At 41.7% G+C, this 1130907-nt stretch overlaps 103 protein-coding genes, 2 long non-coding RNA genes and 1 pseudogene across 189 annotated transcripts in view; 49 read left to right on the top strand and 57 right to left on the bottom strand.

The window, feature by feature from the left end:
• The window catches only part of LOC120455557 (neuropilin and tolloid-like protein 2), an 87858-nt gene extending 18600 nt beyond the window's left edge, over positions 1-69258 (bottom strand). For 3 of the 9 annotated variants that reach the window (XM_039641908.2, XM_039641911.1, XM_039641910.1), the window contains exons 1-10: positions 67618-67763; positions 52980-53107; positions 28220-28489; positions 15555-15935; positions 11745-11830; positions 10806-11135; positions 10646-10743; positions 9224-9363; positions 7690-7799; positions 5648-5779 (exon numbers count right to left, since the gene is read on the bottom strand). In XM_039641908.2, coding sequence (XP_039497842.1) covers positions 5648-5779; positions 7690-7799; positions 9224-9363; positions 10646-10743; positions 10806-11135; positions 11745-11830; positions 15555-15935; positions 28220-28367 — 1425 coding nt within the window. In that variant the 5' untranslated portion in view covers positions 28368-28489; positions 52980-53107; positions 67618-67763. Of the gene's footprint in view, positions 1-4844; positions 4953-5647; positions 5780-7689; positions 7800-9223; positions 9364-10645; positions 10744-10805; positions 11136-11744; positions 11831-15554; positions 15936-28219; positions 28490-52979; positions 53108-60222; positions 60635-67617; positions 67766-68385; positions 68504-68609 lie in introns of those variants that run through there. The other 6 variants (XR_005616755.1, XM_039641904.1, XM_039641905.1 and 3 more) reach the window with 5 other exon arrangements.
• Positions 48814-50047, top strand: LOC120455560 (leucine-rich repeat extensin-like protein 3). Its single transcript, XM_039641914.1, has 2 exons — positions 48814-48894; positions 48991-50047. Exons 1-2 carry the CDS (start codon positions 48885-48887, stop codon positions 49839-49841), a joined length of 861 nt encoding a protein of 286 aa, XP_039497848.1. The 5' UTR covers positions 48814-48884; the 3' UTR covers positions 49842-50047.
• Positions 69259-86261: 17003 nt separating the features above from the next.
• Positions 86262-94438, bottom strand: LOC120455122 (probable histone-lysine N-methyltransferase CG1716). The gene is made up of 5 exons (XM_039641015.1): positions 90053-94438; positions 88266-89981; positions 87159-88201; positions 86932-87094; positions 86262-86856 (listed from the first exon to the last, which is right to left on the bottom strand). Exons 1-5 carry the CDS (start codon positions 94154-94156, stop codon positions 86692-86694), a joined length of 7191 nt encoding a protein of 2396 aa, XP_039496949.1. The 5' UTR covers positions 94157-94438; the 3' UTR covers positions 86262-86691.
• Positions 94439-94628: 190 nt separating this feature from the next.
• Positions 94629-98231, top strand: LOC120455935 (fatty acid hydroxylase domain-containing protein 2). Its single transcript, XM_039642464.1, has 6 exons — positions 94629-95175; positions 95231-95388; positions 96208-96281; positions 97048-97223; positions 97278-97732; positions 97800-98231. Exons 1-6 carry the CDS (start codon positions 94954-94956, stop codon positions 97948-97950), a joined length of 1236 nt encoding a protein of 411 aa, XP_039498398.1. The 5' UTR covers positions 94629-94953; the 3' UTR covers positions 97951-98231.
• Positions 98232-98280: 49 nt separating this feature from the next.
• Positions 98281-102654, bottom strand: LOC120455937 (glutathione S-transferase theta-3). Its single transcript, XM_039642465.1, has 4 exons — positions 102323-102654; positions 99029-99315; positions 98824-98959; positions 98281-98761 (listed from the first exon to the last, which is right to left on the bottom strand). Exons 1-4 carry the CDS (start codon positions 102438-102440, stop codon positions 98598-98600), a joined length of 705 nt encoding a protein of 234 aa, XP_039498399.1. The 5' UTR covers positions 102441-102654; the 3' UTR covers positions 98281-98597.
• Positions 102655-104544: 1890 nt separating this feature from the next.
• LOC120456426 (branched-chain-amino-acid aminotransferase, cytosolic) lies at positions 104545-108871 on the bottom strand. Its single transcript, XM_039643258.1, has 6 exons — positions 108470-108871; positions 106876-107292; positions 106228-106458; positions 105857-106163; positions 105635-105789; positions 104545-105574 (listed from the first exon to the last, which is right to left on the bottom strand). The coding sequence occupies exons 1-6, from the start codon at positions 108497-108499 to the stop codon at positions 105386-105388; spliced, it is 1329 nt and encodes a 442-aa protein (XP_039499192.1). The 5' UTR covers positions 108500-108871; the 3' UTR covers positions 104545-105385.
• Positions 108872-117432: 8561 nt separating this feature from the next.
• Positions 117433-118592, bottom strand: LOC120456517 (mpv17-like protein 2). Its single transcript, XM_039643385.2, has 2 exons — positions 118480-118592; positions 117433-118419 (listed from the first exon to the last, which is right to left on the bottom strand). Exon 2 carries the CDS (start codon positions 118268-118270, stop codon positions 117530-117532), a length of 741 nt encoding a protein of 246 aa, XP_039499319.1. The 5' UTR covers positions 118271-118419; positions 118480-118592; the 3' UTR covers positions 117433-117529.
• A 223-nt stretch (positions 118593-118815) lies between these two features.
• LOC120456680 (protein yippee) lies at positions 118816-120273 on the top strand. Its single transcript, XM_039643637.2, has 4 exons — positions 118816-118999; positions 119141-119361; positions 119426-119585; positions 119769-120273. Exons 2-4 carry the CDS (start codon positions 119244-119246, stop codon positions 119854-119856), a joined length of 366 nt encoding a protein of 121 aa, XP_039499571.1. The 5' UTR covers positions 118816-118999; positions 119141-119243; the 3' UTR covers positions 119857-120273.
• Positions 120274-120949, bottom strand: LOC120456681 (mitochondrial import inner membrane translocase subunit Tim9). Its single transcript, XM_039643638.1, has 3 exons — positions 120789-120949; positions 120592-120687; positions 120274-120530 (listed from the first exon to the last, which is right to left on the bottom strand). The coding sequence occupies exons 1-3, from the start codon at positions 120846-120848 to the stop codon at positions 120399-120401; spliced, it is 288 nt and encodes a 95-aa protein (XP_039499572.1). The 5' UTR covers positions 120849-120949; the 3' UTR covers positions 120274-120398.
• A 650-nt stretch (positions 120950-121599) lies between these two features.
• Positions 121600-126346, top strand: LOC120455598 (RNA-binding protein 1). 2 transcript variants are annotated; one of them, XM_039641972.2, is made up of 2 exons: positions 121600-122205; positions 122877-123746. In XM_039641972.2, the coding sequence occupies exons 1-2, from the start codon at positions 121811-121813 to the stop codon at positions 123262-123264; spliced, it is 783 nt and encodes a 260-aa protein (XP_039497906.1). In that variant the 5' UTR covers positions 121600-121810; the 3' UTR covers positions 123265-123746. The 2 variants fall into 2 exon arrangements, with proteins under 2 accessions (XP_039497906.1, XP_039497907.1); XM_039641973.1 differs by lacking the exon at positions 122877-123746 and adding an exon at positions 125580-126346 and having other exon boundaries at positions 121607-122205.
• A 101-nt stretch (positions 126347-126447) lies between these two features.
• Positions 126448-135599, bottom strand: LOC120455797 (alanine aminotransferase 1). Of its 4 annotated transcripts, none has more exons than XM_039642255.2 (7): positions 135452-135599; positions 132327-132567; positions 132044-132188; positions 128630-128719; positions 128305-128567; positions 127235-128058; positions 126448-127174 (listed from the first exon to the last, which is right to left on the bottom strand). In XM_039642255.2, exons 1-7 carry the CDS (start codon positions 135465-135467, stop codon positions 127026-127028), a joined length of 1728 nt encoding a protein of 575 aa, XP_039498189.1. In that variant the 5' UTR covers positions 135468-135599; the 3' UTR covers positions 126448-127025. The 4 variants fall into 4 exon arrangements, with proteins under 4 accessions (XP_039498189.1, XP_039498191.1, XP_039498190.1 ...); XM_039642257.2 differs by lacking the exon at positions 135452-135599 and adding an exon at positions 135198-135323; XM_039642256.2 differs by lacking the exon at positions 135452-135599 and adding an exon at positions 134999-135140.
• A 321-nt stretch (positions 135600-135920) lies between these two features.
• On the bottom strand, positions 135921-138029 carry LOC120456836 (doublesex and mab-3 related transcription factor 3, truncated). The gene is given in 4 exon segments (XM_039643888.1): positions 135921-136276; positions 136985-137632; positions 137635-137758; positions 137979-138029. Coding segments are annotated over 4 exon segments (1179 nt in total).
• Positions 138030-138042: 13 nt separating this feature from the next.
• LOC120456835 lies at positions 138043-146665 on the bottom strand. Its single transcript, XM_039643885.1, has 6 exons — positions 146495-146665; positions 142700-142951; positions 141266-142635; positions 141062-141206; positions 140635-140988; positions 138043-140563 (listed from the first exon to the last, which is right to left on the bottom strand). Exons 2-6 carry the CDS (start codon positions 142886-142888, stop codon positions 140174-140176), a joined length of 2448 nt encoding a protein of 815 aa, XP_039499819.1. The 5' UTR covers positions 142889-142951; positions 146495-146665; the 3' UTR covers positions 138043-140173.
• A 21531-nt stretch (positions 146666-168196) lies between these two features.
• Positions 168197-170093, bottom strand: LOC120456696 (nuclear speckle splicing regulatory protein 1). Its single transcript, XM_039643661.1, has 2 exons — positions 169972-170093; positions 168197-169907 (listed from the first exon to the last, which is right to left on the bottom strand). The coding sequence occupies exons 1-2, from the start codon at positions 169980-169982 to the stop codon at positions 168737-168739; spliced, it is 1182 nt and encodes a 393-aa protein (XP_039499595.1). The 5' UTR covers positions 169983-170093; the 3' UTR covers positions 168197-168736.
• A 400-nt stretch (positions 170094-170493) lies between these two features.
• LOC120456554 (40S ribosomal protein S15Aa) lies at positions 170494-172427 on the top strand. The gene is made up of 3 exons (XM_039643433.2): positions 170494-170573; positions 170642-170677; positions 171816-172427. The coding sequence occupies exon 3, from the start codon at positions 171818-171820 to the stop codon at positions 172208-172210; it is 393 nt and encodes a 130-aa protein (XP_039499367.1). The 5' UTR covers positions 170494-170573; positions 170642-170677; positions 171816-171817; the 3' UTR covers positions 172211-172427.
• A 4129-nt stretch (positions 172428-176556) lies between these two features.
• LOC120457291 (peroxiredoxin 1) lies at positions 176557-178778 on the bottom strand. The gene is made up of 2 exons (XM_039644746.2): positions 178621-178778; positions 176557-177448 (listed from the first exon to the last, which is right to left on the bottom strand). The coding sequence occupies exon 2, from the start codon at positions 177446-177448 to the stop codon at positions 176864-176866; it is 585 nt and encodes a 194-aa protein (XP_039500680.1). The 5' UTR covers positions 178621-178778; the 3' UTR covers positions 176557-176863.
• Positions 178779-179184: 406 nt separating this feature from the next.
• Positions 179185-204816, bottom strand: LOC120457290 (inositol-trisphosphate 3-kinase A). Of its 5 annotated transcripts, XM_039644742.2 has the most exons (6): positions 187025-187190; positions 181510-182597; positions 180821-181070; positions 180486-180754; positions 180206-180316; positions 179185-180084 (listed from the first exon to the last, which is right to left on the bottom strand). In XM_039644742.2, the coding sequence occupies exons 2-6, from the start codon at positions 182512-182514 to the stop codon at positions 179728-179730; spliced, it is 1992 nt and encodes a 663-aa protein (XP_039500676.1). In that variant the 5' UTR covers positions 182515-182597; positions 187025-187190; the 3' UTR covers positions 179185-179727. The 5 variants fall into 5 exon arrangements, with proteins under 5 accessions (XP_039500676.1, XP_039500675.1, XP_039500679.1 ...); XM_039644741.2 differs by lacking the exons at positions 181510-182597; positions 187025-187190 and adding an exon at positions 202028-204785; XM_039644745.2 differs by lacking the exons at positions 181510-182597; positions 187025-187190 and adding an exon at positions 189414-189919.
• Positions 204817-209528: 4712 nt separating this feature from the next.
• Positions 209529-212211, bottom strand: LOC120455002 (pre-mRNA-splicing factor 38B). 4 transcript variants are annotated; one of them, XM_039640817.2, is made up of 6 exons: positions 212040-212211; positions 211820-211972; positions 211602-211726; positions 211370-211505; positions 210444-210550; positions 209529-210361 (listed from the first exon to the last, which is right to left on the bottom strand). In XM_039640817.2, exons 1-6 carry the CDS (start codon positions 212047-212049, stop codon positions 209672-209674), a joined length of 1221 nt encoding a protein of 406 aa, XP_039496751.1. In that variant the 5' UTR covers positions 212050-212211; the 3' UTR covers positions 209529-209671. The 4 variants fall into 4 exon arrangements, with proteins under 4 accessions (XP_039496751.1, XP_039496752.1, XP_039496753.1 ...); XM_039640820.2 differs by having other exon boundaries at positions 210220-210361; positions 210433-210550; positions 212040-212210; XM_039640818.2 differs by lacking the exons at positions 211602-211726; positions 211820-211972; positions 212040-212211 and having other exon boundaries at positions 211360-211497.
• A 313-nt stretch (positions 212212-212524) lies between these two features.
• LOC120455003 (N(G),N(G)-dimethylarginine dimethylaminohydrolase 1) lies at positions 212525-214766 on the top strand. Its single transcript, XM_039640821.1, has 5 exons — positions 212525-212678; positions 213171-213493; positions 213562-213659; positions 213837-214061; positions 214165-214766. Exons 1-5 carry the CDS (start codon positions 212644-212646, stop codon positions 214288-214290), a joined length of 807 nt encoding a protein of 268 aa, XP_039496755.1. The 5' UTR covers positions 212525-212643; the 3' UTR covers positions 214291-214766.
• A 75-nt stretch (positions 214767-214841) lies between these two features.
• On the bottom strand, positions 214842-221207 carry LOC120455001 (adhesion G protein-coupled receptor A3). Its single transcript, XM_039640816.1, has 3 exons — positions 220648-221207; positions 220364-220582; positions 214842-220298 (listed from the first exon to the last, which is right to left on the bottom strand). The coding sequence occupies exons 1-3, from the start codon at positions 221046-221048 to the stop codon at positions 215375-215377; spliced, it is 5544 nt and encodes a 1847-aa protein (XP_039496750.1). The 5' UTR covers positions 221049-221207; the 3' UTR covers positions 214842-215374.
• Positions 221208-221528: 321 nt separating this feature from the next.
• LOC120456679 (putative inositol monophosphatase 3) lies at positions 221529-223293 on the bottom strand. Its single transcript, XM_039643636.2, has 2 exons — positions 222405-223293; positions 221529-222339 (listed from the first exon to the last, which is right to left on the bottom strand). The coding sequence occupies exons 1-2, from the start codon at positions 222931-222933 to the stop codon at positions 221801-221803; spliced, it is 1068 nt and encodes a 355-aa protein (XP_039499570.1). The 5' UTR covers positions 222934-223293; the 3' UTR covers positions 221529-221800.
• Positions 223294-223711: 418 nt separating this feature from the next.
• LOC120455450 (histone deacetylase 4) lies at positions 223712-244975 on the top strand. 5 transcript variants are annotated; one of them, XM_039641666.1, is made up of 14 exons: positions 223712-224120; positions 226977-227040; positions 233455-233567; positions 238345-238452; positions 239229-239528; positions 239620-239693; positions 239931-240061; positions 240857-241003; positions 241350-242272; positions 242342-243562; positions 243629-243748; positions 243811-244245; positions 244320-244453; positions 244533-244975. In XM_039641666.1, exons 2-14 carry the CDS (start codon positions 227007-227009, stop codon positions 244585-244587), a joined length of 3795 nt encoding a protein of 1264 aa, XP_039497600.1. In that variant the 5' UTR covers positions 223712-224120; positions 226977-227006; the 3' UTR covers positions 244588-244975. The 5 variants fall into 5 exon arrangements, with proteins under 5 accessions (XP_039497600.1, XP_039497601.1, XP_039497599.1 ...); XM_039641667.1 differs by having other exon boundaries at positions 223712-224418; positions 239259-239528; XM_039641665.1 differs by having other exon boundaries at positions 223712-224418.
• Positions 244976-247029: 2054 nt separating this feature from the next.
• On the bottom strand, positions 247030-250584 carry LOC120456003 (vesicle-fusing ATPase 1). Its single transcript, XM_039642561.2, has 6 exons — positions 250304-250584; positions 250118-250206; positions 249825-250043; positions 248129-249757; positions 247909-248067; positions 247030-247849 (listed from the first exon to the last, which is right to left on the bottom strand). Exons 1-6 carry the CDS (start codon positions 250310-250312, stop codon positions 247717-247719), a joined length of 2238 nt encoding a protein of 745 aa, XP_039498495.1. The 5' UTR covers positions 250313-250584; the 3' UTR covers positions 247030-247716.
• Positions 250585-251094: 510 nt separating this feature from the next.
• On the top strand, positions 251095-254727 carry LOC120455277. The gene is made up of 2 exons (XM_039641300.2): positions 251095-251267; positions 253711-254727. The coding sequence occupies exon 2, from the start codon at positions 253801-253803 to the stop codon at positions 254395-254397; it is 597 nt and encodes a 198-aa protein (XP_039497234.1). The 5' UTR covers positions 251095-251267; positions 253711-253800; the 3' UTR covers positions 254398-254727.
• LOC120455276 (integrin alpha-PS1) lies at positions 251541-296323 on the top strand. Of its 2 annotated transcripts, XM_039641297.2 has the most exons (9): positions 251541-252253; positions 285802-285929; positions 287009-287035; positions 290736-290848; positions 290963-291096; positions 292170-293566; positions 293651-293790; positions 293847-294929; positions 294988-296323. In XM_039641297.2, the coding sequence occupies exons 1-9, from the start codon at positions 252042-252044 to the stop codon at positions 295231-295233; spliced, it is 3480 nt and encodes a 1159-aa protein (XP_039497231.1). In that variant the 5' UTR covers positions 251541-252041; the 3' UTR covers positions 295234-296323. The 2 variants fall into 2 exon arrangements, with proteins under 2 accessions (XP_039497231.1, XP_039497233.1); XM_039641299.2 differs by lacking the exon at positions 287009-287035 and having other exon boundaries at positions 294988-296322.
• Positions 255173-274935, top strand: LOC120455584. The gene is made up of 2 exons (XM_044006580.1): positions 255173-255226; positions 274154-274935. Exons 1-2 carry the CDS (start codon positions 255173-255175, stop codon positions 274808-274810), a joined length of 711 nt encoding a protein of 236 aa, XP_043862515.1. The 3' UTR covers positions 274811-274935.
• A 387-nt stretch (positions 296324-296710) lies between the features above and the next one.
• Positions 296711-298432, bottom strand: LOC120456648 (proteasome activator complex subunit 3). Of its 3 annotated transcripts, none has more exons than XM_039643574.1 (3): positions 298273-298432; positions 297690-298201; positions 296711-297537 (listed from the first exon to the last, which is right to left on the bottom strand). In XM_039643574.1, the coding sequence occupies exons 2-3, from the start codon at positions 298069-298071 to the stop codon at positions 297170-297172; spliced, it is 750 nt and encodes a 249-aa protein (XP_039499508.1). In that variant the 5' UTR covers positions 298072-298201; positions 298273-298432; the 3' UTR covers positions 296711-297169. The 3 variants fall into 3 exon arrangements, with proteins under 3 accessions (XP_039499508.1, XP_039499510.1, XP_039499509.1); XM_039643576.1 differs by having other exon boundaries at positions 297690-298215; positions 298273-298426; XM_039643575.2 differs by lacking the exon at positions 298273-298432 and having other exon boundaries at positions 297690-298261.
• A 583-nt stretch (positions 298433-299015) lies between these two features.
• LOC120455243 (protein strawberry notch) lies at positions 299016-316036 on the top strand. Of its 3 annotated transcripts, XM_039641224.2 has the most exons (13): positions 299016-299589; positions 304114-304231; positions 306915-307361; positions 308100-308471; positions 310484-310942; positions 311019-311404; positions 311468-311874; positions 311940-312374; positions 312433-313639; positions 313701-314187; positions 314263-314401; positions 314464-314848; positions 314938-316036. In XM_039641224.2, the coding sequence occupies exons 1-13, from the start codon at positions 299587-299589 to the stop codon at positions 315166-315168; spliced, it is 5076 nt and encodes a 1691-aa protein (XP_039497158.1). In that variant the 5' UTR covers positions 299016-299586; the 3' UTR covers positions 315169-316036. The 3 variants fall into 3 exon arrangements, with proteins under 3 accessions (XP_039497158.1, XP_039497159.1, XP_039497161.1); XM_039641225.2 differs by lacking the exon at positions 308100-308471; XM_039641227.2 differs by lacking the exons at positions 299016-299589; positions 304114-304231; positions 306915-307361; positions 308100-308471 and adding an exon at positions 309824-309950 and having other exon boundaries at positions 314938-316035.
• Positions 309024-310051, top strand: LOC120455244. The gene has a single exon (XM_039641228.2). It carries the CDS (start codon positions 309166-309168, stop codon positions 309937-309939), a length of 774 nt encoding a protein of 257 aa, XP_039497162.1. The 5' UTR covers positions 309024-309165; the 3' UTR covers positions 309940-310051.
• A 512-nt stretch (positions 316037-316548) lies between the features above and the next one.
• LOC120456496 (2-methoxy-6-polyprenyl-1,4-benzoquinol methylase, mitochondrial) lies at positions 316549-317858 on the top strand. Of its 2 annotated transcripts, XM_039643363.2 has the most exons (4): positions 316549-316864; positions 316928-317346; positions 317406-317734; positions 317812-317858. In XM_039643363.2, the coding sequence occupies exons 1-3, from the start codon at positions 316669-316671 to the stop codon at positions 317706-317708; spliced, it is 918 nt and encodes a 305-aa protein (XP_039499297.1). In that variant the 5' UTR covers positions 316549-316668; the 3' UTR covers positions 317709-317734; positions 317812-317858. The 2 variants fall into 2 exon arrangements, with proteins under 2 accessions (XP_039499297.1, XP_043862549.1); XM_044006614.1 differs by having other exon boundaries at positions 316550-316864; positions 317406-317858.
• A 128-nt stretch (positions 317859-317986) lies between these two features.
• LOC120456495 (proline-rich extensin-like protein EPR1) lies at positions 317987-321510 on the top strand. Its single transcript, XM_039643362.2, has 4 exons — positions 317987-318250; positions 318527-320110; positions 320164-321157; positions 321221-321510. Exons 2-4 carry the CDS (start codon positions 319289-319291, stop codon positions 321418-321420), a joined length of 2016 nt encoding a protein of 671 aa, XP_039499296.1. The 5' UTR covers positions 317987-318250; positions 318527-319288; the 3' UTR covers positions 321421-321510.
• A 473-nt stretch (positions 321511-321983) lies between these two features.
• Positions 321984-351766, top strand: LOC120454939 (relaxin receptor 2). Of its 2 annotated transcripts, XM_039640707.1 has the most exons (18): positions 321984-322289; positions 331446-331904; positions 331967-332078; positions 332217-332288; positions 334041-334118; positions 334315-334386; positions 336547-336618; positions 336692-336763; positions 336851-336994; positions 337064-337135; positions 338185-338328; positions 338433-338549; positions 350208-350443; positions 350519-350633; positions 350854-350998; positions 351056-351210; positions 351269-351342; positions 351392-351766. In XM_039640707.1, exons 1-18 carry the CDS (start codon positions 322271-322273, stop codon positions 351667-351669), a joined length of 2436 nt encoding a protein of 811 aa, XP_039496641.1. In that variant the 5' UTR covers positions 321984-322270; the 3' UTR covers positions 351670-351766. The 2 variants fall into 2 exon arrangements, with proteins under 2 accessions (XP_039496641.1, XP_039496642.1); XM_039640708.1 differs by lacking the exons at positions 350854-350998; positions 351056-351210; positions 351269-351342; positions 351392-351766 and adding an exon at positions 350698-350740.
• Positions 325972-326658, bottom strand: LOC120454944 (dnaJ homolog subfamily B member 9-like). The gene has a single exon (XM_039640712.2). It carries the CDS (start codon positions 326556-326558, stop codon positions 326181-326183), a length of 378 nt encoding a protein of 125 aa, XP_039496646.1. The 5' UTR covers positions 326559-326658; the 3' UTR covers positions 325972-326180.
• A 131-nt stretch (positions 351767-351897) lies between the features above and the next one.
• Positions 351898-353860, bottom strand: LOC120454943 (26S proteasome non-ATPase regulatory subunit 5). Its single transcript, XM_039640711.2, has 2 exons — positions 352636-353860; positions 351898-352577 (listed from the first exon to the last, which is right to left on the bottom strand). Exons 1-2 carry the CDS (start codon positions 353778-353780, stop codon positions 352208-352210), a joined length of 1515 nt encoding a protein of 504 aa, XP_039496645.1. The 5' UTR covers positions 353781-353860; the 3' UTR covers positions 351898-352207.
• A 321-nt stretch (positions 353861-354181) lies between these two features.
• LOC120454941 (brahma-associated protein of 60 kDa) lies at positions 354182-356257 on the top strand. The gene is made up of 3 exons (XM_039640710.1): positions 354182-354427; positions 354496-355779; positions 355836-356257. Exons 1-3 carry the CDS (start codon positions 354320-354322, stop codon positions 355989-355991), a joined length of 1548 nt encoding a protein of 515 aa, XP_039496644.1. The 5' UTR covers positions 354182-354319; the 3' UTR covers positions 355992-356257.
• Positions 356258-356280: 23 nt separating this feature from the next.
• On the bottom strand, positions 356281-358807 carry LOC120454940 (cleft lip and palate transmembrane protein 1-like protein). The gene is made up of 2 exons (XM_039640709.2): positions 357776-358807; positions 356281-357650 (listed from the first exon to the last, which is right to left on the bottom strand). The coding sequence occupies exons 1-2, from the start codon at positions 358667-358669 to the stop codon at positions 356859-356861; spliced, it is 1686 nt and encodes a 561-aa protein (XP_039496643.1). The 5' UTR covers positions 358670-358807; the 3' UTR covers positions 356281-356858.
• A 101-nt stretch (positions 358808-358908) lies between these two features.
• On the top strand, positions 358909-359797 carry LOC120454945. Its single transcript, XM_039640713.1, is given in 2 exon segments — positions 358909-359081; positions 359084-359797. Coding segments are annotated over 2 exon segments (678 nt in total). The 5' UTR covers positions 358909-358996; the 3' UTR covers positions 359677-359797.
• A 127-nt stretch (positions 359798-359924) lies between these two features.
• On the bottom strand, positions 359925-374585 carry LOC120456774. The gene is made up of 6 exons (XM_039643772.1): positions 373782-374585; positions 363226-363515; positions 362869-363047; positions 361418-362390; positions 360648-361271; positions 359925-360577 (listed from the first exon to the last, which is right to left on the bottom strand). Exons 1-6 carry the CDS (start codon positions 374167-374169, stop codon positions 360449-360451), a joined length of 2583 nt encoding a protein of 860 aa, XP_039499706.1. The 5' UTR covers positions 374170-374585; the 3' UTR covers positions 359925-360448.
• Positions 374586-379230: 4645 nt separating this feature from the next.
• Positions 379231-382814, bottom strand: LOC120455808 (putative inorganic phosphate cotransporter). Its single transcript, XM_039642268.2, has 2 exons — positions 382204-382814; positions 379231-381139 (listed from the first exon to the last, which is right to left on the bottom strand). The coding sequence occupies exons 1-2, from the start codon at positions 382403-382405 to the stop codon at positions 379632-379634; spliced, it is 1710 nt and encodes a 569-aa protein (XP_039498202.1). The 5' UTR covers positions 382406-382814; the 3' UTR covers positions 379231-379631.
• Positions 382815-383974: 1160 nt separating this feature from the next.
• LOC120455809 lies at positions 383975-385297 on the bottom strand. Its single transcript, XM_039642270.1, has 2 exons — positions 385102-385297; positions 383975-384943 (listed from the first exon to the last, which is right to left on the bottom strand). Exons 1-2 carry the CDS (start codon positions 385189-385191, stop codon positions 384272-384274), a joined length of 762 nt encoding a protein of 253 aa, XP_039498204.1. The 5' UTR covers positions 385192-385297; the 3' UTR covers positions 383975-384271.
• A 171-nt stretch (positions 385298-385468) lies between these two features.
• Positions 385469-391046, top strand: LOC120456135 (type-1 angiotensin II receptor-associated protein). The gene is made up of 4 exons (XM_039642763.2): positions 385469-386044; positions 387980-388126; positions 390232-390301; positions 390399-391046. Exons 1-4 carry the CDS (start codon positions 385997-385999, stop codon positions 390611-390613), a joined length of 480 nt encoding a protein of 159 aa, XP_039498697.1. The 5' UTR covers positions 385469-385996; the 3' UTR covers positions 390614-391046.
• A 150-nt stretch (positions 391047-391196) lies between these two features.
• Positions 391197-399054, bottom strand: LOC120456134. Its single transcript, XM_039642762.2, has 6 exons — positions 398889-399054; positions 393192-393513; positions 392494-392610; positions 391747-392030; positions 391525-391684; positions 391197-391461 (listed from the first exon to the last, which is right to left on the bottom strand). Exons 2-6 carry the CDS (start codon positions 393398-393400, stop codon positions 391299-391301), a joined length of 933 nt encoding a protein of 310 aa, XP_039498696.1. The 5' UTR covers positions 393401-393513; positions 398889-399054; the 3' UTR covers positions 391197-391298.
• A 482-nt stretch (positions 399055-399536) lies between these two features.
• Positions 399537-400368, bottom strand: LOC120456136. Its single transcript, XR_005616816.1, has 2 exons — positions 400297-400368; positions 399537-400240 (listed from the first exon to the last, which is right to left on the bottom strand). It is a non-coding gene; the product is annotated as an uncharacterized LOC120456136 (long non-coding RNA).
• A 335-nt stretch (positions 400369-400703) lies between these two features.
• LOC120455639 (chondroitin sulfate synthase 2) lies at positions 400704-416472 on the top strand. 2 transcript variants are annotated; one of them, XM_039642028.2, is made up of 7 exons: positions 400704-401532; positions 401805-401840; positions 411766-412446; positions 414498-414653; positions 414710-415312; positions 415374-415869; positions 415937-416472. In XM_039642028.2, the coding sequence occupies exons 1-7, from the start codon at positions 401323-401325 to the stop codon at positions 416272-416274; spliced, it is 2520 nt and encodes an 839-aa protein (XP_039497962.1). In that variant the 5' UTR covers positions 400704-401322; the 3' UTR covers positions 416275-416472. The 2 variants fall into 2 exon arrangements, with proteins under 2 accessions (XP_039497962.1, XP_039497963.1); XM_039642029.2 differs by lacking the exon at positions 401805-401840 and having other exon boundaries at positions 400705-401532.
• Positions 405089-405890, top strand: LOC120455641 (ferritin, heavy subunit). The gene is made up of 2 exons (XM_039642031.1): positions 405089-405325; positions 405382-405890. Exons 1-2 carry the CDS (start codon positions 405191-405193, stop codon positions 405805-405807), a joined length of 561 nt encoding a protein of 186 aa, XP_039497965.1. The 5' UTR covers positions 405089-405190; the 3' UTR covers positions 405808-405890.
• Positions 416473-417504: 1032 nt separating the features above from the next.
• LOC120455640 (probable alpha-aspartyl dipeptidase) lies at positions 417505-418640 on the bottom strand. Its single transcript, XM_039642030.2, has 3 exons — positions 418365-418640; positions 417740-418300; positions 417505-417634 (listed from the first exon to the last, which is right to left on the bottom strand). The coding sequence occupies exons 1-3, from the start codon at positions 418463-418465 to the stop codon at positions 417574-417576; spliced, it is 723 nt and encodes a 240-aa protein (XP_039497964.1). The 5' UTR covers positions 418466-418640; the 3' UTR covers positions 417505-417573.
• A 363-nt stretch (positions 418641-419003) lies between these two features.
• Positions 419004-421767, bottom strand: LOC120456529 (dual specificity mitogen-activated protein kinase kinase 6). The gene is made up of 5 exons (XM_039643400.2): positions 421346-421767; positions 420884-421274; positions 420665-420797; positions 420404-420606; positions 419004-419847 (listed from the first exon to the last, which is right to left on the bottom strand). Exons 1-5 carry the CDS (start codon positions 421402-421404, stop codon positions 419629-419631), a joined length of 1005 nt encoding a protein of 334 aa, XP_039499334.1. The 5' UTR covers positions 421405-421767; the 3' UTR covers positions 419004-419628.
• Positions 421768-422362: 595 nt separating this feature from the next.
• On the top strand, positions 422363-433355 carry LOC120457190 (dual specificity mitogen-activated protein kinase kinase hemipterous). 3 transcript variants are annotated; one of them, XM_039644541.1, is made up of 10 exons: positions 422366-423433; positions 425554-426041; positions 426111-426290; positions 426656-426876; positions 426955-427113; positions 429629-430128; positions 430184-430630; positions 430696-431268; positions 431716-432139; positions 432211-433355. In XM_039644541.1, the coding sequence occupies exons 1-10, from the start codon at positions 423019-423021 to the stop codon at positions 432347-432349; spliced, it is 3546 nt and encodes a 1181-aa protein (XP_039500475.1). In that variant the 5' UTR covers positions 422366-423018; the 3' UTR covers positions 432350-433355. The 3 variants fall into 3 exon arrangements, 2 of the variants coding, with proteins under 2 accessions (XP_039500475.1, XP_039500474.1); XM_039644540.1 differs by having other exon boundaries at positions 431641-432139; XR_005616919.1 differs by lacking the exons at positions 430184-430630; positions 430696-431268; positions 431716-432139; positions 432211-433355 and adding exons at positions 428096-428437; positions 428702-428723 and having other exon boundaries at positions 422363-423433; positions 429629-429761.
• A 337-nt stretch (positions 433356-433692) lies between these two features.
• LOC120457194 (TATA-box-binding protein-like) lies at positions 433693-437612 on the bottom strand (the record flags this gene model as incomplete). Its single annotated transcript, XM_039644546.2, has 1 exon — positions 433693-437612. A coding segment is annotated over one exon (471 nt), but the record flags the coding sequence as incomplete, so codon positions are not given.
• On the bottom strand, positions 437611-538361 carry LOC120457189. Of its 6 annotated transcripts, none has more exons than XM_039644536.2 (18): positions 537690-538361; positions 488775-488880; positions 487803-488336; positions 486385-487310; positions 486189-486292; positions 466706-466815; positions 465675-465840; positions 444856-445075; positions 444532-444795; positions 444348-444459; positions 444091-444283; positions 443820-444028; positions 443607-443737; positions 443341-443522; positions 440713-440936; positions 439948-440254; positions 438407-438619; positions 437611-438214 (listed from the first exon to the last, which is right to left on the bottom strand). In XM_039644536.2, coding segments are annotated over exons 1-18 (4602 nt in total). In that variant the 5' UTR covers positions 537692-538361; the 3' UTR covers positions 437611-437615. The 6 variants fall into 6 exon arrangements, with proteins under 6 accessions (XP_039500470.1, XP_039500468.1, XP_039500469.1 ...); XM_039644534.2 differs by lacking the exon at positions 537690-538361 and adding an exon at positions 489482-489732; XM_039644535.2 differs by lacking the exon at positions 537690-538361 and adding an exon at positions 489482-489732 and having other exon boundaries at positions 439954-440254.
• LOC120455583 lies at positions 458975-460765 on the top strand. Its single transcript, XM_039641955.1, has 2 exons — positions 458975-459113; positions 459390-460765. The coding sequence occupies exons 1-2, from the start codon at positions 458975-458977 to the stop codon at positions 460763-460765; spliced, it is 1515 nt and encodes a 504-aa protein (XP_039497889.1).
• On the bottom strand, positions 497799-498587 carry LOC120457193. The gene has a single exon (XM_039644545.1). It carries the CDS (start codon positions 498523-498525, stop codon positions 498097-498099), a length of 429 nt encoding a protein of 142 aa, XP_039500479.1. The 5' UTR covers positions 498526-498587; the 3' UTR covers positions 497799-498096.
• On the top strand, positions 523235-524106 carry LOC120457192. Of its 2 annotated transcripts, none has more exons than XM_039644543.1 (3): positions 523235-523373; positions 523587-523665; positions 523727-524106. In XM_039644543.1, exons 2-3 carry the CDS (start codon positions 523650-523652, stop codon positions 523951-523953), a joined length of 243 nt encoding a protein of 80 aa, XP_039500477.1. In that variant the 5' UTR covers positions 523235-523373; positions 523587-523649; the 3' UTR covers positions 523954-524106. The 2 variants fall into 2 exon arrangements, with proteins under 2 accessions (XP_039500477.1, XP_039500476.1); XM_039644542.2 differs by having other exon boundaries at positions 523248-523528.
• A 3130-nt stretch (positions 538362-541491) lies between the features above and the next one.
• LOC120456049 lies at positions 541492-542048 on the bottom strand. The gene has a single exon (XM_039642627.2). It carries the CDS (start codon positions 541983-541985, stop codon positions 541632-541634), a length of 354 nt encoding a protein of 117 aa, XP_039498561.1. The 5' UTR covers positions 541986-542048; the 3' UTR covers positions 541492-541631.
• Positions 542049-549282: 7234 nt separating this feature from the next.
• Positions 549283-550869, top strand: LOC120455643 (mucin-5AC). The gene is made up of 4 exons (XM_039642032.1): positions 549283-549310; positions 549390-549842; positions 549900-550064; positions 550122-550869. The coding sequence occupies exons 1-4, from the start codon at positions 549283-549285 to the stop codon at positions 550829-550831; spliced, it is 1356 nt and encodes a 451-aa protein (XP_039497966.1). The 3' UTR covers positions 550832-550869.
• Positions 550870-551100: 231 nt separating this feature from the next.
• On the top strand, positions 551101-551741 carry LOC120456980. Its single transcript, XM_039644128.2, has 2 exons — positions 551101-551229; positions 551292-551741. The coding sequence occupies exons 1-2, from the start codon at positions 551218-551220 to the stop codon at positions 551739-551741; spliced, it is 462 nt and encodes a 153-aa protein (XP_039500062.1). The 5' UTR covers positions 551101-551217.
• Positions 551742-551757: 16 nt separating this feature from the next.
• LOC120456979 (flocculation protein FLO11) lies at positions 551758-555336 on the bottom strand. The gene is made up of 3 exons (XM_039644127.1): positions 555089-555336; positions 554861-555019; positions 551758-554512 (listed from the first exon to the last, which is right to left on the bottom strand). Exons 1-3 carry the CDS (start codon positions 555321-555323, stop codon positions 551904-551906), a joined length of 3003 nt encoding a protein of 1000 aa, XP_039500061.1. The 5' UTR covers positions 555324-555336; the 3' UTR covers positions 551758-551903.
• Positions 555337-555999: 663 nt separating this feature from the next.
• LOC120457082 (mucin-5AC) lies at positions 556000-558253 on the bottom strand. Its single transcript, XM_039644262.1, has 3 exons — positions 558017-558253; positions 556465-557918; positions 556000-556405 (listed from the first exon to the last, which is right to left on the bottom strand). The coding sequence occupies exons 1-3, from the start codon at positions 558243-558245 to the stop codon at positions 556091-556093; spliced, it is 1998 nt and encodes a 665-aa protein (XP_039500196.1). The 5' UTR covers positions 558246-558253; the 3' UTR covers positions 556000-556090.
• An 888-nt stretch (positions 558254-559141) lies between these two features.
• LOC120457054 (calcitonin gene-related peptide type 1 receptor) lies at positions 559142-575353 on the top strand. 2 transcript variants are annotated; one of them, XM_039644228.1, is made up of 10 exons: positions 559142-559233; positions 571972-572196; positions 572625-572925; positions 573546-573636; positions 573686-573789; positions 573858-573984; positions 574056-574157; positions 574457-574575; positions 574703-574776; positions 574848-575353. In XM_039644228.1, exons 2-10 carry the CDS (start codon positions 571983-571985, stop codon positions 575225-575227), a joined length of 1512 nt encoding a protein of 503 aa, XP_039500162.1. In that variant the 5' UTR covers positions 559142-559233; positions 571972-571982; the 3' UTR covers positions 575228-575353. The 2 variants fall into 2 exon arrangements, with proteins under 2 accessions (XP_039500162.1, XP_039500163.1); XM_039644229.1 differs by lacking the exon at positions 559142-559233 and adding an exon at positions 569146-569209 and having other exon boundaries at positions 573698-573789; positions 574848-575351.
• LOC120457055 (mucin-5AC) lies at positions 565743-567188 on the bottom strand. Its single transcript, XM_039644230.2, has 3 exons — positions 566882-567188; positions 566020-566810; positions 565743-565933 (listed from the first exon to the last, which is right to left on the bottom strand). The coding sequence occupies exons 1-3, from the start codon at positions 567180-567182 to the stop codon at positions 565925-565927; spliced, it is 1101 nt and encodes a 366-aa protein (XP_039500164.1). The 5' UTR covers positions 567183-567188; the 3' UTR covers positions 565743-565924.
• A 1369-nt stretch (positions 575354-576722) lies between the features above and the next one.
• Positions 576723-603370, bottom strand: LOC120455883 (ELAV-like protein 2). 7 transcript variants are annotated; one of them, XM_039642369.2, is made up of 9 exons: positions 602958-603370; positions 601058-602153; positions 584663-585526; positions 584367-584603; positions 584056-584100; positions 583709-583966; positions 583393-583636; positions 582821-582865; positions 576723-581927 (listed from the first exon to the last, which is right to left on the bottom strand). In XM_039642369.2, the coding sequence occupies exons 4-9, from the start codon at positions 584563-584565 to the stop codon at positions 581603-581605; spliced, it is 1116 nt and encodes a 371-aa protein (XP_039498303.1). In that variant the 5' UTR covers positions 584566-584603; positions 584663-585526; positions 601058-602153; positions 602958-603370; the 3' UTR covers positions 576723-581602. The 7 variants fall into 7 exon arrangements, with proteins under 7 accessions (XP_039498303.1, XP_043862519.1, XP_039498304.1 ...); XM_044006584.1 differs by having other exon boundaries at positions 584367-585526; XM_039642370.2 differs by having other exon boundaries at positions 584376-585526.
• Positions 603371-610397: 7027 nt separating this feature from the next.
• LOC120456725 (protein YIPF1) lies at positions 610398-612321 on the bottom strand. Its single transcript, XM_039643708.2, has 4 exons — positions 611729-612321; positions 611460-611666; positions 611309-611401; positions 610398-611035 (listed from the first exon to the last, which is right to left on the bottom strand). The coding sequence occupies exons 1-4, from the start codon at positions 612197-612199 to the stop codon at positions 610739-610741; spliced, it is 1068 nt and encodes a 355-aa protein (XP_039499642.1). The 5' UTR covers positions 612200-612321; the 3' UTR covers positions 610398-610738.
• A 438-nt stretch (positions 612322-612759) lies between these two features.
• On the top strand, positions 612760-614440 carry LOC120455880 (breast cancer metastasis-suppressor 1-like protein-A). The gene is made up of 3 exons (XM_039642363.1): positions 612760-613146; positions 613212-613456; positions 613727-614440. The coding sequence occupies exons 1-3, from the start codon at positions 612957-612959 to the stop codon at positions 614066-614068; spliced, it is 777 nt and encodes a 258-aa protein (XP_039498297.1). The 5' UTR covers positions 612760-612956; the 3' UTR covers positions 614069-614440.
• A 99-nt stretch (positions 614441-614539) lies between these two features.
• Positions 614540-615302, bottom strand: LOC120455881 (probable 39S ribosomal protein L49, mitochondrial). Its single transcript, XM_039642364.1, has 2 exons — positions 615142-615302; positions 614540-615077 (listed from the first exon to the last, which is right to left on the bottom strand). Exons 1-2 carry the CDS (start codon positions 615196-615198, stop codon positions 614595-614597), a joined length of 540 nt encoding a protein of 179 aa, XP_039498298.1. The 5' UTR covers positions 615199-615302; the 3' UTR covers positions 614540-614594.
• Positions 615303-615993: 691 nt separating this feature from the next.
• Positions 615994-618389, top strand: LOC120455878. 2 transcript variants are annotated; one of them, XM_039642361.2, is made up of 2 exons: positions 615994-616437; positions 616958-618389. In XM_039642361.2, exons 1-2 carry the CDS (start codon positions 616269-616271, stop codon positions 617845-617847), a joined length of 1059 nt encoding a protein of 352 aa, XP_039498295.1. In that variant the 5' UTR covers positions 615994-616268; the 3' UTR covers positions 617848-618389. The 2 variants fall into 2 exon arrangements, with proteins under 2 accessions (XP_039498295.1, XP_039498296.1); XM_039642362.2 differs by lacking the exon at positions 615994-616437 and adding an exon at positions 616491-616829.
• Positions 618390-618620: 231 nt separating this feature from the next.
• LOC120456710 (probable FAD synthase) lies at positions 618621-620823 on the top strand. 4 transcript variants are annotated; one of them, XM_039643684.1, is made up of 3 exons: positions 618621-618804; positions 619163-619804; positions 620251-620823. In XM_039643684.1, exons 1-3 carry the CDS (start codon positions 618793-618795, stop codon positions 620563-620565), a joined length of 969 nt encoding a protein of 322 aa, XP_039499618.1. In that variant the 5' UTR covers positions 618621-618792; the 3' UTR covers positions 620566-620823. The 4 variants fall into 4 exon arrangements, with proteins under 4 accessions (XP_039499618.1, XP_039499621.1, XP_039499619.1 ...); XM_039643687.1 differs by lacking the exon at positions 618621-618804 and adding an exon at positions 618879-618971; XM_039643685.1 differs by lacking the exon at positions 618621-618804 and adding an exon at positions 618960-619092.
• A 265-nt stretch (positions 620824-621088) lies between these two features.
• LOC120456256 (atypical kinase COQ8B, mitochondrial) lies at positions 621089-623552 on the top strand. The gene is made up of 2 exons (XM_039642975.2): positions 621089-622687; positions 622754-623552. Exons 1-2 carry the CDS (start codon positions 621255-621257, stop codon positions 623304-623306), a joined length of 1986 nt encoding a protein of 661 aa, XP_039498909.1. The 5' UTR covers positions 621089-621254; the 3' UTR covers positions 623307-623552.
• A 32-nt stretch (positions 623553-623584) lies between these two features.
• On the top strand, positions 623585-624710 carry LOC120456257. Its single transcript, XM_039642976.2, has one exon. The coding sequence runs from the start codon at positions 623585-623587 to the stop codon at positions 624647-624649; it is 1065 nt and encodes a 354-aa protein (XP_039498910.1). The 3' UTR covers positions 624650-624710.
• Positions 624711-624860: 150 nt separating this feature from the next.
• On the top strand, positions 624861-730063 carry LOC120455139 (high affinity cGMP-specific 3',5'-cyclic phosphodiesterase 9A). Its single transcript, XM_039641043.2, has 11 exons — positions 624861-625487; positions 635258-635334; positions 647244-647272; positions 688543-691236; positions 709474-709799; positions 715804-715955; positions 716021-716128; positions 725020-725146; positions 725234-725529; positions 725605-726076; positions 726727-730063. The coding sequence occupies exons 4-11, from the start codon at positions 689277-689279 to the stop codon at positions 727984-727986; spliced, it is 4701 nt and encodes a 1566-aa protein (XP_039496977.1). The 5' UTR covers positions 624861-625487; positions 635258-635334; positions 647244-647272; positions 688543-689276; the 3' UTR covers positions 727987-730063.
• On the top strand, positions 662843-665411 carry LOC120455140. Its single transcript, XM_039641045.2, has one exon. The coding sequence runs from the start codon at positions 662940-662942 to the stop codon at positions 664977-664979; it is 2040 nt and encodes a 679-aa protein (XP_039496979.1). The 5' UTR covers positions 662843-662939; the 3' UTR covers positions 664980-665411.
• Positions 719330-721510, bottom strand: LOC120455141 (neprilysin-1). Its single transcript, XM_039641046.2, has one exon. The coding sequence runs from the start codon at positions 721442-721444 to the stop codon at positions 719426-719428; it is 2019 nt and encodes a 672-aa protein (XP_039496980.1). The 5' UTR covers positions 721445-721510; the 3' UTR covers positions 719330-719425.
• Positions 730064-734783: 4720 nt separating the features above from the next.
• Positions 734784-746621, top strand: LOC120456048. Of its 2 annotated transcripts, XM_039642625.1 has the most exons (6): positions 734784-734920; positions 735222-735282; positions 736162-736685; positions 743003-743151; positions 743259-743339; positions 743399-746621. In XM_039642625.1, the coding sequence occupies exons 3-6, from the start codon at positions 736328-736330 to the stop codon at positions 743522-743524; spliced, it is 714 nt and encodes a 237-aa protein (XP_039498559.1). In that variant the 5' UTR covers positions 734784-734920; positions 735222-735282; positions 736162-736327; the 3' UTR covers positions 743525-746621. The 2 variants fall into 2 exon arrangements, with proteins under 2 accessions (XP_039498559.1, XP_039498560.1); XM_039642626.1 differs by lacking the exon at positions 735222-735282.
• A 573-nt stretch (positions 746622-747194) lies between these two features.
• Positions 747195-754042, bottom strand: LOC120456331 (1-acyl-sn-glycerol-3-phosphate acyltransferase alpha). Its single transcript, XM_039643098.2, has 4 exons — positions 753804-754042; positions 751843-752313; positions 749502-749635; positions 747195-749443 (listed from the first exon to the last, which is right to left on the bottom strand). Exons 2-4 carry the CDS (start codon positions 752022-752024, stop codon positions 748707-748709), a joined length of 1053 nt encoding a protein of 350 aa, XP_039499032.1. The 5' UTR covers positions 752025-752313; positions 753804-754042; the 3' UTR covers positions 747195-748706.
• Positions 754043-755223: 1181 nt separating this feature from the next.
• LOC120455644 (ubiquitin-like-specific protease 2) lies at positions 755224-758142 on the top strand. 2 transcript variants are annotated; one of them, XM_039642033.2, is made up of 2 exons: positions 755224-755335; positions 755468-758142. In XM_039642033.2, the coding sequence occupies exon 2, from the start codon at positions 755513-755515 to the stop codon at positions 757604-757606; it is 2094 nt and encodes a 697-aa protein (XP_039497967.1). In that variant the 5' UTR covers positions 755224-755335; positions 755468-755512; the 3' UTR covers positions 757607-758142. The 2 variants fall into 2 exon arrangements, with proteins under 2 accessions (XP_039497967.1, XP_039497968.1); XM_039642034.2 differs by having other exon boundaries at positions 755239-755335; positions 755459-758142.
• A 161-nt stretch (positions 758143-758303) lies between these two features.
• On the top strand, positions 758304-761204 carry LOC120455645 (multifunctional protein ADE2). Its single transcript, XM_039642036.2, has 5 exons — positions 758304-758588; positions 759087-759290; positions 759357-759501; positions 759945-760057; positions 760114-761204. The coding sequence occupies exons 1-5, from the start codon at positions 758567-758569 to the stop codon at positions 760914-760916; spliced, it is 1287 nt and encodes a 428-aa protein (XP_039497970.1). The 5' UTR covers positions 758304-758566; the 3' UTR covers positions 760917-761204.
• A 5335-nt stretch (positions 761205-766539) lies between these two features.
• LOC120457075 lies at positions 766540-770560 on the top strand. 2 transcript variants are annotated; one of them, XR_005616909.2, is made up of 3 exons: positions 766540-767396; positions 769741-770068; positions 770188-770560. It is a non-coding gene; the product is annotated as an uncharacterized LOC120457075 (long non-coding RNA). The 2 variants fall into 2 exon arrangements; XR_005616908.1 differs by lacking the exon at positions 766540-767396 and adding an exon at positions 768848-768879.
• Positions 770561-771041: 481 nt separating this feature from the next.
• LOC120457147 lies at positions 771042-773505 on the bottom strand. 2 transcript variants are annotated; one of them, XM_039644419.2, is made up of 2 exons: positions 772916-773505; positions 771042-771867 (listed from the first exon to the last, which is right to left on the bottom strand). In XM_039644419.2, exons 1-2 carry the CDS (start codon positions 773306-773308, stop codon positions 771256-771258), a joined length of 1005 nt encoding a protein of 334 aa, XP_039500353.1. In that variant the 5' UTR covers positions 773309-773505; the 3' UTR covers positions 771042-771255. The 2 variants fall into 2 exon arrangements, with proteins under 2 accessions (XP_039500353.1, XP_039500352.1); XM_039644418.1 differs by lacking the exon at positions 772916-773505 and adding an exon at positions 772065-772654.
• Positions 773506-775681: 2176 nt separating this feature from the next.
• LOC120457137 lies at positions 775682-836336 on the top strand. Of its 4 annotated transcripts, none has more exons than XM_039644381.2 (10): positions 775682-775866; positions 787670-788412; positions 804254-805842; positions 806175-808203; positions 808389-808761; positions 808858-809339; positions 828203-831491; positions 831565-831701; positions 831778-832528; positions 832602-836336. In XM_039644381.2, the coding sequence occupies exons 2-10, from the start codon at positions 787896-787898 to the stop codon at positions 834610-834612; spliced, it is 11178 nt and encodes a 3725-aa protein (XP_039500315.1). In that variant the 5' UTR covers positions 775682-775866; positions 787670-787895; the 3' UTR covers positions 834613-836336. The 4 variants fall into 4 exon arrangements, with proteins under 4 accessions (XP_039500315.1, XP_039500314.1, XP_039500313.1 ...); XM_039644380.2 differs by having other exon boundaries at positions 787497-788412; XM_039644379.2 differs by having other exon boundaries at positions 787402-788412.
• LOC120457142 (mucin-21) lies at positions 811700-814296 on the bottom strand. The gene is made up of 2 exons (XM_039644410.2): positions 813591-814296; positions 811700-813464 (listed from the first exon to the last, which is right to left on the bottom strand). The coding sequence occupies exons 1-2, from the start codon at positions 814139-814141 to the stop codon at positions 811700-811702; spliced, it is 2316 nt and encodes a 771-aa protein (XP_039500344.2). The 5' UTR covers positions 814142-814296.
• Positions 836337-847232: 10896 nt separating the features above from the next.
• Positions 847233-870250, bottom strand: LOC120457146 (protein TIS11). Its single transcript, XM_039644417.2, has 4 exons — positions 870122-870250; positions 868761-869107; positions 851548-851882; positions 847233-851382 (listed from the first exon to the last, which is right to left on the bottom strand). Exons 2-4 carry the CDS (start codon positions 868842-868844, stop codon positions 850473-850475), a joined length of 1329 nt encoding a protein of 442 aa, XP_039500351.1. The 5' UTR covers positions 868845-869107; positions 870122-870250; the 3' UTR covers positions 847233-850472.
• A 1472-nt stretch (positions 870251-871722) lies between these two features.
• LOC120457148 (casein kinase I) lies at positions 871723-875953 on the bottom strand. Its single transcript, XM_039644420.2, has 4 exons — positions 875598-875953; positions 874456-874601; positions 873612-874386; positions 871723-873195 (listed from the first exon to the last, which is right to left on the bottom strand). Exons 2-4 carry the CDS (start codon positions 874532-874534, stop codon positions 873036-873038), a joined length of 1014 nt encoding a protein of 337 aa, XP_039500354.1. The 5' UTR covers positions 874535-874601; positions 875598-875953; the 3' UTR covers positions 871723-873035.
• Positions 875954-876430: 477 nt separating this feature from the next.
• On the bottom strand, positions 876431-900435 carry LOC120457140 (syntaxin-binding protein 5). Of its 6 annotated transcripts, XM_039644397.2 has the most exons (24): positions 900225-900434; positions 898025-898072; positions 895717-896263; positions 895335-895432; positions 895070-895258; positions 894786-894920; positions 894638-894701; positions 894221-894428; positions 894058-894133; positions 893668-893822; positions 893300-893481; positions 892756-893238; positions 892544-892686; positions 890983-891160; positions 886949-887837; positions 878532-878648; positions 878339-878461; positions 878151-878270; positions 877614-878081; positions 877371-877479; positions 877217-877303; positions 877055-877150; positions 876856-876980; positions 876431-876789 (listed from the first exon to the last, which is right to left on the bottom strand). In XM_039644397.2, exons 3-24 carry the CDS (start codon positions 895837-895839, stop codon positions 876533-876535), a joined length of 4425 nt encoding a protein of 1474 aa, XP_039500331.1. In that variant the 5' UTR covers positions 895840-896263; positions 898025-898072; positions 900225-900434; the 3' UTR covers positions 876431-876532. The 6 variants fall into 6 exon arrangements, with proteins under 6 accessions (XP_039500331.1, XP_039500333.1, XP_039500334.1 ...); XM_039644399.2 differs by lacking the exons at positions 886949-887837; positions 898025-898072 and adding an exon at positions 880758-881430 and having other exon boundaries at positions 900225-900435; XM_039644400.2 differs by lacking the exons at positions 886949-887837; positions 898025-898072 and adding an exon at positions 880896-881430 and having other exon boundaries at positions 900225-900435.
• Positions 900436-900911: 476 nt separating this feature from the next.
• LOC120457151 (putative glutathione-specific gamma-glutamylcyclotransferase 2) lies at positions 900912-902126 on the bottom strand. Its single transcript, XM_039644424.1, has one exon. It carries the CDS (start codon positions 902054-902056, stop codon positions 901121-901123), a length of 936 nt encoding a protein of 311 aa, XP_039500358.1. The 5' UTR covers positions 902057-902126; the 3' UTR covers positions 900912-901120.
• Positions 902127-902368: 242 nt separating this feature from the next.
• On the top strand, positions 902369-903696 carry LOC120457152. Its single transcript, XM_039644425.2, has 2 exons — positions 902369-902533; positions 902598-903696. Exons 1-2 carry the CDS (start codon positions 902505-902507, stop codon positions 903466-903468), a joined length of 900 nt encoding a protein of 299 aa, XP_039500359.1. The 5' UTR covers positions 902369-902504; the 3' UTR covers positions 903469-903696.
• Positions 903639-907532, bottom strand: LOC120457153. The gene is made up of 5 exons (XM_039644426.1): positions 907417-907532; positions 907218-907295; positions 904721-904876; positions 904468-904659; positions 903639-904407 (listed from the first exon to the last, which is right to left on the bottom strand). Exons 3-5 carry the CDS (start codon positions 904850-904852, stop codon positions 903835-903837), a joined length of 897 nt encoding a protein of 298 aa, XP_039500360.1. The 5' UTR covers positions 904853-904876; positions 907218-907295; positions 907417-907532; the 3' UTR covers positions 903639-903834.
• A 3413-nt stretch (positions 907533-910945) lies between these two features.
• On the bottom strand, positions 910946-915662 carry LOC120457154 (homeobox protein B-H1). The gene is made up of 3 exons (XM_039644427.1): positions 915519-915662; positions 912082-912637; positions 910946-911361 (listed from the first exon to the last, which is right to left on the bottom strand). Exons 1-3 carry the CDS (start codon positions 915589-915591, stop codon positions 911109-911111), a joined length of 882 nt encoding a protein of 293 aa, XP_039500361.1. The 5' UTR covers positions 915592-915662; the 3' UTR covers positions 910946-911108.
• A 1085-nt stretch (positions 915663-916747) lies between these two features.
• On the bottom strand, positions 916748-920488 carry LOC120457145 (folylpolyglutamate synthase, mitochondrial). 3 transcript variants are annotated; one of them, XM_039644415.2, is made up of 5 exons: positions 920322-920488; positions 919552-919949; positions 919304-919480; positions 917444-918273; positions 916748-917378 (listed from the first exon to the last, which is right to left on the bottom strand). In XM_039644415.2, exons 2-5 carry the CDS (start codon positions 919837-919839, stop codon positions 916958-916960), a joined length of 1716 nt encoding a protein of 571 aa, XP_039500349.1. In that variant the 5' UTR covers positions 919840-919949; positions 920322-920488; the 3' UTR covers positions 916748-916957. The 3 variants fall into 3 exon arrangements, with proteins under 3 accessions (XP_039500349.1, XP_039500348.1, XP_039500350.1); XM_039644414.2 differs by having other exon boundaries at positions 919552-919918; XM_039644416.1 differs by lacking the exons at positions 919304-919480; positions 919552-919949; positions 920322-920488 and adding an exon at positions 918342-918553.
• Positions 920489-920612: 124 nt separating this feature from the next.
• On the top strand, positions 920613-922412 carry LOC120457149 (box C/D snoRNA protein 1). Its single transcript, XM_039644421.2, has 3 exons — positions 920613-920781; positions 920844-921625; positions 921684-922412. The coding sequence occupies exons 1-3, from the start codon at positions 920753-920755 to the stop codon at positions 921881-921883; spliced, it is 1011 nt and encodes a 336-aa protein (XP_039500355.1). The 5' UTR covers positions 920613-920752; the 3' UTR covers positions 921884-922412.
• Positions 922413-922591: 179 nt separating this feature from the next.
• LOC120457138 (protein transport protein Sec16A) lies at positions 922592-936357 on the bottom strand. Of its 10 annotated transcripts, none has more exons than XM_039644387.1 (13): positions 936169-936357; positions 931918-935055; positions 930356-930673; positions 928915-929371; positions 928110-928852; positions 927785-928049; positions 927566-927715; positions 926948-927502; positions 926206-926556; positions 924416-924597; positions 923758-924293; positions 923412-923672; positions 922592-923349 (listed from the first exon to the last, which is right to left on the bottom strand). In XM_039644387.1, exons 2-12 carry the CDS (start codon positions 935046-935048, stop codon positions 923539-923541), a joined length of 6822 nt encoding a protein of 2273 aa, XP_039500321.1. In that variant the 5' UTR covers positions 935049-935055; positions 936169-936357; the 3' UTR covers positions 922592-923349; positions 923412-923538. The 10 variants fall into 10 exon arrangements, with proteins under 10 accessions (XP_039500321.1, XP_039500322.1, XP_039500325.1 ...); XM_039644388.1 differs by having other exon boundaries at positions 926948-927499; XM_039644391.1 differs by lacking the exon at positions 926206-926556.
• A 478-nt stretch (positions 936358-936835) lies between these two features.
• On the top strand, positions 936836-940002 carry LOC120457143 (mitochondrial potassium channel ATP-binding subunit). The gene is made up of 5 exons (XM_039644411.2): positions 936836-936967; positions 937133-937493; positions 937560-938576; positions 938912-939517; positions 939594-940002. Exons 1-5 carry the CDS (start codon positions 936918-936920, stop codon positions 939828-939830), a joined length of 2271 nt encoding a protein of 756 aa, XP_039500345.1. The 5' UTR covers positions 936836-936917; the 3' UTR covers positions 939831-940002.
• Positions 940003-940363: 361 nt separating this feature from the next.
• On the top strand, positions 940364-948121 carry LOC120457141 (LIM domain kinase 1). Of its 5 annotated transcripts, none has more exons than XM_039644405.2 (6): positions 940364-940547; positions 942127-942764; positions 943320-943385; positions 943474-944707; positions 944776-946387; positions 946451-948121. In XM_039644405.2, the coding sequence occupies exons 2-6, from the start codon at positions 942163-942165 to the stop codon at positions 946744-946746; spliced, it is 3810 nt and encodes a 1269-aa protein (XP_039500339.1). In that variant the 5' UTR covers positions 940364-940547; positions 942127-942162; the 3' UTR covers positions 946747-948121. The 5 variants fall into 5 exon arrangements, with proteins under 5 accessions (XP_039500339.1, XP_039500337.1, XP_039500341.1 ...); XM_039644403.2 differs by having other exon boundaries at positions 940364-940584; XM_039644407.2 differs by lacking the exon at positions 943320-943385 and having other exon boundaries at positions 940364-940584.
• A 1463-nt stretch (positions 948122-949584) lies between these two features.
• On the top strand, positions 949585-963002 carry LOC120457144 (probable E3 ubiquitin-protein ligase IRF2BPL). Its single transcript, XM_039644412.2, has 4 exons — positions 949585-951204; positions 958867-958956; positions 959262-959899; positions 960076-963002. Exons 1-4 carry the CDS (start codon positions 950220-950222, stop codon positions 960214-960216), a joined length of 1854 nt encoding a protein of 617 aa, XP_039500346.1. The 5' UTR covers positions 949585-950219; the 3' UTR covers positions 960217-963002.
• A 4122-nt stretch (positions 963003-967124) lies between these two features.
• LOC120457139 lies at positions 967125-1015052 on the top strand. The gene is made up of 10 exons (XM_039644395.2): positions 967125-967629; positions 967996-968379; positions 969403-969562; positions 1002391-1002525; positions 1007918-1008647; positions 1009415-1010265; positions 1010327-1012493; positions 1012563-1012746; positions 1012808-1012927; positions 1013015-1015052. Exons 1-10 carry the CDS (start codon positions 967220-967222, stop codon positions 1013199-1013201), a joined length of 5328 nt encoding a protein of 1775 aa, XP_039500329.1. The 5' UTR covers positions 967125-967219; the 3' UTR covers positions 1013202-1015052.
• On the bottom strand, positions 978285-979100 carry LOC120457155 (endocuticle structural glycoprotein SgAbd-8). The gene is made up of 3 exons (XM_039644428.1): positions 978782-979100; positions 978493-978702; positions 978285-978437 (listed from the first exon to the last, which is right to left on the bottom strand). Exons 1-3 carry the CDS (start codon positions 979042-979044, stop codon positions 978311-978313), a joined length of 600 nt encoding a protein of 199 aa, XP_039500362.1. The 5' UTR covers positions 979045-979100; the 3' UTR covers positions 978285-978310.
• On the top strand, positions 1000248-1001069 carry LOC120457156 (annotated as a pseudogene).
• A 641-nt stretch (positions 1015053-1015693) lies between the features above and the next one.
• Positions 1015694-1035716, bottom strand: LOC120456498. Its single transcript, XM_039643366.1, has 4 exons — positions 1035292-1035716; positions 1016643-1017691; positions 1016456-1016581; positions 1015694-1016396 (listed from the first exon to the last, which is right to left on the bottom strand). Exons 1-4 carry the CDS (start codon positions 1035310-1035312, stop codon positions 1016162-1016164), a joined length of 1431 nt encoding a protein of 476 aa, XP_039499300.1. The 5' UTR covers positions 1035313-1035716; the 3' UTR covers positions 1015694-1016161.
• A 415-nt stretch (positions 1035717-1036131) lies between these two features.
• Positions 1036132-1038436, top strand: LOC120456661 (Meckel syndrome type 1 protein homolog). Its single transcript, XM_039643593.1, has one exon. The coding sequence runs from the start codon at positions 1036228-1036230 to the stop codon at positions 1038295-1038297; it is 2070 nt and encodes a 689-aa protein (XP_039499527.1). The 5' UTR covers positions 1036132-1036227; the 3' UTR covers positions 1038298-1038436.
• LOC120456660 (larval serum protein 1 alpha chain) lies at positions 1038428-1041064 on the bottom strand. The gene is made up of 2 exons (XM_039643592.1): positions 1040784-1041064; positions 1038428-1040723 (listed from the first exon to the last, which is right to left on the bottom strand). The coding sequence occupies exons 1-2, from the start codon at positions 1040991-1040993 to the stop codon at positions 1038486-1038488; spliced, it is 2448 nt and encodes an 815-aa protein (XP_039499526.1). The 5' UTR covers positions 1040994-1041064; the 3' UTR covers positions 1038428-1038485.
• A 4121-nt stretch (positions 1041065-1045185) lies between these two features.
• LOC120456588 lies at positions 1045186-1047138 on the bottom strand. The gene is made up of 4 exons (XM_039643496.1): positions 1047127-1047138; positions 1046177-1046391; positions 1045738-1045917; positions 1045186-1045455 (listed from the first exon to the last, which is right to left on the bottom strand). The coding sequence occupies exons 1-4, from the start codon at positions 1047136-1047138 to the stop codon at positions 1045203-1045205; spliced, it is 660 nt and encodes a 219-aa protein (XP_039499430.1). The 3' UTR covers positions 1045186-1045202.
• An 8965-nt stretch (positions 1047139-1056103) lies between these two features.
• On the bottom strand, positions 1056104-1070158 carry LOC120455732 (phosphatidylinositol 3-kinase 2). Of its 3 annotated transcripts, XM_039642146.2 has the most exons (6): positions 1069498-1070158; positions 1068871-1069125; positions 1058512-1058712; positions 1058324-1058406; positions 1058102-1058217; positions 1056104-1058039 (listed from the first exon to the last, which is right to left on the bottom strand). In XM_039642146.2, exons 1-6 carry the CDS (start codon positions 1070118-1070120, stop codon positions 1057797-1057799), a joined length of 1521 nt encoding a protein of 506 aa, XP_039498080.1. In that variant the 5' UTR covers positions 1070121-1070158; the 3' UTR covers positions 1056104-1057796. The 3 variants fall into 3 exon arrangements, with proteins under 3 accessions (XP_039498080.1, XP_039498082.1, XP_039498081.1); XM_039642148.2 differs by lacking the exons at positions 1068871-1069125; positions 1069498-1070158 and adding an exon at positions 1062532-1062771; XM_039642147.2 differs by lacking the exons at positions 1068871-1069125; positions 1069498-1070158 and adding an exon at positions 1059095-1059248.
• An 829-nt stretch (positions 1070159-1070987) lies between these two features.
• LOC120456704 (ras-related protein Rab-40C) lies at positions 1070988-1074238 on the top strand. Of its 2 annotated transcripts, none has more exons than XM_039643676.2 (5): positions 1070988-1071233; positions 1072191-1072327; positions 1072413-1072606; positions 1072856-1073078; positions 1073444-1074238. In XM_039643676.2, the coding sequence occupies exons 2-5, from the start codon at positions 1072195-1072197 to the stop codon at positions 1073659-1073661; spliced, it is 768 nt and encodes a 255-aa protein (XP_039499610.1). In that variant the 5' UTR covers positions 1070988-1071233; positions 1072191-1072194; the 3' UTR covers positions 1073662-1074238. The 2 variants fall into 2 exon arrangements, with proteins under 2 accessions (XP_039499610.1, XP_039499609.1); XM_039643675.2 differs by having other exon boundaries at positions 1072383-1072606.
• Positions 1074239-1075761: 1523 nt separating this feature from the next.
• LOC120456302 (glycine-rich cell wall structural protein 1.0) lies at positions 1075762-1077110 on the top strand. Its single transcript, XM_039643049.1, has 2 exons — positions 1075762-1075894; positions 1076116-1077110. Exons 1-2 carry the CDS (start codon positions 1075889-1075891, stop codon positions 1077037-1077039), a joined length of 930 nt encoding a protein of 309 aa, XP_039498983.1. The 5' UTR covers positions 1075762-1075888; the 3' UTR covers positions 1077040-1077110.
• Positions 1077111-1077384: 274 nt separating this feature from the next.
• On the bottom strand, positions 1077385-1078765 carry LOC120456128. The gene has a single exon (XM_039642757.1). The coding sequence runs from the start codon at positions 1078673-1078675 to the stop codon at positions 1078094-1078096; it is 582 nt and encodes a 193-aa protein (XP_039498691.1). The 5' UTR covers positions 1078676-1078765; the 3' UTR covers positions 1077385-1078093.
• Positions 1078766-1079821: 1056 nt separating this feature from the next.
• Positions 1079822-1098828, bottom strand: LOC120455354 (putative protein kinase C delta type homolog). Of its 5 annotated transcripts, XM_039641455.2 has the most exons (16): positions 1098648-1098828; positions 1096731-1097133; positions 1096654-1096662; positions 1095899-1096263; positions 1095631-1095746; positions 1095477-1095562; positions 1095281-1095410; positions 1083140-1083241; positions 1082623-1082706; positions 1082275-1082411; positions 1082044-1082217; positions 1081136-1081290; positions 1080920-1081067; positions 1080655-1080834; positions 1080447-1080587; positions 1079822-1080383 (listed from the first exon to the last, which is right to left on the bottom strand). In XM_039641455.2, exons 2-16 carry the CDS (start codon positions 1096821-1096823, stop codon positions 1080234-1080236), a joined length of 2070 nt encoding a protein of 689 aa, XP_039497389.1. In that variant the 5' UTR covers positions 1096824-1097133; positions 1098648-1098828; the 3' UTR covers positions 1079822-1080233. The 5 variants fall into 5 exon arrangements, with proteins under 5 accessions (XP_039497389.1, XP_039497390.1, XP_039497388.1 ...); XM_039641456.2 differs by lacking the exon at positions 1096654-1096662 and having other exon boundaries at positions 1098648-1098827; XM_039641454.2 differs by lacking the exons at positions 1096654-1096662; positions 1096731-1097133; positions 1098648-1098828 and adding an exon at positions 1096334-1096408.
• A 27856-nt stretch (positions 1098829-1126684) lies between these two features.
• Positions 1126685-1127750, bottom strand: LOC120456506 (ubiquitin-conjugating enzyme E2 4). The gene is made up of 2 exons (XM_039643374.1): positions 1127083-1127750; positions 1126685-1127021 (listed from the first exon to the last, which is right to left on the bottom strand). Exons 1-2 carry the CDS (start codon positions 1127605-1127607, stop codon positions 1126788-1126790), a joined length of 759 nt encoding a protein of 252 aa, XP_039499308.1. The 5' UTR covers positions 1127608-1127750; the 3' UTR covers positions 1126685-1126787.
• A 59-nt stretch (positions 1127751-1127809) lies between these two features.
• On the top strand, positions 1127810-1130390 carry LOC120456504. The gene has a single exon (XM_039643372.1). It carries the CDS (start codon positions 1127868-1127870, stop codon positions 1129653-1129655), a length of 1788 nt encoding a protein of 595 aa, XP_039499306.1. The 5' UTR covers positions 1127810-1127867; the 3' UTR covers positions 1129656-1130390.
• Positions 1130391-1130907: the final 517 nt, after the last annotated feature.

Here is a 1130907-nt window from a genome sequence, read left to right as displayed (position 1 = left end):
GAAGTCCTACTTGCCTTCGTTTCCCCGCCAGCGAGTTAATTAAGTGTGTTTGCGTGTCAGTCCGTGTGTTTTTTGTGCGCCGGCCACATATTTATAGACGCGGTCTGCTGCTTGATTAAACAGACCCTCCACGAAACGCACTCGTTTCTTGTGTACTTTGTATTTTCGGCTGTTTCTTTTTCCTTACACTCAGCGAAATTGGCAGGCATCCTTGATTAAGTATTTAATTTAATAGGTAACTTTGACTAGACAAATGTCTGCTCAAAATAGAAATCATCATTTGAATCATTTTTAATTGCCAGCGAGTTTTGAAGAGCAGTCATATATATTGCATTACAATTATGAGTAATAGCATTCCAATGCCCAGGCGACTGCCAATAAGTTGAGTTGAAAAGACACCAGTAAGAACACTCACATTCTGCTCATTCAACTGACAAATTTCATTTGTATTGATTAGTCAACGAGAGTTCCCAGTTCTTGGGTTACATCGATTCCACAAGCAACTCGGGCTCAAAGTCAAAGTCTATTTTACATTTCAAAGTGTCAGACGCCATTAGAATGCTCGCGATTCGGAGAAAGGGGTGCGCTGCATGTCTATTAAATTCCAGGCAGCAGACAGTGCGTGAGAAAAGTGCTCGCCCATCCGCAACCCGCAACCCGCAACCCGCGCACATTTTCGCATCAGACAAGGCGACAAGATTCCTATCACGCTGCGTGTTATTGTTTTACTAATGTCGTTCCACTTCCCCCCTCCTGTTGGCCATTCCCCCCCTCCTGTTGGCCATTCCCCCCCCAGTCACCAACGAAGTTGGCTTTAATGCACTCGCGACATTTGCATAGCCAGCGATTTAAGTTTGCCACACAACGACTTGGCTAATTAAAATCCAAATCGAACACTTTGGTGTCTTTAAGGCATTCGAAATTTCAAGGCATTCCATGTAAATTGATTCGCAAAAAAACAGAAAATCGATTTTCGCCAAAATTTTAATATTTACAATTAGTATTTTCGGTATAACTTGGCTGAAAATGGTCAGAAAGCGAAAAGAATTACAGTTTTTTACTCCTAATTACCAATACTAACCAACCAAATCACTTTTTGATCGACTCTGTTAAAATAATTTTTGGCCATTTTTTCGCATTTTTTGTAAGGGGTACCATCATCAAAATTTGCAAAAAATTGGAACGACATAGAATTTTTTTTTGAAAACACAGTTCGATTGGAAATTTAATTACAAACTCAACGAGGTACGGCATTCCATATTTGGACCACTATTTCGAATGCTGTGATAAAAATTCTGATAATTTTGTATCCCGAAAAACAGAAAAACGATTTTCGCCAAAAATTCAATATTTACGATTGGCATTTTCGTTATAACTTGGCTGAAAATGGTCAGAAATCGAAAAGAATTACAGTTTTGTACTCCTAATTACCAATACTAACCAACCAAATCACTTTTTGACCGACTGTGTCAAAATAATTTTTGGCCATTTTTTCGCATTTTTTGTAAGGGGTACCATCATCAAAATTTGCAAAAAATTGGAACGACATAGAATTTTTTTTTGAAAACACAGTTCGATTGGAAATTTAATTACAAACTCAACGAGGTATGGCATTCCATATTTGGACCACTATTTCGAATGCTGTGATAAAAATTCTGATAATTTTTTATCCCGAAAAACAGAAAAACGATTTTCGCCAAAAATTCAATATTTACGATTGGCATTTTCGTTATAACTTGGCTGAAAATGGTCAGAAATCGAAAAGAATTACAGTTTTGTACTCCTAATTACCAATACTAACCAACCAAATCACTTTTTGATCGACTCTGTTAAAATAATTTTTGGCCATTTTTTCGCATTTTTTGTAAGGGGTACCATCATCAAAATTTGCAAAAAATTGGAACGACATAGAATTTTTTTTTGAAAACACAGTTCGATTGGAAATTTAATTACAAACTCAACGAGGTATGGCATTCCATATTTGGACCACTATTTCGAATGCTGTGATAAAAATTCTGATAATTTTTTATCCCGAAAAACAGAAAAACGATTTTCGCCAAAAATTCAATATTTACGATTGGCATTTTCGTTATAACTTGGCTGAAAATGGTCAGAAATCGAAAAGAATTACAGTTTTGTACTCCTAATTACCAATACTAACCAACCAAATCACTTTTTGATCGACTCTGTTAAAATAATTTTTGGCCATTTTTTCGCATTTTTTGTAAGGGGTACCATCATCAAAATTTGCAAAAAATTGGAACGACATAGAATTTTTTTTTGAAAACACAGTTCGATTGGAAATTTAATTACAAACTCAACGAGGTATGGCATTCCATATTTGGACCACTATTTCGAATGCTGTGATAAAAATTCTGATAATTTTTTATCCCGAAAAACAGAAAAACGATTTTCGCCAAAAATTCAATATTTACGATTGGCATTTTCGTTATAACTTGGCTGAAAATGGTCAGAAATCGAAAAGAATTACAGTTTTGTACTCCTAATTACCAATACTAACCAACCAAATCACTTTTTGATCGACTCTGTTAAAATAATTTTTGGCCATTTTTTCGCATTTTTTGTAAGGGGTACCATCATCAAAATTTGCAAAAAATTGGAACGACATAGAATTTTTTTTTGAAAACACAGTTCGATTGGAAATTTAATTACAAACTCAACGAGGTATGGCATTCCATATTTGGACCACTATTTCGAATGCTGTGATAAAAATTCTGATAATTTTTTATCCCGAAAAACAGAAAAACGATTTTCGCCAAAAATTCAATATTTACGATTGGCATTTTCGTTATAACTTGGCTGAAAATGGTCAGAAATCGAAAAGAATTACAGTTTTGTACTCCTAATTACCAATACTAACCAACCAAATCACTTTTTGATCGACTCTGTTAAAATAATTTTTGGCCATTTTTTCGCATTTTTTGTAAGGGGTACCATCATCAAAATTTGCAAAAAATTGGAACGACATAGAATTTTTTTTTGAAAACACAGTTCGATTGGAAATTTAATTACAAACTCAACGAGGTATGGCATTCCATATTTGGACCACTATTTCGAATGCTGTGATAAAAATTCTGATAATTTTTTATCCCGAAAAACAGAAAAACGATTTTCGCCAAAAATTCAATATTTACGATTAGCATTTTCGTTATAACTTGGCTGAAAATGGTCAGAAATCGAAAAGAATTACAGTTTTGTACTCCTAATTACCAATACTAACCAACCAAATCACTTTTTGATCGACTCTGTTAAAATAATTTTTGGCCATTTTTTCGCATTTTTTGTAAGGGGTACCATCATCAAAATTTGCAAAAAATTGGAACGACATAGAATTTTTTTTTGAAAACACAGTTCGATTGGAAATTTAATTACAAACTCAACGAGGTGTGGCATTCCATATTTGGACCACTATTTCGAATGCTGTGATAAAAATTCTGATAATTTTTTATCCCGAAAAACAGAAAAACGATTTTCGCCAAAAATTCAATATTTACGATTGGCATTTTCGTTATAACTTGGCTGAAAATGGTCAGAAATCGAAAAGAATTACAGTTTTGTACTCCTAATTACCAATACTAACCAACCAAATCACTTTTTGATCGACTCTGTTAAAATAATTTTTGGCCATTTTTTCGCATTTTTTGTAAGGGGTACCATCATCAAAATTTGCAAAAAATTGGAACGACATAGAATTTTTTTTTGAAAACACAGTTCGATTGGAAATTTAATTACGAACTCAACGAGGTATGGCATTCCATATTTGGACCACTATTTCGAATGCTGTAATTAAAATACTGATAATAATATTCGCAAAAAAACAGAAAATCGATTAGAAGTATTTTTACAAATATTTTGTATTTCAGCAGGACTTTTGTATGTATTGTTATCATAGAAATACTAGTACACCTTTAAATAATTCATCGCTTCGGTTTACATCGCATTTATCCAATTGAGGACAATATTTAATCAAAAACCTATCAGCCATCCCTTTTTCACAAATATTTATAGCGTTTGCCCTTGCAAATATTATTTATTAACAAATATGTAATTATGAGCAAGACTATGCAAATTCTGCGGCCAAGCCGCATACATGAATCATTTGAGATCTGCTCTTCACCACCCACCTTTCAGTTCGATGACCTTGCAACTTGTGCTGTTAATTAGGTGCAAAATGTAATCTAAACGCGGTTTAATTTAATCCATCGCCTAATTGTCAGTTATGCCAATTTTCAGTGTTGGAGTCGTTATGGCGGGCGATTTTGGTTCCAGATCCCTGCCAATTCGCATTCGCATTCCCTTCTCCATTTCCATTGCCATGCCAATGCCAATGCGAAAGCCAAATCAGATTCAGTTGTCAAACAGTCAACGCAGTCAATGCAAATTATGTTTACATATGCAAAACGAGTTTGTCATATACGCAATACGCAGGCACACTGGAACTCCTTATATATAATTACACATACGCCCTGTCGGCCACTGGATGTTAAATCGAGTGTAAGCCCATCGACTTTACACTGTTCCCGTGAGTTATTCAACAATCGAGCCCACTTCGCTGAATGGCTACTTCAAAAGAGTGCAAATGATTGTTGAAATATTTTCCGCTGACCAGAAACCAAAAAAAAAGAAACAGACAGACAGACAGATTTTATTTAACATAACTCACAAAAATGCTCACATTTACATTGGGTATTATGTTTCGGGAGTAGGGTTTATTTTTTGTCGATAAAAATGATTAATAAATTTCTCGAAAATTCCAATTCCTTACGATAACTGCAGCTTGAGCCGTGACAACATTTTGGCCCTATCAAAATGCGTTATCTTATTTTATTTTGGTAGCGCTGCACATATGTATGTATGGTACAAATGGTCTTATACTAAGAGTCACAAATTTACAATTTGCATCCGGGGAACTGTTACAATTTTACGGTTGACTGCAGCGCACATGGAAATTATAAAATGTATTGATTGATAAAAAATATTTTCGTTTGGCTTTTTGAAAAAACATGCAGATACTACGCCCTATTATATTTTCGCTCAATATTTTTCGTTTTTGTGTTGCAATTCCTGTGTTCAGGGGGTTAAGGGTTCAGGGTTCGGGGTTCAGGGTTCGGTTAGCGTGCATCTGAAATGCAGTTGAATATTTTTGGCAACGCATCTAATAGAACCAAAACCAAAAGAGTGGATATACATATATGTGTGGAAATAAATTCTTGCTGTCCTGCGGTGGCCACATTTAGGAGACTATTCTAGGGGGTTTTTGAGTGGTGGTGGTGGTGGGTGGTGGGTGGTGGGTTGAGTTAGTGGGTGGTTCAAGCACACAACGACAAATATTTATATATATATATATGTTATATATATATGGAGTGTGAGAGAGAGAGGGGGAGACAAAGAGATAGAGAGAGAGAGCGGCAGGCGGGCTGGTGGGTGGCTTTCTAGCGGTTTCTGTTAGTTTTTGGGTGGCTTTTGGGTGATTTTTGGGTGATTTTTGGGTGGCTTTTGGTTGGCTTTTGGGTGGTTTCTGGGGGGTGGTGGCAGTATTTAATGGAGGGACACGCGCGAGCACAGAGTAAAGTTTCATGGGGAGACAATTTGGGGCGTAAGGGGCGTAAAAGTTGGCAATACTTACGCGTATTATCTTCTGATCACGTATTATCTTGCGTATGCAATTGACGATGAACGTAATGACCATTCCGCCGAGTATCAGGCCAAACACAATCACAATGATGACCACATGCTCCGATTGCCCGGCCGCCTCGCTCTGCAAAAAAGAATTGCGATGCTCGGTTTAATTGCCATTTTAATTACATTATCGAAACAGCTAACCAGCTTGGCCAAGACCCAAAAAACCACAAAATAATCAGAGTTTAGCTCTCCTTGCGCCACTTAATTGCCTGCTTTGTGTGCATTCAAAATGGCCAGCTAATGACTATTGGCTGACTTGGGTGCTCAAGACATAAACTCGAAATATTAATTGAATATATTGTTGCTGATAAGAGTTTCATTAGTAAAACAGATTAACGCTATTAAAAAGGATTTATGTAACCTGCACCGATACCTGCACAAATTCTGTGAAATTCTGGTCAATCTGCCATAACAGAATAGCAAACATGGCACATTAAATAAGCATAACTTGTGCATGCGCTTGATTGAGCACTTGATTGAAGCCTGCCTCCGCAATCCGCGCAATCATTCGTTTAATATCGTTTGAGCAAATTAGAAACCATATACCATATACCCAAAACCACCAATTGGGTAGCGAAATCAAAAAAAAACTACAAATTAGATTCCAGCAATGGGTCAGAATCGATATTACACACATTATGTTTAGCATAAAATAACGTGTAACTATGGAAACTTTTTGGCAAAATCAAATATCAATTCGCTTTAATTGGGCCAATGTGGTGCGAAAATGAAATGAAGTTTTTCCACTTAAATGAAATCATAAAATATGCATTTGCATTTAAATAGTTAATGCCGGAGTTTAGTCAAGAGCGGCGGTTTTAATGAAGTGCTACTATCTGTTTGCTGGCAAACGTTTTAATAGGGCTTACATTACATATTTCGCCTAATGAAATTTCTAAATCCTTAGCAAATTTATTTGGAATATATATTTTTTGAAATTTGCTCTGTTAAAATGTGTATTTTTAATATATACAAAATCATATTTTGCTATCAATTTGCAAAACCCAAACAATTTGTAATGCATGTAATTTCAGAATGCCACAAGTAGTTATTTTTCGCCCCACGCAGCTTTTTTATGTTTGGCCATTTTTACAAGGGACTTACAAGCTCATTTGGTGGTAAATAGAAAGTAGCAAGTAGCAAGTAGCAAGTAGCGTGTGGAAAGTGGCTTAGATGGCGCTGCATGAATCATTCCCTGTGATGTCGGCGGTGGTGACTTTATCAAATCTAATGATCTAACGCGCTGATGTTCAACTTCTCTGCTGCCTGGGGGGATGTCCTGCAAATAACTGTTATTTACGGCTAACGAACAAGCCCCGCAACAAACAGCAACAACAACAGCACGGCCTTCCTGTAACACAAACCTCAAACTTTGCCAAACAAAACTTATTTGACCAACTTTGTTAGTGTGCCTGTGACTGTGTGTGTGTGCCTGTGCGTGTGTGTGTGTCTGGTGTTTGCTTGTGTATGTGCCGGTGCACGAGTGTGTGTACGTGAGTGTTTTTGGGTGTTGCTCTCATCGGCGTGTCGAGCATACTTATAATGAGCGGGCAGGCGAATGGGTTGGCAAGGGGTGGCAAGGGGTCAGGGGTCACGAGGTCAGGGGGTGGAGGCAGGCGGTTCGGAGTCGAACGAGTCAACGAGCTGGCCTATAATTAGATGCACGTACAAACGGCCCAGTTCTGTGTGCGGATGCACTGAGAAAAACATAGCTATCAATTATACTATTTGTCATGTGCCAAAGTTGTGCACTTTAGGTGAAAGAACTAAAGGTTTTGGAACAAAAAAAAAACCATTTTAAATATTATTAATATTTTAGGGATATTCTTAAGTTAACTTTAAAAGGTAATGATAGGAAAAGGAATTATAGGAATTAAAAGCAGTTTAATTGATAGATTCTGTATAGAGATTTTCATGCCACAATTGGATTGCCAGTTGGATTGCTAGTTGGAGTTTGGGGTGCCCCTGTATAGACGTGTCACTTACCGTGCAGCCCTCCTCGTCCCATCGAAATTTGCAATTGTCTAGGTTATTACATTTCAAATCCTTTGATATGCAGGTCGCGTCCTCGCAATCGTACTCGTCCTCGGTGCAAGCTGCCAAAAAAAGAGATGGTGCGAGATTTGGATTTGCGAGTTAGAGAAAGTTGTAAAAAATTTGGCACAAAATGGCAGTTCAAGTGAGTGAGGGGGGAGCAGCTGAAATGGGCAAAATGGCTAAAATGCCAATCAAAGCACAAATCGCACAGTGGAATGCGATGACAATTGACGACAATTGAAAGTGCTCTCCACTGGATTTGAGTGTAAAACGACTGCATAAAAACATATAGATATATTGTCATTCGAAGGGCCACTCAACAGTCAATTCAATATGGTTGTTATTCACGGGACAGGATGAGTGCATATGGCACTGCTTTCAAAATATTGCCAAGTCGCGGAAATGAAAAGAAGTATTTTAATATAACTTAAAGTTGCTATTTGGACTAGCAATGAAAATTGTATATAAAATTTGAAATTGTTTTACTCTTGTTAAATGTCGCAGAGTTGTTCATTAAAATATCTCAAATATATAGAGGTAGCAAAGAGCTGGTGTTTAAATTCATTTTAAGCACTAATTGAATTGAATTTGATGTTATACGCAATTGAATTGTCCGCTGATGGTGGAGAGAGGCGAATTCGATTCGGCATTAAGTGGAATGCCAATTCAATTTGACTTAAAGCATCGATCAATTGTGAGCTTTAAAATGATGGACTCTCCACAGTGCAGCCATTGAAAGGCGACGATGGGCGAGACCACAAGGCAAATGCACGTAATCTCCGACATAAATCGCTCAGCCAACAACAATAATTGCTGCCAATGCTGGCGGTCCAAGTAGATGGAGCTCAAGGAGCTAAAGGAGCAGAGGGAGCTAAAGGAGCAGGAGCCGAATCAGGAGCAGAAATAGATTCTGGAGCAGAAGGAGCTGGTGTCGAAGGTCCTGGACGAGGACTTTGGCTGCCTAAAAGTAAACAATGCTGGCTCGGGGACAAAGGACAATCGTTGAATGACAAAAGAGTGCTTAGCCTTTTGCCTCTGGCCACTGGCGGCAATCACGCAGGACCTCCGCCTCCTGTTGTTTCCCTTAGACATTCAGACAGTGCGACATCCCAAAATACAGACAGGGAGACAGATAGATAGGATATGGTGGCCTGGCGAAGATAGTTGGTTAGACAAGCGACTCCTCCATCTCCATCTCCATCTCCTTTTCCAACTCCAAACCATTTCCCCTTGCCAACTGCCAAATGAGCAGCTGAAATGGATGGAGGTAGTAGCTCGCCGGGATTTGGGGCAAGCTTAGCACCGGATTGCCCCCAGGATTTTTGGGCATTCCTTTGTACTTTGCGCTCCGGCCATTTGTTGCCAATTCAAGGGATTTGCGCCTTGCCATCAAAGTGGGCCCTTCACTTGGCGCACTGCTTGGAATCGAATTCATACTATACCGAGTGATACGGAGTAATACAAAGTGGGGAATTGGACTTACCAGCTCCACGTTCCCGGAACGCGGTGAACAGAATGCCGAATGTCGAGTTAATCGCGGTTTGATCTGCGTAGAAGCGCAAATGCAGGATGTTTGACTCCGCCGTAATGCTCTCGCCAGCCGAACCGCAAAAGTTCTTAACCCTGCAATGAAAGTATGTGAAAAATTCATGAAAATCACTTGCCAACCAGCATGTACTACAGATGAAACCACCTACAAACAATGTTAATAATTCATTTGATTAAGTGCAGCATGGGAATGGCAGATGCCACAAAACTGTAGACACAAGGCAATTTCTGAGTGCTTAAATTGCTCTACCAAAAGTGTCAATAGAAAATTGAGCAATCTACAAATGAAATGATATGCAGCAGATGAGTAGAAGATAGATAGCTATTAAAATCATATATAAATATATTGGTCAGATGACTGGATAATTAATTATCAATTGATTGATATAATCTATTTATTGTAGCAACGCATTTGTGCCACAAAATAAGTCAACGAGTGAGTATCTCGATTCCTCGGGCAATTTATTTGGCCATCGATAGCACACACACTCGCACACACACATAATCGATAAATAAATAATTTATAATATGGCTTAAATGATGACGTTCACTGAATGTTGTATTTATGTTCATTTGGGCTTCAGAAATTTTCTTTACGATATTTCAACGCTTTTTGGGGGGGGGGAGGAAAATCAGCTTGTGCCACCCGTCGTGTGCGATAAATTGTTACGAAAAATGAATTTAAATGAAAGCGACAAAGGCATCAAATCAATGGCTAAGAGACAGGGAACACAGAGCAGCACACACACACACTGATGATGAATTTTCCGCCTTCCATTTGGCATTTTCTTCAAACCGAGCTGCAAACGCCAGTCAATCAATTTGAGTGTTGTCCCGAGCAGCGGCAACAAGTGGAAATGTATTGGCGCGTTAAAAGCGGATGTCAATGCGTGTCGAAGATGCCGTGGCGAGTCCTTCAGTCCGTCAATCAGTCACTCAGTCACTCAGTCACTCAGTCAGTCAGTGAGTCATCCAGCCAGTCATCCAGCCAGTCAGGAGATGGTGAAGTTCACGTTACAACCCGTGTAAAAAGAGACAAAGGGACGAAGGACGAATGACGAGGAGATTGGTTGTGCGAGTCAAAGGCGACGCCACTTCCGCTCGCGTACAATTTACTTTTGGCCGGTAATAAATTGAAATTTAACCCTGGTCCCCCGACGAGGGCTTTGATCTCACCATTTCGGCAATGCGGAAATTGGTTTGCGGCATTGCGTATACGCCGTCGATATTGCGTATACGCCACCGACTGCACTCTACCAGCCTTGGCGTTGGCAATTTTATCACTGCCCCGCTGGAGCTCAATGAAATGTGATTAAGCGGCACTGGCACTGGCACTGGCACTGCAAATGGAACTCACCTCAGTGGCATCACCGTCTGCTCCGGGAATATGTCCAGGAAGTTGGTTTGACAATCGTTCGGCTTGCTCAGCTTGAAGTCCAGAAACTTGAGGAATATCTATTTGAAAAGGTTAATTATTCGCTTTAATAACTTTATTATTTCTAGCAATTTGAGTTTACCTTCCAATTCTCCTTCACCTGAATGCGCCAGATGCAGTCCAGCGCGATCTTGTTGTGATTGACCTGCTCCCAGATCTCGGCCGGCACATCCGTGGAGTTGATGAAGCCCTCGAAGCCGCCCTTGTCGATGGTGCAATTGAGATCGGTGCTGGGCGCATCCCGACTCCTGTCCAGGTACTCATACACAGCACTGAAACCGGTGTACTCGATGGTCTCGTCGGAGTGAAAGTGTAGCCACAAATATCGCTCCTTGGAGGTGATCTCCGGCGGAAAGTCGGTGCCGCAAAACTTGCCAATCAGCGAGGAGAAGCCGTACTGGCCATCCCGTATCTGCACAAGATACAGCTCGTTAGTTATACAGATTGTGGCGTCATTCTCGCCGCCCTAAGCCGACTGACTGGCGCAGTTCGTGTTTTTGGCCAAAAAGCGCTTTGGCTCGAGCAGCGCATTCAAATCCGGCTTAAGACTTGCAGCACAGAGACAACATTCAATTAAAACTTGTCATTTTTCGGTGCACAAAAAACGGGGCACCTACAGCTTGCAACGGCAGCATGCAACACAGGCCAAGTAACAGGGAAAAGTCGTAAAGGAAACAAATCGAAAACTTTGCAAGTCCGGCCAAGACCGAGAAAAGCCGAGCAACTAAGCAAGTTTTTGTTTTGCCTCCGTTTTTTTTTTATGCCCCGGCTTCAGCATGCAACAAAGTTTGTCTTTTTTATGCGATGACCCTTTTTAAGTTGGTTATGTCGGGTTTTGTTACACGGCAAGAAAATATACGATATGTTTTGTGTATTTTTTAAGAAGTTGCAATACTTTTGCAAGTTAAACGATGTACAAATAGTTAAACGAGAGCTTATAATAGTTTAAATATTTTTTGTATTTAATTGTATTTCAAATGCTGTTGTTGTCTCTGTGCATTTTCCAGCTACCAGTACTTACTTCGAGAAAATCAAATTTGCACCCCTCCTTGGCCTCGATATTAAACGAGTTGCGAAAGTCCAGGCGTATGATTTGTCCCTTTGGCGCTGTAATTAGATGCCGTAGCGAAGGACAAAGCCAAAACACGTTAGTCCGCAAATATATGTATGTATACTTCATCATTCCATGGTAGCCATGGCACTTGACACCACTCCCCTTGGCCCAGGTGGATAGATAGATCCCCTCCAAGATCCCAAGCTTACACTTCACGTCAAATGGCCCCGAGCCGAGAAACTGATTAACAACAGCTCACCTCAGTGCCCAGGACTTTGAGGGATTTTTATGGCCATTCTCGTTGGCCGTCGTTCGGCTAAACGAAGCTGCAATGCTCTTCAATGCATTTAAGCAGCGTACAAAACTGTTTAACTAAATACCTTTGGCACAATATAATTTGGCTCTTTTATTATTAAAGCGACAATAGATTTGTATGATCTGCTGTTTAACTAATTTTTTGTTAAGCAACTGGCATTGTTACGTTAAACTTGTTGAATGCTTTCGATTGCAATCGTATCAATCAATGCCATCTACGTAAGGAGATTATTTCTTCAAAAAAAGCAAAGCACGGCTTACTTAACATTCCGTTCCGTAATTTGCTTACCTAACCATTCGGCAGTGCAATAAAAATATTTGTGGAAATTTCGGCATCTCAATGATCCGACCATAACACTAGACCCTTTTGACACAAAGTACGGACGGCTTTCATGGGCATGGATATGGGTATGGGAAAAGTGAAAAGGCAGGACCCAATCTGGTATCTGGTATCTATGGCCAAAATGAAAGCGTCTGGGGACTCATTTAGTGGCCGTATAAATAGAATAAGGCATCAAGTTGCTGGGCACACCCACATTCGTTCACTCACTCACTCACTCATTCACTCATTCATTCATTCATTCATTCACACTCGCATTGCGAGCCATACATATTCAACCGTCGAGTCCTTGGCATGAATCAATGGCGATGGGCTGGCTCTGGCATTTGAAACTACATTTTCCCCCGGCGTTTCGCAAATGGAACCTTAGTGGCCAATGTGGCATAACAACACACGCAAACACACACCCACACACACAGCAGCAATTGCCAGGGTATTAACACACACACACACACAAACACAGATTACATAATGGAGATGGACATGTAAAGAAAGTTGGAATCACAGACAGGCGGTGAGAAAAAAAAGGAAAGCTTGAAAGGAAATTGAATTGATTGGCCTTGAAAAAAAATGTGGAAACGAGTCCTGGCCAAACTCATATGCGACTATGCGTAGCGTTAACAAATTACAAAGTCCCCCAGGCAAACGAGAATTCCGGAACTGCACTTGCTTAACTTCCCATATCCAATTGGAAGGAAAGGTAATTGCAAAGGGATAACTTCTAAGCCCCTACTACTACTGTCTACTACCATCTGGCTGCACCAAAGATGCTCCCATCGTAATTACACAATGAATAGCATTTTGAGCAGCTTTTGCGACCACAGATGGCCGAGAAATATAAGACTATAAGAGTGATTGCTTTTTGGCAAAACACTGTGTCTTATCTAGGCTTGTGACTATGGATCGCATGGCGTATACGAAATGTGGCCATACAAGATCACATACAGAGCCGGATCGCATTGCGTATACGCAATGTGACTATGCAGAGCAGGATCACAGTGCGTATACGCAATGTGACTATGCAGACCAAGATCGCATGGCGTATACGCAATGTGGCCATACAGAGCAACATCACATTGCGTATACGCAATGTGACTGTGCAGACCAAGATCACATTGCGTATAAGCAATGTGGCCATACAGAGAAAGATCAAATTGCGTATACGCAATGTGGCCATACAGAGCAAGATCAAATTGCGTATACGCCACGTTGGCAACTGATATCAGACGTGCGTTTTCCTAGGCTATTCAGATTACTTTCGCTGATTAAATCCCGCTGACTGTTAACTCTAATCCTATATTGGCTTGCTGCACTGTCGAAACGGCTTATTATAGTTATAAAGCAAAGTGCATGGCCAGAATAAGCTCTATAGAAGTCTGTTGTTTTTTTTTGCAATAACTTTGAACTTTTGTAATCACCCCGACCGCAATGCTTGCGGCATTTGTTTGCCCTGCGGGACGCCCATCTTGGCCATAAAGAGAAGCTCAGCTGGCTGCTTTCGTTGGCCCGCTTAGTCCAACATTAACATGAAGTCTTTTCTGGAGGGTCTCGCACATAAGCATACACACACTCACACATTGATATGCAAATAAGCCGATGTACTCGTAATTCCAAGCGCACACACACACACTCGTACTTATGTATGTATACGTTTGGTTGTATGGAGTGTATGGAGTGTACATGTGCTACATATGCTGGCGTACTCGTAGATACAGATACAGATACTGCGACCGCTGATGCGTGCTTATGGAAAGTCAATCATTCGCTTTCAGGTTTTATCTGTCAGCTCTTGACTTTTGCAGTGACATTATTTTGTCTTAACTGACAAATGATTTGGCCTCCAACCGACTTTAGATAAGCATTCGAAGGAGACTTGACTGCGAGTTAACCAGCTTGCGAGGCACAGTTTCTGCGGCGGTGGAGGCAGTGAAGCGAGTGCAGCTCAAATATGATGACAACCCATCGGTGGCCGTCCCCGTTTTCATTCCAATCCCCCAATCGAGGCATCGTATTATGGAGCCCGGGGAAATGGAAACTGGGAGTTGCGAGCTGGGAAGCTGGGATATGGCAACTGGTGACTGGGAAACTGACTGGTGACTGGGGGGAAACTGAAGGAAAACTGGGGAAAAACTGGGGGAAAATGCGAATGGAATACGGGGAGCCAACGCGCTAACGCTTTTAAATGGGCCACACAAAACGGCCCTGCCATGTGGAATCTGTGTGGAGCATCTTACGCATCAGCGCCATCTAATGCCTCCGGTTCACTGGTTCACTTCGTCCAATTCCCACTCCCTACTTTCTACTCCCCCTTAGCATTACCCAATCTTAGCCCGCTCTACCCAACACATCCCTTCTATTCTCATGCCAAGCCAAATGACTGACTGACTCACTGGCTCACTGACTGACATCTGGTAATGTCAACAGCAGTGGCTGCCAAGACTTGGCCAAAGACTTTGCAATTATTTGCAGTAGCTCGCTCGTCGCCAAGTGCTTGCCATATAAACTTTTACGAGGCCTGCACTCCACTTCACTCCACTTCACTCTACTCTACTCACACGTGAAGAAAAGGTTGCCAGTTCGATTGATTTCGCATCTTAAGGATGCACATTTGTTCCAATACCGCACTACTTACTAATGTCAAATATATATCGTGTTATTGGTATAACAGAAGATGCATAGATGAATGCATGTATGCTATGTATGTTTTGCAGTATCTTTTTCGAGAGAAAGAACCTCGCATTTCTCTGTGTGCACACTCACACCCACACTCAGTAAGAAGAAAGCCGGCTGGCAATTGGCTTCCATCAAAGTTGGTATTTGTCTTTCCAACTGTGGCATACAGATACAAATACAGATACGGATACAGATACAGATAATGCCAATGATACTGCTCTGATTCGCTGGCAGACTGATTGTTAATTGCTTAGCCGTAGATAATCCACGGGAATGGGTTTCTGTTTCAGTTTCAGTTTCAGTTGCTGCCATGAATACAACCCAAAACGTTCACATACCTGCATAAATGATTCATTGACTTTGCTAAACACTCTCCACAGATGCCCATGAATAATGAATAACCCCAGCTTGGTTAGCTATCAAAGTCATGCAGTACTCAAAGTACTCACCTGTTATCACCCGGGTGCAGTTGATGTTCTTCGGATACAGATTGGGATACTCGGGGCTGTACAGCTCGTTCTTGGTGGGATCGCCCTCGACGAAGAGACGACACCGGTCCACCTGATCCTCCTCAGCCTGCCGCTCGCTGCGTCCTGCTCGCGGTGGTCGGGAAATGGTCAGCGGATGCTGCTCCTCCAGCCAATTGGCCTGCCCTCCACCGGCAGCCTCCTCCTCCTCCTCCTCCTCCCCCTCGGCGACATCCTGCTCCCGAAAGGGGCTGCTGAATCGTGGGGCGGGAGGCGTGGCAGCGGTGAAATTGGCCAACATTATCGGCGATTCAGCAGTTGTCGCCGAGCGATTTGCGATTAACTCACTGCCGGCCGTCGAAGCTGAAAGGAAATTAAGGGGAAATGGAAAACACTGAGTATGCAGTTTCGTGTGACTATACATATATCCTTAGATGTTTCTATATTCCATATATTCTATATGCTATATGTGCTATGTGTGCGCGCTGTCATTTCGGATGGCAGCATTACATTTTAGTATGATAATAATAATCACGAGCATTAAAATGTATGCGCCCGGTGGACTTGTTGGTGCTTTCTTTCTTTCTTTTTTTGTTGTTGTACATAATAATGTGCATAATTTTGCGGCGGTAGTAAAACTAAAAACGTGGAAAAGCACAAGAGCGCACAGGTAAAGCATACATGTTGCAAAGTGAATATATGCCGTATGTTTGTATTCAGACACTTCTCACATTACCTTTGGGAATATTAAAAACAATTCTGTTTTTAAAAAGTATTTATAACTAGAAAGTTGTATTTCAAAGTATTCATTACTATTTACATATGCTTTATTTGCTAGTCAGTTATAAGGATTTTGATTTTACCTTTCTATAATCAATAACAAATACTTATGTTTACATTTTTATTAAAACTAGCCCGCTTTTAACCTTCAAATCGGCAAAAGGATTATAAAAAATAGAAAAGTTCATGGTTTGTAACTTCTGAAGGGGCCACACTATCAAAAGGCATGCAATGTAAATGTTGTATTAAAGCGCCAGCCCGCGACTTTCCCTCACTTCCCTCCCCTTCACTCTCCACCATTTGATGCTTATTTTTTTGTCGGTTTTTCTGTTTGAGCAACTGTGACGGCAACTGCAACTGCAGCTGGAACAGTAACTGTAACTGCGATTGTAATGGCAACGGCAACGGCAACAGTAACTGAAACTGCACCTAAACAACAATCGTTATGCCCATGCAAAGTAGCCTAGAGCACCGCACACACACATCGCCACCAGCCTCTGTGTGGGTGAGTATCTGTGTGGGTGAGTATCTGTGTGTGTGTGTGTGTGTGTAGGGCAATGGCACGACTCACAAGAACTTGGTGTTTCAGAAGCACGAACCTCTGATGCCCTTCAAATTAGCCATAAATCACTAAGATTATCAAACTATAACATAAACTTATACCAAATACTTTATACTAAATATGAAAATATTTAATAATAATATTTTCAAGCTAAGGAACTGGCATCGAATGTGTATATACTACGACCTAACCGATTCCTTTGACAATCCCGCGGCGGGAATGCTTTCAATTCACAAGTCAATTAGCTTAACTTTGGTTTTCGACGGTAAACAGAAGGCGGTGCCCCCAAAAACCGCAACTGATTGGTAAACGGTCTAAATTCTACCAAACAGACACCAAATTCATTAGCGTAAATCAGTTAGGTAAATGCAATTGCCATTCACTTAGATGGCACGATATCACTCAACGATAATTAATTAACTAATAGTACTAATATATGTACTATATACACTAATATTACTGTAGTTCAATTGAAATTCGACAGTTTTGTGGGACAAAGGATATGTGCGGGTAAATAAGAAGGACTAACCACATTTTGATCATAATTTACAGCTCTTTTAAATACTTATGAATATTAAAAGGTGATTTGAAAAGTTCTACGCATCTGCGGCATATATGCCCAGCTATTCAAGTCGAGTTTATGGGTCATAGGGTATTTAGTTCAGTTGTAACAGCAACACAAACACAGTCTGGGCACACACACAAAACACACACACGCACTGGAGGAGTACAGAATCACACATACACATACACACAAGGGACATGGGCACATGTGAAGTGTTTGCCTCACATTACATGGCTGCTAGTGCCTAATGATGTAGCAACAAATTTAATAAACATATTAAGTGTTGATGTTTTTGTAATCGCACAGGGCAACGCCAGATGTTACTCCACTTCTCCAGCTCTTCCTCTGTTTGCACTGCCTTGCTTTTTTACTTTATACACACACACACACACTTAGGCAGAGATACACATACACTTGCATGCCTTTGGCCTCCATTTTGCCGTTAGTCAAAAGCTGCTTATTTCCGTTCTGCTCCTGTTTCTCTTGCTGTTTCCGCTTCTGTTTCTGTTTCTATTGCTGCTGCTGTTTCTGTTTCAGTTTCAGTCTGTTTGCACTCCGTGCAAAACTATTTGTCACATCAATTGAACGGAATAAACATTGTAATTAATTTAAATGCGAATATTAAATGAATTGCCATCTAATGAAGCGTTTATAGCACACACCTCTTGCTTTAGTTTAGCTCTAATTAAAATTGCCATAATTGATGGCCTAGTTTTCGGAATTTAAGCTGAGTAATTTTTGGCAACGTTTAAATTGTCATAATTGATGCGTTGGCAATTCTAACTGCATTGCAATCGAACTCTAGAAGACATCGTTCCGTTTGTCTTGTGTCGATTTCACTTTGGGCTGCAAGTTTAACTTACAAGTCACAAACTTTTCTGCGAAAACCCCAGCTAAACACGCCCCTCTTCGATGCACAGCAAAAAAAAGAAGTGCATTTAGGTAAATAAATAAAATTCACTTGCTTAGTGGTACAGCACATAAACGGGTAAATATTTTATTAGAAGTAAAAACCTATTAATAATGCATTTTTTTCCAAGCTATTTCCAAATTTTTCTAGTTTTCTAGATTAATGGTACAGCACATAAGCTATTTTTAAGATGGCATAGTTATTATTAAATAGATAAATATTTTATTAAAATTAAAAACCTTTTATTAAGGCAGTTTTTTCCAAGCTATTTTCCAATTTTTCTAGTTTTCTTGATGTTCTCACTATGTGTATATCCCCTGCTAAGTCATTGGATCTCAGACTTCATCGCGCTGTTCATTTATATTCATATTTGCATATGTCTGAGTCGCTGCTGCTGTCAGTGAGTCCTGTTGCGAGTGGGTGTGTTGTGTGTGTGTGTGGGTGTGTGTATAAAGTATCACTGCCACGCCTTCAAACCCATAATTCCCCTGCACCGCCCACGTAGATCCCAGTGCCGTTGGCTTCTTGGATTCCTCGCCGCCATCGTCTCGTATGTATTTTATTCGACGAGGCAGTTATTTGCTTTAATACACTCAATAGACTTAACACATTTTCCACGCCCCCCTCCCCCCGCCAACCACTCAACCGCCGCCCACTTTTCACCCTTTTCACTCGCTGTGTGTGTTTTGCAGTTTTGTGCAATAAATTTTGCATTTTGCTGGCTCTGCCAGAGACAAGCAAGCAAATGCAAAGGAGAAGCTGAAATAAAATAACACAAAAACTAAATAATATTTCATTGCAAGGCGTAACAGTGCCGAAAAATCATTTGATTTCAAATACCAAAAGGGATTCTCCTCGTTTGCCTAAATCAATGAATAAATATTATGTGAAATTTCACTGCAGTTTTTTTTTAAAGGAAATGAAAATTTAAAGGCGCCTTTGCACATTACATGATGCTTTAAATTGAAATTTCATTTAAGCTGTCCAACTGTTCACATTCACATAAGCTATTTATGCTTCTGATTAATTATTCATTATTCATCGCCTATTCGATATGCAGTGCCACTGTGCGCCGTGACTGTAATTGCAACTGTGACGGTGACTGCGATTGTGACTCGCTCTGTGACTGTGCATATTTATAGTTTTGTATTGTCTGGCAGCCAACCAACCCAGAAACGACTAAATGGGGCTGTGGGTGAATTGGTTGAATGGGTGGGTTCTCTGGGCTTTCTGGGTTTTCTGGGCAGGATGTCTACGGCTGGCAAAGGAACTGCAAGCAGCAGCTGCAATCGGGCGAATCGTGAGTAAGTAAGCGCGTATATAATAATTTACAGTTTGCATTAAAATTTTCGTCTGCCAAGTGGGTGCCGTCGACTGAAAGTCGAACCTCCTTGCTGGAGCTGCGATGCATTCACAAAGTATATAATTTTCTCATGATTTACTAATTGCTGGCTGCTGGCTGCCGTCGCTTGTTGCTCTCGTCGGCAGCTTTTACGATTTACAAATTTCTATTGAATAAATTAAATGAACACTGAATTCTTGCAAAAGTACGGCTCTAAATCAATGTAATGTACACACAAAATGCCCCATATTCCAAGGCATTCGCATTTGGCAAAAGGACTTTGATGTCAAGGCCAGCACCATAAAATATCACTTCATAATTGAGTGGGCAGACCCATTTAATCATTAATTTCCAATTGAATTTTCAGTGCCCGGCGGCTATACTCATAAAGCTTTTCGCGGCTCTAATTTAGACATTATGGTAAGTAATCATTCCCATTTAAATACCAATGCATTTAAAATTGCCAGCTTAACAAATGATTGAGCCGGAAAGCGCATTATTTGTTCGAAGTAAAATTAAACTAATATAATAATAACATTGTAAACACAAGCTTAACTATTGACAGAGCTTAAAAAGCAATCGATTGAGGTAAAATAAGCCAATGCAATAATTTATTATGGGTGCTTGTGTTGGCAAACACAAATTTAAATTAACAATACACTTTTGCACATATTTCTTATACATAAACATAATTTAATTATTAGACAGACATTCATGCCAAAATGGTGGAAATTGAGAATAAATACAACTAAATGGTACCATAATAAATATAGATTTAAAAAATGTTATCTATGTTTCACTAGCCCGCGACTATCGTGACTATTGCGATTTGTAAGTGTTAAATCGAAATCGAGGGAACACATGCTAAATGTGATTAATGGCCTTGTGATTTTGTGGCCTGCATCTGGCGAAAAGTATCTGAAGGTGTGAAGGTGTGCAGCTGTCAGATAAATATGGAGCGGCGATAATAATTTATAGAAACTTTTCGCACGTATCCCATTAATTGTGAGCCGTAAGCGAAAAACATCGACAACATTATTTCGGGTGGGAAAAATAAAAAAAAAAGAAACCAAAAAAACTAAAACTACGAAAAACCCACTCGTTGTCGTGCGATGAAGATGGAGTGGATATGGTAACAATAACTAAGACACGCGATGGGATTTTCTTTCCATTCCATATATACGAGTGTAGATATAAGCTCGTACTTTTGGCAGGATTCCCGTCGTCTGTATGTCCTGCATCTCAAGTTGCTGCTCGTGTTGCAGAATTTCAATTTTTCGTCTGGCGCAGCACATAAATAAAATCAGTTTTATTATTTTTTCGTGGCGCAAACATCGCACAGAGATGCCACACGATATGGCTGCCCACAGGGCGACACATACTTCTATAATGGAAAATTCAGGCAGGGGATTTTCCGACTCTGCTGGCGTGGGGCGTGGGGGCGTGGCAGACGCTGTCGAAGAAGCCACAATGCAACCTGAAGTTGCAATTAGCAATAAAACATGGCAGGCAGCCCGGCAAACAAAAGATGCACATCTCGTGCTCGCTACTCGAAATTTATGGTATGTAATACCCATCCAAATGGCCCCTGCCACGCCCACCCCCGAAAGCTAAGCTCATTACGCCTTGAAACTGCCAAATTGGCAGAAATCAACAACAGCACAACAACAGTACTAGTTCAGTTAATAAAACCAGATATTTCTAATTGCTAGATGGCAGTGTTGCGAATATGGGGCGAAATGGGGGGAAGTGCTAGTGGAAATAGATGCTCGAAACCATAATCATCAATTATGCATTTATCCGGCGCAAGGGGCAAGGAGGTGAAGTGGGGGGTTGCAACCACCACCCACCACCCACCACCCACTGCCACGCAGCCTGTCATTCTGGATTATTAATGCATTTTTGGGGCCAGCAGTTTAAAATTAACGGCAGACAGTGGGATATTTCGGCAAACCAAATTCCCGATCATAATCTGCAAGCCAAAATGGCGAAAGAGTTTCAGTTTCGCTACACTTGCATTTCCTTATATTTTTTTTATATAGAAAACTGAATGCGCTTTTTCACGATGATAACAATAATTAATGTAAAAATGCTTATTATTATATATTCGCTGCAGCTTTCATTACCTTTCGCCATTCAAAATGCAATAAAAGCTTTTCACGAATATGGTCAAAAAATTGTTTATCTATACAAGTCTTCATATAAATACACCAACATGTGTAGATCGTGTCAAAGTGTTTTTATCGTTATTTATCGCTAGTTATTGGCAATTATTTCGCTTGCCCCTTTTTTGTGTCTTTTTTATGTGTTCATTCTCTGTGCATTTATATTTTGCCCATATTTGCTTACTATGTTTGCAATGCAACACTTCTTTTTCTTTGTTTTGCGTTTCAAATGATTTTATGCAATTGCTGCGATTTTGAGTGCCGTTTCCCCGCTGGAATTTCAGTTTCGATTGGCATGTGCATGTCACGCAATCATTGATCATTGCAATACGTCAAATTAGACAGCAAACTAGCAAACAACAAAATACGAAATACAAAATACTATGTATGTATGTGCTGCGCTGGCGGACGTAATCCTGTTGGAGTCGGCAGGAACCGGAAGTCGGAGACAATAAGTATGTCAAGCGCAACTAACTGAGAACTGAGGCAGCGACATGCCGCAGATTAATTTGCAACATCCACGTCAACTTGCAGCTACCGCTTCCGCTGATGGGGGTGGGATTTCAAAATTGTTAAATTGAAATGAAATGCCCGACAATTGGATTGCGACAGGCAAATTGAGAGCAAGGCTCCACTGGCATCCACTCAACCCCCCCCCCCTCTCCACCCCTGCACTTTCGTCCTTTTTTCCTTCTCCACGGCTCTATATAGTATATAGTACGTATACGTATACGTAATATCCCAGCGAATCCCTGCGTATCTTTGGCAACCTGAAACCCGGGGCCTTGACGTCGTTTTAATTTTGAGTGAGGGCACAGAGATTTAAAATTAAATCAGCGTGCGGCTATGTCAGATGATAAAGGGGGGGGCGATGTTATTTTAACCCCTCCCCTCCAACAAACCCCCCCTTGGCCCCAGGGGCGCACGTCGAACCAGAAGCGGCACGAAATGAGAGGCACAAAAGGCGGGGAAAATGAAAAGAAACAAGAGCCCTGCGTACTTCGACTATCAAATACCTATTAAGCGACGGGCATACTAGGGATTATACTTCTTTAGAAACTTATTTACAAATCTATACAGCTACGCGGTATTTGAATATTTATTTGTGCTTATACACTGCTATGTATATTACTTAAGTTATTAAAACCTAAAAGCACACTCCTGAAATACCCGCTATGAAAATTATTGCCAACGGAATCCGAACACGAACGGAACTTTTTAACCCTGGCATGCAACCACACCGCCCACCGCCCACCACCCTTTAACTAAGCCACCCCCTCTCCTCACCCCTCCCCCGAACAGTGCGTGCTTAGTGGGTGGAATGAAAACGCGAAATGAAAATCTGCAGGCAAACTGTCAATTTGCAGCGAAAATTTGATTAGGGTTGACTGCATTTTCACTTAGATCTGCTATAGAAAATGCTGGGATTGGCGCTTACCTGGCGCACCTGGCTGCTGGCTGCTGGAAATCGAGAATGCGAATGGGGTTAGGATGCGGTGGCGGTGGTGCAGGTGGGATTATTGGTGGAAAATTGCTTACAGTGTAATAAAAATGAAGGTTTACTTGGGTGAGTGTAGTTGCTGGTAAATTTGAAGTGGTATTTAACAGCAGTCGCCAAGAGTCAATAGAATGCTATAGTAAACTATTTGAGCAATTCTTCAACCGGTTGCTTTAAAATACTTTCTCCATTTCTCCGAATTTTTTTTTAATATGCAAGCATGCCAAGCCAGTTTTCCCTTTAAAATGCAAAGCGGTATTCATCCAAATTGATATATAAAAAGCTTTAGACAGGGATAAAGAAATCCTCAAAAATATAAGAAAATCATCACCGAGTAGGGTTCCTTTTGGAGCAACAACAAAAAAACAAAGCTATAAAGTGAACTAAGTGGCACAACAAAGGATATGCATTTAACACAAGGCATTTTTAAGCCACATGGATTTTGGTTGACTGGTCCGTACATAGTTGCACAATTTAATTAAATATTATTTAAGTATTCTTGTAAAACTTGGTAGCATAAATGTGTCCAAAGCGCCTGCAAATTCGTGCAAATTTAATTTTCTTCTTCATTTTTTTGTTCTTGTTGTATCCGCAGCAACTTTTTGCAAAGTAATGCAAACATTTTCATTTGGCTTGCGAAAATATTTGAAGACTATAATTTTGAGCAGTATGTTTACCAAACCACAAAGCCAGAGACATAAGCTTATAGTTCTTGAAAGCGAAATAAAAGGACACCGAGCAGAGCTCACATCCTGGCTGAAAGGCTGAGAGACTGAGAGGTTGAAAGGCAAGACAGCTAGGTAGCTAGGACAGCATGGGTTAAGGGGACTGTGGACAAATAAGGAGGCGTGGCACGGGGGCTGGAGCATTGTTACCAACTTAGATTAAAAGTGATAGCCAGACAAACGCTCCTAGCAGCGGAACCAATTGAGAAAGCAATCGCAGCTCGGCACAGAAAAAATAAAAACTGAAGACACCAAACGCAAAGAAAATGTGCAGAAAAAAAGGCAACAGGAACCGGGGAAAGTTAGGGAAATGGGAAATGGGTACGAGACAAGGGACAAAACAAAAACAAATTTATAATTGAAATCAGTGTCAAGCAGAGCAGCAGCAGCAGCAGGATCTGGAGCAGGAGCAGCCAGGACAATTCAGGACAATTCAGGATGGCACTTAAGTCGAACGGCCAAAACAAGCTGAAGGCACTGGCAAAACGGCGGAAGAGCCAAGTGCAAGATGCAGAAATTAAAGGCAATAAAAGCAGGGCAACAAAAAAAAAAATAAAAAAGAGGAAAAATGAGAGTGAGTCTGCGAATAAGGAAGCGCACACAAATTAGCTAATGTTGAATAAGGCCCAAAGCCCGGACCAATGTCAAAACCAATTTCATTTCCTCAACTTCTGCAAGTTCTTGCCCAGACAGAGACAGATAGAGAGAGAGAGAGAGAGAGAGAGAGAGAGAGAGGGAGATAGCCTGGTGCCGTCTCACTTGCTCCCCGGGGGAAAGAAGGCCGTTGTGTCCACAATTGGGTCAACTAACATTCGGAGCACATGGCCAAGTGCGACGGGCCGTGACAGGAGCATGAAAAGGTTTTTAAACAAACATTGGCCTGATCTCCTTAAATTTGGCCAAGAAACTGGACAACCGACAAGTGTTAAGTTAACAAACACTTGCAAGTGGGATTTCAGCTAAGCAGCTACGACTCCCAAGTGCGAACAGAAAAAAGCTATAAAAGATTTGAAACTTGATTTGAATCTAGCAATAGCAATGTATGTATATTATAAATATCTGTATATTCTTAAAACATAATTCCGTGTGCCATTTTGCACATTTCGCACAGCAATTTACTTAAAATAAATTGAGCAAAGCTATAGAAGACAGCTTATCCCACGAACCATATTTCTTTGGCTGATTTGGCAAATGACACGGAAAAGCTCGCTAGCAGCGCGCAAATTGATTGTCCTTTGTGTTGGGGAAAAAGGTGAGACAATTACTTACAAATCCAGTACCCATTTGTCCCACTCAGTCAGTGGATACAACCCCCCCTTTTACACCCCCTGGCAACCGACGCCCCTGTTAAGATGGCAACTCAAAACTGGCAACTGGCTATTTGTTAGCATTTTGCAGTCATTACGCAATCCCCTGTAGCTGCTCCCCCAGCAGGCAGCCCATAGCCCTTAATTAATGGCCACTTTTGGGAACAGTTGGCAGTTTCTAATTTCAAATAAATAAAGGCAATCCCCACTGGCACACCGGGGCATCTATTCCCATTCACCCATTTACCCAATCCCAATCCCAATCCCAATCTCAAACCCAAACCCATTGCCACACTAGCAATGGCAGTTTTGCAGGCAGACGGACACGTAGGAAATTCAACTACTCGATTTACCGGAATCAAATGGAAATTCTACACTCGCCAGGCTTTAGACTTTATCTACATATTTCGATTTGGTTTTTTGCTTGATTATTTATTTGTTGCTTTCGGAATATTTCCGAATATTTCCGCTTGATTGCCACGTGTGGTAATTTCCTCGCACCGATAAATTTGTGGGCCTTATTCACAGCCTCATCGCAAACCTTTGTGCCATTTTCCATGTCAAAATTATTCAATTATTGGCCAAGCAGAAGTGAAATAAACGAAATGTAAGAAAAAGGCAATGACTTTCTTATTAGCATAGACCGGTTGATTCCGTTTCCAAAATGCTTGAATATATTCATTTAAATTGCCAGCAATCTGGAATATATTTGCCACAAAAAGATATTGGCAATGTAAAAATCTTTTCAGCTTATAATATATATTTTTGTATTCTTTCCTCTGCAGTGTACGATATACCCCATTTTATCCTGGACTCGTTGGCCGTGAAGGCAGCAATATGGTTAGTGCTTGTATATGTGTGTGTGTGTGTGTGTGTGCGTTTGGGTGTGTGCGTGCGAGAGCTGACTTCCGGTCGCCGCCATCTTGTGAGGGTCACATTTTCTGCATGCATTAATTTACAATTACGATAGACTGTCGACAGCTGCCCCCATTCCTTCCTTTTGCCACCGACATCCTGATCGCAATCTGAATCCATCCTTTTTGGCCGGCAGTACGCAAATTATTATGCAAGAAAATGAATTAGGCAAAATTATATGCGGCTTCGACTCTGTGTTTTTGGTGCTGGACCCTTTTGACCTATGTTTTTGGTGTTACTAAACGATTTCGGGTTTCAAAAAACGACCCCCGATGGCATCCTGGCAGCTTCGGTTACTAAAAGCCAAATAATGTCCTTTTGCCGTTCAGGTGGGCGGATTCTGTCAGCTCAATGTGCCTGTGCAACAACGTCCAGACAGCTTGGGCAATTAAATGAATCCCTATCAAAGAATAGATGTGAACCTGCCGCCCCAAGTCTGCAAGTCTGCAGTCCTGGGCATCGAGTCTAAAGTCCAGAAACCACAGGACAGCTGGCAAATGCTTGACCATTGGCGTCAATCAATTACTCTAGTTGAGAAAACGCTTCTGCGGTGCCACACAAGGATATCGGGCGTACAGGGGGCGTGGCACTTAGTATCTTCAACTTGGGAATTAACGTTTTGAAGCATTTTAAGAGGCAGCTTTAAAGCTGATTTGTTTGGATATTTATTCAATAAAAATATTTGACCAATTTAAGTGGGCAAGCTATTGAGGAAATTTAAGAATTTGCCAATTAAAACCGCTGAAAATCCACTGACAAATCGATGGAAATCGATTGCCATGGCGAAAAGGACTTACTTGTGCATATTGGTAAATAAGCCGGCAGGTACAAGCCAACTCTATATGTAAATGGCAAGGCATTATGGCCGATTCGGATTCGGATACGGATTCTCCTACTTTGTGCATTCATGCCATGTTGACCAACTTGGCCGGCTGCCACAAAAAGAGACAAACAAAATCCAAAAAAAAAAACACAAAAACAACAAATATAAGCGTAATGCCGCGTAACTGTCGTCCCTTTCACACGACCTTGACTGCACTGCAAAATATATGTGTGTACATATACATATGTACATATGTACAAAAGCCTCGTCTAGGCGAAAAGTTTGCGACTTGTTTTTGTGCTCGATGCGAAAAATGTGCGAGTTCGAGTCAATTAATTACAGGCAGGCGAGCACTGAATTCTACCCAGGCACAAAAACACACAGACATACATCGCAGCACACACACGCACACACACTCTTGCATACATCATCTTTGTGCGTGGCTTTGTGTAGCATACAATTTGGGGCGCACTCTCTCGCATTTTTTCATGCCCGCTCATTGAGGATTCGAATTTTTATGGACAAAAGCGAAAAGCGAAAATATATGCATTCGACTTGTGTGCGGAATTGGTAACACAAAGGGCCGCAAATGCCATATGGCCATATAGATGATGATCCAACATACAGCCGATATATCTTCCTCCCAGTCCATGTGTGTGTGTGTGTCCGCATTCGCATAAATAAGCAAACAAATGAACGTCTAATGAGGTCAGAGTACGGGGCAATGGCCACGTCCCGCCCAATAAAAGTTACACTGCAAGTGTGCGAAGATGCTTACAGCCTTACACTGGCCGAAAAGGTATGGTAACTAATTAAAGAGAGAACATTTGTTCTTCGGTTTAATTTCCATCTGAATACTGGAATGAATGCTATTCATATTACTTTATATAATATTCAGTTGTGAGGTTAAAAAGTATTTTCCTAATGCGCACTAATATTGTGTAAATGTTTAAGCGTATTTAATACGTAGCATATTTTCCAGTGCAAACACGCACTTCCATCAACTCCCCCCTCCCCCGGCACACATGCTTACTTGGCTATGTTGTGGCACTTACCGTAAACTGCTTGGCCAACAATTAGCAACATTAGCAGCGAACAGCGTTGGCCGGGGATTAACCTTTGATTTTGTTGCCGTTGCTGCTGCTGTTTGTGTGGCCGCTGCTGTGGTTGTTGTGCGCTGCAAGTGCTTCCTCTTCTTCGCATTTTGTGTGAGGTTTGCCAGCTTCAGTCTTATAGTCTCCGTCTCGCTCTAGCACCCTCTCCCTCTCTCTCTCTCCTTCTCTGCTGCTCCTGCTCCGCTCGCAATAAGAGTCCCTCACACGTAACTGTAAAAGAAGAACGGCAGGGATAAGACACAGATCGAGAGCAAGAACATGATACAAGATGGGCACAGTCATAAGCATAACAATAGTAGCGAAAATAATTAAATATAGAAATATATTTCATATTTACTGTGATTTGGAAATGTTGATCAAATATAATGTAATTGCCAAGTTACTTCTTACTTAATGTACAAACGTTATTTCCCAATTGGTTGGTTCTATTCACGTGCACTGCGCTGTGACAGCAGCTTCATAACGGAAATCCAATTGGAGCGAGTGTGTAAGACAATTGCTCGAGTTTGTTCAAACAATTTTGCGCTCCTTTTTCGTCGCGCCAACAAATGAGTTTTTCCCCAAATTGAGTTTTCGCCGCTGGCGAAATGTCAGCACCAAAATAAATGATAATCCCATCAAGTGTTGGCAAATTGCAGACAAATATATTGCAATTTGTTTGGGATTTGTTGAAGGATTATCAAAAACGCTGAAGGCAACGCAACTACGGTGCTGTTATGGAATTCAAAAATTTAATTAATTTCGCTGATACATTGCTATACACACATTGTATTTATTTTGAAATTAAGTAATTACTGCACAGCGCTCACATTGATGTAATATATTTAAATTATATTTTGTGGTCTTCTAATTAAGATAAAATTTTACTAATATCATTAAAAAAACAAAATTTAAAATTAAATATTATCATGAATTAAAACTGAAAATTCCACATACATTGTATGAATGATAATTATTTCTTCAAGTGATCGAAGCTAAGCTCTTTGCGAGTATCCTTTTTGCGACAAATATCGTCCTTTGTCGCTGACATCATTTGATGAAAGTGAAATCTTGGAGAACATAAAAAGCGAGCACGCTGCACACGCTCACCTCATTTTCTCGATTTTTCCGGACCTTCGACTGCACCTGGATGACCCAAATGTGCTGGCATTTTTTCTTTCTTTTCTTTTCTTTTTTTTTTTTTGAGGAGGGGAGCGTAGTGCAGTCCGTCCCCGAAAAGCGCCCCCTCGCCGCCCCTGCGGCGCCATAAAGCATGACCCAATTGAATTGTTACGCTCGTGCTAATAAAATTTTATGTGCGGCTATTATTAGGCTCTTGTGTCTGTTCGTGTCCTGCGGCACCACAACAAACAATGTCACTGAGGGTCCTTCGGCCCGCCTATTTGCACACGCAAAGTTGAAGCTGCTTGAACTCGCGTTCTTTTCAATCTATTTAATCTATCTATGTAATGTAACTATGTATCTATATCTAACTATGTAACTAAAGTACCAATTTGAAATGTATTATTAAAAGATTCTCTCTTTTTAATAACGTTTTTAAAAACTAGTTAGTTAGTTGCAAAAAATTTGAATTCCCTCCTCCTTATTCGAACTGCCCAAATTTATTCTCAGTGCCATCTTATGTGGCAACTTGTGTGTACTTTGCCCTGTTTTTGTGGTATTATTATTTGGTCCACGCGACTGTTGGAAATTTTATTTTGATACTCTGCTGCTGTACTTTTAAGACGAAACTAATTTGTTTCCTTTATTGATTTTGCGGGCTGTGCTGAAAGAGGCGCGCTCTCTCTCTCGCGGCGCTTTTCCGCATTTTCCACAAGTCGCCCGTCGCGACGGCGTCCAAAATTTATGCATAACTTTGCTTTTGCCGAATCTTTGATATCCAAACGCTTTGATTACACGCCCCGCCACCCAATCGTCCATTTAGCCATTCTTTAACCCCGATTTTCCACTTTATTCTCTGCATGTTTTTCGCATTTTTTGCGCTTCACTTGTCTTAGCCGATTCCTCGTGCCGTTAAGTACTCGAAAACGAAAAAAAAAACAAATAAAAAAAATAAAAATAAAAAACAAAAACGCTGAAAAAACATGCCATCCAACAATGGGAGAAATAATGGGTGGAAAATTGAGGCTACTTGAAAGCGGGGCAAAAATGCTGCCCCGCCCACACGATTTGCATGGAGGCGTCGAGACAAAGGGGCGCTAAAATTCCGTATAGGGATCATGGCCAAAAATGGGACATTGCCCTGGACTTTCATTAGGCCAAAAAAATGGGGAAAAAACAAGGGAAAAGTGCGAAGTGCGATTGACGCAAACTTCTGGTGTCGTTTTGTGGACAAGAAAAGGCTACAATTTCGAGTGAATTTGCAAAAGGATTTCGCCTGGCAATCACTGGAATTTTCATTGCGGCCTCTAATTTCAGCAATAAAGGAAATCAGCTAAATCCTAAATTGAATGGATTGTCAAGTATCCTAATAAATACCATTGTGCCAACGTTACATACAATTTAATCACATCAAAGTAAATTTTCATTCTTGGCGCAAATAATTTAAATAATACATACATATAAGCAAAATCAAAATATTGAAATGAAAATACCGATTGTATGGCAAGCTAACAAAAACTTTCGCACCAGCGCGGAGCCAAGTCACATATGTATATTCTCATCAATTTGCCATAATTTTTTGCCCCCCGGAAAACTGCCATAAAGTGTCGTAAAGTGCATTAGAGCACACTTGGCATAACGCAGCCAACAATAAGGAAACACCAAGCAGCCAGGACATCCAGGACTACAGGACTACAGACTACAGACTACAGACTACAGACTGACAGGAAAAGAGCAACACAAGTCCAAATGTGTGGGTGCCACTGTGTGTAAGTGTGTGTGTGATTTTGCATAAATATTCATGGTAGGCGGGGAGAAAATGGTGGGCGGGGCTTTGGGTGTTGGGTTTGGCCACAAGAGTTGCGCCAGCGGGGCGACTAACACCTTCTGGCAATGCAAAAAAAAAGAAAGAAAAAAAAAACAGCGGGGGAAAAAAGAGAAAATGGAAGTGGTGGGGGGGGGGGGGGGGGTTAGGGAAGGGAGACAAAAAAGCGAGGAAAACACAGGAGGGAAATTCCCCGCTGTCGTTTGCCGTTTTGCCACTTTTGCCATTCCTGTCCGATTCCCCATACTTTATGCCCATTTCTGATTGTTTATTAGTGCGGCAAAGTCCAACGAGTGGGTCCCCCAAAAGGGGGCAGGGGAGGGGCAGGGGGGCGTGGCCATTGGGGAAAGGCATTTTTAATGCCTTGGTACATTTATTGGCGTGTTTTACGCGCCATAAACTGAAATTCATAAACATTTTTTATGCACTTACATGTGTAAATGTGTTCGCTTCGCTTTTGCTTTTGGCTGCGAGGAATGCATCCTGGGGGCTGAGTGTGTAGGGTTAAGGGATCTACCAAAGGTAACATACACATATATATTGTTTTTTTTTGTCGAGGTGATGGTCTCTGCGTGTGTGTGTGTGTATGGGTGTTATCCTGCATTGCGAAAATGCGGCATAAAAATTCATTTTATTGCTTACGTTTTTGTATTGTGTTGCTACCCCGGCCTTGGACATCTGTTGGCATCTGGGCATCTGGGGTTAAGAGGTTAAGGGGTCGTCTGTCTTAGGTGCAGTTCGGAATTATATATGAGCACGTAGGAGCAACAGTTTTTAGCCAAGTTACGGCTTTGCAAAATGTAAACGAGCGTACGAGCACAACAAAGCATTTGAATACCCTCTGCTGGCATATAAAAACATCACCATACGGGTGTGCAGCACTTCAAATTACTCTAATAAGCAAACTAATAAAAAAAATGTTGTATATGGAATTTACGAGCTCGTTGTATGCAGATCATTTCTCTTTAAAACTAAGACATATGTAAACATTTCTTAGCACTTATAACTTATAATAACATTCTCATAATATCCCCTCATAATATCAATCCAATTAATATTATGTTAACGAGCAAATAATACAATAAGAAATCCCTTCTTATCATTGCCATGATACACATTTAGGTTCGCTAAGCTGTGAGCATTTTTCCACTTCACTGCCTCGGAAAATGCCGGATATGATCGAGAGGAAGGGGATTTTTTAAACCTTTCCCTAATCGTTTTTCCGGCTCCTTCCGGGTTCTCCTTCAGGTTGCCAACTGACGACAGGCCACTTGCCAAAAATGGCGACAAACCAGAGCGACACATTACGCATACGCATACGCACATTACGCATACGCAGCGTGGTTCGCCCGGGGGAGTTCATCCATATGCAAAGGATGCCGATGCCGATGCGAATGCGGATGAGGATGAGGATGGAGGATGAGGACGAAAGCGTGTGGGTGACACTGATAAGGGCATTAAGGACTCCACTGACTCCGGCATACGCAGGCCATTCGAAATTGGCAGCACACTCGATTTGGTGTGCCATCATCTTGGGGTGATAATTGCGCCCGAGCCAGAGTCGATAAGGTCAAAGGTTGCTCAGCGCACCAAAGAAATAGCCAAACAATGGCCAAAAGAAAATTGGCAAGAGCCAAAGTTCAGAGCAGAGGCCAGCACCTGCACACAATTGGCACCAAAGTTATGACCGAGACAAACAAGGCAGCACTCAGCGAAAAGTTCTTCCACACACAACACTGATTTCCAAAAAAATAAACAATAAAATGTTAAGAGAATTGGCCAACATTAGTATCAGTGGTTATTTACCAATTTGTTAAATAGCTTTTTTGCTCAGCACTTTTAATCAGTTTTAATAATCCAAAGTGTACATTTTCTCAGTGAACAGTTGGGCGGGGGAAAAGCGCTTTTCTTGGGAGAGTTTTGCGCCGACTCATGTGCCATGAAAATTGTTTTCATTTCCAATTCCAATTATTATTTTTATGTGCATTCATTGTCTGCCGGCTGGCCACGCATGATTTTATAGCCAAAGTGCTGACTCAGCGTCGAGGGTAAAGGAAAATAGAAACACGCTCCAAGTCCACTGTACTTGATTAATTTGAACAAGTTCGTTTGAACAGCCTCACAGCCACCCGCTTTCCATCTCAATTACCTACTTTATATTAACAGCGCTGTTTCACTCTTGACTGGCCACCAAAAGAAGGCTCCCCACCCTTCCGTTGCCCCAAAAAATCGCTTTTCCAGGATGCCATGACTTCATGCCTCGCGTACGTGTCGCTGGCTGGTGAGGAGATGATGACTGGGTCCTTGGAATTGAAACAAATTCGAACATGGTCCTGGCAAAATGGCAAACTGACAAACGGGCGAAATGGGCGAAAAACCTGCCCCGTCACATCTACATAAAGTAACACAGTAACAACGGCAACAACAATTACTGCCCATGAAAGCCAAGCGAAGAATCTGTTGACATGCCCATGGAACCCAAATTAAGTGCACCGTGTGGCGAAGCTTTAGTAATTTGCTTTCACAGTTTGGTAATTGTTATATAAGGTATCTTTCTTTGTTGATAAACGTTCACATTAAATAGATGACAGCATTTTTTTTTACATTATTAAAATAAAGCCGCCCACTAATCGTTTAAGTATGTGATAAGCCAGAATGGCACAATTTAAAGCTTACTGTTGGTTGGGCGCAGCTAAGCCCAGCTAAATCTTCCTAAGTCCCCCTTTTTGGCAAATGTGTGACACTTTCCTATCCAATTGGCAAGGACCAAAGTTCACCTTGAGCTATTCTCACCCGCGGCGGCAGTGTTAAAGTTTATTTGCTTCTGGCACTCCTTGACTTTTGGGGCGCACTCGAGGGCTGGGCTCCGCAAACCACTGTGCGCTGCGCTTAAGAGGCGTTGAAATTAGCCCACCACCCACAGGGATATCCACCCACCCAGAATGGTGGTGCTGTGGTGCCACCCACAAATTTTGCGCCGCCATCTTCATCTTCATTGTCGTCGTGCGACGACGGCGTTGTTCAAGTGGCGCTAGATAAATGCTAAATTCATGTCTGGCGGGCGCCCAACATTATTAGATGGGTGGTTAGGCAATGCCCACGCCCCCCTTCCACTCACACGCCCACTCCACGGCCTTGGGAACACACGCTTTAGTGCACATTAAGACTTGTTTACGAATTTGCTTCAAACACGAAATTAATTTGTAAAATTTCCAAATTCTCCCCTGGCAAACAGAATGCTGAGAAGGGGGACTAAGAGCAGTTTTCAGAGGGGGGAGGAGTGGGGGAGCACTTTAATTAGTGGCCCAGAATTGTCCAGGACAACCGAGTGATTTTGTTGTTATTTAGCCAGCTTGCAGAAATTCCCAACCTCAATGGACCCAAAGGACGACAGCATGTTGGCCACGTTTCACATTCCAGTGTCTTAATCTAATCTCTTTTTTTGTATTTTTTTTGTTTTTTTTTTGGTATGGTATATTTTTTCTTTTTCGGGGCGAGTCCCTTTATTTTTTTGGCACGCACTGCAGTTTTATCCAATTTGTATTTATAGCAGCTCGCCTGCTTGGATGAAAGGACGAAAAGGACGAAAAGGGCGCAAGGCAAGGAATGCTGCTCTCGGGGGGCCCAAAACCTCAAAATCATGATTGATTTGATTTCATTAGGGCGAAAATATTCCCGGCATTTCATGTGTCATTTTTTCAATATTGTCGTTTGTCAATCGAAAAGGAGAGTCTCGTTCATAAATTCTTTCAAAAACCGAGCAAAATTCGAGGATTCAACGAGATGCGAGATGCGAGATGAGAGAGCAGATCGCAGACAATCAATTTGTGACTGACAAATGCAGTATGATTAAATGAATCAGTTCATATATCAAGCTCCTTTTTAGGCAGTGTAATAAATATGTCAGTCGCTGTGGCAAACAGATTTCACTGGATATACGAGCATATTTTCGCTTCTGTCTGTTGCCTTGGCTCCTGCTGAATTCGTGATTTCCTTCTTCGACGTTGTCTTGATTGTATTTTACTTTACCATACACTTTACTTTACTTTTTCCTTTCGTTTGTTTTATTTTCTCTGCGCTTTGATTTGCTGTCTTGCCACTGACTTGGGCCAAATTTTCTATAAGAGTCGAGTTGTAAAGCTCAGACAGCAACATCCAGGATACCAAGTCGGGTGCAAAGGAGTCCGAAGTGTGTCACAAATTTGAAAGGATAAGCGCAGTATGTGGAGAATACGTCGTCTCTTATGGGATTATAAGTTTGCAAAAAAGTTGAACGCTTTCGATCGAGAGCAGGACATTGTGGCAACATTTAGTTTCTAGAATATAAAATCAACAAGAATAAACAGCAACCACTCTCAAAAGTATTCCAAATACTTGTCCATTTTAAAATTAACTTTAGTAATCAATGGCTTTTTGCACAAACCATTGAGACGTTCAATTAAGGTGCTTTGCAAACAAATTACTTGATGCGAACTTAACGTTGACTTTGTACATTTCTATCCATACATTCTATTTCGCATTTCAAAGCGAAGCCAGCAAAATTGATGAATTGGTTAGTAAATCCCCTGGGCGGATACTTAAGTCAAGACCAATTATATTTGCTCTCTGTTAAGCAAACATTTATGCCAGCAAATTTCAGTATTTTGCAATAGCTCAAAGAGACGCAAAAGCATTTCATAAAATACATTTCTTTTCCGCACACTTGTTTTTGAATATATGTATGTATGGTATATATGTATGTATGTACATGAAACTTTTTGCTTATTATGCTTGGCATAAAGAGTTCGTATATATTCATGTGCATGTGTACATAATGATATTAAGTATATGATACAGTGGCTGGCAATATTTTAGAAGCGCCTTTATCAAGTGATAAACATTTCTCTTTATATATTAGTTGATATATACAAAAATCGAGTTTTTCATTTATGTTCTTGTTTTTTGTGATTTTTATTAATGGGCCAAATTATTGTTATTTTTTGCCCAGAGTTGCATAACTCTATGTACACTATGTCATTGCCACATTTGGTAGCTTACCACTTGGTTCGAGTTTTTGGCTAATTCAGGCGTCTTGGCACGCCGAAAGCTTCATTAAGACCAAAAGAATGCGGGAGAGAGGGGCAAGTTGGGTATCTTGGGCAAGTTGGGTAACTTGGGAATGAAATGAGCGGGTTTTTTGGTGAGTGGGTGGTTGGTTGGTGGGGTTGGAATGGAATCTTTAAAGCCTCGCCAGCCATTTATCAACTGATAGCCAAGTTCTGCGTGTGCCAAGCATAAAAACTAACTTTTAGCTACTTAAAGCGAACTTAAAAACATGAAACAACTCCCTTGTGAACTGCTTCATTTCCCAACGCAGCGACAAGGCAACGCGGCGGCGAAAGAGACGGCCGATGGGGCGGCGAAAGAGATAGAGATAGCAGCAGTGGCAAAGGCGACTGCTTTTTGGGCGAAAAAGTTTCAGTTTGAGTAAATACGAGTACTACTAGACAGCCGTCTACACCAGAAGAAAACATTGCCTCGATACTAGTTCAGAGATCAGCTGAATCAGCTGAACATAAACAATAAGCTAACCAAAAAACACTCCCTTTCCGGAAGGAAACTATATGCTTGAAGTGCACTGGATGGCCTGCGACATTGATCGAAATTCTTTTGGTCACTTACTTGATGAGAAGCTCTTTCTCATATACAGACCCTGATCAGAGTTACATTCTCTTCAGCGAACCCAGCATGCCCCTGTACCCCACGAGTACCCCCTTTTGCAACTAAGACCGCTGGTAAACTTTTCCCCCAGTGAGGCAAGGACTCGCCAAGTGGAGAGCTCCATCCGCAGAATACAGAATGGGGAGCCAGAGGACAGGAGACAGGAGAGAGGAGACAGGCGATGGTGTTGGGAATTGTCAGTTGGGGCAGCGCTCGTGGACACGTTGAACGTTTCCAAATTCAATTTGCAAAAGTTGAAAGCTAATGACGACGCCCGAAACTAAGTGGCCACTTGATTTGACTGAAATTTGTTGGCCAAAAAAAAATCTAGACGCTCCCCCTGACCTTTTGGGGAAAAACCCTTTTCCGCTTTCCCGGAAAAGTGTTCAATGCTGCGCGGCTAAGTGCAAGTTTAAACTTGTCAAACGGCTGCGCTCCAAGTGTCAGTGTCGTGGGTGAAAATAAAGAACCCTTAACCCTGAGCGTTGGGTATATTTTTCGCCCCCCTTCCCCACTTCAAATCGAACGGGCTTACATTTTCCTACCACCTACAACCACCCACCGCCCGCCTTCAATTTCTTATTCGCTGCCTTTTAATAAATGATTGCTCTGCGAGGAGCGAGGTCCGCTGAGTTGTTGGCCACTCAACTATCCATTTCGACCCACTCGCACCACCCGCCCCACTTGCTCCACTCGCACCACTCGCCCCACTAGCTCCACCAGCCACACCGCTTTCCCCAATCACCTGCATGACATTTGCAAAAGTTTTTACCTCTCGCTTTTTCCGCTCGACTGAAATATGAAGTTCTGCCAATAATTTTTGGCTGTAAGCGAAAAATGCACTCGATGACACAGCAGCAGATCAAGGGATACTGTCCAGTAATGGCCATAATGGAAACGCTTATAAGCGACATAATATGCGAAACAATAGTTGAGATATAGTTGAGATATAGTGGCTATTGAGTTATTTAATGTAATAATTAAAGCTTCTATTGCAAACAATTTTGCTAAGCGAATCAATCGATCTGCATACATATTTTCAAATAAAGCCAGAAGATAAATTTAAAAAATAAATGATATATATATATAGATTTTCCCCCCTTTACTAAGTAGCTTGTCAGTGGTAGTCGAAGGAGAAGCTTATAATTATCACATTAACCGACTTTCCCCTTTGACACTTTTCCAGTTCCCCGCATTTTTCCCCTCGGTCCTCGAAAATGATTCGAACATGGTAAAATTACCCATAATTGTCATCGCTCCTTGCAGCCTTTATTCTATAGACCCTGTTTTTTTTTTTTTTTTTGCCCAGTTCGTTCATCATGTCGTTGGGATCTTCATAACCACTTTGGGTGACTTTTGTTCCGAGTCAACAGCATGGAATGGTTGCAGTGTGAAAAATTCATTTAAGCAGTCGCTAAACTCCGGCATCATATATCATCCTGGACAGAGGAGAAACCAGGACCGCAAAGTGAAGGGGCCGAGGGGATGAGGGGCAGAGCATGGCAAAGGAGGAATGGCGAAATTGGCAAGGAGCCCGGAGGATTCGAGGGGGAAAGGAGCTGGTACTGTCCTGGTCCTATATACTTGCGGCCACGCTCGGCGCGCCTAGTTCATAAATCATTAGGCTCGATTGTCTGGCTAACACGCTCAGGTCCCACTTCTCCCCCACAGCACTTGGAGAAAAGTGGGCAGAGAACGCTTAATTCATAGGAAATACAAATAAAATGTAATATAATTCGGATAAGCAGCAGAGTTTAGTACATAATAAAATAGACAATAAATATAAAATAACATAGAAAAGTGTAAAAATATTGATTAAAAATCATTTTAGCAAACTTTCTTCTAAAATCAGACATGTGTTTTTTTTTCATTATCTTTGGCATTGCAAAGTCTGCAGCATTTTCTCTCCATGTACTTTCCGTGCTTGCCTGGCACACACTAAATTAATAAAGCATTTTGCTATCTCCCACAGTCCCACATCCTCGACCCCCAAAAAAAAAAAGAACCCAAGGAAGCAAAATCCAAAGTAATACGAAAGGTGAGCCCCAAAAATTGCAGCTTCAAAAAAAGATAATAGGCAATGAATTATCCTACACGCAACGAATTTCAAAATCAACCTGAACTACAACACCGCCCATATTCCAAGGTACAGATACAGCTATATCGCCATATCGCTACATGGTGTATATGCTACATATGTAGATGGGTGTGTGTCCTTTTTGGAATTTATCGCACGTTACGCCTGATGCTGAGAGTTGTAATTTTTCATGAACAATCCGGGGAAACACGCAAGTGGAAAACGCTGAGCGAGATGAAGGTGGAGGTGGAGGAAGGAGCTGGGGAAGGACCAGCCAAGGATGGATATGGACAGCGACCTGGAGCTGCAGATGGAGGCGGAGATGGAGATGGAGATGAAGATGGAGCGACAGTGCCTCACATGACTGACAAACGATCCAAAGTGATGCCAACCAGGCACCAGACAAATACGTTTCATTTCAAAGGGTTATAGATGGTTGAGGATTTCATCTGTGATTTTACACAAGTATTGCACAGTTTTCAACAATAAATAACACATTAAATAACAAATTAATTAACAAATAGAATAACAAATTAAATAACAAATTAAAGCGAGGTTTTGAAAGGCAGCTCATGTTGCGAACAATGTGCCATATCACCACTGACACTTTTGTCGCCCTTTCGCATATGTAAGCAAAACAGGTGCGTTAGCGAGTGTTAGCACGTGTCTGTGTGCAGCGGTGTATGGTGTGTGTGGTGTGCGGTGTGTGACGACAACAAACTTCATGAAAAGGATAAGCTGAGCGAAGAACTCCACACGCGCGCACATAATGCAAGATTAATTTCTGATGTCGTTATAAATAAAAGCCCGAGTATTTTATAGCCACCCCATGCAAAGTAAGGCACGAAAGGCAAAAAAGACAGAAAGTCCAAAGGAATTTGCCAGCAGTGGACAAAATACTCACTCACTTATGCACCAACACACACACACACAGACACACACACAAGCATAGAAGAGTTAGGTAATATGGGGCGTATACGCAATGCCAATGGAGAGCATGCAAAATGGGGCGGCAAACCGAAACCAAAGTCAACGACCACAAGAATAATGTTGCATTTTATTTCTCCCGACAGTAATTCGCGGACGGAACGGTTTTTGTTCACATAATCGGATTTGCGCACAAGCAGACACACCCACACACCCACACACCCAAACACCCACACACACACATACATTTTTCATTTTGGCCAAGAGACCATCATAAATTCCGCCAAATGACAAAACACATTTAAATGCGCTTTCTTCCATTTTACTCTGTGTCACTTGTCGCTCGTTCTGGGCCAACTCTCGAAATGGTTAACTAAGGAATGCATAATTGGTTCATTAAGGGCAAATGGCAAAACCCATTTGAACACAAATTGAATGCTGTATAATTCAGTTGAATTAGCGATCTGGAAAACGAAATTGTTAACGAACAAAAAACAAGGTAGAATCTGTTGAATAATGTAAGACATTATCTTTAAGCACACTCTTTAGATGGCTGTCAGCAAATGCAGTCACTTGCAAACTGTGATAATCTACAAATTCAGAAACAATTTGCTAATCAAACAGATACCGGCAAAGTTAAACCCATTAAAATTGATGCACTTTTGGTCGAGTTCTGAACGCTGAACGAGCAAATGTTCGGATTTGAGAGTAGCTCACTCTCTATATATACAAATATACACCATATACCGATTGCAATCCATTGGGCAAAACAATTTTAACATCCGCTGGGCGAGCATTAAAAATTAATAACTACACACGAAATATAATTCGCACGAACGGCGGCCGGGAAATCCAATGAATTTTCAAATATATTGAAATGTGCGGTCAGTTTATGGAGGTATATGCTATATATATGTATGTACATACTCGCTGGTTGATAAACCGTTTGTCTGGCCAATTATAAATGCATAAATGAATATGGCGTTGCGAGTAACAGGCAACAATTTTTCATGCCACATTTACGAATTATTATCCCAGACACAGCCACACACACACAGCTACACACACACACACACACTCGCCTAGGCTAATCAAATTTTCCAGGTGCTAACCGAATTTGGCGATAGAGGGAAAGCGAGCGGTGTAGAGCAGGTATTCAATTAGCCAGAGTGAGGATATACATCAATGTTCCACAGCTGCTGGACCCCAACTTTCGCTGCCTTTCTTTCCCACCGCCCCTCCCCCCTTTTTTCTCCACCGCACTTTCCCCTCAGCCCCTTAAGTGGGTTGATGAACTGAAATGAGCCAGTAAACGAGAAGAATGAACAGTGAGAAGAAAAAAAAACTTGGATTCATTTAAGGTAATAAAGACTTACATCGAACGAAAGAAAGCTTCTTAAGCTATAGTTAAAAAATGGAATATGTATTCAAGTTAAGTTTAAGTTCATCGGTTATAATCATTACGCGTGAAAGATTGCCATAGTTAACCCCACTTTTTTGCAGTGCTCTCTAGTGATGATGAAGAAAAAGGAGGCTAAGCGATGGCCGGTGGCTCACCTGATGACCTGTAAGGCATATTCAGCACTTTTGGCCCATTGTCCCTACCATTTCCCTCTCTACCTCATTTGCTCCCTTATAAACCTGTCCGCTTGTCTGGATGGCAGGACAATGTAACGGGTGTTTTTTTTAGAGGTATAGAACTTTAAGTTGGCATTACTGTTCAAGATGGCGACCGATTTAACAGCTGTCAAGTGATTTATTCTCAGTTTGGTTTGGCAATTCGTCATGCGTGCTTACAAAATCCAACTCGTGCAAGAATTGAAACCAAACGATCATCAAGCAAGGCGTAGATTCGTCGAATGGGCCCAAAACGAGATTGCTGTTGTTCCCGATTTTTCATAAGCCTCCAAGATCTTGTGATTTAACACCGCTAGACTACTTTTTGTGGGGCTATGTAAAGTCATTGGTCTATGCGGATAAGCCACAAACGCTAAACCATTTGGAAGACAACATTCGCCGTGTTATTGCCGATATACGGCCAAATGTTGGAAAAAGTCATTGCAAATTGGACGTCCAGATTGGACTACATCCGAGCCAGCCGTGGCGGTCATATGCCAGAAATCATATTTAAAATGTAATGCCACAAGATTATCTTTCATGTCAATAAAATTCATGTCAATCGAATAATCCATCGTTGTTTTATTGCAATTTAAAGTTCTATACCTCTAAAAAAAACACCCTATATTTAGCTTCTACTTGCTGCCTCGACTAGCCATTCATTTTAATGTCCTTGTTGTTGGTGTTGTTCTTGTTGTTCCTGTTGTTCTTGTTGGGCTCTTAGTCCTTCTAATTGTTGCCATTTTTGTTGCATTTCTCAATTTGTTTGCACACTTATCTCACATGGAAGCTCCTGCCGTCCGGACATCGCCGTCTAAAAATCGGTCCAAGCCTCGTTTTCATTAGCTCTCCAGACGGGCAAGATCCTCATGGAGCCTGAAGCCACTTCAATTGAATGAGTCTGATGAATAACTCACGAGTATCATTGACTCGAATCTGTAGAGTTGTGCACTTGAGACAAATGTGAATCTAAACAGTTTGTTTACATTGAACTGGCTACCTTGACACTCTTTAGCCTTTAGTAAACATTATTATCTTAGTTCTTATAATATAAGCTATTCACGATTAGCCATATTTAACATTCGAATTAATGCTGCATTTTTAATTCAATTTAATTACCACAAGTTCGTGGCTTTAAGCACTACAGATGTTTTGCTGTTTGCGCAATTTTTCAACACATTTGAACTCCCATAAATTTGTACACAGCCAAGAAAACATATATCAAATGAAACCAACAACATATTAAGCAGCAACGAAAACTTCGGCCAAGCCAAACTCTTCAAACTAGTCAAAAAAAAAAAAAGAAAAAATACAAAAAAAAAAAACATAAACAAAGCCGAAAAAAAGAACTTTCAGAGCGAGAAGTGCTCAGGAAAACATTTTCGGCGCTTAGTCACGCACCGAACTTTTTCGAATAATATTATCTGAAGAGGGAGGAAAACTAAAATAAAATAAAGCTAAGAAAAACAGATACTCAAAACGCCCACGCGCCACGCCCACACGCTTAACAATTCAATTTGGGCGCCATAAAAAATGGCAAATGCGGCGGGACGAGAGATGTAGATAAACTTGGTACAAGGAAACCAGCAGATAAAAACTGAATGGACTCCAAATTTGTTTTGGGGTTTTCCCCAAAACTTGCCAATGTGTGTGTAAGTGTGTGTGTGTGTGGCTCTTACTTCTTTGGGAATGTGCGAAAGTGCAGCAAATCGTTGCAAGCACCGCCAATCCAGTCCGCTTAAGTTGAATCCCCACTTCTGTCCGCGCGCCCGCAAAAGTTTAATTGTTCGCCTTGGACTCACAAAGTCCCTAAAGCGCCCAAAAAAGCCACCCAAAAAGCCACCCAAAGCCACCCCAAAATCCACCCAAAAATCCATCCAAAAACCCACCCACATCACACACTTCATTGAGGAGCTTTGTTGTTGCGATTGCAACATTTGAAGAAATAAGCAAAAACCGAAAACAAATTTCAAACAAAACGTGCAACAAAGCAAAGGCAACAGCATCAAATAACATAAAATGAAATAGAATAAAGTAGCAGCCCACACACACAAAATACGGATATAAATATAAATATAAATAAGAACGAAAACTTCAAGGTTGAGTTGTACGCGTGATCGGCTGGAAATTCCACTCACTCACTCACGATTCTTTATTATCATATTTTGTAGTACGTACTACGTACATACATAAGAAGCAAGTTCAAGTGCATTATTATCTTATCTATTTAATGCTTGCTTCGCTTGCGAACATGGTCACATTGGTTACGATAAAGCGTTATCGTTACACGGTATTCATTACACTAACGATGTTTGCATTGTTTGAATAATTCTACAAGTGCATATATCACATTGATCTAACACATTTATGTGAATATTAAGTAACTCCGAAGTGCTCACTTTATTTAGCCTAAAGTGCATTTTTATTAGTAACGAAATGAAGTAAATAGGTGAATGGATTCGTGACACGACTTCAGCACTTTTAGAATGCTGCGAAATTTGCATGCAAAATCGCGATGTCGACGTGGAAAAATGGAAAAGCTGCCACACGACAGCAACAGCAACAACAATTGAGGCAAAGGAACAACTGCAATTATTCAACAATTTGCAAGGCTTGCTAGTGGGAAAAAGGGGCGTGGCCGGGGCAGCGGCTGCAGGTGGGCGCCAATGTGATGGGAGTGGCAGGGGGAGAGGCAGGGGGAGTGGCCGGCCTGGAAGAAAAGTTCTTCAAACTTTTGCCATGCAAAAGTGTGCAGAAATTGTACATACCTTTATATATGTATGTATGGGAAATATAATATTTTCTTTATGCTTTTTATTGCTATTGTTGCGTTTGTTTTCATAGCAATTTTCAGCGAAACTTTACTCGAACTCTTTGTTGCCAATAATAAATAATAATAGCATAGAAAAATTGCGTATGAAAACAAAATGAACTACAACAAAAGAGTATTTTTGTTGAACATCAAGCTCAAGTGTTTTTGTTCTTTTCTCAAAATTATTATAATAAATTTAAAGAATTAATAGTAAGCATTAGTTGAACGAGCCACTGCATTTTTTTTTTCAGTGCAATTGTTTCAGCACTCTGTCAACTAATTGTAAGAGCTAAGTACGGAAAAAAAAATTGATTTGCATAATAGATTGAAAACAAATCGTTGGGCCAAATAACACAAAATGTAATTTTCATACTATTGCAAATTTGGCAGTCTGTTTATATTTTAATTTGATTAAATCCAAAGGGGATTATTAATTACATATTTAAATTCCACCTTTGCTGTTTCCTTATTTAAAAACTACGTTTAAGCTTAGTCGTTAGTTTAGCTATTGATATTCATTGATGTATGCAACACGTGTTCGTCTTTTACTTCAGTGAAAACGCACCACTTAATTTTGCAAATGTTCTTAACCCACTAAAGCCCATGCGGCTCAGTCAATCGCCCGATTTTAACCCCAACCCCTGACTCACACAGTTTGTTTCCCGTCCAGGTCGGTGTCTTGTTTACAGGATTTTTTTTACGAATCTCTACGGTTTTTGGTTTTTTGTTGTTTAGCAGCTTCATAGTTTTATTTTTTCTGTACCGCTGTCTGTTGGTTTATTTTGCTGTCTTGGCAGAAAACCGTGTAGTCCGATGCAGTGATTCTGCTGCTGTTATAAAATATGAGCTGGAATTAGGCTACCATAGACACACCCATACACTGGCAGCGGCACGCACACACACACACACACACACACGTACGGAATAGACAGGACATATTTGTGCAAAGTTTTCATATATTTTCGTGCCTGGAGTTTGGCCCGCTCCGAGCGGCAGCTGATAAAAAAGCTTGTAAAGTGGATGGGGGAAAGGAGACGCTGAACACGGGACATGGAAACAGGGAACAGGGAACAAGGGAATGGGAACTGGAAACTGGGAACTGGTAAGAGGACATATGTCCTGCAGGGACTCGCCTCCTGGCTCCTGGGCACAGCGAAAGGTGTGAGCGAGTGTGTGTTTTGTCAAATGTGCACTCATTTCTGCTGAAAAATTGAAGTACATGCATGACTGCTTCAACCTGTCACAGGCCACCACCCACTCGACCAGCCTGAAGAGTCCTCGCCTACACTGAGAAAAAAACATAGAACAAAGCTGGATCACCTTGAAAAATTCCACAACACAGTACTAAACATTACAGAGAATTGCTTTCAATTCAATTAAATAAATATGCTACACATTTTGGAACATGGCAACAATTTCGGTTGAGATACTCGTATTACTTTATTTATTTATTTCAAAATTATATTTATCTCCGTATGTTATCTAAATGAGCCTTTATTATGCTTTCAAATGATTTTTAAGACTTCTTTTCTTTACATAAATATTCATATTATTTACTCTTTTTTACCGAAGTGATATCAAGTCGTTTTGGCTTGTATTTTATTTTCGGTTTCGTTGTTACTTCGTTTCTTAGTTTTTTGTAGATTTCATAAGATTTCCGGTCACTTCACTAATGAGTTTTACAATGCCCCGTAGCACAGAGTCTAGAGCCCTGGAAATTGTTGATACAATGTCCTTGCACAAACAGTCCTTAAATCCAATCCTTTTCTTGGACAAACAGCCATGTGTGTGTGTGTGTGTGTGTGTGCTTAATTTAATTTCCCATTCTTCATCTCGGTCTGGTGGTTGGGTATGAGTGGGAGTGTGAGTATAAGTGTGAGTGTGTGAGTAGAGAGAGGGGCATTTCCATTGAGCCGTGTCTCTGTTTGTCTTCTGTTGGGCGAGGTCATCTTTTACGAAGGAAGCTGCCTCCGCTTAAGGAAAAACTTTACAACAGCTAAGTGCTTAATTTATGTTGCTCGACTAATTCATTGAGATGGTCGTCGCTGGTCAGAGATAAGTTGCAAACTTCCACTCGAAAACCTGACAAAAGACGGAGCTGAGGTGAGGCTGCCACTTTTGGTAGCAAAGTAAATAATTGGGTTGTCGTGTGTGTGTGTGTGTGAGATGCCGGAAAAGTGCACGATAATATTTAAAATATATACACTTAATTCAATTTGCTACGTAACTCGATAAGATATGCAGTAGAAAAGGCAGAAATTGAAGTCTTTTTGGGGCTAATGGATTATAAAAAACTATACAATGGTAAAACTTTTCGAGCCAATCCCATCCGCTTTATTTTGTAATTTTTAATCAACTTATGAAAACGTTTTATGGAAAACGTTGAGCGTTTTTAATCGAAAAGAAAGTTTTAATTTTGCTTGAGCAGCTTTTAAGTGAACGCATAACTATTATAGACGCTTCAAAACCAATTTGAAGTTTATGGACGAACAAAAGCGTGGAATAATCGTAAAACCCTGGTAATGATTAAACTCCTTCAAGTTTTGCGCCACTTTCTCGTCTGAAAAGTTTGCTCGACTATCGCCTAAATCACAGGCAACTTTTTAGCCGCAAAGTGATTCATTTATAATCTCGAAGAACTCAACTATTTTGTGCATATCTCCGCCTAAACCAACTGGCCAAAGTTCATTCATAATCTGAGATTGTTTCGCCAACTATTCGCATATACTTCGTATGCATATATAATATATACATATATAAATAAATATATAAAAGTGTACATAAACACTTTGGCACACTGGCTGGGCAGAAGACGAAGAAAGGCGGATTTATCATAAACTTTGCTGCCTTTTAATATTCACATCACACGCTGCGTATGAGTAATTTTGCCCGGCAAATGGCCAAGTCGTGTTTGTTGGCGAGGGCGGAGCGAGCAGCTTTACGAGTGCTAAGTGGATGAAACAAAGTGAATTAAATCAATCCAATTGAAGCATAACGATTGAAAGTTTTCGTTCCAATGCGGCCTGTAAAACACTCCACACTTTGAATATAAATTATAAACACAACGCACATCATTTTGCAGCTTCAACAATACCCAACTCAAAAGTTGTACAACAAATGTTGGCAGTCTGAAAGGGGCACCTCCGAAATCCAACAGATGTCGGAATATAAATGCGTGCATAAATATTCGCCATGCGACAACAATTGATTCTGTTTGCTTATGCCGTTTGGAAATATGTATATTCTACACTTTAAATAAATAATTATTTACGATCGCAGTGCACGGGTTCAAGGGGCAGGATTGAATGGTGCTGGCATCGAGGATATCACAGGATATTTTGTGTGCAAAGCTTTGACACAACATGGGGCTTATATTAGGGAAAAATGTTAAACAATGTATAAATGGAATAAAATATATATTGAGAATATTTAGTACGAAGTGAAGTTACAAATAGCAGCACCACTTGAATTTATTTGAAGTGAGTTCCTGTTTGTTTGGCCCAGTAAACTTCTCCATCGCTGGGTGATTGGTATGGGAATCGCTCATAAATCTTAACTGCAACAACCATATTTAATTACAAAACTTTTGCCAACTGTCCGCCGCTTTTCCCCCCATCCCACCATCCCCCCTTTCCACCACCACCAGCTGTGCAGGACATGTTGGTCCTTTTTGTTTTTCTGGTTTTTACCATCGCGCTGCAGGAAAGGTGGCTTTTCCGAGGGGCGGAAGTGGCGGCGCGGAGCTTTTCATGGCGTTATTATTACGCATACCCACACACACATACACACAAACACAGGCATACGCCCCCTTAGGCTCTTTGCCATTTTTATCGACTGCCAAATGGCCAACACTTGTCCACTCATCCGCTCTCGGCCACTTGGCCACTTGGCCGCTTGGCCTAACACTTCCGGTCCGGGGCCATAAACCGAAATCTCTTGTTTGCACTGGCCCGGAGTCAAGAAGCAATTGCCAAAAATAAACGAAGAACAAAAAAAGGGGGCCTGGCCTGCGAAATCAGTTAACAGGCAATTTCAACTATTTTACAGATTGCGCACCGAATGGCCAAATGAAGCCGGCCAAATGTCAATGCCATCAGTGTAGGCTTAAATGGAGTTCGTAGATCGCCATTAAATCGAATACTTTTATATATATATAATGATATATTAAAACACATTATTTAAGCATTTAGGAATAAGTGAACTATAGTATTACACATTTGAAGGTAGCAAAGTGCAAACTGCGAAGTAAGAAACATGGCACTTTTAGGTTCGACAAAACATGTTGCTTACATGAACAAAGCACGGAACGTAACATTAAACCCACAACCATATAGCTACTTTGCCCAATTAGCAGAGTGCCGAGCAGCATGGGGGATCATGGACGATGTACCCACTCAACGGATCTCAAGTGGTTTGCCCAATACACCGGCAAAGATAAAATCGACAGTGGCGAGCGATATAAAAAGAGCAGCGAGTGCAGCAAACAACATTCGCTAAACAGCAGAGAAGTTGAAACTGCTGTAGCAGAGGCATTATCGAACGCAACATGAGAGTTTGTGAGTAGCACCGATCCTGATTCCTCCACAAAATTAACTCAAGGAGTATCCTATTTTTTTGTTGTTTTTGTTTTTTGTTTGTGTGCTTTCTCCTAGACCACTTGCTGCTGATTGGAATCGGTTTGGTGGCCATCGCCGGCGGTCGTGAGGCTCTGGCACATCCACCCAGGTCCGAGGAGCCACCGTGTACTCCTCCTCCGCCGGATCCGTGCACGACAACAACATGTGCACCACCACCGCCTCCACCACCATGCACAACAACAACATGTGCACCACCACCGCCACCACCACCGCCACCACCACCATGCACAACAACAACGTGTGCACCACCAGAGCCGCCACCGTGCATAACAACAACATGTCCACCACCACCGCCGCCACCGTGCAGGACAACCACATGTCCACCACCACCACCACCACCGTGCACAAGGACACCACCACCACCCCCCTGCACCAGAACACCACCACCACCACCACCACCACCGTGCACAAGGACACCACCACCACCCCCCTGCACCAGGACACCACCACCACCCCCCTGCACCAGGACACCACCACCACCACCGTGCCACAAACCACCACCACCACCACCACCACCGTGCACCAAGACACCACCCTGCACCCCACCGTGCACCACGACTCCACCCTGCACCACAACCCCTTGCCCACCCGCGAGCGGTGAAGGGGCTAACAGCGGCAACAACAATAATACTGAAGAGAGCATTAAACCGGTAATAGAAGCCAAGGTGCTGATCTCGCGCCACGATTGCCGTGGCCAGGACGATGGTGTGTTCCTCGCCGATGTGCGCCACTGTCGCCGCTACTACGTGTGCAGCCGGCAGAGGTCGAAGCGCCAGAGCTGCCCCACCGGCTTCTGGTTCGATCGCCAGCTGAAGGCCTGCCGCCTGGCCAGTCTGGTCAGCAACTGTGACGCCATGCGCAATTGAGGTGGTTATGGTTATCTAGCTGCCAGTGTGGCCATGCGCACATGCAACGCAAATTGGCTTTTCAGAACTTTCCTTTTTTTTTCCCCCACTATTTCAAAGAGTATATAGCAAAGCAAGTGTGAATTAATTATAAACTATTCCAAAGCAGTAATGAATAATATTTGAACGATCATACAATAAATAAGTGAGAGCAATCATATGAGCAATTCCCGTTGAACATTACAACATTTGTGCACACAACAATGTGACCGTATATGGCCAGCACAGGGTTACTTTGATCAATTCAAAGTTCGAACAGCTGTCGAGCCATTAATTTAGTTTGGAAATCAATCAGAGGGCTTTATTAATATATAGCTAAATATTGAACACGAACGATTAAGCTGTCTGGCCCGCTCTCCAATTGTCATCAATTTGCCCGGCGGCGAAATAGAGAAAACTTTCAATCAGCCGACGCAAAAATTGCGAAAAAGCAAAACAAGCTCATAAATTTGTCAACACTTTTGCAGCGACATCGAAGTGCTGGTGCCACAAGGGGTGGGGAGGGGCAGCAGAAAAGTATGCCACAGTTTGGTGCACATCCATATCCGTTTTATAGGCGTCAACTTTTCGGTCGAGCACTGGAAGGACCAACAACAACAACAAAAACAACAACAAAAACAACAACAAAAACAACAACAACAGCAGCAATAACAGTGCGACATTTGTGAGTTAGTGTCTGTGTGGCATTACTATGTCAGGCTATTTATTATATCCTGCCACATACCACCGCCGCGCCTGAGCCACCCACTTGGACTGTGGATTGTGGACACCATGGTGGTGGTGGTGGTGGTGCAGGGCATTTGACAGGGCAAAGAATTTATTTGTCGATAAGCATCCTTGATATTTTACGTCGGTGGCTCCCAAGTGGGCCCACAAAATCTCGCGGCAATCCACAATTCCCCCGCGCCCAAGTCACTAAATCAGCCAGAGAAAAATAGTCCTTGATGGTTATTCATGGCTTGTTGTAGCTTTTACTTCAGATTGATATACGCTGATGTAAGTCGCGCATTTCGGCGAATGTGAATTGCGCAAATGTCTTCATAAAAGTATGGCTTACGAAAATATGCCAAGCTTTTCGCAATTCTACAATTCTAGAGACCTTTAACTTTACTTGTTATTACTCATATTGCATGCAGTTTCTTATTTATAAGATTCTTTCTTGTAATTAGTGCCAGTGTGGCGAGAAGTTAAATATTTCACCAGAACCCATTGTCTTGCCAGCGTTCTTATGCAATGTTACACTTGCCTTTTCCCATGACAATTACGAGTATTTTGCATTTTAATAATCCTCTCGCTTTCTTGCTGCTACTTGCATTATTTTTCCTGCCTTTAAAAGCGTATATTCCTCTTCCTTTGTACCTATAATATTATTACATTCCACCTCCTTTGTACCTATAATATTATTAGATTCCACCTCCTTTGTACGTATAATATTAGTATTATTTTTGGGTTTCCATTTTGGGGTCAGCAACACAAATCAAAACGCAAAGCGCCGCAGCTGAGGACCACGAGGCGTCGCGTCTGACTTTTATCATATTTCACTGGGGCATTCGACGACCGCCAAAAAATAGAGAAGTAGAAGACCAAAGGGCCAAACAAAAAAGTAGGCGACGGGAAAAAATTGGGCAGACGAAATTGAAACAACATGGCAGGACCTCGGCTAAGGATACTTTTTGCCATTACTCGCCAAACGGGCCGTGGCAATAAAATGCCCAAAACTTTAAATGCAAAAATGGGTTTTTGGTTGCGTTGCGTTGCGTTGCGTTGCGTTTACACACGTGCATATATCTATGTCACTCTGTGTATATGTATTAAATATCTTCGCGCTTTTTTCTGCCGCAAAGTGGCGTGCGAATTGTTTTTGCCCAGTTGGGCGAATGTAAATGTAACGCATTCGTATTCACGCTCACGACCACACCCCCTCACTCACACACACACACACACACACACACACACACACACGCACACGTCCATAGGGACAAACATAGATACGCCGGCTGGCCACACACACGGATACAACATTGGCATCCTGGCCAAGAAAAATCCAGCAAAATTTCGCCATTTATTCAGATTCAAAAATCGTCAACTGACAAAAGCTGTAAATTGATATTAAAACCAGGATTTCACAAATAAATGAAAGTTACTTGAAAAAGCAGTATAAGCAGCAACCAATACACGAAAGAATAACAAATAGTAACAGACACCAGAGTTAATTTGAAAAAAATGCATAAAGCAAGTATTCCAATGATTTCACTTCTAGTAGAAATTTATAAAATAAAATACAAATGTATTTTAAACAGAAATGGCAATAAAAATAAAACAAACATCAAATCAAGTCTAAGTAAATTGTAGATAAATGTGCTCTGTAAATTAAATATGAAATGCAATGAAAAAAATGCAATACTGATACAAGAAACACGAGCAGTAAAATGAAACTATCAACTGAGTGATTTGAATTTCCCAGCATTTATGCCGAGAAAAACTACAGAAGAAAATAATTTGTATGTAGTTGCATTACTATTCAAAAAAAAAAGAGTTTATCACAAATGCGTCAAAAACACTCGCATCTATGGACCTATTTTGCCAATGAGAATCATTTGTAAATCACAGCATAGATTAACTATTGTTAATTATAAAGAGTTGAAATTTATATGAAAAAAATTATATGCCACCAATAATGTGAATTAATTGGGAAATAATCAAAAAGCAGCCTCGCTTTTCAAAATGAAAGAGAATAGAAAATTACTTAATGCTTTCAATTGAAATACAAATCAAACATATTCACTTAAAACTCCCATTTAGACTAGTTCGCATATGCGAATTCAAAACAATCACATTCGTATTGTTATTGTATTTAAATTGTTTGTATTTTTTACCCAGTAATTGTACATTTTTTTAGATAATTTATTTCAATAATAATTGCACAATAAATGTGAAGCTAACAAGGGCAATTGTTTTGTGGCCGCTTAATTTATGGTTTACAAGCAAACATCAAACACCACGGCGATTCACATTTTTGCGGCTTTAGGCGCTTAATTTTGTTGAATTTTTGCGGATATTTTGCGGCATTAATTAATAAGCAGCATATTTAACACTTACCGCAAAAATCCCGACGACGAACAGCAGGGCGTTTGTTAATCATGCGTCATTTATTTTGTTTTTTATTTCCCAGCCAGTCCTTAGATTTTCAAATTCCGAATCCCGAATGCCAGGCACTTCAGATTGTTCTGCAAATAATTAAGCGGAAAACGTTCATTATTTATTTGTGTGGCGCGAATTAAGACAGATCCTATAGATAAATAAATAAATAGAGACTTCGTGTACAGCTGCCAAATGACTCCTTCAGGCTGGAAAATATTTTTTTCACATTTTTTTTTCGCCCGGTTTTTTGCCTCTTTTTTTCAGCCATTTTTGCTTACGGCTCGTTTGGGGGGTTCATTTTGTAGATTGCGCGTTGAATTTTTAATTGCCCGCGCAACGAAAAATGTTCAAAATTACAACTAAACTTTAAATTAAACTTGAAACTGCACACACAGACACACACAGGCGAATGCCCCCAGGGAGTGGTTACGGGGTAAGGAGTCCTTTTGTGCCAGGATATTTGGGGCCCAAAGTGCCGCGCTTTATAACGAGCTCCGCTTTTTCAATTATTAATTAATATCTCGCAGTGCAAAGCGTCGCAGACACATATGCATACGTAGTTAGAACAGCTGTGCTCAAAATAATAGAGCGGAAAAATAAATACAATTAGAATTGAATTTCAAAGCCAACCAACGTGTAAGCCTCGAGCTTGGAACTTTAAAAAACAAAGTGTTAATTATAATGCAATTTGCGCATGGATAAGTGCTTTAATCTGCAGCTAATGAATGAATGATTTTTTTAGAAATCATGGCTTCTATTATTTTGAGCTGCATAACATTATAGATGGTGGCCAGCATTGCCGCGCTGGCATACAGTTACTGTGAAAAGTTCGCCACCAGTGGTAAGTGAAAGTTGGAAAGGAAGTAAAATAGTTTTCGAAGCAATTGAAAAACGCTCAACGGAAGGGAAAAACTTTCTGCAGCTCAGTTCATTTTCCCCCACTGCAATAGCAACAACAATTAGGGCAAAAACAGCAACAAACACGTACACAACTTGCACAATTTGCGAATGGGATTTTCAAATATTATTTTATTTTATTTTCCTCCCAAACATACAAACATACACATACATACATACATACACAGTCGGTGCAGGCAAACGAATTCAATAAAGAGCATTCGCGATCAAGAGGATGACGAAAACTTTCGGCGGCACAAATTTCCAAGAATTTCCACAGTCAGCCGCAAAAGTACACGGTCGGAAATCAAAATGATATTTAATATTTAAAAGAAAAAATGCAAGAGAGCTGTGTAGTACTGGCACTTAAAAAAGTATGAATGGTGTGAATGGTACTCAGTTCGTACACTTACTTCGATTTTATTCAAATTTTTAATAAAAACACACACAAAGGAGAATGTGTATGTGTAGTGTAATTGAAACGCCTTTGAATGCAAAACGCACACGTATGTGAAATGCATGCCAAAAAGGTGTTAACTGAAATCAAAAATTCGAAATTCAAAATTCAACAAACAAATGAATAAACGCAATTTATGCAAAAAAGACCCTTTCATGGTAATGAAATCCAGCCAAAGGAAAATCCTTGTGTTTATTTAGGTAGTAAATAAAGCCAAGACTAAACTGAAAGCAATATGCATATCAAAAGTGTGAATTCCATCAAAAGCCACATTTAATATTTCAAAAAAAAAAAAAATTCAACTACAAATTCTTCAAGTCCCGAATTGGCTTACAAAGTGACAGAGAGACTGTATGTTGGTTGCTAACCTTGACGTCTTTAATGCGCTATGTGCACACACAGATATGCAAGTTTCTAGCCAACTGAGAATTCCTCGAGTGCTCTGAAATTCACATCATGTTAAAGCTGATTATCGCTGGCAACAAAAGCAGAAACAACAGCAAAGGTCGGCAAAATCATATACATACATACTTACACTTACGGGCAAAAAGCGAAAGTGAAAAATGACTTGGATATTGCACCTTAAAGGCGAGGGCAAAATAGAATAAAAAAAATAAAATAAAAAAAATAAAATAAAAAAAATAAAATAAAATAAAATAGCAGACATATGCAGGCAAGCAACACGAATTCTTTGGCAATTTATTATTAGAAAGAAGCAGACGGCACGAGGCCGATAGAAAGAGATAGCGCGAGCGCGTGAGAGAGAGATGGCGAAACGCTTGCAAAACACCAAAGAGCAAAGCAGCGACTGTGGCGGTCGCAGGGCCACGACAGCTGTTTGTGTAGTTGTCGCAACAGCAGCACGCAGCAACATGCAACATCAGGCGCAACAGCAGCAGACGCAGCAGCACGCAGCAACTTGGAAAATGCATAGAAACGACCACTTGGATGCCCTCTTAAAAATATTCAATTTAAAATATTGGAAAATTATTTGCTCACAATTCTGACTGTTCATCAGTAATAATTGCGTTTCTTTAAAGTGTTCATAACATATTCGGAGATATGGCCGAAAGTACTCATTACATGAAGCTATTTAAAATAGAAGCACTTGCCATAATTTAAATGAATTCCTTAATAATCAGCTTCGCCTTGGAGGGAAACATTAAATGCTGCGAATAATAACCGCATCTGCGCAGCAGACACCTTAATTATATTTATGTTTGCATTAAATGCAAATGACCAGGAATCATATAGACCCGCCCGCTACCGCGTAGTCGTATATAAGGTATAAATCTTTGCCATGTGTTTTAATATAATATTATTTTAGAGATTGCGTTGATTTGGGTGGCATGGGGCACTGGCTGTCTGGTCACACACGCGCCGACCAATGCCCATATTCTTATATTCTCATATTCTCATATTCTCAGATTCTCAGAGTCGCCAAGTCTCAGAGACTTTGAGTCTCAGAGTCTCATAGTCTCTTAGTCGCCGTGTCTCATCTTCGCAGTCCTCGTTGCCTAGTCAATATTTCATTTGGCACTTGAACCAAATTCTTTTAGTTTGCTGCGAAGGTTGACGTCAAAGTCGCCGTCGACGGCGCAGTCCACCTTTAGTAATGGATTTTCATTTGTGTATAGTAGCATCGATTTTGCCCGTCTGTTTAGTAAATTCGCTAATTTAACCCACAGGCCATGTACACATTTATATACATACATATATATAAACCTGATAAGCACAAAAAGAATAGCACTTTGTTCAAAACGCAAAAGATTAGACACAATTGCAACTATTTCCCGTTAACAATGCAGTCTGGCAATTTCACAGTCGAATTTTCCGCACACAAAGCGATGCAAATAATGGCAATTCTGCGTAGTGCAAAAAACAAGTGCATTTCAATACCGAACATGATATGAAATCATAGAGCGAGTATATATTTAGCAAATTTGCCAAAATTAAATACATTGCTGCCCAGCGGGACAGATGTTGTATTATTTGTCGAACGATTACCTCGGGGAACTCGCTGCCAAAATACTTTAATTGATCATAACTTTTTGGTTATCCAAATAACAGGCTTTTGCTTTTTTAATATGCCATACTATCTCTATCGTTTTTATAGCTCATATTAATATATTTATAAAATATAAATTAAACAACAAACTTTTTGTAGTTTTTAGAGAGCAAGCAAATGTAGGTAACCTTAAAGTACTTTATTCTATATTTCGCTCTTGACACTCTAAGCTTTTCCTCTGATACCGAATACCAAGTCAGAACGACATTGAGAATGATTTTGTATACCATTGTTTTTCATTTCCTGAAACATTCACTTAAGATCTGAAGACATAACCGCAATCAGGTCATATAGCCGACAGCTCCCATGACAATGTGCAGATACACACAACATTTACCTATATATATATATATATACATATATATTGTATATATACACGAGATTTTTCACTTTACATCTTTGGCTTTGTTGTGGCCCAAATTTCTGCAGTGGCTGCAGCGTAAAAAAAAAATAATAAATAAATAAGATATATACACAAAAGATAAGAAATATGCCAACGAAACCTCTGTAAAGTGGTTAAGAAAATGTTGTGAAAGATCTATTCTGTGCAGGACAGCAGTTTAAATGCATCATTATAAATAAAAAATGCGAAAAAAAATAATCGAATAAATTACTGCCAACGAGTAGAAGCCAAAAAGTGAAAGAAGTACTTTATCTGGCCGTCTCTTTCATTGTGGAAATGGCCATGTTGGTTTTCCATTTTCATGGCATTTTGCATTTTGCTACTGGCTTTTTTTTCGTTTTTTATTTTCTTATATTTTGGTCAGTTTTCTTTTTGTCCCTTTTTTTTTTTGCTGCTGTAATGAACGCGATTACAAGCCGACAGCAAAGCAGACGATAATCAGGAGGAAAAGCGGGTTGGCTTGTGGAAAAGCCATTTCCTTTTGCCTCTCCACCATCCGCCCCTTTGTAAAGTTGTCGGGCAAATTTATGACATTTATTGAAATCGTTTTTCTTTTGGCTTTTCCAGCAGCCCAAAATAAAAAAACAAAAAAAACTGCCCATACCCATAGCCATTTCCAGAGTTTTCTGCTCTTTTTCCGTTCTGATTAGTTGTTTGCCATTGCGTTTTCCATTCACCCGAGTCCGAATCCGAATCTGAAACCGAGTCCAGCTGCAATTAGTTTCACATTCCACGGGAAATCGCTGGGAAAATTTCGGACAATGCAAAAAGGCTTTGGGAGCACTTTGCCACGGCAAAGAAATGAAAATACTACGGAGACACACAAATAATAAATAAGAAGAAATCCCAGCAAATGAGAGGACCTGTTGCTCTGGACACAAAAGAAAATGGACATTCGGTCGGTCGGTGGGTCAAAGGAGGCGGAAGGCAGTTAAGCTAACCGAAAGCGGGAAAATCGCAAAAGAAAGTTTGGGCTTAGCAACATAAACTTTTGGCTTAATTTTATTGAAATAAATGGGTCCAAAAATTGAAAAAATTTAATCTCAGCAAATCTGCAGAGAGATAAAACTAAATGGAGCCAAATGTGGGAAAACTCGAAGGGCAATTACATTCAGGCCGAGAAAATACAAATGAATGAATTAAAATCAAGGACGATAATCGAAACAATTAATTACAATAAGAAAATAAGGAGTACTAATAAATATTGCCAATAAATATTGATTTGTAGTGGTTAAATTCTGGATGATATGTTCCTAAATCATTAAAAGAAAAGAAAAAGAAAGGAACACATGGTAAAATAAAGTATACAAATTATATCCCCTTGAAATATTATGATTTACGATTTTGTTAGGAGTAACCACTTTAGTTTAGAGCTTAAAATGCAAAAATAATCCTTTTCCATATTTTATCAGATGGTCAACATGCCATTAATTACCATCGGAGTTTCGTAAAAAAAAAGAAAACCCTTGTGAAAAAAAAAGTTTATGGTACCACAACAATTTTGTTTGCCTCGCCCAAATTTATGAGGGCAACATGCTGAAAAAAGTTAAGAAAACCAAAATGGGAGCAGCCGAAACTGAACGAAATGAACTGAATGGAAAACGGAAAATGGAAAATGAGAAGCTGAACTAAGCAATCGACGAGGGCGCGGAAAGTGCGTGTATGCGATAGCCTTGAGCCACATATGTGGGAATGGGATGTAGAAGCTCTTCTAGAGCAGACGAGATGGACATAATGCAAAAGTTTGTCGGCCACCAATAGAGAGAGATGGCTGCACGGCGCACGAAAGAGACGGGGCTATTGGATGTCTAGTGAATTCAATGAGATGGCGACAGAATAGAGAAAACACAGGGAAATCACGTTAAAGGGTAATTAACCCCACACAGATACCCTTTAAACAAATTAATTTATTCAATATATTCCATGCTATAAATTATTCATTTTGTTCATTTTTCGATATCCCAAATAATTGTTATCATTTGTGTGGCATAACATCTTTGTTAAGCTTTATAGCTTAGTTCATCAATTCCTAACCCAAGCACTGTATAGCTGCGAGGGTATTTAAAGAAAAGCCGAGGAAAAACCTTCGTCAAAGTTGCCGCCATCGAGATTGTTGTAGTTGTAGCTGGGAAAATCTTTTTCAATAACAGCAGCAGCAACGACAACAACACAAAACACCCATTACGCATATGTAATAATTTTCATTTTCATTTTTTCCGAATTTTCCCCTGTTTTTTTTGTTGTTTTGTGTTCCTTTCTCTTCGTGTGATCACAGCTGTGCCGGACAAGGAAAAGCGGGAACAACGGAAGGAAAAATTTGAGATTGAGAGGGTGAGAGAAGGGGATAGCCTGATGGCAGACGTTTAATTTTTGCTCTTGTTTTTGTTGCTGTCTTTTATTAATGAATTTCTCTCATTTCATTTATCCCCAATTCTCTATAGCCTCTGTCCGCTTCTTGTCGTCGGTTTTTAATACAATTTTCCCTCTTCTTCCACTCGTTCCGCTCATGTTTTTTTACTATTTGGGCTATGTCTAAAAATATGTCCGCCAATTCGCTAAGTGGCCCCAAACTTATCTATACGGGATACACAGAAAATACGGCCGAAGTTTCCAAACGAATGCGACAGAATAGTTTAAATTAAACATTCATTCGAAATGACCCAACACATTGCCTATATGTGAATAATAAATAACAAAAAAATATTCTGTAAAATCAAAAGCCTATTAATGTTTCAAAATGTTCAATCGCAAATATATGCTATACCAAACTCTTAAGCACACTAACAATAAATAATATAAGTAAATATTTTCCGAGAAGCACAAACCCTACAAACTGGAGAAAACAAAGATTTAATAAGCACTTGCTATGAAATTACAAGAGATTATTTTTAATTGCTTCAGAATCCGCATAATGGGACACCTTATGTTCAAAGGAATTTATGAAACACCCATCCACTTTTTGCCTTTTCTATTCCAAATCGGCTTTTGGCTAAAACAGAGAAAACTTTTACAACTACAGGCTAAAAGAGACTAATATCACCCTTGGTTCATCGAAGGTTATGCAAATTTTATTCAGCTATCGCAGCCGTAATGCCTTGATTTGATTAATTTCGCAAACATATTCATTGCCTATAATGCTTTGTACTCGTTTTTTTTTTTATGCATTGTATTTTTAATACAAATTGCTATCCTTTGCAACTTAATATTGTCACTAGCGCACTAATTAATTGGTCAATATCGGCAAATAGATTTGTTATTTTATGAAAACACGGAAATACAATTTGTTTACATTGCAAAGCTGCTATCTAATATACATATATGTGTATTCCTGCATATGCTTAATTTAAATATATATATATATTGGTGTATATATTACTATTTGTGTGTTGTCTCCTTTGGCTGCGTTGCAAAATGTTGTTTTTATTTGTTTTTGTTGCCGTTGCGCTTTGCGAATTTCTCAATTTTTGGCGCGCATTTTTCAAGCCGGCAAGCTTTCCACACACACACTTGCACACTTTTTGCCACACTTGCACTGTCACACAAAAAATCAAACAAAAAAATGGGTATTTCTTTTGAGCAAAACCAAAATCCTAGGATTTCAAAATCGTATCTCTGCGGTTATTCCTAATAGCCGCAAATCGCGATGTTTTTGGTAGTGAAAATTCGTTGGTAACGAATGTGCTGCCACCGGGAAAAGCGAACCGCGCCGCGTGTCCGTACACGTGGCCAACTCGACGTAGACTGGGCGTATACGTAATGCCGGAATTTGTGGCTCTGCTGCATCGAGTCTGCCGCTCGACTGTTGCCGCTGCCACGGCGGATGCTGCCACTGCCACTGCCACTGCTGCTGCTGCTGCTGCTGTCGCCACTGTCCCGCCAGTGCTGCCCACTCAGCTGGCTTTCCCGACAACTCTGGCTAGTTTTTCCGCTAGTTCTCTGCTGCTAAGCGCAACCATCTTATTCTTTTCAATCAGTCGAAGAGGATCGTATTTGTATGGTTAATTTATTATATATCCACCAAAAATTCACTACTATTTTTTTCTCTTTTAAAATTCATTTGCCAAGAGAATTCAAATTTAAATTGGTAATAATAAAATTGTACAAAATGTATGCCTATCTATCATCTTTCATCATAAATCTTTTAATTCATCATCTCATTTTGAATCATCTGATTATCACATAAAAATCCAATAATTTTTCTCAATTTTCTATGTTCTAAAATTGTTTACCTAAAAACTGAATTTGGAAATTTTAAGCTTCATATTTTTCCGCTCTGTTTGCTAATACAAAATTTGTGAAGGTAAAGCCAGTTAAAGGATACACTTTTCTTTCAAAATCTTCTTGTACATCAGGAACCACAGAATAAACTCGTTTTAAAAAATTATTCTCAGAGATCTCAAAGTCTGAAGTCGTAGAATCTTTTAAATTATTTATTTTTTGTATCCTCCCAATATTGTAATACTATTTGTTTAATCTAATCAACAATTTTCCCCTTTACATTCATGTTTTCTTGCTTCTCAGCAAGAATACAGATTATTAAATAATTTTTTAATTGATAATTGTGAAACGTTTCCGACGAATGTTCGATATCTAGTTGCATTTACTGACATCAACATATGTACATATATTATTGGCCTACTTCCAAGCACATTTTAATATCTACATTTTGATGGGTCTAAAATATTGCGATTTATTTTACAGAAACTCATTTTATAGTTTTTACTAAAACGCCAGACTTTGATGAAAATATAAGGGTAGTACGAGGTAATTAATAAAATAATTATTTTCAGCTTTTTTCCCCCCAAACATTTGGCATCACTGGCGATGCTCCACAGGCACTCGATGTCGAGTGAGTGGGAATACGAGGCGATTGCCGAGGGCAGCCGAAGTGCGTTCGTGTGTGGCCTGAGTTTCACTCGGAACGGAATTTCCCTTTGCTTTGCTCGAGTGCGAGTGCGAGTGAGACGGGTGAGTGGGACTTTGAGTGAGTTGTAGGGGTTTACTCATTTCCGCTGGCACTTCCGTTCCGTCGTCGTCCTGGGCCAAGGAAGTTGTAGCCACGCTGACAAGGACAACAAAGACTGTCTTCATTTTTTGTTCGGCTTCTTCGCAAAAATATTTTATTTTATTTGCTCTGGTTATATTTTGCTTTCTTAACATTTTTGTTGTTATTCTCTCTTTTATTTTTCTGTTCTGATTTTTTTTTATTTTTTTTTTTTTGTTTTTTTGGTTAAATGTCAAATGACATTCCTGGATCACAGACTGTGCAAACTGTTGTGAATGTGGTTTTCTTGAAGCCTCAAGCGTTATGATGTTTCTTTTGCGATTCGTTTGCATACATTCAAAACAAGATGTGTGGCAAAAAAGCGACTTTTGCGGTCTCTCAAAAACTACATTCAATTCATTAATACATTTTTCAATAACTTGAGATACCGCAAAATACACAAAGTTTCTCTCCAGACAGTTTTAATTGCCTTTATATTAGTTTTCGAAGCGTTGCCCTGACAGAGCAGCGCTTTAAACACCTTAAATACAAGTAAACACCGCTCATTTAATACGCTTACAAATTGAATTGAATACAAAATCGATGGCATTGCCAAAATAATAATAACCCTAACTATGGCAAACCATCAGCTGTGGACTTGAAATCGATGTAATCACATTAATAGCCAATTAACCCCATGCAAAGAGTACCTTTTGAGTCTGGCAGCTTGAAATTCCAGCGTAAAAAAGTGTTGCCTGCGAAGCAAAGGGACAAAAAGCAGTGCCATGGCTGCGTTTTTGCATCAGGATCTAGGGGCTAAGGAGCAAGGAGAAAGGAGAAAGCAGGACCTAGGACAACTGAGACCAAAAGCCGCATTGTGCCAGGCCACAGTATATGGGTAGGTTGGATGGAAGGGGTGGAAGGGGTGGTATGGGGCAGGATGAGCAGAGCAGGATGAGCAGGATTAAGGGGACGCGGGGTCGAGACGTTCCTTTGCTTCAATTTGCTGTTCTATTTTGCTATTTTGCCGCTTCCACAGGCCACAGGGCAGCAACAACAACAACGGCGAAAGGCGGTCAAAGGTTGCCAGAGTTACAACCAAATGAGTAAGATGCGAACAAGAAGAGGCGAACAAGAGTAGTACCCACCCACACACACACCCACACAAATACACACACACACACACATACACATACACACAGAGAGAACGAGAAGTACAACAATGCCGGCAGCAGCTGCCTGTTGCCTCAGTAAAGAATAATTTGGCCGAGTATTTGCCACCCACTCAGGCCGACTTCTGTGCGTTATTATTTGCCTTTCGAATGCAATGTGTGTAATGCCTTCGAGTGTGATTAGCAGCAAATGTACGAGTCATGACCGTAATAGCACGCATATCCCAGACATCCAGGCAACCCAAAAGGACATTGCAAACGAATGCTAAAGAATGTTAGTTTTGCCGCTTGGTACTGGCGCAAAATTTATTCGCAATCAACGCTAGTAAGTGTCAATCGAGCAATGCAATTATTAATCAGCCGTAATATCTCCAAGGATCTAAGTACACTGCCAGTTGCAAATGCAAAAGCCAATGCAACTACAAACTCGAAAGACATTAATTACATAATCAACGAGTTGGGGGCCATCGTTATGCCAGCTCAATCCAATGATGAATTCAAGTGTACGAGTATACGAGTACATCTCGGTCCAGTGCAATTGGTCGTAATTGTGGGTGTGTCTGCAAACATATCCATGGCGATGATTTGCCCAGATTCCAAGAATGTATTTATGGATGGCTAACTATGTGAGGCTACTATGGTTTGCATATTCTTCGTTTTAATATTTGCACTCAAATGTTTGTTCATTAAATTTCCCCACAAGCCAGAGATTTTGCTAAATTTATGGCACTGTTTTTCCCTTTTAAATGAATTATGCACATTATGCGCTTAACAAATCGAAAGATCAATTAGTTCATTGTCCATGTATACGATTATCTTGAATGTGAATGGAGCTACGGGTAATAAATGTGACAAAATAGTCACACTAACTTCAGATAAACGCATTATTGTGGCTTTACAAACAAATTAATTATTGTGCATTCAATTATGCAAAGAAAGCTTAATAATTCCGAATTTAACTGATTCCCATGCTGAATGCATTTTTCTATGGATTTGTAATCCAATTGTTGACATTGTAGATGTCACTTAGTGTATCAATGTCACAATCTCAAGCTCAATCGCTGTTACGAAGTTTTCTTTAAGCACTTAAGTACTTAAGTCCAAAGTCCACAAACCGATTGAATCACGGGCTTCAATCGCAGCTAGACAAACAAATAAGCAAACAAACAAACAAACAAACGAAAATTTGCAACGATTTGGTCTGCGAAAGTTTTTCTTCCACAAAAGGGAAATTGTCTTGGGGCTATGAGCGAGAAAGTTTCCAATTGCATGGAGCCAACCAAATTCAGAATGTATAATTAAAATTATATTTTTGATAATTGGTAAACTCGACTCAGTCTATCTATGCAAAAGTTTGTCGAAATGAAAAAGGGAAAAACGAAAAACGAAAAACGAAAGCCGCAAATTCCGAAAAGGACAATTCTGCCTACACACAAATACATTAAAAACACACACTTACACACTCACACTTACACACACCTTAGCACTTTCAGGACAATGACTGCTTTACTGAGAGCTTGTGCGCTGGATGCAATGGGCACCTGTCGATGGCGATTCAGGAATTCGGGATACAAGCACACTGGGAAAAAATGCGCATCAAAAAAGGTAAGCTCTTGTAAATTTTAAAAATTGTAAATACTTAACAGAGTTAAGCTAATGCTCCTTATTTGTAATACTAAGCTAATAATAATGTAAGCTTTTAAGTAATTAACTAATTAATTCTAGGCCTCTTTTCCACTTCAAAGGTTCTGGATATATTTTAAATATTGCCTGTTTCAAGTACTTAGCATATTCAACTTTTTTAACTATATTTTCGCGCAGTGCACTGAACGGCTGGTGAACCGCGCAGCCACATGGCCAGCGGCCTATTAAAGAAACAATGCCAGCGCTCGTCCTGAATTTCCCATTTCTCACTTGACTTGCCGCCGCGCAGCCCGCCACGCCCCTAATGCGACCCCGACCCCGCCCCCTTCCCCGTGCCCGCCCACTGCCGACCATTTACCGCCGGCTGGCTGGCATATTGCAAATGAACTCGACAACTATTAAACACCTGAAAACGCTGTTGCTGTTGCACGGCAGCAATGGTAAAAAAAATATACAAAATGTCCAACAGCCAAACGAATTGCAGCTACAATAACAGCAGCAACAGCAGCGATAACACAGCCATCAGAGGCACTGGAAAAAAAAACAACAGCAGCATCCGCAGCAGCAAAAAGCCACTAGATTAATGAAAATAAACCAGCAAATCAAACAAGTTGATGGTGCAGCAATGCAACAACAGTGTCAGTTTTAAAATTCAAGCTAAATCAGGCTTTAAGTTTTGTGTGCAAAGCGAGAAGCATTCGATTAAAGCAATCAAAAATATACACCAAATATATATTTAAATAGAAGAAATGCAGCAAATTTGTTGAATGTGGAAAATCGTAGAAGTCAGACGTACGTTTAATCTTGTGGCAGCAGCAGCAGCTGCAAGATCAGCAATCTCGCTCTAAACAAAAGGAGCCAGAGCAGCAACAGTTGCAACATTGGTGCCACAAGCAACATCACATGCTACAGCAGCAAAAGCCGCAACTGCAAGTGCGAGTGTAACTGCAACTGAAATCGCAAGTGCAAGTGCAACAGCAGCAACCATAACAAAGTTAATGGCAGCACAAGCAAAGGCAATAACAACTTGAAACGGCAGCAACAACTGGCAACAACAGCCACATTTTGGGGCAGCAAAAATTGCAGAAAATTGAAAAATTCATAACGACCAAGAGCTGTGAATAAAAAAAAAAAAAAAGGGACGTAACCATTTAAGCCAGTGACCAAAACCAAACCAAAACCAGAACCCAAAAGCAACAGACAACAGAAAACAAGCAACAGACAAGAGACAACAGAAAACAAGCAACAGAGAGCGGAGAACACTGGACAACACGGTGTTTGGAACCGCGCGGCAGCAACAGCAGGTGGCATAAAACATGTCTGCCAAAAGTGTGCTCAGCGGCAAGGACTTGCCATGTGTCCTTGTGCCATGTGTCCTGCATTCGGTGGGTTAAGGGGTTTCGGTGTGGGCGGCAGGCGGGTTAAACGGCTGGCGAGCAGCGACAAAAGCGAAATGAAGCGACTTACAAAGGGCTTACACACCACGCGGCCAACATGAGCAGGTAAGCCAAAATCGTAACAAAAAGTAACCGGAAATGCAAACAAAACAAAAAAACACAAATATATATACAATATTATATAGAGCAGATGGAAAATTGTAAACAATAAAGAGAAAGAGAAAGAGAGTGGCGGCGAGAAAGAAAAGTTGTTTTACAGGGGATTTGGCGAAACGAAAAGCAGGATTAGCAATGCGAATAGCATAAAAATGGTAATTTTTCATGCACATTTCAAATTTATGAACACAACTGCAACATCTGCTTAAATCGTTTTTGTTATGTATTTCGCTTTTGAGCAACTTTATCATTATGTCATGGCAATTTTGCATCCGCTTATGTGGCGTTAACATGATCAACAAATCACCAAAAAAAAAAAACCAAAGTCACAGACACTCTCGATTTCCCTAATAATATTTTCGAAAGCGTTTCAGAGCGGAAACTGCGTACTAAAACCTCTTTTTTTTTAACTACGAACTTAAAACTATTCCGACCGGCAATAAATCTAATTGCCAAATGACAGCAAAATTTCGCAAAAGCCAAGGGAAAATATCAACTGAAATGAAATAAATAAACTGAACAAATCTCACCTGTGGTTTCGTGTGTTTGCGTCTCCTGCAGATGCTACACAAAATGCTACCAACTACCAACATTTTCTTCACCACCTAAAGTGTTGTTTTTCAAAAGGAAGAATACCCAAAACCGGGCACATAATACAACATATTCTAAACAAGAAATGTGCCAGAATGTGCCTACAAACCATTGAGTTTCCTTTATGTAGCTTTAATTAATAATTCATAATAGTATTTCACTATTTCATGTATATAATGATGAATGAATTAATTCACTATTTCATGTATCTAATGATGAATGAATGCAAAAGGAAAATGAAGACAATTCGAAATTATTACTACTTCATATCGTAAAGTATACGGTAGCTGATTTATACTTCTCGTTTAGGTTTGAGCTGGGCATCGGGCAGTGTATGCCCGCGACGGGGCAGTATTACAGGGTATTGGGAAATCAAACCGAAAGTAACTGAGGAGGAAACGTGTAGCGGACAATCCAAGCAACCGCATCGGTCGACAACGACAACGACAACGACAACGAACCTGCTCAGACATCAGACATCAGACTTCAGACGCAGTGTCAACAATGTCTGACGAATTGTCGCAAAACCGCAAAATGCGGTGCTCGTTGTTGTCGCTGGTAATGTGAACGAGCAGCAAGGACGAACAGGATGTGCAAAGGCAAGTGCCCAAAAAGGGATGAGAAACACTCATTTATGTCTCGTAAACACCTGGGTGTCTGGTACACACTCGAGTGTCTGTGTTCACATAATTACTCAAAATGGAAAAATAGGTTATGCCCAAAATCTGTAGATAGTCTTCTTTTTTTTTCATTATTTTTACACAAATTTAAATAGCACTAAATAGACATTTGTTTTTTATATATTATATTATTTGCTTTGTACTCACCCCTTTTCTCAATCTCTTTCCACGTCACAGCTGACAGCTGGTTGTAGCTCCTGGAAAATAGCTGGCTCGGGCACTTTCTCCAGTAGGTCGAAATCCCATTATTGGTATCCTCTGCTGCCACTTAAAATCACTGCACTACTCACTCACATTTAGTATTTTTTTTTTGATAAACATCGAAAAAGTGGTTTGCTTACGTAGAACTTTTGAGAAGCGCAGAGGAGGGCACTAATATTTTGCTATTATTTAGTATTATTTGGTATTAAGTATTTAGTATTATTTAGTATTTAGTATTATTTAGTATTTAGAACAGTATTTTTTAGTATTTAGTACCTAGTATTTTTTAGTATTTAGTACCTAGTATTATTTAGTATTTAGTACCTACTATTTATTATTATTCATTATTTCCTTTTAACGAAACGTAATACTTTCAGCTATCTTACTTATAGTATATTGCCGCAAATAGAGTGTCAATAAACACCCTGAGACACTTAGAGTGCCGGTGGCTTGCTGCAGTTCTCTGGTTTGCACAACGGAACTTGCCACAGGATTGTGTGCGGACAATTTGCGGGCGAAAATTTGTACGCTTTTTTTCGGCGATATTTTATTGTTATCATTTCTATGTACGCATCGCCGGCCAGCGACAATAAAGCATGCATTTTCCGACGCCGGATATGCTGCGCTGAGAAATTTGTCAACGAGCTGAAGGCCAGCGAGCACTTGACCACTTGACCACTTGACCAGTTGAACACTTGACAATACTCCACTCACCAGTGTTGGCCACTGATCGTGCTGCTCCATTTCCAAGCTGCTTCAATTCTTCTGTAGCTCTTCGTCTTTCGTTGCGCGATCTCAGTGTGCAGAAATTGTAGCATACTTTTTGGGGCAGCTGAGTAAAATAAACATTTTTGTTCAACAATGCATTGAGTGCATAAAAATGTGACTATGCATGTGCAAAAACAAGAAACAAAACAATAATAAGCATTAGTACTTACCGCTTTCGTCACTTGCAGGCAATCTTCTTCCAATATCCGTTGAAAAACACACGAAGATGACCCTTTGCAGGTGCGGTTTGCTGCCAATTGAGCGTTAATTGCTGGCCACTCACTTCCGCCCGCCCCCGGGTTTTTTCCCCTGCTTGATTCACTTTATGCCCATTTTGTGTGAACTTTGCACCGCATAAACTGGTCAGGGGAATGGTAAAGGAAAAGAAGGAATTGGACGAACAAGCGAACAACCGAGCAAATGCAATTGTCATTCAATCATTCACTTCCTACCCCGATAGGCATTGCGGTTTGATTGTTTGTTTCGCTCTCACTCACTCACTCACTCACTTGGTGATGGGCGACGGTTTTTCACCAGTTTTTCAACACCACGCCCCCCGGCGCTTTTCCGCCCACAGGCTTTTCATGCTTTTGCGGCTACTCAAGCGGATTTTTGCAAGCGTTGAAAATGTATGCAGAAATATTTTAATTGAATTGTCACCGCGATTTTATTGTTGCCGCCGCGCGTTGCCATTTGATGTGTTTTTTGTCGTCCTTCCTGCTGCACTCAAAAACAAATTTAAAAAAAAGAAATAGAAACAGTCTACGCTTATAAATTTGAAATGTGTTTCGTAATTTTGAAAGTTATTTAACAATGCTTACTTATTTCACAATAATTTCAGTATCGGTCAAGTTAGAAGCAAGTTTTCATTACACATTCCAGCACATATGAATGTTATCATGATGAATTCTATTTTGTTTTGCCCAGTGTAATCGTCATTTGTTGTTGCCACACCGACACAGCCATGTTGTTAACCACTTTGTGTGAGTACTTTGCTCATTTCGCTCATTTCATTATTTTGTAAGCTTTTAAATTTAATTTAATTTTTAAACACCTTTTGTGTGTTGTATTTGATGTTTAACGTTGTCATTGCCGGCGACACTCGTTTTGCTGTCACGAGGGTTGATGAAATATTCACCAGTTCACCAGTTCGGCAGTTCAGCAGATTGCGTACCCATTCCGCATAAAAGTCACACTGTCACACAGCCAATGAGCCAAAGAGCCAAAGAGCGCCACATTGGCCCAGAGCCAATGCCAATAATGACAGGCATGTTAATGACACCGACAATTGGCCAATTATGGCGGAATGGGAATGCGGCCAGGGTCGAAACCAGAAATTCAAACCACGCAAAATGCCCCGCACTCTTCGCACTCCCCGCACTCCACGGCCCAACTCGCAATCTGAAAACCGAAAGTGGCGCCTGAGCCTCTGAGGAATGTTTTGCGGCATCCCGAATGCTCCCGAAATTGGTTAAACTGCTGCCCATGATTTGCACTTTTTTCGTCTACATTTTTCAATTCAATTTTTTTTTCTCTCTTTTGTGTGTGGGGCATGCAACACAGAAAGTATGGGAAAAACCTATGGCATCATTCGCCCAGAATCGCACAATGCCCAGAAAATCTCGATGAGCTGAGGAAAAGCAGAAGAAAAGTGGCGGCAAAGCTGAAACCGAAACAATTTCCTCAGATGCAAATGAATATTTCGGTACAGAAACACCTGCTAAACGCACGTACACGTGTGCAGTAATTTGTGCACTGAGCGAAAGTGCTGTGCAATTGATTGACTTTCAATATATCTTTCTCTTGTTTTTTTCTTAGTTTTTTTTTTGGTAATTACTTTGAATGGTTTCAACTTGTTTATGAGAAATCTAATAATATTATGATATTCCACGCAATCTGAACTTATTTTTTTGCAGTGCATATTTTTGTGGCTGTGTGAGCACATGTCCCTATAGCCCTTTTTGCAAATTTCGATTACCAGACGGATATGGCGGCATTGCCATGATAAGTAAACTTTGCTCCGCTTTTGCTTTACTTTCCCTCACTTTCCTCTGCTGCTTTCTCCTGCGCCCCCTTTTCACTTTGGCCCCGCCCCCTTTTGGAACTTGAGCACTGCAGAATTGCCAGCCGCTCAGCGCTTTTCAATTACCCGGAATTGCCGAAAAAAATGAGAAGTAAAAAGGTTTATGAATGCGCCCAGCTTATCCGATGTTATCCCAGGGTATGTGATAGGGCATTACATTAAGCACCTACTACGCTAAACATAAATCAATTTTACATACTTACGAGTATATCCCATATATTACATGCAGCTAGCTACTAAGCATTTGATATCACAAAATAATATGCAAAATATATTAGTTTAAACAATTTCGCTTGTAATTGAAAGCTTTGAGTATTATATTACTCAAATATTATATGTTAGGATGTCCAAAAAGTCGGTCAATGGCAAACTCTCTGGTTTCTACGGGTAGTTAAACAGTAGGATAAACACTCGAACTGGCAAAGGAACTTTCAGCATTTGCATATAATTGCAGTGAATTATTTTTGCTGGCGCAATATTTCTAGAAACTCCACCATCCATCCACCCCATGTCCTTGCACATCCTGAATCCGAATCCGAATTTGAATCCTGCTGTGCTGTTTTCTTTTTTTCGCCCAGCGTGGTGTGCCATCAAATCTTTGTGCTAATCTGCAGGCAGCCAGGTGGCAGGCTAAATAAACAAACAAACAATTAAAGCCCAAATGCAAAATGCGGCAACAAAGGGAGCAGCTAAATGGCAGTGCGGTGGCTGCACTGAGAGAAAATCCTATGCTCTTTCTGGCAATGTAAGTATGTAAGTGTTATACAGATAATCCATTCTAATTTCATTCTAACTGCATAACATAGCTGATTGAGGAAAGTTTTGTTATGTTGGAAATGTAATCCCTGAAGTACTCAACTGCATTGGAAATGTTTGCTATTTTTTTTTCGGTGCTGACAAAAAAGGCAGATTTACAACGGTGGCAAAGTGGGTGGCAAAATGGGTGGCAAAAAGGGGGGGGGACAGACTCGAGCGCTGTCATCGTTTTGCAAGGCAACCACAATGCGCCGCCTTAAGATGTTAAGCCTTGTTTTTGCTTCACTTCAATTTCACTTGGATGAGTTTGCGGTTGACGTGCAAATAAAAATAACATTCACAATAACAATAATCTCTCCCGCTCGCACATGTGTAATTACGACGGCGTGAAAAGCGGCGGGAAAAGCGGCGGGAAAACTCAGTCATGCCTTTTGGCTAACAATGTTTGGCGTGCTAAGTCGGCGAGCTGCTTGCGAAGCCTTGCGGATTATCCCTATTGCTTAGCACTTTCACTTTCACTCACACTCACACTCGCACTCACACTGCGCCACTTTCACCCGCTCACTTTCTCCGCTGTGTAATTAAATTTCGGCGCTGAAAAGGACACGAAAAGTTCGCTTTCATTGCGATTAAATGGCAATTGTTTTGTGCATGCTTATGCAAAGATAACAATTAAGTGCGGAAAATCCTCGTTTGTTCATTTCATAATCGCTGATGAAAACTGTGGGGGGGGGTGGGGTGGAAAACTGTGTCTTTTTGTGGCACCCCGTTGCCTGAAAATGGATATACCCACTTTTGTTTTTGATTGTGTAGAAGGGCTAAGAACTAAGCACAATTTTTCAAATGTAATTATTTCTTTTGTCCTCATGCAATTGTGTTGGAGTATTAGGTATTTGAATTAGAAATTTGAATTTGCAATGTAATTCCAAATTAATTCTTCTGCTTAAATGTTATGTGACTCTCCAACTTTCGCAGCTGCAAGCATATTACTTTACATTTAGTTTTTTAAATGACAGATTTGATGTGACATATAATAGTAAGTAGTTGGCTTTACATTTGACTGAAAGTCCCCAAAAAAAGCATTTGTGCCCGAAATGAATTACGCATTCGTGGTTTTGCATGTGCGCAATGGCACAATTTTCAGGTGATTATCCTTTGGTACATGTGCAGTATTGCTGGCATAAAGTTGCCAAATTGTTCACTTATTAATATTGACTGCGTTGTGCTTGAACAATAATTTAAAATTGTTTGCTCTTTCCGCCAGACTCCGCCGGCAAGTCAGGAAAACTCACACCCCCTTTCCCCTCTCCTTTCCCTTCCGTTCCCCGCAATTCAGTGACTCATTTCCACCTCAATTCCTCATAAAGCGACACGCAGACAAACATTTGCAATACACTTTTATATGTATATGTATATGTATATGTACATGTGCATATATGTTCGACAAAAACTGTTAACTCCGAGCGGAACTGATGTGCGGGTGTGTGCGTGCGTGCGTGTGTGTGTGTGTGTTGCGTTTGAGTTGTGTGCGTGCAATTTTAAATATTGAATCTTTGATTCAATATAATCAGACTTGTAATGGCCTTCACGCTCCGATTCGCAGTCAATGGCATAGTAACACAAATACAAACAAACCAAGGACATGTACGTCTGCACTGAGAGAAACTGGAGCTCATTGTTTGTTTGTTTAGTACAACATTAGATTTTGACGAGTTTTCTTATAAATTGTATATATATTGGCTTAGAAACTAGCTCACGCACCAAACTGATGACACAATAACTATGATATGATTGGCTAGCTGTTGGCCCACTAGTTTTCTCCCAGTGTGCGTGTGCGTGTGTGAGAATGCGCCTAGCAGTGCGTGCGTGCGTGTGTAAGTGTGCGTGTGTAAGTGTGCGTGTGTATGTGTGCGTTAAGTATGTGCAAACAGCTGTCGCGTGTCACCGGCTGCCGTTCGCTGAAACGGAAACGGAAACGGAAATTACGTGCACGATGGCAGCAGCAACAAACTGGAACGTGTGCAGCGCCATGAACGCGACAGAGAGAGATAGAGAGAGAGAGAGAGAGAGAGGGAGAGGGAGAGAGAGACAGCAATCGGTCGGCATCATCGGCTATTAAATGGCAGCGCCAATTCATCGATGTTTCGTCGATGCTACCCCCTCCAGCTTCCTAGGCCAACATGCGAAGCAGTCACCTCCAATCTGCAGCGCCTCCGGTGCCCAACTCCTCACACCTTTCCGCCCACTCAGGCTTTAATTAAATCGCAAAAGACGCGCCATCGTCATCAACTTAATGAACATCATCATTTATCGATGTGCCCAGTTGTAGATATACACACTTATCTACCTACATTCGTTCATACCCTGTAGTTAATCGTTGTTTTAATCACCAGCACTCTGTTATTTCATTTCACTGAATTTTGTGAGTTGCGCTGCAGAAATGATTGGTAATGGTTTTAAGTAACTATACAAATCAGTGTTTTCAACAAATTTCAATTTCTATTAGAAATATGCGCACTTCTTTACTATAAACTTGAAGCAAAAACAAAACTTCCTATATCAAAAATAATTATAATAATTCCAAGTAAAACCTGATTAATTGGCTCAAGTGCAACATTTTTCACGTTTAATTACATCCGCTGAGCGCAACTATTTTCTGAGCGGCAAAAGGGAACTGAAGTTCTTCGGTTGCTTAAAATAATTAAAATTCCATTTAAACCTGAGCAGATTATCTCCTTCAGAGAAGAAACACCTACGCAGGGCAAGGGAACAGAGAACAATGGGGTAAATATTGTTATTTTGCATTATTCAGGTAAACTCAGGTAATTTACGAGCGCTCGCTTCCGGCAGGATCTCCCAAAAAGGACTTGCAGAAAGGACTCGCCGTCCGTGGATGGGCCTTAACTGAAACAGAAACTGAAACTGAAACGGTTAATGTAAATGACACAGGCCAACGGGAGTTTGCTCGCCGTTTGAGCAGTTGAACAAAAGCGAGCGGGCCGACGGGTCGTATGAGTAATTTGAAGATAGCAAGCAATTAATTTCAGCCCAACCTGAACTGAACTGAACTGAACTGAACCGAGCTGAACTGAGCTGAGTTGAGCCGAAGTGATCTGAGTCCCGCTCCACACTCCACGGCCATTTAATAGTCCCATAAAACACGCAATGCCTGCATAAAGCAGCCGGGCTCAAGTAGTCGACTGGGAAGTACCCATTACTGTGTGTTATCTTGTGCACCAGCATCATAGCATCACAGCAATAAATCTTTATAACTATTGCGTTTTGTATACCAGTTGCTTAGCATTTAATTTTTCTCTTTAATGCCAACTGCTAGTTTGTGGTTTTATATTTATTATATACAAATATATATGCATTGCATATTTAAATTCATGGCCAGAGGTAACTAAGAAACCCTTTAACTGGCAGTTTATATTTCGATTTAAATAACAACTACAGGATACTATCAGTTGTTTTCAATCACTCCGAGCCATTCAATTCGAGAGCTGCAGGAAAGCGCGTTAATGCGGAAAAACAATCGAGGGAAAATAAGGGAAAATAGGGGGAAATTCAGGCAGCGGAGTAAAAGCAGAGGAATGGCAAACAAACTACACCCACTGCTGGGCATTAAATTCAAGGCTCTGCCACGCCCATCGATAGTCCATTAATTTATGTATAAATTGTATTTCAGTTTTTTCTTCTTTTTTTGTTGTGTTTAATTCTCCACTTCGCACAATGGTCAACAATGGAAATTTATGCGCAGCGTGTAAATTCGATTGGAAAAACTACCGACATTTGACCAATGAATTTTGCTCACATATTCACATATTCATTTCCACATTAAATCAGACAATCAGCGAAATAAGCTTAATAATGCATGTTCGAGTGAAAGAGCACTTGGTGCAAAAGTGAATTAAACAAATTGAATTGAAATAAATGAATTGCAGCCAGCCAAAAAGGTTTTTCTCGTGCACCATAACGCTTTGAATTTCAACTCAGATTAGAGCCCACTGTCGCCTAAGTTCATCGAGTTCATGGATTTTATGGATTGTCTTTGCACACAAACGACACCAAATAAATTGGTGGCAGCATAAGCTGCTAATAGTGTTAACAGCATCAATAAATGTTTTATCCCCATTTCGATTTTGTCTTTCCTTTCCTTTCCTTTCCTTTTTATTTATTTATTTTTTTTTTTTTGACTTCTCAATGAGTCGATGCAGGCCACTTCAATGTCTAGTAATTTATGTTTAACTTTGTGGCTCGTTTTTGGTTAGACATTTCCAGGTCCGTACTTCTGTCATCGTTCGTTGACCAGTTCCGTTTGGTTTGGTTTGCTCTTGCTCTTGGCCGAAACTAATTAACCGACTTGAAAAAGTAATTAAGTCATTTGTCTGCAACCCCAGACGATTGTCCATCCCTCGCCCGCTTTTCCCGCTTTTCACTTGAGCTAATTGTGGTCCTAAAATAGGAAAATTACCCAAAGTCACTCGCAAACTTCTACCTGAAAAGCTGGCACAAAGCAGCCATCTAAAGTAATGCAAGAGTATTCTTAGATGAGCTACAAAACTTGGAATTTGCTGTATTTAATGAATATAATAGTATGTATTTTAGTTCGATTATTTCCCAAGCAGCCTGATTATCGAAAGAGACACTTTGCAGGAATTGATAAGATTGTGATGTTAGTGTGCCAACTCGAATCATTTTGCAGTAAGTGGGAAAGCATAAATTCAAAGTGGAAACTCATTAATTAAATTGCGATCAATCTAATCAGCATGGATACGATGCGAAAATTTCCTGGAAAATGTTCACTCTTCACATCAATGTCACCGTCGTCTTCTTGTTGTCCTGTCACGTTTGTCAGGCACTTTTCCTCAACAACAATGAGAAATACTCAAATTTTCGGGCACGAAAAAGTTTAAACTCGAAGACGAAACTTTTCTGGGGCTCGACGTTCAGTTGAGTTGTAAGTGTAAGTGTAAGTGTAGGTAAAAGTAAAAGTGTTAAGTTCGTGCGCTTTTCCTTTTTCCACACTAATTGATCTCAACGGGCGGATTAGGAGAGCAAACTAAATTGATAGGCTTAAAACTGAAACTTTTATGTATGTATGTATGTGTACTGTGTACACTGTGCACCGAAATGATGCACAAACAAACAAACACACTAACACCATTGCACAGCACACACATCCTGTTTGGAAAGCTGCAAGTTTCTGGTGTGGAAAATGAGTCGACTCCATTCTTGTGTCTTGTGTCTTGTGCCAGTCTTAGGAAAAGTGTAGTAGATGGCTGCATTTGGGAATTTCCAACACCCAAATAGGCCAAGCATTAAGTGGCTTTGCCTGCTGATGGTCAACTTTTGCCACCGGTAGTAACAGGTTGAAGTTGCACTAGTTGCCAGTTGGGAGCTGCGTTATTTGATTTTGCATTTTTGTGCTCTGCAAAACTTGGCTAAAATTGGGGCTTTATGCTTGCGCTTATAAGTAGGCTATGGTTTTTGGGGGTTTCACTATTAAGCTGACTGCCTTGGCAATGATACTCTTCAGTTTTCAGGCTAGAAATCAGCACAGAGATTTTAAAACTTCTTATGTGACATTCATTGGTTTTCATACTTTTTGTATGATCCTTACTAGAGGCCTGTAAGGTAATTCCTACGATAAAAACTCTTTTACTTCCTTGGCCCACCTGTCAGGGATTTTTATGAGAGAGCTCCATCAAAATTGGGCCTGCTGATGCTGCTGATGATGATGCTGATGCTGATGAGGGTTGGACTAACTCAATCTCAGTTTGAATTTAAGCGCCGGCAATTATTAGCGCTGTCAAGCGAACCCTTTGGCCCTTTTCATGCATCTTTCATACGCTTAGCGTGTTAATTATCCAGAAATTCGGTCTATTAAAGTTTCAGCAGCCGCAGAAGATACCAGTGCCTACCTACCGCCCACCTACCGACCCCTCTTCACCTCGAAACGTAATTAATGGAAGCGCACTTAAATCATTTTCGTGTGCGTGGGCCTCCAAATTTCCCAACAGCTCCCCTCAAAAAAAAAAAAAATGTATATATATACATATATATATATGTATGTATAGAAAAGCAGAGGAAAATCAAGGGAAAAAATACAATTAGTTAACGAGCGAGAGAGAGAGAGCTGAGGAATACCCAAAAATCTGGGAGCGCTAAAACGTTTCAATTTTTCATAAATATTCAAAAAGGTAACCAAAAGCGGGCTGCTTTTTGGGTGGTGGATAACAACAGCTGCCCCTGTTTTTCTGCATTGCTGTGTATTTCTTTTTTGTTAATTTTTTCCACTTCTTTTTTTGTTGTTTTTTAATATTTTTTTTTTTGGTTTTTTTCCTTTTTTTTTTGGTGGGTTTACAAGGAGCCGGATTCGCCATTCAACGGTCAGCTCGGAATTTCGGCTTCGTTATCGCCTTTGTGTTTTTTGTAGGTGTTGTTGTCGCCCCCGCCGGTAACCTCCTCAGCCTTCCTTTAGTAACCCCACCCACCTGCCCCCTCGCAGGACCCTCTTCACGCCGCTGGAGTGGACAACAAATAAGATACAGGAGCTGCCTGCTTTACGGCGAACTCTCAATGCTCTTAAAATTAAGTGATAATTAGATATACAAAAATACTCAATAAATGATAAATGTCTCATAAATATTATGTATAGTATAGTAGTAAACAATATTACACATACTTTGTATGTCACAAGTTGTCTTTCTCACAAAATGTGCCATAAGAAAGGGTATCTGTATAAACAACAGCAGCAGCAGCAACAGCAGCCCATGCTCGCACAAAAAAAAAATATAAAGAAAACTTTTTCGATTTAAGCAATTTTTATGCTCGCCGTGCTTACTGGGTAGCACTGCGCGGTATTACGGATACATTGGACAGCACGGACTTGACTGCAATTGTGGAAAGTGAAAAGTTAACGCTGCGTAGAAGAAAAGCTATGATTTTACAAATGCTTGTTATATTTTAAATCGCGCATATTTGACAGCGAGGTACTCGGCTATTCGACTACTTGCAGCGAACTCTCGTCCTTTTTTTGGCTATGTATCTCTCTCCATGTGCTTATGTATGTGTGCTGCATGCATATAGAATGGTCTTTTTCTGGAGCAGAGTGCTAGGCTAAGGCGGCCAAAGAGCGTCCGAAAATTAATGCAAATTTATATCGTGGAAAACTTTTCAATTTGTTTTCACTTTTTCCCCACCAACACCAACACCAACACCACGACATCTGTGTCATTTGTTGCTGGGATGCTGCAACACAGCCACATCCTCCAATGGTTTATCGCAGTCTGGTAAGTATTTTGTATTTAACATGCACAATTTGGCCATTTTTGTGCCATAATTAACGTGCCGCCAATGCATAGAGATCCAAGGCTCCAAGGACGTCGGTCAGCGAAGGGAATCCAGGAGCAGCAGGATAAGCAGAACGAAGGTGTCTGCCAAGTCGGGCATTTGGACATTACGGCCACCTTGAATTACTCCGCCTGGATTTGCACTGCAAGAAATGGCAAGCAAGTTGATATCGTATCAGCACTAGCTATTTACCCTTTTACCTTCATTACTTAGTGCATCACTTACAAGTGTATAAAAGCTACTTAAAGATAGCAAAACTAGAGTATGAATTATGTGCAAGCAAAATGTATCAGTACAATTTCCCTCAGTGTACTTTATATCGCCATCAGCCAGCGCCGCAAAATGAAAAGAAGGAGAACCCAACGTTAAGTTGGCCAGGAGATTGGCATGGAAAAAGGACCTCGGAGACGGAGAATGGGACGAAGATGTAGACAGGCCGCCAAATGCCGCAATCAAGTTATTATTAAGTTTTCTATTTATCCAACATAATTCATAATTTGTTTACAAAGCGTATAATAATATTAACGTCTTGTCACCGCTCCTCCTGCGCCTCAACTCCGAGTTGCTGGCCATAAACTGCTCCCACTTCCTACTTGCCACTTGCCACTTGCCACTTTCCACTTGCCACTGGCCACTAAGTCCGCTGTCAGCGCGGCAAGATAATCAGCTCCGAACTCGACGTGGACTTTCCTCATTTTATCTCCGGCTGCCCGGTGACTTCTTTTCATTTTAGTGAAAATATTTTCCTCTTTTTTTCTCTTTTTTCCTTTTTTTTTTTGGTTTGCCAGCGTGGAAATCACATTACGGCTCACATAAAAAAAATAGAAAGGAGGCTGGAAGTTACTTGCTCGCGATTAGAGATGGTTATTATAATTGGGAAAAAGTTGTGCTCTATTATGATGATTTATATATTATATATATATATATATGATATTTTTTTGCATAGTTTTATTTTAATATTTTAACCATCAAAAGTAGATGAATGTTTATGGATATTTGCCATTTATGTTCCATAACACCATAATTGGCTACCAAAACTAACATGCACTAACCATTTATTTTGAGACACAAAAACGGAAAGATTTCAGAGATCAGCAGTCGGCTTATTTTTTATTATAATTTCAGGAGCAGGAGGTCCTGGTCTCCGCTCTAAGCAAGGACAAAGGACCTACACATTCCAGGCCCGCATAATCGCATTAGGAAAAGTGAACTGGCGACTAGGGGCATTCGGTGGATGTATGTAGATCTGAGTATCTGTGTGTCTGAGTATCTATGTATCTGAGTCTATTTTATCTGAGTATCTAAGTATCTAAGTATCTGTGTATCTATGTATCTATGTATCTAAGTATCTGTGTATCTGAGTATCTGTGTTTCTGAGTATCTGTGTATCTGAGTATCTGCGTATCTATGTATATATGTATCTGAGTATCTGTGTATACTTTTTATTGGCCCACTTCCGGTGAAAGTTTGCTTGCCACAGCCACGACCGTACTCAACTTAGGTTCTTCACATTCTCTACTACTTTTTTGGTGGATTTTTTTTGAGTTTTTTGCCAGCTGAATTTTTAACGCTTTTGTATTTAAGTTCTATTTTGTCTAGGCCTGACACTTTTCGTGGCCCCGAAAGGAAGTGCACACGGTTGAGTGGCTGAGGCTGCAGACGTGCCGAAAATCGCTTTAAATCGAAATAAATAAAAAATAATTCACTGGGTGCCCGGAAAATGCGCATCAGAAGGGGGGAAAGGGGGAGGAGGGAAAACACCTCCCCCCAGCAGCTTATGCAAACGAGAATTAACTTAATTGAGTAGCGCGAACAGCAGAAAGCAGGAGAGAATGAGGCACTGGGAGCTCCAAGGTTGCCTCACATTGACTACCAGACACTGGACGCATTTATTTAAAATATTGCTCATTTAAAATGTTTTACAACTATTTTTAAACGAAATTTGTTATTTATTACATTTCTTTGGTTATTCATTTTGCTGCAAATAAACTTGCATTTATACTCTATCTTGTACCTTAAGTTATAGAATTTATAACTCACCTTAAAAGTGTTTTAACTGCATAGCTTTATTTTTGACATTCGAAATGCAACTCATTAATGAGGAAAGCGCGTCTTGAATGCTTTCGCTATTTTCGATAGTGTCATTCAGCCATAATCAGCAGCCCAAGGAGGAGCAGCTGCCAGGAGCAGAGGATTGTGGAGGAGACTCGGAATCAGAATCAGAATCACAAACAGAATCAGGAGTCGCCTTGAAGGAAGAGGATTCAGCGAGGAGCTGGCGGATGTCCTTGGGAGGGGTGCAAGTGGCAGATGGGAATGGGGAAATGGGGAAACAGGAATGGGACTGAGACTGAGAAGCCAAGGTTACTGTCTCCCCCGCGTAATTGCGCATAAAAATGAAGCGATTTATATGCGCGTATTTTTAATGTTTCATAATTGGGTAAGCCCATCAGCTGAGGCAGCTGAGGCAGCTGAAGGAGCTGAGGGAGCTGAAGGATCCCAAGGAGCAGGATCTGCCCCAGATGTATGCGTGTGTATGCATGTGTGTGTGTGTGCCGCCTTATCTGCGCTGTAAAGTGATATGTTAATGTTTGTCATACGCACACACGCACGAAACATCGACTCTTCCTTCAGCTGAAAACTTAAATAGCAATGTTACTAACCTACAAATTGAAGGTTAAAGATAATATCCTGTGTCCTGCTAAATAAAACTAGGGATTTAATAGTGCAACAAAAAGCAGGAAATTAATTGTGCGCAAGAGGCGAGCAATTAAAACTTCATCGATGGCCACGATGATATGCCGCTTTGCAATTACAATCGCTCACAGAGACTCACAGCGACTCAAAGCGGATAAATTCACTTTGTAATGGCAAAAAGCGAGCGATAGCATCGCAACTGAAAGTGTCAAACAGTTGGCTATTTATTGGCCGATAAGGTGAAATTGCAATTGCACAAATGAATGAGTGCCAAAAACTTTCTGCACCAATGGCGATGGCGATGGCGATGGCGATGGCGATTATGATAATCCCGCGCTGATGGTTTCCATAAATAAGCCGTAATTCATTTCACAAATTTGACAACATAATGCCCGGCGTTATTTGTATTCATTTTCTTGCAAGTCCATTTCCCCGCGTTTTTGCGTTTTTGCGCTTTTGGGTGGGGGGTGTTCATTAAAATTGAAAAATGCCACTTTAATGAATTTATTTGCGACACTTAACACAAGCGCAAGTAAACAGAAACGGACACACAAACAGAGAAAAATGATGTTCATTAACATTAAAATTGCGCTTCTTCCACTACAGTGGCCATTGTAATAATGGTCGCCCCGACTCCAGATGCTCAGTCACCCATTGGCATACACTCGAAACAATCGCCATCGAATTTGATCTTAAGTTTCATCATAACTTTCCTAAAAATGCTCACATGGCAAAAAGGAAAACAGTTTTGTAAAGCGGCTTGCAATCCATTTTACTTTTTTGCCGACTTGGCAAAAATTATTTTTCGTTCGTTTTTTGCTCTTTTTGTAAGGGGTTACATCATCAAAAATTGCAAAAAATATGACAAAAAATTGGTTCTCAATTTTTGAACACAGTTCGATTGGAAATTTAATTACGAACTCAACGAGGTATGGCATTCCATATTTGGACCACTATTTCGAGTGCTGTGATCAAAATACTGATAATTATTAACGCAAAAAAACAGAAAATCGATTTTTGCCAAAATTTCAATATTTACGATTGGCATTTTCGGTATAACTTAGCTGAAAATGGTCAGAAATCGAAAAGAATTACAGTTTTGTACTCCTAATTACCAATACTAACCAACCAAATCACTTTTTGATCGACTCTGTTAAAATAATTTTTGGCCATTTTTTCGCATTTTTTGTAAGGGGTACCATCATCAAAATTTGCAAAAAATTGGAACGACATAGAATTTTTTTTTGAAAACACAGTTCGATTGGAAATTTAATTACGAACTCAACGAGGTATGGCATTCCATATTTGGACCACTATTTCTAATGTTGTGATAAAAATACTGATAATTATTTACGCAAAAAAACAGAAAAACGATTTTCGCCAAAAATTCAATATTTACGATTGGCATTTTCGGTATAACTTGGCTGAAAATGGTCAGAAATCGAAAAGAATTACAGTTTTGTACTCCTAATTACCAATACTAACCAACCAAATCACTTTTTGATCGACTCTGTTAAAATAATTTTTGGCCATTTTTTCGCATTTTTTGTAAGGGGTACCATCATCAAAATTTGCAAAAAATTGGAACGACATAGAATTTTTTTTTGAAAACACAGTTCGATTGGAAATTTAATTACGAACTCAACGAGGTATGGCATTCCATATTTGGACCACTATTTCTAATGTTGTGATAAAAATACTGATAATTATTTACGCAAAAAAACAGAAAAACGATTTTCGCCAAAAATTCAATATTTACGATTGGCATTTTCGGTATAACTTGGCTAAAAATGGTCAGAAAGCGAAAAGAATTACAGTTTTGTACTCCTAATTACCAATACTAACCAACCAAATCACTTTTGGACCGACTCTGTTAAAATAATTTTTGGCCATTTTTTCGCATTTTTTGTAAGGGGTACCATCATCAAAATTTGCAAAAAATTGGAACGACATAGAAATTTTTTTTGAAAACACAGTTCGATTGGAAATTTAATTACGAACTTAACGAGGTATGGCATTCTATATTTGGACCACTATTTCGAATGCTGTGATAAAAATACTGATAATTTATTACGCAAAAAAACAGAAAATCGATTTTTGCCAAAATTTCAATATTTACGATTGGTATTTTCTGTATAACTTGGCTAAAAATGGTCAGAAATCGAAAAGAATTACAGTTTTGTACTCCTAATTACCAATACTAACCAACCAAATCACTTTTTGATCGACTCTGTTAAAATAATTTTTGGCCATTTTTTCGCATTTTTTGTAAGGGGTACCATCATCAAAATTTGCAAAAAATTGGAACGACATAGAATTTTTTTTTGAAAACACAGTTCGATTGGAAATTTAATTACGAACTCAACGAGGTATGGCATTCCATATTTGGACCACTATTTCGAGTGCTGTGATCAAAATACTGATAATTATTAACGCAAAAAAACAGAAAATCGATTTTTGCCAAAATTTCAATATTTACGATTGGCATTTTCGGTATAACTTAGCTGAAAATGGTCAGAAATCGAAAAGAATTACAGTTTTGTACTCCTAATTACCAATACTAACCAACCAAATCACTTTTTGATCGACTCTGTTAAAATAATTTTTGGCCATTTTTTCGCATTTTTTGTAAGGGGTAACATCATCAAAATTTGCAAAAAATTTGAAAGACGTAGAATTTTTTTTTGAAAACACAGTTTTATTGGAAATTTAATTACGAACTCAACGAGGAATCACATTCCATATTTGAAGCAATTATTTGCGTTTCCCAGCCAATAATCGTGTAATTTGCAGTCAAAAACTGAAGTTCAAGGATTGAATGATGATTTTTTCGAGTGTCCTGGGAGCGAGGCTCTCAGTCCACCAGCCAGTTGGCAGTTGGGAGAGTTGGTGGGTTTGCGGACTCGTCTTGGGGCTGGCAATTGTCATTACTGTTTGGAAATTGCTGTATTGCCAAAGCTGTTGGCCTGCAATTGATGAGTCAATATGTCAATATGTCAACGAGTGACAGGTCACGATGCATCGCACCCCGCCATTAACTCGGCCTTATAACTCTGTTTAAACTCTCCACCCGAAGACTGAAACACTTTCGCATTAATTTTCAAACAGTTAACATTCAGACATTTATATCCGGGGGCAATTGCTTGTGAGGTAATTTAATTAATGCGAATCTCAATCGGCCAATTCACTGCTGATTACGAACACATTTATGATTGATTTATTTGGCTCGGGCTATTTGGAAGCGATTTGGAAGCGATTTGACAAGTAAGCAGAGCTTTTAATCTTTCACTGACATTCTATTAAGTTGAACTAGTAACCATTCAGTTAAGCACGAACATGGAAATTTACACATTACTCATATATCAGATGTATATATATATTTTCTAAATATATCCACCCACTTCCCTCGGCCAGCCACTCAAATCAACTCAAGAGGCGGTAAGTTGTCCCCGAAGCTGTTGGCCCAAAGTCGGCTGGCCGTAATCGAAACTGTAAACTCGTTGGCACTCGCATGTGTTTATTGGATGGATGTGCAGGGTGGTGGCAAAGGGAAGGGGCGGAGGCGGTGGCGGTGGCGAGGGCGGGGCTGATGGGTCAAGAGGTCAGGCTGCTGGCAATTACATTTGACTTGTTGTTCCTGCTGCCCGTTGCACTGAAACCATTCGGGGTATTGAGCATTTCAAGGAATATACAGTAAAATCTAGTTATTTGAAGTAAATTAAACAATTATTCATTAATTTAACAAATGCAAACTAAAACAATGAAATTAAATCACAAGCTTTATAAAAATGTGGATGCATTTAAGGAAATGGCAATTATTTTCAGTGCACTCCAATCGCTGTCGAGAAGCGTCAGAGATCGGGATTCCTGTTGTCCAAAGGGTAAAAGGTAAAGGGTGAAGGGGTTAAGGGTAGCGAGGTAAAGGCTAATTCAATTGCTTAGGCGCTCAATGAACAGAACCAACAATGCGCCCGGCAAATTGCTTAATGCTCCAAGTCACGTGTTCGCCCGCTCACCATATTGCCACCGCTTTGTGCGGTTAATTTGCCACATCGACGTCCGCCACAAGCGACGCCCCCCTCACCTCCACCACCACATCCACCTCCACCGAAAATCCCCGTGGCTTTTGGCCACATTTGCTCCATCGCGTCCACCAGCCAGCAGTCAGCAGAGATTGCCGCCAGGAGCTGCCAGAGATGGAGTGATTTTTTTGGGGTCCAGTGAGGCTATCCTGCATCGCCACTCGATTCGATGGCGATGCAATGCAACTGAAACGTGAGCTGGCGTATGAGCGATTTTTTAATAGCCAAACCAAACGCCTGAAATTATAGAAGACAAAAAAAACGGGAACTACAGTGCAAATAAAATTAGTCAGTTATTGGATTTGTTTTTGCAATATGCACATAACTCATTTATAAATTACATTCAACTCAAATATTGCGAATAAACGAATTGTTTTTCAATACGCTAAGAACTTTGGTTAAACAAGTAGTACACAAAAGTCTGTTAATAATTAAATAGTTCATAATTAATGATTTTACTGGCTAAGGTATATATTTACATAAAATGAGTACAAGGAATGTTTGGCTGCATATTCAAAATGCGCGCCAGGTGGCCAAGCAGTTTCGGCAAGTAGAGAACTGCTTAATTGGACGCGACTGCACTTTTAGTGCTCTTACTGTGCCCGTTACTGTTTTAGTACCAAACTTGGCACCAATCTAAGGATAATATTTTAGTACAGTTCTAAGCTTCCCTACGGACTTCAAAGTAAGCAGTTTGGCCAGTAAGCAGTATTCTTATTGGAAAAGGAAGTAAGGGGTAAAGATTTTGTTGATTTTTATATAACTAGCATGCCATCTCTTTTCTTTCCATGTTAATTACACCAATTACTTTAGATTCCTTTGAAAATTATAAAACACTACATTTGAACTACATTTTATGTTATTGTGTTTATGTTTATTGTTTGTCAGCTGGTGAATAGCAATGAAAATGTAAATAAAAATGCTTATTAATTACAAATTGTAACCACTTATTGGAAATATGAAGCCCCAGTTTGGATTTTTTTGCAGTTTTCCCCTTACTTTGCCCGCCAATTCATTAATTTTCTATCTCCTTCGAAGATGTAGATGTACAATGTTCTAGTCGTTTTGCCCCACCCGAAAAACGCTACCCACTTCGAGGGGTAGATCGCATCCTAGGGGTCTAAGTTCCTTAACTAAATTCGTATCTAAAGTAAATGTATAGTTTTAGTTCCGTGTGGGATTTGGTTCGGGTTCTGGTGCCGCTGCAGAGACACATCCTCGCTAGCAATCAATGGACTTCTTGTTGTTGTTGGGAGTCGCTGGAGTGGCGGCAGTGGGCTAGAATATGGTGCTCTCCGCTGGCTTCCGGTAGACGCGTCCCTTCTTGCGCATGTACTGGTTGATGAAGTCGTAGGACTTGTGCTTCACTGACTCCGTGCAGGACAGGGGATTGCCGGTGAGGTCGCAGTACCGCACCTCCTTGGTGGTAATGTGATGGCTTAGCTGTGCGTCGAAAGATGATTCGGAATTAGTGAAATGTGTTAGCGGGAAACAGGAAAGGAATGTGCCACAGCTTACCCTCTTAATCAGGAACTTGTAATCCTCATCGCTGGTGATGCGACCCAGCTGGCAGCTCTCCTTGCGATACGGACGCAGGAAATCGGCCACATGACCGCTGATCTCGAAGCGGAACTTCTCGTGCGCCTCGCGTCCACTGGTGGTGGTCAGGAGACTCTGGCCACTGCAAACACACAGATAGCATAGATTAGAATAGGTCCAACAATAGCCTCCAAGTGTGGACTCACCTCGTGCCCTTCTTGCTCCGCTGTTCCTGCCGATGCTTCTTGACCGAAACACTTGGTGGCATGGGTAGCTTCCGCTTGGCAGCCGCACCCACAGCGCTCGGCTGCATCGCCTGGGCCACTGACTTGCCCAGAGCCGCCAGGGCGGCGTGACTGGTACTCGGTGCCAGGTTCAGTGATGCCTGCTCTTCGTCCGGCGCCACAGTACCCTCGGCGGCGGTGGCGGTCTGTTCCGCTGCTGGTGCTTCAGTCGCTTCCTCGTCGGAGGAGTACAAGTAGGCCTGAATGGTCAGCGGCTTGCCGGGCTGAGCATCCTCCGCATTGGCTGCCGCATCGGGTGGGGCGTCGAGTTTGCGGCGTCGGTAGAGCTCCTTGCGTCGCCGGATCTTCTCCTTGTTCTCCTTGTACTTGCGGGACTCCAACTGGTTGTACAGCCGATCCTCATCCCTTCGTGGACTAATCAGTCGAATGGAGACCAGCCGACTGCGACGCAGCTCACGACGCTCCCGCACCTTGGCCTCTACGTACTGCGCCAGGGATTTGGAACTGAGCGAGCCCACGTAGTCCATGTCGACCTGAATCAGCTCGTTGGCCTGGAGCGCGGGATCGATCTGCAGCTCGTGCAGCGGCTGCTGCGTGGGATCCTCCGCCAACAGCGTCTGCAGGCGCTGCTCCGGACTGGGTGGCTCCCATTGCGATATGCGTTCGCGCAGATTGTAGTAGTAGATGTCGCCGTCGCTGGTCATCCGCCAGTGCCAGGCGGGCGGCAGGGGATCCACACCAGCCGGTAGTTTATACTCGACGGCTGGAGCGACCTGGCCACCATCCATTTCGGGTGAGAGCAGCGCCTGCGACAGGAGCTCTGTGCGCGGTGGCGCTGGCACGGGCATGTCGTCGCTGTTGAACCACTCGCCAGTGTCCGCGTTCTGGTAGAAGGGCAGCTGCTTGGGATCCGTGTTCAGTTCGGCGCCAAAGAACTCACAGCGCAGCTCGTGCTCGCGCCAGTCCTCGCTGCACACCCGCCTCTCCGCCTCATCCAGAGCCACCTGGAAAGTGGCATAGATTATAGATGATACAGTTGATACAGTCATACTCCCATGTACTACTCACCTTTCTCTCGAACAGACTGCGTCGCAGCTCCTTTGACAGCGTACGCCTGGGCTCTGTGGAGGGTCCCATGTCGGAGCGGCGACGATTGTCGCTCCTGGCCATGCCGTCCATGGCGCCGTTGCTGCCCTTCTGCTGCGTGGTAATCGTGCATATCGTATTGTTGCCGCTCATGCGAGTGGGTTTGCTAATGCGACTGCTCGTCGTGTCGCGACGGAAGCGGTCCTGCCTGAAGCGATCGTTGCTGCTCTCCCGTTCCCGCTGATCCTCCAGCGCGGTGCTGGCATGGACGTGCTTCTGCTGGCGATCCGCCTCCCGTTCGTGCTCCTTCATCTGCTCGATGCGTTCGCGCTTGGGTATGCGGAAGATCTCCGGCAGTGCTTGCCACTTTTGCAGCAGCGCCACCATCCGTTTGTGCAGCGCCGCCTGCGATGCGTGTGCCACTGTAGCTTGCTGCTGCTCCAGACTGTTGCTCCAGAGTTGGACACTCTGGTAGACGCGACTGTCATTCAGCATGGTGCGATTCGGAATGGGCAGCGATTCGAGGGTGTCCAGCAGGGCCACTCTCAACTGGTCATCGTTGCCATTCTCGCTTATCCAGGCATGCAGCAATCTCAGGCCGTGATAGTCGAGGAAGAGACGACGACATGGCAGCTCGCCACGCGTCAGCACACCGAGCAGTTGGAGACGTGTGTGGAGCAGCTTGGCACGAACCATGCAACGCGAGAAGCGCAGCGTGTCCAGCTGGTTCTTCAGCCCGCTGCGACTGAGCAGCGAGAGTTCTTCGAGCACATCGGGATCCTCGAGCATTGCATGGAATTTGTTGACCTTCGGCTTCCTCGAGGTCTTCTCCGCCGATGATGGGCCGCCAGCGGAGGGTTTTAGCCAGCGGCCGGCTTTGTACTCGCGATCCTTGGGCTTCGGCTGCTCCTTGCGCTTGCGACTGGTGGCCAGCGGTAGTTTCGCCTTGAGCTTCGCCTTCGCCTTTGCCTTCGCCGATGTCTTGCGCGACTGGCCCTCCTCCGCCTCCGGCTCGGCCTCCAGCTCCTCCTCGTCCAACTCAGCATCGCTGTCAGTGTCCACATCCAGTTGCTCGCCCTCATCCGAGTCCGGTTCGCCGCCAATCCAGCCCCGGCAGTTGGCTGCCTCGCAGTAGCAACGCTGGGCATCTCGGCCATACCGCTGGTACTGGTAATCGAAGGTGATCTCCTCGCCGGGCTGAATGGGCTTCACGCTGAAGAAGCCAATGCGCAGCTCACCGTTGACCGTCCACTTCTGCGTCTCGGCATTGGGATCGCAACTGTGGTTGATGTACCGCGAGATGTTGCCCTTGGAGGTGGCATCGATGATGGCCTCGCCACGCAGCGCCATGAAATAGTAGTGACGATTGCGATCCTTCGAGTACAGATGCTGTCGTCGCTCGAACTCCTCGCTGTCGATCACCTCGCCCACATACTCCATGATGAATTCGCCCGGCGGTATTTGCAGTTCCGCCGTAATGCCGCATCCCTTCTTCTCCGTGCGGAAAACGCGACATGGCCAGCACTGGTGCTGCTGGAAGCGCTTGTTCGTGCAGCGTGCACCATTCGTGCACAGTGGGCCGCACTCGATCATCAGCATTCGGTTGATGCAGCCGGCGCCGCAGCTTAGATGACCCTGCGCCTCCTCGTCGCCGGTGAGAAAGCAGTCGCACTGCATCTCGGCGTTCTCCTGGCTCACCTAAGGCACACACAAATATGATGATGTGGAATGAGTGCTAGTGCTGAATGGTGGACGCAATCGATACTCACCTGCCTGGCGCAACGATAGTAGTTCTCCTTTAGCAGCTGGAACGTGTTGAGACCCTCGCTGCGCAGGAACTGCTCGTTGATCGCCTCGATGTTGGCCAGCTCGGACAGCTGCTCGTCCATGCTGATCGGTGCCAGCACCATGCTGGCCACACCTCTGCCCTTACTGGCGCGTTGTCCCTGCGGCTTCTGCTTGATCCGATGCGAGCGACGCACTCCGCCGCCGGTGTTGCTCTCCTGCAGAATGGTCGTGGTGCTGGCCGATTCCTCTGGATTCGATTGCGTGGGCGATGGAGAGGGCGTTGTGGCCGGGGTTTCCATATTAGCCACGCGCTGCGCGAATTCATCCTCCTCGGGATTTGCCTCGCGTTTCACTTCATCCTGCCCCTCCTCGCGTTGGTCTTCCTCCACCTTGTAGTCGCGCTTGAGAAGATTGACGCCGTCTTCGATGAACTTGGCAATATCGCTGAGCGGATTGGTAGCCTCCAGTTCCGGCGAGGTTTGCACATCCCAGCGGCGCATTTTGCTGCCCGATGATGTGGACTCGGAGGACTCCGTTTCCAAGAGAGCCGCATTCAGGGCATCGGCAGACTTTTGGGCCTTCTTTTTCGTTGCCCCTTGCGAGGCACTCGAACTGGAGTCCAGCGAACTCTGGCGGCTCAGTGACTCCTTGCCACCCTTGCGGCCCCGCTTCCTGCCCGACGTGCGCAGTAGGGTGTCGTGCAGCGGATTCGCGGATGCCTTGGGATGCATCGAGAAGCGGCGCTTGGTCAGCGGCACTGGTATGGCTGTCTCGGCTTGACGATCCTCGCAGATGGTGTTGCGTCGCTGGTCCAACTTGGAGCCACCGGGCAGCTGCACGGCTCTCGAGGTTCGCTTGGCGGCGTTTCGCTTCGAGGAGGAATCCGATGAGGTGGAAACTGGCGAGCTGGCGGCCACCTCCTCAGTGGGTGTGCTGCTCGTGCTCGCTCTGAGATCCTTTGCCTCCTCACAAATCGTGCTGCGTCGCGGATTAAGCTTCTTCTTGGCCTTCGATCGCTTCAACTTGCTGCTGGCCGTGGCGTTTGCTTGCGCGGAATCGGAGCTGGGCGAACTGTGCCTGTCCTGCTTGGGTGAGTCCTCGTACACGGTGTTCCTGCGCGAACTGGCCTTGCTTGCCAGCGGCTTTTTGTTGCCAGGAACCGGCATGGCGGTGGGCACTGGACTGGGTGCCTCCACCTTGGGCGGCACCTTCTTCAGCTTCTTCTTGCTCTTCTCCTCGAGACGCATCTGGGCATTGGCCTTGTCCATGGCCTTGAACATGGCATCGCACTCAACGAAGCCGGCCGCGAGTTTCTCCTTGGCCTTGGTGGATGCCACCGATGTTGTGGCATTGTCGGCGAGCGGTTTCTTTGCTGCCTGCTCCTCTTTGGGTGCATCCTCTTTGGGCGCGGAAGCAGCAGCTTCATTCGATGTGGTTTTCGAGATCTCTGACTGTGCAGATTCTTGTTGTGCTTTGGTGCTGCTCCTCTCCAAAATAGGGAGCAGCGGTGGGCATGGGGCAGTATTTTTATCCTTTTTAGGTGTAAAATCAACGGAGGATTTGTCCAGTTCATCCAGAGCTACGGATGCATCATCCTTTGCTGACGACTTCTCCTTTTCAGCTTCCTTCTTCGCAGCGGCTTCCTTTGCCGCTTTTGCAGTCTCTTTTTGTTTGGCAGGAGTCACCGACTCTTTTGTGGATTTAACGAACTCCTTCTCCCTCTCGGCTACACGTTCCCTTTTGGCCACAGCTGCTGGTGAGGATCTGGCTGGTTTCTCAAGTTCCTTCTCCCTCTTGGACGCAGTTTCGGCGAGTGGTTTCTTGCGCTCCTTCATCTCTGGTATCGGTGCTTTCTTGTGCTCCACTTGGTGGTTGCGCTCCTTCATCTCCAGCACAGCTGCTTTACTCTGCTCCTGTTTGCTTTCGCTATATTCGCGGGATTTGGGCTCGACCAGTGATTTATCCGCCTCTGCTGCCTCAGTGTTCCGTGCAGTGATTTCAGTCAGGAACTCAGTCACTGTGTTTGACTTTTCTACTGCTGACAGTGACGTTTCGTCGCCGCCTGCTTCTCCAATTGCTTTATCTCGGGTGTCACGAACGAAAAACACAGGTGGAGCCACTTTTGCTTCCACTTCAATAAGTGGAATTCGTTCGGAGCCGGGAATAGTTTCTGCTGTCTGCGATGCGGGCTGATCCTCCTCCGCTGGCCTTGCAGCGGCTTCTTCTTTTGGTGGCGTCTCCTTTGCGACTTCTAAGGTTGGTTTCGTTTCTGCAATGATGGTTTCTGTAGGTGGTTTTGTTGGTATGGTTGGTTGTTCATGTAGTTGCTCCATGGTTTCAGCAATTCCTTGTGCAATAGGAGATCTCTCTACAGTGACCAATTCTGGCTTCGGAACCACTGCGCTGGCCAATTCCTCGTTCCGTGTGGCTTTAGTTGCCACTTTTGGCTCGGGAATGACTTCTTTCACGGTTGCAGCAATCTTGTCAGACTCTGAAAATGCTTGTTCTGCCTTCGGAGCCACAGCCTTGGTTTCTGCAACCTGCGGAGAAGCTTCAATGACCAATTCCGGCTTGGATTCAAGGACTACATCCAATTGGTTATCCTCGACTACGATTTCTTCTGCCAGCTCCGTGTGCTCGATAATGGGGGACACCGACGACATGACCTCTGGCTCACTTAGCGTGTCTTCGATGAGATCTATCAGTATGTGCTGCTCCTCCTGATCCTGTGACTCCTCCGCCTCCAGGATCTGCTTGCTGCTCTCGGCGGCTATCTCGGCAAAGGTCTCCTCGAGAGTCTTCCCCTGGCGACTGCTGCCACTCAACGGCGCTGAGCGCCTGCTGCGCCGTGGCGCTGGTGAGGAGGAGTCTGCTGCCGGTTCGTTTTCCGGTGGCGTGGCTCTTTGGACTGTCACATCCTCCTCCTCCTCGGCTTCGTCGTCCGCTGACCAGAGGCTGGGTGGCCCACTGAGCACCTCCACCATAATCTCGTCTAGATCTTGTTCCGGGTCGGGTGTGGGTCCCTGCTTGGCCAGCTCGATGTCGATGTCGATCAGTTCTTGTGGCTCCACTTCGACTGGCCGTTCCTCTTCCTGCTCCTCCTGCTCCTCCTGCCCCTTGGGGCTCTCCGTTTCGATCTCGATGAAAATGATCTGTGAGTCGGAATCGGATGTCTCCTCGGCAACGACCATTCCGGACAGGTTCTGCTCCTGATCCGGCTGCTCGTCCAGAGCATTCTCATCCTGCAGTGCTGGTGGCTCCACCTCTGGCGAAGAAGACGATGGTGAGTTTCCCGAATCGGAGGACGCCTGCCGTCTGGACAGATTCAGGCGTTTGAGCGAGACGCGCAACTTGGACTTTGGCTTTCGTTTGGGAAAACCTGGTAGCTCGCCGCTGTCACTGCTCATGTTGGAAGTGGTGGTGCTGGTGGAGTTCGTATCGGAATCGGAGCAGCTGGGTGCAATGACAGTTGGAACTATGGCCACTTCCGCTGGTTGGCTCTTCCGCGGGCGACCCCGCTTGCGAGGTGTCACCGCTTGTTGATTGGCCATCGGCTGTACGGGATGTCCGCCACCGACAGCCGATGGTTCGCTGGTCACCTGGGCGACAATCAGACTCTGTGTGGGCCTTGGCTTGGCGAAGATCTCGAGAGCGGGCGGCGGCGGTGGTGGCGGCAGCGATTGGTGGCTCATCTCGAACATGGAGAACAAACGGCTCACGGACGCGACTGAGTTTCCAGATGCGGCTGATGCGGCAGCTATGGTCGCGGATGTGGTTGCACCAGTTGTGCCCGCCGACTGGCCGGGACTGGGATTCGAGTCGATGCGTGCCTCGATCTGGATTTTGTGCGCCTTGCGATTCTTGTTGAGCAAATCCCGGACATCGAACTTGATGATCTTCTTGCGCGAACTGCGCCGGCACTCGCTCTGTCCGGAATCCTGATCCTCTGCCGGCGTGGGCGATGCCTCTGCATCGGCATTCTTTAACGCTGCCATGGCTGGAGGCGCCACTTTCGGTGGGCGACCACGTCCGCGGCCACGTGACGCAACCGCAGACGGATTGCTTGGCGGACCGAACTCCTCCATTTGTGGGCGAATCGAGGGCTGGGGGGGTTGCGCGGTGGGCTGGCCACAGCCTCCGAATGCTAAATCGCTCAGTCCAACGCTGGGGGTGGGAAGGATGCGGTTTCGTGTGGAACTCGCAGTGGAATCTACTTTTTGGGTGCCATCTCAAGGCCCCGAAACGTTTACAGTTAGAAACTAACTGCACTTGCTGTCACATGCACACGGCGAGACACCAATCGCGATACCAATACCAATGCAGTGCGCAACTTCGATTTTTCTCCCCGTTGTAGCTCTTCTTCTTTCTTGTTGTTTATGCACTGGCGCGCAGTGTTGGTAAGTGGCAGTTCTTCCAGTCGACGACGCACAGGGTGGGTGTCCACGCTATGTGAAACTGTCTGTGGCTGTGGCATTGCATTGGCCCGCCTGGCCTGGTCACACTGCGTGCGAGATAACAACAGAGAGCGAGCGAGAGAGCTTGAGTGGAAAATTCAAAAATAAACGTTCGCCTATTTCTTTTGGCTTTTACAAACAAAGTTAACAATTATTCATAATTATTATAATTTATTCAGTTCGCTGGCCAACAACGCCGGTCGTTACCGAATGCCATGCACATGGGCCACTTAGCGCTGCCGAACAATCGAAAAATCGAAGTGCGTTAAATGTCAAGGACAACGGTAAAGCCACAACAAAAACCAGAGAAAATCAAAGGAAAATCCACAAAGAGAGCGAGCGAGAGGCAGAGAGCAGCTCAGCTGGGAAAGTTTTGAAGCGAGGAAAGCAAGAAATATTGGGAAAATACTCGCGAAGAAGCCGTAAATATGTCGAATCCGGCGCACGGAAAACCGCCCAATAGCATGGGCTCATCATCCGCATCCTCGCCAGCTTCGGTGTCCCTGCAAACGGGTGGCACTGGGAACAGCTCCTCATCCTCATCCTCCACCACCTCCTTCTCCTCCTCCAGCGCCTACTCCTCATCGCTGGGCGGCGGAATCCTCAAGGACAAGGCGGGTCTGCCGCCGGTCTACCTCAATCTGAATGATGTAAGCCAGCTGGAATCGTTCATCCAATGATAATGCTAATCCTCTGCATCCCCAGAATGCCAAGGATCAGACACCAGGCAGCCCCGGTTCACCGCTGCAAAGCTGGGATGACGCCCGCACCGCCGACGTCTGGCTGTCCTCGCTGCACAGCGTCATCTTCATCATCACCTGCGCCCTGGCCGCCTTCATTCTGTTCCGCAACGTGCTCACCTGGTAATTATCCGCATTCTGGCTGGGAATGCGCTTCCTCCCGCCTTCTGGCACCTCTCCTCGTTTAGGGCTTGGCAATTTTCACACAGTTCTTCAATCGCACTGGAAGCTTCTGGACCAGCTCACTCAATTAGTAGTGATAATAGATAATAGCAATTTTGGAGGCAATGATTGGATTATTAGATAAGCATTAGTATCATACTTATTATTGATATTGCAATAATTTCAAACAGTATTCCAAGTCGATAGCCCTTGTGACCTCAGAGTGGACCATTATATAAAACTTGCATTAGATTTCACTATATACGCAGGTGAAGAGAATGGCATAATAATCAGCTTGTTTGTTTAGCTTTTCGTTTGAGCGTATACTCTTGATTGCGGTAGGGTATAAGCTAGATGGAAAGTACGTACAATCATGAAATCAGCCAATTGCATTTCGAGATTAGCAAAGCATAGCATCCGTAGCATAGATTCCCAGAGAGCAAGTCACTTGGCAGGGTATCCACAGTTCGGATGCCCGAAGGGGGCTTTCTTCGCCACACACTCTCTTTCGCATTTTTGGCGAGAGTCTGGAAGCAAGTTGAGCTTTGGTTGTGCGAGCTGCGCTTTTCCATGCGATCGAAATCGCCAGTTGCTTTTGCGACGCTCGGCAGCGAAGACACGCAGTTTGGCGTGAAGAAAGCGAGCGAAAGAGCGAAGAATCGGGGAGAAAGCGAATTTTGCAAGAACCAGAAGCAGAACCAAAACCAAAACCAGAACATATATACAGAGATTGCGAACCATGGAGGATAAATTCATGGAGGTTTCTTACATCTATGCCAGGCATCTGCAGAGCTTTTGGGGCGCCTCCGGTGATTTCTGGCAGTCGCAATGGGACAAATTCATCGACTCGTTCGGTAAGTGTATCCAACAACTAATGTATCCACAGCAAGGGCATAAAAGAATGGAGAAGTTCACAGATAAACGTCAAAGGGGTACAACTAAACTTTGCACCCTCTCTTTGTGATAGTGTGCAAATTGCAACTCTCTGCCACTGGCGACACAACAAAATGTCAACATCAACTGTTTTGTTTACTAATTCCATCGCACAGACACCAACACACACAAAGCCACACACAGACACACAGACACAAAGATACAAAGAGACACATGCAAAAGATACAGATACAAATGCAGCCAGAAGTGCTGCCAATTAGGCGAAATGAATCGCCGCGTTACTCACTCAATTTTGAATTCTTCAGCAAACAAATGTGCAGTATCCACATATCCAATCGGGTTAGCTATACATTTTTTTAAATTTACCATAACTCTGTTTGGCCAGTGCAAATACGAGAATTAACGCATTGCACAATGTTCAATGGCTTGGCAGTGGATTTTGCTGAAGCTCAAAGTCGGATGCTGAATAAACAGGGTTCATAGGCGCGTTTAATTGTGTTTTCCCAACAGCGCACACAATTTGCAATTTGCAATAAATTTGCATTTATTGCAGCAAGAACTTTATGCAAAGGACATCTTTGTAAATTCATAAATTTCATAAAATATGTAGATACACATAATCCGGATTGCAAATAGATTGTTGCATACTTTAAGGCACCTTTGCATTATCATTTGATATCACTTTAAATGAACACATCATGAATTTGAAATGCACAATTCTTGCAGGCGACGAGCCCATGGTGCTCTGGGTCTTTGGCACCACCATATTCACGATGCTCGTCTACTGGACCGTGGGCACACTGTACACCTTCATGGACCTGACCAATCGGCCCGCCTGTCTGCGCAAGTACAAGATCCAGCCGGGCACCAATGAGCCCGTCGAAGTTCGTCGTCTGCTCAAGGTAAGCAATCGATCGCTGATTCAATTGACCCCACGACTGACCTGCCAATTTTAGGTGATCTGGTGCGTGGTCTGCAACCAGATATTCGTGGGCATACCGTTGGCCTACGCCAGCTACCGTCTGATGGAGATCCGTGGACTGAGCGACATCCGCGACCTGCCCACATTCCATTGGGTCTGCTTTGAGCTAACGGTGTGCATTCTGATGGAGGAGCTGGGATTCTACTACTCGCACCGTCTGCTGCACCACAAGCACATCTACAAGTACATCCACAAGCAGCATCACGAGTGGACGGCACCCATCTCGGTGACGGCCATCTATTGCCATCCCATTGAGCACATCTTTAGCAACCTGCTGCCGCCCTTCCTGGGCGTCTTTCTCATGGGCAGCCATGTGGCCACCGCGTGGATGTGGTTCGCCCTGGCGATCCTCTCCACACTGAACGCCCACTCCGGCTATCACCTGCCGTTCTTTCCCAGTCCCGAGGCGCATGATTTTCACCATTTAAAGTAATTGCTTGGAAATTGCCGATATAATCGTAACTGATATGTTGTTTTCCATGCTGACCACCGACAGGTTCAACAACTGTTTCGGCGTGCTGGGCGTCTTGGATCGCCTCCATGGCACCGACTCCCTTTTCCGGGCCACCAAGTCGTATGCGCGACACATCATGATGCTGAGCTTCAAGCCGCCACGCGATGCTTTTCCCGATCCGTCGATGAAGTGATGCAGTGACGCAGTGATGCAGTGACGCAGTGATGCAGTGATGCAGTGAGCAGGCAATGTGGAAGTTCTCTTGTGCATGGCAGCAAGCATTTCTCTATCTGTGTATACAACTTTTAATTGTGATATGACAAGGCAGATCCTATTTTGTACACCTCATATGTATGTAGACGTGGTGCAGACCCCTAGTATCCCTAGAATTCCGCACAAATGCGAGCACCGCTCCCAGAGCGAATCCCCCACAAATGTTAATCGAGTCGAATAAAGCGTAAATGTAAATGTCTAGCCAAAGGCGAGCATGTTTCTGTTTCATGTCAGCGAGAAAAAGGCGATATTTTAACAGTCATTAGAGTACTTTATATACGAACAATTAGAATACATATTTAACAACTAAGTTTTATTATTATATATACGTTTTTTTTTTTTTTGCTTTCGTAGGGTTTAACAAATGAGCATTACTTGACACAAATGGTAGGGTTAACACAAATATGGTAGGGTTAAAACAAGTGTGATGGGTGGTACGCTAAAAACTTATTGGATATGAAGAGCAAGTATAATCACAAAAATACAATATCTGTAGAGCGTACAAAAAAAAAAAGAATCAGATTAAATAGTCGATGGTCTTAGGGAACTAAACAAGTTTGGCGGCATCTATTGCTTCACCGCCCGCTGCTGCTGCCCACTGCCAGTGCCCTTCAGCTTGGCCTCGAACTCGCCGAGCACCTCCTTGTAGTGGGGACCCAGCTCCTCGCGCACCGTCTCGTACCATCGCGCCAGCTTGTTGCGGTTCTGGAACGCATTGTAGCCAATGGACTCTGCAATGGAATTCCGGATTAGTACCAGGTGTTACCAGCAGGATCAGGAATGGGTTACTCACTGGGCTGATCGATCTCGCAGATGGCGCTGAGGTCCGCATAGGATATGTTGTCGCCCATCATGAACTTGCGGGAGTTGAGGAATAGCTGCTCGAACTCATTGAGCGTGTGCTCCAGCTGCTTCCCGGCGAGATTCACCTGCAATTCCCATGGACAGCGATTAGTTGGTGTTGCCTCATTTGGAATTTAGCTACCAGGATGACTCACCGCATTATCGGCTGACCGGGTCTTTTGTAGATACGGCACCAGCCACTTTTGCTGGAAGTACTCCGTGGTGGCCACACCCATGTTGGTCTGCTGCCAGGCGAGGTACTCGTCGATGCGGCTGCGTCCGAGATGGCGCCGCGGATACCAGTGCTCCGGCACCAGTTTCTCGCGTGCCAGATGCCGGAAGATGGCCACGTTCTCGGACAGCTGGTAGCCGTGATCTATGATCGCCGGCAGCTTGCGGAACCGGTTCACATTGTCCCGGAACTCGCCAGTCAGGTGCTCGCCTGGAATCGCCCAGGAGAAGGTAAGATATCGAGTTATAGTCTTGTAAAATGAATATCCAGATAAGCGGCTTTAAAAACCCCTAATTGGCTTTATAATGAATAAAAAAATCACATATTGTGGAATGCCTTTGTGAACTGAACAGTACAATATATATATATCTGAAAACAAACACAAATTTCTCGCCTAATTAATAAGCAGGTTTTATTTTTAACTTTTAATCTTGCAGTTGCGTGTTTTGGTCTTCCGATCGCTGGATCACTCGATCGCCTGATCCCAACGAGATATTGCTGCACGAGGCAACTGCTGCCGAATTCGAAAACCTGATAAGCGAAAAGCGATAAGAGAATTTGGACTTGGAATTGGGCATGGAGCAATGAGTGCCCCCAAAAGGGGGGCGTGTCTGGCAAAGTCATTGTCAATGTCGCCTGTTTGGAGTGCGTTTGTTTCCACTGTTTGCAATGTTTCCACTGTTTGTCCAGCCCATCAAGGTCATCGTGGGCGTGGAGCAGTGCGGCACTTGCGAGGCATCCGGCTCTAAAAATACCCCGTTCTGGTTTTCGCATCTGGATGGGTGCACAAGCAAATTGAATGCCCACATCCACACCCAAACGAGGTGCCAATCCACGCCAGCGCATCATGATTTTGGGGTTGGTGTGAATGAGCAAAGAAATTAACTGGCCAACTGCGGGATGAAGCCTAATTGATTAGTCAGCCAACAGTTGGCAGTTGGCAGTTGGAAGTTGGCAGTTGGCAGTTAGTAGTTAGTGGCGAGCTGTGATTCCCGACAGTCGGCTGATTAGATTGCAAATGGGCGGCGGCAATTTTTCAATTTTTCAATTTTATAATTGCTGCCATTTGGAAAATTAAATTGGGCCCATCCAAGCAATGGGCAATGGGAGATTCGTGATTGACGACTGGCTGATCAAGATCTGTGCTGACCCACGGATCACAAAATGAAAGGGCAGCCGGAAGCTCGGGAGGATTATTATTATTATCGCAGGTGCATTTAACTTTATGGCTGCAGCTAATTAAAAGAACTGCTCTTATCGCGCTGCTAGCTTATTACCCATAATCATCCATAAATCCCAACATCAGTAGATATAGTAAATATGCTCCTCGTTTTCTATTCCCATCGAGCAACTATAACCCGTCTAACCAGCTCCGAACCCGGGTAACTCTGCTACTGGCCCATGGAGTGCAGTCCAAGTGGGTATAGCTACATTTAGAAAGGCATAGAAACTGCATAGTAAAACTAACTAACCTAATATGACCTCTGGGAAACTCGGCTCAAAGAGCGCAGATTGCTGTGCAAATTGGTTAGGAGCACTCGTAGATAGCCAACTGAAGGGCATACCAAATTGGGTTGGAAAACATCAATGTTTATGGTGTCAATAGCTCCATTCGATTTCCACTTGATCCGCACTGCAGTGGAGCTCGTAAACTTCCCGCCAGATTAGATTCCTTGCGTCATGCACCGTCGGCATGTAAACCGGGTGAGTAGCAACACCCATGGAGCTATAGTGCATACATATCTACATGTGTTTGCTGAAAAACTACTAGTGAAAAAGTGCTGGCCCCCGCTTTGGAGTCTTTAACCTCCACAAGGTTGTCTTGTTGCCTCCACTCGCAAATGCAGCGACGACTCTGCCACCAACTGGCTGAGTGGCGGAGTGCAAAGTCCAAAGATGAAAACCTATCTGGGATTCGGACATTGTATAGCAGCAGTTGGGATTAGTAGCTATAGTAGTTGGTATCCCGGTATAGCCATGTAATATCAACCAGCTGCCAACTAACCAGACATTATCCACATATAGCGATTATATATGCAGCCGTTAATGTGGCCACTGATTGCATCCACGCATCAATTCTGCACTTTATGGCGTTTCCGCAACCTTGACCAAGTGCAAAACGACCAAGAGGAAAACAACACACATGTGAAGACCTGCTCCTAAATGGCTTAAATGGATACCACATACGAGTGTGTGGCTTAAATGGATACCAAATACGAGTGTGTGTATGTGGTCTTCAAAAAGTGCTAAGCGCACGCGCAGCTTGGTAAACAGAAAAACAAACACAGATCAACAAGAAAGGTTGAAAGGAAAACAAAACTCAAGCGATGGGTAAAGATAAAGATACAGATACAGATACAGATACAGATACAGATACATTTACAGATAAGGTTAATGGTAAAGCAATAACAATGTGGCAAACAAATCGAATATTTGATAAGTGTCCCAGTTTGGCGAGCAGGTGATAAAACCAGCGCAAAGATCGGTTTCTAGATTTCTAGATTCCCCCACGGCGTAAACACGATCAAAGTGCAGCCTGGATTTTGAGTACAGTCGGACCACAGTAAATGGAACCCTTTACTACTTAGTACTTAATCAAGATGAATATATAGAATATATGCAGTAACCTGAAGATGTTACCAAGATTATCAGCAAACACGTTCACAGCAAACACGATCACTACTGAATAAAATGAATATACTTTTGCACACACTTCAGAGGTATCCTCACGTTCGAATCGAATTCCTTAATCTTATCTAGCATTTGCAAAGAAATTATATTTGAGAACAATCACGTTTGCATTGAACTCATACCATGTACTAATCTATGTTCCACATATTTTCACAATTGTTTTCAGATTGAGTGACACTAATTTCGAATAACGAACGTCTGCCCGCTTTCTCGCCTTGGAAACTTTTCGTTTGGATTGTGGAATTTTTAACGAGCGGAAAATTTATTTGGAAACTCGAAAAATATCGGAACACAAAGGGCAGCATAAAAATGCATAGGAATGTGTGTAAGTTGCTCGTTGGTTTTTACAGTTCCATCGGTCGATTTTGGTTCGACCTTTGGGCCCTCGAAAAAAATGTCTTATATGTAGATGTGACTGGGCTGTGTGTGCCACCGCTCACGTACTCCCAGCCCAATACTCCCTACTCGCTACCCCCTACTCCCAACTACCCACTCCCCACTCCCCCCTCCCCTACTACACACTCACCTTTGAGCATCGATATGGGTATGGCCTCGAAGGGGATCTTGGAGGCCTCCAGGAGGATGTAGAGCGCCCGGCTCGATTGGTTCAGGAAATCGAAGTAGAACTTGAGTGGCTGCGACATCTCGCTTATATATATATATATATATATATGTACGTATGTATATATAGCTCCAAGTGACTAGAGTACAACAACGAAAAAAAAAAAATGCACTGCAGTACAATCCAAATTCGAAATTCCAGATCGGATTCAAATCGAAATCGAAATCGAAACTGAGACTGAGACTGAGATTGAAACTGAGATCGGATCGCTTTGGAACCGGACTGCTGTACTTTTGCTGCTAGACTGAGCTCCGCAGCGCCGTCGCTGCGACATTTTAAACGCAGTGCCGCTGCGTCGACGCCGACTGCGCAGCTGAGTGTTGGGTGGGGGTGGGGTGGGGAGTTATGCGGTGTGATGGTGTGATGGTGTGCGTTGAGGTGGTGTGCGGAGTGATGTGCGTGTGTCTGGTGTGCTGTGTGTGTGGTGTGCTGTGTGTGGTGTGTGTGTGTGGTGTATGGTGTGTGGTGTGCAGAGTGTGCGGAGTGTGGGGGGGGAACGGGGTTTACGGGGCGCATTCATTAAATGCGCCGCAAAAACAAGCCAACGGAGCAGCGAAGCAGCAAAGCAGCGTAGCGATCACAACAAGATGCTAACGAAAAAAAGAGGCGAACACAAAAACAAAAACAGAGACAAAAAAGACCGGCTTCTTGTTCATATGTACATTGCATATGGGGCCCCTCGCCCCTCGCCCCTCGCCCCTTAACCCCCTCACCCCGCGCCGCCTCTGCTGACACTGGCTGTACTCTTTCGCAGAGTTGGGGACATTGCGACTGGCATGGCCCTTGGAAAAGAGGGTGTGGCCCGCAGCAAAAAATAGAGCGAAATAGGCAAAAATCAACTATCGTAACTCGGCTATTACCACTCGGTTGTTGGTGAAAATTAGTGGCAGGACTTATTACTGCTATTCCTGGCCGCATACCAAAATTCATACTGAAATTGACATTAATGCCTTAGTTACAAGCAGTTTACATATGACGTAGAGAAGTCGTATGAAGTGCATATAGATGCACTTGAAGCTAGCAAGCTATCAAACTTAATGCATTTACTTAGGACCTTAAGAACACTTGGCTTGAGTTCATATGTTAGGGATTTTCCAATTTTAATAGGGTATTTCGAGTGTGGCTCGCTGCTCGATTTTATCGCTGTTTGTTTTGCTTTCAGTGTTTTGTTGCTGCTGCGGCTTTTCTTGTTTTTGTTTTTGTTTCTGTTTTGCTGGTTTCTTTTTGACTCTGCCTGCTGCCTTTGTACTGGACTAGCTTTGATATATTCGGAGTGGGGCGTTATCTGGCGACGATTTCCAATCAGAAAATGCTTAGTAATAATCAGTATTTTGAGTATTTTGAGGATCCCCGCGATCCACTTTCCGAATCATCGATGTGCCATCTTATCTTGTTTACCGCAAACGGGGCCAATAACAGAAATGCCAACAAGAACAACTATGTGTACCAACCATATCGGTCAGCGAATTGTTGTTGTTCGAACTGCAGAGCTGATAAAACTGGCCCGAAGTGCCAGCCAAAGTGCCTTGTCTTCGGATGTATCTGTATCTCTAAGATGCGTTCGCTGTCACAAGTGTCCGCTGTCCGTACAAGGTGGCTCAAAGATACTTGCCAAGATAATGGCTCTCCCCACTGCATTTTGCCTGGATCTTTTCGCTTTCTGATCAGCTGTCCATTTCGTGCATCTTCAGGAATTTAACTACGCTTATCCCATACAACTAAAAGTAATACTTAAGGAGTTGGAAACATGCAATCTTTAAATCTATTCAATCGAGATATATTCTAAAGATATTCCAATACATAATTCGGTATCCTATAATTTTGTATATTCATATGCTAACACATTTAAGTGGCTGACTATTTAACGAGATTGGTGTTTTTAGACTTAGTTTTTTAGACACAGCCACCCAAAAGTATGCTCAAACAAAAGATACTCTGTTAATCAATTTCAAACTAAACTAGCTGCTTATAGATAGCCGATAGATGGCGCTTGCTTTTCTTCTGAGGCGCCAAACTTTCAATTTCATTGCGAAATGTATCTCAAAAATATATTTATGGGAAATAAGATGATTAGATGATGATATGAGATGAGGAAGGTGAAAAATAACTTATTTATAGAGCATAGGTTCTTGAGTTTTGTCATCGTTTATTCATCGCTTATCGACTAGGTTACAGGTATAGTATACAGCTTGATTCGGGTTAGGATCTACAGCCTAGGCCTACAACCTAGGTTCTACTGACGGTTTCAGGTTCAGGTTCAGGTTCAGATTAGCTTTAGTCACAGCTCAGCTCGGCTGCTGCCCTCGTGCCTCTCGTGCCGCTTTTACCTCCAAGAACACTTCGATCACTCACTCACTTACTCGCTAATAAATGCATTTCGCCTCCGGTACGTTTTCAACTAATTCCAGCCACTTGCATGGGGAATTCTCTCGATCTCGATCTCAATCTCAATCTCTTTTGATCCTAGTCTAAATTTTTGTAGTTGGTAATTTTGCCTTGCTTTCGATGCTGCTTGGAAGTAAAAGCGCAAAAAGACGATTCATAGCTTCAAAATGAAACAAACACAAAAAAAAAAGTAACACACATACACGCAAAACTAAAAATATGAAAATAATTTGGAAAACTATAAATAACATTGAACCAGTTGGAATTATGTACAATTCGAATTCCTCACATAAATAAATAAATATACATTTAAATGCAACTTAACGAATCGGCCCTAGTCTTATGTATATACTACTATATTATATATTTATATATATATCCAATATATGATATATCTGCATATGCAAGCATATAGATAAATGCACAATAAACGAAACAAATTCGAGCACATTGGCAACCCACAAAACACTTGGCACTAAATCCTACTAATACACGGTACGGGAAAGGGATGGGATGGGATGGGCCTGGGGGGAACAAAGGGGAGCAGCTGTGGGTGGATGGCTTCTGGGCGGGATTGGTGACTTAATCGATCACCACCGACCACGGATGATCCACGCGACCGTACTGGATGTCGGTGAGCGTCTCGCGGATCAGCTCGTGTACGGGCTTCTCCTGCTCCATGGTGGGTATATACAGATCCTGGCCCAGGTAGCTGATCCTGTTCACGGGGCTAACCACGCATGCCGTACCCGCTCCAAAGAGCTCCAGCAGCTGTGTCAAGAGAGGCAATTTAGGAGTGGACTCAAAGAAGACTACTGTAAGTGTACTTACCCTTCCCTGGTTGAGGAGCTCGCAGACCATGGGCATGGTGATGTTCGCCTCGCTAACCTTGAACTTGCCCCACTGGCGGGACATGCGCAGGATGGAGTCGCGGGTGATGCCGGGCAGGATGAGGCCGCTCAACGGTGGTGTTACCAGTTCTTTTTCTGCAAAATGCCAAAGCACCGATATCCAATTAGACTCAAGCAATGCGACAATTCGTGGGACACTCACCTCCTTGCTCGTTCACGTAGAACATGAAGATATTCATGGTGCCCACCTCGGTGAGCTGGTGATCCTCGCCATAGAGCCACAGCACCTGCTGCAGTCCCTTGGCGGCCGCCTCCTTCTGCACATTGATCGTGGGCGCATAGTTGGAGCCCATCTTGCGATTGCCCACGCCGCCGGGCCAGGCGCGCACATAACTGGGATCGGCCAGCAGGGAAACGGCGCCGGAGGAGCCCGTCTTGAAGTAACTGCCCACGGGGCTGAGGATCGTGTAGAGCAGGGCCGAGTCAGAGGATGCCACTCCCAGTGTGGGCTGCCAATGGGAATCGAAACAGTTTAGCCAATGATATTAGAGGTTAGAGATTAGATGTACTCACATCAATGCCGATCAGTGTGGGGCGGATGTACAAGCTGGCGGTGTCCGTGTGGGGCACCCACTCGGAATCGATGGACAGCAGGCGGGAGAGGCACTGGACGAACTCCTTGCCCTCGAAGGTGGGCAGACCGGAACGCTGGGCGGCCAGGTTCATGCGGTTCATGTTCATGTCCGGCCGGAAGATGCGGATCTTGCCATCGACGCCGCGGTACGCCTTCATGCCCTCAAAGAGCTGCAATATGGAATGAATGGCATAGAGTTGATAAGACCACATTGGCAACAGTCGCTGAATTCGATTTCGATTTCGATTTGGGTTCAGACTGCACTATACTATATGTACATATGTAGGTATATACTTTATACCTGCATGACGTTGGTTCACAGGCCACACGTGCGACTTGTTTACAGAGATTACGAACTTGGGGACTTGGGGATTACAAAGCGTTTTAAAGTCACGTAAATATTTGCAAATCGCTGTTGCTAGCTGCTCTACTCAAAAGTTGAACATTAAGGTACTTGAAGTAATATCTTGAGTTGAAGATTGGGGTATTTGAACTAATATCTTGACTTAACTTAAAGTTTATGCATTTTAGTTCTGTATTATTATAATCTATAAGTTCCAAACCCAAGCTGAAGGACTGCGGCTTACCTCAACGGCGTAGTGCAGCACCTTGGCGGCTGGGTGCATCACTAGGTTCTCCAGCGGCGTGATCTCCGGTCGCTGCCAGCCACCGAGGCTCTTGTGGTAGTAGATCTTGAGCATGTGATCGGTGAAGAGGCGCCCGAAGCCCAGATCGCCATCGTTGTCCGGCTTCGGCTGCAGTTGCTCCGGCGCGGCCAAACGCACGGACAACTGGGAGGCACGGAACTGGTGGCCCAGATTCTTGTCATGCTTGATGGGCTCCGGTGCACTGGTGTATTGGGCGTCCACCGAGGCGGTGATCTCAAAGTCCACCGACGACGATTTCTGTTGCTGCTGTTGGGCGGCTTTCAGTGACTGGTTGCTGCACAACCGGATCGACTGCTCCAGGAAGCGAATCAGACGGTGCTGGTTGCGGAAAATATCCTGCAAATATTATAAAATTTTTTATAAGTAAATAATAAATTACCTATTATTTGGATTAACAATGTTCTAGTCAATAAATGAAGGCGTTAAATAAAACCACACTGCCCAGCACTGATTTGTATGCTAATTTGGGTCTAGACCCTAACCGAAAATCGCTGATTTGCCGAAAATGATTTGCACATTAATTAATTCCCAATTTGCAAGGCAGACGGTCTCGTTTGCGTGGCTTGGACTGATGTAACCCCATATACACCCATATATATGGTCTGAATTGCAGGTCAGACGAGAAGTCAGCGGTTTTCGATTCGATTCCGGCTTAGCTTCGTTTCCAAAGCCTAATCTTTCTGTAGTTTTATTCGTTTTTATTCGATTACAACTTAGATGGCTGATGAAATCGGCCAAGCTGGCGACTAAGCCAAAAAGTTGACATCCGTGGTCGCCATTGCATCAGCCAAACCAAACAACAAACACTAAAATGTTGATTTAAACTACTCGAAAAACTGCCCAAAAAAAAACTAGTTCGAAAATCGGAATACAAACAGCCCGAAAATGTCGTCTACAAGTCTGCCTGCCCATAGCACTTATCACTGTTCTTTTTTATAATTTTTTTTTTTGGTGGAAAGCGATAAGAACAGGCCATAAATGTCCAAAATAATGTACTAATGGGCTCTATTCTATTTATACACAAGTGGTCTGGAGTGCTGGGAGCGTGTCAGGTTGTTCGAAAACCTAATCTACCCATAAAAAATAAAAGTCTGGATTTCGTAGCATCAAAACTTTTCGAGTTTGCCAGCATTTGCGTATAATTCAAATGGATTGCTATTTTTAAACAACCACTTTCAACTGGCATATTTGGAAAACAAAGGAAATAATAATTGAAAATAATATATTACTTGAAATTAACATAAACAAATCAAGCGGAGGATTGATTCTATATATTTAATTTAATTTCGCTCTGTTGCTAGCCTATAAGCAATTAAAATTCTGATTTCCTGAGGGCGCTACAGATTGTGATGATGATGATTGAGTTGATATAGTGATGATGGTGGATTTCTTGTTTTCAGGATTTCATGATTTCAGGATTTCATGATTTCAGGATTTCAGAATTTAATGATTTCAGGATTTCAGGATTTCATGATTTCGTGATCTCATGATTTCTTGATTTTCGACTACAAACCTTTGCGTTAATGGCCATTTTGGTTGTCATCTTGCTGGATTTGACTGTGGAACTTTATGTCTCGTTACTTGCAGATACTTTTGTGTTTAGACTCTAGGTCTCTTTTTTGCTGCTCTACGAAAGACGCGTCTTTTTTATCGCTCTTTTTAGCGTCTCTTGCACTCGCACTTTTGCCGCGCTCACGCGAACCGATAAATATTGTATTTCTTGGTTTTGCTACTTAAATGAGTTTAATGCGCAAGGGAACTGCACTTTGCACAGTAAAAAAAAATGTTGTCAGCCACACACAGTTGTGTTTTAATTCGTTGCTCGAAGTTACTTTCTTTTTCTTCTGCTGGTTTTCTCGTGCTTTCTTTTCTTTTCTATTCAACTCGATCTTCACGGCACGAAGTCTCTGCAAGAAATGAGCTCCCGCCGCCGAGATATAGTAATATATATAGAGCCGATCCGCGTTGCGCATGTGTGTGTGTGTGTGTGTGTGTGAGCGAATCGTATGATTACCGTTCGAGCGCCATTTTAAGAGAATTGCGCAGGAATGGCCGCTAAGAGAGCGGAAGAGAGAGGCTACACTGCGATAAGAACTATTTACTTGTTTTTTTACTTCAATTTAATGATTTATTATTTACTGCGATGCCAGCCCATGATTGGCAGCAATATTTATGTATTTTGTTACATTTTCTAAGAAATATATGTAGTGTGCCAGCGCATGTGAGCTTTTTGCAATAATCAATTACCTGTAAAAATATTAAATACATGTCAAAATAATCTTTTTCAGCCTCGAAAATATATTTTTCCTAATTTATATATTAAATGTTCATTAATGTCGACTTGGCCATTGCAAGAAAATAAACTCAAATCATTGTTTTTAATTACAAGGAATTTATTAACATCAATTGCAATTTTGTAATATAATAGATGCTAATAGAATATATGCTAATAAATTATATGCTAATGGAATATATACTAATGGAATATATGCTTTTTTTATTAGTGTAGCAAAAACATAAGATGCCGAAAATCGAATGATTTTTTGGCTCCCTTAGCGAATCTCTTTCTTTTCGGGTTTTATACGATTGATCGATCGGCTCAACGCCTTGTAGCCCCCCCCCCGCCCTCCCTTAAAAAGGGGGAATATGTTTCCGTGGGGGTGGGGAGGGGGGGTGAGGTGGTTGGACCCCATGTATACCCCCCATGGGCTGCGTACTTATTTGGGCGCAGCGATCGGCGATTTCGGCCCACATAGTGCTTTTATTTCGCGTTTTTTAGCAGCTTTTTTTTAATTTTTTTTTCCTGCCAGCGATTTTTGCCTCGACAATTATTTCTGCTAAATTTGTCAGCTTTTTTGACATTTTTGCTCCGCGTTGAGTTTTGGATTTTTGCTGGGTTCTCGATGGGTTCTCTTCTGGTTGTAGTGCTTTGTTTGCGCCGCCCCAACGTGTGTACTTTTCCATTGAAAGTGTGTACACAATGGTTGCTATATTATATAGTTTATATACTAAATACTGGGATCTGTGCCCGAAGAATATGTTTTATCTAGTTAATCTAGACCTTAGACTTAAAGCTACAACTCCGAATATACAAAGTTACAAAGCTTTAATATGTTTTTGTTCGTTAACAAATAGTTAGTTGCTTTTGGTTTTTAAAGAGTTTCATAGTTTATATTAAAAAACATTATATTTTCGTACATCGTATATCTACGGTTTCCTGCGGTTTCAAGTGCGTTTTCAATAGATTTTGAGCGGGAAATTTTGTTTTTTTACGACGCACATATGGCATCAATATCGGGCGATATAGGACTTCCTTCTTCACTTCCTGCTACCTGCCGAATTTCTGCTTCTTTTTTACCACGCAAATGTATTGGATGGAAAATGTGGAAAACATGATGTGCACGTTTTTTATTTTCCTGTTTTTTCCAGCCCGTAGTTTCCCAACTGATAAGGCAGCTCGGATTTGGCTTTAGATTTCAATTTGGATGACTTACATGCGTGTGTCTGTGTGTGTGTGTGTTTAGTTGATTGTGCAATACAGATTTGAGCTAGGCACACAAACAAACAAAAATAAAAATATGAAAACTGAGTTGAGTTGAAATCCCGCTGTAATCCTGGCTGATGCAATATCTAAGTTAGCTACATCACAACCACTGCCTGATGCTGATAAGAGGAAAATCAAGTTTTCTTGCGCATTTCTCACGCCATGTGATTGGCCTCACATTTAAGAGAGTTTCGAACTGCTCCGAAGAGCTATGGGAAATTGAAAATCTACCAACACACATTTTACATTTTACATGCGTCTCTTAAGGTAATTGTAATTTGCTGGTCTCGATCTAAATCTATATGCTCTCCTCAACTGACTGATAAACACATAAATTAGTGCCTCTCAATGCCAATGGACAGCGCACTCGGTCACCCGGTGACCAGTTAATCTTCTACACCTTCGCTCCTGGTCACTGGGTCATCCGGATATTCGTCCTTGATGGTAGCAAAATGATACCTTGAAGGGTTTTTGTGAATGTAAAGTTGCATATTCAATGTGAAATCCCGCATTGGAGAAGTGAGTTATACATATACATATGTAAATGAGATATTAACATCCTTAAAGTAATAATCATAATCATACCACGATATTCGATACTCTTACTATCGGAACTGCAACAAAAGAAAAAACAAACAACTTGATAAACCACGTAACTCGAAGCAAACAAGTCAGGGTGCCGTTCACTGAGAGAAAAACAGTGGTTTTGGGGTGCGGTCTCTTGGGCGTCACTTCCATTCGGAGTACAACATTATAATTATATCCGACTGGCGAAACGAGATCAAAAGTCATCGAACTTACATTGTTACATTGTTTTTGTGCACGATCAAGGACGCCTTAAAATCTTAAGTGAGTGTGTGTGTGTGTGTGTGTGTGATTTTGTATCTGTGAGATGGAGGGGTGTGTCGTGTATCTCGCTCACTGTGGGCTGCATATGTGTGTGTGTTTTGGAGGCCCGTTCGCTGAAACGGGCCCACTTTTCGTACAGCCACAGATACAGATACAAGCACAGATGCACAGATACACAGATACACACAGCAGTGCGCAAAATAATAGTATTCGCAATCTTGCAGAGAAACATAAGTGCCTATAGCTTCTATATATTGTCGTACCATTTATAGTTCAGCTTGGATTACCATAAATTTCTTTCATAGGCACATGCTTTATTTATTTATTTAATTTTAATTTGAATTTATTACTAACAATCTTTGATAGTTCGAGTGCAAGCTCACAACTATTATTTTGCAGTTGCTTGTATGTATCTTAATTGATCGCGTACCATGCGGCGTATGCGCAATATACCAGTAAACCGCTGGTCACCATTATTTTCGCCGGGATTTGGTTGACTTGTTTTCGCCACTTGGCACTTACAATCATTCTGTTATTGTTATTGTTTTGATGCCTTTCTGCGGGAATTTGTTTTCGTTACCTTGACGGCTGGCAACCGCGTCATCCGAGCGCCTTGTTATTTGTGGTTTATTCTCGTAAGATATATATATACATAAATGTACATACATATATGCCTGTCAACCTGTCGCATAAGAGAATGTGCACCCTATCCTGTAATTAAATTGACTTAAGTTACGCACTCGAAAAGGGAGCATTTGGGGGCCAGGGACGAGGCACTCGGTGACGTCAAATCAGAGTTCTCAATCCACAAGCCCACTCGCTTTAATCGCAACCAACTGTGTCGAGGTAATTGGAATGGGAATTGGATTGGATTGGATTGGATTGAATCGATCACGCGTCGCGATTCGTTTCGTTTGCAGGGAAAAGCAATTGCAAACACAAAAATTCAAAACATTTGGCGGACTGAAGGGTTCACAGACCACGTCTCATTGCCAATCGATCGTTTGATATTCAGTTACGAACCTTGCAGACTTCTATCAAACCAAATTCCAGCTATTTGAAACGATTATATATTTAAATTTGACGCCCACTTATGCATCATTATATTTTGAACAATTCTAGAATACATTTTTATATATATATTCAAGAACTGAAGGTTATAGTTACGATTGTAATCATAGTTACGAGGCCTTATTTGTATTTTTTTAAATATATACTTAATCTCTTTGTTTATCCCTTCATATTTTGAGTTACGTGCTATGTAAACATTAATCCAAATTTAGACTTAAGCTTTACACCGCTTTCGTGCAGTGTTTATTGTAAGCTTCTATCTGAGGATGATCCTATCTCCTCGTTGTGCTTATCGACCCATTGACGTCAGGGCCCAGCACACGCCCCCCGAAACGAGAAACTAACTAGATTCGATGGCTTCTATAGGTGCTTCTATAAGTTATCAGTTAGCACCTCAGCCACTCCCTCGCGCGATCACAAGATACACGTTTCCGGAGCTTTGGCTGTCACTGGAGTTTTGGGCCCTCGTCGTTCCGCCCACCGAACTGTGAGATACACTACATAGATACAGATACGGGAGCAGATACAGGGGCACATGATCGCGATCGGTGGGTCGACTCGGGTTTGCTCGGGTTGATGAATGCGTTTTTATCGCCACAGAGATAGATACTCGTACTACCCATCCGCCGAAATAATCATTCACGGGCAAAACAACAGTGATAAGGCATTTAGTCATCCGCTTTGATTACGGATTCGCAAGTCATCATCGCATATGAATACGGATGTCAAACGTTGGTAATTTATCTAATTGCGAATTTTTATTCGACATTTATGTGGCTGCTATTTATTTTTATCATTTGAATGCGCCGAATTTGGATGTTCTTAATGCGATTCTTTGGGCTTGTTAAGTGGTAGCGAGTTGGCCAATAATTCTGTTTGCTTGTTGTTTAGCAAATAAAACTTAATAGTTTTTCCCGATTATATAATGCATTTCAGCAGGCAAATAACATATATGAATAAATCAGAGCTTTACTTTGCTTAACTCAAGATATTGTAGGTAATAGAAAAAGGATATACCTATATTGAAATGAGGATAGGACAGCAAAGATGCCTTAGCAAAGTAGGATCATTGATCTGTTGAAAAGTATCTCAATATCTCAATAATTTTGTACCTCCACAATAATAGCGCAGATTTTTGGCCAGCACATTTGTGTGGAGCTACACAGACATCCCCATACCATCTACCATCTACTGCCATATTTATGGGGTCCAAAAAACGTGGGCGTTGGCAAGAGATTTATTTGCTTACGCGAGCTTTCTTTATTTTCTTGTCCGCATTGGCGAACACATTTTTTACTGCTCAAGGTCCCAGGCCCCTTCAGAATTTTCACTGCCGATCTTTGGCATTCAAAAATAGCGCCAGTGCCAGTGCCAGCGAAATGAAAAGAAACTCACACAAAATTTCTGCTGTTTACCAGCCGCCGCGACTATCTCTCTAATTGATTTCGCTTTTCTTTCTTTTTTTTTTTGCTAAAAAGCATACCCCCACGAAAATATTGCTTACGCTTTTTCAAGGTTGGGGTCGGTACCACAAAGAGTAGAAAACAGAAAGATAGAGATATATTAATGAAATGGTAGATAAGGAAAAAGGGGCAGCTTTACGATCCTTTTAACGATCGCGCTTTATGGCCAAACTCGTGGCTAAGTCGCGTGCTGAGAGACAAGCCCCCATTTTATTTATTTTTAAAGTCTCTCCCAACAAAAAAAAGGAGTAATATGCATTCGATTCATAATGCTGAATCGTGTTTATTGGCGAGTCAGCGGCACGTGTGGCTCTCCAAGTGGAAAACAAAAAGGGAACGCCAATAATACACCAGAAGTATATATGGAAATGTGTATTTGTTTTATGCTCAAGTATTCGATTCTGATCGTATATGAGTCTCTTTATAATGCTTTTACTTTTTTGCCGGCTTTTGTTTGCCGCCATTCGAAACTTTGAGGGTATTTTAAAGGAGTATGCGGTATTACACCTGAAAAAATAATGTATTAAACACTACTTATATTTAATACTAGCTAAAAGCAACTAAGCAAGTTTAAAGAGCAGAATTTCAGCAAACTTGTGAGAAGCTTTCAATTGAATTAGTGCATTTATACTAATAATTATTTACGCAAAAAGAGCAGAAAAACTATTTTCGCCAAAATTTCAATATTTACGATTGGTATTTTTGGAATAACTTGGCTAAAAATGGTCAGAAAGCAAAAAGAATTACAGTTTTTTACTCCTAATTACCAATACTAACCAACCAAATCACTTTTTGACCGACTGTGTCAAAATAATTTTTGGCCATTTTTTCGCATTTTTTGTAAGGGGTACCATCATCAAAATTTGCAAAAAATTGGAACGACATAGAATTTTTTTTTGAAAACACAGTTCGATTGGAAATTTAATTACGAACTCAACGAGGTATGACATTCCATATTTGGACCAATATTTCCAATGTTCTGATCAAAATACTGATATTTATAGTAGCAAAAACCAGAAAAACGATTTTCGGCCAATATTCAAAACTCATCATCAAAATTTTGGAAAAAAAATTTTTTTTTTTTGAAAGCATTGTAGTTCGCATATGCATTTCCGTTTCACCGTACAAGTAGGCTATACTTCTGTGCAAAGCCCCTGCACATACCCCCTACATTCGCTGGGTACCAACTAGTTGATCACTACATGCTAAAGAGTTACACACACATTGAGTAGCAATTCACTTGCGCGTGGCTGCCCGGCACTCGAATTATACCAAATAAAAATGAAAAAAGGGGGCAACAACAAATAAAGTGTGTAAAAAAAAACCAAACCGACAGAAACCCAAAATAAAAATAACATGGCACCATGCAAAATGTGCCTAGTTGGCAGAGTGAGTCGATGAATCCGTCAGGTCGCCAGACACTAGTGTCCAATTTAAGTGCCATACAAACATAGATATCGAAATACATACCACCATCGAGATCTCCAGAGGCGAGTGTATGGGTTGTGGGCTGTGGCACCTGTTCACCAGTTGCGCAAATTATATATACAGATATACCATAGATTCACGCTCTTTGCCCGACGCGACTCTTTGCCGCTTTTACAGAAACTTTTCGCGCGTGTGTTGCTCTCAACTCAATGCTCAATTTTTTGCTTATATAACAAGCTTGCAATATGGCCATACACCGCGAGAATCGGGAGCTTAAGAAGAATGCTTTCAAAGTAACAGGAGTGCTTCATATAATTGAAAAGATCAATAATACTTCGTACAGATAAATCTAAAATGAAACACCAATGGAAGGATTGTACCACATTGGTACTCTAAGGTATATTTTATAAATAAGTGTATATAGTATGAATATTTCTCTCTCTGTACGTAGGTTCTGCATTTGTATACTCGTATTTTTATCATTACTGTGAGACCACAAGTGGACGAGCCCTGGAAATCGACCAATCCGCGAGCTCTGAGCGATGGGTGCGGATTATCGCCAGCTATCATGCATGACAGATGACGCAGTGCGTCAGGAGATATGATCCAAGAAGACTGAGAAGAGCTGAGACAGCTTTTAGAATGTAGTCGGTCCAATTTAATCCATTATATGCTGTAACGTCGCCGTTTTGATACCCATGGCTTTACATATCACGCATACGCCCCGTAAACGTAAGTAAGATTTAAGCATTTATTTTCATTGCAAATATATTTAAGTTATGTTATATATTGTGTGATATGTTACATGTTATGTTATTATAGTTAAAATAAATTAACAAATTAAAGGTCATTTTCTCTGTATTAAAAAATGAATTCAAGTGGCAAACTCCTATTATAAATTCAAACTGAAAATTCCAAACGGTATCGATTCTGTTTTTTTGTTTTGCGTCAGGCGGCCTCAAACAAACAAGATTAGGTTGCTAGGTAGCGAAAAGAAATCGAGAATTAATCTTCTCAGTCAAGAAACTGGTTCGTGAAGATCCCCCAACTGGTCTTGCTTGCCAAATCGCTAAAGACTCGACAGAAACACATAAGTATATGCAAACAGAAAAGTAAGCAAAATCCAAACACAATTTAAGCGAAATACATACGAATCGATGCGAGGCGAAGACAAGAGACTCGGAATTTATTCCACTTTTTTTTAACCAAAAGGAACTCGACTTTGTTGCCATCCACATGGCATTGAATCGTATCTCTCATTCGCTTAGTTCCATTTTTTTTTTTAGGCAACTTTCATTATCAATGTCAAGCACGATTCTAATTAAACGCTCTTGAAATCAAAAGAGAAGTCCACCAGATAAGGCCTGTCAGCTGCTCTTTTCATTAATGGATATGAGGAGGGCATCGAAAAGAACTCTCCACGCACTCCCGATCTTTGATAGCCGTTCCTATGGGAGAGGATGACTGGATGACGTGTTGCCAAAATATTTTCATGATACGATAAGTGTCTCTCGGATGTGGTTGCCTCAAATCAAATCTAAAAAATAATAAAGCCTTTTCACTAGTGATTTAGATAGCTAAGCCGCAGTTTAATGATACATTTCTGTATCTATTTGATAAATGTACTGTTTTTTTTGCTAGTGTAATCTCCTGCAGCCTCGACACACCGCTAATTAATTTCAGTTAGAATCTTTGAAAGTCAAATCAGCTAAATTGGCAATTCGTGGATTCAGTTATAGAATAGAAACCCTCACGTGTCCATCTATATTTATAGCTATACATTTTCTAATGATGCGTTCACTGGCTTCTTATCACTGGTATGGTTATATGTTCTATGAATAATTTTAAGACCGCTGCCAAGCAGAGCTTATCAGGTGGAAACAACTAAGAAGGTAGGCTTGGCATCGCCTCCAATCTCAACGCATCACATCGCATCGCCTGTTTGGTAGCCCGACTGTTGCTAGAGGGAAAATCTTATCACCTTTGACGAACGGGACGTGCGTCATCGGCACGGGCTTCCTTTCCACAGTTCCATCTTCATCTCCGCGTTTAGTTAGTCCTCTTGTGGCTAAGCCTCTCAAGCGATAGCGCAGCTACCAAACTACAATAATTCACGGTTTGTTGGTCTCTGTACACGGGCTCGTCTGTATTTACAAGGTTTTCGGTTTGGTAATAAATAGTTACAAGGAAATGAGGAGGGCCAGCGGCTGGCGCAGGGTTAGGGAATCTTCTTTAGATGCGAATGCGACTGTTTGTGCTTGACCTTTGAGGTCAGCACATCGTAGCCCAGGCTGATGATGTTGTCGTAGAAGATGCGATAATGGGTGGGGATCCAGTAGAAGTTGACAAACTGCGCCACCGGCCACACAGTCCATTCGGCGGCGTACAGCTTCCAGGCCTTCTCCTTGATCTCCTCCCACACTTCGTGCTTGGTCTTCCGCTCCAGCAGGCCCAGAGTGACGAAAAAGGCACTGATGTAAATGGGCGAGCAGATCAGCTGGTCGAGCACGATCTTCTTGGCCACCACGCGCATACTGCGTCCGGGCATACGTTTGTCCAGCATCTTGTACCAATAATGACAGATCACGCCCACCGTTACACCACTGATGGCCATGTGGGCAGTGCGCGTGGACTCGAAGCGCTCGATCTCGCCGCAATAGATTTCCAGATGCTGTTCGAGGATGTCACCCACACAGCTCAGGGTCAGCGAGATGCCCACGTTGGTGAAGAGCAGGAAGCGGCTGCTGAATGCACTCGCATGCCATTCCCGCAGCTTTTGAATCGCTCCAATGCCAATGGTGCTGGCGGTTGTGGTGCTGCTGCCTCCACCGGGCGCTGCTCCTCCAGCTTTTCCAGTCGCGCCGCTATTCCGTGGCCAACTCATTCGCAGGCTGCGCTGGCCGCGAATGGCTCTGGACAGGATCAGGCCACGGGCCGGGCAGCAACGCAAGGATTGCATGCTGTCCGGCTCAGATTTCTCAATCTTTTGAGGACGGTTGTGTTGTGTTCTTCTCTTCGCAAGCCGTTTATGTGATATTTACATGCCCACCACCTGCGGGCCGGCCATTATGTTAGCGGTGTCCAAAAATAGGATGCTCTTTTCGGGTTCTGGAGTGAGTTTAGAAAATTATACACATTGTTTTTCGAATTTTTGTATCTTGATTTGACTTTTGAAAGGCAATCCGGACACACGCAACAGCAACAACAACAACTATCACGTGTAGCCATCAGCTGTTACGACGAGGGCTAGTTGGTTCAAGTTATCGATAGTTGAATAATCGTAGTCAACTGAATTTAAAAAGAGTCCAATAATGCCTTGCTTGTCTGGTTGAAAATATATATGTAAAATATAAACAATAAAATGAGATATAAAATCAATAAAAACGTAACACAAATGAGCAGTATTTATTGAATTCGAATATTTTGCATTTCTCTATGTACCCATCCCTAAATCCACTTGCTTTCGATAGCTTTGCATCGATATCGCCGAATGCAGCGACAACCCTAGAAAGCATTCCACAGTGTTTTGTTGTTTTTTTGTGCAAGCGTCACATTTACCGTGTTCTATATTCAAATCGGGCATATATATATCTACCATATCGGATTGCAAGTGCCCAGGAGCTCCAGGACCATCCCCTGCGGACACCAGTCGAGGATTCCCCCAGTGGAGTCATCTCCAAACAGCTGAGTATGTTAATGCGTTGTAGTTGTTATTCCTGGGTTTCACAATTGGAGCCCTAAACAAAAGCGCATCGCAGATATAGATAAGAAGTAATTACAAGGCCAGGAAGTAATCGGCACTACCCGTATTATTACCCGCATTTTATAGGAACAAAGGAAGAGCACAACAAACACACGCATACACACACGTACACGGGAGAGCGAGCGAGACGGGGTGCGACTAGAAGAGCGAGAGAGGTAGAGGGAGCACAATGGGTCGCATTTTCTTGGAACATCTTGGGGGTCTGAAACTCTTCAATTGCGCCCAATGCCACACGAACCTGACCAACCGCAGTCAATTGATCAGTACCCGATTCACGGGCGCAACAGGTGAGTCTTCCAAGTGCATCTCCCACTGTGATTATGTAATACTAATCCGATCGAATCCCCACAGGACGCGCCTATCTCTTTAAGCGTGTGGTCAACCTGACCTTCAGCAACATCCAGGAACGGGTCATGCTCACGGGACGCCACATGGTGCGCGACGTCATGTGCAAGAACTGTGGCGCCAAACTTGGCTGGATGTACGAGTTTGCCACCGAGGAATCACAGAAGTGAGTAAGAGCGGACAGGCAGCTTGTCAGTAGGGATTCTGGGATGCACAAGTAGTTACTAACTTCAAGAATTCTAAGAATTTAAGATCAAGCTTTGCATTCTATTATTATTATTTCAATTTGTAACTTCGTGCGACAGCCACCAATCAAGACATCTTACTAATACTCCAATCCATCTTTTAGGTACAAGGAGGGCCGTGTTATCCTGGAGTACGCCCTGATCACAGAGGCAGAGGGCTTTCCGTCGGAGGCAGCCACAACGAGTCATTGAGCCGATTGAATAACCAGCCGGAAAACGAGAACCACGCATTGGCGAACCTTGTGTAGCCCTAAGTATTGAGTAGAAGGCCGCAGGCGATGGCCTCTATGCATTAGACCTAGTTTAGAGATCGCCGTAGTCAGCTCCGGTGTTCGGGATACCGAAGTATCGGTTGCACATCTGCCACGGAGCACCTACGTCTACGGCCCTGTCTTAACGTGACTTAAACGTAGTTGTAGGCACATCTAGCACGTAAGCAGCTGCGGCGCCCAATTCTACCATTAAAATGTCATGAGGCTGAAGTGCTAAAACGAAAAAGGTCCTGTTACTCAGTTGAAACTTATTCGGAACTGATGATCCACACTTGTCTTTTTCAAACAAGATCTCTAGACCGTAATCAATCAGCAATAAAGTACCACAATAATCGAATAGTAGATAATAATCGTCGGGATTCCGTCAACGCGTTTCTTTACTCAGCTATTTTGACAAATGCAGGAAAATGCATCATCTCAGTTGTCTAAACTAGTTAAGATTGTTTGTAACAGCTATAACACCTAAAGTTTGCCAGTCTTTTGAGCCATGGCCAAGGCGTTCTCGTTGGCAATGACTTGGAACTCCTGGAAGCGCTGCGAGACGCGCTGGTTCATCTTCAGGTACTTTTCCATGCAATTCAGCGAGCACTTCTCCTGCAGAATGCATGGACATATTAAAATCAATGATTCCCACATGGAGCTACAGGGCACTCACCTCGGAATCCTTGACATCCCGCGATGTAAAGTCGCGTATGCAATCCGTGAAGCAAATCTCGGACAGTTTGTTGTAGGACATCAGGAAGTCGGAAAACTGAAAGGTAGAACCACACATATCAAATGAAAACCACATTGCATCACTTGGTGCCGCCGGTTTTTGGTGTGGGATGGTCTCTCCATGCCCACTTTGCTCACCGTCTTCATTTGATCCTTGTCCAGCTGATCCAGGGCTATGTTTTCCGGTGTCTTAGCCATCTTGTGCTACGATATTTTATTCAAAATTCTCAAAACGAAATGGGGGCCAATAATAATGTGCCTATATAATAGGGACAGCTGGTTGTGCAGGGTTGCCAGATGTTGAAATTGCCCCCTATGTTCTACATTTATCGATATGTTATTTCCTTATATATGTTCGGGAAGTTTTTGGTTCTGCCGATCCTAATTATATTAAAATTTGAAAATCTATGTTTACTTTAACAAAAGTTATATGAAAATAGGCAGCCTATTATTAAACAGTTTAAAAAATTTGATTTTGTCAAAAAATGTTCTTTAATTTCAAAAAATAAACGAACTTCGAATTTTTTCGTTTTATTTATACACAAAACACATATTCCATCTGGCTTAAAATATTGACCATATAAAATAAAAGGTAGTTTATTTTTATTTGTGTTTTCCTTTCCGGACATTTTTCGTATTGTATTGGGTTCTTTCACAAATTTTTTGCTTCAAACTAATAATAGCAGAACAGCGTTTGCGTGGAAAATGGTGCAATTTGAATCGAAACAAAAATAACATTATTTGGTTTAATCAGTTTGTTTTTGTTATTGTGGTAGTATCTAGGTACTCCCCAACACCGTACTTTAACAACATTAACAAGCAATTCATTTAAAACATTAAAGGGAATAAAATGAAATTTGGAAGATCGTGACCTAACAAATATCGATAACCGAATATTTTCTGGGCACCGCTGAATAGTACTGCCCACTCGCGCACTTTTCAACACTATACGGCACGCCATCTTTTTTTCCTCACAAACATTTTTTTCTCGTCCTGCTTTGTGGGTGTGTTCTTTGGAAAACCAAGGAAAAATCGCACGGAATACCATCAAAACAAAGGGAAAAATCCTCTTAAAACCAGCTCAGTGGTATACCGAATACCACAAATCAGTTACAGAGCCGAAGGAGCAGCAGCTCCAGCCACATACATATTCATACATAATGCCACGCTACCGCGAATGGGATTTGGCCTGCAAAGTGTACGTGGGCAATCTGGGATCCTCGGCCTCCAAATACGAGATCGAGAACGCCTTCAGCAAATACGGACCCTTGCGCAACGTCTGGGTGGCCCGCAATCCGCCCGGTTTCGCCTTCGTCGAGTTCGAGGATCGTCGCGACGCTGAGGATGCGACCCGTGGCCTGGACGGCACCCGCTGCTGTGGCACCCGCATCCGTGTTGAGATGTCTTCTGGTCGTTCACGGGAGGGTCGCGGCGGCGGCGGAGGAGGTGGCGGCGGCGGTGGAGGAGGCGGTTCCGGTGGCGGGGGCCGCGGTGGTGGCAGTGGCGCCCGTGCTGGAGGCGGTGGAAGAGCTGGCGATGGCGGCGGTCGTTATAGGTGAGTACAGCACAAAATCATTACATTTTGCATCCCCAGTGAAAACAAACCAACCAAACCAGAGCACCCACTTACCACAGCCCCAATCTCGATTATGAAATCATAATTTTTGCCATAATGTGCAAAAAAGTATGCAAAAATATATATATAAACCTATATATGTATATATTTATATAGCGTGTGTGCTTGTGTGTATGTATGCATGTGAAAAATCGATTCGCGTATACATACAAAAGCGGTGCCAGCCAAAATACACACAGTCATACACATTCGGTGGGACACCACTGTAAGCCATACATAAACACACACAGTGGCGTCCGTAAAAGAACAGTCCTAGCGCGCGCACACAGTGGCGTCCGTGGCCAACAGTCGTCCTGATTGCTTTTGCTATTTCAATCGATTTTCATAGCTCGTTTATGTTTTTTTTTTTTTTAAGGGGAATCTAGTTTTAGTGCCACATTTCATTGCTCATTATATGCACCCCGAGGTCCATAGTTTAAAGTTCAAAGAGTATAGCTTTAACTAGAGAAAACGTTTTGTTTGTTGTTTTTAGTACAATTACAAAAAATACAAGAAAAAATGAAAAGTAAAAATACAAGAAAACTTAGTAAAAACAAAGTAAATCGAACGCTTGGAGCCAATTTTAATGTGGTCTCACAATCATTTTGCAGGATAAAGTCTTCTTCTTCTACTACAACAAGCACAACAAGAACTACTACAACAACAACATCAATAATAATAATAATAATAATTAAAAGAACAACAAAGAAAAAAGAAAAAACAACAACAGCTACTACTACTAGAACTTCTACTACTCCTCTTCCTTCAACAACAACAACAACTACAACCAAAAGAACAACAACTACAGCTACTACAAGAACAACTAGTACAACAGCAGAACCTGCTCCTCCTATTACACACATTTCACCACCACCACCTCCAACAACAACAACTACTACAACAACAACAAAAACAACAGCCACCACACCACCACCATGCAATAACAATTTGTTGTGCGGCCCTAACCAGAAATTCAACAAATTCGATATATTCCGCTGACCACAAAACCAAGAACCACAAACAAACCGAACGACCGCAACACTCCACCCCTCCACCACCTGTTCAGCTCGACCCAGGCAAAAAAAAAACAATGAACAGAAAAAAAATGAATCATCAGCAACGTCTCCGGCTCCGCAGCTTCAAGAATAATGCACCCAAAACCAGACCGAACCACTCACAATCACCTAACCATACATTCCACTCTGGGGCACACGACTAGCTCTGTAGAACCATAGAAAAGAAAGCAATTTATATCGGTTTTATGAACAAGAATAATCATCAATCTATGCATATTTTCTAAAGAAATTAGCTGTCAAAAGTTTGGTCTTTTTTCTTTGCAATAAGAGAATATTGCATTGGAATAAAAATAGGATTTAGCAAACGAGGATGGTCGTTTGCCCCAGAGTGCATTCCACATTTCCACATCATTTATAGTCTGTTAGTTGGCAACATCTTCAGGCTACACAACAGACACTCACAAACACAATACACACTGACACACACAAACTGCCATTAACCACACTAATCACCAAGAACCAGAGCGAACCGGGCGTCGGCGTTCAACAGAGCAACTTCATCAAGAATCCAACTCCAAAATGTATCAATTGCATATTTATATATATATACACACTCACCAGTCCAGCAACGCTTCAAAATGTCAAAAGTCAACTTCCTACGTCTCCAAGTTGTGCGGTTGTCTTCAGCCTGCTCCTACGTCCCCAACAAACCACCCACCACCTCATCATCCGTCATCTTTAGTGCAGCTACAGCATCAGCAACAAGCTACAGCTACAGCAAAGACCAACTGCAACTACAGCTTCGACTTCTACTACTACTACTACTACTACTACTACTTCTACTACTACAACAACAAGAACATCTGGCAGACGGTCAGCAAATTGATCTCGAGGCCAAAAAGTCTTTTGTAGATCTTTTGTTGGTTCCACCACTCAGTAGTTGCACCTTTCCCTTGCAATCAAACCAGATTGAGGCTGCTTCACGCTAATTCCTTCAATCGCAGCAAGTATGAAACCTTGGGCCGCCACCAACAACACTGTCCCTCGAACAGAAACGCAAACGTAACGCCTTAAACAAAATCCGTTTGTTATAATTGTAATTATGGTTTCTGATAATATTTTTTTTTTTTGTTCTTGTATCCTAACATCTACTGAGATAATGTTGTTCGCGCTAACAGTCTGCTCTCTGTGTATATATATATTGTGATAAATGTGTTTATGCATTGATCCGATCAGCTCGAACTCACAGTCAGACAGTTCACCAACCAAACGACCCCACCACCAATCGACCAAGCACCAGCAGCATCAGCAAAGGCAGGGCAGGGCAGGGCAGTGTCTTCTTCAAGCTCGCATCTCCACAGCGCGGATGGTCGGAGCAGCAGCACCGCCACCACCACCACAACCACCACCACCACCAAACCACAACCACCACCTGATCCTCTCTTGCTGCTAACTGATGCTTCCCCACCAACTGCTTCTTCATACGACCTACGTTCTTCGGCTGCTGCAACAGAATAGAATGATTCACCAATATATATCCACCAACAACACACACCAAAAAAAAAGAAAATAATAACAAAAACACAACACAGCCACCCTAGTCACAGTCAATCAGCTCAGTATCGTATCAACAACAACAGCCCAAACTACAACAGCTCAAAAAGAACTACTATTACTACTACAACTACTACTACTACTACTATTACTACAATTCAACAACAACAGTCTCCTCAGTCTGCTCTGCTCATCAACCAACTAAGCAACCTACCAACAAACCAATCAGCCAACCAATCCAACCAACCACCACCAATTACTTTATGTAAATGTCACACCAACGCTTTCGTTACTGGGGCCAAAAAAAAAGAAATATATATATTATATATATATATATATATATATATATATCAGCTATATCTCCACCACCTTCAAGCACCTTCAGCCACAAAAAAAAAAAAAAACAGAAAAGAAATACTGCCAGCTCTCAGCTCCGCTCAGCCCAAATTAAAGCTCCAATATCAGCTCTCCGATCCGTATCCGATCCACCAGATCCGTCAGCCCAAGTTGTGTGTTGTTTGATCGAGACCACTCTATCAACTTTACGTATCTTAAGGAATTGTTATCTTACTACACGCCTAGTTAAGTTACTCAATGGTGCAAAATCTATTTAATTTGTATTTTCTCTCTCTCTCTCTCTCTCTCTCTCTCTCTCTTTCTTTCTCACCTCTCTCTCTCTTTCTGTATCCTGTCTGTGTGTCGTGCCCAATATGTTTTCCCCAAACGCCACCCATCTCATTGCAGATCCCGCTCACCCCGCCGCTCGAGGACACGCAGCCGCAGCTTTTCGCGGGATCGTCGCAGTCGCTCCGACTCCAGGGATCGCCATTAGATGAGGATAGTGGGATGCAGCAGCCCCGATCCGGACTACACAACACACACACATATATATATATATATATATATATATATATATATACAGAGATATATAATGCAGCCACAGAGTTGGGGCCAAAAAGTATCTGTTTTGCCCCCACGAAAAGAACTCCACAGATTCCTTAAGTTTGACTCAAAAATTCGTCCCATATAATCCCCTCCCCAAGAAAAGAAAACAACCAAAAAGCAAAAAGAAAAAAAATCGAGCAACTTCACAAAAGACCACCTCACAACCCAGCCATCTCCGATCTGAATGGATCGCAAGTATAGCCACAGTACAAGTACGGTACACATTGGTTTTTAGGCCTTAAGACTTTGGTAGATTTTAATTCAGAAAGTGAAAATGAAAAATGAAGAGCAAGCAATGCAGCCACCAGCAACTACAAACAACATCCGATTGAACGGATGGATTTCGAAGGTAAATGCTATTCTACGTCCGCGAAACCCAATTATTTATCCATTTGTTTTTCTCCGAATCTGTCGCCACACAAAATATGTCAAGAGAAAAATGAAAGGTACCGAGGCGTAAGAATGTAAGAACGTAAGAAGTTTCTATATACGATTGATTGGCGGAAGTGCAAGTAGTTAAGTCGTGAAATGAGAATCAATAAATTGAACATAATTTAAAACCGAAATATACAACATGGTCTTATCAATTGGGATGGTTGGATTTTTAGCTTAATTGCAAGACATTATAAAAGGATTTTCAATTCCCAAACTGAAAACATCGCAGAGCTCGTTTAACAATAATATTTATTTATTTTCAAAGTTTCTTTTCTTGGCTATAACAATTAGTAATGACTTGAACGCACACACATCATATGTTTTCGTGATCGATTCGGGATAAGCACATGCAGGGCTATATATATTTATATATATATGTATATATAAATATGCGGATAAATATACACAATGCAAATAACTTTCGTTTAGAACAATATCAGAATTTTCAATTTTTCGCCGACCAAAAATGGTAAACTACTTTTGGTTCTAACAAAAATTATTGTCAAATCTCCGCCAGGAGTATTCATTCAATAGAGAATCAAAGACTACATGGTTAAGTGGGTTAATTGCTAACTGGAAACGTGATCGTAGTGATAAAACCTGCGCGGGATGGGTTTACAAATCATGGGGATTTAAAAACGTGTTTTATATATTTTATATATAAAGAAGAGCATAGAATCGTTCATTCAACTATGACACAGTAACAAAGAGAAAGAAAAAAAAAATGATTAAGGTAATTTAGATTTTAATCCTAAGCCGGAGGATCGACACTTAACACAGGGATCGAGGACGGGGTTGTGGGAAGCAGATCTACTTGTACTTCTTCATGAACTCGGTGTGGAACACGCGGAACTTCTCCATCATCAGCTTCAGTTTGTCCGTTTGCGGGAGGATCGTGCTGCGGAAATGCCATGTGCCTGCCTTCTGACCAAATCCACTGCCAGGAACAATGCAAATGCCTGTGGAAAACAAGCCATTAAATGAAGATCGAACAAAACGGGGCCAACAAATGAACTCACCGCTCGTCTCAAGCAGCTCAAATGCGTAGAAGACATCGGGGGCCATGCCCTTGGCCTTGGCGGCCTCGATCGCCTTGGGCGGGATCACGATCTGGGGGAAGACGTACATGGCGCCCTGCACGGGATTCACCTTGTAGCCCTCGAAGCTGTTCAGTGCCTTGTGGACGAGCTCGGCCCGTTCCTTCAGAGCGGCCAGGATGGCATCGCGCTCCTTCTTGTACAGCTCGTAGGAGGGCTCGCCCGGCTGCGGTGGATTGACCAGGGCACTCACGGCCACCTGGCCAGCAGTGGTGCTGCAGAGCGCCGCCGTTATCGATTTGGTCAGCATGGCCTTGACCTTGGGATCGAGATTGAGGACCTCCATGTAGCCGCCGCGAATGCCGCACTCGCCCAGATAGCCCTTCGAGGTGGACAGGAAACTGACCATTTCGAGGCTGCGATAGGGCTCGCCCATTTCGTAGGCCACCTTCTTGAACGACCAGAACTTGGAGTTCTTGTCGTAGACATTGTCCTGGTACACCTCATCGGCCAGCACCAGCACCTTGTTATCGTGGGCGAACTTGATGATCTCCTCGATGTTCTCGCGCGTCAGCACCTGTCCGGTGGGATTGCCCGGATTGATCACGACCAGGGCACGCGGATTGCAGATCTTCTTGGCCTCGTCGAAGGAACGTTGCAGCTCCTTCCTGCCCAGACTCCAGCCGGTCTCCTCCTCCAGGTAGTAGTCCACCTTGGTCATGCCGTATTCGGAGATGGTGGCCGAGTACAGTGGGTACTGCGGAATGGGCACCATGACGCCTGGTGGCTTGCTGCCCACCTCGGAGCTGAAAAAAAAAAACGAATGAATTAGCAAATATGCAGTAGTACATATTTCATAAACAAAGTGTTTTAAAAATACTACTGAGCAATAAACGCCTAATAATAGTTATCTATCTTGCTGCTACAGAAGTTGTCAGCCCAAAAATGTGACAATTTGGGCCATATCTCTGGTAAATCTCTGGTTTTAACTGATAACTCTCGAGAGAAGCGCCATATCATGGGACCAATAAAGATGTTGCCCCCGGACGTACTTGATCATGGAGAGAATGCTCTTGATGCCGGGAGAGGCGCCAGCAGTGAGGTAGATGTTCTGCCAATCGGCTGCGATGCCGCCATCCCTCCTCTCGATGTACTGGGCCACCTGGCGACGCACCACCTCCAGACCGGCGGAGTCCGTGTACGAGCCCACCGACTGACCCTGGCAGCCATCCAAAATGGCACAGGCGCGCTTCTTCACGTCCTCGGGATAGTCGGGCGAGTCCAGCAGTCGTGTCTCGAAGGTCAGCGCCATTAGCTAATAAGTTAATAGTACATTTAATTAAATCATTATCATATCATTTAGGGGGCCAAACTCACCTGTCGCAGGAAGGTCAAGGGCTGCTGACCCATCGCATGGCAATCGCCGATGTTGGCACGGATCACCTGGTCGAATGGCTTCTTGACACCCTGCAATCAAATTCAATCGGCACGGACATGGTAAATTAGCCATTTGAAATTACTCATATTGTTGCTTTCGGTGGCCAAATGAAATTGTGATTGTGGCTGGCGGATCAAATGGTCATTTAATTTGTGGTTTTCGCCATGCAAATTACCCTCAAGTGGTTCGCAAACTGAATTAGCCCAGTCCCACAATTTAATTTCTTATTCAATCAAATATTTATCAGTTACGAGTCACTGTTGGTTTTAGCAAATAGTATTCTCTTTCAAATAGTTACCAGTAACTACTGTCAAATGAAAGACATTAAAGTTACCTGATCTGAACTAGTTTACTTCAATATAAAGTAAATTATCAATGGAAAGTATATTCTGTGGATAGAAAAATATACTTTTGGGTACATGTTGGGGATTCCCCATTAACCCAATTTAAGTATTGCTACCCCTAGGCAACCAGTAGTTACATATGTACATAGTTTCCCGCACGAATGGAGGTCACTGTAATTGGCAGTGGAAACTGTCAGCAGAGCAACACACAATTTGCAGGGCACATGCAAGTTGCACTCGTTTATTCATCGTCGTCGTCTCGGGTTCCATTTAACCACGCTCAAATGGCCAATTTACCACATAATGTCACGGAGCTTGCAGGAGATGGTATTTCTATTGGATGGTACTGTGTGTGTGTTTGTTTTTCCAAAGGCGAAACAATGCAAATTGCGCCATGCAAGTGGGCGTGCTGACGTCACTTGTGTGTGTGCCTGAGTGCCTGACAATGTAATAATTGGAAAATTATGGAATTCACAGCCCAACACGCATACTAAATTATCCAGTGTTCCGAGTTCGGGATACTATAATCGCCAACTTCTCACCGTGCAAACGTGTTGGTCGCCGGCAATCGCGCCACCTTATCGAATTCAGTTAATTGCTTCTTTTTTTTTAATTTCGAAAATTACTGATAAAAGTGAAGGCTTGTGTTTGTATTGCGTGTGGAAATATCCATAGAAATGGGGCCTATCGCATCGCAGGGCAAACATTGCAGGTGGAAATACTATGCCAAAGAAGGTTTAAATGTATTAAAACCACAAAACCACAGATCTAGTGTTAAAAAATCAATTGGGAAGCCATTAGATTGCTAGTTAGTTATCAGCATCGTTTGTATATATATATGGCTACTAATTAACTGACCTGCGCTGTTCGCACCTAAAGAATTGCCTCAGATTCTCCCGTTTATATAGTCTTACTATTTCCACACCCTTTCATCACAGCTCGCACTTGAATCCGCTGTAAACAAACTTTTTGTGCTAAGTGGCAATATAATTGATAACCATACAGTCGTATAATCATATAGGACCTGTATAGAAGGCGTTGGCAACACAGACGATATCGCTAGTACGAATCGAAAGACTAATAGTACGTTGGCGAATGTTAATGTCAAAAGGAAGTCAAAATAAACAGAGGGAAATGGGTATGATTAGGAATTAGGAATGATTAGGACATGGTTAATACTATATCAACTGAATTTCTCTAGTGCAATAAATTTCAGATAAATTTCAGTGATAAGAATGCCTGCGGCTGACAGGCGATGAGTTCCTTTTGGATTGCTGCCAAATCCGTATGGTGAATCTGTGCGCAAGTGTAGGAATTTGATAAAACGCAGAATGAGCAGCGCATCAGATTCAGTCGTGCGGATAAGGAAATCAATCGCAGCGGGAAAACTGAGGATGGAAAATCAAATGGCTGGCTGTCAGCGGCATTAAAACGCGCACACAGAATGTGAAAAGTCAGCGGGCCCCACAATGGACTTAACTATATATTTATATACATATGTATATATTCTCACATATTGTAAACATATAGTATCGTTGCGGGTCAGAAAAGTTCGAAGAGAATTGTGCTAAGTGTGTACAACACATATTTTCCCACAGCTCATGCGCATGTTCGTTCTTTGTTATGATTTTTCACTTTCCCAGTGATAAGAAAAAAGGTCCACGGAAACAGAATCCAACCCACGCACGCCCACAATTTGCCCGCTTATGTAAGCCAAGTTGAAGGTCGTTCAGTGAACCCGATACGCGTAGTTCGCTCTTCATCAACTTTAATTAATTCCAGCTCTAAGAAGATACCAGAAGCACCATTTCGAATAATTACAAAACATTAAATGGCAATTAAGAGCATGACTCGTTGTGGAAAACATTGGAGTAACTTCTCAGTTTTTAAGACGAGCAAAGAAAAGAAAACCGGGTAAGCGTCATTTGGCGAACTCTCCAGGGCTAAATCATGCACATGCCACATTCCAAGCCGCCGAGCAGTACTTAAATTAATTAGTTTATTGACTTGTTTGTAATTTCCCCCAAACTCAAAGTTCACCTATAAAGAAACATATTCCGCTTTAGATAAGTTTCGATATTTTTTTATTAGCGGCCTGATTACAATTCCAGGTCTTATCTGAACTTTTGGATTACTTCTGATAGCTTTATTGTTCCCTAAATTCTTGGGCATAAGCTCTATTTTTGGCACATTTAATTGGTATAGTACAAATGGTTTAAACACTACTTAAAATTCTTGCTGTTTAAAAGGAAACAAACAATTGTTTTGCTCAAAAATGATATAAAACATATGGCATTTTACTTTGCCGTCTGTTTTCGTAAGCTTTTTATGTTTGTGAAAAAACAAAGATTTGGGATCTCGTTATCTTTTGCTTTTACAAGCTTGTTGTCTTTGCAAAAAAATATGTTTTTTCAAAACAAAACCTTATTGCATAAAACCTGTGAATCAACAAAAAGCTACATTTGCATGATTTCAGTATAAAGTGTCTTACATTCTTGTTTTTTGCCAAACTAATTTGATTACTAGCTCAACCTGCACCTCTTTGGCATGTTTCCAGCACACTCCTAGTTTTCTAGTTTTTCCCAGCTTTATGACTTCATTTTGTGGGCGTATTTTCCAACAGGTGTCCTTGAAAAAGGGTAATTTCGATTGCCAGCCGAAGGTGAATGATTCAGCGGTGCGTTCCCGCCCATTCAAGCGTGAATGAAAATATAAAAGGGCGGCAAAAAACAAACACAGACGCAGCTCACACTTGATATACATACGTACACGTGTATGTACGTTACTCACTTATGTATGTACAAACGTACATATGCATAGAGATATAGCGTGCTTAGACATTAAAATGCGGGCTTTGAATTGCCATCAAATTGGATGAATCGAAGGGGGACGGGGGTGGGTTTAGCAGAACGCTGTTTAATGGCGTCGCATTTGGCGCTCTGTTTGCCATTACTTGTGGATCAATTTCCCCCCCTTCGCAATTAAGAACAACAACACTAGCACACTCACCTTTTCCAGTTCCTTTTCGATTTCACCGGCACGAATCACCAGAGGACCGCGAACCGCATATTCCATGGCAATGAAGTTGGGATTTATGTTATCCAGTGTGAGCGCTTTCGACGACGACGGCATTTTGTGGCTGGTTGAGAAGGAACTGAGAAACAAACAAAAAAAACGGCGTTGATATTCACTTGGCAATCGGGTAAACACTTCTTGTTGAATATTAATATTAATGTTTTTGGTTTTTTTGTTCGTTTTTAATAGCGTTCTTTTTTCAGCGAACGAAACTAACCGGCGGACGTCTAACGGTTGAATGAAATCGCCGCTTGTGCCGTGGCGCTGCGACGTCGCTGCCACTGCCGCCGTTGACGCTGCTGTTGATTTCGCCGCACGTCGGTTGGCATTGTTGCTGTTGTTGTGCAGGAAAGATTTCCAGCGGCGAATAACGTATTGTTGCTGCTGGCGCTGCTGCTGCTGCAAAGCGGCAGAAACTGTGGCAGCAGCAGGCTTAATTAGCATTCGACTCATTATTTCTGCAACGAAAAGGTAGCCAGTTAATAATTACACAAAAGGAAAGACACACCACGCTTAAATGCCAAATAATTAGCACCACAAAAAACAGCGAAAAGGAAGAAGCAGAGAAATGAAGGGTGTGTGCGTGTATAAGAGTCCGGCTCACAATTATAAGAGCGGCGAATTGAAAGACACAGCTGTTATCACTGCACCGAAAGAAATGAGTTTCGATTTAAAGCTGTGCTCAATTTACTATTCTACTTATCTAGTTCGATTTTTTCCTCTGTGTATCTGTATCTTATCAAAAACAAGGCGTGGTATTATTGACAAGTTTAGTGCTTATCAATGGCATTGCTTGTGGTTCGATACTTAATTTATTGCCTTTCTGTTGCAGAGCAAATATTTACGATCGCTGCAAACTTTTCATTTAAATTTGCCGCTCTGTGCATTTAGCCTGGACTCAAACCCAGATGCACTCGCCGCAAGGCGCGCATTTCAAAACTGCAACTATGCATTTCTTATCTGAGTTTCCGGCTTTGCACAAACAACAACAACATTTACGGTACTGTAAAGCTCAAAAATATATTTAATTATATGGGGCTTATATTTATATATATTTATTGAAAATATAAAAACGGTTACCAGCTGTGTGTGCTATCATTGAATAAAATGGGTGCCATAAAGCCTAATCTCAAGAACATTTATGGCTCTACCATTCAGCCAAGAAGAAATTTTAATTAAAAATGGAAACGCTTAAATTCAACTTGTGTGTGCTATATGCTATATATTTGACTATATTTCTTATCTTGGTGGAACTTTTTTAGAGGCAGTTAACGGATTTTCAGGCCATTTACTCAGGCATTATGTATATGATTTAATAGCTCTATTTCTCCATAAAATCCAGTGGCTTGTCATCCATTGGCAGTGGGCACTATCAGTTGAGCGTACTTTTGACTTTGAGCTAATTCCGTGGAGCTTATCAGTGACGTCCCATTCTCAGCTTACGATTCCCAATCCCCATCTTTCAATTGAATATATGTTTCTGATTTCTGCACTTTGAAACCGCAATTGCGTAATGCAAAAAAATTAGAAAACGAACAAAGAAATTTTTAAGAAACATGACAATGACCAGAAATCGGCATTACCGCCAACATCATATACTTTTCGCACTCAAATCAGCGTCAATCAGCCGCAGATTGTTTGCTTTCTTTTTAGCGACAGCGAATTTTTAGAAATTCAAAATGTACTATACAAATATACAAATGTATACGCACATATCTTTGGAATATATATGTATATATATATGTATATTGGTTATTGGCCAAACTCGTTGGAAATAAATTTTGTGGTTCGACTTGGCGATTCTTTGAAAACCGGTTTTAATGGGATATATGTATATATATAGAGAATTTGGGATCTAGCGAGGTGAATAAACATCAAAACAGTGATCTCTGCTTAAATTAGAAAAATCGTTTTAGAACCCATATCTATAAAGATATGTAATACATATTGTACGATTTAATAGAATTTTTATAGGCTAATCATCTGTGCATAGTACTTTTGTATCTATATCGCAAAAGCTTAGAAACATCTTTACTTTATTCACTTTTTTTCACATGATAACTTTACAAATTAAAACCTTTTTTTTAGAGACACAACTTTTGGGAGTCACTGTTTATCTGCGATATTTTGTTTGTGATTTGTTTTGACAACAAAACTGCCTTATGCAACGAGCTGTTTAATAAATCTGGGACTGGGTGCACTTTGCTCCATGGTTAGACCAGCCCCCCACTCCCCCCGCCAACTATCATCCCCCGCAAGGGGGATTATCAGACGTATCCCAACTGGATAAGATAGTAACGATAAGGAATCCAATTAGAACACGGTCATTTGGATTCACATTAATCATGACATTAGCCAACCGCCAGCAAATTGTATTGTAACTCGATTGACACGTAGAAAACGCAACGAAACAGCAAAAAAACAACAAAAAAACAGAAATAATGGATAAAGGGGGTGTTTTGATGTGCTAATTGGGTTGCTAAACAGCTGTTAACGCCGCACAAATTGAGCACCAAAAACAACAAAACAGCGCGGCACGCAATTCAATTAGGGAAACACGCAAAACGATAAACAAAATCAGGGTACTACTGTCTATTAGATTTTCTTTTTTTTTTTGGGCGCACAAATCACTTTCACTGTCACTTCCTCGCTGCTCCCAATTAGAATTTCTCGGCCACGGTGTTTATATATATACATATACGTACATATATGTATGTAGATAGTTCAAGAGCAAAAAATCGATTTTTCGCTGCACTTTTTAATCGTTTCACCTTGATGGGCGCAAGTGGGCGTGGCGATTATCTAACGGCGTTTGTTGTGATCCCAAGAAACTTGCATAAACTTATTAATAAACGTTTCATACGCGATATCTGTCTGTATATAATATACCTAATAAAAACGTGTGTTCTCGTGTGTGTGCTCGAGTGTGTGTGTGTGTGTGTGTGTATGGAGGAAAGTGTGCGGCGTGCGAGTTCCAATCAGGAACGTATCAGAAATTCAAAGCTCTTTGGCCGCTAAACGCAATTGGGGAACTGACATAAAACTGAAACCGAACCGAAATGGAAAATGAAGTGCTGGCAGTATTTACCGACTATATGTTTTGCTTGCGGGCCAAAAGTCGCGATGAAGCGGGCAGCGATTAAGTTTTAAAAATATCCCGTCTGCAGCCCTGGCAGCTAAACTTTCGATAGACGGCGATAGATCGATAGACCAGCGATTGTACCAACACTGGAAAGCTCAGAACATCGAAAATTACGAAAATGGTTCAAAAATAGATCTTTTTAAATGGAAATTAATTATTAATCAAATAATAACCGCGATTACTTATCATTTGCAACTCACCTCTATTCTTGAACATATTTTCTATGGCTTTTCGTGTAAAACTTTAAATTTACTTAAACAATTCAGCTGTCTTTGTACGCATCTTCATATATTAGAGGATTTGAATGTTATAGAGTGTTCCATCGAATTAATTTTGTTTCAGTCCCGACTTTGTAGACTCTATTCTATACAGGCTCGGAAATTTATAAAGAAAGTATGTCATACATTTTAACCATGGTCTACTAAGATTTAACCTATGTATGTTTATGGGATTCTTTTTAATCTTGATAGGAAAAGTTCTAGAATTAAGAACCTTTTTTTTATATTCAATACCTTTTTTTAGTTTTTTTTATATTCAATACTTTTTCGCATGTTTTATTTCACTCGAAACTTATTGCTATTCAAAAAAAGGTTTTTTCCTAATTCTAGAATTATGTACAGAGTGCATTTGGAAAAAAACTAAGGGTAATGAAACCCTAAGAACCCACGGCTACGTGCTGATGCCCATGATGGACTCAATGGAGAAGCTCAGCTTGGGCTTCTTTGCAGTGGCGGAGGAGGAGGAGGAGGAGGAGGAGGAGGAGGCGGTGACCGCGGGCGTGGTCATCGCTGGATTTGTGGGCGGTATCGTTAGCGGTATCGTCGGCGGCAACGATGGATAAATGTGCTGCTCCTGGTGAAGAACGGGGGCGCATGCGGCGGCGGCGGCAACGGTGGCAAAGTACAAAGCGTTCCCGCCCAGCGTCGCCTCCATGACGTGGTTCAGTTCCGGATCGGCGAACGCCCGCCGTTTGCGCATGCGCTCCATCAATGGCGAGCTGAACGTGGGAAATCGCTGTTTGTACTCTGTAAAGGATCGGTAGGAATGGACAAAATTAGTGAGGTTGACGGGGGGCGTTATCACTACAAATTGCCGCAATTCGTTATGAGTATGGGTATTCTCGATTGAAGCAATTTATTATTGGGTAATCCGAGACACGCGTCTCTGGGCCAGACAACCAGACAGCCTGGCACCGTGTTTGTTTCCACATCGAGGATCGTTTCGGGATCTCCACTTATTCGGAAACCAGATGGAAAACCCAAAGAAGTCAATTGCTGTTGCTATTGCTGTTGCCACATTTGCCACTTTCGTTCGTTCTTGTCGAATTGGGTTTTTCCGTTTTTGGTCGCGTCTCAGTTTACCGAATGTGACTCCCTCAAGTGATTGGAAAATGTGCGTACACTGGCACTGCGCACACATTTCGAGGCATACGATCCGATTTCAATTGTTTCTCGTCAGTCGTATAATTGCTGTTGTTATTGTTGGGCATCAGTCATTTCCTGTCCACATCCACGTCCATGGACAGTGGAAAAGGGATGGGAATACGGGAGAGATAGCAGACAGGAGACAGGAGACAGGCGAGGATCTCCGATTACGAACACCGCCAGACAGTCTGGCACCGTATGGAAAGTGTGGGCAAGCTGGGTACACGTCGTCCACTTGACGACGTCCATGTCCACTCACTTCCAAATTGGAAAGTCGGACTTGTGGATATGTATAGATAGTCTACTAACCTTCCATGGCAGCGGTGATGTGGAGCGTGGACTGCTGCAGGCTGCGTAGTCGCTGCTTGTAGATCCTCTTCTGGGCCAGCAGAGCCTGGCGGGTGGCGGATGAGGATGAGGTGCCAGCGCAAGATGGTGGATGCGGATGTGGTTGGGGATGGGTATGTGAATGTGGCTGTGCCGGCGGTGGTGATGTGGAGGCCAGCGAATCCTCGCCCTCGCTGCTGGAGCTGTTGGCGCTGGCCGGCGGTATGAGCGTTGATTTTGTGGCCGATGTGGTGGTGGTGGCCTCCAGGGCCTCCATCGTTTGCTGGCGCCGCAGGGCCACCTGGGCGGCCATAACACGCTGGCGATCGACGACCAGTTGGCAATTGGGGCAACAGCATTCGCGCCAGCGGCACAAACGCTTGTGACCTTTGACACAGGAGATGACGCCGTGATTGCGACACCTGGCACACTTGGGCGTACGCAGGAGACGTCGTTCCCGCTGCTGGCAAATCCTAACACTCGCGTCCTTGCTCATCCTCACTTGCTGATCGACTAAAAGGATGCGGACCGGGGCGCGAACATTTAAGCACTGCCAACCGCAGCTACTTGTCGCCGTCAGACTGTCTGGCAGCGTCAAGTGGTTTCCGTCCTCGTCGTCGTCGTCGTTTCCCAGGGGATCCGACACCGGGCATCCATGGCAGCCGATCATCCGAGCATCCGAGGAACCGAGGGATCGGAATCGGGATCGGCATCAGCAGCGTTCGCTTGCCTGCCATTGGCTGCTAATCGCTGGCTCTAAATTTAGAAGATCCAATGGCCGCCCAGATGTCTCGCATCAGCAGCCGAAAGATACATTCTGCTACAGTAGGAACTCTTTGAGAGCGATATTTTAAATGTTACTAATATATATAATATATATATATAATAATATATATATAGGCGCACCTTGAACGTTTTGAACAGTATAAGTGACCAAAAATCGTTGATGGTTCGCCTTAGGCACGTTCCACTGTACCTTTCCCATCCGCACATCTTTGTTTGGACTCCGTATTTCGTCAATGTGCATATGGATTTCTGGCTGTCTTCCGTTAATATCTTTATTCGTTTATTTGACTCAATTTCGGTTTACTTGTATAACAATTTGTAGCATTCATTATCTTATATAGCACGTACATATATAGATATATATGTATATATTTCAGTATAAATACAAATTCAACACGAGTTTAGCTTTATCATTTCATTAGCTAATAGTACGTAAAAAAAAGAAAAAAATTTCTCAGCGATTTATATATACTAGGAGGGGGGGAAAGGGAAAGGACTTTCCACTTAATGCCTTTTAAATGCCTTCTTCATATATGTTTGTGTAAATATACATATATATATGTATGTATATATTTGTGGTACAGCACGTTTCACAAGTAACATTTCTAAAAATCTCGGCCCAAATGATGGCCAACTTCTGGCGATTGTCAAATAATTTCAAATTCAGCCGACTTTTAATTAGGATATGTAATCGAATCCACCACCAAAGGTGTCAAAATGGGAAATCGCGTTCTTTGAACCGAAATAAAATACACTCTACTATCTCACTCCATATACATAATTGTGAAACGCACTGTCCCTCTGCATATAGCATGTATTCATGTATGTATTGTATGTATATCCATTTAGTAAGTGTGATTTAAAAAACGTTACCGAGCTCTATTATTTGAGGAGTACATTGATTAAAGCTTGAGCTAGAAATGTGCCAGGTTTTTTTTTGGTCAAAATACAGGTGCGACTAGGAAAGTACTGCCAAGGACTAATCGTGATTTCGAGTGCGTTCTATTACGATCTATATTTATAAGGTTTGAGCGGACAATCTGTTAATATCTGGTTAATGGTTGAATTTTGGGGCCAACGGCAAACTTTGACAAATGTTTAATAATTATAATTATGTACGAGAGTACTTGTGTTTTACATGTGAATCATATGGTAAATGCTTGCAAAGTTATTGTCCTTTACTGTTTAAAAAACTCGCTCTAAATGGAAATCTATATGTGTCCGTACTATAGGTGTGTATATATTTATATATATAATTCTGTTTAAAAAAGTTTTGATCCTTGAACCAACTAAATCTAATTACAAAACACGCGGCCCTACAAAAATTTGAACGAATTGAACACAAATCACAAGTGTGTACAAACATTACATATAGCACATACATATATCATCAATAATAATATTATATAGATCGCCTATGGATCGTAAATACTTTGATTTTCTGCGGTTACGATTCTTCGCTCTTCACAAAGACGCACTCTGAATACACTTCATTTGCTATTATATCATATCACAATGCTTAAAGGGCTCACCGCTTCTCGATTCGCGATTCTCAGTTTCGAGTTTTGATTTCGATTGGGCTTCAAATTCAACAACGATCTATCCACAGAGTTCTAACATATAACAGGCTCACTGCCATACAGCGCGCGAAATAATTGTATTTCCACCTATCAGTTTCCATCGGGCTCGTTAAAGTGGGAAATCTGAGCTGCCAAGTGGCAGATGATTCCCATCTTTGTCGAATGGGAAAATAATATGAGCACTGAAATGTAGCCAAGTAAGATAAACAGTTCATTTTTGTTACCAATCTTCAGGTTTCTATGAACAGAATGGAAAATCTATATGCTTATCGAAATAATTTCTTATATTAAGTACCATACAATTAATTCGCGCGCTGTAGGCGATAAAATTGCAACAAGTGTGTGACTCTTTTGCTTTTGTTCGATCGATATAATATAATATAGCACTCGGTTCACTAAAGATCGGTTCATAACAATAGTGCGCTGAAATTTGGTTATTCGAGTTACTAGTTAACAGGATCGTTTGTCCTTTGGTGCGGGTTTTTAGTTTTTAGATTTTAGATTTTAGTTTTTAAATTACATGGCTGCAGATTGATAATACTTCTGGTTGTGTGTGTGTGTGTCTTGGTAAGCAGTAGAAAAGTAAGAAAGTCTCTTGGCTAGAGTGTGGTAAATGCAATTTTCCACAAGGTTCTACTCTCTGTTTCTCTCTCTAAAGTTTTTCCACCAACCGAGGGGGGCGTTGTATGCAGCGCCAGTGAGGCGGAAAATTTCGCCGTTGATGTGAGCCGCCGTTGGTGTGAGTCGCCAGTACCGCCCTGTACCGCCAGTACCGCCTGTACCGCCTGTGATCTCCGCGAGAATCCTAGACGATGCTGTTCCGCTTGGCGGTGGAGCGTTGCAGGGTGTTTTGCATGGCGGCCACCACCGCCTCGGCGCCGCCCGTGAATATCGGCTGATTGACCGCCCGCCGCAGGACATGCCACATGGCCACCGGTTTCCTCAGCGACGACAGCATCTGGTGCCAGTGGCGCAAGCCCTTGCCCACCGCACAGCTGCCGGCGACGATGTGTCCCAATGGGGTGACACCGCCACTGGTGGTCACACCGAACACGGTCACCCGCAGCTGGGTGGTGGTCAGACTGGGTGGCGGCACACTGAAGATCATCGATTCGTTGAAGATCGGACTGCGATCCTTGCGCTTCAGCGAGGTGCGCTTCTTCAGCACCTTGCGATCCTTGTCCATCAGATAGACCTAATGATTACAATATTCAATAAATGAAAGGTTAATGCTTAATCCTAACATAGAGAATCCTAAGAACTCACCTTGACGAAGACGCTGTGCACCGTGTCCGCGGATTCCGGCGCCGGCTGCTCGCCGTCCAGCTTGAGATTCCGTGCCTTGACCACCACAATGGTCAGTCGCTCCGCCGTGGGCAGATAGCTGAGCGAGAACATTAGTTCGCCCCAGCGGGCGTTGCACTTGCGCGAATCGGAGAGCGGTATCCATGTGGTGATGGGGCGTGGCATCTCCCCAATTTCCATCTCCGCCTCCCCAATAAGCGTGTGGGCGGGGCCGTTGTGATAGAGATGAAACCACAGCGAATGACGCGCCTGTCGCTTGTGCAGCCAGAAATCGAAGCTTTCGTTGTAGTTGGGCGTCACTGCGCCCTTGACCACCTGGAATGGTTAATGACAAATGAATCGTTTAATTACTATATTTATATATAAATATATAGTATATATATAGTACCTTGGTTTGCATAGCGCCCGGATGATCGGGCACCAAGTAGATGCGCACAAAGGTGTCGAGCGACTCGACGCTGAATGGACAGATGAGTCCCTTGGCCTCCAGCACACTGACAGTCAGTTCCATGCCCTCGTTGCTAATGCTCATCCTTTGAAGGGAATATATGATTATCATATAATTAGAGAAACTTTCGGAAACTAAACTTACTGATCGTAGTTAAGGCCAACGCATAGATAGCCGGTTATCTGCGTGTACGGCTGATCCAATTGATCCAGGAATAGAGTGGAATCCGAAGTTACCGAATCGCAGGAGATGGCCCTCTCCAGATTGATGCCATCCATGGAGCCAGGTATCGAACCCGCATGCGATGCATCCAGCGACACCTGCGAGCTATTCCTTCTGCCCAAGCCCAAACCCATGCCCATGCCCAGACTCAATGTGGAGTCCTGTCGCAACAGGGAGCGTCCAAAGGACCAAGTGCCATTGCCATTGCCATTCACATGACCTGATCCCGATCCCGATCCTGGTGCTGCTCCCGTACCATTGCCATTGGCCATCGGAGCATTGACGCCCAACTTTCGAAAGAGATAATCCTCGGAGATGGTCTTCTGCAGCAGATGCGGACCCTTGACGCGCTGCGAGATGCCCGTGAATGGATTCGTTGTGTTGTGGAGCTTCAGCAGTCTGCTGGACAGGCTTTGGCTCTGGCTCTGGCTCTCCACGAAGGGATTGCCATTGTGACTGATGCTGATGGGTGGCGTATCCGCAGCAGCAGGCGCAGTTGGCGGCTTCAGAGGAGCAGTGATGGGTGTACTTTCACTTGCAGAAATGTTGCTACTTTCCAGAGAAGCCACAGTGGTGGAAATGGGATTACTGGGCAGCTGCTCGGTGGACTCGCACAGGAAGGGATTGGTGCTGGAGTTGCGACGCTTCAAGGCAGGCGCTTTCCGCTCACCCTCCCTCCCCTCCGTCGGTGTCACCACACCGGCGACTACGTGCTGCTCCGGCTGGCCACCGCCGCCATTGATGGCCGGCTGCAGGGACACCTGCCGCTTGGCAATGGGCCTGGGAATCGCCGTGCCCGACAGGTTCACCGACGTCGAGGTGGTGAGTCGTGGCGGCGGTGGTGCCTCCAGCGGCTGCGGCAGCACACCAACTCCAGCAGATGCACCATTTTGACGCAGGCAGGAGCGACGCTCCTGATCGTTGGTGGTCACCAGCTCGCTGGGAGGGGTGACCTCGTTCACCTGGCTCAAGGAGAAGGTAACCGTTTTGCCGGCTGCTGCGGCGCTATTCGGCGATGGTGCTGGTCGATCGGGCGGTGGCGGTATCTTGATGCCCGAACGCGGCAGATGCCACATGGCTGTGGTGGCCTGGAGGGCGCTGGATGAGCCGGTTATCGATACCGCACCGCCGCCGTTCATCAGGAAGAGGTGCGTCTGGTGCGACTGATGCGACTGTTGCGATTGTTGCGACTGTTGCGACTGCTGGGAGCGATTGTAGTCCTCCTTGTCGATGGTGTCGAAGCGCTTGAAGCTGCCGCTGGTGCTCAGCAGGAACTCGGAGCCAGATTGTATCTGTGAGTGAATAATATCATATCATCCTTAAGATATACTTCAAGAAAATACGCAGGGTACTTACACTGGCCATATAGCCATTGGCATGGAAGAGCTTCTGCTTGTGGTTAGAGAGTCCGATCTTTTCCTCCTTGCTGGATCGCATCCGCATCCAGTTGGCGGCCCTCGGACCCAGACAGTGGCAGGCGAACAGGATGCCCAGGATCAGAACTGCCAGGAGCAGTAGCGCCAAGGAAATGGTGAAGCTCATCATATCCGCACGTGTGCCATTCGCTTACCACTTCTACCAATCGCAATGCATATCCTCGTTCCTCTCCTGATGGAACATAATATCAAAAACTTTAATCAACTTTTTGTTGGATTTCCTCGTTTTCAACGGGTTAAGAATGACTCATCTATGCGCAGTTTTTTGCTCGTCTAAAAACGAAAATAAAACCCAAATGTTTTCATCGGAAACTGATGACAATGGGGGATAATAGGTGGAGGGGGTTTGGTATTCTAGAGATTTGAACAAAAAAAAAAGAAACACTTTCATCTCGCATCGCTTTACACTCAGCAATTTGCCTCATCATTGCGATGTTGGGGCGTGTATGTGGGGCTTTCTTTTTGGGGGCAGGGTAGGAGTAGGGGGGCTTTCTTTCGGTGGGGACAGGTGCTCGTTCTCGTTCTCAATCACAAACTTTGACAGTTTCTCAATTGAATTTGTAACCGAAGACGCAGCATTGCCACTTCAAAGCGGCGGCAACCAGAAGGGCTGACATGGCATACAAGTGTTCATCAAGAATGAGGATAAAGAGGTGGATGGTGGATGGTGTCCACCACTGTCATGGATCATTCCATTGACAGACCGCCGGATCTCTTTATCACCCACGTTATCATCCGCTCTGGGCTGACGTCGTCAGGCACTCAACGAGCTTAGGTAACTTGCGACTTGCGACTTGGGGCTTATGGTGGATTACAGTCAAACCTTGTCAAGGTGAACAAATAACTGGCACACAACGAAGTGCACTATGAACTTTCACTTCCCTCTTTCTGATTTACATCAATTTGCCATAACAATTTAACTTTTATAGAGGCAATTGGGTAATTTTCTTAGTTGAAATGCCAGATGAGCTAAAATGCCATAACATTGGAAATATTGGTCCAAACATGGAGTCTCATACTTCGTTAAGCTCGTAATTACATTCCCAATCGATTTGCATTCAAATCTGGAGATGTTAATTTTTTGTCAATTTTTGCAAATTTTGATGATGGTACCCCTTAAAAAAATGCAAAAATTGGCCAAAAAATTATTTTTCTAAATCCGTCAAAAAGTGATTGGTAATTAGCTGTTAAAAAATGTTATCCTTTTTTCATTATGACAATTTTCAGCCAAGTTATGATACAAATCCTCATAGTAAATACAGCTTTTTTGCGAAAAGTAGTTTTTCCGAATTTTAGTCATTAAATAATCAGTTTTTTTGCCACAACTTTAAAAATAATTGTCTGAATATGGAATGTCATACCTCGTTGAGTTCGTAATTAAATTTCCAATAAAACTGTGTTTTCAAAAAAAAATTCTATGTCGTTCCAATTTTTTGCAAATTTTGATGATGGTACCCTTACAAAAAATGCGAAAAAATGGCCAAAAATTATTTTAACATAGTCGATCAAAAAGTGATTTGGTTGGTTAGTATTGGTAATTAGGAGTACAAAACTGTAATTCTTTTCGATTTCTGACCATTTTCAGCCAAGTTATACCGAAAATGCCAATCGTAAATATTGAAATTTTGGCAAAAATCGATTTTCTGTTGTTTAGCGTAAATAATTATCAGTATTTTGATTAAAATATTCGAAATATTGGTCAAAATATGGAATGTTACACCTCGTTGAGTTCGTAATTAAATTTCCAATAAAACTGTGTTTTCAAAAAAAAATTCTATGTCGTTCCAATTTTTTGCAAATTTTGATGATGGTACCCTTACAAAAAATGCGAAAAAATGGCCAAAAATTATTTTAACACAGTCGATCAAAAAGTGATTTGGTTGGTTAGTATTGGTAATTAGGAGTACAAAACTGTAATTCTTTTCGATTTCTGACCATTTTCAGCCAAGTTATACGGAAAATACCAATCGTAAATATTGAAATTTTGGCAAAAATCGATTTTCTGTTGTTTAGCGTAAATAATTATCAGTATTTTGATTAAAATATTCGAAATATTGGTCAAAATATGGAATGTTACACCTCGTTGAGTTAGTAATTAAATTTCCAATCAAACTGTGATTTCAAAAAAAAATTCTATGTCTTTCACATTTTTTGCAATTTTTAATGATGTTACCCCTTATAAAAAAAACCTAAAATGGGCCAAAAAATTAATTTTCCCAAATCCGTAACAAAATTGTTGGGAATAATTAACATTAGTAATCAGCTGCTCAACACAGTTAATTTTTTATCTATACGACCTTTTTACAAGATTGTTAGTTGTATTGCTGTATTTAGTATTAGTAATAACCTAAACAAAACAAATCGCATATTGCCATATATTAAAAAGGTCCCTAAAAATGGAGCAATCAATGTACAAATAAAATACACACTTCTACATTTACTGGTTAACCGTAAATTGAATGTAGGGAAGCTGCACTGTATCCTAGCAAAGCTAATAAATGGAAGTGTTTGCTAAGCCTGGCTATTTATTTTCTCTACTCTCTGTACATATTAATTTGCTCGGAGGTGCATCGTATCCAGTTCATTGAGCTGGGAGTAAAATCGGTTTAATTATACATGTGCCTCGGGTAAAAGAGCATTACATTAATGTATTAACGCATAGGGTCGCCTATAGGATACCGTGCAATAAGAGAAAGTAGTAAATATTACCAATAACCTGCCTAATGTCATTTACAAGGTTAGTTAACATTTCTAGCCATATAAAAAACAATGAATTTGTATGAAATATTTGTGTGAATTATTAATTAAATGAAATAAAATAAAATATACAAATTAAAGCAAGTTTAACAGGGTTTTACGTGCTCCATTTATCAACGGTGTTGTGTGTGCAAAAAGTTAACAAAATAAGAGAATGTACAAAATCGGTTTTATAATCCCCATAAACCAATGCCCGCAGAGGCAGTAAAAAAGAGCATTTTATTCCGTGAAACTGTGGGTAATTTCACTCGTAATTGGCCATTAAAATTTGGCTAGTGTAGCAGGGCCAAGTTGGTCGCACATCGTTGTGGCTTAGGAGAACTTTTAGCCGGGCCAAGAGCTATAAGGCAGCAGCCAGCAGTCAGCTGAAGTGCCACTTTTCATTAACCTACTAGGAGGTCATTCCACTGGCTTTGCTCTGTCTTTTGTTGCTGCAGGTGCACACATACCAACACACGCAGGCTCTTCCGATATCTGATATATATACTATATATACTATATATACTATATACAATAGTTGGTGTTTGGGCCCGAAAGTGTCGCCCCGAATTAGCCAGAGATGACCTCTTTTGGGCCATCAGAAATGGGACAGGCTGCGAAGTGAACGCCAGTCACGTTCGGCGAGTGACAACTGTAGCCCTTAGCCCATTTTCCATTTCCAGTGAAAACAAAGAGCAGAATTCAAAAAAACCAAACGCACCGAAACTTTTCACTGTGAAATGGAGAGTGAAAAGCAGGCGAAAGTCAAAGTAATCAGAAGTGGGAAAGAGGGAAGAGGAAAGTGGGAAGAGACGGGAGAGATGGAGGCCCAAGATAAAAGGCCAAAAATCTAGAGCAACGCACACACAGACACACCGAAACGCAGCTCATTTGGATTTTCCTGCAATTTTCCCACTCGCACTCGCACTTCCACCAAACAAAACAAAACAGAAAAAAAAAAAACGTAGCAATTTCTTACCTTTATTTATGCACGCTAATCATTTGGCTACGATTAAGTGGTAAATATTTTATCACACTGATTTACCGATTTAACAGTACAAATAATAACAAGTAGTGGCGCAGCGGGAGGAGGAAGAGCGGGAAGCGGAAGTGCGGGCGGAAAATTCGCACATTTTCGTAGACCGTTCGGTGCCAAAACTCGCGGCCAACTGGGGGAAAGCTGGCCAACTTTGGCCAACAGCAACAACTTTGCTCCACTTTCGCATGGCAATGCGTTTTCCCAGCTTTAAGTTTCCCCAATTTGAAAACAAACCAAGCTTCGTCCTATTTTATGAGCTTTGCGGCAGTGAAAAGCCAGCTTTTGGCACAAGCTTCGCCATAAAAGATAATTATAGAAGTGAAAAGCCAGCTTTTGGGCCTTAAAGGATAATTATAGAGGTGAAAAGCCAGCTTTGGGATAAGCTCCGCCATAAAGGAAAATTATAGCAGGGAAAATTATAGCAGTGCAAAGTCACCTTTTGGGACAAGCTTCGCTATAAAGGATACTTATGGCAAATGCTGTGGCAAATGAATGTATGGCAGTGCAAAATACACCACATTTAAATTTCACAGCGAGAAAGTCAACAAACCTTGCTATAAAAATAAATAAAAGTGCCATAAATGGGTGATGAGAAATGGTTATGCCGTGCTTTTTATGGTTAAATTGGCTGCTATTTAAACTTTGTATTTATATTAAAAAATATGATATTTCTTTAAAGAGAGTATAATTGGTATTGCATTACGCTGCAATGGAATTACTTTAGTTTAAAAGCATAAAATTAACGCACAACTATGCTGTTGGAGTTACAGATATTTACAACTCTGGAAACAAATTGCAGTCATACGGACAGCCAGACGGACATGGCCAGATCGACTTGGCTATTGATTCTGATCAAGAATATATATACTGTGTATGGCCGGAAACGCTACATACTTTCCAACGAATCTAGCATACCCTTCTATTCTACGAGTAACGGGTGTATAAAAAGTAGTAATATGTTATGGACGATAGTTTCCAGTTGCCTCGTGTCACGACTTCCACCACCACACGTGCGTCGCATATCTGTCCTACGAAGGGGCGGAAATCGGCTTGGAAGTCGTATGACACTTAGCTTCACCGTTATACGCTCGCTCGCCCGTTATACTCGGCAGTGCCGTTGTACAGCATCCTTAACTTCCGTTAACAGCGGCACTTCGGCTACTTTCCCCAAGTGTTAGCTCCCCACCTCCCCTCGCTGTTGGCCATGTTTCAACGTGCTGTGGAACGCAAGCTGTATAACAGTTTGACCTTACTCAATGTTACTGCACTCGCGTAGCCTGGAATTTTAACATTTGCCGAAAACGACAACGAATCCGTATCCGAATCCGAAACGCTTTAAGCGGATTAAGAAAACTAAAAGAATGATAGGTGCTGCTAGGACTTCCCCCTTCTCTTTTTTTTTCGGTGGGGTAGGGCATGGTAAAAGGAGCGGGGGGCAGGGGGGGATTGGGGTCTTAAAACCTGAATAATAGATAGATACACACACAAGGGTCGGCCTTTCGGCCGATAATGGCTTTAATTCGTGGTCAATCTAGCGTGACTCCCCAAAGGATGCAAAGGATGTTCGGCGCGAAATGTTTTTACATCTCTCGCACTCGCTCTCTCTCTCTCTCTCTTTCTCTCTATCTATCTCTCTCTCTCTCTCTCTCTCTGGTTGCCCCGAAGCGCCTAATAAATTTCACATTTTGCAACTTGCCGCATTTTGATTTTGCGGCCATTACGCAATTTTTGGCACTGCCCAAAATGCCAAAAAGCGTACATATCCCCAATCCCCAATCTCCAATCCCCAGCTGAGCCACGCCGCACTGAAAGTGCCAAGAGAAATGCTAAATAAACACAAAAAAAAATTAAAATGAAAATGAAAAAAAGAAAAAAAAGGAAAAACCAGCAACGATTAAAAGCACACTCAGTTGGGATAATTTTCACAGAATCATTTCGCAATTCCTCTGACAGCAGCAATCAGCAGATTGTTGGCCAAATCAAATTGCTTTCAATCGACACTTTGGCGCACGATACTTCCTTGCCACCGGACACGGCGGTTATAGCCTCGATGCTCGATGCTCCATCCTCGATACTCTCGATTGTCGGTCAAATCTTGGGGGGCACGAAAATCTACAAAAAAATACAGAAAGAAATAGAAAATATACAAAAAAAAAATAAAAGAAATACGAAAAGAATTGAAAAAGATACAATAAAATGAAATAAAATAAGAGAAATAAAATGCTAGAAAAAATGATAGAAATAAAATGATAGAAAAAAAATCATAGAAATAAAATGATAGAAAAAAAAGTGGTAGAAATAAAATGAGAGAAGTAAAATGATAGAAATAAAATGAGTGAAATAAAATGATAGTAATAAAATGCTAGAAAAAATGATAGTAATAAAATGATAGAAATAAAATCATAGAAATAAAATTATAGAAAAAAAGTGGTAGAAATAAAATGAGGGAAATAAAATGGGGAAAAAAAGGCAAACCGCATTTCAGGCTCAAATGAAACAATAAAAATGAGTGCTGGGGCGCAAAACTGAAAAGGTCTAAATTGCAAATGAAATGCAACCGAATCAAATAAATTACAAAAAAAAGAAAAAAAGAGGTGGAAAAAAAAAACAAAAAACAGAAAACAGAAAAACAAAGGGGCATTCCCGAGTTGAAGAGTCAAAGGGAAAGCAAATAAATTGTGCAAATTGTGGTAAATTGCGACTAACACAAACAGCAACTATGTTGTGAGTGCTTCTGTATAGAATGTATAATAATGCCAAATGCCGAATGCCGAAATGATTTCAAATGCAATTTCAATTGAATTTGCAAACAGGCTTTTCCGAAACTAACCAGAACCTACCCACTACCCACAACCCACCCCCACCCCCCGCTGATCGGGCATTACGAAAAAGTTTTAGGCCATACAAATAACGGCAAAGTACCAAACCCCCAACGCTCCACCTCCAATTTCCCATTTTGCCATTTCCCCATCGAATGCCTATCAACGAGCCCGTCAATTCATGGCAAAATATTGCACAAATGCTAAGAGACAGGGGACGGGGCGGAAAAAAACACAAAAAAAAAAGAAGAAAAGTTAAGTAAAGCAAAGGGAAGGGGTAAAATAGGGGGGATGTGCTGGGAGGGGGGGGGGGGGGTTGCTTAACAGAGGGATTTTCCTGGGGATACAGCGGCAGATGCAGCAGCAGCCTGCATGAAAACTCGTTGGCCAACAAAGTTTTCCACCCTTTGGGCCCTTCCAATCCCATTAACATTACCATTGCCATTTCCCAGCCTCAATCCATCCAAGCCGAAGACCACCCACCGCCCAACGTCCCCTACTACTTCCAGTTGCAGTTCCAGTTCCAGTTCCCCCACCCCCACCCCCTTCCCCTTCCCGTTCAATTGACAGTCCAATTAACCGGGAATTACCCGAAGTATGTGGGCCCGTGGAAGTAATCCCCATTCAACGTCCCGAGTCCCATTTATCGCCAACTCAACTGGGCCCCTTAGAAGTGTTGTAATTACATAAGCACCGCCATTTCATTTTCTCATTTTCATTTCATTTCTTTATTTTTTTTTTATTTTCCCCCTCATTTTTTTCTCATTTTCCGCCTGCAGTTTGCAGTTTGCAGTTTGCCGTTTTTCCGCCCACGCGGAATTGTTATAATTACAAATGAAAAGCTTTAAAAACGAGCACAACACATTTTATTCATCATCAGCTCAGTAAGCATAATTAAAATGGCACAGCTCTTTAAACATAAATATATATATAATTATATATATATATATTTATAAAGCTATATATTTATATAGTTATGTAGATATAGCACATTATGTATGGAAAAAATGGGAGTTCATTTGGCCAGCGGTTCAATGAACTGCAGCTGCGATTTTCAGCAACTGCAGCAGACTGAATTTTTTCATCCTTTCATCTTTGCCGCTCTCCCTTTTGTCGCTCATAATTATAAATAAATGTTTTTAAAGCAGCTAACACTAGCACAGGAATTGGCCCAGTTTAAATGGCCAAAAATGCATTTTACTTTGCTCCACTTTTTTTTTTTGCAGAGATTCAATAAATTTCGCCCGACATTTTTATGTTTATCTAACCATTTCTTTGTGCTCTCTGCGATCGTAATTAAATATTTGCTAGCAAATGTTGTGCTGCAGTTAAACAAATATAGTTTTCTCTTTCACAAATCTCAAAGGCAATATTTCAAAAAGAAAAAATATTTCATTAAAATAGCAGCACTTTTCGGGCAACTTCAAAATCAGTTAAGTTTGTTCAAAGTTCAATGAACTTTGCTGTCAGTTGTCAGTTGTCCATTTTCAGTCAGCTACTCGTATTTCCAAAAAGTGTCAACAACAGCAGCCTTTTTATTACTTTCGAATTAAATCGATATTACGTAGTATCTGCCCTGCCATCCAAAAAAAAAAAGTTGCGAGTTTCATTTTCGAAAAGAGAGTGCAAGTGTGAGTAATTTAAGTTTCCACTTCGCGCAAACTTTTTGCCAAGTGATATAAACTGTCAGGGAAACTGTGGCCTCCGCAATTTACCAGTGATTTTATTAAAACACAAAGTTGCACTCATTATGCTCGAGGAAGGGAAATTGTAATCAAATAATATGTATTATCAGTTCATGGCGATTAAACTTCTTAAAAACTGCATGTTCCTTTGGTATTTAAATGAGTTATGTGAGTTAAGTATAAGTTAGTTTTAAAATGTTTCTGCTGAATGTGAAGATATAAATGCCACATAATGCATTTCCATTGATGATGAGTGTAAAGTAATGTCCGTGCATTTTTGTTGTGTGTGTGAGAAGGCAAAAGTGAAATGGGAGACGCCGAGCTTTTCCCCTTTTTAATTTTCCTCCAAACTGGTAATGTAAGTTTTCAGCGGCTCAAAAGCGAACTGAATCTGGCGCAACAACAAATTTTCTGTAAATTCAATTCAAAGGCTGCACACACACACCTACACACACCTACACACACACACACACACCTACACACAGAGAGAGAGCCCTATATATTTTTTAAAGAACCCGAGAATGCCGGCTCTGTGATAAGCTTTCAGGGCATAGGCGGGATTAGTTTCCATTCATGATAATTCCTTTTTTTTGTGTAAACCCCACTGCATCCCCAACCCATCACTATATCACTATATATGCCATATATGTGTGTATATTTTTTGCCGCCCTTTTGCGCCGCGCGGCTTACCTTTCGCTGGCTGGCAGACAGGGTGGGGTTAAGGTTTAGGGGTTGCTGGCTAAGTGGTTAAGGGGTTAGGGGTTAAGGGTGCACCTCACCCCTCCCACATGTACGCCCCTGCGCCCGAGGCCTTCATTATAAGCGTAATCTAGTCATCGTGCCTTCAAACTCGTCCATTGATGCAGTGACTCTTTGTGTCTTTCATTGCCAGGCGCACACACACTCACACACACACATGCAGGCGGCAAAAAAATGTGCACCGAATGCGGGTTAATCTGGTCTTATTTCGGATCGGATTTCCCACAGAGCCAGCTGAATATATTTTTTTAATTAATATGCCCTCAAATATTTAAGCAGTTCTATGTTTTATTTTTTATACATATCAGTAGTATCAATAACCAAAAAAAAACACTCTTCTTTTGAACTTTTTCAGTTGATTGTTCAGAGGGGCCACAGTGCGTATGAGTGTTGAGGGGCCACAGTGCGTATGAGTGTTGAGGGGCCACAGTGCGTATGAGTAATGCACATTTCAGTTAGCAAAGTTAATGGCTACACAAATTAAAGAATTAGTTAATAATTTTATTCATTTTGGGTTTAATTTATATAGTACAATGTTGTCAGTTTATTATTAAGTTGGCTTAGCTAAATGGTAGTCTTAGTTTATAGAAATTAAGATTAAAAAGCTTGAAGAAAAGTTAAATAAGTTTACGAATAGTGAACATTTGTTTTTTAATAATTTGACACATCTAATTTCAATTTTTATTCCTATGAAATATATCTTTACAATTGTAATATTTTAATGAATTAATATTATATTATAATGAATGAATATTTTAATGAATGAATATTATAATGAATGAATATTATAATGAATGAATATTATAATGAATGAATATTATAATGAATACATTTTAAAATGAATATTAAAATGAATACATTTTATAATGAATACTATAATGAATGTTATATATAAAGATTCTCTTTCTGATTTTTGATGACATATTGCTGCTTATTTATGAATCGTTCGCTGACAAAAGTCCGTTTCCCGTTAAACTTGTATACCCTTTTTTTGCCCAGTGCAGGTACACATGTAACCAAACTAGTTTTGAGCGCATCAAAATGGGGGGCGTTACGGCACACTTTTGGGGGGCGGGGCAGGTGGTCCGGGTGGAGCAGGTGGACCAGGTGCATCTCCAAGTGCCAGATGACGTTGCCCCAGCATCGGCATATCCGTTGCCCGGCTGAATGAATGATATACCAGTTGCCTGCTGGACAATGGACAATGGACAGTTGACAATGGGTCCACTGCCACCTGGCTGACTGACTGACTGCGGCTGGCCCCAGCCACGCCCCCTCTTTCCGCCCCCAGCACACACACATACACCAGCTCGCACACACACACATACACCAGCTCACACACGCATAGAATGATTTGTCAACAAAGGCCGACGATGCAAAAAAAAAACGAAAAGCGAAGGAGGGGGTACCACATTAAAAAAACAAAAATATACGAATATGCAAAAAAAAAGAAAGTAAAATGAAAAAATGAAATGAAAGAGCGCAAAGAAATCGGAAGGAAAAAAGTGCGCCGGAAAGGTGGCAAGGAAGTGGGCATTGTAGAGTCCCGTGGCCGGATTCGCATTGCTACTCCGGTCCGGAGACCATTTGTCGTCCTCGTCGTCGTCGTCGTTGGTAGAGATTCCAAGCAGCGACGGACATGTGTCCTCGATGGCCATCGATGTAGACGTCGATGTCAGCCAGATGGCCCCACGATTGTGGTCGCTTTTCATGACGTCGGTCCCTGCGTTTCTATGGCCGGCTGTTCCTTTTTTGTTCCCAGTCGGCTGTAGTCAGTGGCACCCCCAGCTGGCTTTCCCAGCCATTTTCATTTTCATTCTGATTTTTGCTGGGGTAAACCCCCAGCATACCCCCTTTCACCCCCCTGCAGCCCCTGCAGCCACTGCTCCCTTGCAAACTGATCACTGCTGACGTTGGCGTGACTTTTGTGACTTTGGGTGTGACCCCAGCGGAGATGCGATGATTGTTCAAAGGGGGTTTTAGCCATGAGATTTATTCGGCCGGAACTGAGAACTGAGAGCTGGTAACTGGTAACTAGTAACTGGGAACTGTTAGCTGGTAACTGAGATTTTATATGTTTGGCCTGGCAGAGCAAAAAAAAAAGAAAAGAAAAGAAAAACCAGAAGAAAAAGATGACAAAAAGTAGTAGGTGGCGTTTTTGCCGGAACTGAGATTTCATATTCAGCCAGATGGCAATTTACGGGGGAACAAAGTTGATTTGTCACACGAGTATCCCGTGGTCTTTATTTACTTTCCGATAAATGCTGTTTTTATTAACTGGCCATTGGATATGGGCCCAAACTTTTGGCATTTCGCAACGGGCGGCTTTTCACATGGCTTGTACTAAAAGTCATGGGGATTTTTGTAAACATGCATAAAGCGTTTAACGGCAGGCAAAAATTATATCGAATTTATTACGTTTAATATCTTTGCACAATTAAATAATATACATATATTAAATGAAAGCTATTCTTTGCAGAAACTTTTCTTAAAGCGCTGCTAATCGCAAAACCTAAAGTGCTTTTGGCATTATTTTCGGTTGTGTTTTCTAACAGCCTTGTTCGACTAAAATATTTTTTGGCACATGCCGCAACAAAAGTCGAAACATTGTCCTTTAGCATTTAATTTTTATTGTCGAAAATGTCCTGGCCAAATATTGATTCGCCAAATGGGGCTGCTGGGCTACCAGAAACTCAACCGTAGACAGGAAGTGGCACGAAATAATTATATGTACTTAGGACTGTTGTCTCAAGCTCCGGTTAACTCGAAAGTGTCAGGTGGAGCAGTTTTCAGCTGGCATAAAACGGGCCAGCTATATATCTCATATATATATGTATATACATAAATGGGAGGCCATAAAGTAGGGAATATAAACAATTGGAGGGCCCAGGATGAAGCTGAAGCTGAAGCTACCTACACATTTCATAAAAATCTCCTTTCTGATATGAAATTGTTGCAAAAACACACAGCTCATCGCCAAAACGAGCCGAGCCGAGTCGAGTCGAGTCGAGTCGAGTTGAGTTGAGTCGAGCCAAGTATTGTGGTGGGAATTGTCCTGGAGAGGGTGCTTCAGTTGCTCTCCAGGCAACATGGATGTGTCAGCATAAATAACAAGTGCCATACACTTTCTGCTTTTTTGCCGGGCTTAACTGCAACATTAAGCTCAGCTGTGGAGCGGCGCAAAATGGGCCTTAAAATGTTAAACAACAAGTTGACAGACAAATGACATAAACTACACTCGAAAGTCGTCCTCATCGTCGTAGTCGTCGTCATCTTGCACTAAATGTAACTTTAATTTGATGCTGACTTTTACGGGGCCCGTGGGAGAAGCACTCGACATGGATTTTATTCCATTGTGACTGCCATTAAATGTCGTCATGATTCAGTTGGCAAAAAACCAAACGAAGATATATAAAAAAACCAAAGCTAGTTTAATTTATGAAGTCATTAAGTCTTTACTGTAATTTATAGTGCTTACTTATGCGTCGGCTATTTGCGAAATGAAATATACTTATGTGGGCATATGTGTTTTCAATGTTATATGTTATATGTATGCCTTGCAATTATGTTGACTATGTTAAGTAGAAAACATTTGACCCACGTGCACAGCCACTAATTTAATATTCGATTTTGTGTGTGTGTGTGTGTTTCATGCGTTTCTTGGCAACACTTCAATAAATATTTGATTTAATAATGACTTGTGGCAACAACAATTTGTTTAATTAAATACAATTATTAATTTTTAATGAACTCGTTACTCGCAAAAACACACACACACACTAACACATACTACATGGAATTTATGTGTGTTTATCAAACGTTTTGGCAATTAAGTCAGCTAATCAGCAGAATTTGCAGCAATTTCATTAGCACAACAATGCGGCATTATTGATTCTGCGACAAATTGACAAATTCAATTTATGAAAGTTATTTAATCATCACACATTCAAGTGCCACCGCCCTCATTTTCATTTTGTTTTTTTTTTTTTTTGTAATTAGAGCTGCTAATCATTAGCGTTTGTTGTTTGCTAATAAAACAAAAAAGAAAAAAATACAAACACACGACTGCGATGACAGTTTTATTTGCAAATGGGGCGTATTCCATTTGTTGACTGTCACTGCCAACATTTCACATTTCTACATTTCCACATTTCCACATTTCCACATTTCCACATTTCTACATTTCCACATTTTCTATTTTCTATTTGCTGCGACATAAACGTACATGTACATAAGTACTATACATGTTAGTCCCTTCATTAGTTAACCAACTTTTATGCTCTCATAGTCGAGAGCTCTTCTGTTTATCTTTTCATGTAAGCCAATATTCCGGCCAAAAACTTTTGCTGGCACCGCATAATAAACGAGGGGTGGTGCGCAGGAGGAACAGGGGGGTATATATAAAAAAAAAAAAATGTAGAAGGCAAAATGCGACATATAGTAGGAGAGAACTTGATACTCAAACTGAAGTAAAACGTACATGCTGCATCTTTAATGGGCCTTGCGAGAAATGAAACCAAACGAAATGAACACAAATGAAGCCAAATGAAATGAAATGAATTGAAATGAAATGGACTGACAGTGAGCAGCTGAATTTATTATACTAAAGCCGGCGAATGACTTATGTAAGTGTCAAGGGGGTGGGGGTGGCAAAGGGGCAACAGCTTTAACCCTCCAGTGGGCCAACGCCCCGAAAATCCATCGATGAGCGAAAGAGCAAAAGGCGTTGCATACTTATGTGGGCAGGGCAAAAGTTATTAAAATCAACAGCAATAAATTAGCATATTTTATGCTACACCCACCCATCTGTGTGTGTATGTGTGCATGTGCATGTGCATGTGTGTGTTTGTGTTTGTGTAAAGTTTTTGGCTCACTACTCAGTGTTTAGTGCTGAGAAAATGTGGCTGGCCAAAAAACTAGAAAATACTGATACTCTTGGACTGTTGCAATGGGGATTGCTGGCCGAGAAGAAGAAGGACCAGGCGACAGAAATGCAGCAGGCACATAAATCAGGACAAAGCAAAGACAAGGGAACAGTATACCCCACACCCCCCACACCCCCCTTCGTTGGAGCACCCACAAAAATATTAGGAAAATGGTGGGGAAATGGAAAATGCAGAAAGAGACAGAGAGAGAGAGAGAGAGTTGCTCTTGCCAATGGACAAACAAGTGAGGATTTTACATTTTGCTGGCCAAAAACAAGAAAAAAAAACAAGAAAAAAAAAAGGAAAAGAAAAAAGAATTTATGCAAAACAATTGTCAACAATGAGGGACAGAGTTTTCCACAGCGAGAAGAGAAGACGAGCGGGGGGGGAAGGCGGGGGGTATAAGGGATTAGTGGCAAAAATATGAAGGGGGGGAATGGGGCTAAAGGAAAATGCCAGGGATTGGGCCCAAAAACGAGTGCATTGTTCTCGTTACCCCACAACCCCAAAAAAAAAAAAGAAAACCCGGGAAAATCAACTGCAAATGCGTAACGCCTTCGCAGACCGAAAATAATATAAATTTTGGACCCGGAGCATTGGCCACAAATTTTTGCGACCCTAAACCACACTGCAATGTGACATTATCTGCTTTAATTGCATAATAAAGCACTTTTAATTAGGTTTTTACATAAGAGCCTCGACCGGAGCACCGGCCACGCCCACTCCAAAATACCACCCACCGCCCGAAAAACCGCACAAGTCGTTAAATGCGAAAGGGGTTTTCGCGGGGGGGGGGGGGGGTCGGAGGGGGGAGGAGTGAATTTGCTGGGAATTCGACTATAGGATCTGTGAACATAAAACAGAATCTCATTTAAAAACTGCTTGAAGAAGAAGCGGTTTGGGTGTGGTCGCTGCACTGAGAGAAACAATCGAATCCAATCGATTCTAAAATTCTAAAATACACCTGTTTCATTGACAAATCTTTCCATATACATAACATAACATTTTCTTCTCAGCTAAATGCCATTTGATTAAGCAATCGAATTGTTCTATATTCTCCAGTGCTTTTTTGCAGCTTAGAAATAATTTTTTCAATTTTCCACCGTTCAATGGATTCCCAAATCTCTTTTGACAAGAGAGTTTTGATTTTTTCCTTTGAAATTTGATGGCTGCAAGTTATTGCAGTGACAAACGTGAAAACTTAATGGATAGCAGTGGAAAAGCGAGTGGGAAATCTGAATGCCAAATAGCCTGACCCTTTTGCTAATGAAATGGTTCAATTAACGAAAGTGTGCAGAAGTCAGAAGGCAATAGATTTTCCTTTTCAGTTTTCATTACGCTTAATACCAATCAATCGATATGAATGCAGCAGTATTTTATACATTTTATATGTTTACTTTTCTTTTTTTTTGTTTGAAAGAACATGCAAACATGTTGCTGGCAAATAAAAATAAAAAAATATAAATAAATAAATATATAAATAAAAAAGGAAAATGGTAAATGGTAAATGGTAAACAACCAAGCAAGCATTCGTGTAAATTTTTGGAAGTATTTAACACCTCGTGGCAAACAGCAGCGAATGCAGTGCACTTTTATTGACAATTAATTTCGAACCTTTCAGCTGCTTTTGGCATTACATTTTCCATTGTTTATTTATTGCGATTTCGCTGGCGGGACGCAGCTGGAAAAATAATTTTTATATTTTTGTACGAGTGAGGGAAATCGATTTGAACCAACAATTTGGTTCGATTGACTGGTACGAGTATTCATTTAATTCTATTCATTTACTTCTATGTGTTTTCAATGTGTTTTTTTTTTTTCGACTGTGTCGTGCAAAGATGCGGGCTGTGGAAAAAGGCGTGACACAAAAGTTTTTGGCTGTCTATATTCCCATATCCTTTATATCCTTTTCTTTTTCGGTGCGCAAAAAACAACGAGCACAAGGATGAGCAGGAGGATGAGCTGGAGGATGAGCAGGAGGAGGAGCTGAAGGAGGAGGAGGGAAAGGACGAGGACGAGGAGCGGGTGAAAAAGTGAAAAACTTAATCCAAGTCCAGTCGAGCTGCATGCACGCAATGTTAACTTTTGCCAAAAGGCGTGGTGACAGCGGGCGGTGGGCGGTGGGCGGGCAAGGATGTCGCTTGGTTAAGGAATAAAAGGGGTTCCTGGGCCATGGGCTCTTCCGGGGGCAGAGGGGGACTTGGCCCAAAAACGACCTTGCCATACTGGCAGAAGCTGAGGCTAAAACTGAAACTGAAACTGAGGCGGAGGCTGAGGCTGGAGCTCCGCTTCTGTCGCTGTTTGTGCTTCAATTATGCCAAAAATGCGCACTGACACGTAAAAATAATGCATACTTCAAGGCGCGCCACCGAAACCGCATACTACAATATATATATATATATATTATATATATATATGTGTATGTGGCTGCAGTGGAACCAGCCTAAGTGCGCACACTTGCACTCGAAAGCTAGGCGATGCCTACCAAACACTTTGGCCAAATATTTATGGTCATGTTTTGATTACTTATGTAATAAACTACTTATAAAATAATTACTTATAAAATAATTAAAAGGTGGCAAAATTTGAATGATTTAATAAAGATCTAATAATGATATAATAAATTAGAAAAGTTCGGGTTAGGGCAGTTGGCCCGTACATGTATGGCACACATATAAATGTAGCACATGGGTATGAGGCAAAAAAAAAGGGGGACCAAGTTGACAATGCCCGAGGAGACGGACGGACACGGGAAGAATCGAGAGAAGGCTGCCTGATGAGGGCGAGGGAGGTGAAGAAGGGGGAGAGAGGAAGCGGGAAAAGCGGTGAAGAGCGGAGGAAAGTGGGGGTCGCTGAAGTGAAATGAGGAAAAGCGGCAGCACCGGCAGCCATGGCAATGCATATAACATTTTAATTTCCTGCTTATTAGCTGGGCCACACCCACAAAAGGCGGCCCACGCAAACTAACCCAAGCTCACAACCACAGACACACACTCTGACATACTCGCACACACACACGCACACACTCACTCACACTCTGACATGCTCGCAGACAGACACGCACACAAGCCCGCATGCACCCACACTAGCACGTCACTAAGCACACACACGCACACACACACACTAGCGCACCAACACAGCTAACGAGCCCGCACACTCACACACACACACGTGGGCCACTCACCCACACCCACACCCATACGCACACCCACACCCGCACAAATAATACAATACAAACAACGACTTGGAGTGCACTCTGCGAAGAGATTAAAAATAGATTTGAAGAAAGCGCTTAAATGGAGCAAATATAAGCCGAGAAAGCGCTGTGGAAAACCTCGCAAGAGGAATGGAAACAGCGAAGAGACGAAAGCAAAGCCGATAAGTGCCAGAACAAGAACCTTCAAAGATTTAAGGACAGTCACTCAAACAATATACTCGCATACTCGCACTGCACCGACATCACAAATATATTGCATTTTGGCAAAGAAATGCGGATTTCGAAGAGTTTCGATCATATTTTAATACATTTTCTATATTATATTATATTACATTATATATTATATTATATATATATTATATTACATATATTATTGGAATTCTTATAAAACGATCAGCTAAACTATCATCAAAAGAGAAAAAATCACATTTTGTTGCATACTTTTCAGCACTTTTAAGACTGCATACATATTTCTAGAGATTTTTGCTCGATTTTGTTGGTTTAGTTGCAATAAAGTACCAATTATCATAAGCAAAACATAGTTTCAATAAAGTAGCAATTATTAAAAGTAAAATTTAGGTAAATTAAAGTAGCAATTATGATAAGTAAAACTTAGATTCATTAAAGTGCCAATTAAGATAAGCAAAACTTGGAGAAATGAGATTCTACCAAATCTTTGAAGTAATAAACATGTGAAGAGTATTGTAAATGCATTTTTCAGACATTTCTACTGGAGTTTTAAAGTTGAAACCTAATTAAAGCCACCGCAAAGGGAGTGGCCAATATCAGGGCAAAAAAAAATAAAAAAAAGAAAGAAAAGGGGACTGTAAAAATACAAGATGGGCACTTGAGAATCGTTGAGAACAGACGGCGCAAAAACCCCGACGAAGAAAAGAAATCCGATAAGTAGACGGGCAAGAAATGGCACAGATTACAAGATATTTGCCCATAAGCAGATATCTTTTCCACTTTTTCTTAAAAAAAAAAAAAAAAAATTACAAGTGTGCCTTAATACGCAAAAACCACAAGTTGAAAATGAATGCATATGGGTGGAATGGTGGTAGGTCTGCCATTTTTATGGCTAATACATTTGCAACTTAATTAAAGCGAATGGAGCAAACGGAAAAGCTTTAAGGCAATTTGCAAAATATATGCAAATGGAAAACCGACTCTTATCTGAAATTTGCATTTCACTCGTGTACATAATTTTTACACCAAAGGGCACATGAAGTTTACTCGAAAGTTTTTTGTGCTTGGGGACTACTGACTAGTTTTCTTTTTCTTTATTAGTTTTCGTTTCGTTTTTGGTGAGAGGAGGTAAAGAAGGAGAAGGAAAAGCTGGAAATCTTCAGTTTATTTGGCTTGTATCCCATTAGTGGCGTGTACAATGCACATATGCGAGAATATACGAGTATATATATTTAGCTATTTCAGCCTTAACCAAAATCAAATAGTTTTTGCTCGCCAAAAAAGATGTTGTATAAATAAAAACAATGTGGGGTAAAAACATGCTTTTTAATTGGCTGTACAACATTGACCTGGCGTACGTGACGTATGAGTGATATTTATGTGTATTTGTGAATGACTTGCACAAATAGCCGAGAGAAATGGCCGAGAACAAGAGACGGTTAAATGCCGGCCAGGATGCGGGATGCAAAAGGGAATGGGGGATAAAAATGGTTGGCAAAACGGATGAGGAAGGGGAAAAGGGAAAGGGAAAGGGAAAAGGATGCAAAAGGAGCCAAACGAGCAGGACGAGAAAATCCACTAGCGAATCTACCCGGTGACCCAGGCGACTAACGGGACATGCGAAGATGCAGTGGCAAAGATACAAGTACAGGCTGACAGGGCTCCTCATGCACACAGATACTCAGCTGCAGGATACACTCACTCACTCACTCACACACACAAACACTCACACACAGCGAGACACACAGACACGTACTCACACACGCAGCGCACATAAATGCAGGCATTAGTACACTGCGGCAAAAGCACATGGCATTTGGTTATGATAGTTAATAAACACAATAATACCATAAACGAATATACATATATAAAAACAAGAGAGAACGCTATAGTCGAGTTCCCCGACTATCTGATACCCGTTACTCAGCTAGTGGATGTGCGAAGAAGAAATTTCAACACTGACAGTTTTTGGCGGTTTGTGGGCGTTAGAGTGGGCATGGCAAAAAGTTTTTTGGCAAATTGATAGAAACTTACAAGACTAATACAAAAATGAAAAAATATCAAAACATTTTTCAGAAGTGTGGGCGTGGCAGCTTTGGGCGGTTTGTGGGCGTAAGAGTGGGCGTGGCAAAAAGTTTTTTTGCAAATCGATAGAAATTTACAAGACTAATACAAAAATGAAAAAATTTCAAAACATTTTTCAAAAGTGTGGGCGTGGCAGTTTTGGGCGGTTTGTGGGCGTTAGAGTGGGCGTGGCAACATGAATCGACAAACTTGCGCTGCTTCTATGTCTCTGGAGTCTGTATGCTTAATCTCAACTTTCTTTTTTTTGTAGTTCCTGAGATCTCGACGTTCATACGGACGGACAGACGGACAGACGGACAGACGGACGGACAGACGGACGGACAGACGGACATGGCCAGATCGACTCGGCTATTGATCCTGATCAAGAATATATATACTTTATATGGTCGAAAACGCTTCCTTCTGCCTGTTACATACTTTTCAACGAATCTAGTATACCCTTTTACTCTACGAGTAACGGGTATAAATATATCATTTTGCAACAACAACTGATTACCATTATAAACACACTCTTTTAAACCCACGTTAGCATTTAGTGTTTTCAGTTGACCAAGTTCACTGTTTAAGCTAATTAGTATTAATTGGCAGATGTTCGGCAACTCACTGCTTGATTTCTTGCAGTGTGTGAGTGTGTGTGATGCGTTTTGTTTGTCATGAGCGCGGTTGGCATCCAGCCTACGAGACCCCACATCCGCTTCCCTCTTATCCAGACCTCCACCTCCACCTCGTGCTCCACCTCGTGCTCCACCTCGTGCTCCACCTCATGCTCCACCTCGTGCTCCAGCTGCTGCTGCACCTCCTCACATCATTCCCACATCCCCACATGCCCCACGTGCCCACATGCCCACACCATGGCAATTGTCCCTCTGCATCGCTCGTTTTCCTGTCATACCCCACACATTTTTCATTACACACTCTGTCCCTTGCAGCAAACGAAATTTTTGGATGCGCCTCGCGCGTCTTGCCACGGCGGCTTGTACTTTGCCACACACACACACACACACACTTGCTCAGTGAGCCACTCTCACACACACATAGCAGCACACTCGACCACACACACACACACACACACACACAGCAATGCGACACCAATACAGATGGCCATAGTGAAACACACACATGTGGCCAAACAATATAAATCACCAGCACTCACACACAAACGTGTCTGCGAGTGCGACAGTGGTGGAGTTTTGAGGGGCGCCGACCGACCGACCGACCGACCAGGAAGTAGGATGAAATATCGATTTAATATAAGCCGGCGAAATGTACTTGTATATACATATTTGGAGAATTATACCAAAACGTGACTGAAACATATACAAAAAGCAGAGACGTTCGGTCAAAAACAGCAAAACGCCCCGTTACGTAATCTGCCGCAATGAACATTTATTTATTTTTTTTTTTTGTGATTTTTTGCCCCATCGGCTGGCCGCATAAAATGTGCAATGCGATATCGCCATATCCATATAACCACATATACATATATAAATATATATACATTGACATATATACAATTTTATGCACGTTTTTAGCCACATTTTATAGGCAATACATTTAGTTTTTATTTTCAATCCGCAGCTATAAACTTTAGTTTTCATTCGAGATCGTCGGCCACAAAAAGCATGCAGGTGCAGCTTTACCTTAATTTTTTTTTATTTCAAACTCTTTCACATTTTTCGGCTTAAAATAGGCAGTGAATTTGAATTTGTGTCTATACACACACACACTTCTGCATTTTGAAGCAGCAAATTGAACAAGCCAAAAGAACATAATGTCCAATGAAACATCTTTTTTGTTTCCTGGTTTCCTCTTTTTCCAACATGTTTGCATTTAATTAATGCGTACACATGGCTTAAAAGCTGATTATCCTTAATTAGTGTTGTCTTTGGCCACACATTCTACCTGAGAGCATTTGGCGTAGGCTAGATTTCAGTTTCAGCCGGCGTACGTGGCGTATGAGTGATTTCAGCTCGGTGTCACTCGGTCGTCGTGTCGCTGCTTCAAAAGCAGTGAGTTCGCCTTGGAATTTAAAGATTTTTCAAAACAGATTTGCTTTAAATATGCAATACAAGTAACTTTTAAGTTTTTATTACTTGGAGCTAATTAATTAAATGAAAATGAAGTAGTTGAAAGACAAAATACAATACAAATATTTAAGTTGCTTACAGGCTGCTTTCAAAAGCATTTATATATAAATGTATTATAAATTTATATTATATTTATATTACTATTTATATAATAAATTTATATTATTATTTATATTATAAATTTATATTATTATTATAAATAAAGTCTAATAAATATTGTATTTTATTTGTAGCCATAATATATTCGATTGTTACCCCAAACCGAATTACTGGGTATTTTGGGTTCGTTGCACTTGACTCCACTGACTCTTATGGCTCTCTTTTGGGCTCAATGACCGTCCATTTACCCCCCGCCCCCCCTTTTTGGGCACGCCCCTGGACAAATGCATCGTGGACAAGACTAACGGCCAGGTCACCAGGGTGTGCTGACCGCACTCCGGGTCGCCCCAGCTCCGTAGTCCCTGCTCCTTGGTCCTTTCGTCCTCGTCCTCATCAGAGTCCAAGTCCTGGTGCAAAGGCATTGAAAATGTTGATAATTGAATTCACACGTGAATGATCACAATCTTGAAGCCTTTACTTGCTTGCGCCTATTGGCCTGCTCCGCTCCTAGGCTCCTACGCTCCTCTGCTCTGCTCCTCTGCTCCTTTGCTCCCCGTCTCCTCTGCTCCCCGACTCCTTGGCTCGCAGGACCACTTGGGCAGCAGGATATGGTTTTTGGGGATTCGGGCGGCGGTGGTCGGGATGTTGCATGGTTGCATGGTGGATTAATGGGTTTGGCTTCTCTGGCCGCATGGCTGCAGCAGGCCCAGATTGAATCGCTGCCTTTTTGGCAAGGGCCAAAAGGAAAATGCCAAAGCCAAAGCCAAGCCCAAGCCCAAAACCGAGACCGAGACCAAAAGCCAAGTAATTATGATCGTAAATTGATTAGGCAACGAGAGAGAGAGAGAGAGAGAGGCGTACAAAGCGGGCTAAAAGGGGGCGTGGACCGCACAAAAGGGGTTAATGGAATTAGTGTTACATAATCTCTGTTGTTCCACTGCCTCTACTTGTTACCACGATGATGATGATGATGTTGTTGTTGTTGTTGTTGAAGGCGATGATGATGATGTTGCTAGTGATGCTGCTGATTTTGCCGCCGGGTTAAGCCACAAAAAAACAGCACAGGCAGCCCTTCACCAAAATCACCTAAAAACTTTTTGGATAGCTTAACTTTTTATAACCACTGCGCTCATAGTTCTGCAGCCACTTTGCGCATAAAAAAGATAACAACTTTTATTGATCTCAAGAGTCTTGGCGAAAATACAGAGACACAGATTGAGTTTCAGTCCAACGTGGAGATGGAGATGGTGATGGAGACCACTAGAAACTTCAGCACAAACAAACTGAAATACTTAAATTTTTTACGGTGAAAGGTAACGAAACAAGAAGTCGCCACTTGAGACAGCAGCTTTCTATTTGTAAATGGTTTTCAGTAAGATGTGATTATTGCACAAGGTGTCGAATGTTCAACAAATAATGCAGATGGGATTATGCAAATAAATAAAAGCGAATATACATAAGTTAATTAGTTGCTACAGCACATTTATTAGGTACATTTAATAAGCAATAAAGAATTAATGTTAAATTGCATGGGCGAATAAGACATCGTACAGATAACTAAAGTTGAATATTGCTCATACGCCATGTATGCCACTTTTTCCCTATGCTTTTCACTCTTCACTTCAAAGACTGTCCATATACTCGAATTTCGATCCGATGCCAATGGCGGTAACCTTCGTCACGCGGCAAAAGCAACGAGAAGCATCCATTTAGCGAATAGGGCGTACTGCTCGAAAACCCTCGAGACCTCAAAAGGGTTAAGGCAGCCAAGGCGACGCACTTGCAGCTGCAGTGTTTTTGCACTCAAATCGAGAGCACTCAATTAGAAACGTTAAGCTAACGACCGATGCGATTCGATTCGATTCGATGCGATTCGATTCCCATTTCATTCGACTTGATTCGATCGGCGGTACGTGAATCCGAGGGGGATAGCTATACATAGTTCGCACTCTTCTTCGATCTGCGACGACAATCAGAGGAGAAAATTCCATTGCAGTTCGTATCGAATTAATTTGCCTAAAATGTGGCACAAATCTCAATTGCAGCAGTGCACATCAATAAACAAAAACGCCAGAAAGGAGCAAAAATAAACAAAAAAAAAACAAAAACGAGCAAAGGAGCAAAGGAGCAAAGGACATGTGAGATTGATGACACAATCGAACAGGTAAGAGCAAGACAGAAAGAGAGAGAGAGAGAGAGAGAGAGGGAGAGGGGGAGAGGGAAGCGGATGGCGATGGGAGGAGGAGGTGAGGGTCGCTGACTGCCAAATGGAAAATGGATTTCAGTATTAATTTCGCTGACGACGACGACAACGACGAGGACGAGGACAACTGCGACTGCGACTAGAAGGATGAGGATGAGGATGAGGATGAGGATGAGGTTGAGAATGAGGATGAGGACATGGATACGGAAGATGACGAAGTGGAGCGAAGGCACGTTGGCAACATCAAAAGCGAGGCATATCCGTCTTGACATTCCGTCCGGGCTGCAGATGCAGATGCAGATGCTGCTGCTGCTGTTGCTGCTGCTGCTGTAGGATGCTGGCGGTTTCCGGGGGTGTTACATTTTGAGCGGGGGGGAATACGGGTATACACGGGGCATCCGTCCACGGGTATTTGGTATTCGGCATGCCGTGGAATGGGATGGAATGGGTTGGGTTTCGGGATGATGACGGAATGTAGAGATGAAGAACCGGAGCAAAACTGCGGTTTGCCATCACTGCAATGCGCCGGACCCCGGAGCCGGAATCTAACTTCAATGATGGCAAAAGTACAAGGTAGGGGCGAGAAACAACAAGAAAAATGCACGTGGGTAAGCCGAAAGTGATGATGATGATGCTGGGTACACCGCATTTCCCTAATCCGGCGTAAGGTACAAGGTACACCGATTGCAAATGGTTAGATGATATATGAAACTCTAACCATATTTAATAATAATATTAAGTACAGATGCATTATAAGCAAATGCAACCGATTAAAGTTAGTCATAGTGCTAATTCACACTCTAAAGTGCTAAAGAATTCGCGTTTTTGGTGATACATAAATATCTAGGAATTAACAACTTCCCATGAGTCAAGCGGGATGCTTTATAAAACCTGGCTGTTTATATATGTTTTGAAAACCAGACAAGGTCGTAAACACTGCACCAAAGTACCTAGAAACCGCCTAGACACTGTCCATCACTGATCCTAACCATGTCAGCCGCCGTGCTCGCCGCGCTTTCGCTGCTTTCCGTTCTCCTTTGCCGAGGCCCTTACTCCTGCTCCTGCTCCTGCTCCTGCTGCTCCTCCTGCTTCTGCTGCTCCTCCTCCTCCTCCTGGACCCGCCTGGTCCATTGGTTTTCGCTTTTATGGCGCGGGCACACCTATTTTCCAAAAGGATTTCCCAGCATTTGCGGCAAAATGAAGCAACAACAATGTTGCAAAAACAAAAAGGGATGGCGAAAAAATAAACTAACGCCAAGTTGGCTCTTTGTTATTTGGGCGTTTGGCAAGTTTCTCGTTGCCTTTCCGTTTTTTATACCCTTGCTGAGGGTATTAGAACTTGGATTAGGAGTTTCCGGCTCAGTGAACGAGATATTTGTGAACCTAAAAAGTCATTTCTGCATAAGCTGTCTGCCTCAACGCGGATTTGTTCGGTACTATAAAATCAATAGGGATGAATTTTTGCCCCCAGCACATCGACTTACTCACATTGTAGCACTGGAACTGTTCGATTTAGCCAGGTATGTTTGGATCAATATGCCATTGTAGCCCTAATATGATGAAGAACTTACTGCTGAACTGTATCTGTATCTATATTTGTAACTACTTTCATCAATATTTGTAAGGTATTGTGGAAATCTTTAACGTATATTGTTATCAAATAGTAACCTTTAAGGGTATTTGCAGTTTCGGTCTTCTAAGCTAGCCCTAGTTATTTTTTTGGCTCTCCTACTTGTCGTCGTGTCGTCGTCATACAAAATAAATGGAATATCTTCGCGTTCTTCCCCTTCAGGCACTTCCTCATCCTCCTCCAGTGCTTTTTCCCTCCCCCCCCAACTTTTCCTGCGGTTCCATCCGTCATGCCTTGTACTTCTTACCCATTTTTTTTGTTTTTTGCTCCTCCTCCGTTTTAGATGAAAAGTGCAAACGGTCTGGGGACGGACACTGTTGCAACTTATGCAAAATATTTGCACCGAAAAGGGTCCGCTAAGAGCGTTGGCGTACACATAAATAATTTATGAGCATGGGACAAATTGAAATTAGCATAATAAGGAGACAATACAGAAATCACTGCTTTGTTTTTTCCATCTACTCGAACTTTAATTGGATGCATTTTACCCCTGGCGCGCTCGCTTGCGTTCCTGATAGCGTGCCACCGCCGCCTCGAATACCTCGCCCACGGTCCTTTTGCGCCAGATGAGTGTGCGGTCGACAGGAGGTTTGGTGACTGTCGGCACGGGTAGATCCTTCTCGTCCACGTCGCCATTGGAATTTTCTGCTTTTTTGGAGGGAGATTGTTGCGAGGCCTCGGGTTCTTTGCCTTTAGCGGGCTCAGAACTTTCCGCTGCCTTGTCCTTATCCTCCTTTTTGTCCTGGGACAGCTTCTCCTTCCCCTTCTCCTCCTTTTCCTTCTTGTGCCCCTTCTCCTCTTCCTCATCGCTGGAGTCGTCTATGCTAAAATCGGAATCGGCATCTATGTTGTTGGTCAAATGTGCTTGTGCTGGCTTGCTTTCCGCCTGATCCGTTGACTTTGTGGATTCCGAGTCTTGGCCTGACTTGCCCTTCGTCTGCTCCTCTTCCTCCTCGGAGGCGCGACGTCGTCGATAGCTTCTGTGCTTGGCCGCCTCTGCCTTGATGGGTTTGTACGCCACCTCGTCAGTGGTGGGCGCCGTCTTGGGCTTGACGACATCCTGCTGGGCGGGACCGCCCATTTTCTGTTCGTAGAGATGGCGATAGAAGCCGTCCAGATCCTTCTGCTTGGTGACATCGCCAATGGCCTCGAGGTACTCATCCCGCTGCTCCTGCTCCTGCATCTGGCGTATCGACTCGAGTTTCTTGCGATAGGCGGCAGTCACATAGGTATCCTTGTCCTTGTACATCTCGCCCTCGGCCTCGCGATCCTTTTGCACCTGCCGTTCGATGCGCAGCTCCTTCTCCAGCTTCCTGCGCTCGGCATGCTCCATCAGCCGGCCAATGTACTTGGGTTTACGCGGCTCCTGGCTCTTCGTCTGCTTGGCCTCCTCGCGTTTGCTGTCCATGTCGTCGTACAGCTCGTCGTACTGGAATATGGTTGGATCCTCGGCTAGGGCCTTCTCCTGCTGCCGCCGGGCCACGCGGCGCTCCATTAGACTGGGACCCAAGGACATGCCGCTGGTTTTCGGCTTCAATTGCGGAGCATTTTGGTCATCATCGCTTTCGGACTCGGAGCTCTCGTCGAAAATCGAGGGCCTTTCGGGCCGTTTTGGAGGTGCCTTCTTCTGCTGGCCGGGTATAATAAGGCCATATCTGCGTGGTGTCAGAACAGTCATTAATAACTGCGCCAATTGCATATTATTAACAAATTACTTACTGTTTGGACATGTTTGTTTATTTATGAATACTTAGTATGACCGTTTGCTGCGGCTACAGAAATGCCTTATGTATGCGGCAACACTGCAGCGAGCAACGCTGTGCCGGCTGAAAGAACCGTTTCAATATAAATCGATAGTTAGACATGTCGATAGTTTTTGGATAATAGTTTGAAACACGTTTGGCAAAATCAAACTTTTTATTTCAATTTAACACTTTATTTCTAATTAGTTTGTAATTAGATGTGTTGAGATTGATTAATAATTGTCTTAATTTCGTTTTTTATTTCCAAAACTATGGCTTTTATCCACACATTGAAATTATATTATTGCTACTTTGATGATGCAAAATATGCATTCCAATATGGCAAATTATTTTATAATACTATATACTAAAACGTTCAATTTATAAAATGATTATTTTAATTAAACGTTTATTTATCCATGGCCAGCAGCTATTTTAGCCATGCCTCCAACCGTGGCCTGCGTCCGGCTAACTATCGATAGGCACTTCGAGCTAAGCCACTTTTACCAAGACCGGCCACACTGTTCTGCGTCTTTTTCCTTCCGTTTCCCTTTCTTTTCCCTTTTCACGTTTGCGTGAGTGCGTGTTCTCCGCGGTTTTGTTCACCGAATTTGTACTTAAACCAATTTTATTTCCTCTATTTACAGCGGTCGTGTAAAACAGTGTTTGCAAACCAATCCCAGGTAAATGCCGCTTCCATTGGACCCGTTTTCAGCGTGAAAATGCAGCCAGATTAGATTGGCGGCGATCGCCGGCCGAAACATGTGCAAATCCACCCAACTCTTTTTTTTTATTACAAATTTTTTTACTGTGCGCCAAAGTGCCAAAGTTGAGCAGTTTACCGTGTAAACAATGCATGAAATGCCTCGCTAAATGCGGCATGTATATATATACATACTTTTTTTTTGGTTATAATTTTTTTAATGTGCAAAAGAATATGAAGTGAGAAATTCGGCCCAAGTGTGTTGCACAGTGTTGTGGTGCATGTGTGTGTGTGTGTGAGTGGCGAAAAAATGTGGCAAAAAGTCGGAAATTCAATTGAAACGAATGCAGCACCCAAAACCGGCTAAATTTAACTAATTTTAACACATTTCGATGGGAAAACTTACCCGAAATAGTTGTTGTTTACAGCCACTTGCACGCACACACACACACACGCGCAGAAACACAGACAGTAACTTTTTTTTTCTCTCCTGGCATTTCGCACGTGTTTTACTTGCTGTTTCTGCTTCTTGTTCAATGTTCTGTTACTCGCTGAGTTAAAAAGTAAAGCCATAATCTGTTTAAAATCATAATCAGCATTAAAAAACGTTTCGTCTGTCCGCGTAAATTTCGTGGGAAGAGCCACGCCTCCTGCCCAAAAAAAAAATTAAGGAGTAGAACAGAAAGTAGCCACCTGTATTTGATAGTTTTTGTGGTATTTATAATGCTAAAATGGTATCATATGTGTTAGGATCATTTATGGCTCCATAAGTTAGTATGTTTAGCTTAACTTGTCAAACTTTTGTGTTCTAAGAGTTCGTCTGATTTCAAGAGCCGTACAACTTACATTTTCTTTGAATAAGGTTTCAGCATTATTTGCCAACTTAATTGATATAGGTAAAACTTGTATAGTAGTTTTCGTATGTAATTTATTAAGATAGTTTTGATAGACAGCTCTGAAGATCAGTAACACACGTTTGTAATGTTTATAAGAGCACAGAGTAGCTGTTATGCCCAGGTCGGCACTCTCGACTATACTCCCTACCCATTCTATTTGGTACCGTGCATTTCGGACTTGTTAAGCCCACGACTAATTGTGTTCCCACAAACATTTTGCAGCCATGGTGCGTATGAACGTATTGGCCGATGCCCTGAAGTGCATCAACAACGCCGAGAAGCGTGGCAAGCGCCAGGTGCTGCTGCGTCCCTGCTCCAAGGTGATCATCAAGTTCCTGACCGTGATGATGAAGCATGGCTACATTGGTGAATTCGAGATCGTTGACGATCACCGTTCCGGCAAGATCGTTGTGAACCTAACTGGTCGCCTGAACAAGTGCGGCGTCATCTCGCCCCGCTTCGATGTGCCCATCAACGACATCGAGAAGTGGACCAACAATCTGCTGCCCTCCCGTCAGTTTGGCTACGTTGTGCTCACCACCTCTGGCGGCATCATGGACCACGAGGAGGCCAGGAGAAAACATTTGGGAGGCAAGATCCTCGGCTTCTTCTTCTAGAGGCACTCGAGTTGACATCGAAGAGAGTCTTGTGTGTGCTGCTGAGGAGTTTGATATGTAGATTGACGTTTTATTTCACCGACCATGCATCCAACTATGTATTTTGTGTACAAACAACAAAAAGGGCGAGAACACGCTGCTACATTCATTCAGAGACAACCAACGACGATGAATGTTCACAAAAGTAACGCGAAATAAAATGATTGATACATAATAATTTTAATAACGATTTTGTTTACGATCTACTTATATAATATGTAAAGCGGTACAGTGATAAAACAATAGCGACAGTAAATCGATCTGTTAAGATAAAACCCACACTCTGTGTATAATCTAACCTGGACCGGAGTTCCTTATATCTGGATATAGAGTCAAGTTCATGACCAAAATCAAGGCAATTGAAAACTTCGCCAATGCTGCAAGCCATGTGGTTTCTTTTGAGGTGTTCAGCTTCGGTTACGTGCTTCTCATAATGAAAATAATGGAATCGATCGCAGTCAGAGCAACGTCATATGGTTATTTAGTTTTATTAGAACTTTTTCAGCATGAAAACCTTAACTTCTATTATTAATTGTTTATGAAACGAATATTGCTTGTTAGAATTGGGTGTAAATGGAGTTTGAGAACATTCTGAAGCTTAAAATATGCTTATAAAACTATATTAGTACCTCCTTTAACAGTTTTTATTTACTATATGCTCTAGAAAACTGCTCAATATGAAAATTGATAGAAAAAGATAGTATTTATAGCTGATAAAGCAAATGTTGAGTAAAAATTGATTTTAATTGTTATGGCATTTATTTGCTCGATAATTCAAAGTTGATATTATCGATAGTTATCACTAAGAAGTACCTGGGATTGCATTTTAAATTTTGCCATTACTTTTTATCAACATTTAAAATTTTTGCGGGCAAGTTGCAGCCCTCGAGTTCAGTGCTGCAAAGCTGGTTAGGTGCTCACGCAACATTTGAATCCTGTACAGCACTGCATTTCATGAACAATTCATTGCATACTTTGCAGCGCATTTGCGATTGGCTGTTAGATTTGAATTGATTCCAAATGCAAAATTCAATTATCCGATCAGTATGCTGACTCAAATAGGAGTCTCATTTGTGCCGGGACAATTGCCATGTCATTAAGTACAATTACATTTCATATTGACTACCGATCGATATCGGTGTTGCGTGCGCCTTAAGAATAAATATATTTAATTGATAAGTCCATGCGGCGTTATCTACTATCTACTTCATGTTTCTGGGCGACCCCAACTACAACTTGGCCATTACCCTGGCCAATACACACGCCCCCCACCCGTTTCCTTATCGCAAAGGTACTTGAAAGGTCAAGCTTAGCCCAATATGGCGGAGTTTGCCGTATTTCAAACATGGCATTCCGCACGACCCATTCCCACTGATATCACTAAGACCACGGAAAAAGCCGCCCGATTACCACTTATCAGTCTATAAAATAATCAAATTACGCCACAGACAGCAGTTCGAAGCATAGCACTCAATGTTGTTGTCACACAAATAGTGTCCACTTTCTAAATAAACATCATCAAAAATTAAAAAAAATGTGAAAAAAAATTAATTTTTTTTTGAAAACACAGTTCGATTGGAAATTTAATTACGAACTCATAGAGGTATGGCAATCCATATTTGGAGAACTATTTCAAATGTTCTGATCAAAATACTGATAATTAATTACGCAAAAAAGCAGAAAAACGATTTTCGCCAAAAATTCAATATTTACGATTGGCATTTTCGGTATTTCTTGGCTGAAAATGGTCAGAAAGCGAAAAGAATTACATTTTTGTACTCCTAATTACCAATACTAACCCACCGAATCACTTTTTGACCGACTGTGTCAAAATAATTTTTGGCCATTTTTTCGCATTTTTTGTAAGGGGTAACATCATCAAAATTTGCAAAAAATTGGAACGACATAGAATTTTTTTTTGAAAACACAGTTCGATTGGAAATTTAATTACGAACTCAACGAGGTATGGCATTCCATATTTGGACCACTATTTCGAATGTTGTGATAAAAATTCTGATAGTTTTTTATCCCGAAAAACAGAAAAACGATTTTCGCCAAAAATTCAATATTTACGATTGGCATTTTCGGTATTTCTTGGCTGAAAATGGTCAGAAAGCGAAAAGAATTACATTTTTGTACTCCTAATTACCAATACTAACCAACCGAATCACTTTTTGACCGACTGTGTCAAAATAATTTTTGGCCATTTTTTCGCATTTTTTGTAAGGGGTAACATCATCAAAATTTGCAAAAAATCGAAAAGAAATAGAATTTTTTTTTGAAAACACAGTTTGATTGGAAATTTAATTACGAACTCATAGAGGTATGGCATTCCATATTTGGACAATTATTTCCAAAGTTGTGGAAAAAAAACTGATCATTTTTGGGCTAAAAATCAAAAAAACGAATTCTTGACTTTTAACAAACATTGCACTGCTAAAATATTATTTTCTTTTTAATTTCAAATATGGTGTTACTTCAAAACACTTGATATAATCATAATGGTAAGTTAGTTATTTAACACAGTGTTATTAATTATATAGTTATAATTAAACTGCAGTTTTGCTATTGCTTCACCCGCAGCTGTATGTACATATGTATGTATGCATGTACTAGTTTTCCGGATACCGACTGCCAGCGATTGGCAAATCGAGAATATCCCAGGCATTTCCCACCCATTTCCCATCGCAGCATTCATTATGGCAAGTGCGTTTTTCTGCCACCCAATTATCATCGATCTGGACTCGAAATGGAAAATAGGAAATGGGAGTTGCAAGTGGAATCACAGCCATTGAAAGTCACCGACAATGACATTTGCAACGCCCTCAATGGAGGCACATTGTAACCGTTGGCATAGAAATCGGCACTTGGCCTATTGTATAGTACATAGTACATAGTATATAGTATAGTAGTCGCTGTAGCTTTTTGTGCCGCTTTGGCCAGACTTTGACTGCCATGATTCAGCAGAAGCAATCTCTTTTTGCAGCTGTCGTGCGGCTGGCTGATGAATATGAATAGAGCGTTTTCTGTACAGCTTGGCAAACAAGCTCAGGTAAAAACGAATTTCAATTGTCCAATTCTTAGCATCACGAAGATGGGTTGCTCTTTTTCTGGCAATTTATATATGCAGTCCTTTCATAGAATTTGTACTTTCATTGCATTGCTTTAAACTAACAATATATTACGTGTGCTGTGGATTTTTTGATCTCAAAGTAAAAATATTGCTCATACGCCGTGATGTACCACTCTTCTGTACCTCTCACCCAATTCATATGTTCTAAGTACATATATATTCTTAGTTTACTAGTAACTTTCACAACGAAAGGTGCCAAGAGCTGGGGGAATAGGAAGTGCCATTGTGTGTGCAGTGAACTTGAGTAATCGGGCGCAATTAGCAGACTGATAATGATAATGGCCACTATGGCCGCTATGAGCCATCACGTCGGCTATGCCCCGCCGATCTAGCGGCAGTGAACAAAATGGCAAAAACAAAAACTAACGACGTAACGTGCGCAGCGATCTGATCGCACCACTTGACTTTCGGAAAGGGTTCTGTTTCTGTTTCGGTTTCTGTTACTATTTCTGTTTCCAGTAGGTTCCACAGGCAGTAAACAAACTGACTCGCCGAGCAGCTGGCCATATGTAGCTGGAGGTAGTTGGGTAGTCGGTTATAATACATATGCATATGTATGACCTGGAGAAACTGGTTTCTGGGTGAAAGAGATCCGAAGACACCTCGTGTGATGCGCCGCAAGCTACACGTAATAGTTGAACCGAGGATCACAAAGGGGGCTTCAAATCAGGCAGACCTATATATATATATATATATATATATATATATATATATATACAGCGATAGAGTCAAAAGACTCGTTTAATATGCGAGACATCCACGTTGACTAGACGACTCTCGCTTGCACTTCACATTGAAATGGCTGGGAGATGGCGGCAAAACGGGAATTGTGCACTCGGTTACTGTGTCAGCAACAGCTGTTGCTGCACTGCGAGAAAATGCCACCCATGTAAAAGTGTTACAAAGTGCACAGAACAGCTGTAAGTCCATGTTAGAGATATCATCTATAAGTCATTTAAGTTGTGCATTGCCTGTGTCAAGTCATTCGCAGCATTCTTGGCATTCTGATTCAGTCTATTTGCCATTTCGCAATTGCCAGACGCAGACGGTGATAAGTCGCCCACTGCGGTTTCCTTCGCTGTTTTGTGTGGAAATGTTTCCCCGGATGATAAGCGCAGAGGTTTGAGGCGAAAGTCCGCCCGCAACCCCCTGATAAAGAGCCACGTGCTTCGACTTCTCTTCCGTACAATCGTTTATTGTGGTGAATTACAAAAAAAACACACAAAAAAAAAAGTTAAAAAATAGTCACTTTCCGCTTAGCGTCTGCAGGTGTTTCTCTTCTCTTCTCCTTTTTTTTTGTGGTTGCCTGTTGCAGGGAAAGATGCCTCACAGTGTTCTCTTCTCTCTACGCTCTAGGGTTAATATGTAGGATATATAATGTATATGTGGTTTTATGTTTTCGAACGGGGTGGGTGGCGCGATTCGAATACGCTCCCACTCGCCAGGAGCAGCCCCGTCCAGCGAACAGTTGGTTAGCCTCTTTAGGAGGTGGTCTCGAAGTACTCCTTGGACTTGGTGGGATCGGCCACCATGGTCTTCTGGCCGGGCTTCCAGTTGGCGGGGCACACCTCGCCGTACTTATCGGTGTACTGGAAGGCCTGAACGAGACGCAGTGTCTCCTCCACGCTGCGACCCACGGGCAGATCGTTGACGGTGATCTGGCGCAAGTTCTGCTTGTCATCGATGATGAACAGGCCGCGGAATGGAATGCCGGTCTCCTCATCGAGCACACCATAATCGCGGGCCACCTTCATTGACTTGTCGGCCAGCAGGGGAATGTCCATGCTGCCCAGACCGCCCTGCTTCCTGGGCGTGTTGATCCACGCCAAGTGGGTGAACTGGCTGTCCGTGGAGCAACCGATCACCTCGCAATTGATCTTGCGGAACTCGGCGGCGCTCTCCGAGAATGCGATAATCTCCGTGGGGCACACGAAGGTGAAGTCCAGCGGATAGAAGAACAGCACCAGGTACTTGCCCTTGTAGTCGCTCAGCTTGATGTCCTTGAACACACCATTGACGACGGCGGTGCCGGCGAATCCAGGAGCGGGCTTCTGTAGCTGGGGCATCTATTAAGTGGATGGATGAATGGTTGGGCAATTAGGGACACGTTTCTTCAAGTTAGAGAGAAATTAACACTAGCGTAGTACTTATTCACCTTCACTTAAGAACTGAAATGCTAAATCCCACACATCTCCCTTTAAAATCTCCCTATGACTGATATTTCCTCTTTCGACTCATAATTTCGTAATCTAATCCCTCTATCAAGAGATTCTTTCGGCGCCATAAAAAATTCCATCACTCCAGCGTTGGATTATTACAATATAAAAGAATTCCATTTATGGAGGCTTGTAAAAACATGTATTATTCATTATTCCAATTCATATTTCACAAGCTCCTTTAATGAAAATATGAAATACTTACAAAACTAGAAATTGATCACATGCAATCGATCTTTTTTTGTTGCAAGCTAAAAGTTTTAAGGGCTGCTTTGTAATTTGTAATATTTCTAATAACTGTGCAAATCAATGGAACTTCAAATTGGTTTTTAGTTGTTAGGCAGTAAACGTGAAGCTAATTTCAGTGGGGAAGTCTCTATAAATCGGAGTTCTAATGCGGCAATTGCTAACGATTATGGGCAATTACCCTTGACTTCCAGATGTTTCGCCGCCAACTGGAGAGATCAAAGAGGAGCAAGGAGAATGGGAAGAGAGGGGTGCAAGCTGAACTCTACAAAATGGCCGCCGAACGAAGCGAAATGGAAGAAACCCGGAATAATAAATTAGCCAAAATTTTTCGGCTGCTCCCATTTATGCGATTGAATTTATTTAACTTTCGGCACGTTCGCGTTTTTCATGTAATGGATGCGAATTAATTACAAATCACAAAATTGATTTCGGAATTGGCAAATATTTTCCTCTCGTTTGATTTCATTTCTTTGCCCTTTTTTTTCGCCGGCTATTCATGTGGCTGTGTGTGTGTGTGTGTGACGGACGTGCCAATAAAGTGAAAAAGAACAAAATGTGAAAAAAAGCGAAGAACTATGCTCTCGGTGCAAAAAGTTGTGAAATAATCTCGAGTCGGCCGACCGAACATCATTATCTTTTGCTCATCGAAAAACAGCAACAACCCCACAACACAACAACAACAGCGATTCTAATTTCTAATCTTACGCTCCGCAGTTTCTCCGCAACTTTGCCCAGAATCAGCGACCTGTTCATCGCCCCCCAAGAGCACTCACTTTAACAGTTGTTGTTTGGTTTTTTTCTCTTAGTAATTCTCGGTAATTGCTCGACTTCCGCGTGGGCTTCCTCTTTCGCTCGCAGCTGCAGCTTTCGCACAAACCTTTCGGCACGAGTTGAAATTCGCGAATGGATTGAAATTTAGTGGTATGCTGGTAACCAGGGCTGGCGCAACATGGATGCCGCTTGCGATAGGCAGCGCCGATAGGCGCCACTTATCGATAGCTTGCGAGCGCTTAAAGCGCCATCTGTCGACTATGGGCGCGCTTTTCCAACATGTATTCTACATATTAAAGCTTTTAAACGGCGTTAAAGGAAACGGCGTGCTTTTACGTAAGTTTTCTCTTTAATTAGTAATAACTTTTAATACTCTTTAAAACAAGTATTTTTATATTGCTGAACGGCCACACTTATTTCTCATTTTGGCGCCAAAATGAAAAAGCCGCGCTTTTTTGAATTTGAAAATGCAGTTAAAGTATTAACCAAGTACTATTACTTATGTATTTAGCTAAACCAATGTTTTTGCTCTCCCCCCAAGTGAATTGAAATAAGTAAGTTCATTGTTTCTGGTTTAACTGAATTTAATAGTGCACAATTAGTAGTATTTAGTAGGTAGTCGCATAACCATTATATTAAAAACGTAGTCTAAGTTCTTGTTGCGTGTTGGGTGTTCACTTCTTAGTTACTTTTCGTATCGTTACGATCGACAGTGTTAACTGCCTTGTGGGGATTATCTCCAACTATTCGGGTCTCGCTAGGACTCGCCAAACGTGAATTTTTGTTTATTTGTTTTGGATAAATAAATTACACTACAGCAGCAGCTCATATATATATGCCAGGCTATATATCTCCTATATATGTAGGCGTATATCGTATATCGTATATAGTAAAAATATGTGTATGCATATTGTGATTTCAGTCTTTGATTTTAAACTTAAGGGGTTAAATGTACGCAAACTGTTAGCAAAAAAAAACAAAAAAAAAATGTATAACTTAGCCTAGGAATTGGGGATTATTTCGATTCGGAAATTGGAAATGTCTTTGTCTTTTGGGGCTCAGCCCCAAAAACCCCCGTGTAGAAACGTATGGTTATAGATATCATCCCATCAGGATTTGCTTTCCTCCGTCGCCTCGGCTGGATCTTCGCTAGAAACGGGTGACTGAATGGCCTCCGCTTTTGCCTTCGCCTCCATGGATGCGTGCAGCTCCACAAAGATATCAATGAGATTGTTGATACCAATGAGATAGCCATCCTCGTGGTTGCCCACCTTCCAGGCGGAGTAGTGATCGATACGCAGCTGCGGCGGCAGCTCCACCGTCTTGGCGAAGTCAATCAGCCAAATGCTGGCGTGGGTCTGGTCGTGGACGAAGAGCAGGGAGCTGCCGATGACCTCGTGGGTCTGGAAGAATTCCGATACCGCCAGCGTGGCCCTTATGGCTCGCAAACGCTGTATGTAGCGCGGCTGTTGAATACAACGAAAAAAAAATAAAAAAACATATATATAAAATATAAAAGAACAAACAGCGCAGTGAATCCCCTCCCACAAGTTAATGCCATTCGATGCTTTGAATTTGAATACGCACCAAAATATGTGGATGACCGCTGAGGAACTCGAGAAAGGCCAACTTGATTTGTTCGCGTGACTTCGTCGTTTTGAAATCTTTGGAACTGGTGCCATCGCTCTTCTTGATGCCCTGCAAACGAAGTTTTACACGATTTCATTAATGACTTGACCTTTTTTGAATAATTTATAACAAATGGATAAACTGACTAAGTGTTATAATGATAGTGATATTTGCTAAGGATGTTTAGCCTGTATGTAAATGAATGGTTTCGATTTTGGATTGGCTATTTGGTGCTCACCTCGATGCGGAATCCCAGCGTGGCCGTGCTGGAGATGGTCTCACGCCAGACCATATAGCGTGGCTTGGTCACCGCCTTGGCCGCGTGCTCCTCGGCGGTGGGGGCGTGGCTGTCGATCTGGATCATCTTGTCGTACATGTCCTTGCGCAGCTTGGGCTTCTCCTTCGCCTTGGACAGCTCCTCCTCCAGATAGGTGCGCACGCCCACCTTGCAGTCCATCACGCACGGCTGCACATAGTCACTGAGCAGATCCTGCAGCTGCAAATAAACTGTGTGTGGTATTTTTAGATAATACTTTGTTTCGTCCTTAAAGGATAATAACTGGAGATACTCACGTTCGCCATCCTCGCTGGTCACCTGGCCCTTGTAGACGGGCACATAGGGGCGCAGCAGATCGTGCATGAGGATCTGGAAGCACTCCTCCTCCTTGGGGCAGAGCTTCTTGAGCACGGTGCCCGGCTCGGGACCGGCCTTGAAGTTGCCCTGGTGTCCGGCCAGTTGGACCCATGGATAGCGCTGCTTCTTGTACGTCTGGAAGAAGGGCGTCCACTGCACGATGTTGCGGATCTTCCGCCAGCCGGAGCTCTGCAAAAATCGTGGGGGATGGAAACCAATTACTCAGGAGGATGTCAGAGATAGCAGCTTACTTTGAGCACTTATAACCATTTCGTATACGTTAAATCAATTAGTAAATAGCTATTAATAATGTTACAGACTGTCGCTACATTTCGCCCATTCTCGTTCGTACTGCATTCACTAATTAATTTTTGTTTGTTTATTGGAAACGAAACGGTTTACATGAGACAGCTGGCTAATGACCCATTTTTATGCCCTGATTTTTTCAGCTGAGTTGTTATCACTCGATCACATGTGCATACACGTTCAACTTGATGAGTCGCAAAATCACGTGGATATACAAAGTGTGCTCTTTGTGCTCCAAACTCGTTTGCAGTTTTAGTTTAATAACAACACAATGACAATGTATACAAATCCTGGCAAAGATCAGGATCTATACCCATCCTACCTTCTTGCCGCTCGCGGCCTGAGATGCGGCACCCGATCCTGTGGCGGAGCCGGCCGCTGATGTGGACACATCCGAGTCCCACTCGGAGCTGAGATCATCGCTGCTGGCGTAGCCGTAGTCCCGCGGCATGGGCACCTCCAGCAGCGACTTGGAGTACTGGATGTAGCCGGGGCACAAACTCTGACCCAGCGGCGAGTGTGAACGTCGTGGTCCCGGATTCATGGGCGATGTGGGCGTGCTGGGTGAGCCCAGTGGCAGCGAATGCTGCTGCGATAGCTTGCGTCCCACAATTAAGCGCAGCCCACAATTGTGGGCCACATGCTCACCCGAGTTGGCCGTAATGCTAATGGTCGGCATCGATAGCTTCTTCTCCGCCCGCTGGCGTATGCCGTGTGCCTGGGCGAAGGCCAAACTGCATTTCCGTGGCTGCATATTGTTGCCGGAGAGTTTGCGGCGAAAGATCTTCTTGGATGTGCTTGGTATTGCGTTCGCATTGCTGGCACCGCCACTTGACTCCGACTTTTGGGCCGCATCCTCGCTGTCCGCCGATGTGGGTCTACGTCCGCTATCGCTATCCTCGTCGGCCTCCTCGCCCTTGTCTTCGCCATCGTCTTCGTCACCATCTCCGTTGCCATCATCATTTCCATCCTCCTCCTCCTCGTCGTCGTCGTCGAATTTCAATTTGGATATCTCCTCGGGCGGAACGTCGGGAAAGTGCAGCAGTTTCACGGTCACCTTCTTGCCCGCCTCATTGTAGTACACCTCCTTGGCGCTCATCCTGTCGAAGTCCTCGTAGATCCGTACCTGCGGCGAGGGCGGCGGTGTGGGTGGCGTTACGGAGCCCTTGGCTTTCCCGTTCAGTGTTATGCCACTTCCGTTTCCGTTTACGATGCCACTTCCGTTTCCGGTTGCCAACGCCGGCAGTCTCGCTGGCCCGTTCTTCTGCTTTTGATTCTGATTTGGATTATTCGGCGGCTGTGGCTGGCTGAGGGCGCACACGGACATCTTACATGGATTCTGGCCCACGGCACTCGGTGCAGTGCATCAGTGGTACCTGCTAGCGAATGCAACTATGTATGTACGTACTTCTGCAATTGGGTAACGAAAATTCGCCGATTGAGTTACACAGATCGGAGATCGAGTCGCAGGAGAGAGATGACAGAGAGACAGAGTTGGAGAGCCGAACCCGTTCGCGCCTAAAAACCACATCATATTTCCTCCTTCCCCTTTTGCCAGCGAACACCACTGGCCACTGGTCTCCAAGCCAACCATATACCCTTCCTTATCACTAAAAGGATCTCAAAATCACTAAACAGCATTCTCTTTAGAGTATTTAGCGCAATCTGCTTGCTTGCCGAGTAAAACCCATTGAGAATTTTACTTTCCCATGTCAGCTACTAAGTTATATTAATGGTGAATTGCCTTCTGCAGGAATCATCAGGGAATCATCGCTTCGTTGCAGCTGAGTCTTTGGCTTTTGACTGCTTTTGGCTGTATATAGATGTGACTGCTGCTGCTGCTGCGGCTGTAATGCGCACACATCAATCAAAATTGATTAAATTTACCACATACATATGTATGTGCCATGTAGCGCAGTGCGCAAAAAGTGAGGAAAGACGAAACTAAGTAGGCATTGTCGGAGCGTGTTGGCATCTTGTCATCTTGGCAGCTCCATCTGCGGCAGCCGCAGCCAGAAGATGGGGAAACTGGCCAATGGTCACCAGCAACAGCAAGTGGCAACAAGTGGCAATCAGCGACACCATCGTGCGGCAGCCACAAGCGAAACCGCCCAGAGTCTAGCAACACAAGGCAATCGAATCGAATCGAATCGAATTGAATCGAATCCAATTCAATACATTTCAATCCAATCCAATGCGAAACCCAAATCGAACAGCACATTATGATAATAATGGAAGTGCCAGCGACGCGGCTATCCAGTTACGCCAGTGCACAACAGCAACACACACACACACACTATCTCCTGCCATGCAAATACATATGCAAGTGTGCGTATATAAGTAAGCATGTGTTTGTACATATATGCGAACTTAAAATTTCTTTATAACATTTGACGTCATTGGCAAATGTTGACGCCGTCGCCACGAGGCGATAACGAAGCAGCAACAGCAACATGAGCAACACAAGCAACATGAGCAACACAACACCAGCAGCAACAACATCAACAACCTTGTTTCTCCGACATCTAGAGAACTATGGCAGTACACCCATATCAACCATAGATCTCTCCGTACTTAACGTACTTAACTCGGAGCTCAGAGCGATCGTCTACTATATATAAATTTGGCTTATCTAATTCTGATTCAAGTCAAGGGTTGCAATTGCAAGGGCTTGAATACTTAGTGCTCGTAAGTGGGACAAGGGTTTCGAGCTTATCAGCAATTCCAGAATATTCACAGCTCTAACAAAAACGTTACTACACAGTTTTCCGCTCATTTCGCCGAGTGTGTTAATTGATAATATCTTTCTAGTTGCAGGTTTTTAGATAGCTATGTCTATATCTCATCTCTGTGGTTGTAAAGCAGTTACATTTTAAGGGCGCAAAGTATCCGAGTACTAAGATCTTAGTAAAGAACTTCAGCAGTAAATGCACTTTAAGGGCTTGACTTGCTTTATACTCAAGTAGTAACATTATCACCATTATTTCCATCTACAATCTATTTTTTCCTTACTCGTTTTCATCCTTTCTTTTGCTAACTCTGGTTTTTATTAATAGCGCGGGCATACGTGACGTATGTGTGATATTTCTTAAGTTAATGCTACTTGCGCGCTTGTACACAATCAGTTATTTATAAAGTCCATTATTCAATAAGCTAAATTGGATTAAAAGCACTCACTTCATATAAGAAAATTAGATCTTTGGAACTTTCCTAATAGCATTTAATTGATCTGTGATATTCCATTCCTTCGCTTATCTCCTGATATATGTATGTATATATTTACTTTGTATTTCCATCTAGCTGGGCTTGGTTTCGGATTGCGAACCGTCCTTAAATACAAATTTGCGTGTTATCTAATAAAAACAATTGTACAATCTTCGATGCCGTCAACACCAACAGAAAAAAAAACAGAAAAAAAGCAGAAACCTACGTCGACGATAACGACTCGATATATCGCGCTGTGTACTATGCATATATGTAGATACATTGGATCGTGTGCCTAGACATATGTACACATGTACATACACATGTATGTATGTACTAGGTGTGGGGGTACGTAATGCCTGCACTCGCCACCCCCCCCCCCCCCTAAAAAAATTCCCCCCTTCAATTAACAGCACCACCCACTCTGCAAAGTGGACGCTACGCGCTTAATGCCCACCATTCACATTCGCCTAACAATTTCTCTCAGTATTTGTGCTTCTTTTTTTACTTTTCTACCAACTACCGAAAGCTTAAAATTAATAAAGTAAACAGTTTGTTGTCCACCGCCCTCTCGCTCTTTACCACCTCTTCGCTCTCACAATTTCGCTGAGTGTGAGTCTTTGTTTCTCTTCTTCTATTCGCACACTGAAAACTATTGCGCTGGCTTTTCAAATGCTTGAGATATTTAACACACGAATGTGCCATTAAAAATATCACAAAGATAGCACTGAAAATAAATAATTCATAGAACACTAAAAGCTACCGAATATATTTCGAATTTTTTTTTAAAGAATAGTTCTCAATTCCCCCATTTAAATGTATGCACCAATTTCAGCAATTGGTCATGCCCAATTAAATTTAATAATTGCTTTTCTCTGATAGCTATACATATGTATATTTCATGCGAAATTCGTTGCTTTTTATGGCTGACCATTAACAAACCCCAATTGATGATCACTTCTGCTTTTTTTTCGCAGTGTGCCATTGACGCACAGAATTTGGATTTTGGCTTTGGGTTTCGGATTCGGATACGCTTGGGCCTCCAATTGCGAGTGGGGCTGTGAATGTGGGTGGCTGGGCGGATGTTATTGAAACGATCAAGCACCAATTATGGTGGCGCGGGGGTTGGGTGCTTGGGGGGGGGTTGAGGTGATTTAGTTCCATTTTCGGCTACTTAATGAGCTTCAATTGCCGAATTCGCTGTACGTACGCAAATGAGCACGATTTCTGAAGGTGCTGCCTCTTCACTTATATAATTCGCATTAAATTTTTTATTTTTTTTGTGGGTGGGTGGGTGCTGCTCCTCCAATTGCGTAGCACCTCTGGATAGGTGAGCAGGGGGGGGGGAGGGTTTGTTTGGGTGGGGTGGGGTGTCTGGGAGGGTGAGGCTGGGCGTTCTCATTGACGTCGTCGTTTATATAGTGTGTAAATGTTTACATAAACGTGAATACTCGGATTTTCGGTGCAAAAGTCAGTTCGCTATTTCAGTCATCTAGTATAAGAATTCTGCCTCCCTACCTCCCTACCTCTCTTTTGCTTCAACTCTCGCTCTCTTTCGCTCCAACTCTCGCTCTCTCTGTCGCTCCAACTCTCGCCCTCTCTTTCGCTCTGTCGTCTCTTTGGGAGCTTTGGCGCGTGCTTCAATTAACACACTTTACAATGACAGCAGCAGCAACACGAAACAGCTGCAACACATCGCAGATTCCTACAACTTGCCACTTGATTCTTTTGAAATGTTTGCTTGACTCGGAAGGGAAGCATGCACAGTACACAAAAAAAAATAATGCACACACATGCACAAATAATTAATTGTCACTGCAAAAAAAGTGGCGGAAAAGTTGTAATTTATGCATTTCCATTTGTTTGGGCTTTTGTGTTGAAAATTCCAAATAAATTCGATTTAGCATTTGTCTTTTGGTTTTTTTTTAAATACTTTATGATTTATTTGTATTATTTTACTCTCTTATTTTAGTGTGCAATAGTTTGTTATTAAAATTGAGAATAAACACGCAATTTAGCAGTTAGTATGTAATTAGGAATTTTATTTGTGCAAAACTTGACTAGACTTTTATTTATTATTCAAATATTTTGAGTGTATGTAAGCAAGTTATTTGATTTAAGGATATGCTGATTGTTTTGAATTTTTCTGGGATATAAATAAAATTTTGTAGAAACACACAGGGCTCTTAGCAATTAACTGTTAATTAAGAACATTTATACATTTTAGTGGAATTTTCCCAGCTTTCTTTCGCTGACTTGGCGCTGAATTCAAAATGAAAATACATAATGTGACAGGCACACGCAACCAAACGCCATAAATTAATTAAAAAAACAAACTGGCAAGAAAATTATAATATTTTCGGAATACAGCTCTGCTTAATAATATTGCTGCTGAGCTGTGTTGCTGTTTATTATTAATTTTTTGTGTGTTTTTTTTCGTTTTTTTTCTGTTTTTTTTTTTCGGTTTTTTGGTGGGCCGTTTGACGCGGTCTCTGGCATTGGCTTGACACACAGAGAGAAAGAGAGGGGCGCTCAGAAAACACAGATATACAAATTGATATACAAATGTGTTTATATACAAATATATATATATATATATATATATATATGTGTATATATAGGCATATATGTACATATAGACGCGGCGGCGAGAGATATGTGGAAGCACACGCGGAAAGTCGGCGGCGATACGGGCAACAGCACTACCAATAGCAATATAGCAATATAAAAATAACAATAACAATAACAATAATAACATTAACAATGACAAAAACCCACAGACCGAGACCCCGAGCCAGCCGCACGCGATCGCAGCAAAAGCTCAACTGGTCGACTCTGCTCCAAAAAAACGGAACCCAAACGAGCCAAACCGAACCGAACTCGCCGAGAGCTCCGCCGGCGATGAGCAGCAGCACCAGCAGCAGCAGCAGCAACAGCAACAGCAGCAGCAACAGTCGCAGCAACAACAGCAACAGCCGCAGCAGCATCAGCTTTCATTTACGAGAGTCCTACCAATAAATCCTAGCAATAAATCCCATCGCAATGCAGTCCGAAAGCCGCGATCTCCGACTGATAAGGCAGATTAGGCAGATTTGGGCTGTAACACTGACAAAAATAACCGAGTAACTAGACAAATACCGATTAAATAAACCGCATGACACCGCATAGAAACAGAGTTCTTGGCAAATAATATCCATGTTGATAAAAGCAACTTTAAAACCCAAGCTAAACCTAATTACTATTATTTCTCTAAGGAAATAGTTTAGTATTTTTTCCCGGTGTACCTAGGCGCAAAATTATCACCTGGAAGTGAGAGCGAGAGAGAGAGAGCGAGAGCGAGCGAGAGAGAGGGGTCCCAGCCTGGGGAACAAAGCTCATTAGTTGGCCTAGACTCACCCGAGATGACGTAGTTTAATGACCAAGGCCACCGGGCCGTGACGTCAATGATAACAAGATAGGATCAGCGGAAAATGCCATTACGATATGCCCAGCTCCTTGTTTTTTTCAGTGAAAACATATTATAATTGGCTTTTCTTTTTTGAAAGAAAAAAAACGTTAAAGCAAACAGCCATCAATAGTACATTTTATCTATAACAACAATATCTAAAGCAAGGGAAGTTTCTTGCCAAATTAAGCAGCAAATTTCTGTGAAATGTTTACAGCTCGCACGATTTGTGTATTTCTCTTCTTCGAAAACTGAGAAAAACACAGCCTAATATTGTTGCTTATTGTTATATGAATAAATTGCATATCATTGTTTGTTTGTGGGAACTACAAACTGGAAACTGGGGAAGTTGGCTTTTGTAAATTCAGCGAACATGGTCTGCAATGTAAATAAACAAAATGGGCAATGGGCGCCAAAGAAGAGTCACCAAAGATCATTAAAAAACTTTCGTAAGATCACAGGCAAGATCCTTATTAAATATGACTCACAAATCACTTTCACCGGGAGAAAGTTTAGGGCGCTTAAATACGAAAATTGAATACAAATTGCATAAGCAACATATGCATCTTCATCTTTGCAAGATCTACAATGAATCTTCCTGGCAGGAGAAGAGCCAGCTTAGAACGCTCTTTTCAGCGGAATCTTGCGAATCTTTCCGAATCTCAAGGCCTCCGCCCCCCGCCGTCTTCCCTGCTCTCCACTCCCCGCTCCCATTTCGCTTATCAGTTGAACGATCTCATTTTCACACGATCCACGCTTTACGCATGAGCGGCTTCTCCCCGTCTCCCTCTCTCTCTCTCTCTCTGTCCCTCTTTCTCTCTCATTCGAGCTCCCTCTCTCTCTCTCTTGCGCTCGTTCACTATCTCGGATGCCAGTGACGTCAATGGGCTGGAAGTGGAGCTTTCCAGCTGGACCGGTCCAAGAGTCCAAGCCGCAGCGCTGTGCTTTTGGCGATTAAATAGCTAGATCACATAGCCACATTATTTACTTATGCCAATAAATACAAGTATTACTATTTTGTAGCATGTTTTTAAGGTACTTCCTAAATTCAAAGAACCTTTAAACTTTGCTTATGAAAATATATCCAGCCTATAGCTGTTACCTTAATAAATACAATTACAATTTGTTTACGAAAGTGCTGTGTTTAACTAAAGAGTTATTATTACCATCTTAAGCTGGCATTTTATTTTCGTTCGATTTGACTCTTTTTCACCTGTCATTTCTGCCAACACTGATGGAAACCCAACACCCGATTAAGAGCTTCTTTGTAGCGAAGACAACCTCCACAGGCGAAGCTTTCGTGGAAAGCTAAATAACGATCGTGGGTATCTCATAGCTATGGTTTATAAAGAGTATTACTAACTCAGCTGGGAGTTCATTTTTTGCATATAACTAGTAACTTATGTTCAGCAGATTTAAAACTACCACTTATAACAGCAATTGTATAAAACATTTTAGGATTTTCTTATAATTACAATTACTTATGCAGTGTAGGTTGTAACAAAATATACACACTTGCTATAATTAAACCCAATATGGTCCGTATCTCATGGTAAAGAAGTACCACCATGGCTTACCTTCTTCTTCGCCGCCTCGGCGGCACTAATCACGTAGAGATCGACGATGCCCAGCAGGCAGTCGTCGCAGCGGCAGACATCCTCGCCAAAGGCCAGCGAGCCCAGGCTGCTGGTGGAGTCCAAGGAGTCGGTGCGTCGCAGGCGGCTTACCACGCCCACGCCCATGCCCAGGCCCAAGCCCAAGCCCAGAGTCATGGGCAGGGGCAGGGGCAGGGCGATGCCGACGCCCGCGGGCGGATTGGGTGATGTGGGCGAGGGCGTGGCCGAGCCGGAAGCGGAAGCAGAAGCGGTAGGAGTTGCGGGAGCGGTGGAGGGAGCGCCGCCCGCAGCGGCAGCCGCCTCAATCTTGCGGGCCAGCAGCTGCTCCATGAGCGTGCGCGGCCGCGAAGAGGATGGATACAGGGCCATGTCCGCCAGCCGATTGCCGCCCACTGTGGCAGCTGCCCCTGCACCAGCTTCTTCTCCTGCCACCGCGCCTTCTCCTCCTCCTCCGCCTCCTCCCGCTGCCGCTGCCGCTCCTCCTGGTCCTCCTCCGTCCACCTCCGCAGGCGGCGAGTTCTTTGCTTAAGTCTTTCGTTTGCCCCTTCGCGACGCGATTTGTTTCTAACTCGAATCGAGATTGCGATAATCTCAGTTTCTAGCTAAGCGAGAGTTGGCACATACCTGCAAGTAAAATGAAAAAGAAATAAGAGTTAGTTCGTTGTAATCTTTAAATAAAAATTAATTAATATAATTATAAATACTTAGTTGAAATACTTCTAATACATGTTCATAATTTAGTTTGAATTTATTCAAGTTTTTTTTACCGCCGCAAAACTAAACTTTCCAATAAATCATTTTAATCGCTTTTCGGTTGACATTTTCAATTTCAATATTGAACTCCGCCGCCCAAATAGCTGAAAACACACACACTTATCTCTCCACTGACTTCTATGGACAAGCTATAATTTATGGACACCAAGAGATTACTTTAATTGATCAGCCATTAAAAAAATAATCCATAGTCGCCCATGCACAAATTTAAGACCTCCAATAGTTTATAGTTTTCAAAAATGTTTAAATTAATGTCTACCATCCATATGTTTTGACAGGGCCTGTGTGAATGTTGTATAGTTTTAAAGTTCGTCGAGCTCAATTAAATTAATCATTTAAATCCGTTTCCCCGCTACATTTGTTGCATTTTCTCATTCGAATGTTTTGCGTTTAATTTCCGCTGCTGATTGCTAAATTATGTTTATCTGCAGTTGGCCATTTCCCAATCTCGCGGATAATCGCTGCAATCTATTTCAGTCGACTTGAGATAGCTTATAAATTCGCCAAATTAGTGTAATCAACGCAATCTCTTGCGGCTGACACGAACCATATCAATATGGAATATTCGAATTGAATTCCGTCACACGATCTCCGATCTAAGATCTCCGATCTCTAATCTGCAATCTGCAATCTGCAATCTCTGATCTGCGATCTCCGCACCCAAGCCAATCTTATCTTCGCGTGGCTTCTTTGGACATTCGCCAAAATGCACAAATTTATGGACCACAATTTGTTGTGTGTCGGCCGCTTATCTGAATGGATCTGAATGGATCTGAATGGCTGGGTGGATGGGTGAACTGGTGGGCCATATGATACCATGTCCTCGGATGGACGGATGGAGAGGAGGAGTGATCTGGGATTGGGGCGTTAGAAGTGGCATTCGCTTAATCGGCGTGCTGATAAAAGTTTCTTGTTAATTAACATGAAAGTGCAGCAGACACGGTCGAGATTTTATTTTTCCACCTCCTTTTTTTTTTCTTTTATTGCTCTCTCTTTCTGTCTCTCTGTTGCTTTGAAGACGGAAAATTGAAAACCCGTCGGTGGGTTTTGTAAACTGGCTCGAGCCTCCTTAGCCAGTTTGCGAAGTCGTCATCGGCATCATATCGCCGCATTTATGCGCACATAAAAGTTAAATAATAGATCCAAAAGATACATTTGCCGTGGCCGAGAGCAACTCCGACTTCGACTTCGACTTCGACTCCACTGCATCCAACTGCATCCAACTGCAACTCCAATTGCAGCGCCGACCAGTTGTTGTTAGCCAAATGATTTATAAGCGGCATAGGCAGCGATATTTGTTGTTATACCCTGGCCATAAATCCGAAATGGATAGTACGATTTAATAGCCGCGTCCTGCAGATCATCTACCCTAATAAATAAATTCACTGAGTCCACAATTGAGCGGGCTCAAAACAGCAAATATTCTGTTGCTACCAGCTACAGTTACCATAAGCTTCTCTATTAAATAATAATGGCATTCATTAATAATGTAAAAATAATACACAATAATTGGCAAAAAAATACCCAATAATTGGTAATAATGGTAATGCGCTTTAATACGACTTGAAATTCATTATTTTCTCGAAAGCATGCCACTGATTTCCACAGTTGAAAAATTTAGGAATAAATAAATTTATATTTATATATGAAATTTCACTTTAAATTGTAAAGTTTTTGTGAAGTTGTGTTGCCGGAAATATTACGAATTTTTCACATTATCCATCGAATTATTCAATTATTCAAGAGTATTTTTCAATACAACATATAGATAACTCCCAGAAATATTTTTAAATTAGGGATTGCTAGGGGCTTACACCTTTTATCTATTGATATGGAAATATGTGTAAGTCATACTTTTATCTATTGATATGATATGATATAATACATGTAAATCATACTTTTTCCATTAATTGGGATACAATAAGTATAACTAAAATTCTAGCAATGAATTAATAAATTCCATATGAATATATAATAAATACTAAATAATAGAAAAATAAATAATAAATTTAATAGTACTATCTTTGGATTCCGCATGATCGGTAGAGCAAATTAAATTCGTGTTGTTTGCCCAGCAATTCTTCGTCAATTTTCCCCGCAAATTTGCCGCCAACCAAACGCTGACTTCGCTTCAGTTTTTCCAGCTTTTCCGGCCCTCCTTCCCCTCGTCGGTTTTCAGCACCCCTCTCCTCACCCCTTTCCTGGCCGTTTGTTTGGCTGTTGTATTGCTTAAGCCAACTGTCTTGTACTTTTATGGGCGCTCGTCTTATCAATAATTTATGTCAGATTATACCGTTATGTCACAATAAATTAAAGTTGGCAACTTATTTTCCAGACTCCACACTCGCTCTTGTATTTGGCTTTTAAATTTTTTATTATGGCCAAATCTGTCAGTTTAGCGGCACATTTGGAAAAGTGCCTGCTCCTCCTCCTTCTCGTCTCTCTGTGCTGCCTCCTTTTACTGGCTGATCCAGTTGATATATATCCATATACATACATATATATATATACATATTTACCTATATATATATTTATATATATATGGGTATATATTTGGCCATTGGCGCGCGGTGGCAAATTTCACTGTCACGCCTCGTTTTCAATTAACTTGTTGGCGGTCCGCCGCAGTGGCCATAAATCAAATGAGAGCTCCCTCTTAAAAAAAAAAAAAAGAGAAAAAAGAAAGAAAAAAGAAAAGAAGCACTACGGGTTTTCCCATATTTTCCACTGCCTTTGGCCCGCTTTGATTTATGAAGATCGCTTCATTCGGCTGCCGCTTACATGTCAAAGTTTATCGACTTCTGATTAATGCCTTTGTCGGCGCCTCGCAGGCCCCACTGTCCCCCACCGTCCCCCTCTGTTCCTCTGTCCGCAGTGTCCACTGTATTTCGACCATAAACGACATAAGACAACTGCCAGTGCCACTGCAACTGCAACTGCAACTGCAAGTGCTGTTTATGGTAGTTGCATGTCTGCAGTGGTCACCAGGCCCCTAGGGTCAGTTTTTAAAATATACACTCGTACGTATAGCTATGCTATCTATGCTATCTCTGGCAGATGGATAAACCTGCTACACACACACACACACACACACATATATATAAATATATATGTATGCACACACTTAAACACACAGGGAAAAAAACCCACTCACTGCTCACTGGGAATCCTCCAACTTCGCGGACAAGAATAAATAAATGAGAAACGGTTTAATGCCACGCAAAGTAAATAAAAATAATGAAACCGAGCACAAAAAATTGTTGTTTTCACGAGTTTTTTGTTTGCTTGTTTTTTTTCTTTCGATATCGGTATCGTATCGTATCGTATGGTATAGTATGGTGCTATGGTATGGTATGGTATACAGTATAGGGTATAAATGGGGGGCCGGATCGAAACGCAATGGATCCGGAGCTGCGATCGACCGCTTGTTGACTTTGGAACGGCACTCGGGCAACTGAGGCGACGCCGTTACAGCGGCAACAAGCAAAGCTATCCGGCTATCCAAACTAACAACCGATTGCTGCCGCACCACGAAGTTCAACAGCGAAGTGATCGGCGCCGCAGCAGCGATCGTGTGCACACACATGCAGCTTGGTGGAGGGGGGTTATCGGAGGAGGGGAGAGGGGTATGGGGTTTGGGGATAACTATCCTTGGTCCTTAGACCATCGCAAAGCCAAGGAAGTGAGCCTAATCGGCACATAAATCAGACGGCGAGACTGCGACAACGTGATGGAATAATGACGCTGATTGAAACATGCGAAAATCTGGCGACAAACACGGCAAAGGGATCTGAACGCCCCAGCCGGTGGCAATTGCCCAACTACACTGACAGAAATATATTACAAATAATATGCTTAAACAAAATATATAATAATATAACTATTTAAAATAGTACAAACATAATAATGCCTGGCTTTAAATAGACAATAAGTTGTGATGCATTTGGGTTATCAAATCGCATATTTAATCTAAATGCTATTAATGCCTAGCTAATTTCTTGCGGTGTACGATCGAATGCGAAGTCGAACTCCTTGTCGCCGATCCTCTGACAAGGCGACTAATTGCGGCGGCAAATTGCCGCTGCCATTTGATTTGCATAATGCAAATTGCCGGCGTCTCTAATCGTTAGCTCTCCATCTTCTCCGCCCTGCGATATATACATACATATATGTATATATATATACATATATATGTAGTTAAACTTGGCTTTATGACGAGCGCGCGGCTGTCACAATATTTGTGTGCTATTAATTGACCACTTGGCACCCGCCCCCTGTCGGCCACGCCCCCGAATTGAGCCTATGGATATACTAAGTGTTTTATGGAGTCGCTCTGATGGCTTGAAACGATAAGCAGGCAGCTGGACGTGAATGCTGGATGTGGATATGGCTGTGGAGTGCCCAATTCCAATTTCAATTTCAATTCCAAGTCCAATTTCCATCCCAATCCTATGCAAAATCCAATCCCTAGGCTGCGACTCATACTCATACTCATACTCATAGCCTGTCATATGGCCTGAAGTGGAGTGCAAAAGCCGCAAAAAGATGCAAAGATACAAAGATACATACGGAATGAGCCGGACTCTGGGATTGGGAATGGATCTGGCTATCTGGGGAGTTGGTTTGAAAAATTAAGTGTTCTATTATCGCTGGCTGTGCAGGCGAAATGGGCAATAAAAAATATGAAACATCCACAAACTAAAATCCATACCAAATGTGTGGTGCAACCAAAGTGAAGAAAATGCACTTAGATAACCTGGTAAATACAAAGTAAATTATTTAATAGTAAATACTTGTTTGTAAAGTTTGCTATGTCATAGTATGTAAAAATATAACTTTTTCCCAGTGTAACCCCCCGCCACACCCCCTCATCAAAGGCATGCCTATCCAATTTCTCTATCTGTTCTTCGGTTATCTCAAATGTGGCCATCTAATATTAGAAGGCGATATCTATTGCCTTGTACAATTGCTCTTGTTTCGCCTTATCAGCAATTGCCAAAACATGTTCGCATTTAGGGTGCGTCTTTGGGGGCCTTACTGTACTCGAGGATACCGGAATGAATTGTGAATTGAGGCAAATGAAAAATATTTGCTAATTTATTTATTGCACCGCCATGGAAAAATTCAGCACAGCTATTTTTGCCACTATTTTATCATACATTGCACATGTCAAGGTGCCCCCACATTTCGTTTATTAAACTCACAACTGTAACATTTTATGAAAAAGGTGTTAAGTAGTAAAAAAACAATTTCGATTTTTGCTTAATATCTTTAAAAAATAGCACCTGATTTTATCTAATTTTTCTGGTGTGGAAGATCAACTGACTTTGAAATTGTTTTGTTAACTCTATCTGATTCCTTTATTTTTCGAGTGAGTGCAGCTGCAATTAACTGCAATCGAATTAAGCAAATATTTTTGGTTTGTTTTGGCGATTACGCCACTTTGGAAACCGGGAAATTCTGGTTATTGCCAAGCCAATTCAGTTAAGAACTAAGATATTCCGGAAACGAAAGCGCAGCAGGCGAGTGTAAATCAAAGCCCATCCCACGAGTATGTTGCATGTTGCATGTTGCTGGTGGCGCGTGTGTTTCGGGTGCCATCGCTTGGGGACATGCAACACGGCTACATAACCTTTAATGGGTCCGAAAGAGCTGTAGGGGGACTTGGGGGGGGGAACGGCTAGTTGGGGCTAGTTGTGGCTAGTAAGGGGTTAAGAGGGGGCGGGGAACTGCCTGCACTTACAGGAATGACAAATATGCCGGCACGCAAGCTGCAGCGCACCGAGAAAAATGATTTAAAATTAAATAATATATATAAATATAAATAATATGAATATAATAAATAATATATATAAAAATATATATTACGAAAATTAATATATTGAAAATTAAACTTACTTTACATTAAAAGGAAATAAGGAATTATACTAAATCCTAAATATTACTAAGTACTAAATACTAAAAAATACTAAATACTAACAAATACTAAATACTAACAAATACTAAATACTAACAAATACTAAATACTAAATAATACTAAATACTTAATACTAAAAAATACCAAAATATTAGTGCCCTCCTCTGCGCTTCTCAAAAGTCCTACATAAGCAAACCACTTTTTCGATGTTTTTCAAAAAAAAAATACTAAATGTGAGTGAGTGGTGCAGTGATTTTATGTGGTAGCAGAGGATATCAATAATGTGATTTCGACCTACTGGAGGAAGTGCCTGAGCGAGCTATTTTCCAGGAGCTACAACCAGCTGTCTGCTCTGACGTGGAAGAGAGGAGAGCTTGAGGAAAGGGGTGAGTACCTGGGGGAAATGGAGAGGAACGCTTAACTCTCAGAATTTTGGCTGCGACTTCTGTGGCTGCTTGTTTTTTTAAATTTTATAAAAGTTTAATTTATAAAGTTAAATTTGCCCTCTCTGTTCTTTGTTATGAGTGGCCAGTGTGATCGGTGATTCCGATATCTTCGATAGTACAAAATAGACAACCATTTTTTCCTGTGTAGAGTGCTGGTCCCGCGAGATCGACGACTCGGATACAATTCAGTGGAAATTGCAAACGAGAAACAAACAAAACCAGCCTTGGAATCGGAGAACCAGCTGAAAAACAAAACAAAAACTGAGACCAACTAACAACTGCGACAAGAACAAATGACGCAAATTGCGTATACCCGACAATCGAAGTGAAATCCAAAGGGTTTCCGATTCAGGATTAAAATTGAATCTTTGATTGGACTGCAAAAAAAAAAAAACGGCTCAATAACTAAACTTGTTGTGCATTTCGATTGCAATGAACTTTGACACGTAAAATCAATTAATGTCAATTTTTATGTTTACTTTTTCTGTCCAAGCTGTTCGACGTTTTCACAACAATCGATCAATCAGTGTCTTTCTCGAGTTTTATTACCGATAATTTCGATAGCCCGCGCTCCGATTGATAAAAACCGATAAGTTATGACATTCCTTGTTGCTTTTCGGGCGACTTTAATTGCCACTTATTTCGATTACCGACATTTATTCGACAGCAACACATGATTCTATATAATTATTGTGATAACACATAACACATTTGCGGTATCAAACACGCCTCCAAAATGCTCTGGCATCATTTGCCGATTATTTCGATAGGCAACACCCGTTTATCATACAATATAAATTATGAATCATTTTTGTTACCCAAAGTTCAAAGACAGCAATTAAAAAATGGCATATAAAACCAATAGAACGATGACTCACTTTTATGATCACTTTTCGATCTTCTGATTCGGAGGCAAACCCCAAATGAGAGTGCCTAATATGACCTCAGTTTCACTTCGGTTTCTAGGGTATCTGGAGTTGGTCTGCAACTCATGAGGGTATTCGTTGCCACTTCCGGAGGGCGAAAAAGGGCTAGGGTATAGGAATGTGGTTGGAGGAGATGGTCGGAGGGGGTTGGAGGGGGGAGCAATGTAATTCACTTGTGACGATCTTCGGCGCGATCGCTGATGGGCGACAACCGCTGACGTCAACGGAAGTTGTCGCTTGAGCGAAGGTCAACGGATCGCAGCAAAGAGTACTCCCAGATACGACTTACATGCGGCTGTGCGATCTGGATGGAGGGTGGAGATCTCGCCGCTAAATCGATTTCTCACACAATTAGTGGGCGTCATAATTCCCATTCCCATACCCATACCCATACCCATACCCAATTCCATTTCAATTCCTCTGACGGATTGCCCCGCTACCCACTTTATGTCCGTCGCTCTGGCCAATGTGTTGATTAGATATGACGCTGGGAATGGGTCTGGAAATGGGAATGGGAATGGAAATGGAAATGGGACTGGGACTGGGACTGGCTGATCGGACTGTGACGGATGTGCACGACCCACAGAGACCATAAAAGCTATTAAAACAAAATAGCACCACACGATCCATCCAATCCAATCATGGTGGTAAATGTTCGTTGGACGTCAGACTAAGATCAGCTACGCTTCTCCTCAAATAGGTGATATAGCAGCGAATATACTATACGTTTTTATTACATCTTGAGAATACGCAAATCTTTACATTTTACACAGTAATATTAACCAGTTTGAAACTAAACAAAACCTATTAGGAACCACATTGAACCGCATTTATCTACTGTTAAACAGAAACGTTAAGTTCAAAGACACGATTTCCATGAAATGGTTGCCAACTTATGCGAAAAATGGGGAAATCTTTATTCAAAACTAATTTCATTTTATAAAACTTATAATCTTATCTTACGGATTATATTCAACCAATTGATTCATTATAGATTTCTATGCACGCTTCTCGAATGCTATCTTTATAGGCCCTTTAAGATATTATAAATTAAATTGGTTTAAAGAAGTGCGAATATACTGTTATTCACTCTAACACATTGTCTTAATTTATACTTTTTATCAGTGTACTATTGACAATGCCCCATATAGAAGACACTATCTTATTGTGGTTTTAAATATACATTAAGTAATCTTTAATATGGCCAAATTGCACTCTTATCAAATGCAATAAATGATCTCATCAAATATAAGAGTATAAGTATGTGGAAATGTTTTTATTCAAATCATTTACAATAAATCGCAGTAAAGCCATTTATTTCAAATGTTTCCAGTTTATGCTTCAAAGCTAATAAATGTATATAACAAATATTATATTAGGTATAATTTAAAACAAAAGGTTATATATAATCTATATCTATAGGAATTTTCTGGCACATCCCATCTGAAATACGGTATCTGCGTCACATTTCCTGTTTATTATGTTATGATATAATTTGTATCAATGTTTTGCAGTCCATAAAGAAGATACTCCTTCTCCTTCAACCATTAAAAAAGTCTCTCTCGCTGACTTTGCACTTCACAGCAGCGATATTATTAATGATCATGCTTCGAAAAGGGGTGGGGGGTAGGGGGGTGAAGGCAGAAGGGGGGACAAACAAAGGCGGCCCAGTGACGTCACAGCGACGTCAGCGGACCAAATGGCGATGATACTCGTATTGTCGGTGACTTTGGCACCCACACAGGGGCTTTATCTTTAAGTAAGCAAAGTAAGCATTTCTATGAAGCCCACGCCGCAGTGTCTACAATAACAAAACAATGCGAAGAGCCTTCAGTTCTCGGTTCCATCCAAAGTTTCCATCTCGAAACTGAGAACCAGAGAACGGAGGAAAAACCCATCTCCATTCCCATCCCCATCCGCAAATGGAATGCGAAGAATAACCAAACAAGATGCCTAACCACATCCAAAACTATAATGACAACTGTGATAAGGCACGGTGACAGGCTTGGGTTGGGCTGCTCTTGGATGAGTAGGATACCAGGAAATGGGGCTCCCAGGAATGCCAGTCCAAACAGTGGAGATATCACAGGCGAAGCCAACAAACGCCCAGCATCATGTGTCTGAATGATATAATGATAGTATATATACATATATAACCATTCCTGATAATGCAGGCGACTTCTATGAATGAAACTTGAGGTCGTTTCGTGGAATTAGATAGGAATACCTGATATATGACATGTTCATTGGAATTACACACAACGTAGACAACGAAGTAATAACAAGTTCATAAATTAACTGAAGAACTTCGAGAAACCGAACGAAGAAGAGATTACATTTAAAATTGAGTTAATTCAGCATATGGCAAGGTCACATCACTGCGTATGTTCATATATAAAGAATATTCACGAGGGAATCAAAGGCAATTCTCATAGCAAATGAAGGCAAAGACGGAAGTTGAATAGGAATCGTATTCAAATGGGGAAGATACTTTGTAATGACATGCTAATAAAATTGAAGTGTATCTCACTGCGCGCAGTGGAGGCTGAATAAAAAGTGTATGCAAATGGCGATCACAAAAATGAAATCACAATGCAGCATTAACTGGGTCAACAAATTGTAGTGATTTGTAGTTATCTTGACTTAATATTGAGGTAGTTTTGAAACGAATTTCTAGAATAATACACCCAAGTCGTACAGTTCATTATCTCCGACTCTGAGATAAAATTTTTGTTCTTATTAACAGTGGTACTTGTAATCACAATCCCCGAGACTTACGGAGTAATCCCCAACGACACGAGGGCTCGTGTGTCATATAGACATATATGCGAGTCTTAATGGGGACGGTGACGTATGCGTGATATCACCCAAAATCGCTTATCACTCATCCGTCCACAAAAAAAAAAAATTATAATAAAAATAAAAAGAACAAAAATAAAAACAACACGTAAGACACGACGTTATACAATTGACTTGAAACGGCGTATGGGATCATCATAGATATAAGCACACTATATACTAGTATAAAGTGCATATTATATGGCATTATAGTATATGGCACACAACACATGCCCGCGGCTTAGAAAATAGAAGAACAGGCCATTTCTGGGATGCCTCCAATTATTGCTTTTGTCGGCGGCGTCGAGGGTATATATGCCATATACTATATGAATGCCAGGGAGATAAACCCGCTTGATAAGCGCGTAACATTATTAACCAAACACATACACACACACACGCACGCAGACACACACACACATGTTCATATCTCTTACACACACACACATATGAACGATGAGATATCCAGGTGAATTGCTTTATTATCGTTATCATGACTCCGAAAATTCGGTTTCTAATACTTTTATTTGCTTTACAAACTTCTCGCCGTCTGCTGACAACAACAACTACAACAACAACAACAGCAGCAAGAAGAGAAATAAACCACAAAAAAAAAGATGCCATTATATAAAGGTAAATATGTGCTGGCTTATATATGTACATAATATTTATCTATAATACAGTATACAGTTAACTAAGATAAGATTTTTTCGTCGCTATCGCTGCCCGTTGTGTTGTTGTTGCTGTTCTTCCAGTTCTAGATACAAAACCAACCAAAATCGGAGGTTTTCGTATTTTGGTAGATATATACTTTTCCTTTATCACGGCTCCCCCTATTTTTCAACCTCCCCACCACATAACGTTCTCGTGCACACTCAGAAAAAAAACGCAAAATAATAATAACAATAATAGCAAAAGCGGAGAATACCAAAAAGACATCTTCAACAGAACCTCATTTTAGTGATAAGATAAGAATCTAATTAATTAACAGCCTTTTAAGCAAACGCATACACTGGAAAAAGAGACCTGCTAATGCCAATGCACGGTGAAAAAACCATTAGCTGATAAGGCGGGGGATTACCATATATATATATATCTTGAAGTAAGACCCAAGGATCTCATTATCTTTAGAACAAGATGCAACTTTAGGAAAAATAGTCAGTAGTTCGATGGATTTGCTTTGATTTCTATATTTAATAGGTAATTGGTAATAAGTAATTTGTAATATGTAATAGTTAAAAGTCTTAATATTATAGTCTTTTTTTTGTAATAGTTATAATGGTCTTGCAGTTGATAAACTAACCGGTATAATACTGCTCTAGAGCAAAATGTAAAGCACACTTTTTTTTTCAAAATTACTTCACCTATCTAGCACCCGTTTCGCCCAGTGTTTATGCACCAACTTGCTTATCTCTCTGGCGCTGCCATTCAGACCTGCCCTCATTCACTGTTCTTTTATGCTCTCGAAAACAACAGCAACAACACCACAAACAATCATATCATAATAATAATACAACAGAAACAAATAAAAAAAAAAAAAAAAAATGATGGTTAATATTAAATTTACTAGGCTGCTCCACTTTTGGGACTTGTCTTGGACACCGCCTTGCCACCCCGAATTCTTTAGTCTAGTTTGAGATTTCCCTGGTTTGTGACGTCATCGCGGGCGCCTACCTTCTTGGATCGATCCCGCTGACGATCACCAAGCTGCGTGGCGGCCATAAGTTCGCTGATCTGGCGCTCCCTCTCACGTTCGCGATCCCCCCGCTCGTAGTCCTCCTGGCGCAGCTCCTCCGCATCGCGCTCCTCCTGCTCATCATCATCATCATGATCCACGTCATCCTCCTTATCCACGTCATACTCCTCCTCCTCCTCCTCCTGCTCCTCATCGCTGAGACTGCTGCTCTGAGTGCTGCTCTTCCGGGCGAGCGCCACACGGACACCGTTCACGATGCACTCGCCACCATCCAGGGCCGAAATGGTGGATCCACAATAGTAGAGGTTACTGCAACTGCTCGCCGCACTGACATCCGACTGGCCATCATCCTTGCCACAACCCGGCGACATGCCCGCACCCGTTCCCGTGCCACCGTGTCCATGTGCGCCATGCCCAGCGCTGTGACTGTGATGTCCCGCCTCCAGGGAACAACGACGCTGGCCACGCGCCCGCTGCAGGCGAAAGTACTCCATCTCCTCCATGCTGATGCCGCAGGCGGTTATGTCATCCGAATAGTCGCTGACCACCACGGATGGGGTGCGCACATAGCGCACGCCCAGCGGCAGTCCACTGCCACTGACGCCCAGTTCGCTGTACGAGCTCTGTGTGGACTCACGTCGCGATCCCGGCGCGGCCACCACTCGCTCCTCGAGCAGCACCTTGGTGGGCACACCCACGCTCGCATTGCCACCGCCGGTGGGCGATGTCAGTGGTGAGTCTGGCAGGGCTGTGGGTTCGGCCAGTGGCAGTAGTGCCGGTCGCAGGGGTAAATCCGTAACGGTTAGCGTCATCCGTCGTTGTGTCGGCACAGGTACATCCATGCCGCCATCGTCCACATCCAGACCGAGGGCGGAATCACTGCTGGCACAGCGTGTCACCCTCATTTTGCGCTGCCTTGGCGATAGGCTGTTATCCTCATTGTCGCTGCTATATGGACTCAATCCGCCACCGGTGACATTGCAGCCCTCATCCGAATTGGATGCAGTGGCTCCGGGCAGCGTCTTTGGCTCCTCCGCCTGTTGCTGCTGCTGCTGCTGCTGGACAATCATGGCCTGGAACTGATCGATCAGCTGTTGCACCGGCTTGCCTCGTTCCGTCTTGCAGCTGGGATAAGCAGTGCGGTAAGTGGTGGTGCTAGTACTAGTGGTGGTGCTGGATCTAGTGGTGGTGCTGGTTCTAGTGGTGGTGCTGGTGCTAGTGGTGTTGCTGCTGCTGGTCTTGTTGCTTCTGCGTTCTGATCCACCCACTTGGTTGCCGAAAAACTGCGCTCTCAATTGCGCCTTGCGAAGGGCCAACTCGGCGGAGATGGATGCCTCTTCACATGGATTGCTCCCACCACTTGGCTGCGTGGATGTGGATATGGAAGTGCTCGCCGTTGGGGTTTCTCTAGCTCTAGCTGTAGCTGTAGCTGTAGCTGTGGCTGTGGCTGCTTTGGTTCTGCTTCTGGCGCTGGCTCTGACACTAGCTCCAATCTGCTCCGCTGTCCGCTGATAACTGAACGCCGTTGCCTCTGCCGCCGTCCATTTATTTTCAATTTTAACCGTTCTCAACGTTGTCGTTGTTGTTGTTGCTGTCGTTGTTGCTGCTGTCGTTGTTGCTACTGTCGTTGTTGCTGCTGTTGTTTTCGTTGTTGTTGCTGTCGCATTCGTATACGTTTTCGTCGTTTTCGCCCTCGCTGCCGCCGACGCTTTCGACGACAGCGACGTCGACGTCGACGTCGACGCAGACGCCAACGCCGATGGCGACGTCGTTATCTTTGGCATGACATCGAATTGGAAAGCGGGGGCGTCAGACGTTCGCGAAACCGTTCCCGTACCGCCGTCGCACGCACTCATCTCACATGGATGGCTTGGCTGGATCGCGGGGAGAGGTGGCGGGGGATTGGGTACAGGTATGTGTCAGGTTAAAAAGAGTTAGTTATATACTAGGTTGAAAAGGGTTAGTTATATATTAGGCTTAAGAGTTGGGACTTATGAAATAGCAGTGAGATTCGTTAGGAGAACACCAAGGATGATATGCGGATATGGAAAAGAGTGCACTCGGATCGGTGATAAGAAAGATGGGGAATTATGGGTAAAGTGTTGGAAGTGGTGTTATTAGCAATGCAGAAAATGGAAAGAATTTTCTATATAACTGCATTACGAAGAGGTGCTTAAAAGGAGAATTCCACGTAGAAATGGTAGAAAAGGAGAGTGGGAAACGTAAGCAACGAGATAAAAGTGAAAGGCTGGCGATGCAACGGGAATAGAAACAGAGAAGAGTGGTGAAGATTACCGTTAGGAAAGAGGACGTACTAGACAGTAAAAAGGAAGGATAGGAACAGTTAAAAAAGTTTATCGAAAAAACGATAATGTAAAGAAAAAAGAGTGCTGAAGATTACCGTTAGAAAAGAGGACGTATTAGACAGTAAAAGGAGGGATAGGAACAGTTAGAAAAGGCTGACTACCAAAAGGATAAAAGAAAGAGATAGAATGAGTGGGTTGTGTGTTGTGACTGATAAGGAATGAGCTAAGACTCAAGGACGGGGGGGTTATTGTGTTGGACAACGATGTTGGCAACTGTGTTCCGTCGAAACGCGCTACTAACGCTGGCGTCGAGTCGAAATATTTCAGCGGAATTATAGGTGAAAATGCCACTGGAAGCCCCGGCAAACATTCTACGTCCGCACTTTCCGAATGGCACCTGTGCGCTGCCGTCGCCGAACTGAAATCGCTTTCTGCGGCTCTGCAGCTCTGCTCGTTTTTTCCAGCGAGGGGGGGTGCGGCGGGCGGCGGTGGGGCGAAGAATCGAGAGGAGTGGCGACGGAAGGGGGAGGCTCGAAGAATTGTAGAGAAGAATTTGTGAGCCGCGGAGTGGAGAGCAGCTGTTGTGAGAGAGGGAGGGATGGCGGTCTGTCGTGCGGTTGGGCGGTCTTATTATTGTTGATAGTTTTCTTTGACAAATTGTGTGTGTTCTTTACAAATTTTCGGTTGCTTTTGCCACTGTTCTCGTTTTTTTTTTTGGTGCTACTGCCACTACTGCGGCGGGGTAATTGTAATTGTGATCTTGAAACGTTGACGCAATGTGCAATGATCCCGCACGTACACACGCACACACCGGTAACTGCTCCAATTGCCGCGCGTAATTGTAAATTGCATTTGAGCACAGAGCACTGAGCGCACACAGATACGCCGCACACACACACACACACCTGCACACACAGCGATGACTGACAGGCGATGCGAGCCAATGCAATAAAGCACTCTGCGAGCACCACTACAAGCGCACACTCACGCACACACCGACACAGACGCACAATGGGACGAGTCGGTGATTTATCGCCTCCATTCAGTTGAGTTGAGTCGAAAAAAAATAATAAAAAAAACATACTTGATGACTAGGAAACAGTATTGCCGGAAAACAACTAAAGCAACAATTATTTTCTCAAAATCGGATTTATGTAGCTTACCCAAACAGGAGCTATAATTATAATTTGCATTAAAAGAACCTATTATATATCTCAAATTGAAGTAGAGCTTTGAATAATTAAAATTACAATTAATTATTATTATTAAAAGAAAATTAATTAACTGTGTCCATGTTTGTATAGTGTTCATCTTTTTCTATTTATAAAAAAAAAGTTGCCAGCTAGCTTTTTATAGTTAACTATCAGACCAAATGACGCAAATAAGATTTTATCGCTTTACAGCAACTTTTTGCAAAACACAAAAACCCAACGGAATGGAGTCGATTAAATTCTTTGAAATTAAAACCTTAAACACTCCGCTACACAATACATAAAAAAAAAAAAACAGAAAAAAAATCGTTTCCGCGCATGACTTACGAAGACGAAATGTGTCAGTACATTTGTATAGCTCAACCGCAAAACCAACGACCTACGTCAAAACTGATTGTAGTTGCAGAAATTCCGTTGCAAATTGCAAAATGTTTATGAGTTGCAATAATTACTATATATACATATACATATACATACGTACGTTATATAAGTAGGTGACAAAACCGTAAGTCGCATCCGCTTTCAAATTGTTCTGAGTAACTCTCCACAACATATTACCAAAAAAAAAGTAAGTAAAAAAAAGTGAAAAAAAAGGACCCATCAATAGGTTCATTGACTATACGCAGGTGATTATCTGGTTGAATTTTTGGTATGCCTGGTATCTTTATGATAAGCACGTGATTCACGCGAAATCCCCACCCACTCCACGGTGCCATGACGATGATGATGATGGCGATGATGATGATGATGATGATATGATGGCCGTATAATGTTTGTAACGACGATGGTGGGTGACCCACGGTGCGGCATCGCACTTTGTCCAAAACGCCAGCGGCTATGACGTCAGTAGTCGGCGCACAACGCAGACGCAACAGCCCAGACAGAGACGGCGAGATGGCGGACAGAGAGCGGGTGAGAGGGGGAGAAAGGGGGTCGGTTACCGAGTAGACAAGGGCGCGGTGATTACTCAACTCCCCGCCGCACCCCCAATGAATCCCGCCACCCTCCGCCCACCCTTTTGCGGTATAAATAACAAGGGGCAATTAAAAATGCATTTTTTTTTCTCCTTTTTTTTTGTATTGTTTTATGTGATTTTCTGTCGTTGGTTTTTATATTTTTTTTTGTTCTGTCTCTGTGTGCGTTGTTGTACCTTGGCGTTTTTCAGATGATTTCTTTTTTTGTATATTTTTTTTATATGTATATATATATATTATTTTTTTGTTGACTGACAAGACGCACGGACGCTAGTTTGCTGACGCTGATAGGCAACGGCGGAATGACGTGGTAACAGCTTAAAGTAATACACCCCCCAGCTCTTCTGCGGTTGTGAAATCAAAACCACTTTGGGTTAACACACCTGCGATCGAGATCGATATACGGCTAAGTTTTTGCGCTCGGCAATTACGTCAATGCATTTGACGAGAGACGCAGGTAGCAGCAGCAACAACAACAAAGAAATACATTAAAAAATGGGAAGTGTGGGGTGGGGGGAAAAAAAAAACACACAGAAAATAGGTAAGCGCTAATAAAAATAGTGAAGGATAATGACCAGTTGCATTCTCGCACTCTGCGATTGCCCCTACCCCCCGGAACGCCCGATCAATTTGCCCCACTGACCGAAATCGTGGTTCCGAAGCTCGGAAAGCTCACAAGAGCTCTGAAAGATCAGAGCTACCAGCTCGGCTTTTTTTTCTGATACATTCTAACAAGTAAGGAATCATTTGAAGGCGTCTATAAATTCATCAGAAAAATCTATCCCAAAAAGCACCGCATTTCCATGAAACAATTAGTAAACCTTATTTAAAACTATTTTTGATAGTCTAAAGGTAACTGCATCAACAAACGAAAATATTACTCATACGCCGCGTTGCCCACTGCGTATGAGTAATATACTTTTCAAATGAAACCATTTCACTATGCTAGAAAATCGACATCTTACTATTGCGCTATACAATTACTTAAAGCAAAACAAAAAAAATCGCCTTGAACAAGATTAGGTCGTATTTAAAAAAAAATTACTCATACGACATGTAAGCCAAATGTCATTATTTTACAATAGCAAACTGTTTATTAAAATGCGAGCTCATGTTTTTTCGGTATGAAACCTATAATGAGCTCGTAAAACTGAACAGAAACAGAAATAAACAGAAATATTAGCGATCTCAAATTGTTGCCTACTTGTTTAGGCAATAAAAGTATTTCCGAGAAATACGATCTTTATGGGCACATGATATTTATTTGGTAGCAAACTCAGGTAACTCAAATATTTTGTAACTAGCGCTATGCAATTAAAAATACATTTGCAATTTGACAAGCCAAAAAGCCCATATACATTCATGGGAACTACTGACTATAGTATCCTTTAGATATTTTCGCAAACTCTAGCTTCTTTTTGAAACGATTCCCGCTGAAAGCAGCTAAGCGGACAGCTCTGTTGCGAGCCAAGCTTCAGTTTTGAGAGAAGAGATAAGAGAGTATTGAGAAGAACGGAGAGCGGAGAAAAGGTGCTGGCCCAGCCATAAACTTTGCACATTTGCTTTCGGGCACTAATCATGTTTTATGGCCATAAGCACACACGCACACAGGTACACACACACACACAGACGCACACGCACTCGCAGACACACAAACACACACACATACACAAATACGCACACGCACACCCAGACAGCAGCCCGTTTTCCCAAAATGGTCAAAACGGGCCATTTGACGCGCGCATTCGCACACGCGTGAATTGTGTGCCGTTTACTGTTGTTCGCTCCATCCACTCAGGTTTGTTTTTTCTGCTTTTTTTCTGATATTTTCTGTTTTTTGTTGAAATTTTTTTTTGTTGTTGCCTGACATTGCTATGATATGATCGCAGTGGGACTGTGCATGTCTGTGTGCTGCTTTGGGCAAGGGGCTTGGGATTGGATTACGGCTCGGATTTGGTGGCTTAAGTGTACTCTCTTAATGGTGCTGGCACATGCTAATTATTATTACATTTTGGATACGCCGCTTTCTGTTTCTGGCTGCCCGGCGCTTTTTTGCTATTTTGCTTGTAACGGTCGGCGCGAGAGGCGGCGACAACTCGACGCAGGCGTTGCACACTAACTGAAATTTGAAATTCGAAATTCGGCCAGGAGGCTTGGCCGCCTCACCTGTCTCAGCTGTCGCACCTGACCGATCCGAACTGCCAATAATCTGCGCAGCACTGGCGATTATAATTCAATGCTCCGCTCAAAGCTCGAAAAACTTCCCGCCAAGCGAACTGCCTCAATCCGCTACCATCGCGTAATGATTACGAGGTTTAGAACAGAATACTTAACTTAAGATGGCGCCCGAACAGGGACCTCTCAATCTTCCCTTATTCCTTCTAAACACGCGATAGTTTTCGATGGTGGCACATAATGACTACATAAACTTGAAATAAGGAGATGGCCCTTCTTTTTTTTTGATGTTAATGAAGTTTATGGAAATCGTTGTCTGCTGGGTTGGAGTTTCCACGACGATCTTGGTTTGTCACCTGCAAATAATTTGCGCAGCACTGATGATTAAATTTCAACGAAAAGCTCTTACAAGCACAACTCCAATATCGGGCCAAGCATTTAAGCAAAAAACACTGCAAAACATTTGGAAGTCCTAGATTTTGATATATATTATATCGATTAGAATAACTGATGGATATTATGTTCTCTCTGGTCAAAAGTAAAAAATCCAATCTATCATTTCAAGCGTGCGCATTTCCTTTAAAGTTTCCAACTGCCCAAAGTATCAACAAAAATTTAAATAAACATTTTAAACAAATAATTTTTGACTTTATTTGCGTAAACACAACTTGGAAACTATTTTATCAGCGTAAGTGTAGTCACAAATTACAAAATATAGCCTTGCTGCTGTGTCTGCGTGTGATTGTGTCTAGATTTAGTGTTAGTTATGGGACGTTTTCGGGGCTTCGGAGAGTGTTTAACCTGAGTAAGAAGCGCAACTGACGACCGCGGCTTCCAAAGTGTAGATAGGGGATTGACAAATAAAAAAAAGTGTAGTACTATGTGGTGAAACAAAGTTAGTTAGTAACAGAACAACTTGAGAAGGAGCAGGCTTGTTTGGTGGGTAAAATCGGTCTTCACCGATGACGTCGCTCCCGCTCCCGCTCTTCATAGTGTTCGTTGTGCCGGCTCTTGCTGCTCCGCTCGTAGCCACCGCCGTCCCGCTTGCGCTCGTGGCGTTCGGAGCGGTGGCGACTTCGGCTGCGACTTCTGCTGCGGCTGCGCGAGCTTTGTCTATGCTTGTGCTTCTTCTTGTGCTTGCTGCGATGGCGATCGTAGTCCTTATCCTTATCCCGCTCACGATCTCTCTCCCTTTCCCGCTCGCCATAAGGCATCTGTGGTGGCAGCGGCGCCGGTGGGTAGTCCTCGTAGCCACCGCGACCACGGCCGTAGGACGAACCAGACGCGGCAGCATAGTAATCACGATCGTCATGATCGTTGCGGTAGTTATTCGGTGGTGGGTAGGCGTTGGATCGGGAGCCGGCATTTCCACCACCACGACCGCCGCTTCCACGCTCTACGCCGCCCTCCGGATACTCCTGGTAGTCCGCATCCTGACCAGCAGCACCAGGGCCACCACCAGTGCCCTGGCCCGCCGTCGACCGACCCGTGCACAACTGATTGACGGTCAGACCCTGCTCCCTGCAGTATTGCTCGATCCTCTTCTCGATCTGCTTCTGTATCGGCACGGGGATGCGCGGAAAGAGTGTGGAGAACCAGTCCAGCTTGGTCATAAACTGGTAAACCATCTGTCCGATGGTTAAGACCTGCAAATAGCTGAGTTAGTGCCAAGTTCTATCAACGGAGTGTTGGGGTTCGTGTGATTGGTGGCTCATACAGTTGACTCACCTGGCCGCCGCCCGCCTTCACGTCGATCTCCTCCTCGTCCTGCAGATAGTCCTCATACCAGTCATACAGGTCACTCGGCGGCTGTGTGTATCGCAAGTACATAAAGCCTGGGGCATGGAATAAAAATGAGACACATGGGATTAAAACAGCTTCAAGGAGTTGAACTTGTGGTTGGCCACAGGGGGAAATGAGTTTCATGGTAGAGTGGCTCGATTTGATTGACGGGAATATATTACTTCATTTGAAGCCTATTAATTTTTGAACAATTTGTGTTTTCAATTGGAGGGAAAGGTCATTCTGACAAAACAAGGAGTTTTCGTTTGATAAAATATAAAATAATGAACGTGGTATATAGCATTTAATCGAATTAAATAATTATGCATACAATTGCTAGGTAGAACTTAGCAAAATCATGCAAATAATCAACTGAGAATCAAAAGAACAAAATTAAGAGGTAAATTACCAAAGACTTCGACTTTGTCCTTTGATGTTGTGGAAAAGCAGGGATTGAAGATTGTAATTTAAGTCGAATAAGTTTGTATGGATTTGTGCATGCTTAATGAACTGTTCCGGGAATTGCAAAAACATGAATAATTGATAAATAATATTGTTTGCAAGTAGGGTAAAGATTACCTTCACAGGCAGATGTAAGGAGATGCTAGGTCCTCTTCTCGCAAAAGGCACAACTTGAAATCGAAAAGGAAACGTGATTGTTGTTCAATCCATAGAATACAGTCCACCAAGATTCTCTATTACAGTTTGCAACCGTCCAAATCGACCCACCCTTTTTTCTTTTTGTTTTTGTTCATTTTTGGGGTGATGTATGGTGTGGTTTGGTTTTGGTTTCGTTTTTTGGTGAGCTGAGGGAGCAGGAGCAAGCGACGGCATATGTGACGGCTGAACTCATGCGACTTACCAACACCTACCTAGTGCCCGGATGTAGGCCGAGTCTGTGTGATTGAGCAGTCCGTTGATCTGCTTCCGGGTCAGCCGCAGCGTGTATAGCTTGTAGAGCAGGCAATATGCCGTGGACACAATGCCGCCGGCGCCAACGCCTCGCACCTAGAAAGGATTTTGGATACCAAAAATGAGTACATACATTCAGACATTCCATAAAGCATCGCCAACGATTAGCGCTACATTTCATAAACCACTCACACCGCCGCACATGCCCGTCTGTCCGGACGTTTTGCGGGATCCGCGCTCCCACGGCTCCATGTGCTTCACCTGGTAGTAGATCTCGTCGACCACTTCATGGTAGGTTTTCAGTTTAAACAAATGTACTGCATTGGGTAGAAGCAAAAAAAAAACAAAAAAAAAAAAGGCGGGTAAGTGTGAAGGCTCACAACAGCAGGGGAGATAAGATATGAACGCACCTTTGAAGTAGCTGGAGCTCTGGATGTTGGCCAGGATCAGGGGATTCAGGTTCATCGAGTTCTCGTTGCCCCAAAAAGGCAGCGTGTTGTGCTGCTTGCCCACGCCGGCCTTCTTGCCACCGCCGCCGCCGGCCGAAGATGACGCCGAATAATCTGCACGAGACAAGACGCCGCCATCAGTGATACGCTCGCGGGGATTGGATCCACCGTTTGCACTTACCTTCGTCCATGCCTACTGCTCTTTCACGATTGGGCGCATCAATTTCACGGCTGCCGTAGGATTGTGCGCGCGGGAAAACGCGGAAAATGCACGCACAATTTGCAATTTACATGCGAGAAAATGCCCAAATTGGCGATGTGTATGCGTTAGCAGTCGTTATCGGAAGCGTTATCGATAACGCTAGAGCGGGCTACTTTTAAGGTCACTTCTGCGTTCGTGATCGTTCACCTAGAGTCACGTTTTTAAATTTATATATAGATACATATAATTATATAAATTTATAACTAATTATGGAAACATATTTGGTTTCCTGAATATATATATTTATAATTTGTAATCATCTAATAATTTTGTGTGTAATGCTACATTTGAAAAGCAAATAGTGTAACTTTCTCTTACCAATTTGTACAAAAACTTTGAAATATTTCCAGCGACTTGCAGAGTGACCAGAGCGGCAAAAGAATTGCCTTTATTGGCATTCTCGCAACGAGGTCACACTAAGCCCAACTGAATCCAATCCGAATTCCCATCTTCGCATCCGCAACTGCATCTGCATCTGCATTCCGCCGCCGAGGACGTGCACCCAGTGGCCAATCCGCCGACCATGTCGCCCAAGTACACACATGCGATTGTGGCCAGGTGAGTGGAGTCCAGTTCCGCTGGAGCTCGGCAATTGGCGAATCCGGAGGAGGGAGTGCCCCAGTGGCGCGAAATTAGGTCACCCAACCAACCGTTCGTGGGTACACATGCCAGTGGGTGGGGCTGCACCTTCCAAGCCGCCCATTCCCTAGATCCTGTATTGGATGTATTCAACACTATCTGCTCTCGATATATCCATACTATGTGCTGCTCATCCAAATGTAAACTGTATAGTTTATGTTACTGTTTTATTGGACCTATTGACTATTGACTTCTCTTACAATCTGCACACTCTTTCCTATTTACAATGAATTAAGATTCCCACAATATTTAAGCAATGCTTAAGCAAAATGTTAAAGAATTGTAATTAATAACTTCCTTGCCAAGCAATACTTCTACAAGGAGTTCCCCACTTAATCGCTTATCCACTCAGACGCTCTTGTCATCTCGCCGCAACTAATAGATCCATTGTTGACCGCTTTAAATCCGCAGAATCTCCGATGCCCTGCTGGAGAACGGGGAGTTCGACGTGCAGCTGGCCAAGCAGCAGCACGAGCAGTACTGCACACTCTTGAGGAGCATTGGCCTGGATGTGATCGAACTGCCTCCGGATGACCAGCTGCCCGAGGGCGTCTTCGTCGAGAACAGTGCCGTCATCTGCAATGGGGTGGCCCTGATCGGAAGATCGGAGCATGCCAAGCGACGTCGCGAGGCCGAGAGCATGGCCATTATCCTCAAAAAGGAGCTGGACATTCCGGTCATCGAGATCGAGGATCCGCATGCTCAGCTCGATGGTGGCGATGTGCTTTTCACGGGTATATATTATAAAAAAATATCCTATTTCCTTTCCAATATTTAATAAGCATTGTGTTGATTACATTAGGTCGCGAATTCTTCATTGGCATCTCCAGTTTTACGAACGAGGAGGGCGCCCGGGCGGTGGCCATGGCCTATCCCGAATATCCAGTGACGCCGATTCGGGTATTGTTAAAATATAACTATAACTATAAGAAGCTTTGTAGACTATCCATAAGGATAGCTATTTAAATCAGTAACCATCTGTGAGCAGATCTTTTGGATTGTCTATTAAGCACGTTCCCATTTATATATGTATAATATATGCTGCAAGCACTCATTCAATCAATTCCATTCATTCAGGTCAACGGCACCAAGAGGCTGAAGTACTATGTGACCATGGCGGGACCGGATGTGCTGTGTGTGAGCAGTAGCCCCACCTGCCAGGAGATCGTGAAGCGGATGGAGCGGGAGGCCAGCTTCACCTATCAGAAGTTGACATTGCCCGAGGAGAGTGCGGCCAATATGCTGTACATCAACGGAACGATCGTACACAGATCGCCGACGGAAATTCCAGAAGCCTACAAGGTCAGCATTCATTCGGTCATTTGGTCATTTGGTCATTCGGCCAACCCCTTTCTAATTAGACCCCATGCTAATTGATATCATTGTGTCATTGTTTTTCGCGCAGACTTTAAAAGAGAAAATCGACATTCCAACACGCAACATAAATATTAGTGAATTTAGCCAATATTCCAGTGGTCTGACCTCGTCGTGTTTGTTGCTGCGACGCTGGAAGTCCATACGGAGCTTGTGAATCTCTGGGAGCCGAGAGGTTCACCTGACCGGAGTGAGAAGCATTGCCATGAGAACCATGCACAACAGGCCCAGGGAGCAGGATGCATGCATACCCTGCTCTGTCCAGGCATCAGCAATATCGTATTATCTTATTATAGTTTATACACATCTCTTGTTATTGTTACAAATTAAGATTAAACCTTTAACGCTAATCAAACCGATCGTCGCAGTGATGGCGGTGATGTTACTCGCCAGACCATTGTTACCATTATATGTTGTGTAATTTAATCAGAGCTGGAAAGTATCATCATCGTCGTCCAGATGCTCGGCATTCCTCACTCACACTCCATGACGATGTTGAACGGATATCATTGTATTAATATGGTAGAATTGCTATTATGAATTGTATCTACTTTACAAGTAGTTTGTTGAATGTGTTCACTGTCTGTCCTCGAAATAAATGCAACATTTGTAATCTCTTTATAAACATGAAAATGCCCCTGAATGTTTGAGTTATCATTGGGAAAGGTTACACATAAATATATGTCTGTTAAACAAAACGCCAGTTACTTTAAGTGAACATTTCATTTATTTATATCTAAATATAAACTTAGCCTACATTTAAATGCATTTTGCTTTATCAGAATTTAAAACTTATTCAAATGAGTGTAGGACTTCGGGTGGGGGTGCGGTGATTTGTTAGAATGATTTTAATGAATGATCAATAGCCAAAGGACCAGCTAGTGGACTCTGGTTGGATGAAGCTTTCTCCGGTGAATGTGAAACTTGGTGATCTTTGTGGAGTAATACTAGTCATAATAAATAGGGAGTCCTTACTATAATTACAAGTTCAGTTAGCTGGGTTGCGAGTGGGCGAACTTAAATATAAGCACTTTGGATATATATTATATATATATATATATATCGGCTAGTGTCAGTGGGTTGGGTACATAACTTGGTACTGAAATACTTTGGAACTGGCACGTGAATCTTTCGGATTGCCGGCCAAGCGGGGAGGCGGGTGGATTGGTTGGTTGGGCTGTTATACATCTTGTATATATACTCTATATACAACTAACTAGGTGTGGGCTGGGTAGGCCGAGCTAGCTGGGAAAGGGGCGTGGCTCGATGGCCGCCCTAGGATCGATGTACGAGATCACGCTGCTCTGGCTGCTGTCGTCCTCTATCGTCTCGTTGAGATTTTCGTTGTGTGAATTGCTCAGTGGCTTCGCATCCATCTCCATCTCCATCTCCTTCTCACGATCGCGCTCTCTTTCTCTTTCGAAACGCTCGACGGCCTCCTGTTTGTTCCTCAAGGGACTGCGGCATTTGATGGCCTCGTACAGCTCGTCAATGGAGGTGTCCTGGTCATGATCGTGATGGTGGTCCTGCTCGCCCTCTCCTGTCACCCGCTCGCCTCCCGTGGCGGCCACAAACTCATCGTCGAACTCGTTGAGCACATCCACATCAGCATCGCTGGCATTGGAGGATTGATAGCAGCGGAAATCATCGGTTAGCGTCAGATTCAGGTCGTTGTCCGCCTGGGGTGCATACAGTCCATGACTACGGATGCTGATCTCCGAGTTTTGGTAGTTCAGATCGCTCTCGTTCGTCGGACTGCCGGAGAGCAGGCGACCATCATCCTCCGTGTCCACCGTTGCCGCCGGATGATGGCCCTTCAGCTGACTGAGATTGCTGCTGGAGCAGGAGTAGATCTGACGCAACTGCTGCTCCTCCAGTGTGCTGGCCTCGTTGACCGACAGCTGGCTGGACTCCTGCTGGTCGCCCAGGTTATCCAATCCTGGCGCGTTGGCACCAGCGCCACCACCACCACCAGCCAGCATTTCACTGATATTATTCAGTGACTTGGACTGCTGCTGCTGACTGAAGCGGATGAGGACACTGGGAAAGTCGTCGTCCAGCTGGATGCTGTTGCTGGTGGTAACCTGCAGCGAGTTGGACACGTATATCTCGTGCTTCTGGAGGAGCGGCTCTTCCAGGCTGACCTCCGGCAAGCCCAAGCTATTCATGGCCTCCAAGCTGGGCTGTTTGACGGGCGTGGAACTCATGGGTTGATGGGATGATCCTCGATTTCGGAACAGGCTGCTCATACCGCTGGCTGGTGGCAATGTATTGGCATACAATGGAGCATGTTCGTCCAGTGAACTGGCGTCTTCCTCCTCCAGCTCATGCTCCGGTTCCTCCATCGTTGCCGGCGCCTGAGCATGATGCTCCTCCTCCTCCTCCTCTTCGTCGTCGTCCAGCTCGTGCAGCGTTTCATCCAACAGTGATGGTGTTCTAGTGCGTCCATTGGCTCTCAGTTTGATCACCTCATGCTGGGGTGTCAACGTCTCCGGGATGTTCGTGTAGATATTGGCCTGCATGATCTTGGACGCCGACGAGGCGCTGGCGGGCACAAAGCGCTTAAACTGCATAGAATCCCCGCCAGAACTCATACCGCCCATATTGCCGTGTTCCTTGGGAGCTCCAGCCATGGGCGAGCCCTGATTCTTGTAGTGCAGATTGGTGTTATTTATCTTGCTGCCGCCGGCCAGCATTGTCATGGCATTGTGGTGCCTACTGTACAGCTGCTCCGAGCTGGCATCGCTCAAGCTGTGCTGGCTGTGGAGCTGCATTTGCATTTGCATCTGCAGCTGCATCTGCGGCATTGTCTGCCGCTGCAGCTCGAAGTTGTTCCGCTTGGCCAGGCGCTTCTGCTTCTTGAAGAACTTTCGGGCCACGTTTATCTGATTGGGATTGTAGAAGATCTCCGCCGAAGGTATGAGATCGTGACTGGAACCATGGAGCAGGGCATTCAGACTGTGCGGCGGCACCGGTGCTCCAACTGAGCCAGCAACTCCACCAGCTGCTGCACCACCTCCACCTGCTGTCTGCTGACCGCCGCTGGTGTTGTTGATTATAGTTACGCCGCCAGCTCCGTTGGCCTGAAGCAGTTGCTCCTGCTGACTCCTCGTTTGACTGCGCGTCTGGCTGCGCATGCTCCGCGAACACTGGCTATTCGAACGCGAACCCGCCGAGTTGTTGGCCTCGTACAGGCTGCCGGGTCCGGGATTCGCCTTATAGGCTACAATCGAGTTGCTAATCATTGCCGTGCCGGGTCCAGGCATCATGCTCGATGGGTGAGCACCCCTCGCCTGGCTGCCATTGTTGTAGGTTACCAGTTTGGCCGGCATGCTGCGTCCGTCTCGTCCCTGCGACCAAGCCTGGCGCGCATCGTTTCTGCTCAGGTTGTAGAAGATCAGCAGGAAAATGCCCAGCACCGAACAGCAGCCGGCGAAGGATAGCACATACAGCTCCTGGCCACCATTCACATAAGCAGCGGCCGATAACCAGGCGCCGGCATACAGAACGAGGAAGATGAAGTGACCACGCAAATGCGAGAGATTCGAGCGTTCAAAGTCGTCGACAATGCTGCTCAGAGGATTGCTAAGCGTGCTGTACTGCTCCTGCATGTGATCCTGCTCCTTGCGACCACCATGATTGCCAGAGCCGGCACCGACCGCCGCTGTGGTGGCACTGCCATTCGCATCCAACCAATCCAGATCGATGTGCTCCGTTGCCTGGGTATTGTTGTCCGAATACTGACGATTCTGCTGCTGTTGCATCTGCAGTTGCAGCACATTCACCGCCTGCTGACTCAGCTGATAATAGATGCACAGTGCCAGGATGCCGCAGAAGATCACAAGAATTACGGCCGGCACCAGCAGTGCATTCAATGTGGTGGAACTGTGCAGGAAACAAAAGTCATAGGAGGCGTACTCCGACAGATTCACGGCACTGCTGATGCCGCAGATGAGTAGGGCAATGCCCCAGCCCACCAGGTAGATGCCCAGAATGGGTTTACGCTCGCGCTCCCTCTGCGGCTCCATATCCTGACCGGCGCATTGTCCCTGGCCGGATGTTGTCGTCTTGGTCAGTCGCTTGTACATGCTACTCAGGCTCACGCAAACCCACAGCAGTACGCACAGGCCGAGGTAGTGCATCAGCAAGCCCAGCAGACGGCACTGCGGCTGGCTGGCCGTCTGGTAGATGCCCAGCGAGAAGGCCAGAGCCAGTGCACCCAGGGCCAACCAGGTGTTGACCAGCGCATGGCGCTGCACCCTGTTGATGCGCACAGCTCTGCCGAATACAGCAAAGGTCACCGCATTGAAGGCGCAGCAGGCGAACAGTAGACCGCATCCCGCATAGACTGCAGCTGGTGGATGTCGGAAACGTGCGCCCGACTCCTCGCTGCGGAAATCGTTCAGATACCGGCTCCTCTGCAGCAGGCCATAATAGCCAGTGCGACTGCAACTGAACATGACCAGAGTGCGATGCTGGTAGTGCTGTTGGCAAACGCTCGTCTCCCACCGCTGCTCCTCCGCGTCCCACCAGGCGGGCTGCGGCGCACTCAGTGGATTGTGATACGGGTGCGCTCGGAGCATCACTGTAACTCTTTGCTGGTACACATCCGCCTCCGGATCCAGTTCGTTATCGGCCCTAAACTGCAGGGCCTCACCTTCGCTGCTGTACGCCAGTATGCCTATGATGGCGGAAGACAGGGATTCATTGTGGCTTCCTCGCAGATTTGGCAACAGTTTCCCATTCCTGTGCAGCGAGATCATCAAGCGGAGACTGCGAATGGCCGATGTAGTCGGCGATGTGGTTGAGCTATTGCCAATCACGCTGTAGGGCAGCTGGATTGCGGCATCGATATCGCCATGCTCATACATCGGTATCGTATCGTTGGCACTGTTGCACTGAAAGCCCCGCGGACTTTGCTCCAGCCAAACGCACGAGAGGCTCACGAAGGCATCCAAGCTGATGTTAAAGAACTCGACGAACAGGTTGCGTTGCTGCGCGAGCGATCCACGCCAGGGCATCATCTCCGCCGGCAGCGGTTCCGCCTGCGTGCTGGCCAGCGCCAGGCGCATAGCCGAGGATTCCACGACGTGAAGCAGCCGCTGACCAGTTCCCTGCTCGGATTGTGCGGCGCGAAAGAGATGCGCGGGTAGGTTAAGCAGTTGCGAAACAATGTCCATTAGCAGATGACTTATCTCTTGCTGCTGCTGCGGCTGCTCCAATTGATCCAAGTACTTGACCAACGTGCGTGCAATGTACTCCAAGTCCATGGGATCTCGTATGCGATTCAGCTGCGTCTGCGCCTGCGTAAAGTTGTGCAAACGTCGTGCAATCTCCAGAGCATTCTGACCCTTCGTCAGCGTCAGATTCACCTTGGCAAACTGCTCCAGTATGCGAGTCGTCTCGCTGACGTACACACAACTTTCCGTATCCAAGTTGAGCCACTCACCCGACGGTCCGCACTCATGCGAAGCTTGCCGAGCTTGCGTCGCATCGCTGGGCTCCTCAACGCACTCCTGCAGCACGGTCTCGCCCCGCATCGTCCTGGGCCAGTGGTAGGTGCCCTTGTTGGTGTGCACCACACGTGCCTCGCAGTAGAGTGTACCCTTGGCAACCACATGCAGAACGATGGCCTGCGACAGATTCGCCTGCTGGCTGCGCAGCGTACAATCCCACATGCCTGTGTGATTCTGGGTTAGGCTGGCAATGCGCAGTATCGACTGCAGGATGCCCGAGTCGGTGGAATGGCGCGTCTCCAGGTTGACATCACCAAAGACCTTGGTGGGATCCTGGTAAATAATATCCTCGGTGGAGTTTTTCGCTCGTATCTTTTCCGACCAACCCCAGAACACATAGGCCTTTGTGGGCAGATCCTCGCTCTCCCTGGGCACACCGATGGCAACGCGTGGTGCGTGGCACTTTAGCTGCAGTTCATCGCCCTCAAAGGCCACCTGATTCTGGCTGGGAATCAGCTCGAGCAACGGTTGCAGCAGCGTCTCACAATGGAAATCCTTTCCCACGCGCAGTTTCTTCAGCGGCATACCTCGAAAGTTGCCGGGCGATTCGCATTTTGGAGGCGGCTGCAGGCGCACTTCGCGGCTGCTCGACCAGGCAATCAACCATATCAAACCGCAATCGCAGGCCAGTGGATTTCCAGACAGATCGCTGTAAGAAGGGTAAATCAAATTTGACTGTCTTCTAAGGATTCGGGGATAGATATTCCAACTTACAGCAACTTAAGCTTGGGCATTTGATCGAAGGTGCCCTCATAGATGTGGCTAATGGCATTGCCGGCCAGCTTCAGCTTCTCCACATGCGCCAGACTATCGCCGAAGGTGTCCTTGTCCAGTTCGGTCAGCAGATTGAACGACAGATCCAGGCGCTTGAGTTCCGTAAAGTTCCTGAAATCCTCGGCGGTAATCAGTGCAATCGCATTCTTGCTGGCATTGCTATAAGAAAAAGTGAGTTTTATTCATTTCGAAGGAACGCAAGTGGAAGCTATCGAGTCACTTACATGCTGACTATGCTGGTCACATCCTCTCCAAAGTCCAGCTCCCGCCAGTTGGTTAGCTGCTGCTCATCGCAGCGTATCTTTAGGCTGTGTACGTTTTCCGCTGTACTTCGGCAGCTGCATTTCCGTGGGCAAGATGACGCCGCTCCTGGGCCCGTGGCGATGCCCGCTTCTGGATTTTGGGACAGCTCCGTATCTGAATGCGTTTGCACCGCCTGGCCCCCCTCTGCTGCAGTTGACGTCGCGGTCGCCGTCGCTGTCGACGTTGGCGTCAGATTTAGGAAGAACAGCAACAACAGCAGCAGCAACGGAAGAAGGGGGAGGGGCAGCGGTGAACTGCTTGCTAAAGGAGGAGGAGGAGAAGGGGGACGATCTCCACGCCCCTCTTTCGTTTGGCCGCCCATTTGGATCGATGCGATTGATTACATGCCGGGCGCGGGTAGCGCACATTTAATTAACAATTACCAATTTGAGCAAACGCATTATAAACAACAACAATAATACACTGCGCTTTTTTTTAGTTTATCCAAAAAATTGCTACGCTCAGTGTGACCGTTGAACGAGCGATAAATAATACCGCCCGGTTGTCAAAAATACCGAAAATACAATGGTTCTCGATCATTTACAGCACTGGCGGTATATCGATAGTTGGGCTTAGTAGCTGGTGTGGTTCGTTACCTGGCTAGTTATGGAGCAGAACTCGACTATTTAAAAAATTAATTAAAATAAATAAAATTAAACAAGTTATGAATATTCCTAAACTTTGCAATCGGTTAATGATCTCTCTCTTACTTAAGCTAGTTAATTGGCTTAATTAGGCATACATTTTAGACTCACTTAACTTGAAAGCCTACACCCATTTAATGTTACGAAAAGGGCGTGTGTTCAATTTAAAATAAGTTTATTTAGAGCCAACTGGGCGGTTTGGTTTGGTCCGGGTTCATGACCCCGTCGAGCCGCCGCACAACCAACGTAATTATGCAAAAAAAAAAACGAAGCAGACGCACAAACACTGAGGTTACGAAAAACAGGTTTTCTTCTTTAAAACTTAGAGCTATTTTTGAATGCTGCCTAAACGTTCAGTGAGGGGGAATGGTGGTTTCCTCTGGAAGGGGTAGAATCTAGGGGAGCTAGGGTTCTAAGAGCTGGCCCACCTCTACGCCAGCTTGCCATTGTGCGCCTCGCGATATTTGGACAGCTTGTCCATGTACTCGTCGTGCTGCTCCAAGGTGGCTAGCAGACCCTCCGTATTGACTGGCGATTCCTCTGGTCCGTAGTTAATCAACTGATCGTTCAGCGTGGTCATTGTGCCGCCCAACGCGTGCAGAATGGCATCGCCGGCACAAATGTCCCACTTCTTGATCTTGGACGTGTGCAGATAGGCAGTGGCATTGTTGGCCACCACCTGGAGCACCTTGTAGCCAGCACCCGCCGCCGTCAGCAGGCTGACATTATCGCCAAAGATGCCCCTCGCCAGATCCTTGGCTCCCGCCGTATGGGATCGCGACACTGTGATGATGGGCGCCGGATTGTTGGGCGAATGCTGCGGATGCAGATTGGACAGGTACTCGGACATCGAGTTGCCCACCCACGCCCACGCTGTTTGCCCATTGAAAGGGCTGTGGATCACACCGATGATGGGCCTGCCGGCCACCGCCACGCACACCATGGTGGTCACGTACTCGTACAACTCCTCTGTGGATTCAAAAAAGAACATTTAGCTCCAGAAAAAATAAATATCTAGAGAAAGACATCCTCACCGGTGAACTCCTTGGTGGCATCCAGAGGATCAACCCAAACAGTGACATCCTGGGCATTGACGGTCACATCCGGAATCTGTGCGGTTTCGTGCAGGACCGTCGGATCCAGATCATAGCCGTGCGCCTGTTTGCAGTGCTCCTTGTCCTCCTCGGAGAAGATTTGTACGCGGGGAAAGATTCGCTGGAGGCCCTGTTTCATCACACAATGCGACCTGCCGTCGGCATCCGTGAACGGATCATTGACGCCCTCGTCCGTCTTGCCCTTGCTGCGCTCCTTCAGCTTGCGACTCCGGGCCACGTCCAGAACCTCGAGCCCGCCACGCTGTGCGGCCTGTATGGCGGCAATGAGCATCTTGCGGAGATTGACGCGGCTGGGATTCTCACTTCTAAGCATGCCGTAGATTGCCGGTCGCTCTTCCTGGTGGAAATTGAGAAAGTAGACCAGGACAATGGTCAGCAGGATGGCCACAATGGTGGCCGGCAGCCGGTTGATGCGAATGGAGCGTCCGTTCATCTTGGCCTCGCTCATGGATCGCCAAATTGCTATTTATTTTATCTACGTTATACTAGTATTCTATATATTCTATTTATGCGTGTATCAGTGTGCTGTCGTGTTTGCCAGATCACCACATTGAGATCAACCAGATGCTATCTTGAAAAAACCCTCGCAAGAACTGAAACGAAAAACACTTGATGGCGCGTCGGTGGGTGAGGACGGCGGGGGCGGGGGCACAGGTGTTTCTTTCAGCTCTTTTGTGGAGCAGGGGGGGAGCACAGGTGAGCTATGCTCGGTGCCGATCTATTCTATTCAACGTCCACGTTGCGCGTTTTTCCCCCAAAAACAGCCCCAAACAAAACCAAACAATAACAAACTAGAGTTGGAACTGAATCGATAAGCAGTATCGATACAATCCGAACAGAAAAGGTTTTTGTAGCTCAATAATTGCAAAGATCAGTGGTTTTACATTAATTACGTAAATAATATAATAACATTCAAAGCATGGATTCGAATAGCTTGACCCCAACTTAGTCAAAAAATATCGATTGCCATCATCGATATATAATACGAAATTAGCAGTCAGTGTGACCGGCAAAATGATGGTACCAAGTGATACATAGCTTATACAGTGCACTTTCAATGCAATCAATTATATTGGAAATACGACATGATGCTTTTAATTAGGTTTGACAACTAAAAAGAAATCCACCAGCCGCGCTACTGCAATAGTAATCGATTAGTCAAGAACAACATCGATGTTTCTAACTCTTTAATAACATCGATAGACCGAATAGATATCGATGTGGTTCCATCTCTAATAGTCGTGGAATTCGGAACATAAATTTGTATTTTTTGCGTCGCGTCGTCCCAGAAAGTCCAATCCAACAGGAAATCGCGCGTTTTCCAAAGAATAACCCCGAAAAATTCGAAAATAATAATTTTCTTGTTTTTTTTTCTGTTTTCCTGCGGCAAAAATTCAAATTTTTTTCGTAACATCAAAACAACAACAACAAGAAAAGTGCGTGCGCGTGCAGAAGCGAAAAAAAAACGGAATAAATTGTGGGCGAATCAACAAGCAAAAGAGAATGAGCGATGATGAGGAGAAGAGGCAAAAAAAGTAGAGGCAGTTGTCGTAGTACTAGTACCAAAAAGAAACTGCGAAAACTGCTAAAGTGACAAAAACAACAACAAGTAACGAAAGAGAAAAGCAAAAGAAGGTAAAAAGCAAAAAGGCGAATAAAAAATAAGCGCAAAAATATACGTCCACAAAAAAGCAGCAGCAGCAACAACACAAAAATTAACTTAAAAAAGTCGTGAATTCATCGTTCGGTATATTTACGTATATATATATCAACACACACACATATAGAGTGAGAGCGAGAGAGAGTGCGTTATTTATTTTATATTTTCGTTAATCATTTTTCGCATTTTGTGAAACAAGTTGGAAAAGCGACAATACAAAATTCAACAGCAACAACAATAGCAGCAGTAAGCAGTTTGCACCACTTGGAAGAGGTATTTATGTTTGTTTGTTTGTCTTTACCCCGTGTATTCTTATTAGCATGCGTGGAGAGGAGGGGGAACAACATATTCTTATTAGATCAGCCAGGCTTCTTTTTCGCCTGTCTTGCTGTTCACTCGATTCGCCGTTATTTATGTAACAAGTGTGTGCGTGCTAAATGAAGTGCTCGCGCTCTCTTCTTCCCCCCTCTCTCTCATCTGTTTCTGTTGCTCTCTCGCTCGCTCTTACTCTTTGCATTTGATGATTTGATTTTTTTTCACTTAGTAAAGTTGCTGCAAATGTGGCTGCCGCCCAAAAAAAAAAAAAAAAAAACAAGAAGAACAAAAAGAAAATGAAGCAAAAATAAATAATAAAAGCTCCATCGCAAAGCGCATTGAACTGGTTTATGTTGTGCTCGCTTCTTCTGCTCTCCTCCTTCTTATTTGCGCTCTACGTTTCCTCTCCTACTTCTTCTTCTCTTTTCTTGGTTATCAACATGATGCCAGAAGAAAAATATAAAACAGTAACAAGAACAACAACAACAACAAAAGCAACGGCCACAGAATGGAATTTGCGGATCTTTTGTTGTTGTTTCGTTTGCTTTGAGCCGAACTTCTCATTCTTCTTCGCGATCTCCCGTCACCTCCCCTCTTCTCTATTTGTTCTCCTTTTTATTCAACTACAGTGGGCACTCATTAGGCCAAGCTCGTGTCTCATATTTTAATAATAAATTTTTTGACAATTTTAAGTTACATTTTCATTCGAAAATTTCTTAAACAATCTTGTAAACAGAACCATTTTTTATTTAAATATTAGTTTTCTTTATATTTTGAGTGCTGTGGTCGTCTCAGTGGAAAACAAGCATTTCTAGCCCACAATGCATCCCACTGATGACTATAATTAATTTAATATGACCGACCACGTTAAATAGAGGCTGCCAACTTACTGTTCTAGCTAGATGCCGCCCCTCAAATTAATTTGTTTATTCTGTACATTAAATTTAAGGCGGGGGGAAAAGTTTTCTTTTTGATCTTAGTAACAGCAGCAATTTGAATTTACAACTTTTGTAAATTGATTGTGGCTACAAATTAATTTTACCAAGTTACCAGTGTGACCTTGCTTGTGTATTTTCTTGCAGTAATATTTCTTGATTAACTTCATTCTATTAAATTCTGGCTACTAATTTACTCTGGTCTGATGTATTGTACCCACGTTATTATCTATTGTTTTAATAGGGAAATGCACAAGAGAACCTCAAACCACACAGCTAATTTCTTTGTTTTTTTATTGGCTTTGTTTATGATTCATTGTTTTTCTTGATTGAAACTCCCCGCAAGATGACAATGTGCTCATTACATCATATGTTTTTACCTTATACATATGTATATGTATGTGTACATATGTATGTACATATAACCCGCCAATTAAATTGACCGAACTCGATTTGTAAAAACGCTGGCCAGTGTGACCTTGATTTTATTTTTGTTACCGTTGTTTACGAATTTTATGGTAATCCTTCTTCCTTCGATTTCTGAATTGCACGTGTCTTTATGAAATTAATTGCTTGAATTATTAATGAATATAGTCGCATGGTTTTGTACTTAATTGAAACCGATTTAACGGTAATTTATTTACAATGCAATTTCTGCCATTTGGTTTTCTGGTTGCTGGTGGCTTTTGTTCTATTTGCTCGTGTAATTAGTGAACGGAAATTGTTTTGTGCGTCACATATGTACGCATATATGTATATGTGTGTGTGCGTTGTGTTTGTGAAGGTCAATTTATTTGGTCGACCACGCCCACAAAGAGGCGCACCTAGAAAGAACATTTAATTTATTTCCGATCAGTAAAAATTCCCCTATCAAGTGCTTTCGACTGTAAACAAACCAAAAATAAAAACGAGAAGAGACAAGAGAAACAAACAAGAATTTATTTTATGTATATATGCACATATCATTATCGCAGTTCCGAAAATGACAACAAAAATTTTCCAAAAAATTCTTGCCTTATCAGGCACTTGTTTTTCGGTTTATTTTTCCATGTTTATCTCTTTCTGCGAATTTATTTTGAATGAAATTTTTGTTTTGAGCTCCCTGGCAGAATCATTCATATTGAAAACATATGTATGTATGCACATACATATATACGTACATATGCATTTATGTGCAATCTGTTATTTGTGTGTTTGTTTAAGGAAGTGCGGCATTTCCCCATGGGGAAAGATTCTTCACCAAATGACTCAGAATCATAAAGTTGAGATAAAGCGGATCTTTAAGTTTTAAGATTACAACGAACAAGTGCTTTTCATATTGAATTAATACGCTTTTATTCCATAACAGTCTTGAGAAGGAAAATCTCATGTTGTAGATAACTGTCGACTTCCAAGAATTTCATGTAAATGTTCTTTTTTTTTATAGTTTGTGATTTTTGAGAATTTGTGATGATGGGGGACTAGATGTTGCTCGGGCTACAAAACTCTTCTACTAAATAATAATGAAGCAAATCTTTGTAAAATTGTTCAAATGAATTTTTTTTGGCATATTGTTTAATTTGTTTTTCTGATTTGTTGCAGGTTCCGCCCTCCCCCAATTCCATATGCAAAATGTCTAGTCCCGACGATAGAATACCAATACACGGTAAGTGGGAATGAAGGACCCTGAAAAATCCTATGCCCTACCCTGCCCCCCTGTGTTTTTTGGGTTTTAGTTTAGGGCAGTATCGGGTGGTTATTATACGAAATTATACTCAACATTGTGGGCTGTTCGTATGTAACCTGCATATAGCTGTTAGCTGTAGCTGTAGCTATAGCTATGGCATTAACAACATTCGGAATACATAACTCAAAATGTACACAGACCACACGCACACATGCTCAAACAAAAGCTTACACAGTACGTGTGGGTGTGTGTTTGTGTGCTATGTGTGTTGCCTTCCAAAAATAACTGTAATAAGCACATACACAAAAGCGGGCCAGAACTGCGCTGTCAATGGATGATGCACATTGGTCCGAAGCTGGTAAATAACGGTAATCAAAGCCCGAAGCGAACAGGTTGGGAATTACAAGGCCGTGCTCCCCGAATTTTCAAAGCTGGTCACACTAAACGCAGTTGGAAAATAACAGTGACCTAAAGCTGAGAGTTGGCCATATTTAAAACTTTATATTGCATGGGAATTAAAAGGAAATTGTAAACATAATTGGATAAAAATACAGTGTCAGTGGTTAAAAAACCCTTGAACATTTTATCTTAGCCCAACTTTGGCACGTTTTTCCAACACAGAATCAGTTTGGCTTTTCCTATTCACTATTTTATTGATTTAAGCGATTCAGCCAGCAAGAATGTGGGCAAATGTTTTGGCGCCCTATTTAGACCGAGAACAATGGCTCAAACTATTCACCAAATAACCAACTTTCAATTTCAATTGCATATTCTTCCATGTGGCAGATGGTGAATCCAAATATTGAGGAACACACAAAGCACTTTTCACCATCTCAAGAGCAAATTCTTTGCCAGCTGTCAATCAAATCAGTTAAATATTTGCACAGCTTGAACCACTGTGCGTTTGTTGCTCGTCTCATTCGCCCGAACAGAGGGGTGTTCACCGGGGGGCGTGGTGGTGGCTCTGTACAGTGGGATCTACTAACTTTTTGTCCCGGGCAGGCCCGGAACAACAACAAGAACATTGTCCATGGTCGTCAACGTTGCTTTCGTCTCTTTCACGGCAAACAGACCTGAACTGAACTGAACTGAATAGATATACATACATAGATGGGTGAAGAAATTAAGGGGGTGGTTCATTTTCACCAGAGCTGACGGATTTCCCACACGAAAGTAAAGCTGTAAATACAGAAGTTATTTTGTTGAACACTTTCCTATCGGCGTTTCGTATATTACTCAAAATCGATCTAATCTTCTATCCAAACCTAAGCTTTTTCTAACAATATTCTGCATTTTGTTGTAATTTTTTCTCGAATCTTTTATTTATCAACTTTATATAAGCGTCTTAACAAAAATTAATTGAAATTATTTATTTTTTAACACGACGCCAATCTTAATTCCATAGATATGCAATAGATATCAGCAGGTTTTTTTTTTTAAGTAGCCAAAAATAGCCAACTGCACAGCACTAATCTTGGCCTTTTTCCTTTTTGGCCATCCATCGAAACCACTGCCAATGCCAAGCACGTGGATGGACTGGAAAATGGGTGGCGAAAGTGGGTGGTGGGTGGTGTAAAGCGAGACAGCGGGTGGGCAGTGGGTGGATTGGGTGTTCGGTGTGGTCGGTCTCGGTCTTTGGTTGGTAGGTAGGTCGTGATGGTTTGGAGATGGTTGATGGTTTGGAGCCCCGTAATCTTCGCTTCGTGCTCAGCTCTCTCGCTCCACGATACTCGTGCTCGTTGCTGCTCTCCCCGTCTGTTTGTTTGCAACAACCAAAAAGAAAAACATTCGTTTATCGATTTTCGTCTATTTTTAGACACAAAAGCAACAGCAACAACAGCATTTACTTGCCTTTCAATTGGATGGTGTAAGCGTGAGTGTGTGTGTGTTTACGGGTGTGTGTGTGTGGACTGTTGACTGACGGCCGGACCCGGAGACCGAGCGAGACCCGTAAAGCCCATGAAACCCGGAGACCCGGGCCACGTCTTTCCGATTCCCCCTCGCCCCTCTGCATGTTGTTGGAATTTTGCCACGTGCAATCTATGAACGAGTCCGGGGATTCCGGGCATTCTATACTGGGCTCCATAACCATTTTCGAATGCCTCGCCAGGATATGGGTTTAATTGCTGTGGGGAAAAAATTGGGGAGTGAGGCACTTTCCCTGTCGTTTGTCCAAATCCAGCTGTTTGACATCGATATGCCATTAGAAATTCACGAAAATTACATTTCCCATGGAACGGGCGGGAAATGGTTGGGGAAAATCGTTGCATTAATTATTTGGAAGTATTGCCTTTGTTGCCCTCGTTAATAGAGTGGCTATTATTCTAATCTTATTCAACGCTTATTCAACCGGATATAGACCATGCAAATTTTGCAAGGTCATGGGTCGATTTAAAATTAGCTCACCTTCATTCAAAGAATCGCTGGGGTATTCGTCCTCTGATTAAAGTTAAAAAACTAAGGCATATCAACACAGTAATGGGCATTACTCAAGTTTGTTTAGTTAAGTTTTGGTTAGTTCTTTACTTTGTCATTAATTATAAAACACCTTATTAACTACATTACACATTAAGGAATATATACAACTGATTAGAAGAATTCTTCATTTCTACTTCATTGGTCATTTAGTTTCAAAAGTGCATTTATGAACTGCTGACTCAGTTAAATTAATTATATATAATACTATCCAGAATATAATAAATGCACATACGAGTACATATATGTATCTACGCAGTTTTCCTTAATATGTCTACCCAATGCTTTCCCGAATATTTCCTGCGTTTAATAGTGTTTTCCGTATTGTGTTGGCATTCTTTCTGATATTAAACATTAGAGGAATAATAATTATATATAGAAATTAATTGCCCAGCTTTGCATTTTGCAGCATGTGGGTCAGAAATTGATTGTCTAAGACGCAATAAGTGAAAAGTTTTTACCTTTCTGCTATTGTTACACTTTTTTCTTCGCATTCTCATTCATTGGGGAAACACGCAGCACCTGCAAGAAGGTCATGCCCCCCCCCCCCCCCCACACACACTCCATCCCCCATTCTGGCACAAAAAAAAAAAAGTGGTAGTAAAAGGAAAAACCCTCACTAATTCTGTTTTCTCCAGTGCCAGTGGAGCATTTATTGTAATGGCATTCTAAGAATAAAACTTACTTCGCCGTTTGTACATATGTGTCTCAGTGTGTTTGAGCTGTTATATAAAATCGTTAGGACTTATGTATGTATCGCGCTTGTAGCCCAGTCAACCTACCGTCCAACCAAAACCCCCCACCGGAAAACCTCGCCACGCAACTGTCTTCACTGTGGGGTAATCATATCGAAAGCAGCGTCGCTGCGTTATTCATTTATTTATTCATTTCATTCACCCACAGTACTACAGTATTAGTCGGTGGAAAGGAAAGGAAAGTGTAGTGTACCTTGTAGGTTCTGCATTTGGACACAAATTGGATGAGTCATTGCAGGAAATAGATCTTGCACTACCTCTATCGCAGAACTACACACATATGCAGTTAAATCGTTACTATTCACAACAAAAACTTGAATAATCCTACTATCGTTTCTATAACTATTCGAACATATTGCCATATTTCTGTAGTCATTTCCTTTCCAAACAAAATATTCTCCAAGTTTGGCAAAGTTATAGGCGATGAATTCTAAGCGTAACCTACATACATACATATGAGTAAAAGTAAACTACCACACAAAAGTTTGATATTGTTATTGCCATTGCTTTTTGACTTTTCAATTTGTCAAGGTAAACCCAAAAAAATTGGGGTGTTTTCATGTTTTTCTGGGGGGTTTTTTTCTACAAGTTTGAGGTGGTGTAGCCTAGAACTTTACGAAACTAAAAAAACCAGGAGAACGTTTTGTCGGCGTTCGCATTTTTTTTTTCTTTTTGGCCTGGCCCAAAAGTTTAGCTGTTGTTGTTTCTATTTTTAGAATGCGCGCGCTGGAAATTTACCCACACAATACAAATGCAAAGGCACACACACACACGGAAACCTTGCTATCACTCAAAACAAACTTATTGAGGAAGGAAGAAGAGAGCCAGAAAGAGAGTGAGAGAGGAGTGGGTTGTGGGGAGAGTGGTGTGTAGCAGGGGGTGGGGTGAATATCAAGCTGCTCTCTCGCTCTCACTCTCTGTTGTCGTATCAATTTCCAATTGAATTTCAGTTTCCATTTCAATGACAGCAGTGCGCCCCCTCCATAAAATGTTATACCTTTTTTTTTTTTCGTTTTTTTCCCCCTTCTGCCCAACCCCCTGCCCGCACCTTTCAGTTTTGCGGCCACACACATACACGTGCTTTTGTTTTTGTTGTGCCATTTGGTTGCCTGGTTTCTATGTCAACACACAAATTGACCTTGAAGTTGAAAAAACAAAAAAAAAAGTGCACAGAAGGTGAGTTTCTGGTTAGTGGGAGGAAGACAGCGAGAATTACAGAGAGAGAGAGAGAGAGAGAGTAAGAGAGCACTACGCATTTACTTTTATTTAAACGGCATTGCCGAAAAAAGCAAAAACAGCTGATTGCAAACCACTCTGTCCCCATCTCTTTCGCACCTAAAGCACCTGCACTGCACTTTGGCTTTATCGTTCTATCGTTTATCCTGTAATTTTAACTTGAGTGAGATTTTCATGGTTCCTGTCTTTATAGTCATCGATAGAGAATCACAAAGTCGTCATTGTTCTTGATGTTTTCTTTCATTTCGCATGAAATTTCAATTTGGGTTTTGTCTTCACGTTTTAATTTCACACGACACTGCACATACAAATGTACATATGTGTGTTTGTATGTAATGTCGGTTCTGTTTTTGTTTTCCTTGTTATTTTATCTTGTTTCACATTTTGCACTTGCTTTTCTGAGCTTTGTGCAATATGCACTGCTGTTATTTCTGTGCCTGTAGTGGCAGTTGCAATATATGTGTGTGTGTGTGTGTTGCCACTTCTAAATATACTCCCCAAAGCCATGCACGATTTATAAAGGCGGCTAAAAATAGAACGGCGAAGCAGAGCGGCAAGCAGCGCAGCAAGCAGCGCAGCAGGTCACGGCCTGTTCAGTTAGATATGCACCGGCACACACACTTGTAGAAACGCCCACACAGCAGCGGCCACAACGATAGTGACCAACCTTAAGGCCTGAAAAATTAAGAGCATGGAAAAAAATTACAATTTGTTTGGGAAACGGAATATTTCATTGGGTTACATAAATAAAAGGTATTGCACTAATTAACTCAAACCAAATCATTATAATTATCATTTGATAATGTGTTATTCAATTGCATTTTTTATTAAATAATGTTAGTTTAGTACGATTTAAGTGTATAGCATACATGTGTACATTTAAATATTATGCACATGCGTTGCTGCTTTTGTTTTGTTGCTGTTTTTGGCTTTGCTCTTTGTTATTCTATTTTTAGCATCGTCGCATAGCCCAATATTCAATTAGAATCAATTTCTAGACCAAAAAACTCGACTTTGCTGATTAGATCAGCGCCGCACAGAAAAATAGTGAGGGGGAGAGCGAGAGAGAAAAGCAGAGAGAAAAATCATTACTAATTGGACTTTTGGGTTAGTCATCTCTGCATTCTTATTGGCGCGCAATTAGTCCAGTGAAAGAAATATTCCCGCTCTCTCACTTTCTCCTCTCTCCGCTGAAAATATTTATCAATGAAATATTTTCCAACCGATTTTTCGTGATATTCCCAAAGCTTTTTCATCATTTTTCTATGGCAAATATTATTATCATATTGCGAAAGAGGGGAAGAAATAAAAGTTATGTTAAGCATCACGTGCGACAAAATATGAAGAAAAGGCTGATGTAAATGTGTAGAGGAAATCGTTGTAATCGCTGTTAGCATATACTGTACAAGGTTACTAAAAATAGTCGATGCACTGAGAAAAAGGACCCCAACCTTGGCTCTAATCAATCAATAATCAATAAAATGTTGTGTAAAACGTAATTCAGTTTGTCTGTTTAATTTTCTTAAAAATTATCAATTTTAATATAAAGTGCATTTTAGAATATGATTAAAATTTTTTGATATATTTTTTGTAAGTGTACACACATACATTTAAGGAACACCAACAATCGAGGTCCAACGCGTTGACTAAATACGTTTTAGATTTATTTTTAAAAGCGTCTGATAAGCGCGGCCTTATCTACATAATCGCTTGCGGAGAGCGAGTCACACCTCCTCCAGATCTAAATATATACATATCTGTACATACATACATACACACGAGGTTTACGAATGTACATTTATACATGCATATAAACGTCTATATGTACATATGTATGTATATAGAATTTATACCACCTATCTATATCCCTCTCCAAAACGATTCAATTTCGCTCGCTCAGTTGTGTGTTTACATTGTCAATTCGCAGATCTGCCATCAGAAGCCGGAAGCGATGAGCGATTGCTGCACATAACGCCGGCCACTCTGACATTGGACTTCAAGCCCCATCCCGCCGTGGATATCGATCAGCAGATCATGGAGGTGAGTGGTATACCCCCAAATCGAGGGGTTTCGTGATGAAATAGCCAGCTATGCAGATTGTCTTGTCTGCCATAATATATCACATCATATGAAGAACCAGAATGTTAATTCAATCAATTCAATCATGGGAACATAACACAAACTGGTTTCTATTGAAATATTTGCCTATATCATTACGTAGTTTAAAGTATGATTTCAAAAATTAGATCATATGGGTCGTTGTTTCCATGGGAAGATATAGGAAAAGTCAACAAGGGGGGTTATCAATATATTTATAGCCACTTGGGGTTGTATTATCGTCATTATAATCGTCATTAGAACATGTTCATAATATTTCGATGACTAAATAACACAGTTGTGTTGTACTTTCATATACGTTCGTAGATTTACAGAAAAATATCGAATGCAGAAATTCTGTAAAAATATTCCTTAATATTTTAGATACTTTTCTAGGCTTTGACCAATTTGAACCAATTTTGACCAATTTCTTGTATCGCTGGCCAGCTTTTTTAGTCCAGTTCCCTCCAGCTGGCTTTTTCACATTTCCCTTGTTTCTTTCATCTTGTTTTATTTTTGTTGAGCTTTTTTCGCCTTCCGCTTTATTTATACATTATTCGCCTGGCTCTACTCTTTTCTATAAGTGTGTGTGTGTCCGTGTGTGCCCGTATGTGTGTGTGTGAGTGCCCATGCGATGCTGCTCCTCTTGTTGGGAGTCTAAATTTAAACGCGTGTACAACTTAATGATTCTATATTTATTGTTTTCACTACGAAAATATGTATGAGTTTTTGCGCATTTTTTAAATAAAATCGTCTAAAAATAGACAGAAACCGAGTCAAGAGAGCCAGCCGCAGAGAGAATGTCGGAGAAGTTGGGCCAGTGCAGAGGATATATAGGTATCACTGGCTATAATGCACTATAATGGGGTTTAAAATGTTCCAAGAAAATATTATATATTGGTGTACATTGCAGATCATGACATTGAATGGAGATTATTACAAACTAGTATTACAAATATTAAATACAAAATTTGAAACAGAAAAAAATTTAATAGAAACAAAGGGCCTAGAAACAGTTGCAAAGTTGTTCAAAAGTAGAGATTATGTTATATAATTTTATCAAATTAATTTTTGTGCATGTAGGTTCGTAAGTTCGCTAACAGCGGGTGCTTACTGTGCCGCACCAAGTGATTGGCTGCTGCCTTGTGTCTCTCTGAGTTGGGCCCACTGTAGCCGGGCATGATGGCCAGCATGTGCATCAGGCCCACCTGCTCGACCCGCGCTCCCTGCTCCCCTTGCCCCGTCGAGCCCGCCGCTCCACCTGCCACGCCCCTTCGCCCCAACGCCCCTCTTCTTTGTGGGCCGCTTCTTCGTCTTCTTCTTCCTCGTATTTCTGGTACTGCCTGCATTCAATTTATAGTCTCGGGGATTTATTTATGCTACGATTTTTGGCTGCAGTTCTGCCTTCTTATTTTTGTCGTAATTCGTGCCTTTTTTTTTTTTGGGTGTTTTTTGTATTATTTTTTTCTTTTGTTTTGTTTTCGTTTGAAATCTTTATTTTTAGCGTTTGAGAGCATTTTATATGCAGCATTATGTTCAACGTTTTGTGCTTCTTCTTCAGCCTGCCACACCCCGCCGCCCACAGTTTCACTCCATACACGGAAAGAAATCGAAAGTGTAATTGAAAAATATACATTCTACTCGAATGTTTTAAATACTTAGTACTTCGAAATTCCTTAACCAAAATATTAAAATTGTATATTAAAATTATAATATTTAATATCATGCAATTATAATATTTAAAATAAACCCATATTTAGCAGTTGCATTGCCACAAAGTTTTTGAACATGACAAATATTTTATTTTCCGTGCGTTTTGCCCATTTTCATCCGATTTGAGAGCTGCCTTGGTTTTTCATCAACGCGTTCGCCGTTTTGTTATTTTCGGTTTTTTCCTTTGAATTTATTTTGGTTCTTTTATAAACTCTGCGGGCTCTATTTTTAACAGGAACACACAAAAACAAAAACACTTGGCTGGTTAGATCACACACACACACAAAAGCACACACACACACAATTGGCAATCAGTGAAAATGTTTTATTGAATTCCTCAGACTATTTTCCTTAAGCATTTTGTGTTCTGTTTTCGTTTTCCGTTTTTCGGTGGCACGAGCAAAATGCAAATTAGCAAAAATGAATGTGGGAGTGGGTGGTAAGATGGGCGGTGGGTGGCAAGGTGGGTGATGGGTGGTGGGAGGTCTATGTGCGAGGGTTGACAAGATCTTAATGAAGATGATCATTGATCTTTGATCTTCGCACACAAATTAGGCGAGAATAGTTTTGAATTTTTCGGGGAAAGAGAACGCAATGATTGTAATTTGTTGGCGATGGGAAGAAAAGATTTATCCTTTATATGTATGTAATGTTACCAATTGAAAGTTCCTAGCAACAAGATAAATATCTAGATATTTAGATTGTATCTGTATCTCGAAATAATGGCTAACGTGTTTCTGATTTGTATCATTTGCAGCATTAATTATCCACTTACAAATAAGAAAAACAATCTAAGAATAGATCATCAAGTATGTGATCGATTACTAATGCGATTCCAATGAATCTATTTTGCTTTCAATATCCGGAAATTCTTTATTCACACGTGGATGATCATTTAGTAGTGAGTGCATTTAAAGACAATGCATTTTCCGCTTTAATTTCATTGGTATTTGTGCCTTCGCCCTTTATTTTTGTTTTTTTCGTAGTGAATCTTTTTTTATGCCCGCTGCGAACCGCAGTGTTTCTATTTATATGGGCGTGCCTGTGTGTTGTCTTTTGCCCCGCTATAATTATAGCGCAGGTATTTATAATTATAGCATCGGCCATAGCAACTGGCGAATGTTGTGCAAGCAGGCGTCGCTGCAGGGGGTGGTGGGTGCCTCTGGTGGCGGGGAGGGGGTGTAGGGGAGTAGGGGAGATTGCAGTTTCCTAGGAATCGATGTTGGCATATGGTAAAGATTCCCTCTGCTGTACAGCAAACGAAATGAAGGCCTTTTTTTGGCTGATGTGAAAATTGCCCTTTGGTCCATCGCCCATTTTCTATTTTCAAATTTCTGGCTAGAAGAAAACGTACCTATTTATTTGCCTTTCAAATCGTTTTTTCACTTAAAATTTATATCCACCAATTTAATTTCCAAAATATATTTACTAAACATTAAATGATTTATTTGTTTTGAGGCAAATGAAAACTTTGAAGCTTATTGGTTACCTTTGAGATGATTACCTACTTATGCAATATGAATTGCATTTCGATTTTGTGCAGTGTAAGATGCGATTGTTGATATGTTTGAGTAATGATGTTGTTGACGGTTCTCTATCGCAGAAGCCAAACGCCCATTTGTCTACCCAAGTTTTCGCTCTCTACGCTTCCCCCCTTTCTCCGTTCTCCGTTCTCCCTTGTCCGTTCCCTGTTGTCCGTTGTCCGTTCTCCATTCTCGGTGCGGCTTACCCCTTTCTTCATCGCTCTTCCGCTTTGTGCTCTTCTCTGCGCTCTTTCTCTGCCATGCCATCCACATCCACATTCACAGGCACATTCACATTCACAGCCATCGTAACAGTTTCGAAATTTGTGTTTATATTTGATTTTTTCGCCAGTTGGGCCAGTCGGCCGAGTGAAACTGAAATGAAAGCGCCTCCCTCATTTCACAGCGAATGCCGAGGCCAAAGCGAACGCGCGCCAAACACCAAAGAAAAACTACAAAATCAAAATACAAATACAAATAAAAATCACCAAAAAAAAAATAAGGGAAAAACATTAAAGAAAAAATAACCCAAAACAACATTCAACGTTAGAGAGCAAACACGCAGTTTTCGGAAAACCCAAGACAAAAAAAAAAAGTGCCTGGCCAACAAAGTTTATAATCAAATATCGAAAGCAAACAGTCGAGAACTACAAAAAGCAAAGAAATCTATGAAAAAGAAACAAGAAACCAAAGATTATTTATTGAGTGAAGTAAGCTGAAAAGTGAGAACGCCGTCTTTTCTATTTTTCCACCTGAAAAATTCGCAGTTAAACACGGCAGACCAAATAAAAACAAGAGATAAACATCATTTGCTTTATTTATTTATGTATTTTTCGCTTATTTTTGCATGTGTGACTGCGTGGGGGGTGACACACACACTTACACACTCGCACACACACACACACACACACACCGAGTAAAAAGTAGAGAGTGTGCGGTTAAAGGCATATTGCTAAGGTCATGGGAAATATGCAAATATTATGACACATCCACAAGAGCACAAGTTGATCAGGAAGACGGAAAACCAAAATAACCAAACCCAAATACAAATCCAAAAATTATATTCAGTGTAAAATGTGCAAATTCATCGAACGTTGGTTATCGGTGATCGGCGAATTTTGATCACAATCTATCGTATTTTGTGTTGAGTTTTGTGGGGAAACATGCAAATCCTATGACATATGCAAAAAACACATGTATTTTTCTTGAAAAACCAGTAAATCCAATAAAACCAAGATAATATTTAATACAATTTTTCAATAAAATCAGTAAAGTGTTCAGCTTAGTGGAAAATATTGTTTAAACTAATTCGTTTGTCTGATTGATTGTTTGTATGTACATATGTATGTTAGAATGTGAAGCAAAAGAAGTTCTTGTGCGTCACATTCCCTTTTCAAATTAGTTGAGTAAATTTCATTCGAACACTCTAATTAAGTTTAAGATCTCTGCTAATACTATCACTATTTGTTGTTCGGCTTTTGCAGTTGAAGAAGAGCCAGGAGCTGCAGAAGCAGCGGCTTATCAACTCGTTTCAGGAGCAATCGAAGCAAATGGAATTGGAGCATAAACTCCAACTGGAGCACAAGTATCAAGTGAGTAGTCGATGCAGTTTAGTTTAGCTGTTCTACGAGTCTGTTTCTTGCTGTTGCTGCTAGTTATTTCATTATTATTATTATTTAAATAATAACAAAGATGATGGGAATGATGATGAAGTGATGATAATGCGAACATGTCTATGGCTGTGTGGGAGCGACAGACAGAAGTACAAAACAAAAGTGAAAACCAAAAATCAAATAAAAATATAAATACAAATACAAATAAATAAAAACAGACAACTAAGTAAAAGAGAATTGAAATAAAATGAAATTATATACATACATCCAACATACGTTGTATGTGAAATATACATTATATTATCGTGCCGGAAGTGTCGGAAGCGACTTGTGCGATGACTAAGGCCATCGTTAACACTTTGTAGTCTATATTCTATATTGTATATTCCATATAGCCATGTCGTACAGGTCTTTAATGTTCCAGAAAGCGTCTATTTTGCCAGCAAGATTTTGAATTAGTCACCATTCACATTTAAATGAAACCACCTACTATATGTTTTCCTTTTGAAATACGCATGGATAAATCCGAATTTGTGATAAGTAATTAGCTTATAATCAATACAAGCCACATAGCTGCATTAGTAAATAGCATGGGCAAAAGTTGAAAGATACATATGTATATTCATTAGCAACAAACAGCAACAAACAAACGTAGCTCTAATAACTTAACTATTACTCCTCCTCCCCCACCAACATGATAAGAAACAACAAACAAACAAACGATTCTCTCTCTTGAACTTATTGTAATTATTCAGTTTGCGGTGAATTCACATGGCGCTTTCCAGGAATTGCGAAACGAGAGCATGGTGACCGCCGCCGCTGCTGCGGCCGCTGCGGTTGCTCAGGAGCAACATCGCCAACAGTTGCATCAACATCAGCAGCAGCAGCAGCAGCAGCAACAGCATCAGCAGCAGCAGCAGCAACAGCAGCAACAGCAACAGCAGCAACATCAGCAGCAGCAACAGCAGCAGCAACAGGCACGCGGCAGGGATGGCATGAAACTCAAGCAGAACTGCAGTGCCAATGCCAGTCCCGAGGTTAAACAGATTCTCAACGTAAGATATGCGATATCCAATAGCTTAAAGCATTGTATCCCAAATCCCAAAAGGAGTCCACCACTGATCTGTATCCCTAATCCTTTGACAGTGCTTCATCTTGAGCAGAAAGTCGCAGGCGGCGGCTTCGAATGGCACAACGACAACGTCGCCCTACAGGAATCGGTGAGTAATATTACATATTTCAAGCAAATAAGTAGTTGGTTTTTTTTACATTTACAATCTGAAATAGTTGCAAAATATATACTAAGTACTAAAATGGTAACTATCGAACGAAATTCCTAAGTAACTGCGCACAAAGTGCATAACGTAAATAGAAAAATTCCGCAAAAATGTATTTTCTAATTGATTTTCGCCACAAAAACACAAGAGTTTAATAATCGCAACGTACTTCCTTTGCAGCGGCGTGGTGAAGAGCTCCTCGGGCGAATCCCTCCCAGCTGGAACCGTGACCAGTGCGCATCCGTACAAAATACCTCAGCCGCCCCCCTCACTGCTCAAATATGAATCCGATTTTCCGCTGAGGAAGACAGGTGAGTGTAATATTGCATATTCTTATATGGAATACCACCATTGCCAGCAGTTGGGATGAGGAAACTCTTTCTCAATCCCCTGTGCCCCAAATCCAAAACGCAGAATCGCAGTGAATGAAAAGCTCTTGCCGCCTGAGTTTCATATATTAATAAATTGCCTGTAACTTCGACGTATTGTCTAACCGCTCAAAAAAGAAAAAGAGGTGCAGATAAAAATATATATATTTGGTAGGGTCACGTAATAAATTCCATTGGGTAATTGCTGCCTACTTGGAAAAGAGGTTTAGTTTGATGTCAGTTCATCCATGTTGGACAGTTGATCCATTGCAAGCCTAGAATAGTTACAAAATATTAAACAGGGAGATTTCCAGTTAAGCAATCAATATATATCCGTTTATAAATAGGGTTGGGTAAATAGAAGCATCTCAAATACGCGTCTTTATACGTCAGGGTTTTTGTTTGTTTTACTGCCCAATGAATTGCAGTAAGTGGAAATTTAGTGTATAATTAGAAAAAGCAGTTGAGGATCATAAATTTCCTTCACAATTGACAGCGAAACAGACTTTGTGTCATTTCGACTTATAACTTAAGTGATAGATGAATTAACTCGCAAATGAAGATGAGTAGCATGGCTTTTTCACAGTGAAATCCCTCTAATAACTAACTTGCAAGTATGTTTTTGAAAAGCAGAGCGTTTGAGTTCGCTATCCGTGTGTTCTACTTTATGCCTACCAATGCTCTTAACCCCCCAAAACTAACTAACCAACACACGTGTGTGAACCGCTCCCACAACAGCATCCGAACCCAACCTGCTGAAGATCCGGCTGAAGCAGAGCGTCATCGAGCGCAAGGCCCGCATCGGAGGACCGGCGGGAGCCCGGCGCCACGAACGACTCCTCCAGGCGGCGCAGCGCAGGCAGCAAAAGAACTCGGTTCTCACAAGTACGTATCACCATCACCATCACCATCGCCATCATCCAGACCCATCAGTAATCAGTACATTTGGAATACGGGGATAAATCAGGCGAAATCCATTTAAATTTCAGTTTATAAATAAGCATAATATCCTGTGATTGCTCCTTTGAAATGTTTATAACTTTTCAATTGATCAATTCAACTTTGAATTATTGTTGTTATCGTTTTAATTGTTGTTTTCGCTGTTGTTCCTAATGCTGTTTGTTCAATTTAACCCTTTTTAAGACGCCGCTCAGCTAACTTAACCCATAACTCGCAGTGTTATTGCTACAATCCTTATTAATCTATGTTCAATAATCTCGAATCTCTTTAGACTGCAACAGTACACCGGACTCTGGACCCAATTCGCCGCCCTCGGCAGCCGCGTTGGCGGTGGGCGTGGTCGGCAGCCGTGGATCACCGACGAGTGCGCCCATCCAGGAGGAGAACGAGGAGGGCAGCCAATATCAGCCGGGCCAGAGGAGCAGCATCAACGATTTGCCACTGTTCAGCTCGCCCTCGCTGCCGAATATATCGCTCGGGCGACCGCATTTACCCAACTCGGCGCAGGCGCATGCCCAGGTGAATGCCCAGGTGGCTGCCCAGGCCCAGGCCCAGGCACAGGCACAGGCACAGGCGCATGCCATGTTCGCGGCACTGGCTGCCGCCCAGGGTGGCTGCGGTCAGCCGGGCTACTACAATCCACTGGGCATGGCATTCGTTGGCCGCCAACCGGCGCCGCTGGCCATGATTCCGGCCACGGGAATAGCGCCACAACAACCATCACCGGTGGTGCGCAGTGCATCGGCCACCTCGACATCGTCGTCGCAGGCCTCGCTGGTGGGCGATGTGGCGCCACCGCAGGCGCATGCCGCCTCCACCATTCTGCCCTCGTCCTCGTCCTACATGCAGCAATTGGGCAGTGTCGCCGGTTCGGGGGTTAATCTCCATGCCGCCGCCGTCGCTGCAGCGGCAGCAGCAGCAGCCGCCGCCGGTTCACTGCCACCGACCAATAGCCATGGTCATGGACACGGCACCCACGCACATGCCCATGGGCATGGACATGGCCATGGCCTCTATGCGGGCCACCAGCACAATGTGCCCATCACGGACGCCCAGGTGGCGCAGGTGCATCTGCACAAACAGGGCCACCGGCCGCTGGGACGAACGCAGTCGGCACCACTGCCCCTCGGCCATCCGATGCTGACCGGCGCTGTGCAGTTGAATGTGGTCCAAACGCACTACGAGAATAGTGAGGTGGGTTACGCCTTGACCTTTTAGATCAAAGATCCTTTCTTAATATCTAAATATATATATTCTTATTAGGCGGAGCGGCAGGCGTACGAGCACCAGGTGGTTAACCAGAAGGTCCGTCAAACCGTCCTCACTCGCAGTGGAGCTGCTGCAGCAGCCGCTGCTGCCGCCGGCGTGAGCGTGGTGCGTGAGGCGCAGCTGAAGGAGGAGGAGGACGACTCGGCTGCCGAGGTAATGGACCTCACAGACAAGAAAAAACCGCCGAAAACGGTGCTGACCACGACGATAGCCACCAGTACGTCCCAGAATCTGCCCGAAGCTTTGGCAGCGGCGGCGGCAGCAGCCGCTTACCGTGCGCCGCACACCACGTCCGGTAACTCGCTCTCCGCCTCCGTCACAAAGTCTGGTATTAAGCTGCGGGACCAGGAGTATCTGCAACAGCAACGGGAGCAGCTATTGCTCCTACAGCAGGAGGAAGAACTGGCGAAGAGCCTTATGCGTCCGCTTTCGCGAACGCTTAGCAGTCCGCTGGTGCCGCTGGGGCCACATGGTCTTAGTCAGATACCCGACACTGGACAGCAGCCGGCACCGATAGCCACATCCTCGTCGGCCGATCATATACCGCCCGTGAACCTCTCGCTGCCGCATCGCCAGCACCGCCAGCTAATGAGCACCCTGTATGCCAGCCAATTGCGTAACCATCAGCCATCGGCGAGTGGTTCACCGCCGCACAAGGTCACCACCGGTTTGGCCTACGATCCGCTTATGCTGAAGCACTCGTGTATTTGCGGGGACAATGCCCAGCATCCGGAGCACAGTGGTCGATTGCAGAGCGTTTGGGCACGGCTAAATGAAACGGATCTGGTGAAGCGTTGCGATCGCCTGCGCGCTCGCAAGGCGACGCAGGAGGAGCTGCAGAGTGTGCACACAGAGGCGCATGCCATGCTCTTCGGTTCGAATCAGTGTCAGTTGAGCAGGCCCAAATTGGAGAACACGTTGTCGGCCAGCTTTGTTCGTCTATCGTGCGGCGGCTTGGGTGTGGATCTGGATACCACGTGGAATGAGCACCATACGGCCACCGCTGCACGAATGGCCGCCGGTTGTGTTATCGATTTGGCGCTAAAAACGGCCAAGGGTGACCTGCGGAATGGTTTTGCCGTTGTGCGGCCGCCGGGCCATCATGCGGAGGCCAATCTGGCCATGGGCTTCTGTTTCTTCAATTCGATCGCCATTGCGGCCAAGCTGCTACGTCAGCGGATGCCCGAGGTGCGGCGCATCCTCATTGTCGATTGGGTGAGTTTCATTTACTTATTAGCCTAGCCAATTCATTGATTGATAACTATACTACTTATATTGCAGGATGTGCATCACGGCAATGGCACACAGCAAGCATTCTACCAAAGTCCCGACATTCTATATCTTTCCATACATCGACACGATGACGGTAACTTCTTTCCCGGCACAGGTGGACCCACAGAGGTGAGTTCTCGTCTTTTATATGTTGCTCAAGTTGTATCGTAAATAATTATTATTGTTTATAGTGCGGCTCCGGTGCTGGTCTCGGCTTTAATGTGAACATCTCATGGTCTGGGGCGCTTAATCCGCCACTGGGCGACGCCGAGTATATCGCTGCATTCCGTACCGTTGTGATGCCCATCGCGCGGAGCTTTAATCCGGACATTGTGCTGGTATCCTCCGGTTTCGATGCGGCCACCGGCCATCCGGCACCGCTGGGTGGCTACCATGTCTCACCGGCCTGCTTTGGGTTCATGACCCGCGAACTACTTCAGTTGGCCAACGGCAAAGTGGTGCTGGCCCTCGAGGGCGGCTACGATCTGGCCGCCATCTGTGATTCCGCCCAGGAGTGTGTGCGGGCGCTGCTCGGCGATCCCGCTGCTCCCATAGCTAAGGCCGAGCTGGAGCGCCCGCCCTGCCAGAATGCCATCAATACGCTCCAGAAGACGATAGCCATTCAGGTGAATATATTATATCTTTGAATCGCCTTCTGATCTCCTAGCTAACTGTTACATCTGTTTCGTTTTTGTTTAAGCAAACGCACTGGCCCTGCGTGAGAATGCTGGAGCATACGGTGGGCTTGTCGGCGCTGGAGACGCTCAAGGTGGAGCACGACGAGTCCGAGACGATCAACGCCATGGCTGGCCTCTCGATGCAGTCGATGCACAGGTGGGTTTGGTGGTCATGTTCACTATGTGGATATTTTGAATGAAACCAATGACTAACCTGGTGTATCTGTCTTTTACAGAACTCTATCCCGCGATGATTCCGAGGAGCCGATGGACCAGGATGAAACCAAATAGAAGGCGATGCAGACGTATAATGGGGACAAGGAGGCGGTGGGCGTGGGGAGGATTTGTTGTGGACGTGGTAGTGGGAATGGCAAGAGGGCGTGGCCGCAAGCTGCTCAATGCACATTTAGTTATTTGTTGTAGTTGAATTGATTGTTGTTGCTGTTGTTGTTGTGGCGCTCGCTTGCAATTGTTGTCGTTGTCATTGATCGTCTATAGCCACATCTATCTCTCTCACTCGATCGATTACAGTATCCCAAGTATCCCCGCCCCCCACCCCCGGAAAAATGAGAAACATCGAAAATATAGGGGAATTTGTCTAAAAGAAGCAGAACAGGGCCTAAAGTTCAAAATGGTGGCTGTGCCTCCAAAAGAATAAATAATTATAATAATTAGAAAAGAACCTATTCAAAAAAGGGAGATTTTATATGAATATATATATGAATAACATATATATATCTATATATATATATATATGTAGCATAAGGACAGAATTTAGTTGTAGAAGTCATCGAGATTTTTTTTTTTTGTTTTAAGGTGAGCGCAGAGGTATTGTAACGCACACACAAACACACGCAACTCAATGTATCTTTTTATTATTATTATTTAAGTAAGTGTGTCAAAAGGATATAGAAGCACTAACATACTGATAAATCAGTAAACTACACAGTTAAAGTTTAAAGAGGTCGGGTGCAAGAAGCGTGTGTTTCTTTTTTTTTTTTTAGTTAAGGTTCAACCTCAAAGTTTCCCAAGTCTAGACCCCACCACGCCCACTTTTCCCGCCACCACATAATAAAAGATCGAGGGGGGGAGAGGATTACATGTTATGTAGAATGCTTTAGTTGATAAAAGATATGAGAAAGCTTAACAACTAAGTTAAGAGTTGAATGAAAAGCGGAAAAACTGAGAAATCTTTTTGTACAATTTATAGTTTAGTGCAAGTTTCAAGTACAACATGCTATTATTTAAAGAATTCTATATACCTATATATATATACATGAATATATATATATAAATATATATTGTGCAATAAATGTGAGAAAATGAAAATCGCCACACAAAACAGAAACTAAAACTAAAACGAATAAGAGAAATTTGTTGTTAAATGTTGCCGAGATCTTATATACGTATGTATACCTAATAACTGTTACGATAATAACCCTTTATATATATATATATATAAATATATAAATGCACATGTGTATTCACCGCGTGTGCGTAACGATAACGATGTTCAACAAATGTCTGAAATGAAGTAAAACTATTATTATATGTAAATAAAACACAAAACAAAGAGAACAATTTTAATAAAAACAAAAAGCAACAGTAAAATACAAAATCCGAAAAAAAAACATTCACGCTTAGACACACACATAATATGCATACGTCCTGGGCAGGACCCGAATGGCGTGAATCGGGTAAATTCTGGAATTACCGTTCAACCGCTAACCGTTAACTGTAAAACCGCTGTAACTGTATTTGTACTCGTGTACCTTTAGCTGTCTATAGCCATCTCTCTCTAACTCGCTACCTAACTGTAAAGGAGCACCTCAAAAACGAAAGCCGAAGGAGCAACAAACAAGGATCAAAACTAAATAGCAGATGAAAAGGATGATAATGATGATGAGAAGCAGGAGGAGTAACATGAAAAAAAGCACAACGAGAGATGGACCGATTGGCTCCAACTGGATGAAACAATTGTTAACAAATCGAAACAGAAAGTAAATAACTATCCTTATTAAAATGAGATCACAAATGTAACTATTAATCTAAGCGAAGAAGATGCCATTGCCAGGAATTTTCCTGTTATATTTCACCTGATTTTCCTTTTCAACACAAAATGGATTTTGAAAAACCATAATTTTGTAACAACTTAATTGCTGTTACTCAGGAAAATTGATAAGAACACCTATTGGGTTCTACTTTCTATTTATAATTTGGCAATTGCTAAGGTCATCTTTCATTTCTACCCCCATTACCTTTTAATCCTTCCTGGTGATTTTTTTCCTACTTAAACACGAATTATTAAGAGGATTATACTAACAAGATGAAATATTATTGTTGCGCACTGCAAAAATAAAAAATAAAATAAATAATTGCGTAAGCTGAGAATTAGCAAAATAACGGTTTTAGCAAAATGAAAACGAAATCAAATATTTATATTTTGTTTATTGTTGCACAAAATAAGTCCAAGGAACGAGAAACAAGAAACAATTAAGAGTAATGTTGTGTGTCGCTTTTTCTAAACGAAATAAAACAAAGAAATCGTCAACAGAATTTTCAAAATGTTTTTGCTCTACAGTTTTCAATGCTGGGTTTGAACGGGAAAATGCATACCTCAAAGTAAGTAACTTTGAAAGTTAAAAAGGATTTTGAACATTAATAAGAAAAGAGGCCCAACTTTGGAAAATAGATTTTTTGAAAATGAAACGGAAAGCCGAAAAGCGAGCCAGCTAAAGTTGGAATTTGAGATCGTTTTATTTTATTTAGGATATATTTATAACATTGGCGATTAACAATATTTGATTTAATAAATATTTAATTAGTTAGTTACCGATAAACAACGTTCACAATGCCCAAAGGCAAAAACTTTGGTGTTTTCTCCAGTTTTTTCGTTCATTCGTTTTTTGTTTTTGTACTGAATACACTGAAGCAAAAAGTCCTAAAATTAAAGGTAACGAGAAAGATTATCATGCTTTTAACGAGTTAGTAGCTACGCGTGTTATTTATAAATGTAATTGAGTATCTGTCCATTTGTGTTACGCCATATATATGCCATCATCATCTTCAGGTCACGGGTCTCACATATCTGTCTGATTTGATTGAGCTCTGTGGGGGGAACTCAGAAACACAGGAAACTCCTCCGGGATGTGGATTTTTATTTGGGTTTTTGGGACCGAACAAACAACTGCGAAGCCTGGATCATATATGTATATATATATATATATAACTGTATATATCTGTCTATATAATATAAGTTTAGCGGTGTATACGTGTACATGGAGTCAACGCTTCAGATTCTGATTCTGATTCCGTTTCACATGCGAATGCGAATGCGGATTCATCGCCATCCTGGCCGATCCTTAGCACTTAGAAGCTAATAATTGAGACTGCATTTGGGCACATCCAGTTTCAGATGCCTCACTGCCGCGCCACCATGTCCAGGCCACCCTCCTCTTCCATCTTGGACAGGAACTTGATAGCCCGCTGTGATTGCTCCGTTTGCCTTGCCATGTCGATCAGACCCAGCAGCTTCTTGATGCCAATAAACACGCTGGATGAGGATGATATAAGCTTTAGCCTTATAAGCTCTTGGAATCAAATATATCTTACCGTTTGCCGGCCATCTTCTTGCCAATCGCCTGGATCTCGCCCTTGCTAAAGATGTCCGTGTGCTCGAGCACGGCCAGGACGTGATCCGGCTGCGAGAGATTGGGCACATGGAGCACCGAGGTGAAGGCCGTCAGCATTTCCATCTCTTCCAGGACCTCCCTGAAAATGAAATAGTTTACCGTGATGGGAATCGAAAGGGTAATGCCAACTTTCAACATACCTCCTACTCGAAGTGCACAGAATGAGCAGTTTGCGGCCCTTGGGCGGCTGTTTCTTGAGCAGCACCAGCAGTGCCTGTAGCGTCATATTGGAGTACCGCGGTCCAATCGAGCCGTAGTCCAGCAGACGCTCCACATTGTCCACCACAATGCAGCTAAGCGTGGAACGATACGCATCGTCGAAGATCTTACGGATGTGCAGGCACTTGGCCGACTCAGTGTAGCCGACCATGTCCTCCGGCGAGCAGACCTTCACGAACGGGAAGTCCGACATCTTGGCCAGCTGAGCGGCCAGCGCCGTCTTACCGGAGTTGGGGGCACCGGCCACGAGTACGGAGACCAAGCCGCTGGACTCCGGTGCCTTGGCCTGCTGCACATACAGCATGCCGTCCTCGAGGAGATTGCTAACCGGAGTACCCCAGTTGATGACACCCCGGGCCAGCATATTGTCCAGTATCTCCTGGGCCGTACCGAATGCCGGCTTAATGTCGTTCTCCAGCGAGTGCAGGAAATCATCTCGATTGACCTTCAACTTCTCCATGGCCTCGGGATCCACGGTCACCTTGGCATCGGCCTTGATCAGTCGGTTCATGGCACTCGACTGGGCGGCACGGACCAATCCCTCCAGCTCGGCACCACTGAAATTCTTGGTCAGCGCGGCAATCTCCTTGTTGTCCACATCGTCATTGATCTTGTTGAAGTCGCGCATCCGCTTGGTGTGGATATTGAGGATCTGGACGCGACCCTGCTCGTTGGGCAGGCTGATCTCCATTTGGACCTCAAGGCGACCGGGTCGCAGCAAAGCCTCGTCGATCATGTCCCTGCGATTGGTCATGCCAATCACGAGAATGTTATTCAGCTGATCCACGCCATCGATTTTGGTTAGCAATTGATTGACGACGGTGTCGTGGACACCACTATTGCCGGCCACGGAGCCACGTTGCTTGCAAATGGCATCGATCTCGTCGAAAATGATGATATGTAGTCCACTGTTGGGACCCAGGCGCTTCTCCTCCTCCTCCGCCTCGGCGAACAGCCGCCGGACATTGGCCTCCGATTCGCCCACGTACTTGTCGAGAATCTGCGGACCATTGACGATCTTCGGCTCCCGGGCATTCAGCATGGTGCCAATTTGGCGAGCCATCAGCGTTTTGCCCGTACCCGGTGGACCATAGAGCAGAATGCCCTTGACGTGCTTGCAGCCCAGCTGCTCGACCAGTTCCGGTGGGAAGACACGGGATGCAAAGGCTCGACGGAATATCGAATTGAACTCCTTGTCCAGGCCACCGATGCCCATCTTGCCAAAGTCCCAGTCCGGATTTATAATCGACTGGCGCACCACCTTGCCCTTGCTCTTGCCCTGCAGATTCAGCGAGCTGTTCTCGGCCTTCTCGAACTGCACCACCGTGTTGCCCAGGATGCGACCGAAGCGGACATTACGCATCGATGGCTCCTTGCCCTCGCCCAAGCTCTTGGGATCGATGGCCTCCAGCGATTTGACGGCCAGCCCAAGAAGTTTCTTGTCCTTGAAATTGAAGACCAGTGACTGGCCGACGGTTAGGGCCATTCCGGCGAACTGCATGATGAACTCCTTGGCCATTTGATCGGAGTCGTAGGGCTCCTGGGAGACACTGAACACAAAATGGTATTACATAATATCCTTGACGCATTCTATACTATGTATGTATATGCACTCACGTCTTCTTCTGCAGAAAGTCCGTCTCGAAGGACACACAGGTGATGACATCGGAGCTGGCATCGAAGCGATAGGGACGCACCTCCAGCTCCTGGTTAATGGACACCATGGCCCACTTACGTTGGACCAGTGAGAAGCCCACATAGCCGCTGGGCACCTCCACCGTCTTCTCCAGCGCAAAGATGAAGTGCTGACCCGGAGCCGGTGATATGTCCGCATACCTGGAATGCAATGCAAGTGAGTTATGTACAGATTACCAGGATACATAAGCCCTGGGCCCGGGAGGACCACCTACTTGACTTCATCCGGAAAATCACCCACATTCACGATAGCCCGATTGGTCAGCGAAAGCTCGTCCGTGGGACATTTGGTGGCCTTCAAACGCTATGGAAACCAAAAAGGTAAAACACAAATATACATTTATTAACTAATAATCGTGGTAGGGATGGTAGTCCCTAAAAATATGGATAGTGCAACTCACATAAGCCATTTCTTTAGATTCTTGGCGATTTTTTCAGGGGGTTGTTTACGAGCGTCCCGAAAATCGATAATAATAGTCCAGGAAAACGAGTTTAATGGTCAGAAAACGCAGCTTTTGGGTGCGAATTTAACCTTGGCTATTTGTTCACAGTCTCACTGAATTAGCATAACTCTATTTGTTGTTTATTGCACGAATTGTAAACTAAGTATGCCTTCTGCACTTTCAGATAAGTTGGGCTTTAGAATTCCAATTAATTTAAGCACATGCGCGCCTTAAAGCAGCATAAATCCAGGGATGCACAACTTGTAGGTACATCCAAATAGGATTTAAAAAAATATTTTTTCAATATACGTTACTTTTACTAAAACAATTGCCAGGTTAAAAAAAAAATTTTTCTATGTGTAAATTAAATTAAATTGATTAAATTATTTTAAATTAATTACAAAATAAGCACTGGAATTTGTGCTTCAATTTGATGCCCAAGAGCTCTGGAATATACAACTAGTATATGCATAAATATTAAGAAATTCTGAGCCGGGCTTTTTTTTTTTTAAGAAATTTAAACAGGTAATTTTCTAAGATTTTCCGCCCAATGGCTCCGATATATTGCGACCGAAAATATACCAGAAAATCGCGTTCCACAGTAATCGCCTTCGCGATAAGACGCGGCTTAACGATAATACATATGTATGTTGTGTTTATCGAATCTAGTGTGCCGGGCAAAAAGTTAAATTTCTACGTGAACCAAGTAGTCGTTGAGTTTAGGTTAGTAGCGTTTGGTTTCTATATTGTTCAGTTCACTTCAGTTCCTACAAGGTTCAGCAACATTTAGAGCTCTTCCAAATTTTTATACAATTTATTTTCGTGCTTTTTTTTACATCGAAAATATTTTGTAACTTTTCCAACATTTTCTATAAATTCGTTGAAAGAAAGGCAAACGGTTTATATCAGTGCTACAACAACGGTACGTAACAAAGTCAATGTATACAACACAATCTAAAACACTCGTGAAAATTTCATATCAAGAAAGTTTTTATATTGCCATACAAAAAACGGTGCTTACAAATGCTGCTTGTGTAAAAAACATTTCATTTTACACATACACGCTTTTTCTACACAACAGTAAACCGCGGTTCGATGGCCCAACTTTTCGCTCAGCGCAGTTCGAACCGAGTTCGAACCGGGTTCGAAGCGAGCGCTCCAAAGTCTATAATAGCAGCCCGTCGGCAGAGAGCGTTGTTAGTGTTAGTTTTGCCCGCGTCGCTCGCATTTCGCTGTAGAAGCAGAACGTAGAAGAGAAAAAATACCGCCGTCGTGTTTGTTACTTTGAATCGGAGGAATTCGATTAGGAACCGAACCGAATTGAATTGTTATCAAAAAGCCGAATTCTTTACGTAATAGTACATAGTATAGTTTAATATAGTTATACCGCCATTGGAACTAAATAGTCAAAAATACTCTTGTTTTATTTTATTTTTTTGCTGTGAGTGCGCGTGAATACGTGGAAAAATAAGAGGAAAACTGGAAAATACGCAGACTACCTGTTGATCCGCAGATCTCTACGGATTTAGTGTGTGTGTGTTTTTTTTGTTTTTATTGTTTATCCGTTTGCCAAAGGTCGCGGGCTGAAAAGGCAACCACTTTCGCCGTGCCCAGTGCACGTGCATTCCATATATTTGGAAAATATTTTGAAAAATATTTGGAAAATATTTTGAAAATATAACTAAACACAACACAAATGATGGTGGAGCTACGGTTGCCCACCATACCCATAAGCTTCTGGCTAAGATTGGAACTATGGATTCTAGTGAACCAAGTCATCATTAGCCACACCTTCAACCTGGAACAGCGATTGCCAATCGTGAAGTACGGACATCGACACTCGCATTTCGGCTACTCGGTGGCCACCCACACGATTGGTGAGGCCAATGGGCCCAACAAGACCAATTGGTAAGTGGCTAACATTCATATCGTTGATCATTGAAGAAGGATCCAAAATATATATAGGTTACGCAACTGTCGTTAGCTTAATTCGATTAGGTTAAGCAATTAGGGCTAAAAGCACGCATGCGATAAGCAAATGCTTCTTGTATCGGTAAATAATACTAATCACTCTTTCAGAGTTTCGGCATTCTTTCATATATTAGTATAACATCAATTTACGCTTCCAAAAGATTTATGCCAAAAGTGTATTATTTTTCCTACGAAAAAATCTTGTCCAAACAAATCGCTGAAGATCAGGTAAAAAAGAATCTAGAAGTAAAACGAGGCAAAAATCGAAAATTCATGGCGGCACGCGGGGAATTTCGTTGGCGCGAAAACAGGTTTTTATTTTCGCCAAATCGAATTCAGCTTAATTGACTGGCATTGATTGTTATTAATCAGCAGCACGGCCAGCAACAACATCAACAACAAATAATAATAATAATAATAATTTGCATTGCAATCGTTGTATTTGTTGCCGTTTTCAATGTTTGGCTAATGCGCGAAACTTGTTTCTATTGTTGGATTACCATAAAGTGTTTGAATATATTGAGTATTTGCAGTGATGATGCCAGGTTTTAGATGGGCTTCTGCCAAAACGCAGTGCATTGCAACGAATCGAGTTAAGCAATAATAATCCCAATGCACTTTTTTCCAAATTTTACTGCCCTAGGGAATTTTGAAAACTCATCAACAGAATTGGCCTGTTTTTAATATTTTTTTTGCAAATATTTGTCTCGCTTATTCACTGGTATTTATTTTTTGTGCGACTGATAGCAGAATGCAGATAGTCGACGAACAGTCGAAATGTTTGTCCTTTTATCTGCTTTCCATGTTTGCCCAACTTTTGGGTTTAACCCTTGCATTTTTGCAACTGCAACGGATGTCGATTTTTGTCGAGGGTTTCATGTCCATTAAATGAGCAAACGATAGACGACCTATGTAAGTGTCTGCAATGTCTCGAATTGGCGACTTCATAAGTTGGCCAACTCCTTGGCGCATTCTCTCCATTTGGCCAAGCCAAACGCGGTAGACAAAACGGAGCCAGACGGCGGTGGCCATAAAAATGGGCAGACAACAAATCGGGAATCAATACAAGTCCGCGAATCCACAGCGAAATAAAAGAATTCAACACTTTTTATGACGCTCTTCAAACGCAGCTGACTATACTATTAAGTTGAGGATTTATGGCTTGTTAAGTATTATTTACAAATGCATACACGCAACACTTATTTTTCCGAGTGCATTAATGCCATTGTGGTCTGCAGTTGGTATTTGCAACATTTTTTAGAGCTGCTTAACTCCAGCGAACTGGCAGTGGGTCAAAGTAATTACACCGGGTGGTGTTACTCCACTCTTCTAACACAACAACCACACACTGATTTTTGCCATAAACAGAAGCTAATCCACCGCCTTGCCCGCAGTGAATCCTTTACCAGCGCAAGTTACCCCAAATCCTTAATCCAAATCGAAATCCAGACTTTGGTGTGCTTCCATTCCAACCACCACCAACCATGTATTCGGCCAACCGACGATCCCAGAGCGCCCACCCCCCGTCCACCAGTCGCGCAGCCCGGAATCTGGATGCTGCCTCCTTGGCGGCCACCTTCCTGGACAAGAACTCGAGGCCCGACTTTCGTGTCATCCGCACGGTGATGCCCATTGAGTTGCCATCCTTTGTGCAGTCACCCGCTTTGATTACCATGCTGAAGTCGCAGATCGCGCGTCGCAAGCAATTCCTCGAATCATCCAATGCCCTGGGCGAGGATATGCTGAAACGATTGGGCGGTAGACGCGATGCGGTATTCTTTATGCATAGCATTGCGATGGGTGAACTGAAGCAGTCCATTGGTGAGCTGGCCAGTCTGCTGCGTCAACTGGAGATGGTGTACGAGCCGCTTGCCTATGGCAAGATATCCGTGCAGACCCAGCAGGCCGATAAGCGGGCCCAGATGTCCGAGAATCTGCTCCACGGACGCAATGAGCAGCTGGAGCGCCATGTCGACCATGCCATGACCACCGGTTTCCGTGAGCGCGCCAACGATGCCCGTCGTCGTCTGGCCGAGAAGGATGAAGCTAGCAAGGCTCTGGGCGTTTGGCGTTCCCACTAAAACCGGATCGCAACGAAAATCACATCGAATTCGGCTATATCCCCTGAAGACACAGCTATATCGGAAACTATGATAACTTTTGATTTAAAATGGTCCCTGGATATTTGGCTGTTTGCGACCATTTAGCTGATCTGTGATGTTTGCCTTGGTTTTGGAAACGTATGCATCATCTATCTATCGGTTAACTTACTGGACTGGAACATAAATTGTATTCATACTGATACTACTACTCCTACTAAGGCCCTCAATACCTTACATTTCAACTTTCAAATTATTCAAGTGCTCCACAGTGCCTAGCATAGCAATAAAAGATGAAAATAATCTAGTAAACTGCATAGTTATATTCCTTGAAAACAATCTAGTAAACTGCATAGTTATGTTCCTTGATCTCGCTGTCACACTTTCCCATGCGATCCGTATTCCAAATCCGGGCTTTTAAACATGTGTTTTTGAGTCAGTTCAGTCGTATATCTTTCGGTTTTATGCCGGGTGTGTGTTCTGCATTACCAATTAGTTGCAAGTGCATTTCTTTTTTTTTTTGGCCATGATCAAGGCCAAGTTTGGTAGGTGAGGTGAGGTGTCCATACATATATGAAAAGCCGCCGACTGCAATCAAAAAGCCATTTACACGTTCACTCGCACCACGATCCCTGGTCATGTGCATTGTAGCTGGCCCCGTCTCTTTCTCGCCCAGCATTGCCCTCTCTTTCGCTTGGACGTGCATGTCACGCGCTTTGTGGGGTCATCCGAATGGGGGAAGTATGTAAACCTGAACATGGAACTGAACCTGGTACTGAATCTGAACCTGAAACTGGAACTCTGTACTCCGGTTTAGCGGAACGTGAACATTATGGTTGGTATAAATTCGCTTGATTATCGTGCTATCTGCGTAGATAGTATGAACCTTTTATAAATTATTTCCATGCGGGAAAGCTAAAGTCTGCCCAACTAAGTAATACAATTTATACAAATTAAGAGTAAAAAAGAAAAAACAGCCTGAGTCACTTGTTTTTAGTAACGAATTCGCACGTATGAAAAGTGCAACCAAAAATCAATAGCCCTTCGCAAATTGCAAATGAGATGCATAATAATAAACATTGTGCTGTGGTGACCCCGTTCAGGAAAAAGTGGTGACCCAACCACATCGAATGCTCACTGTGACTTGCAACTGCAGCTTTATTTGCAAATGACGCACTTGAAATCGGAAGAAGCTGTAATCTGTGAACGGATGTGAGGAAATTGCTGATTTCGAAGGACGGGACGATCCATTTAATCGTTGCATTTCATTGCACTTCATTTTCCTGACCGATAACTACACTGATCGCAGACCTTGAATTTTCAGCTCGTTTTTGCTGTTTTAATTTTTTTTTTTTTTTTTTATAGCTTTGTTTGCACTTTTGCGATTGTCGCATATTTGTTTTATTAATGAGAGTGCAGTAAACGCAAAAGGTACATATGCAAATAATGTGACTCGCTTATCGCCGGGCCCATCTTCACTTTTTTATACTTTTTTTTTACGAGTATACACATGTATGGCACAATTATCACCCTCGATGATATAGTACAAATTGAGATACGCCGCTGGGATGGTCGATTAAGCTACATATATACATATAATTGCCTTCGTATACCCTTGCCGTGAATTTTGATTACTATTGTGGCATTCGCAATGCCATAAAGTGAGTATATACATATATTATACATATATGTATGTATATACTTTAAACAATGGGTATTTAAAGATGTCTTTAATTAATTACCTGCAAAAATTACCTTCGAAGTGATGCACTTTATGGCAAGACTCCATTTTACATATTGCTAACTTGTTAAAGTGGTTAGAAAATGGCATGAAATTGTAGCCTGATTTTAGGTCGCTTGTAAATCTTTGGGATTCGTGGCATCTCGTAGATGTTGTATCTCATGCTTGTCTTCTTCTGGTTCTTCAGCAAAACAACTCACTGCTCGTGTTTATGCCGCCAACATGTGTTGCCTGTTTGCGCCAAAATGTAGAGGAGAAAGAACTGAGTAGGAACTCAAAAAACTTTTCGCCGAAATGAGGTCAACAGACGCCAAACAGTCGCAAGAATGTGGCTGGGGGGTTGGTGGCTGGGGGTTGGGGTTTGGTTAATAGTGGTAGTTGGGTGGTTGGGTGGTGCTCAGTGGGGTGGGTTATCCACCGGGCTGGTCGACAGTTTATGGTTATCATTGTTGCGCTCTTACTCGCTGCTGGTGCGTGTGTTAGTTGCCAAATAGTTGGTAGTTCAGCAACAAAAAAAAATGAAGGGAAACCAACCCAAAAGTCCTCCACCCCGCTTTCTTCCCCCCAGTTTCCTAGTTTTCGACTCGTAAACAAATGAAGCCAAAAACGCGAAAACGCCAAGCGTCAAGCCAACAGAGTCAGTCGACAAGGAAATGGCCAAAAAACACTTGCTAAGGCAATGTAAGCTGGCAGACATGTGTGTATGCCATAAATATATGCGCACTGCTAACCACAGTGCGGGTCACACAAATACACGCTTCTTGTTTTAGAATTGTAAACTCCAAATAATTTTTTAAACTATATATACAACTATTTTGCAAGTAATTGGTATATGAAAAACTAAAATTAATAGGTGTGCTTAAAATTCGTTTATCTGCTTCCTACTTTCGTGACCGCTGGTGTACCATTGGCTGCTCTGCAGGAATCTTGGGGCATTAAGTGCCGACTTTTCTAAGGCTGCCGACGCAAAAAAAAAAAAAAAAGAAAGGAAAAGATGAGGGTGTGACTTTTGGCAGCCACGATCCATGAGAAAAGTTCACTTGTTCAAATTTAGCTAATCGAGTCAACAGTGAACTTTTGTAGCAAGTAATAATAATAATTTACTTGATTTAAAATCCTAATTAATAAACATAAAATTAGAGAAAATCCTAGAAATCCCTTCTGTAAATTCCTAAGATAAATTCCTTAGATTTTTGTCATACTGCGTGCCCACTGTGGCAGTGAAGCCAATGGAACGTTGAGCGGCCCATAAACATGCGTGAAAATTCAATTGATTTTCCGGGGAGCCGAAGGCGGCATAGTTGGCATGCGTATTTATAGAAAATAGAGGAAAAGCCTAATGCTGCACACGAAAATAACAAAAAAAAAAAAAAGAAGAAAAATTGGTTTTTTTTTTTGGTGTGGGAAACAAGAGGCTGGCCGATTCGGATTCGCATCGGAAAAGCGATCTGGGAACTGGGATTGCGAATGGGATTGCGATTTCACCCAGCTGTCGAGTGGCGAGATACAAGACGACGCAGATATTCAGATGCACAGATGCACAGATACTCAGATACCCAGATATTTAGATACACAGATACTCAGCTACACAGATACATTTGCGAATATATCCGAGGGACTTGCAACATAATTTCTGCCAGCAACTAATGAGACCCGAGGCCCCGAAAGTGTTGCCACAGCCTCAACTTCGCGGAGCTACGAAAAAAAGCGAAGAACGCGTGGGCGGCTCTTGATTTATTGCCAATTGGATGGCAGTCGCACAGAAGAATCGCGCACTGAAGAGCTGCGAAGATACTGGCCCCACTCGCAATCCCAAATCCGAATCAAAATCAAAGAAGAAAAAATTTTAAAAAAACCCCATGGCCGCGTGGGTTAACTGCAGGGAAAAAAACTAAACACGAAGTTGCAAAAAAAAAGGCAAGAAAATGGAAAAAAAAAAAATTGGAAAAAAAGAAAAAAAAAAGGCAAAAAATTGGAAAATAAAAAATAAGAAAAACGCTCACGATGATTTTGCGCATAGAAATCAAAGAGCCCACGCCTCGGGCTCTTTTTGGAAGTGGAGAGAAGTATCGGCCCACCAGAAGAACTTTGGCCACAGAAGAAGCTGGCGACCTCCGAAGAATCGTCTTCCCCTGTCTTCCCCTGTCTTCCCCCGTCTCTCACCGAGCAAACGATAAATCAATAAGCTCCGAAAATGTGGCAACCGCTTCCACTCTGCCACCGCTCGGCACTGCGGACAAATTGCCCACTGGGCTGGGCAACCGCAATCTCCTAATGACGTAGGATGGGCCACAGATCAGTGGGCTGCAGCGGAGGATCAGCGAAAGCCAAGCGACAGACAAAAAGGAGCGACAAAAGTTGGATAGTAACCAGAAGTATAGGGTAATAAACAAAAGTACAGGATAGTAAACAAAAGTACAGGGTAGTAAACAAGAGTATAGGCTAATGACCAAAGGAACGCTGCAGTTCCCAGACAAGATCTACAAAAGGGAAGTTTACACTTAAACTATATAGTATACCATATAGTATTTGTGCAGTAAAGAACACCAGATGAGTTCAATTAGATAACTGGGCTATCGATTGAAGTACATATATATGAAAGGTAGACCTCGACCCAGACGAGGTGGCAACCGCAGATCCGAGATCCGAGATCCGAGATCAGAGATCAGAGATCCCAATCCCCGATCATCGCACGCAGATGCAGATTCCCACTAACCCCATTGGTATCGCAGTCACATGGGTGAGATTTATGGAGCAAATACCGTGGTTACCCCTTTTATTTCGTCCCAACTCCCTGCCTTCCAATGCGATGCGATGTGATGCTTTCTGTTTGCCCCGCGGCTGAGCTGAGAATTGTGCGAATGGAACTCGTTACCAGGGCGGGGGGGAAAGAGAAAGAGACAGAGGGAGAGAAAGAGAAAGAGAAAGAAAGAGACAGAGGGAGAGAAAGAGAAAGAAAGAGGGAGGAGGAGAGCAAAGCAGGCCAGACAAAGCCGCAGATGGATCGAACCATTGCCAATAACCGTACCTGCCCCAGTCACCAAGCTACACTGAAGAAAATACGTATGTTTTTTTGATTGGCTATCAAATATTCAAATGTTACTATACCTTAGTAGTTAATGGGTAATAGCTTTGTTTAACTTGTTTCGGCGCTATTATTAATCATTATTGGTAATGAAGAGACTGAACTAGACCTTTTTGTTTTTTCCGGTGCATTGGCAGTAAGCCGAGACTTTGTTGGGATCGCTCTCCATCCCCATCTCCGCCACACATATAGCCACAATCCCCCTCCCCCCCCTGTGCAACACTACGCCCCTGTTAACCTTCCCGTCCAGCTCAATCCGGTCCAAGTGGCTTCTGCCCGCTTCTCTTGGCGGATCTGCGATCGTGTTGCTTGCTGTTTTGCTTGCTGTTGCTTGTTTCTAATGAAAACTGACGCCGTTCGGTTTCTTTTTCCCAACTCCAGTTGTTTTTTTTTTTTTTTTTTTTTTACTGTTTGCTGCTTTTTTTGGGGGGGTCTTTGCGTGCTGAGAGATCGCCTAGCGATCGGTTTTGTTTTTCTCAGATTTTTTCTTCTTTTTTTTATTTCACGGTGTTTTTTCGTTTTTTTTTCCTGTTTTTTTTTTTTTGGTATTTGGTTTTAACGATTTTGGCTGGCAGTTTGTTAAACATTTTGGGCCATTCGGGGTGAACCAAATGAAGATCGTATCGAGCCTTTGGGGGTTTAGCATCAACTGAAAACGCTGAGGAAATTGATCACTTCTGGTGTGATGGCAACTCTGCACGAGAGCGGTAACCTTCTTTCGCTGCAATCGGGGTCACCCTTGGCCTTATTTGTTCAGTCTACAAATTTTGGCTCTTAACTCTTAACAAAACTCTTAATTGAGATTTTTCTTGACCTTAACACTGCCATTTCAATGAAATTATTCGTGTGAAATTCGTTAAATGATCATTTTCTTAACAAAAATAAATAATTGCTCTTGAAATTATTCTATTTATGCAGTTGGCATATTTCAGAGTTGACACCAAGCATCGATCATTTGCACACTTCTAAATTGTTTGGTGTCATTTCCATGGACCCTTTGCAGTTCTTTGCGTCTTTTCACATTTTTTCTTAATTTTCCATGGTCTCTTTTTCGTTCACTGATTTATTTTCCTCTTTTCTTTGTGGACCATGCATTTTCCTGCCTTGATTGCAAGCTGTTTGCTCTTGGCATTTCAAGGCGTTTGGCTTCGCGCAATTTGGTTGCAACTGCCACGGAGTTTTCCACACACACACACACCACCTCCTTCTGCCACCAACCCCACTCAGCCCTTAATTTCCGCTGGGACTTTCCACATTTTCCCGATCTGCATCTCATCTCTTCACCGGTTCGTTTTTCACATGCTGCTGCGAGATTTTCGTGGCTCGTTTATTTATTATGATTATTTATTTTGTTTTACTTAGTTTGCGGCTGCCTGCCACAGATGTTGGCAGTTCATCAGCTGCGAAAAGGGGCGGTGGTCGGGAGGGGGCGGGGCACACACACACACACCTATATACATACATGTGTACACATGGGCTGAGGATTGATTAGATTTGTTCAGTTGAAGATTTCCCCGCTCTTTTCTTTCGAGTTCTCCTCTTCACACTGAAGAGTTCAACAAACGCTTGCCACGCCCCCAGTCGCCCACTTTTGGGACGTCTTTGTTTGCCTCCCCCCGCCCTGCGCCCATTTTCTGTTACAGAGAGAGAAATGGTTGGTTATATGAGGCTTTAAATAGTTTATTTCACTACAAGTAGCGCTGGTACCTTTTTCTTTAATTAAATGTTAGAGATTTTGTTGCAGAGATTTTTTCTGAATTCTCTTTAAGTTATTAAGTTATTTGGTCTCACAATTTGTGCTGCTGCATGTGGCATCGTTGGTGCAACGCTGCAAATGCAAATTCGCCGCAGTTCGACTGGCCACGCCCACCCGCCTTCGAAAAGCTGTGGCACGTGGGTGTTGCGGTGCCATGTTCGCTTGACGAATTTTGACTTTCCGACTTCGAGACATCGACTGCGACTTGGGTTTCAGTTTTTTTTTTTTCTTGGTCGGTAAAACCCAGCTGCAACTTTAGAGCGCAACACCCAGACTAATAGGCCCAGACTTTTGCGCCGCCTTGGGGCAACAACAACAAGCGACTCCAACTTCAACTTCAACTTCCACATCAACTGCAACTCCAACTTCATTTTCAACATCAACTTCTTCGACTGCGTGTGGGCGCCAATATCGAAAACTGAAAACTGAAAACTGCGATGGCGACACAACTCTTGATAAGAATAAACTAAACGAAACGAAACGAACACACAGATACTCGTACACATTGATGTTGACAAGCTTGCAGTGCGGCACTTTTACCAAAACACAACAACAATTATTGGAAACGAATGATAGACTCTCTTGAATACTCTTTAAAAATTATATAAATATTTGATATATTTAAATATATAAGATATATAGAGCTATCCAAACAGAAACTTTTTGGCTCCTTTTGGTTGTAATAATAGCAATAATAGTTAATAGTTTCTATTTTTGTATTCAACACAAATTGTTTATTTCATTAACTAAAAGACTGAAATTTCCAGTCCTTGTGCTCTGCATAAATAAAATCCAATTGCTTTAAAATAACACCATACCCTTTTGGCAGAGTAGCAGAACTTCAACCCGTTTCGTTGTTGTCGCCGTGTTTAATGCACTTGGGCTGCACTTTATGAGTTGTATTACTTGCAGTCCATAGACCTGCTTTTTCTCAGCATTTTCAGCGTTTTCTGCCTCTTAACATTTTCCACGACTTATTTGCTTTCCAGGTACGTTTATCTGACTGCGGAGTTGCAGTCATGGCACCAAACTGTCGTATCTGTGTGGGTCTCACAACTCCCCATGGGTTAATTGATAAGGTTATTGTTTTCACTTCTTGTGCCCTTTTTTTTTTGCCCACTCCATTTCGTAGGGCGTTTCTTTGAGTCCAGAAATTACTGGGGGGCGTTTTCCACGGGGGCGTCACTGCCACACAACCAGAAACCAAGAAAGTCAGAAATCCAAAAGACTTTATAACCAGAATGAGGTGCGTTTGAGCCAAAGGCGTTCACAGAGTTTTCCGGCAAAGTCATCGGCTTTTCGGCTGATTGATTGCCCTGATTGATATTTCCTCATTCTGAAAACGCCCCACAAGCGACACATATTTATTGGATTATTAATGTGTCATCCATATAATTAAAGAAAAAACTTTACATTAAATAAAAAATTTAACATAAGCCAAAAATATGGCAAATGTTTGGCCATCGAAATGCCTGGTGAAACGCATGGAAAATGTTAATAAAACTTTCATTATCCACATGATATTTAACATAATTTGATATAACCAAATGAAGTCGCCACGTCTGGCATTTTTGAGCGGATTCTGGGAGTCATCAAATTAACGAACCGTTGACGCCAGACATCATCAACTTTTTTGGATCTTTATTTTTTGTAAACCGATGCTGGAAAATCATTCTGGCGGAAAAGCGTCTTTCTCTTTCATTCCCAATTTTAATTTTTTTTTGAAAAAGTTTTATATATTTTCGTGTGGCCGGTAATTAAAAAGCGAATCACGTTTCGTTTTATGATTTCGTCGGCTTTTCTCGGCTCTTCGGGCGTGGGTAGCATTTGTTGCTTTCGTTTCTTGTGCAGTGAAAGTCTCCGATTAATCCCCCTTTTTTCCCGCTTTTCCACGCCGATCACATTTAGCCCATTTTCACTTCCGCTGGGGAAAAAGAGGAAAATCTCACAGTTAATTAATTCCCGAGTGCGCGAATCGCATGCAAAACGTTGAAAAAACGCACTCAAGCATATCGCAGCCACTGGATAAATTATGTCACATACTTACTGATCGTTTCTATATGGCCAATTAATTGGGGGAAAATTCGCGACTGGAATTGTTGCCACTAAACGGTTTCCCGTTTGGCCAATGAAAAATGGCTACTATGGCGAAAAGTCATCAAGTCATTATGATCGCCCATTTTGGCCACTCTTCGCCAGCTGTTGTCTAGTAACTTTTCTTTTTTAAACTGAATTCTCAATTTTGGCTCATTTTTGGCCTTCATTTTGCGATCTCTTCGCTTTAATGGGCCGTAAACACGATCTACACCATTCGCAATTTGGCAATGTTGATCCAATTAAGATGTGGTGGTTAAGTCCAGAGAAAGCGAACCAAATGACTGGATTTGTAAACCCATTTCAATTGAAGGTCTTTAAGTGGATTAGCTCAATTACATTTAACTGATGGATTGTTAAACAAATAACTTTATTCTTTAATTACTTTAACAGTAATTGCACTTATAAAATGGTTTGTCATTTATCCTGGCAAATACATTTTTTTTAAGCGGCTAACTTTCCTTTTCTCTCCACATATATTCCAATTTTTTTTTTAGCGGTCTGATTCATCCGTTTGGCAATTAAGGCGCTGGCAGCGGGTGGGCGTGGCACTTGGCACGACCCAATTACTGGCCACCACCCACACGGACACCCTGCTGATAGGAAAATAGAAAACAAAAAACAAAAAAGCAGAAAACAGAAAACAGTAAATAGAAAACTGAACAAAAACCAATTAATATTTCGCTCCATTCAAGTGCCGTGGCAAGCAATTTGCGCATTACGCATACGCCCGGTGGTACAGGATAAATGTTATTAAAACTTATTTGTTATTTGGCGCACAGAACTTGTTTGCTGCAAGCTGCTGAACTGCTACCTACGTAAAATTTCGTTTTTTTTCTTTTTTTTTTATTATTTTGTTGGCAGCTGCCTTGATGTTGCTGCTGCTGCAGTTGCATTATATGTATGTTAATATGTATGTATGTTGCTGCTGCGGCTTCCGTTTCATTGGCATTTTCAACGCTTCGTTGACGCTGACGTTGATTGCTAAAGCCGCAGGCGAAATCCCGATCGAGATCCTCAATTCCCAGCCCTGAAAACCCGATGCAGCCAGTGCCGCCCAGATTCCCCAGATCCGCAGATCCACAGATCCCAAGATCCATTTGCATGTGGCAGCAATTTGTGGCAGCCACACGAGAAATTCCAATCAAATTGGCGTCGTTTTTTTGAACCGCAGTGAACTCAGTGTGCTTGCAGTGTGCTCGCCAATGTGGCCCTGGCTAAAAGCAATTGTCTGTCATTTAGCCAGCACCTGTTGCTCTGCCGCCTTGATTGAGAACTTGTTGCAACTGCAGCAGCAACTGCAGCAGCAACTTTTCGCAGACGGGCGCGGCACATCAGCTGTCAGCAATTTGTTGTGATCAATTTATTAAAAGTCTCGCATCGAATCGGTTCGAAGGACGCTGGACTGGTCCTCGCTGGCAACTCGGCTGAGATAATCACAAAGCCGACTCATCTGCATAAATGGCCGTGCCATCGCCTCCGGACCACAGCCACCCATCCAGTTCCCGGAATTCGCAGCAATTGTGGCACCTTGCCCCGGAATTTGTCATTGTTGTGGCACTACAAGTACGCGCACTGCACAAAAGAAGCCAGTCGTAATTGTTTTTTAATTATTTTTTACGCAAAAAAACAGAAAAACGATTTTCGGCAAAAATTCCATATTTACGATAGCTATTTTTGGTATAACTTGGCTAAAAATGGTCAGAAAGCGAAAAGAATTACAGTTTTGTACTCCTAATTACCAATACTAACCAACCAAATCACTTTTTGACCGACTGTGTCAAAATAATTTTTGGCCAAATTTTCGCATTTTTTGTAAGGGGTAGCATCATCAGAATTTGCAAAAAATCGAAAAGAAATAGAATTTTTTGAAAACACAGTTCGATGGGAAATTTAATTACGAACTCAACGAGGTATGACATTCCATATTTGGACCACTATTTCGAATGCTGTGATCAAAATACTGATAATTATAGTAGCAAAAAAACAGAAAAACAATTTTCGGTAAAAAATCAATATTTATCATTGGTATTTCATGTTAATTATATTTAATCAATTTATTCATTTACAAGAGCGTACTTATGTAAAAAGGGGTGTTGTTCTTTAACAAAAACACATTATTAAAGCTTGCAAGATGGCCAGCACTCCCTGTTTTTGAGAGTGTACTCAGCTGAAGGAAAGCGAACTGATGGCCAAAACTGCATTTACATGTTCGCCAGGGTTGGGCCAAGAACACAAAACCCGTCTACAGGGTTCTCTTGAGGGAGCCGATTGGTTCCGAGATTGCAGATTGCAGATGGGAAATGGGAATTGGAGTTCGGAAAGCGGGGAGCTTAAGTGCTGGGGAGCTACGAGTGTCGGGCAACTGGGGACCAGTAAAACCTCTTCGATTTGCTCCCAGCACTTCAACTCACTCACTGCGATTTCTGTGGCTTATGCATATATGTTTGTATATACATATATATATGTATGTAGGTTTTATTTCGCTGCTGAGTAATTTTTGCTAGATATTTGCACCAGCTTACTCAGCAATGATATTCACATTGATGCAAAACTCAATTCTGAATAACTTTACGACCATCCAACCAAGAATTCCGGTGATAACACTAATTGCTTGTTTGTTTCATTTTTGTTTAATTTGTGTGTTTATTTTTTGTTTTTAATCAGTGCTTTCCTTTGAGTGATTCCACTCACATTCACAGCATTCCAAGTAGCCTCAGTTTTCAGTTTTCAGTTTTGCAGCTTGCAGCTCCCCGCTTTCCAATCACAACCTTCTCAATTCACAGCACGCTAATCACTTGGCCACATTTGCAGTCACAGTTGTCGGGGTCACCATCACCATCACCATCCCCATCACTATCACCTCCTGCCTGCCGTTACCCATCTCTCTGCCATCCATTTCCAGAGGAGAAATTAGCAAAGTGCTGGCAAATGATCCGGAGTTGGCTCCCGGAATCAGAAAACGCGAATGGGACACTTTGCAGATGGCCCATTCCAATGGGATGCGATGCGGATGCAAGTCATGAATGCCACCACATTCATGACCAGTAGTAGCACTCAGTCAGTAGTCAATATACCCCATGTAGTACCCAGTACACCAGCAAAGGGCTATCCGCAATTGATGCCACAGCTGCTGTTTCTGCAGATCACAGATCACAGATCACGATGGGCTGTCCGCTCACGCTAATGAATGCTGATGATGACGAAGTGCATGTCTGCCATCACTGCATACACCGCAAAAAAAAAAAAACTACAGTCTTATTACAAAAAGGGGTGCTATTACTATTAATTCAATATAATGCTAAGATATCATTTTTAGTTGATATACATTTATTTATTTTGGATTAGCATTGCATTTCTTATCTTGTTTGTGCAAAGTTGTGTGCATTTTTTTCGAGTGATCAGTTGATGTGAGATGGAAATATGGATGGGGACTTGTCCGTCCGGCTGATGTTTTTGCGTGCCGCAATTTCAATTTGTTTGGCCACTTGATGGGCTTTCCTGCCCCCGAAAACCGAAGATCACCATCGCCATCATCATTCGCATTTTCCCCCGTCGGTCTTTCACTTTTGAGGCTGAAGACTGGAGACTTCAGACTTGTGGCTTGTGGTTTGAGTTTTGCGATCTGCAGAGCGACTTGCGCAAGCATTTTGCTTTATTGGATGGATGCCGACCTCTTGAATGGCTCGCTATGGGGCTCCCCAATCCCCCCTCCCCCTTTAGTTCCCCTGAAACCTCGATTTCCCCCCTTGTTTTCCACCGTTCGCCTTGACAGCTTGCACTTGAACTAAAATGCCTCAAACTCGCTGCTGCCGTTTATTCATTTCTTATATTTTTTTTTCTCTGATTTTTTTTCGTGTTGACAACACACAAATGGAAAGTACAAATAGAAACCGAGCACCGTGCATCTTGTTTTTTTTCGTATTTGTATTTTACTAACGGATTTCTGCCTGCTTGGCTGCATTTCAGTGGCTTAGCCTTGAAAAGCATGAGTATCTACGTATCTACGTATCTATGTATCTACGTATCTACGTATCTTGGTGTCTTCTCCATTCGACATACATATTCGATTTGGAGCTGACTGTAAACGGAAATGCATCAAGCCATTTTCTCACCTCGTTTTCTATTTTTTTTTTTTTTTTTTTTTTCTCGACTGCATCTGGGCAACTGGAATCATCGTTTGGCCGGCTTTTTATCTGGCTGAGTTGTCACTCTGTGGTTATTGCTCCAAGTATACTCACTCCTCTCGCACTCACCTGTCCATCAAGGCTTATCTTTGTTTGGGAATAGTCGAGAGTTATGGCTCCATTTACCTGCTGATAAATCCCGGCTATCAAGGCTACAAAATGCACAAGGAAAAATATGTGTAATACAGTTTCTACAGAGAATAATTGTGTTTTCAGCCAAAGTTCTGTTTTTGGAAAAGTCTTAATTATATTTTTATTATAACTTTCAGAGGTAACTATAAGGAAATACTTGCAAATCGCAGACCTTATAATAATTTCGTACCCTTTCTTCTCCTTCGACGAGAGTTTCTTCTTCCACTCCACAAAGTCCAGATCCTCATTTTTATGTATCTGCCCTGTTTTTTGATTTCCAGTTTCAGTTTCTTTGGTTATTCTTGTATCTTTTTTCTCGCCTTTGGGCGTTGCACCTTCTTTAGCTTTGCTTTGCTCATTCTACTTCTTCTGCAGTTTTTTCATATGTTTTTTTTTTTGAAAATTTTAACATGCGACTGGCATTCCATTCCTTTCATAATTTTTTTTACAAATTTTAAGGCGCATTCAAGGTCGTCCAAACACAAAAAATATGTGAAAGTGAGGTATAGAATTAATTGGCGGGCGTGATAAGTCGAAAATGGTCTGGTTTTTGGTTTTCAGTTCTGGATTCCGCCCCTCATTTCGTGTTGGCCTTTTAAACGCCCCCTTTTGCTGTACATGCTGTATAATGTATTGTTTTTCGGTTGCCCAGCCAGCTGTGCGAAAATCAACTGACCAACTGACCAAAATCGCTGCAGGCTACTGTTTCATTTTCCTTTTGTTTGCGCCCAATCGAGGGGAAAATCCATCTGAAAGGGGGAAAACCCATAAGGGAGGGGGGCGCGGAGCGGGGAGGTAAATCTATGACACACAGACGGAAGCGTCAACATCCATTAGCCACAGGCCAATGAGCCAATGAGCCAATTAGCCAACTGCGAGCCATTCAACTGCCACCCCCAAAGATCGATGGAAAAGCACTCGAGTCTCGGGCACAAAATGCAACTCCCCAACTACGCCCGCAAAATGTGCACTGCGAGAAATTGGTATGTGCTAAGCGTGGTTTTCTAGAATTACTGTTTATAGCTAAGCACCAATACAAACAAGCCCCATAACTTTTGCCGCTTAAGAAAGTTGAATTCCTAGCTCAATTGTTGTGATCCTTGTTAATGAAATTTACAAAAAGTAACGTAAAAAATGCCAAAAATAATGTAAAAAATTTCAAAAAATAAATATCTCCAGATTTGAATGCAAATCAATTGGGAATTTGATTACGAGCTTAACGAGGTATGGCATTCCGTTTTTGAACCATTTATTTCCAAAGTTTTAGCCAAAAAACCGATTTTTTTTTTCCGAAAATTAAGAAAAACATCTTATGTTAAAAATTTTCTATTTAAAATGGTTTTTTTTTCGGTTGATTTCTATCACTCCATGCCAGATGTACACATTACACATAACCTTTAAGAGAACAAGGACTTTTCTCTCTGTGTCGCGTTAGGCTGAGATGTCATCACTTTCGCTGTCGCCCAAAAGGAAAATCTGGCTGCCAATTAAGCGAGGGGCGGAAAAGGGGTACGCGGTTTTTCCGACTGTTTTCGAACCTTAGATGGTCAGCTTTAATTAGCAGCCGGCGACAATCGAATCGCTGCGAATCGAATCGCTGCGAATCAAATCGAATGGAATCGATTCGGATCGAATGGATACATGGATCGCAATGGATCGATCGCTTGCGCAGTTATTTCATCAATGACATTTAAGGCTTCATTAAAAGTCCTGCAAACGGGCGTGACCTTATTTGGGAAGCATAGTGACAGGGGGGGAAGGAGGGGGGAGGGGGTTGGATGGCACAGGAATCGAAGGGATATATGCACTGTACATGTATGTATGTAGCTGTATAAATGGAGGATCTCTAAGGCCGCCGCATAAATTTCATTTGATTGGACTTCGCTAACGAGCTCAGCGATGGTCACGTGATTTATGTCGTTTTTGCAGAACTTAAATGATAAATAAACAAATAAAAAAAAAAAACCCCACTCTTTTTACCATCTGATCCAGTTGGCGTATCTTATCATTGCTTGTTATGTATATTTACCATTATCTTGACTGGAATCAGGACAAATGTGATTCAGCCGCGTGCGTGATAAAATTTCTGCATCAGTTAAAAATAGAACATTCTATCTGTTATGGAATGTAATGAAATAAATATGTTTTTCCAATTTTTGCGACTGATTCTTCGTTATGCAGGAAGTTAAAAACATTTCTTATCTGTGACGCATATAATAATTAATACATTTATTTTGAACTTATCATATGTTATTTATAAATTAATGCTCGGCTCGTGTTCTCCATTTTATTGTTTGATTTTGGTTTTAATTGAAGCCTTTAATTATGATTAATTATATATCAAGTTTAACATCAAGGTCAGTGTTCAGATATCACCCAAATATATAATATAAACTTTAGAGATTTTTTGGTAACACTTTCGAAAACCTAAAACAGATCGTGTCACGACCTTTTGGTACCATCCCAAGGGACCAAAATTCAGCTAAGCATCTTGTGGGCATCGCGATCCCCTTTGGAATCTCCTTAGCCGCCGCCTGTGGCAGCACCATTAAAAATGCAAGTTGCTCGGCCAGTTGGCGGCGATGGGCTGTTGGCCAAGGAGCTCTTGTGACTTGGCCACGTTTCGTTAGCCCGTTTCGCTTTTACTTAACATTTGAAGCCTTTGCGCCGCTAATTGGCTGAAAATACCAAAAATGGCAATGCATAACGACTCCGCTGGCAGAAGGAGCAAAGGGGATTACGTGGTGGGCATTCGGGTAGTGGTATGCTGCGTTATGTGCATCGCAATCGCTGGCGGGGATGCTGATGGTCCATGGTCTATGGTCTTTGCACTTCGTTGGACATGGCAGTTGATAGTTGGTGCTACGAGTCGATATCCAGGCTACAGTTGATCCTACAAGCCAATAACTAGTGCATTGTTGATCCTACAAGCCTATAACTAGTGCATAGTTGGTCCCACAAGCCGAAAACTAATGGGTAGTTGGTCCCACAAGCCGAATGATGAGTAATTTTTAAGAATAGCTGGTTCCAAAAAAAAGTGTAATCCCATATTAACATGGAATTCTTTAGAGGCAATTAAAATCCATTGAATATGGAAACCCATTCTTCAATTGTGTAATGGCATATACGTTCCTATTGTTCAGCTAACTTTATAATTTCCCAAGAGTAAAGCAGGGATATATAGGCAATATCTCATTTTATTTTTACACAATTTGCATGCGTGATAAGGGCTGTCAGCGATACGAGTGTGTAAGCCATCCCCAGGGAGCTGCAGTTCTTTAATGAGCCAGCGTATTGTGTATCTGCAAAGGGGTTTTGGGTTTTTATCCGCTCCTAATTGACAGGCAGCATTTTGCAGTGGGCGTTACGCTGTTTGTGGCATAAATAAATATTATTTATTCGCCCTTATCGATTGCGTGGGCAGCTAGCCACCAAAAGCCAACCAAAAAGCGTGGGTGCAAAGCTCAAGCTAACTCAAGCCATACTATAATCCCTTTAGGAAAAAAAAAATAAAACCCAAAACTGGCGAATCGCGGGGCGTGCATCTGTGGCATGCAACTTTGGATCAGCGATGTGCGAGCATCAGTGTTGCCGCAAAAAGTGCCACTCTTCGATGGTATTTTATTGTTATTGACATATTTCATTACCATTATCAACAGCGCTATCTTATCCCAGACCAAGATATCGAGCCCTATAAAGAGCAATATCTTTAGATATGGCCACATTCCATTAAGCACATGAAACCATGTTCAGAGTCCATTACAAAAATGTATGCTTTACTCCAGCTATAAAGCAGCCAAGTGATCAACACTTTCAGGACTTTGGCGCTCTTCCTTTCTTTCCCTTTAAATTTGAATTTAAATTAGCCGCTGCTGCGAAGAAAAGCAAAGCTGGCAAAATGCGAAAAAAGGGGTTAAGAGTGGGTTAAGATTTGCATTCACTTTGGTTAGCTGGCTTTGTAGCACTGTAGAATTCTACTTACCAAACGTTAAATATTAATTGAGCATTTTTACCCTCTTTTTTCTTTCCAGGTATGTACTGCTTAACCCATTAGCTGCAGCTGTGATTAATTAAGCCACAAAATGCTGGGATATCTTTTCATTGTGAGTGCCACAACAATGCAGTGAATGACAAACAAACCAGACTCCACTGACAGTTTGCATTTAAATGTCAATCAGGGCCACACAAAATACGCACAAAGGGGCAAATAAAAGGGTAAAAAACTGACAGAAACGTGGACAATTTGAAGACATGTGATTTTCGAGTGCGGGTGGTGCTGTATTTTTAATGGTTTCTATGGTTTTGATAGTTTTGCTTTGGTGGTGGTTTCATTAAGTCAGCCGCCTAATGCGATTTAGACAAATAAATTCATCAACACTTCCGCTGACAACTGGCAGATGAGGCAGCCACACAGCAGCAACTACTGCAAATCCAGCTGCAACATAAATTGCAACTGCAACAGCTGCACACGAAAAATATTCACAGTCTAGAGTCAAAAAATAAATTAAATACTTGCTTATAGCGCAGAAATATTTACTAGGATTTGAGAACTGAAACTAAATAATATTTTTAGTGGCTTGTTTACTCAGACAAAGACTGTATAGAAATACATTTTACCATGCATGTAGTAAACATAACGCATTTGTTCTCAGTGTTCAACTGCTGCAAAATGTTAACAACGGCAGCAACAGCCAAACGCATTTGAAATTCAAATTTGAGCACATTTAACGAGCATTCGCTTGGACAGCAAAGCAGTTGTAGTTGCGTTTGAGTGGTTTTAGTTGACTGTTTGCTTGCTATCTGAGGGGGTGGTTTCCCCCAGGGGGGAGGAGGTGGGGTCTAGTTGAGCGGGTGGTGCAGTGGATTAGCAGCAGCCAGCGTTGTGGCTGTTGGCCTGCCATGTCGACGCTCATCAGGCTGACAGCTCTGGCAGAGCGATAAATTTGCCAGGCACCCAGGCTTCCAGGCAACCACCGCAGCAAATAACTGCAAAACACTGCACCACTGAGCCACTGCACCACTGCACCACTGCACCATTGCACCATTGCACCACTGAGCCACCCATGGCAAAGCGGAGCCATTCTGCACCACAGTGCTCAAGTTCTCGGGAAGTTCTCGGCGACCAGAGAATACACAAAGTTAATTGAGCATGCAACCAGATCAGATTCCTGATTCGCCTGTAACAGTGACAGAAAAAAAGTATTGCAACAAACACATATTTGCTTGAAACTATACCATACATTATTATTTTATAGTTTATAAGAAATTCTTATATTATACTTGATTTTTAATTCTTAATTTATTGTAAATGCATACATATGCTAGCAAGTTTGTTTTAAGTTCTATTATACATATGTACATTCTTCATGTTTCTAAAAGTATCTGAGTATCTGAAAGCTGGATTATGAAAATCAACTTTCAATTCTGATTTTACTCTTATTCAGAACTGAAAAATCATATTTTCTAGATACTTTTATTTTTCACTGCTGATTTTTAGACGTTTCTTGTGATCCGTGTAAGTTATTTATTCGCAGAGTCAACAGAAATGCATACGGCAACGTGACAATGTGCGAGGGCGCGAGAGAGAGGGAGTGATAGAGCAAGAGAGAGAGAGGGAGCTAGAGTGAGAGAGAGAGAGAGAGAGAGAGAGAAAGATATTTGAATAACTGAGGGCGCGAATGGGAATGGCTGTTTTCGAGCATTCCAGTATTTCAATATCCCTGTGGGCGATTCTCAGATATGCCAGGCGATGCGATGCACAGTCACCCATAAAAGTCAACGGACCTAATGAACTTGCAAATTCTTATGACTGCTTGTGTGGGGCTGTGTCGGAATATCGCATTGACTTCCTGGGCTGGCGAATTTGTAAGAATTCGCTTTGATTCAAAGATTCAAAGCTTATCGCAGTTCAAATGTGACATTTTAATAGCTTTTTCAGAAATTTTCCAAGCTATGAATGCAACTTTTTTGTTCGCCAACATTTCAAACAGTACCCAATGGATGTTCCTTCACTGTATTTGTAATTTTAAAATTTTGAATCAAATCACTGCTTTTGGCTGCCCACCAAATGAAGGGCAACTTTGAAGGTTTTTGTAAACCAACTGAAAAACCATCGAAATCGAAACGAAACGAATTCAAAATTGATTGCCTCCTCCGGATGCGATGAATTTCCAATGATCGCAGCAATAATAAACGAAGAGAGCCCCCCAAAAATAAACAACAACTCCGAATGCCCATTGTAATAAGTGCACTTGAGTATGCCGTCCATAAAATGAGGCGATACGGTTTAGAGTTCAATCGCGATGGACATAACAATTATGATTACTACAGATCCAGTGGAATTATGTATTCGTTCCCATTTCACCCACTGATAGTGGCTATCTGAAAAAAACTGAAACAAAATTGTTCATGCCGCATGGCCCCCAAATGTTTGACCCACTTACAGTATAGACAACGGGGCATAGTAGAATCGGAAGTATCTGGGATGCTATATACTGTATCTATATACTCAACATATGTTGCCCCCAAATTCGATTTACCAGATTGCCTACTACATAAGGGAATTACTATTAAATTTTACTATGCTTATGAAAAGAAATATTTAAATTATTCGTGGCACATTATCGAGAAAAATAACACATTTCTGCCAGTGGTTCTCTTATTTGTTTGAGGTTGAGTTTTTTTTTTGTTTGCACAGCTGGCAACTCTCAGAGGAACTTCACCTTCCCACTTCCTCTTGATAGTGTTTTGGGTTTTTGTTTTCTCTTTTTGGCATTTCCGATAAGAAAGTATCGAAAGTATATCTTGAAAAACCAATTTTTTGGCAGGCTAAAAATGAGTTTCTGTTTCGTTTTGATAACGTAACTCAGAACTCCGAGAAAAGTCAATCCGAAATAGGAGTTAGTATAACCAATCCAATCATGATCGAGGAAAGTCAGAGTCAAACAGAAAGTGAGAGCGATGAGGCGCCGAAACCGGAACCGGAAAAGGAACAGGAACAGAAACCGGAGGAGGAACAGGAACAAGAACCGGATGTGGAGCAGGCCAGGATCAGGGAATCCGCGGAGGATCTGAGCAACAACGAGTGGCTGAGTCTGCATGGATATCCACCTGGCAGCGCTGAACAATTGCTGGCCATTTTCCGGCGCTTCTGTTCAATAATTTCGCATCGCAAGAGTAAGCATGGTCTGGAGCTGAGATTCGCATCCGAGGAGCGTCTGCAGCTGGGCGTTCTGATGGCCAAGCGTCTGGTGGTGGGCAACATGCAGATCAACTGGCATATCGGCCGCCTGGAGGATGATCCATCCATTAATCCCGATCCATCCAGAGAGCGCAGTACGGCCAGTGAACTTGGCGTTTTGGGTAAATTGCGCAGGGCATTCGCCAACTACTTTCGCTAACTCTACCAATGCACAATGTATCTTGTACTTTTAAAGCAGTAAAACAGCTTATTGGCAATCTTATTGGCTATACAAATGTTGGGGATTATTAAAATATAAATCTTAAATCGTATAATTAGCAAGTACCACGATAATTGCCTTGAAAAATCTAGATATTACACAATAGGGGTCCTTGGGGAAATTGTTCCCTGTGGTGAAATGAAAACGCGTCCCTTAGCAATCGCCATTCAAGGGCAGTGAAAATTGAATGTGATTTCCACCCACATAATCCATTTAATTAAGTGCGACTAAAAGTCAACATAAAGTGCCAGGCATTCAATATGGAAATTTAAAACCCAGACCCAAAACAAGTTGCTGATCACATAAAAGTCTTGAATATCCAATAAAACACAGCAAAACCCAACCCAACCACCCACCCCCTCTGCTGGCGCCCACATGAGGCCGAAAATGAAATGAAAATTTTGTGAGAGAGCTGAAAAAAAAAGAGGAAGAAGTATAATAATAAAAACCGCCATAAATAATATGCTCATATTGCGGACTCTTCAATTAAAACTCATTAACATAATGGCCTAAAACAGCACTCGACTAACTGCTGCTGAATGTGACAAAAATAAAGCAATAACAACAGCTTGTCGAGCCGCGGGAGGGGTGCTGCCCAGAGGGGAGGGGGGGAGGTTGTCTGCCTTCAAAGTAAATTTACTTGTCAGTGTCGACGCGTGTAATTTATGCAAATTTTATGCGCACACCACCAAAAAGCACAGCACCAAAAAAAACTGGGAAAAAAATAAAAATTTAACTACAGCCAGCGAAAAACTGACAGAGACGGCAAAAAAAAAGAAATAAAAACTACAAGAAAATAAAAGCATTAAACGCAAAGCACGCAGAATTGTTTCGGTTTTGTTTTATATTTTTATTTTTTTGTTGTTGGAGGGCGGAGGGGTGTGTCGTTTTCCATTTAGTTTATGGCGACATAATTAAAATTTATACGACTTACATACACATCCCGCATTTACAGGGAACGAGCACCCGAGAACACCCCTTTTATTTGTAGGCCACTAGAGTACAGTGATAACACCGCGATACGGCCGACTTATGTCATCGATCATGCAAGGTTTTGTGTATCTTATCAAATATTTTGTAACACCACGTAATCGAATATGACTTACTATGATCACTGGTTAAAGAAGACTTCAGAAATTGTAACAACTTGCAATTTTAATGTAATAATATTTTCCCTTTAGAAAACTGTACAATTTTATTATATTTTATTACATACATATTTGCAACTTGTTAGTATCAGCATAGTAGCGACGATGCTTTATCTAGGCTCCACTGTACTTAAATGGGCAGCAACGAAATTTATGTCAAAATATGGTCATATATTGGGAAATCCCAGGTCTTCTTCTCACAATCGCTCCCTCCCTTTCTAACGCCCCTTCAGCTTGGGGCACATCGCTCCCCATCCCTCTTCCACCTGGCAGCATTCGCCGTGTGTGGCCATGTCACTCGCTCTCGCTCACTCCACTCTCCATTGTCCCTCTCCAACTCTCCACCTCTCCAACTCACTCTCTCATAATTCTTTCAAATTCAAATCCAAAGCCAGACAATAACAACACTAAATTATGAAGGAGAAGACTGCAGTCCTGCTCTCTCGCCGCTCAGTAGAATACACAGGAAGATTTGAATGGCAATTTTTTTTACATTTACAAAAGATTCACAAAAGTTGTTATATTATGTTCAAGCACTTAGTTAATCTACTATAGCTATAAGAAAAAACATTAATTACTTTATAATTGCAAGTGGTGTTATGTTGCTTAAACATTTCTTGTTTTTTCTCAGTGTCCTGCGGCTTTCGTTCCTCTTCATCTGTTGCTGTTTGTAATTTACCTGCCAGCCAGTTGTTTTGTTTACCTATGCCGGCATTTCCCTCTTCACCGGCCATCGCTCACCTTTTCCCCTGGTCCTTGTCCTTCGACCATCCCCCCTCCTCCTTGGCCTACTCCCTGATGGTACACTGAACAGAAACAGCCAGTGCTAACATTCAAAATATCTGCGAAAAACACATTAAGAATTTGAAAAATAGAATTGTAGCACGCTTAAAAGCAGATATATTATTATATTATTATTATATCACATTTTAAAACTGCAGATATTTTTTTGCGGTGTAGACCCTTCTTCAGTTGCCTTCCACTTAGCGACCGCTATTAAACGTCATTGTCTCCAAGCCTTCTTCGCCTCTTCTTCAGATTCTTCTGGATATGTAGTGAATATATGCGTGTATTTGTTTATGGTGCGGCTTCGTCTTTGTCATGAAAGGATAATAAAAAACGAAATTATGTTTAAATATGGTCATCCCCCCCTGCATCGCCGTGTCCTCTTGCTCTCCACTCCTTTTGGGGCATAGGCGTGTTAACATTTTTATTACCGCCATGTCAGTTCCCAGTTCCCATAAATGCGCCACACAACATTCGTACGCAAGAGAAAGATATAGTAACTTGGAACTTGGAATGATATAACAATGACCTGACCATCGTAAGAAAAACTCTAGAAGTGTGTTTGCTTTAGCATGGATTAAAAAAATATAAGAAATAATATAAAAATATTTCATTGTTTCAAGATTTTTGAACCTAATTACCAAACAAACCATATGGATATGTTTATAGATCAATGGCCAAAAGATCCATATGCCATCTCATTAATTGACTCTTATCTTTGGACTTAAGGTCCAAGTCGCGAACAGTTAGAAATTAATTGGATTGCCTTCATTAAACGGCAAGCGATATTTATCGTTCGCTTTATCAAATTAATCAAGCATCCTCCAGCTCTCTACTTTTTTTGCCTTTTGAAAAACTCTTGATATTTTCTTGGCCTGAAGCAACAGCAATTTGTTTACTAACAATTTATGAGCGAAGCAAGCAAAAGTCAAAAAGAGGGAGGCAAAGAAGTACAGTCAAACTTCAATAAGACCCCTTATGTTTGATCTATATGATCTTTCTTCTTACAGAAAATATGCTCCCCCAAATGTTTGACTTGCAATCGTTGAATGTAGCGAGCTATGACTGTAGAGATTAATGCAAGCCTGAAGCTGCGCATGCGCATGCGCATTTGCCAGAGACAAATTTCCGAACGCTGATCCAACCGCTTGACCTTGCCATCAATTCTCATAATGGAAATGGCCTGCCAGTCGGGGGAAATGGAAATGGAAATGAAACCGCTGGGCCGCTTTCCCAACAACAGCAACAACAACAACGTCAAAATCCATATACAAAACGCGATAAGCTGCAAAGCCGCGGGCCAATTTGTGCTACTTGGGTTACGTTGATGGCTAAAGGGGTTGTGGAGCTCAGAGTTGCACTGAGAGAAAATATACTTACAAATGAAATAAAAAAATCCGAGATAATTAACTTGAAGAGATGTATGTATACATAATGTTAAGCTTTGATATGAGTGCCCCACGTTGGGCGCCAGTTCTCTTGCGCAACGCAGCTTAACGCTTTCGTTTTTCCCCGTGCAATTGGGCAAATGTATCGATGGCGGCTCTATGGTTTGGTTCGATGAGTAGCTGGGTAGGCGGTTAAGCGGGCTACCGCGGCAATTTAACGCTCCAATGGCCACAAACACACACACACATAGAGATACGGAACCATATGTAGATCAGAGAGATACATATACTAGCTATATGCGAGCAAACATCTGCATTTGTGTTGACCCACAATTAATCTGAGCCGCACAGCTGCGAACAACGCACGAATTTTGGGCAGAGTTTATCAGTTAGCACTGTTGGCCCATCGGCGCTGCATTTCCTGTATCAATTTCCCATACGGTTGGCCAAATTAACGAGCCGTGAGCGATGACCCAATCGAATGTGGAACTAGGTTGGTCCCACGAAATGCGCAGCTTGCTCTTTTAGGCCTTACCCCAATTTAAGTTCGGTTTAATTAACAATAAGTTGCTATAGCAAAAAAAGAAGACTGAATGAGCAGTATTATTATTATTATAATATGCTCAATTTCACATTCACAACAAATGTAGTTAGTTTTTCTAGTGTGCTGTTGTGGGTTTAAATGCCATTCAGTTGGTAGTTATAACCGAGTAATTGTGAGTTGTGTCATTTGAACTAGATTAAAGTGAATCCATGCGATACTTGGCTATAAAAGCAATGGATTCCAAACAAACTTTATTCAACGATGTGCTAACAACTAAGACACGATTTTATCAGTTTTTATGGTCGAAAGGTGTATTTTTTCTAGCACTAGAGAGTAGAACCTTCCTCACTTGCATTTTTCTCGGCCACCTTGTTTTTTTTGTGTGTTTTTTTTTGGATGTTTCCGCACTTATTGGCGGCGCCATCGAAGGCGTCATCAACTTGGCCAGATCCCCACTTTGGCTATTTTTGGCGTCTTGTTCTGCGATTTAATGGACACATTATGTTCTTGACCCGCGGCGGAAACGCGTGCCTGCCTGCCATTATGGATTTAGATTTGGATTTGGCTTCGAATTTGGCTTTCGATTTGGCTTTGTGCAAATTGAAACATCCACGGATGTTAGCTAATGGGATCCGATATCTATATAACCACACACATCAATATAAGGGAAAACAAATGATTAACAACTCCCCCCCCCAAAATTTTCGGAAAAAAAACATAAAAACAAAAAAAGAACAAAAACCCTTGAGGGCTTTGGGTGCCCTACGATTTTGGGCATGACTTCATTCATACAACAAAAATCTTCGCGGCATTTCTTCTTTTCTTTTTGGACACGCGCGTCACGGCGACACCTTGACATGCCACGCCCACCGGCACATCGCCGCCCAGAGATTGAATGACTTAACCAAATCCCATCAAATTATGCGCGTTCGTTGACTGCCCGTCTTGAATTTTAAGCCTTCGCGAGCCCTCCAAAAGTGAAATACTCCCCAACAAATTGAAAGAAAACCGAAACCCCAAAAACCCCGAAAACCGACAAATTTATTGAATTATGTTTCTCGCTGTCGTTTGTCGTTTGTCGGATGTATTTTGTAGTTTGTGAAGTGACAAATCTTTCGGGTTATTGGGTTGGGTTAGGTTACATCGTCTTGTGCTGAGGGATCTGCTGATGGAAGGTCACATAATCGAGTGAACTGCAGAATGGATTCGAATAATATGCAGCGGAATAATGAGTGGGAGCGATGAAAAGGAGTGGCATGCATATAGGAAACGAATCTCATACGAAATCAGATGCCTTGAAATGTTTTGGGAACGATATATACATACATATATGAGGAATGAGTCCCCAAAATAAATGCTAGAGTTGCACAAAAATCAGTTTTCCTGGGAAATAAAATGCATGGAAATGCGGAACAGGAGAACTTTGAATGCAATAATAATAATAATAATATTGAAGCTAAGATAATGATATAACCTACTTATAACTAAAATTGAGGCATATGCATATTTTCGATATTGTATCTTTTAAACCTCTGCCTTCATCGTGCACTTTCTTTATATTTTTTGGCTTTCATTAACAAAATTCCCCCCGATAAAAAACTACAAATTTGATGGACGACTTTGACATTGAGTGCGAGTGTCAAACGTCAACGCGGACTTGTCGACTTAATGCGCAAATTGAATTAGGCAATGGTAATTCAGTTGCTTCTGTTCAGTTGCTATTGTCGACAGGCTTTTCGTATACGTAATTTGATTTTGGTTGCCTTTGGCTATACGAAACCGAAACCGAAACTCCAATCCCCAAATCCCAAAACCAAATGTGGGCAATCGACAATCGACAATGGACAATGGACAATCGCATTCCAATTTGACGCAAATGCTGCAAATGTCGGCGATTTAACAACACACAGCGTCTCTCCTCGAAAATCCCCTGTAGTAGTAGTCGATTGTAGTGTAGTACAAATGTATGTATGTGGCATTTCTTTCGACTTTTGAAGACAGCTGCAGGTAAACGACACCGCATGTCGCCTATCTTCGATTCCGATCGGACAGGTAACCAGAGTTCAGGTAGATGGGAACACATCCTTCTCTGATAACTTCATCCTGCCGCAGCAGGAAGTATCCTGCGAATCACGCATCCCACTCTCTCCACGGCGATTTACCCTTGAAAACACAATATGTATATATGAGTATTTATAGGGAAGTGTGTAGACGAACGTGACTAACTGCGATTGGCCTACGGGCATAATTAGAAGCGAATAACATCACCTGGCGACTACTACTCAGCACAATCACCATAGGGTAAATAGCGCATTGCAAATATCAAACACTGAGCGAAAGAATATATTTTCCAGTTTTTCACTTTTTTGCTGTTTAGCAGCTTTTAATCAGTAGCACTCTCATCTTATCGCACTGGAGATTAAGACTTAAGATAAGTTTTCCAAGTACATAAACCAGTCCAGAGCGAATGCGAAATCTGAAAGGCATCCGATGGCCCGGAAACAGATCGATCCTAGAAAGCACCCTCTTCTACCACCACCAGATGAGACATCCCAACCCATATAGACCCATAGACATATACCATTCGTGTCCCCAGCAGATCCATAAATATTTACACCGCCCAGAAAGAGTAAAAGATAGATGTATTGAGTGGGTTCACAGGGGTCACTGGGAGACGAAAATGAATTGAATTTTTGTGGCTGGCTTGGGGCAGACAAATGATAATAAATAAATATGCTGAGGAGTGGAGTTCGCCGATGCTGCACCACTTAAAGATATGATATTGGGGATTGGGCGAGGGCGATGGCGATGGCAAACACTTGGGAACACACTTGTGATAATCATGACTAATAAGATACACAAACAGCGCAACGAGCGACTGGGAGCCACCGAAAAATATAAGAAATTCGAAATACAAAATACAAAATACGAAAACGAAGGCAAACACAGCTGGACCAGAAAGGGGGGCAGCCAAAGCAGACAACAAAGTACTCACACAATTTGTGGCAAATGCAATTCGGGGAGTTCCTTCTGCGGCATGGATGGGGGTTACGAAAATAAGTCGGAGGATAAGCTCATTTGGATGGCAGCAAAATGCGGAGGGTGAGCAAGTGGAGCAAGTGGAAAACGAGCTGAGGAAGGGCGAAAAATATACAAAAATAACTTAACTTAACTTCAATACAAAAGCTTCAAATGCATACGAATGTTACATAAAGTGATTTTCAAGCCATAGGATAGCACATGAAGTATCTTTCACGTTAAGAATAAAAAGACTGCTAGTTTATTCATAAGAAAGCGTTTTCTAAAAGAAACTTATATTTTCATTATAAAGAGAAGCCCCATCTACGCTTAATAATTTAATAACCCCACCCTGCGGCACAAATAATAATTGAATTTTTATTCGATTCAAAGCATCAAGCGATCTCCTTTCTTTCGCCTTTCGCCTTTCTTCGTTTTTTATTCAATCAAACAAACAAACTCTTACAAGAGTCTCTTCAGCTGCGGGTGGGTTTTGAGTGGAGTGAGTGTTGGTTAGATGAATGGATTCATTAGATTCACAGGCAAGTCGCTTGCAGTGGAGAGCCACTTGAAAGGGTTTTCGAGAGCTGGGCAATTGAGGCGACACGCGCGACGCCTTAAAGCGGCAATTAATGTTCAAATTTAATTAAACGCATTCTAAGTCGTCGTCGCCAGTGCACTTCATCATTCCCACTCCTATCCCCACCCCTTTGGGTGCACTATACCCGCCAGATTCAGATCCAGATCCAGATCCACCACCAAAAGCTAAGGCCAGAAGTTCAGCGTCATCGAATTTTAATTGCACGCGGGTCGGCAAGTGGAGCAGTTTCTACACTGCAAACAAACTGGGCCACATAGTAATTAAAAAACAAAAAAGACGTATTTTACCACTTATACTTAATTTATATTGTATATATTAATTTATAGTTTTATAGCTATCTGTCTACATTGTCAAATGATTAGATTTCGAAGTATAAACCTAGTCTCATTTATTTATTGGCATTTCTCCAAAGGCACTTGTTGTTTTTCACAGTATTGTAATTTGTTTCGATGCCACGATAATTGAGGGGATCAATCCCCATCCTAAGCCACCCTTGCACCCCCATTTCCCTTGACTAGCCCGCTAATTGATAAGCTAAGTGGCAAGTGCCATAAAAAGTGGAAACCAACTCGCTCCAGAATCCAGAATCCAGAAAATAAAAATCAGAAAATAGCTTCGTCTACACTACGGAACTCCAATCGCCCACTTTACGTCGCCTACTCCATGAAATCTCCATCGAATTCAGAAATTCCAGCTAGATCATTAGGGCTGTTTTATGGACTTTGGGCCATGTCAAAAGATTTACAGCCAGCGGCGTTTGGTGACCAGATTTATGTGACTCGTGTTTTATTTTTCGCCTGCCACTTGGTTGCTATCACCTCTCCTCACCTCACCTCACCTCACCTCACCTTTTGGGAAAATGCAGGCACCTGCTAAATGAGCAGCCGCAGCAGCAGTCCAAACAAACCAGGAAAAAGTATTTCAAAGATACAGCACAGCCAAGCCGATCATAAAACCAACGAAAATGAGGCAGGTTCAGGTTCAGGTCAGGTCAGTGCGTCTAGACTTAACGTCTTCTCTATTTCTCTATTTTTTCCAATTTTTTTTGTATTGTTTTGTTTGTTGGTCTGTTGCAAGCCAGAGTGTCAGCGTTAATGACCACAAGACAAACACGTGAAAAATATGGGAAATGAAATGAAGGAGAGAGCAGGTCTTGGTCTTATGTATAACCCGGCTCAAAAGTCGGACTGGGTCTTGATCTAGTTTTCTTGCGAACAGGTTTCCAAATTAAATTCCCCGTAAAACTTAATTCAAACATAGTTTTCGGCATATGTCGACATTTAAATTAAATATAATTTCAAGTTTTTTGAGAGCTAGTTAAAGTATTGTAAGGTTTATTTCATAAGATGTCTGGTACTAATTCACTATACCCATTCAATAAACACTTTAAATGCTCAATAGATCCATCACTTTAGTTTAAAGAGCAACACTGATGCATAGATGGTGCATGTAATATAAAAGTCAGTTATTAGTTAGTATTAAGCTACCATCTGTTTTTGTAGTTCCAGAATTACTGGATCATTTTGCTGTTTGTAATACCGCCAAATGGGCAAATGTGTCAATTGCGAGGCGACAAAAGCGATAACTTGCAGCACGCCCATGAGCAGCGGCTCCTTCTGCTTCGCCTTTGCCTTTTTTATGATTATTTTTTTATTTTGCACCACCTACACCCAACTACACCCAACTACACCCAACTACACCCACCACTCCCAGAACCAGCCCCACCACAACCCCTCTCACCCATCAGCATCATGGGCAATTTGGCCACCAGTTTTGCCTTTGGGCACTTAAAGATTTCTTTTATTTTCGATTTTTCTTTGGCGTTTTTCTCTCTTGATATTGCTGCTGTGACGCTTGATGGCTGAGGTTTTGATGCACTGAGGAAAATTCTATAATTTCTAATTAGTTTTGAGCACAATACCTTCTTAATATTGAAATAAAGAAATGTTGATAATGAACTTCCGAGTTTAAGTATATATTTGTATGTTTCGCAGTTCTCTTTTCCCAGAACTTTGCTGTTTGAAGACTTGAAGTTTATGCTGATAAATATAAATATCTATATGTTTTAAATAGTGTTTTTGTTTCTGTGTCGTGGGCTTTTGGAGATGTGTGTGTGGTGTGGTGTGTGTAGGTGCCATTTAATGACCGCCATAAAGCCAATCCTCGCCTTCGTGTTTTGTAGTTGTCGTACATGCAATTTCAGCTGTTGTTGTCGCAGAAGTTGCCGTTGTTGTTGCAGCCGCTGTTGCAAGTTGCAAGTTGCTGTTGTTGTTGTTGTTGCCGGTTATGGCTGAGCTTACGGCGGCAGGATAATGAACATTCATGTTAAACACGTTAAGCGAGCGAACGTGGGTGCTGTTCGTTTTTGTTTCTTTACCTTTTGCTTAATTTTTTGCATTTGCCATTCAAGCCGCCCCCTTTTCTTGGCCCTACTTTGTTGCCATTTAGCGTGTTTTCTTTGCCATGTTTTCACTGGCGACGTTTTCATGTCGGAGAAATGTCTTTCTTCTCGTGCTTTTCATGCATCGGCAATTAGACCTGGTATGGCATTTCTTTAACATCATTGCGCTTTTACATACACAACTACCTGTTTGTTTCAATTGCCACATTTGGCTTAAAACAAAATGTGATGTTTTTCACTTAATACTTAAGTGTTGGAAATTGAAATGGGGTCATTATCCTACTGGCGTTTTTAAGCTACTCCTTGGCAATTTGCCTGCTCATTAGCGAAATCTTTCGTGCAGACGCGCCCAAGTCCCTGAAGACCCCCTCTACACCAATCTACACCCACCCATTGCACACGTTTATCGCCCGAAGTAATTACATTTTGGCAGGGCCAAGCCCCAACAAAAAAAAAAGGCGAAAGAAAATAAAAAAATCCAAAGAGCCAACTGAAGTGCATTGAACCAAGTCGCAATTGTCGCTGACTCTGAGTATCTGAGTATCTGAGTATCTGAGTCTGACTTGAACCCACCTACAAATCGATTACCAGTCGGAACCAAAATGCCGACCCGCAATTAGCCGATAGCAGTTAGCCATGGCTATATGTAGTATGTGTAGCCATAACCCAGCAGAACCGAGGTGCGACTGACCACAGATCGCTTGTCTTGGCGGTTTTTGTGGCTGGGATCAGCTTACCAAGTCGTTAAGTTCGAATATATATGCACAGGGAATATACAACAGGTGGTTTCGTATTTAAATTCTGTCATTTCCCACTTGAGCGGATATCAAAATAACTATCATGCTAGTGTTAAAGTCTACAAATGGTTGCTAAACCCAAATACTCGCGATGTGTAATCAAAAATACCAGTCCACAGAGTCTGGCATTGAATACAGCTGGAATTCAAGTTGGTTGAATGATTATGAGAACATTGGAGCATATTTAACTATATTTGATTTACCTTTATTTATTTACTTTATATATGTTTCCCTTTTTGATTTTTCAGTGTCTTGGTGGGAGCTCCACTGGATCAAAATCGACAGCCGAACACCACACACTCTGGCGCCCTCTGGCGGTGTCCCATGACACAACGTTTCGATGACTGCGAACAAGTGATCACCGATGGCAGGCGATGTAAGTGAATCATAACCGTGATGTATAGCAACTAACTAGGCTCTTTAGGTTTTAAATGTTTAATAGAAATACAAATACGTTCGCATCTTAAGTTTTTAGGCTCTTACGATTAGCATAAGTCAAAGTATGTCGATAACTTCTAACCCAGTTTTGCTACCTAAGCCTGTATCAACATCCTTTCATTGGTGGAGGTTTGGCTTGTGCCAATATAATATAGATATAAAATATAGATCTAGTCATAATCGTAGATACCGAATCCCGCTCCCAATCGTCTAGTGACTAACCGGAGTGCCGATGGGGTCAAGGGTCAACCGGGCCTTTCAGCTAACCGATTCGCATTTTCAGTTTACCCCAATCTTTTTTATTCGAATACACCTACTTAGTCTGCGAGTTGTACATAAAAGATTGCCAAATGCTGTATAGAGATCTGTGACTAAACGTATCTAACCTTTAAAACTCTTTTGTTCATAGTTTTAAGTAGGAAAGAACGCGGTGATCGATAAAAAGGGGGCACATTGCAATCGATTAATTCGATGAGTCATTGGAAATGAAATTGAAATAGTCTCTAAATCAATTGGGCTATCCAAAAATATGGTGGTTAAATATCATTTTATCGATCACTTGTTGAATCGTACGATTAACTTTGCAAGCGAATAGTCGATGAATCGTTCGTTCACGTGATGAGCACTCACTATTATTACTCGTACATAAATATATACTCGTATTATCCACTAGTACCTACTGTATAGATATCGATTTTTGTCCTAGCATCTTATTCGAAACATATATAAAAAACACAAATACTGATATCGAAGAATACATTTAATTTAATTTTAATTGATTTGATCTTTCTTTCTCTTTTTTTCTTTCTTATGTTTTTTGATTTTTTGTGCTCTCCCATTTACCTATTTGGTTTCGCCAAAATCCAAATTCGTATTCGGTGCGCATAACTGGGAAATTCATTTGTGTCTCTGCCTCAACCTGAAATCCTAACCCGCCCAACTCCAACTATCCAAATATACTGACAAATCTTTTCGATATTTGCCATATTCGATAAATCGAACGAACGAATCCCTTAGCAAACGGAGCATATGAGATTAATAAGCGTAAGTGGTTTTGGGTGCTTTAATTGTTGTCATGCCCACCAAAAACCGATCCTTAATTACCACCTGATTCCCGTTCAAGGATCGCGCATCTCATCGCAACCGCTAACACCCATTCAGTATTCAATTGACCTATATATATATATATATTTGCATATATATGTATTAACCAGTATGCCTTAATCAGTTTTCATACCTTTGGTTTGCGCTTTGATACGTTCACCTATTGATTTGAATTTGAATTTGCGTTGAATTAACCCCGGCATTTATCATACTTTCGATTCAGTGCACCCATTCACTTCCAGACCCAGAAAAGTAAATAAATCGCCTTTACACACACATATGCATAAGTATACAATTTGCAAATCTAAAATATATCTGCGATCACCGAAAGTACAGTCACGCACGCATGCCTATGGCCGCCATATTGCTTCCCTCTCACTCTTACTTTTGCTTTTACTCTTACTCTTACTGACCTACCACGCATGCGCGCACTAATTGCAATCCGATATTATGTATATAACCATGAAACGTATCTTGAACTACACACCGAATTGTACAAACGCGCATTTAAATGTTTAAATACATACACTTATGCTCACCTTTTGAATTAAATGTATATATCTATATCTAGTTTATTAATTAAAAGTTTATTAATTTTATGTGATAACTAAATTGGTAATACCACTGATAATATTTAATGAAAGACGTTAGGATATTTTCAAAGGTTACTCATAGCAAATATGTCTTTGGTGACAATCGTCCCATCTGTTTTTTGCTAGACCATCCCAGTTTTGAACCCTCCTAAATTTTGAAATATAATCTCCATAGTTGCCCCTGTTATCCAGTTTAGCAACAAATATTTTTCAACAAATATACGATAGCATTTCTGAATATATTTGTGCTCGGGGCCCATTTGCACGCTTCGATTCCAGCGACAACTTCATTATCGGCGTCATATGTTAACCATTTCCTTTAGCATGCCCCAACTGATTCTCGGAATTTTCACCCAATACCATTGTGGAGAAATGGGGAAGGGGAAGGGGGTAGGGGGCTCGCTGCGGCTTAACCATTTCGGCGGCTTCAATTGGCGTCTCATTTAGCACTAATTACAAAGCCATGGCAGCTGGTGCCTCAACTTTACACCCTTGAAGAGGGCGTCATATGATTTTCTCGAAATTCGCGATGCAGTGTCATAATATATGATATATATTTATCCGACTAATATTACCTTTTTTTTACAATTTCCGGTGTGAAAAGTGTAATTCAACTAAAAGTCTTATCTTTGTCGGTGTTTAGTGGTTTCTAACATTGAGGTACTTAAATAGTACAAGTAGCATAAATAGGGTATTAAGTATTTGCATAGTTTCCACTCATATGCAGATCCATTTGCGCTTTAGCCCTGCTGGGTGTTTACGACCCCCGCCGCCAGCCGAGTGTTAACATGGAACTGGGTCGTCTGCATTTTTTTGAACGTCACTGTGACCGGGTTTCCACTGCCGCTTCTTCTTTCTCCTCCGGCTCTGCTCTTCTTCTTCGCTCTTTTGGCAATCAGAGCGTGGCAGTTTTGAACAGAAGAAGCAGAAGAAACGTCTAAAAAAAATTCTAAAAAAAAACCTACTAAAGCCAAAGAAGTGGGCTTTGCCAACGGCGCCGCCCCAGAACGTGACAAATTTCTCAAACTATGAGCACAGCAAAAAATACCAAAACGAAGTGCAGAACATTAGGCTACACTGGGAGAAATTCTTGCGCAAGAGCAGTAAACTAACAAGTCACATTAGAGCCCCTCCACTTTCCTACAAAAGAAACAGAATCGTCTGCCGATTCAATTTGAACTTTTTGGTAGAAAATCATTGCTGCTTTCCCTCTAAAAAAATATTAGGCATTACCACATTTTTGTTCGCTGTGTACGCATGAAAGGCAAAAAACAAATGTTGGCTGGGGCATTAAAAATAACTGCAAATTGTAAAAGTAAAGCGAATTCTTGAGCGAAAATAGCGCGGAATTTTTCGGTAGGCGAAATAAAACACGGGGCGGTTGCTTAAGATTTTATTTGCATTGCTGCACATTAGCCATAACCCCCTTTTTTCATCCATTACCTTCAGAGAACTGAATTCTTTTCAAGTCGGCCCAATGTCAGAAACGCAGAAACGGGGCAAATTGACAAGAAGAAGAAAGGGGAAGTGGCGCTGGGCGGTTCTACCAGCTGCGCGACTTTCACTGCGCAAACGCGACAGACGGGCGCGTTTTAAAACGCGTCAAACCCGTCAAGAACGGCCCACGCTCCAAGGCGAACGAAAAAAGTCCGAAAAGAAACGCTACAGCGAAAAAAATAAAGGTGGTTAATTAAAATATATTTTGATTAAACTTTCTGTTGCCCATTTATGAAAAGTTGAAGATGGAAAATGTTACACTTCGGTTTTACTATAGCAATAAAAGAGGTTTTAGACAACTAAACAAGGACAGCGTTAGTGGAATATTTTTCAGTGCACTGCAACTGCGCTTTCTATCTCGCTTGCTCTTGCAAGTGTAATAATCATTTATCATATTTCAACACTTTGATGCTTTAAAATGCATTCTAAATCAATTTCGTTCGGCTCTCTCTCTTTTGCGGCTGCGCTTTCCATTTTTGTTTTGCCGCTCTTTTGCTTCGTTTCATGCTTCGTTTAATCAACAATTTTTGTTGTTTACCTCTCACTCCACTTTTTTTTTTTCTTTTTTTGTTGCACAAATGCCGCCAGCATTTAACAAAAAATGGGAAATAATCAAGAAACATGTTGCCCGAAAATCAGCTGTAAATAATTGAATTGTTTGGAGTTCGGTGTCGCTTGGAATTTGCATTTTATCGCTTTTGTTTCAATTTCGATTTCCAGTTCCAGTTAAAAACCGGGGTGGACCAACAAATCAGGATTAGCTGTAAATTTCAATAGTACTACTACTTAAGGGGACATCGGGTTTAATTTGAAATAATCGATATTTCCTCTATAAACCTAGATACTAGTAACATACCAATTACAGATTCATTAGCATTACTTTCATTCATTTAAAATATATTTCACAAATTGTATTATTTACATAAATCTGGAAAAATATCATAGATTTCATTTCTGTAATATGTATTCATTATTTACAAAATTGATCTTAAATATTAAACGGAAAGAAACCACAATGTGTATGTGAAATTATCTGAAAGAAATCAATATTAGTCGGATTCTCATTTCATAAGTTGCGTTTCTTATGTCTGCCAGCAGTTAAAATACATTTCAAAAAGAATTATGTGTTATACGTGGCGTATGAGTAATAAATCGAATTTTAGGCAAAAACTAGGAAACATGGTCCACCCTACTGTACAGATGTACGTATGTAAATTTGTGAATGATTACTGTTGTTCTGACCATTTCTAAATATATAAACTGTTGATAATGCATACTACTCGTTGTTTTATAAAGTTATTAATTATTAGCTATAATTACCGTTACTGTTGTTGCTGTTACTGTTACATATATTATTATTGTTGTTATTGCTGACATGCACATACACAAACACACACACACACAAACACATGTGCACAAATGTACACAATCACAAACACGATCACATACATTAGAAATCTTTTTTTGGCAACTGCTAACATTGCAATTTCTCTCTGCACTCTCTTTCTCTCTCTCACTCTCTCTCCCGAAATTCTCCGTTATTCGCTCAGCGTTCGACAGCGAAATCCTTTCGCCGCCCGGCAACGACGAAATCAAGGAGGACCAATGGATGGGCGTTACGGTGCGATCGAATCCCTTACAGGCCAACGGATCCGGCGGAAAGGTGAGTAAACCGCAGTTCCAACATACTAAGTACTCCGATTTAACTCTTTAATAGCAACTTCAATTTATAATATTTATATATTACAAATAATAAGAATATTATAATATGTTGTAGGTGATTGTCTGCGCCCATCGCTACATGTACATCGTGCGTGAGAACCGTTATGGCCAGGGTCTCTGCTATCTGCTCACGAACGATCTGCAGTTCGAGGAGGTCCACGAGCCCTGCAAAGGACGGCCCGTGCAAAGGTCAGTTCTCTTAACTGTCTTAACTCTCTTATCTCTCTTATCCAGGCTTTTAAGCTATTCATGCAGCTCTGTAGGAGTAACACGATCATAGTTCATAAATCATGCCATCGCCAGTTGTCCTAGGTCATCGCCAGTGATCAGGTTGATGTAATCAAAATGTACATATGTATGTTTGTATGTACATTCCCATACTCTTTCCATTCTCAGTTGACAGGGGTCAGTTGTTTGTGGTTGGAGGGAAGGGAAGGGTGGGGAAGCGAAGGAAGAGTGTCAAGGTGAATTATCTCCAGCTATGAATAATGCGGGGGTGTTTCGCCCAATTAGCATGCAGTGTGTGTGTGTGGCAGTGGGGAGAGGTGGGGGTGGGGTGAACGAGGGGGTCACCTCAAGTGTGACACCGATGACGTCGTTGCAGGGTATAAACGCACACACATAAAGGTGAAATTTAATTTATTTAAATGACAGGAGCGTTTTGGGAAGGAGAAATATGCGGGGATTCCGCACCCACATGATGACCGAAATCAAGGAGCGGTTGGGAACGAGAACGAGAGGTCAAAGGTGGCCCAACAGGGGGGGGAGGGGGTAACTGGAAGGCCTGTCATCATTCTGAATATGCAATTTTTCATCAAGGTGAAACTCGCGTGTCCAAACTCGATTCGGGAATAAGCATGGGGGCTACAAAATATATATGGAACAAATGGCTGGAAAAGAGGTGAAGCACCAGCACAACAGGCAAATGTTGACCCTGGTCATCCATTAATGTCCAACGCACAACTCCATTCGGGAATGGTCAAATGACGTGAGCACAAAGATACGGGCGTCCAAAGAGTCCTTCCGTTGACCATGGTCATCTATTAATGTCTTGATAAGGGAATAGATTAGGCCACCATGGGACACAAATGAAGACAAGCTGGACATGTCCTTGCACATATCCTTGGTCATAAATCAGAAGTCAACTGGAGTATCTATGGACATTACTCTTATTTTGATGTCCAATTTGATAGTGCTTATCCTAGGTTAAGGAACAGTTGTGGTTAGGTTGCTATTAATCTCAATCGTTCTGTAACCATCAGGCAACACGAGGATTATGGACTGTGCCAGGCGGGCACATCGGCTGCCCTGCTGGACGATGACACCATGGTGCTGGGCTCCCCGGGACCGTACACGTGGCGCGGTTCCATTTGGGTGACCCAGGTGGGCGGGGAGTATCTGCAGCGCGACAAGACGACCTACTACAGTGATCACACGGACTCCAATTCGCCGGTGGACAAGTACAGCTATCTGGGCATGTCGGTGACCGGTGGCAGATTCTTTGGCCACATGTCCTATGCGGCTGGTGCACCACGATCCGAGGGTCATGGACAGGTGGTGATCTTCGACAAGTCCACCGATAATCCAATGCCGGTGCACTCGATCCTTGATGGCGAGCAGTTTGGTTCCAGTTTTGGCTATGAACTGACCACCGCCGATGTGAACGGAGATCACAGGCCGGATTTGATAGTGGCAGCGCCGCTGTACTTCACGAAAACGGAGGGTGGAGCTGTGTACGTGTACCAGAACAACCAGGATACGTTGCCCACGAAGTACACACTCAAGTTGACGGGTCCGCTCGAGAGTCGTTTCGGTCTGGCACTGGCTAATATCGGTGATCTGAACAAGGATAACTGCGAGGATCTGGCCGTGGGTGCACCATACGAGGGCAATGGCGTAGTCTACATCTACTTGGGTTCGCGGCAGGGTCTGAATTCCAAGCCCGCCCAGAAGATCCTGGCCTCGGAACTGGGTGGCGCGGTGCCCAATGGTCAACCGATACGCACCTTTGGCATCTCCATATCCGGCAACACCGACTTGGATGATAACTCCTATCCGGATGTGGTAATCGGAGCGTTCAACTCCTCGGCAGCCGTGATCCTGCTGGCCAGACCCATCATCAGCATCCAGACGAGTGTGCAGCGCGAGGAGCTGCGCAACATGGATCCCAATAGGCCCGGCTGCTTGGCCGATCCGGCCAGCAATCTCACCTGTTTCACGTTCCGAGCATGTTGCAGCATCGATCCGTACGATGAGAAGAACAAGGAACTCCGCTTGGCATATAGCGTTGAGGCGGAAACCTTTGATCATCTAAAGAAATTCTCTCGGGTCTTCTTCTTCGATCGGGACAATAAGCGAACGAATGTGCTCAGTCGCGTGGTGAAGGTGCACACGGATGGTCGGACCGAATGCCAAGCGGTGACGGGTTACATCAAGTCCAATACCCGGGATATCCAGACACCGGTGCGCTTCCGATTGAAGTACTCGCTGGAGGAGCCGCCACTGGCCGAATCCGCATTGGTACGCCTCAATCCAATATTGGATCAGACGCAGGCGCATGTCGATTTCGAGGGCACCTTCCAGAAGGACTGTGGCGATGACGATCTCTGCGAGAGCAACCTGGTCATCCGGGCGGAGCCGAACATTACTGAATTCTCAGGTGCGTCCATCTACTGGCTATTTTTTGTAGTACAGAGCTCGCTGTAACCCATGATCATCGCTCTTTTTTTTTGTCATCATTTAGGCAATGCATACAAACTGATTCTGGATGAGACGGAACTGGAGGTGCGCATCAATGTCAGCAATCTGGCGGATTCCGCGTACGAGGCTCAACTCTTCATCGCCCATCAGGCGGGCGTTTCATATGTGGCCACCAAGAAGCCGGTAAGTGGTTACCAGAAATTCCGTGAATGTTTCCATTCATTTCATTCAATCCACAGACGAATGCCACTTGCAACAGTTATAATGCCACGCTGGTGGCATGCAGCCTTGGTAATCCCATGCTGCGCGACACCACCACATTTGTGACCATCCGATTCCAGCCCAAAGGATTGGAGCCCAGCGAGAAGACGATGCTATTCCACATATTCGCAAATACCACGTCCAAGCTGGTGGGACGCGAGCTGCCCGAGCGGGATCTTCTCGTGAATGTGGTGCGTCGGGCGAGGCTCAATGTCCGCGGCTGGGCCAAACCCGAGCAGAGTTTCTACAGTGGATCGCGTGTGGCAAATTCGGTGGCAACTACTGTCGCCTCCTCGGAGACGGAGGGACATGGTCCCATGGGTATGGACGATGTGGGCTCTCAGGTTCAGCACATGTTCACCATCTACAATGATGGACCATCGACGGCGCCGAAAGTACAAATGGTCATCCACTGGCCGTACTCACTGTACAGTGATCCACAGAGCGGTCGACCGGTACAGTATCTGCTCTATCTGGAGCAAGTGCCCACTGTGGAAGTCAGCCAGGGCGAATGCCATGTGGCCAAGGAATATGTTAATCCATTGAATTTGGCCAGCGGCTCTAGGGAAAATCCAGCTGCCTTCAGTGCTCCGGCCCAGATGCGAATGTTCCCCTCGCACTCGCACTCGCGTCATTCGTTCAACAAGAGCTCGATCCAGTCGCAGCGAAGCTACTTCTCCAGCAGCCACCGGGATGAGCATTCGGATGACGCGCAATCAAGCCGCAATCGTGTCCGTCGCAGTTTCCTGGAACGGGTGACCCGCCTGGAGCGGTTAATGTACGATTCCGAGAGTGGCAATGCGGCGGGCTCGAATGGCAAGAAGCAGGACATCGTGGAGCTGGACTGCAACAAGGGCGCGACGAACTGCGTCCGCATCGAGTGCGATATCCTAAATATGCCCGCCAATTCCGAGGCACAGGTGATGGTCCTGGCGCGGCTGTGGAACTCGACGCTGGTCAGTGAATATCCTCGGGTGGAAAGGGTCAGGATTTTCTCGACAGCCACAGCCCAAATACCCGAGAGCTATGGCGTCGAGATGATGGATCACATTAACATAGAGGTGAGGTTTCTTAGGTGACGTGTTCGTGGATTTGTTTGAAATATTATCCTTTTGCCAGGTGGAGACGCGTGCCTATCCGGAGTTGAGGAACCAACAGCGGGACACATCGATACCCTGGCTGATTATCATACTGGGCATCGTGGGCGGACTGCTCCTCCTGGCGCTGGTCACCTATGTGCTGTGGAAGGTTGGCTTCTTCAAGCGCATCCGACCCACCGATCCGACGTTAAGCGGCAATCTGGAGAAGATGAACGAGGAGAAGCCCTTCCTGGCGCCATCAAAGAATACGCATCACGTTTTCTAACAAGAGGGCACCGTCGGCTGGGATTTGGTGCGCCGTCGGAGGCGTCGACGTCGTCTAAAGCTGCGACTTCCGGTTTCCGCTCAGCCGCGACATGGCTGGCGGAAAACTACGGTCAAGTCCAATAACAATAATAATAATAACAACAGCAGCAGCAACGACAGCGATGTGGACGTACTTTCGCTGACACCACCGCCGCCACCTCTTAGCATCCTCAGCTGGGGAAACGATGGCTATTACCAAGCCAGCGCCGCCTGGTGGGGTCACCACATGTGATCAAATCGCGGTTCACCGTGGATCAAGTGGGTCATGTGGGACATGTGGGTTGTGGTTCAATGTGCCATTTCGTTTACTTAATACACAAGGCTAAGTTCAGTTCTGTGGATGCGATCAGATGGAATTGATAGCCGGGATTCCGTTACTGGCATCAGCTAAATATAAATTCCATTTTATAACTAATTTCCCTAAAAAAAAAATATAATGAGAAAAAATTCCCCTTCAAATGGTGCTTTTAAACACTTAGGACCTCCTGAAACCTTTAAAATGTACATAAGCACCTAGCACTTTATATTTAGCTGATGCCAGTACTGAGCTTAGGGTCTAAAGATTTAGCTAAGCCCAAAACGTTGATAATCTTTGTGAAAAGTGTTATTGTCAAATATAGATTTAAGCCTTAGTTGTTAGGCTTAGTTGTAGAGAACGACGAGGAAATTCCGAATATAGCATACATACGAAACCACTGCCAATAACAAATGATAAGTGCCTCGACGAAATCGAACCGACATAAAAACAAAAGAAAATATATAAATGCAAGAAATCGAAAGTATTAGCACAAACTTAATGCATAACTAAAAAATAATCCACGTAACTGAATTTAGCATACACCGAACAGATTATTCATATTTTGTTTGTTTTCCGTCAACTAATTTAAGTGATAGTTTTTTCGAAATTGTGCAAAACACTAGAGATGTTAGTTTTTGATTGTATGTATGTACGTGTGGGGTCGAGTTTTAGTTAAATTAGTTGTAAATATAAATTCAATAGTACTAGCTGTAAATAGTAATTATGTTCTTTATCTATTTAATATACGATTCCTTTTTTTTAAACCCCATTTGTGTTTTGAATTTTCCGTTTGGCGCGCGTTTGAATCAAACATGTTCGAACTGGAAGTTCCATAGCAGGCAGCTTTGGTATTGCAGCTGTCCGACAAAGACACTTCAAGAAATACATAGTTCCCTTTCGTAATCTTACAAATACAAATTGGCTGGCGCGAATTTCTAAAAAATTCATAGTCACGTTTAGAATTTTCTAAACTGCTAAAGCAAACGAACAGACATTTTAATACTTCGCAATGCCATTTTTTTTTCGATTAGCCGCATCGAATTCAATAATTTCTAACTGTTTTGATTTTGCGACAGGCTTCCATCCCGAAAGTAAAACCAACCGTCCAATATAAAAAAACAAGAAAACAATCACAGCGTTACCTATTCGGGGCGAATCACTTATTATGATTTATTTTTCACACATTTTGAAAGGACATTTTCAAATGTGTTAAAAATGTACATTAGGAAATGTTTAAAAAATGTGTCAATGGAGTTCGCCTATTCTTTATATGCATAGCTATAGCTATTAGTGGAATCTATACAGCATCGGTATTCTTGTATTCTACGCTAAACTCGACATTACACTATAGACGTAGTACAAATGGATCAATAGTCGATTGTTGTTAGGCTACAGCTATTGCTTAATCACTGCTCTTCACTTGACTGAATTTTGATGTTTGTAAACCAAAGTGGAGTCTTAGCTTTTCGAGTAGCCACAAGAACCGGTGACCGTCCGCTCTACGGGCTGATTGTTGATTTGTTTGTTGATCAAGAAGTATGATGAGGCAAAGGAAGAAAAAAAAAAAGTAGAGGCTCGGGCTTGTGAAATACCTAGCCTAATACAGGCTTTCGGTATTTGAGGAACGCGGCTTCTTCAGCTTCTCGAGGTTCTTAATAACTATGTCGTGCAGCGAGGAGTAGCGATTGCGCACCTCGCAAACGACCAGCCACAGGCTGAGGTACTCCTTCTCGTCCAGCTCGAGGACTGCGCGCCGATAGTCATCGATGTGCGGATACTTGGCCACCTTGGACACCACCTTGGCGCGCGACAGGAAGTAGCGCGATATCTGGTCAAAAAAGGCGGCCGCCTCAGATTCAACAGTTTGAATTTCGGCCAGCGTGTCCTCTTGAATGGAGACGCCAAAGTTGTTGCCATCCTCGATCTTGGGTATCATAAAGGAGATCCACATCTTAAGTAGATTGGCTGCGGAAGAAACAAATTCAGGAGTTACTAGGAATTCAGGCTAGCTGTTTCAAATTCTTGGAATTCATACAATTTTAGGATCATTAAAGGGACTTTTGAATAGATAAAGGTAAATAAGGTAACTATGAACTCATAAAATACGGTGCACTTACAATCCTCCACTAGCTTCCTGATGATAGGCTTGACGACCTTGATCATCTCGCAGAGCGGCTTGTTGCACGGCACCGTACCGGCGGGCAGTGCCAGCACCGGCTGCCCGGAAACGATGACATCCTTGCGCTGACGCTTGGTGGGCGGATGGTCGCCATCCTCCGACTGGTTGTCCTCGTGATTCTTAACCAGGACAGGCGGCAGGGCCGGGATGTTGAGGTCCTGGTGCACCTCGTCGAAGTTGCGCTCGTTGAACATCGGCGTGGACAGCAGCTCGTTCAGCTGGACGATCTTCTCCGGGAATCCCTTGGTGATCAGCAGCTCTGCCTTGAGGATCAGCGAGTCCTTGTACTCCTGCACTCTCACCACTGTGTCGTTTGGCATTTTGTTAACTATGTGGGTTTCGTTTCGTGTCCGTGGAAACCTTATATCCTATTCTGAGTCCTGTTTCCTGGCGTAGTACCGGTTCTTCTCGTTCTTTTCCTTCTCCACAGCAAACAGCAACGCGGACGCTCTGAAATCGGCGGACTTTTAAGGACTCGTGTCGGCGGATTGCGAAATTTGAAGCGGGAAAAGCAGACTTACCGACAATTTTTGATGCCCAAGCAACAACACACATGTGGTGCTAGAGGTGGGGACAAACGAATAATCGATGTTTATGCGCTGCTATCGCAATGTGCTGAAATTTCGCAAGAAAATACCAGAAATTCTTTACGGAGTTAAGCGAGACTTTTTAATGTTTTTTCTATTTATTGAACATTCTGTTTGCAAGTGAATGATTGAAAATTCAGTTGTTACTTTCTGTTTTGTTACTTACAATTATTTTATAGTCTTAGCATTATAGTTTGCATAACATGTTTCATATTGCATTTCATGTGCAACAGCTGAAGCAGGTTTTTTTATTTATCATATTATAAATGATAATTAATTTATATATATTTACTATTATTTAAAAGCAATTTAACGTAATTTAACGCTATATCATAAAAAATTAAAAATAAAAAGCGCGCCGTACCTTATCGATATACTGGTGCATACCGCGTGTTATACCAAAAGATTGTATCAAATGTTATAAAAGTTAATTAAACCTCTTGTAATTCAATGTAGTAACATTTAAATTTGTATATGTGTTCTTTAAAATATGTTCCATATATATAAACTACAAGTAATAGAATGCTTTAACATTTTAGGAGCAAACACGCTATAAATCAGAGTGACCAGATATCAGCCATAATAGATATCGGCACGCTAATCAATAATCGCCAAAACCGATGTTTCGATATTTCCATTTTTGCCATCACCGATCGATAGTGACATCGATGTTTTTCCAGCTCTATCTAGTTGGCATCTCGAAGTTGCGATAGTTGGCATGTTACGTGTGTTTTCGGCTTCCTCGCTTCCTTCTCGTTCTCGTTTCCTTCCTCCTTGATTCCGATTCCGAGTGTTGTTGCATCGAATGCAGTGCGTGTGTTGTGCGGTGCAACAACATCCGAACCAAAGTATCTGAAGCGAAACACCGCGTGCAGCAACAACAGAGAAACACACTCATCACACACACTCGCGCACGCACACGCATGCGGTTATTATCGCAACAGCAACAACAACTGAAAAACAACAACAACAACATCTCTAACGCGTTGAGTATTGCGGAGTATAGCGTTTTTTTTCGCTTCATTTGCTGTCTGACTGGCCTCACAATTGTGTCCGTTTCCGCTGACAACTTCGAAAAATCATTGTTTAAACCGAACTGATATATAAACTTCAAGCAAAACACCGAAGAAAACAAACAAAAGAGCGAAAAACGCGTGTGTGCGCGGTCTGTTGCTTATTTTTTTTTTTTGTGGTTAACAACAACAAGCATCGGAGTGACAAACAACCGTTAGCAATTGGAGGATCAAAATGGTAAGTTTAAGTTAGATGGCCTTTTGTTGTCGCCGCTAGCATGACTTAATATAAATTTCTTTGTTGCTAAATGTTGCCATTTTCCACACGCACACACATATTCACCCACACACACTGACACCCTCACATGCATAAAATAGAAACAAAGCGCCTGCAGAATCGGAAGAAGGAGAATAATAATGAGAAGAAGCAGCAGCAGTAGGCAACTCATTCAATAATTGTTGTTTTTCTTTTTCTTGCGCTTTTCGCTCTTTCCACTTCCACCCACACACACGCACACTCTCCTCCCGCTGCACTTTTTTTTTCGTATTTGCAATTGTTTTCTTTGGTTATTTCTAAGGACGCATTTTATTTCGCATTTTCGCGTGGCCTGGAACCATGTGTTTTTCTCTCCCTCTCATGCTCCGCCTTCGCGCTCGGCCCTCTCTTTCGCGCACACACGCTGAGTTTAATTTTGGCATTTTTTTTCCCCCCGCACACGAGTTAAACGAATTCAGTCGACAAAAGTTGCGCTAGGTTAGGGTTAAGGCCATGAGACTCAGGGGCAACATGTGGGTTAAGACCATGGACGGGGGAGGGGGCTGTGGTCCATCATTAAATTGAAGATGAAAACTATTTTCAGGGGGCGGCACTGTTTCGAATATTATCAGAACTATACCCTGTTTCTGGCAAATTTGAATTTGAATATATATATATTTGTTTTTTTATATATTTTATATAATTAGCCGAATGTCACGAATAATATTACTAATATATTCAATAGTATAAATCTATATAATATGTTACCAATAATATTTATTTGTAACATTGCGCTGTTATCAATTACTGGGAATTGGATATATAATGCCAGCTTATAAAACAACTGAAGTTGTTTACAAGTAGCGAAGCTTGTTTATTTTTCGTTGTTTTGATTTGCAAAATGGGAGTTTGGTTAGTAAAACAAATAATTCTAAAGTTGTAGTTTTATAATGCGTGGATACTAACCCTATAATAATTATCTCTATCCATATGATAAAGGAATAGATTTGAATTCTTATCGTTTATTCACCCGAATTTATTCGTTATTATTTTTCCAAGTATTTTCCTTTCACTTGTTGCTCAGCGGAGACCGCAACCGCGCAGGAGTGAGAAACCGCTAGCAGAGACCCAAACCATGTCAGCATTTTTCGGGGGAATCCCCGCAGAGGGGTTTTCACTGTAGAACTGCAGTGGCTGCAGCTGTAGCTCGGAACTGCATCCTAGGAAATGCGAGTTGCCCCTCCCACAAGCTGCGCTGCTTTGCCTCTGCTGCATTCAGAGCATTTCTGATTGGGGAGGGTGGGTAAGTGGTCCTCCGAGACGTGTTATGTATCGCCGTTTTCGCTTTGGCCACTGCATTCCGAGTTTTTTGGCGCCTGCGCTTTGCACACATTTCCTCGGCCTGGTCAACATCTCTGCCAACTTCTGGCAATCCCTTCATTAGCTAAATCTCTCCCCATTTTTTTGTAACATTTTTCAGGTCTATTTTCCTTGGCCTTTGTTTGTGTCCTTTTTTGTTCGCTTTTATCTGGTTTTATCCGCATCTTTTGTTTTTATTTTTTCATTCGTCAACCCTGTTGATAAGGGTTAATGTTGTGGCTGTTTATTTTTCGTAATTCATACCATTTTTTGTTATTTTTTTTTTTTGGGCAACAACATGTTGATGTTTCTATTTGTGTGAGCGGGTGGGTGGTTGATGGAAACACATGTTTTTGGCCAAAGCTTTTCAACATGTTCCTTGTTGCAAGGTCATTCGTTTTGATTTTATTTTGTGTGTCAACAAAAATGTTGCAATCCAGTAATAGACGGGAGGTGTGGATGAAATATTACAGAGTTGGGATCTATTAGGGGTGTGAGAATAATGCTTTCGTTTTTGGAATGCATTTGAGATGGTAACATCCGACTTCTTTTATCTTTCGAGCTTAAAAACATGATTATATAACTATCTCATATCAAATAAAATTCTTTTTTTATAATTAACTACTTGCGTGAAATACTTCAAATAGATAAGTCATCAAACAAAATTTCTAGCCAAAAAAAAAAGTACAATTGATATTATGAGCTATTAAAAAAAGGAATTAGTTAAGCTGGTTTTTAAAAAAAACTTATTGGAAACTATAGGAGTATATCGTACTGCTTTAGATCATTTGTTGCCCGATGGATCATTCCAGCGAGTGTTCACTGTGCATCTGTTTGCATCGGCTGGTTCTGTTTGCTTTGCTTTTGGCCCAAGTCCCTCGCCAGTTGTTTTATCCCAGAGCACACAGAGGTACAAGGTGTATATATACATATATGGACGCATATAGCCAGCGAACGAGCCAACCAGACCCGTCGCCAACCCCCCCCGGCGCCCTCCAGCACCCTACCCCTTCCCCCAAGGACGTGCCCACATCCACATCCATAGCTACAGCCGCAGCAGTCTGTCTTGCTCTAATTGCTGTACATGCGCTACAGATTGGTGCTGCTCCTCCAGCTCCTCCTGCCTCCTTCTGCCCCCCAACTTTCGACCCGCTCCAGCCCCCTGACCAACCCCTCGCCCGCTTTCATCTAAGCCAACTGAGCCAAAACCCTTTTGTTCCAAGGGGTTGAGGGGGTGGCTACAAGAGTTGTGTGGGCGGGGAGATGGGATGGGATGTGGGGTTTCTGGAAGCAGAGGAAGCACATGCATATTCCGCATAAAGGAGGAAACTTCGTATCTCTGCATGCCAAACATTTTGTTGCTGCTACTTCGTTTTATTGCCACATGGGGAGGGGGGTGGGAAAATGTCAACCCCTTTTCCGGGCTAAAGTAGAGCACTGTGGTACGCGGCAATTGTTGTGATGAATATGGTGGAATAGGATTGTAGATGATAGCGTGGTATTAAATATATATTTATTTTTATAAACTAAAGGAAATTATAACATTAGGGTCACAAAACATCTTTAAATTAATATGTGCTTGTCAAGCAAATAAAGCATAAACCATATCAATAAAAAAAGATTAATAATAAAATAATAGATAATAATATTATGATTAAAAATAGAATAATGATTAACAATAGATTGATGGCAATAAAAATGATTAATTGGGACATGCTGCCGCGAACTTAACCCACTGTGTCCCTTGCCAAGGGGTTGGACTCTCGCGTTTGTTTATCGCCCTGTTCCTAGTTCCCAGTTCCACGTTCTACGTTCTTCGTTGCTCGTCGTTGTTGGTTCTCTGTGCTGGCTCGCCTTTCGTCGTCCTGACCGTGGAGAGATGTTGGCCAAAAACCCACCCCATTAGTCCATGGGCCCACCCATATAGCACCCATAACATCCTGCTTAACCCGTTGGTAACCCGGTTTAACCCCCGGCTCCCCTGTCGCTGGCCGTCGAAAAACTGCAGCCCAACTTTGCCTGTGCGATGTGCGAGGTGCTCGTACTCGTGCTCGCTGTGAAATTTCCATTTTGGGTTTGTTTTTGGTGGTATTCCAAACTGGCTGGCAGGCAAAGCTGGCAAAGTGGCCCGTAGCTGCTGCTCGACAACTCCGGTCTTCGAACTCCGGCCGAGGTTTTTGGGTAGTTGGCTCCCACACGCGCATCGAGCCAGTCGCACAATTCTCCGAACTCTGAAAAATAGTGCCCATCTGTGCCCATTTGTGAACAAAGAGGTGGCTTCCAGGTTCCAGGTTAACTTGATTGCCAAGTTGCTAAGTTGCTTGCTTGTTCTCAGCTTATTAGATCCCAGGATCTGCCGCAGAACCTCATCCAACCGGCGACGCAAAGCATCTGACCGTTGGTCCTGCTTTTTTCCACCCAAAAACTCTGTGAGTGTGCTTTCCCCTCTATACATAGATATATATTTTTTTATATATATGTATATCCCTTGCTTCTTATATATATATTTTTTTTTGCTGCCCGTTTGCAATTGGGGGATTCCCCCATTTATTTTTTTTCTTCACCCGGCGTGCGCATTTTTTTAGCTCGTGCTTTTTGTGCCGTTTTTTCTAAACATCCGGGGAAGTCCCCGCACTTTGGTTCGCCCTCAAAAGTGTGCTACAAAAATGGATGCGGTTTTTCGTGCTTTTTTGTGTCACTTGTCATCTTTGTTTTCGTTTGCCTTTCGTTGCCATCTATGTGTGTGCATGTATGTTTGTGTGTGTGTGTCTCTGTTGGTGTGATTTTATTCGAGTGAATCCCCGTGAATATTTGTGTTATTTTTTTGAGTGCTCGCGTCATGTTTGTGTGCAGCATAAGAACTGGGAAACTGAAAATATCGATTTAAATTCGCGATGTAGTTCGTTTTACTAGTGCACTGCAAGACATTTAGTGCAAAACGAAGCACTATTATGTTTTAAAAACTTCAGCGTCAGATGAGTGCATATACCGAAGGGGTTTATAAAGTACCAAACAATATAAAATTCATCTTTTGGGTGAAACAATTAATTAAGACTTAAGAATTCACTTTTTGCACAAAAAAAATTTTTTTTTAAATTCGTTTAAATTATCAGATAATAAAACATTTACACCATTTTTAAATTACAGACATCGAAAAAACGAAAAACCCTGTTGGACGCCGATGACGACGATGATAACTTCGATGAGGACGATTCGGGCTCCGATTTCGACGATGACGAGGATCCAGATCAAATAGAAGTGCCCGGTAAGTCATCGCATTTCGTATTCAAACCTTTAAAACCAAAGCTTCTGCTTAACTGGCCAGCAATAAACAGTGAAAAGTGGGCTCACTTTGAAAGGGATTTGATTGCGAACTGAGGAGGGGAAGGGGGGTGTTGGCATCGGTACGGCACGGCACGGCACTCGGTTTTCTATTGTTTGGACAACAATTTCCATAGGTAACCCCCACCCCCCTCAATGTTGTGGGCCTTACTTTCCAACTTTCATGCAGTTTCAGAAAGGAGTGGGAACCCCGAACCCTACATAGTTTTTTGGCCACCCGGGCGTAGGGATTTAGTTCAAAAACAGGGGCGTAGCAAAAGGGGGTGATTCACTAAAAGAGATAAAAGAGGGGATTGAGATAAAAGCGAGAAAGTGGGTGCTTTTTTTGGGGAGGAGCTCCCCTGCCAGGCAGTAACTCATTCAGTAGGTATTTCAATCAACTGTGCCAGTATTTTATCCCTTTAGTTTATGAAATTCCTATGACATTCTTGCTAATCTTTCTGAAATGTGCGGCTTATTTCAAAAAGGTTTTAAAGCTCATATAGCCATATAGCTTCAAATATCACTGGTTATGAAATGCAAACTAATAGTTAGTTTCAAAGACTTGTTTATTACACAAAATCAACAAGTATGAAAATTACTTTCTGATTTCTTTTAAGAATATATTGTTAAATCGAAGGACCACTGCATGGATGTCTTCCCTTCAATGTTTCCTAATGAGATACGAATCCCTTTATAAGCGCACCCATGCAATTGATTTGGTATCCAACCAACGTTAATTAAAAGGCCACTCGCATTAGTCGGTGAAACATTAATGAAATTACCCAGGCGCCCCCGCCATCTGAGACCAAAACCCCTATGCACACCTGTCCAGAAGTCCAGAAGTCGAAGGATACATCCAACGATGACCTACGATGTCCTGCCAAGCCTTGCGCTCTGTTTGCCTCAGATCTGCTAGATATCGGCGCATATATATATATACACGATATGTTTATATATACAACGGCCTATATGGGAATTATAAATGCGCACATATGTGCCCGTACTCGCATATCCGCCACGGTGGCTCACACTCTGGCATACAAGCCCGATTATATGGCCATATATATATATAGATATATGTATATATATTCGGTAGGAGGCAGTGGTTCCGTGCGTCATTAACTGTCGACTGGACATCCCGCGGTAAATTATTGAACTCCGGGCATCGAAGGGCCAGTTATGAAGTCCTTTGCTCGCAAACAACAACTGAAGGAATAAGCTAATAGAGTCAATTATTAAGCTAGCTATATCGTACTCTTGTGCAACTTGTAGTTTTTTTTCGTGTAAAAAGGGGGCAAGTTTCCTGACAGGTGTGTGTTTACTGTACCTGTTTACCAGGTACTCGTTAAATAATTGAATAGCAAATGGCGTTTGAGAAAAACATTTGCAGTGTCCATCGTTTGGTCAGCACAATTGCTATTTGCATGTCTCAATAATATACTAATTTATGTACGAAAAATTTGATTTATATTTATATGCATTGCTGTGCTGCAGTTTCGCTAATCTTCAACATATAATTATATTATGTATCTTGTACATTGTGTGTTGTGTCTTTGGTTTGGTTATTTGTTGATTCGCGTGCCTGATGTCTGAGATCCCAAGAGCCTTTTGGGATTTGTGGTGCACCGTGGCGCACGGAATTCGATTTGTTGCCATCATCTTGACCGCCGCGTCCATTTCCATCTCCATCGCCATCTAGCGGGGGTGGCGGGAATCACGGGCATTAACGCATTTGGATGCACTCAGTATATAGACGAATGTGCATCTCCATTTGCATCTGTCCATGTGCGCTGGAGTGCGCATATAATTATGATTATATGTATCGGCCAACTGACCTTTCCCACTGCCCCGCCCCCCGCTTCCCGCGCCCCCGCCCCCTTTTCGTGTGGCACATAGTGGCCTGGGCCAGTATATCACATACTTAGATGCACCTTATGTGCCTGGTGGTATGCTTGCTCATTAATTAGATATTTACCTTAAATGAGGGGTGGTTGGTTTGGGTATGTCTGCAATTTGTGCAGCTCATCTGGGGAATCTGGGAGTTGGAATCTCGGAGGTGGAATCTCGCAGGTCTTCGATTCGCATTGAACGGGTTTGGGGGCATACGGTGCACAAATTGCATTAGGTATTCGCACACGCACTCGCACATTTGCTCATTTGCACACAAAAAGCGGGAAAGCCCCCGTTTCTAATCACGTGTTTCCGAGTGCAAGAAGGTGGCAGCATTTGTGATTCGAGATCCGCAAAGGCGACACTCAATAGTACTGACATTTAATGGTTTATTTGTATAAATTCTTGAGACGTTTCATGTTTTATTTGTATAAATTCTTGAGACGTTTCATGTTTTATTTGTATAAATTCCTGTGATTAAATTCCGTTTAATGGTTTATTTGTATAATTTCTTGTTTGGTTGCTAATAGTGTTGTGTGTCTTTAGTTTTCTCGAATTTCAATAAGCATATTTGTAATTCCCAAGAGCCCAACAAACGCAAACGCATTTGCACTATGACCATCAAAAACTAGAATTTTGTTTAATAATTCATACAAATGATTTCAAAGATAACAACAGATAACTTATTAAAACTTTCCATGCTTATTTCTTATATATATTTGATTTTTTTTTAGGTGGTGGTCGCGATCTGAACACAGCCGTTACGTACGCCCAGAATATCCGCAGCGGAGTGGGCGTGGCGACCAAGGGCGGTACACCAATACCCATAAGTGGGGCCAAAATTGTTATAGGCAATAATAAAATCAAGCCAATATCGTTGTTGCGCATCAACAACAATAACAACAACATTATCACCAGCGTCAACAGTAGAAACAACAATATTGTCAGCAGCAACGGCAACAATAACAACATCAACATTAACAACAACACCGTTGTGCGACAAATAGTAACAACAACAACAGCAGCAGCAGCAGCAACACCAATCACTGTGGGCGGTACACCAACAGTTGGGGGCGTGGCACTGGGCGGAAAGATCACTGCGATACCGATAGTAGCGAGAAAAGTAGCCCTAGAGAATAGTTTAAACAATATGCCAAAGAAGCTGAATAACGCGATAACGGGTAAGTGCAATTAATCACCTCAAAAAAAAAAATGAATATATATTATCAACAAAAAAAAAAAAACAGCACACACAGACGAAAAGCGGAGAACTTAATAATATTAACAGCAGTGTTGCCAATTCATTAATCGAATTTACACAAAAATTTACCAGAATGTGACTGCAAGTAAATGTGTATTAAACTAGAAACTATAAACTATATAAATTGGAAAACTCCATTTAATATAAAGTTTAAGTTGAGCTTAGTAAATTCCACAAACAGATTCTGTTGAGTTCGATATGAACAAATTAATCAAGTGTTACACAAATACCTTAATAAATTCTTATAATGATCCCATAAGTTGTACACTGCAATTAAAAATATTAAAGTATATAGTTTAAATACCTAATGATGTACATGTAACTAATAGTTGGCAGCACTGGCTAAATAGAACTAGCTGTGATCACAAATAATTAATGATGCTTGTGTTGTTCTCTTTCTTTATTTCTCTCTATTCCTCCACTCAACACTTTATATTGCTTTTCTTGATTTAAACCCGATTTATATATGCCGTAAAATCAAATGTATATATTATATCATTTTCCCCCCAATCCCATTTTCTATGGTTTATTTCCTCTTTATGTTTTTGCGTTTCCTTTCCTTTCGTTTCGTTTCGTTTCGTTTCGGTTATTGTTTCTTTGTGGTTATTTGTTCTGTTGCTTACGATTTCCCCATGGTGGACATCTCGTGCTCCATTAGCCATGGGCAGTCCAGCGGCCAGGAGCAGCGCTGGGAGCAATGCTGGTACGACGACTGGTTCGTCCCAGGTTGGTGGTGGTGGTGGTGGTGGTGGTGGTGGTGGCTCCATTGGCAACATTGGCTCCACCAGCAGCTATCTGAACAGCCTGAGCACCAACGAACTGATGAATCTGGCCGCCTACGTGGCCGCCAAGGGCAGCAACGCCCCACCGCCTCCGCCGCCGTCCACAGCCGCCAATTCGGTGAGGAACTCACCAGCAGTGAGCGGCGGCATTACCAATCCCATTGGCAATTTCTTTGGCGGATCGGCGGCGGCGTCCACTTCAGCCTCTGCTGCTAATTTCAATATGGCCGCGTCTTTATTGGCGCAGAGTAAGTCGATTAATGTTGGTAACAACCAAGAAAAACCGCTCTTCTTTTCCAAAATCTCAAGCAACAATAATATGATAATGTGTGTGTGTATGTGTGCGTATGTTTGTGTGTGTGCATGGAAAGTGTGCGGCAGTTGTGGGTTAAGTGTGTGGCAGTTGTGGGTTAAGTGCGTTGAAGGAGGTGGTTTTTGCGTAGATAGTTGCAAAGGTAAGATTATACACGCAAAGAAATATTCAAGAGCTGAGATATTTCAATCATATAAATTAATTGATTCTTTTTGAAGTAGAAAATATGCGAGTTTTGCAGAAAAGCACTCAAAAATGGTTTTTATTTGTTTAATAATCAGCTCTTAAGAATAATGGAATGTTATTTAATATCTTTCGGTTTAGTTAGTCTTCAATTTGCCCATGTCCATTAAATTGTTTCATTATTTTCTAATTGTCTTATAAGAATTATGTTTTCTTAGCCAAATTTAGAATGTAACGAAATTCGGAAAGTAGTAGGCGCCTGTCTTTTCTTTCGTTACCTAACTTTGTTACGTCCAGCTGAATGCCACTACATTTTTACGTTTCGAGGAAAGCACAACTCCAAAGAAAAATATAAAAAATTTGTTTTGTATAATTTGAAATTTTTGTAAATCAATTTGTTTTGTACGGCAGATGTTAGTAGATTAGTAAAATTTTGAGTTTGTGTAATGGATATTATAAAGAAGACAAATGCCATTAGTAATGAGAAAACAGCACTCGAAACGAAGGACGTAGAATTACCGCCTCTGAAGCCACCAAATTGGGACGCAGTGCAGCAGGAGATCAATGTGAAGGTGGCGGAGGCCATGAAGGGCTTCTACAGCGTTCACTCCAAAGCGCTTCACAAGATGGAGCGGCTGATACACCAGAAACTGGTGCCCGAACTAACGGGTACTTCGAGCAGCGACCTCAAGGAGATTGCGGAACTATTGCGACGCCTGGTTGACCGTGTGGAGAGCGTGGAGCCCGTCATTAAAATCAAGCTGGAAGAAGACACCTTGCCGCAGCAACTGGACAAGACGCAACTGCTGCGTCAACTGAAGAATGGCTTATCGGTGGTGTCGCGCAGCTTGGAAGATTCCGGAGCATCTGGTAGCCTGGAAGCGGCGGCGGCGGCGGCGGCCACTGTGACTACCATTGTCATCTACCGCAATCCTCGCTGCAACGGCAAGTCCATCAGCGAGAGGAACTTGCTGGTGGCTCGGGCACACAAGTCGCGACCCAAGTCGGAGCCCAGCAGTAGTGCGAAGAGCTCGGATAGCTACGTGGTCAGAGAACGGAAGCTGACCCAGTGCCAAGTCAATCTAATGCTGCTGAAGAAGTCGCTGTTCTCCATTCACCTCAATCGCTGCAAGCGCTACTGGCCACCCGTCCATCATTCGCGCAGGCATGCGAAGACCTCAGTCCATCTGCTAGTGGACACGACTCCTTTTGACGGCTGACCCACTGGATGGTAGACACATTTCCTACAAACAGTAGAGCGATTCTTTCCAGTCGTTTGGAGCTGCATCACTAGAGTAGATGGGAAATAAATGAATTGGCTTGCCTGCAGAACCATTGTTCATTAGCTAGGGTTAAATTTATCGAATATATCGCAGGGGATTTGATTGATGTGTGAATGTGTTGTGAGAATATAGATAGCTTATGCGGATTTAGTAGATTTATAGGACACTCGCTAGATTCTGTAGTCTTCAGTTGAGCTGACTAGTGATTAATGCCATCACATAGTTGATTACTAACGAAACTCTTTCTATTTTCTTCCCGTCTTCCTATCTTTCTCTGTTTTCCGACCGCCTTCCTGTGTCTCTTTCCATTCAATGTCTCCCCGCATATACACCTCTCACTCACTCTGGTGTCGTGTATGCCGCATATACCTAATAACCAAACAACCAACCAACCAAATAACCAACCAACCACAACATTATCCAAACAACCAAACAACTTGCTGCGAAAACCACAACCAACCCGAATCCCTTTACCTTCCAGTGAGTTATGCGGGCGGAGCTGCTCCAATTCGCGCCTTTAAGTTAGCCGGAAATGTTGGCGGCATCGGGAACAATCAGAAGCCATCAATGGCCACATCCGCCGGTGGCGGTGGCGGTGGCGGTGGACCGGCTGGCGGTGCACCTGGCAGCGGTGTGAAGGGGAACAACTCGATGATGGAGGCCGTGCAGAAGTTGATCGCAATGAATCCGGAATACCTAACCAGTGGCATACCGAATAACGTATTCCAGATGTTCATGCAATCGATGCAACGTCCACAAACGACACCGCCGCCCATTCAGCCAATGAATCCCAACGCAATGGTGACCAGTGCAGCTGCAGCAGCAGCGGCGGCGGCTGCACACGCCTCAGCGGCTGCCTATGTCCAGCAGGAGGAGGATGAGGTCGACTACGAGGAGATGGGTGTAGCCGAAACTTACGCCGACTACTGGCCAGCCAAATGTAAGTTTTAATTGCCGGTGGAGTATAAGCCAAAAGTTAAGTGACTAACACACGTGATTTATCCCGATCCGAGCAGTGAAGCTGGGCAAGAAACATCCGGATGCCGTTGTGGAGACAGCATCGCTGAGCTCCGTGGAGCCCTGCGATGTCTACTACAAGCTGTCCCTGCCGCACGAAACAATCAACAGCGGACATCTGAGCGCCCTGCAACTGGAGTCCATTACGTACGCCTCCCAGGCGCACGATCACCTGCTACCGGACGGAAGTCGCGCTGGATTCCTGATCGGAGACGGCGCTGGTGTGGGCAAGGGTCGCACCATCGCCGGCATCATTTACGAGAACTATCTGAAGGGGCGCAAGAAGGCGCTGTGGATATCCGTGTCCAACGATCTCAAGTACGATGCCGAGCGGGATCTCAGCGATATCGGGGCCACCAGGATCGAGGTTCATGCGCTCAACAAGGTGCGTCTCAAATGCAAGTAAACTGCGATGGAGCTATTAACTCATTGTCATCATCCCATTTAGTTTAAATACGCCAAGATCAGCTCCGATGTGAATAACAATTGCAAGCGAGGCGTAATCTTTAGCACATATTCCGCGTTGATAGGCGAGTCCAATAACAAGACGGGCAAGTACCGATCCCGCTTCCGTCAGCTTCTGCAATGGTGTGGCGAAGACTTCGAGGGCCTCATCATCTTCGACGAGTGTCACAAGGCCAAGAATCTGTGTCCCGTCGGTTCCGGCAAGCCAACCAAGACGGGCCAGACCGTCCTGGAGCTGCAGCAGAAATTGCCCAAGGCACGCGTGGTGTATGCATCCGCAACGGGTGCCTCGGAGCCCAAGAATATGGCTTATATGGTTCGGCTGGGTCTCTGGGGTCAGGGCACGGCCTTTGGCAACTTTAACGACTTTATCACCGCCGTGGAGCGACGGTAAGCTGACTTGATTTATATGAACTTCACATTGTTAACTTTACACATACTTTTGCTTTTTTTAGCGGTGTGGGCGCCATGGAAATCGTAGCCATGGACATGAAGCTGCGTGGCATGTACATCGCTCGCCAGCTGAGTTTCAAGGGCGTGAGCTTCAAGATCGAGGAGGTACCGCTCTCCAAGGAGTTTCGAAAGATCTACGATCAGTCCGTGGAGCTCTGGGTGGAGGCCATGCAAAAGTTCACCGAGGCGGCCGAGCTGATCGATGCCGAGAGCCGAATGAAGAAGACGATGTGGGGTCAGTTTTGGTCCTCGCATCAGCGCTTTTTCAAATACCTTTGCATCGCCGCCAAGGTTAACCATGCGGTGCTGGTGGCCCGCGAGTCCATAAAATACGGCAAGTGTGTTGTCATCGGTCTGCAGTCCACCGGCGAGGCTCGAACTCTAGATCAGTTGGAACGAGACGATGGCGAACTCACCGACTTTGTGTCTACGGCTAAGTAAGTAGTCGAAAACTACTTCTATACAGATTCATTAACACTCATATCCTTTCCACAGAGGTGTCTTTCAGTCGTTTGTCGAACGCCACTTTCCAGCACCCGACCGCAATCGCATCAACCGCATCCTGGGTCTCTACGATGAGACTCCTTCCCTGTCATCGGTTGCCGATTCCACCTCCAGCTTGGGTAACAATAGTAACAGCATCACGGCGGCTGGCAAAAGAAAGGGAAGTAATAACAATGACAACGGCTCCACAAGCAGCAAGTCGAAAAAGAAGAAGCGCAGTGGATCTTGGCAATATAGCGACAGTGACGATGAGGATACGGGCAGGAAACGCAATCGGAAACGGGATGGAGGCAACTCGAACAGCGATAGCGATGAGGCAAATAGTGATGACGACCTCAGGAGTGATATGGATGACGAAGATGAGGACGATGAGGATCACGATGTGGACAGCGATCGGAGAAGCGTGGCTAGCGATGCTAGCTCCGATTTTAATCCCTTCTTTAGCGGCAGCGATAGCGATATCGATCCCTGGGTGAATGCGCGCAGCAAGAAATCAAAGAAGAGCCAAAAGAAAACCAAGAAAAAGGTGAAGAAGGAGAAGTCCAAAAAGGAGACCAACTCATCAGCATCCAGTTCAGCCGCAACCGATCCCAGTGGCAGTACGTCCATGTCCGCTACTGTCGTTGCTGCTCTGAATGCGGCCAAGAACCGCAAATCCCAGCTCTCCACGCAGGATAAGATCCAGGATCTGCTGCAAAAGAAACAAGAGCTGAAAGGCACAGTCACGCCGGTGGGTGTGAATGGTGTCAAACTAAACTATGGTCCTCCGCCCAAAGATGCAATTGAACGAGCCTGCACGATGAAAGAGGAGCTGCTGCGCAAGATCGAGCGACTTGGCTCCCGACTGCCGCCAAATACGCTGGATCAATTGATCGACGAACTGGGTGGCCCGGATAATGTCGCCGAAATGACTGGTCGAAGAGGTCGCGTTGTACAAACTGATGATGGTAACATCCAATACGAGTCCAGAACCGAATCGGATGTCCCACTGGAAACGCTGAACATAACGGAGAAGCAGCGCTTTATGGACGGTGAAAAGGATGTGGCAATCATTTCGGAAGCGGCGTCCAGTGGTATTTCTCTCCAGAGTGATCGGCGTGTCTTCAACCAGCGACGACGTGTCCACATTACGTTGGAGTTGCCCTGGTCCGCCGACAGAGCCATCCAGCAGTTTGGGCGTACCCACCGATCCAATCAGGTCAGTTGAATATGCAAATAGTTTCTGATTGCTCGTTTTATAATGGAATATCTTTGATCAGGTTAATGCGCCCGAGTACATCTTCCTCATCTCGGACTTGGCTGGTGAGAGACGTTTCGCCTCCACCGTTGCCAAGCGTCTGGAATCGCTGGGTGCACTCACCCACGGCGATCGCAGGGCCACGGAGACTCGTGATCTCTCCCAGTTTAATATAGACAACAAATATGGTCGACAAGCTCTGGAAACGGTGATGCGCACCATAATGGGCTACGAGTCACCGCTGGTGCCGCCGCCAACGGACTACAGCGGCGAGTTCTTCAAGGACATCGCCGGTGCCTTGGTTGGTGTGGGCATTATAGTGAATAGCGAGAGTAATCCGGGTGTGCTGAGTCTCGACAAGGACTACAACAACATATCAAAGTTTCTCAATCGTATTCTCGGCTGTCCGGTGGATCTGCAGAATCGTTTGTTCAAGTATTTTACGGACACCATGACTGCAATCATTCAGCAGGCAAAGCGCGGCGGTCGCTTCGATTTGGGCATTGTGGGTAAGTGTCGTTGAGCGAGAGTCATTCCTAATCCGGGTTAATTGTAATATCGTCGTATCTATTTTACTTCACTAGATCTTGGAGCTGCCGGTGAGAATGTGACCCGCGTCCGACTTATTCGGTTCGTGCGCAAACATGCCACCGGCGTGGCGCCCACAGAGATGCACACGGTTCGAGTGGAAAGAGGCATGATCTGGCAGGAGGCCATTGACAAGTAAGTTAAGCGATATGACTGCGAGTAGGAAGTTGTTTTTATGAATTTGGAATTAATTGCAGATATGCCGATCTGTTCAACGAGAACGAGGGCTTCTATCTGTCCCACCAGCTGCGCAATCAGAAGCGAACCGCCATTATGGTGGTAATCCTAGAGCAACAGTCACGCAACAGCAGCTCGACGAGCAGTACCACCGATTCGGACAGCGGTAGCAAGAAAAAGAAAGCTCGCAGCAAAAAGGAGATCATGTGTCAGATATACCGACCAAACACTGGTCTTCAGGTGCGCCACGAATCGCTTTTCGAGCTCGAGAAGAAGTATCGCAAGGTGGCCAGCGAGGAGGCGGAGCCGCACTGGACGGAACAGTACGATGCCTCGGTGAACACCTGTTCGCACGCATACTGGAATGGCAACTGTAGAAATGTCAGCCTGGGGAACGACTGTGAGGTGAGTGTGTATAACTTTGAGAGAGATTTCACTAGTGAACAATCTTCAACGACTGTTACCCATCTTTGCCTTTTGTGTTTTTTTTTTAGGTGGGCCTGCGTCAACGCTTGTACCACGTTCTGGCTGGTTCCGTGCTCTCCGTTTGGGGACGCGTAGAGCACATACTGAATACACGTTCCAATAGCAAGATGCAAGTGATACGCATGAAGACTACCGAGGGTGAGAAGATTGTGGGCACCTTAATACCCAAGTCCTGCTTCGAGCCATTGGTGGCCGATCTGCGCAGCGATTCGGAGAAGCAGGAGGAGTTTAACTACTAAACTACTGTGTAGAGTGGGTACACTGGAGTATCAGTTGTGTGATTTTGTTATGGCTTCACTTTTTGAGACCGCTATTTTCCCCGTATCTTCCAAACCCGAGGCCAAGCAATATTTGAATCCACAGCGGATGGTTTGGAGCATGTGCAGCAGGCTAGGCTTTAACCTAATATATATATATATATAAATATAAATACTACTATAATTACACGTAAATACATAGCGTATGTGTAAGAGGACATGAATTATGGCTCCTGAACAGCAGCAAAGGCTTAAGAAACCAACATTTTTTTTTTTTATTTTAAATAGACTTAACCATGTACAACCCAAAACGCACGTACATACCACCAACCCATCCATCAGACTTTGGCTCGTCATAGCTCATAAAAACACCACACTCACGTACTGACACCCGCGCAACGGACAGAAGATATGATGATGATATATAGAGAACGAAATGAAAACGCTTATAAATGGACTTTTCTCAATGATTTAACGATTAATTTAAATTCGGTTTAAGCTTAAAGTCTACGTTTACACAAAAGAAACAGCCACGTTTTGTAAACTATTTATTTTTATTATTACTATATATATAAATACGTTTTTTAATTGTTTTTAATGTAACAATTGTAAGGCTGCAGCGCAGCGCAGCGCAGCAAAAAGTGAAACCCCCAAGATAAGGCATTTTTTTTAATCAAACAAAACTTTGTAACTAGGTATTTACTTGTAATGTAACTAATCTTAAGTTTAACCAACAGACATTGAGAGGCATCTGAATATAAGTTAAGAGAATCGCGTAATAAAAATGTTCACTGAAAAATCATGTGAATTGTGCACGCATACGTACAGTTAATAAATATAAATGTGCGGATTAAATGAAAATTGTGGTCTTGTTATTCCATCTATTTATGGCTTGCTAGTTCCTACTTATTGGTTTCAAAAGTAATGTGAATCGAAATGTAAGATCTTAAGATCGAAAAAACAGAAAAACGATTTTCGCCAAAATTTCCATATTTACGATTGGTATTTTTGGTATAACTTGGCTGAAAATGGTCAAAAAGCGAAAAGAATTACAGTTTTGTACTCCTACTTACCAATACTAACCAACGAAATCACTTTTTGACCGACTTTGTCAAAATAATTTTTGGCCAAATTTTCACATTTTTTGTAAGGGGTAACATCATCAAAATTTGCAAAAAATGAAAAAAAAATTGAATTTTTTCTGAAAACACAGTTCGATTGGAAATTTAATTACGAGCTCAACGAGGTATTACATTCCATATTTGGACCACTATTTCGGGGTTTTTCATCATCTCTTTCCTGAAAATGGCCATTTATCAACGTCGTTCATTGTTTGAACTTGGCGCCAGCTTGGGAATAGTAATCGAGAGCGCACTAATCGATAGATTTCGTTCAGCATATGGTACCATATCTAACCGGCTGTTTCGTGTTGTGGTTATTTCATAATAAATTCTTGACGGAAAGCCCCCAAGAATCAACGAAATGCAAAGCACTAGGAGCACCCGGCTGCTGTCCTTGGCGAGGAGATTCGTCCACATGCGGACGGCAGCGCAATCGGCCCGGGATTCAGCAGGATTGGGAGCGGAGAAGTCAAGTGGCGCGGCATCCACATCCGGAACGGAGCAAACCACGCATTTCGGCTTCCAAACAGTCCGGGAAAGTGAAAAGGAACAAAAAGGTGAGTGCGCTTGTAGCTAGCCCCCAAACGGAGCACCGAAAGTAACCCTATTTTTGTGCACAGTGCACGAGGTCTTCGAACAGGTGGCCAACTCGTATGACATGATGAACGATGCCATGTCCCTGGGCATACATCGCGTGTGGAAGGATGTGTTCATTGAACGACTGGGTCCCACGCACGGAATGCGCCTGCTGGACATGGCCGGCGGCACCGGAGACATCACCTTCCGCTATCTGCGCTACCTGGCCAACCAGCCGAATCCCCAACAGCGTCCCAGTCACGTCACGGTGTCGGACATCAATCAGCACATGCTAGACGTCGGCGAGGAGCGGGCCAAGCGTCTGGGACTGACCACCGACCAGCTGTCCAACTGCACCGTCGCTTGGCAGTGTGCCGATGCCGAGAAGCTGCCCTTTCCGGACGCTAGCTTTACTGCCTACACTATTGCCTTTGGCATCCGGAACTGCACGCATGTGGATAAGGTAGAAGCCTCCTCATTACTTGTACTTGTTATACTCATTCCTCCCACATCCCATTCCAGGTTCTTTCCGAGGCGTATCGAGTGCTGCAGCCGGGCGGACGCTTCATGTGCCTGGAGTTCAGCCATCTGACGAACGAAACGATGCAGTGGCTATACGACCAGTACTCCTTCCAGGTGATCCCGCCGATGGGCCAATTGTTGGCTGGTCAGTGGCAGGCGTACCAGTATCTGGTGGAGAGCATTCGCCGGTTTCCCAAGCAGGAGCAGTTCAAGCAAATGATCGAGCAGGCGGGCTTCGAGCAGGTGTCCCACGAGAACCTCACCTTCGGCGTGGTCAGCATTCACTCCGGCTTCAAGCTGTGAGCGCTCCGTGAGCTGTGATCTCTGCTGTAAGCGATTAGGAAATCCTTAAAACCCATTTGGTGGTGCCTAACTATCATGTATTTGTTTGGTTTTTCGCGTTTAGCCACGCTGCTCACGTCGGCCAGGTCATAAAGCATCGAATTGAACAAGCTCCTCTGTGTGGTGTGTTTACATTTTGAGGTTTATGTGGCTCTTTGTCAAATATATGTATTACATGTGCCAAAAAAAAAGAAAAAGGCAAAACCCAAACACGATTTGATGCGATTTGATGACATCTGCGGCGGCAAGGCCTGGGAAAGACCTTGAGTACTGTGTGCCAGACCCACTGCGATGACCGGGCGAGATATGCTAACCCAAACAAGTAAACTGTACCAAATGATTCAATTGTTCAATTGATTTAAATTCCAAGCAACCAGGCAGTAGTTTTCAAAAAAAAGTGAAAATCAATGTAGGCTAATCGAAAGTCCATCTACGGCTATGGTGTGTGATATAATGCAAGCACTATCCACTATCTATGGCTACATGCTGCTGATTTAGTGCAGGTGAAATTTATGCGTGTGAATGCTGAATTTTAACGAATTTCAGTTCAATTCAGACACCATTCAGATAGCATTGAAATGCCATCGAAATAATTGACCGTGCCATGCTAATTGCTAATTGCTGCTTTTCAATTGTACACTTTTGCTTTTATTACAATGCTTTTATTATGCTTTCACCAGGCGCCTGATTAGCACGAACATCGAACGACTTGGACACCGAATATCTTGACACGGATTATGTAAGAGGCGACACTTTTTTGATTTGTATCTAAATTGCAGGCCATATCATAAACCTTCGGGCCATCTGCGGCAGCGGAAAGTGAAAAGAGTCCGGCGATAAAAAGCAGAAAACAGAAAAGCATGCGGAACATGCAGGCCATTGAAAGCAAAAGTTTGGTGCGTGCTGCGCATGCGTAGGTGGATTCCGGCCAATGGGACAGTGGAGCGGGGCAGCGAAACCAGCCTAATGAAGAAGTGGACAAGTTGATGGGGTAGTCACATAGTCATAGTCATAAGGGTTAGCTTCAACTTTAAAGTGAGGTATCTAAGTACGAAGTAAAATCGGTAGTAAAGGAGATATATTACGTACTTCAGGAATCTATGTATATGATGATGATCTGCGGCACCACAGTGCATCGTGGTCAGGTGGCGGCGTAGCATAATGAGGCGCACTGGTCAGTGGGTGAGGGGTGTGTTTGTGATTGCGGCAGGTGAAATGGCAGCGTAAAAGTCATAAACTGCCCAAATCCATGCCGTGTGCCATGCCGATGAGCCGACCCACCGACTCTGGTGCATTGGCCACCGATATGTCGCTGATGTTATTGCTGGCGATTGGTATGCACAGTGGGTATGTGGCCAGCACAATGGCCACTCCACTGTGCCGCGATGGCCGCTTTATAAATACAACAGCGACCAAGGAAGTTCATTTCATTTTCTTGGCGGCGATCGCAGCAAACGGATTAAACGCGAGGCGATCCAACCCCCATACTATATACATATATATATATAGTAGTGTCAAAATATATATCGAAAACAAGCGACATGTATCTCTTGGCCAGTTCGAGGAGCCTCCATCTGCTGATGGTCTTGGCTGTGATCGTGGCTAACCATCGCGTCGATGCCGGCTTACGTTTGCGCCAAACCAGACGCTCGGCCACGCCCCCCGCCAGTACTACGCCCACCTTGACAGTGACCAGCGAGGAGGCGGAGCCACAGGAATCCGTGGCGGAGAGTGCACCGACGACGAGCGTGGTCACCGAACCGGAAACGGAAGTGCAAGTGGAGGTCACAACCGGAAAGCACAAGCGTGGCATTCTACACGGCCACGCCCACCTGCACGGCCAATGGCCCGCCCGCCCCTATGCCGCCCACTACGGCTACAGCCTGCAGCTGCCCGGAGGCAGTGCCTTCCTGGCCGCCGCTCCACCGCGCCGCCACTTCGTCAAATACGGCCATGGTCTGGTCAAGCCGCTGGTTTCCGGTTCCGGTTTGCTGCCCGCCCTGGCACCCGCGCCCGCTGCCCTGCTGCCCGCCGTCGCCTCAGCCCTGCCCGTTGGATTGCCCACTGGTCTGCCCGCCGGCGTAGCCAGCGCCATTCCCGCCGGCGTGGCCACTGCCATTCCCGCCGGAGTGGCCAGCGCCATTCCCGCTGGTGTGGCCACTGCCTTGTCCACCGGCGTGGCCACCGCTTTGTCCACCGGCGTGGCGCCGCCCTCGTACGTCCTGCGTCCCGGCAATGCGGTCGTCTCCTCGTACAGCGTCAACTATCCGCACCAGCACCTGCAGAAGCCCGTGGTCTTCCAGTCCGCCGTGAAGCCGCTCCACTTCCATGCGCCCGCTCACGCCCATGTGCACGCCCTCCAGGTGAGTTGGCTACCAAAGGAAGCTAGTTCAATATACCTATTCCATTGTTGCAGCCAACCTATGTGCAGACCTATGCTCCAACTGCTCCGGCTGTGCCTGTCCAGCCCGTGCAACCCATTCAGCCCATTCAGCCGGTGCAGCCAGTTCAACATCTTCAGCCAATCCAACCCATTCAGCCCATTCAGCCGGTGCAACCAGTGACCACCCACCACTTCCAGCCCGTGCAGCCCCTGCAGCCAGTTACTCCAATCCAACCAGTTCAGCCCCTTCAACCCATTCAACCCATCCAACCCATCCAGCCCATCCAACCCACAGTGGCCTTCGGTGTTCCGGCTCCCCCAGCTGTGGATCTTCCCCTGATCCCCCAGTTCCCGCAACTGCCGCAGTTCCCCGGAGTGCCCACCTTTAGCTTCCAGCCCGCCCAACCCGCTGTGCCCGCTGTTCCCGCTGTGCCCGCCCAGCCTGCAGTGCCAGCTGCACCAGAAGCCCCCGAAGTGCCACAGGTTCCCGCCATTCCTCAGATTCCGGCCATACCTCAGGTCCCACAAATCCCACAATTTCCCGCATTCCCTCCGTTCGCCGGCTTTCCGCAGATACCGCAGTTCCCACAGGCGCCAGCCATTCCATCGCCTCCACCGGTACCAGGAGTACCAGCAGTGCCAGGAGTACCAGCAGTGCCCACGGTGCCTGCTTTCCCCAGTCCACCCACTAGCCAATTCTTTCCGGCTGCACCACAGCCACCATTGCCCCAGCAGCCACCCACCTTCGGTCAGCCGGAGTCGCAGTTCCCAGGCGGCATTGTGCCGCTGCCGGGCTCCACACCCGTGCGTCCGGAATCCGGCACGGGCATAGCCTCGCCGCAGATACCCCAGTCGCCGGAGCCGGAGACGCCGTCGGAGGTGCCACCACAGCGTCCGTCTGTTCAGCAGCCACCGCAGCAGCCGTGGAAGCCGGTCTTCTACAGTCCACCCACCGAATCCGCGCCAGCGTCGCCCAACCGGCCATCGATCACCCTGCTGCCGCCCTACGGCAGCTCGCCAGCTGAAGGTGAGCTAAGAATGTGCATTCCGTGCCACAAGGAACTTCATCTAGTTGGTTTACACTTTCCAGGTTACCTGCCACCCGTGGGCAGCCAGCCGTCATCCTTGAGTGCGGGTAGTGGTGGCATCGGCAGCCAGGGCGGCATCTTTGACCAGCTGACCGACGCCGAGCTGGAGCACATCTTCGCCCAGGCCAACTTGGCGCAGCAGCAGCATCAGCAGCAGCAGAAGCAGCAGCAGCAGCAGAGCCACAACTACCACCACTACTGAGCTCGCCACTCACTTCATTTTCTTTAGGGATCTTTTCAAATTTTTTTTGTTTTTTTTTGCAGCGCTCGCTCATTTGTACTCTACTTGTATTGTAAATTATGTTGCTATTAAATAAGTTATTTATGGAAAAATTCAAGTGATCGTTTCTTTAATGCGTGAATTAAATATTATAAAAATAATATTATTATGAATTTATTAACTCATTGCTTGCCTAATAATACCCATAATATCTTAGTTTACTTCCTTATTTATATATCCACATATATATGCATATTTGAAAACTCCTTTTTGGTTCTCAGCATTTTCATTTCCTGAGCTTTTCCGACGCGCTTTTCACCTTGAACTTGACGCTTTTCTTTGCAGCTTTCGAGCTTTTTCCGTTCAGCTTTTCATTCATAAATTGCCAGCCGGCGCGCTGAATGAGTGCGATGGGTGGTGGGTGGTTGGGGTTGGGGTTGGTTGGGTGGTAAGTGGGCGGGGCACCTGGAAAAGCCGCATGCCACATGTTGCAGGCGTTCGCTCGTCGTTTTTCAGCTCAGTTGTTTGTTATCGTTGGCAGCGAACGCGCGGCGCTGCGGACCAAAAATCGTCTAGAATTCAACTAAAATTCAACTAAAATTCGATTCAAATTCAACTATTTCCCGCGGTGATCCGTGTCTATATATATGTATATATATTTTTGGATCCACAGATCCGCGATCTCACACTGAAGTGCGGCGAAGTTGTATTTGATTCATTTTGTTTTATTTTGTATTTTTTTTTCTGTGCCCATCAGAGTCTATAATTAAATATTGTTTATTGCCCGTTGAGACGGTGAAACGGTGGAAAAAACGAGCGAAGAACTCCCTGGATGTCAATAGTGATCATGCGTACGTCTCGGAAAAGTAAACAATACCCCTTTTTTGTTTGTGTGTATATTTATTGGTGCAGTTATAGAAGCCAGATATTCCCCGATTCCATGTGTACAGGTTTTTATCTACTTAATCCGCAATGTTTGTGTGGCATTTTAACGCGAATCGAAATAATAATAATAAACCCGATCAAGATATTGACCATCTGTCTGGGATTTTGGATGGTTAGGTGGATAATTGGGGATTTCAAATTTGCTACTATAGGAAATTCGCAAAAACGAGATATTAAGTAGATTGTTTAAGTTTTAATAGCACAGAAGTTATTTAAAGTTTGCTTAATTCAAAATTAAATGAAAGCTAAGACAATATAAATAATATAGCAAAACAGTGGGAAAGTTTCAAATGGATAGAAACTGTTGCACATGGATTATGATTGCAAAGAGTATTCAATCTAAAAATGTATTTCAAAGTTCTAAAACTGTAAAAATTGTACAAAGAAATTCCAAAAGTTGTATGCACATAAAGGTGCAAGTGACGAACGAACCTGAATGTTTGACAAAGTTCAAAGGGCAGCAAGAAGTTTGTACAAAAAAGTTTGCACAAAAAGAACTCGGGGAAACAGAAATGTCTGCGAATAAAAAGTGCATTAGATACAAAAGTTTTTTTTCCCAGTGCGTTGCCAAATTCTTTAAAATATTTAAATATTTTATATAAATAATTATTAAAATAAATCAAGAGCTTTAGAAAATGAACTGTTGGTTATATACCAAAAATTGTAAGAATTATGGAAATTTATTCGAAATGATTCAGGTTTTCTGAGGTGTAAAAATTGAAAATGATTATGCCAAAACATTTTACAGCATCCCATCAAAATATTGATGATTGACAGGAATTCGGTTTGGCAGTTCGAAAATGCAACGAACAAACCCTGTGGCCGAAATGTATTTTTATCGAAACGATTTTCAATTAAAATTCTGTTCCAATTTGCATATTAATTTATGTTATTAAAATGGAGCTGACGCCCCAAAGGCTGGATTCTCGCCCCCTCTCTCTCGCACCCATCGCCGGCAATGTCTATTTCCATCTCTGTCTATTTCTGGCTCTGTGTGTTAAAATGTTGTAATAAAATGCCATTAAGTGTAAGTGCGTGGTGCCGTTTAGATTTATGAGCTCGAATGAATTGCAAATGCCTAGGCGAGAAGGTTTAAAAAGGTGAATGGGTGGGCTAGGGTGGTCTAGGGTGGACTAGGGTCCTTGTGGTTCCTGTGGCCAGAAAAATGGGCGCTGACCTGACAACGCGTGACGCCCCAAAAGTTGTGTTATTAGTTGTAACTGCGTTGGCAGCTTAGACAAATCCGTTCATCGCCACTATATACTATATATGTACATATATATATACTATATATATATAGATACTGGGATTATTTGCCTGGTGCCTCGCCACAAACCACATCTTTTAATGAGCCACGAAAAGCAAGTGGAATGTGTCAATTAAGTGGGGGGGGGGGAGTCTCCCCTATTTTGCCCCCTCTCAAATTCTATTAAATTCGCCAAAACTATTTGCGTAAGCTGCTTGGGGTAATTGTTAGTTTTTTCTTCGTCTGTATTTATAATAAGCTTTGTTGTGGAATTACCTAATGAGGGCATTTAGTTATGTTGTTCGGTAACATCTGGATTTGGAACATATTTCCCAACATTTACTTATATTTTTACTTTGATAAATTGACTTGCATTTTATTTTAAGCAACCACTCATTAACGAAATTATTTTTGCGGCTTAAAAGAGATTGCATAAGGATAAGGATGGCCAAGAATAAGAAAGGTGCGAAATGCTAGTTAAATTTGTCCGTTTTCAATTGTAAATATATTTTTATAAAACGCAGTTTGCCCCTCCGTAAGACTTAATCCTAGTTACAAAGCTTAAGCTGGAGCAGAAAAACGGCCAAAATTTTCCGGAGAAGCGGAAAAAACAAATTGTAAGTCAGGCGGGCGAAGGCGAAAAAGGGTGAAAGTCCGCCCACAACTCCTCGTTTTTTTCCCGATTTTCCGTGACCCAAAGACACGCACACACACACACGCATAAATACACGTTCATATGGGAAATGTGTAAGGGGAAGCCCGGCGATTTTCCACTTAAGAACTTGTCGCTGGCGGGTGAATACCACCCGAAAATATGGTGATATGCTTCTGGAGTAATAATCCCCATATCCCCATATCCCCATTTTGCACCCAACTCCGGTTATCCGCTTTTAGGTAATTTGAATACGGCCAGCAATCGTTATTTATGGGCCAGCGGCTCTACGGTTTCACTTGCTCCGTGTGTGGGTGCACTGCAGCGGATCCATTAGCCTCCAGTGGCACACTCGAATAAATATGTGATCGGTAAATATAAATAAGCAACAAAAATTAATACAGATAGAGATATATTAATGCAACCAACTTATGCATTTTATTTTGTTATTTATCAATTTAATGATTTAAATGATCGATTGTTAGTGTTGGCGCTCGGAAATATCGATGTAGACAACCGTCGATGTTAATCGATGTTCTTCCCCCTCTAATCGGTAGAGTCCCTTAAATTAAATTCGTGTAGTTTTGCCAACTTAAATCTATTATATTTTTTCGAGTGCGCCCATATTCCTAAGCATCCGCATAGACATCTCCACTCGGACGGGACCGTATCCGTATCCGTATCATTATCCGGCGGACGCTAATCGATGCCCCCAATGTCCGCTGTCCGCCGTCCGCTGTCCGCCGTCCGATGTCCAATTTCCAGAGGGCCAATGAATTGAAGGCCCACTATCAAGTTACGGAGCGTGGGTGCAGTGCAGATCCATCCAGTGGGGCGGCTTTTAAGTTGATCAAGTAATCCATATAATTTTGTGGTGTTCTTTTTTGAGGCGTCGCATAATTGAATTGCCAATGGCGGCGGCAATGGCAGTACAGTGCCCGCCATAAAGGTTATGCCTCATTAGGGGTTCACTCGGAAGTGGTGCTGCCTTAAGGCATCTTACTCTGAATCCGAAGCGGACATGTTGGGCCTTCTGAATGATTGCCGACAAAAAAAAAAAGCAGGAAGGGCCGAGACCGGGAATCGGCGAATGGAAAGTGATTGGGATTTGAGATTGGGGACGGGGGCTCATAGGGCTCTTATATGATTGAAGTGCGAATGGATCCATTACCCATTATTTTGGTTGGCAAATGGAAATCCCAAGGGATCAGAGGTCCTGCCGCCATACGCAGCTCGCTAATGAAGTGAAAACACATTTGGCCTTCAATGAAAATGGTTGTGTTTTTTTGTGGCTTTACTGGTTTTTCCTCGAACATATGTTTCAAAAATATCTACCATGTATTGTTTAACTATTAAACACTATTTACCGATTTCCTATCAAAGTACTTATCTAATTGTTTATTCGTTCAATTTCAAGTTGGCAAGTAATTGAATTCCCAAAATAAACAAATCCCAATGAAACACCTAGGAGAATCAAGTTTGGGCGCATTGCACGGAAGTTTTCCTTGGCATTCGAAAACTTTTTACAGCTTCTGCAGCAAATAATTTGTGGAACAACTTGAATCATATATTCCAAGCTTGTCCGCTTCAATCGATTATCTCGGATTAAACGTAAAGTAGCTCATAGATGTACCGATTGCACCTGGGAAATCTCGTTGATTTCAAGGGAAAATACATGTTTGCAATCACATTGTTTTCAGCGCGAAAAAAGCGCGTTTTATTCCAATTAGTTACAGCATACCATACATTTCGTTTATTTGTGAAATTTGAATTACGCCATTCAATTCGTAAAGCATCCTAAATTTTTACTGCATTTTATCATTAACATATTTTGATAATTCATAAATTTTTTTTTTATTGCCAATATTTCCTGTGCTGACTGCTGACTAGATGTATCACCTAGTTGTTATTACTCGAGCTGTTTAATGCCTTGAAGGCACCGTATCCCATGAAAAGACCCACCAGCAATCCGCCCACAGCGCCAATGATGGATAGTGTGTCCACATACTCCTCCTGTTGCTGACCTCCAGATCCAGTAGAATACCTCCTCTCCGCCTCCGGCTTCCTGCGGCTTAAAGATTTATCGTATTCCTTCCTGGTCGTCGCATTCGAGAGTACGTGGAATGCGTCTTTGATCTTCCGGAAGTAAGCCGTGGTGCGTGGATGCTGATTCTTGTCCGGATGGTAAATGAGTGCCATTCGCTTGTAGGCCTGCCTAATTTCCTGCTCGCTGGCTTTGGGATCCACGCCCAGTACCATGTAATGGTCCTCCTCCATCCTTGCTGATATAGTTGTGATGAAATATATAATAGATTTTTACTTTTCTTTCAACTACGCAATGCAACAAGCTTTTGTGTTTGTGACTGTGATACTTATCGATAGCTCTCTTGGCTCACAGTTCGAACATCGAAGATCGAGTATCGAAATATCGCTAGGGGCATCGTTAGGGGTATTCCCCAGCATGGAGTTTCGATTAAAAACGAACTAGAGATCAAAGTTAACTTCCAATTGGGATTACGCAAAAGGACATTAAATTAATATGATGATGCACAGCTTTTTGGACTTTCCTTTATTTGGGTCAAACATTAAGGGACAGCAATCAGACGGGGGTCTATTTTTTGTGCTAAATCAAATAGGAATGGAAGATAAAACAACGGTATTTACATATGTGCGGACGTGTGCCTGTGTGTCTGTGTGTCTGTGTGTGTGTGTGTGTGTGTGTGTGAGTGATGTGACCTCTGACCCTGCCAAGTGGAAAAATGAAAAATGGCTAGCGTAATTCCCTGATTGAAGCCTAACTGAGAGGGACAGCTAAAAAAAAAACCAGAAAAGTAAGACAAATAGAAGCAATAAGGCAAATCGGCAAATTGCACTGAGAAAAAATCTATATCCCACTTCTGCTTATTGCTATACAGTAGATTAACAGACTAAAGAACACAAAATTTGCTCGCAAATAGAGTTATATTTCCATTTCCATAGTTTCCATTGAAAGTTTCGTTGCTATTTTCTCGCTGTGCATCGAAAGGAGACTAGAAACCGCTTAATTTCGGCAGGACTTTCCCGGTTTTCTTGTGTCACATGACTCCTGACCCCTAACCCCTGACCCCTCAAAAGCAATCGCATGGGCATTAAGCATTTCGCATCGCATTTGTTTTCATTTGTATTCGCTCCTCTTGCCGCCGCTGTCAGCGGCAGTTCAAATAGCCGAACTATTGACAAACACCACCCACCCACCCAATAGCAAACCACCAGATCAAACCCACCATATCATCCGATTCCAATTCGTGTCCCTTAATCTTTGGGATGGTTTCCCATTGGGGTCCGCGTCCGCCAGAGCGATGAAATGATTAATTTCCATCGGGTAATTAAGTGTGGCAAACGCAAATGAATCTCCCAAATGGAATGGCTGAGCATCCGCTGTTTAGCTTTAAATAAAAAAAAAAAAATCCCCTCTAGAGATATGAGACATGTACATATGTATCTCATAGATATGTACATATGTATCTCATAGATATGTACATATGTATGTATCTCATAGATATGTACATTTGTATCTCATAGTCGACTGATATACTCGCATGTACTTAGCGCATTGCGAATGGCAACTTGACAAGCCTTTTTTTGTTTATCAATCGCTGCTGTTTTTATACTTTTCTGTTCTTATTATATTTTTTCCCAGTCGAATTTGATGTTTACAACTTTGTTGTTAGCCAAAAACTTTGCATCGCAGTGCTTTTGTTTTCCACTTTGGCTGGGTATAAAAATTCCAATCCAATAGCGAAAATTGAACTCGCAATCCGTTTGAATCTAAACAGTTGAAGGCAACGAAACGGAGCGTAGTGAATAAAGCTTTTGGAATTTCTCAGCTGTTCCTTTGTTGGTAGTAAATGTCGTAATGGTACTATACAGACATATAGCTTATTCCCATTCCAAATCCATTTAGTATTCGGTTTGCTTGCCACATAAATTAGATGGTGCAAATCCTTAAACAAAACATTCGCACTAATTCATCAAATGTACATATGTTAACTTTTGAGTTTTCAAATGTGTTTGCCAGTGGAAGTGCATAGTTAGTTGTACATATATAATTGGCCACAATTATAATTCTATTATGGTTCTATTGAGTCGAGAACTGTGATTCATCAGATGATCCAATAGATATTGATCGACGGACGTTGAAATGTTGAAATGGGCATCGGACATCGAACATTGAACTGCGGATAATTTGTTTACCTACTCGGCCAGTCCAATTGACTTCTATTTTCGTGAGTTCCTATTAGGTTTTTGTTTCTTCTAATTGCGCCACGCCCACCGCCCCACCGCCCAGCGAAAACGATGATTCCTGAAGGTCACGTGGGTGGGGGGCAAGGGTCAGACTGGATAAACAAATCGGAGTTCGCTTTGAGGGTTATCCGACCACCCACAAGTGTTGGGGAGTGCTGGTACACTGAGAGGAATATCTTAAATAGCAAAGCTAGAAAACTATATGCTTGAAACGAAGTTGAAACAGAACCAACACATATTTCTTTCACTGCATGTATTTGGTTAGCTTGAATGTTTGTCGGAATTTCAATTCAGTTCAGTTTGAGGAATGCAGAATTCAAGCATTTAACCAAAAATTTGCTCTGCAATTAGGCTTTCCCCAGTGAAGGTTCCTAGGATGATGGGTGTGGAAATGGGGGCAGTGGTGCCACCTCTTTGAGTGGCTCAATGAGAATTTATGAGCTACAAAGTTGTAAAAGTATATTTACTGAGTGAAACGCCTTCACTGCAGCATGCACTTGCAAAGGATGGAACAAAATCGAGGAAAGCTGTGGAAAATGGGGGAAAATGGGGGAAAAGCGGACACCGGATGGGGATGCACCCTGCTGAGATCTAGCTCATCAATCATGGCAGTAGCCAGACGAGTCCAAGCCGCACACATCAAACATTTCAATTTGCCGCAAATGTGTTGACAAAACGTTGATATGCCATCGGCGGCATTCGTCGTCGGGTTTTCCGGGGCAAATTGAATGAGTAGAGTTGAGTTGAGTTGAGTTGAGATGGAATGGGATTGGATTGGATTGGATTGGAGTTCCAGTGCCTTTGGCTTGAAAAACCCCCAATGTGCAAGGGGGCACATTAGCAACACGTGTCAAATGCGCTATGTCCTTGTCCTTGTGCTTGTCCTGGCATTCGGATACCCATTCCCGCCTTTGGATGGCGCGCTTAATTACACTTTTATAGAGTCGCCGCCGCCCCTGCGCATCATTTCCATTTCCATTTCCATTTCAGTTCAGTTCCCATTGTGGCAGTCCTTCTCATCCTGCTCCTCCTGCTCCTCCTGTCCTCCTGTCCTCCTGGTTCTCCTATCCTCCTGGTGCTCCTGCTATCCTGTTTTCCTGACGCTTCACTGTCTCCAGTCGCCCGTCTGCATCTCGGGCCGTAATTGCAATCCGTTCTCCTCTCCGCCGCGTCTGAGTTATGACCTCCTGTGCATTGCAATCGCCCATCCAGGAAGGACATCCCGGGGTCCTTGTTTATGCGGATTAACATGGCGCACTGGCCATATGTCTTTGACTGCCTGAAATTTTCCATTTCCCGATCGGCAAATATGTTTTTTAAGCAAATTGCAAACCCCTTGCAAGCCCTATTATTATTTCCCTTTCATTCCCCTTTTGTGTCTAAAAATAGCAAAATTAAAACTTAAAATCAACAAGAGATTGCACAATATTTGTGTATTTATGTTGACTTTTCAATTTGGCGAAGTGCATGTTTTTCTTTTGCGGCTCGCATGTTTGTTTAACTTTAACAACAAATATGATAATCAACGCAAATGTAGCTTTAACCAGAAATGTATTTAAAAAATTCTATGCTATTTTCCAAAGTGATTAATATGAGACACGAAGCCAAAGGAGATTCTACACAGCAGCTTGTATAAACTTGTACATTGCCCCATAATTATATTGGCATTTGCGACACAGGGTACACAGACTTCGATGGTATCATTACCCCATGAGCTCAATATATTTCCTGGCCGGATTTAATTTGATTTGCATTTGTTTACCTTGCCCGTTTTTCGCATTATAATTATACTTTTTGTGCAGGTACACTTTCATTTCATTATTATGCCCTTTTCATTTGCTGTCATGCCGTCGCGTCCATCAGAAAGTCAGCCAGTCATGCTGATGATGTGGATGATGCCTTATCGAAGGCCCAACTGAAATCGAAAGGATTTCGAATGGCTGAGGAAGGGGAGTGAATATGAATACTACATATTGTGGGGTCGTGATGTGTCCTGATGGCAGAAGGGAAAGGGGATTGCGGCGGAATTTCACGGACCATTTCATCGCCATTGAGCCCCAAATGTACTGTGCGTAATTTTTATTACAAACAATTTTATTACACATTTTACATATTCGCCATTTACAGTTTGCAACTTCAAATATCCAATATTCCCCCAGCTATCAGCTATACCATTTCGATCACAATCAATTGCGATTCCATGTCCATGTGGGCGTGTTGGAAATAGCGATGCATTTAAGTGCAATCGTTAAAAATGATAAACGCACTGACAACAGTCTCAAGGGAAGTTCCTTCAATGCGTGCTCTGTATATACTAGTATAAACTATATAAAAAATATATACGAAACTACCTACATATGTAGAATATTTGCATCGAGCAAAACATCAATGAATGGGCCAAAGAGTGTTCACTTCCATTTCGCTTTTCGGCTAATCGAATGCTAATTAACCCATTTAATTGGTTAAACAAATATTTCGGCCCCATTTGCTTAAGAAATTTATGGAGCCAAATAGGCAACAGCATCTGTTTGTTTCAACGCGTTGAAAATCTGTTCTCTTATATTTTTTTTAATGCTTTTTGCTGCTTACGTTTGTGGATTCCCTTTGGCCATAAGCTAGCCAAATGGCTCTGGGCTTTCTACATTCTCATTCTGGCTGGTAGCATTCCAATTACTTCCTGGGTGCTAATTTTAGCTTGGTTAATAACCTCTCTACATTCTATTCACTGCCTGGCAACAGCAATTTCTGTTCTTCAAGTCGGAATATTTGTATATTTATAAATTCTATTGTATTTTAATATTGAAGATCCTTTTCAATACCAAGCTTGCTGCTTCGATAACAACGCTGACTAATCGTTATCGCCTTGCTGATCACTTTCAGCTCGCCTGCCCATCACTATTACTCTCTGCATCCTGCTCGCACTTGCCTCTAAGGCGGCGCAAGGAGCAGAAGGTGCGACAAGGATGGCAAACGAAGCGGGAATACGAAAGGGAATCGGAACGAAACCGGAAACGGAAACGGAACTGAAAGCGGAAGTGGCGGACGCCAAAGAGGCGGAAGCGCCCGTGCGAGAGGTGATATCGCTGCTGGGCGTAATCGATGGCGCTGAGTCCGTTATCCTGGTGCCCGACTCCGCCGACAAGTGTCCTGGCGGCTATTTCCACTGCAATACCACGGCGCAATGCGTTCCACAGCGGGCCAACTGCGACGGCAGTGTCGACTGCGATGACGCATCGGATGAGGTGAACTGCGTGAACGAGGTGGACGCCAAGTACTGGGACCACCTGTACAGGAAACAGCCCTTCGGGAGGCACGACAATCTTCGGATTGGCGAGTGTCGTAAGTACATACATCCTTTTAGCAAATCCTCGAATTTAAATACAACTCTTCTCTTCATTTAGTTTGGCCCAACGAGAACTTTTCCTGTCCTTGTCGAGGGGATGAAATTCTGTGCCGATTCCAGCAGCTAACCGATATACCAGAACGACTGCCGCAGCACGATCTGGCAACGCTGTAAGTACAGTTGCGTTGCTTTATTATAGTTGTTTGTAATGCATTGCTAATTTCAATACTAAGCAGTTATAAGTTTATTAAAATTTCATCACTTTTGCACTGTAAAATGTAATTTATATGCGGTTTTATGACTTTCAGCGATCTAACGGGAAACAATTTCGAAACCATCCATGAGAACTTCTTCGCTGAATTGCCAGACGTTGAGAGCCTGTAAGTAAACACTTTAAAGTCTTGAGAATTTTAAGCAAAGTCTATTAACATTCTTTACGGTGAGTAATAGTTTCTTGGCTGTTTGTTGGCGCAAAATAAACTAAGGGATGTCATAACACACCCTTTCGGGTTCTTAATTAAAACGGAAATGCAATCAGATGACTCTAACTGCAGCGGCTGCAAGCGATTGTGGGGATGTTCAAATTTTTAAGAGGCGGCCGAGCACGAGGACGAGGATATAACATAACAGAACAGACCAGTCCAGACCAGACCAGACCGCATTGAATATTAGCGACATGCTGTGTCCTTAATGGTGCCTTTAAGTAGTCGTAGTCGACGTGGTCGTTGTCCTTGCGTCCGTATCACTGGTGGCCATCACACGCTGGCGCACATACAAATTACGTACAAACCAGACAGCCAGACAGCCAGACAGCCAAACAGCCAAACAGCCAAACAGCCGGAAGGATAAGCCAGGACTCTGCGCCTCACGAAGCTCGCTAAACATACGTAGATACGTAGCTAACCAGATGCTCAGAAACTCATCCGTACATATGCAGAGCCAGGCGGCATCGTGTTGCAGTTTATGTGTCACTGTGCCAAAGGACATAGTGGCCCGACTTAAAACAGACACTCGTGGTGCATGTCGTATCGCCATTCACTGAAGATGGACATCCACAGAGTCCTTGTTTTCGCACGATCTAGGTATAAATCTACAACAACGCTGGGTGCCGAGTACACAGAGCAAAAAGTGTATAAAAGCTATATTTTCAGGATATTTAATTCGTTTTAATGGTAAAAATGAAATATTTACAAAAATATATATTAGATAGAAGATTATATATCCTTGCTTTACACCTAAAGTAATTGTTAAACATAAAGAATAGAAACTCACAGCTTTTTTCGTCGAGTGTTGGCAGTGACTTTTCAAGTTCTCAGCTGCCATTAAAGTTTTAACCAATCTCAGCTCGAATTGAAGACGCAAAGTTTGGCAAAAGCGGAATTTAGTTTCTTGTCATTCCAGCAAATACGATTTCCCGACCGCCGAATTTGCACACATCCCTGTGAGAAAAACCGAGGGGAAGATCAAGAAGGATATTCCAGTGGCTCCAATCGACCTTCTCCTTATTTTTATATATCCCTGGGATATTTTCAACAAGTCATTGAATTTTACACATTAATCTTTCCTCGATTTCGTGGCCAGATTTGAGATGATGAATATTTCAGCCCAAAGGCACAGACAACTTTGTTTGGCTTTCTTTGCTAGCGGAAGAATTTCCGCGAAAGAAAGTTAAGGTGACAATTACATCTAAAAATAGGTTGGCTTATCCAACATTTAGCCATAAAAACACAAGCCAAGGATCTGGAAAAATTCCTTAAAAATGTAAATTTGCAGTCAATTGAAAAATCAAATTGCAAATTAAGCTCCTAATGAAGTCGCAATGCAAGTTCCCTATTTTCGCACATACAAATGAGCAGCGGCGAAGTTTTTGGGGCCAAAACAATGACACGATGAAAACAAAGCGCATTATTATCCATATCTCGTCTTGGGGGAAGTGGGGGTCACAAAGTTATGGTAGCTATGGCAGCTATGGTAGCTATAAGGAGGAACTTTTCAGCCGACGCCCATTGTGGCCAAGTTTACAATTGAATCTCATATTTATTACGTTTTATATACACTTGTGTCCTCGCCCACGTTTCTGCTTACTTTATTTAAGTTTACTTATTTTTGATATATTTTTTTGTTATTTTCAGAGTGCTGAAGTTCTGCTCAATCCGTGAGATTGCCTCGCATGCATTCGATCGCCTGGCGGACAACCCACTGAGGACCCTGTGAGTATCCTGTCCCGGCAGCAATGTGACCCACTCCCAACAATAACTCATAATTAAGTCTCATTATTTATGTGCACTTAACAGTTTTCTGGCTTTCTTCTTTTTGTTTTTATTTTGCTTTTTTTCTCCCCAACCCCATCTCGCATCTTTAATAATTTCCTCGCTACAACTTATGCTCATGATTATGTCCTTCCAGTTATATGGACGATAATAAATTACCGCATCTGCCGGAGCACTTCTTCCCCGAGGGCAATCAATTGAGCATTCTGTAAGTATCATTTCACTCGATGTTCGTTAATGCTTTATGCTTTATATAGCCACCAACTTTATGGCCAACTTCCGGTTGCTTCGCGGATATAGGTCAGTTGTAAATTGGCCAATTATGAGCTCAGCTAGATAGACGTTTTTAGCTTATTGAAAGAAATCTATGCTCAGGGTTTTTTTTCAATTTGAGCATTTAGATGAGACTCACCAAACTTAATCGCTGGTTTAATTAATATGAGATACTTTTCCATTGCAACCAAAAAAGGATTTACACCACTTTATTTGAGTATATAAAAGTACTAGCATTTTATGGCCCGCCTAACAACTTTTAAATTGTTTAATATGCCACACAATCTTCACTTCATTTGCATAAAACATTGATTTGCAATGAATAGTCCGTATTTTAGCGCAGCATTAGTGTCTCGCTTATTTATTTCATCCGCTGGCTTAGCCGGCCATTTGTATTAATAAAAAAAGGCTCAATAAAAAATACAATTGCAAAGCGAATACACACATTTATGTGTGTGCAAGTAAATGCTAATTAAGCATAAATCAAATTAGACAAAAACAACAGAAACTTGGCTTACTGCACAGCCACAACTATGCACACAATGTACAAATGAACGAAATTGAACCATTTTCGAAAGGGCCGAAAGAGATATGCTGCGATAAAAAGCCATTATTTTTTGGCCACCCGGAGGTGCTAAATGACAAAAATCCAGTAATTGCCAATAAACGTGGAGGGTTGGAAGGTCGATTATATCACGACTCATGGGAGAATTGAGTCGGCACAGTAGAAACCCACATATGTGTGCTGTATGTGCAGGCAGTCGATGCTAATCACAATCACAATTGCTGTCAACCTTTGCTGGCCCATAAAGTTGGCCCATTGTTGCCGGATTAAAGCCAACCTCTTGCCCAATCGACTGACAATGTGGCATCGCATTTTTCCCTCATTGTTGTGGCGATTTTCCCAACCCACCACCCACCACCAACTCACTTACTAACTTCCTTAACGCATTTTTTGCTCTGCGCGGCCTCGGAGCATAAAAATATTAGCACAGACGGTAAAAAGTTTTCAGCTTGTTTTGTGCACTGACTCGAAGGGCCCACGCCCCCTTTTCCATTTCCTTTTTCCACCGCCTCCGCCCCAAAAAAGTGGAAAAACAATAACAATGCCAGCTGGCAAAAAAGCAAGTGGTAAAGGCCAAAACTTACCGATTAAACGAATCGGTTATAAACGAATTCTAACGCTCTTTTTCAGCATTTTTTTTATAATCTTTCAGCATTTTTTTATAATCTTTAATTCAAGTTAAAGTGTTAAAGTTCAATGTTACTAGATAGGTGGATATACTATAATCATTAAAAAAACCTATGTTTATGACATTACGAACGCTTCCTTTTAAGTTCTACTTTGGAAAGGAATGCAATTAGTTTTTGCCACTGAAAGACGTAATATTATAAATGCATAAAGGACGACTTATACGTCATTCATTTTCCATTCATAATGCCCCTTTTGAAAATAGACAAAACTGCCGGCACACGAAAACACATAAACAACTCAGTTACACTTTTGCGGCGGAAGGCGAATTTCGGATTTGGGATTTTGGATTTCGAGCGAAAGGGGGACGGAGATACATATATCCGTTGCACTCCGTCTCCGGCGCCAACTAATCCGGAGGACCAGCTGCACTTGGCAGTGGCCTGAAAGTTGGCTCTGTCTCTGTCCGGTTGACAATCGCACACTGAGAGAAAAGTGCTGCGACAAGAATCAGATAAGCAATTGAATGCTATTAAAATGTTTTGTATCTATGTATCTATAGGATTAATTATGTGTCAAAACAGTTTGAGAGTACATATATCAGATACTCAGCCTAGCTTTATAGCTTTCCCTTTTACTAATTTAACACAACGATTTTGTTTGCGGTGTAGCAATGGCATTCAGCTGGGCAAATGTTTCGCTGGGGCTAAAAGTGCATTTTCTCGTGTGGCGTTTGTTACTTGCGCTTAATGGCTAATTAAAATCAAGATATATGCGCCGACTTTTCACTGCCTGAATGCAATTGCATCGGCTTTTGTTGCCAACTTTTCAGCATTAAAATGCGATTTTTTATCTATTTCATATTATTTGTATTTTTATTTCTTTTTCGGGATGGGTGGTCAGCATTTTGGCACGCAATCACCTGCACCATTTGAAGCGAAGCGATTTTCGGAATCTACACAAGTTACAGGAGCTGTAAGTGCTTGAAAAATAAAAACACATATGAAGTCTACATAATGATGTTGTAAAATTAAATATTCGTTTTTAGCGACCTTCGTGGCAATCGCATTGGCAACTTTGAGGCCGAGGTCTTTGCCCAACTGCCGCATTTGGAAGTGCTGTAAGTAGCGCTCCTGATTCAAAATCCTTTGCTGAATACACATGCATATATGTATGTATATATAGAGTTGTTGTTACTACCCTGCAGCTATCTGAACGAAAACCACTTAAAGCGTCTGGATGCAGAGGGATTTCCCAGAAGCCTGCTCCATCTGCACACATTGTCCTTGGCTTACAATCAGATCGAGGAAATCGCCGCGAATACATTCCCCTTTCCACGCCTACGATACTTGTGAGTAGATTTGCCAGGGAGAAAGTAGAAAGTAAACCTATAAATATATCAATCTGTTGCCTATTGCAGATTTCTGGCTGGCAATCGATTATCCCACATTCGAGATGAGACCTTTTGCAATCTCAGCAATCTACAAGGATTGTAAGTCTTTCTGCACTTGAAACGAAAAACCTGCAAATACCCTGTCAAGTTATAAGCTTTATGTGTAGGAGTTCTTGTGGCTAATGGGGTTACTTGACTAGAATATACACGTAAAGTTGACCAAGTATCTAATGCCAAGTATCTATCACTAAATATATTGGCTATGTCCGAATTCGAGCATACCCCTTAGGGCAGCATTATGGAAGGGCATCGAACAAACAAGTGCCACTTCTCTGACCTCTGATGGAATTTTCCCTCTGCTGGGCTACCCATCTTCCATGATTCCCATGACCAGCGGAGACTTGGGGACCTCCGATTTCTGATCCCAAACAGCAGAAGTTGAGTGACAGAGGGGAGAGAAAGTGGTGGGGAAAGTGGGAGAAAGTGTCATTTGGATTTATTGCCGTTTAAGTTACGCTTTGGCCAAGGAATTTCATTTATCAATAATGCTATGTGGCCTGGCCGTCGTTTCGAGGCCGAAGGAATGCAAAGCCCAAAAGCTGACAGTTTTTCATTTGCGAAAACTTCGCTGTGAGTTTATGGAAGCTAACCAACCCATGGCATTCATGTAATGCATATTGAGGAGGCTTAACGAAAACAAGAATAAAAAAAAATAATAAAAAATACAGCCTGTGGAATGATTTGCATGCAGGGCAAAAATCAAAAGATAGATATATTCAAGGAAAACATCAGAGAGAAAGATGGGCGCACAAATGCCGGATACGTGCCGCGGCATCGGTGGCCCAACTTTAATGATGAAACTTTGAGTCGGATGCCTGAACCTAAGCTCTGAACTCCTCTTGTTTTTTTTACACCCCCCCCTTTACCCCTTTACCCCTTTTCCCCCCCTTTCACTGCCGGAAACAATCTGGAATGCAAATAAGCGAATGCAAAAAAAAAAGAACACCGAATGCTTGGCTTTTATGCGTTGGCCCATAAAGCCGCGCGGCTCTGATGTGTTAACCACTTTCATCTAAATGTTCTGCCTTTCTCTCCGATTTCCCTTCCCCTTTCCCCTTTTCCCATTCTTCAATTTTCCCCCCAAATAGACACTTGAACGAGAACCGGATCGAAGGATTCGACCTGGGGGCCTTCGCCTGTTTGAAGAACCTGAGCTCCCTGCTGCTAACGGGCAATCGCTTCCAGACCCTTGATCCGCGGGTCCTAAAAAACCTGAGCAGCCTGGATTATATGTGAGTAACGCCAACCACATCGCCAAATTGTAATGGCTTGAGCAAGCAGAGCAATACACATCCCTAAAAATACCAAAATACCTTTGCTTATCTGTCGCCGGCAGTTACTTCTCGTGGTTCCATCTGTGCAGCGCCGCCATGAATGTCCGCGTCTGCGATCCACATGGCGATGGCATCAGCAGCAAGCTGCATCTGCTGGACAATCAGATATTGCGAGGCAGGTAAGTACTGTAGTAAGTACGAAGAAGTACTAAGCCCCAGTACGTAGGTTGATAAGATGATTTCGATTTAATCAAGCTAAGAGCCCTTGCAAAATGACCGACGGAGGCCAAGAGCGTTCTAAACTTGAGCTTCCCGCTTCGCATTGCGGTCTGTGTGCGAATCGCATTCATTAGATTGCAATTAAATCATTGTCATTATGGCCCTCGAAGTTTAACCGAACACAATTGCAATTGCAATTGCAATTAGAGTGCGAGAACTGCAGTGTTCTGCCTACGAGGGGAATTTGCAAACACAGGAGCGCACTCAAGCACAATCTGATCTAAGTAACTTAATTAATAGCTGTGAGGGCTTACACGACTGCCTTGACTTGCTTCACAAAGTTAATAGTGTGGATTTTGCATTTTTCAAGAATGTCAACACATTGGGTTCTAACTCTGCAGATTCTGATTTGAAATCACGAGTTTTGGATCAAACGGCAGTGCTCAATTATTAAATTGATGTGTTGAACTGCACAGCATTCGTGGCGCCCCACGTTGGACGCCAATTACCCGCTGCTTTCTTATTCGTTGTGCTAATCGCTCAACGCCCAAATTCGTGCCTTTTGAAGTGGCTAGACCCGCTGTCCAAACATTGGCGCTTGTCTCCGCTGTATGGGGTATCTTGGCCAAGTAGCTAACATACTTGGCAAGACAAATAAGTAGTCCCATCAACAACTGGGGTACTCTCAACGGAAAATGCGGAACTCGGAACTTGGAGCTCGGAACTGGAAACTGGCAACCGGCAACCGGCAGTCACTTGTCATCAAGTGTGCTGAGTGATTATCTGGCTGCCTGCCATCGCCTCATCGTCGTCGTCTAGGATGTATTCCTGTTGAAAATGAAAATTACGCTCCTTGCTTGTCGGGTTGTTTGTTTGCCTTTTACACATTTTACACACACTCTGCATGCCGACGTCTTCATCTTCAACTCCATCCACATCCACACCTCCATCTCCATCCACATCCACATCTTCATCTCCATCTCCATCTCCATCTCGATGTGTTCACAGCGAAAGCAAACACCAGCATGTGCACACACACAGCCAGACAAACATAAGGATGCTGTAGAGCAAGGATACAGGACTACAAGGATGCTGGTGCCGGCGAGAATTTACTTTTGTGCTTAGAACATTATTTCATTATTCTAAGTTGACGTTTTCATAAAAATTAAATACTTTAGGTTTTCCAGTCGTTGGTGTGGCTTCCAGTTTTTCCAGTTCGCTTCACTTCCCTGCTTTCTCAGGCCATTCTCCACTTTTATAAGCCACCTGGATTCCCAACCTCCACTTTCAATTGCACTTCCCTCAAATTTACAACATTATGGTGTTGTTACTGCACGCAGGAGGAGGAGGAGAGAGGGAGAAAGGAAGTGCTAACAAGAAATTTTAAACCGCAACCAGCGACTTTTTTTTTATTTTTTAATTTTTTGATATAAAATAGCATTGATATTGTTAGCAGCACAAAACAGATACCATGCGAACAGAAATGTCAGGAAGTGGCCAACGATCATTTCGATTTAAGTAGCCACCTACTGCTAATTATGATTGCCTGGTGCATAAAACAATAAAATGGGCCAAAACCGGACTTTTAAGCCGAGTTTTTGTGGTAAAATTGAGAAATTCTGGATTTCAGATACCAGGCAAACAGAAATGTCAGGAAGTGGCCAACGATCATTTCGATTTAAGTAGCCACCTACTGCTAATTATGATTGCCTGGTGCATAAAACAATGAAATGTCCCAAAAACCCAAACAGAAATGTCAGTAAGTGGCCAACGAACATTTCGATTTAAGTAGCCACCTACTGCTAATTATGATTGCCTGGTGCATAAAACAATGAAATGTCCCAAAAACCGGACTTTTAAGCCGAGTTTTTGTGGTAAAATTGAGAAATTCTGGATTTCAGATACCAGGCAAACAGAAATGTCAGGAAGTGGCCAACGATCATTTCGATTTAAGTAGCCACCTACTGCTAATTATGATTGCCTGGTGCATAAAACAATGAAATGTCCCAAAAACCGGACTTTTAAGCCGAAAAATTGAGATATTTCGAATTTCAGATACCAGGCAAACAGAAATGTCAGGAAGTGGCCAACGATCATTTCGATTTAAGTAGCCACCTACTGCTAATTATGATTGCCTGGTGCATAAAACAATAAAATGGGCCAAAAACCGGACTTTTAAGCCGAAAAATGGAGATATTTCGAATTTCAGATACCTGGCAAACAGAAATGTCAGCAAGTGGCCAACGATCATTTCGATTTAAGTAGCCACCTACTGCTAATTATGATTGCCTGGTGCATAAAACAATGAAATGTCCCAAAAACCGGACTTTTAAGCCGAGTTTTTGTGGTAAAATTGAGAAATTCTGGATTTCAGATACCAGGCAAACAGAAATGTCAGGAAGTGGCCAACGATCATTTCGATTTAAGTAGCCACCTACTGCTAATTATGATTGCCTGGTGCATAAAACAATGAAATGTCCCAAAAACCGGACTTTTAAGCCGAAAAATTGAGATATTTCGAATTTCAGATACCAGGCAAACAGAAATGTCAGTAAGTGGCCAACGAACATTTCGATTTAAGTAGCCACCTACTGCTAATTATGATTGCCTGGTGCATAAAACAATGAAATGTCCCAAAAACCGGACTTTTAAGCCGAGTTTTGGTGGTAAAATTGAGAGATTCTCGATTTCAGATACCAGGCAAACAGAAATGTCAGGAAATGTCAGCCACCTACTGCTAATTATGATTGCCTGGTGCATAAAACAATGAAATGTCCCAAAAACCGGACTTTTAAGCCGAAAAATTGAGATATTTCGAATTTCAGATACCAGGCAAACAGGAGGAGAGAGAGAGAAAGGAAGTGCTAACAAGAAATTTTAAACCGCAACCAGCGACTTTCTTTTTATTTTTTAATTTTTTGATATAAAATAGCATTGATATTGTTAGCAGCACAAAACAGATACCATGCGAACAGAAATGTCAGGAAGTGGCCAACGAACATTTCGATTTAAGTAGCCACCTACTGCTAATTATGATTGCCTGGTGCACAAAACAATAAAATGGGCCAAAAACCGGACTTTTAAGCCGAAAAATGGAGATATTTCGAATTTCAGATACCAGGCAAACAGAAATGTCAGTAAGTGGCCAACGAACATTTCGATTTAAGTAGCCACCTACTGCTAATTATGATTGCCTGGTGCATAAAACAATGAAATGTCCCAAAAACCGGACTTTTAATCCGAGTTTTGTTCGAAAAATGGAGATATTTCGAATTTCAGATACCAGGCAAACAGAAATGTCAGGAAGTGGCCAACGAACATTTCGATTTAAGTAGCCACCTACTGCTAATTATGATTGCCTGGTGCACAAAACAATAAAATGGGCCAAAAACCGGACTTTTAAGCCGAAAAATGGAGATATTTCGAATTTCAGATACCAGGCAAACAGAAATGTCAGTAAGTGGCCAACGAACATTTCGATTTAAGTAGCCACCTACTGCTAATTATGATTGCCTGGTGCATAAAACAATGAAATGTCCCAAAAACCGGACTTTTAAGCCGAGTTTTTGTGGTAAAATTGAGAAATTCTGGATTTCAGATACCAGGCAAACAGAAATGTCAGGAAGTGGCCAACGATCATTTCGATTTAAGTAGCCACCTACTGCTAATTATGATTGCCTGGTGCATAAAACAATGAAATGTCCAAAAAACCGGACTTTTAAGCCGAGTTTTGGTGGTAAAATTGAGAGATTCTCGATTTCAGATACCAGGCAAACAGAAATGTCAGGAAGTGGCCAACGAACATTTCGATTTAAGTAGCCACCTACTGCTAATTATGATTGCCTGGTGCATAAAACAATGAAGTGTCCCAAAAACCGGACTTTTAAGCCGAAAAATGGAGATATTTCGAATTTCAGATACCAGGCAAACAGAAATATCAGCAAGTGGCCAACGATCATTTCGATTTAAGTAGCCACCTACTGCTAATTATGATTGCCTGGTGCACAAAACAATAAAATGGGCCAAAAACCGGACTTTTAAGCCGAAAAATGGAGATATTTCGAATTTCAGATACCTGGCAAACAGAAATGTCAGCAAGTGGCCAACGATCATTTCGATTTAAGTAGCCACCTACTGCTAATTATGATTGCCTGGTGCATAAAACAATGAAATGTCCCAAAAACCGGACTTTTAAGCCGAGTTTTGGTGGTAAAATTGAGAGATTCTCGATTTCAGATACCAGGCAAACAGAAATGTCAGGAAGTGGCCAACGATCATTTCGATTTAAGTAGCCACCTACTGCTAATTATGATTGCCTGGTGCATAAAACAATGAAATGTCCCAAAAACCGGACTTTTAAGCCGAAAAATTGAGATATTTCGAATTTCAGATACCAGGCAAACAGAAATGTCAGTAAGTGGCCAACGAACATTTCGATTTAAGTAGCCACCTACTGCTAATTATGATTGCCTGGTGCATAAAACAATGAAATGTCCCAAAAACCGGACTTTTAAGCCGAGTTTTGGTGGTAAAATTGAGAGATTCTCGATTTCAGATACCAGGCAAACAGAAATGTCAGGAAGTGGCCAAAGATCATTTCGATTTAAGTAGCCACCTACTGCTAATTATGATTGCCTGGTGCATAAAACAATGAAATGTCCCAAAAACCGGACTTTTAAGCCGAAAAATTGAGATATTTCGAATTTCAGATACCAGGCAAACAGAAATGTCAGGAAGTGGCCAACGAACATTTCGATTTAAGTAGCCACCTACTGCTAATTATGATTGCCTGGTACATAAAACAATGAAATGTCCCAAAAACCGGACTTTTAAGCCGAAAAATAGAGATATTTCGAATTTTAGATACCAGGCAAACAGAAATGTCAGGAAGTGGCCAAAGATCATTTCGATTTAAGTAGCCACCTACTGCTAATTATGATTGCCTGGTACATAAAACAATGAAATGTCCCAAAAACCGGACTTTTAAGCCGAAAAATAGAGATATTTCGAATTTAGATACCAGGCAAACAGAAATGTCAGGAAGTGGCCAACGAATATTTCGATTTAAGTAGCCACCTACTGCTTATTATGACTGCCTGGTGCACAAAACAATAAAATGGGCCAAAAACCGGACTTTTAAGCCGAAAAATGGAGATATTTCGAATTTTAGATACCAGGCAAACAGAAATGTCAGGAAGTGGCCAACGAATATTTCGATTTAAGTAGCCACCTACTGCTAATTATGATTGCCTGGTGCATAAAACAATAAAATGGGCCAAAACCGGACTTTTAAGCCGAGTTTTTGTGGTAAAATTGAGAGATTCTCGATTTTAGATACCAGGCAAACAAAAATGTCAGGAAGTGGCCAACGAACATTTCGATTTAAGTAGCCACCTACTGCTAATTATGATTGCCTGGTGCATAAAACAATGAAATGTCCCAAAAACCGGACTTTTAAGCCGAGTTTTGGTGGTAAAATTGAGAGATTCTCGATTTCAGATACCAGGCAAACAGAAATGTCAGGAAGTGGCCAACGAACATTTCGATTTAAGTAGCCACCTACTGCTAATTATGATTGCCTGGTGCATAAAACAATGAAATGTCCCAAAAACCGGACTTTTAAGCCGAGTTTTGGTGGTAAAATTGAGAGATTCTCGATTTCAGATACCAGGCAAACAGAAATGTCAGGAAGTGGCCAACGAACATTTCGATTTAAGTAGCCACCTACGGCTAATTATGATTGCCTGGTGCACAAAACAATAAAATGGGCCAAAAACCGGACTTTTAAGCCGAAAAATGGAGATATTTCGAATTTCAGATACCAGGCAAACAGAAATGTCAGAAAGTGGCCAAAGATCATTTCGATTTAAGTAGCCACCTACTGCTAATTATGATTGCCTGGTACATAAAACAATGAAATGTCCCAAAAACCGGACTTTTAAGCCGAAAAATAGAGATATTTCGAATTTTAGATACCAGGCAAACAGAAATGTCAGGAAGTGGCCAACGAATATTTCGATTTAAGTAGCCACCTACTGCTAATTATGATTGCCTGGTGCATAAAACAATAAAATGGGCCAAAAACCGGACTTTTAAGCCGAGTTTTTGTGGTAAATTGAGAGATTCTCGATTTCAGATACCAGGCAAACAAAAATGTCAGGAAGTGGCCAACGAACATTTCGATTTAAGTAGCCACCTACTGCTAATTATGACTGCCTGGTGCACAAAACAATAAAATGGGCCAAAAACCGGACTTTTAAGCCGAAAAATGGAGATATTTCGAATTTTAGATACCAGGCAAACAGAAATGTCAGGAAGTGGCCAACGAATATTTCGATTTAAGTAGCCAGCCACCTACTGCTAATTATGATTGCCTGGTGCATAAAACAATAAAATGGGCCAAAAACCGGACTTTTAAGCCGAAAAATGGAGATATTTCGAATTTCAGATACCAGGCAAACAGAAATGTCAGGAAGTGGCCAAAGATCATTTCGATTTAAGTAGCCACCTACTGCTAATTATGATTGCCTGGTACATAAAACAATGAAATGTCCCAAAAACCGGACTTTTAAGCCGAAAAATAGAGATATTTCGAATTTTAGATACCAGGCAAACAGAAATGTCAGGAAGTGGACAACGAACATTTCGATTTAAGTTGCCACCTACTGCTAATTATGATTGCCTGGTGCATAAAACAATGAAATGTCCCAAAAACCGGACTTTTAAGCCGAGTTTTGGTGGTAAAATTGAGAGATTCTCGATTTCAGATACCAGGCAAACAGAAATGTCAGGAAGTGGCCAACGAACATTTCGATTTAAGTAGCCACCTACTGCTAATTATGATTGCCTGGTGCATAAAACAATGAAATGTCCCAAAAACCGGACTTTTAAGCCGAGTTTTGGTGGTAAAATTGAGAGATTCTCGATTTCAGATACCAGGCAAACAGAAATGTCAGGAAGTGGCCAACGAACATTTCGATTTAAGTAGCCACCTACTGCTAATTATGATTGCCTGGTGCATAAAACAATAAAATGGGCCAAAAACCGGACTTTAAAGCCGAAAAATGGAGATATTTCGAATTTCAGATACCAGGCAAACAGAAATGTCAGTAAGTGGCCAACGAACATTTCGATTTAAGTAGCCACCTACTGCTAATTATGATTGCCTGGTGCATAAAACAATAAAATGGGCCAAAAACCGGACTTTTAAGCCGAAAAATGGAGATATTTCGAATTTCAGATACCAGGCAAACAGAAATGTCAGGAAGTGGCCAACGAACATTTCGATTTAAGTAGCCACCTACTGCTAATTATGATTGCCTGGTCCATAAAACAATAAAATGGGCCAAAACCGGACTTTTAAGCCGAGTTTTTGTGGTAAAATTGAGAAATTCTGGATTTCAGATACCAGGCAAACAGAAATGTCAGGAGGTGACTTTGCAGAATTTAAAATCACGCAGCCCCCGAAAGTAGGCAACGAAAAAATTAACGATCAGCTGATCTAATCTCTTCCATCAGCCCAAAAGTATGCAACGAAAAATTCATGATCTGCTGGTCAACGTTTTATGACACATCCTAAAGGTATGCAACGGAAAGTTGGTCGCAGCAATAATTTCTTAGGGCATCCCAAAAGTATACAACTGAAAATTCATGCACTTCAGTCGTCAAAATGTGCAACCTAAAGCGTAACCAACTATTCTGGATGCTAAATAAGAAAAGCAAACTACCTTTAAGATGCAAGCGTCAGATTTATCAGCAAATTATCGCACCTACTTGGAGATACGGCATCCAAATTTGGGGAGTGGCGGCTGCGTCCCACCGAAAACGATTCCAAACCGTCCAGAACAAAACATTAAGACAAATCACTGGCTGTGACTGGTTCGTTAGCGGCCAAACGCTTCACAATGATTTAAACCTGAGCCTTGTTGAAGACCAAATCTCGTTCTTCTCAAGCAGATACAACGATCGACTAACTGCCCACCGTAATCGTCTCGCCCGGAGATTACAGGGGGCTATCCCAATTCGCAGGCTCAAAAGAAGACATTTTGGGCTGCTTCTAAGATGATAGTATGAATATATTATTTACCTGAAACCTCACTACTCGAAATTTGACCTATTCCTATATATTAAGATGAAAACAAATTATATTTTATAATTAAGAGATTATTTACTTAAGACAACATTTAGGTTAAAGGCTTTAATTGACCTGTTCCTGAATAATATTAAATAAAGATGTTAATTAATTTAAAAAAAAAAAATGCACCAGGCAATCATAATTAGCAGTAGGTGGCTACTTAAATCGAAATGATCGTTGGCCACTTCCTGACATTTTTGTTTGCCTGGTATCTGAAATCGAGAATCTCTCAATTTTACCACCAAAACTCGGCTTAAAAGTCCGGTTTTTGGGACATTTCATTGTTTTATGCACCAGGCAATCATAATTAGCAGTAGGTGGCTACTTAAATCGAAATGTTCGTTGGCCACTTCCTGACATTTCTGTTTGCCTGGTATCTGAAACTCGAAATATCTCCATTTTTCGGCTTAAAAGTCCGGTTTTTGGCCCATTTCATTGTTTTATGCACCAGGCAATCATAATTAGTAGTAGGTGGCTACTTAAATCGAAATGTTCGTTGGCCACTTACTGACATTTCTGTTTGCCTGGTATCTGAAATTCGAAATATCTCAATTTTTCGGCTTAAAAGTCCGGTTATTGGGACATTTCATTGTTTTATGCACCAGACAATCATAATTAGCAGTAGGTGGCTTCTTAAATCGAAATATTCGTTGGCCACTTACTGACATTTCTGTTTGCCTGGTATCTGAAATTCGAAATATCTCCATTTTTCGGCTTAAAAGTCCGATTTTTGGGACATTTCATTGTTTTATGCACCAGGCAATCATAATTAGCAGTAGGTGGCTACTTAAATCGAAATGTTCGTTGGCCACTTCCTGACATTTCTGTTTGCCTGGTATCTGAAATCGAGAATCTCTCAATTTTACCACAAAAACTCGGCTTAAAAGTCAGGTTTTTGGCCCATTTTATTGTTTTATGCACCAGGCAATCATAATTAGCAGTAGGTGGCAACTTAAATCGAAATGTACGTTGGCCACTTCCTGACATTTCTGTTTGCCTGGTATCTGAAACTCGAAATATCTCCATTTTTCGGCTTAAAAGTCCGGTTTTTGGCCCATTTTATTGTTTTGTGCACCAGGCAGTCATAATAAGCAGTAGGTGGCTACTTAAATCGAAATATTCGTTGGCCACTTACTGACATTTCTGTTTGCCTGGTATCTGAAATTCGAAATATCTCCATTTTTCGGCTTAAAAGTCCGGTTTTTGGGACATTTCATTGTTTTATGCACCAGGCAATCATAATTAGCAGTAGGTGGCTACTTAAATCGAAATGTTCGTTGGCCACTTACTGACATTTCTGTTTGCCTGGTATCTGAAATTCGAAATATCTCCATTTTTCGGCTTAAAAGTCCGGTTTTTGGCAGATTTTATTGTTTTGTGCACCAGGCAATCATAATTAGCAGTAGGTGGCTACTTAAATCGAAATGTTCGTTGGCCACTTCCTGATATTTCTGTTTGTTTGCCTGGTATCTGAAATTCGAAATATCTCCATTTTTCGGCTTAAAAGTCCGGTTTTTGGGACATTTCATTGTTTTATGCACCAGGCAATCATAATTAGCAGTAGGTGGCTACTTAAATCGAAATGTTCGTTGGCCACTTCCTGACATTTCTGTTTGCCTGGTATCTAAGTTATGGCGAAAACGCGGATTGAAAATATCCGATTTTTCACAACAATTTCTTTTGTTGATTTTAGGATTAAAAATAATCAGTTTTTTTTGATAGCAGTAAAAATAGTTGTCCAAAAGAGGAATGCCATACCTCGTTGAATTCGTAACAAAATTCCCTATCGATCCATGTACATACTTTGGAATGCTAATACTTAACTAGGTTTATTAGCATCACAAAACAGTCTTTATTTTAACTGTGCTGCCATTTTTGACCATGTTTTGGCGAAAACCCCGATTGAAAATATCCGATTTTTTTACAAACATTTTTTTTTCGATTTTTTGATAAAAAATAATCAACTTTTTTTCGATAGCAATAGTAGTATTTGTCCAATAGTGGAATGCCATGCCTCGTTGAATTCGCAATAAAATTCCCTATCGATCCATGTACATACTTTGAAATGCTAATTTTTTGCCACCCCTTTTTGGTACCCCTTATCGAAAATGCAAAAATTTTTCAAATTTTTTTTTTGCCAAAATCGAAAAAGTAGGGATAGACATAGTTAGCTAAGTTTATTAGCATCACAAAACAGTCTTTATTTTAGCTGTGCGTCCATTTTTAACCAAGTTATGGCGAAAACGCCGATTGAAAATATCCGATTTTTTTACAAACATTTTTTTTGCGATTTTTTGATAAAAAATAATCAATTTTTTTTCGATTGCAATAGAAGTATTTGTCCAATAGTGGAATGCCATACCTCGTTGAATTCGTAATAAAATTCCCTATCGATCCATGTACATACTTTGAAATGCTAATTTTTTGCCATTTTTCGCAAATTTTGATGATGGTACCCCTTATCGAAAATGCAAAAATTTTTCAAATTTTTTTTTTGCCAAAATCGAAAAAGTAGGGATAGACATAGTTAGCTAAGTTTATTAGCAGCACAAAACAGTCTTTATTTTAGCTGTGCGTCCATTTTTAACCAAGTTATGGCGAAAACGCCGATTGAAAATATCCGATTAAAAAAGACAATTTTTTGGTGCTACCAAACGGGATAACAATAAGGTTTATTTCACATGGCGTCAGACTCTCGCCTTCTACTTTCCTGCTCCAGTTTATATTAAGGGTCGGAAAGGAGCTGCGAGCTGCATCTTTGTTTAATTAGATAATTCAATGAAATTGACAGCTGTTTCTTAGGTCAAGCATAATTGATGGCTGCTCATAATCAGAGCGGAAGTGTTGGCAATGAATGGGAAGCGGAAGGCTGGCATAAATTACAGGTCCCTCCATCCATTCGCCTAATCATCATGCAGACACTACACAATTGCCTTGGAACCACAGTTGGCTCTCACTATTTGCTGCTCCTCAGAACGCTGATGTTACTTTGTGCTTGATGCTTTGTGCTTGGTGCTTTCTGCTTTGTGCTTTATGCTTGCTGCTTTGTGCCCAAGTCTCGGGACTCCACTCCAGTTGGGCATCCATGGCCACACCTCCCTGGTCAGCAGAACTGCAATAATGAGGCACGCCAACCGGGCAATTGGCAATTGTGCGAGCCACAAACACAAGCACATGAAGTCTTCACCGCAGGGAAGACTTAAATTTCCTTTAATTGCTGGAATTTATGGGTAGCGGCATAACGACAATTGTCCAAGACAAGGTCGCAAATGATGCTCCTGTATTTCTATTTCAATGCACACAGAGAAAATGGGATAATAAATATCTATAAATATATATAAGCTTTATAGTCGTTTGCAGTTAGTCTTATACGCATACTTGAAGTTCGAAATGAAATAGCAGTAACTTTAAGTTTTTACCAGCTGCCAAAAGCGAACATTTGCGTAACCATTTTCTTACCGTGCACTTTTATCTGCTGGAACAGTGTTTGGGTGATGGCCTCCATTGCCGTGGTGGGCAACCTATTGGTGCTGCTGGGACGCTACTTCTACAAGTCACGGAGCAACGTGGAGCACTCGCTCTACCTGCGCCATTTGGCCGCCAGTGATTTTCTCATGGGCATTTACCTCACCTTGATTGCCTGTGCGGACATTAGTTTTCGCGGCGAGTACATCAAATACGAGGAGGCTTGGCGCCACAGCGGTGTTTGTGCCTTCGCAGGTGCGTATCCTCTCCTTTCTCCATCTCCAGCCATCGCACATTGCTAATGTGAATTATCACGTATACGCCGTGTAGGCTTCCTCAGCACCTTCAGCAGCCAGTCGTCGACGCTGCTGCTCACATTGGTCACCTGGGATCGCCTGATGTCTGTGACGCGGCCCCTCAAGCCGCGGGATACGGAAAAAGTTCGGTAAGTGTTCGTTTGGGTTCCAAAGTTATTGTTTATTCTATTACATTAATTACTTGTGCTGCAGACACTTTCTGATTTGTTGACTGCTCAGACATCAAATGGCCAGCATTTTATTTACCTCACAAACTTTGTTCCTAATGCAATTATGTTTGTTTTTACTGCTTCATTGTAGTTTGTGTAAACTATTACAAATTATTAAAAAAGCTACCCATTTTCGCAGAATTGTCCTGCGTCTCTTGCTGTTGTGGGGCATAAGTTTCGCATTAGCTGCTGCTCCACTTCTGCCCAATCCGTACTTCGGAAACCATTTCTACGGCAACAATGGTGTCTGCTTATCCCTGCATATCCACGATCCTTATGCGAAGGTAAGCACCCGCTCCTTGGAAAGCATTGCTTACACATTCCATAAATGTATATTACAGGGTTGGGAGTACTCGGCGCTGCTGTTCATCCTGGTCAACACGCTGTCCCTGGTTTTCATCCTGTTCTCCTACATCAGAATGCTGCAAGCGATAAGGGATTCCGGTGGCGGAATGCGGAGCACACACAGCGGTCGCGAGAATGTGGTGGCCACTCGGTAAGTTTGGTTAATCCCAGGAAAAGGATTTCATTAAAGAAATATCTTGTTTGCATAGCTTTGCCATCATTGTGACCACCGATTGCGCCTGCTGGCTGCCCATAATCGTGGTCAAAGTGGCTGCCCTCTCAGGTGAGTTTAAGTGCAACAGCTTTTATATTATTAAATATATACATTTTAGGCTGCGAAATCTCGCCCGATCTTTACGCCTGGTTGGCGGTACTGGTGCTGCCAGTGAACTCGGCCCTCAATCCAGTGCTCTACACATTGACCACGGCGGCGTTCAAGCAACAGCTGCGTCGCTATTGTCACACACTGCCCAGCTGCTCGCTGGTGAACAACGAGACCCGATCCCAAACGCAGACTGCCTACGAGTCCGGACTGAGTGTCAGTTTGGCGCACTTGGGCGGCGGTTCGGGGCGTAAGCGGATGTCCCACCGGCAGATGAGCTATCTGTAGGCGGCGTAACTTGGCTTCAAATGCAGCACGAGATCAACAGACTTACATACTACATACAAGTGGGGCTAGAGGGTAGAGGGTGGGTGGCTCCAACACAGGACACTTCCATGTAATTGGTCCCTTAAACTTTTGGCATTTCACGTACTTATTATTATTCTGATTATTCTCATTTTGAAATTATAATTGCATTAGTCCTTAGACAAGATATTCCAGCTAGACTCAAGCATATTGTATTTAAGTTTCTTTATTGTAAATGATTTACTTTGCCCTCAGAAGGTATTCAATCCTTTCTATGTAATTTACAAAAGTTGATATTTTAGCAATTGCTTTAAGGCAAACCACTTGCAATTGTCCAAAGAATATTCTGACTATTTGTTGCATCCCCATTAATACGACCTGCCCAATGGGGCATTGTTACATGTGATCTAATAGTTAAATCTTATTGTAATTCTATAAATACATATTCAGATGTTAATTGAACCTGTCGCTGTACATACGATTTATAATCAAAGGCCGCAAATGCTTGGCATACCGACCTCTAGGCGTTGCCCTGCGGTTCGGTGGCTATATCGAGGTCCGCCTGGACGTGATAGGGTCCCTCGTTCACGTAGGCCGTAAAACGGACGGTTTCGGTGGGCGAGAACTCGGCGCTGGCGGACAGAATCTCCATGATTTGCCACTTGATATACTTAATGTCCCTGTGCAGATCCCTTTGACGCGACAGCAGGAACTCCACAGCACCGCCGGTATTCTTAAGAGCTACAATGCCCCAGTCGTACTTGCAAATGGTCTTCAACAGCGCCAAGGCGGCCATTTGTAGGTCAGGAAACGGGGTGTTGATCAGGTCCATGATAACATTGGCATGCGCTCCCCCAGCGAAGCACTCGTACCAGCTTTTAAGAATGATACTAAAATAGGAGAGAATGATTAACAGGAAAAAACATTGACAATGGAGTACAAAATTACTTGAGTTCTTTGGTGGGCGGTGTCTCCACCTCATAAATCACATCCAGCGAGTTGAGCAGCCGCTCCTTGATGGGCGCCGATAGCTTCTTTGTGTACGAGCCATATATCTTAAAGGACTCCTCCACGGCCGCGTTGAAGTGCAGGTGCAGGAGCATCTTACCCTGCGGAGTACTGGCCAAATTGGCCAGCGTATCCATGGAGGTGGGCAGAATACTCTCATCCTCCGATTGCAGCTGCTGGAACAAACAGGCGAGCATGTGCGGGTAGCCGGCAATGATCTTCAGAGGCTGGTATGCGGCAATTTTGCCGAAAAACTTCATAATGCTGGGTATGAGCAGGGCGTCTAACGGATGCTCCTCGATGCGTTGGACCCGTGTGCTGATTATATCCAAAACACGACGCCGTTCCATGTAGGAGAGACCATGGTTCTGTTCAGCAAGTGGTACCAGGAGCTCCATGACGCTGGCCTGCAATAAAACATCGTCGTTGTCCAGTTCGCTGAGCGCAGCGTCCAGAATGAATTTGACAGCACTGAGCGAGGCGGCACTCTCCTGGGCCAGCACCACTGCCAATTCGTAGGCGCAACAGCGCACGATCTCATTCTGCTGGAGGAGGTGCACTAGTTTGGCCTGCACATCAGCATCGCTGAGTCGCTGAACAAGCACAATGGACAGTATATTGATGGCCAGTGAGGTGCCCTCCGTATTCGGCTGTTTCAGCTCGTCCAAGATGAGGAATATAAGCTCATTGTTGGGCAGGGTGCGAACCTGCCCGGCAACCAACTGGCGGCGCAGCTCCTTGAGCAACCTGGCCAACACCAGGGCACGCAGGGCAGGATTCGGGTGGGTCAAGCCACGTCTCAGCAAACTGGGCAGTTGCTCGTCGGCTGTGTCCATTGCCAGCTGATCAAGGCAGTGGCCCAGCAACTCCAGGGTCACGTCCACAGCCTGATCCTTGGGAACATGCGAATCCGCCGCAGAATTGGCACAGTCATACAACTCCGCCGTGGTCAGCAGGCGTTCAATGATTTGCCGCGAAAGAGCCGCGTCCTTTGCGATGGTCGTGTTCATCGTGGTCAGCGCCTCAAGGCGTTGTGGCCTCGACTCCAGAGCCTTTAAATTGGCCACCCACCAACTGTCCTCCATTGCTTTTTGTTTTTTCCGTGTTGAAATGACAAAGTCGGTTTTAAACCTATCGTTGTTCGATTTCAGAAGACGTTATTTGTCCGAACTTATCGGCGTCTATCGATATTGCTTATGTTTATGGTATGACACTGCAACTATCGTACGTCTTATCAGACCAATGCGTTCTATCGATAGTAGCAAATTTAGGTATAGTTTTCTTTTATTAATTCATTTTCATGTAAGCCAATTACATTTAACAAATTTCCTTGCAAGTTTTTAAATATATTTTTTATAGGCAAATATATAGCTGTAGGTATATAAAAATTCAAACTTCGATGATCGTGGCAACCGATAGTTGTAGCCCTGCCAAACGGTGCGATAACCATCGCCCAGTCGACCACCACCAGTATTTGTGCTGCCCTGTTTTGACGCCATTTTACAGGCGAAATTGTGTGTGTGTTTGACGCGTTGTTGTATTGAAACAAAAAGCCAGAAATTTTCCTTCGCCTGCAAAAGGCAAGTGTTTACGGCCGGAAAAAAGGGAGGAGCTCCTAGCAAAGATGTCGCAACGCTTTGCACCTGGCCAAGCGCCAGTGCAGTCGCGCTATCAGCCACCACCACCGGCGCCCGGCATGCGTCCCTATCCGCCGCCAGGCGCCTCTTTTCCGGTGAGTTTTCCACTCATTTTCCTGCAGTTAACGTGCCATCTAAACATCCATAATCTTATCCACAACAGCCGCGCGGGTTTCCCCTGCATCCGAACACCACGCAACCCGTTCCCGGCACGGCGAACGTGGCCGGAGTACCGGGAGTTCCTGGAGTGCCGGGCGTACCGGGACCATCGCTGCTGCAGCGCGCCGCCCAACAGTCGGGCTTTCAGAGCAGTCTGCGTGGCACTGGAGCCGGTGGCGGTGGCGTTGGATCCGGCGGAGGCAGCAAGAGATCAAATGAGTCCCGCAGTTTGGGTGGCGGCGGTGGCAAAAGTGATTTTGTGACGGCCAAAAAGAAAAAGAAGCTGGCCGACAAGATACTGCCGCAGAAGGTGCGAGATCTGGTGCCCGAATCGCAGGCGTATATGGATCTGTTGACGTTTGAGCGGAAACTGGATGCCACCATCATGCGCAAGCGTCTGGACATCCAGGAGGCCCTCAAGCGACCCATGAAGCAGAAGCGCAAGCTGCGCATCTTCATCTCGAACACATTCTATCCCAGCAAGGAGCCCACAAACGATGGCGAGGAGGGCGCCGTTGCCTCTTGGGAATTGCGGGTGGAGGGTCGCCTGTTAGAGGATGGCAAGGGCGATCCCAATACGAAGATCAAACGCAAGTTTTCATCGTTCTTCAAGTCGCTGGTTATCGAGCTGGACAAGGAGCTGTACGGTCCGGACAACCATCTGGTCGAGTGGCATCGCACTCACACCACCCAGGAGACGGACGGTTTCCAGGTGAAGCGGCCAGGCGATCGCAATGTGCGCTGCACCATCCTCCTGCTGCTTGACTACCAGCCGCTGCAGTTCAAGCTGGACCCGCGACTCGCCAGGTTGCTGGGCGTACACACACAGACCAGGCCGGTGATTATATCCGCCCTGTGGCAGTACATCAAGACCCATAAACTGCAGGATGCCCACGAGCGGGAGTACATTAATTGCGACAAGTATCTGGAGCAGATATTCAGCTGCCAGCGAATGAAGTTCGCCGAGATACCGCAACGCCTCAATCCGCTGCTGCATCCGCCCGATCCGATTGTGATCAATCACTTCATTGAGAGCGGGGCGGAGAACAAGCAGACCGCTTGCTACGACATCGATGTGGAGGTGGATGATACGCTCAAAAACCAGATGAACAGCTTCCTGATGAGCACGGCTAGCCAACAGGAGATCCAGGGCCTGGACACCAAGATCCACGAGACGGTGGACACGATCAACCAGATGAAGACGAACAGGGAGTTCTTCTTGAGCTTCGCCAAGGATCCGCAAATGTTTATCCATCGCTGGATCATCAGTCAGACGAGAGATTTGAAGGTTAGTCCTGTTTTCTATGCGTCATAACGTTGTCTAAACCTTTCCCCCTCTTTCAGCTGATGACTGATGTGGTAGGCAATCCGGAGGAGGAGCGTCGTTCGGAGTTCTACTACCAGCCATGGACGCACGAGGCCGTTTCGCGCTACTTCTTCACCAAGGTCAACCAGAAGCGGGCCGAATTGGAGCAGGCGCTGGGCATACGCAACGGCTAGGTGAATGCTTGCTAAGCTGATCTTCTCCACCAGCCAATTTGTGGAGTCAACGTCAAGCGACCTCCATAAACCGTGCGCACGGCAAACTCTTTTTCCTTCGCCAGTTTAGTTTAAGCTTAAAATATATCCCTTTTTTTGCGACAAACCCCGAACTCCATCCCGTTCCATAACGAAATCCCTTTTTCCAGTTGTTCCCAAATACACACATCCAGCACAAATATTGGACTTAACAGTAAGCTATAATAAAATGGCATACAAATATAAAACCAATCTTTTAAATTGGATTCAGTTAACTTTTTAAAACACTCTAGTTTATTGTTTATTACGTGTGATTTCATTTGATGCTCTATATGTTTAGCAGCCTTTTGATGCTTTTGGGTTCCCTTTAAATTTTATAAAATGCATTTTGTGTTGGTTAATTGAGATATTAGGATCACTTGTAGGTTTTCCATTACGATTTCATGTTAACTGATTGTTTCTAAAATACGCTTTTATCTACATTTGGATATATTATTGTAAAGTGTACCATTTGGCTTTTAAGCTGACCAATCCAAGAATGTGAAAGGCCAGCGTTTAAGTCGTTTCACATTATTTCTTAGTTTATACTTTAAAATTAAGTGGTTTAGTAAATTCCATAGTTTTGCAATCTTATGGTGCTTGTTGGTTTAAAATTGTATAAAATGCATTTTCAGTTGAGGCCGCTGCCAATTAACTTAACCATTTACGCACAGGTTTTAAACAGTTGAGTCTACAACACAGGATTAATATCACTACTAAACTAAAGACGGACGCGGTTTACTACGACACGGGCTAGACCTGAAGCTTTAGGCGACATGTGCAACCTTTGCATCTTTTGCTGATATAGGATCAATTTCGCTTTTTGCGATTGGCAGCAGATGCGGATGAGCTGTTGGCCGTATCCGAGGTCTCGGCAATGGCCAGACCCGTGTCCAGACGACTCTTGTCCACCGGATACAGCCAGCGCTGGTACAAATAGATAATAAACACAATATCATCGCGCAGACAGGCCACCCGATGGGCAGTGGGCATGGTGATGATGAAGGCAAAGAAGTCGTCGATGAAGGTGTTGAATGCCTTGTACATAAATGCACGCCACGGCAATGCGGCCACGGACTTCAGCTTATAGTTAACGAACAGTTGCGGCAACATAAACAGAAAGCCAAAGGCGTACACTCCGTTCACCAGCGAGTTGAGTGTCCAGGAGTACCAGGAGCGGTGCGGCTGGTAGATGAGCGAATAGACCGCTCCGCATATGCAAAGCGGATACAGCAGATAGCTCAGATACCGCATGCCCTGCCTGTCGAATTGATCGGTCTTCTGCTCCTCCGCCAGCTGACCGGACTGTACATCCGATTTGTTGCCATTCCGCCGGTCAACTTGCTCCAGCTTGCGTTGTATCAGGCCGCTGAAGCTAAGCTCGAGACGCAGGATTTTCTTGCACTTCCACAGCTCAATGAGCGTGCCCAGGCCAACGGGCACAAGAACCAGATACGAGGTATTCTCGTCCAGCAGATAGAAAAAGATAACGATCTGCGAAAATGCTCGCCACATTGTGGTGCGGCTTGATAGCCCCTCGTACGACCGCTTTTTGCGCCAAAAGGCCACGTCGTTCTTAAAGCTCAAAAAGTCGAAGAGCATCTGCGGATAAAAGGAAACATAAATTAGTTATCGTATTGATATATATATAATAATATATATTTCTGATATTAAAAATATCCTGTCTAAATCTTCATTTTCCCAAGGATTTTCCAATCCCTACTTACATGGATACTGGACACAAAGATGGTGCCACACAGCAAGTACACATTGGTGTCCGAGAAGATGCCCTTCACCTCGTCGATGTCCTTGGTGGCAAATCCAATGGTAAGCAGCGCCTGTGTAGCGTGTTCCATGAGCAGCATTAGCCGGAGCTTGCCCACACCCACGGGCTTGTAGTGGAAGCTGAAGGTGAATTCGGTGGTATTGCGGGTGACGGGCACTAGATCCTTTAGCCGCGTATTAAATGTATCAGTCTGCAGGATGGGCAGGATCTGCTGATTGCGATTAACACGTATCAACGGTGCCATTTCCGGCGGGACATCCGCTTGCGACACGGAAAAGAGATCGGTGAGCAGGGTGACATAAATATTTGATCGGATGTGAGTGCTGGGACGTCCGGAGGTGGAAGCTTCCTTCTTTTTCTTCACATGGACATCGGCCGCTGCTCCTTTCTCGGAATCTCCAAGCAGATTGAAGGCCTCCGCTCGCGGCACCATGTAATCCGTGAGACTCATCGTATGGACAACGGTGGGTCCATCTCTGCGCAGGCTCCGCCATTCCAGTGGCTCTCCCTCCAGGGCCAAGACCACATGAAAGTACAGGGAGCCATTGCGGCGCGTCTTCAGCGGCACATCCACTTCGAAGTCGTGCTCAAAGCTCTGATCGTAGTCGAACCGCTTGGCCTTGTACAGATCCCGCACCTCGGAGGCAATGGGACTTCTGCTCAGGGAGGAGAACAATGCCAGCTGTAGGCGTGGCCGGTCCGCCAGGAATGATGTGTAGCACGGCACACCGCTGCACTGCAGCGTGTTGAAGAGCTGCGACATCTGATAGATGGAGTGGCCGATGTACGCCAGGAATGCCACGCCTAGCAGCGTGGAGATCGAGGGCAGGGCCATGACCTCCTCTTACGGTTTTCTCGTTGGTGCGTTGACCGGCGGAATGGTGTATGGTGGGCGGGCGGTGGGCGGTGGTTGCGAGCCGAAGTTGGGGAAAACTAAGTAGCGATTTTCCGATTTTCTGGCCTAGAGCCGGCCAAACATCGAAAGCAGCTATCGATAGTGCCGGCCGTGTTGATACCCGAAAGCTTAAGAACTATCGGGTTATTGCATTAACGGCACTTAGTATTTTGAAGTGTTTACGATTATTATCGGTCGCAACCATACATTTCCCGGCACGGGTATACAAACTGTTCCCCACTTTCCCAATGCGATATCTGTCCTAAAATGGAGTCTTCTGCATGCCGTGTTTGTTTGGAGGACAAGGAGAACATGCTAAACGTCTTCCAAGCGACACCGGCAACCGGGATTTCGTAGCGCGCATGATTTCCCATTGGAGCGGCTACCCAGTCATGCCGCAGGATCCCTTTCCCAAGACCATTGGCTTATCCTGTGTGCAGGATGCGCACAGTGCCTACCAGATGGACCACGCGCACTGGCAAGAGCACTCGGTGAAGGAGGATGTAACGGAGGAGGTAGCGGAGGAGGAGAAGGAGCGAATCAGTTCGATATCCAAGTGAAGGAGGAAACAATCGATGACAGTCACTGCGTGCTGGAGCCAATCGATGATCTTTGGAATTCCGGGGGGGATTCACACGGCAGGTAACCAGGCTCCATCGCACGTGAGGAACGAGCCACTGGTGGAGAACGATGAGAATGCCTGGCCCAACTCAAACTCCAACTGGAATGGCAATGTCAGCAAGAGTAGCGCGCAGCAGAAACCCAATAAGAATAAGAAAAAGAATAATAATAATAAGAAGAATAAGGCTCCCATGTGGCTTCATACCGATGAACGACCTTACAAGCGTTCCCAGTACTCCAAGTCCTACTCACACTGCCGCAGTCTTAGGCGCCATGAGAAAGTACACAGGACGGAACCTGCAGTTGGGTTCAGGAAGCGGAAATGAGCCAAAGGGATAGGCTAAAAGACTTATGCAACGTATTACCAAAGTTTAGAGATCTCCGGAATGCGGACACCTACAAAGTTACCTTATAATGATTATATAGTGTTTATATATGGATTTTTTTATGGATTTTAAAATATTTATCTATTATTTAAGATGTGATTTTAATTTAAGAAATACAATGGAATGTACTTGAAATTAAGTTGAAGTGAACTTTAAACGCTTGGACTTTGTATTTGGTAGCAGTTTTTATTTAAAGGTTTATGTATAACAATATACAGCATATAGTATATACAACATGATTTCATAAAATTAGGTACTAGAGTTTTATATAATTATAACTATAAAGTACTATGTATAACTCTCTCTTCGTCACGCGCAAAATTTCCAAACCTTCGGAATAAATTAAAGGACTAAAATGTACTCATCATGGAACAAAAACATGACAAAAATAGTTTGAATTAATTTGCACGCTTCAAGTTGCACGTCATGTTTTCCTCGTTTTTGATTTGTTTGTTTGTGTTTTTTTGATTTTTTTGTTTTTATTTTTTTAAACTTTTGTTTTACTATTCGTAACTGGAACACACTGTGAGTGTAAAATGTGGTGAGAGTGAAAAGAACATGTATAGGAGGAGGATAACGATCCGAAAAAGTCGAGGGTGCAGATGAGTCGATACTATAAATATGTGGGCATTGTTTGATAGACAAGAAATAGATAACATGACAATATGGAGGGTATAAATAAACGGAAATGGGCGAATCCTGGGCTCAGTACTTAGGCGAGGCGTTTCTTTCGACTGGGCGACAGGATCTTCAGCATTGTGACGACGGGCGCCTCAAAGGACATCGACACCACGAAGGACAGGAAGTAGGAGGCCACCGTCAGACCGAAGAACATGACAACCTGAAACATGACATAGCAAATAAAAAAGTTGTATTATGAGCAACCATTTTGGTTGGAAGATCCAACTCACCATCAGATCCCCGCCCAGGTGAAGCGGCGCATCCGAGTTGAGCGCCATGGAGCGGATGACGATCGGGTGGACCAGGTAGGCGCAGTAGGTGACGCGGGAGAAGGGATAGAGGCAGGGCGCCGAGAGCAGCGAGTTAATGTAGCCGCCGTAGCCCGTGGAGCAGGCGATGGTGATCCAGGCCAGGGAGAGCGCCCAGGCCGAGTGGCTCAGCGAGCTGTAGGCGGCGGCGGTGAACTGCGACAGATCGGCCTTGTACAGCCCAAAGACCAGGACGAACAGATTGAGCATGGCCAGCGTCCAGGCGGTGGCCACCGTCAGCTTGGGCAAACGGATCTTGCAGTTGGTCCTGAACAGAATCCAGCCCACGGCCATGCCAATCAGATAGGGACCCAATCGAGTCCATGGCTTGTCGTAGATCTTGTCGAACAGCGCAAGCGGATCGTCTGTGTTCGGGCGATGGTTGTTGGTGAACGCAATCACCGCCGTGGTGATCCACGACAGCACCAGGAACACCAGCGTCGTGATGGCCGAGAGCTTGAAGTGACGCACGCCCACAATCAGGATGATGGCGCCGATCATGTAGAACTGCGTGTCATTCGCCAGATACCAACTCCAGAGCATGCACTGTGGATTTGGGGAAAGGAGAAAGAAGGTGTTATTGTTTGTTATACAAAAGCTGAGGCCAACGCGGCGTATGAGTGATATTTGCTTAATTTTGTTCGCACGGTACACAGTGCGTATGAGTGATATTTAATATTAAAAACACTCACCATCTCATCGACAGGAAACAGGGTGTTGATGTAGAGAATGTTGCGCCACCAGTAATCCGGGCAGGTGATGTGATCCATGGTGGGTGGGTCGAAGATCGAGTAGGTGGCCAGGTACTTCATGGTCACCTGGACCACGCCCAGGACAAACAGATAGGGGGCGGTGAGGCGCATGAATCGATAGGCGACGAGGCCAAAAAAGTGTGCAGTTCCAGCCGTAAACTCATTGGCACCCTTGCTCAACTTGTTCAACTTGCCCTTGGCATTCGTGCGGAAGTAGATGTACGAGATGAGGAAGCCACTGATGAAGAAGAATGTGTCCACGCTGAACGGCCCATTGGTGATGGCCTGGAAGAAGAAGTTCTGCTCCACCTCCTTGCGCATCTCCATGTTGTCGGAGTACTTGAAGACGACGATGCACGTGTGTCCCAGAATCACCCAGGCCATGCTGAAGGCACGCAGTCCATGGATGCACGGTATGGTGTCCGCACCCACATTACGATCGCAGATCGCATTGAAGTTCGTTATCGCCGAGAAGGAGAGCAGCAGCTCCGAGTAGATGCTCAACTTCTCCGGCTCATGCAGATGACCCTCCAGGTGCTCATCCGAGTTGCTATTGTTGCTGCCGCTGCGATGATGATCGTGATCGTGACCGTGATGATCGTGATCCGCATCGTGATCGTGATGGTGTCCATTGCCGCTGTCATTATCATTCGGTGGCAAATTCAGCACCAAAGCATCCAATTGCTTCAGCGAATTCGAGGACTGCGAGTGATCCGATTGCTTGAGCGGATCATCGTGAGCGGTCATTGTGTCACTGTAATCGGACGAGGCACACCCGATGCCCGAGCTCGTCTCGCTGTTGTTCATCATCTCCTTGTCCTGGCGACGCAGTGCCTCCTTCAGTTGGCGCCGCAGGTAAATCTCGAACAGGGTGCCGCAGCAAATCAAGGCCAACACAATGCTGGATACCACACTAAAAGCAGATAAGTGTTATCCCGTAATATTAGTTACGTATTCTAAAATTGTGCTTAAATGGTTACATTAGATGATCAGATGGTTTTCCTTTGTATTTAATGGAATATTCAAAAATGTGGTTTAATAAATAAAAAAAAGAAGTTTACTTAGAAAAATTGTAAGAAATGCAAATAAATATTTGAAGCTAAGAAATTATTCGCCGTGCAGTTTCAACAGACATGGGGAAGCATATAATCATATTAGCCGCTAATATTTTAAGCTAACAAATGGAGTTTCGCTTTTTATTATAATTCGATTTGGGGGGAAACAAAATTTCACACAAATCTTAGACTGACTTTAGCCGACTCAACCGACAACTGACGCTAATGCCCAAAACCAACTGCCCAAAAGCTGCGCATTGTGTTTGCTCAATTGTTTAGTGGACTTTGGCATTTTTGAAAGTGAACTTTTGATTGGATTCGATTCCGGCCACTTACATCAGCAGGCAGAAGGTCTTGTCCGCCCAGATGTTGAACTCCTTGTCGGTGGGCACACGGATGTCCAGGACACGCAGATCCCGCGTTGGTAGCTCCACATGGGCCCTGCTGCTCATCTGGCCAATGTCCGCAATGGAGCAGCTGGAGGGCAGGCACATGCCCACGTAAATGGTGCGCAGCTGGTGAAACATGAAATACAACATTAAATAGGTGTTTGCTTTCAATTTAAAAATGTTATTTGAAGTGCCAAAAAAACCTAGATTTCCAACTTGAATGGAATTTTCTCTAGATTTGCAACTTGAATGGAATTTTCTCTAGATTTCCAACTTGAATGGAATTTTCTCCCGATTTTCTTACCACTTGGGTGGGTAGCGTCTCGTTGAGCTGCATCTTGATCACATAGAAACCGGGTACGAAGGGCGGCGGGGCATTGTAGACACTGCTGTATCCTTGGGTGTGAGCGGCGGCGAAGGGCAGGCCGCTGTTCTTGGTCTCGCCATCTGGAGAGGATGTGGCCGAGGAGCTGTTGTCCTTGCCGGGTGCAACGATCTGGCCATCGTCAATGGCATCGCACAGGGCCAACGAACCCATCCAGTAGTTGTTGCCGTAGAAGAAACCGGATGTATAGTGACCGGAAGCATCGTCCACTGAGGGGAAAAAGAGAAGGAAAGGGCATCAGTAGCGTTCGAGTGTGAGTGGGGCATGTGTAATATAATAAGTAAAAAACATAAAACTAGCCATTATGCAATTGCAGCGCAGCCGTCAAGCTGCCCACTTCAAAATGCCGCCATCATCTTGATGACTCGCCAACTGAGCGACCCAAGAAATTCCCTATAAAGCTTAAAGTTAGCTGGAAAATGTATTAATATGTCTTATTTATGTCTATATTATGTTACAAAGAATCACATAATTTAAATAGCAACTAATTGATGAATTTGTCAGTCCAACTAGAAGGCTGCAGTGAATTCAGATTCAGTTTCGGATACAAAATCAATCCTTGCCCAATGTAACACTGCTGATTTATTTGCACAAAGTTAAGGTGTTGTTATGCTATTTTATTTTCGTTTTCTTGCAACCAGTTGCCAAACAGATCGGGGACTTGAGACGGCGACTGGGACTGGAATTGGGACTGTGGAACTGTGGGTCCAACCAGTTTTCATTTTTATCGCTGCTTTTCGGTTCGAAAATGGCAACTTAAGTCATGCAATGGTCTTTTGTTCGCTTGGCATGGTGACACGAGAAAAATGGCAACTCTTACGTGAGCATCCATTATCCACTATACAGTGTTTAGTGTTTAGTGTACAGCAGCCACTTCCACTTCCACTTCCCCGATGGCTTGGCCAAAAAAGCAGGAACTGATCTCTGGGTAATCTCTGGGTTACACAAGACCCGGCCATGACCATGAGGAGCCATCAGTCGGAAATGTTTGCCAGCATTTGCATGTGCCGAAATCAAAAGTGTTTACCAATTTCAGTGGCGGTGAACAAATTTGTGAACAAACGCGGAAGGAATCTGATTTTCATGTTTGATTTATAGTTTAATTAAGAAAAAATATGTCTAGAAAACACTATATATGGTACTTAGTTTTTATCACCCATGTAATACACCTAATATATTTTAAATTTAAAAACTAAACTTGGTGCAGCCGTGATATAAAAGTGATTTCTGTTTTTCCAACACACCCTCAACCGATCAGCGATCTCTGCGTAATGTTTAAACATGTTTTCAATTTAATTTAGCGATTGAGGTCATTTGATTGGCTGGTAGTAAGCATTTCATCACAAAAACCTCCATCGATACGCCAGTACATGGCAAATGGGTCGGCATTTAAGCATCAGAGTGATGTGATATACTCGTATGTACATATGTACTTCTTCAATTGAACGTGTCATTCGGGCGTTTAACGCTCTTGGTAAATGGTAAATGGTAGATGGTAGATGGTCAATGGTAAATAGTCAATGGTAAATGGTCAATGGTAAATAGTTAATAGTAAATGGTTAATGGTAAATGGTCAATGGTAAATAGTTAATAGTAAATGGTTAATGGTAAATGGTAAATAGTCAATGGTAAATAGTTAATAGTAAATGGTTAATGGTAAATGGTAAGTAGTCAATGGTAAATGGTAAATGGAAGCTGAAGCTTAAGCCCAAGCTGATGTCGAACTCAAACAAGATCAACAGATGGGACAGACAATGGGGTTTACAAGGTGACATGTCCGACCACCAATGCTCACCCAATCCCCAACTGAGATGAACTTGGTAGCGGCTACCGAAAGTCGATGCCGATGGCGATGCCGAAACAGATTCAAAACAGATTTCATCGTGTATTCTTGTCCGGCGATTCGGAAGGTCGTTCAGCATGTGAGATCGTGCGTATATATATTTATATATATATATATGATATATAGGTCGGGGGAAAGCGGTTTAGCAGGTAGGGAAATCGATGCTCACGACACCAGCCGCACCCTAAAGCGCAGCCAATTTTCCATACATTACACAGCAGCAGCAGCGAAAAATAAATACTCGTAATAAGTACAAGATATTTTTGATGTTTTTGCTCAACTACAGGTGAGTCAATATTTTATTATAAAATATAACAAGTTACCAAAATCATTAGATAAAGTATAAATTTAAAAAAAATGTTAAAATCAACAGGTCTCATTGAAAGCCCACACAAGACAGGGGATTTGAAAATATAATACCCAAAGCTCATTAAATTATCCAATTAAGTACTCGCCATGCGGAGGCTGTTTACAATTTCGCAGAATCTCATTGAAAGCCTGGCCAAGATCAAACTGTGCACTTGAATCGCACGAAAATATTTGCAAGAAGATTAAGATACATAAATATAGTACAACAGTACATACATATATGTGTGTTCAACTGAAGGTAAGGACAAAGGCGGGGCAGGCAAATGTGTTAACACACCAAATCGCCGATTGCAGTCGACCATAATGAGTGGCGAAAAATAAAAACAGAAAAGCAATGAGGGCGTGGCCCTAAAAGCCAGGCCAAAACCCGGTGACATAGCTGTTGAAATCCATTTGATTGATGAAACGATTGTATAAATATAATGGCAATAAATAATGTGCTCTGCCCGTCAAATAGTTGCCATTATACTATTATACAGATACCTTTTGTTGTTTCGCCTTTTGCTATTTTTATAAATATTTTTGTATTTATCCACTTTTGCAAACAGTTGCGAAACGGCGCAAAGTCAAAGCTGGCGAAATTTATAAAAAAAAAAAATTAAGACAACGCGCCGCAAATGCTAACAGTTCAATTAAGGCACGAAAAGTAATAATTTCTTTAATGATCTGCGTCACAAGAACCAAAATTAAAAAAAAAAGTGCTCATTGCAATCCATAAATAATATTGGTTTGCTATTTTTTTTATTGGTTAAAAATTTACTTTTGGACACCACGATAATTGCTAACTGCTAGTTGTGGAGACTAACAAGATTTATGTATGGGGGCTGGCTCTTGAAACGCCCCCAAAACTGTAAATCCATCGTGCAAAACACCCAACACGCCCTAACATTTTTTATGTATTTTTAAATTTTCCAAATGGTCCCAGGAAACTGCACTTTTAGTGCCAATAAATTAGCTTTTTCGGGTCTTTAAAATGGCTTCAGATTCTACATGCAGCTAATTGATTGTGTCAAAGGTTCAAGCAATCGTTTTGGCCAACTAAATTTGGCAATTGCGTACTAATGTTTGGCTTTGTCATTAGAACGCCAGAGTCAAGACGAAATTTGTAGCTAATGTGGGGACATTAGAGGCGTGTGTTGTGGATTTAAGATCCGCTCGTTTGTCTTGGCCAAATAAATTTCCTGTCATTTAACACGCAAGCTGCCAAAGTCTTTGAACTTGGGCCCAAAGCGTTCTGTGTACTCATTGCTGAGGTGTGTCTATTGGATCGCATCTGGAGGATACATTAGTTGCCAGTTGTTTCTGGCTAAAACTAAACATCATCATCCACACAACAAACGCTGTTTGTTCTTGGCGTCTCTCATTGTGGTTCTCCTTTATTTCGTTTCAAGTAAACTTTGGATTTAGAACGATAGCTATTTATCTATACTATATAAAATATCTATAGCTTATTATCTATACTATATAATATATCTATAGTTGATTTCCTAAAATGCTAACATAACAACGATTGCATTCTTCGTCGTTAGTCAGTTAATGATTCATAGTGGCTTCAACATTTTTTCCCTTTTTTCTGCTATGTAATAATTATACACCGCCGTTGCCTAATTGAGTCGCATAATAAAACGCGACTCGCTTGGCAATTTTATGCTCGAAGATGCGCAAAGTCAGTTCAGCGGAGCTTGAGATCCCTCGAGTGGCTCAGTTAGTTGGCCAAATAAGATGAAGTGATTACTTCCTACTTGCCACCTGAGGTCATGGATACCGTAATGCGTATCTGTATGGCTATTCGTAATCGTATTCGTAATCGCATTCGTGTCTCGTTGGCTCACAGTCAAAGTCTTTCTTTCTTTTTTCCCACTTTTCAATGTCAATGTTGGGCAGCCACACACACACATAAATCTTATCAAAGACCTCCCCTCGGGGCTCTTTTGACGCCCACATCGATGACGATGTAGCCAGACGAAAGTAAGAGTTGAAAGAAAAAAAGTACAAAAAAAATGAAAAAAATTATGAAAATAAGAGTGGACGACGAGTCAAAGAGTTGGCCTGTCTTTTGGTTTTTGGGGTTTTGGGTTTTTTCTTTTTTTGGACTCGGCACAGATTCGGCACAAGGTCAGCTGCATCTTCAGCTTTGGCTATTTCGCCTGACTAACTGGTATTTCGATTTGATTTCTGAATATCGATATTCCATTTTTTTCGACTTGGTCACTGACACGTGGCAATGCCATCATTTTGCGCAATGGACCGATCGCTGATGATCGCTCCGCAACAATTAAATGATTTCTGCGCATTTCTTTGCCACGGATGGCCGATGAAACTGGTTTCGGGTTACCAGTTTTTGGCCCAAATACACCAAATTCAGGGCTGCACATTGGTTTTTTGGCCCAACAAATTGTGAGTCACTTATTGTTGACGAACGTCGAACGTCGAACGTCATTGCCGAAACGATTATTTGATGGGCTGGTAATTTTGTGGAATATTTGTGGAATAATTAGCCCACAGAGTGCGAAGTCACGGTGCATTCAGTCAGCTCATTGCATCTTAAATTAGCTCTTCTTTCCACTGATTTATCTATTATCTAGCCAATCTGCTAAGTCGAAGATAATGAATTGTTTACTCAAGGAAATTCTAATTAATGCCATATATGTAGTAAAAAGTGCATTATGACGTACAAGTAATTTCCCAACTAATTTTATAAATTATAATATTAAAATAATATACAATTAATATTATTATTTATTTATCAAAAATATTATATTAATGAATAACATGTTGGTAAATAATTCTGGAGTAATTCTCGTTTATGATTTCGTCATTTTCCCCACTACACTTGCAATTGCATAACCCTAATGCGCTGTAATCAAATTGATACGACCACCCAAAATTGCAATTATGGTCAATAACCCCAAATTGAGAGCTCGTTCAAATGGCTGTCGGTCGTTTCATAACCGAATCGCTGGAAATTAAAATTAATGCCGGGCACGTCGATCGATCGATCGAGCGATCCAACGATCACCTGCCGCTATTGTCTTTCAATTTCTTCGTATTTATGTGTTTGAATTTTTTCGTTGTGTGTTTTTGCATTGCGGCCGGCTCACTTTTACCTAACGGAAATGATTTCTTGCTTTTACCCAGTGTCAAATGCAAATGGCTTGCATGGTTATGGCATACGGATCGACATCAAAGTGGGTTATTAATTAAGAGGGGTGGTGGTTGATAGTCAACCTTCGATCGAAATGCAATGCGACTAGAAATCGATCGATTAGCTTTTCGCTATTTTGTGTTTCTTTGTTTTCTTTGTTTATTTGCTGTTTATTTTTTTTTACATTTGCCCAAGACCGAGTGTCGCATTAAACTTGAAACTACTATACAAATGGATTTGGCAAGCGTCCCGCCATGACGGACACAATTCGCAATGATCGAAATTAGCGCCGTCTCATGATGGAATGCAATTTCTGTCTAATTAACGTGTGTGTATCTGCCTGTCTGTCTGTCTGTCTGTCTGGAAGCTGGTCGTAATAATTCCAAGCGGAGTTGCCTAATTGTGGCATTTAGGCATTCGCATTGCCCTCGAACAGTCTGCGTGTTAATTGCGTTTGGTCGGCGCTCATCTAAGTGAATTATTAACCCGGTCCGGGCATTAAGTCCGCCCTTTTTTATGATGCCACTTTGAACATGAAATTGTAATGGCTTTGTTTACGCATCCACACTTTGGTCTTTAAATACTTTACTCTCAGCACGCAATTCATGGAAATCTTTCAATAAACTTCATTTTACATGTTATAACAGAGTAGCATCCAATTTTAAGCAATGAAATAAAAATGAGAATAAATGCCAATTGCTTTTAAAATAAATTTCTTAAATATTTATCTTTGCTGATAAAACTGTATATTATTGTAATTTTAATAAGTAATAAACAAATGTAATATATAGTTGCAATAAATTTCAGAATAAGCACCTAAATCAATCAATTAATATTGATTTCTAGAACGCAGCGCTGAAAAGTAGGCCACAGTTTGCGCTGATCTCTGATCCTAGCACTCGCACCCCAAAGAAGTCGTTCATTATGGTGCTGTGTTTTTTGTGCCAATTGTTTGGTATTTGGCCTAGACCTTTTGGACCCCGATACGCGACCGACTACCACTTTTTTTTACGACTCGGGCAATTGCAATGCGTGGCGGCGATTTTAATTACGCACAATTATCCGAAAACGAGTTTGTTGCCTAAGTCATTCGTTTTGTGGGGGGAAAAAAAAACTCGGCCAAAATCGCGGTCAAAGTTGAAAGTATTTTACATACAATGTCTCCACTCGAATGAACCGTTATTGCAAACAATAAAAGCCAACAACGTCGTCTTGGCCATAATTTCATTTTCGCTGAAAACAAAAGTGAAGAAAAACAAAAAAAAAAAAACTGCAAGGCATTGCAACAATCAAATTAAAGTTACATTACATAAGCTAAGCTTGTGTCCAGTAGAGAGAGAGATAGAGACAGGTGGACCGCGAGAGAGAGAGGGGAAGAAACTGAGAAAAAGAGATACACTGAGATTTATTCGGGGAGAAACCGAGAGAGAGAGAGAGAAAGAGAGAGACTTGTCGCATGTTGCCGCTGTGCTGATATTGCTGCCGTGTTTGTTTGTTGTGCAATTTCAGCTTCTGCTTCTTCTTCGGGTTGCAGGCAAAAATAAACACAGCTATGCGCAAGTTATTAGCACTGATCGCGTAAGTAATATGTAACCAAACAAACAGCAAACACCACTTATTTTAAAAATGTTATTTTACAAGAAATATTGAAATCATTTTATAAATTCGCATTTCAGTTTTCAAATCACAATTTCTTTGTTTGCTTTGAGTAGCAAATGTTTTACATTTAATTTCTCGCGAGACACCTATAATTTTGAACACCACTGTAGCCGTTTGATTTTGATATGGGAAAGCCGTAGAAATTATGTTGCGTGACGTTTCATTTCGCACAAAGGCTGTAATTGGGCCTGTTACCCCCACCGCCTCCCTCACCGAAAACTGAAAAGTCGGCTAAGTATATTGGCCCAAAAAAAAAAGAAACCGTTGTGCATTGTGACCAACTAATGACCAAACAGGCTGCAAAGTCCATAACCAAGCCATCGAACCTCGATCACTTGTTGGCTTATTTTGTTAACTTGGCTTCGTTTCAATTTCGGTAATTTCGTTCAGGTTTTTTTTTCGAACACACAGGTGAAATGCAATACGAGGTCAAAACAGCAGTGTATTGCTCATTTTCCTGGGCAACCAACGATATTACTTTACCCGGAATATTTGCAAAATACAAAAAAAAAAAATGAGTATTACAAAGATTGTGAAAGCTTTTTTTGATTTTTGAGGAAGTTTAGCGATTGCCTTCCATGATGATGATGATGAGACAATATTTGCACTTCCTCTAAGACTTTTGCCGACTATTTGCCAGCGACTTAAATCAACAAAAAAAAGTGACAAAAAAAAGTACAAATTCGTTTTCGCTCTTTCGATTCGATGGAGACTAGACCTTCGACTTGACTTCCAAAATGCAAGTTTTTTTTTGTGTTTTTTGTCACGGCGAGTGCATTTCAGGGCAACCTTCAACCTGCCAATCGAGTTCAGCCAAGCGAGTACATGCCACCGAAACTATTGCATTTGCAATTGCATTGGCCACACGAATATAGATAGAAAAACACTAGCGATAAATGTGAATTAAAAAAGAAGTAAGAAGTAACAACAAGCGCAGCAAAAACAAAGGTAACACCGGCCACAATTTATTAGCCATTGATCTTGGCCGAGGATTGGGAGCTCCAGATACGAAACCTGTGCTGGAAATTATGTCCGAAGCGTTTAAATAACAATTTCCAGCCAGTGTCCAAGTGTCCATGTGTCCGAGTTCGAGTTCGAGTTCGAGTCCGGTTTACTATGTTGGCTGGCTAGCTGTCCGGTTAGCTGGCCAGCAGGAAAAACTTTGGCCCTGACTCCGCTCATGTGTGGCAATAAAACACACTATTCATGTGGAGACATTGACATAGATGCCATGCCAGTTACAGAGTCCCGGCTTTTTGCCTCCCAAAAAAAAAAGGAAAAAAAATAAAAAAAATACCCATGCCTAAACCCCAATTTTGTGATGTTTTATGTTGCGTTGGAGGCGGTGGAGCAAAAAACTGAAGGTTGATGGGCAAATATAATTTAAAAGGATTTTTGAAACAACAATTAAATTACATACATCACAGGGTGGAGAAATATTCTTGGGAACTACACTATATAAAAATTAGTGAAAACCTTTATTTTTATTTTAATCATTAAATACGTACGTTTATTGAATATTAAAAAGCATTAAACATGGTATTAAATATTAAACATTAAAAGGAAAATGTTTAATTAAAATCAAGGAAATACTTTCACTGGGAAAAAACATACATATTAATATTTACCAGATAAAATAAGGTGATATAAACCGTCTGGCAAAAGACAAAACCCCCAAGTATTGCAGCTAGTTAATTAGTTAACAGCGATATTTAACTGCTCGTTAATGAAAAGGAAATTAAGACGAACTTCCGAAACGCCTTGGCCTTTCTCCCCGAAAGAGAAGTGAAAACACTTCCGCATGGCCGGAAAATGCATTTTCTTTTACGGCCATTCATCTGCCAAATGGTTTTTCCCCAGACTCCATGAACTTGAACCGTGGCCGAGAGGCGCTTTTCAATGGATGTGCCCACTTTCCGGTCACTTTGGCCCATGGTGCAACCAGTGAAATAATAATAAAAAAGAAACTTGAACACTCTTATTTCGTCTGTATGCTTTTTTTTTTGTTTTTTTGTGGGGCTCTCTTTCTCTTCTCCTTGTGTTTTGCGTTAATTGATTACATAACCAGCATCTGGAGAGTGGTTTTAGCTTGGCCAAGTCAGTTGGTCAGTGGTGCTTTGTCGGTCTCAGGTTGCTGGAATCGATAGGATTGCTTTTTTGGCTGCTGCGGCAACTTGTCGCAACTAAAAACACAAAAACCAAAAAAAAAAAAGAGAAAAACCAAAAGCCAAAAAATCGAAAATAAAACAAGTCCCACAACATGTATTCATAATTCAGGCTTTTGATCTCGGCCAGTCAGTCAGTCAGTCTCACTTTCGACTGCAAATACTGCCCAGTTGATCCAATTTGATCTGGTCGTGCAATTGAACCGTTCCATTCAGTTATTCAATACCAAGCCCACTGACATAATGACCAACAAAAACTGCCCAAAAAATCAGAAAAAAAAAGAAACGAACATTTTGGAAAAACCAATTTGCCCGAATGGGGAAAAATTCGGCGAAACAGCAAGCGAAAAATGAAGCCGCCCATCAGGCCAAAAATTTGATTGAGTTGTTGCTGCTGCAGTTGCTGCGTGTTGCTGTTGCTGCTGCTGCTGCAGTGGCAAGAACTAATTGCGACCTTGGCGATCACTCGCATCGTATCGTGCACTTATGTAGATTGTGTGCTCGCGGGCAAATTCGTCTATGCGGCGGCGACTCGAAAATCTCTATATCTATAGAAACCCGTGCATATATAGTATCTGCGCCGATCGCCAAAATCGGCGAATGGCACGTTCACACATACATACGTACACACGGCAGTGCAGATAGTTGGTTTTATTTTTCAATCGAATGGCTCGCGAACAACAAGATCAGCTTTAACTCGGAAAACGTCTGTGGAAATTGCGATAACATGGAAATTGCAAGTGAATGGATACGTGATCTTTGTTTGTCGTTCTGAAGAAAAAAGATACAGATAGCGGCTACCTTCATTTGCTTTTCTTTTTTAACTAATTACATATGTTGTTATACTATTTTTAATTTCATTTAATTTAATTCTTTTTTATTTTTCCCTAGCAAATTTGTAAACTTGTTTAACCGCAAGCCGAAATTCTTTTTATCATTTTTATTTTTCCGCTTTAATCTTTTGGCTCTTAAATGTTAATTGTTTTCTGCGGCCAGCAATTATGGTTTGATTAAGATTATCAAAGCTGCTGGTGTTCATAATTGAAGGCAATTAGTTGTTTAAAAAGTTGATAAAAAAAATGATAGAATAGAGGCTGCAATATTGTTATTATCATCTTTAAGATGTGTGATTATAAAAGGTATATTTTCGAAAAAGATGCTACAAGACAGTATTTTTGATAAATTTAGTACAAGTGTGTAATATACCCATTATCCCTATGAATATTTAGTTAGATTGATTCCAATTAGTGTTTCCCCATATTCTACATATATGATTAATATATCTTGCACTTACTCTTGACGGCCCACATCTTGGCATCGCTGAGTCCGCCCAGATAGCTCCTCATGTCCCGACTGCAGTTGGCGGACACTCCGCCGGCGCTCTCCACCTGGCCCCACTGGGCGGCCAGGACGGCGAGATCGAAGACGTTGAGGGCGTCACGGAGGCGACGCGTCTGGGACAGATCGTAGCTGAGGATTGGTTTGGGGTCACCAGTTTGCAGACTGAGGTTAATCACATTGTGCTGGTCGGCGGAAGCGGAACTTAGGTTATGTCTGCCCGGCGGAAACTTGCCGTCGTCCTTGTCGATGGCGGCCTGCGGCGTTGCCAGCAGCGAGAGCAGCGTTGCCAGCACCAAAGTCCTGCGCATCATATCGCTCCGTTGCGATATCTTTATATACATATATATATATTTATATATATGCTAATTAGCTGGGCACGACGTTCCTGCGATGTCTTTTGCGTTGCTTCTCTTTTTTTCGGCCTGCTTCACTTTCACTCCACACAAACAACAAAAAAAAAAAAACAATAATAAAATCCAATTCAGGTTAACAGGGAATTATTTATATATTTTGCACCAGCATTTTCACAGGCAAAAAAAAAATTGGATGACAAACACACTCGGCAGAACCGTTAGAACTCGGTGTTATTTGTTTTGATGTATTTTGTTAGCACTTTAATTTTTATATTGTGTTTCTTTCTTTTTTTTTGGAATGGGAGTTGTGGGGGTAAGTGTATTGAAAACACACGCGCGGCTTATGATAAGTTTTCAGCCTTTAGTTATATTTTTGGGGAGCTGCGACGACCGCTTGGCATGAACGCACGTCTACGAATCGCGACTGCGCGTCTTGAGCAGCTGTAAAAATATGTTAACAATTCCAAAAAACGCAGGCCCCAAAAAAAAACGAAAAAAAAAAATCTGAGCTCAGCTCAAGCTCGATCTCAATCTCAGACACACATTCACACACACATGCTCTCACTCTCGCTCTCTGGCAGCGCGGGGGGCGCTCTCACTCTCTCTATGTCTCTCGAAAGCGCAAGTTGTACCGTTAGCAGCACTTTCGTTGCCAGCTCGAGCGCTCTCTACCGCTCTCTCTCTCTCTATCTCTTGGGAAAAAGCAAAAGCACTGCGTCATCGTACTATGTGGTAATATCTTTCAGTGTGTGTGAGCATTATGTTATGGAATTTCGCGAGAGTGTGAGTGTTGCAAAAGTGGCCGCAAAAATGAAATTAGCCATTGATATTTGAATACGCGACGAGGTCTTGTGAGGATCGCAATCGCAATCACTATAAACCACTATGGCCATATAGCCAGCGGTCCCAAATTCCAGCCAAGTCGGTCAAATCAGTTAAGCCAAGTCGGTTAAATAAGCTAAATGGATTCGCACTCAGGCCCGCTGGTCCAACTCACATTTACGAACGTCTTTTAAGGGCCGCTTAAAAGCCCAGCTTCGCATAAAATTAACGCGATGCATAATGGAAAGATATTAAATGTTACAATCTTTTTTTTTACATCAAAGAATCTTATGATAACCGTAAGGAATATTTACGCATTTTATTAAAAACTCCATGGATTTTTAAAAGACTAGCGTATGCACAAATCGGTTTTGAAATTGGATACTAATAAATAAAAGATGTCAATATTTGAAGTTGGAAACTTTCAGCATATGAATGTGTTATAAATGACTCACTTAAAAAGTGGTGAATAATTTAGGGGGATTTACTAAAATATATTTCAAGCAAATATCATTAAAAATGAAATAATAATTATAAGATTTATAAGAAATAAACGATTTCAGAGAAGTTGCTCAGATTCTAAAATGTTCGATTTAATGAAACTGGGTTCCTAAATTATGATGTTCATATGAACATGTTTTATGATAATAAAACAAGGTAATTACAATTAAAAACCACACATTGTAGTATTTATTTATGAGTTTATTTACGAGTAGATTGGATATCACTTTTCATATAGCCACTTGCTTCCAAATCCCATTCGAATTCCAGGTTTCCAGCTGAAGTAGCAGGAATGGGAATGGAGGAATTCGAATGAAAATGTTGCAAGCGTTGGAATAATTGTTGTTGTTTTTTCGATGGTGACCTGTTTTTAAGCACTCACATACTTTTGTTTACGAAAAGAGAGAGGGAGTCAGAGATAGTTGCACCTGGTGCAGATTCCCCCCCTCTCTCTCTCTCTCGCCCGCAACCTCCTTAGCTTAATCATTTCTCGAAAAAAAGAAGTTGTAAATTACGTCGGTTTTGGTTCCCCAACTATACATATACATACATACATATATTGCCATATATTGTGCAATATCTCAAACGTTGACGTCGTTCCGTTCGTGCAATGCTTTTCAATTTTTTTCAATTTTTCAATTTTCCACAAAAGCCAAATAAAAAGTTGGGAACAGAGTGGGATGGCAAGATGCTAAGCATTTACCGTTAGCAAATGGAAACCAGTTCTGAGAAGTAAAAACCGCCAAAAAGAAGAAGAAGCAGAGGAAGCAGAAATGCTGCCAAAAATTAAATGTTAAGTGGTAAAGTGAAACAAAATTGCATTTTGTGCATCTTCAAGCATTTTCAGTAACAAGCCAAAAAAAAAAAAACCAAAAAAAACAGAAGCCTGCAGAAGATCTTGCAACGGTAAACTGGTTTGCAGGGCAAAAAATTCGACTGAAATACAATAAAAACAAAAACTGCATCCAGAAGATGCAAGCAAAAGGAGCGAAAGAGAGGCATCAAGGGAGAGAGCGAGAGAGCAAGATGCAGCGACTGGCATGAATGGAGATGCAAATGGAAAAGCAAAATATTTAAGGTTAGCCTTAATATCCCAGATACACTTAACAAAAAATTGACTCTAATCTTAAGTGCAATAATGTTTTACACTGCGATAAAAGAATGCATAGCCTGTAAAATTAATTCCCATGCGTATTTTGTTCCTGTCTTATTGGACTACGGTATCGCTGCGCATTTTCGGTCAGTGTAAGGGTCCGTCAGTGACCGTCAGTCATTCAAGCGGTCGCCTGGTACACCACGTAAGGTCTGTCAGCGAATGAAAACCTGTCGCCCCACCCGCCCGACACCCCCCTCACCCACCAACGGGGTCGAGCTCATATCTTAATGAGAAAAGTGAAAGTGTCAAGAAATAAGCAAAGCGATGGCCGAATGAGGGGCTCAGTTTAAACGTGAATAAATATGCGACCACTAAGCCAACTTGAGAGAGATATGAAATTCAGTCAGAAATCAAGACAAATCCGGCCGGGTTTATCAATTAGCTAGCCGATAACCAAAATGAACCAAAATGAACCGCATATTTGGGGATCGCGATCTGGGAATTGTCGTTAAGCTGATTGGATTTCCATTTTAAATGATCGAAAATTACGATCAAATCATGAAAATTAGAGATCATCTCTGGTAATGTAGTGCAGTACATAAATCATTGACTTTGAGCTGACATGGCTCATGTTTTTGCTGAGTTTCCGCTGTGAAACATTGAAATTGGGTCATGTTGAGTGCCTAGCGATTTCTATCGAAAGCATCTTAATTAATAAATAATTTATGATCCCATTTCTTTGTCAATAAAGCCTTGAAAATGGCATATATATTTACTCAAAAGATCAACACATGTAACTAAACCAGCTGTTAAGTTTCAGGATTTCTTATCTGTAAGATACATTTCAACAGAATACTTTTACTCAACAGATACTTTTAACAGAATCAATGGCAAGAATCAGTGTCCGGTTTCTTTGAGTGTTTGTTTGCGTTGATGCACGTTGAACAAATGCTTTTGACACTTTAAAAATCATTCGACCAAATATTTAGTTGCACAAATTTTCACATTTTTTGGATCAGTTGTGGAGCCTTGTTGCTGGGTTTTTTTGTTACCTTTTAATGCCATTGTTGATGCTCACTGCGGTTACTGTTGATGTTAATTGTTGTTTGTTGCTGTTGCTGTTTACTGTTTACTGTTTACTGTTTGCTGTTTGCGCTTGCGTCACGGCCTGACATTTTGACCATGAACGCATTTCTTGGCAAGGAAAAACCGAAACGCACGGGAAGATCGCACGGATGAAATTGAACCGAATGTTGGTCGTAACATTTCAACTTTTATTTTCCACGCCGTCTTTCCTCATCTCAAATGTTTTTATCTCTTTTTTATAATTACTTCATTTGCAATCTTTCGTGTGGCAATAGAAGAAACTACCGTTAATTAAAAACGCAAACGCACGGCCAAATGAGCGCAGGTGAGTGTGCACTGAGAGAAAATAATATTAATCAACTATACTGCAGCACAATTTTTGTATCGTGTGTCCAAAACAAAGTGGCACTTGCAACTAAATTATGCTATGACACATGCATGTTACTATTCTTAAGTATCAGTCTATTCTTATTAGATTAAAAACTATCAATTTTTCGCAGTGTATGGAAGAGAGAGGTTCGCTGTTGTAACAGCGGCGCCAAAATATTTTCACTTGAATTTTGCGGCTATGTTTTTATGGCCCTGCGAAGTTCACGGGGGAACTAAGATCGCTGAGCGAGGGGGGGAAAAAAGGAAGGGGGTTGGGGGACGACGACGTAGATTGTTATGTAATGAGGAGAAAATTGACAATAAGACAAAGCGCAAAATACAAACAAAACCGCGTGAGAGACTGCGACACAAAAACTGCAATGTCACTTGCCCATTATTAATGCCCCCCATATTTTTTTTTATTTTTAGGGGCAAGTATTTTGCGGGCAGGTGTGTACGGTGGCCAAGGGGGCGTGGCAGCCCAGCCACAAACGCCTCACGTCAACGGACGGACAGATTTCGCGGACGGACAGGACGGACACAACTGTGCCACGATAATCACGACGAAACCGAGTCTGAATCTGAAACTGCATAAAGTCGGATGCACATCAATTAAGTTTAGGTTTTAAGTTTAGAAAAATAATTCAAAAAGTGAAACATTAGTACAACAAAAAGCAACAATTTATCCTGGTGAATATTGATAATAGAACGAGGGGCAGTGCTTCTTCGTACTTCTAAATTATAATATAAAGAATCATTAAAATGCAAACTTAAAATTGTGAATGTAATATAAAGCTTGGAAAAGATACATGCGTACAAAACTAAAATCTAAAGCTGTCAAATCTAAAGCTGATAGATAAAAATAGTTGCTAAAAATTGCTTAAACATTTATTAAACGTTTAAACCAAACACTTATAGCATTATCAGATTTTACAATACTTTTTATATACCTCAATTATTTGTTTGCAAAGATTTTACATGGAGAGTTCGCCCCTAAAACTATGCAACTCTTTTGCAGCCAACAAAACTGTGAAAAGCCTAAAAGTGTTTTCAAAATGTTAGGCTCTCCAATAGCTGTGTAAAATAAATAAATAAAGAAATATTTTCTTAATGAGACAGTGAATTTAGTGAGATCCAGGAAAACCACCTGCCAGTGAAAGAGTAAAACGCTTGAATCAGGTAATGTGCCACAGTTCGATATGTTTGTGCTGTTTATTTCAATAGATCTACGTGCCTTCGAGCGTGTATATCATAGATATATAAATATATATGTTGTTGGTATTGGTATACTTGTTTACAAAAAAGACGCCTAGCAAAACAAAAGTCCATATAAAAGGACGATACACGTACTATATATAATACACTGAAACAGTTAACATCCTTTCGATTTCCCATTCCGATTTGGTAGCACTAGTTTCGTTTCGTTTCGTTTCGTTTTTTTTTTTTTTGGAAGCCACACATTCTTGCATCCGGAAAACATCGAGCCCAAATATATATATGTAGGATATATGTGTATATATCGGAATTATCACAAATGCTTAAGATCTAGCTAAAATAGCGTATAGTTATGCTTGCTTCAAGCGCGCTGGGATCGTGAGCTGCGTGTGGGTGGTGTCTTTGACCAGCTCTGCTCCTCGGCGCTGGCGAAGATCAGGTAGATGAAGTTACCGGCTATATTCAAGCCAGCCGCCAGCCAGAAGACCAAATGCCACTGGGTCAGCGTTTCGCGATGATTGATAATCAGCCCAATGACATACGGAGCCAGGAAGCCACAGATATTTGCCGCCGAATTGGTAATGCCGTACATGGTGCCCGCATACCGCGGACTGAGCGCAATGTGATTCATTTGGTTGCCAGCATAGACAGCTCCACCGAATGAGCCCACGCCGGCCAGCATGAAGGTGACCCACACCCAATCGCAGCCCACATAGATGATGCCAATCAGGCCCAGCGAGGGCACCACCGATGCCACCGTATTCCACAGCTTGTAGGAGTTCAGCAGGGAGATGTAGCGCCTGGCCAGCATCCAATCCGCCAGAGCGGAGCAGGCGATGCCCACGAACCAGGCGGTTAGATACGGCACCGCATTCAGCAGAGCATTCGACTGGATGTCAAAGTGGAGGATGTTGCTCATGTAGGTGGGCAGCTCGGTGAGCTGCGTGTAGAAGGCCCAACCCTGGCCGCATTGGGTCAACAGGATGGCCCACAGCGGCACGGATGTGAGCAGCGATGACCAGGGTATCGGCTCCTCCGACGGCCTCCTCAGATTGACATCATCTTGTCCCTCCTCCTCTTCCTCGGGCTCCGCTATATCCTGATTTATCAGCCTCTGTACGTGTAGACTCCGTTCGATGTACTCTCGCTCCGTAACTGAGATCCTCGGATGATCGCTGGGCTTGTCGTACACCAAGTACATCCAGGCGATGAACCACAGAATGCCCAGCAGCCCGAAGATGTAAAACGCCGATGGCCAGCCACCCAGGAAGTCCAGGGAGCACAGCCATCCGGCCAAAGGCATGGAAATGACTGTGCCAATATTGGAGCCCGCATAGACGATGGCAGCGAACTTGTTCCTCTCCAGCGGCGGTATCCAATGGGCCAGCATAGCGTGCATAGCTGGATAGGTGACGCCCTCGCCCATTCCCTCCAGGATGCGGACGAGGACCAGCAGCGGCAGATCCCAGTGGGCGGCCAGTGGGGTAATGAGCGTAAAGATCGCCGTGATTAACACTCCATAGCCGTAGATCTTCTTACCGCCATACAGCTCGGCCATCCGTCCGCCGGGGACCTGGGTTAGCACATAGCCGTAGAAGAAGCTGCCGAGCACCAATCCCTGCGTGGCCTCGTCCCACACAAACTCGCCCTCCTTCTGCGGATTGGGATCACTGCCATTGTGATGGGGCGCCGGCAGTGGACATGTGTCCGTATCAATCACCGATGCGTTGCTGTGCGGAATGGCCGTTTGGTTCACCATGGCCACAATGGCCACCGACAGATTGACCCGCATCGCGTAGACCACCGCGAATCCCAGGAAGCCCATCAATCCGAATATGTGACGCGTCTTTGGGCCACAGCCATGGTTTTCTGCGCGGGGAGAGAAAGGAGAGGTTAGTAATGTTTGGATTGGGAGGCGTAACAACGATATCAGTTCCGGATTTACTTAAAAGTTCTCGCAGTTCCCGATAAGGAAAATCCCTATATGCCATGCAAAATGATATCGTGTCACAGTTGAAACTAATAATCGCGTTTTATACTCTTGAAAATTCTCATGTAAGATGCTTTGCCAAGGGAATTTCATTTCTTATCAGATATTTTTTCAAGCGAATTATGTAAATTAAAAATATTTCTAAATTCAACGATCTTTATATAAATTGAAAGTATTTCAAAATTAAACGATCTGATACCATCAGAAGAGTTGTATGCGCTCCGTTCCATTTGAAAAGCAGATGTGTACTGTTTTAAAAAGTTCTGACAAATGTTGCTTAAAGTCAGTATATTTAAAGAAGACGTAGTTCTGGCCCTTTGCGAATAAATTATACATAGGCATAGGTGACTGTATCAGAGAAACGTGCGAAATGAAAACCGGAGCTTGGCTATTAGTCAACTTATACGAATTTGTAATACTCGAGTTATTTTACAGTTTCCCAATATTATAAACTTATAAACTTTTTATGCAATAGTATTAAATAGTATTACAAAAGTATAGAAACTTGGCTTTAGCTTTGATGAGTTAATGGAATATTTAAGACTTATAATATTTAACATTAGATTGTAATGAGAATTCTAACAAATTGAAAAATAAAATATTCAGTTATTTAAGTGAACCTTCAAATCATGTACACCCATAAGTGAAACTGATTCTAAAATAAAATTAGGGGAATTGTGAGAAATGCAAAACTTTTACCATATTGGAAAGTATCTTTCAGTTGAGCACTGCTGTTTCATACAGGTTGTTTATATCTGATGAAAGTTCCGACCCAGGACATACAAATTAACGTAAGTGGAAAACAATGCGAAGCAGAAATAATACTATTTAAATAAATAAAGTTAAACGTATCTTGTAATGCGAGTATCTACCTATGTACATATGCTATATCTTAGTAAACATCTTTCCCCATCTGTGTATCTTGTATCTTGTAGGTACTCACCCTCCGCAGCGCCGCTGGAGCGGATTAGCGGTCGTTCGCCGGAGCAAAACGCCTCCCGTTCGTCGTCCGCCTCGTCGTCGGAGCGGTCCGCCGAGTTCGAGGAGTTGGAGGAGGTGGATGGCCGGCGGAGGCGGGATGCGGCCGCATCCTCGTAGTAGCACGAGGCATCCCGCGACTCGTCCGTCCATTTGTGCGGTGGCATCGTGGCGCTCTATGTTGCGTGGATGCGGATTGCAGATGTTGGAGCGTTTCTGGAGCGTCTTTTGAGCGTTTGGAGCTGCGACTGCCAGCGCATTTTCTCTGCCGGAGCGGCAGGCAGCTGTTGGTAATTGTATTGTATTTGTATCGCCAGCGCCAGCGCCAGTGGCGGAAGCGGTTTTCTTGGCCAGCAAAAGAGACGGAGCGAGCGGGAATGGGAGCGGGAGCGGCAGCGCGAGCGGACACCTCACCTCGCCAGCGGGAACCAGCGCAGACTGACGGACTGGCAAATGGCAACGGGCAACGGACAGCGCAACAACAAATCCCAAGCAAAAGGCAGCGCCAGCAAACGTTGCTTCTAACCACAAGAGGGGTTGCAGGGGCGTAGCCAGAATCGCAAGGGGGTTCCTTAGCGGAGAAGAAGATACCTTCTGGTGAAAGAAAGAAGCTGATAGAATCTTAGCTGAATCTTAAGTCTTTTTAAGAGCTTAAGAGGGGGTAGGGGTGGTCACCCCTTCTGTTGCGCCCCTGCAGTTGGAGTCACCACAGTGCGCGCTCTCTCTCTAATGGCTGGCTCTTTGGCGTTCTCGCTCTCTCCCGTGTGTGAAAGTGGAGCATGAATGGTGCGGCGCTACGTCACAGAAGGGGATGCAAGAACGAAAGAGAGTGGGCGAGAGAGAGTACAATAGAGAGAGGTGCGAAGAGAAAGGGGGCGGTGTGCGAGAAGAGAGTGCAGTGCGAAATGTATTGTTGTGAACTAACGTAAGTATACTATCTTTGTTTAGTTACAGTTACTTTATTTGCCACACACACCCGCATTCGAACACACACACACAATCAACTGCGTAATGGTGTATTTGCTCGCAATGAATGATTACTATTTGTAAAGAAATGAAAACAATAACAGAAATCAAAATTCCTGATAGTCGAAATCAAATAGGGAATATGTACTAAAATCTTGACTACAACAACAATGAGGAGAGAAAGGCCAAGTAGTTGCCAATACACACACACACACTCATACAACTCTGGCCAACACAATAGCAACGTTTTAGTAACAAAGCTTTTTAATGCAAGTCAATTCAAGCTCTAATTAGAGAACAAAAGAAATGAGCAAAAGCCTAAATTCCACACAAAATATGTATCTACAACTGGAAAATTTTCCATATTTGTTTTGGGTTTACAATAAAACTGATAAGATAAAGGGTTAAGTTGATCGATTGCTGCGTACCTTGTTCTTTTAAAAATGTATCACTGAAATCATAAACAGTTCGTCTTTTATGTAATAACAACTTTTTAATGTCGATTTTAAGGGAGGCACCATTGTTTATCACTTAAATGGTTTCCTTGCCAATAAATTGGATTTTCAAGTTCACTGAATAGAAGTCTACCGGTCCTATTATTTTGACCCAAAGTGTATGAGTGTGCCCTTTAACTGCTTCCTTTTCAAATGCTTTGCAGGATTTCTATTTCTGGAGCCCCACTTGCGCATGTCCCGCAGAAATGCCTGTTGCATCCTGAAACTCGTAGACCTACCCCAAATTCCCACAGATGCACAAAAGTAGGCAACGGATTTTTCAGTGGACAATTATTGACAGAGTATAAAAAACAATTCAGACTCAAGGACCTTCTGGCAATTCAGTTGGAATATAAGGATATTATGATGGCAACTTAATTGCTTTCAAAAACAGATAGTTTCTAAGAAAAATAAGCCACTTTAGTAGTATAACTAGATCTAATTCCAAATGAACTGTTAAAAAGGCCCCGAAGCTACAGGTAAAATGCTTAGAGAGGTATTTCAAAGTATGGCTGAAAAAGCACCTGGATGTGTTTCGTTCCTGATCGCCCAGAAGTCCAGAACTGCAAGACTTTAGTTGCCAAAGATGGTGCCCACGGGAAACACGATGATCCTCCGTTTGCCGCTCACCACCAGGGATTCATAGTGATAGTTCTTGACCAAAAGGACATCGTTGCGGTCGGCAGCAAAGGAGTCCTTGATGGGTTCCACGTCCGGATTGAAGCAGTTAATGGCCACAATATCGCTCGGCAGTCGTGGTATCAGCTCGTAGGCGCAGCCCAGCTTCTCGTTCCACAGGCTAACTTGGCCATAAGGCAGGGGATCCCTTTTGGCCAGCTCGCCGGCCTCCTTGGCTGTGCGAAAAGTATGAACGGTTACAACACCCGTGGCTCCACTTCCCAGATAGCTGTGCACACAGTCGTGCACCAAGATGGGCGATTCCCCTGCCTTGAGGCTGTCTCCCTGCACCGCCTTGGCCTTCAGCTGATCGATCTTGGCCAGCGCGTTGATGTACGCCGGATGCTTGGACACCTCCTGGGACAATGGACGCAGGTCCTGGGCCACAAGGCCCAAAAACTGATCGGCAATGCTCTCCTGCAGCAGCAGAGTGGCCACCGAGCCCACGGCAAAGGGATTCTGCAGCGACTGGAGCAACTGCTGGCGTGCTGAGTGCATATCCCCGTCCTCGAAGACGATCATCAGCTGTGGCGAACGCCACTGGGGCTCACTGGGAATCGCCGCCACCTGCAAACAGATACGTTTCAGTTCACAAACATATACAGATGCAGATACAGATACATATGTATGTGTATGAGCAACATGAAGCCCACTGAGATCTCGCCGTGTGACAATGCGATCAAGGTTATGTCGCAGGTGCGTGAGATTCGAGTGCTGGCACTGACCTTCGTTTCCTGCGACGACGGCTGCAGCTGGTTGACCATGTCGCTGGTGATCCTGGTTGACTGCTGGGACTGGTTGGAATTGCTGGCCATGCTCTGCGTTCGCGCACTCCTCAGATCAAATCGAAAACTCTCTGTGGAATCGCACGATCAGCTGCGTTATCAGCGGCTCACGCACACATACACACACGCAAGCACGCACACACACCCACACGCACACATTGGAGATCGCAGATAATCTGAAATACAACGTTTTGGTATTATTTGGTATGCCGATGAATTTTGGTATATATCGCGCAGACACACCGAAACGATTGCTGGCATATATAGCGAAACAGCGAAGGGTCACACTGGCCCACACAACCCAATTTTAATTTAAATTGCAATTGGTCGTGTTGCTGTGCGGTCGACTGCGTGCTGGATTACAAGAAAACACAATTTTTTCCGGTTAGCTGATAGTTGTTGCGGTGGAGCTGTGACCAAACGTTGTTCGCTCTTTATTGTTGACGCCCCCGTGCGAAAGCAGCAAAAAACAGCGATTGCCAAATACCGCGGCAACAACAATAACAACAACAATTGGAGAACGAAGGAAGACCAACAAGTGCGCACACACACACACATACACACACAGGCGCACACAGATACACTCACACAGGGAGACAATTGCGCTTTTAGCACCAATTGAAAGTGAATTGCAAGTGAAAATAGACGCAAAGTGGAACGATTTCAGCAAATTGTTGCACACGAAAATAACAAAACAGCTGTGCGACTTTTTTTTTGTCTGTGTTTCATTGTTGTTGTCTGCGCCGCGTGGGGCAGCAGAAGGAGTGGGAGTGAGAGATAACTGCATCTGAGTGCGAGTGAGAAGGAGCAGGAGCAGGAGAGCAACATCATCATCATGACCGACCTCAACGAGTTAATGGGATCGCCTTTTGTGCGTGTGAAGGTAAGCAAGCAGTGCATGCGATGCGGGAGACGAAATGCCGCTGATGCACTACAGCATCCAGCAAGCAGTGCACTGCACTTCCCCCCGTCTCCCAACCCTCAGCCGGCAAACACTGGCAGCCATAAAAACAGAGCAGTGGGCGACTTGGAAAATTTATGACATTTGACCAACAAAACAAGAAAAAGATAAAAAATTGTGGATAATTATGGTACAGAAGCGGTCATAGTAATCGCATGCACATGAAAAAGTCTCATTTATTTGTCGAGGCAGCAATAGGCATGGTAAATAGATAACATATGGTACAGCTGCGGTCAGAATAATAGCGGTAGGCGGCTCAACTCGCTGTGTGGCACAAATAAACAAAACAGATAAAGAATTTTACGGAAGCGGTCAGAAAAATGAAACTGGGCGTATGGAACATTCATATTTGCTTTCTGGAGAATAAAGACATGGAAAGTAGATAAAAACATTATTTAGAGTTGGATATAATATACTTACATACATGTGTTTGGATGCTTATTTTGCATTAAAGGTATATGCATTTATAATCGGCATATATATTTTCTGCCTAAGAATAAATATTGTAATTTCTGTCATAAAAAACACAGTTTTTTGGCCAAAACTTTTTAAATAATTGTCTGAATATGGAATGTCATACCTCGTTGAGCTCGTAATTTAATTTCCAATCGAACTGTGTTTTCAAAAAAAAATTCTATAATTTTCACATTTTTTGCAATTTTTGATGATGTTACCCCTCACAAAAAATGCGAAAATTTTGCCAAAAATTATTTTAACAGAGTCGGTCAAAAAGTGATTTGGATGGTTAGTATTGGTAATTAGGAGTTCAAAAATGTAATTCTATTCACTTTCTGACAATTTTTAGCCAAATTATACCGAAAATGCCAATCGTAAATATTAAATTTTGGCGAAAATCGATTTTATGTTTTTTTTGCGTAAATAATTATCAGTATTTTTATCACAGCATTCGAAATAGTTGTGCAAATATGGAATGTCATACCTCGTTGAGCTCGTAATTAAATTTCTAATCGAACTGTGTTTTCAAAAAAAAATTCAATAATTTTCACTTTTTTTGTAAATTTTGATGATGCTACGTATGCCCTTACAAAAAATGCGAAAAAATGGCCAAAAATTATTTTAACAGAGTCGGTCAAAAAGTGATTTGGTTGGTTAGTATTGGTAATCAGGAGTAAAAAACTGTGTTTCTTTTCGCTTTGTGGCCATTTTTAGCCGAGTTATAAATAAAATACCAATCGTAAATATTGAAATTTTGGCGAAAATCGATTTTCCTTTTTTTTGCGTAAATAATTATCAGTATTTTTATCACAGCATTCGAAATAGTGGTTCAAATATGGAATGTCATACCTTGTTAAGCTCGTAATTAAATTTCCCATCAAACCGTGTTTTCAAAAAAAAATGTTTTTTTTTTTAAATTTTTTTTGAAAATTTTTATGATGTTACCCCTTACAAAAAATGCGAAAATTGGGAAAAATTTGTTTTTCTCTAAATCCGTCAAAAAGTGATAGGAAACGTTAGCATAAGTAATTAGCTGCTCAAAATCGTCATTCTTATGGCTTTATGACCATTTTAGCTAGAAAAACTGAGAGATACCTGGGTTGCTATTGCGGTTGCCGCGGCTGTACGACTCTCACTTGTTGGGCCTCCATGGGTTAATGGCCAGTCGCTGGCTGATTAGCACCCCAAGTAGTTAACCGCAAATGACAACCGATACGATGCCAGTGACTGCAATTGGCAACTTCGCCGCCAGATTCGTGGGGCTTCACTTGGCACTAAACCGCTTATGATTATGCTTATGTGCTAACCAGATAACCAGATAACCAGATACCCATACATATATATAGTTGCCCCTTCTGCATTTTCTCATATTTGTTCCCTTTTTATCTCTACATCTTGCAGCTTGTGGCCTTTGTGCACTTCTTCTTCATCTCGAATGCCATGCTGGGCAGTTGGGGCCACGGGGCGTATGAGTTCTACAACTTTCTATTCCTGATCGCCATGTTCTGGTCGATGCACAGCAAGGACTCCATCGAGGCGATCCAAACGGTAAGTGCGATTGATAAGAGCAGGTTTTATGATTTTCCCAATTGAGGAGGCTCTTCAATTAAGTCGTTTGTGAATGGTTTCAATAGCTAGGTCTTTTTAGAGAATGTCTAGCAAAACTGATTTATAATTCACCATGTTCACATTCGTACAATTGCATTCGTACTTACGACTTTGGTTACGTATATGAAATAGCTTTCTATTCATCGCTTTTTGTGAGTCATTTGTGAGTATTGTTGATAGGCCTCTAATACAGATGAGTGCATTTATGATGCACTGCGTTCATCCAATCACTTCAATATAGACGCCTATAATTTGCCATTGGATTTTAGTGCTGAGATTTTAATCAACTGCTAGACGAATTACATCGATATCAACGCGGAATTTGCTAAATCGTTCGAAACCGGTTTGTTCAAAAAAGCGCCAATAGGGAATTAGCATACTCATGCGAAATATAAATAACAAATGTTCTCACTAAAATAGTTCGACATCTCAGCATCAGGTGCCAGCGAGGAAATCAAGATTAAAACAATGAAAACAACGATTGATTGCGATGATGATGATGCACTCACTGAATTCATACAAATTGCTCAAGAGAACTACTTTTGTTTCAGCAATAAACACAAAGTTATGATAAAAGTGGCGAATGGGAGACAGGCATATATATTTAAATATTTAAAAAGCGCTGCTGCTGACGATAAGATAGCACAGTTGGGTTATCCAAGTGGCAATGCCTTTGTTCTTGCCCAAAGTGATTTACAATTGGGACTTTGTCATATATATAGTATTTATGCACTGACAGAAAAGCTTTATATTTTGCTTTCGGCGAATGCCAAAAGTTGCGGCGGCATTATGGCCAATCAATTTATGGACTAACTGAGCCATAACTGGTTCCCCGCGGCCCCGATCTTTAATCTGCCTTCCAGCCCGCGAGTGTGTGAGTGAATTCGAGCCGTCAGGTGGCATGGCCAAAATAATAAAAGCAAAACGGAACCAAATCCCAATCTGAACGCGTGGAGGTATGCTAATGAAAGTGGACTTAAGTCGAATGTACACAGCGAAAAACTGGCATAATGAATAGTAGTTCCATTTGGGTTTTGCCAACAAAGTAAAGGTTATTGCACTTTTTCATGGCACTTTTTATTCATGACATTGTATGTTAATATATACACTCGCGAAATCTAAACATTTTTAGTGTAATGAATCCACATCGAAGTCCTGTTTCGTTGGCAAATTGCGTGTGAAGTTGGGGAAATGCTGGTATTAATAGATGAGTTAGCCGTACGTAAAGAGGGCGAATGGCTCAACTTTGACCTTAGGCCGTCCGAAAAGTGACCACGTCCAGCGAAAGGCGGCCACCTCAGCACCCAGCTACTCCCAACTACTCCCAACTACTACCAACTACTTCCATCTAATCCCGCCAGTCGAAGTTACCACCTTTACTCCATTTCACCGCCTTGAAGGACTTGCCACACGCGATTCCCTCAGCAGTATAACATACATATTGTATAGAAATCGGGCATTACGATGCCCATTTAACGAGGATTCGCAGCTTGTTTTGTTTGGCTTCCTCGAAAGCCATTAGCAACGCCTCTTAGTCAGTCAAGCAAACAGTTGAACTCAACTCGATGTCAAATTCCTGGCCAGCCCAGTTGGTAATCCTGGCCAAACTGTAAAGGAAAAATCAATGAACATAATTTATTTAATTTCAAGCATGTAAATTGTGAAACTCAGTACTGAATACTCAAGAATCGGGCATACTGGGTTGCTTGAATTGTAGCATATGTTGGCCATTTAGGTTGGCCAACGTATTATTTACAGAATTGGGACACGTGTGTCGTGGGACACGTGTATCCTAAGCATATGTAAATTATTTAAAACTCAATATCCACGCCTTTGTCTTACTCTACAACATTTTTCAAACACACATACTGAGCTTGTATTTTATTACTTGAAGAGCCTAAAAGGCTGCTTGCTTTTCCTAAGATGAGCATACTAAGTTGTTAGCACAATTTCATCAGTGTGTTTATACGAATGCTGAATGCTCTAAACCAACCACTATCACTCCCTCCCACACTCATGATGTTTCATTTCGTATCTCTTTGCAGGCGCTCGTCATCAACGCTTCTAGCATTTTTTTTGATATAGTCAGCATCTCTCTTCATTTCGGTATTATGAGTAAGTCATCCAGACCGGTCTTATCGCTACACCGAATACAAAATCGATCCTTTACGATGCAGTACTAATATCTGATTATTTACCATCCATGTTTTAGATGGCTGGGCCGTGGCGTTTAGCATCATCAATCTGATACTGCGACCGGTGAGCGTGGCGCTGCTCTACAAGGAGTTCAACACGAGGGGCGGCACATTGCCGACGGGATCGGTCTTCCCAACCAGCCAGCAGCGGAGCTACCAGGACATCGACCGGCCCACACAGCCGACACCGACCAACTCGCAGCCCGGACCGAATGTGGCCAGCATCTTCTAGGCTCTACCAGGCTCTACCAGGCTCTTCTAGGCCACGAGAACCCTTCCAAGTACCTAGACACACACCAGACACACCACTTCGACGATAATGCAGCGAAAGACAGCGGAACAGCAAAGACAACCCATTTGTAGTAGAAAGAGACTTGACTAGTCAGTGTCGTTGCCGATAATAACATGCAAATTTCCCGTGAATGCGTATCAAAATTTTATATATATACATAAAGTGTGTTGATTTTTTTTTTGAGCGTTGTTTTGTTAGTGCAATATTGTGAGAGAGACAACGATTAAGGTTAAGCATTATAGTTAAATATGACATCGGGATTTCAAAATGAAAAGTGTGTGCGTGTTTTCCTTGTCCCATATACACACACCCCCTTTTTTTTTGTGTACGTTGTTAACGAATAAAGACGGCTAATCAAACCATTAAAAATACACATCTATATATATATATTTATATTCGTATTTGTATAACAAAGATTGCAGTTCTACTTTATACTTATCCTAGATAACGTTAACGCTAACTGTAAACCCAACAGAATATTCGACAAAATAAAAAGCGGGCGTCATCGTTTGTAAAACAATAAATAGAGCGACTTCCCAACTCTCTCTCTCACTTTCTAACCCCTCCTCACACCTCCTGTACAATGAACTGAGCCACGAAATCCCCGATTGGCGGCTACCCTGCATCAGAATCCCTCCTTGGCCGCCCGGAACTTGTACTGCTGGCTCCGCCCGTCCAGACAGGGCACCTGCACCAGGTTGAAGTAGATGGAGCCCATCAGCTGCGAGGCCGAGGTGTTGGTCATCTTCAGGCAGGAGAACAGCATATCGTCGCAGATGCAATGGGATCTACGCCGAATGGAAATGGATTGTGTCTGTGATATGTGCAGTAAGCAATGTTTTACCACTCACTTTGTGTACAGCGAATCGTTCATCAGTTCGTATTTGTTCTGGTAAGCACGGATCTTGATGGGACAGAGATCGTGTTGGCGACAGCATCGATCCATGGCCATTTCGCTGCCCAGGTCGCTGTACGTATCTGCGATGTCGCCAGTGCCGCACCATTTTGTGCCTGTAAAGAGGATCATAATAATAAATGGAACATCTTGACATCTTGAGATATGACCACCTCACCTGGTATGATGCCACTCAACAAGGAGAAGGGGCTGCGCGGAAAGATATTGGTGGCCAGCTTGAGGGCCACTCCATCGTTGGCACCACCTGTTGCCGCAGAATCGCCGCCTCCACTGCTGCTCCGTTCGCCGCCATCCAGCTGGGATTTGTGACGGGAGGCGTAGGTCAGCTTATCCACGTGCTCGCACTGATCCATTAGCTTCAGCATCTCGTCGAACTTGATTTCCAGCGGGCGATTGTAGTGCGACAGGCCCTCCAGCAGAATCTTGCCCTCCTTGTCGTTGCTGAGTTTTTGGGGGGGAAATTGATGCGAAAAGTTAGTAAGCCCTTCTATGCGATTCTCACAGCATCCAGCTAAGAGTATGTACAATGGTTGGCAACTAATATTTGCCATATTTATTATATTTGCTACATATAATATAATAATATTTGCTACATATAATACAATAATATCTGCTATATGTAATATAACAATATTTGATATATATAATATAAAAATATTTGTTGTATAACAGTCGTGCATATTGATTTGTTATGAACGTGATTTGTCGTGTGCCTGATCAAATATTCAGGGCATATGCAGTGGATACTCTGATCAGCTGTTCACGTAAGTCAAACAAAAAACTACTTCCGCAAAACCTCGAAATCAGCCATATAAAGTTCGAAACCCTTATTCGATATTTGCATTTTTCGCTAAATATAATTAATCATTTCTCTTACTTTATGTTTGGTAATGAGTGTACTTACTAGATCTCGATCAGCTCGCAGCCGAGTAACAACTTCTGGGGACCCAGCTCCGTTACGGCAATGGTCAGATCGTGATAGTATATCATGATGAGGGAGTCGTTGCTCACCCGCTTTCCACTGCCAAAAAAGAGAGTATAAGTTGTATGAAAATATTTCCAATAATTGAAAACATAAATAAAATACATAAATCTGATTCACAAAAATGTATATTAATTCGGTGAAATGCTCAAAATTTCTTCGATTGGCATGCCAAAGTGTTACATCCAATTATAAGTAGATAAACAATTTTCCAACTGTGCGTTGTGCGCGTTGACTTGAGATTTGAGTGATAGCTCGCTCCGTGTGGCGATTATGGGCACATGGCCAGGCGGCCGACCGTGCGTATACGTGATGTCCATGGCAATGGACTCTGTGGACGACGGAAAGCTTCAAGCCGTTCGTAGGCTGACTGCTAATACCCTAGCCGGATGGCACGGATGACCACTCACAGTCGCATCTTCATCTGGTAAACTAGCTTCAGTAAGAGCGCCTTTATATGCGCTTCTCATGGTTTTAATCTAAACGGCGCGTTAGGGGTGCAAAGTTCCCTTAAATTCTCTAGCATTACCTAAAATTTCCTATAATTCTCTATAATTCCCTCAAATCCTCTAAGTTATCCCTATAATTTGGCTATATTTTTCGATTAGACTACCACTTACCTATACGTCTTCATTTGACGCGCGCTGCGCTGCTCGATGATTTGCTGGGTGAAGGACTGGAACGAGGGGAATCCTTGGAGGCCCTGCGGCAAACTGAAGGACAACGTGGGCTTGGCCACCGCCTCCGAGGTCAAATAGCCCAGGAGGCCGCAGAATAGCAGCGATGCGAGCAGCTGGAGGCGCCGTCGCAGCCATAGGTTATAGGGCATCTTGGTGTGGCGCGTGTTGTATCCTTCTTTCGATCTGGAGGAGCTGCCACTAAGGCATCGCCGGCTGGACTGAGTCGCTACCCAAAAAAACAAGCGGCACCGTGTCCAACCAACTGTTTCCCAGGGCGAAAGAGAGAAAGAGGCAATTCACTGTGATTAGTCTTTAATTTATAAGCCGGAGAAGTTCGCGCTGGTCTACCAATACCAATGCCAACAAGGATAGGGTTGCAAGGGTCAAGGGTGTGCGTGTCAAAGGTTGAAGGCGTCGCCAAACGTTTTTGAATAATTCAAGACCTCTTTCACCGCAGACAAGTAGTGCCTGGCACAAATGTAATATCTTCCATTCGGTTAGTGTACATAGCCATTTAGCAATACAGCTTATAACTTATTAATTTCTAGTTAATTTTCTTTAATTTCCTAGGCTGCTGGTTGCTGGTCCTAAAAACATTTTCAAAGGCATTCGCAATACATTTGACAACAAACAGCACCATTTACGACTGTTATTTTCGAAAAAAGAAAGATTAAAATAAACTGTGGGTGAAAGTAAGTTGGCCGTTAAATTCAAATTTTGTGCACGCCCTTCTATGCGCTTCTCATACTTATTACCTAAGCAACGAGGTGCTCAACAGTTTTTTAGTATTTTTTTCAGTATTTTTTTTTGCATTTCCAGTGTTTTTGTTATAAATTTTATAAATTACATTTTCATTAGATGACTGTGCAGTGGGTGTATTAAATTATATCATATCATATATATTGTTCATGTGTAAAAGTTGCAGAGAACGCTTGGCCAGGTTCCCAGCATTGCGGACGGAACTGCTGTGGCAGGTGCCAAAACCGGCGACTCAGGTGACCTCGTTCCCAGTTACCCACCCCCCACCCCTCCTGGGAAAATAGAGAAGCGAGAGGATCGGAGGCAATCGGCAATCCAAAACAATGGGGAGTGACGACACGCGCCTCTCTACTTTATACCCGCAATACTTTGCCGCCCAGTTGAATGGAAGTCATGTATTGCATCAGGGCAAGAGCTGGCCAAGAATCGGCCACGCCCAGCCATTAACTGGCAGTCAACGGGGCGTATACGTGCAACACACACACACACACACACACATTACGTATACGCAGCGTTGATGAACAATGGTCTATCATTGTGGCAGTGCGGTTGACCGGACGGATTGACAAACATTTGGCCAATTACTCGTAAGTGGACAGGTGGGCAGGTGGGCATGGGCATACAGATTGCCACTAATCGCTTTTCCATTCAAAATTCACTTGCTTTTAGCGCAGTGTATTGAACTGCATTAAAGTGGTATGTATGTATATTCAATTTGGCATTGTTGATTAGTTGATAAATCAAAGCATTCATATGCGTTGAACGCCTAATGTTGAGCTATTATTATTGCTTGCAATTGCTAATCGCCAATCTATTGCGAGCCTTTTGCAATCTCAGCTGACCTCATGGCTCTTAGTCTGAAGGTCAGGGGTTAGTTGTCCCTTGACCTTAGCTTAAAAGCGAGCCGTTGAACCAGCGAAGGTAGAAAGCCCCTTTTTCTCCTATTTTTTTTCAACTCACCTGACTGGCGAATGGCCTAAACACACGCACCGCAAACCTGCTAATAAAGCTGCCAAAATGTCCCCCATAACACCTTTTTTTCCCCTGCCCCCCTCCGCTCATTTATTGTTATTACTATTATTGTTGCTTTTTTAGCTTTTTGTAATATTTTCTTTTTGTCATCGCGTAAACATACATTTTGTTTGGAAGCCACGAAACCACGAAAGTTTACGCAAGTTTTTCGGCCAAGAGCGGTGATTTTTTTTGTTTTTTTTTTGGAGAGGCGGCCCTGTAGGTGAGCAAAGTGAAAGTGATTCCATTGGCCGCCGATTTCGTGAGATTTCAATGGCCAGTGTATGCATACAGCCAATAAATAAGATGACGATGCCGGGCCACAAAAAATATAAAACCAAATAAGTGGCGTGTGTGGCAATGGACCTTGCGTGAAACTACGACTCCACCCACTCCAAGAAAACGAGGCTTAAACACACCGAAAGAAATTGCATAACCCTCTTGGACATTTTATTGCTGCCAAATCGAAGATGATGCGAAAATAAACTCGAAGATACAAACTAAAATTCAAATAAGAAGCTCACAAGTATGCAAAACCCGTGGAAAACATTTACAATTTAGTCGCAAAATAACAGACTTCATTTTTCCTACTCATGTGTGTCAAGTGGAGCAGTTGGCGACTGATCACCGGTTAGTTCAATGCTAAACGAAAATGCAAACAGTTAAGACAGAAATGTGGTCAAAACGAAAATGCAAACAGCAAGACAAAAATGTGGTCAAAACGAATCTGCAGCGGAAAATCGCAGCTCCAAAGTGGTTCAAACAGAGTAATTGTAAGACTTTGAAGTTCCGGAATTACGCGACTATCACTTGGTTTTTTATATTCACGGTGATTTTTATATACAAATGGTATTCCTACAATTGGCTGCAACTGACCGGAGTTTCTATTTAATTTGCATACATCTTCTGGTTTGGTTTTAATTGCTTCTAACGAACAGCAACAAAAATTGAGAGCAAACTTCGAGGTTTGCGTAGGTCAGATTTCAAATGGCTTTTGAGCAATTAAAAGCAAGAACACGCTGTGAGCCATAAAAAATTGTACAAAAAACAAGTGCAAGTAATTTTCAAATTAGAATACTCACAGAGACATCCACCTTTGTGTGGGGCAAACCTAAAATCAGGAAACCATTTCATTTCATTTGCTAACTAAAAAAATATTTCCTGAAGTGCTAATTATACATTTATATTTTTAAGGTGCTACTGAGCCCCAGTTCTATTTCGATAGAGTCGTTTCTTAGTCACACAAAAAGAGTCCAAACGGGTTAGCATAGGTTTTATCACATTTTTATTTAGTATTTCCTATCACCATTTCAGTTTGTTTATTTTAAATAATTTTTAATCTCTTTAAAACAGTTTTCTTTTTCTTTTTTGGCAATTAAAACCTGGTCAACCCAATAAAAAGTGTCAACTCATTGGCAGCTTATTCCCTGGAAATGGAAACCCAGTTCTTCGGCGGAAATGAAAAGAAATCAAATCAAAATCAAAGTGAACTGAAAAAATGATGAGCGATGAAATTGCTCTCGAAATTTCTAACAGTTTTCATCGCTGATAGCGACTAATGGGAACCAGAGATGCTGACAACGATAATGGCAATGATCATCATCATAACGAAAGCGCTGGGTTTCAGTTTAATTTCTTTTATTGCTTTTTTTTTTTGGTTTTTTACCTTATTCCGTGATGGATCTTTAAAGTGACTTCCGGCCAAATCGGTAAGGCAGAAGCCAAACGAAACTTGGCCAACTTGAACTTGGTCGGCATACAACGCTAGTTTTGTTTTTATTTATTTTAATTTTTTTTTGTTGCCGGCGAGAGTTGTGGTCGAGTTCAAAAGTGCAAAAAGAGCAGAGCCATTAAAAGACGGCATCAGCTGCTCCGGGGCCTTGGCATAGGTCAGTGAAGCGTATTGTGGCCCAAACCAAAAACAAAAACTAAAACAAAACTAAAACCAAAACCTAAGCCCCCTGCCAGCTTTTCTCTTGTTTTTCGAACACCCTGCAAGAGGGTCCATCAATTTAAATACTTTCCCTAGAGCTCAAGATCGAAGATCATGTTTCCAGAAATTACTGCTGCATTATCACTTTTGTATTTTAAATTAAGATATTAAATATAGCTTAATGTGGTGGCACTTCCTTAAAAGTCTGTTAGTAATACCCACAACTAATCGTTACAATTTTTTAAAAAAGTTCTTGAAGGAGGGAGCTAAAGTAATACATTTGAATACATTTATTACAAGAACTAGAAGTTAATAAAAATGCAGCGTTCAAGCAATTCTAGCTATATCTATATTGTATATTAGAAGCCATTTTCTTGGCTAGCCATATAAATTCATAACAAATTCATAAATTCATAAATTCATAATTCCACATGTAGAGTATTGCTAGTGTCGGCTTGCCAAGTTGGCCGTGTTTATCGCTATTTTTCTCGTATTTTACCCGCCGTCGAGGGAGTGCAGTAAAAGTGGCCATGGCTGCAGATGAGCCACAAACAGCGAAGAAAAACAGAAAAAAAGCAGAAAAAAGTAGAGAAAAAAACACACATAAAATACGACCACAGCACCAGCGGCCAAATACAGAAAATAAAAAAAGAAGCAACAGGTTTCCAACTGGCGTTCGGATCCTCGGATCTTTGGATCTGCCTTAACTTTCACATTGGGCCCCTAATTGTGGGCCTTAATCTCGGTTAATTTGCTCCAGTTTTGATCACACACAGAAAAGCCAGCTGCCAGCTGCGAATGAGTAGTGTGCACATGGCATGGCCACGTTTTGGCACCCAAAAACTCCCTGGATTATGCAATTGTTTATTGTTTAGGGGAAATTGGTTGCCTCTGCGGCAGAGTATCCAACGAGCGAGTCGCACTTCACAGCTGCCCGCTAATCCGACCGGCGGCTGGTCATAATGGCCATTCTCGTCCAGCAATGCCCACTATAGGCATCCCCATTCCCATTTCCATTCCCATTCCCATTCCATAAGCACCAGAGCAGAGTTCCCCAGAGGCCATCCCATTGTGTATGTAGTATATAGTCATGTTGTTTACGACTGTATACCTGGCGTATACGTAACGCAGTTTATGATCCGTATCATGGTCAAAGCCACAGACATCTGCATTTTGCGCACATTTTGTGATTAAAGCAAAACCAGCTCATTTTATATATCGTTTTCCATAAAACTATTTCGTCTTTGCAGAAGCTGTGACCTCTGAAAACGAAGCGCGCAATAATTATTCATTGGAATAAGAGAGCTTTTAAGCGAGGGCTTAAGTGCGAGATTTATCATCTTTAACATTCTGATCACATAACACAGTGAAATCGATTGAAATTCAGGCAGTGCATGATTTAACCCATTTTAAGGTCCCATTAACTTCTCGATCGTGGTTGGCCATAAAAGGCAGCAGAATTGCCAGATCTTCAATGAGTGTGCACTTTTGAACTTGCGCGCCATTTTTGTGGGCAGCATTAACCACGAATGCAACTTCAACAGCAAAAAAGGCACAAAAAAACCTGTCATAAAATTAGATATTTTTGAGCAGAATTCTAATTTGTCATTTCTGAATAATGCTAAAGAACTTTTGATTTGTAGCAGTTGTATAAAGTTATAAAATCAACCCAAAACATATGTAAATAAACCTTTCATAATAACGACATAACATATGTACTTCTGATTCGACTTGTAACTGCAGAATGTTTAAACAAACACTTTAAAGGTTTACAAAATAGTTTAAAAAATGCTTTCTTTGCAAAAACTATTATTGGCGAGCCTAATTTCTTTGGTTGGTGGCAGCAACTTTCCAGACACAGCAGCACTTTTAAACTTATGCACTTAGAACGAACAGTTTTCAGTTTTAATTCAGTTTCACTTTTGCACACTCACTGTTAAAAAATATAAAAACTCAATTGAAGGCCTATTTCTTGCCACCGATTTTGGATGAGGCGCATGCGCAACCGCAGTGGCACTTTTCAAAAAAAAGCGATATATAGTAAAACAAGCTGCTCGGCAATCGCAGTGCAAACCGCTCGCTGCCGCGCAAAGTCAGCAACTAACCGATCGATCCGGCCCAAAACCAAAACCAACAGCCAAGAGAGCCAGCCGAGAAACTACACACAACGAAAAACCCCACTACCACGAAACAGAGCTGAAAAAAAATAAAATAAAGTAAAATAAACGACAACTTCGAGCGTCGGCGGCAACGAGACAGCCGCGAAAATGTGTCAAAAGCAAAAGCTGCGCCGTCGCGGCAACAAAATCAAAAGCAACAACGACGCAGCGAGCACAGGTGCAAGTTGAGCACCTGTTGATACCCTGGAATAATGCAGCTAAAGCTATTTACTAGGATATTCCGCAAATAATTCAACTAGTATAATGACAAGTGTGCAGTTTTGGAAAATTTTAAAAATTACTAGCAATTTTTACATTGAATAGATGTACTAAAAAAGATGAGACTACATATGTTTTTAGGTTTCTTTTCAATTGTTTTGTGTAATAACAATGACTCAAACTTATGAGTTACTAAGAACAAACTTTTCTGAGTCTTGGGGACTTTTTCCCATAGTCTATTATTATTTTTATTTTAATAGGTAGCAGGTAAGCAGTAACCACGGATTAAATGCATCTTTTGGCATTTTTGAAGAGTGGAGTGGGCGGTATGAAGTTGTTGCTGTTACGCTGCTGCTGCTGTTGTGATGCTGCTGTTGTGATGCTGCTGTTGTGATGCTGCTGTTGTTGCTGCTGCTGCTGCGATGCTGCTGCTGCTGTTGACCCATTTTAAACCGACTTCGCGGCAGATGCATCTCCTTGCCAAATGCCGATCAACGCGCCTGCGCAGAGTTTTCCCATCGCGGCGGGCTTGTTTGGAGCTGTTTGGGCATTCAAGCCCGACCGGACGGACCATCAATTGTGGTCGCTGGCAAAGTGAAAACAATGGCAAACAACTTTTACAATGTCAGCGGCTGCGCGGTCGAAGAAAAGTGACAGTGGAGCAAGCAATTAAAAATGGTTTTACGCGCCGAAAGCGACACACAAAAAGGTAAACACTGTCCGTGTTTAAGGTGCTGATGTGCAGAGGCAGTACAGTAACCACGCGCTAAGATGCACTAGTAGTCCTTAGTTTATACAAAAATCTAATGAGCTGATAAGTGTTCATATTGGTCGCCATGGATAAAGATGAAATTCCAGTGACCCTTCAAAGACCATTACTATGACATTGCAATTCAACAAGTTGATGACTTTATAAAAAGATATAATCAATACATAAACTTTACTTAAAAATCAGAGTTCTTACGAATAGCTTTAAAAGACTTTTTCAAATCAAAACAAACCGGTAAGATAAATAAAATTTGGGAGCCAATTGGGATGATACAAATATTTAACCGATACATGCGATAACTGATATCGATGGTTATGTTACCAATTACATATCTAAGTAATAGGGGGGCTCGTGCAAATTAATAAATTATTTTTCTAAATCACTTATTTTAAAATCTAGATTTAACCATACATATGTTGATTTATTTTATACGCAAAAGTAATAATTTTTCATTAAAAGTTTTTAAATAATATTAAATTGATTAATGGCAGTGGGAAAACTTTGCAGTGTGAACCACAGTGGAAATCGAAGATCGATACATGATATCGGTAGCTACAATCGATATTTGCGAGTCCTGCCAATCGATGTACAACCACCACTGGCGGTCACTTCAGTTGTTTACTTTTTTACTTTGCGTGCAGCGGAAAACCGGGCCGAATTCAACCGCTCGAATTTTTTTATTATTTTTTTTTTCGCCACCCTTGCCGCCGCATTTTGCCGCAAATTAGTGTAAATAGAAGAGAAGCAGCGATTGGAATGAAAGCGCGCGGTTTTTTTAGTGTGTGAAAATGTATCGAAAATGAAAGAAGTGAAGAAGGCGCAAAGAGAGCTGCTAAAGAAGTGCGTGCCGAAAAAAGAGAGCGGCAAAAAGTGCCAAAAATAAAATAACAAAAAAGAAACGAAAATCAAAATTTAATAAAACAGGCTGGGGAGAAGGGCGATCGTAAAGGAAAAGAACGAACGAAGAGTGAGAGAGGCGAAAGCAACAGCAACAAGTGGGCAAAGATGTGCAAATGACAAATTGGTCAAAACTCCGACTCCTGTTTCCCTCGCTCTCTCGCTCTCTCTCACGCACTCCCACTCGCTCACGCACACGCGCACGCACATCTCCTGCATTGGCCATCTCGCTCGCACGCGGCGAAAAGGGAAACGGGAACTGGAACAGGAATCGAGAACAGCCGGCGGTCAAGTTCAAGTGGGAACGGAAGGTGCAAGGAAAACATGCGGAGACCGGTAACCGCCTTAAATCGCAATCACTACTTCGTCATTGGCCTGCTCCTGGGCCTCCTGTTCAGCTGGCACATTCCGCAGGACATCTGGGAGGAGGAGTGCCCCGAGGAGGCCGCCGAGAATCTGCTGATCGAGCGATTCGGCCAGGAGTTCGAGCCCCATTTGAATCTGATCAACAAGCCGCTGGCGGCCAAAAAGCCGGTAAGTCAACTGTTCCCAGTCGTCTGTAAACCCTATGAAATGTTTAACGGTATTAATTCCCAGTCGTCTGAAAACCACCTGAAATGTTTAACGGTACAAGTACGATGATCCTTATAAGGTTTATTGTTATTTAAGGACTTTATTTGCTTTTTTTTAAATATTTTCATTGGTTATATTCTCTGAAAATTAAACAATTATAGTAAGATTAAATAATACAACTTGTTATAGCCGCTAATTTATTAAACGAATTTCACAACTTTATTGATTTACAGATGAGGAAATTTATCCGACATCGCGCTTTATTTTCGGTAAAATACTCTGCATTATAGCCACTAACATTTCCGCATGAGAATACATCTAATACTATATTTAATTTTGACATTATTTTTATTGTACTCTTTCGCCAATTGGGATGTTTATTTTTTAGTAGGATAATACAAGTCCAGTTTAATTTTCATTAAGCAAGTTTTTGATAATGAATATGTGAATATTTGCAAACATAAGGTTTCATTGCCATGCATGCTTATTAGACTCAAGTTATTAATGGATCCATTGTTGTACCGATTTAAGTAAAAAAAAAAAGGAAAAAGCGTAAAAAACTCGTGCTGGTCTAATCAATTGGACAATCTGAAACAAATCCACGAAATTGTATTTCTCAAATCGCAATCCGCTTCGATTTGCGGCGCCTGCTCGGCTTTCTGTGAAATGGTAGACGAAAATGCAAATGTTTAGTCGTCGACGGCATTGGTGGCCACACATGTCATATACATATTAATATATATATATACATCATATATACATATATATATATATATATATATCATCGAACAACGGACAGTGCTGATAAGGCTTTATTGACCTTCCTGCTTATCGCCGGAACGCCACACTCGCCTACCCTGAATTTCTTTAACCGGGGGATTGATCAAAGCTAAAGACATCTTAGAGAAACACCTGGCATTAGAGCTCTTAAGTAATCTACATCCTTTAAACATATATTGTGTTCTGCTATCAACATTCAAGCTATTCAAAAAAGCATTCAAGGTTTTAAAAAAGATAAGAAACATAAGGATGCCGTAGAGAAAACCTCTTTACTTCCTGGACAACACGTGTGCCCCATTATGCCACATCTAGTGGCACCCAGAAACCTTCTAATCAACAAGTTGTAGTTCTCGAGCGGGCACTGTAATTAGCACCGAACCTTTGTTTCACATATTGTTTAAAGTGTTTTCCCTGTTTAAAGTGCAATGACCCATTCCACAATGCCTATAAAGCCTATATGCAGTATCGATTTTGCATTGATTTTCGATCAGCTTACGTTATATGCACATATATTATTTCGCTTGAAATTTTTGTCGCACACTCTTTGAATTTTATTTATTTTATGTGCAAAACCGAACGGACATTTAGCGTGACTTGTGGAAAGTTCTCAAATTTTCCCGCCCTCATTTCCCCATTACCGTTCGTAGATCGTATTTCGTATTTTACAGTTTTGAATGCACTGCGACTGTGAATTCCAGACGATCGGGTGCTTGTAAATTAAAATTTAAATAAATAAACGCATTGGAAATTATGACCAGCGACTGAAAGTAAATGAATGTTAACTGATACACCGTTCGTATGTATTGTAAATTATTCCTATGTTGCGACGGCGATCGAAGGCACAATTTATTGAATTGAACAATGTGCGCAAAGAGCAACACGTGATATTCTGAAATAGTCGAGCGGGAAATACGCTATAATATTTAACAAATGTTTAGCAGTTTATATTTATTCCAAAATCAAGATGGTACAAATTTGCAGTATATTTTATTTTTACAATTTAATATTTATCTGTAGAATAATTTTGTATTTATTTAATGCAGTTAATATTCAGAAGTAGCTTGATACCCTTTGCAAGAGCATCAAAAGCGGCCATAACTCAAATCGATTAAATATTTTCTTATGCCGTACGCTATTTTCGACCTCATGTTCAGCAAATTATGTTGGATTTTTTTTTTACTTCATTTGCTGACGTTTGAGTTTTTTGTTTAACACGTCGAATGTATATAATTTTTTTTGTGACGCCGCAGCTTAATATATTGTTAATAATTTGTTGCACGTTTTTATGACACTGCAAACTGGATTGTGGCCATCATTATTTTGGATGTGATGTAAAAGTGTCGCTGAAGTTGTCACACTTGTCCAAATTTCAAATTTTATGGCATTACGGGAGTGGAATTTCAAATTTAACTGAGTTTTCTTGAAAGTTAAAATGAATTACTTGAAATACTTCGAGAACTTTAAAACCAAACAGTAAAATATTTTAGAAATTTTCGGTATCATATTTTAAAAATGTTTGTCGCCAAAGCCTTTGAAAAAATTTATTAGCATTGCATATTTTCCATTCTACAGTTTAACATGGAATAAGATTATAGTTATCATTTTTACTGTGACTTAACCTCTTTGATAATTAATTTGACTGTTAATTGCCTTTATAAACATACGAGATCATATGTCATAACTCACTTATACATTATATTATATTATTTAATCACAATTTCATAATCCCAGAAAACAGTGAAGACTGAACTAAAATTGTAAGCTTTTTTTAGGTAGTCTTAGGTTTTTGTCCAGTTCAACGATGATTTGCATAACTCCTATGTGTTTTTTTCGGTTCGTTTTCCTGTTTGTCGATGAAAATGACCACTTATATCTTTATTATTGCCTTTTTATGGGGCGCACATGGCTCAAGAGTCACCATTTCTTTGTTGGTCTTTTAATGTGCGTAATGTGTGGATGTTTGTAGTAAAGTGCGGGCACTTTTGGCCACCTGAATGTTCATAGGAAATGTGTGGAATCTCTGGCTTAGGGGATCTGTAAATGCTCAATACCCTAAAACCCCTAAAACGCGTTGAACTCTTGCTTAGAAAGCAATATATTTGAAATACCAAATATGAAGTTATGTTTTTCTAACTCTATTATTTAAATATAAAATAACTCCCATTGGCTGTGATTTTATTGATAAAATTGTTGAATACCCTGTGAGAAAGGGTATAAGAAGATTATTACAAAACTCGCACAAAAGTCGTCTTCCATTCACTTAATAAAAAACAATAACTGCGTTTGCTTAGTGTGTCCGTGTTTGTGTGTACTTGTTGAAGTTAAAGCAAACATATCTGGACACAGATATTTAACTATGTAGTATATGTATCTGTATCTGTACATAGATGTATCTGTATCTGTACTTATATGTATCTGTATCCATAAGCTATACGTATGTATATACATAGTTGCGAACGAACCGAGTGAGAGATTGTGTACACACTATTGCTAAGTGGAAGTTAAGTGAAATCAGAGCCGGCAGCACTTTGAACTCCAACCCGCCGTGGATCACCACCTCCAGATCGCGATGGATATCTGGATGCTTGGATATTTGGATATCTGGATACTTGGATATTTGGAGAACTGGATATTTGGATATTTGGAGATGAGATCAATGGACGGACGTGGATGGATCGTCTCCGATCCATCGACACCTGTCCGCACCGACCCAGTTGGCATTTAGACATGCTGTTTGTGTTTTGACTTTCAATTCAAATTGTATGGGTTACCAAATTTTCAAAAATCACAAAAAAAAATACAAAAAAACAACAACAAAATTCCAAAAGTAGGAAAAGACATGGCGTGGTGTTTCCGCAACATTCGGCGCCACATGTGCATGCTGATGCGCCAGAACTTCGCCAAAAGCTGCGAGAAGAAGCTGAACGACCAGATTAACTTGGAGCTGAAGGCCTGTCATCAGTACTTGGCCATGGTAAGGTTTGCCTGCCTACATGTAATAGGTATACTATGTACGTCCCATGCCCGTAGGCCTACCATTTCGATCGATCCGACATCAGTTCACCCGGATTGCACGGATTCTTCCTGAAGGCGAGCGCCGAGGAGCGGGAGCACGCGGAGAAGATCATGACGTACGTGAACAAGCGTGGAGGTCTCATCGTTTTGAGCAGTGTACCCGAGCCACTGCCCTGTTTTGCCAGCAGTTTGGCGGCACTGAAGTACGCCCTGAAAATGGAACTGGAGGTCAATCGGCATCTGCTCGATTTGCATGCGCTGGCTGGCAAGGAATCGGATCCGAATCTCTGCGATTTCATCGAGGCCAACTTTCTGCAGGAGCAAGTGGATGGCCAGAAGATCCTGGCCGACTATATCAGCCAATTGGAGAGGGCCCAAAACGATGTGGGCGCCTACCTGTTCGACAAGTATATGGCTGGTGGCATGCATCCTGCGAAATGAAAGCCATCAAATGATGAAGAATACGTATTACTTATAACTTGATGCCCCATGTGTGTTGAGTAAAGATTCGTTGAAACCCAAAAGATCATATTCTTTGGCCTATCAATGGGTTTATGTTTTCATTTTTTTTCTTTGTGTTTGCTGCCACTTATCAGGTGGTTGGCGTAAAACTAACTCTATAAATATACCCGCTTATCGGCTCCACAAGTTGCGCAAGAATCTAATTGAAATCGAAATTGAAACTGAAACTGAAACCGAATCCAAATACAAAGCTTCACGAAATCAAGAGCTAAACCCATCTGATAAGCCTGCATTTGGAGAAAAGTGTGAATCTGCTCAGTATATATCTCTTTGATCAGTTCTATCATTCCGTTTGCAATCAAATGACTCAATTTTTCCATTATATGCCACAATATATGATGATAATCTGGAATCTAAAAAGATAAAAGTTGAATGGAACCTGACATTAAATTACATTTGTTCTACACATTATATAATAAAACAATTGGCAGTTGATGAATAACTTGGTCTATATGATAAGCGTTAGTGACGTTTTAATAGGTTATCTATATAGATTGAGATTGGACACGACAATGATAGTAGCTTTCAGAATCTGTAGTAAATATTGCACTTAGTTTCAAGGAATGGAAAGTCTAATAAGGAAACAGAGGTTTCTATATGGAATGGATTAAGTCTTATAGGCTTAAGATAAAGATTAGGATTTTAATCAATGAAATGGTTTCCCAACCAAGTTAGTACTTATAAAAATCATGTATTCCTTCGCTTAAATCTAGCATGTGCTATACACAGAAGTTGAAGTTCAAATTTTGCCAATCTAATCTCTAAAAGCATTCATTCCCCCTGCGGAGTTCTTGTGGGGCATTCCCAGCCAGATTGTTGGGATCATTCATCAGAAATGCTGAATGCTGAATGCTAAATGCTCAATGGTAACATCTTGGCGGGGCTTAATTGAAAAGCGCGTCGCATTTCCGGTCTAAAGTCTGAGCTTCGTCGCATTTATTCGAAGGCAGACTGTACACACACACTGTCTGTGTCTGTATATGCTATGAGTATACAGATGCGGCCCCAATCAATTGCCATAAGCTGACTAGAGCGGACTAGACCATCAGACGATCTGTAGTAGTAGAAGTACTAGTAGTTATAATAGTTATAGTATTAGTAGTAGTCCTCTTCTCCCCCCCGCGGGCGTTAGAAAAACTCGGTGTCTGGTCGACGGCGCACTTGTCCCAATTAAGATTTCTGTCCAATCCAATACAATTTGCAGCTGCACACAGCTCAGCTGGAAATGTGAAAAGCCTACAGAGCCGAGATTGCCAGCTGCCTATATATGCTATATATGCAATATGCTATATGTACCTGATCCATATGCCACATGCTGCAAACGTGTCGACTCTAGATCTGTCAATAAAACCCCCAGCTTAGATTATATCCTAAGCACTCACATCATGAATCGTTTAATTTAGCATTAAATCCCAAGTTACACCCTCATGCACTTATGTGTGTAGTAGGTGTATTATTAGTATTATTAGACTTTTTAGGATCCAAATCACAGCGATTTGAGAGTGGAGGTAGTGCTACCAGACATTACTCGAGTTATCGATGCCCTGAGCCGTCCTCAAATAGCTATAAAACTGCGAACGTGTAATTAAAACCCACTTGCGATTCGATTTATAATTGAAACAATTACCGAGGGGTAGCCAATAGCTGATACGTTAATTTAAATAATTGACTTAAAAGCTTAAAGGTCAATTGTGAGTAGGAAACAAGCATAAGAAGTTCTAAACCAAAAATAATAGTTACTAAAAGAAGAATGAATATAAGCTAAATTAATCCTAAGTAGAACAGCATTGCATTTTAAACTCGTTTGCAAGCATTTAATAAAATAAAATAATAAAATAAATAGACTGCACTTAAATGGTGTAGCGTAGTAATTGAATCATTTATAATAGTACGGCCATCACAGCAACTAATTGATCGCCTTAATTGAATGGCTGAGTTAATGAATCAAGTTTGCTTATAAAAATAAACTCAATCAGTTTGGTTGTTAAATATAAAAACAACAGAAATGTTTGCTTAAAGCTATTAAATCAACATTTACTTGGCCCGTTTTTTGGATTTCAATTTGAGCCGCGTATTAAGTGGCTCACTCGCTCCAGATGTAAACCATGCGGCTCGTTACACTTTGCTTAAGAAAGCAAACACACCCTAAGTAGTCGGCCATATAAAATAATACACCCACTGGGCTATCTGGAGATTTATTACACCCAAAGCCGACGACGACGACGAAGACGACGACGATGGACGAGGACGAGGGCCATATAATCACTGTAAACATTTATCGCGTCCTAAGTTCAAGTTTAACCTGCCAAATGACTCAACTTTGTTATATTTGATTCAATTTCCCAAATGCTCAGCTAATTTGTACTTGGTAATAATTAATAACTGAAGAGGCAGCAATATATTTCATGCATAGCCAAGCGACACGGCCTGTAAATAATATGATTATCATTATACATTGCTTTATACATAGGCATAGGCATATTTTAGATGTACATAAATTCAAATTTAATCAAATCACCTGTTGGTCGCACTTATCACGTCTATATATACATATATCCATAGATTGTCATGGCGCTATTTCTTATTTAGCTGACGAAAGAGTTGGCTTTACCATGCATGCCAGCGAGTAAACAATGAAAAATGCCCTATCTGCTGTGTGCGTGTTTAATTAAATTTCGTCGACTGCAAATGGAAATTGAAAATGGCTTTTGCTTCCATTCCCATACCCATTTCCATTCCCATTTTGTGGTGACGTCGTCTTAGCCATATCTACTGATAAGACAGTCCAATCGATAAGGAGGTTAGCCAGTTGGCTAGTCGTCAATAAATACTCCTCTTGGCACTTTTTCCCACTTCCGTTCTTGTCATATTACGTCACAAGGCTGTTGTGAGTGAGCTTGTTTTGTTGATAACTCGATAACTCAATAAGTCAACTTTGTGCCATAGAAACCTCTGTGTTCCACGTGCTCCGCAAGAATTTTGTGATCAGTTGCGGAAATTTATCCACTGGAGGGGAAAATGTATAAACGATTTCCAGCGAAAATGTATGGTTCATGTTTAGATGGCTGTGGATGTGGGGAATTTGGATCCAAGATGCGAACTCATTGTTCAGGTGAACAAACCTTTTAGTGAATCACATTTATGCCAGGCATGGCCTTGTTAGCGAATTGCCAAAAGCCGACAAAGTTTTTGAAATAACCACATACAGTGGTTTCAATTTACGCATTCCTATAAGGAATTTAATAACAATTTAATAAATAATAATAACAAAACGTACCAAGAAAGACATACAACTATTGATTGTAATCATGGTTCATGGTTATCTAATATTTTGCAGTAAAACTGTTGAATTTCCCATGCATCATTCATATTTAGAAAAGCATTTTTATTTACCCAAAAGCGCTACAAAATATCCAAGCGAACAAACACAGATCTCGAGAGCGATCTTAGCCGAAATGTATGTTTTTATTTTTTTTGTGGTTTTGTTTTTTTTTTTCGGTGTTATTTTTACCCGTGGTTTATCTTTCGGCGATATTTACACATTCGATGATTGCCAAATGTGCGTGTGCACATCCAATCCTCCTCTCAGCACATTTATTCATCGGGTGTATCCGAGTATCTGCGTATCTGTGGTATTGGCGCAAGGTCAGATCTTGAACCGATCCACTGCGGATCAAGCTGGGGGATCAAGCTGTAACCCCAGCGCGGTAATTAAAGCGCCACATGGACCCATTAAGTGGGCAGCGATTGCATACGATACGAAACTATTCTATTCGAGATACTACACTATTCGCCACTGCACTGAACTGCAATTCAATTAAATCGAAATTGAAATTAAAATTGAAATTGAAATTGAAATGGGTTGGCTCGATCGCCTTTAACGCGACTTTGAGTGCTTCAGCAGAGAGAGAAATCTTGGCAAATAAATGTTGCTCTTCAATAATAAATATATATAATATATCTATGTCAACTAGTTAGCAACTCCATTCCGCAACTGCACGTCTCTAAATTCAATTTCCATGAACTTTTATGTTCTGCCACCAAAATGGATTGTGTAAAATCATAATTAAAAAATATATATATTCCTGTTGAGCATGAAAATACGCCTAGTAACCGAGGCAGCACTCGAAACATGAAGTAATTCTTTGCGAAACTGACCCTGGCCACGCTGGCCACTTTACGATGCCATATAAACATGGCAGCAAACAGCTTGTTTGCCGTTATTAAAAATCTATTAAGAATGATTTTTAATTAGCCATAATTCCTGCCAACTGCACCAGCGACCTGGACGCAAAAACAATATAAATAGAAATATAAATGAAAACACAAAATAAAGTGCTTGCACAACTTGGCCGGCAATTGTTTATTCGACGTGGCTCAGATGGAAAACTCAGCCTGGTGGTGGAGAAGGGGGAGGAGGGGGGAGTGACCACCATGCACGCATCTCCTTGGGTCAACAGTGGGTTAAGATGGTCAGTACATAAATTACTTTGGCATACATGCAAATTACGAAGGGCAGCCAAACGCCCGCTAAAACGGCAAACATAAGTTTACGAATTTGTTTCTGTTTCAAAAAAAAAAAACAAATAAAATTACCTTGCACAGTGAGTCACAAAAGTGTGCAGTTCCACGAAATTCTGGCAATACTTTTTAACATAAATGGCAAACAAAAGCGGAGAAACCATTAAATGATTTGCTGCCATAAATTAAGTGAGCATTTGTTTACAGCAGTTTTATGGAAGTGAATACTTTTAAAATCAATCAAATGTAGAATACAAATAGTTTAAGTAAAATATAAAATTGTGAAGTCCGCATGCGAAGGCAACTAATCGATAAAATAGTTTCATTTAAATATTTAATGACGCCAAGGAAGCTTAATAACATTAAAAAACGACCAGTCACATGTGACTGCGTCTTAAGACACATAACAAATAATAATAAATATTCTTTCGACGTTCCCAGAGAATCTAGTTGTCAACTTCTGGAATCACATGGTATTAAATCCATGACCTGACATTATTATCACTGTATCTAGGCATTCTGGGAAACGCAATCGGTATAATTTTCTACCTCACAAGATAGTGGATAAAATGAAGTAAAATAAATTAGCTGCTCGACGAGGGGGAATTCCTCGTCATCCTGCTGCCAAACTTTGAACAGTCATCTAATCGTAAAAGTTAGAATTAAAATGTGCCCTCAAGTGGTCAACGGAAAAAAAAACGAAGCCACTTGAGAAGAGTCGGGTTACGTTCAGTCAGTCGTTTTGAGTGCTTAAGCGTGGAGGAATATACGAGATAGATGTAATTGGCCAGATATAAAAGGCCCTTAACGCACTTTATTTGGTTGAGTGCATGTCGGCAGCTAAAAATAGGCAGGTGAATATCAGGAGATAATACTCATATTTTTACCGGTTGAACTTCAAGTCTCAGGGAACACTTTGGGTATATGGCTCGGAATTATCTACTTACATTACCCATTCGTATTATGGCTTGAAAATGAAGCCTCTTCTTTCACGGCGCATTCAGTTCGTTATAAAAATAAACCACAATTTCAACCAAAGTCACGTAAAATGCTGGGTAATTCTAGAACCAACTAGAACCCTGCCTGCAGATCGATCCACTTAGATATCATCCCAATTCATTGGAGATGGTTGGTTTTTCACAGAAATGAAAGGCTTGGAGATCTTAAGATACTCCACCAGCTGTATTGAGAATGATAGAGCCTCCAAAGCTTACCAAGCGAAATCATACTCGAAATATAAAGAGATTTCTATTTATGTAAATTGAATATATAAAATAAATTTAACAACATTTGAAGATCATTAAAAATTGCAGTGTATATTTTACTAATTACTCCATTTCTCCTCCCTTTTCGCAGGTGAAGAATGTGATCCGACCGCGCTATTACTCCTCGGAGCTGGGCATCCGCGAGAAGCTCTTCATCGGGGTGATGACCTCGCAGGAGCACATCAACACCTTTGCGACCGCCTTCAATCGCACCACCGCCCACCTGGTCAACAAGATCAAGTTCTTCATTTACGCGGACAGTGTGAAGACCAACTACAAGCTGAAGAACATCGTCGGATTCACGGACACGCGCGAGAGCCGGCGACCGTTCCACGTGGTCAAGTACATTGCGGACAACTATCTGGATGAGTACGACTACTTTCTGCTGGTGCCCGACACCGTCTACGTGGATGCCCGCAAGCTGGTGAAGCTGCTCTACCACATGAGCATCACCTTTGACCTGTACATGGGTGGCGCTCGCATCGGTCTCGATCCTCCAGGTGGCGGCGGCGGCGGCGCCAGTGCCTCCGTCGATGGTGGCGATGGCCAGTCGAACGAGCCGCCGGCGAATGAGGATGAGGCTCCCGGGGCCAGTGATCGCAACTACTGTTCGCTGGAGGCGGGCATCCTGCTCAGCAGCAGCGTCATCCGCAAGATGCGCAACAATCTGGAGCGCTGCGTCCGGATCGGTAGCACCAGTGACCACAGTGTCAACATCGGGCGTTGCGTCAAGTACGCCAGTCGGGTGTCCGGCTGCCAGGAGAGCTTCCAGGTGAGTCGTCTTCCCATCCAATTCGATCCGATCCCAGCTAGAAAATATAAAACCTTCTATTTGTATGTGCTCTCTCTGAAATCTTTTCCTCCACTTGCTTTCCACTTGTCGTTTTATTTATTTAAACAATTTGCGACGAGCAGACATTCAAACGCACAAATGTATCTTGATCTTTGGCCAAATAGAAAAAAAAGAAAGAAACCGAAAAAAAAAATCAGTTCATTGATACATTCTGATGCCAGAGATACCGGTTCGGATATTTAGTCGATTCAATGGGCTTTTGTACGTTTGACATTTGCTCAGATGTAAAACAATTACAATTAACAGTATACGTTAGTATAATAATTACTGACCGCTAAATTAGCGTTGCTTTTTTATTTTTTTGCTGCACATTGACCCTGAAAAGCCGAGAAAAATAAGACCAAAGCGCCAGCAACGAGCCAAAATCACTTTTATGCGCAGTGGCGTGCGTTGAATAATTCGGAAAGGGGGTTCTTTTCTTCTCCAATGATTTGAATCTGAAGTCTAAGCTGAAGTCTGAGTTCTGTGAATGAATGAATGAATGTATTGACACACTTGATTAGACGCCCAGCAAGTAAATTTCGAACGCCTCTGTGCAGATGAGTAACCAAATTCGGAACAAGACCAGAAGAATCGCTCAGTTGATGGACAACACAAGAGTTTATTTAATTTCCAAGCAGCAACAGAAGAATTTCTTTGCCGGCGAGTGAGTGTGCGCTGGGGGAAGGGGGCGTGGCACTGGGCGGGGATGCTGTGAATGTTAACTTGCGAGTCGTGACAGTTTGAGAGCCACTTTAAAAGCAACTTAAGATACTTTTCAGTATCTTATAGATTGCAGTGAACCTATAAGGCTGTAGAAATTAGTTGATTTCAGTTACTTCAGGTACAATTTACCCAAATCTCTTAGTTATTTATGTGTTTATTTTCGGATTTAATAAATACCTACAATATGTACTTCCTCTAATCGAAAGTGCAGGTGGGTGTGTGTCTTACTCATTATCATTTCTGATTATAGCGCTCTGTTTATATGAACACGCAGCTTATTTTTGCATAAACAGTCGAACAAAAACCGTGAGTTGCAAATGGAACTTTTGCCGTTGAGATGTTAGTTTTCCTTTCGTTTGATTTCGATTGGTTTGTTTGGATTGCGTTTTATTTATGCGCCCGGTGGCAGCATGGAATGATTTATGTCCTATGTGTGGTCTCTGCAGAAAAATGTTTAGTGCTGGTGATTATAAGGCCACATAGCACACTAAATTCCATCCACGAGTTGTATGTTTCAGCTGAAATGTAGTGTTTATTCCGTCATCTTCTGGGGAAACAACAGGCCATTGGTAAACATTGTCAACTCTTTTCCAGCTTCAAGCATATCATTCATCTGTGGATTACTTATATTATAGTTTATAGTATTGCAGTTTAGAGTTTAGAGTAGTTAATGAAAGCAATAATAACGATAGCATCAATGTTTTTGCCCACAAGCATTCATTTACTATGGCTAAAAAGCATTTTCTTTTAATTATGGAAGGCGCGCTGAATGTTTTTATTTGGACTGCAGCTGTCTAAACAAAAAACGGCGACTGTTTCGCTTAATTAACTGGCCTAAAGAGTTTCAGTTTGCTGAACGGCATCTTCAAACGCTGCAATTTGCTGGGTGAATTGATTAATGTGCGCGGGCCAATTAAAAAAAAGGCTCCAAATGGATAAAAATGCACAGAGTGTATGAAAAGAAGTGCCACAAGATGTGTGTGTTCAAATCCGCGATCGAATGGACGATCTTTGTGCCATTAGCGCGACATTGTTAATTAAATTATGCTCGTTCTTTTACTTTTTATGGCTCGTAAAAGGGATCGCTTGTTGTGCGACCATGTGGCACTGGTAATGGCACTGCTCCAGTCGTGGGATCCACAGCCCGACTTTCCTTCCACGGTATCGAGCGTTGGCCCTGAACCTGACCTTGACCATGTCCAAACCCAACTATATGCATCTGTATCTGTATCTGCATCTGTATCTATATCTTTATTGGCTTGCAGGGCATGCGGCAATTCAGCTACGCCTTGGATGCGCCGGGCCGCCGTCATCGCGAATTCAGCGAACTGGCCAAGGAGGAGGCCTTCCGCAATGCCAGCACCGTGTATCCCGTCCAGACGCCGGAGGACTTCTACCGCCTGCATGCCTACTACTCCAAGGTAAGCCAACCAATAGATGCTAGTAATAGTAATCATTAAAACCATTCTCTTTGCAGCACCACCTGGAGAAGGTGCAGGAGCGAGGCTATGCTCTGGAGCAGAAGTCGTACCGGATTGCCAATGGGAGCATATCGAACAAGATACTGGAGATCCGGTGGCCGCTGGGCGTGCCGCCGCCCAGTGCGCCGGAGACGCGCCACGACATCCTCACGTGGCAGCTGCTCAATGGGACGCACAGCTTCCTGCCCAATGGGAATGCGGAGCACGCGTTGGCGACGCTGTCGCGGATCGAGGCACAGGACTTTGCCAAGGTCCTGGAGATAGCACTACAGTATGCGGCCCTCAAGCATCCGCGCCTGAGCTACCACAGCCTGCACAGTGCCTATCGGAAGTTCGATGCCACACGTGGCATGGACTACCAGCTGCATCTCAATCTGCAGGAGGGATCGGGTCGCAGTCGCCGACTTGTGGTCAAGAGCTTTGAGGTGGTGAAGCCATTGGGTCGCGTGGAGGTGGTACCCTCGCCCTACGTCACCGAGAGCACCAGAATTGCCATGTTGGTGCCCGCCTTCGAGCACCAGGTGCCGGATGCTCTGCTGTTTGTGGAACAGTACGAAAGGATTTGCATGCAAAACCAGGACAACACCTTCCTGCTGCTGGTAAGATCAACACGCACTATTCAATTAAACAGACAAAATAAATAATATGGTCACCTCGTAGATCTTCATGTACCGCCTGGACTCGCCCAGCAAGGGCGACGAGGATCCCTTCAAGGCATTGAAGACGCTGGCCCTGGACTTGTCTTCAAAGTACAAAACGGATGGCTCCCGCATCGCCTGGGTGTCCATCCGGCTGCCGGAGCAACTGAGCGAGCCGGTGAATTCGCAGGACTGGCTGCTGCACGCCTCCATGTATGGACCACGCCAGCTGCTCAGTCTGGTGGTTGCGGATCTGGCACTGCCCAAGCTGGGCCTTGAATCCCTCGTGCTTCTGGCCACTCCCGGCATGGTCTTCAAGGCGGACTTTCTGAACCGCGTGCGCATGAATACGATACAGGGCTTCCAGGTGTACGCCCCCATCGGCTTCCAAATGTATCCGTGCCGCTGGGCGCAGTTCTGTCGGGAGTGCGACACCTGCGACGTGAGTCAGAGCAGCGGCTACTTCGATCGCCACAACCACGACGTGATCGCTTTCTACAGCCGGGACTATGTCCAGGGTGAGTGCAGCTAACTTTTGCAGTTAATTGAACCTTTAAAGTTTACTTGTACCCTATTCCGCTTCAGCTCGCAAGCTGCTGCATCCGCAAGGACTGCCGATCATACGCAGCGACCTGGACATCGACCAGTTGCTGCTGCAGCCGGGCGAGGAGACGCGACCGCCGGGCGTGGAAAGTATACTCGACATGTTCGTGGCGGCACAGCACTCGGTGCATATACTGCGCGGAGTGGAGCCGAATCTGCGCTTCGGCCAGGATGTGCGGAATCACTTGGCGCGCGGTGGAACGCTGCCGCAGAGCGTGCCGGAACGCTGCGGTCGGGAGCAGTGCATCCATTTGGCGTCGCGCAAGCAGATCGGCGACGCCATTATTCGCTACGAGGACAAAAGTATTCAACACAAATAGTTGGTTGTAGTCCGAAGGCTCCTTTCCAGCGCCAGCGCCAGCTCCAGCTTCAGCTCCTGCCTGTAATATCATCAGTTCCTTTTTATGATATTCCCATGTGTACATGACCGTGTGATTGAGCAGAATGAATGAATGTGATTCCGCCCCCCGGTGTGCGTGTGTACAACTCCTACACTCGCACCCAAGGCTTAAAGTAAATCCTATTTAGAATGAAATGATGGTGGGGACTGGGACCATCCAAGTATAAGACCTGCAGCGGACCTATCTCAAACCGAACTTAGTGTTTAGGCCTAGGCGATTGCCGTTGTTGCTTGCTTTAAAGTGAAACTTTCAATGCTCAAAATGGTAGACAGCAATTAGTTAGTTAGTTAGTAATTAACTTAGCATAGTTTTTAGCTGCCAAAACTCGTAGGACAAATGTACGACACTTGTTCGAGCCATTCAACAGACATTCGATTTTCGCATGTAAATACTTAGCATATACGCCACACATATCTCTATTAACGATTCCTAGTAAGTTACGCAGGCACCATTGCACCATTGCAGCATTGCACCATTGACTCCTATTTAAACGACTAGTTAAGCTAAGTGTTATACTACTAGGAACTAAGTGAAACGAACGATGTGGCTGTACGACAAATAACCAGATGCCGCCTTGCCTCAAAGTGTTACAATCCCTTCAAATGGGCTCTCTCAATACACGGTGTGCCAAAAAGGGAACTACTGTAGAAAAAAAAAACTGGTCTAAACTGGGGAGTGCTTACTATTAACTATGTTCCTCTTTACAAAGTTAAAGCTTATATCTTAGTATCGGCTAAGTGAGAATATAAAACATAATTCTGTCGAAAATTTGCCGTCAAAATAACAATCGAAAAGTATTGCTAATTGTCAGGGTTTTTGTGGCAAGGAAAGAAAAAAACCAAAACCCATTGTAAATAATAAATTATATTATTAAGTGCTTGCCAGTTTTGCTTAGCCGATGTCCATTGTTAATGCCAGCACATCAGTTTTAGCATCGAATAAGAAGTCTGCCAGTCAAATTCTTATCATTACGATCCGATTAATTTATTACAAAATTTATTAGCTTATTATTATGTACACTCGTCAGGTGTTAAGGTTAACCCTCTACCCCAACTTTTTTTACATTTAGTCATAGTGTACAACTACTGTATGTGTACTGTTTACGTGTAGGCATTGTTGTTATTTGCAGAATAAAACAAATTATGAATGTGCATATGTACAATAACTTGCAATGTTTTCTTTAATTAACATTTTTTTTGCTTTTTTTGCTTTAAATGCCTATTTGTGCAGCAGGAAGCTAAGATCCGCTTGCGGTGCCAGCTCCTCGGCATTGCCGTCACTGAAAAATAAACGCATTTCAATTATTTAAATTATTAAACAACATAAAACCTTCTTGTTAACCCAGTGAAACCTAATGAAACCCATTTTAGGGAAGTGTACTTACACCTTGAATAGCTTGGCATTGCGATCGCCCAGGAGCGTGGCCTTCTCGCCCTGCACGCGAACACTGGTGCCCTCGCGAAGACCCAGCACGGGCAGTCCATGATACGCGACGAACTCCTCCAGCCGCTCGTCCCGCGTCTCGCCCTTGTGCCGACTGCCCGCCTCCGGATCCAGATAGTGCGGATTGATGTTGAATGGGACCAGGGCGAGGGCCTCGAAGCTTGGTGGATAGGCCACGGGCATGTCGTTGGTGGTGTGTATGGATCGGGTGGCCACATTCGTGCCCGCACTGCTGCCCACATAGGGCAATCCCTGCTGTAGCACCAGTTCCCGGATCGGATCGAGCAGCTTCATCTCGTAGAGCGAGCGCAGGAGCACAAAGGTGTTGCCGCCGCCCACAAAGATGGCCTGTGCCTCCCGCAAGGCCTTCTCGCGATCCGGCTTCGTGTGCAGTCCCTCCACATGGAAGCCCCACGGCTGCAGTGCATCCCGCACGGTGGCAGTGTACTTGTCGTGATCCCGCAGAGCGTAGGGCACAAAGAGCACGGTCTTCACATTGGCGCTGCAACAAAATGCCTCAAGATTATCATGGAAATAGCTTTGTTTTTTACAGGGAAGTGACCCACCTCTTGAAGAGATCCTCCAGCTGGCCGCGCGCATGCTCCAAGTATCCGTGGCCGTGCAAACGCGACGAGGATAGCAACAATAGGTTCCGTGCACTGCCCATTTCCGTAGCAATCTAATCGTGGCCAGTGGACGTTGTTGGTTCGCCCAGTTGAGTTGGGATTATCAGGGTTTTATGGCCAGCGCCGCTAGAGATGGGTTCCAGAAGTATCGGAGCAAGTGGCTCCAGGCAAGCTTATCACAGGGCGACGGCACCCCATGGGTGTGGGTGAAATTCCCTGAAGGGGGTTTCTTTTCCACACATTTAAGCACTCCATAGCTTCGTACAACATTTATTCTGAGCATCTGAGTATCTGGGTGTTCTTCGATATCGATAGGAAACTCACGTAGTGCGGAATGTCTTTGAAATCCACGTCAATGGAACCCTGTGATGAGAAATGTATCGATATCGATCTGGTATCGATTTGGTGCATTGCTGCACTTGCGATGCACTTGAATTGCCCGCAATTTTTGAATTTTAGCTGCTGTACTTGGTTTTATTAGCAGTTAGGCTATACTCGCATATAAAGTCCGAAAGATTATGTTACCAATCACAAAGTTTGTTTCCAATCGCAATGCAAATTTCGTAAATAACAACGGGATTTAGCTATTTTACGTAATATATATTTGTTAAACAATTATAATTACAATTACACTTTCTGTTCGGCTATTTTGGTGTTCAAAAAGTTGTACAAATTATCATTTAAGTTTAGTACGTTTTTTACATTCATTGTTTTGCTTGTTTTGCTTCTGTTCTTGTTTTTTCGTTGACTAAGCTATTATCTTTTAAAAATATATATTAAAATGGTATTATGCTTTAAGACATCAGCAGCATCGCCAGCTGGGAGGCACGGTTCGGTTATCCATTTTTTGAGCGTTGCAAGGCGTAGATTGCGATTGCATTATGCATATTGCAGGTTGCAGGTTGCTAGTAACGGTTATGTTGCTGTTGCTTCTCTCACTTAAATTAATAATTATGCAGTTTCCACTTTTGAATCTTTAGATTAGAGCTGATTGCTGATGGGTTTTCGGGCTTTCCTTGGACTTCATTCATATATGTATAGCTTTATTCCTTTTGCTGTCACACAGACGGGGGACACACACACAACATGTACGAAATGCATGCTAGAAGAAGACGGCGGCAATTTACACGGGCACGGGCACGGCGTAAGGGGTTAAGGGGATGGCGCCATGGGTTAACCATTAACCTTCTACCCGACCATTAACCTACTGCGCCGGCTGGGTGTCGGGCAGATCCAGTATCCTGGCCACAAACTCCGAGATGTCCGTGTTGCGCTGCAGGTGCTCCACGATGAAGCTGTGCTTGAGCAGCTGCTCGTAGTTGGGCCGCGCCATGTACTCCTTCTGCAGGCAGACGGCGATGAAGTCCTCGAACTCCGGCGAAAAGGTTCCCTCTGGCAGGCGCGGCGGACTGTCCTCAACCACCTAAAAGATAATGCAAGGAATGGTTACTTCAGTGCTCGAATGATGCGAAGAATTGTGCTTGAAAGTGGTTTACTAACTCGAAGATTATTAGCTGTTTTATTTGGCCTTCTTATAAGCACAGCAGCTTGGCACAATACTAATTGCTTTTTGAGAGTTAATTGTTATGCAAAATGCTTGGGAACAAGTGGTTACAATTTTAATTAAAATTACCTAATAGTTATTTGTGAACCAGCAGTGAGTTATGTAATTAATGTTGCTTCCTGGTCTAATTAACTAATAATAGTAGAGTACATTTAAATGGCTATTACCACATAACTGCATTTAACTTATTCTATAGTATTATCTGTGATAAATCTGTCGATTGATTATTAATATTCCCAATTTTATCGGGTTTGTTTTGGAAATTCCAACAAAGTTAAAAGCCTTCGACTCCCACAATTGGAAAAATCCAAATATGCATATCATAAATGATAACGTGGAATTCATATTTGCCTTTGAATACTAGGGACTTCAAAGCCCAAAATGTGTAATTTAAAGGATTTATTTAGGCACTCACCTGACGCAGTTGCTCAAATGGCGTTCGCCAATTGTCGTACGGGTAGCGGCCAGTGGCCATTTCTATCATGCTGATGCCCAGCGACCAAACATCCGACCTGATGTCGTATTGCGCCGGATTTCCCTGGGGATCGATGCGTTCCGGCGCCATGTACGGCTTGCAACCGGCATCGATGGTTTTGGCAATGGAGTCCACGAGGTAGCCTAAAAGTTAATCCAATATTAGTGGAAATACAGTTGCAAGAAGTGACCCAATGCCCACCTGAGATGCCAAAGTCACAGATCTTGACCTGGCCGGCCCGATTGATCAGTATGTTCGAGGGCTTGACGTCCCGATGGATGACTTTCAGCTGGGCGTGCAGATAGTGCAGCGCACTGACCACGCTCATTGCAATCTGTAAAGCAAAGGCAGTAGTACAGCAGTTGTATAGTGGGGCTTGCCCGATAAGATTAGCCCCGCCCCCAATCCTCCCCAGCTGACCTTGCCCAGCACGCTCTCCTCCATTCGCAGATCGTGGCGGAAGACCTTCGGATAGAACTTGTCCAGGCTGGTGCTCATCACCTCCATGCAAATCCAAACATCGCCCTCGCGATACATCGCGCCATAGAAGTGGACGGTGTAGGGGCAGTCGCTGGATCTCATCGATATGTCCAAATCCATCACAAGGCGGTGCTGTTCTCGAATATTTACGGTCATGGGTATGCGTTTGACGGCCAGGACCGTATCGGTTTGTCGATGACGCATCTTCTCCACGATGCCATAGGCGCCACGGCCCAGATCGCAGATCTTCTCCAGACTATCTGCATCAATGTCAAAGGTCTGGTCGCCAATTTGAATGGTGGCCCGCGAGTCCAGGTTGCGTGGCGGGACTCTAAAAAGGAATGCCGGATGTAGTTCAATTCATTATGCGTTTCTGGCCGGGATTTGGCCATTTTGACTTACATGGCGGCCTCTGGCTCCTTGGCAATGGTAAAGGGCGTGAGGCGGTGGCGTTTGGACATTTTGATAAGCCCTTCTATATTCTATATCCTATATGCTATACGTATGCTCTCCTTGACTTTCCTCGGCGTTTTCTAGCGGATTCCGCAAGACCTGGCGGTTCGGTGCGAATCGGATGCGATGCGGTGCGGTGCGGCTATTTTTACCGCATTTGGTCAGGTCAGGATTCGGATGCGGGTCGGTGATTTGGGATCGGATCGGTGTGGATCGTGTGGCCCGGGTTTTGCCGCCCAACCTTTCGCTATTGCCTTTGCTTTCCTGTCCGCACTTTTTGCACTGTTCTCCGATCGCTTTTCGCTTCTCTTTCTCGTTTTTCTCGCTTTTCCACTAGCGCTGGCCAGCCATCGACCGTCCAATCGATATATCCCATCGAATGCACGAATAGTATCGCCATACAAATAAATCGAAGTTGCTCGATTACAAATGTGCTTCCACCTGCAGCGATTTTTTGACGTTATGTTTAATATCGATTATATCGACGTGTTTTCCATTATTCTTTTAACTTACTTTTAATTTATTTCCATAAATATTGTGTTATATACATTTATTTTAATAGAACAACCTAATAAGTTCTAGCCCAGTGATGCCCATCCAATTTTGCAGCGCATTTCGATATATTTATGATATTTTAGCACTTTGGTCACTCTAATTCCGATATTTAGCGATGCAAGTTTTTCTCAGAATCAAATTTTTCGAAATAAAATAATATATTAATATGTAATATATAGTTTTATATGTCTCGTATTGCCCTTCATTGAATCTGTATCGTATAAAAAATATATTATATATTTTATAACTAATTTTTTGACAAAACTTATAACTTACAAAAACACAATTTTATTTGAACATAATTATTTAAAAACGTTGTTAAAACCGATGATTTGCAAAACATCGATAGACACCAAAACAGATATCGAGAAATATCGGCAAAGAACCATCGATGGTACCATTGATGGCAGATGCATCGATGTTTTTTTACATCACTATTGTACACGCGATTTAGGCAGCAAAAACGTACAAAAGCGAGTGATCAAATTGTGCCAGTGATACCGCCGCCCGCGGTCGCGAAACGAATCGATTGCAGAAGTGCGACAAACAGCGCCGCGAAAAGAAAACAACCGTTGAAACATTCTCCCAAAAAAGGAGGAAAAAATCGCAAGTTGTTGTTGCCGTTGCTGCTGAAAAAGAACGAGAGAGAGTGAGAGAGGGCGCTGCGTGTATGCCTGTGTGTGTGTTTGTGTGGGGGTGAGGATGTCTCTCTCTAATGCACAGTGACTGTGTTTTCCTTTTTTCGATTTCGTTTTTGTGCTCCCCCCCGACAAACAAAAAAAGTCCAAGCGCTCCGTTATTTTTGCAAGTGTAAAGTTTACAGTGTATGTGTGCCGCCGAACAACAACAACACCAGCGACAAAACAACAAGCAGGGCGCACAGCAAAACAATTCACACACACGCACCCTCCCCCGCCAGCGCGCGCTTGTGTGTGTGTGTGAGAGAGAGGGAGTGAGAGAAAAATCGAAGAAGTGCTGGCCAAAAGCGAAAAAAAATTAAACAAATACCAAAATCCAACAATACCAGCAACTAACTATCAAAAATCGGACCAAATCCAGTCGACATAATGTCCACCATTGAGTTCGAGACGATCGGCAGTCGACTGCAATCCTTGGAGGCGAAGCTCCAGGCGCAGAATGAGTCCCACGACCAGATCGTCCTTTCCGGTGCGCGCGGACCAGGCGTTTCCGGTTCCGTTCCGTCTGCCCGCGTTCCGCCCCTGGTGACATCCGCATCAGCAGCCACATCCGCCGCCCACGCACCGACCCTGGGCACAGGTTCCGTTTCCGGATCGGGAATCAGCATAGCCCAGCGGCCGGCACCTCCAGTTCCTCATGCGACGCCCTTTGCCAGCGCCAGCACCTCGTCATCCTCATCCGCATCCGCATTTGCATCCGCAGCACCGGCGACGGGCGCCTTCGGTGGAACGTACACCCCGCCCACAACCAGAGTGCCGCGAGCCACGCCCACACTGCCCATGCGTAAGTACTATATTCCACAATTTGTACTAAATGTTTCTAAAATATCTAAAATTTATGGGGATTGCCATATATGGCTTATCTGTGTTCAAATCCCAACTAGATTTATACGGGAATACTTTAAAACCCTATATGAAATGTTAGCTTATCAAACTAGACTTTTCCGAAACTCAATCAGAATATTCCGTTTCTCATAATTCTCCACTTTTGAGAGTAAATCATTGTCCAAAAACGGTTTTGCCCGCCAAAAACGTGCCCTAAATTCCGGATAAAAGGCACAAAATAGTTTCCAAGTAAGTGCCAAGCCCACAAAAAGCATTTTCGATATTATTTCGCAGAAAGATCAATCTATTATGTATTATCGGTCGACCTTTAAACAGGTGAATTCTTTATAGATCCTCTGTGACAGGTGCGGATTTAGAGTCAACACTTTTTTGACCGCAACTGTAGACAGTTTGTTAAGTGGTAATAAAAGAGGGCCGAGAAAAATCGTGATCCCCAAAAATGGTCACCTAAAATCTTTATACACATGTATACCGAACCGCCAACCGCAAGCCACAAAACCATCTTTTGTCCGCATTTGTGTAAATATTTTGTTAATAAATTGTCATTGCCCAATAAGCTGAGTATATGCATTTGTATGTGTGTGTGCTTAAATTGTGATAAGAGGAGTGCTCTTTTCTTGGCTTTTACCATTGCTATTGCTATTTGGGTTTACTTTGGAGCACTTGGATACTGGATACCGCCAACAAAGGGCAAACGCTATCGATTCCCCCGGACTGCATAACAGCTGCTCATAATCCCCCATTCCAGCACCTCAGCACACCCAGCACCCCATCAACCCCGTAACTCCCCCGCTTTTCCCCTCGATTTCCCGTTCTGTTTTTCCGATTGCATAGATAAGACAGGCCAAGTGCGAAAGCCAAAAGCGAACCCAACTTGTTTTCGGCCTTTTGTTGGGCCCAAAAAAAAAAAAACGAAAAAAAAAAACAAATCTACAGTGGTATTAACAGCTGTGCACAATGTCAATTTATTTTCGACTCGATTAGATTAACAATTCCTGGTACCATAACTGTTTTCCATGAACTTCAGAAAATGTCTAATGGGTTTTTGAATAATCGAATACATTTTGAGTCGATTAGATTACTGTTTAATAGTTTCCATGAATTTTAAAGTACTAAAAACTTTACTTACTCAGCATTTGAATAGATTTTATAGTTAATAAATAGTCCTTTATTTCGATTTATTTGGTACAAATGCAGAATTTTTTTCTAATACTTTGGCAATAGTTTCATGTATTCGATGCTGTTATTTTGGCCGCAATTGTGAGGCCCTTTCTTTCTCCTTTTCCACTCTTTTGTCAAACATTTATGTTTTGTGTGCTGTTTTGCATATTTTTCTTATTGGATTTTCATCAGCCATCAAGTGTTGTTATTTATTTACTTGCATATTTATTTACTCTGTGCATGTGTGCGTCTCTCTGCTCGAATTTTTTTTCGCTCTCCTCTTCTCTCTCGCTCTCTGCCATTGGTTACGTTTTGGCATTTCCGGAGTAATGTCTTGATATGCCCGTTACTGTTGTTTTCATTTTTTGGGCCTCGCATATTCCCCGTCGTCCGCCGCCCCTCCGCCCTTGCCCACACTCATCGGACATTCTGCCGTGTCTCCTCTTTCGCATGTTTACAAATAGCGTTATTTTTTATGACTTGCTGTTGTTGTAGTTGCTAATTGTTGAATTGAATTGCTGCCAGGGCAAAAAAAAAAAACTTCGCAAACAAAAACAAAATCGCTCTCATTTGCTCTTCCTCTTCATGCTCACACATGCACACTCACACACAGGCACGCACACGCACGATGGCACAGTGGGCAGCATTCGTTGATTGATTAGTGGCCCATGGTAAAGCAATTAGAATTTATTGAAAATATTTCAAAGGATTAGATTTTTGGTATAGCAATTGAGAGATGGAGTTCTGAAAGATATGCAACACATTGTTTCACTTTAATAATTAATTTAATGGTTCATTTGCAGTAAGTAAAGGACTAAGGATTTTTGGATTAAATTCATACATTTTTATCACTATTAACTAATAACATATTACTAATTTCAATTGTCTATCTTACAGTTTCTAGCGGACCCGGAGGCGGAGTGAATCGGACGCGGCCAGTGATACTTCCGCTGCCCACGCCGCCGCATCAACCGGTTTCGGAAACGGACAAGAAGCTGAAGATCATCATGGAGCAGACCGGCAAGCTGAACATCAACGGGCGGCAGTATCCGACGGACATCAATGACCTCAAGCACCTGGGCGACCTGGGCAACGGGACCAGTGGCAATGTGGTGAAGATGCTGCACCTGTCCAGCAACACGATCATCGCCGTAAAGCAGATGCGTCGCACTGGCAACGCGGAGGAGAACAAGCGCATCCTGATGGATCTGGATGTGGTGCTCAAGTCGCATGACTGCAAGTATATTGTCAAGTGCCTTGGCTGTTTCGTTCGCGATCCGGATGTGTGGATCTGCATGGAGCTGATGTCCATGTGCTTTGACAAGCTGCTCAAGCTCTCCAAGAAGCCGGTGCCGGAACAGATTCTGGGCAAGGTCACAGTGGCGGTAAGTTCTTGAGTGCCTCTATAGCCTCTCCACAAAACGTGACTTAATACGTATCCATCCCATTTGTAGACGGTCAACGCATTGTCCTATCTGAAGGACAAGCACGGGGTCATCCATCGAGATGTGAAGCCCTCAAACATTCTGATCGACGAGCGCGGGAACATCAAGCTCTGTGATTTCGGGATCAGCGGTCGCCTGGTGGACTCCAAGGCCAACACTCGATCCGCCGGCTGTGCAGCCTACATGGCGGTGAGTATATAGAGCAGTAGGGCTATGGTAGGGAAAACTGCACTAGACAGATCGTAGATTAATTGAGAACGTTGTGTGTATTGTAACAACTCATTACATTTCTTGGAAAATGTATAGGTTTGTTGATTACCTGATTGGTGTCATGACTTAATTTATTTAAATAATGAACGTGTTTGTAGGGAAATTCCAAGCTTGGCAATGCAAGCCATAAATTTGAGATAATTGAAGCGTAAACTAAGCTTTTAATCAATAAGTACTTGGAATACATGTCACCTATTTGATCCACGATTCATCTAGTTCCGCAAACACCTACCTAGAATGCCCTATATAGAATAATAATCGATACAATCAATTGAATTTTAAAGCCGGAACGCATCGACCCCAAGAAACCAAAGTACGACATTCGCGCTGATGTGTGGTCACTGGGCATAACGCTGGTGGAGCTGGCCACCGCGCGATCCCCGTACGAGGGATGCAACACGGACTTCGAGGTGCTCACCAAGGTGCTGGACTCGGAGCCGCCGTGTTTGCCATACGGCGAGGGCTACAACTTTAGTCAGCAGTTCCGCGATTTCGTCATCAAGTGGTGGGTAATCCTACTTCCTTATAGCTTTGCCACTTGTACAGAATCCAATGATTAACATGATTATTCGTTTGCTTACAGCCTCACAAAGAACCATCAGGATCGACCCAAGTATCCGGAGCTTCTGGCCCAGCCCTTCATCCGGACTTATGAAATAGCCAAAGTAGATGTGCCCAATTGGTTTCAGAGCATCAAGGATAACCGGCTGCGTGCCGCCAATGGCGATCCAACGCTCCAGAGGTGAGCCCATCCGGTGATCTGTGCCAGATCCTCCAGCATTATTCCCACGACCCGTCCGCTATTCCCGGCTGATGATGTGTTGTGCCTGTTGTGGATGTGTGTGAATAGTGGGTGTGTGTGTGTGTGTGTGAGATAGTGCGGAGCGCTTTGTATTTTCCACACTTTTCCGTTTCCGTTTCCATTTCCATTTCCGTTTCCCAATTTTCCGTTCTTTGTTCTTCGCTTTAACGTGCTTCTCCAGTTCAACAGGTAGGATTCAAGAAGATTCAAGAGGATTCCGTGGGATGGTTTCCTAAACTCGCTGTTTTGCGCTAGCCAACTAATTTCAACTGCTTGTTCCTCAACTTGTTTCATATTCCTAATTTATTTTACTCTTGTTTTTTATCTCTTTAATTTTCTCTGGTGAGGCTAATTAACATTATAAATTTACGCTTAGCTCCTCCATTGCTATACCTATCCCTTTTTGGCATGTTTAGCTTTTTTGTTTCATTTAATACACATTAAGAAAGCAAGTTCCCTTATAAAATTAACTACAATTTTACAACATTTAGCTAGCAATTAGATACGAGTTTGTTGTGCTAGATCAAATGCTCTTTCCAAAGCTATTTAGTAAGTAAACAGGTTTAATGTTAATTTGAACCAAAAGTTAATTCAAATGTAGAACTAAAATTTACAGCTTTCTAATGAAACTTTTTACACCAAATGCAAATCCTAGAGCTTACAAATTTGTGATCTTTGGAAAGAGCATGTAACCCCTAGTCCCTTTGTAGTCTGCTGTCCACGCAACTATCCGTCTATCTTTACCCACTTGGACCCTGTACTTAATTTAGGACGAACCTAAAGTGTATTATGAAATAATTATAAACATTTTGATGTAATTCTCCTTTTTTTTCTTTGCGTTTAATTGACATTTTTAATTTGAGTGTGTGTGTGCGACGTTTTTATTTTCCTTTTTCATCTTTTTTATTACCATTTTTTGTAGGTTACCTAATTCCTAATACCATTTCTTAAACAATAATGACAAACAATGAAGAAAACCAATAAACATAATCTAACAAAAAATAAAAGCAAACGAAATAGAAGAAGACAAACTATAAACAAAAACCAAACATTAAAACTTATCGACATAAACTGAAAAACTGAAAAACTGCAAAACTGAAAAACAAAACAAAAGCATTCAAGTAAAACTTGCAACCATCAACTCTATATACAGATATATAAACCTAAATATATATATATATTTACCTATATATAATGATAATGTCAACCAAACATAACTACTCAAAAAACTATAAAAACTCCTCCCAATTAAAAGTAAAATTCAGTAAGTACGACGAGTTTATTATTCTTATTATTAGCCTTCTAATTATGTTTTTCACTAGTTAAGTGTAATTGTTAATCGTTGTAAACATGCCCATGCTCTGCTAACTCTTATTATATTTATGATTTAATGCTTCTTTAATGGACTTTTGTTAATAATGTTAATGTTTCCGTTTATTTTCGCATGTTCTTGTCTGAATCTGGGCTTGGCTTTTGGCATTGGTTTCTTTATTTATTTAATTTATACTTTGTTTATTTACCCATCTAGAAATGCTCATACACCAGAAAAGGTAATTTGACACTGATTATTTACTATGCTTTATTGTATTACTGATCGGCTTTAAGTTCATTTCATTTGGTCATGCGTCGCTGAAATTTCTCATAGTTTTTCACATATCATGCTTTTCCTTTGCGAAAATATGGGCTAGCTACTAAAATAACTATTTAGTGCTTTTCAGAATGAATTTTGATAGAGATAATTTATGCTTACTGTTTTGAAATTTGAAGAACATCATTACAACCTAAATGTTGACTGAAACAAAGTAAAGTACAAATTTTCAGCTTGATTAGTTTGAACATACTAGCACTAATCAAAGCTTAAGGCTCTTAACTTTTCTTAAACTTTGAATTTTGTTTGCAATTTTGAAAGGTGTTTTCTCAAACATTTTGTGCGCTTTTTCTATAATTCACATTTGTTTTTGTTTTTTTTTGGAAAATGTTATCTTAGGAAGACATCATAAGCAGAGGTCCTTTAATTCTGCGCCATCTGCGGCCATCTTTCGCTTTCGCTCCCTTTGGCATTTACCTGTGTTTTCCACCTGTCGCTTACCCAAAAGAACACACCACATACACCCCACACACACTCATCAACTTGTATATATATGCAAAACATACACACACACACCGATCAAACACCGAGACACATTCAAAATGCGATTACAGCTCATATAAATGTCTTAGATTTGTTGCCATGGCGCCGTCAATCTATTTAAATGTACCCTACAAACCCACCAGATCCCGGATATCCTGACGATCCCTCAAAATCCTTGATATACTCTAATTACCCCAATGAATCCCCTCCAAGAACAGAAACCTTCTTTCTGCCACTGGCGTACATTTGAGTGTGCTCTCATTACTGGTCATGTAGCCACCGAGAATGCGTTGATCTCAAAACGAATCAATCGTCAATTTGCAGGGCAACGGCGACTGGAAGTGTTGTCGGTTCTGGTGCTGGATCTCTAGCCGGATCAGGATGCGCAGGTGGAGCTGTAAAGTATGGTAGGGCGACGCCGTATGCGGGACAGAGTCCCACAAATTCGCAGAAGACAATAAAACCCACTCAGATACCGAGTTACCAGCAGCAACAGTCGCAGTATTTCATGCAATCAGCCACACAACTACCTCAAACAACAACCACAACACCGACGGCAACGACAAACTGTTTCGGCAGTAGCAGCGGAAACGGAAATGGAAATGGAAGAGGAAATGGCAGCGGCGGCAGCGGAACCGGAAATGGTAGTGGAAGCAGCAGCAGTGCCAGTCCTCTATCGCCGCCAAGCGCCGGAATCGGCGATCTTAATCGGCTTTATCGCAAATCGCCGTTCATGCAGCGAAAACTGAGCAACGGATCCCATCATCCGCACTACAAATACAACGACGAGAGCCCCAAGAAGGAATCCATGTTCAGTAGCATCGGTGAGTTTGCCTGCATAGGTTCGAAGTATATACTTTTAACTCTCATTAATTTCAGGTCAATCGATTCTACGCAATCTGACAACATCGCCCTTCAGCCAAAAGAAACACAATTCAGCAGCAGCGACTGCAACAACAATACCACTGCCGCACAACAACCAAACATTGATCACGGATGCAGCAGCACCAGCAGCAGCAGTAGCAGCAACAGCAACAACACCGCCAAATATTGCAGCTACAGCGCTGACGACAACGCCAACGACCACGCCCACTTGGCGCCTGCCAGCGGAAAATTCCCAAGCCTACGACAGCTGTGATAGTAGTAGTAATGCGACGACGACGACCTTGAACTTGGCCCTCTCCTCACCCTCCCCCTCGTTGCCGCGCAAACAATTCCCCACAGACTCGCCGACCCTGCAACTTACAAGTCAGCAGCAGCAACAGCAGCACCAGCAGCAGCAGCAACAACCACAGCGATTGCAGCCGGGCAATCAGAGCCCCATAGGTAATCGCATCTACCATTTGCTGAGCTATACATAAACTAACATTTCAATTTGCTTCGATTTGCAGTGCTGCAGCGCTTCTACCACCAGCAGAACCAGCTGCGCGAGAAGGAGGCGGCCGAACGGTATCAGCAGCAGCAGCAGCAGCAGCAGCAGCGCCAGCAGCCGCCCGTGGGAGTGACCAGCACGAATCCGTTTCACAGCAACTATGTGCCGCCGCCGCCATCCACGCACTCCACCTCTAGTCAGTCCTCCACGCAGTCGACGTGTTCGCAAATCGCCATTAATCCCGCCAGCATATCACCATCGTCTGGTTCTGGAACGGCGGGTTTGGGATTGGGATCAGCAACAGGAACAGGAACTGGAACGGGATTGGGTGCAGCTGGTCACTTTGGAACGGGCGGCACTGGCGAGCAGTTGCAGTACCAGCCACTGCCTATCGCCGCCGAGGCAACGGGTGCCAGTCCCACGCTCCAGCCCAGATCGCCGGAACAGCAGTCGGATTATGGTGGAAGCGGCAACATGGTGGCCAGCAAGCTGAGCAAGCTGTACGCACGCCGACCGCTCCTGGGCCAGAGCTCCAGCAGCGGAGCGAGCAATAGCAGCCTGGATGGTTGCAGTCGGGAGCAACACGACGCCGGTGAGCCATCAATTGCATTCCTAATTGGTCTACAAACTCAGAAATCAAATCATAACAATCATTATTCTTTATTCTTAAACCGAAGCTTTTCAAAAACCTTTCTTAAAAGGTGATTTTATTTCTGAGTCCATCATCGCTCTTTTGATTTCGCTTTACACGCTGCTATGTTGCTCTTGTATTTATACATTTTCTATTTCTATTTCCATTTCCGTTTCGTTTTTCTCTTCGTTTTCCGCACACCGCACCACAAACCGTACTCTGCACCACTGCACCACTGCACCACTGCACTGCATCACCATCACCATGTAACCACGTACTCATAATCCAACATCACTCAATTCATCAAAACAAAAATGCGAACCAACCGAACAGGCTGGTTCAACACTCTGGCCGGTGCCATGAAGCGACAGTTTGCCACCTATGTTAAAACCCAATTGAATTCCACAGCCACGTCGCCGGTGGCGTCCGGCATGGACCGGGATCAGGAGCCAGTGCATCCGCAGCCGCCGGCCTACAGAAGCGTCGTGAGTAACGGCAGTAGCGGTGGCAAATCCTACTACTATCGCACCCTGTCGGCGGCCAGCAGCAGTAGTAATACCAGCCAGAGCACCTCGCCCACGACGGAACCTCTGCCCGGTGGCGGCACCAGTAGCTTCCTGCGTCGCTACGCCAGCAGCGGGCCAGGAATGGGCGGCGGTGGTGGTAGCATCAGCACGCCGCCCAGTCCGCATATCTTGGCCGGATTGGATCGCAGGCATCGAAGTCCAGATCCGCCGCCACGCTACAATCGTGGACAGTCGCCGCTGTTGCTGAGAAAGAATCTGCTGGAGCTAAGTGGCCAGCCGCCCGGCTCACCGCTGTTGCACCGCAGGTTAGTACTCCAAACTCTAAGCTATCCTGCTCTAAATCGTGTTAACCGTCGCCTCTCCCACTCACTTTCAGATACGTTTCGGCCTCGCCGCCGCTACCGCCACCGCGTCGAGGTTCTGAAAGCGTGCCGGGATCACCGCAGCATTTCCGCACTCGCATCCACTATACACCCGAGCCCCAGAGACGCATCTACCGTACGATAGATCAATGAGTAGCGCTGCAAATCATGGTCATGTGATGTTGGTATGGCTTCGACGACGATGCCGACGCTGCTGTTCACGACGACGACGATCAGGTGGAGGAGCAGGTGGGTCTAATGGAGCCCATTTCCCTGCCCGTCTCGTCAGCAGCCGGCGACTCGCTGTCGATGCCGGCGTATACAGGTGGCCACCAGGGCACCAGGTCGTTCGGAGCTGACCGGCGGATCGGCGGTCGTCGGACGTGTTCGGCCAGCGGATCGTATGCCAGCTTGTATACGAATAGGGACGAATGGCCAGGAGGAGGATCGTCAGGTGCGGGCGCATCGGGTGCATCGACGACCAGAGCTGGATATCCGTGGACATGTGATTGATGACAAACGAAAGTGTTCAAATTCTTATACGTTTAAGTGCTTGAGCCTTGAGCGGCGATTCATCTGTATCCGCAACTGCTAGGCACTACGTTTCGTTGCGCAGCTCCAATTGTACATAGACATATATCTTTAGGGATCTATATAGACACATCCGATAATAGTGCAATAGTTGAAAGCAATTCTGTTCGCCCAACACCCGCCCCCCGTGTATCCAAGTCTATTCTATTCTATCTATTCTATATGTCCCTGTATCTGTATCTTTATCTGTATCTGTGTCTGTATCTCCTTCAATGGTAACTCTGTAATCAAAAGTTTACACTTTACACAACGTAAATTATTTAACCGTAGCTCTAAAATGAATATGAAACAAAATAGCTAAATCGAAAGGGGAAAATCCAACAGAAAGAATGAGAAATTCAAATGATTTGTAGCTTTGTATATAGAGAGGAGGCGAAGTGCAAAATGTCGTTGCATTTGCTGTTTTGCAATTTGTTTTAGTTTATACATTTCATTAAACCACAACTTGTATGCTGAGTGGAAGGGAAACCAACAACAAACAATCACATTAGCAATGGAATTATTGTACTGATTATTATAATTGTTTAATTTATTATGTAAGCGGCAACAAGCAACAATTCAAATTCAATTCTCGTTTTGTTTTTCATTTCAAAAAGGGTGGAAAGAGGATTCGTTTTTCTTTCAGAATGGCCATGAAAATCACAGATACGTGGAGATAAAAGAAAACGGTCATAAACACAACATATTTGGAATTGATGTAATTAATAAATCAAATACTTTGTATAGCTTCAGAAGTACAAGCCAAATAGCTTTCCATTCTTCTAGTTTCTATAGTTTCCACCCTCCTATTTATATTTAAAAAAATATAAAAGAAACGAAAAACAATAAACTAATAAAACGCAAATGAAAGTCGGTGTTTTAACTATGTATAATAAAAAGGCGGTTTTGTTATGTTTTTTTTTTGAAAGTTTTTATTGAATTTTTTTCTGTTATGCTTGGCTGTGGCAATTACAACATTTATTTAGCTTTATTCCGCATTCAATTGAGTTTGGTTTTTCGATTAAACAAATGTCTTATGTGGTTTTCATTTGCATTTGGTATATTGTAAATGTAGATCGTCAGCTCAAAAGGAGTCAGCTCGGCTTTACACACCAAGTGGGTGGTTCAATTTGTTTTTAATTTTTTATTATTTTTTAATATATTTTTTATTTCCTTTTTGTTGGTTTTGATTTCCTACCTGATTCAATCTGCTATCAAAAGTGAGCCCGTTTCGCACCACCCTGCACCACCCTGCACCACCCTGCACCACTCTGCCATCCGGTGGTTGGGTGGGTGAATTACGGCAGAGGGGAGGCGGGGGGGCGGTGGGCGGTGGCGATCGGGCCGAACATATAGAAACAGCACTTATTGTTTATTTGGATATCTGCGGTAAATACATTCATATTAATCAGATGAGTACATTCAGTTCAAACAGTATATTTGATGTCGATAGAGCGACGGTAAAAATACAGCTATGCTTTATGTCTATTTAAATCTGTTGCTATTTGTTTATGTTCGTAGATTGATCAACAAAAAAAAAAAAAAACAACATACAACATTTGTATAACTAACTTTTGAATTGAATGGCACTCGGCCATTTTCTCTGCCTCAAAATACTTCAAAGAGTTTTCCTTTTATTTTTTATCTATTTTGTTGCATTATATTTGCTCGTTTCTGTTGCAATCCAAGTTTTTCAAGAGACAGGCACCCAAAACTTTTGCCTGTCACTATCTTTCAAATTCATTAGTTTGCCAGTTCTAGCTTTAAGTGTATAGTTTTGTTTTGGTTATTTAACATTTATTTATTATTTAGTTATTCGGGTTTTGCACACTGAAAGCGTTTAATTATTGATTTCCATTTGCTTTTCTTGTTAGTTTTCTGTTTTTTTTTCTGTTTTTAAATATTGTTATTGCTTAATCTTATGCTTACATACATATGTATGTATGACCTGCCAGACACTTGATAAACTTGGTTGTACAGTTAGACATTGAGTTTTTGATATATGCGTTTTTGAACATTTAAGTGAAACCCTTTTGGAAATGCTGCCGTTTACATTTAGTTTTCTTGTTGCATCAGAATTTGCCTTCTTTACTTTATTGATCGAAAATCTGTGTTTTTTAGCAACTGAAGAATTCGCGTAGGATTATATTCAGATTCAGAAACGAATGGTTGTTGCTCTATTAGAGGTTTCAAAACTCGGTATTTGGAGGATACATATACATTAATTGGGTCAACTGATTTCCAAAGGGAAGGTGGAAAACGATTTTCTATGGGCTTATCTGTTCACTACTTGATCACTTGATGGCTATATTATCTGCAGGGTTCTTCCAGTTTTCCTCAAGTAGGTCTATGCTGCTGACAAATTATTTAATTGGTAACATTAGGTTTTTTTCCATTTATTCAATTATTTGCTTGTTGGTTTTGGCGCCTTGTAGCCTTTAGTTGAAGTAATCTTCGCGTTTTCTGGGGTTTTCTGGGATTTTCTGTGACTTCAGTTGCCAGTCTGTGGGAAGTAAATCCCCTTTGGCTGCTTGTTATCAGTTATCAATTATTTTATTGGTTATACAAACATACACTTAGATATTGCACTTATGTATCGGTTTTCTGGTTCTCTGGACTCTCTCTGTTTTCACTTGCATGAACACAAGTGTTGTTGATTTTTCAGTTTAGCATTAACTATACTAACCTGTATTAAATGGTATTAAATGTACAGGATGTGCAGCCAACTTGACTGGTTGACTGGTTGACTGTTAGATGTAGATGTAGATGTAGCCTTATCTATAATATTCTTTCTTGGCTTTTGTTAGTAACAAATTAACGGACAATACAAAAAACCCAAACGAAAAGCGTTCAAACAGTTAGATTATGCTTGCAATTCTTTTGAACATTTAAGTACATCATATAGTATGTATGTATGTATATTATGTATATTCTTAGATCGTAAATTGAGTTCTTCTGGTAACTCGTTCTTATCGAGGCTAATGGAAATTGGTTTACAATGGGAATGGGTGGGGGTTAAGGGATTTATTTGTTCAGCTTACATTTGTCCAATAACATTGATTAAAAAAATTTCTTTTATATTTTATTCATTTGGTTTCCTTTTGTTTTTTCTTTAGTTTTAAGTCTTTGTTTTACATCAGTAAGCGTTTGTTTTTATTTTCTTTTCTGTTTTTTCCCTTTTTTTTGTTTTGTTTTGCTAATGTTTTTCCATGCTGTATTTTTTTGTTGTTTTTTTTTTCATGTTTATTCTCGATTGTGTGGGTATCAAAAATCGAATGCCACAGTGGTTCCTTAACTGACTAGTTCTACATACCTTCCTAGGACAATCTTGCACGACGTACACGTACTATATATGTATGTATACTCATACTCGTACATATATATATTATGTTGGGTAATACTTGTAGAAAATGCTTATGCTTTTGCCTGGGTCCTCCACCGTTATCTTTTGTGTAGAGGGTGGCGGGAGGGGGTGGGGTTTGGGCCGCCGTCTCCCTCCGCTCTCTCTCTCAGTGTATCCCCCAAAAAAATTGGGGGGCTCTTGTCATTCCGGGGTGAATGTAAGAGTTAACAATGTCAGTTTCGATTTGGATGGTTCGATGCTTCGGCCGTCTTTTCGAGCGATGAGTTAGACGGACACACACACACACACTCAAGGCCACTCACACACACTCACACAACAGTCATGGTCGCAAATTGATGAAAAGTATATTTAAAAGCTTCAATCATACCCCAAATTCACTAGCCTATCTAAATGTATAGATATGAACATTGAGTTTAGAAATATTCTCTATGAATTACTAACTAGAAAATATTTTTATCAAATGTAAGGAACTTTTTTTTAAAGAAAGTATACCCCATTTATCGAAAAATTCTTGAAATTCGGAGCATTTGTAAAAGAATGATTGATCAAGCCATCCATCTTAAAGAGACACTTTATAATACTACATATGAACAATTCCTATTCAATGGAATTAAAGCATTGAGCTTTAAACAGAATTGAGCTAAGCGAACTGCCTTGAACTTAATTGAGTTTATTTGTTATGTAAATAAAATCGGTATTTTTACAATCACTGCTCAAAATCAGAATCAGAATCACTCGCCACAATCATAATGAAATCATTATTATGGTAAAATTTTAGAAATTCGCCACTCAAAATTCTGTACAATTTACTACATATTTTCCAAAATTTCTTGCAACTTATTTCGTTACGAATCGTTTACAATTTCAAAAATTTTCAAAAATTTCTTCCAACTTATTTCGTTACGAATTAAAAATGTAGTACGAATTTTAAATTTTCCATTTAGGTAATGGCGAATTTCTACGAAGTTTCAAACCAGTTTCAGTCACACGGGAACACATGCATCCATGCATTTAGTAACGCCGCCCGCTTCCGCTGCTGCCGCTGGCGCAACCGCCGTCCCCGCTGCTCCCGCTGGCCCCATCGGCCGCCCAACGCTTGCGGCGCGCCTCCTTGGCGGCCTGCATTTGGGCGGCCACGCGACTGGTGCTGGGCGCATTATCGAAACTGGCATATAGCTCCACCTCCTCGTCGGCGGCATCGCGGGCGGCGTTCGGCTGGTGGGGATTCGACGTATTCTGCATCTCAAGGGCGGCGGCCAGGGAGGCCATGGCATAGGCACGTGCATCGATGGGTGGCGGGTGGTGGTGCTGGTGGTGTTGGTGGTTCTGATTAATGGACACTGTGGCATCCGAATCCGATTGCTGATCCTGCTGCTGCTGCTGCTGCTGCTGTTGGTAGTGATGCTGCTGTTGCTGCTGCTGCTGCTGCTGCTGCTGCTGTTGTTGCTGCTGTTGATCCAAATCGAAACTCACATTCTTACTGTCTCATCCACCCCGGTGGACCTGGACGGTGGCCTCGGCGGACTCCTGCTGGCGCAACTGCTGACGGTACGCATCCAACTCGGGCATACGGTATGTGCCCAGATTCACCTGCACCATGAGCGTCTCCATGATGCGTTCGTTCTTCATCGATTTGGAGGGCAGGACGACGGTGAGCAGTTCGCTGGGCGAGATCCGGCATAGATTTAGATCACGCGTCAGCCGCTCCATAATGCATTCGAACTCGAATTGTGTATCCTTGTTCGGATGATTTTTCAGTTTGCCCACCTTGTGTTGGGCCCACGCCAGCATTGCCTCAAATTTTCGTATCTCTGGCGTCTGCAGCTCCCGGCACATGATCATCTGCACCATCGATTCGGATAGATGCAGGAATTCGGGGCACTTGAACAGCGAGTGCGCCTTGCTCTCCACGAACGACAGGATCATGTTGACCAGCTCGGAGGCGGATGTGTAGCGCCAGTAGTAGTTCTCCAGCGAGATGAGCATCGGGCAGACCACCTCGATGCGCAGGAACTGCTTGCAGTGGTGGAAGCACGCCTGCAGCAGCTCCGGCAGGTCGTAGTGCTCCGCGGCACACAGAAGTCCTTGAAAGTTGTTTATAAATATATATTAAGATATAATAGTTGGAAAGTGATTATAGTAGTTTCAGCTTTTAAGGCTGCTAAAGTGCTTTCTTCTAGATACCAAATTCTATGTGGAGTTATCGAAACCAGAGGAAGGACTGAAGAATTCGCGTTGCCTCGCTTGATTCTCATTGCATGTACATATGTAGTTACCTGGTATGGAGACGCAGGTCAGCGGACAGGTGCCCGTGTGCAGATAGTCGAGTAGAACCCGGAATGTGTCCGGATCGAATTCGATGATGTTGAACTCCGTTTGGGCCAGCTTGGCGCGATCGACCTTCTGGGCGTCGGCGCAGACGGAGAGGCGTGGCACTGCCAGCTGGTTGTTGCCCGGCTTGTCCTTGTCCTTGTCCTTGCTGTCCCTGTCTGCAGGCGCCAGTTGCCAGTTGCCAGTTGCCAGTTGCCAGTTGTGTTGGTGGTGTTATCGATTAGCGCGCGTGGACAGGTCATTTGGTCAATCGGTCCGTCGTGGGTGATCGGTTATCGTCGAAATTAGCAAAATCGCAACATAATCGATTGCAAAGTATAAGGGAAATGAAAACATTTGTCGGTCGGCAATGAAATTAATGGTGAAATCAAAAGCATTACGTTAAGAAGTTTATGTTGAGTGGCGTAAGTGACGTTTTTTTTTTTATTTATTTTTAATTTTTTTTTGAGGAAATGGTTAGGCGTTTTGGCGAGTCACGTGAGATGAGAGAATGACAAAATTTTGTTTGTTGTTTAATTTAAATTATTTTGTTTGTTGTTTCCAGTTGAGATTAACAGAAGAAAGAGAGATATAGTAATATAGAATAGAGATTGCAGAGCGGAGGTATAGCGACGGAAGAGGATAGCAAAATCAAGGATGAAAGTGTTAGAGCAAGTTCAAAAATAGTTTTGGTGTTGTATCCAATTGCAAGAAAATTTCACATAACAGTAATAATGCAAGCAGTTGTGGTGAATGAAATGCATGGATGTTCGTGGTAAAAAAAACATGAAATAATTATAAAGGTATTTGGGCAGATAAGATGAAAAAGCATTTGCAATATACACGCAGGTCATGAGTTAATGATTTTTGGATTATGATATTTGTTTAGGGTGTATTCAAAATCACATCAAGTGCAGTATAAATAATTCAGAATTGGGGAATGCGTTTCAAAAGTAGTTAATTGGCGAATTGTGCAGGGGATGCATTGTCAAAAGTTTTGTTTTTATTTCGTAACGAAAGAAACATGTCCAGAATATTTTATGCGATAAACCAAAGGGTAACAAAAGAAGCACATCAATGAGGTTTGGTGGTCGTTCGATACAACGCATTCGATCGGGTGTATTTATATGGGTCGGGGCAAATATATATATATATATATATAAGTCAGTTGAGACCGTGTGGTGGTTATATAGAGTACGAGTACGCAGTTTTTATTTTACGGTTGAGGCAATATATGTGCGGCGTGCGTTTTTGGAGTTGCAGGTATTTGGATGTTTGGTTTTTGTTTTGTTTTATTTATTATCGACATTTTAGGGATGCAAAAGTTGAAGTTGTTAGTTTTAAGGACGCAAGGACGCAGACGGTGGACGTATACGTAATGTGGAAATGCGGAAAAATCAACACAAGTCGCACAGGAGAGAGAGAGAGGAGAGAAGAGAACAAAAGAGAGCGGAGAGAAAAGAACACGCATCGATATGGTTGCATTGCACCGACTGAAAACCCTTACTCGAACAATCTGTCGACGATATCCACTTCTTCTTGTCATCCGGATTCAGCTGATTGGTGTTCTTGTTCCGTATGGACCGACCCCATCCTGCCGTAATTGTACCCAGCCGGGAGAAGGCCCTCTTCACCATCGGCGACGATGGCACGCTCTTGGGTCGTATCGAATCCGAATCGGGAACGGTCAGGTAGTTGTTGCTCTTCGGCTTCTGGTTCTGCGGCGAGACCAGCGATGGAGCTGGTCGCGCGAAGATCTCAGCGACCGGAATCTGCGGCGATCCGAAGCCGGTCTGAATGCCATACAGCATTTCCTGCAAAAAAAGAATGTTTTAAGAATAATCCAGAGAAAATTAATATTTTTGCAAGTCAACAATAATTAGTAGTCAGTCGTAAAAATTTCTCTTCGTAAATGAGCTATAAAATTGGGCCCACAGTGCGTATGTGTAATATTTAGATATCAATTTTATAACTCATACGCACAGCTGTCAACGTGTATCACTTATACGCCCCCTTGTCCATGCTCATCACTCATACGCACTGTGGTCCATGCTCATCACTCATACGCACTGTGGTCCATGCTCATCACTCATACGCACTGTGGTCCATGCTCATCACTCATACGCACTGTGGACCATGCTCATCACTTATACGCACTGTGGTCCATGCTCATCACTCATACGCACTGTTCTCGATGACTTTTACTCATTTGTCTATTTTACCCCCAGGCGAACACATATACATACGTACACCCAAGCCCCGTGAAACACACCTGAAAGACGCGACTCCGCACTCCGAGAATCGCTCGCACGCCAATGAATCGAGCCTTCTGCTTGGACTGACCCACCAGGAATACGACATCGAAGAGATGGGCGTTGGTCAGGCACGATGGTTCTTCGTTTAGGAATACGCGGGTAAAGTCCTTGGCCAACTGATCGTAGTCCTCGAATTGATCGCGAACGGAATCCAGCAGCGGCGACGACGGTCGCATGTGACCTGCGAAAAATTTAAATGGATTTGCCTATTTAATAAGACATTATTGAACTATTTTCCTGAAGTTAAATTGAAATACACATTGATCAATTCATTGGGATATATTCGCTGAAAAAAGAATGTTTTTAAAAGTTTAAAATCATGCAACCAACATGCTGGTTTTGCTTGTGAGTTCAGTTGCAGATCTTGAAATATGCATTTCATTACATTACAACCGGTATGCAAGAAAAAGAAAAGAATCTTGGCAGTTTTTCACATATTCCTACTCCATTCATTCACTTTAAAGCCTGAGAAACAAACATATTGTTATGCTGGCTGTTTGACATTTCGATTTAAGTCCAAGGCATACACACTCAAATGCTCACAATTGGATTTGAGTTCGGTAAAGACTCTATGGGCAATATAATTGAGAACTTATACTTTAAAGTTATGAATTCATTTTAAAGCTGTGCATCGGTTTCTGCTTTCCCATTTCTATTATTCTGACCCCAGCTGTGTATGTACAAGTGTGTGTGTGTTTGTGTGTGTGTGTGTGTGTGTGGGCCGGAATTTATGCAGTTCCCCAATCGCATTGAGATGGAAATGCCAAACTATTGGAGCAGTAATTTGCATAATTTCAATACGGATAGTTTCCATTGGGGATCACTGCCGGATTTTCTCAGTGTGCGTTTGCGTTTTGAGTGTGTGTGGCTGTGGGTGTGCGTGTGCGTGTGCATGGGGCTGTGGGTGTTTACTTCTGTGTGGGTGTGCATGAATAAATCAAATTAGATTTGTGTTGTCTAGTGCAACAAATAGCAACAAATAAATAACAAGAAATCCAAACAAAATCACAACAAACAGCAACGACACACCACCACCACCACAACAACAACAACAACAATGAGAACAACAACAACAACAACATCGAGAACACGAACAACATCCTTGGATGGGTGGTGGGTGGTTTCTGGTGATGGGTGGAAATGGGTGGATGGCTGGAACAATAGATATCCCCACTGATAAAATAACACAGACATGAACAATATTTCTTTGCCGGACAAGTGTCGGTGTGCGTAGATAGGGGACGAGCAGATTGTCCATGTCGGGGGGTTAAAGTTCACAACAGACAGAGCGGCAGAGAGAGAGAGAGAGAGAGGGGGGCTGAAAGGAAGAGAGAGAGAGAGAGGGAGATTGCTGCGAGCAACGACTGCACGCTTCCGGTGGGCACAAACACAGCCGGATGTGTTAATGGCGGAAACGGAAGTGTCAGTGTGTGTTTCTCCCGCTGCCTTTCCCTCTCTCTCTTACTCTACCTCCCCTCCCCCTTGTCCGCCCCCTTTTCGCGGCCGAAACGAAGACAAAACGATTAATCAAACATACTCGCAGCACAGAAACCGTGTCACAAAGGAGCAAATGCAAATGTCCTTTTTTTTTGTTTTCTATTTTCCATTTTGCTCCTCGGGCTGCCAGTAATGCCTGCAATTTGTTCTCGCGATTTGCTTGTAAATCTTCTTAAAGTCGCCTAGAAATCCAGGCGATTCGCTTTAAGGCCTTCGCAAATGGTGAATATTTATGTTTGAATCTACTGCTTACATTTACAAATGCATTTAAATTACTTAGCTCTTTTGAAGATTAATAAAACTCTGTTTAACTAACTTTTGCATTTAAGAAAACAAATTTGTTTGAATTTCGAATCTAAATAATTTCATTTGATGGAAAAATCTATTTTTAATTTTTTTATTTTTAAGTTTACTTCTAATTGCATTAATTAATTGGTTTCGAAGCCTACATTCACAGCCCAAGGATTTTTTCGAGTTTAAATAATTTGCATATCTCTTTTGCTTTTTGTTTGCGATGCCAAGGAAATTGTAAATATTGCAAAGTAATTTATCAAAGTCAGGCAAAAAAAGTCATGCGGGTCCAAAGAAATTAGGGGGCGGCAGTAAAGGGTGTGTGTTTCGGGGGTGTGGGGGCGTGGCGCACATACTATGCCTCGCACACAGGTGCAACATGGCACAGCACGACGTGTGTGTGAGTGACGACGTCGACAATTGCAGTTGGTGTTGCAGTTGGTGTTGTTGTGGCTGTTGGCTTTCGTGTTGCTGCTGTTGTGGCAGTTGTTGTTGCTGCTGCTCAGAGTAACAATTGTTGTTGTTGTTGTTGTGTCTGTGTGTGGATGTGGTGGTGGTGTTGTTGTCATTATTGTTGTTGTGTGTTGCTGCCGCTGTTTGCAGCTCAGTGGCATTGTTGTTGCTGTTGCAATAGCAGCAAATGTTGTGCGACGGTTGCAAGTGTTGCAAGTGCTGCATGTGCTGCATGTGCTGCATGTGTTGCTGCTGCAGCAGCAAGTGCTGTTGCTGCTGCTGCTGCTCGTGGTGTGTGTTGTCTAGGACACGGGCATGCAACATTTTGATATATTCATCCTCACCGATCGGTCGCCAACTGCCGCGTCTATATGGCTTCGGTATCTGTCCAGTTTCCGCATGATTCGATAGATTCATCACCAGATCCTCGAGCATCTGCGAACGCGTCCGCTCCTGCATTCGTGCGAATTTCGGTGCCGAATAGGAGGCTCTCTCTCCATTCACGATCTTCGTCAGCAGCCATTCCCTATGGAAATTCACGATTAAAACACGGGGGATTTGTATTTAGTGGGGGTTTAGTGGGACAAGGTTTGGGGGTCAGGAAACTCACCGGAACATTGGACCCTTCTCGAAGACGGACTGCTCCCACAAATAGGGCTTGTAGGCGCCCACCTCGTCACGGGTCACCACGGACACCTCGTATCGCGTGGGCTTGTGCTTAATCCTGGCCGAAACACGAACCTTGGGAAGATGAAAAGGAAAAACGGGTTGAGCTACGGGTAAAATCACTTGAGATTAGATCACTGTATGCGATAGTACTAACCAGGATGAAGGTGTGCAGGAAGTGGCTCTTGATGCAGGCGGGACTGAAGCGGGTGTTATCCGCCTCCAGGAAGACCACACAGACGATGTCGTTGCCAATGTGCCGCTTCCTCTGGAGCTTCTGCGGATCGTGCTTCTCGTACGGCAGCAGCGTGGACACATGGAACATGATCTCTATGTTGCGCCAGTTCGTGTAGACGGAGAAGAGACCTTCAGGGATTCAGGATTGAAGATTGAAGATTCATCATGATTTTTTGGGAAAAGAAGCTCACCTGTCAGGTCGTGCACCGTATCAAGGCCACCTTTGTATTTATCAAAACCGCGCAGTCGAACTCGATCGCCGAGCAGAGTGAGGAATTCGTCGAAGAGCGGTGAATTTTCATTATTGTCCAGAATTTGCTCTTCGGTATACTGATCCTCTTTGACAAATATGACGCCAACTTTTAACTCTGATTTTATAAAAACCTAGCGCATATACAAAATTTATTAAAATAAAATATATATCATTTACAGTGAGATTAGAACGCACCTGATCTAATTTTAATAATTCCTCTGGCGTATCGGGCAATTGTCCTAACGTTAAAGGTGGATTTAAATTAACTTCTTTACCTAAAGATCTAACTACCTCCTCGCGATTATATCTGAAAATGTGAAATGTGATTTGTCGAGTAAAATAAAAGTATGAACTATTGCTAGCAATATGAGTATAATACCTATCTGCAAACACACAGGAGGCCGGTATCAGTCCATGAACCGTGTAGGAACCAGCCCGCACCAGGATGCGGAACTGATCCCGTCCGTTGAGCGTCTCCTGCTTGATGGAGAGGATGACCGGACCCAGGTCCTCGTCGCTGGTGAAGTAGTTCCAGTGCTCGGTGCCATAGAAGTACTTCTCGTACGTCTCCTGCTCCACGGAGATCAGTTCGAAGGCGCCCTGCTGGTCCCACTGCTCCTCGATGGTTGTCTTTTTCCGCGGACTGCAGTGGATCATGGCTTATTGATTGAGCCATCTATTTGTGGAGGGGATTTGCACTCACCTGGGCGTGGCCTCGGAGTCCTCGTCGTCCTCGTAGAGATCGCTGCACTCGCGCTCCAGATAGGCATCGCTGGCACTTCCCGCCCGGATGTCCTCGTGCTCCGAGTCGCTCTCATCCCAAATGGTGTGCGGGGTGGGCATGGTGATCTTCTGGCGGGAGCACTCGATCCAGTAGCCCGGCGTGGGCATCAGATTGTGCGGATACTCCTCGCAGAACTCATCTGCAATGCATTTTATATTTCTCTTTTATTATTTTTCTTACAATTTCATTGGGTTCCTGCAGCAATGCCAATCAACATCATTTAGAGATTTTCTAAACAGCTGCGTACATTCTTTTGTGCCTCTTCCTTGTGCCACTTTCTGTGGCGACTTAAGAGTTAATTTTTAGGTGGCACTTGGGCTTTTTAGTTTGAATAAGATTCCCCTGCAATCAGCACACCCTGCTACAAACAAATAGAAAAGTTTCCACTGACAATCTCGCCTTCTTCCTGCGCCCAGAGGAGAGTCGAGTCTTATGTCAAAGTTTCACTCAACTTTTTAGCGGCTTGTGGCTTTTACATTCTCGCAAAACTGTTGCCTACTTTGGGGCTTTCAATGGCTGGCAATTCCTTCAACTCGAAACAAAATAATTTAGTTCAATTCAATTAAAATGCAAATACCGTAAACGATGGCGAGTGGCGTCGCGTGAGTTGCCAGTCATAAAGCAGGCGAAACTTCCCCTTTTCACATTTCACATTTCGCATTTACCATTTTTCCCCCTCCCCCCCCCCCATACACCCACTTTCCCTTTTTCCGCCATCAACTTTTCTGTCCATGATTGAGTTGGAAATTCGATGCGGCGCGTGAGTCAATAATGTGCCACATCTTTCTACCCCAGGGACAGTGGGTCACATATAATGGAGAATTAAAGATGTCAAAGGATTTCCATGAGTTTTCATACCTTATACAGGTAAAAGAAAGAATGCCACATTTAATATACAAAATAGGGCACTTTTCTTAACCAAATCCATAAATAGCTACTCTATAAGTATAAACCTTTAATTTGGCTATAGATTTTTGGAAAATATACTTCACAGATTCCTGGCTCTTTTGGACCCACTGTACTCTGATGATGAGGACGATGATGATGGCGGGCATGACGTTGATGGTGTTTTTGGTCCTGGCCCTTCTACGGCTCCTTGGGCTCTTTGTGCTCCTCTTTCTGGTTTCTGGTTTCTGGTTTCTGGCTTCTGGTTCGTGTTCTTGTTCGTGTTTCAGCGGGATGGCAGTAAAATGCTGCCCTGCGCCAAGATGGGAACTATGATCTAATTAAGGAGCGCTCACCGTTTCCCCCCTCACACATGTGCCACACACATTTTATGCCGCAAGTTTTGCCCGTCTACCACGCAGATGCTGCATATTTTTCAGGGCCTTTCCTGCCGCCCATGGAGTATATACATGGCACAGCGACCACAGAACAACCCACGCACACACACGCACAAGCACACACACGCACACACACAGACAGACAGCGAAAGCCATAAAACGGTGGCCCTGCCTAATTCAAATTTGAATAACTCGCAGCGCGCGCCGCTAAGTAGGCTATGAAATCGCTTGCTCGCACTGTTTTTCTGCGGTCTTGCCTAGGCTTTGATACCCTATACTGCAGGGGTTACTACAACTTCCCAAACAGTTCATCAGTTACTGCTCTAAATGATGTGGAAAGTTAACTTAGGCTAGTCTAAGCATACAATCTAACTTAATACATAAAGTTTGGATATCGCTTTAAAAGTTAGAAATTGTTACAAATTTGCACTAGAGAGTATCAAGAGGTTGAGGAAGTTTCTTTCGAAAGATCACGACTCTGAATTTCGGCTCGGTCCGATTTTTTGGCTGCGTGCACAGCGCCCGCGGATTGCAATATAAATTTTTTTTATTCTTTAAGGCCGGTTAAACCAACATCCCGCCCCACCACATCGTGTGCCACACATTTTTGGGGGGGGGGGGGTCACTTTGGCGCCTTTCCATGCCCCAGCTGCTGTTTGTGATCCCGCTCGCTTGTCCCATACAAATAGCATCCCGTTCGGTTCATTTTTCATCCACCCAATCCACGATGCCAGCGGCAACAACCACAGGTCGTGTTGCAGCTGCACGGCAGCAACATGCAGCATGCAGCATGCAGCAGGGAGCAGCATGGAATAAAAAAAAAGAGGAAAAAACACGAAAATAAACACAAACAACCAAATTGATGGGCATCGTTTGTCGGCCTCCCAGGAGGAACGAAGGCAACCGGAAGCTGGCCGGGCAACTATTTCATCTTGCCACTTGTAATGGCCACTTGCCAAGCCGGCGAAGGCAAACAAATCAGACCAACTGACACCATATACATATATAGTATAGTATAGTTGGGCAAAAAAAGGGAATATCGTGGATGATGGTCTATAATCGGAGAAGCTCTACGGCAGGCAAATCGCCAGCAGAGTGGAAATAGAATGCGCCAAGAGGTACTTTACAAGTGAAGATATTTAATGGTATGGATACTTCAGAAACTAAAGAGCTTTCTCTGCTGTACATGTTTAATATGTATGTATATGGAATGAATGCAAACTAGCAATGAAATGATACTTTAAAAGGAAAGCTGTGTAATTTTATTAGCAGATATCATATAGAAATATAGCAAAATAGTGAACGTTTTGAGGCTGCAACTGCGAGTGAGTAAGCCTGCCATTTCATAGTCCATTTGAGTGCTTTGGGCCAAATGCAGCTGGCGATGATGAGATGTGTGTGGTTGGTGCAAACATTTGCAATGCCCCAAATCGAGATGCGATTGTGTTGATTTGTGTGGTCTCAATCGTGCAGCAATTTAAATGCAATTTTCGGCACAGCAGCCGCAAATGGAGCGGCTGCAATTTGCTGCTGTAAGCATAAAATTAATAACAAACTTTAGGCTTTTACACAAATTAGTACAGGCAGCAAATAAATAAATAATGTATACCCGTATATGACGACTCGTGTAATTAAATAAAAATGCATTCGCTAGCAGCGCAATTTGATTGGCAAATAAAGGATAATTTGATGCATTGGTGTTAATTTGTTTTATTTTTTAGCAAATAATTGGTTTGCCAACAGTTTATCGCTTGGTTTGTGGTCGCTCGAAATAAAGTTATTAAACGTGAAATGCAACCAAGTTAAATACAATTAATTAATGATGGTTTGCCCTCTCTCTCTCTCTCTTTTTTTGGTTGGGTCATCATGTCAATCCCTTTCTTTTTTTTTTCTTTTTCAGCGTTAATTATGAGTGCTGCTAATCCTGCTTTCAAGTCCTGCTGTGTCATCCACTCAGCAACCAACCAACGCACTACCATTTCATCCATCCATCCATTTCTGGCCCAAGGATTTCCGCTTACACAACAAAAAAATCAAAAAAACAGAAAAAAAGTGCTTGTGACCATGGCTGTGACCCTGCAGTTTTGGCCAACAATGCAGTTTGGGCCACATGACTGGGCGGGATTGGTTGGCCCATTTAAATGACGGTCGCCCACTTTTCATTCAACCCATCTGGCGCGCTTTTTATGTTTTGATGCGTCGCGCAAATCCATTAGCCATTAGTCCTTCTAAGCCAAAACCCAGTCTCAGTTCCCAGTTCTCAGTTCTCAGTTCTGAGTTCCCAGTTCCCAACTCCCAGTGGCGATGACAATTCCTTCAAGGATCACGCAACATTGCATTAGCATAAAGTGGCCTGACATTTGGCAAATGACCCGCAGCATAATGGACAGTCGGATTAGCTGGGAAAAAGGGCCCAGTCAACATATTCATTCGGTTGTAAGAAAGGAACTGGGCTAAAAAGGCGATTTTAAACTTTAAAATATGTTAAATTTAAATTTCACAACTATTTTACCATGTTTTTGTTTGTTTTTTGGTGCGTTTTTATCATTATTTTGGTCAGAACATTCGAAATAATGGTCCAAGTATGGAATGTCATACCTCGTTGAGCTCGTTATTAAATTTCCAATCGAACTGTATTTTCAGAAAAAAATAAAATAATATAATATAGCTGGCATTCAAAGTGGAATTATAAAATTATAAGTAAAATAGCTGAAAGTAATACGTTAAATTAAAAGGAAATAATGAATAATACTAAATACTAAATACTAAATACTAAATAATAAATACTAAATAATAAATACTAAATAATACTAAATACTTAATACCAAAAAATACTTAATAATACCAAAATATAGGTGCCCTCCTCTGCGCTTCTCAAAAGTCCTACATAAGCAAACCACTTTTTCGATGTTTTTCAAAAAAAAAATACTAAATGTGAGTGAGTGGTGCAGTGATTTAATGTGGCAGCAGAGGATACCAATAATGTGATTGCGACCTACTGGAGGAAGTGCCTGAGCTGGCTATTTTCTAGGAGCTACAACCAGCTGTCTGCTCTGACGTGGAAGAGAGGAGAGCTTGAGGAAAGGGGTGAGTACCTGGGGCAAATGGAGAGGGACGCTTTACTTTCTGACTTTTGCCTGCGGCTTCTGTGGCTGCATTTTTTTTTTATCATTTTAAAAAAGAAAAATTGTACATTTATGAAAAATATGGGAATCAAATATTACAAATTTCAACAAAGCAAATAAAATAATATATAAAAAGAAATGTCTATTTCGTGTTGTGTTAATTTTTGTAAAATTAAGACAAAAAAGGAGTTCTTATCAGTAATTTGATCACAGCATTCGAAAAAGTGGTCCAAATATGGAATGTCATACCTCGCTGAGCTCGTAAATCAATTTCCAATCAAACTGTGTTTTCAGAAAAAAATAATATTTTTTCAAATATTTTGCAAATTTCGATGATGGTACCCCTTACAAAAAATGCGAAAAAATTGACAAAAATTATTTTAACAGAGTCGGTCCAAAAGTGATTTGGCTGGTTAGCATTGGTTATTAGGAGTAAAAAACTGTAATTCTTTTCGCTTTGTGACCATTTTTAGTCAAGTTATACAGAAAATACAAATCGTAAATATTGAATTTTAGCCGAAAATCGATTTTCTGTTTTTTTGCGCAAATTATTATCAGTATTTTGATTACAGCATTCGAAATAGTGGTCCAATTACGGAATGTCATACCTCGCTGAGCTCGTAATTAAATTTCCAATCGAACTGTGTTTTCAAAAAAAAATTCTATGTCTTTCCAATTTTTTGCAAATTTTAATGATGTGACCCCTTACAAAAAATGCGAAAAAATTGACAAAAATTATTTTAACAGAGTCGGTCCAAAAGTGATTTGATTGGTTACTATTGGTAATAAGAAGTAGAAAACTGTAATTCTTTTCGCTTTCTGACCATTTTTAGCCGAGATATTCCGAAAATACCAGTTGTAAATATTGAGTTCTAGGTGAGGTAAGTGTGCATCCTTTAGAATCATAAAAAACATGTCAAGTGTGCGATATTTGGCTTGACATCTCTGTATTATCTGTCACGCAGAAGGACACCATTTCGCATTGTGACTAATTCATGGCCTTATGTATATACATTTCTATGTATTATTATATCCCATTCCACGGGTTGTCACTCCAACCCAAGTGTCATTTTGCCTCCATTTTCCCGTGTCAAGTAGAACACTTGACATTTTTTGTATCTTGCCATTTGAATTTGTTGCGCATCGTTTTTCGTTGTACTCGACTTCATTTTTGTTTTTTTTTTCGCCGTTTTCCTTTTCTTTTTGGGGCAGCTTGCCAGTGGACTTTCCAGGCATTTCCCTTTTAGCCACGGCTATTTGCTTTGTATTAAGCCAGAAACAAGACCAAGACCAAGACCAAAACCAAGACCAAGATAACCCCCGAAAATTCGAGCGTCTTTTCTCGGCTTGTTCGGCACAAATGGAGGACACTTTGGGTGTCATTAATGATGTCAATGGGGGCCATGATGGGTCATGTCGTATTCGGGTCGGTGGAATGTAACTCTACACTGAACGTTTTGAGCGGGATTTGTTGTTCTTCTATTGGTTTATTTGCATTCGATTGGATGTTAATTGTTGCCAGGCGAAAAGTTGGGGAAAATTGCTTTCGACGTGGCCTCGTGACTGGGAAATTGCTTTCCACTTTTCACTGCTATGTTTTCATCTCGATTTCAGTTGCGGCCAAATTTTCACCATTTTCTACACCTACCCCCACACCCCCACACCACCGCCGAACATTGCCCTTTCCGCAGCTGCCATTTGCAGAAGAAAAGTGTGTTATCAAAGTTGGCCCAAGGTACAAAAAGACCGAATAACAATAGATATATGTGTTGAGCGGGGTTGGGAATGCTAAAATAAACACGGCAACACAATCGATGAGAAAGAACAAAAGTGAGGGAAAAGTAAAATGAAACCAATTTCGCTAAGATGCAAAGGAATCAAACGACAACAAAACGGCAAACAAAAAAACAAATCAAGCAAACAAAAGTTGAGGGGAAATTCTACTTTTTTTTTCTCTTTACATTCATCAAGACACTGCACTTCAGATGCTCTCTTTTGCTGATTCGAGGGTATTCTTGAAGCCTTTACTACAAGTTTTTTGTAAGCCCCCAAATACCAAATATTATTGTTTTATTTCTGTGTAAATCGCAAATTTAATCATGGACTTTTTCCACTTTTTTGGTTTGCTTTAAGTCACATGGAAAGCGTTTTTGGAAATGTGGAAAATTCTCAAGTCACGTCGAACGACTGCAACGTGACAGGCGTTGCCACGCCTCCGATTTTTCGATTTTCCGATTTTCCAGTGACTGTTGGTTTCGTGTTGGTTTTGTTTTTTTGCTGTTTGTCTAGAGTTGTTTTTTGTTTGTTGGCCAGTGTGTGTGCGTGTGTGATTTAGTGTAAGTGTGCGTGTGTAGATGATCGCATCACGGCGCCATTGCATTGCACTTCACTTTCACTTTTACTTGCACTTCCGTTTCCGCTTCCGTTGATGTTTCAGTTTCCGTTTCCGTTGACGCTTCCACTTCTGTTGCCGCTCTTCAAATCAAATTCCTATCCCAAAAATCAAACCGAAAACCAAATGGAAATACACTCCCGGCCATGTTTCCTATACCCTTGCAGCAGCTATAAATCTCAAAAGATTTCATAAAATTGCATGCTCTACACTTCTCTGAAAGTATTAAAAAATCTAAATAATGCGAAAAAATCTTTATATATAATCTTTATATATAATATTTAATTTTATCGTAAGGAAATTTCGTGCTCATACCAGTCTTATGAGGATACCTAAAGTGGTATCCCATTCCGAAGAATATATCATAAATCTGGTATCGAGTGCTTATTGGCCATAATTAATTCAGGTTTTCTACTGCAAGAGTATAGAGACAATGGCTTTCATCATCGGATCTGAAATAGTTCTTTCAATGGTTTTTTTTTGTTTTCTTAAAGGGGTTTTTCTTTCTGTGTACGGACTGGCACACTCACTGTAAGAAGTAACACCAAGCGGCTCTGAGAAAACGCTTTGATGATTACAATTTACAGCGAGCGATGCCAGCCACGGAATTCTCTCACATGCAGCGAAACAACGCGGCGTATGCGTGATATTTTCTCCGCGGTGCCTGTGAGCGATGGTGTGCGTGTGTAGCTGTCTGTGTGTGGGTGCTTGGGTGCTGGTGGGTGGGTGTGTGGCTGTTGCGGCCCTAACTTCAAGCCAAGGAAAACAAATTTTAAAACGATTAAAATCTGTTGCCCAAACACACACAACAAAAAATCTGAAGAGTAAGCGCAAAATTTTCTTATTAATAATTTACCAAAAAAAAAATAAGAAAGAAAACCAACAAAAAAATAATGGGAAAAGGAAAAATACGCGTAGTCCGTTAAAAGAAATGAGAGCATTAAAATTCATTAAAGCGCAAATATGAAATAACAGAAAGCGGATAAGATAATAAAGAAGACGGGCACGCCAAAAGAAAAAAAAAGCTGCCGCTTTTCCCAAAATGTACCCCCGATTTCCCGGCACATTCTCCTTCGCCGCTTTTCCGGTTTTCCCCTGTTTTTCCTGACAAGGGGTTACCTGCAGATGGAAGCGATAGGGCAGCAGCCTCTCGGCCTTTTGCCAACCCGCAGATACATAGATACGAGCAGTCAAATGGCCAACAACTCTCTGCCCCGGGGCATTTTCCGAGGGGGTGGGGGAATGGGGGAAGGGGGGGCACCGTCATGCATTTGCATAAAAGCCAACTAATTTTTTCATGCCACCCTGTTTGCGTTTAATCAAAATGAAGACCACCGTAAACTACGTAGCCCGTTTTGGACGTGTCAGCAACTGGGGAATATTGGCCAAAACCCCCAGCTCCTCGCAAGTTGTAAATTATAATTGGTCACAGAACGCTTAGCCAGCGGCTGGCAAAAGGATTTTTGGCCAAATTTTGGGGTTAACGACTTCCTCGACGGCATACATTTAAATTTGTAGTTGGAAATTTCGCTGAAAAGCTGAAATCAGTCTGGAAAATATGCTGAATATCTTTGGGATACATTACAAAGCTTTCGACTTTTTCTATGTTGGACTCATGGATCCGTTTACATTTCGAAATTATTTTATGTTATGAATTTTTGTTATAATTTCCATTCGATTCCAAATGCTATAATGCATAATTATGTAAATTAGTGGAAAGCCATAAATCGCCTGGCAGTTTTGCAGCATATTGTTCCATTATTGGTTTTAATAAAATAATAATTCCATTTCCATCACATTTCCTCATATTACACATTTCATATCAAAAGTGAAATAAATAAGTAAACGAAAGTCGAGCTAAAAATGCTCTTTAATTTAGTTTATACTAGGAAATTCTATGCATTTTAAAATCTTTTAAGCATGCTATTTAATAGAGAAATAGCATAAGTACGTACGTACTCTTAATTGCTAAACAAATGGGAAAAACAAAAATGTTGTGAAATAATGTAAATGATGCACTTCTGATGCCAACTTGATTTAACCAATTGTGGCCAGTTTATGAGATGAAGAGGGTTCTTTCCACACACACGCACACATAAATACAATTTGAACAATGCCTGCTTTTGTTGTATTGGGAGTGGGAAAAGAGAAAATTGGAAATTCATGTTGACAAGTGGATGCTGCGTCGCCGTCGGCGTCGGCGTCGACGTCGCTGCCGACGTTCTGTACGTGAGGAAAATTTCAATTTTCAAATTATTCGCCCTGCCTCGAACGCAGAAATTACGCATCGAATGGTGGATACCCTAGACTTTTGAAATGCGCTAAAAAATCCCTATACTTTTAATCTCTCTTCTAATAACTTAAAAAACTTGTTAACAACAAATGTGACTTATTTCTTATTTAAATAAAAATTTCCAAGAATTTGGCTTTATTTTCAAACTTTCTGGCGTGTCGCAGTTACGTATAGAATACAGGGAATTACTTTGAACAATGCTCGCAAGATTATTGAAATATTTTCGCCATTCGTTTTTTGTGTGTGTGTGTGCGTGTGTCTGCGTAATCAGCAATTAAGGTTTATGGCCTTAAAGTGCTGGTATTTCGAGCTGTCGACATTGCCATTTCCAGTCGCAGCAACAAAGTGCCACTGGAGTTGCATAATGATCGTAATGATCATCAGCGGCCCGCTGACCTCATGCACTTTTGTTAATCAAGTTGCAAATTGGCCAATAAGCCGCAGAGAGTCGACAGGACACGTCCTAAAGAGCCATTGGCGAGCAATTTTGTGGTTGGCCCGAGTCCAAAATGCAAATGCTGCCCTAGCTTACACGGACATGGATACACACACAGGACCACCCACACATACACACATCAACGTAAACCCCAAATACACAGAACACACAGCATTCAAAAGGACATTGGCAGTGGTGGTACTGGTCGAGTGGCATAACGATCCCCAATTGAGGCAGTATTATCGTAATTATATGCCGGCTTTCATGCACTAATATCCAATTTCTGAGAGCACTGCAGGCGTTACGAAAGATTTCCCTCAGAATTTCCTCAGCTCGAAGTGAAATAATTGAATTAGAACTAAGTACAATTTTATCGCCTTTCAATGCTTGCTTATGATAACTATCTATAAATAACCCCACATAGAAAGGCAATCAATTTCAAGCTCGAATTTCATTAACAGCTTATAATAACTTATAATAGGTCTAATTATATATAGTTTAAGTGGTTTAGAATTTCCCATTAACATTAACAATACTTAGCCTCGCATCGCTCTTCACTTTTAACATTTCACCCAATTTTCTATTCAATTTACCTGCAACGAAAGCGAAAAAAAGCAGAGAAATTGAAACATAAATCACACATGTAATCATCTATTGTATCATATATGGGTTATAATTTCAGGTTCTTTCGACAGAACAAAAACTTTCGCCAGACTTTTTTGTTCGAGAGATTTTCGGATGGAGTGGGTGAAAGTAAGGCAAACCAACCGCACGAAATGTCTACTTTTGATGTTGAGATTCGTGTCATCACAGGTGGAATTTGTTGCCCCTGACGATTTTTTGGTAAAAAGGGGACGTGCAGTGTAAAAAATCGAGAGTCTTAGAAGACATGTTCAAGAAATGCTAAAGAAACGTTTTAAAGTGCTACTTTTACGTTTATACAATTTAATATATATACCTTAAGTTTATACAATTTATTATATATACTTTAAGTTTATACAATTTAATATATCTATATACTTTAAGTTTATACAATTTAATATATAAACTTTAAGTTTATACAGTTTAATATGTATGCTTTAAGTTTATACAATTTAATATATATACTTTAGGTATATACAATTTAATATTTATGCTTTATAATTGAATTCAATTTTCTCTACCCAATTTTGATTGGTTTTTGCAGTGCTTTTCATATAGCTACGAATGGAATTTGCTGTCTGTTGACGTGTCGCCTGGGGCATCATAAACACTTTGCCGCCATATCCATACATCTTTTGGCCCAAAAAAAAAAGAAAAGGGGCGTGTTCTTGCTGAAAAGTTTTTCACAGGCAGCTGTCGCGGCTTTTGCGCTCGCAAATGAAGTGCTAAATTATGCTAAATGTGTGACAAAATGTGATTTGAGTGCAGATCAGGTGGCCCTTGGCCTCTCGCCAATCCATTTACAAGTAATACGTTATATAAAAAGTGTATAATTTATATGTGTGATGCTCTCAAAGGCTTGAGAGTCGATAATCTGGCTGGGTTGCTGCCATCTATGGGCGTCATCATTTAAAGGATATATCTGCTTGTTGCCGTTTTGCATAACAGTTCCTTATCCTTAAACGTGTCGCGAGCAGACTTTTTCATGTCGCATGAAAACAAATTACTTTCGAGCGAGTAATCTTGCGGGGTTCTTGCCATCTTGCTTCGGGAAAATCGCTGGAAAATCGTTGGAAAATCGTTGGAAAATCGTCGCAAGGCAAATCGAGAGTAAGGCATTGAAATGGCGCTGCCAGCAAGTTTCGCTTGCGTCATGGCTTCAATTACAGCAACAGTGTCGAAAGTGAGCAACAGATTCCGTGATTTCTTCACTCCATTTCCATTTCCATTCCCATTCCCATTTTCATGCCCATTTCCATTGCCTCTCCCTTTCCCTCCTCGTTCATATTAATATTTTCTTGATTTTTCCTCGATTTGCCAACGATTTTCGGCGCTGCCATGATATGCGAATTATGTGAGCCAAAAAAAAAAAAAAGAGAAAGGAAAGGAACTGGCCCAGAACAGAAAGGAGCAGACCAATCCATATAGAAAAGCGGGTGCTGCCAGCGGAAATTGAAAGCTTCCGTCGCGAACGGGCGGCGATAAAGAAGTTACCACCCCCAGCACATCCCACAGGGAAACCATCCATACACACCCACCTACACCACCACCCACACCTCCATCCCAAAACTAACCCACAGCCCGCATTTAATGTGTGTGTGTTGGACGAAAGTGAAATCAAAGTTGCGGCAAAAATGATTCCATTTTATTCGCTGCCATGTCGGCAAGAAACTTTCGAAATAATTCTGCATTTGAGTTAGAATTATCAAAGGTAAATAAAAGAAATACATACGAACTAGGCAATCAAATAAGGAAATTACAATTTAAATACCCTTAAATGCCGAACAATAGCTTACACAGCTAAACAATAAAGTCTTATAAATAATATATATCAACGCATTTAAGTTAAGCAATAAAACAAGCACATAAGCTACAAAAAATGTAATATATGTGTTTTCAATAAATAATGCGAAAGTAAAACTCAATAACTAGTAAATATAAGAAAACAGGCAAAAAGTCGTGCAACTATCAATATAATTGATTGAGCTTAAGTAATGCGATTCAACAAGAATGATTCATCATTATGCTCGCAACTTGTTATCCATTAGTCAATGCCTGCAATCTTAATAATTGCCCGGCAAATTTCGTCTAGTGTATGAAATGATTTTGCTATTTTCTTTTTTATTTTCAGCTTTCCCCCTCTGCCATTTTCCGGGCATTCCATTTCCCCCATCTTAATTTCCCAGGCTAAGTGAATGAAAGCGAAACTTTAATTGAAATGAACGTTTGGTGTGCGTTTTTGGGTTAAGTGATTGATTATGTCTTGTTTGCCATGTACATGTATGTACGTGAGCATACATGCACTGAGCGAAATGCGGGTATTGAAGAAGAACGAAAATGCTAGTATTAACTAACATCCTTATTGGTTGTCGTATAAAGAAGTAAGCTATTTCAACTGCAGTTTGTAGGCGAAATTAAAGGAGAATGTGATTTTTTTTCCAGTGTGCATTCAAGCAAACATAAATTCTGGTGTGTCTTCTGGTGTTATTTTTGTTATTGTTATGCCGCTTGTGGATGTGGCACTCACACACACACACACACACTCACGCAGGAGTTGGAAGGGCAACCTGACAGACTGACAGATAGGTGTGTGTGTGTGTGTGGGTGGGTGTGTGTGTGTGAGTGCGTGGGTGTCTACTGGGGTGGACCCAAACTTTGACAATGCCGTCGGTCGGCTACAATTCATTCAGACAAAAAGTTCGCCACAATAAAAACGAACCGCGCGCGAAATCGAATCAATAATTTAATGCAGGTGCTACCTTCGCCAGGTTTACTTTCACTGCCATTTCCCGCAGATACATACATACATATATACCCCACATACATATCCATGTACTTATATATATATATATAAGTGTATTCCCGCCCCAATTTCCGATCACATTTCAACGGACAGCCACTGCTTTTGTCATTTTGGCCATTGCCATGTTAAGGTTGACATACACAATAATAATAATAATAATGTATCCAGCCATCGGACTTGGACTTGGCTTGTTTGCCGCTAGTTAAGGGCCGTTCCCCTCCAGAAATTTTCCACCCACCACAGAGTTTTCACCCCCCCAACGAGATTGGCCACCTTTTTCCGACTTAATCTGAATGAAAATATTGCACAAAAGCGAATGCTGTACTACTGTTTTTATGTTTTTCTGTTTTTTTGTGGTACCATTTATGCAATTAAGTACTAAAGTAATTATCGGGCCTATAATATTATAATTAAGCTGAATAGGTTATAATTAAGTTAAATCATTGTCTTCTACTATAGTAAACTAACAACTAAGAGCAATTCGTTTCTATTCAAGGGCCATATGATATCATATCATGATAAACAGTCTTCTGTGTTTACTGGAAATCGCTGGAAAAAACCTTCTATTTGATTAATTGCTCTAGATGACAAGCGATAAGATGCCAAACCAGTTTCCATGATAAGAAAATAGTTGTTTCATCATAATTAAATAAGCAAGGTATAGGATGAAAAAGTTCCAAGGCTAATTAAGATGATCAGCGTGTTGTAATTCAAAACGTTTGATTTTCCAAGTCCCTGCGTTGCATCACTTATTTATATATTTCAATATGTGCCTCATTTTGCTGTGCGAAAATATATGTATATTGAATATAAACATTAATAGATCTCAGTGTTTATTTCATATTTAAAAATGTTATATTTGCATTTGCAATAAGGGTACTGAGATGTCAGAAGGTAAATACACTGGCTGCTATGTTTAGTTAACAACTGTTTGTTATCTTTGCTATTACGTGGTTTGTATGTCCCAAATTATTATTGGTTATTGGTAGTCGCTCTTTTTCAATTCCTTAAGTAGGTGCTGTAAAAGGGAACTCGTTTCAGTGGCTGATGCTGTTCGATACACGATGGTCTACAATCTATTGCGTGCCTTTAGGACGCCGCTTCTATGTCTCTTGGCCTTCATCGTTCTCTATCTGCTCCACCAGTTTATGGCAAAACTCCAAGGCTTGCATGAGGCACAGGGAACTCCGCTGCCCAAGAATGGTAAGTGTTGTTATATATAGAAATAGATTCCCTAGGCTATTAGCACATGGAATATATATAAATGCATAAAAATGGGTTGTTTTTACAACCTTTGCCATGCAACACCTGTTGTGTTGGCGTGCTGAAAGTCTGGTCGATGGTGCCATCCTCCGATGTATTTGCTCTGTATATTGCAGTTGCCAAGCCAGACTTTTAGTCTGGCAAACACAGCAGACATCAGTTAATTAATTTTAGCAGCGCTTTGTAAACACTCGCTTATATTTTATTGCCTTGCAGTTGTCCTTCGCCATTCCGAAAGGGATTCCAAAAGGAAGGAGAGCTCGGGATCGCAGCAGGAAGCGAATCAAGCGAATCAAGCGAATCTGGAGGTCCTGCTGCGTGGCAAAGAGGAGGAGCACTGGGTGGGGCAACCAACCGCCGACCAGTGTGCCCCATATCCGCGCTACGAAGACATCGAGTTCCCGAATCCCCACTTCCAGCTGACGCGGCACGGAAACCTGAGCTACTACCTCTATGGGGCGCACTACGATCGCAGGCCCAGGATACCGGAGATGGTGATCCTCGGCATGGTGACCACATGCGGTGGTCCCTATCCACCCGCCTATTTGCAGATGTGGTACGATGGCGAGACTCGCGCCGAAACGGTGCCCGTGCACCAAAGCAAATTCGGCTGGTACAAGGAGTGGGGTAATTTAGAGGGTGTCGCTTATCCCACAGTGCTGACGTTTCAGCTGAAAACCCAAAGGGTGCCACAGCTGGTGAGTCTGGTCTTCGATCCGTGTGCGGTGCCCAGGAATGCCTTCCAGGTGACGCCACCGCCGTCGGAGGAGCCACCAAAACCGCAGCGTCCCAAGCGAATTGGCGTTTGTGTGAAGTATCTCAATTTTCCCGACGTCGACATGAGCGATCGATTCGTGGAGTGGCTGGAGCTGATGCGATTGCTGGGCGCCAGCAAAGTGACTGCCTTCGATATTGGCCACCTGATGGCCAACACCCGGCGTACCCTTGACCACTACATGAGACCCGAGGATGGATTTTTGGAACTGCGGCCATTCCGTTTTCCCAATGAGATCGACGAGCACGTGAACTTCCGTTTGATGGTCAGTGAGGTGCTGCTCTACACCGACTGTTTGTATCGCAGTTTGTACGATTTCGATTTTGTGGCCGTCGTGGATGTGGATGAGGTGATAATGCCACTGGGTGAGCATCACAGTTGGCAGGATTTACTGGGCTATTTGCAGTCGCGGGATGTGAATAGCACTGCTCGCTCGAGCTATTGCTTCCGCAATGTGTACTACTCGCAGCACCTGTCCGTGGAGGAGAGCGTTCCGGAGCAGTTCTTTATGCTGCGCCATGTGAACCGGCAGGCGGAACATTCGGACCCCAACTATTCGGTCAAGTGCCTACACGACACCAGCTATATTACGGTGATGCACAATCACTTTCCCCTCCAATGGATGGACGCCGAGAGGCCGTACGATGTGAGCACCGATCTTGGCCAGATGCAGCACTATCGCGATACGGAGAATCTCAATCTCAAGATGGAACCGCCGCCCGTTAGGGATGATAATATCCGACGATTCCAGCACCAGCTCATCCACAACGCACGGGAAGTTCATCGGCAGCTGGCGCAGAGTCTTGCAGCATATTGATTATATTTTAATTGCTTTTTCGTTATATTTAAGAGGCTTAAATTGGCGGCTGCGTTTGGCCAAAGGGCTTTGTGCTGTAGTACGTGTGCCACCTTTTGACCCCGGGCCACGTCAGCAGGATAATAATTGCTTATTGACATGACGGAGTCCCGAGTCCGTAGTCCAGAGTGCTGAGTGCTGAGTGCTAAGTGGAGTGGAGTGTGCAGTGTGTGCGGCAAAAGTTTGCTTTTTCCATTTAGCTTAGCCACATGAAGGGCCGAAGTTTCAGTGCCAGCAAAAATATACATACTACTCACAGTCCACGGGGAATGTACGATTGATAAGCCATAGATGTGGTGCTATAACCGCTTATTATTTTTTTTTTTTACTACATAGTATAATAAGTACAGGAATTTAACCAGGAAAAGAACAGATTTTTGCTTGCGATAAATGCCTGCATTAAAAACTACAATTAAGACAAGTAAATACCAGCTCATGGAAATAAGTAAAATATGCCACTTTCTGATGGACAAATAAAGTCTAGCTCAGTGACAAAAGAAAGCCGCAGTAAAGCAACTACTTTCATTTACCACTCTCCACATTTTCCAGCTGGCAAAGGGAGCAAAAATTAATTTGCTTTTACAATGCAATTTTGCAGTGGAACCGAGAAATTTATGGCAATCTACTTGGGATGCAAAGGCAGCTTTGGTATTTGATTCGGTCATCCGACGCATTCCATTCAGCAAAGCAAAGAGCTTCGAATTTCAAAGACTTTGCTGCTGCACATTGCGTATACGCCCAGTGAACGTTCGACAATACTTTGTTCATTTTCTGATTAGTAACGAACGAGCCTGGGAAAGCATAAAACTGCAGGCCCACCATTGTTACTTTTCCATTAGGAAATTATTCCAGTTTTTGGCTAAGCGGATAAAGTCGCAAATATTTTGTGTTGGACTTTAATCCTTGCAACTGGAGGATAGAAAACAATTTTGATTTGAATTTGTCTCGTTTTTGAAGAAAACTAAGCTTGCTAAGTTGCACACGAATTTCGCATTTCATTTTTGTACCGCTTTGAGCCAAGTCTGCAATTTATTTTTTCAATTAGTGTGTGAATTGAGCCTCGGGAAAACAGGAAAAACGAACAATCGAATTTCTTGCCTTTCGAACACGAGTTTTCAATTAGACAACTATCAGATTCTCACATTTCAGAATTGATTACGATTTATCAGCTGGTTTGGGAAAATGAAATATCAACGGCAAGATTTCACTGCAATTAAAAATCACGTGGCAAGTAAAATACATTTTAGTGCGCTTTAAATGGCTAAATTCCGAGACAAGAATTCCATGGTAGTTGGCTGCCATAAATTGCAAAACATTGTTTAGGATTTGTGGTTGCATTGTTGTTTTACTTCAATTAAAATTATTGCCCAAAGAGCCAGCGGAATTAAAATGAAAACTTTCTGTTGATTCGCCAGAGGGGAAAAATCTGACCAGATTGCAATCAATGCGCTATGAAAAATTGTTCGGTTTTTCGCCATTTTCTTTTCAATGGCTAAACTTCAGCTTGCTCGTAAACAATCGACTGGTTTTCATTTTTTTTTCTTTTTTGTATGTATTTGCATTAATATTCATTTTTTCTCGCTGGCTTGAGGAAGAGCGGAAAATGCTTCCACAACTCTATTTATTAAAATTCAAATTTATTAGCAAGTAGACGAACACAAAAGCATTTTTGCCAGCCGAACAAGTGGCACAAAAATGCGTGTCAGGATATATTAAAAATATTAAAAATGAACGAGAAATACACGCTGGCAAATGGCGAACGAAACCGAGCTGACAAATGAACGTTAAAAGTGTGCGACAATTTTTTGTTTCCTTTTCATGCCGGAGCCTTTTGAATTTATTATAACACAAATAACAGCGAAGGCGTCGAAGCGAAGGGGGGCGTGGCAATATCGTGAAAAAAAAAAAAAAATGGAATGGCAATTTAATGGGAGAGGAGCAGAGGAGGTTTTTATGGCTGTCTATTCTTGGGCAATATTCTCAAACAATTATCCCGCTAATAATGCATATTAAAATGTAAATGCCCGCTGCCCGGCCAGGTGGGCGAAAGGGGGGCGTGGCTGAATTCATGGCTCACAATTTATGGCCAACAGCAGTTGACAAAGCAGTGAATAATGGAGCATACCCACCAAAACGGCCTTTAAAACTGAAGGCTCTAATTATGGCCAGCCGTAACTTGGCACAAATTAATGGCCAAATGCGATCTTATAGCAAATATATCCCTATAGCTGAATAAAGAGAGGTGTTACAGAGCAAACTGGCTAAGTCTTGAGTTAATCGATGCTTTCTTTTCGGTTGGCATTAATGGGTATGCTTGATTTAAAACGAGGTGGCGGCATATTTGAAAATACATTTGGAGCAAACTCTTGGCTCACTGGCTCACTCCTGCTCCGTTGGCCATATCATTGGAATGGCCTAACTTCCGCTAATGGGCCAACTTGGCATCATCGTGGCAACAGTCACGCGCCCATTTCGCAGCGATATAATGCGAGTCGCGTCGGTCGGCCCTTGAACTGACTTTTCAACATGGATTTGGACGGGGACTTTCCTCTTGGCCTCAAATTTCCGGCCAGGCTGTATAGTATTTCATAAATTTAATTGTCACGTACTCGCATGGATCTTGCCGCTTTTTCAGCTATTTGGGATGGCATATAATACGTGTTTATAACTCTGTTGCGCGATTTAGGCCATAAACGTGTGCGCCGTAACCTACGTGGCGTATACGTTACTTCTGACGCGCTAAATGATTTATTTACTGTATTTATTTAATCTATTTGATGACGCCCCTAGTACCCCCTGCCCTGATCTCAGCCAAATCGAACACCGCAGAACATTAAAGGGGCTTTCGTTAAATTATGCACTTTTCATTTAGTTTTAGGCTTAAATACTCTTGGCCAATATTTTCCCACCATTTATGTGTGTGCATTATTTATTTTCTTTGCCATCGAACTTTATTGACCAACAATAATTGCCATTAATACATATATTCAAAAATATATGTTCTCTACTTTCAACTGGCTTTCAACCAATTGTTGGTTTTTATTTTGACAAACAAAACCTAAATTTGCATTATAAATAATTCCCGATTTTATGCAGAAAAACTGACATTGATTTTGCCATAACTGTGACTCATGTGAAGTAATGCAAAGTTTTCAGAAACTTTTGCAATTGCGGTGCATTCATTTTTTATAAACTACAAAACTTAAACATTGTTGATTGCGGCTGCACTTTTCTTCAACTCTTTCTCTTATTTTTCACCCTCATCTTAACAGCTAAGCAGTTGTGCGCTGGCTTTTCCCATTTTCCCGGGAAAATATGGGATGTCGTTTCTAAACAGCAAGTGCTGCACTCGAATGTGACACGCATCAAATCACTTTACTCGAGTGCACACTTAATGTCGCTTCAAATGAGCGCAGCTGAGCACTAATACATATGCTAAGGGATGGCGAATGCGGATGCGGATGCGGATGTGTGTGCGGATATAGAGGCGGATGTGGATTGTGCAGAAGTACACCAAGTTAAATGCAGGCGAAACATGTTTAGTTTAATGGCAGTCACTCAACTGATCTACTCGTACAACCGTTTAAAAAACTGACTTTAAAATAGATAGAGAAATGGAATCGATAGAAAAAACTGTCAATTGGACACCCATAATTGACATATTGCCACATTGCCACATTGCCAGAATGGCCGTTTGCCAAACTTCGCTTCGCTTTCATTTCATTTCATTTAATTCGTCATATTGTAATTAAAATGGACGCCCGAGTTCCGGGCACAAGTTTCGCAATAAAAATCCAGTTAATAAACTTTGCGTTCCAAATACAGAAATTCATATAAGAGGACTTGTAAATAATGTTAAGAAATGTTCCGTATTTCGTATTTCGTTCGCTATGCTTTTGGGTGGATTTTAATTAAATCGTTTGCCGCGCGCCGTCGAAATAAAAAAACAAAAAAAAATACGAAAGAAAAAAAAGGAAATAAAGTAAAATGAGAACCGAATTGAAAGTTTATGTCAGCGAAAAATGGCGGTTATGTCTGTCTGTGTGTGCGTAGCGTTGTGCGTGTGTTAGTGAGAGTGTATGAGTGTGCGAGTGTATGAGTGTGCGAGTGCATGAGTGTGGGTGCGCAACCCGACGTCAAATATGTTTGAACAACTTTATTATGCAAAATGCCAAACATTCTCCAACTTGTAGACGTGGCGCTCTCGCCTCGCTGTCTTCCCTTTCTCCGCTTTCTTCTTCGCTTTCTCCCTATCTGTGTGTGTGTGTGTGTGTGTGTGTGAGCGGTGTGCGAATGTGCGAGTGTGTGTGGAGGAGCAGATTGCTGTGCGCGCAAATCTCATTTGAATTATAATGATGACGCCACGCACACACACACACAAGCACAAATATCGCAAAAAATGCGAAAAAAGCGAAAAAAAGTGAAGCTTATGCCATAAAAGGGTTGCTTTTTCGGCTCGAATGGGATATATCCTCGGAAAGTAATGCCGATTATTCTTCTATTCTTTTTTATAGACCAATGCTAGATTTCTTTCGGTGCCGTGTTCTTTTTTCATAGCAGTTCATTGAATAATTGTTGCATACTTTTGCACACTTGCTTGTAAAATGCCATTGCAAATATAGCTGAAATTGCAAATATAGCTGAAATAGGTTAAGTTAGTGATGCCACTGCCGAGTATGCAGCGTGCCAGCCAAATTTGCCAGGGTATCAGCTGGACTGAGTCCCGATTCGACCATAATACCCGTGAAATGTGCCCAGCGCCTATCGTGCATATGCCAAATAAATACATATATATATATATATGTACATATATATATGTACATGTGTAGGAATGTGTGTGTAGGAATGTGTGTGTGTGTTTAGTACATACCTGAGCAAGCCTGCGGTGGCAGCGGGAATATCAGCGTCGTGGAACTTTTGCGCCTGGCCACCGCGCAGCCCAAGGATTGCGGCTTGAAGCTCCGCAGCTGCTGCATGAAATCGGAGCACTCCATTAGGGCCACGTCCGCGAAGTGCAGGTCGCACAGGATCTGGTTCTGCAGGATGTGGCACAGCCACCACAGATAAACAGAGACAGAGAGAGAGGGAGAAAAAACGGGAATCAGTGGTTGGGCATTGGGGTAGAGTACAGGATTCTTCGCCATAAATGATTCACTCCGGGCTTCACTGTATTCTCCTTTATTTTTCGTGTAATTTTGATTAAGCCGCTTGCCGCCACTCGAAACAAACATGCATCCGTCATCCGTAATGAGCTCGTCTTTATGGCGCCAAAAATGGGCGAATGCATTTCAGATGAGTTCACGGTGATGGTGATGGTGATGGTGACGGTGACGTTGTACTCAAATGGCAAATTAATACGAGTGTGCGTAAATACGAGAGTATCTTTTTCAAATTGGCAATTATCTTTGCTGCTCACAAATCTTTACGTTCAGTTTCTTAAGACGTGCATGGCAAGCTGTTACATCATATTCAGTATGAGAGAGTTTCTTAATTGGCTTATTGTTTCGCATTTTTGATAAATCAAGTCACATAAAAGAGTACAGCAATGTACGCCAAGCTCATTACTTATTTACCCAAGTGCATCACAATGGCACAGAAAAAGTCGCAAAGCTTCTTTCGCATTTCAATTAATTTTGGATGAGACCCTTTCACTTGACATGGGAAAATGTAACACAAGACTGTCGGAATTTGCAAATTAACAAAAAGCTCCTTGTGCGATTACATATTTCAAGTGGGAGAAATGATTTAAAATGAAATGCTTGTATTTGTTAGCCAACGTATTGATAATATATTTAAGCACATTTCGTATTTATTATACCAGCTTTATTATAATACTAATCAAGCAACGATTTCATCTGATTTCCCCTAGTTTTTGCCCTTTTTTTTTTGTTGTGAACTTACCTTGAATCTCCTGGCCCGCTTTTGGTTGGGCCCAGTCAAGTTCAGACCACACGAATTGCAGCGCAGGCACTCCTCATGATAGTGATTGTTGTCATAGAGCGGCGATGGTTCTGCAATGTAGAGCGGAAAGTGGACACGGTTCAGTTGGTGTAGCGAACTACGAGTATATCTATCCCGAGCAGATGGTACATTGCAGTTGGGCGATCAAGCACGCGCTGGTTCCGGCTACCAATTCTCGGTAGAGTAAAGGGGGGGAATATTTGACATCGCGACTACATGCTCGTCTCGTATCACACTCTTATTTATTTCGCGTGCTTTGGAATTGATCTCCACAAAAAAAACTAAAGGACTATCGGACGACAGGACTAAGGACAACCAAGGACATAGCACACTTGTACGACAGCAGCTGTTAAGCTGTCGACGCCCACCCTACCTTGACCACCACTAACCATTTGACATAACCGGTGATCCCTACAAGTATGCTATACTTTACACGACATACACCTTCCGTCGACGCATGGCACCCCTAGAGAGATTTACTCGTATTTAAACATTATAAAATTTAATTTTTAATATAGAATAAACTTAAAAACTGACAATGTTTTAACTGGAACAGGTTTATACAACATATCCTAAATGATTACCCTAACTCAATAATTTTAAACATCTAGATTTTAATTTTTAAAAGACTTTTTGGACTGTGGCGTTATCGCAACAGATATGTATGAAATATGTAAAATTTTTGTTTGCTTAACAAAAAAGGAATATTTATGCTGGGCATTAAGAATAGGGGAAGTAGGTTATATAGGGATGTGCATTTTAATTTTTTAAATTTTTTGTTTTTACTCTTTTACGATTTTAGCAAAAAGCGAAGATTGGGGCAAGGGTAAAAATTAAAAATGAGCAATTTTCATTTCCATTTTAAAATTTCTTTTTTTTTTTTGAATTTATTATTGGTAAACAGTGAGCTTGGAAAACAAGTAGCGCCGCAGTAGCTAATTATTTGATTTTTCTTCCGGCAGCTGCTTTCTCGTTTAAATAAAACATTTATATTACTCACTCTGCATTTCCCACGATGAAGCGCTTCAAGTGGTTGCCTGTGAAAGAGAAATCAGCTTACACCGCCTTTTAATCCTAAGAGAGCTATTTCTTTTTGATCTGCTCTTTTGAGCCGCTCTCCTACTGCGGTACTCTTTCTTCTCTTTTTACTTCTTCTTGTGCTCACGCCAGTTTAGGCGGGCTTTCGCTTATGTGGGAAGAGGAAGGAATATGGGATAAAGGGAGAAGGAAAGAAAAGAAAGGAATTGCCCTAAATGAATACTATTTCTCTTACAACATAACTTAAATTAATTTCCTAACATAAGGTGGAATTTATTTTTTTCTATCGGAATAACTTATGCTGCTCTGCTTGACTGTTTGCCGATCTGCTTAACAAGCAGTCGGTCAGGTGTGAAGAGGTGCAAGGTAAAATGGGTATATATGTAGATAATGTTAATATAGAGAATTCAATTAAATCATTTTTCTGCGCTTAACGGTGGCGCTGAAGCAATCCAGAATTAGACCTCCTGGTCGGCAATTTTTGCTTCCTTCACTGGTCGCACTGGCAATGGTTATTTTCTTGACATTAAATATTTTCCTAGGTGCCACCTGTAATTTTATGGCCTTAACAAAAAAATTCTGACCCACAACACACGCACAAAACTTACCCTCTAGGGGCTGGCACTAAAGTTAATCGAAATATAAATTTTCCGATTCACTGGGTTTTGGTTGAATTGGTTGAATTATTGAATTGTTGAATTTCTCTTTTTTTTCTGTATTTTTGAGAGATCACTTTAATTCTCGGATAGCTCAGACGCACTTTCTCGCTCGCTGGTTTAAACTCAATTAATTCCCAGTGGCTACCGCTTCGGGTCGGGACCCCGAGTCTGAACTCCAAAAATTGCAGTTGGAGAAATGTTCTACATGACGCCTAGTTAACATTTGTCCCGACCTTAAGAACGACCTAATTAAGTGCCTACTTTTAGGCCGAGATCACCGACAAGCTACCTTACAATTCCCCCCTACCAAAATCTAACTTGGGGTAAGGTATTACCACAAGGAAGATTCAAGCTTGTCGGGCGGATACTTTCTGCTGGCTTTGAGTAAGCTCTCGAGCCGAAGGCTCCTCTAAGGCTGCCACTACTTGGTTGTTGCCACAGAAAGCTTCGGGTAGCAGCTGAAAGTGCTTCCAAAAATCTATTCCTAAATAGAGATCCCCTGCTAAAGATGGAACTACGTAGAAGGTGATATTTTTATTCTCGTTTCGGAAGGACACTTCAGTGGTTACTCGGCCGGTAATTTTCTGAGATTGTCCATCGGCTGTTCTAACATCTGCGGTAAATTTTTGGCATAAAATATTTAGACCTGGCAGCTCTGTGGCCAGACTACCACCTATGCAGCTAACCGATGCCCCTGTATCCAATAAGCCCACTACTATTTTTCCTAGCATTTTCACCTGAGCATACGGCCTAACGTCGCGAAGTTGCCCCACCATGGCTGAGAGAAGCAGCTTCCGTTCTTCCTTTCTTAGTTTTTTTCTTTTCTCCCTGCGAACTTTTGATCGGCTTGTATCTGTGACCTCTAGCTTTTGTTGGACCTGGTCCACCTCAAAGGTTGTAGATACGCTGCTACTAGTTTGGTTGAAATCGTTTAGTTTGTCATCGTTGATTTCGAAACCATCTGTCTGCGTGCCCTTGTGGCACGCCCTTGCTGGTTTTTTGGAGCGTAACTAGTACATTTACTGCATGAAGGCTTATACGTATCTGCTTTACCGCAACCATAACAGAAGACACGTCTGTCCGCGGTGCACTCCTGATACCTGTGACCCTTTTCCTGGCAGTTCCAGCACTGCAATTCCATGGCCGCTAACTCTAGATCTTCCTCTAGATCTTCGAATTCCGATTCTGACTCGATCTGACATTGGACCTCGCAAACCTGTCGCCTGGGTACCTGGCGTTGTGGAAACCCCTGAGGCTTCCCTACGCTTTGCATAAAGATTTCCCGAGTCCTAACCAACCTTCTTAATTCGGAAACGGTATCGGCATGCTCGTATAAAATTTCGTGCTGAATATCGGGTTGGAGATTGGCTCGTAAGGTTTCAACCATAGCTCCTTCTGACATGGGCTGCGATAGTCTATCCGCAAGAGTCGCTATTACCCGGTAGAAATCATCGAATGATTCGCTTCCGCGTTGCTTTCTCTGGTCTATCTCGGCCCTGATATTTCTGTCAGTTCGGTCGTCCTTAAATTGCCCTTTGAGTGCGGCGCATAATTCATACCAGCGCACAACGGTTACACTTTTGTGGTAACGCCAATACCACTCGCTCGCAATACCCTCGAATAACGTACTGGCATTTTGAGCCACGAGTTGAAGATTACCGTCCAATGTTTGACCGGCTAAAGCTTCGACTCGGTAAATAAAGTCCTCGACAGCCATTGGACCCTTTCCTGAGAAACGTAGTTTCCAGTTAAACATTATCTGGGCGATCTTATCCGGTCTTAAGGAGGTCATTGCTGACGCAGGTGACTGGTTAACGCTACGGGTTGGACCTACATTTGGTGAGCCTTGTGGTACTCCGTTAGATCTGTCGTATATTGGGTCTAGGAATACTTGGTTAGACGAAAGGCTTGATGCCTGAGCTTGAAAGCCCGCAGTGATCGCTTGGGTCAGGCTATTTGTGTGTTGTCCCAAAGCTTCTGCAAAACATTTTGATTGTTGGGCCAAGGCTGCCGTAATGGCTCCCGAGATAGCCGATTTTATGCTTTCAGCCATTGCTGTCTGAAAATCGGTTGTGGGTTCAGTCGGAGGTGAAGGCTGTTCTTGGTTTTTTGGGTTGGACATTGCCGTTTTTTGTTGGTGCCTTTCTTGACTGGTTTTGGATCTAGTCAGAACGTTCGGTTGTGCTCTTGGAGTTTTAAGTTTTGACCCTGACGGTTGGTTTTCTAGGTCCCCGGACAAGTTTTCGGTGGACGGTAATGAAAGGGAACTAGAGCACACAGGACAGATTTTATTTTTCCCCGATTTCGCAGTAAAGCAAGTTCGGTGAAATTCGTGTCCGCAACTGGTGGTTAAAATTTGGCTAGGATAAGAAATAGTTCTAGCGCAGATGTGGCATATATTTTCTACAATTTTAGATAAGTCTTCGGTGCTGTGTGCTAGTGGCATCTCTAATGAACCTATGCTATACACTGACCTATACTATACACTCAAGAACATATAATAAAATAAATAAATAAATAATGTGGACTATTAATAAAAAAAATTATCCTATTAAATAAATAATTGAGAGCACAAAAATAAGGTAAAAGAAAATAAATAAACAAATAAAAATCGGGTTGCCATGCAATCGTTTTCAGGTATCGTTGTGTAAAATTCCTTGTTACTAAAGTCCTGACGTGGTTTAAATGTACGCTATTGACACTACTGATTTAAAACAGAAAATTACCAGAATGGAAGGTAAAGGATGTTTTATTTAGACATAGAAAGCAAATATCTTGGCTCAACACAAGGCAAAAGGCAACAAGTGGTTCCTTGATTCTTTGAAATCCTAGTGAACTTTTCACTAGTCCTACATTTAACATCCTATGTACATTAACCTTTTGAATTTCATTAATAAATGACAAATTATACAAAACACAAAAGGCAAAAGACAACAATTGGCTTGTACAATTTATACATTTAATTTTTTTAATTTTATACAAAAGATTAACGAACAAAACAAAATTAAAAGGAATAAAAATAACCAAAATAAATTATTACAACATTAAATGCACTAATTATGACGCGGCGTTAAAGCTAAATAGCTGAAACTCTTCCAGCAGTCAATAGGACAATTTAATATAATAATAATAAAACAATATGTGTTCCGATTCAGTAGCGGCGTAAGAGCCAAATGACTAATACTTTTCCAGCTGCCTGATTTAAGCAATTTTCGGATTTCTAGATCGCGATTTGTTTTATGCTTCGACCACATACTTTTGTTAATGAACTTGTGGAGATTTTGGGGACGAACGTCTGATGTTATTGACGGTTTGAAAAAATGTTTATTTTTGATCTGGCCTCGCCGGATCGATCTGTCACCATGACAGAATCGGGCCTCACACGTTTGGGCGCCAAAATAAAATTATGATAAATAATAAGAATACTGTAGCGAACTACGAGTATATCTATCCCGAGCAGATGGTACATTGCAGTTGGGCGATCAAGCACGCGCTGGTTCCGGCTACCAATTCTCGGTAGAGTAAAGGGGGGGAATATTTGACATCGCGACTACATGCTCGTCTCGTATCACACTCTTATTTATTTCGCGTGCTTTGGAATTGATCTCCACAAAAAAAACTAAAGGACTATCGGACGACAGGACTAAGGACAACCAAGGACATAGCACACTTGTACGACAGCAGCTGTTAAGCTGTCGACGCCCACCCTACCTTGACCACCACTAACCATTTGACATAACCGGTGATCCCTACAAGTATGCTATACTTTACACGACATACACCTTCCGTCGACGCATGGCACCCCTAGAGAGATTTACTCGTATTTAAACATTATAAAATTTAATTTTTAATATAGAATAAACTTAAAAACTGACAATGTTTTAACTGGAACAGGTTTATACAACATATCCTAAATGATTACCCTAACTCAATAATTTTAAACATCTAGATTTTAATTTTTAAAAGACTTTTTGGACTGTGGCGTTATCGCAACAGATATGTATGAAATATGTAAAATTTTTGTTTGCTTAACAAAAAAGGAATATTTATGCTGGGCATTAAGAATAGGGGAAGTAGGTTATATAGGGATGTGCATTTTAATTTTTTAAATTTTTTGTTTTTACTCTTTTACGATTTTAGCAAAAAGCGAAGATTGGGGCAAGGGTAAAAATTAAAAATGAGCAATTTTCATTTCCATTTTAAAATTTCTTTTTTTTTTTTGAATTTATTATTGGTAAACAGTGAGCTTGGAAAACAAGTAGCGCCGCAGTAGCTAATTATTTGATTTTTCTTCCGGCAGCTGCTTTCTCGTTTAAATAAAACATTTATATTACTCACTCTGCATTTCCCACGATGAAGCGCTTCAAGTGGTTGCCTGTGAAAGAGAAATCAGCTTACACCGCCTTTTAATCCTAAGAGAGCTATTTCTTTTTGATCTGCTCTTTTGAGCCGCTCTCCTACTGCGGTACTCTTTCTTCTCTTTTTACTTCTTCTTGTGCTCACGCCAGTTTAGGCGGGCTTTCGCTTATGTGGGAAGAGGAAGGAATATGGGATAAAGGGAGAAGGAAAGAAAAGAAAGGAATTGCCCTAAATGAATACTATTTCTCTTACAACATAACTTAAATTAATTTCCTAACATAAGGTGGAATTTATTTTTTTCTATCGGAATAACTTATGCTGCTCTGCTTGACTGTTTGCCGATCTGCTTAACAAGCAGTCGGTCAGGTGTGAAGAGGTGCAAGGTAAAATGGGTATATATGTAGATAATGTTAATATAGAGAATTCAATTAAATCATTTTTCTGCGCTTAACGGTGGCGCTGAAGCAATCCAGAATTAGACCTCCTGGTCGGCAATTTTTGCTTCCTTCACTGGTCGCACTGGCAATGGTTATTTTCTTGACATTAAATATTTTCCTAGGTGCCACCTGTAATTTTATGGCCTTAACAAAAAAATTCTGACCCACAACACACGCACAAAACTTACCCTCTAGGGGCTGGCACTAAAGTTAATCGAAATATAAATTTTCCGATTCACTGGGTTTTGGTTGAATTGGTTGAATTATTGAATTGTTGAATTTCTCTTTTTTTTCTGTATTTTTGAGAGATCACTTTAATTCTCGGATAGCTCAGACGCACTTTCTCGCTCGCTGGTTTAAACTCAATTAATTCCCAGTGGCTACCGCTTCGGGTCGGGACCCCGAGTCTGAACTCCAAAAATTGCAGTTGGAGAAATGTTCTACATGACGCCTAGTTAACATTTGTCCCGACCTTAAGAACGACCTAATTAAGTGCCTACTTTTAGGCCGAGATCACCGACAAGCTACCTTACATTGGGCAAATCAATTCATCGGTGGGCCAGTCAGCCAGTCAGCCAGTCAGCCAGTCAACTAGTAAACCACAAACCAGCTGGCAAGCCCATTAATTTGCATAACCATCGGCATAATGTGGGGCGGGATTTTAGAACTCAGATTTCACATTTCAAAGGGAACGAGAAAGGGACCAGAACCAGAACCAGATCTAGGATCTGAAACAGAACCGCCTACTATGTTACTACTACTCTACATACCGCATGCAGCGGCCAGCAGCGACTCAATTACAAACGGAAATGAGTTTCTAATACAGGCAAATTGCAAAGGGATAGACACATATATCCATCCTTGTAGAGCAGCAAAATTGTTGCTTGTGTCGAGTCGAGTTGATGAATGGCTGTTGATGGGTTCGCCTCGCCCTCAAACATACCCTCTAAGCAACAGCGCGCCGCCCAAAGTTTTGAGCCAACTTTGTTGGCCAATTGCTGTGCAGCAATCATAATCCGCCTGGACCCAGCTGTAAAGTAAAGTTATCTGCCGGCGACTTGCGAAGATGATGAGAAATGACTTGGGCTCTTCTGCTTTTCTTTAAATTTCAATTTCAATTTCAAGTCCGCTTTTGTGCCGAAAAGTATTAATTTTTTGTTACCGCTTGCTATGTTAATAGATACAAAAGCTCATGCCTGTTGATTTATGACTTGAAAAAAATGTACAAAAATGTACATAATTTTGCGCAGAAATCCCTTAAACTTCAGTTCTAGTTGCTGGCCATTGAAACATTGTTGCCAGTGTTTCCAGTTTCCATCTCCTGGTTATCCTTGCCAGGAACTAGCAATCAAGTAGCTGTAATAATGAGCACGTGTGCGTGGCTCACCCAACTCAGTTGGCAGGCACTCACAGTTCGCTTCGACACCGGAAATCATAATTAAATGAATCAGGCAAGTGGAAACACATTATGAGCCGGCAACGATAGAGAGAGAGAGAGGGGTGGAAACAACCTGATCATGGCCATCAACATCATTGTCATTGTACCTTTGTCGTTGTAGTTGTCGTTGTCGTTGTCGTTGTCGTTGTTGTCATCAACTCATATTCGGTGTGGCCCAAATCAATTGCTTCTTGGGCAACCAGCGAATGTGGGTCGCATTTCATTTGCTGTCCAAAAGGGCTATCCATTGCTTATGGCTATTGGCCACGCTTCAATGGCTTTCGAATTTGAATTTGAGTGCATTCAGAAAGACATTCTGCCTGTGTGTGTGTGATTCAAATGTTTCACTGGGCGTATACTTGATATCTGATGGCCCCATGAAAGATGTGTGACAGCCATTGTTATAATTGAAGTGGCTAATGTATACATTTAACTAATGAAGCTATAAGCTTTATAGTACTTGAAATTCAAATATAGAATGCAAATAATACGTTGATTTCCATGATTGACTTGAATGAATTTGATTTGAAATATGAATTGCAATCAATTGTGCTGCAAAATGGCTTACAAGAGTTACCACTCGTTTTGTGGCCGGCTAACCAGAAAGTCCAGCGAATTCATGGGAATTTCAATTCGCTGGCAAAGTCAGTCAGAAGTCCGCGGGGGCAATCGAGTTCATAATTCCCCGCTATTGTTTGTCCGAACTTGAATTACTTTTCGCTCTTTGCCCTGACAGCTTTTTTTTTTGTTTTTTCCCCACAGCTTTCGATACAATGGAGCTCGGCTGGTGAAATGGAAGCCCGCCCGCAGTTACATTTGCACATTCGCAGTCGGGAGTCCAGAGAGTTGGATGCCAGCGTGGAGCTGCGTGGAATTCCTGGCAAAATTCCACTACAAAATGCGGGGCCGAAAACTTTGGGCATATTTTTGCATTAATGAAGCGACTGCCCCTCCGTGGCATTTGCATTTGAATTTTTGCATTTCCATTTGCATTTGCATTTGCCCAAACTAATGCAATGAATGTCGAGATATATCCAGAGGGCCAGAGGATCTCGAGGCCAAAGAGAGCCGGCTATTCATTGCGGCAAATTGCATTGTCAAGTGCAGGACAAGCGACCGAAATGAGCAGCACAAATGGTCAGGATGGTCGAGATGGTCAGGATGGCCAGGATATTCTGCTTGGCCAGGACACTCAAAGGGGCTGTCATTCGGCTGGTTTCTCAACTCACCTGGTTTACACTAAGCGAAAATAACAGCAAGTGCAAGTAACTGGCTTTAAGTGTATTTAATTACTACTTCACTTCGCCACTCTATTGTTTCAGTTAAATGGTTCATTAAAATGGCGAATTTTAATCAGAAGCGCGCCACAAATTTGACTAATTGAAAGACGACAAAATGGTGCCCCATTTTACTCGGGGTCATCCAGCTATAGTATGCTGATTCCAGCGAGCTGAAGGAAAGCACTCTTCATATTTTATTGCTGCGCCGTAAGTTGACTTGACGCGACTTTACTTGACTTGACTTTCCCATTTCCCCAGTTCTCCACTTTCCCCACTTTTCCCACTTTCTCCATTTTTCCCCACTTTCTCCATTCGCCTGTTATGACAGCTGCCGCATTGAAAACTTTGCATCTGCACTTTGCAGCTGCCCGGGGGCGGTGGTGCTGTTAGAGGGGGCGTGGCAGGAAGCGGGTGTATACTCGTAATATAAATTCATGACTTTGATAAATTACCAACTAATGACCCAAAAGAATGGCAAACTTCTGGTTTTTAGTGCAGAAATCAAGCCTTAACTTCTTCGCAGAATGGCCAAAAAAAGGGGCCAATTCCAAATTCGCCGGGAATTTGGATTTTATTGTATGAACAGCTTTTCCAAGAAGGTCCAAAACAATAGTTGCTTAATGGCGCGTAACAGGCGCTCTTAGCAAAACGCACAACAGAGTACAAAATAATAGGTTCGAGGATTTTGAAAATGAAATTCCACCTTCATAACTGCACATTTGTGTTTGCTTCATTATTTTAAATAAATAAATTCAATTATTTAATGGTTCTTGGAATAAAAGTAATGCAACTAATTTAATAAATATGTTTACTTCATTTTTGCTTTTTCTAAATAGGAGACAATAACTTTTTTTTGGGTTCTTAAAATGTTTTGTTTTATGTGACAGTTGTCTGCTGGCAAAGCCAACAGACTGAGGAGCAGAAACTGACTGCAAATGCAATTTGTTGGAAAAACGGGGGGAAAATCCAGATGGAGATGGAAAGTGGCTGTGGGGGGATGTGCAGGCAGCTTAATTGAGCGTAAATAATATTGGACTAGGGATAGTAGCACATGAGCACATGAGCAGCCGCGGATGCAGCACAGAAGGCAGTCAACTTCAGTGCACCTTCAATAAAATTGCGCAGACTGCTGGGAAAATAGCGGGAAAATGGCGGGGAAAAAGTGAGTGGGAAAACTGCCAGTTGCAGTGCAATGCCCCTGCATTGCAAAAGGAAACCTCTCGATGCAAATGTACTAATCAATTTGGCCAACTTTCGCTCGCCACGAATATTCTGGTTCAGTTTGAAGTCAAGTTTTTGAAGAAAAGTTTGGGCTGTGCGATACTTGAAAATTCGATTTATATATATATCTTGAAGTTAAAGTGTCAGCAGCTCAAAGATTACGAATAAATTGTAGAGAATTAAGTTCTACTAATTTCTCCATAAGAAAAGCAATAAATTGAGTAAACTACATAAAACAAGAGCCGTTTTGAAGGCGACGATTAGTCATTGGAGCAGGACAGCAATTTGGCCATGAGTTCTGGCCAACTGTGGCCACCGTTTTGGCCAATTATCGGTGACGGGGGATTGTCAGTGGCCGTGTGAGAACGCAGAACCGCAGAGAACCGCGGTTTGCATGTCAGCCGGCTGTTTGTCGCATTTTGCTGATTAGTAGTGCAGTGCAATTAAATTGAAGCATATCATTTGCGACCATACACCATACACCATACACCATACACCATACCAATTTTCCCCCTTATGTGCAGCCGCATTGTCACACGGTGGTTCAATTCCAGGGGGAGGGGGGGAAAGTCATCATTTCGGGGTCACGCGGGGTCAACGAGGGGTCACGACGGTCGTACGTGCGTATTTATGGGTCAACTGGGACCAAAAGGACCAAAAGGACCAGGACAGCACACGCGATGTGCAAGGACCTCGCACCCTCGAAGGAAGAAAAGAGACGGGAGTGAAATGATATAAAAAGCATATGAAAAGTGCAGCATTGGCGTGACTTTTTATGACGCATGCTGTTGCGAAATCTGTCAAACAGATAAACAGATAAGAGATAAGAGACAACAGCTTATGAAATCAATAATATTAAATATGCGCACTGAGCTGAATTGCATGCATATGCATAAGCTTTTATTTCTCACTTTTTAGTTGCATCACTATGCTTCACTATTTATGCAATGAAAACATGTCGAAAAAATGTATTAAAAATATGAAATATATATTTATTATGGTTAATGAAATGTTATCATTTAATAAGCTTTTCAACATCGGGTATATATCATCTTAAAAACACAAATAGATTTCAACATTTCTCACACACTTTGCAGGATCTAGTGCTTTATTTGCAGGTTTTAATAGGCGGCGGTATTTAAAATCTCGACGTGGCAAAAAGCCACAAAAATAGGAATGAAAATAGGAGACGAAGTATGCAACATAAATTCCAAAGTCGGCACGTAAAATGCTTCTTTTTTTTGCGGCATCGCCAGGCGCGCATAATGCGGCTTTTAATGGAATTAACGTGCGCAAAAATGTTTCGCTGCCGCCGACTAAATGCTCATCCACCAGTTCCGCCCACTTTTCAGCCACCTCACTGCCTCACCGCCCCACTTTCCACTTGCCACCCAGTTCTACTTGCCACATGTGCCATGGGGCGAAAAGAAAGTAGACGACACCAAATGGATTTGGGGCTCAGTGCGCACAGTGCGCACCATGTACGAATGAGTTGTGATTAATTTTTGGGGTCCGACAGGATTTGGGGGACGCCTGCCTTCGAGCAGCGCCGCTTTTGATTTATAAACATGAGCCGCACTTTTCGCTCTTTTCGCACTTGTTGCACACAGGCTGGCTTTCCATGCCAAAAGAAAATCGAGGAAAAGGAAAACTGGCAAGTTGCGTGCCTGGCGATGATAATCGTTAATGGAACCAGTCACACATGTCAACTGCTTCGAAAGTGGCATTGGTTAATCGAACTTTTCGATGGATTTATGGCTGCTGGGTTGGGCTGCTAGTAAATAATGCCATGTGACAGTAAATAATGTGTGTTAACAAACTGGATTCATCGCTTACAAGCTGCCTATTAGTTTATTAAAAAGTTAAAAAAAATAAAAATAGTAAGAGTAAAACTAATAAAACACGTACTAATTTGCAAAAAATTATTTGTGACATTTTTGCAGCTGCAATAACTTTGCTTTGCACTGACCAAAGTTATAAACTATAAAATGTTGAAACTTTGTGCCATTGACATCAGAAAAATGTGCATAAAATTACATGGCATTTAAACGAATGTTTCTAGTACCGGACATGTGAACAATTTATGTGCAACTTTCTTTTTGGCCCAGCATAATTAGAAACACACAAGAATCCCAGAAATAGAAAAGTTATCTAAAGAACTTTCTTTTATTAATAAAAAAGATTAGCAGAGATGGTAATCCATTTCACTGGGTTGTCCATTTTCACTCAAAAATTTGCATATCCTTGTGGCAATTTTGGCTGGAAAGCAACTTGCAGCTCCACTCTACTTCGATTCCCGGTCACGAATTAGCCGGAGCTCCCGAATCCCCCAGAGACGCCCCTTTGGGTGAAAGTGTGGAGCACGAGATGTGTGCGAATCAATCCGCAGACCCTTGGCCCACAAAAAAAAAAAAAAAAACCCACTGAAACTCCGATGGCTTCTGGGCGATTTACATAAAAACTTTTGCTCGCCAAAAGAGAATACATATTAAAAAGTCGAAAGTGCGGGGGCATACTCGTATGTAGATTTTCGGTGGAGGGCTTAAGTAACCCAAAGTGCAACAAAAGTTAATTCAGTTTGGAAATGGTTGTGAGCGTGCTAGTTTCACTTCGATATATATATTTCTTATATATATGTATATAAAAAATATAAAAGGATGTGGAATAGATGTGTGTGCGTGTGAAAATCTTATATTTTTTGGCGTGGCAGCCAAGGGAAAACTTTATCGAAAGTTGTTCTTGCCCAGGAATTTGTCTGCTCCTTGGCTCCGCTTTGTATCATCATTTTTTTGGAATTTTCCGTTTTATTCTTTTTGCAAGTAATATTCATGAGACCTGCGTGCGGCTGTCAGCGGCAGGACTCACTGAGTCCTGCCACTGAGGTCCTGGCCATTAGCTGCCCAGCAATCGCGTCCTAAAATCCCGAATCCTTCATCCTCCTCGCTCAATCAATGTCAGCTGGAAAGATGCGGATCCGACAACCTGGCTCTGGTTAAATCACTTGGAATTTTATTGAGTAAACTGTTTTGCAATTATTTTCATCTGATGCCAGATGCCAACTCATCCCCCCTCCCAATTAGCGAAAAAGCGACAACAAGCGATGTATCCAGACCAAATTTGCTGACAGTCTGCTGCTGCTGGCTACGTGGAACCTCATCGATTTGACTTTGTGCGGCTGGCTTGATTCGGTGCTTAATTTTTTCCTGTTTTCTTTTTTTTTTTTTATTTTTTTTTGTCTTTTTGGGTCACCGACTTAGTTTGGGAAATTGGACGGGGCCAAATGACAGTGAAAGTTACAAAGAAAAGTTGTTCATTTCGTGTTTGAGTGGGGAAAGGTAATCATTGGGATTCTTATAGTCAAAACAAACTGCAAAGTTTTCTAGCATTTCTAGTTAGGTTTTTGTTTATCTTTTCTTCAATGAAATCATTTTACAGACGCATTTAAAGCCATATTCTTTCATATGCGATGTTTATTCAAAAAGAAAAGGATGTTAATTTTAAATCAAGTAGAAAAGGATGTTAATTGTTAGGAAATGAATATAAGAACTTAAGTACCATTGAATCGTTTTACAATTCGGCTTTCCCAGCCCAGGTAATTGGATAACCGTGAAAATGTTTGATCGCATCGAATCAGGGATACTAAGTAAGCGTAATGAAATGGAATTAGGAATCGACCTTAAATAGCCGTCGTACTTAAACAATGTGTACTGGCTGGCTGGCTTATCGTGCCAAGCTGGGAATTAATTAAATTCTTAGCGTCTGCGAGCGACTGACTACAGGGAAATGAAAGCAATAACTTCAAACTTCAGCGCTGGCCAGCGAGAGCGAGAGAGACGGGGCTATTTTGGTAAGAAAGAGAGGGCGCTAGAGCGTGCGAAAGAAAGGGAGGGACATTGTAAGCATTGCTGGTTAATGGGTCAGGTGATTTTCTATTGTCCTCGCCGTTGTCCGCTTTCCCGCCGGACTGCATGTTTAATCCAAATTACTAAAATACACACAGACACGGGACACGTCGTCCTTTGTGTGTCCTGTCCATATCCATGTGTGTGTGTGTGTGGGTGTGGCTTTAGTTGCGATGGTGGCGGAATAATACCACCATCATGTCCAGCCTTGTTTGCTGTATTTTAATGAAACTATGAGTCGCCCATTCTGTGTGCGGTGTTAATTGAGCCAAAGTCAAACATTCTGTCTGGCCAACAGCCACGAACAGCACCCACTTTCACCCACCTATCGCCCAACTTTCACCCGCCTTTCACCCAACTTTCAGCCACCTTTTGCCCACCATTCACCCACATCACCTCAGTTCAATTAGTGCCACGCAGCATTGAGGCTTTCTCCGCACTTTTTTCGCCCCATGCGTGCTGCGGGTTTTGTGTGTTAATTTGATTTTATGAAAATAGCCGCAAGAAAAGGACAAGGAAATGGGCGATTTTGTAGGTGCAAGGGTTAGCAGCAGGTGTACTTTTAATTATCAGCAGGATCCATTAATCGTAATGGTTGCTTCATTTTCGAATAAATTAACTCAAGGTGGTACAACTTGAATTCCATGTTCCAAGTTGCTTGAAAAGTTTCAGCTTGAGATTCAATTCAATTATATTTAAGTACTTAAGTTTTTATGTTCTAATGCATCGAATATATTTCGCTTATAAACAAATTACAGTGAATGTATAAGTTATGAAGGCCCAATAAATTGTCTTCATTATATTAACAACATGGCAATAATTGTATGTATTTGCCAATATGCAAGTAAAGTAGTTGGTTGGGGGCGAAATATGAAAATATAGTATTTATTGCCAGTTTTGTGTTTGTGACCCACTTTGATGGATTAATAACTTATCCTGACAGCCGTCGTGGACAGTTCCTTTCCCCCTTTCCCTTCCCCCACAAGCGTAACCCTAGCCCTTAATAGCTGCCAGAGCTTTCCCCCAGTTTTCCCGCAGTTTTCCCCGAGTTTTCCCAGTGCTAAGCGCGGAGCATGAAGCTTTTTTCTAAGGCGATGGCTATATTGATTTCCTGCGGCATTAGGCTGACTTATGGCTTGTGGTGTCCAGGGGGTTGTAATGCGTACAACGGTGCGTATGATTGACGAAAGGCTCCAGCGGCAGTCGGCTACGCAATTTGGATACTCCTCACTAACACAGACACAGACAGAGGCACACACACACACACACACACACACAGAGAGACAAGGAGAAAGTGACAAAGAAAGCGAGGAGGAAATAACAAGGAACAGACGAAGGCGAAGGAACAACAATTGACAACCATCTTGTTTGGCAAATAAACGCGAGCCATTACCACGAAACTAAAATGCTGTCTCAATATTATTATTATTGCTATTATTATTATTATCATTTCAATGGCCTCCGCCCGCTTTGCTCGGCGTTTTATAGGTTCCTTGTTATTTTCCTTATTTTTGTCTTACTTCTTTTTTTCTGTTTTGTGTTCCTGTTTCTTTTTGTTTTTGCCACTTTTTATGAGACACTCGTGTTTGGCTGTCAAATATTTCAACAGCCCGAAAGTGACAGCTGTTAATGGCATTATACATTTTGTGGCCACGCCCACTTTTCGGCGACTACATTCAGGTGGCGAGTCCATCATCGAATGGGGCAGGTCGATGGCATTTTATTTGGTTGCCAAGTATTTTCTATTTCTTCATTGGCCCCTGTCCCCAATAACAATTTGCATTTTATGGCCGTGGGATGGCTGATTTGAAAACTTTCTTTCTTTCCAGTTTACAGTTTCGGCATCGATTTGGCACTGAAGTGGCGGCAGCTGCTAATTCCTTCGATTACGAACTGTTTTATGAGCGAGCGCAGCAGTTTGGCCATTAGGTCAGCCCATCAATCAGCCGCCCATCAATCAAAGGGATCGCAAATAGCCGCCCCATGTTTGTTTTTTGTTTGTTTCATTGTTTGTTCGCCTGTTTGCTTGTTTGTTTCTCATGTGGGGCATTCCACCGTGTTGCAGGCAACACTTTTCGCAAACATACGAGTAAGTATGTGTGTACATCTTGTGCTTTTCTCAGCGTCCTTTTTCGCGAAACTTTAATCAATCTTGTGAGGTCGGTCAATCAATTAGGCGCAAAGCTATTTTCAATTTGTGAAATAATTGATCAAAATAGTCGCCGCTCGACCTTGACAGTGCGTTCCATTTCTATAAGAACTAATCGAGGGAAAAGGGGAAAATTTCCATACATTTCACAAAGTTCATAAGTAAGTAAGACTTTTTCTTTTCAGGCAATTTGCACAAGTAGCACTCATAATTATAGAAAAATAATTAGCAGACACTGTGGCACAAGTACAATTAGTTTAATGCATAAATTCAAATGCGATTACTGGATCAGCTCTGCAGTTGTGTAAGTCGCGGCTTATCGAACCGAATTTGGTAATCAAATTGTCCCCTTTTTGGCCCATAAATTATCATTAATTTCGGGGCACAACCAACTGAACCCCAAACACCGAGTTTCGACCTTTGGCGTTTGCGTTTGTTTTTGTTTTCGTGTACATCGAAAAAGGCAGTTATAAAGAGTAACGTAATCAATGGACAGTTGAGATACTAATTGGAGTACAGTTTGCGTTTGGCAATTGCTGATAATCCTTTTGGGATGAGTGATTAGTTTGAAATGTAGTTCAATGGCGTAGACACAATATGGCAATATAAGTTTGAATTTGAAGTGCATTTCTATGATGCCTTTGCAAGTATTTAAGGGGCAGACACAAATGAAATTACTGCCTGTGATTGGCAATAGCAAACCGAGCACTAATTGCTTTAATTAAATCAAGTGCTTGAGCATTTTTCTCCTGCAGAGCTCACACTCAATATTAATTAGTGTGTGGCCACAAAGGAGCGCAGGACGAGCAGCAGCCGTAAATCCTTTCCAGGACTCGACTCCAAGTGCTCTTAATTGACGAACATACTTGTTTCTTTGTCTTTCGATCTGCCTTCTTATGAGCCATAAGCGAGTTAAAAGGAAAATAATTGTGTTCTTGCAAATATGGCAACATTAATGGGCATTCTCTTCTTACGCTAGATAAGTGAATTGATATCTTTACCTGCATTTCATCACGTGAAATGGGAATATTTGTAAACACAGTTTGATTTCACTTCTTTTGGAATTTCAAAACATCTTGGAGATTCTTACAAAATCGTAAATATAAGTGATACTTTGACCTCCATTCGATGGACTTTGGATGTCGCCCGTCTGCTGGCAACAAGTTCAATCAATAAATTTTGCATTCCATTGCGAGCAAAGTTTGGCATTGGCCGTCGCGACGAAGAACTTGTTGCACTGCCAGCTGGAAAATGCGCCGAGGGGCGTGGTCGCGCCAGGGGGAGGGGCGGTATAATGGGAAATTGCCAATGTTGTTGCTGCATCAGTATCAAACTCAATTCGCAGTTCATTCATAACAGTGAGAAGGAGATAGATTGAGAGTGAGAGAGTGAAGAGGTGAAGTCGGCGCTCATTCATTTTCGGACTGTCACACAGATACTCACCGATACCAACAGATATTAGCAAACACAAACACACACACACACACACGCACGCACGCACGCAGACAGTGCACTTTCATTCATTAAAAGGCATTAAGAGGCGGCAAGGACGAGGGGAGGCGTGGTCGTGCTGCCTTGTATGGCTGCCAAAAAGGCTAGAATCTTTTGCCATTCAATTGAATGAAGCTCGGAAAATGCTTGGAAAATCTAGCAGCTCTATCGCTCTTAAGCTTGCGACCAAAACTATATTTTACAGACACTGCAGAATGTAAAAAATTATTAAAATTTGCTAGAATATATATTCATTCATTAATAGTTATGTTTCTCAGCAAAGTGTAACAGTGATATTTGTGATATTTGCAGTAAAAGGTAAACTATTTGTTTATTTGGGTGCGTGAACTTGACACCAGAAGTCGTTTAGCCCCATTCACGTGCAACAAGTAAGACATGCCACAGATACTTTGGCAGCCCGCCATTCGGCATTTCCTAACCTATATATGTGCATATAAATAAATATATATATATGTTTTTATATACAGACCGCTGCGACTGCGATTGCTGCTGCTGCTGGCGCTGCTGCTCGACGGCTGGCGACGACCACTGCGCAGCGAGGGGGGTGCGGGTGTTGGTGCGGTGGCGGTAATGCCGTTGCCTCCTCCTCCTCCTCCTCCTCCGCCACCGCCACCGCCGCTGCCGCCACCGACGACATCGACATCGACGTACTCGGCCACGTCGCTGCTGTTGTGTTGTTGTTTACTTGGAGGATCCTGCGATGTTGCAGCTGCAGCCGTCGATGACGACGACAATGAAAAGTGTTCACGCACCGCACCGCACACACACACACACACACACACACACTTACGCACAGCAAAAAAAAAGAAGTTCACAAGGCAGGATATGAAAAATATACACAAAGCAATACACGTACGCACGCACACACACACACACGCAGTCAGCCAAGACGCACACACACACACACACACTCAGCCACTTATGCGCAATGGCGAGCTGAACGATAGTTTGGTAAAAATCGTAGCATACTTTTTGCCGCCCTACTGAGTTCTTCTTTCTGTACAACTTTGCTCTTCGCTCTCTACGTATGCCCTTTAATTTAAATTTGTTGTTTGTTTTTTTTATTAATTTTTTTTATGTTTTGTTGTATTTTGTATGACTTGATTCGCCGGCTGCGTTTTTTTTTTTCGTTCGACTGGCTGCTGCGGTGCTTGTGGCACGTCTGTTACTTCAACACCAACTGAATGGCATGTGTCGTGTAAAAAGGACGCGAGTCCTGTGGCGAGTGGACAGGTCCTTCTCAGCGAACAGCTGTCTTGGCGCCAAACAGCTGACACCAGCTTTTCCCCAAAGTAAACATGGCAAAATGCCCAAAGCTTTACACTTCGCAAGCTTTCGAAAGGATAACTTAAGCTGGGCCAAAAAGCTCTCAACGCGGTTGGCAGGACCAAATTGGGTGGGAAAATTTTGAAAACACAGTGCTCTCACCTGTCTGGGTGCTGGAGTCGAAGAAGGTACTGGTTGTCTCCACGGTCATGGTGCCGATGGTGCCGTCGATTATCTGCGCCGACGAGTCGCGTCTGCCACGATAGCTGGGGAGATAGAGATGTAATATGGGTCATATATCATATTATATAGTTATACATATAGTTACTAAGTGGCAAATAATGATGTCAGCACTCACCGACAGACGTCGTCGCTCTGGGAGCTCTGGCGGCGAAAGTTCCTGCAGCGGATCATCTCCTCGGTGGTCGACTGTCGCCGGAATCCCCGGGCGATGAGGATCTCCTCGGTGGTGGACTGCCGCCGGATGGCCGGTCGCTGATTCTGCTCGACGGTGGTCTGCGTTTGTGGCCTGGAGCAGGGACTGGGATCCCGCGAGGAGCAGCAGCTATTGGAGTCCGGCGATCTGGGTGATCTCGCTGCCGAACTGCTCTGCCGGCGCAGTGTGTGCCGCCTGGGACTGCCATCCCGCTCGTGGGAACGATCCGGCGATAGATGAGTGCGCGAATCACGACGACCGCCACGCGAGGCGCTGTCCGGTGACAGGGAATCCCGACGCGAGGTGCGCCTCTCGCAGTCGTCCGGCGGATCGGGACTGAGTGCGGGCTGGGAGCCACGCCTACTGCCGCCCGGCAGGCAGCCCTCATCGAAGGCGGTCGCCTGGCGCTGCAGCCGCTGGAGGCGTGGCGCACGCTCCGGACTTACGCCCGCTTTGGAATCCCGGCGATTAACGCGGCCGCACTGCGTCTGGGAGTCGCGGCGTCCCTTCGGCGCCGTTGGACTGGTTGCCGGTGGCGTTACGGAGCTGGTGATGATCGTTGGCGGCGGCAGGGCTTGGCACGCGGAGTCCACCTGCTGGTGGGCCAGGTGGTGAGTGCTCGAGTGCGTCGATATCAGGGGCATGGAGTGGTCCGAACAGGAGCCGGCGGAACTGGTGGACGGTCGCTGCTCCTGCCGGAAATTTGGGAACTCCGGCGCGGCCAGTGAGTCGCGCTTCTTGGCCATCTGATATTTGCCGGGTGGCGGCGGCGTGGTCACCCTACCGGCCACATTGCTATCGCGCCGACTGCTGGACAGGTAGCTCTCACCGGATCCGCGCCGGGAGGCCTGGTGGTTTTGGTGGTTCAGTGGTTCAGTGGTTCGGTGGTTCGATGGTTTAGTGGTTCGGTGGTTCAGTGGTTCGGTGGTTTAGTGGTTTGGTGATTGGTGGTTGCCAGGATGTGCGATGGTTCGGTGTGGAATGGTGGGAAAGAGAGAGAGAGAGAGTTAGGGGTCAAGGTTGTGGTCAAGGTGGAGCCAAAAGGTGCTGGTAGTTTCTGAGTAGTTTCTCCTGGCAAATGCACTCGCTAGGAACTTGTTTAAATTATAAACTCAGCAAGTAAAGTTTCTGAGAGTGAAAGTGAAAAGTTGCTTACATTAATTTGTTATTAACAAATATTTTACAGCTCAGTGGAGTGGAGTTCTGCCGTTCGAGTGCACTTGCCAGCAAAGCTCAGTTGGTTGTGACTTGTAGACTAAAGTAGCCGACTTCTTATCCTTATAGACTAAGGCAACCGACTTCTTAACCTTATAGAGTACATATATCTGCCCGATACTCACGCTTTTAGAGCACTCGACGACGACGGGCACGGAAACGCTGGGCTGCTCCTCAACTGCACCGCTCTCGCGGCGATTCCAGTGCCTCACGAACTCGGCGGTATTGGAATCGCGTCGCGACCTCATGCTCCGTATGCCGGAGTCCGCGGATGATTCCCGTCGCTTGCGTGGCGCCATGTAGGTGGTGCAACCAGCACCTGAGCCACCTGCACCCGTGCTCGCATCGGTGGTGGTGGAGGTGCGCCAGGGCAGACTGCGTGCCAGGTCCGCCAGCGTTTCGCGGCGATTCAGCTGCGCCTTGGAGCGGGAGGCTTGCTGCAGCTGTTGCTGCTGCTGCTGCTGCGAGTGGTGTTGCTGCTGCTGCTGCTGCTGCTTGGTGCCGCCGCTCCACTCCCGCAGGATGTCCGTCAGCTGGGCCAGCGAGCTGCGCCGCCGGCGCTGCAATCCCGGCGGCGGTGAGGTGCTCGGCGGTGTGGTGATCTGGGCCGCCGAATCTCGCCGTCCGCCCAACCGCTGTCGTATGGTGGACTCCTCCAGCTGCAAGTGGGAACAACGTATTATTCTCGGCACGTTTTTCAAACTTTCACTCTCACAAATTAGATAGGTATCTATATCTATAAGGGGGCACAGCGCTTAAGTTATAAATGTAAGAGTACATTGTTAAATACAAATGTATTTATCGCATTTAAAACTGCAGTGAATTCATTTAAAATTCAAAAGCCAAATTATTGTTATTAAATTTGTTATATATTTTATATTTAGTTTAAAATTTTATTTATTTTTATATTTATTTCTATATTTATTATTATATTTTTCATTGGAAAGCAGCTATATGATTCCCTGCAACCAATTCGATTTTGATTAAGTAAGCTCATGCTCTTTGTTTGTTCACTTCAGGGATATATTTTGTCCACTTTAGGATATTATAAATATTTGAAAAACTTTATTGTTTTATTGCGAATAAGTGGCACCCACCTGTTCCCGCACAAGATCGTCCCAGCCGTTGCCGCCCTGCCACACCAAACCCACTTGGTGCGACATGATGGGCAGGTTGCACACAAAGCAAATGGCTGTCATAGTCCTGAAAGTACACAAAACGACGATTAGTAAATTGTTTAAAATACGACTAACAATTACTTAGTGTTAAACAAAATGCATGCAGAGTGGAAAAGAAGCGAGGAAAAGTGGGAAAATTGAAGATGGGACAGTGTCATGCGGTGAAGAATGGCTGAATGGCAGGTGTTATTTTTGGATCGGCTGCTTGGCTGGCAGGCGAAGCTTTTCTCGAGAAACAGAGCTTCGTCCTTAGGACATGCGAAAGCCTCAAAGGCTCAAAGTTAGCTAAAAAAAGTTTGGAAAAGTTGAAAATGTTGAGAAAGTTGGAAAAGTTTGGAAAAGCTGTTAGCTGTTAGCTGTGTGAGTGCGGCATGCGGTGAAAGTGTTGCAGGATGTGAAAGCTGCAAGGTGAGAGTCCTGGCTTTGCTTTCCGCTTCAGTTTTTAGTTTGGCGTGCATAGTGAAAAGCGTAGAGTAAAGGAAAGCTTTTTGTTTTATTTTAAAGTTGATGGAAAAGTGAAAGCGCTTCCGCTGATTTTTGAGGTCAGGTGGCGTTTTGGGTGTGTTAGAGTTTAAGAGTTTAAGAGTTTTAGAGTTTTAGAGTTCTTTTTGGTGTGGATTGCTAACTTTTTGCGTATGACCACGCAGGTGCTGCTGCACGGCTGATCCATGGACCGGTAATGCCGCAGTTTTGACATGGCGCATGTTCTGGTTTCTGTGGCAGCGCCCGCCGATCCTCGAATGTGAGCGTTATCCTTCGGCTCCTGCCGCTCCTGCGGCCCTTCACTCCTTATCCTCCTTCCTTGCGCTCTTTATTAATGATTCGAGCTTTTACGACTGACTGCGCGCCTTATTTCGGGCTTTTCGGCTAGCCGAAAGTGCGGTGATTTTTATTTTTTTTTTGGGTCTGTATTTTTGTATTCGTGGGTTTCTTTTTCTGTAGGGGGTTTTGCTTTTGGGGGTTTTTTACTTTTTTTTTTTTATATATATATTTTTGGAGAGGGGGTGGTACTGATGGGTATGCTACACACACAGAGACACAGAGATACACTGGAAAAAAATCGAAGAAAATAGTATTTGGTGGTTTAAAACGCATTGGATGGGGCTCAATTATCGAATGGCTGGCAAATCTCAATTTACGAAAGGGCTTGGGATTTACTAAATGGGCCAAACTACAGGTAAACAGTAAGTGGTCATTAACTATATTAACGGTTTGTAAAATATATATATTGATAATTATTGTTTACACTTAAAATAAATAATATAACATAATTCTGCAAATTAATCGAAATAATTATAAAACTAATCATTTTATTATTAAAACATAATAAAATAAATATAATGCGAGGCCAGTCGCTTCAAGTTTTGTTTGCCATCAACAGAGTATTTCAATATTTCCATTTCCCTTGTCATTCCCCTTTGTATTGATTCATTGATTCGTACTTATTTATTGTAAAATTTGCACTGCAGTATTGCGTATAATTGGTTAAATCCCCCATACGCACCGTTGCCCAAAGAAATCGAAAGGCAACGGAGCAAATACTCTGTTTTTGTGTTTCTTTTCGCAGAAGTATACTCGTAAGTAAGCTCAAGTCACAATGTTCAATTTCCCAGAAGATGGCCACAATTCAATTTGGCTCTTATTACTTGGAATATAAATGGAAAGTACTATTTTCTGTTGGTAATGCACAAATCATTAAATTGGGAAGCTATTGCGTTGAGGCAAGAAGTTAACACACTGAATCCAGAATTTATGGAATTTATTTTCTTGAATAAACATGCTTTAAATGCAAGCATAGTTGCAGGTGTTTACTGTACTTGACTTTCACGAAATGATGTGGTTTCTGGCCAGCAGATTGCTGCACTTCAGCCAGATGCCAGATGCCAGATGGCAGATGGCAAATGGAAATAGTCTGCCCAGAATTCCAGATGAACTAATGCACGAGGCAATCAAAATGGAGTATCAACTTATTTGGCCGCAGGTTTATGGCCATAAACTTAATAACTGCCAGGCGGCAGGACCTCCCATCCTGTTTGCTGTTTCTATATGTGTGCAAGGACATAGACAACGCACCGGAAGTTGTCCAATAAGTGGCAGGTTCATAAAAGTCCCAGTTCGAGACGGAGCTCAAGTTTTCCCGCCGGTCATTGAAACACTTGGCCAAAGTAGTTCGAAGTACCGAAGTTTCCCACACTCAACTCTCTATGTGTGTGTGTGTGTGTGTCCCACAGAAATTGTGAAATTCTGAGAGGGAAAAGTCATTTTGCGGCCAATGAGGACACACATTTCGATTGAACCTGTGCGATTTGAGTGACACGATGATGTTTCCGTTTTCCGGGAATTTCCCAGCACCGACTTCTTGCAATTAAGCTCTACCTTAGTTGGAATTTCAATCTCCCTAAATTTGTAATGTTGCTTGGCCGGCTTTTCCAATCAACTTTAACATCAAATTACATTTTCAGGTGGCTGCTGACCTTTAAATTAGTTAATGCCGCTTATATTTTGAGCAATCTTCTCAAGTGATTAGTACTTTTCGCTTCTGTTTAAGTAGTGCAGTTTGTTGTCCGAATTTTTGGCTTTAGCATTTTTGGAAGTTTGAGGAAAGTTTGGGCCGGCGCTTAATCAATTTCAAGTGCACAACAGCAGCTGGCCATCGCTGTCCTCCGGGAGTCCAATGGATGATCCAAGGGATCTGCAGGCGGATGGAGGATGTAGGATGGAGGATGGAGAAATGGCAGCCGGCAGGACGAAGGAGTGAGGCTCAAGTGGGCGACCGGTTGATTGACAGCTGTCAATTTGCGTTGCCTGTGAAGTGTGTGCCACGAACAATTTTCAACTCAATTTTCCCACTTTTCCTCACTTTTCCCGCACTTTTCCCGCACTTTTCCCTGTGTGTGTCCTTCGGTCCGGCTTGCGGCTAAGCCGGAGCAGTTGTACCTGGACACGGACGCAGATGGAGATGATGCTGAAGCTGCAAATGGGGATTCCGGCGTGCGAATTGCGGATCTCTATCGGGAAGGTGGGGTAAGGGGGAGGGCGGGGTCGAAGGTAATGCGGAAAAGTGGGAAATTGGAAGGCTGAGGCTGCATTTGTTTCACCTCCGCTGCGTTTCCAATCAGCCCAGTTGCTCAACACTGGGGCAACAAAAAAAGTAAGAAACAACAATTCAGCTGCCAGCCACTTTTGTACTTTCGCTGCAGATACACACACACACGCACACCCACACACACACGCAGACAACCACACACACCCAGACAACCACAGCACTCTAAACCGAATGCAATTTTCCGCAAAACCGAATAAACTTTCGCAGGTGAAAAACTCCTTAAAAAGTTACTCAACACTGCGGGCTAATTAAAAGTTATGTCAAGGTTTCATATTACAACTTTTTCCACTTTTTTTTATAGTTAAGAAATATATTTGTTTAGACAATTTAGAAATTGTTGGATTTTATTTAAATATAAATACATGCAAGGCTATGTTATTAATGTTAAATAAATTTGAACAATTTATGCGGTCTTAGTTTGCTGCCAGCTGCTATTTGTTGCTTCCTGGTGGAAAAAAAAAACAGGGCAACTACTGCGGGATTTGATGAGCCAAGTCCCCTGACTCCATTAATCTGCATTATATTTGGGAACTCATTTATCTCCCCCCCCTAAGAATTTCGTCCACTTTCGCCCACTTTCTTCCACTTTCTTCCACTTTCTTCCACCATTTCCACTTTGTTCCAGCGCTCAATGAAACAATTTAGCTAAACGGTGAACATTTTACATTTGCCATGGTCTGCGGTTCTATTCAGTTCTTCTTGCTCCTACTCCTATTTTTTTGTGAACTGTTGTCGTGGCAATAAAATGCAATTCGTAGGAATGAAAATAAAAGTAAAAATATAGAAAAAAAAGGGCGAGTACTTTGGACACCTGGCGGACATTGGTCGTTTTTCTTTTTGATTCTCCTCAGTCTTCTAAGTGACTTTTCGTGTCCTGGAATGGGACAGAATGGGACAGAATAGGATAGGATGGGATGGATTTTCGGATGGTTCCATGGACGAGCGCCTTGCGTCGGCTATTTAGTTAATTTTAGAGCTTCTGTCGGTCCAGCCCCCTTGAAATATTACTTGGGCTCTTTGCCAGCAGTTTTCCTTTTGATGTAATTGCGAGGGATTCCTGGTGGTCCTGTCCCCTGTCCGGCATCCTGAGACTCAAACGGGGACGGGAGGGTGTGGTGTGGTGTGGTGTGCTCCTAGGATGTGGACAGTACGGCGGTGCGGCTATTCATTGATTAACTGCCAGGACTCGCTGGGGACACGTGAAAAGTGAAAAGTGGGAAGGCTCTAGCTTGACGGCTTCTGCAGGCATTTTCATTTAACATTTTCATTTTAACATTTTCATTTTTCGTTTTCATTTTCGTGTTCGCCATCGTTTAAGATTTAGCTTTTTATACTTGGCAATTTTTTTTTTTCTTTTGGGTCGAAGTTGTTGTTGTCACTTGGGTTTCGTTTTTGGCATTCAAAGTTAGAATACCTGAAAATGCTTGGTAAATTAGATCAAAGGACATGAAAGTACGTGTAGGCATTTACCGCCCTAGCCTGTGTACATAGGTTTGTGTACAGTAAACACTCTGAGATGTAACAATTTCTTTGTTCTAATACATATACGAACTTTGGATATTTAAATAATTTCAATTCATCTCCGGAATTTTATTTATTTAGCACACAATTTAGCATTTAAATCTTGGGGAAAAGGTGGCTGTCTTTAATTACTGCCTTAATCAAGTGAATTTGCGAATTATTATTTCATAAAAAATATTATATTATATTATATTGAAGTGAAGTCCAAAAGTGCATATCCATTGTTTGTGTCCCACTATCAAGAGTTCACTGTGCAAATGTATGTATATATATATAAGTACTTGAAAAGTAGGATTAAGTAATTTGCGCGTGCCACTTTCAATTTCTTGCAGGAAGCGCTGGGAGAAAGTTGGAAAAATGCTTTTCCACCGCCTTTGCCTTTGCCATTGCCTTTTTCCGCTCTTTCGCCCCTCTTTTCCTCCCTTCCCTGCGCTGCTTCCTCTCTGCATTTCTGCCCCTTTTCCGCCGGGTTTTCCACCACTCAAACTGCCTTTGTAAAAGGCTTTTCGGCTTAGAAGCCAGGCCAGCCATTTGAATAAATAAATAATTAAAGTGAGTTTTATAGGGGCCACTCGCACATACATACATATATCATTTTGCGATATTGAACCGCAACTGACCTGTGCACGAATGTGTGTGTGGGTGTGCTAGTGTTGAGCATAATTTCCGCTGACAAAGTTGATAAAAAGTTGTAGCATACTTTTCAGGCGGCCGCGGCGAGCATTATGCAAATCGGGTGAAAAGGCGCTGGCAAAAACACTTAAGCCGTTTAGTCCAACTGGCTAACACAGATACTGGCGCACACACAGACACACACACATACACACTGCACACAGCGCACACAACAGCAGCATTGCTGGTGGGAAATCTAATTTCCTTGGCAGGCGCCATGCTGCGCTTTCCTGCCGCTGACAAACCCCTTTCATCCCGAAACACCCCCCACGGTTTTCCCTACCTTTCCATCCCACTCCCTTCCCCCCGGCCAGTTTTTCCCGCCCGCTGCTGCTGTCTATGCATGCATAATTCAAATGGACAGCTCGGCCCTGCCTGGGATCCAATGATGATGATGATGGGCCATGCATATTTGATGGAATCATCTCGGGATGACTTACGGGCCAACCAACTGTGGCGTTGGCATTTTTATTTATTCAAGCCGGATCAGGCTGGCCGCCCGCTCTTTTTCTCTCCATATTTTAGCAACAATTTATCGAACTATTGTTATATATAGTTTGCAATCAAATAGCCAAAAAGCACCAATTATGTTTAACCTGTTGGTTGGAAGCTATTAAATAACTTTTAAATGTATTCCTTAAGTAATTTAAACATGCTTTTTTGTTCATAAACAATTGTTAATTAAATGCTGTTTATCAGATTTTCTGTTGAATCAAATCTTCGCTGTTTAAATGAGCACCTTTTGTAAATACACATTGCTTAGGCCTCCTAATTATGCGAGAAGAAATTCATTTGTAAACACTGACTAGCAAAATGAAACAAAATATTTGCAACGAACGAAAGTTAATGAGTTCCAGGCGATTAGGCCGTGGCATCAACATTTTTTTTGTTTGTGTGCTGCCAACGAAAACGCAGGCACGATTCGGCATTCAAAAGATGAATCAATAATTTCGGGGATATAAAATCATGCCGTTGAATTTTTGATAAGGGTTGAGCTCTTCAGCTCCTTCAAAGGACTTCAACGCTCGACAGCCGAAACTCGACTCGAAATGAAATCCTGCAACATAAGCAACAGTTATACTATAAGTGGGTGGTTTGCTCGTTCTTTATATATATATTTTTTTTTTTTTGGAAATTTGTAGGGAAATTTGGGTGGCTTTCTGGGTGGCTTTGCAGGTGGTCGACGAACGAAATGTTGGACAGTCAAGTGCTGGCAAAGAGCAAAGCCAACAACATGGCAACAAGGACGATGCCAAAAATAGTGTCTCAACTGGCCAAAAACGAGTCGATGGGTGGTTGTGCTCTTGGGTGGTTGAAGGGGTGGTTGAATGGGTGGTTGAATGGGTGGCTGGTTGTACTTTCTATCGAGAGTGAGAAGGTGCGAAGGTGCGAAGGTGAGAGGAGCTGAGCAAGCAGCCAGCGAGGGAACCGCATCGTTTGCTCGTTTATTTGCTAACCAGTCTAAAATGAAATTAATTATAGTTACGCACAGCTTCCGTGACCCGCAAGGACCTTTCACCCCCTCTCCCCCCCTTATGCCTTGTATGTGTGTGTGTGTGTGTGCCCCCAGCTTTTGTTTTCAAGTTTCGTTGGCCGTTTTGTACGTTTTCGGTGGCTTGGGGTAAGTCCTGAAGGGGCATGTTCCTGAAAAGTGGCAAGTCAACTAGCGTACTGGGCCATTTCGATAGTTACTTGCCCGTTTCGACTGCAAAGTTACCTTTTAAACAGGAAATATTATAAACAAGCTTATGACAACTTCTTTGCTCAAAGGAAAACTATTTGTTAAGATATCTGAAAAAGTTCGTGGCAAAAGTTTGAATGAGATAAGTAAGTAAAAGTTCAAGGGAAAAGCACTGTCATACCCCTTAAATGTAAAGCAATATGAGCAACTCATTGTGGCTGAAAATTACAGGGTATCGAAACGGGGGCATGCAAGAACCACAAGAGTAGAGTAAACAAATTATGCTAAAGCAACACAGAAATTTTCGACCAACATCGCCGGGACTGACTAAAAATAACCAAGTCAGGGGTTACGCCCCCTTTGCCACCCATTTCAACCTCCCCCTTTTGACCAACGCTTGTTGTGTTTTTTTTTTTTTCTCCTTCTTGTTGCTTTTTAGCCCTTGTTCGGCCAGCTGATGTCTGTCTCTTTTGGCCTGACCCTGAACTTTTTAATTAATATGTGCAAGTGCGTGAGCATCGAGCATTGAAAGGGCTCGTTGGGCACCCTCTCTCTCTCTCTCTCTCGCTCCCACACACACACACACACACACGCAGGTACCCCCACCCACGATGGCGGTTCAAAAATGGCGGCAAAGGGAAACGGAAAAGGGGGCGGCGAAAAAAAAAGAAGCCACAACAAAAACAAGCAGGCGAAAGACGAAACTCGTTTTGGCCTTTTGCTGGTTACAAAACGCGCCATAATTTTGAGTTGCCAGCACTGAGCGAAAAACTACATAAATTCAATAATACTTGAATTCAATATAACGAATTAAACGAACTAAACGATTCTATTCATAATCAGATAGCTAATTATATTTATTCATCAATCGCGTTGGATATTCTGTAATGCAATTTCTATGCAATATTTAAACATAATGTAATTGCACATTCAAAAATAGCTTCTGATCTCCTGTTGCGTACTACATTTTCGCCGCAGTGTCTGGAGGCTGTGTGTTTTCCGTGTTCGCATTTCGCCTTTGTTTACATTTTATATCAAAAACTTTTACGAGCTACAAAATATGCTCAGCCTGAGCCAAGAGCAAACAAATGCGAGGGAAAATGGGCGCTTTGGAGGGAGGTAAAATAAATAAAAATAAAATTGATAGCATGTTCTTTGGGGTCTTGTCGTCTTATATGTATGTATGCAGGGTGCACAAGCACTCGCGCATTTGCATATGTGTGTGTGAGTTTGGGTGTGCGTATGTGTGTGTGTGTGTGTCTGTGGAAGGTAAGTGGATATATGGCCGGAATTATTGGCATCCTTCGGTGCCCCTTTTTTTTAATACCCTGCCCAGGAACCGCAGATCCCGCCCAATTGCAATTATCGCTTACGAGGGATTGTTAAGGTGGTTCATCTTATGACTTTACATTTTGAATTTGTTGATTTTCCACAGCTTCTGGATTTTTTTTCTTTTCTTTCTGTGGAAAGCAAAAGAATGAGAGCCATATTTAAATATTTCAAAAATGCAGCGTGCTGTGTGTACGAGCTTAGGTATTCCCTTTTCAGCCTGAGTTCAACGAGTTTAAAGCTTCAGTTCGTTAAATATTTATCGACAAAATCTTCAATACGACATTAGTACTAATTAAATATTGTATATATCTAAATTAAAAAGCTTCTACTCAAGCAACTGTCAAAGCAAGATTGATGGAAGAAGTGAAAGTTTGTATTGCCCTGATTGCTAATTTCTTGTCAATAAACTTGATTTTGTATATTCTGTATTTATTTTGCTGAAGAGCCGTGCAAATGCCATTTTCTTTACAGCAGCAGTAGATTTTTTGGAGATTTTCTCGTAATGAAATCACACTATAGAGAAAAGGCAGAAAAACCAGAGCTTATTTATTTGTGTTGAAATACTCTCTTCTTTTGATGAATTTTATTTACTAAAGTAATGATGTTGCATACATCTCTTCTAAGGCCTGTGTAAGCGACTTCAAATTATTTAATGAATTTACTTTAAATTTATAAAGGTCCAAATATCGTTATACAGCTCTTCGCAGCTTTTTACCATTTGCCACAAAGCAGCAGGAGTTATGAAAATGGAGTCGTAACAGGTAATCGATACTCGAAGGTCCGTTCAGCATATAGTGGCCCATCGCAAGTATTGGCTGTCATTTGGCCGTTCCCAGGATGAAAAATATTCCACCTCCTCCTCCTCCTCCTCCTCTTCCATGTCAAAGGGAATGCACAACAAAGGGGATTTTAAAATGGCAAAAACGTTTCTAGATGGTCATGCAATCGATGGCCGTGCGGGCTGCACGTCGGTAGTCGCTCTCCGTGAACGGAACCTTGCCCAGCAATTGGCCCTGGCTACTGCAGATGTACAGTTCGTAGAGCTGCTCATCCTCCGGTGCGGGATCCGTATCCGGCGGCACTACGGGATTCGCCAGTGTGGCCGTGATCTCAAGCCGTTTCGAGTTCGAATCGCACTGCAATTGCAGTCGAAAGCTACCGATCACATGCTTCGAGAGCAGTTCGCTGTTACCAATTGACGGCACGGATTTGCAGATAGTCCTGGCTTTGAGCTCACTACGGAGTTGTAGCTTCCGTCGGAACTTCAACAAGTACCACCTGCGCCGCAACTCCTTGCGACGCACTTTGGCGGATGGAAAGAACTTGGTGTAGAAAGTATAAAGTTTCAAAACTGGCATCGTTTTTTAATCGAAATGTTCAGTGTATGTCCGATTCGAATGCTGGGTATAAACTGAATCCGAGTTGGGCTGCCAGTCGAACGAAAGCGACTGGGGAAAAGCCTGCTTTTCATCGCAGCAAATCCGGAAACCGGATGCGAGTGGGAGTGGCGGGAGAAACTTGTTTACATTGCCCATACGACTGGGTGGCGTATGCCAAAAAAGTAACATGGGGCTAAATCAAAATCAAAATCAGAATCAGAATCAGAATCATCCATCGCCCGCAGCGGGCAGCGGGCATCAAGGTTCTGAAAACTGGGAAAAAACCAAAGGGAAAAACATGAAAACATGAAAATATAAAAAGTTTACTCAGCCCGCCTCAGTGCGAAGTTTTTTGGGACTGAGTTTCACACCGCTAGCAAAAACAACCCCTCAATAACTCGGTGTTTTCTTTCCTCCGCTTACCTTCATCAAATGCAAAATCTAATACAATTTTCACATTTTATTTTGCCTTTTTTTTCAACTGCAAATTTTTGCTGGAAAACTGCTGCATGGACAGAAATTGCTATACAATTCTTAGCAATTGATTTTCAAATGCATAAAATGTAGAAAAATTCAAAAGTTAAATACAAAAATTGGCCATTAATTAAAGTAGACATTAGATGCAATAAACTTATTTCCGCGTGATTCTGCTTGAATTTGCGTATATTTAGCTGACCTTCAGATATGCGCACTGCAATGACATATGAGGACTATAAAAGTAAAAGTTGTTAAGCACACACGCACACACGCACACACATAGAGGGCTGTAAGTACTGGGGAAATCTGAGCAAATTGTGGGTGTACATGTGTGCAGCGAGCCATTTTATGTTAACAACTTTGTTGGCCCAAAGCGCTCCGTGTCGTCATTATGCTCATCATTAACAACTCGTCAGCATGATGATGATGATAATGATGATGTTGATTATGGCGAAGTGAGTGCCATATGTTAGCCCCCGAAAAAACTGTGCCACATTTTGGTGGCAACAAATGGCTGAAATCAGCCAAAACAGCCGGCAACATCAAACGTTGAAGTAGGGGCGGCAAAACAAATCAGTTTTTTATTCAATGTGCCCCCATAAAAAAAAGGGCAAAAAGCACTCACCGAGGAGCGAAAGTTTATGAACCATAAAACAGAATAAAACGATGCATAGGCATGCGATTTTTTTTTTATTTTTTTTCACCTGCTTGAGGTGTTCTTTCTTCACCCACACCCACACCCTCAACCATTTGCATATTCTTCTGGGCTCTTTAAAACGTCGTTAGATGCCGAAATATTTCAAACATTTCTCAACTCAAGTTGAGTTGTTAACTCAACGGTGGGTTAAAGGTTTTCCAAATGGGAAATAAATTTTAGCGCTGGGCGCGGATTGTGCTTCTTATTTATGGGTCGCTGCTCTTTAAGGACTGACTAGCGAATGTATGGCAAAATTTATGGCCTGTAATTGGATGCTTTAGTGTCACATTGATTAAGGTTATAACCCGCAGAACCAATAAATTAAACTCCTGCCAAGGGGAACTCTTTAAACGAATAAGTAGCCGTCATATCGAAAATCATGCATTTTTTCAATCCTGAATGTGATAATTTTATCTCAATCTTTATTACCTACAACTTATGTAATCAAATCGCCACAAGATTATCCGCTCGAGGAAATCAGAAGCGGAAATTTCGATCGGAAAAAAATTAAGCTACTGCCATTTATGAATTATCCAATTTGGAAAAAGGCAGGCCAGATAAGGGAAATCAGGGAAAAGCCATCTATAAAATGTAATGCAGTTTGAGCAATGCGTTGCGAGAAATTGCCGCCGTTATCGGGGATAGTCGGATGCCCGGAAGGAGGTCCCAGGACGACTGTGTCATCAGCTCCTGTAGAGGTCCTGACACCTGGCCCCGCTCCCTCAGCCCCCCAAGTGCTCAGTGGCACAGAACGCCCGAGTACTTAAAGGAATTGCTGAACTATAAGACAAAGTAGGGCGTCGATGTACAGAGAAAAAATTAACTTGGGTTTTCGCCGAAAAAAATCGGATTATTTTTTATCAAAAAAACGAAAAAAATAATTTTGTAATTAAATCGGATATTTTTAATCGGCGTTTTCCCCATAACTTGGTCAAAAATAACCGTACAGCTAAAATAAAGACTGTTTTGTGCTGCTAATAAACATAGCTATCTATGTCTATCCCTACTTTTTCGATTTTCGAAAATAAAAAAATTGACAAATTTTTGCATTTTTGATAAGGGGTACCATCATCAAAATTTGCGAAAAATGGCAATAAATTAGCATTTCAATGTATGTACATGGATCGATAGGGAATTTTGTTACGAATTCAACGAGGTATGGCATTCCACTATTGGACAAATACTTCTATTGCTATCGAAAAAAAATAGATCATTTTTTATTAAAAAATCGAAAAAAAAATGTTTGTAAAAAATCGGATATTTCCCGATCCAGACTTTTAAGCCGAGTTTTGGTGGTAAAATTGAGAGATTCTCGATTTCAGATACCAGGCAAACAGAAATGTCAGTAAGTGGCCAACGATAATTTCGATTTAAGTAGCCACCTACTGCTAATTATGATTGCCTGGTGCATAAAACAATAAAATGTCCCAAAAACCGGACTTTTAAGCCGAGTTTTTGTGGTAAAATTGAGAGATTCTCGATTTCAGATACCAGGCAAACAGAAATGTCAGTAAGTGGCCAACGATCATTTCGATTTAAGTAGCCACCTACTGCTAATTATGACTGCCTGGTGCATAAAACAATAAAATGTCCCAAAAACCGGACTTTTAAGCCGAGTTTTTGTGGTAAAATTGAGAGATTCTCGATTTCAGATACCAGGCAAACAGAAATGTCAGTAAGTGGCCAACGATCATTTCGATTTAAGTAGCCACCTACTGCTAATTATGATTGCCTGGTGCATAAAACAATAAAATGTCCCAAAAACCGGACTTTTAAGCCGAGTTTTGGTGGTAAAATTGAGAGATTCTCGATTTCAGATACCAGGCAAACAAATGTCAGGAAGTGGCCAACGATCATTTCGATTTAAGTAGCCACCTACTGCTAATTATGATTGCCTGGTGCATAAAACAATAAAATGTCCCAAAAACCGGACTTTTAAGCCGAAAAATGGAGATATTTCGAATTTCAGATACCAGGCAAACAGAAATGTCAGGAAGTGGCCAACGAACATTTCGATTTAAGTAGCCACCTACTGCTAATTATGATTGCCTGGTGCATAAAACAATAAAATGTCCCAAAAACCGGACTTTGAAGCCGAAAAATGGAGATATTTCGAATTTCAGATACCAGGCAAACAGAAATGTCAGGAAGTGGCCAACGAACATTTCGATTTAAGTAGCCACCTACTGCTAATTATGATTGCCTGGTGCATAAAACAATAAAATGTCCCAAAAACCGGACTTTGAAGCCGAAAAATGGAGATATTTCGAATTTCAGATACCAGGCAAACAGAAATGTCAGGAAGTGGCCAACGAACATTTCGATTTAAGTAGCCACCTACTGCTAATTATGATTGCCTGGTGCATAAAACAATGAAATGTCCCAAAAACCGGACTTTTAAGCCGAGTTTTTGTGGTAAAATTGAGAGATTCTCGATTTCAGATACCAGGCAAACAGAAATGTCAGGAAGTGGCCAACGAACATTTCGATTTAAGTAGCCACCTACTGCTAATTATGACTGCCTGGTGCATAAAACAATAAAATGTCCCAAAAACCGGACTTTTAAGCCGAGTTTTGGTGGTAAAATTGAGAGATTCTCGATTTCAGATACCAGGCAAACAGAAATGTCAGTAAGTGGCCAACGATCATTTCGATTTAAGTAGCCACCTACTGCTAATTATGATTGCCTGGTGCATAAAACAATAAAATGTCCCAAAAACCGGACTTTTAAGCCGAGTTTTGGTGGTAAAATTGAGAGATTCTCGATTTCAGATACCAGGCAAACAGAAATGTCAGGAAGTGGCCAACGAACATTTCGATTTAAGTAGCCACCTACTGCTAATTATGATTGCCTGGTGCATAAAACAATGAAATGTCCCAAAAACCGGACTTTTAAGCCGAGTTTTTGTGGAAAAATGGAGATATTTCGAATTTCAGATACCAGGCAAACAGAAATGTCAGGAAGTGGCCAACGATCATTTCGATTTAAGTAGCCACCTACTGCTAATTATGATTGCCTGGTGCATAAAACAATGAAATGTCCCAAAAACCGGACTTTTAAGCCGAAAAATGGAGATATTTCGAATTTCAGATACCAGGCAAACAGAAATATCAGTAAGTGGCCAACGAACATTTCGATTTAAGTAGCCACCTACTGCTAATTATGATTGCCTGGTGCATAAAACAATGAAATGTCCCAAAAACCGGACTTTTAAGCCGAAAAATGGAGATATTTCGAATTTCAGATACCAGGCAAACAGAAATGTCAGGAAGTGGCCAACGAACATTTCGATTTAAGTAGCCACCTACTGCTAATTAGTATTGCCTGGTGCATAAAACAATAAAATGTCCCAAAAACCGGACTTTTAAGCCGAAAAATGGAGATATTTCGAATTTCAGATACCAGGCAAACAGAAATGTCAGTAAGTGGCCAACGATCATTTCGATTTTAGTAGCCACCTACTGCTAATTATAATTGCCTGGTGCACAAAACAATAAAATGGGCCAAAAACCGGACATTTAATCCGAGTTTTGTTCGAAAAATGGAGATATTTCGAATTTCAGACACCAGGCAAACAGAAATGTCAGTAAGTGGCCAACGATAATTTCGATTTAAGTAGCCACCTACTGCTAATTATGATTGCCTGGTGCATAAAACAATGAAATGTCCCAAAAACCGGACTTTTAAGCCGAGTTTTTGTGGTAAAATTGAGAAATTCTGGATTTCAGATACCAGGCAAACAGAAATGTCAGGAAGTGGCCAACGAACATTTCGATTTAAGTAGCCACCTACTGATAATTATGATTGCCTGGTGCATAAAACAATGAAATGTCCCAAAAACCGGACTTTTAAGCCGAAAAATGGAGATATTTCGAATTTCAGATACCAGGCAAACAGAAATGTCAGGAAGTGGCCAACGAACATTTCGATTTAAGTAGCCACCTACTGCTAATTATGATTGCCTGGTGCATAAAACAATGAAATGTCCCAAAAACCGGACTTTTAAGCCGAAAAATGGAGATATTTCGAATTTCAGACCAGGCAAACAGAAATGTCAGGAAGTGGCCAACGAACATTTCGATTTAAGTAGCCACCTACTGCTAATTAGTATTGCCTGGTGCATAAAACAATAAAATAAAACAATAAAATAAAACAGAAATGTCAGTAAGTGGCCAACGATAATTTCGATTTAAGTAGCCACCTACTGCTAATTATGATTGCCTGGTGCATAAAACAATGAAATGTCCCAAAAACCGGACTTTTAAGCCGAGTTTTTGTGGTAAAATTGAGAAATTCTGGATTTCAGATACCAGGCAAACAGAAATGTCAGGAAGTGGCCAACGATCATTTCGATTTAAGTAGCCACCTACTGATAATTATGATTGCCTGGTGCATAAAACAATGAAATGTCCCAAAAACCGGACTTTTAAGCCGAAAAATGGAGATATTTCGAATTTCAGATACCAGGCAAACAGAAATATCAGTAAGTGGCCAACGAACATTTCGATTTAAGTAGCCACCTACTGCTAATTATGATTGCCTGGTGCATAAAACAATGAAATGTCCCAAAAACCGGACTTTTAAGCCGAAAAATGGAGATATTTCGAATTTCAGATACCAGGCAAACAGAAATGTCAGGAAGTGGCCAACGAACATTTCGATTTAAGTAGCCACCTACTGCTAATTATGATTGCCTGGTGCATAAAACAATAAAATGTCCCAAAAACCGGACTTTGAAGCCGAAAAATGGAGATATTTCGAATTTCAGATACCAGGCAAACAGAAATGTCAGGAAGTGGCCAACGAACATTTCGATTTAAGTAGCCACCTACTGCTAATTATGATTGCCTGGTGCATAAAACAATGAAATGTCCCAAAAACCGGACTTTTAAGCCGAGTTTTTGTGGTAAAATTGAGAGATTCTCGATTTCAGATACCAGGCAAACAGAAATGTCAGGAAGTGGCCAACGAACATTTCGATTTAAGTAGCCACCTACTGCTAATTATGACTGCCTGGTGCATAAAACAATAAAATGTCCCAAAAACCGGACTTTTAAGCCGAGTTTTGGTGGTAAAATTGAGAGATTCTCGATTTCAGATACCAGGCAAACAGAAATGTCAGTAAGTGGCCAACGATCATTTCGATTTAAGTAGCCACCTACTGCTAATTATGATTGCCTGGTGCATAAAACAATAAAATGTCCCAAAAACCGGACTTTTAAGCCGAGTTTTGGTGGTAAAATTGAGAGATTCTCGATTTCAGATACCAGGCAAACAAAAATGTCAGGAAGTGGCCAACGAACATTTCGATTTAAGTAGCCACCTACTGCTAATTATGATTGCCTGGTGCATAAAACAATGAAATGTCAGGAGGTGACTTTGCAGAATTTAAAATCAAGCAGCCCTCCTAAGTAGGCAACGAAAAAATACACGATCAGCTGATCTCATTTCTTCCATCAGCCCAAAAGTATGCAACGAAAAATGCACGATCAGCTGGTCAACGTTTTCTGACACATCCTAAAGGTATGCAACAGAAAATTTGCCGCAGCAAGAATTTCATCCTGCAGCCCAAAAGTATACAGAAAAAAATTCATGCAAATATGCATGCTCATATATTAAGATGAAAACAAATTATATTTTATAATTAAGAGATTATTTACTTAAGACAACATTTAGGTTAAAGGCTTTAATTGACCTGTTCCTGAATAATATTAAATAAAGATGTTAATTAATTTAAAAAAAGCAAAGTCACCTCCTGACATTTCATTGTTTTATGCACCAGGCAATCATAATTAGCAGTAGGTGGCTATTTAAATCGAAATGATCGTTGGCCACTTACTGACATTTCTGTTTGCCTGGTATCTGAAATCTAGAATTTCTCAATTTTACCACAAAAACTCGGCTTAAAAGTCCGGTTTTTGGGACATTTTATTGTTTTATGCACCAGGCAATCATAATTAGCAGTAGGTGGCTACTTAAATCGAAATGATCGTTGGCCACTTACTGACATTTCTGTTTGCCTGGTGTCTGAAATTCGAAATATCTCCATTTTTCGAACAAAACTCGGATTAAATGTCCGGTTTTTGGCCCATTTTATTGTTTTGTGCACCAGGCAATTATAATTAGCAGTAGGTGGCTACTAAAATCGAAATGATCGTTGGCCACTTACTGACATTTCTGTTTGCCTGGTATCTATAATTCGAAATATCTCCATTTTTCGGCTTAAAAGTCCGGTTTTTGGCACATTTCATTGTTTTATGCACCAGGCAGTCATAATAAGCAGTAGGTGGCTTCTAAAATCGAAATGATCGTTGGTTACTTCCTGACATTTCTGTTTGCCTGGTATCTGAAATCGAGAATCTCTCAATTTTACCACCAAAACTCGGCTTAAAAGTCCGGTTTTTGGGACATTTCATTGTTTTATGCACCAGGCAATCATAATAAGCAGTAGGTGGCTACTTAAATCGAAATGATCGTTGGTTACTTCCTGACATTTCTGTTTGCCTGGTATCTGAAATTTGAAATATCTCCATTTTTCGGCTTAAAAGTCCGGCACATTTCATTGTTTTATGCACCAGGCAATCATAATTAGCAGTAGGTGGCTACTAAAATCGAAATGATCGTTGGCCACTTACTGACCATTCTGTTTGCCTGGTATCTGAAATCGAGAATCTCTCAATTTTACCACCACAACTCGGCTTAAAAGTCCTGTTTTTGGGACATTTCATTGTTTTATGCACCAGGCAATCATAATTAGCAGTAGGTGGCTACTTAAATCGAAATGATCGTTGGTTACTTCCTGACATTTCTGTTTGCCTGCTATCTGAAATTTGAAATATCTCCATTTTTCGGCTTAAAAGTCCGGTTTTTGGGACATTTCATTGTTTTATGCACCAGGCAATCATAATTAGCAGTAGGTGGCTACTTAAATCGAAATGATCGTTGGCCACTTCCTGACATTTCTGTTTGCCTGGTATCTGAAATTCGAAATATCTCCATTTTTCGAACAAAACTCGGATTAAATGTCCGGTTTTTGGCCCATTTTATTGTTTTGTGCACCAGGCAATCATAATTATCAGTAGGGGCTACTTAAATCGAAATGTTCGTTGGCCACTTCCTGACATTTCTGTTTGCCTGGTATCTGAAATTCGAAATATCTCCTTTTTTCGGCTTAAAAGTCCGGTTTTTGGGACATTTCATTGTTTTATGCACCAGGCAATCATAATTAGCAGTAGGTGGCTACTTAAATCGAAATGATCGTTGGTTACTTCCTGACATTTCTGTTTGCCTGGTATCTGAAATTTGAAATATCTCCATTTTTCGGCTTAAAAGTCCGGCACATTTCATTGTTTTATGCACCAGGCAATCATAATTAGCAGTAGGTGGCTACTAAAATCGAAATGATCGTTGGCCACTTACTGACCATTCTGTTTGCCTGGTATCTGAAATCGAGAATCTCTCAATTTTACCACCACAACTCGGCTTAAAAGTCCTGTTTTTGGGACATTTCATTGTTTTATGCACCAGGCAATCATAATTAGCAGTAGGTGGCTACTTAAATCGAAATGATCGTTGGTTACTTCCTGACATTTCTGTTTGCCTGCTATCTGAAATTTGAAATATCTCCATTTTTCGGCTTAAAAGTCCGGTTTTTGGGACATTTCATTGTTTTATGCACCAGGCAATCATAATTAGCAGTAGGTGGCTACTTAAATCGAAATGATCGTTGGCCACTTCCTGACATTTCTGTTTGCCTGGTATCTGAAATTCGAAATATCTCCATTTTTCGAACAAAACTCGGATTAAATGTCCGGTTTTTGGCCCATTTTATTGTTTTGTGCACCAGGCAATCATAATTATCAGTAGGGGCTACTTAAATCGAAATGTTCGTTGGCCACTTCCTGACATTTCTGTTTGCCTGGTATCTGAAATTCGAAATATCTCCTTTTTTCGGCTTAAAAGTCCGGTTTTTGGGACATTTCATTGTTTTATGCACCAGGCAATCATAATTAGCAGTAGGTGGCTACTTAAATCGAAATGATCGTTGGCCACTTACTGACATTTCTGTTTGCCTGGTATCTGAAATTCGAAATATCTCCTTTTTTCGGCTTAAAAGTCCGTTTTTTGGGACATTTCATTGTTTTATGCACCAGGCAATCATAATTAGCAGTAGGTGGCTACTTTAATCGAAATGTTCGTTGGCCACTTCCTGACATTTCTGTTTGCCTGGTATCTGAAATTCGAAATATCTCCATTTTTCGGCTTAAAAGTCCGGTTTTTGGGACATTTTATTGTTTTATGCACCAGGCAATCATAATTAGCAGTAGGTGGCTACTTAAATCGAAATGATCGTTGGCCACTTCCTGACATTTCTGTTTGCCTGGTATCTGAAATTCGAAATATCTCCATTTTTCGAACAAAACTCGGCTTAAAAGTCCGGTTTTTGGGACATTTCATTGTTTTATGCACCAGGCAATCATAATTAGCAGTAGGTGGCTACTTAAATCGAAATGTTCGTTGGCCACTTCCTGACATTTCTGTTTGCCTGGTATCTGAAATTCGAAATATCTCCTTTTTTCGGCTTAAAAGTCCGGTTTTTGGGACATTTCATTGTTTTATGCACCAGGCAATCATAATTAGCAGTAGGTGGCTACTTAAATCGAAATGATCGTTGGCCACTTACTGACATTTCTGTTTGCCTGGTATCTGAAATTCGAAATATCTCCTTTTTTCGGCTTAAAAGTCCGGTTTTTGGGACATTTCATTGTTTTATGCACCAGGCAATCATAATTAGCAGTAGGTGGCTACTTAAATCGAAATGTTCGTTGGCCACTTCCTGACATTTCTGTTTGCCTGGTATCTGAAATTTGAAATATCTCCATTTTTCGGCTTAAAAGTCCGGCACATTTCATTGTTTTATGATTGCATAATTAGCAGTAGGTGGCTACTAAAATCGAAATGATCGAGGGCCACTTCCTGACATTTTTGTTCGCCTGGTATCTGTTTTGTGCTGCTAATAAACTATGTCTATCCCTACTTTTTCAATTTTCGAAAAAACAAAATTTGACAAATTCTTGCATTTTCGATAAGTACCATCATCAAAATTTGCGAAAAATGGCAATAAATTAGCATTCCAAAGTATGTACATGGATCGATAGGGAATTTTGTTACGAATTCAACGAGGTAAGGCATTCAACTTTTGGACAACTATTTTCACTGCTATCGAAACAAAACGGATTATTTTTTATCAAAAAATCGAAAAAAATAATTTTGTTAAAAATTGGATATCTTTAATCGGCGCTTTCGCCATAACTTGGCCAAAATTGGTGGCACAGTTAACGTGAAGACCGTTTTGAAGGAAGCGACGAACAAGGCCAAGGAAGTCACCTTGCCGAACCGGAAGAGAAAGTTAAACTTTTTGCAGCAACTTTTCCACAGCTTCGGATCCGATGTCCTTACACACAACCAACGAACACGATATGTTTTATGGAAGGCGATAAATGTTATTAACTTGGCCGGCAAAACTTTCGTAATTGAACAACGCGGCGTCTCGAAATTAGCTGCAACAAGTCCGCGGAGAATCGACCTTTAGGAATTGTATATATTTCGTGGTGTGCTACAGTTGTTTATTTTAAAAATTTAACATATTCCAAAAGAAATATTGCATTGGTTATAAAAATAAATTAAACTATACAAATATTTATTCGCTGTTTAACAATGAAAAATATATGCGTATACACTACAAGCACCTCAGAAACTAATAAGCTACAATTGGTATGGCTAAAAACACAGGTATGATAAGGTTTTCGTACAAAAAGAGTTTTGATTTCGTTTAACAAAGCGAATTTCATATCTGTGAGACGGTAGTCTCAACAGGCACTCAGATTATTGTGCGAGATATGACCATTGCTCTGCCTTTGTGTTTATTATGAATTCGTCTTTAATATGCGAAAGGCAATCGTGTGTACAAATAATGTACAGGCAAATAAGCACGCACAGAAACGGAAGGAAAATTGGGCGGAAAGGCAGGGAAAAGCGAGAAAATCGGTGAAAGCGGAGCAGGGCGGCGAATGAAAAGCGGTGAAAGTGGCAGGTGGATAAACACTGGGGAGAATGGTTGCAAATGGTCACGGAAATGGAAACGAAACAAATCTTGATCTCGTTTTCGGGGCTGTCACTTCTGCCCCACTCTCCACTCCCCACACACCCCATTTGTATATTTGAGTATGATTCCGTGTAGCTGTAGCTGTATCTGTATCTGTATCTGTGCCAATGTATCTGTATCCTTGCAGCTCAATCTGCTCAATTTATATGCAGAACTGTTAGCAGTCAATTGCCAGTTACGGCGTGATGTTCAAGCTGTTTTCGCTGCTGTCCTTATTTTATTTATTTTACTCTCCTCTTCGCTGTAGTTTTTGTATTTCTTATGCTTTGTTTTATTTGCATTTTGTCTGAAACTCCAACTCCATTTAGCATATTTTCGCCGGAGTCGCTGGGGTCCTGGAATGCTGGGTATATCAAAAAGGGCATGGCAAACGATAATTGTTATCATGAACTTTTCCATATTTTTATTCAAATTTTAATATATGTATAATAAATTGAATTGTTGACCTCAACATATTTATAGTTATTCCTATTGCCAGTTGATTTTGTAAATAGTATATTTTAACCACACTGACATTCAAGTTCTTAACGGGTTTTCCACAAATTCCAAAAATTGTTTGTAATACAAGGTATGAACAACTCGACTTTCCCATTTTTGTGGGGCCTTTTTACCCTCTTTAATTTACTTTGCATTTGCAATTTTATTTATTTATTTTTAGCCGCCAAGATTTATGCAAATTGATTGCGAGTCTATTAAATTTGCATATTTATCAATTTGTTGTGCGTGTTTCAGTTTCAATTTCTCAGCTTTTTGCCCATGTTGTTGTTGTTGTTTGCTGTGTTGTTGTTTTTGTGTGTTGGCCACGTTTTTGTTGTGAGTTTTGTGTCTGTTGTTGTTTGTCTTTGGCAACATATTTTAATTACATCCTCGTCGCTGTGGCCCCAAGATATTTCGTTATTTTGTTATTTCGTTATTTTGTTATTCCGACTCGATTTGCATAGAGAGCTCCAAGCTGAAGGCGGCAAGGAAGAGCTGTCAGATCGTCATACTGGCATCCTGTTATCCAGCCATCCTGCCATCCTGCCATCTCGACACCGCCTAATTAATAAGGATGCAATCCAATTAGGAGCGGGCAACATCAAAGCAAGGACTCGCGCAGGACGATCAAATATTAAATAGGCGCAAAAACTAAACCAACTGCGACAACACTCGCCATAAGGTAATTATCATTATGATAATTAAGATCTATGGCTAATTGTAATGGGTCGAGCAGTCTTGTCCATCAGGCTAAATGCAAATAAATCCACTCCTTTGTAACCATCATCATTATTCGGTTGGATATGAAGATGGGGATGGGAATGGGAATGGAGATGAGAGATTGCTAATGGCAATCGTGGATGAAGGAGCATTTGGGGGATGCCGGGACTATGAAGCCAACTATGCTGGGATTATTCCAAAACCACAGGCACTAAGTATCTCTTATAATTTCTTGATAAATATTCATGGAAAGTGGTCACAGCCTTCCGCAAGAATTCACTTCAGCGTTAAGATACTTTCGAGATAAATTCCTAAGCCAAACAATTTACTTTGGCCTTAAGATACTTTTGAGATTCAACATAAATTCATTTACCAAATAATTGTGTTTGAATTCAGCTTGAAATTATTTTAGCTGCAGCTTATTAAGGAAACGATTCAATTTTGTGGCATCATTTTAGCATTTAGCAATTGTATTTCACATATATTTTTTTGGCAATAAATTAAAGGCTTTTCTCAATTTCATCTTTGAAATTTTGCATTGTTTACCATTCAACTTCTGCTTTGTAGAGCGTAAATGAGTGTTTTCCCTTCAAACAAAAACACTGCCTAATTCCGAATTGTAAGTCCTTTCTTATCGATAATATGATTAAATGGCATTATTTTAACTAAGTATCTTAGAGCAATTATGTGTCTTTTATGCAATGAACAACAGCAAAGTTTTCTATGGCCACTCATTGATAGCAAAATGTGCAACGCCTTTTGCCAAAACTTGTATTTTATGCCACAGACAATGGAATTTCTAAATACCAATACATACAGCTCTATATCCTTTTCTGCCTGTGCTTGTGTGTGTGTGTGTGTTAGGGGATTTTCTTGTATCATAGTGTGCGTGTGCGGTGTGTCTGTGTAAATGCATGCAATTTGAGCTTGCTTTTGCTTTACGACAAATAAACATCTACGACAACGGCTTTTAATGTCGCCACGCTGGGGGCAGCAGTTTTCCCGACTTTACGACCGCCCAGTCGTGCCCTTTTCGCAGCCCTTTTCCACATTTCCTACGCTTTTCCGGGCTTATCTGCATCTCTGCGCCGTCTGAGATCTGAGATCTGAGAAAGGGGAAAAACTAAGAGTCTCCCATTGTGCCGCGCCATTAAAATGCATTCACATGCGTTTCGCACTGCGAGGAGCATTGTTTGACAGCTGTCAACTGGCAAATCTCCCCCATCTATTCTCCATTTCCCGCTTTTCCTTTCCACACTTTCCACACTGGCCGGAAAATGGATAACGGCGAAGCGTCGATGGGCCGAACGGGACCCTTGGATGCCACTTCACGAGAAAATCGCCATCACTATTCAGTCAGGCGACTTTCCGTGCGTGCCTTCATTCCTGCAAAATCCTAAAACAAAAAGTGAAGCGCCTTTAACGATAATTTCCGTCGATGCTTTGTGACAATGAACAAACTGCAGAAAAACGCGAGAAACTCAAGCCGTATTTCAGTTCATGAAAGCCAGGCAAGAGGTGAGTTTACAAGGCAAGAAAACGAACCAGAAACTGGGTTTTGTAACTAGTAAATACTAGTAAATATTGTTTTAAGATAGGAACTTAGACAGAAACTGAGTTTTGTAACTAGTAAATACTAGTAAATATTGTTTTAAGATATGAACTTAGACAGAAATAAAATGGAAAGAAAGTACTATTATCATTTTAAAGCAGTGAATTTCCAACAGAATTGTGCCAAAATCCCCTTGTATTTCCACAGCTTTTGATTTCTACCTTAATTGAACTGTTGAACAGTTTTTAACCATTTTCTGAAAGTTCCCGCAATATTTAATTGTCGAAAAAAACGCGGACACGCATTTATTTTCGTTGGCCTCGGTAAATCGTGGGATTATGGGTTTTGTGGCAGATCAGGCGTGAGCTTTAATTGCATAATCGATTTGCCTTAATGTTGCATAACCTTAATGAACAGGTGTTAAGTGGCCAGTCCGGGTAATACGTCCCTTAAATCCGGTTCTGTAGGTGAATGTTTCCGAGAACGAGACCGAGCCAATTAGCTTCGATGTGCGTCGATTCCGCTGGCCAATAAAAGTGGGTTTCCTGTCCTCGACTGCATCCTCTCCAGGATCCACAACTTTCTCGTCCGACGAAGGACGATTTTAAATGGTTGCCATGGCAGAGGATGAGTTTCCGGCAAGTGGCGAACACAACAAGAAACAACAACAACAGCTGCCAGTGCCTAGGAAAAGCTGGTCGAAGGATGTGGAAAAACAACAGGAAGCGGCAAAATGAAATGAAGGCATCAGTCGAAACAGGAAGGAAACGCTTAAGCGATATGAAAATCCCGAAGTTCGCAAATATTAAATATTATTATTATTGCTGCTGTCGCTGTGGCTTTTGTTACTTTCCCATGCACACATACACATACACAAACCACATTCCATAGTCATTTTCATTTTCCTAGCTGAAAGCATTTTCCCAACGAAATCAAGGAAATTTCACGAATTTATCAAACAATTATTTCAGCTTATTGCAGCTGGCGAGTAGTGAAAACTATTTGGGCAAATCGTTCGGAACTAATTGTAATACTTGATGAATATTGGAATTTATGTGAATTAAAGGTTAATAATCAAAAGGCTGCACAGGGATTTGTTCAAGAGAAGTTCGGATTATTTAGCGTTAAATTTCAAAAGAAATAATTGAATGGCTTAACAGTGAATGTCAACTGCTTGATTAATAGCAAGCTATTAAAATTACTGTTATTAGAACTTGCTGCCACTACATTAGAAAAGAGGGAAATGCATTTTGAAATGTGAGTATCTGGATATAATTGAATGGCAAGCAGAAGTTTTTCGAGGAGTTCTCTAGGACGACAGTGAGGGCGTTTCCAGTTCGTTGCTCGTAAAAATGTGTGTGCTGTAGCCGTTTTTATTATTGCAGCTGGTGTCTGGTGGCGTTGTCGGCAACGATGGGTTAATGCCATTGCCAATTTCGCCACCGGCTGTGTCCGACGCGCTTAGCACTTGTTCTCCTCCATTTTTATTTTTCTGTTCCGCCGCATTGTTTCCGTTTCCGCTTTGTCGTTGTCGTTGTCGTTGTCTTTGTCACTGCATGTATGTGTGTGTGTGTGTGTGTGCTGCTGTTCGTATTGCTGTTTGTGTTTGTGTTTGTGTTTTGTATATGTGTTTGTGCCGCGGCTTGCATTTGTGTTTGTGTTTCGCCGTGCAGCGCTTAATACCGTAGAATCGTACGGGCCATGCTATATATGGATATATGGCATGCAGAAGCTTTTGCCTCAACTCCTGCGGCGCATCGTCAAATTTTATGATCGCACTCAAACACTCACGTGCGAGGACAGCAATTAATGAATGCCGGACCGCGTTTATGTGTCCGTATTCCGGCGTAACAATTCCGCCGTTTTATAGTTGCCCCATAAAACGGATGGCTGTGATGTTTTGCACACTGCGAAAAGCAAATGTCTCAAAGGAGCAAAGTGAATGCAAAACTCTTCTAATATTTATACACATAATTATTGTTAAATATAATTTGGAAGTTTTATTTAATGCTAAAGTTATGCCTAGCTATACAACTTCAATTTGTTGATCCAAAAACAACCCTACATAATACATTTCAACTTGATTTCATTGGTGGCCTTGCTTTGTTGAAGTATTCCCAGTTAGACAGCCAAATATAATAGATTTGTATCGCCTTCAAGTGCAATGGGCTCCAAAGAAAAGGCAAATGGATGGATGGGAATGGAATGGAATGGAATTTTCATATTAATTCGAGTGCCTGCAACTGTCAGTTTAATTAATTTGGAGGATGTTTACAATTTATGCCCACACCATTGCCACCATTACCACCATCATCAATTAGTCCCAATTAAAGCCTAGTCTGGAGATACATTTGATTTTCCGCCGCTTTTCCGGAGGGGCTTTTCCGTCCCAGCCATCCAACTCAATTCAATTCAATTCATTCCAATCCAATCCAATCCCATTTCCTCGCATTTGACCTTTCTTTCAACTTGACGCCATTAATGGTAATGTCGGTCTTTGGGGCACATTTTCCAGCTTATTAACTCGGCCATTCGCTTTTCGCATTTCTTTGCTTCAGATTTGTTTTTCTTTGCTTTCTTCCCCTCGCTGCGCTGCTTGTGTTTACCCAGGCTTCCTTTCCCAAATCCAACTTTATTTTCGCGACTTTCGCTCACAAATTTTTGAGCCTGCTATCAAATTTTATTTCCACATTCGCGTGCTCTTTAATGTTAATTTGTGTCGGAGGTTTGGGGTTGGGGGAATTTGCTGCCATAAAACTATGTCCAACAGGCGTCAAGTTGCCAACGATGTTTGCCAACATTATTTCCCCACTGCTCCCCCCCCCCACACTTCAATACCATTTTCCACCCTCTATTTCCCTAAGCACCCGCAATCGCCGCCTAACCAGAATTTTTTGCGGTCTTTCATTTCGTTACTATACATAAATTGAACATTTTGCCGCAGTGGCGCACACATTTTGCCTGTTGCTTGGCAGAAAGCGAGCCGAACAGAAGTAGAAGTAGAACCAGAAGCAGAAGCAGAAACATGGCCTGAAAATGGGTGGGGGAAAATGGTTGGGGAAAATGGGTCTGGTGCCGAACAGATGGCAAAACCACTCGACGCAGACAAGGACGATGTAATAAAGTTAGAGCCTGTCAGGCGGCGGTGTGCCACAAAAGAAATGCGGTTAGATGGAACGGAAAGACGGAACGGCGATTCCACTCCCATTTTCCCACATTTTGCGCCTTAAAAGCCATGAACATGTCATTGTCAAGGACTCGCTAACTCAAAAACACAACTCAAAAATACAAGGCACACACCCAAAGCGCACACACACCCAAACACACCCACACACACACACACACACACACACACACATCCTGGCGGTGGGCAATCAATAAAGAAGTAGCCCGACTCATAAATAAGTGAATGCCTGACTGAATCCGCAACCCGAGCTCGGCCACAGATTGCGCAGATCCTCAGGATGCTAAAAATGCGAGAACCTCAACCACGCCAAGGATACTAACGATACTAAGGATACTAAGGATGCTTCAAATGATGCAAGGATGGTCGGGCAGGTGTGAGCTGAAATCCGCTAACGAAGCAATTAGCATCTGCTCCAGATGAACACTGTTTCGAGTGCGCTGTATATAAAATATAATAAAATAAAATAAAATAAAATAAACGGCTATGCTCATCAACCATTTAATTCAATTTGGCAAATATAATTGTAACTATTAAAAACTTGGCTTGGACTTCTGTGCTTTCCTCGATGAGGTCTAGTTACTTGAGTTAATTCATTTAGGATGTGGCAGTCATATGAATAAAAAAGTCAACTTCTAAATGTGTTTCATAGTTTGGAAACATTTTTATATTAGGTACTACCTGATAAAGATACAGCACAGTTAGTTGCTAAATAATTTTAATTATGATATAATTTAAAGAAAATACTTTTTCTTTAAGCTTTACCACCGCTTTATTTTTGATGAGAGCTGCAACTATTTTCGCTCAGTGTGGCCACTGTCCGTTACAGTGTCGGCCATGGCAATAGGTTTCCCCTGGCCGTGGCCATCATTAGACTGACTTTGCAGAGGCATATCGCTGCGTTGCCAGGGATTAAATTGTGGACCCGCGCTACTTCCGATTTCCGCTTTCAATTGTTGCCATGTCCATGGGGGTTACGCTTCGCTTTCCGGCAAATACATATGTATACGAATGTCATCCGGTGTGGCAGTGGCACTGGAAGTGAAAGTGAACCACGAGGTGGACAATTGGGCTAACGAATTAGGCACTTGGATCTTCCTCTTAGTCGAGTGGGAAAGTAAACAAAATCCGCACCTAATGCGGCTTAAATGCGCCGCATAATTGTACATACACCCAATGGCCACGCCGCCTAATTAGTATATATATATGTTAGTATACATATATACTTTTAAGTGTATATAGACCGACAGCCGATGAGGCTGAAGCCGCGAGTGGGGAGCCCATGAACTAGGCCATTACTTTGGCAACCAGCCGTAACTGAAACCGTAACCGTCATCCGGCTGGGGTAATTAATTATGTATAAAAATATTCCCTTCGTTTTTGTTTTCCTTTTTTTGTTTTTTGTTTTATTTTGTATTTTGAGCAGCACACAGCAATTAAAAACGCCGCAGATCTTCAGCTTTGTATTTGGTATTTGTTTTTACTTAAACAATTTTTGGATTTTCTTTTCTTGTTTTTTGTGGATTTTAAATGTGGGGTGGCGGCCAAAGGGCGGGCTTTGTTCTGTAGATTTCTAATTACGACAGGCCCCTTGGCCGGGGATTTTGTGGGCTTTCGGTAGAAGTTCTTTTGAAACGCGGCTTAATTATGTCTTCCCATGGCAGCCGGAAAAAATGCTAAATAAATCCAATGGGGCAGGCACGGGGACGTGGTTGGAAAAGGAACATTTTTGAACAAATTGAAATTTGATAGAAATATTTATGTATGTATACATGTACGTATGTATGTATGGGGGAATTGGGAACTCTGAGCTGGAAGTTGGGAGTTTGGGAGTTTGGGAGCAGATTTGGATTGAGGCTATATTTCTGGGTGCTTTTTGAAAGCGGCAGTAGCAAAAAGCATCCACTTTCCTCCCCCTGGCTGTTTGTACAGCGTGTGGCCTAAGCTCGAGCGTAAACAAAATTTCAAATTACACACGAAAACGTTGAAATGTTGCCCCGTCAGGTGACTGCCATGGCGCACAGTGAGTGCCAAAAGTCTGGCCACGGGGCGCACACAAAAAAAAAAAGAAAAAAAAAAAAAAGAAAGGAAAGGAAAATGGTGGAAAATGTGACGTGGCGTGGAGCAAACAATTCAATTAGCCAAACGGCTCTCTGGAAGTTGCATTTTAATGTCCTGGCTAATTTGCTTTCATTTTCACGATACCGCAAAACGGTTACGCAATTTAAGCCATATGCTTCAGCTGTGGATTTTCCAATTTATTTCTCGACTATAGTCATACAATAGTTAACACCCTATTGATCGACAGAAAATCTTTTTGATTTTGCATTCCTCTGAGCGCAAATAGCAAACAAATATCTAAATAATATATTGTCTCTTTAGCCTATTTAACCTGACTTATTGTGAGCTCGGAATAATCATCTCTCAAACTTGAGTAAACGAAGCGAAAGTGATTCGCAAAGTTCTGAGCGCACAAAGTTGGGGAATCCCAAAAAGTTTTGGACCACAAATGCTAGCCTAAATTAAGGAAAGACAGTGAGCAAAAGAGAGACGGGGAATAATGGGGAAGAGAGACGGAGAAACCTGGCAGTTTCCGGCAAACTTAATAAACTGTCTAAAATTTGAGATGCCTGTATGCTTGCACCAGAATTTACTTTGGCTTCCATTGTTCAGGTAAACAAAGACTTTGCTGAAAACTTTCATTTTGGAATTTGTTTGCCACGTCGCTTCTGCGATTTTTATACTTTTTTTTTTTGCTTATTTTTGTGTTTTGTGTGGTTCATCTGCATCTGTTGTATGGTTTAAGTTGAGCATCAGATTGTGGGCGAATCGCATACTATTCGTCATAAAAAGTGAAATTGAAAACAATGTGGAATCCTGGCCAATGAAACGCAAACGCTCAACTCCATGGATTAGACCCTCGTCTCATATTTTGTGGACTTTGGATTTTTCCGTCATCTCCTCTTTTTTTTTTTTTTTTTTTTTTTGCGGTTTCTCCTGTCCAAACACACTTTCGAGCTGGCTGCGAAAAACTTTTGCCGTAAAACTGTTCAAATATAAGTTGTTTTCGGAAGGGCCTGTGGGACCATTTCCCAACCTCCCCCCCCCCCTGCTCCTTACCCACGTGTGTGTTTGACTGTGGAAAATGTGGGGGTTGAGGAAAACGGAGACTTGACAGGGACAGCTCTGCCTGCGGTTGCTTTGGGCGCTTTTCTGCAATGGAAAAGGCACGGGGAAAAGCGGTGGTATGGGGTTGGGAAAACACGGGAAGTGCAAAGTGAAAGTTGGGGCAAAGTTTTTCAATTTGTTTATGCATCCAGCACACAGATGAGTGAATTATTGCATTAGAATGATGAGTCCAGGTCCAATCCATCAAAACAAAACCGTTTTAGTTGGTCAAACAGCATTTGAAATATTCATGCTGCTGCTTTTCTTTTCTTTTCTTCTTTTTTTCCTCTAAGCCTGGATTTAAATTGTGCTTGGCACAATTTGACTTGTCTAAGCAGTCTGTAAAAACTTCTTAGTTTATATGTTTTTATTTGCAGGCATTTCCAAACATAACTATCCTTGAAAATCTTGTTTGTATCTAAACTATTGCATTTTATTATGTACAATACGCATTTTTCTTATTTAAAACTGAGTTTATGTTTCCTTATTTAACACTGAGTTTATTTTTCCTTATTTAAAACTGAGTTTATTTTTCCCTATTTAATCCTGAGTATTGACTTAACATCCTCATCATTATTTTGTACTTTATATTACGCTAATTCGAACCTTTTTCCTCTTCGTTTGCCCATCAATTTTGATGAATGTTTTTTCACCTTTTCGGTGGCGGAAAATAAAGAGAGAGATATTAAATAATATTGATGTTGATGGCAAATGAATAATTAATTTATTTCACGCGGCGGCTTTACCGACAAACAAAAACAGGCAGGGCAAATTGCAAATATAAAATAACACATAGTCAGTTGCCTGTTCGCTGAATATGTGCGAATATATATACATATATTTATATGTAAAATATATTAACTGGCAATATTCGGCGTGGGCTTTCAAAATTATGAAATGACAGGCGGACGATGATATTTCATTTACTTTGTGCCCGCCGCTTGCTGCGGAAATGAGAAATGTGAAAGGGAAACACAGAGCGGTGGGCGGTGGTGGGTGGTGGGTGGTTGGAAAATCAGGGGGGGTACTGGGAAATCGGAAGGGGGGCTGCTGTATTTGTGGGCGCTCTTGTTTCGTCATCGCCATCGTCATCGGCCACTGACAATGATGGAGGAAGATTGATGCCTTTTTCTCGCCCCAAAATGAGCACACCCATATCCAATCTACACATGCACACATATGCCGATGGCTAAGTCTTGAATAATACATGGAAAGAAAACCAATAACAAGATCAGAAATAAACAAAGTTTGTCTCCTTATTTCACGTATACTGCGTAATCAAAGAGTTGAAGATTCCTGGGCTATGGAAAGAAGCAAAGGCAAACTTACTTACTATTCATTTCCGCACAACTTTCTTCCTGTGTATGCATTAAATTGGCCAAAGTTTTGCCAATTTCCCAGTGTCATTTGAGTTGAGCAAATTGTTGCATAGTACGCAATTCCGCAACATCTTCTAGTTCTCTTTTTTTCGTGGCACCACCACATGATGGATGGATGAGCGGCAAGTGGCAACAGTTGGGCGCCATTTAAGTTGCAAGTAATTAAGCATGTTTTTTTTTGCATACACATGAAAATGAAATATACTATCTAAGTCGCGCTGAAAGTTCAGATAGCTACTCAATCAAGCCATTTCTAATTAAATCAACTACGCTTACTTTCTTAAGACCTATTTTGATGGTTGAGAAAATACGTGCAATAGCAACATACATAGTATTTAAATAAGTTTGCGATACACTTGTATAAATATAAAATGAAATGAATTTTGAAATGGCTATCATGTTGCTATCGCTTAGTACGTTTCAAGGCAATCTTTTTTACTGCCTCACGGACGCAAGCAACATGTTTTTTAATTATTTAACCTGTTTTCCCCACTGACACACGCTTAACAACTCAATTGGAGGCACTGTAACTGTGGGTCCAACTCTCTGAGCAAATTTGCGCCAATGTGCGCTTGTATTGCCTCACACACACACACACACATACAGAGGCACATACTCACACACAGGCGTATATACATGTACATGTACAGCCGTGACAAGAAAATGCAATTATGGAGCGAAATAAAACAATCAGTGGCAATCGCTTTGCTGAGCCTCTGGCCACTGCTCCACTGCTCCACTGCTCCACTGCTCCACTGCTCCACTACTCCACTTGTCCAGTGGTCCAGTGGTGCTGTGAGAATTTGAGTGGAATAGAGCTGTGGAGCCCGAAGTCCAGAGACCTTCGTTCGGAGTTCAAACAGAGAAAGTCCGTTGCGAATGTCCTGCGGCCACGTTTTGGCTGCTCCCAAAATATTAATCACTTCAATGGCAATGGGGCATCAATAATTAAAAGGCAGCGCACGAGGGAAAGGAAAAGCAAAAGCAAATGGCAAGAGGCAAGAGGCAAGAGGCAACAGCTGCTGCCACATCACACATACGCCGTGTGGATCGTGGGAAAATGGAAACTTTTGAGCTGGCATTCACCTTTGTCAGCCATTTGCAGGTGCACGAACACGAAAAGTTATTAATGGTTTTTGGCGGCTTACGCAATTTGTGCTGTTATTAAAGTTGCACTTTGTGTGGGCGGTGGATGAGCTGTGCGGCAAGGACACTCGACACTCGCAACATAATGTGCACTGTGAATGTGAATGCGAATCCGAATGTGCAGCATTGTGTGTGTGTGTGTGTGTGTCTGCCAAGCAGGCTTAACTTTTCCAATGGCAAACAGACCGCACGGCCAAGGACTCGCCACACACACACACACACACATACAGCTGTAGAGACAGAGAGAAAAAGTAGAGAGAGAGAGAGAGAGAAAGCGGTCACCACAGACATGTCCTTAATGAGAAATCCTCGTTCCAATCAGGCGTGTATTCGAAAACAATGCAATTCTCGGCAAAGAAACAGTGCGATGGAAATGTTCAGTAAATAATTACAAAGTACACGGCCTGCACTGAAAACTGTGCTAACTCACATGGAAATTGATAGCATTCGAAAATATTTTGAAGCCCCTTAAATGCACAAGAAACTCACTTAATCAGGCCACAAACTAGCCAAGTTTTGAATCAATGAAGCCACTGATATTTCCCATTTTTAATCAAAAAAATGCAGGATTAATAGAGTTTGGGCTAAAAAAGTAACCAACAACATGAGAAGCTAAGTAAGGAGTTAGATGAAAAAATCATTTTGCTCACTGTTTGCACTGGCTGAATTCAAGTGAATTCAATGAAGTTTTGATTTCTGACAGACTGGCAGCCGGAAAACGGAAAGCATGCGGGAAATGTGGCATTTTTGCGTTTTTGCCGGGCCAAACCAACTGCACATATCTTTTGGCATTCCGATGTCGGTTCGAGCTTAGATGGATATGTATGTATATGTGTACATATGTATTGGCAGTATTCAGTTTTCAGTATTTGGCCTTATCTTGCCTTGCTGTTAACGCATTATTCACTTCAAACGCTATAATTCGCCTATTGTCGGATGTGCCAGGGATTTGCATACATATATATGTATGTGTTTACCTTTAAGTTGATGGTGGCATGTGTGTGTGTGTGTGTGTTTGCTCCCATTGATAAGGGCTTATGGCATTTTCCCATAACACAACTTCCCATTCACTGCACGCCAGCATTGTTAACAGTTTCGAATGGCAATCACATCAAAACTGACGTATTAAGTGAGCTAAGTGCATTACAGCAGCTTACAGTTCAGTGCGTTATTAAGTAATTATGAGCCGATATTAGGACAAAAGATATTTCCCAGGGCACAAAGTCTTTTAAAGACACATTTAGTATTTTCACAGACACACACACACACACAGACATGTAAGCTCATGTCATAATTGAATTTTCATTTTGGGCTTCCCAAATTTGGCCCCAGAGAATCGAGAGCCAACGCCCGAGCTGAAAAATTAAAATAAAACGCAAATAAAAACCTAATTTTGTCACCCAAAAATGAGGTTGAGATGTGCGATTGAGATGGAGTCTGCTGTGGCTTACGACTTAAGCTGCCCGAATTTACTTTATTGAAAACTCATTAAAAAGTTGTAAAAATAAAACACCACAGAAACACCCTCCGCAGCCACTCAAAAGCTCATCAGTGTGGCTTTCAACTTCTTGGATTCGATTGGGAAATCGAAATGAGGGAAGTGCTCTCTCCTTTAAGCCAAATTAATATTACAATAGATTAATCAACCTTGGTGTATTGTAATCAAATGATTTTTTGAAAATCTACATACTTTGTGAGGACAGTTGTAGAATCTTTGTTAGTAACAGTTGTATAATCTTATAAGCCCTTCATATTCGGTCAAATTTAGAAAATTTTCTATTTTTTTTTTTTTTTAACAGAGCAGGGGGAGCAGAGACTCAAAACAAAAAGTACATCAAAATGGCGGCCAGTCGAAAGTCCGGTAAGAAGAACATCACGGAAAAGCAGGAAGCGAAAATGCTGGCCGAGGAAGGTGGAAAATCGGCTAGCGATAGCGATTTGAGTGACACCGATTTTACATTGGTTAAATTTATAGACGATCCGAATATCCTGCGAATTGCTGTCATGGCTTCTCCTGTGGGTTAGCCACTTATTTCTTTGCGATCACTCATTTTCACTCTTTACTAATTATTAGGAGGTGACCTTGGGTTTTCTGCTCGCTGGCGTTGGCTATCAGAAGGATCGATTTCGCAACTATATGATGGTGGAAAGCGGTGCGTTTTGAACTCAAATCTGTCACTGACTTATGCAATACGATATATATGTATTCCACAGAAACGCCACAGGAGGATGTGGAGCAGTTCTTTCTCACGGTTTACAGGAGATCCAATATCGGCATTGTCATCCTCGACTACGATACGGTGAAAAGGCTGCGCAATGTGATGCAACGATGTAATCAACTGCTGCCCGTCCTGGTCACAGTGCCCAACAAATCCTCACTCACCACCTATCTGGACAAAAAGGAACGCAATCGTCGACTTCGCCAGCGGGATGCCTATTAGGATTTCGATTTCGAATGGGAGGTGTTTTTTCCTTTGCACCGCCCCCTGTTTCTGTGACAAATTCGAAGCGATAGGTTTAAAAATGTTCCATTTATACATTTGCATTGTTATAGTGCTTAAATACCAAACGAATTTCCCATGAACCACTTAAAACTAATGTGTTTATTTGATTAATGGAAAAATGCACAAAGTGCCAAAGTGCCAAAGTGTTGAAATTGGAAATGTTAACTAAGTTTGAAAGCGTAGTTTCCAAACTCGCGTTGCAGGCACTTCCATTTAGTTTTAACCAAATGAAAACCAAATAGACTTTGTCGAAATCGATTGGCACTCCAACAATCTCGGCACATCAATGCACACATCAATGTGGCGTTTGGTTTACGGCTTTGTTGCCATTTTCGGTTTCAGTTTACCAGTTTCAGTTGCTCTAGCAAATTAATTACAATTACCTTTTGGATCCATTCGATTGCAGTTGGCGAATGTTTTTGACACGGCCGCAAAGCATTTTCAATGCGAATGGTTTTTCGGCTTTTTCGGTTTCGGTTTCGGTTTCCGACTCTTCGCCCAAAAAACTTTTCGTGTGTAGCCTGTCAATGGCAGAGTGTGGAAAAGTTTGCTATAAATTCGAAGCAAAGAGAAACCAGTTGTAGTTGTCCACTTCGAAGGGGATTTCATCTGAGCATCGTGACTCCCAATCCCGATCCCGATCCCGGATGCCAAATGGCTCAATGTCGGCGGAATCGTTTCACCTGTCCTCCGCAGACAGCAAAAGTGACTCGGGGTTCGCGGGGTCAGGACATCTCATCTCATCTCATATCATCATCCTAAACGAAGTCAATCGCAATGGGCGATTAGCCATCGGGGCCATATAATTGAATCGTTGGGCAGCCAGGCAGCCAAGCAGCCGGAATCCCCTAGTTCGTAATTTATGCGCATATATATTCTTGCCACTGCCACTGCCACTGCCTTTGGCTTTGGCTTTGACTTTTCCTCCGCGAAATAAATATGAGGCACATCGAAATCACGTATTGGCAGCAGGGCTCGGCGAAAACTGTCAGCAATTAATTTGGTAAGTCGCTCTAAAGTGAATTAGCGCAAAATCTGTGAAGCAGGACAACTGCCAGACCCTCGTCCTTGTTCCAGAATCGATCCGAATCGAAATCGCACCCTTAATCCCTAAATCTTGCTGTCTGTCTTGCGAGCCTTTGATTTTATCGGCGTGTGAAAATCAAAGCGCTCTTTGAGGCCTCTTCAAGAAAAAAATTAAATAAAAATGAGCTGACAGACTGAAGAAGACACTGGAGAAGAAACAATCTAGGCACAAACAGCTACCACTGACATTTTACTTGTTGCAAAGCAAAGACTAGATATAGAAAAAAATAAGAAAATACTATTCTGCAAATATGTAAAATATTTAAACATTTTAATGTGAATATATAAATGATTTGTTGCTATTCTTTTTTGCTCCATCGCAATCTCGTTTGCAGCCTAGTGGTTGAGCCTATTTTTCCGGTGTACGAGACTCTGGAGGCAGGTGCTCAAGATGAGTATGGAGAGATGGCAGGGGATGCGTAAATTTAATTACACTTATGCTCCTGGGCGAAGTTTGCTTGGCAGCCAACTCATGTCCTGATTTGGCAAAGTTTCCACCTCAAAGCAACCTTCGGGCGACAGGCGAGTTGGGACTTTATTGAAAAGGAATTCCGATGATTGGGTTGCCAACTGGCTGAGGAGGAGAGAGTCTTTGTCAAATAGCAGTGATTTCCTCAGGTTCAAACAGGTATGACAGGCAATTGGGACGGGAAAAGGAAAAATAATGATAATAATGTTGCTGGAAATAATATGGCAAATATATGTATATCGATTCACAATCAGCTGTATTCTTTGAAAACGCCACCTTGTTATTTGCATTTCCATTGCCATTCGTTATTGGCATACCTTTTGCAGCACTATCTCAATTATATATTATATTATTATATATTCCTTGCCTCGTATTTATGTTTATTAATTTTGTATATTTTTCATTTTGCCCGTGCCTGTGTAGAAAGGTTTTCCCGTAGGCCATACTCAGATAAAACTGCACAAAGCTTCAACTTCAATTTCATCCAACAAAGGACTCGGGCTGGCAAACAAAGCTGCGTCAAAAAAGTGTCGGGGGAAATAAGGGGCGGGGGTAAGGGGAAGTCCCAGAGCAAACAATTACAGCCTTGAAATGTATACTTCAGCCACCTTTTTTTCCCCCTGCCACGGCCATATTTCATATTTACTTGATACAAGGGAATGCAAGAATGGTATGTACTAAAAATGAAAAGGCAAAAGAAAAACTGCACAGTAATAATTTGATTTTTGAAGAGCGTTCAGTCGGTAGTTCAACATTGTATTTTGTGGATCGAAACTACGTTGAGTTTAATATGCTCGAGCGTACGAACGTTGAATTGCGTATACGCCGTGGTATCCGTGGAAAAATAAAAACGCAAATCCAGGCAGTCAAAAAAGGGGCGAAGTTGCGTGTGTGTGTGTGTGCTCTGTTTCAGCTTTTTGGGCTTAGATTTTCAGCTCACGAGTTCTTCCTGGAAATTGAAATTCTTAAACCCACACCAGCCTATATAAATACACACACACACGCAGACACTCACACTTGCAGTGCCATTGATACTGAATGCGGCTTAAGTGGCTGGTATTGTTTTTACATTAAAATATCATTAATTTTCATGCCTGCCCGTGTTTGCTGTGGCTCCATTTTCCCTCTCGGGTTTTTGTGCTCCCCAAAACCCCCCCCGCCTGTTATCTGGCACCCCGCATCATAAGTGCCTGTATAAAGCCATTAACACGAGGCGTGAAATGAGCGCATATGTATGCATGATGGGGCAGGACGAAAGCCACAATTCCTTTCGAATGAGCGGGAAAAAAATTCGATGCTATACCTAAAAGGCATGCAGTACTAGAGTGCTGATTGAACTTGTTAGAATCGGGCGGTTAATCTGCTCAAAATAATTAAGTAACCCTCATAATTGGCTTTATCCAATAACTTATCCTACTGACTTAAAATACAAATTTAACTTGCCGCTGGTTTCTATGGCACTCTATGCCATTTTCTTCGATTGCATTACACATTTGTGCCCTTGAGTGACAAATATACTTTGCTCCCAAAGTCGCCCCAAAAAAGAGAAGAAAAAAAAATAAAGAAGATTCCAGTCAGCTTCTAATGGAGCTGACCGGATAACGTGTGCTGGTCCAGTAGCCATTTCAAGCCAGCCCGCAAAAAAAGTGGAAAAAAACAGTGAAATTGAGAGCCTTTAAATGCCACACAGATAAGCTGGTACACACACAAATACAGCCTGACACGCACACACACAGATTCCAGCTGAGTAAGCGTGGCAACAGCCCATGGCCCAATAAAAAATCAAAAGGAATAAGTTGTTAATATTTTTTCGATTTGTTTTTCGCTCCGGCGGTGTGTTATTTGGTGTGTGCGTGTGCTGCCTAAGCTGCCAATAATGACAAGTACACATACAGACACACAGACCAGAATGAACAGCACAAACAGGACGTCACCAATACACTCGCACACTCGCACACCCGCACACACACACAAGCACACTGGCAGCTGGCACAATTGGCTCTAAAGCTGTGCGACGTCTGAGTGCCTGGATACAGTGTCATGCGTGGGAGGTCCTTTGCCCCGCGCCCTTAGTCCTTTTTATCGCCTCCTCCTCGCCTGGCTTATACGCTCGGTTGCCTGCCGCACCAACACACCAACACACACACACACTTGCACTCACACACACGCACATATGCCGCTTACCTGTCAATGTTGGCATTAAAATTTGCCTTTCGTATGACAACCCACAGGCGGAACAGCCGAGGGCAAAGGGTGGATGCAGAGAGGAAAAATAAAACGGCATATAGCTCCTTGATCTATCACATCGAACACAACCCTAGTCTTATGTGCATCATATTCATCATAGATTTTTTCTGAAACCCTTCGAAACTATATCTACAGATATTTCATCTCTCTAGAAACAACCATTTCTTTCGATTCAGCTGTAAAGCTTTCATTTTAAACGTAACTTAAATACTTTTATATTCAAGATTTGACCATTAATGTAGCTCATGAGTATACATTGTGTTTTCGAAAATATTTGGTTTAACAAAGTCCTGCGAGTTTCCAATATGTTGACACTGCCAGTGTTTCTTGCCGTGTGGTGAGCACCCTTCAGTGGCCCGTAGAGAAACATGTTAACAACCGGGGTCAGGTGAGTGGGGGGATTTCTACGTGGGGGTACTTCACTGACAACCTCGCATTTTGGAGCACTCTTTGCGTTCCACTTCCTGTTTTTCGCTCGGTGTCCTTTTTTTTTCTTTGGAGGAGTCCTGTTGGTACTGTTTTTGCGTTGACGCGATTTTCAACATGAGTTGAGGCGAATTAAATCAGCGAAGTAGGAGGAGGATGGACATGTGGATGTGGGTGGCCCTCGATCAATCACCGAAGAAGAGCCATCTGAATCACCTGAACCACCCGAAAACCCATCCAGGTAACCACTGTGCGGACCCGTTAAAGTGACGCAATTTGTGTGAGCTTAATTTGCCGCTCACCTCGCACTTTTCCCCATTTTCACAGACCGTCATTTGTGTGTGTTGACCTTTTTAATTAGCGAACAAAACAGCATTTTTTGTTTCTTTCGTATTTACAGCCGGTTGGCCGCAAGGAAAAACATTGTTCAAAGTCGAACAAAGCGGTGGCAACAATTTAAAACAAACTGAAAGTTTCATAATTAGGTTGAGCAAAAAAATGGAAAATGTGGCTAAAAGGCAATCGCATTCCGCTTCAAAGTATGCAACACTTTCGTCAAATCAAATAATCCTGTGAGCCACGCACACGAAAAGGTCCTTCAAGTGGAACAATGTAAGAAAGTTAATAGCCGTACAAATAATTTAATTTCGGGACTGGCATATAACAAATTTATTCATTGCAGTTGACTTCTAAACTACATATTTTTAATCGGCGTTTTCGCCATAACTTGGCCAAAAATGGACGCACAGCTAAAATAAAGACTGTTTTGTGCTGCTAATAAACTTAGCTAACTATGTCTATCCCTACTTTTTCGATTTTGGCAAAAAAAAAATTTGAAAAATTTTTGCATTTTCGATAAGGGGTACCATCATCAAAATTTGCGAAAAATGGCAAAAAATTAGCATTTCAAAGTATGTACATGGATCGATAGGGAATTTTATTACGAATTCAACGAGGTATGGCATTCCACTTTTGGACAAATACTTATATTGTTATCGAAAAAAAATGGCCAAAAAGGTGGAATAACTAATATACAGCTCACTACCCATGCCATTTTTGATGACTTTCGGAAATCAAATTTTCGCATATCAGATCGAAATTTGCCTTATTTTGCCTTACAGTGCGGAGATATTGCATATCCGTTTGCAACTTCCCCTTGATGAACCACTAACTGTTGGCCCTGTTTTTGATGTCAGTAAACAGATCCGAGAAGCCACTTTGTTTCTTTTTATCGTTGGCATTCGATCCTGGGCTGGTATTCGGTGCGGCGCATAGGACACGACACTCTGACACCGACACCGACCCCGACCTCTGAACTCCGAACTCTCGGCTCGGCATCGTTTCATATTGCTGTCACAATTTCTGCCATGGCATGGCAACGTTATGCAAATATCAGAGAAGAAGCCACTTGATGGAGGCCAGAAAAGAGCAACTATACAGCCATACAGCCATATAGCCAGCGACAACAAAAGCAAAAAGAGAAACATACATATATACCACCGAACTGAAACTGAAACTGATCCATCAATTTCACATGCATGTATGCATGTTTGCCTCAGGCGCCAGGATATGACATGAATGATATTGGAATACACCAAAGACCATATACCATATACCATATATGTATCTATGTATGTATATGTACCACTGCCCACTTTCAACGAAAGGCCACAATTTGGCTCAAAGTGGGCTGCATATCCCCATACGCATCGTTATTTGTTTTTACCAATAGATGGCATTTACTAAACGACAATTTGTGCAGCACGATTTGTGGTTTTTGCCAATGGTTTATAGTGAAATGAACACAGTATTGAACACAAATGAAAAATATTTCTCAAATTAAAATCTGTAGTTCCTTTTCATATGTTTGGTACATTTGGGTTTTTTATGCGTACAGGCAAAAATGTCGGCAAAATTCGTTCAACCAGAAAAATATTCAAATATGAATTTAATTTCACGAAAATGTGAAATGAATTTCAGACATAAATGATTCCCCGCAGTTCATATTCAAAATCATAGCCAAATAAGTGTGTTGTGTATTGATATAAAACATATTGCTTTACTATATGGTAAATGATGTTATGGCAAACCAAAAAAAAAGTGAGAAAAATAATAGCGATGTCAAGCGAATGCCAAACAACGACTGGAAAAAAAACACGCTGGCAAAAGTATTTAAATCAAAATATTTTGTCACAAAGTCGGGCGGGCTAGCCGTTGCCATGGAAATATTTCCACGACGGATTGGCATTTTGCATTTTGCGGCAATTTAACCATGAGAGGCGAAGACCACCCATCTGACCCATCTGACATGCCGGGGATTTATAATAAAGAAAAATGTGAGCCACCGATTACTTCGGCCTCGTTAGTCGCATATTTAAAATGCCCAGTAAAGCGAGATTACCCAAATATCTTTAAAAATTTAAATGGGGGAATGCCGTGGCGGCCAGCTTGGGGCAGTAAAAATTTATAATTGGGCACAGGATCACGCACAAAGTCCAGATTTTCGCCTTTCAGACGCTCTTATGACCTCCCATCAAGCTCCCCTTTCACTGTTGATTGGTGGCGCTTTGTTCTGCTGATTGAAATCACGGCATCCCTGCAGCCCAGCATTTCCCTTTCGAATTGACCATCTCATTTCTGAACCACCTCGTTGCAAATTAAATTTGCGCCCAACTGCCCCTTCACTTCACTCACCAAGGCAACGCAGTGCAAACTTTGTACACCTTTGCACTGCCCACACTCTTTAACTTTGTAACTTTCATTTAATTAGAAATGCAAAGATAAGGTGTTTGAAAAGGTGACATGGTAAATATTGAATGTTTCTTTATGGGTTACACAAACAGGGAGTACAGCACATATGGCCATTGGAAACGGAAATTAACTAATCACCTTAAAATACCACCTTTTCATCGCACACTGTGATTAAAGAGTTTAGGAGATCAGTAAGTTGTGTTTATATTCAGCTGCATAACTCCTTGCTTGCCAAATAATTGACAGCACAAATTCTTTGCTTAATTGATTTCCATACTTAAATCGAGTTAATAAGGCAAATTGCGGCTTACGTTCGTGTGTTCAAGTGTGGCACTCAAGTGAGTGCACTCAATGCAAATGGGGCAGGCTTATTGTAAACCGCTTTTCCACATACGGGAAAAGCCCAACTAAATGCGGACAGGTGGCGGTGGGCAGTGAGCACAGGGAACACACGTAAAATGAGATGTTTTAACGTTTGACATGTCACCTGTGACCTCTGACCTGTGACCTGTGCCAGCTCATCTGGCAGTGTTGCAGATGTTTTGTCTCCATTTTGTAATTATCTCAAGTGCCAGACACAGCATCTAAATTAACATCGGGAGCCCGAATACAAACACCCATGTTTACACACACGCACACGCACACACTAGCTGGCTATTCGAATTTTTGTTTACCCCATGTCCTGTGTGAGTTGAGTAAGTCCTGTGGCATGATAGCCAATACAGCAGCATTGCAACACCGAACGGGTGCACAATGACCAGCCCACCGGATGCTTGTTGTTCCACCTGAGGATTATCGGGGAATGTGCGACAGGGCAATATTATAATTTGCTGCTGGCCACAGAAAATACATTCTGAACGCGACGAGCTTCATGCTCGGGAATCAAACGTTACTAGCTCCTTGCTCTCTGCAAATTTCTTTTCAGAAGTTCCATGCATAAACATTATTCGATTCGCAGTGCAACGTGGAATGAAGCTTTGTAATGGAATTCAGTGCATTTGCAATGGAATTTACAGTATTTTGCATTTAAATAAATTTCTTGTTGAACATTTTACCCTTCAAGAATGTGCATGATTCGAAATACATTTGCAGTAAGTATTTTTTCGTATAACATTTTCATTGCGAAGCTAATTAATTTGTTGCAACTGTGAATGGACATTTTGATTGAGATGTCAAGAAAATGTGTTGAAATGTGTAAATCCTTGAATGGACAGAGATAAAAACGAACACCAATCGGTGTGTCAGAGTCCTTCAGTTTCAGTTGAATGAAATTCAACAACACATATGGCGCGATTTAAGTTTACGTCCGTCAAGCTGGGATTTCATATGTAATTAGCCTTGGCGTTGGTCCTGTCATCGCTGGCATTGCTATTATTAAGCTGCCATTGATGACGGTGACCTTGGGCCTGTTGTGTTGCGGTGGGGTGGTTGGGTGCTTGGGTGGTTGGGTGGTTGGGTGGCAATGGAACGCAGTGGGGGCGTGGCAGGTGTGACGTTTGCAAAAGCCTTTACAATTCTTGACATGCATTCAGCCTGGCAATTCTATGCCACACACTTGAATACACCTTTTGTGAATGGCAAGGTGGCGGGTGAAAGCTGGTGAAAGCGGGCTAGTAGGACTCTGCTCACCAGGCAGCTTTTCGGGTAATTTCTCTACGGTTCTATGCGGTTCTCTGGGTTCTGCGACACCACCACCAACACCACCACCTGCGAAATGCCTTCGGGCATGGCCTTTGTGCCACCGCGCCCCAATGCGGTTTGCAAGTGGGCAACAATTTGTGGACGAATGATTCGGCGCCAAAAGCGTGTCCTCACTTGCTGGAAATTAAGTGTTCATTAAAGGCGGAAGGATACAACTTGATTTGTTTGGCATACCAACAATTCATATAAACATATTGCCAAGAAAAAAGCTATCTTCTAAGGAACTCCGCTTATTTTAACTGGAACTATAGATTCAGCGCCCTAAACGTTAAAAGTCATTAACCGATCTTTTCCTGGGCATTTGTGTATTCACATTGGCTGCTCCCATTTCGAGTTTAACCCCATATGCATACGTGTGTCTCCCTGGTCGTTTATTTTCAGCATCCAATCGATAGGATTGTAACGCTTGAGTGCATTTTGTAGCATGTTTCTAGGATGTCGAGGATGTCGAGGATGTCGAGGATGCCACGGATGTTGAGCACGCCGAGTGAACAGGGTGGATTGATGGGACTGCTGCCTCATTTATTTATTTATTTATACCAGGAAAGGACCGCGAAGATTACAGGGCACTTTGGCACTTTCTTTTTTTTTTGAGTTTTGGGCAAGCGCGAGAAAAGGATTCGAAGTTTTCTATGGGGAATACGAAATGAAATTACCAAGACAGCAAACGGTAGATGTCAATCAGATTTCAAATCAAAGTCAGGTAGTCAAGTCAATGGATTCAAATGCCATAAAATCTGCACAGAATTGGAAACAACATCTTCAAGTGTTTTCGACAAGGAAAAGCTGCCGAGTGTCATTTTTCTAGGCACTCTAGGTCAACTGTTTCACTGAAATAATAAAGTAAAAATCACGAATCAATATGTATGCTCTTTTCTGGCAAAGAAACAGTTTTTAAATGCTTGCTCTCTGATTTTAAGTTGAAAGTTTCTTTCAAGCCCGGCAGCCTGTTGTATTTCAGCTAATGTGCTGCAGAGCTTACAATGCGGCTAATCCTTCTGTTGTTAGGGATTACTTTGCCCTGCTCCTCCTGGGCTTCCACTATCTTCAATATAAGTCCCGATCATAACTTACTTACAAACCTCTCAGTGCCCTGCCACCTCTCCACCCCTCCTCACGCCCATTTGCAAATCGAATGGGAAACCATTGTGTGAGATCTGGACTTTGGCCTTGTCCTCTGACTGCTACATATCTGTGTGCCAGTGTGTGTAAGTGTGTGTAAGTGTGAGTGTCCTGCTCCCCTATGGCAATAATAACTTGTAAGTGCTGCTTGCTGCACGAGTTTCTATGGGTGTGTGTGTGTGTGTGGAAATCTATTATGCACGACTGTCGGTACATGTGTGCTTTAATGGGAATTGTTGAGCCCAGGTCTGTCAGTTGGGGATAAATGTAGTTCTTGGCCAGCTGTTGAATAAGCCAAAAGTGCTCCAAACTCTAAGAGATTAAAAGCAAACGGAAAATCCCCAAACGGATCGAGATCAATGTACATGTTCTGCAAGAACATTTCTACAAAAAGTAAACATTCAAGCACCTTTCCACATTCAATCATGAGACGCACTAAAGTACTTTAAAAGAATTACATATACACACTCATTATAAGCTCTAATTATAAATGCGGCATGCCGCAGATCCCTTAAATGTATGCCCATGGAAACGAAATGCCTGCTGCGGTTGTATTTAATTCAATATGTTGACAAACCAGGAAAAGCAATCAAGAAGTGATTTATGAGACGCCGAAATGCCGAAATTCGATTAGAATCGATGGCTGTGCCACACCTCACAGAGATATATGTATACGCATATTATTAAATGGCGAACTTATACCTATTTTGTGAACCGCAACGTTGCGGCTTTCGCAACCAGTGTTCCACAATTAACCATAATTAGTTTTTGACATTTTTTGGTCGAGTTCTTTGCCTTATGCACTGTTGAACAGAACGCGGTTGTTGATGCTCCTGTGGGCAAAATGAAAACCCCTGCATGGCATGGCGCAAATACAGACACCACGTAGTGGCACTCACACAGACTCAGTCACACAGACAGCGGTGAAAGTGGGAGAAAGCGGTAGAGAAAGGCAGTGCATCAGGAAGCCACGATAAAGAATATGTTTGTTTAGTTTGTGCATGTGTGTGTGTGCTTGTCTGTGAGTGTGTGCGAGTTAGCTGACTGACTGGGCCACTTCCGTTGAAGACATTTGCTTCAATTTAGAGTATTAAGTCTTAAAGCGTAATTGAGTGAAAATTTCATTGAACCATTAGTGTAGCACGGTAGGTGTGTGTTTTTCCCTTTTTTTTTTTTTTTTTTTTTGGTTTTATTTGCCCTTTTTTCGTGTGTGACCAGCGGAAGGAAGGGGCTGTGTAAACCTACTTTTCGCCTTGCTCTTTCTGCACCGGAAACTCTGCCATGTACCGGAAATGTGACAGCCATTGATCAGTTTGCCAGCATGCCTGTGTGTGTGAGTGCTTGTGCGTGAGTGTGTGTGTGTGTGTGTGTGTGTTTAAGCCATTCTTGTAGAAGTGCCTTGCCACTTATCGATGGCAGTTAACTGGCGGCAAAGGAATGCCCTCGCCTGAATGGAGACCCAAAAAGACCCAAAGGATTCTTTCTCGTCGTCCTTGCAAAAGGTACGCCGTTTAAGTTGGTGAGTTTTAAGTGTAGCAAGTTAAATGTTTATCCAAAAAATATATATATTTATTGTATAATTAAACTTAAAGGCCAACAATAAAAGATTTGACTAATAATTGAGATAAAAATTGAAGTTATCAAACGTTTTTCTACTCACTTATGAAATATGATTACTGCATTCGGAAGTGAATTGCGGAACGCTGGAGAGTAAGAAAGCAGCCACTTCCACTTTTGCCAGTTACCTCTTCCGTTTTCCCATTTCCACATTTCCCTGCGACTGCATCGCATCCGAAATGCAAATTCCCCAACGAATTCCCCATCGTACACATGTCGTATGCCAAGAATCCGGAGATGGGATGCCAAGGGATACTCGGTATAGGGCCTGAGTAAGTATGAGCAACAGTTAGCATTATGCTACGGCGACTCAGTTTCGTCAGTCATTCGGACCGACGGTCCTTTGCACATTTGCAGCTAAATCACGTACTCGGCAAATGTGCTACTAATGAGCGTCGCAGCGAAGCTACAGCAAGGAGTGTCTGCACTGAGAGAAATGCTTCAAGCCTAAGCAGATTTCAAATGAAACCAATCGAGTGAATTGCCTTCGCTAAGCAGCTTTAACTATTACATTATGAATAACATTTAAGCCATATAAAATAGCTTAGATCTAAATAGACTTAGAATAGATTTAAAGGCAGTTTTTGGACTTGTTTTCCATTTAATCCATGAGACTAGTATTATTTCAGCCAAAGGAAATGAATCTCGGAATATTGTTAGCAGTGGCGAAGCGTCGGCAGTCAGGCATCATGGAGCCTCCTAATGTCCCTGATTTTACAAATGCTTGTCGAACAAATGCCTACCCCCCTCCCACTCTTTAACCCATGTGTGCCCACCTCGGCACTCGGCGTAGACACACAAAAACACACACCCACACACACACACATTGAGAAAGTCTATTCAATCATTGCGGGGCGGTGTGTCTGTGTAAACAGGTTCTATAAATAAATGCTCATTTCTTTGGGGGCAGGAACAATGCCCAATGCCCCCGTTGAGGTGGACTCATTGGGGGTAATGGTGGAGCTGTGCCCGAAAGACCCCCCAAAGTTTTTAACAATTGGTTACAGCCCAAAAGCGGGCAGCAGAAAGCAGAAAGCTAACACAATAGTCGTAGGCCCACGTTAAATCTGTGATGTACAGAGAAGTAGCAGAGCTCGTCAAAATAACAAGACGTGTACCATCTAATCAGTTGAAAACAATCAGTTGATTGAGTTGGAAAATATATTTTTTAAAGATATTTAATTTATATACTGCCGCTTTACATTAAATAAATATTGGTATGCCTAGGAATATTTAAAACAATATATGCACAAAGCAAACCATTTAATCTTAGGCCATTTAATGGCCGTAACTTGAGGCTAGAAATGCAATATTAAATGTACTTACCTGGGCAAAGCTGATGGCAATTTGAACGAAGAAACCAATAAATGACAAATGGAATTGAGGCAATTGAAATCTGAACTTCGCAGACAAGTCGAAACTATCTAAGCGAAATGTCGGAGACGTGTTTCCGTTTCCGATGAGTTGGTAAATTGTTGCCAATTCGAAACAAAGTTACCTCAACTGGCAAGTAAACATTAACCGGAAAATTGGCTCAACTTTAAGCAGCTGTATTTTGTGTGTTTTTTTTTCTGTTTTATTCGGATTATTGCGATTAAGCATCAGCAACAGCTATTGCCACTAACCAAACAAAAATTTCCAGGAAATGTTTCGCAAAAATACCCTGGAGAGCAGAAAGTTTACATCAGCTTTGGCTTTGAAGTAAAAATCACTTGGGGAGTTGAATTTGAGTTGAAGGTCTTTATCTTTATTAAGATATCTTTTGAATTTGGGTGTAGCATATTTTATTTTATTCTGCAGAGCTTGACATTTGCGCTTAGTTAATTAAAGTGACATAAACAAATGTAATTGAATGGTTTAATTGTGTTTTTTTTTTTGGTTTGTGCGTCTGAACATAAGCAAATATGTCCTTGCACGGGAAACCTAATTTATTTAATGCATTTGCATAACAATTGCCATATAATGAATGCTTTGCCTGCGGCTAAAACTTCAAATGTTAATTGCCAAGAACAATTGCGGCATTTGGATTTATCGGCGGCCAAACAATTTGCTAAATAGCTTGGCGATTTAGCAATAAGCAATTAAAGCGATGCTGGTGCATCGGGCCAAACAAACAAAATAATGTAAGTGAATGAAACAAATTAATGTAAAAAAATTTATAAAAATTTATAAAAATAAGCAAAATGTTTATGACCTTACAACCGAAATATATACGAGTATATTGTGTCTTTTATAGAGTGCTCTCTCAACTTACATGGTAAATTTGTCTTCTTTGCTGTCTGCAGCCTCGTTTGAGATTTGATTCCTCTGTTTTGGTTACCTTGCTGGCTTATGATTTCTCTTCCCTCCGCTTTCGCATTTAAAATCACCCTGGCATCAGAGTTTATTTCCCTTTGTATTTCTGTATTTCTGTATTCTTATATTTCAGTATTTTAATCTTTGATTCTTTGATTTTTTGATCAATGTTAAAGCGTCTGTTGCTAGTCAGGTCCTCAGTGAATGGCTCAATGGTAGAATGTGCTATACATTATAGGTATGATGAGTAGATCAGGTATGTGGTATCCTGATTTGTTTGTTGTACTTCCGTGAGTGTAATCAGGTAATTTGAGTGATTCGATGGGGGTGCTCGGATAACTATTGCATTGCTTTCAAATTCACAAAAAAAATAAATACTCTGATACTCTGGTATATTGTAAACTCGACACACAGAAAACACACTTCATATATATACTTTTTTTTTTTGGCACTTTGAAAAAAAATGATATTGTCCTGTGACTTGTTGCACGTTTCCCAGTTGCTGCTTCTTTCTTTCTTGTTGAATGGTTCAACTGTTAAACGTTTGCTGTTGCTGCCGTGCTGTTGCTTCAGTTGCTTCAGTTGCTCCTGTTGCTGCCGCTGTCGCTGTTGCTGTTGCTGTTGCGAGGCACACAACCGTTTGGCTTGGATGTTGAACAGCATCTGTTGCTCCGCAGTTGGCCAACTGACGAGGCCACCTCGTGTGGCGGGTCCTTACTTCGGCACTTCGGCTAAAAACCCACCCCTCCCCGCAGCAGCAGCAGTAGCAGCAGCAGTCCAAAGATATCCACCCAGAGCGCCCAGAGCGCCCAGAGCGCCCAGTCCGCCCCCCGGGAACAACAAGTGGAAAGTGTGTAACTGTAACGACGACCATGACGACGACGACGACGACGACGGCGGCAGCAGCAGCAGCAACAGTCGAAACAGCAGCAGCAGCAACATCAGCAGCTGCGACAGCAACAGGCTTATGTGGCGACCAGGTGATACGATGGAGTGGCACTAACAATACTTGTACTTTTCGTTTCTTTTTTTTTTGTTTTTTTTTTCTCTTTTTGGGTTTGCTGCCACTTGAGGGGAAATGAGAGCTCAGCTCGCTGAATCGCTGATAAACGGGGAAAAGGCGAGCCACGAGAAACGGCTTCTTGTGATGTTGCAACCGCCGTTGGTGGCACTTCTGTGGGGCGCCACTCTTTTCAGACACGACTAATCCTTTCAAAACACCTTCGCAAATGTCATGGAAAAGCCAGTTTGTGCGAGCGATTAAATATAGATCTGTAAGCCTTTGGCTTTAATACAAATTAACTGAATCAGATCACAAACTCATCATCTTTATTTATACAAGTACATAAATGTACAATAACTATAAGTAATTTGATTTTTATTAATTTTGTATTTCATTCATAGACTAAGTTTGTTGTTCAGTTCAATCTACGAAAGTTTCCTAACTTATGTAACCATTTTATAATGAAAATCTGTAAAATCAGTGATAAGTGGTTGTTTGTTGTTGCACTGCCATTAATGACCATTGACTGCAGTTGCTGAATGGGGCAATGCAATTGTGTCCAGTGCGAATGGGGCTGGCAGTAATTCTGCTAACTTGATTTACGCAGATCAATGCTATTGGCGCCCTGTTAGCCTTGATAGGTCCGACTGCCAACGGCAAGGTTGTGTGTGTGTCTGTGTGTGTGTGTGTGTGTTTATGTGTGTGGGCGACGCTTGGCAATAACTGTGTGTGGATGGATGTGCAACGCCTACGCCAGCGGCTTACCTGTTGGACTTGTGCGCCGTACGGGGCGTATGCGCAATATGCACTTTGTCAACAGGTTAGCCAGGTTAGGCGAGTCGAGTCGTGTTCCCCAGCCAAGGACACCGATTACTCCGCTCGTTGGCCTTGCCCCGTCCCGCTCGCACCATGGCTGCCATCTCGCTCGCACCCGGGGCACATTCAGCGCATGCCCCAGACGCGAAGGCGTCAAAAATCTGGCGGAGAATCCTCGAATCCAACAGGATTGGCCCTAACGATTCAGCACTTTCAGTGGGGTTGTTTTTTTGAGAATCAACGCTTTGCTATTTACGTGCTAGTCTTGTAACTGGTTATCACTGTATTCAAAATGTTTTTAAAACTGATTCATATTTATATCATATATTTTATGTAATATATTATATATAATATTATTTTACATTTTAATATATGGTTCAGGATCAATAGCCGACTCGATCGGCCATGTTCGTCTATCCGTATGAACGCCTCGATTTTAGAAACTACGAGTATAATAGCATAGCTAGAGGGCTTTAATGAATATAGTTCCTTGAATTAAGATAAACTTATTCATTTTGCATCAATCTTATTAAATTCATAAAAGCCCATTTTTTGTAAAGTTTCTTTGGAATTTTGTACAGCAGAAAATGTTTCATGGTTCTTCGTGGAAAACTCAATCAGTACGAGATTTTTGGGCACTTATTCAAAACGAGACGACAAGGTAATCCAGATCCCAGATACATTCACGCCCAAAAGTCATATGTAACCCATCCAATTAGGCCGGCTAATGGTTAATGGTATTCAGCTGAGTTGACTCTATTGGGGGCTCAGGTGTTTACTTATGGACAAATTGGCTTCCATGGCAATGGAACTGAATTCTTTTATTTTTTTTTTAACAATTCTCAAGGCTTTAAGTGCGGTGCAGGCTGCGCCATTCCAGTCCAGTTATCCAGTTATCAAGATATCCTGGCACGGCGACCTTCTTCTGGCCCTTTGACCAGTTGCCATAGCGAGCACACACACACACACACACGCACATCAAATTTACCATAATACCCGTCCATTCAGATCCTAAAACGGGGGCATCCAGTAGCAATGCAGACATGAATTGAGCTGTGGCAACGGGTCGAATACACAATACTTGTGCAAGCTCAATTATCCGAAATTGCATGAGGCAATAACAGCGACATGCGAATTCAACTGCCCACGAATGTGTTGGTAAATACTGTGTAATTATTTTCTTTATTTCCACCGGAATATTTATTGATGCACACACCTCTTTAATTAGTTACGTGGTTTACAAAACCTACATTTAAAATAAACTGTTTCGATGTGAGTAACAACTGAGTATACATAGTTATTAAAACTATAATTTAATTACTGATGATTTACAGATATCGACTGCTAGCCAATTGCATTTAGTTTATTCAGTTCTTTAAACAGGACTTTACACGTTTCTAGTGTGAATCCGTAACATATTAAATCCCCCGGCCATAAAAACCCCATTATGCAATGAAGTAGCTCACGCAAATACCTGCAGATACGGATTCATTTTCAGGTGCAGATGCGAATGCAGATGCAGATGCAGATGCAAACACCGATACAGATCCCATCTGCATGCCCGACACATGCCGATGCAAATGTAATTCGTTTTCCACATTTCATTCTTCAACCGAAAAAATAATACCAAATAAAAAAAAATGCATTTAACACAAATTGTGACCAGAAAGTAAATACAAATATTTTTATCTACCATTCCTGTGAGTCAGAAGGGGAAAAATTCGCTGAAGTGACTCATCTGTTGTGCAAATATGTACGCTGCGAAATGCGGTACATAGCAAATAGCTCGCCAGAGCCCAAAGTGGAAAAATAACTTTTACAAAAATTCCAAAAGTATCGAAAAACATACCGTTTAGTCGACATACAAGCAGACTAATTGATAATGTCATCTATAAGTGATAAATGATTTTAATAAACTCATGGCATTCACGAAAAGACTTAATTCGTTAAACCAAATCAAAAAACTGCCTATATTTTATATGTAAGCATGTTTCATCATTACCAAACACCGCGGGAATTACAGCGAATTTGTACTTGATTTTCCGGCCATCGAGCATCGATGAAGTGCTCTAATTGAAACAGTTAATTTATTTGTTGTGTGCACTGGTATGTTTCTTCGTTCTGCTGTTCACGATTCGATGGGAAATCCTGGCTGTGAGTATCCTGGTGGTCAAGGACATTCGTGGTTAGGGCCTCACGCAGTGCCATCCGGTAATCGTTCCCGTAGTAACGTATATGCTCCAACAGCCGTCCCTGGCCATCGATTACGTAGAGGAAGTGCGCGTCCCGCTCATCGAGGACATCCTCAAGGACCTCCGTGGTGGCCTTGGGCAACTCAATGCGATCCTGCAGTCCATAGCCGCCCAGCAAACTGTCCTCCGGAAAACTACTGATCGGTGGCACATACACATTGATTTGTTTCTGGTGGCTGGACATGATTCGTAGAGGGAATTTGGAAACACTACGTCGATGTCAATCGAAATGGAATCGCACAGCACACTTCATAGGAATTATTTAGTTACCCCAATTTTTATTAGGCAATATTGTTATTGATGTGTCTGCCATTACTTCTTCAGTTTTAGCTGAAATTAATAAACTGACAAATTTCGTGTGCAATTTCACTTTGCTATTTTTGTTTTTTTCTTTTTTAATTAAACTCCAAATAATTTATAGCCACAATTTGATGCGCTTTTTCTTCCCTTTTTTTGTGCTTACATTTTTGAACCTTTTCATGCGTGCATATTTGATGCTTATTACAAAAATGTTGTTCCATAAATTAATTGTGTCGTTAATTAACGAAATATCATATTCGTTTTCCATTACATTTGATTAAATAATATCGAAATTGATTGTTGCTGACATAAGGCGCAGTCATCATTTGAATTCATTGTATTTCGATAGCTCGTATTTGTTTATTTCAAATTCTGACGTATATTAAACATTAAACAGCGAGGGGTGTATGAAAAGTTGATGTATTTAATAACGATTTAATAATTCAAGTAAGATTTAAACCTATAACTTTTCAGCTAACCCAACTAATAAAGCCTGAAAAGCCTACAAATATTACAGGAAAAATAGTAGCTTTAACTACGTTGGCATTTTGGACTAATTTCAGAGAATGTGAAGCTCGTCGGAATCTCCTGGCAGCACTAATCAAATTAAAGGCCGCATTGTGATGCACCTGAATGGAGAACGCACAATGGAAATTGAATGCTCTTTTGACTCGCATGAGAACAATGGGGAAATTCAGCATGTGATGCGGTTATGGCCCACGCAAGACAAATAATTAATTGTTGATCAAATTCCAGTGGCAGGTAGTGAAAACTGAGTGAAAATCCGGCGCCCCTTAAACGCCAGCCGATTAGAGGGGGAGAGTGCAGCTGGCATTTTGGAATTCCTCGGATAATTACCGTCTAATAATGTTGAATTTAACCGGCGTGCACAAATTACACGGCATTCGGTCTGCAGCAGAATGCAGCCAGTGATGCGCTTATATCAACTGAAACTAACTACACCGATTCTCCAAATTTTAGGAGAAGTATAAGTCAAAACTTACGAAGTATATATACATAGTTCCTTGAATAACATCGGGTAAAAAGCAAGCACTGAGTGGAAACTCTGACAGGGACAAAAACACAAAGTCGCCGCCAAAAACAACTGCATAAAAAGCCACGGTGGGGTTCATAATTAATTGGATTTTGTAAACAATTTGTGCAGTTTCATTTTCGGGCCAAACTTCGTTAGCCAGTTGTCAGAATGCTGAAAAGAACACAAGAGCAGATAGCCCCATCACTTTACTATCTGCATTTCGTTGAAAAATAGGTACCAAACTAGTCAACTTTAAAATCGCCATACATCGTGTAAGTTTTCGTGGGTTCACTTGGCTGGAATTCGCATTTGGTTGCTAATTGAGGAAAATGCAAAGTATCTCAGCATGAGTTTGCAGCGGTGCATCTGGCCACGCATGTGCTGCATTACTGGCGTTTACAGCTCAATTCCTGGCTTCGATTTTGAAATTTGAGATGTATTTCTCATTTGCCGGAGGCTGGAAATCCGTTAATGAAATGGGCACGAACAAAAGGCGTTGCAGTGCCTTGACGGAAGGATAATTGCAGGATATTGGCTTCAGCCTTCGGCAGGCTTAAAACTGAAGCACAGTAGCAGGCAGCGATAAGTTGGATAATAACTGCCTATTGATTAAATAGCATCTTGGTCCGCTGAAGATTAATAAGTTGCTATTATTATGAACCAGCGGAACAATGGAATCCTTTGTGCCAGGTTGCCAGGTTGCCAGGATGCCAGGTTGCCAGGTTGCCAGGATGCAGTCAAGAACTGACAGCTGGCCGCAGATAAGCTGCAGCAACAGCTGAGAAAATTGCATTTGAGCAGCTCTCAACTCAATCTAATTTAATCGAATGCAATGTCTAGCTTTTAAAGGAATAGTTTGTAGTTGTTGGGCTTAGAATTTAATATTTTTTATTCATTTTCTAGGTAATATGTAATTGTATTAATAACAGTATTTATTAAATAATTACATTCACTGTATATTTCTGCTAGAGAATGGAGTACATTAGTTTCACTTCATAAAGAGCACTTTATGAATGCCGAAATCCGGCCTCGAATGTGCCACAAACAATATACGAATACGATTATTGGCAGTCGTTACTTTAATTCAACATTCATTTAAAGCATTTAATTGCTCCCACCGACTGTCTGTCTGTCTGTCTGATTACCAAGGTGTGCGTTGGCTCACATGAGCTTTGTGCTGCGGACAATAAAAAGAAAAATAATAAAAAATATATGCGAATAAATTGTGACTCCTCATTGTCGCTGTGGCCCATCTTTTTCCAGCTTTTTTCCAGCTTTTCCCCCGCACACACAAACACACACAAGCACACACACAAAGCAAAGTCGAGCACATTGTGGCGTTTTAAGCGGAAAATATGCCGCACTTCCGTTTCCCACAAACACAAACACACACAGCGCACACATATACACATATACACACAGCGCACACAGAGGACGTGGTTACCGTTATAAGACAGCAGGCAAGATGGCTGCTGTTGTGTCCGTGGGAGTGGGGAATTTACTGCCATTATATTTATATATTATTATAATGCCAGGATGGCAAACAAAGTGTTGACAGAGCGACTGACTGCGCGCAAAAGAACGAAGGGTGCCGGAAACAAATACGTTTACGTATTGTTCCACATTTAATTGCCTAATCGCACTTAAGACCGCCAAAATCCGATTCCGTTTTCGATTCCCCAGCTACGTTTTAAGTCCGCCCTTTGAGCCCAAAATCTCCGAGTTTCCACCGACACTTTTAAAGTGAATTTCAATGCGTCGAGTCTTTGCCGTTAATTCCACTGAGATGGCTGGCTATTTTCGTGTTCAGCTAATTGAATAAATTGCCTTCTATTGGGTAAACTCATTTGCCAATCTAATGATGCCAACTTTGGTAACACAATCGATAGAAATAAATCTGCACAGGAGTCGGTTCTTAGAAGTATAAAATCGTCTCTATAAGCTAAAGCCCTTTTAGAAAACGCTCGATGTACTTAAAGTTCTAAGAAATGATTTTCACTCAGTGTAATAAGCAAATAAAAACGATAAAATATTTTTCAAAGCTGAGCTTAGAGAAAATTCTGCAATAGAACTTCTACCGAATTATTAAGTTAACACGAATTCGTACATTAAACCAAGCACTTGCAAACATCGATGTCCCATCACCCAGTTAGACATCGAATTGTTAGCTAAATTGATTTGATCGCCAAAGGATTCTTCATTTGATTTTTGTTCTTAATTACAAAACTGAGTTTTGTTTACACACCTGGCCGCAGTTTTTGGGGGTCTTTAATTGGATACCGAGGGTTTTTTGGGGCCAATACGTATGTATTTAAGGGATATATTTATAGTATTGCGTTCATTATCATTCACCGCAATCGGAAGGACACAACAACGACATGACATGGACAAGAGAAAACTTTCAAAAGAAAATTGTAACAACTGGGATGGGTTTTCCCATGAACAGAAAAAGGGCGAAGAAACTCACCGCCAACTCAGGACCAAAGTTTTGGTGTGAAATTAAAATTGGAATTAAAAGCACAATGAAGCCAACAGCATTCAGACCTCCAGACATCCAAACAGCCAGCCGTCCAGCCGCAGAAAGAGACAGCACAAGCAGCATTAGAAAGAGATAGTTGTGTGTTTGCAAGTGGGAATAGAGGGAATAGGGGGAGGCGGAAAAAAGGAGACGGCGACAGTCCAGGGGTCTTAGTGCTAAATGATTTATGGCTGTTTTGCATGCCCCCCGTTCCTATGCAAATTGTTTTCGAGAATCTGACAAAACGATGAAGTTTTCATTAGGGTGCCATTAGAAACTCCGTTTAAGTTATGGCAAGATGTCCGGTTGCCTCCTTCGTCCCCTTCATACATTCATTTGACATACATAAGCTGGATACATCGTTTCTGGTTCAAAGTTTCTGGCCAAGGCCTTTGGGTTGCACTTGAAAATTTGGTCCGACTTTAAAAGCAGGCCATGGAAATATAGTAGCATACATGTATATAGTTAAAAACCAAAACTTGGGAACTTAATATTAACTAAATGTTTATGGCAAAGAAACTAGATAAATAGCTTCAAGAGCAAGTTAAATTGGAATATACAATAATTTGAAATTATAAATGTAATTACCAGCTATACAACGTAACAAAAACTTGCATTTCCCATAAAAATACATCTTTCACTTGTTCATTCGGATTGTTGAATAGTCATGAATGGCTGAAACATTATTAATAAAGTTTCCCAGAAAACTTGTTTGCATAAACTGGCGAAATGTCAACAGTTTTTACTCACAAATGAGGGATTCTCTTTTGAATTGCTCATCAACACCAACTCGTTTCGTCGCACCTGTGGAAACTAATTTGAAAGTAATTTGTTTTCGCATAGAGTGCATATTCCCCTGTCAGCCAACCTACCGCACATCATAATCATAATCACATAAAATCCCCAAAAAAATAAAACAAAAAAAAAAAAACCAAGCAATCAGTCGCCCAAATTTTGAGAACAACCCCCAAAAATCCACCGAACCCCCTCAAAAAATAAAGTAATCGATCATAATATGGGGGGGGGGGAGGTAAAAACTCGGGAACATACCCAATTTGTATAAATTATTAAAATATTGATTTATTAGTTGAAAATTTAACGTCTAATTTAAGGCGAACGGCTGCAACTTAAATTGAATTTATGCGACTAAGCTAACGAATTTATCATTATCGTTGGGTGAATAAATTGGAAAATAAATGCGGCTGTCGTTTCTATTTATTATGTTTTTTCTTTTTTACCCTTCCGATAACCCTTTGGTAAAATCTGAATACTGTTTGCACTTGTATTTGTGTAAATGAAATATGTGCGTGCGTGTGCGTATCTGTGTGAGCTTGTTTGTTTACTTGTGTGAGTGCCTTTTGCGAAAAGGGGCGCTCGTAACTCAAAGCAAACTCCCCCCCGATTTTCCATTTCCCCCCCATTTTCTCTCACGGCCAGCCTGTGGGCGGCTTAGCCACGCCTACCGTCAGCTCTTCCAGCACACAAACAAACAAACACACTCACACTCACACTTGCACACGAACACGACACATTCAAAGTTTATCCAGCGCCTGTTTTGCACATTAATTTACTGACCTTTTTGCACTTTTTCCATAGTTTTGCAACCGCACCATCCCCGCGCGACCACGCCCACGCGTCCTGATACGCCCATCGGAATGCACTGAAAGAAAGCATGCACTACGAATACTCTTCCCTTGAAGTAAATGTAACACATTCACGATAATTTTCTAACAAAAAATAAAAATATAATATATTATTCATCAATTCAATTTGTTCCTTAATTTGTATAATCTTTAAACATTTGTTCAGTGCACTTTATGAAACATATATATATTGTTTTTCTTAGTGTGCCTCTGGTTTTTTGCCCGCGATTGCTAGCCTTTGTCTGTTTGCCTACAACGCGCCATCTCTTTCGAGTTCCAAACTCCAGAAACCGGGTAAGAAAAAATACAATGGCCACTAGCCAGTGACAGGTTACTAAGGAGCAGTGACCAGTGAACAGTGACCAGTGAACAGTAGCCCGTGACGGTGACAGTAACCAGTGATCAAGTGGCCAAGTGGCCAAGTGGCGAAGTGGCGATGTGTGGCAGGAGGCGTGGGATGCAGGAAGTTCTGGCCCGGTCCAGAGGCATATTACAATGTATGATGAATGTGTGACACTTTTGCAGCTTGTTTGTTTGTTTATTGTTTGGCCCCCCCTCCATACCCTCCCTCCCTAAGCACCACTGTGCTTTGTGCGCGACCAAAACAGAAGGCAAACTGAATGGCAAAATCAACAGTCAACGGAGTTCGGCATCGAATGAGAAACTCCCTACACAAATACCAATTCTTAATTATTTGAATTTGGGAAATTTTTTTATATTTATATATGTATATATAAATACATTTTATACTAGCTTTATCCGAGTTTTAATCACTTTAATCAGATAAGCTATAGATTTGTTTTCTTCATTCCAAAATTTTGCCATGGCTTTCGACTTGCGATTTGGGTTTCCACTCTGCAATCCTCGGTGCTTCCAGCTTCTATGACTTCCGCGTTTTGGTTTATTTCCGTGCCACAGCAATTCATTGTTCGGGCGCATAATGGATTTGACTGTCTCAGGACCCTTCGTCCTGCAAGGAAATGGGAAACTTTTGTTGTTTACATTGGCCATTTTTAGCAGGGTGTGCATGAGGAGAGTTTAATAAATTGTATCTTCTGGTTCCCCCCACATAAGCATATGCAGATTACACTTCGCATGTGTGTGCGTGTGGGTGCGCGTGTGTGGGTAAAAGTGTGGAAAGGATGTTGCAGGACATTCAAAGCGGACGCCCTTGCTCTTTCATTTTCAATAACGGCAAAGCAATAAAGTGGCCCAAAAATAAGTTGGCTCTTCAAGAGTTTGCTCCACATCTGAAACTGTGCGCATATTCGGGTTGAAACGAAGCAAAGGACTCGATCCCAAGGACATTCTAAAACATTTGTTTGCACAAGGATATTTTGTATATATGCATGTGTACTTTACTTCACACATTTGGGCTACACAGATTTACTTACGCCCAAATGCACTTAATGTTTACTTTAATGCATCTGATTTACCTTTTTTGAATTCATTTTATTTTATATTAGGAATATTTCGTTAGAAAATGCAATTCAATACCGAAGTTTGGTTTACCTAATAATTTTTTCTTATTTATTTTTGTTTCTCTAACATTTCAAAAAATAAACACTCAAGAAGCTATCTTTAAAATAAACTTTAAGCTAACTGACATCTTTACTCATTGTAAAAGTTGTATATTGAAAGTGCTGCTCAAACGAAAAATTAAGCTTCTACATTCTTTGCACAGCATATTGCTTTTGAGCTTAAAAGCATATCCTTTGGCAGGATACTCAATAGCGAACTTTAAAAGTTTACCTTTTAAAGCTATATTTCAAATATATGACTAGAGTTGAAAACTAAGTGCAGCTACTTAAAAGGCAAAAACTTATAATTAAACTTATTATTATCAAAAATATTTACAGCATGTATAATTTGCAAATGAGTCTTGTCATTTGATAAATATACTTGGCCAGTACATGACCTCTGATTTGCCAAAGAGTCAAGCACGTGAATGACCCACAGTTGAAAGTGCGATAAACAATTATGAATGGCTCTGCCGAGAGCCACCTGCTGCCGTGGGTGTTTATCGAAATAAAATGATGGTTATTGCAAAAGAAAATATGCGATAAGTGCAGTGTCAGTGCAAAAATGCAGAGAACTCGTGTGATAAACCGCTCGAGAGTCACTATAAAGCTCTGGATGCGATCCACGGAGGTCACAAACCACTCGAGATTCAAACAGAGCTGAAAGTCAGCGACAGTCGAGCTTTCACCATGATTCTAATCCTGCTGCAAGTTCTTGCCATCCTTGGTCATGGAGTAGTGGCCCAGAAAAGCTCGCCCATTGCCAACTGGCATATGGGTGATCCGCATTACACAAGTGACCAGTACGCCAAGATCCTGGGCGAAGCGGGCCTGGACCAGGATGCGGATGACAAGGAGCACAAGGGTCTGGGTCCCATGCAGATTCAGTACGTGGACTATCAGCCAAATTGCCAGCCAGGCGGCGTGCCAGTGTGTGCCACCAATGGCACCGATAGCTTCTACTTCGAGAACAACTGCCGCTTGGAGGCGGCCAACATGAAGATGCTCTTCCAGCACGGCACAGGTGAGTGCACTGATTGTGGATTCATGTCACATTGCCCTGAGTATTTTGCCCATGCAGAACTGGAGCCCACGGAGATGGAGCGCTGCCTGCCCACCTGCCAGACGATGAAGTGCACCCAGGTGGCGCGTCCAGTTTGCGCGCTGGCGGAGATTGCAGGAGCTGTGCCCCAAACTTTTGCCAACGAGTGCGAGATGCGACGACGCGAGTGCCACACCAAACAGGGTCTGTACAAATGTATGCCTTTGCTTATACTTTTTTATATGTACTGTGCATATTTAGTCCTGCGAATCCTGCACACGGGTCCTTGTCAGACGCCAACCAAAAGTGGGCACAAAAAGAAACTGCGTCGCAACAAGAAAAAGCGACCCCTAAACAACGCCTCCATTTCCAAGTTCGCCACCATCCCGAAGAAGGTATACGTAATGCTGGCCACTCCTGCTCCTCGGCGCAGCAGCACCACACCCAGGTGGACCGCCGTGACCACGACCACCACCAGGATTACGACGACGCCCAGGATGAGGCCCACCAAGCAGACCAGCACAAGTCCCTCGCCCATGCAATTCCAGCAGCTGATGAACCTGGCCAATCCCATGGTCTCCGTTTCCCAGGCCGTGGATGCCTACAATGTGTACAATATACCCGATGTGGGTCACGATTACGGCGAGATAACCGACTCCTCGCTCTCGATGTTCTTGCCCGAAGTTGGTCGTGTCACGGAACCGCATCCCATGCCCAGCAGAACCACTAGCACCACTAGCACCAGCACCACTACCTCCACCACCACCACCACAACACCCAAGCCCGTTTTAGCCGCAACCAGGATCATCAATCCTTTGGGCACCAGCACTGTTCAATCCTTTCTGTCTGTTCGGATGCCCAGCACCACTGAGATGGGCGAGGAAACCACCATGGAAAATTCGGAGGCGATTACACAGGCAATGAGCACCACTCAAAAATCCACGGCAGTTGTACAAACCAAAGTACTTTAGAAACTATGTAAAAATAAACATAATATTTATTAAAAATATTTATTCAGCTGTTTCGGTTATACTTTAAATCATAAAAAATAAACAATATTATGACTTTACTAAATAGCATTGGTTTTTCTTCTAATTTAAAGTATCATATAAATCTGAAGGTGATGATTAAAAGATTATTATCGAATATGAAGATTGTCAACTGTAACACTTGATAATTTATTTTTTAACAATTCAATATGTGACAACAATGCTTTGATTTTATAATTCAAACTTTTGGTATTTGGTCATTAAAGTAGGCTTTTTCTGCTTTGACAGACAAAATAACTCAGATAATTTCGGTTGCCTTACTGCTGATCAATAACAAGCCAGAAAAATAAGAAAAAGCTGGGAAAAACATGGATTTCATGGTAAGAGCACTTGTGAAAAACAAAGCAAAGATAGCATTTCTTCTAATTACAACGCACTGTAGCCGATCTTTATATTTGTAATACATCTTTTATACTACGGAATGATGAAAATTACCCAACCGCAATGCAAGTGGAACGAGACGCGCCCAGAGATTTTAGAGGAAATCGATTTGAATAGAAATCCGATTCTATACGATGAAGAGCGGGTTTGGAGGAAGGAAATGGCGATGATTAGTTGGATACTGGGAATGCCCTATAACACGATGCAAAAGATAGAGTATATACTGAACAATATAACAGCACCCAGGAACTTGGACGGTGATACCATCAAGATAGAAAACTACAACGAACTATTGGCAAACTACTACTTCACTACTATACAAAATGGCAGGCTACTTCACGATAGTTACGACGACACAAACCACTCTGGTAACTTCACTTTAAATACGGAGATATACAACTATTTGGACTACCGTATAGTTTCCAACGAAACCATAATTGCCATGCGCTAGTTCCAAGAAAAATCAGTTTAGTTTCGAACGCAAACATTTATTATTATATTAGCTTCTTCACTTTGAACATTAAACTTTAAACGTTAAACATTAAACATTGACAGCAGCATTGCACTATAATAACACAATAACAATTACACTAGAACACAATATACAACTTGTTTAGCAGCCCAAAAATATGAAATAAATGTTGCTTCGATCGGAGCTCGATGTGTCCAGCTTTAGTTTTTTGGATTCTCGTTTGCAGGTCACCTCCAAATTAACCTGCGTTCCGTTCTTACTAACGCTTTCCGTCTTGACAATTTCTGGAATTTCTGCAGATTCAGTCTTCACACTCTCAGCCACACTATCTACATTAATCTCAGGTTCCTTTTCCACATCTGAGAAAGATTCATTGATGGTTTCTGGCAATGGTGTCGTCGCAAACGTTGTGTTCTGAATGGTTTTTGGATCGGAGACAGCGTTGATCTTTATGGCTTTGTCCAATGGATTTATTTTGGCTTCTTCGTCCTGCTCGTCATCATCATCATCATCTGGAGTCTTAGAGGAGCTGTAAGTTTTATACACACTCGAGGCTGGATAAGTCGGATACGATGGGTAAGTAGTTGGCGCTTTGGTTGGCGTAGCAGCTTCTGTCGCAGGCTCCTCAGTACTGATCTGCACTTCATTTACTTTCACCAACTTGTCTATGGGCACTTTAGCAGCTTCTTCAACTTCAGGTTCTTCAGTAGTGCTATAGGTTGGATAAGTTTCATATCCATTTGAGGCTGGATAAGTCGGATACGATGGGTAAGTAGTTGGCGCTTTGGTTGGCGTAGCAGCTTCTGTCGCAGGCTCCTCAGTACTGATCTGCACTTCATTTACTTTCACCAACTTGTCTATGGCCACTTTAGCAGCTTCTTCAACTTCAGGTTCTTCAGTAGTGCTATAGGTTGGATAAGTTTCATATCCATTTGAGGCTGGATAAGTCGGATATGATGGGTAAGTATTTGGCGCTTTAGTTGTCGTAGCAGCTTCTGTCGCAGGCTCCTCAGTACTGATCTGCACTTCATTTACTTTCACCAACTTGTCTATGGGCACTTTAGCAGCTTCTTCAACTTCAGGTTCTTCAGTAGTGCTATAGGTTGGATAAGGTTCATATCCATTTGAGGCTGGATAAGTCGGATATGATGGGTAAGTATTTGGCGCTTTAGTTGTCGTAGTAGCTTCTGTCGCAGGCTCCTCAGTACTGATCTGCACTTCATTTACTTTCACCAACTTGTCTATGGCCACTTTAGTAGCTTCTTCAACTTCAGGTTCTTCAGTAGTGCTATAGGTTGGATAAGTTTCATATCCATTTGAGGCTGGATAAGTCGGATATGATGGGTAAGTATTTGGCGCTTTAGTTGTCGTAGTAGCTTCTGTCGCAGGCTCCTCAGTACTGATCTGCACTTCATTTACTTTCACCAACTTGTCTATGGCCACTTTAGTAGCTTCTTCAACTTCAGGTTCTTCAGTAGTGCTATAGGTTGGATAAGTTTCATATGCATTTGAAGCTGGATATGTTGGATAAGATGGGTAGGTAGGCTGCGATTTAGGTGTGGAAGATTCCGAATCGGTATCTGCCGTTGTGGTCTCTTCATCATTCTTTTCAGTACTCTCTTCAACTCTATTTATTTTGATTATATCGTCGAGAGATTTCTTGGTAGTTTCCTCATCCTTGGAAGCTTCTGTGGAACCATAGACTGGATAAGTTTCATATGCATTTGAGGATGCATAAGTTGGATATGATGGGTAAATGGGGGCCGCTTTACGAGTGGTGGCCTGCGTTGTCTCATCAGCCTTTTCAGTTGTCTCCTCAGTACTTATCTGGACTTCATTTACTTTGAAGACATTGTCCAAGGGCAACATTGTAACCTCTTCGGGCTCAGGAGCTTTAGTGGTGGTGGCGGCTGCATATGAATTATAAGCATTGAAAGACTTGTAAGTTGCAGTCGATTCAGTCTGCTGAGCCTCCTGTTTGGGTTTTTGAACAGCGTTTATCGTTATAGGAGGTCTCGTGGGTCGTGCCGTGGTTGTAGCAAATCTGGGAGCGGCAGTAGTTGTGTATTTTTTCAAAGGCGGAGTGGTGGCAACGTACTCCGTGGAACTGGGCTCTGTAGATTCTTCAGGCTGACCAGTTGTGGGCTCTTGGTCGGATTCGAACAGAGCAGCATTCACCTTTATATTCTGCCTGGGATTTAGAGTTGCACTTGAGGCCGCGGTGGTCTGTGATTCATCTGGTTGAGGTGTAGTTGTGACTTTAGCGGTAGTTGGTGAGGGAGTAGTTGTAGTAGTAGTTGTAGTAGTGGTTGTGGGAGCAGTAGTAGTAGTGGTTGTGGAAGTAGTTGTAGAAGCAGTTGTGGCTGTAGTAGTTGGTGTCGTCTCATAGGCTGGATTCGGATAAGGTTTGGAGGTTCCGGCATACTCGGTGGGCAGATTTTCCCAGGAAATCTGATAGGGCTGATAGATAGGTGCATCATGGGTGGGTTTCGGGGACACAAATGAACTTTGCGGATAGCGCTGAGGTGGAGATTGCGGCCCATATGGACCGTAGGCTCCAGCAGATTGTTGAGATCCTTGAGATCCATAAGGTCCTTGAGAGCCGTAAGGTCCTTGGGCGCCATAGGGTCCACGAGCTTGGATGTTCGGTTGGTAAGGATTAATCGCATAGGGATTGTAGTTCTGAACGCGAGGCGACTGAGGAACAGGATACCTGCTTTCACAGGGGCCATCGTGTTGCTTCCGCCAAGCTGCAATAAGAAATATATCATTTGAGTAATTATGTGCATAACTTACAGTGCAGTAACTTAGTATAATGCCAATATCTTTTAAAAATATAAAAAATCATGTTTCGACGTACACAGTAACAAAAGGTTAGACGTGCCACTAAAACTAAACGTTCTGCGACTTCAAAACATTGTTTGGGTAAATTTAGTTACTGACGTTATTTAAATTATATAAATGCTTTGCCTTACAGGTGGGGTATATTTTAAAAGGCCACCAACAAATCAAAATAAATATCTTGTAGGTAATCAATGGGCTTTCCATAAGCTTAGTTACTTAACGAAATGTTACTTATATCATTTTGGAGTACTCACGATGTCCTGTGCGGCACTTGACCAGCTGCAGTTCGCACTCGCTCCTGAAGTTGCGCCTGGTATCCTTGTACTTGCCGCACACCGGACTGTACTCATCCTGGCAGTTATCCGGGCAGACCTCCAATGTTTCGCATCTATTCTCGTGGATGATCTCCCAGTCTGCAGAGAGAGAGAGAGTGGTTGAGTGACTGTTTTTTGGATGGTTTGGCATCCCAGTTGAGTACTTACTTATGCCAGTTAGCGCACGGAAACGTTGGACCTCGCAGGGACTGGGAAAGGTGGATGGCTGGGCGCCCGGAGCTCCGGCACAGACCAGACTTTCGGGACCAGATGGCGGACACCGCAGATCATATGGCTGCTGCTGTTCGAAATAGTGCGGTGCCGGATAGTAGGGAACTCCGTAATCCCATGCCTGAACGGCGGCGAGGAGAGCGATTGCAATGGAAACTAGGAAAGCTGTCATTTTCAGAACGATTCGAAAGCGACTATGCCGTGACCTCCGCGGCATCCAGTTTATATACGTCCTCACACTCGGTGTTCTCATACACTGGCAATGTGGATGTACGTGTCGTGGACTCTATTTCAGTCACAATTATTATAATATTATTTTCATAATTTCGTATCAATCGGCAGACACCGCAGACGCCTCTTCTCCCACTTTCATTTTCTCTTGCACTTTATTATGAAATTTATTGACCATTATCGCCGTGTTGAGCTCAGCTCAACCTTGAGTCATGTGAATTTGTCTGCGAACTGCAGTTCTTCGTAATGAAAATGAGCTAAGACATGAGTCAGCAGAATGTTAATAGCATTTTATAGCCGGGCACTTGAACTTGATTTCGGCTTGATGGGTTGAAGGGCGATTCGCAGTTCACGTGTGGCATTTGCCAACCATCAAAGATCACGTTTCCTATGATATAAATTGAAGTCTAACGCCGTTTACTTGTATTCGCATTTCAAATAAAATAGAACAACGTGATGCATTGGTATAAGTGGCGTTCCAATCAGCGAAATACAAATTACCTGCATTTCGCATTTTTAGACAGAGAAAGTGTAGCTTTCTTTCTTGTACTTGAGTTTATTAAAAATATATTCTGACTCAGAGTTTAGTTATTCATTTAATGGCTTTTATTGAGTTCTTAATGAACAAAATATTTACATAAAATGGGATCGGGTTTCTAAAAGTATAAAAATCTCTTCAGTCGATTCTATACATATATTATTATTGATCTAATATGCATATAGAAATTGGGACTGTGCGTAGGCCGATGAACCGCCATACCACTGATAGTACGGAGTACTTTGCGTTGTTGTTGATACCGTGGTGCTCGTCGAGGTTGTTGGTTCAGTGACAACTCTGGTGGCAACCCTCGCCACAATGCACCCAGTGAACTGGAATACGATGCTTGATCCTGTGGTTATCAGCACATTGGTGACCTCCGCACAGTTTGGCTCTCCTGTTTCCGGATTCACGGCCAGGGCTGCCAATTCGAAATCGACTATTTGTCCATCCTCGTTGGTAACCTCCACAGTTACTGGTTTCACCTATAAGAAAAGGGTTTTATTAAATATATATATGTTATAACTTTACATATATTACTTACAGCCGCCGGGTTAATTGTTGTAGAAGCTACAGTGGTTGTTGTAGTCGTCGCTGGAGTATTCGTAGTTGTTGTGCTTGTTGAAGAATCTGTTGAAGAATCTGTTGAAGAATCTGTTGAAGAAGTTGTGGAGGGATTCGATGTAGTTGTTGTGGAAATCGGGGTTGTTGTTACTGTAGACGATTCGGCAGATGTAGTTGGATCATTTGTTGTCGTTGTAGAAGTAACTGCCGTAGTTGTTGTGAAAGATTCTGTTGTTGCTGGATCTTTTGTAGTTGTTTTGGAAGAAACCGTCGTGGTTGTTGTAGATGAAGAGCTCGGGTCGGTTGTCGTTGAAGATTCGGTTGTAGTCGTTGCAGGATTTCTTGTTGATGGATCCGTGGATGTTGGTGACCTAGTAGTTGTTGTTGATGGTTCTGTGGATGTTGGTGACCCAGTAGTTGTTGTTGACAAAGTCGTTGTTGTCGTTAGATCTGTAGTTGAAGCAAGTTCTGTGGTTGTGGCTGACTCTGTGGTTGTTATTGGCTCTGTGGTTGTTTTGGGTTCTGCGATTGTTGTTGGCTCATTGGTTGTTGTGGACTCTGTGGTCGTAGTAGGCTCCGTGGTTGTTGTTTGCTCGGTCGTTGTAGTAGGCTCTGTGGTTGTTGCAGGCTCTGTGGTTGTGCTTGGATCTGTGGTATTAGGTTGTTCTGTGGTTGTTGTTGGCTCTGCAGTACTAGCTTGCTGTGTGGTTGTTGTTGGCTCTGTGGTTGTGCTGTTAGCTGGATCTGCAGTTGTGCTTGTAGTAGGTTCTGTGGTTGTAATATCCTGTGTTGTTGATGCTGGTTGTTTGCTTGTTGCTGGTTCCGTTGCTGTTGTGAGTTCGGTGGTTGTTGTTATTATTTCTGTAGATGTTGATGCAGATTCAGTAGTTGTTGTTTTGGGGTTGATTGTTGTTGTGGTTGTAAATGTCGCAGTTGTTGATGTTGAAGGTTCAGTTGTAGTCGTCGTTGTAGATGCCACCGTTGTTGTGGTGGTGGTTTCCGGAGCTTCTGTGGTGGTGATTTCGGGAGCCTTTGTGGTGGTTGTAGTTTTTTCGTAGCACGGCTTGGTGGTTGTAGTTTTTTCGTAGCATGGCTTGGTTGTTCCGGGCCGCCGTGTAGGATAGGACCAATAAGGAGGTCTATAACTGACTGGGGGATTCCTTGGTGGTGCTTGGGGCCGCTTAAATGCCCACACTGGATAAGGAAGCACATAATCTTTAACTGGCCCATACGATTCTGATGACGGATATGCCTCATAACGATCACTATTTTCGGGATTTCGGGGAATATTGGGTCTTGGAATAGGCGATGAATAAGTCGAAGGCTGCGATTGAGCAACTAAAAAACTCCGGTGATTGAAATAGTAGCCGACATCAATAAGCTTTGTCCGTGGAGGCGACGTTTGGCAATAGTTGGGCTCCGTCAATTCAAATACTATGTAAAAGGAAAAACAGCACATTATTTAACAATTTTATAAGAATCCTAGCATATAAATATTCATCTAGGTAAAAAGTAAAATGTATGATTCTTACATTCTTGGCCACTGAATATCATCTTCAGATTGTAATCGTTAAAGTCACAAATGCTCTCAAAGCTGCGATAGCAATGTCCACTTTTGCCACAAACTCTGGGACCACAGGGTCGTTGGTTATAGCTCGGAATATTACCGGGATCTGGAAATCTCAGATAATCGTCCCTATGTCCTTCGGACAAGGTCAATGCAGTAAGCAGGAAAGTAGTAATGGCAAACGCTCTCAACATTTTAATGGTTGGCGTGTAACTGATGACTTCACCCTACCCTTCGACAACTATTTATACGACCGACTTGTTCTTCCCAAAAGGTAAATCTCTGCAGAAACAACAATGACTACAAACAAGACCCGCAGACGGCGTCTGTCTATCGTAATTATACGTGCCAGAGCAACATTTCCATTGTAAGTACCGCTAGAAATCCAAAAAAAAAAAAGGTGCATTTATAAAAAACACCTTCTCGAATTTTCTTTCTTCGGTCTCGTCTCAGTTGCCTGGCCGTGGCTCAGATATTGAGTCCCACCTATTTTTTGCATCGGAGTACAATGAAGCATTTGTAAATCGAAAACCCAGCAATCTTCAGTACAAATCACTGCTTGGCATGAACAACATTTGCAGAGCGTATGATGCTTTAGCAACTTGCACTGCTTGTGCCAAAAGCTCTGTAAGCAGTGGAGGTGGAAAAACTCGATGAGACCATACAGCATAGTTTTTTGGCAAAATGCTTTTGTTTGTTATTCTTTTTTGGCCGACAATAAGTGCTACTAGCTGTTGTTACTAAAACAAGCATTTATTCTATGAAAATTAACTTAAAAGTTTCTCTCCGAACTTCGAAAAGAGCTAGATTTTGAATTTTGTTCAACAAAAGACTTTGAAAATATGTAGTTTATTGCCGCTGTTTTTTTTTCATGAAATATTTAAAAGAAATGTAATTTTACCAAGCACCCTTGTATAACAGTTTTCGGCAAGCAGTGCGACGTCAACTGCTTAACCATTTGAATCCTTCGCGTCGGTTTTCCTAGCATCTTTCTCGATTTTTGTATTCACTTGCCAACCGGTTGCTGTGGCGAACACAACGGTCGCGGGTTCCGAAGTCCGCCCTCAATTTTTTTTTGTTTCAAGTGTTGCGATTTTTGGCGCGTAATTCGGCAATTCGATCTTTTTTGGGAGGCGCCTACAACGGAGTCGTAAACTTCGATCGCAAAAAATCATAGTCGAGGTAAACAGAGAACATTAAATTACATTTAATTGCGCGCCTTATTCGGCAAATTTGCCTAATTCGTGCGGCTTTTCGCTGTGTGAATATTGTTTATTTTACGCGCCACGCATATTGCCCATACGCCATGGGTTCCGTTGAAAAAACAGGCATCCTGTCATGTCCGAAAATCTCACGCATATACCAATGCTCAAACACACACACACAACACACAACTTAGGAGCGTATTTATTTTGGGGGCTGAAATGAAAAAGGGAATATAAAAAGGAGAACGTCACTGCAAGTAAATGATTTATTCAGGAATCGCATAAATGTATACCCCACTCGTTTGCGTTTCTTTTTTTTTTGTATGTCAAAGGCATTCCGCCTGGGGATTTATCAATCTGGTCGGCAATCCTTTGGCTATGCTCTAAAATAGTCCCTTTTTCCCATTCGCATTTCACATTGCGCATCCGCCGCGTTGGCCGTTTCGTTTGCTTGCGATTTTATGGTGCGGTTTCTGATTCAATTAGCAGTGCGCTGAATACCATCCTTGTGTCACACACATATGTTTGTATGTGTATCTGTTTGTTTTGTTACTACCAGGCTTAAGGCTTAAGGCTTAAGGCCAAGCAAGAGCCAAGACAAATTCGCCCATGACTGTGCGCAATGTGTGGCAGCAAACAATTGCAATATAGCTGCCCCAAAGTGTGCAATAAGTTATGCACGAAGCGAAGCCAGCTGATTTATGTGCTGCCATTGCGAGAACTTCGACGGTCTTGAGTTCAGTTCAGTTCAGTTCAGTTAAGTTCCGTTTCCATTTCAATTTCCACCCCACAACAGCCAAGTTTCAAGACTCATTCAAAGCCGGCTTTCCGGCAAATGTCCCCCGTCTGTCTGCGTAAATTGTGTCGAATTTAACATGTTCATCATGGGCATTGCAACCATCGCACAATGCAATCGCAATGTTGGGATATTTGGAATATTCAACTAGCTTTAAAAATTAGTGGTATTATTTGCAAAATTAAATTGCATAAGTAAAAACTTGGTGAAACTTTAAAAATAGGTGGTATTATTATCAAAATTAAATTGAATAAGTAAAAACTTAGTTAAACTTTAAAAATTAGTGGTATCATTTGCAAAATTAAATTGCATAGGTAACAATTTAGTGAAACTTTCAAAATTAGTGGTATTATTTGCAAAATTAAATTGCATAAGTAGGAGTTGCATAAAATGTTCACCATGTCTTATTACATGTTATTTTTAAATTTCTTTAAATTTCTTTAATTCCGGCACTCTTAAATTCCGAAATGCACGTGGCTTCCCTTCATTTGACCTCATTTTTAACCTCCATTTACTCGTTGTTATTTAAATATTCCTCTTGAAGGATCGGCGCCGATTGCAATACCAAATGCTGCTAAACGAGGGCTCATTAGTTGGTGGCCATGTTGACACGCCGACATGTGCGGGGGCTTTGTGAAGGGGTCAAAGGGCATCTAAATGGCGGAATGAAAATGGAGGAGGGGGGGTTGGGCTCTTGTGTACATGACAGCTGACTACGCAGAGCCAAAGGAGTCGCGTCCAACCGCAAATACATTGATGACAGGTGCTTCATTAAAGGCCCTACAAGTGTCGACACGGACCGCTAAAATGTGAGCTGATGTTGTGGCTTAACCAGTGTTTTACACCGCATTGGACAGGCCAATTAAAATGGGAGACTCATAGTTAATTAAAAAATGTCAAAAGGTTAGCAAATGTACCTTCTCAATTAAGGCTGCAAAGGGAAAACATAATTAAATACATACATTTGCAGGAATTAACCACTTTGGACTTTTCAACTTAGAAATAAATGTTTTACATAAACTGCGTGCTACTTTCCTTCTCAACATGGCTACAAAGAGCAAGTTGAATCAAGAGCTTATTGTAAAATTAGAATAAAGGACTGTCTTGTAGGTCAGGGTCTGGACTAAATATGGTTACTTTTGTTATCCCACACAAAGATTTTGCATCTGAATTCCACTCGGAGCTTGTCATTCGATGAGCCTGCAAATAAGTTATGACTGATTTTGGCCAAGCACAAGCCCCAAAACGAGTTTGCATATGCTTTGTTCAGTTCCGGTCCGATTCGAAATAGGACCTCTATAACTCACCCACTCCACAGACCAATTTTCCAGCCTTCTTTCCCGACTTTTCCCCGCTCCACTCGATACTCGGTATTCGGTACCAGTAGCTCTTAAAGTGGCCCACTGACCGTTCATCTAATGAGGCGTCTGTCTGGTTCTCTGTTTCTCTGTCTGTTTTCCCGTTTTTGGGGGGAGGGTGGAAAATGAGAGAGCTGGGGAAATGGGATCTCAAGTGTCGCCATTTGCTTGTTTTTCGCCACTTTTACAACATAATTTGGGGGGTCAGCGACGTCCGGAATCCGGATCATGGTTTATGATTCCACATTGAAGTTACTTGCGCCACTACATTCTCTTGAGCATTTTATTGCAGCCGACTTCTGGGCGAATATTAAATTTTTATATTGCCCCCGGAACAGTAGGCAACTGAAACCAACAGTATAAAGATATCAAGAAAAAAGATACACGGAAAAGTGGCAGTGGCAGTGGCAAAAAAAAAAAAAGTACATGGAAATTGGATTCCATTTTCATGGGCAGTGAAACTGCGTTTGGCCACTGTGTTTCTATGGCCTTTTTTTTGCCGGCCAGTCTCTTGTCTTTTTTTTCTTGTTTTGGGCTTGCAAATGCTTGCTTACAAATTAAATGTACCAAATTTCGTAATTGAGCGCCTTATGTATTTTTAATTTATTTTCCTTGTGACGCTCCTTGTGCTGTCAGTTGTGCTTTTGATTAATTTTGCAAACAAGCATATTCAATGGAAACTGGCTCTGTCCTTTTTTTCTCTCTCCTCTTTTTTCCACGTCCATTAGCCGTGGACAGTCAAATAAGTTAATACCGTGTGCCATGAGCATTGACTGATTCCCCCATTAACGCCTATTAATAACCAATATTCGCTGAGCTGGATAAACAAAGCCATTCGCACTCACTTTCGGCTATTGTTACAGCGAGCAGTTGAAAATTTAAACTAACAACTGACGAAATGTTATCAGCGATCTATTAATATTAGCGCCAATTTTGTGTAACAGATTAAATTGTTTAGCTTAATTTAAATAGAAATCTGTGATATGAAATGCCATAAAAATAACTTGTTAAATACCAAAACATATATAACGATGAAGTGATTGATTCATAACTAATAATTAAAACATACTCTAAAATGAAAAAATAACAAAATCAATTAAATTCAAAATATTCAAACTTTAGCCCACTTATAACTGATAGCTGTTGAATTAAAATATATTTATTGATGAACATTTACATGAACATCAAACAATCAAATTACCTTTCATTGCAATACACACTCTTGCATAAAAATACATGGTTATTCCCTGGACATATACAAGTTATTTAAAAAGCAAATAGCTCGTTGGTTTTATTAATGCTTCATTTGTCTTTCTCTCATTTCCCTTGTGTTGCCATCTAAAAATACTCAAAAGAAAGAAAAGTTTGAGTAAAGAAAGCCGAGTAGACAGAAAATAAACTTAAAACAGTCTGAATAAACTTAGGAGTTTCCTTACTTGAGGTACATCAGCATATAAGCCTTTTAAACGGAATAACTTTTGTTTTCAAAAGTTAAAAGGTAAAATACAGAACATAATTAAAGAAATGGAAACCTGTATAAATAGCTCTCCAGTGGGCCATTAATAAAAACGTGTGCTTAACGCAGCTTAATTCTCATTAATCGTCAGGTGGCTAATTAATTGAAATCTATGAATATTGGATGCGAGCTGTCAGTAAAGTGGAAAAGCTGGTCGAGGTTCCCGCAATAAATTAAACCGCAAAATAGGGAGCCTGTTTACACCCATTTGATAGAATCCAAATTTATACCGTATCGCTTATGTCAATCAATATTTGATTGAATTTGCCCAGTTTGTTTGGCTTCCGGCAGAGACCTTAATACCACCAGATTTCTTGGCCAAGTTCAGGTACTCGCAAATGAAATCCAATAAAAATAACCAACACATTTTTCTCATCCCGTTAAGTGTGATCTGATTTTGGCGCGATTTTCGGTTGAATTATAAACAACGCTGCTGGCTAAGCGTTGTATATATGGCCAGTATATGTATGTTCGATTGTAAATTGGGGATGGGTTGGTGGGCATGGGTAATGTTATAAGCCGATTTCACGGCCATAAATATCAATTCGAGCAGCGCGGCGGCCAGAAAGAATTATTCGAAAAAAATGGGAAGAACAAAATAAAAAAAGAGATGAAATTCAAGAGGGGCGATATTTGATTTATGCGGCAGAGGGCGTGGCAGCGCGGCATCTAAGTAAAATATTTGCTTGCTACTAAACCACCACAAATCTTGTTTCGCTTTAAACTTATTAAAAGCGAAGCTGTGATTTATTGGACTCAGGCGACCATCAAATACTTTGCACTCGATTTGCCACAAATTCAAAGCAAACTGGCAAAAAATAATCTGAGCTACAATGGAATATTTGGCATACCAAATTTTATAATTAGAAAAATGAGTGTACGAAAAGCCCTCTTCCTTAAACCAAGCACTTAATATGGTACAAAGATTTAATATTAATAGATTTATGATTAAAATCAATACGAATGAGTATCATTTTCGATGGACTCACCACCCACTAAGACCTGCTGGTATGTAAATCCGCTCAAGGGCTGCCATTGCGAAGCAGCTTCTTCGACTTAATCTCCTTCCTGCGATTTCCTTTATATTTTCCCTTATTTTTTCCGCTGCTGCCAAGTATCTTCGTGGGCTCTGTGCAAATTTTGATTTATGCGAGCTGCCAGGGAACGTCAATAATTGGCTTAGGATGCTGTGACTGCCATCTGCTATCGGCTATCAAAACTTCGGACGCCTTTCGATTTTCTGGGCAGCTGTCTTTCAAGTTTCACTTCAGCGTTTTTCTGCGGCACTGGCGCCGCAATTGAACCAAAAAAAAAAATGAAAAATAATAACAAAAACTGAAAAGAAAGAGTTCATTCAATTGTGCTGGATATTTTCGCCTGCTCAGCACTTTTCGCACTCTCCCCATCGGCGGTGCAAAGTTTTAATGAGCAAAGCGAAAACACGAGCTGCCTGCGAAAATCCAAAAAAAAAAAAAAAACAACATCGCTGGCTAGGTAAATCAAATCAAATAAATGAAATTTTACAAATTATTTTACACAAAATATGCGCAAGTTGTGAAATGTTTATGCCATGACTTGAGGTGGGGAGGTGGCAAAATTATCATTCTGCACAACGACAGCATTAATATATACAAAAAGCAGCAAAGCAAAACCAACAAAAAAAACATTTATGTTGAACTGATAAGTCCAGCAATTTATCGTTGAAGAAAGAAACACCTGTATATTTTCTTGCACACGTACATATAAGCTAAACAGATCACAGTAAAGTGCATTTGATATACGATAACAATATATAATCTTCATGCCAGTCTGTCATTTCTTATAGTTTAGCCTCTAATAGCGCATAACATCTTTCATTTAATGACCAATTCTTAAATCATTAATAAATAAATAAATAGTAAAATTGCAAAAATAAACAAAGTGTTGACAGGCTGGGCGACCCAAATTAAATGTTTAACATTTAATTAAACAGATTTGCCCCACCAAACTTTTGCCTGCCCTCGAAGGCAGAAAAAATACAAAAATAAAATACAAATAATGTCAAAAAATAAAATGCTAGCTGTTGGGCACAAAAATCTGAGCCAAGTTAAGACAATTTGAATATAAATGGCTGTTTTAGCCGGGGCGGTTGTCCTTGTTGTTTGGCATGCCAAGTGCTGCCTGGGGCATTTGTTAATTTCCGTTTCCGTTTTCCCGCCAAAAGTGGGGGATCCTTCCATGAACAGCCCCAGAATCCAGAATCAGAATCAGAGCTAGAACCAGAACCAGACCCTCACCTACACCCATTGTGGCCCCTATTGTTTCGACCCTTCCGCCAACGATTTCCGACCCGCTTTTAATGCCGCTTTATTGTCAAAAGATAAGAACGGGCACAAAAGCGGGCAAAACTGCTTAAAAAATTCTATTAAGCCGCAGCGCAAAATTATACGGCCAACAAACAATGGCAAACACCTGTTCGCGTGTGTGGGGCAAGAGGCGCTGATAACTGCCGCCCACATTGCAGCACCAAAAAAAAATAGCACCAAACCAACCGCACTTCACATGGAAAAAATCTAATGATAACACTTGAAAGCGTCACTAAAAAGATTATCACTAAACTCATTTATGGCTGTATCATTTTTGTTGCAATAAACTTTAAATGTCCCTAGAAAAGCATTAAACACTCTTGAATTTATGCCATTAATAAGTGCAGAAACTTTTCTTTTAAAGTTCGTTAAGTTTCTTTTCCTTAGCTGATGATCATCTCCAACTTGGAGGTACTACTTTTTTTCAGTGCCTTTGAAAAATCAAGATCCAGATGCGATCGACTCAATTTGTTTATGTGCTGTACTGATTGCTTTATTGTTGCTAAATTGAACACTCTACATATTGCTGTTGTCAAAATGATTCTTTCGTTTGCTGTTGTCTTCGGTTGTCTGCGGTTGTTCTGTTGTATTTTTTCTAGACTTTCTAGTGGGTTGTTCATTGCTGTTGGCGATCGATAGTTGTCCTTTTTTAATTAGGGGCTCTAAAAAAGGGAGTTATATATTAATATATAAAATTTTTAGATTTTTAGAGTTCTTAGATTCAAGTATTGGTTGGCATTCTACTTACAGGAGTTGCGGTTGTTGCTGCTGCGGTTGTTGCTGCTGTGGTTGTTGCTGCTGTGGTTGTTGCTGCTGCAGTTGTTGCTGCAGTTGTTGCTGCTGCGGTTGTTGCTGCTGCAGTGGTTGCTGCTTTGGTTGTTGCTGCAGTGGTTGTTGCTGCTTTGGTTGTTGCTGCAGTGGTTGTTGCTGCTTTGGTTGTTGCTGCAGTGGTTGTTGCTGCTTTGGTTGTTGCTGCAGTGGTTGTTGCTGCTTTGGTTGTTGCTGCAGTGGTTGTTGCTGCGGTGGTTGTTGCTGCAGTGGTTGTTGCTGCGGTGGTTGTTGATGCGGTGGCTGTTGTCGCTGTGGTGGGGTATGCAGGGTATGCAGGGTATCTACTAGTTGTTGTGGTGCCTGTAGTGGCCGACGTCGTAGTCGAGCCGGTAGATGGCGCATTGGTGGTGCCAGCGTAGTTATAAACGGCGGCATAGGCTGGCACAGGCTTGGCATAAACGGGATAGGACGAGAGCGGCGAGGGATACTTGGCAGGGGGCGGGGCATAAGCAGCCGGCGCGGCAGGATACGAGACGGAATAGGAGGGAGAAGCGACTGGATACGGACCCGGAGCCTCAGCCACCGCCTTGGCGCCATAAGGTCCACTGGCAGCGGCATAGGCGAACGAATTCTGGCCAGACGATGAGGAATACCGAACCGGGGCATAATCCTGAACAGGCTTGGGCTGATAGCCAGGAGCAGGGGCTGGGGAACCATACGATTGGCCAGGATACGAGGGACAGTAGCTCAGGTCAGTTTGGATAAGTTCTGCAAAGGAAGAAGAGAAGGTAAAGAGAATCAATTAAATGAAATTATGGATTATGGATTGAGAAGCGTACCCTTCTGGCCGGCGAACAGCAGTTTCAAGTTCTGCGCATCCAGGCGGCACTTGCTCGAGAATGGATGGTAGCTGTAGCCATCGGTGGCGCAGACAGCATAGCCACCTGGCGGGCACACAGCATTGTAGTTCACATCCGCAAAGATGTAGTCCAGTTCAGAGCCCGAATACTCGCCATACCAATCGTAGTCGCCATTAACACCGACGACGGCAGCCAGGACGAAAGCCAGGAGCAGAGCCAAGGAGCTGGACTGAGAACTTGGGTGTTGCATGTTGCCGATTGAACTGATGTCGCTGACCATGGAGATCCCCGCTTTTATGGGTCAGCGACTCGACTCGAGAAATGGAGTCTAGAACGTGCATGTGATTACGGTCTTTACATCACTTTCGAGCATTTTTTTTTTTTTTTGTATTTTTATGTTTAAGACCCCGTCTCCCCGGCTTTTATCACTGCGGAACGTGCGAGCGAAGAGCGGTGACATTATGACATAGTAATATGGCATTACCTAACAAAAAATTCGTTGTCTTTGCCGCTGCTTAAACTCTCCAACTAGCACTTTAAACTCGACCAACTGGCGCCAGATTGTGGGTAAAGTGGGTAACTGGATTAATGTCGATAGAACCTGACCCAACTAATCAAGTGGCATTTCTCCACACTTCTTTTGAAGACAGTGGCAGTGGTACCACCTTGTTGTAGATACACAATAACATAAATACTTTTTTAAATATATCTGACATTATCCCTTTTCTTTTAATCAAAAAGTTCCTTATGTTTCCTAATTTTTTTCACAAGCCAATTGACTTACAAACAAACTAAGCCAGCAGCATTAAATCAATTTCCTGGTAAAATTGTATGTAATAAACTAATATAATTACAGTAATTCAACTTTAAATACGAGTGGGGTAACCATGTGATACTATGTTATACGCAAAACAAATAACAAGTGCAAGCCCTGGTGTAAACTTGCACCCAATCTCGTACTTTGCTCCTGACCATTCATAAAAGTTAAGTGCACTTGCATATAGTTGCGGACATGTGCAGAAAATTATATTGCAAAGGCGGTTTGCCTTAAATTCAGTTTTATGTGCCATGCCTTTTTACGAGCTGAGAAGCCAGAAATTTTCACACCACACCGTGTGCGGCTAATTGTAAAATGCATTTTATATGAAATATAAATTCTCTTACACTTTGTAAAGAATTTCATATCAATCCTAAGTCGATGCCAATTTCGTCTAAAGAAACGGCAGAGAAACCGCATCAAATATTTATACTTTTTATACTCGCTTGCCATGCAGGACATCAGCTATTCAGGAATAAATTTTATGAAAGTTTGCGGAGATAGATGTTTTACATGAATCTAGAATTGAAGTGAAGCGAAGTATTCGCCAAAGTTGAATCTTAAAGGTTACTGCGTAGTAATAATAAAGTTGCATTGCAATCGCATCAAATGCTTTTACCTACACTTTCAAAGTGAAACGAACACCAATGCTGAAAATTAGTTTTCAAGTCGTCTCATAGTAAACATTGCTTGAAATTGATGATACGAGTTAAAAGTTAAATGGATCAGTTTTTAGGTGAAATACACTTTTATAGGACCTTAATTAGAAGTGGTTAACATTATTTATCATATATTATATACATTTTCTTTATTAATAAAATACAATTAAATTTTTGGAAACACCCAGTTGTGTTAAAATCCGTTTACAAAGTTCGAAATTCTTAAGAGTTTGTGGCTCCCTGCTGTGTGCGCCACGCCCACCTGCAAAACTGTTATACACGCCCACGACAAGCAATTTACAAAGGCATTGAAGCAGTGCGCCGACAACTTGTTGATGGCAAGCAGTGTTTTGGAAAGCAGTATTTCTGCACGCAAAAAAAAGCCTGCATATGTATGCGTTCTCAAAAATTGTTTTGTTTTCTTGATTACTTAAATATAAGTTAATATATAATTTTCAATACATTGTATAAAGAGTGCTATTTTTCTCGTACTTTTTCATACATTTTCGTTCAGTGTGCAGTGGGTGGATGGGCGGGAAAATGGGAAAAATATGAGGGCATCGCCAGCAACATCGGCTGGTGATTTTTGCCGGATGCCGTACCATTTGCCTGCGATACGCGGAGCAGAGCGGTGCGAAAATCGCAGTGAAGCGTCCAATTTTGAATACCGATAACAGAAGGCCGTGTTTCAAATATTTTTGTTGTTTTTTTTGTGTTCTGTTGCTGTACGTGACGAGCGGTGAACTGAAACAGAATCAATTGCTTAAGTTTGCAATGAATGATTGGCTGTGGCAAACAATTGAATGAATTCAATTGCCACAAGAGCTCCATGTAAGTGATCTGTTGGCATCTGTTTTTTGCGCAAATTCTCGACAATTATTATGCGAGTATTAGGCGCAAATATTTTCGAAACATATTTGAAGAAATAAGTACTCTTAGTTCAGTAAATCATTTGCATAATTTGTGCGCCGCATGAGACTTAATTTTCGACCGTTTAATTAAGTAAACAATTGAATTAAATATTTGCGCACACAGTGCAAATAAATAATTCGATTTCGAGCCCCTAAATGCGAAAAGTTTTTTTGCGCTACACAGGGCAAATAAGGCAGTGATTGGCAGGAAATAAGCAAATAAGGAAATGAGTGTTATAATTCGCAAGGTTGGCAACTTTTATGCTCAGTAGATTGAAATTCCGGATGATTCGTGGCCAGTGTGGCGTGTGTAATTGCATTTGGTGACCCAGACGATGTGGATGAAGTAATTTGTTATTATAATTGATCCGACTAGAATGGCCGAATAATGTGGCATTATTTCGCATGTCCGCTTTCATTTCGTGTGCTTGTTTGTGTGTGTTTGTGTGTGTTTGTGTGAGTGGGTGTTGGTTTGCGTGGCATTTCCGTTTCCGGCCTGCAAATGGCGCTAGCATCATTAACCGCATTGACGGCTTTTGTCCTCCGCCTCTATTAATTCCATTTTTCTTATTTTTTTTGTGTTTTTTTTTTGCTAGCCTGCTAGACAAAACAATTCATCATCAATATTCAGCATGTGTACATATAATTATTGCTCTGGCAGCTTTTAGCGACCACCCCCATTGATTGGCCATTTGTATCTTTTGCAGCGGGCGGTCTTGTCGCCAAAAAAAAAACAAAAGAAAAGAAACACAAGTCCTTTTTCTTACCCCCACCCATTGTTGACAATAAATTTCAATTTCGTGCATAATTTATGCAAGCAAACGTTTTCCAATTATTTGTGTTTTATGAATACTTCAAAATGAGCGCCGTCCCCATTCTTATGGCTTCTCTTCATCCCCAAGTATTCAGCATCAAAAAACTATGCAAAACAAAACAATTTGCCAAAAATGTTGCAGATGCTTGCGTATTTCTTGGAGGGCTTCCTCAGTTTTGTGGGGTGAATATCTTGGTTACACAGTGCGCTCCAGATTTTCTTGTTAATTTGCTGTTAAAACAAAAGGGCAGAGGAATATTTTGCAGTTGTGCAGTTTATTTATAGTAGTAGTAGTAAACGAGAAAACGTTGTCTAGTTTTTAGTGGCACATTTTTGGCACACTTGCTTTCAAAAGTCTTATTTAGGTAATAGCGAAAAATAATTGAAAAAAAGTGTCATATATTTTACGGCTTCTACGCAATAAATAAATAAATATTTGTTTTCGACTTCTACGCAATAAATAAATAAATATTTGTTTTCGACTTCTAGGCAACAAATAAAAGAATACCTAATTACTTATGCCAGTAGAAGAAGAAAGCCATAATTATTTTACTAAAAGCCTGTTACTTAGAGCATTTTTGTTTTGGCGCTATTATGTTGCTACTATGCGCACTGTTTTTCTATATGTAACCGGCATGACAATCAGAATCTGTTGAATAGGCACAGAGTTCTGTGCTACTTCAAGTGTATTTTGCTTCAAAGCGGAATGGTACACTGCAATACATTTAATTCAAAGGAGGGCGACTGTTGTAAATGCAATTAATGTTCATTAGTGCTTCAAGACGGCCATTTGAATTGATGGCCAACAAAGGGCGCTCCTGTCCTTGGTCCTGCCAACGTCCTGGTCCTGGTCCTGGTCCTGGTTCCGCTTACCTGCCGCTAATTGCCTGGCCAAGACACTTGCAAAAATAAATAACATGCAAGAATGTTTAGCCAGGTATGGCGATATCCATCATGGCAAACTGTCCCAGTTTGGTGCAGTAAATTAATGGCGCAAATTAAAGTTTCGTCCTGAGAGCGTGGAAAATCATCTTACTCTGTATATATGTATACTCGTATACACGTATCCTGCATGCCAGCTTTTCCACTGCTTAAGCAGGCTTCTGTGGAAACTCAATCAAGTGAAATGAGTTTTGATTAAAAATATAACCAGGTTAGGCTAGAACTTTGCCGCTCATCTCGCCTTTTGGGCCACGTGTGAGTGTGTGTGTTAGTGTGTGAGTGTGTGTGAGTGTGCGAGTGTGTGCTAGTGTGTGAATGTGCGTGAGTGTGTGCGATCGAAGTGCATTTCATTTGAGTTTTTGCCCCGTGGCATTTGCTTTGTCTCTCTGTGCGACGAAATGCAATTAAGTTCGCCCAACCACGGTTGCAGAAATAGCGACACAGTTAAGCAACGCCATTAATTAGACAATAAACTGATTTACAGCATATGTGCTCACAGAAGCACACAGGTGGCTTGTTGGTGTGCGTGTGGGTGTGGGTGTGGGTCACAGGACCTAAGGGAGCTCATGCCCCATGTGGATATTCCATTTCTTTGAGCACCATTTCCCCGCGGAAAGGACCCCCTCACAAATTTCAAACCCAGCTTGGGCAACTCTTTGAAGCCTAACCAAATTAGAAATGCACACACGAATGGACAGCAGCCAGCGACTCGAATTCCCTTCGCTATGGCGAAATACAGAAAAAAAAAATAATATTTGAATATATCTTAACATAAAATAGTTAACAACTAACACATATGTAACTCTTAACGTGTGCAATACTTTTATTAAAGTTTTTAAATTACCTCTGATTGATTTTTAGCAAGTATTACAACGTTTCAAAAGTTATGTTAACTTCAAATTAATACTTCTGTTATATTTTTTCAGTGCATTAGCCCATGCCAAGAGTTAACCACATTGAACAGCCCACGATGGCGACATCCTCTTCAGATTCAGATTCGGCGTCGGATAATTTGGATGCGGGATCGCAGGGCCAAACGCAGGATAATCTGCGCATATTCTTAAAGCATTTGTATGCCGAGTGCGTGTTTCGATACCAGAATGTCACATACGATACGGACGACCCATCATTCTCACTTGGCCCAGCAACAGGTGAGTGGCGGCCAACAGGCGTATACGTGATTTGCCACATGCCCTCGTGCACACAGCAAAAGCGAAAGAATACAAGAGGCATAAAGAGAAGAGGAGAATTAAATTAAATTACAGCCCATCTGATTTCATTTCAAAGATATGTATTTAGATATATACCAAATTATTGGCTTACTTCTTGAGGATGCTAATTTAAACATGGGTTTTCGTTTCCATGCAAATCATTGAAATTTCAAGACAAATTGATACATTTCAAGACAACTTGATAAATTTCTAAACAAATTCCATTATTCCATTACATATTTTTACTACATAAAGTGCCCAACGTTTATAAATTATGAGATAAATAATAAGTAACTTTAGATTAAAGTGCCATATTAACATACCTTATAAAGTAAATCCATTCTAATGGCACTTGTCGCCGTGCACAGACTACGATTCCGATTTGCCGGAGAACTTCAGTCCGGTGCCGCGATATCTGGAGAATGCCGCGATGAACGAGGGCGTTATTGACATGCGGAACGTGGACGAGGAGCTGGCGGAGAAGGAGGAGCTGATGGCCACCGTCGTCAGTGCCACGATGGCCACAAATCAGAATGAGAACCGACTCTTTTGCCCCCTGAACTTTGACGGATACCTCTGCTGGCCAAGGACTCCGGCCGGCACCGTACTAAGTCAATATTGTCCCGATTTCGTCGAAGGATTCAACAGAAAATTTCTGGCCCACAAGACGTGAGTTAAATGCCCAATATTATGCACGAATATTACGCCCTCAAGGATTGGATAGATTTTCATTCCGCTCAGAGTTTCGCATGGTCAAATAAATTTCGCAATTCGTAGTATTCACTTGAACATAAACGTGGATATAGCCAGCTTTATTTAGCATTTACTTTAATGTGTGCTGTGTGTCATAAACGACAATGTTTATTTACGAGTGACACAAACAGGGAAACTCTTATAAAATGTACATTAGAGTTTATTTTACAAAAACTCTTATAAAATTTACATTATAGTGTATTACATAAATGCGCAGCGTATTTATGCACATAAGCAAACAAAAAAGTTAGTAATGTAAGGAAATTAAAATCCTTCTTCAGCGTTTCTTCAGCAGAGATAATCTCCCTAAGTGTACTGCAGCTGCACTTTGAAACTTGCACTACATGCTTCTTTTATGTTATTTAATGGATAGTATTCATACCACTTTACGCACCAGCTAAGCTCAGCTGCCTCTAGTTAAAGTTGGCTAACTTGTGCCATTGTCAGGCGTGTTTTTTTTTTCTTCCTTTTTTTTTTTGGTATAAAAAACCCCCCAGCCAGACACAATTATCGTAGTAAGCATTTCGCATTCATAGATGTCTGGAGAACGGCTCGTGGTACCGCCATCCGGTGAGCAATCAGACCTGGTCCAATTACACCAACTGCGTGGACTACGAGGACCTGGAGGTAAGTGCTCCGGCGGGTGGGGTGCTGAGATGGGCATTAATCAAGAAAGTTGGCACTGCAGTTTCGCCAGTTCATCAACGAGCTGTACGTGAAGGGGTACGCCCTCTCTCTGCTGGCCCTGCTCATATCGATTATTATTTTCTTGGGCTTCAAGTAAGTGTTTGTCGTCGCCTTCCCTGTGGGAAACTAATGTGCGGATATCCCTTTCCGTTCCCATCCAGATCCCTGCGCTGCACCCGCATCCGCATCCATGTGCACCTGTTCGCCTCGCTGGCCTGCACCTGTGTGGCCTGGATATTGTGGTACCGTCTGGTGGTGGAGCGTTCCGAAACCATAGCCGAGAATCCGGTAAGATGCACTGGAAACAAATTTATAAGCCAGTACACATAGGCTTTACATAAATGCCTAACACTTTTTAGCTCTGGTGCATTGGCCTGCATCTGGTGGTGCACTACTTCATGCTGGTCAACTATTTCTGGATGTTTTGCGAGGGTCTGCACCTGCACCTGGTGCTCGTTGTGGTAAGTTATATTCGCATTCGCATTCGCATCTGGCATTGCCATGCAAATCTGTGCAATTGCCCAGCATCAGCAGCAGCAGCAGCAAGTCTGCATTCTTTATGAGCGACTTCTGTGCATGGCAGTTGTGGATATCCTGACTATCCGCTGACTTGGCAATGCGCTGCAACCCCCAGCAATTTGTCTGAGAGCAAAATTGCGGCGTTTGGCCAAACTGCTTGCCGTCTGCGTCAAGTTGAGATGTCAGGAATGTCCGTCCAAGTACTGACTTATCTCCTCACGTCCTTCCATCTACTTGCCAGGTCTTTGTGAAGGACACGATTGTGATGCGCTGGTTTATCGTCATCAGCTGGTTCCTGCCGATTCCCATAGCCATCGTCTATGGACTGGCCAGGCACTTCAGCAGTCCGGACAATAAACAGTGAGTCCATTGGCTATCACACTTTTGCCCAATCAATTTGAAGTCATAAACATATGATTTAATGTTGCAATGCCGTTAACTACACTTGCATTTTTGCATAGTAACATTTGATTTCACATTCTTGCAGCTGCTGGATAACGGAAAGTCTCTACATGTGGATCTTATCGGTGCCCATAACTCTGTCGCTGCTGGCCAGTTTCAGTAATATTCACCATCTCTTTTCATGCACACATTTATATTGTTGTTAAACTGTATGCATTTCATTAAAACAGTTTTTCTGATCAACGTGCTGCGTGTGATCGTGAGGAAGCTACATCCGCAGTCCGCGCAGCCGGCACCGCTGGCCATCCGGAAGGCGGTACGGGCCACCATTATCCTGGTGCCGCTCTTCGGACTCCAGCACTTCCTGCTGCCCTACCGTCCGGATGCCGGCACCCAGCTGGATCACTTCTATCAGATGCTATCCGTGGTGCTGGTCAGCCTGCAGGGCTTTGTGGTCTCCTTTCTGTTTTGCTTTGCCAACCACGATGTCACCTTCGCCATTCGCACGCTGCTGAACAAGTGGCTGCCCAGTTTGGTCACTCCGCCGCCGGCCGGGAGTAATACTGGACAGATGGCCACGACCACGCCCAGCCGAGAGTTGGGCGTTTAAGGCGTATCGCACGAGGGTCGATCGAAACATTGACCGCATCGCCGAGCAAAGATTTTGATTTGCTATCTCTGCTATACTCGTATAACAACATATTTGTTTTCACCGTGATTTTTTTAAAATTAACACTTTTATTTTTTTTTATTTATTAGCCAGGGTTATTAAGCCCGAAATGCATTTACAAAATGAAAGTTCTAGTCATATGAATTATCCATTAAAGATAAATAGTTTGCTTTAAAAAGTGTTTACCAGAGAACTGCAAGAGTGACATTTTTTGCCACCCTAATCACACTTTATTTAATTTATATATAATATTATTTGCTTTGTTAAGCAGGGTACTCACCCCCTTTCTCAAGCTCTCCTCTCTTCCACGTCAGAGCAGACAGCTGGTTGTAGCTCCTAGAAAATAGCCAGCTCAGGCACTTCTTCCAGTAGGTCGAAATCACATTGTTGATAGCCTCTGCTGCCACATAAAATCACTGCACCACTCACTCACATTTAGTATTTTTTTTTGAAAAACATCGAAAAAGTGGTTTGCTTATGTAGGACTTTTGAGAAGCGCAGAGGAGGGCACCTATATTTTGGTATTATTTAGTATTATTTGGTATTAAGTATTTAGTATTATTTGGTATTAAGTATTTAGTATTATTTAGTATTATTTAGTATTATTTAGTATTATTTGGTATTAAGTATTTAGTATTATTTAGTTTTTATTACTTATTATTATTCATTATTTCCTTTTAATGCAACGTAATATAATACTTTTAGCTATCTTACTTTTAATTGTTTACTGGTGCTTAGGTGGTAGGAAAAATCTTCTGATCGCTTAATTTCAAACTTTTTACTCTTTTGAGAAAGTATATAAAGCATAGTGTTAAGCATTAACAAACCAAAATATATTATATTACATTATATACAAAATCTAAGATTGAACCTGGAAAAAAAGAAACTATGTATGCCATATATATTGTTATTTAAATTTATACCTCGGGATTTGCCATCCACACATTTAGGTTTCACACAGCTATCCCTAGCAAACTAACTATGCCATATCCAGAGAAATTGCGGGAAACAAATGCCAAGAATTTACACAGCAATTTCCCCCGATGATTTTAGTGCAAAATCATATGCGTTTCATTTTATGATACAAAGTATATTCAAATCCTGAAAGGATTTGAAAAGAGACGCAGAATGTAGCATACGTACCCTTGTACCTAAGAAACCTAAGGCCCTTAATAATAATATTTAATAATGTTAAGAAAACAAAAATATATATGTGCATTGTTTGGACGTTTAATGTAGCTGACGCATATTAATAATATTTATTCAACTTAACCAAGCACACTTACGTAGCGAATAAATCATGTTAACTGCAAAGAAATCGTTTGATTGCCAAATATAATACTTGGAATAAAAACAACTTGGTTTTTTTGGTAAATTTTTCATTCAATTTTATTTCATTTTTTTGCGGATTTTCTCTTGTCATATTTTTTTATTTTTATTTTGTATACCATTGCTTGCCGGCTTTTTGTTGTTTTGTTTTAGTTTTTGTTATCAAGTTTCGTTTGGATTTCGTTTTAAAATTGTTGTTTTTGTTTTTGGTTTTTTGTTTATGAAAGAGCAAAAGAGCGTAGAACAAAACTAATACATACAATAAAATACAAATATAATAATAATTTACATACATTCATATAATTTATATGTACGAGTATAGTAAAATTTACGTTTTCATCTTATCGCTTTGGTTTTTCAATATAAGTTATATAATAATATGCATCTAAATTTGTGTCACCTCGTTATCATTTCCTTCACTGTGTGAGTGTAAGTGTGAGTGTGTGTAAGTGTGATCGGTTCGTTTTGTTTCTGTGTTAGTTAGATATATTTGTGGTAAATACATACAAATATGCGCCTATCCATTTAGATGTATTAGAAGCCTGCAGGAATCCACTGCGAATTAAATCACTAAGATTTATGAGAAAATTATACAATAATTACGAAAATTTGTTGGGCTGAAGAATTCGCGTTTGCTTTATGAATCCTTGATCGAAAAAACTTTATTATGATGCAGGCCTCCAATATATTTTACGTTTGTTGTATGCATGACATTAAGTTAGAGCATTTCGTAAGCTGATGGGCGGTTTTTCGGGTTTTTGGGTTTTCGGGTTTGGATTGTGTGACTTGGAGGGTGTACAAATCAATTGAAATAGTTCTACTCAGGGTCTACGAATACAATATCGAAATGTGAGTAAGTAAGCATATTTAAAAGTAAGGTAAGTACATGGGTATGCGGTATATGGTTAACTAATTGGATAAGTACGATCGCAGGGTAATGCATAAATAGGTGCTGGCCCATGGATTTGCACGAAAAAGTATATTAATATTTTGTACGATACGCTATAGACAATAATAATTAGCATACACAATCAAATGGATAATAATTAATTAAGTTTGAAGTTGAGTTATGACTTTTTAATTGCATTTTTATAATTATTTTGATTTGTGATCTTCTCTTCTTGCTCACACACACACACATATGTAGTTGGCTTACATATATGTATATAACGGTTATCGATTTTTCTTATGCACAAAATTGATTTAAATATTCTTGCGATTTTTGTTTTTTTTTTTACTTATTTACTTAGTTTGGTTTGGGCGCGTTCCGTCTGACAAAGCGGCTACGTATATTTTCTTGTCTTCTCCTTATTGTTTTTCTTCTTATTTGTTTAGACTAACTGTTTGAATGTTGCAAGCAATTCAACATTCAACACTGATTACCGTGTTTTCTGCCTCAGGCGACCATTGAATTTTATTGAAATTTCTGGCATATTAACGCTCTTTGGCTTTTTCGCTTACTTCTGTAGTTTTGCATAATTTGTCGCACGTTTTATCGTTGCTTACACACTAAATTGAAGTTTCATATTTGCTAACTTGCATGCTGAATCTCGTCTTAGATTAGATTTTGGTATCGATGAAATCGCCTTAAGTGTCTAGATTTTAGTGTATATCAATAAAAATGTTGGAAGTTGATTTTCGGGTGTAGCTTCGGGAGGCGTTTCAAAATCGCTTTACATTCATTCACTTTCGGGTATTTGTTTGGAATTTTTGTTTGTTACTTTTGGAGTTGCCGTTCTATACGATTTTCTAGGCTCAAATTCATTTTCATTTTGGTGTTGCTCTGTTACGGTTTTCGATTCTGTTTTCGGGGGCTAAATATTTCATATTTCATATTTTCGCTATCCTGGCCATACAAGTAGACGACATGTACATCTATATATATATATAAATAAATATGTATTTGTTGTGTTTAATTTTTAAATGCATTTCATGCTTAGTTGATGATTTTCATTGTTGGGTTCAGTTATAGTTTTTGCATTCTGCTGTTTTTAATTTATTTTTTTACTTGCTAAAATGAATATCGAAGAACTGTCGCCAACTGATCGGTGTGTGGTTTTGTGTGTATTTTCTTTTATTTTCGGCTTTTATTTAGCTGAATTTTAAACTTATACGCTTCGGTTAATATGGATGATTTTATTCATTTATGTTTTTTTTTCGGGTAAATTGTAAGTGGCGGCGTATGAGCCGTGTATGAATGTGACCGAGTCGCTGAGTTGCGATTTGTACAACTGCGTCATATAGTCGCCTTCCGTATACTATATATATATGTGTATATATATATATAGTAAGTCAGCGTGGGCCAAAACAGCCAACTCGTGCCACATCTCCATATTGCTTTTGTGAATGACACACGCGCCTGCGCAGCAGCGTTGCGGCGGTTATTTTGCGGATATTACTTGATTACTTGATTATTCCATATGTCATATTGAGTATTGAGTAGTTTAACTAGTCGCCGGGAAGTGGAAAACGAATCAGCAATCGGAGACCTGTTCATTTTTAATCTCTGTTCTCAGTCCCAATGGTAAAACTGCTTGCATTGGCTAGCCCGGATATGGACCGCACTGCTTGCAAGCAGTTGTCCATCGATGACTTCCGGTCTCTTGCTGATGTCGCGTTTCTAGGTAATTTTAGGTATTTTTTTAATGTATTTCACATTTCAATTTGCTCATATTCCATTGAATTTCGCGTTTCCGCAGTGGTTTCTCTTGATTTTCTTATCCTTGTGTACTTTGTATATATCGTTATACATACTTAATACCTTAATAAATTTTACTATAAATCTTTGTTTAAAAAATTTTACATCATTTATGTTATATACTTAAAAATTTGGTGTTTTCAATTTGCCTTCGCAACTTCTTCTTTGCTTGAGTTCTTTTCTTTTGGATTTTCTTCGTTTTTTTAGCTTAAGATTTGTTTTTCTTTTTTCTTGTATTTATTATTTTTTAGGGTTTTCCGCCTTATGGCCCATTGCCATGTAGATGTGGCCTGACCTTTCAGCCCTAAATACACAAAAAAAAATTGTATGCTTCCTAAGAATGTCATAAGTTAAACTACAGACACACACATTGATTGTTGGTAGACTCTACTAAATGATCTCGGATTTGAAAACAAGATTATTGAAGTGAAAAATCGAATAAACAATCTTTAATTGAATTAATATAGTTGCGCGTACATATAGTTCGTGTTTGATTATATATTTATTTATATAGGCGTAAAACTTAGTTAAAAACTTAGTTATACGTTAGAGAGCTTTGAAACTTAATCTGTATTTTAAATATATATTTGTATAAATGCGAGTGCTGTTGTTGTGTATTTGTGGTGTGGATCGATTTACACGGCTGAAGTTGCGGTTTTAGCTGGCCATATTACGATTTATCTGCAATCCAATTCCGATTCAATTATTTACTGATCACTTCAACTGCGAAAGCGTTCTGCCTGCTGTATTGCCAATTTTCAGGTGGGTACAGATTAGAGCTGGCAAGCCATCGCTAGTAAATTCATGGTGTCATCGAAACGATCAAGACTATTCTTATTATTGTAAGAAGATGGTATAGAATAAACGAACTTTTACTGTGGCCTCCAAGAAATCCAATCGATTCTAACTTAAGATCGATCGAAGTCTTGCCAGCTCTAGTTTAGGTGTGCGTGTGTGTGTGTAGATATTTGGGGGGAAAAAAGAAAACAAATTTTGTGTTTTAGTTTTTTGTGTTTTTTCATTTTTTTTTTTGCATAGTTTTTGGAATAAGTCACACATTTATTTAATAATAAATATATATTTTTAGTTGTAGTTATGTTTTTTTGTTTGCCTTTTGTTTGGTTTCGCTTGGTTGCATTCAATAAGTTATAATAATTATAAAAATGGAATAATAAGTAGGCGTAATAATATATAATGTAATATAATATAATAAGTTTGCTTGGTTTCATTTACTTTGGTTTGCACTTGACGAATACGAATACGAATCTTAGACGACGAAAAAAAGATATTTAAATCTGGTTACATATATAATATATAATAATGGTTACAAGTGAGTGTGTTTTGGGTGCTTTGGGGACTTTTGTTGTTGTTGTTACGTTTGGAGGATATATCGCGGCTTTATCTTTGATTTCCGTTTCGTCTTCGAGTGTAAATCAAGGCGAATCGAATTAAATATAAGAGCTGAATAGCACTAGAATTAATGTAATGTAATGTAAGTTAGGTTTTGCAAAACGAACACAAAATACAATACAATACAATACAATATATTTATGCGTATCCATTATAATAAGTACTTAGGTAAGCTGAGAGAGTTATGTTGGTAATTCCTAAATCAATAGACATTAAATCATTTGGTTAGCTTGTTTAAATACTTTGTTTAATTGAATATAATCGAATTGAATTACATATACATAAGTTTCAAAAAAAAAAATAGTTACTATATATTGCGACTTAGATCATTTTCATTCATATTTTTCCGGTTTTCTATTTTTTATTTTTCGTTTTTTTGTTTTTTATCTTTTGACCCTATTACCTTCTCATATTTCTTTCCCATTTGTCAATTTATAGACAGTTGTCTGGCTCACCTCACATTTTTTTCTAAACTTCTCCTTAGTTTCTGTGTTGTGTTTTTTGGATGCCTCATTCAAGCTTTATTTGTTTGTTTGTTTTTTTTCTTTTTTAGTATTTTTTTGTATTTTTTTCGTTTCTTGGATTAGTTAATAAAATTAAATTATAGAGAGGGAAATAAATCAATTTTCACTAAGATTTCATTAGAATTACAATCATAATAATTTCGTTTAGCGTACAAATCAAATGATAGGCATATCATAAACTCGCGCTAAATTTCGCAATTTCGTCTACACTGTCTTTGTCATATATCATATCATATCATATCATATCATATATCTTATCAGATCAGATCAGATGAATCTATAGTCTAGGTGTTGTTAAATCAAACAGATCGTGGAGTATTGGAAAGGTCTAGTCCAGATTGGCGGCTGGTTCGCCTAAGTGGTTTTGGTCTTGTTAGTCTTAAAGCTGACCTGCAGCACCCGATTGCCGAGGGTATATCCGTTCAGCGACTGAATGGCCACCACGGCCTCATCGTAGTTGGTCATGGTCACGAATCCGAATCCCTTGCACTTGCTGGTCTGCAGATCCCGGATCACCTTCACCGACTGTACGGCTCCGAATGGACCGAACAGCTGCCACAGCACATTCTCCTCGGTTTCCGGGGCCAGATTATAGACGAATATGCACCATCCGGATCCAGTCATTGCGTTTCCCGGCAAAATCGAGTTGGCCAATAGATCGCCAGCCAGCGGTGAGTACCTAAAGTGCAGTTGCGATTCAAGCCGGTGGTGAGATAAGAGAAATAAAATTAGTTATGTGCCAATCGTGCAGTGTTTCGACATCAATGTGAATTTTGGTACTTTCTAGACCCTTCTTTACGCCCAACTAATCGATCGCTTGGTCTCAGAATTTCCAAAGTACATGCTAATTTAGTTTACAAAATCTATTATAACTGGGTACTCATACAAGTGCCTACACTTTCATTAAGCTACTTGCACAGACCTATTGCTCAAAACTGTTTTTAGACTATTAGTTTAATTTTTTTAATATTAAAAGAAATCGTCAACTAGCGTCGTAGCTTATTAATTTTTATCCATGTACTTATAAGACAATTTCATTTGAACTCTGAGCGTTCAAGGTGCATGCACATAAACTGATATTATAGGTTTTTGATTTATCTTTTAGGTCCAACAATGATTAAAGATTGGTAAATTGACTTCGCGTTGTTTGAGTTACATGCTATGTACAAATATATTTTTTATTAAATTTCATATATAACCCCTTCCTTTACCAAATATTTATGTATTTGAACTTTTATAAAAAAAACTGCGCTATATTATTGAGTTATTGCCATTGTTTTCCGAATATTAAAAAAAGGATTCAAATCATAACAACAAACATCATACTGGAATCAAGGGTAACGGTCATGCAAACGAAAAAATCAAATTGGTGTAAGCAAATGAAAATAAATTATAGATGGTTATTACAGAACTTAAATGTATATACAACCACCGTATAAGGATATTCAAATTATAGCTAGACATTTATATATATTTTGTGAATATATTTCTATGTATATTTTCAGCAAAAGAAATAATGAAACAAAGTGAAACAGCTCGCACAGATAAAATGAACAAGATCAATAAATTCACCTTCGTAGGCCCTTGTTAATCGCTAACATGGGACTCTTTCCAATGCTAAAAATGATGATAAAATGTATTTTGAAAAGACAAAGAAAGAAAAAGAAGAAATAACAAAATGGTTTGGATAATAAATACAAATTAGTTAGTCAACGAAATGCTAAAATATATGTATGTACGAACACAAATAAATAACGCGTTTCCAGTTAAACTTAGAAGTTTATACTTAAGGATAATAACAAATATTTTTAGTTCCAATTCACCTTACAGCTTAGTGGCTAAAAAAAAGTGCTCGTTGATATGCGGTGATTGCATTTACCAAGATCATTACTATTTCCTTAGTATTCAGTATTTATTCAGTGAAATATTTTACGTAATAAAATGTCTTTTGAGGCTTGCTTTCCAAAAATGTTAAATTGAAGACCATCTTAAGTTTCACATAAATAACGAAGTCGTTTGTTTAAAACTGGTTTTTGCATTAGGTTCGCCTGCAGCTGAATGAATACCGAGTCTGGGGATACGATTTTCCCCAACAGAGATAAATACGTTTCTTTTTTTGGATTTTCTGGGGTTTTAATACGAACCTAATGCGACCGGCGGAGGGCAGAGCTCCGGCCAAACGACGAGTGGCCGCTGCCGCCTGGGGAGTCAAGTAGGCGGTTAGGGGCGGGGCAATCTGGGCCTTGGCACTATTGCTCGGATTATTGGCGAACTTGACGGTGATCGGCTCGGCATATCCCTTTGGGGTCTTGCCATTCAGCTCCTGGATGGCCCGCTCGGCTTCGTTGCGCTGATCGAAGCGTATAAAGCCGACGCCCTTCGATAGACCTGCGTAAAATGATATATGATTATTGGTATAGAAATAGATGGAGATTAGGTGGTAGGAGGGGACGGACTCACCAGAAATATTATCACAGAGTATACGAGATGTAATTATTTTGCCGAACGATGCAAACATCCCCTCCAAGTCTGGTTGTGATAGATTTTTCGGAAGACCCGATACATATAAATTAGCACCCTTAATAGATTCTGAGCTTGGACGGGCGTATGATACTTTAATAACCTTATTCTGCAAACGCAGACCGTTCAGGGTGTTCACAGCCTTCTCAGCATCCTCGGCCCTGACGTAATTAACAAAGCCATAGCCCAGACTCTGACCTAATAATAATTATATGATAATAATAATTATAATAATTATAATGATTGGATATGATAATGGTTTTCGCGATTTATTTTGCACTACTTACCTTGCTGCAGTGCCGGGTTGAGAGCGGTCAACGATGCTGGCAAGACTGAAATGAATGTATAAATAAATTAGTTTAGATAACTAACGTAGAAGGAGCAATGAACAATGGGAAAGAGCTAACGATTTTGAAATGAATTAAATTAAACGAAACATCAGATTTACTCTTTTAAGAGCTGGCTGTTAGCGTTGCTATCAAGATGTTGCAGCTTCAGCTGATTCATCGTTTACAGCCAGCACTTGGTGGTGGTAAGAAAATATATTGAGGATTGGGAGCATAAGGAAATAGTCGTAGAAGCATTGGTTAATATTTACCCAAATTACCTGAGACTTTATCACGCACCAGTTTGCAACTCTCGAGCTCACCGATGCTGGAGAAGAGCGATCGCATCTCCTCCTGCGTCATGGTTTGCGGCAGATAGTTGACAATCAAATTGGTGCGCGACTCATCATTGCTGCCATCCACGGATCCGTTGGCACTGCCGTTCTTCACTATGTCCATGGCGTTGGTCATTGTGATTGTGGTTCTGATCCTGTCCTGATTTAGTCCGGCTTTTTTTTTTTTTGTTCGGTTAGTAGCTAATCTCACTGCTTGGTTGGTTTTCGCTTACAAGTTAGAGCAGCTCCTTATTCGTTTGTTTTGGAGGGGGGATTTTTAGCGCTTTGCACAAGTCCCGCGTAAAGTTACTTTTTTTCGCAGATTTTATTCCGGCTTTTTTGGGGGCTTTTTTGGGGGGTTTTAGATCAACTACGATCGCGAAAAAAATGTATTTGCTTTTTAAGTTATGTTTAGAGCGTTCTCTGTCTAAAACGTTTAAAATTTATTTATGTCTGACTTGAATTATGTCTTACTTTGATTTGTGTTTTTTTTATTTGTTTATTTTGATGGTATTCTTTTGTTTTCGTTTAGATAAAAGAGTAAATTTTGCTAAATGTGTTTACTTCCTATTTTTGCTTCTCCGAATGTTAAAGATTATTATGATCTTTAGTTGTAGGTCTTTTGGTTTTGTTTTTTGTTTTCTTTGTTTTTGGTTTTATATAAAATTGCAAAAATGCAAAAAGATAGCAATAATTTGGTTTTTTTCCGTTTTATTATACTTTTACTAAATTTGCGCTGGTTTTTGGTTTTATCTTTGACTGGAACTTAGCTTTGGTTTTCAAATATACATTCATATACCATATATATATATGTATATGTATATATTTAGTTAGTTGTGTTATCCGTTATCCTCTGTATATATATGTATATACCGCTTGAATATGATTATTCGTTAATGTTTGCTTTAAATTAATAGTAGTTGGTTTTATTTGGTGGTGTTTGGTTTTTTGTTGACTTTTCCTTCCTATTTCTTCTTTTTTTTTGCCTCGTCTGTTTGCTTTTCCCCCTGCGGTTAAAAAATCCCTCTTTTTCGGTGATCCGTTTCTTTTCTCTGATAAATGATGGCTGTTCGATTGCTCGCTCGTTTTCACTCAATCTGCAAAGAAGATTTAAAAAAGAATGTTAGTTAAAGATAGTTTTGAAAGGCTTACTAGTTAACTAGTTTCTATGTTATATAAATTCAGTCAAATTTAAGATGGGAATAGCCCATCATTATCGTAAATTACTTTCGGTGGACTGCGCACACACAATGCTCCAATTTAGCAGCTCACTTTGATAACATCTTTCAGGGTTGATAACACTAGTGCTTTGACACTTTTAAGTTTAAAAAATTCTCTTCACGGACTATGCAATTTGGCAATATGGTTGATATCACGATGAAAAGTGCCCGATAAGCGTGTTTCACACACGGCTTGCCAAGGACACCGAGTGACTACTGTCACCAATACCACCACCACCATCATCATCACCATGGCCATCACCACCACCTTTGCCACTACAGTGAACACCATTCACTCCCACCCCGAATTTTCACAGACAAGGGTAAGTCAAAGCCGAAATCTGTTTACCAAACAACAATGCGACTCCAATGGATTTTTTTTTGCTCTCCCACTTTTTTGTCAGCAGCACAAAATGCTCGGCTAATGGCTTGGAATTTAATTAAATCGCTGTAGGTTGCATGTGATATGAAATCCCATGTGTAATGTCCTGATATATGATATAAATCGAAGGACGCTTACCCTGTATAATGAACATTTAGTGCTCCCTCAATAGCGCACTTTCACAACATTCACATTTGACTTCGAACAATGGGCAAATGGTTACCAAGTGGCATTCAAAAAAATACGTGTCAAATGGTAACTTCAGTTTATTAGAAAAAAAGGGGGGAAAATGTAATAACATTGATAGCATGAACTTTGCGGAAATTAAATTGGTAATACAGAAAGAAGGCAAATTCACATAAACTGAGGAGCGTAGTTTTCAATTTTTAGAAATATTTCTCAAGTGCCCTAACATTTTTGTAAATATATTTAAATTATAGAGAGATTATTACTATTGTTAAAAAGGATTTTACCATATGATTTATTCTTGAAGAGCATCTTATTTTGTTTTTTTTAAAAAAAACAAGAGAGAACGCTATAGTCGAGTTCCCCGACTATCTGATACCCGTTACTCAGCTAGTGGAAGGGAGAAGGAGAGTCTTAAACACAGTTTTTGCCGGTTTGTAGGCGTTATAGTGGGCGTGGCAGAAAGTTTTTTGGCAAATCGATAGAAGTTTACAAGACCAATACAAAAATGAAAAAATATCAAAACATTTTTCAAAAGTGTGGGCGTAGCAGCTTTGGGCGGTTTGTGGGCGTTAGAGTGGGCGTGGCAAAAAGTTTGTTGGCAAATCGATAGAAATTTACAAGACCAATACAAAAATGAAAAAATATCAAAACATTTTTCAAAAGTGTGGGCGTGACAGCTTTGGGCGGTTTGTGGGCGTTAGAGTGGGCGTGGCAAAAAGTTTTTTTGCAAATCGATAGAAATTTACAAGACCAATACAAAAATGAAAAAATATTAAAACATTTTTCAAAAATGTGGGCGTGGCAGTTTTGGGCGGTTTGTGGGCGTTAGAGTGGGCGTGGCAAACTGAATCGACAAACTTGCGCTGCGTCTATGTCCCTGGAGTCTGTATACTTAATCTCAACATTCTAGCTTTTGTAGTTCCTGAGATCTCGACGTTCATACGGACAGACGGACAGACGGACAGACGGACAGACGGACAGACAGACGGACGGACAGACGGACATGGCCAGATCGACTCGGCTACTGATCCTGATCAAGAATATATATACTTTATATGGTCGGAAACGCTTCCTTCTGCCTGTTACATACTTTTCAACGAATCTAGTATACCCTTTTACTCTACGAGTAACGGGTATAAAAACCGAGACAAAGTGCATTTCCCAGTTCGTATTAGAATAGTCAAATATCCTTCTGATTTGTATACTTTTGTATCCAATAGGAATTTCGTTAGGGGTTGAAAGGGCGTAAAGAAGGACTTCCTAGATCCTGGCCGCCTCCGGCATTAGTGTGAGTGAATGAGCGTTAGTGTATGTGTGTGTGAGTTTGTGAAGGGACTGCATTGAAAATAGGGTAAAAACCTGACGCGAAAAACAAACAAACGGGCCGCATTTCTTGCCATAATGTCCTGTTTGGGCCGGGGTCATTGAACCGGGGCCGGGTTTCGGTTTCGGTTTTTCACTTTTCCGCCTGCGTCTTTGCACCACATTGCCCACACCCGTTTGTTTGCCTTTTTTCGCTCTGTGCAGGGATCGCGGCATATCTAATGGGGTTTGGCTCCCAACAGCTGTTACTGCGTTCGTTGAACCCGAATAAAAGGTGCAATGCTGGGTAAGAATGCAAATGCACTGAGCGAAAAGTTTTTGAATCGCCCAAGAAACGGAATTCAATTATCAACAAGAGCAGCAAGATTTAAACCTATGTAATTGTTTCATTTAAAGATCGCAATAACAATTCCTGTAAGCAACTTTTGGCATCTTTTTCGCGCAGTGTGCGTAGAAGGTGAGGACCGAGATAAAAAGAAAATTGCACAAAAGGCATGGCGAACAAAAGGAAGTGCAGTGGGGGAGGCTGCTTCTCGTACACAAGGATGCAGGATTCAAGCCGGGGACATCCGTTAATTGTGCAGAATGGCGTGACACAGGATAATACACACGACCCCCATAACAGCCCCGCCCCGCCCCTCACCCACAACCAACCACCCCCCCGCCGCACAGCCCACTGAAAAGAAGCCGGCGAAGGAGAAGCGAAAAAATGTGTAATTGACACTTTTGCGCCGATATCTGTGACCTCATTTGCGAATGTGTGTCGGCTGACATTCGTCGAGGGCCTTGAGGAGGGTCAGGATACACATATGACTCCTCAAGTCCCTGAAAAGAATGGAAGAATGGAAGAATGGCAGAATGGGAGAGTCCTTAAAGGCGATATGCACAGGACATGCAATGCGGAAGGCAGAATTGCTTGGAAGCTTAAGGTATTGCTAAGCTTCTGCTTCAATTACTCATGTGCCTCATTATTGTTCAAGATCAAAAGAATTGCAAGCCATTTTTTTAAATAATTAAACTAAACATTTCAGAAATATTAATCTATTTAGGGTAGTCACATTGAACTTGTAAGCTGCAATAGGGTTTTTATACATGCAAGTTTATAGCCTTTTTGTTTGACAATATTAAATATAAAATGTAAAATGCAGTTATAGCTATTATAGAAGCATTTATTATAGCTATTTTTAGAGCTATTATTATTCCGATTGTTTAGGTTGCAAGGAAAACAAAGAATAGATGTCATGGAAATTTTCAATGGCGCCCCCAACTTATCGATTTATTTTGGCAGGCACATTTGGCTAAGAATAAATACATTGATGGCTAAATAAAGTTGATTAGATCATGGGCATAACCACTTACGTGCTTCGCTGGCGAGACGAAATCGAAAACAGTTTCTGGGGAGCGAGGTGCGGTTGAGAAGTTACACTGTCATACAGTGTGTTCTATTTTTTGGAGGGGAACGGGGAATTGAGACCGACTGACTATATAATAGATGTATATTGATTGCACAAAAAAAATATGTTCTTTCGCGTCGACTCGCTCTCTCACTCGCTTGCTCTCTTTTTGGTTTGCACACTCCTTTGTCCAACGATTTCCTGGCTATATAGTATATATATCATATATATATATATCGCAGATTGGGCATCCGGCGTAGTAGTTTATAGACAGACACTCGTGGCACACACTCGAAAAAAATGCGAAAGAAAATTGGATTCGGAATCGGAAATTTGACTAGGGTCTGTGAGATAACACAATTGCAACTCTTTTAGTGCCCAGCGGCGACTTTTGCCAAGTGTTCTATAATACAGAATTATATATTGCACGATGATCGATGTCGAGTCCCGGGAATTGCACGGTTTTATTGCTTGGTTTGGTTTCTAGTTTTCTAGGTTTTCTAGGTTTTCTAGTATTCTAGTATTCTAGTTTTTTATTTGTTTTAGGTAAAAAACCGAGAACACAACAAATTCGTAACTGAACATACATATATAGAAGTATATATACAACACAAAAACCGGTGCAGAGGAGTAAAAAATTATAAATGAATGTTCTCGAACGAGAAACACAACCGAATGGAATCAAACCGAACGAAAGCAACGGACGAACACGTACGACTGAATCGAATAGAGGAATACGGCGTCAGGACTTGCCTTTCAGACCGAAACATCTATATCCATACATATACATTTATATACATATATCCTAGCTAGCCGTATCCTTGCATCCTTGTCGCCGGCCCCCAAAGCAGCGATGGGTGCAACAGAGACGCAGCGATCCGGCGGAATGAAAGAGAGCGAAAGGCACCACCACCACCAACGAATATCCTTGCACCAGTCCCTCTCTCTCTCTCTCTCTCTCTTTCTATCTCTCTGGCTATCGCTGTCTCCCTCTAAGGTCCTGCCGGTACACACCCTTTTTGGGAGAGCGGCAAGAGAGCACAGGACACGCAAACCGGCAGCCAAAAATGGGGGTACGGCAAGCAAGTGAGGTGGGGCAGCAGAATCCTTGCACAAAAAGAAAGCATGCCATTTTTGAATATATTATTATTAATAATTTTTTATATATTTATTTCAGATTGGGAATTTTGATCGATTATATTATTTTGATGTGCTATATTACATCACATTCCTTTTTAACGCATCCTTTTCACATATCTAATCATAATAAGTATTAGTTCCTTGTTTAAAAAATTAAGATCTTAAATTGCAATATGAATTACATATGTATTATATATCTAGAAAAAGTTTTAAGTGTACTTTTAGCAGGGGTACGAAAACTTGACTCAATGTGAATGATGCAAATTATATCAGGCTGAGATAATGGAACAGGACTCTCCCCCTACAAAAACAAAAAAACTCGACCAATGTTTTTGTCTGAACATCGGGGAAAACATGAAAAAATCAAGGGATTTAATGGTCACATATACTATGTATGTTAATATGCTAGGCTTGGTATATTCTACAGATTAGCTATAGATAAACGATATAGCGAATGCGAGTTATCTTTATTGTTTTAACATATATAGCTAAAATAATATATTATTTAATAAGTTAAAAATGCTGTTTTATTTGGTATTAAAGCTCTTTGAAGCACAACGACTCGTTTGAAAATCCATGGAAATCATTTTTCAAATAGTTTGATAGATAAATTCCGGAAAATCCAACTCAGACAGGCGAAAAAGTTTTTCTCCCCCTGCTGTGCTTTTCTTTTTTTTCCCTTTTAATTCAGAGAGATGCAGCGGGAAAGAAGGACGAGAGATGAAGGGAAAGAGAAAGAGGAAGGTGAGAGCAAACTTTTTCGGGGGTTGAGGTGGAGTGAAAAAAAGTTAAGGGAGCACCTTGCAGCCGAGGAATATTAATCAGACATACACTTGCTTCTCACACTCACACACACACACACAACGGCAGAGAGTCCTTTGCACACGCATACACACAGCATCGCTCTCTTGCACCAGCACACATGAAAATTCCTCTCACACAGACAGCTTCCGTGTTATAAATAATGAAATTTCAACATTTCGCTTGACAACAGTAAGGGAAATTCTCGTGTGTGGAAAGGGGGGGGGGTTTCTTCTCGCAAAGGGTGGGTGTATTTTGGGTGGTGAGCGGGTGGCTAGTGGGTGGTTGGGTGCTTGTGCTGCTGCGGGGTTGTCCTTTCGCTCGAGTGGCAACCGTTTGCTTCGCTCTTTTTTAAGGACACTGTGTACTTTTTTGCCTGATTCCTTATTTTCTTTGAATTTCCTTGCATGGCGCTTCTTTTCATTCTTTTTTTTTCTTTTTTTTTTTTGCATAGGCTCTTGAAGATAATTCTGTTTATCCTTTGACCCAATTCGTTTAATTTGATGGGAGTTGATGATGATGATGATGTTGCTTTACTTTTTCGTTCGTTATTTTTATTTTTTTCGCAAGCCAGATAAACGGTTACTGCGTTGGTTGAGAAAATTATGACTGGGCGTTGGGGCGTGGCTCAGATTTAATTATTTTTTTACCGCTTTAAAAGTGAGTTTTTGCAACAGCATTTTCCCTATTTTCAGTCTTAACTATTATTATGTGGGCTACAACATTGGGGAAATAGTCCAAAGATAGAATTTTAGGCATTTAGGCATTTTAATCATAAAAAAATCGGTTTTTTTGCCAAAACTTTAAAAATAGTTGTGCAAATATGGAATGTCATACCTTGTTGAGTTCGTAATTAAATTTCCAATCGAACTGTGTTTTCAAAAAAAAAACCTATTTCTTTCCAATTTTTTGCAAATTTTGATGATGTTACCCCTTACAAAAAATGCGAAAAAATGGCCAAAAATTATTTTAACACAGTCGGTCAAAAAGTGATTTGGTTGGTTAGTATTGGTAATTAGGAGTAAAAAACTGTAATTCTTTTCGCTATCTGACCATTTTTAGCCAAGTCATACAAAAAATACCAATCGTAAATATTGCAATTTTGGCGAAAATCGTTTTTCTGTTTTTTTGCGCAAATAATTATCAGTATTTTATCACAGCATTCGAAATAGTGGTCCAAATATGGAATGTCATACCTCGTTGAGTTCGTAATTAAATTTCCAATCAAACTGTGTTTTCAAAAAAAAAAAAAATGTTTTCACATTTTTTGCAATTTTTTATGATGGGTAACCCATTACAAAAAGTGTAAAAAGTGAAAAAAATATTTTTTTTCCCAAATCCGCCAAAGAGTGAAAGCGATCGTTAGCGTTATTAATTAGCTGTTCAAATATATGTTAAGCCAAGTTATAATAAAAATCCCCGAGATAAATATAGAATTTTTGGCACAAGTCCTTTGGCCCAACTTATTAAATAATTGACTGAATATGGAATGCCATATATGTATTTTCTGTGTTTTCCCTGCCCGTAACTAAAGTTGAACTGCAACGCAGGTCAACCCTTTGTTATGAAAATGTGGCCATATGTCTTAATTTTCGTAAAACATTTTCCAAACCGAAAGTGGACAAGGATGTGTCAAAATGTTGGAAAACTTTTGGACAGCTAGCCAAACCTGAAGAACCCGTTTGAAAAGTAAAAAAAGTAAAGCTAACCCGTTCGATGGAACAATAGGAAAGTAACAAAAACCCGAAACAGGACCAGAACCAATCGATTTGCATTTCCCTGTTACTCAAGTTATGCAACACTTTCGTAAAGGGAAAACGGGAAAAGGGGGAGGTCCAATACAACCACCACAGCTTTGCACCACCACCAATGCGATCGAGCAGCAGCATTATCCTTGCAGCTGCTGTTCGCCAGGATCTTGAACTTTGCATCAGTCCGCTGCAATTTATGACGCTTGCGACTTATTGACATCAATGTGATTTCGCCTGGGTATTTCCGTCTAGAATTTCGCACAATCGGGCATTTGGAAAATCAGTTTCTGTTTTGGCACACACACACACGCAACGAGATATTGGGAAAATCGTTGTGTAATCCTGGTGTGCCAGAATCAGAAAAAGGGTGGGTTTGATTCTCCAAGCCGGGGAAAAACGTTTTCCGCGCCCCGGGGGACATGAATATACAAGAATTCGGGCTTAAGGGGAGATGTAGAATTTTATAATTAGCAAGGAAAAGGGAATTAAAAAGAATATACAGCATATAAATAAATATTTTCAAGGTATTTCAAATGTATATACAAATTAGTTACATGTTAATGTGTTTCTAGGAAACTTGCCGTTTTGTTTGAGTTTTTGATTTAAATATAATAATTATATAAATGCAATAAAAATCAATAGAGGATTTAAAATATTTAACATATAATTTAAGGAAAATAAAATATCCCTGAGACACACACCATTACTATTTTGATGTTTTGATTCCTCGAGTTGCAACACTCATTAGTCCCTTTTGTGTGGGTTTTTCCGATTATGTGGAAAAGAAGAAATGGGCGTTAGGGTTGCCGGTGGGCGTTGCATTTTCGAATGCCTTCAAATTAATTTGCACCCCGAATTCGCAACAAATGAACCGCATTGTATGTTGGGTTCATTGCACCCGGCACTCAATCGCAATTGAGATTTTATTTTAATTGGTTTGCAATTTCGATGTTGATTATTGCAGCCAGGTAAAGTAGTTTTCGATTTGTAAATATGATATATGCACAGTTTGAATATCCGCTCTCTTTTAATTTGATATAGGTTTTGTCGAGAAGTAAAAACGCGTAAGCTACTTGTAATGATTATAAGCTGCGTTAATGCAGTTGTATTATTATAAATTTTTAATTTGGCCAGCCTTGTAATTAATTGGCAGCCTATTTACCATACCCCATATCCTATATCCTTTATATCCTCTTCAACCATATCCCGACGATAAGGGTGGCCGGCAAATGAGACGTTACGAACGCCGCCTGTCTCATAATTGGACAAACGGTCAGTCTGGGGTTAATTAATGCAGCTAACGAGTTTAAACGTGGAAAATTCTCCAACCAGAAACGGTGTGCAGTCGATGGAAATTGGATATGTAGATGATGAAATAATAATTGAATTTTTGAATAATTACCTTGCTGGTGCTGTGTTTGCAGCTGTTTTAATACGTATTTCCATGCAATAAATGCAGTTTGCTGCTAAAACCAAGATAACTTAATAATAATTCTAGTACTAAGAACATTTCTAAATTGATTGGTTTATTATTTGTTATTTGATATTGCTGACCACATTTGGTATATATCATTCACCTATCCGATCTCAAATCGTTTTTGCAGCCATACATACATATATGTACATATGTATGTGGTGCGTTTCGTCACCTGACCATAAAGCGATAGAAGCAGCAGGAAAAGCGCAGCAGCCCACCACCACCAACACATTAGCACACGTACGGGCACCACCTGCATGCTGGCTCTCTCTTTCTCCCTCTCTCTCTCCTTCTCTCCTTCTCTCCCACACACACACTCGTGCATCTCTCTCGCACTGCATCTCACGTCCTCGCTGCCTATCCCTCTCTAACCCGCGCGTGTCCGCCAAGGATATTGAACTCTGACACAATGCTATATATACACGAAGAACAATTGCCGGCCGGTGGCCAAGTGGTCCTGCATCCTGCACCACCTAAGCGTACACTTGGCGAAAAAGTGCGCACTTAGTTTAAGTCTAAATTTGCTAGAAAGTATTTTTGAAGCTACATTGAAATTTAAGCATACCCTGAATCTATATCAAATTCATTTAATAATACATTTAATTTACTATCTATTAAATAGAATGGATCTTAAGAGAGCCAAATATTTGTTACTGCATCTAGAGCTACGTGTGCTTTTCTCTCTTCCAAATACTCCCCATGTTATTAGCTCGCTTTTTGCAACCGTTATTCTCTCGCTCTCTCTTCGACTGTATGTGTGTGACTGGCCGTTCGTGTGTATTTGTGGGGCGTTGTTTTGATTTTCCTAGATTGCGCAATCTATGAACTCAGCATTTCTTCCAGCACCAGGAAATGCGTCTCTCTCTCAAAAGAGAGACAGCTATAAAAGAGTGTGCGCTCTCTACTGCGCATGTATGTGTGACCGCGAGTGTATGTGTATGTAGCGGCAAAGTGGGTGGCCAAGTGGGTGGTTGTGTGGGTGGCATAGTCCTGCGCACAAAGCGCGGAAATTGAATTTGCGGCAGAAAGGACCAGAAAATGAAGCAAAAAGTGAGAAAAAAGCTGCTCCATTGCATTTGATGTGCGTGTGTGTGTGTATTCTTGTGTGACTCTCTGCTTGTTTGTGTGCGAGTGTGTGTGTGTGTAGCATAACGACCGGCTTTTGCTTTGGCTTTGTTATTCCGTTAGCACATAAAATGGTTTTTGATGTTTTTCCCCTTGCCATTTTCCTTGTTTTTTGCCATAAATTGCAACAGATATGTTTTTTGGTGTATGTACGTGCTGTGGTTCTTGTTTGTGTTGTTGTTGCTTGTGTTGTTGTTTGTGTTGTTGTTGCTTGTGTAGGTGCTCACATACCATAACAAATGGCATATCTATGTAACTCGCGAGACAAGAAAAGAAAAAAAATAACCACAGAAACACAAAAATGGGAAACAGCAAAATCAGCTGAAAAGAAACGAAACGAATTTAACTGTCGTCCAGGCGGCAGACATTAACAGCAAAGGGAGATTAGAATGAGAGGTAAGATGCGAATTAGAAAGAGACGGACGGCATGGGAATGGAAATGGGAATGTGAATGATAAAGAGGATGCCTGACATTAATGCAACAAAAGCAAGAGAAATTAAAGCTTAATTTGCATAATTGAGTCTGATAACGAGTCACCCCGCAAAAATTGCGGGTGGCATTACACTTCAAGGAAGTTGCCTCAAGTAGATATCCTGCTGAATATAAAAGCCAAGCAAAATGATGGCTGTATATGTCAAAATTGTTCACAATTCATTCAAAAATATGTGCAGAATTTTATATTTGAAAAATCAACTGCAAAAGCATCAAATGAAGTAAGAGTACTTAGTACTTATACTTGATACTTAAATAAAAAAGTACTACTACTTAATAAAAAACTACTACTACTTAATAAGAAAATACTACTACTTAATAACACACTTCTTAATAATACACTATGCTTAGATAATTTCTTAGATTTGATGCTCCAACTGCATTAACTAATTTGAATTTCTCATCTGCAGCTGTGCCCAAAATAAATAAAATGCGTTTCCGCCATGAAACTTGATCTCCCTGAAAGCATTTATTGCTGTTTTTTTTATGTCACGGGAATAAAACTGCTGTTGCAGCAATATTTCGCAGGAGATTACTTAAAGTAAACGTTAAATTCGAGCATTCTCAACCACCCTCTAGTCTGGTGAAAAAAAAAGAAATAAATAGACACGGAAGTTCCTTCAACCGCCACCCAAAGCAAATAAATGATTTTGGGTGGTGGTGGCTTTTGTTTTTCTGTTGATGCTTGCCAACTTTAAAATTGCTTTTTACACAGCAAGTAAACGAGAGCAAAGGACGGCGCACAAAGAAAGCAAAAATAAAAAAACTTTTCTAATTAATTGTTTAGCACTTCATCTGTTCGCGAAAAGTGCCTCTGTCTAAATAAGTGTTGCTATACATACCTACTGCTTCTTATACATGTACATACATGTATATGTATATGCGGTACGTATTGTTTTTCTTTGGTTTTTTTTCTAGCCATTTGCCTAGGTAACAAAAAACTGGTGCCGCCAGTATATATGTATATATGTATGTGTGTACACATCGTCTGATGTCAAAAGCCCCCAAAAAATACCCCGCCCCTGGAAAATACTACCCCTTTTTTTGCACTGCAACCGGATGCTGTCCATTTCAATTATCGTACGCGAAGCCCTCTGGAGTGGTGCTTGAATTTTTGAATTTTTGAATTTTTACATCCATTGTGTAGTCAGTCCGCTGGCTGTTTTTGTTGTTTGTCAGTTTGTGAATATTTGATGCTCCCGAAAGGCATCACGAAAATGCAGTGGCTGCGGCGGCCAAGAAAATGCGCTACCTGAAAATGGAAAAGCCATCCACTTTTCACTATAAAAGCGATCGATTTTGCTTTACATCAAATTAAATTAAAAAAAATATATTTATTTATATATTAATATATAATATATTAATGTGTAATTTATGTGATTAACTGGATATTTTTCCGTGTGTAGCGAATTGCCGCGGGCCGCTGGCCGAAGCTTAGCGGCAAATGAAGTATTTGTTTATGGATATCCATGTGGTCGGTTGGATTTTAGCAACTTTTACGGCATTCTGGTGGTGGTTCACTGCACTCTGTTTTTTAGCTAGCCGCCAGCTGCACAGCGAAAAATCACGCGCACATTCTGCCATCGATTTTTAGTGTTAACGAACTATTGAGATTTTCTTAGCTATTTTAGTTATCATTCAACTAAATAAGAAACACACTATTGATAATGAGAAATGTTAATAATTTTTTTGCTGTGTAATAACTGGACAGCGGTGTTTTGTTTTTTTTGCGGTGGTTGCTGTGATGATGGTGACGATGGTTCGAGGGTGGAAACCACGCTTTTCCAAAGTGCACTTCAATTGCATTAATTAAAGAAAAGCAAAAGCGGCTGGCAAATCAACTTTTATTCCCTTGCATACTTTTTAGGGCGGGCAAAACTGCCAACCAATGCTCAATTTCATTTGCAGACTTCGCTTTTCTGTGATGCGGAAATCCCCTCTGTTTGATGTCAACGTTGGATTAGTTATGTATTTTCTGTTTTGCGGATAATGCCTTTGGATAGGTGAAACAACACTCAAGTACTTGAGTTTTTCAACCGCTTTTGTGTCTCAAAAAGTTGGGTCCTGTCCAATTTGTAAACTTCTTTATGTTTGTCATTTTAGGCTTTGTAACTTAGATCCTTAATTTTATGCTGATGAAACGAGTTCTTCTTAATATTTATTTATTTGATCTATGTTACTTTATTTTCTATTGATTCTTCTTCGTTTTTAAAGCGATTTTTTAGTTGGCAGCCCATATCTTAAGTTAACCTTAAACTATACCTACTGGTAATTACTTTTCCATATGACCATGTGGCGGAAATTCATTTCAGTCCCTGGCCAATGCAATATGTGCGCGAGAATTAATCATTTTCCGGAAAGTTTTTACCCGCCTGCATTTCCCTGCCAGCTGTGTGTAATCTGTGCCATTTTGCCGTGGCTGCATTTCGCTTTTCTCCGACTTTTCCTGGCAATTTCAGACTGCTTTTTTTCCCACAGGGCGTGGGGGGCTAGTGGGGATATGGCAAAAGTGGTTGCGGAAAAGCGGGAAAAACGCAGCGCATGCGTCATATTGATTTTGCTTCCACTGGCGATTGCTGATTGCCGTTTCCGGCTCGAAACTTCAAAGGGAAGCCTCCAATTTGCCAAAATGCAATATCCGAAATGGCCATAGCCATTTTGCCCACACATCAAGCAGTTTTCCTTTAATTTCCCTTAACTTTTCACCTGCCCAAATGGGCCGTGAAATTGAATACGCTAAGCGGACATTGCTCATACGACCCGTTGCTGTGCCCATCCATCAAATTATCCAACCAACTTAATTACGATTCACCGCTCGTTGAAGCCATTGCATTGAAAATTAGGCAATCATTCAGTAAAATTTCCCATTTAACGTTGAAGACAAAGAGAGATTAATGAAAATGGCTTCGAAAGGCCTTTCTCTCCATGATGGGAATGCAATTTGGCTTGGGAATTGCACACACATTTAATTGACAAAGAAACTCAACAATAAGCCCTAAAAAGAGCTCAAGAAAAATTACAAACAGGAAAACATCAAGTCAAGAAAAAATGCTGAAAAAAAAGGGGAAACAAAGGAATATTAAGGAGAAATACAAAGAGCAAACGGGGGATTCTGGGATGACAGAGAAGACGGGAAAATAACTCTTTGGAAATTGAATTTCTTTCGCTGAAAGCCTTAATTTTCTTGGACGTCGACGCGTTTTGTTCGACGCAAAAGTTCTAATAGAATTTCACTTTAGTGCAGTGCCAGTGGGCGGTGGGCGGTGGGCGTTGGGTGCGTGGGCGTGGCAACGCGTTTTAATTTACAGAATCCGCAAAAGGAAAATGGCCAGAGAATAGGGCGCACCAGATGGGAAAAAGGAAAAGAAAAAGGGAAACTCATCTCATCTCAAGACTTTTCCCAAGAAATGTGAGCGTCGAATGGCATTTCTCTCTATTTTCACTATGGAAGCAACAAAGTGGAAAGCGGCATTCAATTTCTGACAAGAAAGAAAATCTCTACGACTGCAGATGTGTGTACATAGAACTCGAAACGCAGTTGCAGCGGAAAAGCGAAGAAAAACCTTTAATAATGCAAAGTAATACAATGGAAATCAAGTGAAAACTATAGCAACGATCTTAGAGAAAATGCTTAGCAATTTGTAGGTATATTTAATACATTTAGATACAATCTTTAGACACATTCTGTATCAGCAATGTTTCTTAATAAATTGTAAGCTATCTATGCTCGAATTGAGTTACTGTGTAGGCTCTTCACTAATCTGGAAAACTTATCTTAAAGCCCATTTCGTCTGCAGGAGTCAGTCAGCTGAGAGATATCCGATGGGTGGTGGGGATGCAGATGCTGGTATACATGGACAATACTGGTGGGGCAGTGGTGCTGGGTTGGTGGTTCCAAGCCACTGGTGGTGGCGGTAGTGGTGGTGGTGGTGGTGGCTGCCTGGTTAGTTCCATCTGGTTTTTGGGGTGGATGGATGGGCAAGAAAAGTGCAGGCACTCGTCCAGAGTTCAGCTCTGCCAGCATTTACATGTTCTATATGCCATACATATAATAAATGCTATATGTCTTGCGATGGATGATAAACATAGATAGACAGACAGAGCGAGATGGAGAATGGTGAGTGAATGGGAGAGGTGATGAGCGCATGGAGGCTGCATTTTCAATTATATATACGTATAAAATATGGATACTGCAATATATGCATTGTCAGTTGCCATTTGTGATATAATCCAGCAACGCCAACCCAACAGAATAACCAATTTATTTTCATTTAATGTCATCGCAAATACCAAACGCAATTTACTCCTTCCCGATCTATCGCTGCAAATGTCCTTTGACAACGAACTCTGAACTTTCAGCAAAAGTTGCATTTAAATAATTGATTTTCAAGCTGGAAAGGGAAGCGAGTAATCACCACACTTACTTGTTCGTTGTTATAAAATCCCCAACACCTCTAACCCAGTTACATCGACTTGTATTGTAATGAAATTATGATATAAAACTCTTATGTTAATTTGTATGGAATCTTTTTCCTAAAATATATTAATAAAATTCTTAATACCGATAAAAAGTATATACTTCTTCCTATGATTTATTTACACAAAAAGAATACACTGAGTTCCAGTTTCCCTTCAATTGAGAATTATTATACTAGCTAATATAGTGTATGCAATTTTCCAACGTAACTGCCAATCGCGACTGCACAAATGCGATTTTTCCGATTAATTTGTGCCAATTTAAAAATCGATAAAATTGCCATGAAATTCGCGAGCTCACGCGGAGCGGGAAAAATGGCTGCACGGCCATTATGTGATTGTGTCCCTGTCAGGATATCGAGTGTGTGCGAGTGTATTTGTGTCCGTGTGAATGCAATCATGGCAACGAGCGATGGACAAGGGAGGGGGGATGGGCGGTGTGGGGGGGCGCAATGATTGATTGAGTGGGGAGATGGGTGGTGGGAGGTTGGGGCAATCATCATCAATGAAACAACGAACACAATTAATGCACAAATTGCTTGTCGAAGAGCTCAAGTGTAAACAGCAATTGGCGAACGGCCGCGAAATGTGGAAATTTCTATTGCGAATTTCGCAAATTTCTACATTTTTGCCATTTCAATTATTTTGGCTCTATTGTTGCAAGCGATAATTAAATAATATCCCTGATTACATTGTCAATTAGCTTTTACAGAGGCCTACGTGGGCATAAATAGTAATTTAAAAACCCCAACAAAGCTGTCAAAGAGTATGCAACACTTCATGTACCATATTTTGGCATATTCTGAATATGAATATTTATATTTACTATATATACAATTATATTGAACAAAGCTTACCTTATAAGTCGTTGTCCTTAACTGATATTTTCTGGGTTTATAAAATATCACTTTACAGCTGATCTCCGTTGATCTCGATTTTTCCCCTTCAGCTTTTCCAATAAATCCGCTTTTGCACTTTTCCTGCTCCGCCTTCTTGTGATGCCTTTTATTTTCCGTATAAATTCTTGGTAGCTCGACGTTCAATTTGTCAATTTGTCATTAAGTATGCGGTGTTTTTTTCCGTTTTATTTGTTTTTTTGGTTTTTGATTCAATACATATGTTAGATTTGGCAAATATATTGTTAACCGATTTGCGTAGATTTAGTCATAGTCATAACCACATACTTTGTTTGCAGGGCCCTTTTGCTCTAAAAATATTTCATATTTCGTATTTTTCGTCGTATTTTGAAATCGTTGGAAGTCCGTTTTTCTTGTTGTTGTTCTTATTCTTCGCTTGTTCTTGTATAAATATTTATTTCTTTGAGAAATTCAAGTCTTTATTTTAATATTACTTTTGCATTAACTTCTCGTCACGTATGTGTAAATATGTAAATTTATTTATATGCGACAAAAAAACACTTGCTTATGTTATTTTTTATTAATTCATATTGAGTTTTGGTGTTGATGCTTTTTTTCTTGATGGGGCCATTCGATGCGCACTGCGCCCTTACCCAAAATTTAATAAATTCAGTATAAAACCTTGTGGTATATATATGGTTCCTATAGGCTATAGATTGATTGGATAGACACTCACCGACGAAGGTAATCAAATGTTATCCGTTTATATATATGATTCTATCTAGCGCACACTTATTGAAATCAAATGTATGTTTTAATCATAATTAATTTCTTTCTTCTTTTTTATTATTGTTATTATTATTTTTATTATTATTATATACTCTGTTGTGTGGGAGAATTGCTTTGCCTTATCGAATTTGGTCTTTTATCTTTGATCTCAGCATCAGTCAACAACACAAAATGAAACAGTGGAAAATCCTGATGATAGTTGAATGCAATTTCTTTTCTATTAACGATTTCGTTCAAGATTTGAGATAATTTTGGCTTAAAGTTGATTGCTGCCAGCAGACTTTTGTGTTAAAACGCTTTGAATCGGCTGTAACGAAAATGGAAGAGCATAAAGTATTAAAATCGGATTAAGCCGCATCGAGGTACCTAATTTTTTAAGTATCTGAAAGTTGGTTACTGGTAATTAGGTCGCTGCCACACCCATTCCACACGTACATACAAAATGGGTACACTATAAGGGCATATATTTTTTTTAATGTAATTTAATTGAAACGCAGCCAAATTTTACAACATCGTTTCTTTTACGACAAGAGAAACCAAATATGATCAGATTCTTGCAAGTTTTCATGTAAACCTTTCTAAGAAGTAAAAGATAAGGTACATTTTATTGACAAAATTAGGGAAAAGGGTAAATACTACAAAATATTTTAAGTAACTATTATAAATAAGATAACCTTATTTTTAAAGTTATTTTACATCTTAAATAGTTGCATTAAAAGTGAAGGAGTCATTTTAAAATGGTTTCTAATTATATTTAACCGAGCAGATTCATTTTTATTTTTTTTTTATATTTTTTACACGATTTTCTGTAAGATATTTACTATTAATAATTTTATAAATATAACTATAATTGATATTAATTACTATAAATATAAATAATTTTATAAATATTACTATAACCGATATTTTTATACAGTGAGTACTTTTTTAGCTTTCTAAGTTTGTGAAGATTGTGAGTACTTTTGTAGCTTCCCAAGTTTGTGAAGATTGTGAGTACTTTTCTAGCTTTCTAAGTCTGTGAAGAATGTGAGTACTTTTCTAGCTTTCTAAGCTTGTGAAGATTGTGAGTACTTTTGTAGCTTTCTAAGATGGTGAAAATGCTTCTACTCACTTTTTGTTGATCGACACTGAACATACTTCGCTATACCATATCAGGGGTCTATCTTGAGCTGCAAATCTCTCTGCCTCGGCTTGAGCTTATCTTAGAAGGAGTTTGGAAATCGGAGATTTCTGGCTTTCATGTACTTGCGATCACTCATACACTCACACACATATACAAAAAGATATAAAAAAGTTTCGTTTTTTCGGGGACGTACTGACTGAGTGAAAAGGAAGGACAGCGGCGGTCCTTGTTTGCCGGTATATTCCCCAGGAATATATCCGCTGTCTCACGATTTTTTGGCCAGCAAGGATGTGTGTTTTTGGAGCTCCTCCGCCTTCTGCTGCTGCTGTTTCTTCGCCGATCTTGAAACGTTTGCCTAATGTTGGTTGTTGTTTATTTTTTATTTGGTTGTTTGTTGGTTTTTTTTGGTTTTTTATTTTTAGTAGTAGTGGCTTGTCATACTACGGAAACAAGGAGAAATCATATAGCGACGCAAATGATAAATCATATGAGTAGAATAATACGAAAACGCGCTTAAAAAAGAACCGCGTTTGCTGGATGCGCCGAAGACTGCTTGACTCGTACTGAATTTTTCCAGGAAAATGAGAGAGAGAGTGGCGCTTTTCCGCAGCCACTGCGACGCCGGCAGAGACGCCAACGCATCCTGTTTCGAGGAGACTTTTCACGAAAAACGCAGCAGCAGCAGCAGCACCTACAATTTGAACAGGAGCAGAGCTTTTTCGGCACAGCTTTTCCGCACCGATTTTCCCCCCATCCCGTGCGGCTTCAACTCTCCAGGCTAGCGGGAAATTCTCTCCAAAAGCGCGCTTACCAAATAATTTCAAAATGCATTTTCCTCAACGAGAAAAACCGGGGGCGTGGCAAGTAGCAAGTGGCAAGGCGATGTGGCAGAATGTGTGCCAACAGCTCGTCGTCTATATCCCTTGTAATCTGTGTAATTTCAGCTGCTCGCAACTCTCAAAAACAACAGGAAGCGGCACACTCGGAAAATATCCTTGCAATAAGGACAAACTAGATCGAAAATGATATCAATTAGTTAGTCAAAATGTGATATGTACTTAAAAATGATGTCTAGATAAGGAATTGAATTGAATTTTTAGGCACCATACCAGATATAAATACATACATCTGAGTTCATATATATATGTTTATACACTTGACAATTATGGAAAATATTTTCTCCCTGTGTGCGATAATGCTAGGGACACAGGGGAGGGAGGGGGGTGGGTTGGAAAAACAGTGGGTGGGAAATAAAGCAGAGCCATAGCAATAGAAGCGGCAAAAGCGATTTGAAGTTGTGCAAATGTTTGCATTGAGCTTCGGTGCATTCCCATTTGAAATTAATTGAAAGACTTTGTCTCAGGATGCGGGCCTTGCACAGACAGAGACAGAGAGAGAGAGGGAGAGAGACAGAAAGAGAGAGAGAGAGAGAGAGGGAGTGAGATGGGTGCATGAAGTTGGAAAGAGGCGGTGCAGTGTGTTTGCACTGCGATTCACGTCAACTGAGGACTCAATTTGCCAAAATAGAAGCTGATCAAATATTAATATTCACAGATGAATTTATAATGAGCTGCATTTTAACAGCCTCGCCGCCCAAAATCCCCAAAATTGCAATTCAACATGAATTTGATATGCCACAGAGCAAATGCAAATAATTATTATATGTCTGTTGGCTGCGAATGAACCACAAAATCAAAAATAATAATTGTGCAAGTGGATACTTTGTGTGTTTTAATGAGAAATGTAATGGGAATATAAAATATAAATTAAATTGTATCCCATATTCGAGTAAGTGATATTGAAGTAGTGCTATCTTTTTACAAATTATTACAAATAATATTATATTAATTTGAAATATATATTAAAATATATTGCATACCCAGGCAGCTCACTTGCATTCACTTTGAAGTCAATTGCAATTAGTGAGCGCACTTAGCATTTGAGGCTTTGCAACAATTTCAATTAATTAAAATGAGTAATGAAATTATGTATGCAGCCCCACAAATCCTGGTGATTATCTAAGCCAAATCCAAAGCACTGGATACATGTCCTGGCATATATGTATATATTGTATATGTACGTATGTATGTCCTTACAGGACGATGGATGTGCAATTGCCGCCGCCGATGGGAAAGCTCTGCGCGCTATGCCGCGCTGGAAAAGCTCTCGTAGGGGCGCTGTCCCGCTGGAGAATTTTCCGGTGCCGTGTAGACTCTGTCGCCACAGCCACTGCGAAAATGGAGCAATTTCTGCATTTGGGCGGCGGCATTCGAAATTGTGTCAAACCGGGCGCCGAACACGCCCCAAAAGCACGAGGCACGAAGTACGAAGCACCGGCCGGCCGGCAGATGGTCCGCAATTTGGCCACGTACACTCACCTGGAGATTGGGAGACAGATTCGCAGATATATGGCCACAAATGGACGGACGGACAGTTGGAGTTCAAGTTGGACACTTGCATCTTAAGACGACTGCCTTGAAGCGAAAGCAAAGGGGATTTCTGGTGAAGAAAATCACCAACTTCTTGTATTTTTGCAAGAAGGAAAATCACCAACTTCTGGTATATTTTCAGAAAGAAAAATCACCATATTTTTGTATTCTTTCAAGAAGAAAAATCACCTTCTTCTTGTATTCTTTCAATAACTTTTATTTATTTTTTGTTATTTAATTTTATTTTATTTTTATTTAACAAAAAAACTATCATTTTAAGTTCGGTAATGAGACTCCATTGTTTTGTATCACAACTAAGTCTTCTAGCAGTGCAGGAAATAATGTTCTGCGCTTTTCGACACATTAATGCACATGTTTTTCTCTGCGTGTGTCGCGCTGGGTAAACACAGAGCCTTTGAGGGTAAACAAGGAGGTCCCGAGTAGCAGCAGGAGGTGGTGGGGCACTTGCAACCTTTGTCACGTAGCCGGGCAACTCGTACGCAAAAGTTGTGCCAAGTTCTCAAGTCAACACAGGACTCTCCCTCCGCCACTTAATTGAGTGCATGTGGGGTGGCAGGGGGGCGGGTGGGGCACATCCTGCTGGGCTGCATACGTGTGTGGTGGTGTGGCCGCAGGATATTCACGAAATAGATGGAACTAAGAACGAGCAGTCACGCAGGCACACACACAGAGAAGGGGGAAAAGGATTGCAGAATTAACCCAATAACAGCCGGTAAACTATTTAACCAATACCCTCCCACCTTCCCCTTTCCCCTCCCCCACCTTAGCCTCTTAAAGGTCCTTGCTGCACACTAAGCCGCCTTAAGACGAACGCGAAGAAAATAAATCAATATTCGTATGGGATTCAAAGGAGTCGTTGGTCTTTGGCCCGTGTGGCAATCTTTTCAAAGTCAAGTCAAGTCTTCTATCAATATTATACAATTTTTGATATACTTTTTTTAGTTTGTTTTATATGATTTGAAGGGAATGAAAATGTATTAAAGTATGTAACATTTAACGCTATTTGTAAGTTAGGTGCATATTAGTTAAGCGAATGCTGTGATGAAAATACGGATATTAATAATCGCAAAAAAAAAGAGAAAACGATTTTTAGCAAAAATGCAATATTTACGATTGATATTATCGGTATAACTTGGCTAAAAATGGTCAGAAAGTTAAAAGAATTACATTTTTGTACTCCTAATTACCTAATTGTTTTTTGAAAACACAGTTTGATTGGACCACTATTTCAAATGCTGTGATCAAATTACTGGTAAGAACTCCTTTTTTGTCTTAATTTTACAAAAATTAACGCAACACGAAATTGACATTTCTTTTTATATATTATTTTATTTGCTTTGTTCAAATTTGTAATATTTGATTCCCATATTTTTTATAAATGTAAAATTTTTATTTTTTAAAATGATTAAAAAAAATGCAGCCACAGCCAAAAGTCAGAAAGTAAAGCGTCCCTCTCCATTTGCCCCAGGTACTCACCCCCTTCCTCAAGCTCTCCTCTCTTCCACGTCAGAGCAGACAGCTGGTTGTAGCTCCTAGAAAATAGCCAGCTCAGGCACTTCCTCCAGTAGGTCGCAATCACATTATTGATATCCTCTGCTGCCACATAAAATCACTGCACCACTCACTCACATTTAGTATTTTTTTTTTTAAAACATCGAAAAAGTGGTTTGCTTATGTAGGACTTTTGAGAAGCGCAGAGGAGGGCACCTATATTTTGGTATTATTTGGTATTAAGTATTTAGTATTATTTAGTATTTAGTATTTAGTACTTAGTATTATTCATTATTTCCTTTTAATTTAACGTATTACTTTCAGCAATTATACTTATGTATATTTATTTTATAATTCCACTTTGAATGCCAGCTAGAAGAATAGAAATAGAATAGTGTTAATTAAGTATAAATATTATTTAATAATATAAAAGATTGTTGTTTGTTAAGTGGCAAAACACCCGGGTGTTTGTTAATGTCGCAAATAAAGTGTCAACAAACACCCGGGTGCTGAGACACCCGGTGTTTCGAGGGTGCACTTAGAGTGCCGGTGGCTTGCTGCAATTTTCTGATTCGTATTGATTTTTGGCCATTTTTTCGCATTTTTTGTAAGGGGTAACATCATCAAAATTTGCAAAAAATCGAGAAGAAATATAATTTTTTTTTGAAAACACAGTTCGATTGGAAATTTAATTACAAACTCAACGAGGTATGCGATTCCATATTTGGACCAATATTTCAAATGTTCTGATCAAAAAAGTGATAATTATTTACGCAAAAAATCAGGAAAACGATTTTCGGCCATTATTCAAAAATCATCATCAAAAATTACAAAAAATGTGACAAAAATTTAATTTTTTTTTGAAAACACAGCTCGATTGGAAATTTAATTACGAACTTAACGAGGTATGACATTCCATATTTGGACCAATATTTAGAATGCTGTGATGAAAATACTGATATTTATAGTCGCAAAAACAGGAAAACAATTTTCGGCCAAGATTCAAAAATCCATAGCAAACTTATTTAAAAAATTTAATTCGATAGCACACTAATTTAATACATTTAATTCTATAGTTAACTTGTTTAATACATTTAATTCTATAGTAAATTAGTTTAATACATTTAAAAGACCTTTCTAAATTATCTATTGTGCTAAGCTTGTTTGTGTTTTATTCTAATGGCGCTGACGAAGCAAACTTTCACAGCACTAAAATGGATTCAACTCCACTTCAAAATGGCTTCAGACAACTTTTAATTAAATATATTTACTTGCAAAAGAAGTTCTCTGAACTGGGAAATGTACATACATACATATATGTACAAACGAATGTTTGTATGTAAACATATGCATGTACAGCTTTTCAAGTCGGCATCCGATCCAGAAATTCTCAAGGAACGAGATGCTGACTTCAACAGGTGCTCGTTGAGCCGTGCACTTACCAATTAGCATATGCACTTCTGCCAGCAGCCCCTTAAGCCCCGCCCCCTTGACCCCAGCCCTCCTGCTCCTGCCCCTTCCCCTCTCCACCCCTTTGGCAGGATTCAAAAAGGGTGCAGTTCCTTGCCGGGGCCAAACATCCTCACTCAAGTGGCGTTTTAACGCTTCAAATGCATTACGAGGCGGCTCAAAGGGGTTAAGTCACTCACACACACACACTCAAACTGGCATACGCATACACTGAACGAATAATTTGTTGAATATTATGGCTGCATTATGTGCACATTATTCTGCACATTATGTGCACAGTATTCTAGCAATCTAACATCTTGAAATAACTTCTCTTGCATATGAATTTAAATATTTTGCTCTAAATATAGAGGTATAATTGCTGCGTACGTATTTTTCCAGTGTACATATGTGTCTGCATGGGAAAAGAACGAGAAAAGCAGTAGGGATGCAGAGCTAAAGGGATGGCGTAATTGCTTTAAGAGCCAACAAAAAAGGAATCACACAAGTCGCTGAACATCAGCTAATTTCACTCCTTCCCCAAAAATGGAGAGGAAAAGGGAAAAAGCCATCATAAAGGACTGAGAACGAGGCAAAAAAAGAAAAAAACTTTTAACAGCCATCGAGTGACTTCCGTTTCCGGCACCCACAGCCACCCACTTGAATGCTAATCAGCTGAATGGCAAATCAGTTAATCTATATGCCACCACAAATCGATCGAATCAGTGGCCATATATAATGCGGCACACAGAAATTTATGCGTTTCAAAGACACTGCGAGAAATGTACAATGTACTACACATTAGTAAAGCTTGCATAAATAGAACAAATATATATTTATCTATCTATCAAATAAATCCTGTATACGTTTGTTTCATGCATTTTGCAAATTATGCCATTTACAAATCAAACTGCGAATTTCACTGCATTTGAGCAACGAAAATCTGACAAATTTGTCTCCAAAGCTGACATCAAGTATACGCCACGTACACCCAACTATGCAGCACATATGTATGTGTATGTAGTAAATGGATTTTTGTTTCAGCAGCGAAAAATCAGCGAAAGGTGTGAGTTTGCAATGCGATGCGATGATGTACATACACCCAACTCACATGCATGGAAAAAAATAAATGAAACGACAAATCTAACGATGCGTTATGCGAATATTTGCATTTGAAATTGAGAAATTTTCTCTTCATAAACGTGCGTGGGTGCAAGTCAGCTGAATACATACATGTACACACACATTCTCACACACACACACGCACATGCACACGCACACATAGAAATGTGTAAAAGAGTCCTATGTACGTGAGTCACATACCAAACTTTATAATGGGTGTCCTACTGCACAAATAATATTTTTTTGAAGATTTTAAAATGTTTATAATCATGTTTAACTATTTGTATGTGTTTTATTTTGATGTGTTTGGATCTAGAAATTTTTGAAAATTTTTTAAAGTATTATTATCTAGTAATTGTGGATAGCTAAATAAAATGATTACTTTAATAAGTTATTTTTAACTTCCAGGAAAAAAAACCCTGTTTTTGGCATCGTCCTTTGCGAATAATTCCCGAATTGCTCGAATAAATACGCCAAGCCCATGAAATTCAGCAAAAGCATGCCCGAAACATGAACAACAGCAGCAAAAACGTTGAAAATCCCTCGAGTTCCCCGATATCGTCCATACAGTACTGTGTATATGTGTGTGTGTGTGTTTGAGTGTGTGTGTATGTGAGTGGGTGTGTGGGTGGACGATACTACCACCAAAGAAGCTGGCCATGCATGCGCCCAAAAAGGCGAGTCGAAAAACAACCCAACCGAAAAGAAACCATAACCAAATCCAGCATCCTCATTCCTTGCCATTTTTTTCTATGCCACTTTCTTTTCTCTCAAAGGACATTCTCCATATGGCCGTTGATGGGAAATGTATAATGTGTTTTACCCATAGAAAGTACCGGCAAATTATGCCAATCTTTGAATTTACAAATTATAATTAAATAGCCAACGAATTCCCAAGTAAAAACTCATTTTGGATTTTTTGGATTATATTTACAATTTTTAATGATGGCATGATTAACATATGTCTTTCGTAAAACTTTGACAAATTTGTTTAATTTTTTACTACTCCAGCGAAAAGTTCTACCGATTTCTTTTGTTTCTGTGTTGATATTTTCTTGTTTTTTTTTTTTGGTATTACACATACTTCTACCTCTAATTTAATATAAATATACAGTCGCCAAAAGATAGAGAAAGTCAAATACAAAGCACAAAGATGCAACCAATGCGATCAGCTCTTTAGCGAATATAAAAATAAGAACAACTTAATTTACAGCAAAGGTCAGCGACGTTGACGAACTGCTTATTGCGGAATGCTTTCTAGTGGGTCTGATTGCCGGGCACTGCGTTGACAACCGCCTGGGTCACGGCTTTCAGGGCAGCAGGTGCAGCTGGCGCAGCTGGTTCTGGAGCAGCTGCATCCAGCGGCAAGACTGTGGGATTGTGAAAGAAGTAAAGTAGAAATCCGGCGGCCAGCACTACATGGGCACTCAGGATTCCCACGATGAGGAACAACGAGAACTGCGAGTTTCGCAGAGCTGGCGTTAGCACGGCAATCAAAACCGTGCCAGAAAGCAAGGCGGCGGTGATCACTAGCAGCCACTGCAGCAAAGAGATCTGCAAGAGATTGGAGTAACAAATGACATTAATAAGTTCAGAAAATAAAAATGAACTATAAGAAATATCTGCTCAGATGTGAAACTAATGAAGATGTCAAACCAGATTACTATTTACAACGTTAAAGTATCCCAGAATCTAGAATTAAGGAATATCCTATGCACAACGTTAGCAGCAAAATGAGCAGTACAGATATAGACAAGATTCGGAATACGTAAGTAATAGCACAAGTAAGTACTACCCAATTACAACATGTATGCAAAAATAACTCACATTGATCACCCAGAGAACGGAGACTGGTATATAGATGGCCAGGCTGTATCCATAGATGCACATCAGCGACAAGAGACTCGGCGTATAGCTGGCCTGCAATCAAAACCGAATATGAGCGAGATAGATGGATGGGAATGCCAAGATAACTTACGCTGTCCGTTTCGACGGCATCGGCGGAATCCACGGGCTTCAGGCTGTACTTGAAGAGGGCCCACAGAACGGCCGGCAGGATGTTGGCGTACAAGAAGATGGAGGTAGCCGCATAGGAGACCAGATGGAAGTTGTAGTGCCATTTGTAGCTGTCAGTGGCTTGCTGCAAATAGCTGGCAATGTTACCACTTATGGCTATGGAGAAGATCTGAAATACAAATGGCACAAGTTATTGATAAATATGAGTTTTTTCAACTTGAATCTACCAACCAGGGTGACGGTAATCCAGAATGGTCCATACAGATCCGGATTCTCGCCGATGTTCATGCGCAGATAGTTGCCAGCGGCGCGTTTGGGTATCATGGAGTTGGCGATTCGCTCGAGCACCATATAGGTGTCCACGTTGAAGAACTGCTGGTAGTACTCGATGGTAAACAGTGACAGTTTCGCACCACCGCCAGCACCACCACCGGATCCGTCCAGCGAGGAGTTCTGCGGCTGGGAGCCGTCCGGAGATGCAGCACCGGCAAATCCCTGAGCCGAGGAGGTCATGTCGTAGATGAGATCCGCCAGAGGATCGCCGCGTTGTCGCTGTGCGTTGGCACCACCGCCACCGGAACCACCGGAGCCACCAGAGCCGCCCGATCCGCCGTGCGTTGGGGAATTGACATTGATTTGGGCCGGGGCACCGCCGCTGTAGTCGCGGAACTGCAACAGATCATCGGCCGTGGGCGTTTCCATTTGGATTTCGGCTCGACTAGATTGTTTTCGATTTGCTTATTGTAAATATTACACGTATTTTCCTCTTGGCCCCAAAAAATATTTGCTGGCAGCGATGGCTTATCGGTTATCGATAGGCCCCCACACATCAGCTGGCTGTTGCGTTCGTCAGCTAGAGATGGCAGACTGCAGTTGGGTTGCGCAGCCGAAAATGGCTAAATTTGGCTATTTTTTATATAGCTATCTATTGCTCAGAAGTTACTAAAATGACTCTTTATTTATATTTTACCTTGCAATATAGTTTTTTTGACTTCGTGAATTTTTATCATGATGAATAGTTTGAACAATCAGATTTTGTACAGATAACTTCCACTTTAAAATTTACGACTAAGAAGTCTTCCTTATTTTTATTGGTTTTAGTAATGAAGTTAATTACAATTAAAGGAATTTTTATAGTAAACTTATAAGTGATTGTGTAAAACCTAAAGAGCAATAATTTGCGAAGAGCTCCAGAAGATTTAGCTATTTTGTAGCCACTCAACTTGGTGCTCCACATGCGTTTACCAACACCAAACTGTCAAACACCTTTGCGTGCGGTCATACTTTTTGCTACAGCTCGCAGTTGAGTGTTTTTCCACAAAGTTTTCCACAATTTAGACACTCCTCGATTGTCGAAAACAAACAAAAAACGCATCGCGATAATCTCGGCGCCCAGCTGCAGTGAATCGCCGTATCGGAATCCGCCGAGTACAAGGAGCACCGCTAAATCCAGTCTGAAATGCCCGTGAAGAATGGAGAATCCGATGGCGAAGGCGACGTTTCTGGCGGAGAATCGGAGCACTCGAATTCCAGCCAGGCACACGACACCTCCGACGAGGAGGAGGCCAACGAATGCGATTCGGATGACTCCTCCGAGCTGGATGCCAGCGAAATAGAGCGCCGGCGGTCCGAACACATCGAGGATTTGGGTAAGAATCTACAGGCATCTAAACACAAGCCTTGCTTATCGCGTTTCCTCTCCGTTTTTTCGCAGTGAGCTTGGAGCGGCAGTTTAACACGTTGCGGGAACAGTACTACTTCGAGCGCATCAATCTCATCGAACGACAACTGGCCGAGGTGCGTTCGGGGCGTTCCGAGGAGTTTGTCCAGCCGCAAAAGGAATTGGACAAGGTGTACCGCACCAGGATCGAGGTGGCGGATGTCCTGCGCAAGTACCGCCTGCAGAACATTGAGCACAAATTCCAGTCCGAGGAACAAGCGGCCGTCCAGCACTTTGAGGTACGCACACTCCCAGCTTTTTGGCGCCAAAAATCACAAGAGCTTATTGGCCATTATATGTCGTCGCAATCAGTTTAAGTTTTGCGTTGATAAGAAACTTGGCGCCACTGCCAGGGTTAATTAACACAAAATAGCACACATTTATGGGGCATTTATTGGTAAACAATAGTTTTCCGTTAACAATATCATTCAAAATATGGCCGAGTTCTTTTGAAACGTATAAGTAGTAGCAATGTTATCTTCACTTCACTAACAACTCCTTGGTTGCAGAGCGAGAAACACATGGCGGTGGACAACCTGCGCGAGGAGTTCGTGGAGCGCATCCGTCGCCTGGAGGAGGATCGCCACAATGTGGACATCTCGTGGGCCGACTGGGGCACCGACAAGCGGCAGAGCAAGGTGCGCGGACCGGGTCGCAAGAAGGCCGTCACCGTCACGGGTCCGTACGTCGTGTACATGCTGCGCGAAGAGGACATCATGGAGGACTGGACGATTATACGCAAGGCCCTCAAGCGATCTTCCTCGTCGGCCACCGCCGGCACAGTAACGCCCACTTCCGGCGTGAGCGTCAGCTTGTCGGGATTACCGGCAATGGCGGGGGCCAGCGGATAGCGGTGGGGCGTGGCAGCTGCCGCCTACGCCCACCTGACGCGTACCTGACGGCCTCGGCCGAGGAAGCAGCAGCCGTAGACGTAGATGTAGCTGCAGCTGCAGCCTAGTTTGCAGTTTTGCAGCCGTAGCAGAGCTCCCCTCGAGCCCGAACCAGACTTATAATGCGTGCTAAGTTCGTCAAGATAACTAAGCTCGCGCACCCCCACACCCATCCTCAGCTCCTTTCCCCTAGATTTTAGTCGTAGCGCCTTACGAGCACCACTCTCAGAATATTATGTCCCCCATCCAGACGATGTGTGTAATTTATGCTAAACGTTAAGTGCAAATAAAAGCGAACTGCAGCCAAGTGAGCGTGCGGTCGACAGAAATGAATTCGATTCTCTGCGTATGATTCAATCTGCAGAAGGCCAACAATTTTGTTATCCACTTTTGGATAATGGACGTCACAATGTAGGTTAACAAATCACATCATTTAAATCAACAGGAAAGCGTTTATTGCGGCACAGACAGGGGGTTTTGTGGATCTTCAGAAGCCCTTCTCCTTGAGATAGTCGCGCAGGACGTCCACATAATCGCCATGGAAGTGAATCTGACCGCTCAGCTCGTTGATTCTCGTAGCGCAGAGCTTCCCGTTCCGCGACTGCTCAACCACCGCTCGCAGTTCCTTTTCCAGCGACCAGATGTCTCCTTGAACTCGACGCACCACCGTGATCCTGCGCTGGCCACGGAACCTGGTGTGCAGATACACGGGCACCATGTGATTCTTGGTCCGGGCCACAAAGTAACCCAGTTCCGAGCCATCCTCCTTTTGTGGCCGCCAGCCGGATGGATATTTTGGCTTTGTCAGCGGCTGTGGTACTGTTTCCACTGGCAGCAAACGCTCCACAAATCGCCACTCGGGCGGATTGGCCACCACCTCCACTTCAGGATACTTGTCCAACTCCTGAACTTCGCGGGATGAACGAAAACTTGACAAAAGTGCCGGTTGCATGTGAATCTGCCTGGTGAACTGTGTGGAATATAAAACGATTTAGGGCGATTTTTCACTGGAATCTTATGGTTTAACTACTCACCTGGCTAAGCTTTTGGCAGAGGCCGCTGCCCAGCATTAACTTTGCGCAGGTTGCCATGTTTTTTGGGTACAAATTAACAGATTTACCCAAAAATAAAAATAAGAGTTGTTACATATGCACAGGCTGGTTAGTGATGGCAAGTGGCATCGATAATTGTTTCGATTACTAACTTGACTTGGTTACAGGTTATCGATTTAGGAAACACCGATTTTCAAGCTAAAAAAATTTTTAAATTTGTAATTAGTTAATTCATTAACAGCAATAACAACCTTTGACAATTTGTTTAATTTTTAAACATAGCTTTAGTGAATAATCACGCTCTAAGCGATCTAATAATTCAGCTACACAGTCACCGTTTAGTATAATTGCCACAAACTCAAATAATTTGTAGCCTAATTTGCGTTTTGTCTTTGTCTTTGATTGTTTTTGCCTTCATTTCTTTGCATCGCATGCAACAAATGCAGCGCGTGACGTCATCGGCAAAGCTTTTATCACACGCACACACACACAAGCGCCTTCACACACACACACACACACACACAAGCGTTGCAAGTGCCGCATTTGAATTGCATTGCTTATACAATTTTATTGCAGCTGTTGTTCGCCGTTGAGTTTTTCGATATGCGGTAATCGGGGAGTCATCGGGGTATATCGAAATAGTCGAACATTTGTCGATATATTTTTTGAGTACCAGTTTAAATGTGCCAAAATTTAATTGAACAATGAGTTTATAATATGGGGAAATAAATTTAAACTTTGTTTTTTCAGCGCAGGGTATTTGCCATTCGTTAGACTTAGCGATTGCCACTTGTTGTTGCTGCTGCTGTTTTGTGCCAGCATAAAGTGTTTGCGCTGCAGCTTTTGTTGCTATTTGCTATTTGCAATTTGCAATTTGCGCGCAGTTTTCGTTGCGCGTTTGCTGCGAGCAGTTGCAGTTGCAATTGTTGCTGAGCCCCCCCTCTCTCTTCTTCTGTACGCCACCCCACACACATACGTTTTGTTTTGCCTTTTTTTCGGTCGCCTCACCACCTTACCACCCCCCCACCGCCCCTGAAGCACAGCGTGCCTGGAATAACTGCATGTGCGATTCACCGTTCTAGCGGGCAGCGTGCGAGCGAGACGGAGGCATGTGCTGGGTGACAATGGCGCGCAAGGACGATCCCGTTTTCAATGTGCGATTCGTGCAGTTCGTGGAGAATCAGCCGTGCTTGTGGAACTACACGCATCCGGGCTACAGCAAGAAGGAGGAGGTGCAGAGGGCGTGGCAGCAGGTGGCCAACGAGATCAAGGACACGGGTAAATCGGCGGTGAAATGCGGCGAAAAGCAACGGCGATTTTCCAAATCAAGCGCCTGCTTCTTCCCCTTCTTCTTAATCTTCTTCTTCTTATTCGCCGCCAATTGCGTGCTCATTTCCCTGTCCGTGCGCGTGTGTCTCTGTGTGTGCGTGTGTGTGTGTGTCTATGATGCAAGCTTTTGCGCTTTGGTGTGCGAAACTAATGCAATTGTTGTTGCTTTTCATTTGCCCGCTGTTGCATTGGTGTAGGTGTGTCACTGTGTCGCTCAGTTTTTACTTGCACTTTGTTGCTGCTTTTGCGTTTCGCTTTTCGCTCACTGTTGCGTTGCTGCACTCTGGCATGGGGCACGGGAACAAAATAAGATCTTTACTTTCTACTATTCGTTTTCCTTCGTAAATAAACACAAATTGTTATAAACGCCCTAAGCTTAGTTCTTGAGAGAAAACCTAGGACTCGGCATGTTTTCAACAAACAAATTGAAACACACTTCAGAAAAATATCTTTTTTTTAATTTCCTTAGTTCGCAACTGCCGCGAGAGATGGCGCACCATAAGGAGCAGCTTCCTGCGATCCCTGAAGCTGGCACGCACACAAACGGGCCGCGGCAAGCGCAAATACTACCTGTCCAAGTACCTGCAGTTCCTTGTACCCTACACCAAGTCCCGATCCTGCCACAAGCAGCTGCCCGCGCCGCCGCCCACTGGTACTCCCACTCCCGGCATGGTGCTCCGAAAACCCGGCCATGCTGCCAGCGGTGGTATGGCCGCATTTGCGCAACCAAGTCAGCGAGAGGATGAGGAGGAGGGCAAGGAGAGCGATGGCGAAATGCCGCTGGATGTGCAGGTGTCCGAGGAGGAGGAGGATGAGAATAATCACGCGCGACGCAATCAGGCACCGCAGCAGCAGCATAATCAGGATCGGGATCAGGAACAGGAGCTGGAGCAACCCACCGCCTGCTTGCCGCTCCGCCTGCAAGCCATCAAAGTGGAGCAGCCCTCGTCGAATGCCCACCAGCTGCAGCTGGAGCGGATGGTGAGCCACCAACATCCATCGCTGGTCTCGGTGCCCGCTGCCGCGCTGGGCAATCACCTGGACTGGACGGATCTGACGCAGTGGTTTAAGGGCAACGGCAGCGCTCACCATCTGAGTCATCTGAATCACAAGTTAGCCACAGCACCAACAACACCACCACCACCGCCACCGCCGCCGGCTACACCAGCCCCAAGTGCCTTATCCGGCGGATTGGTGGCCGCACCAGGAGGTGGCATTCCCGCGCCTCCGGATGCCGACTACTCGTTTCTGATCAGCCTGCATCCGTATCTCAAGGAGATGAGCGGCAAGCAGAATCGAAGGTTTCGACAGAAGGTCGTTGGACTCATCGACGACATTCTGGATAACAAAGATGTCTAATTTGCACATTTATGTTTGTTTCTTTGAATAAGGTTTCGATTTTGAAACAGTTTAACATCAAAATTAACAATGAAAATATGCAATATGCAATATTTTGATGATTGTTCGGAAATATTTCACATACCAAATGCAACATTATTTCGCAACATACATTTTCACCAAGTTCAGATTTTAATCTGGCCATTATATTATTTGCTAACGTTTAGACAATGAACTTAGTTTTTAAATATTTATGTTTAAGTTAAGTGAACGTAAATGAAATTCATATTGTATGCACTGCAGCTAAAGTGAAACTACATCGAAATTTGTAAAGCCCAGTTGAACAGGATTTAATCATCAGTCTTGTGATATTTTTCTCGCCGTGTAGGAAAAACACAAAAATCGAGGACGAAATGAAGAAAACACACCCAGTTGATAGAACGCCAACAGTGCCCATTTATTAGATGTGTAGAGCGTACTTTAATTACGCTTCTTATTGTTGTTGTTGCTAAGCACACACAAACACGAATTTGTTATTGTCAAATAAAACTTTTAAAAAATTATATTTTGGAACATTTTATTTTACTCCAGTTTAAGCAGATCTATTATTTGCATATTGTAGTTGTCACATTTGCAAAATTACGGCTTGAAATAAAAAAAAAAAACATTTTTTCAAAATTTTTGAATAAAGAATTGCCTAGCTATTTTTTTGAATTTCTTGCTACTAACCGCCCTAATCGAGTGCTATCGATAGATTTTGTGCACAGCTGATGTACCGATAGCCCGCGAAGCTTCGAGCATTTGTTGTTGTCGTCGCCGTTCGCTTGTTGTTGCACGCAGAAGGCGAAAAAAGGAGAGACAATCACTGGCGCGGAATAACAATTAACAAAATGGAATAATTGCATTATTGTCGCTTTGGCAAATCAGTTAAATGCGCCAGTAATAACCAATGCAGCAATAAAACACATGAGCTATTGGGTGAGTGCGCGCGTCTGTGTGTGTGCGCCATGTGTTTGGCTTGCATGTGTGTGTGTGTGTGTAAGTGCCTGAGGTTTTGGCTTTATTTCATTTTTGTTTTTGGTTTTTGCTGATTTTCCGATACGAATGTGATGTAATTTTTGGGTGCCTGATATACCAACTCATTTGTACGTCAACCGCCGAAGCATTTACCACGCTCGTTTCAGAGCTTAAGTTAGTTTAACGCCTAGAAAATTACATAAAACAAATACTCACACACACACACGCACACACAGAGGTTTTTTTTCGGTGAAAGTTTTCTATGTTTTTGTTTGTTTTATTGAGTGTTAATAATTCCACTTCTGCATGACCCTAACAGCGTGTGACGTCATCGTTTCTGCTAGCCAGGGCACGGCCACGCCTCCTACAAACACTACGCCCACCGAGCACCATGAACGAATGCCGGAAAAACACAAACATCACAGCGAACAACAACACCATTCTATGCGACAAAACCATTAGCAAAAAGCATTTGTTTCTGGAGAAGAGGAGCATGTCGAGCCACACGGATGACACCAAGGACTCCAAGGCAACGCAGGATTTGCCAAATCCACAGGAGCTAACGCCTCAGGATCGATTGGCGATTGAGGAGAGGCAAAATAAGGCATTTGCCTTCTTTGCCGAAACACTGCAAATTTACGGCGTGGAGGAGTTAATCTTCTGTTTCAATGGCGGCAAGGACTGCACCGTGCTGCTCGATCTCCTCATGCGTTTCCTTCGCCAGCAGAACATCTCCAGCGGCGACATTCCCATGCTGTACATCAAATCCGGCGATTCCTTTGCGGAAATCGATGATTTCGTCAAGCGCTGCGTCCGCAACTATCGCGTGGAGCTGGTCCAGTACGAGGGTTCGCTCAAGGAGGCACTCACCCACATGTCCGCGGACATGCCGCGCATCCGGGCCGTATTCGTGGGCAGCCGCAACACGGATCCCTACTGCCAGCACTTGGCGCCCATGCAGGTGAAGCCGCAAAAAGTCACATTTCATCCCAAGCAAAGCTGCTCCAGCTGGTTGGGTATATTATGGGATATGTACCTGATTAGTATCACAGTTTTACCATAATTAATCTGGAAATGTATGCGCCCTTTGCAAATATCACAGTGACAAGATATTTTTGAATGTCATGGTTCCAGTCCGCAGATAAGAACGTACTTATAACCGAGTTCGGTGGCTAACCTAACCACCTATCATATCTGGCACGTAGATTTTACTTAGCAAAACTACTTGTAGCACGCGTTTAAAGCGTTATGTTCGTAGTTCTTCAGAACCAATTGTTTTTAGAAAGCCTCTGAAGGTCAATGCTATTTTGTGGTTAATAATTAAGCAAGCTTATGGAAAGTTCTAATTTGCTGATTTCAAATACCCAAAGTGCCTTTATTAATGCTGATTTCGTTTTTTTTTTTTAGCCCACGGACAACGACTGGCCGCCGATGATGCGTCTGAATCCCCTGCTGGAGTGGAGCTACCACGACGTCTGGCACTACATCCACATGAACTCGGTGCCCTACTGCAGTCTGTACGATCGCGGCTACACCTCGATCGGCAATCGTTCCAACACAATTCCCAATCCGCATCTTAGAAGCACCGATGCCCAGTGCGCATGTGATACCGATACAGCAAACACCGATACCGTCTGCTCCTGCGATCCGAGTGGCTATCGACCCGCCTGGGAGCTGGAGGATGCCACCATGGAGCGAGCTGGTCGTCTGCCCAGGAAGTAGGATTCCTGATTCTAGATTCTATATTCTAGTAGACTCTAGATTCCAACACAAATCGCAGTGCCTATCGCATGCAGGCGTGGCTGTAGTGCAATTTAATAGCTTAAACTCTAGTTTGTGACTTACTGTATATATAGTTGTGTATATTAACTTGTGATTTGGTTTTCGGCAAACGAACTTAATCTAGTAATATTTTGTACGACCTTAGGTGCTAAGGCTGCCGAATAAATGTGGCCTCGTGCAGCAGGCCACTTAAGCGAGGTTCGTTGTTCTTGTGGGGGAGTATTTACGCGTTAAATGTTGTGTATTTTAAAAAATTTTATTTAAATATTGTTTAATTCTTTTTAATTTTGAAGAAAAGCTAAAATAAGCTTGAATAGCTAAATGCACAGCACTGGTTTCAATGCAAAATCCAGCACTGCAGCGATCTGGCTTTAAAAAGCTAAAAAAGCTTAGAAGTTATGACATGATAGCACTGCGGCTGTTAAAAAAGCGCCAGCATGGCAGCACTAGATGGCGCGTCAGCTGATTTGCCAGCTGATTTTCGCCGCATTTTCACAACATTACGCGATTCTTTCGACCTTTTTCTCTGTGATATTTTTACGAGATTTACGTAATCCTACGCGCAGATCACTCATCCAACTCACCCACGCGAGAGCAGTGCATAGAAACCAGTATTCCCTCGCTCGGCGATGTCGCGATCCGCACAAGAAGTTGCGGCACTGCTGCGGGGACTGCGGATTTTGGTGGAGGCGTGTGGGCGCGAGCATCTCGCCCACGGTCGTCATCTTTGGAGCAATTCGAGCATACGTGAGCTAATCGCCGAGAATGTCGCGCACACACAGCAGCTGGTGAGGCATTCCAGTCAAAATCCCGTCGAGGAGCTGAAAAAACTGCAGCAATCCCTGCAAGAAACCGGTGAAAGGGGCTACGTGGTGGCCAAAGGTATTTGCTCGCTGCTGGAGACGAAAATACAAATGTCCCGCAAGGAATCTGGCATCTCCGAACCTGCACAAGCCGACGCCACAAGAAAATCCCCAACGACGGCACAAAAACAAGCGAGTTGGGACGCCGCCAACTTGGATATATCCTCCATAACGCTGCAGGAGTTCGAGGAGATACTCTCGCGCAGGAACAAAGATCGAAGTGTTAGCTTGCGCACCCCGGCAACCAAGAGCAGCCAGACCATGCCCAATAAAGCTGATGCAAGCGATCCGGGAATCATTAACCAGGACACGGAGTATGTGAACAATGTTCTGCGCTTCGTGGCGGGCGCCAAGGTGGAGGAGCAGGAAGCAGATGCGCAGCTAAAGAAGAAGTCCGACCAGCCGGCCATAGAAGTGCCCGAACTGAGCAAGGTGGCCAAACAGCGCAAGGTTCCCTCCTCGCGGATAGGCAGAATGGCCTCCTTTGGTGGCCTGTTCGCCGGCCTGGGCATTGGAACACTCAACGAGCTGACCAAGGGTGCTCTCGGCCTGGGCGGTTCGACCAGCATGCGCGAGGCCCTGCTCAGTCCCGCCAATGCCGAACGCATTGTGGACACGCTGTGCAAAGTGAGAGGTGCTGCATTGAAGATCGGACAAATCCTGAGCATACAAGATTCTAGCGTGGTGTCGCCGCAACTGGCCAAGGCATTCGAGAGGGTGCGTCAGGCGGCGGATTATATGCCCGATTGGCAGGTGGAACGCGTGATGAACACCCAGTTGGGAGCCGATTGGCGCCAGCGGTTACAAAGTTTCGAGGACAAACCCTTTGCGGCCGCCTCCATTGGCCAGGTGCATCGGGCCACTCTGAGCGATGGCACGGATGTGGCCATTAAGATCCAATATCCCGGTGTCGCCCAGAGCATTGAGAGCGACATTGACAATCTGGTGGGCATGCTCAAGGTGTGGGATGTCTTCCCCCAAGGTTTCTTCATTGACAATGTGGTGCGCGTGGCCAAGCGCGAGTTGCAATGGGAGGTGGACTACGATCGCGAGGCGGAGTACACGGAGAAGTTCCGCGAGATGATCTCGCCCTATCCGGAGTACTATGTGCCGCGTGTGGTGCGCGACTTGACCACGTCCAGTGTCCTGACCACCGAACTGGTGCCGGGTGTGCCGCTCGACAAGTGTTTCGATTTGAGGTGAGCTAATCAATCATTCCCATGATTATAATTACTAGCGTGGGTTAATCAACATCTCGCTTTCAGCTACGAGCATCGTGCCCACATAGCCGCATCCGTGCTGAAGCTCTGTCTGCGGGAGCTCTTCGAGATTGAGTGCATGCAAACGGATCCGAATTGGTCCAACTTTCTGTACGATGCGCCCAGTCGCCGGCTAATGCTGATCGACTTTGGTTCCACGCGCTTCTACCGACACGAATTCATCCGGAACTATCGCCAGGTGATCATGAGCGCCGCTGCCAACAATCGACAGGGCGTCCTCGAGATGTCCCGCGAAATGGGCTTCCTCACCGGCTACGAGACCAAGCAAATGGAGCAGGCGCACGTGGATGCGGTGATGATACTGGGCGAGATCTTCCGCTACGATGGTGATTTCGATTTTGGAAAGCAGAACACTACCGAACGATTGGCCGCCCTGGTGCCCACAATGGTGGCGCATCGTTTGTGTCCACCGCCCGAGGAGATTTACTCCATTCATCGCAAGCTCTCGGGCATTTTCCTGCTGTGCGCGAGACTGAATGTGCGCATGAATTGCGTTCCCTTCTACAAGGACATCGTTCTGGGGAAGTTCAAGGACTAGCGAGCAAGTCTCCTGCCCACTTCCCACTTCCTCTTTTTTTTTGGGTCCAACCCAATCCCAGTAGTAAACCTTAAGTGCGCTTAATTTGTAAATGCCATTCGCTACAAGATTACATGTGGCAAGTTCCTAACTAACGTGGTAATCTTTGGCTAGGGCAGGAAATTGAAACAAGTAGGTTTTGAAAAATACCTGCTGTTTAACACACATTTCAGTTAAAACCCAAAATACAACACACTACAAAAAACATATAGCCATTATATATCTCTAATGCCAAAAATATGAAGACATTCATGCATACCCATAGCATGAAAAGGAGGAAGGTCGAGGTGTTTCACCACGATTGCATCTCGGATTTGGATGGATCTGTGTCCGATGGGGGGGATGAGGAGTTGGAGGAGCAGTCGCCGGCGGGAATCGAGGAGATACCCTGGCTGCAAATAAAGCGAGAGATGGGCGCCATGAATCGAACGCTGGACGAGATACAGGCCCACTTGGCCATCGATTCCCAGGAGCGGGCATCCAAAGTGGATGGTGGCAGGGGGCAGGAGGAGGAGGCGGAGGTGGAGGCGTCCAAGGGTCTGGAGCCGGAGGACTCGCGCTGGATGATTATGCATGGCAGCAGAGATTCGATCGTGCGTGATCTGCAATGGAATAACCTGCGCATTCGCAGGCAACTGGAGGCTCTAGTTCGCTGCTCGGAGCTGGGTAGAGCACGCATCTCGGCACTGGATCGTCTGTTCCAGCGACAAAAGAAGGACCTGTTCGAGGGTCGCCAGGAGCACGAACGCGTCCTCTCCTTTCACCTAACGAAGCAACTGGAGGCGGGCAAGTGCCTGCAGCGCTATCGCTACGCCCGTGACTTGTACGCCAGCTGGCGGGAGCTCTTCAAGATGGGACGCCATCTGAAGGAGGCATACAAGAAGATACTCGAGCGCACCCAGACCCGCTTGGAGTACGCGGAGATCAAGCGGCAGGCACTCGAGGAGATGACGGTGGCCCACGAGATGTGCTTGGGTTCGACGCGAACTCTGCTCGCCCGCGTCCGAGAATTGGAACTTGGACTGGCACCACTGGGCTTCACCCGGGCATCGGTCATGTCCCGGAAGATGGGTAGTCTCTGTGCGTCTGGCGCCGGTCACGCTCACAGCGAGAGCAATCGCGTCGAGGAGTATCCCGGCAAAGCAGTCTGGGTGAAGGCCAAAACCTGGCAACGTCGTTCCTACCGCACCGTCAAGTTCTCCCGCGGCGAGCTGCTCGAGCTGCCGGTGGTTGTGCCGCCCGTGGCGAAGACTTGGTACGGCAAAATGCTGCACATGCTGCACAATCCACCCAAAATCTATTAGTGTGTTTGCGTTTGCCAATGTTTCGCTAATTTGAAAAATACACGAAATACTTAATTCAAAATATACATATAACAGTTACAGTTTTTTTTAAGCGCACTGTTAGTTAACATGCCATTTGCGTAAGCTACTTAACAGGCACTGAGCAGCGCGCTGCATGGTCACACCAAAAGCGTGCCTGCATTTCGCGCTGATCGGCCAGCCGGTCACACTGCAAACTTACGCGTTTCATTTCGCGAAGGCTGCGCGCGCGGATTACGGTTAATTTTCAGTTGGTTTACAAACTTTACAAACGGCGTACGCTTATCGCGATCGCTTTTAATCAACAAACCACAATAGTTGCCTAAATAACGGGTATGTCACAGGAAAAGTGCTGCCGGTCTCAAATTAGCTAATTGAATGAGAAAGTGCAAGTGACCGACCGAACTGCAACGGTAAAAAAAACGGTTGTTTTTTTTTCATAAGCCAAACTAATGAATTGTTCCATAAACTGTTTTTATTTGAATATTTGTTAACTCGCGTTTAATTTAATGTAATTGTGCGCGTCTCCCTACTTTTAGTTAATATTTTATTACAATCGGCATGATAATAAGTCTACGAAATTCGTTCTTTTTTTTTTGTTTTTGTTGAGAGTGCAAGATCGTGCGCGTGTGTGTGTTTATGTGTTTGTGAGGAAGTTATAGTTTAATGTTGGTTAGCTTCAATTGTCGAGCAACACAGAAAAATGAAATAAATAAATAAAACAGCGGCAGCAGCAGCAGCAACAATACCAAAAACAACAAAGTGATGCTGATTGATGTCACACACACCACGGAACAAAAAAAATAAATAAAAAAATAAAGTAAGTAGCAGACAATTGGATTTGCATGGGGGAAGAAGCAGAGCGAAGAGCCGAGTTTATCAATGAAAGTGAACTGTGGGAGTTGCTCGCTTTCAGTGTGTGTGTGCGTGTGTGTGCCCAGTGGCGCAGCCAGACGGGGACTTCAGGGGTTAATAACCCCCAGCATACCGGGCACTGTTATCGAACTGGGGTGGTCCATGCATCTATCGAAGAGATCACTCTATCGATCACATCGCAATTCGGGTATTTAATTCTTGTTTGGTAATTATCTATATTCTATCTGAGATTTTCTATCGCTGATCTGAAAAAGGTTGTTCAAATCCAAGTCTATCAACAGGATCGTTTTTATTCTGACATTAACTTTTAATGCTATAATTCTTAAGATGCTTCAGGGAAATGGTAGATATTTCACATGGACAAATCGAAAAACTCTAGGAAAAATAGAAAAAGTGCTAAGATAACAAATTTCTTAGGAGCTGAGAGTGCTTATTAATTAAAGAAGACACCATATAAGAAATTACATCCATTTATAATACATGTCGCCATCATAGCTTACTTTTAACGAAACTAAACAATATACAGTTGACCACTATGGGTCATGGGATTTGCTTTTAATAATCATCAATTAGTTAGTTCTAGTTACTTCTACATTTTCTCTTTGACATTTATTTAGCATAAATTTCAGTTAGCATTCTCCATCACCAGGTGTTTACATATTTCTTGAAAAATTTGTTGTTGTTGTTTGTTGTCTGTTTTTTTTTTGGCGCTATCAAAGCACGTTGGAAACGTCTTAATTATATATGGATTGGATGAATAAACTGTTCCAAGTTTGCATGTATTCGAATGTGCGTTTGTTGGCTATATACCTATATAAATCTATATATTTCTTGGTACATATATATGTGCACATATGTATATGTACATACATATATGCTAAGAAATGCCGTTGCCAGCAGCCGCTGCAGCAACAACAGCAATGGGGAACCTTTTGATAATCATATCACGCAGTCCACTGATAATTCGCATTGTATTTGTTTGCTATTGTTGTTGCTCCTGCTGCTTTATCAGCCCGCTCTCCCTCCCTCTCTTTATCAACGTCTCTTTCGTCTCCTCTCTTTCGCGATCACTAGACTCTCTTTTCTTGGGGGGCACAATAATACAAAAAATATAATACAGAACAGGCAGCACAAAAAATGTCCAATAATTGTTTAATAAATTTAGACTACGGTAGAAGCTCATCCAAACTTTCGAACCAAAAAAAAAAAAAACAAACGATAAATAAATCTAAATCGCTATTATATTTCCAATTTTCTGCGATCTCTGCGCATTATTTCGCTGTTATCTCCGATCCCCGGACTAATGGAAAGTTTCCACACTGTGTTTACATCGGGCGGGATTATGGAGGGGAAATTATGGGTTTAGACCTTCGGGGAAATTTAAGATCACTAGACAAATAAATTTGGAACCTCTTCGCATTTCGTTTACTTGTTGCTTTTCATACATACAATATGTACATATATATTCTTTGTAAGCAAAATCAGCGAGGTGTCCAACGGTTTCGGTTTCTGGGGAAATTTGATGTTATCGTTATTGCTTATGTCTAGCGAAATTTAAATGTTTATGGGTAATTCGACATCCTGTTGATCTAATTATTTATGTCTACCCTTTTTCAGTCTAGTCTCTTAGGTTTACCACAATTTGACATCAAATTCTACTATCTTATGCACAAATAGAAAGGAGAAAAGATAATCTTCGATAATTTCGATGTTGAAAATATTTATTTATCGATGTCATGGGTTTTCTCGCAAACAATTAGCTGAAGAAAAATGGAATAAAAAATTAAGTGCAGGCCAAAAAAAAAAGAAAAAAAAAAGAATGATTCGAAACTATTGTGTAATTTACATTAACGAGCGGATGTCGTTGGCTTCTACTACATAATGAACCAATTACCCAGTTTGTCTCTTGATTCGATTGCTCTGCAGGCACACGGTTACAGATACTGATGCTGATGCGAAGATACATCCACATTTGTATCTGCATTTGTGTCGGTGCTGTTCTGCTCTGTTTTGTGCTTTTCGCAAAGTGACTAAACGAGATTTTTTGTGGCCCCACTGTGCTGCTCTTCCACTTCCAATTTCAATTCCAATTCCATTTCATTCATGTTGAAGACACCCACTTGAATGATTATGAGGCACTGAAGATGCGCACCGCAAGATACAGATACTGATCCACATTCAGATCCAGATTGGGATTGAGAATCTGATTCAGATTCAGATTGAGATTCAGTTTCAGATATTTTTACGCACGCATATACATATGTACATATGGCCATCGTCAAGTGTCGCTTCCGCATTTGCCGGTCACCCACGTGCCGAATGCTTCACATATCCGAAATCTTAGTTCCCAGTTCTTAAGTCTCAAGTCTTTTGCCTCCCCAAAAAAAGCGATCGTTCGCCAAGTGGCTGTGAGGAATGCGATGGCAGATAAGATACTCCAAATTTGGCCAGATTTGTTGGGGAAGTAGTCAGCAATCTCAGCACCTGCTTCTTTGTAGACCTTAACTAATTAAACATTGTTTTTTGTTCATGAAATATAGTTAACTCATAAAAATATATTGTAAAGACAGTAAGAAGCTCTAAAATTTTTTTTTCTTTTTAGTAAATTTGTTCGGTTCTTTAAGGAGATAAGAGAAACCTTTTGTAAACTTTTAGCCCCATCCACCGAATTTTCCACGCTGTCGGATCTTTGTTTATTTAATCCGTATCTTTTAAACAAAAAAAAAGAAAAAAAAAACCTACCAATCATATTGAGATGTGCTATTTGATTGTTGTTCGCATTCGGACACAAATTGCCCATCGATAATTGCTGGGTCTTCAGATGGGAGATCTGTAATTGTGAAATTCTTTGGCTTGTGCAATGGCACCCATATATGTAATTGTGGCTCTGGATCCTCCAGACTGGTATTAGTTAGTGATTGGTAAGACTATCGCTGCAGCTTCCTCTACTTCATGCATATTCATAAGACTGCAAAATGATACCATCGTACATGAAATTTTACATACAAAGTCTTCGCTGACGACGAGGCTTGTAATTTTTTAATAACACTTAACAAACGCCTTGGACTTGGCATGTAAATTGTTGATAAATTATGTTTTTAATAGTGCCTGGCCGCTATCGTTGCTCTTGTTATTATTATTATTGTTGTTGGTTATGTGGTCAGATAGCTGGCGCCAAAGATACGCAAAATAAATCTATGACGTTGACTGGCTTGCCAAAGCGACATTTAGATACCTCTTAAATGTTGGAAAACTACAAAGAGTATATTTTTAAAATTTCAAAGTGTTTTAATAAGAAGAAGAAAATTTTTTTAATTATATTTATTTTGTATGCTGAGCAATTATCGACAAAAATGAATACTTTTGATAAACCAATCCATCCTTGCCATACCTTCACCATCCTATGCTGTCCAAAATTTAACTATTAAATTCGCATAAATGGCAGTGTGTGTATGCTATTATGTATACAAATATATCTGCTGATCTTTGCTGGTTAAATGGTAAATAAAATTTCATGTTTTGTTTGCCTTTAACCGCACCAAGAAAAGCAAACAAGCAAACCGGAGCTGAAACAAAACAAAATGCGAAATTATTCCCAAAATATTACTTAGTAATACTAATAACAATAAATTGTTTTTTGTTCTGGTTTGTTTTGTTTCTGCCAATACGTATTAGATTTTCATATTTCGGCTTGTTTTTTTTTATTATACTCGTATTTTGTTAACTGCAAAAAATGTTTAAACAATGAGGCACTCAAGTCTCTTGCAAAATGCTGATTTTTTTGCACTGCCAAATATTGGGCAAATATTAAAGAATTCGCCACAGTCACGTAGGCTAAATCATCTGTTTCATCGAGTTTCGTTCGACTAGATTGTATTTTTGTATATTTAGTCACTGGAAAAACTCTGCGAATCATTCTTATTCAATGGTTGAAAAATGGCTTTGTGGACCTGTATTTTTTGTACTCAGCTGATCATGCTTGAAAATGTATCATTTTTTTCTTTGCTTATACTTAAAGTCTGGATTCGAAATCACTGCTGCATGGGCGATTCGAACCTAAACCTGATTGCCCGCCTGCCTATGTACCACATAATTGACTGCATTAGCCTGCGAGCAGCCAACAGATGGCACATCACATGCAATCCACATACCCCCAATACCATACCATTCCATCCTCCAATCCTCTGATCCTCCGATCTTGCAATCTTGGTGAACTTGAGCGCATTGCGATGTGCTCATATATTTCTTGCTGGTCGTTGAGGATGATGGGAAAACTCGTTTTTCGTTGCATTCTTCGACCGGCGTCATCGATGATGCTGATAATGATAATGATAATGATAATGATAATAATGATGATCATATTAAAGGGGTTCCATTGGCATAAGCCCGGCTCGATGATGATCGCGATTTGCCTTGGCATAACGCAATGCCAAAGTTGTTGTGCCGGTTGTTGCCTTCCAGCTCTCTTATATATACTCACATACATATCAATGTATATATGTGTTTTCTTTTATTTTCTTTGTCCGGGGACTCTTGTCTCCGGGGTTCCGTTCTACAGACGACCTTAAGAGGGGGTCTTGGGAGGCCAGTCGGGAGACTGGAGCAAACCACATTTCGTATTCCTTACACCTGACGAAACTCTCCATCAAAAACATTTCTAACAAGCTGAGATATTGCTTCTAGAAAAATATAATAAAAGAAATATATATGTAACGGATTAGTACTCATATAGTTTTAATGATTGTTTTTGTAACAAAGAAAATTTCTTGAGTTATTAAAATGACAGACAACGAGGTTTTTTGTTTTTCATATGACTCACTTCACTATCTAAAGTTTTTAAAAAAAGCTTGCCCACTTGCAAGAACTACAAATAATCATATTAATGTATTTGCAAAGCTCTCTTAATTGCGTGCATTTCTCTCTGTGTACTTTATGCTTTTCGATCGGACCTGTTGCCGCATAGTTTTTGGTTTTTTTCGCTTTTTTTCTTAACCGGTTCGGTTTGGTCTGTTGCTATTTTCGTGACTCTGGATCGGTGCAGTCTCCATTGGAAACGCGACTTACATAAAGCGAATTCATATTTACACGTTTCTAAGATTTTCAACATTTCGTCTCTGATTGTTTGCAATTAATCGCGCCACTAATTCGCTATAATTCCGACAAAAGTTCACTTGTCGCTTGTTAAGGTCGTTCAAAAAAGGGCAGTGGGTGGGCGGTGGTCGGTGGGCGGTCTTTGTCGGTTGTGGGGGACTGGCTTTGACTCTTGATTACGACCTGTCGTCTCATATCAGTGTGCTACGTAATGCAAACAAAAAATCCAACAAATACAAAAAAACATGTATAAAAAGTCAACCAGAAAAACGTAATAAATTGATAAGACTGCTGGGCGGAGAGTTCAAAAAAATGTTTCAAAAGAGAGAGCGATGAAAAAGTGGAGAGTATTTATTCTTGAAATATTTAAAACACTCACCCTTGGTAGATTAAAAACCCGAGTTCACTCCAATTAATGTAAACAGTTTTTGTGAAACATGGGAAAGTACTATGATTTTACTATACACGAAAAAAGGGTTTTATATTTAATAGAAGGATTATTTTCAGATGAATTTACAATTGAAAGCGTTTAGTAAGTGTTTCAAGCAAAAACAATTTAAGTAAAGTTATTCCAAATAACTATGTAAATATGGATTTACAATGTATTTTTTATAATCAAACGATAATGTAATAAAAAAGTAAATTAAGTGTACCGCTCACATTTTGTAATTTGAAGTAAAATAATAGTTACATTTATATATTATAGTAAATATAGTAAAAATAGCCAATGAACTTTGGCATCACTTGGTGGACTTTGCCCCGCCAGCGAGAATAACAAACAAGTCTGCTGGTTATGCCCATAAAAGAGAGTTGCCAAGAGAAAGAGCCGCAGAGAGGATCGGGGAAAGAGATTGCCAAGTGCAGCTTGCACGTGCTGTGCCTTAAAATCGAAGAGAAAAGTCACCAAGAAGTTCCCACTGCCAGCAGAAAAACCTGCCAACCCAAAAATATAAAAATAAACGTACAAGCAATACAAAAAAAGCGTAGACAATTGTATTATCAACGACGGACTGTCGAAAAGTCGGTTCTAAATTTATACCAACTGCATTGCCGTTTTCCCTTTCCATTCCCCAAACTTCAACATCGTAGTCATTTTATTCGGGTGTCAGAGACCCCCATGGCCGATAACGTTTTATCAAACAAATGTTTTGTCGCCGACCTGTTTGCGAATTGAATTTGAACTAGATATATATGTTCGGTACACAGAGGGTATATCTACGCCGTATAATCTGCCTGAAAAGCGTCAGTGGTCGGGTAAATCTGGTGATAAATAGGGAAATGAATACTGCACAGGTCTCAATTCAATTTAGGTGTCAATTTAATCAGATTCAATTACTAATAACTTATTTTAATAACAGTAGTTCGAGTTATATCATATAACCAACACTAAAAAGCACTGAATAACATCGGGTTAGGTTTTTTTTATCACACTTTTACTATACGCCATCAAATGTAAATAAAATCGCTATAAACCTAAATGAAATTATAGATATTTGACTAAAAAGTATCAATAAAGTCCATCTTATGGGCAAATAAATATTAATTACCAAATTTAATAGCCTTACATTTCATTAGATTTTATAAAAAGACAAAAAAGTAGATAACATTTTTACGAGATATTCGGGATATATGATCCATAATATGAACCATTAGATTCTTGGGATTGCGTTTTATTGTCTTTTAAGTACATGAATTATAAAACAAACGTATTTCGGGGCTAGTTGGCTGGCCGAATAAGGGTGTAAATATTTGTGGAATGTCACGAATTGTCAAAGATGAGATAGATGGGATTGTTTGTTTGTTTGATCAATGCTTTTGTTTGCCTCTTCGCTTCAAAGCGGCCGACTGTCCCCCAAAGAATATCCCCAATAAAAATATTATGCCCAGATAAAGATATGGATAATAATAACGAAGTGTGTGTGTGGGAGGTGGCAACAGGTGATCTCGCATTCTTGGGAAATGTTAGCGCTGTTTGTCCGCTGGCAACAAGTTGTCAACAGCTTTTAAATAACAGGTTCGTGAACGGTGTTTGAACAGAACTTAATTTGGGCCAAATGCTGAAGATCTTATTTCGTTTTTTTTCTTTTTTTTTTCATTTAATATTTCTCCATTGTTTGCCCCACACAAACAGGCCCGAAAGATAATGGATTCGGCTCAGAGATCCGTGGTCTATTAGTAGTTACCGAATGTATCGAATCTTTAACCAACCAATTAGCGCCACAAAACGATAATGTCGCCAAAAAAACCACACACACCCATACACAAAATAATCCAAATAATCATAAAAAAATAAAACCCAGAAGTCTGGATCACACATGCGGACATTGAATTTATTGTGATCATTAACAAATTGGAATTCGTCTGAGAGCCGAAAAAAAAGAAGCTAACACCTCTACGCTTGCTTTATCATTTTGGCTTAATTTGTCAGCGGCTACAGAAAATACGGTACGAATAAAATAAACAAATATAATACTGACGTCGCTACATGACTAGCATGATTTTCGACCAAATAATTCGCTCGACTTTTGTTGCCTCTTTTCATTTCAATCGAATGCGCAGGCGCAAAGTCGCGTGCCGCTCTGGAATCGAAGTTGTATAAAACCCCCATCTCCATATCTTTTGCATGCACATCATGTGGCGCCTTGGCATTAATTCGAAACGAAAAAAAAGCTAAAATCGCAAACTAAATTATAAACCCAATGTTCATTGCCAATAAACTGGAATAGTTGCCAAATAAAATGTAAGCTTGAGGAAGTTCTTTAAAACTACTGAAACTAAAAAAAAACTACAGAAACTACATTTTTTCCCATACTTTCAAATATTTAAACTATACTGCGAACTCGTTCCTTATTACCAAATATTTTGGTGTAATAGACACAATTTTCATTAAATGAATTGCCAGAGAAATGCGTCTTCAAATAATTATCACATTCCGTTTATGCTCCTAGAGTAGCAAACTAAACACATAATCTTACATTCCCATAAATACGAATGTCGATTGAAAGCGTTTGCCATTCATTTAGCTATGAATTAATTTAATATCCCACAATTCGACCTACCTTTTCACCCTTTTATGCGATAAGTCCTCCAATAACAACCAGATGATGATGGTAATTATGGTAACGCATACGCATACACATACAAATGCGAATGCGAGTACGCATGCCATTCGACTGGGCCTGGCTTGGTTTCTCTGTTGGCCACAATAGGATTCATCGGAACAATGCCATGTCCTTCCTAAATTTTCATTTCTCCCCAGTGCGAGAGTGTTGGTTTGCATGGCTGTACGATGTGAGTGTGTGCCAGTGTGTGCTGCTAGTGTGTGTTTCCCTGTGTGTGGGCTTGCGGTTTGTTGTTGCAGCCCGGAAATGGCAAGTGAAAACATCTAGCTCAATTTGCTAGCCTCGGGGATGCGACTGAGTTCTGAGGTCAGGCCAAAGACAAGGCTACTAATGTTCCTCTCTTTATGGAACACTGGAAAGTAAGTTCAAAACAATATGATATCAATAAAGGGAAAGTAAATACAAATTCAAGTTCCATTTCAGTTCCATTAACAGGATAGATAACTATACTAAGTTGTTAAGCAGCAAACTTATTAATTCCACTTGTATCTTTTGCTGGCAGTGTTTCAATTATCAATATTATATATTAAATATAGTAAAAATAGTTATGAAAATTCCTTTTCAAAAAACTTGTATTTTTTTTGCATGTGTAGTTTCCAGCCATTTGCTTTGCGTGTGTAGGCTACTTTACCTGCGAAAAGTGAGACGAACATTATGAATTTGATTTGCGTTTTGGGAGCAGGTATTCCAAATCCTAATTGTTTGTGTTTCTTGAAAACTGCATAAATAGTTTAAGCGATGGCAGGGTTGTGGAAAGTAATTTAGTGGAAGCCATTAATCCATGTTGTCTATAAGAACGTGGTCTAACTAATCTGTGGTCACTTTAGGTTTCTAGATAAGACGTATTGTATTCAATTGTTGGAACTACATTGCAAAGTCAAAATTATATTCAGCGTCATAATATATTTATATGCCAGGTCATTTCGGTATTAGGGGGATTTTTTTTTTGGCTTTATCGATCTATCCTCGCATATTCCGCATTCAGACCAATAAAGCATGGTAAATGTATGAGCGTCCATATAAATTTATATACAATAGATATAGATACCTGAACACGGTACTTACTGTGTGTAGAATAAGCCACAACAATTAACAATTGAAATTGATAAGAAATTTTTAATTACGCCGGCATCGTCGAATTCGCCAAATGGCAAATAGTTTTTTTTTCCTCAATTTTTTTTTGCTTCTTTATTTTATGTTTTATTTCAAACTGGGTATTATTATTTTTGCTGCTGCCGTTTTGTGTGGTTTTATCTGTACTACTGAAATGTTGGTCTAATTACCGCGGGAATTATAGAGGTCTCACCGGAATTGCCACCCCCAAATAGCCCACATATCGGAATGTGTGCGATAATCAAGCTGTTAACATATTGTTTACATTTTCGATTGTCTGTAACAATTAATCAAATAGAATCAATACCTATTTGCACACTTGTTGGGCATTGTAATCACACACGCACACCCACACACACAATGTACTTATTTGCGTTCTTTATTTCAGTTATCACCTTGAAGGGGTTTATCAATTTCGCCAGTTCATAAAGATGTTATCTAGGAAAACCGTTTAGAGGTTTAGAGGTGAGTCAACCGTATAAATGTGATTTAGGTCTTTATATACTTGAACTTAATTTAGGGTTAATTATTTTTTTTTAATCGATTGTTCATTGAATAAATTGATTAAAATACCTTATTTGATTTTGCCCAAGCCAATCGCTCTCAATATAAACTTTCCGCTTAAGTTGTCGTCAGTTTTGGTGCACCACCACCTTCGCTCAACAGTTCAATTGAGTTTTGTGGTTAGACACCCCTCTTAGCTGACTTTGTAATTACGCGCGGACAAAGTAATTAATTAAGTTTGGCTAATGCATACGTTGAGCGAGTAAAACCCGCCGATTGACATAGTTGCGCCCACAATAACAGCAAATACATCGAGTTGTCGTTGGGTGGTAATGCACCTTAATACACACATTTATCAAGGGCGTTTTGAAATTCGCTTTGAATACGTCTGATTAAGTCTTTGCGCGTGACATTGAGAGATGATGGCTCACCGATCACCCTGTGCTGATAATAAAAGGTGGGCAAAACAGCAACCAATCATCTTATTAAATAAGTAAACAAATATTTTAAAATTTTATCTTGTTTTAAATGCTTGACAATATTCGAAAGAATGTAAAAATCGTTAAATTCTATTGTAAACAAATTTCGAACTTGACATTAGTTGCGTTGTATTTTTGCTAAAAAGTTTAAATATTATTTTCGGGTCTGATATTTAATAATTTGTCACGGCATTAACAAGTTTACCTTAAGTTTTGGCCATTGTCTTTATCTTTTGTTGCTCTGTTGCAATTTCTTTTGGGTGTTGTCGGTTGTGTCTGTTGCATTGTTGTCAGCGTAGGGTTGCGTGTTCATAGACGGGGGATGGCGGTGGTGTTGCATGTTGCACGAACACACACAGCCAGTATGGGCCCCACTTTGTGTCCAGCACTCAAGTAAGCAGGTCAGCGGTTCTTGCGGTTTAACTCACTTCGAAAGCACCACCACCGCCTAAACAGCACTGAACCACCAATCTACACCACCCACACTTCAACTAGGCGGGCTTGTGGTTTTGTTCAAGTTTTCCCAACCCAAACTCAAACTCAAACTCAAACACAAACACAAAACCTTAAACCCAATCTCACAAAACACAAAAAAACACCCCGCGATTGTGCAATTTTATTCGCATATTTTGTTGTTGCTTGTTAACTAAAACCCGAAATTGATTTTGATGAGAATCTCCAGGTGAGTCCAGGTGTTGGTCACACAGAAAGTGGGAGATGGGAGATCGATTGCAATCAACCAAATACATACATACATACATATGTATGCCAGCAGTCAGCAAAGGCAGACAAACCATAAAATAAATAAATATGCATGAAACGCAAAAGCTGCGGATGAAACCAGAGCATTTGCAATCGAATCCTTGGGCGGCAGTCCATAAATTTATCAACGGTTTTACTTGTTCCCAATTTGATCAATCAAAATGAAATTAAATTAAAATTTTAATAAATGTATAAAACTTAATTTTCTAACAATTAGCATTCCATGTTGGCCTCAATTCAGTTATATTAAGTTTAAATATTATATTACTTTCAATACCCTTAAAGTTTAGGCTTATTTTAATTACTAGCTTATTTCCATTAATTTATTTATAACAATAAGCTCACAGGTAATCATAATCTATTATTCTATCAATTTATAGATTTTATATATATATATTCGCCTGAACATTTTGAGAAATAAAAGCCGGAATATATTTTGTTTTCCCGTTTTTCATCTATCAAAGCAAAACCAGTAAATTGGGAATTTCCTCTATTCGCTCGCTTATTGATATTAAAAGGGGTTTTCGTTATGGAAATGGGGATGCCCCTCCCGACTTTTTATTTTCTTTTTTGCGGCTTGTTGACTTGCCCCGCTAATAATTGCCAAGAACGCGCGAGGAAAGGCAAACAAATTTACAAAACTGGCTGCCTGTTCGTCCGTCCGTCTGTCTGGAAGTCGGAAAGACGAAAAGACGGGAAGCCGGAAAGTCTAAAGTCTGTCCGCCGTAGTCAGCAAGTCTGGCCGTTAGCGCCTCAGTCGACGGGTCCGGGAAAAGTCACGTTTTGCATTTCGGTTTCGGTTTTTGAGCCACCTCTCTCTGTGATGTGGACCCCCTCATCCCCTCAATCACTCCTCATTTCTGTTTGCCTTGATTCGCTGCAAATGACAGATGATAATACCCCGGGGAATATGGTTGGGCCAATAAAGCACTTCATACGAATCGAGAACACTTTATTAAAATATATTTTAAATTCTTTGATGAATTTCTGGGCTTTTGCTGTGCAGCTTTTAATGCTGCAAAACTGGATATCATATTTGTTTGCTGCTTTTATGAGTTCTATGTATATTAATATTTGGCGGAAAATCCATAGCATATCCAATATGTAATATATGCCATGCAAAAAATCCTTTTTGCTGCGAATAAATATGCATTAAAAATCCGTATTATTGCGCGTAGTTAATCCAAATCGAAGTAAAGGGTAATTTGTTTGCCGATCAGATCCGCAGAAATTCCTTAGCTTGTTTACCTTTATGAATGTTGTGAGCGGCAACGCGAATAAATTTTAACGTTGGCGTTCATTTCGGAAATCTTTTATTGTCTGCATGTGTGTGTGTGCTCATCATGAACAATTGAATGGCATAAATGTATACTACGGTTTGCTGATAGCTATCTTTGCGGAAAAATGCCAGTGACAACATTGCGTATGCGCAATTTCTGTGCCACAAGAGATGCAATCTCTCTATCCGGCCATTTGATTGTGACTGCTGCAAAAAGGATATTGCAGGATGGCAGTGTTTGAGTGTGTGCGTATGTGGGGGGTGTTGGTGTGTGAAAAGCTCAGAAACAATACTAGTTCAAAAGTGGGTGGAAAAATGGAAGGAAAGTGGTAAAAGAAATGCACACAGAACTCGAGAACGGAAACCAGAATGCCATCCTCAAAAATGTTGGGATCCAAAAATGTTTGGATGTTTGTTTACTTTAATGAAACATGGTGTGTCTGTGTGTGCCACCAACATTCGTATATGAGTGCGTGAGTGTGGGTGGGTGGGTGCTACAAAAATAAACCAAAGTCAAAGAGCGTTTAATTTGGCATTTTTTCAAAACAATTCGATTCCATTCGTCTTGTTTTGATCGGATTGCAAATACCGGAAAATGAAAATTAATAGCCAGTTCATTTCGATTATTTTTTGCAAGGATATTTCTTTTTGGCTCAGTTTTTGATTTGTCCTGGAATTCATATTGTATAGTATGAATCCAGGAAATTTAAGAAGGTATATAATATTTTATGCAGAACTTCAGACTTTATCGTCTATTCTTTAGTTGTATTTAATTGCTTTGAATTCTTAGTTATTTATTTTCAGTATTATATTGTTTACCTTTTTTAAGGTTCTGCTTATATTTTGAGAATCCCCTTCTGGTTAAATTGGCATTTTGTGACTGCACGCAAAGCAGGTAAAATATTGTGCCAACAATGACAGCATTAATTGCCGACACTCACACAAGCAAAGATCACACAAACACACATCCAGAAACACACTCACACACTGATTCACTCACAATCACATTCACATTTAAGGAACCGAGCCGTGACGTTGTTTCGGTTAATTTTTGCTGCCTGTCACAGGACATGCAAAAAGGTATTTTAATACATGTCAATGTTTGGGGTGCTTTTCTCTGCGAGTGTGTGTGTATGTATGTGCGTGTGTGTGAGTGGAGCCTATGTGTGTGTTAATTGAGTTTATGTTATCAAAGATTTGCTTTGTTGTGGTTTTGACAGCGATTTTTTCGATACTTCCCCTACTTCCTGACTCAAAAAAATTCATCTAAAATCGTCGAATAAAAGTGCTCTTGTGTGAACAAAAAACCAGTTTGCATAAACATAATTGCTTCCTTGTTTTCCCATCGAAAATTTAACAGCAATGGGTGCAAATTTTACTGAATTAAAGTGACAATATTTTACAGAGTATGCTGCTTTTAATCTCGGTTTGTATTAAGAAAAAGGTTTCAATTTTTCAAAAGTTTATTGTTATGAAATTAATGAGAAATAATCCAATTATATTAGTCCCTTTTCAATACTTTTAAACCTTTTTAGTTGAAAATTGTTTAGTGTTGGAATTATTGTACCTTAATAGTGCTTTTTGCATTTCATTTTTTGTCTGCCTGAAATTTTGTCAATTAATTTAACATTCTTGGCAAAGTTCTCGTTTATTTAAAAAGTTCTCTGAGGGATTTCCACTTTTATACCACTGGTGAAATTTTTGGCTCACATGCAGTAGATTTTTCGTTTTCGGACATTTTCATAATGAATAATATTTTGTTGTTTAGGTTTTGTTTGGCTTTGACATGGGTAAATATTTGGCCAAGTCAAACATTTGTGTGGGGTTTAAAGTTCATTGCATTGTGTCAGGGTTGTTTTCGGCAGCCTCTTCCCACTTTTCCCGTTTTTCCGGCACTTTTCCGCACACACACACACACACACACACACACACACATGTGAAAACCCTTTTTATTTGCCTGACCCATGAAGACACACAGAAAGTGGCCTTGTTGTTTTTCTCCTCTCTTACCCTCATGTGTGCATTTTTTTTTTGTAGTCTTCCAGCGGTCTTCTTCCTCACTTTCGCCGTGAGACTTGTGTATATATATTGCCACTATCTGACCTCTGACCCACCAAACACAGCACCCACACACCACCTTCAACCCCTCTGGAAACACTCACATGTAATGCATTTTTAAATTTGCATGTGCTTCACCAGGCCCGGCTACAATGGCAGCTGTTAGTGTCTAACTAGTTAGTTAGTGCCACATTGAAGATGGTTGCCTCGCCGCACGCGACTCGCAAAATGAGAACCGAAGAAAACAGTGGACTTCGTCCGGAAGTTCAGTGCGAAAATCCTTATCAAAGCTGGACACCCTACATGAATAATTCATAAAATTGATAGCCACTTAAAACACTTTATTAAATATCAATGTAAGAAAACAAAAGAAGATTTTAAATAATTTAGTGGATTTACTTGAGGAGATAATTTGTGGCTCGTGAAACATTGCTGAAGGTAATTACTTTCTTTTCACTCTCCTTTGCCTCTACCGAAAGTAAATTTCAAAAAGCATCTGTGATTAATATCAAATGAGATACTTTAAACCTAATCTTACTAAAACATCTTATAAAATGCAATGAAATATTTCGTCAATTCAAATAGAAAATAGTATTTTTAAATGGTTGTAAGCATTTTCCCTGAAATATTAACGCAATTACTAAGGTGACCCATTTGCCTTGGTAATATTGTATTTGTGGCTTAAAGTGGCAACCATTTTACGTGTGGCTGCATACTTTTCTGACCATTTTTCTTCGCCTTTAAGTTGAAGTTTTTCCCGTTTTCACTTAACCTGATTTTGGCAAGTCCTTAGTCACATTATGCATATCAAACGGAGAGTGGGAATTCCCTTTGTCTGCTTTATGCATTTGCTGTCATTTGCTACCACTGTGTGTGTGTTTTTGTGTGTGTTTGTGTGTGTTTGCGCGTGTGAGCGTAAATATGGTGGTTTGGGTGGTTGAATGTGGGTGGTGCAGATGGCAGTGAGGATTGCATTTGTTATGGGCAGCAACAACATTGCACTTTGACTTGAACGCTGTTGCATTTTACTAGGTCAAAAGCAACGTCACCGCGTGCCAGGGCTAGCCCTCTCCCTTTCGCACTTGGGCCACCTGTCCCTTTCGCGCGCGCCACTTGTTTGTGTGTACGCCCGTGTTTGTGTGTGTGTGTGTGCGGTGCCAAACATAAATATGGCGCAAAGGTGAAACTGTTGCACCTTTCTCCTTTTCGCTCCTTTGGCTCCTTGCTAACGGCCAGGCATAAATCGGTATCTCCCCATGTGTTTGTGTGGCGTGCTAAATTTCACACAATCCCTTACACGTACGCGCACACATGCACCGCACACACATGCTCACACATACAGGTACACACACACATACAGCATAATAGCTAACTATTTCTAATTGGAGGTCCTTGCAACTTGACTTGTTGACTCCGCTTGGTATCGCATTGCACTGCTGCAATCTATTCTATTTGCTGTGTAGTAAAACAAAGAATGGGTTTTAAAATCACCCATAAAAGTGTAGAAAAGTATTTTTTTTAATTGCTGAATTCAGTGGGTCTTCGTTGCATACTTTAGGACTCTGTTTATATTATTTTGGTTTGTTTTGAATGTAGAAGGCGTATTTTATGACATGCCCAGTTTTATTTCCCTCACCTTTGCGCATTTTCCGCCGCCTGTACATTCTCTGGCCTGTATCTTCGCTATGGATTCCACAATCAAGGGCAGCAAACTGGCAAAGTTCGCCCCACGGATTAGCATTCCGCATTTCAAATTCGAAAGATCGCAGGCAGAGATTTGAATCGCGGGCATCGGCAGTCGGGTTGCTGATGAATTCCAGTTCCATTTGGGTAAGATGCCGATTGGGTAATTTAGTTGCATTTGGATCGGGGGCTAAAATCTGGTAATGCGATTTTTCCGTTGCCACGAACGCGTCCATTAACAGATTATTCGTGGTTCTACGGGAATGTGCAGTTTTTCAGCTGTGAACACCGAAAGGTAGCCAGTTCAAACCTCAATATAAACTTCAAATAAAGCTTGACATTTTAGAAATTATTGGTTCACATAGATGTTATGAGAAGAATATTTTTGTAAACATTAACAAAGGTATTTTGTAATATTTATGTTTATAAATATGCTTGAAAAGGGACTTATCTGGACTTTAAACATTACATATGGTCAGATCCTGGTAAATCCTTTTGGAAATGCACTAAAAGTGCAGCGCCATTCAATTATTGCATCTTTCGCGGCCAAAATCGATTTTATTTTTGTCGCAATGCGTATCTGGCCTTTCCTCCTCCATTTAATGAAATCGAAAATGCACTCATGTAAAATTCAATAATTTCCGCCGGCTAACTTAATTAAACCGCCTTTAATGTTGCAATAGTAGCCAGTATCTGTGCAGCAACATCAATTCAGAGAAGAAGCTGACAACGAAAAAATTGAAATGAAAAAGTGAAATAAAAATGCAAGTGACCCGACAACCCATAGGTGAAGTGCGCGGCATTCATTTGGTCCTGGCAAGTGACACTAAAGGCACGGTGAGGGGTACAAAAGTCAAAGGTGGTCGCATAGGATATGGAAAAATAAAAGCTTCCTTCGCATGCATCTTCCCTGTTTTCCCGTTTTCAGTGCAAGCTGCAAGTGATGTGAGAGAAACTAAAGAAATTGCTAGTTATATGCGAAATGCGATTTCTTTTGAGTTGACTTTTTTCCGACTTCAGATGACATCCAATATATGTATGCAGATTCAATGTGTGGCACTGTGTGGCATTTCTTTGAGACTCATAAAATACGATTAATTAATGTGTCAGAATCATTCAAGGCAAATAAATAAACTTGTTCGATGCATCGCTACGAATTATGTTAAAAAAATAACAGTTTTAATTGCCAAAGGTGCTTGGGTAAAAATGAATAAAAATAAATAAAAAAGTTAGTTTGTATATCGGTTTAATGTACCTATATTATTATAATATGTACCCTTCTAGGCAATAATAAATGGTGCATAATCTAACAACTTTTTCCATTTTCCTGCTACCCGTTTCAACTTTTTTATACTTGCCATTTGGCCACTAATCCGATATCTGTTTAAATCTGCAACTCGGCTGGTTTGTTGTTTGTTTTTTAGGCGTGTGGGAAACAGTCCGGAGAAATGGAAAATGTGAAAAAGAGCGGGGGGAGGTGTGCGAAATGGGAGAAAGTTGGAAGCGAGAGCGGGAAAGACACGATGTGTCACCAATCATTTGTCATATAAAACTGCCACATATGTGAGGGTGTGAGTGAGCGAGAGTGTGAGTGTGTGTGTGCTGAAAGGAAGACATGATAAAATGGCCGCTTAGGCACTGTCAGCGGTACAAATGCAAATACACAGTCACATACACTGGCACACACACACTCACACATACTAACATACTCACACACACACAATGGCACACTGACAAATGGGACAGTGACGAGCAACAATGTTGTCATGTAAATGTCTTCATTTTTCAGCTCCATGGGTTTATTTTCCGCACATTTCCCTTTTCCCCCACCTCCCCCTCGCATATCGATGCCTATCAATCATATGCAAATAAACGATTTAAGCCAGCCCCGTCTAATTGCCATCGATTAGAGAGAGAATGGAGGAGGGGGAAAATTAGAAGGGGGAGTGGGTCGTGTATTTTTACACCCCAAACGATTTGCGCTGAATCAACATCACTCAACTGACTTGTTAATTGTCCGGCATTGCCATCAATTTAATTTACAATCTCTAATTATGCTACATCAATTTGTATTTGCCTCTGCTCCGGTCGAGAATTTAATTGAAATGCTCTTTGATAAATATTGCATATATTTCAGAAGTGAAACATGTTTACCTCTTACACGTATTCATTCTACTTTGCTAAATTCCAAGTAAATGAAATCTAAGCTGGCATTTTAAATTGAATGTGAAGTGAACAAATAGGTCATTAATGGATGTCAGAATTGATTCATTTTTATAATTCTGAAATTTTTCACATTTTTTGTGCAATATGACTGGGTAAAATAATATTTACAATGATCGTAGTCAAATTTCAATGCTTAAATTGTGTTTTAGTAAATACACAACTCTTTAAATGTTTATTTATTATATGATTTAATGTATATTTTATTTTTTAGATTTAGCATCTGCTTGCTGTTTTGGTTTTCGTTATTTTCCCAGCTCATTAAGTCAACTTGAGCTTAATTGTTATTTGCCATTATTGACTTTGATTTGATTTGATTTGATTGATTTATCGGCGATAAGACCTCTCCGCCTTAAGTTTTGTATTTTGCTCGATTTCGATTTGATTGCATTTGCGATAAGCCGATTGACAATTGACGTGATTGACACTGCCTACACTTTTCCTTTACTCTAAAGTCTTATTGACTCTTTTTTTTTGTCCAGTATTTTCGCCCTCAATATCGGAACATTTTTTTTTTTTTAATGTACATATTGCTACCGTTGATAGTTGATAGCACGTTTGATGGAGTGCCCGACTTGGGTGAGACATTTATTGATGACACTATTTAGATGGCTACTTGTCGCCGCGACGAGACATTGCGTAATGTTCGCAGTCGTCGTTTGATTGCCTTTGATTAATTGCCGGTTGATATTGGCCGAAAATTTCTGTAGGTTTCCTGTAATTTTGGGTTTAAATTCCAGCTGGAAAACGGAGTCGCTCTAATTGCCAAACGTCCCAGCGTGTCATTCATCTTGCCACAATTTCCACATTTTCCGCAGTTTTCCTCGTGCTCTCTTTGCCGCCCTCTTGTTTTCTTCTCCGCTTTATTGACATTGGCAGCGCAAATATTTGGGATGAACCGGAAAGGTGTCGACCACAAAACACTTGGCTAACTTGGACAAAGACATGGCAAATCGAATAGGCAGTGGTTGTACCTCTTAATTGGATTTAACAGAATTTATAAATTTATAATATAAACCCAATTTTTAAATTTATTCTTAAAAATGATAAAGATGCATATACATATATATTAATATTTAATTAAATAATACTTAGATTGCAAGCAAAAACTTAGTTTACGAAATCTAGATTGTGCTGGAAAAGTTATTAAATCAATTTTAAATTTAAGTTGTTCCCACTAAAAAGACATTTAAATAATAAACCATAAATGAGTGTAAATGGCAGTGTACTATAATAAATATTTTTAAAGGGTCAAAGGGTTCACTTCGCGTGATCAATTTGGAAATATAACAAACAATATCCTGAATCACACTTCACCCTCACAGTTGCCGCGTCTTTTACGGTCTAATTTGAAGTGATATACCCCTTTTTATTTGATGTACTTATATATATTTGACAAAGAACGCCCCTCGCAGGCGTAGAATGTGTTAAGTATTTGCCAAATATACATATTCTCTCACAACCACGCATATGTATATGTATGTAAACGTAACTTGTATATATACATCTGTATATATAAGGGTATACCTGTGTAAGGGAATCCAGTCAATGAAGATTACGGCGACTTTTTTACGGTTTCATAATCCAAAGGGAAACGCTTGAAGTTGTAACTAGACCGCGGCATTTCGTGATAGGCTTGGGGCTCGAAGAAGGGGAGTTTTTTTTGGGTTGGGGTTGTTCTTATTTTTTTTTTCTTTGGCGCCCTTTGGGGCAAATGCCATTTGACATTTTCTGCCACCCACTCAAAATGCGTTTCGCGTTTCGTTTTTCGTCTGCCAACTGTGATTTGCCTTTTTGTCACATTAAATCTTGTTTATGATGCTTAAGAACTTTATTTCCGCTCGATTAAATTGTCATAATGGCAGGCTGGGTATGCTCTCTTTCTTTTTTCTTCGTGTTTAGTAGCTGAAGCTTTTGTTTTTCCACACTTTTGTTTTTGGCCTTTTGCCATTTACCTTTCTTTTTTCATGTAACTCCTGTTGCTTCAAGATATTTCAATATTTCGAATGCTGTGATGAAAATACTGATATTATTAATCGCAAAAAAAGGGAAAACGATTTTTAGCAAAAATGCAATATTTACGATTGATATTTTCGGTATAACTTGGCTAAAAATGGTCAGAAAGTTAAAAGAATTACATTTTTGTGCTCCTAATTACCAATACTAACCAACCATGTCACTTTTTGACCGACTTTATTAAAATAATTTTTGGCCATTTTTTCGCATTTTTTGTAAGGGGTAACATCATCAAAATTTGCAAAAAATCGAAAAGAAATAGAATTTTTTTCTGAAAACACAGTTCGATTGGAAATTTAATTACGAACTCAACGAGGTATGACATTCCATTTTTGGACCACTATTTCGAATGCTGTGATAAAAATACTGATAATTATTTACGCAAAAAAACAAAAAAAAACGATTTTCGGCCAATATTCAAAAATCATCATCAAAGTAAAAAGTAAAATAATATGTTTGTATAACAAGGTGAAGGGCTAAAAAAAACCATGGATTAATTCGCTTCAAGAAAATCTCATATTGACCGTAATGAGAATGGGAAAAAGCTGTCTCTGTCGATTTATCCCTTCAATTTTCGATTTTACTTAATGTTTGAGGTCCTGTTCTCGTTTTCTCGGTAGCTCAGGGATGCTCAATTTGCTGCAAATCGTGCATAAAATTTGAGTGTGCATTGGGCACACAGGCTTGCTCAACTCTTCTATATGTTCTTTCTCGATCGAGTTGGCTTTTTTGGATGGCCATTGCCAAAGTCATCGCAAAGTACCCGTCGTCATAATCATTGGTCGGCAATGTGTGTGTATTGGCATGTTTTAATTAAACGAAATTGCTTGTATCCCATTGATGGCTTAATACGGGTCACATGTACGCCTATCGGTGTACACGAGAGTGTGTGAGTGCCAGAGTGGCCGAGTGTGCGAACTGTGTGAGCTCTGCCTCTGGAATACTCACTTAGACGAACAGCCAGAAGGACATGAGCAGGACACCAGGAGCAGCCAATTAATTTGGTGACAATACGAAACAGCAGCAGCAAATTAACGAATTGGAAAAATAAATAAACAAAACAACTGGCTAACATACGATATAACATCAAGCTGAATGGACACACAGATGCACCAGCAGACACTCAACTAAATTAGTCAATCATAATGGAGTCACATATATTTCAATGTGAGCTAAGCACAAAATTCTGTCTACTCTACACCAGCAGAAAAAAGTATCAAATTAATTTATAGTTTTAGTTTAAGCGATCGTTGTTTTAATATCCATTACGCATACTTCAGTTCGAGTGAGTCAAGGAAATAGCTTTAATAACTATTTTCTTGTACAAAGAAAATATAAATAACATTGAGTTCTTTTCGATTTTGTTTCAGGCGCGCCTGTGAATTTGTCGGTACTGCAGGTGAGTTTTGGCCACATAAAATATTAGCAAAGCGTTTTTCAAAAGCTACAAAATCAACAAAATGCCATGGCCTAGCCATTCATAATTTATGCATATGCACCCCGCATTTTCCGCCCTCGAAAAATGTTGAAATTTTCCCAAGAGCGCGGAGCCTGCGATGATAAGATAAACTTGCACACTCCTCGCCGCCTTTTGTTGTGCGTGTGTATTGTACTTGGGGCATTGTTGTAATGCCATAACAATCAAGTGAAATTACGCTAAATGACACGCTCATTACGGCCCTTCGTTTTTGGGGTGGCTTCTGGTGGGTGGCTAGTGGGTGGTTAGTGGGTGGTTGTTGGGCAGCTGGGCAAAAATCATTGCCTACTTATGAGCGCCTCGCTATGGGGGCGGCTGCCCATTTATTATTTAAATATAAAACATACAAATAAGCGCTTGAAAAACGCGTTATAACACTTTCTCGCACACACTTATTTGCATATAAGAATGTTCATTATGTTGTCAAGTGAACAATAAATGTCAATGCCGGCTCTCATCAGCATTTCTTTATTTTTGCCATTGTTTGGTTGCCAAAAAAAAAAAAAAACAAAAAATTGAAGATAAATCTGCGACAACGCTTTAAACGGTTTTATTGGCTCTTCAAATTGGTCAAAGGCCAGGAATATTATACATCGACCGGCAGCAAAATGTATTTTACGCAAAATATGCCAAGGCGGACAAACTTTGCTTTGACCAGAAGCTTTTGAAGTTTTTCTCACCAAAGTCCCTAGCACCGCCCTTTCCCTTCCGCCACGACTTTCTCCTGTTGCTGGCAGAGAAAGTGAAAGTAAAGTGTAATTAGGTTTGTTTTGCGTGGCTGTCTGCAAATGAAATGGCTGATGGACAAGGCGGGCCAGGATATCCAATGATTATAATTATTAATAATATTATTATTATTAGTATTATAACCAGCCCATCATTCAAATTTAAATTTTGTTGGCATTGGCCAATGATCTTAAATAATTAATTCATGTAGCAAACACCAAATTCAACACGGCAAGAGAATCAAATTTATTTCAAGAGGCAGGAGATTTTATAGCTTTAATAATTTGCGATAAAGTCGTTCGTGCGTGCCAAAAAATAATGAATTTAATTTTTAATGGTGTCATACTTTTCTTAACTAAACAACAACTGCAAGCCGTTGTCATGATGATTTCAAAGAACACTATTGAATAACACACCTGAATGGGGAGCCTTGAGTAAATGTGATGAAAAAGTTTGCCAGACGCTAAACACGCTTTCTAGCAAAGGAAAACAAAACGACGATGACACAAGAAAACAGCAAACTAAGTTCAAGCTGAAAGATATTCAAAGAAAATGCTCAAGAATCTGCAGAGAATTATGTAGAAATTCAATACCTAATTTTAATTATAATACAATTTATATAAATTAATAAAAAATCACTGTAAAATCGGTTTTGGTACACATAAATATAGCTTACGTATATAAAATCAAAGAACGCATGCAAATGTATATAAATCAGCTATATTCAATCGCCAAACTAAAAATAATTCTTTTAAATTGATAGTGTTTTTGAGTATTAAAGTTAAGACATTACCAAATAATCGGCATAATCCAATCGAAATACTCGTTGCAAGCCCTGAGCAAATAAACATGTGTATACTCGTATTTTTCAAATATTTTCAATACCTTGAATATATAATTTAATCATCTGGGGGTGAAGCGAGGGCATTTAAACGAAACCCAAGACCATTGATACCCTATTCCCGCTATCGTTCAGATATAGATAAAGACGCCAACAAATATTGAAATCCGTTTGTCTGTTTGTTCATGGCCAAGTGTCGACTGTCGACTGTCGGTTGTTATCGGCCATAAATATAAATAAGCGAGCCAAAGTGCTTAGCACTCATTGCGCCTCCGATACCATCAAAGGGTATTAAAATCCAAGACGAAAAACAAAGGAAGAATGCCGCCCACTTTCGCAAAATATAAATGTATTTGCCGTGGGGGAAGGGACAAGGGGGGAGAAGACTGCCATTCAAGCGACTCAGTCAGTCAGTTAATATTGAGTGAGCATATAATCTGTTAATAAGCGTTTTATATGCCAAAATAATTTGATTTGCATGTTGGGTCGCGCAATGGATGTCGATTTCTGTCGTTAGGTTCTGTCACGAAGCCTCCAAATTTAGGCGGGGATGGAAAATGAGAAATTGGGGCGTTTTGGGGAATGGAGATGGAAATGGTGGCATGCTTGAGTTCATGTAATTAACACGAAGACCGAGTTTACGGCGGGATCACAATTTTCTTATGTGACTTGACGCAGCCTTATTGCCGAATAACACTCATTTTCATGAGGTTCGACTATTATTATCGCCTTTTATGGACTGCTCGAGTGTTGAGTTCATTGGCTATATAAGCAATAAGCAGATATCATTGGTGAATATTACACGGTCGATATGTACAATTTATTAAATAACGAAATGTAAAAAACTTGCAAAAGCAATGGGAAATCTTCATTGGTGACTTAAACAAAATCTCAATTAATTTACCTGTGCTTTGATTGATTTATTCCAAGAGGAACCCAGAAACACGATACTAAATGTTGCCAAGCGATTCAAAGGTTCATATTATTAACCAGCAAGTGGAATTAATAAAATGGACACAAAATCATCAAGAAATACTTGGAAAACGTAGACATGTGTGGGCTCACCAATTTCCGATGAAAGCTGTTTTATTATTATTCGAAAGTAAAGCCGACCCAAAAAAAATACGCCGCATCTGCATGCCAAAACAAAAAATTACCCAAATGACTGACCAAACTGACTGATTGACTGGCTGACTGACTGACTGACTAACTGACTGCTTAACTAACAGACTAGCTCACCAGCTGAATAAGTACTTAAAGCAATCGCAAACATTAGCATAAAGCTGGGCTATCATTTCTAAGTGCGTTCCTTTCCTTTGCCATGTCTAGTGTTTCTCCAGCTTTTCCCTTTCGCAATTTTCCATTTTCTTGCCGTGGTTGTTCCTGTTATTTTAGCTGTCGTTGCTGGGCTGTGGCGAATAAGGTAAATATCAGGCTTACGATGAGTAGCGATGGTGAATATAATAACCATTGAATGTACAAAAATGACTAAAACCTTACAAGGCAACACGAAGTTTTCAACCATTTCATAGTTATAATAAAGTTGCTTGATTTCGATGAAATGAAATAGTATTTTAGTACTCGCTAGTATTCGTAATGACATCATAACTTTTGATATCATGTCTATATCATGCAGTTTTCCGGCCATCTGGATGGAATCCTGTATCATGAATCTTGGCCCTAAAGTACAATATCGGCAAAAATTATCTTTCCAATTTTCCATTTGTTTTTATTTTTATATTATTTCTGTAAGTCCAAAAGAAAGAGTAGTATGTTGCCTAATAAATAAATACAAATCTAAAATACAAATCAGCTGGCACACGAGAACAACCAGGAGCGAGAAGCCACGAAAGCGTCCGCGTCCTCGTCCTCGGCGGTGTCCTCGCTAAATCTCAGGTGTGCAACAATGGCCACAGAAGCGCCAGCAAAAACAACAACAACGCCCGAAAAGGATATTGCCAGTAGGGTAACACCTGGATACTCTAAAAGATACATAGCGCAAAATTAAGGGCAATTAATGCATTTTTATAGATACTTTTGATTTGACATAGATTGAATTTTCAACTTGAATATTGTTTGAATTATTTCTTTCTTCTTATTTTATCATTAATTATTGAAATTTATGAAACTATCATAAAAGAATATGGAAACAAATTATATAAAGAAATAGATTGACTTCTTGAAAGGATATCGACAGGCAAAAACAACAACATGAGCATAAGGAGCATAACGTGTGAAACAACTACTTCTCTCTTTCACTCTAACTCTCTCCCGCTTATGCTCTCTCTTTCGCGCAGGCGCCCGGAGAGCGGGAAAAGCTTTAGATTTTTCGAAATTATTTTTTCCTTTTCTTGTTTTCCCTTTTGGCTAGTTTCTTGCATTTTTTTGTTGTTGTTTTCAAGCATTTTATGTTCGTGTGCATTCAACTTCCTTTTTGCCATTCTCAGCCTTGAAAGCTCAGGATGTCACAGCTTTTCGCTCTCTCCCTCTCTCTCTTTTGAAGCGGCTCTCAGCTGACTGGATATCCGTTATACGCTGGCTATTCGCGATTTTGAAAACGCTCGGTTCGTTCAGTTGTTGCTTCACTTCAGTTCTGTTCAGTTCGATTGAGTTTTGAAGCGGTTGGTCTCGAACATATTTCCCAGGAAGTGTTTTTCTAAAAATTGAACAGCCGTTGTGTTGGGTGTGTGTTGTGGTTTGGGTTTAATGATTTATGTTTGTGTAATTACAATTATTTTATTTTACATTTTATTGAACAAGTTTTCCCGAGTTCCTTTTTTTTAAGTTTTCTGTATTAAAACAGGTTGCCTATTTGATATACACTGATGCTTGACTTACAATGGGTTATATCAAGTTCCGGCTAAAAAGGAAATAGAAAAGTAAAGTTGAAAGTTTCGAATGTTCAAATTTCAAATAACGTTCCTACGTTGCGCCCAAAAAATTGCCTTAGGGATTAAAACTGTGCTACTAATATACTTGGTATAACCGGGAATGAAACTTCAAAAGCCGGTTCTATACTCCCTAGTTTTGATTCAAAGTTTCAAACATTTTGGATGTTTTAAATATTTTAAAATATTCATTTTTTAAAGTATTCAAACAGTTGTTAAATCGGCGTGATTTTTCAAAATTCCTTCAAGCTCAACAGCCAGCCAAGTGAAAGCTTTTCGCACAGTTTGAGGTCCGCATTTAGGACACTTTCACTTGCCGCAGCTGTGAGCGAACTTTCCCACCTTAAGGCTCTCGGATTTAGATTCGGAATCGAGTTCGGCTATACCTTCGGTAGTGGAAATCGGTCTCGGTTATTGGTTAGTACGTTTTTGGGGTATGCAAACTCATTTTAGCTTTTGAACTCAGTCAGTTCAAATTTACCAGCGGATTTGTGCGGATTACAAAAACTATTCACACGCACACACGCGCGCATCTCACATATATCAGTCTCTCACACAAATACGAACCATTAAACATACACACACCTACCCACACATTAACAAAGAAACGGACTGAAGGTCCTTAAACGAAAGGAAACAAAACAAAGCGTCGGCAACCAAAAAAAATAGAAAAAAGAAATATATATATACAAAATATATTGTTAAATAGAGAAAATACAAATTTATATTGTCTGGCAATCGTTGTTCAAATCGCAGTCATATCGGATATTTCAATTGTTCAATTTTTTTGCGAATTATTTTCTGGTGCTACCACAGTGCGTATGTGTAATATCTGAGCGAAGAGTGCTAAAACCAAAAGTGTGCGAGACCAGCGCCATTATCATCGGCCGGAAGTCGGGCAAAAGACAGATCATTATCAGCATCGAAATCGAAATCGGAATCGAAACCTTCACCAGAATCATCGATCACAATCAGTCGAATTGACAAAAATAAACCAGGCAAGTGACCACGCTGCGTATGAGTAATATGTGCCATCTAACAATGATATCCCTAACTTACATTGCCCCTTTGGCTTAATTTTTTCGAAGTCTCCTACATTTTTTTCGGTTTTTTGTTTTGCTCGCCTCTTTGTTGGCCCTTTGTTTGTTGGGGTTAAAGGCAAACAACAGAAATTAACAAAGGCGAGGGGTGCAAACACAAACGCAAACAAGAACGAGAACAAGAAATTCAAGTCAAGTGCTGCGGCAGTTCTAGATTGTACTTAGCATATACTATATATATATATATACATATATATGTATATATGTATGTGTATACTATGTGTGTGTAAGGGATTTAGGTCTAGAACTAGGTTTTTTGAAACTTGAAAATCGATAGGCAAGTACATTTAAAAATGCAGTCTAGGGTAAAGCTAAATTCCGGTTTTTGGTATATAGTTAACAAAATTGGTTTTTTACTGAGTGTGAGATTTAATATTTTAACAGTAAACGCGGTGTCGTTGTTATGTGGAAATTGTGTGGGAGTTTAATTCTAAAGGTTTATCAGCAACATCTGCTGCTGTAAAATGTTCGAAAAACTCTATTCACATTCAACCATATTTTCGTTGTCAAAGATTAAAATCCGTAGACAAAGGCGGTGTATTTCCCAGATTATCATTCGCTTTAGCTATTCGAAGCGCAAATAATTACAAATAATTTGCATTTTGACGACGGAACCAGGTTTGCTCCTCCCTTTTTATTCGCGAACTCTCTTTATGGCTGATGAGTTCTTCAAACTTTTTCATAATATTTTTTTATGGTTTTCCACACTCTGCTGCTGTTGCTGTTGCTCTCGCTGTTGCTGACAGGTCAAATGAATAAAAAACTTTTACAAAATTGATTTAATCAGAAAAACTGAATCTATTATGTCTGCTTTCCATTCGCCGTATATTGTTCGTCATTGGTTTCAGCATGTGAAAAGTATGCAATGCACGGCATGAAAGGCTGTGATTACGTTCTTAAATCCATGGAAAAAAGGGGGACATTTTGCGTGTTCCAGTTAGTCGGTAGGTTTGTGTGTGAGAGTGCTATTAAAGGCCGCAAATTGTACATTAAAATACACATCATCATTACACACGTTTTGGTTCATAATTCTTTTTTTTTCCTTGCAGCTCTTCTATTTTTCCTCCTTTTTTTTTTTTGGGTCAGCGCTGTCAAGAGCAATCAGAGACAGGCTGGGCTTGGCCACTAAATAATCAGAGCACACTGCGAGAAAGTTTAGATAAGTCAGATAAGAATTTCGCCACTAAAGCTAAAGTCTGAACATAATCCTCTGTGTTCCGTTTAAAGTAAAAGGCCAACCGTTACACATATATATATTCAGTACGCATAATAATTTTTTTTCCGTGTAGGTCCTTGTAACAACCTTTTGAGGCCAATTTTATACCCTTTGCTTTTGGACAAGCCTTTGACAGGCATGTCATTTAATGTGAGCCTAAGTGTAGGCTATAAATTTTTTAACGCATTTCAAGTTATGATTTTCCGCCAGTACCACGACGAAGCGCTAAAATACTCACACACCAGAGAACTGCAAGAGTGGCATTTTTACACTCAACAAATTTGAGTGTCGTGTGCCACTCACACCGGTCATCTCGGGTACTTACAAACACCCGCTCAAAATATTCGGGTGTCTGCAAGCACCCGAATCAATGCGGCACTCTACGTCGCGGGTGCTGATCACTCGCCATTCATAACGAAGAACACAGAAGGTACTCACCCCTTTCTTATTTATTAGTATTATTATTATTATAATGGCTTGATTATGCTTGATCCGTATTGCAAGCAACTCGTTTGCGATTTCCTACCAAAGAAGCCTTGAAAAATCAGGCAACTATAGCGAGTATAAGTCAATGATCCAACTTACGACAACCCTAAGAAAACTAATTCTTTTCAAATCATCATTCTTTAAAACCACTCTAAAAATGCCAATAGAAAACTGTTTAAAATAAGTCAGCTGATTTGAGCTCCGAACGATTTGAGACCTGAAGCTCAAACGTCATTGCAGTCTCCTTAAAATTCGTAAAAAGAAAATCCAAAACCCGGAATAGAGCGCAGAGAAAACATAAAAATTTAATGAGACCAAGGCGGGGCCGTAAAGTTAAATCCCCGATTAAAGGCAGTCCGGTATAAAGTGTCACCTTAAGGTGGAATCCGATGCAATCAGCTGTTGGAATCCATCCCCCCCCCAGTGCCCATGTTGCCCATCTGCCCTCCAGTGAACACTTGCTCCTCCGGTTTCATTAACTTGACACATAAAAGCTTTCGATCCGCTGCAATGATAGTTTTATTTTTGCAACCAGCAGTGGGAACGTTGGCAGAAAAACCTAGGGGAAATTCGAGGGAATAGCTGGCGAAAAAGCCGAGAGGAGGTTGAGGTAGCTGGATGGGCGTAAAGGTGACTCAAAATACGTACTCATAAGGATTTTCGGTGGGTGTTATGATCATATCAACATACATACCTACATATGTACATGAGTACGTATGTACTGATGCGTACCTTAGCACCTATAAATTTTTATGCATAAATATTAAAACGCAGGCGAGAAGGTCCGTGTTTTGGATGTTCTTGAAAATTCCACTTTACGGGCCCAGTGTCCGTGTTTCGCTTCGAGAGCTTGTCAAGCCCATAAAATTATGGAAATTTTCTTGCCCTTTTCCGGCCATTAGAGCGAGATAGCCATGCATTGCCCCAGACAGAGACAGCATCATCGACCACTGACCATTGAAATTGAGTAACTTGTTAGGCATTTAATGTTATGGCATCGTGGTGTCACTTTTCCCAGGCTGTAAACCGAAATGGAAGGGTCTTTTGGGCATAAGCCCCCCACTCTATCGGCTCTCCCTTTTTTTTTCGCCCCCCTTCTCAATGGGTTTTTATATTTTTGCACCTGTATAAAGTTGCGGCTTGGCAAAGTTTCTACATTTCCCGGCCAACAAACAAAGGCAACTGCCAATCAAAACTTTGGCATTTGTTTCTATTTTGCGGCTCACTTCGATTAGGCCACCTCAACTATACATGTTTTGGCACTGAGAGAAAATTTCGCAAATGTTGCCTTACAGTACATTATTATACTATTTAAATATAATTTACCATAATGATTGTAATGCAGTATAGTTAAAACCCTAGTGGTTTCATTTATTTTCCTGTACAGCTAATAGATAGATTTCTTGTTTAATGCTAGCCCAAAATTAGACATTTTCAGCAGTGCCCTGCGTTTGAGTGTTGCCAGTTTTAGACACGCCCCCTGACAGGTGGTCGTCAGCAGCTGGAATGGGGGCGTGGTTGCGAATGGGTTGTTGTTGGGTCGCATTGTCATAAACTTTCAACGCGACTGCTACAGCTGTCATTGCTGCGACTGCAGGACCTGTCAAGCGTGAATTTCCGTGCTAAAGATAATAAATGACAAAACCAATAAGCCAAAATACAGGAATACAGGAATACCAGAAACATCCGTGGCATTATGGCGACAGGTGATGGACGAGTGGGCGAGAGCAGTTAACTTTCGTGTTGAGCAGCCATACGTACAAAGTGCGCACAAAGTTTCAGCAACTGAAATAGTTATTTGTGAAAATCGCTAATGGAAAGGAGAAAGTTACCAGAATGCTGAAACGCATTTTTGCGTTTCCCACCCATCCGCACAAATTAATTTTCTGGTGCGCTCGAATTCAAAAACTTTTTCATAACTAATTTATTTAGTGAATTATTTAGTTATTGCTCGACGAAGCACTAAATTACAAAGTGCGTTTACGGAAACGTGGGCACTGCCTGGGAAAAAGTTATATTGAAATATGTTTAAAAAAAATGTAATGTTTCAAACTTTTAATTTTGCAATAATATAATTCATCTATTTACCATAAATTACTGAGAGCAAAAAGACGCTTGACTCACCACTAAGCGAACCAAGCCAAATTGGCATATGTGATCTTTACCCCGTACCGTAACATTTTCTTTGGAAACCAAGGACATGATATACCTGCGCCCACACTCCACACTCCATAAACTGTATACATTATATATTGTATATATACATATATAGGTATATACAATAGTATAGATGAACAGCTGCCCTCACCTTCTGACATCAGCATAGATCTACATAAGTAGAAGGCAAAGGCCCGCTTCAAGTTAATTACATGCATCAAAAACAACACAAAAACGGGGCCTCGACTCTGTGGGAGAAACATGCAAATTTTCTTGACAACGCCGCACACACACACAAACACATGCACACCCACATACTCGCAGAAGTTCACACATACTCACGCCCACGAGTGGTATGCGTATGTGTATGTGAGGCGTCATGCTTACATTAATTTGTTGATAAATTGCGCAAAAATGGGAAAATAGGTTAAAAGCTCTCAACTGACGACAACCAAACCATAAGTTTCCCTTCTAAAAATTAAGCCACAAAAAAGAACCGACGAGAAAAATAATAAAGCGGAAGATTAAGAACGAAATCCGGGCAAAGTCGCATAAAAATATACTCTTTTTAATTCCATACAAAAAAAAAAAACATCCAGTTTAAACATTATGAATAAAAATAAGGTGTCAAAATAGGCTTCAATATTTTTCCAAGCAATTCATGTTTTAATATTATTTTTAATCAGTTTTTATGAGTCCTTGCTTTGAGCAAAAATCTTCCTTAACAAACAAGACTGATGCTTCGGTTGCTCTTATCTCTCTCTTTTTTTATTTATTGCTGTTGTTTTATTCTAGGGCTTAATTTTTTTTTTGTTTTTATAATGCGCGAAATTAGCAAAATAATAAAAGTGGCACAAAACAAGGTCGCGCATAAATAATGAGAAAACAGCGCAAGTTGTTCGCTTCGCTGGCTCTCCATGTGGAGCAAACTGCATGTGGGTTAAGAGGTGGTTTATGCCGCTTCCGGGGGCCAGTGGAGTGTTAAGGGTATGTGGATTATACACTCGCATGAATTAATGCCGATTGTGGATTAGGCGCTGGCATTTTCCGTTTATTGCCGATGCTTTTCATTCAATCGTGAGCTTGTCAAAATGTATGTTTTAAATATGAAAACACGTTAGTAGGAGGTGAAAAATAGTTTAGCATTTATACTAATCGATAATAATGTAAGCAATTAAAATCCTTTTAATCTTTTTCCTTGAACGGCTTAAATCATTTATAATGTTCGCCGTACGTGCCCTGAAAAGTATGCTACAGATGTGTTTCTGTTGGAGGCAATTATTTCATTGAAATGTGTTGATGGTGGAAAGTGGCCCTTTTGCAAATGGCGAACTGGGAAATGGAAAATGGCAAGTGTAAAAGTGGAAAATGGGTGATGGCAAATGGCATTAGGTACTTAGGTACTTAGAGGCGATCCCTGCTGTTCCATGCAATACCATTCCGTTCCATAGCATATCCTAATGCTAATAATATTTTCATATTTTACGCTGAAAGCATTTTGCAAAAAAAAAAGCAGCAAGAAAAATAAAGTGAGAGAGGTGGGTGCGAAAGGGCAAGAGAGATCGGAAGTCTTTGTTTAAAATGTCATTAGCTGTGAATGGCAGCCATGTTGCCATTTTAGCCATTTTCTAAATAACGTACGGAACGTCATGCAAATGCTAAAACCGCATTTGCATTTGCCGGCTGTCAACGTTCAGGCCACACCGAAAAAAGGGAAACTACTCATAGATGCACCCAACTACACCGAGAAACTAAATGAAAAGCCCACAGATGTGTGTGAAGATAACTATTTTTAGGGTAGAACTTAGGGACTTTGCACGCATATTAAAATTATTATTAGTATTCGAAATAATATTTAAATATTGAGCTTTTTTTTCTGAGTGTGGCCACTCGGACTGGTGGGCGTGGCATTGTTTATGTGACGAGTATAAAAGTTTTCCGAGAAAATGTGAAAAACCAAATGCTAGAGATGTCTCCACCTCACCTCCATTTGAGATGTGGAAAATGTAAGACTATTTGGCGTCTCGCAGGTTGCATCTGATTTCTTATGCACAGCTGCATCAAGAAGTGCATTAAATTCGCATTGCATACCGCATGGAACACACACACACACACACATAATGGCATTGATTGTATGGGTGGAGAAAGACTCTCTCTCTCGCTCTGTCTCTCTCTCTCCCTCTTTCGTTCACATATGTAGAGGTGAACTGCAGCTGTGTGCGCGCCTTAGGTGGGTGGTCCTAAATTATTAAGCACCTCGGACGTATGCATGACAGAGATGGCCCCAGAAACACTCAAATTGAAAGCCATAAACCCAACTCAATGAAGGCCAAATGAGCGGAGACACGAAGACACAGAGTAATGGAGCAAACAACTTCTCAGCCAGATTTTCTCCCAGGCAGAGAAAGTGCTCATTTAAGCGATCTCCACATTTACGGCAAATATTTTTTATAATTTCTAAATGCAACTCACTTGATTTTTATTAACTAGTTTCTTTTATAAGCAGTTTTCTTTTAAGGATTTAAAATTTTGGGTTCAAGTATTGGACTTCCATGTGCTACCGCCGTTCGATTCCAGTTCGATTTGCCAATGGCTGTTTCTCCTTTTTACCGCACACCCAAATCAATTAAGCCCTTTGATGAGTTTGCCCTCTGAGGACCATTATGATTAGACACCCATTCACAGTCACAATTACATTTATGGAGTGCAGTTCAACGCCTTCCGTTTATTTTTTTTCTTATTGATCCTTGAACGTGAAATCGTAACCGTATACGTAGCCGTATCCATGTCCGCCTTCATTTTGTTCAAATAAGCAATCAATGTTCATTATTTATAAATGTTTGTTTACCTTAGCATTTTACGATATTTTCCCCCCCTTCTTCTTCCTTTATTTTTATTTTTATTTCCCTTTCTTGGCTTTCCTTGTGTTTCCCTGTTTTGTTTTCACACTATTAGCTGTGGCCTTTGTTTGCCTTGGGGCAATGGAATTTACTCAAAAGGATTGGCTCGAACCCTTTTGGGGGCTTAGCAACAGTTTTGCTCCTCCAACGGGATAAGTTCCCTCCAGTACTGTGTCTTATATAATTGAAGCGAGGTCCTAAATTCTATAAACAAAAGATCTCCAGATATTATAAATAATAACGCATTTAAATTAAATTTAAATGTTTTCAACAAAAAATTTGGCAATCAAAAAGATAGGTGATATATAAGTCAAGTTATTTATGTCTGTATAATAAATAGTTTTCAGCTTAATGGCTTCTTAAATGTACAAAATTCACTTTGCTACAGAGTTGCATTATAATAAGTTTATCAATAGTTTTTCCAACTAATTAACGACACTCCATTTGCAATGTGTATAAAATATTTACCAGCAGCCTGCAAATGTGCCATGAAAAGTAAGCCATAATTAAATCGAAAAATTCTTTGCGTGCTCGTATTAGGCAGTTTTAATAGTTAATTAAACTTTTATTTGATGTCGATACATTCCGATTGGTTTTTCTGTTATTGGAGATGTATTTGCATGCCGCTCAATTAGTGAGTACTACAATTAAATGACAAAATGCGACAGAGACACTACTGAGAGAGAGAGAGTTGCCAACAAATTGCATTTTGAATGCTGTCCATGGCCAAAAAATTCCGATCCACACGCATACAAAGGTACATACATGTGCTGGCGTGTGGAAATTATGGTTTTGTAATTGGCATATCGCTATCTCTATCGCCATTCATCTGGCCATCTCTCTCAGTCTTTTTGTGCTGGTGCGTGCGAGCATGTAATTTAATTAATTTTATAATAGCCATGCCAGTTACAGAGCCGAAAGCAATAAACCAGAGTCAATAATATTTATTTATTCCATTGAGAATTTAGTTTAGCTGCGTTTTAATGAGTTTTCCAGTTTATTTCAAAGGCTCGAAGGGAGTTGCATTGCCATTTCAATAAATTAAACAATTCCGCGCCAAAATTTGACTTTTGTATGCCGATTTACGATTGGCATTCCGCGCTATTCATGGTGAAATCAAATCTATTTTGAATTTAGTTGAAAATATTTAGTAAAATAGAAATGAACAGAAATCGGTAAATGTAAATATTTATCAATTTGTTTTCCATTTCAATAAAACATTAGGGAGAGAATACTTAGAGAATATTTATATTAAATTTGTAGTTAAATTTCTGTACAACCATTTAAATATGGCATCTTAATATTTTCCCATTGAATGCCCTGCAAGTGACCCACAACTGCTTTGCTTTCCCATTTTGACCCAGAAGTTGATTTGCTGTCCGATTCATTAGCAAAGTTAAACTTAATTGCTGTCGAGCAAAGTTAATCGAAGTTTCCTCCTAAGTTGATTGATTAGTGGTCGTCGGTCGAAAGCTAAACTAATTTTGAAACAATAAAAAAAAGTTGGACGGCAAGCACAAGTGATAATTATTGGCCAGCTGTCTGATGTATTTATATGTATTATTTTTCCCTTCTCTCGCGTGTAATTTGCAATTGTTGATGCAGCCGAAAATCTCTTCTCAGTCGTAATTCTTATACTTTTTCGCTTCTTTTTGTTTTTTTTACCGTTTTTGCAACATTAACTAACCCGGCGATGTTCGTTTAAGCCGGAATGCAAATTGACTTGCTTCCGTTGCTATCCGCTAGCCGTCTTTTCCGCTGCTTCTCGTGGCGTTTCTTTCTGACATTTGCCATCTCTGTTTATTACTTCCTTGGGCCATCTATTATGTAGTTGGCATAAAACAAAGAATGAGCCATCTCCTTCGTCTGGTTTCGTGGTTTTGATTTTCCCCTTTTTTTCACCCACACATTACATACTTCTCCTGTGGTTTTCCTCTTCTTTATCCACCCTTTCTACACCCTCTTCGTGCTTTTTCTTTTCGACCGATTCCCTTTCGACTCTTTTCCCCCTTTTTCCGCGCCAGCATTTGGCTTAAGTTTTGCAATTTTGAGCTAATTCGTGCGACTACGAAGCCGCTTTTGCCACATTTCTCCACCCTTTTTCTTAGTTCTTCTTCAGTTTTTATCGTTTAGTTGGTGCTTAAGGCACTGAAAAAAATTTTAACGATTACTTAAAGTGCTTAATACTTTAAGACTCAATAATAAAACTCTCAAATTTGTAATCTCGATTACTGAGTCTAGATAATAGCTTTTATAATCAAGTTGTACTTGAGGATTTTTGTTTTGTGTACATTCAGCACAGCTCTGTTTGATTTTTCCGGAAAATACAGGGAAAAGTGCTAGATTTATGCATTGCCATGGTGCTTCGCTGGCTTCCCAGATACTGCTCCTTTCGCTGCTCCTTTCCATGCAATTTAAATCCACGCACCCGACAACGAAATGGAATTGAAACGGAACTGAATGGACGGACGGATTGGCCTATATTGAGATTTATTGTCTCATCGCTCTAATTACAATAAGGCGGTGCCTACCACTGTGCGTCGCCATGTCGCCATCCTTATTCCAATCTCAATTTCAAACCCCCATTCCTGATCCCCGTGGTGAACGCCAAGGAATTCCATTTAAATTACTTTTTAATGTGCTGCTCACACAAACACACATACACGCGCACAAGCAAAACCTACGCACACAAACGTGCAAGCAAATCCCGTACGGAAGTCTGAAAAATGGTTTGAAAATGCATTTAATTGAGGTCGTCCTTTTTCAAAACTCCTGCAAAGGAATACCTGTATGGTGTATGGCCAAAGGGCAGAATGGTTTATTCAGTGATTTCGTTTGACTCTTACTCCATGCCTACCGATATGTTTGTATCCGTTCAATTTCCATGCTTATTCAATCAATAGTGATTACCTAAATGCAGAGGCTTGTTGGCTAGAAATAATAGTTTATGCCCGAAAGCCATATAAAATCAGCAGAAAACCAATAGCCATAGTGTTTTAACTTTGAAAGCGAAATCGCATTCGGTTTTGATTAAATAACATAATCCATGTTGGAATTTAGCTCTTGGCACTGTAGATTTTTCACCTGACTTAATTATTATTTTTGCTTAAATGAAACACACATATGTATATAATGATTTAGGAATCGCCTATCGATCGAGCTGCCGTCGACTTAAAAATCATGCCAGTCACACACTCACACTCACAAGCCGATATCAGAGCCCGAAATTAAGCCGACATATATTCAAACCGAAAGTACGAAAAACCCTTAAAAACATGTCATCCAGCTTCAAGTCGAGAATTCCGGAACGCGTTAGGCACTCGCTCACGGCACTGAATGGTCCACATTCGGGCGAGGTTGCTCGACCAAATCGCTGTTCGCTGAACCGCTCCCAGTTGCCGCTGCCGATCAGCAAAACGCTGAACGCTTTGGTGAAGCAGACGCAGACACAGACGCCGGCTAAAGTAGTGTGCAAGAAACCGGAACCGGAAGCGCAAACGGAAGCGGAAACGGAAGCGTTGATCCGTTCGCTGGTGCTACGTTCACGACCGCCGGCAGTTCGGGGCAATCGTACATCCTTTCGTCGCATCCAGTTGGCTCACGGTTCACCAGTGGCCAGTGCCTCCTTGCTGATGAAATCCCCCAGTACTTACAGCAACGCCAATTCCCGTTTGCAAAAACCCATCACGGTGGCAAGTCCGGCTGCTCCAAAAAAGGATGTGAATGGGGATCATACCAAGGACAATCTGCCGTCCGCAAAGGATCTGCTTGAACTGGTGGCCGGTAAATGGCAACCGGATATGGAACAAATGCGCTTCTTGTGCAGCGATCATTGCCTGATCAATGTGCCCAGTCCCCTGATGTACTGCCATTCGGAGGTGATGAGGCAATTGGAAGTGGAGAAGCAGCCCATTGAGTTGTGGTCCATTCGATCGGTGACCCTGCTACGCGTCATCATGTGGATGCATCAAAAGACTCTAAGCGGTAACGGAACTGAGAACTGTGCGGTGGCGCCACCTACAGTTGAGGAGCTGAGTCTTTGCGCTAGTCCAGAAGGAAACGGAAGTACGAAAAGCGAGAACAGTTGTCAACTCAGTGAGAACCCTCAAGATAATTCTCAAAGCATGGTAAATTCCATATGTCAGATCCACGGGGAGAAAATCAAACATAGTTGCATGAAAACACTTAATAAATCAGAAAGTGGGAAAAGTCAAATAGGCAATGACTACAACACAACGCTCAGAAATGAAGTTAACGAGAACAGCCGTGAAAGCAATGAAAACACCAATCAAAGTAATGAAAGCTTAGACAAAAATGCAGGTAACACCTGCACTCAAACAAGCGACACCAAAAAAAGTTTCGATAACAATGAGCAGAGTCAAGAAAATTATAAGGTAGAGTGTGCCACAGATACAATATGTAATGGATACAAACGATGCGAGAATGAAAAAACCGAAAACTGCACAATCCCAAATGATAATTTAGAAAATGGCGAAAAGAAAATCATTAATAGCGAAAACACTGAAAACAAAAATAGGCTCAGCTTAAAAAAAGGTGACAAGAAAGATGCAAATTTAAATGGAAGTAGTCAAGATTATTCTGTAATTAGTGAACAAAATATCAAAATTGGCAACGAGAATAGCACGGGGATCGAAACTTGTGAGGAAGGGCAAAGTATCGAAGGTGAAAGCAGTTATTTAGGCAGTGCAGATGAAAATCAATTCCGTGAAAAAGCGATGCAAAATTTTGATGGTGTAAAGGAAAGCAATGAAAATAGGTGTACAGGTGACAATGGCAATGACAAGGGCGATCAATGCGTAAATAACATAAATGGAATGAAGCACTCTTCATTTCTTCTTTGCTCCTGGGAGGAGCGTTTGTTGGGCAGCGAACTGTACCAGCTGGTGGAGCTCATCCTAGCAGCCCATTACTTGGGCATCGAGTCACTGACCCTGAACGCCATTCAACATTTCGACGAGCTAATGGCTCAAAGGACTCGATCGGAATGCTGCCTGATGCTGAGGATCAAGACACGATTGGCGGGTGAGCGCCAATTGGAAAATCATCGACCCTTAACTAGGGGGGAGACGCTATCGCAGGGACGCCATCGAAATTATCAGGAGGCAGATAGGGCTGAAATAAGGAAGCAGCACTTCGATCCCAATAATCGTATAGCCAGGATGCCCAGGCAACAGCGATCGAACGGAAGGCCAACTGGAGGAGGAGGAGTTGGAGGAGGAGTGGGAGGTAGACTTAATGCCATAGACATGCCACGACATCGCCACCATCAGTACTGTTTCCAATCTAGGATTTAAATTCAAAACTTTTGGATTGTATAGGCAATAGACCTTTTATAATTTCATTGTTTCGTTCTCAGTTATCATTTAGTGTATGGTTTATGGTTGGCCTTTTGCTTATTTACTCATGCTCGTCCCATTTATTTTCCACCTTCATTTTGATGATTTATTTAATTGCGAAATAACTGCGAGGCCTTGAGTTGGAAAAAAGCTTAGAAGACACACGTCAAAGTCGATTAATCCGTTGGCAAAAGGCAAACACAACTTTTTGTTCGAGCAAAGCCGCAAGAATAAGAACATTTTAATTAAATATTGCACTGAAAAACACAAAACATACATATACAGAGCCTTAAGCATACTTGCGTTTTACAAGCATTAGCTGTTTCTTTTCACACAAACACTTAAATATAATATTATATTTGAAATATATAAATAATTTAGAAAAACAAATTTGTTCGATGTTTCTGTTTTATTTTTATTTTTTTACCAAATCGAAATAAATGTATCTTCATTGCACTGCGCCTTTAGGAGAAATTAGCATAAATACAGACAAAATATTGTTTAAAAATGTTTAGACCTATTAGGCGCTAAAAAGATGGAACAGTTTTGTTCTCAGTGCACCTGTGGCATAATTAACTCACCGTGAAATGGGTGGCTGGCTCGAGAGGGTGGTGAATGATGGCGACTATCTCCACAGCCGATGTGCGGCAATTAAGCGATAAAATATGCAACAAGCCAATTATGCGCACATTAAATGGCCACGACCAACGTGGTCCCTCATATGAATGGGTCGAAGTTCAGGTAGTGCCGCATTTCCCTTGGCCAACAACACTTTCTCCCCAAATCTCACCGCACTTTCCACGGTTTTTCTCATTCACTCCTTATGGCCAGAAAAGTTTATGGTACAACTTGTTTGGCTTGCTGAAAAGGTCATGCCGCATTAATTTTAGATGGCCGCGAGTTTTCAAGTTTTTAGCGACTTTGCACATAAGCCGTTAAGCAGGAGATGCCGCAAGGACATACAATAAAAACCAAACCAAAACAGGACACTGGCTGAAGGAGATCTCTGCGCGTCTAATGTTTTCGAGAAATGTTTTAGGAAAAACAAAGTTTTCTCACTGCCAATCGTACTTGCGAACATGTATGGCCTTCTATTGTTTATGCCAGCTTATCTACAGTTTTCTTTGAAATTGCAATTTTACCTTTCGGTTTCATTTATAATGGCCAACTTTTGCATTTTCGCTTGGATGACTTCAAGTTTTGTTTTCAAATTCGGATTGCAAGTGAAGTATGATTTTTCTTCGGCTTTCTGAGCGATTTTACATGTCTGTTGTGTATTGTTTTGAATCTTTTTGCATGATGCCAACGTCTAGGAAAAAAACAAAAGAATCCATAATCAAGAAAACAAATCATTTTGCAAAAGATCTTTTATTTGAAAATTCAGTCAAGCAAAAGGAGTCTTTAAAGTATAAGAAGTAGTTTACCTATATACCAAAAGTAAGCCTTCACTGCTAATTGATAATGGAAAATTCCGTTTCCGAAAATACCCTCTTAATATAGATAAACGGTCGCTGTTGAGGCCGCAGTTAAATCCGACTTGTGTGAAGTTCAAGGACCCGATCCGTCTGTTTTAATACGTAACTAAAATTATGGAGAGCAATATAAAAGACGTCGAGCAATGCGACGAAGGGAAATTTAATAGACCTAACGACGCCATCATAATGAAGCTATGGCAAACACACGCCTGTACACTCGCACACACATGTGTAGGTATGTGTACCAAGTGTGTGTGTGTGGGTGTGTATGTATGTGTGTGAAGCAGCCATTTTTATTTCTGTAACACGCATACGCCCCATGGTCTGAATGTTGTTTTTTTTTTTTTTATTGTGTGCTTTCTGTGCTGTAGTCTCCTGTTGTTATTGTTGCCAAATCGCGTGAGCACCTTAAATGCCTGAATTTATTCGTGACCCGCAGCAAAAGTAAAGAATGAACTTCGATTACTTTTTGTGGCAACAGGTTGATTTGAACAACAGAGCCAACAGTCCGTCCGTTTTCATTTCTATATAATTTGTTTCGTTTTTGGCCATTGCCGTTGCTAATGAAAATCCACACGAACTTTGTAGACAAGTTTTTATATACTCATTACGCTCGTAAAATGTGAGGCATATATGTAGCTTTCTGCGAAAGACTTTAAGACTAGAACGCTAGTAATTTTCGTTTTTACGCCATCTTGGGTTCTTTTTAACATTCAAAATATGGTCAAGGTAAATATTTTCCAGATTTTATACCCATTATATTGCTGAAAAGTTATAGATCCCTTGCATTAAACCGTTCATACTAATGATTTCAATTTCGCTTACTCGAGTACTTTTGCATCCTGTTTCCAATTCCTTGTATTTCTCCATCGCTTTGTGCCATTTTCTGCAATTTAACAGTTGAAACTTCTCGTTAGCGGTAATGTATAGCAAGTCGGTGCTATAACTACCTCCGATAACCCCCGGCTTATTCCCGCCACCAAATGCCCTTAAGCCGCAACTTTGATAGAGGAGAAACTTTTGTCTACCGCAAGCAAAATGAAAATCGTCCATTGAACTGTGGGCTTGGCCCAAGTCACCACCCCACTCTGTCATTTAATCCATTTCAAAGTTTTCTGCTCGGCTCCGCGCTCGCCACATTCAACAATGTTCCGTCTGTCAGCGCAACGAGTTCGGTTGATTCATCAGAAGACATGGCCTCGCCTCGCCTCGGAAAATCGTGTTGGCTCCCCTGGGAAAACGCTTGTGGAAGTGGGGGGCTGGGAGGCAATGCCTTGCCGCATATCGAGCACCAAATCTAGTGGATTCCCATTAGGAATCGGCGGATTATCCATTTTAATTGATTAAACACAATGGCGAGATTTGGCAAGGGGAAATGCTTGGTTTAAATTTTAAACCCTGACCGCAAAGATCCTAACTTTGCAGAAAGGAAAGACACAAAACTCTGCTTAACTTTTTACTAATTGCAAATATTTGAAGGCTCAGTATTAATAGTTTTTATTTCACTTGATTTAAAAATGTGTAAATCATAAAATATATATATGTATATTATATATGTAAATGTGTAAAACACATTTATTTAATTTATTTCAATTAACATGAGGCACTGGAACTGCGCTTATAAACCTGATACGGACTGTATTTTCCCGGTGCTGTCTGTGTGATTAACGTGTGCAGCAAAGCTCATTCCGAATGATTTATTGAGTGCTGTCTCCTTCCCCGCCGTTTTTCAACCTTCTTCGCCATCCTTCTTTGCTCCACTGATCATTTCCATTCAGTGGCGCACATTGAGTATACGCCCCGTGTGACCACAGCAACAATTGCATATTGTACTTAATATGATGAATATATGTATGGTGGATGTTGGGCGAAAATAATGTACATAATGAGGGCGGTCGAGTTGAGTTGTGTGTTGGGTTGTGTTGTGTTGTGTTGTGTTGGGTTGTGTTGTGTTGTGTTGGGTTGTGTTGAGTTGAGTGGCGGGGAATAAAGTCGTAGTCATTGTCGAGCCTGGCCAAGTGGCACAAATGGAAGCAGTCACTCAGTCAAGGAGAAGTACGGCAATAATGAAAATAAAACAACAAACAATAAAGAGCAATAACACCAACAAAAAAACAAAAAACGAGAGAGAGAGCAAAAAGAAAAAAAAACAAGAGAAGCCAATCAAACAGTCAGCGGTTGTCAATTAAACTTAATTATGTTGTACAGAGGAACATACAGGCTTTGCAAGATGTTGGCGACTTGCCACGACAGCAGCTTTCCACCTCCCAGATTGCCACGCCCCACGAATTTCCACGCCTCCCCCCATTTTGCCAGTCAAAATTGTGTGTAAATTGAAAGCTTTAACAAAACTAATTGAGCACAGCAACGAAAATGGATGGAAAAACATACAAACTGATTTGATTTCGTGGACGTGGATTTAGCTGAAAGCACTTGATGACTTCGTTCGTTAGTCAGTCCATACGACATAAATGGCATTTCATTTTCTTGGTTTTAAAATTTTAAAGCATTACCTAGGCAATATAAATGCTGTCTACAATCGTTTTGGCATGTACAAAACTAGCAATCAAAACACCAAAATTAGTTACAATGGTGCACCAATTAGTAAAACTACTATTGACAAAGCGCTTCTAAATTGGCTGCCCTTTTGTATTCATTTTTCAACCAATTTACTTCCCATTCCCCCGCTTAATCATGTCCAACCCTTTTAGTTCTTCCTCACTTTTCCGAACCATTCAATAGGTACCTTCGCCAACTATAATCGTCTGCCTGTCCCATGTCCAGTTTTCCACCCCCTATTTATACACTTTATCGTCTGTGGAAAACCTGTGATGGGACTCGCATTAATTAGGTGTGGGTGGTGTGCAAACAGGACTAAAGTGCCGAGGAATGAAATGCAGGGAAGCGAATAAATAATAAATGGAACACACAAATCCAGACGCATAGCCCCATATGCATTTTACATGCGATTGGCCACTAAATAAATAAATAAATCGATTTTATTTTCAGCCTTAATTGTTACACACGTTCGTAGGATATGTTGCCAATATGTTTTTGATTTATTTATTCCACCGATACAATTGGTTGCCTTCTTTCTGGAAGAATAATTGCCGTACCTATATTTATTTATATGTATGTATATAAATATTTATACATTTGCGTATTGTTGAACTAAAGAAACTTAAATATCGTTCCCTGATGAAGAATGGTATACAATTATATGGAGATGGATATATTTTATTTACCAGCACTCTGTTTTTAGGCCAGGGCTATCTTAAAATATATATTTTTTTAAATTAAACAATATTTAATAATTTTTACTTGCACATATAAAGTAATTTGTATTTTTTTATGTAATTTCCATTTAATATAATAAGTCTAATCGAGTTTTTCCCCTCGTTTCTTTTTATATATTTCACAGGTAAGCGGTGTGCGATTCGAGGAGAAGACAAATAACAGCACAAGTATGAATCGTAAGGGCTCGGGGCTGGATGAAGTGTCAACCTAGTTAAACATCCGACGCTTATCCTTCAGAGGAAAAGCACAACCTTCGCCCAAAACCCCAACCATGCGACAGATTTCCCGTGGAAGGCCACTTTGTGCTGCCCGCAGGCAGCTTCCCCTAGTTAGCTGCCAAGCAAAAATTGACGTTTATTGTTTTTAGAATTTTTATGAGCTCCTCTCAAGCGAGCAAAAAAAAAAGAACACAGAAATAAGAACAAAAAAAAATCGTACGGCGGAGGGCGGTCTGGAAAAGGCAGAGATCAATAGCCAAAACGCTTGGCACGTTCGTCGCCAAGTGGGCACGAAAAACGTTTCACCAAATCACGCATACGACTGGTTGGCAGTACAGTGCGTTTCATGCCTATTGTTGCAATGTGTGTCAATTTAATTGTGGGCGAAAACGAGACTGGGTAATTATGATAACATCGAGAGTCTTGTTCGACAATCAAATCCGACAATTATCTGAACTGTTTACACCACTAAATGTAATTATCTTGTACGGTATTCATTCTGTTGGTGCTCATTCCACTTTTGGTAAGCTGAATAATGTATTATACAATTTTTTGTCCGCTATTTCCCAATAAGTTTTAGGTGATTCGCACAAGTAATGTATTTATTTAGTTTCGAACGAGATTTTAAGCAAGGCTTTTATATTAATCCTATGGATATGCATTTCGATGCGGACTTTATGTCTTAGAAGCTGTTTCCAGCAAAATGTTCTTAGAATAATTTTCCCTAGCAAAATATCACGCATACGCAGTGTGCGCTGCGTCAAGTGAAAATCGTTGCCTACTTTTTGGGGCCAGGCGAATGCGCGTCCTGACCTTCACTTTTCTAAGCGGCTTTATACGGCAGCAGCAGCTTTGATTTAGTTCACTCAGATACGTACACACATATACACAGAGATAGAAGACACGTGGATTTGTGACCTGAAATTATATTTCATTTTTATTTGCAAGCGTTTTTGCGACTCCCACTGAGGCAAAGCCATAGGAAAAAAAATGAGGGAAACCCTTTACCGGGTCCGCTTGCCTCTGCTGTTTTTTTTTATGATTGTCTTGAGGATTTTCGTTTTACATTTGTATGAATTTTTAATATGCCAAGGAATAAAACAACAATGCGAGCCAAGAAGCCAGGAAAGCATAAATATCAAACAGCCAAAAGCGAAAAGAAATCGGAATCGGAATCAGCATTAGAATCAGAATCAGAAACCGTCAAAGGCGAAGCAGCAAATATAAAGATAAAAAGGAATATCAAGCCAAATAAACCTTAAGGACATTGTAATATTAATTCAAACGGACATACACAAAAGTCAGGCCAACAAAAAAAAAACAGAAAAGGGAAGCACACATTCAGCAACTTGAAACGGTCTTAAGGCTTTCGTCCTTTTTATTTCTTTTGTGGCTTATAAATGCTACTCCCACACAAACATACACGCACACGCACACGCTCATGAAATTGGAATTGTATAGAGGTAAAAATCTGCCAGAAATTTTACAAAGTAATACGCCGACCAAAGATTATCAATGGGGAGAACTCTGTGCATTTAGAAATGAATCCAAAAATCCCAGTAAATTTACAAAAATTCAATTGCTGTCAAATGAAATGCTCCGTTTGGTTTCCTTGACAAAAGGTATCACATTCGCCATGAGCAAACAGAGATTTTAAATGCCTCGTTTATTCAAGAGAAAACGAAGCACAGAATTTAATAAGAGAGCACAGAAAATTCCTTTATTATTAGCCAAGCGAAATGTGTATTTAAACGCTTGTGTTGTACATATTTTATTCTCCACTTGATTTCATTTATATGTATTCAGCTCGCGAATCTTCAGCAAGTAAGCGAATTTTAATTGCCTCTATAAAAAAAAAAGGGCAAAAGGCGGGCAAGAATGTTTTGTGGCATTCGAAAAAAGCATGGAAACTGGCTCAATTGTTGTTCGCCTCTCTTGGTTTTTTAAGCTGCAAAGAATCCAGCAAAACTTTTACGCACAATAGCTGAAGCTTTTCTACTCGAAACAATATTGCCCCATTTTATGCTGCTAACCAAGAATAGTTTTCATTTCAGCGATTATCGTTGAACTAATTGCGGGTTAAACAGGAAACGTAATGTAGCATACAATTTACCAATTTATTATCCACATTAATAATGGCTAAAAGCCTTTCCTTTGGCCGAGTTAATATCCTACTAAAACTGCTTGGTTGCGTTTAAAATGAATACAAATTTCAGTATGATTTCGGATTATCTTTGAGCACTAGAGGAGCCAACTGATATGGGGGTTTTTATTCAGTAGTCTGCTCGTATCCTTGCATAATACACACATCCTCGCAAGAAGGACATTGTTGCCAAAGTATGCAATAAGAATAACCATTTCCCCAGACGCTTAAACTGACCTTACTCAAGTACCAAAGTACCAAAAACACACACACACTCACAGACGCACATGGAGAGGTTGGAGAAAGTCCTTGGACTCCACTGCCAACAACTTAGTTTTCCCACCCTTTTGACAAGGTTTTCCTTTTGCTTTCCCAGCTTTTATCTATACAATTTTCAAGCAAGAAATTCACCACCATAGCCAGATGGACTGGAAGCCATAATGTTATTTACATATCCTTGGTATTCCGATTACCATATGCTTAAAGTGTGCGTGTCCAACAATAAAAAACATTTCTCAGTGGTAATTGTCAGCCACGTTGAAGTTACGCTTAATATTTATTTTATTTAATATAATACAAATCTTCCTATTTTATCAAAAGTGTATCCTATGTTATTGGTTTATGACCACCTTAATCAAATCTCATTTTCCATTTACATAAATTATGCTACGCAACCACGCACATTTTTTTTTAATATTTCAATGTTACCTGTTAATCATTATTGACAACTACTTATATTCGAAATCCATCTGATATAAAGTGGATATATATACATATATCATCTACTTTCCCATTAACATTATTAAAAAATCAAATTTAAAATCACATTGCAATGCAATCATTGAAATGTGTAACGCAATGAGCTGAGAATTGAGAATGGTAATGCCATGCAAATAATGGAAACTCTACGAAAAAATAGCGAATATACAGCTTCACTTCAACGTGCTTGATGCATTTTTTGTATATTTTGCAAATCAGAATATATATAGTATAAAAATAAAATCAGTTGCTGAAATGTGTGGATTTGCACTCTAGTTTCGCTATTGCGTTAATTTTAACTGACAACCCGCTGTTGATGGTGACACATTTATGGCACACATCACGCACATTTGCGGCTCCTTTGGGTCAGAGTGGCTTGTCGTTTGCATCCAGCTGAGTTTTTCCCGTTTGCCCCCCAGCAATTTTCTGTTCCCTTTCGCCTTTAAAGTTGCGGTTTTCCCACCGAAAGGAAATTGAAGGCGAATCGGTTGAAGTCTCCAGCTGCGTTGAGTTTTCACCATCTATTGCAAGCAGACCTTAAAGTAAACCAGACATTTTTTCAAGGACCTGAAAGTGGGAGTGCACTTAGAAAAATATTGTATTCAAGTAGTAGTATTTAATATAATATGAAAATGTATATGTAGTGCGACATTTACAAAACATAAAATAGGTTTTTATTTGTGGCAAACACTTTGCTTGCATTAATACTAAGACTTTACGAAAATGGTTTCTTTAATAAATTGGAACTTATTTTATTACTTTAGAATATGTGGCTATGTGGCAAGAATTTGTACTGCAACTAGAAGTACTTTGTGAGCCGATTTTACTATAACTTTTAGTGCTGCTAGTGTAGATTGCTTTATCGCTTCTCTCCTTTTTTTTTTTGCTTTTTTTTTTTGGGGGGCTCTTGACGTCTCGCAGCGAATTGATTTTCCATGTAAGCACATTAAGAGTGTTTTCGCAATTTGCCTGTGGCTCAGTTAGTCAGTTCATCAATCAGTCAATCAAGCCAGCCAGTCAGTCAGTCAACCAGTTCCCATGTCTGTTATTACAGTACAACATAAAAACTTGTGTTGCTGGGTTGCATGGGTACATGGAAAATCGTTTTTCCACCGCACAAGTGTGTGTGTGTGAGTCACATCAAGTTAAATGGAGGATGGTAAAAGACGCAAAGTATTCATTTCATTTAACTTTCGGTTTCTTGTCGAACTGAAAAACTGTAAAACAATCAAAAGGACATAATTGAATTGCATAACTTTTAGCGACTGTATGTTGTTTCGGGAGGAAAATCGGGTAGAAAAACGAGACGGAAGTGAAAAACCGCCCTGCCTACCACTGAAAACTTTTGTCATTTCCATATCCCCAACATATCCGCGACTGTTGTCAAAGTTTGTCTCGAAACTACACGACAAGTGCCAGGGAAAACATTTAAAAATACTGCAGTTTTCAAGTTGTAATTGCTTACTTATCCTTGCCTCAAGAATTTGTTTATATTCATGTAGTTGTTGGATGCACTAAAATATCCATCTACTTTAATTTCTAACTCAGGCGGTTTGAATATTGCTACCAATTGGTTTTTAATTGTTGGTTTAAAACAAAGGATATTCGTTTGTATGCAATAATTGTATTATTTGTTATACTATGCTATCTGCATAAATAATTAAAAAATGCGTAGGAGAAAACCCTTCAATCAAATAACTTAATTTGATTGGTATTTCCAAAACCACATTTTATGTTTAATTAATTTATCCTCCCACCCTTTTATTTTTTAATTTTGTTTAAACACAATCCAGTCAATTTAACGCCACCACTAAAAATCACTTAATATGGTTAAACCCCATAGTACCGTATCTATTTGTACTCCTTTGTCGATTCTTTTGTCATCCATAATTGAATGAACAGCGAAAACTGGCAATCAGCAGCAGGAATCTGGCTATATGCAATATTTATTGGCGGCAAACAAGGTAGAATAAAGCGTGTTTTTATTGTTCTATTGACCCAAATCGATGGTATTAGGGATCTATATTGAATTTCCAGTGTTGCACATGTTGTTTCAATTTCTGTTTCGTTTTCTCCGTGTAATTTTCACGCTCTTGCGCTTTTCAGTTTTTCGGTTTTCGGTTTTCGTAACCTCTTCGTTTGCCGCTTATCATCTCCGTTTTTAGTACTTTTTATTTCAATTTCTGTTTTGGTCTGGGTGTTTTATTTCATCGCCCTTTGCGGCACTGTCGCTGCAGGGTATTGTGCGTTAAAATCTGTCAACAGAAATTCAATTACATTTTGCACTCACTGCTGCTGTTATTATTACTCGTTTTGTTGTTGCTGTTGCTGTTGTTGTGCGTGCTCCGTCTACGTCGCTTTCTTTGCAGCCATCTCTTTCTGGTTCCGCGCTGCCGTCTCTCTCTCTATCTCTCTCTCTCTCTGGCCGGATATTGCCATCTCTGTCGTTGTCATTGTCAACTTACAACTGTTACAACATGGCGGGTTGCCTTTTTATGGCTGCAACTGCTGTTCATCTCCTGCCTCGTTATGCGCCTCCTCATCCGCCTTCATTTGCCTCGTCTATCCCCCATTTATCCCTATTTCATCGCCCTATACACGGAGAGAAAAAAGTAGTTGAATATATCAATCAGCTTTTTGAGTTTCCTATTCAAGTTGGTAAAATTATACGCATTTTTTCCAGTGCATTTTGGCCACAATGCTTAGTGCTTTTAACTGCTTTCTGTTTAAACATCGCCACAGCCGTCGACAGCAGGATTGAGTCATGGACTCCTTCACTTGCTGTCTCTGATTCTCTCCCACTCTTTCCCTGTCGCCCTTTCTCCCTGTCTCCCTTCCTCCCGAGTCCTTGGAGGCGACAGGACAAGTACGACTACGACTACGACTACAACTACAGCTACAACTACGCGTACAAGGACAAGTAGAAGTGGCTGACACGAGCGGGCAATGAATCCGTCAAGTGCTTGGGCGGCATACAGACATTTAATCTCTCTATCGATTTACCGCAGATCTCAGATACCGAGCAGAATTTCATTTACGCCAAAGGAGACTTTGCAGTTCGCAGGATGTGTTATGATAATTCCACAGAGTCATTTCAGTGGCATGAGTTGTAATATTTACTCTGTAAAATATTCAAATATGTTGTTATATTTCTCTAAATGATGAACATTTTCACAAACTATTTCTGCCCCACTTGCAGTGATCGTGGGAATAAGCCAAATTTTTGGTCAATTGTACTTGCATTGCGAGATAAACGTGCCAACGACTTATCACTGAATTTGGCTTAAATGCTAAATGCCATTTGCGAGCCAACCTTTCTTGGCCATACTTTAAATTAATCCGACATTTTTAGATGGCCCCATCGCCAAGGAAGTGGGCCAAAAGGGCGAAGCTTAGTGGTTAGCAGCCTTGAGCGCCAGCCATATACCATAATGCCCTTATACGTTTATACGCACAGCCAGTTCGCCTCCGATTATTTCCGCTAATAGCGAACAATGCATTTTTTAGCGGGGATTTGGTTTTGGATTACCACAAGGCGAAGACAGCCAGGAAGTCGCCCTCCGATGATGATGATGACGATGGTGTTCCTGGTTGTGGATCGGGGTTTGCAGTCGATGGTCGATGGTGCGGTATATTGTGATTTCCGAGCTGCTTTGCTCTATGGCATTAATAGATTTTACTGCATTTTGCCTAGCTTGATTGCCCTCTAAGAGGATTTCAGCCGGACTTCCTTCCAGAGCTCTCTCTCAATTGTCGAGCAATTCAATCACTGCCAGAGAATTTGATTTTTAATAAGCTAAAGCGCACTACATTCCTCCCTTTGACTGTTGGGTTTTGCCCCTTTCAAAAGGCGCTAAAGTTCATCACTGACAATGCCGTTTGAGATTATGAAAAAAGTATGAGGATTACGCAAGAAAATCCTTGATAAATTGATGCCATGGTGTTGAAAATTAAAGGATTTTAAAAGTGTAGGAAGGCAATAAAAAATCTGTTTAATATATGTACAACACTTTTTGAAATCCTAGTTTTTGCACTTGTAATAAAACTTAATTTATTTAAATAAAATATTAAATATATCCAAAGTCTTGGGAAAACGTAAAATAAATGAAAATATATATGATTGCAATTCTCTCAGGAGAAACTTTTCTCCGTAGCATGACCTTAGATTATAATCGAGTCAGAGGGAAGTTCAGCTGCAAATTAATAATGAGTGAGTTAGCCCCCTTTTAGTTTGCTAAAGGCTTAGATTGATAGATTGAACAATGGCCAGAAAGGTGGTGAGAAGCGCAGCGTGGGGAGTAAGAGGGGGGTGGTGGCCCAGGAAAATTCAATGAAAAGTTAAATTAATAATTGAATTTCAGTTTGAGTTAGTCCCTTGGCAAAGTGCTTCAAGTTGGGCTATGGATTTATGTTCACACTTTGACTTTTCCACACCGCTTTCACCTTTGGCTCGGTGAAATGGGGGAAAGTTTTTAATCAGTTATGCAAATTTGTTCTTGTCTTCGTCACAGCTCTTGGCCAATTTAATTGGCTTTCCCCATTTTGTGAATTGTGCAAATATTATATATACACAAGGTGTTACGTCGTTCGCCAATTCAACAATTTTTGCATTTTTCGCCTGCAAGTGGCTGGCATATTGATATTGATTTTTCATTGCCATTTTTATACCATTTCCCGTTCGCTCTTATCAAATATAATATTTTATACATATTTATGGGTAGATTAAACAAATAGCGCCAAACGAAATGCAACTTCATTCGCCCATAAAGCATTTTAATTGGAAATGTCGTTGAGCGGGCTTAAATTAAATGCAAGGACTATTATTGATCTAGTGCAGGATTTCGTCCTCGTCCGTTGCATTTTGTGCCAGCGGTACGATTATCCCAGTTATCCACCGCAATTGCCGGTTATCATCTGCAAGTGCCACAACTTGAGTTCCGATGTCCTGCCGCAGCTGCAGCTGCAGCTGTCACATCTTGCAGCTGTAGTTGTAAATAGTCCTGCGAAATGCACCCTGACATGGATATGTGTACGTGTGTGAGTCGTGGAGTCCTGCACTCAGTCACACGCACACTTGCACAAACGAACACAGAGCGAAAAAGGATTCAAGTCCATTCTTTAAACTGATCTGTAAGTTTATCCTGTACAAGTATTGAAGTCTAATAGCGAATCAATTTAACTCACGATCTCTTCATTTAAGATAATAAAAATAAAAGTAATCTTAAATTATTACAATTTTTAAAATACATTGTATTTCGGGGTGAATTTCGAATGCACTCACTTTTAGTTTCTAGTTATCCTTGTGTTAAGCCGCTTTTCGAAAGGGAAACGCTTTTGGTGACTTTCGTTCAGAGTGCCAGTGCACGCACACACACCAATGCGGCAATTAATTGGGGTTGCACAAACTGCAGGGGACGGCAAGGTGGGCAGAAAGGAGGCTCTATGGAAAGGACATATAGCAAGGACATTGTTTGGAACTTAGCTGGCAGCTTAACGTGTCTGAAAGCCCTGATTCGGTCAGCCAGGTAAACAGCTGCGATAACCGAAAGACATTTCATTAGACCATTAACTGTCAACTGCATGTGTCCTGTATGTCCTGCCTGCGTGCGTTGGTGTGTGTGTGCGTGTGTGTCTGTGTGCGTGTGTGTGTGTGCGTGCATGCGCATATGTGTGGGCTAGTGCGTATAGATGTGGGTCTGTTCCTTGTGGGCGACGAAACTTCCTCCGCCTGACAAATTGATAAAAAAAAAGAAATATTATTATTTATTGCCATATTCCCCAGCCCACACACACATTTTGTCTGTCCATCGAGCTCAGGCCCCGTTTCAATCTCTTTTGAATGAATCATTGCTTCTGCTTGCTTGTTTTTTGCTTTTTTTTCGTTCTTTGTTTGCGCGCCTGCCACACAAAAAATAACAAAATTTGTTCTTTTTTACACCTGAACGATTTCAATGGAAATTCATTTTTGGCTTTTTTGCGCGTGGGGCCGTGTTGCATAATCAAGAAGTGCTTTTCAAATTTCAAATTTATTGGTTGGTATACAGCATGTTTTTTTTCCTTCATGTTTGATTCCAAGAAATATTCTGCAATTAACTTTATTATAGCGAAACAAAAATCTTGTTATATGACAAATTTAAAATATCAGAAATTTGTATGTTGGGATAAAATCGACATGAAATCTTTTGCATTCAATCTACCGGATTTTGTACTGAAAGTTATTGGAAACTTTCAGTGTTCCAATAGCTGCAGTGAATTCTAGCTTGCCGTCAGCCTTCCGAAATCCATTTTCCATAAGCAAGAGACGAGAGATTACTTACGCACCTGTAGAGACTCATAATTGGGTTTGAGCGATTACCAATGTAAGCCCGATATTAACAATAACAATAACATTGACAATAACAATTGTCTTTGCGGACAATGGGTTCGATGGTGGACCAACTATATTCGATCTGATCCGAGATCCCATAACAATGCCTTGCATTATTGGCCTAAACAATAATTTAAATTGCAAGCAAATTTCACTAACACACACGCACACGTGTGTAAGTATGTGCACAGCACTGTGCATGTGTGCGTGGATGGATGTAACTATGTTGTAACTGCTAACTGTCAAATTGGCTGACAGGGAAAATTGGGCGGAAAATGGGAGGCAGTGTGGGTGGTTGCTGGTAGCTCCGGGTGGCACTGGGTGGCTGAAAAGCACACACACACACACACGCACACAACCAAGCACTCGCAGGCTGGCAAACAAATAGTTTGCTTTTTGTTGACTTGACTTGGTTTCTGGCCAAGACGTTGTGTGTCTGCTGCGTCTGTGTCTGTGTCTGCTTTCCCTTAGCCTCTGCATGTGTGTGTGATTCTGTGCGTGTGTGCGTTAGTGTGTGTATTTTACTGTGTTTGTGACTTTTGATTAGGCCCACTGTTTGCTCGGCGGTTACAACGTCCGACCAACGTCCTTTGCAAATATGTTTTTAACCCCATCCGCAGGCTCGGTTTCCCCACTTCCCCTTCCACTTGCCTTTTTCCCAATTTCTGACTTTTGTTCGAGCCAATGAGTTGCATTTTGTAAAAAAAAAAAAGAAATAAAAAAAACATATTGAGATCCTGCTGATATGAAAATATGATTTTAGATGAGCTATTCATTGCAAAAGTTTGCAAATCGTGTACATGTAACTGAAAATCATCGTTTCGGTGTGCTTACATTTCGCTCAGTGCCCTTTCGCCTGCATCTTAACAGTTTCACAACAATCGACGGGGCTTTCGATTCAGGATTGGGTTCCATTTCCGCATCCGGTTTTCGCCACAATTTTTTTATCGGTTTGTCGCACTCTTATTCAGCTATGTGAGTGTGTGTGTGTATGTGCAAGTGGGCTTGACAAATATTGTCGTTATTTTCTGGCTGCTCGATGCCTTGCTGTTATTTTATGTTTTTTTTTTGCCTCATTTTGGTTCGTTTTAGCTGTTTTTTTTGTTTTTGTTTTGTAGTTTTTCTCGGCTCGTGGACATTTCATTTGACTCACAGTTATCATCATTTGTTTTGTCCGTTGACAGTGTGCCATTGTGCGAGTGTGTGCGTGTGTCCTGATTATTGTTATTTGCACACGTGTACGTGTGTGCCGGCAAACAAACGCAAACTGCTTACCTGTCATCTCCGGCCATCTGTCTTGCCTGTCCCACCGACACCCCCCCTCAATATCCTTTTTTTTTTGCTTCACACTCCTCGGGGCCCGTTTGATTAATACTGCTTTTATTTAATTGAAAGTATGCGAGAAGATTTACTTGAATTACTCACATATGCATTCAATATTGAATGAGCAAATGTGTGTTGGGAGTTTCGGTTAATGGCATTTAACTTTCATCGAATCAATGGGATTCTAGCTTGCGGAAAAACTTTTGTTACTAATTATTTTACACATAGTGAACTTTAGATCAAATTAGTTTTCGAACCTTTTTTAACACGAAAATGCTCATTTAAATCCCCGCAAATATATTTTAGTTAGTTAGTTGAAATCTACGAAATTAAAACTTTTCAGCTAACTGCGATTTCGTAGTTGTTAATTAGAATTGTTTAATGCCTGAATCTGAAATGAAAGAAAAATATGTGAATCGCCATAATTGGGAATCCCACTTGATGACATTCCGGAAGTCATTTACACTGCTACAAAATAGTTACAAGTTGGCGGAGGGGAGTATTTGTTGTCTTCCTGTTATGCACAAATGTTGTCTTTAGTTTTTTCGGTGTACATATCCCACTCGCACATAGAAAACCCCGCATTTACATATTGGTGGCGGATGTAGATTGAAATTTTCCAACGCGCTCTTGTTGTTTGCAAACTTTATTTATAGATTGGCCCACAGAGGGCTTTGCACATGCCATCAACTTGGCCAGCTTAATAGCAATGGCAATCGTCCTGGCATCAGTGCCTCAGTCTTTCAGCCAGTTCGTCAGTCAATCAGTCAGTCTGTCAGTCAGTCGGTCATTGAGTTATTCAGCCCGCAAAAGCTGGACCACAGCAATTTGCATATTACCATCCATGGACTGGCATCTGTCCTCCGCCCAAAAACAAACAAAACGCGTTGGCCATAGGTGAGGAATATTGTCACAGAAACTGATGGGGGAACGAACTAATAAAAGAAAAGAAATAAGGTATAAGTGGAAGGTTATGGGGAGTAAGATAAAGAAGGAAATCCGAAGGAAGGTGAGCAGGAAAATGCGGAGGAGGTTGCCTTTGATTTATCGCCATAATAATCGCCAAGAGGAATCCTTGTGGGTAACATTATTTACAACTATGTTGTCCGGGAATGATGAATGATTCCAAACTAGCACCAAGGTAACCAACACACACACACACAGAGGACCCTAACACACACACACATACATACACACAGGCACGCGTTGAATATGAATACAAATAAGGAACAAATGCCCAGAGCTGATTTGCAATACAAATGCTTAAGAGCAGTAAAAGTACTTGAAGGTCCGTTGAACTGTAATGGAAAAATCCAACAAATTAAACAGTTTAAGTTAGCTCTTAATTGGAAAAGTCAAAAACTTGATTTTTTAAGCAAATATTGAGCTAATATTTAAGCCAAAATATTGGTTATCTGAGCTAACTGAACTCGAACAAGAATATAATCAATAATGTGCGTTGAATACTAGGTTACAAGGCTTTTACAGCAATTTGCTTGTAATTTTTGATGGCGCGATCAATGTTTTATTGACGGGTCATGAAAATTAAAATCACAATGGCCCTTCTTCACGCACACCAAAGCACTTTGGGACACACACACACACAAGGCGCACAAGCCCAAGCGGAAAATCTGAAAATCACTCGCTTAAGTAAGTTCTTTCTGCGTGCGTGTGTGTGTGAGTGTGTGAGGTGTCCTGGCGGCCATAACCCAACACCACGTGCCATCTCTCTCACTCATGGTGTTTCGCTTTCGCACCCGCTCAAAAATCCTCAGACTTCCCACGCTTTTGTTTATTTTCGTACGCTTCGTTGGCTTGGTTTTCCGCTCTTTCGTCCTTTCGTCCTTTCGTCCTGTTTCATATCTCTAGGCTTGTTTGCGCTTAGTTTGATTGAACGCTCGCAAGTATGTGGCTCCATATCTCTATCCTCCTCTTTTCCAGTGTATAAATGCGTGTGTGTGTGTGAGAACTCCATTAAATCAAAGGATCAGACATTGCGTCTGCATGTTGGTCATTGGCCAGCCAGCAGATTGCTGCGATGCCAAAATATACGCTCTCAAAAGTCATTTGTAGAAGTCACACTATTAAAGCTGCGCTTTGCTTTCAAGTTTTGACTTTTGAATTTGATTATTTGATTTTAGAAAAAGGCTAGCTTAACAATGTTTCCATTCTGTTAATGACTTATATTTATTTCTTGATTTATTAGCTGTCAAAGTAAACACATGACAAGTGAAGTTCAGCAGCTCATCTCTAATCATGAATGTAATTTTCGTGCTAAATTGGCGAATGGACGAAATAGTAAATATTGAATGTGCCTAATTAGCTTTGCTGGGGAAGAGGTAAAATACACGGAAAGATAATCAGTGGGGAAAAGTATTGCTTTGTGAGCCAGGAGCCCAGATATTAACCATTATTTAGGGCTGTTAGGCGATTTCCGCACTGGAATTGAATGTTTTCACTGCCTGCCCACGCGTTTGTGAGTGTGTCAATGTGTTTGTATGTGTGTGGCATATTTCTATTTAAAGTGCAGCCCCCCACACACACATACATACACTTCACATACATTCAAAGGACAGGAGTGTAAGGCAAAATGGAGTCAGAGAGAAAGAAGGGAAAAGGACCAGAGAACGAGCAAATAAAACGTTGCTAGCCACACGCCATTTTCATGTTGCATCCTGCCATTACACAGACACACACACACATACACCATCTCACAATGAAACACACACACACACACATGCACACACACAGGAGAGAGGGTCCTGGCGCTCGCCGCATGCAAAACTGCTCGTTTATTCAACAACATAAACATTGTTGTGCACATAAATTTATACAAAGTTCTAGTTTACATACCAGGGCTAAAAAGGACTCGGTCCTGTGGGGGGAGGTGGGCGGAAAAAGAGGGCGGGGAAGGGGGAGCGGCAAGCTGGCACAGTTAACGGGTCGAATCGATATTCATATCAACCGCAAAATGTGTGTCGCTGTCGTTGTTGCAGCCCGGTTTTTAGAATTTTTTTTTTTTTTGTTATATTGTTTTGCGGAACAGCGGGTGAAGGCCTAAAAGTAGGCAGCACGTTTTGATGCATTTAAAGGATGCGACAACCGACGAACGGCAGGCTGCAGGACATGATGGCCAGGGACAGGGACAGGGACAACAACAACATCAACTCGTGCTCGCAATTTGTCGGCGACGGCGGCACATTTTCACTTTATTTATTTTCCAAACCAAGCGGCTGCATCCATTGTGATAAGTCAACGCCAACAATGGCCCACAATGGCCAGCAAATTCCCATAACAAATTCATTTTCGGCCATAAATGCAGTGTGCACACACACTCAAACTCAATGTAAATTGTTAAACAGCTTTTGTATTATTAAAAATAGTTTATTTATTAATGACTGTATTTGGCCCATTTGCAAAGAAATAATAGTGAAAATAAGCGTTTTTTGGTATGATTTGAATGTTTGATCCAAAACAATTGAGTGGCAAAACTGGATAACTAGAAACAATTGGCGAAATAGAAATCCTTTCAATACGGTTATAGATTTATTTTAAAAGTGTGACGAATATTTGAAGGGAATTTATTTATTTCTCTGTTTTAATTTGATATATAAATAATTAAATAGAAATTCGTTTTTAATTACACATTTATTTCATAACAAAAAGAAAATTGGAATATGGTTTTTTTTTTTGCCTGAAATTAATAAACATAAATGTGCATTTTCCATTATTACAATTTAAGCGGTAGACCTCAAAACGTATTCTGTATTTTGCTTAATTTCTTTTCTATAAGCATCTAATGTATGCAATCCATTTAATTAATCATCAGTCTGTTAACGAATTCCTGCAAGGCCTTGGCGCATTAAAATTATTTTATTTCGCTTGCCGTCGCTGGTGAATAAATGAAATTCAGCAAATATGGTGGCCAGAAACTGTTGCCACCATTCAACAGTTGTTGGCTGTCTTGCCTCGGTTCGCTTCGCTTCGATTCGGTCTGGTATTTGGGTACATTTTTGGGGCAGAGTGTTGGGTGTCGGCTCCATTGCGGGGTTTTTGTTTTTTATGGGTGGCGGCTGGTGTTTTTTATTTTCTTTTTTTTTTTTGGCGAGGCTTTTGGGACAAGGCCGCGGCGGTTTATGTTTGCGTTTGCGTTTTGTCAGCCATGACAGCGTCGGCAATTGCGCCACCTGCGGCTCCATATTGACACTTGTGAGTGTGCCCGTGTGATGGTACTCTGTATGTGTGTGTCTGTGTGAGCTGTGTATGTGTGTGTGTGTGCCTCTCACCCAAGTGTATTGGTATGTGTTGTGAGACCTTGTTTATTTATGAGCCCTAATCAAATTGCCCATAATTAGATGCAACAAAGTTGAATCTTTTGAAGCGTTCTCGACGTTTTCTTGGCCTTTTGAAAAACCGAGCCCATCACCCATCAACTCCAAGAAGCCAGCAAGCCAAACACCACCCCAATTTCCCCATTTCCACTTCCTGTCGTGCCGGAATCGTCAGCATACCAGAAACGCACGAACGGATACGCCACGTTAGCTGTGCGCAATGCGTTTGGAATTTGGAAAAATCCATTTTGGGGTACGGTGTGTTCTTGTGTATAGATGTGTGTGCGTGTGTGTGTCGCAGATCCTTTTTTTTAAAGGAAACAAGGCTGCGGTGTGAAACTAGCAAAAGTACAAGTAGAAATTAGGCATTCAGCAAGCCAACGCTTGGGGCAATACGAAATAGAAATTACTAATTTATAAGTTCAGCGTGGGCAATAAAAGAAAGTTCAATTGGTGCTTTAAGGTAGGGAAGGTACTGAGAAGGTTTAGATTTCATTTTGGAATTTATTAAGATTTATATAAATTTCTTTATCTCTAAATACTCATAAATTTATTTAGTTATTTGTTTTATTTTCTGAATAGCTTCGTTGCCAAGCTAATTGCAAATAAATTGCTTCATTTCTAAAATAACATTGATATAATAATCAAACAGCATACCATTAGCTTATAATTGATTTAACTCTGAAGAAGATTATTTGCAATTAATCTCTTTGCTATCCCCAAGTAAACATTTCTAAGAAATTTGCAAACTGATTTTGAATATAGTCTCCGGGAATGGGGGAAAAATCTGGGGTCGTCCCTTCCCATCCGCACTCTTGGCCATTTGCAATCCTTTTAAGCCCTGTCGAGTGGCCTAGTGGTCGAGTACTTGCTGGAATTCTTGCCTTCATGCCAGGACATCTCTGTCCCGGCAAACGGCACTGCCATGTTGCAGCCCTTTGTCTCGGCGGCGCATTGTGGAAGTTGCACACGAGTTGCTGCCGGACAAACAAAAGAGACAGATAAACTGATTGACAGATGAACTGAACACAAGGAGCGAGTACTGCGGCGGCACTGCACTTAATGGGGCGTTGGGCGTTGGGCGTTGGGTGGTGAATGCTGAATGGGTGGTAAATAGTGGGTGGTGAATGGGTGGTTAGTGGGTGGTTCTTGAGGGGGCGGCAAGTGGAAAAGACTGTTTGACATTTGCTGTCATTGTCAAAGTTAGCGACAGTTGGTGATGTTCCTGCTGCTGCTGCTGCTGCTCCTGCTGCTTCTGACCGCCTGCCGTTGCTTTGTGCAATTGCCCACTGTTTATCCAGCACCACCCACTGCACCACCCACTCAACCATCCAGCAACCAGTGAATCGGTCGCAAGGTTGACCGCCAGTGGGCAACGCCTTTGTCTCTGCGGTCGAGCACGTCTGCTTATTGGGATTGTCGAGTGGCCACCCACCTTGCACCACATACCACACACTCCAAAACACAGCCAGCACCCAACCACCCACTTTCACCACACACACACACACACACACACACACACACACACACACACACACACACACACACACACAAACACTGACTGCAAACTGCAATCGATTGTCACAACAAAATAGAACGAAGAGTGCCGAGGCAGTAGTAAAAATATTTCATAAAATATTTACATTGTTGTGCGGCTGCCAATGCTGCCAATGCTGCCAATGCTGCAGTTGCTGTTTTCCTATTTATCCATTTGTTTATTTGTGGGTCCTTGTTTTTCTCTTGCTTGGTTTTTCCTTGGCCACTCGCCTGATTGATTTTGTATTAATTAAAACCAATCTAAAGTACCGGACCCTTGATCCCAGATTTCCACAGATTATACAGACCAACGTTGGCATTTTTCATTTGATTCAATCAAAGTGCACAACAATGTTACTATTTGGTCGTTGAACCAAATCAAATTTATTGAAGCAATCAGCTTTGAAGGATTTTTGTGGCTCCAAATAACTTATGGGGCATGTATTGCCTTTTCATTTATTTCTTTTAGAACAATTTTAATCACAAATTTATTTACGGTGATTCAAGTAATCAATTAATTTAATCAGAAACAGTTCAAAAATTGTATAAGGCTTTCGCTTAATTTTCGATATTTTCGTTGTGTTTTTCTTCATAAGATGGCTAAAAAGGCTCACAAATCTAAAAGAATAACTGTTTTGAGCACCTAATTACCACTGCTAACCATCCCAATCAATTTTTGAGGGACTTGGAGGAAAAAAATTCTTGACCAATTTTTGAATTTTATGTAAGGGGTAACATTATCAAAATTTGCAAAAAAATTGCAACACATTTTTTTTTTTTTTGAAAACACAGTTCGATTGGAAATTTAATTACGAACTCAACACGGTATGACATTCCAAACTTGAAGCAATATTTCGAATGTTCTGATCAAAATACTGATATTTATAGTCGCAAAAACCAGAAAAACGATTTTTAGCAAAAATTCAATATTTACGATTGGTATTTTCTGTATAACTTGGCTAAAAATGGTCAGAAGTTTAAAAGAATTACATTTTTGTACTCCTAATTACCAATACTAACCAACCAAATCACTTTTTGACCGACTGTGTCAAAATAATTTTTGGCCATTTTTTCGCATTTTTTGTAAGGGGTACATCATCAAAATTTGCAAAAAATTGGAACGACACAGAATTTTTTTTTGAAAACACAGTTCGATTGGAAATTTAATTACGAACTCAACGAGGTATGACATTCCATATTCGGACCACTATTTCGAATGCTGTGATAAAAATTCTGATAATTTTTTATCCCGAAAAACAGAAAAACGATTTTCGCCAAAAATTCAATATTTACGATTGGCATTTTCGGTATTTCTTGGCTGAAAATGGTCAGAAATCGAAAAGAATTACAGTTTTGTACTCCTAATTACCAATACTAACCAACCAAATTACTTTTTGACCGACTGTGCCAAATTAATTTTTGTCCAAATTTTCGCATTATTGTAAGGGGTAACATCATCAAAATTTGAAAAAAATGTAAAAGAAATATTATTTTTTTCTGAAAACACAGTTCGTTTGGAAATTTAATTACGAACTCAACGAGGTATTACATTCCATATTCGGACCAATATTTCCAATGCTCTGATCAAAATACTGATATTTATAGTCGTAAAAACCAGAAAAACGATTTTCGGCCAAAACTCAAAAATCGTTTTAAAAAAAAATTGAAAAAAAAAAAGTGAAAATATATAATTTTTTCTGTAAACACAGTTCGATTGGAAATTTAATTACGAACTCAACGAGGTATGACATTCCATATTCGGACGAATATTGGACAAAATACGAATACAAATACTTATAATTTTATGATCAAAATTAATTTTTTTAAACAGCCTTTTTTAAAGGGTTGCTTGAATACAACACAATGTTTATAAGAAAAGTTCAGATAAATACGATAATTAATCTAAGCGAATTCTTGTTCTCTCTCCAAAATGTTGTAATAAAAGCACCGCAATCTGTCGATAAGTTTTAGCAATGTCATGGGAAACACATTTCATCCGGACCATTAGATATATTTCTTGACTTAATTCCAACTGGAGACTCATAGACCTACCCTTATTGTTTTCCTTTCAGATTTGCCAGCGCTCACAAACGGAAACGGAAGTGACGCCCGAAAGGAAAAGGGGCAGAGGAAGAGGAGAGGAAGCGCAGGACGGCAGGACAAACGGCTGAATAATGCAAATTAAAACACAATAAAATGTAAAACACAAATGACAACGGAGAACACGAGCTGCAAAAGGCTAAAGGAGCTCTATAAAAAAAAAAAACAAAAAAATAGCAAAAGGCGAATCGGTTGACATGCCAAAAAAAATGCGAGTGGCGGCAACTTTTCCACTGAATTGATTTGATTTTCAGTCAGGAGTACAGCCGTAATACGGAGCGTATGCGCGATACGTATACGCGATATATAGGGCGCCGGGGGAGCGGCGGAAATTTGCATAACTTTGCTGGCGTGGCATAAACATCAAAAAACAAATTGCAAGTAACAAAGGAAAGCAATGGTCATAAAAACGGCGCCAGCCTCGTAAAAAAGCGTACAAAAAAATTCTCGCAAAACCCCCGTTCTTTAAGTGAAAATTAATTTATGCAGCAAATCAAAAACGAATAGGGAAGAAATATAAAAGTAATCGCAGGCCGTAACAATTAAGACAGCCGGGTTTAGAAAAGAAAAGTCGGGAAAACGCTGGAAAGAGCTGAAAGAAGCTGGAAAAAGCCTGGGGGGAAAACGCTGGAAAATCAAGTGCAGCAGCAGCCGAAAAAAAGGAAACACAGAGTCGAAGAAACCGGTTAGCAAGGGTTGCTTATAAATGTACCAGGACAGCGGCTGCAGCAGCAGTAGCAGTCGACGCGGCAGCAGCAGTGCAGCAGCAGCAACATCTACAGCAGCAACTGCAGCAGAAACTGCAGCAGCAACCGCAGCAGCAACAGCAGCAGCAGCAACAGCAACAACCAGCAGCAGCGACGAGGAAACACTCGAGACTCTGACGATTATAACAACCACCATCACCGATAGCGATATCCATGCGACCACAACAACAACGACGGTTATAGCCAGCGGTACGGCGACAACAGCGGCAGCGACAACAGCAACACTTGCCACACTTGCAACACTCGCCAGCAACAACAGCGACATCGAGGACAGCAGTCCGGTGGAGAGCGAGGATAGCGAGGAGTGTGAGTATATCGAGATCGATTGCCAGACGACCGCCCAGGAAGGCACTTCGCCAAGTGGCGGCAGCAGCAGCAGCGGCAATGCGGCCTTGCTGCAACGCAGCTGCAACAATCTCCAGCAGCAGCAGCAGCAGCAACAACATTTGCAACTGCAGCTGCAACAGGCGGACGAGCGATTGTTGCGCAAAATCGGCTATATTGCATCACGAGTGCGCTGCCTGGCCAAATACTACGGCGATTTCCGGCTGGTGAATCCGTACAGTGCCCGCCGACAGAGGCGCCAACTGCAGGAGATCCTGCTGCGACACTCGATCTTCGATCCTGGCAAGGAGCACCAGCGGGCGATTGTCTTGGCCGCGGCAACAGCGGCAATTGCCGGTCCTCTGGCGGCCATCGATTGCGTCTGCGGCAGCAGCAGCATCAGCTTAGAGGCGGTCAGCAGCAGGAGTCGCAGCAGTGAGCTGGAGGACGATCATCACGATCATCACGAGCATCACGAGCATCCGGATCAGGGGGATCAGGGGGATCATCACGAGGAGGAGCACGAAGAGGAGCAAGAGCACCCCAGTGAAAAGGCAGAGAGAAGCGACATTGGGGAGGAGCCACCGCCGGCGATTGCAGTGACCACCACCACAACGGCCACCGTGCGCCGGAAGTCCTCGAGCAGTTCCACCATCAGCGGCACGGCCACCGTTTCCGGTTCCGTTTCGGTTTCGGCATCCGCCTCGCAATCCTTTTGCTCCAACAACATCAATCTGCTCGAGGAGCTGCTCATTCAGTTCTACGAGGAGCAGGATCATCGCAGCAACCTAACGGTGATCCGGCATCATCATCATCAGCAGCACCAGCAGCAGCAGCAGCAGCAAAGGATCACCAACAATAATAACAACAATAACAATTGCAACAGCATACAGAACAACAACAACATGTCGAATCCTGCAGCAACCACAGCGGTTGCGGCAGCCACAACAACGCCATCAACAGAACAACCGGCGACCTCGAGCACCACCACCAACACCACCCACTTGCAGCCCACCTCCCTGCCCGATGGCAGCGATAATCCGCGACGCCGCCGTGCCAGCGATTGCTCAGCGGTCCAGGCCGCTCTCCAGAATCAGCTGCACTGCATCACGCTGAAGAACAACAATTGCGGCAAGGCGCTGCCCTTCCATCGCGGCAGTTGCGGCGCTGCCGGTGAGCACCTGTTGGCCGCCAATTCGATAGCAAATCGTGCCACCATTATCCTGAGCAAATCCTGCAGCAATGTGGATGGTGATGCCACTGCCACAGCGGGCACGGCACTAAGTTCAACGGTTGGCGGTGGCATCGGTGGCATTGGTGGCATTGGTGGCAGCATCAAAATGCGGGCCAGTGCCACAGATATCGAGACGAATGCATTGAACGGTGCCCGAGATGCCATCGTGGCATCGAATAACGTTAACAACGGCAATAACGGCAATAACGGGAACAACGAGTACAGCATCCTGCAGCTGAACAACACGATCATCCAGTGCCACTTCAACGACGATGACTTTCGCGCTTTGGTCAAGGACCTCAAGCGCAAGGTCGAGTACACGGAGCGCATGAATTGGCTATGTGAGTAGATCAATTTGATATATGCATGTAATGTACTTACATTTTTGGGACTATAGAAATCTGAAATATCTAGTTATTATAAATACATATAATAGACATATTCTGGATTTATCCAATAGAAATAGTAATATTTTGATCTTAAAATTTAGCCAAGTTGGCTTTAAAACTGTTCCATGATATTACCGGAGGTGGGTACCGACGACCATCCATTTGACCTAAGTAATTGATGGTCCGATTCCTCGCTGACAAATAGTGCAAATGGTCAAGTGCTTCCACCCACTTTCACTCACCTCCACCTCCACTTCCGGTCCGCTTTGCGCTTTCTCCACTCTCCTCTCCACGCTCGTTTTTGTGTTGTGTGTAATCGACTCAAATGAGGCATGAGCAAATGCAACAATGGGTTGGATTCAAATGGACAAATTTAAATCCAACTACAATGGAATGGAAAAATTATTTCAAAACACTGCACAAATGCCACGGATGCGAGTTAGGAGTGGAGTTAGAACTGGGGGCATTGGCTTTTCCAACCGGAAAAGTGTGCGGGTGAAAAGCGGCCGGCCGGTCGGCTGGCTAAAATATTTAATTCAATGGCAGAAATGCATTCGCAATTTCCACATTTTGCACATTTGCCAGCATTGATGCAGCGAATCAGGTCAGACTAATGCAATGTAATACGTAAATGAATATGTTATGACTGCAGGTGGATTAGTATTTGAATGGTTGTTCTGCATTAAATATAAAATATGGATTGACATAAATAAAGCGTACAACTATTCGCCAGCGTAAGAGAGCGAAACGAGCACGTGATGTAAATATTTTTGCAAGGACACAGATCGTGGCACTTCTATAGCTCATCAAAAGTCATCAAAAGTTTCCGTACTTTTCACGGCGACTTGATTGCTTCAACGCCTGTGGCCTTTGACGGCAATACGCCCTTTATGTATAGCGTACATCCTTCAAAGGACAATAAAAAGTATATAAAACCACAAGAACAGCGAATGCTGCACTGAAACAGAGAAATTAGGGAAGCCTTTGAATATTTACACAATTTATACTTTAAAATAGATTTAAGAGTTTAATGCCCATCAAGTGAAATGTTAAACAAGATAGACTCGATATTCACTTCATTTATGTAACACACATTTTCCAGTGCACAAGAACTATCACAACTTTCTTGAATGGCATTACAAGTTGTCTTTGTATCGACACCACGCTCTCTTTGGCTTTTTGTGCTGCTGCTGCTTCCTTGATATTTTCATCGAATTTCTTCTGCTTGGCATTCGTCCTTGCAGTTCACTTAGCATACTTATAAGCAGGCTTTCGCCGACGAATATGTATGTGTATGTGTGTGTGTGCAAGTGCTGGAGTTTTCTGACATTTTCCACACCGTCGCATCTTAAACATTTCAATTAAATTGAAGCCGGGCCGCCACAATGTTTGCCCCACTTCGTGGTCGCCTGTTGATTGCCTTCCGTTCAATTGGTTGCTAGGATTTTTCCACCCACTCCTTACAAATTATTTAACAGCGAATGTTCCTTTTAATCTTTTGAGCCGGTAACAAGAAGCTAGTACTTTTCTTAAGAAACACCTTTGATCTCTTCATACTTGAAATTTATTGTCAAGTTGCTTTTTATTTGACTTTACAACACTGATTAGGAGTTTCGTATACCTTTGCAGGCCCATTTCAACGATGACATCAGTAACTCCATGTCCATTTAACATATTTGTCTTTGCAACACTATTTATTAGCCTCGCTGCGTGCCCAACACTGACACGATGAGACAAATGGCTTGACTTTGATTTTCGGATGCCACGATTGGCTGGCATTTGGTTCCACCTTGCCTGTTTCAGAATTTGGCGTCCTATATTTGCGGATCGTAAATCAAAAGCACCGAGACACTGAGTAGCGGGTGTGCCAAAAGGCCAGGAATCATAAATTGCCCGAGCATTTGATAAGGAGCCACAAAACGCAAAATGGTCATAAATTCAAAAACCTAAATGGCTTTGGTAATACGAAACCAAAAGGCAACAAAAGGGGAACCAGGAAGAAAGGCCGCCCACAATGTGAGAGCCAAAAGGGCAGCAAAACTGCGGGGGCGGGGTAGAATGAAAAGCGCCGAACATAATACAAATGACATATAACAGGAGTCGAAAAATATGTCGGAAATCTACTCGAGACATTTGCCAAAAAAAAAATGAAACGCAATCGGCCCAGAGCCGTATCAGCCCTATCAGACTCAAAAGGCACTTAAGTCGTTGGATAAGGGGAAAGTCCTATGGAACGGGAAAGTCTGGAAAAACTCGGTAAAATCAGAAAAATGCCAGGGACACCGAGCTAGAGAGCTAGAGAGATGTGACAAAAGGCAAATGGCAATGGGATTGTTTGTTGGCGGTCTGGCAGCAAAAATCTAATAATAATAAAATACTTTATTGTTCAGTTAACAATTCAATTGTTTCACTTAACAAGAGCTGGGCCACCGTCGAAGCCACAAAGCCAAGGAAAAGCGACTGATTCTGCGTACAGCAAAAGGAAAAAGCTGGGTGCGAGTGCACTGGGCGAAAAACTTTCAGGCTGTTTAGCGTGAAATCGAAACTTTGAAGAAGCTTTAGAAAATACAAATGAATTTAAACTTTATTACAAATTTAAACTTAAATGTTGTAATACCACTTCTTTAGATTTGGCAGCGACAGCACTTGATTTTTGCTCAGTGCACCCATATCGGTGTGTAGTTAAACTGGTGTATAAAGAATAAATTGCCACAAACGAACATTAAGTGATAAAGTGTTTGTCAAATCAAAACGATTGACTGGCCAAGGACACGACTAGCCGACGAAGACGATGTCCTGTCCTGTTGATGGGCGGCATTCAGGAGTTGGAAATCAAATCAAAATTCGGCCAAATGGGCGAATGATGTCCTGTCAGTTGATGGACGAACTGCATCATCATCATCATCACCATTGCGATCCTCATCATTAGCATCCCCAACCCGTCGTCATCTGGGCTGCACTTGACATTTCGAAATGGCAGTTTTTGAATGCCGAAGGTTTTCCATTTCCATCGGTGACAAGTGAAAGTCAGGCTGCTCTCGACTTTCGGCGAGTGGATATTATTTGCCCAACAAAGCGGCTAAATTAAATTTAGTTTTATTTCAACTCGCTGCACGTGTCACTGTATTTTCTATGTCTACGTATCTTAATATACATATATATATATATGAATATTTACACGTGGATATATATCCGCCATGCTAATGAGGCGAGGTCGTTGCCTAATTGAAATTTCTGCGCCAGACTAGAGCAAAATTTTGCGGTACCCGAAACTTTTTCTTGTCTCATTAATTATAATAACTCTCTTGTCGTCAAGTGGCAAAGGCGGTGCAAAAAGTTGTTGTACGGATGTGGATTGAGGGTGGGAGGAAGGGGGGGGGTAGGGGCGAAACAGAAAAGGTGTAGTTATTGCAAATTAAAGTGCACGCAAGGAGACAACTTTTGTGCACAACACTGACAAAGTTGCGAAAGTTTTTCAAAATATTTGTGAAAACTGTTTTGGCTACAATACATTTTCTAGTTTTCTAGTTTTTTCTGTCACTTAGCTTCAGTTACATTCTGGTGATGATGGCTTCTCCAATAAAACAACTAAGTAATCCATTACAAATTCTATTATAAACTATTCAACACATTTTGCTGAAGAACTTGAAGTATTCAAATCTTACTAGATCTCAATAAGTTCAATATACATATACAAAATGAACACAATTGAATCAGTTAGCAACCAATTGTGCTTGAGTTCCGTTTGACTCGTCTATTAAGCACATTAGTCGCTTCAGTTTTTCCATCTCCTTTTCGTTCTTACAGGCGAACACATTCCGGAAAAGTGCGATGGGCGAATATTGGCGCAATATTGACAGATTGACTGAACTGGCGGACGGAGATTATTGGGCATAGGTAGATGGGAAATCAGGCAACTGATGACAGACAATATCATACGGCAATGGATATACATATCTAAGTGAAGTAGATTGACTTTAAATGCCATCAATCATGGCACAATTCGATTTGAGCTTTCCCCTGATTAGATCCAATAAGTCTAATCCGTTTGGGATTGCAAGGCAATTGGAACAATTGAATGCTTATCGGGAATATTTATGGCAAACTCAATCAGTGCGTTTTTAATTCAAAAATTGCTCGAAGGTTTGTTTCCAATTGTAATCCCCACTAAATATCCAACTTATCAACCAACTTGTCAACCTAGAATGAAATTGCCGTTTTGAAAGGCAAAATGCAAATCAATAATTTATGTGAATGTGAAATCAGCGAATCAAATCTGTTCGAAAATCAGTTTTTTATTTTTCGACCTACTTCCGTGTGAGTTTGACAAATTTTGATATACACCCACACACGCGCGCAGACTTATCCTTCTGCGGTGTGTACGTACTCATATTTAAGCAATCATTTTAATGAGCAATAAAGTGTTGCATACTTAAGAGGGCAAACGTGGGAATTTCGGCGGCTGCGACAAAAAGCAATAACGCGGGCCGCAGAAAGACGGAAAAACTAGAGCACACACACACACGCATATCACATTGGTATATTCCATGTGTACCAGTGTGTGTGTGTGTGTGTGTGTGTGGGTGTGTGTGCAGGTGCAAACGCGAGATGCTTAAACCTCTAAACTTGCCAAACAAAAATCAACTTTCGTGGGGTGGCAAGAGCGAGTTCCTCACCCCCAAAAAAAATTGTTCATTGTTTGACTGTTGATAAACAGGCATTTAACTTGAATTATTCCAGAAAAATGAGCAAACTTTTTTCAACTTTTCCTCGAGCAAGGGTTTATTCAAGGGTCCAAAGGGCAAAAAGATAACGCCAACGCCGTCAGGAGAGCGGCAAACAAAAGGAGTCGAAGGATGGGGCAAGTCACCAACAGATACGTAGCGAAATACACACAAGGACATTATTCCTGAGCCAACAACTGCATTTGCAGGGTGGGTGTAATGAAAATGGCACAGTTCATATTTCATCAACATGTAGAACAGTTTTAGAAATCTTTAAAAAAAATCTTTTCATTAAAAACAGGGTATTTCGATATTTTACTTGACAATTTACGAACTTTCGTTGCGGATTCCTTCGAGAATCCTTTGCAATCATTCGATTTTAACGCCTGAGTTTACTCACGGGTGTATTCATATCCAAAGAGCCGCCCGAAATGTGAGTTATTTTTAATATTTCTGCCGTGTAATATGCGTAAAGTGAGTATTTATGTTATGCACGCACCTTATCCCCCTCCCTTTCGCTCCCTTCGACCCCTCTGTCCTCTGTCTCTTTCTTTTATTGCCTTGTCATGTGGAGTGTGGCTCTTGCCGTCTCTTTCTCTTACCTGCCACATTTCTCATGGCTCATACAACAAATTTTATTTATTATCATTTCGCTTTATTTTGTTTCTCTTTTTTTTCGTTCGTTCGTTCGTTCTTTCTTTTCCTGGGTTTTTGTTTTATTCATAAACACACATGACGTATTGTTGTTGGTGTTGTAATTTATACGTGTTGTTTATTTTATACCAATTTAATGCAACTATATATGCACGTGTGTGTGTGTGTTTGTGTGTGTAGGAGAGTGTGTGCGAGTGTGGATGTTTGGACTAAAACATTTGACATGTAGTCACGTTCAGAAGGAAGATACAAATTCAGATACATATTCGCCGGTCAGATGACGCAGCAGAGAAAGTTTTCTCGATTTTGGCTTAAAGTAAACAATGCGAATCCAAGAATACAGCAGCTTTAAAGGAGGAGCGCTGCAACCAGAAATAAAAACATGTTTAGAAAATATAAAGCAATCCTATAGAGTTTTGTTGTATATTTAGGCTTATATATATTGCTTTTTACTAAACGTATATATATGGTGGACAAAACTTAAATTTCAGCACATGAAGCTTAATTTTTATGCACTATAAAGTGCATATTTATGAGTAATTCAATTTAAATAATCACACATTTTATGTAGTAGTATTGGTTTTGCATTTCCTTTTATCTCAACCCGAAACTCAACCTTTCTCAGCAATAAATCGGGGAATTTAAGAACATACCAGCGTAGCCCTGCGCCGTACGGCAATAAATTTAAGTGAATGCCATTCCAAAGAATCCAGTAGATAAATGCAAACTGCACTTCAGTTCTCTGTCATGAGATCAGTCCACTTGGAAGTGGCTCAAAGCATTCCATTTATCAGCGTGGAATCCTCCAGCATTCAGCAAGGGACACTTTTTCTTTTTTTCCATTTTTCCCAGCATTTCAGCCACACATTTTAATTACCATTCCGGCGATGTCCTGGCAACCGGTGGCAGCAGCCCCACACTTTCAACTGAAATGGAATTCAAAACACAACAAGTAAAAAGAACAGAGACAGGAAAAATAAGATGAAAAATATAAGAGAAAAATAGGAGCAAGGTGGAGGAAGTGCAAAACAAATGTAAGCAAGGCAAATAAGGCAAAGCCGCAATAAAAGTTGAAATTCGCTTGCGTTGCCTAGGTAAATGTAAATAATTAAAAACACCCAGTCACTTATATTTATTTATCTGCACAATCCACAACCTCTTGACTCCTCACTCTTCAATTCAAATACCAAAAAAAAAGGAAAAAAACACGCTGACACAATATCTTCCATTGATATCAATCAAAAAGGATTATGAATTGGTAAAAAGAGAGCATAAAATGGATTGGTCGGGGTGCAAATTAACATATTTCCACCCAGCCTTCAAAACTTTTCGCAGCAGCTGCCAATTGCCAGTTTGCCTTTCCTTTTTCCCCCCATTATTTCCTTTTTTCATTTTTTGTTCAGCCAGCTGAATGGAAAGTCCAAAAAAATATATATATAAAAGTACCCCCAAAAAAAGAAGTATATCCAGTTAGACACTTTGAAGACGTTAACGGTAAAAATTGTTTGTGGTCTCGACTTCAGGTGCTCGGTTTTAAATTTAAATTTCGCGAGTTTCCTCGTCTCTTTGCTCTTCCGCCAAAAACACAGCCAATAAAATCGTTTTAGTATATTAATTAAAAGCTCTGGGTAAATACAAAACACCCCGCTGTCCGCTCGCCACGAAGTTCACAGCTGCTGCTGGATTGAATGTCTCGCACAACAAAGTCCTTGCCAATTATTCAGACTTTGAGCAAAAAAGCCAAGGAAATGAAGGGGGGGAAACTTTGGGAATGTTGAGCAACCAAAGGGCTCAACGGGATTAATTTAGATGCAGAAAGGAACCGATTCAAAGGAATGTCTCGGCAAGGCAAATTATATTTATGGTACGGTACTCCGATTTTGTTGATGAAAATATTTTTTTTTACACCTAGACTCTATTTTGAAAGCATTATTATTTGTTTGTTATAAACTTGGTTTAGTTTATAATTTTAGGTAAAACATATGTAATTATAATAATAACGAAACGCAAAACGAGGAGGAGTCAAATTAAATTTGTTGCCGTTTGTATTTTCAATAATTTTATTTTTTTTTTGTAATTTCTGCACCAGATGCGCAGAAAAAACGGGAAAGTCGGGAAAAGAAATGTAAACCCAACGAAATTCAAGAGTTCAGTGCCTGGCTTACGTATATTTTTTTTATTTGTAATTTACTGCTGCTCTGCCACGCCCTACGAGCCCCCTAACGCCCCCTCTCCAACAGCCGGAGGGCAAGTCAATACGTTGCCAATTACCGTGCATACGCAAACAGAAGCACACACACACACACACACACACACACACACTTACACACACGTACATACACGTACAGGTGGGAGAAAGTGCCAAAGGTGAAAGGCCGCAGCAATATGCAGATGATTGTTCGCACATCGAAGTTTTCGATAACATTTGCTGCCAGGCGGGCCATCGCTAAGTTATAGATGGGTTTCAATTGAAAGGTTCCTTAAAAAATATGCCTTAAAAAAACCATTAATATATTGTGTAAATAGTAAAGAACTTTAATTTGTATAGAACCAATCGTAGACAATTGGATTCGTTATAGTTAACGAACTACTCAAAAAGTGCTCAGGCTGAATACATTCACATAGCAATCATTTCTGTGTTGGGCCAAAGAAGGGATCATAAGTATAAACCCTGTTGACGTGAGATGAGCCCAATAGTGCCAGCACTTCGGGTGACGAAAAAAGAATATCTGAGCCACTTTATCCTTGACTCCTCGCACTGGCCGAGATGCTTTGGCCGCCCAGCCGACACCTTCAGTTTGTTTTTATTAACTGCTGACGAAGGATTTACCAATCATCTGCCCTTTTGCACATACAAATTACGGAGAGGTCGAACAGGAAAAGTAATAATAATAATGCGCAAACGAAAATCAGGCGAAATTAGGGCCGTGCCACGCCCCTCATGTGTATTGATTGCTGCCGGAAGGACATTGCAAAACATTGCGATAAAAATCCATTTAGATGCGCAAATAAGCAAAACTCAACAAGGAAATTGACTTTGATGATCAGGCCGAGCGATGAACGAGAGACGGCACAACAGACACAAAAGGATATATGTATATGGCAGATGCCATACAACATCTACTCGTATATATGTATTTCTTTTGACTCCACCGATGTAATGGGCACAAATGTGCGCTAATTTTTTTGTCTTTCCTCTGGCTGTATCGCGCTTTGTGAATTCGAAACAATTCAGGGATTTGGCAAACGCAGAACAGGCCAAGCGAAAAGAAAGAAAGGAGAAAAAAATGTATTTAATAAAACAATTGTTTTTCCCCCCCGAGAATGATGGCGCAACACGAAATTTTGACAGCTGTCAAAACTTGACTGCACAACCGACTTCCCAGCAGAGCGTCAATAATTCATTTACTGACAGTTAAAGCAATTAAATTGGGTCCCCACATTCCACATCCCATCTCAAAGTCCCCTTTCCCGATTGGGGACTTCTAATACGTTTATTTGCACTAAATTCGATTTGTGAATATTCTTGGAAATTAAAATTACACAATTTACAGAGTCTGCAGGGCGTACAGCGACATTAAGAGCGGATTAAATAAAGTAAGTTGGCCGTTGAAATTCGAATTTGTGTGCACGCCCTTCTATGCGCTTCTCATAGTTAGTACCTAACCAACGGTGTGCTCATCAAATTTAAGTATTTTTTTCAGTATTTTTTTGAATTTTTAGTATTTTTCCAATAGTGATAAAAGATTAAATTTTCATTAGAAGACATGTATTTTTAGTATTTTTTTTAAAGTATTTTTTTTAGTATTTTGTTTGCCAGTATGTGTGATATCAGTATCTGTGTGCATGCCCTTCTATGCGCTTCTCATAGTTAGTACCTAACAAACGAGGTGCTCATCAAATTTAAGTATTTTTTTCAGTATTTTTTTTTAATTTTTAGTATTTTTCCAATAGTGATAAAAGATTAAATTTTCATTAGAATACATGTGCAGTGGGTGAAGTGAATATTTTTCATAGCTTAAACCTCCATGATTGAAATAAATGAAGAAGTGAATTTCAAGAAAAATAAATATTCTAATAGGATCTATACAAAACTGTTAAAATTAATATCAAACTTAAAGTTGTAATATTATTAAAACCTAGTGATTTAAATCGAAAGCCAAGCGCAACTTCATTTTCGCCAAGCTATTAATTTACAACAAAGATGGCGAAGGGATGGGTGCAAATCTGGGGCTAACCGGAAAATGTCAAACGTTTCAGTGTGCGTGAGTGCGTGCGTGTGTGTGTTTGTTAGAAAAACGAGAGGGAAACTGCAGGAGCTGTTCGACTGAACGCTCCCTATAAACTCATTTAATCAGCACAAAGCGTTTAATCTCACTAAATGTATAAAACACACACAAGGGCAAGGGGAGCAAGCACATATCAATCAGTGCTTGTGTGTGTGTGTGTGTGTGTGTATAGCATACCGTATATGTACATGTGGGTTCCCTGGCAACCACCGTGCAAATTTAATCAGTTATAATGCACTTCATCATGAACTTGATGGACTCTCTTTGGGGTCGAAGAGCAGCAAAGCCCTCGAAAGCACCTCCAATTTCGATTCAGATTCCTCGACTCCTTAGGCTTCTGTGTTTGTGTGTGTCTGTGTATGTGTGTGCGGCAGAGCCGAAAAGTAAATAATGACACACACATATAAAATGTATTAGCCGGGCAAGAGCAATTTACACAAGTCAATTGAATATTTACAAAGAAAAGCAACGACCGAGGCATGCAAAACATCCTGGAAAAACTCGATAGGAATGCGAAGGATGCGAGTGACACTGCGCAGTTCAAACCCAAACGATGGCATGTGAATCACAAATATTTCGAGCACAAAATGTGTGTTGACTATGATTGAAAAAATAGCAGCCAGAAAGAAAATTTAATGAGGAAAGCCTTATCTACATACATATCTATTAAATATATTTTAAAACAGTATTTTTACCAATCCTTAAAATTAATGCACTCCGAAATACCCAATATAATTTTTACTCCTAGCCTGTCCATATAATTTGTCTTTGTTTTAGCCTCGTTAATACATTTTTGATGCGCTCTGGTTACCATTTATGTTATGAGCGTGTTAGCAGCGCCTTGTTTAATGTGAAGCGAACCATCCAGTGTCCCGCCCATTTTCCATTTAGAACACATTCTAGCTTGACCTGTCCCCAATTACCCGATAAATCGCCTACAATGCTCCCCATGGCCCGTCGACCTTTTAACCAGGCATCTCCTTCTCTCCTACCCTCTTTATATATACATATACCCATTTCCATTCCCATTCCCATACCCAAATCCATACGGATACCCATGCCGTGTCGTGAACTGGCCCCGTGTCACCCATTTAATCGGCCACAAATTTTTAATTGACCTCCGTTGACGTGTAATTAATATCTGATGTTGGTGCTGCCAGCTTGTTCACTTGGTCACTTAGTTGTTTATTTGTTTGTTGGCCCAGCTAATGTCGTTCAATCCGATGATCCCCCCCACATCATCACGATTATCATTATCATTCATCATCATCAGGATGGTAATTATCAACAAAGTGGAGAGTTTGGTTTCGAAAATGGCATGGTCTACATAAAACCCTTAGCCGTTTTGGCTATTTATAGGCCACATTTGGCACCACCCACCCACCCCATTTTGGTTGCCGGTGTATATTTGTGGTATTTATTTATAGAGACACCCCCCTCCCACCCCGCTCTCTTGGTTGCCATCGCCATGCATTAGCAGTTATGATTGCGCGCTCTATTTGCAGTGGCATTTTCGTTGCGTGTTGCGTGGAATTGCTAGTCGCATTACGCATACGACACGTTGCATGCGACAATCCATTGCCAATCCATCGCTGCAGCCAGCAAAACCATTTCGTCTGCGGTTGGACCATTAAAACCGTTTGTGGTTCGAATAGCCAGCGGTTCGAATAGTAGTACTCCAACTGTAGTCGAAGCGTTAAATACCCTAGCCTAATGAATGTACTCAAAATGATACATTAGTGGAACGCATGAGGAAAGAATATATATTTAAAATACATTGCAATGAAATAAAATACTTCAATAATAATAATTTAAAATTAAATACAAATGGTATGACAGAAATTCAAAAACGTTGACAATATCCGGAAAAGAAGGACTGAAAAAGCATCTCAATTGCATTGAATTTCGAATTTCGACCAACTCGCACACACACACACAGCACTCTCTTATGTGCATACATGCACATCCGTAAGACAGGTGATCCAAATTGATGGACAAACAGCAGCTGGTGATGTCGAAGGAGGCGAAGGAGGAGGAGAAGGAGCAGATATGCACGTCGTCTGAAACGAGGGTAAAAAGGAAACGAATCAGCAGCCAACTACGATTGCCAATTTCATGGTTTTCCCCAACGCCCCCTTTCCCCCAATTTCCCACAGTCTCCCATTTTCACATTTGTCCATGTGCATGTGTGTGTGTGTGTGTGTTTGTTTGAGAGAGCCCCTAATTGAAACTTGTCTTCGGCCATAACCCTGCAACACGGCCTTTAAGCTACAGTTATGCGAGTGTATATCCCACTCATGTGTCATGCGTGTGCTCTGATTTATTTCGCATACATGCTCAAGTGTTTGCTGGCAGGAAAAGCAAACATATTGATCACCATTAGTGGAAAATCAATACGTATATATATATATATCTGTTCAATATTTATAAATACTAGAGGAAGGATATTAACACAATAATATTATCAACTTTGCCAAGACTCTGCATTCAATCAAATCAGTGTTATATTATTCAAAGGAGAGCAGAGTTCAACAGAGCTTGAGAATAATCATCTATACTCTTCGCTTCTCAACTCATTTATCAACGTTTTTCAATGACAAGTTACCAGAAATAAGTAATTGAAAAGGCACAATCATTAATGCCTGGCGATTACACGATTACAGGGAGCAGAGAGCAGAGAGTAGAAAGTAGAGAAAGTGTAATTCACTGGCTGCGCTGCTTGATCCTGTTGAGTTAATTATTTCGCGCTTAGTAATTCCAGGGAGTGTATATATAGGGTGTTTTTTTTAGAGGTATAGAACTTTAAATTGCAATAAAACAACGATGGATTATTCGATTGACATGAATTTTATTGACATGAAAGATAATCTTGTGGCATTACATTTTAAATATGATTTCTGGCATATGACCGCCACGGCTGGCTCGGATGTAGTCCAATCTGGACGTCCAATTTGCAATGACTTTTTCCAACATTTGGCCGTATATCGGCAATAACACGGCGAATGTTGTCTTCCAAATGGTTTAGCGTTTGTGGCTTATCCGCATAGACCAATGACTTTACATAGCCCCACAAAAAGTAGTCTAGCGGTGTTAAATCACAAGATCTTGGAGGCTTATGAAAAATCGGGAACAACAGCAATCTCGTTTTGGGCCCATTCGACGAATCTACGCCTTGCTTGATGATCGTTTGGTTTCAATTCTTGCACGAGTTGGATTTTGTAAGCACGCATGACGAATTGCCAAACCAAACTGAGAATAAATCACTTGACAGCTGTTAAATCGGTCGCCATCTTGAACAGTAATGCCAACTTAAAGTTCTATACCTCTAAAAAAAACACCCGTTATATATATGTATATCTACGGATAAGTATATATAGAGAAGATACTCATTAATCTCCCACTCTTTATTTGCATCCTCCTAATCTGTTTCCTGACATTGCCCCGCCCCTTTTTTTTGGGCTACAACGCCCACACATTTTGGGCTCCGTGGATTGTTGACGTGTCGCGTTGTGGGCAAAATTTGTCATTTGTTGTGCGTTTAACATGCATATTGAATGGGCGTCCCTGATAGAAGAGAACTGAACTCCCCCATAAAAATGGAGGACTTGCAGAACACGTACGCACGACTCCGGGAGCATTGTGTTAAATAATTAATTACAATCCATTAATTAATTAGACAACGCAGCGGGGGTCATTAGGCTAAGCAGCGCCACAACAAAAAAAAGGGGCCAAAGGACCAGAGGACCAAAGGACACTGCCAGTGAACCTTAGGAAAAAAGTGAATTGAGGGGTGAAAAAAAATGGAACATTTGATACGACAGCTTGTACACATAATGCGGCCATAATCAACAGCACCATTTATGCCATTTTTTCTGCCCTTTTTTTTACTTTTAATATTCTATCAAGGAAGGGCAGCACTCATATTTTATTGCCTACGGCTAGGCGTGAAATTATCCCCACATAGTTTCATAATTAATGGCATACGGTGAAAGTGAATGTGAAAGTGCAAAAAGTCGGGGTCAGTTTTTGTCCATTCTAAGCATTGATTTATATTCTCGATGGGTTTCTGCCAAATGAGTTTGCACCTTGACATTTGGAATTTGGCAGAGAGTTAACTGGCATTACAAGAAACTCAGGTGTAAATCATTTAAAAATCATTAAATTAGTTTTATAAAGAATAAGATTAAACCATCTCTTAATTGTTATTCCAAAAATGCATTGAAGCATTATAGTCAGGGAAAAATGTTTTTCAAGTGACTCTCGAATTATGATAGATTTTCTTAGTCATGCCAGCACATTAAATATGAAGCAGATGCCGTGCATGAATTGAGTGACTTCAAAGCAACCATGAAAAGCAAAAAAAAAAAAACTAAATTCAATTTTTTGGCCAACACAACAATCATATTCAATCATATTCGAATGCAACGACTTGCTTGCCTTTGCCGACTGTCATCTATCTAATTTCATTCCCATCACATTGAATATTTATTAGGTTGACGGGAATACGTAACGTCCATTGTTCATTATGAATTCATGCGATGCATTTTCACCTGAACATTTCCTTAGTTTAGCAAACCGGCATTTTCCCCGGCATTTCCCCCACACCTTCACCCGTTGACAGTTTTGTATTTTTGGGCCAGGCATTTTCCACTCAGCATCGCTCGCCTGTCAGATGGCATCGATTATGCATCAAAGCATAATTCAAACTGTCGCTTCGCTTAACGTTCGCCATGAAAATCAATTGCCAATTGGCTGGATGGGAAAATGCTGCATACTGCATAGTGCATAGTGCATAGTGCCATGTACTGAACTCCGCCGCCGATGAGAAACTTGCCGATCGAAGGCCGCAGCCAAGTAAAAACAATTGAATTATGGGCCCAGGCCAGGCGAATGTGCGTCACTTGACCAAACTGCTAGTGGATGTGTTTTTTCTTTTTTTTTTTTTGCTTTTTGTGGGCAGAAGTGGAAGGTGGCAATGGAGCGTCAGTCTGATAAATGACCATCATGAGGTGGTCCCCAACGAAATTGAGTGCAGCTGCCACATGGCGTATGCGCAATGTGAGAACAGGGAGGAACCAAAGGACTAACATCGCCACCCACCAGCCACTGCAACAATTGCAATATTTGGCAGCAAATTTTATTGCCCAACTCGGCCCGGCACAAAATATCGAGTACATTTATCAAGTTCTCTGTGCAAACGGTGTGTCTGTGTGTGTGTCTGTGTGTGTGTGTGTGTGTGTGTGTCCGCCAGCAAATTGGCAAACGAAACTGTTGGCTTCCCGAAAAACAAGAGCACAGTGCTTGGTTTTTTGCCACAGAATTTGCTGCAATTTGCTTTGCACTTGCCACAATTACTTTGATTGCTAATCAATTGCAAATTGGCCAGTACTATCAATATGGATTACTCTTTGTCTGATTGTCACTTTGCCATCAATCATTGATTTTCCTATTGCAAGCGTGCGAAATATAATTGACAGCTTATATATATAGTATATATATATATATATATATATATTTGCATTTGCAACTGCGACAGTGTCTGTCGCACTGCCGGAAAATGCGGAAAATGCGAAAGGAAATATGCGAGATGCGAGGAAATAAGAGGGAAAGCGCAGTGACATTTCCAAATATTCATACTTGCATATTCCGATGCATCAATGTTGCATTGAAAGACACTCCTTTTCCGGCACAAAGGATTTTCGGTATAAGTCTCTGGCAGAACTCATCGATCAACCTGTCTGTCACCTGCCCTGGAGATTGCCGAATGGGAAAGGACGACGGAGTGTGCCGGATATCGAAAAAATTTTAATTTAATTTCACATCCTGCACAAACAGAAGGGCACAGCTTTATTTCCTTCTGGCAAAAGAGGCCACTGCTTACAGACAGTAGAAGCTGTTTTTTTCATAAATATTGGTTTAAATATAAATGGGCTAGCCATATGTGTGATTGTGCTCGATGCGATCTGATATCAAATTTAATCAACGAATTCATGAATCACTGTTTCTGCATCTTCTCTTCTGACTATAAATATAATTATTAATTATTTCAAATATGAACTTTAATCTTATAATTTTCTTTTTTTTTGATTACCCCATCTTTAAGTCTCTTAGTTGTTTGTGGGTCCTTGAAAGTTGGCAATTAGCTGCCGAGCAGCAGCCCAATTAGCCGATTAAATTACCAGTCAAATCTCCCATTACTCTCACACACAATCAGTCATGTTTTTCATTTTTGTTTTTCCTTTTTTTTTTTTTTGCTTGTTTTGCTCATCAGCAGCATTTTCCTTGGCTGAATTTTCCACCCGAATCACCGCTCATCGTGTGTAATTATCGTCTGCGGACGGAGTTTTTCACTATCCATCTATTTCCCTGACCCCAGCCTCATTGTAAATCAATCTGTCAGTTAATAACGAAGCAACCTTCCATTACCCCTTTACCCCTTCGCAGCGCTTTCCACTTTCTTCCACTTTCTCTTTTTCTGGGGCGGGCAATAAGCGTGTGCAAATAGAAAGGCGAACAAACAACAAGGACACTGCGAAAATAAATGTATCTGCCAATTAAGATTCATTAAGAAAATGTTTCATTGCCAAAATACAATCCAAAAATACAATTTTTTCGTAAACAAAGTAATTTACTTATATTTCATATATTTACTTTTCGATAGATTTGGTAGTGAGGCAATACCGATAGTACATTTTTTGCTAACCCTTTTTTCTGGCAGTGTCCTTGGTCTGTACATACAGCATATCAGAAACGCGACGGCGGCTTAATTAAAAATTGTAAGTGGCAGTAAATTAATTATAACCGTTGCCCGCAAAGTGTTTGGCTTGCAGCACATGTGGGCGGTCGTCAGCGTGGGGAGGGCGGTGGGGGCGTGGCATATCCACTACTTTGTGCCCCGGCGTGTCTATGTGTGTGTGCGAGATGTAGTGTCTGTGTGTGAGTGGGGGGTTGCACTTCAAAGGGAAGCGTTTTAATCAAATTTCGAAAAGTGGCACCGCTTGTGATGTGGGTGAAAACGAATAGAGGAAAACCTTCGGCTGCCGAAACAAGGAAAACGGTTGCGGGGGGGGGCGGAGGGGATGGGAGGTAAAACTGTCTGAAAAGTCAGCTCTCATTACAATGAGATCTTTGCAAATTCTGGCTCACATCCCTTCGCATTTTCGCAGGAAGTGGAGGCAGGTAACTTGTCCCAAAAAGCGATCTATGCACATAAACCATGGTCGGCATGGTCCATGTACCTGGACCTCCAAATTGGAAATACGACAAATGAAAGGGGCCCATGGCCAAGAATGTCCTTTGATGGGGACTTTCCTTTGTCGTTCGATGGGAGGGAAGCAATTCTGAAATCACTCTGGAACGCCATGCTAAATTCCCAATAAATTCAAATCCGTACATTGGTCAGGCTTAAAAGTTTAAAGCGGATTTCATGTGCCGTAAAAGATACTTGAAATAATATTAAGGTAATTGTAAAAAGGGCACTAGTTTTGCAGACTCATTAATATGTATACTTGCTACTTGTATACTTGCATTAATAAGTATACTTGCTACCATTTCGATACAACCACTAACCAGTTGGGCCGAAATTGAAAATATAAGCATAGAAAAATAAGGAAAAAAAAAAACAAAAAAAAAAGGACTGCTGGCCAACTTCATTAGGCGTCGAAAACATGAAGGCTAGTTCATTTTCATTTCACTCTAATGGGTGGGAAGCAAGGGGCGCAATCATAAAATGTTTTGATTCATTTGCAAGCTAAATTGAGGTAAAGCATTTCAACTTTTCCTGGATCGCACCTGGCCCGAGGCCGAGGGCGTTACTGAGGATGGTGGGGGCGTGGCAGCTTCCGCCGGTGAAGGCGAACTATCTGGCACAGGTCCATTGGTCCACAGGTTCACAGGTCCACAGGTTCACAGGTTCGCTTGGTGCTTCATTTTCAGCCATTGAAGCGTGCCACCGATTGAAAATTTAATTTCCCGCCTATGGCGTTGGAATAAAAACAAAAAACCGGGTTGGGGAGGAAAAATACAAAAACATAAACAAAAACAAGAATAAAAACAAGAATATAAACGAAGAGTGCCCAACCTCAGAATGAGGCAAAAAAGGAAGAAAAGGAAGCTGTGCCACCGGTTTAGACCAGGCCAATGTATTTCCGTTCATATTCGAGTCCGGCAAGTGGATTTTGATTTTGATTTGGATTTGGATCTGGAGCTGGACTTATTTGCAATAATCCAAATTGCCATGGGTCGAATCGTTAGACTGTATTTCCTGTTTCAACTGCCTGATTTACTTATTGAACTGAAGCGCCATTGGACTTCAAGTCTGTCTGCGGCAAAATACGTGTGGACAAAACTTGAATGCTGTATAGAACATAAATCTTTTTGCTTTGATTTCCATACTCTGATATACTAACATTTTCAGGCAACTAAGTAATCTAAGCGTTTGTCGTTTTGAAAAGCGATTTTGGTTTTGAAACGAATTTTGAAAATGAAATTTCCAGCTGATGCAAGTAATCCTTTAATCGCAGGTCTCTCCAAACGACCGCTGGGCCCGCCGCATCGTAAAAGCAGTCTACCAAAGCATCAGGAGGTGAAGCGCCGCTTTCTGGAAATTTGTGATACGACCTTCTCGGAGGAGGTGAGGGCCGCCCTCCGCCTGCCGGCCTTCGATTCCTACGAGTGGAGCGATGCCGATGTCATCCATCTCATGCAGACCATGTTCGTGGAGCTGGGCTTCATCGAGAAGTTCAGCATTCCGGTGGACACGCTGCGCGAGTGGCTCTACGAGGTCTACAAGCACTACAACGAGGTGCCCTTCCACAACTTTCGGCACTGCTTCTGCGTTGCCCAAATGGTGAGCTAAACTCTATATATGTATACTCTATAATATAATATTATATATATATCAGTTCAAGTCCAGTTCAGACATCTTTCACGTTGAGTAATTTAAACTCTTACGTCTTATGCTACAATTTAAGTTTCCCTTGATTATGAGCCACAATATCTGTATGTACATTCTGCAATCCGAAGAGCTTGTATATTTGTATATATATGGAATATTTTTGCAAGCAAGCACAAATTCCTTGAAGTGAAATCGGATATGCGCTGTAGTTTTCCCTAATGGCCTTTCCTTGGGCAATACACGTTGTGATCTAATATATATAATATTACACAAGCACTAACTAACCCGTGTCGCAAATTATTAATAAAATACTCGAGCGTAGCTGGTAAAGAAATAATTTTTTTTTTTTTTTTAAATTTATTTATTAAGTGAAGAATCCGTACATCATAGTCTGTCACTGTATCAACTTGTGTGTCTCCCAATTTGTTCCTCAACTGTGTAGAGATTGAGGTCCTTATGAAGTGTGGAGTTCCGTACGTACCAGGGGCAGTTGGTTATTTGTCGTAGTGCTCTATTTTGCATCACTTGGATTCCTTTATAATTTGATTGATGATGAAGGAGTATAGTAGCGGTCCAAGGACGCTGCCCTGTGGGACTCCAGCTCTCATTGGATATACGGAAGAGTAGTTATTCCTCACCGTGATTTTGAATTCTCGTCCTTCCGGGGTGCGGGTGTGGGGTTTTGTGTGCGGGGTGCGGGGTGTGGGGTGCGGGGTGCGGGGTGTGGGGTGCGGGGTGCGGGGTGCAGGGAGCGTGCGGTGCGGGGTGCGGGTGTGGGGTTTTGTGTGCGGGGTGCGGGGTGCGGGGTGCGGGGTGCAGGGAGCGTGCGGTGCGGGGTGTGGGGTGCGGGGTGCGGGGTGTGGGGTGCGGGGTGTGGGGTGCGGGGTGTGGGGTGCGTGATCCGGGGTGCGGGGTCCGGGGTGCGGGGTGCGGGGTGCGTGGTGTGAAAAAAGAAAAACCTTTTAAGCAAAAATAATTATTTGGAACAATAAGAGCATTCCGCAGTTTTGTTGCCAAGAAAAACTCAAAACTTTATCCACTTCGTCTACCGTTTGCCTTTATTTTCCAACAACTCATTAACAAATAAAGAAATAATAGATGCAGATATTTTCCACACCGAACACTAATAAATGCATGTAAAATGTGTATGTATGTATGTATGTACATAGATGTGTGTGAACGGACAGACAAAACTTGCAATCGATATAATGTGGGAATTTTTATAAGGCGCACATAAGTATGGATATATTCTATATTCTATATCTGAATCTCGCTGACTGTTAACGGTGTCTGTGTGCGTGTCGCTTTGTCATTGTGTGGGTGCCAACAATGAGCGGCGCCCAGTTGTATGCAATGCAAAAATAAACCAAAGCGCCAAAGGGCAATTCACCCAAAACGCTCACACACACACACACACACACACACACACACACACAAAGACAGGACATACATACATACATACGTGTGAATGCCTGTGAGTGCGAAATGTGGCTTAGAGCAGGACCTATTTTTAGCTGCCAAGATTCGTCCAAGATACGAAGAATTTGTTTCTCTTTTAAATGGAAAGCCCGTGTGTTGCAAAGTGAGAAGTGAGAAGTGAGCGGAGGCGAGTGGCAAAGGAAAGACCGAGTGACTGGTCACTCACCCAGTATTGTCCAAAATAAAAAAAACCACCCATTTTCAGACCAACAAAACACAGAAAAAAAAAAGAAAAAGAAAGAACCCTCGTTCCCAACTGAGCACTTAGAACAGCGACCCACTTGGCTGCTGCTCAAGTGCCAGCGGAACATATTTTTCGTAACCTACATTTTTGGCAAATGAAAGTTGCCGGGTGTTGTTGCATCTTTTGCAGCGCGCTCCTTTCATTTTACTTGCCCCAAAATGCATACCCTATTATGCATTATTCTTGGGCATAACCCACAAGCTACAAAACTGCCAAATATGCATTACATGACTGGTGTAATATAACATCATAATAGTTTCAATTCTGCTTTTTCCAATTTGAATTCAGTTTTTAATCTGCAAGTCCCATTTTTACTACTCTGTCACCTTAAAATGCAGCTCTATTTGCATTCTTTTAAAGTCTCATTTCACTTCTTGTGTAACATAAATAGCAGCTGAAATAAATTCAAATGCATTGTCACTCCAAGCTTATTTCCATGGCAAACTTTGCCATAAAGCGTTGCACTTAGTCGATCTTCACTGTAGCAGTAACTTCTGAAGGAACTAAGACAAAGACACACAAACACACACAACAAGAAAGGAAAAAAAAACAACAAGAAAAGCGAAACGAAAACTTTAATAAATTATTTTTCCAGGCAACAAAGGCTAACAGGTAAAGGGCGGGTAAGAAGGGGGTGGGCGTGGCAACAGCGGTAGACTGCAAGCTGAAGTCAACAATATGGGAGCGACTGAGGGGACTGTGGTGAATGAGGGGGGTGTGGGGGGCAAAGGAGGACAATAGGACGACAGAAAGTCAGATAGTCGAGGCATCAAGTATACGCACGGTTGCCCCATTGCAAAATTGCTGCCACAAGCGCAACTATGACAATCGCATTATTATTTCTCTGCCGTTGTTGCTGTTAAATATGTTTGCCATAAACCGCATTATGTGCCAGACAAAAACAAAAACAAAAACACCAGAATGCTAAAAAAAAAAGGAAAAAAAAAGGGAAAAAAATACAAGAAGACGACAAAAAAAAAGAAACCATGGCCACGCAAACACAAACATGGGGGAGCGCCCATTGTCATCGTGCTCGTCATCATCGGTGGCCAACTCATTGCCGTTCCCACCTGCGCCCCACCTGTGTGCACTATTTTTATGATTGTCCTGGCCGCGTAACGGTATTGCACTTTCCACTGACCGAAGGACACGTGCTGGGGACTTGCAGCCGCACTCACTTTAGGCCACGAAAAAACTACCCAATTGATGTCGATTTAAACATCCACTGCACATGGTTTTGTGGCTGCATTAACCTTCCAAGAGTAATTCACTTTTTGTGTTCATTTTTTTATTCAGCTTATTTTATTTTCGTTTTCTAAATATATTCACTTTTTTTTTTTTAAATTATTAATCTTCCAAAAGTCATTCACTTTTTGTGTACATCTTTTTATTCGGTTTTTTTTTATTTCTAAATATGTTCACATTTTTCTTTAATTTATTAACCTTCCAAGAGTAATTCACTTTTTGTGTACATTTTTTATCCAGCTTATTTTATTTTCGATTTCTAAATATGTTACCATTTTTTTGTTGCGACTTTTTGTGATGAAATCGGCTTGGTTTATTTTGCAAATAAAACCAGCAAAGTGAATCAATTCTTCGGTGGTCATCAAAATCCTATTAAAATCATAAACCTTTATTGGTTTTGAAAAAGAGAGAGTTTTAGTTATTTGACTTCAAATCGAAAAGCTGCGACTAATAATTGTAAATAATCGTATGTTTGTGGCAATGAGGCGAAAAAAAAGCTTTTGGCATATTCAGCTTTGGCAAAAATGCCTTGTTAAATATGGCATATGAATCGATGGCAGAATGGTTTGAATTTCGAACTCCGGCCAGCACTTTTTCCCCTTTTTGGCGTACGAAACACCCTATCCCCTATTCATTTTTATAGCTTTCCAACGATCCATATGCGCTGTTGCGTATTTTACAATTCAATGGGGACGGCCATTTGCATAGGCGGGTTTTGGGCCATCAGCACAGTTGCGGTTGCAAAAATAGCAACAGACTAAAAGTAAAACCAACAGAAGTTCTTAAATATCGAGTGGCGTCATCTAAATGTCTAAATATGATATTGAAATGAAATACCGCAATCTTGATTTTCATTTAATAGTTTTCATTGCAATTGAATGTCATACATTCGATGGGTTTCTTCAGCGTGATTGTTGATTTTTGCACTGCACTCTATTATTGCTACTTGCCGCAGCTGTTCATAGCTTGTTAGAGGGCATATGTGTGTGTGCTGGTATGTGTGCGTGTGTGCGTGTGAGGACCTAAAAGCCGTTTGCAGGACATGACAGTCAAGCCGTTAAGCGGCTTTCGCCCCAACTACAAGCAGGCGAACAAAAACTGCTGAGCATTAAGGCAGCGGCAAGAGCGTAAATTTAAATTATTGAACCGAAGCCGCCGAAAACCGACTGGTGGCTTGTACTCCTTGTTTTTTTCTCTGTTCTCTGTTTGTTGTTTTCATTTTCGTTTCCTTTTTTTCCCCTATTTTCCCGCCGAGAATTTAGCCGCTGCTGCCCCGCAAAGGGGGCGTGACCGACACACACTTTGACTAATTTCCATTGGCTGCACTTTTCATCTGACGCTGCAGTTGATTTCCTTGGTGTATTTTTGCCACTATCCGCTGAAAAGTTTGCCAACAAGCAGAAAATGCACCACCCTTGAGAGTTGGCATAGTGTGGGTGGTTGGGTGGTTGGGTGGTTGGGTGGTTTGAGTGGGTTGTTAGTTGTCTGCGTCTGTTTGTTGACAATGAATTTAGATAAACTTGCGAAATTCGAAACGCAAACAGCATTTGCATTTGCATAAATTTATAGCATCACCACACCCCACACCCCTGCGCCCACGCTTTGTCTCCCAGAGAGATTTTGTTTTCACACCATATCCCTCTATATATATATAGTCTATATATATATAAGTATGTATAGATATATATGCATATCGCATAGCCCTCGCTCTTTCACAATTTCGATCCCCGGCCCCTTTCACTCGCACTTAATGCCAAAGTAAACGCAATGGCGGCGAAAGTTGTGCAACAACTTTTACGTCCAGAGACCCCAAAGTCTCACCTCTTTGGGGCCACCCAACCCCATCTTTGAATGGGGCACACACACCCCCCCTCCCTTTCCATCCCCCCTCCTCCGCCTTGCAACTTTAGTGCAAAGAGCTGAGTAAAGTTTGCGCTGCTTTCGCATTTCGAAGAGCTTCAATTGAACGCTGTTGAAATTCCTCGAGGGTCTCCGTCGCCCAGTCATCTTCATTTGCAGCTCCGAAAGGACAGAGCGCTCGAGAATGCACCACGGATGGGACTAGAAGTTACCCAATCAATCAGAAGGGAAGTACATATAGAGTCCAAGGACCACCAAAATAAGTACTACAATCTGTAATCTCTATTAGTGCAAAAAGTCTAAATGAATCGGTGTCTTACTTGTTGCATCCCTTTCAGTAGTTGGCAATTTAAACTTCTGTAAGAATATCGGGTTTGAGCATGGCCTTTTCAATAATCTTGCGCAAACACAAAACGCCCTTCCACATGCCAAGCATACAGGGTATCAAAAAAAGGGGTTAAGTGTGGCAAGAGAGTGTGGATTGGGGCAGGTCCTTCTACTGGTAATTGCAAGGGTTTCGCTGCAGACAAATTAAGTTGGCACAAGGCAGGGAGCCAGAGGAGCGGGGGAGCAGAAGGGGAGCATGAGGTTCGAGGTGCGACAGGAGCAAACGATAAAGGTTATAGACGGTGGATCGGATTAAATAGGTGGAAAAATGGTTAAATGCCAGGCAGCTTTAAGCCAGTCGCTTTACCTTACCTTACCTTTCCTGTCTAACCTCGAGCGGATAAGTTTAAATGTTAAATTGCCAGGACTAATTGGCCGCATCAAGATAAATGGCTAGATCGATGATGCTCGAGGGCCAGATGATGCGTTGCATCCTTCCAAAGGATAGACAACTGGTTTTTGCTCACAAATTCAATGGGGGAAAACAGAATGCTGTATAATTAGCCGGGCGGACGAATAATGAAGCTATTAAGGATAGAAACTTTTTAGTTTGGGTGGTAAAACAATTAAATAGCTTTACGTTCACTTCCTAATCTAAGAATCATAATGTATGCATAGATTAAAGATACAAGAGTGAAGGAATAGAATATATATACAAAATCATAACATTTTCTTTAAATCAATTATATATATTATATACCATTATCATTAAATGAAATGCATTCGATTGTGTTTTTTCAGATGTATGCCATAACGCGCCAGGCGAATTTGCTGAGTCGCCTGGGCGATCTAGAGTGTCTGATCCTTTTGGTGTCCTGCATCTGCCACGACCTCGACCATCCTGGCTACAATAACATCTACCAGATCAATGCCCGCACCGAGCTGGCTCTCAGGTGAGTAAATCCGTTGCGTATTTTTGTGAATATATATATATCTACATTTATATTTTCATTTGCAGATACAATGACATCTCACCGCTGGAGAACCACCATTGTTCGATAGCGTTCCGCCTGCTGGAGCATCCCGAATGCAATATATTCAAGAACTTCAGCCGCGACACCTTCAAGTGAGTTTGAGCTCGATTTAAGGTCCTATTTGCCCGGGGACTCGGTTCGGTGGCTTTGGGTCAATTAATTGCCAAGCATCCACTTTATGCGCGGCACGTACCGAATGACATTGCATTAAACGCTCGCCCCATTGCCGTGGTAATTAACAGCTACCAGCTTCCAACTACCAGCTACCCAGCTACCAGCTACCCAGCTACCAGCTACCCAGCTGCACTGCATCCAACGCCACAACGCCCATCTTCAGTTTCCCAACACCCACAGCGAACGCCACCCCACTTGACCTCCATCGCCCACCGCCCACCCATTGTCCTGACCCAATCTGAAATCCATGCCAAGGCACGACTGCGAAATCCATTGATTTAATATTTAAAGAGCGTAAAACTGAGCAATTCTGTGGCGCCAGCCAAAGGTGATGAACGAATGCTACCCCTTATACATATAGTATGCAAACATTCAGGGAAACGAAAACAAGGGAATTTTTAGTTTTAAATAGGAATTTGTTAGGCAGCGCACATTTTGAATAATTTTTCATAATTCTAATCATAGAATTATAAACTTTGAAAAATCTATATACCCCATGGATGTGCATTCGTTGGGTTTTAAAAATAAGTATCGCGTAAAGTAAAAAAGTTGCAACAGAAGATGAAAAGCGTAGTTTTCTACGGAATGTTCATGCAGCTATTGTTGTTTTTTTCATTGGTTTTTCCTGGTTTCCCTGGTTTTCCTGGGATTTTGCTGGATTTCCCACGGTTTTCCGCTTACAATATGCAGCCTGGCTGGGAATCGAATGAAGATTAAGCTGTAATTGGCCCGTACACGACATAATCCTAGTGTTCAGCTCGCTTATAACTTAACTTAATTCGAGAGAAAGCGCCCATCGCCAATCGAGTGCAATTGAAATCCATCGAACGCACAATTGCCATTGAGCAATCGATTTACCGAGTAATTAATATAAATCTCTCACCGTTCCGTTTGTTTGAATTGTCAGTTGAAATTTATGATGTGTGCGTAACACTACAGTTAAGAGCAGCTTGCAACAACCTTAAAGTACCTATATACATTTAACAATTCAAACGAAATAGTTAGTTATGAATATGAAATGTTATATTGTACTTATTAGCATACTGTTTCTAAAAGTTCAAAGACTTTTCTCTCGCCTTATTAACGCTTATCCAATCACTTCTTGAAAAAATACCCGTACTACTTAACCAGTTTCGATCAGCTAATGAAAATGGCGAGGAAGAGCTCAATGTTTGCTTTCCGCAGATTATACGTTTATATAATAAAGCTATTTGATGGCTTAGCGCAGCATTTTCCGCGCTTAACTGTTAAACTGACCCCCCGCAACTAGCTTTTCGCATTCTAAACTCACTTGCCATCCCACTCTCCCCACTTTTCCCACTTTCCCAACTTTCCTCGCATTTTCCTGCCATCCACTCCACCGCTTTTCTTGCAATTTCATTTATTCTGCGTAATTTTTTCTTTACTCCGCATTCATTGCATGCATTTTATATTGGAAAATATTCCACAAACACTAATTAAGTGGATTAGCTGGCGAAATGCTTTTCCACGACTTTGACTTGCATGGGCGAAGAAGATGTGCATGGAAAGTGTGGAAAATCGCGAGAAAATGCGGGATAGTGGATATTGTTGGTATTGCGAAATGAATGAAATGAAAAACGGGTGGCTGGCTGGCATCAAACTTCATCATCATCACCAATCACAGTAGTCATCATGAACAAGAAACGCAATCAAGGGAAAGCCGCGCCCTTGACAACATAATCGCCTGCCGCCCTCTAACACACATTATCCATCCACTTTTCCACATTTTCCCACATTTTCCCACATTTTTCCCCATTTTCTCTGGCAAGTTTGTGTGCATAAACTATTGGATACTTTTGGGAGTTTTTGATGATGAAACTTGTTGGCAAATGCACACAATATGCCAGCCATCATCAGACGAGTGGGTCGGTTAAAGCGGGCGGAAAATGCGTGGGTGGTGAAAAGCGGGTGAAAAGCGGTTGGGGAATCGATGTGTGGCCTTTGCCAAGCAAGCATCCGTAGACAGTTGTCGTTGCGATTAGTAAGCATGATTATAACCAGAGAATTGCTTGGGCATGTGCATAAATTTAGCCATTGTTCCTGGAATATCCAACCAAATAAGTAAATATTATTATTCCATTTGCCTCAGCAATAACAAGTCAGACCGCTGAGAATTAACTCGAATTCGAATGCTGCAATTCGTGTAACGAGTATCTGCAGTTTCGAAAATGCCATTCAACAAGGCATTCTGCTCTCCTATTAGGGAAATACAAAACAACTATTAGTTACTTAATAATAACTACTTATTAGTTACTTAGGACATGAGCATAGTTTTTTCACAACACATTTGCTAGGATTAATGAATAGGATATCTACAATTTAATTAACACATTTGCTTGAAGCTGAATACAGCTATGTAATGAAAAACGGATTGCGAATAAATCATTAGGCAAACTTGCGATCCAGCATACATGATATACATATTTTAATGAAGGTAATTTGATTTAACAACTGCATTAATCACTGCTTAATTGCATCACTGTAATAAGCTAATTAAACGGCAGAGGTAAATTGTATTTACATTCATAAACCGATTTTATATCAAAGCAATAATGGCAAATATTTGACCACCTGCCAAATTCTTCGTATTTCGGTTTATTTTTTGTTGCATATTGTGGGGCTGATTTTTTATTTATCTGCTGCTGTGGTGTATGTGTATGTGTGGGCGTTACAGGTGTGGTAGGCGTGGCAGTGTGCAAAAAACAAACTCAACTACGCGTGGTTGCATTTCATTGGATTGTGGCCAAACTTCAATTTCACAAAAAAAAAAACTAAAAAAAATAGCTACACTTGTGTGTACTTGTAAAAAGGTGGCTGAAAAGTCGATGATGGCAATTGCACAATAAAAAAAAAAAAACACCTGAAGTGCAATATCAGACAAATAACAACAGAAATAATTAAATTTACATTGACCAGCGGCTTTACGTTGAAAACATTGCACTTCTATTGATTACAAAAACATTATTTCATATCAGAGACATCATTTAAAGGGTCGTTTTTACATGCGTACATGATTGCTACATGATTGCCATAGATCACAACTATATATATATATATATATAAGCTATTTGTATAAAAATGAAGATATGTTGCCATTGTTTCTCGTTAATTTCAGGCTACAGTCTAATTTATTTCTGTGTCGATTAGTTTATAACATTTTTACATCAGTTTTAAACATAAATGCTAGTAGACATTTACCAAATGCGGCACTTGCCGATGGGATTCATCCGGCTGCTGGCCTGGCACTGAAAGGTGTCCCCGAACTCCGGCATGTTGCCGAGGACATTATTAACCCGCTCCGCGTGTCCGGCATGTCGACTCAAGCCCGTCGTACTGGCCACCGTGCCACACCAATTTTGGGCAAAGGCCACGAAGAAGGTGCGCAAATGTGCAGCGTCGCCACTTCGACGGCGATATGTGTCGAGGGCCAAGCGAAGACCCTCCGTATCGGCGATGTTCTCGTTGATGGTTAGCGTGGCATTACTGTACCGTTCGCCCAAATAGCAACCGGCTCTCAGGCTAAAACGTATAATCGCCCTGGCCGGCCACTGGCCATTGGCCAACTGGCCGATGGCATCGTAATTAAGGCCATCGTAGTCGAAGGCGTGAACCATTTCGTGGGCCAGGATGTAGCCCAATCCGGCGGATAGTTTGGCCATCGTGTCCGCCTGCGAGGAGCACTGCTGCTGCTGGATGAGGGGCGTGGCCATCAGGCCGAGCGGCAACTCAATGCGATTCAACTTGAGGCGATAGTAGGCATTCACGGACAGCGGATCCGCTGGCGCCGAGGTCACTGGCTCACCGAATACCTGCCGGAATTCCAATTTGGCTTGGCTAAGTGACAACTGCAATAGGTTCTCATCACAATTGCCGCCCAGCAGGGGCGTGCCAGCAGCACCATTGAGATTGGGATTGGAATTGGGATTGGGATTGGGATTGGGATTGGGATTGGTATTGGTATTGGGATCCTGCAGACGAGGCGTTAGCAAACGCATGGCCCTCAGTTTATCACGAGCCAAGTTGCGGGTGACCAAATCGTCGTGAAAGACCTCCGTTTCATTCAGCACCAACTCAAATTGCTGTTTCAGATCTCGAAATAGCACGGCTATCTGCTGTATGGCCGTGTCATACACATCCTGATACGATTCACCCAGGACCAATTGCATTTGCAGTCGTCCCAGTTGTCCGGGCATTAGTTTCCTCAACTGTTCCAGGCAATGTTCCCGCTGGCTGCTCAACTTATCGTCGTCGTGCAATCGCAATTCAAAGTATGCGGGTAACTGCAGGAGCAGCCACGTGGACATGATCGTGGGATCCAACGTATGCTCCGCCAGTAATCTCTGCAGACCCTGTAGATACTCCACATCCGCCACCAGCAGCAGGCTCGTTGAATCCCAATCGATGCCCTGCAGAATCGTCTCGAAGTATCGTTTCAACTGCAAGCCGGGCAGCTGCTGCTCCAAGTCCTTGAGGCTCTCGGGTTTGCGCAACACCAACGTCTGTTCCACATCGTTGGGCAATAGCTTCTGCAGACTCTTCTCGAACGCAACCAATTTCTCGGCCAGCAGCGCAGCTCTACGCACTCGCAGGCCCAATTCCAGGAGCAAAATCTTCAGATAACGCTGATACAGGAACTCATTCAGTTCATCATCGCGGCCCAGTAGCTCGAACTTGGGTGGCAGCATGTAGAAGATCCGCTGATCCGCCGACTGCCAGTTGTCCTGCACCAAGAGTCTCCACAAACCCTGTGCTCCATACGTTCGCAGCCCGGCATTGGCCAGCACCCAATCGAAGGAGCCGCTATTGTTGGTCAGCAGCGGGAAGTTGGCACCACTTTGGGCCAGTGCATCGGTGTAGGTTCTTATCGACTGGCCACTCGACAAGCAGCTCCTGTAGAACGTGGCCAACTGGTTGGTTGAGGAGGTTGAGCTAGTAGAGTTGGTGGGTGAGGATTCCTCTAGAGATCGGATGAGCTGCAGCTTTAGATTTGCCACCCACTTGGATCGCATGTCATGGGCACCGAGAGTGCGCTGCGAAGTGCTCGCATACCAATTTCCGCAGGCATGCTGATGAAAATTCACGCACGGCTCCTCCTCCGCGTCCATGTCGTTCTCCAATTGCAGCTGGCAGTCCTGGGATGCCACCAGTTGCAGCAGCACTACGACCAGGATCATTCCCACTCCCAGCCAGGTGATCGAAAATGGTGCCATCATTGCAACAGCAGCAGCAGCAGCACCAACAGCTCACTTCCACTTACAGCGACGTTTGTTTACTGACACTTCCTCTCCCGCGAGTCCAAGTTCAAATCCGAATCCCAATCCGAGTCCGAATCCGCAGCCCAAGTCCGGTGTGCTGATAAGCCGCCGATAACCGCGCCTGACATTCAACGTGAGTCCGCCGATGTCAACGGCAAACGAGGGGTGTTCCACTGGTTTTGCCCCAATCAGAGTTCGCAGGAAAATACATTTCACAAAATTCCAATGATAAGTATATACTATATGACTGCTGAATAAGATTCATTTTGTTTCGATTATAAATGCTTCTATATTGCCAATCCAATGTCAACTTACAGCTCCACTCAATGAAATCGTGTGGCACGTGTGTTGTAGTAAATCAGCTATAGTCACAAGGCCAAAACATTGAGATGAAACCGGAGATAATGCCAACCGAATTTGCTGCCGCTTCTCGAAAGTCGCTGGGCCCCAGCATTTACCGTTAAATCGGAGCACACGCGTAATCAATTAATCATCTTCCATCGCCACCTACCTCCTCACCTCCTCACCTCCCTCCTGCTCCTCTCTCTCGATGTCTCTTGATTTCAGGCACTTTGCCATGCAAAACCAAATTAGCCGGCCACCTTCAATCATTTGCCCTATCCCCCACAAACAAGCACGTGTACACTGGGAAAAAAGGGCATAATAAATAAAACTGCAATACATTTATTTGATTAATCCAATTGTAGGAATGTGCCAAAAGTGTATGGCAAATATTTAAGAAATTGTATTAGACATATTTTTCATTTAGGTTTCTAGATTGAAGCGTGATAGTTTTGATTTCTGTGCGTGTAGTGTCCTCTTCCTGGGAGTTTTTGTTTCGATTGGGAACAAAGCCCGCTGCGATTGGGATTTTAATAAAGTTGAGAGTCAAATTTACGCTGCCTGAGAAGCAGATACAATTGCACGGAAATGAATGAAAGGGAAAAGCGCTGAAAAAGGAAAAGGAAAGTAGGAGGGATTAGCTCTTCGATCGATTACTGTGCGACTGTAGCTGTGTGAAACTCAAGAGATTGAATAAATGTCGATTTATGTCACAGGTAGAGCTAAAAATCGAATCAAACTGAAGCAAAGTTTCTGGTAAAGTTTAATAATAAGAAAAGATTACTTGTATCTCACGTAAATCGGTATCAACTTATGAACAACTATAAACAGTCAACAAAAAAGTGAATTAATTCATCATTTTAAATTCAATCTAAGCTAGTACACCTGTAGAGTAACTACTTTAACTTTCTTGCAAAACTCATCGAGATAGAGGGCTCAGTTCCGTTTAAGGCAACATTTAGTTGGTCCCAAAACCCCAATGCAATTTGGCTGGAAAATGCATTTGGAAATTGCAAAAGGGACTGAGTGAAAAATCGTTTTCTTCTTTTTTTTGCATTTTGCATTTAATCCGCACCGCACTGTTCTGTTCTGTTCGCCTAATTGGGATTTTCCGATTTGCTGTTTAGTAAGTAAACTATCGGCAGAAGCAGCAGTGTTTGCTTGGGGATCAACTTCTGACCGCACCACGCCGCTTATGTGCCACAAAATCGAGGAATAAAAGTTCAATTAAAATTCCACAAACTGATGAAGGATGTGCGAAGCTTGAATGTGGGCGTACGAATTGTGGGGGCGGGGCGGTATACTTGAAAACAGCTGCTTCACTTGAGCCAAAAATAAATCATCCAAGAAAACGCAAGCGGCGAAGGCAAAAAGTAGAAGCAACACTGCAAAAAAAAGCTAAATATGATGCATATTTTTACGCTATAAATTAATTAGGTTGGGGTTTTACAATAGTTGTGAATGCTGAAAGTACAAAACAAAAATTCCTCTGCATGAGTTACTAATTTCGTGTTGACAGCATCCATTGTAATAAAGTATTGATTAAATACCTATTAATGTTGTAAGCAATGTATTGATTTTTTCCCAGTGTAGCGTTGAGGAGAAAAAGGATCTGCTGGCGGCAGATTTGGCACTCGACGCTTTGCAAATTAGTTTCGAGTTGAGTTTTTGGTTGGCGCTAGGCGCATTTCATGCAATTATTTAGTCATAATTAGCGCATAATAGTTGCCGGTTTTCGTCGGCGCAAAACTTTGCTCATCTGGCAGTCCGCTCGCCCATTCCCCATTTTCCATTTTCTGTTTGGCACAATTCATCATCATCAACGCGGAAAACAAAAAGAGTTGCCTGCTGCTCCTTTGGCAGGATAATGCCCGCAATGGATAATCACTGCACTTGCCTCTCTAATTGAAGCATACCCGACTGTTATCCATTTCTGTTTGCAACTCCAACTCCAAATCCGTTTCGTTTCATTACGAAGTTGCAAGTATTTTGGCATTGTTATTAATTAAATCCCAATTTGAGTGGCACAAACTCATGCGTAAGTTTATTAATTAAGTGACAGGCATTACAAGGTGCATTGCATACCGGAGATGCCTCCATTTTGATTGTTTTTGAACCAATTAAGTGGCAAAGTGAATAATGTCGGTTGAATGCTTGAAACAAGCTTGTGCTTGTGCAGCATGAATAGTTCATGGTCGCACTGAATTAATGACAACATTGCTTACCATGTTATTAGTCGTAAAGGTTATCCATTCCGTTGCCAGTTTAAATGGGTAAAGGCTGTTGCCATCACCTGAAAGCCCATCAAACTGTCAGAAATTGTTTAGTCATTGATGGAGATGCAATTTTCCGTTCAACTTAGTAATTCCCACTGCAAAATGTTGCGTTTATCCAACTGATGTTGCCTTCGATGTGAAAATAATAAAAGTAGATATAAATATATATGTATGTACATACGTATATAATGTTATATAAACTCGTGACAGACGGCGGGTGAAATGCGTTGCTCTATTTGCAGTTTAAATGCGGCAGTTGCAGTTGCGCTGAACTTGCCACCAGGAGTTTGGAGTTGACGTGCAGCCAATGCAGCTTGCTTGACACGAAAAATTCAATTTCCCGGCACGCTGTTCCACTCGCTTTTCCTTTTCCTTTTTCTTTTTCTTTAGCTGCACCCGACACTCTTGTCTTGGCTGCCTCAATTTCAAATAGAACGAAATGCAATTTGATATTTAACGCGCGCTGCATTTGTCAGTCTCTCCTCGGCCTGTTCGCTCTTCTCTGTATTTTTGTATTTCAGTTTATATATTTTTTCCTTTTTTTTTTGGCTTTTTCCGGGAAAAAAGCACTTCATTGGCCTTGTTTTCTCGTAAACACCTTCCGGTACACACACTAGAGCCAAATGGAAAGCCAAACGCAATCTCGACTCCACTTTAAGTTGAAGTTGCAGACCGCCGGCGGGCAAACCAATTTTCAGCCAAAACAAAAGGGCCAAACTCTTCAAATTGTTGCAACTTGATTCCGAAGAGCAATGCTCCAAATTAAGATTGCACTCATACAAAAGTGAGCTGTTGTCATTCACTAAACACTCACTCACTTATTTCTCATTGAAAAGGTGGCTTTTGCTTAAAAAATACGTTTAATATAGCAACATAAACTACTAACTACTGTTTCTTTCGTTTTTAATTGTTTAGTAACATTCGCGAGGGCATCATCCGGTGCATTTTGGCCACGGACATGGCGCGTCACAATGAAATCCTCACGCAGTTTATGGAGATAACGCCCATCTTCGACTATAGCAACCGTGCCCACATCAATCTGGTAAGTCACATTCACACCCACACCCACACCCGCACCCACACTAACCACCCGGATTACTTACACTTTTGGGGATATCTCCTGGCGCAGCTCTGCATGATCCTGATCAAGGTGGCGGACATATCGAACGAGGCGCGACCCATGGACGTGGCCGAGCCCTGGCTGGATCGCCTGCTCCAGGAGTTCTTTGCCCAGAGTGCCGCCGAGAAGTCGGAGGGATTGCCGGTGACGCCGTTCATGGATCCGGACAAGGTCAGCAAGCCGGGCTCACAGGTCCGCTTCATCGGACTCGTTCTCCTGCCACTCTTTGAGGCACTGGGCGAACTGGTGCCGGAGCTCACCGAGCTCATCATCATACCCGTGCGCATTGCCCTCGAGTACTACAGGTACTTGCATCACTAACTTATACCACATATTCTATATAATCTGAGTTATTTTCTTCATTGCGTTTTCTTTTTTAGGCGCCTCAACGATGCGCAGACAAAAGCACGCAAATCGGTGGCGGACAGCAATACGTCCGCGACCTCCGATAGCAACAGCGGCACCATCGATTCCAATGCGGCCATGGTCAGCACTCCGGGCGGCGCCAGCGATAAGCTCAGCTTGGACAAGGGACTGGGCAATTCGCAGGGCTCCGGCGCCGCAGGAGGAGGAGGTGGTGGTGGTGGTGGTGGTGGTGGTGGTGGAGGAGGAGCAGGTGCCGGAGGTGGTGGCACTGGATCGGGATCTGGCGGCGGCAATGCCGCTGGCAGCGTATCGCCGCAAATGCCGCGCTCCGGATCCGGGATCAGTGTCAAGTCGCGACGCAGCATTCCATCGCAAAAGTCCGCCTCGAGGACGTCCGTGGATGAGCCCGGAGGAATGGCGGCGGAGCTGCACGATCTGCCGGAGGGCAGCGAGAGCGGTGACTCGGAAACGGCCACCGAAGTTGATGTAAGTGGAAGCCAGAACTGTTGCATCTGCACTAAACCATGTAAACTAAACAATATTGAACTAAACATTAATGAACATATTTACGAATATTTACAAAAATATTTTGAAAATATTATTTATTTAATATATATATTAATTACCCACCTAACGAAATCATATAAAATATTTTAATATCTTTTCGACTGGCCAACTTCAATTCCTGCGTAGGAACACTAAAAATGTCTGTAAACCCGAAGTGAATATTTTAACGAAATCCAAATGGTATTCAACTTACATTTTTTTGCCCAACTATATGCAGTTTGTGTTCTTAGTGTTCATGCCAATACAAAACAAAAAATATATCCCCTTAATGAAAGTAGTTGATTTTATTATTTTGCTAAATATTTTTGTAGGCTTTAATGTGTGTAAAAACGCTTCTATTCAAAATCATTGAAAGTAAAGAGAAAACTTATGTAAAGTGTATTACAGTTGGTTTTTAGTTCATTCCACAACCGGACTCAACTTTCTCATCTTATTAAGCTGTGAAATTCCATTAAAACCTTTAAAACTTGAAAACTGACACGAGAAAGTTCGTTTTGAGACAATTACATTATGCACGGCATACGCGTATAATTTAATCAGAATTTCCCATTTATGTTCGGCCATTGCAGGTGGCCGAGAAGACGTCCAAGTTCAAGGTGGACACCGAGGGCAGCAGCAATCGGAGCAAGTCCTCGCACTCCACCTCCCGCAAGTCATCCCGCGAGAAGCGCCCCTCGATGATTGGCGAACTGTGCAGCAGCGGCGGTGGGCAGCGCATTCGGAACTCGTACGGCAACATCCACGGCTATCACAGCAATCGCTGTCACTTTGGCAACAATCGGGCGGTCAGCTTGGATCAGTATAGCAGCGGCGGTAACAATCGCCGCCTGTCGGATGGCCTGCCGCAGGTGATCTCCGACAGCAATGTTTTCTACGGCCGGCACAATCGTAGCAGCACGGAGACCACTGGCGCCGCCGGTGTGGTTGTTGGCATACCGCAGGACACCAATGCGAACACCAATCATCCGGTCGGTTGTCAGCTGAAGGAGCTATTGGCCCGCACCGAGGCGGACTCCGATTGTGAGGACGATGGCAATGGCAGGGCGGACAAGAAGATTCCGCTGGTCATACCGCAGTCGATGCCGCAGCTGGCCACATCATCGAATGGTAACATATCGCCGACACTGGTGGTCACCGAACAAATCCTGCCCAGCAACGGCAGCACACGGAGCAGCGGCAGCAGTGGTCGTGGCGCTGCCGGAATACCTGGTGGATCGGGTGGCTCCGGAATGCCGGGACCATCGGCCGGTACTGGTGGTAGTTCCTGGAAATCGAGACTACGCCAGTTCTCCGATTACTTTAGCTTCAGCTTCGATAAGAGCAACAAGCGCTTCGGCAGCACACGCAGTAGTCCCTGTCCCGGTTCCAATTCCAATTCCAGCTCGGGACGTGCTAACAACAATGCCAATGGCTTGGGTGAAAATCAGGACGGATTGGGAGCAGGCGGTGCCATAAAACCGGGCATGTGCTGCACCACCATCACCAATAGCACTGGATCCCCCGTTAAAGTCGAGGCGAGAGGTGGCACCGCAGGCGGCGGTACTGTGACCACCATGACCACCATGACCACCACCGGAAATGATGCCCATCAGCGCCATCGCGCCTACAGCCTGGATGTGCCCGGCATGATGAGATACTCCTCCAACGACAGCAGTCGCCATCCCAGCAACAATACGCTTCAGAGTGCGGGCGGAGGCGGAGGCGGCGGCGGCGGCATTGCTGGCCTGACCACCGGATTAGAGGTCACTGCCCAACGAGTGCCGCCCAGTTTGAGCGTGGAAATGGGCCTGGCCAGCGGCTCATCATCGGAGGCGGGCCCAAAGATTTGACAACAGGGGAGCACCAGGGTGGATGCGGTTGCCATTGGCAAGGGCTATGACGGGGCCGTTGAGCAACAGCAGGAGGGCGATGAGGAGGTGCAGGACGACGAGGACGCCGATGATGGCCGCGAGGAGCACCGCCAGCTGCAGCGGCATCATCATCATCATCATCAGCAGCAGCAGCAGCCGGACGCCTCGTCCAGCTGCGAGGTGTCCTCCATGTCGATGACCGTGTGGTCGGCGATTGGTCAGCGTTTGAACGCCCTCGTCTGCCATTGCTGCGAACGCAAATTACCGGAACCAGAAAATGTCTAAGTGGGTGGATAGTACCCAACACCCAACACCCAACACCCATCACCCATTCAAGATGCAATCAAATGCTTGACCCTCTGCCCCCCCTCAACTTTAGCAGCTGGGTTGTCCTTGGCTTTCACACTCGTTGGCTTCGCCTGGTAGCTTAGGTTTTAAGTTTAACTCGTAGCAAACTACATTAGATTTCCACAGATTTTACTCTCTTGTTTTGTTTTTTTTTTTTGTTTTATTAATTATTATTTTAAATTTCTCTTGTTACCTTTTAAGTATTTTTATTTATGTACATGCGCATACACACACAAATATATATATATACATCTATTATTATACTTAATCGAATTTGCTATTGTGGGCACAAACAACTACGAGCTGCATGTTTAGCACATAAGCAGGCTTCATAATAATGCCATAAACAAATTTCAAAGCATTCCAAAAAAGATCTTAAAATGAAATGCCTCACATGCCGTCGATCAGTAAACGAATTAACGATGCATTAACATTGTCACAGGCAACTTTCCCATCGTGTTGAGAATGGAAATGGAAGATAACTAACTTTGTTAACTCATTTGAGTGCGATGCCTGGAATTCCTCGTAAATAGCTGCATGGCAGCATCAATTTCCCGTGCCACCGAGCTCTCAGAAAATCAACAATGCGTTGAGTCCAGAACTCGTAGACCACCAAAAATGTTTGAGGCCTTTCGTTTCGCTGTCATGTGAAATTCACGTCTAATTAAGCAAAACAAATTTCGCCCATTGAAATGCATGGTTTTTTAGGTACATCATCGATGTATGCAACAGGCATGGTCGCCGGTTTTATCCAATGTTGATTCGGTCCCAGTCGACTAATTCCATTTGCTTGCAGCTCGTTGCCGTTCACTCACGCTTTTTGCCCAATTTTTTTGTTCGTTTGGTTCGATTTTTGCAATTTCCATGGCCAGTCGATTGGATTCTGCAGCCGCAGCTGTTGATGTTGCTGCTGTTGCTGTTCCTGTTCCTGTTGCAGTTGCAGTTGCAGTGCTGATGACGCTGATGGCAGCACTCAATTAGAAGGCAACGTGGGAGCTGTTATTCTTTCGATTATGCACGATTTTTCCGGCTGCTAAAAACGATTCCAAAAATGAGAATCCTTTGGGAGGTGGTGGGCCTGCAGAAAACAAAAAAAAAAACACAAATATCAATTTGCATTCGATAAATGGAAACGATTGAGGCCAACTGCATTCACATATCCCAGAAAAATGCAGAAAATATGGAAAAAAAACCCAAGTTAATTCTAATCAATGTACATTTCTGTATGTAATTATGTTACATAGTTCAAAACACAGACACACACACCAACACGAATGCAGAGCAATGCAAAAATGATTGCATACTTTGCAGGGCGACCTCTGATTGGCGAAGATGAAACTTGAATTCAATTATGAAATGGCAACGCAGAGATAAATAGAAAAGGAGCAAAACTAATGAAATAATTATGAATGTATTATGCAGAGGCGAGACCAAGCTGGTCCTTGGATACAGATAAAGCTATATTAACTGAAATAAATAAAAAGAGTTGCATTTTTTTTTTGAATGTGTGTAATTAAGTGAGCACTAATTGAGCGTTCAATTCGATGAAGGTGTTAAGAGGCATATTTATTCGGTGTACATTTGGATGTCTAGCGAATCGCAGCGAATACTCTTTACTAATTGTGCATTGTAATTGCAAGCTGCAGCATATATGTATGTATGTACCTAGATGTGTACGTGTCATTTTCTCTCTAAGTTTTGTGTACGTTTGTTGTAGTGCGTAAGTAATAAAGTACTAACTATATATATATATATATATGAATATGAATATACATATGTATATATATATATGTATACACATATATGTATGTAAACCAGAACGCATCAGTGAATGCACAGCTAAGTAATTCTCTGCGTGTGGATTTCCGCTCGTTGTGTGTTTTCTGTAGTTAGACTTGAGACTAGCAACCTAATTATAAGTTTATCGAATGTATTCGTGTATGTACCTTCCAGTCCCCGCACTTCAAACAGTTTTCTGTTGGTGGCCCTGCATAGACTGAGCAGGACACACTATATACACTATGCTACACATGGCGCCCGAACAGGGACCGCATGGTATGGCACTCAGATAAACAAGCTAGCAAAATGGAAAATGATAACAAGAAAAAATCCTTTGACGGATAACTCCTAGATGTAAGAATCTACCTAAACAAACCACTCGAAATTAGCTAACACATCAAATTGATTTGTTGCCTTATGATACTACAACTACTACAACTACTACTGTGCTGCATTACAGCTGTGTGAGTGAGTGCTCCGCGACGGAAAACTTCACTTTTCCACAATTGGTCACAGCGTTTTATATTGTCCATGCCACCAACTTCCCTTGTTTGAATGACAAAACATAAAGACTAAAACTTGAATTTAAACAAAATCGACAAAACGAAAAAAAAAATATATGAAAAAACCAAACAAAAGAACTTTCCAACAAAACCAACTATACATATAGATACAAATATATATATATATACATAAATATTTATCTTAAAGATACTACAACTACAAAAGTCGTAAAAAAGAACTCTAGGTGTTTTACAAATGCATAAAACAAAAAAAATAAATAAATGGCAACTAAACCCAAAAACCAAAACCCAAACGTAAGCCATTTCAAGCATAACTAAACTAGTTTAGAGCCCGAGCAAAAAAGATGGCAAAGCAAGTCAGATGTTGGCCAAAACCCAATATGGATAAACAAATTTGACAGGCCGAAAATATTAATGTCCTTGCAATGGATCAACAGATATCGATAATTAACTCTTTTAAGTCAATTCAAAGTATTTAAAAAAAAAAAAGAGAATCCCAAATAAATGGCTGACAGTTTTTAACGATTGACTTACTTGCTACATTGCATCAAAAAATATTTCAATAAGTAAAGACAATAGGTGAATACGCATTAATATAAACCAAAATATATAATAGATGTTTACTACTTTGGATCATGTTTTCCCTAAAAGTCATTTCTTTTAAGTCCGACTACAATTTTGAAATCATCTCAATTAATAAATTAAGAATTAGATTTTATTAAATTGTTTTCTATGTTGTCAAAATAATGCAAAAAGTACACAAAATATAATGCGAACAAAAAATGAAATGATTTGCCTGTGAGTGTATAACATTAGGATATCATAGTTCTGTTATCGGTACGATTGCCAAACATTCAACGATTGACAGCTACACTACTTACATACATATAAAATATATAAAACTCTGATTGAATCGCCAAAGAGCATTGCAGGGGCATTCCTAACGTTTTTCGGCAATCACGTAACTATTTAGCGTAATTTTTGGCAGTCAATTAAATGCTTCCCCCTTCCCAAAAGTTGGTTGAATGTTAAATGTGGGAGAGACACATCGGATGCGATCCGATAGCGATAGATAGAACGAGTTCCAAAAACACAAATGCTTGTTCGGACCTAATCAAATATTTAGACAAGGATATGAGCAATTTGGACCAACTTGACTAAACCCCCACACATAACCCTTGATTTCCGAAAGAAACCCCTGCAGAAACATATTTGTGTATAAATGTATGTGCAAAAACGATAACGATTCAGTATGTGTACAAACATAACACACACGCAGACACAGCGACACACCGACACGGACACAGATACAGATACAAATACAGAAGTCTTAGTGTGCAGTTCAACGTATGTAACAATCTCGTAGGTCTAAACCATAACTACCTGTCGACTTGCCGATCTAGATTGAGATCAAACAATATCAGCTTAAAAAACGAAGAGCGGATTTGACGAGGACCTATGATCCTAGGAACAGTGGGAATGGAACAAAAGAAACACTGAAAACGGAACAGGAACCGCATGCATCTTACTTTATACTTTTCTACGTGACTTACAACTTGAGCCGGAGACGACAAACAACTAGAAAACTAAAAAAAATAAACTTCCTAAACGGTTTCCACTAAAACACAAGCCTATCACACGCCCTAAAATCCACGCACACAAACGCAGCTTTGTCAATGAGAAAATTCCTTTCAAAATAAGTAAATTTGCCCACAGTCACCTTAGTGTGACCCTTCACAGCGACAATGTGACCAAGTGTGCATCTGATACAAATGCGGAAAGCTTTCTGACTTGATTGTCAACCAATTCTTAATTATTTCTATATCATTTGGGCTTCAAACTCATTGACTCAGTCTGTCGTATAACCAAATGTCCAGGCAAGGCATCCAACCACCGATAATGGACCACACCCTGCACCAGATAGATAACCCGTAATAACCCCCAAACCCAACTGCTTAACCCTTGAAAGCCTTGACCGTCACATCTAAACTTGGTAAAACGCGTTACATCTACAAAACTAAGAAAAATGCAACTAATATATGTGTAATTACTAGTGACCCTCCTGAACAACTGACAAAGCCTTTACTCAAAGAAAACACACACAAAAAATACAAAGACTACAATTTTAATATACAAGAAACAAAAACAAGAGAATCGAGATCTTTAAGCGAAATTTTAATCAAGATGAATGTAAGAGAGATCCTTGAACAGCATTCTTCGGCAGGCCGAAGTTTAGATGCTCTTTCAACGCCCACACACACATATGAACTAAGGAAAGATCTATTATATATACATAAAAGCCTGGCCGCTTGCTCTTCAGTGTACTGGAGCTGTGTTTTTTTTTTCTCACCTCTCATGTTGCAGGACTTTTTAAAAGTGAAAAGAACCAGAAAAAGAACAAGTAAACAGAAGTACTGGAGATACCCTTGCAAATTAGCGAAAAACCCCCAAACAAAAAAAAAGATCTTCAAAAACTATCTTTTGCAGGGGCATCAACAAGTTATATAGTATATTTTCAAATTTTATGTCAATGAATAGAAATGGATATATACATACACATATATATACACATACCAAATAGAATCATAAATATATACATAAAAATAGTTATAATTTGTAAGTAACAACCGAGAACAGATCGTCAGCAAGCTAAATATCTTAAGGATATTTCTGCACACACAAGTACGAAATGCGACAGCAACACACACACACAACACCCAAAAGTAGTTGAATTCTTTACGATGATCAAGTAATATGGATCAGGAAATATTATCTCAGCAAATGAGCAAGCATTGAGTGTAAATTAAACAAATTCCAACCCCCACTTCCCCCTCACAGAACCGAAATATCCCACAGATAATATCCCTCTCACCATCCAAAAGGCAAGTTATACAGTGCATATGCATATACAAGTATAGAAACCAACCAAAGAGCATGAGAAAAACAGAGAAAAACAAAGCGCTATGCAAATTCTATGTGAAGTAATAGTTAATATATATATATATATATACATACATACATACACACCTATATACAAGCCGAAAAACATTTAGATGTAAAAAGCTCGTGGCACCTTCCCTCTTAAATAAACGAATCAAATATCGCTGAGTATCCCACGCAGAACAGTCAAAACATGGGTGTACAACTAATAAATCAGCTAAGAAACGAGAAATTCAATGAAACTTTCCCGAAAATGCATTTAAATGGTAAACAAATATTTAAATGAGATAACTCAACTTGTATTTAACACCTAGTTATGTCCAACTCAGATTAATGGCATACAAAGACAACCACATGCAAAATACAAACTACAAAATACAAAACACACAGACAGAAAGACACACAGACAGACAAACAGACAGACTGCGATGCAAAAGGACTACTCAAGGACACACCAATACCAATAGAAGAACCACAGCCTACGAGACAAACACAAACACACGGACACACTCACACACACAGACACACACACACAAGTATTTTTGTGTAAAAGTATAAAACAGAAAATATGAACTAATGAATGAATATGAAATATATTGAAATAAAATCATTTCCAAACTACTTATTAAAAATGTTCTGTACGTTTTTATTGGGCCAAAAAACCAAGTGAAGCTAAATACGAGTAGTTTTCAAATATTCAATCCTACATAAAGCTGATGTTTTGGCATTCACTCTGTTTTCTTTTTTTAATGCTATAATTTATTATAATCGAACTTCATTGAGTGCTGCAAATAATTTCATTTATATAAAATATTCATCTGTTTTATGTACATAAATTGTATTGTTTTGAAGTTAAATTTTGAAATCACTTGATTGAAATCCTTTGGCGGGAATATTTCTCTTTGAAAGCTAACTTTGATTTCTGGTGCTGTTTCCGGACAAAGCTGTTTAGCTTTTGGAAAGTTCTTGAAACCGGAAGCACTTTAGATGTCCAGTTCAGAAACTAAAAAGCTGTTCGCTGGTTCGAAGGAATACTAAGCATGTTTGCCAAAAGCTGCGAACAAAAGCTTGCAGCACGCTGTGTTGCACGGGGATGTTGCTGTTGGGGGCATCGATGTTGCTGCTGCCCCAAGCCAGCAACATTTGTGTGGGGCGCAGCCTCGGCGACGTCGTCAGTTGGCTCTTGACTCTCCCACGCTGCAGTCGGTGGCTCTGGCCGGAATCAGACCCGGAATCGGAATCGCAATCGCTATCGGAATCGCAATCCGAATCGGAATCGGAATCTTGCCCGGATTGCCAAGCGGACTGGGAGTGAGAGCGTGGTTCGTCACACTTGCAGTTGCAGCAGCAGCAGCAGCAGCAGCAGCAGTAGTAGTGGCAATAGTGGCAGCAGCAAAAATCAACAAAATCAACAAAGGCAACACAAAAGACGGTGGGCAAAAAGCAATCAGCAAACAGTCGCTTGTGTGAAAGGACTCGGGGAAAATAGGAAAATCGGGGCGAGGAAAACCGAAGAGGGCGGTACGACTACCTACTACTACCTACTGCTGCTACTCGCTGGCTGGGAAATTCGTGTTGTGATGTGTTTTTGTTTTCACATTTCCCTTACTCTTTTTTTTCAAGTATTTTTAGTGCTTGCGTGCGAAATTTTGTTGGTGTCAAAGTTAAACAATTTACGTGAGATGTAAGTAGCAGAGCCTTGAAATGAGCAAAAAAAGCCAAAAAAAAAAAAAAAAGAAACAAAAAAAGAAATAAAAAAGGGAAAATCAATGAGGATACGCGTGTGCTTCTATGTATGTGTGTGTGTTTGTAAGAAGGAAAATCTATAAAACGGCGTGAAGTGAAACTCGAACTTGTCGCTCTTTTTTTTTTGTTGGCGTACAGGGGCATGCAAATAATAAGTAATAAAATTCGAATTAAACACTGCTTGTATGCGGTTGTGTGTGTGTGTGTGTGTGTGTGTGCGTGTGTTCATCTTTCTGTTTTTGGCAGTGAAAAATTGATGGGAAAAGAAATGCCAGAAAGAAGCCCCAAGAAGCTTTGTAAACAAGCAACTCGGCTGCCAAACACGGAACTGCTGCCGAACAGCTGATCCGCCGCCCAACCACCGCCTGCAACCACCCACAAAAAACACACACACACACACAGAGAGGCAAAGGGGAAGAGGCAGAGGGGGAGAGGTAAAATTGCTGCCAAAAACTGTCTGTCGACACAATGCAGCGAAACTTTTGTGGCCCACAGAACAGTGGGCCAAACTTGCAGACCTGCCTGCTGATATAATTGCAAGTTGATTGAACAAAATCAACTGAATTCAAGCGAAAATCAATCAATTAAATCAAATCTCTAACAAAAAAAATAGTTGCACATTTTGGCATTTTATGAATATATTTTTTTTGACATATTTTAAGTAATATACAACCGCATTGCTGCTATAAAAACTAAACATATTTGAGTTAGTACATTTAAGCCACTGTATAACAACATGGAATTGATTAAGTTTCCAATAATATATCACCTTTCTCCACACACCCAAACACACACACACACACACACACACACGCAGATACACACGCAAAGTGCAAGGACAGGCCAAGAAGAAGCAGCAGTAGGAAAAGGATAATTGCAACAGCAACATACGAAGCAAACGAAGCAACTGCAACAGCAACATTTGCTGCCTGTGCAGCTACCACAGCCGTCGCCGCCGCCAAGTTCAAAATCAACGCCTGACAATGACAAAGGCAGCAGCAGCAACAGCAACAGCAGCAACAGCAATAACAGCAGCAACACCTATCAAAACAGCAGCAGCAGAAGCAGTTGCAACTGCAACTGCAACCAAAGCAATAACAATCAATGGGCAGCAAACGACATGGCGACGTCAACGAGGCTGCACAGCAGCAACAACAGCGGCAACACGAAACATGCAGCAGCAACAACAGCAACCACAGCAACAATTGCAACGCTTGAAGGCGGCCGGCCGACTGGGGGCGTGGCTGCCACCAATGACGTCGCTGTGGCGGCTGCCAACTGACTATCTCGCCCAGCTGATTTTGGCCCTTTGCCTGCTGGGCTGCCTCAGCCCCTTTACAGGTAATTACCATTTCATTTCGGTAGCCACATAAATCAGCCACACAATCGGGGTGGCTCCTTCTCAATCTTACTATCTTACACTTGTCTCACCTCATCACATCATAGATAACTGCTCAGTCAACAGTGCGTATGAGTGATATCCCACACTTTATCAAGTATACGACACGTAAACCCTTAGAAAATACACAGATTTATTGAACTTCCGGGCAACCAAGTGCTTGTAACTAAGGTCCACCCTAATGAACACATTTGCATTTCCTCGTTTACAGCATTAGATTTACTACACTTGTATATGTATCTGTTCAGTCAACAGTGCGTATGAGTGATATGCTACACTTTATCAAGTATCCGACACGTAAACCCTTAGAAAATACACAGATTTATTGAACTTCTCGGCAGCCAAGAGCTGGTAACTAAGGTCCACCCTAATGAGCACATTTGCATTTAGATTTACCACATATGTATTTATATGTGTAACTGCTCAGTCAACAGTGCGTATGAGTGATATGCTACACTTTATCACGTATACGACATGGATTCATTTTACTTCGCGGCAATGGAAAAAGAAACGAAGGTCCACCCTAATGAACACATTTGCATTTCCTCGTTAGCAGCGCCTCTTTCTCTTCTTCTCGCGCACCTAAATCGAATCAGTTTTAATGCCCTCTAATGACGCGATTATCCAGGAATAACATTTGCCTTGCGCAGAAAATTCATTTTTGTTTGTAGCTACGCACTGCAAAGAATAAAAGAAATCGAAACTGTCAGAAATGCGACCATAACAATGTCAGCCTGCCTTTGGTTTTTAGTATTATTTTCCCTATTTCTTTTTTTTTTTGCGAAATTTGCATATATCGAAGGTTGCGAACACGAGCAACACTCCAATTTCTAAGGCGCCGGTGAGTCGGCAATAAATCTGCCTATTACAGTGAATACTCGACCAAAAGGGAAGCCCACCTATTTCGTATCAATAATGCAGATGCCTTAATGTTAGCATTAAAAGTACATTTGTCTCACGAGTTTTGCAGTCAATTATTCAGCTGGCCTAATGTAACTTAGTTTGTCAACTGCAAGCAGCATAATTCTCTTGGGTTTTCAAATCAATACAAAATGCGAAACACAAATAACAAATTGCAACGGCAAGTTGTTCAATAATTTAGTTTGCCAAAAAGTAAGCAAGTTAAGCTTAAAACTACCCCTGGGAAATGTGGTATTTTCCCACAAAGCGAATGCCCACTGTAGCCCACCTTGCCAGTAGTGCTCAATCAAATTTGATGATTCTGTTTTTCTTTTATGTGCCAGTCGGAGCCGAGCCATAAACAATTGCCAGCGGAATGAGAAAAGTCTCGAGATTGCAGGAAAAGGGTACAACTGCAGTGGGAAAAGTGTGGAAAACTGAAACTGAAAACTGATACATTTTAATGAAATTAATTTAATTTCAGCTATTACTTGTTCTTTAGAGTTATTTCAATGTTTAAATTTATTAAAGAGCAAAGTTAAATATTTTTAGCTATTTCTAAAGAGCCACTGTGGCTTTTCTAGCTGTGTATGTTCCCTCTATTGAGCAGTTTGAGTTGTTAGCAAGTTGGCTACAACCTTGACTTTGCACATGCAACGAACACGGCTCTTCGGCTTTAACCCTCTTCCGCCAAACCGCAAAAAAAAACACACAATTTTGAATGTTAGAACAGAAGAAGAATAAAGGAATAGATGAAGAAACTGGAACATGTGGCCGGTGCTCAAGTGCTGATGGGTTAACTCAAGTGAGATTGATATTGATATCGAAGGATATTACCCATCTCATGATTGATGGGCACTATCGTTCGATACGATGACATAACAGCCTCTAATTAGCTGCATGTTGGCCTCTGTGGGCGTCAACGGGTTAAGATGAGTGCTGCTTAGAAGCAATATTCAAATATAATGAGAAATACTTATGAAAAATGCTATGAATATTGCTGGAAAAATTGTAGAAAATTGTAGATTCAAATGAAGAACACAGAAAATTGCTGTTCCTTTTTAATATAAATGAAGTTAGGTTTATATTTAAGAATTGTGGGGCATAAGATTACATAAAGTGCCACAATCGATGGCTGGTGGAGCATTGCGTTTCAGCTAATTACAGTGGCTACAAAGAGTGGTGCTCGTTTACTTAACTTTTTCCCTTGTGATGGTGATGGTGATGGTGATGGTGGTGCAATCAATCGACCGTTGAGTGGTGACAAGAGTTTGCTGGGTAGCTTGGTTTGCTGGTTGGTTTGGGTGCTCCATCGAGAGATGCCATCGCCTTCAACGATGCAATCGATCCACTCAATGGCTAATCTGGACCCCAATCGCGTAGTCAGGGTCAGCTAATGGCCGCCATCATTGGCTGCCCAAATTTGCTCTTAAAACAAGGGATGCTCTTTGGAATTTATGGCACTTTAAATGTTTAAAATTGTATATAAACTTGGATTTTGAATGTGTAACAATTGGCCCACGTGCCTTAGTCTGTGTGATAGTCTTAGTCTGCAAGCTGTCCTCTTGCACATTGCGCATACGACACGTTGACAGGGCGAGCAGAAAGTGACATTACAGAGGCCAAAACAATGGGGTAAAGTGGTAAAAGATAAAGTGGGCATGCAGGGGGTTGAAGGGGTTGAAGGGAATTGAAGGGGATTGAAGGGGGTTGAGGAGGTTAAAGGGGTTGAAGGGGTGGTGTCGACGTGACCCGGCTAATTACACAGCAGCGTGACATTGAACATGGTTTTATAATCTGCGCTTCCGTTTGCAAATCGCCAGTTGCGTATTGTCCACAAGAAAACAAGCATTTGTTTTCATTGTAGATCAAATATTTAGTTAATTACATGTGTTTTTTTTGCGGTGCATAGAGTGGCGAATGAGAGTCGCAAAGCAGGCAGCAAAAGTGGAAAACTTGATGGCTGCACTCACTCGACGATGCCGCCGTGACCCTGCCACTTTGCCAGCCCCTTGCCCATCCGGTTTGCCCCCGATTTTCCCCCGATTTTTCACAGCTTTTCCACCGCCTTTCCTTTCCTTTTCTCTCCTTTCGTTTCGTTTCGTTTCGTTTCCTTTGCGCTGCTTAGGCATTTATGAACTGCTTCGACACAAGGCTACTGCAACTGTGGCAGTGCATTTCATTTAGAATGTGTTTTTTCTTTTCCTGCTAAAGTGGCTCATTGTTGTTGGCCAGCCAGCATTTTGAATTGGCCACGAGTGGCAAAAGCGGAAAATCTTTTTAAGCATTCTTCTTCTTGTCAAGTTCGGGAAAAGTGGCATGTGGCATGCGGCATGTGGCGTGTGGAGTGTGGCGTTCGACATTGAAAGCCAACTTCCCACATAGCCGCCAAGCTAAGCAGCTTTAAAAAACACAAATAATAACGCAGATAGGCTAAAAAAATATATAAAAATAAGAAATATAAGAAAAGACATGTGTGCATATGCAATCATATAAATTGAGCCAAATTGTGAGGCAATTGAAAGCGAGCATTGAGAATTGAGTGCATCTCCTTCAATTTACACACATTGCTGGCACTTTAATTACTTGAAATGGCCGCAAAATGCAGTGCTAATTCATCTAATTGCAATTTGTCACGAGATTTTCAGTTGCCAACTTGTGTGTGTGCGTGAAATTGATTTTCCCTGAAAATAGCACAAAGGACCAGACCAATTTAAGCGCATTTCGCTTGAATTTCCCCGCCAAAAAGGAAAATATATATATGTGCACACAGCATGTTTGTGAAGAGCTCAAGGGGCACCTTGTAAAATGTCACAACAAAAGCTATTTATAAGTGAGACCCCCCCCCCCTCCACTCACCCCAAAATAAAAAAAGAAAAGTCCACGCTTGGGTCAGGTGGAAATGGGAAAAGGCCAGGCATTAAAATGCAATAAACATAATTGTAATATAATGCTGGCACTGCGGCGAAATGCATTTCACTTCCCAGCAGCAAAGACAAACGAAACACTGAAAAAAAAATGTGAAAAACCACAGGATATGAACAAAAATGTAATTTAAAAATTTAACTTATGCCATGTGGCTGCTTTTGTGTTTTTTAATTAAGTTTTTCTTTTTTTCACGCATAGTTGACAAACTAGCAGCTTTTCTAAACGCGCAAAGGCCTCCAACTGTTTGGCTCAGACAAATGCTTTGTGCAATTTTCGCCCAGTATGTGGCATCCACTGCGAAGGGCGAAGGTTAAACAGAGAGTGGGTGAAGAGAGTGGGTGGAGAGAGTGGGTGGTGGGTGGTGGCCTGCTAAACTTTGACCCAGGACACAGCTAAATTGTTTGGGCGACAGCTGGTGCACGAAAGTTGAACGCTTGCTTTTAATTATTCAGCGATCTCAGCAAAGGACTGCGGCGAAGGTGATGAGAAATGAAGGGAAAGGCAAGGAAAATGGCCAAAAGAGAAAGGCAAAGAGAAAGCGGGCAAGGAAAGCGGTTGAAAAACCCGGCGAGAGCAAAAGCACGTGCAGCAACGAACTTTCGCTGCAATGGGGGAAAATCGTGGCAAGAAAAGCAGCAGGAAAATGCGAAAACGATGAAAGGACGAAGGGATAAAAGGACGAAGGAATGAAAGGATGAAAGGACGAAAGGACGATGCAGGGCATACAAACAAAGTGCGCAAACAACTGCAGCTTCCGCCCAAATGCCGCCACCCATTTTCCAGCCTCGAATTCAACAATGCCGCAACTTTGCCCGAAAAATGTGTAAAGCCAAAACTTGCAAGCCGAAGAATCGCTTCCAAAAACACTGAGAAAGAAAAAGAAAGTAAAGAAAAGAAAAAGCACACTGCCAGAAAACATGTTTCATTTAAATGATTCTTTAAAAACAAAATCCAGCTTCTTGTTCTTAAGTTAGTTGGGGAAAACCCGCTAGTGAACAAGTGTTTGACAGCCCATGTTGTTGCACCCGATTGTGGCGAGTGTAGAATGCGACCCATTAAAGACCGCATCCGCAATTCGTGGTGTTGTGGTCGAACCTGCACCTTTGCAATTGCAACAAATGCCCAGCGGCGCCTACGTCACTTGCAACAATTGCACCTTCATGTGCAGCAATGTCGCTTGCAGCAATGTTGCAGAGCTTTTGAGCAACCCCCCAAAGCTATGTGGGCAACCCCCCCCCCCCCCCCCCTCCTTCTTGGTGACCCCTCCACAGATCTGCCAGCTGTCTGTCCCCACAAATGTCCAACTGTCAGTGGCACAGTCCCATTGCTGCCCCCTTCAATTGCATTGCCACATCGGGTATTCATTTTCTCCAATGAAGGCGGCAAACACTTTTGCGTATCTATGAAAGTGAAAGCGAAAATGCTAGTGAAATGGGAGTTAAGTTTATTAAGTTGGTAACTAAAAGTTTGTCATATCCTAGAAACATTCATTCATGAAAGCACTGCGCATAACAATTAATTAATCAGTCCTCTTCGTTAAACTAACTGACACATTCGAAATCAGTTCAATGGCAAAACGGCGCACATAAGAAATCACGTATTATCTGGCTTTCAATTTGATTCGGAATTTGAATCTGAATATGAGAATCTAAATCTAAATCTGAATCTGAATTGGCATTTACGTAGACCCACGGTTCACATGAATTGATAATCGCTGAACCGAGAGTTCAAATCAAGAAAACTAGCCGGATTAAAGTGGAGCAGCTTAGCTTGGCATACACGTACATATGTAGTTACTATAGCCATCGAACTAAGGACTTATATAGGGTGTTTTTTTTAGAGGTATAGAACTTTAAATTGCAATAAAACAACGATGGATTATTCGATTGACATGAATTTTATTGACATGAAAGATAATCTTGTGGCATTACATTTTAAATATGATTTCTGGCATATGACCGCCACGGCTGGCTCGGATGTAGTCCAATCTGGACGTCCAATTTGCAATGACTTTTTCCAACATTTGGCCGTATATCGGCAATAACACGGCGAATGTTGTCTTCCAAATGGTTTAGCGTTTGTGGCTTATCCGCATAGACCAATGACTTTACATAGCCCCACAAAAAGTAGTCTAGCGGTGTTAAATCACAAGATCTTGGAGGCTTATGAAAAATCGGGAACAACAGCAATCTCGTTTTGGGCCCATTCGACGAATCTACGCCTTGCTTGATGATCGTTTGGTTTCAATTCTTGCACGAGTTGGATTTTGTAAGCACGCATGACGAATTGCCAAACCAAACTGAGAATAAATCACTTGACAGCTGTTAAATCGGTCGCCATCTTGAACAGTAATGCCAACTTAAAGTTCTATACCTCTAAAAAAAACACCCGTTACATATATTTAACTATTTAAATATTTAAACATTTTCAGCTGCACTCGAGGAGGACTGCGTTGACTTTCAGGGCAACAAGGTGAACCACGGAATGCTCTATGTGCCGGGACCAGGAGTCTGCAGCCTCTGCGTCTGCTATCACTCGGAGCCACTCTGGTGCAAGGCCATCTACTGCGATCCGCCCTACGTGAGTATATAGCTTCACTAGTATATAGCTTAAGTCTTGAGTCATATATAGTCATATGACTTCTAGTTTAATAACTGCTCTGTTAACAACTCATTCTTGCCCAACAGTTTTGCAAAAACTTCCGAGTTGGCGAGCGTTGCTGTGAGTTCGAGTGCTTGGATCCGCCCGGCGAGGACAAACTGTACCAGGTAATATGTAAAATATATAACTATATATATAATCAGAAAACTATACATTTCGTTTACAGGAGCGCATGCGAAAGAGGGCCGAGATATTGGCCGGCAACAGTACAGCCTCGAATGTGCAACTCGCGCCGATTGCCATGTCCACCATAATGCTGGGTTTCCTGGGCAACAGCTTGCTGAACTTATAACTTGAAGTCAAATAGCAAAATGGCAACGATGGAGCAGATCAACGCAAGGCGAAGCTAAATCACAACATTCACATTTTTGTTGCTCCTAAAAGCGTAGGACACACTCACTACCCCACAAATTATTACAGTGTAATAGTAATAGGCGAAATGCAAATGAAATCAGGCCACGTATCTGTGGCCAGCAATTGAGTGGATGCAAAGATGCAAAGATCCAAAGATGCAAAGATACAAAGATACAAAGATGCAAAGATACAAAGATGCGTAGGTTTTCACTTATATCCCCAGACTTCAAATAGGTACAATAATACAATTTCAAATGGACATATGGAACAGGAAACAGCTAGGGCATGGAAAGTCGCCCCAATTGCAGAACATATTCGAGTACTTTCAATGTGATCCGTATCCGAATCCGAATCCAAATCGAATCGGTATATAGCCAGCAGATATATAGCATATACACTTATGTACATCTACCTAAGTTTAGATGCGTAAGCAAGCAACACCAAGAACAACCAAAACAAACTCATCAAGCGAACGTATAAGACAGTCTCTAGCTCCTAAGACTCTATAGTAAAAAAGAAATATATAATATAATATATATATACACAGCTATATGTAAGCGTATTGTACATACGAGTATATAGCTCAGTGTATCGGATCAAAAATTGTTGATTAGTGTTTAGCTAACTGAATGAGGGCAACTTCTTCTAGGAAGATAGGTTTTTTTTAATCCAATAAAAAATGTTCACCTATACACACACACCACAGTTCACCACATTAGCAACTGCAACTAGTACATTTTTTTTTATGGAGCTGTCAGCTGTTAGTTTCGAACTAGAAATTAATTGAAAACTATATAATAGTCGGGAAGAAATCGTGGGAAACGATCGTTACATTGGCATTGGATTTAAATGCGAAAACTTGACAGCTCTGGTTACTTTCTAACCACCAAAGAAAAAACACGTTAAATATTTCTATGAATGGCGGGTAAGGGCGATCGTAGTGAAGGGTAGTAAATTACACATATCTTGGCAACATTTTTTCCAAAATATTCTAACACGAATGAATCATTAACTCTCTTGCATTGGTGCTAATTTTATCGTAGGCTAAAGAAAATCAAATTTAAATCACACACTCCTCAATTCGCACATCACACTCCTCCCAATCATGTTGAATCCAATTCTCTTTAACAATTAGGTAATGTAATCGAAAGCAAAAAAAAATAAATAACAAAAAAAGTGTAGTTAACCAATTAAACGTAATGAATCTATGTTTTGTGTAAGAAATTTGAATTTGCCCAAGGTAAATCGATTAACGATATAATAAAATAATACTAACTAACTAACTAACTAACTAATAAAAACCAACTTCTATGTTAGCTCGCTGGATAGGTTTTCCCAATCATTTTCCCATTTAAATCAATAAATCAATAACAACAAACAAAAACTAAATTGGGCAAAGCTTAGTAGACATGTAGGAAATCCCTTCAAGAGTTATAGATCTTGTTTCAACTTTAGGCTAATCTAATGACTCTGCAGCCATCTCCGTCTCTTTCTACTATAAAATTAATTAAATAAATTAAACCTATGAATGTAGCAAATAACAAACTAGATATATAGCTGGACCAGCAGGAAAAACGTGAAATTCAAGTGCAGTCGATGAAAATCACAATCCAAAAGGAAGTTGGTCAACATTTTCGTTTTTCACTTGACAGCACATCAAAGCAAATTACATTTAACAATAAACTAATAATAAATATATTAAAATGCGGGATATCCGAGCAAAAACGTGGAGTACGGCTGTGAAATTATGTTTGCTTTAAAATGCATAAACGCAACTGTAAATATTATAATGATCACTAAAGTATATAAAACAAAAGTATATAAAAAAACAAAAAAAGGAAAAAATTTAAATCAAGAAGATAAGAAAAGTGAAGAAAAGTGAAATGAAGCTCAGCGAGACAAGAAAAATTAGACGAAGGATAACTAATTAACTGAATGTACAATTCAAAATGCCACAACATCTGACCAATTATGATCCATAACAGATAATATATATATATATACAAACAGATATGTATACATACATCAATCCAAGTATCTGATAAGATAAATGACAAATTTTAATTAAGCCAGTGTTCGGAAGAGAAAACGATGATGACAATGAGTATGCATAATGAGAATGAGATTCAGAATGAGAATGAGAATGAGAATGAGATTGAAATTGAGATTCAAATTAAGATTGAGAATGGCAGATTCGAAGCGCGCTTAAACAACTTTTAACATAGACTCAACTAACAAATGCAAATTGGCTTTAATTAACAACTAATAACAAAGAAATCACACCACGACTAATAACTATAACCTAAAGCTATTGATATTGAAAAAACGTATTTGAGTTGTTTTCGAACGATTTTAGTTCTAGATAGCAGTGTTGTGAAACAACCGAAAAAACAACTTTTTCCTAAGCTTAAGCGCTTTGCCGTCTGCAGAAATCCTTGTAAGATCCTTGAAAAAAAAATGTTTTTTTATAACTAGAGGCAGGATATAGAGCTCCTAGGATTCCGATATCTGGAATGATACAACAAATACAAATACCTTCAGTTTAAGACAAAACTATATTAGAACGTTTCAACACTGGCAATGTGCAAGAGAGAGAGAGAAACACACAGCGAAAAAGATAGAGATAGCATAACTAATTTATGCTTTTGGGCTATATATCCTGCCTTCCAGACTGGAAATTATTCATCTTTATTACCGATATTAATTACTGTAGAGCAGGAAATATTTTACAATTCTTAAACCTTACCAAAAACCAAAACCAAATCCAAAAAAAAAGGCTAACAAAACTATTAAACTTGACAATTTCTAATGTTATCGAAATCAAAGTTATAACAAGAATGTAACAAGAAATGAGAAAACTTTAACAAAATACGACAACTTATTGATAAAATGTTAAACGATAATTTCGCAGAAGAGGCAAATCGAAAATTCAAAATCATGTACGCATACCTTAATATAATAATAATAATATTAATTCTAATACCAGAAAAATTTTAACAAAAATATACAAATATTTTCACAATAGCTTAAAATAACCAGCACTTGTGTTCTTTATGGGGGGTTAACTATTATTAATATCAATATCGACCATTAAAACTTATCAGTTGATTAATGAACGTTTGTTTGCAACACCGATGGGGCTCAATGAACATGAGTAAAACGCTGTTATCGAATCGGTATACATATATAGATAGTATACATTATCTATATAGCCAGTTGGAAATGGTCCAACCAAAGGTTGCATGAGGAAACCAACGATTAGATTTCAACCGAATCAAATGTGCATTTGGTTCTTTAATTTAAGATTTAGTGTGTTAAAAATTTAAACAGCAAGCTATTAATCAGCTGCGATAAGATGAATTCTCCAAGATCAACAGTCTGATGACCAGCATAAACTTGAAAAAAGTTAAGTTGATAACCAGCTTAAACTTAAAACATGTTAAGTAGCAACAGAGACACATTTGAGTTCAAATCATAGACGATTTCAATTCGTCGGCATAATTCTAAACTATTTGATAAGCCCACTTGAAGATACAAAAGTTCATAGTCCAGGGGGAAACAAAATCTCGACCTTCACACAGACGACCGCCAGAAGAAACCATCGTAAATATTTGAAAAAAATATTTATTATACTTGTATTTAATTGTTTCCTTTTGCCTTCCTTCGCTTTATCGCTTTTGATTTGTCGTTAAAGTAAACCGCATAGTATTTACAAAGTTAAGTTAACACTTTACCACACAGATGGTACACAATTCACAATACACTTGAATACAATACACAAATAGGTGTTAGGTGTTAGTTGTTAGGTGTTAGTTTTAAAGATCCCTTAAATTCCTTAGATGCCATGAGGTGATATAAGATAAAAAGTAAGTTGATTCCTTTCCGGCTTCAATTACAAGCGAATAAAGGCATACATTCCTTTTTTATGGGTATCCTAATCTAGTTAGGGAAGGTCTTGTAAAAATAAAATACGTGTGGTTTTAAAACAAACAAAAAAAACTTGGTTAAAAATTAACATAAGTGTGGTAATGTCGTTTGCAAGATTAGTCATTCACAGTGTATGTTTAGATATTTATTTAATTATTATTAAATTTATATTATTTGGTGTTATCAACTAGCAAGTACACGCGGCAACAGGATCAAAGGATATCATGGAACTATCATCATCTGGGTTGCTTAAAAACCTAATCAAAATGCTTGGATTTTAACAAGGCCCCAATTAGTTAGCCAAGTTCTTCGATTCCTGTTGCATGGTGTAGCGTAGAGTTGATGTTTTTGGTTTCTTTGTTAGTTGGTATGTGTTTTTTGGTATGTGTTGCCTAAGAAAAAGTTAAAGTCTGACAGTCGAGGGTCGCAGTTTTGTGGTAGCTACTCCTAATACTCGTTTTGGTGCCTGAATTAGTCAAACTATTTGGATGTGAAAGTGTTGTTGCGTGGACTGTAGCCGGTATCGTTAAACGTGAGGAGCCAAACACATGATGAAACTCGCTTCTAAAGTACACTTATTTCGTATGCATTTCGATGGGACTAAACTATTATGCAGGTGCGGTAATCTACAAAATGATTTATGTTCGAACAAGTGTGTTAACTTTATTCCTATTTGGGATTTGACCTTTTCAGACAAGACTAGCGCACTATCAGAATCCATATACGGCTATGCGATTTAAAAGTGTTATTTCGTTGTTTAAAATGGCATGGATTTGGTATTTACAAGTAAGCAGCAGCTTTAACTTTTCAATCAATGCAGTTTATCATTAAACAAATTGAAATTCTTATACAGAATATAAGAGATAACTTAAAGAATACTTTGAACAATACGTGTGGAGAAATAAATTACTAAACGAAATAATATAAAATAATAGGAAACACAGTTGGGACTTTAACCAATCATATGATAAACAAATACTGCACGTGTACGAAAATTGCACAACTATAGATTATAAAACTCCCAAATAGGCCCGAAATAAAGCTAATTGCAGGTTGACGTGTCCATCGGCAAGCCTCCAACGCGACACTCCAGCTACGCAATGAGGTGTTTGGTATTTTTGGATATGAGTGTGTGGCTGTGGGTCTGTGTGTGTGTCTGGGGTGTGTGTGTGGATTAAAATGCTACATCGCGTCTAAAGCGTCTTGAGCAAGCTGGCCTTGGCGGCACCGGCTCCATAGCCCGGCGGCTGACCGTATGCCGAACTATTGCTGGCCACGGCAGCTGCGGCAGCCACCGCCGCATCCGCAACGGGAGTGGCCGACGTCCCCGAAGTTGCCACAGTTTTTGTGGCGTTTGAGGCTGATGCAGATGATGCTGCTGCTGATGCTGATGCTGCTGCTGATGGGGCGAGTGGAATGCCACCCTTTTTTAATGGCTTGTAACGCTGCAGCGCCTCCGCGGACGTCAGCTTGAAGGTTTCAATCATTTGGGCGCGTACGCGCTCCATTAGCACATCGATGTCGTCCTTGGTTAGACCCTCGGTGCTAACCGGCGGCAGCGTGGTAATCACAATGCGACCCGCATTCAATATCTTCTTCTTGTCATTGAGGAATGTGCAGTAGGAGGAGAAGACCACCGGCAAGATGGGTATCTGCTGATCGATGGCCATGTGAAAGGCGCCCTTCTTGAACGGATGCAATTCGCCGGTATTGCGACGCGTGCCCTCGGGGAAAACCCACAGTTTGATGCGCTGTTTCTTGATGCGACGATTCACATCGTTCAGCGTTTCGCGCGCCTTCTCGCCGCGCACACGATCGATGAAGATTAGGCCAGCCAACCATGCCGCCAAGCCAAAAGGCCAGGCGTAGAAGAGCTCCCGTTTGGCCACCACCGTGCACTTGTTCATCACATGCCAGATGTTGAACATGCCTGCGAATATATACACCGATTGATTGATTGATTTATAATCATACGAGTAGAGGCTTACCCAGCACATCCAGCGAGCTTTGGTGATTGGCCACAATGATGCAGGCCTGATCCTTGGCCAAATGCTCCTTGCCACGCAGCTCCCATCGCAGGCCGATCAGCGTGGAAACGCGATGGCACCAGGTGCTCGCCCATCTGCCAACGATAAAGTGTTTGAAATAGTGTATCAGCAAAAGTGTATTGTAATCATTGATTTCTTTGATAGAGGGACCAAGGGAGATCGATCATTTCATTTTCTAGTAACCTAACATCGCCCACTAAAGCCACAACAATTTCCCACAGCGATGGTCTACTAGCAGCCAATTGTCGTTGCACCATTATTTAATCAAGTTGACAGCCATTGAGGCGTAGCTCTGATTTCTACCTTCTCGCCGGGCTGATACCCATTCCACGTGGATTTAGCCAGTAGTTAGTAGTTAGTTGCTAGTAGCTAAATCGGCTAGTCATGACATGTAATTACAGCTCGGAAACGGTGGAAATTGTATCCCAGGGGAGCTTGCAGCACACTGTTTACTTGGAATCCTCAGTCCAGTCTCTGCTCCACAACAAATGGATCGATAAGCTGCATAAAGTAGCTGGACAGCGGCATAATTGATTGAGGTGAGCGGTATTTGTGTGTGCGACTACCTGAACGCGTAGTAATCCACCCCTGATATCAAATATTCATTGCTGTCTAATGCAAATGGTTATTTGAGTCGCGCAAAATCGCCGAGGTGGCAAGAAATACTACCAACTGCACTAACCACATACCAACAACAAAAAAAGGTAAAAAACACAAAAACCCAGCGCATGGGTCACCCAATTCGGTTTTTCCCGGCTTTGCCACTAGCGTGCAACTGCTCCCCTTTCCCCCCTCCTTTCCCAGATTCACGTCATAGCCAACTGGGTAACTCAAGCACCCAACAGTCCGATTCAATTCCCCTTCGAAAACTTCGTCCTTGAGGCAATATCGCCTCAGTTACAAATCGACAAGAAATATAATCACAAACTCTACAGCGTCACGACTGCACGATACCCATTGCCATTATAATTGTTTCAATATGTAATGAAAAGCAATGGAATTCGAAAGCAACTAATGAGTTAACATACATAGTTGCCAAGTGATTAAGTTACTGTGAAAAATCAGTTCACTGATTGGCGTATCATTGCCACAAATAGCCGACGAGGGTGCAATAAAAAAAATCTTATCGCCACAAATTGAATTTCCGATGACCGAATTGCTAGCGCATACAATCATAAACATGGGTTTACCAAAACGATAAATCTATATCTTTGAACTTATTGCTGGATGGCTCAGTTTATTTGCTCAGTTTATTTGCAGTTTGGAGGATCATAAGTTTGATGTTGCAACTTTGGAAGTGATCATAACTTAAGGAAATTGATCAATAGGTAGATTGAATAGATAGCACAAACATTCGTTTTCGATTCGAATTTTCTTATTCGAATCTCCTTTCGTATTGTACGTATTTCCAGTGTACAACAATTGGTCGCTTTTCGGAATTTCTGGGTCCTTGAGTGACAGTTGGCCAGTTTGCCAGTTGGCCAGTTTGCCAGTTGGCCAGGAGTGCATTGCGGCCACCTGCAGCCACTCCTCCGCAGTTGGGCCCTTGTTAATATTGATGGCCCATTAAAGTTGTATGTGTCATTGACGCATTCGCCTTGGGACCTCAAGGAAACCGAACCGCCTGCGGTTTCCATTGATAAGCCTATTCTTTTGGGTTTGATATTAAGTTGATCTACTCAATTACCCTATCTATCTATCTATCTATCTATACACCTGTCAAGCCAATACAATGCATTATTTAACAACAATTCGATTGTCTAAAGCACTTGCACATTTCTTGTGATGGCTTGTTGTCATTTGGCATCAAATAATTAAGCAAATTTCTCGTAAATTTAATAAACAATTGACATTATTTGGGTTCGTGAGCAATTTAAAGGGGTGACATGTGACATGGGTGTTGCAGTTAAGTGCTCCCTTAAAATGTTAATAAATCATTTCATCATTTCATTATTGGGGTGAAAGAGATTAAGATTTTTTTTATGGGTCAAGTCTACGCGTAAGCATGATAAAGTGCATCATTTCGCAGGTAATTAACGTGTGGATATAATCTCAAGTTAAATTTGAAATAATATTAAGCTTTTGCCAATAAGTATTGCTCAATATGAAGAAGCCTTCACTAAAATACAATATAGTTTAGAGTTTCATAGTTGGGCAAATGCTTTTTTTCATTATGACTATTAATATTTGAAATATTCATTATTTCCCCATGCTATAATCTATCAGTTTAGTACAGGGTTCTATGATATATGTACATATGCTAATATCTTGCAACACTTACAACAGATTGCGGACATCGCAGGGTCGGGTGAGGAATGCCGGGATGAGGACGATCGAGTTGAAGGACACGATGCCGTAGTACATCAGGAATTTGAAGTAGTATCGGAATATGTGATTGGTCTCGTAGAGGAATGGCAGCATCAGCAGCAGGAAAAGTCCCAGCAGCTCGACGAACGAAGTCATGGTGATGTTTTGATTATGTTACCGTTTCAGTGTTTTTAACCGATTCAGATACGTATCGGGTTCGTGCTGTAGTCAATCTGCCCGCTTTCTTTTTCACTCCCTCCGTTTTTGCTCTCCCGCTTTCTCCACCCGATTTTCCCACCCTGTATGCCTTTATGACTTTCTCAATAGTTTCCTTTTTCTGGCTTTTCTTTGGTTTTCCTCTTGCTTTCCTCTGGTTAAGGCAGATTGCAGTCTTTTAGGTGTGAATCTCTTTAGGTGTGGGTCTCTTAGTTGTTCCTTCGATGTGCTGGAAAAATGATTTCAAATTTTTAGATTAGAATAATACAAATTTATGAGTGGGATTTTGAAACCTAATGAACCCATAAACATACATAACTTGCGTATACAAGTATATCAATCTTAATTTATTAATATTTATAAACCTGATTAATGTCAATCAAATTGGGTATATTCCATTCGAATATCTGTCATCCCTTAGAACAGTTGATAATGGGTGTTAAGGGGCTAATTCTTACAGTTTTGCGAGCACTGTTCTTTTGTTATGTTTTGGGTTAGTGTTTTGGTTGAAGTGTTAAATGCTGATAATAAGAGGGGGGGAAAGGGAAAGGGGAAATAGGCAATTGCTGTGTGTGGCACGCCATTCCTCCTGTTCCTTCCACTACTTTTATTGCACTCTCTTTTATGCCAGCATTAATATGACAATTATGCGAGTGCAACAAACCACAACGTCACAAACACACACATACATGCGCATACTACAGTTGTGGCTAAAATAATAGCAAGCAGTTGCAGTTAAATACAAAATTTCATATTATAGAACCATTACTTGCTCATAATAACAATTAATAAGATGTCGCTTTGCTAATATAATATTTTGTTCAAGAATGCATATGGCATTAATAAGGAATCAAACAAATGCTATCATCTTGACCGCAGCTGTATGTGCAGCAGCCCAGAAGAAAGAGAGAAAAAAATCAATTTAAATTTGCGCCCAGCGGGGGAGAAACGAAGAAATGGGAATTTCGCATACCATATTGTGTTTTTTTTTTGTACGGGTCTCATAGATACTATGTGATACTATCAATTGATATGTTATTGAATTTCGATTTGAATGCTGCATACAAACAGCTAAGCAAATTGTTTATTTGTTTGCCATTTCTTTTCTTTAGTTCGCTGCAACTATTTCCACCTTCTGCCTTAACACTTGAATGTCATTTTGGTTCGAGGGCAGCTATTGATATTTCAAAAATGTTCTAAACATCGGGAAATAACACAAAGTAAACTCTCAAAACTAAGATTCTTATCGGAACACTATAATTTGCAACATTTTCTTTGCATTTCTTTTATATATCAAAGGCATAGGATGTTTATAGAGTCATTCATTATTTATATTTATTATTTTGCAAACTAGGTCCATCAAGGGTTAATATTCTTATCCCTTTTTTTCGAACACATCTGGCACAAAACAAAATAAGCAAAAAAAAAAACGGTAATTGAGGGTTGCGCCAAGAGAGCGGGCAAACAAAGAGAAAGGGGGATAGGGAGGGAGAGAGAGAGCGGCAGACACGCCAAGGATAATAGCAAAAGAAATCAAGTTAAAGACACACACGCACGCACACAGAAGCACTCGAATTAAACATAAATAAATACAATTTTCGCCAGCTACGTTTTGTTGTGGGCAAACCTTTACAATTAAATTAAACAATTTGAATTTAATACAATTTGCGGCTGCGTGTGCAATTCGGCTTGGCCCACCAACAACAAATGAGTGCTCACTTTTTATTCGTTTCGGCTTCTTTTGTTTTGTTGTGGATTTTAATAAAAGCGATTACGTTTTTATTTCGCATGCAGTTGTTTCCTTTTTTTTCTTAATTTTGTTTTTTCTCCTTTATTTTTATTTTCAGCAGCGGCGACGACACAACGCCGACGTCGACGGCGACGCGAGAACGACGTTGCGCTGCGTTTGTCGAGAATTTCCGTTACCGGCGTTCGCGCGACTTTCGTGGCAACTGAGCAGTTGGGCGGCAGCAATCGATAGGCGGCGGCCGGTTATCGATAGCGGGCGGGGTGTGCGACCGCGCTGCATGCAACGCGCATTGGGTTCAAGTCTCCGCTTTCGAACTAAAAATTTAGTTTAATTAAATATTAAATACAAGTGTTCTTACAAAAAGTAGTTGAAGTGATTAGTTAAATATTACATTTCCAGGCGAACCTTTTGCTGGGACTAGAAAACAGTTAATAAGTTTGCAATGGCAAATTAAGTTTAGAGTGGAACTAAAGAAGTTCTAAATGTACACGAAAAAGATGAGGTATTAATGCTTAATCTAAAATAGAGAGTGCTAAATATATAATATACAAAAACATTAAAATAGTTTTTTCTAAAATTTTATTAAATAAAAGGAATTGCTGCAGCCACTACAGATGATACAGAGAAGTTAAACTATAGGTAAATCTGCAAATGTAAAACAATGGCAATGCTCCCAGAATCCCGGACTCACAGTCCATTTCCTCTTCCCAGAGATTTAAGGAATTCGACTTGGCAAACTTGCTGACAGCTACAAAATTGTTATGATTTAGATGCGATTTTCCGCACTTGGCAACCAGCGATGCAATTGCATTGAAATGGAGCCCTTTGGCCCGCGGAAGGGAAAACGTGTGTGTCAAGTCAGTCAGTGCGGCGGGAAATGGTTTTATATTCTTATAACGCCCAAGAGCGCTTAAACGGGCAAGAAAACAAAAACACAAAAATATTATTGTTTACATTTGATTTGCTTATCGGCAAACGATCCGTGTGGTGTTGGAGCTCAATGCTGACGACTGAAAGTCGGACAGGCAAAACTAGAATATGATAATCTAGGCACTTGCAAAGTGTTCAAAATATTACGAAAATATTCTTTTGAAATTTCCGTACAAAGAATTTGCGAGAATGCAGCTCACACTTTCGCTTAAACTTAAAAAAAAGGCTTTTAAAATAATAGTAAGCAAACAAGTTAGTCAAACACGCAGCAAATGATATGCACTTAACTATTTCAGGTTTTAAAAAGTGTTCGAAAATATGAACACGCTTGAACATGTTCTAAACGAAATTCGCTTTGATTTCAAATCTGCATTGGACTATCGATATAAGTTTCAAAAACACACTACAAAATCCAGACCAATTTGAAACATATCGATAGCAGCAGAACTCCGATATCGATAACAACTCGCACAGATGTTTTGGATACAGCACTTGGGACGCCGTTTACAAAACTTTAAAACGGAAAGAAACCAAATATTACGCTAGACAAAAAACGCGAAAAATCAAACAGGTAAATTGCTTGGAAATGACAGCGAAAATAGAAATCAACTTGCCGGGTGTAATGTGTGTGTTTGTCCACACACAGTGAACTTCACACTTTCGAGTAGCCCGGGAATTTTTCAATCGATTCCAGAAACTTCAGTTTCAGATGTGCCCATAATGTTCATATGTTGAAGCCGACTCCAAAATGAATCGCAGTGGGCCAGTTTCGGAGGAGAAAGCCGTACGTCGAATTGCCCTCAATGACTATATAATCCTGTCCCGCCAATTGCTGATCAATCGCAAAGCGAGCCGGGATCAGGACAAACGTAGTGCCAAGATGCTGGTGGTCCTGGCCAGTGGTCAGCAGCAGATCATCACGTTCACGCTGCCCAGCTCCTCATGTACGGTGCAGGATCTGCTCCGGCAGATGGGCGTTAAGTTCGATGATAGCACCACAATTGATTGCATGGAGAATGCCGGTGGCAGTATCCATGTGGTCGTCTCTGTGGGCATCGATATCAGTGCCACCGATCCCCAGATGGTTGCCCAGGCGGAGGAGTTCTACAGGGAGATGCATCAGTCCAAAACCGCTGCTGGCAAGGAGACATCCGCTCCTGCGGCTGGAAAACCAACAGCTACGGCGGTTGCCAGCAATCCTACCAAGAGCAAGAAACACAAGAAGAGTCGTTCCGCAGCGGGGGACACCAACACCGCCCGTGATGTGATGTCGTCGGCGGACCAAGAGGCCAATGCGCGGCGCAGCAAGAAACGCAAGAAGTGTCATTCTGCGGAGGACAACAATGGTTATCAAGCTGCAGTTGCTCCTGACAACAATGGTTTAGCCAGCAAGAAGCCGGGGAATCGCCACTCTGCGAGCGAAATCCCAACTCCTGCAAAGAAGAGCAACGGTTTCCCGGCCATTCAATCAGCTGGAGATGCAATCCAGTCGAATGATCAAGTGGCAAATGCCACTGCTCGCAAGAAATCGGAGGAGACAGCTGGTGGTACGCAGTCACGAGCGCCAACAAATGTGGCATCCAAAGGCTTGCCAGCTAAGCCCACGCCGGAGGAACGCGCAGAGCAGAGTCGCCTGCGCAGGAATCGCAAGTGGATACTGAGCCGGGACTTTGATGACGAGGATGTGGTGCTGCTGAGCAGCGAGGATGAGGAAACAAACGCCGCCGGCGATGGCCAAGCGGAGGAGGCCAAGCCAGATGGCGGCGGACAATCAGCGGAGCGACGACTCTCTGCCGACGAGAATCTGCATCTGTTTAAGTATCCGCCCACCGGCACCGGTGGCCTGAGCATCAGCATGAAGGACTACATGTGCCTCAGTAGCGGCACATATCTGAACGATGTCATCATTGATTTCTATTTGTGCTGGCTTAAGAATAACATCATACCGGAGGGTCAGCGCGATCGGACGCACATCTTTAGCATATTCTTTCACAAGCGATTGAACACGGTGACGCTGCCCAACAAAGTTCGGCAGACGGCGGCCCAGAAGCGGCACAAAGTGGTGCAAAGATGGACACGAACCGTGAATATATTCGACAAGGACTTCATCATCATACCATTCAACGACCAGGCCCATTGGATACTGGCCATCATATGTTTTCCCAGCCTGCGAGGTCCAGTGGCATACAATGATGCTGAGTCGTCCAACCGGAGCGATGACATTCCAATCAAACAGCCTGTAATACTCATCTTCGACTCGTATCCGGTCTACTCACGACAGCGTGCGATTGATATACTGCGGGATTACCTCACGTGCGAGTACCAGGCAAAGAATCCAAATGCGCAGGCGCATATCTTCACCAAGGACAACATGCCCGCTCATCGAGTGGAGGTGCCGCAGCAGGAGAATCTCACCGATTGCGGCCTCTATCTGCTGCAGTATGTGGAGCAATTCTTCACCACACCCATCAGAGACTATAGACTGCCCATTAGGGAGCTGAGAAATTGGTTCGATCCACTGACGGTGACCAAGAAGCGCGAGGATATCGCCAAACTCATCCAGCATCTGATGGATGAGGGCAATCAGCAGCAGCAGCAGCAGCAGCCGAGCAAAATGCTGCCCGTCATCAAGTTTCCCACACTGAATGGCCAACTGGTGATGGAGGAGGATGACGAGGACAAGGATAGCGATAGCAAGGAGGAGGAGGATCCAGCCTATGCAAGCAGGAAATCGGATGATGAGGATGATGAGGATGAAGATGAGGAGCAAACGAAGCAGGAAGATTCAAAAGTTAGGCAACCGGCGAAAAGAAGGAATACGACTGATGCAACACACAATTAAAACCCACTTGTGCTGTTGTTCTGGAATGTAGTTGCCACGGGATAAGAAATGATTTGTATAGAAGAACTGAACATGGCCACTTGTTGGACCACCAGGAGGAGCAAGTGGCCACCAACATTATACATTTCGTGCCCGAAAGTCAGGAAAACTGTGGGGAAAGTCACCAAAAAGAGCAGTACGCCCAAAAAAAGACGTTAAAGAGGCTAACCAAGAAAGAGATCACCATCCTGTTGATGATTCCATGATTCCTATTGATGAAAAGGGTCAAAAGAACTAAAGTCAGTTAGCAGAAACTTAAAAAAGATATATGAATATGAGAGAAATGATCTTTTAAAGAATAGAAGCACAGTAAATTTTAGATGTAGGAGCATTTCAAACACAAAAACAGTCAGTTGCATGTTAATATAGCTTTATAGATTGCCAAAAATGAATCCTACTTATACGTAAGCTACCCCGCAGTGGCGTTCATCAGCCATTCATCAGCTATTCATCAGCTGTTTGCAAGGACAAAGTCAAAATGGTGCAACTGCAGGGTATCAAGGCGCTAAAACGCAGGGTATTACCAATCAGCATTATACTCGTCTCTAAGCCGACACACGCACACACACACACACACATGGATCTCTTTGTATTGGTGGAGGTTTCGGCGATAAGAAAATCGAGCCATAAAGTCGCGCCGGCGATTCTACGGACGCTCAGTTGCTTTGGAGCGATTCTTCGATGCAGACGAACGTCGGAGTTTGCGGATTGTAATAAAACAAAAAAAACACGCAAGACAGGGAGAGCGAAAAAGACAGAGAGAGAGCGAGTGATCCAGTGACAGAGACAGAGAGAGAGAGAGGGAAGGCAGACAGCGAATATCGAGCATAAAGCAGAGTCCGCAACACGTGAAACAACAGCCGCCAATTGGGTTTAATTTGGATCCAGAAAGTCGAGCGACAACAACGTGCCAGCTACGAGATGTCCACCACAACCACATCCAGTAAGTTATCCACGCCCAGAGAGTTCACCCCAAAATCCATAGAATCCACACACAGAGCTTACCCCAAAATCCATAGAATCCACACCCAGACTTTACCCCAAAATCCATAGAATCCACACCAGTTTCAAGAACTTTTATTCAAATTGCAAATACGATCCTAAGATCTATATTTTAAGTAAGTTAAGTAAGACAAGCTTAATGTGTTGGAAAGTGAAAATAATATTTGGATTTCTTAAAAACAACTTGAGCAACGGAATATTTGCATGAACTGATAATCAGTTATTATTATAAAGTATTATCACTAAATTTGTTATTGCTACGTAATTGAGCTGTCTTTCTGTAAACAAGAGGGCTTGTCATTCTTTAAATCCAGCTTATAATAGGGATCCAATACATAGAGCATATACATAGATAGTAAATGCTAATAGGTATTTTATTATTACCTATTATAGTAAACATACATAGTTAGTAATGCAACTGCCACTTGAATTTCCACAGTTGAGGGCTACAAGCTCGGCAAGGTCATCATCGAGGGCAAAACGAAGCAGGTGTACGATCTGCCGGAGCATCCAGGACTGTGCCTGCTCCTCAGCAAGGATCGCATCACCGCCGGCGACGGTGTCAAGGCTCACGATCTCGCCGGCAAGGCGGAGATATCCAATACCACCAACGGTCAGGTCTTCCGACTGCTCAACGAGGCTGGTAAGTTCTAAATGCCTTCTAAACTTAAATGTACCTACTATTATTATTATTATTATTATCACGCAGGCATACGCACCGCCTATGTGAAGCAGTGCGGCGCCAAGGCGTTCATCGCCCGCAAATGTCAGATGATACCCATTGAGTGGGTGACCCGTCGCCTGGCCACCGGATCGTTCCTCAAGCGCAATGTCGGAGTGACCGAGGGCTACAGGTTGGTATGATAACAGCCTCTCGTTGGGGTTATCACCCCATTCAATTCGATTCGATTCGATTCGATTTGAGTCGTTGCTATCTCGGTTATCTGGGTCCCCGCTTGCGGTAAACAAATTAAACTGCAATCGATGCACTGAGACAGGGTCAACAAACGGTGATAAGCCCTGATGTATGCACACTCAAATCCAATCAAATCAAATCAAAATGTGTAATTTAAGTACGATTCTCGACAGGCGCATTGCCGATCTGTGTGTAAATCCATTGTCATTTCAAGGCAACAGCTCTTTTTATGGCTTTGATTGGCCAACAAGTCCGCCTCTTTGCGGTTTTGCATCGAGTAATTGTAAGATATATATTAGGGAACACGATATACATATTGATAGTAACACAAACTAGAAACTTGATTAACTTAAATGTACAACTTACAATTGCATTGCACAGGTTCTCGCCGCCCAAGCAGGAGACGTTCTTAAAGGACGATGCCAACCACGATCCCCAGTGGAGCGAGGAGCAGATAGTCTCCGCCAAGTTTGAGCTGAATGGCCTGGTGATCGGTGAGTACTACTTGCTCCAGCACTTGCACTTATTGATCCATATATGTACATATTAGGCCAAGATGAGGTGGACATTATGCGTAGAACCACGCTGCTGGTCTTCGAGATACTCGAGCGGGCGTGGCAGACCAAGAACTGCGCCCTAATCGACATGAAAGTGGAGTTTGGTATCTGCGACGATGGCAACATTGTGCTGGCCGACATCATTGATTCCGATTCGTGGCGTTTGTGGCCAGCCGGTGACAAGCGTTTGATGGTGGACAAACAGGTGTACCGCAATCTGGCATCGGTGACCGCCAGCGATTTGGATACCGTGAAGAGGAACTTCATTTGGGTGGCCGAACAACTGGCCGATATTGTGCCCAAGAAGGATCACCTGGTTGTGATTCTAATGGGCAGTGCCTCCGATATATCACACAGCGAGAAGATTGCCACCAGCTGTCGTTCCCTTGGCCTCAATGTGGAACTCCGTGTGAGTTCCGCCCACAAGGGACCGGAGGAAACTCTGCGCATTGTCCGCGAATACGAATCGGTGATGAGTAACCTGATCTTTGTGGCCGTGGCCGGCCGTTCGAATGGACTGGGTCCAGTCGTTTCCGGCAGCACCAACTATCCGGTGATCAATTGTCCGCCCGTCAAATCGGACAGCATGCAGGTGGACGTTTGGTCCAGCTTGAATCTGCCATCGGGCTTGGGCTGTGCCACCGTTCTGTATCCGGAGGCAGCTGCTCTGCATGCGGCCACCATTTTGGGGCTGGGCAACTTTATGGTCTGGTCGAAATTGCGCGTCAAGTCGCTCAACAACTTCATCACCCTCAAGAAGGCCGACAAGGAGTTGCGCGGCGTGCGAAATGCTTAGTAGTTGACTATTGGCGAACTACTGCCGACGATCACCTAGAGATATCATATCATCTTTGGATATCAACAGGAGGCCACATAGAGAATCCTCGTTCGGCGATCATCCACGGATCCCATAAGGGTCATCTTCAGATCCCATTCTTTGTTAATTCTTCTACTCCCGTTTATTTTTTTTTTTTAAACCAAAACATTTTTTTATTTTCGTTAGTATTAGGAAAGGATGACTTCAACTTGTTCTTGACAAGTTACCTCGAAATAACAAATAATAAAAATTAAATTTTAAATGTTACGCATTTTGAGCTGACTTATTCGTAATTGGATTTCATGGGGGCTCTACAACCAAACGTTATAAAATTTATCATGGATTTCGTACACATATTGAAGGTTTCCCGATTTTCCGACTAATAATATGCGAAATTCCAAATTTTCGTCATAAAATAATCAATTTTTTTGCCACAACTTTAAAAATAAGTGTCTGAATATGGAATGTCATACCTCGTTGAGTTCGTAATTAAATTTCCTATCGAACTGTGTTTTCAAAAAGAAATTCTATTTTTTTCCCATTTTTTGCAAATTTTGATGATGTTACCCCTTACAAAAAATGCGAAAATTTGGCCAAAAAATATTTTGACAAAGTCGGTCTAAAAGTGATTTGGTTGGCTGGTATTGGTAATTAGGAGTAAAAAACTGTAATTCTTTTCGTTTTGTGACCATTTTTAACCAAGTTATACCAAAAATACCAATCGTAAATATTGAAATTTTGGCGAAAATCGTTTTTCTGTTTTTTTGCGTAAATAATTATCAGTATTTTGATCACAGCATTCGAAATAGTAGATTTTTAATACGACAATTGCGTTTGTTGATTACGAATATTTATTATAAGTCTTTTAATAGTTGTAGTTTAAGTCTTTTGTTTAGCAATTTGTTTGTTTAAAGTATTTAGGTGCATACTTTTGGGCTGAGACGATTTTAAATCTCTGCTTGATTGGGTGACTAAGCTGTTGCACTTTCTTCAACGCGATTCCTGGCCCTATTAACCAAATGAAAATCCGAGGAAAAGCGAGAAAAAGGGAGGAAATGCGTACCACAATTAGCCACGTGTATAGCTTAAATATTTAAATAGCAGCTTACATGCGTACAAAATGAGTAGAGCACACCACAATTGGGGCAAAGAAAATAGTAAACATATTAATAGTTTATAAAAAATGTCAAGTTAAAATAGTTATCTATAAAATAAATGCATGAAATGTAGTAATAAAATATATACAATCAAATTTAGTTATTAAAATTACGCTACTGCTAGTAGTAAACTACTAATGATGTTTAACCCATATGTACAAATACATTCCATAAGGAAAATCCGATGGAGATGTGGATTTATGGGGAAGGGGTGTGGAGATGAGTGGAGGGGAGGGGGGCAGTAACGAAACCGGGGAAATATGTGCTAAAGTGCGCCGGCCACCGCAGGTCAATTAATCATACTTTAGTGTTTAGCAGACAAACAAACACAAGCACAAACAACGAAGCACAATTCATAATAATAACAATAATTTAGCATAAGGGCAGCGGGACGTGGGGGGGAAGCGAGGGGTGCGAGTGAGACGGCGAGTGTACACATTAAAAGTCAGGGTCAAAGTGTGGCCATTGTGTGTTTCGCCTCTCCCTCTGGCGCTCCAACCGAACCAGAACCCCACACCCGAACCCTCACCCCCCTCACAAGTGTCTGCTGCTGTTGGAAACAACAATAAACAAAAAGAAATATGAATGGCAAAGCAAATGTAACAAAATGTTAAGAAAACTGAAGAAAACAAAAAGCGAAGTCAAGAGCTTGGTGCATAGGAAAATACCCTGCCGTTAATTATTTTTCCAAAAAAAAAAGTTTTTATTATAATTTATTTTAGAAAATAGTCATATCAGTTTAACATGTGCTACAGGTGCTTATATATGTATTTATTTTTATATATGTATGTATCTTAATTATTTATACATAGTTTTCGAGCAAAGCTTTCATTAGCGTATGATATTTATAAAAAAAAGGTATTTTAAAATAAACAAAATGCATTGAATAGGACTAAATAAAGGTATTAATAATCAAAAATAGCTATTAAAAACAGAAAAGTTATTTTTAAAACATAAAGCTGGCAAAAAATGCATTGGCGCCCGAGTAGGGAGCCTCAACCTAACCTCAATTCGAATTCCACTGCTAGAAGGTTCAGTTATTTAAACCGCGTTGAACCCGCGTCCATATTCGAGCATGCCCTTTGCTTTTGGGGCTAAAGTGAGTGACTGCGACGTCGGGGTCCCGGCTACAACTACAACAACAATAGCAACTACAACGGCATATACAAATACAACGACAACAATGGCCGGCAATTGTTTTGCGGCGTCACCTCTGCCGCTGCCGCTTTCCGCGTCTCTGCCGACGTCAATGACGCAGCGCTATGTTTGCGGTGGCTATTGCTATTCCTATTGTGGCATCCGTCTACCCCCTTCCCCACCCCCCTTTCTTAGCCCCTCCCACACCAGCCGCAAGAGGTTTCTTTGTTGTATTTCTTGTTTTCTGTTTGCCGATTCGGTTTTATTTTTCTTTAGTTTTTTGTTTCTTGTATTTTTTGTATTTTTTGTTGTACTTTTTGCAAATAAAAACTGTTTTGTTACAAGCGCGAATGCCGATCGCAGTCGATCTTTCTACACGTTTTCATTATAATTTTACTGTCGACCTCTCGCTCCCACCCGCACACCCGCTGCCATGTCCCTCACGCCGTCGGCTACAGGCCCCATTCTTTAATATCAATTTGCAATATTTTCTAAAATGGTCTGTAGGTTACATTCTTCAACATGAACTATAACTAATGAAAAACTCTAACAATGTAAAGTGTTGTTAAAATCCTACCATATATTGTATGTAAGTACTTGCGGACAATAGATTAGGGTTCGGTTTTGCGATGCCTGACTGTGCCCATTTGGCGAGGCAACTCTTTCAACTTGTTGCTAAAAATATGCAAGACAGTAAAAGGAAACCGGTTCCCCGTCCCGTACACTCGCACATGTACGTACTGTATATGTATGTGGATATGGCTATATATATAACTGGTTGTTGCTGTGTCGGCCGAGCCACTGACCGTAGGCATGGATGCGAAGGGGGTGGGGTGGGGCAGTGGGGTGGGCTGGGGAGTGCGGTGGAACTGGAACTGTGACTTGATTATTCAGTCGGCCCAAGAAGCAAACCGATCCGTCCACACACCACAGACAAAAACCAGAGTAAAATGGGAAAAACAACAGAGAGGGGCGACCGACCGCATGCAAAACACACCAACACGTAATACAAGATCGTAAAGCGGTTTCTATATGGCTGGATTGGTGCGACGGCGAGAGGGGGTAAGTGGGGGGCTTCGAGTGGGGGCTGAGGATGGGGCAGCATCGATTACGCGCGCAAAACCGGCAAGCCGATGGAACTGTGGGCACCGCACTAAAGGTCACATGAAAATAATACACATATAAAAATTGATTTTAAGAGACTAACAAAAAAAATTTAATTGTTCACAAATTTTCTATCACATTCTATAAACTACTAAAAACACATTTGTAACTTAGCTGGTGTTCACTGTACCTGTTTGTTGCTGTAACCGTCGTTTGTTGTTCTAGTTGTCGTCTTTATTGTTGTTTTTGTTGTCACCGCTACTTTGCGCTTATTCGGCTTCTCCTCTTCCTCTCTCTGCCCTACCACACCCCCCTTTCTTTCTCTTTTTCTTTATTTATTTCATTTCTTCTCTTCCCCGCGCTTTTCTGTTCTCTCTCTCTTGCAATGTCACCCTCCAGAAGAGCCAGTTGTAGATTCAGGTTAGGTTTATTGCTCTCCCGTCTCTTACTCCTTCGGAATTCTTACCCCTCCACGCCCCTTCGCAGTCATCTTGGTTGATATGGCTTAACTGTGAATTGGCCGCGCGGCGAACAAAGATCACATCAACTTAAATTGTGGGCGAAATTGGGAGGGGGAATAGAGAGAGAGGGAGAGAGAGAGATAGTTTAAAACGGGAGGTGGGACAAGTGATAAGCCGAAAAATAAAAACCCGCGCGCGATAATAAAAAATCTAAATAAAAACACATCAACAAAAATTAACAACAACTCTCGAAACGAACTGACATGTGTATTTAAGTGGGGGATCTGTTGGAGGGGGGGGTGGGGGGCTATAAATAGGAAATGGCCGCAGGGAGGGGGGCATGGCAACTTTCATAGCAAATGATCGCAGCCACTGCGATTGGGGGAATATACAGTCGTGAGATTCCACCTTATCTACCATACGTCTATTTGAGTGCGTGTACTTCTATGGAACCTGGCACCGAATGCAAACATAATTTATTTATTTATTGGAGCCCACTTTGGGGCCTTCAATTGGACCCTTTAATTTTGCAAACGATTCATTTAAATTCAATAACTCAAATAATAATAATTTAAAGCCTCTCCTTTAGAATTTAAAGCAGATGAATCCGAACCCCAATAAATTGCTTACGTTATTTCGACTTTGCCATGAGAACATAAAATTGAAGGGTTTTTGTTTGGGGATGAAAGACATGACAGTTTCGCAGAATGACGTCAAACACTCCGTTGGAAAGTATCCTCCCCTCTTTTTTTTTGCTTACTTGAGACCTTGAACTTATCAATTCCAGGCAAACAGATATCAAACAATGGAGAAATCTGCTATCCATTTGGCGTCAGATATTGCTGGGAATGCTGTTTTCTTCTAATGTTATTAAATAATTGAGAATTACATATACATATGTACATATGTATATATGTATATTTACACATATTCATATGTTTAAAACGAACTCACATCATTATTATAGAGGATTAGGATATCCTAAACTCCTATCTACTGATGCATATTGGACTGCTTACTTAAAGTTGAAAACTAAACCAAGAAACATGCCTTACCTAAATCACTCACGTTACTCTGACACTCCCGTGTGGTCACGAACCCAAAATAGAAGATGAAGGGCGGTCATTGGGGATACGTTGGATGCCATGGGATGGTATCCATCCAGATTCACAGAGCGCAGTCGAAAGGAATAATTGGCAGGTAAAATGAAGAAACAAAAAAAAATAGAAAAAAAGTTTTAGCACGTGGTGCACCCCGCTGATGTTCGCTGAATCTTAAGCGGATTATGAGACGTTAACCCCCTCTAACTTCACCCCCCGTCCCCTACTGCCACCCCTCACGTTGATTGACCCGTTTTTAGCCCCAGCTACCTTATAAACTCGATAAAAAACAAGCCCCCCCACCAACATTTTTTTGCCACAGGTCTCCGAATTTTTTTTCGATGTCCAGCTTCGGGTTACGCCAGAATCCTACGCCGTAAGCCCCGCCCCGCCCACCTCTTCCCTGCCATTGCCCCTTCACCACTCCAGAAACCGAAACCCGAAAGCAAACCCAAACCCCCAAGAATTTCGCAGTCCACGCTGCGTATGCTTTTATTTTATTTCGCTTTTCATATTATTATTCTTGTTATTCTTATTTCCAGACCCTTGCTGGCAAGCTAGTTGCACTGTGACAAAAAGTATAGTTATTGCTATGCGCAATTATTTTGCACGGGTAATTTGTATTTTCAGATATCAAAACTAAAGTTTATAATGTAATTGTTAGTTTTATGGATTATTTTTGTAGGTTTATATTACAAGTCATTTTTTTCTTTCTGTGTGCCGTTTGCTTTATTTATTTCTACGCTTTCGTTTGGTTTTTCGTTTCGCATGTTGCCCTCTCTGTCGCACGCTTTTGACTCACGACTCAGTGTCCCTCTTCATCATCATCTTCTTCTTCTTGTTACTCTTCGCATGCGTGAGTGCTTGTGTGTGTGTGTGCTTAAGTTGAATGTGCCGGTTTGTTCTGTTGACTTGTTGTTGCTGTTTTTGTCGTTGACGTTGGTCGTGTCATGTTAATTTGTGAGCTCTGCCTCTCTCGCTCTCTCCTTCCCCTTTTACGTCTGCGCTAGTTATTTGGTATGCTGTCGTGCTTCTTCTTGCTCTTCCATTTCTGCTTCATCTTCGCATTCAAAAACATGCATACATACATACATGCATACTTACATACGTACAGACAACTACGCAAACAACATCAAGACAATGCGCAGTAGATAACAAATAGCCTTCTCCCGCTCACCGTAGCCTCTTCTCCCTTCCGCTCAGTCATACAAATGTATATATATGCACATATATAAATTACGTGAGTCTGTTTGTATCTATGGCAACACAGCGTGAGATATATAAGATGTACATATATATGTATGTTTGTATGCAATGGATGTATGTGGAATGTGTGTGTGTGCGGAGCTTATGCAGACAGCTGCTTTGTGTGTCAAATTGTAGCGAAAAAAATTGTGTTTTTTTGTGTACCAACGCGAAGAGGAAGAGATCGAGAGTTGCTGATAGAGTGGGACGTGGTGCAGAAGAGAAGACCGCGCAAGAAGAAGAGGCAACCAAGCGGTAAACGGAGACCCAGTAGCGAAATTGGCAAGCCACCTGATTATTAGTTTATGAAATTCGCAAAATATGAAATGCATTTTTTATACAAAGCAAATATGTAGTTACAAGCATCGCCATATAATCTTTCCAAAATTAAAGTAGTAATATTACCGTATTTTGGAATTGAGCTATTTATAAACGTGTATTTTTTAAAATTTAAATTACAGAACTTATCAAATTGAACACAGGGGTACCTGTTCTTTTTTTCGCAACCCCCTCTTGCTCTTTGCTCTCTCTTCTTGTGAACCAGTTACTGTTGCACAGTGGAGTAATGTTTAAATAAAAGCACGCTGTAGCTTGCTACGATAATCATTAATAAATTTATAATTAAAATAACCAATTACGAGAATATGATTATTTATCACTCTACCTAAATTTAATAATTAATACTAAATTAATAAATTTGATATTTAACATAGATACATTCGTGATATGTGCCAGATGTCCCACTGTGCGATGTTGCCGTGCGGAGCTGCGCAAAAACAACACAGGGCACTCTCTGACGCACTGGCCCTCTCACTTTACCGCCTCACTCGCCATCTGGCCGTCTCACTCACGCGTGCGACATTGCCTACTGTTTGTTTTTGTGTCTGCCGGCGTCCCTCTCTGGCGACTGCGCGTTTACGGCGCCGCGTTGCCAAACTTCACTCGGCTCCGCTGTGTGAGTGCGACTATGTGTGTGTTTTATATCAGAAATTTCCATTTAATTTTTTTATTTAGGTTTCCTTTTTTGCAACGCTTGCGTACCTGTGTGTCTCTGTGTGTTTTTATTGGTATATAATTTGTGTGTGTGTGTATGTTAGTTACATATTCAGCTGCTGTTCCCAAGCTTTTTTCTTGCAACTTTTTTTTTGTACTTTGTTGTGTTTGTGTGTTTTGGTTTCTACGTCACACCTTTTTCGGGCAAACGAAAAGGGAGAGAGAAAGGGAAAGAGGGAGACAGCGAGAGAGAGAGAGAGAGAGAGAAAGAGAGAGTAAATTACTGCATAGGCCTGCGAAAAATTGGCAGCAAAATCTCAGACGAGGGTTTTATTTTATTTCATTTATTTATCCCCATTTTTCGTCGACTTTTTCGCATAGCCACAGGTGTCGTTGCGCAGCCGACGACGACGCCAGCAGAGGCCCGGCTGACTGACTGTGACTGTCAATCCGTCAGGTTCAGCAACTACAACAACAACACGAAACTTAAATAAACAGCATCAAAAATTTTACGCAAAAAAAAACTTTGCACCTTTGTGCAAATTATTTTGTCGTCAAAAAGTTAACCTCAAAATTCAGCCTCTGCCGGCGTAGCCGTCGACTGCGCCTGTTGAACGTGACTCACAGGCCCAAAACTTCAATTGCCCTTTTGCGCTCATAACTTTAGGCAGAATACACAACCCAAATACAAATATAAACCAAATGTATAATTAATTATATTAGAGAGCACTTGCTACATATGTATGTATGTACCTGCATGTATGAATTTAAATAGCACATATGTATGTACATATCTACAAAGCACAGAATGAAAACTAAGAAACGTTTCTTTGCATTTATTTTGGCTCTAAAAATAATAAATCTCATTTAATTGTTGGTCAATTCATTTATTATTGGTCTCTTGTTAATAACGAATCACATTACATAAATAACTAATAAATATAAACTAATATAGTACAAGTACTTATGTATGTACATATGTACTCTTATGTATGTACATATAATTCTGAAGAGCTTCGCTTGATGAAAAAGTGATGTGAACTTAATGTTTTTTTTTTTTTTTTCATATTTGTGTTATTTGCTTATATGTATGTAGTTTGTGTGTGCGTGTGTGCACTCGAACAAACTTTGCTCCCTACACTTGACCTTGTTTTGCCATTTTCATTTTGTGCCACAAACACACACACTCACACACACACGCAGAGATGGGGATGGATTAATGCGGTTGACTACGACCGAAAACTGTTTGCCGGTGGTGAAGGTTGACGAAGGGGTGCGGTGAGGAAGGTGATGGTTAGCTGGCGGGGCGACGGGGGCAGGAAGCAGAATGTCAAAACCAAAGACGCTAAGAAAGGCAAATGGCGACACACACACACACACATGAACAAACACACGCATACACACAAGCACGCAGAGGACATCAAAACTTTGAAACATGCGAATTTTCCAGAAACTACAAGTTTCATTTTCTATGCACTTGTCAAAAAATCGATGTCCCTCAACATTATCGTATTAAAGCATGAATAATGATCATAAAATGAATGAATAAAATAAATGATTAATACAAAATAAATAATAATTAATATAAAAAGTGTTTATATTGCAGTGCAAAACTTGTATTTCTAAACAAACGCACACGCTTTTCTTTGCGTGCATGCGGAATGGAAGGATAAAGGAGGCGACATAACTGGGGGACAGTAATTTGGCAAAATGTTTTTTGTTATTTTTCCCGGGACGGCTAAATGCCGGCTACAACAACAACAACAACAACGGTAACGACATCAAAAACGAAATGCCCAAAAATAAGAGGAAAGAAATAGGAGAAAAGAAAAAAAGATCCAGAAAAGAAACCCCAACGGCATAGTGGCTACACAGCGCAAAAAGTTGTCGAATTTCATAATTCTTAATAAAACTACTAATAATACATCCTATATGTAAGTAATTTGAAGAAAATGTTCTTTTAATCTATTTTTATTTTAGAAAGTCATTTTTGGCAATTGAAAGACTATTATTAGTTTGATATATTATGCACATAATAATATTATTGTTGCAGCCACCAATTTTCTTTGCCTGTGTAGCGATAATAGAGCAATGAGTGAAAGGGCAAGACGGTGCGAGCGGGTGCGATAGATTGCGAGAAAGAGAGGAACGGCAGTATAACGGCAATGGCAATGCCAACAAATTAAAGTTACTAAAGCAAAGAAAACGCCAAAAAAAGGAAAGAAAGAAAGACACGAGTGAGGGCAATAAGAAGGAGTGAAGATGGAAGAGAGAACCCGACGAAGCGACGAGGCAATGAATGCTGAAATAAAAGAATCGCAGAGAGCAGCGCAGCAGCAAAAAATCAGCAGAAGGAGAAGGAGGATAAGGAAGAGATGAAGACGAAGAAGTGGAAGAAAGAAGGCAGGCTGAAAAACAAGATGTGCTGGTCGCTGGATGGGATGGGGAAGGGGGTGCAGGGGGAAGGGGAAAGGGATCCGCATGCAGAACCACTCACTCAAATTTAAAATGAATAAAAACCGGTTCCTTTATTTGCTTTCTTCCTTTTTGTTTTGCCCTTTCCTTCCACTTCCCCTTACCTTTTGCAACGCATTTTCGCTTTTAGCCGTTTGCTTTACATTTGCCATTTTTGAATTTTTTGTACATATTTCTTTTTTTTTTTGCGATGCGTTGCAGGCGGTTCTTTCTCATTTTCCGCTTTAACTACGCAATCTTTAAGCTATTTTGGATTCTTCTGCTTTAATTAATTAATACATTTATTTGTGTTACTCACGCAATGTTTATTATTGCTATCATATTTTTTTTTATTTATTAATTTATCAATCAAAACAATCTTTTATTTTAGGCAAAATTTAGGTAAATCATTTTGTAAAACCGTAACGCCAAATAAAAGTAGTTCAATGAATATATTGTTCATAATAGGTTTATTTGGTAATAATTACAACATCTGCAAGTGCTTAATTGAAAAAAAAAGGGTTTAGGCTTTCAATAATGCAACCTATGTATGTAAGCAATGTAAATTAGGATGTGAACATGCGAATCGCATCGAATAGAACTGTGTATGTACAGTGTAATGTGGGCCCATTCAATGTTCCTCCGAAGATATTACGCATAGTATTACCTATTTTTGACCCAGTATAAATTGCGCCTCGAACGAAAGGCGATTCATACGGCCGTAGACCAGCACCTCGCTGATGATCCGTTCGGCGTAGAGCCGTTGATCCGGTCGCATATGCCGGAAGTGGGTGGCCATTCGTTTTCCGATAAGCTCGCACTCGTGCTCGCTCTCGCTATCGAGCTCTCTGTCTCGCTCCCTCGTCCTCTCTCTATCCCCCATCTCCCTATCTCTATCTCTTTCCCTATCCCTATCTCTATCTCTATTTGGAGTCTCCTCGTTTCTGCGCTTTCTCGCCGTTTCGCCGTATACGCTGTCATTGCTGCTGCGTCTTCGCCGGATACGGATACGTCTTCCGGATTTATCCAAAGCCAGCGATTCGGCGTTAAGTCGCAGGTGCGAAGAGCCCGTCTGATAGGCGTTGTTTTTGATGCTGCCCGCCAATGAAATGTCCCCCCGATAATCATCCACATGGTGCTCCACTACGGGGCCCAGGTTTTCCGTATCCGGTTCGTGATCTGGCTCCGCTTCCGGCTCCACATCGCCATCGACCTCTCCAGTATCCAGACGCAGCACATCCTCTTCGTTCTGAAACGTCTCCGAAATCATATCGACGTCCTGAAATTGTTTGTAAACGGCGTATATTAGATGATTTCGATGTAATAGTGGATGTAATAGTTAATGTAATTTTTAATATAATACTTGATGTAATAGTGGATGTATTACTTGATGTAACATAATGTATCTACCTATGAAACAGATCTATTTCCCCTGCATAACCTCGCTACAAAGTTCACCCATATATCATCACTCACTTCGGCGTCCAACGGATGCACCTGCTCGTTATCGTTATCGTTATCGTTATCCACTCCATTTTCCCGCTGCTGCATGAAGCACAGTGACTCCTCCGATTCCGCTAGGTGTGCTTCGAATGCCACCGATATATTTGCCTCATGCTGCAGCACCTTCAAGTCCCGATCCTGCTCGGCGGCCACCGAGTGCTCCAGTTGCAGTTCACCCGTTTCCAGTTCGTAGAGAAAATCGAGCTCTTTGAAATACCATAGCGATGGCGTATATGTGTTATCGCTATCCAGCACCTTTCTCAATTCGCGCCGATACGAGGTACGAAAATTGTTAATTTTTCTCTTCAGTGTATGGATATTCGCATGGCTATCGGACCTACGCAACAGTGCCAATAATCGCCCATAAGATTCGACCTTGAGGCTGCGATCGCGATACAGTTTACTGCGCACCAGCCACAATTCGGGCATCGAGCGGTACATGTGGAGGAACTCCTTCCAAAACTCGATGGCCGTGTGTGTGTGCGACATGTCAGATGTCCGACGACCGACTGTGGATTATACGGCAAATTGGTCGTACGACCAAGCGTTTCATTTCTCTTACGACCGACGTCAAACCGCGTCCAACGCGTTTCAAACAGATTCGATTCTATTCCCTGCACTTACATACATACCATTAACATACCATTATATCACATTATACATATGTACAAATGTATCTATGTAAGCATGCTTTATAAGAAGCAAGCACAAAGTTATTTGCTATATATTTGTAAATAACCTAACATTTTAACATTATCCTTCTTCCAATCAAATTCCCCTTTGAAAGTACCCCTAGTAGTGTCCTCATTATGGTCGTAACTCACCTGGATGCTGGCCTCATCGAGACTGTCGTCCAGGCTCTCCGATTTCACCCTGACCGGCGACTGGATGTTGAGCACCGGCTTGAGGAAGGCCATCAGATGGAACCACCAGAGACGCGGCTGATAGCCACTTTCGGAGGCCTGCACCTTCTTGATTTCGCGACGATAGCAGCAGCGCAGCGAGTTTATCTTACGCTTCACATCCTGCACGGTGCAGCCGCCGTTGACGCGTCGCAGGATCTTCAGTAGCTCCTGGTAGCCGGGCTCCTTTTTCTGCTTCGATAGGTAGTCGGGAGTGCTGCTGTCCCACAGGGCGGTGAAGTGCTGATAGCAGCTGATGAACTCCTCCATGATTTCGGGCTCATCGTACAGGTTTGTGGCGCCCACGTGGGACATTTTCCGTTTGTTCGTTTGTCAATGCCTCCTTTGCTTTTGCTTTTGCTTTCGCGTTTGTTTTCGCACCTCTTTTCACGCTCGTCGTCGACGGTCTGACGCTGAATGATAGCGTATGACATTGCGGGCTATTGGTACTGTTATGTGGTATGTACAACATTTTTGTCGGTATGATGTTGCTATTTTCTTTTGTTTATTCCGCTCGTCGGCTGTTTGATGCGGCATGTCATGCAAGTGCAACGTGTGCGAGCGGCCTTTTTGATGTCGCCGCTCTATTATTATTTTTTATTCTGTTATTTATGTGTATGTTTGTTATAAAATGTCGCTGTTGCAGCATTTGCTTGTTGTTTTATATTTCGTTTCTTTTTTTTTTTGTTTCTGTTTTTGCTCTTGCGGCTTCAAGCGAGCGCGGCGTTGCCAGTTTTCAGTTCGCTTCGAACATGTTGCGACGTTGCCGGTTTTGTGTGCGCTGCTGCTCGCACTGAAAGGCGGCAACGTCGCGCGCCTAGCGAAATCCGTCTACCGCCGGCCGGTTGCAAACAACAACCATAACTGAAATAACAGCAGCAACAACAACAACAGCAGCAAGAATAACAGCAACAACAAAGACGTCGAATGGGGCAGGTAGAAAATGGGGAGGATGAAGAAGAAGAAGAATAGTGTAAGAAGCGGAAGGAAAGAGGGCTAAAAGAAGAAGAAGAGGACTAACAGAGGAAGAGGGCTAATAATAACAAAGCAAAGCAACAAAAGCAAAGCGGAAATATTAATAGCAACAAATCTTAAGCGCAAATGTACTCAAAATGTTCATACTTATTTTTGCGCGATTTACAATTTTTACAATTCAACTTAAAGCTAAAACATAAATAAAGTATTTAGTTGCTTAAGTTAAATTCAATAAAATCACGTTTCATATGTTTAATGTTTTATATGTATTTAAGTTTGTTATTTAAAGTAGTCGAATTTGTGCCATAAATTAATTCTAATCAATAAAAAATAGAAAATGTATAAGTTGTTCACATTTAGATACATATTTTATTTTTTGGATTTTAATAGGTTACTTTCATTACTACAGTGCAGTGTAGTTAGCATTAATTAATTAAAATTAACAAAATTAGAGCGGAAAATGGAAAATCGGTTTGATGTGTGGCAGCGAACTTGCAACCAAATTGAGCGATTGCATGTAAATCACAAATCACAAATCGCAAATCGCACGTGTGTTCTACTCAATTTTTTTCCGCTTAGGCTGGCCGTTGCCCTCTTACCGCCCACCGCCCCCCTCCCCCTTATTTCCCACAACCCCTCTCCCTCGTGACCCCGCGTAACCCCGCCCGCTTTTCCGACCGCCTGCGCTCAGCGAATTTCACTTTCACTGCAAATTGGCAAGTGACAAAAAAGGCACAAAAACGGAAAAACGCAAAAACAAAAGCAACAACAAGAAAAGGAAAACAGTGGAAAAACAAAACACATGGACGCAGACGTTTGAAAATTTTCCAGGGGGCGGAAGGGAGGGGGGGGTGATTTGAGAGGGGAGGGACTAAGTACGAAAGAACAAAAATCAAATCATTGAAAAATGCGCACTTCTTATCAACTTATCAAACGCAATAATTATAAATTAATTTAAAGTAAATTCAATCCAGCAAAAGAGTCATTTACTAACTTACATATGTATGTTGTTATGCATTAACTTAGACATTTAACTTATCAGTTAAGTTGATTTTATAAATCTTATAACTTAAATGATTAACTAAAGTATCTTTTACCTTGTTTTTAGTGGCAGATACTGCATGATTAAACTTGTTTCGAGTGCTTTAAATATACATTAAATTCATATAAAACATTGATTAGCATTCTCAACCTGACCGGCAGAGTGGCCAATAATTTGGGACGTCACTGTGCGCTGGCTCGACGTTCGAAACGGCTCGAAGTTCGAAACAGCTTAAAACGGTTCGAAACGGCTCGAAGCGGTTCGAAACGACTCGTAGCGGTTGCGAACGGTTCGCTGCTCGACGTCGCACCGTTTCGCCTAACGGCGCACAGCATTGCCAGGCAACATTGCACGCTGTCCCTCTCTTACTCACTCTCTTGCTCTCTCACTCTCTCTCGCTCGCTGGGCAAAGATCATTTTAATAGTGCACTTTTGGCAAAAAAAAAAAATTCCAACATTTTCCACTCCGCTTATTATTCATTTTCCTATTTCCATTCAACATTGCAACGTATCCCGTACGTACATACATACATACATATTTATATATAAACAGACTTTCGAACTGGGGCGACTGTGCCAACCGCGAAAACGAAAGACGAAAAACGGTGGCAACATCTGCCGCGGTTGCGGTTCGCTCTGCAGACGTCGCTGCCGACGGCGCTGCCCCGCTAGTCGTCGGCGCTGCGTTGCCGTTTGCCGTTGACGGTGTCGTTTGCCCGTTTTCGATGTCGTTGTTCAATGGCTAAAAACTCGGGTGTTTGGTGCGCCCAGAGCATGTGAAAAATTGACGACGTTTGCGCCAGATAACATATACGTTGCGAATTTATTTATAACAAATTCACGAAAATTAACCGAGGTAAATGTGCAGCGCAATGCGTGCGAAAAAGTAACAAAATAAATGCCATATTCTTATATATATGCGTATACATATATATATAGCAATATATGTGTTTGTGTGGAAAAAAAAATTATTCGTGCGGTTTTCTCTATGCATACGTGTGTGCCTGTGTGTGTGTGTACGTGTCTGTGTGTGTGTGGCTCTATGTGGGTGTGTGTGCGTGCCAGCCAAAGATAATGCGAAAAAGAATATATTGCATTAAGCTGTAAAGTTGCCATAAAATGCAATCGAAAAGAAAAGGGAAAATTAAAGAAAAAAAAAGAAGAAATATTGCGTCGCGATTTTTTTTTTCTCGCTCCTTCTCCCACCGCTTCTCGCCACCGTTTCGCTTGCTCTCTCGCTCGCTCTCTCGCATTAAAGTGGAAAAATTTCTAAACGTGTTTGTGTGCGTGTGTTCTAATTTTTTGTTGTTTAATACATTTTAACAAAAAGTCAATAAAGCAAAAGTCGCACACACACACGCACGCCCGCACGCACACACATACACGCAACACCAAAAGCAACGAATAAAAAAAATGAAATGCGAAAAAAAAAACAATTTTTTTGGGCCCGACAACGCCCTGTGCTAAAAAGAAAAATAAATGAAAATAAAATGAAATATCAAATTATAAAATAATGGTTATTTGCTTAATAGAAAAATAAATATATACATAAATATATGAAATTTATATGTGGCATACAAAGTTAACAATTTTTTTTTTATAGTTACGTTACTGAAAATGCGCAAGAAAATTGATAGAAGTTACGCTATCGCGTTATTTGTGCCGCTTTTCCAAGGAAAAGCAAATGAAATGCAAAAATATGCAATTGCATATTAATAAATTAAAGAAAAGTTGAGGGAGAAAAACTGATTTTCATGGATTTTCACGGATTTTCCCATCGCGGATTTAGCCAACTGTCTACGTCCATCGGGTAAGCATAACTAATTATTTAATTACTCAATTACCGTTAGTTTCTATTAGTGAAATTAGCAAACACAAACTATGCATTTTATTTACGTTTTGCGAAGCTTTATTTTTTAACGTGTTAAAGTTATTACATATTTATTACATATGTACTACAGCTAAATTAGTAACATGGTCTATTGTTTAAAAATTGTGTTAATGTTAGTTTGTTGCAACGCTTTAAAAAAGTAATAACATATTTTAGTGTGCTCGTTTCTATAAATTAAACAATATAACATTCTATAATAAATAGAAGATATAATAACACAGATATAATAAAGTAAAGACAATACAAATTGGTTACAAATAATGAAATACAGCTCATTTCTAGGCAGATGATAAGATATAAGATTATATATGATATGATAGTTTGTATTTGTACAATGCGTTTAGCTCAAACAAATCGTTTTCTAAATGAGGCAGTTCTATGGGATGTACATATGTATGTATTTTAAAACTGAATTAGAACTTCTTGTGTTTAAAAAACAAGAAGTAACCCCGAAATTTCTCGTTTCAACTGGTTTTGCGAACATCATCATCTTCATCTTCATCCCCCTTAGAAACCGAAATCGAAATGGGTTTTCATAAAGGTTTTTGGTTTCTGGTTCTTCAACTTGGTTTGAATAAGTTTTTGAAATTCCGATTGACATGTGTTTTTTCATTTCGTCTTCTTCTTCGTTTCTCTAAACGTGTGGCGCCAAAAATTCAAGTATTTTCCCTTCTTTTTCCCCCTTTTTGTGGTTATATTTTTTTTTTTTTTTGGCTCCAACGCCTTATATGCGGCATATATCTCCATACATTTGTAGTTTCAGCTATTTATAACTTTCAGGGCTTCGCCTTTGGAGCAGCTTCTATACATTTATTCGAATATTTCATTAGCATTTCAATTATGCAAATATGACTTGTGTTCTTTATGTCTGTTTCACTAATTTCTTTTCTCCCGTTAAAATTGATGTAAAAATATATGTATAATATATATATATATATATATTCTTGGCTTTCTGTTATTTTACATATGATTGTGTTTCATATAGGTAGAATTTGAATTTCTTGTTAAACCGGTTATTATTATTATATTTTTTTGTTTAGCTTCGTTCACCGCATTTTATTTGTTGCCACACACAAAATATAACAACATATACACATACCAAAGTATACAACATTTTGAGAGTTTTAAACAAATGTGTTTTTAAACAGAAAACGCAGTTCAATGAAGTAAATGTTTAAAGTGAGGTTTAAAAAAGAAACTTAAATGCAATTTTCTTATTTTACATTTTCAAGACGGGTAATTTTTAGCACCAACTGTATGTTTGTATATCTTGTGGATTTTCTTGTTGTCTTGCCGTTTTCATGTTCATTTAAATGCAATCGCAATCCGCATATTGATTTTTCCTCCTTCAGAAAGAAACACAACAATGAAAACGGGGGATAAAAAAAACAGAGTTGATAAATAAAAAAAAAAAAAAAACGACAAAAGAAATGCGCAACACACACGAAAAATATATATACATAAAAAAAAATATATATATATATATTCACGTACCAATGAAGTTTGGCAACCTTGCTTTTATTTTACGGATGACAAGAGAAGATGAAAGGAGAAAACAGAATCGCAGAGAACACGAAATTACCGTTCTTGTGTTTAGGCACTCGCTTTAACCCCCTGATGGCCAATATTTTCTAAGGTTAAAGCTGCAAAAAACATGTGCTTGAAAAGAATCAAAAAGTTACCAGACTTTCAAATGTTTGTTGTACTATTAAAATGTATAATTTATTTTAATATTTGCTTTGTCACATGGCGAATAATCAGTGGCGCAGTAAAATGTGCATTCAAATCAATTTTAATTAAATATCAATTCAATCCATAGAATCAAGAATGTTGTTTCCAAGTGGAAAAAAATGCAACTGGAAATGCGAAATAAAGAAGAGAAAAGGAAGAAGAAAGTGACGAATGAAAACTGTCACTTGGCATTTTAATGGAATTTTTGTGTTTGCCAGCGGCAAAAACCATAAAGCACAAATATGCAACATTAACAAAAAAAAATGTGTAAAAGAGATTAAAACAAAGGAATGAAAAAGACACACAAAACGAAACAGAGCACAGCGCAAAAGTCAAAGTTTATATCAATAATTTGTATTTCTTTTTTTTTTTTGTTCCCCCAAAGCAAAAGTAGATCATTCCTCCTTCGCGTATGCACACATCTATACATACGTACATATATACATATGTACATTTATTTTATATTTGTTGTTCTATTTACTTTTTCATTCGCCCGAAATGCGCGCAAAATGCTCATAATTCCATTCGGCAAACTTTGAACATGTGAAAGTAATTTAAAAGCAAATTCTTTGCTCTTGTTCTTATCTCGCCAGTTTCTTATCTGCCCTTCTTCGCTATGACCCCCCCCCCCCCCCCCCCCCACCAATTCGTCTCCCCCACACCATTCGTCGCCCCTGTTTCACGTTTCCCTCTTCCCTCTTCTGCTTGCGCTTTAGCCGCTCTTTCGCACTATCTCCCCACCGCTCCTCGAATGTTCTTGAACCTGAAAGAAGCGCAGAAACGGCAAGAAGTGGGAAGGAGAAGACGGTGAAGAAGAAGAAGGAGAACGACCAGAAACTGGAAAGCTTCAGAAGAATTACTGCAGATTCTCCTGCTGATTCATCTATCGTTGTGTGTTCCAAAGTCTTTTGGCTCGTCTAGTTGTTACATATATTTAATTTAAATAGAATTCCTAAATGACAAACACATGAAAGCATATTGAAGAATCTTCAATGATTTGTCTGCAGATCTTTTACGAAGAAATTACTAAGAAAAGCTTTTCGATTTGTATATTTTCTGCACCTTTAACAGTTTAGAAGATATTATCTCCGCTCTGTGAAGACTAAACAAAAACAATATTAAATTGCATTCAAAATATCTAGTCAGCGAAATATCAGCCCTTTTGCGATTATTTTAAGAATTTGGAATTCTGCGCAGATTTGTTTTCGCAAAACTACAAAAGTGCAGAAACCACATGTGCCGCATATGCGGTTAATATTGCAATATTTATTATTATTTTTGCGTTGCACTATTTGTTATTATTTTTGCGTTGCACTATTTAAAATTGCAACTTGCGTGTCTTTTTTTTTTGGGTGTGCAGATATTTGCGTGTTTTTGCGAAAAAAGGAGCATACATACATATATAAAAACGAAAAAAAAAAAAATGCAACCTACGGTGGAAACTTTGAGGTGAAAAACACGTTTTCCCGGGCCAAAAACAACAAGCACAGTAGTAACTGATAAAGCACACGCACGCCACAAAAACAACATACACATTGGCGGGAAAATAGAAATATGTACAGCCGAGGGTGAAAATCTAGTCGTTATTACTGATATTTTAAAAAATAATTGAAATTTTAAATGCACGACGTTTTTGAAAATTTATTTACATTTTAAAGTGCTGATTTTAAACTTTGAAAATGCATCATATCATATTTCATGATCACCCTCATGTTCCTACATATATAGTTAAAAACAACGGGACATATTTTTGCTGCCCGCACTGTGTCTTAATACGCCCCCATATAAAATGACCAAGAATAAAAAGCCAGGCGCACTAAATTAAAGCTCGAAACGAAACGAAAAATCAATACTTTACTTTGGCCAAAACACCGAAAAGTGGAAAGGGAAATGGAAGATTGGGGGGTGTTGGTGGTTGCTGTTGCTGAGGGGGAGGGATGTGGTGGCAGGAGGATAAGAAGAAGAGGGCAGGCCTAGGGGCAGCGACGCAGACTGCAACGCCGGCAGCGGCGCTTATCTGAAATAAATTGCTTTCGGCCTACTAGTGATTTTTTTTGGTTGTCTATTTTGCTCGCTTTATTTTCTGTCTGTATACCAATAGGTATTTTTAATGTAACCTATTATTTAAATTATGCATAGAATTGAAATATAAGCGAAATTGCATATAAAATATCTATAAATATCTATCCATTAGAAATTCTCAGAAATGTCCGCATGTCACAAATTTAAAGTTTCCTACGATGTGATAATTTTCTTTGAAAAATATCCTTATGATTAATAACATTTCCTTTTCATTGCCTTAAATTTTTGGCAGAGAGAGAGTCGAGAGAGCGTCGGCTGTGCAGCCGAGGCAGTTGGCTCTCTGCTGGCGTAGGCGATGGTTTTTGTGATGTTTTTCAGTAGCGATGAATTGTGGAACTGCAGTATGTATTCATGTGGCTGCAAGTGTGTGTGTGCTTTTCCACCCACACATCTGCATGAATAAAACAGCCAAAAGCATGCGTAAGTGCATGTGTGTGTGTGTGCTCCACAATTATTATTATTATTATTATTATACCGCTCTCCCTCTTGCCGCTGCGCACCTCCGCCACTCCTTACCCCCAGGCCCACACTCTTAATATGGGTTTTTTATTTTATATTTCTTTTTTTTTTTTTTTCTTTCTTTTGTACGTGTTTCACCTTGCGCGCCGTTTTTATTGCTGTTGTTTTTGTTGCTGCTGCGTTTTACTCGTTAGACCCGTTTCTACCTACCCCACGCCTCCCCTTTCAAACCCCACCTTTTCAACCTCTTTATCGTGCTCTCTTCGCCACGCCTCTCTCCCCGTAGGTCTATCATTTTTCATACATGCACACACACACACAAACACGAGCATGCACACACACACACAAACACGAGCATGCACACGCACACTGAGTCGCTTTTGTTGCTGCACTTTGTGGGAGCCCAAATGCGCTGTTGCCGCATTTCATTTGGATGAATTAAGCTATTTTCAGAGGAAGCCAAAATAAAAGCCAACAAATTTCGGGAGCTAGCACACGAATAAATCTTTAATTTATTGTATTCACATCTCTGAGAATATTAAACAAAATCGTTTATTTGCATATTTTGCTGTTAGCTTAGCTGTTTGTTATTATTTCATATTTATGAAAACTAAAGAAGATTCGATTTAAGAAAAAAATAATTCCTAAAAGGCAAAGGAACATCAAAAGCAAAATGTAACCATTTACAACATTTTCATGGTTATATGTATGTACATAAATATATACATATATGTACATATTATGTGTATCTATATGAATAATTGATTGTTTTTAATATTCTGCCGTGCATAGTGCAGTTAAAAATGCTGTTACTTTAATGCAAACGCTGTTAACGGAAATCCCGTAAAACTATATAATTCATTTGCCTACTTGATCCTCATTGCTGAATTACCCAATTGTTTAAATGATGTCCGCAAAAAAGTGAACCTATAAACGCGTGACCCCAGTATTTTGTATCTGCATACATGTAACAGATGTACAGACATACACTTACATAAATATGTAAGTGTGTACATACTTTCAATTCAATTCCAACGTGTGTTTATGGCAAATATTTAACTTTTTCCTTTCTGCTGCATATTATTGTGCATTGCATTTGCGTGAACTTTTAAATTGTCGAAAGAGCGCAGAAAATGCAGAAAATAGCCCAAAAAGTAAAGCCAATAAAAACAATTTGTTGTTGTTGGCTGGGTGGTGTGGTTGATGTGTGGGGGTGGGGGGTTAAAAAGTACAAGAATAAAAGCAGCCAACAAAAACAACTTGGCATGAGAGCATCGCCCTATCTCGTTCTCACTCTATTTCTCTTTGCCTATCTATCTCTTTTGCTCTCGCTCTTTCTTGCGGGCAATTTTGGTTCTCTGGGGAATCGTTGTATTTGTATTGGTAGTCGTGTCGTTTTGTCGTCGTCGCTTTGTCGCGTCGTCCGTCGTTTAGTCGCTTGGTCGCTTTGTTGTCCGATTCGTTTTATGACGTTGCGAGTTTTATGTCTGCGCGTGAGTGTGTGTGTTTGTGTGTGTTGTGTGCGGCACTCAGTTGCCAACGGCTCTGCCTTGCACTTGTTGTTGCTGTTGCGTCACCCGCACTCTTTTACCCACACACACAACGTTCCTGCGCACGATGTCTCTTTATACCGACCCTTCTCAATTCCACCTACCCCTGCCATCATCATCGCTTCACATCCACACTTCCTCTTTCCATTCCATTCGCAATGCCGCCTACTGTTTGCTTTGGCATAGCACACACATACATACGCATGTATGCACAGCGGTGTGCGCAATAATAGCACCTGTGTAATTGCTGTTATTTCATTTTGATCAAATTGCCGTATTCTAATAATATACATGTGTATTTGATTTACCTATGCGTATTTAAACATGTGTATAGCGTCAAATGCACAGAAAATCCGAAAAAAGTAGCGTGATAATAGAAATTATTTTTGATATGATAAAAAACGTTATAAAAATAACATTGATATGCTATAATACTAAAGAACTTCTATAAAACTCAAAATGATAAGCTTAATTTCGAAATAAAGGCGTGAGATGCAGGAATTGACAAATAGCACGTAACTTAATTGCAAATCCGCCCCAAAATGACTTGCACATTTTTGTGGCCTAACATGGTGGGCGCCATTGTGCGTTTCGCGTTTGTATTTATGTATGTATATATGTATGTTCTCTGTTTTTGCTCAACCTCAGCACAGCAGTGGCCTCTTCCCTCCTTACACCGTCTCTCCTTGTCCCATCCCTTGTTTCCCTTTCATCCTTTTGTCCCTGTTCCCCCCCTTTTGGCCTGTCTTCTGTGCTCCATTACTGCTTTCTTTATTTGCTATCGCTCTCTCGCTCTGTCTTCCGCTTGACTTGTGCGCAGATCCCCCCCGTGTTGCTATCTCGCTTGCGCGCAGTGGCACTCCGTCGCTCCAGTGCCTTATCTGCCTCTCCCTCTCGCTCGCTCTCAAACATGTGCCTCGGCATCGTTTTCGTCTTCTTCTTCAAGTTGGTTTCTTCTGTGTACTGTGTGCACTCGATACAACGAGCCCTCGAAAAGCGATATTATGAAACTTGAATATATAGGACTTAATAATATAATTCGCTAGTATCGCTAAAATAAATTCGTATACATATCTGAACAGAATTATTGTAAATCTTATTAATAAAATATTGAAATCAGCATTTCATGGTCTTGCTATTGGAGTACCTACTGTGGTTTCTTTTGTATGCTATTATTATTATTATTATTATAATTCTGCTCTGCTGGCTTTTTCTTGTTTCTCTTTTTTGGGTTTTTTTTCTGCTTTTATGTTTCTGTTTTTCCTAGTTTCATTTATTTTTGTTCGTATAGTTTTAAGCTTCTTTTTTTTTCTCGCACATACATATATACATGTATATTTCCGTCGTCTGCTGTTGTGTGTGTTGTTATTTTTATTAATTTGTTTGCGCTGGGGCTGTTTTTTGCTTTTGTGCTTCTCTGCTTTTTGCTTTTTGCCATGCTGCTCGTGAAATTCGGCAACAGCGCTGCTTTAATCTTACGCGTGCTTAAGTTTTTTTCTCCCCTTACCCTTCCTTCCCCATCACTTTGTTCTTTTTTCTCGACCTGTGAAGTTTGGCAACTTTGCTTTCGTCTGCTTGGCTGGGTTTTTTTTTTCCTACGCTCTTTGTTGTTTCACGTTTTTTGCTTCTATTTCACTTTATACTTTACTGGAATTTCGTGCTTAATTTTCACATCTTAAATTCGAATTCAATTTTCGTAGTGTGAATTTAATTTACTATATGTATTCGTATATTTGTCTGTTTGCATTTCTCGCATTCTCCGCTTTGTTTTCTTTATTTGCTGCCGTGCAGTTTAATTGCTTTCATTAAAAGCAAACACAGTTGCAAAATTGCAAAACTAACAAAATAAAGCAGAAAAGTTGATGGATAGGGTGCTTTAGGATAGCGGGAAGGGTGTGTAGGGGGGGAAAGAATATAAAAACGCCGACTGCGACGCTGGCAGCGTCAGAGGCAGAACAGAAAAACATGTGGCCAGAAATATTGGAGAGTTTTTCATGGCAACGTTGCCAAACTTCAGCACCCATGATTTTCTACCAGGGCAGCTGTCTTCCTCTGTTTTTCCTACACATTTACCAACATACACACATCCATATATCTCCTTTTGTATATGTACATAGCCGTCTATGTACATATGTATTTGTTTGTCGATCTGCCCGTGTGCATGTGTTTGTGTGCTATCGAATGATAGATGAGTGGGCGAAAAATTATTGATGAGTTCTGCTTTTAAAGTGCTTCAGTTCCATCGGGTGTTGAAATAAATTCAGCATGTAAGGCAAACAAAAAAAAGTTTGCAGGGCGCGGGGAATGGGTAAAAGTTGTATAATTCAAGTGCAGCTTAACCATGCAGTCGCAATTCATGAAATTTCAATTTTTCCATTAGGGAAAATGCGAAACGGTGAAAATATGTATGCAAGCTAATCCATGAGAACTTTATGTTTGCCAAATGCTATTTACATATTTATAGTACACATTTAATTTTCCATATCAATGAAGTACTTTTGCATTAAAGTTATTGTTACGGGAACATGATCTGTTAACTTTTGTTTCAGAGTAATAAGATATAAGTATTTATATATGTATATATATGTAATATATATGTAATATATATCATGTACATACATATCTGTGTAAAATGTATTGCATTTCTCATATGAATGCTGCACAGTATTATTTACAAACCAATTTGGCAAAACCAATCGTAAACCATTAATGAGCAAATTCCGGATATTAATTAAATTTCGGTTTCCATTTTACGAAAATATATTATGTGTTGAATCATTTTGCTTGGCTTTCAAGCAAAGTCAGTGAATATGAATTGAATCATTAAATGCTTTTTATCTCAAACAAATAATGCGAATTTAATGAACAGTGGTTTAGTAATCATCAAAAATACTTGCTTGACAATGGAGAAGATTATTAAAAATGACCTTTAGATTTCCCATCTTTAATTATATCTTTAAATAAGATATATGATGTATCAAACGCACTAACAGAGAGGTGCAACATTTGTTTTGTTTATTTTATAATGTTTGTAATATGTTTAAACATAAAACAAATTAATTTTTTAATAAAAAAAAATTTAATTCATTTAATTTAATAACATGGGTTTTTCATTAGAAAAAAGCTGAAAAAAACTAGAAATATAGCGAAAACCCCGATTGAAAAAATCAGATTACATTTTTTTTTTTTCTCGATTTTTTGATAAAAAATAATCCGTTTTTTTTCGATATCAGTGAAAATATTTGTCCAAAAGTGGAATGCCATACCTCGTTGAATTCGTAACAAAATTCCCTATCGATCAATGTACATATATTGAAATGCTAATTTATTGCCATTTTTCGCAAATTTTGATGATGTTACCCCTTATCGAAAATGCAAAAATTTGTCAATTTTTTTTTTCCAAAATCGAAAAAGTAGGGACAAACATAGTTAGCTATGTTTATTAGCAGCACAAAACAGTCTTTTGGCCAAGTTATGGCAAAAACGCCGATTGAAAATATGTACATATGGATATTATACAGAATAGACAATTTCCCGTTCGTGTTGCTAGCTAGTTTCGAATCAAAACTTGTGAATCTTGGCAGCGATCTTGGTGATTTAAAAATCGATATAATCGATCGATAACTCAATCAGGTGCAATCGCTGCCCTTTGAAGTACTCCCTAACTAACAGTACTTTTGCTTCCCATTGCCGTTTAAGTGCCCAAACTAGAAGACTTTGGGTCGTAAATGTTAATATATGTACCAATATAGCAATACCTTAAGCTCCCCGGGTCGATAACAAAAGTTGCGATGGCTGTGGCAATTCAATGACAGAAATAATCGCAGACGCGATAATGCGCTCTGCACTTCAAACCGGTCGCAAATTTTTTTTTTTTTTTTTTTTTTTTTTGATTTGGTGGGGTGTTTTTGGGAGCGTGTCATGGCGGGGGAACATTATCTGCTGGAATATTTATGGCCGTTATCGATTTTCTAATCATTTTACCTGCTATGCCTGCTATCGTTATTCTTTTTTTTTTTTTTTTTTTCCTTTTGTTAACTTGTTTGTTTGTGTGTTGATATTTTGCAACTAATCAGAGTGTGTTTCTCTTTCTTTCGTTTTTTGCAGGTCGAAATGGACGGACGGGACGGATTGGATGGATGATAAAATAGAAGTAAACTTCTTTTGTTTATGCCTCCTATTTTTTTTCGGTGTGTGTCGTCTTGTGCTAGAGAGAGAGATAAAGCGAGCTCTGAGCGAGCAAGATGGCAAGCGAGCTGGAAAAAAAAGAAGTGTGCAAAGCTGTTAATTAATGGAAAAATTCGTTTCGTTTTCGTTGTCGTGTTTTTTGGCTCGGTTCGTTTGGAGGATTAACAAAAAATGAATAATCATATTATAAAATCCAAGCTTATTTTTTATATATATGCCATACACACGCACACATCTACATATATCGGAATTGCCGAGATTTACTTTTTTAAAAGTGTTAAATTGCCAAATGCCAAACACAATTATTTTTTTCGCATTTTTGTTGTATGATTTGCCAAAGTGATGTGAATGCAAATAACAAATAAAACAAAATAAAAATATATAATAAAAAAAAATTAAATGAAATACAAAAAAATTATGCAAAATGATGAAATGATAAATAAATGAAATGGAAAATAATATTTAGTGCCAACATCCTTTTTTCTTACAGAGCGCAGTGTGTGTGTAAATATATGAGATAAAAAAGAATAAATCAAGAGAAAAAAGAAAAATCTCTACATATATATCCAATCAATTGATTTACAGTGCAAAGAAAAAGTGCAGCCAAAATAAATATATATAATATATAAATGAAAAATAGAATGCAATCGCATTAAGGCAACTGTTGCAGTTGCCCAGTTGCAGCAACAACAGCAACTTACACAAAGTTAAGTTAGTTAAACTTGAAGAGAAAAGTTACCAAATTACACAAATTTCAGAAATTACAGAAAAAATAGTGTTAGCTTTAAAGCGAAATTTTTTTGTGGGGCACTTCCGAGAGAATGTCGCAGTGCAATAATGTTGCAACTGTCGGCAGCAGCAACAAAAGTAATAATAACAAATACAACAACTGCAGCAACACATTAACAACAACAACAACCACTAGCAAATCAATCAATTCTGCGGCCAACAACAAGTGTTTAAGCCAAAAGAGTTCGGCATGAAATGGAAGCAGCTATACGCTCCACTTCAGTGCAGGTCGGTGCTCCGCCGCCCACAAACAACAACAACAACAGCAGCAGTAACAGCAGCAGCAGCAACAACAACACTAGCAACACTAATAACAACAACAATAGCAGCAGCAGCAGCAGCAGCCACAACAGCAGCAACAACAACACACCAAACGGTGCGCAGCAGCAACAACACCATCAGCAGCAGCAGCAGCAGCATCATCATCAGCAGCAACGTGTTGTTGCCAGCAGCAACCAGCAACAACAGCAGCAGCTGCAGCAGCAGCAGCAGCAGCAACAACATCAGCAGCAGCAGCAGCAGCAGCATGATAATGTACCAACGTCCCATCATTTGCATCAATCATCTATCAGCATTTCTAATCAGCAAAATAAAGCGACGCAACAGCAACAGCAGCAGCAGCAACACCAAAAGCAGCAACAACAACAGCAACAGGCTTCCAACATGTCCGCGTATCAGCAACGCCTGCCATCAAATGCAGCATCCATTCACAGGTGAGTGTGACAAAGTTGGCCACAAAAAACTCGGCCAAAGGGGCGGTTCGAAAGGGGGGAGGGGGAGGGGGAGTTGGAGTGAAGAAGAAGCATCCTAATGCAAAGGCAGGCAGCGGCAATCAAACGCAACCATTTCCTCAACGCGGTAAATTTCCGCCGCAAAGCTCATTTCCTGTCTGCTGTCTTTTCCAGCCTATTGGCAGCCAGTTTTCCACTTTCCCCACTTTTCCACTCACCTTCAGTGGGACGTACTGGGTGGCATGAGTCATACTTTTCCCGTAATGTACAACTGTAAAGCACGAAACAATGTAAAAGTTCTACTGAAAAGTGCATCACATAGTGACGAAACGCACTTATACAAATGACACTGGGCTCTCTCTGATTTCAAGAAGGAATTTATGGAATCTTTCTGATTTCATGAACGAATTTTTCCTAGTTTATATATTTGGTTGAATGTCAAATCATTCGTCACTAGTTTGTTTTGCATCTCCTTCAGAGGTGGTTTTTATTTGATTTTTCATCTCCTTCAGAGTTCTTTTTATTGGATTTTTCATCTCCTTGTTGTTTATATTTGATTTATATAGTTTCCGCTTGGTTGCCAATGGCGCAAATCTGCTTAAAATGCCATTTCCGCTGTGAGTTTAAACTATAAACTAAACTTACTGAATCAGAAAAGCAAAAGCTTCAAGTTCGCCGATGTATTGCATTTCCCAGCCGGGCATTATTAGTTTCCATCAAGCAATTATAAGTGCTAACTTCCTGTGACACAAAGTAGTTTTCTATCTATCAATTAGTTAGCTTCCTTTGGAAAATTGAGTAAATAAGTTCCTTTATTATTTTCATGGGTGGAAAATGGAGTAAATGGGTTCTTGTTAATGGGAAATTATTAATACTAGTTTACTTCGACTCAATATTTCCTGCCCTAGAACACCAAAGTTTATTTAACATTAACTTTGACTTTAGAAGGGAAAATCCTTAACTAATCATATCGAATTTGTTTAGCTGTCAAATTGTCGAGTGTGTTTGCCTAGATTTATTTCATTTATCAGTCGACGTTTCAATTAAAATTCGCAGAATAATGGCAATTGCGATTAGATTCCGATGTGCCGTGAAATTTTAAACTCGCATATCAAGTTTATTTATGTTTCTAAGATTGCAACTTTCAAGTGTTTTTTGTGGTCTCAACGGAAAAGGATTTCATTTATTTCGCCGAGAAACGTGTTCAAACTTTTGCTTTGCTTTAGTTCTGTTTTTAGTTTTGTTATTAGATTTGTTTTTAGCTTTTGTTTTTAATTTTGTTTTTAGTTTTGTTATTAGTTTTGTTATCAGTTTTGTTTTTGGGCGCACTTGCTTGACCTTGACTCGTTTCAATGGCATTTTGTGTTACCATACTAATAAACCGGTTTAAGCCAAAGTTATGCTAATGCTCCATTTCCGTTGTTGTCGTGGAAACAGGTGGCATTTAACTAAGTTCACAAAAAGTTGCATAAATTCGATTATTATTAGAAAAAAAGAAAATAAAAGACTTTAATTACCTGTAAAATACATATAGATATAGATGAAAATAACTGGAATTTATATGTAATACATTCTACATTCATTCAATAATAAGAGTCACAAAACCTGAAAGCCTTTAAAAATCTGAAGTTCTCACTAACAATCAGCATTACCTTAGTTATACAATATTTTTATGCGGAACGCCGCATTTGGGAACTTTTAAAAACGCAAATATCGTTTAGCAACATTCAATGATTTCGTTATTTGCATTTTCAAATGAGTCATTGCAAAAAGTGTAAGATAATATGAGATATACAAAAACAAAAAAAGAGTTGAAAAAGATGCGGAAAAACATAACAAATAAAAACACAAGCTAATGATAATGACAATGGTAATGGTGATGATGATTATGATGATAATGTTGTCGATGATAATGATGATGGTAAGGTACACGGTTTCACGATTTTGTGGCTTAGAGACAAGCGAAAAACAAAACAAAGTGGGAAGTGAAAAGCATTTGAGAAGGGAAGACGACACACAGACAAGGCGATAAAAACGGGCATAAGGAAAAGCTAAAAATAATTATATGTAATTTAACACCATTGACCTGCCACAATGATTACAGTGGAGGCAGCAAAAGGCAACCGCAATAGAGGATGTGTCCTCCATCCTTCTTCTCTGCCATTCCATTCCTTTATTTTTCTTTGCCTTCCATTCCATTTCATTCCATTCCATTCCATTCAATTCGTATCCGCCCCAAAGGACACCAACCATTAGTGGAAAACAAATGGTGCAAGAGGAAAAGTGGCAACAAATGTAGATTGCTTTTGAGAAAAATCTTTAAATTATTCCTAAAAAAACAGATTTCTATAAATTATTTTTCATAGCCTAAACCCTTTTGTGTAATTACAGAAAGAAATATAAAATGAAAAAACTTTTTATTCAGGGGGTTTCATGTCTCAGTGTGTTCACTGTATGTATAACAAAAGCAAATTAATGTTAAAAGGCAAGATAATTTTGCTGCTGACGATGGACCAAAATTATTTTCTCTTTCCCAGCTTGTTTATGTTCGCTTGGGTTTTTTTCTTTTGTTAAAACTTTTTTTTTTTTCTTTGGTTTTTTTTTGCTTGTTTGCTAAATTAGAACGCAATTTAAAAGAGAAAAGCAGTTGTATCTATGTATCTACATCTATTGCTTGCGGAAAAAGTTCGGTGATTGATGTGTCTGGAGTACACAGATAAAGAAAATCTACACAAATGTTGCTCATACAATTGTTTAAGATAATGAGCAGAGCGTAAAACTCAAAATAAACACACTCAAATACCTGACATTTTTTATCTAACTTTTAGAAATTTACCGCAGAATAATAAATAAATAAAATAAATAAATTAGCAGGCTTTTCTCATGGGTTTTCTTCACTTCATGTTGTTATTTTCAAAATATTCCTATGATTGCGTTGCTATAATGATGATTTTATAAGACATGTACGTACCATTCAATTGAAAAGCTTTAAATCGATGTTTTGTTATCGATAACAAAGGAAAATAGATTTCTGTTGAAGCTACGCTTGTTATAAACTCTATTTTGCAGTTCATTTCAACTGGAACCCCTTTTTCTTTCCGTACACTTACAAGCGGTAGTCCAATTCTTTTTCTGCGCTTTTCCAAGGTTTTTCCTACCCTTTCCCTGCCAACACTAGCATCCGTGTTATCGATATGCAAATGTTGTTTGCATTTGGGGCAGTGTGAATCTCGCATTTCTTGCTTTGCTTGCCCCCTTGGAAAATGTCAACAGTTTTTGTTTCATTCACAAGGGGCTACTCACACACACACACACGCACACTTCCAGCTGCAATTGCATGCCGCCGCTTTACACACACACACACTCGCACACACACAGACACATCACAATTTTAATCGCTTTCGAACGGTCAAGGTTGCAAAATATTTAATGACTCAAATGCGACGTCGCGACGCCCGCTGTCAGCTGGCAGCGCAGTCGACGTCGACGTGGGCAGCGCTGCCGCCGTTTCTTCTCTTATTTTTATATATGTATGTTTGTACATATGTATGTACATTTGTTTGCTTGTATATTTTTTAACTTTTTGTTTATCGACCCGGCACTTTGCACACACATGCACATGCACTTGCATAGTGTATGTCAGTCAAGTGTGTGTTTTTGTTGCTGTTTGCTTGTCACTCTGTCGCTTGCTCCACCCTTCACCCCCCTCCCATCTACCTCCCTGCCTCTTGTTGATTTTTCCATTTCCCCCCTTTGCACCGCTCACTTTTGTGCCATTTTTAAAACATTTTTAATGGTTTGAAAGTAAACTAGTTAAAGAAAACATTAAAAACTAATTTTAAAAACTAGAAAAATTAAACATATTTGTTCGAAGTGTATACGCATATCGTACAGTTTATTTTCCAAGAAATCACATTGCACAAATAGCAGGGCAAGAAAAATAGATGCAATATAAGCAAAAAAAAACAATGGAACAGCTTTGCGTAAACAAACAAATAAACAAACATCGGAAATCCGCAAGCCAAAATGAAATTGATATTGCTAATTGGCAAAGCATTACAATTCCAAGAGGGAAGTTTACTACTAGCGTGGCGAGAAAATAAAAAACAAATAAAACCACTCGATTCTTGGGTTAAGTTTATTTACTTATGAACATTCGATATTGTGTTTTGTGGCTGGTCTTTGTGGGTAGCGAAAAGCGAATAATGGAGAAGTCGACAGATACAAATGTATCTGTATCTTTTTGCGCCTTTGTGTATCTGGTATCACTCGCACTGCGATGCCTTTGTTATTGAAAATGCAGCTATAAAACTAAACAAAGAACCGGCCCCGCCCCCATTCACGCCCCCATTTCCATACCCATTCCCACAGACTTTAAAATTCAAACCAAGAAAAAGTTTCGCCCATTTTAGTTTTAGTTTTTCAGTTGCTTTTTACCCTCATTTTTTTTGCGCTTTGTTGAGCCAAAACTATTTTGTAGTTTGTATAACTTTGGCAGGAGTTTTGAACTTCCATTTTGAATATTTGAAGGGAAGTAGTTTCCACGTTTTTCGTTGTTTTTTTTTTTAAATTTTCCTCTTATTTTTTTTTTGTATTTTGTGAAACTTTTAGGAACTGAAGGAAATTGAAGGAGCCAAAAATGGAACTTCAATTGGAGATTGCATTTGGGGAATTGTAAATCAATTTGAACTTGCTTGCTGGGCAAACTTTTCGCTCGATTAGAATTACGATTTTCGTTGGAATTTTCCTCAATATTTCCATTTGCGTTTGATATTCATGTGCCCCCCAAAAGAACACAACAAACACACATGTGAATATTTGATTGTTTTCAAATTGGTTTCAAGTATTAATTAACGACGTTTAACTTCCTTCAAGGAATTTCGAGTCTTAGACTGCAATAATATGACTATGTAATCAACTTTATTAACAGTTTATGCGCTGTTCAGTCGATATAACATACTAAAAAGTTTAGTTGAAGAAGTAATTTGCAAATGCTTTTAGATTGAATATCTATTAGAAGAATTATCATCTTTGTTAACTGGAACAATTCGAACATGCATATTGCGCATACGTTGCTCATACATATCATGATATCCCCCGACCTATCCCAATAATTTTATAGCACATTGGGGAAGCATTTGCACTTGGTGAGTGACCCCCCAAAACCCCCCACCTCCTCCCCTCCACCACAAAATAACAGCAGAAATAAAAAAAACACAAGACAAAATACAAAAGCGAGAGGAAAAGCGAAACACAAAAAATGCCAATAAAATGTACATACGTAATGAAATATAATTAAAGAAAGCGAGGAGGGGAAAACACAAAAAATAAAAAAAAAGAGAAAAGCCAAGTATAATTAACAATTGACGCGGTCGATGCCAACGTCGCAGTTTGCAGTCACCGTCGACGTCGACGTCGACGTCGCCGTCCAGACAATGTCTATTTTTGCTAAAAGCGCAACAATACAAAAAGTGCAGCGGCCCCAGAGGAAAAATGCAAAAAGCTATAAAAAAAATAGAGAGAAGAGAGGAGAGAGGAGGAAGAGGAGGAGGGGAGACTCATTATGAAATCACCTTCAACTATAGTTTTGCACTGCAACGACCCCAAGCTAGACAGAGTGGGCAATAGAGGACGGGTGAAAGAGACGCAAGAGCCACGGGCGAAGAGGGCAAAACGGAGACCGATAGATCAAAAAAGAAAAATAAAAAAAATAGAGACGAAATGAGGCAATGAGATGCTCAGAGCAAAACACTTGCAGTCAATTAAATAGCAGCGCTACGCAGTGAGTGTGTGTATCGAAAGTATCGATTTAAAAATGTAATAGTTAAAAGTGCAATTTGTCATCGAAAAGATCACTTAAAACTAACGAACGCAAGGTTTGACACATTAAAGATATCAAAAGTATTGCAAATTCATTGGGAAAACGAACAAAGTGTGGTATCGAAGGTTTACAAACTATGGAAAACGTTCATATATCGAAAATATCGAAATATGTAATGTGCAAAGTATCGATATTATGTTGCAGGCGGCGAGAATATAACAGTTGCTGAGGTATTTTGTGACTGTTATATTTCTATTGAACTGATTTATATTCGCATTGTAAATTCTCCGAGGTCTTTAACATTTTGACCCCAGCTGTATATCTCTAGTGTATCTGTATCTGAAACTGCAACTGTATCTGTATCTGCAACTGCAATTGTATCTGTATCACTGTCTGCAACTGTATCTGTATCTGCAACTGCAACTGTATCTGTATCTGTGTCTGCAACACAATACCTCACATACACACATTGTAGAAAAACGAGCGCACACTCGAGGCCACGTAAAACGGTTAAAGTTCTCTGAGTCATGCCGGCTCAGCACCGCACCGCACCGCACCGCCCCCTTTCCCCTTTCCGCATCCTTCTCAAGCTATTATTTTCCAACACGTTCATACATGCATACGTACATCTCCATTGAGCAGTAGTTTTACAGTTAATCGGAGACGGAGAAGGCGACACAGAGAGGGACAGAAAGAGAGATAGAGACAGAGACGCATGCTAAAAACGACATTTGTTCGCATTCTCAGCGATTGAAACTTTAATGAACCCGCCCCGTTTTTCCCAACCCCCCTGCTCCCCTTTTTTCTCCATTGGCTGTCATTCAATTTTGATGATGATTGCTCGTTGAATATTTGATACGTCTTTGCATAATCGCATCTATTTTTATTACTTTTATTCCCATCCATCGATCGATCGAGCAATGAGAACCGAGTTATGGACTCATGGGTAATTAACGCGTATTACGTGTATCGGAACTCCAACGTTCTTCGTCGAAGGATGTGCTTTTGCCTTATCGAAATGCATTGAAATGTTTTATATGGATAATAATATAATAATAATAAATTGTTTTTAGAGTTATAAATTGATGTAGATTGGTGATCAATCTGAATGCTTTATGACCCAAATTTTCTAACTCAGCTGCCCGACTTTTTTCTAAGCTCTTTATGCAATATATATATATATGTATAGATAGACATGTATATATAGTAAACATTCCTTTATCTTGCTGCTTTCAATACATTTTGTTTTTGTTCCTCTTCCGTGTTCAATCGTGAATCGATTGTGATAAGAGTGAGCGTAAGCGTATACTTATTGATAACGCCACGCATCGCGTTCTACCAATGTCACGTTCCTGTTTACACACACACACACACATACACACATGCACATGTACCACAGACACAAACACACACACACACGGCTGCATTGCCACTAGATTAAATCGCGATAAGTTTTATGGCTTTTATTGTGTTTTATTTGTTTTACGCGGTACTGCTTTTAGATTAGATTACAAAAAAAATGGAAAAAAATGGAAAATAAAATAGGAAAAAAAACACGTATGTGTACTGTGTCCTATAAAATAGAAACAACAAGAAACAGATTAATTCATGGCCCCGTTTTGGCGCGCATTTTTATTGTGTTTTTTTCTTTTCCTCCTTTTTTTTTTTATAAACTTTGTGTACAAAAGTAGATCGTCAGGGTGGCAAAGAAGATAGCGGGGTGAGGTGGAAGTATTTCTATTTACCTTTGTTTTACAACCTCGATTAGATAAAGATACATTTCCATAGAAACTCGAACACTTGCGTTTTATTTTGGACACTGCGTAGAAAGAGCGATGAAACTACTATTTTGATACCCCACTTGATAGCGAATATTAGTTGGTTTTTAACGAAAATAAAGTGCTAACTATTTAATGAAAACTTAAAAAAAAAATACTATGCGTAATTGAAATTATTTTAAACAATTGTAAGGAAAACTATATACCTTTTTAAATTATTTTAATAGAGTATTAATCAAGTATCTAATAAGTTAAAGATACTCTTTAGTCAGAGGTTGTTATTTTGGTTACAAAAAAATAAACGTGTCGTTTCTAATACTTTTCAAGTGGAATTTCATGCGAAAGCCTGCCATAAATCGCACCTAATCACACCCCTTTCCATAAAATGATACACACATAGGTGCATATGTATATGTACATATGTATATGTACATTTGTGAGTAATTTTGTAACCATGTGCCGGCAAAAGTTCAATGTACAGCTATGAAAATAGAGGAGATGGGCTGGGATTGGGAATTGGGGTGCCCATTATGCTGTTGTAGTCCCTTTCGATCGTAGATCTTTTTTTGTATCTTTGCATCTTTGTATCTTTGTATCTACTGTATGAATAGAGGGGAAATTGCTTTCGCAACCTCGTGTGAAAATTCGCAAGTTAGTGGGATGACTTGTTCACACACAATTTATGTACACACATGTACATATGTTTCTACGTTTATTAATTCCCAGAATTTTTGCAGTTGTACGAGATCTCAGAATCTCTATCTTCTCAGTTTGCAAGGAAATACCGATGATTTGAAGTTATAGTAACCGCTTCATTTAATGAATAACTATACTTTTGCGGCAATAAACTCAATTTAGGAGCTTTTAAAACATGTTATATTAAACAACTTAGGAAAAATACAAACAAAAATGTTCAAGATCACAAGGGAATGGGAAAATGGGGATGTGGGGAGGTGAGGATGATCAGATTTCCTTTCCCATTTATTTCTCATCACAATTTCAGCATTTTGCTGATATCTTGAAATTTGAGTAGACTTAAATAACAATTTCTACGCGCTGACGTTGCGTTTGAAATCAAATATCCCCCGGTGGCTTAAAAGTGCAAAAACAAAAAAAAAAGAACCCGAGAAGCGAACAAAGAACCCCAGAATACAAACTGCTGACTATCTCACTAAGTGTTGAGAACAGCTGTAAAAACAGCTGGCTAAAATACAAAAAAAAAAGGTGAAATAACAAAAAGGCAGATGAAAAGCAAATAAATAGCGATATTCGAGCATTAGAGCTGCTTACGTTAGCATTTCAGGCTTTCCAAAATTGCGCGTTTGCAGAAAGTACAAAAAAATACCCCCTAAATCATTAAATTAACAAAGTTGTTGGTTTAAATATATGTAATAGCTTACAAGCTGTAATCAAGTATGATTCCCAGCTGTGTGATTCATTTGTAACATCTCAATACACGAAATGTCAGTTCTCCCAGGCAAAATACTATGATTAAGTGCAGATATTTATAGCTTGACTTTAGATTGTTAGATAGCGCCACCTGTCGTCTGATATTAATGCCCAGACTTTGGACATACGGGGGTTATTATAACTGAATGACTGACTGACTGAATGAGTGAATGACTGACTGAATGGGCGACTGACTGAGGGGAATGCACGACGCCCACTGTCATAATAATAACACTAATCTAAATGGTCATGAGTCATTTGCGGTTTTTTTTTCCCTACTACCCCTTTCCATTTTCATTTTTTTTTTTTTCCTTTTTTTTGTTACTTTTTTTTTGCTTTATTTTTATTAGTTTTTTTTGCTATTGGCTGTCGCTGTTTTTGTTGGTACGTCGCTATAATTTAGTATACAACGCTCTCTCTGAATTCATGAGGTGCGACAGGTGCGAGGGGAAAACTGAGATAACTCATCGATGGGCGAACAAGGTGTGTGTTGTACATTGAACTACTAAATGGGCAAATGCAAATGTGCAATTTCAGCTCATTAATATTCAAGTGTCTCTCTCTCTGTGTGTGTGTGTGTTTGAGTTGTGTTTAAGTTTGTATGTCTGCGGGATATTAGACGTATGTAGATAGATAGATAGATAGATAGATAGATAGATAGATAGATAGATAGATAGATAGATAGATAGTTGTATGTGGTTATTTTGGTATAGAAGCGAAACGACGAGACACGTCAGTGACGATATGATGATAACCCACCGAGTTGACTGCTGTCGACCGTGTTTAGTTATTGTTTCCATTTGTGGCATTTAATCGTTGAACTTAACTGTCACCCAGATTGCCAGCAATCCGGAATTGGCAAATGAATCATTCGGCCAAAGATACAAGTGGGTATTTCCATGAAAGTGCTTTGAATATTCATTAATGCGCCCAAAGGCAATCAACTTTGATTTGTTCCTTATACTTGCAGGTAACTGAAGGTAAAATGTTGATAATAAAACACATTTCATATTGGTTTAACAATTTTTTTAAATCATAAACAACACTTTAATGAAACCTTAACGCATTTGCGCTCACAAGGTTTTAATTTTGAGAGCAGTCACGAATATGCGATGTTAATTAATAGCTAATTGTTTGTTAGTTGACAGAACTTGGCTAATTTAGTGGCAAAATCAAAAGAGATGTTACTATGTTTGTATGTTACTAAGTAACTGTTTCTGGGATTGTTTTTGAAGTGCTGTTTAGATTGCTTACAAGCCATAAAAGTTAATTACAAATAATTATTCAATGCTTGACATATTCATTCAACACCTGGAATCACCTGGAATCACTTGGAATCACTCACTTACAGCAAAACGCGATTAAAGTGTGCGATATGAATGAATTCCCACAGTTATTATTAGCTGTTAGCCTATTGCGTGTTTTAACAACTATTTTAGACGAGTTTCCACCATTAAAGCCATCAAACACTCATCGTTTCTGGCTCAAAGAACAGCTGATCCACTTTGCGTTCTCTCTCCATCTCCCTTCCACTACATGTAGCTCCATCTCTCTCTTTCTATCTCTCTCGCTCTTCCCATCTCTCCATCTCGTTCTGTGGCATTCGCCCCATCTCACTCCTTACGCTTTTGTCTCTGTTTGCGTGGCATTTCTTGTCTCGAGAGCACAAATTAAATTTCCAACGAATTTAATGGCACACAGACGACAGACGGAAGAGAGGAGGAGTAAGGATGCGAAAGAGAGAGCTGAAGCAGAGGGGGTGAAGAGACAGAGACACAGATAGCAAAGGACGTTTTAAAGTTGCAGCTGTCTCGCTCCAGCAGCTGGGCAAAGTTCAGTGCCTAAAAGCAGGCAACGGAAAACAGAAATGAAAAGCATGTGGTTGGCGCAAAAAAAAACAAAAAAACAAAAAAAAAAGCGTGGGAAATGCATTTCTAGATTTATGCGAAAAACGAAGAGCAGGCGAAAAATTGTGGGTGGGGGGGGGGGGGGGGGAGAGAGGGTTGGAAAACTGGAGCCAAGAATAATAATCAACATACAAAATACGGCTGGCTTTTCCAACTTCTGCCCCCACAATTCCACTCTTTGGGGAATTCATAACAAGGCTGTCATCGCCTGCAACCCCCTACACCCCCCTCCCCCACACCCCCACGTTTTCCCCATTTTTCTGCATTTTCTGCCGCCCAAAAAAAATCAATAACGAGCACAAAAAAAAAAGAAAGAAAAGAAAAGTTTGTTGTTTTTCTGTTGGCCTGCACACTGTGAGCGCTGCAATTGGGGAAAAAGGGATCGGAAAATTGGGCGGGAAAGTTGAGAAAAATGGGGAGGCGATAGCAGACAGCTATTTGTTGTGCGTACACTTTAAAAAACACAAAAGTATTTGCCAAATAAGCACGCTTATGAAATGTTTTTACATAGTAAGTTGTTACATAGTTAGTAATAAACAATCAAATGTAATAGTAATAGTATTAATTGCTTAGGAATATTTCGCAATTCCCCCGTTTTTGGCAGTGTACGCCGTTTTTCTGCAGCCACTGCTTCTTCTTGTTTCGTGCTCCTTTTATTTTTTGCATAGAAGAATTTGCGCTTTCCGTTTTATATTCGTGTTTTCATCATTTTTTCTCTGTTTTTTCGTTTTTTTTCTTGTTTTTCGTGGTTTTATATTTCGCCCTTTTTTTGCTTGGTTTGTGTTCCCTGTTTTATGTTCCATCTTTTCGGTTTTTCTGTTAGTTTTGCTCAAATATTTGCGTTGATTCTTTTTATTTCGCTGTGTGTATGTGCCTATTATATACATACACACATGTGTGTACATATGTATGTGTGGCATATATGGATTACATATACATATGCATATATGTGTGAGTGTATGTGTGGAGTGTATGTGTGGTCACAGCCACAAGGCGTGGCTGAAAGAAGAAGACGAACAAGAAGTGGGCAAAGGGGGCGGTGGATGAATGGTTATGGATGCTGCACACACACACACACACACACACACACAGACACAGGCACTCGTGTATATGAATTACTGCGCACATAACGGATAACGGATAACGGTGCATGTGTGCATGCTGCCCTCTCTTTCGCCCACATACGCCCATCCCTGTCCCCAAATGCTGGCCATCTCTTTCTGGCTGCCGTGTGTTTTCAAACTTTTTCAAACGAAAACAAAGCGGTGTGCGTGCGGCTTTTAATTATTTTCCTTTCTGTTTGATGAAACTTTAATGTGGAAAACGAAACGAGCGAAAAGGGAGGAAAATGTTTAAAGGAATTTGCGAGGAAAATGCCGAGCGAGCAGAAGAAACCGCCGAGAGAGAAGGAAACTTGAAGATGAGAGCTTATTAGCCGGAGCTTTTCCTTTGACTCGAGTTTAGATTTCCCATTTTCCCATTTCTCCTTTGTTCTTTAAAGTTGAATTCTGGTCGTGGGTGTGGCACACGCAATAAAAGCTAAACAAAAGATGGGTAAATGGAGTACTTGGGTAAATGTTATTACATGTGCAACTATTCTATGTAAATGTATGTACAATGTAATACATTACATTACATTCGATGTAATTATAAGAACATCAAACTAGTTGGTATTGAAACTAGATAGTTTAAATATTTAGGGTCTTAACAATCCGCAGTCTTTCTCTACTTTAAGTTATGCAAGAAAAATGGAAATTTTGCAACTTTATCTCTCGCCAACACAAAGTCAAATTCAAATTGTATGCAATTCTTCTGTACCTTGTATATTTACATATAAACATATATCCCATATGTGTTGTATAGCAATTGCTAATTTTTGTTCCTTTTCTCTTTTATTTGCAGGTAAAACATCCCAACGAACATGTAAAGCAGCGCACTGAAAACGAAAATAAATACAAAAAGGCAGCGATTTAGCATTTTGCGAAGGAAGGAATTGAATTATTATAAGGCAGGAAATCGGAATAATCGAAAACAAGAGTGAAATATTTAAAACAAGCAGCAAAGCTCAATGGAATAAATAATAAAGAATGTTAAAATAAACGAATTATAGCAGCTATCTGTAGGAAATAATATACGAAAAATAACTAAAGGTATCTGAAAGATATGTTAAGGTATCTGAAAGATACGAGCATTAGAAAGAGTATAAGAACGTGATGGAACTTTAATGAGAACCTCGAATAGGCAAGGTCAAAAGGAATTCAAAAGGAATTCACAAGTAATGGATTTAGACGGAAGAAATACAAGAAATACGCGAAAAGCTTCGACTCATCGTAAAACGAAAAGGTCAAAGTTTATACTTGGTTTTTAGAGCTTTTTTGGCTGGTGTAAAATATTATTTAAGAATACAAAACAAAAAACGAGGCACAAGCAGATTGTACATTGTATATAAGAACTGCATAAATATAAAATTGTTACAAAATTATAAAGAGTTATAAAGAATGTTATAAATTACCAAATGACACAAAAATGAAATGATACAAAAATTAGTCAAAAAGTGATAATGAGAAAAATGAGAAATATAACGATTTACTTATAAATAAAATCAAAACCTAAATAACTATTTAGAGCACAAACAGAAAAAAAATCTATTCGAAATTTCAAGAATAACTTATATAACTTATAACAAATAAATAAAGAAAAAACGTAGATATATTTATATATAGAAAGTATGCTGTACATAGTGTGTATATATAGTTAAGTATAAATGAGTTCTGCATTTGTGGTGATTTTCAACTGTGATTTTTTCGCGAAGTTCGCCGTCATTCATGATTGATGATTGCGCTACATCATTGTCTCTCGGCTTTTCTTCTTTTATTTTATTTCAAAAGCAAAATTGAGCTGGACTCGACAAAAGCCTTGAATTTGATGTTTTTCTATACAAAAAAAAAAAAACACGCACACACATACAAAAAACAAAAATAAAAGAATGGTTCACGGTGAAGTTTGGCAACGTTGCTCGACGGTCGCAGGCCATCTCTTTCGCACTCGCAGCGCTTTTAATATTTAATGAATTAATAAACGAGCCTGTGGTTGTTGCTGTGCAACATTGTTTGCCACTGTGTGTGTGTGTGTGCGTGTGTGTTTTTGTGTGTTTGTGAGTGACGTTGATGCATGAGGTCGCGACGCTGCGTCGACGTCGCCGTTGGCAGAGGCAACGAGTGTTGTGGAGGGGGGTAAGTGGGGGCGTGGGGTCAATCGCGTCGCACGTTAATCACAAATCCCATCAAATGCGTTTACTGCTGTTAATAATAAATTTGATTTGATTCAAAATGCACACAACAAGCAACAACAAAAAAAAAAAACACGAGAAATGCATTTTTGACGACTTTCGTATGAGAGTTTCTGTTTAATTTGATGAATAAATGTGGCAAATTGAAGATAAAATTTGCAGGGCAAGAAAAACGGTAAAGTAGCAAGTAAAGTTGGCATATTCAATATACAAGTATGTACAAACGATTAATTTGTTGCTAAATATCTATATAAATGGACTAATGTCAAACTAAGCATGTGCTTATACACTTGTAAATTTGACAAATTCAATGGCTTACACGACTTAATTATTAAAAATTAAATGAGGCAGCCCGAAAACCAAGTCAAAACACTGGCGGGCATGGTCAATATTTGAGCCACCACTGTGCGTGTGGAGTGGGGAAAGGCGGCAACAACAAATCGGTTCGATTGTCGCCTCTGCCGGCGCTCTGTCGACGTCGCTCTGCCGACGTCGACGCGGCTGCCGTTCGCTGCCCACATGGCTGACCGCCAACATGGAACATGTGCGATGTTCGTTGTTCGATGTTTGAAGCGAGCGCGCGACTAACGGGTTCGATGCGGCGGCAGCACATGGCGGCGTACAAGCACGAAAACGAAAGAGATGGCCGCATGCGGCACACGCATAAGCTCTCTCGCTCGCACCGGCTCGATGCCGGCCGGGGTTCGTGTCCCCAATAACAAAAATAATAACAATAAGCGCAGATGCACCGTTAGATCGCTACTGTGATAAGTATATATAGATAAATAAATATATATGTATATGGAAATATTTATGTAGAAAAGCACATGCGTATGCGTATGCATTATGCAGATAGGCTAAATGATAGGATGCGATGATCATGCGATTATCTTTGATTGCCGCGTAAACGGGGTCAAGCCGCAGTTGTTTGCATTCATTTCAGCGTTTATATCTCGTTTATAACCCGCAACTGCAAAATGCAATCTGAAAAATGCCAAATGCAAACTGCGAAATGCAACATGCCAAATGCAAACTGCAAAATGCAACATGCAACATGCAATTGCAGATCGCAGTTGGCGCATAATTGAAAGCTACTAGACTTGCAACAAGTCGCTGGATTAGCTACATATATATGTAAATATGTAGATATAGTTCTTGGAACTGCATATAACTTGTTTTTTATGAGTGGCCGATTATAATGGCAGGTGTTCTGAGCTGATCTGTGCATTTCCATGATTTATAGACAGGTGTCCAGAGCCAATTAAGTTGCAGTAGGTTAGTAAGTCTGCTTAGTAAGTTCATTGATTAACTGCAGGTGCATCTTATGGTTATTTAAACAGTAAAAAGCATAAATGTTTAGTTAGCAAGATGCATAAGAATCGGAATTAAAGCAGTCTGTTCATGAAAACAGTTTTAATTAAATGTAGCTCTTTTTGATTATTTGATATAGAGGAGTTAAGGAACTATTTGTAAACCACTGAGAAATGCGTTTCCTTCCTTCGCTGAATGCCACATTGCTCACGCTTCCGTTGCCCATTTGAACAATAATTTAATAATCTGCTGTGTTCCTCTCCTTTCGCCCCCACTGGTCGTACAGGGCCCTTGAGCTGCCGCAGTATGCCAAGCAGGTGGCGCACCTTCAGCAGCAGCAGCAACAGCAGCAGCATCAGTCGCACCAGCAGCATCAGCAGCAGCAGCAACAGGACCAACGCACCAACCTGCATCCGCAAATCCATCACCACCACCAACAGCAGCAGCAGCAGCAGCAGCAGCAGCAGCAACAGAAGCAGCAGCAACAGCATATGCAACAGCAGCAGCAGCAGCAGCAACCTTTGTCACCACCTCGTCCTGGAAACTCTGGTAGCGGCAACAGCGGCGGCAGCGGCAGCAACAACAGCAGCAGTGCAGCAGCGGCAGCAGCAGCAGCAGCTGCAGCGGCGGCGTCCGTTAATCCCGGTTACTCGCCATCATCCGCAGCAGCTGCAGCAGCAGCAGCGGCGGCGGCCGTCAACTCCGGCTACCCGCCACCACCCCCGCAGCATCGTTTCATTCAAAACACGGGCTACAGCATTGCACCGGCGCCCAACTACCGCGATAATCCCTACTCGCGTCACACCCAAATTCAGCAGCAGCAACAGCAGCAGCAACAGCAGCAACAGCAGCAGCAGGCTGCAGCGTCGATGCCGGAGTATCAGAGGGCAGCAGCTCGAGCGGCTGTGGCGGCTGTTTCGGCGGGCAAGGGCAACGTTGGTGGCCAAAGTTCCAACACCAGCGGCAGCAGCAGCAGCAGCAGCAGCGGCAGCAGTGGAGGTGGAGGAGCAAGTGCCGGCGGATCAGCTCCACCCGGCGGCGGTGTCGTCCAGGTATCGCAGTCCGGCGGTGTGCTGGTCATGGAGGCCATGCCCCACTATGCCAGTCAACCAAATAGTAATCCCTCCCAGCAACAACAGCAACAGCAGCAGCAGCAGCAGCAGCAGCAAGGCGGCAATCCCAGTGGCGCAGGTGGAACATCTGCTGCTGGCGGGGGAGGAGGAGGAGGAGGAGGCGGCGGTGGCAGCGTAATGGTCGGGAGTCTGGGGCGCATCCTGATGCCCCATCCGCAGGCGCTGCAATACACCAGCGAGTACCTGACCAATGCCACAGCGGCCGTTGCTGCGGCGATGGTCAACCAGCGACAGCATTTGCAGCTCCAGCAACAGCAGCAGCAACATCCGCAACAGCAGCAACATCCGCCCGAGCCATTTGGCGGCCAGCAGCCGTACAAGAAGCAGCGGCTTAGCGACGCCGATGCCATCAGCCGGCAGAGCCACAATGATGTGTGCCGACAAAGGGGCACCATGCCCATGGCCATGCAGCTCAAGGTGGAGACGCTGTCACAGCAGCAGCAGCAACAGCAGCAGCAGCAGCAGCGACAACAGCACCTGCAGCAGATGTATGGCACACAAACGCAGGGCCGCAATCAGCCAGCGGTGAGCAGCATGTCCTCCGTGGTTAGCCAACCGGTGGGCACTATCGTCACCAGCAGCGTCTCCACGGCGGGCACAACCAGCAGCAGTAGCAGCAGCAGTGGTAGTGGCCATGTTGCCACCGGACCGGGATCGGGATCGGGAACGGGAACGGGAACGGGCAACACGGCAGCCGCCAGCACGGAGGCGTACCATCCCCAGGTGAGTAGTGGTCACCTGTGGACGCGGAAGGGAGCCATGCTTGAGTTAATGCATTCGCAATGATTCCGATTCCATTCCAAATGCAGTGATCTGCAAACTGGTTTCTAAAGGGTTCATCTGGGAATCGCAGTGACCCTGAAAAATGGGGGTAGCTTTGGTTTACAGGGTTGAGACGAGTTTCTTTTGGTCTTTTTTTTGGGTTGAGTAGAGTAGAAGAACTTGTAGAAGAGTATTGCGAACTGTGATATGACTCAAGCGAGCAGAGCTCTCTTTCCACGTCTGCGTAGTTGGGAGTAGGAACATACGCAATTAACATGTCTAATGTGCAACAGGTGGAGGCCATTTCGCCGACGCTGCCCAGCGATAGTTCGATGGAGGAGCGGGGTAGGACCAGCGCCAAGGAGGAGCTACTCATGCAGATACAGAAGGTGGACAATGAGATCAAGTCCGCGGAGACGACAATGGAGACGCTGCGCAAGAAGGAGAAATCGCTCATGGAGGTGGCCGCATTGGCCAAGGAGCAGAGATCAGCCAAGGAGTTGAGCGAGAACAACAACGATGGTCTGGATGAACAGGATGAGCAGCAGGTGGTGGAGCTAACGTGGCGCAGTCAAATGCTGGCGGAGAAGATCTATGCGGCCAATCGGAAGACGGCCCAAGCGCAACATTCCATGCTGCACAATGCAGCGGCCGATGAATCCTCGCCAGCTTCCATGGCCGGTCGTCCCTGGTTGCCGCTGTACAATCAGCCACTGGATGTGGAGGCCCTCACCATGCTGATACGCCAGCATCAGAGCCAAATACGTGCGCCACTGCTGCTGCACATCCGGAAACTGAAAGCGGAGCGATGGCTGCACAATCAGGGTCTGGTGGAGAAGTACACCAAGGAGCAGGCGGATTGGCAGCGGCGATGCGAGCGCATGGAGGCCAGTGCGAAGCGGAAAGCACGCGAGGCCAAGAATCGCGAGTTCTTCGAGAAGGTGTTCACGGAGTTGCGCAAACAGCGCGAGGATAAGGAGCGCTTCAATCGCGTCGGTTCGCGCATTAAATCCGAAGCGGATCTCGAGGAGATCATGGATGGGCTGCAGGAGCAGGCGCTCGAGGATAAGAAGATGCGCTCGTATGCGGTCATACCGCCACTAATGCACGATGCCCGCCAGCGGCGATGTGCCTATCACAACGAAAATGGACTTATCGACGACATGGTCGCTGTGCATCAGCAGCGCAAGGCGCTCAACATGTGGACCGCCGGCGAGAAGGAGACGTTCAAGGAGAAGTATTTGCAGCATCCGAAGAACTTTGGCGCCATTGCCGCCAGCTTGGATCGCAAATCGCCGCAGGATTGCGTACGCTACTACTACCTCAGCAAGAAGACCGAGAACTACAAGCAGCTGCTACGCAAGTCCCGCCAGCGAACGCGCAGCTCCCGCAATCCAGCCAAGGCGCAGGCCGCACAGCCGCAGTGCATCATCGATTCGATGACCACCGGCGTGATGACGCGCCTGCAGCGCGAGCAGCAGCAAAAGTCCGGCGGTCGCTCATCCGCCGTTGCCGAGCGTGAGCGTGCCGAGCGTGCCGCCGAGCGGGAACGGGTGGCGGAGAAGGCGGCTGCGGATGCTGCCAAGGCGGCCGAAAGTGCCGCCGAGAAGGCAAGCGCCGCTAGCAAGGCTGTCGAGGCAACGGCGGCCAGTGAAAAGGTGGCCAAAGCGGCGGCGGCAGCAGCAGCAACCACAACAGCAACATCAACAGCATCATCAGCAGCAGCAGCAGCAGCAGCAGCAGCAGCAGCAGCAGCAGTAACATCATCATCAACGGCGAGCTCGACAGGAGCAGCAGGAGCAGCGGATAAAACGAATGATGCCGGCAAGACGGCGAGCGCCAGCAGCGATAAGAATGCGGCAACAGCTGGAGGACCAACAGCCGCAGCAGCCGGAGGAGGAGGAGGAGGAGGAGTAGCAACCTCAGCAGCGGCAGCAGCAGCAGCAGCAGCAGCAGCAGCAGCAGCAAGCACACCTGCAACAGCAACAGCTACGGCAACAGCACCACCAGAGATCTCAGCGGGCGGCGAGGCGAAGAGCAAAACCGCCGAGGAGGAGGCAGCGGCCACAGCCGGAGCAGCAACCGTTGCCACTGCCGGCACACCGGCAACCGGAGCAAGTGCCGCCAGCGCTGGTGACAATGCGACAACGGCAACGGGCGCCACCGCAACGGCAGCGGCCAAGGGTGTGGGCAAACCGGAAACAGCGACCGAGCCAGCGGGCACGGCGGCAAAGGGAGCGGACTCGCGGATCGCCGAAGCCAACGATTCGCTGGCCAAAAGTGCGGCGACAAAGGCCGTCGTCAATGCCGATGGCTATAATGGTGAGTCTTCAAGCCTATATAGGCTAATCCTCAGCTGTGCCTTAGATGTAGACAATCTATGGCATCTATGGCATCTATGGCATCTATGGCATCTATGGCATCTATGGCATATGGACAAGGGATTATTATGACCCCCAATTCTGGCAAGGATTCTTACTAAATCTGCACCATTCTCTACATTTCAGCCAGCAGCAATGCGACAGCGGCGCAGGGCGTAACCTTGAATGGCTTCAAGCCAGGCTATCAAACTGTGGTCATTGCCAATGTGAAGGCGTCCGCCGGCGGCGATGATGCTGCAGCTGCAGCAGCAGCGGCGAATGCGGCGGCGATTGGCGATAAGATCGTGAAGGCAATGCCCTCAGCCAGGACGACCAATTCAACAGCTGCAACGGCGGCGACGGCGAGTGAGAGTGGTGCTGGTGCTGGTGCTGGTGCTGGTGCTGGTGTGAACACCTATGGACACACGGCCACCACGGCGGGCAACTATCTGGGCCAGAAGCTGAAGGCTGCCCAAGTCGAGGGACTGGGCGCCGGCAATGAATTGCACTCAGATGTTAGGTGAGTGTGTGCAATGTGCATTAAACATAATGCAAATGCTATAACTAACTATTGCCATCTCTCTCGTTTCGGTTTCGGTTTCGGTTTCGGTTGCAGTGAATCCAAGAGGAAGCGCTTCGAACTGAATGCCGGTGAGGCAACTGGAAATGCAACGGCAGCGATGACCAATAGCAGCAGTGGCATCAGTGGCATCAGTGGCATCAGCAATAGTCACGGCCCAATGTCAAAGGCCAATGCCAAGGATCAAGGATCGATGGCCAAGACATCGCTGACATCCACGTCGTCCGCTTCAGTTGTGGTCACATCCACGCCAACCGCAGCATCCTCATCCTCATCCTTATCGTCGTCGTCGTCGTCGTCGTCGTCATCCGCCTCCTCAATGCTGCTGATCAGCGCCGCATCCATTATGTCGACGGCATCGGGCGCCAAGTCCTCGTCCGCATCCTCGTCCGCATCCTCGTCCTCATCCACGGCGACAACAACGGCCACCGCATCGGCGATCTCGTTGCCGCTCCTATCGGATGGCAATGGCAATTTGATGGTCAATGCAATCGAGATTCGCGCCCTCGATGGCGACGGTAAGTGCCGAAAACTAACTAACTTTTATTTCGGGGCCATTTCTTATATGTTCAACTTTCAATTGTCAATTATCAACTAATTAACTATCAGGTTAGGTTATTAACTATTAGGTTATATATCATTTAATTCAAGAGTTTCGCAGCAAGCTGAATTCAATTGCCATTTAAGAACAGGTTGGCTTCCTCAGCTATTTAGCTTTGAAAGCACAGCACAAAAGCTGCGAGGAACTTTGATCCTGTGCGCAGGACTTGACTGCAAATGGTTCTATGTTTTGCTACTAAGTTTTAAAAGGATTTTGCCTTTCAAAGTTTCAAAAAGGAGATTTCGCCTTTTAAAGTTTCAAAAAGGAGATATTGCTTTTCAAAAAGGAGATTTTGCTTTTCATAGTTTCAAAAAGAAGCTTTCATCTTTTAAAGTTTTAAAAAGGAGCTTTTGCTCTCAAAGTTTCAAAAAGGAATTTTGCTCTTCAAAGTTTCAAAAAGGAGAGTTTGGTTTTTAAAAGGGAGATTTTGCTCTTCAAAGTTTCAAAAAAGGAGCTTTTGCCCTTCAAAGTTTCGAAAAGGAGATTTTGCTTTTCAAAGTTTCAAAAAGAAGCTTTCGTCTATCAAAGTTTAAAAAGGGAGCTTTTACAGCGAGTGTCCCGCGAAGCGAAAAAGCTTCCTGTTAACCAGTTGAAAGCTTTCCATTCAGTCTTTGTTTATTTTGATTTTACATTGGTATGTTAATGTCCTTTTGGCGCACTCCCCTCCCTCCCCCCGCGGAGCACATCAAAAATGCATTTCCCGCCATCGACAACTGCAATGTGGTGCAGTAGCAGCAGGAGCAGCAGTCTCTTTTGTGCCGTTTAATCAAACTATCCAACCGAGCAGCAACTGCCCACCAGTGGCCACCACCTCCTCCTCCTGCTCCTCCTGCTCCTCCTGCTCCTCCTGCTCCTCCTGCTCCTCCTTCTCCTCCATCTCCTCCTGCTCAATCCAATCAGAACTGGCTATCTATGTCCGTTTCGTGGGATTCTGCGATTCTGCGATTCTGTTTGCCCTGCCTGCGCTTCTCCGCCAGCGTTTTCGATTAATATTTCATCAAAAAAGAATATATATTTATATATAGATATATATGTATGTATATATATCTATATGTATATGTATGTACATATGTATATATGTATGTATGTATATATGTATGTATATAAACAAAGAGAGACACTGAGCTGGCGCTATATGGCCTCAAGTCAAGTTGTCGGAGTCCAGGGCCAAAAAGAGTTGACAGCATTTTGAGGGGATGGGGGAAGGGAGGCGGGGAAGTGAGTGGGTGGGTGATGGGTGGTTGGGTGGTTGGTATGAAGAAGTAACTCCAATTGGTGCTACGCTGGGTTTTCCCGCGAGTCTCGCTCATTTTACTCATTTCACTCATTTTTTTTTTTTTTGCGGCTCAGCTCAACGGTTTTTCGGCCGCTTGCGGTTTTTGTTTGCACCACCGCCCACTTGGGCCACCCACTTGAGCCACCCACCACCCACTAGCACCACCCACTACCACCCACCACCCAGCAGCAGCAGGCAGTTGCCATCATCGTCTTTGCTTCGTTTGCCTCGTTTCGCTTTGCGCGGCCTTGTTGGCTGTCATCTCCCTGGCGAGTTAATTAAACTCAATTAAATTAAAGTCTTTTTTGTAAACGTCTTTTTTATTATGCAAGTGATTTAATTTAATTATTAAATTGCGGCAAGGCTTGTTTACATTTGTATCTACCTCTCCCCCACTCCCCCACTCCCCCTTTCCCCTCTTCCACTCGCATTTCAATCTTCGCTTGTAAAAGGGTGCAAAAAGTGGAGTATTATGCCGATGATGATTATGATGATGATGAGCCCGGAATGTGATTCGATTTAAAGCGATTCCAATTATCAAAAGTATTCAAATCCAAATTCAAACTTAAATTCCAGGTGATTTCTTCATTATCTCATTCATTCACAGCTTTAGCTTGATGAATTTTCAACTTGATGAAACTTCAACTTCATCATTAACTTGATGAAACTTTTGAATGCTTGTGGCCACTTTCACTTGTGCACTTGTTTCAAACTTATTTTTAAGGTTTAATCCGTTTTTTGTTAAGTTGAAGTACTTTTTATTCATTTAATTGCATTTCTAGAGCGACAAAAAAAAACATTCTTTGTGTGTGTGTGTGTGTGTGCGTGTGTGTGTGTGTTGGTTAGTTGTATATAAATTCGTAAATTTCGTTGCTTTGATTTTGCAATATGCCATTTTGGTTGCATTATTGCAGATGTTGCAGATGTTGCAGATGTTGCAGATGTTGTTGATGTTGCTGATGTTGCTGATGTTGCTGATGATGTTAATGTTGCTGATGCTGCTAATGTTGCTGCTGTGTCTGCTGATCCTCGCGTTTGTTGTTGTTGTTGCTGCTGTTGCTGGTGTTGCTGCTGCTTGTGTTGCTGTTGCTGCTCGTGTTGCTGCTGCTATTGTGGCTATTGTTGCTCGTGTTGCTTGTGTTGCTCGTGTTGCTGGTGGCAGTCGCCTCAATCTCATCCGCATGGCACATCTTGCGATGCTTGTGCACGAAATAGTAGCTGGGAAACTTGCTGCCGCACGTTTTGCATGGATAATACTGCACATTCATGTCCAGCGGTCGCACCTCTCGTCGCAACAATGCTGCTGTTGCTGCTGTTCCTCCTCCTCCTCCTCCTCCTGCTGCTGCTGCTGCTGCAGCTGCTGTTGCTGTTGCACCATTTGCAACAACTGCGTTTGTGGCGCCACTCTGAGCCAACGATGTGTGATCCATTTCCGAGCTGCTGGCCATGGAAGCGGCGGCCGGTTCCGCCAGCAGTTTCTTCTCCGTGGTGGTGGTGGTGGTGGTGGTGGTGGTCAATGTCAGGGGGTTGAGGTGTCGCTTGGCGTGCTTTTGATAGCAGTACTGCGACTTGAAGGTGTGCTTGCAATAGACGCACACATACAGCTCCTGATTGCCACTGGTTGCAGTTGCATTTCCAGTTGCAGCTCCAGTTGCAGCTCCAGTTGCCTGTGACTTTCTAGTGCCCACAGATGTGGCAGATGCAGTGGCACGTGGCTGCTTGCTGCCACCCAGCGTCGCTGGTGGTGTGGCATCGCCACTGTTCTCGCTCTCCTCCAGCTGCTGGTGACTCAGCTGCCGCTGCTGACTGCTGATGGCACGGGCCATTTGCTGGTGAAACGAATAGCTGACACTCTGCTGGCTGCGATGTTGCTCCACCGCCATGGATGTGGATGCAGCTGGAGCAGCCGTGTTCGTCGCATCCATCGCCTCCACCGGCTTGTGGCCGTAGGCCGTGTTCAAGATGCGACGAAAACGCACCGGTCCATCGCAACTGGCCACATCGATGATGAATTTCGTGGGCGTTATGGGTGTGGCATTGGGTGTCAAATCCAATTGGGCAGCTGGAATCGGTGCCCTGGCCACCTGCAGGCCACTGGATTTCCGGGATCTGCTGCTGGACGCATTCGATTTCGTTCTACTGACCTTCGCATGCGAATCCCGCCTGGAGCTGACACCTTTCGACGGCACACTTTGCGACTTGGCTTTGGTGGCAGCAACAGCTGCAGTAGCAGTGGCCACCATTGGTGGCAAGGTTGTTGCTGTTGCTCTTGCTGTTGCAGTTGGCGTGGGTGGCTTCACATCCAGACGCTCGATGTTCAGGCTGTCCAGCGAACTTACCACCGACACATTGCAGTCCATGTCCACGTCCGGTTCGAGATCCGCCTCGTTATCCGTCATCGTGTTGCTGTCGATGAACACCTCCACATCCTCGTCCTCGTCCACAGCGTTGGCATCATCCAGCAGCGACGTGGACTCGTGGTGCTCCAGGTGCGATGAGTTGGCGCCAAAGGAACTGAGAGTGGGAGTTGGAGCAGTGGGATGAGCACTTGGATGAGCAGTTGAATGAGCAGTGGGATGAGCAGTGGGATGAGCACTTGGATGAGCACTTGGAGCACCTTGTGGCATGGGCAGAAAGCCGAAGTTGGGCATGGTGGCCTTGCTGGGTATCGGGCGGATGACCTTGGCGGGAATGCTGGGCACTGGACACAGCTGGGCGGGATTGCCGTTCAAATAGCCCTCCGTTTGGGCGCGCGCCAAAAATGAGCTGGAAAATATGCATATAGATCATCTATCTAATATATTCAAATAGAATCGCAAGAATATGGCAAGTAATGCATAAATATGAGAGACTTGAGACTTGAGAGTTGAGAGTTGAACCCCCCACACCCACCGGCAGATTTCCAGAGCACGTGGCATGTGCAGCACATGGGTGGCCAGCAGCACGGCAAAGATGTTGTCCACGGTCAAGTCCAGATAGCCGGTGTACATGTAGGTGAGCAGCGGTGCAAACTGATCGGCGGTCACATTGCCGAGATACAGCAGCAGTTCGCCCGTTGCCGTCGTTGCTGCGCTTCCTGCTGCGTTGCAACTGCCAGCTGCTGCGGATGCGCCCGCTGCTGCTGATGCACCTGCTGCTGCGGATGCAGATGCAGATGCAGAGGCAGAGGCGGCAGTTGCGGTTGCGGTTGCCTCATCCAAACGAATGGCGGAACGCAGGTAGCCACTGTGCATGCCCAGCACCAGGGAGTGGGCCACGAAGCGGACATTGGTGGGCGCCGGACCCACCTCCAGGATGACATCCGGCGGCGAGCTCATGACCAAAGCGGAGGCACTAACTCCACTGGCTGTCCCACTGCCCACCGCACCAACGATGCCCGCTACCGACGACCGAATTGCCGGCGTGCTGCTGTTGCTGCTGCCAGTCAGCCAATTGGTGAACATTGGAACTTGGAATTTGCTGCACGTGCACAATCAGAGGAACAAGAAAAAAAACAAACAAACAAACAAACAAACAAACAAACAGAAGTCTGCGGCGAGTTGCGATGCTCGTGGCAAGGACGTTGAGGAGCAAGCAGCGCGTGGCACGCGTCCAATGTGAAATCGTTGGCAGAACTGATGGCCGACGGCCGTGTGTCTCCGGTATTTATACTACCCGGCAGTCAGAGTGCCACATCGTCCTTCGTCCTTCGTCCTTCGTCCTTAGTGCTTCGTCCTTAGTCCTTCGGCCCAGGATTCGCTGGCATTCGTTTGCACTCGTTGGCCAGCGTCGTACCGACAAACTGCCTGCTTTCCTGCCACTCAACTCGAAAAATCAGTTTTATATGGGGCTTTTGAACAAACAGGGATAATTACTACTATATAATTATGAGAGCTTATAGTACTTAGCATTAGCTTTGTTATATATTATTTGATCTTTTTATTATCTTGTGATGGAATATCTCCATATATATAATAGCTGGCTATTTTAGTCTGTTAGCAAAATTGAACATTTGCATTATAATCTCCTACAAGATGGGCATCAAATGTATGACCATGATGCCATAGATCTCTTATGCATTTGCGCTTTTTTAGTAACTGCATAGAAATCGTATCTTTATTGACTTATGATATATATTTTTGTAATATATTATATTATATTCTATTATATTCTATTCTATTAATTATATTTATCACTTACCAACTTGCATACTGCAATTCTTTAGCTGCTTGCTTGTTAAGTGGTTTACCAACACTGGAACCGGAAGTGGCTAAAGTTTTTGCCTGATAGCCTTGCTTATTGGTTTGATTTAAAGCGCGTATTATTGGATTGTCATTTTGTAAATGAGCAAATGTTTCATCGAATGCATCGCTTTCTTTCTTGGCTGTTAAATTTGCATATTTTCTTTTTATTTTTTGGGAGCAGAATATTCGACTTCTTCGCGGTTCTTTTGATGAGTGCTTTTCTCCACTTTTGCATGTGTCATTTTGGCGCTTAACAACTCTTTGCCATTTTCTTGTGTGTGTGTGTGCGGGTGTGTGCGAGTGTGTGAGGGTGTGTGTTACCACCCGAAAATGTTGCCCCAATCGACTTAATTGATTTGTGGGCATAACCAACACATATTTACACTCAGTTGCGCGTGTGTGTGTGTGTGTTTTCATGTTGATTTACTGCTTACATATGCGAGTGTGTGCTTTTGCCTTATCTGCTTTTAACTATGTGTGTGTGTGAGTGTGCATTGTGGTCTTGCAATTCGAATGCTCAAACAGCTATTAGCGCTTACCCTGGAAATACCCTGTAGTTTATCAAAGTTTCTTCGCGACACAAATCACATTTATTATTGCCGAATTTTTGCTGCTGATTCTTTAGCTTTATCTTTGAACCAAATGATTTGATTTGTTTCAAATTAAAATGGGCTTCTTTTGTTAATTAAAAAACATTTGTAATGTTAATAATGTTTGTAACATTGTTTTAATCAGTAAGAAGGGCATTTTATTAGCCAACATTTCTGGTTGATTTTTATAGGGTATCTCTGGCTTTGTGTCATTTTGTCGTATGTCCATGTCCAGGTTGTATTATTTTTCTAAGATTTCCATCAGCATACACACACACAGTTCTTTTCCTTTTCCCCCTTTTCACCATTTTCCCAATTTTTCCTCCTTTTTTTTTGTTGTTTTTTTTTGTTGGTGTGGTGTGGCTTATTTGGTCATTTGGTTGGCTTTTAATTACCGTTACTGCTGATCGGTTTATTTGAGCAACCGCACACACAAGCCTTTACTCGAATGTCCTTTTTGGTGCCGGAAACGAAGGAAACGAAGGAGTAACTGGACACCGAAATATGTACATGAGCCTCGAAAACTGATTTCGGTTGGCCGATATGGCAATTGGTCAGTTTGTTGGCATTTTATTATATTATGATGGCATGTTGTTGTGTGCCCCGCATCGATGCGATGGGCTAATTTAATTAAGTCGCTTTTTTGTAAGGACCTCTGTCTTGTTCGTTGCGATGCGATGCGATTCGATTTAACTTCAATCAAGCGTTAACAATTTTAATTAAATTATTTCCAAATGTAATTATAAATGTGCGTCATGCATAAATTGTGTTATTAATTTATTTACCCAATCACCCAATCACCCAACTCACAACTCTCAATGCCACCACCACCAACAACAACACCAACAACAAAAACAACAAAAACAACAATGGCAATTACAACGAAAGTGTGCGGGAAACAGGGCGCGAGTCCTGCGAGTCCTGTGAGTCCTGCGAGGCTGCCAGGATATAGGATATAACTGCAGGAGCGAGCAGACGCTGGCCGAGGCCAACTTTTTGAATAAATAATCACAACGTAGGCAAAAAATGAATTTCATAAATTGGCATTGGCATCAGCGCATCGGCGGCAGCAAATGAACGACAACAAAAAATCAAAAAAAAATCAAAAAAACAGAAGAGCAAAAAATTCAAAAACGACGAGCTGCAAAACGGCGGCAAAATGTTAAATGTTAAAAAAGTGGAAAATTGAAAATTGAAAATTCACTACTGCGCTTCTCGCACTTTTTCGACGTCGTCAATCTGCCATTTTGTTAAGCGCTGCATTAATCTATTTATATTATTTATTATTATTTTTTCTTAAATCCTTTTGCCCAAATTCCCTGAACTTGTATTTATGTACATTTAATCAATGAGCAGCAAATTGTTAGCTGCCCAGAAGTTGTAGTAAAAACTTGAGCTCATTGGCGAGTTGGCAAGTATAACATACTTTTTTGGGTTTCCTTACAGCGGAGATAAAGTTAAAGATTATGCAGTGGAAATTGCAATTTATATTACTGTGGAATTATGCCACCTGCAGTTGCATTGCAACTCAATTCAATTCAATTAATGAATCGTTGTAAAAGAAGCGAGAAGATTTCTGTAGTCCCCCCTCCTTCGCCACCATGGCGTATGTGTCACTCTCTTGTTTCTCTGTGTGTGTGGTAGGTGTGTGTGTGTGTGTGTGTATGTGCATGGTGTGTGTGTGTGTGTGGGCTACTCTTTGTGCTGATCTTTGCAGTAAGTTGCTGGCAAATTGCCTGACAACCGGAAAACCAAATCGAAGCAGCAGCATCCTCACACTCACACACACACACACACCACCCTGCACACCTGTCAACTGCCTTACACACACACACACACACACACAGTCACATATATATCCAGCTTTGTCCATGTTGACAAGCAACTTCTGTTCCGCTCGCCATCTTCCCTCTCGCTCTGCTGCAGCTTATCCCAGTTGGATTTCATTGTTTGCATACACTCTGCTCGCTCACACACACACACACACACGCGCACATGTCCTGAATATCCTGGAAACACACACACACACACACACATGGCTTTATCCCCCGCTTTTGAGGGGGGGTTGGGGGGGGAAGTGAGTCAAAAGGGACAAACCTTTTATGACAATTAAAACATAATTGACGGTCAACATTAATAAACCAAACGCACACCGAAAAACGACGGCAGGAAAAAAAGGACACAGCAGCAACAGCAGCAGGCGAAGCAAAGAGCAGAAGGCAGCAGACAGGATGTGCAGGATGTGCGTGCACTCGAAGAAAATGCGCAGTGCAAGTGCTAGAAATATTTGATTATTCACTGATTTGTAAGCTGCTATCTTGCTATATATTATATTTATAATTTTTCAAAGGATAATTGCAAATAAGGACATTTGGCAAATATTTGCTAGTTATGGGCTGTTTTTTTTTGTTAGTAAAACTTAGTCAAAAATGGCTGTTTTGTACAGCTAATGATGCATATAAATGATTTAAAATTTAATTTTTATGGCATTTTTATAATTTAGAAGGGGTAGCATCATATTTTTTGGCTTTTCACATTTGCCCACGTATTTTCATTGTAGTAAAAAAAAGGGGATTTTTTTTGTGCCAAAAATCTGAAGAACACTTTGTGTTGCAAGTTTGCGCCTCTCTACGTTTTAAGTGAAAATGCATATTTTTTTTGGCAGTGCAGGCTTGAGGGGGCGGGAAAGAGACGGCGAGTGAACAATCTGCGTTTTTCTGTTGTGTGTGGTGTATATTTACTCCAACAACAACAATAACAACAACAATAACAACAAGAGCAGCAGCAGCAGCAACAAGATTGCAATTGAACTTTCGGCAAAAGGGTGCAATGAAACCGAATAACGCACTAATCCCCAGCCAGGACCCCTGAGAGTACGAACATCCGCCTACGCCAGCCACGCCCCCATACCCATACACCCATGCACCCATACACCCATAGAAATCAACTCAACACACAGCGTCCGTTTTGTGTTAGTTAAAAATTCTTTTTGTGTGTTAAACAACAACCCGAAAACACGAAAAAATAGAAAGGTGGCCAAAAGAAGCCAAAAGCCTCCAAAACACAGAAAAAAAACAAAAAAAAAAACAAAGCGCGCCAAAAACTAAATTTGAAAGCATTGCCAAAACGGGGGCTACAGTGGGAACTGCCTACAGTGGCCAGCGTTAAAATAGTGCTTGTTGCTAAGTAATAGCCACTTTAAGTACTCAGTACAAGAGCCAAAAAAAATTACTAATTAATTGATTAATTTATAAATTGATTAATTCATAAATTTATTAATTCATAAATTGATTAATTCATAAACTGATTAATTAATAAAATGATTAACTAATAAAATGATTAATTCATAAATTTATTCATTCATAAATTTATTAATTTATAAATTGATTTATTCATAAATTGATTTATTCATAAATTTATTAATTCATAAATTTATTCATTCATAAATTGATTAATTCATAAATTTATTTAAAAGTTAGACAAACATTGATTTAAACCCACATGCTTACCTTTGCAATGGCACGTAATTCTTAAACTATTTCATGCCATGCATCACTATTCGCTTGACCGCAAGTGTGTGCGCTACCATACATATGTTTGTGTGCCATCCTCTTTGGGCAATTAAACTGGTGACACGCCGTTGTTATTGTTGTTGTTTTATTAATTTGTTCATTGCATTTTAAGTGATCGCCGCTCTCCCTGTTGCTCTTTTGTGCATTATGCTGATGGAAAGTAAACGCAGTAAGAAGTGGTTGGGCTGCATTTTACCCATTTTCCCTATTTTCCCCATTTTCCCCATTTTCCCCATTTTCCCATTTTCATTTGGAATTTGATGTTTTGCGTCATTTTTCCCGCTGGCTTGGCTGTCAAAAAGCGGCCAAAAGTATGCAACACGCTGCAGCGCGGCTTAAATGTCCCCCAAATGTCCCAGGGGCGCCACACCAACAGGGGGGTGGGGGTGGTGTGTGTGTTTATTTTTTTGAGGGGGGGAGGGTGTGTATAGAGTGTGTGCGCTGCAGCAAAAGTCACTTGGCAAAAGACCGGCCGCCGTTTATGAAATTTTGAACAAAATTGAAATTACGCTAATTGTTTGGACTCTCGCGTACACCCCTGGATTTTGCCAAGGGGGGTGAGTTTGCAAAGGGCGGGGCGGGGGTAGGTAGGAAGTGGATGGGAGGGGGGAGGGGGTGGGGGCTACTGGGGATTGGTTGTGCCTGGCGAAAGCAAAAACAATTAGCGAATTTGATGAGCAAATCCTCGTTACACGCGTTACAGCGACGTTGCAAAAGGGGGGTTACAACGTTTGGCGGGGGGTGTAACCCCCCCCTGTTGGTGCAGCTAATTAATAGACTTTTGTGTGTGTGTGTGTGTGTGTATGTGTGTGTGTATGTGTCTCAGGCTTGTGGCTCCTCCACTCTGTGTGCTTCATTTTTGTTTGTCCAGCGCATTAGCCGCCAATTCGCTTTCGTATCCACATCCACATCCGCATCCGCATGTGGAACACCCCCACCCCCCCACATCCACATCCACATCCGCAACCAATTTGTTTGCCTGGCAGTTTGTCAGTTTTGCGGCTCTCGCTGCGAGTGTGTTTGCTAATTAGTAAATCATAATTACTCACTCGCATTTCACAATTCGTAAGCTCCACGCTGGCCCAGCTCCACCTGCACCCACTTCACTCACTTTACCCACTTTTATAGGCTCCACATTTTCCGAATGTCGAATCGAATCCATCTGTCCAATGTCCACTGTCCACTGTCCACCGTCCAATGTGCAGTGTACAATCCACCATTGCAACCGTGAAATCCATCCATTCAGCCGCCATTATTCGCCATTCGTTCGGTCAGGTCGAGAGTTTTTCGGTCCGCTCCAAATGTGTCAACCTCGCTGCAGGACACTGCGAGAAAATGGAGCTGCATTCAACGCATAATACATTAATACATTAAATTCCATGGTAACTGCAATTGCCAAACGAGAAATATGCCAAAAAACAGGGATTCTTAATAAATAATCTTAATAAATATTAATAAAAAAATAAACAGGAAAGTTATCGTAATGTTACGATAATCCCATTATGCAGATAAATATCGATTGTATCGATGACTTTGCCACTTTGTTTTGATTTTATTATCGTAATGTTATATATCCTCTTATGCCGATAAATATCGATGACTGCCACTTTGTTTTGATTTCATTGCTACAAAAGAGTATCGAAATGCAGTGAGCATTTTCTCTGAGTGCAGCGGTAAACGCGTCTTTCTAATGGCCCCGCATGAAATGCATAAAGGCAGCTCACACACACAGGTGCAATAGCCAAATGGATGGGATAATGGTGGGGCTCCCACTGTACTGTGCTGCTTTGATTGTTGTTATCCCCAAAAGAGATTAAAAGAGTCTTGTTTGTGTGTGTGTGTGTGTGTGTGTGTGAGGGGGGGAGGGGGGAATATTAACAAGCCATTTCTCAGCGTTGCTTGTTGGATTAGTTGTTGTCAAAAACTGAAGAGCTTACGAGGGCTTTTTTCAGTGCAATTACGTTTTTAAGACCCATTTTCGTGTTACCTTTCCCACCAACATAATGCGAAGTGTGAAAAGTTACTGTGTAGATTGGCTGTAGTCACATTTGGCACATTTAGACCAAATAATTGTCAAAAAGGCAATCGCAAATTGCGCGCTGGCAAACTAATTACCAACTTAAACTTGAACGTAAACGTGAAACGTGAAACGTAAACGGGGAAAAACCGAAAAAGGGCCAAAAAAAATAATCCAACAGAAAGCCATAGAGTCAACACACACACACACACACACAAAGAGAGAGGAGAGAGTAAGTAAGCATCTGCTAATAATGTGTGCACGTGTGTGGGTGTGTGTGTGTGGCTTCTTCAGCTGCTGCGCTCTCTTTCACTCGCTGTGGCGCCCTCTCTTTCTGGCCGAGACTTTTGCTTACATATGTAATTAAATTGCTCAATTAAAATTGCACACCCTTTTGATTATCGCTGGCGCACTCCATCTCTGTCGCTCTCTTTCGCTCTCTGTCTCTCTCTCTCTCTCTTCTTTTCTCTCTGTCTCTGTCTGTTATTAATCAGAGCAAATCGTTGTCCAAAAAGCAAGGCCTTACACACAAAGTAAATGCACGGCATCGTTCTAGAGAATCTTTTGATAAAAGATCATTTAATTTATATAATAATTATTTAATTTAAATGCTTCAAATATTTAAAATAGTTAGCAAAGTTTTAGCCACAAAAATTGCTTACAACACCTTAAGTTTCCAGTTTCGTATTGCATATTTTGCAGTGTATTCACACACACACATATGTGCGCTTGTGGAACTCCACTGAAATGACAATAAAATATGCTTTCGTTTTATTTCTTCTTTATTTTGTTTTTTTTGTTTTTTTTTTGTTGTTATTTCAATTTTCTTTTGTGTTGGGCTGCCACTGCCACTGATGCTGTTGCTGTGGCCGCTTTTCCCCACCTTGCCCGCCTTACCGCTTTTCCGCCTTTCCGCTTTTCCGCCCTTCCGCTTTTCCGCCCTGACATCGCTTCCCGCTTTCCCGCTCCGCTTCTCTTTAGCCAGCGCCGCCTTTGCCGTTAAATCAACACCATTTCGCAAATTAAAAGTGCCAAGCAAAGCGTTTGCAGCTCCTGCCGTTCATATTAACTGTATTTACAATTATACCGCGCCATCTCACTATCAGCTGCAATGGAATATGTTATATATGATGCTGTTCGTTGAGGAGTTCAAATAGACTTCTGGTTGCATTTGAACAAATCTGGAAAATTTTAAAACGAAATTAGCAAATTTTTTAAAAAAATACCGCAAATACCAAATAAACCAAAAATAAAGAATATACCACATATAAGTAATATAGAATATATAAAGAATATACAAAATATAAAGAATATAAAAAATATAATCAGTATACAAAATATAAAGAATATGCAAAATATAATCAGTATACAAAATATAAAGATTATACAAAATATAAAGAATATACAAAATATAATCAGTATACAAAATATAAAGAATATACAAAATATAAAGAATCTACAAAATATAAAGAATATACAAAATATAAAGAATATACAAAATATACCAATAATAACGAATATACCAAATATAAAGAATAAAGCAAATATAAATAAATATGCTGCCAAAGTAATCTAGTACCAGCTATCAATGGGCACTAGTGAATGTAGCTTTTATTTATTTCTTTGCGGGTTGCTCTCTCCAAGCCAAAGCTAGTAAAAATACCAAACGAAAAGTACCAGAATACTAAATATACCAAAAAGCAGCTTGCTGCTTCGATGGAGTTGATGCCTCGCCTTGCTGTGCTGTGCTGTGCTGTATTGTGCTGTACTGTGCGCTTTACCCGGCTCTGTTTCACTTCCCCTAAATTGCCATTCTCTTTGCATACTCGTATGTGCAAACCGAAACACGCCCCCCGCCCCCTCCCGTTTCCGCCCACTTTCCGCCCACTTTCACCCACTGAACGCGCTGCTCTTTGATGTTTGCACAAGTTGGCAACTCAACTCAACTCAACTCAACTCAACTCAAATCGACTCGACTCGACTTCTTCTGCTTGTGCTTCTTCATCTACTTGGTGGCTCGTGGCTCGTGGCTCGTGCTTCCTGCGCTCTGCCAACAGCGAATTCCCCATGGTGCTAATTAGCGGCGGTGTCCTTCGTCCTTCGTCCTTCCTTCCCTCGTCCTGCCAACGTTTTGCTTGCTCTTGTGCTACGAAAACGCGTATATATTTTTTAATTGGCCACTTTCGGCATTTCCATCGCTGTTGGTCTTCACTGTGGCTTCTGCTATCTGCTATCTGCTGTCGTTATCTCCAAATTGATTGATTGCTGTTCTTATGCCAGATTTAATTGGATTTGCGTGTGTTTAAATACAATCACTGCTAGTTTTCGAAATAAAAAACACACTTGAAAATTAAAAAAAAAAAATAATTTTCTTTAAAAAACTTAATAGATGCAAGTTGTTAAACTTTTTTGCTTAAGTGACCAAATTTTCAAGAAATATATTTTTCAAAATTAAAACGAGTTACTCAAAGCACACAGCAATGGACATGGACTGCACTTTCTAGGTCCTTTATTATCCTTTTTGCCACCCCAATCCCCCTCACCTCAGTCCCTTCATCAACTCATCAATTGTTGTTTTCAATTGTCTAATTGAAAGTTAAATACATTTTTGGTAACTTGTGCAGAAATTTTATGCTGCTGCAGCAGACTCCACAATCCGTTGGGACTTGCAACGCGTGCAAAAGAGACAGTGAGATGGCGCCAGAGCGAGAGGCAGCTATATATATATACAATGTATGTATAGATAGTGAAGCAGTTTGGGGTTAATTTCTGTTTGTTGTTGGCTGGCCAAAACTATTTGCCCAAATGCTGCAAATTTAATTGCACATTTAATGCGCTTGATGAGTGCAAATGAGTTGGTTGGTGGCAATCAAAGTGATAAATAAAAGGGCAGCACAGAGATTGGTAACAAGTCTTTGAAACAGCTAAGTGTACATAATGCTAATTGGCAAGCACCTTACTGGGTCAGCATCCCAAACACACACGCACACACACACACACACATAGAGATGTAGAGACATTAGGCCTACACACACGCATTTAAACGCCCCGCCCACCAAGCAGCGCCCCCTTTTCCATAGAACTCCTCAATATTTACTCTTTGTACTTGCAAAAGAAATTGTACTAATGGAATTATTTCATTTTGAAGAGCAGTGCGAGCGAGAGAGGGAGAGAGAGAGAGAGGAAGAGCGAGATGGAGATGGAGCGGTGTGCGTTGCGTCTCGTCTCGTTTTGTTTTGTTTTGTTTTGTTTTGTTTGTCGTTTTGATTTACTTTTGGTTTTCGTATTTTACCAACACTCCCCCCTCCCCCCTCCCCCCTCCCCCCGCCCACGACAGCCACCCCCTCCACCCAGCGACTTGCCAATGGTCCTGATATTTTTTATATTTCCTTGCTGTGCAAATAGCTCGCAATGTTCCACGTTTCATCTGCTGCTCTATCGCCGTCTCGCTCTGCTTATTCTTGTGCCTTCTCTGTCTCCAAAGTCGCGACTGCAGAAATCAAAGTAGAAAAGTCACCGGGAGATGCGAAAGAAGCGCTGCGAGACACACAGAGAAAATGTGGTTTTTTGTGGGGAAAAATGTAAAGAGAAATCCGAAGAAAATTCAACGAAATATCAATGAAAATTTAACGAAATATCAATGAAAATTCAAAGAAATATCAATGAAAATTCAAAGAAATATCAATGAAAATTCAAAGAAATATTAATGAAAATTAAAAGAAATATTAATGAAAATTCAAAGAAATATCAATGAGAATTCAACGAAATATCAATGAAAATTCAAAGAATATTTAAAAAGAATATTCACATTTTAAGGATCATAAGAATAGCAATCGAAAGCTCGGCGTTCTATTTTCTCAGTGTACGAAGGAAACCTGGGAAAGCGCAAACCTCAAGCTCAATGCCAACTTGCCCCTCCCACCCATTCACCCACCACACTCCCGCCCCCCTCCCCACCCACTTGGCCGCGTTGAAACTTTTTTGTTTTCCTTTGGGGCGGTTCAAATAATTTTTTGACTGATTGAATTATTAATAAAATTGATCGAAATGCAAAGAGAGCCGCGCCGACGACAACGAACGATGCTGGTCAGCAAACAAAAAATAATACAAAAAAAAATGAAAAGAAATAAGAATATATGTATATAAAAAAAACATAGCTGAGCGGAAATTCATACCACAGTTTTCGATTTTTCATCTTTGCTTTTCCTATTTGTTGTTATTATTTGATTGAATTACTTTCAAGGCGAGTGCAGTGGGGAAATTCGCTCGGTCGGCTTGTCGCCCACATAAGTATGCTACACTAAATGCCATATGCATGTATTGATGTACATATGCATGCATTGATGTACATATGCATGTATGTATGTACACATGCATTTATGTACGTACGTTTATGTGAGTCCAGATTGAGCAACAGAAATTTTGTGCTGCGGGTCACATTTAATTAACACAAATTTCCATTAATGTGCATTAATTACAGACGACTTCATTTTGTTGAACTGGCATATGTTGTGTTGCGTTATGTTTTGTTATGGCGAACAGGACATCAATTGTGGCTGACATTTGATCAGTGGACATTGAGTTTCCATCAAACTGAGGCGCTGTTAATTACTCCATTTTTGTGGTTCGATTATAATTGAATAGTAATGCTTGTAAATATATATAAATATATATATATATATAAATATACGACTTGCAATGATAATCGAATATATCCTTTAACAATCATAAATATCAAACATTTTTAATCGACATTTAATGTTTTTTTTGTGTTTTTTTGTGCTAGCTGCCATCGCTGAAGTGTATTAAATATTTACAGAGTATTTTTAATTCACAATTAAATAATGAAAAGCCAGGTTTGCTTCTGCACTCGATGCTCCTTTTTTTTTTTTTGGCTTTTTTCTTCTTTTTTTTTAACGTTCAGGGAACTCTGAGCCCCCAATGTCGACCAATTGCCTTTTTATTAATTAATTTATTTGGTCTTGCCGTTGTTTTATTGCTGCTGCTGTTGCCAGCCTCGTTGTGGCATGTGCCCCACATGCTGACGTCCTGCATGAACTTCAGTTCGTTTTCATTTCGAATATTATTTTTATTCCGATGTGGTGGCACCTTGTCCTTACAACATATATGTTTGTATATGTGGGTCGTTTTCATATCCATCAATGCTACATTAAACAAATATTTATTTGCAACAAAAAACAAAACTTGATGCCAATGAACAAAGTAGTTGGAAATCCATAGAGAGTATCTTTGGGTCACCCATTTATGCAACCCCATTGAAACCGGAATTTGTTTTCATTTTTATTTTTATTTTTATCTTTACAACACGTTTGTTTTTTTGTTTTGTTTTTATATTTTGTTGGTTGGCCGCTATTTGTTGATCAATTTCTGGTTTGTTGTTGTTGCTGTTATTAATATTAAATATTTATTTTGTGATTTTTATTTAATTTGCAATCTATAATTGCAATGTGATTGAGCTTTTTTAGCGCAGTTGAAAAAGTGTTGCCTACTTTTGTGCGCTTCACTTTTTATTTTTATTTTTTTGTGTGGCTTTTAAATGGCAGCCCAGTTAACTGCTGATCCACCTGTCCTGCACTCACCCCCCCGCAGCCAGCACCCCGCACCCCGCTCCGCCGCTTAACAATCAAAATTAAAATGAGTGGCTTATTAAAATTTTAACGCTCAAAAAGCATTTTACTCATCAGTGCTGTTTTATTTTCCTTTTTTTTTCTTCCTTTGCTCGGACAACGTATAAAGTTGGGTGGTGTGGGTGGCGTGGGTGGCGTGGTTGGTTTGGGTGGGTGGCAGGTGGTGGTGCAAAATGTGGGGTAAAGCGGTAAAGCGGTGGGGTGAAGGCTACTTTGATGTATTTTCGTATTCCACCGAGACCCGCGAAATACGCAGGCTGGAGAAAGTGCAGAGGCTTCATGGGCAGCAGGGGAAGGGGCAGGGGTGGCGAAGAAAGTAGACTGCTACAAGGACGAAAAGGACTCTGCTCCCTCTCTCCCTCTCTCTCTCTCACTCTCTCTGTTTGGTCAGCATTCAGTCTATCTGACATTTAAAACGCTGATTGATTTTACTCGCAATTATTCTTTATTTCATCATCTCATCTCATTTCCTTATCTCCTTAACTCATCCTCATCTCCCGCCTCGCTTTCTTTTAATTACATTGATTTTGGTTAAATGCCGCAATTGTGTTTGCCTGCCTCTATTTGCACATCATTAAAATTTGAAAATTATTAAAGTGGCACAACAAAAACTAAGACAAACACAAATTTTGCCACCGAATCGCGTTTTTCAGTGGGTGGTGGTGATGGTGATGGGTTGGTTTTTCCCAATTGGAATGTTAGGTGTATGTTCCTCGGCGGATAATCCATTTGATGAGAAAGTTTTCCCAAAGTGAAAACTTTGCATAGTCACAGCCTTGAATTTCGATTGAATGGCATTGAATTTAAGCTTTTACGCAAATAATAAGTAATAAACTTGAGTTGGAGTACAGAAACTATGGGCATATATTCAAAAATATTTGCAGCTTTCAGTTATTTCCCAGCTATATTCCCACCTATATTCCCACCTATATTTATTGCCATCCAAACTGCCATCCATCCATCCATTCATCCATCCATCCATCCATCCATCCATTTATCCAACAATCTTCCTATCCAACATCCTTCGTGGAAAACTGAAGGGTGGCTGGTGGGTGGCAGGCGTTTTAAAATATCCAATTGGCTGCTGCTCATTATTTGTTAAGTGGCTTAATGAAAGCGCTTCCCCCTCCTCTTCCCCCTCCCCCCTCCGTTATCCTTGCCACCAGGATCTCCCCTCTGTTTCCTGACCAGCAGCTTTAATTAAATCGCATTTTTTAATGTGTTTGCATAACTTTTTGCCTACACTCCACAAATAATTCGCAACGCTTTAGCTTTGGCATTAGGCATTTAAATGAATCAAGGGATGAAAGGTTGATGAATTGTTGCGGAATCAATTGAAATGGTTTTTCAATGTTTAGATTTCGATATTTATTTTCGTCATAGTTGCGCCTTTTTTCGCCGCGTGTAGCCACATTCACTAATCTTGGCAACTCATTTCTTCTTTTTCGCCGCAGACAAACTGGCCAGCTGCTTTGTGTGCAAGGCGGAGGCGTGTCCACGCACCCGCCCACTCAAAAAGGGGCGTGGCCAGCAGTACGGCATTCCGGACGAGACGATTCCGGCGGGCGCACGTGTCTGCAACAGCTGCCAATGCAAATCGGTGCGCAGCCGCTATCCCAACTGTCCGCTGCCCACGTGCCCCAATCCCAAGGATCGGGCACAGCGCCTGCGGAACATTCCCTCCCGTCTCTTCGAACTGGCGCCCGAGCTGCGCGATCCGGTGATGGCCGAGTTCCAAATACCGCCCCACGCCACCCGCTGCTGCTCCGCCTGCCTCATGCGCATCCGCCGCAAGCTGGATCCGCAGCTGAATCTCAACGATGGCTCCAGTGGCGGCGCCGGCAGCGGCAGTGGCGGCGACGAGACGGATGTCAGCACCTCGTCGTGCGATGAACGCGAGCCGGGCGGTTCCGACACCGCCTCCGTCGACAGTCCCGAGAATCTGCAGCGCCACAAGTCCCTCACGTTGGTCAAACAGCAACATCAGCAGCAACATCAGCAGCAGCAGCAACAGCAGCAGCAGCAGCAGCAGCAGCAGCAGCAGCAGCAGCAGCATCAACAGCAGCTATCGCAGCCACAACCACCGCCAGCACCGCAGCAGAAGGGCGGCTCATCATCGAGTGGTGGGCGTGGTGGAGATCAGGGTGCGCCACTGATTATCACACCCACACGAATGGGCAGCAAGGCGGGATCGGGATCGGGATCAGCGGGCGACAATGACCGCCTGCTGCCACCCGCCGCTGGCCAGGCGCCCAAGAAGCAGAAGACCAGCGAGGAGTACGATTCCTCGGCCACCGAAACGGCGGATGAGGAGAACGAGAACTCGCCGGCCAATCGCCAGAGTCCCAAGGTTCTCTTCCACGGCCATGGACACGGACATGGCGGCGGTCATGCCAATAATGTGGCCGGCCTACAGCCGCCGGTGGGCAATATGGTGGCTGGTGGTGCTGGTGCTGGTGGTGCTGGTGGTGTCCAAGCGGGTGGAGCACCGGGCCAACAGGTGAATGGACCAATGGCCATGCGGCGCGAGGCTGTCAACAATGTGCAGGATTGCGTATTCTCGGTGATTGAGCGCTCGCTGAAGCACAAGGGGCCGCAACCCAAGGGCGGCCAGGGTCAGCAGCAGGGTCAGGGTCAAGGTCAGGGACAAGGACAAGGACAGGGACAGGGACAGGGACAAAGCCAGTCGCCATCCCAGCAGCAGCAGCAACAGCAGCAGCAGCAGCAATCTGCCAACAATCTGGAACGCAAGGAGCTGACCATTGTGAGGGAATACCGCCAGGATCCGGGCATTCTGAAGCAGCAGCAGCAGCAGCAGCAGCAGCAGGTTGGCGGAGTACCGCCCACCTCGGGCGCCGGCAGTCTGCCGCATGGCACCTCCGTGCAGAAGCTACCATCCCGACCGGCTGCAGTGGCACCGCCGCCACCGGCTCATCCACTGACGCCCACCAGCACAGGAAGTGGCAGCAACAATGGAACCAGCGATAGTCTGGCCACCTTGTCGGTGGTGAACACGCACATGGGCGTCGTGGCGCAGCTGGGTCATCCGGCGCTAATGGCGCATGCCAGTTCCGCTGGCGGTGTCGGTGTGGACAAGGCAACCATAACGCCGGTGGTCAAGGGCGCCAGTGGATCATCGAAGAGCGGCGGTACGTCCAGTCACTCACACACGCCCACGCCGCCGGAGACCATCATCTACAATGTGCCAGCGGCGCATCCGCAACGCGGCATTCCACCGCCGCCGTCACAGCACTCGGTGCATCCAGCGCATCCAGCGCATCCAGCGCATCCAGCGCACCCAGCGCATCCTGCCCATCCGTCGCATACACAGCATCCGGCCCATCCGCAGCATCCGTCGCATGGCCAGCATCCGCAGCTGCAAGTGCCGGAACCGGAGCCGCAAACCCTCGACTTGAGCATCAAGAAGCCGCCGCGCGATGGTCACTCACCGCACACGGGAGCCGGTGGCTCGGGCTCCTCCGCCGCAGATCGACACCATGGCCCCCCGCCGCCGACCATGTCGATGAAGCACATTGTACGCTCGGGCGGCATGTATCGCGGCGACACCGTCACCGTTCCATCGCTGGCCGCACCCAGTTCGTATCTGTATCCCACACCGCCGCACGGCGTGCTCAAGGCCACCGGCGGCGTTGGCGTGGTGCCCGGCGTGCTGCCCGGTGTGCCTGGCAGCGCACTGTATCTGCAACCAGTCCCAGTGCCCGTGCCCATTTCCATTTCCGGGCAGGGCCAACTGCCGCCGAGAGCTGGACAACCGCCGCCGGCACAGCCGCCATCCGGCGGCAGGGGTGTGGCCAAGGCGCCACCCAAGCTGAGTCCCCAGCAGGCTCACCACCTTCATCCCAGTCACGGCCACTCGCCGTCGCAGCAACAGCAGCAGCAGCAACAGCAGCAGCAGCAACAGCAACAACAGGCGGCTGCAGCAGCAGCAGCAGCAGCAGCAGCACAACAACAGCAATTGCTGGTGAAGAGCGGCTCGATCACGCATGGAACACCGGCGAACAGTGCCCAGCAGCAGCAGATAATCGTGCATGCACCAGCGACTGGAGCGTCGGCACCCTCCTCCCTGCTGAGTCCCAAGTTCGAGGGTCTGGTCAGGCAAACGACACCGGAGGGCGTGGGTTCGGTTGGAGGACCTGGTGGCCCGGGTGGACCAGGTGGCAAGCATGGTTCGATAACGCAGGGCACACCGCTGCACATGCCGCCGCATCATTTGGAAACGAAGCGGCCATACGAGAGCTACTACAAGAGCTCCCAGCGTCACAGTCCCGCCCAGCAACCGGGTGGCAATCAGCAACTGCCGCCACCGCCGCAGCAATCCTCGCCGCAGGCGCCACCGCCCCAGGGCTATGGTGTGGGCGTGAGCTCGCCCTACGCACGCTCGCCATTCGGCGGGGTGGTGGAGCAGCCGCAGGTGCTGAGCACGCGCCAAATCGTGATGCACGACTACATCACCTCGCAGCAGATGCAGGGACAGCAGCAGCAGCAGCAACAGCAACAGCAGCAGCAGCAACAGCAGCAGCAGCAGCAGCAACAGCGCAACATGTCGCGCGGCAGCAGTGCCAGCGGCGGTGGAGGCGGCGGTGGCTCCGACAAGGAGTCGCCCTCGCCGCGCAACAGTGTGGGCAGTGGCAGTGGCTTTGCGTACGGCGGCGACAAGGAATCGGCGCCACGTGGCCGACCGGAGTACTCCAGTCGTGCATCGCCCGCCGATCATGCCAATAGGTGAGTGCGGAATACTGTAATACCCTGGAATTTTGTATTTACACATCATTTACCATACATTCTTTGAATTCAGCACACCGAGTCCGCATCGCACGCCGCCGCCGCAGCGGCAAGGCGTCATCCAGAGGCACAACACGGGCTCCAAGCCACCATCACCGGCTGCTCCGCCGCCGAGCAGGATGCACATGCCGCCGTATCAATATGCTCCAAGTAAGTTCTTCTTTTCAAATCAAGCAAATCCTGCACAGAAACTAATACACATGTGTATTCCCCGAAATGTGCACAGGTGGTCACGATGCATTGGCCTCGTTTGTGGACGTGGCCGTGCAGCAGCCGCAATTGCCGGTGCCGTCGCAAAAGGATGACAAATCGCCGGGTGCCGCAACGGCGCCGGGACAAGTGCCCGGTCAAGGTGCTGGTCCACCACTTGGACCCTCACCACTGCCGCCACACGCTGTGGTCGGCGTTGCGCAGCCACCGCCGCCGACCGCACACCACGATCAGCGGTATCGCGATCTAACGCTGCACCATCATCACCATACCCTGGTGCAGCAGCAGATTGCGCAGCAGCAGCATTACCGCAGCCTCAATGTGGCCGCCCAGGTCGATATGCAGCGGCACATGGATCAGGCGAAGCGTGTGCTGCGCCATCACCAGCAGCAGCACCAGGCGCAGCAGCAGCACAACCATGCCCTCGAGCGTGACCGGGAGATTCAGGAGCGGATGCGCGAACGGGATCGTGAGCGGGAAAGGGAGCGGGAGCGTGAGCGTGAGCGTGACCGCGAGCAGCGGGAACGGGAGCGGGAACGTGAACGGGAGCGGGAACGAGAGCGCGAGCGACGTGAACAGGATCGGGAGCGGCGTGTGGTGGCCGAGGAACGGGAGCGCGATAGTCGACGCATGGAGCGCATGTTTGCCGGCAATGTGGTCGCCGCATCAGGTGGCGCCGGCGGCGGTGGACCACCGCCTGGCCAGTTTCTGCGTGCTTCGGTGCCGGAGACTGGGCCACCGCGCTCCATACCAGATCGCGAACGGGAGTAAGTATTAGCCATAGATCAAATGATGAGCGCAATCACTAATCATTACCCTGCTACCACTACTACACCCTAGGTACTATCGCCAGGCACATGGCGGTCCACCTCCAGAGGATGCGCCCGGGCAACTGAGCGCCCAGAGTCTGATCGACGCCATCATCAAGCATGAGATCAATCGCTCCAACGATGCCACCGCAGTTCCGAATCGCGAGTTTCCGCGCCCATCCTTCGTGCACGCCCCATTGCCACCGCGTGGTTCCGGTTCGGGTGGCGGCACCGGCACTCGATCCTCGCCAGCCAATGTGCTCCATCCGATGTACCTGCGCGATCTGCGCCAGCCGCTCGAGGGCGGAGCGGGCTCACTGCTAACGGTGGAGAACAATGGCAAGCCCAGCTCGTCGGGATCGCCCAGTGTGATTAACATTGATTTGGATCAGGAGCGCATTTCAGCGGCAGCCGCAGCAGTTGCCCAACAGCAGCAACAGCAGCAAGCGCCGCCACCATCGCAATCGTCGCAGTCCAGATCCGTGCATGGTCAACTGAGGACACCGACCTCGCAGGCTGGCGGATCAGCGCCCAGTCCGCAGCAGATCCACACAAAGAGCATAACCTTTGGGGAGCTAACCGACTCGATAATAACCAATGACTACGGCACCAATCCTCATCTGCGGCCCACGCCACCGTTTATGACCTATCTGCAGGAGACGCAGTCCATCCTGCCGCCGGATCGCTGGAAGCAGAACCGTCGTATGCAACAGAAGGCCGAGGAGGCGAAGCACCATTCCCAGCAGCAGCAGCAACAACATCAGCAGCAGCAGCAGCAGCATCACGCGCAGCAGCAGCAGCAGCAGCAGCAGCAGCAACAACACCATGCCCCGCAACATCATCCGCAGATGCCGGGCACTGGCTCCAGCTCGGCACCAGGTGGTGCAGCTGGCCAGGGCGGAGCATCGGGCGTTCCGGGCAGCGGAGGAGGTGGTGGCGCCGGCAGAGCCAGCACGCCTGGCGAGGATGGACGCAACATTATCCGAATGCCCCAGGCGGTAAGTCCGCGTAAATTCAACCACGAGTTGATGCTGCACCATGTGATGGGCACGGCGGGAGCGGGCGGTGAAGCCGGCCAGTTCTTCCTGCCCAGCCGGGTCGTGCTGCCCGAGCAGAGGGGCACGCCCAGCGGCGGCGGTGGCGGAGCACCTGGCGCCGGTGGACCTGGTGGACCCGGCGGCGGTGCCACCACCATTGACAACTATGTGAAGACCCGCATCGCTGAGGTGATGCGCGACGACATTGGCTATGGCAAGAACCGCACTGTGGAGGTGCGCACCGATGACGACGTAACCGCCGATATGGTTGCCCATTCGCATGCCGCCGTCCATGCTGCACATGTGGCGCACGCGGCCCATGTCGCCCATGCCGCTGCCCTGGAGCTGCAGCACAGGAGCAAGGAGCAGCAGCAGCAGCAGCCGCCGCCGCCGCCAGAGATCAGTGTGTCACGCAAGACGCCCAACCAGTACGAGGTGGTAGACGCCAGTGGACGGCGCTCAGCTGGCAGTGGTTCCGTTTCGGTCTCCGTTTCGGGTGCCAATAGCCACCACTCGCCGTATCATCCACCGGCGGCTGCCTACGCACCCAGCACCTACTTCCCCTACAGCGCACTGAATGTGCCCAGCGCTGCCGGCGGACTGCCGCCGCACCAGCCGTTGCAGCTGGCCCACCAGGCGGTGGCGCCACCCGGTGCCTTTGCCAAGGCCAAGGCGGCGCATGCCCTAAGTGAACTGGGCGCAGTCGGTGGCGGCGGGGTGTCCTTGGTGGTGGGCGGCGGCTCTGGCGGCATTGCTGGCGGACCAGGTGGTGTCTCCGTCGGCGGCGGCGGTGGTGGTGGACCCGGCGGTGGTGGACCCGGTGGTGGTGGCGGACCAGGTGGCGGTGGCGGTGGCGGCGGCGGCGGCGGTGGTGGTGGTGGTGGCGTTCACAATTCCAGTTCATCGCAAGCATCTGCTGCGGTGGCCGCTGCCGTTGCAGCGGCGGCCAGTGAATCGAAGCCGCTGCTGTTGTCCAAGTACGATGCCCTCAGCGACGAAGATTAGTTGTGACTGCCGGCGTCGTCATCGGCGTCGGCGTCGCACCTGCGGCCAGCAACAATAGCAGTAGCAGCAGCACTGCCGCCCGGCAGCAGCACGAGCGTGGTATACGGCTATCCTGGCTACCGGCGACACTCCCAGCATCAACAACAACAACAACAGCAACAGCAACAACAACAACAGCAACAGCAGCCACCGCATCCGCATCTTGTCCAGCAGCAGCAGCAGCTCTACCAGGCCACTGTGCTGCCACCTCCATTGCAGTCCCAGCAGCAGCAACTCCACCAGCAGCAGCAGCAGCAGCAACTCCAGCAGCAGCAGAGGAGCCTCTACTATGCCAGCGAGCATTATCCTGGAGGCAACGGAGGCAGCTCTGCTGGCGGCAATCCGGGCTACTATTGAAAGCAACAGCAGCAGCAGCAGCATATGTAGATCACCACTAAGCATGAGATAATAGATTACCACCTTGAGTTGCGGAACAAGATGCGGGAGCTAGGCAAACGACATGTGTAGAAATGAGTTAAGAGATAAGAAAAAGGCTTTAACAACAAGAAGAAGAATTAAATTAAGAGAAGGCAAATGATAGGCAGGCAGTCGAGAGATCAGCGAATCAGCAGAGATGAGGAGCAGATGTGGGGAGGAGGCAAAGTGGAGAGCAGACGGCTAGCAGACTTGACAACATCTAGATATTAGTTTTGTCCAATGAGAATTATTTTTTAGACAATTTCCATTTCCAAAAAGTGCAAATAAACGAATGAGGATGCAGGAGGATGCAGACTTGTTTAAAACTGAAACCTAAACCTAAACCTAAACTAAAACGATTGTAAATTTGGCGCGTCCAAAAAGGACTTTTTAAAACGTGATTCAAAACATTTTGAAAGTAATTTAAAGCAGATCATTTGTAATTGTATATAAACAAAAAAAATTTATTCTAAATCTAAGTAAAAAGAATTCTGTTTAACCAACTGTTTGCCTCGCATTCTGAGGTATTACACACACACAACTCGATCGAAATCCGTGTTCTTTATGTCGTCTTAGTGTACTCGTCTCTATTCGTGTGGACGCGTGTGTCCTTGTCCTTGTTCTTTGTGTCATCGGTCGATGTTTCCTTCTGCTCCTCCCGAAGCTCCAGCCTCAGCACCCCGAGTCAGAAAGTTATGAGAATGGTAGTGAGAACAATTTAGATGCATATATATATATATATATACATTAAACTAAAGATCACACCACAGACACACACATATATATATACAATACACTATGAGTATAAGGAGTAAACAAAATAATAAAAACACACTGTTGGGCTGTTCTTAGAAAAAAAAAACAAAAGAAAATAAAACAAAACAAAAGAAGAGAAAACAAAAAACCTAAGCAAAAGAAAACAAGTAAACGAGAAACAAGTAAATATATATAAATATTACCTATAGAACACTTTAATCATTATTTAAACGACTTTTTGTAAATTTCATAAAAAACTGCGCATAATTTTAATGAGCATCATTTAATCAATCTTATCAATACATTTACTACTACTATTATTCGTTTTTTTTTTTTTATTCCTATTTTTATATGCAAGGCCTAATTTATGGAACATGATTGTGTTTTATTCTCTTCTTAAGCAAGCGCTATTGAATTATGTACGTTTAATTGCTAAGCTAAAGAAAGTTTTAATGTAAGTAAATTTAAAGTAAGCCCAATACATAGAAATATATATGGGATATACATACGCATATTTTTTTATATAACACTTATGTCATACGAAACAGTTTTAGTGTTTAACTACTTTACTGTTTAATTCGTTTTCTAAACTTATTTTTTTTTACACGCAAACGCGAAACAAACGTGGGGAAACCAATTGAAAAACGTGAAAACAAAAAAAATGCATATTTTTAATACATAATGAAACTAAAAACGAAACAAAATCTATATAGTAAATATATATGAAGTAAACAACAAACGCTAAGACTTATTCAACAAAACAAAAAATTGTAAAATATTAAAAGATAAACGATATATACATATACATATAAATATATATATATATATATACATATATATATATATATATGTATATATATGTGTGTGTGTATGTAAAAGCTAACGACACAGATATTCGCAACCCAAATCCGGAAAAGCGCGGAAGCGGATACGGGAAACCCGAAACGCAACTCTGGCCGAGCGGCGCGCAGCAACGTTTTAGTTAAGAGCAGGAAGCGTATTTTTTTTTATAAATATATATATATATATAAATTAAATTAAATGAAAACAAATTCTATATATACAGAAAATTTTACAAAATATATATATATATATATATATGATATATATGATAATAAATGTATGTAAAGCGGCAGCATAACAACTAATGGAATAAATCATAAACAGCGCCAGAGGTTCGAGCGAATGGATCGGAGTGGAGCGATAGCGGCCGGAACCGGACGAACGGACACGCGGACCGCGGACAGACTCGCGGACGGACAGATGGACTCGAGGAGCCGCCAAGACAACGAAACAGCTGGCATCGCTGCCACTCCGAACCGCCCCGCCGCTGAACACGATCCTCGATTGTGAGCACTTTCTACACATATAAATGAATATATATATATAAATGAATAATGTATGAATAACCGAATTTTATAGCTGGGCGAATTACAAAAACGCCGGCTGAATGGATGTAAAACAAAACAATGTGTATGCACAAGGCGTGCCCTAAAAATGATTTAAGCAAATCACATAAAACGAAAAAAGAAAACAAATTCAAATTTGCTATATTGAAGGACCTTTATTGTTTTGTTTTTCTCGTTTTTTTTTTCTGTTGTATCAATTTCAAATCGATATAGTTGTATGAAAAACGCAAAAACACACAAAAACAAAAAAAAACAAACAAACAAACAAACAAAAATTACGAGTAAAGGCGGTTTTTGAGTGCATATTGATAACAATAAACACAAAAATTATGAATGCAGACAACACGAGGGAGGAGCGAAAAGAAAAGTAAACAACCAATATTATGTGGAGTATATGCATATAATGTGCGCCGAGTCGCAGAGCTAGAGCTGATTATGATCGATACATGATAATGATGTTTAGCACTTAAGTTTTAGTTGTAACTTTATGCCTTAAGTTGTAAGCTTAAAAATAATAATATAAAATTAAATACAACATATTAAAAAGCAAACAAAACAAAATAAAAACAAATACAAAAAAAATAAAACAAAAGAAATGTATAACAAAATGTTCTTGTTTTTATGTCTGCCCATCATTGGGATCCATCCATGCTTGGCAGTTTATTGCTTTCAGATCATCCACAAAAATCATATTTTATAGCTAATATATTGGTTTTGCAAAGAAGGGGAACATAATCGGTAGCAGGCTTCTGTTGAGCAGGTTGTTCTGTTCAGCACTTCAAAAATAGAAAAAATGTTAGCCCAAAGGCGATTTTTCAGATTTTCGTCATAAAATAATCCGTTTTTTTGCCACAACTTTCAAAATAATTGTCTGAATATGGAATGCCATACTTCGTTGAATTCGTAACAAAATTCCCTATCCCCATGTGCTCAAAAAATGGAAATGTAATTTCTTGCCATTTTTCGCAAATTTTGATGATGGTACCCCTTATCGAAAATGCAAAAATTTGTACATTTTTTTTTTTCCCAAAATCGAAAAATAAGGATAGACATAGTTAGCTATGTTTATTAGCAGCACAAAACAGATACCAGGCGAACAGAAATGTCAGGAAGTGGCCAACGATCATTGCGATTTTAGTAGCCACCTACTGCAAATTATGATTGCCTGGTGCATAAAACAATGAAATGTGCCAAAAACCGAACATTTAATCCAAGTTTTGTTCGAAAAATGGATATATTTCGAATTTCAGATACCAGGCAAACAGAAATGTCAGTAAGTGGATAACGAACATTTCGATTTTAGTAGCCACCTACTGCAAATTATGATTGCCTGGTGCATAAAACAATGAAATGTCCCAAAAACCGGACTTTTAATCCGAGTTTTGGTGGTAAAATTGAGAAATTCTGGATTTCAGATACCAGGCAAACAGAAATGTCAGGAAGTGGCCAACGATCATTGCGATTTTAGTAGCCACCTACTGCTAATTATGATTGCCTGGTGCATAAAACAATGAAATGTCCCAAAAACCGGTAATTTAATCCGAGTTTTGTTCGAAAAATGGCGATATTTCGAATTTCAGATACCAGGCAAACAGAAATGTCAGTAAGTGGCCAACGAACATTTCGATTTAAGTAGCCACCTACTGCTAATTATGATTGCCTGGTGCATAAAACAATGAAATGTCCCAAAAACCGGACTTTTAAGCCGAAAAATGGAGATATTTCGAATTTCAGATACCAGGCAAACAGAAATGTCAGGAAGTGGCCCACTATCATTTCGATTTTAGTAGCCACCTACTGCTAATTATGATTGCCTGGTGCATAAAACAATGAAATGTCCCAAAAACCGGACTTTTAATCCGAGTTTTGGTGGTAAAATTGAGAAATTCTGGATTTCAGATACCAGGCAAACAGAAATGTCAGGAAGTGGCCAACGATCATTGCGATTTTAGTAGCCACCTACTGCTAATTATGATTGCCTGGTGCATAAAACAATGAAATGTCCCAAAAACCGGTAATTTAATCCGAGTTTTGTTCGAAAAATGGCGATATTTCGAATTTCAGATACCAGGCAAACAGAAATGTCAGTAAGTGGCCAACGAACATTTCGATTTAAGTAGCCACCTACTGCTAATTATGATTGCCTGGTGCATAAAACAATGAAATGTCCCAAAAACCGGACTTTTAAGCCGAAAAATGGAGATATTTCGAATTTCAGATACCAGGCAAACAGAAATGTCAGGAAGTGGCCCACTATCATTTCGATTTTAGTAGCCACCTACTGCTAATTATGATTGCCTGGTGCATAAAACAATGAAATGTCCCAAAAACCGGACTTTTAATCCGAGTTTTGGTGGTAAAATTGAGAAATTCTGGATTTCAGATACCAGGCAAACAGAAATGTCAGGAAGTGGCCAACGATCATTGCGATTTTAGTAGCCACCTACTGCTAATTATGATTGCCTGGTGCATAAAACAATGAAATGTCCCAAAAACCGGTAATTTAATCCGAGTTTTGTTCGAAAAATGGAGATATTTCGAATTTCAGATACCAGGCAAACAGAAATGTCAGGAAGTGGCCAACGAACATTTCGATTTTAGTAGCCACCTACTGCTAATTATGATTGCCTGGTGCATAAAACAATGAAATGTCCCAAAAACCGGATTTTTAAGCCGAGTTTTGGTGGTAAAATTTAGATATTTCGAATTTCAGATACCAGGCAAACAGAAATGTCAGTAAGTGGCCAACGATCATTGCGATTTTAGTATCCACCTACTGCTAATTATGATTGATTGCCTGGTGCATAAAACAATGAAATGTCCCAAAAACCGGTAATTTAATCCGAGTTTTGTTCGAAAAATGGCGATATTTCGAATTTCAGATACCAGGCAAACAGAAATGTCAGTAAGTGGCCAACGAACATTTCGATTTAAGTAGCCACCTACTGCTAATTATGATTGCCTGGTGCATAAAAAAATGAAATGTGCCAAAAACCGAACATTTAATGCGAGTTTTGTTCGAAAAATAGAGATATTTCGAATTTCAGATACCAGGCAAACAGAAATGTCAGAAAGTGGCCAACGATCATTTCGATTTAAGTAGCCACCGACTGCTAATTATGATTGCCTGGTGCATAAAATAATGAAATGTCCCAAGAACCGGACTTTTAAGCCGAGTTTTTGTGGGAAAATTGAGAAATTCTGGATTTTAGGTACCAGGCGAACAGAAATGTCAGTAAGTGGCCAACGAACATTTCGATTTAAGTAGCCACCTACTGCTAATTATGATTGCCTGGTTTTAAATTAAATTAATTAACATCTTTATTTAATATTATTCAGGAACAGGTCAATTAAAGCCTTTAACCTAAATGTTGTCTTAAGTAAATAATCTCTTAATTATAAAATATAATTTGTTTTCATCTTAATATATAGGAATAGGTCAAATTTCGAGTAGTGAGGTTTCAGGTAAATAATATATTCATACTATCATCTTAGAAGCAGCCCAAAATGTCTTCTTTTGAGCCTGCGAATTGGGATAGCCCCCTGTAATCTCCGGGCGAGACGATTACGGTGGGCAGTTAGTCGATCGTTGTATCTGCTTGAGAAGAACGAGATTTGGTCTTCAACAAGGCTCAGGTTTAAATCATTGTGAAGCGTTTGGCCGCTAACGAACCAGTCACAGCCAGTGATTTGTCTTAATGTTTTGTTCTGGACGGTTTGGAATCGTTTTCGGTGGGACGCAGCCGCCACTCCCCAAATTTGGATGCCGTATCTCCAAGTAGGTGCGATAATTTGCTGATAAATCTGACGCTTGCATCTTAAAGGTAGTTTGCTTTTCTTATTTAGCATCCAGAATAGTTGGTTACGCTTTAGGTTGCACATTTTGACGACTCTGGCAATATGATCTCGGAAGGTTAGGCGTTTGTCCAGTGTGAGGCCTAGGTATTTCGCCTTAGTTGCTTGCTCTATGTCCACATTATTAATGTGTACCGCAGGAGTTGTTTTACGGCGTAACGTAAAGCAAACGTTTACGCATTTGCTTTCGTTAATTTTGATGTTGTTCGCCATGGCCCATTTCTCGAATTCGTTGAGATAAGTTTGCAGCATTTGTGACGACTCGGTCTCACTGCTGCAACCAACTTTCCGTTGCATACCTTTAGGATGTGTCAGAAAATGTTGACCAGCTGATCATGCATTTTTCGTTGCATACTTTTGGGCTGATGGAAGAAATGAGATTAGCTGATCGTGTATTTTTTCGTTGCCTACTTAGGAGGGCTGCTTGATTTTAAATTCTGCAAAGTCACCTCCTGACATTTCTGTTCGCCTGGTATCTGAAAGCCAGAATTTCTCAATTTTACCACAAAAACTCGGCTTAAAAGTCCGGTTTTTGGCCCATTTTATTGTTTTGTGCATTTCATTGGGACATTTCATTGTTTTATGCACCAGGCAATCATAATTAGCAGTCGGTGGCTACTTAAATCGAAATGATCGTTGGCCACTTTCTGACATTAAATCCAGAAGTTCTTAATTTTACCACCAAAACTCGGCTTAAAAGTCCAGTTTTTGGCACATTTCGTTGTTTTATGCACCAGGCAATCATAATTAGCAGTAGGTGGCTACTAAAATCGCAATGATCGTTGGCCACTTTCTGACATTTCTGTTTGCCTGGTATCTGAAATCCAGAATTTCTCAATTTTACCACCAAAACTCGGCTTATAAGTCCAGTTTTTGGCACATTTCGTTGTTTTATGCACCAGGCAATCATAATTAGCAGTAGGTGGCTACTAAAATCGCAATGATCGTTGGCCACTTTCTGACATTTCTGGTTGCCTGGTACCTGAAATCCAGAATTTCTCAATTTTCCCACAAAAACTCGGCTTAAAAGTCCGGTTTTTGGGACATTTCATTGTTTAATGCACCAGGCAATCATAATTAGCAGTAGGTGGCTACTTAAATCGAAATGTTCGTTGGCCACTTACTGACATTTCTGTTTGCCTGGTATCTGAAATTCGAAATATCGCCATTTTTCGAACAAAACTCGGATTAAATTACCGGTTTTTGGGACATTTCATTGTTTTATGCACCAGGCAATCATAATTAGCAGTAGGTGGCTACTAAAATCGCAATGATCGTTGGCCACTTACTGACATTTCTGTTTGCCTGGTATCTGAAATTCGAAATATCTAAATTTTACCACCAAAACTCGGCTTAAAAATCCGGTTTTTGGGACATTTCATTGTTTTATGCACCAGGCAATCATAATTAGCAGTAGGTAGCTACTAAAATCGAAATGATCGTTGGCCACTTTCTGACATTTCTGTTTGCCTGGTATCTGAAATTCGAAATATCTCAATTTTTCGAACAAAACTCGGATTAAAAGTCCGGTTTTTGGGACATTTCATTGTTTTATGCACCAGGCAATCATAATTAGCATTAGGTGGCTACTTAAATCGCAATGATCGTTGGCCACTTCCTGACATTTCTGTTTGCCTGGTATCTGAAATTCGAAATATCTCCATTTTTCGAACAAAACTCGGATAAAATTACCGGTTTTTGGGACATTTTATTGTTTTATGCACCAGGCAATCATAATTAGCAGTAGGTGGCTACTAAAATCGCAATGATCGTTGGCCACTTTCTGACATTTCTGTTTGCCTGATATCTGAAATCGAGAATCTCTCAATTTTACCACCAAAACTCGGCTTAAGAGTCCGGTTTTTGGGACATTTCATTGTTTTATGCACCAGGCAATCATAATTAGCAGTAGGTGGCTACTAAAATCGAAATGATAGTGGGCCACTTCCTGACATTTCTGTTTGCCTGGTATCTGAAATTCGAAATATCTAAATTTTTCGAACAAAACTCGGATTAAAAGTCCGGTTTTTGGGACATTTCATTGTTTTATGCACCAGGCAAGCAGTAGGTGGCTACTAAAATCGCAATGATCGTTGGCCACTTACTGACATTTCTGTTTGCCTGGTATCTGAAATTCGAAATATCTAAATTTTACCACCAAAACTCGGCTTAAAAATCCGGTTTTTGGGACATTTCATTGTTTTATGCACCAGGCAATCATAATTAGCAGTAGGTAGCTACTAAAATCGAAATGATCGTTGGCCACTTTCTGACATTTCTGTTTGCCTGGTATCTGAAATTCGAAATATCTCAATTTTTCGAACAAAACTCGGATTAAAAGTCCGGTTTTTGGGACATTTCATTGTTTTATGCACCAGGCAATCATAATTAGCATTAGGTGGCTACTTAAATCGCAATGATCGTTGGCCACTTCCTGACATTTCTGTTTGCCTGGTATCTGAAATTCGAAATATCTCCATTTTTCGAACAAAACTCGGATTAAATTACCGGTTTTTGGGACATTTTATTGTTTTATGCACCAGGCAATCATAATTAGCAGTAGGTGGCTACTAAAATCGCAATGATCGTTGGCCACTTTCTGACATTTCTGTTTGCCTGATATCTGAAATCGAGAATCTCTCAATTTTACCACCAAAACTCGGCTTAAAAGTCCGGTTTTTGGGACATTTCATTGTTTTATGCACCAGGCAATCATAATTAGCAGTAGGTGGCTACTAAAATCGAAATGATAGTGGGCCACTTCCTGACATTTCTGTTTGCCTGGTATCTGAAATTCGAAATATCTCCATTTTTCGGCTTAAAAGTCCGGTTCTTGGGACATTTCATTGTTTTATGCACCAGGCAATCATAATTAGCAGTCGGTGGCTACTTAAATCGAAATGATCGTTGGCCACTTCCTGACATTTCTGTTTGCCTGATATCTGAAATCGAGAATCTCTCAATTTTACCACCAAAACTCGGCTTAAAAGTCCGGTTTTTGGGACATTTCATTGTTTTATGCACCAGGCAATCATAATTAGCATTAGGTGGCTACTTAAATCGCAATGATCGTTGGCCACTTACTGACATTTCTGTTTGCCTGGTATCTAAAATTCGAAATATCTCCATTTTTCGAACAAAACTCGGATTAAATAAATGTCCAGTTTTTGGAACATTTCATTGTTTTATGCACCAGGCAATCATAATTAGCAGTAGGTGGCTACTAAAATCGAAATGATCGTTGGCCACTTACTGACATTTCCGGTTGCCTGGTATCTGAAATCGAGAATCTCTCAATTTTACCACCAAAACTCGGCTTAAAAGTCCGGTTTTTGGGACATTTCATTGTTTTATGCACCAGGCAATCATATTTAGCAGTAGGTAGCTACTTAAATCGCAATGATCGTTGGCCACTTTCTGACATTTCTGTTTGCCTGGTATCTGAAATCCAGAATTTCTCAATTTTACCACCAAAACTCGGCTTAAAAGTCCAGTTTTTGGCACATTTCGTTGTTTTATGCACCAGGCAATCATAATTAGCAGTAGGTGGCTACTAAAATCGCAATGATCGTTGGCCACTTTCTGACATTTCTGGTTGCCTGGTACCTGAAATCCAGAATTTCTCAATTTTCCCACAAAAACTCGGCTTAAAAGTCCGGTTTTTGGGACATTTCATTGTTTAATGCACCAGGCAATCATAATTAGCAGTAGGTGGCTACTTAAATCGAAATGTTCGTTGGCCACTTACTGACATTTCTGTTTGCCTGGTATCTGAAATTCGAAATATCGCCATTTTTCGAACAAAACTCGGATTAAATGTCCAGTTTTTGGCACATTTCATTGTTTTATGCACCAGGCAATCATAATTAGCAGTAGGTGGCTACTAAAATCGAAATGATAGTGGGCCACTTTCTGACATTTCTGTTTGCCTGGTATCTGAAATTCGAAATATCTCCATTTTTCGGCTTAAAAGTCCGGTTTTTGGGACATTTCATTGTTTTATGCACCAGGCAATCATAATTAGCAGTAGGTGGCTACTTAAATCGAAATGTTCGTTGGCCACTTACTGACATTTCTGTTTGCCTGGTATCTGAAATTCGAAATATCGCCATTTTTCGAACAAAACTCGGATTAAATTACCGGTTTTTGGGACATTTCATTGTTTTATGCACCAGGCAATCATAATTAGCAGTAGGTGGCTACTAAAATCGCAATGATCGTTGGCCACTTACTGACATTTCTGTTTGCCTGGTATCTGAAATTCGAAATATCTAAATTTTACCACCAAAACTCGGCTTAAAAATCCGGTTTTTGGGACATTTCATTGTTTTATGCACCAGGCAATCATAATTAGCAGTAGGTAGCTACTAAAATCGAAATGATCGTTGGCCACTTACTGACATTTCTGTTTGCCTGGTATCTGAAATTCGAAATATCTCCATTTTTCGAACAAAACTCGGATTAAATTACCGGTTTTTGGGACATTTTATTGTTTTATGCACCAGGCAATCATAATTAGCAGTAGGTGGCTACTAAAATCGCAATGATCGTTGGCCACTTACTGACATTTCTGTTTGCCTGGTATCTGAAATTCGAAATATCTAAATTTTACCACCAAAACTCGGCTTAAAAATCCGGTTTTTGGGACATTTCATTGTTTTATGCACCAGGCAATCATAATTAGCAGTAGGTAGCTACTAAAATCGAAATGATCGTTGGCCACTTACTGACATTTCTGTTTGCCTGGTATCTGAAATTCGAAATATCTCCATTTTTCGAACAAAACTCGGATTAAATTACCGGTTTTTGGGACATTTCATTGTTTTATGCACCAGGCAATCATAATTAGCAGTAGGTGGCTACTAAAATCGCAATGATAGTGGGCCACTTTCTGACATTTCTGTTTGCCTGGTATCTGAAATCCAGAATTTCTCAATGTTACCACCAAAACTCGGCTTAAAAGTCCGGTTTTTGGGACATTTCATTGTTTTATGCACCAGGCAATCATAATTAGCAGTAGGTGGCTACTAAAATCGAAATGATCGTTGGCCACTTACTGACATTTCTGTTTGCCTGGTATCTGAAATTCGAAATATCTCCATTTTTCGAACAAAACTCGGATTAAATGTTCGGTTTTTGGCACATTTCATTGTTTTAAGCACCAGGCAATCATAATTAGCAGTAGGTGGCTACTAAAATCGAAATGATTGTTGGCCACTTCCTGACATTTCTGTTTGCCTGGTATCTGAAATCGAAAATCTCTCAATTTTACCACCAAAACTCGGCTTAAAAGTCCAGTTTTTCGTTGTTTTATGCACCAGGCAATCATAATTAGCAGTAGGTGGCTACTAAAATCGAAATGATTGTTGGCCACTTACTAACATTTCTGTTTGCCTTGTATCTGTTTTGTGCTGCTAATAAACATAGGGGAAAAAAAAATTTACAATTTTTTGCATTTTCGATAAGTACCATCATCAAAATTTGCGAAAAATGGCAAGAAATTAGCATTTCAATGTATGTATGTACATGGATCGATAGGGAATTTTGTTACGAATTCAACGAGGCATGGCAACTACTTTTATTGCTATCGAAAAAAAACGGATTATTTTTTATCAAAAAATCGAAAAAAATAATTCTGTACAAAAATCGGATGTTTTTAATCGGCGTTTTCGCCATAACTTGGCCAATGGACGCACAGCTAAAACAAAGACTGTTTTGTGCTGCTAATAAACAGAGCTAACTATATATGTATGTGTGTATGGTATTAAAATTTCGGGAGTCGTTGGCCAGATAAAGTAAATCAGTGTTTTATCGCGGAACACAGAGTGCTAAAGTAGCGCCACAGAAGCGAAGAAGCCCAGCAAGAAAGCTTTTTCATGGTGCTCCGGGACCAGAAAACCCGACGTAACCAAAAATCGAGCCGAGCGGAGCCGCGCTGAACCAACGTCACGTCGACTGTGCGGATAGGAGTGAGATTGGTGATAACCTCTGTACCTCTGTTATCGGGAGCTTGTGTTGGTGTGCGTAGTAATTATAATTGAAATGAAAACGAGAGGCAGTTTGTTTTTATTTTTCATTTATTTTGTAACGCTTGTTGTTTAAAGCTATTTAACTTAAAATTTGCCATAAACTAAATTGTATTCATTTTAATTTTCTATATAAAAATACGCACAAAAGTGTTGCAATGGAAGCATAAATAGGCATGTTTCAGCATTAACAAAATTCATGTACAGATTGTGTTCATTTCTTAGTTGTTTTGTCTTTTTCGTTGTTTTTTTTTTTAAGGTAAGTGTTTATTTATTTATTTTTTTTTTGTTTTGCATATCTTTTGTTTTGATTCTGCATTTGTTGTTGCCAAGGCGGATATCAATGAAAAAAATTATGGTATATGGTTATATAAATAACGAACAAAGTATATATATATATAAATAGTGTATAATTCAACTGGCATTACATTTCTTGTTCTCCTTTGTTTATCGATCATTCAAGAGTACCACATTATAGTTTAGTGTTTACTTATCATTTTTCTTAGAAGGAAGACGACTTGGATAAGTGTTAAGAGTAGGTTTTCATTTCGATTAGACCACACTTGCTTCATGCGGGGCACGGTTTTAGTTTAGTTTTATTTTGTTTTTCTTTGTTTGTTGTACAAAGGGAAGAACGCGTTAAAAAAAATTAGAATAATCATCATGATGATAACCAAAGCTCAGGTCTAAGTTAGAGTTTTTAAAAATTAAATGGAGCAAAAAAACAGTATAATATATATAAGTATGTTAAATATAGGTATTAGGTATTACAGTAAACCTTTGCACGCTGCCGTAACTTTCTATTCTGATCAATTCCGATTCCAATGCGTATCGGAGTACAAACAAAAACAATTGTTTTTGGGATGGGAAGTAAAATCAAAGTAAATCGAAAGTATAATAAAATAGACTTTAATATAATAATAAATAATTAATATGCCTTTTGCACTCTGTCTCTGCGTTTCCTTTTTCCATTTCCACAAGACTATACATAATTTGTGTGTTTGTGTGTATTTAATTTATACATAATATTAACGATAAGGCACTTTGAGAATTATTTACCCCCCTCGCGCGCGGTGCACACAGATTGATAAACACGCGTGGAATTTGCTCTTTCCTCGGCCGTTTTTTTTTGCTTTTTGCTTTTTGTTTTAAGTCATGCTTAAAATTCTCGCTGCTGTTGGTCGTTATGTAACATTAATACGCCGAGTGAAAGAGATAATAATAAATAGGAGTAATTAAATATTTGATTTAGTTTGATTTGAATTGCAATTCAGCAATTTTTCTGATATAAGTTATTTTCACAAAAAAAAGTCGCTGTATACAGGTTACAGTTTACATATTTATACATATACATTTGAATAGGGCAAAAGATGTGTACAAAAATAATTTAAATATTTCTATTAAGTTTCTATTTCGTTTGCTCAGTTTAATTGGTTTTAAATTTCTAACACTGTACTCAGTTTGCTTTTTGTTTTTTTTTGTTGCTTTTTTCACTTTCCGGCCTTAAATAAATCGCTTTTTCTTTCATTTTTTTTCCGACACATTCAAAGATTGACATTCGGATGGTTTTCCCTACATAAATATTTTAAATAGGCTTTTTTTTGTTAAGGTTTTCCTTTGTTTTTTTCGCTTTTATTACATATGCATGTACTTCATTATCATCGACGTAAGCATAATTATAATATGGTTTTATATAAGTTGTATATAAATTAAGGGTCTCTCATAACACTAAAATTATATAACTGCACCCAAAAATAGAAGAAATCAAGAAAAAGTTGTAAAATAAATTAAATAAAAATAATATATAATAAACAAAATGATCTGTCGCATATACCATATAAAAAACATAAAATTATCAATGGTCAAAATATATATGTGTGTGTGTGTGTGTCTGAGTGTTTTGCATGTGTTGTTTTCATAAATTATTAACATTAATTGCATATAAAATATATCTGGTATGTTTTATGTAAATAGATGTGAAAATAAATTATGGTGTTTAAAAATCAGCATTTCCATTTCATAGATCGATTTAAATAGTACAAAGAATCGTAGTCATTCAGACAAAAAAATAATATATCTCAAATCAATGACAAAATTCCATTAAAAATTTCCTCTCAAAATGAAAAATTGTTGGTTGCTCGTTGGTTGTTGTTGTTGGTTGTTGTTGTTGTTTGTTTGTTTGTTGTTGTGATTAGTTGCACGATTTGCAGAGGTATATCATCAATAATATTCATATCATCCAAGATCATCATTTAACCGTAAACGTAAGGTAATTGGTAATTATAATTTATTATCTTTATCAAAATATTAACTCTCGTATGTACACAACGTTTTCTATTACATAAATTTAGCAAAAAATAATAAATTAAAGAATTTTCTTAGCATTGTTTTCTGTTCGTCTATCATTCTCATCTGAATGGATTGATTGATTAATTGGCTTGGCTTGGACTGGAAGACATCGGACCAACTCTATATTCTCTCTATCTCTCTATTTATCCACATCAAAAGTTATATATACACAGGTGCTGGCCATATATGTATATATATATACAAGCCGGTAATCAATTTTTTTTTTTACATAAGACTTATCCAAAGTGCGTGGCGTATAAGTATTGAACAAAAGCGACAGGTGTGCATGGGTTCTAATTGGTGCACTGCAGTAGTTTCTATAAATGCAGGAACGATTTTCACATTCGTCGTTGGCCGTGGGTTTTGATTTGATTTGAGCAACATTCGCTGAAGATTCCCAATAGTCCTTTTCGTCATCTTCGTCTCTTCATCTTGTCTAGTTCATAAGAATGTTTTGTTTAGCTTTAGCTTTCGTGCTTGCTTTGTTTTTTGTTTGTTTGTTTTGTTTTTGTTAGTTTTTAGTATTTAGTTATAGTTTAAGATCATCGTTTGCTTGGATTGTTTGTTTGTCATTTACGTATCTATCTACCTAATTGTCCCGTAGTGTCTGTTATTCGGTCCTTCTCATATAACGATTATAACGATTACGTTTGACTGTCACAGCAATGAGAGAATTCATATCAAAGATCGGTTCATATTTAGAAAGGGGAGGGATGTATGTCTGTTGCTTGGCAGTGGCCTGCTATTTCGGTGGCGTATACTTCATACACACATGTTTTGCATCGAAGGATGTGCCCCCGGAAATCCAGTTGCCTTGGGGAATTTGAATTGGGTTTGGATTGCACTGCGAGAGTAGTTGTTTCCAGTTTCCATGGTATAGGTCGTTACTGAGATTTTGTCAAGGATGCGGTTTTTTGTTGATGGAGGGATGCTTTGATGGGCGTGAGTAGGATATGCTGGATGGTTGCTTTTAATTCATTTTTGTTTTGCGGACTGCCTCGCCTCGCCCTTAGAGTCCCAAGTTGGACTGCTGCTGGTAGGCCTCCACTCCCGAGCTGAGACGATTAAATACCGGCAGCCTGGGCGTATCCTCCTGCTGCATCGGTGTGCTGACGCTCTTCTGTAGCAGCTGCTTGCTGCTGCCCAAGGCATTGTTGCCCGCTCCAGATCCACTGACCACCACATCGTATGGCGGCGGTGTGTGCACTGGCGAAATGGGCACATTGGGGCTCTCCGGCGGTGTGGCCGGTCCATGATGACCCATTCCCAAACCCTGACCGATGATCATGCCCTGGCCCATGGCCATGCTCATGCCCAGACCCAGTCCAGACGCCGACGATGTGGACGAGGCGGAACTGTTGCTTGTGGCGCCATTCGAGACCAAATAGCCGTGCTGCAGCGGCAGGGCATCGTGGAACGGGAAGCTGGTCAGCGAGTTGGTGGGGCTGAGCGACAGTGATCCGGTGGGCGATTCACGGTCCGATCCTGTGCTCATGCTCAGCGGTGGGCTCAGCGGCAGATAGAACTGGCTACTATTGTTGTTATTGTTGTTGTTGTTGTTGTTATGGTTGTTGCCGCCGCCGGCGCTGCTGCTGGTGCTACTGTTGCTACTCTGATTGCTGCTCTGGTTGCTCTTAGGCGACTGCTGTGACTGCGACTGGGGTGAGGACTTGGATGCCTGGGCCGCCGCCTGCTGGGCGGCCTGTTGGGCGCGGGCCTCGTCCGCATTGTGGACAAAGTGACAGCGCGGTCCGTAGGGACAGAAGCCCACGCTGTGGAAGGTGCGGCAGTACTCCGTCTTGTATTTGGGATGACGGTGCACGTTGCGCAACTCGTGGCTTCCATGGGCGAACTGGCACTTCTCGCCGTACTTGCATTCTCCGGCCTCCTCGAACGGACGGCACAGCTCGGTCTTGTATCTAAAAACAAAAGGGTTCGAAGGTCGCAATTACTTGTGAGTTCTTGTCAAGGATTTGGGCTTAACTGAAATTCAGCTGAAGCTTCAGAGATCTTGTAAGAATGCCGTTTGCTGGCATTCCTTGATCCCTTGGCTTCCGATTTCGGGGTATTCCTCCCCAGCTTACCTGGATGTGTTCATCGGCTGCTGTGGCGGCAGTGGCTCCGACTGGGTGCGCTCCAGCTTCCGGTGCAGGTTCATGTTGCCCAGGTTCTCGGTGATGGTCACCAGACTGGACACAGGTGGCTGCTGCTGTTGCTGCTGTTGTTGCTGCTGCTGCTGCTGGATGAGCTGGGCCGGCTGTGAAATGGTGCGTGTGAGGGCGCCATGGAGGCGATGTGGCTGCTGCTGTTGCTGCTGGTGCTGCTGCTGATCCGAGTTGACGCCGTGGACGAGGAGCATCCTTATTTCCTTACGCACCTCGCGTTGTATGCGATCCAAATCACCCAAGTGATCGTTCATCTGCGAATGCAAAAGGCGATAAGCGAAAAATCAATTTCTGTGTGTCTCTCGGACGTATACGTAACGAGCGTATATTTCGCAAATATACAACAAAAAATAATCAAAAAAAAAAACTCAAAAAAAGAGAGGACGTAAAAAGAAGCGCAAGACACCGAAATGAAAATAAAAATAAATGAAACAACAAAACCAAAAGGCAAAAGCAGCACAAAGTTAAAAGCCAAGCTTACTTTTACTTTTAACTTGACCTATAAGCAAAAACAGAAAAACCCAACACACACACACACACTTGGGAAAAAGAAATAGACGACTAAGAAATATTGCAAAAGGCACACAAAAATGTTATAATTTTCCAGACATTAAACACCAGAGCCAAGAAAAACCAGCTACCTCTCTTTTTTCCCTTCTGGCCTTTACTTTTGAGCCACTCGTTGTTGCCGCTTTTTCTTACCACTTTGTTACCACTCTTTCAATACAACCCCCCCATTTCCCGCCCCCTGGCTTCATGTCGTCATCAGTTTCGGTTTTTTTTTTTCGTTTTTTTCCTCTCTGTTTTTTTTTTTTTTTTTTTTTTTTTGGGAACGCAACGTCGGACTTGGCCTGTTCATTTTCGTGCGATGCTGTAACATGTTATGCAACCAGTTAACAGACACACACATAGACGCAGAGACACTCCGATGATACACAGACTTGGGCACTTAGCCCACTCCATCAAGCGTGGCCAAAACTAGCAGCAGCAACAGCAACAACAGCAACAACAACAACAACAACAACAGCAGGCAGCAGCAGCAATCACTACCAACCAACCAACCAACCAACCAATTACATATGTATAGAGCTCAAGTTCAAGCCAACAACACGAAAGGCAGAAAAGCTGAGGCTCAGAAAAAGCGAAGCTCAAAAGCCAGCCGGAGCTACCACAAAAAGACAACAACAAGATTTTTGGGGCCCCCAACACAACCAACAACCAGCAATCAACCGCCTCAGCAAGCCCCAATCCCCCATTCGTAAGCTTCCCCTGTCCAAAATGTTAAAAAAAAAAAAAAAAAAAAAAAACAACAAAAAACGAGAAAAAACCCAACTCAATTTGCAGACGATAAACTGGTTGGCTTGCTCAACAAGTGGGAAAGAAAGGGAGCTATTGAGGGTGTGTGGCAATGCCCGTGGGTGCAAGTGGGACAGCACGAGACGGTGGCGCATGCGCAGCGAGCGAAAACAGGGTTGCCAGGGTGTCCAATTTGATCTAAAATCAATACAAGACTAGTCACTAAGTAAAAATGTATGAATCAAAAGCAAGCAATATAAAAAAAATTAAATATACATTTTATGAAAAATAAAAACGGAATAGAATTACAGCAGCTTTCAGGGATTTTTGTATCTAATAAAAACACAAGACAGTGGAAAAGTGTACGATTATTTTCACCATAAACTTTATTGCTCAAGAGAGTCAAGTCACAGGATTTAGATTTGCACTGCGGACTCGCAGATGATGCTCAAGTTGTATAAATATGGAGCACCACCACACGAGATTACAGAACGATATAGCCCACTTATAGTGTCGTTATCTCGCGAGATTGGGATGCGAATGGAACTGGGACTGAAACTGGGGGCTCTATGGGATTTCAAGACACATAAAAAAGACGACCAGACATCAGATGTGGCACATAACAAATAAATATTTATATATGTATGTACATATGCATGCACATCATTTAGGTTATCTTTTGGTCCGATTTCAACAGTAGACATTCCTTGAAATTTCATGTGTAATTCCAGTCGATGCCATTCCATTTTGAGAACAGGCTGGACGGGCCAAACGAAACGAAACAAAACAATTTAAATGTTCAATTAATTAATTTGCCTGGCCAATCAGTTTAGAAGCCATATATGTATACACAATGTTCTTGTTCTTGTCACCGATCGCTTATCTTATCTTTCGTCCCATTTGGCATCGTGTTCTCTTGATTTGTGCTTCACTTTTATTTCACCATTGGCATTGGCATTGAAGGGTAAGTATACTTTTCTACTGCCAAACCACTTTAAGGAGATTTTAGAACCACATCAAGTTCTGTTTACACATTGAAAGTTCTGTATTAAATCGAAGAGAATGTATTGCACATAAATGACAGTTCTCTGAAGTACTAAAAGTACGTAGGCCTTGCTCATACACATCTCTGGGTTTTCCTCTCGTTATAAGAAATGAAACCGAACTTCCTGCATTGCATCGTTAATTAGTCAGCTGACATTGACGAGCACCTGGCAACCCTGTTTCCACGTCTCTCAGTTTCCCAGTTTCAGTTTCAATTTCAGTCTGTAACTCTGCGCAGACAGCAGCAAAAAAAAAATAAAAGGAAAAAAATACATAAACATTAACGAGCAAGCGCAACAAGTTTAGCAAACCTTTGGCGCTATTTCTTTTTTATATATATATCTATATATATATATTTTTTTTTCTTTTTGACCAACTTCAACGCTTACGGCATCTTTGCGACTGCGGATACGGTTGCTGCCTCCTGCTCAAGCTTTTGATTTTGCTTTCTGCCTTTGGCTTGCACCAAACCAAGTACCATAAATAAGATCCAAGTTTATGCCTGGCAAATTACGATTTCTTCATTCGCAAACCGCGTAAAAATCCGTAAAAAACCGAGGCCACCCTTGAAAAGTACTACATGTGCAAAGGCACAAAAAGTACATGTCTTCATCTAATGATTTCATAATTAAATAGTAAGCCTTCACTTGTAGACTTATCGTTTGTATTATCATCTGATGGATAATCAACTCATTGGGATTATTTAATACAGTTGTTACAGATACCTTTTGAACATTTTAAACTAATTAAAATACTTCATTTACCTCTAATTATTGGTACGTTCTTCTGAGCTTTAAGACAAAACTTGATAGAAGTTATGATTGCACACCAATATCTTTAAAACTAAAATGCAATATTCATTAACAAAAAATTAAGAAAGAAAAAAAAAGAAGTTACCAATCGAAAGTGAAAACTAGATCGCAACCCAAATTTGTTGGGTTAGCAACTTGAACAGTCCGTTTGAAAGTGAAAATCGGTATCGCTGAAGAAATCTCACTTCCGCAACGAAAAACCCAAAGATAACCTTCAAAAACACGACGCTTTTATTTTTTACGATTATTTGTGTGTCAATTAGTTTTGTTTAATTTTGCACAGCTGTTTTGGGGACAACGACGTCGGTGTTTGAATTCATGGTCAAGTTATGACTCCGATTCGTGAACTGATTTCGCAAAGAGCGGATCGCATAAACTCGATTTGTGGTGTGAGTGAGTAGTGAGTAATGGGCGATAAAATGGCAATGGCAAGGGGTAAACGGCAAGGAAAGACGTCTTTTTCTTTCCCTGTAAACGTGTTCGAGTTCGAAAAAACAAAAAAAAAAAACAACTTTAAGACAATCCCCCTCTCCACACACTTCGCGCCCTGCGTTTCTTCGGTGCGTTTTGTGTAAAAACAAGATTAAGACCCATTTGGCCAGAAGAGCAGATTGAGGGGGTAAGTGCCAGAGTCTGGGGTCCTTTTCAAAGCTCTTGTTTTTCTACTCTTTTTCTTGTTTTCCTGGTTTCCTCGTGTTTGTTATGTATTAAGCCACGCTCTCTTTCTATCGCCCACTAGCCGTCTCTTTCTACTGGCGGCTCTAAATCTCTCGATCTCTCTCTCGCTCTCGCTGTTCCTCTCTCCTTCTTGCGTCTAGTCGAGAATTTCCCTTTCATTTGAAAATGAAAATAAGTTTACTTTTCTTTCAGTCATGCTTCTTTGGCTTATTTTTCTACCGCTTCTTGCGTTTTTCTACTTTTCTACTTGCTGATAGAAGACTCTCTTCTTAGTCCCCCTCGCTTTCTTCCCACTGTTGTCTTGCCACTTGTGTTTTGATCGCCTGGTTTTTCTGTTTTCCGTTTCATTGTTGCGGTGGGTTAAGAAAAGAAATAAAAAAAAAACAACAGAAGACTAGACAGAAACAGAAACAGAGAGATAGAGAATGTGTGAGTGGGGAATACTAGAAATTTGGCAAAGAGTGAAAGAGGAGTTTACGAGCAATAGACCTTGATGCCTCTTGTTCTTTTATTGTTTTTGCATATTTTTTTTGCAAGTGAAAATATACACATAGTTGCACTTTAATCGCATAATTAAGGTCACTTTTAAGCTGTATTTAAGGAGCTGGCTGTTGTCAAAGTACTTGAATCGTTACTTCGTATGAAAACACTTTGCATGCGGTTAGTTTAGTTGATTCATTTTCGATTTGAGTTCTTCCCTACAGTTTTCAGTCTCCTTGAGCAATGCTCCTATAGCCTTTGTATCTTTCTCTGGTAACTGAGCTTTTCTCAATGCACTTTAAATGCCTTGCAACATTACATACAAATGCAGAGGTGCTGTAATAAACGTCTTAATACCTGTTTTTTCAAGCTCGTTCAGATTGCCTAACATTTACTTTGCACAAACTATATAAATTTATATATTTCTCATTGCAAGATTTGCCAATGGTATTACATGAAATGGTATGAATACCAATGGAACCACACCATATTCCATTGAAACCATTCTATGATAACTGAGATAACTGAGATCCGCAATGGTAATCGATTAAGCTGTAAGCTGGGAGATTTGGCATTACTTTTGGGACAACTCACGGCTTACATGTGGAAGCAGTACTATATAGTTATGCAGATATACATATGTATATGTAGCTTATTCCAGTGTATATAGCTTATCGAGTGTGTGTGTTGTTTCAGGTCTTGGCTCACGGGGCTGTTAGGTAAGATCGGCGATTGTTGTTGCTGCTTACTTGTTTGTGTCTCATAAACACGTTCACACAGATACACCCGACTTGCTGTGAGTGTGTGCGAGATGCTGAAGACCTGCTGTTGTTGGCTTTTTTTTTTTTTTTTTGTTATTTTTGTTGTTTAATTTTTTTCGGTTGGACTAACTGGTTTATAAAGCCGTACCAATAAAAGCAACAACAACAACAACAACAACGTCGCGATGACGACGACGCAATATCCATAACCTCGATGAGCTAACACCAATACAATGGTAAAAATAAAATTAACGAAAAAAAAAGGTACAAAAACAACAACAAACTCACACCCAGACAATCTTTATTCTGTTCATATATGCGAATTGGAAATGAATACAAAGTTATTATTGAGTGTTATTTATAATAGCCGACCAACCTGCACGAACGGCTAAAAAGAGATGGAAAGAGGCGAGGGGGCGTGGCGCTACTATATACTATGTATCCAAATACAGTGGTGGATCAGCAGATAGGATTTCAATGGCACTCATCGCTATCTGTATTTAATTTATTTATAAACAAGCAGAAATTTTAATCAACAACCAGAGGAACTGGAAACACTAATATTTTGCCCAGCACTGTACAGATATAAATCGCATCTATTAATCGCCCCGGGGGAATAACATTAGCAATTAAATCAAGTTATTTCCATTTAGTTAGGGATGGGTATCTGTATATATCTGTATGTATGCCAGTAGCTATAGGATCGATCGTAGCGCAAAGATAAAGATCCGAGATCGGCGATCTGAGATGCGATATATATATATATGTACGTACGCATCTGATTTCCATATTTACACAGACCGCGTAGTCTTTGCGGTTCAATTAAAGTTCAAGGTAAGCTTCAAATTTTCTATGCAAAGTGCGAGATTTCTATCCAACGAAATTTGATTAGCAGCCAGACTCAGATCAAATTAAACGTAAACGAAAAACATAAAACAAAACTCTTACCCCCCCTTCTATAGATTTATTTTTTCTTTTTTTTTATTTTTTGATTTTTTGATTTTGTTAAGCAGAAACAAAAGCAATCGTATCGCATCGCATCGCAGCGAGTTTAATTGTTGTTGTGGGCAAATTTGAATTGGTAATTAACACATGCGGCTGTCATGCGAGTTTTTCATTGCTTTTCATTTTCATTCCCATTCTCAATCGCATGCATTCCAATTCGATGTCGATTTCCATCGCCATTTCCATTTTCATTTCCATTGCATTTTGCATTGCATTGCATTGGACTGCATTTCCCCCTTTCCATTCTCGACGGCTGATCAGTGATCAGTTTTGATCGATTGATGGCCCGCAAGCACACAACAAAACAATCTAGAACAGACGATCCCCCCCCACTTCCAAACACGATCTGCAACTGATAAGCACACAAAGCAACATGGCTGCACTGGAAGAAAAAGCGATGCATTTCTAGCTATAACAATTAAAATATTTTTTAAAGTGAAGATCGGCGAATAAACAGCACGGATTAAACGGATATATAAACAAGACATGAAATCGATAATAATAAACTACAAGTTATCTGGAAAAACCTGGCACAACGAGGGTATCAAAAGTTCTAGCACTTAAGCAATGCTACAATGGATAAATTCGTGACCTGAACTGGAACTCTTTTGAGATGGGATTCCTTTGATTAGAAGGAAGAGGGGAAATAAATGTATTTACATAATATTATTTAACAGCCTCTGCTTTTGGGCTTTTCAAGTGATTGTATTCGATTATATGGTTTCTACACAGTCTTCCGTTTTCAGTTTTCAGTATTCACTATTCAGTTTTGGGTTTGGGTTTTGGGTTTGGGTTTCGGTTTGGGTTTTGGGCCATCCAATCCATCGATTGAGGTCTAGGTCGTGGCGTCGAATGGAGCATTTCACATTTTCGTGTCGTTTGCATTGTCCATCCGTTCGTTCGTTGGTTCGTTGGTCGCCTGTTAATATTTGGTAAGCGAAATAACGAGGCATAGATAGCGAGAGTGTTTGCAGGGCGGGTGGGGGAGGTGGGGTACAATGGGCAGAGAGGGGAAGAAGACAAGACGCATGCGCAACTGCCGCCGTGCCAGTTTCGTTTCGTTTCATTGCCAAGCGTCCGTCCGCCGATGTCTCTTCCTCTTCTCATCTCTGCTTTTCGCTTCTTTCTTGTACGCTTTGTTGTTTCTTTTCCTTGTTTTTTTTGTTTGTTTTTGTTTTTGTTGTTGGTCGAACCGGCTCACATAATAATAATTGGCAACAACGAAAATCACATAATAAAACACAATAAAAGAAAACTTCACAGCTTGGCCTTGCTAAATTCGGAGCACAACAACCATAAAAACATAGCTTTTGAACGAAATTCACGAGAAGTACAGTGAATACTGGGACATATTAGATAATGACCGTGCCATTCACGCAATATTTTTATCTGTTTTCTTTTGAGTTTAAACATTACACAGCAAGCGTTTAACTTTATATGATAGCTTTGATTTTGCGGTCTACTGTAAGGGGAGCTCACTGTACAGATACAAAATCCGGCACAGAAATAACACTGAAGTGAATAAACAAAAAACCAACAAATCCACTCACAAATCGAATTTCGTATCCAAGATAGTTCCGTCTTTAATCGATGTGCATAAAAATAAAATCAAATAAAATAAAACATAATAATCATTGTCTTCTTCTTCCTCCTCTGTCGCAACGCGTTGCGTCTGCGCAGCGCTTTTTTTATTGCTTTGTCTCTCTCTCTCTTTTTTTTGCGAAAAAAAGGAAGGGAAATACATATAAAATGTTGCAATTGCCGTTTTTGTTTTGCTTAAGCAAACCAGTCAAACAAATGCAAAAGGCGAAGAGAGGGGGGCTAATGGGGAGTGATGAGGTAAAGTGGAGAAAGGGAGATGGATGATGGAGACCTTTTGCACACACACACACACACACGTACGCGCACAACAGCAGTGGAGCGAGAGAGAGGGAGAGGGAGAGAGCTGGGGAGCACAAAGCCACCGTTATGCAATCGAAATGGAGAGTTTCGAATGGGAGCAAAGTGGGAGGGAGACGAAGATAGAGATAGAGATAGAGATAGAGATGGTAGATATGTATCAGATGGTAGAAAGAAAAAGTGGAAGCTATCATTTTCAAGGTAATCTTAACCTAAAACACAAAAATTAGCTCATATTACCCAATATGTTATAACATGAAAAGCTCCATGTTTGACCACATACATAAGCCATGCTACATTTATATTGTTGTATATGATATTATAATTATAAACTAACACAAAACTCGTACATTTTGTTTGATTCCGGAAATTCGATTCGGACAACAACAAAAATTGCTCGGATAGTGATTTATTACCAAACAATCCAACCGGAAAAGAGAAATGCACTTTCTGCATTTCTTTTTAACGATCAAACTCTCCAATTACATATTTTGCTGGATTGAATTACCTATTTTCCAGTTTTTTTTTTATTTTCGTCTCACGCAATACGAAAATGCACAGTTCGCATTAAAACACAGTATATTTCTAGTTCCAGGAGCTTGACTTACACACACAACATTTCGTCTAGTAACGAAGAAGCTCAAGTTTCACACGTTTTTATTGAATCAGAAGTTTATAGTTACTTGGAGTTCAAACTTTCTGGAAAATGAATTCAAGATAACCACATAGATTGCTTGTTTGCACAGATAAACCACGAAGAGTTCTTCGTGGTGCTAACACCATTATTTGTATAGGTTTGGTTTTGGGAAAACTACAATCCAAATCCAAATTCAAATGTAAAAATGGAAAACTGAACACGAAACCCATCATGGCGATCGCGACCCCTTTGCACTTGCCGTAACCTCTGCTCCAGTTGCAACCCTCTTCCAGCACCTCTTTAGTTTTTTGTTGTTAAGTATCCCCCATTTACAGTCGGCCGTCTGTGAGTCTCCTTATCAGACGACGGGGTGTCCAGAGCGTCGAACCTTATCGAGGGTCTCTCGTTTTCGTTTGGGTTCCCTCTGATTGTTTTGGCCTGCGTGCTTGTGTGTGTGTGTGTATTTATGTGGTGTGTGTTGTGGTTGTGGAGTGACTTTTGATGTCTCCCCCACGCTCCCGGTCCCCATCCCGATCCCAGTCCCACTTCCAATCCCCATCATTCACATTTCGCTGCGTGTTTTTCCCCTGGGGACAAGAAATGCCATAAAATAAATCCCTAGCCGCCGACTGAGAACTCGATTAAAATACGATCCCAAAACAATACGATCCAATCCGATCCGATCCAATCCTAGCCAAGCCGAACCAAACTAATCCGTTTCGAGGGCAAAAAGAAGGGCTGAGCTTTAATGTGTGTACATATATGTATGTGTATACCGGTCAGCGGCAAACATTTCGAAATTGAATTGTGTGTTTTTTACTGTTTCTATATAAAGCCCGAATTACGAAAACTATGTCATGGATGGTGACAGGAAAACTTATAAGGGAGGGAAATGTCGAAATCAGCTGAACATAAACAAATCAAACAATGATGAATTTGATAGGTAACGTTTCAAAGTTATAGCACTCAGTTATAGCTATTATAATAAAGATGTATTGTTCCAAACTTTATGACTTTGATAAATAAAATGATGAACAGAACATCTCCTGACCTTTAGTGTGCCCGCTTTTCACATTTAGCTGCCAGTGTGGCTGTGCTCCAACATCTACGGCGTTAAGTGGGGAATTATGTATGAATAGTATATCATCTTGTGATAAACGTAAGCCTAGCAATTTCTCTGCTTGTTGTGGCCATGTTTTTACGTTCTTTACTCTGTGTTCTCTGTTCTGTGCTCTCTACACTCTCTTGATTTTCTTCAGTGCTTATCACTTGGCCCGGCAAATTTATGGTATGGATGTATGTATGGCCGTGTTTGTTTTGTGAGCACATGGCAGTGGCAGTGACCCCCTTCCAATCTTTCACCGAAACCTCAACCCCAACAACTCCTATCTGTCCTATGCACACTTGTATGTGCTCTTTTCTCTCAGCCAAACCAAGTGCAGGCCAGGCACGTAAATCATAAAAAAAAAAAAAAAAAGAAGGAAAAACACACATTTTAAGTATAGATTGAGAAGAAACGACGCTCTTTCTCTGTTGACACACGCGCGATCTAAAGTGCAGCTATGAATCTGTCTTTGTGTACATATGTGTGTGTTTGTGTGTGTGTCTATATGTATGCGTGTGATTTAATGTGATAAGAATACTTATTATTGGGTTAGTTAGTTCATACAGTAATAATCTTTCGCTGGCTGCTGTTTTTGTTGCTACTCAAAAGCGATAAGCAAAGCGCACAACTGATATATGTATGTATGAGCACAAGACCAACAAAAACTAACGAGAGCAATAATAACTTAACTAAGAAACAACAACGATATATGTACACAAAACTTTAACAAACAAAATAAAAAAAAAACCAATATAAAACGAAAAGCGAGAGAGATCAACTTTTTATTCAACTCAAAACACCGGCGATTGCTCGAAAATCAGAGATTCCATTTTGCAGGCAATTGGAATTTTCCAGAAGTTACAATGAAACGTCAAAAAATAATGATTTGATAAGACCCACTAAGTATTCGCGGTAGAATTCCATTTAAAAGATTTGTTTGGATCATCGAAAACACTTTAATAAGCAACCAATAAATAAACTTGTTTATTATTTTCAACAGCTTAGCAGGCACGAAAAAGCGCGATAGAATTTTTTGGGGTCTAGAAGGTTTAATTAGGTGGACTATCTACAAATGCCTTTGCGATGTTTTTGATTTATAGTACCATATAAAATTAAATAAAATCATCATGTGTATAGTCATTATGTATTATGTAGTCTATTAAATTAATGTCAAATTTATTTGAAAATGAGTAGTGAATAAAATTATAGAAGTCTGTTAAATAGGAAGGGCTGATATTGCGGTAAAGATAGCAAAAGATCAGTAGGTATTTCTCTACCTTTCTTTTTGGTCCCTTTTCGCAGGTTGCATTGATCCCTTTTGATTCTTCTCGGTTCTCTTTAACCTACCCTTCTTTTTCAACTCGCTTTGCTCATTCCTTTTTCCAGCGCCAATAATTTATCGGCTATTTGATAACCCGCACAAACAAAACAAAGAACAAGAAGCGGAAAACGCTGAAAACAATCAAACAATAAGGGATACACGTAGGAAAAAAGGTGGTGTCTAAAATGCAAAATAAATAAATGTAACTATAAATGCTAAAAGGTATTGAAACTATTATGCTTTTCTTTGTGTAAATAGCAAAGGTATCCTATATGTGTACAGATAGATATTAAAAACCATTTGAAACTTCATATTTTTTCCTGTGCAGAGAGAGAGAGGGATGGAGAGCAAGATCAACATGTTGAAAATGTGTTGAACACGTGGTTGTGAGACTCTCAAAAACAAAAATCCGATCGAAATCGTGATTAAAATATATCGGGGGTTGCTTAGAACAGAGGGAAAAACAAAAAACAAAAACTCACATGTGTTTTTTGTTATCTTTGTGGTCCTGCAAAACCAGTTGCAGAGTGCTCAAGTGTGTGTGAGTGTGCGCCAGACAGAGATAGCGCTATCGGCAAAACCCGCAAAACAAAAGCCAAAAAGCAAAGACACAAGGGAAAAAAGCCAAACGCAAAAGCAAAAACAAAACCAAAACGCAAAAAGCGACAGTGAATGTGAATGGAAATCTACTAAACGAACGGGGCTCTCTGCCGACGCTGACGCCGACTGCGCTGCCAGCGTCCTCATTCGATCGCGACTTTATTATATAATAGATTCGATTGGATTGGATATTTCGGTGGATTTCGTTGTGTGGACTGGATTGGCAATCAGAAAAAAAGCTGAAACACCAAAATATATATTGGGGGAAAAAAAAACCAGGTTTGCAAGCGCAACACTTTTTGTAGGGTGGCCCGCATGAAAAGCGTGAAAAGCAAATGCTAGCCAGCATAATGGAAATACATATTAACGAAATTATTAAGCGAAGCAAACTATAAAACCGCGAGAGATACAGGCGGGAATATCGTGTTCTACGAATAACAATAAGCCCGTGAATAATATAATATTCCACACATTTCCAGAATCCAGGAAAAAATTTAAACTTCAGATCGATTCTGAATGCAAAATACCCGCCTTTAACGCCACTGAGAGCAAAATCAGATTAACTGATAAGAACATATTTATTATCAAATGAATTAATGGATGAAAAGGTAAAAAACCGAGTTCAAAGCCCACTTCTGTCCAATAGCTTTATTTCTGCACATTTCTGTTATTTTAATATCCAAATCGGATTTTTTCCTGTGCATGCAAACAACAAACAAACAGATGAGGGCGTGAGGGAGAGGGGGGGTAGGATGATAGGTGGGCAACGGAGCGAGGGAGGGGCGAGATGTACTTTGGCACTCAATTGAGCGGCCATTAGCAATAATACCAACAACAATGAGAACAACAGCACAGCCAAGACAATTTCAAGATTACAACAACAGCGACAACAAATGACAATAGAATATGAAGTGTCTTCGCCTCTATGCTCCATCCCTTTCTGGCCAACGGCAAACGGGCCCCACTGCGCACGCCTGCCTGGCTCGCTCGCTCGCTTGCTCTCCCTCCATCCCCCTCTCTCCACCTCACTCTCCCTCGTCCCCCTTCTCCACACAAAGCCAGGCCAGAGAAAGAGCGAGAGCGCTGAGGAGCGGGGGCCGCCTGTCAAATGCGTTGGTGTGGGCGAGATAGCAAAGCGACGACAAAGGCAAGAGAGCGCAAATACATGAACATGTTGCTGTATATACACATGTATATGTGTTTCGTATTTATTTGATGTGCATGTTTTTCTTATTTGTATTTTTTTACAACTGCACGATAAGAGGACAACCGGCCAACAGCAATAAGACTATTATTAATAAAAATAATAATAATAAGCAGCCAGTAGCTTGGCACGCAAATAACTTATTTATAATTTATTTTCATCGAGGCGACAGCAACAAACAATTAACGAACCATTCAGTTTCAGCGAATATTACACTGTTGCGTATGTTTTTTGAAATCAATCTATTATATATTTTGAGGCCTTTGCCTGTACAAATCTTTAAGTAAATCACTTTATATAAATAATAAAGAGTTTTAATAAATAAATAATATGAGATTTTATTTCTATCACAATTTCTTTAAAAATCCGAATAAAAACCAGATATGTATGTACGTTTCTTGGATGGAAAATCGGTAGCTGTGATCCTCAATTTCAACCCCCATCGACTAATAAACTCTTGACGAACTGAGGATCCCCCCCTTCTTCGTCTTCCCACGCCACTATCTGCCCTCTCGCTCCCACTCTAAGGGTATCACAAGGGTCAGCCAGTCAATATGCTGACAATGTGTTATTGTTGTTGCTGTACTCATGACTACACTTGTTGTTTTTGTTGTTGTTGCCCTGGCCTCATGTCCTCATGTGCGTTTTCATGAGTTTAAGTGCCTGTTGGTTAGTGAGTTTAGTCGATGTGCTCACTTCAGCTTTTTTATAGCCAAGCAATAGAAAACGGCCAGAACTCCAGACAATAGCAGATGCATTTTCTAGAAAACATCCATAAACCAGGAACAATATATGTACTTATGTATGCCTTGAAACTCGAAACTCCTTCTGCTAGTCAAGTTCAATAGGAAACGGTTGCAGTCCCAACAGTAAGCAGGTGTACTTTTAGCTATTTTCGAAAGACATTGTGAAATCTTTTCGAAAACAATGAGAGTTTAAAGGGCCAAATGATTAATACAGTGATAAATATACATATATAGATACTCCGTTCTTAGGGCTAGAATACATAAATATGTAACTTATAGATGTTTCTAGCTAATTTCAATATAAACTGTGTCTGGCAACACTGTCGCTGCGCTTGCACTGTGCGCCAGTGTGGGTGAGGGAGTAAGGGAGACGGGGCGAGCGGATCGGGGACTCGAGCCTGCGACTTCGAATCGGTTCGTTTGGAATGGGAATTGGGATTGGGAATGGGTATGGGTATGGGTCTGGGCATATGGGCATATGCGGTATTGGACCTGGACTTTAGGGATGGGGCTGCATATTAATCGAGTCGAGTCGAGTCGCTTTGGATCGGATCGGATCGAAATGAAATGAAATGACGTTCGGCAGAGTTGAGGGTTAACGAAGAAGGAGCAGAGGTGGGGGGGGACAAAAAAGGAGGAGGGTGAGGATTGAAGATTGTTGCCTTTTCTGTTTAGGTAGGTAGCGGTGGTGGTCGCTACACTCGCTCTTTTACTCCTCCTCCACCGCCTTGTACTCCTACTTCTACTCCTTCTCCTCCTCCCCCACCGATCTTATTCCACCACTTCTTCTTCTCCTTCGCGCAGCAATGGCGTCGGGACAAACACACCGCATAGGAAGAAGCAGAAGCAAATGAAGAAGAAGAGGGAGGAGGAGAGAAAAAAAAACACACAGATCAAAATAAAACGACGACGTTGTTGTTATCGCCTTGGCAGGAAATGGAATTATATTCGTAAAAAGTAGTCGCCGTTTGTCGCTCTGCAAGTGTAAGTGAGCCTCATCTCAGCAGGAGAGGGTAGTGCAGAGAGCGGGCGGGGGGTGCAGGGTGGAGGTAGGAGAGAGAAGTAGAGTCGGGCAAAGAGTGGAGGAGGGGGAGTTTGCTGAAACGCAATACCGCTGATTACGTACGGGAATTTCGATATAACAAACTAAGCACATTTTACACATTTTACTTTTCAGCCTGAAAACGGAGAAGCAGGCAAAACAAAAAAAAACAAAAAAATACAAACCAAGCAAGCAGGCGAGGCACACTACAGTGAACCCACGCCCAAACAGCTACTATCGGAGAATAATAATAATTGCGAGGGAAAACAAGGGCATCGTAATTAAACAGACTATTAAGTTTGAAATGTAACCTATATATAAGCACCAGAGTTTTACTTTACATGGATGTGATAGTCTTTAGCGAGGTTTCACTGCAAACTGCATATAATGCTCACATGGTAATACAATGTACATGCATATAAATTTCATAATAAAATCAAGACGAAACCAAGAAAAACGAGAAATTAAAAGTTATGCGAAAAAGTGAATTTTAAAGTTGGCGCTCCCTTGCTCTTCTCTTTCGGCACTCTATTCTCCATTCTGCCTTTCCATCCCTTCCCTTCTCCATTGCGCCCCTCTCTCCACTCCACAAACCACATTCCACCCGAACGAAGTGGCGCAGTAAATGTAACCCGAAACAAAAATATTTTTATAAATTGAAAAGCTAAGATCGTGACACTTTTGCTTTTCCTTCCATTTTTCAACTTATTGCCGAAAGAAACAAAACTTAAATTTTTTTAAAAACAAAAGAATTTTGGATCAAAATATATTTTGCAATCTTAAATATATATTATAACTGCACTTTTGTTTTAGTGCGCAAAGGAGTTGCAACAATTTTGTGGCCTAATAAAAGTTGCGCTGCAGCATTTCCTAATTTTTGTGTGATTGTTTGTTTGTTAAATTGTTTGAGTTTGTGGCGCCCTTTCGCTTTCTGCAGCAATTTGTTGTTGCTCTTGGGCTGTCGCAGAGCAAAAACAAAAAAAAATGCTGCGTAATGACCGAAAATATTAAACATACTTCAATGCGAATAGTCGCAGATTGACTATCGGTAATCGATTGCAAAGTTCATTCAATAAGCATTTGCAACTTTATCGGACGTCAACCTGCCTTGGCCCTATTTTTTATTGTTTATTGTTGTTTTTCTCCCAGCTCACTGTTATTTTTTTTCCTTTACTCTACTTGACCCTTTGGCTTTGCATTTTAGTTTACGCAAATTTGCGAAAAAAAAAAGCGCAGGCACAAGAACAAGAAAATCAAAACAAAAGTGAGCCTAACACACTGCGCCGTCTCCCTTTTCCTCTTACTTTTTGCCCCCTCTCGCTTTCACACGAAAAACCGCAAAACTTTGCACGTAATCGCTGCAACAGAGCTCTTGAACATACACAAAAAAAAATCAAAATAACAAACTTGGCTCATTCGAGAGCAATCAATAAACCAAAAACAAATGAAAGAAATATTATGTATAAATAATACAACAGAAATCACTAAAAACACAAAAATCCAGCCAAAGCAAACCCGGAACTTGAGTTAATCGAATTTGTTGTCGATCAACGGCTGCGCAGCCGACGTCGCTGCCAGCAACACGCACACATGCATCACACATATATATATGTACATACGTATATAAAAACAGTAAATGATCACGAGTGGTGTTATTACTGTTGTTGTTGCTTTTAATGATGCTGCTGCGATGACGCCAATTGTAACAAATAAATGCGAAGAGAAGGGACAAAAAGAGAAGGTGCACAGTGTAAGGAGACGGAGAGAGGGAGAGAGAGCGTGAGCGGCAGTGGGAGAGCGCGATATGCAAGGATGCCCCGCCCCCTTCACCAATACACTTATCACAAATCCTTATCAGACAATTATTTAGTCCACTTTATAGTCTGTCGCTTATTTTCATTCTCCACCAACAGCACCACCCCCCCTCTCTCGCTTCCTCTTTTTTGGTGTTGTTTTTTTGTGAGTTGACAAACCGAAATTATAATTATGAATCAGCTTTCAAAATGAGGAATAACAACCAACAAATGCAAGTGTAACCAAAACGGAAATATAACGTAATGAAAAATGGAAAACAAGTTATCGAAATTAAGCAAACGATGCACATATTGCTTTTAACAATGCTATATAAAAACGGCGCAAAATGCAACTGCCGAAATGAATAAACCAAAAAAACATGTGGTTCAGGCATGTTTTAAGTTGTCGACCCAAAAATATTTAGGGTTTTCTTTTTACTAAATCAAGCATTAGCCAAGTGTTGGAAGTTTTTCTGGTTGTGAATTGGCAATTTTTATTAAAAAACATTGAGTTTTACTAAATTTCTAGGAAACCAAAATATCAAGGGTCATTTTCCAAGAATTAATTTGCGCATAAAAATAATAACCTAACAATAATAATTTCGTCAAAAGACTCTACTCTTATACGATTTCATTCATAAAGCATTCAAAACCATAAAACAGTTTGATAAGAAATAAATGTAGTTATTAAAAAATCTAGGAAACTTACCGTTACGTATTTGGATATATCGCCACGCTCGAAGTAATGCGATTCATCCTGCTCTCTTGATTTCTGCAGAATATCAGCAGACATTTTGTTGATCGGTTTTGAACAGATTTTGAACTTGATTTAGCCGTTGTTGTTTTCTTTTTTTTTTTTTAAATTTGTTGTATTTTCCACTGGACAAGACGGAAAAAATGTGCGAATTTTTTCGTTTTGTTTTTTCAATATTTCTTTATTTTGTTGGCTTTTTCGTTTGTGTTTGATTTGTATTTGCTTTGCACTTGAATGTTGAGTTATGTATGTTGTTGTTATTCGTTCCGCGAATATTGCATTGCAACAATAAAAAAAATCAGCTAAAAAAGTGAAGAGAGCGTTTGATTAGCGACGAATGTTGAAAGGGAGAGATGCACGGGGGCAGTAGAGAGAAGGGCAAAGCGGGGAGCAGAAATTACACGTGCTTGTCGTTCGAATGCGTGTGCGAGTGTGTGAGGTAATGTGTGTGTGTGTGTGTGTGTGTGTGTGTGTGTGTGTGTCAGGATATTTTCCAGACACATGTGTAAAAGGAAGATGAACCAGCGGCAGATATTCTTCGCTTTGCTTTGTCCCTTTTTGATATACATATGTGTGTGTATTTTTTAAAACAGCCGATCTGTTTTATTTACGTGTGTACGCTGTTTGCTTTGCTTTTATCGTCTTCGTTCGCCTTCTCGAAAAGCGGAGAGATAAGCTTGCGCTTCGTCCCTTTCCTTCCTTTCCTCCTCCTGCTTCTCCACCACCACCTTCTCTCACTCTATCTCCCTCGCCCTCCGTGTGTGCCTAAATGTATGTATGAGTATGTGTGTGTGCGATCTCTAGTGGTGGTCGTATATCACATGCGCCTGTGTTTGTAATTCTTATATTATTGCTGCGACAGCAAACTCAAAAACAACAGAAAAAAAAAACACAAAAATCAAATAAAAAGGGCAGCAATTGCTGTCGTTTGTGATTTTTGCCTGTTGCTTCGCCCGCTCCTTCTTGGTCTCGCGAGGTCCTTGGGACTGCACACATGCGCACATGTGTATGTAAATGTATCGAGTGTTTGCTTATTTGAACAAATTCTCGTTGCGCCTTTTGCTATTTACTTTTACTTTACACCTTTCGAAAACAATGAAAAGAATGGAACATTTCTTGCTTTACTTTACAGTTAACTGATATAAATAAATATTGCTCAACAACCAATTCGAATGTTTCCCGGCACTTGCAAAAAAAAAAATAACAATAAAAAGGGATATGTAAGAGATGACCACTCGTATCGGATCGCACAAACACCACAAAATACACGAGAAACAAGCACACAATTTGAATTCGGCTCTCGAAACGCTAATTACTTTGTATACGGGCGCAGAGGTCCTGTCGCTCTTCGCTCGTTCGCAAAAAAAAACACAACAAAAGAGACGCAGCACGTCCGTCAGACAACCAGCCAGATCGGAATCGAAACTTACACTCACACAAAAATGTCAAATCGCTGTCATTCGCTCGCCCGGCAGTGTGACCAGCCGATGGTTAGCCGGAAAATGCTCACCAGTGTGGCCATATGGTTTTTGGCGGAATATCACTTGGCCTCTCTTAAGGCGCTCTCTCTGAGAGAGTTCGAATTCCGATACATTTCGATTTTTTAAATTGATATACTTTAATTGGATAGCGAATATTTACCCAGCTAAGTTAAAAAATGCTTTAAATACACATATAGTGGTAGCTTATTTACAGAATCTTGACACTTATTCAAGTTTCATTGCCCCTCTGTCATTTGACTAAGCAAATTCTCTTGCCAGCGGTGCCACCAGGTTTATTTCGAATTTTCGAAGTTATTGCCAGCGCTGCCACATTGTCTTTTACCTTTTAAAACAAGGCAACAGAATGTAGTTTATATTTCTTCTTTAATTTGCTTAAATGTGCCTATCTACTTCTGATGCACAGATGGCAACGCCTTTTTGTAATTTAACTATGTGGCAGCATCAAAAGAAGCGCCATAGTTTAAATTTCATTTGTATATTTCCACATTTCAGCTGAAAACTATAAGCTAAAAATGTTTAAAAATCTATTGTTGAAATGAGGCAAATTGATAAAAGTTGCGCTCTGTAAAAACGTTTTAAGTTTCGCTCTCATACTATTCAATCAGAACTTGTTCTTATCAGCAATTGCACTGCAATTGGTGTTCCAATCAGCGCCTTCTGCTTGCAAACGGGTTGCTGATTGGAATGGGTCAGTGGTGCGGTGGACATCCCATAAAGTTAATAAATAATAAAAAGCAGATTCTCACACACAGACGGACCGCGTACGTGTCATTAGTCAACAATGACGAATAAACAAAGAAATTAAGAGGGTCTAATAAATGTATTTCACATGCGGGTTGCAAAAGACGTCAGCTGCATTCGCTTTGAATCTTAAAATTTTGACCACCTGAAAGTAAAAAATAATTACAAATCTATTGCTAGAGGAAGACATTTTAGAAAATACTTTTAAGAAATATTATTTACGTTGAGCCATTATACCATTACACTAACGCTGATAAAAAACAATTCCCATACGTATGAGCATAATTTAAAATATAAAAAACTTTCGCCACAAAGATTCAACGTTTTTCTTACTTCTCGTATCTCATCTGTTTTAAATAATTAGCTTGATTTAAACACTTTCTAACTAATCTACAAGAATATATCAATAGAAGCATACAAATTTAAATAATCAAACCAAACTATAAACCAATGAAATGTTTTTAAGCCACGTACTAGTTTTCATAATTAAAATTAATTATTAATGACTGACAGCAAGATGTGGAAAACACAGGCATTATGTGTGATTAAATTAAATATAAAAGCATCTTTCAACTAACTGAAAAACAGTCGAAACTAAAACAACTTTAAAATACAAAAGCATTTAAGTGGGGGAATTGAATTTTGGGGCTCAAATAAAACGTGTCGCTTGAATATACAATTTTTATGTAAATTTTATATAGTTTAATAAAAAAACTAATTACATTCTACAATTTTTAAAAAAGATTATTAACCAATACACATAATCGCTAATAAACAATGACGTATGTATATTACAACAATAAATACATTTTACTGCACTTCTCTCCCTTTCGTATGCCCCATCTCTGTCTAATGCAGATGTGAACAGCTCCGAGTCGAAATTTAATTTCAACATATTTATTGATGTAATTCAAAAAATTAAATATAAGTTATATTTATAATTATTACTGCTTACTATGCAAAATTACTTTGCAGTTTTGCGATCTGTTTTTTTTTTTTTGTTGTTTTGTTTTCTTTCTTTCTAGCTTTCTTCATTATTTATATTATTATTATTATTATTATATTCTTGTTTTACTCTTGTTGCTGATTTCCCCCATCTCAGTTGGCTTTGCTTGGTTGTTTCTCCTCCGCATCCTCCACAATATTTTTTGCTTGCTTTTCTCGGTGTGTTTTATTAATTTTTTTTTATTGTTTATTCTTGTTTGTTGTTGTTTTGTTTCTTATTTATTCCACTTTAATTAGTTATTGAGTTTTGTTTCGCTCGATTCATAATTAAGCATTGGATTCGATTTGACGTGAATCAAATGGGATATATGCATACATATATGGTGTTGTGTTTATTCGCTTACATATATACATATACATATATATAGGTTTAGTTTTATCAGCATTACTTCATTTTGTTCCTCCAACTTTACCAATATTATTTCTTGTAATTTATTAGGCTAAGTGTTGTTGATTTCTTTTCTTTTCTCTTCTTTTTCTTCTCCCCCTTTTGGGGCAATGATGTTTGCTTTTTGAGTGGGTGTATGAAAGTGGGTGTTTGTGGGTGGGTGAGTGAGTGTTTGTGTGGGTGTGTGTGTGTGTGTTTGTTTGTGTGTGGATTGCGAATTGGTTTGAATCGAATTGATTTGCAATAATTTCGGTTTGTGTTACTATCGATCGCAGTGATTCACTCGTGAATCACATTTGCTGGGGTATCATTTTATATCGTTAATGTGTTGTTTACTTGTCTGCGCTGTTGCTGTGGCTTTTGCTTTTGCTTGCTGTTGTTCCTTATTTGTTTAGTATTGAATTTAAATTAATATTAAGAAACATCCAAACGCCCGCCTGCTGTTACTCAATCCTACGGTTGCGTTCGCTTCATGCTTCACATTTCCTTCGCTCCTTGCCGGCCTTTCGCCCACACCATCCTCATTTACATCCACGCCTCCGTTTTCCTCTCCAGATGCACTCCCCCCCCATTCATCTTCAAGCGATCCAGCTCTTAGTCCGCGATCAGGGGCTTGCCGTTCTGCTTCTCCTTGTCCTTGTCCAATTGCTCCAAGAGTATAGCTGGATTGGGTTGACCCTGGTGGGTCTTCTGCTTCAGCATTGTCCAGTCGTAGATGTAGTCATATTGATGGTTCAGCGTCCTGAACAGTATGCTGTAGCAAAGAGAAAGTTGCGGTTACATCATTCAGAATTACAAAAAAAAGTTATGATCTAAACACATATCGAATACAGCCTCCAAGTGATTATCATCACAAAAGCAATGTTTAGAAATATAGAACTTGAGAAATTCATATAAATACTTTAATCCGTACTTATAGACGCTGTAGAATGACGAATGCTTCTAGCTCATTTATATCACATATATTGTATATATACGTAAGCATGTCAGCTACAAATAGGATAATTTCTTGCTGGAACGCATGACAGTTTGGGTTTCTTAAAGACAATAGGAAATCTACAACACAACAGTTTATAATCTGTGTGCCTTATCAAGCTCATCAGTCAGGTGTAATCTCAAGATTCGTATGCAATATAAAGAGGGGAAAACCCGAGCTTTAGTTGTACTCACCGGAACAATTGACGTAGGTACATGTAGTCTGGCTGCTCCTCGAAGCGCAGGCTACGACAATAGTTCAGATACATGGAGAACTCGGCCGGCGAGCCCTTGCAGAGGACCTCGATGGGCGTGGACATCTTCTTTTCGGAGATCTTCTCGTACTTCTGCTGCTTGGTGTTGGCCTTCATGCCTTGCCAGGGCAGTACGCCGCGATTGAAGTACATCATCACGTATCCAAGCGATTCCATGTCGTCACGCCGCGACTGCTCGATGCCCAGATGGGCGTTGATCGAGGCATAGCGGGCGGTGCCGGTGAGGTTCTTGTCCTCGCGGTAGACGATGTGATGACGCGTGTGCGGATCGCGGAACTTCTTGGCCAGTCCGAAATCGATTAGGAAGAGCTTGTTGCAGTGCCGACCGATGCCCATGAGAAAGTTGTCCGGCTTGATGTCGCGATGGATGAAGCACTTGAGATGGATGTACTCTAAGCGTCCGATCATCTGGTCGACCAGCATCAGCACCGTTTTGATCGTGAAATGGCGCGTACAAAAGTTGAATAGATCCTCCAGCGAGGGTCCCAGCAGATCCATGACCAGGGTGTTGAAGTTCTTCTCTTTGCCATGGTGACGTATGCGCGGGAATCCCACGCCGCCGCTCAGGATGCGGTACAGCTTGGCCTCGTACAACAGCTGCGGATGGCGGGCGTGGGCGCTCTCCATCTTGATGGCCACCTCCTCGCCGCTCTGGATGCTCATGCCCAGATAAATGTCGCCAAACGATCCGCTGCCTGTGAATCGTGTCCAGAGATTAGAGCAAGTTATTGGGGGTTGGGATATAAACACACGGGGTCACTTACCAATCTTCCTGATCACTCGATATTTGCCACCGACGATTATCTCGGGGCGACTTTCCTTCAATATCCTCATCTTGTCCATCCTGGCTAACTGCTCCTCCGCCTAGGGTCTTCGCTTTAAAAACAGTTGTGGGCGTTTACTTGAAAAACTGCAGAGTTGGGAATATTATATGGTTTGTATATTGATTTAATGAAGGTCTTCATGTTCAAGACGGCAATTATACACGAAACAATAATATAGTACTACAAATGGATCTGTTACAATGCAAATGCAGGTGTTGCGAATCCTAGAAAATGTAATCGTGTGCTGTTTAATATTTTCCAACCAAAGAAGTAAAAACTGATTTGTATCTTCTTTGAAGTTGTTTAATAGTGTTTATGGGAAAGTTTTGGATAGTTGCCCTATCAAAAAGTCGCGACAGTTTACAGACCACCTGACATTTAACTAATATCACCAGAGCCTCTTTTTGCTGTCTTCCCTTTGCCTACACTTTCTTTTCCGCCTCTCTTTCTGCTCTGTGAAATTTGTTTTGCTTTTCTTTACCAGCTTGCACTTTACGTGTTTTTCTGCTGATGCTCAGTGGACCAATCGATATGTCTGCATTATCGATTACACTTGATCCCTACTTGAAGTGCGAATGGTGCTGGAGGAGGGCTCAATTTTCTTTGTGGGAGGGGGACAGGTTGAAGGGAATTTCTAAATAAACACAGACAGGCAGACATCGATAAACGATATTTATTGGCGACAGGTACTGCTTCCTCTTCTTCCTTACCCCGTTGGAATGCATATTACACACACACACACTCATTGCTATGACGCACAACAACAAAAACAACAACGGCAGTCAATGCGATACACACACACGCACACAGCTGCAGTTGCACCTTACAAATGTTTTACACAAAAGAAAATTTCGAAGGCACACATATACACACACACACGCATGCAGAGTGTGAGAAGCACACCAACACATCGAAGCGCGCAGCGAGACACGCACACCGTTGAAGACCCATCACACTCGCACACACACACGCACACGTTTGCATATTTAGCACGCATTTGAAACTGGACGAAATGGGTGAAAAAATGATGGATCCTCGCGGAAATCAAACGGTCTGAGTTCACATTTGGGTTAATTTCTTACCAGCAGACGATAAAACGAACTAATTAATGCCCTGCTGCTTGGTTTTTCTCAAGGTTGGGGCTCTCTTTTACAAATATATTCGCTGCTTTTGCTCTGCTGCTTCTGCTGCTGCTGCTGGTGGAGAAAAAAAAACGGAACGGGGAAAATTTCGTCGCAGATCCGTTTTCGTTTTCCGTATTTTCCCGTTCAGTTTATGAATTATTGCACGTATTCGCAGTTAGTTGTGTACGCGCACAAACGGAACAAAAAGAGAGGAAATATATGTATTTTATTAACTAAAATAAAATGGTAGATCCAGCAAAAATGCTTTTGCTTATATCGATAGGCCCCGATAGGTTCGAACAAACACTGCCACCTGATATCAAAGAACGATAGGCTCGGATAGGTATGAACGACCCGCGATAGTTCGCTACGGCACACTGAAAAACTATCAATTGGAATTGCCTTCGCGACTCGTCAGCGGTTTCCAACACTGTTGCGCGCGGTAAATTTAAATGGGGAACTGAAAACACTTTTCACTCGTGTGCTGCTGTGACCTTCTAATCTGAAACTTAAGTCTAAACAGAGTTGTTTTGTTATTAACCATTTTGGGTTAGCGCAAAAAGTATATGAAACCAAACTAAATAAATATATATAATACTTTTATTTCCCCTTAATGTGCATTAATTAATAAAAACACCACAGTGCCTGTTTTTTGGTCTATATATTTTTATTAAAAACAGTTTTTTTTGGTTGGTTTTTCTCTTTCAGTTTTTTTGTTTTTGTGAATTTTCGGTTTTTGTTGTTTTTTTTTTGTTGGTTTTTGGTTTTTGTAAATAACGTGACGACTTGAAAACAGAAATTAAATAAGTGTACTTTACTCGTAATGTAGTAGAAAGTGTTATAAAAGCAATATTACAATAACTGTGGTAGAATTGGCTCCTAAAATAGATATTTTACAACTGATACCACTTCTTGTCTTTATATTTAAGCATTAATTGATGCGCAGTGCCGCTGAAATCTTGAGCAGTGTTGGCCATGCGCTCGGCGCGCTCCTCCAGCAAATTTAGCTTCTCGCCACGCTCCATGGCCAGCTGGTGCGCCCGGCTGATCTCCGATGCGGCGGTGGAAGCCCTCTGGCCGAGCTGCTCCAAATTGGGGCCGGGTATGTGCCGTGCCACCGATCGATTCGGTTTCCCACTCTGCTCGCCAACTGCAGGGATTGGAGTGGTATGGATTATTTACAAGATTGGATGGAAATGTTTGCCCAACTACTCACATAGCTCCTCGCGATCCAGAAGTTTGGCGCCACCACCAAATAGACCCTTGAAGAAACCCTCCTTCGGCTGTTCGGGCATTTCGTGTACCGTATATAGTTCACCCATCATCTCCAAAATAAATTGACTTGAAAAGGGGGAAGAGATACAAATTAATATGCCATGTATAAGATACAATGATTTATGCTTGTTTTTGGTTACCAAAATTCCGATGATATCGTGAATTTTTGAATTTCGGTGGGCGATGCCATGTACAATCCATGACCTTTATGACTAAAGCAAAATATTTTTGATATTCTGTGGAAAGGGACAAGGTTTATAAAAACAATGGAAACAATAAGGATATATGTAATAATAACTTACTGAGTTGTATCTTCATGAACAATGATCTGTTGACCCCATATCGAAAGCATTGGATCCACAATTCCCTGTTTACATTTTGTTTGAAAACTGAGCAGACGATAAAAACCATTAGTACTGAAAAAAGGTTTGAGTAGCTAACAAGTGTGCGGCTCACCTTAGTTCCATAAGTGGTAAGAAATCAGTATCCAATAACAGTTTTAGACTAGGAAGACTATGTACCATTAGATGGCCATTCGAAAGATAGGTTGCTAAGCAAGAGCCATCTGTAATGGAGGGAATGTTTACCAAACGTTACTATTCAAAGGTTCTTAAATAGTAGAATTCAAATATATGCGATTAAGTCTGCAAGGCGACCGCTTCATCGCTTACAAGCAGCTTAAGTGCCCCCAAGAGTCACCTTTCATCGTGATAGTTTCTGCCTTGACTGCAAAATCCATTTCCGATAATTGTATGCGGTTGATGCAGCACTGGTTGGCGACATCGAAGACTTTTGTTTGCTTCTCGCTTGCGATAACGATGTATTGTCGATCGGTGAGAGTTTCCAGGCCGGTGCTCACACTTCCGCTGATGCCGCTGCTGCTGGCGCTGCTGCTGCTCATACCGCCGCCGCTGGTGACACCGCTTCCACCGCCACCGCCGCCGGCCGCTCCAACCGTCGATCCTGCTCCGGCACCACCACCAGCACCACCACCACCGCTGCCAGCTGTCCCGCCGGCGGCTGCACCACCACCACCACCCGCCGCACCACCGACGGCAGCTCCTCCGCCTGCGGACGCACCACCCGCGACCGAAGTGTTTGATAATGTATTGGCAGTTGTCGGTGTGAATGTGGGACTGGTGCGGCTGCTGCTCTTTGTGGGTGTGCCTTTAAAGCATATGTACATAGGTATATGGATTAGTCAAAGTGGGTCAAATCAAAAATGGTGGTGCTTACGATCCTTGTTGTCCCGCTTCTCGTCACGCCAGGTCTCAAACGTATAGGGTATGATCGAGCCGTATGAGTCTAAAAAAGACATGGAAGTTATGGATCCTTTGAGTCGTACCACGGGGCCACCTGAAAATCGAAGGATATTTATGTTTTAAAAATGTAATACGAATTCAAAATAATACCTATATACTTACCATTTATTGTTATCAATACTGGCTGAGATTTGCGCACATCTCGCTCGGGCATCGTGATGAACAATGTCAGTATCGAACCGAAACTAGTTCCAATCCACAAAGTAGGAACAAGTGTCAAAATATCTAAATAAAAGCAATGTTTAATATATATATAACATATATATTATATAAATATGTAAGATATAGATCATACCATTTCGTTTTGCATAACTCTCGATAAAAGCTAGACAGGTAACAGATTCAGAGGAAGACATATCAATGCTGGACATTGACGATGATCTGGATCTTGAGAAAGTTCCATCCAATTTATCTGTAATTTATTCGGGTTTGGTTTGGGGAATCAAAAATTGGTTTTTGGTTTTTTTTTGTTTTTTTTTTAGGTTTTTGATGGGATTGTATGCCATAGATAGAAGAAAGAGATAAATAAACGAGTTACATTAAAATCGTTACATACGTTCATAAATATTGTGAAAAGAGACAGGCGGATATAGAAATAGAGAGAGATAGAGTGATAAAGAGAGATAGAGATAGATAGATAGAGAGAGAGAGAGTAAAAGCGGCGGGCGGTAGTAGGCAAAACTATTGCTTAGATATTTAATCGAATTTTCTTTATTATCTAATTGCAATTGCGATTTTGCGCTGTTATTATTACTTTTTTTTTGCTTTTTTTTTAGCTGCACAACACTAAAGTACCGCTAGACTGCCTAATTGTTGTTAATTGATCTATGTGTGTTTTGCATGTGAATGTGTTCTTTAATGTTCTTTACAGTCGCTCGCAGAATTTAAGTTTTTCAAATAATATTATTAACATTTTACATGTATATTTTTGCAAAGAAAAAGTTGACGTTTTCAGTTTACATTTAAAATATGTGAAATCATTTATCAGCGATTAAGGAATGTTTTATTTTAACATTAGAAGAATGCAAGATATTAGATTTAAAAAAAATACTTCAACTAAAACATTTATTATTTAATATAAACATAAAACTGAACAGTTTTGGCATTTGGAATCTGTACCTGCGAGCGACTGTTATTTTGTTATATTTATTATTTTTGTACTATATTCCGAGTAACTTTTCCACGGAACTTTTCTAACTTTCTTGCTGTGAGTGCAATTTTGAAAGCAGCAGGCGACTTGACTAGGTAACGAAAAAAAATCTCCAAAAAATTACGAGTGAAAGTTGCTTGCATGTGTGCTTAGCTAGGCGTTTGTATGGATGTGTGTGTGCGTGTTAGTGTGCATGTGTGTGTGTGTGAGGACTATGCATAAGTTTAATTATTTTGCCAATACAAAATCAGATCTTGTTGTACTCTTTTCCAAATGTATCTTTATAGAAATCCGGTAAGTCTTCTTCTTCATTTAGTTATTATGCATTTAGTTTCAAATGCAAGTACAAATACCGAGAGAGAAGATATATGTAGAGAGAGAGAGAGAGAGAGTGACACAGAGCGAAAGAGACAGACATAGTGGGAGACAGTGGCAAGAGGTAGAGGATAAAGTGAGATTGTAAGAGCAAGGAAAAAGAGACAGCGAGCAGAGAGCGAACGAGCGAGCGAGAAAGATCGAGAGAACATATTCATATGCACTGTTATAACTAGATTGTTTTCTAGGGCTATAGAAATACAGAGAGAGAGAGAGAGAGAGAAATAGAGAGAGCGAGCGAGCGAGCGAGCGAGCGAACGAGCGAGAAAAAGAGACAGACAGCTCCAGCCATCGCCCCCCTCACAAAAACCCCATGAAACAAAAGTATTCATATATACTGTAAACATAAATATAATCAAAACGGAAACGGAATATACCAAAAATTTCCAAAAATTGCAAATTCAACACGCACACACACACACACACACGCACACACACATACACACCAAAATACGCAGACAGACACGCACATATACAGAGAGGAAGGGGGCGGGGCCACAAGCAACGTGCATCGTCTGCTGTCCATATTCATGTGTGTGTTCTTGTGTGAGTGTGTGTTCGAGTGCGTGTGCGTTTGCTTGGTTGTGTGCGTATGCGGCGTGACCGTGTGTGTGCGCGAGAAAGAAAGAGACAGACAGAGACACAGTCGAACTTCTAAACTGCCATTGCCATTGCCATTGCTCGTTGGAAACACTCGTTGGTCGCGATAGAGAAGTTCAACTGCATTTACAGTGTGTTTGTGTGTGTGCGTGGTACACTGGTAAAAAAAATATATATGCAATTTGTTGTTCATGACTAGAGAGAGGTGCAATCTGATTATTTGATTGGTTGCTGTTTAGGTCGTTTTTGCTGTTGTTGCTGTTATTGTTGTTGCTTGTATTGCTTGCTGTTATATTTTGGTGGTTGTTATTGTTGTTGTTGTTGTTGTTGTTGTAGTAGTGGTTGCTGTTAGCTGTAGTTGTTGTTTACTGTAGTTGTGCTCTGTTGTGCTCCCACCTTGTGATTTGGACTTTTTTAGGGATTCGTACGATGTCACTGACTGCTGTTGCTGTATAACGGATGTTTGATGCGGATACGGATGCGGATGCGGATACGGATGCGGATGCGGATGCTGATATTGATGTTGTTGCGCACCTGCACCGCTAGCACCACCACCACCGCTTGAACCGCCGCCGCTGCCGCCGCCAGCACCACCAGCACCACCACCGCCGCACTCGCCGCCCCATGGATCACAAGACGCCTCAAAAGATTGCTGCTGCTGCTGCTGCTGCTGCGATTGCTGCTGTAGCTGCTGTAACTGATGCAACTGATGCAACTGTTGCTGCGACACCTGTTGCTGCTGTTGCGGCTCAGCCGCACCACCAAATCCACCGCTAATCGCACTGCTAATACCACCAACACCAACACCGCCACTAGCAACACCCGCACCTGCATCGTCTGCACCGTAAATGGAGGATCCCGCCAATGTTGCTGCTCCCGCTGACGTCGATGTTGCATGATCACCAGGATCACCCATCGATTGTTGTTGCTGCTGCTGCTGCTGTTGTTGCTGTTGCTGCTGTTGCTGTAGCTGCTGCTGTTGTTGTTGCTGTAACTGCTGCAACTGCTGCTGCTGTTGCTGTTGCTGCTGCTGCTGCGTTGCTGCAGTTGCAACTCCGCTGCCGTTGATCTGAGCAATTGCAAAATATACATAAACAATAATTGTGGGAGACATGGGAGAGAGAGATAGAGAGATTCACACACATAGTCAGAGATTGAGAGAGAGAGAGAGATAGATTGAAAGAAAGACAGAGAGAGAGAGAGAGACAGAGAGATAAATGCACTAAATGATTGAATGGCCATCTCTTTCACATTACGTTGATTTGGTTACTTTTTCGAGTTTTGTTTCCGTTTATTTTTGCAATTTCATCTGTTGTTCTATTTTTGTGCCGAGTGGTTGTGTGGGTGTGGGTGTGATCTGTGTTGGTGTGCGCGTTGGTGATGACAGTGTTGCATACTTTTCAGAGACACTCAACAAAAGAGTTAGCGAAACTAGTGTTCAAACAAGGACAAATTTCAGTGAGTTTATGTACAGTGAAGGCTGGCTAACTTTCAGCGTTGGATAATCAACTAAATCTAATTTTAATATTGTATTTTTAAAGTTTAATTTATAGCCTAGATGTTCGTAGTGCATTTTAGAATTATTAAACCGGTTTCTGTGCGTTTTTCTTTATTCCTAATAAAAGTGATTTCTTCTAGTGAATTTGAATAATTGCCAATTAGCTGGAATATAGCAGCATAATTTGGTTTGTGTACTCTATTTCCTCTACAACTTAGCATTCAACGCCTTTCAATGATAATTTTTCTAATTGAACACTAACAAAGTGTTATATACAATTAATTTTTATTTCAAACAACAAATACAACTATTTTGTAAATAAAAAGCAATAGAGTGAATTACTCGTTTTATACCTTTGATTTGAAACTTTTTGTTTATTTGCTGTTGAAATTATATTGAAATCATAAACTTACTTTTCAACTTTATTAGGAAATCAGTCTTTTTAACTCGTTTCTTATTAGACACAAAGCTTTTCTAGGTGAGAAAAATTAAAGATACATAAGCATGAGTGTATTTAAATAAAATTAAAAACATAAGTGTATTTCGTCCTCACTAGCAAGCGATCACTGTAGTTTGGAGTGCGTGTTTTGTTATTCGATCAATTTACAGTGTGGTCCGCTGATCGTGAATCGTTTGTCGTTAATCGGTTCTTTTTATGGTGCATAACAATCAAGCGATAGGAATTTTGATTGGGATGTGACATATATAAAGGCGTATGATGACAATTTAATGTTGGTAAATCAGTAATCAGTAAGAGGTGCAAGGTTTGTGTGTTTACACTTAATATTCCTTTAAAAAGTTATCGAATAATCGAGTATTCGATCACAACACAAATACGAGTACACAGCGAGAAACGGAGGCGTCGTTGCAGTGGTGGTGGGTGGGTGACATTGATTGACAGTGATAAACATAGGATACAATCAAAACACGAGAACACGATAATAATTATTGGGTGATCATAGCAAGAATAACATTTGATATAGAATACTTTGGAAAACATATGTTATGATTTGAAATGTAAGTACATAAAATACGAGCGAGCAGAGAGAGACAGAGAGAGAGAGAGGTTAGACAGATATATAGAGCGAATATAGGTTGGTGGGTCTCGGGTTAGAACGAGAGGTAGATAGACATGTGGTTATGCGGGCGTATAAATTGGCTGTTATAACATATGAATAATCGATATAAAAGTTTTGAATTATGTATATATGTATAGATATATTATATATGTTGTAGCTTAGCTAATTGATCTCTCTCTGTATCGTTTTTTGCAACATCTTGTTTTGGTTGGTATTGTAAATATGTACAAGTCAGATATTGTGAGGGTTGGGCAAAGCGCTAAGCAAAATTGAAAATGAAAATAAAGGTAACGGTAAATTTGCTTATCGATAGCCAAAACACACATTCAATGGAACAATCGAAACGAATATTATATTTGGATATAAACGTAGAAAAAATCGTAAAAATCGTAACGTAAGTTATCGATAGCCAGAGTCGGGGCCATCGATAGCAGAAAAAGACAACCCGAGGGCATTGGGACATCAGGACACTGCGAGGGAGGGGGGGTGGACCAAGAATTGAGACTGAAAATATCGACGGGAGCACAACGTTTGAGCTAAAGCTCGCTATCAAACTTTCTCAGCACGATGAATTCACATTGGCATCGATCAACAAATTGCAACCAGAAAACTGAGCAGACGGCACTTAAAGTGTAACCTTCTTGGGGAATGCTTACAGAATTTTCTTTCAGTGTCTTTGGCTGTGTGTGTGGTGTGAGTTCGAGTGGTGAACTTACAAACTAACACAGTTCACAGTGGCCAACGTACAACGATCAACATTTCATTTTTAGAATTTCGATTTTGATAACATTTTTCAAAATGCACTTTCTTTTTGCACATTGCATACATAGTGTGTGGTGTTATGATTGAATGTGAATGTGGTTGTGATGTTCTGTTTGGCCTACAGCACCCGCTTTACATGGATTTCTTAGTCTAAAATGTATAAATATATCGTGTTTTCTTGCATACTGAGTAGTAAGTAATTTCAGAGCTTTATAGTTACATGTTGTATGTGGGTGTGATGGTGCTTGTTAGTGGTTGTGGTTCTTGGGTGTGTGTGTGTGTTTTATTCAGTGACTCGTGAGTTGTGGCAGTGATGATGGTGGTGGTGGTTGTTAAATGATTTACCAAAGAACTTCCACACAATCACATACAGGCAGTTGTATTGCAGCTCTTCTGCATCCGATGCCTAGGTATTGAGGAGAAGAAGAAGCATAGATAAGAAATTTTTGGCAAAAATTTGTACTTTTTGTAAAGTTTTTGTTTTTGTTTTCTACATAGTGGTTGTAATTGATTAGGTTGGGTGCGTATGTGATTTTGTTGTCGGTTGCTGTTGTAATCGCATCACGTTGTTGTTGTTGTAGATTGTTTTTCAAGTGTTTTTTTTGTTTTTTTGGTTTTGTTTTATACATCATCATTTTATTGTCACATTTTACTTGATTTTGGTTGTTGTTTAGATAAGCTAACTCTCTACAAAGTATGCTCTATACACAAAATGCAATTTTGGTTTTTGTTTCCGTTTCAAAAATCAACAAAATAAAAGCATCATCGGAATTTTGATTATCGTTCAGTTCTCATCTCTAAATCCGATATTGGAATATGCACATTTCTAGCTGCTTTATTGATGGGTTCGGGGCTTTGCAAACAGGCGCTTGGACAATAGGGCGGGGGTGCTAAGTATACATTAGTATCTCATTTTGTTTGTTATTTTCTACATCTTGCAGCAACTAAAAGCAACGAAAAGCAAAGGCACAACACAAAACTGAAAGGAGAAAGTGAAAAACCCAAACAGTATCGACGACAGAACGCCGATGGTCGCGGAGGAGAGAAAAAGTGAGAAAGGACTGGGTGGGAGAAAGGGTTGAGAGAAACGAAGAGAAAGACTGGAAATCAGTTGCGACGTTGAGGGCAGATGTACTGCGTTTATGCGTTTCCCATAGATAGCTATTATAAGTATTGTCATGCAGTCCCTAGAAAAGCATATATCAGGTCCCCGAACGTAAAAAACCAGATGTGCCTTACTCAAGAAACGTACAGCTGCGAAAAAAAAAATAGCACCACTTGCTCAGTAAAACTTTGAATAAGTCTCCTACCTACAATTTTGGGTTTAAAAGGATCTGAAATACCTTTTTAGAAAGGTTAAACAATTCACTTTTTAGAAAATAAAAAAAAATCACAATTGTTCTATGAATTCTTAACTTATTTAAGGAACTTTATGAAAAATGACAAAAAAGGGCGAAAAAAATAATAGCACCACTTCATAAAAAATGCTTTAAACATAAAATATAAACTTAACAGTAACAAATTCATTAATAACAAGTGATTGTATATTAAAACTACGCCGGTTCCATTAATTTAGTATTTGGTAGTGTATCCTTTATTAGCAATAACAGCTGCGCAACGCTTTGGCATGGAGTCAACCAGGTCCTGGCACCGTTTTGGGGTTATATTGCTCCAGGACTCCTTAATCACGGTCCATAGGCTTTCGTTATTAGTTGGCTTAAAATCTGCAACTGCCTTTTTAATATCCGACCAAAGGTTTTCGATGGGATTGAGGTCTGGCGACTGCGCAGGCCACTCCAGAACATGAACTGATTTATTTTGGAACCATTCCTTGGCTTTCCTACTGGTATGCTTGGGGTCATTGTCTTGTTGGAAGACCCATTTTAGCGGCATATCATATTCAGCAAAGGGTAGCATCACCGTCTCCAAAATATCCACATACACATGCTGATCCATTATGGTTTTTATCCAATGTATTGGTCCAACTCCCTAGTAAGAAAAACATGCCCATACCATTACACTGGATCCGCCGTGTTTAATTGCTTCTACTGTGTCGTTTGGCTTATATTCGGTGTTCCTAGGGCGTCTTACATTCGATCAAGATCCATTCCCACCAAAAAAAGCCACCTTGCTCTCATCTGACAATAAAAAGTTCGTCCATCTTTCGCATGGCCAATTTAAATGTTCCTTGACGAACTTAATGCGCTTGGGTATGTGTCTCCCATTTAAAAAAAGGACCTTTCCTTGGACTACAACCTTTTAAACCATGTTCCCTTAGACATGTGTGAACTATTTGCACTGTTGTGGATATGTTGAGATCCTTTTTCTGTTCGGTAGGAGCTTTAAATGGATCCTTCTTGCTCTCGGGCACTAGCCTTTTGAAGAGATGGGTGCCCAATGATTGTTTTTTCCCACGTTTTTCGGGATTCTCGTTGTAGGTGATTACATTTCCTATAATTTTGTTTGAGCATTGAAGGATTTGGCCAATATTTCTAAAAGATTTTCCTTCAGAAATGAGTTTTTTGATCAAGTCAAGTTTTTCTTCAGTACAGCGCTTTCCACGTCCCATTTTAATGATTTTTTAAAGGAAATTTTTTAAAAATCGTTTTCGAAATAATAGAACAAGTGTCAAGTTTCATAACCACATGCTTTTTACCAAAGCAACCCTTCGATTATTATTGATTATTTGAAAAAACCGATAGTGGTGCTATTTTTGTTTTCGCCTCATTTTAGACCTTGCCGCCCAAAAAAAATTATAAAAAATGAAGGTATGAACAATTCAAATTTTTTTTTAAATTTTTGGATGGGAAAAATATCTAGCATTATGCGAAAAATCAGTATTTGGTTCTATCGGTACCTTAACCTTAATTTATTTGATCGATAACAAAAAAAGGTATGGTGGTGCTATTATTTTTTTCGCAACTGTATATACGTAACGTATACGTAACTTTATAGTCCCTGTTCGGGCGCCACTGGTAACACACACTAACACCCGCGCATAAACGCAGTAGAATCCCAATAAGGAGGACAAGCTTTCAGTTGCGATTCGGACTCGTGATTTACAATCTGTCTGCCTGCCTTGCGACCACTCAGGAAAGAACTCGCTCGCTCGCTCTGCACAGAAAAGGTTCTGTTTTTTTTAATGGTTAAATGGGGTTAAACCTCTGCCGTTTGGATACTTAAGGCACTCTCTTGTTTGTTAATTTGGATAAGATGGAGTGTGATCCTTTCGCTGGGGCCATACTTACGTATCTTCTTGCCTCCAGCGCCGCCTCCTCCAATTCCACCACTGGCACCGGCCACGCCTCCTCCACCGCCAGCACCACCACCGCCCATCAGAGGTGAGACATCATTCTTGAGGTTTCGAGCACCGCCACGCGTATCTCGCGGCTGGTACTTAATGTTCGGTACGGACAGCAGTCGCTGATCGCGCGACTTCTCCTTGAACTTCTGACGGGTGGGCTTCAGTGGAGCTGGTGCATCCGCCAGTGGCAGGTTATTTGGCCGCTCCACCTCGATCCCAGCCGGCTGTTCAAAGTCCACACGACGAATGCCGCTGCTGCTGGCGCCCTCATCGGGTGAATCAGTGGTGGAGGAGCGAAATTTGCCACGCACTGCCGGCGATGGTGATGCAGCTGCTCCCGCATTGCCATGCGCCATATCGGCATCATCCAGGGACTCGTCCTCTTTGCCCTCGGGCGTTGCCTCCTCTTCGGTCGCCGGTGGCGTGGCGCCCTCCGGTGACACCTCCTTGGGCGTGTAGAAAATGGAGCTATTCTTTAGCGACTCCATATCGGTATTGACATTCAGGCCGCCAATCTTCATATTGACCTTCGATAATTGACGCTTCAAATTGAACGTTTTCCAGGACATGGACTTGCGTCTGTCCTGCAGCTCCTTGGGAGCCGCATCATCCCGCTGGGGACTCTTGGCCATCATGACCGCCGCCGATGCTGCCGCAGCCGCCGTTGCCGCCGCCGATCCGCTGAGCAGCGTTTCACGTGCACTATTCACCACCGGGTCCGGTGAACTGGGACGTGAGCTGGTTGCCGTCGCCACGCCATCGTGGGCCGTTGTTTCGCCGGCCTCCGGTACAAATTCAAGTGACGGACTATCCGGACTGGTCGTGTCGTTCAGCTAGATGAAGATCGGGATTTTTGAGGGGTAGGTTGCAGAGATTTAATTTTCGTTTTGCTTTCTGTTCGTTCAGGCAACAATAAGAAAAGTAGTAGTGGTCGGTATCGACGGACAAGGGAATTTTTTGTTTTTTTTTTTGGGGGGGAGGGGAGAACTTCATGGATATTAAGGGGTTAACATTCACTGCTTTTTTTTGGGTTACAGGGTGTTAATTTGTAGGTTTTTGTTTTGGTTTCTGTTTAATTTGTTCTCTTTTCTTTGATCAGCAAGCCCAAAAATGCAAAAATATAGCAGCAACAATTAAAGGCGAAAAGTTTATGTGGCGAGTTGGTTTTGAGGTGTATAATAGAAAAAATATGATATGACAAAAAATATTTGACAAAAGTGTTATTAACAGGGGATAATGAGTGAAACATCGTTCGTTATTATAAAATGGACACTTAATGATTTCCAAAATATAATTATACAGTTTTTTCTGGTGTGAATAAAAAGTTTATACATGGTACTGCAAGTTTGTGGCAGAAAACACATCAGCTGCTAACTAACAAAATAGTTTTTGATATTCACTCAAGTTCATAGAAAGTTCAAACGATTTGCGAAAGCCAAGTTTCCCATTGAGTGTGTATGAATACGAATTCGGCAGATTGAAGTAGGTCATGAAAAGCGGAAAAGCGGAAAAGTGAGAAATGAGTGCATGATAGGATGGGAAATAAATTTTGTCATGCTTTTGCAATGGATTGCGTTTCGCAGTTTTTCCCCCATATAAATTTATACCACTCGTGGGGGAATGGAAGCTGCACATTCTTGTTGCTGCTTATTTGCATTTTTGGTTTGCTCCAGTTTTTTTGGGGTTTTTTTTGGGGTATGTTGGGTATGTACTCTTTTTTTACAAGGATAAACAGAGCTTAAACGGGGTTATCAGGTTGCTAAGGGGGAGTTTGGGGGGGAGGGGGTGGAGTATTGTATCAACAATTTACAATTTAAACTTGATTTTAACTTGATATGGATTCGTTTGGTTTTTCTTGTGGGTTAACAAACATCGGATGAGGGTTTAACTTTAGGCAACGACTTAGTTAGCTGATATACTTGGGGCGTATAGCAGTTTGATGCTAGAAGTGAGTGTGTGCAACACACACACACACACACACCCACGCACACATTCGCATACGCATTGGCAAAACTCAAACACAAACACACACACGCACAGGCAATACAACGATTTTATTATTGGTTCGGATAGGTCTAGATTTAGAATTTAAAATGTGAAAAAAATCAACTACGGTCAATTATCAAACTCGAATTAGGTTAAAAAAATATGTATATCAAACATTGAATAATTTGTTAGCTGCATTGGTGGTGGTGGGTGGTTTGATTGTTGGTTATGTTACAAGACGTGTTCTCAGAAAAGGGTTGACAAAGTAAAAAGATCACACACATACACTGCATCAATTGTTCAATCAATGAGTTTTGGTACACAAACACAGAGAAATATATATGTATAGAGAGAGAGAGGGAGATAGACATAGAGGCAGAGAGAGAGAGAGAGAGAGAGGAGGAGAAACATTTTTATGTTGTCGCTGTTGTTTATGTTGTTTCGATTGTAATTGTTTCTTGGGTGTTCGCTAGGCACTTATTGTTCAGGCAAAACTCAGATCAAATCAACTCAACTCAAATCGAACCGAACCGACTCGAAATCGATATTGAAATCGAACCGAATTGTATCGGAGGTAATCGAATAGGATTCATGAAATAGGATCGAATCGGTATCGAATCATACCACACATGTACATGTACAACAATCAAAGCGATCAATCGTGTCTATGCGATGGTCTTTGGCGTGGCAATCAAAACGGTTACACGAAAATAAAAGACACCAATCCAATCCATCCAAATCAATTAATTATTTATCATATCGTAGGCAAGCTTCGTGCAAAAACACAAACAACCCAAAAAACATAAAAAAAAAACCAAACAATAATGTAAATATAGTTTTTAACATGCTGCATTTAGTAAACTAACTGAGAGACAGAGACAGATATAAGCTGGTAAACGGAGACAGAGATAGAGGTAGAAGAGAGAAAAGGATGGCCACACTTAAGGATAGTCATTTTGGGGCTTAGATCGAAATCGTTAGTTGAGGGTTCAGTTAAGAAATAACTATATGATCTTCAGTTAGAGAGGCATTATGGGCTGGAAAAGGGTTAGCTATAGTACATTGAAACAAATACTTGATAGCAACTACCAAGCTAAACTAAAGCTATAGTTTCATATCCTCTTAGATATTCAGCAAAACATTTTGGTTACATTTGCTTGCTTGCTTGCATGTGGGTGTGTGTATATCTATATGGTCTGGGTTCTAAATACTGGTGAGTTATTCCATCGGATTAATATAACAAAATGCCACAAAAATGCAATAAGGTGACAGCGAGGCAGAGAGAGAGAGAGAGAGAGGAGATATATAGAGAGACAGAGAGAGCGATAGGTTAACTAAAGGGAAAACGAAAACAAAAAACACAAACCAAAACAAAAGTTTCATTGGCTACAATTTTTAAAAGTTAGCTCATACATACGAGTATGTTTAAATATATATATAAAGATTATATAATGTATATATCAATTTGGTTTTTTTTTTGTTAGTATGTGATACGTAACTAAAATTTCGTTCGTTATGTAATAAGTAAATATCGGTATGCATATAAAGTTCAAATATGTAAATGTAAGATGTTTAGAAAAATATTGAGTATGTAACATGTTCAAATGGGCACTTGTTGGTCGGCGTGAATAGTAGTATAGTAGTATCAGCATACATTTCGGTCTGTCTGTGTTCTCAGTGTTGCTGTGTTTCAATTCAAATCAAATCAATTGCGCATTCGAATGATCTGGTCTGTCTGTCTGTGTTGTTAGTGTGGCTGTGTGCCAATTCAAATCAATGGCGCATTTGAATTATATATGGTCTGTCTGTGTGTATTTTCGTTATGCATTCGAGTGTTTGTTTGTTTGTACGCGCGTTTCACTGCGATTCGGTTATAAAATTGGTCTCGGTGCCAGAGAGAGACAGAGAGACTTACTGACTGACTGACTGACTGACAGACAGACAGAGAGAGAGAGAGAGAGTGAGAGAGAGAAAGAGAGCGAGGGCACTTACCTGATCTGAGCTGGGCGATCGGCTTTGCTCCTCTTTGTTTTCAATACGTTTTGGACTTTTTGGTGTTCGCGAGTAAGGATCATGTGCGCCATACAGATCGGGGCATGCAACACTCAATAGGCAAATTTTTTGGATTATATCAATTATGACAAGTCCATATTCGGTACCATAAGCCATTCTAAAAACAGAAAATATTCATATATATTTCCAAAATCAACTGCATACAAATCAACGTCACAAAACAAATGCGAGGAATCTATTCGTCATCAGGATAAGAACTTAGTATTTCGATAATACAACGTATACCAAGTTAATACAGATATAAAAATCATAGTACGTAAAAATAGTTCCAAAAATATACAAAATAGCTGTCTCAAATACCAAAAATTTCAATAATTTAAGCTTTTCATTAAAAATTGCTACATATTATGCAATTAAGTTGTACTATTCTTTTACTCTATTCATTTATGGTATTTAGTAACAAAAATCTGCAATTAAATGTTAAGATATTTAGAAAGTACTAAAAAAAAATTAGCATAAGAAGAGTGCTTGAGAAAAATAAATATAAAAGCAAACTACAGTGCTTAGCTAAAGTAAAATAATTGAAAAAAATAGCAAAATACTAATTAGTACTAGTACGTAAACGAAACTAAAAAGCATATTAATAAAAAAACAAAAAAAAATAAAGAAACAATATTAAATACCGAAACACAAATACGAAACCCTTGAAATCGAAAACTGAAAGACAAATGAATTATTTTGATGCGCATCATCACTCTCACACACGCGCACACACCAGGCACTAAAATACGAATCCGTCCGGTTTCGAGTCAGTCATGAGTACGTCGCTTTAAGGCCTTTTAGGCGGAGGATTTGGGGAATCGGTTTTCAGATCCGGAAAGGCAAAAGGTCTAATGGGTCCAGCATGGGTCTGTCCAGATATCCTTCTTTGGTTGCTTGTAATTAGCAAGAGACGTTGATTTGGTTTCTTTCGGTCTGCTTGCAACTGTTGCATACTACGGAATACACAACGCAAACAAATTCAACAAAAGCGGTGCACCTTGGGGGCGGGGCAGAGGCGTAGGCGGGTGGAGAGGGCAGGCTGGGGGGCGTGGCAGGGGTTATGAGGTTTTCTGGGCGGGCTTGAACACTCGTCGAGCGTTCGCGGCTACGTCTCAGGCGCTTTTCTCAGAGAACGTCATGCATATACGAATACAAACTAGACTACGGTCTAAGTAAATGTTTTTTTTTTTTGGGGCTGGGTTCAGGGAGCTAGTTTCTTTTAAGTCCGCTTTCCTGTGTCCTTTGTCTGGTGGGTAGCTGGGTGGCTTTGCTCTGGGCTGGTTGTTGTTGGCGGCTGGGAGCTGCTTGGGGCTTTTGGTGGTGGTGTGTGTACGTGTGTGGCTGGATCGATGGGCAGATGGATAGCTGGATGATCGGATGGATTGAAGCGAGTGTCTCGGGGATGATGGGATTAATGGGATGAACAGTTGCCTGGCTGGCTGGCTGGATGGATGGATGGATGGATGGTTGGATGGGTGGCAGCAGCTGCGCTACTTACAGGCCGTAACTGGAGCTGATGCACAGCGAGGTGACCTGCACGTTCCGGCGATTGGGTCCGGTGGTGAGGCAGACCAGCTGCGACTGGAAGCCCGGTGGCTTGCGTTGCGCCCCAAAGCGCACCTTCAGCGAACACTCGGCCGTCTGTAATAAGTATGTGTATGTGTAAGCAGGGAGCTTTGGTAAGGAACAACATCCAGAAGCTATCATTACCTTATCCGAATCACTCGACTCAGCCTTCTGCACTTGATGGCCCGTTAGAAAATCGCATTCGGGACTCGTCCCATAAATGTCATCAAAATTCTCATAGAGTATGGGTATCTCCAGCACCAGCACCTCCGATGTGGACTCCACTTTGCGAAACTTGAAGAGCATCACCTGTCCCATGGCGCCGGCCACACACAGACGTCGCGACTCCGAGCAAAGGAAGATGAGGTGCACCGCCAGCGGATTATCGCTTTCCGGATGCGAGTGGGCGACGTGGGAGCGCGGCTTCTCGAACATCTTGGCTGTCTTCAGCTTATAGAGGATCTGCAGCGTGCCGGCACCGGAGTCCCAGAACTTGAGGCTGCCGTCCTGGTGTCCGGTGATCACGATCTCCGAATAGCTGCACGACGCCGGCGACCACTCGCCACCGGATATCGGCCATTCGCGCTCCGAGAAGCAGCTCTTTTTACTTGTCGTTGTGCGACCAACCTTAAATCACAAGATTAATTCCAATCAATAAAAGACTTGTGGGTGGGTAAGCAAAACTCACTGAATAGAAAGCAGGAACCAAATCCGATGGGCAATCGGTTAAATATGTGCAACATGTAACAGGTGATTCGTGTAAGTCCATTGGATAAGGCGATTCAAAACATGGAAAACCGGGTGTTAATAAGTCTATTAATACTAAGTCGTATTGCAACAGCACGGCAATAGCATACGGCTCCTGGGTCTCTGTAAAGGCAACCAAAAATCGAGTAAGTAAATCATTTCATAATACATAGCCGATGTATTTACAATCACACAAATACCAACGAGTCTAGAATACAATCACAGTTTCTTAAAATGTTATATATATATAAATATGCTCGGTTGATCCCCTTGTTTTATATTATATGATTTTATGTCAATGAAACATACCGCAGGGCCAGGGATTCTCGCAGAGTGTTATGAAATCGCAAACGGCGTGCTCCATCTCCAGCACCGTGGTGGCCTTGCCCACCATCACCGTGATGCAGTTGGACTTGGAGCCCTTCTCCGAGGGCATGCCGCCCGAGAAAATGGTGAAGGTTTCCCTGCGGCAAGCAAACGAAAAGATTATATATATACAATATTAAATGATTCAATATGTCAATATGTCATTATTCATTTGTTTTATCGGCAATGAGCAATAAACAGTGAGTTTTATTATTGAAATATTATTGTAAAATTTCTTTATGTTTATTACTCCAGAAATAGAGATAACGCCATAGATTGTTCAGCTATCTCCGTGTAATATAAACAAATGATTTGGGAGTGCTTCCTACTCACCCAGTTGCGCTGGACTTCAAGTCAACTTTATAAATCGGTTTGCATTTCTCCGCATTGCCATCCTTGTTGATTTTAGCTGTAGGCACACACAAACCGAATCAAATACATATATAATTAGTATAATATATATATATATATATATATAATTAGCGATGCAACTTACCATGCGGACAGACCTGCGACTGCGGCTTAGCCTGCGGCTTCGTGGGCCAGGAGCAAATGGAGCCATCCGTGTGCGAGGACACAAAATACTTGCCCTCGTAGTGCCAGGCCAGGGACTTGACGGCCTCGGCCGCCTGCCATCGCAATTCAGCGCATTTCGCCTTCAGATCCCACAGCACAAGCAGCCCGCACTCAAATGCAATAAGCAACTGCGCGAAAGAAAGCTCATCAGTCATCAAATATAATGAGATTTATTAGTACTGCGGGCAGGACCACAAAAGAAGACATGTGTTCTTTATGAAAAATTTAATGAAACCATCTTTAAACTTTGGTTATTAAGCTGTTAACTTACTTAACCGATGTATACATATACTTAATGGCTTCTTGAGTGATTTCCTCATCTATAGAAATTACTTACCTTGTTTGCATCCAATGGATTATCACATAACGCAATCACAGCACCTGGATGACTAGTTCTAACCCTGCAATTGGTTTAATGATAGGTTAGATCATGATTAGTATTTAATATGGTGGATTGAGGTCACCAAGGGAATAATTGGACTTACACTTCAATTGCTTTATTCCAGTTAATAATATAACCACTAAGTGCAAATGTATCTATGTGAACAACGTGTATGTTTCCCTTCTCGGTGCCCACGTACAGCCATTTGCTGCCCACAGGCAGGTGTATGCAAGTCACGCTGCAAGAGAGATGGAGATTATGTCATCAGGGGATATACATACATATGTACATATGTTGAAATATGTTGCGAATTAGCCAAGGTGGATAGCCCGTCTAATAAGACCTTTAGCTAACTTTAATGAAGTGACTTAATGAACTTGAACGTACCGCTCCCTCTGAAATTTCAGACTCTGCACAATGCGCGGTGTCTTTTGGCGAATGCTCCACAAGTGAATGGTGTCATCGGCGGTGACGGTGACCAAGGCGCCCTCGTTGACCAGGAACTGGGCAAAGAGCACGGCGCACTCGGATTCGCCCTCGTGTTTGGCATGGGCATCGACGCCAGGTCGTCCCAAACTGCATTTCAATGCATATAAAAAAGATGCGATTAATATATGTAATGAAGAAAACGTTGTATGCAAGTAACACTTACATGCGGATGTAGCCCGATTTGTCGCCAATCGCTAGTAGCTTTTGTACTGGATCGAAGGCGAAGGATGTGGGCGAGTATGGAAAGCCATGGCGAAAGGTCTGCGATAAAGGGAATAGATTGAAAAGATTAATATACCTAAACTATTATTATACAAACTGATTTTTATATAAAGATTAATCTTACTAACTCGCATGCACATCTAATGTGTGTGTCGCATGTGTGACATCGGTTATAGCCGCGTGTGTCTTATGATAGATTCAAATCATTACAGCTACCAAATAAAACACCCGCTAGCTGCAACAGATGCCTTTCGATTAACTGCACTTTCAACTTGTATTACACTTATCGTATATACGAGTACATACATATGTGTTGTGCTTACTTTCTTTAACGTAAAGTGATCGGCCTTGAGTTGCTCCTGGATCTCCTGCTCCTGTCTTGTGGCTTGGGGCTGAACGCTTTGTCGAAATCCATCTAGAACTCCTTTGAATGTGAACTTTTTCATTTTTGTAACATGAGTCGTCCTCGTGCTCCGGCTGCTCTGCTATCCACAGTTATGCGATGGGGGCTGCTCTGCTCTGCTCTCGCCCAAGGAGTAATGGTTTGCCAAATAGTTGGGTGCACAGAGCGGATAGTGGCCAGTGGACAGAGTGTAGGGTGGCTTAGCGGGAAGGTAGTGCCGGGGTCGGGATGGGGGAGGTGATGATCCTGGTCCGAGGAGAACCGAAAAGTGTGGGGATTGGCTTCTTCCTCTGCCCCAGGCGATTCACTCCCACGAGTCCTTGGTAGATTTTTCTCGTTATACTCTTAGACACTGGTAGAGCTGTGCGTAATCGAAGCCAGAGGAGCAAGTGCTGCTCTGAGCTCGTCCTTGTTGTTTGGTTTACTTTTGAGATGTGAAACTAGGTTAACAGTAGTCGAAATATTTGCTGCAACGAGGGAGGGAATGGGAAAAGGACATCAAATTAAAGCGGATGGAAACAAGTTGAGAGCTTCAATTACAATATGTTCTACACTCTGTTCTGTATCCTAAGTGCTCCCTGAGGTCCTCTTACACGCACCATACATTTTTGGTCAAGTTTTGTTCCTATTGCATGGTATACATGTTTTTTTTTTTTTTGTAAAAGGTTACACAAATCTCTAGTGGTTTGAAATCACTTGCGAAGGTGTTTAAAAGTATGCAAATCTGCAGCTTTCAAATATTTTGTTGCATACTTGTGGGCATTTTTGCTTAATCTTCCAGCTGTTTGACATTTAACACACTTTTTTTTATGTTGATTTGAAAGACGACCTAAATCACAAAACTTGTTGAAATTGATTTCAATGGCAGCTCAAATAGAAAATGTGCCTCCTTTTTTTTGGGTTTCTCTTGGTTTCCCGGAAGATTTGGTGTCCCAAGATTTGCATTGAAACGGAAATAACGAAATGCCCATTGAGATATCGATAACAGCTGTGAATAGTGTGGATTGTTAGAATTAAATCGTTTTTTTTACGTTCGCTTTGCTTTGTTTTCTTCGCTCTCTTCGATTTCTTTTGTTTTTCATTTTTGTATCGCCTGGCCTGGGGGATTACATAAACCTTGATTTCTATTCAGCCTTTTGACAATGGCACACGTAGATTAATTAAAAGCCATCCAAGCTCCCCTCTCCCCCCCGCTGAGTGTGCGAGCGGGATGGCGCGAATGAAAGAGAATCAATCTGTATAACGGGATATTGCGATTGCAAAGGCGGATGTTGAATGTTAAGCGATTGTTTGATGTTAATTGAAAATCGTTGCTGCCACATTATGTTGCACAACGGGGGCAGGTTGCTTGAAATGCGGGGAAGGGGGTGAGGGGTTGGCGGATATACTATATGGGAATATGGGTTGCCTATATATGCACTTTTTGATGGCACACAAATCGATTTTTTCGCACACTCGCACATTGCAAATGTCGTGTGTTGTTCAACTGCTACTCGGTATTCCTCCTTTTTTTTGTGCTGTGTGTGTGTGTGTATATTCTTGTTCTGTTTTCGTTCCATCATTTCTCTTGCCTCTTTTTGTTGCTATTTTTGCTGTCCGTTTTTATTTTTTTGCAGCTTGTTTTATTCGCAATTGTTTACGCTTTGACAAACATACATACACGTGAGCACAAGGACATACATACACATATGGGTCGCCAGGACGAAATGCGCGCAACAGTGGGGCGAATAAAGCGAAGAAGAGTGGGTGGAGAAGGACAAGCAAATCGTTGGCATACTTTGAATTTAATTCCCGCAAACAAACATTGCAGAGGGGCTGGCTTGCGGGTTGGGGAGGTGTTGGAAAGAGGCAGAGAGAGAGAGAGAGAGAGAGAGCAATATGTAGGGTGGCGCCTGCAGGACAACAGGAGGTGTGACTGTGTGCGTGTGTCTGTTGATAATGACAGTGTGCTGTCCCCCTTCCACTCGTCCTAATGATGATTAAAATGCCATTGCTTTAGAGTAGAGGAGACTGCGAGTGGGTTTGAGCAAGGAGAGAGTGCGAGCGAGATGGAGTCGCAGGATGCTGCCCAAATCTGTGTATGTATATGTATGTATGTTCGGCAGCTTCTATCTCGCTTCTACTCATTGCTTTGTGTGTGTGTGTATGTGTATGTGTGTATAGATAACCTCGATTTACAGATTTTTCACACACATAGGCACTGCTTGGCCCTGCTTGTTGCTACTCACATGTTAGCTACATCTTCTTCTTATGCTCCTGCTGCAGCTTCTTCTTCACTTAAACATAAAAAAAAAATTTATTTTTTTCAAATTATTTAAAGGATCATCGATAGTTTAATATGCATTCAATGCACTGTGCTTTTCACACATCGACTTTTACGCCTATACACACACAGTCACTGAATGAGCGCGCTTTTTGCAATTGCCTTTTAATTTTTTGCTTTAGTTTTTTCACACTTTTGACTTTACAATTTTTTTTTTTTTTTGAAATGTTCAATATATTTTTGTGGCTTTCCGTTACAGGGGGAGAATAGGAAATATGCTAGTGCTTGGCTGGTCAGTTGTCGACTGAGCTGCTGCTGCTGCTGCTTTTACTGCTTCTACTGTCTCTACTGCTGCTGCTACTGGTGCTGCTGCAAAATTGAGAACGAGAGCGCCAACAAAGAGGAGCTAACGATGCTGCTTTCTAGGATTCTCAACGTATGCTAGTATATGCGTGAGTATTACACGTACACACAGACACACACTCTAACGCACTGACTCTCACTCGCACTGCTTGCAATTTATGCTGATTGGAAATGTAACGGAATCAATCGGTGCTCCGCTTTTTGTTTAGCCTACTTCAAGGCGTTCGTCGTTGAATTTCCCTCGTTTTAATGGCGCAAAAAAATCTCGGTTAGCTCCTGTTTATCCGTGCGCTTGTTTGCGTGTGTGTGTGTGTCGATGCGCTTGTGTGTGTATGGCCAGCTGCCATGTGAGCGACTATTGCGCAGGCTTACGCTATTTCGCCCCCAAAAACGTTTTTCGCGTACACGCTGGATGTCCTGCAACAACAACAAAAGCAACGGCTTGGGCAAAAACAATGCAAAATGTTTTGCGCGCGCGGTCACATGACACGAGTTACACACACACACATGCGGGCCAGTACAGCACACATACAACTGTAAAATTTGTTGAGGCAGCGCAGGAGCAGCACACACACATACCAATACAGCGTTTTAAAATTTTTTTTCTTTTAAATTGTAGTTTTTTCTGTAGATTTACATGGCGAAAACATCTGGAACAGATTTTTCTTTATTTATAGATATTTTGCAAATTTTTTTTTATAGATTTCGGCTTATTGTTTGTGGGTTCTTTTTTAGGATTTGGGGGAAAAATCAACGCGTGCAAGCGCGTCAAATGCTCTACAGCGAAAAACTGAAACTGGCAGCGTTTCCGCGCAGTTTCCACGACACGTGTTATACATACACGGAGGAGTACACACACACACAAACACACTGGCACGTCCTGAATATCCTGGTTATATGGTTATGCAAAGCACCAACGAGTCCGTATGGTTGTCGCTGGCTTTGATTTCGGTTTGTTGGCCCAATGCGTTGGCAACCCTGACCGAGGTTTTCCCTTGCTTTAACCAGGAATCGATACTTGTTAGGAGGCGAAGCTCCCCAAATTGTTTTTTTTTTTGTTTTTTTTTTGTTTTTTTGTTGGGAGAAAGCAAAGTAATAAATCCCACATGCGAGTACATACTAAAAAATGTAATCTGCTAAAATGTAAATACTGGCATACTCTCACAATTCATAGGTCCTCTCGCTCTAACGCACAATGGTCGTGTGGAATTTTGCATGGTAATGGTAATGAGTTATGTGCCGTTATGCTTTATCCTTCTTGTGTGCGAGCCCATTATCAATAACTCAGCAAAGTAGGCAATAAAAAGGAGCTCCGAGCGAGATGGTTGGGTTGAGTGGAGGGAGGGAGGGAGGGGGGAGCACTCTTGCGTCATGTTGGTAATGTTAATGTAGTCCAATAAGAAACTTGTTGGCAGGAGAACAAGAACAAGAACAGTAAAGATAGAACAGTGACTTTCGCTGCTCTGATAAGAATCTGCTTGGGAGAGCAAAGCGAGCGAAAGGGAGCGAGTGGATGGGAGAAGGGCGAGTGCAAATGATTCATCTGGAGCAGCAATAACAACCTAACGGTGATGTGATGGTTGATATTGAAAAGCAAATGCAAACATGTTGTCATTCCAATTTGCATTTGAAGCACACACACAAACACACAAGAACACACACTTATGCGTAACACATAACATCATCGCAGCAGCAGTAGCAGCAACGAAAACAAAAACAACAGCAACAATAACACATTCCGCAACACAACCACCCACTAAATACCAAGCAAACCCCCCCGCAAACCATTAAACCCCGCCCACCTGTTTCATGGCGATTCACTCCGCTGTTGAACTTTTGTGGCGCTTGACCAATCCAATTGGATTGGCGAACCGAATCAGATCAGATCGACACGGGGGCGATAAACAAAAAACACAACGCAATGTTTAAACAAAAAGCACGACAAAACAAACGACAATTTCTCAAAATGTTGTCTCAACTGTTAGAGCTGTGAAAACTTCGACGACTGGGCGCCATCGATGAATACTTAACTTGGCTATAATCGATATCGCTGTTATCGATATTCTCCCGCGCAGTGTGACCAGCGGAGTAAAACCAAAATATACCATTTACTATTTAGGGTATTTCCCGTTAAATTGAATTGAGTTAACCGGAAAATTTGAACTAAAATAGCTTAAGTACGTTGCCTAAACTATAATCACAATTAATCATAGTCCAAGAATCAAAATGGTTAGTTTGTTTATTAAAATTGTTTATTAGTTAAAATTAAATACGAAAACTGATAAACGCTGTACTGAGCACTATCTGATTACCGTGATTCCAGAATTATAAATTTAAAGATTAGATATTAATATTACTATCAACGCAGATTTATACGAACCATCCGGCCAAGAACGTGTTCCCTCTGATATTTTATGATTTGTATAACAACTACAGAAGCCATATCTATTATTATTTATATCAGATTTAATAAGAAGATAAATAAAATGTTTGTTTTAAATTTATATTTAAAATATGTCTTTATAATAAATAATGTTTAAAATTCATGACTGAAATCACAATCGTAATTCTGATTCGTCAGGAGCCTCTGTAACACGTCATTGCAATTGGTCTATTTGGAATGGTGCATCTAAAATGAATCTTCCAAGCCTTTTGGCATTTACAATAAATAGTCGTTTTCGATTGGAATATGTGGGTGTCACGACTGGTTTTTGGCTTGCAGTGCTCCGTGGATCAACCACTCGCGACCGCCTGGCTTCTGGCAGCGCTCTAATAGATTCTCCAGCAGCTGAGCCTGCTCCGCTAGCTGCTCCTGCTCCAGAATACCGGCTATCTCATGTAACAGGGCGTGCCGTATAAGCTGGGGCTCATCCTCGGCAATGCAACGCCTCACGCATGCCACCAGTTCTTCGAGGTGCTCGTCTACGGCGCCGGGAAAGAGCTGATCCATGGCGGCGGCCAAATTGAACAGGTACTCGCGATTGGGGCCACTGGGACCGGCCGAGCTGAAGATCTGCCTCGCAATGCAGGGAACTTGCCACACATCACCAGCATAGGAATCGTTTGCCTGCGTGGCCACGTACATGATCACCTGGATTGGTTCGGCACCGTCCGTTGGATACTCATGGAACTCCAAGCTGCAGCGCTCGTATCCGTTCTTCTCCCGGTAGTCGAGATGGTCCAGCACAGCACTCTTTTGACTAGCAGCTATGCGATAGGCCACACCGTAGACGCGATCCTGGGCCGGATCGCCCGGCAGCAGAGTGACCACGCGACCAGGACGTTCGGGAATGCCCCGGTGATCGATGCTGTGCTGGTAGAAGCGACGCTTGAATCCCCAAACGAAGCCGCGTCGTCGATCAATGTACGGGAAGTCCGCCTTCCACACCAATGACCCATAGCCAAAGATCCAGACATCCGCATCTGTGGCCGTCGGCGGCTCCAATTGGTTGCTATTTTCCGTGTCGAAGGTGCGCAGCATGGAGAATCCTTGTGTGAAATCGTGATCCGCTGACTTGCATCCATTTCCACTGGGCTCCGCGATAATGTTCGCGAACAACTCGGTGTATATGTTGCCGGGCAGCTGATCCGCTGCAGAACCGCTGCCTCGCAATTCCCTCAGAAAGCCCAACATACCACCTGAGCTTCGTTAGCCGAATAATTGTGAAAATGTTTAATTTCCTTTCGGCAGCTTATCGCCAAAAGTTATCGACATCAGCTGATAAAATCTCGCAGAGTTGCCATACTGCTTGGCGGGTATTTTGAACATTTCTTACAAATAATAGATTTTATCGTTACATAGCTGTTTCCATGTTGTTAAACCAACATTTAAATGATGTGAAAACCTAAGATTTTCATATGGCGTGTTGGTAACCCGTATTTATATACTAATCTTTCAACGTTACTTTTTTATTTCACAACAATAAAGTCTGGCCACCCTGCGCTCGGTGAATGGAACAGCTGTTCGCCGCTATATGCATCCCGCTCGCACTCGCATCGCTGAAGGACGGAATAAACAAACCGATTTTGAATCGGAATTAACTGAGAAATAACACCCCGGAAACCACACAACCACCATCAAAATGTCCGGCAAGGACGATCGATCCAAGGAGTAAGTGCAACGTAACCACTCACCTCGCCAGTTCGCATCGCAACTAAGTATTCATCCGTTGCAGAAAGCGCAGGAACATGAAGCAGTACAATCATCACCATAAAAAGGAGCAAGGACGATCCACCACGTCGTCGGGATCGCCACCACCCAACTCCCGTCGCAGCATGGTAGATGTGGCGGACTCGAGCGATGAGCCACGGTTTCCCAGGCGTGGCAATTGGCAGTCCAGTGGTGCGGGCCGCTCCTCGCTGGCACCGCAACGCAATAGGGACATGCTGGGTACGCTGCCCAGCGACACCGATGATGTGGAGCAATTGGGCCTGGGTGGTGCACCCATCGATGAGAATGCCCGCGCCCAGTTGCGTGCTGGCGACTTCCAGCAGATGGCCCAGTTTCCCAGCCTCGGCGGCGGCCACTTCACCTTTGGATCGGAGCGGGAGTGGGCCAATGTGGCCGATGGTCAGACCAAGCTGCATACCAAGGCTGCCAGTGGTTACTTCACGCTGAACCTCACCCGCCTAAATGCGGGCTTGCAAACGATTCCGTTCTACAAGCGTATGGACTATCCGGCATCTTTGTTCACCCGTGCCCAGATTGTCGCACAGGAGGAGGCCGCCGAACGGGCTGAGACAGTTTACCAGCAGCGCATTCTCAAGGACGCCAATGGGGGCGCAAAGTCTCGCGCTCCCTCTGCCAAGTCGAATAAGCAGGTAGCCCCTGCAGCGGCGGAGAAACCAGCAGCTGCGCCTGCCGCTGAACCCGATGAACTCGACGAGCTGTTGGCCATGACCAATACGCAATTGGATATAGGATCGGGACCCGTAGGACCCATCACGATGCCCATGCCCATGCCCATGGTGCAGCCGGCGACGCCTTCCTCGGCAGCCAGCAAAAACGATGTGGAGCAATGGCTGGACTCCGTTTTGGATGAATAAGTAATGCAGGAGATTATCCCAATGGTATAGCACTTTTCCGGATTAATTCCAGAGCTTTCTAAGCTAGTTATGCTTATACGACATATTCAAATCACTAAGTGCTTGCCTTTAAGAAGTAGCATTGATATTTGTATCATTAAACTTGTGAAATCTGCAGTTTTCCTAATAACTTAATATTTAAAGAGCTTTTTATTATGTACAATAAAATCGTTGAATGCTTAGCTTTAATGCACATGCGATTGTTACTAGATATAAGTTTCGAAGTTTTGAAAATGTTTGAAGATTTACATTCTCTTCTCATCAAAGTATCTGAATATTGGAAAGATTACATTGCTCTCGTTCGCTTTGCGGCTAGAAAATGGCATGTTACTTGCGTTGCAGGTCGCTTTTTTCTTGATAGCACTTAACCAAGTGACCATGCAGGAGTTGCATTAGCTCGCATATGGACTCCAGGAGCACCAGGCGCTCATGCAGATGCCCCAAATCGTTGTTCTCCACCATCAGCGGACGCAGTTCCTCAACGATGGCGATAAGCCAGCGCACTATAATCGAGCAGTCGTCCTTGGCCAGTTTCATCAAGTCCTCCGGCGCACCGGTCTCCTGGCACAGTTGCTGGCCTTGGCCACCGAGTGGTCCGACCACCAGGATGCTGGATATCAAGCGGACCACCAGGTGCAGGGCATGCAGATAGGACTGCACATAGACGCGCGGCTTCACCACGGCGACGACGAGTAGCAGTGTGCCAGCCGGACGCAATCGGTGCGAGTCCAGGCCCAAGTCGGACATGTGATCCAACATGGCCCAGAGCAGACAGTTGCCCACAACGCGGGCCATTGTGCTCAGTGGACTGGCCACGCGGCAGCCGAGGATCAGGTTCAGCATTGTGCTCGAACTGTTGGTATCCAGCAGGCCCAGTATATGAACGCATAGCTTGTGTATCTGTTCGGCAAAGGAAGCAAAGGATCATAGATACATATGTTCATAGATGCAGTTACTCACATGCGTTTCCTCGGTGCATGCCATATAATCGAAGCACTTCTGCAGGAAGAGAGTTCTCTTCACGAGGGTCGCCACCATGTCATCATGATGGAGCATATAAACCATCAAGCCGGTCACATAGACCGGAGCCAGTTGCTCCGCCCCAAAATCGATCTCCTCCTGGTTGAGCAGTTGATCGAATCCTGCCATTATCTAATGTATGTATATGTGTGAGTAAAGTAATATAATATATATATATGTATATATGCATCACCTCCACAATATTGCTGGTGGCATATATAAAGTAGCATTGTTCCCGTATCATCGATTGACCCAAAGTCTGACGCAGCTCGTCCAAGCTGAATCCCTGCGGTCTCACCATGTGGCTCATGTTGTACTCGGCCATTTGATCCGATACGTGGGGCGAGAGCTGGAAAACGGGAGTTGCATTACTTTTGAAGGGGGAACGGGAAACGGGAAACGGGGATGCGCCTTCAAGGATTTGCTCCTCCGCCTCCTCCTGCAAATTAGTGACTGAATGATGTGATGTGTGCAAATAGCCAACGCTATTTTAATGAGCTCCCCAGCATTTTGACATGTTTTCCAAACTCACTTGGCTGCCGTCTTGGCCAAGTCGAGTACAGTGAAACCAGAAACTAGGTACTTTCATTTGGAAAATCTATAGACTCAAATTCTTAGAAATGCACTAAATCTTTCATGATATATTTTTAAATTTTAAGATTCTTGCCTAAGTTTATTTTTAGATTTAAAAAAGATAATAATGTTTATTTTACTTGAAAAATCTAAATTTCCAGTTTTATCGTATCAGATTTAATTCCTTCGTTGCTATTGGATGTTTACTGTACTTGGTATTCTTTCTGACTATGTGTGTGTGCTCGCTTTTGTTTGAGTGTATTTGTGCTTGTCCTTGCACTGCTTTCGAAAAGGCTGGCAAAATGCAAATGCACGCGCGATGTGCGCATTTTAGCATAAAAGTCACCTGGCCCCCCGTTGCCGCCTCCCACCTTTTCCACCTGCCACGCCCATCGCCGCTTGAAGTTTCTTGCACTGCACACTTGGCGAATATCTGCTCATTATGCATTCATATTTCATATTTCGCAATTACTTGCTCTCACACACACACACGCACGCATACAAGCGAACTGGCGGTAAAAAGCGCAAGAGGTGCAAGCAAGATGGCCATAACAGCAGGAGACCGTTAAGTTTCTGTGTGTGTGTGTGTCCTTTGCTTGGTCTTTTCTTTCTGCTCTTCTGCTTTTTTATCGCCCCTTTACTTTTTTTGGGGCATTTTTTGCACAGATTCCCATTGAAATTTGCATATTCACATTTTAATTATGCGTCGGCATGAAAAGATTAAGAACTTTTTATTTCTTCAGTCTTTGTGTGCGTGTTATGCTTTTCTTTTTGCTTTTAATTATGCACATGTATTTGTTGATCAACATTAAATGGCAGAGGGGCAGGCAACATACATATACCCCTCTCTCTCTCGCGCTGCACTGCTTGCCAACATAACCTAAATTTAGCTGCCACTGCTTGCGAAGCGAAGTATGCCAATCAGCTGGGAATATCTATTTCTATATCATATAATATGATCTATCATATCAGCGTGCTGCTAAAAATCTGCGTCAAGTGTAAAAACGCAAACATCCCCTTCTATTTAAACGCAACAAAAGTGTTCAATTAGCGAGGGTTGTTCAGCAAGTTGAATGGGTAACGCAGACCAGGCCAATTACAGTCCAACTTCACTAAGTGAGAATGATGTTAATCATTTTCCTGAAGAATAAACTTGTAGCCATACAATCATTCACTTGTTTGCAAAAATCGCTTTTTACTACGGATTATTCATAGTGGTGGTCTTTCGGAGGTTCAACTGTGCTAATAGATACTAACAATCATATCCGGTTCCCGTCTGATGACGCTGATAATAATAATCAAGATGGTGATGACAAGTGGCAAGTTGCTACCCTTTAATTTCTGGGGGGCGGGGTGGACCGACCTGATGAGTCGCTTGTGTGCGGTGTTTTTGTTGTAACCAATCTGTGCATTTTACGCCTAATTTAAGGCAAATTGTCCACCCCACTTTTCTCAACACTTTTCCAACCCAAAAACCCTCCCCCTTAATTTTTTTTTTTATTTCCATTTTTCGGGCTTTCAGGCCGCGGGGCTTGACAAAAGCCAACAGATTTTCATGTCATTATGCCACTGATTTGTGGCATTTGTAAGGGCATTGGTTTCTTCGAGCTTAGGATCTAGCGTAATTTTTGTTTACTAATGAAGTTGTTGTTTACACAATTGGTAAGTATGAGGTATGCAAATGATAGCCGCAGTGCAAGTGAATTCGAAACCGATCCACCCACCAATTATCACGAAATTTTGTCATCTGAGAATTAGCCACGTTTGCAAGTCGCGACAGCAGAAATGTGATAAGCCCTTGCAAATAATACGTCTAATATTTATGTCTGTTGGAACTGATGATTTTATAACTTGAAACGGTGTTAAAGAATTGGACTCCTTAAAACCAATAACAATATGCTCTTGAAGGCTGGCCAAAAACTAGAATGCTTTGAGATCAGCTATTCTCATTAGTAATCAAACGAAAAGATATACAGCTTTCAAAATGTATAATGTATGTATATACAAATGCAGTTCGAGGATCTCCGGAGGACATTGATGAGGATCTCCAGGACCTTATAAGGATCCCACTGTGAGGCGTTATAAATTGTAGAGAAGAGAATTAAAATCGCACATACCTTTAAATTTTGAAGGGAGTTTTTAGCTTGGCGAAGAATGCTTCACTTGACGAATTACTTTTCACTTGGTCACTTTTGCTATATGCAAGTAAGCGAGAATTGCAGAGTTATCAAAAATATAATATTTTTATTTATTATTATAAATAAATCCAATTGTTTGCCGTTAGTACACCTTGATCTGTTATTTAATGGCAACTACCTTACTCCGCCGATTAGTGTTCGCTTGTCCAACTGAACTGATTTCAACTGATCGATGGACTCCGACTCCGGCTTTTCCTTTCCCGTGGACTCTTGGCCAAAGGCAACCTGTTTGACTCAGTCGGCGTTCGAAGCTGCAACTGTGAGACTTTCCGATCCGATTCGATTCTATACGATTCTATACGATTCGATACGAATCGCAACGATGCCATCGCCAGCGGTTTGATGGCCGCACAATGGGACACAATGCGGCAATTAGGGATATAAAGATGCCAGATTTGAAATAAGCAAGTGTGGCACGGCCCGCGGCACAAACACAATTTTGGACAATTTTCCAAGCGGATAATGACAAACATTTTAATCACAAAACGAGACGGGAAGCTGGCTGAAAGCTGAAAGCTGAAACCACCACCAATGCCAGTGGCCAGAGAACGCACAAATTTTCACACAATATGGCAAACATCTCGGTGCCATCCTCCAACCGGAAGTCAAGTGTGTCGAGTCCTTTTGCCCTGCCCTTCCCTGCCCATCCACGATGACATAATCGCCCCTCATCACAATCATTATGTCGAGAATTGCTGTTGCGGTTTCCCCCATAACTTCACTTTACTTCCCTTTCGGTTTTTCTTCTGTTTTTTTCTTATATACATCATATATATGTATATACATGCCCTGCGGATGGGCCACACAGCAGGCGGAAAATTTAAATTGAAATTGGGATATAATGGTGGGGAGTAACTTTCAGTTCCTCCCCTGGGCACACTGTATACATCCATGGCCAAAGTCAAGTGCCTTCTGTGGTAACTTTATTATTTTAAAATACTTGTGCGGCCCAAAACAATCATTACTTGAACAAGTCCAATTTGCTTGGATCTAAAACAAATTATATATATGTATGTGGTATTTTTCTCACCTTACTGTAGTTCTTTAATTGTATTTTTTTTTTTTTAATTTAGTTTTATTGAAGCGACGAATCCGTACATGCAGTACTAGTACCACAACATTGCAATTAAACATACAAATAATATAACCAAACCTCTCACTTATCGCGCGAGAACTTACAACAAAATCTCATACATCGATACTGATATTAATAATCGCAAAAAATAGGGAAAACGATTTTTAGCAAAAATGCAATATTTACAATTGATATTTTCGGTATAACTTGGCTAAAAATGGTCAGAAAGTTAAAAGAATTACATTTTTGTACTCCCAATTACCAATACTAACCAACCAAATCACTTTTTGCCTGAATTTGTTAAAATAATTTTTGGCCAAATTTTCGCATTTTTTGTAAGGGGTAAGTAACATCATCAAAATTTGCAAAAAATGTGAAAACAATAGAATTTTTTTTTGAAAACACAGTTTGATTGGAAATTTAATTACGAACTCAACGAGGTATGACATTCCATATTCGGACCAATATTTCGAATGCGGTGATGAAAATACTGATATTTAGAGTCGCAAAAAACAGAAAACCGAAATTTTCGGCCAATATTGTATAAAAGTTGAAAGATTTCTATAAAACAGGCACATTACATGAATAATAATCACAAGCAAACGAACGCTGAAAAGTATGCTACATTTTTGACACTTGCATTTTCCGCATGTGATATTCTTCATTCTTCAAAGCTGCAAACTGTGCAAACTCTTTAGTTCGTAGTTTTCAGCCTGAATGCGAGCAAAAACCGAAAAACCTTCCCCCTTCTCTTGGCTTTTTCCTTTTTTTTTTTTAAATTGCAAAGTTCTCAAACGCCGAGAGCTTAATGCAATTAATAACTCATTAAATAAATACAAATCAAATTGGATGATGGCCAGCACAAAGGAGAAGGGCAGTCGGAGCAGGTGGAGCTGGAGGAGCCTTTGTGCTCAAAGGATGGCTGCGTAAAATGTACCAATTAAAAATGCCATTCAAATCTCAATGGCTGCGCAAATGAACCGCATGAATGTGAGAATTTGCGAAATATAAAAAAAAAGTGAAAAAGAAACTGCGGTGAAAGAGCCAGAAAATGTGAATCTGAATCATCATCTATCTGTATCTGCAAGTGGCTGCATGATGGGGGTTAGCAGATGCATTTTATTCATTAGATTACATTCACATTTCATAGACGATTTCATGGCAACGTTAACTTGTTTTTTTTTTATTCGCTCTCCATTCCCATTTCAGCCATTTTTCCCACATTTTTTTTCCACATTGCCAGCCGCCCCTCTTCTTTGGCTTTTCCGTTTTGTTTCCGGTGGCTCCCTTCAAGTATCTTTTTAATTAGCGTTCTATGCCGCTCTGCACCACTCGAAAACTACTACTCTCCGCCCCTCGTCTGCCCCTAAATCATCATGGTATATCCCCGATGGGTTGGATGGTGTGCTAGGGTGTGGTGGGGTATGGTAGGGTATATCCATAGTATATCCATCTAGCCCTCTCTCTCGCTCGTTAACTCACTCACCGCAGATTCAATTTGTGGCTAAACATTTCTCCTCCTTTTTGTGTAGCGAGCTAAATGGGCATGAAAATATAACTGTAGCTACAGACGATCCTCTACGCAAAAAACTAGTTTTTATATATTTACGTTAGTTATATTACTTAAAGTATTTCATAACATTTACTCTTGTTTTTTATGTTCCTTTTACCGTATTTAATGATCAGTGCTTCATTTTAATGATCGTGTTTGTCGCAATGTCCTTAGATGTTAGTTTCTGTGCAGTTTGTGTGAGGGAATGCCTACTGTATGTGACGTCGTTGCCCGGACGCACTGCTGCCATCTCTCTCTGGCGCACGCCCCCGCTCATGCGCTCTCTGCGCTCCGTTGGCCCGTTATAATTGCGACCAGAGTTGTTGCTTGTTTTCCGGTTGGCTGCTTCATCCTTCCTCTCTCTCTGTCTCTCTCGCTAGCTCGTTCACTTTGTATCGCCCTCTCTCTCTCTCTCTCTGTCGCACATTGACTTGCAGTTGCATGCGAATAATCTTTAAATGTGTGTGTGTGTATATAGAGTGGGTGTATACGCAGTTAGGTAGACGCGATATCCTGCCTGCTGTTGGGTGGGCATATGTCGCAGGTTATTTGCTATATAGCGACAAATTGATATCGTTTTGTGCGATTCGCTCAAGTTGATTTTCAAGCATGACTCGCAGCTTACAGCTCACCGATTTGCCGATTTGCAGATGGGCGAGCGGCATTTAACCCGTACGTTGCATTCGATTCGCTTTGTGAATTACTGAATAGCATTACATATAAATAGGTTTGTAGGGAAATTAACCAGCCTGTATTAATCGATTTTGCTGATCGATTGTTATGAATGTTATCGAATGTGTTTGAATCTGTAATTGTATCCATGAAGTATTTTATGATACATTTAGAGTAGATCACCTCCCAAGTGAAAACTCGTAAAAACGTGCAGTTTATTGTTTATTCTGGCCAAAAAAAAAGTCCATAGAGTGCGATGAAAAAAAAGATTGTTTGTTTTATAATACAGTTAATTAATTCGACTATGCTTATGTTTATGATTATATTGTTAAGTACGAATTATATTAATAATATCGGGTGCGCTTGGTAAATATAAGCACATCGCTTGAATTTTATTAATATATCCCGATCGGTTATTGCACAAAAACGGTTTTCTTCATACGCATTATATACACAGGCAGCTGGGGGAATCGGAATTTGAATTGTGGGAGTGTTTGGGGGGGCGTGGCTCCTACATGGGACATCCGTGGACGTAGCCGACGTTGCGGAAAATGGCCGCCGCTGCGGCGGAAGTGAGAAAATTGCACGGATTGCTGGCAGCCGCTGCAGCGGCGGCGGCGGCACTAAACGAACTGCTCAGTCCGCTGGGGCAACAGCCCAGTCCGCTCGCACCGCCGCCATCCTGGACCACAAAGTCCTTCTCCATGGTCGCCTGATGACGCAGCTGCTCCAGGCGCAGTTGATTCTGTCGCTTCCACTTGGTTCTGCAATGGTAAAGTCAAATGCATTACATTAATAGGAAATAATGAACAATATTAAAAACTAAATATTACTAAAAAATACTAAGTATTAATTACTAAATAATATTAAATACTTAATACTAAATAATATTAAATACTTAATACTAAATAATACCAAAATATAGGTGCCCTTCTCTGCGCTTCTCAAAAGTCCTACGTAAGCATCTAACTTTTTCGATGTTTTTTTTTAAATACTAAATTGTGTGTGAGTGGTGCAGTGATTTTATGTGGCAGCAGAGGATATCAACAATGTGATTTCGACCCATTGGAGGAAGTGCCTGAGCTAGCTATTTTCCAGGAGCTGCAACCATCTCTCAGCTCTGACGTGGAAAGAGCTTGAGGAAAGGGGTGAGTACCTGGGGGAAAATGGAGAGGGTCGCCTAACTTTCTGACTTGGCTGCTTGTTTTTTTTTTATCATTTTAAAAAGAAAAATTATACATTTATAAAGTTAAATATGGGAAATATAAAAAATGTTAGCAAAGCAAATAATATAATATATAAAAAAGAAATGTGCATTTCGTGTTGTTTAAATTTTTGTAAAATTAATGCAAAAAAGGAGGCTATCTACAGATTTTGGGCATAATCTATATCGTTTTACAGTAACTCTGTTAGCAGATATTTGCGATCGCTTGAACGCAACTGTACTTGTTGCATTATTAAATAGTATTATGATCAATGCTCACCGGCGATTCTGGTACCAGGTTTTCACCTGCGTCTCGGACAGATTGAGCGTTTCGGCCACATCGCTGCGATCGGCCACGCTCAGGTACTTCTGGCATCGGAACTTCCGCTCCAAGTAGGCGAGCTGGGCGTGCGTGAAGGCGGTACGGCGGCGTCGCGGCTTCCGGCCACTTTTGCTCAGCTGCAGCTTGTGCTCCGCATAGCCGCCACTGGTGCCGCCGCCCGATCCGGGGCCACTGCCATCCCGATCCCCGTTGGCACCACTGGCCGCCGCTGCCAGGAGGCCAGCGGCCACGCCCGCCGCCGCTGCAGCGGCACTTAATCCGCTGGCCATTCCACCACCACCACCACCACCTCCTCCACCGCCAGCCGATCCTGTGCCGGAGCCGGGACCCCTTGTGGCCGACAGGCAGGACTCCACGCTGGACTCGTCGTGGTGGGTGAATCTGCGGTGATGGTGCGACAGCAGCAGATCCTGCTGGCAGCCCGCAGCCGTCGAGTCCGGCGTAGATCGATCCTCGATGTCTATATCCGAGTCGTCGTTGGAGAGCTCCAGCTCTGCAAATGGAAATGGAACATTTAAGCGGGTATTAGAATATTGCAATAGAGATTTGTAGTTGCATATGTTCAATTATCCTTCAGATATTGCGCTTTTATTTGAAAACAAATTTGGGTGGGCAAAGCTTTTAAAACGAGCATATGCTGAAACATAACCAAAGCCGACGATTGACCACGAATCAATCGCATTCAAATGGAGTGTTGAGTGTTGAGTGCGCCGAGTGCAGGCCGAAAGTCAAGTGGCATAAAGTGGAAAAAAAGATACTGGCTGTAAGAAACTGTTGCCTGCTTTCAGGCGCAGCGTGGCACTAATGCGTTCAGCCTCTTCGTTTCGCGCGTGCAGCCACTTCCGGTCGAGAAGCGACCTGGGAAACTCATTACCACCATCACCATTACCATCATCACCTCACCACATCGTATCGCATCCGGCAATAGACAATCGGCAATCGACAATCGCATTGGATGAAGTGCTATCAAATCGCATGGGAGAATCAAGTGGGCGTTGGTCCATTTTGGATGACAGGGCGGCGAAACGGATGAGTTGCAATTTGCAGCAATCAACGTGTTATTTATATCCGTCGCACACACACATACACACACAAATAGGACTCGAAACAGGACACGAAAATCGCACGCTGCGGGCAGCCTGATTAAATTCACGTGTCGACGAGCTCTCAATTGTTTTTCCTATTGGAATTTACATGGTCTGCTCCACGCTGCACTGAGAGAAATATTCGGTTTGCCTTGTGAAATACCAAATAATATGTAATATTACTTATTTTATAAACAGTTGTATTTATTGTGAAGTAAAAACGTGAGTTATGAATATTTTTACTAATACACAACAACTTTGTCACATGAATAGAATATTTCATTTTTTTTTTTTGCCCAGTGGCGTTTACTTGGGCACTCGACTTTTTAGAAGAACATCATTTTCGAATCGCCGCAGGCGCTCACGTGTGTTCGCTCAGCAAGGATTCTTCTATACTTTCCGCCCACTTTTCGAGTGCCAACTGAACGGGCGGAAATTATTTTTATATATTTGTGTATTTTAACCCCAAATGGTTTACGACATCTGATTCCATTTATACGCGAGATTTGCGCAGACAAAACGGAAGGGTAGATGGTGGATATACATTTGTACAAACATACATACATACATACATATGTCTGTGCATATGAGGGGGATATTCAATTATGTGTGGATATCCTGGGGAGCGTCTCGAGTGAGTTCTTTCTTTTTCCTCGAAAAGTCACGTCGTATCAATTTGCGGCACAATTGCCATTTAATAGGCACTTGAACTGTGAGACACACATCTAGAAAAGTACGAAGACACCGGCAAAAGTCGTAGAATTGTCGAATTGAGAAAGTGAAGAAAGTGTGTGAAATGTGCTCGCATGTGCCGGCAATTTGGACTTATTTCCACTTCTGCATAACGTATGTGCGTCTGAACAATAGAAATTAGAAATTACTGAAGAAATTTTGAAGTAAGTTCAAGGTAGAATCAAAACGTAGGGCATCACTTGGTGTGAAAGTTCCACTTTCCTCCTCTAACCGACAGCAATTAGCCTCTAAATAGTTGTAATTGTTGAGCTAAACTTTATTTAATGTCATGCCTAATTAGAGGATAACACATGCAGTTGGCACAAGCCGAAAAACAAAGCATAAGTAAGCGGGCACCGCAGGCGGTACACTGCCCAAAATATATGCACCCATTCAGAGATGCTTCTTCTGTGAAAAATGTATTAGTCTATTATTTATTTCTTTTTTTAGCATTAATTTTCTATATTTACTGCTGATTTTTGCACACATATTTTTATAATATTTTATTGAACTAATCAATCAAGTATAAGTTTCGAACTTTCGGTGTACTTGTGCGAGGATGCGAGAGCATTTGTCATGACTGAGTTTTCAGACCCACCACGTTATTTTCCCTTTCGGTTTCCGATCCCCTGGCTAAAAACAATTAAAGTGCTCGTACGTGACAAATTGCTCGAGCGCAGGTTACGAATAAAGCAGTGTCAACAGCAACAAAAATAATATTAACTGCCAGCCACACGGGCAGAAAGAAAGTTATTTTATAAAATATAATATATATAACCATAATTACCAAGTATATTATAATCAAACATTTTTTGTTTATAAGCTAACAGATTTATTAGCAACTGTAGTATTAAAAAAGCAAAATTGAGAAGTAGAAATATTTTCGTTCGGTGCAAGCAAGCAGTGCACAAACAAATTACTGCCCAAAGCTGTGGTTTTTGTTCTTTCCACTCACCCAGCCATCTAGCCATCTCACTCACTCCCAGCGCCATCTCCCTCACACCGCTAAAAGTTTGGTTTTTGCGATAATTGAGCAAAGTGTGAGATTTAAATGCCACGGGCGGGTAAAAAACCAGATGACAGAATTGGGGGCGTCAAAAAGGGGGGGAGTGGTGAGCAAGGCAATTTGTCAGTGGTTTTAACTCCGAAAACTCCCTTTATTTACCCCACAGCCAACAGCAAAACACCAAAACATCAAAGAATGGGGAGATTGGAACAAGGAACAGGCTAATTGGCCACAAAAGACGTTTGTATTTTGTATATTCCACAAAAGGTTAGGTTATGTTTAATTACATGAAATTATGCTATTTACTGTTATTGTTATTTACTGTCGTTTTAAAAAATGTATCTATCATTACAAATGAACTAGATTTTTTAAGCCATGATTTTGGTTCGAATTAATTTAGTTTAGGAAACGAATTACATTCAATTAAAGAATATTTCTGTTTTTTGTTATAGACTTTCTATAGTTTTATAGATATGATAGGGTAAATTATATAAATTATTAAATGGTACAAAATGTTTGAATTATTTTCGAAAACGATTCCAATAACTCACCCGAATCTGTTTGTCGTCGATTAATCAAATCGCCAAGAAGATCGCGTATTAAAAAGGATTTTGAGCTCTGCATTTTAATGGATTTGCAGTCTCAATGGCAAAAGCGATGCTTAGGTGTGATTTGCAGATTGTTTTAGGCCTGGTTTTGAGTCAACTGGCACATTTGAAACATTTTGCACTTGAAACCCCGTTTCAACAATAACAAAAAATTGGTTTATTTGTTTATTTTTAAGTATTGAATGCTTTTTATTTGATGCTTTTATTTTTTATCCTTGGGCGTTTTGGCCGACGGCAGTGCTGTGCAAATTTGGCGATTATCCTTGGGCCAGGATCTATGTTCTGCGCGTAATCAAATTTTCCAGGACGAAACACGCACACATACACACACACACGCATTCACAGCGACAGACGGACAGAAGGTAACTGTAACTGAACCGCTAAGCGCCAAGTCAAATGAACAACTGAAATGCGAAACGTCGAACGTTTATTAATCCTTTTAGCGAACATCGCCAGGATTCACCCCCTCACACACACACAGACGCGCACACACACGCACACACACAAGCACACAAGTGAATTACGCGGATTTGTTGCTGTAAACGGGACAGTTTAGCGCCCACGTCGACGTCGACGTTTGCAGAGGAAAAATCCGGCAACAACAACAAAAATATCGCTACGAAAAGGAAACTTTCGCAATGGCCGCTGCCATTTAACCGTTATTTAATCAGTTGCCTTAGCCGCACAGCAGCATCAGCATGCCAGCATGCCGTCCCGCTCGCTCACCCACTTCCGCTGTCCCGTTAGCCATTTTGTTTACCGTTCGCCCGGTGTGTTCGCTGTCTCCCTCTGCGTCCAGGGTTGCCGCCACGCCATTGGCTGTCATCCTGGCCACCCCTAAATGCTGCAAGTGACGAAAAGCAACCCTCTGAAGCTCCCGCGTTTCTTTAGCCCAGTCTGATGCCGCCTTTGAAATCTCCGCCAGTCGCGGGAGTTACGAGCTCTAAAACGCACCAAGCTACATAGCGGTAAAAAAAAAGTTCAAGGTCCAAGGAATCAACGCAACACCGTCGGCGAGTTGGCAACTCTGTTTACAGCGTTCAAGGATTTGGAATCACTTGAAAGGTGTTGAATATTTGATGAAACTAGGAAATACTAGGAAACTAGAAAAAGTATCCACATATAAGAAAGTATTTCGCATATATCTGTAATATAACTCAAAATAGGCATAATACATTTCTAAGCGCTTTTATTTCTACACAACACTTTAAACATTGGCTTAGACTGACTAACCTACGACTAAATCGATTAGTTTATGCTTTCTGTGATCCATTTTAAAGTCCAACTAAGGGATATGCGATATGCTGTGGACTACGACTAAATCTAATAGCTACTATACAATTGCATTCAGTGATGCACACCTCTTGTGTTACGAATGCGACTTATATTCTAGTTCTAGTTGTGGAATCATCGATGAGGTCCAGAGCACTTATAGCCGCTCCCAGCAGGTGAATGGAACCGGTGACCAGGACCTCCAGTTGTGCGTCGCTGTCCGTGGCTGGCGGGAATCTTTGCCAGATGGCGGTGAAGGCGTCGGTCAGTGTATTGAACACCTGACCCACATCCTTTTGCTGCTCCGTTGCGCAGAGGTCACTCCATGCCGTGGCAATGGTCCGCGCCCGCTGCAATTGCATTTCGGGACTAAACCGAACCATCACCTGGCTGGGCGCATTTGGCGTGGAGGTGGCCAAGTTGGGCACAAAGCAGACCATGTCGAAGGCACAGGTGCGGTTGAGGAGCTGCAGCAGTGGCTCGAATCCGGACTCTCCGGTGCGATTGAAGATCAGTATCTTTGGATGGACACTGCAAAAGGGGAGAGTAAATAGCTGATGAATTCTAGGACCTCCTCCTCCTCCTGCTCCACTCACCTCTCTCGCACGCTCTTGGCGAACCAGTCCGTGCACACTGCCATGCTCTCCAGTGTGTGAGCTCCGTCCAGATGCAGTCGCATGCCGTGCCACTCGATCAGCTGGCAGCGACCGGGCCAGTGGGCGCTTATCAGTCCGCCCAGCAGCTGTGGATCCATTCTCACCTCGTTGGGAGTGTGCCGCTGTCTGCCCGACTGCGTCAACCAGTCGCTGGCCAATTGAATGGCCAATGAGCCATTTAGACGAATCAAATGACTGAATGTCTGCCAAATCGGAGCATATGCGTCCGATCGAAAGTAATCCTCGGTGGGTGGAACCTCGTAGAGCGTGGCTGACTGCTCCTGCGTCCGCTGACGAATGACGTCCAGGCAAACCGGCTGAGTGACATGCGTGAAGACATGCGATCCGCTCTTGATGATGCCCGCCTTCTGCCAGGCAATCTCCGGCAGTGTGCGTCCCAATAGCTCCGTGTGCTCCAATCCCAGCGATGTGATGCCCACGGTGCGCACATTTCTCACGATATTCGTGCAATCGTGCTCACCACCGATGCCCACCTCCAGAACGACCACATCCACATTCTCGGCAACGAAAACATGAAAGCCCAGAATGGTCAGGAACTTAAAGTAGGCGGGCATGTCGTGATCGTGCTCCCGCCGATCCCACAGTCGATTGTATACCTTCCAGAACTGCTCCGTGAACTTATCCTTGGCCAGCAACTGGCCATCGATCCGGATCCGCTCGTTGGTGGACAGAATGTGGGGGGAACTGAAGAAACCCGTGCGGACACCCTGATGGCGAAGCAGAGATTCCGTCAAGGCGCAGGTGGAGCCCTATGTGAGTGAAGTCATGATCATTAGTATCTATTTACTATTGGGAAACCTATTTATTAAATAATAACCAAAAACAATAGGAACTCAAAGAAAATGCTGATGAAATTCAGTGTCTCGAGAAACGGTACTTTTCCTGAATTAAAATATGTATGTTGTTGAACCAAAAGCAAAATTTCCATTGAAAAAGTCAAGTGCGAAATTATCAGAATTATAATCCACTTTAACAATGTTTTTATCTATGTAATCAGGTTAGTTATCTATGGACGTGCCCTATTAACAGTACAAAAAACGTGCAAATAAAAGCAGAGTAGTCAAGGCTCAAATTATGAAAATTTAAATATTAAACAAACAACAATTAAAGGAATTATAATTTTTAAGCTCAAAAATTCTGAAGTTATATGCATGTATATCAAATATTAGCTGCAATTAAATGTTATTTACTAGGTATTTGCCAAAATTCATATACCCGATTGATAGACGCATGAGGGGTATCAAAATACCAAACAGATCCATCAACAAAAATATCAAATTGGAACCTAAACAAATCTTATCAGCCACTGAGCGATTAGCGGCCTCGACAAGAGAGCGGGACTTATCTGATTGGAGGAGAGAGAGAGGAAGAGAGAGAGAGAGAGCAAAGCCCAAATTGGCAAGTCTAATTGGAAACCAGCTGATATGGAATAACAACAAGTGGAGCATGAAGATCAAACTTAAAACTAAGCAAATGAATGCTAAGAGAACCAAAATAAAACAGGTTAATGACATTGATATATGTACATATGCTCGGCATCGTTCGACTGCAGGGAGTTTAGCTGCTTGATGGCCAACTGAAAGTGGTGGGATAATCCGTAATATAATAGGTTATAAACAATTGAACAATTGAATCGGATAAACTTACCTCAAAGGCGTCATTTGTATCCTTGTTATTGTTATCGTTGTCGCAATGGTTATTACCCGAACTATGCTAAGAGAACCAAAATAAAACAGGTTAATGACATTGATATATGTACATATGCTCGTATGTACGCACCTTGCCCTTGGTACCGGCCACATGGATGAAGGACAGACGCTCGACAGTTTCAAGCGGCAGACCACTCCGCTCCAGATATTTAATGGTATCCGCTTTGGTATCCACGCGGGCATTGCTCATGGAGTTCCTTATGGCAGCATCGTTCGACTGCAGGGAGTTTAGCTGCTTGATGGCCAACTGAAAGTGGTGGGATAATCCGTAATATAATAGGTTATAAACAATTGAACAATTGAATCGGATAAACTTACCTCAAAGGCGTCATTTGTATCCTTGTTATTGTTATCGTTGTCGCAATGGTTATTACCCGAACTATGATTTCCATTGAAACTCGGTAGTGGGGCATTGAATACGCGTTCCGCCAGGCTAACACCGGAACCTGATACCGCCAGGTGCTCCATGCGCTTCATGCTCACTGTACTGAGGGTGCTCACCGTACTGTAGGTGCTCACTGTACCGCGGGAGCTCCCTGTACGGGCGACCAGCGATCTGGACTGGCGACTGCGACGGATTAAGTGGCCTAGCAGACGAGCAGCCATATTTATAGAGCCGGAACCCTACACCTCCGACAATCGGCTCTCTCGCCGGTTTCACTCCCAGGTGCTTGAGCGGTGGTATCTATTACCAAAATAAAAAAAAATAAGGAAAGCTGACAAAATAAATAAGACCGATTAAGGCACGAAAACATATGGAACATATGGGATAAGCGCGCGTGTGCGTGGCTTGTAAATTTTAGGCTAGCGCAATTGACCGATAAGATTTTTGCATACGCACAGCACAAATAATAACAATAACTGATAAAATCTAGTTTTTCGCACGTGTATTTAAATTTTGCGCCAGATGATGGATATTAGGGAGTGGGCTATCGATTGCGATAACTAGATATGTAAGCTCGATAACAAAAACATCGCACACACACACGTGGCCTGACACACATGCAGTGCAAATAAACATTGCGTATTCTGTTTATTGGAATAAACAAATAACACTTGCTTAGACATTCAGGTGATTTTGCACTCACTCGATTGTGAATCTATTTGATAAACGCACTATTTGCTTTGCAATGAAATCAACGTAACAGCAAAACCACAAAACATGCGAGCACAACAACACAAAATAACATGTGGACAGCTAACAGCTGATGCAGCGCCAAGCATACCAAGTTGGCCATTTTCAAGCCGAATCTACATAGCTATTAGCAGAACTTTAGATTTTTGCCGTTTCATCGTGGAATATGATCTATAGATTAGAACTTGAATGGTACAAGTGACAAATTTAAACACTAATAAACAACAAAATTAACATCTTTGCTAGAAACAATGAACATCTACGTAAGTTAGATACAGCGACTTTTAGCTTGCTCCTAGCTAGGCATGCAGCAGCTGCTCAGCACTTTCGAATGTAAACAATGCCAACACGCGGGTTCAATTGAAATTGAAATGAATATAGACGATGGCCGATGGAACCAGCACTAAAACCAGGTACTGTTCAATAAACATTGGTATTTGCTGATCTTAATAAGCAACGATAATCGACACCACAGCACCATGCGCCTGGGAATGTGCGAGGTGTGCGCCGCAAAGGAAGCCCGCTACGCGTGTCCCAAATGCGAGGTGAAAACGTGCAGCTTGCCCTGCGTCCAGATCCACAAGAAGGAGCTGAGCTGCGATGGCCAGCGGGATCGCACCAAGTTCGTGCCCCTGAGCGAGATGACACCGCGCGAATTCATGAGTGACTACTGCTTCTTGGAGGAGTGCACTCGCTATGCAGAGAATCGGAAAACCGATCCGAGCAAGCGATTTACCCACGACCAAAGGAATCTACCGGTGGCACAGCATCGCATGCGGACGGCGGCCAAGAGGCGCAACATTAACCTGCGCCTGCAGCTGGCGAATTTCAGTCGGCACAAGGAGAACACCACGTATCTAAACTGGAAACTGGGACGATTCTATTGGCGTGTGGAGTGGCTGTTTGCAAACATTCCTCACGAGGCAAACCTTGCCCGCGATGTCGCCCGCTTCGTGGACGAGCGATGTGATGAGGAGGTCACGCTGTCCGATCTGGTAGCCAAGTACGTGGATCTGGAGCAGGAGACGGCACGGGATCAGCGCAAATTGCTGGCAAACCATCAGACTGCCGGCATTGGCCAGCTGAGTTTTTGGCTAAGAGCCGAGGGCGTGCGTCGCAGCTGTACAAGGTGTTATCTCCTGGAGGCGACCAAAACGCTGGGCGAGAATCTAGCCGGCAAAACCATCGTGGAGTTTCCCACCATTTTCGTTACGCACGAACCGAAACCACCTGGTGGATATGAAGCCATCGACAGCAGTAAGTAACCGTGTGTGTGTAAATCGCCAATGTCATAAGCTAATTTAAATGCATTAAGGTGAAGAATTCGAGGAAGAGCAGGAGGAGCTGCTGCCCATAACCAAACCAGGACCATCCTCCAAAGCAATTGCGCAGGACTTGGATGATTCACATGATGTGTACCATGATCTGGCTGCCGCCTTTGCCGGTGAAGATGTCAGTGAAACCGAAGACGACGAAGAATTCGAGGCACTCTACAGAGAACGTGTAGAGCTGTAGAAACAAAGAATCACCCGCAAAACACGCTCCATTGTAAATAAGACAACTAGCTATTAAATTTTACATAAGTTCTGTATTTTCTCGTACGCATTTAATTTGATTTTTATTTTAGGCTTATTAAACATTAATAATTCATACCACACTTCGTTTCGATCTAGTTCCGTCATTGTCAACATCATCAAATTACCAATCGATCATTGATCATCATAATATAGGTATATTATAAAGAAGTTGGAAAAATCAAGTTACAGAGCCTTGGGATTAATCGTAATTTGTGTACACACTTTGAGTACAGAGTTTTGTGGTCAACACACAGCAGTTTGTCCCTATTTGGAGGATCTGTAGTTCAATTTTGATATACCAATTAGCATTTCGATTTGTACATAATACATATGTGTGCCAGTATATTCCTATTATAAATTTGTTATATTACTTTCATTCTTCCTATTCTTTGCTTTTTCATTTCTTCTTTTTTTTTTGCCTGCACCAGTTATTTTTTTTTTGTATATTATTTAAATTTAAAATTAAAGCATAAACAAACAAGTTCTAACAATAAACATTTTCAAAATGCATTTTCAATTCAAACAAATAGTTAAAAAAAAAAACAGAAAAACCATTTTAATTGTTCTAAAGATACATTTATATATATATATAATTGGAATCATTTGCATATTTCACACCAATTGTAAAAAGAAACACAGAGGAGAATACATTGATATGGGAAATCAGGGAGAACAATTCATTTGCTTCTTAATCGCTTAACAATCGAATATCAGCTTTTGTAGTTATATAGACAAGATAGATCAGATTTATAGTATTTAGATGTGGAAAATACAGCAATGCATAATCAAAGTGAATTCCGAATTAATGTCTGCCCTCCTTCGAATACAAATTCATACAGCTAAACAAAAAATAATCATAAAAACTATGCAACATACAAAAGAAACATGTATATAAACAGAAATCGGGGTATGGGCCGTGTGTGGATATTATAAAGGGTGGGGAATCAGGGAATCAGGGGATCAGGGTGGCGTATAGTTTACATAGAGAACATTTACATATATAATTCGCTAGTCGTATATAAATCGCTTTCTTCATCGTTTCCTCAATTAAATCATTTACTAAACGTTAAGACATCGATCGCACACAAACACACACACGCACACATGCGCACAAATTGGTAAAATTAGGTCTTTTTTTTTTCTTTTAATTAAATTGGGTGAGTTCATTTAGTAAAGACACGCACATAAATAGGACAGACAGACAGAAGTTTAACAAACTGTAGGATCTTGAAATAATCGTAGGACCAACTTTTCCCCTGCTGGAAAGTTGACTTTTCTCGTGTCGATGTGTGTGTGTAAATTCAATGCATGACTGTGTGTGTGTGTGCGTGTGGTATGTGTGTTTGTGTGAGCGGTCACCGGTTGCAAAAGGTTTCTTTTTTTTTACGTAGTTTCGAAGAGCCGCTGCAAAAAAGAAGAGAACCCCATCAATCAGGCATCATCCGCTTACAAGCGTCTCAACTCACATCTCGCTGGTATTTGGTGCAGCCCTTTTTACACATTCACACATCCTCCTCCTCCTTCAACTGTCCACGCACACCAGCTGCTCCAGATCCCGGGGCTTCGGTACCGGCCAGTTCCATCTCAGATTCCCTACGACTGGGGCACAAAGAAACCACCTTGGGGCACCGCAGCCGGCGCCATCATGGGGGCCAGCACATTCTCCGGCGCCGCCGACATTGGCGCACCCGAAGGATTGAACACATCCACGTAGGAGTTCTTCAGCGCTGCAAAATAGGTAAACAAAAAACAGATTAAGTACCTTTGTTATTCAGTTTCTTAACAACACTGATAGGTTTTTTGAGGACTTACTTCGGTTGCGTTGCATCTTGAACATGTTCGACTGCAGCTTGGGCTGCGGTCCGCCGGGAGCGGCCGCGGGATTGGGCGCCGCTGATGCCGCCGGTGCAGGTGATGGGACAGAAAGTGGCGCCGGCGCCGGCGATGGCACCGTGGGTATCAACTCGGGCGCCGGAGCAGCCGTGTAATCAATGGGACTGCCATACATTTGCGGCTGCGACGGCGGTGGCTGATCCATCAGCGGTGCCGATTGATGACTGCCCAGCGCATTGTTGGCCATCGGCATTAGACCCATTCCCAGTCCGGCGTTTGCGACTGGCGCGGCGGGTGGACCTCCGAGTGCCATGCCCAGATCACTCATTTTGGGTGGCGGCTTAAAGCTCTCCGCCTCCTCGCCGTTGCCCTCGGTGTTGGTCCAGCACTTGCGCTCCTTGTCCCAGACGATGGCCGGATTCTTGTCATCCGGCAGGATCATTTGGTTCTTCGGCTTGAGCGACAGCTTGTTCCAGAGTCCGCCGAACCAGCCCGCATTCTTATTTCCAGGTGCACTGTGTTTGAAATTAAGAATAGTACATACTATTTAGAAGTTTGTCCACGTTTTGGATGATCAAATGGTTTCACATGAATTGTACTTCTCTCCACCCAACTTAATAGGGCGTTTAGGACTCACCCAAGATCGCTGCCAGAGTTGGCCTGTTTGCCCGACGCCTGCTGTTTGCCGGCAGCCTCAGAGGAGCCTCCAAGCTTGGCTTTCTGGCCAGGATCAGCCACACCGCCGGAACCACCATCGTCCTCATCTCCATAGCTCTTTGATTTGGGCATGGATATCGCCGGGCGCGTCTGCTGCTGCAGCTGTTGTGCGGATGGCAAAATTGAGGTTGGAGTTAAGAAATGGCAACGGATTAGTCTTCTGTGAGATGCAATCGGATTAGGCAATAGATAAGTCATAGATCATAGGTAAGAGTGTTTGGGTTGGTTAGTAACAGAGTAGTTATGGGTTAGTTAAATCGAATCAAATCGAATCGAATCGAATGAACAACGGAAACATGTCAAAGTAACTGGCGCAGTCAAAAAACTCTTGCTCACAATTATCGTATATAAGGCTTAGTGATAACATATTGCTTACGGGCATTAAGACTAGGTGTATAGATTTAACAGCTAACAGTTAAGACAAGCTCCAGGTACAGTACAGAAAGCTCCCAAAAAAGCAGCGATGCACTTGCTCCTCCATATTTTCTTGTTACCTAACACTTTGGTATTGCTAAATACTGATCATTTTGTGGGTAATTACTAGGATTACTAGGGCTAAAATTGCATTTGTCGTAAGTTTGTTTACAATTTCTTCTTAGATCTAAGGGCCAAGCCAGCATTTGCGGTTGTGCTGCTTCGGTGGCCTCTTCGCGTGGGTGCATCGATGTCGAAGGTGCGCACTGCGGTTGCAACTCCCGGTTGCAGCTGTTTCTCCTTTTTGCTGTCCAAATAGTTCTCGAAACGACTGAGGCTCTGCTCCACCTCGGAGCACATTTTCTTGTAGTTAAGCGGTATGGCTGGATTGGCAATCAGCTCCTTCATGGACCACACGTGTTGCGGCTGGGCCGCGGTTGTTGTAGCTGCCTCCACGGATGCCGGTGTTCTCTCGACACTCCTTTGTTCACCGCTCGGTATAATCCCATACTTATTGAGCAGTTGATGGGTATAGTAATCGCCATCATCGAAGCTCTCGTCGTCGTCGGCATATGGGTATAAATCCTCATCGCCATACTCGTCCTCCTCGCCGTCTTCTTCGGCCTGCTCCTCGCCCTCGGCATCCTCATCTATAACATAATCATGGAGCATATAGTTCCTATAGCGCTGTATATCGCCACGATCTGTATTCGCCTCCGGATCATACGAGTTGTTCTTGAGTTGACTCTGCCCCTGGGTCAGTGGCATGTCAATGGGATACGTTCCATTAAAGACAATATGCGGCTTTCGCGTTAGACGAACGTTTGGTTTCGCTTGTGCCAGTGCCATGGTGTTCTCCTCCTCCAACTCCTCCTCGTCCTCATAGTCCAGCTCATGCTCGAACTCTTGCTCCGACTCAGCGATGGTCGACGGTAGATTAAAGTAAACCCGTTTCGTCGATGATCCTCTAGCACCTGTGGACGTTGTCGTCGAAGTGGCGGGCGCTGTGGGCGTGGCTGTAACAGTGGCTGCTTTAGCGGCTATGAAACGTGTGGGCGTGGTAAGCGTTTTGGGCGTGGATAAGTATGGGCTATTCTGGCTGTTAGACTTTCTACAACTTAGTAATTGATTAGGGACAGCAGGTATTGTTGCTGATGCTGTTGCTGCTGCTGCAGCTTTTGTTGCTGCTACTGCTGTTTGGTTGCTGCTGCTGCGATTGCTGCTGCTGCTGCTGCTGCTGCTGTTGGTGCTGCTGGTAGCTTGATGTCGTTTATTTGTGTTGGAAAAGCTACTTACATCATTCAAATTGAATGCCTTTGCCGATGCTGCTGGTGTCGTCGAAGCGGCGGCAACTGTTGCCGGTGTTATCTGGGCAATAGCTGCTGCTGCCGCTGCTATTGTTCCTGCTCGTGAAGCCTCTTGCCTTTTCCGTAATGAACCGCTGCTCCGTTCCTGCTGCTTCAGAGCGTTCGATTTGAAGCGATTGTTGATGCTGGCAGCACCATTGCTGCGAGTATGTTGCTCCTGCTGTTGCTGCTTGGTTTGCTGCAAAATCTGCTGTTTGGCGTACTGCAATATCTGCTGTTCATCCTGCTCCTCCTCCTCCACCTCCTCTTCATCCTTAAGAGCAGCTTGATTCTCATTGGGCTGCATTCCATTTGGATAGAGGCATGTTTTTATATTTTCGTTTTGTGTGTGCAATGTGATTAAAAACATGTTAGCAATTTGGCGAGTCCTACTTTTATGGCTATAACACAAGTTCAAGACAGGTCAAAACTTAAGGCGTAAACAGAATTACATAAAATACAAAACTAAAAGAAAATTAAAAAAACAGACGATGCACCGTCTTACATTGATCAACTTAAAACGAACTAAAAAGTTAAAATAAGCAACAAACTAACCCTCTGTATACCAATTTAAAAATATGCTTACGACATTCACATTGTATAAAAGAAAGTTTAAACTTCTTCATAATTAGCTTAATATTAATGGAAATACAGAGGGTTTGTGAAAGGCTGACTAGCTGACCAGCACTTACCTCATCGCCATATGGTGGCTGCTGTGTGCCCGACCAGTAATCGTATCCGTAGCCAGAGGCAGCCGCAGCTGGATCTGCTGTTGTCTGTCCAGGGTGGTAGGCCTCAGTTCCTGGCTCTATTTGGCCATAACTGGGAGTAGGTTGCGCTTGAGGTTGCTGGTCGTATTGATGATGTGCAGCATTTGGATCGTAATGAAGCTGGCCCGCATTGGGATCGTATTGATGCTGCCCCGCATTGGGATCATAGTAGGACGGTTGGCCCTGTCCATAGGGATCCGTTTCAGTTGGCGCTTGAGGTGGTGGCTCATAATATTGTTGTGGTGGCGGTGGCTGTTGGTGCGCTTCCGATAAAACTTGCTGCTGCTGTGGCGCCTGTTGATCCACCGGTTGCAACTGCGATTGCAGCGTATTCTCTATGTTGCTGTGGCTCTCGTATTGCATGTTTAGCTCCCTGAATTGCTTATTCACCTCTGCAAACTGCTGATCGATGTCGTTTTGCTCCTGCTGGATTTGCTGATTCTGCTGCAGCTGTTGCACTTGCTCCTGTTGGGGCTGCTGCAAGAAAGGATTACCGAATTAGCAATGGAACAAACGTTGCTCTCTAAGGTTTAATCTCACCACATTGGCCAGAGATCTCAGCTGGCGCAACCAGGCTTTTTCTTCGGGAGCAGCACTATCCTTGCTGGTGGCATTCGGAGGACTCGCAAAAGAGACACGATTGATAAGAATGGGATCATGATAGCGCAGACGTTCGGCCAAACCACAAACCTGCAAAAAAAAAGCACAATGAAAATGTATAAGTTGGTAGTTGAGGCAGTCGGAATGTGTGAATCTTACCCGCTGAATGAAATCGCTGTCGTAGCTTTCTGGCTTCAGTTCAATGTGCCTGGCGATTTGTTCCAAATAATTGGTGCAGCGGAAATGCTGGCCATAATCAAGGATCCTTGTGGCCAGCAGGAACTTGTAGTGTTGGAAGTGGGCAATGCTAAACTTCGGATCGAACAGCGATCGAGCATACTCATAGATCTCGGTCATGATGATGGCCTCGTTGCTGGCAAACTCATTGAAGTGCTTGTAATGCGAGGAGCCCAGCAGGATAAGCCTGTAATCGAACGTTTGATATGTAAGGGACTCGTCAAAAGTTAGGAAGAGCAAAACTCACCTGGGCACATTGGCGGTCAGAGTAGTGAGCTCGGTGGCAGAGCTGTCGTATCGCCCGAACTCCTCCTGAGCCACCAGATAGCAAAAGTGTGCCGCATAAATATCACCGCGCTGGAACAGCGTATCGCCGAGGGCCACCACCGAACTGCGATCATACTCCGGCTGGCGACTCTTGTTCGTCACCAGAATGGAGAGATGCGACCGCCAGTCGCCCCACTGTTCATCCCGCAGCTGGCTGACGCACGCCGGCGTGTGGCAGCTCTTCATTTGGTAGAGTGTCTGCAATGGATCGTTCGCCTTGATCGCTCGATTGAGGAACTTCTGGGCAACATCTGTGAGAGCATAGCGATCCTCGTAGAGGGCCAAAAAGAATGCATGCGTCCACAGGTTGTTATCGGCGGCCCACTGGAGAGCCTCCTCGACATTTCCGCGCAACACATAGCTGCGGAACTTATCCGTTGCAGCCTGTTCCGACAGAGGCGTCTGTCCTGTCTGCGCTGCGTTCGCAGCATCAGCGCCATTGGATGAGCTCGTTGCGGTACCCGCTGCAAGTGGTTCTGCAGGCGTAACTCCTGCTGCCGATTCGCTATCCATATCCGAATCTCCTGCCTTGTCCGCTGGTGCAGCGACATCCTGTTCGGCGTCTACGTCTGGCTCGTTCTCTGGTTCGAACTCGCTGGGATCGTATGGATACTCTTGCTGGTTCTCCAGCAGCAGATCGCCCACATCCGTGTCCGCAATGTACTGCAAACGGTTAAAACGAATGATAAGAAATCGTATTCAAATCGGATCTAATGCAGACTTACCCCATTTTGGCGCAACAACAGTATAAGCAGATGCCACATGAGCGCATGGGAGGCACGGTATTTTGACACACTGCCTTGGGGCTTCTTCTGCGTGGCATAGAGTGCGGTGCAACCCTTTGTGGGTCCCAGTCGGATCTGCTCCTTGCAGAAGCTGATGATCTTGTCCTTGTGCAACTTGCGACCCTGCAACGGACCCGGATACATGCGCAGCAGGCTGCTCGTTCCGTCCCGTATGCGCGGTGGCGCCACCTCCACATCGTTGCGCAGTCGTCCGCGTCCCGCGTACTTGGGCTTCACCTTCAGCAGCAGACTCATCGCATACGAGGCCACCAAATGCGGTCGATTGAACTGCAAGGGAGTGCGTCTGCGCGGCGGACGAGCCACCGCGTTATTGGTCACCGTTCCAGCGGTTCCAGCCACGCCTCCATAAGTCGAAGGTGCCGCCTCGGCAGCAGCTCTACATTGGGTCACAAAAATATAAGCGTTAGTGATATGGAAAAACGAAAGGTCTTCGGGAGGCAATAACAAAAGAGATCATGCAAAATCGAAAAGAGGTTTTGGGTTTTGAGAGTTCGGGTATCAGGGGAGTAGAAGACGAAGTAGGAGAAAAGAACCCATCAGCGAAGAATCATCAACAGTTCCCACTTCATGCCACTTAGAAGAAAGCTTTCAACAGTTCTCCACAAATCCCAAGCTGATGTTCCATTAATATATAGATGATACAATGGTTGTTAAGCAACCTCTTGCACTCTTTCTTAATTGTTATACTAAAATGTATGTATTCTTTTTTTGAAGAAAACACGGTTTTCTTTTAGTTTTGGAAAATTAAATTAGCTTATTTAAAACCTTACAAAATTCCGAAAAAACATATGTTCCATAGACAGAGACAAAGCGAAGCGGAAGAGTGGGTGCGACAGAGAGGGGAAGAGTGCGGATGAAAAGGACAGGTGTTTTGGTTGATTTCGTTTTTGCCTAGAAGAAAGCGCAAAGCTTCAGAGGAGAGAAAGAGATGAAGCGCGACAAAAGGCGAGATAGTGGGTTTAGTTCTTGTCAGAAAGCAGGAATTTTTTTGTTTTTTTGATATGTACATATACCCTTGCAGAAAATAATTTATTAATTATAGAACCATTTAATAGAAAAATCAGTTTCGTTATGAAAGCAAATGATCAAATTGGGGATCAAACTTGAAGTTATGATCACAGAAATGTTGCCAAAGAATGCTGATATTAGATCTTCATCATATCATTAATATTTGCATTAACGGATAAGTAAATTTATATAGGAGTTCGGATTTCGAGGAGTAAAAATTTGGACCTATCCTGAATAGCAACATTTTGCTCCAAACAGCAAGGGTATATGGGAAACTTTGGCTAGCCAAAGTTAACGTCCTTTCTCGTTTGGGTTGTCTAAGGATGCAGTTTTGGTTTTTTGTATTGACCACCTGATATCGAGACCGCATTCGGAACCAGCGTAATGCGGTCCGCATCGGGAGTTGCGTCCATCGCCGTTCAAGTTACTCAGCGATCGGGCACTGGAGAGTGGATATGATTGGTATTGGTTATAGATGGAACCTCCGCGGGATCCGTAATAACTGGCATTATCCTCGGCAACGCTAAAGCTGGAGTTCAGTTGATCCTCCCTCTGCTGCTGTTGTTGTTGTTGCTGCTGCAGTTGTTGTTGTTGTTGTTGCTGGTAGATCAGCTCTTTGTATTGGTGACGATGGAATTCATTGGCTTGGGTTATGTATGCGTGTGTATACCTGTATTGTATATATATGTAAAGGTGGGAAGTTGGGCAGATAGCACATATGTATGTTGTTTGTTTTGTTGTTGTTGTTTATGTGCAATTTGTTGTTGTTGTAGTTGCGATTGCGGTTGGTTTTTGGTTGGTTAGAGACGAAAACAGTTTTGCGGTTATTTACGAATTTGCATTAGTTTTGTATTTTTTTTGTTGTATTTGTTTAGATTTTATTGTGTGTGACTTGTTTTAATTAGTAAAACACGTACACAGCGAACGGGACACGGGGAACAAAGTGGAAGTGGAACGTGGTATATGGCGGGATGGTGGAATCGTGGAATCCAATTGGAATATGTAACATGTATTTGGATGTTGTACAACGCAGGGGAAAAAGAGAAAGCCGCAGAGAGAGCGAGCGAGAGCGAGGCACATATGTATATAGGTTCTAATCACTTACTACAAACAAAATTAGCAAGTTTTAGTTCAGTTGATAAGATTAAAGCCCAAGTCCAACCTCAACATTTATGGGACGGGGACGGAGTCGTGGGTGTAGATGGGAGGGGGGATAGGGTTAATATACCCATTTAAAACGCTAAACAATCAATGTTAATCATCAGTTTTTAGTTGACAAACAGCGTGGTAATGTAAGAAAGCCAGAGAAGAACCAACAACTACTTTAAGATCAACAAGTTAGGAGCAGGTAAAAGGGGTTCAGACTAAAGGTTAAGGTATCAGGTGACAAGGGTTAAACGAAACTAAAGGAACGTTGGCAAAGGAACACTTTGGATCAGCCGAAATTCTAGAGCCCGAAACTTGCAGAGATTACACTTTCCTACTTATTTGTATCACACGACTTAAAACGAAATAAAGTTAAGCTAAATTGTTTAATAACAACGTGTCATCTGATTTATATAATCTTTTTTTACGGCTCATTAGAAAGAGTTTTATCACGCTCAAGTGAACAAATAGTGTTGCAAATTTGAGCAAAGAAAATTAATTATTTACTTCTCACAATTCACGACAAACTAATACTTTGCTAATCTCATATTAAATGCAACATTTTATGAATGTCATCACAAGTTGTAAAAAAACCTATCTACAGCCAAATGGGAAATCCAAATATAAAATATATAGATTTCCACAAAAACCTCTCAAAAACTCTGCAAGATTCTGGGTTATTTCTAGATGACCAAGCAAACTTCATAGATAATTAAAGATAAAACCACAAAAAAGAAAAAAAAACATGGTTTGTACGTGGAAACTAACCTTTCTCGTTCCCTGAGCATGGCGGCATCACTGCTTCCGCTGACACTTCCTCCACTGGTGGCGGCCACCAACTGGGCGGAACTCACGGGCACCGTTCCGGGCACCAAACCGGGTATGACTCCAGCTCCAGCGGGAACACCGCCCTTCGAGGCAGCCGCCGTAACAGCAGCGTTCATCGAGTTGATCATTTGGCCATAGAACTTCGCATACATATCAGCGTAGACTTGTGGATTCCGCGACATTTGCTCGTACATTCCGTAGGGAACATAGCCAGTGGCTGATACGGGATACTGAGCACCAGGATTACGCTGGTCCTGATAACGTCGGCGACCATCATCGGTACGGGCACCACGACCCGTATTCTCGTAATTCCGTCGTCCGCCAGAGGAGCGTGACTTTTCAGCGGACGATTGTGGTTTGGTTGAGCGACGGGATCGATTGCGATCCCGTTCGTAATCATCGAAATCCTCCTCGGCGGCACTGCGTCGATGGCGACTGGTTTTACTGCTCCGACCACCGCTGCCGTCCAGCTCGGCATCGCCCAGGTGACTATACTCCGGATTATCGGACTCACCATCGTAATTGCTGTTGTTGTAACGACGCGAATGATCATACGAACGATCCGGATCCTCGCCACCACTGTGATACTTGTTGGATCGTCGGCGCCATGTGCGATCACGCTCCCTATCCCGTTCCCTTTCGCGTTCCACCTTGGAATCCTGATGGCGGCGAGAGCGCGTCGATTCGTGGTTGCGTTTGTGATGTGTTTCCCTCAGGGATTTCGTCTCGTGGTGGGTAGCGCCACGCACAGAATCCTCCGTTTCGCCTTCGTAGGGGTAGTGACCATGGCTGCGTCCACGACCTTGCCTCTCCTCCATTAGGTCCCTGCGCTCACGCTCCCGATCGCGTTCCCTTTCGCTCTGCAAAAACTCGTCAGACTCATCGGACTCCAGATCCAGCGAGGCTGTGGTTCGGCGTCCGACCGCCGTACGTTTCTTCTCCTGCTGAGTGGTTGCATGTTGCTGGTGTTGCTGCTGCAGCAGTGGCTGCTGCTGATGTGGTTGCTGCGGATTAAGCGGAGTCATCGCCTGGGGCGGATTGTTGTGATGCAGCTGCTCCGGCTCATCGGGTAGAATATTGTGATGTACTGAAGTGGTTGGCTGTTCAGCCAAAGTTGGTGGCGGTATAGCTTCGCGATCCTCCAGATTCTCGCCATCCAGCACCACTTCCCGCTGTTCTCTCAACGATGGGGCGTTGGTCTCCACGCCGGTTACGACGCGACGTGGTGGCGTTTGTATATTACGTACTTGCTGCTCGCCGTCAGAGGTGTCCTCGCCATCTGCACGACGCTCTTGCATGTGTAGAGCTGCTGCCTGGGCCACATTAAGTGGTGGCTGCTCTGTGGCTCCCGTGACCTGGCGCTGCTGCTGCGAATCCAATTCCGGTTGGCCCAAAACCAAACGAGACAGTCCCGGTGGTGGCAGCAGGCCTGCATCCTGATCAGCTTCGCCTTCGCCCAGTTGCTCGGACAGGTGACTGGTCTGCAAGTACTGGGCCCGCTCGTCATTCGGCGCGGACAAAACCTCCTGGTTGTCCGGCTCCAAGTGCGTAAATGCCTGTGGAACAGCCGGTGGTGCATACAGCGATGCGGTAGGTACAGGAATGGGTGCAGGAATAGCTGCACTTAGTGGAGCTACAAGTGAAGCCTCAACAGGTGGCGCCGCCAATAAGTTGAAACTATCTCCATGAGCCTCTGCTGGCAGACCAAAGAGCTGCTCAGCTGGTGGCGGAATTGCTGCTAATGGTGCCACTGGAGCCATTGCAGCAGGTGCCGGGGGCGATGGAGCGCCTGCCGCAGGATCGACCATAATGTTAACTCGCTTATTTAGACCCGTGGAGCGCTTGAAGGGATTGCCAGACGATGGAGCCAAGCTAGGTGGCAGTGCGGCCGGTGGTGCAATAGTTGTAGCGTCCACTGGCGGTGCTCCCACTGGTGGAGCTCCTACTCCAATGAGGGGTGCTGGTGGAGCTCCCACGCCTGCGGGAGGTGCTGGGGAAGCTTCTACTCCTGCGAGATGTGCTGGCGGAACCACCACTCCAGTGGGAGGTGCTGGCGAAGCTCCAAGGCCTGCAAGATGTGCTGGCGGCGCTCCTACTCCGGTGAGATGTGCTGGCGGAGCTCCCACTGCAGTGGGAGGTGCTGGCGAAGCTCCTACTCCAGCGCTATGTGCAGAAGCATACATTGGCGATCCCACAGCAGTCATTGGTGCGGAGAACGCAGTCAGTGATGTTGGTGGTGGTGCTACGGTTGGTGGTTGGTTTTGGAAAGCCTGGGGAGGCACAATGGCATCCAGTTCGTGTTCCTGCCCCAGTTCCGGCGGCGATTGTGGCTGCTGGTGCAACAAAGGTGTCGATTGCTCATTGAATGACTGTTGTTGCAAGGGCGCTGGCTGCGGATCCGCTGCTGAGGGCAGCTCGCCATTGTTATTGACATTATTGCTGGTGGCAAACGCCTGCCAACTGCCTTGCGAGGATTGCACATTGAAGGAATCCTCCAGCAGTTGTCCAGTTGGCTCTAACAGGCTTTCGGTGCCGTTGCTAATATTGTTGTTGCTATTGTCGTTCCAATCGCCCCAATCACCCCAGCCATCGCTCCGGCCGCCACCACCTCCTCCTCCGCTATTATTGTTGTCAAACGAGTCCAGAGCTGGTTCCGCTGGAGCCGGGACTTGTGGCTGCTGGTGAGTGGGATAATACAGTTGCTGCTGGATAGCGTGTTGCTGCTGCGTAGGCTGTTGCTGTTGCGGTGGCAGTTGCTGCTGCTGCAAAGGATGTTGCTGCTGCTGCTGCTGTCCCGCAAAGTAGTTATTGTAGTTCAGAGATTGTTGCGGCTGCTGCTGCTGCTGCGGTTGCTGCTGTTGGTGCTGATCCTCTGGCCAATAATTTGGCTGCTGTTGCTGGAACATTTGGCTGGCATAGAGCTGCTGCTGCTGCTGCTGTTGCTGGGCAGGATGAGTTTGCTGCTGTTGGGGCATTGCATTGTGCTGCTGGGGAGTAGGATGTTGCTGCGGCGCCTGTTGCTGCTGCTGCTGCTGATGCGGTGGCAGCCAGGGCGCATTGTTGTGCAACATGTTGGATCTGAACAAGGAAAAACAGAACACATTAGAACTTCTTCATAAGCAAGTTAACATTTTAACTGAAAACTAAATGCCTACTAAAACCTACATTTATCCTGTTAATCAGTCATTTAAATATCATTGTATTATCATAAAAGTTTTTAAGTCCCCTAAGATCTCCTAACCCGGATATCTAACATGCTTATCTTCTAAATGTGATATTTAAACTAAAAAGTGGTTTTAAGTATGTTCGTAATGAAGATATTTTTATAACAATGTGTCCGTTCTTCTCCAATATATTTAAAAGGTTTCTAGGTGTTGTAAGGAGTTTCCCGGGGAGGTTGCAGGGGGTGGTTGTTCGATTTTGTGGGACAGTTCAATGAACCAAACCAGTTTTGATGGAAAATTACCCGTTTTCACGGATTTTCTTTAATGCCACTTGGAAACGGTGAAGAGCGATGGTAAATACGCAAACGAATACTGAACAAAATCGAATTTAGTGCATATTATAGAGCTCACAACGAGCGGAAAAGCAAAAGTTAAAAGTTTACGTGGACGTTTGCCATATTTTGCCCCTTCTCCCTTCCACACTCTTCTGCTCTTCCTCTCCTCTTCGTTTTGTTACCACCGTTTCATTGCTCTCTTACTGTTGTTGTTCTCTTGACGCAGCAGGTTTTTGTTTTACCTATTTTTAAAGCCGCTGATAATTTGTGCAGTTAATTGATTGACCTTAAATATATTTATTTATATTCCTTTTTTATTTATTTATAATTTTTTTTACCACTTCGCAAGTCAAAAGTGAAAACGCTCTCTTGGAAAAAAAAATTGGAGCAGCGGTGGGGGAGAGAAAGAGACAGCACTCTTTTCTTTCTCTTGGCGAAAAAGAACCATACGCAGGGTTGCAATCCGGTGTTTTTTGCGAATTTTGACCATTCAATCGCTTTTACTAGCCATAATAAACTAAAGAAAACACTTGGCAGTTGGCTTTGTCAATTTCCTTTTATAAAAATAAAACACAGCCCAACAAAACGAGAGAGAGAAAGAGAGTAAACACACATTCGCTGGCAGGTAGGCTACACACACACACACCTTTCCTTTTTCTCTTCTAATTAGCTTACGCTGCACACTGACTTACACAAATCGCTTGTTTATTTACACGCACTTGGTACGGCACTGTTTTCGGCAGTAATTAACTTAAAATATTATACAAGTTACTTGTTTGCTGACGTTCTTGGGAGTTAAACAATGAAATATGGAATTTTTTTCGATCCGAACGCAGCAATCAAATCAAATGCCAACTCGACTTTCGTGGCGTTGCCAGACTGCCAACAGATAGAGGTGACATTAAGCAGTTGGATTAACGTGACAGGACACAGGTCACTTAAAATAATATAAATTGCTTAATTTAAAATTGTTTGTTTATTTCAAATAGATCATTAAGTCATTCAAATAGATAAATCGTTAAATCAATGAAACATGGAAACAGAATAACATTTTCACTTGAAAATTTTTTTTGCAGCTTATTGCATAAATGCTATGACTTCCCTGAAACGTATAATTTCCTGCTGCCTTGCGAACTTGACCGCGATATTTTTAATAGACTAAGTCTATTGTAAAAGTCTGTTAAATTGTTGTTGGCCAAACAATTTTTTTCTGTGTTATTTCACTTTTAAGATCCATGAGTTTCTTTAAAGCAGAATCGCGTTTCAAACGGCGATTTAAAATTATGAACCAAGAGAAACTATCGGGAGTGCCACTCTAACGACTTGCCGAACAATCGATAGCTTACAGCTGCCCACCACTAGCCATGCGTGTGCGTCTATCGCCAGCTGATGCGTTAACGCTTGCGTATTTTGTTGATATTTGCAAGCCACGCGAGAAGAGATGCTGCGCCTACTCGTGTCCAATTGCGGCAGGAGCAGCGATTTATTTAGGTAGAGTAGGGGTCGCCATCGTGGGTAAGGGACTGAGGCTCCGACGGTTGTGGATCTAGTGCGCCCAGCGGCTGGTTAGAGAAACAACGCCCCCCTCGCGCCCTCACTCCGGTTATGTCATCAATCAGCCAACCTATTATTAACCGCCCTTATCGTTTTGTTTAGTCGCCACCTGCTGAAGCCCACGCAGCAGCCACTGCCACGCCTCCAGAATGCCGCCCGCCTGATGCGCCAACATCTGCGTGGAACGAACGCTCCACAACCGCCCGCAATCCCGCCCTCAAATGCCAGCCGCCTGCTGCACACGACACGCCTACTTGTGTGGGGCGGTGGTAGCCTGGCCATTGGCTTGGGCGCCCGTTCCTGGTGGGCGGGGCATCGCGGGGCAATCGTCCACTGCGAGGGCAGCCGACTGGCGATTCGAAAAGAGGAAGAGGAGGACACTGCGTCGGAGCAGCACTTCGACTGGAAGCGTTTGTGGACCTACCTTGAGCCTCATCTCTGGGAGCTGATCGGTGCCGTATGCGTGAGTGCTTGGGACACAAAAACTATCTTAACAGGCGTTAAAATATTTCACTCATTTCATTTGCAGGCCGCCCTGATTGTGGCATATATCAACATACGCATCCCAAACCTGCTCGGTGACCTGGTCAACACACTGGCGAGATATGCTAACACGTACGTGATGGATCCGATCAACAACTCGTTCGTGAAGGATGTGAGCAAACCGGCCGGCAATCTGCTGAGCCTATACATGCTGCAGTCTGGTTTCACCTTTATGTACATATACCTGTTGAGCCGCGTCGGTGAGCAGATGGCGGCCAAGATGCGGCAGGATCTGTTCACGCAGATTGTGGTCCAGGACATCGCATTCTTCGATGAGAATCGGACGGGCGAGCTGGTCAATCGACTGACCGCCGATGTACAGGACTTCAAGACCTCCTTTAAGCAGTTCGTATCCCAGGGACTGCGAAGTGCTGCCCAGCTAATTGGCGGCAGTATATCGCTCTTCATGATTTCACCGCACATGGCCGCCATTGCGCTGGCCAGTGTTCCATGCGTGGTCATGTTCATGTCGTATTTGGGCAAGAAACTGCGTTCGCTAAGCAAAAGCTCGCAGGCGCAGGCGGAACGAGCGACGGGTGTGTGCGAAGAGGCACTGTCCAACATCCGAACGGTTAGGTCCAGTGCCTGTGAATATCGCGAGATGCAGCTGTTCGAGGCGGAGACCAATGAGGCGGCACGCCTGGCACAGGAACTCGGCTACGGCATTGCCATCTTCCAGGGCCTGACCAACTTCTTCCTCAATACACTAGTCCTATCCACGCTCTTCATGGGCGGCCATCTCATGTCCACGGAGAGTCTGTCGCCGGGTGCTCTGATGGCCTTCCTGGTCGCTTCGCAGGGTGTGCAACGATCCCTGGCCCAGGGATCCATCCTGCTGGGCACCATGATCAGAGGCATGACCGCCGGCAGTCGAGTCTTCGAGTTCCTCTCGCTGCAGCCACAGGTGGAACTGCTGCGCGGCTACATTATCCCACAGGAGCGGCTGCACGGCGAGATTCGGTTCGAGAACGTCTCCTTCGCATATCCCATGCGACCAGATCATGTGAGTAATCTTTGGGTATATAATTAGTTCTCCAAACAATGATTGCTTGTTACATTAATCGATGTCTGTAGTTCGTAAACTTGATTCTTTTTTATATAATATTGACTAGTTTCTTATCACTTCCGCACGTAGATAACCACTTTATAATGCCCACAAACATTTATAGGCAATATTTACGGCTAAGTGATAAAAAGATTAGAGCCTAAAAAATACAAAAAGTAACTTCCTATGTAAAGACTGATATTGAAACATACATAGACATACATTCGCATTATGACAAACAATTTATACTGAAGACCCACTAATGATACACCCCAATTATCCTTCTTTCACAGCTGGTGCTCAAGGACTTTAGCCTGACGCTCCGCCCGGGCCAGACAGTGGCCCTGGTTGGAGCCAGTGGATCGGGCAAGTCGACGATAGCCTCGCTGGTGGAACGCTTCTACGAACCATCGGCTGGTAATATCAAGCTGGACGGCTACAAGCTGTCGGACATATCGCCGTATTGGCTGCGATCCAATGTCCTCGGTTTCATCGAACAGCAGCCGGTGCTGTTTGGCACATCGATATTGGAGAATATCCGATATGGCAAACCGGATGCGGGCGAGGAGGATGTATTTGCGGCAGCCCGTCTATCACAATCGCACGACTTTGTGACCGCCCTGCCCGATGGTTATGCGACGCATGTGGGCGAACGGGGCACCCAGTTGAGCGGTGGTCAGCGGCAACGCATCGCCATCGCACGGGCGCTGCTTAAGAATCCGCGCATCCTTATCTTGGACGAAGCGACGAGTGCCTTGGACGCCACCAGCGAGGCGGAGGTGCAGAAGGCACTCGATACGGTGGTTAAGAATCGCACCACCCTGGTGATTGCCCATCGATTGTCCACGATACGAAACGCTGACCTCATCGTCGTCCTCGATCAGGGACGCGTCGTGGAGGTAAGTTGTCCCAAGACCATTGGAGCATTCCCAAGCTCGCAAATCTTCAGAAATAATAATATTTTCTATGTTTTAGACCGGCAAACATGACGAACTGATGGCCAAGCGGGGTCTGTACTTTGAACTGGTACGTCAGCAGGAGCGACGGGACATCCAGGAGCAAGTACAGGCCGTGGAGGACGTGGTGGCCATCAAGGAGCAGCAGGCAACTGCAGCAGCAACTGCAACGGCGACTGCAACTGCCGCAGCAACGGCGACAGCAGCGACAGTGGGCAGCAGCTTCGGTGGCAGGGCAAATGCAGCCCAAGGATAATGACGATGTTAGGCAAATTGAATGATTCCCTGTACACTTAATTTATTAGAATGTTTTGTTTTCACTTTTTTTATTTCCAACTGACCAAAAACAAAAATGGTGAGAGACGCTAACAATAAGTATACAATAAAATAAACGCTGAAGACAGTATTGTTTTTGTTATAAACAGAAAGTATTTCATTGTCATTATCGTTTAATTCACCGGGTTCATTGAAAATAGATGGGATACGTCAACTTTTAGTTAATTTAAATTCAAATTACAAAATTTCGTTGAGTATTTTTAAATAATATAATTGGTAGTACCGCATTATTTATACAACCATTCTCATATAATTTTACGCGCAAATTAAAGAAAAACTATTTTAATATTAAGTTTTTCAATCCTTATTCTTAGTGCTAAGCCGCTAGTTTATAATACAAATATTTTTAATTAAAGATTAAATAAATTTTTTAGTTGTTGACCCCTAGCCGATAGTTTAGGGATTTTTCAATGACCGGCCAACGGTCACACTGGCTAAATTGTATTTTATTTTGTGTGGTTTTGTTGTTGTTTTGTTTATTATGCATTTCTTTTTTATTGTTTGAGTTAGCGAGTTGTGCGTCGCGTCGGCAAATTAAATAAAATCCGCGGCATTTCGGCAGTTGCGGGTAATAATTGCTTGGCGGGAATTGCAGTCGAATAAGAAATAGGCGAAGAAAACCCAACAAATGTGCAATGTGCGTCAAGTCAATAGCAATACAAACGAATAATTATGTAAGTGTGTGTGTGTGTTTGGTTTTGTTTAGTGTACAAATCCACCAAAAAACAATAAAATGTTAGTAAAAAAAAAAACCAGTTGTTGTTGCTGTTGGCTCTGCTAATGTCGTTGTTGTTCCCGTTCCCCCACACACATTTTCTAACAGCGCGTGCCTATGTGTGTGTGTTCAACACCTGTACGCGTGTGTGTGTGTGCTTCTACCTCCGCACAGTGGATAAACTTGTGAATGTTCGAGCACAAAAATATGCAAATTGCCTGTGTGAATTAATTGAATTAATTAAGTGAAATTGGACAGCAAGTTATGATAGTCATAGTTGATTAAACGGAACTAAGACGACAATTAATCTATTTACTACAGTTTTTGTTATCATTACTCACCATTTCCTTTCAATTTGTAAAATAAGCTTGTCTTAGTTAATTTAAAGACTTCAGCCAGGGTAGCACACCCACTCCTATCGAGTCTTCTTACTGCAAATTCGCTGTGATTAAGTAAATGCCTAATGGGTTAAGCAGGTGATTAAAAGCACATTAACCTCCAATGTTGCATTGGCTGCAATTAGCGCACCGCTCAAGTGTGCCCACTGTGCGCGCGTGCAAGTGTGTGCGTGTGCATTCGTCATTCATTGCACAAACTTATGCGGGCGAAAGCGGGACGGCGAGCACAACAACTACAGTTAGCTCAGCTGAAGTGCAATTGCGATTGCAGTTGATCCAAAGAGCCGCGATTGTTGTTGCATCAACCGGAGTTTTCACGGTCAATGTTGAGATATGTATATCCATATATATATATATATATGTACATGCATGTGTATTTACATACATGTATGTATTCCCATGCATAATGCATGCGAATCATTGATGGAAATCGGGCGAATTCAGTATAGCGAATTCCGATGGGGGCAGCTGACTCAGGATCGAAGTCTTTATCACTGAACCCTAAACTAATGACTACCGACTCAAATATGTATTCTGTTTTGTTCGGTCATTTGTTTAGTCGCAAAAATATTTACAGCGATAATGAAGTTCGCTTACAAAATGAAGTTCAAATTACTGTCCCAGTGTATCATCAAAAATCGTAGAATTTCTTTACATTTCATTCAAAATACATATGTTACTGTTTTTATAGGGTTTTTTTTAAATGCAATTGGTTATTTCTTTATCACTAAAAACAGTTCGAATTCAAACAATCCCGACTAAATATATATTTAATGTATTGAAGTTTGGATCATATCCAATTTTGAAACCATCTTAAATCGAATCATATACCATAAACATGAAGTTGTCCTAATAATTATACTCTTGTTTTAACATTACTAAATACTGGTTATTTAACTCGATAACTTATTTATATTTATATACCTATATACATTGTCTATATGATATTATGATATATGATATGATATTGACTTCGTTTGCAGTGGTTCATATCGCCCTGTTGATTAATTGGTCAAGTTCCGTGACTGCCGGTCTATATTTACTATATTTAATACCTATTCCGTCATCGACTAATAACTGTTTACCCCATTTTCACCCCGCAGTGCTAACGTGATCGCGTCAAGGCACAAAAACATTCCATGCATCATCAGCAGCGCCTGCGGCCAAATGGCGGACGAGGATTGGGCGCGGGAACAGGAGGACCAGTGTCCGGTGGACACTCACCATTGTGTGCCCACTGTCGGGGTCAATTGCTGCCCCATCCGGAGGAGCCCATCGTGATGGCCCTGGGCCAGCAATGGCACTGCGATTGCTTTCGCTGCTCCGTTTGCGAGGGCCATCTGCACAACTGGTACTTTGAGCGCGAGGGATTACTGTACTGCCGGGAGGATTACTACGGCCGTTTCGGCGATGCCTGTCAGCAGTGTACGGCCGTTATTACCGGACCCGTAATGGTCGCCGGCGAGCACAAATTCCATCCGGAGTGCTTCTGCTGCACGGCATGCGGCTCCTTCATCGGCGAGGGCGAATCGTATGCGCTTGTCGAGCGTTCGAAGCTCTACTGTGGCCAGTGCTATGGCAAACGCTCCTGCCAGCCGGCGGATGCCAAGGCGCGAATCACGACCGCCGGCAAGCCGATGCACTCCATCCGCCTGGTCGAGATACCCAAGGACGCCACGCCGGGTCTGAGGGTCGATGGAGTGGCCCTCGACGACGGTTGTCCCACGGTCCGCATTACAGAGTAAGAAATGATCTATAATTTACACAACTTTACTCATAGAAATGCATGCACTGTTTATCTAGCATTTTGGTTAACTATATTTTGTTTATTTGCCACATCAGCTTGGTTGCTTTTTGTTTTTTAACTTCTTTTTAAAAGAGCAGATTGAAATGTTCAATTTTCCTAATTTTCGAACCTCCAAGTTGCCTTTGTACTAAATGTATGTCAGTGCTTAAAGGAAAACTAAACAGTTCACTCACTTTTCCACACACAAATCACAGGAAAAAAACAGTCTTTTTTTTTGTATAAGAATTTTAATAAAAATGCCTTTTCGGTTATATTTTGTATTCACCAAAATTTTTCCATGGCTCACATTTAAGAAGTACGTATTACTTGAATTGTATTTTATTTATTGTGATTATCGTTGAGTTGCCATTTGTGAAAGTTTTCACATTAGGTAACTAGTTCTAGTCCTAATCACCAACTAATTTCGCTGGGTACTTCTCGTCCTGCGACTCTTTCTGCCTTTTCCCCAAAACATGCTTGTCCGAAATTAAAACACAAAAACTGAAACAGCTTGTTCTGTAACTTCTTCTTTTGGCTGACCTCGATGGCGGAGCAGTGCTGTGGGGCGCCCTATAGGTAACAAATACACCTGATTATTCATCATAAGGCAACAGCTAAGTGCGTAACACCATACTAATCTCTGGTTTTTATCCTATTCTCAAAGGATCGATGTGAACCTTACCAATCTGCACATTGGCGATCGGATCTTGGAGGTGAACGGCACACCAGTTAGTGATTCGTCGGTGGAGCAGATTGACAAACTAATACGAAGTAATGAGAAGATGCTTCAGCTGACCGTGGAGCATGATCCGGTGCAGGTGTGCCGCTCCTGCAGCCAAGCGGACATCCAGCGAGCCATGTCAGCGTCCACGTTAATCCTGCCCCTCAGCACATCGGCCTCCAGTGTCGAGGTGGGCAGGGAGCGACTGTACAAGACGCCCGGCGAACAGGGCACAAAGGCCAGGAAACTGCGACAGGCCACCAACGCATCAACGACAATACCACCCGCTGCTGGAGCTGGAGCTGGAGCCACCGCCATGACGCAACTGAAGGAGAAGGAGCGCTGCTCCAGTCTGTCCAAGTTGCTGGATGAACAGCATCAGGCACAACAGCACTCGGCGCATCCGCAGCTCTACGATCTATCCAGGACGCAATCGTGTCGTGTGGTCCAGAAACCGCAGCGTATCTTTCGTGCCTCCGATCTGGTTATCGGTGAAAAGTTGGGCGAGGGCTTCTTTGGCAAGGTTTTCAAGGTGACCCATCGTCAGAGTGGCGAGGTGATGGTACTCAAAGAACTGCATCGTGCCGATGAGGAAGCTCAGCGGAATTTCATCAAGGAAGTGGCCGTTCTCCGTTTGCTCGACCATCGGCATGTGCTTAAGTTCATTGGTGTGCTGTATAAGGATAAGAAACTGCACATGGTCACGGAATACGTGGCCGGTGGTTGTCTCAAGGAGCTAATCCACGATCCAGCCCAGGTACTCTCGTGGCCCCAGCGCGTCTGCTTGGCCAGGGATATTGCGTGCGGCATGAGCTACCTGCACTCGATGAACATCATCCATCGTGATTTGAACTCAATGAATTGCCTGGTGCGTGAGGATCGCTCGGTCATTGTGGCGGATTTTGGGCTAGCACGCAGTGTGGACGCGCCGCGTCTGCCAGGTGGAGTGACCTCCACGGATCGCGGTGGCAATATGACGCCAGGCGGTTATGGATCTGGCGCTGGCAGCGATGCGGCCATGTCACCGAGTGGAACGCTCAGGCGCAGCAAGAGCAGACAGCGTAGGCAACGTTATACGGTGGTCGGGAATCCCTACTGGATGGCACCCGAGATGATGAAGGGTCTCAGGTACGACGAGAAGGTGGACGTCTTCTCCTTTGGCATAATGTTGTGTGAGGTGAGTTGAAGTGCTCATTACTTTTTCTAGCTAAACTCTCAAATGTTAATGTGTCAAATGCATTGCAGATCATTGGACGCGTGGAAGCTGATCCGGATTTTATGCCCCGCAATTCGGACTTTAGTCTCAATCAGCAGGAGTTTCGCGAGAAGTTCTGCGCCCAGTGTCCGGAGCCTTTTGTTAAAGTGGCCTTTGTGTGCTGTGATCTGAATCCCGATCTGCGTCCGTGTTTCGAAACTCTGCACGTTTGGCTGCTGCGTCTCGCCGATGATCTGGCCGCCGATCGTGTGCCGCCAGAGCGCCTGCTGCACGAGATTGAGACCTTTCAGGAATGGTACGCCAGCTCAGAGGACGCCTTGTCGCCCACCTCCCAGAGCAGCTTAAATAACCTCAATGAGTTGGTCAAGAATGCTGTCGATTCGGTCATTTCGCCCGTGGAAAAGGAGAAGGAGAACCTGGTGATAAAGCCCCAGGATATACCCAAATCTCCACATCTCGGCAAGGATTTCTCACCCAGCGGCGAGAGATTGCGTGACAGCATGCGGGCCAGGCGTCGCCAGCGTTTCTTGGGCGCCCAGGAGGAGCGACGTAATCTCACGCCCGATACGGAGTCCAAGGAGAGGGCTTTGAAGAAGGCGCTTAAGAAATGCCGTCCGTTTGGCGAAAGAGGTTACCTGGTCGATCTGCGCCACGGTGCCGAACTGCAGCTGCAGGATGTCAGGGATCTGAACACCTATTCCGATGTGGACTCCAGTTGCGATACTAGCCTAAATTACCATGATGTGAATAATCTGCCAGCAGCGCAAGAGGATGAGAATGCGGTGAAAGCTGCCAGTGAGCAACTGGAGGAGAGCACAATTAGACCCAGCAACCAGGAGACGCAACACCACCGCCTGGCCATCGATGATATGCGCACCCGCCTGAATCAGTGCCGCAGCAAATTCGAGCATTTGGAGGAAGCCAGTCGGCGGAACTTCAACCAGTCGCAGCACTCCATGAAGAACTTCTTCAAAACGCCACCGGTGGCCCTGAAAATGTTCCAGCGCCTAGAGCACGAGGCTGCCGCCCTGAATGGTGGCAACAATTGCCCACCGCCACCACCGCGTACGCAGCGCATCAATCAGACGCCAATCTTTGGTCGAAAGAATCCATCCGTTGCGATTGTGGGGCAAAAGCTGCAGCACGCTGAATCCCTAGAGAATCTGGCCACCAGCGGCGTGGCCAAACAGTTGGCCACACCAGCGCCCAAACGCAGCAAAGCCACAGCAACGACCAAAAGCCAGAGCAGCAACAGCACCATTGTCAATCCGCCACTTTTCCTGCCGACCAGCCTCAACAATAGCGTCACATTAACCAGCAATGGAAATGCGATCACCAATGCGACCAATACGAACAGCAGTTGTCCACCAGCCGCCTCAGACTGGCTGCCAAAGAAACACAAGCTAGCGCTGCCACTTCCGCCGCTCCAGCAGCAGCGAACGAGCACCAATCATCGCCTGCCATCGAGCAACAGCAAAGCGAAGCCACTGAAGCCACTGCCCAGTCGCACAGGCACGCAAGGCACTCAAGGCAACACCGCCAGCAATTGCGTATCGCCCACCAGAAGCAACCGACCCGGATCACCCAGCAAGCATCTGGCCCAAAGGCACACTGCCGCCACGGCCCAGCGACTGACAATTGGTAAGTGCCATACCCATCAATTGTATACAAATCAAGCTATAAACCAGCACTTTACTCCTACAGCGGCCGCCACCCACCAGCATCAGCAGCAACAATCCTCGAAGACGACGCGCCTGAACATCCTGAGTCCGGAAAAGGTGCATCACCTGGGCGCCCGACTCACCGATCAGAAGCAGAAAATGCGCGAGGAGGCCGCAGCGACGGCCGCATCCATCGTTGGAGCTGGAACGGCGACGGGTACCTTGAATGGTCATCGGAACGGAGCCGCCGGCGCGCCAAACTCGGCGGTCGGTGAAAGGAGGAGGCGAGCAGCACCACCACCGCCGCCAGCTCGCACGCATTTCAATACGCGCTGCTAGCTATAAACTCTCTATATACGATTGTCAAGTGTTGTGCGCACAGTTTGTTGTGGTTCCACTCAGGAAGCAACTGTAAGAAGCTTAATGTTCTGCGATCGAACTGTCGTAATTAGCGTAAATGTTTTTTAACGATATAACTGTTGTTATTCATATAACCATTCGCTTTTGTATCGTACAGAAATAGCCATTTTTCTAGTATTCCACTACTTAAGCATAATGCCACTAAATTCCTGTAACATTTCCATGGCTCTCCATGTAGAGGCACTGTCTTTTTTTTTGTTTAAATATATAATGCCCTTTTTATGTATATAACTTTAAGGAACCAGTGAACTGTCTGTCCCGCTGTTATAAACGCAACTGTTATACGCACATGACAAGATCAACATTCCGATTTCAACATTTGATTTAGAGTTTCAACAAAAACGAAGGTTAAGTGCCTGTTAGGAAAGAAAAAGCAACAAGTTGCAATATTTACATAGATTGTATAAACCATGCGAATAATTATAGTATGTAAGATTACAGGGTAACTACTGTTTCGACTAACCCAACAAACTCAACTAGAAGCAAAGCTAAGCAATTACTCGTTTAACCCACTATTGTCTGAAAGAGATAGAGAAGTACGGATAAAGAGAGAGAGAAGATGGAAGAAACTTGTGCCATGATGTTGAGCGAAAAACGAACGATGAATCGATGATGAATCCTTGAGAGTAGAAGATCCCACCCGCGAGAAAAGACAAAAGGAACGAAAAGAACTTTAACTAGATAAAATTGTGGTTTAAATATTTTTTGATATACAGCGTATATGAATGTATTTATATAACTATTCCATAACTATATCTATATAGATAAACGTATTCCATGTTAGTGCTTAAATCTAATTTATTATTTATCGATTCTCAACCCATCCACCCCCCGCCCCGCCCGTCCCCTCATTCCAAGAACAATAATTAACAATGCTAAGAATGAAACCTTTTTGTATTGATGAGGAAAAGTCTAACTGCTATACCTAAATATACAAATAAGAATGTTTTTGCTCAACGGCGAATTTTAGTTGTACACACACACACACATACACGCTAACTGTTATACAAAAGAAACACACACGCTAACTGTTATACAAAAGAAACGCACACGCTCAAGCCTAATACTGTTATACTGTGTACTTTTACTTTATATAGCCATTATATACCTAAACCTAAATATATAGGATCGAAACGCTTGCAATTAACCGCTTCTACAAGACACTTGAGCCGGACCCTTGTTATACGGACGTATGACAGTAGAACAGTGGCCGCGCCGAACCGATCTAGCATTTAACTATCTATATACATACAAATATAAACAAATATGTGCGATATTTTTTATATGCAGCTAATGTAATGTGTTGTATTTTGAACCCCACACTCCACCTTGTAACTACGTTTATACATGCGCTATTCGAAGTTTGAGAAACGTTTCAAGAATTTTCGAGGACCTTACTCATATAGTTATAGTCTTCAAACCGTTCAACAGATATAATCAGTATAGCAACATTTTTTATACCCACTTGTAAATAAGATTATAACTAATACAGTTTTTGTTGCCTACTTATTCGGAGGTTGAAAGGTCTGTAATTGCAAATAAAGCTTGTGTATAAACGTAGTGTATAGATTCTCGTTTGATTTTAATCTTAAACCTTTTTTTTGTTAATAAAAAGTGAAAATTATTAAGAAACCATCAACTTTGCATTGATTTTCATTGTGGAACTTTAATTAAAAAATATTTAACCTTATGTGCAACTTAAAGATGATCTAAATATCTTTAATTGAGCCAAGCATTTCACACCAGAATGAAGTCTTAACTGAAATGTTAAGAAACTGGTACAGTTGTGCGCGCACGGACATAAACATATGGTCAGGACTGTGGGGGCGTATGGCAAGGAGGGGGTTGGGGGGCGTGAGGAAAAGGACCCCGTTTACGAGGTCGTTGCTTGTTCGTGTGTTTCTGTATCTGGTGGCTCCTTTTCCGCATTTCCTTTTCACAGGATGTACGCACAGATACGGAATTTGTCCCAGACCATGGTCGGGAAATCGATTCAGGCCAACAGCCAGGAACACGAGCACCGAATTATATATGTGTACATATATATGTAACGATATTTACATATATGCTTGCAGTTTGTGGTCCTGCGCAGTTCTATTTAGATATCCTTTTATTTCGTCGAATTCAGGGCTTTTAATTTCATTAACAGTTGCGGAGCGCTGTTAAGTCAGCTGTTCGCCGAGCGAAAGAGACGGAGCATACGGATTCAAGGTCTACATTTCTGTATCCTATGTACGTTTCGTATCTATGTATGTATCTATGTATCTTTACAAAAAGCGAATGTGTATCCAGTTGGGCCACGAACTTAACGGACTTTCGGGGCAGGACTTCGTCACTAGATTCCGTTTCGTGACTATGACGTGCAGGCACGTACGCCTGTGGCAGTGACGTAGCACCGAAGGGGTTTGCCATTAATCTATATATTACATTTCATTACATAGACAGTTAAAACGTTTTTCTATAATATTTGGGCCTAATATAAAAAGGAGTTTATCGAAAGGAATATGTTTTAAAAAGAAATAGTAACATTACTGCTCCCAAAAAAAAAGTTGTTAAATTAAAAAACATTTCAATTCCGCGCGGTTGGGGTTGGAGTCTTCGCTGTCGCATTAGTCACTTCACATCTCTGGTTGGAGTTCATGCTAAGGTTTACGTCTATGCTATTCTCAGCATTTCTGGTATTTAATTGGTATTTTCCAGTAAGCCAACGCGGATTTTTTAGTGCATTTCGCTAGGCTCCTGGGGCATATTCGCACATGCCCGCCAAGGTCCACTCTATCAGCGAGTTTTGTGGCGTCCGGTTGGCCTTTCCGTTATTCGCTGCGTCGCTGCGATCTTGTTCCTCCACGTTTTTGGCGTCGTCGTACGTTTACGTGTCTCGCTTACTCGCGCGCACTCTCTCTCTTTCACTCTGCTGCGCGCGTGCCTAAGTGTGCTCTGTGTGTGTGTGTGTGTTTGTGTTGGTGTGTGTGCCTCTGTGTGCGTGCGTGTTGGCGAGCAGCGCAGCGCAATAGAAAAGAAGAAGCAGAAGCAAAAAACATAAGTGAATTTTTTTTCGGGTGGAAGCGCGGTGAAAAATGCGTGCCTGCGCGCGTGTGTGTGTGCGTGTGTGCGAAAATCAATACGAAAACATGAATAACAAAAGCTAAGAAAAATAGCTACACGCACAACAAAAAAAGAAGCTGAAGCTAAAACATAAAATACAAAGAAGGAAAAAACGTGAAAAATAATAAATAATAGGAATAGGGTAGCCAGCAGGAAGGAACAGTTAGCCATTCCAGTGAGCTAAAACAGCACACACACGCACGAACCCATTTCCACATCCAGCCCATCCAGGGCTTCCAATTGACAGTTGCCAGCAGCCAGTTGCCAGTTTCCAGGACCGCAGCAGGATGTCGCTGCAAACGAAAAGGCAGCACTGCTATCTGTGCGATTTACCCCGCATGCCATGGGCGATGATCAATGATTTCTCGGAGGCGGTATGCCGCGGTTGCGTCAACTACGAGGGCGCCGATCGCATCGAGGCGGTGCTGGACGCCGCCCGCCAAATGAAGCGTCTCCATCCCGCCAGCAAACAGCAGCGTTCCCATGAGAACGGCGAAGTATCCGCCGCTGCAGCAGCAGCCGTCGTCCTGCAACAGCAGCAGCAACAACAGTTACAAGTTGGTCCAGTACCGGGACCAGGACCGGGTTCCCATCGCGGCGGTGGCGGCGGCGGTCCACCGGGTGCTCCGCCCGGCAGCGGTGTTCCCGGTCCGTCGGGCGCCGGTTCGTTGAGTTCGCTGGGCAATGCCGTTGCTGCTGCCGCTGCCGCGGCTGCAGTGCATCATCACCATCAGATGCCCTATCAAATGCCCGTGCCACGCATCGGTCCGCCACTGGACTATCCCGTTAAGCTGGAGGATGCGCCTGGCGGCGGTGTGCGACCCGTACGCATTTCACACATGACGCCCCACCACCTGCCGCCAAATGCGACCCGCGGCGGTGGCGGTGCACCCGGCGGCGGTGTACCCACTGCCGGCAGTGGCGGTGGCAGCCTACCGCCCGCCCTCTCCGTAAATCTAAAGCGACCGCCCAGCGAGGATGTCGATGTGGATGTGAGCCAGCAGCAACAGCAATCGGGACACGGCCTGCCGCCAGATGGCGGTGCTGGCAACGCCCTATCCGCCGGCGGAGGCGTGGCCGGTGGCGGTCCGCCCGGCATCAAGCGCAGCGCCATGGACGATCCAACGGGAGGTGGCGGCCGACCGCCATTGACGCGCGGCGAATCCCTTCCAGCGGCGGTCAGCTATGTGCCCGAGCGGCAGCTCAGCGGACTCCGTGATAAGCAGCAGCCGGTCAGAGCGCCCAGTTTCGATGCATCGACCTTCAAAGCAGGTGAGCAAATTGGGGAAGAGATAATTGATAATATTTGCTACAGTAATTATACAATAGGAAGAATTTTGCATTTGAGTTTAATGGGGAAATTTATCATTTACAGTAAATATTTACTTGAACATTACCTTTGATAATAATTAGCTTAATAAACAGTGCATGGGAAGTTAGGTTGATAAACACTTGAATATTTGGCTTTATAAATAATAATTGAAAGAACTGTCACCGTAGCGGTAGAAAACAGATTGGGATTATCTCCTATCAGTGATGGATTTCTTATCAGTTGTAGCGATCGAATCGCCAGTGGGAAATACACGATATGGATTGGAAAATGGAATGACAAGGGTGGTTGTGTTTCCAAGTCACAGTGAACACTTGATATCTTCTCAAGTCAATGTTATCGAAATATTGCCATTGAAAGCCATGGGAAACTCTTCGAGGGGTGATATTTAAGTTTATTTAGATAGGCAACGGCAAGAAGAAATCCAAACAATCGAGACTTGTTTAAACAATCAAGAGATTGTTTAAAAAGAGTTAAAGGAAATAATTTGTTTGTCTACAATTTCTTGCTGATTTCAAGCTAAACATGCCTGGATAATAATAATCACTATTAAATTCCTCGAAAACCTAAGGAATTGTTGAAATCACAGGATACAAATAGCTGGCGCAAACTGTATTTGTTTACCGTTTTTTTTTACATTTTTTTTTTTATATATATATATATATATATTTTTTTTTTTTTTTTTTTTTGTATTTGAGCCTCGATCGCGGGATACAGAGCACTGTCTCTGTCTTGCTCTAGCCTGGATGTGGTCGGGTGGGTGGTAGCGGTGGGGGAGTGGCGCGGGAGGAAAAGCGGCGGCGATATAGTGGCACACATACCGCTTATTCAGGGCAGAGTGAAACGGCGTGATTGCCTGCTTGTTATCTCTCCTTACTGGAAGGCGTGTAAGAAGAAGACTATGCTTGTCATGTATATGCACATTCACATGTACGTTTGTATGGATGATAAGGAGCGTTGTGTCGGAGATTAGATAACGTATTTGCTTATCAGCGCGTCCTTATCGCTTCCCAAATGCGTATGTATAACACACATACACACGTGCATGTACATTCGTGCAGTAAAAGAAGCGTAGAAACGCATTTTGCAACCCTCCGTGGAAAAAAGGGGCTGCTAACCCTTGCCATTAAAAGGCATGCGCACATGCCAATATATATATGGACATGTAAGGGAATATGCATGTGCATGTACCGCACATACACACACACATAGCTACGTGTTCGTTTACATGCACGTACGTAACAGGCGCAATGGCAAAAACAAAAAAAAAACGGCGGAAAAAAAGCGCAAAAAGCACACGAAAAAAGGGCCGCAGAATGTAATAAAAACAGAGACGTGCAAAAATCGTCGACGCTGACGTTGTAATGTTCTCGCTCTCTATCTCTTTCTCCCTCTTTCTTCTGTCGCTTTCCTCTTCTTTCCAAACTGGTTTCGTGCGTTTGTGTTAGTGTGTGTACCTTTTGTTTTTTGTATTTTTTCTTTCTTGTCTGCGCGCGCAAAACGTCATTAAACTTGTTTTGGTTTTCGCTGCTGCTTCTTCTGCTGTTTCTCCTTTTTACGTTATGCGATAACAAGTTGCACACACACACACACAGTCAAACCTGGGTGTAGATAAATTTTAGTTGGTATACGAATTACGGAACGAGCTGCAGTGACAACAGCAACAAAATGAGACACCAAAGACGAGATGAAAAAAAAACTTTTTCGCTCATACCGATGCCGTCATCAAACAGTGGGGCAAAACTTAATAAGCTGGATAAAAAACATTATCCTTATATCGAATATGAATTTGTATCTCAATAAAATGAAAGCGTTACTTAACTGTTCTCAAATTTGTACAAAAAGCCAATAAGACGAAATACTTTTTCCCAGACGAGAGGCAATAAGAACTGGCCAAACAAAAAAAATGTCTATAAAATATGAAAATATATGTATACGTTTTTGGAATTTCCCACCTAACGCCCACTGTGCCAATTTCGTTTGTTGTTTTGTATTTACGTTACGCTTCTGCTTCTTCCTTCCTGTGTGTATTCGTTTCATTACCAAAAAAACAGGGAAAAAAACCAACTCTGGTACATATTTATTGCGTCTGTGTATATACTAAAAATATAACAAACATTTCTGGGTGTACAGAGGAAAAATTGTACAAATTGTATGTTGCTATATGTATGTTTGTACGTATGTATGTATATTCTTGTATGTACAAAATGATAAAATGGAACGGCAACGTGTGCGCGCCACCCCCACTCCACCCCTCTACTCATTCGCCCAACAACCACCCGCCCCTCTTCATTGTTTCGTTTCATTCAGCGCTTCATGTTGCCGGCTAAGTGTGTGTGTGTGTGTGTTGTGTGTATCTAGTTCGTATGTATGCATTTACTGACTGACCATTCCAATGCGTTCGCCAGGAATTCTGTTCGTGCTTTCGTTTTGTTGGGGTGATGGGATGGGGGGGAGGTAGGGCGGAGTGCATCTCCCTCTCCCACTCTCATAATTTAGACATTGCGTGCTCAGTGCAGCTGCAGTGGCGGCAAGTGCGAGGGAGATGGCTAGCTGGAGTGCATGGCCGCTGTTAACCGTTAAAACACGTGAAGTAGCAAAGTCTCCGCCGCTGATTAGAAACAGCAGCGGCCACTAGAATATGACCATTGGAAATTCTTAAGTTGGATTTCGGCCATTCTGTAGAATATTTGTACACTTGAATAAAAGGTTTTTATGTTCCAGAGCGTCAGATACTTTATGAGATATATTCCATGAAATATCAGTTAAAAGTTACAAAAGCTGTATATCATTTAGCTCACTTATGTAGATACTTATACTATTTCGACAAGTATGAAGTCTGTAAGGGTATCTAGAGCTTACACATTTAATTTGCCATTTTAGGGGTTGTCACTTGGTCTATGTGTGAAGATAAGCGATTAACTTATCGGCGGAGATTGCGCCATCGACCATATCTTATCTTAACTGCGGGACCCGACCATGTGGTTAATTGATAAGGCAAACAACTGCTCGATAAGGCGACCCGAAAAACAAACAGACGGAAAGAGCAGTGGCCTGAGGATTGTCGGTTTCTGCCGATATGATATGCTATCGCCTGGTTTTGATAAATGATCTTTTATTGATGGATAGATGCCGGAATCGTATTACCAGCGTTAACTTATCAACAGTTGGCGGAACTTTATACCGCTTTTGATGAAAATAATCTTGGGGTTTTCTCAGTTTTTTTTTCTATTTAGGTTTATGGGATTAGACGTTGATATAGTTAAAATTTAAGAGGGATATCTTGATCTTTTATTGGAATCAAAGGCATAATCTATGGGTTACTAATTTAGTGGTAAATCAAAAGTTTCTTGATCTCTTCAGTGAGATCATCTCGATTTGTATGGTTTGTATGTGTTGATAAGCTCTTTTTCCGCCCGATAGCCAGCCGCCGACATGGAGATAAGAAAAGCAATCTAGACGGATTCCAATGGAAAGTAAGACCTACTGGAGTACAGGGTACACAAAACACCGCGTCGTTTCCCATTTCCAATTCCAATTCCATTTGCACATCCAATTCCACTTTCGTTTGCTCTTGGGGCCGCTCTTGATACTCAATACACACAGCTGTTTTGTGTATCTTATCTAATTGTTAAGTGGACTGGGGTCCTCAGCCAATCTTATCAGCCCAGCCACGGCCAACTTTGACTGATAGTGCCGCGTTGTACCGGGTCGCTATATTCAATTTGAGTGCTGGCATGCCATGCACCCTGTAGCACATTTGTTTATTTTTCATTAGAACTTTTGTGTTTTGTTAAAAGTTTACTACACTGAATAAACACAGATAAACGAGCGCTGATACTTTTCCCTTTGAAGATGTGCTTTCGGAAACCAATCGATGGAGATTGGATCCACTTAAGAGTATTCCCACTTGGGGCAATGCTCCAATTTATTATATCGCTGAATAACTTATAACATTGCCCATGATAAGTATGCATTATACAGTGCGGGCTGTACTTGTAAACCTTATTAAACGTAATGGGCTCTCAGCTTTAAACTTTGTATTTTATCGATTAATGTTATGAAATCACGTGGTTTGATAATGTGTTAAAAAGGTAAGATATGATTTATAATCATCGCATCATTATAATGCACTTATTGAGCTATTAGGAATTTATAGTCTTATCAAATAAGGTATATACCTATCATCCACACTTGAGTTTGTCAATAAGGCAACTTTGATAACTGATTAGAGCTGATTAAAAATAATACAAATTTTAATTTGCAAAAAATACGTATAAATATAATAACATACGATTCCGTATGAATGATTCGCGAGGCAATTGAAATTCCTTTCATTTCCCCAGGGAATCTCATTTTTATACCCGCAAAATAGATTTCTAGTGCTGTGAAAAATGGGGAGGGCGAGGGCAAGTGGGCGTGGCCGTGGCCGCCCATTGGGTGTGGTGCGATTCGTTTTCATTCATTCGAAGGTGAATAGTTTCTATTCCACATATAAACACACACCATACACAATATGGTTTCCTTTCTCAAATACAACATTGTATAAATATTTATTGTTTGTATTTCTCGCCCCGGTTTTCACTGGCTCATGACTAAAAATGTGTAATAAATTGTCAAATGATTCATTCTAGCAAAGTAGTGCGAAAACGAAAAAAAATTATAATAATAAATAAACGCGGAATATCGAGAAATATTCCATAGCCAGGCAAAATGTGCTGAACGGCGGAAAACGTAAACTAATTCTATAAATAGTTTCATATTCGATACTGGGAACGCAGGAGATCGCGCAAATTTGTTTGTTTTCAGCTCCGAATGTATGAAAAACAAATAAACATTGGGCTGTATATCTACATATGTATATCTAAAATGCACTAAGGCAGCACTGCATGTGTATGTGTGTGCACATATATCAGCGTTTAATAAAGTCGTTTCAAAAATAGATTGCAACGAAGTTGCAGTTAAGTGAAGTTCGACTGCAGAAAACCGAAACTGAATACAGTGGTTCGTTGGAATTGGAATGCATTTTGGAAATAGCACTAGTGCTGGGAAATGTTAATGACCTATAACGAAATTTAGTAGTTTTATGGCTAATTCACTTATGTACATTTGTTTATAGTTTACTTGGCCCAGCTATTAATGCAAAATACCCATAAATTTTTATTTCTTTCTTTACGATTTCCGCATTGTGTTTTACAGTTGCTCTAGAAACTAAAGACTATTATTTCAAAACTAAAAATACAAAATTAGTTTAAATTTTGTTTGGTTTTTAAATTTGTGGATTTATTTAAAAATTATTTTTGTGCCACTGTTATCCGAAGTTAAGATACAATATTATGATGTACAGATTCTTCACTTAATAAATAAATAAAACAAAAAAAAAAAACTGTTATCCGATCACTTGTTCTTGCATTTCGCCCACTGTGCGCCGCGCTTGCAACTGTATGTGCCATGCTTGCCGTCTCGCTCTATCGCTCGCTATCTCCACATTCTTCTCAATGGGCCACGCACATGCAACTGCAACTGTGCAACGGCAGCAGTGCGAAAGGGATGGAGGAGAATGCGGTGGTGGGTTGTTTATGGAGTTGGTAGCGAGAAGGGGGATGGTGGGCAGAGAGAAGAGGGGATAGGCTTTCGCTTTGGCATTTATTGCTGTTGTTCTTCAGCTCTTGCATGCAAAATATAAACAAATGCTATAAATACACACGCACACGTACTATAATGCATACGTGTTGGGGCCACACAACATGCACGACTTTGCCATGCCTTCCTCTGCTCTCCTCACCTTTCCATTTTCGCTCCTCCTTTGCCGTTTTCTTCATGTGTTGCTACTGCTCGCTTCTTCTTCCTTTTCCTTATTCGCCAATTTAGCCAGCGTAAGCAATTTAGCAAGAGCAAAAGCCAGAGGAAAAGGAAAAGTAAAAGAAGCAACAGTTTATCAAATAAATAAACATAACAGCACACACTCGCCAAATGTGCGAGAGCTTCATTTCGTATGCAGACCACTGTGCGACGCCGGCAAACTGACAAGCGTCGACATTTGAGCAATGTGCTATCTTCTGTTGGGCATACAAATTAAATACGCTATGCCATTCGCTTCTTCTCTCGTCCACCTTCTGCAGCGCGCTGTTGTGTGTTTTAATTTTCATTTTTTATTTTCAATATCAAGCAGCTACGCGTGCGCGTGCATTGCATGCCAAAAGAAACCAAATTGAAGTCTTGTTTAAAAAAAATCCACCAAGTTTACAGCAGAATAACAGCTTAATTACAGCGCCGTAACAGAGACAGCGAACAGCAAACACAAAAGCAGGCGGATAAGAGGTAGAAGAAGAGCAGCAGCAGCAGCGCGCAGTCAAAACAAATCGGCATATGCATGTATGTATGTATGTGTCTGGGGTACATACACATTATTGCATGCTGGCATGCAAAAAATAACAAAACGAGATGGAAAAACCGGCTGCATGTTCTCTTTCTCTCTCTTTCTCGCTCACTCGCACGCCCGTCCGCTTTTCGTGACGTATGCGCAGCAGCAGCAGAACTTGTTTCGTTTCGTTTCATTCCATTCCATTCATTTCGCTTTGCTTTTGGCACTTTGCCAACAAGAAGAAGGTGAAGAAGGAGAATAAGACGACAGAGAGACCGCGAAACAAGAGCAACAAAAACAAAGGAGGCAAAACCGAAAAAGGAGAAAAAAAAACAGCTGTGTGAGCTGCACAGTGGAACAGAATGACACGCAATCGTATCGTGCCGTTGTGACGTCACATATCCAATGGCTAGCCGGTGAATGAAACTTGTTGTTGCTGTTCTTGTTGTTGAGCCGGCGTCGCCAAGTAATAAGTGAATGTGGATATTTGTATGTATGTATGTACATATGTACAAGTACATGCTACGTGTTTATATGTACACAACACAAAATATACATAGAAACATGTTTCGTGCCAAGTTCTAAAATTACACATACAACACAGCAACAAAATAACGAGCAAAAAAACAAACAACAACTATATATTCATTTTGCACTGATGGAAGAAAAAAACGAAACATGTGATTAACTCTTTGTTGTTAAATTCATTCGCCTACAAAATCGAAAGCACAAGTTGAATGAAAACGACTTATTCTTCTCCCCAATTCTGCAAGAATTTACCAATTTGGTCTAGAAATGTCTAGAAAGCATTTTCGTAAACGATTTGGGGGTTTGACTTTGCCCCACCATCGCCGATGTCAACGTCAATTATGGATAATTTAGTATGAATAATAGGATGAGCTCTTGAATTATAGGCTGTGGCATCGTCAGTGATGATTTTGTGGGTGTGTCGACATACTTATGCATGCCAGTGTATAATAATGTGGCAAAGTGGGGCCAAGGCCCATAGTACATTGCACTTGACTCACGAGATTACATGCTTAGGTTTTCATGTTGACCAATGACACATATAAATGTGCAATCCATGACTAGTTTTTGTTTATATATAAATTTAGTATGTAATTGTATATAATAATTTCATTGGGAATGGAGTATAATATCATATCAAGCTGCTTCTTGTTTTCTCTCTGTGCAGCCAATCAGATTCCTAATCCGATTCCACACCATCTTCACATTGCAGAGCACATGTCCCCAGCCAGTCGACGCAATGGATCGAGTCCGCCCTCGGGACCGCTGCCACCGCGCAGCGTACACTCGCCGAACAGTTCGGGTAAGTTTGCATTCACACAATACATTTTATACATATTTTAAAGCAAAATTGATTTCATATTATTTTTCCTCATTAACGTAGAATTTTACTTGAATTTTTCATTGTTTTATTACCCATTTGAGATTTTACTCATGTTTTCACTTAATGATATTTCTTTTAATTTCTATCCTTTCTTTAAAACTGTATTGTTATCTTGTATATTATATATTTTATTGGTGATTAATGAATTAATTTTCATCAATTTGTTTGCGTATTTCGTTGCTTGCCAAGTCTAATGGAAACGATTTCTTTGTCAACTCTTGCAGGTTCCTCGTCGGGACGTCGTTCTTCCGGATCCCGACACGTGTCCAGCACCACCGTTACCAGCTCCGAGGTGGGCGGTTCAAATCCGGGCCAGGCGGTGGTGGCCGGCGGCCTTGGGGGCGGTGGCGGCGGAGGACCCGGCTCGAATGCAGCCAGCGGCCAACTGGGCGGACCCAGTGGCGGCAGTGGACAGCTGAGCTGTACAAGCGGCGGACCGGGCGGCGGTGCCAGTTCCGGTAGCGGAGGCAATGGAGCCATTGGTCCCGCCTCGATGGCACAAAATTCAGTGACCGGTGATGGCAGTCCGGCCGGCGGTAATGGTCCATCCGGCAGCAACGGGAGCGGCGGCTCTGTGAATCCCGGTCCCGGCAGCAGTGGCAGCCAGGGCGGCGGGGGAGGCGGCACACCGCTGGCCAGCGGCGGCGGTTCGGCGGGCAGCGGCGGTCTCGGCGGAGCTCCGGGCAGCAGTGCCGCCTCAAATTCAGCAGCGGCAGCGGCGGCGGCAGCTGCCCAGAATGCCACGCTCAAGTGCACCCTGTGCCAGGAGCGATTGGAGGACACGCACTTTGTGCAATGTCCCTCGGTGAATCACCACAAGTTCTGCTTTCCCTGCAGTCGCGAGAGCATCAAACGACAGAATGTAAGTGGGACGAATGATGGTCCATATATCCACTGCAACATACTTTTGCACTGTCACGATCTATTATGTATCTGTAGAAAAACTGTGATAGTAGGAAAAATATGTTGCTGTTGGATTGATATCTTCTTCATTGTAGAATTCTATACTGACTCAAAATTGTTTCGTTTCCTCGACAGGGACTGGGCAACGAGGTGTACTGTCCCAGCGGCGATCGCTGTCCGCTAGCCAACTCGGTGATACCGTGGGCCTTTATGCAGGGCGAGATCACCACCATTCTGGGCGAGGAGGTCAAGGTGAAGAAGGAGCGCGAGTCTTAATGTCCATTTTACTGTAAGAAGCTGCGCAGGGCTTTGGAGCACTTTTGAGAGGCGACAACTCCCCGGATAATATCTGGCATCCAACTCTCGACACTCTCTGTTGGGTCAATGGTTTAAGATTGGGGGAAATTTAAAGGAGTAACCGTTTTTTTTTTGGCCACGGCGGCGGCATTTCATCAGTAGCAGATATGAATGTATATGCACTGTATTTGTCCATGACGACCGACCAAACAACAACAACAACTACAACATCAGCATAAACAACAACAAAACCACAATTTTGTAGGCATAAGCAACAAAAAACAAATAAGAGATGAAATCACGTAAATGAAAATTGAAATTTGTTACCAGCAAAGTGAGTTTATGAAGAAGAAAGAAAACACCAAAACGCTCGCAAATCAGAAAATCAGTAAAACAAATGTAAGCGAATGCGTTGATACACATTTTTGTAGCTTACTTATAGAGAATGGGCGTTGGTAAATTTGTCCAAAAAAAAACAAAAAAATACCAACCAACACGAAATTTCTACGAAAATGCATACGTAGTCAAGTGAGAAAGATTTTCGAACCGAAATGAAACGAGAGAAACTTGAAATTTTTCTTAATAAAACGATAGTAAACTAAAATCAACCTAATTGTAGCAGACACAAGCGGCAAACACAAACCACAAATAAAGGAAAATACACTTGCTGGCATTAGATATAAAATCCTTTTTTTTAATACGATTATACATAAAACCTATACATTAGACGATAATTATAATTCTGTTATGTAGGCGAGCGATTTAGTTCATAAGTTACACTTAGTTTGCACTAATTAATTAATTTATTTCTATACATGTTGCCTAATTTACAATCGACATTTTACCCTCCTTCCCTCACTCTTTTACTTTTTTTTTTTTTAAATACTTTTATTCGGATAATAACACTTTTTTTTTTGTAAGTTAACTAATTTAAAACACAATGAAAAAACGAATGGAAACGATAGAGAGAAAAACAGTTATTATGCTAAAGAAATGTACATACGTATGCATACCACATAATCGGAATATAAATATATACATATATTTAATAATATAGAAATATATTTCATGTTGAACACGAAATTGGCGGCAAAAACAACTGGCAACACACCGATAACGGAGTTGCAGTGGAATTTTAAACAGACTTTTAAATCACAGCGAATCCCATTCGCTCACTGAACATTTTAGCAACACTTTTTGTGCTTTTGAACGAGGCAGTGGAGCCAACTGGGCGATAACTCCTCTTGGGTATTAGATTGGCAAATGTTTTTTAGCTATATATATATGCATATATATATATAGGATGTATATAGCCGATGTTGCTGGGCGTGAATTGCAAAAAGTAAGAAGCACACACAAACTGGACCAACCAATCGAAAAAGCACAACCAATCTCGATATCGGTTAGAATCGAACATTACCAGCAATACAACTTTTTTGAATGCCTCCCAATAGACGGCATTTGGTGGGACTGTATCAATGCCAATTGTCCTTTTTGCGGTTCCAATTTGAAACTGATTTATAAATGCTGTCTACTGAAGGCTGTTTTTACTCGGCTCGCAAGAAATCCGAATGGAAAGCTATATTAACATATAGGAAGAAAGCCGTCAAGCGAATCGATCATCAAATACAATTTATATATGTATGCATAGCACATATATATACATATATATATATGATTATATACAAGTAGAGGCATATTGAGCAAGGCATATTATCAAGTTCAATTTGCCAAATTCATTCGATTTACTTCGGCGTCTTTAAACTCTATTAATGAAAGGAAAATCGTAGAGTTTATTTGGAAATATATTTAAATCTATTAATACGATTTTAATTTCATTTTTCATAGTTCCAAAACAAATTTCCCATTCAGTAGAACAATTTATTCTGTTTGATTTTGAAGAAATCTCTTTTTCGGATAGACAGCAGCAGTTTGATTGTCGAGGTATTTCGATGATTTCGATAGAAGCATTAAAGAATCGGCAATTATCGATAGCAACACATTTTCACGAAATCGCTGGAACAGTAAGTGAACGAGAACGGAGAACTTACATATGTGAATCTTTAATTCCCTATTAATAATTATTTTTAAAAGCTATCAGTACTCTTTCGTTAAACGCACGATATAAGCTAATAAAATTACTTTTAAAACAAAAAACTCAAAAGAACCATAGTTTACGGTAGTTTTTCGTTTTGAAACTGATAATGTTTGCAGAAATGCTGAGTTTAATGCACAATTTCTACACATTTTGGTTCCTTTTCAAGGGAAAGAGCAGTTGGAACAAAAACAAAAAGATATAAACACATTTTGTGATATAGCCTAGCAAGAAGAACAACAGGAAGAGCATGAGATCCTGGAAATCGGAAATACCAAAATGAAAAATGCATGAAAAGCAAAATAGCTAAGAAAACTTTAAACAAGTTTAGCACTTTGGCAACGATCTCAAAATAAAAAAAAAGAGATTCCCAATTAAAGAAATCAACACGAAAAGTGAAGAAAAATTGAAAAAAATGAAAAACAATTTATAAAGAAATCATACAATAGGCCAATACCAACGTTTTAGCAATCTAAGTCTAAGAAGAAAACTAATCGAAATTTTCTTTACAACAAAACTAAACTTAATAATAACTAACGTTTGTAAACCTTGTGCGTGTGTGTGTAAAACAGTAGTGCTATCTAAATATAATACAGATTAGATATCGCATAATGCATCAACCCTATATAAGTACGAGTACATACATATTAAAAAAAAACATTAAAAAAAACAAACGAAAAGGAATATAAACTATATTTGTGTGTTTGATGTCAGTCAACTAAATGTTAAAGTCAACTAACGATCACGTAATTGTATTGCATAGCCTATAACATTTTTTGAACGAAGCAAACCAAGTCGATTCGATTTAGCATTGAGTATCAACTTTATACTACATATACACTTAACGACTAAAGATAGACACACATGTGGTACAACTAAGAGGAAACACCGGATGCAGCAGACACGAAAACAAATACCTAATCGGAAGCGGATGCTGGCAATTATTAATTGATTGATTGATTAATTGATTGGGGACTTTGATGACGGGCAAAACAATTAAAAATACTATACAAAATCGATAAATTCGTGCATGTTTTATTTGCTGGGCGGCAGAATCGAACTTACCGTACTAAATATATGGCTAGAAAAAAGTATTGCCTACTTATCGGATGAGTGTTGCGATCCCAGACATTCAACTTACAATGGTGTTTTTCTTTTTCATTTTTGATATAGAAAAAAATTATGGTTGTCCTTAACAAACAAATATCGTTAATCTTTAATTTTAATAAATTCATATGCGAAACACAAAAACACTGCGAATGAGTGATATTTTTGGTAAATATCGCTCATACGACATGTGTTTCATTTGCAATATTACGCATACGTTTTTGATAAATATCGCTCATACGACATGTGTTTCGTTTGCAATATTACGCATACGACACGTATTTTAGATAAATGATATGATTGTTGGTATTATTTTGTAAGTCGAAAATACCACAGCGCCCGCTATTGGTGGCGTTCCAAGCGATTTGTTCATAGGGGAAGCTTCCAGCTTATTTATTTTTGAGAATCTATTCTCAATTTACCACCGATGCGCCCTCTGTTGGTGGTTTCATTGGGAGTTTTACCGTATTAGTTGCGAACAAAATCTGGCAGATGTCGCTTTGCTGCGCAATCGTCCTGCAAGAGGATTCTCTTTCTACGGCTCTCGTTCTCGCTCTCGCTTTAAAGCCCGGCTAGCGATATTTCCAATGTTTACATTTTACCGACCTGATATCCAAGCGGTTGAGCTGTCGTTTCAACTTCGGGTGTGGGTCCTCGTGTCCTCGGCTCTCAGCTGCTGAGGCTGCTTTCACAGCCGCTGCTTTTGCCACAGTGGCTCCGTTATTTGTGCGTGCGCGTTGCCAATAAACGGGCAGCGGCTTCTGCTCAGCTCTCGTGTGATACAAAAATGTGGATTCCTGTGGATTCCGATTGATTGTTTACCGTTAGCCGTTTGCCAATTGGGCAGTGTGTGTTTTTTAAAATTTTAACCGGTATTTAAAATTCCTTTGTGCGACCATGTGTGTGTGTGTGTGAGACTGCTGGCCCCAAAATATAGGCAACAAAAGGTGTCAAAACGGTTAAACAGCCAGCTTCCTCTCGCTCTCACTCTCATTCTCTCTCTATCTGTGCGAGTATATTCCTCTGTAGCGCAATGTGTTTGTGTTATACACAGGACACAACTATGAATACAGCCCCAAAAAAAAAAAACCAACTCACACGTATACGGAAACGGGATTGGATACCGTAACTTGGCTTGCGCCCACGCACGACCACATTCACATCCTAAGCGGCAAGAGCGCACTCTCTCCAGCTCTTGCACTCTCTCTTGTAACCTTTCTCTCTGACTTGCACCGTGGGTGTTTTTGGTTTTACATCTCAAACAATTAGCGAAAACTATATTTTAGTGTCCAATTTTTTGTTAGTAATTAATCTATTTCAAAAAATATAATTACTATTTTTTCTTGTGTTTATAACAAATTGTTTGTTTTGTAATAAACTTGACAAGCGAATGCAACCCACTGTGCAGAGAGACAGTGTCCCTGTTTTTTTGGCTTTTTTTTTGGGTGAACTGAAATGATGTTGACTCAACGTGCCAGCAGCCAGGCAGGCGCTAACGGTAACAGCAACAACAACAACAAGTACAGCAACAACCTGACAACGAGACAACAACTGCGTTGTAGATGTGGAATTCGCAGCACTTAATAAGTGTATTTTCCACGCAAAATTACACAAATTGTGTGCAAAAATTAGATAGTGAAACTGAAAAAGCAGCACAGCTATTAAAACAAGTGCAAAAAGTGTGCTGATAACGGAATAAAAAGAAACCCGTAACCGTAACTCTTCTGAGCAAGCAAGAGACAAAAGAGAGCGAGAGCGTTGTAGAGAGTGAGTGAGAGGCAGTGGCAAAAAAATTCGTCATTCATTCACAAGTGCAATGTGGAAAACAACAACAGCAACAAATAGGGGCAAAAATAGAGCGGCTTAGGCAGAAAATAAAACAAATAACAAACATAACAAAACGAAAAAAAAGAAAAAATGAGTGAAGCGCGTGCTTAACCTAAAAGTGCAGGCCACTCACCCACACAATTACACACAATCAGGAACTTAAGCAGTCTAAGCATACACATACATACGTATATACATATATGTACCCTGCAGTTCCATTCATTACGTTTGCAGCAGTGAATCACCGCCTAGTATTCATCACGAACGCTCAATCGCCGCTCAGTTTGTATTTAAACTAGTAATAATGTTAAAATTTTACCCATGGTATTATTTGTACATCACAAATGTGGGGAAATCGCAGCGACGAATTGTGGAACTGCAGGGTACATTTGTGTCGACTCCTAGACTCAAATTCATGCTCTTTGATTTCCGCTTCCGCTATTCGCAGACAACAACAACAATCGAAATAACAACAACAATCGAAATAACAACAACAATCGAAATAACAACAACAACAATGCATAGTTCCTGCTGAGTAGCTTTTTTGTATAATCGAATGTGTGTCCCTTTGTGTATTTGAATGAGACGTAAGGTAATCCAAGATGAAAGCCAATCAAGCAATAACAACAGCTACCGCAACAACAACTAATCACTGCCACCTACGAACAATAAGTTAACAACAATAACAACAACCGCAGCACAGAAGATAAGAAAGACCATAAAGAGCGAAAGGAAAAGCAGAAAACGAAGATGAGTGGCAAACAGGAAACTAGAAAATGTCCCAACCCTCGTAGCTAGCTGAAATTTCCCAATAGGAAAATGAATAACCAAAACAACTGATAAATATATTAAGAAACAACATCAGAGGAACTACCAATATAAAAACAAATAATAAGAACTTCACATGAAATCGACCCATAGGTAAATAAAACTATTTACATCAACGGGGGAATAATCAACTATCAAAAACTGCCAAGAATATTCAACAACAACGATAATTTACACCATCTAACAACAAAAGTTTACTAAACCGATCAAAAATCCCAATAAAATTGTTCCACTTTGAAAGAAACCACTATCTTACAACAAACCTATTAAATAGAAAAAAACTATAACAACGAAAGGGTTAACAACTTGCTGTTTTGAAAGTAAACATCAAAAACTTCCTAGCAATAGCTAAAACTTTTCAAAAAAAACATGTGGTTTTTGAACAATCTATATAAATTAACCAAGATTTAAAAAAAATGTGCTTGCCAATATCAACAACATTAAATCTTTAGGATTAATACAGATTAAGGGTAAACACCAACTAAACTCGCACAAAAGTTAAACTAACGTAACGCTTTAGCAACAACAATTTTTACATATAAATGCATTTAAAACAATGTTGTGGATTACGCAAATAAATTTATCTTAGACATACGGCTTCCACAAACTTAAAGCATTAATAATAAAACTAAATAATTGCTAATCATTTCACATTAAATCACATATTTACAACAATTAATGTATTGAACAAAGATTAAGTTATACCCATACAAAATTTGTCATTCATTGTGCAAATGATATTATATAATTCAACAAGTAGTAGCAACAAAATTTTAAAAACAACAAATTTGGATCGGTACATAAATAAAAAGAAAAACACCAACGAGAGACATTCAACAAGAACTTACAACAAAAACGCGCACCAATTCTCAACAATGAACCAACAAAGATCCAACGCATTTGGCATTAACTTAAAAAAAGCTCTTATATCTTAACTTAACTACAAATACTTAACTATTTAAAAACAAAAAAATATATATTAAAAACTATTTGCGGGGGAAAACGAAACGAGTAATGGGAACTGTAATAAGCTAACAAAGAAATTCAACAACCACTTTCAACAACATACCCCTCACCGACTAACTTCATCGATTGCACCGCGCGGAATCTAGCGGATTCTTCAAGATGGAGCGCATGTGGCGAAAAGTAAACCACAGTTTGCGCAACACCAGCAAGTCGCAAGCACAGCAAGCAGCAGGTGGCGATGGAATCATCGGTGGCGCCGCCACAGGAGCCACTGCAGCCACGCCTCAATCCACTGATACGATTAGTTCGGCTGGCGGTTTCGGCGATGGTCAGCTGGTGGTCGCTGTCCAAGGATTGGCCGCCAGTGGGGGCAGCAATGCCACCGGAAGACGCCTGGCCAGCAGCGGCGGTGGTGGCGGATGTAACAAATCCCTCAGCCAACATGTCCTGCAAACACGTACCGCTTCCTCGGAACGCCGCAGGCGACGCCGGCGCAAGAGTCGTCCGCGACGTGGCGGTGGCATGGGAGTCACCAGTTGCGTCGGTGATCCTGGCGGCGACAACATGTCGTAAGTTGAAATTGCCTACTAAACATTTGCAATTTAAGAGAGAGGCGGGCTTAATTTTGTTTTATTATTTGCATCCTTCCACTGAGGTGTTCAAAAGTATGTCACGATGTGCATATTTGAAATCCGGATTCCGGCTACCGGCTTCCGGAAGTTCGATGAATCAATGCCGCAAGACAATATGCTCTTTGGGGCGCCACTTGAAGCGCATTCAAAACTGTAGAGATTTCTCGAGCACCCCTTTTCATGGTGGTTTTCTTTATGTTCAATGTTCTCGTTCTCACCAGACAATGCCATTCAATGTTGAGTAGTGGGCTTGGTGTTCCTGGCGGCGACTCTAACGAGGCCTTGACTTGCTTTCCATTGCAGTTCCTCGGGCGGCTTTTATACCCTGAAAGAGCACCAGCACTATCGTCCCAGTCACCATCATGGCGGTGGCGTCTCTGTTGGCGGTGGCGGTGGCTCATCCCGTCGTCTGTTTGCCACTTCGGCGCCCAGCGGCACCGTGATGATGTATCCAAATCCCCAGCGCACCACGGCACTAGCACCAACTGGAGGATCTGGATTCGGGCAGGCAACCACTGCGGGCGGAGGCGGAGGAGGAGGAGGAGGAGGAGCTGGCGGTGGTGCGACTGGATCCGGAACTGGAGGACATCCGGACATCTCGCTGAGGCAGCGGGCGGTGGCCAAGTTGCGCATGTTCAACTTCCATCTCAACTGGGATCTGCACATGACGCACTGCAAGCCCTGCGGGTGAGTAGCACTTCTACACTTAAGAAAAAATATCTCAATTAAAAAGCAATTCACACTACAAACAGAATAGTTAGATAAAAAGAGAAGCACTACTTATATTATTACACACAAATTTAAGATACCTTACAAAAGTTTATGAAATATGTAAATAATTTTTGTTTTTGCCGATTTTTCTGAGTGCAGCGCACAACTGGAGTTGCAACTGGAGCTCCAGTGCGTTGGAGTGCCCAAGTGGCTGCCACTTGAGTCTGCTCCAGTGGCTTGTGCTTTTGTTTGCCGCATAGTTTTCACCGGGTTGCCTACTATTTTTTTTATTTTTCTTATTATTATTTTTTTTTATCGTATTTTTATGTCCTCTGTTCGCTCGGTCTTTTCCTTGTTTCTTAAACCTTTTTACCCCATTTTCAACCGCCCACTCAGAGTTTTTCATTTGTTTGTTGCTGTTGTGGTTGTGGTTAAGTTGGGGGCGTTGGAGTTTTTGGTTGCAACTCCGAGTTTTCAGTTTGCAGCATTTTTGAGCCACTGAAGTGGCCGCGGGCGTTGAACGAACCCAAATGCAAAGTGGGTCGCCGTTCCATTGGGCGCTGAGCTTAACTTTTTGAGGCTTTAAGCCAACAACATCACATCAGACATCGCGCATACATAATAAGGTAAATGGAGCACAGTTTTCTTTACCGCCGAATGTGTGAAATTTTAATGAAGCGCCAGCTAACGAGCTCCAATGTGAACCGCCCACCATGCGGTTGGCACAGTATTATTCTTTTTTTTTTTTTTTTATATATTTTTTCCTCTTTTTTTGATGGTTAATGTGGAGGGATGGGGGGTGTCAGCAGAGAAATCAAGTTGGTGGCGCCCGAACAGGGACTTAATTGAGAGGTTTAAAAGCAATTAAGTTTTGCGTAGAATTAAATATATTTATAAATAAGAAACCATAATATGTATTTAATTACTTGATACTTTTAGCATACCCTTTAGCTTTCGGATATATATTTAAACTAAATCCCAATCTAAACTTTATTACAGTCCGCGTTTGAGTGGCAGTGGTGGCAACATAATCACCCGCAGGCTGTGCCGCAATCGTCGGCGGGAGGACAACGAACTGTACCGCTCCAACAGCTTCAAGTTCGAGCGATTCGAGCGCAAGGAGTGCCTGGAGGAGTTGTCCAACACGTTGCAGAAGCAGGTGAGTCATGACCAACATAAATATTCCTATATATAGTATATAGTATATGGGGTAGTATATGTAAGTATTGGGGAAACCAATCGAACCACCACATGTTGCACATGCCGCATCATCAATTTATGCGCATAGATTACAGCTAATTGCAGAGTCCGATGGAAAGGCTGCTTCGTCAACAGCGTCGGCCACACTAATTAGTGGGGCCGCCATTCGCCGCAGGTGGTGGCGAGACTGATCAAAAGGATGTGGACACACTTGCATAAAGATAAATGGGTGGCTCGCTTGTCTAATGACACTAATAATGGTGGTGGGGGATGCAAAGTCTCAGGTGGCTTGCGTTTGCTATTAGAAGAAAGTTCAGTCTCCTCCTGCAGCTCCGAAATCCATCATTGAATGAGCAGGAGGGGGGAAGGGGGAGGAGAATCTAATTAATGGCGCGCAACAAATTGAATTTTAATTGGGCGTCGAATTTGATTTGGCAGCCGAAAACACTCCGGCCACAGCCGATAACAAAGTTAAATTGAAATTGAAACTGGCGGCTGCGAAGCAGAATGCTGCAAATGCGGCAGGACTCCGGGCCAAGCTTAATGAATATTTAAACATAATTAAAGTCACTGCCTAATAAGGCTCTCCAACAGGGAAAAAATAAAAGTGAAACTGAAAGGCGCCAGCAGGTGGACACTTTTAAGTCGATTAACTAAATTATTTCTGGAAAATAAAGTCCAGAGGCGCAAAATTATAGGGCACAGACTTGATATTTTATTGATGCAATACTTATATTGTTATTAATGAATGAAGTAGTGCATTTCTTGAACTTGTCGCCTGCAAATATATAGTTCTATGTTGTTGCGATTTTATATATTGTAACAGAACTTTACAGACGCATTTTAGGGCATTTAAGGCGTTTCAGCCGGAACTTAGCCGTAGGCTACTCAGTCTCCACCTCAAGTGGAAGTCCAGAGTCTGGCCTAAAACTCAATCTCAAATCCCACCTCAACCTCAGGCTGACTAATGCGATTTCTCGTTTGGGGAACTTCAACTTTGTTTTATTTTTTAGCACGCCTGCGGGCAAGTTGCTCCGACTGTGGGTTAAATGGGTGCTGTTGGATGGGTGGGTGGATTGGTTGGGTGGATTGGTTGGGTGGTTTGGTTGGGTGGTTGCTTCGTTGGATGTTTGGCTTAGTACTCCATCAAGAACGCGGCTAAGTGACAGGCAACCATTTATCAGCCGGCAAACGTTGTCTAAGTACGCTGCGGTCTCTGTCTGCAGAGCACTTCAAATCGCTTCTACCTCGCTGCCTCATCATCGCTCCCATCCTCCCATGAATCCTCCAATGCATCCACCCATCCATCCACCTATCCATCCATCCATCCATCTATTCTGGTAGTGGCTCCTCCGGCTCCTGCGAGCTTCTACAACTGTCAGCTGTCCGATTCGATAAGCTGCGTGGACAGTGAACGTAATACCCCTGACGAAACCGAATCCCAATCCAAAAAGGCGGAAGTCCAATCCAAAACTTTGCCTCACCTGCCGCCGTTCGCTTGATAAATAAATAAGCAGGACAAGTTGGTTGGCAAACGTGTTTTGAAATTGTTGAATTGCTAATACCCTTACAAATCATTGAAATTGTTGCTCTTAAGGATTTCCAATTTATATATTTACTATTGAGCTTTCTATTTTCCAAATTTCCTGTTTATAGTACTTAAAAAATAACAGATTTTCATTTAGTACTTGTAATGTTACATTTAAGTTTGCTCGCACTATCAATGTTTCTGTATGAAAGCGAAAATTCCCGATTAATGCCAGTGTACTCGAACTCGCCATTCCACTACTGCGGCTTCCGGATTTTGATGGATTTATCAGGTGTGCGGCAGACGGATCCGGCAATCCGTTGGCGTGGGACTCGGATTCATTCACCCCCAGGCGCCCAGTGACATCGCTCCCAAGTTAGGGGGCACTCTCAGTAATCAGAAATCGGAGTAGAAGTTGAAGTTGGAGCTCCCTCGATATTTCCCATTTACCCCGACCCAAAAAAAATCAACCCAACCACTTGTGGCTGTCCTTGTCAATTTGATTTTCCCTAATATGAGTGGAACAACCGAGTAATGCAAAAAGTAAAAATGAAATATAACGGGGACGGTAAACAAATGGCATTTGCAAATGTTGTTGGCACTTTAAGTAACTAGTTCAGTCCAATCGAAAAAATAAACTTTCAAATTGCTTCCATAATCGAGCGCACACACCTCATTTCAACATTTCAGTTGGCTTGGGGGAATTAAATTTGACTTTGATTGAACTTTATTCAAATTCGATTGACCTAAAATGGATGGGAATCTGTTTATCAATTTGTAAGAAATTGAAATAATGTTTTTTGTTGGTTCAAGGATCAAAAATGGTTGTAATCCAGCAAGTCATTTAAAGTTATATAAATGTGCACAGTTTAATTAGGTTTTTCTATAACTTCTTCAGTAAACAGACACAATATTTGATAATTTCAAGGATTTGCCATACAATTCAATTTAATTGAATACCCTTTTTTTACTGAGCCTTACTAATGTTTTTTTTTACAACTTACAGAGTGCCCAATCATTTTTTATTCGCATAATTCCTGGTTTATTTTCAATTTTCGACTGATGCCTGGCACTTGCTCATTTCAATTTCTGCGCCATTTGAGGACCTTCATTTGTCAATGTTCACCTTTGACATTCTGCCCCACCCCACTTCCGCCCACTTTCTCCTTCGTCCTTTCGCCAGGCTCCAGTTACCATCATGGGCACCACAATGACCCGACGACAGGCTTTCCCTTCCATTGTCCCGGATAATTTCCATCATCTAATGCGTTATCTTGGGCCAGCAAGTGCCTAATATTCTTTATTTTTTTTTTTGGTTTGGGGGGTAAAATTTCCCGCCCACGCATTATTTTTGATGGCACAATTTTGAGCATTAGGAGGGTAGCTGGATGCTGGTGAAAAGCCCCCTCCCCCCGAACTTCGTGCTCAGTGATCTGTGTGCGCTGGCAATCATTAGCCTCAATGTCCTGTCCGCTTTGCGCTTTATTCATGCAACAATTGTTGATTGCCACCCCTCGGAAAAGCAGCCAGAATCAAGCAAACACCCATCCACCCAACCACCCATCGTTTGTTGCGTGTGAATTATTGTTGGTAATAACGTGGAATTGCCTTGTCAGTCAGCAATCTGCAAGAAATGAAGCCTTCACTTGCTACCTAAAACTCAAGTATTAAGTTAAGTAGCTGGGGAGTACGAAAGTACGAGTGTTCCACCACCATCATCACATCACAAAAATAGTTCCATAAAAGGCGCAATAAAACGAGTTAATTTCCGAGTCAAGTTCCCCGAAAACTTGCTACAACTTCAAGGAGCTTACTCTATTTCTCCTACAAATTTAATCAAACACACACGGGTGGCACATGGGTGGCAGCCAAAAGGGGGACTATAAAGGAGGTGAATGGGGAGCATTCTCAACCCAGTTGGCGCTCTAAATAATTCATGTCGGCAACATTCGTTCTGGGCTCGCTTTCTAGCTTGGAGAGTTTTCTGCAACATTTTCCAACTTGTTGTAATACATTCAAATGAGTCTGGAAAGAGGTTGCAAAAAGGGGGGGTTACATGGAGTGGTGGAGGGGGGCAGGGCAGAAAGGTGGCACGAATGGGGGAGAAATGGGCTGAGTTCGGTGGCAAAGTGGGTGGGGACTACTGTCCAACCAACGCGCATGAGAAAAATCACACGTGCAAGTGAGAAATATTAAACAAAAATAAGCAATTTAAAAAGGTTATGAGAAAAGGAGTAACTTTTAAGTGTCTTATAAAAATACCCCCTAACTTATTCTAAATTGTATCTTATAAAAAAAATTACCCTTTAACTAATTCTAAATTTTATCTTATAACAATACCCTTTAATTATTCTAAATTGTATCTTATAAAAATAGCCTTTAACTTATTCTAAATTTTATCTTATAAAAATACCCTTTAACTTATTCTAAATTTTATCTTATAAAAATACCCTTTAATTATTCTAAATTGTATCTTATAAAAATACCCTTTAACTAATTCTAAATTTTATCTTATAAAAATACCCTTTAACTTATTATAAATTGTATCTTATAAAAATACCATTTAACTAATTATAAATTTTATCTTATAAAAATATCCTTTAACTAATTATAAATTTTATCTTATAAAAATATCCTTTAACTTATTCTAAATTTTATTTATCAATTATAGCAGCGTTCTTTTATTTTATTTACATTTGCGTGGCGCGTTTACTTTTAGGCTTGCATTGTAGATCAATTTCCCACAAGTTTCTCCAACAAAATTTGATACAATTTCCTTTGAAAGTAGGTTTCTTATTTCATTAATTTGGCCCCTACTTGGTTTTGGCCACATTTTGTGGAAGCCACGGCGTCATGCCGCTGACTTGAGTGTGCCCCATTCACTTGACTCTTTTGTTCACGCCACCCGCCGCATAATTTGGCGCACTAAATTTATGTGCGCAATTGTGCCGAGTTGTGTGAAACGCCCCAAAACACCAGCAGGATGTGATGTGGTGTCCAATGCTCCCCAATGATCCACATCCCCATCCTCCATTGCAGCAATCGGAATGTAGTATTACATGGCACTGCCTTTGTGCTGCACTGCGCGAAATAAAGCAATGCTGCTTTACAAATTCAATAAGTATTTCTAGACAGAGTTGAGTACTTAGCTAAATACTCGTTTCTTTAAGCTACTATTGAAATAATGCAGCAAGTAAGTCTTGTAAGTTTTTTGCCGTGTACAACTGCTCACTTTCGTCCTTTCGGAGGTCCTGCGTGGAATTCTCCATTTGTCGCCGGTCTACAGTTACATGTATCCCGTGGATACGGATACTGTCGCTGCACCTTCTTTATCCTGCGATCCTGCGAGGGGTCCTTTGTGTGTTATTATTCAAAATCCAGTCAATAATGCGAAACGCGATGCTAATTTATTACACCAAATACGCAACAAGATGCTCCACGCTTTTTATGCAGCGAAATTTTATATTTTTTTTTACTTGGAAGTTACAATTACGACCAGGGAATACGGCTAGCAGTTAACGCACACATATGCAAATTGTGCATATGTCTTGGTGATATAGGGATATAGGGATATATATGTATGTGTATCCTTGGGATTGTGAGTGCGCTGTCTGGTTTTCAATTTTATCCCTTTTATTGGCTCTGCATTTGTTCCAGCTGCTTAAAATTCATACGCAAATACTTGGTAAAAGTTTGGGGGGACTAAAAAAAACAGTAGCGGGGTAGAGGGGGGGGGCTGGTTAAGCAGATTGCAAAGGGGGCTCAAATTGTTCCTTTTGGGTCCATAAAGTCCCCCGTCAACCAGCTGCCAAAAGTTTCCTCGACGCTTTGTGCAAATTAGTTTATTGGAATTTCTTGTTTTTTTTTTCTTCTTTTTTTTATATTTTATTTCGCTTCGATTTATTTCCTCTCGAAACGAATTGGAAAAAGGGGGCGGCAAATTTGTGGGTGGAAAATCGAGGTGGCATGTGCGTAGAGATTTATAGTTTCCTCGAAGCAATTGTGCATTTTACATGGCTTTCAGTTGTTACACCAGCTACCAGTTTTATTAAATTACTTATTTTTGTTTTCAGAGAATGCTTTTTAACATTTGTTATTAAAGCATTTTTCATATGGTTTTATGTGTTAGGTAAATCCTAATTTTGTAAATGACTCGCAGAGTTGTGAATTTATTCATAAAAGCTGGAAATTAACCTAATTTTTATACAGAAAAAATGGTTAAACAGAAAAATTGTTAAACAGAAAAGGTTGATATGTGTAAAATGTGCAAGAGAATGCACATATGCGACATTTTGCGATATTTTTTAATGCCAAACGGAGTTCACTCTTTTTTTTCACCCGTAAGAACTAAAGGCCACTTTATTTTCGCCCATAACTTGCTAAATTTATAATATTACGTGTTACACACTGTGGGAGCTCCAAAAAGAGGGGGGAAAACTGGGGGCCAACACACACAGACTATTAAAATTTTAATGAAAATGATGTCCGTTGGGACGGGTAACAACGTTCTCGCATTGCCAATGAAGATGACTCACCCGAGTCGGAAAAGCTGGGGGAAAAGCGGGGGAAAAGCTTTTGGCTAAGGCTAAGTAATGTAACTGCCAAAAGGGGGATGGGGGATGGAAAAGCGTGGAAAATGTGCGTGCAACTGCCATATCAATATCAACACACACACACATGGCGCAGCACATCCATTCCAAACACACAGGTGGATTAACATTGAAATTGACTGACACAAACGCAAGGTTCGCTTTTCTCAATTTTCTCCACGGGTCGAATTTGCACGCAATTATAAGCCAGGTGTAGCCAAATTAATTTGCAGCTCTCAGTTAAAGCTCAGCTATGTTCAAGCTTTAATTTGATGTTTTTATTTCAAGCGGAATATGTATTTTTAAGGCAAATGCCACAACTATAACTAGCATTTTATCAATAATATGTTTAATATGTAACTTGCACTTTGGACATATCTTTAATATCTTTTTAATATTAACGAGTGTAGAGGGCTTTTATAAAATATATAATATTAACAGTTTGTAGTATATATGTTATTATTTATATAAAGAATACGTGAAAGTGCCTACAAATATTTATTTGCATTTGCATTGGGTAATTTTCTTAAATGTTTGCCATGTGCCATTTTGTGTGATTTTCTTCTGGCATTAAAACTGTGTGTTTGCCCCTGGCAGATGTCAGTACACCCGTTGCCGTCCCCACCCCATCTCCACACCCCTCCCAACGCCGACGCCCCTGAACTGTGAAAACCCCCCTCAACCCCCCTTAAGGGTTGCTTCATGCCCGGTAACTTGATTTTTTGCTCGCGGCACAGCGCCAAATCCGTTTAAATTTATGGCGTGTCATTGTTTTGGCATAAAATTAAGTGAGTTCGTTTTTCGTGGGTGGGGGAAGTGGGTGTGGAGGTGGAGGTGGTGGAAATGTAGTTAAACATGCACAGACATGCATGCAAATGATTGCAGTTGTCACCCCCCTGCAACCCCGCCAAAGGAAGGACCTCCGAAAATAGAAGACCCAGTTCACATGTTAATGAAATTCAATAAGCGCTGCCTACTTTCGGGCGCTTTCGCAGCGATGCCTGTTCATAATGGCCGCTCCTTATGCACTGGCAAAAAATTCAAGTGAGTTACATAGGGGTATTTCAAAAATATACTATGGCGTTTTTCATTGCGAAAGATATTCGGATTTAAGGAAACTATCATTCTTGGAGATAACCACATTGTCAATACCTGAATACTAATAGTAAATAATAATTTCGTTGAGTGTAGCCCCCCAGCTAGAATCTCCTCTGTTCACTAGACATCCCATTTGTGCACATCCCCCCCTCGCATCGCCAGCAATTGTTCATCTTCCCAAGCGAGGCCGCAACATGGAAAATAATTTATAAAATTCATAAGCGCCTTTAATTTATGGGAACATCCTTTTCCCCTCCCCCTCCCTTGCCAACAGCCCCCTTTCCTGGGAATTCCCCCGCTGCCCCCGCAGCAATTCAGTGTAATTTTAATTAATGCTAAAACGGAATGCGAATGCTAAGCGACCAAGAGACGGTTAGAAAAAGAGAACAAAAAGAAAGGAAAAAGAAAAAAAAAGAAAGAAAAAAGAAAGATGAAGACACAAGACATGAATGGCTTGGGAAAAATCATCGAAAACAATTCCGAAAAAAGGACAGAGAAGAAAGTTCAGAGACAATGCGAGAAGGAAATTTGACAGTAAAGTGGAGAATGGGCGGAAAAACAAGGGAAAAGCGGTGGGAAAATCGTGTGGCAGCATTAACATTTGAAAAGCCTGCGGGTTTTTCCTCTATCCATCTTTTGAGATCTTGTATATAATGCTAGAAGATTCGTTTGCACTCAAATTATAAATACCAATCATATTAACTGTTTATATGCATATACATAAATGAATGATTTTGTTATTACTTAAAGCTAATTAAATTAAATTTCTTTAATTTGTAACTCTTTTAACTAAAAACCTCATTATCTTTCCCCATTAAAGTTTCGCCACCTTTCCTTAACTCAAAGCTGCAACTTGCAGACACAAAATAAACAGAGCCTCAGACGTTGGCAAAAGTTGGCTTTACTTATGATTAATGCCAGGCGACAATGGCCAAAAAGTTTACTCTTTTTTTTTTTTGTTTTTTTGTTTGCCAAAAGGGCGCAAAAAAGTTTGTAACGTGGCAAAAGCAGGGATTTAGCCTGTTTTTTGATTGCGGACCTCAAATGCTTAACTGCATATTAATTCAAGGGTCTCTGTGTTTTTGTATTGAGCACTTACTATACTTCGCTTTTTGGCCAAAAGTCAAAGTCCACAAAAACCAAACAAAAGAAATGCAAACAGCAAAGAGGCGTGGCAGTGTGTTCTTTTGGCAGCCTTTTTGTGGGCGGGGCACAGAAGTTGTTCACTTAAATTAGCTACAAAGGCGGTTACTCGATTATCGTAGTCTTTCGCCATGGTTTCTGTATAAAGCAGTATATAAATTAATGCTGGTTAGCCAGTTTAATGGGAATTGAAGGACATCTGTTGTAATTGCTGGCATATTTAATTTTAAATAAGTGCTCTTCAGTTTTTTTTTTTTCGAAAATTACCTAAAGCGGCTTCTATTTATTGAAATTTACAGTATTAAAAGCAGTTTACTGGGTGTTCTGTCCATCCCATTGATTATATCACTTAGTAGTGCCTGCGCTGGCGATATCCTGGTGGCAGATAGCGAGTGGCAGGAGCAGGAGCAGGAGCAGGGACATGCGATGAGGCCGATCCGCGGTAGCCAGATCCTCCGGCGCCATAAGAGCTGCGACTGAGATTATACAAGGTTTAATAAAGGTTTCTTATAAAGTGGTTTGGTATCCTACCCAGCTGGAGCAGCGGGCACCGCGGGAGAAACGGGCAGATGGGCACCTTCGGCATGGAATCCGTTCTTATCAGCCGTATAGTTCACCGTGTACTGCTTGCCATCGTCGCCAGTGTATGAGTAGGATCCCTGGACACCCAGCGATCCGTGGGGCCATCCGCCGCGGAACTCACCGGTCTCATCGCGGTGAATGCCATTGCCAGTGTCAAAACTGCGAATGTATAGGGTATCGTTAGTTCATAACTTCATCACTGACTGCTGGATGTTGGTGGAAATTTAAGGTTTCCTACCCGAAGTTGTAGTTGCCATTGGCGTCGCTGTTATAATCGCTCCTCACGATGGGAATTTGGGGCTGTTGCTGACGCTGGAAACTGGAGGCGCCGCCAAATGAATGTCCTGCGCCAGGACGAGCGTGTCCTTGGCCACTGACACCGTGGTAGTGCAGCTGACTCGCCTGCGGAGTGGGCAAATACCGCTGGCTAAGACGACCGGCCCAAATGGCCGATGAAAAGCCGAATAGCACAAGGGCAACGGTCAACAGAGGTCGCATCATTTTCGCGCTTTTAAACCACAAATCACAGAACACACAAGGCACTTGCAAAAAAAAAAACAAAGAAAGAAATAAAATGATATATCGTTGGATTATGGAGGCGGATTCTCGATCTGGGGAACGCTCGAACGGCAACTGCTGGTGAATCCGCTGGAGCGATTTGGTTTTATAGCCCCTCCATCAAACACTCACACTTCGACAAACATTCCATGCTCGGTTTTAATTGTTTTCTGTTCAACTTCTTTTTGCCTCTTTTTTTTTTAGCCAATTTTTTTCTTTGCTGAGATTTTTCGTTGTTGTTGTTTTGTTTGCTGTGGCCGTTTAATTAGCCAAAGGCAGACGCGGCCAGCAAACAATTTTTGGAATAGTTTTTCAAACCCCTCAAGGCCCGCCCTCTTTCCTAATTTTTTTTTTTGTTTTCGGGTTTCTTCTTGTTTTTGTGTGTGGTGGGTGAGGTTTTTGGCCTGCAACCCGCTGAGTGGTGCATTTTGGTAGTACATGCCACTTGGCACTTGGTCAAAATGCTGCGGCTAAGCTAATTTTGGCTACAACGAAGCAATGGTTTCAACCTTTTTCGGGGGTTGGCTCTCATATCAGTAGCTAATATTATTCTGCAAAAGTTTTTATGCAGACAAAAAAACTTATTTGAAAACTTATTTGTATAAAGAAGTGGTTTTTTTTAATAGTTACAAATAGTAAGCATAAGGTGATTTGCATTAGTTGTGTAAGTCCAATTTATTTATTTGGGCCTTAAGCAGATCCATGCTTTTAATCTGATTAAAGTGATCTCTGATCTAAGCGCCTGTCTGCTATTAAAGATAGAACCATAAACCCAAAAAAGCGATAAATGCAAAGAGAAGAAGAACACTTTTGCGGAGTTCCGGTTCGCGATTCGCTGGCTCGAGTGCTTTTGCTTTGGGGCTATCCAAAAACCAAAAATGCCCTCACTCGAGGGCCATTACAACAAAAGTCGCCGCTCGATTCTAGCAAAACAACTCGAGGGGCATCAAAGTCGGCGTTGATGATGATGATAATGAAGTTGATTGGGATCAGTGGATGTTAACGAACAAATGATGATGGGTAAGAGGCACAGACGATGAAGATTCAATCCATGATGATGTTGGCGAAAACGGTAGCAAAAGTTTGACGAAAAATTCCTCAATGGATTTGTGAATTCTAATCACAATTAATAGGTGTTGAAACAGCAGGTTACCATGGATGGTTCCAGAGTTCAGGGCTGATGATCCATGCCGAAATTCTGTGGAACTTAATTGGGTTTTACACCCTGATTATTCTTCTTTGATTTTGAAATCGAAGAATATATTAACTATCTATATAAGATAAAAGCAAAAAATATTAACGACAAGAAGGCTGGGTACATTTCAATCATTATTATTGTGCTAAACTATGAAATATAACAAATGGGTGTGAAAACAGTGGGGGATCCTGAATGGGTTGGTAAGTTCAAGGTTAGCCACTCATCGTGTACAACTTTCAGCTGAGTCAGTTAAGTTTTACTTTCCTCATTTATTCCCATCAAATTTTCACACAACAATAAACCCATTCAAGTGGGATTAATGTCTAAAAATACTTTTGCACCATCATCCTAACTTAATAGTGGATTGCAGTTGAACCCGAAAAACCGAGTTAAAAATACAAAATAAAACAGGTTATCGAGTGGCTTATTATGTTTGTTAGGATTTCCCAACGCAGAACATACAACAAATTGAAGTCTGACCATATCCGCAATTATGATGATAATCGCGTCAAATTTGTTATTGTTTGAGGTGTTTAATAATGATAAATAATAAACACAGCCAACGCCGCGAAACGCCATTAATTAATAATAATAAATGATGAACTAATCAAATAAAAGCGTGAAAAGTGAAGCTGCGACGTTAATGATGCTTGAGGCGCAAGATCATTCATTAGCTTGACTCGCGTCGGTTGATTTGAGTGTGGAGTAGTAGTAGTGTGGAGTGCAGCCACTCTGAAAGCGAAGTACAGTCACATCCGCAGCGAAGTGCAGCCACACTAAAAGCAATGTACATAAACACCAATTGAACGCTTCGCTGGCGCCAAAAAGTGCATAATGCACAGTTAGCCGCGACACTCGCTAATGGCTCCTCATTATGTTCCATTAGCGGTGACTGTACCTTGTCCACCTTGTCCATCCTGCTCCATCGCCTTCCCCATCTCTCTCTGTCGTTCAGCTGCTACCTCTGCAACTCGGCGATGGCTCATAATTTATGCAGCTTGGCAAAGTATTCGTGTAAGACGTTAGGGCTTAGACGCTTAAGCGGATGTAATGCCAGTCGCAAATGAACTTGTAATTTACAATGCATCTGACAACTGACAACTGACAGGTGACTGTACCCAGGTAGTCGATACTTGTACTCGTTTTTCGCAGCACTTGGCTGGACTTAATCTGTGGCTTAAATCCAACTTGGTTATCTTTGATGATGTTGCAAGGGATTGGCTAATTGCGGTTATGCTTCGTATCGCTTGGAGTTAAGTTTGCAGAGTTTGCAGATGCATAACATTATTTTAAAGTGCTTAAAATGTTGGGTGCCCTTTTTTTACAGTACATCTTAACTAATATGAATGTGCTTTGGTTTATCCCCCCGAAGTTCACTCGGCTGTGGCTAATTGAATCATGAATGGAACTGAATTGCAATGTGTTCATTTTATCAAAGTTTCCATTTTCCGGGACATTCAAGTAATCGCCTTAAAGAAACGAAGTGGTTGGAGTTGCGGAGTGAATGTAAACATTTGCCTAGGCCAAGAGCCTGTTTCACTTCCATCGTTCCCCGCAGGATTCTCGATGTCGTCGTGATAAGAACTTCAGTGACGTCGAAAAGGGGGTTGGGAATGGCCTGTCATCGCTCTTATCGCGTTTTTATACCCGTTACTCGTAGAGTAAAAGGGTATACTAGACTTGTTGAAAAGTATGTAACAGGCAGAAGCAAGCGTTACCGATTATATAAAGTATATATATTCTTGATCGGAATCAATAGCGGTGTCGATCTGGCCATTCGTACTTCCAATAGCTGAGTAATGGGTATCAGATAGTCAGGGAACTCGACCATAGCGTTCTTTCTTGTTTTTCTTCTCTCTTCGTTCACATCGACTTGTTATTTCCGTTTATGATTTTTCCTTTGAACTTTTCTTTCCTTTGTCGTGCAAGAAAATGTCAAATTCAGCTATTTGTTTAATTGAAAATAAAGAACTGGCGCTGCAAGCCTTAATACTGGGCGTGTCCAATTGTTGTGTGTCATTAATTTAAATTAGAGCTTGAAGCCCAATTCCATCCCACATCGATTTGCTACTTCACTGGATACGTTTAATGGGGATGGAGTTGAAAGTCGGTAGATTGTTTGTTCGGCAAGATAAAGTTAACTCGTGGGGGGAACTGTAGAAGTCCTTCTGCTGAATCACTGAAATTCTGGGATTACAAATTCTATTGCTATATAACGTGCTTCCTAAGACATAAGAAGTTGCTTAAATTTTCCGCAAAATTAAATGTATTTTCGACACCTTCTGTGCAACTTCTGTTTGATTTATGAAATGGCACATGAAAATGAGTTATATTCACGAATATCATCATCTATTTGCTTTCTTTCCCCTCTTCTCTTTGGATTTCCTTCATTCCGTTGCCAAATGTAAGTTTAACTTTCTGCTTATCGCCCTTAGCCTGGCAACAATAACAATTTGTTGCTAATGCACATTGCTGTTTACTTAACCCACAAATATATACAAACAGAAACCACCACCCCGCACCTTTTCATATATGTATGTATGTAGCTAACCCCCCACCAAAGTTGACTTCCCCGTCCATGAATGGCTGTGGGAACATGAGCTAAACTACTCATTAAGCCAACTTTGGCGTTTCTCCATATGAAACTCAAGCGATTTGTCCACAGTTCAGGGGGAAAAGGCGGAGTCAGGGGCGGAGTCGGTTCAGGGGGCGGGGTTGAGCTTATCCCCAGTGCTGTGTTTGATTAAGCAATTCCAGGCGGAAATTAAATGGACACGCAAAACAAACTGTGAGCTGGAAAAGCTGCTCCCAGGATCATCACTACCAGTAAACAAAAAAAAAAAAGTTACCGAAAAGGGTCATTCTGAGGGAAAAATGGGGGAGATGCAGGACGTTGGGCAGCTCTGTGACCCCCATGGGTTCGTCTCTATCAAACTTAACTGAGCAGCGCTCAAGTGAGAAGATTAAATCGCCATAAATATTAACTACAGTTGCTTTCCCATTTCAAATGGGTGGTGGTGGGTTGGTCCATGGCTCCATCGAAAGGTAAGACAATTCGAAAGCGTTCGCCTTGATTTAGCACCGGAAAGCACGCACACCACGTGCCACCAGTTCAAGTCCCCTGGATGGACGCCCCCCACCCACCTACCCCCACCCATTTACCCAACTCCGTGCCTGCCCGCGGGCAAGTGTACAAATCAAATGATTTATTGGACCACGGTCAGTTGTTGTGGCAAATGCGAATTTGGAGCATCTCGCGTGAAAGGGCCACCGAATAATTGAAACGTACGTCTGTCAGTTCGAAAAAACCCCCCAAAAACAAAAGCAAAAAACCATGTTTCAAGTTGAGGGATCCTTTGGGCGGGGAGGCATCCACCTGGTGCGGAAAATTCGTTTTGAGGCGTCTGCTAATTGGTGGCGGGGTCAAAGGTGGTGTGGGAATGCCTCGTGGCTCGTGATGAATTGCAAGACTCGGTTTCTAGGGTACGTATTCTCATTCTCTCTCAGCATTTTCCAGAAAACTGCGTCTTTATTAAACACTGTTACATGGAATTATAAAAGCTTCATAAATGATGTATGCTGTAATATGATTCTGCATTTGTGCAACGTAATTACGTCCATTTCAAATTATCATTTGTTATTCTTATAGTTTAATTACGATTAAATTTTTAAAATGCGAATTAAATTCAAATTATTTGGCAGATAGGGACTGTAAAATTTCAAGTATATTATTTATTATTCTAGTTTGGCTATAATGAAGATTCAAATGTTTAATAAATTTTAATTGTGTTTACAATTTTTTTTTACAACTGCTTTAGAGTTTAATGCGAGTCATTAGGCAATAAAGCTGATGCATAATCAGATTTCAACTGATTTCAAGCATCCATCTAAGGCATCCTCTTCCCCGTACTTCACCCCCCTCCTTTGGCCCAGCTGGCATTCAGGAATCATCCCCATTTTCAGTTAGTTAATTGCCAATATTACACAAGTGCCACATCCAGAGTTGCCGCGCTCAATAGTATGCTATGCGAGTTGCTCATCCAATACTTCGTTTTTGCTCGGCTCAGCTCGGCTTTCTTCGTTTCGATGCGGTCTCTCAAGCGCTTTCTCTCTCTCTCTCTCTGATTTTTTGGGCACAGTCGTTGTGGTAAGTCAGTGGTCATAACATTTGTGTTGATACATATGTCAACAGTCATAAATCTAAAGTAATACAAATAAAATAAAAGTAGTTGAAACAACGTAAAACAAAAACCAGTATTATATAATCAAAAATATGAAATTAATATTACAATAATAATGAAGAAAAAGGTTTTGGGGGAATTCGACTGTATAACAGCATATTTATTTCCGGATTGGTGAAAAAACACTTTTCGTCCTCACTGTGTGAGTTGCCTTTGCAGCGTTGCCACTATGCGCAGAATCCAAAAACCGGCAACGCAGGGTGACAGCGCTCATCTCTGTTGTTGTGCTTTCGGGCCTTCTCTCGAATCCTTTCCGTCCTTACTCGTCCTTCCGCTGGCATTTCGTTCGCTCTGTTGTGGGTGCCGCCGCACGTGCCGTATCCGCATCCGTATGCTTGTTGTTATACCCGGCACCCGTGGATTTCGAGGGTATGTAGTACTCGAACTACGTATATTTGATAAAATAGATAATGTTAATAGTAATAAAGTAAACTATATAAAATAAACTAATAAAGTTTAAAAATGACCATATTTTAAATTGCACTTCCAAAACAATTATAATAACATAATATATTAAACATATAAAATAGGTAGGGAGTAAGTGTTTATATCTTGCAGTTATTATTTTATTTTGCAGCTAGAGTGTCGTATTCGTCCCTTTGCGAGTAACGGGTACTTTCCAGATTGAGACACCCGCTTTAAACTTTCTTACTTGTTTTGCATGCTCTCCGGTGCTCTCACTCTTTCATTCCCTTTCGCTCGCGAGGGTTGTTACCTCTACGAGAATGAGAGAGAGGACGTGTTGTGGGGGAGTGGGAGAAAGGATGGGAGAGCGGCGAGGCGACTTGGCGGCTGTCGATGGAAGTGTCGTTAGTTCAGCATCAGACTTTGCATCGCACGCAACTGCACGCAAGTAACGCGGGCGTCGCTGTCACGTCGCCGCCGACGGCCCAATAACATCTAAAAACGAACAAACCTACAGTGACTAAAAGTTAGGCGAACATTTTCTAATACGCAAAGAACCAAAAGAAGAACAATTCGCGAACAGTGACTTGAAACTGCAAATTGTTGTTACACATTTTTTCTAAATATTTTGTTGTTGTGAGTGAGCAAAACTTTCAGTGTAAAGTCAAAAACACAAACACACAGCCGCCACACATATCAGTGAAAACGAGGAAAGTGTGCTAGAGGTGAGTGATGTTCTAGGGAATTTTTTATTGAAACAATGAGTTTTGTTTCCGCAACAAGGTGTTTAATTTACGCTTATTGATGGGCGTAATTTGAGAAGATGGTTAAAGGCGCAAAACAACAAGAAATTAATAATAATAAGAGGGCAAACACAAACACAAACAAACATGTGCGCAAGTCAACGTCGTAACATTGCGAAATTGATTTTTCATCTGCTTGCGGTACTTTTCGCTCTTACCACGCGAGAGAGCAAGAGCGAGAGAGCGGGAAAAGGAGAGTAAATGAGAGCGGGAGAGAGTGCTGCCAAACTGTCTGGCAGTCAACCTGTCATGCCAACAACAAAAGCAGCTAGAACAAAAACAAAAACACATACAGCGCCTAATCAAAGCAGCGCGTTTTGGCAGCGACTTTTGCCGCTGCTTTCGTCATGACCTTCATGACTCATCGTTTTGGGGAAAGGCCCCTACATTCTTTCAGCCCAAGCCCCCCCTCTCCCATTCGCCACACACTCTGGCCCTCTCGTTCTCTCTCTCTTTGCAGCTCCTTGCGGTTTTTGCTCCAATTTGCTGGCCTGCGAATTTAATTAAATTGTCTTTACATATTAGCCGGATCAAATTGGAGCGCCTGTAATTTATAGTTGACCCATTGTGTTCATTAATTTTACCTCCGCATTTCCTACTGTTTATTTTTTCTTTTTTCCTGCCACTTGGCCACACCTTTGTCCTGTTTTGCTTTTTATACGTATAAAAACTCTCGTTATGACAGTTGAGCATTTACTTTTGGGTCTTCAAATTGCGTAGCATACTTTCAGGAAGGCTCTATGTTTTTGTAATTAATTGCTTAATACAGTTTGGTAAGGATGAAAATTTCCATTAAAATTGTTTTTAAATTTAGCCAAAAGCCGTTTTTCCGAATTGCCGTCATAAAATAATCAGGTTTTTTTCCATAACTTTTAAAATAATTGTCTGAATATGGAATGTCATACCTCGTTGAGTTCGTAATTAAATTTCTAATAAAACTGTGTTTTAAAAAAAAAATTCTATTTCTTTCACATTTTTTGATAATTTTGATGATGTTACCCCTTAAAAAAATGTAAAAATTTGGCCAAAAAATATTTTGACAATGTCCGTCCAAAAGTGATTTGGATGGTTAGTATTGGTAATTAGGAGTAAAAAACTGTAATTCTTTTACCTTTCTGACCATTTTTAGCCGAGTTATTCCGAAAATACCAATCGTAAATATTGCATTTTTTTAACATGAAAACCTTTTAATAAAATGCCTACTTAATAGCTCAAAAAGTTTTTAAATATGCTTTACGAAAGTTTAAAAAACTTTCTGTGCTTAAATTCATTTTATTTTAGTTCGCGTATTTTAATTCCCAAAACTTTCGTTCATTTCAAGCGAGTTGCGCTCAAATGTTTTTCATTTGAACAGTTATATGCCCGAGGCCAAAAGGAGCGAAAAGTCGGCGGTACTGGCGATGGTGTCAAGTTTTAAGCCTTTTAATGAGCCTCGAGGTCGCCCGTCAAACTTAATGAAAAAGCTCGAAAAAAATATGCAAATAAATTTTCCAAAAATAGCTGGGAACTGCGGAAAAGTTTCTCCGTAACGGAGGCGTTGCTGGGTTGGCTCTAGATCCCCTTTCATTTTCGACTGTGGGTTTGGATGTCAATCCCCCAAAATAGAGTTCGCAACCCAACACAAAAAAAAGGAGGAAAATGTAATCAGAGGGCAAGAAGTCCAATTTTTTTCTGTTGTCACGTTTTTTCTTTTTTCTGGTCAGACGTAATATTAACAAATGGCTTGGCCATCAATTTGAGGCTTATTTAATGTTCAACAACTGCCCAAAAAGGCAACTGTCGCATTTCCTATGCCAGCCACTGTCAAATTATATAATCCCACTGAAAAGTACGTGTTTCTTGAGAATTTTCTGCATATAAGGACATGAATAATAAATTACATGTAATAATAGGAGGGGTTAGAGAGGTACAAGTGGGTGTTTCATGAAGTGATTTTCCGCAATTTTCATGCAGACGTCTGCGGCACGAGATAAAAAACATTTTAGGCCCAGTCTATTGTTGTCGAAAAGGGGGAGGTTGATATACGAATAATGCGGGATGGGGGCTAAGAGATGAAAATACTCAACAAAAGAAGCAACAGAACAGTCAGAAGCCGCTTAGCAGAAAAGCTTGGACGTGGGACTCCATTGCTTACTTCGCATACTTATACTCACTCTCTGTTCAAAAATTCCCCCATATCTTCTAACTACACACAGAAAAAGTATGATCGATTATCCGTTAAATTGCAATATGCAAGTTTTTTTAAATCTTAAGCTTAAGCTTAAGCTATCAAAAACTTATTGCTGGTCACAGACTCCCACGCTATGTAGTATTTCGCTTATGCTTAAAATTCATAACTGCGTTAAATGGATTTTTTTTGTGTGTATTACTGCCTTTTTCATAGACAGACGTCGCACTTTGGCGCTAATGATTAATGGCTGTCGTTGTCCTGGAAGTCTAGCTGCTGTCCTCGCCTCCGGCTTGAAAATGCAAAACTCTCGGAGTTTCAAATGGCCCTACCTTCCCCTTACCACCTCACCACCATGATTTTCCACCCGCTTTTCCGCACTTGTCGATTGCAGCTGTTGCAAATCTCAGCAGTCAGTGTTGATAAATGCAAGCGGAGCGTGTTGTGTTGACATTTGTCATGGGTCTTAAGTAACCAGCTTATCGGTTCTCAATCTTAAGGTGTTGTGCCCTCCTAGCTTCCTTCAGCTACCCAGTCACTCAACCACCCATCTACGCAGTTACCTTTCACTTTTGCCACCTTTTCCTGTGTGCTTGTTGTTGCTTTTGAACTCCCTACTCCGCACGGAAGCTAGTGTTGTAAACTGCTTTGTAAGTGTCTGCCATTCATTTGGGTTCATTAGTGGCATTTGCCACATGACAGCGTTAGAGTGGAAAAGTTGCGTTCCAGTTGCGATAAACCAAATGAAAATTGACAAGCTCTCACACACGTCCACGCGCTGAGTGTTTATATAAATAAACCGGATGACAATAGAAAATTCGCAAGGCAAAGAAAAATATGGCCTGAACTTGGGTGCGGATGTGGGGGGGAAACGCTTACGGAATTTTAAAATGCTTCATCTCATCCTTTGTTCGTTTTTCGGCTGCGAGTCCCTCCCAAAAAAAAGCCCTGACAGGTGCCAAAAAGAAAAGGAAAAGTCAATAGATTGTTTAGGCACTTACATTTTCAAGAAAATGTGCCAGCAAAAGTGAAAGTTTTTTTATGAAAAATTATTCTTACATAAAATTGCATATAATATAAATCATGATTTAAAAACAGAATTTTTTATTTACAAATTCAAATAGCAATAGTTGACTTGCTAGTAAAAGACTCCCGAACTTAGTAAAGCCAAAAAAAACAAGCTTTGTGTTGATTTAATGATTCATTAGTTTCAAACGTAAAATTACCTTATATCCCACATTAAATGACTTTATGTTAATTAATTAAAGTGACTTTTAGACCAAACAGAGCACGCCTTTGTTTTATTACACAACGAATGGAGTGAATCATCAAAGTGCTTTCTGGGCTGATGACTAAATAGCTCAATAGTTTGAACAATCATTTATTTACCATTCGATGGCTGAGTAATGACATTTTCTTATTGCATATTTAATACGGAATTATTGATGTCGAATGAGTGAGAAGACAACAGAAATAAATCGAATTATCTAAATTGAATAATTAATTTGTATATTATGATCAAGCTGATGTTGTTTCTATTTTAATTTAAATTTAACAAGTTGGAGATTTGAGGCAACACTTTAGTGTACATATTTTTGTAGAGTATAAAATAAGTGGCTTAAGTAATAATGAGCCCTATTTGTTAGGTGAGCTAGCTACACCTTCACAGGTGTAAATAACTTCGTTCAGATAGATGAGCTCATCAGGTATTCAAGTTAATGATATTACATATATATATATATATTGTGTGTATTTGGCGGGGAACATTACTTTTTCAATTTCAATTACGCACCCTGCAATCCCCAATGATTCCGAAAGTGGAAATCTTTTGGCTAATGCCTCCCAAGTGTAACTCGTGCAAAATTGCGTTGAAAGGTCTCGAAAAACTTACTTCATATATGTATGTATATATGTATGTGTGTTTTTTCGGGGGTGTGGAATAACAACAACAATTGGCGGATGTGAAGTGGATTGGGGGTGTAACATGTGTAACAACAAGTGTTAAGTCAAACACCTTTTTGTACCCACCCCTCCACCAAATGCGACTGGCCAGCGCAATTTGTCATTTGGTAAATGAAAAAAATAGAGCCGAGAAAGTTGGAGAGGTTTACCTGGCACTGGCTCTATTAAATATTCACCCCTTTTTTTTTGGTGGGCCAAACGAAATCCAAGAAATAAAAGAAGGCACAGGGGAAAGAGAAACCCCTCAACGTGTAAGTTTCGTTTATTTGCTGATGTTTACAAATTTTCACGGCAAAATGAAAAAAGTTTTCCTGTTCTCGATAAGGTGAAGTTGTTTCTGTTGTTTCTAGTGGGTGTGTATATTTTTTGGTCACTTATGCAACCATTGCCATGGAACGTGAGTTGCTGCGAAAACTTGTTTAGTATTGTTTTGTTTTTCCAGCTCCGCTCCTTGGCCACTTGTCCTTGTCATGTGTCAAGTTGGTGAGTTGGTAAACAACTTGCCAAGGAAATGCAAAAGAAATTGGAAAATTGGAAAGGGTGACCAAAGCGGTTTATAGAAATATAGATTGTCCATTAAGCCGGGGCCATACCCTCATAATTTTCCCGTTTCCTATTTCCCATTTGCCATTCGCCATTTCCGTTGACCATTGACAGTAATGAGTCCAGGGGCTCCTGACAACGCCTAAAAGCTGGCAACAGTTTGCCCAAATTGCTTATTTATGCCATGTCCACGTTTGCCAATGTGTGTGTGACCCATGTTTGAGCCATACCTTGTGCATGCGGCTTTACACATACCCAGTAGTGCATTAAACTGAGGAAATTGAGGTATGTAACGCTTCAGTTCTAGTTACTACTTACTAGTCCTACTTTAAATTCTCAAATATGTACAATTTCTTGTGAAATTAAGAGCTTAAACAACAACTAAACTGATTTCCTGCCCAGCAAGGGTACCTATAAGTTCGGTATTTCGATTGCAGAACATTTGCCGCTATTAGTTATGTAAAGTGCGACTGGCTGTATGGTTTTTTTTTGTTTTTTCCCTGTTTTGTCCAGCCGTGTTGCGGTCACTCCCCACACCCCCCTTAAATACCCACCGAAACTCATACCCCTGCCTGAAATTTTTGTTGATTTGTCACGTAGGACAACCAAATGACAGATATACGAAATATATACGTTTCAGTAACGAGAGGATACGGCATGTGGCCACCAGATGGCGCTGCGGTCGATCGGTGACTGACCACTGCAGTGCACTGGCTGGCGCCATCGTGTTCAAATTGCGAATTATGCTAATTTGCATTCTCTGCTTCACTTCTCCACCTTATCGCCTTTTACCCATTCTCCTGTTCGCTTTCCCACTTTCCCACTTTCTTTTGCCTCCGGTCCGCTTCCTTTTACACTTGTAAACGTGTCAAAAAATCTAGTTTCATACATTTCCGCCTCCCATTCAATTTCACCGGACGGTGTTATGTTTCATAAAATATGCAGAAAGGGGGTGGCAGCAGTGTGACAGGGAAGGGGGGTGGTGAAAGGGCAGAGAGAGAAAGACATAGAGAGATGGATTTCACTGCAATACTAAAACTAATAGCAAAATAGTTGATTTCCTGTTTTTGCAGTTTTTATTGAAAAGATAAATATTCGATTGATATTTGGTTATGATGACAATTACTAAAAAGTTTCTGTTGTTTACTTTAAAGCCATATTTTTTTGTGTGTTTTGGGCAAAGAGATATTTTTGGGTTTAGCGATGCGACGTGAAAATGCGTACCGGAAACCGGAAAAGCAAATCAGGTGGCCATTTGTCTCAGTGCAGCTGTCGCCGTCCCCAGAGTTTCCACCATGGGGGCATAATGCGTCATCGTCGGCGGTGGCTTTATATTTACCGTTACACCGGCAACGCACACACACACACACACACACCCACACGCACAAATACTCACACTCATACACAGACAAGTGTGCGTCGTCACATGTGCGCAACAAATTGCGTCTGCCGCTTTGAATTTTTGCGGTTACATTTCCGTTGCACCGGCGGGCGAGAACGGCGACATCGACGGCATTTCAATAAGCCAAAAGGAAAGCGACACTAAGGGGGAGGGGGAGGAGGTGGACTAAGGAAGTAAAAGGGGACAGGGAAAGCCAGAAGATGAAGGCTCAGATGGAAGAAGGACTCGAAGAATCGGTATCTTACAGATGCTTTTCCCGCACATTGGTATGCAACGAAAAATTAATTCGCTAGAATCAGCAAACTCGCGAAACGTAAGTAAAAACTAGATGAGTTTAAGTCGAAAATTCGATCCTAATGCTTTTCAGACTTACAGTATTATATTTTAGCTAGTATCCATTGAGCATACATTAATATTTTTTGATTTACTTGATGGATTTCGGTGCCACTGTGCCGGCATGTGCAGTCGCAAAGTGTGCAGCGTGAATGAGAAGAAAAAAATAGAATATAAATCTGATTTATGCCCCTGGCTATTCTGGCTATTGCCGGCCCCCTTAGAAAGTGGCCACATGTGGGGATGTGCTAGTGGTGAGATACAGAGATTGGAAGAAATCGCAGCAAATTCGCATCAAATTTTCATATTTACTATGAATTACAAATTGTCAGATTATGGAAATGGTGTTTTGCCTTTGGCCCAGCTGGGAATCAGTTTTTGGCTTAGCCTCTTACGGTTATTGATCTTGCAGGCTACACATGATGCACAGGAAAAAAAGACTACTACTAAATGTTCTGGATATAAAGGAAATATATATAATAAAATACGCTGAATGCCATGTTAGTAAAAACTAGATTTTGTGTGATTTTTCTATTACCTAGTGAGTTACATGTAATTCTCTAGTAACAATTCTCTCAGTGCACGTACATGATTGCTCATAATTCGCACGTGTGTGTGTGTGTGAGTGTGTGTGTTCGTAAGTGTGAGTGTGTTTGGCCTGTGCGTCGTAGTAGTTAAGATAGATTTTTGTTGATGTTATGACTCATGGATGTCTGCTGGTGGAATAAGCGGAATAGATAGAGTCATAGAAGCGCATATGGATGGGTGGGATGGGATGAGGCGAGATTTTCTTTATTTTTGTTGCCTCTGGTGGAGGATTAGGTGGCCTGGATGTTTAGCTCCTGCGGTCTCCCTTTGGCATAACCTGATACTTGGGGCAAAGCTATTCCATTCCAGGCCATAATACCTGTGGACAAATAATTACAACAACAGCCGAGTGGGCTTTTGGGTGCGCATGTAGCATATTTAATGACAAAGGAACTCGTGTCAAGGATTACTAATTAGTGTCTGGACGTTGACGACCATGATGATGTTGCCCTGATGTTGCCTGCTCTCTTGTTGCTGTTTATGTCCTTTGGCTTAAGTGCACACCCCCCAACCATTCAACCATCCACCCGGCAACCGCCCAAAATCCAAAAAGGGGCGGGGCTGGGTTATTTTCGTTTATATATTTGCTTTTTAAATTGACTTTGGGCGCGCTGGCAAATTGAGTTGTCCAATGGCGTCTGTCTGATAAGCGTGTGCCATGTTCCAAGTCTTACCTGCGGCTTAAGTGAAATTTCCTCAAGGGTTTTAATATCACTGGGTAGTGCGGGGGAGGGGGGGCGGGGATTACACTTGTCCTTTCAGCAGATGGGCGGAAGGGGGGTGGGTGGCAAGTGGGTGGTGGTGCCTGTTTAATTGCGGTGGGGGCACATTCACCGCCTGCGTTAGTGGCTCGTACAAAAATGTGCGCCATTTGCGGCTGCTGCCTAAGCTGATTTGTATTTAATGAGCTGTATATCCTTAAACACACTCACGCTTGGCTACACAGCGAAAACCATTTCGCTATTACAAATTGCTGCCAATTAAACATTAACAAATCATTAAAAACGCACACAGATATCATAAGCTAGTTGTAAAAGCATTAATAAATTGGCGTTCGCGCACTTTTAGGCAAGTTCATAAGTACAATTTGGACATTTGTTTTAATTAATTATTTTTGTCAGTGCATTGCGGCACAGACAGGCACTTATAAGGGCAGACAAATTGCCGTTAGTCTCGACGGCGAAATGAAAACATTTACTTGAGGGATGCGGGATTAAGGATGGCAACGCGTCTGGCTGGGAAACCTAATGTGGGTGGTGCTCTGCCACCTGTCAGCGACTTTTCCACTCTCCGAAAAGCATCAACCTCACATCATCGCCAATTATTTGTTTATCTTGCGGAGCCCAGTGGTTTGTAGTGGGTGGTTTGGGTGGTTTTGGGTGGTTTGGGTGGCTCGGGTGGTTCATGGTTGCCTGGGAGGCTGTGTGGTTGGTGCTTTCTTTCTGGCTTATCCACGGAAACCCCGTATTTGCTTAGCATTATGCCGAGCTCCGTTTTTTGATGTTTTAACCCCGCGGCCAGGGCATCATGCTCTTAACCCTCGAGTGGAGATTCATAAATTAAATTCCTCGAATATTTTGGCAATTGGAACATTTTGAGACATCTCAAAAGCAGACGAAACGAAACTTGTTTGCCTAGCAACAAATACGGAAAGGCAAAACCCACAAGTTATCCACTTAAAGTTCTGCAGTCTAGCCATATTGAAATTTAATCTAGTGAAATAATATTTAAATATGGCTGGGTTAATACATACATATGTCTGACATGAGATAATTAAACGCAAAGTTTGCTTAAGCAGTTTGAAATATTCTAAAATGGGTTTTCTTTAATATGTACTCTTTAATAACATAAGCGAATACTTTACAGAATTTGTATTATTTCATATAAATTCTTTGCTTCTTTTTCATGTAGCATTAAAAATTAAATATTTCTTTTCAATTTGGCTAAGCAATCTTTTCAATTTCCGGCCCTGTGTTCTGGAATAAATCTAGCTCATTGCCATGCTTTTTTTCTGTTTTTTGTTGTGGCAAAGGAATTTTGTGTGGACTAATAACAATGATAAGGATGTGGCTAAGGATTGTCCCTCCTGCCACTTGCCACTTGCCACGCAGCTGTGGCTGAGTCATAGACAAGCCATTAACTGAGTCGGTGGGGTAATCTCGATGTCCTGAATGGGAAATGTCCTTGCCAGAGTTGCCTCTTTCCATCGGTTAGCAGCTGCCTTTTGGCGGCGGACAAAGCTTAATCGACTTTGCCGACATTAAATGCGTGCGGTTAGCCAAGCCCAAACTTGGAAAACCCCTCTCTCTCTATCGGAAAATGGCGTGAAAAACAGTTTTCCCACACCCGTCCCCTGTCGCCAAAGCCAAAGAAGAACATCCCCTGTTTTGGACCGTTGTATTATTTATGCCCATAAAAATATTATTGCCATTTTTTCGCATTTGGATTTGTGTGCGAGTCTCCGCCGCTTACTTTATTTTGTAGACGTCATGGAGGGAAAAACACCCAAGGCACACAACGTCTTGTCAAATGTCAGGCGTGAAGTGTTTGTTGATGCGCCGCCCTACAGGATATACATACATACATACATATATATATATATGATATTTAGAGTGGGGAAAGCCGAAGGAAGCGCCGGAAATGCTGCGTAATTGGACCCATATGCTCAGGAATGCCAATAGTGGCTGGAGTGGAAAAAGGATATGACCGTGGCCACCGCATCTTGGGTAGCTTGGTAGTTTTTGCGTGGTGGTGACATCGTGTGGAACCTGCCATCGCCCCATCAAATGCCAGATTAGTCAGGCACTGTGACTCCGCAAAAGAAAAAGGGGTCTCTGCCAGGAGCCACCACAAAAAAGTGCGGTTTTTTGAGAAGAAATCCAATTGGGCTGTTTTTGGGGCTATGGTTTGTGGTTTACCCAGTTTTTTAGGGAGAACCTCCCGCTGCGAATGTGAAAATATTCAGAAATAGTAGAACTTCCTGAAAAATGCTGGTTACTAATGACAATTAGGGGTAAGTTATATTCACAAAATGGATTCTAAAGAGAAGGCTGTAAGCTATTTAAAGTTAAGTATCAAGACAATTGCTGTACAAATTATATTTAATTTGTTGCAAATTTTGAAACATGCCAGCAAACACGCGATTAAAGCAAAAATGCAAAGGGTATCAAGTGGCAAATGTTGTGTATAGATTTTTGTTAAAAGCAATTTTGTTGTCATGCAATCTGAATCTAACCCCATTTCATTTTCGAACTTGTTCTATTTAAACAAACCACGACTAACTGCCTTTTCCAAATCAGCTAAAAACCATTGGCAATCAGCAGCACAGGGAATACAAATCAAATTTGGTCAACAGCATGGCACCTAAATTGATGAAACAACCATTAAAAATCGGCAAAAAAGCAGGTTGCGGATTAGATAATGGCCAGTGGGCAATGGCCACGGATGTTGGCTGACCTAGCCCACAATCTGCAGTCCGTAGTCCATAGTCCGTAGTCGGTAGTCCATATTCCGTAGTCCAAAGTCCGTAGTCCGCAGTACGCAAACTGCCAAAGTTTGATTGCATTTTGAGGTTAGCGGCTAACTGGAGCGACTGTACTGTAATTTCCGATCTGGCAAATGGGAATGGAAATGGGAATGGCCATTGGGTCTCAATTATGGCCACTCGGCAATGGGCAATTCATTTGGCCGCGCCACGTAATGTCCATTTAAACAAAGAATGGAAGGCAGCAAAGGCAAAGGGAGGGATGGCTGCAAATATTCGCAAATAAAGTGGCGATTGGATATTACAACTTTCCGGTCACTGCATTTCTGCAAAGTTCACAAAACTACAACACTCGGTGTACAAGCAGCGCCCATCCAGTTGAGCCCAGTTGAACCACCCACATTCATACATCCACAACCACACTCACACTCACACACACACTCAACCCATTGAACCACTCACCCACTCGATAAAGTGCCACCCGCTCAACTTCTGCTCCCGTAAGCAGAACAATTTCCAATGTTCGCTCAACTGTGGTGGCAACGAAAGGAGCTGAATATGTCCTATACAAATGCCAACTGCAGGACTATACATACATATATATGTGGGACTACGGAACTACAGGACTATGGAAGTACAGGACTACGGAACTACAGGACTACGGGACTACGGGACTACGGGACTACAGGACTACGCGGACTACGGACTACGAACCGGAAACCGGAAGTTGGCTTCGCTTTGCACTGGGCCAAATAAAAGAAAAGTTAAAACCAAAAAGGGAGCATGCAAGAAAAAAAGAGGGGGTGGCGGGCGAACCTGGACGTTTGGCAACATGTGTAGTATTTAAAACTCAACCGGCCTTGGTCAGCGGCCACAAATGAATTTATTTATTTTACAGTCTCACTTCGCCATCTCCTTATCCATTTACCCGTTTAATACTCTACCAAAGAGTTAGTACAAATAAAGGGCTAAATTGCATTTTACAGCTTTCGATTTATAAGCACAAACTTAATGCAAACTACACTTTACTTTACTTGTTGAATTTTTATTAAATTATATGGTAAATGTAACAAATCTTTGTAATTAGTTTTGTTTGGTAGAGTATTTCTCGATTCGTTTGCGGCTTCAATTTGTATCTTTCTTCACTGGGTTTCCCCTCGCTCTGTTGTGTGATTTTCATTGCATTTGGCCAAACAATTTATGTGGCCCAAAGGGGTGGTCGTTGTCACTTGGCCAGAGTTTGAATCTGGACAGGGATGTGCCTGTGGATGTGGATCAGGATGTGGAAGAGGATGAGGATGTGCCTGTGGATGGTGCACTCCTGATCTCCAGCCACCCTTGACTCGCTGGCAAAGTCAAAGTTGTCTGCCGGCACGCATCACATCGCATCGCGTTTGGTTTGAGTGTGTTGCGACATTGAAATTTATAGACCTGGTTCTGGTTTGGGTCTGCTCCTGACAGTCAGGTGGTGCGCCATTCAAGTGGTGCAGAGGATACGTTTACAACGCACCACTCATCCGCAGCATTCGTGTGTCTGCGCTTTAAACAAACAGCAAACATAAAAAAATGTAAAAAAAAAAGGAAAACAACATAGAAACACATCGAAACATACCGAAAAATATTTAATTAAAATTTATGTGCAACCCCAAAAGCAAGTCAACCTGCCCCCACTACGTAGCATGCCCCGGAAAGTGACGGCTGCAGTCGAGGGAACGCTTTCGACGATGACACCCTTCAGCGACCTCCCCCAACCCCCTCAATCCCCCTTAACCTGCAGAATCCGCTGGGGTTGAGCACTTGAAACTTTGCTTTTTACCGCTTTGCTGCAACACTTGCAAAAAAGCCGTGTGAAATACATAAAAAAGAGGCTATAAAAATGGTTAAACAATTAAGCAAGTATTTAACAACTTGATGCATAATTTGATTGCTTATTTTAAAAAATTTTGTATTTACTCTAAATTGGCATTTATAAAATCGAAGGGCAGAAATTTTCTAAATGCGTTTGCTCCCAAATGTCCCATTGACGAGGCCGCGTCGGCCATTTTTAATGGTTCCGCTGCAGAAGGACGCCCCCGGTTCGGTTCAGTGTATTTGCAGGAGAAGCGGAAAAAATGAAAAATATTTTGCATACTTGCCGGCGCATATGCCGCAAAATGCTTGGCCGAAGAGCTATTAAAAAGTTTCCAAACATAATGAAGGGAAATACATCTTTATATATATATATATAAATATATATATACAATAGGGGAGTCCCCTTTTTCTAGGGGTTGCAAAACTGAGTGAGTGTGTGTGTGTGTGTAAGTGCGTGGAGTGTGTAAACACTTCGCGAAGCAATTGCCCGGTCAGAAGGCGGAAATTTACCTGTAATCGGCCACGCATTAACCAAACAAATCAATTGAGCGTTAAAGGCCAAAAGGCCAACAAGGCAACAGGGGATTGAGTTTGAGTTTGGGTTTGGGTGTGGGTTTTAGCCTGGATATATGTAATGGGTAATTGAAAGTGGCCCATTCGAGCTAATCAATCAAGAGAGAGCGAGAGAGAGAGAGATAGGAGCAAGGTGGCAGCTTGGAACTTGGAAACTTTGATCTAGGCGGTGAGCTAACGCCAATCGATTAATCAATCAATCAATCAATCAGCCAAACAACCAGACAGATAACGCCAGTTTAACGGATTGCAAAGCAAAGCAAAGCAAAGCAAAGCAAAGGTCAAAGGGTACCGGGGTTTCGGTGCCAATTAGCGAAGCTCAACATCTGGATTAGGGACGCGAATTAGCGATTGAGAGTGACAAGGGCAACGGGCGTGAAGGAGATTACCCACTGATATCGACCAATGTTAACTCTGATGCCCTTTCGATTCACTTGCATTTAACTCAATTAAGATAGCTGTTCATTAAGGAAGCTAGACAATCAATATTGGTCGGGGTCACCAATCTGTGCATTAAACACTATTGCAACTGGAAATGCAAAGAATAGTTATAGAGCTTTCACTGGCAACAGAAGTCACTATTGATGCAACTACCATTGCATAAAAAATCCATCCATTTATTCAGTGAAAGACGCTGAGGTCACCGCGATAGAATGGCATTGCATATGAAGCAGCCAGCACCACGAGCGCTTTTGTTACCTGTCGGTGTCGTTTTAATAAAAATCAAAGCCAGGCACAAAATAGATGGATACAGAGGATAGGGGAGCGACCACAGAACACAGAATGTGCCACAAGATGCAAGAGATTTCCCGTTTTCTGTGGCAACGCCATCTCCGCAATATGCCAGCTGAATAGAGGCAAGGAGCAAGAACCGAGAACGAAGAACCCAGGACCATCATTTCCTGCGCGGCCAAAATGTGTCACACAAAAGCCAGTTGGCGGAGACAAGGGCAACATGTGGCCAGGACTCGTTGCAGTGGGCCCAGTGCCAAAGTGCCTGCGGTTATGCAGGCAAAAAGAGTGGAAATTCGCATGGAACGGAGGCGACACCGAAAATGGCTGGCTGGCGGCAGCAGCAGCAGCAGCAGCAGCCTTGCAACATTTACCTGCAACTCTTGTGCGGAACGAGCGCATTAATGCCGCCTTTAAAATTTATGATATTTACTCAGCTCAGACAGAGAGAACCCAGAACCCAAACATCCCTTTGCCCCTTTTGCCATTTACAACGCAGTGGGTGGTTAGGTGCATTATGCATTTTGCATTTTGCATTTAGCACTCGGCATTTCGCATTTGCCATTTGGCTCGAAAGACCTGTGAGCCGTGAGCCGTGAGCCCTGAGCCAAAGTGGCAATCACGACGATGGCCAAGCCAATGAGTCATCGTCTGCTTTTGTGGCTGCTGATTTCCCTTACATAAGGAGGCACTCAGCTTTCACTGCAGCCAATTTGGTGGCTATACAATTTAGTTTAGCTGGATGTCAGTAAATAATGAAGAAACTATAAACACTGCTTGCAATCTTGTTAATTATGACAAGAAAGTGTTGTAAAGTTATCAAAGTTGTCTACAAGGCTTTGCTCATAAATGTTTTACTCTAGCAGTTAATGGTAACCTTTTTCTTTGACCAAACCCAAGCGTGGGTCCATAAAGACGGCCTGCGACCCATGTCAGACGATGTTAACACCTCGGAGAGCCAGACACTGGGTGCAGCAACCGGCCAATTGCCCGGACAAGACGCCATCACCAGGTCCTTCCTCCTCCGGAATTGGCCTTTCAATCGCCCAACTAACTAACTCATGGCCCCGGGACATCAGCGACAAACATCTGTGCACAAAAGTTGGCCATAGTTGGCCCCACTCATGCCATGGACCACCGCCATGAGCAACTGGCTCAGTTCAGTTCAGTTTCAGTTGAAGCTCCAGCGTTCAGTTGAAGCTTCCTTTCATTTCACTTCGCCGCACGACGTTCGCATGTCAACACCTGAGACGTTCGCTATCGCTGAAAATATATATATATACGTATATTTTTTTTTTGTATTTTGTAATTTTCTTAAGTGTTGTCATCGTGGTGCTGGAAATTATTGGCAACATGTTCTGTCGTCTCTGCTGGATTGATTTTAACGCCGGCGAGTCGATGGTGGAGTGCGCGGGTCCCTGTGGAAGTTGCTACCATCGCAATTGTGTCGACGTCACCGGGGATGTGGCGCACATCCTGGCCAACGGCGGTGGTTACTATTCCGGTTTGGAATGGTATTGCCGCACTTGTCGTCAACTTTATCGCCTGCAAGTGTACTTCGAGGTAGCTATAAGTGAAGAACGACTCCATTCCACAAAATCTCTAGTTCTGATGGGATTTACGGCAAATTCGCGCTCGGCAGCCCGGAAACTTTCCTTTCTGATTGAATTTGTGGCGTGTGTCTGAGTTTTCTGTTCGTTTCTCGATGACCTTGGGGCGGAGACTCTGGCACAAGTTACCCAAGTCAGAAATTAAATTATGCTTCGCTTTTTGATTGCTCCATGGCAAAGGATAATCATAATAGCATTAACGAAATTAGCTTAAACGCAACTGTACTTGGAAAACTCTAAAGTGGATGTATAATGTGTGAAAAAGCTCAAGTTATTCTATAAATAAATGTTTAGATACAGAAGACAAATTGCAAAAGAGCATGGGACAAGCCAAAAGATTAGGTTTTGTATACGTAATGGCGCCCTTCGCAATGTTTTGCCACCTACTGTACTTGCTGCACCAAATGGACTTTTAATGTTGAGTCCTGTGTAAAATGACCAGAATAAGTTTGGCTTAAGGCGGTAATTTGTTGACCACTTTAATCCATCTCGATTCGTTTCCATCAGCTGCTAAGCTCTTCCGCTTTTCCTATGCTCCCTTCCCAATCCGCTATATCCGCTATATATATGTATTTATATACACCAACCCCTTCTCGCTTCACCACTTAACGTTAATTGCAATACTCAAGACTTTGCCTTCGGTATCAACAGCAACAGCAACAGCAACAAAGCTTTGTACATTTGCATCATCTGGGCTTGAATCTTTAGCAGGTGGAAAATGTGTGAGTGGTGGGTGGTGGCGATATGGGGGAAAAGCGCCAACAAAAGAACCAGCTGGAAAAGCATCGTCGCCATTTTTAATTGTAACTGTAATTTAGCCATTGTTGTACACTTTTGATGACGCAGACGTTCAGCCAAATGGCAAGAAGTCTGCTTCTGGGCTTAAAAGATATGCCATGGGTTGGAAAATGGGGGAAAGCAAAAAAAAAACAGTTGGGAAAGGCGGGGGGGTCCACACACTTGAGGTGCACGTGTCGTGGCGTTCGTTATTGTTTTTCCCTCGCTTTTGCTTTTTTTTTTTTTATTTTTATTCAGTTCAAGGGTATTCATATGCAACGTGGGAAAGCCTGTCAAAAATATTTAAGGTAAGGTTTCCAAAATAGCCAAGAAGTTTTTCAATTTGAGAACGTTGTGCATCATGAACACTTCAGTTGCAGCATGACTCATAGCAATCTTTTGCTAGGATGTTTAAAACTTCTTATTATATTGTATATTATAGTCATTTTATTTCTTTAAGTAAGTGATGTGTATATATATTTAAATATTTGAAACCTTGACTCATATCATCTTAAGTATTAATTATGTGGGGGATTTATCATATCTATCTATCCACAAATACATCTTTTATCTTACACCGACTAATTGAGCAAATCCCGCTTCTTATTATGCCATTCCAGATTGCCATCTGTGATGATTACAGCCTGCCCGTAGACTTTGTTAAAAAACGACCGTCCAGCTTCGATCCGTGCCTGGCGGAGGCGATACCAGCGAATCCCGAGCACTGGATAGCCCCCAGTCCGCAAACCGAGTTTGTAAGTCCATGCTCGTTAAGTGGGTTGTTTGAGTGGCTTGGTGGTTGAGTGGTTCAGTGGTTGGGTGGTTGGGTGGTTCAGTGGCTCAGTGTTTCAGTGGTTGGGTGACTGGGCCGTTGAGATGGATGGTTGTCTCTCTCGTTGGTGGGGCAATGGCAATTAACTGCTCCGGACAGCTAATTGATAAACTGCACGCTCCAGCGAATCGAGTGGTGGCAGTGGTGATGATGGTGGTGCTGGTGGTCTGGGATTTTGGACAAGTCGCATCAACATCAGCCGCATCAGAATCAGCAGCAGCAGCATCAGCATCAGCATCAGCAGTGCGTTAATGAAAAGCTCTCTCCTGCCCCATGCCCCCCTGTCCCCTGCTCTTTTGGCTTATCCTGCAGCGGCAGGCGGACAAACAAAGAGCTGCTCAAACAATGCACGGACTATTGGCTAAATATTGAACAACAAAAAAAAAAAAATTAAAAAAAATAGAAGCGCAAAAAACCAGGAAAGCCAAGGCAAAATATATAAGCGATACAAACAAAAGGGGAAGTGGAAGTGGAAGTTGGGGGCAAAATGACAAACAAACGAATCTGCCCAGCGGGCGATGGCTGAACATAAAGAATGGACACGGATAGGATAATAGCCAAGTTTGGCTGCCACTTCAGCTGCTTTTTAGCCAGATTTATAGGTGCAAAATCGGACACTACAGTGCATTAATATTTACTATTTGAATGGCTATTCTTGATCTAAATTTGCATCAATTATTGAAAAAATATTTAAAAATATATAGGGCCAGATAGAAAAACACAAAAATTGTAGGAAAAAGTTTAAAAGACTTTTAAGAATTTGGAGTATAACTTTTGGCCAATGAATTGCTCTTTAATAAATGATTTTTTTTATAATTAGTAAATAAACATAGTATAGATTTATTTAAAGTTTTTAAGGCCGAACTCGTTCAACAACGTTATGGAACCAATTTTGTTATGATTATATTCTGCTTATTTCTGCCAATCAAAGTTTCCCAGCACTAAAGTAAACGCAAAGAGCAAAAGAAAGCGATAGAAAAGCCGCTGAGATAGAAGATAGCAGAAGAGATAACCTCGGGCTGCAGCAAATGCGTCGTGCCACAAATCAAATGATGCCCCCAAAAACCAAAAAATCACCATGCCTCGTGCCCCAAAGCCCCCGACCTCTGAAACCGCCCCGGGTGGGCAAAAAAAGGAAAAATAAAATACGAAAAAACCCCCCCAAGGGGGTGGTGCGTCGCCTCTTTTTTTATGGCCCATACGGAAATATTTCGCTTCGTGTTTTGTTCCCTTTTGCATATTGCCACTAAAAATGAAAAGGAAAGCCGCATGAGGCGCACACATAAAACACACAGAGAATCTGACTAAGGAACAAGATGCAGGGCTTTCATGCCACTTGAAATTCATTTTTATTGAAATTTGTTTAGCTCGGAATGGCGGGGAATGCTGCCAAGAAAATACGATTTGCGGCAACGACCTTCAGCTCGACTCGAACTTCTGCAGATTGAAACCATATTGAGGGTGTGGAGTGGATAAATCAGTGCCAAGTATTCGAATCCTAAGATGGCAGAAAGTCTCGTAATTTAAGGGCAAATAACTGAAACAGAGTGCTATCTGAAAATTAATAACAATCAATTGGTGTAAATATAATATTTCAAGGACTGCTATTTCCATTCACTTGGAATTGAGCAAGCACTTAAGCTTATTACTTTTCAGATGGATTTATTGAGTGGGAGGGTAGTGTGAAAATCAACAAGTTGTTACATTTTTCTACACAATTTTTATGCAAGCTATCACATATTACTACTTTAATTTATTACTATCATATATTAGTACTTAAATTCTACTTTAATTGATTAACAAAGTAATGCAAACACGTGAGCTACCGACTAATATGCATAATTCATGGGAATTTAAAGCTGCTTAAGGTTTTAGCACACAGGAAGTTGTGTGTACACATTACAGCTAATTAAATGGCCATAAATGTTTTGAAAACAATCTTCCTCGAATTTCATGGCATCTTCTTCCTATTTTTCCTACATTTTTTATATGCACATAATCCTGGCTGTTCGTCCTTCTTCCGGGAAAAATAATATTCCAGCAGCAAATGGCCCAAAGCGATAACGTTTAGCGCCTTTCGATGCTCGGCTTTTCCCTCTGCTCGCCGTCCTTTTCCCTCGCTCTATACCGCTCTCTTTCCCACGCTCGGCATTTTCCTCGCTGCATTAGTATGCAGTGTGTGTGTATGTGTGTATATGTGTGGTAAAGCCGTGTGCGTGTGAGCCTGCTCACAATTATTAATGTAATTTTCTCTTATGACTTTTGTTTGCCATAAACAGCGAAAGATAGAAGATAAACAGAGAAAACAGGCGCTACACTTGCAATAAAATATGCACATGTTGATTTACTTTTTGCTGAATAAAAAATAACACATTTATGACAAATATATATATATTAGGCAATATATATATATAAAAGGCAACATGCTAAAGACTCATTTGATTAGAAGCATTATATTCAAAGTATTTTGCTTATTAGGTTATCAATTTCAGGACTATTTTCATTGGTAGTGTAGCAGCATCCATGTGATGATGCCATAATAGCTTTCACCAGCCATTGTTATTTTCTTTACTTTCTTTTTGTTTTTTGTTTTTTTCGTTGGCAACTCACGTTTTAATGGAAGCGAACGCGACATTTTTCGATATATGTACATATGTATATGTTTGTATGTGGAGCGTCTGGCTGTGAAGTGGAATCTGTTAAAAAAAAAAAACAAGAGAAAAAAAGTGAGTTTGTGGAAATGGAAGGAAATTCGTTTGGCTTTTGCAGTTGTTGCTATTACTCTCCATGGAGTAATATTCAACGATAACTCACACAAACACAAAAGGCGGCAGTCCGGACACGTTTGTGTACATGTTTGCGTGCTTTTTGTTTATTTCAATAACTTCGCTATGCCCTCTATGTGTACATGCGCATATATACATATATATGTATATATATATATTATTTTTACTTTTCAACATAATAAAACAGCGAAGCAAAACGAACAGACAGCGTCAGCTTAGATATCACTCATACGACGCGTTGTCTGCGCCTGAAGTACTGACTATCAGATGCTCTTTGAAAGAAGGTAGGGTAAGCAAATTAGTTAGCCTATTTTAATGATAACCAATGTGAGCTAACTAGAAGTTGAGTTTGCTAGAAGTCCAGTTGAGTCCAACCAACATTGTTTTGGTAACATTTTCTCTATGCGGATTACACGTGGGTTGTTGCTTAAGGGATGTCCATTGGTCGCCCAACAATGGGAGTGGCAAGGATGGGAGTTAGATTTGCAGACAGGACATTAGAGCTCCCATCACTCCCCCCATTTGCGTTGAATTCTTTTTTCATTAAAGTTGGCATAAAAATCACGTTGCTGCGGCAACAAGCGCAGACAAGTGGAGTCGGAAGTGAAGTTTGGTGACGGTATCCAGCAGTTTTCATTATTCTAGATGTGCCCCTCCTCCCTCCCAATTCCTTGTCCGATTTGTGGGCGCAATCGTGCATGAGTATATGCCATATGTGTGTGGTATATGTACATACATATGTACATATGTATATGTTGGGCACAACGCATAAACGTCTGCTTATATCGCTTGTGGATAATCAAAGGCAAATATTTAAACGGGTACATCTGAATGGATGGATGACTGAAGAGAGAGCCACCCATTCCCAACTCTCCCCTTTCGCCTGGTTAACAGGGCACAACCCCATTATCAATGTGCCTTGGAAACCAACCCACCACCCCCCTCATCGTGGTATAAATGCGCCGGAAGGCAGGAGCGCCAGCACTCGGTTTCAAGTTCAAATTCATTAAAAATGTTTTTGATTCAGGCAGAGAAGAGTGTGTGGCCCACCACTTCTCTCGTAATTTATGTGTTTCAATTAAAAAAGTTCCCGCACCAGCAATGCAATGCATCTGCACTTGTCTTCGCATGCAGAACAATGACAACCCTGCACCAGAGTTGTCTCCGTCAATTTCCGCTAGCATCATATCAGGATACCGCAGGCTAACCCAGCCGCAGGGCAAGTTACCAAGTGGACATGGGACATGGGACATGGGGCCATGTAAACGGAAATTTATGTTTAGCATAATGGATCCAGGAATGGAGTCTGGGCAAGGGGAGCCACTATAGATCCATAGATACCGTCGAGCCTCATAATTTGCACACATTAGGATCCTGTGTTGATGTTGCACCACCGATGTTGCAGTTCCGTAATGTCCAGCTATTTGTCAAACCCAACGGATGTGAATCGATGGGGTTGGGCGAGAGCAGAAGGCAAGGATACTCGTATTGTGATTGACATGGATTGTTATGAACAAACTGAGGAACTGGGATGCACGAATGGGGCGGTTAGAACATGGAATATTGTGTATGAGAAATGAAATCCATCTATCAAGAAGGAAATATCCAGACAAATGGCGAATGAAGCGAGGGGAATGCGGTGTCTTTGATTGCCATCAATACGAACAGTTTGCAGTTCGAATTTCAATTTCATTATTACGAGCTCAAAGGGGTGAGACACTCATCCAATACATTTAATGTTTTGTCCAAAAAAATGATTATTTAATTAGGAAAAACATACATAACTTCGCTACAAACGATTTTCGCCAAAAATGCTATATTTACGATTGGTGTTTTCTGTATAATTTGGCCAAAAATGGTCAGAAAGCAAAAAGAATTACAGTTTTTTACTCCTAATTACCAATACCATCCATCCAAATCACTCTTTGACCGACTTTGTCAAAATAATTTTTGGCCAAATTTTCGCAATTTTTGTAAGGGGTAACATCATTAAAATTTGCAAAAAATGTGAAAAAAATAGAATTTTTTTTGGAAAACACAGTTCGATTGGGAATTTAATTACGAACTCAACGAGGTATGACATTCCAAATTCAGACAAATATTTTCAACGTTGTATCCGAAAAACTGATTATTTTATGATGAAAATCCAAAACAAAAGAAAAGGTTGTGAGGCGTAGCATGCTACCAATTCCGAAAATGTAGCACATTAGTTACGTATCCGCCACCGAACCCAAATGGAAAGGAGGCTTAAAAGTGTTGCCTGCTTTTGGGGGGAAAAGCTTGATTCGATTGGCGGTTTGCGGCGTAGTTGGTGCTTTTAGTGACCGGCGGGGGGAGGGAAACCCAATAAGCGCCACAATCGCGTTGGCCACGCACATTCCTTTATTCTTTTCAATTAAATGCCAAACAAATTGGAAATTGAAATGCAAATCAAATTAGCCGCGTAACAAAATGCTAATGCCCCTTCTTCTTTTCCTTTCTTTGCCTCCCTTTCTTGATTTCCGTTTTGCCTGCTGTTTGAACCAACAGCTGCCATTTGGTGAAGCCCAACAAGCGTTGCAGCTACAATCAGCAGCACCAACAGCAGCAGCAGCAGCAGCAACAACATCTGCAGCAGCAGCAGCGGCAGCGGCAAGCGCAACTGCAGCAGCTCCACAACTACCGCCCCCGCTGCCCGCCCCCGTGGCAACATTGCCCACTCAGGCGGCGACGGCAGCAGCAGCAGCAGCAGCAACAACAGCTGCGATTTTGGCCACTCACCAGCAGCAGCAACAGCATTTGAGCAGCAGCAGCAACAACAACAACAACGGCGGCAACACACACGGCCAACAGCATACGCACAGCAACAACAACAACACATTGCCAGTAGGGGCACAGCAGCAGCAGCTGCAGCAACAACCACAACAACGTGCAACATTGCAACATCCACCGCTGCCCAACAGCAACATCAAGCAGGCATCGGTGAAATTGATCGAAGGATATTCAGATCCCAAGGATACGCGCAATCACAAGAAGGTCTACCACAAAAAGGCCAAGAAACGTTCAACGACTGGCCACAAGCGGCATCAGCAGCAGCATCAGCAGCAGCCGCACCAGCATCAGCAGCAGCAACAGCAGCAGTTGCATCAGCAGCAAACGTTGCCAACGCCCAGAAGTGCGCAGCAGCAACAGCAGCAAAAGTTGCAGCAGCGGCATTCCACCTACAACAACAACAACGGCAACTTAAGGAAGGACAAACGCAACAGTCAATACAACTCAGGTATGCCACATGATAAGTAAACTATTATTAAGCAAAAACTGAAAAAAGTATTCAAGCTTGATTAATTAATTGCGAAAACTATAGCTGCAGTTTGTAAAAAGGCACATGCATATTTACAACTTTTATAAACTTTACTCAACCACAAAAAAAAGAAGAAAACCCTCTTTGAATCAATAATCAAAGTGGAATCAGCTAAAGTTCATTAGGCGTTCATGGTCCAGAGATCGTTGCAATCCTGAATCCAGAAAGGACCCCACTGCAAGTGGCCAGCAATTAGGAAAACCCAAAGGCGGTTCAACTTTTCTCGCTGCGGCTACATCGATTATCCAAGCGTAAAATGGAAACTGGCAGGCTCTGATTAAGGGGCGCAAAGGGAAGCAACTGCAGTAAGATGGAGAGTTAGTTGTCCTCCACGGATGCAGTGGGGGTGATGAGGTGATGGGGTGATGGGGTGATGGTGAATGTGGCCATGGAGACAGTGGAGCAAGCAGCGGGCAGCCAAGCGCCAAATAGACTGCGTCAACTCCATTTGCGTTCCGATTGCGTGGCCCGCGGCGCCGCAATGTCGTCGCAGCGACTTAATTAGAAACTGTCAGCGCCAACTCAGTGCCTCGGAAAATAGAATCCGCATCTGAAATTAACCAGACGCCTGTCTATTTGCAAACTAGATTGTTAAATTGGCCAGCTAGGTGGGAAATATATATTTAAACACACTCTTTAATTGAATTTAAGCACGAAGACTTACTTATTTCTTTGATCATTTGCAGACTCCTCGGCTCCGAAGTCTTCCGACGACGAGGCGGACATCGACGAGGAGGTTGAGCAGCAACCGCTGCCCGTGCCACAAGCAGCGGCCCAGAGTGCTCCACTAACAGCCGCCGGTCTCAACTCTCCGGACTCCATATCCGATGACCTGGTGCGTCCGCTTCCGCCGCAACTGCAGCGCAGTCCGCGCAAACTGACCGTCGCTCCCGCGGAGCACAACAAGCGCCAGCCCTCGCCCTACTACTACTCCGATCTGCTCAAGAGTCGGGACAAAGACAAGGATAAGGACAAGGATAAGGACAAAGATAAGGATAAGGACAAGGATAAGGACAAAGATAAGGATAAGGACAAGGATAAGGACAGAGATAAGGATAAGGAACGGGACAAGGACAGGGAGGACTTTAAGCTCAAGTGTCGCCAATCGACGGCCAGTGAACCGCCGCAGCAAACTCAAACGCAGCTGGCTGGCTACCGGAAGAGCTCCAGCTTGGATGTGCCGCCGGCGGAGGAGCAGCCGGAAGCAGAGAGTCACGAGGAGGAGGAGGATCCCAGGACGGGACAGGACTCGCAGTCCACGCCCAAGCGTTACAGTTTCACCGAGGAGGGTGTACACATCATTCGCTGCGAGACGCCCAGCACCAGCACATCCGAGGAATCCGATTGCAGTGAGTGCCTCAAGCGACGCAAGTGGCACGCTCGTGCCTTAGCCTTAGTGCGCAAGACCTGCAACGTTCAGCCACGAAATCAGAATCCCACTGGCAGCGAACTTCAGCTGCAGCTGCAGCACTGCGACGCCGGCGAGGGCGAACTACTCAAGTGCTGTCCACCGCCACCGGCTCCAGCGGAGATCCAGGTGAGTCAATCCTCTAGTTCTCATTACGAGATTCATTGAAATCGATTTGCTTTGCTTGCAGGTTCAGGTCCAGCCGATGCCACCGCACCGCCTGCTGGGACCAGCAGCCGTGTGCGGAGCCTGCATCACATCCGCTCCTGCCTCCTCCTTGGCCGGCGGACGGGGCAGCGAGCTCGGCGATGATCTGGAAGAGGAGTACTTCCGGCCGCGCAGCATCTTCTATGTGCATCCGCATGGCGTCCACGAGTGCGTCGAGTGCGCCCAGCCAGCCCAGCCTGCGACTGTTCAAGCGCCAACGCTGAGCAATCCATCGCTCGATATCTACGGCGACGACGAGGACGAAGTGGACGGCGACGAGGACGAAGAGGACGACTCCGAGGACATCATGGGCAGCCGGCGTCGGCAGATCTATGAGACTGCCTTTGACTGCAAGATAGCCAAGTCGGATGACGATCTGGATGAGGTGGATCGCATTACCAATTGCTCGGTGCTGCTGCAGTTGAGTAATGGCAATGGTACCGACATCACCAAGGTCACCGGCTCCACCAAGACGCGAGCCGAGTGCAAGCGAGCCAAGAACTCCAAGAACCAGGCTCTGCAAGAGCAAACGGGCGAGGCCCATGTCCAGGTGCATCATGTGGAGGCGGAGCTGGGCAAGCTGCAGCTGAGTCAAGTGGACCAGCAGAATCAGAACCAGAACCAGAGCCAGGGTCAGCAGCATGGAGTCAGTGCCACCGGTAGTGGAGCAAGTGCATCCAGCACGCAGCAGTTGCCCGTGCGGGGATATACCCCATCGCCGCCATCGACGGCTCCGTTGCCAATGAAATTTCCGGGCAAACATGATCGCTACCTGAACATGAACAGCATCAGGAGTGCACCCAATCTGCCCGCCGCCAATCCAGCGCATCCCCGTCTCCGGGATCTCCGTCTGCCCATCCAGTCCATGCGGCATCAGTGCGGCGGCAGCAGCAATGACAACAGTCTCACCGACAGCGCCTACGTGAATCCGCCCTCGACCAACTCGAATTCGAATGCGGCATCGGCATCCGCCTCGGCCTCCGTCTCGGCAACCGGATCAGCAGCTGCCCGCCGACCGCGTTCCTTTGTGCTGGAATCGGGCCGGGTGCTGGAGCTGCGACGCAGTGCCCAGGGCCACCAGGGTGGTCAGTCGACCCACCATCACCATCATCATCATCATCATGCGCCGGGGAGCAGGAGAAATCGCCATGGCCACGGCCAGGGGCAAACGGCCGGTGGTGGCCACAACTACAGCAGCACAGAGAGCATTGCCACCTCGAGCAGTGGCGGCAGCATGGAATCGCTGCGTTCCAGCACCAGCGAGGGCAATCGCAGCACCTCCAGCTCCGAGTCGCGGCACTCCAGTTCGCTGAGTTCGCACAGCTCGGAGAGCGGCAGTGGTGGCAGTGGCGGTAGCGGTGGCTCCAGTGTGGCCTACCCCCTGCGACCGGCTCCGCTTCTGCTGCACTCCAAGCTGCACATCCTGAGTCCCATTTCCGACAAGTCCTCGCAGGAGCCGGCCTCGGCCAGTGCGTCGGAGCAATCGCAGCAGCCGTCCCAGCAGCTGGCGCCGATGGCGTCGCAGGAAGACGATTCCACAACGAGTGCCACCCCAGCCGGGAACCAAGTCCAGGTGACTGCCTCCTTGAAGCAGCCGCGTAGCAATCGCGGTGCTCCGAATAAGGCACTGCTCCAGCTGGCCGATGAGCTACTGGGTTCGGATAGTGGCATATCGTTGCATTCCCGGGAGGAGGGCAAACCACAGACCTTGGCGCTTCAGCGTTTAACGCTGCCCAAGCTACAGTTGATTGGTGCCGAGGGAACCACAACGTCAGCAACGGCCACCGGTGCAGGAGGTAGCTCAGCGATGGGTGGCAGTAGCGGGGCCGGTGGATCAGGATCCGGATCCGGATCGGTAATTGCCAGCGGTTCGGCTGGCATACCGCAGGATCTGCGTGATCTGCCCTTCGATATGCCCAAATTGAGGCGACGCAAGACACTGCAACAGGAGGCCGCCTGCACATCGGGCAGTGCCACGTCCGTCGATCTCGGCGAGCTGCCCTTCGACATGCCCAAGCTGCGACGACGCCTGAGGGCCAATCAGGCGGAGATCAATAACCTGCTGATGCACAGCACCGAATCCAGTGGCATCTCGCAGGCTTCCTCTAGCCACTCGATGCGCGACGATCAGAAGTTGGCCAGCAAGTTGGGTTAGTTGACCTAAACTTAATCCGTGCATTTTCCTTATAACCAACTACTGATTTCTATCCCAATTACAGATACGGCACTGTTCCGGCAGAATCTAACCCTAAACCTCAATGAATCGCGACAGGCGACCAAGCAGTTTGGCAGCCTGGATCTGCGGGGACTCAATAGCAACAAGGAGCTGAACATGAATCTCAGCCAGGGATATGTCACTGCTGTGGATCTCATCGATGTGACCATACCGCTGGAGCGACAAGGGTAAGTTACTCAACTGAAATTCGAGTAATATAAAATAGCAATTCTCAACTTTATGTTTCAGTTGGTACCACGGTGCCATAACGCGAATTGAGGCGGAGACCACACTGCGTCCGCTGTCCGAGGGATCCTTCCTGGTGCGCAACTGCGAGTCCACGAAGCAGGACTACTCGCTATCCCTCAAGTAAGTGAAGTGAAGTGAAGTGAAGTAATGTGAAGTGATTGCCTCTGCAAATACTTGATGATAATCATCTGAATCGTTGCTTTTTAGGGGTGCCAAGGGCTTCATGCACATGCGCATCCAGCGCAACGAGACCGGACAGTACATCCTGGGCCAGTTTAGCCGTCCCTTCGAGACGGTACCGGAGATGATCCGGCACTTTTGCCTCAACCGGCTGCCAGTGCGCGGTGCCGAGCACATGTGTCTGATCGAGCCGGTCATCGCCCAGCTGCTCTAGAGAGGCTCCAAGGACTCAAAGGCCGGGAACACCGGGAGTTAGCCGATCAATGGCTTTAGAGGCTCCAGGGGGAAGGGGAACCAAACAGAATTACATATTAATAGCGTGTAGAGAACGTAGGAACCTATGTGAACATTGTGTATGCACTAGTTATATATGCGAGTTAGTTGTAAAAGGATGATGGCAATTTTTTCATGTTTTTTTTTTGGCCTCGAACTTTGTATGTCGGTCTACTAAAGTACACACCCACACACACACACACAACTCACTCACTAACACACGAACTAGTTTAGCGTTTAAAGTACGTAGCACATTCAGACAATACCAGCAAATGACAAAAAAAAAAAAAAAAAGAAAACCAAACAACAAACGATATTTATATAGAAGGCATATATACAAGCGAGACGATATATACAAGAGCATATAGATACGGATAACAAGAGCACTTGACGACAGTTGCTAAATACGTAGTTGGTACATGATGATCCCAAATGCGGACAAAGATGGTACAGATTTTAGATGTGTTTACACCGAACCGAGCATCAGATTAGGAGCAACTAATTGTAGCATTGGGCGCCAAAAAAAAAAAGAAAAGAGAACAAAACAAAAAGAACCCTTCCGTTTGGCTAAAGATTTACGGTAGAACACATACAACTCACTTCTAGCGATTATATGGTCAAAACTTATGCAACTTTTCGCAGCACACACACTCACACACACACACACTCGCCCACTAGCACCGCCCAGCATCGTCCGATTATTCAGATAATTACGCCATTATTTATAAACCCCGATTCCTTTGGCGACGGATTCTAGTGGGCATCGCTTAAGGCACCTTTACACTAAGAAAAGTTTTAGCAAGCAACTCTAAAAATTTGTTGATTAATTTTATGTTACCAAAACGAAGAAAACGAACAAAAAAAAATATCTAAAATATGTATATCTATATGTATGAGAACTAACTTTAGCAAGAGCGATGTCTTTTTTTTTTTTGGTCTTAGCTGTAGGTCAGAGGTACGCGAAATAGAACGCTCAAAGCGCTTTTGGTTAATGGATCGAAACGAATAGGATCAGATCAGATCGGATCGGATCGGATCAGATGAAATAGGAGGATCGATCGATCGAATGGGATCGATAGAGATGGTTAGACGAGGCAAGGATATAGCAACGCATATGAAATGTCAGTTTAAGTGTTAGTTTCTAATTGAGCGAACGAAGTGCAGACTATATATATATATATACATAAATATATATTTATGTAAATATATATATATATATTGAATGCTGAAAAATGATATATACTTACTATTTATATTTCTATATATACATCTATATATATATATACACGATATTAAAGAGCAGTCAATGGTTTTTTGGTTCCAGTTCCGAAAGAGAAGCAAGTGTCAGGATGCAGGATGCTAATTAACTAATTAACTAATTATTGTTTCTGGCAGTTTTCTGTTCCACCCTCGTACCGCCGAGCAATACAACTGATTTCCAGTATCTCACCCAAAAGTTATGTTTATATGTGTGTGCCAAAGTATTATTCTAGTCGTATGTATGTGAATCGAATCTCCGTGTGAATATATTATTTTCTATATGTTGATTGTTGCCTAATTTCTAATACTCAAGCAATTCAATGCAGTGCAATATACGAATACGTTTATATATCTCGGTTATGTATCTATGATTTGACTAATTTAGCTTTAAGTTAAGAATGCCCTGATTTGTCCATAGTTAAGCGAATCGGTTGATAACCATCTCCATTTTGGCGAAAGCTGCGCCAGTTTGTAAACGGCTTTTGTAAATATAATACGGAATATAAATACAACACGACAGTTATGTACGATATATACAAGTCGGTATGATTTTAGTTGCAAAACACAACTTTTAAGCTAAGATTTCAACTTCACACATAGAAACAGCAAATCCACATACATAAACGACGTACATAGCAATGTATTTTTGAGGCTTCCGTAGCAGTAAAAAAAAAAAAGAAAAACCCAACCAACCAAACTACCAAAAATCAACCAAAATTCCAAGATTATCGCAGCACTCGGACAACGTTTACACCTGCAATCCATGAGATCGTAGTGCAAATTCGCTGAGTGTCGATCGCTTCCGTTTTGTTGTGTATAAAGATTGTACTTTTAGGTCTGTGGATGATGATGATGATGAACAACCGGCTTACTCTAACCGAAACTTGTACTCCAAACTAGAGGCGCTCTCTATCTACGGCACCCTAATATCTGATTAATTCAATTAGTACAGAGCGAATACGTAACAAGAACTTAACAAACAGAAACCGTAACAACAAACGAAAGAAACGAAATGTATTGAATAAAAATAAATATGATAAATTTCCAAAAACTATTATTAGTCTCATTGCTGCAGTGCTTTGCATATTTTCAGGCTTGCCATCTGGTTTTGGATTAAACATGGTCTTAGTAGTTTTTGTTTATTTTTTTATATTTTTTTTAAATCGTTTTTTTCATATTGGTTTCGTACATATAGTATTTTGTTTACATATTTTCATATATGGTATATATAAAGTTGATTTGTAATAAATTATAAGCAAGTCGACTGTACTCGCACTGGAAACAAGAAGAATTATATATATACAATAGAGTTCTCGAACAGTTCACGTACACATTACAAATTACACATATAAATCGCTTTAAGTACAGGCAATTCAATTTCGTTATAATTTCAATTCCCATTAATTGGCATTAAGATTAATTCGTTGATAAGCAGCTTTCGCAGGTGAAGAGGGCGAAGAAGGCGAAGAAGGCGAAGAAGGCGGAGGACCTGGACGTGGACGTGGACTCGTAGAAGTGGGAGGATCAAGAGTGTGTTAGTGTGGACACTATATTAATAATTTGGTCTGCTCTGCACCAGATCGTTGGTGTGTATGTTTTTGTATTTCATCATCATTTTTGTTTTGTCACGACCCACATTCTTTAGATGATCGCCTCGACCGTTCCCACCTCGGCGTTCTTTTTGATCAGGCTCTCCCACTGGGCGATGAGTCCACGCGATGAGGGCGCCTCCTCGGGCGTCAGATCGCAGAGCTGGGCCAGCGACATGGCCGGACGCATTCCATTGCCATTACCGTTGCTGATGCCATTAGATATGTAGGCGGCTGCGTTCAGACTGCGATTACCCGATGGCTTGTGCACGATGTCCTGCTCGTTTCTGCAAGGATTTCACTGCTTAAATCTCTCTCTTTTAGGGGCTAACTTTGGTATACTCACCCATTCCTATCGAGTTCCTGTGTGGACTGGGCATTGCGCAGTTTTCCCGGCCCGTAGCAGTGCTCCACCTCGGAGTCCTCATCATCATCGTCATCTGCATCAGCCTCATCATCTGTGCTGAGTTGCCTGCAATGGAAACACAAACATTCAGTTGATGTCCACAGGTCGTATGTGTAATAACACTCACAGCTTGTCCAACGAGGCCTTCAGTGTGTTCTGCCTGTTGATCTTGCGCAGACGCTTCAACTCCGATTCGCGTGACTTCAGGTCCTGCAGCTCGCGCTGGATCTTCTGCTCAACGGGGACATAGCCACGTCGCAGGGGCCTGCCCTCCGAGTCCCGTTCGATGCCCGCCGACGAAAGGGTCACCGATGACGAGTTGATGCCCCCCGTTGAGCCGCCAGACTCCAGGAATGCCATTGCTGTGCGGGTGTTCAGCTTGAGGGTGTTGTTGTTGCTGTTGATATTATTGCTGCTGATATTATTGATCTGGCCATTGGCATTCAAGGTGCCATTGGCATTGACAGCGCCCAGGGATAGGGTCATTGGAGAGGCAGCCGGCAGGGGACTGGTGTTGCCCAACTTGCCATGCGAGGCAATGAAGCGCTGCATCACACCCTTGGTGGCGGCGCCACCGAAGGCAAACTGCCGCTTCTGGGGCAGACCACTCAGCTGGGGCGTGGATATGGTGCGGGTGATCAGCTTCTGCTGTGGCGGTTCAGGGGTCAAATTGTAGCAGTTGGGTCCAATGTAGCGCTGCTCCTGACGCGTCACCAGGGTCAGTTTCAGTGGCTGCTGCTTGGCCACGTTCGTGGTGATCCCAGTGATGAGGGTGTTGCTCTGCGAGGAGGCCGAAATGCCCGAGTCATCCGAGTGCTGGCCATCGAGACTCTCCTCCTTGGCGCTGTTCACGCTGGAGGCCAGCGATGGTGTGTTGGACAGCTCGTCGATGGGCAGCAGGAGCGAGGTGGTCTGCACGGCCGCCGGTTGGGCGGTGACCAGCATGCCCTGATCCTGATCCTGCTGCTGCTGCTGTTCCTGGCTTTCAACCAGATCGTGCTCGTCATCCGGCTGCAGTTTTGGCTCAAAGTTACCATTAACCGTGTATGTCTCGAAATCCGGCGAAGCGGAAGTGATCGTGGCGCTGGACGAAAGAGTGGCCAGCTGGCGGTACTCCTCCTCGCGCCGCACCACCTCCTTGATCTCCTCCTGAATGCGTGTCAGGGGATCGATTTTCTGCGAGCACAAAGAGCACAAGAAATGTGTTAAATACAGGTCCTTATCTCCTTTTAAGAGCATAAGAAAGTATGCACTGAAAGAATGCTGTCTAACTGCAAGAACTTGATAAATATGAAGTATATGCTGCCTTTATGCCAATCTCAGTCACCAAAAACGTTGTGATTTTCAGGCGATTGACTGAATAAAGAAGAAACATGGTCTAATTTTATGCAGAGTGCAGTTGGTAACCCAAGGCGGTGGAAGTGATCGAATTACCCTGCGGAGTTCAGACTTCTAAGTTGAATGTAATCGAATATGCCGCAAAACCGAGTGCCATTCACTTTCGATCCGCTTCAAATCGAAAGAGTTGCAAGCCGCATTACAACAAAGAAACCAAAAACAAAAAAAAGAGAAGAAATACACAAGATACACCCGCATCCGTGGATTGCATCTTTGAGCGAAATCGGAGGAGACAAATCCGCTGTTTGCATAATCTGATTGGCTTCGATCGTGCTGCCCAAATGATCCGCCTAAAACCACACACGTCGTGCGGTTCCGTGTGTTACAGAGTGGTTTAGGGTGGCCCACAGTAATGTAGAGTGGCCCACAGTTCAGAGTGGTTCAGAGTGGACCCAAGCGTAACCTAAGCCGATTATTGTGCGTGACATCGACAACAAAGTTGGGTGGTTTGGTGATTCCTCTACGGTTCGTTGACTGTTTTGTATCGCGGTTTTTGAATCGGTGTTTTTTTCGTTTTTGTATAAAATATGCGAGACTATAACAAAACAACCCATAGAGAGTAAAAGTGTTTAGCATTCTCACTTTCAGCGAGGTTTTTTTATATTCAGCATACAAGCATCGGTAAGATATTTAGGTTGATAATTTGTAGTAGCAAGCTATTTCCTTTGAAATTCAAACTAATAGCAGAGTCACATTAATTTGTTTTCGGGTTTTTGAAATTATATCGTATTCGTTGAAATTTTTTTTAATCACAAATAGTGACTCATAGCGCACCCTAAACATACGTTTTAACTATTATTATGGTGTAATGCAAATATCACATGTTTGATGATTACACACTTACGAATTACCCCTTTGAAATGTATAACATGGAAAAGTTTTGCCTAAGATAAGCATTAAATGTGTTCATACAATTGTTTTCGATGGTATGAACTCAGAAATATTTTTGCGTTTATAGTAGTTAAACAAATAAAAGAAAAAGTAACCAACCTAGTAAAATGTAAAAATTTTGTGAAAGATAAGATATAAAATGCTAGTGTGTTCATTCGATTGTGTTCGATGTTAGGAAATTTAAAATATTCCAACATTGATAATAGTTACAAATTATTTATGAATTGCGCAGTGTTTTTCATTATGCAATAAACATTGGGTAGGGCATTGAAACTATGTACAGGCATGTCAATTTAAAATAAAAGTTTTCTTAATTTTCTTTCATTTTTCTATCTGCTCTTCTCAAACTTCAGACTCTTTGCGGAATAAGAACATTCCCACAGCAATCAGCATCTATTTGATGGCTAAATACTTCCCCTGCAGTCAGACTTGAAGCACTTACAGGGCCTCCACCTCATCCGCCTCATATATGTATATGCATATTACTTCATTTTCCGGGGAAAAAGGGAGGTTTATTTTCAGGAAAAGGGGGACTCAAGTGGGGGTTGTTCGGGGGCAGATGATGGGGCAGCTTTTTCGGGTCACCGCATTGCCATTTGGGGGCATTTAGGGTCTTTGGGGTCTGTGACATCGCCATGTGGGTGCTCCCATTGATTGTTGATGTTGTGGTTGCTGTTGCAGGTGTGTTGCGTTGTTGCAATGTTGCTGCAGTGCTGCTGTTGCTGCTGCTTTTGCTGCTGTCGGCAGTCGAGTGTCGTCAGTTGGCTTCCGCATCGTTGTCGCATTAGAAAGTGCCAGTCTTTCGGAGTCGCCAAGTGCTCGCCATTAGCGAATGCGGCATTTATGCTTCATTTTTTGTATGCTTTTCCTCACTGTATTGTCTTGTTTTGTTTGGTCTAAGTCGCCAAAAAAAAAAGAAATATATATATGTATGTATATATTGTGTCGCAGTATGAAAAAATCACTGTCCGTGGCTGTTGCCGCCCATAACTCATCGATTCGATGCAGATTTTCACTCAATTGTTTGGGCTAGGCACCCAAAACGACAACAAATCGCATCAAAATGTGCGTTTAACGACGTCGTTTTCACTTACTTCAAAACAAAAATAAGCTGGGTGAAAACCGCAGCGCGGAAAAACTGACAACGCAAATCGAATTAAGAAATACTCTAAAGTTCACAATAATCCATTCACACGTACAGCTCTTGCTCAAAATAAAATGTTGTATAAATCTGCAATATCCCTGTATGTTAACCAATTTTTTTGTTTAATTTTGGGTCAGGTAACTTAATATCGTAAGTACTTCTCTTAAAGACCCCAGTATCGGTGTTTTATGTACGATATTAGTTTGTACACAAAAAGTAACGTGATGCCGAGGGTTCAAAGTTTAATTAAAAAAGAAACGAGCCCATGGGAAGCGCTTCCTGCGGTGGCTTCTTTTCTTTCCTTTCTTTGTTTGTTGCATGTTGTATGTAAAAAGAAAGGGTATAGCTATGCACAAAAAAAAAAACAAAAAAAAGAAGTTGTACGATACTTCCGTTTTCTGCTACTTGTTGCTGCCGTCCAAGTGCAATGACAGCGGCAACTTTTGGCGGCAGCTGCCTAAAGTCAAGTTGACAGCTGCTCCTCGACCGGCTGTCACTTTTGGCGCGCGTTTTTCCAGCAAATTTACCGCAAGGGGGAAATGCAAATGCAACTGCAACTGCAACTACAACTACAACGGCAAATGCGAATGCGAATGGCATGCGGCTCTTGTCCAAGTTTGAACCCATTTGCATGCCACATTCGTTGGGGTCAAACGCCCAATGGGTCGCGTGAACAGGCAGCCAGCTGAAAAACAGCAAAAAGCAGGCAACAAGCAAATAAGCCAAAGACTTGGGCGCAATTTGTTGCTGCCGCAATGTTGCTGCCACGACAAGATCGGGCAACAATAAGATCGGCAACCAGGCAGAAAGCAAATTGGCAAGAGGGTGAACAACACAAGACATGAGTAACGAAAAGCGAAACAAATAAGAACAAGCTGCTGATGATAGGGACTGCAAAGTACCCATTACTACCAATTAATCATTAAAATAAATTATACTCATACTTAATCACAAAAAAAACTTCTGAGTTCTTGGCTAGTATTGAGTAATTTATTAAAAATAAATATAGTATGCAGTTTCGAACAGAATGAGCAATACAAGTAACATAAATGAACTAGAAAGTTTCTAAAGATTGAATTATTTACTGCACCTTTGACTTGGGCAACCTCGGAATGGGAAATCAATTAGCTTACGGATAAGGAAAACTGTATACCCAAGTCGGTGGCATTAGTGGGTACGAACAGCAGAGGAGAAGAAACAAGAGAAGAAACAAGAGAAGAAACGTAAAAACAGCGGGAGAACGTGACAAGAAACGTGACCGTGACTGTGGCTCTTTCTCCGCGTCCCCCACTTTCCCTCTCCCTCTTTCCAAATCGCGCTATCTCTGTCTGGCAACTGATCCACTTCGGGCAATAACACAGCGACACTGAGGCAAATTAAGGGGACGTTCTTTACAATATTTAAAAACATGGGAGATGTGAAATTAACTAATTTGTTGTTCTTTAAATTTGGCAGATTTTCTCTTCGAATTTCAGATAAGTAAAGATCAAGTTACAAGATGCTCGTACATTTTTCTTGCAGTGTAATCTTCGCTGCTCTGCTTGGGCTGCTGCGACGCTGACGTCGTTTCCAGGCGAGCGATCAGCATTAGCATAACGATCATCATTATCGTCATCATCGCCTTCGTGATCATCGCGTACAACACTCGTATTTGGGGCAATTCATTTAGCGTTTTCCTCAGTGACCGCCGCATATGCAGCTGAAGCGTGCAAAAAAAATATTGTACAAATCAACAAAGAAGAAGCGAACGCAACAAAAACCAAACTAAAGGTACAAAAAAAAAAAAAAACCAAAACAATACATTGAATATGCAAACGAAGGGCGGTACTTAACACTTTTTTGCCATTTTAAAACAAAAGACGCAGAGGGAAAATCGCAAGATGCCAAAAACCAGATTGTGTGCATATCCTGTGCTTAGAATAAACTAATTTATGACTTTGTGATAGGATCAGCTTAAAACCAAAGACTACAAAAAGTGCGCTGCTTTTTAAACTACAAACTTATCAGCATTACATGATTCATAAGTTGACTAATTTGCTTACTACTTAATTCCTAAAAGCTTACAAGCAGCATTCTTAGCTTTAATATATATTAGCAATGCGACATTTGAAATTAGTTTTGAAGTTGTTTCATTTCCCTACATTTTCTTGATACTCAAAAACCTTAACCATGCGAACTTCTAAAGTTCAGAATTATTTGAGCTTAACTATTACAACTGATACAAAGTCCCAGGAAATGACTATTATTGCCTTTAAATCGGCACCTATCATCTTTAATCTAATCTAAATTTCTGCTTTCAGATACGTATATGCAGCCATAGACCTTCAGTTCCCACGAATGCATGCTTTTGTACCTCCCATCGTAGGTATTTGCCAATGCCATTATCTTTTTGCCCAACTGAAAACTGCAAATGAACATTGCTCTGGCTGAACGAGCTTTAGCCACGATCCGATCGACCCAGTTTCGACTTACCTATAGCAAATCGTGATCCACACACTATATATTTTGGTCTAGAGGGGAAAAGAAGAGATAAGCAAAGTTACGAAGATAATCGCCAAGGGAAATAATCTAAGGCGGATGCACTTGGAGCATGTGTCAATTATGACGCCATATCATTAGCATTACCAATGCCATTAAGAATGGACCGTTACTGCGATGGCTGGTCATTAGATTTCTGGATTTGCCATGCCACAGAGGAAAATGTTGGCCAAAAAGCCAAAAAGCCAAAAAGCCAGAAAGGCAACAGAAAAAACTCAACCAAAATACCAAGAGACCACTCAAAATGATGGCCAGAGTCACGTCCCCAGCTTTGGGCGCTCCATTAGCAAAAAAACTAAAAAAAGTAAAAAACAAATTGGTCAACAACGCGAAAACAGGCCGAAATAGATGGCCAAAAATGGTGGAAAAGGGGCACAGGATTGTGGGTGGGATTGTTGGGAAATGGGGCCAAAGAGATATTGGCTTTTTGCGCAATTCACGGGCAAATGTATATAGTTCGTGTTGCTTTTCATTCGAACCTTATCTTATATGATGGGTAGGTAGGTAGGTTCCTATAAAACGCTCCTTCACACATGTGTGTTAACCAAAATGAATTTGGCGATAACCGAATGGATGGATGGGTGGGGGGGGGCGTGGAATGAAGCGGGCGAGTGCTGATAAAGAAAAGCCCATCGATTCGATCGTTGTTTTTTCCCCAGCTGCTCCAGGTTTTTCAGCTTTTTAGCCAACAATGCGTGACCTGGCCAAATCAGGGGCTCGAACTGAAGTTTGCTTTTTCAATTCCGTCTCGTTACATTCGGCGGCTTGATTGCGGATTGTTTGGCCATTAATTTGGCTTCGGTTGTCGGTCTTGGTCAGCTTTTTATTGGCCCCGGACAGTTAGTTAGTTAGTCGGTCATTAAATTAAGTGCCTGCCTGATGGCAGGCAGAGCACTCAGCTCTAAAGATAGACACGCCGGATGATTCAGTCAACTGCACAAAAAAACCAAGTGTTATCTTGGGCGAAACTATTTTATTGACCCAGCTCTAAGCTCTGGGCAAACAAATTGATTTAACGTCAAGGGAACATTGAGCAAAGTTCAATTCTGTTATTATTTTATTACAAAAATTAAAAGTATGCATACATAGCTCATAGCTTGATTGGCCAAAATACTGTATTATTTAACGAAGAAATTGCCAATAATTATTCAGAGCAAAAAGGTGCCACATCTGGCATTTCAAGCCAACTTCCCATGGTAAAATGTGGCCTGGCCACTCAACCGGCGCACCAAATATGCGATCCGCACCACATTGCGCCGCAAAAAAAAAAGAAATGCCATAACAATAGGGCATAAAAGCCGATAAAACAAAAAGCCAAACAAATAATGAAACAAAAACCAAATTATGTCATACGAATGCAGACTAGAGCGGAGCTGCATGCCGATGACCAGACCCACAAAACGTGCTCGGCATATCTTACTAAATAATATAATAATATGGTAAAGTGGCGGAGCATTATGTCATCTGTCCACTGCGAAATGCGAAGGCAGCAGCTGCACATCTTCCCAAAGAAAAAGTGGCCAAGTGGCAGCTGCTTTGGGCCATTGACACGCGGTGTGGCAAATAAAATAGGCGCCACAAGCGTGGAAATAAACTGCTGAACTGTTGAGAACTGTTGAGAACTGTTGAGAAGTGTGGAATTAAAGAACAAGCCATGTAGACACATGTACATATGTGCAGCTGCAAGTGCAGCAAACAGTTGCGTGTTGAACTTGGGGCGCTCCACGAAGCACGTAAAAGATGCAGGGCACACTGAGAGAAAAACCTAACGAAATATATGCACTATTATGCTTTAAGGCGTTCAGTATCATTTTGTCTGTTCTTTTGGCCAGATCAGATCGCTGGGGTGCACATATCATATCTGGGCCCTTGTAATTGCCATGTCTTTTGATGGCTGCTGTAAATTGAAACTGTGTTTCATATTGTGTCGCTGGCTGATTGAAATATGTACCTCAAGTACCAAGACAATGGCAAATATTTGCGAAACACTTTGTCGGTGAGCCAAGACGACGACAACCGCAAGATTCTTCTACGGATGGGGACAAACAGACGCGATTCAGATACAAGATACACGGGCAAAGTTAATTGACTTGCTTTGTTCGCTTTCGAGCTATTTGCTCTGTATTTTTTTAGTATTATTATTGGTTTTTACTCTTGTTGTTTTTTTCTCGTTTTTTTTTATTTTTTGGCTAACCTGGAAACGGAACAAACAGAGATCGATGGGGTAACTACGTAGTGCCAAGAGCAGCAGTGACAGGCGGGAATTACCTCAGTTTTTTGGGTTGATTAAAAGCGAAACCATTTCTCACTGACTGCCTTGAGAAAGTGGCCAACACTTAAGACGTGACAATGGTCCGCGTTTACTGAACGGTTTGGCTCATTTTCCCGCCCAGACAGTTGACCGTTAAGCATTTGAAAACCAAACCCCACCCACCCGATGAAAAGCACATACCATCCTATCTAAGTCCACACCCACTGGAGCTGAACTTGAGCCAAACTGAATGGGCACGGTTTTCTTTTTCCCCTGCTTATTTTTTTATTATATTTTCTTTTTTGTGAATGAAATGCGCTCGTCCATTGTCCGCATTTATGACATTTAGCAGCCGCTTAGCCAACGAACGGTAAACGGTTTGGATGCTAACTGCACTTTATAAGCGTCATATTTTGTCCGTTCGTCTGTTTGTCCGTTTGTCTATCTGTCCGTTGTCCGTCAGTTGGCATGGATCGTAAAAATTATCATTATCATTATCGTCGCTGGGTTATTCCTATATTTTTGTCCAACAACTCCCCTAACATCTTGCATTCCATTTTCATCATTTTTTTTTGTTTTTTTTTGTTTGTTTGTTATGTTTTGTGAAAGGTTGTGCATACTTATTAAGACCATGTGCTATGGAAATGTTTAGCGGTTGCCTTTCACCAAATTTTCCGGGTTTTCCAGCCTAACAGTTATTGCACTTCCTAGAATTTTCGTGATAGTGCAAATAGATAAGTCTCGTGGACATTGACTAGCTGCGAATCAATGACAAGGTGAAGCCATTAATAATGGTTATAAATCATTTTTAAATACCTGCAGCAAAATAGATTAATGCAGTATTATACTCAATACAAATTTGTTAAACTTTTTTGATGAAAATTCTCGGTAAAGCTCAAACTATTTTTCGTGAAAATGTATATATTTTTTTAGCTACCTTGTAAGAGTTTTTTCCCAACAAACTCAGTCAAGAAACTGGGTCAAAAGAGACGTAAACCGCCAACACCTTCACGAAATTCGCCAGCGAAAACAAAACCGAGTGTTGAAACAATAACAATATCTGTCTCTAATTTAGTTAAATGTACTTATAACAAGCATAACAAATGTGGGAATGTCTTTCCCACGCCTTTGCAACAAAGTGAAGTTGAAGTTGGATACGTCGTTTTCTGAGTTTTAGACTTGGAGAGACAATTGCCAAATCATGTCAGAGATAAATTACGCGAAAGGCAGAAATCTCCAATGCATATGCAAAGTTAGTGACTCTTTTTATGTTTATACACATTTATATGTATGTACATGTACATATATGCTCCACTCGGAATGGATGGGGGCCAACTGTCTCCGCTGGCTTATTTATGTTACTATGTCTGTGTGACAGCCGATGTCGACGATACTTAGTGGTGATGGCGATGGTGATGGTAATGCGTCGACCGTTAAACACCCGACCATTGTTAAGCAAATGCAAAATACAACAACGGACACTGGACAGTGGCATTTGAGACATTCGAGGCATTTGAGACATTTTACAGAAGCAGGTGGCAGCGGAAATGCCCGCACTGTGGAAATGGCTTCATTACGGGAAGGCGGTCATAAACTCGATGGCACGAGACCTGCAACTTTTCAGCGATTTCAGATTGCAGCTTATGCAATCCACGGGGGCAACATATGCAAAGAGTTTCTTTCATTTTATAGAGCAATACTAAATAGCTCGATGCAATATATCGATAAAAGCAGATAGTACCACAAAAATGAAGTAATTGCTCTAGGACGACACACATGTCATAGCCAAGATGATGGGTGCTATCAACCAATCTGATACTACTAAATATAGATACTGTTCCAATGTTTCTTGAGCAACATTTGGGGAAGCACTCGGGCCGGTAAAATACTCTTTGCTGCTGCAGTGAATGAGTCACCTGGCCATTTATAATTGGCAACGGCATTTTCAATTACTTTCGGCCAAAGTATCTTATCTGGTTTCCTTTGCTCCAGTTGCCGACATTCCCCACTTGTTTTTCGTTTGTTTAGCACCACCAACACCACCACCAGCACAACTCGAACAGCACCACCAGCAGAATAAGCACCACCATGTAGTGTGTACTCTGTGTTTTTTTACAACAGCCTGCTGCAATATTATCAGTAGATGGGTTAAATTAGAAGCTCAGAGTTTGGCGCCCCTTGCAGGTGTCTATATACCATATTTACACCATGGACTTACGAATGTATGCAGCTAAGTTACGTCTGATACGCCTTATCAGCTATCAGTTCGTTATCGATATATACATAATAACAGTCGAGTTCAGTTAACAAAATTGAGTCATCACTGCTGGAATTTTTTTCAAACTCCCGAGATATACCTTCTTGTGATTATTGTAAGGAACGGCAGGTTGGTACGATATCACTGCTATAATTAGTAGGTAATAAATCTGGGCCGTTTTTTATTTTTAAGTCTAGGTAGAATTCTCTCTTTGGGGAATAAGATTACTTTGGCAATAGAACTCTTCGATTAGATTTCTTTTCTGATTTCTTTTACATAAACCAGTTGTTATAAATATTTGTTATTTTTCCCTTTATTTGCCCTGTGCACCTAAATGATATTTAAATATAGGAGTAGCAATAACTGTGTGTCTTTCATTTTAGTTTAGTGGCCTCCCAAAATATTATATACAACATTTCCGGCTAATGGCTCTTATCCAGCGTCACTTAATGCCAGCCATATGCTAATTAGCCCCCAGCCCACAGCCCCGCCCACCAATTTGTGTATATAACACCTTGACATTGATGAATTGCAAATGTTGGAAACGTTAGCAGACTTTCGTTGTGAAACTTCCATGGTATAGGCACTGAAATCGTTCTTATCGTAGATATATATTGTTGATAATGACGCTTATCATTCAATGTTAGCCGCAAGTCAATAGAACCTTGACTTATATAGCAGAGCCTACAATATCCAACCATATACCATACTATCCCTCGAAGTTTGCAATTGAACTTACGGCTTTGAGACGAGACAATTGCATTTGCACTTTGGTACCATCAATTTGGCGACTCTCACGCCATGCCATATAGAAACCATAGCGTACCATAATATTCCATACTATACCGTTCCAATAATAATTGAAATTGGAGAAAGTACAGTCACGGCCCATTGTTTAGTTGGTTTTTTCAGATGGCTGTTGATGGTGGAAATTGCGACACGCTTTTGCCAACGTCTGCCATTGACACTTGCTTCTCTCGCTTTCATTCAAATTTTCGCAGTCAAAAGCCAATAGAAATAAAAGTAAAGTCACAAAACAGTGTTGTGTGAAACTTAAGATCCAATGCCATACCATACCATACCATACCATCCTCATCCGATCCCATCGTTCAGCCAACCGAAGTGCAATGCATCATGGCAAAAATGTAAAGTAGCACAAAATGTTAGTAAGTCGAGCAAACAAAATGCATCGGGAGGGGGTCTCCCACTCCATTATAAATCATAATACACCGTCTCATATACTATACTATACCATATACATATCATACGTATCCATCATAATGCAAACGCCCACCCAGGCGATCCGACATGCAATCGAAAGCGGCTCTTCTGGCGGCAATCTAATTGATATTTCTACTGGCTGACTGGCATTTACATGGCTCGATTTTCAGAGGCCTGTGAAAAAGTGTTGGGCTAATTGAAAGAGAGAGTGCGCACATCGGTGCCAATGGGTTAAGGTTGCCATGCAAATCGCAGTGCCGAAACAAAAAAAAAACAGTAAAAATTGTGGTAGGTCACCGAGTTCTTTTTTTTAGAGGACGGGGGCTTATTTTATCAATACACCCAGACAATGGGGCAAAGGAAAGTGTTTTGTTTCTTTTTGGTTTTCGGGTTTTCGGTTTTTCGGTTTGGCATGGGAGCGCCAGTTATGAGTAAAATGCCTGGGAAGTCGACACATTGAACCTTTGGTTGGGCGAAAGTTTTCCAATAATTTCCATGACGTGCCATGGCAAAACAATATGTCGTATTATTATCTTTGCCAGTGTGATTTAAAGTCTTCAGAAGTCGTGGGGAAGTGGGGATTTGATATTGATAACACATGATTGAAGGTTGACCATTTCTTTCAAATAAATGATCTTATTTCAAATGTCCCTTGTTGTTATCAGAAGTTGTTAACATAACTCAAACAGCTTCCTGTTTGTGAGACCTCCCTACTTCCCACCAGAAACTCCGTTTTATCTTGGCCAACAAGGCCATCTCCAGCTGACATTTCTCACACTGACAAAGCCTTTTCATCTCCCCGAAAGCAATCAATAAAATTTTTTTTTTTTAGATATTTTGATAAAAAATAATCCGTTTTTTTTCGATAGCAGTGAAAATAGTTGTCCAATAGTGGAATACCATATCTCGTTGAATTCGTAACAATGCTAATTTTTTGCAATTTTTCGCCAATTTTGATAATAGTACCCCTTATCGAAAATGCCAAAAATTGCTACATTTTTTTTTTCCAATAACGAAAAAGTAGGGATGGACATAGTCAGCTGTGTTTATTGGCAGCACAAAACAGTCTGTATTTTAGCTGTGCGTCCATTTTTGGCCAATTTATGGCGAAAACGCCGATGAAAAATGTCAGATTTTTTGCATAAAATGCAAGTTATAAACATGTGTACCTTTGCATACGCATGACATCTGCCTCAATGAACTTGCATCTTTGCCAAGTTCCTTCTTCCGCCGCGGTAAAACAATTCTGTGCAACTGGAAAAACAATAAGCGGGAAAATGGAAGAACGAAAAAAGGTCAGGCTGTGCTGAAGAGGAAGAAAAAAACTTTCTAGAAAAAGAAAATATAAAATCTCATTATTTCTCCTGCACGTTCTTCTTCGATGACTTGTGCAGAGGATGGAGTGAGTTAATTCCGAGTTGATTTGAGAAAACAACTTTCAAAGCGAAACGATCATGAGAAAAGAATGGAATAAATCTGGAGACTAGCAATGCATCTTTCATCATCTGGTCATCGATTTCCTTCGCCACACGTTGAAAAATACATATTTCTATAGGGAAAAATGTTGGGAAATTAGTCCTAAGCTATTTAAGAGGCGATGAGCTAAAAAAATATGTGATGTAAGCACACCCTTGAATGTTTTCCTTTCTCAAACGCTCTAATTTTGTAAAAGCATTTTCACAGAGCATTTCAAATTTCCCTTAAAATCTAGGGAATGTCCTATTTTTTCTTACTGTACACTGAAAACTGATAATTTTCTCGTGCCATGACGGAAAATCAATTTTGGCTAATCGATAATCGTGGATCAGTAGTGAGTCGGTGCAAAATTACAGCCAATGACATCGAATCAATTCGATATCGAAGGTATCCGTGGTACAATCAATTGATTTACTAATTGCGAACAATTTAATAGCAATTATGTGTTAAGTTCGGCTGCAATCGGGAAAATCTTGTATCTGTTGTATGAGTGAGATAATCGATGACTTGCGATGACTTCTTTCACTTTGATTGACACGGTTTTTGGGTTATGGTTTATATACGAATACATATGCATGGTATATGGCTAATTGATTTCTGACCACGTCAAGTTGAGTCGAAGTTATAAAATCGACTTGCGGCCGGCAATTATATCAGCCGGCCAACGGTAAACGAGCTGCGATCGATCAATTAAGAAACGCGCTATATATTACTATCTATATATATATATATATATGTATATTATGTATGTGGTACAAGTATTAGGTTTGGGTTATGGGTTGGCTGTGGCTTGGTTTCATTTTGTCCGCTTCGGATTGCCGCATAAAATGTAGTTCAAATCACTTTCGAAAATAGAGCTGAATATAAATACGTATATAAAGGAAAACATTGCATTGTGTTGTATTGTGTTGTGTGGGGCAGTTAAAAATGCTTGCCACAGTCCTAACGGTCATCGCATTCACATTCACTTTTCATTGAAAAACCGGGAAAGAAACAGAAACAGAAACTGAAACAGCCTTAAACACATTTGAATTTCTAATCGGCCGACAACGAAATGTTTTATGTGCGTCTTATTACTATTATTATTCAGATTGGGGCTTATTCGATTTCGTAATCGCAGATCATTTCGCTTTTACACCTCGCCATCTCCACATTATTCCAATTTCATTTGTTACCAAAAAAATACCTATACATATGTGTAAAAGTCTCGGTCTGGGTCTTTGGCTTTTAAGTTCATTGCCAGAACTGAATAATACAAAAAAAAAAAAGAAAAACAAGAGAGAACGCTATAGTCGAGTTCCCCGACTATCTGATACCCGTTACTCAGCTAGTGGAAGGGAGAAGGAGAGTCTTAAACACAATTTTTGGCGGTTTGTAGGCGTTATAGTGGGATTGGCAGAAAGTTTTTTGGCAAATCGATAGAAATTTACAAGACCAATATACAAATGAAAAAATATCAAAACATTTTTCAAAAGTGTGGGCGTAGCAGCTTTGGGCGGTTTGAGGGCGTTAGAGTGGGCGTGGCAAAAATTTTTTTGGTAAATCGATAGAAAATTACAAGACTAATACAAAAATGAAAAAATTTCAAAACATTTTTCAAAAGTGTGGGCGTGGCAGTTTTGGGCGGTTTGTGAGCGTTAGAGTGGGCGTGGCAACATGAATCGACAAACTTGCGCTGCTTCTATGTCTCTGGAGTCTGTATGCTTAATCTCAACTTTCTAGCTTTTGTAGTTCCTGAGATCTCGACGTTCATACGGACGGACAGACGGACAGACGGACAGACGGACGGACAGACGGACGGACAGACGGACATGGCCAGATCGACTCGGCTATTGATCCTGATCAAAAATATATATACTTTATATGGTCGGAAACGCTTCCTTCTGCCTGTTACATACTTTTCAACGAATCTAGTATACCCTTTTACTCTACGAGTAACGGGTATAAAAACAGGTTTTCTGTTTCGTTGTCGGTGAAATTTATGATGCATAATATTTGTTTTATTTGCCATTGTTTGTGGTCGGTCATAGGCATCCCCGTTGCACTCTCGTCATCTCGAAATGATTTGAACGCCAAGATGCAATTGAAAGTTCCCAGAAAAAAACTATGCGAGTTCCCAGAAGGCTTACGAAACTTTGGGGATTTACCAAATGCTTGGAGCGTTTAGGAAATTCAATTTATGAGCATTTTTTGAGGTAATCTAATATGGGGATTGTCAGCCGAAAGGAGTTTTTGGGTCATTTTTCAAAGCGTTTTATGTTCTTAGTTTATGGTTCATCTTTTTGATAGATAATACCCTAAAATATACAAATGATGGATATTCCTAGCATGTGGAATCGTTAATTAATCACTATGCTGCTACGCTTTTTAATGATTGATCTTTTGTAACCAAATGTAAGATACTAGATATCATTAAAACGAAATCAAATCTGCGTTTTTATAGCATCAATAAAAGAACTATGAAATATAAGGATATACCTGCTACAAATAAGTACTATAAATGAAGTGAAAATCATTGATTTGGCTAAGCTCCATTTCCAGATTAGCTTCAGATCTAGTTTAGCTTAGCCGCCCATAATTAGTGGTTAATTAACTTGTCCGATTGTGTAGGATTCTCGGCATCTGAGATCTGAGATACATTTGCTTCGCTTCGTTTTCCATATCTTCGCTTTGGATACGTTGAACTGCTCCAGTTTTCGAGATAATATCTCTCATCTTTTCGGTTTGAGTGCTTCAATAATAACTGTTGTTTTTGGGATTTTCTCTGTTTGTGTTTGTTTTTGTTTCCCCCTTCATCTTGAGATTGCCAGAGGTCAGGAGTCGTTGAACCCAGACATTGACCTCCACCTTCTCCACCTCCGCCCCTTTGGCGATCGACACACGACAAGTTTCAAGTTTTGTTTTATTTTATTTCATTTTTTTCCAAGTTTTCTTTTTTTTTGTATTTAGCGTACTTTGCGTTTGCCGTTTGCGTTTTTCATTTGAGCCTGACTTTGGCTTTGGGCCATCATCTCCCACCTCAAAAAAAAAAACAGAAAAATAAAAAGGTAACTTTCGGCTATCCCCTCTTTTATCTGACCATCTGCGTTTATGTGTAATTACATCGGTCTCTTGGGAGACTCCAAGATTTGTGTTTTGAAGTTTTTGAGAGATTCTTTGGTTTTTATTTCGATACGCCTTTTGGCTTTTGTCCACTAGACAACGTTTTCTTCTAGCCACTTTGGATAATTTTGGAAAGAGCAGTTAGCCCATCATCTTTTCTACTTGAATCATTATGTTTACGTTTTTCGATTTGGGTAATTTCCATTTTCTATTACAAGCTAAACATTAAACATTCATTAGGCATTTATCAAAGAGTTTGCTGTCAGGATCTCACGGTTTTTTCGTTGTTTGGCTGACCGGTTTTCGGGCATTTTTACTTTCAATTGGCAAACGGGAAAAATCGACGTGAAAATCTTACTACCGCCGTCTGCGTCCGCAATGCGCAAAAAAAGCGAAATTTTAATAGACCAGCAACGACCAGAAATGATGCATCAAATTCTAACCGGTTTTTGGGGTTTTTCTTCTACTTTTATTGGGAAAAAGTTTTGTTTTTTTGAAGAAGAAGAAAATGAGGGAAAAACAAATGGAGATGTTCAGGCCAAAAGGTAATTATTAGGAAATAAATTGGAAAAGATGTAGTAAACAAGTTTGTTCACATCCACATTTTTGAATATATTTACAATTTAAGTAGAGATCAATTATAACAAGGTTTGAGTATTATTTGTGTAATATTTCTATTCTAAATTGTTAAAATGTCTCGGCTTCGGTCGTTCTTAACTGAACTTTCGATAGTAAAGATGCAAATGTGCTTGTAAAAGTTTGCCGAGTGTAGCGAAGTTAATCAGGAATTGGAGTCTTCATTTCACGGATTTCAGACTTCTGCTCAAACGGACTGGTGATCGAGTACCGATCTTCAGCTTGGCCTGAATCGCATCCGTCGGTTTGATGGAGATCCTCGAGCTCAATCCGCTGCCATGGCCAATCAGCCAGTCTCAATCACTTGACCATGGAGCCCCCACTGTCCCCCCCTCGAGCGACCGCCCCCTCTCCACCATCACGATCATTTGTCGACATGTCCATTGCGATTCTCGAGGCATTTTATTTGGGTCATGGACAGTCATCTGGCTCGATGGTCCCCTCTGCGATGTCTTGTGTCTACAGGTTTTTCGACTTTTACTTGCAACTGGCATTGGCCAGGCCGAAAAAGGCATTTTTCTGGCTCTGCGGTTCCGTGTTTCATCTCGTTTAGGTTTTCAATAAGAAACAGTCATTTTTTTGGGGGGTTCTGGGCTGTTGAGTAAGCTGATTAAACAGCTGTTATGCCACTTCTTAAAGTTAATCATATTTTTTGACAGGTTTTCATATTACAAACATCAAGTATTTATAGACCTTAAAGTATTCTAAATACGTAATAATTGCATATGAGAAGATTTCGAGTAGAAAGCTACTAACTAATAAGTTTTTAAGTTTATTATAATTTTTCAAATTGCTACTAGAATGTTTTTTCTTTTAAGATTTTATCTTCATTTTTTGTGTGCCATGATGTGGATGATTTTTGAAAGAGATTTCTTATCGAAAATGACATTTGTGGCACACTTTTCGACTTAAGGCCTGAATTCTCCGTCTTCGCAAGAGGTGCGAAAGAGAGGCCACCAAAGAGAAAGAGAGCAGGACAGAGAGAAGGAGGAGTACCGCGAGAATTGTAGACCAAAACAATGGCGATCACAAATTTCACAGCTCTTACCATGACTTTGGTTTTGGGCCCCCAAGAAAAACAAAGATCAAGACGGGTCCAAAAATATATATTAAACACAATAAAACAGCGTGGCCAACTGTGCAAATAAAGCGCCAGCCACAATAACAACAATGGGGGACACACACACATGCACACCTGTGGGCAACAGAAGAAGAAGAAAACCAACAACAAAAAACCAAAAAAAAAAAAAAAAAAGAACAACATGTAAATGAAAAACCAAACAAAACCATTTTACAATTGTGGCCAAAGCATTGTTGTTGTTGTTCGGTGTTTTTTTTCTGCGGAAAGTCGGGAAAATCAGTCAATGGAACGTCACGGCAGAGCTGCGACAGAGGCGCAGGCAGCGACGCCAGCAGAGGCAGCGCAGCATCGGGGGCGTACTAAGTTCAATGGAATACAGGAGAAGGCAGGGAAGCGAAGGAGATGAAGAAATGGGTGGAGAATGGATTGCAAAAAAAATAAGATGAAATACAAGAACAACTTCATAAGCTGCTAAATCTATGTAATTATCTAATATGATTTTTTTTCAAACTTTTTAGAATATATTTTTTTATGTCTTGTCCTCAGCCATAAAATATAAACTGCTCCAATTTTAACTAATTTAGAACATACTATTAATCGCCTGAAACTCAAATTAATGCATCTGAAATTATCTTATAGTTTCTATTTCTTTCGCATTCTCTGCTAGAGTTCTCGTTTTGAATATATTTATTCAATAAATACAAAATAGTGTTATCTTTTCAGCCAAGTTAAAATCAAATAATATATTAGGCTTACTACTAAGATTTATATGTTTACTTACCTCTTCAACTTTCTGCTGCATTTTGACGAGTAGTTTTACTTTGCTGTTTTTGCAAAAATGCTCCTTTCAACACTTAACAGAACAAAATTTATAAAAAAAAGAAACGAAAGTAAATGTTTCAACTGGAAAACATTCACTGCAACGTCTATTTAAAATTGCACTTCCAGTGTTTCTTGCAGAATTTCTCCTTTTTCTTGTTTTCTCTTGTTTATCGGCGGTTGCGCGCGCGCAAAGAGTGCAGCGAAGAAAGGAAACAACCAAACAAACAGACGGATGAATGGGGAGTTGAAGTACGCGCGAAGAATCGTAGAATTGTTGAATCGTGGAGAATCGCAGACTTGGAGGAACGACCAGCACGCAGAGCAATCGAAAACACAACTGGCGGCCAAAATGAAACGAGGAATGTGTGGAGTGCATGGAGCAGCCGACGATAACACAAACACAGCGGCAAAGCTTCGCGAGCAATCGATAAGCCTATCGAATATACCGAAACGGAGTAGGTATTTTCCAGGGATGGCGACTAAGCAACTATCAAGCTAAATTTAGCGAATTTATTTGATATTTGTATATTTTACCATAAATCGGAGGGATTTCTTGAATTACCTCGTTTGAAAACAAATAATCAATTAAAGCAATAAGCAAAATGCACTTTACACAATTAAAATATTTTTTTAAATCACATTAGGTAGGTAATCTTTTGGCTACTATTTAGCTACTATGTTTACCAATATAGTAATCGGCCTTGATAGTTGTCAGGGCAACAATGAATGGGTTTTAGTATATAATCGATTGGTTGTCTGGGCAACGGTATTTCAAAAACCATAAACAAAAACATAACAAAATGGAAAACAAACAAGGAAGGCCGCTAGTTTACAATCTTTGAGGCTTAAAAAACGAAACTAAAAGTCGAGTGGCTGGAAAAATCAACGAGATATCATGCAAAAAAGCAGTGACATAAAGCGCACTGGCGTATATCGCGTGAGCGGAAACATTGGCGATCTGCAATTGGAACTGAAGCTGCGTCACATCAGTGAATGGCTTCCGGTACCGAAATTTGAGTACGTGGGTGCGCAGTCGGCGAACGCACATGGTGACCACTATCCCGCATCGGAGAAAGACATCTGGCATGATTGCTATATCCATATTCCCAACGGCGATGACTCCTACGGTGGAAAGAATCGCTTGGGCTACTACTGCAGTTACTATAATGTGGTAACTGGTTACACCGGCAATGCAGTCAGGAGACGAAGGAGTCCCATGGCTCAGCACGAGGAGGAGGAGGAGGAGGACAAGGAGAAGAAGGAGGAGGAAGTAACGGATGTGGAGTCCCAGAGCAATCCCTCGTGGAGCATCCTAAGTGATAATAGCCGACCTCCCGCTGGTGATCTGTTCTATGAACGGAATAAGGAACTCTGCAATGGTGCCATAGCCACGATACGCATATCCTGGCAGCAAAAGCACTTCAGTCAAGCGGAACTGGAACGATATATAAACGATCCCGGAAGTTGTGCCTCGAAACTCCAGCGACGCTATCACAATTGGGCCTTGGAAAGCCTGGAGCTGCAACAGCGATATCTAAGGAAACTGGAGAATCGGGAAGATGGGGAAAAGGAGCAGGATCCTGAAACAATTACAGTTCGTCGCCGAATGCGTAAGACCAAGACGAAGCAGAGAAGTTGCTTAACCCTGGTGCACCTGGGAGGTAGTAGTCCGTCCTCGGCGAATATGTCGGATGTTTCGGTACTGGATGATCCCAACTTTGCTGCCAGAACTTGCCTCATACACACCTTATTGGATACCGATCCCGAGAACCTTATGCCCGCCGAAGCGAGTGAGTTCCATAAGAAGGGCTATCAGCTAATGTACATCTATGCCGATCTGCAGCAGGACACTCTGTTGATCAGTATACGCTATGATCCCGAACAGGGTCTGCTCTATGTCTATCCGGATTTTAGCAGCAGTGCCCAAGATCTGGATTATGTGGTGCAGATCGAGCGGAATAACGATTGCCGACAGTTGTATGCCTTTGGCTTTGAGAATGTCACACCGCTGGAGGCCTACGACGATGCCAGTTTCCCGGAGGAGACGAATGGGGAGGAGGAACAGGAGCTGGGGGATGGCTTCACCCACGAAGAAGATCTGCCCGACAAAGCCTCCGCCGAAGAGATTCTGGAGTTTTACCACAGACGACGAGCGGCAGCCAGCGAGAGGAGAAGTCTCCTCCAGTTCGAAATGCCGCCCAAGAGAATGAGGCGGGTCAGCCTGCTGCTGGAGCTACAGGAAGGCCAGAACTTTGAGAACCCCAACATACACGTCAGATACTATCTGAAAGCTCCAGCAAATACCCTTTATGAGGGCACACCGGGTGTGGATCCCATGCAGGGAGCCACGGCCACGTGCAGGAATGCTGGCGACTGGAGGACTGCGCATTTGGGTCACTGCTGGCAGGTGACCCTACTACTGGAGGAGCAACATCATCCCGCTGATCTAATGCATATATATTTCGAAGTGATCAGCATAGACGGCTGGCAGCGGGAGCGATGTGAGGGATATGCCCACCATGCCATATCACTGACATCCGCCCTGCCAACGGACTCCATACGGTTGCAGTGCATCCGACCATTGGGCAACTGGCTGGATGCCCTCAATCGCTATTTCATAGGCGGTCGGCAGCTGTTTGACTTTGAGTCCTTCTTCGATGTACACCGGCAATCGGAAGTGCACACTCGTTTGCATTTCAACTCGGACAGCGCAATGACCACCACGGGAACACTTACGCTTCGGCTCCAAAAGCTTCAGCAGCGCCAAGTGGACACATCTAGCCAGTTCCATCACCATTTCCATTTGGATCTCGGCAACTATAGCAGCGACGATGGCGTCAGCGATGAGGAGGATGTCAAATCCAGTTCGAATGCCGATACTTCGAGGGCCACCACCTTGGACGAGGTGATGGCCGCCTTTGTGGAGGCCAGGGAACGCATCGAGTTCCTGCTGGAAACCAGCTGAGAAACACCTTCGCCATTATCAGCATACTTCCAGGCTGAGATTGGAGCTCTTCAATGTGTACAGTAATATGATTACCAGAAATTTTTTTATAAACTAATTAATTTGTACAAAGAAATCAGAATACCTTGGATTTTCGAAAGTTTATTTCACTTTTTGCTATCTATAAACTAGATTCAATTCATGGTCGTCTACAACTTGAAGTACTTGGTGTAGTAGTCGCTGAAGAAGGAGTAATCGAAGTGACCATAGTCGGAGTATTCCTTGTAGTTGTAGTACTTCTCCATTGCATCCGCATGGTAGATGGTCACATCCTTGAAGTACATGTTGGGCACGTAGAACTCGTACTCGTCGATTTCGCGATCGAAGGGATATCCAAAAGGCAGGCTGTCCACGTGGCGAGCTCCGGATCCGATGCCGCAGGAGTAGGTGTAGTCGAAGGTGGTGAACTGCTCGTGCTGTGGTGCCATGTAGGGAACCACCATGAAGAACATCTGCATGGGCATGCCCTTCTTCCAGCCCATGGGCAGAACCAGACGATCGGGGAATCCGCAGTGGGGCTCAGTTAGGTCCATTGGGTAATCGTACTTGCCATCGAAGGCCATCATCGTGTAGTAGTACAACTCGGTGTAGGTGGTGCGATCCTTGACGGTCCAAGCGAAGTCGCTGGACTTTCTGGTGATCAGGTTGCTGCCCGTTTTCAGCGAATAGGTGAACTCATCGATTTCCATAAAGTTGAAGCGGTTGTCCGCCAACGAGATCATCCTGCCGAACTCATCGAACTTGGGACCCAGGAAGGCGCGAATGACCACCTTCTCATCCCTGGCCGAATCGATGGTGTAGGTGTAGCTGAAGGGTTTGTGATTCAAGCGCATCTGGCGGGCAAACAAGGACTTGTCCCATAGGAACTGACCCTCGTGGAAGATCATCTTGCCGTTGAGCATGTTGGTCACATCGAAATCAACCATATCGAAGTAGGTAACCAGCTCGCTGACCTCCACATGCTTCAGTGTAACGCCGGGCATGAGAAGTTGCTCCTTGGTGTACTTGGGCAGATGGTGCATGAACTGGAAGTAGACCTGGGCAATTGACTTGTAGAACATGTAGAACATGGGATCCCGCATCATCGTCTCGAAGTTCAGCATTACGTTGGGGTACACCTCCATCTGATAGTAATGGGTATCGGCGAAGTACATATGGGCCAGCATGTACCAGAACTGGAAGAACATGTTGTCGATGGCATCAATGTTGCCCTGCAGCATGTTACCGATGATCTCAATCGACTCCGGCTTGCGCAGATCGATCATCTGACCATCGGTCGTCTGGTAGTAGCCCAACTCGATGATGTTGTGGATGCGTCGCTGGAAATCGGTGATCTTGTCCAGCATCTCAAAGTTACCGTACGTCTCCAGTTCGTAGTAGTTCTTGCGGTAGCTGTAGCCAATGCCATTGTAGTAGATCATCTGCGGATCGTAGCCCATCTCGATCTGGTGGTACCAGGAGAACTGGGGAATCTCGCCGAGACCATGGGACAAACGCTCCATGTGATATCTGCTGAGCAGCTGGTGCACATTGTACAGCCACCACTCGCCGCGACGATCGTTCTGCAGGCCAAAGGTCTTGCCGTCCAGGAAGAAGGAGTAGTCCATGTTCAGGTAGTACCAGTAGGTGTTCCAGCCCAGATCCTCGGTGAAGTAGGACAGCTTGGACTCCTCGTTGTAGAGATGCAGATCGCGACTATAGTCCACCGGCATGTAGAACTTCTTCACGTCCTTCATCATCGTCAGCCACTTGCTATCCTGGTTGAACTCGTAGATGTTCTCGCGCAGGATGTAGTTGCTCTCACTGTACCAGTGCTCGCCCAGACCCATCAGCTTCCACCACTGCCACGTCTTGAAGTCCTTCATGTACATGTAGTCGCTGGACTGGTGCAGACTGCTGAATCCATGTTCGTATGTCTGTCCGTGTCCGTGTGTCTTTCCGTATCCGTGTCCCATTTCTTGTGCGTATCCGTGTCCATATGAAAAAGTGGGCATCTTGTGGTACACATCCATGTACTCCTTCTCGTACAGGCTAGTCTTCATCCACATCTCGTAGTCGAACTTCTCGGCCTCCATCACAAATTTGCTGTTGAAGAAGAACTGCGGGAAGATCTCGTGGATGGCGGGCAGCATCAGTCCATGGAAGTCATCGCGATGGATGACGGCGAGGGTCAGGGCGTAGACGAACATGCCCTCGTTGAAGTGCATGCGAGCGAAGGCCACATTGGTCATGAAGGTCTCCCAGTCCTTGGCGTAGTAGAAGAAGTTGAACAGTCCACGTGCCTGCTTGGCATGGTGCTTCACCAGGGCGCCAAAGAACTCGCCCTTGGGCAGCAGGGCATGTGCCTTGTAGGCCTCGTAGAACTTCTCCATGTACAGATCGAAGTGCTGCAAGGGATTGAAGGCGTATTTAGGTACCGCAGTCTACTCCCGTGTATTCCCACTCACCGTGTAGTGCTCCTGCTCGAAGTAGAACTTCTTGCCCATCGCAATGTACTCCTCGAACATCAGCGGATCCTCCACGCGGTAGACGATCTCGAAGAGGAACTTCTGCCTCATCAGGAAGTCCTTGTCAGCGACCTTGATGTCGTGGGTCTGATGGTAACCGGTCGCAGCGACCACGGCCACACAGGCCAGGAATGCGATAGCAAACTTCATCCTGGGCACTCCTTCCTTCGCTCGAAACTTCACTCAACTTCAACTGCTCCGGATCGGATGCACTTGGTGGATCCAATGCCTAAAGACTGTTGCCTTAACGACGCCCACGGGTCTGCTTTTATAGCCCCAGATGCCCGCGGTAATCGGGAGTAACGTATCTGTGACGATGGGGTCAGGGATCATCGGGTGTATCTCAGGTGCTCGCCGCGAACATCTGTTGCTACTGCAGCGCATCCGCTTATCACCTGGACAGCCTCCGTTGGTCCCAACATATCGAGTCCAGATTTGCATTCCAAAAATAGCGCAACCTTCGGTTCTTTGACTGCAATTTCTGCACAGGTTTTAATATATATAAATTATTATATATATATAAATCTTTAATTTAGAGACAATACCATTCAGACACCAATTTCGAACTTGAGTTAGATATTTGGCAAGCATTATTATAGAAAATTATGTACTCCATGGCGTATGAGTAATTTTATACCTTTTTCTTGAGTGTTGCTACTTTATTCCGATTTTAAAAACGTTTTAGTTCCAGATACTTATGTATATAAAGAATTAGTGCTACGAGCTCAAATTAGAAGTCATTAATTATAGCTTTAATTTATAAATTTTTGTATACATACATATGTGTATGTGTATGTCGATGCAGATGAATTTCATACTTTTATTGCATGCTCTTAGGCATACGTACAAAATAATTTCTGATATCTTCGTTCAGAAATGTTATAAGCTGAACTAATAAAACATCATAATAATAAAAAAAATAATAAAATAAAATAATAAAATAAAATAATAAAATAAAGAAAAATAAAGAAAATGATAAAAAGATGAATTTTAAGTTAATGAGATAACACCCACTTACATTAAAAGGAAATAATGAATAATACTAAATACTAAATACTAAATAATACTAAATACTAAAAAATACTAAAAAACTTTATAATAAATACTAAATAATACTAAATACTAAATAATACTAAATACTTAATACTAAATAATACCAAAATATTAGTGCCCTCCTCTGCGCTTCTCAAAAGTCCTACATAAGCAAACCACTTTTTCGATGTTTTTAAAAAAAACAAGAGAGAACGCTATAGTCGAGTTCCCCGACTATCTGATACCCGTTACTCAGCGAGTGGAAGTGCAAAGGAGAGTCTTCAACACGGACAGTTTTTGGCGGTTTGTGGGCGTTAGAGTGGGCGCGGCAGAAAGTTTTTTGGCAAATCGATAGAAATTTACAAGACTAATACAAAAATGAAAAAATATCAAAACATTTTGCAAAAGTGTGGGCGTGGCAGCTTTGGGCGGTTTGTGGGCGTTAGAGTGGGCGTGGCAAAAAGTTTTTTTGCAAATCGATAGAAACTTACAAGACAAATAAAAAAATGAAAAAATATTAAAACATTTTTCAAAAGTGTGGGCGTGGCAGTTTTGGGCGGTTTGTGGGCGTTAGAGTGGGCGTGGCAACCTGAATCGACAAACTTGCGCTGCTTCTATGTCTCTGGAGTCTATATGTTTAATCTCAACTTTCTAGCTTTTGTAGTTCCTGAGATCTCGACGTTCATACGGACGGACAGACGGACAGACGGACAGACGGACAGACGGACAGACGGACGGACAGACGGACATGGCCAGATCGACTCGGCTATTGATCCTGATCAAGAATATATATACTTTATATGGTCGGAAACGCTTCCTTCTGCCTGTTACATACTTTTCAACGAATCTAGTATACCCTTTTACTCTACGAGTAACGGGTATAAAAATACTAAATGTGAGTGAGTGGTGCAGTGATTTTTTGTGGCAGCAGAGGATATCAACAATGCGATCTCGACCTACTGGAGGAAGTGCCTGAGCAAGCTATTTTCCAGGAGATACAACCATCTCTCAGCTGTGACGTGGAAAGAGCTTGAGGAAAGGGGTGAGTACCTGGGGAGAAATCGAGAGGGACGCTTAACTTTCTCACTTTTGGCTACTACTAAAATGAAGAAATATACATTTATATAGTTAAATATGGGAAGCCAATATTAGAAATTTTAGCAAATAATATATTATTAAAAAAAGAAATGGCTACTTCGTGTTGTTTATTAATGGTGCAGTCCTTCCCAAAGCAGTGGCAAATGGCAGCAAATTAAATTTTTTTCACATTTTTTGTAATTTTTGATGATGATTTTTGAATATTGGCCAAAAATCATTTTTCTGGTTTTTGCGACTATAAATATCAGTATTTCGATCAGAACATTCGAAATATTGGTCCGAATATGGAATGTCATACCTCGTTGAGCTCGTAATTAAATTTCCAATCGAACTGTGTTTTCAAAAGAAAATTCTATTGTTTTCACATTTTTTGCAAATTTTGATGATGTTACCCCTTACAAAAAATGCGAAAATTTGGCTAAAAATTATTTTAACAAATTCGGGCAAAAAGTGATTTGGTTGGTTAGTATTGGTAATTAGGAGTAAAAAACTGTAATTCTTTTAACTTTCTGACCATTTTTAGCCAAGTTATACCGAAAATATCAATCGTAAATATTGCATTTTTGCTAATAATCGTTTTCCCTTTTTTTTGCGATTATTAATATCAGAATTTTCATCACAGCATTTAAAATAATGGTCCAAATATGGAATGTCATACCTCGTTGAGTTCGTAATTAAATTTTCAATCAAACTGTGTTTTCAAAAAAAAATTTTATTTTTTTCACATTTTTTGCAAATTTTAATGTTGTTACCCCTTACAAAAAAATGCGAAAATTTGTCCAAAAATTATTTTAACAAAGTCGTTCAAAATTTGCTTTGGTTGGTTAGTATTGGTAATTAGGAGTACAAAGCTGTAATTCTTTTAACTTTCTGACCATTTTTAGCCAAGTTATACCGAAAATATCAATCGTAAATATTGCATTTTTGCTGAAAATTGTTTTTCTGATTTTTTGCGTAAATAAATAATCAGTATTTTGATCAGAACATTCGAAATAATGGTCCGAATATGGAATGTAATACCTCGTTGAGCTCGTAATTAAATTTCCAATCAAACTGTGTTTTCAAAAAAAAATTCTATTTTTTTCACATTTTTTGCAAATTTTAATGATGTTACCCCTTACAAAAAAATGCGAAAATTTGGCCAAAAATTATTTTAACAAAGTCGTTCAAAAAGTGATTTGGTTGGTTAGTATTGGTAATTAGGAGTAAAAAACTGTAATTCTTTTAACTTTCTGACCATTTTTAGCCAAGTTATACCGAAAATATCAATCGTAAATATTGCATTTTTCTAAAAATCGTTTTCCCTTTTTTTTGCGATTATTAATATCAGCATTTTCATCACAGCATTCGAAATATTGGTCCAAATATGGAATGCCATAATTGTTAACGCGGATTTTTGGCTTTGCCAAAACCATTGGACAGCTTTAAAGACCCCTTCGATGTATGAGATTTTGTTGTAAGTCCTCCCGCGATAAGTAAGAGGTTTGGTTATATTGTTTATATGTTTAAATGCGATGTTATGGTGCTAGTACTGCATGTACGGGTTCGTCGCTTCAATAAAACTAATTAATTATAGCTCCTAATTGGTTAAGGAAAAATCTTCGTTCAAAAATTTTATAAGCTATACTTATAAAACAGTAAACAAAATATGAATTTTAAGTTAATGATATTAACGCCCACAATTCAATTTAATTCAGAAACAATAAATTCCCGTTGTATCGATGACGAATAAATGTAACAAAATGCTTGCAATAAAATAAAATTAAATCTCCACATCCATATAAGTCCCAATTAAAGAAAAACACATAAAACTTTGATCGTTAGTTTAGCCATTTTATTTACTACTAATATCACTCAGTGTATATACATAGATTCGTTTGTGTCTTTTCTCGGGATTTGTGTGTGTGTGTTTGTGTGTTTCTTTTTGTTGTGTTTGTGTGTGTGTTTTTGTGTGGTCTAGATATATAACATATATCAGTGTGTATATAGGTATAATATCATATAAAATTGTGCTCCGTGTATAACACTAAAAAATGATAAAAAAAAATTTTGCTAGCTCTGCTTTACTCTTCATTTGCCTGTTGGAGTTGCACTTAAAAACTAAATACTTGCAGCTGGGGGGAAAAGTCAGGGATCAGGAATCGGGAATCAGGAATCGGGAATCAGGTGGGGCATACAATTTGCGTTAAGAACGGTGTTGGATAAGGGAATATCTAAATTGTAACCGCCTTATGCCGTGGGCAAATACAGACGAGATGGCGTCGCCAGTGGCACCTGAGGTGGCTGATAGTCGTAGCCATTGCCATAGGCACTTCCATAGGGAGACGTGTAGCTGTAGTCATCGCCGCTCTGGCCACTGCCCCTCAGAGGTCCTTGATCGGAGTCCAGGGTCTGCTGCAGGAACTGGAAGCGGTTCTTGTTGCCCAACAGGCTGCTGGGGTCCACGGTCTGGCGCTGTCCGGCGGCAGCCAAAGGCTGGGGTCTAGAGCAAAAAAATGGAATATATATTCAGTAAGTCCTTGGTACTTATAATATTAATATTAATTTATATATATATATTTATAACATGATATTAATAATATTTATAAAACGAATGAATCTTTTCATTGGTAAGCTAGTGTGTTAGTTTGATTTAATTTTCCAATTTCTCAACAGATTTAAATCTTTTGATTCTTATGTGTTAGTCTGATTTCATTTTCCAATTTTCATCAGATTTTACAGCATTTTTTTTGTTGGTTTTTTGTAAAGTGCAATGGTTACTCACTCGGGGATGTCCAGATCCAGCTCGGTGATGGGATGGTAGCCGAACTCGTCGGCGGTGTAACGAGTCCTGTACCGCTTGCCATCGGCGCCGGTGAAGGAGTAGGAGCCGCTGACCACGAAGGTCTTGTCGTCCTTCAGTTTGCCCACGCTGCTCACTTCGATGCCGTTCTGGGTCTTCAGTCTGAAAAAAAAGGATTTTAAGTTTAGTTATGCTCACTTAAAAAAACTATAAAATATCTTGAATTTATTTTGTTATGCCCCAAAAATCTTTACAGCACTTAAGAACTCCATAAATATATGTTTAATTAGTGCTATAAATCTTTAAGGCTTCGTATTAATTTGCAAGAAAATGTGTTCTACACCTCCTCCATAAATAACTTTTAATATATTCAACCAAAAGCCATATCTCAACTATACACACAAATGTGTATACTACTCACTCCAGCTTGAATTTCTTGCCCGAATTGTAGTTCTGCAGGGTCTCGGTCTTGGCCTTCATGACATCGCCGCTGAAGTGCACCGCCGGCTTGTCCTCATCGATGTCCTCGGGCAGGGTGTACACGTCACTGGGATTGTACTTGAAGAGCTCCAGATTGCGATCCGTCAGATGCTTGACATCGGCGGCCGCCAGAGCAGCGAAACCCAGAAGGATCAGCTGAAAGATAGAATGCCAGGTTAGTAGTGTCACTCGTCACGACGATTTGTCTGCCATGCTAAAGAACATATCTGTGGATCACAGACGTTTCAATTTATTTTTTATTCGGAATCGCATTCGGATACGGATTTGGACTCGTATTTTGCATTTCGCATTAGCGAGCAATTAATCAAAGTCGCGCGCGAATCGCTGGCGTTTCTGACCGCACAGCGTCGCTTTGTCTCGCAAGTCTTTCGGTTTTTTTTCGCTTGTTTTATTTATTTTTTTGTTGCTTTTTAATTTTTTTTTTATCTATATTTGCCGTGATTTATTTGATTTGGTTTCGGGCCGAGGCACTAATCATAATGGGTTCCAAACGTTTCGATATTTGTCATTCGTCTGCTTTGACGTTGATGAGCTGTGCGGCTGCTCAAGGTGATTCAAACATTTCAAGTCTCGGACTTTCCTCAAAGTGTGGGTCATTAGTTCTTTAACTTGGCATACTAATACTCAGGTGATCCCAGAAATTGATAAAAACTATAGGCCAGCCTCACAGGAACTTTGCGTAAATTGATTTTAAATGTGTTTCAAACTAATTTGGTAAAGTCATTTCTCTGGCTTAAAAGTATTCACACATTTTAAGGACATTTTTTGCGCGCACTTTCACTTGATCCTTTTTAATTTTTTATTGGGACACCACGAAAAAAAAAATATAACGCATAAAATGTATACTTTTTAGCATTTGCAGGCACTTACAAAACTCTTCATTTTTATATGTGTGTGTGTGTGTTTGGCGAACAAAAACTCGTAACTCGAGGACTCGAAGTTATGTTTTAATTATTAAGTAGCGGCTCGGTTAGTTCCGATGCTCACAGATTCTAGCAAATAAATACAAACGATGCGACTTCTTGTTTCCTTATATATGGTATTATCTGCGACGCCGGCAGCGAAGTCGGCAGAAATAGGAACCGGACAACGAACTGAGCCTCTGCCGGCGTCGCAGCCGCTTAGAATCGAAAAAAAGCCAAAGTTTGTCAACGCTGAAATCGGTAATATATATATATATATATATGTACATATATATGTGTGAGTGTGTGAGGGCGGGGATTAGCCCAAAAGCGGGGCATCATCCATCTGCAACTTCATCAACTTCCAGAAGATGTAACATTTTAGGGTCTTCTGGGCAATTCTCCTTTGGCATCTCGGTTGCTGACGGAGCCTGAACGCAGATCGAAGCATAGAAATCTGGTTTTCGGGGCAACAAAATTAGAAAACCGCCATCATCAAATTAGCATACACGTTTAATGATGATTCTCGCCCTGAGTGAGTGTGTGTGTGCATGTGCGTAAATTTAAATCTGCGTTAATTTTTTATAAAGCATGGAATATATAAAATATATCTATATATTTATATATATACACTAACGATAAAATATGCGTCGATTCACGATTAACGATTTTGGGCGACCAGTTTGTTTTAGCGGACACCCAAGAGTTTCAATATCCGAAAGTACTGCCGAACTGAACTATGCTGAATGGAACCAGCAAATCGTTCAATCTTTCAATCTTTCATCCGTTTCTTCGGCGGAAAGGGGCGATGGTGATGCTACTCCACTGATAAGATGCCCCATTCTAAATCTACGGTTTCATATGCTAATGCATCCGTCAGCCTTCGCTTAATTAGCCGTTTCTTTTCGTTTCGTTTCGTTTCGTCGCTCTTATCAAAATCTATCAAATGCGATTCTTCTGGCGGATCAATGTCTGTCTTGGGGTCTTTAGATCTTTGGGTCTTTGGGTCTTTGGAACTCTTGGATCTTTGGAACTTTTGGATCTTTGGAACTTTTGGATCTTGGGATCTTGCTTAAGATCGTGAGATCTTGGGCTCTCAGAAATGCCATTTAAACATTTTGGACCGCACAGGGTCATCGGATTTTCGCTTTCGGTAGCTTTTCAGCGTTTTGTATTTCCATCATTTGCATAGGTTATTGGTTACACTAATGGCTCTATTTATGAAACTATTTGTTGGGTTTCGTTAGTCTTTTGATCTTCCAATTTTGTAAATTGCATTATTGTATTTGATTTATGGTTCTCAGTGCTCTTGCCTTGAATTCCAGTTAACTTAAGATAATTATCATATTCCATTTTTAAGGCGAATATGTAATGTGCAAACATAACGTTTTCATAAACTAGTTCTCCATTAATTAATATTTATTTCCTTTTTTCTTTTTTTTTGCCAATTTTGAAGATCTAAAAGTAAACCATTTATACAAATCCTGATATATGGCAAAATGGCTTATCAAACTGTTTTAAAAATACAATGACACTCGTACACACTCGAAATTCAAGGTATAACGAAAATATTGTATATTTTAAAATGTTGATATTCATTCTGTTTGCTAAACTTGGTTTGCATTTCATTTAATGGCCAGTTTATAAATACATTTACTCCTGGATGGCAATTTTTGCCAACAATTTGATTAGGCACTGGGATTTATAGCTGCCAGCAGCAATCAAGTCAATCCGAAATCCAATCACATTTTGGTTTCCCATCGTGGGGATGAGATTGAAATCAAACCGGACCGGACACGCAGCTCTAATGATAATCGCTAATGGTGCCTCTAATTTAAGTTTTATGCTTAATAACTTAAACGAATACCGCACGGCATTCATTTTTCATCTGAAAAGAAGGTATCTCTTATTTTTGGCGAGTTAATACTTCTTCTGGTTGTGATCTTCTTGGCCTAATGAAAACGTTTTTGGCCATTTCAGCGACTTGTCAAATGTGTGATGATCGCTGTTAGTTAGTTGGTTAGTTAGTTGGTTGGTTGGTTGGCTGGTTGGTTGGTTGGTTGGCTCAGTTGGTTAGTTCGCCTTGGAAATTAACCTGGTGTCTGATGGTCTGTTATTTGATGTTTGATGTCTGCTGTTTCGTCCGTGTCTTTGATATCGCATCGCATTTGTTATGCATACTTGCACACGCCCCAGAGAGTTTTGTCTTCGATCTGTGAGCCGATCTTGATGTCTCACTTAGAGACCCTGTCCAACAAAACGAGTTATATCAAAAGTCCGCCCAGAAGGGAGTGGCAATCGATCTGACTCATCTCGATCTATCTCACCCCATTAATTGTCATCGCCTTAATTCCAAGTAAAAGGCTTCAGGCTGCCGTATTAATTACCATGCGATTAACGTGAATTTTTCAACATTTTTTTTTTTGTTGCGAATCATTAAGCTTTACATTTGCCATTTGCATATACAATGCGCTCGCACAGAAAAGAAAGTGTTTCATTTTTGTCTCTAATTTTTATTGCGCTCTTTCAGCCGTGTCTGCCTGTGATTTCTTTGGCAAATTAACAGATCGAACAACTTGTTACGCAGCCCCCAGTTCCCTCGTTTCGTCGAACGCTTTGAATTTTGCCGATTTTCGGAATTGTGCCGCATTATCTGGGGTATTTTGAATTTGCCACGTTTTTTGAGGATCACTGAAGTATTTTCAGTAGTCCTTATCCACTTAAGTACAAGGACAAGACATAATTGCCATTTGCTTTAGTTTATTATATCTTTTAATGTCATTTGCATAGGTTTATTACAGCTTTAGTAATTAAGTACTTTTTTAAATATTTCTCATTGTTTCATGATATTTTAACTTATTCCCTATTGTTTCATGCTATTAAAACTTACAAAGTTCTTATAAAAAAGCTACATTGTGTTCTTTTTCAGATTGTTTATATAACTAGTAAATACATAAAATTCAATAATACATATAGGATGATCCGTAGAGCATTCAAATCTTCGTTGGGTCGTAAAACAGCCATCTCTCTGTTTATTTGTTTCCCGTCAACGCTTAGCCAAAACAATAAAGAAAGAGCTAAATAAAACAAAAAAAAAGAGCTAAAATAAATAAATAAATTAGCAATTATATGGAGACAGAAACGAGATTTCTAAGAAACCAAAACATTTAGTTCTGCACCATTCGATTCCAATCCCAATCCATTCGATTTCGATTCTGTTCCCTCCTTCCTTTTCTTGCCCTTGAGCAAGTTGAGGAATGGATGATGTAAAAGTTATGTAAAATCACAAAAATCATTAAGATCAGTAAAAACAAGATTCGATTAAGAAAACACGCACTGAAATCAGAGCCTAAAATTGACCAGCATGACGAACACTCATTATGACTGCGAGTAAATATGTTTACGAGACAGATTGGCTCCATCAATACGAAACTGTGGGAATTTTTACGAGCTTCACAATATATTTTGCACCTTACCCACCCACAGAGCAAAATTCACGGAAGCTTGCCATTTTTTCATTATTTTCATTAATTTTGCTAAGTAAATTAGATACCAATATATAAATGTTTCATTGATAAAACAGTTTGCGGTGTTCTGTGAAGATGTTTTTCATGCAATTAATGTGGCAAAATGTTTAGACTTCGATTTCATAGGTACATGTATACATACGAGTATAAGTATGTCGATTTATTCATGGATAGAAACATGCATATAAGGCTGTGTTACCGTTTCCAATTCATGTTGCTGTTGCCATCTCTTTGTACAATTTATTGGCCAAATTAAGCAGTATCTGTCAGTGCATCTAATATTCTATTGATATGCAGATCGCATTGTGAACCTCTCCTTATAGACAGTTCCATAAATCTGGGCAGCTCCATTTCGGAGCAACCCATCACCCAACCAATCTGATCGGATCTGCCTACATCTCTTTCTCTCTCTCTATTGAACTGGTTCGATGGCGTCCGTTAATCCAACTGATTTGCATTGGGGCACATGCAGAGGAATCCCCCCCTTCTGCCTCGTACATACTATTATCAAATCATATGGAATAATATTATAATTATACTTGTAGGTGGCCGAACAACGCCCCTAATTTTTATTTGGCAATAGCTGGTTGTCATTAGTGGAGCATGTCCAGGGCGTGATTGAATCTGAATGGAATATTAAGAATCAGTTATGGCTGCACGTTCTCAATCGGAATCGGAATCGGAATCAGAATCCAGAATCAGAATAAGAGTTAGAGAGAGAGAGAAAGAGAGAGAGGGAGATCTGGTTGCGGCCATAAATAATATGTGGCTAAATCATATTTTATGGCCAACTTAAGGAAATACGCCATACTCAACGCAACGCAACTCAACTCGACTCAACTCGACTTGACTGGGATCCCAGTGTGGTTGGTTCTACGGGTCTAGAACTCAACCGTGTAGCCGTGCAAACCAACTAAATCGAGTTGCGATCAGGTTCTCTGTGGTCTTTGACCGGTTATGCATATGCCACCTGAGCCGATCCATCGATCGATCGATCCAACGCTCCTTTTTATGGCTGTTTTCTACAGTTTTTTATTTTTTCACCTTTTTTCAATTTTTTTTTTTTTTTTTGTGTTTTACTTTGGTTTTGAGGGGGGGATTTTATTTGTATTATTTCTGCGAGAGCCAAAAAAATAAATAATCAATGCGAATTTGCATAGTTTAAATAGAAAGCTTAACACGTTTTGCTTTTACCCCGAAAACGTAAAGTTATCTGTCTCTGCGCTCGCCTTTTTGTGGTTTTTTTTTGTTTTTTTGTTGAATTTGTATAATTAAGACCAGTGTTTTTTCGTTGTATTCGATTTAAGGGGCGTATTAAGTTCCTTTAAATATATGCAGACATACAGTGCGTTTCGGTGTTAAAAATGGCATCGAAATTATGGGATGAAAGTAGATGCCGATGCCGCAGTACCATAATTTACTCATTTTATTCATTAAGCTTAGTTTTTTTGTACGTTTTCGATACCTGTTCTAAATAAAACATACTAATGTGCTAAATTTAGAATTAAATATAATAAAATATTTCAATCGTCATACATACTAAGACCTGTTTTTAAACGAGTTTAACAATGCTATTAAGTAGGCCATTTGTTCGAATTTAATTTAATGTGTTATTTAATTCGAAAACTTCTTAGACACTGGATGAGGTAATCCCTTTTTGGTTTTCTACAAAAATTTTAAATGTTTAACATTTAAGGATTTAGAATAAAGGTATTATTTGTAGATTTTCAAAAATAATGAGTTAATAATTCGTTATTCTAAATCAACATATTTAAGCAGAACGTCAGTCTCTAAATTATTCCAGATTAAATCTAGATGGAGCTTCTCGGGCGTGACAACAAGTGCAGAGCCACAGGTTCAGAAATCCAGAACCAAGCCCAAAATTTAAAAAAAAAAAAAGGTCGAATCCGATATCGCCAGCGAGTCTAAGAGAAATCACATAAAAGTGAAGCTGTCGCCATTTAAGACCGCCGTTCAATTAACTCTGCCTCACTAATTCCATTAAAGTTTTATAGGGACTATAAATCTCCAGACAGATATATTAAACTCGTCTTTGGAAACGGGCAAAGCCAAAAGGAGCATTGATGATCCATCTAATTAATAGTTGGTAGGATTAGTTCGAGTTTACGACTTGTTTATTTAATAATTTATCTGAGTTTTCCGCAATACTGAGATCCGGTCAACCCCCCGCCACATAAAAATCTGGTTTTTAAGATAATTTTTCAGCTTTCGGCTTGTTAGCATTTTGTGCGCACAAACTCTAAAAATAGCACACAAAATAACAAAAAATATGTTTTTGGAAAACACTTTTGGGCGGCTTTGTTCACTTTAAGGCGGCGCCAAGGGCAAGAATTGATTGGGAACTGTGTCAATCATGATTGTTGGATGCTTATTAAGAATTCATTTGATTATAATAATCTAGTATAAAGGAAGTTTTTGAATTAATGCCAAAAGCCGTCCATCCGAATACAATAGTTCAATTTTTCTTCATCCTGGTTCCCAGTTTATTTATTTTTCAAATCAATCATTTATTGCCTCAATCTCTACATCAACAAGTTCTTAAATTTCTTAATGATCAGCCAACTTGCTCAAGCTTTCAATTAAGTTGAAAGACGAATCAATCATTCAGCGCCACTCGCGCATAAATCAAAAAATCCCGAACAACAAAGAATAGGAAAGCGAATTATATGGCTCTGTTTGAATTTGGATCTATAGGTCTATATAATGCCGCCCATGGAGTTACGCAGGCGATTTATTAAAAGACACTTGCTCCACTTCCAAAAGCTTACAGCGCAGACAGCGCGACTCCACCGCATAAACAAACAATCACAGCCTCCCCATCCAACGACCGCAGTGATGGCACAAACTGGGAGGCTAATAAATGAGATGATACAACAAAAATGTACAACATTCTGTGAAAAAAATATCAACTATATATGCTTAGTTCAAAATATATGTTAACTTTAAAAAGAAACACAATTTTTTTGGAAACTTGTATAGCTAACTTAATACTAACTCAATATTTTAACCTTAAAACTAAAAACTTGAAGAGAACTTAAAGCTAAGAACTAGCTATGAGCTACTTAATCTAGCTAAGAACTAGCTAAATTATGATCAGCTCTGCGCAGTGAGAGCAAGCGAGACGGCGCGAAAAAGGCAGCGTGTGCGCGTTTGTACAGTTAGACACACATGCGCCAATATTACGTATACGTATACACCACTCAATATTACGTATACGTACAGGGGCCACTGTTTGTATTTGTGCGGCGACGCGTGCGGCGCATGCGCAGCTTTTTTTGATTGTTGTATTTTCGGTTTTTTTTTCGTTTTTTTTCGGTTTTTTTCTTATAAATTTTGATCGACCGATGTGTCCATCGCCTAACTAACCGATCTTTATCTCCAAGCGTGGCTACCTTTTGCCCCTCTGCCGCTTTACACATGTCGCTTCTTTATGGCACCCCTTCCCCGGTAACAGAGCTTCTTCGTTATTCTTCCTGAGATTATTTAGCTTATGCCCCCTGTTTGTTTTTGTTGCCATAAATTATTGTGGCTTTTGTTGCTTTTGTTCGTTGTTTTGGGTCTCATCACAATTTGCACCTGCACGAGAATCGCACTCGCAAATTAGGTTCGCTTTTTTTTGGTTGGCAAAACGAAGGGGGTTTTTGGGAACAAGATTTAGAAGCACAGTATCTGAAAATTGTTTGTGTCTTTGCGAATGTTTACTTTTTTCAGGATTTTATTAGTAATTGCCTATTAAAAATAACAACAATGTGTTACAACATAAAGGAAGTCTTTTACCAGGCTTAATGGTAACGTAGTATAACTAACTTAATAAGTAAATGTACATTAGCAATCTTAAGTGGTACTCAGACTTCTCAGTGCTACTGTGGGTGTCATGCCATATGCCCATTGGGAAGAAAACACGTTTGACCATTAACGATGACTGACTTTCATTAGATAGATGGCCAAAATCCAGTTTCCCTTCTCCATTTCTGAGTGGGTGCCTTGGGTAAGATCACCAATCGCCAACAGCCAAGTCCCATCATCGATACCCAAATCAAATACAGTTCAATTCAATTCAAATCGAAACGCGGGCTTGGTTCCAATTCGATGAGATCGTGATCGTGATCGAGAGGCAAAGACATTTCCGCTTACTTAGGCGCAACAATTTCAAAATTGACAGCTCCCCGATTGCCAATTAATCTTTTATTGGAATCCGAATCCGAATCTGAATCCAAATGCGACTGTGAATCGGAATGGACCAAAGCCATAAACCAAATCCAGATAAATTGCTATAAATGTCTTTCCGAGTAGAGTTCATAAATTAAATCAACTCCAAATTAATAACACAAAAAAAAGAACCAAATTCGCATTCTGGTTTTTCATCTTTAAAAGCTGTGTGACGTGGGTGAATTCAGAACTTGATAGTTCATTTGGGAAACCGTTGACCCGATCCGGAATATTCAAACTATATTTTAAAATCAATAAAAAAACCAGTGATATTTCCTACTTGCTTTACAGCTCTATTCCTTATTTAACGACATTTTCTTAAAACTTCCTACAAGATGTGTGAGCTTAGAGCATAACATATATTTTCCAAAAAAACATTTTTAGTTTTTCCCTTAAATAAGAATTTCAATTGGTAAAATGTATAGATAGATAGAAGTAAACTTGCTATAAGGAATACTTATAGCTAAAAAGTCCTGAATATCAAATGGTATTCAAATTTAAATAAGCTTAAGTCGCACATTTGGCTATATAATTATGCAGTTGCGCCATGCGATTAATTAGCAATTAACAAATTCGATTTCTACAGATTGCTTTTGCCTAATTTTGTCGATTTGCGGCGTTGAGGTGAAAGGTTCTTTGGCAGTTCCTCGTTTTGTTGTTCATCGATTGGAATACTTAATTTGGTCGATGCGGAAGCATTAAGCGATTTGTTTGCCTTAAACAATTGCAATCAATTATCCGTCGATCGAATGAACTAAAAGCATTCATCAATCAATATGTATTTCTATCTCTCTCCATCTGTGGATCCCACGCGAAGTATATATGTACATATCTATATATATATTTATTTGTAAAGCCTAGAAATTGGCTTTAGTGTTTGCAGCCCCAAAAGTTATGCTATACCTCGAATAATACACATCTTGATTCATTTTAGCTTTCGTTTTTTATTTAGGATTTTTTATACAATAACTTAACATCTTGTTTTTTTTCTTTTTTTAATAGGTTTTTGCTTTTTGGAATCGGAAATTTACAATATTAAATATTGATTTTATTGCTGTACTGGCTGCTGTTTTATCCCTCTGATGGATTTAGTTGACGAATTTCTTTATTTTTATTTGCGGACTTTGAAATTTTCCCATTTGCTGTTTGCTTATTTTCAGTTGAAACAATATTGCTATTTCATATATCTGTGTGTGTGTATATATATATATATATATTTAATTTATTTTTGTTTATCATTACGTTTATCAAATGCAGCATATTGATGCTTAGGCTGTAGGTGTGTGGGTGTAGGTGTCTCTGTGTCAGTGTGTTTGAGAGTGTGTGAGTGTTACATATTTGTGGGTGTGGCTGTCCATTTCGGTGTTCTCATTACATTCTTTAGCTATTTGGTTGCTGCTTTTTCTCTGTGTGTAAACATTCTTGTACCTCGCTTTGCTCGATTTACCTGCATATTACTTCTGCATATTTGTTTGCCTTCACTTTTGTTTTTGCTTTTGATTAGCGTTCAAACTGAGAAAAATACTGAGTGAAAGGGGTTGGAAAAATGGGTGGTTGGGTGGTTGGTTGGTTGGTTGTTTTGTGAGGGTTTGTATTGTGCTAAGCTGAAAAACGGTGGTTCTTCCTTTTTTATATACTTTTTCTGGCCTCATTTCTAAGCTTTTGTCTTGGGATTTCGGTTTCTTCAAAGCCTTTCTTTCTATCTATATATATGTATATATATATATATATTCTCCTCAAAGCACTAAGACCTTTTCTACCATTTTCGCCGTCTTTCTTCAGCACCGCTTGCCTTTGATCAGCCGCTACAGTGGGCCCCAAAAGTCAGCGCACCCGGTTTTAATTGTCTGCCTCATGTATATAATGATACAAAATAATTACTCATTATTTAGCCTTAGAAAATTTGGATTTCTTTAATTAGTTTTTTCTACTATTTCCGGTTCATCTCGTTTTGCTTTATTGCGTCATTCATTTCATCTCATATATCGTATAATATATATGCGTATGTGTGTGTGTGTGTATTTTGTATATGTACGTGTGTATGTGTATATTTGTTTTAAGGTTTAACATTTAATTTACTTTCATCTGCTTCGTCGTCATTATATAAATAAAAATAAATACATTATTCTTTATGTTAATTTTTTTTTTGCATTCTTTTTTTTTCGATTTTGTATCCATTATGCATGCAAGCAAAACGTTTTTCGTTATTTTTTGTCCTTTTAGATTTTACTTGTTAAACGTCCCTACTTCCTTTTCATTTTTTAAAAAAGCCGCACTAAATTTTACGATTACAAAAAAAAAAATAAATTCACATATATGCATACAATAATTTTTATAATACACATATGCAGGTCGAGTCCACATTACACAAAAAGGAAAAAAAAGAGTATGTATATATAATAATGGTGAATTGCAGTGTGTAGCATCGCCTGCAGACTAACAGATATATATATAAACATATATAAGTGTGGTCGTCAGATTTACAATTCAAATTTTGGATTTTTGTTATTCTCGAAGCTGGAGCAACAGCTGCTGGGTGTTGCATACAATTTGGTTCTCACTGTGGCTGCTGGCTGGTGCCGCTACAACATTCTTAATAATCTTCTGCTGCTGCTGCTGGTCAGAGAGCTTGGTTTTCCTAATGTTCTTCTAGTTCATCATTGTGTTGCAAGAATCTCAATCTCGGTCTCGGTCTCAGTATTAGGGTCTCGTCGTCTTGCAAAGCGAAGCAAAGCGATTTATGCGGCATGCAAAGTATCAACAGCTCGGCTCCATTTCGTCCAAAAAAACATTAACATCAAAAAACACGGCTAGCCGTAAAATGACCGCCCCCCCTAATCTGCTCAATCGTGTCGTCCCCCCGCCGCTGTTTGCCCCCAAATTATTGAAGGACACAGCAGCCCTTCTTCTTGTTCTTCTTCTCGTCGATGACCACATGACTAGCGGACGTCGGTCCGGGAACCACCTGTTTGGACACCTGTCCCAGCGAGGTGACCCCATTGTTTCCGTTCCCGTTTCCGCCGCTCAGCTCGGTCGCCGTCGCTGCTTTTCCGGCGCCAGCGTCGGCAGTTGCAGAGGCATGGGAATTTGTACCATTTTGTGCTGTTGCTAGATTCTGCGAGAGCTGCAAATGACATAGGAATTTAGTCACACACATGTAAGGTTAACCTAGATCTCCAATCTTACATTTGATTTGGTTACACTCTCGCCGATCGCCGTGCCGCCGTTGCAATTGTCGTCCGCATGCTGGGCGCTCCCGTTGCCAATTGTACGCTCCTCTGTGGGTGTGATGGGCTTGCCACCTGAAAGTAAGGGTATTTGATTAAGATAAGAATGAAATTACTGAAAGAGCTCATCCGAATGAACAGATGTAAATGCTTTTATAGTCTCTAATCAAATAGAACTCACCTCTGATCATGTTGACAATTTCATCAGCCTCTCTAGACAGATCGCCGCCTGGGCGAAAGGGATTGTCCCAGCCGGAATCGGTGCTGCAATAGAGGATTACCAAAGAGTCGATAAGATATATAAGATATATATACATTAAATGGTTCATGGTATGGCCACCTGGCCACCACCAACCACCAACCACCCACCTTTGCTGTCGATCGTAGGCCGCACCCAGGCCAATCACCTGCTGCTGTGGGATCCCCGCCGCCGTCGTGGCCATCGTAGTGTAGTCTAGGAGGTTGCTGCTGTAGTTGTACTCCGGATACTCCAGATACTCCGCCGGTGGACAGATTATCTGCGGCTGGCTGCTTTGGTAGATTGAAACGCGCACTATCGAACGCTCCGATCTGGAAATGAGCAGAGCAGGCAAGTACAAATCGAATTAGAGATTTGCTATATATTATATCATGTGTATCTACATATATGTATGTGCAGTGGTTGATGTGCAGCGTTTGTTATTGTATCGAGATTACGAGAGGGGCCAGTAGGGGGCGGACGAGCACTAAAATCACGCATCGGCGCATGTGACCTTAAAATAGCTGAGCAAGTGCGTCATCTACTGAGGAGCCACCTCAATGTCAATTAAATTAAGTCATTTGGCAATTGGCTTTCAGCAAAATATCTGATTCAATTGATTGAAACAACTGCCAGCGAAATACAATTTTCGCTCTGTATTTCTGTATGTTGGCCAGGCTAATGGGATAAATGTAGAAATTGAAACTATATTACTCTTCAATCAGCTGCTTATCCGCGTCTGATATGGCGCCCCTCATCCAGAAATTGTCCAAAGATTCGTTGGGTTCCATCGAATACTCTATACGTGTGTGGTAGTAATCCATATTGTTGGCAACGAAAACGAATTCTGACTTCTAGCACTTACACAAATATCACAGGTCACTGGATCAAGCAAGTTAAATCGATACAGGGGGAAAGTGTTCCAGATTTTGGGTTTTCCTTTTCTTTTTTTTTTTTTTCGGGCATTGGGGAATCTTTGGCGTTATTTTAGGATTAGTTTCCCTGCCGGAAAACATAATCGAAACATTTTTGGAGCATCCAGAAATACAATGCGTTATTTACAGAAGTTGGCTTTATTCTTAAGATATTTATATTATATTCAGCAAGCTCAGCTGCACTAGCAGAAAATTGGATCAACAGAATTTAAGGTACGACATATTTTTTATGCCCAATAGAAAACCAGCCATTTGACAAATCAGTTCAGAAATAAATTAGGTTTTTATAACGCAGTCTGTTGGATGGGCAGCTTTTTTAATTTTTTATCTTTATAACTGGTTTATGTCGATGACTTCATTTATGGCTGGTTGGTTGTGCGAAAAGCCCGAGACTTACTGAGCCGAAACGCACTGTGCTATCAAAGAACTGGAATGGGAGAGGCGATTTAACTTGTAAGATCTCAATCTCCGCCATCCATCCAATGGCCCATGGGACATTCACTTCCTACATCTTTCCAGCATTCGGTTTTATTGTCCCAGAACTTTGAACCCCAAGTGGGAAAACCATTAGAGAAACCTGTCGACAACAAAAAAAATCGAGAACCAGAAGAAGTAGCAAAAAATAAACAGCCTACAATCGAATCAGACAACCCGTTCACTATATAAAGACCCCTCCCCCCACTCCTCCTCCCCCACACAACACAGCTTTTTATCTGTTTACATTTCAAATACACTTCATAACTCAGTGTGCTTGTTGTAATTATTTTGTTGTTGTTATTGTTGTTGCTGCTGCTGAACATGTGAAGATTACGTCATGTGCCGAAATTGATATGGAAAAAATTGATACAGGGCGCACTCTACAGTGCGAACTATGTTTGCTTTGCAAATAATAAAAGCAGTGTTTTTAACTTAAAGCAACGGATTCTTAACTAGGGAAAAGCTATAGCTTAACTATTGCCTGTTTTCCAAGTCAAATAACTGTAAAGGAATGTAACTTTTGTATTCCGCAAATAGAGTATGAAATAATGGTTTTAGTTCATTATGATAAGGAATTATAAAACAAAGAAAATAAATGAGTGTTCTATGGTATCTCCTTATATTATTGATTTCTATGCTATAACTATGAACTATAACTATGAACTCTAACCCTTAACTCTTTAGCACATTATATCGAGAGCGGCCTGTAGCAACTGGAACAAGAACAAGACCATCAACAAAACACGAGTGTTACAAGCTCGAAAAACAAGTTTTAGGCAAATAACAAAAAAAAAAACAAGAAGAAGAAAAACGTTTTCATGTTGTTTCGGCCCAAAGCATTATTAAACGTTTTTTCCTCGGAACAAAATGCTTGTTAAGTAGAAGTGGAGAAAAAGTTTAAGGAGTTACCACTAACTCATAAACGCAACTTCAAGTGCCCCAGCAAATTAAACAACTGAAAAATATGGGAAAAATACTTGTTGCCATTACTGCGAAGCAGGAGGTGGAGTGAATAAATGGATAATTCTCAAGAGAAGAGGAGAGGAGTGGAGAGGAAGGGAAGCGAGAAGACACGAAGAGAAGGTGGAACATGAGCTGTAAATGGGAAACAGAAGCAGAAGAAGCAGCATCAGCTGGGGAAAAACGAACTCAAAGATGATCGCATTAATTATGTTTGCCCCCAACGATCTAGTGATGCTGAGCACTTGGCCATTTTCTGGCTACTTAATAGCTATGTATATCCAAGGCATAAATTATCAGGTGATCTTTGTCAGGGGTTTGACTTGTTGACACAATGCATTGTGCACATTTCACTTTTGCCTTATTTTTGCGAAAAGAAAAGTATGCCATTACAATAAACAGTTTAGTTATTTTTAAGGTTATTGATTTTTACTGTGACTGTATTGGATCATAAATTTGTATTGGCTGTAGCTTGCATTTAATTTAATTATTATGTTTTGTGATGATTTCTTTTCCTCTTCTCATGTCAATTTCTGGCATTTTTCTTGAGAACATATGGAACTTTTCAAACGAAGGATTGGCACATTGAAAAAAAGCACTTGAAACATATGTTTATGTTGTCATGAGACATTTGGCTACAATTTAGCCTATTTTTTTTTTTGCATCGAATGGATGGCAACACTGTTTGGCGACTGCGACGCTGGCAGCGCAGCAGCTTTTCAATTAGTTTTGGTTTTTACTGTTGTATTTTGGGGCACACACGCGAGGGACTACGTCACGGGCGAAGAAGAAGAAAATGCTAAGGGGGAGGGGGTCAAGTGCGAGAGGGAGAGTGAAAATTAATTTAACAAATTATGCGACCCCACCCGCAAACACAAATACAACAAAAATAAAACACACAAGCACATGAGAAACAAATAGCGGAAAATTCAATTTTGCACTTGAAAAGCGAAAACAGAGAGGAAAAAGAGAGCGCAAAAAACACAGAGGAGGGGAAAGAAGAGAGGGCCACTGCAGTGCGGCGTTGATTTTGATTTGTTTTAATAATTTCAAAATATATACACTGGCGCAACCGAAGTGGGCACATATTGTATAATGCATACGGTTTATATATAGTATAAATAACAGCGACTAAGGCTAATTTATGTACAAACAAGGTGCTATTTTAACACGCACACACACTGGCGCACATTTATTTTAATTGCGTTTAGCGGTGTACACAGAGCGAAACGGATATGATTTGGTAATTTAATTGAACTCAAGAACCATATTACTAACTATATAAGATAAGGAATGTACCGCAAAAAAAAAACATTATTAATCTGCAAATGTCCTATTATATATTTCAAAATATGGATTTCATTCCTAATCTAGCCTCTATTCCTCGCAGTGCAGGCGTGCGAGGGAGAGGAGGCGTTGTCGTTCTCTCACGCTGTTCGTGTGTATGTGTGTGTGTGTGTGTGTGTATTATTTTTTGCGATGAACTCACTGCGCGCAACAACAACAATTACAAGTGTACTACTAATGTTTAACTACTTAAGTGTGTGTGAACCAAATAGCAGAAATTACTTTCACATTGTTTTTGCTATTTTCCTATTTAATTCAAGTTTTTTTTTTGTTTTTTCTCAACCACTTGCACTTGCTTATTCGACTCTCTTTGCCCGCCTACCCGCCCTCTCTCTCTATTTCGCTCACGCAGTTAACTGTAATTTTTCCCTCTCTTTTTGCACTTTTCTTGGCTTTAAACTTAATAATTTTCTTGTTTGTATTGAAACGCACTTTTAAGGAAATTCTACGCGCGTTTTGCACTCGCTCTTCTTCTTTGATCCTTTTGCGAATTAAAAAAATAGGCGAAGAGCGGGAAGTAGCAGCAGCAACGATTGATGAGCGCGTAATTTTCTTTCGTTTCGGTTTTTGGGTTTTTGTGCTTTTATTTTTTGTGTGAGGTGAGCGTTCTTTTTTTTTGTTTGGAGGCTCTTTGAACTTTTGCGTTGTTGCTGCCTAAACTGAAAAACTGAACTGAAACTGACTGTTTGAGTTTCACGCTGCTGAAAAGTAAAAGATACAAAACACACACACACTCACACGCAGGCGTTCACACGCACGAATGTTTGCAGGAGCGGGAAAGAGAGAGAGACCGCTCTCTCGCAAACTTTTGCCAATGTTGCCACCTAACTGACTGTTCAGTGGCGCGCTTTTTGAATACCACAACTTTTCAAGTTAACAAATAAGTTAGGCAGTTAAGTTAGTTTAACACTCGTTTGTATCAGAAAACGAAATGAACAAAATTGTTAAATTGTTTTTTAAGGCTATAAATTCATATTGTACATATTCAAGTTAACATAACTTTATATAAGTTGTTTTCAATGCAAAAAGAAAAAGCAAATGAAAATAAAACGTTTGTACAAACTTCAGCTAATAAAAAATAGTCCTTCGAATAAGTGAACTCTATTTCATGCTTAAAGCCCAAAGTACTCAAAATAAATCACTTGAGATATCTGAAATACGCCGCAAGTGTTTCACTTTACAACAGAAGACACAAAGAACAATTAACATTCTCTTTAATGAGCTCTTTAATGGGCTCCAGACACACACGTCTACGTCTATCTTTTGTCATGGTTTTATTGCGATCTATTTTGAGCGAAACAAAAACATTTCCAAATTTTTCATTTCGCGCATTTCCTGGCTAGAAAATTTACACATTTCGGACAAACAAATGAAAACAAACAGCACAACCGGCAGTTTGTGCTTTTTGTATGGGGATTTTTGGCAGCTGCTGCAGGCAAACCTGAAAGTACACTAGCCAACAAAGACGTAAATATTTTTTAACATTTTCGTTTATAACTTTAAAATATACAAGAAAATTTGCATAAATGTTTCCATCAAAAGTTGATTTCGAATTGAAATGTATAATTTATTTTGGATATTTTATATAAATTTCTGACACAAATTCTTGATTTTTGTTTTATTTTAGTCAGCACTAAACCGGCGGAAACCTAACAAGTTTTGAAGAGTGTTCTTGCTGCCTAGTGTAGTTTTGAGATCTACGTATTTGCTTCGTTCTTTTGTTGTAAAAGCCCAGATGAAATTATTGCGCATTTCGCAAAAGGCGAAAACGCCGCGCATTTGTAATGGCAAAAACGGAAAAACAAATAAACGTAAATCCAAATGCGCCACATCTGGCAACGTTGCCAAAGCCAACAAACATGACATCACTTTTTTGCGCACTCACCAAAGTAATAAAAGAGCGTAAGCTCGCTCTACCGCTCCACGCTCGCAATCTCTCCCTCTCTCTCACTTGTTATACACAAGCAACGGACCGAAAATAATAAAACAACAACAACAGAAAAAAAAAAAGGCAAAGAGAGCACAAGGGAAACACGGAAAAACATAAACACGTAACCACACACACATAAAGGTAAAAACGGGGAAGCTGCTGGAAATAGCGATGGAAAAGGGCGAGGGGATAAAGAACGACACAGAAGGGGGGTTGATTAAAACAGGGTTGCCACCGCCACCATACAGATGCTTAGAATCGGGATCCCCATCTATTGTTGTCAAAAAAAATTGAAAAAACCGAACATATAAGCGGAAAAATAAGAGCAGAACACAAAATCAAGAAAAACCACGGCACTCAAACCACAAACACATTCACACCTGTGGTCAGCCAAATAGCACACTATAAAAACAATATAGACTCGTACATTCAACAGTTGTGGTGAGAAGTCCGAAATAAAATGAAATATTCTACATTTTTCAAATAATTTTAGATCCGCGTACACTAAAAAAGAAAGTGTTTATGAGTTAACGATCGAATATTTGATCATTATTTTTAGATTGCGATATGAATCATTGAACGCAAGATTCTATTTTCTCTGTGTACAAGGTGCCGCAAAAATATCTCAGTTTGCCATTTAGCACTTCAGATACTTTAGGTTACCTGTAAATATTGGCAATTAACAATTATCGTTTTGGCATTGCATGCTAATTAAAAAGTTACTCACAGAAAATGTTCAATACTGAAAAAGGTTATTTAAAATTGACAACAAACATGAAATGAAATGAATAATAAAATTATAGATATTTACATTTTTTTGGTAATATTTTAACGACCTGCACGGTGCACACGTAAATGGGTAATAGGGCTAATGCACAGTGGGAAATACGAATACGATCCAATTTGAATATGACAGCATGACTGAGGCTAAAAATAGAATTTACTACTCCCGATTAATTCGGCTCTGGAATTACGCGCTCCTCCGCGTTTGCCACACAATATATTTTGGGCATTAAGTGATTTGAAATTATTTGGCATTGCTGTGAACAGTGATAAGTCCAGCAACAATTGATAACGAAACGATTTGAGGCGAAGATGGATGAGTGACGTTGGCAGCAGAAAATAAATACTTATAACATTTGGGCAATTTGTTGCCATTGCCAATGGGAATTTGTCGAGAGTATTATAGTATTTACGAGTTATTATAAATCTATTATACATAAACATTTGAAAATCTCACGAATGCTCGTGCTTGGGAACAGAAGTATATTTCTTTTGGTATGCTCGCATTTTCCCCATTTCCGTTACAATTTCAAACAACTAAAACACAATTGGCATAGTTCCCAATGAAATTGACAGTATTCAAGAATGGCGTACTATAAAGAATATAAAAAAAATGATTGCTATACAAGAATTTTTGCAGAGAAATTTAATTGAATTGAAGACGACGCTAGGATTTGAATTATAGCTACAAAACCTACGAAAATATATTTTTAATAAATAAACTCGATTAGCTAAAACCTGCCTATAATACATATGATGCATTATACCATTCGAATCATCTGGAATAAAATAATTTTTTGCAGGGCTTACAATTGTTTTATATCACAACAATTTAAACCAATTTGTTTTGCAAGTAGTCGCATTTGTTGTAAAGCTGTCAGCTTTAATTCCATAAGTTGAACAAAACTACACTGAACTATGCATAATCTTTGTGTGGAAAAATGTATTCAGTCTACCTTGTGGCCTCATAATCGCGTATCTTTTGTTCCTGCTCGTTTTTTTGTTTAGCCTAAAAGTTAATAATAATTTCCACTGTTCCGTTGCACAGAAGAGGCAACAACAATTACACACGCACTGCTGGCCAGCGGCACAATTACCGTTGTTGGCATTACAACAATGTGACTCGTCTGCCTATGATTATAATTATGCCTATATGATTATGATTATGACTGGGTCCGCTGGTGATGATCATGATGATGATGATGAGCACGCTGTATGCATGTCAAGTGTGCCGTGGGTACCGGAAAATCAATTGACTGAGTGACAGGCGGACAGTTCGAGATGTACTTTCACAATAGCTATAGACATGAGCAAGGCCCACCGGCCGATCGAATTTCTTAAGTAAAAAAAAATGAGAAAAAAAACAGAATCATGTCGAGGTCAGCTGTTCAATCAGCCTCCTTTCGTTGGCTTTTAGCAGAGAAAAGAAAAGTAAATAGTTGGATTTTTAGCTCAAGAAATGTCTTTCTTCTGCACAAACGGTCACACTGTGACAATTCAATGAAATAGCATACTAGAAATGGCAAATTACTGAATAACTAATGAATGACCATTTTATGTGGTAAATTTGATACATTTGTTCCCTGTGTATCTGGATAATCGATTATAAGAATAAAGAGCCGCAAGATTCTCGGTTTTTCTTTCTCCGCTCAGCGTTCTTTTGCCTTGTTCTTTCCTTTCCTTTCTTTTGTGACTCTAACTAACTGTAAGAAAGAAAGTTCTACAGCAAGTGCCGAGCTCAAAAGCTGATGACATCACGCTCCACCGGCAAATTAATGCTCCGCACATACAATAAAAACTGAAGAAACACACATGTGGAGAGACTGGCGAAGAAAAAGGTCACAACATGTGTTAAGTCTAATCTCTCCCAAAATGGAATATGCCACCTAGACGAAACAGCAACAGACAAAGCAAAACAAATTGTCAGCAAATTTGATTTGATGCCCGTTTGACAGCCATCACAAGAAATAAAACAAACACCTTCTATATTTGTCTTGTCAGCACTTTTAACTCAATGTTTTTTGTCACATTATGGGAAATAATAATAGCAAAATTATTGTACTTTAAAAACGGGATAGCTACTTTCCTTTCTATTATATTCTCCTCATTTTACTCACTTAAAACTTAAACTCACTTAAAAACTTAATCTTTAATTAAATATATAAAACATTTAACTGATCGAATGCTTTAAATTGCACCCGTCATTGAGATAATCGAATAATTTGGGCGTAGATTATCACATTGCAGCTCTTCTCCATGGCAGTAATCGATTGTCAAGCTCTGTTATCGACGTGAATCCAACTAGAACTAAAGTTAAAGCGCCCAATTCGAATCAAGTGGGTGCGGCACATCCATTAGATACACGTTCAGATACGGATACACAAAATGCAGCCGAAAAAGATGTGGGTCAACAACCACCGAATGAAGTTGACCCACTTATATATATTGCTTTAAAATGCACACATACAAACACACTTACATTGGCGACACACGCACATGGGGTCATTATGTAATAAAACGATGACGATGTTTAATGGTATTTCAGTTAGAATGACTGCAGCGCCGGCGCATTATAAACTCCAATTGGAGTTCTCTTTGGTGGTGGGAAATGCGAAAAGGCAGACGAAGAAAAACCCAAACAAACAAACCCATCTTTCAATTTGACTGATAACAGAATGGCGCGAGGAAAAAGTGAGAGAGGATAAACAAAAATACAGTGGCAGCTCTCCTATTTGGCGGTTTTTCCTATTGGAAAATAATTTCTGTTCCTATTTTAATTAGATTTTAGTTTAATATTTTTAGTCCTTCTTCAAGTACCATTTGTATACTTAATTGTCTTGTAAAAGGAACATCTCCTATTTAAATACGCTCAATTATAATGGTTTCCAATTATTTTAAAAAAAGATACACTGTTTTTATTGCATGGAAAGAACCCGAATAAATTTAATGAGCTTCTCAAGCAATGAAAACAAATGTTGAAATGTCTTTTTAATTGTTTCCGCTCCTACTTGACATGATACACTTCGTTACGATTTTATTCAAGCCCTAGCTTCGCCATTTGATATGCCATAAAAAATGCATGTCCATCAACTAAGTGAACACTGTACGTGGGTTAAAGCTAGGTAGCAATATTTATAAAACCAAACTGCTGACGACGGTGAGCGGTAATTATCGATTCAAAAATTTGTGTGTCTCAAGCTTCCTGCCTTTGGGGGAGGTTGTGGGTAAAAAACGCGGGGATTTGGGGGGCTTTAGTTTTGGGGTTGGGTGCGATGAGCACAAAGTTCATCGCTTGCTATTTGGGTTGATAGCGATGTATGTACGATGTATGTATGGTGGTGGTGAGGAAAACCCAGCTGCACTTTTTGCCGAAAGGCTTTGGGAAAAGAGATCAGCTTTGGATTGGCCCAAAAACAAAAAGTGCCGGGCTTACTATGAATTAGAAAAGCGAAACAAAAGTGAAAGCTGCCAAAAAGTCATTAGACGGATATTTTAATTAGGTAAAAGTAGGCCTACTTTCGGGGCATACACAATAAAAGCCCTGCAATGAATGCCGAAGATGAACCCCACACATTGTTACACTGACAAAAATATATACATAAACCACACATTGTTACACTGACAAACTATACTATCTAAAAACTGCATAAGATCAGAGCATTTTATCACGGAGCCTTTGTCTAATCAAATAAAGACAGAATTTATGTGAGAAACCCTATAGTATATCATATTTATACATTTCCTGATATCAGAGTTTACTTTTAGTCATTTTGTCGGTGCAAATAAGAGTTTGCCTTTACCTAGGAGAAATGGTGAATCATCTGGGCTTCGTGTTTTAAATTATCTATTCTTTTAAATATTGACCATACATTTTGTAGAACCACTAACTTGAATGGCCGTAACTATTGGTTTGGTTTTGGCAGGTTTTTATAATACCCGCATAAGAGGAACTCGTCTGATTTTTATTAAATCTAGTTTCTTATATGGCAACATACATGTGGCTAGTTTTATTTAGCAGGGAAAACTTTAATAAATATTGCTTCAAGTTGGTTACTTACTCTTCCTGCACCTCAATGCCGCTGTCATCCATGGTCCCCTTGGCATAGTCTCCACTGTAGCCACCGGCCAGCGGCAGATGCGACGCCACCGTCGACGCCAGCTGCGGCTGACCAGCGGCGGCAGCGGCGGTATCGGCAGCAGAATTCGCTGCCGCATCGAATCCAAAAGTGGACTCCATGTGCTCCGACAACGGCGTCGGCGTCTCGAAGACGAGTGTCTCCACCATCGAGCCCTTCGAGGACCCAAAGGAGACGCTGTGGAAACAAACAATTAGCAGGTTAAAGGTAAGCAATATTTCATCAAAAACAAGTCTATTTATGATACCCTAGGGATAAAAAGAAAGAGCGGCAGAGGCACTTTTAGAAATCCCCAACCTGTAAACTAGTGCTAATGTCACTGTTAAACTAAATCAATTAATTAAACAAGTAATCCCTTGAATACCCCTCAAGATATATAGCAGTGCTTTGTTGCGAGCGAAATTTAAAATTATAATCGATCGATCAGTACGCTTTTAAGTGATTGCAAGACTTTCTAATACCCATTATAGCCTTTTCGAAAATATTTGTATTTAGACTGGAGTCTTGGCGTATACTTTATATATGGGTAAGTAATAGTAAGTCATTTACCGTTTGAGGCCGACGCTTTTGGTGCCCAATTTGCTCAGTTTGCCGGGTTTCTTTTGGGGGCGTGGGAATTTATCGCTCAGATCGCTGGATATATCCTCATCATCAGCTGCTGTTGTTGTTGTTGCTGTTACCGGTTCTTCTCCTGTCGTCGTTGTTGTTGTAGGCGCTGCAGCTGCTGTCGCTGCATTGTTGTTGTTACTGCTGCTGCTGGCCTCGTTGTTTTTGCATTTGCTGTTATTCTTATTACTTTTATTATAAGCCATGTTTTTCGCACTGACCACAAGCGAACCATTATTGTTGTTGTTCACATTGTTGTTGTTTTGTTGCGTTGTTGTTGTGGTTGCTGTAGTGTGCACCAAAGGCAGCGACGTTGGCGGCGCAGCAGCAGCGACGCCGGCAGAGTACGTGGACGCAGGCAGCGGCGCAACAACAATCTCTTCGCTTAGCAAAAGCGTTCGCTCATCACAGTCGCCAGCGACGCCGGCGGCGACGTCAACGTCAGCAGCGACGCCAGCAGAGCCGTTTGACAGCATTGCGGTTGCAGCAAAACGATTCGATTTCGATTTCGCGGCTAACGGTGCATTTCGAGGGGGCGGCGTGGTGGGCGGGGCCAGGGCCAGCATGGGTATATTTATATATATATATATATATATATGTATATAGGTGAGCCACACACACACTCTTAATTGAATCGCAATTTGCGTGTGCAAAATAATGACAACCCAACAATAAACCAAACAAAACTAAGCACTTGCACAAAGACACACCAATTTATCTCTATATTATTTAGCACATTAACGCGCACCTCTGTAAACAGCAACAAAAAAAAAAAAAAACAAGCAGCAACAGCTACCGCAACTGCGACGTCGACGGAGGCAGCGGCTGCGGCAGAGGCGTCGGTGACCTGCACTTCAGTTCCCGACCAAAAACTCGCGTTTATAAATAAATATGCATGTGCATTTAATAAATCCGATGGCGCGCGCTCTGTTGCTCTTGTCCTGAGATTCGGAACTCGGATTTTTCGGATCGGAGCGATACAATCGGAACAATCGTGTGTGTATATTTGGCAGCGCTTCGAATTTCTGTTCTGTTCTGTTCCGTTTTGTTCGAACGCACTAACGATGACACCCGGCCGATAGCTCGACTGTCCGATAAGTATAGCGCCACTTGCGATAGTTGCGATGATAGCTTTTGTATAGGAAAGCAGATATTAAAGAAAACTTACAAAGTTCAAAGCCAAATTAATGAAAGGTATTGTATTCTTAGATGTCTAAAAATAAAAATAATGTAATAAGTTGTGTTAAAAGTGCGCAATAAAATACTTGTATTCAGAGAAAAACGAACGTAATATACTAGTTTACACATTTTCTTACTTAATACAATTAAATAGGAATTTCTTTATTTTAACTATTAGAAATATATTTTAAATTTCTTAAACAACACTGTTTGGCAGATCGGTCGACCATCGATAGTTAATCGATAGGCGCAGCCTAGCAGTTCTTCCATCCCTATAGAGATGAGCAAAATTGCAATTTTCTGTATTAATATTCGCAGCAGAAAAGACACAAATAAACAACACTAAATCGGAATACATGGAAGATATAGCTGCGATTTAACTAGAGTAAATCGTGGGACTGGAAAAGCGTGAAAAGCCCGCCGATGTTAAATCGCCAATGCGAGGAAAATCGCTCATCTCTATTACAAATACGAAAATGAAACTGCGTGCATTCTAAATGGTAAGTTAAACGCCCAGAAAAAAACTGTTAGTAATGTTCACTAAACAAAATACCCAATTACACGGCTATAAATAATTGGTTTTCAATTGCGGCGGGTGAAAACAATAAACATTGCACACATTTGCAGCAAAAACCACAATCAAAATAAGCACGCACACTAATACGCAAATGTTTTTCTCCATTTTCATTTATTTCCCTTTTTGTTGAAAACAAAGTGCTTAAAACGCAACAATTACACGCTTTAATGGTTTTGTACACTTCGATAAATTGTGAAATACATTTTCATGCGAAACCAAAACACACCCACTTTTTACCTGTGCGTGTGTGTGTAAATGTGGAAAATCCTTTTACAGTGCGCGACATAAAAACAAGTGCGAAAATCTATAACTGAGTGTCATGCTTTTGTTTATAATTTTTATTACCATGACTCACATAGAGAATTACTGGGTCTGCACAAATAGAACGCACAAATATTGCCGGTTCAAAAATACCGGTTAGCCCGGTTAAGAAAATGCAAGAAAAAACAAGAATAAATGTTTAAGAACCACAACCACTTTGGCCACAAAACCCTAGCCCACATTTAATTGCAGCTGAAATTACGTAAAAATGGAAAAAAAAAATGTCTCAGTCAATGAGCAAACTTCTTGCGGCTCTAAGTTGTTAACTGGGCTATCTAAAAAAAACATTTTTTAAAATAGAAAAAATGAGTGTGTAAGGTAATTTCCGGCATTCATTTGGAACACTCTAGTGGAACAATTTAAAAATACTTTGCCCTAGAAAATGTGTTGAACGGTTTTCATGTTTGAGGTACACACCTTTTTCCATCAATTTAAATATTAAAAAGCACACGTCGTCACGTTTGTGACATCAAGTTATTGTAATAGTTCGTTAGTTGGTTAGTTATTATTTAAATATATCTATTTTATTACAATTTTAATAATATTTCTACCATTGCAGCCACATGGGAACCATGACCAAGGATTACGACTATCTGCTGAAGGTTTTACTGGTGGGTGACAGCGATGTGGGCAAGCACGAGATCCTCTCGAATCTGGAGGACCCCTCCACGGAGAGTCCCTTCTGCAGCGGGAACGGTAAGTGTTGGCTATATCCCTTGAACGACCAACGACCTGCAATCCAATCTAATAGACTGCACATCTCATATCCTCCAAACGGTAGCCTACAAGACGACCACCATACTACTGGAGGGCAAGCGGGTGAAGCTGCAGCTGTGGGACACCTCTGGCCAGGGACGCTTCTGCACGATCATCCGCTCCTATTCACGCGGCGCCCAGGGCATCATCCTCGTCTACGACATTACCAACAAGTGGAGCTTCGACGGCATCGATAGGTGGCTCAAGGAGGTCGACGAGGTGTGTTGGGAATTATAAATTGCACAAGAAAAGAAAACACATTGGAGGGATTTTTATTCGCACATTGTATACCTAGACGTTTGTCTATATTTTTCTAACTACTGTAAATGTATACTATATACTGTAAAGTATGGCTTGTAAGATGTCTCGCGGTAATACCTACTACTTATAGACTTCAATGTGTTTTCCTTTCTTATTTTACCATTAAAAATTTCCATCAATAACTTCTTATGTACGTTAAATTTGCAGCACGCCCCTGGAATTCCAAAGGTTCTTGTTGGGAATCGCCTGCACTTGGCGTTCAAGCGACAGGTGGCGGCCAAACAGGCCGAGACCTACGCCAGCCGCAACAACATGTCCTGCTTCGAGATATCGCCTCTCTGCGACTTCAACATCCGCGAGTCCTTTTGCGAACTGGCGCGGATGGCGCTGCACCGCAACGGCATGGAGCACATCTGGCGCAGCAATAAGGGTAAATATATCACCAGGTTGAAGTTAATAAATCTCATCTAATTTTAGTTAAATTGTGAAAATGGCGAGACAAAGCCTTCAGGTCAATTTTGATTGAGCTCCAATTAAAGCGCTCATTAGGTCATTCCAATCATTAATCATTTTTCGACAGTTGGATAACACTTAATCGCTATAATGTGTGAACTTTTGTTAATTCCCATACCATTTTCTTTTTATATCAGTTATCTTTTGTAGATTTGGGATTTAGTATTTGTAATACATGAAATTTAGAGAAACCCCGAAATGCAAATTCTCCAGCAGACGGATATATGTGTATATATATTGTTTAAAAATGCACTTAGTAACCCACTTTAAATCCCATTGCAGTGTTATCGCTCCAGGAATTGTGCTGCAGGACGATTGTGCGAAGGACGAGCGTGTACGCGATCGATTCGCTGCCGCTGCCGCCGTCGGTGAAGTCGACGCTCAAGTCATACGCGCTGACCACGTCGCAGTGCTTCAACTCGCTGACCCAGAGCTCCAAGAGCAAGAACCGCTGCAAGACGCCGACGAGCAGCAGTCGGAATAGCTGTGCGATCGCGTGATCGTTGCCTCGTAGGCCGCCGTCCAGCCGCCTACACCGCCACGCCCCTAACCGACATTAACTTTAATTGAGCTCTACTTATGTACTCTAGGCTAACACACACACACCCATACCATACCCATGCCCATACGCATACACGTACACCACACACCCACTCGCCCCAGCTTTTGGTTATATTTTGTTTCATTGACATTGATATTTGTGGTCAAGAATGTTTACTTTTTACACAGTAAAGCGTGCACCTTTTTAATTTTTAACCACCCCCATCCCAGCCCCATTTTCCCAGCTCCTCTCTTTTGCATTAATCTAATGTTGTTAATATTATTATGTTTGTATAATTCTAATATTTAATGCATCAAACTCATCAACATATAAGACAAAAAAAAAATAAGAAAAACAAAAACGATGAAATAACATCAAGTGAAAATCAATTTTTATATGGAAAAAGATAATAATTTTTTTTTTTTGTTTGTTTACCATCGGATTTAAATATTCTTAGAGAAGTATTGTAATTGAAGCGAACTCAGCAAGAGAAGCACACACAAAGCGAATTGATAAAAAAAATAATTCATACTGAACTAGAAAATTGTGTTTTCATTTATTTTCCATCCCTTTCTGATTCCCGGCCAGGTGACTCCATCTCTTTCCATTTAGGTTTCTGATTTGTGGTAATCTAAAGTGAAAGTTTGCTGCATCTTTAATCCTATTAAGTTGTATGTCATTATGCAACTGGTTAAAGTTTCTGTTGAAAAACTGCGCTTCTATCTGCATTTGTTATTTTTTAGAGTTAACCTCTTATAATACTTTATTATTAAATAATTGGATAGACCAAAATAATTTAATACTGCCCATTGAAATTGATTGATATGTGTTGGAAAAATGTTTTTTGTATAGCTCATCATTTCGACGTGTATCTTTGAAATACTCTTGTGCATTCTTATTACAATTATTGTATATAATTATTAACAGGAAGATGACAATTGTCGAAACAATACCCTTCCCATTTCAACTTGAAGAGCATTTGGAATGTCGATCTTTGGATGTCTGCTCTTCCTCAGTCGATTTGTTGGTTTTCCAACATCTGCTGGGGGTTGTCCCTTGTCGGATGTGATTAATCGGTTGGCTGCAAACCCAATTTGATATTGTAATATTATTTATTTAAATGACTCAAATTGCTATTTCGTCGGTTTGCTTCGCATTGGGATTCATTCGCCCTTTGAGGCAAAAACAATTCGCGGCTTCTTCTTTTTCGACATCTATTGCTTCCCCGAAAATTTCGGTTGTTTGGCTTTTTGCCTTTACACAATTCCCGAAGTTGGGCAATCAAAAGGGGGCGGGGCTCTCGGGGGCAGTGGACTCGTTATAATTTAAATGTATCCACGAATTTCGAATATAACACCTGGGGGATTCAATGCGAAGTGATGGCGAAATTATTGCAATAATTTGCATACGCTTTAGTTCACCAAATAAATGGTTTGATTGACTTTTTTTTATTGTTTTTTGTTTTATAGGTCTGGCAAGTTATAAAATCTTTTAATGCAAAAAAAAACTTCAGCTAAATAAACTTAAACTTGTAAAACGCACGCTACATAGTTGCATGTATGTAAATATCTTATTTTAATATCTTTTTTTAAGCTAAAGCACTAAAAATTAATTTCAAACTTAGTTTATTATTATTATTTTATTTGTAGTTTGTTACTACCACTTTTATGTGAGGACTTCCCCTTATTTAATGATTTTTTGTTTTTTTCCAAAAATGCATTCCCCATATGCGTCTGCATTGGGAAAGGGCTAATCCGACCTGAACTGAACTGAACTGAACTGACCTAGCCCATCGATCAGGTGACCCACGGGGGGCGGGGTCACCATCATTAAGTGGTGCGTTCATGCCCGGCGGATTAATTTCGGCGGCCGGTTCCAATTATGGAACTGCTATTTTTCCCATTTTTTTCCACCGGACTCATTTGCATTTGCCAGCCGTCGCTGCGTTTGTTGTTGGACCAACGCGAGTCCAGATGGACGGAGATGATGGCTTTCGGGTTGGTTGGTGGTGAAGGCAAGAGTGGTGGGCAGCAAGATGACGAAAGCAAGTTCACAGACAGATGGAGCAACTCGCAATCCGGCTGCTATAAAAACCGTGGATCGCTCGGATTGGAGCATCAGTTGGCTTCCTCTTCTGCTACGTGAAGTTCCATAGTTTTCAACCCCCAAGCAAGAAACTTCCAGCAATGAAGGTGAGTCTTCTCGACATTAAGAAATATTTCAAATCAGTTTTTAAATATTAAAAGTTCAAAAATTACGCTACAAAATATGGACAAAACTATCATAATCATCAGCATATAAACGCGCAGCTGAAAAAAAATATAAAAATAGTAAAAGTCCGTGTGATGAAGAGTTTTAAATATATTTATTTATATTTTATAACATTTTATTAAATCCTTTCTCTTATTTACAGATCTTTGTGTGTCTCCTGGCTACCTTGGCTGCCACCGCATCGGCTGGCTTCATTGGCGGATCCGGCGGTGGTGGCGGTGGCGGTGGCTACAGCTATGGAATCGGTTCCGGCGGCGGTGGTGGTGGGCACCAGGAGGTGAAGACCATCCAGGTCATCCACCAGGAAGGTGGCGGCTACTCCGGCGGCGGTGGTTACGGCGGCTACTCCGGTGGCCATGGAGGCTACTCCGGCGGCGGCCACCAGGAGGTCAAGACCATCAAGGTGATTCAGCAGGAAGGTGGCGGCTATTCCGGCGGTCATGGCTTCTCTGGTGGTCACGGTGGCTACTCTGGCGGTGGCCACCAGGAGGTGAAGACCGTTAAGGTCATCCATGAGGAAGGACATGGCCTGGGCGGCGGCGGTTATGCCGGTGGCTTTGCCGGCCATGGACACGGACATGGTGGCCATCAGGAGGTGAAGTTGGTCAAGGTCATCCATGAGGAAGGCGGTCATGCCCACGGACACGGCGGCGGCTACTCCCACGGCGGATTCTCTGGCGGTCATCAGGAGGTTAAGACTGTGAAGGTCATCCACGAGGAAGGACACGCTTTGGGCGGCGGCGGGGGCTACTCCGGTGGCTTCTCCGGTCATGGACATGGACATGGTGGCCATGAGGAAGTGAAGGTGGTCAAGGTGATCCACGAGGAGGGCGGTCACAGTCATGGCGGACACGGTCACGGTCACGGTCACTCGCACGGCGGATTCGAGGAGGTCAAGACCATCAAGGTCATTCACGAGGATGCTGGCCACGCCCACGGCCACGCCCACGGCCATGGACCCGCCCCCATCATCAGCAACGAATACCTGCCGCCCAGCAATGAGTACCTGCCCCCCGTGTCCGCTCCCCAGCCCGGATACCTGCCCCCATCCTCCAGCTGGAAGTGATTCCTTGCCATTCGATTCGAGCCATACTGATCCTTGAGTCTTGTTAAGTAATTTTAGGTCTACTTTTTTTTCATACCCATGTTTTTTTTACTGTTGTTCCCATTTTTTTACCTCACCCTTTGAACAAATATACCATCTGTAAATTATAAAGCAATCGAATTTTCTAAGTGCCAAAAGCTTTGGAAAGAAGTAGTATAAAGAAATAGTTGGAAAGTTCTGATTGATGGCGAAATTAACGTATCATTGATCATTTCGCCTGGTTTGAAAATTTGATAAAAAAAAACCCATTCCCCCCTATGCATTCTTATGTCCATCGTATTCACGGCTAGTTAGGCTGTGTGAATTAGCATTTTATTCATTTTTTTTAATTTGGTTCCATTCATGCGACTCGGTCACTTTCGATTCCCGTTTCAATTTCACTTTCAACTCGAACCGATCGACCCATATTATCATAATCACAGTCATCCAATTTAGCGGTAGCTCAACGACCTTTTCATCGGCGGGCTTATGTTCATTATAGATAGCCGTCGAATCTAATGGATTTATTTTGTATATCTTAACGTTTATTTTAATGTTTAGAAATGTATTTTGTGTCTGGTGGATTTTGTTGTGGCGTGTGTTTGTGTCTTGTGGATTATTGTGTATCTGTGTAGTGCATTTTGTATCTTGTGGATTATTGTGTATCTGTGTAGTACATGTTGTATCTGGTGGATTATTATGTATGTGTAGTGCATTTTGTATCTTATGGTTTATTTTAAACGATCTGGCTTAATCCTTATTTTAAACTTTCTTTTGTTCAATTTTCAATGGTTATTACTTTTGATATTTTTAGAACTGTTATTCCATCGCTTGAATTTTATACAATTTGTTATTAAATGTTATAAATTATTATAGGATCATAACTTTTTTTTTGTCAAAAATTCAAATGAATATCATTGAGCTTTCGCTTAAAAATCAGGTCCATAAGTGTGAATGTGCTCTGGGTGCTGTGTTGTTTAAAAATAAACAATTAAATGAGTTATGATAAATATAAATTAATATTTGTTTTCGTTTATTATTTATGTGGCCACATATCCTGCCGCCTCCTTTTCGCCGTATTTTGATCGATGTGATTACTATTTTGGTTCAGATACTGATGCAGAGGCAGTGGGCGTGGCGAGGAGGAGGTGACGCCCAGGGGAAACTCGCTGGTGGGTCGCCACTTGGAGGGCATCCATGGTGAATCGTAGCTGTGGTATCTGCTTTGGTATTTCTCCTCTTGATAATTCGACGATGGTTCCATGCCCTTCTGTTCGTTGTGCACCTTGAGATTCAGCAGCAGTTCACCATCGTCATCGATCAAGTTATACAGCTGCACACCTTTGGCCTCCCGCAAAGGATGGGCTCTTTCCAATCTGATTTGTTGTTGTTGCTTGACCTTTGACCTTACCACGGGCTTTGGCCTCTGGCCAATGTATCGCGATGATCGATCGTGGGACTGCAATTGCCGCAGGATATTCAGTGGCAGTAGTAGATCCGATTCGAAGGGCATGAAGCCGCTGGCTCGCACCTTAATGATATTTCTCAGCAGCGGCTGATGGCCATAACTCGCGACCAGGCCCAAAAGGCTCAAAATGCAAAGGCCCAAAGTGTGCATTTTGCGGCAGTTGTTAGCTCATTTTACACGAGGATCACTGGTTGCTATAGGCACTCGAAAAAAAATATATAAACAAAGTGTGGAGCGAATGAGCAGCGCGTTCTAGGCCCGTGTTGCACCAACTGAACGGACTAAAAACTACACGGCTCAAATCAAGCTGAGGCCAGCTGAATGCGCTCGTAAAAACGAATTAATTAGAGAAAATACCGTACGGTACGCGAACGCACAGTGGTTCGAAACACACGCATTTGTGACAACAAAAAGTAAATATAAAAGACTCTGTTTGACAATGAAAAGCTTGTGGTAGCAGCCATAAGTTAGGCAACGAGATAAATCAGAAATTCATAGCTTGGCCCCACTGTGCGCGATATGTCCAACACTTTGAATTGAAAATAAAAACATAACTGGCCGCGGCGACTGGACGTTTATTGTTGAAGTGGCTCTTTCTTCCATTATTCCCTCTATTTTGTTATGGGCAACACAGAATTTATTAACAACATCAAGTGAGTCAAGTGTGTGAGTGCTGATTTATGCCAGTGTGGAAAAGAATAATTCTTTGAATGCCTTCGTGTGGGGAGGATTGACATTAAAACTAACTCACCAGCCGACAGTTGAGCCATTACAATGGCCATTAAAACATAACCTGTCCACTCTCGCTGCCACTGGTGACCCAAACAAAAGAGCAGCAGTTACTGCCATAAACACACACCACACACACATCTCCGCCACATTAGCATTAACACAAAAGACACCCGCATTGAAAAAAATATAAAAAAAAACAGAAAAACAGAAAAACAGAAAAACAACAAAGGCAGTAAACTCTCTATGCAGATTAGCAAGGTGGAAAAGCGTGGCTCAGAATTTTCACTCCAGCCGGGTTTTGCAGTTGACAAACGCTCCACTGATCACTCTCACTGTTCCACATTTGCATATGGACAGACCGGTACAGTGCGTGACATAACGAACAAAATGAACTCGAACCTACTTCAACCTTATAACGAAGTATTGGCTTCGTACTTCGCCATTAAAATTATATATCTTATTTCTAAACATTAATTTCGTAGCAGGTGTTACTTTTTCGAAACGCACTGTATTAATTGATAAGCAGCGGAAAGCGCTGGTAACGGTAGCTAAATCACAATCCCATTTGATTGACACTGTTTTTATTCAACATCAATATCCACATCAAGTTCGCATTATGTTTATATTTTTTACATTTTTTATTTCTCATAGACGTAGACCTTTGCTTAATCACTAAAATTTAGAACAAATAATTTGCAAAAAAAAAGATATATATATATATATATTTATGTATATAGGTAAGTGTGAGGAGGGATATCTGTACAATTAGACTTAGACATAAACGTATAGCTAACTGACTAGAATTACAATCCAAATTTTCAATTCAATGTGCTGCGAAGCTTAACTACAAGGTATTTAAATTCAAATTCAATATTCTTTGGTTGTGTTAATCTCTTGTTTCCTTGGCCATAATAAATATTTACATATACAAATACTGTTGCTCTAAATAATAATTAATTAGGATATTAATTAGGCTCTAGTCCAGGGTGATGTGGGGATTTGTGTAGGTGAAGCCGTGGAACTGCTTCTGATCCATGGATGCCAATATCTCCTTATCGATGGGGGTTAGACGCACCCTTTCCCTGGTGAAGACCCGATCGAAGTACTGGGTATCCAGCGGGTGTTTCTACCCGAAAAAAAAATAAAAAAAAATTAAGTAAAGTAATTGGTTATGCATTGGAATACTCACCACTTGGGGCTTGAAGGGCGGCTCGATTTGTCGCTTTTCCAGCAAACCCCAGTCGATCGGGCGAAAGAATATGTGATCGGCTATATCACCAGCTGGGCTGTACTGCGAGCCAATACGCTTTGTATAGTCCTTCTCCAGCAACTGAAAAGGTACATTAGGTTGTGTTAAAAATGATTTAAAATTAAAATGATCTATCTTTTTGGCTCACCCCCTTGAGAATCCCGGTGGCCTCGGCGGATATGTAAACAGGGAACCATGGAATTTCATTGCAAATGGACCAGAAGAGCTCGTCCTCATCGCAGCCACTGAATGGCGACTGTCCAATCAGCATTTCGTAGAGCAGCACACCAAACGACCACCAATCCACATTCTGATTGTACTTTTCGCCCTGCAAATGGAAAGGTAAGAGTTAAGATATGTCTGTTTTGGATTCAACTGAAATCGATTAAAGCATCTATGGTATAGTGACATGCCTTAATGATTTCGGGCGCCATATAATCGGGTGTGCCGCAAAAACTATCTGCCGTCTTGTCCAAATAGATTTGCAATTTGCACATGCCAAAGTCGGCAATTCGCACATGTCCCTCGTAGTCCAGCAGTACATTATCCAGTTTGAGATCCCTAAAAAATGGCAAAGAAATATTTAAAATATAGCATGAAGTAGTCAAAAGTATTGTGTTTGAGCCCACCTATAGATAATGCCCTTTTTGTGCAGGAATTTGAGGCCCGAGATGATTTCGGCCCCATAGAATCTGGCTCGCTCCTCGGAAAAGCGACCGCTCTCCTGGATGTGGAACATGAGATCACCGCCATTCAGGTACTCCATCACAAAGAACAAGTGGCTCTGCGGGAGGATATAGAGATATAGGAAAATATAGCGAGCGATTTTACATACAGATCGAGAACAGGCGAGAGAAACAACAATAATATAGCGAGAGATCGAGATTCAGATTCAGATTGAGATTGAGATTGAGAGATCGTCCCCCAAAGTCATAAATAATTAAAATACCTTCTAATCGGTGTCAATGCAAGACGTTGCAGTTGCAGATGCAAATTTTCGGATTGAGAGAAACACACAAAAAAAGCAAACAAAATAAATACAATAAAATAAAAGCGTACGGACAGGCACCCTGATCTACATGATGTCCGATCGACGTCGTGTGCCCCAATCGATGGCCAGAGCCCAGTGATCCAATAATAGACCGTTTTACCTTTCCTCTGGCTATAAATAGCCAGCCGATCGACTGTTCTATATGATAAATATCGATCAAGAGTGCAGACACACCTTCGACTGGTGACCCCCACCTGTGAATTGCCTCTAATTGAAAGCGAAAGCGCTGCAAAGTGCGCATGAAACACCTTCGCCTGAATACTTTTAGCTGGATAACATCAGTTTATGTGCCACATTTCGACTTTGACTGATTGGGATAGTTTTCCAGAGCAAACAAAACACTTTTACTAAATATTTGTAAGTTCAATTTGAATTTTATGCAAGGGTCATTGACCTACGGCTGCTAAGCAATACATGTCTAAAGTTTAATGTGTGTACATGTATATGTCCTTCATTCATTTATATTATTTGTATATTTTTATTTACCTCCGTTTGGAAGGTGCAAAACAGATGGCACAGGTAAGGATGTTTGGTACCCAGGGCCAGGACCTTGCGTTCGATGAGCGTGGAGTCCACATCGTCGTCCTCCAGGACGACATCCTTCTTCAGGCACTTGATGGCATAGTAGTATGTGGTGTCACGCAGCTCAGCCAGCAGAACCTAATTTCAAAATTCAAAATTAATCAGGAAAATACAATATTTCTACTCATAACTCACCTTGCCAAAACTTCCCTTGCCGAGAACGGCCAGAAAGTGGAAATCATCTACCGAATAATTCTTAAATCTAGGTATTACTGTTGCTGGCGCAGTGAAACGTCCGGATTTTTGGAATTGTGAATATGTATATGATGTTTCTGTGCGATCGAGACAGCAAGATATTTATAGTTGCAGAAAGAGAGAGAGTGCAAGTCATGGAATAAAAGTTAAAGTTAGTTAAAATCTTATAAAAATTATATACGAGTATATTAGCAGAGTGATGTTCGTTCATGAGCTCTTCTTTCGTTGGTCACTTGAATTGGGGACTACATACATATGTGGGACTTATATCATATTTAATCGGCATACCATCGTGTTCTTCGCTGGCCTCGATTTTATAGGCTGGATTCAAGCTGGGCGGAGTGCTGGGCGAGTCACGGGCTTCTCGGGCTCCTAATTATTCGGAAATATTAGTCGAGGTCTAGCACAAGGATCCTTTGAGAGATCTCTAGGAAATTCGCTATTTCTGGGCCTGATTTTGCTAACAGAATTCATGCTTGATTAACTTACACTGCGCTATTTATTTATTCTTCAATTCAATTACTTTTTAAATGCACATTGTATTTATAGATATATTTTATATCAAGACTTTTTTTGATTCACAATGATTCAGAGATTTTTTTTAAAAGAAATGCATATAGCAAAGACTTTCCCGGAATAATTATTTCCTGGTTTCCAGTCGCTCCATTAACACATTATAAATTCTGTTCTGAGCAAAATCGGACCCATAAATTCGAGGCACAAATTATGAATATTGTTTGGCCTCCATATTTCCCGACTGTGATTTCGACTGTGATTTGTGCATTTTGTCTGGTTTTTTTTTTACCTCGCTTCACGTGGTTGAGTGCCTCAACGATGAGTTTCTGATTGACACCGCATAAATTGGCCGTGAGCCGTTCGCATTTCTTGTGACAATTCACGTCACATTCTGGTTCGCGTGTTTCGATTCGATATTTTGAATTTCGTTGTGGACGTGGATGTGGATGGGGCCCACGCATAACATCGCATTGGAGGGGAATTAATTGCAAACAAATTATTAATACATTTTTGTTGCGGCAAAACTGGGCGGGTTACTCAATCTTCTGTTGCGATTTATTGGCTGCACGCTTCTTTGACTCGAGCAAAATGTATTCAAATTGAAAATGTGCTGGCCAAGACGTTAATAATACAAATTAGCCAGGTGCAAGTCCCAAAATGTGTAAAGTAACTTGGAAAATAATTACTGAATTATGCTGAATACTATCCATGTGCAAATATATTTTCAATAAACAATAACAAGTTAGTCAGCTAAAGCAAATCACTACTAACTGATTTTTAAACGTCAAACATATATTTAAATAATTGATTTGTTCAGTTATAAAAATGCCATCATAAGTAAAAATATAAATATCTGATGTAATATTTTCAAATTAACCAAAACCACAGATATTTTGGCCATGAGTTAGAACATTTCTAATAACAGCGCTGTCAGCTTTAAAGAAATTCCCCATACATTTAGCTGATTATTGTTCTCAGTCGGTTTAAAGACATGAATTTCCGATGATTATTTTGGGTTGGAGGTTCTGCTCGCATAAACAATGCGAATCCGCAATTGTGTCTGCCCACTTTGATTGAATTTCCCACCAAATGAGGCGGATAGCCGGATATCACGTATACGCAGTGTGGTAACGGAACAAAACACAAATGATTTTCCTCGCTCTGCGAGGGAATTTATATAATCTGCGAATTGACTGTATGGCCCATAACTGCGTTGTATTGTTTCGTTTGGTTGGGTGAAACAACTGCAGGGGATGTCTAAATCAATATAGTATCTATGCAGATATATCTGAATTTATGTACACAAAAGCATTCTCTTTGACGCTCAGACAGACACGACGATGACCTAAACAATTTGTTTTCATTTGTTGTTTTGCCTAAAAGTAAAATGCCAACTTGTAGATTTGTTCTTTCTCTTTTTTACTTTTTTGCTTTTTTCCTTTTTGCTTTCTTGCGTTTTGCGGCTTCTGGCAGCGGATCTCTGGCAAATTCTCGCACAAACATCAAGGAAACGCCACCACGGAACAGTAAGCAACGATAAAATTCTCGGCGAAAAATTACATAAAACACGAATCGAGCAATAGAAATAGGAAGTCGATTACCCAAATTCACTATCGCACAACATGAGTAACAATGCTAATAAATAACGCCGCACACAAAATAGAGACACTAAAGTGATTTTTTTTTAGCTTTAAAAGCACAGAAACATTGGAAGAAATGGGTGCTGAATATTTGTTAAATGAATATGAATACTCAGCACACAAATGAGAATCCACTCAATAATAGTATATTTTACAGCAAATTTGGGAACCTAGGGCAAATACAATAACAAAGAGAAACAACTTCTTCAGTAGTAAAATCAAAGAGAATACCAACATACAATATATAGTAATTGAAACAGAAAATAAAGAACATCGAGTTTGGAGAAAATCCTAGGTAATAATAAACGCATTAACATAAAAAATGAAATAGTTTATTACTTGGTTGGATTAAAAAGCTATAAATAATCCCATTTCCCAATTCATTTGCATTTAAAAAATGCGATAATTAAGCCAGAAAAGAGTGTCCCAGAAAAATAGGAAAAACGCGGTGAATAACTCACAATTTTTCTCCAGCTGCTGGTCGTTGAACCCGTCGCATTTTCCGCAGAATATAATTTTCCGAATTTTCTGCACTTCCTAGTTAACACTCTGGGCTCAATTGCACTACTATGCCGTCGACTAGACGGGAATATATATTTATATAGATGGGCGGCATCTTTTCCCCGGATGATATACTACCTATTGATCGTTATGACTTTGTTTATTTCTTTGTCTCTCAACTTTTCGCCAGAAATCCTCATATATCTTATATCTATAGGTTGGTTGTTTTTCTTTTTTTCTTTTTTATTTTTGTTGTTGCTGTTGTTGTTGTGAAAACGAAGGCATTCCGAAATGCCTGGGATAGTCAAAAGTAAGTCGAAAGCTCTTTTTTGATCCGGACACGTGCCGCCCATTCAAGTGACCAGCGGAGGAAATGGGGGAACGGGGTGTGAACTGAGGTACACTGGGAAAAATAACGGAGCAGTGGCTTTTATCTCAATTATCTGTTATCAATTGTTTCATTATCACGATTGAACACGCCTTCGCAGTGATGAAATATAGAGTATTTGAGGGAAAAACTTTTATCTAAAATATTTTAAAGGTTTCACTCTTTAAATTTCGTGTAAGTATTAATTGTAATTGTAAACAGCTAATCCAAAATTATTTATTTATTCTATTTGTATCGAAAAGTTGTGAATTGATTACAAAGCGTGCTCTGAGTTTTTCCCAGTGTATTGACTGCTTTGTCCGCTATCTTTGCGAGCTGAATTTGCAGGGTATCGATAGCCATAGCCTTACCTAACATCTTCTTGGGACTGGAGGGCGCGGTGCCGCCTTCGAATCCGGAATCGTTGCTGCAGGTGCTCATCCGGATGATGGACGGCGAGCTGGATGTGGAGGCACCACCACCACCACCACCACTACCACCACCACCACCACCACTGGGCACACTCAGTGTTCCGGCATTTGAGCCGCTGGAACTGGGCGAATCCACGACGGTAGTGGCATTGGAGCTGCCACCCTTGGTGACCATGGCCACCGCCGCATCGAGATCCTCGGAACTGGCGCTGCTGCTGGTGGAGCTGCACTCCTCGCCGCCGCTCTCATCGTCGCTGTCCTCGTCCAAGGAGCCACCGCTGCCCTCCTCGCTGCCGCTCTCATCGTCCGTATTCTCATCCGAATAGACGATCTTCTCGCGTTTCCACAGTGGACGCGGTGTGGCCACCAGTGGATACCTGGGCGCCTCCTCCTTCACATAACACTTGTTTGTCGTATCAATTTTGATCTTCTTGTGCGGATCGAAGCGTTTCGCCTCGGCGGCGGCGGCGGCGGCTTTCGCCTTTTGCTTCTTTTTCTCCTTGCGCAGTTTCTTTTTCATGCTGGCGCTTAAGTTCGCACAACCGTCAACACTGGAATAATCGTCGGAACTGCCGCTGCTGTAGTCGTAGTCGTCGTCGTCGTCGTCGTCGTCTTCTTGGCTATTTTCCGCCGACGAGGGTATGTAGTCGTCTAGCTCGGCATCAACGTCTCGCAGACACTGTGCCAAATTCGATACTGTTGCAAACTTTGATAAATTATTGCCGACGCCTTCGCCGCAGCTGTTGTTGCCGCTGAGCGAGGTAGTCGCATCAACAGCAGCAGCATCAACAGCAGCAGCAGCAGCAGCAGAAGGAGCAACAGCAACATTAACAGCAGCAACACCAATTGTTATTGTTGTGGGCGGCGTTGTGGTTGCATCGCCAGTTGCCGCCGGCGATGACGCATTTGTGGCCTGTTGCTGCTGCTGCTGCGGCGGCTGCTGCTGCTCATGTTGCTGTTGCAATTGCAATGATTGCTGCTTGTTCGGTGATGTTTTGGCCGCCTTTGTGGGGGCCAGCGTTATAAATTGATCGGCATTGATTGGGGTCACATTGCTCTCAGACAAAGCCGTAACAGCTTCTGCTTCTGCTGCTGCGACTTCTGCTGCTGCTGCTGCTGCTGCTGCTGGCGTTGCAGCTTTCTTTTTGCCAACATTTGTTTTGCCGGCACTTTTTGGCTTTGTCGTATTCGGTGATTGCACCTTTGACTTGCCCGTTGGCTCAGCGGCTTCCGTCAATTTCGTTTTGGTTTCCGTTTGTGGCACCAAAGTTGCTGCCGTGTCGATCAGTTGTTGTTGCTGCTGCTGCTGTTGCTGTTGTTGCAGTTGTTGCAGTTGTTGCTGCTGCTGCTGTTCCTTGTCCGTTGTTTTATTTATTTTCGTTGCGACTGCGGCTGCCGTTGCCTGTTGTTGTTCAGGTGACTTGGCCGGCTGCCCGCTATTTATTTTTGGCCCTGCTGTTTCGTTCAATTTTGATTTGCCTGTTGCTGTTGTTGGTGTGGTTGTTGGTGTGATTGTTGGTGTTGCTGTTGTCATGGCTACGGCGTTGCCAGATTGCTTGAGCCCCTTGGGTGATATTGTTTTTCCTGCCTCGGCAACAGTGGTTCCTGCCGCTGTTGTCACGCCGATCTTGGCCATTGTTGTCTTTGGTGTTGACTTTAGCTCATCTGTTGCTGCTTTAGCTTGTGGTGTTTTTTGTGGTGTGTCCACTTTGGTTGGTGGTGTTGTTGTTGAGGCAGCTGCCTTGGCTTGTGCTGTTGTGGGCGTCACAATCTTTCTTGTTGGTGAATCCTTTGTTGGTGTTTCTAATTTAGCTTGTGGTGTTGTTGATGCTGCTGCTTTCGTTGTTGGTGGCGAATCTTTTGTTGGTTGTTGCGGCTTTATTGCCGTTAGTGTGTCAGGTTTTATTTGTGGTGTAGCTGCTTTTCTTGTTGGTGTTTCCACTTTCGGCTGTTGCACTGCATCTTCTGTTTTTTGTAATATTTCTATCTTGGCTTGTGGTGTTTTTGGTGAACCCATTGTCGGTGTTGCAATTGTCGCTTTGGTGGTTATTGTTGGCTTAGCGTCGTCTGCCGTTTTTAGTTTTGGTAAGTCTTTTTTGGCCATTATCAGTTTGGCCTTACTATTATCGGTTGCAGACTTTAATTTCGGTGATTCAGCAGTTGTTGAAGCGTCAGTTGATTTAGTTTTTGGTATTTCACTAGTTGGTGCTTTAACTAAAGTATCGCTTGTTTCTACTTTCTTAACTTCGACTTGGTTAGTTTTCACAACCGTTGGTGTAAGTGATGTTGTTGGTACCTTTTGAATGGCCGATTTGCCAGTCGTGGACACCGTGGAAGGTGTTGTCTTCAGCTCGATGAGAATTTCCGATTTGAGTTTGGGTGTTGTTGGTGTCTTTACATCTGTCTTTGTTTCCTTGGGCGTTGCCGGTGACTTGGGCGATTCCTCCTCCAGGAGCTGCTCCTGTTGCTCCTGTCGCATGTTGGAGACCTTTTTGCGATTGGTCATGTATAGCGTTTCCCTGGAACCGATTTGCGACCAAAAGTCCTCGCCGCTCTCCGATTTCTGTATAGCCTTTCGAATGGGCTTGGGCGTGGCCACGCCCTCGACCTTGGTCTCGCTTTTAGGCAGTTGTGGCTGCTGCTGCTGCTGCGTTTGTTGCTGCTGTTGTATGGCTGCCTCATCGAAGGTGAAAATCTGCGCCTCACTCACTTGTTGCTGTTTGCTTGCCTTCTTCAGAGGCGACGTCTTGGTTGTTTTGGGAGCAGCTTTCATGAAGCCTTCGGGCAATGACGCATCGTCCTGTTCCTTGGGCACTGTCTTTTTCTTGGGCAACTTGAAGATCTTGTGTATCTGATGGTGCTCCTCCACAGTCTCCACATTAACGGTGAACTTTGGCTTCGGACTGGGAGTTGGAGTGGAACTCGAACCGGAACCGGAACCGGAAACGGAAGCTAGTGGTTGTACTAGTAGGGATTCCTCGTTCAACTCCAAGACACTGGGCATATGCTCCACTGGCTGCGCTTGGGGAGCATTTTCCACATCAACAATGGCGGTGATCTTGTGGCGCATCTTCTTGCTCTTCTTGGAGCGTCTTTTGGATCTCTCCTTGAGATCATCATCGTTTGTGGTGGTACTATCGTGACTGGATCTACGTTCCAGGTGGATCAACTGAAAGCTACCCGAGTTCGACTTCTGCAACTTGTTCAGTATTTCCTGTTCTTGCTCTTGTATAATGGAGGCCCTGCGTCTGAGTTCGCCGGCATTTAGATCATCATCGATCTTATCGGATGAAATGTCCTCGCAAATGTCATGAAACGTGGGACATTGAACCAAACTCAAGCGACGAATGGTCTCCTGCATTTCCTCAAGTTCATGTTCCTGTTTATCAGAGTCCTCCTCCTTTTCGTCAGCCATTTTTTCATCCTTTTTGACGCTTATCTCCACTTCGGGAGTCGTCGATGTCTTATGAGCACTTTGTGGTTGGCTAAGCTCCTGGATTTGGGATCTATTGAAATTGGGTGTTTCATCCCTCTCATCTTTGATGTAGAATCTCTCGCGTAGCAATTCGCCTGGTGACTTTTTATTGCTGACTACTGGAAAGGCTGCCAATTCTTCGGCCAATTTTTGGCGCCAACTTAAACTGGGCTCGGTGGCAGGTGGCAGATCCCGGAACTGATGCTCCTGCACTTGCTCCTTCTTGGGACTCTCGGCACTGCGATCCTTGCTGCGTCTTCGTATGGTGGATAGTCTTACCACAGGACGATTTCTCCTGATGGTTGATCTACGATTGGGTCTGCCTTCGACTCCGGCATCAGGACTTTCGGATGGTGTTTCCTTGGCAGAAGGCTTAACCTCCTGCTCCTTCAACTCCTTCGACTCCTTCAGCTCCTTCGGCTCCTTCTGCTTGAGCTCCTCCTCCTTGGGCGGCTCCTTTTCCTGCGACTTGGAAGGCACTGCCCTGCGATATCGCGACGAACTCACATCGATATCAGCCGTATTGATGGCAATGGGCCTGGCTGGTATGTACCGACTACTGGCACCCGATGAGCCATAACTCGATGTGGTCACCGAACTGCTGTATTTCGGCGAGTTAATCCTGGTCAGTGGCATCAGGCTGCTGTGTCCACTGTGCCGTCCCGTCTCCGTAATCGTGGTCAGCTTGGGTTGGTATCTGGAGCCCAGGCCATGGAGGGAGCTACTGCTGCCGGAACTGCCGCTGGAATAACTGCTCGGCGATCTTGGCGAGGAGGGACTCAATGGTACCATATAGCTGGCCGGATACGAGCGATTGTAGCTGGACGTATAGCTGGAGGATCCGGGTGAGGATCCCATGCCCAAGTTGAGACCCAGGCCGGAACTATAGTAGGGCGAGTACAGCTGACTGCTGCCGCCACTATAGTAGTAGTTGGTTGAATCCGAATACAGCGGCATTTTGCAGCACTCACTCAAACACAAAAAAAAACCAAAAAAAAAAAAAACAAAATCACAATACACGAAGAAAACCTTCGGTTTGAATTTTTGGTTTGCTTATTTTCCGGCGCTTTTCCGCTGCTTTTAGCTTAATTGTTTCCTTCGCTTCGTTTAGGATCTCATATTTTAATCGTAATTACGCTGTATTCGAATGGACACATAAATATCTTTATCTAAATGGCACAGTCGACTTTAATGGCAAACTAATACACTACAAATTAATGGTTTTCATAAATTTCAAATCATAATCATAGTATATTCAAAGAATTTAATGTAAAATACTATTAATAAAAGAAAAAATTAATTAGAAAATGTAAGATTTGGCCTAGATAAACTACTTGAAAACACGCTGTACTTCCTCATCCGGCCATTTGTCTATCATTAACTAAATAAACCAATTCGATGGCCGATCTGTTCATTTCCAATTCGATTTCCGGCTAAGCCAATTCGATGTCAATAACTCAATTTAATGGCCATTGCGGCCTTTAACAAGACTAATCCCACGATTCAATTGGGCAAGATGATAAATTTAGATTGGGAACGAACAGAGACAGAGATTCGCCCATAAATTCGCTGGCACTTCAGTTTATTCTTCACAGGTTAACGCTTGCTTGAAATATGTATTTCTGGTGCTGTCGTTCATGTATTTTTTGCATACATCCATATGTACATATGTACATATGTACATATGTATCTTGCCCTCCGACGCTGCCGCAGTTTAATTATACAATTTTCAGAGATTTCAAAACGGCTGTCATAATGTGCCAGCATTTGGCAATAGCGAAGCCACATTAATTATAGCCTAATTGGCCCAAAGGGTTTAATTCCGCCTGATCGAACAAAACGCTGCGATCGAAATTAAACCGAATCAGCCAACTTTCTTGACAATTTCCGTGTGGCTTGTTAACCAATTAGATATGGGATATATGATAAATCAAAGGATATTTACAATAGATTCGTTCATTTATGTTCAAATAACATCAATTCGATCAGTGTGAATCAGCTGAACTTTGGTATAAAATCAAAAATGGATATTAAAAAGATTGATAGTGGATTAAATTCATTTGAAAAACGAAAGCTAACCGATTTGTTTATCCGACTCAATAAACAAAGCGTTTCCAATGAAGTTTAATGCTAAAGTGCTAGATTTTTAAATGCCGAAAAAGAGGCATTTGAAGTGGATTTGAAATTGAACTGTCATTGGCTGAAGGTCAGCTGGAATCGATGGCTTTTCAATTATTCCAATTTCCTTCAACTTTTCTCGCTCGATATATAATATGTTTATTATTGGCTTTCGCCTTTAGCCCACATGTGCCATATAGAAATAGATATATATAATCCGATGTAGGAGATAAATTTTTTCGCATGACGTAAGCGCTCACGAGTCGTCGTTGTCTGCGATTTTCCACGCATAAATTGCTGACAATTTTTGTCCGTTGTTGTACGATAGTATAATTATCTCTTTTTTTTTATTAGTCACTTTAAGCACACGGTAAGTTCGATACGATTTTTTCTCGTTATATTCGAATGCTTGAACTTTGAGCAATAATTAGTTTTTGTTATGATTTTTACCGTCAGCGCGACACAGGAAAAAATTCAAAGGAGCTAACTCGACGAGGCGAACGCATTAACGGAAACTACTGAAATGTGAAAGGCAGCGCAGAATATTTTCAATTCCGATTCCTGAACTCACAAGCACACACACACATAAACACACACACAAATACACACACACACTCATGTCGATGATTTTCACGGGAAAATTCGAAGTCCATCTGTGTGAGAGAGAGGCTAACTTGGCAGCAGTATCTCTGTATCTTGTATCTGTATCTTGTGTTCATCTGCATCTGTATCCGTGTTGAGGCACAGGCCCAGATCATCATTTTCATTTTCCTCTTCTTTCAATTATCTCTACGTGTCTGCCAATTTCGAAATATGCCCCGTCAGAATTTTCAACACAACCACACCATAAATTTCACACGAAGGCGAGCGCGCTCTTTCGAATTTCGAAAAAGCATCAAAAACATTTTTGACGTCTTTCAAAATGCCCGTCGCTCGTTTTTGCACAGCGAAAGTAAAAGCGAAATCTGCGAAAGAGCGAAGAACTCATATGGTAGATTCTTCCGAAGAATTGAGCGAAAAAAAGAGAGTCCATAAAGTATGCGGAACAATTAACTAAAATAGGTATACCGACATAAATCGCAGTTGTTTATTACAAGCAAATAGGACCTGGCATTTGAGATTTGGTAACGTGGACATCCAAAATTGCAAAGATACTTTAACTCTTTCGAGTATTTAAAATCAAATAGTAGTTAAGCAGAAGAAAGTCCCTAGGGAGTAAAGTAAAATTGAAGTGGCAAGTGAAACACTATTGTTCTATTGTTCTGCAAATAAATAAAATTAAAAACGAGGGAAAAAAAAACGATTTCAACTCGATGTCGTGATAGAAATAGACATGGACAGAAAATGAGAGCAGGCGGTGGTGTGGGATTGCTGTCATAAAATGTGTGACCAATTAATTGTCACTAAAATGTGTATATGGCATAAATTAAACGAATTAGGCAAGTGCAATCAAACATCAAAGTGTTCATCTCGGCGATGCACAGTGAAATGGTTAATTCGACAAAATGAGATGCTCTGGATTTGAGAAAGTGCAAAGAAATGTGGGGTGTTTAAAACTGAAGAGTCTTGAATACTATTTCAATGTTACATTATTAAATAAGCAGTAGTTTTCAATATAAACTGAGTTGAAAGTATCTCTAAATATCTAAAAACAATGAAGTAATGTTGATAAACTGGCAAACTGCATATGGATTAAGTCCGAAATGGCTTTGTATCTTATTTTATTGAAAATCCAATGATGGCAAACATGGTTGTTAATTTACGCCAGCAGAGCAGAGGGCTAAGATCCTTTTGGGCAATCATCAATCTGCCTGTTGGTAGCACCTGCTATCGAGATGTTTGGCTAAATTTGTCCATTCCACCACACATCACACCACCGCACCCCCCGGCAAATGGGAAAGCGGGGAGGAAATCGAAAACAAATGCCAGAAATGCCGCACGTAGGATGTATCTCACATGAGATGTACTACCCGCAGCACTCGGATTCGTTTGTACATGCGATGCGATGCGATGCTAATGGTGACGCTTTTCGGTTCCGCAAAGTACATTTATAGACCAGCGAGCAAGAGGAGGAGGCAGTTGGAAAGCGCCAAACAACTAGAAATAGAACTGCAACATGCTCTTCTCTCTACTGTCTACTGTCTACTTTCTTCTTTCTTATTTGTGCTTTTTTGTTTGATTTTTGCCTCAGCACTTAATCTTTGCGATTTATAGTGGACATTGCATACATATATTTTTTTGTGCGATATTTTTGCTCTGCATTCCTGTGCCGTCAGTTGCAAAAGCGCATATCCATGGGCTTACTCTTTCACTTAAAAGCCAAATAAAAACACATTTGCTCTCATATCTAGTTAATGGGTTATTATGTTTAAATACCTCCTAAAACGAAATCACTTAGAACAATTTCCAAAAGCTACTTTTATATGTTTTTAAGTGCTTCTGTTTGTGTTTTGATATTTCCGCTAAGCACTTTCTAAATGCATTTATTTTAGATATATGTATAACAACTAAAATGTAAATAAAAACGTTTTGCATAAAATTTCTAATATCTAGTTGAAAGGTGCGCTTCATGATATTGCCTTGTAATTAAAATCTCATCTTGTGGTGAATAATAATTTATTTATCTAACAATGATTTGCCAAAATAAAAACTTAAAGATCATGTAGAAATAAGCTAATTTTGCTTTAAGTGATTTTAAAGTTTGTAAAGCTGTATGTATGTCATATCCGAGTATATGTACTAAGGCTATGTCATAGAAATTAATAGGTATCCTGCCATTCGAATATCACAGACTTCTCGTTGCATTTTCGGCTTGTTCGGTACGCCATGTTTTTCTCTCCTTTTTTTCGCATGTCTTGTGTGTTGGCAAAGTCGCAATAAATTGATTTCTAATGCAGTCTGGCTATCTGTCTAACCATCTATTATATATAGCGATTTCAGCTTAATCTGGCTTTCGCATTATTTCCGCTTTGATCGCACACACATCGAGTGAAAGTATTTCTTCCTTTGTTCGTCGAATAAAAGTGCAAATATATATTGCACAATTTCATGCACCTGCACAATGAATGGCCCTCGTTTCGGTTGGCAAAATTACGACACCATTGGAGAGAAATTGCATATATTTGCAGTGGGCTTGTTTTTCATAAAAAATGGTTCTTAAAAGCCGAGTGCAATGATTGCTTTTTTATATCCACAGCAAAATATATAATATTCGTGATAATTTCAAGAATGTTTCGAGAAACGTTAAGTGGGTCGCATTTATATATAACCATAGGAGTTGTTCTTCTTCGTCGGAAACTTTAATAACATTATTTTCAAAAGTTTGACGCCTATCTAATTGTAATGTATTTTCAGAAGTAAAGTACATACAATTCATCATTGTAAACCTTTTCTTTGGTTTTGACGTGTTGTAATAAGTCAAGTAAATGTCTGCCCCAATGTAAGTTACAAGCGACATGAATCCATAAAGGCTCAAGAATACCCATTATTTTTGCCGACCGTTACATTTTGTGGCTGTCAAGTAAGTCAAGCAAATGTTTGCCCTAATGTAAGTTACATGCGACATAAAGCCATAAAGGCTCAAGAATATACCATTACATCCCCCTATTTGATACCCATTATTTTTGCCGACCGTTACATTTTGTGGCTGGGAATAAGCATAGGCATTCTGGGGTTGTTATGACCACTAAAGAATCGAGCAAGCTTTGAATAAAAGCTCTGCGGTTTACCTCTGGCACAGATGGTGCCACCTGCCAAAAGCTCGAGCCAATGTAGCCAATGAATAATCGCAACAGGATTGAGTTAACAACTTAATTCCTCTAAGATAATAGCACTGTATAATGCTGAGGAAATTTGACTAATTAAGTGCTAATATTTGTACAAAACAGAGACAACTTACCTTCGCACTTGAGGCCCTGAATAAAAAATCCGCCCATCAAAGATCCGCAATGGTCACAGAAAGTCGGCGACATAAAGGTGTGTGGCTTGAACCGATGTGGCATATCGATCTTGAAACGTTCGCGTAGTAACTAAATTGATAAAAATGATAAATTATTTAAGGAATGTATTAACAAACAGTTGACAATGCAACCTACAATTGTACTGGCTGAGGTGAAAACGGAACCGGAACATTTGCCCAGCAGTTTATCATGGCACTTTTTGTGCACCACCGTTTGGCAGACTGAAAATATCACGAATAGGAATATATATAATAATGTCTCAAATTTTGGGGTCAGCGTATAAACTTACTTATGCACTGATAGCCCTGTTTGCCAAATCCCCAGAGAAACAAATTGCAGAAGGCACAAAAGGTGGGCTGGCGAAAGAATTTAGCCACAAAACGATGCCCATTAATGTCGTGGGTTCTGTAAGAAATAAAAGAAAATAATTAACAATAACACTAGTTCAGAAGGTGTTATTTCTGCAAAGATTTACGCAATATATTTTAATACATTTTTGATTCAATTGAATGGTAAAGTAATTCACTCAATCCACAATTTGAGGTGACCAAACTCACTTCTGATGCTTGATGGCCCCGCGACGATTGGTTATGCTCCTGGGGCGTGTCCTTCTGTCCACGTAGACGCCACCGCCGGTGACGCCGCCACCATTGCCACCAATGCCACTCCGATCGCCCCTGTCGCCCCTGTCGCCACCACCCGCACTGCTCTCCCGATCTCTGTCTCGATCTCTGTCCCGATCCCGATCTCGATCCCGATGGTAGGCCTCCTCCTTGGAGTGCTGGCGTGGCAGCTCAAAGGAATGCTTTCCATAGTGATCCCTGTCGCGATACTGATCCCTTCGGGCGCCGGAGGTTCCACTGCCGCCACTCAAGCCACTGCCTGCTCCACTGCTGCTGGTGGAGCTCTGTTTGTAGCGCGTCTGGGTAATGAATATGTAATGAAAATCAGTATTAACACGTGTTGTACGATTTTATAGCCAAATAGCGAACTTTTATTAAATACCAAAGCACTGCTGCTTTAAGGTAAATGCCGGAGAAACACTTGTCCATGTTTACCCATTTACCCCAGTTCTTCTTTATTCTTTTAAATTGTTCAACAAAAATGTGGCAAAACATCGTTTGAATGGCCTCAATGTGTAGATATATACATATTAATTGTTAATTATCTAGTAATGACTGGGCAAACAGGTGCAGTTTTCAGTTTTGTTTTCAGTTTTGTTTTCATATTTTAAGGCTTAAGGAATTTGTTTGATACTGGCTATCAGAAAGATCTGCAAAATCTCAGATATTAGCTAAAGCTCTAAACCAACCATAAATGTCTAGGAAGATATATACAAATTAGTTCTAGTGCAATCATATTTTAAATGCCATTTGTAATGGTAGTCACCTCATGTCGGGATGATCCTCCCGAGCTCCGAGGTCGCTGGCTGCTCGAGTTGGTGGTCTTCTGTTTGCGCACCTGGGCACGTGTGAACATCATCTTGTGATCTCCCGGTATCCGAACCCGTATCCAAATCCCATCCACATTCGATATGATTCCCCAGGTTTTTGTTTTTGTTTTTTTTTTCTGTTTTTCTGTTTTTCTGTTTTTGGGCGTATTCCGTGGGCTTCTGGTTTGTGTTTCGCTTGCGGCTTTATGGCGCGTACAAGGCGTTTTCTTTTATATATTTATATTAAATAAACAGCTAGCATTTTTAGTCAGCTGTATGTGGTATCCGGCTTTCGGTGTACTGGCATTTTTGACGCGACTGTGTTGTTGGCCAGGTTTAAAGCCTCCTTGATTGATTTATCTGAAAGCCAACAGAAAGCAGGGGCATATCAAAAGAATATTTAATTATATGCAATACAACGGGCACTTTTGTTGTGGATCGTGCCTCGATATTATAACGTGGCCTCTAGCCCCTCCCCCTCTGAATCTGAATCTGAATCTTTGATCCCCCCTCCCCCCTGAGGAAATTGTGTCACGTATGCGAAATGACATTGAAAAAAGGGGAGGAGGTAGAGGCTTTGATGGGGTGGAGAAACCTCAAGAACTATTGTCTCTATTAATTACACGGTTAAAAATCTGTAGAGCAAGACTTTCAATTTGTATTGATCCCTGGATTTTATTATTAAATATAATTAAATATTTTGATTAGTCCTCAAAAGGTTTAAATAGTATGAATAATTTGCATTTTCAATAACTTACAAAATCTATTTTTAATTGGTTGTCTAACTGCATTTATTCGGTTCAGGGCAACTCAATCTTTTCTGTCGTCGAACAAAATATCTAGGACTATAAAGTTCACATTTTATGTTTAAAACTTAAATGTTTTTCTGAGAAGTATTCGCTGGGTCGAAATAGCATTTGATTCAGCGGAATCAAGTCGGATTAGACATTATTTAGGTATGTACTCAGAGTTCTTCTTGCATTGCATGTTTTTCCCCCTTTCTTTGATTTATTCTAATATTTTCTTTTTGTGTTTTGGCTTGGGAAAGTCTGACTGGAGAGAAGGCGATAAATGTGTTTTGAAATTTTACAGCTCCACACACTCAAGCAAAATTCTTGGAGGGAATCCATTGGCAAGCGTTTTAAAAATATGATTTCTGTTGATGCTTCGACGCGCCACCAAAAATAAGCGCTTGAATCATTTAGAATTTGTTGTGAATACTTTTGGACGCCCCCGCCACGCCTCCGGCCGCTTACCATGCCATGCGTTTGTTGTTAATGTTATTAAAAATAGAAATTAAGTGGCGAATTGTGCGAGATAGCGTGCCAATTGATTGCCGGACATGATAAAAACACAAACAAGATGTGCCCATAGTGAGGCAATTGTAAGGAGCCCCGAAAGGATGGAAGCTATACATTCCGATTCAGGGTTAAGGTTTTTGGGCCAATCAAGGCTGAAGCCATTATGCATCCGAAAGATATTCTAATTCGATTTGAATTTCTGGCTACCAAAGAAGACAAATTATGATAAAAAGTGTTTTGTATCTTGCATCTTGCTACTTTGATACTCGTACTCACAAATTAATGTTGTTTAGTTAATACACAATTATGGGTATCACTTATATGAAAAGGCGAATTTTGATTTGTTTTGAATGTTTGTTTTTGGTTGCCTTAAATTTCTAGCACACAAAAATGTTTGGCAATAGCAAAGGAGATTTTTTTACTTTGGCACTATTGTTGAAATATATTTCACTGGCTAATATAATTATACACAAATCATACATTATACACGCCAAGGATAACAAATGCAAAACTTTCCATCAAAGTTGAATTCAAGCACAGATATTTATCTTTCAGCTCCCGAAGATCACTCACCTTTAGGCGATATACATATGTAAACATCGGTGTTAGAATCGTAATGTCCAAAACTCACACGATCGATTTCGTTAATGAACTGATTTCACACCGCAGATCCATTTCGATCCAGTTTTTGTTATTTCCGCTGCCAGTTCTTTTTGTTGATTGATTATCGAGTGGGCTTATATGGGCGAATTATTCTGAATGATCGAAGGATCAGCTCTTCCAGCTCTTAGCACGTGTCCAAAATCTATTTCCAGGGGGCGGCAGTGGGTTGGAATGAAAACACACACACACATACACACAGAGGGTAAAATGTGAACAAATTGGAAAACGGGAGGTTGGAAAATAAAGGCGATTTCGAATCTGGACTTTTGGGGGCTACTATAAACACATTCCACATTGGTACACACGATAATAAATATTTCGTAGTGAAATGCTTTTGTTTTAATGCCCCGAAAAACACAGCGCAAATTGACTGTATGATTGTGCGGTTGCCAGCACGTTCTTTAGCCTTCTCTCTATTCCCCCCCTTATACATATATATAATCTATATATGTATATATATAATCTACATATCCGTATATAGTTCTATGTGTGTGTGACGTCATGCCAGGGGGAAAGCCTTTTTGGCCAGGTGCACAGGTGTGGAAATTCAGACATCAAAAATCTCTCTCTGCTTTGCACTTTCACCATCACCAACAACATCACCATCACCATCACTTTCACTTAAAAAAAAAATTAACAGAAAGAAAGAATCGTGGCCGATAATTAATTTGCACGCACATTTACTTGGCTGCATCACGCATCCGCCACGTTGCACATTCCATAGGTTTTTGTTGTGTGCCGCGACAAACGAACCAAAATGAAAACTAAATATTTTAACGATATATTATGTAGTTGTATACAGTTGAAAGACCACGAAATTCTTAATAAAGCAAAACAAGAACACACCGAAATGGCAACAACGTGGAACAATACAATACAGAAAGAAAAGCCAGCCGCAGAAAGTAATAAGAAATAGATGCGAGTATCTGTCAGATACAAAGATACAACGTCAACGCGGAATCTTCCGCTCTGTTTGAACGCTGCGTTCGCACGGGAGCGCACAGCATCCGTATCTGAAAGTGATATACCCGGACTATACTGCCATATCTGAGAACGTGCCCGATCTGAATATGTGTATCTGTATATCTGTATATCTGTATGTAGGCATCTGCATCTGTGTATCCGCATATCCCCACGTATCCGTCGGATCCAGAGAGAAAGCCCAGCGATCGCGGCTTCTTCGGATCTCAGTTCTCAGTTCTCAGTTCTCAGTTCTGTTTTTGTTTCGGCTTTTGCCTTCATCCTCCATATAGACAATATGTGTTTCGTATATGCACCTCCACCGATCATGTGCTCTTTCCACATTTTCCTTTTCAATTTTCTTTGCTTAGTTCTTGATCATATGGAAAAAGAGAAAAAGAGAGAGAGATTGAGAGAGTCGCGGAGGAAAGCTTCACTGTACCGAGAGAACTTATTGTGGGCTCACAACAAAACAAAGAAGTGAATATAAGGGTAATTCCCTTTCACAACTTTTATTTTAATTACTTTTTGCCAACTGAATATATGTTCTAAATACTAAAATAACTTTTTATATGCAGTAAATTTATTAATTAAAGTTATGTCTTATTTTTTATGTTACATACAAAGTGCATACAAACGATTTGAGTTGAAGCTTAAACATATTAAACTTCTTGCAATCAAAAAATATAGAAAATCTTTATATTCGATGCCCACAACATTTTCCAAAAAAAGCTGCAAAAGCTTTTGCTTTTGGAATGGGCGCGTGCCCTCTCATTTTCACCAAACTGAATGTTTATTTATGTATTTTGTTAATTTTAATGTATACAAACAAGAAAAGAGGTAGAGAGAGACAGAGTGAGTCTAAAAACTTTGGCACTTGCAAAATATTCTTAATGTGCCGAAAAATGAACACTTTTACAGAAGTGCACGACATTGCTCATGATTTGTTTGTTCGTTTTCCCTGCATTAAATCAATAAACTGTGTAAAATGCGCCCATCAATTTCCATATGCCGTTCATTTTAATCATTGATAAAGCTATTTAGAATAACTGATAATTCATTTTTAAATAATTGCTGTAGAACAACGAAAGATTTTTCATATCACTGCCACAAAACTTGGCATCTACAACTTGACCCCTGTGTTTAACTCCTGCAACTCGGCGGACACCATCGGATATTGCCGGACAATACGGACAATCCGGACGGAAACCCATCCGCCGGACTGTCGGCGGGACATCTCCGATTTGACTTGGACTTGGACTTTGCCATCGCCCATCGCCCATTGCCCATTGGTCAAACACCGAGCCAAACAATGATTGAGTTTCGAGTCAAGGCCACCGAGCTGGGAAAACTTTATCGTTTAACTTCTCCGTGAATCGGGTTGGGGTTTATACATATATCCATATGTACACGGGGGAGTCGGAGGGTCAGAGGTCGTGGATTGTGGGTTGGGGGTCAACAGCTGCTGCTGCTGCTGCTGCTGCTTGGCATTTGTATTCCGAATTGGCCACACTACTGATTCATGGGCTTCATTTTCCGGCGGTTTGTCTGCCGAAAGCGAATTGAATGGCATAAATCAGTTGGCCAGACAATAATGAAAATGCTTGCCCATATTGCCACACTTATGTATCCGTATCTGTATCCGTATCTGTATCTGTATCTGTATCAGCATCTTGTCCTTCTGCTCATTGTTGTTTTCTATACACATTTTGCGATATTGTGTATTGATATTCATTTCAAAAGTTAATCAAGCAAAAATGTTTGCAACTTTCCTTGCCGCAAACTCTGCGCTTTGCCTTCTTTAAGTTCGCTTGAAATAATGGATAATGGATAATGGATAGTCGCGTGACAGGGGTTTATAAGTAGGATATATAAAAAGAGAATGTATCCTGGACGAAAGGATTCGTGTGGCATCCAACAAATGTCGGTTGCATGCCATGCGAATTATAAGAGTGCATCAAGATGGCGGAGATTGCATGCTGCAAGGATTTTTGCCAGGTGGCAGAAAAACCAGAAAAAAAACGTATCTCTGAAATTCTGCACCTGGCATTCGCTGGTCATTATGGTTTGTTTTTTTTTTGAGATTACCTGCCAGTGGAAATTGAAAGTGCCAACAGCCAAGTTATCAGGAATTAAATTTTAAAAACATTATTGATATGCTTAACTGAAATGTCAGGCTAACAAACAAGCCCATGCCAATAATGCAAATAATGCAAATAATGCCTTAAAGTATTTTCCTAGCCAAGCACAAAGCCCACGTGGAATATAATAATAATTTACGTAAACTATAATAACTACGGTTTATATGGGTTTTCGCACAAAGGCTTCGACCAAATGAGTCAGCTTTCTGAGCCCCTGGATTCCGGCTGGATTAGGCCAAAACATTTTGATGACCACAGCTGGAACGGATGTGTGTGCACACACACCCACACACATACACCAAAATGACAAGGATTTCGAATGGGGGGGAAATGGAGTGCGTACAATATATAACCATTATCAGGTGTCAGTCCCGTTTGTTTACTTAGTCAGCGACAATTTCCATTCGAAGACAGTGGGGTCACTGGGTGATTGGGTGCTTGGATGCTTGGATGCTTTTCCGGATATGAAGGGGCTGAAAAGGGTCCATGGCATTCGTACACGTCGCACAATCAATTGCTATTAGTTTTCATTACACGCAAATTACCATAAAATCACACACAGCCACCCACTCAGTCCATCCAGACTCCTTTTTACTACTTTCTTTTTTTTTTTGGTGTGTTGGTTTTTGTGTAACTACTCACGACGACCGCAAGGTGAACACTTGTTCGATATTCATGGAATAATTACACTTTATCAGGGACACTTCATGAATTAACAACGGCCCAAAAGGCAGGGACTTTGCTCCTGTGCTCCATGGCCGCCACTGAAATTAGTCAAGTTTTGTTGCGTTTACGTGGAAATTATCGTAATTAGAATATATTGAGCAATAAAAGTGATTTTTATTATTGAACTTTCACCAGAGGGTGGGAGAACGAGTGGGAGAGAGATAGAGATAGAGATATAGAAAGAGAGAGGGCGAGTTCACATACTTGTTTGCAGTTGATTTTGTTGCCCAGGTAAAGTGGCAAACTTTTACATGCCTGATTTTTGGTTGAGCGCAAAGGGCAACTTTTTCACTTGCAGGGCTGCCGAACTTTCAGAGGAGCCAACCCGAAGTTCTTCAAAGAGTTCCAGACCGTAAAGCCCGAAGCCCTGGACTCTGGGCCAAATTAACTTTGATGCCTGCCTGGTCATAAAAACGCAGGCCATTTGCCTGCTACTAAATATCGTCGCTTCACCAGAGGCAGATGAAAAACACTGCGAAAAGTTGGGGGGACTTTCGTTTGTTCCTTTGGACAGGGAACATAATTAACTCTTGATCATAATCAACTAAATAACATAAACTGGCTAACGCCTGACTTTCGATGTATATAAGCCTTTGAATTTTACACAAATTCATTCAATTTGTTACATCCAACAAGTGTAAGTGGAGCCCATGTTCCCAGTGTGTGCTGCGAAAAGAGGACTTGGGGCTGGAGTTAGGGTTAGATTCGGGTTAGAAGTGCCAGTGGTCAATGTCAATGGTAGCAGGACTCGAGTTGGAGGGGCCCAGGATACCAGGATGTGTTTTGTCAAGAAGCGAATGTCAATAGCCAAAAACAGCTGTCAAAACACAGACGCTGCTCCTTTACGAGGATGATAATGTAATTTGGCAATCAAGCGAGTGCCAGCAGGGCACCGAAAACTCGAACGAACTCTGAACTTTGAACGAAGGACCTTGGACACCATGGACACCCTGGACACCCTGAAATCCTGAAATCCCGATATCCTGAAATCCAGAAATCCTGCACATCGGAATCGTGAACTGGGCGACTAATGCAACTTCATCGATTGCCATGCTGGCCATTTTCTAGGTAATCGACTTTGATGGCCATACTTGGGTGGAAATGAATTCGGATGGGATGTGAAAATACGAACGGGGATTTAATGAGCAGCCCAACTGACATGAAGGCCTCATAAATTGTTGCCCTTTGCTTGTCGGCTTTTATGAAAACATTTCCGTGGAAAAGCCCTCTACTCCTATCTATTAAAAGGGCAAATGGATGGATTTTGACGTGGCTATATAGCCACATTGCACTTAGCCGAAGGTCCTGTATTGTTTTGTTTTATATGCAAAGAGCTTATAAAATTGAATAGAGCCGCGCGTATTCATAATAATGGCTCCAATGTGGGCACTGCGTATAACCCGCTTAATGTGTGCACTTAAATCTATAATATCGGCGAGCGTGTAAAAAATGTTGCATATAAATGATGCCCTCGTTTGCAGGGTGGCTCTGCTTCCAAAGACTTGAAACTCATCGAGACTGAAAGATCACTCTGATTAAGTATCATTTGGCATTCCATTTCTATTGCTATTTATTTTTGTTTTTTTAATAATATTTATGCAATTAATATTTGGTTAGTTACTTCAGATTGCAGACACCGTACACTGTGTGGAAAATTTCCAAGTAATACTATGTCTTAAAACACTGAAATAAATAATTTGCCAAAATGTTCTTAAATGCAATTTGGGTCCAGCCCAAAGGAGTGCCCGGCAATAAATAGAAAAATTACATTAAAATAATGTTGCGTAAGCGAACATTGCGTTTGCAAATCCAATCTGTGCGGAGTCCAAAAAAAGAGTGGAATTGCGAGTGGGTATGGGTATAGTATACTATACTCTATACTCGTATAGTCGTGGGCTGATGAAGAAGAGTAGGAAGAGTACGCTGCAGTGCGGCACAAAATGGTCGAGTTTTTATAGTAACGCCCACATTAAATTACAAGCGGCCAGATAACTTTGCCAATGGCACTTTGATGATGCCGTTTGCCATTTGCCAGTTGCCAGTTGCCAGTTGCCAGTTGCCATTTGCAGCTACTGCCATCCGGAAAACCCTGAAACCTGAGCAATGACCAGTTGGTGTGAGTTGGTGTGAGTTGGTGGCACATAAAGTTGCGAGCATCGTCTTTTTGATGATGAACAACTGCATTTCCAGCAGGCGATGGGAACGAGCTCACACTGAGCGAAAAGAGTGCAAGTAACACTAGCACATTTATATTCTGCAAATGTTATATAGGATTTGAAAAAACAATTTATTCCCTAATTTGAATTGGTCTTAATTTAAAAAGTGTTTCAAAGTGTGAGTAGCCTTTCGCCCTTGCGGTTTCGCTCTTTTTCAGGAACAGGACTCTTGGCATTGCTTCCCGCCACTTGCGGCTTTTGCAGGGGAAAGGGGAAAGTGCAGGGAAAGTGGAGTGGAAAGTGCAGGCGTGGTGAAAAGCAGGGGTCAGTCGGCTGAAGAGAAAACTTAACAAGCTGGTCAGGCAGGCAAATAGATAAACTGGCACCGCATGCTCGGCAATTTGACTCCGCTCGACATGCAGGTGGTGCAAAGGTGTTGTTTCCCCCCACCGGAAATGGTAAAGGGGGGGTGGAGGGAGGTACACACATACACATGCCTTGGTCATAGACAAGCGTTTCAGATTTTCAAAACATTTTATTCAGTCGAAGTCATGTGGCAACAACTGCTCAGGTTCACAGGAATGCGATGCATTCAGTTGCATGTACTGACAAAAAGCCTTCATAAGCATTCAGTATAATATCATTTTCCATTGTAACAAAAGCTGTGATGATGTACCATTGGAAATAATAGGTAATAGGTAATAGGTAATAGGTAATAGGTAATAGGTAATAGGTAATAGGTAATAGGTAATAGGTAATAGGTAATAGGTAATAGGTAATAGGTAATAGGTAATAGGTAATAGGTAATAGGTAATAGGTAATAGGTAATAGGTAATAGGTAATAGGTAATAGGTAATAGGTAATAGGTAATAGGTAATAGGTAATAGGTAATAGGTAATAGGTAATAGGTAATAGGTAATAGGTAATAGGTAATAGGTAATAGGTAATAGGTAATAGGTAATAGGTAATAGGTAATAGGTAATAGGTAATAGGTAATAGGTAATAGGTAATAGGTAATAGGTAATAGGTAATAGGTAATAGGTAATAGGTAATAGGTAATAGGTAATAGGTAATAGGTAATAGGTAATAGGTAATAATATAATATAAATCTCTTACTTATATAATTGATTATAATTAACTTAAAAATAATCATGCCTATTTCAATCCGGTTAATTGTTCTATCAACCTTAACTTACAAGTTGAAAGTGCTTTTATTTGATGATGTGCTTTGCTTTTACCATTCTATACTATAATAATTTGTAAGTGGATGTCCTGTGGCGATTATTTATTTTGAGCAGTGCCAAAGTGGCTGAAAATGGAACGTCTATGTTTGCGGTGGCCAGGAGTTGGCTGTGGCAGTGGCAGTGGCAGTGGCAGTAGCAGGAGCAACTAGCCACTAGTTGGAGCTACTAGCCACTAGTGGCAGTGCAATTGCAGCACGTCCATCAGTGGCCCATTGTCTGTGTCGCGCATACATAATGAAGTGAAGTGATTGGGCTGCTGGGGAATGAGTGTCCAGGGTCCGGAGTCCGGAGTCCGGAGTTCGGAGTCCTTCGAGCTGGAGTTGCATCTGCAGTTCACCTGACCCGGCCACCTCATCATCATCATCATCATCATCCCCATCATCCCCATCATCATTCGCATCCGCATCCGCATGCCCATCTCCGTCAGCATCATCATCACAATCATCATCGCCAGCTTGGATGTCAGGATGTGGGGCGGCGATTGGCTGCTGTTTGTTAGCGTTCATTGTGGAGCGAGGCCAAGAAGGTGGGAAAATAGGATTGGGAAATTGCTGGGAAAATTGTTAAAGGTGGAAGGAGAGGGCGGAGGGCGGCAAAAGTGGGCGGCGCACATCGGTGTCGGATTGTCCATTGAAAGAAGCGCAATTAGCACTTCGATTGTGTTCAGTTGACGCGATTTGCATCAAATTAATGTCTTCATCAACTGACAAACAGACGACACGGACAACTGAAAACATTTTGCCATCGAAAATGATAAATGCAGTCAGGCCAAAAACAAATCAGTTATCATCAACTTAACCCTGTCAGTTGTTGGGTATTTTACGGTTTTAAAATGGCTTGTAAAATATTTAAGAACACCTCATTATTAGTGTTTCAATGAAGTGTTAAACTGGATTAATAATATTTAGCTTAAGGGCCAAGCGAAATCAAATCGGTGGTAGTTCGGTTTTTCCAGTTTTTCCGGCTGAAACTTGTTGATCTTTCAGGGTCAAAACAATTGATTGTGCACTCGAATCTACAAACATGGAATCTCTTCTAGACTTTCGAATCCTGCGGACTGCGGATCCAAGTGGCATCTGCTTATCCTGTCGCCCATTTCTTGTCTCCCAGCATCCTTTATTTATTTATTTTCCCAGCTTTCTTTCGCTCTGGTTTTTGCTTTTTCTTTTTTTCCACCCAGTGTGTGTGTGTGTGTGTGTGTGTGTGTGTCGCTCTTGTTGTTTTTCTGGCTTTCCTTTTCTTTCATTTGCCTTCAATGCAATTATACTGGATAAATATCTTCTTCCGTTTTAGCTGTAATTACAAAAGTTTAATTGAGTTTTCTCGGCTCGTTGTGTTCTTTTTTTTCTCTTTTTTTGCTGCTGCTGCTGCTGCTTCTCGCTGTTGTTGTTGTGGTGGGCGGAGTTTAGGGGGTGGCAGACGAAGTTTTCCCTCCCAGAATTCGTCCTGAAGTTGTCGTATCGTTGTCGCCGCGACTGCCGTTGACGTTTTCCCATCCCAATCTCGAATCCAAATCCAAATCCAGCTCTGAGTCTGAGTCTGAGTCTGAGTCTGGCCCCTACTGCTGCCATATCTTCTGCGTCTGTCCGCATCCTACAGATTTTTTTCAGTGCACAGAGCGAAAAAGTAATCACGAAAATTGGGAAATACTTTTAGGAAATATTTTTAAAAACCTTTATAGTAGAGTTTATATTTTATAGTTTATATTTAAAACGAATTCTTTTTGTGTAGCATTTCTCTAAATATATGTAAGAAAATTTCCCTATTATTTATATAATTATTTTATTATATAATATATAGCAAATCTGTAACTGCTTATTTTTATAACTCTTTTGCACTTTCCGTGTAGTCTCATCTGCAGGATCTTGTTATTGTTGATGTTGCAAAAATAATAAATAACACAAGACGCTATAGACGAGTTGCTCGACTATCTGATACCCGTTACTTAGCTTGTGAGAGTGCGAACTATCATATCGATAGTAATTGGCAAACAAGAATACATATTCTTCGTACTGCCTGCCACGCACAATTCAACGAGTCTAGTATACCCTCTTACTCTTCGACTAAGGGGTAAGAAAAGAGTTGCCGCTTGTTGTCAGGCTGCCCGAGCCGGCCTGTCTGTCTCTTGGCCACGTGATTGTTTTCCTTTTGCCGGGCCTTTGGCAAACACTTTGTTAACACCCCACCCACCCAGCGAAACACCCAACGAAGCACCCAGCCACCCACTAGACCACCCACCCACCCACCCACCCACTTCCCACTCAAGGACAGCGCATAATAAAAAGTGATTAAAACAGAAAATAAAGCTGCTAGCTGGGCTGCACATTTTTTATTGATAAGATTAAAAGCCAAGTTCACTCACACTTGGCTACTAGATCATTGTGGTTAATAAATAAATATTGTTAAAATTATTACAAATTTAATACTATATTATAAATATTTTTTATTCCCCACGAAAGCTGTTACTTTGATTTCCGCATAAAAATAATTCCTGTTCGCAGGCCTTTCGCATTTTCCGCCCCCAAAAATGCATATGTGTGTGTTCGATGGGGGCGTGAGTTGGCAAAGTCAATTTATATTTTAATAAATAGCGAAAGTGTTGAGAAGCGCCACAGGAACGCTGCTCAAAAAAGCTGGAGGATGGGGAAGGAGCAGTTTGACTCTGGTTAATTTATTCATTGCAAATTTACATGCTCATGTTTGCAAATTTAAAAACTGCACACACACACACATGTACACTGGGAAAAAGTGGGTAGTGGGTAGTTGGTAGACTGGGCGGTTAAGTGAGGGAAGTTTATTCAAAGCAGACTTTCCCTTTAGTAATATGTAAATCGGATTGCCAGCCCAGCAGTTCCTCTCGCAATCTGCAGCTCAGAAAACACACACATCACACACATCAAACACATCAAACACATCACACGCATCTGCATCAGCGCCTCCACTGGATGGCATACCCAGCATCCCCGGCATACCCATCATTGGTAGCATTTACATATCGTAGTTAACCCAACAAGCGGCGATGGGATATGGTATTATGATTTGGAAATTAGCTCCCCGGGGTCCACAATCAACTTGTTTATTTTATGTGACACTATAAAAACGAACTTTGCAATCTCGCCAGACAGTTCAATCTTATTGCACTTGCCTCGGGGCAAAAATAATTGACAAAATTAATTTTTGATTAATTGCAATAATACTTTTGCTCAATTTTAGAGCCACAATATATTGCTTAGATGTTAAAATTGTAAATATTCATATAGAATTATTTGTGTATATTTATGTAATGTATAATTATATGTTAAATAATGTTTTCCATCAATAAATCTAAAATGAATTGTTCATTAAAAATAATATTAATAAGACTAGCTTAAACATAACATTTTTATTGTTCATTTCCGGTCGATGGAGTTATACATTTATTATAACAACGGTTCAAAATTTATCCGTCTTTTTTTTTTGGTTTTGTTTTGGCATTTCCCAATTGAATTGGCCGTTTCAAATCTAATATAATAAATTACATACGCTCGAGTAATCTAATATTTATGATGAAAGTATACCTAAGCATAAACCACTCGGTCCCAAGAAAACATAACCAGACTTATCCACACCCATTTCATATGCATTGGATGAAAAGAAATTCGCACAAAACTGGGAAGGTGGAGACGGGGTGTTTTACTTTGGGATGTGAGCGATTCAGTGGGATGTGGATGTGCGGCACTCCTGTCAAAACAAATCCGTAAGAGATTACATTAAAAGGCGCATTTGGACAGCTCAATCGCAAAATAGCAAAACATTCCAGCAAAGAAATCCACTCTGTATGCCTGTATGTCTGTATGTCTGTACATATGAGTGCTTGTATGTTTCGGATATATCCCCAGCGGATTTAGTAGACGCCAACACCCAAATCAAATCCGCACTCCCCAGTCCCCAAGATTTTCCTTCCGGTTCCGCACTTGGCGGGGAAATGATGGAAACTTCCCTGATGCAAGCTGACAGTAGTTTTTTATTACGAATTCATGTAATCTTTCTACGTGGCTCGCTTTTTTAAACGGCCAATCTCTCAATTTTTCCCCTCATTCCTCAGAAACTTGAGAAAATGAGAAAATGAAGGCAAAGGTGGTTGACAAGCTGGAACTTTGATTGATTCAATAAGCGATAAATTATGTTAATTTCAGTTTGCATTCTGGGATCGACAGGGAAGGAGAACTTTGCCTCAATTTAGATTAATGATTCCTGTCGGGTTGGTGTGCAAATAGATACTATGTACATATGTTTTTTTTACTAAACTAAAAATAGTTTATACAACTGAAAATGTATATTAATGACAGGTTTCTTAAAATAATTGATTTTATTTCCACAACTTTTCAAATAATGTAAATAATATGGATTATCATAACTCGTTGAGTTCGTAATTAATTTTCCAATCGAACTGTGTGTCAAAAAAAATTTAATTCTTTCCACATTTTTTGCAAATTTTGATGATGGTAATTTGTGAACTTTTTTTTTCGAATATCGAAAAAGTAGGGATAGGCATAGTTAGCTATGTTTATAGCAGCACAAAACATATACCAGCCGAACAGAAATGTCAGGAGGTGACCAACAATCATTTCGATTCTGGTAGACACCTACTGCTAATTATCATAGCCTGGTGCATAAAGTAATAAAATGTGCCGAAAACCGGGCATTTAATCCGAGTTTTGTTGGGAAAATGGAGATATTTCGAATTTCAGATACCAGGCGAACAGAAATGTCAGGAGGTGACCAACGATCATTTCGATTCTGGTAGACACCTACTGCTAATTATCATAGCCTGGTGCATAAAGTAATAAAATGTGCCGAAAACCGGGCATTTAATCCGAGTTTTGTTGGGAAAATGGAGATATTTCGAATTTCAGATACCAGGCGAACAGAAATGTCAGGAGGTGACCAACGATCATTTCGATTCTGCTAGACACCTGCTAATTATCATAGCCTGGTGCATAAAGTAATAAAATGTGCCTAAAACCGGGCATTTAATCCGAGTTTTGTTGGGAAAATGGAGATATTTCGAATTTCAGATACCAGGCGAACAGAAATGTCAGGAGGTGACCAACGATCATTTCGATTCTGGTAGACACCTACTGCTAATTATCATAGCCTGGTGCATAAAGTAATAAAATGTGCCGAAAACCGGGCATTTAATCCGAGTTTTGTTGGGAAAATGGAGATATTTCGAATTTCAGATACCAGGCGAACAGAAATGTCAGGAGGTGACCAACGATCATTTCGATTCTGCTAGACACCTACTGCTAATTATCATAGCCTGGTGCATAAAGTAATAAAATGTGCCGAAAACCGGGCATTTAATCCGAGTTTTGTTGGGAAAATGGAGATATTTCGAATTTCAGATACCAGGCGAACAGAAATGTCAGGAGGTGACCAACGATCATTTCGATTCTGGTAGACACCTACTGCTAATTATCATAGCCTGGTGCATAAAGTAATAAAATGTGCCGAAAACCGGGCATTTAATCCGAGTTTTGTTGGGAAAATGGAGATATTTCGAATTTCAGATACCAGGCGAACAGAAATGTCAGGAGGTGACCAACGATCATTTTGATTCTGGTAGACACACCTACTGCTAATTATCATAGCCTGGTGCATAAAGTAATAAAATGTGCCGAAAACCGGGCATTTAATCCGAGTTTTGTTCGAAAAATTGAGATATTTCGAATTTCAGATACCAGGCGAACAGAAATGTCAGGAGGTGACCAACGATCATTTCGATTCTGCTAGACACCTACTGCTAATTATCATAGCCTGGTGCATAAAGTAATAAAATGTGCCGAAAACCGGGCATTTAATCCGAGTTTTGTTGGGAAAATGGAGATATTTCGAATTTCAGATACCAGGCGAACAGAAATGTCAGGAGGTGACCAACGATCATTTCGATTCTGCTAGACACCTACTGCTAATTATCATAGCCTGGTGCATAAAGTAATAAAATGTGCCGAAAACCGGGCATTTAATCCGAGTTTTGTTGGGAAAATGGAGATATTTCGAATTTCAGATACCAGGCGAACAGAAATGTCAGGAGGTGACCAACGATCATTTTGATTCTGGTAGACACCTACTGCTAATTATCATAGCCTGGTGCATAAAGTAATAAAATGTGCCGAAAACCGGGCATTTAATCCGAGTTTTGTTCGAAAAATTGAGATATTTCGAATTTCAGATACCAGGCGAACAGAAATGTCAGGAGGTGACCAACGATCATTTCGATTCTGCTAGACACCTACTGCTAATTATCATAGCCTGGTGCATAAAGTAATAAAATGTGCCGAAAACCGGGCATTTAATCCGAGTTTTGTTGGGAAAATGGAGATATTTCGAATTTCAGATACCAGGCGAACAGAAATGTCAGGAGGTGACCAACGATCATTTCGATTCTGCTAGACACCTACTGCTAATTATCATAGCCTGGTGCATAAAGTAATAAAATGTGCCGAAAACCGGGCATTTAATCCGAGTTTTGTTGGGAAAATGGAGATATTTCGAATTTCAGATACCAGGCGAACAGAAATGTCAGGAGGTGACCAACGATCATTTCGATTCTGCTAGACACCTACTGCTAATTATCATAGCCTGGTGCATAAAGTAATAAAATGTGCCGAAAACCGGGCATTTAATCCGAGTTTTGTTGGGAAAATGGAGATATTTCGAATTTCAGATACCAGGCGAACAGAAATGTCAGGAGGTGACCAACGATCATTTCGATTCTGCTAGACACCTACTGCTAATTATCATAGCCTGGTGCATAATGTAATAAAATGTGCCGAAAACCGGGCATTTAATCCGAGTTTTGTTGGGAAAATGGAGATATTTCGAATTTCAGATACCAGGCGAACAGAAATGTCAGGAGGTGACTTTGCAGAATTTAAAATCAAGCAGCCCCCGAAAGTAGACAATGAAAAATTCACGATCCGCTGATCTCATCTTTTCCATCAGCCCAAAAGTATGCAACTAAAAATTCCCGATCAGCTGGTCATTGTTTTCCGACAGATCCTAAAAGTATGCAACGGACTGGGCTACCGGAAGAATTCTTGCATACTTTTAGGATCTGTCGGAAAACAATGACCAGCTGATCAGGAATTTTTAGTTGCATACTTTTGGGCTGATGGAAAAGATGAGATCAGCGGATCGTGAATTTTTCATTGTCTACTTTCGGGGGCTGCTTGATTTTAAATTCTGCAAAATCACCTCCTGACATTTCTGTTCGCCTGGTATCTGAAATTCGAAATATCTCCATTTTCCCAACAAAACTCGGATTAAATGCCCGGTTTTCGGCACACTTTATTACTTTATGCACCAGGCTATGATAATTAGCAGTAGGTGTCTACCAGAATCGAAATGATCGTTGGTCACCTCCTGACATTTCTGTTCGCCTGGTATCTGAAATTCGAAATATCTCAATTTTTCGAACAAAACTCGGATTAAATGCCCGGTTTTCGGCACATTTTATTACTTTATGCACCAGGCTATGATAATTAGCAGTAGGTGTCTACCAGAATCAAAATGATCGTTGGTCACCTCCTGACATTTCTGTTCGCCTGGTATCTGAAATTCGAAATATCTCAATTTTTCGAACAAAACTCGGATTAAATGCCCGGTTTTCGGCACATTTTATTACTTTATGCACCAGGCTATGATAATTAGCAGTAGGTGTCTAGCAGAATCGAAATGATCGTTGGTCACCTCCTGACATTTCTGTTCGCCTGGTATCTGAAATTCGAAATATCTCTATTTTCCCAACAAAACTCGGATTAAATGCCCGGTTTTCGGCACATTTTATTACTTTATGCACCAGGCTATGATAATTAGCAGTAGGTGTGTCTAGCAGAATCGAAATGATCGTTGGTCACCTCCTGACATTTCTGTTCGCCTGGTATCTGAAATTCGAAATATCTCCATTTTCCCAACAAAACTCGGATTAAATGCCCGGTTTTCGGCACATTTTATTACTTTATGCACCAGGCTATGATAATTAGCAGTAGGTGTCTAGCAGAATCGAAATGATCGTTGGTCACCTCCTGACATTTCTGTTCGCCTGGTATCTGAAATTCGAAATATCTCTATTTTCCCAACAAAACTCGGATTAAATGCCCGGTTTTCGGCACATTTTATTACTTTATGCACCAGGCTATGATAATTAGCAGTAGGTGTGTCTAGCAGAATCGAAATGATCGTTGGTCACCTCCTGACATTTCTGTTCGCCTGGTATCTGAAATTCGAAATATCTCCATTTTCCCAACAAAACTCGGATTAAATGCCCGGTTTTCGGCACATTTTATTACTTTATGCACCACGCTATGATAATTAGCAGTAGGTGTCTACCAGAATCAAAATGATCGTTGGTCACCTCCTGACATTTCTGTTCGCCTGGTATCTGAAATTCGAAATATCTCAATTTTTCGAACAAAACTCGGATTAAATGCCCGGTTTTCGGCACATTTTATTACTTTATGCACCAGGCTATGATAATTAGCAGTAGGTGTCTAGCAGAATCGAAATGATCGTTGGTCACCTCCTGACATTTCTGTTCGCCTGGTATCTGAAATTCGAAATATCTCTATTTTCCCAACAAAACTCGGATTAAATGCCCGGTTTTCGGCACATTTTATTACTTTATGCACCAGGCTATGATAATTAGCAGTAGGTGTCTACCAGAATCGAAATGATCGTTGGTCACCCCTGACATTTCTGCCTAGCTTGTATCTGAAATTCGATATATCTTCAATTTTTCAATTTAATATTTTTCCATTTTTTTAATAAAAAAATATTCCGTTTTTTTCGATAGCAAGAAAAATAGTTGTCCACATTTTTGCCAATTTTGATGATGTTACAAAAAATGCAAAAATTTGGCCAACAATTATTTTGACAATGTCGGTCAAAAAGTGATTTGGATGGTTAGTAATTAGGAGTAAAAAACTGTAATTCTTTTAGCTTTCTGACCATTTTTAGCCGAGTTATACAGAAAATTCCAATTGTAAATATTGCAAATAATGTGCCATATTTAAGCCCAGAGCCCAACACTTCTGTCCATTATGAACGTGCAGATCATTTGGTATCTCCGAGGCACAAATAGTAACATCCCTTGATGGGATTCCTTGCACATAACCAAACTTTGGTTATGGCCATCTTGTGTGTCATGGCTGTAAGCCGACAAATCAGCTTAGATGGAGTGCGATGCCGTCGCCGAAGACAAGTACGGTGGACTCAGGATTCAGGATCCAGGACCCAGGACGCAGGAATCAGGTCCTTTTGGTGGCCCCACTCGTTCGTCCACCCACTTTTGAGCCGACAGTTGAATCTGACATTCTGAAGGACCTGGCAACCGCAAGGAGCCTTTGTCATGCAAAGAGCTGTGGGCTCCCACCGCCCAGACAAAAGCCAGGTGAGACACGGCCAAAGGGAAAAGGGGGGCGGGGGGCGTTGCAGGATAATGGAGCAGGGGGCGGTGCTGTGGCAGGGGGTACTCTATAAATTGTAAAACTATTTTCAATAACAGCACACAACAAGGATGCTCGGAGCTGAGGTCTCTGATTATTTGCCTTCTAGCTTGACAAGACGTGTGCACTGAGCGAAAGTGCAATGTCCACGAATGGTCTTCATATTCTATCGGTTACATTTATGTTTCAAAAGCTGCTTATGCTTGTTTATTTCTAGTTTCATTGAAATGACATTGATGTAATGGCGTCGATAAACAATTAAGATATATATCTAGTATTTTTGCGTGTTGCAGAAGGACTGTCCGAAAGAAAGGCAATCTTCCCATCCCCTTTATGACTCCCTTTGCAAAAGGGATTTTAGTACCCTGTAAAAGTAGCCAAATGGTTTTCAAGACTGCTGATAAAGTGTGCGCAAATATAAGTTTTTGAACAATATTTGGAATGTATTAATAACAATGTTGTTTATATTTGTTTTCAATACTTCGTTGTATAATGATGACTAGGTTCACTTATTGCTTTGTAAAAAGCTTGTTATTAACATTCCATTGATACAATTCAGACATATAGAGCAATTTGATTAATAGGTATCTGTTAGTCGCGGGGGTGATCCTCGTCCGCTGTTTGTGTCGTTAGCCGGGGAAGCAGGTTCCAGATTTCAACTCGACTTTGGGCAACTTCTCGAGAATACTTTTTTAGAGAGCGGGGGGAGTCTAACAAAGTTTATTCTTTCTGCCATTCTTTTTTCGTGCGCCGTGTTTGGTTTTTTGTCTTTTCGTAATTTAGCATATTCCTTGCAGCACTTGTTGTCCTTGTCTGCTGTGTTCTTAAGTTTTGCTTCACCGTTTGCGGTGTGCAAATGCAAATTGCTTGGCTTGCATATTTTCCTTGCACCCGCTTTTCCTCCTTCGGCTTTTCTTCAGGTTTTCCCGGAGACAGGACTAGGATTGGAGCTGATGTAGCTGAAGTGCGGCCAGCCGCATTGATAGTTCCATTCCCAGAGATAGGTAAGTGGCTTCTTTTGGGGACCTGGGGGCCATTTCTGTAGTGGGCTGCAATGAGTTGCAGTGGGCGGAAATCAATTCGCAAATAACTCAAAGTGAACTCATCGAATCAGGGGAGTTGATAAAGGGAGTTGCCAGGTGCTCAGTGGGAATTGCTTCACTTAATGAAGCGGTGGCTCAAATATTCTGCTATAATTGAATACTTGATTTGTTAGCCAAATACATAGAACGCATTCTGCAGACATTGTTTTGTTTATGTTTTCCTTTTTCACATTTATGTTACAACTTCTCAATGACAGAGCTCAACCTGAATTGCATTATGTATAATAATATTTTATTGTATTACTTCTTCCCCTGGCATGCTTAATTATTTCGCTTAAGTAGAAGTCCTTATTTTCCCACTGATTCCCAACCTCTCAATTATCCACTCGTTCGCCGATTCGTTAAACAATTTAATCACTCAGTCATCCACGCCATTCATTCATCTTCTTCAGTTTGAATAAATGAAGAAAACTGCCCGCCCTCGGTTTTTTCTCTTTTCCTTGGCAATCCTTCAGTTTTTCGTCTGTTGTCTTTCGGTCGTGTGTCCAGATGTTTTGATTCAGTTTTAATTCATTTCACTTGGTGACCCAACCCCCAACCCCCCCAGCCACCCCTTGAGTCCTGACTGTTATTGCTCTTCCCATTGTTATTGTTTCACCACTTGTTGTTTTATTTTTTTGGTTTTTGTATTTCTCTGAGTTGCTATTAAGAAAAACGCCTCCAAGAATAATCGACTAAACGAGCGAGCAAACGACAATTGCTGCACTGCGCAAAAATATCACTTAATCGGATGATAGAGTTTAATATTTATTAAAATGATGAACAATCTCTTTACTTGCCAATTGAAGTGTATGCAGCTAGTATTTAAAAGAGTTCTATAATTATAATGTTTATTATTATAATGTTGACCTATCGAACTCTTTCAATATATTGTGGCACATTTTGAATGTCATGTGAGCATTCTAGTGTTTTCCTGTGGTTTCCTTTGATAAGAGATTTCGAATGACCAGGGAGATGACCAATTTTTCGCCTTGTGGAGCGAATGACCCGCCCGCTCCTTGCCGGAGGTCCTTGATATGCCACCATGCCACCATGCCACCCGACCCTTTTTCGCCGTTCGGCAATGTGTCCGCTTCCTTGGGCTCGCCTCGAAATGCAGCCAACCAGCCGGCAATAAAAATATGATTGTATTTTCGCTTGAGTTGTTTTCATTTCTCGATGATGTCGAGCACCACGACGAGGTCCTCTGTCTGCGGCCGAGTCCACAGTTCTCAGTCCTCAGTCCTCAGTCCTCAGTCCTTAGTCCTCAATTTCGAGTCCTGAGTTCTGACCCAATGCATGGTTAAATCAGGCGAACGCCAGCGGTCGAGCATTGAACCGCTTGACGTTGTTTTTCCAGCGCCGCCTTTTGTTTTGCTTTCCCTGTTTTCCGTTTGCCTGGCTTGCCCTTTTCCACTTCCCCTCCATCCTTCCCTTCCCTTCCACTTCCCCTTGCGGATCCCCATTTTGAAATCAGGACGGCAACTCTCGCATATTCGCTACATTACATTTCTCGTTGCCATTAATCGTGCATCTCAGGACTTTCAGGACTCGGAAACTCGTGAGCTCAGAGCTCGCAACGCATGCACATATTCATATATATAATATATCCTGCACAATTTTCCCTTCGAGTGTCTCGCTCGTATTTACTCGAGTGATGTAATTTTTGAATAGCTTAAGGCATCTCAAAATGTTTAGCAAGGCAAATCCTTTTTAAACGTCGATTTTCCCTTCGTGTCCGTGACTGTTTGCCCACTTGTGCGTGGGTTTCTGTGTGCGGTCGTTTGGGCACTTTGCATATATGCATATTTCCTATTATTGTTATTAATAATCATAAATTATGTTAGTTTTTTTTTCTTTCTGGGGAGAAGAAACATCTTTAAGAGCTTGTATCACAAGTACTTGGTGGAGTTGAGTTAAGGAGCGTAACTAAACACTGGTTTTGTTTCAGTTTGCGTTATTCAACACTCATACCAAAGAAATGATGCTTATTCTTCTATTCTTGCAATTAATTTAGTCCTTTTTCCACAAATGTTTTCCACAGAACAGTCTCCTGATAAACATGCCCTACGGTTAACTCAGGCCAATTCAAAGAACAAACGAAGAGGGCAGTGCAAAAAACAAAACAAAAAAACGAAGGCAACAAATTTGTAATGAAATTTTGTATGCTGACATTTCGAAAAATTGCTTTTTAACCTTTGTGCGCGCCACCGTTCCCCTTTGACCTCCGGCGGCACCAAAACTGCAGCTACTTCGTGTGTGTCACTGACATGTTAGACGTGTATCTGAATCTCGACTCCTCGCCATGGGCTGTCCCACGACCCGTATTCAAGTAGGGACTCAGACCAGGACTTCGGGACTTCGGGACCTCTACCCCTACACTGATAACAAAAAGGATATCCCATCTTGTACTCATTACTCATCATATAAATGATGTTTATTGAACTGGCTTTCTTCAATGTTGGCAGCAATTTACATTATTTTCGTTATTTACTCACCTTTTTAACTGTTAAAGAATATTCGGAATATTTTCTTGCAGTGTGCCAAGGCAAAGTTGTGTGTGCAGTCTGCGAAAATCTGTAAACCGAAAAGTCTGTGACATGTTTTTAAGTTTCTCAGCTTGGCATGCAGATTATTATTAGGTTGTCTGTCCGCTCGTCTGTCTGTCCGTCCGTATGTCCGTCCGTCCGTCCGTTTGTTCATCTCGTGCCAGGTGAGTTGCCGGGAAAACTTTGCCCATGTCCAGTGACAGAAACAACTTTGAGGGTGCGCCTGTGTGCATGTGTGTGCCATAAGTTTTGTTCTAACAAACCAATTACTCGCCCCAATTTCCAAAAGAGGCTGACTTGCCTTTAACCTCCATGATGGAAGAGTTCGACTTTGAGATATTCCAATACCAAAAACAGAAAACTGAAAACAGAAGGGGACAAAGCGGACGGAAGCGAGCGACAGAGACAGAGACAGAAACAGAGACAGAGACAGAAAAGCTGAAGAAAATACAAATACGACTTTGAGTTACTTTTTCATTATTTTGCCAAGGAGTTTGTCCTCTAGCGTGTGTGTTGCAATGTTCAAAACATTGGCAGATGTCGCCGCACTAGCAAAAGTTACGAGAGCGGCAAGTGGAAAGTGGCACAGGAAATAGGGGGAGTGGGCTAAAAAGAAAAAGGAAAAAAAAGAAGACAGACAAGACATCCCAGCCAGCCAGCCAAGTCAACAAAAAAATGTAAAAATTGTAAAAAAAAAAATGGAAAAAATAGAAAAAACAGCGCATACATATGAAAAAAAGTTGCTACAAGCGTTTCTTTTTTTTTCTAATTTTGTGCTTTCTTTCGGTGTCTTTGCTGGGGAGCAGGAAAAGCCCGAAATTGTTTAAGCCAAAAAGGGGGGGAGACAAGGTGTCCTTAAAGCAGCCACTAAGTGCTCTTAAAACCAACTCATCGGAAGGATCAGGGAATGTTCTTGGGGGTATTGAAAGGGGGCAAACAACATCTTGGGGTAAGTGAATATCCATTACACTGAATGCCTGGGAAATATTCACGATGCATTTGCACAGGAAAACAAGGTTTTACTTTTTGATTGATTGAAGCAAGTTTTTTTTAAATTTTTTTTAAATTAATTAACATCTTTATTTAATATTATTCAGGAACAGGTCAATTAAAGCCTTTAACCTAAATGTTGTCTTAAGTAAATAATCTCTTAATTATAAAATATAATTTGTTTTCATCTTAATATATAGGAATAGGTCAAATTTCGAGTAGTGAGGTTTCAGGTAAATAATATATTCATACTATCATCTTAGAAGCAGCCCAAAATGTCTTCTTTTGAGCCTGCGAATTGGGATAGCCCCCTGTAATCTCCGGGCGAGACGATTACGGTGGGCAGTTAGTCGATCGTTGTATCTGCTTGAGAAGAACGAGATTTGGTCTTCAACAAGGCTCAGGTTTAAATCATTGTGAAGCGTTTGGCCGCTAACGAACCAGTCACAGCCAGTGATTTGTCTTAATGTTTTGTTCTGGACGGTTTGGAATCGTTTTCGGTGGGACGCAGCCACTCCCCAAATTTGGATGCCGTATCTCCAAGTAGGTGCGATAATTGAAGCAAGTTACATACATAAATTCATATATTTTTAATGACCACCAATTGTGCTCAAAGATAATTATTAATAATATTTATATGCCTTCTTATTAAAGAATTGGTCAATATTTGAAGTAATCTTTGATCAGCCATGCCCGGCAGCAAATGTGTTAATTTTTTATCATTTTCCTGTCCCCATTTAATAGCAAAGGCGGCTGCTTTTGTGGGATGAGCAAGTTTTCGCTGTTGCAGCAGGCTATATCTGACATGTGGCATGCTGCAAGTTGCAAGTTGCATGTTGCATGTGGGTGTCACCGCCTGCGGTTGTTCTTACTCGGGATTAAGACGCTTTTCCACGTTGCTGGGGCTTACTGAAAGGCTAGTGCGACGTAATCTTCTTGCCACGCCCCCCGCCCCCCTCTCTGGCCGCTTAACTTTTTCCACTTGCATTTTGGCCCCGCTTACAGGATATTATGGCAGCGCAAAAGAAGGAGCAGCAGCCGCGCATGTTGTGTGCGCTGTAAAAAGTTTTTAATTTTTCTTTTCAAACATTTAACTAAAAGAGCAAGTGCAGCCCACCACCAACTACCAACTACCCCTTCGCCCCACCAAAAAAATTAAAAAAAAAAAGAAGGAAGTGGAAAAAAAAGCGGAGAAAAGATTCCCCATTTTTTCTTGGGGCTGGCTGCCTTTGCCTTTTGCCAGCTTCCTTATAGAACTCATAACTTTGGCTTGGCAAAATATCATACGCATAAAACAACATACGATGCAATCTGCCACCGCCTTTGCCCCGCATTTTCCTACCCTCCCCCCCGCCAAACTGCATTTTCCCCCATTCAGATTTTGCTGCGATTTTCCTGCTGGTTTATTTTTCTTTTAATGAAACAGTTGTTGCCTGGCGGCATTATGACGATTATTATTATTATGAGGCATGCAAAAGTTGCCGTTAAAGCATCGTGTAAAATAATATTTAGACGGCAACTTTCGAAAGGCTTTTCCAACCCCTCCCACTCCCCCTGCCCCTGCCCCTGCCCCTGCTCCACTCATCTCTTCGTCTCATTTTCAGCCTGCGGCACGGCTTAATTAAATTTCAAGCAAGCCAAAAATCCGAGCGAAGACCGCCAAATGAAGAGCAATGCCAAAACTCAATCCGATGTCGCTCCAATTGCACCACAGGCTTCAAGTTCTTCGTCTGAGTTGCTTGGAAAACTCTCACAAATTAATTGAGTCCGTAAAGCCTTAGTTTCGATGTCAGGTTAGCCAACTCCCTATACTCCACACCCCACAACCCACACCTCACACCCATTCCCAATCCCAATCCCAATCCCAAACCCATTCCCAATCCAACCTGATGAAGCCCTGGAAAATTCTTTAGCTGCACTCGGTTGACGAAATTAATTTTCCTTTGTTGAGGTTGAATTCTCATTGTGCGAATGCCATGAAATTCATCTACACAGTCCAGATTTGAATGCACTATGTTGTGATTTTGATGTGGAAGCCCTTGCCAGTCGGCAGTTTCAATTGAGCAGACAGTTCTCCTCTCTTCCGGCGTGCAAAAAGGGTTCCTCGGATGTATACATCCCATACACAAATTGTAACCAAATTGATAGAGCCCATTACCATTTTTTACTTCAAAACTTCTATGGCTTTATACAAAAAAAAAAAGCGAATTTTACATTTAGAAAACTCTGTTAATTAAGTGATCTTTATCATATTTGTATCCATATTATTTTCTTTGGAAAATTAATATTATCAAATTAATATTGACAAATTAAGCAAAATTGCTGAATATATATTTTTTTTATTTCTGCATTTTTTTTGCAGTGCGCGCTACCCAAAAGCTAATTGGCTTCTGATGCTTGGTAATTTTTAAATGGCCAAAACTGTAGGATGGCTGGCCAAAATAATTGTCCGGCCGATACGTAAACCTTTGGACTTTCCGCCGGCATAATCATAATATTCCCTACCCCCTTTTTCCCCTTTTTCCCATTTTCCCTATGGACTCTGGAAAAGTCTGTCTGGTGCGATAAGCAGCGGAGTGCTTTTGTAGTCGCTCTTTTGACAAACTACTCTCGCTGTGTGTGTGTCTCTTGATTGGCAAACAGGATGCGGGCCTCGTCCTGGCTCAGTGAGACACTGTCACCGGCAGAAGTCGGTGCTCTAAAACAATTTGCCATTAACATTAATGACAGCAATCGCTGGGTGTTCATTATATTGCCCCGAAAAAGGCAAACAGCCTGGCCATGCGGCCATGTGGCCCTTATGATGACGTTACTCCACTGATGGACATGAATCTGTAATGGAATTCAATAAAAGCTGAGAGTGCAGAAACCGTTTGACACGGAATTCAATCGACTCCGGTCCTCCGGCAATGGAAACTGAAACTGCCCCCGAAATCGAGAAGGGGCTTTCCCGCCCTTTTTCAAGGGGGCGGGCCTCTCGGTTCGGTTGGCTTTTCCGGGGCAATTCCAGTGTGTGGGCGTGGGCATCGAAACTCATCAGCCATCAGTCGAACGCTTGTCGGGCTCATTTGTTAATTTTGTGCAATATCGGCGAGTGGCCATCGCCCTGTTGCCTGTTGGATGTCGCCATATCCCCTGAATCCCCTGAATCTCCTGAATCCCCTGAATGCCCCAAGCCTTCAGTCCTTGAATCCTCGAGTTTGAGCAGTCAGCTCCATCCCATAGTCATCGGGATGGGGAGTGAAACATTTAACATGCGGCAATATTTATTGCCAAGTGACACACGACAATGGGGTATATTAACTGCAAGGTGAATGGCTGAGTTTATTAATTTACGCGTACTCATGCCGAGTACTCATCTCATCGCTTAAGTACCAACACAGTAACAATAAATAAATAAAATAAGACTTTATAGATTTGATAGTAACATACGCTTATCCTAAGTATTTCATTACAAATTCAAAAAAATACGTTAGGTATTTAAATAATATTTGGTTTAAGCTAATTCAAAAGTTATGTTTCCACAAGAAAAGATTACATGCTCCACATGAATGTAAATGGGAAAATCACAAGTTTGTAGTCCGATCGTTTGGTTAAGAAGCTCCTGTAGATAGCAATTTGCATGTAAACTCAAATCGCCTTTGGATCATTAGCCATCACGAATTAGCTCGCCATGGAAATGTGCAGCAAATGAGAATTCGATTGCAATGAGAACACAGTTCGCGAATGTGGCATCATTGGGCAGGGGACACCAACTCCTCCTCGTCCTAATTAACCGCCCACTTGCAGGACACCCATTATGCAATGCGATTATCGACCCAAGTCGGGGTCATCCCACATCCCACATCCCATATCCCATATGCCCAAAACCCATCCGAATCCACATTCGAAGCTATGACGGATTGTCGAAGCTATTTTCCTGTTTGCCGGCAATCGCCAACTGCCAATTGCCAATTGGAATCGGGCGACTCTGTGGGATTAGCACGGGTGCGAATGCAGCGACGCCTGCGGCGCTTGACACATTCGGCGGTTGAGGGTTAAGTGGGTCGAGTGCGGAGTGGCGGGGCCCACGGGGGTTAATGAGAACAGGTGCAGGAAGCATGGACGAAGTCATCACTTGTGTGGTTTGCCCCACTTGCAGCTGCAAAGAAAAAAAGCTCAATTGTCTTCAATTGAATATCCCTCATTTCTACTACAAAAACGTTTCAAAATAAAATGTTTGTCATAGAACTTTTGTGTTTGACCAAGAAAATCGCACAGTATTAGCAAAAATTCAGAGGATTAATATGTTTTAATAAATGCCAAATCAATTTGTGCAGCCTTAAAGTTGAAACTGCAACAATTGAGTTTAAATCAAGTTTGAACTGCAACAAGTGAGTTCAATATATACAATTCCATGCATTCCTTTAAAGCATAGAGCTCATTAATATGCATTACTTAAGTAAAAGAGTCAAAAGGAAGGGCATCTGTTCGTCGTTCGTTTAGTGGGCTTCGCTGGCGACAGTGGAAACTGCCATCTGCCTGGCTGACTTCATTTTTAACGGTCAAGTTGTTGTCTCAGTGCGAGCAACTTGCTTTTATTGCATTTTCCCCGGGAAGAAAGCCATCCGATCCGATCCTATGCTATCCTATCCTATACTATCCTATCCAAACCGATGCGATGCGAATGGCCAAGGACTTTGACGTCCTGCCCGGATGTCGATTCCAATAAACGGGAATCGGAACAGGCGTTAAGCTGCGAGCTCTTTATGTGCTACTCTCTACGTATGTATGCATGTATGTATGTATGTTGTATTGTATGTGCAACATATGTGGGTGCTGTGGGTGGTGGTGGGTGGTTGACTGTCCTGGCACTTTAATTAATTTCTTTAAGTTCATTAACGTTTGACTTGTCGGGGGGCAAAAGGGACAGACAAGCGGCAGACAGGCAATGGGCGGTTATATTGGAAAGGCACTCGGCACTTTGATGACATTGTTGGCCAGACTCTCGGTATCCAAGGGATTTTCATTGCTGGCTGGAGGAGCAGGAGCAGGAGGAGGAGGAGGAGGAGGAGGAGGAGGAGGTGGAGGTGGTGGTCTCCTGTCACTTGGGTTATACGTTTATCACCCTGGATTCATGAAATTGCTGTGCGTTCTGGCATTTCCGCTGTATGACAGTATCAATATTGTCACTTGTAGCCTCAACCAACCGAATTGGCGCCTTCATTACAATTTTTCCGATATATATATAAACATTTATAGCCAAATTATGAGGAAAAAATCCTCAGTAAATATTAAATAATAAATTATTTTATTAATAACTTAATTAAAAAATTATGTAAATATGTATATATATGTATATTAGCAGTAACAAAAACGGTAATTCTTTTCGCTTTCTGAACATTTTTAGCCAACTTATACCGAAAATACCAATCGTAAATATTACATTTTTTGCAAAAATCGTTTTTCTGATTTTTTGCGTAAATAATTATCAGTATTTTGATCAGAACATTCGAAATAATGGTCCCAATATGGAGTGTCATACCTCGTTGAGTTCGTAATTAAATTTCCCATCGAACTGTGTTTTCAAAAAAAAATTCTATTTCTGTCAGATTTTTTGCAAATTTTGATGATGTTACCCCTTACAAAAAATGCGAAAAAATGGCCAAAAATTATTTTGACAAAGTCGGTCAAAAAGTGATTTGGATGGTTAGTTTTGCTAATTAGGAGTAAAAAACTGCAATTCTTTTAGCTTTCTGACCATTTTTAGCCGAGTTATGGTTACAAATCTGTTAAAAAAATCTTTTTTTTTCAAGAAATTGTTTTCTTGATATTTCTTCAACCTTTTCTTAAGCCAAAGGTGTTCCTTCTGCTCGCAGGTCATTAATTGTGTTTGTGTTTAGGGCCATATGGGCATTAAAGATTGTCGGCTTGAATACTCGTAGTTCCTCGCACTCAATTGGGGTGACCCCGATGTGCGGCAATCCTTTTTTTTTTGGTCGTGGTCCTTTGAGAACGTGTCCCGTGTCCCGTGTCCCGTGTCCCGTGTATCGCTGATGGCCTGCATCGCCATCTTGGTGGGATTCGGTGTGGGCGTGGTGGTGGTGGTGGTGTTGGCATCCTTAAACACTTCGCGTTCCAATTCATTTTTCAAAGCTAACCAAAAGCAACCCACCCACGTTCCCCACGTCCATTGGGCCGTGGATGTTTTTCCAACGTTCATTTTTTGGCAGCTCATGAATATTCATAGACATGAGCGGCCAAAGGACCGCGTTGGACTATCTGACACAGTCAGCATTTCTGGGGGCCGGAGGACGGACGACCACAACGACCAGAAGGAGCACAAGGAGCAGAAGGAGCAGCCTGGGCAGGAGCTGAGCATGCTGGCACATTACGCTGGGAGTATTTTGAAAGCTGCTTGCCTTGAGGAGGCATTTGTGTACAGGGGTCAAAGGGCAGAAGCAGCTCTCAAGTGGCTTACATTTGTGGGCGCCCTTTAAAAACGCCATTGAAGGGAAGGGAAGAAAGTGTGACAACGGCTTGAAATACCTCCTATTTATATTTATTTCAGTTTGTACTTAACGGGCACTCATTTGCAAGATCCTAAGCATATAAGTTATATTAGCATTAAGTTAATATGCATATGCATCAATTCATAACTGCAATTTTCTATGTTTATTTTCTATTTGCTTTTAGGAGTATTGTGTTGAACATGTTCGGCTGCTCTTGTGACTGCTAATCTGCTGGCTGACTGGGCATTGGCTTCTGATCCTGATTTTGCTCATTACGCTGATCCGCATCCTTTTCTCCTTTCTTGTCCTGCACTTTGGTCATCGCAAACAGCTTGGTCCAGTGCCTGGCAATCTTGTCGTGCTCCCTGCGATTTGTTTTGTACTGATCGGCAATGCACATGACAAGTGGATCGTCCGGATTGCACTCACTCATCAGCACGTAAATGGAAAGTAGAACCTAATCAAAAATCAAAAAATCATAATTGGTAAGATAGATTGGATGGTAGAATCAAACCCACCTTGGCCACATTCATCACCGGCGACCATCGTTCGCCGAGGACATCGAGGCAAATGGCGCCGCGACTGTCCACGTTGCAGTGGTAAATCCGCGTGGTGAACCGGATGCGTGGCGGCCGGAAGGGATAGCTGGCCGGAAATCGTATATCCAACCGGAAGTGACCGCCTTCGTAAACGGAGCCAGCTGGCCCATTCACGCCTGCCGTCCAGCGAAGAAGATCCCCGTGATGCAAATCGGCGGTGCAATTCGGCGGCGGATGTTTCCGAATGTCCTGCAGTTCGCGCTTAATTCGCACCACACAGCCGGTGAGTGGTGCCTCGGTGGATTTGCCCGCAGGACTGTGACTGTGACCGTGACTGTGACTGTGACTGGTGCTGGGTGCCTGGGTCTCTTCCACGGAGCTGGCCACACTGGCTAACGAGCGCACTTCGGGTTGACCATCCACTTCCGTTTCCGCTACCGCTTCCACTGCCTCCTCCGCTTGCGCTTCCGTTTCCGGTTGGGAATTCAACTGATCGCTGGACATTGTGGCGATTTCGAAACCCGATTTCTTACTTCAATTTTGTTTGGCTTTCATGTTGCCAGCCAACGCACAATGCCCTAGTGATTTTAGTCTCACGATCGATGAACTTTATTCCAAAGGCTGCTCTATTGGGAAAGATGTTGTGAATAGAGTGTGTGAGCCATTTGCACTCGCTCTCAATCGACAAGCCGTTCAACAACTGACATCTACAAGCAAATAACACAACAAACATATACATTTTCTTCGATATCCTTGAATCCATTATGAAGTGTGTGATGTGCCGTAAGCCAACTGTATCGCCGTTTTCCACGTTGCACAAGTTCCACGTTTGCGTTTGCTTACAGGAGCACTATCAATGTATGAAATGCGATGTGGCACAGAGGCTTCAATGTGGTTTGTGCGGCCGTGCAACCTTAGTGATCCACGTGGACATGAGATTCGTTAACAGAACTGAGATGGAAACGCCCAAACATGATGCGATTAGTAATAATGATAGCTATGATAATGATAGTGACAGTAGTTGGCAGAGTAAAACCGAAAGCTATTGGACCGTCGTGGAAAATGATCGTTCTCATTCGCTTGATTCACCTAGAGAGTCCATTAACTTACCCCGAAGTAGAAGTAGTTCCAAAGAATATACAAGGGATAGGCATCCAGTATATTCCAAAGAAAACACAGCTCGCAAGAATTATAAAGCTGAACCTGCAGAAGAGGCAGAAGTTGACGACGACATAGGATCCTGTATTCAACTCAAAAGATCTCCTGCACTTACTCTATTACCAACAAGAGAATATACAAGGGATAGGCATCCAGTATATTCCAAAGAAAACACAGCTCGCAAGAATTATAAAGTTGCAGAAGAGGCAGAAGTTGACGACGACATAGGATCCTGTATTCAACTCAATAGATCTCCTGCACTTACTCTATTACCAACATGTGGCAAAAGTGGAAATGGCAAACCATATTTGGAATGTTCTACCAAAATGTGTGAGCCACAGAAACCTAATCCCATTCAAGAGATTGAGGCTAGAAGTTTGGACGCCTATGCCGTCGAAGAAATGCGTTTGCTAATGGGTTGTCCCTATAAAGCGAAGAAGTCCGTAGATCCAGAAACCAAAGCGATGGAATCCAACAAGGATATACGATTATATAGCAAAGAAGAAAGACAAGCACGAATAGATTATGTTAACAAGAAATATCAGTACCTCAATCTGCAGCAGAAGTATTTAGCATTTGGGTGTCAGTTTCTGACGAAGCGACGACATTTGGAGTGGCTGACATCGGAACCCAAATGTGGATCAGTCCATAATGGAATGTCCCTAGTTCGGCGAGTTCTCCATCCTCGCTCAAATGCCAGTGAACAGCGAGCTGAAATCATTGAACTTCCGGAAGATTTTGATGAACATCTTTATTGCAGAGTGGCATTACCTTTTCCATTTATCCGTCTGGAGAAGTCACAATTTCTGGGCCATTGCCCGCAACCAAATTGCCAAAAAGCACTCTATAAGTATAACATCGCTTTTCATCTAACACTGCAACACAAGGACTGGCTAGTGAAGTACTTGCCATTGAATAAGGCATTCAGTTTTGAATTGGATTTGAAGGCTACCAGAGGGAATGTCAAATGCCATGCTGTGATACAATTGCAAAATGTGCTTTCTCAATATTCCAAGCATCAAGTTGATCTGTCCCTCACCATAATGAGCAGACATGTGCAACTGAGTGAGATTCTGGGTGCATCATGCCAATCGGATCAGCGATTAACATTCATTTGGGCAGCCACCACAATCGCCAACTGTTTTCCCCTGAAAGTAAACCTGACTTTGTGGCCAAAGGCAGGCAATTCGCCTGCCGGTAGTACGATATCCTATACCGGAAGTCCCTACGATATTAAGAAGTCCACTCGACCCCATGATTTGATCAAAAGTGGTAGGGTCATTATGCTAACCGCGAATCAAGTGGATGCATTCACTCAAAAGGGCAAGCAGAATGTGGGCATTCAGTTTGTGGCCATGATGGGAGCTGAAAATAGGGAGATATATGAAAATTAGAAATATAAGCTAACAAAATGGGAAAAATGGGAGATCAAGAAAGCATAAACCAAAACCCGGCATAAACAAAGGTGTCCTATTTTAGTTCAAAGAACATGTGATTAATTAGTTCTTTTTTTTGGATTGGCTGTCTGCATTTGTGCAACCTAAATGTAGTATTACCTACACTTTTTTGTACTCTACGTTCTTGAGCATTCTTTAATCAAATTGGCTTCTTCTTTGCTCACTTCCTTCGCATTTTTCTCTTTTGGAAAATTAGGAAAGTGAGAAAACAGCACTGGATGATGTGGCCAGGACGAAGCAGGAGGGAGAATAGATCTAAGGAAAGCGACACTCAATTTGCAAAATGCAATAAATTGAATGAAAAGTGTGAAAATGAAGAGGAGTCATCAGCATCGGCGACAACACTAACGACCAAACAGAGACAGACGCAGTGAGACAGTGGAGTGAGCGAGATGGATGGAGATAGAGCATGGCGCTAAGAAAGCCAGAAAATGTAAATGAAAATTCAAGAAAATTTAATAATAAAAACATCAGCATAAAGTGAAACGCATAAAATCCAATGAAATGTAAAAGGCGCTCGCTGGACCTTCTTCCTGTTGTGTTCTTGCCTGCTTGCCGTCTCTTTCTCTTTCTCTGGCCGATCACCCGTCTCTTTCCAGTGACAGTGGCGTAAGCCGTGGCCAAAAAGTATATTTTTAAAATGAGCTACAAAAAAATGTTGAAAGGTACCTACCTATACCATATGGAATATAGTTTGACTAAAAAAAATAAATAAAAATATCTTTTAAATCTGAATAATTTTTTATAGCAGTTTTGTAACTGTTAAGTAAATAGTTTAAAATGTTAAACTCTTAAGGTGTGATTTCTTAGACACATAGCTTTACAAGTTCACCCCCCCCCCCCCCCCTGGAATAATTGAGAACTAAGCCCCTGGACGGATGTATGTGGAAAATAGCGTCGGGTAATCACATTTCTCTGGTATAGTACGGCAGTATGACAGTGTCCTGCAGCCGGCAGGATATGCTCAATTGAACATGTTGATTGCTGACAGCGCGTTCTGACCCACCGACCCACCAACCCACCAACCCACCAAATCCGCACACCCACCGACTTCCAGCGACTAGAACCACCTCAACTGAACGCACCACTGCAAATGAGGAGTCAATTGAAAATCAAGTTAGAGCTGGCTTTAATGGAATTAGTTCTACATGGCAGCGAGGCATCTGCGAGATGCAAACGCCAAAGCAAA

Source organism: Drosophila santomea, chromosome X, assembly GCF_016746245.2.
Source record: "Drosophila santomea strain STO CAGO 1482 chromosome X, Prin_Dsan_1.1, whole genome shotgun sequence".
Classification (NCBI taxonomy): Eukaryota; Metazoa; Arthropoda; class Insecta; order Diptera; family Drosophilidae; genus Drosophila; species Drosophila santomea.
The sequence above is the reverse complement of the archived record's forward strand: the minus strand, read 5'-3'. Positions and strand labels throughout refer to the sequence as shown.

Excerpts from the sequence above, each read along its gene's own strand:
- LOC120455122 (XM_039641015.1), bottom strand. The coding sequence starts at position 94,156 with ATGGAGGAGTTCGGTCCGCCAAGCAATCCGTCTGCGGTTGCGTCACGT. Across the intron at positions 88,202-88,265 it reads GCAGTCTGTTCGAGAGAAAG|GTGGCTCTGGATGAGGCGGA; the intron begins GTGAGTAGTACA and ends GCCACTTTCCAG. Across the intron at positions 87,095-87,158 it reads CGGAGCAAGAAGGGCACGAG|TGGCCAGAGTCTCCTGACCA; the intron begins GTGAGTCCACAC and ends GTGTGTTTGCAG.
- LOC120455935 (XM_039642464.1), top strand. The coding sequence starts at position 94,954 with ATGTCGAATCCGGCGCACGGAAAACCGCCCAATAGCATGGGCTCATCA. Across the intron at positions 95,389-96,207 it reads TTCCGCAACGTGCTCACCTG|GCATCTGCAGAGCTTTTGGG; the intron begins GTAATTATCCGC and ends CATCTATGCCAG. Across the intron at positions 96,282-97,047 it reads CAAATTCATCGACTCGTTCG|GCGACGAGCCCATGGTGCTC; the intron begins GTAAGTGTATCC and ends CAATTCTTGCAG.
- LOC120455937 (XM_039642465.1), bottom strand. The coding sequence starts at position 102,440 with ATGTCGCAGCCACTCAAGTTCTACTTCGATTTCCTGAACCAATCGAGC. Across the intron at positions 99,316-102,322 it reads ACCCATATCGATGCTCAAAG|GCGAGCACCTGACTGGCGAG; the intron begins GTGAGTGTGTAG and ends GGGCGATTCCAG. Across the intron at positions 98,960-99,028 it reads CCCGGTCAGCCGATAATGCG|GTGAATCTCGCCGGGAAGCA; the intron begins GTGAGTCATCCT and ends TGGGAATTGCAG.
- LOC120456426 (XM_039643258.1), bottom strand. The coding sequence starts at position 108,499 with ATGACAACCAAAATGGCCATTAACGCAAAG. Across the intron at positions 106,459-106,875 it reads TGCTGCACTACGCCGTTGAG|CTCTTTGAGGGCATGAAGGC; the intron begins GTAAGCCGCAGT and ends TCCATATTGCAG. Across the intron at positions 105,575-105,634 it reads AGCTCCTCAACCAGGGAAGG|CTGCTGGAGCTCTTTGGAGC; the intron begins GTAAGTACACTT and ends CTCTTGACACAG.
- LOC120456517 (XM_039643385.2), bottom strand. The coding sequence starts at position 118,270 with ATGCAATCCTTGCGTTGCTGCCCGGCCCGTGGCCTGATCCTGTCCAGA.
- LOC120456680 (XM_039643637.2), top strand. The coding sequence starts at position 119,244 with ATGGGTCGCATTTTCTTGGAACATCTTGGGGGTCTGAAACTCTTCAAT. Across the intron at positions 119,362-119,425 it reads CCGATTCACGGGCGCAACAG|GACGCGCCTATCTCTTTAAG; the intron begins GTGAGTCTTCCA and ends GAATCCCCACAG. Across the intron at positions 119,586-119,768 it reads GCCACCGAGGAATCACAGAA|GTACAAGGAGGGCCGTGTTA; the intron begins GTGAGTAAGAGC and ends TCCATCTTTTAG.
- LOC120456681 (XM_039643638.1), bottom strand. The coding sequence starts at position 120,848 with ATGGCTAAGACACCGGAAAACATAGCCCTGGATCAGCTGGACAAGGAT. Across the intron at positions 120,688-120,788 it reads ACAAGGATCAAATGAAGACG|TTTTCCGACTTCCTGATGTC; the intron begins GTGAGCAAAGTG and ends TCTACCTTTCAG. Across the intron at positions 120,531-120,591 it reads GGGATGTCAAGGATTCCGAG|GAGAAGTGCTCGCTGAATTG; the intron begins GTGAGTGCCCTG and ends TGCATTCTGCAG.
- LOC120455598 (XM_039641972.2), top strand. The coding sequence starts at position 121,811 with ATGCCACGCTACCGCGAATGGGATTTGGCCTGCAAAGTGTACGTGGGC. Across the intron at positions 122,206-122,876 it reads GATGGCGGCGGTCGTTATAG|GATAAAGTCTTCTTCTTCTA; the intron begins GTGAGTACAGCA and ends ATCATTTTGCAG.
- LOC120455797 (XM_039642255.2), bottom strand. Across the intron at positions 132,189-132,326 it reads CAACCGTTAGACGTCCGCCG|TTCCTTCTCAACCAGCCACA; the intron begins GTTAGTTTCGTT and ends TTTGTTTCTCAG. Across the intron at positions 127,175-127,234 it reads TGAGCTGCTTGAGACGAGCG|GCATTTGCATTGTTCCTGGC; the intron begins GTGAGTTCATTT and ends TGTTTTCCACAG.
- LOC120456835 (XM_039643885.1), bottom strand. The coding sequence starts at position 142,888 with ATGATGAGCTTCACCATTTCCTTGGCGCTACTGCTCCTGGCAGTTCTG. Across the intron at positions 140,989-141,061 it reads CGGGCGCTATGCAAACCAAG|GTGGTCAAGGGCGCAGTGAC; the intron begins GTACTATATATA and ends TAACCATTCCAG. Across the intron at positions 140,564-140,634 it reads TGCACAGCGTCTTCGTCAAG|GTCTATCTGATGGACAAGGA; the intron begins GTGAGTTCTTAG and ends TGTAATCATTAG.
- LOC120456554 (XM_039643433.2), top strand. The coding sequence starts at position 171,818 with ATGGTGCGTATGAACGTATTGGCCGATGCCCTGAAGTGCATCAACAAC.
- LOC120457291 (XM_039644746.2), bottom strand. The coding sequence starts at position 177,448 with ATGCCCCAGCTACAGAAGCCCGCTCCTGGATTCGCCGGCACCGCCGTC.
- LOC120457290 (XM_039644741.2), bottom strand. The coding sequence starts at position 203,905 with ATGAGTGCGTGCGACGGCGGTACGGGAACGGTTTCGCGAACGTCTGAC. Across the intron at positions 181,071-202,027 it reads AGCGGGATCGATCCAAGAAG|AGCTCCGGCTGGCGGAAGAT; the intron begins GTAGGCGCCCGC and ends CGATTTTTGCAG. Across the intron at positions 180,317-180,485 it reads CGCTGGGATTCCGCATCGAG|GGCATCAAGAAGAGCGATGG; the intron begins GTGAGCACCAAA and ends CTTCGTTTGCAG.
- LOC120455002 (XM_039640817.2), bottom strand. Across the intron at positions 211,506-211,601 it reads AGACGGGCATGTGCGGCGGT|GTGCGAGGCGTTGGCGCCGG; the intron begins GTGAGTGGTTTA and ends AATCCTTTCTAG. Across the intron at positions 210,362-210,443 it reads TGAAGGCGGGCGGCGGCCAG|GTCTTAACCATCGGACAGAT; the intron begins GTGAGTCAACTG and ends AGCTATTTGCAG.
- LOC120455003 (XM_039640821.1), top strand. The coding sequence starts at position 212,644 with ATGTCGCCCAAGTACACACATGCGATTGTGGCCAG. Across the intron at positions 213,494-213,561 it reads TGGCGATGTGCTTTTCACGG|GTCGCGAATTCTTCATTGGC; the intron begins GTATATATTATA and ends TGATTACATTAG. Across the intron at positions 214,062-214,164 it reads AAATTCCAGAAGCCTACAAG|ACTTTAAAAGAGAAAATCGA; the intron begins GTCAGCATTCAT and ends TTTTTCGCGCAG.
- LOC120455001 (XM_039640816.1), bottom strand. The coding sequence starts at position 221,048 with ATGGGCGGCCAAACGAAAGAGGGGCGTGGAGATCGTCCCCCTTCTCCT. Across the intron at positions 220,583-220,647 it reads GTGACCAGCATAGTCAGCAT|CAATGCCAGCAAGAATGCGA; the intron begins GTAAGTGACTCG and ends TTTTTCTTATAG. Across the intron at positions 220,299-220,363 it reads ATGCCCAAGCTTAAGTTGCT|CGATCTGTCTGGAAATCCAC; the intron begins GTAAGTTGGAAT and ends CCCTTCTTACAG.
- LOC120456679 (XM_039643636.2), bottom strand. The coding sequence starts at position 222,933 with ATGAGCGAGGCCAAGATGAACGGACGCTCCATTCGCATCAACCGGCTG. Across the intron at positions 222,340-222,404 it reads TGCCACCAAGGAGTTCACCG|AGGAGTTGTACGAGTACGTG; the intron begins GTGAGGATGTCT and ends TTGAATCCACAG.
- LOC120455450 (XM_039641666.1), top strand. The coding sequence starts at position 227,007 with ATGTCTAGTCCCGACGATAGAATACCAATACACG. Across the intron at positions 243,563-243,628 it reads GCATCCTCATTGTCGATTGG|GATGTGCATCACGGCAATGG; the intron begins GTGAGTTTCATT and ends CTTATATTGCAG. Across the intron at positions 243,749-243,810 it reads GCACAGGTGGACCCACAGAG|TGCGGCTCCGGTGCTGGTCT; the intron begins GTGAGTTCTCGT and ends TATTGTTTATAG.
- LOC120456003 (XM_039642561.2), bottom strand. Across the intron at positions 250,044-250,117 it reads GATTTTCCGGATGAAGTCAA|GTATGCGGACATATCACCGG; the intron begins GTAGGTGGTCCT and ends ATTGCATTCCAG. Across the intron at positions 249,758-249,824 it reads GACTTTCTGCAGAAGAAGAC|TGTCTCCCAGGAGCCCTACG; the intron begins GTGAGTGCATAT and ends TTTTGTGTTCAG.
- LOC120455276 (XM_039641297.2), top strand. The coding sequence starts at position 252,042 with ATGATGGTGGAGCTACGGTTGCCCACCATACCCATAAGCTTCTGGCTA. Across the intron at positions 285,930-287,008 it reads GATCACCGATGGCAGGCGAT|CAAACGGAGCATATGAGATT; the intron begins GTAAGTGAATCA and ends CGAATCCCTTAG. Across the intron at positions 293,567-293,650 it reads GAACATTACTGAATTCTCAG|GCAATGCATACAAACTGATT; the intron begins GTGCGTCCATCT and ends GTCATCATTTAG.
- LOC120455277 (XM_039641300.2), top strand. The coding sequence starts at position 253,801 with ATGTATTCGGCCAACCGACGATCCCAGAGCGCCCACCCCCCGTCCACC.
- LOC120455584 (XM_044006580.1), top strand. The coding sequence starts at position 255,173 with ATGGAACTGAACCTGGTACTGAATCTGAACCTGAAACTGGAACTCTGT. Across the intron at positions 255,227-274,153 it reads AACTGGAACTCTGTACTCCG|TGTTTTGGGTTTTTGTTTTC; the intron begins GTTTAGCGGAAC and ends TCCTCTTGATAG.
- LOC120456648 (XM_039643574.1), bottom strand. The coding sequence starts at position 298,071 with ATGCCAAACGACACAGTGGTGAGAGTGCAGGAGTACAAGGACTCGCTG. Across the intron at positions 297,538-297,689 it reads CAGGAAGCTAGTGGAGGATT|CCAATCTACTTAAGATGTGG; the intron begins GTAAGTGCACCG and ends TTTCTTCCGCAG.
- LOC120455243 (XM_039641224.2), top strand. Across the intron at positions 310,943-311,018 it reads CGACTACTGGCCAGCCAAAT|TGAAGCTGGGCAAGAAACAT; the intron begins GTAAGTTTTAAT and ends CGATCCGAGCAG. Across the intron at positions 314,402-314,463 it reads TGGCAGGAGGCCATTGACAA|ATATGCCGATCTGTTCAACG; the intron begins GTAAGTTAAGCG and ends AATTAATTGCAG.
- LOC120455244 (XM_039641228.2), top strand. The coding sequence starts at position 309,166 with ATGGATATTATAAAGAAGACAAATGCCATTAGTAATGAGAAAACAGCA.
- LOC120456496 (XM_039643363.2), top strand. The coding sequence starts at position 316,669 with ATGCAAAGCACTAGGAGCACCCGGCTGCTGTCCTTGGCGAGGAGATTC. Across the intron at positions 316,865-316,927 it reads AAGTGAAAAGGAACAAAAAG|TGCACGAGGTCTTCGAACAG; the intron begins GTGAGTGCGCTT and ends TTTTGTGCACAG. Across the intron at positions 317,347-317,405 it reads ACTGCACGCATGTGGATAAG|GTTCTTTCCGAGGCGTATCG; the intron begins GTAGAAGCCTCC and ends ATCCCATTCCAG.
- LOC120456495 (XM_039643362.2), top strand. The coding sequence starts at position 319,289 with ATGTATCTCTTGGCCAGTTCGAGGAGCCTCCATCTGCTGATGGTCTTG. Across the intron at positions 320,111-320,163 it reads CCCATGTGCACGCCCTCCAG|CCAACCTATGTGCAGACCTA; the intron begins GTGAGTTGGCTA and ends CCATTGTTGCAG. Across the intron at positions 321,158-321,220 it reads CGGCAGCTCGCCAGCTGAAG|GTTACCTGCCACCCGTGGGC; the intron begins GTGAGCTAAGAA and ends TACACTTTCCAG.
- LOC120454939 (XM_039640707.1), top strand. Across the intron at positions 338,550-350,207 it reads AATCAGATATTGCGAGGCAG|TGTTTGGGTGATGGCCTCCA; the intron begins GTAAGTACTGTA and ends CTGCTGGAACAG. Across the intron at positions 351,211-351,268 it reads GAGAATGTGGTGGCCACTCG|CTTTGCCATCATTGTGACCA; the intron begins GTAAGTTTGGTT and ends TTGTTTGCATAG.
- LOC120454944 (XM_039640712.2), bottom strand. The coding sequence starts at position 326,558 with ATGGAGGAGGACCATTACATGGTACTGGGCGTGGATCCCAAAGCCAGC.
- LOC120454943 (XM_039640711.2), bottom strand. The coding sequence starts at position 353,780 with ATGGAGGACAGTTGGTGGGTGGCCAATTTAAAGGCTCTGGAGTCGAGG. Across the intron at positions 352,578-352,635 it reads CCGCCCACCAAAGAACTCAA|TATCATTCTTAAAAGCTGGT; the intron begins GTAATTTTGTAC and ends CTCCTATTTTAG.
- LOC120454941 (XM_039640710.1), top strand. The coding sequence starts at position 354,320 with ATGTCGCAACGCTTTGCACCTGGCCAAGCGCCAGTGCAGTCGCGCTAT. Across the intron at positions 354,428-354,495 it reads CGCCAGGCGCCTCTTTTCCG|CCGCGCGGGTTTCCCCTGCA; the intron begins GTGAGTTTTCCA and ends TATCCACAACAG. Across the intron at positions 355,780-355,835 it reads GTCAGACGAGAGATTTGAAG|CTGATGACTGATGTGGTAGG; the intron begins GTTAGTCCTGTT and ends CCCCTCTTTCAG.
- LOC120454940 (XM_039640709.2), bottom strand. The coding sequence starts at position 358,669 with ATGGCCCTGCCCTCGATCTCCACGCTGCTAGGCGTGGCATTCCTGGCG. Across the intron at positions 357,651-357,775 it reads TCTTTGTGTCCAGTATCCAT|ATGCTCTTCGACTTTTTGAG; the intron begins GTAAGTAGGGAT and ends TTTTATCCGCAG.
- LOC120456774 (XM_039643772.1), bottom strand. The coding sequence starts at position 374,169 with ATGTATATAAAGATATCGCAACGGAGCGATATGATGCGCAGGACTTTG. Across the intron at positions 363,048-363,225 it reads AGACGCTACCCACCCAAGTG|CTGCGCACCATTTACGTGGG; the intron begins GTAAGAAAATCG and ends ATGTTTCACCAG. Across the intron at positions 361,272-361,417 it reads TGTTTCCTGTCGATGAGATG|TGCATGCTCTGGAGTTGGTA; the intron begins GTGAGTGTTTTT and ends CCAAATCCACAG.
- LOC120455808 (XM_039642268.2), bottom strand. The coding sequence starts at position 382,405 with ATGCCACCGCACAAATGGACGGACGAGTCGCGGGATGCCTCGTGCTAC. Across the intron at positions 381,140-382,203 it reads CTCCAGCGGCGCTGCGGAGG|AAAACCATGGCTGTGGCCCA; the intron begins GTGAGTACCTAC and ends CTCCCCGCGCAG.
- LOC120455809 (XM_039642270.1), bottom strand. The coding sequence starts at position 385,191 with ATGGCCAGCAATTCCAACCAGTCCCAGCAGTCAACCAGGATCACCAGC. Across the intron at positions 384,944-385,101 it reads CGTCGTCGCAGGAAACGAAG|GTGGCGGCGATTCCCAGTGA; the intron begins GTCAGTGCCAGC and ends ATCTGTTTGCAG.
- LOC120456135 (XM_039642763.2), top strand. The coding sequence starts at position 385,997 with ATGACCGACCTCAACGAGTTAATGGGATCGCCTTTTGTGCGTGTGAAG. Across the intron at positions 386,045-387,979 it reads CGCCTTTTGTGCGTGTGAAG|CTTGTGGCCTTTGTGCACTT; the intron begins GTAAGCAAGCAG and ends TACATCTTGCAG. Across the intron at positions 388,127-390,231 it reads CCATCGAGGCGATCCAAACG|GCGCTCGTCATCAACGCTTC; the intron begins GTAAGTGCGATT and ends ATCTCTTTGCAG.
- LOC120456134 (XM_039642762.2), bottom strand. The coding sequence starts at position 393,400 with ATGCCCTATAACCTATGGCTGCGACGGCGCCTCCAGCTGCTCGCATCG. Across the intron at positions 392,611-393,191 it reads CGTCAAATGAAGACGTATAG|TGGAAAGCGGGTGAGCAACG; the intron begins GTAAGTGGTAGT and ends CTTTTTTGGCAG. Across the intron at positions 391,685-391,746 it reads GTTGAGTGGCATCATACCAG|GCACAAAATGGTGCGGCACT; the intron begins GTGAGGTGGTCA and ends TCCTCTTTACAG.
- LOC120455639 (XM_039642028.2), top strand. The coding sequence starts at position 401,323 with ATGCGGAGACCGGTAACCGCCTTAAATCGCAATCACTACTTCGTCATT. Across the intron at positions 401,533-401,804 it reads CGCTGGCGGCCAAAAAGCCG|ATGAGGAAATTTATCCGACA; the intron begins GTAAGTCAACTG and ends ATTGATTTACAG. Across the intron at positions 415,870-415,936 it reads CAGCCGGGACTATGTCCAGG|CTCGCAAGCTGCTGCATCCG; the intron begins GTGAGTGCAGCT and ends ATTCCGCTTCAG.
- LOC120455641 (XM_039642031.1), top strand. The coding sequence starts at position 405,191 with ATGGCGTGGTGTTTCCGCAACATTCGGCGCCACATGTGCATGCTGATG. Across the intron at positions 405,326-405,381 it reads GTCATCAGTACTTGGCCATG|GCCTACCATTTCGATCGATC; the intron begins GTAAGGTTTGCC and ends CCATGCCCGTAG.
- LOC120455640 (XM_039642030.2), bottom strand. The coding sequence starts at position 418,465 with ATGGGCAGTGCACGGAACCTATTGTTGCTATCCTCGTCGCGTTTGCAC. Across the intron at positions 418,301-418,364 it reads CTGGAGGATCTCTTCAAGAG|CGCCAATGTGAAGACCGTGC; the intron begins GTGGGTCACTTC and ends ATTTTGTTGCAG. Across the intron at positions 417,635-417,739 it reads AATGCCAAGCTATTCAAGGT|TGACGGCAATGCCGAGGAGC; the intron begins GTAAGTACACTT and ends TTTATTTTTCAG.
- LOC120456529 (XM_039643400.2), bottom strand. The coding sequence starts at position 421,404 with ATGTCCAAACGCCACCGCCTCACGCCCTTTACCATTGCCAAGGAGCCA. Across the intron at positions 420,798-420,883 it reads AGGAGAGCGTGCTGGGCAAG|ATTGCAATGAGCGTGGTCAG; the intron begins GTCAGCTGGGGA and ends TTTGCTTTACAG. Across the intron at positions 420,607-420,664 it reads CTGTGACTTTGGCATCTCAG|GCTACCTCGTGGACTCCATT; the intron begins GTGGGCATTGGG and ends ATTAACTTTTAG.
- LOC120457190 (XM_039644540.1), top strand. The coding sequence starts at position 423,019 with ATGTCCACCATTGAGTTCGAGACGATCGGCAGTCGACTGCAATCCTTG. Across the intron at positions 426,042-426,110 it reads TGGGCAAGGTCACAGTGGCG|ACGGTCAACGCATTGTCCTA; the intron begins GTAAGTTCTTGA and ends TCCCATTTGTAG. Across the intron at positions 432,140-432,210 it reads TCACCGCTGTTGCACCGCAG|ATACGTTTCGGCCTCGCCGC; the intron begins GTTAGTACTCCA and ends ACTCACTTTCAG.
- LOC120455583 (XM_039641955.1), top strand. The coding sequence starts at position 458,975 with ATGGTCTACAATCTATTGCGTGCCTTTAGGACGCCGCTTCTATGTCTC. Across the intron at positions 459,114-459,389 it reads AACTCCGCTGCCCAAGAATG|TTGTCCTTCGCCATTCCGAA; the intron begins GTAAGTGTTGTT and ends ATTGCCTTGCAG.
- LOC120457189 (XM_039644534.2), bottom strand. The coding sequence starts at position 489,552 with ATGTCAAAACTGCGGCATTACCGGTCCATGGATCAGCCGTGCAGCAGC. Across the intron at positions 488,337-488,774 it reads ACGATCTTGTGCGGGAACAG|CTGGAGGAGTCCACCATACG; the intron begins GTGGGTGCCACT and ends TCCCACTTGCAG. Across the intron at positions 444,796-444,855 it reads GACTCCGAGGCCACGCCCAG|TCCGCGGAAAAAGACAACCA; the intron begins GTGAGTGCAAAT and ends GATCCACTGCAG.
- LOC120457193 (XM_039644545.1), bottom strand. The coding sequence starts at position 498,525 with ATGCCAGTTTTGAAACTTTATACTTTCTACACCAAGTTCTTTCCATCC.
- LOC120457192 (XM_039644542.2), top strand. The coding sequence starts at position 523,352 with ATGGCGGCCAGTCGAAAGTCCGGTAAGAAGAACATCACGGAAAAGCAG. Across the intron at positions 523,529-523,586 it reads TTGCTGTCATGGCTTCTCCT|GAGGTGACCTTGGGTTTTCT; the intron begins GTGGGTTAGCCA and ends ACTAATTATTAG. Across the intron at positions 523,666-523,726 it reads CTATATGATGGTGGAAAGCG|AAACGCCACAGGAGGATGTG; the intron begins GTGCGTTTTGAA and ends TGTATTCCACAG.
- LOC120456049 (XM_039642627.2), bottom strand. The coding sequence starts at position 541,985 with ATGTCCAGCCACCAGAAACAAATCAATGTGTATGTGCCACCGATCAGT.
- LOC120455643 (XM_039642032.1), top strand. The coding sequence starts at position 549,283 with ATGGCTCTGCCGAGAGCCACCTGCTGCC. Across the intron at positions 549,311-549,389 it reads GCCGAGAGCCACCTGCTGCC|AGAACTCGTGTGATAAACCG; the intron begins GTGGGTGTTTAT and ends GCAAAAATGCAG. Across the intron at positions 550,065-550,121 it reads CGAGTGCCACACCAAACAGG|TCCTGCGAATCCTGCACACG; the intron begins GTCTGTACAAAT and ends GTGCATATTTAG.
- LOC120456979 (XM_039644127.1), bottom strand. The coding sequence starts at position 555,323 with ATGACAGCTTTCCTAGTTTCCATTGCAATCGCTCTCCTCGCCGCCGTT. Across the intron at positions 555,020-555,088 it reads CCGTGCGCTAACTGGCATAA|ACTGGGAGATCATCCACGAG; the intron begins GTAAGTACTCAA and ends CTCTCTCTGCAG. Across the intron at positions 554,513-554,860 it reads CAAGTGCCGCACAGGACATC|CTTGGCGGAAGCAACACGAT; the intron begins GTGAGTACTCCA and ends TTCTTATTGCAG.
- LOC120457082 (XM_039644262.1), bottom strand. The coding sequence starts at position 558,245 with ATGTTGAGAGCGTTTGCCATTACTACTTTCCTGCTTACTGCATTGACC. Across the intron at positions 557,919-558,016 it reads GATATTCAGTGGCCAAGAAT|TATTTGAATTGACGGAGCCC; the intron begins GTAAGAATCATA and ends CCTTTTACATAG. Across the intron at positions 556,406-556,464 it reads CAACAATTAACCCGGCGGCT|GTGAAACCAGTAACTGTGGA; the intron begins GTAAGTAATATA and ends CTTTTCTTATAG.
- LOC120457055 (XM_039644230.2), bottom strand. The coding sequence starts at position 567,182 with ATGGTCAGCGACATCAGTTCAATCGGCAACATGCAACACCCAAGTTCT. Across the intron at positions 566,811-566,881 it reads GCTGTTCGCCGGCCAGAAGG|AACTTATCCAAACTGACCTG; the intron begins GTACGCTTCTCA and ends CTTCCTTTGCAG.
- LOC120457054 (XM_039644228.1), top strand. The coding sequence starts at position 571,983 with ATGCCAAGAGTTAACCACATTGAACAGCCCACGATGGCGACATCCTCT. Across the intron at positions 573,985-574,055 it reads AAACCATAGCCGAGAATCCG|CTCTGGTGCATTGGCCTGCA; the intron begins GTAAGATGCACT and ends AACACTTTTTAG. Across the intron at positions 574,777-574,847 it reads GTCGCTGCTGGCCAGTTTCA|TTTTTCTGATCAACGTGCTG; the intron begins GTAATATTCACC and ends TCATTAAAACAG.
- LOC120455883 (XM_044006584.1), bottom strand. The coding sequence starts at position 584,565 with ATGACCAACGCCATGGACATAGTGAAGAACGGCAGTGCCAACGGATCC. Across the intron at positions 583,637-583,708 it reads ACTCTGTGATAATATTTCTG|GTCTATCGAAGGGCGTCGGC; the intron begins GTGAGTCCGTCC and ends CATTTTACGCAG. Across the intron at positions 581,928-582,820 it reads ATTAACAAGGGCCTACGAAG|GTACTCACCGCTGGCTGGCG; the intron begins GTGAATTTATTG and ends ACTGCACTTTAG.
- LOC120456725 (XM_039643708.2), bottom strand. The coding sequence starts at position 612,199 with ATGGAAACGCCCACGGCCGATGATCTGTTGCAGTTCCGCGACTACAGC. Across the intron at positions 611,667-611,728 it reads TCTGGATTACCGTCACCCTG|ATCTTCTCCATAGCCATAAG; the intron begins GTTGGTAGATTC and ends TTTGTATTTCAG. Across the intron at positions 611,036-611,308 it reads CCGTTCTCTGGGTGATCAAT|ATCTCTTTGCTGCAGTGGCT; the intron begins GTGAGTTATTTT and ends AATCTCTTGCAG.
- LOC120455880 (XM_039642363.1), top strand. The coding sequence starts at position 612,957 with ATGCCCGTGAAGAATGGAGAATCCGATGGCGAAGGCGACGTTTCTGGC. Across the intron at positions 613,147-613,211 it reads CGAACACATCGAGGATTTGG|TGAGCTTGGAGCGGCAGTTT; the intron begins GTAAGAATCTAC and ends GTTTTTTCGCAG. Across the intron at positions 613,457-613,726 it reads CGGCCGTCCAGCACTTTGAG|AGCGAGAAACACATGGCGGT; the intron begins GTACGCACACTC and ends CCTTGGTTGCAG.
- LOC120455881 (XM_039642364.1), bottom strand. The coding sequence starts at position 615,198 with ATGGCAACCTGCGCAAAGTTAATGCTGGGCAGCGGCCTCTGCCAAAAG. Across the intron at positions 615,078-615,141 it reads TCTGCCAAAAGCTTAGCCAG|TTCACCAGGCAGATTCACAT; the intron begins GTGAGTAGTTAA and ends TATTCCACACAG.
- LOC120455878 (XM_039642361.2), top strand. The coding sequence starts at position 616,269 with ATGTGCTGGGTGACAATGGCGCGCAAGGACGATCCCGTTTTCAATGTG. Across the intron at positions 616,438-616,957 it reads CAACGAGATCAAGGACACGG|TTCGCAACTGCCGCGAGAGA; the intron begins GTAAATCGGCGG and ends TAATTTCCTTAG.
- LOC120456710 (XM_039643684.1), top strand. Across the intron at positions 619,805-620,250 it reads AGCACTTGGCGCCCATGCAG|CCCACGGACAACGACTGGCC; the intron begins GTGAAGCCGCAA and ends TTTTTTTTTTAG.
- LOC120456256 (XM_039642975.2), top strand. The coding sequence starts at position 621,255 with ATGTCGCGATCCGCACAAGAAGTTGCGGCACTGCTGCGGGGACTGCGG. Across the intron at positions 622,688-622,753 it reads GACAAGTGTTTCGATTTGAG|CTACGAGCATCGTGCCCACA; the intron begins GTGAGCTAATCA and ends TCTCGCTTTCAG.
- LOC120456257 (XM_039642976.2), top strand. The coding sequence starts at position 623,585 with ATGAAGACATTCATGCATACCCATAGCATGAAAAGGAGGAAGGTCGAG.
- LOC120455140 (XM_039641045.2), top strand. The coding sequence starts at position 662,940 with ATGTCATCCAGCTTCAAGTCGAGAATTCCGGAACGCGTTAGGCACTCG.
- LOC120455139 (XM_039641043.2), top strand. The coding sequence starts at position 689,277 with ATGTACCAGGACAGCGGCTGCAGCAGCAGTAGCAGTCGACGCGGCAGC. Across the intron at positions 716,129-725,019 it reads TTCAGCCGCGACACCTTCAA|TAACATTCGCGAGGGCATCA; the intron begins GTGAGTTTGAGC and ends TTAATTGTTTAG. Across the intron at positions 725,530-725,604 it reads ATTGCCCTCGAGTACTACAG|GCGCCTCAACGATGCGCAGA; the intron begins GTACTTGCATCA and ends TTTCTTTTTTAG.
- LOC120455141 (XM_039641046.2), bottom strand. The coding sequence starts at position 721,444 with ATGATGGCACCATTTTCGATCACCTGGCTGGGAGTGGGAATGATCCTG.
- LOC120456048 (XM_039642626.1), top strand. The coding sequence starts at position 736,328 with ATGACAAAGGCAGCAGCAGCAACAGCAACAGCAGCAACAGCAATAACA. Across the intron at positions 736,686-743,002 it reads CTGCCTCAGCCCCTTTACAG|CTGCACTCGAGGAGGACTGC; the intron begins GTAATTACCATT and ends AAACATTTTCAG. Across the intron at positions 743,340-743,398 it reads GCGAGGACAAACTGTACCAG|GAGCGCATGCGAAAGAGGGC; the intron begins GTAATATGTAAA and ends TTTCGTTTACAG.
- LOC120456331 (XM_039643098.2), bottom strand. The coding sequence starts at position 752,024 with ATGACTTCGTTCGTCGAGCTGCTGGGACTTTTCCTGCTGCTGATGCTG. Across the intron at positions 749,636-751,842 it reads TGCGATGTCCGCAATCTGTT|ATGGGCGAGCACCTGGTGCC; the intron begins GTAAGTGTTGCA and ends TATCGTTGGCAG. Across the intron at positions 749,444-749,501 it reads AAGCTCGCTGGATGTGCTGG|GCATGTTCAACATCTGGCAT; the intron begins GTAAGCCTCTAC and ends ATATATTCGCAG.
- LOC120455644 (XM_039642033.2), top strand. The coding sequence starts at position 755,513 with ATGAATCGCAGTGGGCCAGTTTCGGAGGAGAAAGCCGTACGTCGAATT.
- LOC120455645 (XM_039642036.2), top strand. The coding sequence starts at position 758,567 with ATGTCCACCACAACCACATCCA. Across the intron at positions 758,589-759,086 it reads GTCCACCACAACCACATCCA|TTGAGGGCTACAAGCTCGGC; the intron begins GTAAGTTATCCA and ends GAATTTCCACAG. Across the intron at positions 759,291-759,356 it reads CCGACTGCTCAACGAGGCTG|GCATACGCACCGCCTATGTG; the intron begins GTAAGTTCTAAA and ends ATTATCACGCAG.
- LOC120457147 (XM_039644418.1), bottom strand. The coding sequence starts at position 772,580 with ATGTCGCACACACACACGGCCATCGAGTTTTGGAAGGAGTTCCTCCAC. Across the intron at positions 771,868-772,064 it reads TGCATCCGTTGGACGCCGAA|GACGTCGATATGATTTCGGA; the intron begins GTGAGTGATGAT and ends AAACAATTTCAG.
- LOC120457137 (XM_039644381.2), top strand. The coding sequence starts at position 787,896 with ATGGAAGCAGCTATACGCTCCACTTCAGTGCAGGTCGGTGCTCCGCCG. Across the intron at positions 809,340-828,202 it reads TCGCGCCCTCGATGGCGACG|ACAAACTGGCCAGCTGCTTT; the intron begins GTAAGTGCCGAA and ends TTTTCGCCGCAG. Across the intron at positions 832,529-832,601 it reads ATACCAGATCGCGAACGGGA|GTACTATCGCCAGGCACATG; the intron begins GTAAGTATTAGC and ends ACTACACCCTAG.
- LOC120457142 (XM_039644410.2), bottom strand. The coding sequence starts at position 814,141 with ATGTTCACCAATTGGCTGACTGGCAGCAGCAACAGCAGCACGCCGGCA. Across the intron at positions 813,465-813,590 it reads CGTGCTCTGGAAATCTGCCG|CTCATTTTTGGCGCGCGCCC; the intron begins GTGGGTGTGGGG and ends CATATTTTCCAG.
- LOC120457146 (XM_039644417.2), bottom strand. The coding sequence starts at position 868,844 with ATGTCTGCTGATATTCTGCAGAAATCAAGAGAGCAGGATGAATCGCAT. Across the intron at positions 851,883-868,760 it reads ATATATCCAAATACGTAACG|ATGAACGATCACTTGGGTGA; the intron begins GTAAGTTTCCTA and ends TTGCATTCGCAG. Across the intron at positions 851,383-851,547 it reads CAGCCGATGAACACATCCAG|ATACAAGACCGAGCTGTGCC; the intron begins GTAAGCTGGGGA and ends TTTTGTTTTTAG.
- LOC120457148 (XM_039644420.2), bottom strand. The coding sequence starts at position 874,534 with ATGGACAAGATGAGGATATTGAAGGAAAGTCGCCCCGAGATAATCGTC. Across the intron at positions 874,387-874,455 it reads TCGAGTGATCAGGAAGATTG|GCAGCGGATCGTTTGGCGAC; the intron begins GTAAGTGACCCC and ends CACGATTCACAG. Across the intron at positions 873,196-873,611 it reads TACCTACGTCAATTGTTCCG|CATACTGTTCAGGACGCTGA; the intron begins GTGAGTACAACT and ends TCTTTGCTACAG.
- LOC120457140 (XM_039644397.2), bottom strand. The coding sequence starts at position 895,839 with ATGAAAAAGTTCACATTCAAAGGAGTTCTAGATGGATTTCGACAAAGC. Across the intron at positions 894,429-894,637 it reads ATCCATTGGATGCAAACAAG|TTGCTTATTGCATTTGAGTG; the intron begins GTAAGTAATTTC and ends TCTTTCGCGCAG. Across the intron at positions 894,134-894,220 it reads GTCGCAGGTCTGTCCGCATG|CTAAAATCAACAAGGATGGC; the intron begins GTAAGTTGCATC and ends GTGTGCCTACAG.
- LOC120457151 (XM_039644424.1), bottom strand. The coding sequence starts at position 902,056 with ATGTTGGGCTTTCTGAGGGAATTGCGAGGCAGCGGTTCTGCAGCGGAT.
- LOC120457152 (XM_039644425.2), top strand. The coding sequence starts at position 902,505 with ATGTCCGGCAAGGACGATCGATCCAAGGA. Across the intron at positions 902,534-902,597 it reads AAGGACGATCGATCCAAGGA|AAAGCGCAGGAACATGAAGC; the intron begins GTAAGTGCAACG and ends CATCCGTTGCAG.
- LOC120457153 (XM_039644426.1), bottom strand. The coding sequence starts at position 904,852 with ATGGCCGAGTACAACATGAGCCACATGGTGAGACCGCAGGGATTCAGC. Across the intron at positions 904,660-904,720 it reads CCACCAGCAATATTGTGGAG|ATAATGGCAGGATTCGATCA; the intron begins GTGATGCATATA and ends TACATACATTAG. Across the intron at positions 904,408-904,467 it reads CATGCACCGAGGAAACGCAT|ATACACAAGCTATGCGTTCA; the intron begins GTGAGTAACTGC and ends TTTGCCGAACAG.
- LOC120457154 (XM_039644427.1), bottom strand. The coding sequence starts at position 915,591 with ATGCAGAGCTCAAAATCCTTTTTAATACGCGATCTTCTTGGCGATTTG. Across the intron at positions 912,638-915,518 it reads TCGACGACAAACAGATTCGG|AGCTGGAGCTCTCCAACGAC; the intron begins GTGAGTTATTGG and ends TTCCATTTGCAG. Across the intron at positions 911,362-912,081 it reads ACCTGGTACCAGAATCGCCG|AACCAAGTGGAAGCGACAGA; the intron begins GTGAGCATTGAT and ends TTACCATTGCAG.
- LOC120457145 (XM_039644415.2), bottom strand. The coding sequence starts at position 919,839 with ATGGCTGCTCGTCTGCTAGGCCACTTAATCCGTCGCAGTCGCCAGTCC. Across the intron at positions 919,481-919,551 it reads ATACAAATGACGCCTTTGAG|TTGGCCATCAAGCAGCTAAA; the intron begins GTAAGTTTATCC and ends CACCACTTTCAG. Across the intron at positions 917,379-917,443 it reads GCCAAGAGCGTGCGAGAGAG|TGTCCATCCAAAGATACTGA; the intron begins GTGAGTGGAGCA and ends CCCCTTTTGCAG.
- LOC120457149 (XM_039644421.2), top strand. The coding sequence starts at position 920,753 with ATGGCCGATGGAACCAGCACTAAAACCAG. Across the intron at positions 920,782-920,843 it reads GGAACCAGCACTAAAACCAG|CACCATGCGCCTGGGAATGT; the intron begins GTACTGTTCAAT and ends TCGACACCACAG. Across the intron at positions 921,626-921,683 it reads ATATGAAGCCATCGACAGCA|GTGAAGAATTCGAGGAAGAG; the intron begins GTAAGTAACCGT and ends AAATGCATTAAG.
- LOC120457138 (XM_039644383.1), bottom strand. The coding sequence starts at position 935,048 with ATGTTGCACAACAATGCGCCCTGGCTGCCACCGCATCAGCAGCAGCAG. Across the intron at positions 929,372-930,355 it reads GAATGCGGTCTCGATATCAG|AGCTGCTGCCGAGGCGGCAC; the intron begins GTGGTCAATACA and ends GACCCAATGTAG. Across the intron at positions 927,716-927,784 it reads ACAGCGATTTCATTCAGCGG|GTTTGTGGTTTGGCCGAACG; the intron begins GTAAGATTCACA and ends TTTTTTTTGCAG.
- LOC120457143 (XM_039644411.2), top strand. The coding sequence starts at position 936,918 with ATGCTGCGCCTACTCGTGTCCAATTGCGGCAGGAGCAGCGATTTATTT. Across the intron at positions 937,494-937,559 it reads AGCTGATCGGTGCCGTATGC|GCCGCCCTGATTGTGGCATA; the intron begins GTGAGTGCTTGG and ends TTTCATTTGCAG. Across the intron at positions 938,577-938,911 it reads ATCCCATGCGACCAGATCAT|CTGGTGCTCAAGGACTTTAG; the intron begins GTGAGTAATCTT and ends CTTCTTTCACAG.
- LOC120457141 (XM_039644405.2), top strand. The coding sequence starts at position 942,163 with ATGCATCATCAGCAGCGCCTGCGGCCAAATGGCGGACGAGGATTGGGC. Across the intron at positions 943,386-943,473 it reads TGCTGTGGGGCGCCCTATAG|GATCGATGTGAACCTTACCA; the intron begins GTAACAAATACA and ends CTATTCTCAAAG. Across the intron at positions 944,708-944,775 it reads TTGGCATAATGTTGTGTGAG|ATCATTGGACGCGTGGAAGC; the intron begins GTGAGTTGAAGT and ends AATGCATTGCAG.
- LOC120457144 (XM_039644412.2), top strand. The coding sequence starts at position 950,220 with ATGTCGCTGCAAACGAAAAGGCAGCACTGCTATCTGTGCGATTTACCC. Across the intron at positions 951,205-958,866 it reads TGCATCGACCTTCAAAGCAG|AGCACATGTCCCCAGCCAGT; the intron begins GTGAGCAAATTG and ends TTCACATTGCAG. Across the intron at positions 959,900-960,075 it reads AGAGCATCAAACGACAGAAT|GGACTGGGCAACGAGGTGTA; the intron begins GTAAGTGGGACG and ends TTTCCTCGACAG.
- LOC120457139 (XM_039644395.2), top strand. The coding sequence starts at position 967,220 with ATGGAGCGCATGTGGCGAAAAGTAAACCACAGTTTGCGCAACACCAGC. Across the intron at positions 1,002,526-1,007,917 it reads CCAGTCCGCAAACCGAGTTT|CTGCCATTTGGTGAAGCCCA; the intron begins GTAAGTCCATGC and ends TTGAACCAACAG. Across the intron at positions 1,010,266-1,010,326 it reads CGGCTCCAGCGGAGATCCAG|GTTCAGGTCCAGCCGATGCC; the intron begins GTGAGTCAATCC and ends CTTTGCTTGCAG.
- LOC120457155 (XM_039644428.1), bottom strand. The coding sequence starts at position 979,044 with ATGATGCGACCTCTGTTGACCGTTGCCCTTGTGCTATTCGGCTTTTCA. Across the intron at positions 978,703-978,781 it reads AATGGCAACTACAACTTCGG|TTTTGACACTGGCAATGGCA; the intron begins GTAGGAAACCTT and ends ATACATTCGCAG. Across the intron at positions 978,438-978,492 it reads GTGCCCGCTGCTCCAGCTGG|TCGCAGCTCTTATGGCGCCG; the intron begins GTAGGATACCAA and ends GTATAATCTCAG.
- LOC120456498 (XM_039643366.1), bottom strand. The coding sequence starts at position 1,035,312 with ATGCAGCAGAAAGTTGAAGAG. Across the intron at positions 1,016,582-1,016,642 it reads AAGGCCTCGTTGGACAAGCT|GCAACTCAGCACAGATGATG; the intron begins GTGAGTGTTATT and ends TTTCCATTGCAG. Across the intron at positions 1,016,397-1,016,455 it reads CAGGAACTCGATAGGAATGG|AAACGAGCAGGACATCGTGC; the intron begins GTGAGTATACCA and ends AAATCCTTGCAG.
- LOC120456661 (XM_039643593.1), top strand. The coding sequence starts at position 1,036,228 with ATGCAAAAAAGCAGTGACATAAAGCGCACTGGCGTATATCGCGTGAGC.
- LOC120456660 (XM_039643592.1), bottom strand. The coding sequence starts at position 1,040,993 with ATGAAGTTTGCTATCGCATTCCTGGCCTGTGTGGCCGTGGTCGCTGCG. Across the intron at positions 1,040,724-1,040,783 it reads TCGAGCAGGAGCACTACACG|CACTTCGATCTGTACATGGA; the intron begins GTGAGTGGGAAT and ends AATCCCTTGCAG.
- LOC120456588 (XM_039643496.1), bottom strand. Across the intron at positions 1,045,918-1,046,176 it reads GGCAAGAAATTCAAGCTGGA|ACTGAAGACCCAGAACGGCA; the intron begins GTGAGTAGTATA and ends CTTTTTTTTCAG. Across the intron at positions 1,045,456-1,045,737 it reads CTGGATCTGGACATCCCCGA|ACCCCAGCCTTTGGCTGCCG; the intron begins GTGAGTAACCAT and ends TTTTTGCTCTAG.
- LOC120455732 (XM_039642146.2), bottom strand. The coding sequence starts at position 1,070,120 with ATGCTGGCCCTGGCCCCGCCCACCACGCCGCCCCCTCGAAATGCACCG. Across the intron at positions 1,069,126-1,069,497 it reads AAAAGCGTCGGCCTCAAACG|CGTCTCCTTTGGGTCCTCGA; the intron begins GTAAATGACTTA and ends TTGTTTCCACAG. Across the intron at positions 1,058,040-1,058,101 it reads AGAGTGTAACCAAATCAAAT|CTCTCGCAGAATCTAGCAAC; the intron begins GTAAGATTGGAG and ends TGTCATTTGCAG.
- LOC120456704 (XM_039643675.2), top strand. The coding sequence starts at position 1,072,195 with ATGGGAACCATGACCAAGGATTACGACTATCTGCTGAAGGTTTTACTG. Across the intron at positions 1,072,607-1,072,855 it reads GGCTCAAGGAGGTCGACGAG|CACGCCCCTGGAATTCCAAA; the intron begins GTGTGTTGGGAA and ends TTAAATTTGCAG. Across the intron at positions 1,073,079-1,073,443 it reads CATCTGGCGCAGCAATAAGG|TGTTATCGCTCCAGGAATTG; the intron begins GTAAATATATCA and ends ATCCCATTGCAG.
- LOC120456128 (XM_039642757.1), bottom strand. The coding sequence starts at position 1,078,675 with ATGCACACTTTGGGCCTTTGCATTTTGAGCCTTTTGGGCCTGGTCGCG.
- LOC120455354 (XM_039641452.2), bottom strand. The coding sequence starts at position 1,090,221 with ATGCCGCTGTATTCGGATTCAACCAACTACTACTATAGTGGCGGCAGC. Across the intron at positions 1,080,835-1,080,919 it reads TGGCGCCCGAAATCATTAAG|GGCGAAAAGTACAATCAGAA; the intron begins GCATGTCACTAT and ends TTCCATTTGCAG. Across the intron at positions 1,080,588-1,080,654 it reads CCACCGGGATTCTCAAGGGG|TTGCTGGAGAAGGACTATAC; the intron begins GTGAGCCAAAAA and ends GTACCTTTTCAG.
- LOC120456506 (XM_039643374.1), bottom strand. The coding sequence starts at position 1,127,607 with ATGTCCAGCGATCAGTTGAATTCCCAACCGGAAACGGAAGCGCAAGCG. Across the intron at positions 1,127,022-1,127,082 it reads CGGTGATGAATGTGGCCAAG|GTTCTACTTTCCATTTACGT; the intron begins GTGGGTTTGATT and ends ATTTTTGATTAG.
- LOC120456504 (XM_039643372.1), top strand. The coding sequence starts at position 1,127,868 with ATGAAGTGTGTGATGTGCCGTAAGCCAACTGTATCGCCGTTTTCCACG.